This window comes from Ambystoma mexicanum, chromosome 2p, assembly GCF_040938575.1.
Source record: "Ambystoma mexicanum isolate Mex_15411 chromosome 2p, UKY_AmexF1_1, whole genome shotgun sequence".
NCBI lineage: Eukaryota > Metazoa > Chordata > Amphibia > Caudata > Ambystomatidae > Ambystoma > Ambystoma mexicanum.
In genome coordinates this window covers 1,226,460,401-1,227,572,545 of record NC_090923.1, presented here as the reverse complement: position 1 = coordinate 1,227,572,545, position 1,112,145 = coordinate 1,226,460,401, and the positions used below count along the sequence as shown (strand labels likewise).

The following is a 1,112,145-nucleotide window of genomic DNA, read 5'->3' as shown; positions in this document are numbered from 1 at the left end:
ATGTCATTTTCATAATCACGTCTTTACATTTAAAAATCCATATTTAAAAATGTTAGTTGCTCCACTGCATTACAACAAAAAGTATTGGTGATTTCTGGTTTCCTCCCTTGTCTGCTGTGTGCGTCTTGATGTAGTGCTCCGGTTGCAAAAGGCGCCCCTGTGAGTCCCCCATACCTGCCTACATTTGAAAATCAAAATTCCTGAGATGTATGCCCCGCCCACAGACACACATGATGACTCCGCCCATTTGCACACGGCTCCGCCCACATGCCCCACCCACCTGTCAAAAAGGTAACCTTGGCTGTTTTATAACACCTTGGCCGGCAGGATATACCACCTGGATAATTGAAGCCCCTGAGAGGGAGATTTCAGCACTGAAATCGGGAGATTGCATTTTCCCCATTGGAGTGCATTGGGGATATTGTTATTTTAGGCGGGAGACAGTAACAAATAGTACTGTTTTTAATTAAAAAAATCAGGAGTCTCCTGCCTAAATCGGGAGGGTTGGCATGCATGTATATTTGTGATGCTACACCAGCACGCTCTCAATCGAGTTTGATTAAATGACAAAATATGAGCCCTCTCAAGCCAGAGGTTAAATTCAGCCAACAATTCTGTCAAATACTTTAGCTGGTGCATCTAGCATGGCTAATAATCTTGTGATCTCCCTGTTGTGTATTGCTAGTATTATACTTTTAGTCCACGTTAGAGGCATTTTGCCTAGACGACTAATAATGGTGAACAATATGTGCAATATTATACACCAGGCATGAAGAGACTATGACGAGACAAGGGAAATTATTACAGAAGCGGCGCCGCTTTCCTTTTGCTTACTATAACATTGAAAATCATTGATTCAATGCTATAGTAAGCAAAATGAAGGCGGCGCCGCCGCAATAATAGTACTGCTTTCAATCCAATGACATGGATTGAAAGCAGTATTCACCGGCGGTCGCATTGAGGGAAAGGAAAGAAAAAGTAAAATAAACCAAACATGAAATACGAGCACATACTTCAATTTGTGGATCCCGAATCAATCCTCGCTCACACAGTGTCTCAGGCAGTTGTCACGGCACGGCACACAGATGGCAGGCTGGGCAGGCTTGGTGGGCTTGCGACGGCTCCCTCTGCTCTTCTGCTGCGTCGCTCTGACTGGAGTCCCACTGGGGTGGCAAGTCAGTCCGCCAGCGATGCGATGCCCTATTGCAAGGGAGAAGAAAATTGCGTGCCGTTTCTGGGTCCCGTCACCTTCTCCACCCAATTGGCTACCGGCAGCAGCCAATCAGGTGGAAAATATGACAGGACCCGGAAAGAATGACAAAATTCCGGAGATTCCAGGGTATTTTCCGGAGACCCGGAGAAATGCTCAAAATTCCGGAGTCTCTGGAAAAATTCCGGACGTTAGGCAGGTATGGAGTCCCCTCCCGCACACAGAGCCACACCACACACTGCTGTATGGTTCGAGCTCCCCGGTCGCTCTGTCGCGGCCAGGAACTACCCCTTTATTTATATCACACACAGCAGAGTGAAATGTCACTCTGCCGCATGTGTATGCCCTGAAAGAGGCAGCCACCACACTCCTCCTTTTTCATAACAAAAGAACAAAGAAGGTCAAATACACACAAGGCATGATAACACCACTGCACACAAAACAGATTACACCTTTGATCACAGTTGCCCCCAGCCCCATGAGTCACTTCCAGTCCAGGGTCTGGTCCTACCAGTTCAGGGGTCCAAAACATAGTCACTCGGGTGGGCAGGCTTCCTCCTCCCGACCCTCTGGGGATACCTCCTGACCAATGTTCCCTCTAAGCTGTGCGCATGTGTGCTTGCCCAGCTTCCTTCTGGGTGCCGCTCAGAAGATTTCTAGCAGCGCACACAGACAATTCTCACCCATTAAAAAAGATTTAATAAGGCGCAAGAGACAGCAATTACCTGAAATGTTCTTTCTCTTAAAATAAGCAAATAGTCTTGATATTCTGCTAATTTGCATTACACTACTATGCAACTAAAATCCCTAACAACAAAATACAGCACAAGAGGTTAAAAACAAAACGAAAAACTGGCTCCATAAACGGAAGAATCTAACCAAGATATGCCTGCACACATTAACCAACAATGATCCCTCCCCACGTATGACTCCACCACACCTTTACCTTATGACTCTAAATTCTGCCCTAGAGTACATTAAGATACTACCGGACAACCTCGACTCTTCCTCTCTTGGCTCTCTGAAAGGTTAGCAGTCGTGTAGTTACATTCACTTGTTTTATGTTTGTTGTAACATGAATAACATTCACGTACCAGAATTTCTGTTACTCATTATGCCTTACCAAAATCATCACCCACACAATACAATCGAACTACCAGCTCAAATATCGGATACTGACTATAGGTAAGCAGGCTACTTGGATGTGTTACCAAATCCCATTCTTCCTCTTCTTTGAACATATGTAAAGCAAGTGCTTTGAAGCGGCTACCCTGTAAGTTAACGCATCATAAAACTCAAATATTAATTTGTTCTCTAAAGATTTTGAAAAGACAAATGTGATGTTCAGCATTTCCTACTTTAGCATTACTAACATTACCCTGCAAGTAGAGAGCAACATTGCAATATCATTCACTTAGCCTACAAGGGATAATGGGTATGGACTTTGTCTGGGATTACTCGTCCATAGTATCAGGGCACCTGATATTCAGACAGGAGAATGCTTATCACACAATCTGCATCGTTTCCAAGTTTTCAGAGTTCCTTTGGACATAGACCTTCACACATTATATAGTAACTTGCTTCTATACAAAAACAGTTTCACTGAACACTTGTGTAATCCTATGTTTCAAACAATCTTGTATGCACTGCAAAAGAATTGTGTACATGCAGAGTCATGACATTCTTAAAACGTACATCATACGTTGAGGCATTTAAATATGCCTTCATTGCAAAGTATTGTGGGTCTTCAAAAATCCCGGTGGGTGTTTACTGCTACAATCCCTCACTATTTCCAGTGCTCTATCAACTAGTATTACAGGCAAGCACAAGGGCTGGGGAAGGGTATGGGAGGATGCATCACTCCTTGTGGGTAATGAACGAAGCATCACATTTCAAAGACCAAGCCAGACGTTTCAGCAGTACACTGGAGAACATGTGTAGCGTGTTTGCTAAAGGAGTACCCATCTAGACAACAGCAACTTCTTTTTCTTTCTATGCTCAACTGCTGAGAGTTTTTCAATATAACCATGTGTTCTGTGTCTTTAGCATCTCTCAGCATCCTATTTAAGTGATCACAAAGAATTACAGAAGAAGGTTCCATAGTTACAGAAGAAGGCACTCATCAGTTGTATCTCTGATGAATTAATGCAATTAACTTAAAAGGCATGAATGTGTGAATTTTTTCAATAGGCTCCATAATAAACCTCATTAAGGCACATGTTTATTTTTATCTAGGTTGAGGTGTGGAAGGATGGGCAAAACTACACACTTTATTATCCGCTCTGTCATTTGACTCCCTATTTCAGGAGTACAAGCAGGGCTCTAATCAGATTTGGCTCCCTACTTAGAGTAAAATGTTTTTTCAGGGAGTAAAACACTTATTAGCTTTTGCCAATAGGGATACTTTCTGCTTATTAAAAGATGTTCTTTCCCCATAACATTCAGTGGAGCTTTGTGGGTTGAAGCACATTTTACTTTTTTAGGAAGTAAAAATGCATGGTGTATATATCTCTTAGCTCTAAGGCTGGTGTTCTCACTACTCACAGTAGAAAATAATGTGCATAGTAAGCAGAGGCACAGGAATTTTGGATCATCATAGTCGAAGGTGCAGTTATTCTGATGCAGTTATCATCCTTACACAAATTATTAGATACATATTCTCCTGGCCCTTGAATTACTTCATTAAAGCGGCACTTGAACTCAGCATGTTTTTGACAAATTGCTTTTAATTGCCATTAATCCATCGGCTAATGAATTCTGTCTGAGTTTCTTGACAGCTACATCAGTTAAAAAGAGATATTTGAGGGCCACAAACACCAGGGACGTCGTTCACAGCAGTAACAGGCTGACAAGCCAGCCTATTCAAGGAGTGGAACCCACCTACCCCAACACACCACCAAGAGCCAACCTACCTAACGGTCAATGAACAATAATGCACCAGCCCTGATAAAGACCTCTTGGGTCGAAACGCTTGTTGTCTGACCATGAGATCGCTTCAAAAATAAAATTCCCTTTTAAAAAAAAATAAGAATACAAAAGAGCATTTCTTTAAGAATAAATATTGTTTGTGCAAGATATCTGGGAACACAACTAAGAGATATTTTTGTTTTGTAATACAAATGAGTGATTTTCCAGTGACATAAAACATACAGGGCCTCAATAAGATTTGGGGCGGTATCCCGGTGTTAATCCGCCAGAATACCACCCAAACGAATTACTGTTATCACTACTTGGTCCGTAGGAAATTCCGCCGGATTACAACTGGTGGAGGCGGTGTAATTCCCCATTCATATTGCATCCACTGGACTCAATGTGGCTTTTTTGGTGGAATTATCACAGCAGAAATTCTGACGATTTCTGTGTCAAGTTGAGGATTTACGTCCAAGATTTTGCTGGAGGCAAATCTTCCACTCCAGGCCCAAAATCGTAATTTGGTGTAGTGGTAAAGTTGGCAGTAATGGAGTGACCACCAACTTTACCACTTACCACCAAACTCATAATGAGGCCGATATATTTCTCTGCGCAGAAGTACGTTTGCAAGGTACTGTGGCAGATATTGTAGTCTTGGACTGGTTGATGAGTTTTCTGTACAATCACAAAGCCATATTTAATTTAGCGTATGTGTTTTGAAAAAGTGTTGTAAGGTTTTTAAAGAATTGCAGTGGCTGGGAAGAGGAAATAGCTTTCCAAACGCTCCTCTGCAACGGTAGCTCACAAAGTGGCTTACCTCATTAGTCAGTTGCGCACATGGAAAATAATGTGCGCACAACAGCCAACCGTTTCCGCACATAAAGAAAAATAATTAGAGGGAACATTGCTCCTGACTGCCTCCCGGATGGGGCCCTCCTCACCTGTGTTCCCCCGTCCTGGGGATCTTGGTGGATGGGCCAGGCCACTGCCCTCGTCCGGTACATCGTTAAAGTCCCTTCTCTGCAGCACCTCCGACCTGGCTTCTCCAACTTTCTTGAAGAAACTAGCATTGCGGGTGACAGAGGCAGTCCCATCTGAAGCCGTTACCATGGAACCATGCACCGCCACCACGTATATCAGACCAGGCTCGTACGTCAAAGACAGCTTTCCTTGAGGGTGCTGATTCTTTACCAACACCTCATCCCCCGGTCTAGCTGCTGGGGCCGTAGTCCTGTTCTGATGTTTTCTTGCTCCATCCTGATTCTCCTCTCCCTTTCCACCTGCACTTTGTCAATGACAGCAGGCTCTCTCTCTCGCCCACTTCTGGAATTAGGCCCCTGGAACATCGCCTGAACATGGCTTCAGCCAGGGCCACTCCAGTAGATGTGTGTGGGGTGGCCCGGTATTCCCTTAGGAATTGGTATGTGCCCTCTGTGCGCTGTGTCCCTGGCCATGAGCAATGCGGAATACCTTATTCAGTGTTCTCATAAAACGTTCCACTTCGCTGTTCGCCCGAGGCCAAAGAGATTATTTGTGTCCATTATCCAAACACAGAGTCTGGGGCAGACTGTGGGTAGCAAAAATCTTCTCCCTCGCCACGGCCACCTTGTCGAAGGACACCAACTCGATAAATTCCACCTCTGGATACCTGGACCATTCATCCACCACCACCAAGAAGTGCGTGTCCCGGCCTGTGGACCCAAAGTCAGTGTGGGCAATCTCCCAGGGCTGTCTTCCTCTTGACATCGTCTCAATTATGGGATCCTTCTGGGCTGGGGAGGCCGCCTGGCACCATACACAGGCCGCTATGGACTCCTCGACCACCTATCCAGGTCCGGAAGCCACACCTTCTGTCGCAGGCAAGCCTTGGTCTTGGCGGTTGCCTGGTGCCCTTGTCCTTGACACTCCATAGTTGTTCCAGTGCCAATTTCGCCTCTTAGGTCCTCAGAGCCAACGTCTCCACCACCGTCTTCCATGAGCCCTGTTGCAGGGCTGCCTTCAAGATGTTAAAATATTTGTCTTTGGCCGCCGCCTGTTCTAGCTTGTGGCTAGGTACTGAGTTAGGAGTGGCCGCCTCCACCACCAGTCTGACATGCTCGTTGGCTTTCTCCGCACTGAAACCGTGCTCTTACTGGGCCCCTTGGGACCAACACCGGCATCGCAGCTCTGCACATTTGGGCGTAATGGTCCAGCGCCCACAGGGTCCACACGACTTCCCTTGTGCTGGGCATTCGGCGGGGTGTGGGAGATCATAGCCACACTATGGTCTCTCTGACTGCTGCTTGGACGTCTCGCCCCTCTGCCACCATGACCACAGCCCACCACGCTCACATCTTCCACCTTCCGTGGGCGCACAGCCTCCTCCATTCTCGAAGCCTTCACCTCCGACACCTAGGGAAATGTCCAAGTTCTTATATGTGAGGCAACGTGATCCCAGGCTCTCGCAGAATCTGAGCAGCATGCCGGACGAACACCCCTGGATCAGCTGGTTTTGGATCATTGTGTCCGCATTATCCCAGGCACATGGCAGAGACATGCAGCGCAGCCGGACGTAGAAGTTGTCCAACGATTCAACATCCTTCTAGCGGGCACAACACATGACAAAATGTTCATAATCAGCATTGGCCAGTGGCATGAAGTATTCCGTCAGTGCATCTTTAGCTGCGCCATAGGTAGCGTTCGCAGGCTCTAGGGATTGGAAAACCTCATGAACTGCCGGACCTGCTGAGTACAAGAGTGTCACCAACTTGCTGTCTTTGTTGTTTTCTCCTGTGGCACTGAAGTACATGTGGAGTCTGTCTATCCACATCCTCCATCTCGGACTCAGGCTGGATGGGGCACCCGAGATGTCGAATTCGGACATTGGCGTCAGTGCCTCTTGCTGTCTCAGTACCAGTGGTGCTTGAGGGGCAGGGAGCGCTGCCGAACCCTGGTCATTAACACTCATAGCAGCGAGCGCACAGGCACCCCACTCAACAGGAAATGGGGCCACAACTCACTGGTCTGCTCTAGTGGTATGTCTGCACCCAGATGAGTGTGACGATGTTGGTCAGGCACTGCCCCTTTGGTATGGCTGAACACAGATGATGAGTGTGACGATGTTGGTCAGGCACCTCTTGTCCAGAATACTTCTGAGGACGTCCTCCACCACCACACAATCAGCCAAAATGCCCTCCCAAGCACCTTCTTTAAATATCCAAAAATTGTTTAAATTGTCCAAAAATTGCCTTATGGGGTCACCAGGCATGCACCACAGTAACCCCCAATGTCCATATCAGGTAGGAATGTCACAGAAAGAACTTCCTTGCCACACTAGTGGCTCCAAAAATTGAGTTGGGTGGGCCCAGGGGTTAAGAACAAAGAGATGGTAGGCCTCCCCCAGCTCCTCACCTCACACTCGACATAAAAGAAATGTGTAAAACACTTCAAATGTGATAAATATCCAGCATCAGCTGTTCCCCATCAGGGAATCCAAAAATGTGGTGCAGATGGGCACACAGGCACACTATATTAAAGCCGCAACCCTTCTGACCACTTTGTCAAGATGGCAGCCAAGCCGTGTGGACACCATCATCTCTGAGGCATTCAGAAACAAAGGAAACATTAAAAAAAAAATCCCTGCCGCTCATCGCCTGTGCCCCACCTCATCGCCACTGTTGTCAAGATGGTTCAGGCTCCCCGGCCACTCTGTCGCGGCCGGGAAAGCCCCCTTTATTTATATCACACGCAGCTGAGTGAAACGTCACTCGGCCGCGTGTGTACGCCCTTAAAGGGGCAGCCACCACACGTCTGATGTCATGGTGAGGGGTGCCGTGTGTATAATGTAGCTTTGTGGAATGTACAAAGCCCACAAGTTTCCCCGGGGCAATGTGTAAGAAGGTCATCCATGCCTGTTTTTTCCCTTTGGATTCTCGAACTAGTATTTTTGTATTGTCCCATTTTTAAATTCAGATAGGCTTTGAAATGTGATGAGTTCCACACAATGGTCACTGTTGAGGCCCTTAGGCCCGAACAGGAGAACCACACGATGGACAGAGGACAGGAGCCAAGGTAGGATACAACCTTCCCTTTATTCTTCCTCTGAGAAACAACATACTGAAGTGTAGGCGGATGCTCAACAGGGTTTAAATGCGTACTTTATTTTGTATGTATATAAATACAGAATTGTAGGTATAATGGGGATATGAACGTTGGCTCTCTCTGCAACCTCCATCTTCTCCCAACCGACTCGCTCGCTCTCTCCTTCCTCCATTCCATTCTGGAATCTCTTCCAGCATTCTCAATTCTCCACGATACTACACATCGCCTTTCCTTCACACAACGTCTCGTCCAGGTTCCTCTTGACTCAGGTTTCTTATGACTCAGCATAGTCACTCAAATATCTTGGCCTTCAGTAGCTTCTTCCAAACCTTGATGCCGTCAGTGACATATCTGTATGTCCTGCAAAGGAAAATTGACTCCCAACACATCTACCTCTTCTCTTCATCTTCCCACCATTCCAACCACTGCTTTCTTCCTCATCCCTTGGTAGCATCATCACTCTTTCTCTGTTCCACACTCTACCATGCTTTGTTCTCACAGCATGTTTGAACACCTCCATAAATTCAATAGGTTTGGACCACTGACATCCGTCCTCCCTCAACACAACCGATAACTTAATCCCAACTCAACTTCCAACGCATGGCACCTTGGCTTTCTTGAAATGCCTGTCGTCTTGCCATGATTTGTTAGTTGCTACTCCCTGATGTTGTCCTTCACATCATCCAACCTCACCTCCATACCAGTCACATCACCCATCCAACCTGGAAACAATTTGATGTTGTCTCTCCTTCCCCTGCTAAGTTCGAGAGGGGAGGCACCAGTAGTGCTATGCAGCGTGAACCTATGGGCCACAATTGTCCTTCGCACAATCTCCTTCCAATCTCTTCCTTTCAACCACGCCCACCTAATGGCTTCCTTAATCACTCTATTTCCATTTGTTTGGGGGTGATATATGGCACTGGTTTTGGGAACCATAGATCTTTCCTTAAGGTAATTTTCCATTTCTCGTGACCTGAATTGTGAACCTTTATCGGTCAATACCTCTTCAGGGTAACCCTCGCGACCACACAACTCTTCCAAAAAATTAATCCCTCTTTTGGTCGTTACATGCAGGGTCATTGTCAGCTCTGCCCATCTGGTCAAAACATCTGATCAAATAACCACAATGCAATATATCTGACATCCCCCACTCCATACAGGCCCTAGGACATCAATAGCTATCTTGTTGCATGGTCTCTCAGGTATATCTGTAAGAGCCATCATATACGTTTCACTCGCACACTCTTTATCACAGTTACTACAAAGGATAATATTCCTGACGCTTCTTTCAATCTGCGTGGCACACGTCAGCCACCAATAGGTATTGCTTATTGTGCGTTTGGTCTTTACAATTCCTTGGTGACGTTCATGTCCAAGATGTATCACCTTCTCCCCGATTCCTCCAGATGGCACTAATTTGTCTCCTCTCATAAGACAGCCAACTTGAACACATAGTTCATCCCTCTTGTTCCAGTAACATTCTATTCCTGCCACTTTCATTTTCTCCTTGTTTAATCCACCTTCTTCCAGACTCTTGACCACAAACATTCTTGTATCTTTCATCATCTCTTCACACACGCTTGTTTATATAGTGCTGAATCATATATTTCACAAATAATTTCCTGCTCATCATCATCATCCTTGGTTTCCACATTGTTTGTCATTCTTGATAAAGAATTTGCTGCATAGTTTCTCACTCCCGGAATGTATGTCACCGTAAAGTCAGATTCTTGTAGTCTGGATACCTATCTCCTTATCCTGCCCGATACTTTTTCTAGGCCCTTTGTTGAAAAAACTTCCACTAGCGGTTTGTGATCCGTATGTCGTTCGAATTGAGCTCCCCAGACAAAGCTTCAGAACTTTTCTGCAGCCCATCTGATGGCCAGTGCTTCCTTTTCAATAGTTGCATAAGTCTTCTCTGAAATCCATTATAACCATACCTTAAAAATTTCAACTTTCGGCCTACTCAAAATACAGAAATCACACAACCACCTCTCTGCACAGAAATCCGCACGCACTTCACCACATTGCAACGACAAACTAACAACACATAACACGCCACAAAAGTACATGGGATTTCTGGCACCGATCAAAAAGCACACTTAAGCTCAGCGAACGGTGCAAACCGAACTGAAGCAGTCAACAGGACATCACAACTCTCACTTTCCTACTCCAACTACACCCTACTAACCCCTCCTTCCCCCCATCTTGACACCCTCCTTTTGAGATCCACCAGAGCACCTGCAGACCACAGCAGTGGGGATGGTGCGCGATATATATACCTTTAACATTAACATTTTTCTGCTCCTTTAAGTAATCGAGATGCAAATGCTATAATATATTTCTTTCCTTCATGAATCTGTCTCAAAACCGCTCCTAGTCCCACATTACTGGCATCTTTAGTGATGACCATGTATCTCCCCCTCTCATAATTCTGTAAAGCCGGTGCTGTTGCCAAAGCTTCCTTTATGTATAGGAATTAATTCTCACATTCTTCATCCCATGTGAACTTCTTGTTCATCTTCATTATATTCCTTGGATCTACGGTGTGATCAGCAAATACCCGGATAATATTCGGCCATACTTAAGGATGTTCTGAGCTGTTCCTTGCAGCTTGGCGTGGTCATATGTTTTATTGCATCCGCCAAATCCTTCATCGGTGCAATCCCTACTTTGGAGATTACAGGTCCTAAATATTCAATCTCTTTCTTATTATTTTTTGACTTTTCTTTACTGAGACTCATCCCTACATGGTGCACCTTCTTAAACACTTTCTGTATCCTCCTGCTATGTTCTTCTTAATTTTCAGCATTCACCAGGATATCGTCCTGAAAGAAGATGGCTCCCGCTTCTCCATCCAGAATATGGTACATAATCTTCTGAAACACTGAAGCCGCCGATATTAGTCCAAACGGCATCCTATGATAGGGGAAAAGGCCTTCTGGCATCATGAATCCCATCAACTGCCTCGACTCCTTGTATAATTTTATTTGATGATAAGCAGCTGTAAGATCAAGTGTAGAAAATACTTTTGCCAAACCCATTGTCGAAATCAACCATGGTATATATGGTAGCAGATGTATTTCAGGAATTATGCACTTATTGAGATCTCGTAAATCAATGCACACTCTGACCTTCCCTGAACTCTTCTTTACCACAACCAGAGGGGACGCCCACTCAAATGCATCGATTCTTTCAATAATCCCTGGTTCTTCCAACTTTTTAAGTTACTGTTTTACTTCATCTCTCATTGCTAATGGAATATTACGCAGTTTCTGTGCCACTAGTTTGGCACCTTATTTAAGTAGTATGCGATGCGTGAACCCTATCATACAGCCACTATCATCTTTAAATATTTCATTTTGTATTTTATCTTTGTTCATCTCTGGACGGTCGATTAGAAAAACTGCTTCTAGCCAGGTGGCCTCTTCCGTTGCAGTTTCTGCAAATGATTCTTAGAACAGGCAATTCGTACTGTTAGCCCAATGGGAAGGACTATCACACCTTGTATTGCTCTCCCCAGAGTGCACGGAAAAACATAAATCACCAATGCAATTACAGAGCAAATACTTTGAACATAGACAGACGCAATAGCTCACAACCACACACTCTTAGAAGATAATCAGCTCTTATACGGCTATTCATTCAAAGCTTAGAAGCAACCAATAATAACATAGAAATAACTCCCAGAAGTAATATAGACATAAATCACAGAAGAAGTAAAGAATTCAAAAGGAAATACATCACCGTGAGTGTAACAGGATTCCTCATCTGGCCCAGAAGCGGCTGGAAGACCCCGGGAACAGCCATGCCGAGAGCACCACAGCTCACAGGAGTGCCGGACGTAAGCGTCCTTCTCCGGCTGAAGTCTCACCTGAACACCTCCGGGTTTCCGCATATATACACACTCCACAAAGGGGAGTCAATTCTCGAACCTTCTGGAAATTGCACTTGCGCAGTTGATGAGCAGCCTTCGGTTGCCAGCTGGGTCAATCGAGAACTACTCTCAAGGAGCAGAGTGCCTCCCTCCTCTAAAACACGCTCCACGGAGAACAGTAACAAACCATAACAAAGTTAGCTTTCCCAGCAGAAATGTCCTTGACCGCATACCAGGTTTGGAAAGCATTTTTTTCTCAGCATCATGAATCTAACACTCAGCAAAATGTGTGCAGCTTTTCACTGCGGCATGAAGTAAATATCCATCATGGCTCCGAGCGCTCCCAGAATGCATTGCGCATCGGTGCCATTTTGGTTCAAGCATAACAATTCCACCCTTGGATATTTACCTTCCATAGCCCGGTGGCAAAGGAACCGGTCTCTGAAACCTACGAAACATTAAAACTAAATTGGGAATACATTGAATACAACAACAAGCTATTATGACAGCTACGATAATAAAAATGCAAGCAAAAGCGTAACGTAGTGTACCCCCAATATCAGGTATCCATGAAAACAACCAATCCCACCAATTCCCAGTACAATCTTGAGACACTTGAGAAATGAGATCCCTCAAACCTCGAATATGGCTTTCAATAGATCGTGAATGGTCACTTAAATTGAAACAACACATACCTTCAAATGCGTTACACCCTAAATTATGTTTTAGCATAGATAATCAACAGCAGCTCTGTTCTGCAAAGTTGCTTTTCTAATAACTTGACTATCAAGGAGTAATTCTTCTAATGCCTGCAAAGTATGATTAAGGCTTTTGACTACTAAACATGCTAATTTCATCAAAGATTTGTAACCTCCAGCAGCTAAACCCCAAACTCCCACTAATGAAAGGGTTAATGCTAGAACCTCAGCTTCTGATTACAAGTGTACATGTGAATCACAATCAGGAGATAGACCCACAGATTCGAAAGTTGACCTTTTACCGCGAGTTATCGCTGGGTGTAAAGGAAACATCATTAGTCCTAATCGAGTTAAAGCACATGGACCTCTGGAAATGATAGCTGGAATATAAGTATATGTGATGTTACCACATGAAAAAAGCCATTCTGTTGGAAGTTTCACATGATTCAAATGACTGGCAGCTATCACTGTATGATTACAAGACATAGTATTATTTACACTGGTGCATGTGCGTGGCACTCGCGAACATAGTCGTCTCTCAAACATTGTATGATTATGCTGGTTGGTTAAGTCGATTTGTCGGCATTTGCCAATTTCTTGTGCATCACAGGTCATAAAATAACATACAACACCTTGGGTTATATTATAAGTAATAACACATGTCACATTTCTCCATTTACGATCAGTCTCTTGGCAGGACCTACAATATTCGTAAACTGAAAAAGATTGCCTAATATCTGAGTCTTGAACTAAAGAATCACTGTGTGTGACGTCGAAGATATGCTTTAAAACCAGAACAGGCGTCGGCACTGCTACTAAACACGTAGTCAATAAAGCTTCAGCATTGGGCACATCAGTAAGACAAAAGTGTGATATGTTGAGTACTTGCTGTGCCAGATATATCCACATATTTTCCGTTTGGGTGATCATAGGAGAATGTTTTCGCCTTCCTGCGAATGCATCTTGCACGACTGGTATCAAGGTTGTTTTCACTTGCTCCTGATGTGTTTGCCGCATTTCACGAATCCATGTCTTTGGTCTGGCTGGCTTTTCGGCATCGGCATAAGGCTGCTTTGGGACAACATTATTCATCACTATCAGTATCCCCTTGATCACTGGCAGAGATGTGACATTTTTCATTGGTAGCAGCAGACTGTTTAACTCTCCCAAATGGAGTCCATTTAGTACCACAATTACACCAGCCAGACACAGGATATACAAGGCAAACCCAGAAAAGAGATATCAGTGTTGCACATCACTCTCTCAGGTAACATTTGTCTGCGGGTACATACTGCCATTTCTTTCTACCAGGCTCCATAACTTAAACTACTTGATCTTTGCCTGATGCAATCACATCTGCGGGTACTGGTGGGCCACTTGGCTTTTCCACCCACACCTTTGCACCCGGTACCATACTGTCTGAAGAGCCAAAACCGCGGTCCCCACGGGTAGTTAACACTGGAGGAGGCTCCCCCTTCTTAATCATGGACAACTTAACGGGAATAATTATCAATTGGGCCACTCGATCACCCTTGTGGATTGATAACAATTGGTCCCCACTATTCATTAGGATGACTTTAATCTCGCCTTGGTAATCAGCATCAATTACCCCTCCCAACACTTGAACTCCGTTCAATCCTAGGCCAGATCTAGGGGCAATCCATCCCATGTTCTCTGGGGGAATTTGTACTCCAATCCCTGTTTCAATTACAACTATTCCTCTTGGATCTAATCTGATTTCTTCATGGGAATGCAAGTCTACCTCTGCTGACTCTGGAGTTGCTCGATAGGGAGCTAAAGAACCTGGAGTAATTTCCCAGTACAATAGTGTTTCTTTAACTGAATTGGGTTGAACCTGTAAAGTAGGAGTCATTAATCGCATCAAAGGAGTTTCGTGTTCATACACAGGCCTATTGTTTAATACTTGCACCGCATCAAACACACGATCACGCCAGCCTGCCAAACTGCAGTCTCCAGATTTGCGCAACTGTTCTTTCAATAACCCATTCATTTGTTCAATTAACCCTGAAGCAGCTGGGTAATAGGGAACGTGGTACAGCCACTCAATGCTCTTTTCCTGACAAAACTCCTGGATTAATTTGCCTTTGAAATGTGACCCATTGTCACTTTGAATCTGCAAAGGCACTCCATAATGTAGTATGATCTGATCTAACAACCTGATGGTGTTCAGTTGTGTTGCACGTTTGCACGGCAAAACCATCAAATTAACCTGAGTATGTATCCACAATAGTGCATGCATACTGACAACCTCTACTAATTGGCATGGGACCGATATAATCAATCTGCCAAATTTGACCTGGTAATTTTCCTCTTCTCAATGTGCCTCGAACAATTTGAGGGATAGGTCTATGCAGTTGGTGTTGGCACATGGGACATTGCAAAATGATTGTTTACACTACTTCTAAAGGAAGACTGATTCCTCGAGCTTGTGCCCACCTGATAGTAGCCTTTTCTCCAAGGTGCCCACATTTCTGATGGGCCCATTTGGCCAAACCTTCCAAATCGTCTTCCTGAGCCTCTGCATCCACAGATGAAATCTTGGTGTGCTCGTCTGCAACAGAATTAAACCAACGTTCTAATGAGTTTGTGGCACAATGCGCGTCCACATGATATACAGTGACTTCACTTTGTAATAACATTTCTGCAATATCTTGCCACAGTTCTTTTCCCCACAACTCTTTTGAATGAATCTTCCACCCATTCTTTTGCCAAGTTGGCAACCATACTGCAAATCCATTCGCCACTGACCATGAATCTGTGTACACATAACATTGACCAGGGGTCTCTTGTTTCAATGCTTGGTAAACTGCGTAAAGCTCTGTAAACTGACTGCTCTTCCCTTTCCCTGTCGTTGTCAACAACTTTTTTGTTTTGGGATTGTACGACACTGCTTTCCAGTACCGCTCAGTTCCCACATATCGAGCTGAACCATCCGTGAACCAAGCATGCTCTGTTTGCTCCACGGTCAAATCGCTGTAAGGTACTCCCCATTTCACGGGAGACTCACGTTTTTCAGGCACTTCCAGTGGTATGTAATCTGAGGGTGGTATGTTGGCTACTTGCTCATGTAATTTTGCCACCCCACCCTTTCCTGATTTGGCTCTGTCTTGAATGTACCATTTCCACTTAATTATGCTGGCTTCTGGAGCATGTCCTATTCTATGCGTTTTAGGAGAGCTCAGTAGCCACTGCATGATTGGTATTTCTGGTCTCATGAATACATCATGGCCCACCGTCATCTGCTCGGTATCAACAAGAGCCCAATAACACGCCAACAATTGCTTCTCAAACGGAGTGTATGAGTTACCAGCGTCAGGCAATTTACGACTCCAAAACCCTAATGGCACACGTTTCCTGTCTTGTTTCTGCCACATACTCCAGTTAGCATAATTGTCTTGTACAGACACATTTAATTCCACTTCGCCTTCCTTCAAGGGCCATAAATCAAGCACCTGCTGCACGGTGTCTTTCACCATCTCAAAGGCTTTTTGCTGCTCCTCCCCCCACTGAAACTCATATTTCCTTTGTGTCACCTTGTAGAGGGGGGCCAGTATCTGCCCTAAATGGGGAATGTGCTGTCTCCAAAACCCAAACAGTCCTATAAACTGCTGAGCTTGCTTTTTGTTCATTGGAGTGGTGAATTCAAGTATTTTCTGTCGGGCATTTGGCACCATTTCTCGATGCCCATGATGCCACTGAATCCCTAGGAATATCACTGTTTCAGCTGGACCTTGAATTTTACTTGGGTTAATCTCCGACCCTTCCTTCTTCAATCCTTCCATAATGACATCTTAACTGGCTTTGCACACTGTGCTCATCCTTGCCCTCTGGATATATATCATCAATGTAATGAGAGATTTGTATGTCAGGTTTACAGGTTTACACGGTATCTTGTCTAAGTGCTCTGCCACCAGCCGGTGAAGATAGTCGGGCTGTGTATGTACCCCATAGGTAGCCTTGTGACGTCCACTCCACGAAAATGCAAACTGCTCTTGACACTCTTCAGCAATTGTCACGGAGAAAAATGCATTGGCTAAATCGATCACTGCATACCAAGTACCCTCGAATGTTTGAACATTTTCAATCAAGGTAATGGCATCTGGGACTGCGGGCACTAAGGGAGGAGTGTGTTTATTCAACTCTCTGTAATCCACCGTCATCCTCCACGACCCATCTCCCTTTTTAATAGGCCAGAGAGGATTGTTCCATGCGGTGGTAATAGGGCGTAATACACCCGCCTCCACGTACTCTTTGATGGTGTCTGAAATTTCCTTGTGCCCTCCAGGAATGCGGTATTGTTTCATTGCTACCCGCTTGGTTGCCACTGGCACTTGCACTGGGGGCATCTTCAATTTGCCTACGGTAATGGGTGTACAGATTAATGCACTCACCCCAAACTGTTACGTTTTACCGCCAAGTCCCAAGGTTAACCCTTCCAAAATGTCAAAGCCAATTATATATTCAGGTATCGGGACAATCAACACTTGGTATTTCTGCCTATTCAAATTGCCTATTTTCATCTCCACTTCCGTTTGTACTGCGGGGGTCTCCTTTCCCCCTAGACCTGTAATAGTAAACTGTTTGCCTTTAAATCGTGTTGGATTACCATGAATCAAAGAAGCCTGCGCCCCGGTGTCTATCAATGCTCGCACCCCTTGTGTATTTCCTGGCCCCCAAAAAATCTTAACATCCACATGAGGCCACCTATCCACTTTTATGCGGGCAGACGCTGCCAGAGCTTGGCCGAAGCCCTAGTCAAACTTCGAATGAGTGTGTGACTCGACTCCGCCTCTAACATCGCACTCGTCACCACCTTTCTCAAATCAGCATATGTTGGCTGGTACGGGGAAGGTGTTCCCATAGACCCTTCGTCTTGTTCTTCCGCAGGGGGAGCAGAAGGTGAGGTGTCCCCCTGTGGCGTGGTGACTACTTGTTTCTTAACCTGTTTATAGCGCTCTTTGGCTGCAAGTTCTCGTTTTTTGTATAATTCATACATTACTCTGGTTTCAATGCCATCAATTTCTTCATGTGGCACACCATCTTTTAACAAAGCCAAAAACATGTCTTTTCGGGACACTCGGGAGTCTCTACTATCTTGCCGCCTGCCTTCGGTTCTTCTTTCACTACGCCCCTCTCTCTCCCTTGGCTTGTTATCGCTCTTATCCCACTCCCCCAAATCTGCAAGTTGCCGAATGGCATCTGCTACCTCATCAGTAGCCTTGCCCGTCATACCTACGAGCAAAGTCATAATGACACTTTTGTATGCGGGTGGCAGAGTTCTAATCACCATGTTTTGAGTTGAAAATGAGAGCGGCACGGCTCCCATGTGATCAGGAGCATCTATGTGAATAGCCTCTTTCATAGCATGCTCTCTGACTTTTTGAATTGCTTCTCTCAACGTATACCACTTCGTTTCTTCACTAGGCCAATCTGTGGTAATAGGGTATTTACGGTTACATGCTTGGGCTACCAGGTGCAACAAAGACACCTGAGTATCTTGACCATTTGCATCAGGGGGCGGTCCTGCCCTTAAGACCTCCTGTACATTGGTGTCAATTGACAGGAGTAAAAAACGCAGTGAATCCGTAGAATCTACCAACAATCCTGCAGCACCCCATCTAGTAAACTCACCATCCATGTCAATAAAGCTTCCCCTGATTTTTGCCTCAAACGGGTAATAATTTCCCCAACCTCCTGTTGTGTGTAATCCTCCAGCGTGGTTAAATCCACCATTCCGCCAGCAGGATTCTGCGGGTGGGGTCCGGCTCGCCGTTTTCTAACGGGTTTAGCCGCCACTGTTTTCTGTTTCGCTTCCATTTTGGGGTCAGACTCATTTGCGGAACTACTTTCTAGGCTGGTTGAATCAAAAATATCACCATCCCACTTATCCGGATCCCAGTCCACACCAGCGGTAGCGATTACAGTTCCCACCTTTCTTTTGTTGACCCCTCCCCGTCTTTTCCTATACGGCATCTCCCAATCCTTGATCCCATGTTTCACTTAGACCTGCACCACATGCCCACGCCTGGGCCAATTTATCATATGGACTCTTAGTCCATCCTGGAATAACAACATCAGAACAGTCACCGCCAGCGGTAACGCTCTTCTTCCTGAACAAACTACTCATTATCGCAAACAAAACAAAACCTTGTGTATCTATATATTTTTTCTCTCCACGCTGCTATCACTCCCACACTGGCAAAAGGAAAAAAAAACTTCACTGCTCAAAAACTTCACTTACAAGACAACCGAATCCTATCTACGTTTCAACAGATTCTTGAATACTCGGAAAAAGTCATCACAAGTGTGCTGTTTGTGACGCCAAAAATGTATTGCTCTCCCAAGAGTGCACGAAAAAACATAAATCACCAATGCAATTACAGAGCAAATACTTTGAACGTAGACAGACGCAATAACTCACAACCACACACTCTTAGAAGATAATCAGCTCTTATATAGCTATTAATTCAAAGCTTAGAAGCAACCAATAATAACATAGAAATAACTCACAGAAGTAATATAGACATAAATCACAGAAGAAGTAAAGAATTCAAAAGGAAATACATCACTGTGAGCGTAACAGGATTCCTCATCTCGCCCAGAAGCGGCTGGAAGACCCCGGGAACAGCCAGGCTGACAGCACCACAGCTCACAGGAGTGCCGGACGTAAGCGTCCTTCTCCGGCTGAAGTCTCACCTGACCACCTCTGGGTTTCCGCATATATACACACTCCACAAAGGGGAGTCAATTCTCGAACCTTCTGGAAATTGCACTTGCGCAGTTGATGAGCAGCCGTCGGTTGCCAGCCTGGTCAATCGAGAGCTACCCTCAAAGAGCAGAGTGCCTCCCTCCTCTACAACACGCTCCACGGAGAACAGTAACAAACCATAACAAAGTTAGCTTTCCCAGCAGAAATGTCCTTGACCGCATACCAGGTTTGGAAAGCATGTTTTTCTCAGCATCATGAATCTAACACTCAGCAAAATGTGTGCAGCTTTTCACTGCGGCATGAAGTAAATATCCATCATGGCTCCGAGCGCTCCCAGAATGCATTGCGCACCTGAGCCATTTTAGTTCAAGCATAACACACCTGTAGCACATTCTCAATGTGGTCCGTCCCCTTACTTGTTGTCCACCTCGACCCTGTGGTCGAAATTCAGTGTTATGACTTCTGACCTTGTTCATCCCTTCTCTAGTAGCTCTGTTCTCGCTATTAAATCTGCCCTCATTGTTGAATCTGGAATCTCTATTCTCAATGCTTCCTCTCCTTCTGTTTTGATTACTCACACTTGCAATCACTTCTCCACCGGCTGGCTGCAATGTTTTCACAGTCGTTGTTTTAACCGCAATTTCCTTTACTCTTTTTTCCAGTGTTTTCACACACTTCTCTGTGCGTTCAACCTCCTTGGCCATCCCGAGTACTGTATCTAGGGGTGGAACATCTACTGTCCACTGTTTCTCTCTTACTTTACTGCTGTTACATTCTAACATAAATTGATCTCTCAAACTTTCTTCCAGTTGTTGGTTAAATTAGCATGTTCTGGACAATTTCCGAAGAGCCGTGATGCATTGTTCGACACTCTCCCCTTCTTTGTGTATTTGTTTCCCAAACTTATATCGTTCTAAAATCGGACTTATTTTTTTCTCATAATGTTTATTAATTTTTTGTATAGACTTCTCATATTTGTTCATATCCCCATACTCATCAGCAACCAGTTCAGGTAGATCTTCACATTTCTCTTGGCCAGCCGGTCCTAAACAATGTAAAAATAAAGACTTTTCCCTTTCCACAGTGTAATTTGTGCCACCTACTACATTGGCATAGTGTTCAAATGTTTTAAACCATCTTTTCCATGATAGTGTAGGCTCCCCAGCCTTGAGTAAAAACATTGCAGGTGCAGGGACACTGTGTAAAGACATGTCTCCTGCATCCATAAGGGTAGGCGTTCTGATGTGTTCACTAGCGTGGTGACACAATTTAAGTATTTGCATGCATTGTTGTTTTCTTTACTTCAGTAGTTTGCAATTGAATGATATATGTTGCCAAATTTCCTGAATGTTCCCCAAAGAGGTTTAATATACTTGACAATGGTTTATTTTTTCTTTCTTTAACAGTCTCATTTGGTTTTCTCCCCCTTTTATTTAGAAAGGAAGAAAGAACAAAACAAAAAAAAATAGGCAAACAAGATATTGAATGAGGGAGAGGTTCTGTTGGAGCCCGTTCTGTTGCTTGACTTAAAATGGTCGCCTGCTTTGTGAGGTCACTCACGTCATAGGGTCCTTTCTTCTAACATCCTGCTTGACGTTGGTGCGGCCTCTGATTATTTTATATATAAATATATATGTTTGCGGCTTGGCCCTCATCCGCTTCCTAACGCATCGCTGCTTTACTTTTCCCTTTTTTCCACGGCAGCGGTCGCAATCGCGCTCTCACCTTGTGGATACGCCAGAGCCTGCAGCCATGGAACACATCTCCTGGGCACACTGCTGGGTTACGGTGAGTTACTCGTCACCACCTGAAGTGTAGGCGGACGCTCAACAGGGTTTAAATGCGTGCTTTCTATTGCATATATATTAATACAGAATTGTAGGTATAATGGGGATATGAACGTCGGCTCTCTCTGCAACCTCCAGCTTCTCCCAACCGACTCACTCGCTCTCGCCTTCCTCTATTCCATTATGGAATCTCTTCCAGCATTCTCAATTCTCCACGATACTACACATAAATACCAACCCTCACAATGTAGGTGGGGGACTCCCGATTTTTTCGTGAATAATATTGCTATTTTTCACGTTCTCCCACCTAAAATAATTCTAGCCACAATGCATTCCTCTGGGAAAATGATTTATGATCTTTCCATCTAATTTTTCGCATCAAGGGACATTTCCATCGAATTTTTTGCAACCAAAAAACTTCCATCAAATGCAATATTATTTTTTTTGTCAATTTGGGGTTCCACCCAACCCCCCGTTTTTTACACTTTAAAAGCCACCACAAAAAAATTACCCCTTTACCCCTCAAAAATATGCATTTGATACATAATCTTTCATTGCAAACCCCTCAATGCAAAATAATTTGATGGAAAGTCATTTGATGGATATACTAGAAACCTGGGAAACTATCATACATGCCAACTCTCCCAATTCAAGCGGGAGACTCCTGATTTTTCAATGAAAAATATTGCTATTTTTCACTTTTTCCCGCCGAAAATAATTCTAGCCCCAATGCGTTCCTCTGGGAAAATATCATATATGCCAACCCTCCCGATTTAGGCGGGAGGCTCCTGATTTTTCAGTGAAAAATATTGCAATTTTTCACATTCTCCTGCCTAAAATAATGTTTGCCCCAATTCATTCCTATGGGAAACTTGTCTCCCAATTTCTCGGACTAAAACCCCCTCCCAGGTGCCTCGGAATGTTGGCATGTATGAAATATATGTCTCCTGATTTCTCTGCCAAAATTTCCCTCGAACGTGCGTTGGAATGTTGCCATGTATGAAAGAACCCTGTTTCTTCCCCCGGTCACTTCCTTTTCCCTCCAGCTCCTTCCTCCTGGCCGTCCCTCTTTCCTACTGTGTCCTCGGAGGACTCAACATCTTCCCCCTATTTAAATGTCCACGTCTATATCTTTTCTACACATTTTTGTGGCCTCCGTATCACTCTGCCTCATCTCCATTGCACCTCACTTTGTTTTTGTTTCGGGTCCTCGCTTTCTTCTTTTTCTGTGATTGAGGCTCCCCTTTCTCCCGATGGCATCACTGTGCTCGGGATGTTTCATTCATCCTCCTCCGGTCTTCTGAAATGTTTGAACTGTGACAGGTTTCTGCATACATGCCAACATCCCGAGGCACCTGGGAGGGAGATTTTGTCAGAGAAAGCGGGAGACTAACATTTTCCCATTCTAATGTATTGGGGAAATACTTATTTTAAGTGGGAGAACGTGAAAAATAGCAATATTTTTCACCGGAAAATAGGGAGACTCCCACCTAAATCGACAAGGTTGCCATGTATGGTTTCTGGTCACCTCTCTGTCTCCTGTTGTGGCAGTGATCATAGACCCTTTCCTTGCCGTTACTGTTGGTATTTCCAGCATGTATCTGGGATCCGTCTTATCTCCGATCTCAACACCTTTCTCTACTGCTTTCCTCCATTGGTCAATATACTCCTTTGCGGCCACCTTCCTTCTTGTGTCTCTCGGATTTCCTCTCCTTTTCGTACTTGAGCAGTTCATGACATGGCATCCTTTTTGTTAGCGGCCTTGTCATTATCAGTTCCGCAAGTGTCCTTCCTGTTGCCTCATGTGGGGTGGTGCAATACTGTCGTAGCATTTTGCACAATGCCTGTGGTACTAACATTTGTTCCACTTCAGCTTTTGGATGGTGTGCTTAACTGTCACCATGAACCTTTCGACTTGGGGCCACAAGGGTGTACCTTTCTGGTGTTTGAAACCTAGGTAGCCTGCTAGTCTGCTGAATTCATGACCATTAAACGGTGGGCCATTATACGACTTGATGATCATTTGACTGCCCACTTGCTGAACACTTCATCCAAGGCCTGTGCCATGCCGTTGAAGTTTGTAGACAACACCACTCTTGTTATTGGGAACCCAGAGTATTAATCTATCAGGACCAATATGTATGCACCGTCCTGCATTGCCCATAAATGTCAACAGCTACCGTGTTCCATATGGCTACTGGGAGATCCGTTATTGTCATTGGAGTTCGCGTGTTTTCTCTTGCCATCAGTTGACATGCCTCACACTGTCTGATGGTTGCCTGGACCATCACATCAATCTGGGGAATCCATGCATAGTGCCTTAGCAGTGTTTTGGTGTCAACCACCCCTCAGTGGCCCACATGAGCAAGCGCAACCTCGCTAGAATCACCAACCATGTACCATGAAGAAGGAGTGAGTCAGCCGACGCAGCCACCTCTCTGTGCACCTCTGCCAGACAACCTATATCACTCATTAAATTGAGGCCGACTCGCTAGATGATGCTGGTAGTTCCTTGATTGGTGTTCTCTTGTTAAGGAGATGGCTGCTTGGCACTTGGGGTCATGTTTGGATGCCACTAGGGTGTCCTTCACCGAGAGTGCTGGCGGTAGTGCATAGTCAGCCACATAAGTGACATATGCTTCACACAGATTTGGCTCTATGTGGGTGCCATGGCCAATCAGGTTCCTTAAAATGTAATCCACCGGGTTAAGGTATTTTCCTGTACGATGGATGATGGAGTAGTTCTACTCCTGGAGCCGCATGCCCCACCTTTCAATGCAGAGTGGCATACGGGTGTGTGGATTTCCAAACAGCGACAACAGGTGCTGCCACAGTGATTCTGTAGTGGATTCATAGTCTGCAATTCAGTGTGAGCATTAGTCAGCCATCCTGAGGAAGGATTGTAATTCTGCCACATGCAAAGGCAGTGGGAGTAGCTGGATGGTCTGGACCTTAACAGTATTTGGGATCATTCCCTTGCTCGTAAAAACGTGTCCGAAGATCTGGAGTTGTTTCTGCTTTGCAGTGCACTTGTCTAAATTGAGCGTGAGTCCAGAATCCATGGCGCTGTCATTAAATCATACAATATATAAAGGGGGAATCCCAGATTACCACATAGGTGGTAGCTCTATCTTATTCTGGGAGGTAGAGACTTATTTAACGGGAGATAGATAGCTTAGGATAACACAACAGTTATAAGCATTAAACATCAACTGCTATTTATGACACATTTAATATTTTAATAAGACATAAAAAAGTAATTTTACAAATTCGTTCTAAATCACTAAATAAAACACTCTAAAACAGTGACAATATCGTACCCTAATGGGTAGGATTGACATCAATGTTAATCTGATCGATAATAACGACAAATCTGACGTATTTTCAAATGGTTGTAACTGTTGGTAAAATACATTAGAAAAGAGAGAGGCTATTAGGGCTATTATTTTGATTTAGAGAAAAATCTCAAGAGGAGGCATAGGATATAAATTACTGTGTCCCCTCTGTGGAGTTAATGCAGAAGCTGGCTTGGTTAAGGCATATTTAAGGCTTCTGTAGGTGAAGGGCCCCTAATAAGGGATAAACATCCTGCAAAAATAAAGGTTGCAAAAAATGTAGAATCGTCTTGCGAGGTCGTATAAAAGGGAACACAGTGAAGAAGTCACACTTAAGGCGATAAAACTAGTTATGCATTAATTAGCAGACTGTCCCCCAGAGTGTTTACCTGAAGGTTTAGGATGATAGTAGCTCTATAATCCGTACAAAGCAGTCAATTGGGAAAACTTTTTCTGCAGCCCTCAGAATAATTTTTGTTCGGCTGGGATAAGCTGTTAGAGAAAACAAATGAAGTACCTCATTAGGGTCTTCAGAGGTTGGATTGTATGAATAAGATAACAGATAAGTTAACCACCAATGGATTTAAAATCTTACCGTGGCTCGTTATAATAAGTCGCCGTATTCTTTAGTGTACGCTGAAGTAGAGCTATGTTAACTACAATAGGCTTCTATGTCGTAAAACGTCTTGTAGATACCTGCCTGAAAAGAAATGAGGATGTTTATATGCACGGAATCTATTTTTTTAGTAAATTATCCGCGTTAGTCGCAAATCCTCAATCTTATTGTGGTTCTGTTCTGTAGGGGGACAGGAATAACCCCGGTCTATAAAATAAGAAGAAAGGTTTTACCTGAAGTTGGTATCTCAGTAGGGCGAGTCTGTTAGGGGACTTCGCTGAAGCCGGTTGAATGCGGCCTCTTTCCTTCAAAGATAGGCAGCCGCCATCTTGAGTGGGGATTTAAATAGGGACTGTGGTCCCTTGTTTGTGTCCGCTCCGCGTGAGTGTCAAATACAGAAATGTAGCTAATCCATTGGCGCTAGCTAAATGCTCATGGTGCCTTTTAACTGTATACCAAGCCTCCATGCTTTTTCTCGGATAGTCAAGCCGTTAAAATGTTAAAACGCTCCTAATGCGAAAACGATACCCGTGCTCAAAATAATATGCGTAGGTTGTAAATATTAATTCTAGAGCTCCTTAAAGCGAGGGGATTAAAAATGATCCTCAATCTAATCCATCAGTAAAAAGAATGATGAATGCGGGTTACTGTGAATGGCTATATAAGTAACACAATAGAGTCAATAAATGTTACCCCATTCCACTGCGTCGTTTAGCCCTTCCTTGTCACTCTGTGTTAAAAAAATAAGTCTTTGTTCCTTTGTGATTAAGGCTTGTTTCTTTTTGTTGATATCAGTGCCTATCATAGTATAGAGAACTGTCCAGCGGAGATCTTCAACAGTGTGGTTATTGTTTATAAAATGAGCAACCATAAGGGCTGTAAGCACTTTTTTGTTAATACAGCTTCGATGTTCAATAATCCGGGTTTTGACTTTCCTATTAGTTTTGCCTATGTATCTTTTACCACATGGGCATGTGATCATATAGATCACATATTCTGTATTGCAGTTGGAAAATGTTGTTGTTGCCATTTTTTATTCAGACCTATCTCCACTTCGTTGGATTTAAAGGTATATTTACACACGCTGCAGTGTCCACTAGGATGGTGTCCTGTAATGGGGGTTAAGCCCCAACTTTGAGTGAGAGTTTCACTTTTTTTAGGGTTAACTCTAAGCTTACTGCTGCTAATGTGATTTCCAATTGTCGTCGATTTTCTGTAGGCGAAAAGTGGACAAGTTAACTGGGCTGTAGAGTTTTTAAATATCTTCCAGTGCTTCCGGACTATGTTCGTAATGGTCAGGCTTAGATTAGAAAAAGTGTTTACACTTACAATTCTGTCGTCTCTCGGTTTTTTAGCTTTGTCCTCTAATAATGATTGCCGATTATTATTATAGGCTCTTTTTGCTGCTCGGCGTACCAGTTTTTTAGGATAAGCCCTTTCTATAAGTTTATCTGTCAAGATATCTGCTTCTTTTTCATAGGCCTCCTTTTGACTGCTGTTCCTTTTAAGCCTAAGAAACTGGCCAAACGGTAAATTGTCTTTAAGGTGTTTTACGTGGTGGCTGTGGTAATGAAGTAGTGAATTTCTTTCGGTACTCTTATGATAAGGTTGCACCAGAAGGGTGCCTGCCTCATGAAAAATAGTGACGTCTAGGAAGTTAATCCTATTTTGATTGATAGTCATTGTAAATTGCAGATGACGATTCTTCTGGTTTAACGATATGAGGAACTCTTCTGCCTCTTGGCTAGTGCCTTTCCATATCACTATGACGTCATCAATGTAACGTGCCCAGGACATAAGATTGGCCGTATAGGGATGGACAGTATAAATATGCATTTTCTCAAAGCATTCCACATAAAGGTTCGCCACACTGGGGGCCATAGTGGCCCCATTGCGGTTCCTTCTATCTGTTGATAGTATACTCCTTGGAATTCAAAGAAGTTTTGAGTAAGGGCCATTTCGAGGCACCACAACATGAAAGAAGTGGGGACTGGATCATTATCTATACGAGTAAGGAGGACCTCTTCGATTGTTTCGAGGGTAGCTGTTTGTGGTATATTGGTGTATAAAGAGATTATATCAAGAGTGATCAAATATTGAGTAGTATTATCAAAGGGAAGATATTCAAAACTCTTAATAGCGTCTTTAGTGTCCTTTAGGTAAGATTTCATTAACACAACGTCGTTTTTCAAATAGTGATCCACAAATTTTGATAGGGGTTCTAAGATGGAATTAATCCCCGCCACTATTGGTCGACCTGGGGGGTTGTGAAGAGTTTTGTGAATTTTAGGGAGGCAGTAAAAGGTGGGTGTGGACGCTTCTTTGTTAACCAGAAATTTGCTCTCTTGTTTACTAATCCAGTTTCTTTCTACTGCTTTATTAACTTTTCTGTCAATCGCTTCAAGAAGTTTAGCACTCGGGTTCTCTTTCAGAATTTCATAATACTGGGTATTATTCAGTTGACTGAGACACTCATTGACATAGTTTTGGGTATCTTGAATCACTATGCTCCCGCCTTTGTCAGCTCTTTTTATTATTATTTTTTCATTTTTGGCCAGGGCTTTTAGCGCTTCCATTTCAATTTTACTTAGATTGTGAAAAGTGCGCGAGTTCTTTTGTTCTAGTGCTTCTATTTCAGAGAGCACTCTTTTTTCAAAGATTCTGGATTCGGCTGAAAAGGAAGAGCTAGGTGGACAAAACAGAGATGGATTTCGAAGTCCTGTATGATTAATGGTTTGGGTCGAACCTGCTAGGTTGGTATCATCAGCGAAATATTCTTTAAGATGAATTTTGCGCATCAATTTTTGAAAGTCTACCCGAAACTCGAACGGGTCATGTTGTTTAGAGATCATTTTTACCTAATCCTTTGTTGAGGACTTGTTCTTCAAGGACTGTGAGTGTATACTGTGATATATTCACTACGAGCGATTCCCGCTCCGTAGTTGCCGTTGATCGTTGTTTTTTTGGCCCCGTGTTGGGCCTTGGTATAAAAAATTCCTGTTGCTCTGATTATAGGGGCCCCGTCTGGGGTTTCCTCTGCCTCGGGTGGGTTGATAATTACCTGAATTGGAATTATCAGGATCGCTACTGCTATTGCTGGAGCTAAAAGATGTAGGGCGAAATCTCACTCTTCGGTTCTGTTTTTGTGGCCCGTTAGTGGCATTCCCTGTACTCTTATATCCATCAACGGTATAGGGGTATGCTTTTTCATGGCTAAATTTAGCCAGATCTTTTTGTAGTCGTTGGATGCGTTCTGTAATGTTAATTGTTTTGAACTCCTTCATTTCTTTGTCTATTTCTTCTAATCTTTTTTGAGAACGTCTAGGGCTATTAGTTTTTTAATATCCTCTTCCACTTTTTTGAAGTCGATTTCGATTTTTTGAGCTACTTCTTTAGCCGTGTCGATGATTAGAATCAGCCAATCCCGGCCACAACGATTAGCTATGTAGCTCCATTGAAGCTTAAATGTGGCATTGTCTAGAAAGAGACGGGGTTCGTTAAGAACAGTTAGGCCTTGGGGAAGTGATTTATTTTTGAGATATTCGAGCATTATAGCTCCGTGGAGTTCGGTTCTAATAAGTCTCTTTCTGAGCTGTAATATCTCATCCCATTCGTTGTTCTGATCTTGAACAAGTTCCAGTTCACTATTGTTTATAATAGATACAGCATTCATCAATGCTGTGGCATAGTCATCACTATACCCCATAGTTCTATCTTCAGTCATGATAATAGCTAATAAAGCTAATTAACTCAGGTCAACCGATATCCGACTGTCCCTCTGGGTTCACTCTCTCACTGTACTTCTCTTAAAGACGACCTTGCAGGCTCCACTTATGAAAAAATCCCGTGACTTATTACCACTATATCATACAATATATAAAGGGGGAATCCCAGATTACCACATAGGTGGTAGCTCTATCTTATTCTGGGAGGTAGAGACTTATTTAACGGGAGATAGATAGCTTAGGATAACACAACAGTTATAAGCATTAAACATCAAGTGCTATTTATGACACATTTAATATTTTAATAAAGACATAAAAAGTAATTTTACAAATTCGTTGTAAATCACTAAATAAAACACTCTAAAACAGTGACAATATCGTACCCTAATGGGTAGGATTGACATCAATGTTAATCTGATCGATAATAACGACAAATCTGACGTATTTTCAAATGGTTGTAACTGTTGGTAAAATACATTAGAAAAGAGAGAGGCTATTAGTGATATTATCTCGATTTAGAGAAAAATCTCAAGAGGAGGCATATAATGCTCGAATATCTCAAAAATAAATCACTTCCCCAAGGCCTAACTGTTCTTAACGAACCCCGTCTCTTTCTAGACAATGCCAAATTTAAGCTTCAATGGAGCTACATAGCTAATCGCTGTGGCCCGGATTGGCTGATTCTAATCATCGACACGGCTAAAGAAGTAGCTAAAAAAACCAAATCGACCTAAAAAAAGTGGAAGAGGATATTAAAAAACTAATAGCCCTAGACGTTCTCAAAAAAAAGATTAGAAGAAATAGACAAAGAAATGAAGGAGTTCAAAACAATTAACACTACAGAACGCATCCAACGACTACAAAAAGATGTGGCTAAATTTAGCCATGAAAAAGCATACCCCTATACCGTTGATGGATATAAGAGTACAGGGAATGCCACTAACGGGCCACAAAAACAGAACCGAAGAGTGAGATTTCGCCCTACATCTTTTAGCTCCAGCAATAGCAGTAGCGATCCTGATAATTCCAATTCGGGTAATTATCAACCCACCCGAGGCAGAGGAAACCCCAGACGGGGCCCCTATAATCAGAGCAACAGGAATTTTTTATACCAAGGCCCAACACGGGGCCAAAAAAACAACGATCAACGGCAACTACGGAGCGGGAATCGCTCGTAGTGAATATATCACAGTATACACTCACAGTCCTTGAAGAACAAGTCCTCAACAAAGGCTTAGGATACGTGATCTCTAAACAACATGACCCGTTCGAGTTTCGGGTAGACTTTCAAAAATTGATGCGCAAAATTCATCTTAAAGAATATTTCGCTGATGATACCAACCTAGCAGGTTCGACCCAAACCATTAATCATACAGGACTTCGAAATCCATCTCTGTTTTGTCCACCTAGCTCTTCCTTTTCAGCCGAATCCAGAATCTTTGAAAAAAGAGTGGTCTCTGAAATAGAAGCTCTAGAACAAAAGAACTAGCGCACTTTTCACATTCTAAGTAAAATTGAAATGGAAGCGCTAAAAGCCCTGGCCAAAAATGAAAAAATAATAATAAAAAGAGCTTACAAAGGCGGGAGCATAGTGATTCAAGATACCCAAAACTATGTCAATGAGTGTCTCAGTCAACTGAATAATACCCAGTATTATAAAATTCTGAAAGAGAACCCGAGTGCTAAACTTCTTGAAGCGATTGACAGAAAAGTTACTAAAGCAGTAGAAAGAAACTGGATTAGTAAACAAGAGAGCGAATTTCTGGTTAACAAAGAAGCGTCCACACCCACCTTTTTCTGCCTCCCTAAAATTCACAAACCTCTTCTCAACCCCCCAGGTCGACCAATAGTGGCGGGGATTAATTCCATCTTAGAACCCCTATCAAAATTTGTGGATCACTATTTGAAAAACTACGTTGTGTTAATGAAATCTTACCTAAAGGACACTAAAGACGCTATAAAGAGGTTTGAATATCTTCCCTTTGATAATACTACTCAATATTTGATCACTCTTGATATAATCTCTTTATACACCAATATACCACAAACAGCTACCCTCGAAACAATCGAAGAGGTCCTCCTTACTCGTATAGATAATGATCCAGTCCCCACTTCTTTCATATTGTGGTGCCTCGAAATGGCCCTTACTCAAAACTTCTTTGAATTCCAAGGAGTATACTATCAACAGATAGAAGGAACCGCAATGGGGGCCACCATGGCCCCCAGTGTGGCAAACCTTTATGTGGAATGCTTTGAGAAAATGCATATTTATACTGTCCATCCCTATACGGCCAATCTTATGACCTGGGCACGTTACATTGATGACGTCATAGTGATATGGAAAGGCACTAGCCAAGAGGCAGAAGAGTTCCTCATATGGTTAAACCAGAAGAATCGTCATCTGCAATTTGCAATGACAATCAATCAAAATAGGATTAACTTCCTAGACGTCACTATTTTTCATGAGGCAGGCACCCTTCTGGTGCAACCTTATCATAAGAGTACCGAAAGAAATTCACTACTTCATTACCACAGCCACCACGTAAAACACCTTAAAGACAATTTACCGTTTGGCCAGTTTCTTAGGCTTAAAAGTAACAGCAGTCAAAAGGAGGCCTATGAAAAAGAAGCAGATATTTTGACAGATAAACTTATAGAAAGGGCTTATCCAAAAAAACTGGTAAGCCGAGCAGCAAAAAGAGCCTATAATAATAATCGGCAATCATTATTAGAGGACAAAGCTAAAAAACCAAGAGACGACAGAATTGTAAGTGTAAACACTTTTTCTAATCTAAGCCTGACCATTACGAACATAGTCCGGAAGCACTGGAAGATATTTAAAAACTCTACAGCCCAGTTAACTTGTCCACTTTTCGCCTACAGAAAATCGACGACAATTGGAAATCACATTAGCAGCAGTAAGCTTAGAGTTAACCCTTAAAAAAGTGAAACTCTCACTCAAAGTTGGGGCTTAACCCCCATTACAGGACACCATCCATGTGGACACTGCAGCGTGTGTAAATATACCTTTAAATCCAACGAAGTAGAGATAGGTCTGAATAAAAAATGGCAACAGACAACATTTTCCAACTGCAACACAGAATATGTGAACTATATGATCACATGCCCATGTGGTAAAAGATACATAGGCAAAACGAATAGGAAAGTCAAAACCCGGATTATTGAACATCGAAGCTGTATTAACAAAAAAGTGCTTACAGCCCCTATGGTTACTCATTTTATAAACAATAACCATACTGGTGAAGATCTCCGCTGGACAGTTCTCTATACTATGATAGACACTGATATCAACAAAAAGAAACAAGCCTTAATCACAAAGGAACAAAGACATATTTTTTTAACACAGAGTGACAAGGAAGGGCTAAACGACACAGTGGATTGACTCTATTGTTTTACTTATATAGCCATTCACAGTAACCCGCATTCATCATTCTTTTTACTGATGGATTAGATTGAGGATAATTTTTAATCCCCTCGCTTTAAGGAGCTCTAGAATTAATATTTACAACCTACGCATATTATTTCGAGCACGGATATCGTTTTCGCATTAGGGGCGTTTTAACATTTTAACGTCTTGACTATCCGAGAAAAAGCATGGAGGCTTGGTCTACAGTTAAAAGGCACCATGAGCATTTAGCTAGCGCCAATGGATTAGCTACATTTCTGTATTTGACACTCACGCGGAGCCGACACAAACAAGGGACCACAGTCCCTATTTAAATCCCCACTCAAGATGGCAGCTGCCTATCTTTGAAGGAAAGAGGCCGAATTCAACCGGCTTCAGCGAAGTCCCCTAACAGACTCGCCCTACTGAGATACCAACTTCAGGTAAAACCTTTCTTCTTATTTTATAGACCAGGGTTATTCCTGTCCCCCTACAGAACAGAACCACAATAAGATTGAGGATTCGCGACTAACGCGTATAATTTACTAAAAAAATAGATTCCGTGCATATAAACATCCCCATTTCTTTTCGGGCAGGTATCTACAAGACGTTTTACGACATAGAAGCCTATTGTAGTTAACATAGCTCTACTTCAGCGTACACTAAAGAATACGGCGACTTATTATAACGAGCCACGGTAAGATTTTAAATCCATTGGTGGTTAACTTATCTGTTATCTTATTCATACAATCCAACCTCTGAAGACCCTAATGAGGTACTTCATTTGTTTTCTCTAACAGCTTATCCCAGCCGAACAAAAATTATTCTGAGGGCTGCAGAAAATGTTTTCCCAATTGACTGCTTTGTAAGGATTATAGAGCTACTATCATCCTAAACCTTCAGGTAAACACTCTGGGGGACAGTCTGCTAATTAATGCATAACTAGTTTTAACGCCTTAAGGGTGACTTCTTCACTGTGTTCCCTTTTATACGACCTCGCAAGACGATTCTAAATTTTTTGCAACCTTTATTATTGCAGGATGTTTATCCCTTATTAAGGGTCTCTTCACCTACAGAAGCCTTAAATATGCCTTAACCAAGCCAGCTTCTGCATTAACTCCACAGAGGGGACACAGTAATTTATATCCTATGCCTCCTCTTGAGATTTTTCTCTAAATCGAGATAATAGCACTAATAGCCTCTCTCTCTTCTAATGTATTTTACCAAAAGTTACAACCATTTTAAAATACGTCAGATTTGTCGTTATTATCGATCAGATTAACATTGCTGTCAATCCTACCCATTAGGGTACGATATTGTCACTGTTTTAGTGTGTTTTATTTAGTGATTTACAACGAATTTGTAAAATTACTTTTTATGTCTTTATTAAAATATTAAATGTGTCATAAATAGCATTTGATGTTTAATGCTTATAACTGTTGTGTCATCCTAAGCTATCTATCTCCCGTTAAATAAAGCTGTCATTGAATCGCCACGTTGGGAATATGCATATCAACGCAAAGTTTAGTGCGCCTTCATTCATTGGGAAACATGACTACTGGGGACACCCATGGCGTGGGGCCAGTCGCAGGCTCGATGATTTCTTCTTTAAGGAGGCACTGTAGCTCTTCAGTTACCTTGTGCTGAAGTGGAATCCTGCACGTCTGGCATGATGCAATACCGGGCATATGGCTTTGATGATGTGTAATTTTATCAGAGGGCCTCTGAGGGCTCCAAGTCCTGTTATCCAAGTCCAGAGTCTGAGGAATCTCTGCTGGGTGGACATATTGGGCTGTTTCTACTCTCCCTTTGGTTTTCCATGTGACATGTGATTGCAATGAGTCCAAGGCGTTTGTCAGTTTTGATGCACAGCAGGTATCTGCTGTGAGTCTGTGTCTTGAGTATGTGGAATGCCGTTAGTACTGCACCATTTTGATGACATAGCATTTAGGAGAATTGGCCTACGCAGGGAAGCAGGTCAGGTGCCCCCATTGAAAGATACAAGCTAAGGACGGATGCAGTTTTTGGGGGATGTTGCACTTGCTGAACTGCTTCTCACCCATTATGTTTACAGTGGCTCACGTGTCTATGAGGAATAGTACTTCCTATCCTTGTGGGATCAACATAACTTTTTGAGACGACTCTTAATCCATGTCTTCCGTCTTCAGACATATAAATTCATCAGGAGGTTCTCGAAGCGACAATGTCTCAAATTCCCTGTCTTGTGTAGAGGGTCTTCAATAGTGATTTGTCGGACCATTTGCCTACTTGTCCAAGTGACAATAGCCATCTGCGTAGGGAACAGGCTTCCATTTCTGCATACAGTTTGGTAGGGACACACTTGTCCACATTTGCTGCATATCTGTGTTGTCGTTGGACACGGTCCTCTGGGTGGAAATGGGAGTCAAGACTGTTAGCATGTGCATGTAGGTCTGTTGTTAGGTGGGCGCAGATCCATGTTAGTTCTCGGGCTGTCAGGAATCTCTTGGATGGTTGTGCACCATACTGTTTTGAAGGTTTGGAAGACATTGCGGACACTGTCAACCGCGTCTTGGATTCTTCCATCACTGCAGCTTGCAAATCTATGCGCTCATATGCTCAAGCTGAGTCAAAGATTTCTGCGAGCAGGAGGGGCCTTTAAGTAGGTGCTTTCAGAAGGTGGAGTGTGTGCAACCTTCTATGATCCTAAGTCTGATTGCTTTTTCATCAGAAACTGTGTCAAATTGGCAGTGGCATACTTGTTTCTGCAGTCTGAGGACATAGTCATCCATTTATTGCTAGGGTCTCCAGGCGTACTTGTTAAACAAGGACCTTTATAGTCCCTGTTGCGTTGCACCACAAGCTTGTTGTTGAGGGCAGCAATCAGCTTTGCATATTATATTTTGTCAGCTGGTTGGAATGTTTTCACTATGGACCTTACTTCTCTTCCCTTCTCTTTCTGCCAGATTCATGAATCGGTGTGCCATATCCACTGCATCCTTGTCTCCTACAGCATTAATAAAGTCCTCGAAATCTTCTATCCAGTCAGTCCACCTCAAACCACGATCCGATGTGGATGCCAGTTCGAACAGGGATGGCTCCCGAAGGAATGATGGTGCTTGTGGAGCATCTTGGAGATGTGCACCCCCTTCCTGTATGGTATCCGTAGGATGGTGTTTTTTCCAATGACTCTCACTTCTTTTGGTGTCTTTGTAGATTCTGTGCTTTCACTCCCCTTTTGTTTTGTGGTGGGGTTAGTGGGGTCCATGTTCCTTACTTATTGTGCAGCAGTAGCAGCAGGGCCACCATGTCGTTGAGGTCCTGTTGTAGGCCGGATATCCAGGCTCCAGGTGTAGGAGGCCTTGCAGCCAGGTAGGGGTGTGGAGAACGTCAGACAGATCGTTCCTCACAGGTCACATGTGCTGGACCTCTGCAGGTCAGTCTTTGGCCAGACAGACATTTTTGGCGGCAGAGTGGGAGGCAGCATGTCCAGATGGTCATGGACGGGCCCGAATGGTATGGAGTGGCCCTGGCACACCATTGGTGTTGAGCGTAGAGCTAGGTGGAGGGCCTACGAAGAGCCGCATGTTTGGAGCTGTTGCATGCGTCACCAACTGTTGGTTCCTGTATGGAACTGGTACTGGAGATGATGCAGAGTGTAGGTGTCAGGCACGGAAGGCAGGAGGATGCGGATGGGCACAGTGATGGTCTGTCCCTGTGCGGCTGTACGCATGCCTGGAGAATGGAGGCACTGGTGGTGGTGCGGAGTGAGATGGAAGACTCTTGTGAGGTTGTTGGTCTTTCCAGGGGCGTGGCATCGTCAATCCACTCATCTTCATCTGTGAAGGCAGGACGCCAGCATCGGGTGCTGTAACAACCCCCACGACCATCTTGGGAAGCTGCTGGAGCAGCGTTCCACACCACAAAGAGAGTAAGCCCTGATGGGCTTTTTGGGAAGCTTTAATTATTGCATCTCTAATTTAGCAGCAAACGCTTGATCACACAAGTACTTCTACATCATTTAAAATTAAATTCCTGCCGAGGCACTGCTGAAGTGCATCTTTGTGCTCAGAGGGGTTTTACCTCTTCAACTGATCCAATGCCATTATTTCAAAACAAAAAAAGTACTTTTAAAGTGGCTGCTGCATCAGCGTGTGTTGTGTTGTATCCTCTGTGAACCTGCTGCCTCCCTGATTGGGCAGCCTGTGGCACATTTGACCAACCAGAAGTCATTGGCCAGGGCTAGCCGACACCCCACTATCAAAGCCCCCACACTAAGGCCCGGTCCGTGCCTCTACTACCATCTCCATCTGTGAAGTGTAAGGAACTCATGGTGGCAACAGCAAAGACAGACACAAGTGATTACTGTTCAAGGGTGTTTATTAAACTGTAAATGCAGGATGGAAAAATGCCTAAGCTGAACCTAAATCTAAGATGGGAGCAAGCGTCGATTATCAAATGAAAAATAAGGGAGTCCTTGTGGCCTTGTTTCAAAATAAAAAGGCCTGTACTAAATAAAATATTGCCAATTCCTTACAGCTAATTACAGAAAAAGTTTGGGAAAGGGTTTCAATAAAAAAAATGTGTTCACGAATATTAAGTCAGGATGTGATCGCCAGAGGTCTCCTTTCCCCACTTTTTCAGCACTGGACAAGGTGGGTCTCCTGAGCAGTTATTTCTGGGGTGATGACTTTCCATCCCTGGATCTCCCTCTTTCAGGCTCGGACCCCTCTCAGACGTTAGCTTCCTCCTTCGGGTTCACTATGTCTTTTCTTACTTTCACGAGTTTTAATGTCTTTTCAAACAATTCACTGTGGACATCCCTCTGCTGGGTTCACTCCTGTTAACACAATGCTCATGGGACTTCAGACTTCGTCCCTTCTTGTTAGTATCCCTCCACCGGGTTCACTATTGCCAACTTTTGCAAAACAGTTATTTCGCTAACTTTACCATGCAGGAATAATCTCTCTCTCTCCTCGCCTTTCTCCCAAAGCCTTCTGGTAACTGTAGTTCAATAGCAGGGTAACCACCTAGCATTTCTAGAGTGAACACCCACATGGTATTTGATTCTGCTATGCTGGTTCCCCAATTCCTTTGGTTGTATACGAATTGTTCGTTTTACAACTGTTCGAATGACAATTGACCTTTTCACAATTGACCGAATTGTGAAGGTCAATTGTACCATATATGTGGGGGGAAACCCCCCCACCCAACGCCAAACCCCCCAAAACCCCTATATATATGTATATATATATAACCAAACCGATATATATATATATATATATATATATATATATATATATATATATATATTTGGTCAATTGTGAAAAGGTCAATTGTGACCCTTTAAATTCGGTCAATTGTTCATTTGAACAATTGTAAACGAACAATTTGGGTAATACCATTCCTTTATCAGCAGTTCTTTGTTTATTCAAAGTTCAACCAGCCGCTTGCTATTTTCATTCAACACAGTTCGGTTTCTTTGTCGGCTCGCCCCTCAACTCACCGGCTGATGATGAACTGCTTTGCTTTCTTGTCTGTAGAGTCAAGGCTGGTACCATTAGGCCATGCATCTCTCCCTGGCTTGGCTGTCAACGAAGGTGGTGCCCGGGAACCGTTGACAACTGCTGCAACACACGCTGGCTATTGTTTGCGGTCTTACAATTCCTTCTCCTGAGGCTTAACGGGTCTCTGTCGATAAGGATAAGGTCACTTCTTTCCTTGGTATCCTCTCGACTTGCGCCGTCTTTCTCCTCTTCTTGAACTGCCTTGCCGAGTTAGCTCTCACGTCGTGCAGTCTGCCTTGATCGTAGTGTGCTGTCATGCTCCACCTTTTATCCCTGTGGGGAAGGTAAAGGGCTGTCAGGTGTGTGTGTGTCATTCTGGACAATTGCCTGACTTTACCTGACCCTTGTATTGGGATATGTCAGGTAAATTGCTCTGGTGTTAGTCCGTTGACTTTCATGTTGTGCGAAAGTGTTCGTGTCGGAAAAGGGGGGCAATGTTTTGGAATATCCTACGTGGTAGGATGGGGAAAAGGTGTTGAAAGAAGGTGGATACTGTGTCTCACCCATCAGTGTCCCACTCCCACTTCCCAAGGACTCCCCATCCAGGTGATCCTCCTTCACTGGTCCACCACCAGGAACTGGACCCAATAGCGATGGCCATGTCCTGGCCACCTGGATGATAGATCCCCGCGGACTAGCTAGGGAGATTCCGTCAGGTTTCTCACAGAAGGCAGGACGCCAGCATCGGGTGCTGTAACACCCACCATGACCATCTTGCGAAACTGCTGGAGCAGCTTTCCACACCACAAAGAAGATAAGCCCTGATGGGCTTTTTGGGAAGCTTTAATTATTGCATCTCTAATTTAGTCGCACCAGGTGTGAAAGTCCACACTTAAAACCGATCAAGAGCTGTCACACTTCATTTAGACAGAAATGCTCCAAATTGACATATTTTGATCTTTATACACAAAACATATACGAAAAACATTGTAAAATGTCTTAAAAAACAATGCATGATTTCACATTTCCAACGACCATAAGTTATTTAGAAAATGATGGAACAAAAATATGTCTATGTTAGATTTAATCATCTTAGCCAATAGGTGAGGTTAGTAAGGACGTGAGAGATATATTGGTTGAAGGAAAACCCTCTGTATTATTTTTCCTCAAATTGGTCGACACACAATTGTGTTTCTGGGTCTCAGATCTAAAAAAGACGTGATCGATTCAATCTAATTTCCGTAATCTGTTGAGCACGTCTTCAGGACACTGTGTTATGGCACAGGCTAGTCAAAAATCAGCACAATACAAGTGATTGCATAGCTTGTTGCAGTTATCAAACTGTATGTGCGGCAGGACATCAGATTTTAATTGAGACATCCACCATGCAGTTTTTTGTACAAAAATTTTTGGAAAATAATTGCGTTGGTGTTATATACCATAAGCAATAATACTGGGACCGCCTGAGGATCCTTACACACCAGCAATGTGGTCAAAATGACTTGTTTACCTGGAAGTGTTGTAGTTGTTAACCCCATGTTTCTTTGTTTTCAACGTGTGTAAGGTTTTTCACCCCTGGACACGCAATCGCCTTGAAGAGCAGCAAAATGTGTGCATGTGCTGCCAAGAGCGGTTAGTCCCAGATAGGCAAATATCTTTCAATTTCACTCACCTGTATAGAAAAATATAGAAATGTCCATATACGAGCGATGAGTTATATAGTTGTATATCATTTTCACGTTATCGATTTTGCAAAACTTACAGCTCTGAAACGAAAGTGGCTAACCTCAGATTCATCATCTGACAAACTGGCCTGCCGCCTGCTCCAAAGACAATACAGACTCACCATCCGTGCAAAGACAAGAGCCAACATTCAGGCATGTGTCACCCGCTCATCCAATAATTCGGCTGAACTTTTCAAAATCTGCAGGGAACTAGTCAACCCCTCCACAATCTTCTCCTCCCCTTCTCCTTCCCAGGCCCTCTGCAATGCACTGGCCTCACACTTTGCCACCAAAACTTAGGACATTCTGTCCACAATTTCTACCCTCCCTCACAACCCTTCCCACACACCCCCAGCACACCCTCCCTCCTCCTTCCTCCTTCTCCTCTTTCTCTCCTGTCACACCTGAAGAAGTTATCAGAGTTGTCCGATCCATGAAGGTCTCTTCTAAACAGGTCTCCCCTTGTTCATCCAGGACCATTAAGGATAACATTGGCTCTCTTGCCCCTGCCCTCGCTGATTTCTGCAATCCCTCATTTATCGCTGGATCTTTCCCCTCCACCCTTAAGCACTCCCTTGTGCGCCCACTCCTGAAAAAAACCCTCCTCGGACCCTACCTGCCCTGTCAGCTATCACCCTATCCCCATCACCCCCATCCTGGGGAAGCTACCTGAGAAGCTGGCCCTGCCCCAACTTAACTCTCACACTGATCTTGTTGGTGGCCTCCACAACCATCAATCTGGATTCCGAACATCCAGACGCATGGAAACTGCTCTTCTGAAAACCCATGAAGAACTGCTTGCATCTCTGGACTCCAACTCCCCAGCTGCCCTTATCCTTCCCGATCTCTCTTCTGCGTTTGACACAATTAACTATTCCATCCTCATACAAAGGATCCACGATACACTTGGTATCTCGGGACTGGCACTGGATTGGCTGTCCTCTTTCCTTACTAACCACTCTTCCCAAGTCATTCTGGGCCCCTTCTCCTCTCCCACTTCATCTCCACCTGTGGTGTCCCCCAGGGCTCTATACTCTCACCCTGGCTCTTTAACATCTACATTGCTCTGATTGCACGCCTCATCTCCTCCTTATCCTCCAACTTCCAGTGTTATGCAGACGACACACAACTCTTTTTCAGACTCCCTGCTGACCCTCTTGCACCTTCCATCATCCCTGACTATCTGCCATGCAGTCCTGGTGCGCCTCCAATGATCTCTGCCTCAATGCCTGTAAAACTGGGATCCTTCCCATTGAGACCCCTGCTCCCTCCTTCTTCCCCTCACTCCGGCCTTCCTCCTTAGGCTCTCTCCCTGTTCCCTCAACTGAACCCAGAAACCTTGGAGTCATCTTTGATTCCTCTCTCTCCTTCCTCCCCCACACTCAGGACATTGCTAAGAAGTCCAACTATCAGCTCTTCCTTCTCAAAGGAATTCTACCTTTTCTCACCTTCCCTCAGAGGCTCAGTGTAACTCAAACCCTGGTTCTCTCTAGACTTGACTACTGTAATAGCCTCCTCCTGAATCTTCCTTCTTCCACTCTGCGACCCCTTCAGCTTATCCAGAATAGGGCAGCAAGACTTATCCTTGGCCTTAAGCCCAGGCACCGCATCTCTCCTGCACTAAAAAGTCTTCAATGGCTCCCGGTTGCTGCACAGATTAAATTCAAATCCCTCTGCATCATCCACAAGGCTGTCTGGGCCTGGGGACCACACTATCTTCAACTTTATCTCACTAAATACTCTCCCTCTAGACCTCTTTGCTCCTCTGACACTAACTTATGTGTGTAAAGCGTTTTGCTAAACAGAGGGCAGGGGGTCGCTCACTTTCCTCTGCAGGCTCCCTCCTTAGGAATAGCCTCCCCCTGCACCTTGAACAGGATCTTTTCAAATTCCGGAAACTCCTTAAGACTTTCCTCTTTTCCTCCTCTTTCCCTCCTTCTCTCCTCTGCTAGTCCTGCAGTTGCTGAATCGCTGTCCTTAGCCCTTATGTATCTTCGGGGCCTTGACCTCCCACACCAATTCTTCCCAGCTCCTGTATATCCACAGCACTTTGCATCTGCACACCCTCCGCTCTGGAGACTCGCACTTACACCTCATTCGGCCCAGGCCATGTAACACTCAACACTCCTAGCACTTCATCCATGGCTCACCCGCAGGCTCGGACACCCCAGCACTTACCCCCTCTTCCCTCTTCCTTCTGCACTTGCACGTTCTGAATACTCACAAGGCACAGTAGGCTCGTTCATCTCCCTCTTCTCCTCTGCTCTTGAATATTGTGTTTTAATGTATTTCCCACCCTCCCTCCCAGCCCTGTTGGCGCTTTGAAACAGTATATTCTTATTGTATAAGCACCTAACAAGCAAACAATAAATACATCGCAAAGATGTTGTGGCCTTTAGGCCCAGACAGGAGACACACACAAGGGACAGAGAACAAGAGCTGAGGTAGGATACAACCTTCCCTTTATTCTTCCTCTTACAACAAACCCGTTCCTTCCCCTCATTACTTCCTTTTCCCCCTGCAGCTCCTCCCTCTAGGCCCTACCCCTTTCTTGCTGTGTCCTCGGACAGCACAACAGTCACCACCCCTTGGCATGCCATAACCATGCTGCCTTCCTTGTCAGGTATTGTGAGTGGCTGAGGGTCAAATAAGAGTGGCTGAGGGTCAAACAGTAGGTTGAATTTGCCTTGCAAGTATTTCACAAGAATGTTCCCCGACACCAAGAGCGGGCTTCCATGCCCATCTTTGTTTGGTTGCATTCTTCATGAATTGCAGTGCATCTCTGGGTGTCCAGCTCCACTGGAGTCCTCCCTGGGGTTGTAAGGATGGTTGTATGCAGTGCCGTAGAAGTCTGGCTGTAGATATTCCTGTTGTCCTGTGTGAGGTCATGCAATAGTCCTGCAGAAATTGAAAAAACACCCTTTCAGGATCTTCCTGGCATTCCGCCGGTATTCTCAGTGTTATATTAAAAGTGTGCATGATGCGCTCCACATCGTCATTTGCTTGGAGTCAGAAGGGGGTGATTATCAGGTGTCTGACAAGTTCGCTCAGGACCGGCCGTACCACACTACCCTGGAATGATGGGGGCCCATTGCCTGTTTTGGGAAAGAATGGCAGGCCATGGGTGGTGAAAATTGTACTGGCTGCTGTTGATCCAGGCGACTTTGACCTTGGGACAATGGGAGAACTCATCCACCACTGTAAGGGAGTGTTGCCATTGTGCAGGGAGCCAATGTCTGCGCTGACATTCTTTTTCTCAGGGTGTCTCCCCCTGAGCATGGATTGGATGGGAGAAGGTCAGCACCAGTTGTCTGGGATGTTATGCACCTTGCTATAATTGTTTGCACTGCAGGTTCTAGGTCTGAGATCCAAACCGTCTCAGGCATGGGGGCCTTCATCTCGCATATCCCTTGCTCACCTGTGTGTGTAAGATGCGCAATCCTCTTTGTTAGGAAGTGTGAGGGGTCAGAAATGTTTTCAACTTTAGCCATTTTAATAAACAAACAGGTTGAATGCACGCCTCACTGTCACTACCCTGACGAGGACTTCCCTGCCTAAAATAAACTAAAGGAAACTCTCTAACCAAAGGATATCTAACCCTCACACTTATACAACAATCAAAGCAAAAAGGAAGTATATGACAATTCAATTCAACACCAATATATAACATATGACCTAGTTCATAATGTGATCAATGTTTCTTGTTACGATCTGGATGAACTTCCCTTCCCCAGGTCAAAAGAAAGGTTTTCCCCATAGTTCAAAGGAAAAACAAGGACATCCGGTTTAACACAAAGTTCCAATACAGTTCTTAAGTTCTTGTTCTCAAGTTCACAAAGTTACAATGCTTCAATAAAGTGTCTTGAGAAAGTCATAGAAAGGCATACATTCTCAAGCCTCCTGGAAGAAGAATTGTCTCGCATTTGTACTAACAACAAATAATTTGGTCAAGATTGTTTACCAAAACTTGAACTGCAGAAAGAATTTTTACTTTTCTCCAGTCCGCTTTCACAACTCTTCCGCAAATGTCACAACTCAACATGTTGTTTTCTATTAGTACCACTCTTCAGCACTTGCACCTTCTACTACCTGGTAACCACCAGAACAGAAACATGCTTCAATGGTAACTTTCAAATTAGATAACAACAACTTCACAAGTCTTCTTTGGTTTCAAAACCTTTAGCAGCTTTCAGGGAATAGAACATTCCTATTGATCCACAAGGGCCTCATTACACGGATGGCGGTAAGGGTTTACCGCTACTGGTAAGGGTACCAGTGCCGGTAAACCCTTACCACCTTACTACGAGGTCCCTTTGTGGGACCCTAGCTTAACGGCTGGTAAAACCAGCCGTTAAGGACGGGACCCGCAAAGGGACCTTGGAGGTAATTACGGTGACGCAATTTGCGGTACCGTAATTACCGCCTTCCCATTGAGCCCTATGGGGCAAAAATGGGAATGGGGAAGTGCCATGGTGAATGGGGAATTACCGCCCCCAAACACCTTGGAATAGGGCGGTAATTCCGCCATTTACCATGGCGGACTCGGTAAAATACCGGCGGCAACAATGGAGCTAATAGCGCCATGGTTACCGCCGTCCGTGTAATGAGACCCTTGGACTTTTCTGCAAACGATGCTCATCTCCCTCTGGATAGCTTATTCCACAAGGGCAGCCGGTTTGCCACCTTTCTTTCCCTTTTGAATCAATAACAACATAGTGGTCAGGATAACATCTTAGGGCTCTGCTGCAAACTTTGCTCATCTCCCTCTGGATGGTCTATTCCAGAAGGGCAGCCTGTTTCCTCCTTTCTCTCCTTTCCGCTTCAATAGTTACATAGTAGCTGGGATACCGTCTTTTCCTGTTGCTACCGCGGGTTTGGCAACGTGAGTTTAGATCAGGCACATGCTTCTCAACATATGAGAAGTGCTTCCTACGACCCTTGGGATTCGTATTACTTCCCTCTGGCGTTTGGCAATTCTTGGTAATCTCAAATTCCCCAGGTTTAGCTCCCTTTTGGCTTTGGCATTGCTTGCATGCCTTAGTTCTTAATATTGTTTGGCCACTGGGTTATTGGGATTTCCACAAACTCACAAAAGGAATATCACAGCTGCTCTGTTTCGTTAATCGCCACCTCTGTGGTTTTCTTATAGTTCGATATTCAATCGAAGCTCCTCTATCATTCACATGCGAGCACCAGGGCTGACCGGGCACATGCAAACTATACCCGAGCACTGCGGTACCACTTGCAAGTGGGGAACTCACCGGGTAAATCACTCTCGCTCAGTGTTCGTTGCCCATTAGCTACCGAGGTTCTCCAGGACCTGGGCAACAGTTCCTGGTCGTTCGCTCTCGCCTCCGCCACTCCGACTCGGAGTGTGGCGGAGTCCACACCGACTCCGCCACACTCGACTACCCAAGCTCCTACAAATCTCCTGCACGACCCAGTCACTGAAGATCTCTCAGCATTTTCCACCACGCTGACTTTCTGCTGCACCACCTCTGCAAGGGGGGACAAGGAGAGCACCAACACTCTCAGGACCCTCAGTAGTTCTGACGTCTTCTTGCTCTACTAATCCTGCCTCCACCTGCAAACATGGCCCGCACAGCATATGCTTCTACCTCTGCTTCTCTGGCTTCTCCAGCTCCTCTACTAATTAACTGTTTACTACAGTTTTGTTCCTGCGCATCCCTCTTCCTCATCCTAGTACTAAGGGAATTATGGGACTTGAAGCCCTGAACCACAAAGTTAGTTTTCTTAACTGGTTTCCTTCATAGATTTTGATCTCTTAGTCCAACAACCTTTACTAAGGGAATATTTTGCGAATCAGTCATCAGACTAGTTGGTAAAGATGAATATAGGTCTGTACATGAAATGTTGTTAACATTCACAAACCTCCTTCCATTACACTTTTGGGAGGTAGGGGAATTTTCAATTGTCTGAGTTCCCTGAGTTTGAGAGAGATATTTATCTGGTTTATTCATACTGGGCTTCTGACTAATGCCACCTACACTGAGGTGGTAAACCCATGCAGCAGAAGGGTTATGGTGGCAACAAGCCATTATATATTGTTAGAATGGAGACATTTCTCCTTTAAAAGAAAGCAAATACTGTGCCTCATCCCCTAGATTCCTCTCGCCTCACTGAGCCTTTTCTCCTCCCAGGTGACCCTCCTGCAGAGCACCACCCACAAGGTCAGCTTCGGGAAGCGTCTGCCTTTCCCTGGCCATCTAGGAGGAGACTTTACGCAGGGATTCAGTGAGGGATCCATAGGATTCATCACAGGAGTCAGGAATTACAATGCGTGATCCTCTCAGCAGCAGGCCTTCTTCAGTGAATGACATTTCGTCTCTTCTAAAGAAGAGGCTTTACAGGCAACATTTCACAGAGTCAGTATTGTTTCATCCAGGTCTGTGGCATTCTAGATTTCCTCCATGGACAGGTCTCAGGGATGTTGTGTGACATGAACATGTTCACATGTTTCTGTAGGCAGAAGGCAGTTTGCACCTCCCTTTATGTAGCCTTCTAAGGATATCGGGAGAGGAAGTCTGCAGTTTTGGTGTCCCCTGATAGTATCCTACCGTATTGAACTGTCATCCATAGAGATAGAAGTGGAAGTCCCTGCATCCCCACACCACTGCAATTGCTTCCTTTTCTGTCTGTGAGTAGTGTGTTTCAGATGGTATGAGCACATGGCTTATAAAAGCTCCTGGAACCAAATTGCCTGCAGATCTGCCTTGTGAGAGGACGCTCCTAAACCATGGGGGCTGGCATACATTATCAACTAGGTGCTCCTTTTAGGGCAAAATAGCTAGGTCAGTGTGGCATGGTTGAGGAGGAACCTCCCTCAGTAGTTTTTCATCCTTAGGAAGCTCCAAACCTCTGATTTGTTTTGGAGGCAGTTGCTGCTTTTATGTATCAGATGAGTGTAAAGACTGGAGGGGGTATCTGTACTTCTGCCCTCTATATGGCAGAGTAGAGGCACAGAGCTCCCCAGCCAAGGTTCTCTCTATGGTAGCTTGGATGAGCAACCAAGGCCTAAGCTCTCAGGAGGTGTTGCGGGCTGGTTCTTAAGTACAGTGAGTCCCCAAGCCCCCCACAAAGGAATGTCACACACTATGTTATGTGCTAACACAGTTCTTTATATAAAAATAAGGTCCAGAGATATATACACTATTAATAACACACTTTGTACTCTGGTCATTCTAATATGGCAAATATGTACAATGTTTATGTGGTACCACACAAAGCTTTAGATTTCTTTAAAATGCACCAACTGCTAACAGTTATAATGGCATACAAATCATGCAGCAATGTGTAACAGCATAGATCATAGGATTGAAGGCAGGTTAGGTTAAACAATGGCAGACTACTTATTTTGCTACTAAGATACAATTCTGAGTGAGGATCCCCCACATGGGCAATCTGTAATAAAAGTATTATCAAGCCCAGTCCATAAATGTTTAACCAGTCTTGTCTCCTTGTCAAAAAGTTCAACTACCCCAGTGTACCTGAGATAGAAGAGTTTCTTCAATGGTTCGTCAACGGATCCCTAGACGGTGGACTCCCTTTAAAGCAGGAGCCACAGGGCGTTGAGATTCCTCAAAGAAATGTGGAACACTGGCATCGAGGCATTTTGCTTTCAATAACCACCTGCTCTGAAAGCGCCTGGTGAGGTTGCTTTTTAGGAATTGCTTGTCCTTTTCTGGCCATTTACCAATCCATGCCAGTACTCTTGCAGCCTCTTACCCTTTGCTTTAAGCCCTACATCATGGCCGCCCGACTTTCTTTTTCTTTTTTTCACCTGACTGTTTCCTGCCTGGCCTTCTCCCTCTCCTCATTGGTTGCTCATGGCTTGTAAAACCAATCACTGCAACCGGGAGGTGGGGGCCGGCCCATAACGAAGGCCCCTGTCTGCTCCTGGCCGCTTCCAGGACACTCTTTGGGGTCTACAATGATGCTGCCACCTCACTCCTCTAAGAAATTCGGACTGCCTTGACATTGTAGTCGCCTGAACTATGGTTTCGTTCCCTCCTTTCTGGACTCACTCCTACCACCTTTGACTATCACTGTTCTTTCTGCTTGTTTCTCTCATGTCTTCACTCTGATTCGGAGTACTTCTTAAAACCCTCTGCTAACATCTGAACCCTCAATTGGAAAGTCACATTTTGCTGTTTTTGGTCTTTGCTAGAAAGTCAACTTTTGCTGTTTTTGCTCTTTGCTGCAAAGTCAAATGTTGCTGTTTTTGCTCTTTGCTGGAAAGTCAACTTTTGCTGTTTTTGCTCTTTGCTGGAAAGTCAAATTTGGCTGTTTTTGCTTTTTGCTACAAAGTCAGATTTTGCTGTTTTCGCTCTTTGCTGGAAAGTCAACTTTTGCGGTTTTTGATCTTTGCTGGAAAGTCACATTTTGTATTTTTGCTCTTTGCTGGAAAGTCACATTTAGCTTTTTTTTCTCATTGCTGGAAAGTCAAATTTTGCTGCCCTTTGCTAATTTCTCTGTACTTTGCTTGTAAACTGTTGCTTCTCTGTAACTTGCTGGACCAGTGACCTCACCACTCTCTTTTGTTCCACACCTACCTGCCCTAGTCCCCCCCCACATTGCCTCTCCCTCCTTTAACACTTCCACTCCCATGGTGCTTTCTGTTTCTCCTATCTTTTCCAACTGCTTCTCCATTGACTATCCTTCCCTTCTCAATAAGTCCAGCAGGAAGACATTCAAAAAGGATATCTTGGCCTCCAACCCTGGTCTCCCTGTCGCCGACAGCTACTCCAACGCTTCCTCTAGACAGACCCTCACCAACATCCTCTTTGTCGTTCCTTCGCCAGATCTATGGACTCTTTATATGATCTTTGTGCTCTGTCCTATCTACTCCTCTCCCATTAATGGTGGCACTCGCTGGGAAGTTCTCATGGCTTCCTTCAACTTGTCTAAAGGCATCATTAATGTATATCTTAATGGCACTGTCATGGTCCAAGGCCCTCAGGCCAATCTCCTCCCCTTTGATCGGCGTTTCCCTCACCTCATCAATTTCCTCTCATCTCCCGCTGTCCCCTCTTCTCCCCCCTTGGCTACCTTGCCCTCTCTCTCCTCCTCTGCCCCTTCTATGGCTCCTTCTCCTCCCCAGGGTGTACCTCTGATCTGTACCCCTCCCCGGAAGGTCTTTAAGGCTGGCAACCTTCTTCATCTTAGAAGAAAAGGACCTTGGCTATCAAGCCAGCAGTTTGGGCTGCTCTCCCACTAGCCAAAATGTTGGCTTTATTTTTCTTGCCAAGAATTGCATAGTTTTGTGTATTTTCACAACAAATTAAGATGTATTCTTCAATTCAATTCCTGAGTAGTCATTTTCATAAATCATGCAGATGCATAGAAAGGGCCAATGCATTTCGGATATTATTGTCCTTCTATGTCACTGGGCCTAGTAAGATCATTGTTTTGTTCTCCCTTTTTTCCCCTCCCCTGTCTGGTCATGCTATGAAACACTTGTGTACGAGCGCAATATAAATAAAAGATCAATCAATAGACTACTGCATGCCGACTTAGGAAATATTCAGGTGCCTAGCACAATCAACCAGTATGTGGATGATCTGCTGGTATGTAGTGAAAATCAACATCAGTGCAGGAAGGATTCTATTGCATTATTGCAATTGCTGGCTCACAAAGGGTACAAGGTAGATAAAAAGAAGCTACTATACTGCCAAAAGGAGGTACTATACTTGCAGCAACTTATTTCTGCAAACGGGAAAAAAATATTACCAGATAGGGCAGCGGCAGTACCCCTAGGCCCAGTAATGTCAAGGAAATGCAGCCATTTTTGGGATTATGTAATTATTGTAGGGCATGGATCCTACACTATGCAGCCTACACAAGGCTGCTGTTACAAAGTCTCAGAGAAGGACAGAAGATAAAAAATGGTAAATTGGAATGGACTGAAGAAATGACTAGACAATTTCAGGATTTGTCATGAACCGTCTGACGCGTCTCTTCTGGACTTCCTGGTCCCTGACACATCGGGGCTTGCACTCAGCAGTACTCCCAACATGGCCGTCAAACACGGAACGTTGTTTACCAGCTTCCGCGTCGGACGTAGCACGTTCTATAAAGAAGCCATGCCCCCGCGGCCCTGCGCGTCTCAACGCTACCGCTTGCAGTGGCTAGACGTGTGCTGCCGTAGTTCGCTCTCGCTGACTTCATTGATTCCTGGTTCCTGGCCCCTATTTTTCCTTCCTCATTCATTCCCTTCCTCTTATTTACCTCTTGTATCCCAGACCTCTGTGTACCCGTCTCAGAGTACACTCTTCATCACTTCCAGGATTTCCCAGACATTCTGAACGGTCCAGGAGTTGGAACGCTGAATGCACGCTGGAACCCGAGGACGTTCGCACAGGGTTATACAAGACCCGAAATGTGCGCAAGAAGACTCCTTTAAAGAACTCCAGTAAACAACATAGACAGGTGAGAAGGGGGGAAACCTGTGACGGATTGAGACGCCAACAAACTGAAATTGATACGGACCTGGAGGCGGCTGTTCAAGACCTCATGTGCGGCATGCAGGAGTTAACAACTGAAGTGCAGAATCTTAAAGCCGAGAATGCCGCATTAAAACAATTAGTCTTGTCCCGTGATTCTGCGACCAAGGAAAGTGTATTATTGGGCGGAGTAGTAGATAAATACGACGGTTCTTCAAAAACCCTTCGCGGATTCCTTGACTCGTGTTTAGTCCACTTTACCTTTAAGCCCTTCTACTTCTCTACCCCCAGGGCCAGGGTGGGCTTTATGATTTTGCATCTTTCCGGGAATGCATTAACTTGGGCTACGCCTTTAGTTTATTCTGGAGATGCCCTCCTGGATGACTACGATGGATTTGTATAGGCACTAAAGACCATGTTTGACCGCCCAGAACAGGTCTATAGTGCCCAGGAATGCCTACTGGATATGCTTACATATGTGACACGCTTTAAGCAACTGGCTAAAGAAGCAGATTGGTTCTCAGAAGCCTGCTTTACCCTTTTTTGGAGAGGACTAAATGAAGAAATAAAAGATGAGCTAGCCAGAGTGGCTCGCCCAGGTTCATTCCAGGCTCTTATGGACCTCTCTCTACAGATAGACTTCCGTATCCAGGAAAGGAAGGCAGAAAAGAAGAAGACTAGAATGCATTTCCAAAAGACCTCCAAGGAACCTTCCTCGAAGGCTGAGCCCACTCCTGCCCCCACTAACGACCCAGAACCCATGCAACAGAGGTCCTTCCGCGGACCCATATCCCCGCAAGAAAGAATTCAACGGATTCACACTGGGCTATGTATGTATTGTGCCTCAGACAAACATCTAGTGAGAGAATGTCCCTTAGCCCCTCCACGGAATTTGGCAAACGCCAGCTCCCGATCCTAGATGGAGCACAGCTTCGGGAGAGAGATGTTTGCTCCACATCTATTCCATCCTTGAACTCTCCTGGACAAAACAATCTTGTGATTTTACAGGCCTTTCTATCGCCATCCAAGAACGAAACCTACCCCATTTTGGCATTGGTGGATTGTGGAGCCATGGGGATATTTATAGATCAAGATTGGGTCACTATCCACCACATTCCTTATGAAACTCGAGACATCACGCAACCTGTAGAGGCTATTGATGGAAGACCTCTCTCTTCAGGACCCATAACCCTATAAACCAAAGAGCTCCAGCTCTCGATAAACCATCATCGAGAGGTGATCAAATTTGACATCATAAAGTCTGCTCATTACCCAATGGTATTGGGTATGCCCTGGTTACAAAAGCACAACCCATACATCAGCTGGGCAGCAGGATCCTTGTTCCTGGGTTCCAAGCATTGTATGTCTCATTAAGTAGAAAAAGAAGGTCAGGCGCGCACTCTGGTTCCAAGTCATTTAATCCTGATGTAAGTAATTACAGGGTTGAATCCCAACACAGTTAAAAAAATAATAACAGGCCTGAATCCCAGATGCAAATTGTATGTCTCATTGTCTATCCCTGGATTCCTCGACGACATCTTCTGGAGGTACGCTGACAGACCAGCAAGGCCCATTCATGGTCTCAAATATCATCCAGGTTCCTAGGTCCTATCAGGATTACACTGATGTGTTCTCAACTGCCATAGTTCAGGCCCTACCCCCTCACAGACCTGAAGACTGTGCTATTGATACTGAACCCTCAGCCGTGATTCCTTTTGGAAGAATGTTCAATTTATCCGAACTTGAGAAAAGGGCCCTCCGTGAATATTTGGATACCAACCTTGAAAATGGCACCATACTGTCATTCGCCGTCCTGTTTGGCGTTTATATCCGCGTTGGCGGCTACGCGCTGGAAGGGCGAGCGGAGGTTCCGCTACGTGATTCTTCCTTTACGCACCCTACGGTCTAGTGGTTTTCCAACATGGCGCCGCTGGGAAGTATTTCTCTCCTCCTCTCCCAGCGATCACCGTGTTGCAACCCCCTTCACTGCGCTAGCTTGCTTCTTTGGGTTTACACGCTAGTTTTTCCAGCCTCGACCGCCACGGTCACTTCTCTGTACCTTCGGTCCGCCTCCCTCGGACTACCTTTCCTTCTCTCTTTCCTTTTACGGTGCGCGGTCCTCCGCGTCCGCCTTCTCTGCCTTACCTTCGGCTGCGCTGTCATTCAGCCGCCTTGGTTTCTGTTGCTCCGGAGTAGTTTTCTCCGCTGGTACTCTTACCGGTGGCTCTCTTTCTCTCCGGTTCCTTCTCTAGTTTGGATGTCCGGCTTCGCCTGCTCCCATCAGCTACCTGCCTCAAGAACGCCACTACAACTGCTTGCTCCGGATCCTCTCAAGCCGCTTCACTCCTCGGAGGGTTTTTTCTGCCTGAACAGGCTTTTTCCCTTCGCACTGTCTGGTCTCGGGAAGGGGGCCCCAGGTTTGCTATACTTTAGCGCTCACTGTGGCTTCCTCTCGAGACAGATACGTTCTACGCAAAAAGGAGAAGGACTACCTCTCTCACAGGCAACTGCAACCAGAGGATTTTGAATCAGGTGAGTAGAGTGGGGAGGAACAGGAGTTAGCGGAATCTTCCAGCCAGGACACATACGACCATCCAAATCACCAGCAGGAGCTTCGTTGTTTTTGTTCCTAAGAAAGATACTAAGGAGCTTAGGCCTTGTCTTGATTATCGTGGTTTAAATCAGTGCACCCTGAAGGACTGCTACCCATTGCCCTTAATCTCAGATATCCTGGAAGCGGTGAGAAGAGCTGTAGTCTTCACGAAACCATCTGATCCGTATTAGGGAGGGTGACAAATGGAAAACAGCCTTTAGACCGCCTTTTGGTCACTTTGAATACCTGGTCATGCCCTTCGGACTCGCCAATGCCCCAGCGGTCTTCCAACGTTTCATGGATCGGGTGTTTTCTGATGTGCTGTTCCTTTTCGTCATAGTTTACCTGGACGATATCCTAATATTCTCTAAGGACCATCTTAAGCATGAAGAGCATGTTAGGGCAGTGTTACAGCGGCTAGATGAACACAAGCTCCTGGCTAAACCTGAGAAATGCCTTTTCCATGTCTCTACTGTTCACTATCTAGGATTTGTCCTTAGCCCAGAAGGAATCGGAATGGACCACTCAAAGGTAAAAGCCATACTATCCTGGCCTGTTCCAACTACCGTGAAACAGATTCAATCCTTCTTGGGATTTGCCAACTTTTACCGGAAATTCATACCTTCCTTTTCTGAGATAATTCAACCGATCATTACATTGTTGAAAAAAGATACTCCCTTTCTCTGGACAGCAGCCCAAGATGAAGCATTCCAACGGTTAAAGACAGAGTTTACACAAGCCCCCATCGTGGGTCAACCTGACATCAATCGACCTTTCCTAGTGGAAACGGATGCCTCTAACTACGCCATTGGAGCAATTCTAAAGCAGGAATTTTAGGATAATCTAGAACATCCCATTGCTTATCTTTCACGAACTCTAACTCCCAGCAAAACCCATTATTCTGTTTTGGAAAAGGAACTGTTAGCCATCCGTCAAGCCTTCACAGAGTGGCGTCATCTACTTCTGGGAGCAAAACATCCTGTTCAGGTCTGCACTGACCATCGGAATCTTCAAGTTTTACAGTCTCTGGAATGTAGAAATAGCCGTCAAGCCCGTTGGGCCTTCTTCTTTGCCCAATACCAGTTCCAGATCCATCATGTCCCTGGAACACAGAACATAATTGCTGACGCCTTATCCCGACATCCCGACTACGAAACTCTTGAAGATCGGTCCTTCCCAAGGATGTTTTCTCACACAATTTTTGTAGCCCAAGCAATCAGCCTCCTGGAAGACATTCGGATGCAAACCCAGTCCTCTGAGCTCTGGAAGGAATTTACAAGGAAGAATCAATGGAATCTAAGAACAAAGGACAGGTATCTGTTCAAGGATAATGGCCTCATCATTCCCACACAGACTACAACAAAGGATTATAAACCTCTGTCACAATACCCTTCACTCAGGACATCGTGGCATCACCAACACCCTCTGTCTAATACAAAGACAATTTTGGTGGCCAAGAATGAAAACTGATGTTCAACTGTACATCCAAGCCTGTGCAGTCTGCAATCAAAACAAACATGATAACAAGAGATCAGCGGGTCTCCTACTTCAACCTACGCTACCAACAAGACCCTGGGAATTCATCGCTACGGACTTCATTGTGGAATTGCCACCTTCCAGGGGATACATCATGGTCACCATTGATTTATTCACTCATATGGCTCATTTTACACCATTGTATAAACCACCATCTTCATCAGAACTTGCTGGAATCTTCCTGGAACACATATTCCGACTTCATGGACTCCCTTCCAAGATCATATCAGACAGAGGACCGCAATACATTTCTCAGTTTTGGAAACACTTATGCAGTATACTAGGGATCCAACACGCCCTCTCTTCAGGTTATCATCCACAGACTAACGGAGCTACTGAACGTGTGAACCAAACCCTAGAGCAATATCTTCGCTGCTTCACTACCAAGATACAGGACAATTGGTCACTCTTAATACCTGTGGCTGAATTTGCCTACAACAATTCGGATCACTCGGCTGTCAAGACCAGCCCTTTTTTTGCAGCCAAGGATTTCACCCTTCGGTTCTGCCTTCCATTCTCCCACATCCTACACCAGTACCTACAGTCGACTCCTGGATCGAAACTCTCATCAATGTACACAAGGAAGCCAAAGAACACTTAGAAAGGGCCCGAACGCACACCAAGCATTGTGCAGACTCCAAAAGAAGACCAGGACCTTCCTATGCAGTGGGTGATAAGGTCTGGCTATCCTCGAAACTACTGCCTCGACATTTACGACCAAATAAGTTGGCTCCCCAGTACTATGGCCCCTTTTCCATAAAGGAAATCATAAACCCAGTGGCCTTCCGACTCAAACTACCAGACTCTTGGAAGAGGATCCATCCTGTGTTTCACACGTCCCTAATGAAACCATACATCCAGTCCTCCCAGACTGCCCTTAAGCCTAACCCTGTAATTATCAATGACCAGCTGGAATACGAAGTGTCCAGAATATGTGACTCCAGGTACAAACGTGGTCAGCTACAATACCTGGTTGAGTGGAAAGGGTACCCTCCTAGTGAACTCACCTGGGAACCAATCTCAAACCTAAATGCCCCCAGATTACTCAGAGGTTATTATCTCATACACCCGGGCAAACCCGGAGGGACAGGCCTTCGGAGGAGGCATGCTGTCATGAACCGTCAGACGCGTCCCTTCTGGACTTCCTGGTCCCTGACACATCGGGGCTTGCACTCGCAACATGGCCGTCAAACACGGAACATTGTTTACCAGCTTCCGCGTCAGACGTAGCACGTTCTATAAAGAAGCCACGCCCCCGCGGTCATGCGCGTCTCAACGCTACCGCTTGCAGTGGCTAGACATGTGCTGCCGTAGTTCACTCTCGCTGACTTCATTGATTCCTGATTCCTGGCCCCTATTTTTCCTTCCTCATTCATTCCCTTCCTCTTATTTACCTCTTGTATCCCGGACCTCCGTGTACCTGTCTCCGAGCACACTCTTCATCACTTCCAGGATTTCCAGGATTTCCCAGACCTTCTGAACGTTCCAGGAGTCGGAACGCTGAACGCACGCTGGAACCTGAGGACGTTCGCACAGGGTTATACAAGACCCGAACTGTGCGCAAAAGACTCCTTCAAAGAACTCCAGTAAACAACATAGACAGGTGAGAAGGGGGGGAAACCTGTGACAGGCTTTGAAAAAAGCTATTTGCACGGCCCCTGTTTTAGCAACTCCAGATTATACACAGGAGTTTTATTTATTTTCCCACTCTGATGGACGGCTCATGACAGCAGTATTGACCCAAAAGAGCACAATGGGCCACAAGACATTGGCTTATTATAGTGGGACGCTAGACTCAGTCATGCAGGGACAGTTCGCGTGCGAACCAGTACTCGTAGCGGCTGCATTTGCGATAGAGAAAAGTTCCACGATTGTCATGGGGTGCTCTGTTACCTTGTTTGTGGAACATTCACTATTCACCATTTTGGAAAGGTCTAACAACGCCTTGACAACGCAGAGATCATCTGCATATGAGATTATAATATCCAAACCTCATATTCATATAGTGACATCCACTGATGATGACTTGAAAATGCATGACTGTGCTACATACGAGGGTGAAGAGGAGGGTAAATCTAAAGATAGAGACAGTGCATTGCTAGAAGCAGAGACACTATGGGCCTCATTACGGCCTGTGCGGAATGGGTTAACGGGTCCTGATAATGGGTGCGGACCCGTTAACACCATTCTGCACGATTACAAGCTCCCCTTGCGGGACCTGGTAAGGAACGCCTGGTCAAACCAGGCGTCGTTATCGGGTCCCGCGAGGGGAAGAGGGAGCAAACAACGGGCCGCTCGTAATCGGCCCATTGTTTGCTAACTCTCCTATTCCCATTGAACCCTATGGGGGCTCAGATGGGAATGGGGAAGGTCTGAGCCCGGGTTCCCAGAGGGAGGAATTACCGGGCCCTCCGTACTCTGAATGGCCCGGTAATTCCTCACTCTGGGAACCCGGTAAAGGAGCATGGTTTGGCGGCAGTCATGGAGCTAGTAGCTCCATGGCTGCCGCCAAACTCGTAATGAGGCCCTATATGTTGATGGATTATCAACAATTGACCAGGAGATGGGACGGAGGCATACAGGGGCGGCAGTGGTGTGCGGTAAAGGGGGGAGCATGAAGTTCTGATCATGAAAAGATTACCTATGCATTATTCAGCTCAGGCAGCGGAACTTGTCACTGTCATTGTGGCATTGAGAGCCTCTCAAGGGCAGGGTGTCACCATCTACTCAGACTCGGCATATGTCACGACAACAGTGCATACTGGTCTGTCTCGGTGGAAGAGGCGAGGGTTTCGGAGGGCAGATGGCTCTCCAGTGCAGCATGCAAGGCTATTGGAAGAACTGACTGAAGCCTTAGCATGGCCCTCCACTGTGGCAATCATCAAATGCGCTGCCCCTACTAATGCAATGGATGAAATTTCTAAGGGCAACGCAGCTGCAGACCAGGCAGCCAAGTTGGCAACCTATCTCCCAGATACAATGTTAACAGAGTGAACAGGGACCACCCCTGTAGAAAGCGAGATCACAGTTCCATACACAGCATTGTCGATATCACCGATAATAGGGTTGCAAGGCAAAGTGCCCGATTTGGGAAAGGAGCTATGGTTTAGGATGGGATGCAAACAGTCTCCCACTGATATATTGTGTAGACAGGAGAGTTCTGGGAAGGTGGTGATGCCCCAAGAATTACTCTTTGTGGCATTTGAGCAACTACATTTCCCCTCCCACAGCTCCAAACAACATATTGTGGCAGATATTCAGGAGGACTGGTTTGTGCCAAACCTCCAGGAGGGCATTAAAAAAAAAAGCAGTACATGGTCTGACATGCCAAAGTTCCAGCACATGGATGACATTCCGGACATTAAGAGGTACATTACCTCACCCTATGGGGCCGTTCTGTGAACTGCATGTGGATTATGCAGATATGGGGGAACGGTGCAATGGATATAGGTATCTTATTGTGGTGGTTTGCCCATTTTCAAGGTGGGTGGAGGCAGGACCATGTGCACACCCAGATTCAAAGTGTGCAGCACAGTTCCTTGTCAGAGAGGTGTTTTCACGATGGGGCGTGCGCGATGTATTGAGATCAGATGATGACACACATTTCTTCAATGCGCTAGTTCAGCATGTCACAGCGCTATTGGGCATTAAACATTGAATGTGCTCAATTTACCACCCTCAGGCTAATGGCGCTGTGGCGAGGATCAATGGGCTTTTGAAGACTAAACTGTCAAAATTATGTTCCACGTTGAAGAAAAACTGGGTGCACTGTTTGCCCTTGGCCCTCTTCAGTTTACGCATACAGCCTAGTAAGGACCACCATTTGATACCACATGATATAGTCACAGGAGGCACATGCAGACACCCATATCCCCTGTGAGGAAAGTGTCAGATGCACATCAAGCAGCAGTTAGGAGAGGATTTAGGGAATATTTAACAGCACTAACACGTGCTATCAAATAGATCTCTCGACAGATTGCCACCCAGGAGCGAAGGACAGGACACACTGCAAGGGGCAGCAACTGCAAACTTATCTGCCACAACTGGACCATTATTACCTGGGGAGCTGATCTACGTAAAAAAACTTTGTGCATCAATGGAACAATCCCAGGTTCTAAGGTCCATATGAGGCGGTGTTCTGTACGCCTCTCGCTGTCCGTGTGAAGGAGTTAAGATATTAGGTGTATCTCTCAGATGTCCAAACAGAGCACCTGAGGCAAGTCAAAGCTCAATCAACAGAGTAAGGACATAGCCAAAGAAGAAGGGAAGAAGGCAGAAGAAATGCCTGTCTCTCTCTCTCTCTCTCTCTCTCTCTCTCTCTCTCTCTCTCTCTCTCTGGTCGTGGTTGTTGGAGTGTATGAAGGTATGTCTGTTATATGTGGTGGCCATATAAAGGGGAGGATGGACAGTTAGAATAGAATACTGGTATGAATATGTATATGATGAATCAAACAATGTCTCACTTTTTGCTGGCCACCCCTACAGGTTTTCTTAGATGAATAAATCGGGAAGTACGAATGACGTATGATTTATATAAAATGTTGGGCTTTGAGGCCATTTCTGACATTGAGTACTCAGAATCATCCAACAGCTGGTACTCCGATATGCATACTGCAGGAAGAAATGTGATAACTGAAAGCTGTTAGGTGTGTGCACTTGTCCCGCACGCATCAGGGGCTCGTAAAGTTTTAGTTCCACATCCAGTCCCAATTACAGAGGAACAATGCCTGGTACATCTTGCACTATGTAGGATAAAGGACACATTCCAGGCACAGAGTGTGCAGTTGAGGAGCATTGATCTAGACCCAGCCTTATGCAATGGCAATACAAAATACAGCAATTGTTTACAAGTACATATTCTTCCATGGGAGGTTACTCACATGTCAATGACAAATGGCAGGGAGCTACAGTGACATGCCCGGAAGACGGAATGACCGAGTACAGCAAAGAAACAATAGCCCATGTAGAGACTATATGTGCACATATATGGTCCCAATACATCTCAAAGCTGACATGGATCGCAACAATAGAGAGGGCAGTGTGAATACACAGAGACATAGATTATGAACTTTGTTTTAGCAATGAAGGAACAGTTCCTGTTGGCGCAAACACAAATTCCAACCACACTCTTGTGATCCCTGATATGACGAAAGGTACGGCATCAGTGATGAATTACTACTGGGTTTGTGGCCGACAAGCCTACTTGCACCTCCCACCATCCTGGAGAGGCAAGTGTCCACTGGCCACCCTGCACTCAGTGCTACTAGTGATCCCGGAATAACACCTGAAGGGAGAAGAAATGCACGTCAAGGTGCCAACAGCCACTGCAGCACCTAAAGAAGCAAAAATAAACTTGCAGATCACACAAGAATTTGGTATTCTGCCAGAAAAAGGACAATTTCAACAGCTGGGAAGAAAGAAGAGATCAAACTAGGTCTCAAAAGACTCTTCCGCACTGCTCAGAGGAATACCTGACAAGTATCGACTTTTTAGCTCAGCAGAGTCTTTCTTTTAATCGTTTTTGGCTCCTGGGGTACACAAGCAGCTGCTAATGCCAAGTGGGTGCAGATTATCCGATGGGAGCTAGTCCAGCTGGCCATTGACACAGAGAATGGGTTCAACGCCATCAAGGTAGAGTTCCGTGCATTGATACTCATGACCATGCAAAATCGCTACATGCTGGATTTGCTAACAGCCATTGAAGGAGGATTGTGTAAAAAGTTGGGAAGCAGCTGCTGCACTTTTGTACCTCCGGAGGATGCTGAGAATGGGTCACTATCCCACGTCATCGAGGCAATGCACAATCTAGGTGTGCAAAGGAAGAAAGAAGGTGGAGTTCAGAACAAGGATTGGCTATCTGTTGCCTTTGATTGCGTCCCGTCATGGCTGGGGGTAGCAGTAAAAATACTGGTGCCTGTTATTGTATTCTTCTTGGTCCTCTTCTGCACATGCCATTTGGGTATCCGATGTTGTGTCAATTTAGTTCCTAATAGTGCAAAGATGATGGTATCAATTGGGGGATCTAAAACACCTTGCCATACAATAAACAGCAAAACTCAAACTAATATTTCTGGGGTTGTAGAGATGTTGGGTGGGGATGAGTTTGTTACTGTAGAAGTAACGAAAGGGGGGAATGTTGGGAAGGAACTAGGGTCCTCCCTCACCAAGCACTTTAGAATTAGGCAAGACTTCTTTTGGGTGCTAAAATGGGGAAGGAGCGGCACTGGGAAGGCTTTTTCATGCAAATAAATAATATACACAGATATGGGTAGGCACTGAAAAAAGGTAGTTATTGTTTAAATATAAGGCACAAGTAATTATTAGTTGAATAGATTTGTAATGTCAAATCCTATGCATTTCTAAATCTTAGTACGGCATGAGTCAAAAACTCTCCCTCTCTTCCTGGAAAGAATGCAGCCTGTGCTAAAATTGGACTACAGGCTTTGCAGTGTTCGTGCTAGCACTAGCAGCACAAATTCACTGACTAGCTGTCTGCGGTATGTCAAGAGCCCATGCATGCTAAAATGGGTTTTTACATGCTTGATGCACATAATGCAGAATTATGTGCATATGGTTTAAAAGGAGATTAAAGGACCAGATAAAAACATGAGTAGAATGAGTGAAATATGGAGGGAATGACTGGAAAATGTTTTTGTATATAAAATAGTCACAGGTAGCAAAATGAAGGAAAGCATGACCTACAGTGCATTTTTGCACAGGCTAGCAGATGTAAAGTAGCATGTCCTGACAGAAATCGCTGACAATGAAGAAAGGAAGACTTTGGAGCCTCCCTTGTATGGAAGCAGGACGGTTTGGGATGGACACATGGCCTGTATCCAGTGACACAACTGCAACAAGCCAGGAGAATACAAACCCGTGCCTGGCATCACTGTGGCAGGAAAAAGGAATGGATGAGGGACAGAATAAGACTGTTCAGGCAGCAGAGTTCTTTGCTACCATCCTCATTTCTGTAAAATTAAACTTGTTATCCTTGAAAGATAGACTCTTGGCCTTCCTTCCCTAGAGGGGTGTATTTACTCTGGAAGAAGTACGTGTTTTTAACACACCTTATTCCTGCGCCACAACTGTATGTAAATAAGTTCAAAATTGCCATGTATTTGTAATCCAATTAGATTTATTGTGGCCCTTTCTGACTACATGTATTGCAGCATTATCTATGCCTTTTTCAAATCAGGGCATCTTTGTAATCCTTTGCCGTTTTTCATATTGGCATGGTAGCAGAATTGTTGAAGTAGTACAGGGTTAAATCCCATCTGAAAGTATCTGGTGCTTGCGTCTCGCGTCGACACTCTGCTGAGGAGTTCCCTGCCTAACCAAAGGTAAGGGAACACATTCTAACACAGGATAACAGTCCCTCACACTAAGCAACAAATAAACAAAGAAAGTATATGGCAATATCACATGACATGAACAATATTCACAGTTTCTAAATGACCTTCTAATGTCCTGGGTAATTTCCCTTCCTCAGGATTCAAAGTCACTTCTTCAAATGTTCAACCAAAGAAAGAAATGTCTTAAATCAGTTCTTGAAAGGTCAGAGTAAACGTTTATTAACCAAAGTTCAACTGACAACAAATCTCTTCTCCTGTGTGAAAGATTCACTTTTCACTTCAAGAAAAATAGCACCAATGCAAATCCTGGCCTCAATGCTTTGCCATCTCTTCAAGACGATTTGTCACAGTTCAAAAGAAAATGCAATAGCCACACTGTTAGTAACATATAGTTCTTGGTCAACAGTTAGGAATTCTTTAGATACAGTCTTTAGCATTCACAGTGGTTTATTTGTCAGGATAACTTATCAGTGCTGCTGCTTCCACTTCAACATGTTCAAGACCCTCTGCAACATTCAAAAGGTTTTCTTGGGCCTGGGACGCCGCTACATCCAAATCTCTCTCCGTAAATACCCCCTTCGGTCTTCTAGCAACAACTCTCAGCAGATAAGATGCTTCTCCAAGCAGAGAGTGATAGGTAGAACTTTCTCTTCCCCAGGAGCCTCCCTCTGGAATGGCCTCCCTGCCCCTCTCAGACTTGAGCCGGATCTCCTTATGCTCTAAATCTTCTCAAGACCCTCCTTTTCTCTTCTTCCTTCCCTCTCCCCTTCCCCCTGTTAATGTCCACCTCTGCCGCATTGGCTGGCTGCCTGGTTCCTTCTGATTCATTTAGGGCACCAGGCCCTCTTCGCCCAGTCTACCCCAGCACCTCGGTCTCCCCTGACCCTAACCTGCACTTGCGATTGTGGGCTACCTCCCCCTGCACTAGCCTTGCCCATCCAGTCCATCCTCGCACTTAGCATGTGGACCTTCATTCCCCTGCACTTTCTGCATTCAGTGGCACTTGTCCACCTGGCCTCACCTCAGCACTCGCCTAGCCCAGTGGCCTTCTGTCAGAATTCTCCGTCTGTTGTCCCCGTGGTGTAGAAGTAGAATTCTTCCCAATAATGTACCCCTCTAAATGACTTTCCAAACATGCAGAGGTGTTAATTAATTGAAAGATTGGACCCAGCGACACACCAATGGCTGAAAAGGAATGCAATGCACAATTTAGTAGCTGGCTATGAGTTGATAAGCATATGACCAAAATATTAACAGAAACTGACCTGTGCAGATTCAAGAGATGAACCACTGAGTAAACGTAATACAAGGAGGAAGAGGTATGGATGGTATGAGCTTAAATCTGCAAAAACACACAGTTTGATCAGTACTGCAGACTAGAAACAGAAAAGAGAGAAGGATCAAAGGTTAAATAGTTCTTACCAACAACTGGGTCCGTATGTGTTCCAAATGAAAAAGTCTTGACTTGACAGCAGGTCCTGAATCCTGAACCGAGGACGGCACGAGGACGCCTAAAGTTCACCAAGACACCCTAACCTGCCAGCAAGCGGATGCCTACAGAGCAGACACGTATAAGCAGTCTCTAGTTCATGTGTCTGTAGGGTCCTTTAATACGCTGGCAAGGGTTCCTGATATCCAATAAGACAGAGAGTAGGAGGAGCTGGAGGTAAGTGTTCTGAACCCCGCAGGTTGATGGCAAAGTTGTTTGAATAGAACGGGAGGGATGCAAAGGAATTGGGCAGCGTCAGTAGTAAATGGTAACGAAGCCAATCCAGAGAGCAAAGCAGGGTCTGATGAGTTGAGACAACAGGCAAAGGAAAAACCAGGAGAGTAGGAGGAGCTGGAGGTAAGTGTTGTGAAGCCCACAGGTTGATGGCAAAGTTGTTTGATTAGAACGGGAGGGATGCAAAGGAATTGGGCGGTGCCAGGAGTGAATGGTAATCAGCAGTTGCAATGGACGGTATGCAGCGTCTGCAGTAAGAGTTCCGGAATACCACCAGCCATCGACTGTACGGGTGAGAGATAGGCGGCAATAGAAGAGTTCCAAAAGTGTATCCGATTTCAGATGAAGGCAGGCGTAACAAGATCGAAGGGCAAAGCAGAGGCAATCCGTTAAACGGTCCGGGTCAAGGCATTGTGCGAACGAAGAAAAAAAAAATCACAATAACGAAGCCAATCCGGAGAGCAAAGCAGGGTCCGATGAATAGGCAAGGGAAAAACCAGGACAAGTCGTAAGGCCAGCCAAATTCCGTAACAGGGCAAGAAGCAGAAAAACAAGGCTTTGAGGTACATACACACATTCAGAAGCAGAGAGCCAGGGAAAGGAGGGGTTAGATAAGGACTATGTCACATGATGCCGTAATTACAGAAGTAACGTCTTACGCTGAAACAGCAGACGCCACCGCTTCCATGGCAACCTCCAGAGACCAGGAAACGAAGGCTTCAGCACGCTGGTTCTCTTGCTGGAAAGAAGGGGTCTAGATCGGCGAAGACCATTGTGAGTGCCGGATCTAACCCTAGTAGGTCTTCCAGCTCCAGATAGCTGATGTCTACCGCTATGAATCCTGAGAGTTTCCTCCCCCAAAGGGAGACACCCTCTCCTGGAGGACCAGAATTTAGATAGCAGACTAGGAGCATGAATATTAGCAGCAGGCTCCCAGGTTCTGTCCTCAGGACCGTAAACCTTCTAATCCATGTAGTACAAACGCACCCCTCTAGAAACCTTAGTGTCCAAAATCTTGTGCACTTCATACTCCTCGTTACCATGTACATGAACCTGAGGGGGGCGTATTTGAATCCTGGTAGGATGGAAGGGTTTGAGGAGAGAAACATGGAAGACCGGGTGCACCCTCCAGTGTTTCGGAAGTTCCAGACGCACCCATACAGGGTTAATCAGATCTTTCACTACATACGGACCAACATAATGGGGCAAGAGAGATCTCCGACCAGGAAGGCGCAGATTTTTTGTGGATAACCGCACTTTCATGCCAGCCGAGTAAACAGGCGCTGGAGAACAGTGGGCTTCAGCAGACTTTTTGGTACTTTCTTGAGCATCCATCAACTTACGTTTAGCATCCCTATGTATGTCAGCCAACTGGAGAAAACAGGAGCGGGCAGCTGGATTATTGGATTGGACAGGAGGTGTTAGAGGCAGAGAATGAGGATGCTGACCATATAGGGCACAAAACGGTGAGGAGTGAATGGAGGTATGAAGAGAGTTGTTGTATGCAAATTCTGACATTATTACTACTGATAGCCATGTTTCCGGAGGATGTAACGTAAGACATCTTAGATATTGCTCAAGAGTGGCATTCAAGCGCTCGGTTTGGCCATCCGTTTGTGGATGATAGCACTCGAGTATCTTTCATCTATACCGAAGGATGCAGTGAGGGCCCTCCAGAAGTGTGACGTGAACTGGGATCCATGGTCTGTGATAATAACCGTAGGTAGACCAAATAAATGAAACACGTTCTTTAGAAAAATTTCCGCCAAGATAGGAGCAGAAGGGAAACCCTGACAGGGAACGAATAAGGCCATTTTTGTGAGATAATCGACCACTACCCATATAGTATCAAAACCCTTCAGATGGGGCAGCTTGACGACAAAATCTATGGAAATCATGGCCCAAGGAAGATCTGGAATCGGGAGTGGCTGTAACAACCCAACAGGCTTGGTAGGGATGTTTTTACACTGAGCGCAGATGGCCCATGCGGCTATGTACTCCTCAATTTCGTTCTTTAGGGTAGGCCACCAACACCATCGCTGCAAAAGATCCATAGTCTTCCGTATACCTGGATGTGCCACAATCACTGAATCATGGCCCCATTGCAAGGCTTTGCGTCAAGTAGGCCGGTCCGGCAGAAACACCCGGCCTTGTATTTACAGAATAGACTGAACTACGTCTAGGTTGTACTCTCGAATTTCTGCAGGGTTTGTTTTCAACCAGTCCGAGATAGAAGCTCGTACAGAAGGCTGTAATGTGCATCTACAAACAACCTGATGCAGGAGGAGGAGAGGACCTTCCACCCTATTGGTAGTAGGGAGACCATACATGTGTGAGAGGGCATCTGCTTTGGTGTGAAGAGAACCAGGCTGATAAGTAATAACAAAGTGGAACATTGAAAAGAACTCGTGCCAACGAGCATGATGGGCAATAGTGTACTTAACTGATGGGAGTGCTAACAAGTTCCTGTGGTCAGTGAAAGCTTGCACAGGGGCAGCAGTACCCAACAAATGGTGACACCAGGTCAAGAAAGCATCCGAACTGCTAATAATTCTCTCTCAGTTATAGTATAATTCCTTTCATATGGAGTTAATTTCTTGAATGGTAGGCTACTGGATGCAAAACGCCCGTGTCTGGACATTCCTGAGAGAGTATGGCACTGATGGCGATGTCTGACGCATCCGCCTCAACAATAAAGGGCTGTGAAGGGTCAGGATGATGTATAACTGGTGCTGTAGTAAAAGCAGCCTTGAGCGCCTCTAACGAGTGTTGTGCGTCCTGACTCCGCCCAAAGTCTTTCTTATTGCTGGTAAGAGAGGTCAAAGGGCCCTGAGAGCAGAGAAGTCCCTAATGAATCACCTATAAAAATTGGCGAATCCCAAGAAGGACTGAAGGGATTTGAGTTCTTTGGGATGGGCCATTCCAGAACAGCCTTAAACTTGGTGGAACTCATTTTGACCCCTTTGCTTCTAATCCCATACCCAAGAAACTCCACTTCTGTGGCATGAAAAGTACACTTTTCCAGCTTGGCAAACAAGTTGTTATCACACAACCTCTGCAATACCTTTGTGACGTGATTAACGTGGTCATCATAGGAAGGAGAATAGATTAGAATATTGTCTAAATATACAACAAGAAACCTATCTGCCTGAAAACATCATTGATAAAACGTTGCCGGGGCGTTGCAGAGGCCAAACGGCATAACACAATACTCTTAGAGACCATACTTGGTTTTAAATGCGGTCTTCCATTCATCGCCCTTACAGATCCTGACCAGATTATATGCTGCACGGAGGTCCAGCTTAGTGAATATAACCGAGGAGCCTAATTGGTCTAACAAAACAGAGATCAAAGGAATCGGGTACTGATTCCTAATTGTTATAGCATTAAGAGCCCTGTAGTCTATACAGGGACAGAGGTCTCCCTCCTTCTTGGGGACAAAAAACAAGGGGGAGGTCGCCGGGGAACGGGAAGGAGGAATAAACCTGCTTTCTAGGGCCTTATCTATGTAGTCCTTGAGGATAACGTCCTCCTTCTGGGTGAATAAATATTTCCTTCCTGAAGGAATCTTGTCCCCGGGAACCAGGTCAATGGTGCAATCGTAAGGCCTATGTGGTGGTAATGTGCCAGCTCTGCCCTCAGCAAAGATATTATGGAACGTCTGATACTCAGGAGGGAGTGTTTGGGAAACCACAGCCCTAAGGGTAGGAGCAACTTCAAGCAAGGGCCGACAAGGGCTAGTACAGACTGTGCTGTGTCCTAAACACTGTTGCTCACAGTAATCAGACGTGAATTCCATAGAACCTATCAACCACTGGGTTGTGTAACTTGAGCCACGGCAAACTGAGAATCAACCGGAACTGTGGCGCAGTGATAAGGTCAAAAGATAAAGTTTCAGTATGACCCCGAAAGATGTTCATGACCAAATCCACCGTCTGTTTAGTGACTAAACCTGACAACAGGGTAGTTCCATCAACTGCGTGAATGAGTACAGGATGTTCCTTGGAAACAGTGTGCATTCCCAGTTCTCAGGCCTATTGATTGTCGATATAGTTACCCGTGGCTCCGGAATCCAACACAGCAGTAGCTATGATGGGATCCCTGTGAGGGACATTAAACACCACAGGAATTGTAAAAGGCATCATGACATGAGGGTCTCCTGGAGGGTGTCCTGAATATGAACTACCCGGCAATCGGACCCCCTCTATTGCTGGGCCTTCGCATTTCCAGACTTCTTCACAGGCTTCTTAGTACAGGCCTTCAGTAGATGTTCAGAAGATCCACAATAAAAGCATAGGTTATTCTTCCTTCGATGCTCCCTTTCTACTGAAGACAACAAACCTCTAGTTGCCGCTCCAACCTGCATGGGTTCTGGACTAGTCACGGTGGAGGCAGGTGTTAGGAGAGCAGTAGGAGGTAGTGTCCTTTTCTCACCCTTCCTTTCAGCCTTACGAGCGTCGATTTGTAGAACCAAGTCCAGTAATTCAGGGAAGATAACAGGAACCACTGGTACCATGCCTAGAGTGTCCTTTAGGGCATCAGACAAACCTTTGTAGAACAGGGAGGCTTTTTGGTCATCAGGCCAGCCTGTCTCTGCAACTGTTGTGTCTTGACTGTCGTGTAGTCAGAAGAGTCCTCTGTCCACAAGTGCCACACAGAAAGAATCTAAATCACTCTCTGTACAACCTTTGAGGCCACAGGTGGGAGATGATCTTCCGGAACCGTGGACCTCTGGGAACCCCGAACCACTGTAAAGAAAGCCCTGGTTAAGTAACAAGCCTAAGACAGCAATAACAAACCAGACAACAAGGAAGTGGAACGGTCTTACCAATAAGTGGCCGTGGAGTATCTTCTGCACCTATTGAGGAGGTTCCGGGACCCAGCAAGGCTGTTTCCCTTTGCAGGGCAGTAGATGACACTGAGCTGCGTGTGCCGGGCCCACCTGATGCCACAATCCGGACAAGGAAGCTGAGCGAAACGCAGTACCAAAGGATTAAAAAAGTAGAATGTCCAGAAGGCAGTCCGTGAATCATAACAAGGAATCCAATGAAGCAAAAGCCAGAAGCCAGGGGAAATCCGATAGCAGTCCGTAGTAATAATCCGAGGTCAATGTCCAAGTAATCCAAAGGAATAAGTGTAGCGCCGAACAGGTGTCCAAATAAACAGCTGTGAAGCACCGAACTGTTGCGATGCGGCTGTTTAAATACCGGCACTGCCTATTACCTTCCGGTCGCATGAGCTGCAACCGCATCACGTGAGCGTAACTTAGAAACACGTGAGCGGGAGATGCTGGTCATGTGACGCGGAAGAAGCCGGTCTCGCAATCGCCAAGGGACACACCAATGGAACGGGCATCTCCGCGAGTAGGAAGCATGTCGAACCATGCGCGGTGGCACACAGGGACTCAGGGAAAGCACAAGTGAGTCCCGGAACCGGGCAAGAGGACGGGATGGGGTGGAGGTGCAAGGACGGGCAAGGGGAACACTAGGAACACTGAGGGGTGAGTGTGTGGAGTGCGTGACAGATCCCCCACCCAAAGGCCCACAACCCTGTGGGCACGAAGGATTGTCCCTATGGAACCGTGCCACGAGGCGGGGGGCATGGACATCAACAGCAGGGACCCAGGACCTTTCCTCCGGGCCATAACCCGACCAGTCCACAAGGTACTGAAGACTACCCCTACAGACACGGGAGCCCAGGATAGCAGAGATTTCGAACACATCCGGGGCGGACACAGACACCGGAGCCACAGGGGCATGAAGCCGCGTAGGAACGGGACAGGGCTTGAGCAGGGAGACATGGAAAACTGGGTGAAGCCGCCAGGATCCCGGGAGTGCAAGATGATAGGTCACAGGGTTGATAACTCGGGTGACTACATAGGGTCCTACAAAACGAGGCAACGGCTTGCGGCAACCCACCAGCCATAAGTGACGGGTAGACAACCAGACACGGGACACCACGGAGTACAACGGGGCCATCACCAGTTTCCTATTCGCATGTGCCTTCATGGATGCCTGAGCCTCGACGAGGTGGGTCGAGACCTGCGCATGGATGGAGGACAGGTCCCTAACACAAGCAGCAGCAGCCGGGTTGACAGAGAATGGTAGGTCTGCTAAGGGTAAAACACGGGTGTGCTGACCATACAGGACATAGAAGGGGGAGAAACCCGTGGAGGAATGCACAGCGTTGTTGTATGCAAACTCCGCGAGATGCAGCACTCTCAACTAGGATGTTTGCATCTGCAAGGTTAGACAGCGTAGATACTGCTCCAAGGTTTGGTTGAGCCTTTCGGTCTGGCCATCCATCTCGGGGTGATATGCTGAGGAGAAGCAGACATCCATACCAAGTAGTTTGGTCAGAGCACGCCAAAAGCGTGACGTAAATTGGGAACCCCTATCCGAGATGAGAACCGAAGGAAGCCCGAAGAGGCAGAAAACGTTCTCAAAGAACAGCCTGGCCAGTGTAGGAGCGGAGGGAATGCCCTTGCAGGGAATGAAACGAGCCATCTTAGAAAAGGAATCAATGACCACCCACAAGGTATCAAAGCCCTGGACCCAGGGCAAATCGGTGACAAAATCCATGGTCAAGGTGTGCCAGGGTCTGGGAGGGACAGGTAAAGGAAGCAGGAGACCAACAGGGTGACCCCTACGATGCTTACATTGTGCGCAAACTGCACAGGTTTTGACATAACATTCCACGCCCCTCTTCATGGACGGCCACCAGCACCATCGTTTCAGTAACGCCAACGTGCGTTTCTGGCCGGGATGTCCATGAACAGGGGCATCGTGGGACCACTCCAAGGCCATGTTGCGGGTATCTGCAGTGGGCAAGAATAGGCGATCGGAGACAAAGGGTAGTCCATCATGAATCACAAGATCCCATTCGGACAACTGGTCAGGGTGTAGGGTGACCCAGCTCCAAACAGCTTCGAGTAAAGGCAAGGTCGGTGTACACAAACAAACTAACTTGCCGACATCCAGAAGAGTATCCGGAAATGCCGTGGGTTGAACCCGAGCGATGCTTGATATCAAAATCATAAGCCGCAAAGAATAAATGCCATCTGACCTGCCTGCTGTTGATACATTTCAAGGATGCTAGATCCTGTAGGTTCTGATGATCTGAATAAACTGTGACCCGGTGCTTAGCACCCAAGAGATGGTGCCGCCCAACACAGAAAGCATTCATGACAGCCAGCAATTCTTTTTCGGTCACAGTGTAGTGCGACTCGGCATCAGTGAATTTGGGGGAGTGAAAGGCCACGGGGTGAAGACGACCGGTGGCAGAGCAAGTCTGTGACAAAACCGCACCCAAGGCGAAGGAAGAGGCGTCAGCCTCCACGATGAACGGTAGCTCTGGGTCCGGGTGTTGTAGGATAGGGGCGGTAGTGAAGGCCGTTTTGAGAGCCTCGAAGGCTCGTTGGCATGACTCTGTCCACAGGAAGGGATTGCGAGGACTCGTCAAAGTAGTAAGGGGCGCCACTAGAGACGAGAACCCAGAGATAAAACGCCTATAGAAATTAGCAAAGCCAAGAAAAGACTGAAGTGCCTTCAGGGTTTTGAGGACCGGCCAGTCCAACACCGCCCGCACCTTGGAAGAATTCATGGCCAACCCCCCGGACGCAATATTAAAACCGAGGAACTCCACAGAGTCTGCATGGAACTGGCACTTCTCGGGTTTGGCAAACAAGGAGTGTCTTTGTAGACGAGAAAGCACTTCCTGAACATGTTGTACGTGATCCTTCATCTTCTGGGAAAAAATCAAAAATGTCATCTAGGTAGACCACGACAAACACGTCCACGTCCAGGATATCGGAAAAGATGTCATTCATGAATCTCTGGAACGTGGCCGGTGCATTGCATAGACCGAATGGCATGACCGTATATTCATACAACCCGTAGCGGGTGCAAAAAACGGTCTTCCATTCGTCTCCAGGGCGCACACGGACTAGATTGTAAGCACCACGGAGATCCAGTTTAGTGAAGACAGTTGCGTGTGTGAGGCGGTCTAGCAGAGGTGTAATTAGAGGAATGGGGTAGCGGTCTTTTTTGTGATGGCATTAAGCCGGCGATAGTCCACACACGGCCGCAAATCACCCTCCTTTTTGGGGACGAAAAAGATGGGGCTAGCTGCTGGAGAAGTGGAAGGATGTATATGGCCTAGGCGGAGGGACTTTTGGATGTAATCCTTCAGGGCTATGTCTTCTGTAGGAGAGAGAGAATAAATCCGGCCTGTGGGAATAGCACTACCTGGAACCAAGTCTATTGGGCAGTCGTAAGGATGATGTAGGGGAAGTATTTCAGATGAGCCACGATCAAACACCCCTGTGTAATCCTGGTATTGGGTGGGAACAAGTGTGGAGATCAGTCCTACTATATGTTGTTCTGTTGGGGGAATCGTAGAATCCTCTATGGTCAAGTGAGCAATGGCTCCCAAAGCCTGAGCAGGTGTGTTGTTGTTAGTGGTTGCTACTAGGCAATAGTGTTGGCAGAGATCAGATTCGAAGTGCACGGAACCTGCTTTCCAATCTATTAACGGATTGTGCTCCTGGAGCCAAGGTATCCCCAATATTAAGCCAAACTGGGGCATCGAGATGAGATCAAAGCTCAGGGTTTCCTTGTGTATAGCCTGTATGGTCACGAGCTTTGGGGCTGTCTGCTGTTTGATGGGCCCAGAAATCAGAGACGTACCATCGACTGCCTGCACTGGTTCTGGCCTGGTTTTTAGTTAGAAGGGGTAGTTTCAGGGTTTGAGCAAGCGCGATGTCAATATAATTACCCGTGGTCCCAGAGTCGATAATAATAGTAACCGGGTGTGAGACATCAGGCGTGGGTTGAAGAATAGCCTGTACATGTATGGGCCTGAAGCGACCGAAAGCAGGAATACGGTTCGGGGTGTAACAAGAAGCGTTCAACCCAGCCCCTGGTTCTAGGGTCGAGCACTGCGAAAACCCGAAGACTTGAGCTTTGGCCGACGAGGACACTCCTTCACGAAATGACCAGTTAGACCGCAATAGTAGCATGCATTATCCACCCTCCTGCGTTCCCTTTCTAAGGGTGTGATCGGGCTCCTTATGCCCCCAATCTGCATGGGTTCGTGACTGGTGTTGGAGGCAGCAGGGGTGACAGATGGGTTTGACATATGAGCAAAACCGGCCTCAGCCCTGCGTTCAGAACGCCTGGCGCCCACTGTAGGGTTAGGTCAACTAAGTCTTGGTAAGAGGTTGGCAAGGAGGGAACAACAGCAAGAGCGTCCTTCATAGCATTGTTTAGGCCTCTATAAAACACAACAGCCTTTTTACTTTCAGGCCAAGAGGTCTCAGCTGCAAGCTGATTGAACTTTGTTATATACTCGATTAAGGACCCTCTCCCTTGTCCCAGTTCCAGGAGTTCCAGGTCTTGGGACTGAACCTTGTGACGAGTGTCGAATACCCGGGACATTTCCGTGACCATTAAATCAAAATCATAAAGTGCTGGGTTATCATTTTCCAGGAGCGGGTTAGCCCAGGCAGCGGCTACCGGCTAGATGTGAGAGGGTGAATGCTGCGTTAGTGGTTGAGTCTGGAAAGGCTTGGGGCCTACACAAGAAATGCAGTTTGCATTGATTCAAGAAGGTTCTAAACTTACTAGGATCCCCATGAAACCTCTCGGGGGCAGCCAATGGAAAAGGAGAGGGAAGTACCACAGGTATGGGATTCGGAGCGGATGGAACAGGAGGCTGGACAGGGTGTGGGGCTGCTGACGCTGGTGAAGCATACCCAAACTCAGCATCTGGAGGCAAGGGGTGTCTAGTGCTTTGAATGTTGTCTAAACGTTGGTGAATGGCAGTGTTTGCTGCGGCCATATCTGCACGTAACACGGTTATGGTTTGGACCATAGTGGCCAGGGGGTCATCCGTGGCTCCCTCCATTGACTACACAACAGGATGGCTTCACAGTCTGTTGTGTCTTGACTGTCGTGTAGTCAGACGAGTCCTCTGTCCACAAGTGCCGCACAGAGAGAATCTAAATCACTCTCTGTACAACCTTGAGGCCACAGGTGGGAGATGATCTTCCGGAACCGTGGACCTCTGGGAATCCCGAACCACTGTAAAGAAAGCACCGGTTAAGTAACAAGCCTAAGACAGCAATAACAAACCAGACAACAAGGAAGTGGAACGGTCTTACCAATAAGTGGCCGTGGAGTATCTGCTGCACCTATAGAGGAGGTTCTGGGACCCAGCAAGGCTGTTTCCCTTTGCAGGGCAGTAGATGACACTGAGTTGCGTGTGCCGGGCCCACCTGATGCCACAATCCAGACAAGGAAGCTGAGCGAAACGTAGCACCAAAGGATTAAGTAAGTAGAATGTCCAGAAGGCAGTCCGTGAATCGTAACAAGGAATCCAATGAACCAAAAGCCAGAAGCCAGGGGAAATCCGATAGCAGTCCGTAGTAATAATCCGAGGTCAATGTCTGAGTAATCCGAAGGAATAAGTGTAGCGTCGAACAGGTGTCCAAATAAACAGCTGTGAAGCACCGAAGTGTTGCGATGCGGCTGTTTAAATACCGGCGCTGCCTATTACCTTCCGGTCACATGAGCCACAACCGCATCACGTGAGCGTAACTTAGAAACACGTGAGCAGGAGATGCTGGTCATGTGACTCGGAAGAAGCCGGTCTCGCAATCGCCAAGGGGCATGCCAAAGGAACCGGCATCTCCGCAAGTAGGCAGCATGTCGAACCATGCATGGTGGCACATGGGGACTCGGGGAAAGCACAAGTGAGTCCCGGAACCGGGCAAGAGGACGGGATGGGTGGAGGTGCGAGGACGGGCAAGGGGAACACTAGGAACACTGAGGGGTGAGTGTGTGGAGTGCATGACAGCAACCAACTGGGTAGATATGGCTAGGTAGGCTAAAAGTGGGCCTTTTTAAATACTTCAATAGAGTTTGGCTAGCATACCGGTGCTCAACTTCGCTCTACTTTCTGAAAAATGAAGGTGCCCACATACCCAGTAATAGAGTTCGCACAGCCGCGAGCAACTAATACGAAATTAAGTAAATTCTCACCGGCTTGGCACCCCGGAATTTCGCCTTAGTAACCACTATGGAAGATTCGATCCAAAGAATGAGCATGCTTAATATCAAAGTCTTAAAACTCAATGTAGAATCAACAGAAGGAATCTGCAATAACTAACTTGTGTGACACCTTTGTTTTTCTATTATCAATCAATAGAACTGCATTTCATTTAGTGGAAACAACAAACAAAGCAAGCTCCGACATAATCAAGAAAAAAATCACAAAAATATACTAGACAAGCTACTAACAACCCTCCTGAGGAACCAATACAAAGCTATTGGAGAAACACGTGTTGAGGGAATCAGGCATTAAGGACCTTACTATGAAGCAATAATAAGCACCATGAGGATATAAGTAATAACAAGGACCCCTTTTTGTGGAAACACCACCAAGGGAAACAATAAGGCCACAAAAACCAACAAGGCAACAAGGACTTTATCACAAAGTAATACTAAGGACCTTAACTTCTAGGATATAAGTAATCATAAGAACCTTTCTTGGTGTAAGCAGCATTTCCCCTTTTTGTGAACGTAACGTTAGGGACCTGGACAATTATGACCTGCAAATCTTAAATTTCACCAAGAAGCAATTATTGTGCAAAGATCACACATCCAAAACATAACGCGGACAATCAATAAATATCAATCTTTACTCACTTTGTGTTTCTGCTGGTTATTCCGAATTATTTCTCTTACAGAAATCTGCAGGCACAACTTAAAAGGTAATATACTTTTTTTCACTCACTTTTTCCAATCATTGGGCAACCACAATGGCAATATCACCTTGCAGCCACAGATACTTTACTACAAAAAAATAACAGCTATCAATAGTGAGGTCGCTTTTTGGATTGCGAATAGGTTGCAAACAATACTTACAGGCGAAAAGAGTGGAGTCCCCTTGTTGTAGACCTAGGAGCTCTAGATCAGAGGCCTGTGATTTATATCGAGTGTCAAAGACTTTATTCATAGCATCGATCAAGGCATTGCAATCGTACAAAAGATGGCTACCCTCTTCCAAGAGAGGATTAGCCCAAGGGGCCGCCGTGCCTCCCAAATGGGCAAGAAGAAAGGCAGCCTTGATGGTGGAGTGCGGGAAGGAACCAGGCCTACACAGGAAATGTAAACAACACTGGTTCAAAAATGTGCAAAAAGACCTGGGGTCACTATTAAACTGCTCAGGCGGAGCCAGTGGAAACTGAGAGGTCACATATACCGGACCAGCATCCTGTCTAGCAGGGGCAGTACCAGACCCGGATGCGACCACAGGTGGTGGTACCTGTATTCCAGGGTTTTGCACACTGGACTGCAATTCATCAATACGTTGCTGCGTGGCAGCATGCGCATTAGCCATATCAGAGCGTAGCTCCGCCACCAACTGGAGGATGCTAGCCAATGTATCGATTGCATCAATTTTTAGAAGGTTTCTGAATATGTCAGAATTCTCCTTCTGTTGACCCCATAGTTTAGAAGTAGAATTCTTCCCACTAATGTACCCCTCTGAATGACTTTCCAAACATGCAGAGGTGTCAATTAATTGAAAGATTGGACCCAGCGACAAACCAATGGCTGAAAAGTAATGCAATGCACAATTTAGTAACTGGCTATGAGTTGGTAAGCATATGACCAAAATAATAACAGAAACTGACCTGTGCAGATTCAAGAGATGAACCACTGAGTAAACGTAATACAAGGAGGCACAGGTATGGATGGTATGAGCTTAAATCTGCAAAAATACACAGTTTGATCAGTACTGCAGACTAAAAACAGAAAAGAGAGAAGGAGCAAAGGTTGAATAGTTCTTACCAACAACTGGGTCCATATGTGCTCCAAAAGAAAAAGTCTTGACTTGACAGCAGGTCCTGAATCCTGAACCGACGGCACGAGGATGCCTAAAGTTCACCAAGACACCCTAACCCGCCGGCACGCGGACGCCTACAGAGCAGACAAGTATAGGCAGTCTCTAGTTCATGTGTCTGTAAGGTCCTTTGATTTGCTGGCAAGGGGTCCTGATATCCAAGACCACCGGAGAGTAGGAGGAGCTGGAGGTAAGTGTTCTGAACCCCGCAGGTTGATGGCAAAGTTGTTTGATGAGAACGGGAGGGATGCAAAGGAATTGGGTGGCGTCAGTAGTGAATGGTAATCAACAGTTACAATGGACGGTATGCAGCGTCTGCAGTAAGAGCTCCGGAATACCGCCAGCCGTCGACTGTGCGGGTGAGAGATAGGCGGTGTCACGCACTCCACTCCCTCTGGGGGTCCCATTCCTCATCCCCGTGCCCCGAACACCCCTCGCCCTCTTGCCCGGTTCCGGGACTCACAGGTTGTCTCTTCGCCCCAGTTGCCATGGCGCCGACTGCCACAAAGCTTGGGTCAGCATGCTCTTTGCACGTGGAGACGTCGACCTCCCTGGCGTCTTCCGTGGCGGCTGCTAGACCGACTTCTTCCGCGTCACATGACCGCCGCCTTCCGCTCACGTGTTTCTGGACTACACTCACGTGATGCGCTCGCGGGTCATGTGACTGGGAGGAATTAGCAGCGCCAGTATTTAAACGGCTCTGTTGCGGGGCTTTGGTGCTTCACAGCTGTTTCTCCGGATTCCTGTACGGCGCTACATACCTTTTGTTTCACACCTTTTGGATCTTGACCTCGGATTTGTTTCACGGACTGGCAACGGATAACCCTTGGCTTTGATACTTGCTTTTGGATCATTATTACGACCACAGACTGCTTCACGGACTCCTTCTACGTTCCGCCCTTCTTGTGCGGATTCTGGCATCAGGTGGGCCTGGCACTTGCAACCTTGCTGGGATACTTACACTCTGGAAGAACAGCTTTGCTGGGTCTCGGAACCTTCCCATAGGTTAAACCGCCACTCCACAGACACCTTTTAGTAAGACCGTTCCACTTACTTGTTGATTGGTTGTTGATACTGTTTTGGCTTGACACTTAACCGGTGTTTCCTTTACAGTGGTTCGGGGTTCCACGAGTACCGCAGTTCCGGAAAGAACATCTCCCACCTGTGGCCTCAAAGGCGGCACAGAGAGTGACTTTGATTCTCTCTGTGCGGCACTTGTGGACAGAGGACTCTTCGGCTACACGACAATCAAGACACAACAGGCGGCAATAGAAGAGTTCCAAAAGTGTATCCGATTTCAGATGAAGGCAGGCGTAACAAGACCGAAGGGCAAAGCAGAGGCAATCCGTTAAACGGTCCGGGTCAAGGTGCTGTGCGAACGAAGGGAAAAAAAACAAATCACAATGACAAAGCCAATCCAGAGAGCAAACAGGGTCTGATGAGTCGAGACAACAGGCAAAGGAAAAACCAGGAGAGTAGGAGGAGCTGGAGGTAAGTGTTGTGAAGCCCACAGGTTGATGGCAAAGTTGTTTGATTAGAACGGGAGGGATGCAAAGGAATTGGGCGGCGTCAGGAGGGAATGTAATCAGCAGTAGCAATGGACGGTATGTGGCGTCTGCAGTAAGAGTTCCGGAATACCACCAGCCATCGACAAATCACAATAACAAAGCCAATCCAGAGAGCAAAGCAGGGTCCGATGAGTCAACAAGTCGTAAGGCAGGACAAATTCCGTAACAGGGCAAGAAGCAAAAAACAAGGCTTTGAGGTACATACACAAATTCAGAAGCAGAGAGCCAGGGAAAGGAGAGGCTAGATAAGGACTAGGTCACATGATGCCGTAATTACGGAAGTAACATTCTTTGCTGAAACAGCGGACCCAACCATTTCCATGGCAACCTCCAGTGACCAGGAAACGAAGGCTTCAGCACGCTCATTCTCTTGCCGGAAAGAAGCCGTCTAGATCGGCAAAGACCATTGTGAGAGCCAGATCTAACTCTATTCGGTCTTCCAGCTCCAGGTAGCTGACGTCTACTGCTATGAATCCTGACACCCTCCCCCTCTTTCCTTCCCCCCCAGCACTTGCACGCTCTCCACTCCGACCTGCACTTCCCTCTCCCTCCTTAGCATTAGCGATTTCCGCTCTGTCGGCACTTCCCCCACTTCCCAACTCCCCTGCACTTCATGTTACTGCACTTGTACGATCTGAATGACTCAAGGCCTAGTAGGACCTATGTTATTCTTTATCCCTGTTCCCCAAGCCCTGTTCGTCTAGTGGGGCATTGAAACACCATTTGCTGTATAGGTGCATTATAAATACCCAATAAATAAAATAAAACAAGCACAGTACAGAACAGTAACATTTTGTCACACAGTACTCCACCATGTTTAGACTACGGCAATTTTGCATCTACTGGCAACTTGTCTGGTTCCACTTGGTTCTCCCCTGACCCGCTCCCTTCAGCTCCCTCGTTACCTGAGCTACTTGTCTCCGAGTTGTCTTAAAGCTGGTGTCTTTGTGAGAGGTAGTCCTTTTCTTTCTTTCGAGGTATCTGCCTGCCTCGAGTAGAAGCCACAGTAGCCGCCTGTAAGCTGCAACCCTGCGGCTCCTGTCCCGGGAGAAGGCTGGATGTTCGGGGAAAAAGCCCAAAGGCTGAAAAAACCCCTTCAGTTGGATAAGTTGTGATGCGGTCTTCCTCGCTGCGGGTGAAAGGATGATGGTACGTTTCTGTGACTTAATCTCAGAGCAATGTCCAAGTAACAGCGGTAGAGGTGACTCAGTAAATGAGATTAGCAATCAAGTACAGGACTCAGCGAGGTGGAAGGGAAGAAATTGTTTCTGAAGATAGAAACGAGCCGCAGGTGAGTGAAGACGGCAAAAGCCGAAGCGGAGAGGGAACCGGAAAACCCAGGCAAGTAACAGAGCCACGAAGAGACACAGCAACAAAAGAAAAAGCAGGAAAGAACCAGAGCGCGAGGTGCAAACCGGCAAGGAAAGAACAGGAGATAAGAGGGCCACGAGGAAGGAAGGGGACGCGGCCAGGAGGACAAGAAAAAGGAAGAGGCGGAAAGCAACACTTCAATGTGAAGCAGAAAGGATATAACTGAGAGCGTGTTAACCAAACAGGAAATGTAGCCTAACGGTTGCAACGCGCCGTCCGCTGGGAGTACAAAGGCTATGTACTGCCCAGCGGCGTCCATGATGAAAAAAGACTAGCGTGCTATCTTCCCACATTGGGGAACGTGACGGAACAGTCGATGGCGGGGGAGCCGCCAACACGGCAGCAACCGCCAACTACTCGGGCGCATTACACAACTAGATATAGCACCACCACTTCAGTACTTTGGACTACTACCATAGCTTCCGTGATTTACACTTTTAGACAGGCTTAGACAAGATATACTTTAAAGTACTTCCACAACTTCTGGTAGGCAAGGCACTCTTCCTCTGAATATCTCCTTTAAAAAGGGGCAGCCTCTTTGCCTCTCTTGTCTGTCTGCCAAAGTACCAACCTGGGTATGCCTTTAAGACTCACTTCTCTCGGTCTTCCACAGTCTTTGGCACTACATGTTGTGTCTACTTACAAAAATGTCTTTACAGGCAGTCAGTTTCCCTCACCCTGCTTTATCTGTACTTTCTGCCAGCTATCAGACCAAGTAATTATCCAGCAGCCTTGGTGCCAATCTCTTAGCTGCAGGTAATGCTTGCACACTTGTATCATAGGCCAATTAATTGTTAATAACTTCACAGTACAGAAAGATTGTTTTTCAACTTCAAGAAAGGCTGGTATTGCTGTTAATATGGGGAGACTCTTGGCTTGGACAATGTTTGTTCTCTGCATTAGTAATATATACACTTTAACTTCCTATTCATGAAAGGTATGCCTTGTTAAAGTAAAGAATAGAATGCATTCTGCCTTCAGAAATCCCAATTAGACACACGTAACCGCTTCTTCATGTTGTATTCACCAGTTAAAGGTTTCAACAAGGTTAGGCATTCAGTAATGATCTTCACAACGTTCACCTTCCTTAATTGGTGACATGCCACAATTCCTTCAGATAGTAACAGTCTTAGAACAGTGAACAATGGATGCAAGCAGTATTTCCTTTCTACGCAAGTAAACCCAACTTTTCATTTGCACGCAATTGCTACATTTCCCATTATGCAAGTAATTCAAGTTCAATTAACAAGTTCCACTCGCTTTACTCATGAACGGGGAACTGGATACTGTTGCCGGTAATGCTTGTGCAAGGTATTAGCGCTATAGAACTTCACTCACCGGCTTCTTCAACACTTGCTCTGGGGTAGCACTGCTTCTATGACCTCTACCATGACTTCTGCTTCTGGCTGCTTAAGGAAACATACCCTTCCTCCGTGAAAGTGTCTCTGGTCCAGCTACACGTTTCTGGAGCCCCTATTGCACCTGAGATCCATGGCTTGGTAACTGCTCCTTGCCTCAGTCTGCAGAAGGTTCAGTAAGAGGCAACCATGGCAATCAGTCTCACATGGGGTTTGACCACTCTCCTGCATGCCTTCCGCTGCGCAGCCTCTGCACTTCAGACTTTGGGGGAACAGGATGCTCTGAGAAAACACAGGTGGAATCTGCTGTTTCCATGTTATGGTGTCCCTCTTGTTCTCCCACTTCTGCTTGGTTTGCCAGCCTTTTTCCCTCGTCTTTCTGCTACTACTACTATGGTTTGCATTCCAGTCAGAGTTCCAGCTTCCTCCTCTCCTTCTAATTCCCTGCACCTGAGGGGGCCTTTTATGTCTCCCAGGTTCCTTCAGGTGTGGGCAGTTAGGCTTAATTGCCTGACTCCTACTACAGCATGCCTCTTCAGCCCTCTTCCTCGTCTCAATACTTCTGGCATTATGGGCCTTGTAGTCCCCTTCAACAAAGTTAGCTCTTTCAACTTCTGCAGTTTGGCACAGCCATCAAAAGTGTGGGATTACGGGGAAAGTTAAACAAGGGCATTTCCCAGTCTTCCTGGTCTGTCCCACCCCCACCCCCATGTGATCCTTTTACAGTAGACCAGCCGTAGGGTCTAGATGAGCAAGCGTCTGCATTTCCCTATCCACATGAGGAGGGTCCCAGACCAGATTTCTGGGAGGAATCATCACTGATTCATCAAAGGGGGGAGCAAAGAAACAAACATGCTCTTCACCTACCATCCAGGAGCAGTGATCTGGGTGACAAAAAGTAAGGGAACAATGGTTGTTTTTTTCAGTAGATGAATGTTGTATCCTTTAGCTCATGGCCACTTCGACCTCTAGGTGCAGGACAGAAAATACCCTTAGGCGAGGAATAATTAACCTTCAGACTGCGCAGAATCAAGCAGAGAAACATGAAAATGTTTTACTCTGCAGTACCCTCAAGAAAGCCAAACACTTTTAACTCATGTGTTTCAATAGTGCCTTTGACCAGACTCATGTGCAATCACATGTTTCTTTAACTGTCAATCAGTCTCTGTGATATTAACCCTCAAGCCTCAGAAGTGCATCACCCCAAAACAGTAAACTATCTCTGAAATTGGTATAGATAGCAATACTGTGTATTCATTAAAGTGTAATATGGTTTATATAAAAACTTACTGTGAGAAGGTGACCTTACCTTGCTCTGTTTGGTCTGATGAGTAGTGTAGAGGTAAGGTCGACCCTTATCGGTAGCCACCATGTCATCTCTTGTAGACCAACAAGGGAAGATCTAGTAATCACTCAAGAAACCACCAAAGAAAGGGAATAATACACCACAAATGGTGGAGGGCAAACCTTGAATGGAGCAGGCCAACTGTTGATCCAAGCTATAGGAGCTGGGTAGGCAGGCACAGGCTCTAGAGTAACATGGCAGCAAGGCAGGAAGGAGGAACTGGGATGAATAAGATGAAAGAGGAACAATCCAGAAGCAGGAAGAAACCAGGGAGGCAGAGCCAGGAGAGCAGCGGAGAATGAAGCAATCAGGACTAGTAGAGAATGGTGTCAGACAACGGAGAGTGTCAAACCTGGCCACGGGATTTACCAGCGTTGAGATGCAGCGAGTTTCCTGTGAGTTGGTGCTAAGAGCACTGGAAAGTGGACCCCAGCAGACAACTGGACCGCTCATTAATGTTCGTAATCAGTCAGTGCACTGGCTGCAGTTTTCATCAATGCCAGACCCATACATACATTTTTAAACCGCTATAAAATATTAGTAAAAACATCAATACATCACAAACATAGCTAAAACCAAAGTTGCATACCAAATGCCATCGCTTATAGTTAAGGTTTCACATGAAATATAAATCACACCCAGTTATCATTATGAATGAATTTACATGTGTGTTTGAGTGAATACGTGTACTAGTGGATGTATGTGTTTGACAGGGGAGGCCTAGGTCGGACTGGGACAAGAAATAGGCCCGGACAACAACAAAAAAGTGGCCCACCCCTCGCCTCAAAAAAGTGGCCCACCCCTCGCCTCAAAAAAAGTGGCCCCTTTCGGGATACCAATGCCCCTATGCCCTCGACAAAGACACTGTGCGGTGCTTCCGAACTGCACACAGTCAGCAACAAAGGCTAGCTATCATCCGGGGTCAGACTGGGCCATGCAATTGTCTCAGGGACCAAAGAAAAAGTGGCCCGCAGTTGCAAATGGCTTTTCATTCCTTTTGTGATACTGTTTGAATAGTACCCAGGCGGAGCTTTTTGATAAAGTGACATGCAAATTGTATATTTTAAAGAATATTTATTCAGCAAGCAACACTGGTCAAAACTACTAGTCGCAGTGTGAATTAACTCATCAAATTGGCCCACATGGGCCAATAAGGGTCCCACTTTGGCCAAAAAAACGGTCCCCCACCAGCATTTTGTGTTTTTGGTTGGCCCTGGGCCTATTGTCCTACAGGCCAGTCCGAGGCTGCTCCCAGCTCAACTGACTTTTCTGTACTGACACTTTTTCCCTCATCTTTTCCCCCAGTTGCAACCCCTCCCCACAGAAAAAAAGTCATGTTTTACCACGGGCAGAGCCACAATCCATCTCTATCAAGGAAGCCTAAATGCTTTGAGAGCAATGTAGCAGCATGCAATACTCTTTACCTAACTATTCATGCCAATCAACAGGTACAGCCAGCTTCCAAAACGGTTACATTTCGCTCATGCCCACATTGCCCAACAAATACAACCAGCTCTGATGCCGAAGGGGCCGTACAGCATAACTGGTACAGCCTGCCCCCAGCTATGGTAAAGCCAGCTCAAACACAATCGGCTCCTGATCATTCTCTGTGAACGTTGCTGCACCCATTTAGTAACAGGTAGAGGAGCGAATTCCCACATATGTCAGGCAATAGATAGCGCAAGGTAATGAAACGGGTATTTGTAAATCAAACCACATCTGGCAGGGATGTCATGTAGGGGTTGCCAGGGCTCTGCCTGGTGACCCCTGAAGCCTCCCTTGCTACCCCTGTGGCCTCCCTTGCTACCCCTAATTTAAAATTGGGGCTCCTGGGCTGTGGTCAGCAGCATGTGGCTCTGTGTTTCTTAAGTGGCTAGTTTTCTGATAGCTATAGCCGGTAAGATAGCTCAGTGGGTTCAGCGCTCACTGCTGCAATGTGTGTGTGCTCTGCAGGTTGCAGGTTCAGCTCCCAGAGAGGTCAACTCAGCCTTTTATCCTGCTGAGGTTGAGTGAGTACCAACACAGGTTGAGTGACTTTGTAGGTATATTTGGTCTATATGAAGCTCTTACAAGTAAGTGCTATATAATAACACAACATTATCATTTGGCCTTGGACATCTGCTTGCATTCACAGTAATTTGGTAAATTGGCCCATATGCGCTGATATACTGGTATGGAAACACGCTGCACCTACTAAGGCACGTAAGTGGATAACACACACCAGCAGATACCCAAACCAAATGCACACATACAGCAGACAAAGATTTGACACACACACACACACACACACACACACAGGTGCCTCCATAATGCATCACAAACAAATACTCAGAACACATACTCCGTCTCCGCACACCTACACCTTGACATACCATCCACAACATAGATACACACGAAACACACACATACACATTACACACTTGATTGTTACACTAACAAAACACATGTTTGCATGTTGCATCTACATAAGCATAGACCAACTCACAGACACATCCAAGATACACATTCTCTGCAGAGACATACACAGGCAGACACACACACACACACATATATACTGCGCCAACCAACCACATACAGACATGAGCAACATAAACTATATATTCACACATAATCACGCACAGTACATATGTGGTGCACCCAACACAATCATGAAAGTCCAGTAACACACACGCGATACTTACTGCACGTCCACCACATATACCCTCTCAAATATATACAAGGTGAACTCGGGCAGCCAGATGCACGAGACGCAACTAAACATACCCCCCCCAAACCGCAGCACACAGCTCTGAGCCTATCAACATTGTAAGGAAGTCCTCATGCGTTTAAATATTGACACTATTTATTTGCACATTCCATTGAAATGCAGTTGAGATCAGATGGGGCATCATTTTTGTGTGGGGTGGCCGTGGAGGGGTCACAGGCGGGATATGGCCATTTTATAACTAAATATGAGTGTATAACGCTGGCCCTGACTTGCAAAGGAAGGCGATTTCAAAGCTATGCATAGAATCACTTGCACGCACTTCCATCGCTCCAGGACGTCATTATGGCGGGTGTAGGTGTGTGCAATGTAAATGTTTATAAATGTGTACATTTGTCACAGTGACCCCAGACGATCACAACAGAATGAACAGAGGGCAGACGGCACACTGATGATAATAAGTAGGAAAGTCACCAAGGAAATGAGTGCCATAAAGTTGTTCCTTTATAGTTAAGAGTTTTGCCGGGACTGTCCCGTAATCGGGTGCTCGGCTCTGTCCCCCTTTCTCAAGATTATTTTTTTCACTGCATTGTTCCCGGTTTTTGGTAGTAGGTCTTCTTAGCTGGCAGGCAGGAATGCACAATCTCAAACAGTAGGAATGTGACATTTTACGAATTAAGATTGTGATTGTAATTATTTGTAAAGCGCTTAAACACAAGTGTAGTGCTTCAAAGCTAGTGGTAATTTGTGATAAAATAATTATAATATGTGTTTATTCCACCAATAACACTTAAACCTCCTTCTGCTCCAACCACTATTGAAATGTAGTGCCTTGACAGCCACTTTCAAGCGCTATTCCTACTTTTATGTTAGTTGCCCTGTCCCGGTCTGTTACTTTTTAAATCTGGTCACCCTATTTATACTACCTATTATATGGAGAGAGAGAGAGAGAGAGAGAGAGAGATAAAAGGAGAGAGAGAGAGGGGGGAGAGAGAAAAAAAAGAGTGATAGAGAGAGAGAATGTGACTTCATCAAGGAGATTTGATCGACTCCAAATCCATCGAATATTTTGTTCTTTTAAGCCATATTTCAGCAAATATATGCAGGTGGGAAACCCCCGGAGCCCCACCTTGCCCCCACCTTAATTATTACCCTTAACCCCTCTCCCCACATATGTTTACAGGTAGGTCACAGAGTTGTAAAAAAACGCACTCATTTTGAAATACTGCTGCGATGCTTTAACATTCAAATTTGGAAAAACCAAAAGGCGGTCCTAAGTCTCTACGTGCAGGTTACTGCCTTTTCTGGCTTACACATTTTCTGAATTTGACCTTTTGCAGTCAAGCAGAGAAGAAACGCGAAAAGCAGTACATTCTTGTAACGTAGTCCCCTCACTCTGACCGATCCATCATTACAGAAGGCGCGCCGCCCACATGTAATGCACACACGTGCCCTCTCCTACAAATGAGCCATTTGCCCTAAACATAGCTTAAACCGTTCCCATCTGTAGACCACTGGGTTGCTTTTACCACCTAGCCACATTTCACCTCCTCGCTCCGGAAACGGCTAAAATCCCGGCTCATCCAGACCCTGCGCTCTTGTTCATAGTAGCGCCGAATACTAGTTTTTGTGGTCTCTGCACCATCCAAGCACTTGAATGTGTACTGTACATCTTAAACAAATGATTGTGTGGGCTTTTCTAAAATAAAACAAAGTGAAGGGTAAAGGGGTGGGTCAAGTCATTGAGACAAATAGGATGCAGGAATGAAGTGGTGCGATTCTGGGCTTGCCCCCCCCCCTTCCATTTGTTTCCTGTAAAGTGTGCTAGTAATGAATTCATTATGACTTGACCAGGTCATCTGCCCTGACAATATTCCATTCATGTATCCCAGCACTGCCGGTTTGTATGGCCAGTGTTCCACACTCCCTCTTTTCTGGAATTCGTATAGCCCCCATACTTCACATGGCAGGCAGTACAGCAGGTGCCTAGTGTCACTGGCGTTAAAACAAAACAAAAAAAAAATCAACCCAAAAAAAAACCACTGTGATGAATGAAGCGAAATGCTCAGGGAGCGGACCCGGCCATTTGCGGCCTAATCTGTGTGAAGGAATCGGCTACTGTCGACGAATGATGCCCTGCTCAAGAGAGATGGGAGGCGAAACATGGGTTATGTCACTTATGTGAGATTCTGGCAGGAAAGTGGGGGAAAAAAACACAGCCGACGCAAAATGGCCATGGTCTAAAGTTGACAGCTTTACTCAACGCTGCCTGTAAGTATTTTTTTTTTGTTCTCATTTGAATTTCCGAAGATTTAATGCACTGCACAGCAGTACATGAGTTTTATGTACTCAGATGAAATGCTTGTTTCCGTGAAATGACTGTGAAATGGATTGTTCAACTAATTCATACAGCTGGTAAAATAGCTCAGTAGGTTGAGCTCTCGTTCGTGCAATCTGTTTGATTCACAGGTTCAAATCCCGGCAAGGTCGACTCGGGCTTTCTTCCTGAGTAACATCTTCTATTGGGTAATATAAATGTATGTAACATTTGTTCTATGTAAAGCGCTTTGGGTAAAAGCGCTATGTAAATAAAAAAAGTTATTATAATGTACTTGTGTCTCAGGTAGGTTTGCCGTCAGGCCAGAGGTTAGCCGTTGTGCTTTGTTCTGTTCTAATGATTTACACATGGTTCTTTTTATGTCAAAGCAGGTAGAGAGAGTTTTTTTTTCTGGAAACTTCTAGAAGCTTTGTATATCTAAAATAAAGAACTTGGGGACAGATTGTAAAATGTAAACATGAATAGAGGGGGAATTTGCACCCAGTCTAAATAATTAGTACCCAGAACTGTTGAATCATTAGAACTCGCATTCCTCTACAGAACCCTGCAGCTCCCGTTCTGCAGCCTGTCAGGCTATTAAAAAGGGGGAAAAACATGTGCCAACCAGGCTTTGTCTCGGGAGGATAGCTCAGGGGCAACGCGCTCACCTTGGAAGCAAGACGACACAGAGCAACACAAGTTCGATTCCCCAAGTCTGCGCTTAGAAACCTTCGGGTATTAAGAGCGTTATAAATAACCTATCATATCATATCAGGCTTGGCTCCACCCCAAAAAGGACGGGCCAGCTCAAACTGCAAGATCCCAGCCAAATTCACTTGAAAAGATTTGATGGATTTGGCTTCGACCAAATCTCCTGCCAGTAAACCTTTGGCTGGCTGCTCGGATTTGGGTGAAGTATTCCAAACAAAAAGTTTCTAATGCCCCTCCAAAACTGGAAAGATTGGGAAAGATCCATTAAAAATGTTAAAGTAGTACCTGCAGTGATATTAATGATACATATGGTGATCCATTCTTGTATCACTTCACACAGCAGACCTGCATGCAGCCGTCCCCTCCACCCCACCCCAGGCACACTCACATGGCATGGCATGCCAGGGAAACCCCCTGAAAAGACAGTCCACTCCTTACCTCAGTTGGCTGGCTGTTGGCTGGGCTGCCTGCTGCTGTCTGTGTGGCCGGCACTGGCACTGGGCACTCCACTGTCTGCTGGCCGGCCGCCTCAGTGCTGCCTTGTGGTCCTCCTGTCCTGTGTGGGCTGTGGGCACTGGCACTGTCGTCGCTCGTCGGTCTCGAGAGTCAAGGTCCACTGCAGACGGTGTGTGCTTCAGTGCTTGTGTTGTGTGGCACTGGGGCTCATATAGCAGCAGCCCAGCCACTCCAGCAGCATAATGTATGAATGCATTTGGCGGCAAATTGGGCAGGCATTCGTCCATGGCGCCGGCGGCCCCGGGGCCCAGCTCAGCCCCCAGGCACACAAGTTGAAGACAGTTGCTAACTTGCTTTCAACTTTGCAAAGAAGTGTTACTTACTTCCTGCAGCAAAGTTGAAAGCAAGTGTGAAATCAATGTGGAGTGTCAGTCGCTGTGTTGACAGTGCCGGGCTTGGCGCCTCGGCCCCAGCTCAGCGGAGCCCGCAGGCAGGCTGCCCCCCCCAGGGTCAGGAGGTCTCGGAGGGGGGAGGAGGGAGGCAGGTGTTACAATTGCTTTGGTCGGTGTACCGTGTTTGCAATTGCTAAGTTCAGCCTGGCCCCCTCCCACAGTACAGATTCACAACTGTCGTTCTCTCTCTGTGGGCTGTGGCTGCCGCAGCCGCAGGCCAGAGGCTCGTGAGCAACGGCAGGCGCACCTGCCCCCTGCAGTGGCACTGGCAGGCGCCCAGCAGGCCCACTGATGCGACACCGGCCCGTGAATTATGCACATGCATCTGCATCTGCATGCATCATAAATTATGATGCATGCATGATGCAGATGCAATCATCAAAGCAAGGTAACATCTAGTGACTACTAGTGTTACCTTGCTATGATGATTGTGCAGAGCAGCCGGCGCAGCCGGCGCTGCCGGCGCGCGGCACCTCCCCCTCGCCCCTCCTGGCTGGCTCCCGCCTCCCACCTCCATGCCCTGCTCCTCACTCACACCAGGGCACTGGCAGGCGAGGCGACTCACTCCCCCTCACCTCCTCCGGCCATCCCCATCTGACTTGGCCGCGGCTTGGTGCACTGTCTGCAGCGCACACACGCAAAAAAAAAAGACATTATTATTATTTTTTTTTTAAAACGGTCCAGAGGTGGCTGCCGGCAGGAGTGTGAAATGGGGCTGTGTGGTCTGGACGCGTGGCGCTGCGCATGAGGAACGACAGACACACAGTTAGTGCTTCAATCATCACAGGCCCGCTTCGGTCTGTTTAAAAAGGTGCGAAGCCGGCCTCTTTATTCCTTTCTTCGCGTCATGAAGTCACACCTCATGCAGCGGTTCACGTGACACTGCAGAGTGTTCTATGAATTAATGTTTTACAGTATCCTAATGGTATATGTTGTGTGTATCAAGCATTGTGAAAGTATTTAAATTGGCATATATTTAGGCACAAGCAGCATACAAAAGCATTTTACACGGCCATGCTGACTTATGTTGAAGACCCAAGTAATCATGAACAACATATGCTTTTCAGTGTCTGTGCTGGCATGCAGTGTGGGTACCATTTTGAAAGTGTTATACATTGGTTACACTGGAATGTATTGTGTTATTACATCATGAAAGTGTTTCAAATTGGCAATGCTGGAATATATTGTGGGCACAGGGATCATGAAACTGCTGTAATCCGCTTCAAACCTACTTTATATTGTCTGGCTTTTCAAACCATATTTCTCAAAAACTATGACGTAAAATCAACCATTGTAACTGTGGTTGTTTGAGACAATCTCTGGGGAAGAACCGCCCATCCTCAAACCTGCCCACATTACCGATGGCTCCTTTGCTATATATACTCTGTTGCTAGTAGCCATTCTGGAGAAATATCAATATCCTTCCATTGAACATATTATACAGGCACCAGTGACCTTGAATAATTTCAAGTACTGGTACCCCCTCACTCTCAAATACCAGTATCCTTTATAATACCCAGCTCCCCTGGCACTGTAGAGATCTCTTCTTGAGCTGACCTGAACAAAACGGATCTCTGTGTCTAGATGCCATCTCTTGATTTGACTTGTCCTCTTGTAGGCTTCTCCCTCTGTGGCTGGGACATAACCTGGGCATCATCAGGGTGAGGTATCTTTGGTGCGGGTTTGCCTACACCCACATGGGATGGTATCAGTGCTTTACTGCGCTGTCAAAAATACTGAATGGCAAAATGCCTCTGTTTTTTCCCGGATTTCGGTGCAGTTATATATGGAGTTGGGTACGGGTAATTAATGTTTGTCAGTGCTGTGCTCCTCAGCGTTGAATGTCCTGATGTCGCATGTGTCAAAGGTTTGCATGTGTGAGCTGTGAGCCAAATGTTTCGGCATCATGCTTTTCTGTGCCATGTGTTTTGGTGCTTTGTGCCTCTGTAACATTTGGAGCCAGCCCACTAGTCTTAGATTTTTTTAATTGGGCTTTGATTAAACTTAACTGTGGGAGTGGGTGGAGCCTGCAATGATTCCGTATGGGAATTCAGGACCAACATACACGCCCTGAACGTTAAGAGTCCTCTGCCAGGCGAATGGGAGGAAATGTCAGTTGACTTCTCCTCCTCTGCTGTCATGTGGATACAATCCTTCTTATCCAACAGAACCATGAGGGTTTTTTCATCAACGGCAGCAGCAGACCCTATCCCCATTACCTGCGGTGTCCCACAAGGTTCTTGTGTTTCTTGTGTTTCCCCCACTTTGTATAGCATTTCTACAAAGCCTCTCTTTGACAAATTGGACCATCTGGGTGTCACCTACACTAACTACGCAGATGACACCTGATCCTCCTCACCATCTCAGGTAGCTACAGTGCTGACAGCATTAGGATTAACAAAATCTTCTCCATCATTCAGGCATGGATGGCTACACACGGCCTCTGCCTGAATGATGAGAAGACTGAGCTTCTCCTTGTCGGTTCACCTAACAACCTGCAAAAACTTAGCCCCAACTACAACAATATAATCATTGACGGTAACACAATTCCCATTGTTAAAAATGTGAAAACCCTTGGCTTCTACCCCGACGCCAATACAAACCTCTCCAAACAAGTTAATATGACTGCCTCAGCCACTGCCTACACAGGGAAATTGATCAGAGCCTGTAGGCCCTTCTTATCCACCAATAGCTGTCTCACTCTGGCTAGAGCTCTCATACAGTCCAAACTGGACTACTGCAATAGCCTTTACCGAGGCGCCAACCAATCTGTAATCAACAAACTACAGGTTTTCCAAAATAACGCGCTACGAGCTGCATTAAACATCCCTAGGCGAGAGCACATCTCCACCAGAATATCCTGTAAATGGCTCTCTATGCGACAAAAAATTTACCTAAAAACCATATGCCTCACCCACAAAGCCCTAAACCATTCAGCCCCAACCTATCTCACCAATACATTCACCTTGAATTCAGCCACCAGAGTTACTAGATCATCCAATACTGTACGCCTCACAGTGCCCAGATTTACCTTAAAAAAAGCCGGAGGCTCCAGCTTCACAGTCCTTGCCTCTCAACTATGGAATACCTTACCATTGAACATTAAATCAATTGAATCATTTCATCCATTCAGGAAACAAGTCATGGGTTGGTTACTGGAGAAAAACTAACCTTACCATTCTCGATCTCCTATGCCTGAAGACACTGCTGTTACCTTAACTAAAATAAGGCAAACTGTATATAATGTACTTACTGCACAAATGTATAACTGCATATCATATTTATATTGTTTTTGTTGTAACCTGTTCTAAAAGTGACCTTTTACCTCTGGGTCTGGAGTGCTATATAAATAAAATAAACAAACAAGCAAACAAAATATTCAAAATCTGACACTCGAAAAACTAAATCAAACAGCTTGTGGGTGTGGTTGTATGACAACCCTGGGGGTACATATATTTTTAATTTCGAAACAAGGTATAAAAGAACATAGGCAGGGCCAGTGTGAAAAATAAATAAACCCCCTTACATATTGACTTTATCGCAATTTTCAAATGCGGTTCTTGAGCAGGGCATCTCATTAGGCTGTGTGTGATGATCACATTAATGCTGACTGGGTTAAAGAGAAGCGTTACTGTAGAAAAACAAACACGGCTTGTAAACAAACAGTTCAAACTGTCCCCACAGGAATGCGTTGCTTTAAGGGGAAACGTGAGGGAAAGCTCCGAGAGATCCGAAATCAAAAACAAAACATAAGATGCTAGCCCTTTACCGTGGGTCTTTTCTGCAGCGCATATATATATTTCCTTAATTTGTGTTCATAAGTGCTCCACTGGAGTGTTAAAAAAACTCCACTTCGGCTGTGTACAGTGATTAGCGGCAATGAAGACAAAATGAAAGTCTTACTGCGTCGCTGTAAAAAAGGCACAAGCAGCAGGGTTTGTTATTGCGAGGTGGAAAGCTGCACCACTGGAGATGCATCATATTTCACAGTGTGCCCATGCGAGACAGCATTGCAAGGAAAGGACAAAGAAAAGACCCAGGTGAAAAACAGTTAAACTTTTACCGTATTGCGTTGCTGCCGCACATATGACTGAAACTACAACACAGACATATGCTGGGGGGCATAAATGCCATTATATCCCCCCACTTAAAATTGTGGGTGGGATTTGTCCCCCCCATGTCCTACACCCATGTTTAAGGGCTACCTCCCAACTCGTGATGAGGCCCTTGGTCTGCTCGGTGTCCATTTCTCTTTAGTACAAAACTCCAGACCAACCACTAGATGGCAGGCTATGCATTGCATGTGACTACAGATGCACAAGCTGCACAAATATTTATATTTATTTTCACACTTCCAGACGCTCAACCCCTTCACTGTGGGCCCAGATGGTGGGGAACATGCTTTTGACATGTTGGCCGGACACAACAGGGCTGCTTAGCATGCGAATATATTTCAACTAGTTATGTAACTGGGCAGGCAACCGGAGAACGTGTCTAGGCAAACAATGAAGATTCCCCCTGCTAATAGCGCAGGGAGCTCTTGATTCTATTAAAGACAAGGAGGCGAGCATTATGCTTCATCTTCTTATTTATTTGCTCTCCAGCAGTTTCAACACAACAAATAAAATGTCCATCTTTCCGATGGCACAAACACATTTTTATTTTTTTTTATTTTTATTTTTTTCTTCAAAACTTCATTTCCCATCAGCCTAAGCCCTGAACCCAGTGTCCTGGTCATGTGACCTAGTCCTTCCTCTTCCTGTAAACCTCCTCTTCTTTGACTGCATTCCAACTAACATCGTAAACATCTCCTGAACTGACAACTTGATCCGGGAGGTCCCTGAACTGTAGAACTGTGAAAACGAACTCTCGCATCCAAACTTGCGATCTCGAGCAATGCTTTCCGATCAGCTCTCGTGCGTCCTCAGCCGTTCTTCTGATCTTCTCCTAAGACGGAAAGACAACAGTACCAATTAGGGCGGCGGATACACACCCTATTCTTGAGGAAAAATGCACTTGTTATTCACTCCGTACATATCTTAATATTACCACGTCATCTCTTATCCTTCTCTCGTGTATCTCGGGTGGGAGATTAATGCTCGCCTCCTTGTCTTTAATAGAATCAAGAGCTCCCTGCGCTATTAGCAGGGGGAATCTTCATTCTATGTCAAGACGGAGGCGAGCATTATGCTTGTTCAAAGCTTCTTACCATAGCTTCTGCCAGTGCATTAATTGGCTTAAAGTAAAACGTTCTGAACATGCTATCACTCGCCCAATCGGCTGCTTTCAGAATATCTAGCAATGTCGCTCCTTGACAGAGTGCTTTGGATGCCCCCGCTCCTCTCACAGAGTGTGCTCCAAACGTTGCCATGTCTATCCCTGCTAGACTCATGACTTCTCTAACCCACCTTGCTATAGTGGCTGTCGCTACGCCTTTATGCGGTTTCCTGCGCGCTATCAGCAATTGCGTCATCCCCGACGGTCTCAGCTCAGCTGTTCTATTTATATATTCTCTTATGCATGCGGCTACGCACCATTTAGGATGGTCTTGCATATATGGATACGTTATTGACGAGGAGTCTGTCTTTGTCCTCCTGGCCAGATGGAAAGTGACTCCGTCTGGCCCGTATATCATTCTGTCTACCTCCAATGCTCTGACGTCTGCTACTCTCCTGCAAGAGATCATGCATAGAAGCATCGCTAATTTCTCCGACAGTCTTCCCAGTGTTAGGTACCTATTACTGGGCCAGTCGGCTAATAGTCGAAGCACGACTGTAACGTCCCATAGAGATTTATACCTCGGTTGCGGAGGCTTTCTACATCTTATCCCTTCCAGGAGTCTAATTACTGCCACGTTCTCACCTACTGGTACTCCATCAATAGGCATATGGCCTGTCGATATTGCGGATCGATATACCCCTATCGTGCGGTAGGCTTTACCGTCCTGCAGAAGTTCCGCCAGGAAATTCACGATCTCTACTAGAGGGGCAGAAACGGGATGAAAACCTCTCGCCTTGCACCATCTTGACCATTTGTTCCAAGCTGCATCGTAGCTCCTTCTAGTCGACGGAGCCCATGATTCTGCGATGAGGCTCGCAGCTTGAGGCGAAATTCCCGGGAGATTCCAACGTCTCCTGCTATCTTGTACACCATTAGCGGCATCGTCCCCTTCACTCTCAGAGGGTGATACGACCCAGCTGGGTCCGTGAGGAGATCTTCCTCTTGCGGCAACACTCGAGGATAGTCCGCCATCAGTTCCATTAACGCTGGAAACCAGACTTGGGACTTCCATATCGGCACTACTATGATCAGATTCGCTTCCTCCTTGCGGACTTTCGTTAGAACTCTGCTTATCATTATAAATGGAGGGAAAGCATATAGCCTTTGACCTCTCCAATCTTGCAGAAAAGCATCTGTCCCTGCTGCTGCTGGGTCCAGCCTCCAGCTGAAAAACCTGCTCATTTGAGCGTTCAGTCTGGACGCAAATAGATCTGCGTGAAACGGTCCCCAGAGCTTCTCTATCCGCTGGAATGTCGCTCTGTGCAGCATCCAGTCGCTGGTGTCTGTGAGATGTCTGGAGTTCCAGTCTGCCACCACGTTCTGGGCTCCTGGTAGATATTCTGCCGTCACTGCCGTTCCCGACTCCAGACAAGAGTGCCAGAAGTCCTTGGCTATCTCTGCTAACAATCTGGACTTTGTCCCACCTAAGTGATTTATGTATTTGACTGCTGAGATGTTGTCCATCTTCAGAAGTATACATGAGTTCACTCTGTCCTTGGTGAAGGCTCTGATAGCAAAAGAGCCGGCCAGAAGCTCCAGGCAGTTTATGTGAAGCTTGAGCTCCTCCGAGCTCCATCTGCCTCCCGTTTGGAGTTCTCCGCATCGGGCACCCCAGCCTTCTCTGCTGGCGTCCGATTCTATTACCATGTCCGGTCGGTCGCCAAAAATGGCTCTGCCGTTCCATGCCTCCATGTTCTGGAGCCACCACTCTAGCTCCGTTCGGGCTTCTTGGTCTAGCTGGACTAGCTGGTGATAGCCGAGCCCTTGCTGTAGGTGTCTTATTTTCAACCTCTGGAGCGCTCGGTAATGAAGGGGCCCTGGGAATATCGCTTGAATTGACGCCGCCAGCAGACCCACAATTCTTGCGATTGTTCGCAGCGATGCGGTCGGGCTGGCGAGGCAGGTCCTTATCTCCCTTCGAATATCCCTGATCTTCCTGTTCGGCAGCTCCAGGGTCGCAGACCTGGTATCTATAATGAAACCTAGGAATTCTATCCTCCTGACTGGTACAGTTTCCGATTTCTCTTGGTTCACTAGGAATCCCAAAGAGGTCAGTAGGTTCGCTACCCATCTGGTCTGATATCGCAGCGCCTCTTCGCTGCTTGCCATTATTAGGATATCGTCTAGGTAGATGATGATCCGAATGCCTTTCTCTCTGATTGCTGCTGCTACTGGTCTCATCATTTTCGTAAATGCCCAGGGAGCGGACGCTAGGCCGAAAGGCATCGTGGCGAACTGCCATAATCGCCCGTCCCAGTTGAAAGCCAGGAAGGGTCGGAATTCCTGATCTACTGGGATCGTGAGATACGCGTCTTTCAGGTCTATTCTTGTGAGCCACTCGCCCTGTCTGAGCGTGTCTCTCAGTTGGTGAGTCCCTTCCATCTTGAAGTGGTTGTAGACTACCCACTCGTTCAAGTCCTTCAGATTTATTACTGGCCTCACTTTCTCTTTCCTGTGAACCAGGAACATATTGCTTATAAATTTTGGAGCTATGCATGGCTCGATGGCCCGTTTCTCCGCTAAACTCTGAAGTTCTGTTCGCAACAGGGCTGCTTCTGTTCGCGCTGTCACTATCAACCTGGGGGTTCTGTATTGGATCGGGGTCTGTGTAAATTGTATGTGTAGGCCCCTGACTGACTGAAGCACCCAAGCGTCGCAGGAAAGCGCGCGCCAGTTCTCCCAGTACATCGATGTCCTCCCCCCTACTGCAGGGTAAGCGGATACTCTCACCTGTGGGAACGTAATGTCCTCTTCCCTGTCCTCTGCCTCGCTTTCCTCTGGGGAAACGGCCTCTGGGTTGGAAGAAGGTGTCTGGCTTCTTATCTTCCCAATATTGCGCTCTGTTCGATTGAGGCCTTCTGGCTGACTGGTAACGACCGGACGCTCGGCCTCTGTAGCGACCGGTCCCTCCAAAAACCCTTCCGGGGAATATTTTTCTAATGGAGGCTTGCGCTTTCTCCAATGAGGTGTAGGTCCCTACGAACCTCCCCATCTCCTTACCGAAGGTCTCGCCGAACAGCAGTCCTTGCGCGGCCTCTCCTGCTTCGTAGGAGGACAGGTCTCCTAGCTTTTGATTTATCTTCAAAAGCAGTCCTCTTCTGCGCTCTGAGGATATGGCGCAGTTCGCGTTACCTAACAGGCATACGGCTCTTTGGGCCCAGTTCGCTAATACCTCCGGGTCAATTTCTTCCCCTGTATCTTTCGCTCTTTCTGCCAGGTCCATGATCTTGGCTAGTGGGCCTGCTAGATCCAGGACCTTCTCCTGACAACTCCTCCAGGAGCGGTCGATCCCTTTCCTAGGGTCTCTATTCGATTTCGCCACAAACGCTAACATTTTAGGGTCCAATTCTGGTGCTTCTGCTACCTTCCCTGGGAGTTCCGTCCTGGGGCATTCCGCCCTCATTCTTTGCCTCACTTCCTTCTCTAAGGCCTTGCGCAGCCTCTGCGTCATGTATCGTGCCACTCTCGGGGAGGGCACCCATTCCGAAGATCTCGGGTTCCTAATCTCCTCGGGTTGGAACATGTCTGAGGTTTCCTCCTCTAGATGATTCAGTTTTCTCAGTCTCTTTTTGGGAGGCGGTAAGCTCCCTTCGTCTCCGTCCTTATCTTCCTCCTCCTGCGAGCATGTTGGAGATTCTACGGGTTCCTCTTCTCGAGGGACCTCCTCTCCTGTGTCTCCCATATTCTCTTCCCCTGGGTAGGGGGTCATGAGGCTCGGCACCTCCGACTTGGCCATAAAGGCTTCTCTGAGCCTATTGAAAGCGTCGGATGCCTCCGGGGCCTTTGGATTCGCCCCTTCAGGTTGGCCCGGGGGGTCAGAAGAGTTTGCGCTCTTCCGGGCCTTCGTACACCCCTGAGGGCTCTCTGGCGTGGCCCTGGTGGACGTGCTTGTTGATGGTACGGTGCTTCTGTCATTTTGGCTTAGGAAAGTCTCGATTGTTAGCAGGCGGTCCTGCAGGGGTCTGACTCCTAGAGCCACTGCCTCTATGAGTGAATTACTCAGCACGTCCTTGAAGCTCTGAGCCAGATCTTCCGAGTACGTGGCTTCTTGCTCCTCCTCACTCCACTCAAAATCGGCCATGATATGTGCTGGTAGGTGCCTGATAGTACCTGAACAGGTGTAAGGGCACGTCCACTTCTCACTCCTTTATCTAGAGGCTGCACCTGGCTGCAAAGCAGCTTCTTTATTTTTTCAGTGTAGGCACTGAGTTCACCAATTCGCTCTTATGAGCGCTCTCCGGTAAAGATTATCGATCTAGCTCTGCCGGGGAATCGGGTCGCACTGCCCGCGCAGCGGTTAGCCCCTCCTTCCCGAGGGAGGGGGGGCTCGTCCCTCGCTCTATACGCCGAGTTCCTCGGCGAAGCCCCGCCCCCGCGAGGGTGGGGGACTGGGGAAAGAACGTATCTCCTCCGGCGTCGTCCGCGTTGGGCGTTAACTCTGTCTCTCGCGCCTCCCTCACGAAAGGTGGGGGTCTCGCTCCCTCGCTGTCGACGCGAGTGCGGTGTTTCAGGCCGGCCCCTGAGGTGCTGATACTGCAGCACGGGGCTCAGGCTAAAAACAAATTAAAGTAAAGGATTGTCGAATCCTCCCTACGCTGCGCGATCCCTGCGCGCTGTCCTAATGATTGGTCATGAGAAAAACGCTATCTATCATCACTACCACTGATAACCCAAGACAAAAAGCTGACAGAAATGCGCAGCTAAGTGAAAGGGTACTTATCTCTTGGAGAGCAGGAAAAGAAGAGGAGGTTTACAGGAAGAGGAAGGACTAGGTCACATGACCAGGACACTGGGTTCAGGGCCTAGGCTGATGGGAAATGAAGTTTTGAAAAAAAAAAAAAAATGTGTTTGTGCCATCGGAAAGATGGACATTTTATTTGTTGTGTTGAAACTGCTGGAGAGCAAATAAATAAGAAGATTAAGCATAATGCTCGCCTCCGTCTTGACATAGAATCTAAGTGCACGCATAAGCACGCGAAACGTTTGCCTGCTTAGACGATTTATACATTGCTCTGCCACGTATGTAGTGTCCTTTGCTTTGACCAGTGGCGTCAACAGCAATCAAATTTAGGGGGGCACAGAGAGTCCACAGACAAAAGTAGTTGGCTGCCTATAAAAGGGCAATGTGTATGCTTTTCCCAAATTGATGTGGGCAAAATAGTACAAAGTGGCCCGCGGGAGGTATAAATTGTGCATTTCTACAGCAAGCAATTCTGTTGTATATATATGTATATTTCTTGATGTTAACGGTATTGTCTCATCCTATATTGATATTGAAAATATATATCAATATATCTCTAAAACTCAATATATCGCCCAGCCCTACCCCTGACTCTCTAAAGACAAATACCCCCTCCCAGTGGCAGACACTGCTGGGGGACTGGGTGGGTGCCTTTAATGCCTGCTTATTACTTTCTTTCTTCTGGCAGAGCAGTTCAAGTTGGAGCAATTTACCAGTGATGGCCTATTTAAGAGACCATTCTTTTGGACAAGACATTCTTAATGTTTCTGTGTTAAGAAATGCAAAGGAAAATTTGTATTCTAAAAGCACACTGTGAGACAGGCATGGTTTCAAGAGAGACACAGACTCAAAGGTAACAGAACCTTTATTTAATAAAGTTCCGGCGTTGGTGTAATACCTAACTGGCTCTAACTCTAAAGGTATTGTTCCCTCAACTGATGATTCTAATGGCCGTCGACAGGCCCAGCTCCAGGAATTTGCATCTGGGTGGGCCAGGTTTGTGATCGGGGAGGCCAATTTCCATCGGGTGTATGAGTATGCTAAACAATGTGCTGGCATTAATCCAGATTTCCCACATCCATGATCCAGCAAACAATGCCTTCCCAGATCCGGAAAATACATTTGCACCACTTCATAAAAAACAGTACAGAGCAAAAGAGAAACAAGAAAAATAGTGTTGCAACATCATTCTACCTATCTTCCCTTGCCATTGACTCTTCTCTTTCTGTTATATCCACTTTCCTTGACATTTCATACCGCAGTAACCTCCCATCAGGTTAGGTCCCCCTGACCACTAATTCCAATTTATCTTCACTCCCACCTACCTCAAAAAACCCACATCATGTCTTCAGTGCTTCATTTGAAAAACAAATAAGTGCCAGAGCCCAAATATGTTCTAGCACTCCTGTGACACTGCTTGGGGGCTCAAAATAAGTGTTGGGGCTGAGCCCTGGCAAACACTCCCACAAATCAAGCACTGCATGTCTTTCTGTGCCTGGCTGGGGAAAATCAAGGGTGATGCTTCCTCCTCCTCTGCGAGGGCTGAGCAGCAGTCTTTGTTCTTTCTCAGATGGTGTGTACTCAACAATACCACCCTGAACAGTGTGGCTACTCCTAGCAGGTCCTGGAAGAGGTGCATGTGGTCCTGCCATCTTGTTGTAAAAGGCAGGGCCCTGTTTCAGAGTACTGAAGCAAGAAATAGGGCATTTTGCTTCTTATAAAATTACATTTAGAAGCACTTTTATTTTTTGGCAGAACATTTTAATTGAGTTCAGTGTTTGCTCGAGGGAGTGCTAGCATGCAGGAGAGAGAACCAGTGTGGGGGGTTGAGGGGAGTGGGATCAGGAGGCAGACAGTGCAGGCTGAGGGGTTTCCAGCTTTCTGGTATAGCTCCCAGTGGGGCTTGGCAGGGAGGAGGGGCTCTTGCTCCCCTGCCATGCCCCTGTATATCATTATCTGGTACATATTGTTTATATACTGGTTATAATGTGCAATTGTCCATGAAGGCTTTTTGTTTGATGTGTTTACTTTGATTTGCCATTGAATTTCACAATTTTGTTCAATAATTTGGCCTGATATTTTCAAAAAAAGGTGTGCGTGTGTTCTTGTCAGGTCCTGAAACATGCACTGCCCATTTATTAAACTATGAGCAAGGCTTTTTTTGAAATTGTTTATAATGTGAACTGAATCATTTCTAGAGGCACTGGATTTTGGCAGGTAAGGGACAGTGTGATTAAATGATTTGCCCAGGATTAGACACTTCGATTATGTGGTAAAGCCAGAATTTGAGCCTAGCTTGGAATGTAGATACTTGACCACGCATCTTCCAAGCTCAGGTTGGTACAAATATGTGTTGAAGTTTGGTTTTGAATACCTAAAATATTACTCAGTTGTATACAATTACTTTAAAAAGTCACATTATAAACCAACCTGGCAATGTATACATAAATGACATCATTGTAGAAACATGATGATGAAAAAGAGTAAGGGAATCATTTAGTTTTGAATCCTAAATTGCACACAGGGGACCACTCCTGTTTGCAGCATTTGCAAAAGGCCCCATCCATGCCATTTTAATTGTTTCCACAAAGTACTGGTAAAGTAAAACATAAAACACTGGTAAATCTTGCCTCAGATTGTCACGTTTCCATTACATGTCTGGAAAGTGTACATTTCTCCCACAATTAACGATTGTGGGAGCCATCCATAACGGTTTATTTTTTAATCTGCCTGATTTTACCAGGGTGTAAAAGTCAGGCTGAATCCATTGGTTTTCTACCAACATAAAAATACATGCTGGTGGAATACCAATCGGATTTGGCAGGGGGACCTGTAAGAGCAAGCAAACTTGTTAAATCAGATCGGCTCTCCAATTTCGCCTGTCAAATCATACAAAATCCATTAAAGTAGCAATAAATGCTTTTAGCGCCAAATTTTAAATTCCGCTTGACTTACAAATAATGTTTAAACCCCTTTAAAATCAAGCACTATGAGGCGTCCATATTGTGAAATGGACGCGCCTCCTGTGCTTGAGTTAATATCTGCCCTCTCAGCACTAATGAAACAAAAGCCACCTGCTGGTAGCTTTTATTAAAGCGGCGGCTTTTGCTTCATTAGTGAGACGCGGAGAGCAGAGAATGCAGACAGGAAGGCTGCTGCCCGGTAAGTGCTTGTTTTTTTAACTTTTTATATACATACCACTGCAATCAAAAATACAACGCGGTTGTAGTTATGATCGCAGTGGTTTTCTTTCTAAGTTTTCTGGACTTCCCCGGGCCGGAGGAGCCCGGGAAACTTAGAAAGAAAACCACTGCAATTATAAATATAATCCTGTTTTATTTATGACAGCAGCGGCTTTCGTTTGGAGTCTCCCGGGCCCCCTCAAGTTGTGGGAGCCTGGGAGACTCAAAACGCGAGTACCTGCATTTATAAATACAACACTGTTGTCCTTATAAATGCAGTGGTTTTCGTTTTGAGTCTCCCGCACCCCCCCCCCCTGAGCCGCGGGAGCCCGGGAAACTCAAAACGAAAGCCACTGCTATTATAAATACAACAATGTGTATTTATGTTTATGCTGGCTTTCGCTTTGTGTTTCATGGGCCCCCCTATGCCGGGGTGCCCGGGAGACTCAAAGCAAAAGCCACTGCAATTATAAATACAACGTTTTGTATTTATGATTATGCTGGCTTTCGCTTTGAGTCTCATGGGCCCCCCCGGGCCAGGGGAGCCCGGGAGAATCAAAGCGAAAGCCACTGCAATAATATACAATGTTGTTGTAGTTATGATTTCCGTGGTTTTCTAACCACAGCAATCGTAAATACAACAACATTGTATTTATAAAAGCCCTTCTCAGCTCTCCGAATCTCACTAATGAAGCAAAAGTCACTGCTGTAATAAAAGCTACCAGCAGGTGGCTTTTGTTTCATTAATGCCGCGAGGGCAGAGATTAATTCAAACACAGGAGGCTCATGCATTTCGAAAAAAGGGACGCCTCCTAGTGCTTGATTTTAAAGGGGTTTAAACATTATTTGTGTAACATTTTACATAGGAACTTTCATTAAAAAGATGTTTATTATATATTTTGTATTATTGCCCATCTTTTAAGCCCATAAAATGTTTGAGCGCACTATTGCTTTAATTTCTAATCACCCAACAATCACACCGTATATAATTAAGAAAAAAGTGTCACAGCAAATGTCACTGCCAGTTACCTTTTAACATCTCTAATCACTTCCTGGTGTAAATAATCTGCCTCTGAGACACATTAAAAAGATAAGACCTCACTGAGAGGGCCTCTGTATCCCTGACTGTTTGTGTTTGAGGGGAGAGAGGCAGATCAGCGGGAAGGAGCAAGGGCATTTGCCCCTTCTCCAAATGTAAATCCATCTCTGAATGCAATATTTAAATACTGTTTTTTAGTTTTAAAAGATGTACACCTTTTATACTTTGCCTGCAATATTAAAGAAAACCCTCCTCTCTTATGTTATTTTCCAGGTGTTCATGATTAATCTTCTAAGAGGCAAATGTTTATTGGGGTGGGTGGGATCACTGGTGGGGTCCCATTGCAAATAATTTCCATTTCCATCACTGCCTAAACACCCAGCACCCAGGATTGACATCATACTTTCCAAACAAGACCCACAATACACATGATGTATTATGTTTGCAAGCAAACTCTGTTAAGCTACTCATCCGGTATGAGGTTATCAATTCAGTACTTACCAGTTTGAATCATGAAAAGTTCTGGCAGTTCAGGCTAGGCTTCCACACAAAGATGCATTCTATATAGGTTGGAACCCCACTGGAAAGTACTCATGAGAAGCGGATGTGAAACTGGTCCATACTTGTCATCCTAGCCTTGTCATTTTCAGGTAGGGTCTTGGACCAACTCAGTGAGGTGCAGCTTAATTCCCTATGCATAGCAAATGAAGCACCCACATCTGGGCATATACACTTTCACTTCGGGAGACAAGCTGAAACCAACATGCATTGGCAAAGCCAACAGCATCGACTTTTGATTAGGCATGGATAGGCGTTTGCCAGGCATTGCCACAAGGGTATCACCTGGCCATAAAATGGGAACAGCAGGGGAACTGTGCGAGTACCTGGGCTTATGGTCTCATTGCCTGGCAAATGTCGGTCTAATACCTATACACAAGCCAATACTGCTGGCTTTGCTATTGTTTGTCTTAGACAGGACTCCAGTGCAAGGAACAGAGACATTGACACAGATATCATGTATAAAATGGGCTGGCTGAAGATGCACACTAAAAGATTTTTATCACACCTGGAGCTCATTTACAGATGTAATTAAGTAATTAAACACCTCAAAAGAATGCTTAAATATAACACTGACAGGTCCTATACAGCACAGAGATTGATGTTACTTTGTGATAGAGTTTGCTCAAAGAGTTCCCAAAGGGTACATTTTGACGGTATCGGGCAGGTAGTTGGTAGTAATGCCATAGGCATTCACCTAGCCATTACTAGTCATTGGGTGCGTAAATGACCAAACACGCCCATAGGATTTGTGCTTTCCCCCACACCCTGTCTCCATCCTATCTGTGTAGAACAACAGAAAATGAACCCATAGATGGAGGATGACAATTTTTATATTTGCTTTTTATTAATAATCACAAATAATTCCATTTTTAACTTTATCACAAAAGATTCTTTAATAATAATACTGCATAATTAAAAAAAACACAAAAATATAAAAACAATTCAGATATCAAACACAGTTCATACCTTTTTACAAAAGATCCACAACATTCGACCCCACTTACCATTCACATCACTTTTTCAAAACCACATCCATGCACACAACAAATCTATGACCACTTAATTATGGTCACAATCCAAAGTCCAAATATATTGTTGTTTGGTATTCGATCTCTCTATTACAATTTTCACATATGGATAACCGCCTATATCCAATTAGGCAGTATGTCGACACATGTTTTGGGTTGTACTTCCTGAACTTAGCTAAGTCTACTATGTACACCAACCCTCTTCAGGACAAACAACAGGAACAACAATAACGTCCCATTCGATCTAGCCGGGTGGATCAAAATTGCCTAAAAAAACAATAGGGATAAAAACTTTGATTACATAGCTCCTCTTTTTGTCATCCTCCTCAATTTCATCACACACTATTATTGTGTAAAACATGTCTACAAATAGTACATAATATTGTGTCCATTTCCATTATTTCATTAAGGACATGAAACACAACTACCATATGGATAAATCCTGTACGTGCCCTGCTGGAAATCCTTAATTATTGAGAACAACCATATAAGGACGCCGTCCATAAACTACAGTTCAACATTGAACCATACTACATTTGCGATTGTCTATTTCTCTTTCTTGACCAATCAAATGCACTTCCTCCGAATATAACGGAAAACCGTTCTCTCGAAGTGTCTCAATCCAGTCTCAATCACGGATGAGTCGGACGCGTACTACCCTTCACACGCCCAATTCCTGCGATGTGGAATCATCTGCTTCTGGCATACACCTAAACAGACATTGGTTAAATTGATTACTTCTGTTATTTTATCATTCACCCAAAGAGATGTCTCTCACTCGCTTTTATGCCATCTCACCTTGTTATGGTGGCATCCTTGTTCAAAGTGGGGATCTCCCACTATTGCCTTTTTCCTTTCGTGTCTCTACGAGCATCACAAGCTACACGTCAGAAATATTTCCTAAAAAAAGGAAATTATATCCATGTCTATTAAATTCTTGTCAACGGCCCCAAGAAAGATATCTTACGACTCTTCATTAGTGTGTCAATTCCAGGCATGGCGTCGACACACTACCCCAATATCTATACAGTACTACACTATTTTCATCTGTCCCGTGTTCATTTACGTTGTCTAACCTTTTTGCAACATTGTTACAAACATGCGGCGGTTAAACAAGAACAAAGATCAAATCTCACTATTCTACAGCTGGATGATAAATGTGACACCGTTAACACAGCTTGTCCTCACTACACATTTTAGGTCTTCGCCTACGGAAACCCATAAAACACTGAAACGCCATTTCTCCTGTTTCCGCGTGTTTAAAGTGAACCCGCGATTACTCTGTCCTGCTACCTGCCTTGAAACACGTGTATCCATTCCCTTTTACAAGTGCAAACGCTAAATTCTGTACAAGATAAGTTCCCTTCCTTACCTGTTTTCTTCGTACAAAACGCTTCCTCTCAATGGTAAACGGTGCACGTAAGCACCGCTGCTGCCTATTTATACTATCAGCTGATCAGTCTGCCTTTTTTCTATACACATAGAAACAGGACCAGTGCCTTATACTTTTAAAACAAGCTTTTTCTGTTCTTTGCATCTAAATAGACGGTCTATATATGTATACCTTTACCTGTGTGAGGGACCAATGGGTATGTGTAGACTTTTTACTCATACATGAATACGCTTCATTTCACGTGTCAAATCGCATTCATCACGTTTTTTGGAGCACCCAGATGCGGTCTCTCCGGCAGACTATCCAATCCTATTGCCTTTCCATCATGTATTAGGCAAATTTATAGATTTTAAATGTACTGGGTGTACCTTTATAAAATGAGGTTCCACTCCAATATATGTCCCTCTTAGGGTTGTCAGATTCATGACACTACAAGGATCCAATTTAAGAGGAGACATCTCGTCTGCACTTCATGTACTTGGTAGGTGATAAGGTTATTTAGTGGGTAATAAGGGTGTTCCATTCCACTGATAAATTTAACCCTTGCTTGACACTATTTAGGGAATAAATCCATCGCTGTTCCATTTTATGCAATATGTTAGCCATATCTCCCCCTCTTCTTGATGGATTCACTGTTTGGAGAACAAACCATTTCAGGTCCGTATCTTGATGTTTAAAACGTGCAAAGTGTTCCACCAGTGGCTTGTCCGCTACCTTGTTGCGAATGCAACTCCTGTGCTCCCCGATGCGCTGCCTTACTTCACGTGTGGATTTACCCACATATAGCAAGTTACATGGGCAGATGATGATATAAATAGCATTTCTTGTTTTGCAGTTAGTATGATGTTTTAATTGCCATTTAATAGTCCCATGGATGAATTCTGTCCTAGTTTCTGTCAAAGGACATGCCACACAATTCACGCATTTATAATGCCCTATGATGGGTGGTAAGCCCCACTGATTAAGCAATGTGGGATCCTTAATTTTTTCTGGGTAAGTGTGTACCAATTGCTGTTTTAGATTCTTGCTTTTTTTAAAGGCAAACATCGTTTTTTTTATTTAGGGACCCTGGTTGTTTAATTAGGTTCCAATTATGATTAATGATCTTTTTTATATCGTTGCTCACAGGGTTATAGGTAGTGACACACACCAACCAATCTTGTTTTTGTTTGTTCCGGGGTTCCTATCTGTGTTCAACTGCAAGAGTTCTGGCTTACACCTAGTAGGCAAAACTCAAAACATATGGATGTAAGTCTCCGAATCAATCATAACCACCGGCATGGTTCTGGTCAAGCTTCCATACCATTGCCTGCAAATCAGTCTTGGTTCTGCCACTAATGTGAGCAGCCCTGCCTAAACTGATAGACTACAAGGCCTGCACATCCCTGTGGTTGATTGTGTTTCAGTGCAGAGGGTACATGGCCTGGCAATTGAGACTGAACAACACCTTTTGGGGGCAGAACCAAGAGTCATTTGATAATGACTTATTCCCTTCTGTAATAGCACATACATACTAAAGAATTATGGCATGGAATGCTGTGCAGAGAAATGATAGTGGTAATATTTAATTGAAATCCTTGCATCTATCTCTTTTTGATTTTACTACTCTCCCTTCCAGAATTACATTTTTGTTACTACCAACCTTCTTTTTTCACTTATACTTAAGTTGTTAATGCAGAGGAATATATATTTGCAATGTCATTTGTAAGGGCCCTGTGACGAATCTTTGAATAACATCAATTCTCCACATGGGGGAGCCCTTCCCTGTAAGGCTAAGGTAGTGCGGCCGCTAACCAATATTCTCCCTAGGGGTGTAACATGCGGGAGGTCCTTCCAGGGGAGGTCCCATACCCTTTTTGGGATGAGGAGGTATATTGTGGGCCACAACCCCTTAACAACCCCATCAGCCACCATACCAGTACACCACCAGATATGCCTTACTGTACTTAGATGCATATTGTAACTTGTTAAAGTCCAGTAGTACTAGACTGAGGAAGCCCTGAGGAGGCATATATATCGCCTCAGTAAAGCAGACACAAGACTCTTGTAATTCTCCAAAGAGGATAACTACTATAAAAAAAGGAATAAGGACTTAACTTGTTGTCAAACCCAGCCGGGAGATCGCACAGGTTCAGAAACCAGTGGCAGACCAGAGTCGGAGGAGAGTGGAGGACGCCAGCAAAGTGCAGAAGAAGTTCTCTGTGGGTCTGGGTCTCACTGACGTAGAGCCGAACGCAAAGTAGGAGAGAAGAGCCAAGCAGCATACCAGACTGGAGCTGCTGTGGTGCTGTGGAAACCAGAGAGAGAAGCCTGGTGCATTGGAGATAAGAACCTCAGTCCCAGTCGCATAACAAAATCCCTCAGATGGTAATTGGAGGTGCGAGAGACCTGGAGGGGAGACAGGGGCGGAAGATAGACGGGTCGGGGACCCTAACACTTGTATGCCCAGCATCCGAAGCGAGTTTCCTTGTTGCAGTGGTGACAATAAGCCCACTGACCACTAGAGATGGGTCAAAGACCCCAACCAGTACAAAAACAAGTATCTGAGGAGAACTACCTCATTGCAGTGGCGACAACAAACCCACTGACCACCAGAGACAGGTCAGCGACCCTAATCAGTACAAACCAAACATCTGAGGAGAGTTTCCTCATCTCAGTAGTGACAGCAAACCCACTGACCACCAGAAGCGGGTTGGAGACCCCAACAATTGTAAAATAAGCATCCAAGGACATCTTCCTCATCGCATTGGCAGCAATGAGCCCACTGACCACCAGAGATGGGTCGGAGACCACAACTATTGGAAACCAAGCATCCGAGGTGAGCTTCCTTGTCGCAGTGGCAGTAATAAGCTCACTGATCCCCAGAAAAGGGTCTGGGACCCCAACAAAAGGGAACTGAGCACACAAGGAAAACTTCCTCGACACAGTGGTGGCACTAAGCCCAATGATCAACAAAGTAGTATTTGGGACTTTGCTAACACCAAAACAGAGTGGCAAAGTGTACATCAAGCTGAAGATTGTGAGCAAGAACCTTTTAGACACCAGGAGAAGGGAGTCATTCTCCTGGGAAAGGGGCTAAAGCTCTTGGGACAAACTCTAAAGATGCCAGAGGAAGGCAGTCATTCCCTTTGGCCTTGTTGTGAACTGTGCCAATAAATACCATGAGAAGGGAGTTATTCTCCTGGTCCTGAACTGAGAGTTGTGCTAGAGATGCCAGAGGAAGGGAGTCATCCCCCTGGCTTTATTGGAAACTGTGTAGACCTATACCAGGAGAAGGGAGCCATTCTCCTGGACGTGGACATTATATAAAGGGTGTGTGAAACCCACAAGCCAGGGGGAGGGAGTCAATCCCCTTGGCATTCTAGTTGCAAGAGAACATTCTTTTAAAACACTATCTGAGCATCAGGAGAAGGAAGACCTTCTCCTGGAGTTGGAACTGTCTGTTAAATTATGCTTTAGTTGTAGTGTGAGGGATAGAAGTAGGTTGTGACACAGGACAGTAGAGTTTGATTTGACTGACATTCTGAAAGACCCTTTAGTATTAGTGTTGAGGCAAGCAAACCCCTCCAAGAAGATAGGGATAGTGAGGGCCTATTTATGCACAAATAAAAAAGTCTATAACCACCACCATGCCACCTTTTTGTCAACTTCCTTTTTCGACACCCATACAGCCCCCAGTCGATGCATCTTCTGCAGAAATCTGTGTGCAAGCAGCATTGTGTCATTTATTGTTTGCTGTAGCTAAGCATTTTATCAAGCATGATGTGAAAAAACGCTATATTCCCACAAAAAATTAACATACTTTAAATTACATAAGCCAACTTTGTGATTTTTAGGTTTGAGAAAATAGTTGGAGGCAGCCTGCTTGAGTGTGCTACTTCACTTAGAGGTGCGAATAGCCCTTCCTCTTCCTGGTCATTTGTGCTTTCATGGGATATTTAGTCATTGCATCGAAAGCAATACCATTGAATGCCTTTCCAACAAAAAAATAGCATAGGAAAAATGGTAAAGGGATTAGTTTAATTTTAATGGATTTTAAAGGATAAAAAACAGGGGTTTGGGGGTAAAACCGCCCATTAAAAAAAAGAAAATAAATTAGATGCAATTTTTTTAGATGCTTTTATTGAATGGTCTGTCGGTGGTAATAATTCGATGCAATGACCTTAAACCCTTTCATGGCTGTGTGGCATAAATCGTTGGCTCCTGGAGAAGAATTATGTCCGCCTTCTCAAAAAGAGTCAGTGTCTCCGGACTAGCCAGCCTACAATTTATGCCTGCCATATTCCACCACAGGACCACCAGAGTCTGAGCAAGCAAAGGGCCCTTAAGAGAACCATTAGAGGCATCAGATAGAAGATAATACATTTCTAGCAAGTCAGCATTTCTACTATGACTACAGTTCTTACATGGCTCAGGCAAGGCCTTGCCCGTGTAATGTTGATAATTCTACATGCTGAGGCAGTCTCGCCTGGCGAGGCGGCAGTCTAAAACACGCTTGCTTGTGCCAAACAGGAGCTATGTAAGAAGCGGGCAATCTATAACACAAGCTGCTTCTCGCAGCGTACCCAGTGTATATCTCAGAACATGCGCACAATGACATCGGACGAAGCAGTTACAGGCAGTAAGGCACAATTTTAACGATGCAGGCAGGCAGTGGGCCCGAGGAGGCTCCATGAAGGAGGCTGGATTCAGCCTCTTTTTGGTAGGCTTACTAGCAGGGGATCTGCTGGGGACTAACATCCCCTATCCTACTGCTGCTCAGCCGCATGCTGCCATGCTTAATTCCTGATTTCTGATCAGAAGTAATGCCACCCCTCCCCCTTATGCCCTCCGTTGACTGGCTAAGGGAATTGTCCAAACCCTCAGGGTGGTGGGGAGACTGACTCAGAATGTCCTGTCTTCTGACCTTGGAATATACCAGTAGTATGGAGCTACCACCGTGTACCAGCATGTAGGCCACCATTTTAACATCAGACCACCATTTTACAATACACCCTTTGTTAGGTAGCATTATATGCAGTACCCTTTGGGAACACCACATACAATTAAGACTACAACTGACAGTACAAATTCACCTTTGGTACAAGCCTGTACTACACAGTTAAAGTGGTAGCGATGGATGCACCGCTCGACTTATCTCAAGAGTAAGTGAGCAGTATCAAATAGTTACACAAAGGACAGCAATTACTATGATTCAGGCAAACACTGACTCAAGGTTTTCAAGTAAAAGAATATACATGTATTTCACTCTTCATGTGTAAAACATTACACTATTATAAGCAGTTTAAAAATCACACTCTTAATACACCACACCACTCCCAATAAGATCCAGACAAGTTAAGCTCACAACATGAAGTGGGAGCAAAATGGCACTCTAGCAATTTAAAAGGAAGGGAAAAACAAAGTTAATAGTAATTGAACCACACCAACAGGTAAGTACTCAGGGAAATTGAGCAATAGGAACTACAGTGATAGAATCAGGTAGAAAATGCTTAGGGCCAAAGTCAATGGGTCAAAAGTCATTTGCTCAAGGTCACACAGTTCAGTGTAGTTTGCGGTAAAGTTCGTGCCACGGATTCCGGGCGAGGTTGGTTGGCAGAAAAGTTAGTTCAAAGAGAAGGACAAGCCCTCGGTTAGGAGAAAGATTTCAAACACTTTCACTGCGGCTGAACGAAACAAACAACCAGATTTGCACAGTACCCTAAAACGGAGAGGAAGCTGTAGCTGTGGTGGACGTTCCTGGTAGTTCCTGGAGGCTCACGGTTCCTGAAGCGACTGTCGGACTGACAAGAAGTAGGAAGACTGGAGGGTCCTGCACTACCTAAGGAAAAAACCAGCAGCAGAGCAAAGCAACGAATTAAAAGGTGCGCTCCTTAAAACCCAAGCAGGGTCCGACCTCCCTGGCTATCCGGACCACTGTAGCTCTGTACAGCGAATTCGACCAGAGGAGGGATCCTGGCTTGCAGTTTGGGCAAACTGGTTGGTCCCACCAGCTCAAGGGAAGAAGTTTCCTGGAGGATCTTCTCTGTCGTCAGATTCTGAAGATTCGGACCTGCAGCAGGGCTTCACCGGGAGGATCAGTCATTGTAGGGTCCTCTTCCATCAGCTCCTCGTTGGTTCTTTCGTTCCAGTGGTGACTCTGCCTTTCCGGTCCCAGAGACCTGCTTTTTATGCAGTTTTTCCCCATTCATACAGCCTGGCTGTCAATCACACAGCAGGGTGGCTGTCCTGGAAAGGACAGTCACCCAGCCAATCAAACAGGAGTGCGACTTGTGTTTCCAAGGGAACCCATGGCAGGGGTCCTAAGACTACCCAGACTTTCAGACGCCTTAAGGAGGGCTTCTGTGCAGCAGCCCACGAATAGACGGCGAACAAAGGGACCAAACCTGGTTTGGCACGCAGAGTAAAACACGAGAAAGACATTTACAAAAAGAAATGGTGAATAAACCCACCCGGAACTGTAATAAAATATATATGGTCAAGAGGTTTTATGTTTGAGTCTAATATAATAGCCTAAAACAATACCATGGTTATTGAAGATAACCGCGGTATATAAAAATAGGGTAGTTACCACTGCCACCAGCCAAGTCTTGATGTAAAGGGAGCAAAACAATGCTGCAAGAGGCACAGACAAAAAGGGATAAGAATTAACCCTTTCCAATACTCCATGTAAGATGGGGTGTACTGGGTCTGTGGTTTAAAGTGACTAAAATAAAGTTAATGGCAACTTTACCTTATCTGGGGGACAGTAGTCAGCCCCAGAAAATTGAGTCAGGGGGAAGGGGGGTGCTGTGTCACACACATGAAAAATATGAGGCCATGGAGTAGGTGAGGCTCCATTGCCCAAGATCACACAAAAACTGAAAACACACACAGCAAAACACATGTAAGAGTGGGAAAAAGGCTCACACTCTTACCAGGTGAAAACCCCAGAAATCCAGCAAAGCTGCTGAGGGACTCATTAGGTAAGGGAAATCAGCCATTTATGAGAATTCTCCGTAGCACTCTTTCACTTTACTTTTTTACATACCTTGTAGACATTACACATCTATGGAATTGGGAACGAAAATTGTGAAGAAGGCACCGCTTTTCACGGGGTACAATTATTACAAATAAGTGGATTTTTTTTTTTTTTACATGGCAGCCCATATGTGTTTCTGGAAGCATGGGTATACTTTTTTGGGGGGGAGAAGGGGGTTTGTGTGTCCCCCCTCGTTTGGCAGGGGCCACTTTCCTTTAGATGTTATATCCTCCCCCAACATTTTCAGCAAAGTTACTCCACTGTCTGGAAGTTGGGGGAAACCTATCCCCTTTTCCACATGTGGAGGCAGAACTTTTCCTTGATAAAGAGTTCACAACTTATTGACGTTAGATCAGTAATACATTTAAGAACTAAAGCTGAGGGCTTCGGCAAAGTTTACAGATAAGGGCGCGGGTAAAGTGAATCTGTCTCCCGCTTCTTCAAATCTATATCATATTCTTTAGATTTGAAGTACTCCGCTAGTAGCGTAGGGATATGCTGCCATCTATTGGTCAGACTTGAAAAGTACACGTGTTTCTCAAAGTTGAACATAATCGGGCTTATTTTCCATTGAGCCTTGCAATCACGCTTTCTCATTTATTTGTATGGTGGAGAGAAGGCTGCCGCTCCCATCCTCTCTGCCGTACAAATGCTCCAGCATCTGCGCGCATGGATTTTCATGCCGCTGCAAATGCTGGCGTTCCCTACGGGGTCTGCAAGCGTGTACAATGACAATTAAACCCTTCCTGGCATGCAAGCATGTCACAGACGGCTTCATTTTAACTGGGAACACTGCTTACCATGCTGTCACACTCAGCCCCTGTTCTCACCTGTTTGCCCTTGGTCGTCTTCTTCTTTGGAGGCCTTTCATCATTCCGGGACGTCCGGGATTTACACAAGTAAGGACGGTGGTCTTCCGTATCCAGTGTGCGGACCGTAGGAAGTCTCAGAAGGAGACAGGAGTTCAGGATTCCAGGAATGGTAATAGGTAGTCTATGTCCAGGATGATGCGCGGAACCAGGAAGGGAACAGTAAAGCTCGCAGGGGACAGGGGAAGACAGCGAGCGTGGAAAACACGGGTTGGTGTCCAGGAAGGATGGAATTAGCTGCCTCAGCGGAGGCAAAGGTCGCACTAGCACTTCAAGGAGAAAGCGGAAACGAGAATATCGGATGGTAGGTTCTCGGCGAAGGAAGGAAACAGCGAGTACACTAGACGCAAACTCGAAAGGGAGCGTTGAGACGCAGAGCGCCGCGGGGGCGTGCCTATTTTCTAGGAAGCCAGAGTTCCTGCATAAACACTGAACCGCTACGTGTCTGAGCCAGCGGCCATGTTGGAAGTATAGCGGCTCCAGTGTTACGGTGCACCATGGACCAGGAAGTCCAAAAGGGGCGTAAACGGCGAATCATGACAGCATGCCCCCTCCTGGACCTTGTTCCACCGGGTTTGCCTGGATGAGTCAGATGGAATCGCCGCACTAAATGGGGGGCATTCATGTGGGAGACAGGTTCCCATGTTCGTTCGCTGGGAGGATATCCCTTCCATTCCACTAAGTACTGTAGCCAACCTCTTCTATATCTAGAGTCACAGATCCTGGAGAATTCGAATTCTATCTGGTTGTCGACAATCACAGGGTTAGGATAATGAGCTGATCTTGTGGATTGAATATAGGGTTTGAGCAAAGAAGTATGAAAAACGGGATGAATCTTCTTCCAGGAGTCCGGTAAATGGAGTCGATATGCCAAGGGGTTGATAACCTCTTTGATAGAAAAAGGCCCCTAGAATTTGGGGGCCACATTATTGGGTCATAGATTTTGAGGCAAGAGTTTGGAGGATAGCCAGACCTTGTCACCAATTCCATACATGGGCCAGGTCTCCGTTTGGCATCAGCATGTTTTTTGACATCCGTCCTGGCCTGTTTTAAATGTTCTTTCACATCCTTATGTATAGTGACCAGTCTGTCAATACAGGAATCAACCGACGGAACTGGGGTGGAATGAGGTAGGATTGTTGGCAGGACAGATGGATGGAATCCCTGACTGCAAAGAAGGGGCTAGTCTTGATGGCAGAGTGCTCAGAATGGTTATAGGCAAATTCAGCAACTGGAATCAAAACCGACCAATCATCCTGGACCTTGGCTGAAAAACACTGCAAATATTGTTCTAGGGTCTGATTCACACTCTGTGTTATTCCATTAGTTTGGGGGTGGTATCCAGAGGACAAGGCATGTTGAATACCTAGCATGTGACATAGATGTTTCCGGAACTGGGAAATGTATTGAGGACCATGGTCTGAAATGATCTTGGAAGGAAGACCATGTAGCCTAAAGATGTGATTCAAAAATGTACCTGACATTTTTTGAGCTGTTGGCAATTTGTATAAGGGGGTGAAGTGAGCCATGTGGGTGAATAGATCGATAGTAACCATGATGGTAGTGAAATCCTTGGAAGGGGGCAGTTCCCTGATGAAGTCGGTAGCGATTACTTCCAAAGGACGTTCTGGCAGGGTAGGTTGGTGGAGAAGACCTGCTGGTTTTCTATTATCACACTTATTCTGGCTGCAGATAGGGCAGGCTTGGACATATGCCCTTACATTGTGGATCATGTTAGGCCACCAGAACTGTCTCTGAATGAGGCGAAGAGTGGCAGTAACGCCTCGATGTCCGGAATGGAAGGTATCATGGCAGAGGTTTATAACCTTGGTTCTCAGTTCTTGCGTGGGTACCGACAATCTCTTATCTTTGAAGATGTAGCCGTCTTTAGCAACTAAAGTCCATCAGTTTGCCTTGCTGTAATCCTTCCAGAGATCAGAAGGTGGTGTTGCCGAACGGATATCTTCCAATAAGGAGTTGGCTTGGGCCACAAAAACCATGTCGGGAAACATCTTCGGGAAGGCACGGGCCTCGAGTGGCTCGTAATCAGGGTGCCTGGATAGAGCATCGGTGATTACATTGTTAGTGCCAGGAACATGGTGTATGCAAAACTGATACTTGGCAAAGAAAAATGCCCAACAAGCTTGGCGACTGTTCCTCCACTCTAAAGATTGCATGACCTGCAGGTTTCTGTGATCGGTTCGCACTTGCACGGGAAATTTGGCACCCAGAAGTAAATGGTGCCACTCAGTAAAAGCTTGCCAGTTTGCGAGCAATTCCTTCTCCAGAACTGAATAGTGGGTTTCGCTGGGAGTCAGTGTTCGGGACAGGTAAGCAATGGGATGTTCCGTCTTATCCTCAGATTCTTGTTTTAGCACAGCCCCAATTGCATGTTCTGAGGCATCAGTTTCTACCAGGAAGGGTTTATTAATATCTGGCTGTGCCAGGATGGGACCTTGTGTAAATCTTCTTTTTAGCTCTTGGAAGGCTGATACTTGAGCATCTGACCAAATGAAAGGAATGTCTTTCTTTAATAACGTTACTATCGGGTGTACAATATCTGAGAAGGTTGGAATGAATTTCCGGTAAAAATTGGCAAGTCCCAGGAAGGATTGGATCTGTTTCACTGTTGTGGGGGCTGGCCATGAGAGAATGGAGTCGACCTTGGCGGGATCCATTTCTATTCCCTGGGAACTCAGAACAAAACCTAAATAATGAACAGCTTGAGTATGGAATATGCATTTTTCTGGTTTGACCAGGAGTTTGTTCTCTCGTAGACGTTATAAGACTGATGTCACGTGTTCCTGATGTAACTGGGAATCATTGGAATAGATCAGTATGTCATCCAGGTATACTATGACAAATAGAAACAGCATGTCTGAAAAAACTCTGTCCATGAAGCGTTGAAAAACCGCAGGGGCATTGGCAAGACCAAACAGCATTACCGGGTATTCAAAATGCCCAAAGGGCGTCCTGAAGGCGGTTTTCCACTCATCGCCCTCCTTTATTCGGATGAGATGGTAGGCGCCCTGTAAATCGAGTTGAGTGAAGATTACAGCACCCCAGATGGCCTCCAGTATGTCGGAAATAAGTGGCAGGGGGTAACGATCTTTAAGGGTGCATTGGTTAAGGCCCCGATAGTCCAGGCAGGGTCGAAGTTCCTTGGTGTCCTTCTTGGGCACGAAGAACAAGGAGGCTCCTGCTGGAGATTTAGAAGGTCGAATGGTTCCATTGGCGAGATTGGTATCCAAGTATTCTCGTAATGCATTTTTCTCAGGTTCAGAAAGGATGAACATTCTTCCAAATGGTATCACTGCAGAATCTTCTGTATCGATTGCACAATCTTCTGGTCGATGAGGTGGTAGAGATTGGACAATGGCTGTGGAAAACACGTCTGAGTATTGTTGGTAGATCTCGGGTACTTGGGCAATGTTTGAAATACGAATGGATGGTTGTTCGAGGGTCTGGGGTTCTACAGATAAGGTCTGCACCATGTTTTGGGATAAGCAATGAGACAAGCAGAATTCAGAGTCTAGAAATAGAGATCTGGCAGCCCAATTGATATAAGGGTTATGTTTTTTAGCCAAGGCATTCCCAAAACCATGGGGTAGTGTGCTGCTTTGATGATATCAAAACGATGCATCTCCTGATGGTTGTTCATTGAGAGCGTCAACTCCGAGGTTTACCGAGTTATGGGTCCTGAAGACAATGATTTCCCATCAATTCCTTCGACAGCTTGGATAGTTTCTTTGGATTCTCGAGGAATGTTATGCTTTAAGGCCCATTCATGGTCCAAGAACCCTCCCATGGCACCGCAGTCTACTAGGGTCAGGATAGAATGAGTTTCTTTATTGGTGGTTGTTAAGGATGTTTGCAGGACCACCAAAGTGTTCAATTGAGGAGAATTCAAGGAAGGAACAGACGCGGAAGAAGTATGCATCTCCCGAAGCTGGGACCCGCTCAAGATCAGGAGCTGGCGTTTCCCGAACGCCGGGGTGGAGCTATAGGACAGTTACTTACGAGATGTTTGTCCGAGGCACAATACATGCAGAGTCCAGTATTAATCCTATGCATCCTTTCCTGTGAAGATATCGGACCCCTCAAGGATCCCAATTGCATGGGTTCTGGATCAGGTGAGTGCTGTGCAGTTGTTTCCTTTGGGCCAGGCAAATCCATGGAAACTTTGGGAGAAGCAGTCTTAGTTTTTCTCTTTTCTGCCTTCCTTTCCTGGATAAGAAAGTCGATTTGGAGTGACAAGTCTATTAGAGTCTGGAAAGAACTTGGACGTGCTACTCTGGCTAGTTCATCCTTGATATTGTCATTTAACCCTCTCCGAAACAAGGTAAAACTTACCTCTTGGGATCAATCGGCTTCTTTAGCCAGTTGCTTGAAAGGGGTTACATAAAACAACATGTCTTGGTTCCCTTGTTGAAACTCCAGGAGTCTTTCCTGAGCACTGTAAACTTGTTCAGGACAGTCAAACATGGTTTTAAAGGCTTCTACAAATCCATCATAATTGTCTAGGAGTGGGTCTCCTGCATTTACCAGGGGAGTTGCCCAGGCCAAACCATTACCGGTGAGATGTGATATTATGAATCCCACCTTGGCCCGGGGTGTGGAGAAATAGTGGGGTTTAAATGTAAAATGCACCAAACAAGAAACAAGGAAGGATCGCAGAGTTTTAGAGGAACCGTCATATTTGTCCACTATGCCCCCTACAACGGCACTTTCCTGGAGTGCCGAATCTCTGGAGAGCACAAGTTGTTTTAGCGCAGCATTTTCGGCTTTGAGGTTTTGCACTTCTGTGGTCAATTCTTGCATTCCTCTCATGAGGTCCTGGACAGCAGCCTCCATATTGAACTCCGTATCAGGTCTCTGGCGTCTCAAACTGTCACACTCAGCCCCTGTTCTCACCTGTTTGCCCTGGATCGTCTTCTTCTTTGGAGGCCTTTCAGCGTTCCGGGACGTCTGGCATTTATACAAGTAAGGGCGGTGGTCTTCCGTATCCAGTGTGGGGACCCTAGGCAGTCTCGGAAGGAGACAGGAGTTCAGGATGCCAGGAATGGTAATAGTCAGGTACTCTATGTCCGGGATGATGCGTGGAACCAGGAAGGGAAGAGTAAAGCTCCCAGGGGACAGGGGAAGACAGCGAGCGTGGAAAAAACAGGTTGGTGTCCAGGAAGGATGGAATTAGCGGCCTCAGCGGAGGTGAAGGTCGCACTAGCACTTCAGGGAGAAAGAGGAAGGGAGAATATCTGTAACGCTCACCTGATTCCCGCAGAGGCGCCGGTCTTGACTGGGTGAATGCCGTATCTTCAAAGGTGATGTGTAACACACGGTTGGCTCTTTGGGCTGGACCTCTGTGCACTGTATGTCTGACTCGAAGAGTAAGATGTCTGCAGATAGAAAATATGGGATTAATGAACTGGGGTTATTGGGTGCCTCTCTCCTCTTCCCTTTCTCTTCTCCTGTAGAACCCCAAAGGTTAACGCCCTCACCTTAGGTAAGTGAACGCCGAGCTCTCCATCTGCCTCGGGGCAGGGTGCCGTAACCAGTTTCTTCACTGGATAAGGGTGCAGGCCTCTTGACCTCAGAGGACTGCTGTCCGTTGTTAACTGCACGAACGGTAAGTTCTGGGCACTTCAAATGTCTTAAAAGTCTTTTGTAATGATATCTCTTGTTTTTCAGGGTTCCGGCGATGGCGGATGGGAGGCTGATGAGAGTTGAGGATCGAACCCGCGTGAGGAATAGAAGCGCCTGGAAGCACGTAAGTAAGCGCTTGTAGCCTGCTTCACGATGCGCACTAACTGTCCCTTTTATCTTGCAGGTACAAGTTCGGAGCTTTAGAGAAGCTGAAGTGTGCTGGAATACCCACTGGATTCGGCGTGGGAAGGAGTAATGGCACGTGAGTAATAAAGTTGCCCAATGTCTTTAAACGCACCTTCTTTTGTCTTTCAGATGCGGGATGCAGCGCCGAAGGCCTCCGGAGCATCCTAAGAGCTGGTAAGCTTTTGTCTTTCAGATGCCGGAATGCAGTGCGAAGACCTCCGGAGCATGCGAAGAGTAGGTAAGCCTTTGTCTTTCAGATGCCGGAATGCAGCGCGAGGCGTTGGTGACAGCCGATGGACCAGGTAAGAGATGCGCTGCCACTGAAGACCGTAGTGCTAACCTGTTCTTTCTTTGTCTTTACAGGTGCTGCTGAAGACTGGATTCCAGGATGGTAAGCCTTTGTTCCCTTAGGCCCAGGATCAGAAGCAGAAGACACGATGAGCGTTCTGCTGCAGGGAATGCAGAATAACGCAAAGCAAGATTCATCCATCGGGTGTGGTTTAAATAGCCTCCTGTAGTGCTTAGGTGTCTCCTTCCACAGCCACGCCTAGGTAAGAAAAGAGTTCCTGCTTTCCAGAAGAGTTCCAGTGTTCTGAACTTAGGGAGTGGCTCCTGCCCCACCCAACAGGAAAAGTAGTCCCAAACAGAAGAGGATCAGGGGTTCAACTGGCAGGTAAGTAAGCAGCATGGTCTGCTGCAGGTAAGTCCACCCAAGCATTATGAGCCCGGCGCTTCCAGCGCTGGGACTGGGCATCTTTATGAGCCTGGTGCCACTGGCGCCAGGACAGGGTCCAAAAGGTCCCAATTGGGACTGGCTGGCACTCGGAACCGGGGTTATGGGTCTGCTTCCAAGGGAGTCGGGCAAGTCCTGATCTTTTGGAAGCAGAGATCATGACAGCACCCCCCCCTCAAGGCCCCTCCCAAACCGGGCTTCTCTGGGGGTTTGGGCTTGTTAGGAAATGTTCGATGAAATCTTTTGATTAGACGAGGCGCGTGGACATATTCTGCAGGTTCCCAGGATCTTTCTTGGGGACCGTAGCCTTTCCAGTCAATCAGGTAAAATAGTTTAGATGTGGAGATCTTGGACTCCAGGATGCTTTTGACTTCAAACTCGAGTTCTCCATCAACTAGAATAGGTTTTGGAGATGTAGTTAGTCGGGTTTGAGGTTGCACAGGTTTTAATAGAGAGACGTGGAAGACCGGATTTATCTTCATGTGAGGGGGCAAGTCCAACTTGACCGCTACTGGATTTACTATGGTAGTGATGGAATAGGGACCAAGGTATCTTGGGTTGAATGTGCATGGTCCTTTTAGAGGTAGATATTTGGTGGATAACCAGACTTGATCTCCTACTTGATATTGGGGGGCTTCCTTCCGATGTTGGTCTGCTCCTTTCTTGTATTGTTCTTTAGCCCTTTGAAGGTGAGAAACGGCTTCCTTAAAGGCTTGGGTGATTGTAGAATGCAGGTGGTCTACTGCTGGTGTTCCAACATCTTGGAGTGGATCCAACTCCGAGGTTCGAGGGTGACTACCGTATAAAAGAAAAAACGGGGTCTTCCCAGTTCCCGAGTGGACAGAGTTATTGTAGGCATATTCGGCTATCCAAAGGATATCTTTCCAAGTTTTTTCAGTTTGTTGTAGCATGCAGCGCAAATACTGTTCCAGAGTTTGATTGGTCCTCTCGGTTTGTCCGTCGGTTTGAGGGTGGTGGCTGGTCGAAAGTCTCACATCAATTTGAGCCGACCGACAGCAACTTCGCCAAAAATGAGAAATAAATTGACTACCTCGATCCGAAATTAGAACTGAAGGAAAACCGTGCAGTCGGACGATGTTTTCGAGAAATTCTCGGGCCAGAGTTGCTGCTGTTGGTAAGCCTTTGAGTGGAATGAAATGCGCCATCTTGGAGAATAGGTCCACGATTACTAGGATCGTATTGTATCCGGAGCATGGAGGTAGATCGGTGATGAAGTCCATAGAAAGCGTATGCCAAGGGCGAGGCGGGATGTCAATAGGGCGTAAGAGGCCGGCTGGTTTTTCCTTTTGACTCTTGTTTTGGGCGCATACTCCACAGGACATTATAAAGTCTCTGATATCTTTTTTCCAAGACGGCCACCAGAAGTAGCGCTTGATCTTTTCCGAGGTCTTGGTCATACCGGGATGTCCTTCCATTAAAGAATCGTGATAACAAGAGATTACCTTTTTCTGTAAATCTGTGCTGGGCAGGTATAACCGTTCTTGGAAATATAATAGGTTGTCCTTCACCGTAAAGTCCTTTCCCTGCAGATGCCAATTCTGTATGTCTGCTGGAGTTACCAGTAGCCTGGCTTTATCCTTAACTTCCTCTATGGATTGTGTGGCGATTACACCTAGAATTCTTTGTTCGGGAATGATAGGTACAGGTTTAGGATTGATCAAATGTTCTTCCACTCCCATCCGAGAAAGGGCATCAGCTTTACCGTTTTTTGTACCAGGTCGATAGGTAATTATGAAGTCAAACTCGGCAAAGAATAGTGCCCAACGGAGTTGCCTAGAGGATTGAGCTTTTGCGGTTTTCAAATATTGCAGGTTTCGGTGATCTGTAATCACAGTAACGGTGTGTCGGGCCCCCAGAAGATAATGCTGCCAAGCCTTAAAGGCGGACTTGATAGCTAGAAGTTCCTTATCAGTAATAGTGTAATTGATTTCAGGAGGCGAGAATTTGCGGGACCAAAATGCCACGGGATGCAACTGATTGGTTACTGGGTCCTTTTGTGATAGAACTGCCCCCATGGCAAGGCTCGAAGCATCAGTTTCAACGATGTGGGGGAGTTCTGGGCGAGGATGTTTTAAGATCGGTGCAGAGATAAATCTAGTCTTCAAATTCTGGAAAGCTTGTTCCGCCTCGGTAGACCATTCAAAACGTTTGTTTTTCTTTAACAAGGCGGTGATGGGCTGGACTATTCGAGAGAATTCGGGGATAAACCTGCGGTAAAAGTTAGCGAAGCCTAACATGCTTTGAGCACCTTTTACGGAGGATGGCGATGGCCATTTGAGAATTGCATCGACCTTCTTTGAATCCATACGCACTCCGCTAGGTGATAATATGAATCCCAAGAATTCAACTTCAGTCACGTTGAAAACACATTTTTCCAACTTAGCGAAAAGTTTGTGTTGACGCAATCTCTCGAGGACCATTTTCACGTGTTTCCGATGTTCAGTTTCCGATGAAGAATAAACGAGGATGTCGTCAATGTAAACAACAACACACACATCTATGAGCTCTCTGAGGACATCGTTCATAAAATATTGAAAGGCGGCCGGGGCATTGCAAAGTCCGAAGGGCATGACCTGATATTCAAATAGCCCATACTTGGTGCGGAAGGCCGTCTTCCATTCATCGCCCTCTTTTACTCGTACCAAGTGGTAGGCTCCTCTAAGATCCAGCTTTGTATATATGCATGCTTTTCTGACTTGGTCCAGGAGTTCAGGGATCAAAGGTAACGGATATCTATTCTTAACGGTGATCTGGTTCAGGGCGCGATAATCTATACAAGTTCTAAGGTCCCCTTCTTTTTTTGGAACGAAGAACAAAGCTGAGGAAGCAGGGGACTTGGAAGGACGAATAAACCCATTCGCTAGGTATTGATCCAGGTATTGTCGGAGGTGAAGATTCTCAGGCTCGGTGAGGGCATAAATTCTACTACAAGGAGGAGTAGATCCAGGTATCAGGTCTATCTGGCAGTCATAAGACCTATGAGGAGGTAGAGAGTTAGCCTGATCCTTCCGGAAAACATCTTGGAATTCTAGGTATTCAGGAGGTAACTGGGGAGCCTCCGAGGAAATTGCTGCCAGTGCAACACCAGGTCGAGGGTGACAAGTAGAGACACATTCTGGAAACTGAACCGTTCTTGCTCGCCAATCGATTTGAGGATTGTGCTTCTCTAACCAAGGAATTCCTAGAATAATCTGGAACTGAGGGGCCTTGATCACATCGAACACGATCTTCTCATGGTGTCCATCTTGACTTACTAGCGTCACTTCTTGGGTGGTATGCGTTACTGGTCCGGAGGCTATCTCCGTACCATCCACCGTAGTAATGACTTCCTTTACAGCCTTTGGACAAAGAGTCAGATTCATCCTCAAAACCATTTCATGATCCACATAATTGCCAATGGCACCGCTGTCGACGTAAGCTTCAATCGCATGTAATCGATCCGGATGTTCAGGGCTAATGAGGACCATAGGTATCACGAAATGCGAGGTCACGGAACTGGTTTTAACGCTCGGCAAGAGGACCTCTATTCTTGTCGGGCGAGGTCGTTTCCCTGCTCAGAGTTTGTGACCCTGGTAACTGCAGCTCCTACTGCCTTTTTGGCTGGTTTCACCGGACAGTCTCGAAGAAAGTGCCCCGAGTTTCCGCAATAGAGGCATAATTGCAGCTGTTTTCTCCTTTCCCGCTCCTTTTGTGTTAGTGGTCCTTTCAGGCCCCCTATTTGCATGGGTTCCCCGGAGTCTACTCCTTTGGTAGGAGTTGGTGGTTTGGAAAATACTCAAGCATCAAACTTGGAACGATCGGCCTTCCTGTTCTGCAGTCTGTGGTCAATTTGAACGACTAAGTCAATATAGTCCGAACAGTCTTGCGGGGGATTCACTACTTGGGCTAACACATCTTTGAGCTCTCCACGTAGACCTCTATAAAACAGCGTAATCCTTTTGTCCTCAGGCCATCGAGTTTCCACTATCAGTCTGTTGAAAGACGCAATATAAGCCAAAAGGTCTTGATTACCCTGTCGCAATGAAAGGAGCTCATTGTCCAAGGCCTGCCCCTGTGAATGTCTTGCAAACAGTTTTTCCATACTGAGCTGAAAAGCTTGAAAATCATGGAGAACCGGATCATCTTGATTAACTAGAGGGATCGACCAGTCTGCCGCATTGCCACTAAGGTATGAAAGCACGAAAGCTACCTTAGCTTGATCAGTTGGAAAGGCTGCTGGCCGGCATAAGAAGTGCAACCGGCACTGATTAATAAATACTGCAAACCTCTTTGGGTCACCAGAAAATCGTTCGGGCGGAGCCAGAGGTACATTCCCAGGTAGGTTGATCTGCACTGGGTTCGTAGAGGATGTTGAAGGAAGATTTTCCCCTGATGCGGGTAACGGAGTTTGTCCGGCTTGTGACTGTAGCAATTGTCTAGCGAGATCGTCTGTTCGCTCCTTGGAAATAATCGGTTCCCTTCTTAGAGCATTCGTTTCCTGACGGGCTGCATGCACTTCTGCTCTTAGTTCCCCAAGTAACTGGGCTAGCTGGTTGGTATCCGAGGTTTCCATAGCGCCTGGGTGGGAGTTTTGCGATAGGCTTTGCGTTCTGTAACGCTCACCTGATTCCCGCAGAGGCGCCGGTCTTGACTGGGTGAATGCCGTATCTTCAAAGGTGATGTGTAACACACGGTTGGCTCTTTGGGCTGGACCTCTGTGCACTGTATGTCTGACTCGAAGAGTAAGATGTCTGCAGATAGAAAATATGGGATTAATGAACTGGGGTTATTGGGTGCCTCTCTCCTCTTCCCTTTCTCTTCTCCTGTAGAACCCCAAAGGTTAACGCCCTCACCTTAGGTAAGTGAACGCCGAGCTCTCCATCTGCCTCGGGGCAGGGTGCTGTAACCAGTTTCTTCACTGGATAAGGGTGCAGGCCTCTTGACCTCAGAGGACTGCTGTCCGTTGTTAACTGCACGAACGGTAAGTTCTGGGCACTTCAAATGTCTTAAAAGTCTTTTGTAATGATATCTCTTGTTTTGCAGGGTTCCGGCGATGGCGGATGGCAGGCTGATGAGAGTTGAGGATCGAACCCGCGTGAGGAATAGAAGCGCCTGGAAGCACGTAAGTAAGCACTTGTAGCCTGCTTCACGATGCGCACTAACTGTCCCTTTTATCTTGCAGGTACAAGTTCAGAGCTTTAGAGAAGCTGAAGGGTGCTGGAATACCCACTGGATTCGGCGTGGGAAGGAGTAATGGCACGTGAGTAATAAAGTTGCCCAATGTCTTTAAACGCACCTTCTTTTGTCTTTCAGATGCGGGATGCAGCGCCGAAGGCCTCCGGAGCATGCGAAGAGCTGGTAAGCTTTTGTCTTTCAGATGCCGGAATGCAGTGCGAAGACCTCCGGAGCATGCGAAAAGTAGGTAAGCCTTTGTCTTTCAGATGCCGGAATGCAGCGCGAGGCGTTGGTGACAGCCGATGGACCAGGTAAGAGATGCGCTGCCACTGAAGACCGTAGTGCTAACCTGTTCTTTCTTTGTCTTTACAGGTGCTGCTGAAGACTGGATTCCAGGATGGTAAGCCTTTGTTCCCTTAGGCCCAGGATCAGAAGCAGAAGACACGATGAGCGTTCTGCTGCAGGGAATGCAGAATAACGCAAAGCAAGATTCATCCATCGGGTGTGGTTTAAATAGCCTCCTGTAGTGCTTAGGTGTCTCCTTCCACAGCCACGCCTAGGTAAGAAAAGAGTTCCTGCTTTCCAGAAGAGTTCCAGTGTTCTGAACTTAGGGAGTGGCTCCTGCCCCACCCAACAGGAAAAGTAGTCCCAAACAGAAGAGGATCAGGGGTTCAACTGGCAGGTAAGTAAGCAGCATGGTCTGCTGCAGGTAAGTCCACCCAAGCATTATGAGCCCGGCGCTTCCAGCGCTGGGACTGGGCATCTTTATGAGCCTGGTGCCACTGGCGCCAGGACAGGGTCCAAAAGGTCCCAATTGGGACTGGCTGACACTCGGAACCGGGGTTATGGGTCTGCTTCCAAGGGAGTCGGGCAAGTCCTGATCTTTTGGAAGCAGAGATCATGACAATATCGGATGGTAGGTTCCCGGAGACAGAAGGAAACAGCAAGCACACTAGACGCAAACTCGAAAACGTGCCCGTTTTCTAGGAAGCCAGAGTTCCTGCGTAAACACTGAACCGCTACGTGTCTGAGCCGGCGGCCATGTTGGGAGTATAGCGGCTCCAATGTTACGGTGCACCATGGATTAGGAAGTCCAAAAGGGGCGTAAACAGCGAATCATGACACATGCACATAGAGTAAGCAGTGTTCCGAGTTGAAATTAAACCCTCCATGTCGTACGAGCATGTCAGGGAGGGTTTCATTTTATTTGTGAGCGCTGCTTGCCATGCACGCATGGCACGAGCATGTCGGGGAGCGTTTCATTTAATTTGTGAGTGCCGCTACCATGCTCGCATGTCATGAGCATGTCGGAAGGGTTTCATTTAATTTGTAAGCACGGCTTGCCATGAAACGCTGCTGTGCATGTCAGACAGAGTTTACTCACTTTACTCATCTACGATGAAAGAAATTGTTTTACGTTGATGCATTATTATTTATGCAAAGTACATTGTTTGAATCTTAATTTAATAAAAATTACTTGGGGTTTATTGGATCAGAATTTAGTTCACTAAAGGGGATTTTACACAATTATGTGCATACTGGGATCCCAAAAGGAGACATGGGTTTTTACCCTATTCAATTTATTACTTGGACCTGATTAGCCAACATGTCTTATCCAGATGCATCAGAAGTTAATAAAAAAGTAGAGGGACATTTCAATTAGTACGGAAGTGACTGGTGTGCACCCTATCATTGGATTGTACTGTTTGCTTGCTAGGACATCACACACACCAGCTAGCCTTTCTGCGCACAGCATCTTAGGAGTTTCCGCCATGTTCAGTCATTCACACTGGGGCTCATGTTGGACAAAATCGTTATTTGACGGCGGGAAGCCATTACGTTTACACTGTAATGCAAGTGGCCCCCAAGCTGTCAAATTTTCATCATTTGCACTGCAGTGAGCAAATGTAAAGGGCAAAAGGCGGGGTACATTTGTATACGCCGCCTTTTGACATTCAAATGTGCACTCCGCTCTGCAAAGTGAGTACGTGTGATACTATTTGAAATATATGGTTTAAACAGGATTTGGTTATTTTTGAAAAGCGACATAAAGAAGCTGGAGGAATAGAAGGAAGGGAATTGATGATTTGAAGAACATTACGTGACATATTATCCGAATTTATGTTTATAAATAAGAGATTGAGAGTTAAACATAAGGCTGTTTAAGGGATCTACATTTTTGGTATCATTTCAGTTCCTACTGTGGGAAGAAGAGCAAGAGAGGTGAAGGAAAACCTCTAATAAGATGAGTGAGTTTCTTTAATTTGAAACACTAATAAAATGTAGAGATATATCATGAATTAAGGCCCTATTTTATTGGTCATTTTAGGAAGACATATGTGAGTTTCCTGAGGAAGGATAGAGTGTCTGAAATGGGTAGAAAATAAGAGCAGCAGCTTGGAAAGAATGCTTTCTGCCAACAGCTATGGTCTGTCAAGAGTAATACTGAAGAAATCGAATTGTCATGAAGCTGTATTATCAAATGAGATTCACTATAATTTGTTAAATAAAATACTTGCATTATTGTGAGAATATTTTTGGTGAATTGAAAATGAATTGTGTTGATCATCTGTGATGAGCGATATAATTTTACTTTGATGAGGTAACAACTTACTTACCTGTACCTCCTGTTCTCCAGCATCGGTGTCTTTCAAGGATTCACATGCTCATTTTTTAATTTTTTTATTTATTGGCTTTTTATAAAGCGCCTATACACAATGTGTTTCCAGGCGCAACAAGACAAGAGGTGGAGGTGAGGGGGCAGGGATGACAAAAGAGAAACGTGCTGGGGAGAGGGGCGGCGGTGAAGTGCAGGAGGGTTAAGGGAGTGCCCGGGGAGGCCAGGTGAACAGAGCCCAGTGAGAAGAGAGTGCAGGGGCAGAAAGTTCCACGTGCTAAGTACGGGGAGCGGGCTGGAAGGGCTAAGGGGGTGCAGGCCCAGCCAGGTTAGTGCAGTGGGACGGAGCCCAAAAGGGCAAGTGCAGGTGGGGGGGAGATCAAAGGAGACCAAGTGCAGGGGTAGACTGGCAGGGGAATATTCCCCATTGTCAGGCTGGGAATCCTCAGTAACATTAAAGCAGTTTTGCTTTAAAGCTTGTGACGCCAAAGGTGCTGACGATGACCCATGTGGCAAAGAAAGTCTTGTCAATTTGGTATAGACGGTAGGCCTGCTAGTAGCAGTAAAGGAGGTGGCCGATTTTACTGGTCTGTGACGGACTCAGACAAGGTTGTTGTTGTCGAGGCTTTTGATGATGACAATTTATGTCTGTGGCTCGTGGGCGGAGTAGATGCAGACATCGACAGATGCTGCCTCCCCAACAAGTGAGTCAAAGATGAGGGTGTCGTTGGAACTGTGGACTTGGTAGCCGTAGTCAAGGATGAAGCAGTTGTAGATGGGGGTTTCGACGAAGTGAATGGTGTTCTCCTTGTTGGAGTCATTGACGAGGCAGTCGACGGGGGAACAGTCGAAGTGTGCGACTTGTGTCCCTTTTTAAGTTTCTTCTCCAGGGAATGTTCTTTGCGCAATCTCGTCACCGGCACCCTCCTCCAGCCAACTCACCAATTTGCAGTGACGGTCCTTATGAGTTTTCGATGAGGACTGGCAGATGCAGCAATGGTCCATGTCATGGGTCCAGGTGCAGACAATATAAGCACTTGTCGTGGTGGTTCTCCACATAGACATTCTTGAGGCGACACAGGCCTTGAAAAGGCTCTTTTTCTACACGTCTGTCATTGTGGCGAACAAGCAAGGCCTCAAACTTGTGAAGAGGACTTCACACGGTCGATAAGATCGGTAGATGGTAGGGATCTTCACCGGCATGGGTCCCTATAGCTGGTAGTCACAGAAGAGGCTGATGTTGAAGAAACGACCAAAAACATTTCTCAAAATAGGACAAAAACATCAATATTTCAAGGAACAAAACAACGAAGACTCCCAACACGTAAAGGTGCAGTAAAAATCTAAAGATGGCCAACAGAGGTGGAGCGAATTGTAATTGGTTATTTATAACGCGCTTAATACCCAGAGGTTTCCAAGCGCGGACCTGTGGATGGAACCTGTGTTGCTCCTTGTCGTCTTGCTTCCCCCCACTCCCTTATCCCTTCTCTCTGCACTTGCACATTCTGAATGCTCACTAGGCCTAGTAGGACCACCACTATCTTTCATTGTTGTATTTGTTCTTCATCCCTATGTCCCCTCCCTGTTGCCCTGTGGGCGCTTTGAAACACAATTTACTTGATGTCTAAGCGCCTTACATATGAACAATAAAATAAATAAATAAATGATCCAAAGTGACAGCAATAGGCTATATAAGTGGCAAGCAGTTTTAAGATTTAAAGCAAAACTATTTTAATATTACTGAGGATCCCCAGCCTGACAACAGGGAATATTCATGAGCATGCAAATCCATGAAAGATCCAATGTTATAGAATTATCATGCATACAAAGAAAATGGCTTGACTCTTAATTTCATAAAAATTACTTGACGTTTGCTGGATCAAAATGTAATTCACTGTGATGGGATATTACCCGATTAGAGTGCGTACTGTGATCCCATAACTGGACATGGGGTTTTAGTATGATCAATTTGTTTGCTTTCCCAGTCATACATCTGAGTGCCGTAAATCCAAATGTGTAATGTAGGATATATAACGCCTATGCTCTTTTCACAAGTCCCTTCTAAGTAGATGCGAGGCTTGTATTGTGTTGTATACACACACCTAATGTAACATACTTATTTACCGTTTCATTTGAAAAGTGTGCGTAAATTACTTTTAGTCACTGATTTGATTTTATATTTTTTCTTCTGATACATATTTATATATACACTTAAATTCAATTCACCGTTCTTTTTTTTCTCTTTTCATTTTATTGAATCAATTTTCCTTTCTATCCATCTTTTTACATCCTATTGGGGGGTTGGATGGGTGACAAGGAATGAAGACACTGACCAAGTGGTGCCAAGATGATTGCTATAAACCTTTATTCAAATGAAAAATAAACCTATCTGTCCTTAACTCTAATGGGGTTTCCCTACCTAAACTAAAGAAACTCGGGTGCTGGTCAGGAAGTCTTTGAAAGACCAAATCAAAAAGGCAACGTCCAAGTCAAAAAGCTCTGACGCTACCTCTTTCACTACAACAAACATTAATAAAGTTTGGTTTCTGATCGTGACCCAAGAGAATGACTTCCTTCTCCTGGGTGTGAAATGTCCCAAAGACATCAAGTCTTTAAAGTTACGGGGTTTTATCAAATCCCAATAAAAAAAAACTGTTCTACAGGATCCTCGTGGAGCTAGGAAAATTACTTCCTTCCTCTAGCTGGATCCCCAATGTTCCTGATAGTTTTCAGCAAAACGTGCAATTCCTTTAAGGCGGTTTACACACATTCAGCTTTCTTTGGAGTCTTTGTCCTGCGCCACTGAGACAAAGAAAAGGCTACACAAGTCGTTCTTGCTTTTCCAGAGCCCTTCTTCTGAGGAACTGCTTCTTGCAGACTTTAAAAGACAAGGATTCTCTTCCCGTTTATCTGGAAATATGTATATCCCGTTTGGTTTTGAATGGGGACTCTTGGCAGGATGTGGCGTTGACAGTTAAACAGAAGAAAAACAACCCCTTACATAATCTTGGCCGTGTCCCAATAGATGCACTTTTCGACAGCACAAAATTTTTGAAGACCTGATATTTTACACGTGCGACGGCTGGCTGTTCCCACCCATGATGCCCAAGAAGACCCCCGTGGTCCGGGAAATGCTCTTGTTAGCAAAGACTTCGAAAGGATTGGATTTTGTATCCTTTGGGGTGTAGTTTTCAGGATGTCCCCCTCGGCTTAAGGTTATTCTCCTTTCTTTTATATAAGGTTAAGGAAGATTATGGCTGTAGGATTTAGGCTGTCTGGGCCTCTGTTCGGTTGTTCACTGCTTCTGGTATTAACCTTCTCATGGTTTTTCTGGCTCCCTCCCAGACTCTCACCGATCCCCGGTTTTCGACTCTTTGGGGAATGTTTCACCGGTTCTGCCTGGAACTGTCTCTGTCAGTGTTCGGTTTATTCTCTCTTCTTCCGATATAGGTCTGCATGTCTTTACAAGCCTTTTCTACTGTTGTCCCTGGCAGTAGATATGGACTGGCCTGCCTTCTCGTTACGACTCACATAGGCCCCACAGTGCTGGACCCTTCTCATCCACCCGCCTGTGCGTTCAGCAAGGGTTGGCGGTCTCGGGTAGTTGTTGGGCCCAGTGGTCTACCCACTACATATCAGGCCATCAACCCTCCATTTACCAGCTTCTTTTCTGCCGGGACTCCGCCGACTTGTGAGATGCTTCTCAGGTGCCTCACGGTCAATCTGCTCTGTTTTTTTTCACTGCTTTATTGCGGTCTCACTCTCGTACCACCCGACTTAACACACTGTCGGGACACCAGGGCGTGGAACTGATTCTTTCTTGGTTCAGTTGCCCTTTCATCCTTCGGGCTTCCGTATTCCACTGCAAGATGCCTCCTCCAGCTTCTCCCACATCTGCTATTATTGCTGCCATCCTGCGGACCTGCAAGACGTTCTTGATGGTTCACTTGAACCACCACTCTAACTTCAGCTTCTTCTTCTTGACTCTCTGGGTGTTTCCTTCTTCTCTGTCATCCTTTCTCTCATTTTGGCTTTGTATATCCAAGTCCTTTCTGACGCGCAATCAAGCCAATTGTCAACATCGGATTGAACAGTCCTTGTGCTTTCCGGGAGCGTTCTTGGATTTTTCTTCATCCCAGTTGTCAGGAGAATGTCCAAACTAGTACAGTAACACATAGTTTCTGAATTAACTACGTTTTTAGAAGGCTTGGGTGTCATGATTATGTTACAAGGTTGGGATGCCACAAGGGTTTTCCCCAAAGTAATGTCCTTCTCCCCAGAGGGGAATTTCCTCCCTATGAGGTACTCACACATTTTAGAGTATTAATATTGTATGAAAAATAGTGTTAAAGTTCTTCACATTGTTGACAACCTATACCTTAGGCCAGCATTAATCACAGGAGCAACCTGTGTTATGGTGAAAATGGAGTGGACGTTGATGTGGGATAAACCAGTTCCATTTTTGTCTTGTGTGGATGTGTGTTTTAATAAATGCATTTTTTTCATTTCAATAGATGCAGAAATATATTGGTGACTGGTTAACGTTTGATATGACAAATAATAAATCTGGATAAATACAGAAAGCATGTCCCAAAAATAAATATGGATAAATACAGACACAAATGACAAAAATAAACACCATAAAACCAGAGCCTTAGTTACAACCTGTTTTTGATTCACATGGTTTACATTCTTTTAATATTGGGAAATGGAATAATTTGAAACAGATATTTGCAGCGTGTCCTGAACTTGGGAGCCTAGTTTCAGGAACCAGATTTTTCGTCATTCCAATCTCTTGGTCTTAACCACTCCCCGATGGCCTTCATGATCTAGATTGATGAATTACTGCCTTAACGACCTGGGCAACACAATATTGCAGCCCTTCATTACAATGTGGTCCTCGGTAACAATTAGTTAATCCCATACTAGTAGAGGACTACGTATCTTTTCCTGAATGTTTCTGTCTTCATTCTTTGCCATTTGTTTGCATGTCTCATTTTCCCAACGATCACATATCTGGCTATAATGTAAGCTATAATGTAAGCGCTGGCTCTTGTTCCGATTCCCTCTGCAGTGTCACCCATTCAATTCAGGAATGGTTTCATCTGATGAATGACGTAATTTATATAAGCATCTGCTATCGAGGGTGCCACTCTGGCTGATCCTGTAGGGTGACGTGATAGGTAATCAGTTGGGTTGTCATCTTTTCCCGGCTGGCTGGTGTCTGATCCTGAATTTGTAATCTTGCAGACGCAGGCAGCATCTTGAAATTCTGGATGGTATTGTGGCTTTTGGGTTTCCATAAATAGGAGTGAGGAGTGCCTGATGGTCTGTGGTGATGGTGAATTCTTTGCCATAAAGAAAATGGTGGAAATGCTCACAGGCCCACACGACAGCCAGACTTTCTTTTTCTGCCCGAGTGTATGCCTGTTCCGGTGCCGATGAGGTCCTGCTGGCATATGCTACAACTACTCTGGTGTGAGGATTCTCAGGATCAAGTTGGGTCAGAATGGCTCCCAGACCCACTGGGCTGGCATCAACTGTGACTTCAGTTTCTTTGTTAGCATTAAAATATGCCCAGTCCTCCCTGGCGGTGATGTTGTGGTGAATTGATTCAAAGCTTCTTGGCAGTTTGCCGTCAATCAGAACTTTTGGTTGTTCTTGGTGAGCTCCTGTAGTGAAATGCTTAAAATGGCTTATTTTTTCAGGTATTTCGAGCAGTAGCTCGCTAGCCCAAGAAATGATCCGAGATGTTCTCTGGTCTCAAGGCCATGTTCAATGCCGCAACTTTATCAGGGTCAGGTCGCAAGCCTTGTTCTGAAAACGTGCCCAAAAAATGTGAGTGTCTTCTTGTGGAACTCACACTTGTCTTTATTTAGTGTCAGACGAGCAGCATTCAGAGCCAGGCAAACAAAGTGTAGGGTGGCATCATGTTCTTCCAAGGACTTGCCAAAGACTAAGATATCACTGTAATTAAGACAGTTTGGTACGTGCTTATTCACCTTATGAATCTCCCCCTGAAAGATTTCCACTGCTGAGGAAACTCTGAAACTTCATCACGTTTATCTATATAGACCCAGATGGATGACAAATGTGGTGATATATCTGGACTCTGGATCTAACTCTAGCTGACAAGCTTTATTGAGGTCCAGTTTTGAAAAGCCAGTTGCCCCCTGCAATAGGTGAATAATATTCGTGATTCTGGGGGTCTGATGCCCCTCTCTCTACATGGCCTCATTGGCCACCGCCTCTCGACACAAATACAAATGGATCCGCCAGCTACTTTCTTCGGAACAGGCACTATGGGGATACCCATGGAGTGGGTCCTGATGCTGGCTCCATAACATGTTGATGAAGAAGTTTCCGGAGCGCTTCCTCTACCTATTTTTGTATATTAAATGGTATTCTGCAGAAGTACTGGGTCACCGGTTTGATGGAGGTGTCGATGGGCAGCCTTATATTGCAGTTTCTGACTTTCCCCAACCTCTTGAGTAGAGTTGGAAACTGTCTCTTGAGCCATGAGTTGGTAAAGGACATGTACTGTACTAAACACATGTCCACTGCTGTTCTTATTTTTTTTATTTTTACATTTATAAAGCGCTCACACAGCCCGCAGGCATCGAGGCGCTGTTACAGGGGCGCTGTTACAGGAATTGTTTGTTTTTCTTAGTTGCATAATTGTGTATTTTTGTCTTAGTTATGTATTTATAACGTGCTTAAACACCCAGAGGTTTCGTGCTTAAACACCCAGAGGTTTCTAAGCGCGGACCCGGGGATCGAACCTGTTGTTGCTTTGTGTCGTCTTGCTTCCAAGACGCGCATGCTGCCGCTGAGCTATCCTCCTGGGACAATGCATTCTAAGTTCTGAAACTTAGAATGCAACCGCTATCAGGTTCTGTCTTCAGCACGAGTTATGTGCGGGCCATCGCCAGAATTTCTTCCAGAGACCTCTGGTTTTGCAAGCGATTCTTCCTGACTGTCAGGGATTCACACCCTGCTATCAACTGGGACCCGAGTGCCTCCTCTTTGGAGTATGTATGGAGATCACAGTGTTTTATTCGATTGTGAAGTCTCATGACAAAGTTGTCTAGGGTTTCTTCTTTGTCCTGTGTGGTCGTATGAAAAACACGTCTCTCATAACCCACATTTGTGTGGGGTGAGAAGTATGTTGAGAACGGGTCTCTTAGCTCTTCAAAAGAGGCCATGCTGTCCAATAATTCAAACAGTAGGTCTCGTACTGAAGGTCCTTCGGCAAGTGTGAAAATGTTCTTCCTTTCATCATCTATGTGCCCCATGCCACCGATATACACCTTGACATCTTGGATCCAACAAGCCCATCGTGGTCCTAGGTTGCCTGTGTCTTTCAGATTGAATGCTGTGGGTAGGTGTAAAGCTAGAGCATTGCTTTCATTTGGCGGGAATATTCTTGAAGGGCGTGCAGATACCATCGCTAGTATATCTTCGTCCGAAATGGCAGCAATTTCCCTACCTGCCGCTTGTATGATGCGTGAAGTCGAGAATCTGTGTATGTCCTTTATGACTTCTCGCACACCCTTTGATGGTGTGTTGAATTAAAGTGTTGTGGTGCTCCAGCTCCCTCGCCCTCTGGGTGCTGTGTTGTCTTTCCTTTGTGGTCCCAAACTGCAGCACGTCTCAGCATGCGGACTGACTAGATTGTCCTGACACTGCCAGGCACTGCCTCCGCTCCTACCTGGCCTTGTTGCCAGGACATTCTCCATTGAGAATGCAGGTCGGGATATGTCGCCGGCCTGCTCCCGCTGCGCACCACTTTCCATGAGCCTACCACACACAGGGCTCTTGCCATGGGCCGAATGTGCTGTCTTCGGGTCCCTGCATGCACCGCTGGGTTGCCCTATTGTCGCCAATATGATTTTCCTCTCTGTAGGGAACACTCTAGTAGGTGGGCCTTACCTATGGACACCACGACACAGACACAGTGAAGGTATTTTATTTTTAACTATCTCGAGGCACATCCTGTTCCTCGTCACTTCCTGTCACTCCCACCCAATACATAGCCCGCCTCACATAACGAGGCTGGTAGGCTGTACATTGGAACATTACAAGGATTCACAAAAGGTGGCTAAATGCAGATCGCTGCCGTGCTGGAGCAGTATGGCGCTTGGGAAGTATAGCGAGGGACTTGTCTTCCTCTGCACGTCATATACACAGTCATTGAAAGTGAACCACACTTTCAATGACTGAGCATTCAGTGCGCAGACATGTTGACAGGCAGTCCTTTTGGTTGCTCATATTCGGCGTGGATGGATTCAATTAATCCATCTTTGCTGAATACGAGAAGAACCCTAGAGCCTAAACTTGACTTGGTCCAAGCTCTTGGACTCAGCCTGTCAGGCGCTGCTTCCCAGGGCAATGTGAAGGCGCCTGCCTGGTGACATCTAGAAGAACACTTTAAATGCCTCAGAGATCCCGTTTTATCTAGCAGCAAAATCCATAGCTGGATACTGCCTTCTTTCCCCTTCCTCAGTCCCACTCGTTCAAGTACCTTCAAGATTTAAATAATCACTCTGCTCCCATTTGCATTTAGACTGTTGAAGGGTTGTGCCCACCTCAGTTCTAATATTCGCAACAACATATTACCTAACCTTAGTGTCCTATCCCAGTCCATTCCTGCCCTGCTTGCAGATTCTAGATTTATATTGGACGAATGGGTGAATACCCAATGGAGTGATAGTGAAGAGAAAGGCCCTCATTACGACCCTGGCGGAAATCGCGGTGCAAAATGCACCGCGGAGCACGGCGGAAAGCTGCCGATAGCGCCATGGGGGTTGGCGGATTTTCCGCCCCATGCCGACCTTGGCGGGGCGGTAAATCCCCACTCCCCATTTTACCCTTCCCCATTCCCATTTTTGCCCCATAGGGTATAATGGGAGTGGGGAAGGCGTTAATTACGCCACCGTAAAATACGGTGGCGTAATTAACATCAAGGTCCCGTAGCGCCATGGATTTCTCCGCCCGGAAAAACCAGGCGGAAAACGGCTCCATGGCGCTACGGGAACTCGTAGTAGGGCGGACGGGTCCGCCGCGAATAACGCTGGCGTAAACCCACTCCGCCAGGGTCGTAATGAGGCCCAAAGTAATGATGTCCGCTGCAGCAAGAAAGGGGATGGATGAAGAAATTACAGTGCAGGAAATTACATTATGCCATGCAGCCAGTAATGGACGTACCTGTGCTTGTCCATGTTGGGGCAACAAGTGGTTGAGGACAGGGCCTGGTGAACCATGACAAGGTGGCGTAACGTTCGGCTTATGCCATCAAAGCTGTGAGCCCACTGCTATTTCGAAGTTCTTCTCCAAAACTGCTATCAACTGGTCAAGACCACAAACTGGGGAATTCGGGCTATTTGAACAGACCACAGTGGAATTATCTGAGCTTGGTCTACACATTTCATAAGCAGCTATGCCTTGAGTACTGGATTTGCGGGACAAGGAACTATTTAAGGTTGCCACCTGACACAGTTGCAAATGGAAACCAAAACAACATATACAGCAATGAGATGTTGAGAACCAAGGACATAGGGGACGGTGCCCTCAAGTATCCCAACTCACTGGACGAGCACTATCAAACAGAGATCATGGATATCTTCAAAAGCGGGCTCCCCCCACCACCTCTGAACCAGGAAGAAGACTGACCAAGTAGCGAGAAAGGAGTACCCCTCATGGGTGAGAGGCAGTTACTGTGACAGAGAATGTAACACTAATCCATCTCCATGTGTTAGTGGGAAAGGCAATACGGTCAGCAAAGGAAGTGGCATTCCACCTGGTAACTGACTGCTCAGTCTTAAAATATTTCTTTCTTTCTTTCTTTTGGCATTTGTAAAGCGCGCCTAACCCTGGGGCATCTGGGCGCTGACATTCTTAGGAGGTGCGTACATACATTGTGTTACATACATATTGTGAATGGTGATAGTTACAGTGGGGTGGTAGGCTACATGGTCATACATAATTCGGTACTGCATACATTATGATATGATTTTTCTACATACATGTTATCAAAAAGCAGTTGATTACCTGGGCATGTGTGTTTGGGTTTTCATGGCACATTTCAGCTCGCAGGTAGGGAGGCCTGGGGAGGAGCGATGGCTGGATTAGATATGTTGACGGTCGGGTTTTCAGATTTTTGCGGAAGGTCCAGAATGAGGATTCAGATCTTAGAGCTGTTGGTAAAGCGTTCCAGTGTTTAGCAGCCATATTGGAACCAACAAGGACTTTGATGACAACCAAGGTTCTGGAGGTGCTAATATGTGGGAGGTGGAGGCAAGATTTCCTTGCCTGTCCCAGCTGCTGCAGAGAGCGTGGCCACCAGATACGCTCATGGGGAAGACAGTGTGCATGTCTGGCAGGGGTACAAAAGTTGTTGAAATTATGGCTGGCACTCTGTTTGAGCCTTGTCCAACCAAGAAGTTGGTGGACATAAAAACAAAGTTAAGTGTATTGCCTGTACACCGGAGCTCCATCTGCAAGAGCATTGAGGGGGTGGGGAATCACCACCTCTTCCCAACACAAGGAAAGGGGATGCAACCATGGGCTAAAGAAGGGGAGTAAAGTCAAATGCGACAAGCCCTGTCGCGAGGTAAAAGAGCGCCCGATTCAATGACTTAGGGAAACCTGTAGGGAGGATTAAGAGCAAGCGGCTCTTCTCAAACGAGTACAAACATCAGATAAGTTATAGGCAAGAAGAACAGAAAGGAAGAGCACTGGATGGCGTTCTTTTTTTTAAAGATTATGCGAGAGAAGAAGACCCTTTCAGGAAGGTGGATATGTGGTTCCCTCTTAATCCCACTATGGAGATTGTTGTCAGAGTCCCGCATGGAACACTTTACTCTGCAAGAAGGCAAAGAGTGCTGCATTGCCAAAAGGGAGGAAAGGCACCATGCAAGAACTTAGTGAGTGTGGACCTTTTTAAAATTCCTACCCGACTTCTGGTTGCCATTACTTTGTAGTGCGATTTTGGAAGGGGGCATGATTCTGCCCTGCTGGCATGAGGACATCATTGTGTCCCTGTTTAAGATGGGGGATGTGATCAAACGCCTACTGCTCTGCAGGAGTTCAGGGATGAGTAGAGGCTAAACACCTATTCAGTCCCACACTACTATTAAACCAGCAGTGATCCCAATCATAAAGGTAAAACAGCCTCAATCCGATGGGTACAGTCCCTTCACCGCATTTGGTAGCCCAGGCCCGAGGGCAGGCCATATCTCCACAAAGGATAGGAGCTGATAAAAATAGCAACACAAACAGCGTTAATACAATGGATCCAGAATAAAAGCATGTCCAGTTAAGTGTCTATAAAAATAAGAACTTTAATAAAAACTACCAATGCGTACAATTCAATAAAAACACAAAATACCCACCCCTGTAAAGGAAACCTAGAGAATGCATACATTCATAATAAAGGAAACTCTGGATTGATAGGCAGGTGTGTTCAGGTAAACGATTTCACCAGCACGGTCAATGGTCAAAGATATGACTTTAACAGGCAGAGAAAGGACTAGTCACATATCAAGTCACTTTGCACTATTCCACGAATCAGGGTGTGTGCCAGCAGTGCAGTCACTTTTCAGCAGTGCAAAATCACTTTGAACTGTGCAGTAAATTCCATGAATCGGGCCCCAAGTGGTTTGTGTTTAATAAAGCAGATATATGCGAAGCACCAAAGCACTTTCTAAATGTATCTGAAAATATTAAAGACGTTTTTACGGAAACCGGTTTGGTAAAACGAGTACGATTTGTTGTGATGGGATGTGTGAGGAATACAATAACTAATGTCAGAACTTTAGCGAGCTATCCTCATCCATTTGTACATACTGCATAAAAATGTAATTCCCTAAATGGATAAAAAACTGCTTTTACAATATGTTGCAAATAAGAAATAAAACATCACAGTTACGCAAACTACTAACACATAGATGGGACACACACTACACAAAAAATGTATACATAGAATATAAGAATACACCTACCCACACAATAACAATTCTGAAGATGCCATGGAAAGTGCTTTTCAGGAAACCACTTAGTTTCCTTATACAAATGACCAGAGCATACACTCCTCCGGGAATTTCTCATGGCAGTAGTTCCCACTGCCCAAGCAGTCCTTTTTGAAAATGTGAATGGCACTAAACACAGTTAGAGTGAAGAAACTAAAGTTATTTACTTTAGGGCAAATTTTTCTTTCACTTACCAATAAATAACTCTCACATCTAAGGGGGAGAAGGAATAGACAATGGGCCTCATTACGGGTCCAGCGGTATCCCTGCCAGTGCAACCAGCGGGTTGCCACGGACCCAAAATATTTTTACAGTGCCACCGGCTGATTACGAGTCTGGCGGCCCGGTAATTCAGGTACCGGTAAATTGTAAGTCCCTATTCCATAGGACTCTATGGGAGTGGGGACTGTTGTGAACAGTGCCGGTGCTTCCGTGACGGGTCTGCCTACTGTGGCTGCTGTGCCCGGTAGGGTCAGACCTGTCGGACACAGCAGCCACAGCAGGAAGAATCAGAGTTTGCCGATCGGGAAACAAGGGTTCCGGCAAGCTTACCGGCACCCTTGTTTCCAGACCGGCAAATTCCTAATGAGGCCCAATGGGTTGCAGAGGCAGTGCCAGGGGTAACAAGGAAAATAAAAAAGGTAGAAGCTGGTACCCCTAGCTACCCACAAATGACACCATCAAGGGGCTACTGTGAGGTCAATGCAGCAATACTGCTGTTGCAATCGACAGAATGCCCGGTTTCTGAGAACAACATGAAAGCAGAGTAGGTACTGTAGAGCTGCGATTGATAGAGCTGTGTTGGAGACAAACTATCAGCATGGGGTGGCATGTTGCCATGTGTTAAGTGGAAAAGAGGTGGGCACTATGTTCATAGATATAGGTTTGTTCTTTTCTTCCCTTCTGGGTTAGTGGATATGCTAGGAGCTAACAGATTCAAGCAAGCCCTCTGACACAAGGGCTATGTTAAATACTGAAAAACGAAGAAAATCGGGTGGAAACCACCCAATAAGTTCTAGGGATCACACCTTGCTATTTTTATAGGGCTAAATTCCTTTATTTGCTTCGAATAAGTCTTTGTTGTGCGTATTTAAAGGTTGAATCAATTTCAAATTGTTTCTATTTTTCTAAAGTTGATATGTTACTTCACAAATGCTTGTTGAAAATAAATTTCCAAATTTTCTGAATTAATGTAAAAAACTAGTTTTATTCACACGATTCATTAAGGTGAAAAAAAAGACTCATGGGGCCTCATTACGAGTTTGGAGGCAGCCATGCCCTTAAGAAGGGCATGGCTGCCTCCAAATTCGGGTCCGGGTCCGTGGTTTCTAAATGGGGAAATACCGGGCTATTCCGACTTTGGAGGGCCCGGTATGTCCCTATTCAGGGAACCCGGACAATCCCCATTCCCATTTGAGCCCCGATAGGGCCCAATCGGAATGGGGAGCATGCTAACGACGGGCCCGTTGTTAGCATGCTGGTCCCCTCGCTGGACCCGCAAAGGACGTCTGGTCTGACCAGACGGCCAGAGCGGGTCCCGCGAGGGAACCTCGTAATGAGGCAGTACGGGGTTAACGGCACCGGCACCTTTACCGGTGCCGTTAACCCCTTACCACCTCAGTTGTAATGGGGTCCATGGTCTGTTATGAACATGCTATTGCCAATGCATTTCGGTGTCTTGCACCATCTTCAGGGCTGTATGTTTATTTATTTATTACATTTATATAGCGTGCAGGCAGACCAGGGGCATTGTGGCGCTGTTACTTGTAAGGGAACTTAGTTACAGGTACAGGTACAGGTAGTGCCTTGGGTTACAGTAAGGCAGGATCCTGTGTTAAGCGATAGGGAGTATCATACACCATAATACGTCATACACCATAGTACATCTTACATGTTAGTCATGAGAGTTTAAACATGTGGGGTTGGTTAGGTGAACAAGGAACAAGGTAGTTTTCATGGCTTTGCGGAAAGCAGTCAGTGAGGGTTCAGCTCGCAGAGAGGTGGGAAGGGTGTTCCAATGTAAAGCAGCAAGGTAGGGGAAGCTGGCGCCACCTGCACTAGCTCTTTTTACCCTGGGTACAGAGAGCATATTGGCATAGGGTTTCCTGGTGGGTCTTGTGGAGGCGACCGGGTGGATTCTCTGGGATAGGTATCCTGGGGCTGAGAGGTGGACGCATTTGTGGGTGATGCTTAGCGCTTTGAATATAATCCTTTCCTTTATGGGGAGCCAATGGGACCCTTTCCTGGCAGCAGTGATGTGCTCTCTCTTGGCAATGCCTTGTGCAGCACGCAGGGCGCTATTCTAGATTACTTGCAGCTTCTCAAGGTTTTTGTTAGAGGTCCCTAGGAAGACAGCATTACAGTAGTCTAGCTGGGAACCAGTTATGGCTCTGGCTATGTTGGTGCAAGTGTCTTTTGACAGAAAAGTCCTGATTGCGTTGAGGAGTTTTGCATGGTAAGCCGCAGAGGATGCGATTGCGTTTACTTGTCTGGTCATAGATAAGTTAGAGTCTAGATAGACACCTAGCGTTTTTACTGTGTCCAGTACTGGAATTCTGATTGAGTCAATGGTAAAGTGGCTAAACTGGGCGTCAAGTTTCTTGAGGGTGTCAGGGGATCCTACGAGTAGGAGCTCAGTTTTGTCGGAGTTAAGGCAAAGGCCGTTGATGGCCATCCACATTTGGATTGTGTTATATATGTTGTTGAGAGTTGCGCAGTCAGTGTCATAGTCACCTGTTAATGTGATAAGGATCTGAGTGTCGTCAGCGTAGTTGGTGTAGGAGATGCCCATGGCATCAAGGATAAGGAAGAGGAGGCGGGTAAAGATGTTATATAGGGTAGGGGAGAAGCAGGAGCCTTGGGGAACACCACATAGCATGATGGTGGGTGACGCAGTGGCTAGGTCAGAGAAGACCTGCATGCTCCTACCTTGGAGGAAGGAGGTGATCCATGTGGTAGCTTCTTGGGAGAAGTTGGCTGTGGAGGTGCGGTGATGGCAGAGGATGTCGTGATCTACAAGATTGAAAGCTGCAGAGAGATCAAGGAGGAGGACCAGGACAGGTTTGCCTTGGTCCCTTGCGTCATCCATTTGGTTTTTGAGGTCGAGTAGGGCAGTCTCTGTTCCGTGCCTAGGCCGAAAGCTGGATTGTCTCAGTCCTAAGAGGTTATGCTCTTCGAGGAAGTGCTGGACCTGCAGGTAGGCTGCCTTGTCTAGAATCTTGAGGAGGAATGGGACTGTGGTGATGGGGCAGTAGTTGTTGGGGGAGGTGGGGTCAAGTGTAGGTTTTTTATGAGAGGTCGGACCCATGCTTCCTTGAGGCATGAGGGGACTTTCCCTGTGGTGAAGGAGGCATTGACGAATGCTGTTACGAAAAGAAGCAAGGGTGTCTGCGCAGTCTCTGATGATGGAGGCGGGGCAAGGGTCTCCTTTGCAATTGGAGGGTTTGATGTTTTTCATGATGTTGATCCTGTCTTTCTCCTGAATGGTTTTGAATGAGCCCATAATTCACAACATTAATGTATAGCAATTATCAAGTTAATCAAATAAATCACAAAGTATATCAACATAAAGCATACATACCACATTTGTATTTCCAAATTGTGTATCATTGGTAATCCGGTTCATAAAGAAAACAAACGGGAGAGTTACAATAAGTTCCACCATCCAGTGAGTTTAACTAAAATTCACCCTGTGGTTCCCTAATTCATGCGGTTGATTTTACCTTAGCATTCATATTCCGTATGTGCATGTATCTTATCTCCTTAATATGGATGTCGGCGGTCTGCCTGTAACATATGTGCATACCGCTCAGTATGATCGCCAAGCTATCATTTGCTTTTTCTAATTGTGCAATCTCTCAGCACTTACCTTTTTGACTGCCTTCTCCAACCCGAGTGACTCCAACCTAAGCTCGCGAACGCGCAGGGTTTCAATGTTTTTAAGAGTTACCATGGCAACGTATCAAGCGTCGGCCGGATATGGCCGCCACGGATGCGCATCGCGTCCCGCTTCCCCATGGAAATGGGTAGGCCGGACGTGTGGTTGCCAAAGTGACGTGCACTCAAAGCAGTGCCTGATTTATTTAACCGCGTGCAGACCTGAGTGGAGTTAATCATTGCACGCTAGTTGTTGGAAACTGTGTATTTGTAAATGGATGATGTAAATTAGTTTTGATCTGTACATGTTCCCATAATGCTCAATCCCAAAAGAAAAAGGGGGACTTTTCCATCTGGTCTACAAACACAGCTCTGCTGTGTATGACGATCGACAACTCCAATATAGTTAGTCTAAAGTGCCTCTTCAAATGTACTGGGCATATTCATGTTGTGATCCTTAAGCTTAACGTGACCTAAGGTGTTGGCCTTCAACTTTAATGCACCCAGAGCGATTGTCTATCTAGATCCATTTGCACATGTTTCAAGGTTCTATACTCCGTGATGACCTCAGTTTCCAATTCACAACAACAACAGTCTAATGAAATGTCAAAATGAAACCAAGGCAGCGAATGGCAAATAGCACTACAACCTCCTGGTCTAACTTCTTAACACAAAATGTACGTGTCACCAATTCTAGACCAAACTATGTTATGTAAAAAGTCTATTGTAAAATAATTGCTCATTTTTAACTAATACAAGTTATGCTGCTGAACTGATTGTCATGTCTCCGAACACATAATTGCATTCTTTTCGCAAATTACTTGTACCATGTAGCATTTAAACACGGTTACAAATCTCTTATCTTTCATAGAAAACAGGCAAAGTTAAGCTCTTCTTTTAGCCCTTTAGGGGCTAATGTTCCCAATTTGTCTATCCAAAAGGACTCCCTTTGGTCTAGTCTCCTTTGGATATTTGCATGTGGTCCTCTCTTCATTATCACTTCCAAAATTTGAAACTTAATTTGCGATAAATTGTGTTTCTTGTCATGCCAATGGCGTGCTACCACAGAATTCATGTTCTGATTTCGTACACAAGACCGATGCTCATTCCATCTTACTTTGGCTGTTCGTTTGGATTGGCCCACATAGTACAGTCGAATCCGAGTGATCCGACCGCGGCTGATTTGGCCGCAGTCGGAACATTCGCATGAGAAAGGTGCGAACTACCAAAGGTTTGCACCTTTCTCATGCGAACACACATACTATAGGGGCTGCAGGAGGTGTCCCCCGCAGCACCCGTTTTTTAAAAAATTATTATAATTTTATTTTTTACGGGTGTGCTGCGGGGGTGTCCCTCACAACACCCCGCTCACTATACCACACAGTATAGTGAGCGGGGTGTTGCAGGGGACACCCCTGCAGTCTTTTTTTCATTTTTATTATACTTACCTGCAATGCTACCACCAAAGGTACAAACTTTTGGTGTTCGAACCTTTGGTGGTAGCATTTTTAGAACTTTTGGTCATTACAACCATTTGTTCGTGGTAAAATCGACCTAAACCGTACAGTCCACAAGGGCATTTGATGGAATAAATTATGTTGCTCGTTGCACACATTGCAAAGTTGCAGAGTCTTCTATTTTCTCCTGCGTGTGGATGATTTACAATGTTCCCTTTAAGTACATATCCACAATTGCTACAGCTTAAACAGGGGTATGTGCCAGTCTTGTTTGTATCTTTCTTGGTATTCAGATTTCTAATTTTCACTAACTTGTCTTTAAGGTTCTGACTCCTTTGGTAAGCAAAGGTGGGTAATTCTTTGAACAGTGGTTCAACCCTTTCATCCAATGCTAACACTCTCCAATTCTTTTTTATTATGTTCTTGATACGATTGCTTTGTCTAGAATATTTCGATACAAACACCATTGGTGGTGTATCCTCAGTTTTCTGTCTCGGTTTCAGCAACTCATCTCTTTTCTGATTCGCAAGTCGTGCTTCCACCAATTCAATCGCTGTTTTTGTATAACCTCGATTTAGACATTTCTCTCCCATTCACATTATTTCTTCCTCATAATCTGTAGGGTCGGTCACAATTCTTTTCACCCTCAGCATTTGGCTGTAGGGTAAGTTTTTTTTAATCAAACTTAGTTGGTGAAAGCTAAGTTTATGTAGGATATTGTTTCCGTCTGTTGGTTTTTGATACACATTGGTTTAGTAGCCCATGGCAGTGGTGCTTATGTTCACATCTAAAAAGTGGATTGTTTCATTTGAAAACTCAAACGTGAATTGGATCCGTTAATCTATGGTATTTAGATATTCCAAAACTGTTTGTAGATTCTCTTCTGTGTCTTTCCATATAGCAAATATATCGCCTATATACCGGATCCACAGTCCAATCTTTTCTTTCCAAGCCTCTTGACTCAAAACGTTGTCTATTTCAAATGTATGCATAAAAGCATTTGCATTTGATGGTGCCATGGTCACACCCATAGATGTTCCGGCAGTTTGTAAATAGAACTGTCCACCATATTGAAAATAGGAATTCTCTCCTATGAATTTTAATAAAGTCATTATGAATTCTTTCTGTGTGGGAATGTCTTCTTCTTGAAGTAACAACCACTCCATTGCTGTTCTTCCTTGATGATGTGGGATTGACATGTAGAGGTTGCTATGTGTTGCCTGACATCAATTGTTCCCATTTTATTTGATGGAAGGGACATTTTCAGGGAAGCATACTTTTTTTTTAACTCTTTATTCCATCAACGAAAAAAAATACATCAAACATAATAAAAGTAACATTTTAGATTACAATATCATTAAACAATATCCCTTCAAATAACAGAACTTAAGGAATATAATAAATAATAATCCTGTTACATTGATTTCATCATTAACAATTTCAATACGTACTCATCTAAAACATAACCATGAATAGGAATCCGACAACCACAACAAGCAGGACTTCAACAAACAAACACAACCCCCCCTCCCAACCCAACACTTTTTTTTTAAAAGGTATTTTTATTACATTTCTCTACAACATGGGGACTATAGTGTCCCTAACCAAGCAAGAACAATCCCTTCTCCTCTCCCCCCTGCCGCTTCCCTCCCCCACCGGAAGGTTCTCTGTAAGTGTCTCTTCACATCGATATATGTCCTCCTTTACTCTAATTGAACATGTCCAGTATCCTTATTTTATGTGGGCACCATTGTTCCATGTAATCACTCTGGAGGTAGTCCAGAGCCATGCCCCAGTCCGTTCTGAATTTTTGATGTTCCCCTTGGATGTTATACACGATGCGTTCCATGGCTATATGTGACCAGACTCTTCCTATCCAGTCAGATGCTATAGGTGGGTGTCTCTGTTTCCATTTTTGAGCTATTTCCAGCCATGCCCCTATCAATAATCCCATAAAGTTGGCGTTTCTGTGTCTTGGACAGATGTTTTTCCAGGGGTCCCAGAGCTAGCATAGCCATACCTCTTCCCCCAGTCCTCTGACCTCCGGAAACATTGTCTGCATTTGGGTTTTTACTTCTACCCAAAATAGCTGTAAGGCTGGGCATTCCCACCAGATGTGTCGACAGTCTCTCTCCCCTCCGCATTCTCTCCAGCATTTATTTGGGGAGTTTCTGTACATCGTATGGAATCTTTCTGGCGGTTTATAGTGATAATACCGAATAAAAAAATCTCGAAACCAAAAATCTCGAAAACAAAAGGCAGAAAAAAAAATATCGAATTGTTTTTTATGACATTTTTTTCTCGAAATGGGGGGGTTCCCCCCCAACCCCCCTTTTTTCTATTTTTTTTATTTTAACCCTTTTTTTTACTTACCTGACCCCAAAAACACATAAATAAATAAATAATTCGATATTTTTGTTTTTCGAGATTTTGTATTCGAGATTTTTGCAGTTCGAGATTTTATTTTCGGTATTTTGACCGACCACCCTTTCTGGCGTATAGTGCCATTGTATGAGTATCTTCATCTTCATTTCTCTAGCCTGGATTGCCTTTCGTGAGCTTAGGGATTGCCCCCAAACATGTTCCCACCGTTCCATCGGGAACGTGCCCCTAAGTGTTTTCTCCCATCTTTTTATGTATTGCCATATGACCTCTTCTATTTGGGTGTTTATAAACTTATAGGTGTCCGAGGCACATTTTCTTTTGCCTGTGTGCGTCATAATGTATGTTACGGACAGGGTCAGCTCCCTCGTCGCTGCCTGTTTCATCCCTGGGGTGCACTGTTAGGGAGAATTCTCTGTAAAGGCTAATTTCCCAAACCTAGTGAGTCCCCCAGCAGCTTTGCTGGATTTTGGGGTTTAATTTTTTCTCCTGCTAAGAGTGAGTCTCTTTTACTCCCACTCTTAGACATGATTTGAGGTGTTCCTTTGTCTTTCCATGAGTTTTATGGGCTATGGGGTCTTTTACTCCATAGGGTCTCATGTGTTTTTGATGTGGGTTACACAGCACCCTCCGTGCCGTAACCCAGGGGTGTCGTAGCGACCCCCAAACATAGACTCCATACCCTGGGACTGACTACTGTCTCCCAGGGCATGTAAAGTCACCATTGGCTTTACTAGTTCCAAATTATGGACAGAAACCAGTACAAACCATCATATTGTGGACGTACTGGTCGGGGCAATTCGATTGCCCCGGGGTCTGTTGTTCGAGGGGGCACGTCTCCGTCCCCCCTGATTGAGTTTTGGCTGGTGGCAATGGATACTACTTTTTATATTCGACCGCGAATATCTCTCTATGGGATTTTCCCATTGTTCGAGGCTACCAACTTTAATTATTTAATTCTTATAGCCTCGAACATACAGCCGGTTTATTTATTTAATATTAATTCACCGGTTAGTATTTTTTGCCAGAACTCGATTCTAAAATGGCGTTTTTGTTCTCTTCTGTGACTCCAACCCAAGTCGAGCCCTTTGTTCCACTTTTTGGCAGGCTTCTCCACAGAAGCCTCCAAAAGTGGTGCCACTCTGTCTGGGTACCACAGGGGGTGTGGGAGGGGGTCTAGGCACCCTGGACTGAGTTGCCTTGGCAACTCAAGTTGCACTCTTGTGTGATTGGCCCAAGTGGTGAGCCGGCCGGCTCACCACATAGCATGTTTGATTGACAGCTAGGCTGAATGAATGGGGGTTTGCTGCATGAAAGCAGGGCTTTGGGGACTGGAACTTCAGAAGCCGCCACAGGACCTAAGAATCCGAGGAGGGAGAAGCTGAGCCGACCTGCAACGACGACACCACCGGTGGAGCCCTGCTGAACCGTCTCACCACTTTTCCCGACGACATAGGAGATCTCCAGTCCGGAGAGTCTTCTTCCTTTGACTGGTGGGGATAACCAGTTTTGCCTTCTTTTCACCTTTCTGGAGCATCTCGTGGCCGCCTTTCCGGTGCCAAGCACCCCGGCAACCGGAACACCACGGTTTACCACTACCGCGAAGAGAAGGGTAGTACCTTTTAACCGAAGAACTCCGTGGCTGGTTTCTTCCCTGGCAGTGCAACGACCTCCTCTTCCTCTGGACGAAACACCAACTTGCACCCGCTGCCAGGAACAACTGCCCCTGCTGGAGCTTCCTTCACACTTAAGGTACTGTGTCCCGCCTGGCTTCCCTTGCGACAGATCGTTCGGGGCGACAGTAAAGCCTCGACTTTCTAACCTGGGCTGGCCTGGGACAACCTTGCTAACTTTTCCTGACTTTAATTTCATTCTTTGTGTGCAAACTATCTACAAGACTTTTTGGGCATAACCCCACTGTGTGAACTTGGACCCCTTCTGTTTGCGCTCTCCAAGAGTGGGCCTTGCAATTGACTTCCTTGCTCTCCAGTAGAACTCTGCCTATCCTGGCTTACTGTGGTTCTTTTAAAAGTATTGAAATCTGTGTGCTTCCATAACTCTGCCTTTTCCCTCCCTTTTTAATAACTTATTAGAGTGCCATCTTATGTTAAGCGCTCACCTCTGTCTGAAAATAAGTGGCGTTTCTCATTAAGACTTGTCTAATAAGTCATTAGGGTTGTATATATATAATAGTGACTGTGTGCTGAATTTACTTTTCTCTTTATGCTAATGTAATTTACAAGTGTGTCTTTAAATAAATAATTATATACTTTTATACCAAAGCTCTGGTCAGTGTTTGCTTGTGCTACTGTATCTCTGTACCTATTGTGTATACTCTGTATACTGCCTAACTCTTCTTGAGGGAAGTCTGACTGCTCAGCCACAGCTACCAAGTGAATCTGTGTGGTACAGACTACTACCAAGTGGGTTTACTGCCAAACACCTGTAGTCTTAAATCTTTTGCGTTGGTCCCTAAGGGAACTGCACAGGTTTCTGCCTAACATGCACAGCCAGTGGTGTAGTTGTTCATATTTGTATCCATCATTGGTACTCAAGCCGAGCTGTGTTGTGCAGTCCAAAAAGGACCTTATTTCTTGCGCTTGGTACATGTCCCCAATCATATTACATCAACATACTTTTTAATCCTTTTTTCCTTTTAATCTTGCAAGCAACTCTTTTTCATGTACTATGTGAGACAGGCATGGTATCAAGAGAGACGACACAGACAACACAACTCCAGTTTCCAAGAACTTTATTAAAATGTCATAATGGTGTAAGGCCCAACTTTCCCTATAACTAAGGTAGGGATTTCTCCTGTCTAAAGAAAAATAAGGGAAGCTTGTGTGTGTAAATCCAATTCCAAAGTCTGCGTGTTGAAAACCTATGCTTTCCCTCACATCTAGAAATAAACATGATGTGGGGTTTCTTCTTAACCAACAAATAGTGTTCAAAAGTAAAGTCTCAGCTGCTCTCAACTTAAGTCCTTCTTGAGCTTTCTTTTTCAGGCTCAACACAGTTCGAATAGCTGTTTGTGTCACCAATGTTCAACTAGACTTAAAGGTTCCCATCCTCAAGTTCATTATGGTACAGTTCACACAAAAAGAAGATCTTGAAGTTCCCTTCCCCAAGACAACGCTTCTCAGTTCCTTCAATTCTCAGGGTTCCCTTCCCCAGTGCTCCAGATAGGATTTTGAAGCGGAAGTATTTTACTCCCTATGTTTTAAAGTTGAGAGTAAAATGATTTTTATGGGAGTAAAAATGTAAGTCCAAATCCCAATGGGAGTATTTTATAAGCAAGTAAAATATGTTTTAACTGTGAAACAGAAATGTTTTTGGAATAATTATTTCTTTACACCTAGTTATGCATGCACATTAAAAGATACAGGTTTACTTCTTCCGAGCACTGCTGATCCAAACATATCTATGGAGCTCCGTGAGGTAAAGCGGATGCAACCAGGAACCCTATGCTTCTGCTTGGCTTGATTCAGGATGTCTGATCTTCATAGTAGAGAGCTCTTTGGTCTAGGCGCAGTTGTCAGACCGCACAGTCCATCCATTACAGGTTGTGCAACCATAAGTCTCCCCCTTAGGTTTGTTTGGCCCTTCACAGGCTCTTCTGCTTTTGGCTTCGTTTTACACACTTGGCTTGCTTTTTGGCTAGTGCAACCCTTTTCTGGATCAGTCTTAGATTTGTCACAGGTTCATAAATCATCCTCACATTCGTAGTTCGAATACTTAAAGGTTTGTTCAATTTGCCACATGTTTTAGTTCTGTTCACAATGTTGCTGATGTACAATTTGACATTCACTATGTAGGTTAATCTTCCAAATGTTTGTTGGGTATTCCGTATCACCTGTTCTTAATCAAATAGCAGTTTCCATTCAGTTCGTTATTCAATATGATGTACTTTCACTGAAATAGCAATTTCCATTCAGTTCGGCATTCAATATTGTTCGTATTCATGTGTGCTTATGGACCGTTACTTGCCTGCGGTCTCATGGGAGCGCTCCGGTCTTCCCGAGTCCTCAGACACTCACCAGCTCTTCGCATCTCACCAGCGGCGGTTCTTGCTGCTCCCGCTCACCTCTTCGGTTGTCGGGAAGCAGACCGCGTATGCTCTGCTCACTCGCCGGGCACATCCTCGCACACGCCGGCTTCCCAGTTCCTCGCAAAGAATGCGGGCCACGCTCTCTCTGCTCTCAGCTCCTTTCTGCAGCTCAGCTGTTTGGCAGCTCTGTCTGCCTGTCTTCCACGTTGAAGGCTCCCGGTCCTGCGAACGCCACACAACCCATTCTCCCCAGGTCCTGCTGGTCCTCTTGGATTATTGCTGGTCTTCAGACTTCCTAGTCTTGCTTCAACCCTTAGGTTCTCCTCCTCCTTTCACTTGGTTGCCTATCCTTCCTTTATACACGTGAGCCCTATTAAGAGGCCTTCAGGTGTGTGTCTTTGATTTGCCTAGTTATAATGAGCCCAATTAATGGCACTTGCCTGACCTTCAGTACTGCATTCTCTTACAGCTCTTTTATTCGTCTCAGTACTAGAGTGGTGTTTGTAATATGAAGTGAGCATTGCTCCAAGTTGCCTTTTCCTCTTCTCAGTACGTAGTGGGCATTTACAGAGAAAGACAGGGCATGAGTGGACGTAGCCCATGAAAGCTGAAGGAAGGAAGGGTGAGTCTATATTATGGAAGGGGGATATCATGTCTCGCCATTATACGTTTTCTTCTCTTTCTTTGAATTTTGTGGGAGTAGATGGAAACTAGTGAACTGGGATCTCTGATTGAAAGTGTATGTCCTGTGTGATTGCTTCTCTTTTCGCTTACACCAGGAGTAGTTTCTGAGATAGGGAGCAAATAGTGCTTCCTGTTGCTCTGCTCTGGACATCAGATATGGACGTCTTTTATGTGCAGGCATCCAGCACCTCTATGGGCTCGGCCATGGCCCCAGTGTATGCACATTTATTCATATACCATCTTGAAACAAAATTCATAATTCACCACCAGCATTCTCTGGATGAGGTACAGTAACAATGATTCGCAATTTGGAGAGGACAAAGAAGAACTGGATTCCTTTCTTGCATACATAAATTCTGTAAACGACCGTATTAAATTCACCATGGAGGTCGGCACACCTAAAATACATTCTGTAGATGTGGAAATGGAACTGAAAGACGGCCTAATGACCACCAATGTGTTCCACAAACCAACATATGTGAATAACAGTTTGCATTATATGAGTCATCATCCAAAAAACCTAAGGGATAATCTCCCCTACAGCGAATTTCTTGGTGCTAAGCGCATAATTTCTGAAAAAGCCATGTTGACTATTGAAATGGATAAGATGTCCTCCAAATATCGAGAAAGGGAATACCCTGAGAGAGTAATCCAAGCAGCCAAGGACAGATCCACTCTAACCACCTGTGAGGATCTCCTAAAACACAAAATTTGCAATAAAGAAATCCCTTTTCTCTATGCGTTTAAATACTCAAGTTAAATTCACCAAATTACTCGGTTGATTAAGAAGAATTGGAGGATAATACAGCTGGATCCACATTTACAAAAGCTATTTCCGGAAACACCATTAATAGCGTACAAAAGAGGCAGGAATATAAGAGACCATCTGGTGAAAGCCGAAAGGAGGACTGAAAACAAACAGATGACACTGCAGACGAAATAATGTGGGTACATTCGCGTGTCTATACTGCAGTAACTGTAATAATGTGACAAAAGGAAATTATGTAAGTCATCCAAGGACAGGAGCTAAAATCAAGCTAAGAGACTTCGCTACATGTGATACCAAGTCAGTAATTTATGCCATAAGTTGTCCATGTGGAATCTATTATGCAGGACAAACTGCGAGGAAAATGAAGGAACGCTGCAATGAGCTCAAAAGTAATATCCGCACAAACAACACTCATTCACCAGTAGCGAGGCACTACTCGGAGAAAAGACACAATATGGCGCAATTCAGATTTCAGATGTAGTACAAAGATCGGCATGAGGGGGAACCATGCTAAGAAACTGGACCAAAGAGAACTATTTTGGATAGATAAATTAGACAGTATCGCACCACATGGAATGAACGAAGAGTTCTACTTGGGAGCGTTTTTATGATGCCCCTAGGATTATACATTGATCTACACTTTTTTAACCAATCATGACAAGAGGTCCATATACACATGACCATACACTGATTTTAGGGAGGGTTCTCTTCCCCACTTTCATGTGTAAATTGTTGAGATCAAATCTCCAATATGAGTCACTGTATCTTAACTTATAAAAGGGATCTGTTAAATGTATTAACATTGTTCTCTCTGCATACCTTGTATAAAATTACACACCGGATCTCTATGAGATGTTTAGGTTTAAATATCCTTAGCAGGAAATGACTCACCCTATATTTTTAGATAGAATGTTTTGAGCAATTCAATGCATGGAATTTTATGAAAGCATACTACAAATGTAATATCATTGTCATTTCAAGTTTGGATTCTGACATATATATCTGTACGTGCAGAAAGTTGGAGACTAGTATTATGATTAATTGATAAATTGTTCATTGTGACAGAAAAGGAGACGCAAACTATGCACTAATACTTTTTCGCATCGTTAAGAGATCTGGTATAGATATGTAATGTGCCTATGTTGCACAGCCTTGTACATTTAGATTGTGAACGTGAGTGCCGGTGGACATCATTTACTCACTTCCACATAGATCATGAGATGAGCGATTCTCTTAACCATTTTGCCATGAGTACCGATTACTTAACATGACTAATGATTTAATACAGTGTAGATGCCCCTTTAATAGGCAGTAATCCTTGAAAGTACCGCGCATCTTGGAATATCGGAGATGTCTTTGAAACAATTATACAAATATTTAGCTGCCGCATATAGCCCTCCAGAATGGATTAGATACAATTTTGGACGGTCCCTATGTGATGACGCCGCATGTTTACATGCGCCGTCACCACGGAGACCAACACTTCCTAGTTACCAGTTACCAGGGGAAGCCATATAACCTCGAGCGTCCTCGAGGGCTCTTCTTGCTTGTAGACAGCATTCTGGCACACAACCGCGAGACACTGCACAAAACTACCTCGATCCCACTTTAAACAGAGGTAGGCAGTGTCAGATTGAGTTACTGATCGTATCTAAATAATCGTACATTCTCTTACTTGTTACAAGGAACAGATGCCAGCACAGTTCCGTAATTCTGGTAGAAGCTCCGGCACAAGACCCTAGAGCCATATAAGTTCCCTGCTATTTACGCACACGGGATAACCTACAACTTCGCCATCACCAGGTAGGATTTTTTCCCTATGAGAACATATAAAAGACCTATCTCACGAGATTTAGATAATACATTCAACCATTCAATATGACCCCTTTTCTGAGTGCATTTATTACCATAGATGCAGAATACCACGTATATGAGAACTATTGCAAGTTTGATCCATATGGCGATATACACATTGTGGGCAAGCAATACTATTAGAAAGCTTTGAAGTCAGACCACCGACAGACAGGTATGGTCGCTACTTCTATACATGATTATTCTAACCTAATGTCACATCTGATTAGGATAATGCATCGACTAAAAGGGACTCAATAATTCTTCCAGATTCCCTATACATGGGGCGAAGTTTGGTACACCCCAAGAGGATTTTTAAGGACTATCACTTTAGTAAAACCCCCAGTGATCTCCAGTCGGCACTCATGACAGGTATGAACATGCCAGCTCAGGAAGTAATCATGGTATGAGATTCTAGCCAACTGAAGTTTTTTGTTGTTTGCTTACATTTAACAGTGTATACATATTAAGATCAGTGGATTGATACGAAACCCAGCTCCTGAAGAAGGTTTAGCAGATCCTGAAATGCGTTGTGCCTTTCTACAAACCCACTACTTTTCCTGAATGGATAAGCTGGACAGTGCAGCCAATCAGTAGTCGGCTAGAGGAGAAAGGACGGAAAAAAAGAGAGCCAGTTCAGTTGCAAGTTGTCTCCACTGGGGACTGGTTCCCTGTCTCACTGGGTTGGGGGGAAACAGTGGAGAGTCAGCCTAAAGCAGGGGAAGGAAGGGTGCCTTATGCCTGGTGACTACCCTGCTATACTGAAGAGGAAAACCTGAGAGCCCAGCTGAACCCAGAGGGGGAGAGGAGACCCGCACCTCTCAGATCCAGTAAACCAGAGGAGCTGGAAGAAGGCAGCCCATGCTAGCCTATGGAAGGGCTATGTAACCTAAAGTTCCTCAGTGAAGGAGGGACTGTGGGCAGCTTGAGTACTTCTGGAAGTGAAGAGGTGAGAAGGGGTGAGCACACTACAAAGGAGTCACGTAAGAGACTCATCCCCTTACTCCTAGTAGGGAAACACCAAGAGGGTATTGAGAGTCAAGAGGCGTGAGGAGGAGCGAGAGTGAAGATGACTCCCAAGAGAGGGTGTGAGAGTGTAGATAACCCAAGAGAGAAGAATGAGTCAAGAGACCTCACTAGGAGAAGAGAGTGAAGATAACTCCAAGAAAGGGGCATGGGGAGAGTGGGGATACCCTTAAACAGGGATAAAAGAGAGAGACAAGAGAGAAATAACCTGAGTGGAGTGAAAGAAACACTGCAGAGTGGGGTAAATAAGTGAAAATGGCCCCTGATGTGTCAGGAGAAAGGGAGACTGAAATATCCCAAGTAAGACTTTATTTTGAACAACGTTTGGAACATTTAACCATTACAGTGGCACCTGAAAAACTTTCCATTCAAGGGTGAAAACCTGGAACAAAAGCAGTCAAGCATCTTTTTAGTTGTTGAACCCTTTAGACGTATGTGGGTTTGTTTCTATAAATGTAGTAGGCTAGTATAGGATTTGGGTTAGGGACTTTATTATTTTATTCATCCTGACAAGAATACCCTTTCCTTGAACATTTGAGTTTTAGAATAGGGAATATAGGTCTTAGGGTTTAATTTATTTTATTTGTTTTTTATAACGCACCTAATGCCATACAGGAGTTTGGTTTCTAAGCACGGATCCGGGATTCGAACCTCTGTTGCTCTGTGTGGTCTTGCTTCCAAGACCAGCGCATTGCCCCTGTGCTATCCTCTGTTATGTTTAATTATTTTAGTTTGTTATTTACTTTGAAACTGAGCAAGTAGTCAGACTAATAGTAAGAGAAGATGATAAAGATCCATGATCATGGTATCTCAGAGTCCTACTTCTACCCTCACTACTGGCATAACACCAGAAGGAAGCCACAGGTGGCGGCAAAGTTGAGCTCCCTAAACATATCACATGGGAGAAGTGACAGTCAGCTACGTCCTCCACATGGCCGGCCATGAGGGCAGAGGTGTGGCCAAGGTCGATGCTGGAACCCCTGCAGACCATGGCAAGTAAGGCATTAGTTACTTACCTGCAACTCCTATTCTCCAGCATTGGCATCTTTCATGGATTCACATGCTGTGAATATTCCCCGTTAGGCTGTAAATTGTCAGGTAACACAAAGCAGTTTCATTTTTTTAAATGAAACTTCAGTCACTTTAGTGCTCTATTGTCAAAATGTTGGGTCATAGTGCCCACAGCCAATGAAAAGGGCTCCCTGAGCTCCACCCCTGGAGGCCATCTTCAGATTTTGGTTTAGAGCATGTGGAGTGGCAATATGAACCAAGAAGGGCCATAAGCAGGGTAGGCAGGAGGGTTACATGTGAATCTATGAAATATAGCAGGAGTTACAGGTAAGTAACTAATTCCTTCTCCAGCATTGGATCTTTCATAGATTCACATGCTGTGAATAGATTACAAATCCGTACCATATAACCATAATGGGCAGAGGTAAGCTCCTTGCAGCAAACTTACCACAGGAACATTAACCTCACGCAAACAGGTTACGGAGTACCACCTGGCTGACTTTAGAATCTGTAGCTGCATCTCTGTCGACGTAGTAGAACTTTGTGAAGGTGTGCACAGACCTCCACGTCATTGCTCTGCAGATGCCCAGAAGTGGGACACCAGGGAGCAGTGCCGTCGTAGCAGACACAGATCTGGTGGAGTGAGCCCTGGGTCTGCCAGGGAGAGGTTTGCCCAACTGCTGATGGCAAAATGAGATGCAGGATGAAATAGATCTAGCAATAGAAGGTTTCGAGGGTGCTTTTCCGCTTGTAGATGGGCCAAATATCACGAAAAGCTGTGAAGTCTGCCGGAAGGGTTTGGTGCAGGAGACATAGTATTTTAACACTCACACTACATCTAAATTGTGCAAAGAGCGCTCTGCCAGGAGAACCTGGCAAAACAAAGAACACTGGCAACACCACAGGCTCATTGAGATGAAACATAGATGGCACCTTGGGCACAAATTAGGGATTGGTAGGCTGAAACACCTTGGATTTGTGGAATGACAGGTAAGGTGGTTTGCAGGAAAATGCCTGTATTTTACCTACCCATCTGGCAAAGGTGTTGGGCACTGTAAGGAACTCATGGTGGCAACAGTAAAGACAGACACGGATGATCACAGTTCAAGGGTGTTTATTGAATAATGAATGCAGGGTGGAAAAACGCCCAAGATTAACCTAAAACTAAGATGGGAGCAAGAGTCAACCATCAAATTAAAAATAAGGCAGTCCTAGTGGCATTGGGTAAATAAAAAAGGACCTATACTAAAAAAAACTATTGCCAAATCCTTACAAATTATTACAGAAAGAGTGTGAGACAGGCTTTCAATAAAGAAAGAAGTGTTCTCAAATAACAGTTCAGGATGTAATTGCCACGGGGTCTCCCTTCCCCATCTTTTCAGCACAGGGCAAGGTGGGACCTTGGATCACAGCACATGCTTGAGCTTTCCCAGCACGAACCAACAGTTCTGCATCAGTTGTTGGGTTCTTCAAGGGCCAAGTCTCTTTTCAATAAAAAGTATCTTGCCTTCGAGGCCTGATGTACCCAAATAAACAAACAAACACAAGGTTCTGCTTCACGTATACCTTGGGTGATGCCCCCCCCCCCCAGGACCCACTCTTCCGGGCACAGACCCTTCAAGAAACTGTATTCACCAATATCATTTAAACGGTTCCTTTTCAATGCATTTTAGGTGAACATTTTCCATCCCAGATCTCCCTCTGTCGGGCCCGGACCCAAATGACAAGGGGAACAATTCACTTCCCCTGGTGTTCTAATACTTCTTGTAGTCACAAATCTTAATGTCCTTTTAAACCATTCTTCAGGCTTCGTGCCTGGGGTCTCCCTTTCCCGATAGTAGACCTATCACAAATCTGATTCAACAACTTAATTGAACAGTTTCCTTTTTAATCAACTTTTGAGTGGTAGCTTTCCACCTGTGGATCTCCCTCGACCGGGCTCGGATCCCAGATGACATGGGGGGAAGTGGGGGAGGGGCACTTCCCTTCCCCTTGCAATACTTCTTGCTTTCCCATATCTTAATGTCCTTATAAACAGGTTTTCTGGCTTTGCCCCTCGTTGTCGGTTTCCCTCTGCCAGATTCACTCTCGCCGACTTTTCCTATATACAGTTCATGCACTAATTTTCACCATGCAGGATTACATTCCCTTAGCTTTCGCAATCATCTGCTGGTCAAAGTCTTTCGACGGTACAGAGAATTTTACAAGACCACAGTATGACCACTTTGACCTTTCTTTGCCTCTTCCCAAGGCCTTCTGGTTACGGTAGTCTTTACCGTTGGGTAATCACCCAGAGTTTCCTGAGTGAGCACCCACGTGGTCCCGGACTCCTCTGTTGCTGGTTGTCCCCCACCTTCGTTACTAGCATCACTTGCTTTTCACAGTTCAATTTAGCCTTTGGCTACTTTTCTTTCAACACAGTTTGGTTTCTTATCAACGCTCCCCTCGACTCACCGGCTGTGATGGACTGCTTAGCTTTCTTCCTCCTTGGAGTCAAGGTTGGTACCAAAAAGACAAATGTCTTTCCCCAGCTTGGTAATCAGCAGAGGAGGGTTGCAAAGACCGTTGGCATCTGCTGCAACACACGTTGGCTATTGTTCGCGGACTTCGCATTCCTTCTGCAGAGGTTCCACGGGCCTTGGTCGGAAAGGGCAATGTTCACTCTCTCCTTGTCACCCTCTCGGTGAGCGCCGTCTTTCTCCTCCTCTTGAACTGCAGTGCCGAGTTAGCTCTAACATTGTGCAGTCTGCCTTGCTCGTCCTGTGCTCTCGTGCTCCATCTTTTATCCCTGTGGGGAACGGAAAGGGTTGTCAGGTGTTTGTAATTCTGCTCAATTGTCTGACTTTGCCTGACCCTTGTACTGACACATGTCAGGTAAACGGCTCTGGTGTTAGTATGTTGCTCTTCATGTAGTGCAAAGTGTTTGTGTCGGAAAAGGGGGGGCAGTGGTTTGGAATATCCTATGTGGCAGGATAGGGAAAAGGTGTTGAAAGAAGGGGGATATAGCGTCTCACCCGTCAGTGTCCCACTCCAACTCCCCAAGGACCCTCCAATCAGGTGATCCTCCCTCACTGATCCACCTCCAGGAACTGGATCCAATAGCAATTGCTGTGTCCTGGCCACCTGGATGACAGATCCCTGGGGTCTAGCTAGGGAGTCCCCTTCAGGTTTCTCAAATATCCTTCCCCTATGCGAGCTGGTTATTTGGTTAGATTTCTTGTCATTAAGACTGGCCAAAGAACAGGGGTGAGAAATGTCCAGGCACTCTCTCATATTCCAATGATCGGTTTTAACAGGTAGAGGTGAAGTGATCTTATCTGACTCTTTACACTAACCTACATATTGGGTTTCAAAATCTGTCTTGGGCTTCTTGGGTTTAGAATTTTCCAAGTCCCATACTGGAGAGTTTTGGGAGTTGTAATTTTCCTGCCAGGACCTTTGGGGCAGAAAGTTTCCAAAGGGAGGTGGAGATTGCTGCCGGAGAGTAGAGAAGATGGGGGGGGGGAAGTCTCGCCCCAGAATAACTTCTTCAGGGAGCCCTGGGATTATGGCTGAGGGTATTTTACATGCCTGGCCCCAGTTTTCTATGTGTACTGGTATCTTAGGATAGATTTTGTTGTCCCCATGTACACAAGTTACACTGACTAGGGTTGCGTGGTTCAGGTCTTGTGGTGTAACTAAATCGGCCCGTATAGCAGTCAGTTTACTACCTGAGTCAATTAAGGCTTTTACCGGTTTCCCATTTACCCAAGACTTTCCATAGGTGAAATCGGTAGGGGCTTGACATAAGAAGATGCTAAAGGTCTCTGGCTCTTCCTCAGCTTCTTCCCACTCTTCACTCTTCAAGCAGCCTATTTCCATAGGTTTGTCTTTTACATTTTTAGGGCAGTGTCTAGCTAGATGTCAGATTTCTCTACAGGAAAATCAAATCAGAGGAGGTGGTTTGCATTCCTTTGCTTCTTCCCTTCTATTCTCATCTTTAGGTCTTGGATCTGGTTTTTATCTTGATTCTTTCTCAAGGCAGCTCTTCCTGGACTCTATATGCACCCCTTGTTTATCTAATCCGTGGGCTGTGGGGCGATGGGTGGGTTTATGATCTCTTCGATCTTCCCATCTAAGGCATGACTGAAAGTATTTAACCGCATCCATGTGGTTTTGAGCAGTCTCACTGGCCATAGCTAGGGTAGGTCAATTTAATTGAAGGATGGCTTTTTGCAAGAAAAGTGGGTAAGGGATTTGTAAATTGTTCCAAGGTAATCATCTCAGTCAGTTCTTCTAGAGTTTTATTATTAGTCCATAGTGATATTGTGTTTTTGATCCGTTCACCCATCTCTAAAGGAGTTTCCCAAGCGTTCAACCTAATGGCTTGTAATTTCTGCCGATAAAAATTGCAACTTTGCCCTACTCATTTCAAGAAGCCTTCCTTGATGGATAAGAAGGAGTCTTCCTGTGCAAAGATGAGAAGTTGATAAGAGGTTTGGAGTTCCCCTTTTAGCAAGGGTTTGAAATAGCATTTAAGGTTTTCTCCCCACCCAGGTTTTTCGGCCGGGCGTTCAAAGTTTAGGAAAAAAACATAAAAATCCTTGCTTTCAAGATGAGGTTAAAGTACGCCTTAATGTAGTAATGGCCTTGTTTGGCCAAGTTAGTCTAGTTAGATTTTCCTGGAGTCTGTTTTCAGTTTATATCTGATGGGCTGCCAATTGAGTGATGATATTGGCGAGATCGGCCATTTCATCTGGGGTGTAAGAGTTGCCCCTGTGGTTTCTGAATCAGAAAAGAAACAACTCTCGACCCCTTCGGATAAGGTTTCAAAATCTTCCGAGTCGCCGGATTCTGAGTCTGTCAAGGAGTGGACTGGAATAGATTATGTTTTAACCAGGACGGTCCTGCCACCGATGAAGACTATACCATGAAAAAAAAGGCTTTGAGGGAGGAGGATTTAGAGCACTAGGCCTGATGAAAGGAAAGACTGGTCGGATTTTTGAATTATTCAGTCCCACGGTTGTATGTTCTGAGAGAGTTGGAGGGTATCTAGTAAGTCTTGAGTCTTAAAGAACAGATCCTATTGACTAGATGGGATATGTAAATGAGAGGATAGTACCTCTTTTAAGGTAGATACACAATCAGAGTCTAGGAGATCAACTATTTTATTTTCCCCTTCTGGTGGTACCACAATTATTAGCACAGGTTTCAACTTTTATAAATTGAATCAAATCCCACTCCTGACACTTTATGTAAGGAACTCATGGTGGCAACAGTAAAGACAGATACAAGTGATCACAGTTCAAGGGTGTTTATTGAACGATGAAGGCAGGGTGGAAAATGCCTAAGCTAAATCTAAAACTAAGATGGGAGCAAGCATCAACCATTAAATGAAAAATAAGGCAGTCCTAGTGGCGTTGTGACAAAGAAAAGGGCCTATACTATAAAAAAATATATATATTGCCAAATACAACTTATTACAGAAAGAGTGTGGAATAGGGTTTCAATAAAGGTCAGGATGTGATTGCCAAGGGGTATCCCTTCCCCACGTTTTCAGCACAGGCCAAGGTGGGACCTTGGAGCACAGCACACGCTCAACCTTTCCCAGCAGACCGACAGTTCCGCATCAGCTGATGGGTTTTTTGAGGGCCAAGTCTCTTTTCAATAAAAAGTCTCTTGCCTTTGAGACCCAACAAACAAACATACACAAAGTTCTGCTTCACATATACCTTGGGTGATGGCTTCTCCCATGGGTGCCACTCTTCCGGGCGTAGACCCTTCACAAAATCGTTTTCACCAAATCGATTAAACAGTTCCTTTTCAATGCATTTTGGGCGACACCTTTCCACCCCGGATCTCTCTCTTCCGGGCTCGAACACAAAAGACAAGGGGGACAATTCACTTCCCCTGGTCTTCCAATACTTCTTGTAGTCACGAATCTTAATGTCCTTTTAAACCATTCTTCAGGCTTTGCACCTGGGGTCTCCCTCTTCCGGGCGTAGACCTTTCACAAATCGTATTCAACAACTTAATTGAACAGTTTCCTTTTTAATCAACTTTTGGGTGGTAGCTTTCCACCCTTGGATCTCCCTTGACCGGGCTCGGGTCCCAGGTGACAAGGGGAAGGGCGGGGGAGGGGAGGGCACTTCCTTTCCTCTTGTCTTGCAATACTTCTTGCTTTCACAAATATTAATGTCCTTTTAAACAGGTTTTCAGGCTTTGCCCCTAGTTGTCGGTTTCCCTCTGTCGGGTTCACTCTCGCTGACTTTTCTGATTACAGTTCATGTACTAATTTTCACCATGCAGGATTCACTTCCCTTAGCTTTCGCAATCATTTGCCGGTCAAAGACTTTCAACAGTACAGAGGATTTTACAAGGGCTTTGCCCCTAGTTGTCGGTTTCCCTCTGTCGGGTTCACTCTCGCTGACTTTTCTGATTACAGTTCATGTACTAATTTTCACCATGCAGGATTCACTTCCCTTAGCTTTCGCAATCATTTGCCGGTCAAAGACTTTCAACGGTACAGAGGATTTTACAAGACCTCTGTATGACCACTTTGACCTTTCATAGCCTCTTCCCAAGTCCTTCTGGATATGGTAGTCGTTACCGTTGGGTAATCGCCCAGAGTTTCCTGTGTGAGTACCCACGTGGTGCCGGACACCTCTGTTGCTGGTTGTCCCCCGCCTTCGTTACTAGCATCACTTGCTTTTCACAGTTCAATTTAGCCTTTGGCTACTTTTCATTCAACAGAGTTGTGTTTCGTATCGACACTCCCCTCGGCTCACCGGCTATGATGAACTGCTTGGCTTTCTTCTTCCTTGGAGTCAAGGTTGGTACCACAGAGACAAGCGTCTTATCTCCGGCTTGGTAATCAGCAGAGGAGGGTCTTGTGTACTTGTGTACCGTTGACATCTGCTGCAACACAGGTTGGCTATTGTTCACTGACTTATCATTACATCTGCGGGGGTTACACAGGCCTTGGTCGGAAAGGGCAAGGTTGACTCTCTCCTTGTCACCCTCTCGGTCTACGCGGTCTTTCTCCTCCTCTTGAACTGTCATGCTGAGTTAGCTATTACATTGTGCGGTCTGCCTTGCGTGTCCTGTGCTCTCGTGCTCCACCTTTTATCCCTGTGGGGAAGGGAAAGGGTCATCAGGTGTGTGTAATTCTGCTCAATTGTCCGACTTTGCCTGACCCTTGTACTGGGACATGTCAGGTAAACAGCTCTGGTTAGTTAGTACGTTGTCTTTCGGGTTGTACGAATGTGTTTGTGTTGGAAAAGGGGGGGGGCAGTGGTTTGGAATATCCTACGTGGCAGGATGGGGAAAAGGTGTTGAAAGAAGGGGGGATACTGCATCTCACCCGTCGGTGTCCCACTTCTACTCCCCAAGGACCCCCCCAACCAGGTGATCCTCCCTCACTGGTCCACCCCAGGAACTGGATCCAATAGCAATTGCTGTGTCCTGACCACCTGGATGACAGATCCCTGGGAACTAGCTAGGGAGACACCTTCAGGTTTCTCACAGCACCAGGAAAGCGGTCTTCCAAGACATGACTTTTGATGCGCCTTGAGCATAGGCTCAAAAGGTGGCTTCATTAGGATGGAGAGGACAACATTTAGTTCCCATGAAGGTGCTGGACGCTTGATTTGAGGGAACAAACGAAAGGGACCCTTGAGAAACTCCTTGATCAGTCTTTGGGACCAAAGTGAAGGTGTGGCTGGAGAACGTTTATACCTTGGAATGGCTGCCAAATACACCTTAATGGAAGAGTGAGCCAACCCTGCCTGTGCTAGATACAAGTACGGCTGCAGGGCTACTGGTTGATTGGGGAAAGGGTTTAGCTTCCTGGCTTTACACCATATCTTAAACTGTCTCCATTTGCTGTTGTAACAAGCAAGTGTAGAAGGAGCGTGGACCCATGCTAGAATGCCTTTGCAATCTTGAGGAAGCAGGATATTGCTGAATTCTAGGAACACAGGTGCCAAGCGGTCAGGTTAAGGGTGGCTGGATTGTGGTGGAGAATGTCTCTTTTGTTCCTGGACAGCAAGTTGTGATGAGGGTAAAGTCTTATTGGGGTGCCCCAGGAGAGTCCTAAAATGTTCAAATAACAGAACCGCCTCGACAATGCACGGGCTACTAAGATCAATTTGCACTGATGTTGTCTGAAGACACTAAGCACCTGAGCCACAAGTGGAATATGAGGGAAAGTATAGAGGTATTTCCCTTTGCATGGGAATGAAAAGGCATCCCCAGGCTCTCAGGGTGGGGACACCTGCTGGCAAAAGCTGTGCACCGTTTCTTCTGGTAGGTGGCAAATAGGTCTAGGTCCAGGGTTAGACAACAAAAACCCCAAAGGGGGAAGTTCACATGGAGGAGTACTATATTAATTTAAGTACCCAATTTATAGGAATAGAGGTGGAAAGGAATAGTGGCCCAATCATAACAGATTCATATTTTCATATTTTAATAATCATCAAAAAACATTATAAAATTACATAATACATAAACAGTTTAACAACAATAAAATGGATGAATTAATGTTAGTATAAAATACTTGTCGAATCTAATACATTAAACCATTCAATCACAATTTAATTCCCACAATTCATGACCCAGTATTAATCAGGGTAAAGCATCACTATCTTCATACTGTACATACATGATATTCAAATGTCATTACAGTTTCGGCGAAATCAACCTATCTGGCTCAATTAAGTGAGCCAGTAGTCGCCTTCTTCAGGGCGCACGATATGCTGTAAATTTTGGTGCTAAACTTTTAACAATGACACAGTAGTTTTCACAGGTAAAGCTTTAAACAATTCAAAAGACTTGATTGTAGATCTTGAAGTCTGTTAGAAGCCTTAGCCCTTGGTGAATCACGTTGAAAGAAAGATATAAGAAAAAAACACAAATACATATGTTAGAATAAAACAGGAAATGAAAGAGCCTCCTAATACCTGCCACCTCTAGCCATTAAAAAGACCTAGGGATATATATTCACCTAAATAAGTCCACGTATGGTGCCAAAAATTGTATAATTGTTTCGAATCCGCCACCCAAGCAGGACTGAAGATGAAATTGAATTTACATCTGAAGAAACAAAGATATGAAGCTTATCAGATATCACAAGATTATCTCAAACTTCCAATGCTGACACACAATGTCCCCTGTCTCCACAGGGAGTAGAACACTAAATTTCCTTCTGTCACTAACCTTTAAGTATTCAATTTTTCACAATCTGGTCATCTCGCCAGTGGACTAAAATGTAGATGGAATAGACGACATTCCAAACATAAGCGTCTTGGACGATGTTATGTCGTGCCACGAGAAAAGTCCAAAAGGGTGCAAACCTAGGGTTGAAAACCCTAAATGAAAAAACATAAAGACACATTTTTTACATTTTGGTAGTGTGCGGAACTAAACTTACAAATAATTAGATGCACATCGTATAAGTGCATTTGCATTTGAAACCGAAAACATCAAAAGTAGAGAGATTCTATCCAGTAGGCAGCCCCAAACCTCTAAGGTTTGGGATGTTAATGGAAAAGAAGGATGGCTGCTGGGATAAAACGACAGCCACTTGCATGGCCAAATCCATATTAGCCATTCACACCATTTTTGACTGTGGAAGCCCATCGGAGAGAGAGGCTAAAAGATGCTGTAGACGCAACTCCCAACTTCATGTGGACGCATTTCAAACCCATCTATTAATGACAAAAGCCTCACCTCGCACAGCCTCCCCGTTCGTCTCCTGCGATAGCCGATGCAAAGGCACGCAAGCAGACGTAGAAACCGCGGCTAGGTTTATAAATACACGCGGGAATGGAAATAAAAGTAGGACTACGTATATAAGTTTGTAAATACAAACGAGAGTGAGGATAGAAATGGGACTACATATATGGGCCCCATGTCCCGTCGACACTAAAGAAGGACAAAATTCACCTTGCAAAGGTAAAGAGAACAATTGCTTACCCGCAAGTGTCGACTGCACGAAAAAGGGCAAGAGAGTACCTAAGGGGCTACCTATGGAAGACCCTGGTCCCGTAAATGCTAAAAAATGACTACTCATGAGCCGGGATGTAAAAAAGCATAAAAAACGTACAGTGCAGCGGCGAGCCAAACAAATAAATGTTTAAAGAAAAATCTTGCTGCCACTCAGTATAGAGAGAACCGATGAACACGAATTGATTTATGTAAAATGGAATGCTCGAAGAAAAACCTATAATTTTATTTTTATGATGTACAATGGAGCCATTCTTCTTGGCGATTAAGTCCTGTTTCATAACTAGTGGTGTTGTACATCCACCATTGTTCTCTTTGCGCCAAGCGGGCTGCTGTATTGTTGTGGTCAGTACCATAGACTTTTTCCAACACGCACCATTTCAAGCTGTTCGGGTCATGATTATTTTCAAGAAAATGAGAAACTAGTGGGTTAGACACGATTTTATTTCTAATTTTAGATTTGTGTTCGCCAATTCTGGTTTTAATAGGCCTAGATGTTCTGCCAATATACGTTTTAGCACAGGGGCAAAATATTACGTAAATAGCATTTTTGGTGTTACACGTCGTGTGATGATTAAGATTCCAATTCTTTCCGCTAATCACTACAGAAGTTCCAGTGATAGAAGAAGCACATTGGTTACAGAAACCACATGGAAAGTGACCTTGGATGGGCTTAACGCCCCACAATCCTGTCACCGTGTTCAATTTAGGTCCCATGCTAGACCTGTCAGCTTTAATAAGCCAATTTTTAAGGTTCTTACCTTTCTTGAATGCAAAAATAGGTTTTGCCAGTTCTGGGTTATTTAGTTGGAGTAGATGCCAATGCTTCATAATACTTTGTTTAATCTGGTGGTGAAAAGTGTTGAAAGTCATGGCGCACACTAGCCGCTCTTTAGTGATATCTTTCCGAGAGTGTTTCTCGAGGAGAATATCACGATGTTGATATCTAGCTCTTTTTCGAGATTGTCGAAGTATATGTTTAGGGTAACCTCGCTGCTGCAATCTGTCTTCGATAATGTTTGCCTGGGTCTTATAGTCTTCAACTTTCGTACAATTGCGTCTAGCCCTAAGAAACTGACTATAAGGAATGCTCTTACGCAACGATTCAGGGTGGAAGCTATCGAATCTTAAAATAGTGTTCCGGTCAGTTTCTTTGCGATACAAGTCAACAATAATGTGACCCTCTGAATTCTTGATTAGCAAGTCCAAGAATGGCAAGGAAGTGCTATTTGCTGACATAGTAAATTTTAGATTCATATCCATTGCATTAAGCCATGGGAGGAATAGAAGATGGTCTGCCTTTGTTTTGTCCCAGATTATAATTATATCATCAATGTAGCGTTTATACAGTTTGATGGCATCTCTAAAGGGATTAGTGTCTGACAAAATAACCTTACTTTCAAAGTTCCACATGAAGAGTGTGGCGTAATTGGGGGCAAAAGCTGCCCCCATCGCTGTTCCTTTCACTTGTAGATAGTAAGAAGACTTAAAACGAAAATAGTTGCGTGAGAGAGCTACCTCGAGCAAATCTATTAGTATTTCAGTTGGAACTAATTGGATACCTGGCCGCAAGTCCAAAAAATCCTTCATTACTTTTAAAGATTCCATTTGTGGTATATTGGAATATAGTGACTCAACATCTAAAGTCATAAGTACGTCAATCTCAGGGTTAAAAGGAAAACCCTCTAGGTGCTTAATGGCGTCAGTGGTGTCAGCAAGATATGTTTCAGTGGAAGCCGCCAGTGGCTTCAAAAAATAATCTAGAAATTGGCCAATTGGTTCTAATATGGAGCCACACAATGAAACAATGGGGCGTCCCGGCGGATTGTGTAAGTCCTTATGTATCTTAGGAAGTACATATATGAGAGGAGTCCTAGTTCCCTTAATGGTAAGGAAAAGGAACTCCTTATCATTAATAGCTCCACCTTCCAATGCTCGTTGAGCAATTGCTAAAATTTGGGCTCTGATGCTCTCTGTAGGGTCACCCTGAAGTTTCCTATATATCTCTGGGTTATCTAACTGACGCACAATTTCGTTGTCATATTGGACAGAATCCATGATAACCACTCCACCGCCCTTATCTGCTTGTTTTATGATTATGGAGGTATCAGACTTAAGTTTTTGAAGGCTGGCCCAATCTTGTCTGCCAAAATTGAAACAAGAGCCTCTGCTATAGTTATTAAGTGTATTATAGCAGGAGTTAAAATCTTTGAGGACCGCCTTTTCAAATACCGCTGTCTCATCAGAGACCATTTGTAAAGTAGGGGTAAAAGTGGATTTGCATTTCAAAGTAGTATGAAGGCCATCATCATCGTTATCCTGGGCCTGATTCCCAAAAAAATCTCGCAGTCGTATTTTACGAAATAGACTGCGCAATTCTATCTCAACCTCCATTTTGGAGGGATTTCTCATAGGAACAAACGAGAGACCCTTCTCCAAAATTCGGGTCTCTTGTTCACTGAGTTGTCTCTTCGAAATATTGTATACTGCTGATGGTAGGGCTACCTGCGGTACGCCCTTCTCCTGGTTTCGAAATAATTTTGTAATGGGGGAGCCCCTTGTTCCGTAGGCGGAAAAGGGAGATTAGGAGGAGGAAAGGGGGTATGTGGCCCTTGAGGGACAAAATCCGCCTGGCGAGTATAGTTTTGGTAATGCCAATGAGGCCGTCCTCGGCCTCGGTTATATCCTCTATTCCAATTCCTACCTCTGTCCCTGTTACCTCGTGAATTTTTAGTGGGATATGATCCACTACCATCGGATGATGTATCCGAAAAAGTAACTCTCTTATGAGAATAGATAGTACCGTGTTGAGAGTTATTTGAATCTCGCCAATGTCCTGGGCCCTGATAATCTTTTACCCAGGAGAGGAAGACCTGCTGGAGCTGATTATCCTGTAAGTCCCACATATGACAAGAGCGGAGCTCCCTGTTGAGGGAATCCATCATGGTATTCTGCGGTCCTGGGAGGTGAAGGAGACCGAGGAACATGTGTTGTTTCAGTACCAGTTCCACAAGGAGTGTGCCTTCAATAGCCCAGTAGGAAGCCTTCTACCCCCCTGATTCGTACCACTTTTCCAATGACTCCTGGAAGGATTGACTTGAGCACCCAAAGGACCGTGCCTAGCTCCAAGAGATGGATATGCAGTGTCTTCTCCAGTTTTGTCAGAGTGTCAGAGGCCCCCTGGCATGCAGGTTGTCAGAGTGTGTACTCCAGCCCTCCAGGGAAGAGTCAGTGGTGACTGTGACCTGGTTACGAGGGAGCCGAAAAAAGGGGCGCACTGGACCAGATGAGCTTTGACGGACCACCATCGTAGTGGCTCCCTGAAGTGGCGATTCAGTTTGATCTGGTCCTGACACAAACCTGACATTTCTTTCCAGTGGGCATCGAGGAATTCTTGCAGGGGCCGTATGCGGAGCCTTCAGTGAGCTATAAGAGGGATGCAGGATGACATCATGCCCAGCAAGGACTTGTAGCTGCGGACAGATACTGGTTGCGACTTTGAGAGGTGGTGCACTTTTGCTAGAAGGGTGTACACCATTTTGTTTGACGAGGTTGCATTATACGATATATTGTGTTTATATTTGCACCCAGGTACAGCGCCTGCTGCGAGAGAACAAGACAGGATTTTGGGTAGTTTATGGAAAATCCCAGTGACTGTAGACAGCAGAGGATGGTTTGAGCAATGCTGTGAGCTGCTCTGGCATATGACATTGCCCTTATTAACCAGTCGTCGAGATACAGGTACACCTGTGTGACTTCCCGACAGAGGTGTGCTACCTCTGGTGCAACGCATTGTGTGAATACTCAAGGTGCTGAATGGAGCCCAAAAGGCAGGGCTTTGAACTGGTAATGTTGGCCTGCTGCTACAAAACGCATGTAGCAGCGGTATGTCTGATGAATAGGGATGTGAAAGTGGGTGTCCTCTAGATCCAAGGACACCAGGAAATCTTTGTTGCAGAGTGACCATACAGAACGTTTGGGCTTTCAGATATTTGTTCAGCAACCAGAGATCTAAAATAGGTCTCTGACCCCCAGTATTTTGCCTTACCAGAAAGTATCTAGAGTAGACTCCTTCACCTCGTTGTGTGTGTGGGACTCTTTGTATACCTCCTTTGGCAAGCAAAGACTTGACTTCCTGTTGCAGCAGATGATGGAACGTTTCTGCCTCCTTGAGAGAGGAGATGGCAGGTGGTGTCCTGCCAAATTCCAGCATATGGCCCTGCTGGAGGAGGGATAGCACCCATTTGTCAGTGGTAATGTTTCTATACTCTTGGAGGAATTCTGACAGTCTTCCTTCCACTGCTGTGCTGCAGTGGGAGGGGACAGTCCTTGGCATGTCAGGGCTGCTTGGAGGACTGGCCCCTAGAATGAGAGGAGCCACATTGTTGGTTTCCCCTGAAGGATTGGGATTTTGGCTTGTATGGGTCACGTGAGGTGTAGGCCGGAGCTTTGTAGGATGGAGACTGGTAAGAGGGGTGGTATTCCTGCGAAGACCTGGAGAAGTGAGACTTTCCTGAATGAAAGAACTGTCGACTTTGTTGCAGGGTCCCCAGGGAGCGTGCTGTGTCAGTCTTGATGGTTTGGAGGCTTTTGTCAATTTTTTACCAAAGAGATCCACTCCATTGAAAGGCATGTCGACAACTTTAGTTTGGACTTCTGGACAGCAGTTGATCGCCTTTATACTTGTATCTGCAATGTAACTGCAACCTATATGGCGTGGTCGGAAGCCGCTTCACCTTCATGAAGTATCTCAATTGCTTCCTGCCTTGTATCTTCTGGGAGGAACTCGAGAATGGGTCCCAGTTTAAGCCATAATTCTCAGTCATACCTAGCAAGAATGGCCATGGCATTAGCCGCCTTGATGGTAGTAGCGGCTGTTGTGATAATCCTTATCCCGAAACCTTTGAGGCGCTTCAGTTCTTTATTTAATTTATTTTTTATTGTGTTTCGGTTTTAAATAAACCTTTAATACACAAACATTCCTAAAATCAATCTAACAGATTTCTCCCTTATTAAAACAATCTCATTCATATTATTACTACAATGTTTGTGTGAATTGATCCAATATTTAATTAAGAAAATTATACAGTGCAATTATTAATGACAAGTTTTTGGCCCACATCAATCTTGACCAGATAAAATTCATCGCCTACTCAGAACCAACTTCAATAGGAGCTTTAAAAGTCATAGTCTTGATAGGTTAAAGTATGGGCAGGTGGTGACCGAGTGCCTTAGCGTTTCTTATGTATTGTTAGTTGTGCAAAATCTGCATTTAGAAGTGCTTAGTGCCTTGTTGGATTTCCAATGTTTAATTCTTTCACCCGTATGTATCTGGTTTAATCGAAAACGCATGTATAAACCCTGCACCTTATTAGATGGGCATTGTTTCAGATGCATCTGAAGGGAGTTCCTTTTATGGGGAAAGCCAGCATACTCAACATACGTGGAATAGGTGCTGATCTTATCATTTGTAACTGACCAATCATAGTTAAAAGGTTTCCGCTTTGCACTCCCTGGTCAGTGCACAAGCTCTTCTTCCGACGGTACAGTTGCCGTCAGAAGATCAAACATATTTGCTTTAAAATATTTCACCGATTCAAGAGTATCCTAGCTCATAATCATCTCTTTGTCAAGTGGGACAGAGAAGGAAGACGACGGGTTTGCAGATCACTTGTGTGCAGCCGCAGAAACCACAGAGGTTGCATTCGCAGGCATGTCAGAGCAACGTCTGGAACCCTGTACTTTTTGTTGAGACGCTCCTTTTTCGGAGGCGATGTTGATGGGTTGGTCATGGCAAGAAGACCATCTTCCCATATTTTGAAGTACTTATAACTTTTTTGAATGAAGAGAGAGAGAATTATTTAGTGGACTCCCAACATGAAACATTCACTATAAAAAAATAAAATAAGAAGATGGGCTCGGGAGGTGGGGGGGTATAGTTAAGGGAGTCCTTTCCATTGGCTGTGGACAGTATGACCCAAAATTAGGCCAATAGATCACTAAAGTGACTGAAGTTTCAGTTTAAAAATGTAACTGCTCTCTGTTACTTAGGATTCCCAGCCTAACGACAGGGAATATTCAGTTTGTGAATCTCTGATAGATCCAATGCTGGAGAAACATATTACTAATTGCCAATTACATAGCCCATATACAATGGGAAGTCATTCACTGTTTCCACCATTGCACATACACAATGTTAACTATCAATCCAGCAGCCCAGCAATAAGTGCTGAAGGAAGGTCATACCCATAAACTTGACATGCAGTTCGTAAATTATGACAGGCAATATTGCACACAATGTGTCTTTTAATAAAGGGTGTTTATGAGATCCCCAGTACCACACATTAGCCATGGCTCGACTCCCACATTCACATGTGGACCAAAAAACAGATGACCCTGGACTACCACATCTGGGTAGAAAGCCATGTGAGGCACAACTTACATACCATATTGCCATCTCATGTCTGTCAAAAACATACAATGCTGTTGTCAAGAAGCAGCTGGCACAAGGGCAATGCAAGATGAAACACACATCAATCAGGAAGCACAACATGACAAGTCCCAAGAAATCTCTGGACAAGCATCCCCAACACTCGCATATGGCCTGCAGATTGTCCACATGCATTGGATAGAAAAGACCATGACATTGGTTAAATGTGCACATGCCCACCCGTTCATTAAACCAAACATCAAACTCAACGTCATACCATAGCTTCAGCATAAATATGTATGTAGGGTAGGATGCCACTCACGGTATCAAAATGAGTGACATGCCTCCACTAACAATGAGCATGAATGTATTAAATAGTTAGTCCTGTACGGTACATGTGAAGTCACTGCATATCACATCTCTCCCAACTGGAACTCAATGGCCACAAAGGTGATGAGGCTTAGTATATCCACTCTAGCATCTGGCACCTCCTCCCCAGTGCCATCTGCTGGCCACATCGCCAAGGACGCAGGGCGAGGATCTGCTAGTCGGAGGAAGTCTGCAGGCAAGTCCTCCACAGACGTCCCCTTGCTGGTGCCCACCACAGTACCATCTACGGAGCCTGGGGCACACACCAAAATCTCCATCCCTCCACAGACGAGTGAAATTGATGGGGAAACCACTGCAATGGCCAACGCAACTACTGCCCAGAAAGTGGTAGTTACATTGATCACCATTGCACTCACAGCCACCTCGGCACAGCCTGTACATGTTACTTCCACCATGAAAAGTGTGCAAGTAACGCTTAGCAGGGGTATTCACCAGCAAGAAGACTCTCCTCTTGCAAGCCTATCCCTTTTCCACAACAATCCCTCACTAGTATGCCGTGGCCATGCACTGCAGTGGCATCATGGAGAGGACTCTGACATGCACCGATGACACACCTATGCATGGTGTACATCCATCAGGGAGGGAGCAGAGCCGAAACCGCTCATCCCTGGGACCCCAGAACACCCTGCACACAATAAGGGAGAGGCTCAATGTGATGGAGTAGCAGCAGGATATCAGAGCAACAATTGGGCATTCTCAGGCCATGAGGGATGTCATGAAGGGGCAGAGGCGGGGGCCAGTGTGATGGAGAGGCAGAGCAGGTGTATTGCTGATGGCACAGCTGCCAACATCCTGGTTGGCAGAGAGTGCAGGAGCTCACAGAGGCCATGTCAGCCAGCAACGAGGCAGTCCTGAGTGCCATCACGCTTCACTACAGATCAGGAGGTAAACAGCCAGCTCCATATCTGCCACTCCCAAAGAGCATTCCAACCCCAGCACTCCAGTAAGGAGATCACGAAGGATACTGTCTGGGGACAGGGGTGGTGGGAGGATATTGATGTTGGGGATGAGGGTGGTAGGAGGTTATGGGTATGTTCCTGTAAAAAGAAAAATGGAGTTAATCAAAAAATGATTCCAGTGTTGATATCATGTTTTTCGTTGATATGTTATTAATGAGTAACTGTACAGTGAGATAGTCAAATCATGTATGAATCAAAAAAAGTTCTGCATGAGCCCCCGACATGATCTCTGTGACAAATTGACTAATCACGTGCAGGAGTTCAAGGGTGAGTAGAGGCTAAAACGCCCACTTAGCCCTCCCACTTCTACAAGCCAAGAGCCAACACAATCATAAAGGTAAAACAGGCACAGTCAAGAGATTTGCTCCTTCACCATTTGCGGTAACTTGGGCCAAGGGAAGGCTATACTCTTAAAAGGGGGTCTGAATGCGGTTCAGTAGCAACCCAAAGAGCGAAGAATTACAGTCCAAAATAAAGAAATGCCCAATCCAGGTTCTATAAAAATATATACACTTTAATTAAACACACCATGTGCACTAATAACTAACTAGAAAAAAAATATGCAAAAACAACCTCTGAGGAAAGAACACAGAATAGGCAAAGATAGTAGATGCAGTGCAGCATTCTGGGGTAATGAATCAGGGGTTAAAGGCAAGCAAAAGCAACAATGTTCTTGAAAAAGGGTATCTACTTGTGAGCAAAAATTGTACAAATTGACAACCAATTTCTAAGGCCTAAAAATGGACCAAGTGGGCAGTTAGCAGTCAAAGATAGCAGGCCAGATAGCACAGCGAGTAGAGTGCTCGCTGTGACATCCGTTCAAAGTCTGCTGACGCAGGTTCGAATCCCGGCAGGGCCAAACTCAGCCTTTCATCCTTTCCGAGGTCGATAAATGAGCACCACACACCGTGGGTAATAAAAAGCAGTGCTCAGATGCCTACGGGTTCGTAGCGCTATATAAGGGCAAAATTATTATTAAAGATATCTTCTTTGCAGTTCTTGGTGATTCAGCAGCACCAGACTAGACTTCTTGGCACTTTGAGAAGATCATGAGAGAGACAAAGGCAGCAACGGAGGGTCCTGCTGTTTGACATTGCTGAACAATTCTTGAAACATGCTCCAAGCAGTTCAATGATGAAAAACACTAGGATCCGGCTGTCGTGATTGTCAGGGTGCTGAGAGACCCAATCCAGGGGCTCAAGCACAAGATGAGTCCTTTTCTCTTGCGCCCAAACACAGGGAGGCTGGCACATAACTTCTGCGGCCCTCCAATACAGTGAGGTCCTGGGTACTGCTGTGGTTGGCAGAGAGGCAGCTTTGTTCAGCAGCAGGTCACTTCTAGGTTTGTTGCAAGTCCCACTCCAGGGGCTCAGGGACAAGATGGGTCCTTGTTTTTGGGCTCTCAAACAGAGGGGAGGCTGGCACACAACTGCAGGGGTCCTCCAACACAGTGAGGTCCTGGGTACCACAGTGACTGGCCAAGGGCCAGTCTTGTTCCAGCAGCGGGTCACTTCTTAGGTTGCTGTGAGTCCCACTCCAGGGCCAAGATGGGTCCTTGTTCTCGGGCTCCCAAACACGGGAGAGGCTGGCACACAACTGCAGGTGTCCTTCAAAAAGTTGAGGTCCTGTGTACCACTGTGGCTGGCAGAGAGGCAAGTCCGTTTCCAGCAGCGGATTGCCCCCAATGCTCCCTGGAGATGGTTAGGGGACAAAGCTTACTTGCGTATTTGGAACACTTGCCTCCACCTCACAACTGGAGGACTTTAGAGAGGACTGCACTCCTAGCAGGGTTCAACAAAGTCTTCAGTATGGTTAAAGATGATTCCAGATGATTCAGAGAAGTGGTGGGAGACCACTTCTTTTATAGGCAAAGTGCACAGGTGATTTAATTAAAGCTAGCCTGCTTCATGGTCCAATCTCTGCTCTTGAAATGGGTGGACCTTGCCCTTATGATGTCGCACCAAAGAGCTTTGCTCCAGAGGAAGTAGAGGGGACAGGAAAGAGAAAGAGGCAGAGATAATCAAGATGGCAGACCCCTCTCTGGCTCACCCCAACTCCTACCCCTCCCCTGCCAATAGGATCAAAGGCCTTTAGAAATGCAGCCCCTCGTGTGAGGGCTGGCTCTCTCTGAATGGGTGTGCTTCTTGGTTTCTGTTCCCAGGCTAGTGTCCTGTGGAGTGGCTTTCCTGGGGGAAAGGGTGTTACCTCCCCTTAAAAAGGAAGAAAAAGAAACCATCCCACAAGGCTAGTCCTGTCATTGGACAGGGTGGGTCTTCTCTGGATCCAGACTTGGCTCATATTATGGCTGACCAGTCCATTTTCCTTCTCAGGAAGCAGCTGGCAGGATTGAACAAGAACCCTCTACAGGAATTTTCAGCTGGGCTCATTGATAACAACGACATTTACAAACGGGAGGTGATTGTTATTGGACCGCAGGATACATTATTTGAGGGAGGGTTCTAAAGTGCATCTGACGTTTCCGAATGATTATCCTTCGAGGCCTCTGAAGATGAAGTTTATAACCGAAATCTGGCATCGCATTGTGGGAAAGAATGGCGATGTCTGCATTTCTATACTTCATAAACCTGGCAAGGATAAGTTTGGTGAAAAACCAGAAGCGCGCTGGCTTCTATCCACACTGTAGAAACCATCACGATCAGTGTTATTTCCATGTTGGCCGATCCGAACAGTGACTCTCCAGCAACCGTTGATGCTGCAAAAGAATGGTGAGAAGATCCAAATGTTGAATTTAGAAGAAAAATAGCGCACTGTGTCAGAAAGTCAAGAGATGGCGTTTGAATGAGTACGATCTAAACCGATTTTGCTCAGGCCACGAGCTTGCAACTTTGTATTTCATGCCTCTTCTTCTACTCCTTCTAGATTATTTGCCTTTGGCTGTTTAGCATGTTCAACTGCATACATTATAAAATGAGTGGTATTCAACCCTGCATAGGATTGTATATTTATTTATTCCAAATAAATATACTTTTTGAAATTGTGATTTTAAAATGACTTTTATATCTTCCTCTTCATACAGTGCATTATTTGCAAATATCTTATTTGAATATGTCTTTATCATGTTAGTGTGATTTTTGAACGGATTTGTCACTGCTTGTTGCAATGGACTTTGTTAATGCAATACTTGGTTATTAAATAAAATAAAAGGTTGAGTTTGTTTCTTCTGTCTGGCAGGAATACACACAATCCTTACACAGCTGAACTGGGCCCACAGGGCTGACATGTGTGAAAACAATTTCATATGGCTGGGGTAACTCTGGAACATGATGGCCACCATATCCTAACTCAGCTATGGCTTATATTTACAGTTATATGTGCCACCGGGAAAACACCTTCAGAATGATGTCGTTTTTGGAACAGGGGTGAACGTTTAAATGCAGCCCCTGCGCTGCAGAGACTTGGGTGTCACTGCAGCTGTCACAAAGGCACCTGTGGCCTCTGACCCTTCTCGGTGCTACTTGTAGAGCAGGCGCTGCGAATCAGGATACTTATGCAGCCAGACACAAGTACATACTATGGTTTTGCCATGGAGCTTATAAAAGGGGAACCCGATTAGCAGATTTCCCCTTTCAGGGATGGAATTATCTGCATCATTTTTTTTATCTAATACAAATCAAAAAAGCCAGGGCTTTCACACCCTCGCCAGATGGCAGTTCATCACAATCACATCATCCCTGAGGTGGCCTGTGAAGATCTGCATCATCTTCATGATTGGAGCCTGGGTGAGTTTCGTCATCTGGAGGCATTGGTACATTCCTCCTTAGGCACATTATGTGCCGCATTGCACAGATCATGACGATCCTCCCCACCTTGAAAGGGCTGGACATAAGTGCCCCACCAGTCCAGTCGAGGCATCGGAATCTTCCCATAAGCAGACCAGATGTGGACTCTAGGCACACTGTGGTCCGTATATGTCCCATATGCATGCTACCTCCTGTGGCGTTGCTGGGTTTCATGATGGGTGTCCTCTGCTGTGGATAGCCAGAGTCACCTGCAATAGGTAAGAGTTATTTTTAATGATGGCAGTGTTTGGTATGCAGGCATTCATCATTGTGCTGTGCTGCAGGGCCATTTTTTCATCAGGCACATCATCAAATATACATGGGAGCTCACATTACATGATGTTAGGGCTGTGTGGGTGTGTAATTAATGGACAAGGAGTGCTGTTGATCCTGCAGCTTTGTGAAAGAGCCAGGAACCATTCTCCCCTCTGTATCCCATCAGCTACATCACCCTTACTCAATTGACAATTCCTGGTCTTTTGCTACTACTAAATGTTACTTGTTGTGTGGATTGTTGAGTCGTATTGACATTTGTATAGCTTTCTCGGTGTTATAGTGCAGTAGTCATTGCCGGGGATAGTAGTGCAAAACATCAGTGCACTCCGATGTCTCACTGTGTCTGGGGAGCGGGTGATATTGGTGATGCCCTATTTACTGTGGAGTTTAGAGTTCTGCCCCCATTGTCATGTACTAACAATGGCTTGCAAAAAACAAGGGGGGTGCTGGGAGACCCTCTGCCGGACATTAGTCCCAGTTACAAGAGCCTTACCCAGTTTCTTTAGCTTACCATCTTTCACAGAGGAGAAATATCCAGAAACATATCAGTCTTTGTCCTGCTCTGAGGCAGTCCAGCACCGAAATACTAGTCAATTCTGCTCTGAACAAGAGTATCAACAGCAACCCCAGACACATGTGTGATGGGGAGCGGGTGATATTGGCAACAGACTATTTACTGTGGGGTTTAGAGTTCTGCCCCATGTAAACCTAAATTATTTGATTCACATGCATCATGTACTAAACATGGTTTGACCATGCATCACATATTTGGCAGTGCTCCTATGGCCTCTCACCCCCACCTCCAGCCTATCCCCTTATCATTCTTTGCTCTATACGTACATTGCATTTTCAGTCTTTCTACTTACCCACTATCCATGTACACTGTCCCTGTAGGATTCCAGGTATCCTGGCAGGGTCTTGTTATGCAGGACCAATGTGTCTTGGGTGGAACCGTGAAACGGGGCATTGTAGTGGCTCACCACCTGGTCGGTGCACATTCATTGAATGGTTCTGCTTCCTGTTCCAGATTTGCTCCTGTGCCTGGGGTGGGATCAATGGCACATGCATGCAGTCCAGTGCAGCAATCACATCGGGGAAGTGGGCTGTTCCATAGAAATGTGCCTTAGTGGCATAAACTTTGTTTTGGGTGTTGGGCCTTATGTGATTTGGCGCATGTCGCATTAGTGCATCCAGCACCTTTGAGAAAGTTGGCTTGGCTGGCACATGCCATGTAGCATTCCCATGGTGTACTGAAAGGTGCCCGTTGCTAGGACGTGCAGAACAGCTGCCAGCATAATCAACGGTGGGATGACAGTCGTGATGCTGATCCCACTCTGGAGGTCTACCTGTATGAGTGAGAGCAGCTAAGCATTGGTGTTCCTGTTCAGCCGATGAGTGTGATTTTCTGGTCATCAGCCATTGCCCTGTGGGAGGGTCTGATGCAGTTGTATGTCCCTTCTGTTGGGCTGGAATCCTTGGCAGCCGATGCACTACATGTCTTTGCAGCTCAATGTACAACAGCAAATTGTGACTCCGGTAATCCATGTCCAATAGGGGCTGCCTGTTGCTTTAAAATGTGTTTGGTGTGAGATGGTAGCCTTATATACTCTTTCGGATGCACCTGTGGCTTAATTTTCATCACCTACATGCGTTTACCACCACTTCTTAGGCAGAGATAACTGCACTACTATTTTGGAGGCATTATTGCCCGTTTTTGCCAATACACCTTAAAGCATATGTGGGCTAGATGGAATTACCAATAAAATATTGTAGACCAAATAACCGGACAGACAAAAGAGATGGTAAAATACTGCTTTAATCTCAAAATAGTAAAGCAGGGTGAATAAACACTCATCAAGTCGATTCATGCAGGATCACAAAATCTTTTAGTTTATATAATGCAAGCTGCGTCATCATTGATGTCATCCTACATGGCCAGTTGCAAAAACCTATCGAGGGGTGGGATTGGATCAGAGGAATATGTCTACCTATAGCATATACGCGTGTTAGTCTCTCATTGGTGGTCTCTTATCTGTAAGATACACCGTGCGCTACTTCTATACACACTGGGCCTCATTACACGGTAGGCGGTAAGTTACGGCCCTTACCGGCATGGCGCTAATAACATGTCCGTGTAGGAAACAGGCCGCTAATATCGTGGCATCACGAGTAGGCGGGCACGAGCTTAGCACCATGCCGGTAAGGACCCTACAGCCATGCCAGTAAAGGCCTTGTAAAGGCCCTTAGCGGCACCCAGGAAAGCGCCGATAGCACTTCCGCCCTCCCACAACACAGCATGATCGGTGACCTCTATTAGCGGTCACCGTAAATAAGCGGAACCGGAAGTAGCGTCATTGCACAGGAATGGGAAACAGCACGGCGGCCATCTTTAAAAAACACAATCCATTGCCATCCTCTGACCCCAGGAACTGCAGTCACACCAGAGCCTTCTAAAATCTTCCAGAGACCCACTGAGAATGCCCAAGTCAATAAAAAAAGGAGCAGAGCGGCAGCGGAAGGTGCGCTTTTCTAATGAAGAGCTCACAATGCTAACTGACACGCTTGCTGCCAACGCAGAGGTGGTGTTTGCCAATGACATGCAGTGTCCCACCCATATCAAGAAGAAGGAGATCTGGGCAGAGGTGGCCCGTGAAGTCAGTGCGGTGGGCTCCAACCCCCACACTGTGAAGGATGTCAGGAAGCGGTGGGCCGATCTACGCCTCTGTGTATGCAGCATCCTGGCTGCCAACCGGAGCCTGGCTATGGGCACAGAAGGCGGTGGAGGATCCCCAATAAAACTAATGGAGTGGGAGGAGACCTGTGCAAGCACCATTGGGGTCGAACCAATCGAGGGGGTAGGCGAAATTGAGCACGGTGTGCCGACATCGTCAGATGGAGACGAGTGTCCACACAAAACACTGCACTGTGAAACATGAGGTAATTCCCCAAATGTGACCCTTAAATCATCTCATGGACGTGGCCATCAAACATACACGCACACAACCCTGCCCATATGCGGTTCACATCCCAACACACACACATGCATGCAGCACCACAGACACGTGTCTCCCAGACTCCTGCATGAATGACCCACCCAACAGTCGTTCGACCTGTATGGCCAAACATGAAGTCCGAAGGCATAGAATAGCATGAACAACATCTGCATGAAGCATGTTGACCAATCACCAATGCCATCCCTCTCTTTGTCTCCCACAGGCTCACAAACTGACAGCGATGAGCAGGACACTGCGACGCAGGCCCCACCCAGGGGAAAGGAATCAGGCAACATGGCCAGCATGTCGAGGGGCACAGGAAAGAGTGCACTCCCACAGAGGGCCAAACCCACAAAGCCACCCACGTCACCAAGACGTGAACGTACGCCTGAACCAATTGCAGCACCCACTCCAGAAATCCCCCCCACACACAATCCACCCGCGGAAGGGACACTGTCTGCTGCCAATAGCTCCATCGGCGAGGCAGCTGCCACGGCACCCATGTCCGATGTGGAGGACACTTGTAACTTGCCCATTCAACAACACACACCCAGCCCCCAGCAGTCAAAACAGCCAAGCCCTCGCCCAACATCACATTCCAGCAGCCACGGCCAGTCTGGGGATGAAATCGTGGCAGGGTGCTGGAGTCCACCGGTGTCATCACCTGATGCTGGACCAATACAACAAGGTGCGGCACCCACCGCACAACGCAGACATAGAGGCCATGACATGGCCATCATCAGACAGCGGCAGGAGGACATCACTGTGCTGGTTGGCCAGCATGTTGATGTGGCTGCACTTGCGAGGGAGGAGTGCAGGGAGCATGCAAGGGACATCAGACTAGCCATAGAAGCCAGCACCAACAGGCTATGTGAGTAAATGTCACTTGTGAGGCAGGTCCTCACATGCATAGCAGATGCGATGGACAGGCAGAACCCCCCACCGGCACAGGACCAACCGTGCACCTCCTCCTTTGCCAGCTCAAGGCAAACCAGCCCCAGGCGCAGGTCCTTGCGGGCTATGAGGCGCACAACCTCTCAACCCCTCAATAGTGGCAGTGGGGATGGAAACTAGGGCCAGCCAGATGTTGCTGACACATGTACAGCTATGCAGCACTGATGTACAAGCCATTTATGGGAGTGTTGTGGGGGGGGAGTGTTGTGGGGGGAGGGGGGAAAGGGTGTTTTGGGAGTGTTGGGGGGGGAGGGGGGAAAGGGTGTTTTGGGAGTGTTGTGGGGGGAGGGGGAGAAGGGTGTTTTGGGAATGTTGATGGGGGGGAAGTGTGGAAAGGGTGTTTACGTAGTTGGGTCCATGCACTTCTTTTACTTAAAATACATAATACACACTGGTGACATGAGAAATCACAGGATTGGTCAATTTCATTGTGTATGTGTGCTTTACTGGTGGACAGGCCACAGTGTACATTTCACCACAAAACCCAGTGCCCAAATACACACAGCCATTGAACAAAGTTCATCCATGTGTATTAGAAATTTTGGTCGATCAGATGCTGGCGCTCAGCATGTCCCTCCTGGGCATCGCCACCCACATGACCTGCAGCCCCGTCTCCTCCCTCCTCATCCCCATTCCCATCATCATCCTCAGCAGGTAGTTGCAATTCAATGTCAGGGGGCATTGGCACATTCCGTCTGATACACATATTGTGCAGCATGACACATGTCATGGTGATATTGGCCACCTTCTCATGCCCGTACAGGAGTGCCCCACCCGACCTGCTGAGGCACCGGAACTGTGTCTTAAAAAGGCCAAATGTCTCCTCAATTACCATGCGGGTACGGGTATGTGCATGATTGTATTCCTCTTCGTGCCTGTTCTGTGGGTTCCGTAACGGGGTAAGGAGCCACTTCTTCAGGGGATAGCCAGCATCACCTGCATGGGTGCAACAATGGGTATGTGTAATTGTTTACATCAAGTGGAACCTGTACATATCACACAAATCAACTTTGCATTGTGAATGACATCCACAAATCCCTTCATGTATGGAGGAAATCAAAGTAACTGCAATGTGGGAAGGTGAGGTAGTCCTTGCAAGTGGACATGCACCGTGCTTGCCTACGGCAGTTATTGCCATGTACTGGGTGAGGTCAAGTCATTCGTGTCTTTTGGTCCTGGCACCGTTTGTTCCACACTGCTAGTGTACTGCCATTCCAAAGTTGATGTCCCCATGCTGTCATGTGGCACTTCAGTAGTGGTGTACGGGTGTGGATCAGTATAATGGCTACAGGAGATCCCTTTGTATGCACTCAAGGGCGCATATCCGTTGTGATGCTGTTCAGCATACATTTCCAATATCCATTTTGGCTGCATGTAGCTGCATTGTGTTATAGAGGGTATGGTCTGATGTTCAATGTGCATGTGGATGGATATGGAATGTTTGAGGTAATGGTTTCATTTCACTGTTGTGCAGCTTCCTACTTGCATGTGGTTTTAATGCGTCAGGTCCATTGTGGGCTGCCTCGGTGGACAGTGGTCTAAATCTGTATGCCCATTGTTTATCCTGACAACTATTCACACCCAGTTGGAGTATGCATCTCCCCCCCAATCACACCCAGTTGGAGTATGCATCTCTTCCCCCCCAATCACACCCAGTTGGAGTATGCATCTCCCCCCCAATCACACCCAGTTGGAGTATGCATCTCCTCCCCCCAATCACACCCAGTTGGAGTATGCATCCCCCCCAATCACACCCTACATCACACTGCCATGTGCTTGCCCTGCTACTCACCAAGTAGCCACAAACGTTGTTCAGCATGTTGCTCCATGTAGCGTGGTATCTTTGAGTTCCACAGGAACATTGAATCATGGGTTGATCCGGGATATCGGGCACAACAATGTGTGATTATCTTGTTAGAGTCACATACCATTTGGATGTTGATGGAGTGGTATTGCTTTCTGTTTCGGTAGACTGCCTCATTGGCATGTGGAACCACCAATTCCACATGGATACAGTCGATGGCCCCGATGCAACTTGGGATGCCTGCCAGTGAATGGAAGCCAACTTTGGTGTTGGAGATCTCCTGGGAAGTCTGTGGCAGGGATATTTGTTCACTTGTGTGCTTCAGGAGGGCATTGAGCACCTGGTTCAACATGCGTGAGAATACTGGTTGTGATATGGCATGCATCTGCCCCACCGTATGCTGGTAGGTGCCTGTGGCCAGGAAGTGGAGCACAGTGACCACCTTCAGTAGAGGGGGGATGGCAGTACGGATGTCTATGAGGCTGACTATGTCGTCGTGTATCATGTCCACAATGGTGGTGATGGTATCCCGGTCCAGGGTGTATACTTGCTCAGGGGTTAGGTTGAATGGACTGGCTCTGATCCTGGGGATTGGTGGCTGCCTCTATGGTATGACTAGGTGCACTGGTGGGGCTTGCTGGGCCTGTCTCACCCTCCTCCTCCTCCTGCGTCTCCTCTGTGCTGCCTGTTGTTGTTGCTGCTGCAATGCAATCATGTCCTCCAGCCCATGTAATGTTGCTAGTATTGGAATCATTTCGGTGCTTAAATGGGTGTGGGAAGGGGTGTGGTGTGCTCCTTTTGTGCTGGCCCAGTCTCCATTGCCTCCACCTTTGCCGATTGTGGCCACCTGTGGCAGTTGGGAACACTGCACATAACCCTTAACAGGTTGTTCGCGATGCCGGTATTTCCGCCATGCCGGTATGGGCTTTTGGGGCCTGCTCCATGCCGCTATTAGCATGTCTGCATGTCTTGTGATGGACTCCTATTTCCGCCATGCCGCTATTGCCGACATGACGGGTCGCGCGCCCGCGAGCTTGCCGCTATTAGAGGCACCGTTCTTAGCGGTGCCGCTAATAGCGGGTAGGCTGGTCGTAATTGGCAGGAGTGGTTAGCGATGCCAGTAATCCTTTACCGGCGTCGTTTTTCCCATATCGCCTACTGTGTATGAGGCCCATGGTGTAAAAACTCGTCATAACAGAGAATGTGGCAGGGGAATAATACTTGCTACATTGTATGTAAAAGTGCATGTCTTTTAATTACATTTTATTGGCATTTAGGATATAACACAAAATAACAGTTATACATTACACATCAAACCCATCAGTGGAATATCAATTCCCCCCCCCCACGCTCCTCGCCATGGACCTTCTTAATTAAATCATCTCAGATGTTCAGGCACACGGTAGCGCCTTCCCTTAAGATCAGGATGCTCCTTCTGTGGTACGCTAAAACTTCAGACTTATTAACCCCCCTCTACCAGACCCCTAGAGAAATCAACATGTCCCCCAAACCTGCGTTCTCACACAAAGATTCTCTTGTTCTTCAACCTGCCCCACCACCATTTGGTCTCACTTAGCCGTCGTATTTCGCAAAAAACGGTAGTCACATTCCCTCAATATTGGACCTGGACTCATCCAGGAGGTGGGTCAAGTATTCCATGTCATATATCGCTCGTGTTTTGGAGACCCACTCCTTCTCCCCAGGCATTTGTGGACTCTTCAATCGCTGGGCCAAACAACATCTTGCTGCAACACACTTAATATGCAGCATATGGCCCTATGGCTCCTCCGAATCATCCTTCGCATTCACACCGAAGAGTACCAACCACAGGGATGGGTCCCTCCGTATTCCATCAACCCCCCCCCTTATCCAGGAGAGGACCTCGCTCCAATATACCTGCACCCTAGGGCATGTCCACCACATGTGTATGTAATCTCCTTTCTCATTATGGCATTTCCAGCAGTGTGGGTCATTTCACTCGTGCATTCAGACAATGCTCACCGGTGGGTACATGCCAGGCTATTCTAATTGGTTGGCAACCCAACTCCAATCTTTGACATTCTGCTTGCTAGCAGCACGTACATAGAAACGAAACCCAGGTGCTTGGAGATATATCAGCTTTTCCCTTGTTACCCCAATTAGTCTACCCTCTCTCATTGGTAGGCCTCATGCCAGTGTCTTCTGTTTGAAGACTGACCTTGCCAGTCTGCATTGTCTTGGGACATTCAAGGGAGAGTAGGCTTTGAGCTTAATGAATAGCCCTTTTTTTCGAGCTCTTTGTCATGTGTTACAAGACCATGAAATGATCTATAGCGACAGTGTTTTTAACATCATTTGATTCAATTATGCTGTTTGCAGTTGCTCCTCTTGGCCTTTAGAGACTTGCTCACTCTATCCCATATTAACTTCATGCCATTTTAATTGCCCAATATTTGGCATCAGTAAATGTTATTGTTCCTTCTAATCTTTGGGAAATATGTCCTTCTGCATGGTCTGCTCTTAGACTCCCATTGTGCTTTTCTTCCATTTCTCAAAATAGCATCCTTGTTTCCAAGTCAATTTACTCCTTTATTTTGCAAGGGAAAACAGAGTCTTCCTCATCTTTCCACATTAAGATCCTGGGCTCGCATTCGGAGATAGCTGGGTTGATTGACATAAGCCATTGTCCATCTTCTTCTAATGGTCGTCCTAAACGGTGAATCTATATCCCTCATAAGAAAGCTTCTACTATTCTTTCTACTGTTTCAGCATATTTACAGTTATTGACCAGTGGGTCACTTCATTCTTCTTTATGTTCATATGTACTGCATCATGGAGCAAATTTCTTCTTAGTTCTCAAGTTACATTGTAATTCTTAAGTATTTTTATATCGTTTCAGCATAGATTAATATATCTTCTTTGGGACATTCTTTTGCTGTCATTAGACTTTGTTTAACGTACATCCATGTCTTGCACCATTTTATTCATGGCTGCATTCAGACAACTCAGCAAGGGAAATCCTTCATGGTAGCTTTCGTCCACTGTTTCAACGTGAGGGTATCCTTTGAATGGCAGCCTGAGCGCATATCGTCTTTCATATACATTGATGTGGTATGGACCTGTTGCATAAACTTGTGCATGGGTTCCCAATTGTTGCTTCTCATCTGCCATTCCAATAGGGCGGGGGTGATGGGGCAGTTTCTAGGTAGAATGCGTCCACTTGCTCCTCTACATTTTTCCAGTATCTCAGCATTTAATACACCAGAATTACTTTTTTTATTCTTATCCACTAAATCCGTCAGCAGAATTTGCACTGGCAGAATTACCACTGGTTATTGGCAGTAATTCCTAGATCACTAATTACACCGATATTAGTGCCGGTTAGGTACTGCTTGTAATATGGTGGTGTGGTAAAAGTGGCAGCAATGGTATTACAGCCACATTGTTACTGCACTGCCAAACTCAGAATTACCCCCTTTGTCTCTCCCAAGTGTGTAATGTTACACATAAGGTCTTCGACTTCAGATGCAACATCATCTTATTTCAGAACAAGTTCCCACACACCCTCCCACCACTAGCTGCCCCCTGACCTCCTCCCCTTTTTAAACAGACTGACACTCCATCATTGTAAACCCTTGTACTCTGGGTAAGTGTAGCTGTTACTGTCAAAACTCTCTGCTGTAATTAACAGAGTGTCTTAAACTGACAATGCTTGCCACCTGCCTCACAATATTGGTTACACATCAGCAGCTTTATTAGTATGTTGCAGTTTCATTACAGTTTGAATGAATAATTCAAGAATTCTACCCACCCCTGCAATGATTATGTGCCTCAAATTCTGCAGTACTTGCGAGTGCAAAACGTTCAATGTAACCTTTGATATTATGAAGACCTCTGGGATATGCACTGTAAGTATCAAAAAGGGTGCAGAAGTATTATGCGGAAACACGAGTGGCATACTTGTTGGTAAAAACCTTTATTAAAAATGAAATTAGGAAAATCCCCACCTGTCCCTATGACTCAGAAGGGTTTCCCTGTCTCAACTAAATACTAAGGATGTGGTCAAGATGTCCATCCAAAACAAATAAAAGAACTAAACTATTAGGCTCACGTTCTTGGTACAGGAAAATGACTCCCTTCTCCTGGACAGACAACGTTTTCCTTCCCCAGGTTAAGTCCGTCTGCCTCAACTTGTAAAGCAAATTTATAAAGTGGTTCAAAACAAACTTCCAATGTACTCAAACTTAAAGTTCAATGGATATAAGCAAAGTTCCAACAAACTCTTGATATTCATAAAACATAAGGGTGAATGGTTGTCTTCTCCTGTCCTCTCAGATTTTCAGTGTGCCAAGAGGGTTCTCTTTGATTTTGGCTTTTATCAACACTGTCCATGTATGCCGGGGGGAGGGGAGGTGACTTTAGAAGGCAGCCCTTGGGTACTCTCTTGCCAGGGTCGGCCTTGTCTCTCAGTTTCTTCTTCTCAGGTTTTCACAGTTCAGCTGGCAACCCTGGTGTACTCTCCTGCCAGGGACTGCCTTGGGTCCCAGAACCTGGTTAATATGTTCTCCAATACGGGTTTCAGGCCCCTTCATCTGGGCTTTTTACATATGGGTTTCAGACCCCTTTTTCTGTCGCTTCTCAAATATGGGTCCCAGACCTCTTCACCTGATAATGTGGCAGACTTGGCTCAACATCCTACCAAGTACTGTGACTATGGAGCTGATTGATAATGTGATCTTCATATGGGTGTGGGGCCCAGAACATTCTTTTTTGGCCGCTTGGAAAGCTTGTTCTTTTTCCCTGAGCTTCCTTTCTTTCCTGGTTTGGCTGGGTCAAGGTTCCCCACAACTCCCTTCTGCCCCTACTAACCGCCCCGGTCGCCGCTGTACCTTTAGTCTCTCTACTGGTAGGCTTTGGTCGGTCCCTGGAACTTTCTTTTTCAGTTTCGGGTTTCTGCAGTCTTCACCAGTGTGCTGCAGCAGCACTGCAGCATTTGGTTCCTTGCAGCAAGCGCGTCTCCTCTTGACCGTGCAGTCCCCTGGCTTCACCCGCCTGGGTTGCTGCTTCTTCTAGCCATCTGGTTCTTCCACATTGAACTGCTTCGTAGCACCTCTGTAGACTCAGCATTCCCCTGTTCTGCAACCCCTTCTTTCGCCAGCACCATGAGCATTCCCCATGCCCATGGTTCCTTCAGGGAAGGCCAGACAGTATTTCCTGTTTTCCCTCTTGTATTTCTACTCCACCTTGGCCAGTAGGAAGTTGACAACCACTAGACTGATCAATATGCTTCCTACTGGTGATCTTCATTCCTCAGCACTTCCTCATCACAGCAGTGATGTTTGCACTCCTCACTAGGTTGTTGGTGTTCTTCGTCATAGTTCCAAGATGTGTGCTACCAGAGAAACCCTGATCCAGCTCATCTCAGTACCTTCTAAGGGTTGCATGTTATCTACCCTACAGAGGCTGATGAAGCGTGGGTGGAAGAGACAACTTGAGCAGGACAAATGGATTTATGAGGGAATGAGGTATAGGGGACATAACGCATTCTCTCCACTGGTCGTCCCTAACATTATAAGAAGTAGCCCCCTCCCCCCTTTTTAGAAGGGACGATGAATTGCACTTCATCATAGTATGCTTGTATAGAAGTAATATGTTTGGACTTCTAAGAGGCCGGAGTTTCTCTGGATGTAGCTTCTGTATTGAATACAGAATGGCATAAAAGAGTGCACCGTAATGTTGATCTTTCAGCACCAATGTTCCATTGGGTGCATCTTTTGTATTAAATACAGAATCGTAAGAAATGGTGGAGCCGTATGTTGGCCTTTCTGCACCATTACGAATGTTGTATTACCCCAGCCTGCTAAAGATAACTTGTGCGGGCCACCTGGCTGCATGCGTCTCTCTTTAGTGAGGGACCTGCACGTCTGGTTTTGCAGGGTTTGTATCAACAACTCAACTGTATGCAATAGTGTTGATTCGATGCAACAGTGAGCCCAGCCTAGTTACCGCAGGATTTTTTTTTATTTTCAACATGAAAGGTATGAAAAGGTTCAATGGTGGTTTATCATAAAGGCTGTGCCCTTGTTAAGGATATCATGTTATGTTAGTATAATGCATATTATGTAATAACCTTCATTATTGCTGCCGTACACACTACAATGTTGTGGTTATGATTGTCGTCAGTATATCAAGGTAAATTATCTTAATTCTTATTGCTGGATACCCTGAATAGGATAAGTTCTAAGAGAGCAGTGCACGGTCTCAGAGACCTTAAGTGCTAAGGGCGGGTAGGTTTGTCCTGAATATACATAATAAATCACTGAAGGACCCGCCCATTGCCATAGTTAAGTTTAAAGCTTATTTTGTGTGGAAAAAAAAAGCAATCTTACGATAGTCTTGCTGCCATTCTGCAATAAGGATGTACGCTAATCAATTCAGGTGTAGAATGCCCTGAAGGTGCGTTTTCCCCACACTAGATCGCGTGCTTGAAACATAGTGACTGAATGGCAGCTCTGAGCCCCGTTTCTGAGGTGTTATGCAGGAATTGGGACTATAGAATTTATTACAGTTCAGCAGACAAAAACAATCACCCAGGAGAAAAAAATACCTGTTGCATTATGTATTCTTTTGTATTTTTATTGAACTTCTATTGCGCTTAATGTCCAAGCGCTGTACATAGTAAGCAATGGTACAATTTACATGAACAGATAAACAGAAAGCCAAAGATCAACAAGGAGAAATGTTTTTAAACAGGACTTGAAAAGAAGAAATAGAAGGAAGAGGAAGAGAAGTCCAGGTATGGGGCAAGAAGAGCAAATGAACGAAACAGCCAACAGAAGAAGATTCAGAATGAAGTGAATAAGCTGTTGAATAGCAAGAAACTACAGAAGAAAGATAAGGGGTGAGGCCCTAAAGGCACTTAAAAACAATACAAAGAACATTTTAAAAAATATGTGATTTTCAAAGGAAAACCAATGCAAGGAGTCGAGAGCAGAAGTGATTGAATGTCGCAGAGCAAGAGTACAAAGAATTTGAATAAAAGAATGATGAACGGAGCGAAGAGGAGCAAGATGAGAAGCAGGAAGACCCAGAGGAAGAGAGTAACAGTAGAAAAGACCAGAAAATGCTGAAGAGGAGATGAGACGCTTAGCACAAGGAAAGGTAAGACAGCAATGAGCCTTTACAATAATAAAGAGTTGGTAGCAACAGGAAAGAGAAATAGAGGATATGAGTAGAGAAAGATAGTGAAGAACCAAAAATAACATCAAGATTATGAGCTGAATTATTCCCTATTAACAGAGTTACATATTTTCCTGCAGTTGTCACATTTGGCATTACATCCTGTTTTATTGAATGTACACAAAATCAAAGTTTAACAGTCTTCAAATGCACTAATTTCTCATCATCAGGGATATGTCCATGTTAACAAATGGCATCACAGAAACTCCCACACATCTGCATACCTTTTGTTATAGTGGGTTGCAGGATCTACATTGCGTGACTGGTTATCATCTGCATTGCGATGTGAAGACAGCCACCTCTTCACATCTTCACATATGGCAGAGGATCCCAAAGTGGCAAAGGAGTGCCCATGAGGTTTATAAACATTAAGGAGGAGAGGAGTCTAATTTGAAGAATATTCCTTACAGGTGACAGGATCAAGTTCATTGTACTGAACTCCCTTTCATAGTCACTAGATGTTGGCAGGGTGTTTACTGCCCTTATGATGAGTTGCAGCTGTTTGGAAACTTCATTCCCACCGTTGTCAATGTAGTCCCGGAAACCTTCACCTATAGATTTGTAATTCAGCGAAATTCTCCTGCACAGGATTTCCAGCTCATGTTCGCCCTCAAGCCACGGACTGTCAATGTTGCTGGGCCACTTCTGAGAATTAAGAACATCTATCTGGGCAACAAGTGCCTCAAATTCATCAGCCCAAGGACTATTGGTTGACCTATTACTTGCAGTCAGGGCATATAATCGTGAACATAAATTATCTGCCAGATTTTGGTAAAATTGAGGAAGATTTATTCTAACCTGTCCTCTTGACTCCTCCTGGTTGTTAGTCACCCCTTTAAAGGACCCATTTTGAATGGAATCAGTTACTTCTTTCAGATGTTTTCCAGGCACATTCTTGTATCTTCACAGTTCGGTTGATAAGCCGATAGGCTCTCAGAAGAGTGACATCATCCCTATGCAAAGCTTCAGAAAGAACCCCAACTTCACTTACTGCATCTGCAATACCAGCTAAATTAAGAAGGAAATCCTCTGATGTTATGAATTTATTGAGCCCAATGAATGTAGCACGATGCTTGCTGTCAAGTGAAGCAGATGTGCTTGCCCTAAGGAAATGATTATGAATTGCCAGGTAGGACTCCCATACTGTTTGAATAGCCCTCTGGCTCAAAGCAAGATTTTGCCAATCCTAGGAATTTGAGCTTCCAAATCCTTTGCACATTCTGAAAGTTCACGTTGATTTTTGGGCGATTGGTGGTAGACTGCATACAGTTTTTCAAAAAATGATGTCAGATGTTTCAGACCAGGGACAGTCTGAGCAGTGGCAGACACGCTCAACTCATGCGGTGGCACAAACAGTGCCATTTCACAATGCAGGGATATTTTTCACCGAACCTCTCAAGCACACCAGAGTTTCATCCTAGCATAACACTTGCCCCATCACTGCATACCCCCATCAAATTTTCTGCAAGGAAATCATGGCAAAACCCATGTTTGGACAAACAATTTAAAAGTGAGGATTCAATAGACTGTGCATCCCCTCTATCCAATTCTAGCAAATCAAGGAAAAATGTGATGGGCTCTTTACCACCAATCGAAGACCGAATATAAACAATTAAAACAGAATGAGATTAAACAGTTATGGATTCATCAATAGAAATTGACATTTTTGGATCCCATTCGACAATTGAACAAAGCTTCCTGCCCATTTCGGAAGCAATGCAATCAGCTATTTGTGCTGCAGTGGGTTGGCTGCGTAGAATAGACCCCATGTCGGCTTCATTAGCTACCTGCAACCCATTATTTTTGGCACAGAAATAAAAAGTGTGAAACACCTTCACGGTTGATGCAAAACAATGATTCTTTGCTCAACAATGGCAGACCGTAGCACCTCTTTCTTAGATGCAGTTAGGATTGTACATGCCTTCATGTGCGCTTCAGATACTCTGTGCTTATGCATTTTCTTGCGTAGAGAAGTCAGCTTGCTAGCTTTGTTGTGCCACATAAAGCTATACTCACAGAGACCCATTTCTTGGAAATGCTAACACCTTGGGACACCGACACTCCAAGTAGTTTAACTTCACTGCATATTGTACACCCAAGAAGTCCATTTTCTACACTTAGCCATGGATACTTTTCCTTGAATTGTGCCCACTGATTCAGGTCCCAACACTCGGGCAAGAGAACGTCCTTTTGCAGAACAGCAACCTCATCATGTGTGATCAATACAGCTTCTGTTTGTGGATAAGTTGGGACGTGGATTTTGCTGGACATGTTCCTCCCTGAATTTGACACTGCAGCATCTTGATGGGATGCACTAGGCTCAGGAAGACTGACTGAACTGGAGCTTGATTTCTTGGATGTTTTTGCAAAGAAATCCATAATACTGGATTTGCATTTGAACTGTGCTACACAAATTCGAAAAGCCATGAAATAAGCTTGGTTTTAGCATTTGGTGCTCCATTATGACGTTGCAGTCACGAACAGAAAAAAAAATTAACAGAAAAATAATGTCTATGAAAATATCTAGGACTTTGAGTTTGTAGCGTGGTTATGAAACAATGCCTTTATTGAGTTGCCTATCAACAAATTGCAGACAATAGTACTTTAGTATGTTAAAGGCAAAAAAAGGAATTGCTTAACTGCCCAAGATTATGTAAAATTATCCAGATCAGTGCAATATTTATCCGTATGTAGCTACTTCTATCAAAAGTTATTAGCCAATGCATGCCATGGTTTTACCTCTGCGACTGACTAGTGCTGATGCCGCCTCCGCGCTCGGGAAGGGAGGCAAAGTGTTTGTGGGGCCAATGCTTCATTAGACTCTCTGTTGACCTTTTTCATCTCCTGGCTGGACTTGCAACCAGGCCCTCTCATGCTGCGAGGGAAGATGGTCCCTGGCAGGGGCAACTAGGTCTTCAGGGATATGCGCGTGGGCCTCCATTTGATTGAGTTACTGACCAAATAACCTGTTCAGCTACATCACAAAAACAGTAATATTTTAAAGCATGAAAGCTATGGGAATCTCCGAAAAGATCCTCCTTTCCTTGTAAAATTATATCATTACATTTCTTATTTGCAAATTAGTTCATCCAGTAATTTATCTGTATGCATGTTTGTTGCTGCACTGCCAGCTTCACTGCCAGCATAGTTGCTACTTTCTCCAAGAATAACTGACATTTCCAACACATTGAGAGTGAGCATTGAAGGTTCCATTTTATGTAAATTGTAATGGATAACTTCATGAAGCATCACCTTAATATCTCCATTCCAAATAATTTGCCAATGTTTGTCACTTTCTCCACTGCCTCTTTGCACCCACAAATCCAAGCTCACTCCCCCTTGACTACTGATAATCATCATAGTTTTGGTGCAGGGGTACATATCATAAATTAAGCCCCTTGCGTTGCAGAGACTTGGCTGTCACTGCAACTATCAAATGGCCACCTGTGACCTCTGTACCTTGTCAGTGCCACTGGAGAGCAGGCACTGCAGATCAGGATACCGATGCAATAGGACACAGGTTGACACCATAGCTATCAACCTTTTCTATCCTGAGTGTGGGTAAATTTTGTTTATGGTGGTGAAGAGTCCATTAAAGTGAATGAGCGGGTAGGGCCCTTGGCGGGTGAGTGAACTGTTTTCAGGCCAGGTGACACCCACCAAAAGCATGCGAGTTGAAACATATGTACACATTTAAGATGAAGTGAATGCAGCACTTATGTGTACTCAAGCTTTATAATACACACATACCTCCTGAGGTGTGTTCAGATACTGTCAAAGGGTGATTCTTCACTTGTGAAGAGAACGGTTGTTGGGCAAATGGGCGGTTAGTATAAGTGTGCCAAAGCACCACATGAGGGTGAGTTATTTTAAATGGTTCCCATTTTCAACAACTCAAGAGATATACAATTATTTGTGGGGCTTGGAGCAGTTTGAACAGGTGAGGCTTACTCTAGAAAGTATTAGCTGAACAATGATAAAATGACACTCAACTTGGGAGACCTGGACTATGGTCTGCAAATCTTGTAGGATAGTCAAGGGGGTTAAAGTGCCTGCTGCAGGGATCCGCGCGCAATTCGAAGTGCCTGGGTTTGGGATCACAAATGGTTGTCATACCATCAGGCCCGGCTGAACATGTGTGGGGGCCCATTTCAACATGATGGTCCCCCCGACCCCTTCTTTTAGAGTGGAAAGCAGTCTGAGGTACCAATGGAGGGCATACATTATAGTTATAATTGTTTTTTTTATAACACCCTTAATACCGAAGAGGTTTCTAAATGCAGAAGCTAGATTCAAACGTGTTGCTCTGTGTCGTCTTTCTTCCAAAACAAGCACATTTGCCACTGAGCTATACTACCGGTGTAAAGGGGATGAAGATAAGGTTAAAAGCCACCAATTATCACAAGATGTCGAACCAGCAAGGAGCTGAAACACTGACTGGCCGCTGAATAGCTATGAATACTTCTTTGTGAGCAAGTGGCTGACGTGGAGGAACCAGTGTTGAAAGGGAACAAGGTGATCATACTTCTGCTTTCACCCAATGGAAGTGACGGCCGGACGGGCACTGGCAAATGCAGCTTGTAAAGCGAGCGCTGCAAAACGCACACTGTAAGCCACAGAACAAATGTACTTTTTTTCGTGGCTCTTGCAATGCTGGATACTCCCTTGGGAGCGAGGGTGGGGGGAGAATGGATGAGCAGCAAGGGGTGTTAGGTGCTTCTGCACCCGTAATAAGACGTGCCGCTGCATGGTGGACTGCTTTTAGGGGAACCAAAAGAGCAGTTGGTAGCCCCAACAGGCATTTACCCCCTTCAATGTGGAAGACCACAAGCTCTGCACTACGGTCCAGAATTCTTTTGTATGGAGGTAGGTTCCACCACACAAACTAGCTATTTGATTTTTTGCATATGGTTTTCCAAGCCATTAAAGCTCAGAAGGGTAAAGCATGTGGTATGTTATGTTACTTGTTATGTTACGGGCATTTATATAGCGCTCTATTTATCACTGGTATGACCTCAAAGCGCTGGTGGGTTGAACGCCATCAGGAACCGCAGTTCAGGTCAGTAGAGAGAGATGGTGTCCTAGGGTGCGTGTGTGCACCAGTTATGTGTGCAGCTGATGTAATTGTCAGATGGTAGCTGCATCCTAGCGTTAGGCGTGGTGTTGAAGATATCAGTTGGATGTGTTTGCAGTCTGGTGGTTGGACATCCAGACTGGATTTGGCTGCGTTAGGCCTGAAGGACGCTTATGTGAGCAACGAGGCCAGAATGTCATGGGATAGCTGCGTTCTTTTAGGGTGATGAGGCGTTTATGGGTTGTGTTCGTATGTGAACAGCCGGGCTGAATTTATCAGGGGTATAACTGTGTTCTCGTTGTGTGATGGTGTAGAGTAGGCGTAGTGATATGATATGATGGTTCATGATTAAAGCGCCCGAGAACAGGCATGTGAACAGGATGGTAGGGAACACATGGACACATAGTGATAGTGGGTTGGTCTTAAGGTGACAGGAGGAGGCATACGGATATATAGCAACAGCATGGAGACAATAAACCAGAGTACACAGTGACACATTGGCACGGTGGGCACACATGGCGACAAGAGAGTTGGGTAATACATTGGATACATAGCGACATCAAGGGTACAGGATGGCAGGGAGCACAGCAACACACGGACACACAGTGACAGGGGGCTCGGTTTACAGCGATAGGATGGGACATAAGGATATATAACAACCGCATGGGAACAAGAAAGCAGTGTACACAGAGATACGTGCCACGGGCACATTTAATAACGGAAGGGTACCTGCCACGCCTTCTCCCACTACGTCAGCTTGGGGGAGTTCTTGAACGACTCCCCTGAGCTTGCGTGGCAGGGGAGGGCCAATGGCGCCCTAGGGGAGGCATGGCACCTCAGGGGATCGTGTATTGCTAGGATGTGTATTGTGTGTAGACGTGCACATGGACCCACCAGCAGAACCTCACATTTAGGCAGATTACAATGAGAGAGGAAGGAAAGCATTTCACTGACTTACCCGCCCGCCACCATCACCGTCAGCAAGGAAGGCCAGCCATAAGGTTGCACAGGTCCACTGTGCTTCTGTTTCTTTCTTGGCTTTCGTTCTCGGCTCTAGGCCAACGTTCCACATGTTAACCAGCCACACCCTGGCTCAGTACCACTGCCAGATAGTGATATCAAATAATCTGCACGCCACAGGCCGCACCAAATGAAAATGGCTCCACACGGTTCTCGTGCCTCGCCACTGACTGCACCCACCCACAATCAGTAGTTTTGACAAATTCCATTGGCTGATAAACAGCCAATAAAATCAGTAAGCCTTTGTTACTATGCAGATCCTGGCCTGTCTGCTCTAACACTGTGTTTGTGTGCATCCATTTCATCAAGAGAAGGAATGGTGCAGTGGTGCGACACCGGACTGTTAACCTGGGGACCGTGTTTCGAGCCACGGACGACTTAATACAATAAAGTATGTTCTTTTTATATACATCCATCCGGGACAGCGTCCACCATTTGAAAATGGTGGGTGGGCGCCTTCCACCCACTTGTACCCTCGACTTAAGCCCTGCATATCTGATTGTGGTAAAAATTAAAAAAACGACTAAACCAAAATCAGCAAAAGTAAGTTAGGCCTTTTCTCCAGCACCACCAAACTCATAAGGCCCTTAGCATTTAAAAAAAAAATCTTATGCACAGTCTCCTCTTGCCTCCACTCTACACCCCCTGAAATGCTGGTCCATAAATGACAGCACACGGGCTGATAAAGGGGTGTAGGTGGAAAGCCATACACAAAAGAAAATGTTAGATGGGTATGTTAAAACGAAATGTTTGGACAACTGCCATTGATATAGTTAGGAAGGTAAGCGTGAACCATCATGGAATAAAGCTTTAGCCATATTTGGTCCACCAGATACTGCTGAGGCGGAGAATAGTACAGAGCACCAAGCAGCACTGGGATGCGAAACCGAGCGACTAAGAGGCAGGGATACCCAGACGAGAGTCCACAGGCTATGGTACAATTCTGTTACATTTACAAGCTCCTGAGAACCGCTTTCGATTAGGTGGTGTGCTACTCCTTCCCTTACCTGCAAAGTAGAACTTTTTTTTTTTTTTCCAAAAATAGAATTCCTGACTCGCTCAGGTCTTTTCTTCGTACGGGGATACTCAGTACGGTTGCTTTCTTTGCACAGCAATCTAAGAAAACTGACTCGGGTTATCTGTTGCAACTTGAAATTGTAGAGTGATGTTTTACTTACACAGTCCGCTTTCAGCGACAGGGGTGCATTTTAACCTGCGGGTCTAAGAGAAATCAAAGACAACTTGAGCTTTGCTCTTGACTATCAGCTGCCACTCAGCATCCCTTGGCGGAATACATCCGTGATGGCTGCACAGTACACATTTATATTTATTACATAGTAAGTAATATCCCCATGCTACACCTATTAGGATTTTTAGATGTTTGAAAACTATTGCTGCACTGTGCAGATTTGATAGGCCCACATTAAAATTCCTTTGTGGACGAGATGTACTTCAATTGATTTTTATTCTATTTATTTATTGTTTATTTATATAGCGCTTATACACAGGTGAAGTGCTTCAAGGCGGGAAGGTAACAAGGGAATACAGTAATCATTCTTAAGCCTTGAAGATTCCGAATGATCTAAACAGACAAACTAGCATACTAGGCCTGACGACATTTCTTCTAGTGCAAGTGCATGAAGTGGTACAGTAGAGATCAAGCTCGGGAGGGGGAAATGGAAGACAGTTGGGAGGCGGTTGGAGGGGGGGCAGGACAAAGTACATGGTCCTAGTACGTTTAGGTCATGCATGAGTACAGACGGAGATTGCAGAGACAGGGAGAGGGAGGGAGCAAAGAGTCTGGTCCAGCAGAGCCCTGGGTTAAGTGCAAAGAGGTTTCCCCGCTCAAGGAGCTTAAACTGAAAGTGCAGTAATGTTGAACAAAGTGCAGCGGCCGCAGGCAAGTGCAAAAGACTGGCTGGGTCTTACAAGTTTTAAGGAGGCATCCATTATGTAGGATGTAATGTACTACTGAAATTGTAAGGTACTGTGTAGACCATTATGTTTACAGTTCTGTATAACCTTCCTGTGAATCTTGACCAAAGTTGGTTCCAGATTCATAAATTATGCAGAATACATTTTTAATACGCTCCTGCAGCGTGTGTGTAAACATTGGGTATTAAACACATAGGGCCTCATTACGAGTTTGGCGGCAGCCATGGAGCTATTGGCTCCATGGCTGCCGCCAAAACGGGCTCCATTACCGGGTTCCCAGAATGAGGAATTACCGGGCCATTCCGAGTTCGGAGGGCCCGGTAATTCCTCCCTCTGGGAACCCGGGCCTGGACCTTCCCCATTCCCATCTGAGCCCCCATAGGGCTCAGTGGGAATGGGAGCGGGAGCTAACCACGGGCCGATTACAACCGGCCTGTTAGCACCCTCTTCCCTTCGCAGGACCCGTTAACGACTCCTGATTTGACCAGGCGTTCCTTACCGGGTCCCGCGAGGGGATGGTGTTAACGGGTGCGCACCCATTAGCGGGACCCGTTAACCCATTCCGCACAGGCCGTAACGAGGCCAATAGTGTGTAATGCATTTAATCCAACAAAAATCCACTTTGTGTTGGCTTATGATGTTACCTGTGATATGCTGGTCCTCCACTATGTTGTCAAAAGTTTCTTTAGTCAACTATAGTAGGGAGACTTGTAACCAAGGCATCTTCTTGAACCCATTATGTTAGAAGAACAAGTTACTTACCCATGGAAACATTCTTTCAACTGGATGTTACTCCCACGTATTCCTTATCTTTGATATTTCCTAATATCCAGCTTGCTGCCTCTGAATTCTTTTTTTAGTAGAGGGCGCAGAGCCCGTTGCTCAGTTCCGTTTTGAAGAGCGAAGCACTGTCTTGAGTTAGACGGTTAGTACCCTTGAGAGAGCACAGACTGTAACAACAAGGGAAGTTTTACTGCGGGGTAGGATGGGAGGGGCGATAAGGAATACGTGAGTCGAAAGAATGTTATCATGGGTAAGTAACTTGTTCTTCAAATGGATTGTGTCCTCCCACGCATTCATTATCTTTGATACACTCCCAAAGCAGTTACATTATTCGGAGGAGGGAGTAAAAGTGAAGTGAATCAAGAAGGCACCGAGTGCAGTACTCCCTTTCCAAAGACAGACTTGGCTAGTGGAGGAATTCAGACTGCAGTATTTCGTAAAGGTGTGTGCAGATGACCATATGGCAGCTGCACAACTATTGTTTATGGCAACTCCCCTCTACAAAGCAGACGAAGTTGCGATACCCCTGGTGGAGTGAGCCCTTAGACGATCTGGGGGGTCTTTACCGGCCAGTTTGTAGCATTATTAAATAGTCTAGAAATGGTTTGTTTGGTGATGGAAAACCCAGTTTATGCCCTGTATAGCCCACAAACAACTGATCATTCTGTCTTAGTTTTGCTAATCTGACCGAAATTGTGTGACTGTGCTATTTAGAAGCCAGTGGGAAGATATCAGTTTGCTTGTCATAGCGGCTTTTCTAGCTTCAGCGAGCCGCAGGGGTTCTGCCCCCAAGGGTGTGAGTGTCTCGTAGGGACACATCTTTTGACCAGTTCCACAACTATTCCTGGTTGATTTTCGGAAGTGACTTTGAATATGTGACAAAGACTTGCACATTCTAGGCTGCTCCATCAGTAACCAGTGGAGGGACATATGTGGGTGGGATGTATTCTAACTTAAACATGTGATAAATAGGCTCCAACTCTTGCAATAGGATCTCTTTGTATCAGGCTTTCAACTTCCTTTTGCTTGCCTCAGAGCGCTGGGGGCAGAAAGAAAGACGGGGTCTACTTTTTGTTTTCCTACGCCCTCGCCATTTCACTTTTGCGATCTCTATGGAATAATGGTACTGGTGTTGGCATTGCATGGGCGTTGAGCCTTAATCTACAGGTTGTGGTACCAGTTTGAACAAAATGGTACTGGTCTTCTGATCATTTTATTTTCTCGAACAATAACAAAATGAGCTAATGTAATATTTAATATATTAGCACATAGTGCATTAGAATGTAGCATCCCAGCGCCATTCCACTATGCAAATGTACCAGACTGGCAGAAGTGGGAGGCGAAGCACATTTATCTGTACGAAAAAGCGGAATGGGCCACGTGCTATAGCCAGTGCAGTCCCAGTTTTGCTAAAACGTGCACGCAACAGAACACTTGGGTATGCCAGACTGGCGGGTCTTGGCTTTATTTTGCAAATGTGCTTTCTCCATAGGATCTCTTTCAATGCAATTTCGGATTGTTACGTACGATTTTATTGGGTGCAACATTTTAATCATTGTTGTAGTTATGGGCATTTAGGTATTCTCTAGTTGGGCTGTGACGTGCAGTGTCCCATTAGCCCCGGCCTTTCAGACCATGATTTCTGCCTATTACGGCAACTTGAATCAGCCGCAACAATGTTTAGATCTAAAATTGCTACAATGCTGTTAAGTGGTATTCCATCTTTGCAGTCACATTGATAGTCAATATTGGTGTATTCCTATTCACAGCATAATGAATAGATTTCTTATATAATTCTACATTCACAATGACTTTGGCCATGGTTGAGGCAACATATGCGCCTGAGGCTGAAGGGCTGGTCATGACATTTGGCTTGTTTATAATTAGGGCTCGAGTAACAGAGAATTGTTTATCTTTTACATGGTCGGATTGCTCTGGCAGTGATCCCATTCATATGCCTCTGGGTGGTAACCATGCAGATATTCTCTAGATTCCTATACTTAGCAACTGTGACTTGTACATTGAACCTATATTCTATTATGGTGCATTTTTGCAAGGATATGTTGGAACTTTCGAAGGGGTCTGTTACCTGGATGGTGCAAACCCTCGTCTCCATTGATAGTTTACTGTGTGTAGGTGGGTATATTTGAAGGGTTGGATTCCTTTATTTATTTTTATTGGATTATCACTCAGGTTTAGTGCTAATGTTATCTGGGAGTGTCAGCGATGGGTGTTTGGGTAGGAATTAGTGGTTTATTTCCATTACTTTGCTTGTGATTACTGTGCTCTGACAAAGCCCTACATCTGAACAGTGGGCCATCTGTTGTGACTACTGCCAGATTTTTCTGGTTTCTCATGCCCAGTTTGGGTTTCTTACTTTATCTTTTCCTTCCGCTTTCTTTCTTACTCCTTCCTATTTAACTGTGTTTTTCATTTATCTGATTTTGTGATGTACAACATGCCTTCTAAATCTATCAATCTTCTTAGCATGGTATCATGGAATGTGAATAGACTGAACAACGTTATAAAACGAACAAAGGTGCTGAATCATTTGAAATCTATGCCTTGTGACATTGCGTTTCTTCAAGAAACACACCTTGGTAACGAAGCTGAGAAACTAGGAAGGGGATGGGTTGGACAAACTTGTCTTTCAACACATTCCACCAACAAGAGAGGTGTCTCAATACTTTTCAAGACGAACTTGCCTGTAACAGTCTTGGACAGCAAAACTGATAAAGAAGGAAGAATTGTTTGTGTTACAGTCAAGGTACAAAACTGTATACTGTTACTGTGTAATGTAGATGCGCCAAACACAGTTGATCCTCTTTTTTTTTTTCACACGCTTGCCCAAATTATCCAGAACTGTAATGTCGACTCAATTGTGTTGGCTGGCGACTTTAACCTGGTAATGGACCAAATAATTGACAGGTCGGATGGTGATTGCTCCCCGAATCCAAAAAAAGAGTAGGCAGTCTCTAGAATGCTTGATTAATGAACTGCATCTGGCTGATATACGGCGCCTCAAGCACCCATCCGAGAGAGACTACAGCTTCCATTCTAAGTGCCATGATTCTTATTCACGCATCAATTTTTTCCTGACCTCAGGTCAAGTGACGCTGAGTTGCTTTGGTTGTAAAATAGGACTCATTAATATCGCAGACCACGCACCTGTGTCATTATGCCTATCTCTTCAATATACTCTGGTCAAATCGGCGAGATGGAGGCCGAATTCAAAAACTTTGCAGGATGAGCAAACTAAAGGGGCAATTGTGGAAGAAATTGAAGAGTTCATTTCAAACAACAGGACCAAGGGCATTGCAGTTCCCACGATTTCGGAGGCGTTTAAATGCTTCATCAAGGGTGTACTGATGTCAAAAACTGGTAGATTAAAAAAGGAGAGAAAAAGAAAGATGAAGATGTTATCTGCAGAAGCCAAGCGCCTGGAAAAATAATTTGTCATGAGCCTGGATGAGGGGGTTAAACTGAACAAAATAATGGCGGATCAAGTTGATTACGCCTTATTCAGACAGAAGATTAACTATTTTGAGAATGGGGAAAAGGCCGGCAGGCTTCCTGCTCAAAGGCTGAAGATGGCCGAGAGTGATCGTGTCATCACTGCTATCCAAAACCCGGATGGAGGGCTAGGGACGCAACAAAAAGGAATCAATACAATGTTCCACCATTTTTATGAACGCCTGTACAGATCGGAAGTGATTTGTGATTCGACGGCTATAGAATCTTTCCTTGACTCCATAGAACTTCCTTGTCCAGGCAATGAAGAAACAACCAGCCTCGAAGGTTACATACAGCTGGAAGATGTTCGTTGGACCATCTCATCGCTTAGTATAGGCAAGTCACCTGGTATCGATGGGCTGCCTGCGGAATTCTACAGGATATTGCCAGATAGCGCCCTACAGCTATTATGTGATGTGTACAATGCGTCTTTTGATACTGGTCCCCTGCCAGATACTTTGCTGCATGCCATGTTAACCGTGGTACTCAAAAAGCCAGGTCACCTACTAGGTGTGTGAATTACAGGCCGATCAGCTTAATTAATACGGATTGTAAGATCATGGCTAGAATATTAGCTAGAAGACTGGAACCAGTGATACCTTTGTTAGTCCATGGTAATCAGGTCAGCTTTGTTACCGGACAATCTGCAGCTGACAATATGAGACGCCTACTGTTGACAATTGAGCATGGGCATACACAAACGACCGCTGCTGCTGTGGCATCCTTGGACGCCGAAAAAGCGTTTGACCGTATTGAGTGGGTCTTCCGGTTTACTTGCTTAGAGAAGATGAAATTTGGTCAAGACTTCAAGAAGTGGTTATGACTTCTGTATATCAATCCATCCGCAAGTGTACTCGCCAACGGTCTAATTTCAAAACCATTTTTACTTGCCTGGGGTACCAGGCAGGGGTGCCCACTTTCTCCATTATTATTCATTTTGTCAATGGAGCCGCTGGCTGTTTTCCTGTGATCTGATGCCAGTCTCTGCGTAATAATTGAGGAGGATCATGAGAATAAAATCTGGCTTTACGCTGATGACCTGCTAGTAGCTTTATGTGATCCGGAGCTTGGCATCCCTTATCTAATGCAAGATATTGAACAATTTTCGGCTGTGTCATGTTATAAAGTAAACTTGGGCAAGTCTGAAATTCTCCCAATAAATAACTTGTGCATGCAGTTCATGTGTAGTCAATTCCAGTTCACTTGGTGTCAAGACAGAATAAAATACTTGGGTGTCTGGATTGGGCCGGAGGTGGTGAAGTTACCAAAACTTTGAAATGCTCTTGCCGAAACTTCAAACAGACTTAGACAGATGGGGACTCTTGAAATTGTAAACATGGGGGAAAATCAATTGTATTAAGATGAACTTCACACCATGTTAATTACCTCCTTTCGATGCTTCCAATCAAAGTGCCAAAACATTTTTTCAAAGAGATTGACAGGATTATGCAGAAATGTATATGGGATGGCAAACTGCCAAGACTTGCATTATGAAAAATGCAGCTTCCCCAAAAATTTGGCGGAATGAATCTACCTCACTTTTGAGAGTATCAGCTAGCGTTCCTGGTTAGACATCGAAGTAAGGTTGTTGATACAGATGGAGAACTAATGGATGAAATAATAAGGGAAAGTAATGTGTCCTCTCAATTGGCACCGAAAGCCTTATTGTCTACAGTGACAAAACATTCAAATGGGCAAAATCAGTTGACCGCTTTTTTGAAGGAATGCTGGTGCTGTCTATCTAAGTGTATTGGAACCAATCCATTCTTATTCCCAGACACTTCAATCTGGCTCAATCCAGCATTGAAATTGCAAGGAAAGGTGTTATTTTGGCCAGCGTGGTTCCTAGCAGGAGTCAAGTATATCAAAGATATGACCGAAGGTGATAAATGGATTCCATTTGCAAGGCTGCGCCAGGCTTTCGATTTAAGTGAATGCACCTATGCGGAATATAGAAATATGAATAACATCATCTCCACGACTATGAACCCTGCACAGTTGGCGACTCAGGGCAAAGCTTGGTCGGCTTTAGCGACATGAAAGCGTGCAGCTCACCCTTCTGCGACTATGTACGGGATTCTAAAAACATGCCATAGAGGGAATTCAGAGGCAGCAAATGTTTGGGCTGAAGAGCTGGCGGAAGTGTTTGATCAAGGTTGCTGGCTAAGATGCTGTGGTAATGTGCGATTTATGAGCATGGACTGGGGGTTAAGAGCATCACAAACCAAACTTCTTCTTAGAGCTTGTTGGACGCTGGTACGTCTGTTTAAGAGGCACCTGCTGGAAAATGATCTTTGTTGGAAAGGCAAGAGGTACTCATAGTCACCTGGTCTGGTTCTGTCCGAAAACTAAAGCATTCTGGGAAGGAGTCTGTGAAAGATTAGGTTTGGTCCTATGCTGTACCTTCCGATGGTTGCATCTCTTTTGATACTGGGAGATGCGTCATCGTTAGAAGACATTGGGCCTCCTTAGGAGGTAGGCAGCTGCGGAATGAACAGTGCCGGTAAGGGACCGGCACCGTTCATTCCGGGCCGCCACATTATGAGGGCTTCAGCAGGTCCCTCTCTGGACGTCTGGCCAGACCAGACGTGCAGAGCGGGACCCGCTAGCAGTCCAGGATGCTAACAACGGGCCTGTCATTAACGGGCTTGTTGTTAGCATCCTGCCCATTCCCATTGAGCCCTATGGGGGGCTCAAATGGGAATGGGGACGTACCGGGTCCGGGTCCCGCGAAAGGGAATTACCGGGCCCTCCAAGGTCTGAATGGCCCAGTAATTCCCCATTTCCGGGACCCGGTACCCAGTTTGGGGGTAGCCATGCCACTAAAAACGGCATGGCTACCTCCAAACTCCTTATGAGGCCCATTGACTTCAGAAAAAAAAACTGGTTCGTCCGGGCCTGTATGATTGCAAAAAGTATGATTTTGAGGGCCTGGAAGTCACCTGCCTCTTTTTGCATCGACGATTGGGTGGAAGAATTACTCACCACCTCCACTTATGAAAAAACAATTTATAAACTGAACGGAGAGTGTGAAAAATGTATGGGCATATTGGGGGAACTTCCTTAATGTATACGGTTAATATCTCAGGACTGATGCCATATACTGAGACTTGTTTTGTCATCATTTCATGTTAATTTCAAATGTATGATTAGCTCTTGTGTTGGTATATGCCATGCAAATGTCATGTTAGAATAGATCTTATGATTATTCATGAGTTGTACTGTCAAATGATAACTATTGTTTTGTTCCTGTTTCTTCTTCTTCTTCTCCTTCTTCTTCTCCTCCTCCTTCTTCTCAGGTCCCTTTTCCTTTCCTGTTCTACTCTATCTTCTTATTCTTGCTTTATTGTACATTTTGACAAGTTTGGTTCTGATGTTCAATTCCATGACCCCATTTGTGATTTTATGATGATTATTTGACATGAATTGTATTGTAAACTTTATGTGAAAAATAAAAAGAATTGAATCACAGAATTTTGCTAATATGGTAATGTAGAAACTCTGTGCACGCCTAGGGTCGAGTATGTGAAGCCTTTCTGAGTGATGTCAAATTCAGAAACAACCTTAGGGAGAAAGTTAGGCTTCACTTTCAATACCACTCTGTCTTTATGAAAAACAGTATGAGGTGGCTTGCAGGATAAAGCCTGTAGCTCACTCACCCTTCGGGCAGATGTTATAGCCACTAAGAAAACTGTCTTCAAGGTAAGAAGTCTTAACTGGCAAGAATGAAGAGGCTCAAAAGGAGCACCCATTAGAAAGTTTAAAACCAAATTGATGTCCCACAGTGGGACCTGAAAGGGGGTTGGAGGATAAACATTAGTTAATCCTTTCAAGAATTGAATTACTAGAGGAATCTTAAAATAGGAGACTTCCTCTGCAGTGCGCTTGAAGTTGGAAAGCGCTGCTAGATAACCTTTTATTGTACCAATCTGGAGTCCTTGATTTGCCAAGTGCAAAACAAAAGAGAACACCATTGGTGTATGGATTGAAAAGGACTTGCAAATCACGCTCTTCCTATGACTAAAGTATAGTTGAACATAATTATTCATGAGGTCTCATTCTTGCACTGAGTGATCATTTATTAATAATACACATTATTAATACACAACGCAGCTCAATCCTAATTTTACAATCATAGTGTGCTTAGCGCATGTATTAGCCTTTTTTCCACTGTACCCAGTTTATGCAGTTAACACCATTGGTGTATTGCATGAGAAAGGGTCAACATTCTTATCCCTACACCAGCTGCAGAACTTATTCCAACGGCAGCGGTAAAAAGATTTGGTTGCTGGCCTTCTGGCTGAAAGCAACACCTCAATTACGTCGTCCGGGAGGTCCCAATTCTTATAGCTCAGCCTCTCAGAAACCATGCGTGAAGGCTGAGAGTCCTGATAGATGGACAGACAGACAGAGAGACACAGGTTCTCCATCCGGCTGTCTGTCTGTCTCTTTCTCTCTCTCAGGTCCGGGTACCACGTCCTCCTGGCCCAATCCGGTGCAATTACAATTATGGATTTCCTGAACCTTCTCAACCTCCTGATTACGTGAGGGATGACAGGGACTGGAGGAAACTCCCAGTCCACCACAACCACGTCTCCTAGAGTTCCTCACGGGGGAAATTCCCTTGAGCAGAACAGTTCGCACTTCCAATTGGCACTGGTCGCAAACAGATCCACTTGAGGGGTTCCCTAAAGGGTGAAGATCTCTTGAAGGACCTCCTCAGCTTGTTCCTACTCATGGGAGACTGCACTCTGCCTGCTCAGAGCATCCACTGTTGTGGTCTTCTCTCCGGCTAGAGGAACTGCTGATTGAGAGATTCCTTCTTGTATTGCCCAGAACCAGAGCTGCATTGCCTCTCTGCACAGTGGTTGTGACCCTACCCCACCTCTCTTGTTGAGGTAGTACACGGCCACTGTGTTGTCCGTCATTATTAGGACATTCTTTCCCCATACAGAGGGCAGAAAGGCCTTCAGCGCTAGTATGATTGCCCTCAGCTCTAAAAGGTTGATGTGTAGTTTGGACTGCAATGGAGACCAACGACCACTGAGGCTCAAATCGCTGATATTGGCTCCCCACCCAGTGAGTGAGGCGTCCGTCACTACCGGTATCTCCGGCCATGCTTGCCAAAACGATTCTCCTTTCAAGATGTTCTCCCAACAGGCCCACCACTTCCAGTGAGAGACTGGGGTTATTAGAAGATCCGACATCCTTCCTGAGAACTGTGACCACTGGGTCCTGAGAGACCACTGGAGAGAGCTCATTCTCAGGCGTGCCTCTGGCACCAGAAAAATGCAGGATGCCATGAGACCAAGCAACATTAGAAAGTCGAAGGTCGGAAGATGCTGGGCATTCTGGAATTTTGTCACCATCTGCAGAATGTCTTCAGCCCTCACCTCTAGCGGTGAGGCTTTTCCCAGGGATGCATCCAGGACTGTTCCAATGAACTGGAGTTTTTGTGATGGTATCATGTGGAACTCCTTAAAGTTGAGGGAGAAGCCCAGCCTCTGGAGGAAGTGGCAATGATCTAGGGCTTGTTCTGGAGAACTGGCCCCAATCAGCCAACAGTCCAGGTGGGGTAAACGTGAATCCCCCCCCCTCTCCTGAGACTTGCTGCCACAACCACCATTAGCTTGGTGGAAACCCTCAGGTTGGAGGTTAGCCCAAATGGCAGAACCCAAAACGGATAGTGAGAGTTGCCAACGGCGAACCTCAGGTACTGTCTGTGCTTGTGATGGATCGGCACATGAAAGTAAGCATCCTGGAGGTCTAATGATACCATCCAATCCTGAAGCTGGAGGGCCTGAAGGATCTGAGAAAGGGTAACCATCTTGAACGTGTCCTTCCTGAGGAACTTGTTCAAGTCTCTTAAATCCAAGATAGGTCTTAATCCTCCGTCCTTCTTTGGAATTAGAAAATAAGGGGAGTACCAACCCTTGTTCCCCTCTGCTACAGGTACTGGTTGTATAGCACCTTTCTCTAGCAGGGTTAGTATCTCCTGCATAAGGAGCGGAACTGGAACTTTCAGAGTTGTTCCCCGATGGATGACTCTGAGGTTTTTGCAGGAATGGAAGGCAGTAACCTTGGGCAACTGTTTCCAATGCCCAAGCATCTGAAGTAATAGCCTGCCATTCTGTCAGATGCTGCGACAACCTCCCTCCTACTGCAGTTTTGTGGTCGGAGACCTCAGAGAGGGTTTGGAGCAGCTGATGCAGTGGCTGAAGGTAAAGCAGCCCCTGTTGTTGCGGTATTAGTACCTCTACCCCGTCCACCACGGGGGAATCGTTTTGAGCTGGCTGTCCTTTGCCTTTTCGGAATGCGGAATAATAGAAAAAGGAACTACCTCTCCAGGGCGCACCTGTGGGGCGGTTTGGAGTTTGCCGTATTGCAGTTCCAAGGGATTTGGCCACCGCCTTGGAAGTTTGCAGCTTCTCCAAACTTTCATCAGCTTTGGTCCCAAATAGTTGTGTGCCGTCAAGGGGCATGTTGAGAAGCCTGGACTGAACGTCTGGGGCAATCCTGACTTCCACAACCAAGCAAATCTGCGGATTACCGTACTAGCCCCCATGTCTCTGCTGCTGCTGTCAACAGAGTCAAGACCAGTCTGGAGGGATTCTTACATTGCGTCCTTCACGTCCTTGACAATGTTTAAGAAACCATCTTGTTCATCCCAGTCGGGGATGTGGTCAGCAGCAATCGAAATACAGTCCCAAAGGGTGTGGGTAAATCTTGCCAGCATGCACGTGACATTAGCCGATTTTAACGCCATACTACCAGCCGAGAAACCCTTCTTGGCCATGGCATCGTATTTTTGGTCATCCCTATCTTGTGGAATTGCGGGATAGGCATTTTGTTTGCCAGAAGTGGTAGCTGCCTGTACTACCAGGCTTTCTGGTGTTGGATGCGTCGAAAGATATAGAGGGTCAGAAGATGAAGCTCTGTATTTTGCTGTTAGTCTCTGATTCACTGCTGGGAAAACTTCAGGTGTTTTTCAGGTGGAAGTTACCCTCCTCTGCAGAGCCTTATGAAATGGTACGATAGGGTTTTCTTGTGGTCCTTTATCTAGTATGTCCGTTTGATCGCCCTGTTCAAAAACAGGTGCGGGCCTGGACCATCCCATGTATTCCATTACTCTAGTCATGAGTTGTCTATAGTTGCTCTCGGCATGATCTCCTGGACCTGAGCTTCCAAATTATATTTTAGGGGAAGTGTCAATACCACTTGCCTTATGCAGAGTGCCCGGCAAGTTCTTTATTAGAGACTCTTTCCGATATGAGTTCCTCTGGTATAGAAGGTGCCCCATATTCGAGACCAAATGGTCTTTCCTCCTCAGATGACTTTTCTGCATCTTCATAGATTGAAGAAAGAGTTGTAAAATTGGCTGTGCGAGGATGTGGTATGTACTACTTCTCAAAAGAAGACAAAGGCGCTATAGACGTCATAACGGGAGCTGCCAGTGTCAAAATGGTCGATGTTGACGGCTTCGACAAAATTGTCAATGGTTTGGAAGATTCCCCCCCCCGATGGCTTCGACATTAACGTTGAGGTCCTCAACGACAGTGTCGAAGGAATTGTGATAAACAGCGTTGAGGTCAACACTCGTGGCGTCGATGGCTTCTCCCTCGATTTTGGCGCCAAGGGTGCAGCAACGCACCTTTCGGGCTTGCCTTATGGGTTTCAATTGGCGTCGATGACGATCTTTTGTGTTTTATGGAGGCTTTCTCTCGACTTCGAGGGATTAGATCACTCTCAAGGAGCTTCCACGACCGGGGTCGAGGAATCATGGCTTCTGTGCTTCCCAGGTGTTTTGTCTGGGGTATCGCCTCTAGGTGTTTTTCGAGGGGGGCAAGGCCACGTTCTCAAACACCATCATACTTACTCTGAATTCCTCCTATTGAGCCAGAGTACTGGGTTTCGAGGGACAAACAACCCTTTGAGGTGAACTAGATGAGGAAGTGGACGGCTATCTATGGCTCCTCTTTTTGTCATGCCTCGAAGACGAGGAGTGATGCGACCCACTTCGCGAACGGGAGCGTTCAGGTTTTTTTTGACGAGGAGACAAAGGCCTCGACTCGTCAGAAGATTTACATTTGGACGGGGTAATACATTTTTTAGGCCTACCTCTCTCCAACTTCCCTCTGCGCTCCCTCAAGGCCTTGGCCGTCATCGACAGGGATTCGTCACACTCAGAGAATGGATGTTTTGCCCCTAGGCACCACATGCAGATCCTGGCGGGTCCGTCGTGGACATTTTTGCACCGCAGTCGCAGCATTTTTAAAAACCGGACCGGGGTGTCGGCTGAGCCAACGAGGAAGCCATCTTGTTCGAAAACTCAAAGTATTTTCTCAAGAAACTGGAAGAAAATCAAAGAATCATATGGAACCAAGCGTTACGTTACCGAAGCTGTGAAGCACGGAAAAACGGAACTCAACAACTGGCACTGCGCAAGCTACTTATACCTGTGATGACGTTGACATCAAGACGGAGGCCTCCGAGGGACATCGACTCGACCAGTCATCGATGCACGGCGCCCTCTACTGAAAATAAATTTCAGAGGTAGCAAGCTGGATATTAGGAAATATCAAAAATAAGGAATACGTGAGAGGACACAATTCGAAGTACACATTATGAATTAAAATCCAAAGCACTTGGTGTGACACTTCTTCTTGGGACATATCTTTATGCATGAACAACATTACCCATACATATGCCATTTTATATTTAACCCCCAGCTCCTAAACCACAGAATGAGGGTTATGAGAATGAAAATCATTTCTCATTTTGTCTTTTGGTGTGCCAGTGAGAAGCTAACCTGAAGGGTTTGTATAGAGATTCTCAAAGGTTTGTATACAGATTAGCCGTTGGCTCCTCATCCGCATTACCATAAGAGGTCACTTCTGAAACCACATCCAAGATCGTACACAGTCTTTTAGAAGATGTATATTTACAGTTCAATTAAGGGACAATTAGGGGAAACGTTTTGATTATGTATCTTGCATAGAATAGTCAGCAAACTACATGTGCTGTAGTTGTGGTGGAACAAGCAATGTAGATTTTGTAGATAGGCTACCACTTGGCCAAGGACTAAACATAGAAGCCAATCCAACATCTCACATGCAAAAAAGAATATTCAAGTTGGATTGCTACAGAGTGCCAGACTATCACTACTAAGCTGCCCTGCAAGGAGGGAACCCTACCGTGGTTTCCACAGCAGAACAGACTGTTGACAGGGCATTCTCAACCACAGATTGGGCAATTCAGATTGACCTATATCTACATTTCAGTCTTTTTTGATCCCTATCCACCTAAATGATATGCCTAAACCGACCAATCAATGAGATATCTTCCACAGGGCAATGGCGTTTAAGGTCATCCTCTACCATCATCACACACCAGTTACTGGTGGTACACATGGATTCTCCCATGTAGAGGCCCTGGTAAAAATGTAGCATGCACAAGAGCAATATCTCCAAATGACTGCCCACAATGGTCAGCTCACTCCTCTAACTGTTGGTGTTCCACAAGGCTTGGTCCTGGGTCCACTCCTCTTTACACTTTACACCGCCGATCTTGGGGTACTAATCTCTTCCTTTGGGTTCTCGTACCAACTCTTCACAGACTACACCCAAATCTTTTCTTTTCCTGAACTCTCCTCTGATCTATCAAAAGTTCCAACTGTCTCTCTACCATTAAGTATTGGATAGGTTCACAGTCTCTGATGTTAAACTCCACCAAAACAGAGGTGCTCTTCTTCCCTGCCAAAAGCTCTCTCTCATTTCTTCCTCTGCCTATCCATTTCCCACCTGACACTCTTCTTCAGCTAGAAACCTTGGCATCATCAATAACCCTTCTCATACCTTCTCTACGTTCATCTCCAAAACAGGAACAGCAGCTCACCTCATCAGACACTGCCTTCCTTTCAACACTGCCAAGCATCTCTTAATCGCTCTTGTCTTCTCCAAACTGGACTACTGTGCCAGCATCCTCTTTGGTCACCCCAACAATGATTTCTGACCTCTCAACAAGATCATTAACTGGGCTTCCAGGGCTCTCTTTGAACTCCCTCACTTCACACCTACTTCCTCATAACATCCCCAGGCTGGATGGCTGACGATGCAAAAAAAAAAAAGTACAGATTTAAATATCTTCTACTGGTTCACAAATGTATTCAACTCTATAAGCCTTCTCGTAATCTTTGTTCTGCCTACGCGACTACCCCTGTGGTGCCTTGCCCGCCATGTGCTTCCTCTCGCTTCCACTATTTCTCACTTCCTGCTCCACTTGCATGGAATTCTCTTCCCTCTAACATCCAAGAAACAGTCGTACGAATTTGTTCAAAACCAAACTGAAAGCCTCCCCCCCTCGCCTCCGAGTTACCCTTTTAACCTACCTCATCCACCTGCTAGCTAACAATGTTCCCTCACATCTAACCTGCCTTTTTCCCTCACTTCCTTTCCCTCCACTGGTCACATCCAGAGCACAGCTGGCCGTACCGCCTAACTGCACTTAAGAATGACCAAGGTTGGCTGTCCTTCATCTATGTAGATCCACTTTGACTGTTCCCTTTCCTCCCTTCCACAACCAGGTCATAATGTCCCTCAAACTCACTCCATTGTAAGAAGCTCACTGCTTCCCATCAAATATGATTTATCTATTGTATGTTCTTTTGTGATCAAAAGAACATTGTTCTGCATGTATATAACAGAAAATAAGAAGAGATGCTTCAGCAGAGCTTCCATTTTCCTTGGGTCAAGCCTTCTTTCAGTTCCTTCTGGACAATTCCAAGAGAATTCCCCCTTCCCTCTCCCCTGCACTTGTGCGTTCTCAATGTCACTGGGCCTAGTAAGATTGTTGTTTTGTCCTCCCTTGTACCCATAGCTTGCCTCGTCGCGCTCCGAAACACTTGTGTGCGGGCGTGATATAAATGAGCATCTAAATTTAAAGAGGAAGACAATTTTTTTCAGGTGAAAAAGCTTCTTTTCCCAGTCCCTAGTGAGGGACGCCCATACAGTATGGAGGAAAGGAGACGGGATGTAGGAGTAAATTGGTTGTCAATCTAAAAAAAATAAAACGCTCCTCAGCAGACATCAGGTTTCAGATCAGCTCACAGAACTGTTGCTTTTCAACATTAAAGAACAAATCCTATAACAATGAGATGCACCAAAATCTGTCATCTAACAACCCCCCACTTGTCCACTACGGTCAACACTGTGCTTCACCCCCCTCATGTATTACCTGCAGTCCTGGTGCATCATTTGTGGCTGTGTGTTGGACTGGATCAGCTCCTTGCTGGGGCAAAGATTGCAATAAGTCAAACTGGGCCCATTCTTCTCCTCTTCCCATACACTAGATTGCGGGGCTTCAGAAGTCTTAGCCCTTTCTGTCCTTTTTTCCAATGTCCACACATGGCCCCTGACTTCCCTCATCAGACTTTCTGACCCTAACTTCTAAAGGTACATGGATGATGCTGAAATGGACGTTCATTACACCCCCACTAACATGGCCTAACTTCATCCCTCCTTGCTCCTCTGACACATCCCCAACTGCCTTCAGGCCACCAAGAGCTGAATGAGTGGAAATCAACTGGCCTGGTCAATTACAAGTCTCAAAACCTTACCATAGGGTCCCAAAGCACATCAAGACCCCCTTCCCTAGCCTAAAGTTCTGTGTTTCACTGCCACTCAGTATCTGCCCAGATACATCCAGCACTGGAACCAAGTAGATTCTGTTGTCAATAGCTGCATTTAGCGTCAGTGAATGTGACGCAGATGAAACAATTTGATATGCTGCTACCTTGACCTGCTCTGCAATGTCCCAGGATTCAGATCTTTACTTCTGGGGGGTGGGTGGAGGGCGTCTCATTTTTACCCCTGGAGTGAGCTTTTCACACCTCTGTGGTGCACGAGTATGCCTCAGTGGGCACTACATTTTATGTCACTCCTGCTGCAAAGGATACTTTGAGTTGTACTATGGCTGAGCATCTTGGCCTGGTCTGTTTTGTGTTTCAGGTGTATGTGGGCGACGCGGAGGGCGTTCTGGAGAAATATGCCCATTTGTTTGATGGGTTGGGGTGTTTGAAGGACCAGGAAGTAAAGCTTCATATTGATCCCTCTGTGCAGCCCGTTGCTCTGCGACATCACCTCACTCAGATGTAAATCCCTCAGCCTGGTCTGTAGCAGGACCCTTATTTACCAAAAGGGTCCCCCAGTCACCTGATCTGTAACCAAAATATTCCTTTGTGGTTCTTGCCTCTTGCTCGAATGGAATCCGGAAAAACTGTCAATGATGCCTCCCGATCATGGCTCCATGCCTAGAACAGGCAGAATCCCTGAAATGATTCAGCTCTAAACAATGAGGCCGGAAACCTGATGCTCTTGGGAACTGCTTTCTTATCTCATTGTGTTAAGATACTTTGCTATCACAGTGTTTACAGTAGAACTTGACAAGCCCCTCCCAAGTTAGTGATCAACGCAAAGTACCACCAAAGAGAATAAACAGGTGTTTTGAATAACAGAAAGCCATACTCCTATCCAAGTACAGCTTTAAAGCCTTTGTACAAATCAGACTGTGAAGGGTCTTTTCCGCCACGGAGGAGGGATTAAGAAAAAAAGTGTGGGAGCAAACGTTCCACATTCAAGTGAAATTCTAACAATGTTAGGGAGAAAGGGAGGACATGTCCGCAGGACCAGCTTGTCCTTAAGAGATTGTATATGATTCTGAATGTGCCTCCAGTTCCCCCACCCCAGATTGTATATGAATCAGAATGTGCCTCCAGTTCCCCAACCCAGTGAGCTGGGATAACCACCACTAGGAATGCCGTTTTCCACATTACATGATGGATATCAGCTGATGCCATAGGTTCAAAGGGCTTCTGAGCCAAAGCCGCTAAGGCCACATTCAAGTCCTATACCGGAAGAGGGGCTTCAGCAGTGGGAAGGGGTTGGGGAGGAGAGAACACCCAAAGTCCACCATCAACATGCCTCTTAACCATAGGATTTGTCAGAGAAAGAAGGGGTCCACAGAGGTTTTGTACACTCCTATGGCCGACATGTATATGCAACATGTGCCCAAAGCAATCACAGTTGATCAAAGTGTGGCACAAAAGAGGACAGAATCCAGCCTACAGGACAATGGATCCATCAGTCTAGCTATGCACCAGTGGTAGTGGTAGAAACTGGCCACTTGCTCATACACTGGTCCAATGTGTTTTAGGTTTAACTGCCATGATGTACATGTTTTCCGCCTATAAGCTAAACGTGTCCAATTATTAGCTTCTCAGGAACCAGACTTGTAACCTGCGAGGGGAAAGGAGTTCAGAATCCTTCCACAATGGGCCAAAATATCTCATCTGAGGCAAAGGTATCAGAAGGACCAACAAAAGGTTCACACAGTCTGAGAACCATCGTCTCGCCAGCAACTAGGGGTTCACCAGGTGCACTGAAGCTTGAATGGTGTCCGACCACTTTCTGATAACTGTTAATCAACGAAAAGTGAGAAAAACAAAGGAACATTCATTTCTCCCCAGATATCGACAGGGCTTTCCAAAGAAATTCTTGTTGATGCACTGAAGGGAGGCATAGAGAGGACAGTTCTTCAGAATCACAAAAAATACAATAAATTTGAAAATAAATAATCGAATGGCTCTTTCAACACCTTGGGTTGCAGCTCCCATTTTTGGTAGTTATAGGTTTCCTTGTGGAAGGAAACTGCCTCCTAGTTCCTTTTCTTTGGTAGGTTTCAAGGTTTTGAGACAGAGCACAATCCCACATATCCACCATTTGCAGGAACAGTTGCAGAGATACGAGTCTCTGTGCTTGTTGTAACACACTGCAGTCCTATTATCGGACAAGATTTAAACCACACCATCTGCGATGCTCCAATAGAACACCTTCAAGGCATAGAGGATTGCCTGCAGTTCCAACTGACAGATATGTCGGAGTCTTTGGGCCTAGTACTACAAACCGTGTCATTTATTGTTGCCCCCCATAACCCTAGGAGCGAAGTCATAGTTTTTGGGGACTAAATCGGGTCTAAAAAAGGAACCACAATCTTGAGATTTATCAGGTTGCTACATGTGCTTAGATCCAACCTTAACATCTACAGAATAGAGAAAAATCACATCCTGTGGTTGAGATGATTGGGTCCACGTACAGCCAAGACCTGCGTTTACCTCATTCTTATCCTGGCATAACAGACCAAGAGCACACATGAAGCAACGCTGTTGCTGTCACGCTGGAGGAAGAAGAAACAAGTCACCATGGTATCCTGAATCTGCTCTCCCGTTGGGGGTAAACCAAGGCTTTCTCAGTGTCCAGAGGAAACTAACGAAGATCAGGCTGTGCGCAGCCAGTACGGGTGATTTCATGGTATTCATGGAGAGACATAACAGTAAAAGAAGACTCAACAGAAGCTTCAGGGAAACCACTGCTGCCTAATATTGGCCCAGACCAATAGTCATCTAGGTAGGGTTAAATGTGCAGCCCACCTCCCAGAATAAAACGTGAGAAGGCACTATGCTGTTATTATTCTGATTAACACTTCTGAGGCCGAATTGAACTCTAAAGACAAGGAGATTGCACTGAAATTGTCAGCCCACAGACAGAATCAAAAGGAATTGCCAATGGTGTTTCCATATCTGGATGTGAAGCAATGCATCGTGATGATCCACGGCACAGACTAAACTGCCCTGAGGGAGGGCTGACCGGATTGCGGCATAGTGATGCATCATGAACCTCTCTATGAGAAGAGAAGCTTAAAGCCAGAGAACCAGGATTGTATGCAGACCTGTCTGGTTGGGTTTGTGGATCGTAAACAAACTAACAAAAACAATCGTCTGCAGGAAGAGGAACTTCCTCTCCTGCTCCCATAACTAGCTATTTCTGCATCTCTTGTCTAAGAGGCAGACATCTGAACTGATGGAGCAAGGGACGAGAGACAGAGGGGGAAGGGCACAGTAATGAGTAGATCCAACTGTCTTTGGAAGTTGCCATTCATGACTCCAGGTGGAGCAAAACTCTGCCCCCCACTTGAGCTTCAGTGCGACAAATCCACCGGTCATGGTTTGGATGTAGGCTCGGTGGATGAGGAGGAGCCATGAAAGAATCAGCAATGGGTGGAGCACTATAGCTTGTTTCAAATTATCTGTGGGTGATCGGTCATGTTGCCTTGCTCTGTGTTGATAGCAACATCTTGAGCAGAGTATAAAGGCACAGAACAGGTGAGAGGAATCGCCCAATTACCCAATGCAGAACGGCATACCAATAATCGCCCAAGCCAATCCCAAGGGCCAACACAACTACTAAAACGCATCTAATAAAACCGAGGGTACATATAACAGTCGGGGCAAACCTGAAATGGGCAGAAGAGTGGGAGGAAGCTAGACCTTTCAACGTTTCCTGCATACATTGGGAAAGCACTATCTGGAACACAGGATTGCTCATTTTAGAAGTAGTATATCAGTTAATCAGAAAAAAAATTGCCAGCGGTTAAAATCCAAAAAAACCGATTTGAAACCTGTGCTCCTTTGGGGCCCACGGGATTTGACTGTAGATTCCTCAAGGTTGCACCACAACCGAAAATGGAGTAGTCCGTGAATGTGGGTTCTTGCCATAGAAATGAAAAATCTTTAGTTTCTCAACTTGAATCTAGCAAGCAACACCTTGCCTGATTTGATCAGAAGTGGTCCCTAATGTTGATTAAGGTTGTGTTTCCTGATCTCAATCGACTGGTAGATATGTTGCATATTAATTTTGTAAAACTTTGTTTAAGAGCACGCCAGAACAGACCAAGCCATGAGCCCTAGATGCATCAGGCAGTATAGCTGCAAACATCAGGGTTTGGCTCACTTGTGTTCCTGTCGAGAGCAGAGCTTGAATTCTGCTCCATAGTGGAAAAGCCTTGCCTCATTTGGTGTTCTACCATAAACACATAAATAAATATGAATGAAAGACCCATTTTGCCTTTCGACGTTATCACAATGAAACAGGAATACAAAAACAATCACCTGCAACAGCTTGGAAATCTTGGTGAATGGGTTAGTAGAATGAGGATAGTAGAAAGTACTGGGCCACCACTGGGTGTGTATTCTACATTGATTTACTGAATAATGAGGGGGCAGTTTCAGAACCCATTCATATAAACTTGGGTGTCAAGCAAGGGTGTGTAGCGGACCCTATATTGTATAATTTATACATTGATGATCTTCTACCCTGCATGCCTGAAAATCTAATTATCCTCCAAAGATAGGAGATACACCTATGGTAGGCATGTTATATGCCGATGATTTGGTACAATTTGATTGGACCATTTCTGGCATAAAGAGCATGCTTAACGAGTTGGTTATTTATGCCTCCCAACTGAGTTTGACTATCAATTTGGAAAAAACTAGCATAATCCTGATCGCGAGAAACAGGGTTAATAGGATTAGGATAGATACCTCAATTGGTACTATAGACTACTCTTTATCCTACTTCTATTTAGGCTTGGAGTTTGATGCCCAGGCAGATTACGAGCTGATAATAGTCCACAAAAAGAGGCAAGCTAAGCTCTTTACTGTCCAAGCGTTCAAGTTTGCCAGAGGACATTCAGGTTACAGCAGGTTAGGGATTATTAAACTCTACCAGCAATGCTTTGTCCCTGCAATCCTGTATAGTCTTGATGCATTAGCTATTCAAGATCTTACTTGGCGAAACAGGTTTGAAGGACACTATTGGCGCTCAGTATTGGGCCTAGGACCCTCTTGCTCAATGGAATTCCTTCGCCTTGAGCTGGGATTAACATCATTAAGGGGAATGGCACTTCGGGCTAGGAGGTGTCTTTACCTAAACTCTTGTGCTGACCCAGTCTGGAAATTGCTTGCAGTGGTAGCACAAAATCACGATTGCGAGAGGGTATTGCGAGGTCTTAACTATAAGTCCCAGAATTAAATGTTCTTGTCAGAGATTAACTTGTTTTACGCCCATATCGGAGATAGATCTTACGGGCACTTGAAAAAATCTTTTGAGCACAAACTTAATAAATGTGATTGGTGTGGGAATTATACTCATCTTTTAAAACTAAAGGTGTATGAGACTGCGTCACATGTAGTACAGCGATACAGGAAAATCCAGCCTTACTTATTATTGTGTCCCGCCACGGACGTAAGACACTTTCTACTGAAACTCTGTATAAACTAACTACCAGTATTGTCTGTTTTGGGTCCCTGTTTAAAAGGTAGCTATTGAAGACGGGCATTGCCGTATTTGTGGCATATCAGGAAAATTGGAATCAGCCAGACACGTACTTACACTATGTGCTAACTTGGGGCCTTTATATATGTGCATGCTTGGTAAATAGGTCCACAGCTAAGAGGAAATCATTGCAGACTCTTCCTGGGACTATTGTTTGAACTCTGATACCATCACTGGCCAACTTGTTTTATTTAGGGTGTGGCTGCATGCAAAATCCTTGTTGCTCGATTAAGGTTATCACTCCCCTACCTTACACAGAATCTCTTGAATTAGGGCAATGCCAGGTTTTACTGCTTACATTATCTTCCATGAAATGACCCAAGATTTGACAAAGGGGCTGAATCAAATAGTTTTGAAATAATTTGGAAGGCCGTGAATCCATTCTTACTCTGATTTTATTTCTTTCGTTGATGAACTTTTGATGAATCGTAGAACTGAGTTGTACTGCTATGATCACATAGTATTTTGACTTATGTTTTATTGCTTATTAGTTTAGTTAACCATTATTGATTTTACTTATACATATTTGTATTTCATATTCTGTGCATTTTAGGATTATGGTTATGTATTTTATATGTCCAAATTTGTGTAAAGTTCAAATCTTGAACTAAATCACAACAAACATATTATTATTGATTTATAAAGAAGGAAGAGACTCGACCAACACTTGGGTTGTCTATCACATGCAGAAAAAGGTGAGTTGTCTGAGTGTACTAGAGGAGAGGAATATTCTGTTGGAGGCTTGTTTCTTCTTAGGCCTGGAAGAGGCGTAGTCACCACAGCGATCTCTATGCTAACGCAGGCAGCATCAGTGCCCCTGGACAGACCTTCTCTATTCCCTTTGAACAACGTCATGGAGACTGAGGATAGTGGCTTCACAGTTAGTGAATTTGGCTTTTTTTGGTAAGTTATTTAACTATTGAGCAATTGCATGTCACCAAAAGGCAGTAATCCTACTTTTCATGATCTCCTGGAAAATATTTTGAACTCTTTAGCCATGCTCCTCCTCGCAGTATGGCTGGCGGACATGGCCCCTGCTGCTCGATTCTCATGCTTAAGAGCCAACTGACCTCCCTGGCTATGTGTTTCCCTTCATAGATGAATGCCAAGAATTGTTCTGAAGGTCCACAGCAAATTCAGCTGTGTGATTCCATAGCCCCAGGTTTGACGCTGCCAGAATGTTGGCTTTATTGATGCAGCTGAGATTTGAGGATGTGCCCACTGATTCCAGGGCTTTCACCTCTTTGACCCGCGATGTAAGCATAAAAGGGGTTGATGAGTATTATTGTCCACCATCTTGCACCAGAACTGTAGCCATTACGGCAGATTGCGCTGCAGGATTACACCCTCAGCAACATTTCTCATTTAAGCTTAGTGTTTGGCCATCTGTTAGTAGCAGCATTGGAATTCTAAGTCGCCCACAACTTTTTGGCCTCTTATGTCCTGTTACAGCAGAATGTCACACATCTCATGCTTACCTGAAACAGTCCTTTATCCCAGTAGCTTGCTCATAAACCTCTTTAGTAAAATAAGGGGCTCTATTCCTCATCCAAAGGGTATTCATCCACATACGGGGATGTCCTGTATCTTAAAGATACTAAGTAGTTGTGGGTGTATGTCTAAATAGGTTTGCGAGACACCTTAGACCAAAAGCCAGTGTGAGTCCAACACTGTGGCATCTCAGGAGAGATCTCAGCTTTATGTCTGAACTGACCCTCAGCAAAGGTGCCTGTTTTAGGACCAGTAGGCACGGCAGACGATACTCCACTATCTTGCAATGCGTGACGTGTCAAAGCATATAATGTACTACTGCCTGCTATGAATTGTCACATGGGCAATGTTATTAAGAAAATAAAGGTTAATTTACATTTTTAAGTATTGAAAATCTTCTGGCTGGTGTTGAAAGGTGTCCTCCGAGCACTGCAACCTTGGGAAAAGAGGCCTGTGGTAAAGTGCATCACAACATGCAATTAGGCCAAAAATGGTCTGGCTCAAAGCATTGCCAGCCTAAAACACAGATGTACAATTCTGCAAAAGCAGCCACCAAGAACGTGCATTGTCTAATCCTCTTGGCTCGCGGCACAGAACAAAGAGGCAAAGAAAAGATTCTGTGCTTTGTTGAAGCCCGATGCAGGCAACCACACACAATGTAGGTGCTACAAGCCGGATGCAGGCACACAGTAGGTGCCGCAAGAAGGGCGTGTGTGCAGCGCGTAGACCCATCGTTCGTCAAATACAACACTGCTTTACATCATACTCTCGTCCCATCCCCTTCCTTAGAATTACAGCCCAAAAGCATGCAGGGAAGGATATGTAGGCGTACTTTGTGTGTGTATATTGGATTCAATTACCCTGTTGTACTTTAGCACTGTTTTAACGATCTCCCATTAATCAGTCCACTAGTGTCTGGGTAGGGGTACACGTGTGTGAGGTTTCCTTAGATGTGTTGAGTGACCAGCAGGCATTTTCTAAACTTTCTCAAAATTAGGTACCCTGAATCGAATTTCCTTGTTCCAAGGGTGTATATAGTGAAGTACGCATTCTAGAATTCTTTGAAATGCACTTGTTCTCCAACATTGGTACAAAGTCAAAGTTCTGACACACTTTTTCTGTTGTCTTAAGTACATAGTATAGACAGTCAATGCACATCTTGGTAAGGAGGAGGAAGGCAAAGTCCACTCATTTTTCGCTAGCACCTCTGCTATAACCACTTCCTTCATAATGGTTGTTCTTGTTCCTGTCGTAGTTGAATATACTGGGGCTGTATTCGCTTTTGTCGGAAGGTTTCATGTTTTGTTAAAATTGATACAGTTGTCTTATTCTGGTAGTAAATTCTGCACTGCTCTGCTAGTTGCGACCTCCGCCCATACCTCCTCGAACAGTAGGGGTGTAAAAGAAACCACTGTCCCCGACACCTCCCCCCTACCCCACTGTATTCCTGCTCTGTAACCACTGAAAAATGCTCTGTTATGCATCTGTAATGTTGTACACCTCTAAAGCGCTCCGTTATGTATTTGTATTGGTGTATACCTCTGCAGAGAACTTCGCTGCTTCTCCAAACTTGGTCCGCATTCAATAAATACAATAAGTCGAGGCACAGGCAGTCCATTATTCTTTGGATTGCTCTTTTCTGTTTCTGCCTCTTCTTGCCATGGTCGTGAACCTTTATAGATTGGTGTTTGGTATTGTGGATCCTGCTGCCACTCAGTATTAGGACTCCCTTATTTCTGGCATGTCAGTGACTTGGGTTTCCTTTTCATTTGTCACTGTACCGATTTACAAAAGTGCCCTTTCTGCTTAAAGTCTTTTTCATCCTTTCATAGCGTATGCATCAGGAGGCAAATGGCTAGTTGGGCACTGTTGAACTGGTTTCTCTCAAAGTTAAGTCTGCTATCAATCGCTTGCTCCTTTTAGGAAAATCTTTCATTGTAGGGTTGGCAGCCCGTGAGGTTAATAGGACCAAACATGCTTTTAGAGAGGCACCCGTAAAAACATTGAATCTTGGGCCAGTTGCAAATACTCGTCAGTTTCCAATGCCAAAAATGTCATTTTCCAGCACTAGCAGCCATTCAAGAAATAAAAAATTATTGGCATGTTGCCTTGGCTTTAACAGTGCAGATCACTAGCTACATGTTCTATACATGAACAGATTCATGTACACAATTATCCTGAACATTTTTATCCCAGGCTATTTAATGAAGCTTGTTGTAGGATCGTCAACTAGTGCCTTCAGAGGGGCCAGACATGGTATAACTAGGGTATTTGTGTTATCCTTGGAATGCCTAAGGCTCTTGACTTTGTGTGAAGAGCAGAAGTCTTACAATAAAACTTTCAATAATGGTTTTGGCTGGCTGTGCCTTGTTGTATTCTGAAATGATTAGTGTTGCATGGAAGAGCGGAAAACTCCAAGTGTTCTCTATTGCCACTGTAGATCCCAAAGGCAAAGGTTTAGCAGGTATTAATTAGAGCAATATGTAAGAAAGGCAGAGACTGATTTGCGCCAAAGGCTTTAGATTATGAAAGGAGTGTGTTTGATCCAGAAAGGGCCAAAGGCATCAATGCTTTTGAGATCACTGGGATTTAGGCATGCCTTTAAGATAGGGTTGAACGCCTTCAGTCAATTCACAGTTCCTCTGGTGTTTATGAGATATGGTGATCATCAAAAGCCATGTATTTTGCTGTTCCGGCGGTAACGCTTCTTGTTTTTTGGTCAGAGCTCACTGCTCTATTTGCCTCTTCGATCTGTTGGCACCCGGGTCTCTGGCTCATTTACATGATGTATAAAGACCAAAATGTTTCTCTATGCACTACACCTTATTGTGATTCAGTGGTAGACCCAAAAAAAAATAAACTTTCCATAGTGGAAATCTCTTGTGGACCAGGGCGAACCACGAAGCAGGAATCTAGGTGCAGGGAATGGAATGTTTTGTTAAACAAGCAATTAAGTAAGTAACTAAAGTTGTCATATGAACATTTGCCAGAATAATAGCAACACATCTGTGGCTTTTTTCATCTGCAACCATGTATGCTTATCAGATTGTATTTTCATGATTCAATTAAATTTCTGTCATGAACACTGGGAAAATGTGGTGTGAAGAAATGCTGCAAACTGGTTCATATGAAAAGAACGGCTTACACTAACATCAAACAGTTGTGCCCACCAATTGTAGATTTAAAAGAATATAAACACTAATGGCAATATGCAAAGCATGTGAATCTTTAAGATCCAACCTGCACACTTTTTTGGAACTATGACATTCACTCGCAATAGTTTGCTTAAAGCCCATTTCCTCAATTTTTCTACCACACTTTACCACAAAATATGCAGGTGGCCCCCATGGTCCCCGTTGCCCTCTCCCAATCCCCCATCTTTCTAAATACCTAAACCCAACCCGCATCCACATTTTGCAGTAAAACATGATACAAATTTACAAGCAGATGGGCCTGCTCGAAATTGGGTAGTACCCAAATATTGGCAACACTTATTAATTTTTGATTTATAAAAATGTAGTAGTCCCAAAAACTGCTAAATTGCATTTAAGGATAATCTCAACATGGACTTCAAACAAGGAGCATGTGGGGTTTATACTTGGGCAAGGACATAACTCAATTTGGAAAAGCGAATATACGAGGTGGCAAGAGCAGATGCTGTATTCTACACATAGAATTAACATTTTACGCAAAATATAATTCACAAAAACCACATAGAGCTTATTTCTAAGTTACAAATACACCAATTTATTTGACACCATTGAATTCACAGCATGGATTTCCCTTATGAGTCTTTAACTGTTTCTCCCATGTGGTGTAAGTGGGAGAAATACTTGCCAATCTAGGCCCTTTGGAACCAACACATCTGTTCCTGTACCATTGTTAAGACTGATTCAACGTTTATGAACTGGAAAGATTGGTAATCTTTACATTAAGCCATAGTTCAGCTAAACCGAACAGAAATGTTGAGGGTGACTAAGTTAATTATATGACTTGTAAGTCACTAGTCAGTTAGTAGGAGTATTCACTTGCTATTTGTGGGAGGGGATTTTGAAGTTATCAATGTCAATGCAAAGTATCAGCCAACAGGTTATTGCAAGATCTTTCTCTTATTGCCCATCCTACAAACCAATATCGGACAATGTATACTTGCTGCTGAATTTGGGCATGAATGTTTGCTTTTTTGAATAAGCGTCACTTCCCCAAAATGTATGACAATAAAGGAAAGGCACATGAAGAACCTTCCAACCACCCAAATCTTGAAAAAGAATACCTGTTTTGACAGCTTGTCTGATCAAATGCCAGTAGATGTAGATGCCCTTTATTTAACAAGTTTCATCATTGCCAATTTAGCCAGATAAGTACAAAGGGAGATGATCCGAGTTGCACATAACCAGGATGTTAAGAGGAGCTAGAACGCCAAGACTGGTCTGCTGGTGACACAAAAAACCATTAGACCATATCTCCCTGCATTTCCAAGGGAGAAAAAGCCTACATATAAAAAAATAATGTGCATGTGGACTCTCATGACAAGGACTTTGATTTGACACTAATAACTTGATCTGTAATATTCAAGTTAAAAACTTCATAAAAGTTAAGAGAAGATGTCAAGCATTTGAAAGCAAATTCTGGCCTTGTTTTTTAATTTTACTTTTCTTATTACGGGGAGGCGGGAAAGTAAACTTGAGAACCTGATTTACTGAAAAGTGTTTATCCTCTACAACATGGCTGGTTCATAAATCACAGAAGGAAACACCAGCCGTATTAGGTATTGGATTTAACAATGATTAGTAAATCTATAAATTAACTTTCGCCCAATTGTTTTGAACCATTAGCCAATCGAATATAAATTGAATAGAACTGCAAAAATGGAAAGTGAAAATGAAACAGCTGGGAGACCACACAGTAGAGAGGGCACAAAGGTCAGAAATAATCTTCAGAATTAGCAATGTACAGGACCATGACAGAGCTGGATTACGCCCGCACTAGATCCTTTAATTGGAGAGGCAGAACAGAGTATTTTCTGGAAAATCAAATATCGTTTTTACTGCCAGAGCTCATGTGCAAAACTTAAAACAAAAGCCACTAGATCATACCAACAACTACATTAAATCAATATGCAGGATGTTCCAAGTGTGAATAATTATAGATCATACTCCTCGAGTGGTGAACTACTTTTTTTTAAAATTCCCAACATTGCACTGCAGAGTGCTGAATAGTTGCACAGTATTATTGCAGCCCAAATGGTCGAAATGGTTCTGAAACAATTTTTGGAGCGGAAGAAAACAAGTCATGGATCTCGCATTTCCCTACTTTTTTAGTACAAGGATAGTAATTCAAATGTCACCCACTCTCCAGAAAATGTATTTTTGCATTTAAATTGGGAAGCTGTATCAGTTAAAAATGACAATAATGGATAGTTTGGAAAGTACCAACAAACTGCAAGTGTTACCAGATGTCTTTATGAATACTTTAAACCAACGTTAAAAAATGACCAGTTGAGTGCGCGTACAAATAAACCGTTCTCCCGATCTAAAAAATCCTTTCTAGAAATGAAATGGGACAACAACAAAACTAGTTCTAACAATGAGACCAACTTTTTTGAATTTCCCATGCAGAACACAAAACATGACAAGGGACTTCAGGGTTAAAATGAAAGCTGAACAGTGGAAAGAAATGACTCGCCATTGAAAACCCGTCAGGAGGTATAGCTTTGTAAAGGTCATCTGAATCAGGAGTTCTAAAAGCAGACAAGACCTTAAACCTAACAGTGAAACATGTAAAAGTATGGAACATTAAAAAAACCATCTCTGAAAATGGAAAGAACTTAATGCTTTCAGTCAGTCTCCTTATCTCCGCTCAAAATGTGTTTATTCAAGATAACTGCCATTTGGTCAGTCCCTGCTCACATAAATTAGAAACAAAACAAGAATTGTTATTCTCTGTGCGTTTCCCTCTTCATTTTGTTGAGTTGTTTGGTACCATGTTGCTTTATGGTAGTCACTGATAACCTGCCTCAATTGCCTGGCGAAGATTGCAGTCTTTCCGCTGAAAGGTAATCCACCTCATATAAAGACTGTTCGCCTGACATGTTAAGGCATTCAAGGAGCCTTCTTCCATTGCTGCTAAACCATGATGTGTTCCTTTCAACATGGTAACAGCAAGCCCTCTCAATTGCTGATGCCCCCAACTGAAACTCCTCTTGAATAGCCAGGTTACAGGGGGGAAGAGAGGACCTCCAGCAGCCATACAATCAGTTGTCCGTATAGAATTTAAAAATGTTAACTTGAAAAAAATAGCTAGGTTTTGCGCACTGTTCGCTGTAGCTGCAGGCTTCTTTTTTTCTACTGTCCATTTTGGCACTGTAAGATTCTATGAACTCCGACACAGTCCTTTAGAACTTTAGAAGTAACCAAAACAAAAAAAAAAGAGCCTTTTCCTTTTTTTCAGTTTTTTTAAACTTTATTTCAGAATCTTTAAATCTTTTGTTGGTGTTCTCTCTTCACTCGATGTCACACACCATCTGCTGGCACCCTGGCCCATCATTCACCAGTGGCCTGCGCTTGTGAAGTAGTGGAGGTGATGACGCCAGCTTGGGCTGCTGACCCAGCTTGGATTCCATCCTCTAGACGGGGTTTTTTGGTGCTTGGTTCACCAGAATGTGCAGTTGAGTTTATGGTCTCTACTTCGCAGGCTCGCACAACCGCTACAGGGGTGGAAGAGCTAGCCTGTGTTGCAAGTAGCTGCAAAGGGTTTGTGAGGGCTGAAAAAAGAAGAGAGAAATGTAAGCACCTTTGAGTTAGCAAAACACACATTAGAATGTTATAAATGATAGAAGGGGAGACACCACATCTGAGAAAAGGGTGAGGAAAGAGAACAAATGGACATTTGTATTAACCGTTTCAAGTTCAATGTGGTTTAAGATAATATTTCCATTAGGAGGCCTGGACGTAACAGATTAGCAGTCTTAAAATGTATGCAACATTAACCATTTGAAAAATAATTGTTTGCATTAAGTATTTGACTTAGCAATACATTTTTCAACTCTTTGTGGAGCAAAACAATCTATCAGGTTACAATAGATAGCTTCTATAAGTATTTCTAATTATATAAAATGATACATAAAAAACAATAACAACAAATATATTAACATGTTTAGGTGATCTAATTGTATTATCAGTATTAGAGGGCCAAGCATCAGGTTGGCTACAAAGGAGTATTACATTGAAATATATATTTCTTTATATAAAGTATACAAAACATTACACCAAAGTCTAAACTGGTTTACAATCAAAACTCATGCGTGAAATTAGTATTGGGTGAGTTACATTCTTGGGAAGATCTAGACAATCTGACAGGGTAATAGAAGGCATGATTCATGACAAACAAAAGTCTGTTTCAAATTGGAAACAACATAGGTTTTAAAGCATTTGAACCAAATCCTCTTTCATATCTCAGTAGGTGTAGACATTCCGAAAAGGTTTTCCTAGTCAAGTCCAGTTTTATATTTTCCATTATCGGAGTCAACATGAAGGAGAGAGTAAAATGAAGCAACTGTCATAAAGGGTTTGAAAAATTTAAGGGTAATTCTGATATTAAGATGTACATTCTTGACACTGAACCAGTAATTTCAAGAAACAAATCTAATTTTGAAGCATATGCACAACTCTATTTTACACTGGAAAAGGGAATCCTTTCATTGTGTTCATGTTCAATATAGCAGATGCCTCTATCAGGTAATTGAATTGGAAATGCTGCACAATTATTCTCAAAAATGAGTTCATTAGTCCATAGAAAAATATTTTCCAAAGAGCCAGATTCATAAGCTTGATTAAGAAAGACATCTCGCATCATTTTCCAGAACTAAAGCAACTGATTTTTTAAAAGAATATTGGGCCATGAGCTCATGAGAATAAAGTCGTTCATGTGAAAAGGCACTATCAGGGGGAGACCAACTTTACACCAAACCGGTATTGCAGCATTAGATTTTGCAAATACATTGTTGAAAGGCAAAGGCTTTATGATCACAATGTAAGTCAGGGAACTTAACTAGACCTTTATTTTTTTGGAAGCTTCAATATACTCAGAGCAATTCTTTATTATTCCATAAAAAATGTGCAAGACTATCACCTTTTTTAAAAAAAAATGAACAGGAATGATAAAAAGGGAGCATAGATGAGAACATTTAAACTAGTCTTTTCGAAAAAAGATCAAGGGACTCCACCAGGAGAAGAAATGGGGAGACCACTGATAAGTTAATTTATCACTTATCTTTATTTTAGAATTCATAAGCAAGATGGAACATTAAGTTTTAATAAAAGGATATTTAGCCATTAGGAAAGAAGATAAGTAAGGCTGCAGAGAAGGAACCTACACTCAACAAAGAGAGAATATAACAAACAAGTAAGGAGAAAAAGTGGCATAAAATCAACAGGGAGACCATTGGATTCTGAAGGTTTACCCAAGTTAATTTTTCTTATGGATTTTTTATTTCTTTATTAGCAATTGGAACTTCAAGGAACAATAAATGTAAAGATTTGGATACAGTGTTAATATCTTTTAAAGGTAACCAGCTATATCACAAGGCGCTGAGGAGGAATGTGGAGTACAAAGATTTTGATAAAAAGAAAGGAACAAGTTACTTACCTGTAACTGTTCTCCAGCATGGATTCACATGCTCATGAATATTCACCGTCGTCGGCTGGGAATCCTCAGTAAAAGAAAAAACAGTTTCACTTTCAAACTGTCTTTCTTTATAAACCAATCACTGAGCTCTGGGTCATGCTGCCCTCAACCAATTACTGCCCTCTCCCCAAAGCCCGCCTCTGGCAGCCATCTTCAGATGTGGTAGCATGTAAAGTGGCCAGTATGACCAAGAAGAGCTGCAGAGCGGCAGGAGGGAGGTTTTGCATGTGAATCCATGTCAGATCCATGCTGGAGAACAACAGTTACAGGTAAGTAACTTGTTCCTTCTCCAGCAAGGGGTCTGGCATGGATTCACATGCTCATGACTAAAGAATACACAGCAGTACATACATCCACAACCACGGGAGGTGGCAAGGCTCAACAGAAGTAATCAGTCTTACCTCCGGACCAGGCTTACCTTCAAGTGAACAGGTTGAGTAGCACTGCTTGGTCGACCCTAGACTCCTCTCTGGAATCCCTGTCGAAGTAGAATCTCGTGAAGGTGTGCGTAGACCGCCACGTAGCAGCCCTGCAGATGTCCAGCAGGTGCACACCAGACAAAAACGACGTCGTTGCAGCAATCGCTCTGGTGGAATGGGCTCTCGGACGGCCAGGCAGCGGTCCGTTTGCCAACCGGTGACAGTGTGTGATACAGCCAGAGAGCCACCTGGAAATGGAAGCCTTGGACAAAGCTTTCCCATGGTTCACAGGACCAAAGTTCACAACGTCTTCCGGAAACTCTTTGTGCGTGCCACATAGAACTTCATAGCACACGCCACATCCAGTAAGTGCAAAGTCCTTTCAGTCGGCGACTAAGGTGTCAGAAAAAATACAGGCAACAGCAAAGGTTCATTGAGATGGAATTCCGACGGGACCTTTGGCATGAAGGAGGGGTGCGTCCGCAGCACCATCCTCGTCTTGAGGAAAGTCATAAGGCTGCTTGCAGGACAGGGCCTGGATCTCACCTACCGTCCTGGCAGAGATGATGGCCACGAGAAAAGCGGTCTTCCACGAAAGGAACTTGAGAGGAGATTGATGAATAGACTCGAAGGGGACCCCCCCCCCCAATGATCCTCGTCAGCACCACGTGGAGTTCCCGCATCGGGGCAGGCGCCTTCACTGGCGGGAACAATCGAAACAGTCCTTTGAGGAACTGCTTGACTAGACAGTGTGACCAAAGAGAAGATGGTCCCGGAGACATGGTGTAGCGGGAGATAGCCGCCAGATGCACTTTGATGGAGATGTGCGCCAGTCCCACCTAAGCCAACGACAACAAATACAGAAGGATCTGAGGGGCCGTGGCCCTCGGAGGGCTGATCTTCTGCGACCGACACCAAGTCGCGAAACACTTCCATTTGTGTCCGTAGCACTTACAGTCGATGATGCTCTGGCCCTGGCAAGGACCTCCCTGCAGTCTGCTAGTAGCTCGTACCCACCGAACTCTAAGGCTGCAGGAGCCAGGGCTTCAGGTTCAGCGATCCTGGGTCATGGTGCAGGATTGCTCCTCCTTCTCTGGCGAGCAGATCTGCGAACACTGGTAGTTTGGAGGTGACGTCGACAGGCTGAGAAGGTCCAGGTACCAAATCTGCCTCGGGCACGCCTGGGCGACAAGGGTCATCCTACACCGGCATCGTTTGAGTTGACTGATGACTTAGTAGTAGAGGCAACGGCAGGAAGGCGTACAGGAACAGGTCTTCCCACGGGAAGGAAAAAGCATCTCTCATGCTCCCCGGCTGGTGGAACCTGCTGGCGAACCTCTGGCACTTGGTGTTCGTCTCTGTCGCAAACAGATCGATCTGGAGTCTGCCCCATCCGAGGAAGAGGTTGTTCACATGATCCTGCCGAAGCACCCACTTGTGGCAAGAGCGCAGCTCCCTGCTGAGAGAGTCAGTGACAGTGTTCTTGAAACCCACCAGGTGAAAAGGCACTGGGCCGCCTCTGGGCGGCGGCGCAGTGCCACAAGTCCTGCGCCTCTCTGGACAGCGCTGGGGATCTGGTGCCCCCCAGTTTCCTAATGTAGAAAATCATGGTGGTATTGTCAGTGAACACCCACACCACTTTTTCCTTGAGGGACAGAAGGAACGACTTGAGGGCCCAGAACACTGCCTGCAGTTCCAGGACATTGATATGGAGATCCCTCTCCTCAGGCCGCCACAGGCCTCTGGCATGGAGGCGTCCGGTGTAGGCACCACAGCCCTCCAGACAAGTGACTGCGGTGACTGTCTCCTGGTATGGGGGGGAGGGGTCTGGAAGCCTGTGCCCCCGGGCGATGTTGGAGTGCACGCCCCACCACCTTATCGCTCGACGGAACTCCTCGTCTAGAACAATCTGTCCGTGAAGCTTCCGACACTTGGATCCACCGGGCGTCCAGGAATTCCCAGAGGGGTCGCATCCGCAACCTGCAGAGCCTGATCAGGTAGATACACAACAATATCATGCAGAGCAGTGACTTGATGGTTCGCACCATGGCAAACTTCAGTGCCAAAAGCCATTTTACCTTGCCTAAAATGGCCACGATCCTTTCTTCTGAGGGGGCCACCAGGAAGGAGACCGTGTTGAGCCTGGACCCCAGGAAAAGAGCGCCCTGCGATGGAATCAAGCACAACTTTGGATAATTCACAGAGAATCCCAGATCCGTCAGCAGCCAGACGGTCCTGTCGGTGTGGTTGACAGCGATTTCCCTTGACTTGGCCCGGATGAGCCAGTCGTCGAGGTCCGCCACTGGTACCAGGCCCTTCTTAAACACCCTGGGCGCCGACTTCAGTCTGAAGGGAAGGGCCTTGAATTGCTAGTGCTTTCCCTGTACGATGAAGCGCAGGAACTGCCGATGCTTCTCGTGAATGGGGATGTGCAAGTAAGCGTCCTCTAGATCCAGCAACGCTAGAAGTCCCCTTCCTCCAACCTGATCATCTGAATTTTTGGGACTTAGGGAACTTCTTTAGTCGGTGTAGGTCGAGAATGGGCTCCCAGCCCCCGGACTTCTTTTTTACCAAGAAGTATCTGGAGTAAACTCTGGCGGCCGCAGTAGCTTTGGAACGCGCTCTATCGCCCTTTTCATTGCATGGCCCGTACCTCCTGCAGGAGCTGAGGGATGTGTTGCTCCTGTCGGGCCACCGGTGGTATCTGCGGACACTTCTGCTGGAATTCTAGAGTGTGGCCGTGAGCGAGAGCGTTGGTGGAGATCATCTTCCACTCACTGACTAAGCCCGCCAGCCGGCCTCCCCCGGGGGGGGGGGGGGGGGGGGACCCGACGTCCTGGTAGGTCCGGTTTCAAGGTGTGCCACCTTGGGAGCGACGACGGAAGCAGCCACCTCCAAAGGCCTTGGAACGACCCCTGTAGGCCTACTGGGTCGTGGAATGGGAGGGTTAATGGTAGGAGGATGATTTGCTGTCGAAACTCTTTGACGATCTTCCGGATTTGCCTCCTGAGTCACAAAAGGAAGGGTGGTGGTGTTGAAGCGAGCCTAGGGCTTGCAACGAGTCATCGACAGCCTTCCGAAAGTGATTTCCCCGTCGAACGCCATGTCCAGGACCCTTGTCTGAAGTTCATGATGAAAGTTTGTGGCTTTCAACCAGCCATGACGACGGAGGCAGACACCGTTATCCCATCTGGCAGAACCGTGATCCGTGATGTCCAGGGCCACGGTGATGGCATGGTCCGATGCACCTCGCCCTCCTGGAGGATCTCCAGCGTCTCGACCCGCTTGTCTGGGAGGAATTCCAGCAACGGGGCCACCTTGTACCACAGCTCCCTGTCATACCTGGCCAGAATCACAAGAGCATTCGCTGCCTTGCCCGTCGTTGCCGCCGAGCATATCACCTTTCGGCCCATGGCGTCCAACTTCTTCCCCTCACTGTCGGAGTGAACCGAGGCTGGCGGCGATGGATTTGAGGACTTCTTCCTTGCAGCCGCTGGGACGACCGAGTCTGGGGAAGGCTGCGATCGCAGGCACTTGAGTGTGGGCTCTGGCACCTCTTCTCCAATAGGTCTCTTTTTGCCAGGGATGAGGTGGGATTCTTCATCAGTGCCAGACCCTCATCCGAAATGTCATCCAGGAGATGCACTGCCAGAATGGTCTTCCTTTTACCCTCTCGGCACTGTTACAGGAACCCTTCCTGTTCGGTTTCTTCTGGCGTCAGCTGGAAGAGCTCCGACGTGTGGGTGACCATGGAATGGAATGATACCACTTCGTCCGGTGGAGACGCTCTCGGTGGAGGGGACACGCCATCGCTGTCGCCCTGTATCTGCCGCTGTCACCCTGTATCTGTCATCGCTGTATCCGTACAAGTATCCCTAGGGGGCAGGGTATGTGAGGCGGATGATGAGGCGGCGTGGGGTGCCACTTCCTCTTCCTTGCCGGCAGTGGGCACCAGTGCCGGCAGTGCCGTCGGCATCCTCTTCTGTATCACCGACACCAGCATGTGGAGAGTGGACAGGATGTCCAGCGACATGTTACTGGGAGGTGGAGGGGAGTAGGCTTACTGGGCTCCGCTGCCGTCCCCCTGGGCGATTATCTCATCGTCCTCCTCAGCGTTTCTGCAGTCATCGTTCCCCAAGTCCTCCAGGACCATGTGAACGAAAGCCATGTCCTCTTTTCCAAAAAAGAACTATCCATGCCATGGAGCTTGGTAGAGGACTCCACTGGCCCCCCCACCCCCTTTTTTGCGTCCTGGGGGGTCTGAGCTGGGCTCAGGGCTGGCATCCTCTTCTCTGGTGTCTTCTCCACCGGCTTGGCTGAAGCCTCCTGCCTGGGAGGAGGGGCCGCTTTGGGTGCCGTCTGGGCCCCCTTGGTCGGGTCAGCCCCTTTAGCCTTTGAGAGGACTGCCGCCACCAGCTCAATCATCGAGGATGATGTAGTCTGGGCCACCTGGGCCTTTAGGGGTAGGTCGGCCACCTTACCCTGTGCCTTGGCCTTTTCCGGCTTCTCCCACAGCTTCCCCGGGTTAGCGGATTTCATCTTCGAGGAGTAGCTGGAGCGAGGGCTTGAGCTGGAGGCCGATGGGGACTATGAAGGGATCCGGTTGTGCGGCGACCCCGACGGAAACGGAGTTGTGATGCTTGGCCTCGTCCTGGACCCCCACTGATGGGGTGACTTCAAAGGACTTAGAAGCCCGCTCCTCAGACTGGCCGGTCCTGGATGAGGCATGCCCCTGCTTGCCGCACGGGATAGAGGGCTTGGCGTTGAGCCATGCCGCCAGTCTACTGTCTCGATCCTTGATGGTGCATTTGGAGAATCCAAGGCAAATCTCGCAATCTGCTTCTTTGTAATCTGGATGAAGACAGTAGAGGCACTGGGAGTGCTTGTCCTCCACAAACACGTTCCTTAGCCTGCAGCAGGAGCAGAGCTTGAAGAGAGAACCTGCATCCTTCTCCTCAACATGGTCCGACGTGTGGTGTTGGCCCGATGGCCTTCTGGAATATTCGATAACGCAACGATTCTTGTCCTTGAGGGGCGAAAGACGCCGACAAACGGATCCCTAACTTGCCGGTTGAAAGCACGAAAGAGCGCGCAGACGCTAGTTGACAACATTTTGACATCTTAACGAAAAAACTAGCAGAAAAATTCCATGGAGCTAAACAAGAGGACTCCCAACACTTGAACGTTTGGTAAGAATCTGAAGATGGCTGCCAGAGGAGGGGCTTAGGGAGAGGACAGTCATTGGCTGGAGGCTGAATAACCCAGAGCTCAGCGATTGGTTTATAGGAGAAAGACTAAGTGAAAGTGAAACTGCTTTTTCTTTTACCAAGGATTCCCGGCCTGACGACGGGGAATATTCATGAGCATGTGAACCCATGCCAGTCCCAATGCTGGAGAAGGAACAAGTTACTTACCTGTAACGGTTGTTCTCCAGCATGGGTCTGGCATGGATTCATGAATATTCCCGGTAGTCAGGCTGGGAATCCTTGGTAAAGAAAGAATCAGTTTCAGTTTCGTTTCTGATCTGTCTTTGTTAGTAGTAACCAATCACTGGTCTCTGGGTCATACTGCCCCCAGCCAATGACTGCCCTCTCCCTAAGCCCCTCCCCTGGCAGCCATCCTCAGATTTGGTAGACCATGCTGGAAAACAACAGTTACAGGTAAGTAACTTGTTCCTTCTCCAGCTTGGGGTCTGGCATGGATTCACATGCGCATGAATATAAGAATACATTGCAGTACACACATGCACAACCACGGGAAGTGGCAAGGCTCAATATTAAACATTACATCAACTCAACATTAAGCATCTCTTACCTCCTCACCAGGTCCACCTTCAGGTGAACAGGTTGCGCAGCACCGCTTGGCCGACTCTGGACTCCTCCCTGGAATCCCAGTCGACGCAGTAGAATCTCGTGAAGGTGTGCGTCGACCTCCACGTAGCAGCCCTGCAGATGTCCAGCAGGGGCACACCAGATAGGAACTCCGTGGTAGCAGCGATCGCTCTGGTCGAGTGGGCTCTCGGACGGACGGGCAACGGTCAGTTTGCCAACCGGTGACAGTGCACGATGCAGCTGGAGAGCCATCTGGAAATGGAAGCCTTCGAGAGGGCCTTCCCTTGGTTCATAGGTCCAAAGTTGACAAACAGCTGTGATGTCTTCCGAAAACTTTGTGCGGTCCACGTAGAACTTCAGTGCTCTAGCTATATCCAGCGAGTACAAAGTCCTCTCGGCCGGCGACGAAGGAGACGGGAAGAAGACTGGTAACACCAAGGGCTGGTTGAGGTGGAAGTCCGATGGCACCTTGGGCATGGAGGGGTGCGTCCTCAGCACCACCCTCGTCTCGTGGGAAGTCAAGTACAGAGGCTTGCAGGAGAGGGCCTGGATCTCTCCCACTCGTCGTGCGGAGGTGATGGCCACAAGAAACGCTGTCTTCCACGACAAGTACTTCAACTGGGCCGAATGCAGAGGCTTGAATGGCGGCCCCATGAGCCTGCTCAGCACCACGTTGAGCTCCCACGCCGGGGCCGGAGCCTTCACCGGCAGGAATGAACGGAACAGTCCTTTCATAAACTCCTTCACCAGGCGATGGGACCACAGAGATGATCGCCCATAAGTTCTGGTGTAGCGGGAAATCGCAGCTAGATGTATTTTGATTTAGGCATGAGCTAGCCCTGCCTTGGCCAGCGATAGCCGGTACGGCAGCACTCTCAGGGCCGTAATCTGTAGGGGGTTAATCTGTGCGCGGCACCAGACAGAGAACCTCTTCCATTTGTGTCTGTAGCACTTGAGAGTTGAGGACGCCCTGGCCTTTGCAAGCACCTCCTTGCAGTCCACCGGGATATCGTACCCTCCAAACTCTAGTGCTGCAGGAGCCAGGCCTGCAAGTTCAGCGACCCCGGGTCGTAATGGCGCCTCCTTCTCTAGAGAGAAGATCTGCGTCTGTCGATAGTTTGACGGGGGGGGGGAGACTGACAGGTCCAGAAGGTCCGGGAACCAGATCTGTCTCTGCCAGGCCGGCGCGACGAGGATCATCCTGCACCGGGACCTCTTGAGTTGGTTGATGAGTCGCAACGGCAACGGGGGAACACAAACAGGAACAGGCCGTCCCAGGGGAACGAGAAAGCATCGCCCATGCTCCTCAGCTGGGGAAACCTGCTGGCGAACCTCTGGCACTTGGAGTTCGTCACCGTCGAGAACAGGTCAATCTGGGGTTTGCCCCATCGTTGGAAGAGTCGATCCGCTTGATCCTGACGCAGCTCCCACTCGTGGCAGGAGCACAGCTCCCTGCTGAGCGAGTCAGCAATGGTGTTCTTTATTCCTGCCAGATGGAAGGATACCAAAAACATCCCCTGGGCGATGGCCCAGTGCCACAGATCCTGGGCCTCCTTGGATAGGGCTGGGGATCTGGTGCCTCCCTGCTTCCGGATGTAGAACATTGTGGTGGTGTTGTCGGTGAAGACCCTCACCACCTTGCCCTTGAAGGACGGAAGGAACAACCTGAGGGCCCAGAACATGGCTCGGAGCTCCAGGATGTTGATGTGGAGTGACCTCTCCTCCGGGAGCCAAAGGCCTCTTGCGTGGAGATCTCCGGTGTGCGCTCCCCATCCCTCCAGGGAGGCGTCCGTCGTCACAGTCTCCTGATGTGCCGGGGTCTGAAAGTCTGTGCCCGGCGCAATATGCGTGCGGGTGCCCCACCACCGAATCGCTTGGCGGAAGGCCTCGTTGCGTGGGATCCTGCCTTCGAAGCTGCCTGCCGCTTGTATCCAACGGGCGGCGAGGAACTCTTGTAGCGGACGCATCCGCAGCCTGCACAGACGCACCAGGTAGATGCATGAGGACATCATGCCGAGCAGGGACTTGATGGATCTCACCCTGGGCACTGCACCTTGCCCAAGATGGCCTTCGTCCTCTCCTCTGACGGTGAAGCCAATCGCGCCACTGTGTCGAGCTTGGCTCCCAGAAACACCGCAACCTGCGACGGAACCAGGCGGTATTTACGAGTAGTTGATGGAGAATCCCAGATCCGTGAGCAGTTGGACAGTCTTCGCTGTGTGTTCGACGGCGAGTTCTCTTGTCCTTGCAGGGATGAGCCAATCGTCCAGGTAGGGGTAAACGTGGATCCCCCCACAGGCACAGCTGCGCCGCCACTGGTGCTAGGCACTTGGTGAATACTCTGGGCACCGACTTCAAACCGAATGGAAGGGCCTTGAACTAGTAGTGCCGTCCCTGGACCACGAATCAGAAACTTTCGGTGTCGTTTTAGAATGGGGATGTGAAAGTAAGCATCCTCCAAATCTGACGACAGGAAGTCGCTCTCCTCCAGCTGTCTCAGCACGTGCTTTTGGGCCTTGGGTCAGTGGAGATGGACTCCCACATGCTGACTAACTTCGCCAGCTGGCTTTCCCCCGGGGTGCTCAGGTGGAGGCCAGACGCTACGGCCGGTTCAGTCCTGCTTGGCAGCGGACTTGCCGCCTTGACCTCCTTGGCAACGACGACGCGATCCTCCTGACTTGCCTCGTCCTCTATAGGCCGCTTGCGACGAGGAGCGAGCCGCCTGGCGGTATGTCGAGGAGCCACCGCCGAATCCTTTGGAGGCAACTTGCTTGCCTCCGGAGTTCCGGAAGGGCAGCCGTTGTTGCTGCAAAACTCCCAAGGCATGCGCCGTCTCCGTGTCGGTCTTGATGGCCTGCAGAGATTCATCTACTGACTTTCCAAACAGGTTGTTCCCGTCGGAGGGCATGTCCAAAACTTTGGTTTGCACGTCCTGACGGAAATCAGTCGCTTTGAGCCACCCCCGTCGCCAAAGGCAAACACTGTTGCCCAACTGGCAGAAACCGGTGTCAGCAATGTCCGTGGGCCACCGTTATGGCGTGGTCCGACGCCACCTCACCTTCCTGCAAGATCTCCAGGGCCTCAGCCCTCTTGCCATCTGGGAGGAAGCCCAGCAGGGGAGTGATCTTAAACCACAACTCCCTGTCGTAGCGGGCCACAATCGCTAGGGCATTGGCCGCCTTCATTGTCGTCGCCGCCGACGAGATTACTAGTCGTCCCATGGCGTCCAGTTTCTTCCCCTCACCGTCCGGTGGGGAGGTCGAAGTTGAAGCCGTCGCCCCCGCCGCTTTCTTCTTGGCTGCCGCCGAGACGACCAAATTCGGGGTCGGCTGCGCCCTAAGGCACAAAGGGGCAGAATCGGGACCCGGTACTTCTTCTCGTACCGGTCCCTCTTGTCGGGCGTAGTGGCTGGGTTCTTCAGGAGAGAGAGCCCTTCGTCCCAGATGTCATCAAGTAACGGGACTGAGGACCGCCTTCCTCTTGGCCTCAAGCCGTTGATAGAGGAAGCCTTCTTTCTTCTGTTCTTCGGGGCAGAGCTGGAAAAGCTTGGATGCCCTGGCAATCCTGGCGTCGAAAGAGCCAATTTCATCAGGCGGGGAGGCCTGAGGGGGTGGTGATGGCAGGCCCATCCCGTCGTCACCACTGTCGTCATCCGTCCCTGTCGTGGCCGTATCTGTTCCCGTTTCCTCCCTAGGATCAGGAGAAGGCGATTAAGGCTGAGAGGGCCGCGAGGGTTGGAAGGGCGGGGGTGGATGAACGCTCCTCTGCTTGCCTGGAGGGCTTCCCGACGGCCCCGGTTCTGCTGGGTCGTCCGTCGGGGTTAAGGGTAACCTCGTCCTTATCGCCGTACATAATGCTTGGATTGCCATTAAGATGGCCCCCGAGTTATCCTGAGGCTCGAGCACCGGCTGCGACTGGCGCGACGGTTGGGAGGGTGAAGCCCTCATCCTCCACAGGCTCGTCGGTGCCACCGTTGCTCTCTTTGTCCGCCTCGTTGGGATTTCTTCCGTGGGTACGGACCTCCTCGAACCTCTTGCTGAGGACCTTCACGACTCCAACCAGTTCCTCTTCAGAGGCTGAATCCGTGTCCGTGATGGCAACCGGCCCCCCCTGCTTTTCCATCGGGGTTCTCATGGGGGTCTTATCAATGGGCTGAAGAGGATTCCCTCCGCGGTGGCAGGTCCCCGAGGTCGCCTCCACTGAGGTATGCCTCCACAGGCTTCACAGGGCCGCCATGACTCCCTCGATAGAGGCCTTAGCCAGGTGAATCAAGGCCTTCACCACCTTGTGCGCGCTTGAGACCTTCACCTTGGGGGGAGGGTCACTGCCTCGCTCCCCCTCGGCTGACTCCTTCGAGATCGACCGGGACTTCTCCAGAAGCTTACCCGGGTTCTCGGATTTTCTCTTCCCCGAGCCAGAGCGTTGGCTTGTGGTTGATGGCGCCGGTGAAAGTGCGCTCTGCCTGGCAGCCGAGGAGCCCGACCCTTTGGCGCTCCTGGTGCCCGCGGACTTGCGGTGCCTAGCCTTCTGTTGGGCCCCCGTCGCCGGGGTGCCCTCACAGGACTTAGAAGACCGCTCAGACGACGACTTCTCACCTGCTGGGCCCTTCTCCAGCCAGCTGGCGAGGTGGATCCGACGATCCCTCATAGTCCATTCCGACAAGTTCTTGCAAAACGCACAGTCCTTCTCCACGTGCGTTTTGTCTTCATGAAGGCAGTAGAGACATCTCGAATGATCATCCTCCTTGAAAACATTTTGTAATCCGCATCCAGGGCAGTTCCTGAACAGCTTGGATCCGGGCGTCGAGCTTCCCTTGTCCTGGGCCATGTCCATGAGGTAGGCCTCAGATCTTCTGGAATCCTCCAAGAAGTGTAACTCGACGAAACTTCGCCCTTGAGGGGTGCAGAAAATTCCAAAACGGTTCCCCGTTGATCGAAAGTAGAAATGGTGGAGCTTGAGGCTTGATTGACCGAAGACAAAAGAGAAAACTCTTTGAAAAAACGCAAAACGCAGTAAAAGATCGAGAGCTATAGCACAAGGACTCCCAACACTTGAACGTGCGGGAAAAATCTGAGGATGGCTGCCAGGGGAGGGCCTTAGGGAGAGGGCAGTCATTGGCTGGGGGCAGTATGACCCAGAGACCAGTGATTGGTTACTACGAAGAAAGACAGATCAGAAACGAAACTGATACTGATTTTTTCTTTACCGAGGATTCCCAGCCTGACGACGGGGAATATTTATGAGCATGTGAATCCATGCCAGACCTCATGCTGGAGAAATGCATGAACACATCACATAGTATTGAGCATGGAAAGATATAGATTTATTTTGACATTTCTTCCCTTTTTTGCATTATACGTCACATATTCACAATAAAGTCAATACGTGCCCAAGAGGTCTGTGGTTTCAGCCCAGTCATATCTAAACAACTTTCTTTTGACTATGGCCATGTTGTATGCAAGTTCTTCCATCGAGGAACCAGTAGGTTGTATGGTTTTGGACATCTGCATTTTCAAATCGGATATGGTGGAACCTGAGTTTCGTGTGTTTTGCCCCCCTGCTCTGGTATAAAGAATTGTTTGGCGGGTTTAGTAACTTGGCAAACTCTGCCAGGTTCCTCCACGTGCCTCTCGCGTCTAAGGAGATGACGCCAAACTTGTGTCTTATTATTACGTTGGGCACTGAGTTAGCCAACCCAAGGTTTTTTCCCCCAAAACATCCCCGGCACTGGGTTAAGGTAGATCCCCAAGTCAAACAGTGAGATGTCTAAGTCATACAACAAAGTTGGTTCAACCTTGTGCAGATAGTATGACAAAAGAGGTCTCAATGAAAAACGACAACTGCAAATAAATCCGCTTCAATCAACAGTGGGGAGAATTTTCTTTTTAGCGATTGCTCCCAGCCCTCTAAGGAGCTTTTGTTTGAAACGTCATAGCCCAAATATCTCAAGGATTGCACTCGCTCTAAAGAGTTTTCCCCGACTCTACAAGTAAAAGTTTTTGGGGTCTTTTTTTGTTATGATTTTAAGATTGTTTTCCACCTTGAAAAAAAGACACTTACTTTGCAGACCAACTGGAGTAAGATCGAATAATACCATGTTGCCTGCAAAGGCTATCCAGTTGAGCATTGCTGTGCCAAGTCTGCCATATAAAGGTTGAATAGGGTTGGTGCAACGACACACCCCTGTCGCAATCCAACAAAGGTGTATATGGGGCCCGACAGAGCACCCCCCCACCACAACTCAGCCTTAGCCTAAGTGTGATATTGGTATGGAGCAGTGCCAAAAGGTGTAACAGATGGACCGGAATGTTCCAAGCAAGATGTTTCGCCCACAACCTATTTCTACTTACTGTGTCGAAGGAGTTCGACATGTCTATGGAGGCCATATAGACAGTCCCCACCGTACCCCTTTTTATGGTGGCTAGCAAGTGAGACATGGTAAATGCATTTAATGATGTCCCTATTCCTGATCGAAAACCAACTTGGTAAGGGGACAGCAAATTCAATGAAGCTATCTTTTCCTTAAGTTCCCTCAGAAGCAATGTTGCAAAGATCTTACTTGAGGAGTCCTAAGAGGGCAATTGGCCTGTAGGTTTTTGGGGCAGCTTTGTCTTCTTGCTTATAGATGGGTATAATGACAGATTGCCTCCATGTCTCTGGAATACTACGTGTGGTGCATACATGGTTGAATAAGTCCCTGAGGAGTCGGAGCCAAGCACCCGGGTTGTTTTTAATTAATAGCGGGGGAATGTTATCTGGACCCAGCGCCCTTGAGGGTTTTGCTCTCCCAATAGCCCATGTAATTCTCCATCATCCCAGGCATAGCTAGTCTGATCCCCTCCTGCACCAACTATGGCAGGGAGTATGCGTTTGCCCCTTTGGCAGAGAGTATTTGTCACACAGATAGCTAACCCATACCTGCGACGTAATGGGGCATACCATGGCGACCTTCACCACTTTGATTTTGCCACCCAGTAATGACCGGAATTTTGAAATGTAACTGTTAATAAGGGTTCTGATAACCTATTGGTTCTCCCTTATGTGAGATTCCTGTCGGAGTAGCTTCAGGGTGTGCTTATATGCCACCATAATTCGCCTCCTTGCTGCTTCATATCCGGCCACCCCGTTAGCGTTTAATGATAAAGCCTTAAGCACCTTCATCTTTACTATCCTTCCCTCCCCTCACCCTTGGATCATAGGCATGTTGGCGAGTTTCAGCAATTGGTTGCTACCAACTGAGTCCCCATTAACCAGTGGTTCACACACGCTGGCTTTTTGTGGTGTAACGTAGACGTGATCAATCCAGGATCTCTGTGGGCCCCTACACCACGTATAAAACCCACTACCAACCTGCGCCTTCTCAGGCAGGCATACTTGCATATCCCAACTGGTAAGGAACACTGATCTCAAGAGAGCCTATGTTGGTCACTTTTCAAACCTACCACTTCACAAAGGGAGCGGCCTCTCAACCCCTGCACATCAACGCATGTTACGTTTAGATCCCCCACCAAGATAACGTGTTGGTTTTGATCTTTCCCCAGCCATGCCACGAGCAGGATACCCAGCTCGAGGTGTAGGTCATGGAGTGCTTTGTTATCGTGGTTCCAGTAAACGTTCACAAACAAAACATTTTATTTTAAGCGAGAGAAGTAGATGTTAATGGCCATCAAGTCCAAAAACTTGGCCGCAACCTCAAAGTGGCTGTAATCACCGTTCAAATCTACTGCGATTGCAAGATCCCCCTTTCAGCCGGCCTTTTGTTCCTCCTGTTGCACTTGCACAGTATGTGTGGAAGCATTCCATTTCAAAGGCATTCAAAGACAGTTTCTTGGAGCAAAATCACACCCACTGATTTTAAGCACTCAACGGAAGTTCCACTTAACCTTAACCACAGAAATTCCACGATGCCACACACAACGAGCCTGCCCTAAAGACTGATCTGAGTGGGTTTCGAATTTTTAAACATCTCAATTGCGGCCTCGAGCCAAGACCAATCCTCTGTTCCAGCTCTTGTGAGCACGTGCCTCTCTTTGGTACATGAGGCAGCGGGTTCTGGCAATGTAGGTTGCAATAATGGGTTCAAAAAGTTCTCAACCGACTCTTGTATTTTTATATTTTGTATTTGTTTATTATTTGTGTCGCGCACCGAACCCTGAGGTAACTGTGCGCTGGAAAACGTTGGTGTTACAGGCATATGAAAAACACGTTGACAACAGATAAGACCACCAGTGGTTACAGGTAAGTCTGAGCACACAGGCATAAATACAGCGATTACAAAGGGTGAGAAGACCAGTGGTTACAGTTCGGTCTGACAACAATTATTTACAAGTGAGAGCAAAAGGAGGACAGGGGACGCCTCATCGGCTGGGCTCGTCACCAAGACAGTTTTTTACCCCAGTTTTGAAGGTAAGAAAGGATGGTTCAAGTCTGTGAGAAAGGGGCAGAGAATTCCAGCATTTGGCTGCTTGGACAGGGAAGCTGGCACCCCCTGCAGTTTTTAGATTGAACCTAGGAACTGTGAGGCAATTGGATTGGGCAGATCTGGTGGGCCGGGATGGTTGGTACTTGCTGAATTTATATGAAAGATATTTAGGAGCTGAATTTGATACATATGTGTGTGCGATTGCCAGAGTGCGGAGATATCGCGAACAGCAAGCCAGTTGGCTTCTCATCAAAGTTGTAATGTGGCTGGATCTGGGAAGATGAAGTGCTGCTCTCAATTAATTATTTTGTAACACTTGACGCCTATTTAAATTCTGTTAGGAGGATCCTAGGAAGAATGTTGCAATAATCAATTTTAGACAATGCTAGGGCTCTAGCAAGCATTATGCAGCTGCTAGTGGACGAATAGGGTTTGCAGCTGTATATTAACTTGTTTGTGTAGGCGGTGGAAGAAGCCACAGCACAGACTTGTTTCTTTAGGGATAGAGTCGGGACCAGATAGACTCCCAAGGTTTTTATATCCTTAGCGACTTTGATCCAGTTTCTGTCAATGTTGAAGGATGTGTACATTTGGTCAAGTTTATTTAGGCGCGCCTGAGTGCCGACAATCAGAAGCTCAGTCTTTTCATCATTAATGCACAGACTATTTCTGGATTTCTAGGTAGATTTCATTAATTAACTTGGAGTCCTCCTCGTAGTGGCCAGTAAACGGGATGAGGACCTGGGTGTCATCTGTGTATTTTGTGTAGATGCCACACAAGTTATCCAAGCGATCGAAGAGGAGCTTTGTGAATATATTGTAAAGCGTTGGCGAGACACAGGAGCCTTGGGGGACTCCACAGTGTATAGGGATCGGATCGGCACAGGCATTAGGTGAGAGGACTCTGGTGGTTTGATTGGATAAAAAGGATTTGATCCAATTAGAGGCGTTGGGAGAGAAGGCTGCTAGTGAGGTGAGATGTCCGGTGAGGATCTGGTGGTCGACTAGATCGAATGCTGCAGACAGGTCTAGCAGCAGAAGGATCGCTAATTTACCTTTGTCCTTCACCTCGTCCATCTGGATTTTCAAATCCAGGAGTGCTGTCTCCGTTCCATGTCTTGGCCTGAAACCAGATTGTCCGAGGCCTAATAGGTTGTTTACTTCCAGATGATTCTTGATTTATAGATATGCAACTCTATCCAAGATTTTTAATAGGAAGGGCACAGTGGTGATTGGCCTGTAATTTGTTGGAATATTTGGGTCTAAGTAGTTATTTTTTTTTTTTTTTTAGGAGGAGCATGACCCAGGCCTCTTTGAGATTGTTAGGTACATGGTTGGTCTTGAATGAGGACTGTATTAATGTAGCAATGAAATGGGACAGTTCTTTGGCTCCTTCATTAATGAAGGAGGCAGACAGGTGTCTGCTTGGCAATGAGAGGGTTTCAGGCTCTTAATGTTTTCCACTTCATTTGGTTTCACGTGAGAACACAAAAAGGTGGGCATTGAGGGGGTGACTGCTCTTGATCTGGGTCAACGAGCTAGTTAATTGAGAGGGTGCTCTTTTTAGCTTCTTTCTTATTTTGTAGTAGCGTTATTTAGTCGGATAGGGCTTGTTGGATTTTAGTGAACCAGGCCGCAGCGTTGATGCAATCCTCCGTAGGAGGTGCTGGTGATTCCAATTCCTTTAAGATGCTGAATAGTTCCTTAGAGCTTGATTTGGCATTAAGGATTCTAGTGTTGTAGGCTTCTTTTTTTGTGAATAAGGTGGCAGATTTGTAGGATGCTGCCGCTGTAGTGAACACAGCTTTCTTATGGGCGGTAGGTGACTTTCGCCAGGTGGATTCAATATCCTTTTGGTGTTTTATTTTTTTTTTTAGGATTTTTTAGTTCGGGCGTGAACCACTTGTTGAGCTGGACAATTTGTTTGGCTTTTCTTTAGCTTGAGTGGAGCAGACACGTTTAGGGCTGATTCAAGAGCGTCATTGTATAGGTCCCTTAACTTATTTGTGTCTAGGTTCTTGTAATTGGATACATCAAAGAGGTTGTTAATAAGAGGCCGGAGACTTGAGATTGTGACTTTTGACAGTTTCTAGACAGGATAGAGGGAGCCAAGTTCGGGCAGGGGGGGTATTATCCCTTGGATAGTGAACGATATGAAGTGGTGGTCAGACCAGGCGACAGGTTCATTCTGAAGTATTGTTAAGGAACAATTGAGGTCTGACACCCAATCCAGGATTCGGCCCTTGATGTGTCTAGATTCTGTGACTATGTTTGAAGCCAAGTTGGGAGATGGAATTTTCTAACGCAAGGAAGGGCCCGAGTGTCATCAGGGTCGAGAAGTCCTAGATTAAAGGTCCCCCAAGAGGATAGTTGGGGAACCAAGTTTGGTGTTGGCAGAAAGGAGGTCAATGATGTCTTCCTCGAAGGAAAATATGGACCTGGAGGACAGTAGACAAGGTGCATAAGGATTGTTCGGGTGGGTGCGAGTGTGACCTTAACTTAACCTTCTCACTATACACCTCCTTTCTTGCCCCTATTATCTCTTCCTTCGATATCACTCACCACTTCTATGCTGATGATACCCAACTTTACCCCTCCTTCTCCTCTTTCACTCCTTACATCCACCTCAAACTCTCCTCTTTTCTCGCAAGTATCAAAAACTGGATGTCTTCCCACTTTCTCTCCCTCAATACTGATAAGACCGAAATCTTATTCTTCCCTGCCAACACACTTCCTCCTCCCCACCCCCTTCTACCCTCTTTCCACCCTCCAATCTTTCCTTCTCATCCTCTGCTCGTAACCTTGGCCTCTACTTCGAATCCAACCTCTCATTTACTCTCCACATTTCTCTAACCTCACAAGCCTGCCGCCATCACCTCTTCAATGTTCGTAAAATCCGATCTTCCCTCACCTTCCACGCTACCAAACTCAATCTCATCCCTCATCTTTTCCTGTCTATTCTACTGTTCTGCTCTCCTCTTCCGCCTCCCTGCCTCGTATCTTGCTCCCCTCAAATCCCTCTATCACTCTGCTATCCATACTCTTTGCTTTCTCTCCCCTCTTGATTCCATTTCCTCTTCGCTCTCTTCTCTTGGCTGGCTTCCCTTTCATTCCCAACTTAAATTCAACTTACTCCTTGCCTTGTTTTTAAATCTCTTCACGACCTTGCCCCTCCCTACCTCTCCACCCTCCTCTTTCTATACTCCCTCTCATCCTCTCCATTCTGCTGACCTATTGCTCCTCTCTGTTCCTCCACCACCCTGTGCCCCTTCCGCTTCCGTTCCTTCCAGCTCCTCGCCCCCCTACATTGGAACTCCCTACCTTTCCATATCCGTTCTATCTCCTCCTACCCCTCCTTCCGCTCCTCCTTAAAATCTCATCTTCTTCATCCTCATTCCTGACCCTCAGTTCACCCCATTCTTACTTTCTTCCATTTCTCTCATTCCTTGTCCTCAGCTAATTGTTGTGCATAATGTTTTTGATTGTTTGATTCTAGTTTGATATTCATGCTTCGATTGTAATTTTGTTGTAATGTAAAGCGCTTTGGTGTAAAGCGCTATATAAAAACAAATACAGATAGAAGTTCTGCAGACGGAAGGCTGGAATGGGAGATGGCTCTGAGGGTTTTCGAAATAAAGGCCACTCCTTATCCTTTAACTGATTTTCTATCAGCCCTAATGATCGTGTAGCCCTCAGGGAGGGCTAGTGAGATTGCTGGGCCTGCTGCCTGGTGAAGCCCGGTTTCGGTGATGGCCAAGAAGTCCAGACAGTTGGCTGTGATAAGGTCAGCAATGTTGAGGGCATGGGCAACTAGTGAGCAAGAGTCAATGAGTGCTCCTTTGATGGTGGGCAGCTGCAAAGAGTCTGACGGCCCTTCTGGGATCAGATTTCCTGATGCGGAAGGTGCCAAGGTCATGGTGGGGCCATCATGGTAATAGGGGTTGATGAGATCAGAGGCTGTGAGGCTGCTGCAAGACTGGTGATTGGCAAGTGCTTGTTGGCCTTGGGTGGTGTATATCGGGTGGGCACCTTTAAGGTTGCTTTGTGGTTGGGGAAGCGAGAGCCTAGTCTCTGGTTTGTGAAGTCAACCGGACATGGGATAAGTGGTGTGGGAGGTGTGGCGAAACGCTGAATCCATTCAGATGGGCTGAGTAGTGGAATGGATGTTTTACTCGTGAGGGTGCCCTCTGTGGGGATGTATTTTATAGCACATTAGAGAGGAGGGAGGAAGTGTGTTGGGGTGATAGTGTGGAACAGTGGGAGGAAGGAGGCCATGGCGAGGGTGACTCTCTGGAACGCAGCCATTGTAGAGATGAGTTTGGCGTACGTTATGAACAAAAGTGGATTTGCTAGAAGGGACGGATGATAAGGCAGCTGGTGAACTGGGTAGGAGCGGAGGGTTGGTTGATACTCACATGAGGCCAAGACCTGGTAGGTGCTGAGTTCAGGTTGTGATCTAGGCGTATGCTGGGGCCTGTAGCTTGTGATCACACCGGTCGCCAGTAGTTGAAATGCTAGAGCAATGAGGGTACAGTGCACAAATGCGTATTAATCTGCGTAAATACAAAATAATTCAGGGGCGACAGAGCGGTAAGCTGGCAAAGGGCAGGAACCTAGCGCTCAGAGCATCAAATCACTAGGCAGGCACATGTCCTATGATATCTGGCATATACTATTTATGAAATAGGTGGCAAGGCACAAGAGAAGTCTGGTTGGTGGTTAAGGCAGAGTGCCAGGTCACCATGATGAGCCTGTATGGTAGGGAGTGGGCTAGTGCATAAAGCATGTGATCATCAAGGTCATTAGGTAGACTGGAGTATTGAGGAAACAATGCACAATGAGAGTATAAGCAGAGTAAGCTGGTACAGGTTGTACAGGCAATTCAGGTCAATGAATTTAAGCTAGGCCAGCACACGTTGCACAGGATACAAAGAATATGCTAGGGCGAGTTGAGCACAGATTGCACGAGATTGCTAGGGAACATCGAGCGCATGTTACATGGGCAATGCTACGTTATTCTCCCAAATCAGTTATGCATAAATAACAATTGTCTCACGCTAGAACGTGATGAATATAAACATTGCGGTGCTGTGAAGTAAAATGTCATTATGGCTCACAAGTACTGATGAGAGGCCATAGGATAGTGGCAAAGACGGCAAACAGCAGAGGGATATTTGGAACAACAGCGGTATGTCCTGGTCTGTGCTTAGAAACTCGCTGCTGGCAGAAAGACGGTGCAAGCAAACAGACGCTAATGTACACCAGAAGACCGGGAAGACTAGGGGAGGCGAGTAGCAGAACGTATGCAGCACTTGGGTGATGGCCGAGGCAGTTGGGTGGAGAGAGCAGGAGAGCAGGTAACTTGCATACACGTTGGCGACAGCAAGAGGTACAGAACCTTGCAGTGTGATTACTCCGCTAATGGTGTTCCTTGTCGGCTGGGCGGGTGACACTCGGTATGGCTCGATAAATTATTAGTGGGGACTGTAAACAAGTTGAATCTGTGGCCGGAAGTATAAGCAGTGGGAGGTGCAGCGCGTGCGGTGTACAGTTAGTGGTAGTGCAACAGAGCACATGTCGGAAGTGAATCAAATATGGCCTACCTTTGGTGACAAGGTTGCAAAGTGATATGCTGCATCACGCATTAGTGCGCAAAAAGGCGCAAAACATGGCCTTTGCAGTGGAGGGCCGGCTTCCGCCTTGCCGGCTGATGTGCGTCGGTTAAAAACAGATGGCGTTGCCTAGCAACATGACTCTGGCTCTGCCGTGGGAGCGGTAGCCATTTCAGGAACGGCGTCCATAAGAGATTCAAATGAATGGAGCAGTTTATGCATGGGTTCAAGCAATTTCTGGCAAATTAGACCATGGATCCTCTCTGAGGCACTGATCCGCTCACCTTCGCTCCACAAAGAGCTCAGCTGCTCCTGCAGCAATGTGGGGGTCGCGCAGTTTGGTGATTTTGAAGAGGGAGAGGGCTCCTGCTGCTGGAGTGGAATGCCTTGCTAAGGCTTGCTCTTGATTTGTAGTTCCATCAAGCCATAACCCAAAGTTTGAAGAGTTTCCCGATTATTCCACACAGTTGGTGCTACCAATTCTGTAACAAAGCGTTAGGCAAAGTTTGCGTGCAGTACCCTTTGGGACCACTACACACAACTAGAACTACAGGTGTAAGCAAAACCAACCTTTGGTATAAGTCTGTACTACACAGTTTTGTGGTAGCGCTGCTGAACAGTCAGGCTTATCTCAAGAGGGAATGTGAGCTGTAAGGATGTTACACAGAGGTCTATAATTACGAGTATTCAAATAGACTCTTACACTCAAGGTTTCTTGGTAAAATACTTATTAATTTATTTCCAAAGTCATTTATAAAACATTCACTAGAAGGGAGGCAATCTATATCACACAAACATATACTTTAGTACTTCATAAAATCAGGTTCTGAGGCATTTAAACTACTTTGAAGGAGGAGCAAAATGGCATTCAGAGTATTTGAAGTAGGAGCAAAAAGGCATTAGTTAATAGAACAAATATTACAGTTACTCTAAAACAGTGCAAATAGTTGAGTTCACCAGAGAGTTGATTCAATGCAATAATATAGGCTAAAGTCTTGTATAGGATAAAGCAGTTCGGGAAGTGAAACGGAAAAGTCTTTGCCAAAGTTCTCAGAAGTAGTTAGCAAAATAAAGATTCATATGTCGGGTCACAAGCTGACTAGGCCTGCAAGTTGCCAAAGTTTCATGCACTTTCGCAGTGAGAGGTCAGTTCTCTCGGTCGGGTTTTCACAGTACTTTATAATGAAGAAAAAGATGCAGCAGAAGACGTCTGTTCCTGCAGCTCTCGCTGTAGTCAAGCACACAAACTGGTGTCCTTCTCACTGGCTATTCGGTTTCCTGCAGCACTCTGAGGAAATTACAACCAGCTCCGAGAATGGTATCCAGGTGGCTTACGAGTTGATTGGTCCCACCAACTCAAAGGGAGAAATTGTCCTTGAAGGGCTTCTCTGTCGAGATGAACCTGGCCATTCGGACCTGCAGCAGGGCTTCACCGGGCAAACCAACGGTCCAGGAGTTGCAGCAGCCGTCCTCTTCCAGCTCGTCTTCAGTTCTTTCATTCCAGTAGTTGACTCTGCATTCCAAGCCAAGAGACTCGCCTTTTAAACAGTTTTCTTCCATTCATTCCAGCCTAGCTGCCACTCACCCAGCAGGGTGGCTGTCCTTGCCGGACAGTCAGTCAGCCAATCATGCCAGAGTGCATTTGGGTCTCCTAGGAGACTAAGCACAGGGGGTTTCGGGCACCTCCCTCATTTCCTGCCCACCTTAGACACTCGAGCGCCAGAGGTGGCCTTCAGTCCTGAAGCCCGCCAAAGGTGTAGGAACAAAGGAACCAAACCTGGTTTGGCACGCAGAGACAAAGGGCCTCATTCCAAGTGGGGCGGTAAGGGATACATGGCAAATAGAGCCATGACTACCTCCAATCTCGGAATGAGGCCCAAACTCTAGAAGGACCTTTCCAAAAAGAAATGGCGAAAAAAGAAGACCGGGCTCCGTTTAAACAAAGGAGGCTGGGACGCCATCTTGAAAAACATGGTTCCCGTGATTTAACGCTACTGGTGTTCACAGTCGTGAAAAATCATGGTAGTTTGCTGTAAAACCACTGCCACCAGCCATTTTGAGAGGAAACAGTAGCATATGATTGCTACATGAGTATCTAGACACAGGGGATACTAGGTAACCCCTCCAGCACTCTATTGTAAGATAGTGTGTACCGGGTCTAGGAATTTGACAAGACTAGTAAAGTTAATTTCACTTTACTTTCTCTGGGAAACAGTAGTTTATCCCATAGAAGGTATTTAAACCTTCGGACAGCCTAAAAAGGCTTCACTTTGTCACTGCACCGAGGGTGCTGTGTGACACACGTGAAAAGAGAATGCCTATGGAGTGAACACAAGAGTAAAAACACATTCAAAATACATGAGAGAGTGGGAAAAAAAAAGTTTCACATTCTCTCCAGGTAAAAAAGATCAAGTCCTCAAAATCCAGCAAAGTTGCCGGGGGTCTCTAAGGTGGAGGGAATTAGCACATTTATGAGAATTCTCCCTAACACAAAGTAGCACACCAAGCTCTGCGCACCTTTTTTAGGGAAGGCTACCCTTTGGATAACATCCGAGCGCAACAAACGTAGTGCAGGAATTGCCTGAAAGCCCTTGATCATTTGGCCCCTATTCATATGAAGTTGACCACATATTTGTGGGATGATTGTCCAGCCCATAGTAGTTCCTTGAAATTGGTCACAAGTCATATGGAGTGTGGCAACAGGCAAGTTCTGGTTCTGGATGTTTTCGGTGTGAAGTATTGTTGAATCCTGAATGTGTTGCACTTGAACGATTACCGCCACTGCCGACTGTGGCAATTGAGGACTTCTCTCTCCAACGCTAGTTGTTGTTTGTGCTGTTGGGCGAGTTGTGACAGATAAGGGCTCTGCAGTAGTTACGTCAGGAGTCCCAAGAAAAGTAGTTATTTTTGATGATTTCTTGGTCCCGGTAAGCTTTGGTACCCTGTTTGTTTTAAGCTGTTCAATAGTGACTTTGTTTTGTTCCATCATGTCTGCCTGCTCCGTTAGAGCGCTGAAGAATTCTTTTGAATTGTTGCCTCTATTTCCATTTAGGAAAGGAAGGTTTTTGCTCTTTTTTTGTGGGCCGCTGTTGGCTCCCCTGCCCCCCCCCCTCCCGTTTACTCTAATCCACCCATCTTGTGTGCTCTGTATAAATGCCTCAGGTGTGTCACTAATGGTGTGTGCAGTTACTTCCTCCACACTACTCTGAGCAGCCATAGTTATTTCATTTTCTTTAGCACATAAGTCTGCTAGCGGGAGGGGCTATCTGAAGGTTCACTGGATCTTGAGGATGGTATTAGATGCTTGCACATTTCTGTCCTTGTGGTCAGTAGATGTTTTACACCATGGTCCAGTAAATTTAACTTCTGGGCATTGTCTTGTACTACCTCTTTATTATTATCATATAGCCTCAACAATGACTAGTACGAGATGGAAGGCTGAGATTGAAGCTGGTCCCATTGAGTCAATCTGTGGCATGATGTTAGAGTCCCCTCGTAGTGAGATATGTTTTGGCTTGAATTAGTTGTCATTGATTAGGTGCTTCAAGATTGGCCGAGACATCACAGTGTTCTTTTGATCAAGTACCGAGGTATGCAGGGGACTCAGGTCATGTACCAAATCAAGGCCATGTTATGGCTACTGAAATAAGTCCTTAGTCCCATTTGTGACCTGGGTGATGGCTCGGTTTCATTATGCCATCCATGTCATTACAGAGTTGCTCAAAAGAGTGATCTAGCACGCTAATGTTATTGTTGTTCAAGGTAGCAGGAAACACTAATCCTTGCCTGTCCTTGGCCACAATTAGAGGCCGTTGTAGGTTCCTGCATGTCAGCTTCAACCTCTGTAATTGTTACCGTCATGTTGTCATGAGCAAATGTTACGTGCATTTTTCCGAAAACAACTCCACTTCGCAGTTTTTTTGCACACTTAGTGGGCGGTTTGGCGAGTGGTGAGAGGGATTCTCCAAACACGCCTCGGTTATATGGTTATTCCCCAAGACTTCCGAGTAGAGGCAGGGCGTGTGTTTGAGCATGTGTTCAGTTCCCTCACTCCATCGCAGGTTTCGTCAAAGGTAACTGTTCTCAAATCCAGAGTTCTGTTTACTTTTTTAGCAACGTTGAGTACTGTGCACACCTCGTTGCTGCCGTTCAGCTCCTCCCTCTCCTCATGGGCTTTGGGAGCCAGCCGGCCCTTGTCAGTAATCATTAACACGCCACTCCGTGGCTTAGCCATTAGAGAAGTTTTACAGAGATGTGGCAAACAGTCAAGAATGTTTACTTACACAAGCAGGTGTGCGTTTATCCAACCTGTTCTTGTCTGCTCAATCACACTCATGGGACTGCCGGGCTTCTTGCTCTCTCCCGCTACAAACGGCCTAAGACTGCAGCATCTCGGCAAGGAACTCTGCTGTGCTCTGCGCCTCTAGGGAGATTTTGTAACATGCTCCTCCGTCTCTGCCGACAGCCATGGAAAAAGATACCCCTGCCCAAGACTGCAGCAACTCAGCAGCGAACTACATGTATTCATTTACATAGCATCGAAATTAAATAACATTATTGGCCATAACATCTGAACACGTTGCTCGATTTAAAAAAACTGAAAACGAACAAATTGGAATTCAACAAAGCTTTCCCTACAGATACATGTAAAGACAGTATAACAATATGAGTGATTAATACAGTTATATATTTCAATAACTTTCTTAGATTACCAGTTAGTCAAACATGAAACATGTCTCTGGATTCAGAGTGCTCTTGTGATTTTTGAATATGTGGGCCTCGATAATGGAATAGGCTCAGAACAGAATTTCAAAAAACATTGATCACAACCCTAAGTGGGAGCAGGGGCAGGAGAAAACCCTTCCATGGACCAATCAAAATAAAAAGGAAGATAGGGAGGGTCCGTATCTTAAGAGAACCTATTATGGGCTCCTTCCAATGAGAAAATGCATCAAATGACGCTGCATAGGTAGAGTTTATTACGCAAGGCCAAACGCACAAGAAATAGGGAGAATTCTATGGAAATCTGCAGATGACGGGAGCATGTCCGACAAAAGAAGTGCTCAGTGTGGTTATATCTTCTATGTAGCTGATGGGAAACCCCTTAAGCAAGCCTTTTCCAGAGGAAGTCTGATGCAAAGGCCTTTGCCCAAAAGAGACCCAGACTGCCAAAGAGATTCTGAAAGTTTGGGACATACTGGGAGCACAGCTCGCTTGGTGGAGCAGGGTGGAGCGGTTGATGTTCCTACCTGTCCTGTACCTTTAAAAGAAAAAACAAATGTGAATAACCCCTGTTCATTTAGGTACATGTCCTGAGAATTAGCAACCCCCCCCCATAGAGCACATGAAAGTCTAAGGGGAATCATATCCCAGCTAGCCACTAAATGGGGACTGGGCTGTAAAACTAACATTCTGGCAGGGCATTTCAAATGGTGGTGTTGGATTATGGAAGGGTTTCTCTGCATAACTATTTCAAAATTGATGCAAAATATATACAATTCCTTACAATGTAATTGTTCCCTAGATGAGAGCTATTTTGTAGGTATTCAGATTTGTCTTCATGTTGGATAGTGTCAGAGTACGTGGTGATCAGGCACATTCTCATTCTTATCCATCCTGTTTCCCAAACTTGCTACATTTATCCCATATCTATCAAATAGTTTCTCACTTTAAATGTATAAAAAAGGCAAAGTGACCCATTACCATTAAAGGAATGTTTAAAATATGTGCATAGTTAGTGCACCCTCTGTTCCAGGGAGAGTCTCAAAAACCTTGGCATAGCTCTCAGCATTGAAGCCTGGATAACAGAGCCTAAAATCTTCCTAGACTTTTTAGGCTTCATGTATTATGGTGTTGAAGGTGCCAGTGTTGCGGTTAGGAGCAGTAGAATCTTTTCCCCAACCTGATATCCTGAGTCCATACTGGAGGGCACTTCGAAGGTAACCAGCCAGCTACAGGGCACGCTTCACCGCTCAAGTGCACATGACCATTTCAAAAGGGAGAGACAAAGAGTCCTGCCCCAACATCACTCTAGAGCTTCCCCAACCACTGGTCATGCCTGGATGGGTTGGGTCAGTGGCAAGGCCCATTCTGGCAGCTCACGGTTAGGCGAGTGCAAGAGAGTACTCATGGGTATGTAGACTGATGAAAACCGGCAGGCTCCCGCTGCTCTGGGAGGAAAGATCCACACGGTGCTCAGGTAGCAACGCCAAGCTGAATTGTCCCCCTTAATCTCTCATTGCTCTAAATGTCAGGTTCCTCCCCTCTTTATTTACCTTCTCGCTAAATCCCAGAACAGAAGTTCACCATGAGAGTATAGGGAATTCCACAGCAGCTTTCATGACCGTACCTTCCTTCTTGTGCCACTTCACAAGCCATCCAACGCCATAGCCACACACATACATTCTCCCAGGGGGTCCTTACATCCTCGGACTTCTGTTGCACCACCAAACCACTAACCGCCTTAAGATCTTCCAACACAGCACCACCCTTTTTACGGCTGTACCCTCATCCTCACTGTGTAGTACACAGAGCGCACATTACCCAGCAGGAAAAACAACGTGTTGCTCTGATAGGAGGGTTCAAGCTTTCAGGAAGTTGCCTCTGCCAGCATCATCTTGGCTTCAGCTCGTTCTCGCTGCATCGCTCTCAGGTGAGAACACTTGCTTCTTTTGGCCTCCACGGGAGTCCTAGATTGACCAGGTTTGGGGCACTCATGGAGGAAGGGGAGTTGCATATCATGCAGATTGACAGGTGGCCAAGACAAGCCATTTCCCACAGCCAGCGAGAGAGCCTTGTATTCAGTCCTCCATATGCACCAGGTCCAAACAACATATGTTTTTATTGTATAGCCAGTAACACTCGGTTTGAAAATTCCAAAGAGAAAACTAATGATGGCAGTTGTGATGGCTAGAATGGATCAGGTGAACAGGTTTTGCATTACTATGAAAAAATGTATTTCAGATGTATTCTAGAATTCCAGATTTGTTTTCTGGAGTGTGCATTTTGTTAGAGCTTCGAATATGAAAAAAGGGACCAAAACAGTCCACGGAAAGCAAAATATTTTTGACGTTTGGTAGAAGGTTCTGCTAGAAAATCATTTGGAGGTGGAAGAGACTATCAACAGGCCAAAGGTTGCTTAATCTACCTGCATGCCACATTCTTGAATGATTTATTGGCACTCAAGCCGTCAAGAGTAATTTGGAATTAAACAAGGCATTGGTCCTGCACCAAACAATATATTAAGATGAAGTGTTATATCCTGGTTAAATCCCTCTGCATCACCAATAAGGCTGTCTAACGCCATCTGCAACTTGATCTCACCAAATACTCTCCTTCCAGATACCTCTGATCCTCAGGCTCCAACTCTCTGCTTGTCAAGCGCTTCTCTAAGCAGAGAGTGGGTGGCCGCTCTCTCTTCGGCTGGCGTCCACCTCTGGAACAGCCTCCCCCTTTCTCTTCGTCTTGAGCCTGATCGCCTCAAATTCTGCAAGCACCTCAAGACTTTCCTCTTCTCCTCCTCCTTCCCTCTACCTCTCCCATGCTAACCCCTGTTAGGCAAAGTTTGTATGCAGTACCCTCTGGGAACACTACAAACAACTGACTACAGGTATAGGAAACCCAACCTTTGGTATAAGCTTGTACAACACAGTTTTGGTAGCGTGTTGAGCAGCCAGGCTTATCTGAATAGGGGTCAATGTGAGCTGTAGTGGAGTTACACAGAGATTTACAGTGCAGCTCTGCAGATCTCGCTGTTCTTGGACCTCAGTCATGGGGACAAGAGGGAGCACTTCTGGGGACTCCTGCACTGCAATGTGATGGTCACAGCTCACAACCGGCAATCTTCAATTCAGTGGCTGTACAGTGTTTCAGCTCCTCGTGTCTACTGCAAATAGCAACACCGCGGTTCCTGGCTGTCGAGAGGGACTTTTCTTGCTTCTGGCGTCCTGGACTCTGTTGAGGGGGCTCAGGCTCGGTCAGTCCTGCTACCTGGGAGTCCGGAGGATGTTTTTGGAGGTCTAGGCCAGCTTAAAAGCAACGTACACAATCTGGTGTTCCTCTCCCTGGCTATATGGTTTCCAGCAGAAACTCTTTGGAAATTCAACCAGCTCCAAGATGGATGTCCAGGTGGCTTACTTTGGAGTTGATTGGTCCCACCAACTCAAGGGGAGAAGTCGTCCTTGCAGGGGCTTCTATGTCAATACAAATTAGGAGTTTCAGCATAGCAGCAGGGCTTCACCAGGCAAATCAACAGTCCAGGAGGTGCAGCGTGCTTCCTCTTCAAGTTCGTCATCGGTTCCATCGTCCAGTGTTCGACTGCGTTCCAAGACGAAAGCCTCGCCTTTTATTCAGTTCTCTTCCATTCCAGCCTAGCTGTCAGTCACCCAGCAGGGTGGCTGTCCTTGTCGGACAGTCAGCCGTCCAATCACCCCAGAGTCCATTTGGGTCTCATAGGAGACTAAGCACAGGGAGTTTCGGGCAGCTCCCTCACTTCCTGCCTACCCCAGACACCCTGGAGCCAGAGGCGGGCTTCACTCGCGAATCCCACCAAAGGCAAAGCGAACAATGGGACCAAACCTGGTTTGGCACACAGAGTAAATCTCAAAAAGGACCTTTCCCCAAAGAAATGGTGAAAAAAGACGACCAGGGCCATTTTGACAAAAATGGCACCCTTTGGTGCTTTACTGCAACTGCGAACGCAGACCGTGGTAAAAGCACACCACAGTAGTTAAAACGAAACCACTGCTACCAGCCATTCAGTGAGGAAAGGGTAACATAAAAAATGTTACATTAGACGCTTGACAAAGGGGATACTAGGTAACCCCTGCAGCACCCTAGTGTAAGATAGTGTGTGCTGGGTCTAGAATGTTACAAATGTAAGTAAAGTCAATTCCCTTTACTGCTCTTGGAAACAGCAGTTTAACCCAGAGAAGGTATTCAAACCTTTGGGAAATCTGAAAGACTTCCCTGTGCCACTGCACTGAAGGTGCTGTGTGACACAATGTAAAAAATGATGCCTATGGAGTTTGTCAGACTCTACAACCAAAAGAAACAGTGTTCAAAATCAAATTAAAATACATGAGAGGGAACAAGTTACTTACCTGTAACTGTTGTTCTCCAGCATGGGTCTGGCATGGATTCACATGCTCATGAATATACCCCGTTGTCAGGCTGGGAATCCTTGGTATAGAAAAAATCAGTATCAGTTTCGTTTCTGATCTGTCTTTCTCAGTAGTAACCAATCACTGGTCTCTGGGTCATACTGCCCCTAGCCAATGACTGCCCTCTCCCTAAGCCTCTCCCCTGGCAGCCATCCTCAGATTTGGTAGCACGTAAAGTGGCAGTATGACCAAGTGAAGAGCCGCATTGGGGTAGGAGGGAGGGTTTGCCTGAGAATCCATGCCAGACCCATCCTGGAGAACAACAGTTACAGGTAAGTAACTTGTTCCTTCTCCAGCATGGGGTCTGGCATGGTTTCACATGCTCATGAATATAAGAATACATAGCAGTACACACATACACAACCAAGGGAGGTGGCAAGGCTCAACATTAAGCAATACAACAACTCAACATTAAGCAACTCTTACCTCCTCACTAGGCCCACCTTCAGGTTGCGCAGCACTGCTTGGCCGACTCTGGACTCCTCCCTGGAATCCCGGTCGACGCAGAATAATTTCATGAAGTTGTGCGTCGACCTCCACGTAGCAGCCCTGCAGATGTCCAGCAGGGGCACACCAGATAAGAACGCCGTGGTAGAAGCGATCGCTCTGGTCGAATGGGCTCTCAGACGGCCGGGCAACGGTCGGTTTGCCAACCGGTGACAGTGCATGATACAGCCGGAGAGCCATCTGGAAATGGAAGCCTTCGAGAGGGCCTTCCCTTGATTCACAGGTCCAAAGTTCACAAACAGCTGTGACGTCTTCTGAAAACTCTTCATGCGGTCCACGTAGAGCTTCAGCGCTCTAGCCACATCAAGCGAGTGCAAAGTCCTCTCGGACGGCGACGGGAAGAAAACTGGTAACACCAAGGGCTCGTTGAGGTGAAGTCCGACGGCACCTTGGGCATGAAGGAGGGGTGCGTCCAAAGCACCACCCTCGTATCGTGAAAAGTTAGGTATGGAGGTTTAAAAGAAAGGGCCTGGATCTCTCCCACTCGTCATGCGGAGGTGATGGCCACAAGAAATGCTGTTTTCCACGACAGGAACTTCAACAGTGCCAAATGGAGTGGCTCGAATGGCGGCCCCATGAGCCTGCTCAGCACCACGTTGAGCTCCCACGCCGGGGCCAGAGACTTCACCGGCGGGAATGAACAGAACAGTCCCTTCATAAACTCCTTCACCAGGCGATGAGACCACAGAGATGATCGTCCCTTAGTTCTGGTGTAGCGGGAGATCGCCGCTAGATGTATTTTGATGGAGGCATGATGGAGGCATGAGCCAGCCTCGCCTTGGCCAGCGACAGCAAGTACGGCAACACTTGAGGGGCCGTAATCCGCAGAGTGTTAATCTTCTGTGCACGGCACCAGACAGAGAACCTCTTCCATTTGTGTCCATAGCACTTGAGAGTTGAGGATGCCTTGGCCTTTGCAAGCACCTCCTTGCAGTCCGCCGGGATATCTTACCCTCCAGGCCTGCAAGTTCAGCGACCCCGGGTCGTGATGGCGCCTCCTTCTCTAGAGAGAAGATCTGTGTCTGTCGATAGTTTGACTGGGGGGGAGGGACACAGACAAGTCCAGGTGGTCTGGGAACCAGATCTGTCTCTGTCACGCCGGCGCAACGAGGATCATCCTACACCGGGACCTCGAGTTGGTTGACGAGTCGCAGTAGCAACGGAGGGAACACATACAGGAACAGGCCGTCCCAGGGGAAAGAGAAAGCATCCCCCATGCTCGTCGGCTGGCAAACTAGCTGGCGAACCTCTGGCACTTGGAGTTCGACGGCCGTCGCAAACAGGTCGATCTGGGGTTTGCCCCATCGTCGGAAGAGTTGATCAACTTGGTCTTGACGCAGTTCCCACTCATGGCATGAGCGCAGCTCCCTGCTCAGCGAGTCGGCGATGTTGTTCTTTATCCCTGCCAAGTGGAAAGGCACCAGAAACATCCCATGGGCCACTGCCCAATGCCACAGATCCTGGGCCTCCTTGGATAGGGCCAGAGACCTGGTTCCTCCCTGCTTCGGGATGTAGACCATTGTGGTGGTGTTGTCGGTGAAGATCCTCACCACCTTGTCCTTGAGGGATGGGAGAAAAGACTTGAGGGCCCAGAACACTGCTCCGAGCTCCAGGATATTGGAGTGACCTCTCCTCCGGGAGCCAAAGGCCTCTCGCGTGCAGATCTCCGGTGTGCGCTCCCCATCCCTCCAGGGAGGCATCCGTCATCACCGTCTCCTGGTGTGCTGGGGTCTGAAAGTCTGTGCCCGCCGCGAGATGTGCGTGGGTGCCCCACCACCGGATAGCTTGGTGGAAGATCTCGTTGAGCGGGATCTTTTCTTCGAAGCTGCCTGCCGCTTGCATCCAACAGGCGTCGAGGAACTCCTGTAGAGGACGAATCCGCATTCTGCATAGGCAATCAGGTAGAGGCAAGAGGACATGCCGAAAAGGGACTTGATGGACCTCACCCTGGCCACGTCTGTGGCCAGCAGGCGCTGCACCTTGCCCAGGATGGCCTTCATCCTTTCATCCGACGGAGAAGCCAGTCGCGCCACTGTATCGAGCTTTGCTCCCAGAAACAGTGTGACCTGCGACGGAACTAGGTGGGATTTTTGGAAGTTGATGGAGAATCCCAGATCCGTGAGCAGTTGGACGGTCTTCGCAGTGTGCTCGACGGCAAGCTCCTTTGTCCTTGCTCGGATGAGCCAATCGTGCAGGTGGGGTAAACATGGATCCCCTGCAGGCGCAGCCTCCCCGCCACTGGCGCTAGGCACTTGATAAAAACCCAGGGCGTCCACAAGTATTTGTGGACAAGACATTTACTTTACCCAGTGGAAGGATGCATTGAAGGGAAAATACATTAAGAGTTGAACTGAACAGAACTTTGTTGAATCAGAACTTTTCCAGGGGTATTCCTGAACTGATACAGGGCAATGGAGTCCACCCCTGGCCACAAAGAGTACTTGAGTTTGAACGTTTACACTGTTTTATTGAATTGAAAGCCGCCAAGTATCCCTTGTATACTTTGGTTGTTTATATTAGTGCGAGGGTCAGAGACCTTTGGACACCAAGCCATTTTCCTTTAGTTTTAGTGTGCCAGGGACATCCTTTTTGGGATAGGGAAAGATAGGTGTTTATCACGCTCCTTTTCCTTTAGTAAATGGCAAACATTGAGAAAACTATACCTTTGTGTCCATCTCACATTTCTGAACCCTCCCTTTTTGGGTAAGCTCCTGGAAAAGCTGGCCATCTTGCAGCTTAATCTTCATTCCGACTCTGTTGGCTCTCTCCATGACCACCAATCTGGTTTCAGAGCTGCCAGAAGCACGGAAACTGCTCTCCTTAACATCTGTGAAGACCTGCTCTCCAACCTTGACTCTAACATTCCTACTTGATTTCTCTTCTGCCTTCGACACGATCAACCATACCATCTTGCTCAACCGTCTCCATGACAACCTGGGTATCACTGATCAGGCTCTGGCCTGGCTGACCTCTTTCCTTTCCCCAAGTACAACTTGGGTCCTTCCTTTGCTCCATCTCCCTCTTCCTGTGGTGTTCCCCAGCGGTCTAACCTCTCGACCTGGCTTTTCAACCAATACCTGGCTGCTCTCGCCTACTGCATTTCCATTTTCTGCTCAACCTTCCAGTGCTATAATGAGGACACCCAACTCCTTTTCAAGCTTCCCTCCGACGACTCCTCTCCCTCCCTCATCTCGGATTGCCTAATCGGCATTCAAAATTGGCATGCTGCCATCGATCTTTGTCTAAATGCCAACAAGACTGAGATCCTCCTCATTGGTTCACCTTCACCATCCTTTCCGCTCACTCTCTGGCCAGCCTCCCTTGGAACCCCCCTCCTATCCCTACCTGCGAGGCTAAGAATCTTGGTGTCATCTTTCACTGTACACTTTCCTTCTCCGCACACATATCCAATGTCTGCAAAAAGCCAAACATCCTACTGCACCTCCTTAGAGGTACTCTGCCTTTCTTCTCCTTCCCCCAGAAGCTCACTGTCTCCCAAGCTCTGGTTCTCTCTAGGTTGGACTTTTTTAACAGCCTCTTTCTAAATATACCGGCCTCCGCTCTCCGCCCTTTAAAACTAATCCATAACACGACTGCAAGACTTGTCCTCTGCCTCAAGCCTTGGGATCGTATCTCTCTAGCTCTGAAATCCCTTCATTGGCTCCCATTGGACGCAAGGATTAAATGTAAAACCCTCTGTATTGTCCACAAGGCTTTCTGGGGCCTGGGTCCAAAATACTATCCCTCCGTAAATACCTCCCCTCTTGAGCCCTTTGCTCCTCTACTTCCAACTCCCTCGGGGTCAGTCGTTTTTCAAAGAGACAAGCTTGGGGTAGATCTCTGTCTTCTGCGGGGGCCTCCCTTTGGAACAGCCTTCCTGCCACCCTGACATTTGAGGAGAACCATCTCTGGTTCCGGAAGCACCTCAAGACCTTCCTCTTCGCCTTTGCCCAATCCTCTCCCCTGCTGATCTGTTCTCTCTCGTCATCATGCTCCTGGCCACCCTTTGTCCTTCGGGCCCAAACTCCTGCGCATCCTTCTGCACAGCCTCCTGAGCCATCCCTTGCACTGGGTTCTGTATCTGTACCCATACAGTTCCCCCCACTTTTCTTCTGCACTTATTCAGATACACCCTACCTGACAAATTATGCACTTGCCTCTGCCTGTATTTATTTAATTATTGCATTTATTTACTGCACTTAATATTTATTCTGTTCTCTCCTTTGTGCTGCACTTTGCTCTCCTCCCCTTTCCTCGCACTTTCCCCCTTTCCCTTGCACTTGAGCATTCTTAACGTCACTGGGCCAAGTAAGATTGTTGTTTTTCTCCCTTGTTCCCCTCTCTTTGCTTGGTCGCACTCTCAAACACTTGTATTGAGCGCAATATAAATAAAACATATCATATCACAGTATCTTCGGCCACCACCAGTCTGCCAGCTTCTTCAGCAGTGTCCAGTGGGATTTTAATCACTGCATTAGCCGAGTGCTTCCCCTCCACTAAAACCTTTAGCATTTGTGACTCTTCAAAGCCATTAACCAGACCCTCAATTTGATCCCCACTGCGCCCTATTAAAACAAGTCATACAGGCTCTGTTATTGGCTATACAAGTTTAGTATACTGCAGATGTTGCTACCTTTTTGCCTAGAGCATATTCTTGTTGCTCTCTTTCTCTGGTGGTGCCTCAGACGAGGCTAACAGTGTTCCTGTCCTCTTATGAGTAATAGTAACTACGAAAGAGTGTGGTTTCAGATGCCCTTTGATATAGAGACAGTCTGTTGGTGCAGGCTGTTAGGGAGAATTTTCAGAAATGTTCTAATTCGCTCCACCTTATAGAGACCCCCAGCAACTTTGCTGCATTTTGAGGACTTGATTTTTTTTTTTACCTGGAGAGAGCGAGACCCCTTTTCCCACCCTCTCATGTATTTTAATGTGATTTTGTACACTGTGTTTCTTTGGTTGTGAAGTCTGACAAACTCCATAGGCATCATCTTTTACATTGTGTCACACAGCACCTTCAGTGCAGTGGTACATGGAAGTCTTTCAGACTTCCCAAAGTCTGAAATACCTTCGCTGGGATATACTACTGTTTCCCAGAGCAGTAAAGTGAAATTGAGTTTACTTACATTTGTAATTTTCTAGACCCAACACACAATCTTACAATAGGGGGCTGGAGCGGTTAACTAGTATCCCCTTTTTCTAGCTTCTCATGTAACATTTTTTATGTTACCCTTTTCTCATTGAATGGCTGGTGGCAGTGGTTTTGTTTTAACTACCGTGGAATGCATTTACTGGAGCTGCGTTCACAGCTGCAGTAGAGCACCCAAGGGTGCCATTTTTGTCAAAATGGCCCCGTCTTTTTTCGCCATTTCTTTGTGGCAAGGTCCTTCTTGAAATTTACTCCATGCGCCAAACCAGGTTTGGTTCTATTCCCCAATAGGAAACGAAAGTATACATGTTTTCCCCCGACTGTGTAGCCCGAAAAGGCCTGGAGACGTCTCGTAACCACAGGGCCCGCCAGTGATGAATCATCTCTGACAACTAGCAGGCTCCATCAAGTGATCTTCGACGAGGAGGACAGTCACAAAATAGGTAACTTTTCAAATATTGCTCGATGTTGGCCTAAGTATTCATATTTTAAGAACTCTGCGTAATGCGACCAACCCAACGCCGACAATTGAAATTAATCTGAAGACCTCGATGCTTGAATGATAACGGGTACTGTACACATCACAGTAGGGATAGTATTGCGGCCGCCCCATCTACATCCTGTTTTGACTTCGAAAAGAAATAATGCAAGACTCTGCACCAACCACTAGATGTCAGCATATGCAAAGCATGGGATTCTAAGCACACACACCCTCCTAATTTACACAAGAAATCCAAGTCTCGATAAAGGGTAACATTTCAAGGAAGCAGATTGCTAGTTTTCAGAATTGTTGGTCAACAAAGATAGTATCCTGTGGGCATAACCATATATTAAAATATGAAAACACAACATAGGTTTTTTTGTATAAACAGCAGGCTGGATAGTTTACTGAGCTATGCCCCTTGTACTTGGATTGCCATTGCAGCCTCCTGTTAACATATGTAAGCAACTGCAGCACATGGAGCACAGTTGGAAAGGCAGTCTAGCAAGCTCTCACAAGGGGCTAAGTCCCCATGACGTTGCATGCACCCAAAGAGGTCAGGTACCCATGACTGTGGATGTAGCCGTGCAGATTTGTTGGTGCTTATTAATTTTTACTGCATGTCACTAAACAACCAACACAGCAGAGCATACTTCGAACACCCCTTGTCAACTAGCTGATTGTGGGGGAAAAGGTGGTAGCCTATGTAACAGGCTTAGTAGAAAAGGAGAGCAATGTCTTTGCCTGAACACGTTTTTTTTTATATTGTCAGCTGGTGTGTTCCAATAGGTCGATTCTGACAAAAAGGGCAGACCACGTGCTCCTTGTAAGCAATATTGTTAGACCATGCATATTGTTTGGGAAATGTGTTCTTTTTGCAACTTTCCCTAGATTGATGTCAGCGGACGAGCCAACATATTTTGTTGACTTGGCATCCTCGCTGCTTTTTGACTGAGTTCCTTTTAGCCTCACTCACTTGCTTAACTTTTTAGGGTAATGGTCCGTCTCTAAGATGGCCAGTACACGGAGAGTGCAATGGCAGGCTCAATGCCATATCCTTTCCTGTATTTCAACACTAACACAAGCCACCTTCAGTGGAGTGCTACAGGGACACTGCCCATTTTCTGTTTTACCTAGAAACATTTAGTACAATAATGTTATGCACAGGACAGTCTGGTTGTAGTGACCCATTTTGTACACTTTGTTCCTGTGAACCATTTTTTTCTGCGATAATGACACAGAGTACCACCTATTAAAAATTGGCTGCCCCGCGTGGTAAAGGTTCTGGCTTTGTTGCCATTTTCCCACTTGTAGGTTCAGGAAGCCCTCAACCAGGATTTTGGATAGAAAGTGTGTCTGGAACCTAGAAGTTGCAGACTGCAACCCAGAATCCAAATACCAAAGGCAACACAGAGAGAAGAAGCTAAAGGATTGCTGTTGAGGCAACATGCATTACCAAAGTCAACAAATTGTTTAGACCTAGTGCAAAGAACCCTTGCTTATCCACTAGGTTGGCCTCTCAGAATCCCACACCAGTGATGATTCTGAAAATCTCTCAGCACATCTTTCTGTGCTGACTTGAATGTGCATGCACAGCTATGCTATGCTATCTGATCATGGGTCTCAAATGCAGTAATCCTTGATTCTAACATTTCTATGCATGAGACAAAGTGCTCGCGAATAGCTATGTCCAGGTTTTGGGCTTTTTGAAACTGCAGTGGGGGAGGAAGGACAGCCTCCGAAGTGGGGCATTTGGAAAGGATCAGAGACTAGTACTTATATCCTCATCCATTTGTTAATGTACAGCGTGCATCATGAAGATGCACATTAGCCTAGCATTACGGTTTTTCTGCTTATTTCCCACATTAACCACCAACTCATCCCCAAAAAACTTTAGGGAGAATACGATTCTTCATTTTCTCTGCTGTATGATGGCAGCATATGAAAGCCACAGACATGAATTAGCCCTGTAACCCATAGAGCAGAGGGTCAGGCCACGTCAACAGTATGCATTTTGCATGCAGTGTCCTACAACAACCAGAAAGATGACATTTTAAACTGGGTCTGACATACGGAGACAGAGGATGCGCACATTTATTTTTGGAGTATGTAACATGACTGCTAAGGAGTAAATCCTCATCTAGTTGCAAAAGGAGCGCTGAGCATTAGTTGCTGGGTCTGATATTTGTGGAAGTCCTTTTTCAGGCATTTGCAGAAGAAGTTTGTTGAGGCTTGGTGACCATGTTTAACCTCTTAAGTGCCATTGAGGTTCCCCCCCAGTGCCAAGGTTTTTTTTTTTAAAATCGCGGTATTCACCGCCCAAACCCGCCAGCATTTCCCCCCTCATTAACCCCTTAAGTGCCACCGACGAGCCGGCTCGTCGGTGGCAACCTGGAGCGGTTTTTACCGACGAGCCGGCTCGTCGCTGGCATTTAAAGGGTTAAGGTCGTTTTGTATAGTTGCATTGCTATGACTTTGAAGTGCTCTATTTTTGTTGACGTGTATTAAGGGCAAATGCTCGGCCATCCGAAAGAAAGTTTGGTGTCTGAACGGATGCATAGTGACATTTATGAAGATTGGCTGCATGTGGCAACTTGCAGGTGTAAGGTAGGATTAGAAAGTGTGATCCTATTTGGTGCTTTAAACTTGTCTGTGCGGCTAAATGTTAGAGGTAAACTGATCTGGGTAGGGTGTACTGGGAACGGTGTGAGTTAGGGCTCTGCTACTAGGTTTCCAGAGTATTAAAGCTTGTGGTAGGCGATACTGAGTGCAAGTGTGAGGGTTGCCTAGATGTAGGTGCATTTGCAGTTGTCTGCAATAGATATCAGACACGTGCTCAGCCAAAAACACGGCTTACTACTTCTATCCCTTGGCCCAAATCTGGTGGCTGGCTATTGCTTCTGCCATTGTCAACAAGTGGGCATCACTACCCGATGCCTGTGTCGAGATCTGGAAGTCTTCGGAGGTGGTTGTTGAAGAGTTGGAACGAAAGTTGGTGCGCCCAAACTATCCAGCTGTTCAGAATCCAGTGCACTGGAGCACATAACCACTAACTAGCCAGAACCAAGAACCAGATGCCTGAAGAGACCTCTGCACCCGCGACTCCCTAGGTTTCTTCCAACAGAACCAATGTGCGTATTTGGAAGGCCCAGTGATTTCGCAAACTCCTGCAGTGATCCCTGAGTAAATCGGAGTGCAGGGGGGTGAATAAACAAGCCTATTTTGGTCCCACTATCTGCACAGGGTTGTATGGGCGTAACGTCCCAGCCGGTATCTGGTCATTGCATCGAATGCAATACCATCGAATGCCTTTCCATCTAAAAGATTGCATCGAAAAAAAACATTCAATGCATTTTTTTTTTTTAAGTAAAGGGTTTACTTTAATTTTAATGTGTTTTTCGATGCATTTTGTTTTCGATGGAATGGTCTGTCGATGGTAAGAATTCTATGGAATGACTATAAACCGCCCCAGCCCTATCTCTCCCTTGTCTAGCCCTGAGTGGTACCGTTTTGGCCTGGTACCTTTCCCCTAGAACCCTCCTAAGATGGTTGGATTGGGAGAGGGTCTTTTAAAGACTTTCCTTTTATATTTTCATTGAACTTTGAAACACTTACAGCTCATTGTGGCTCAACTCAACCCTTGTTCAACTTCCTAAAAAGAGACTCCCAACCTCCTAAAAAGACTTATTGGGACGTGTGACTCTAAAAGCACTATGCCCCTTGTTATCTAGCTAGCGAAGGGCGTTTTAAGGTTAGAGACTTGGTTCTAAGGTTTTGTATGATGTTTGATGACGTCTTTCTTCTCATCCTATTAGTTCTAAAGGTCTTGATTACTTACTTGGTTCCATTTTCTTTATTCACTTGCTTTACTACACTACAGAACCTTGAAAAGTATTTCTATTTCTCTATTTAAAGTAAATGGTTTGTGTTCTTAGCAGAGCTCCCAAATGGTGTATATAATTCAAAGTTTTAGTGTGTTACTTGTTTTTAATTGGTAAACATTGTCCATGGCTAAAATAAAGAACTGTACTTTTATATATTCTGCTCACTTGTATTACGAATGCTATGGTGTGCTTAACTGAACCCTTCACACTCACACCTTCCTAGGTGTAAGCATTGCTGTTCAGTCATGCTACCCAGATAGAGTTTGGCTAGACATTAGTGTCTTTCTCCGTCTTAAGAATCTGACCACAAGGCTGATTCTGAAAATCCACCTCAACAAGCCCATTAAAAAAAATGTGCCACCAGAATATGGGTCATCTGTGGAGTAAACTGTGGCTGCACTGCATGAATTCCAAGCAGTGGTCAGAAGCAGACAGGAGTTACTTTTTGCGATCTATGGGGGCCTTTTCCTGTAGATGGGTTGGGTAATTTCAACATTTGTAGATAAGGCAGAAAAACTTGAACGCGAACAGGTTACTGGCTCCCTGTGAGACCAGTCATCAGGAAAGGCGAAACCAATTGAAGGTGCAATGTGTGTACCTTCAAGGTCTAGTTCAGCTGCTCTTCTAATAATTGACACGCTGAAAATTCGGTATAGTCTATTTTGTTGGTAACAAGGATGGTGCAACAGATTCCAATTGGGCAAAAAGGCAAGTGCTGTCTCATATAGAACTATTATTACAGCTTGGAGATGCACAAATTGTTGAGACAGAATTCCAAGTTTCATTACATTTTTAAAAAGAAGGTTAAGTGGTTAAAGGAGGCCGGCTGTAAATCAGTGGTACATAATAGCAGCTAGTAACAGGCAGAAGTGAGATCTCAGTTTTGGCTTCATGAATTTTCCGGCCACCTCTCCCAATTCTGAGAAAGTTGGCAGAGAAGAAACAAAGGCTGAGAAGTTGTGGGGGTAGGCGGGATCCTGCTTGCATATTAATCATCAACAGCCTGTGGTACAATTTCAAAGTAACTCAAAGGAAAAAGCAGCAACTAGGACAGAAAAAACAATGTTTGAAAACTACCTTTAGCACTCTAGTATCTACTTGGGTGCTTGTGAAAGGGCAAGAATTGTAAACTCCTTTTCCCTAGTAGACATGGTCATTAATGTTCATGAACAACAAAAATAATAAAAATAGAATTGGCAAAGTCCAAAAGTATTAGAAAAAACAGTACCGTAGGTGTTTGCAGATATGCTATTTGTAGGAACGGCATGCTTTCCATTTTGCATCACGGCTCGCACAGGAAGCTGATGCTGTCCGATAGTCACTGGTGTAGCCTGCTGGAGAATGGTTAGGGTTTGTCCTGGCATCCCTTGGGCCATTTGACTGGCTACTGTTTGAATGACTCGGCTGGCAGTGGGAATTGTAGTAAATGCAATGGTAGATTTATCTTCAAAGCCTGTTGGACATGAAATAAGAACATGAGACTTGAGTTGGAATAGAAAATAAACTGGCGTTTGCTGTAAATCATTCCTCCTTTAACATTGATTAGAACCACACAATGCCCTTTTGATTCCATTTGATTTCTCAGATTGTCTCTTGAGCCACAGCATGGGAATCGATCACCCTCATATCTTCTTGCCATTTCTAGAGAAGGGTGGTTTGCATGAGAGTGTAAACTATCATGATGGAAAAGGACAAGTTATCCACTTGTAGTGACAATTGTGCTCCTAGTGAATAGTCTCCTTTCCTTCATACTTATGGGGATATTGTCTAAATAAAAAAACATTGCATGGGCGGATGCATGCGGGGGGCAAAGACCAGCACAGTTCCACATGATTGCTCACTGCCCTAACAGCCAGTGTTTTTTACTCCACATACTTATAAGGCTTTAAGGAGACGGACAGAGGACCGTATGGAAGAAAGAAGTCCATATAGTAGGAGTACAGGGACTGGTCACACTGGGCAGGGGGCACAAAACACCACTTTTCAGAGAAACCCCCATGCCATAGGCCCGCTGCAGCATTGATGGGAGCATTACTGCAGCATTGATGGGAGCATTATAATAGGTTCTTAGAACACTCTCTACCTGTAATGCTCTTCCTTCTACATCCCACTCACTTTCCTTCATACCTGTGCAGGATTTCAAAGCACCTCGTTAGCGTATCCCTTGCAGAAGACCTTTTAGACAGAAATAGTCAGCCGTATCGCCTGACCAATTAGTGCATCTTCCCTGGAGAGTTTGTCCATGGAATAGTGGTTATAGAAGGCAGGTGGTGTAGCCCACCTAGCTATTTGTAGATGTCCTCGAAGGGCGCAAGGGGCCATGCCTCAGGAAAGGTCCTGAAGCCCCTTTTGCTCCAAGCGTGTAAACACTCTTTCTGGATAAGGTATTGATCTCCAATAATAGGAGTGCATAGTGCGGGCAACATTCCAGTGTGCAAAACATTTTCAACATTCGCTCTATATTGTACTGCCATAGGTACAAAAAATAAGTGGGTTGAAGACCCAATTTCTGTAGCCCTGTCTAAATAAATTAATAATGCTCTGCGTGTACAGGTCCTTAGGCGTTAATCATCGTATTCGTGAAAAACACAGCGTAAACCTTTGATTTAGAACGACATTCCATGAACACCAACATCAGGGAACGTACACAGGTTTGCAAGACCACTTTGTATTGTGGAAAATAACACTACGCTACATAAATGTTGCGTACCCTAGGTGCCAAGGTCAGTGTCACCAGAAAGCACTTTTCATGGTCACAAACTTCAATTCAATAGAGGTTATGCGTTCAACCTTTTTTTTTAACCAGTCCCAATAGTGAAATGTTTAAATACTAAGTTGGTGACAAAAAAAATACCTACCTTTGTGATAAGGCAGGCTCTCAAACGCTAATTACGATTTATGAACTTTAGAATACCAATGTTGAATTCAGAGGATTGCGTCTTTCTACAGGCATCGATGGCAAAAACGAGACTATTTACTAGCACCGTAGGTTTTGGTTGCAGACTTTTCAGCCACATCACCTTTCGATTTTCTTGTGACCAAGGCCACATTTCTCATAATGCTTTGTCCTGAAGTGGAAAGCTGCAAATTTGCTCTCCTCAAAGAGGAAGTCATCCACCGCGGCCAAGTTACGGGAGAAGTCAGACAGGCCGAGGTTGGAGGAGGAGAAAGAAGGATGCACAGCCCAAACAAGCTCAGCCAAAGTCCTCATCGGCCACTTTGTCGACAACCACAGTGGCGGCCACCGCAGTGTTGGGAGCCAATCCTACGAGGGTGTCTCCTGTAGCGCAGAGGGTGTCCCTGCAGCGGGACACTTCCAGAGAGGCATCTTCTAAAGCTGTAAGGACCCCTGGAGGGGCAAAGACACTGGTCCAGGTCCTGGTTCAAGGCCCTCAGGGTGGAAAAGGCAGATGGTCCAAAACAGCCCTCCAAGGTTGACGTTCAACCCATGGACATTTCATCCACGGACAACGACCAAGAGTCTGTTCTTGCGGTCCACGAGTATGGCAATGAGAGCGGTGGCACAGGGCCTAGCACTCCGTCGCTCCATCCTCAGCCAAGGGATATTTCCATGGACATTCTCTACTCTCCACGTCCTGGTGACGGAGATTCAACAGAGGTTGAATCTAGTGTGTGTAGGCTTCTTTCGGCCATGCTAGTGGGATTCTGGAAAAAGGTAGGTAGTTCGATCGATTGGTTCACATGGAACTTCGAGATTAATTTAGGCGCAAATCTGCAGTGAGTGCGCAGAACTACCTTATCCCTGTGGACTGTAACAAAAGGGTCTAGAACAGAAAGGGCCTGTAGTTCGCTAACTCTTCTAATAGAAGTGATAGCCACTAGGAAGGACGTCTTGTAAGTAAGGTCTTTTAGACTTGCTTTATGCATTGGCTCAAAGGGAGATCCCATGAGTCTGGTTAAAACCACATTTAGATCCCATACAGGAGCTGGGTGAGAAATGGGAGGATAAATCCTCTTAACCCTTTCCATAAAAGCTTTAATCACCAGTATTTTCCACCATAACACCTTTTGTTGTGACGTGGTGTAGGCTGAGAGAGCAGCAGGATGAACTTTTAAGGAATTAAAAGACCAACCCTGTGTCCAACAAATTGGTTAGGTATAGCACAATGTGTGTGGGTGAGCAATCGATGGGATTGATACCCTTGGTATTACACCAGATGACAAATCATTTCCATTTGCTGGAATAGCAATAGCGGGTGTTAGGTTTTCTAGCTTCCCTGAGAATGTCCATGCATCTCTGAGGGAGCTGAAGGTGTCCAAACTCTATGACCTCAGGAGCCAGGCCGCTAAATTCAGAGATTGCGGGCATCGGTGAGGCCCCCCCCCCCTGTTCTGAGACATTACGTTGTACAGGCAGGGTAGGTTTACTGGTGGGGAGAGGGACAATTCCATTAGATGAGCGAACCAGGGTTGGCGGGGCCACATGGGGACTACCAATATCATAGTCACTGGTTCCTGGTGCATCTTGTGCACTATATTGCTGTGTAGGGGAGTTGGGGGAAAAGCGTAAACAAATTTCCCTGACCATGTTATCCAGAGAGCGATCCCCTTGGAGCGATTCTGGGGGTACCTGGAGGTGTAGTCTTGGCATTGAGTGTTCTCGTGAGTTGCGAAAAGGTCGATCTCTGGAAGCCCTATTCTGCGAAGACGTTGGAAAAGATGTCTTCGTGCAGACACCATTTGTATTCTATGGGCAGTGGGAATTCACTGCTGAGCATGTCTGCCAGAAGATTGAGTTCCCCTGGAACGTATTGGGACAACAGAAACATCTTGTGTTTGAGAGCCCACATCCAAATGTTTTGGGACAGCTTGGATAGCCCTGGAGAGTGTGTGCCCCCTTGTTTGTTCAGGTAATACATGGCTGTGGTGCTGTCTGTCAGAACCAGCACTGTCTTCCCTTGTAGTTGCGTTTGAAAGGCTTTCAATGCCTTGAACACCGCCAATAGCTCCAGTAGATTTATATGGTTGGATGTTACTTGTGTGGACCACACTCCATGCGCTGTCTGCTGAAGCAGGTCCCCACCCCGTGAGAGTGGCTTCCACTGAAGGGTTGGTGAAGGTTTTCCCCTTCAAGAGGTTTTCCCTCGACCACCACTGCAGAGAGAGAACGAGGGCTGGCGAGACAACTACCAGATCTTCCCATTGTCCGCTGGCCTGACACCACTGGCTGTTGAGCCACTCTTGCATGGGGAACCAAGTATATGCACGACGTCATCATCCCTAGCAAATGCATGGCTTTGCGAACCGTCACCTCCTGACTGGCTACATATTGAGGGATATGAAAAAGCATGTTCTGAACCCTCTTGGAGGGGAAGACGAGGCCGTCTTTCGTCAGGATTAGAACCCCCAGAAATTGTTTTACTTGACTGGGGACTAGACTGGATTTTTTCATCGTTGATTGAGAATCCCAAACTGAACAGAAGGTCTACGGTCTTCTGAGTGTTCAAAAACCATGTGTCGTAAGAGTGTCCTGTTATGAGCTAGTCGTCGAGGTAAGGGTAAACCAGGACGGACAGTCTGCGCAGGTGTGCTGCTGCTACTGCCAGGACCTTTGTAAACACCCTTGGCGCCGAGGCATTGCCGAAGGGGAGCACTTTGAATTGGTAATGCCTGTCCTCTATCATGAACCTTAGATATTTCCTGTGGGCTGGCAACATTGAAATATGAAAGTATGCATCTTTCATGTCCAATGTTGCCATGTGGTCCCCCGTTTCAACAGTGGGATCACCTCCTGTAGCATTACCATACAAAACTTTTGGGGTTTTATAAATGTGTTCGCAGGTCTAGAACAGGGCGCATGGTGAGGTCCTTTTTGGGTACAAGAAAGTACAATGAATAAATACCCTTGTTTACCTGAAGAATAAGGACGGCTTCTATGGCGTCCTTTCCCAGCAGCGCTTCCACCTCCTGATTCAGGATCTGCAGATGGTCTGGTGAGAGGCGCTGTGAGCGTGGAGGTTTGAACTGAGGTGGTTGGGCGAATTCCACGCAGTAACCGTGGGCGACCATCTTTAAAACCCGCTGGTCTGAGGTTATCCCCTCCCATTTCGCGAGGAAAGATGTTAAATGCCCCCCGACCAGGGTGACATGGGAGGGGACCTGGATCTGTCAGTCATTTCTGACCAGAGGCTGCGGCTCCTCTGGAGTTGGGGCCTCTGCGCATCCCGAAGAGATTGGTCTCTTCAATGGGTTTGTTGATAAGAGCGGCCTGTGTTTCAGGCTTGAAATCCTAGTTGCGAAGCCAAGCGTGCCGCTTGAGTAGAGTGCCCTGAGCCAGAGACCTGCCTGCCGTCTCAGCAGTGTCCAGAGGGTTCTGGATTATATTCTGATTTACCTGCATGCCCCTGGCCACGATGGTGAGCAGTCTGGACCTAGCGGGTTCAGGAACCTCCGGGAGACCTTATACAAGGTTCCACTGTGTATCTGCATAGCTGGCCAGCAGTGCAGTGTTATTCGTTATGCGTGTGGTCTATGCAGCTGCCGAGGTAACACGCTTACCTAGGGCATACAACCTTTTGGATTCCTTATCCGGAGGTTCCTCCCCCGTATCAAGGGGTTACCCCCCCCATCCCGTTTCCGGGTGGTGGTGACTACCAAGGAGTCGGCGGTGGCGTGGCCTTTAATATATTGAGGGTCCGAAGGAGCTGGCCGAAATAGTTTCTCTACTCTTGGGTTCACTGCCCGGGTCTGAGCTGGCGTGACCAGGGAGGGGGCCAATATTCTTTTAACAGAATTTAGGAGGGGAATGGCTTGGCTTGAGGAGGATTTCTCCTTAAAAATGTCCTCTACAAAGTCTTATTCGGGTACCGCCTCCTGCGTAGTGATCTGAAAATTATCTGCTACCTTCCTTAAGATGGCATTGTAGGCCATTTGGTCATCTACAGGCGAAACATGGCGTGCAGGGGTGGATGGGGGTGTCCTGATCCTGCGTGTGGAGCGTCAGTGGCTCCGTATCCACTTGCTGGTTTTCCTCCCAGTTGTCCATGTCATCCGCCTTGTCCTCAGTGTAGTCCTGCAGGAAGGAAGGGTCTTCTTCACTGTATATGTCCTGGTTAAGTGTCCATCTGGACCACATCTTCATGGTGGACAGAAACCGAGGGCTGAGAGTCAAGATTTTCTTGGAAACATGAAGCTGATCTAAAAAGATGGTCTTCACAAGATCTATTAGGGGAAGGATGCTCAGAAAGCGAGATAATCCTTTCAAGACGATCCATGCACCCTTCGAATTTCTCCCTTGTCCACTTAGAGGAACCAGAAGGGCCTAAAGGTGGAAAACATTGTCTTCTGCCCTTTGGCGCTGAAATTTGTCTCCAAGGGTGTTGGACAGAGGCTCCTGACTGTCCTCGTAGGTTTCGCGAGTATCGGGGCACCATGGCGTGTCTTTAGACTTGTCCGCGGCACGCTCCATGTGGTTTGACAGTGTAGGTACCAGCCCTACTGCCGAAGTAATCCTTGCGATACTGTCTTCAATCTCTGCTGAATCCCCGTGAGTTAACGGCTCAGGCTTATCGGTAGATTTACCGCCTATCGCAGCGTTAGAGGGCCTAGCAGTAGATTTGTTGCCTGGGGAAAGGCTTGGGGGCCTAGTAGTGGGTTTTGGGCCTACCGGGCCTTTAGGGGCCGTCGGAGCATCGAATGACCGCACTTTGACATGTAAACCTGATTTAGGGGTAGCGCCCTTGTCTTTGGAGTGCACAGTCGCAAGACGCTGCTGCGGATGCGGGGAAGGCTGCTGATCTACCCGATCAGAGGAATCCGCTGAAATTTTCGACTGCCCTGTTGGAGCTTTCACCTTTTATGACGGAATCGTCAAAATCAGTGGTGGGGTTGTGTGTTTTTTTTGGGGGATTTTGTACGCCCCTGGTGCCGGGTGTTGTCCCAGAAGCGAGACTTGCGTCAGGCCTTAGGTGTCACCGTCACTTTCGGCAGCTGTGGCGGTGGGGGAGGGGGATTCAGCCCGCGACATACCATACGCGGCCCTCCGCTTTACACAGCGTTCCTTAAGGGTCTTAGGCCGAAGGAGCTTACTAGCCGCACACCGCTTCTCGTTGTGATCTAAGGGGAGACCAGAATTACACATTCTGTGTTAGTCTTTCCACGGGTATCTGACCCTACACTTAGGGCAGAACCTAAATGGAGTCCTTTCCATAGCAAAGGTATAAACAAAGATGACCACACCTAGAAGGCAAAGAGTGGGAAAGAGGAAAGACATAACGAAAGATATGGCCACCCCAATGCCACTCTCCCTACTGTGTAGGCTGACCAGAAGGCCCGGCCACATGGATGCCTCAGCCGCCGGATTTCAGGCGCCGAAATCCACTGCCATAGAAACTCCTGTCTTCGAAGCTCTTAATCGCTGTCGAAGTGACTTATGGGGGAATAACCGACAAAGTCGGTATAAAGATAAACAATGTCTCTTATGTAAGAGCTCCGCTATAGGGCGACCAGTTATACCCAGCCTGCCGACTGAAGAATCACCTTTACCTTAGTGTATATTTAAAATAAACCATTAATTGTATATAACTTTTAGTGTGAACAGCCTTTCCTGGCTGTTCAGCCATTGCTACCAAAAAAAAAAAAAATAATGTGTGGTTCAGGCCTATAACACAAGTCGGAGCCGTGTGCCCCAAGTGCGAGTCTTCTAAAGTGCTACCTAAGGTGGACTTTTGCAAAACTCCCTAACAGAGGTCAGGCGTATTCATCCTAGTCCTTCCAGGGGAGAAGGAATGGGTCACCCCCTAAATCAGCACCATCTCCCTCCATTCCAAGATACATACAGTGGCCACTTCCAGTTTTGTAAAATGGCAAACGGAACTAAGAATTCAGTTTCCCATTGTTTAGAAATCTTGGTCACTACACCGAAAGACATCAATCATTCAAGGAGTCAGCCCTCATGGTGACGGTGCCCGATAGAGGAGATGCAAGAGTAAACAGTTTTCTAGGGCCCAGCGCTGCAGGTGAAGGCCCAACTCACAGCTAAAGTAATCTGGATTATAACCAGTTAGAGCTAAAAGAGCTCTAAATGCTGTAGGAGCGAATCAGGGACCCCAAAACCATGCATGGATGGCAGAGGGATCTTGAGCGCCAAGAGTAGATTTTAATGACCAATACATAATATTCCGGATTCTGTAGACCTAACATTGTATATTGGTAGGGTCCTTCAAAATGTCACCAGGTGTAGTGAGGTGTCGACCCACAGCACTTTTTCCTGGGCTTCTGGGTTTTTGGGCAGTCTCCCGAATGGGTAATCCTTTTCCCCACCCACTCATTCTTTTGCTCTGTCTATGGGAACCTGGTGAACCCCTTCTATACTTTTCCCCTGGAGTCATGCTTTCCTCGAAGTGTCTATGGCATCTGTAATTTACTTTTGCAGCATTCCGCACATTATGTGCAGTGGTGCTGTGGAGCCCCTTGTGCTTCCCTTTTTATTGTATTTTATTCTCCTTGTGAGAACTCATGTTCCCAAGGGTAGAGGGATACTTTTTCTCCTTTCTACATTTTATATTGTGAGATCAGCAGACACCACCTTATGAGGAGTGCTCAGGGTTTACACTGTGTATCATCTTTTCTCACTGCTCCTCTAACATTTCAGTTACAGCGACAAGCATACCTGAATGGCTGGTGGCAGTGGACGTGTTCTACCGACTGTTGTGTAATTTATACCTGCAGGCTATGTTCACAGCCCTGGTAATGCACAGAAGGGTCACTATTGACACAAAATGGTGGCTGTGTTCTTTTTTCGCCATTTCTTTGTTCTTTCTTGGTCTTTCTGCATTGCCGGGATTGGGGAGGTCCTGATTTGACTTTTGTCTTCAGCTGGAATCCTTTGTGAAGCCCGCCAAAGCTACAGAGTGTCTGTGAAGACAGGAAACGAGGAAGGAGTTTGAAACTCTGCTGTTCTTTGTTTTCTAGCATGCCTGCCAGGAACTAACTGGGAGGCTGGCTGTCCTAAAAGGACAGCCACAAACCCAAAGTTTGAATGCAGCATGAGTGTTGATTGGCTGGGTTCCTGGATAAATAGCTTGGATTCTGAGGCTGAAAACTGGTCGACTACTGGAACTGAATCCAACCATTTTCAGTTACCGCAGATGGCTGCTGAGTTACCGCTTCTCTGCTGATCCCCTTCTTCCATGCGATGGAGGAGCACCAAATAGGAAGACTCTTTCCCTTGGGCTGGTGGGAACAACCAGTCGAAGGACAACCTGCAATGTGAGCCACCCTACATTGACCTGCAAACTTCCTGGGCTGCAAACCGCCAATACCCTGGGACCTGCGACCATCCAGCATTGCATCGTCTTCCGAAGAACAAACCCTCAGAACTTTGGTGGGCTCCATCCGGACCTCCAGAGGCAAGATTCCAATCCTCAAAGTCTCCTCACCAGAGTGCAGGACCGAGCAAGTGATGGGACTCTACCGGGCAGAAACCGTTTCTCACTAGTTTCTGTGAAAAGGAGCCAAAACTACAGATCTGCATTGGAGCATGAAGAATACTTTGTTGGGGGTCCCCTCAGTCGACTGATGCTGCCAAATCCCTTTAGAGTCTCTCCTTTCGTCACCACGATGAAGGAATAGGATACCAGGTCTGCAGCTGCTACACTGTGAACGCGCCCATCTTCATCGCTCCTAAGGTACTGTGAGACTCGAGGAAATACTAAGTCATTCTGCCACTCCTGCGTTACTGAGGTGGTCACTTGTGCATTTGGGTGTTTCCCCAGGGCTAACGCTGGTGTGCATTCAGGAAGCCTTCTCAGAAGTCCCTGAACCCTTTTACCAACAAAAACTGTAATTGTTGCTACTGAAGATTTACACAGGAACTCTGGACTATCTACAGTTTATGCTGAGCTTTTTGACCTCCAATCTAACTCTGAAAGACTTCATAACTAGATAGGGGTAGACTACTAAAGCAAAAGGCTTTTTAAAAGGATTGCACAGTAAATTAGCTTGTGTTGGTGTTGTTTCGGTCATACTGATCAGAAACAAAGTATCGCAAATGTATTACTCACCTTTGAATTGCATACTGCCAATTCTGAAAAGTAATTGCCAAGTTATTACTCACCTTTTAATTGTTTCTACTATAGTAGAACTTTATTTTATTCTTATTCTATTATTGTTTTACTATAACAATGATTTTGACTTACCTTGAATTGAATTACTGCCATTCTGGTCAAGTGTTTTTACACTGTGGTTTACTTACCAAAAGTATGGCATTGGTTATATATTGTGTTTGCTTATTGCGATATTACTTACTTTTCTGAAGATTTAAAATTGCGTGGTGTATATGATGCATTACTCACCGTAATTGTATTTTTGATGCTTGTAACTGCTTATATTCACATGCTCTGCATAGTCCGACATCTAGTGGTAGTCGCAGAGTATTCCAAGATTTGTTTTCAAAACTCAAACGGACGTCGACAGGGTGTGTTAGTAATGTGACGTGTACTGCATCCATGGTCCTTTACGCGTCGAGATACCTCAGGTTGTTTGCTTCTGACATGAGGTTGCATGAAGTGTAGCAGGGGTACAGATGTGATGAAGCAGAAACAGTGAAAGACAAGAAAACATCTATGCACCTTCAACTCCTGAAGGGGAGGAAGGGTGGGCGCATGTGAATCTAAGCAGATACAAGCATTAGAAATACAACAATTACGGTGAGTAATGCATCCCTTCTGAGGCTTGTGAATCTGTTTAGATCACATGCTCTGTATAGATTAGAGAGCAGTATCTGGAGAAGGAGGTGGGATGTGAGAAGGTAAAGCTGCAAATAGATGTTTTAGTACCGTTTGTCCCATTTGTGAATCTGCTTTAGAGTGAGTGTCAATTCAATAATGCTGTGCGAATGTATGAATGGAACTCCATGTGGCTGCTTTGCAAATGGGGTCATGGGGGACGTTTGTAATGAAGGCTAAGGTAGCTCCAGTACCTCTGGCAGAGTGAGCCATGGGAATGAAAGGTAAAGCTATTTTGCATAGGGAATAGCAGAGTTGTATGCATTTTACTATTCATCTGGAGATGGCGTTTTTTGAGACACGATCGCCTTCTTTACCAAGGGCTATGGAACCAAAGAGCTGGTCTTATTTCCTTAGGGGTTTAGTTTTGTTCACAAAGTACAAGACTGCCCTCCGTACATCCAGTGTATGGAGGCTTCTTTCAGCTGAGGTTGATGGATTTTGAAATAAGGTAGGAAGTTCGATAGATTGATTAACATGGATATTAATTTAGGCGAAAACCTAAGGTGTGTTCTGAGGACAACCTTGTCCTTGTGGGTTATGAAAGGGTCTTGTACGCACAAAGCCTGTAGCTCACTGACTTGTGTTATAGAGGGGATGACTACCAGGAATGCAGTTTTGTAGGTCAGGTGTTTTAGGTGTCATGATCTCTGCTTCCAAAAGGTCAGGGTTTTCCCAACTCCCTTGGAAGCAGATCCATAACCCAGGTTCCGAGTGCCAACCAGCCCCAATTGGGACCTTTTGGACCCAGTCCTGGCGCCAGTGGCACCAGGCTCATAAATATGCCCAGTCCCAGCGCTGGAAGCGCCGGGCTCATAATGCTTGGGTGGACTTACCTGCAGCAGACCATGCTGCTTACTTGCCTGCCAGTTGAGTCTCTGATCCTCTTCTGTTTGGAACTACTTTTCCTGTTGGGTGGGGCAGGAGCCACTCCCTAGATTCAGAACACTGGAACTCTTCTGGAAAGCAGGAACTCTTTTCTTACCTAGGCGTGGCTGTGGAAGGAGACACCTAAGCACTACAGGAGGCTATTTAAACCACACCCGATGGATGAATCTTGCTTTGCGTTATTCTGCATCCTCAGCAGCAGAACGCTCATCGTGTCTTCTGCATCTGATCCTGGGCCTAAGGAAAAAGGCTTACCATTCTGAATCCAGTCTTCAGCAACACCTATAAAGACAAGAAAGAACAGGTTAGCATTACGGTCTTCAGTGACAGCTCTTCACTTACCTGGTCCATCGGCTGTCACCAACGCCTCGCGCTGCATTCCAGCATCTGAAAGACAAAGGCTTACCTACTCTTCGTGCGCTCCGGAGGTCTTCACACTGCATTCCGGCATCTGAAAGACAAAAGCTTACCAACACTTCGCACGCTCCGGAGGCCTTCGGCGCTGCATCCCGCATCTGAAAGACAAAACAAGGTGCGTTTAAAAACATTGGGGAACTTTAATACTCACGTGCCATTACTCCTTTCCACATCTAACCCAGTGGGTATTCCGGCACCCTGCAGCCGCCCCGAACTTGTACCTGCAAAATAAAAAGACAGAGCGCATCGTGAAGCAGGCAACAAGCGCTTACTTACGTGCTTCCAGGCGCTTCTATTCATCACACGGGCTCCATCTTCAACTCACTTCAGCCCGCCATCCGCCATCGCCGGAACCCTGCAAAACAAGAGACATCATTACTAAAGACTTTAAAGACATTAGAATTACTCGAAACTTACCGTTCGTGCAGTAAACGACGGACAGCAGTCCTCTGAAGTCAAGAGGCCTGCTCCCCTTATCCAGTGAAGAAACTGGTTACAGCACCCTGCCTCGAGGCAGATGGAGCACGGCGTTCACTTACCTAAGGTGAGAGCGTTAACCTTTGGGGTTCTACAGGAGAAGAGAAAGGGAAGAAGAGAGAGACATTCAATAACCCAGTTCATTAATCCCACATTTTCTATCTGCAGACATCTTACCCTTCGAGCCAGACATACAGTGCACAGAGGTCCAGCCCAAAGAGCCAGCCGTGTGTTACACATCACCTTTGAAGATACGGTATATGCCCAGTCAAGACCGGCGCCTCTACGGGAATCAGGTGAGCGTTACATTAGGCTGGCCTTGTGCATAGGTTCACAGGGCGGACCCATGAGTTTGGAGAGCACGACATTAAGATCCCAACCCGATGGAGGGTTAGAAATGGGAGGGTATAGCCTCTTTACCCCTTCCATGAAGTCCTTAAAGACAGAACGTTCCACCAGGACACCTTGTTCTGTGAAGTGCTGTAAACTGACAGAGCCGCTAGGTATACCTTGATGGAGTTAATTACTAGAGCAGAGTCTAGAAGGTAAAGCATGTAATGCAGAATGTTGGCTGGAGAACATTCAATTGGATTTATGGATTGTCACCTGCACCATATTTGTACACCGTTGTGGAAGATTTAAATGACCAAACTATGTTTTGATGTGCAGGCTCCCCTACTTTGGAATTATCTAATTATCTCTGTTCTTATACTGCGCCACTAACCCGCTGCTTCTATGCGGTTGGCTAATCGGTCTACATTCAAGAAGGCCATCAATATCCATGTTTTTTTAAAAATCTTAACCCAGACTAATTCTCATATTTCTTCATCTGACTGTTAGCTCTGATTCTTGATTTCCCTCACTCTTTGTTGGTTTGTCTTGTTCCATTTAATGTGCGCTCTGAGGCCAACGGGCGTGTTAGCGCTTCATAAAAATCAAAAATAATAATAAAAATATGACTTAAGGAGCCAGGCTGCCAAGTTCATAGATTGAGGACGAGGATGGCGAGATGCTCCCTTGTGCCGTGTTAGCATGTTGCAAGGGCACATGAGCTTGACAGGGTTGCACACGCCAGTTTGAGCAGATGTGGAAACTAAGGTTGTTTCACCCACTCAGGAGCAAACGGATTAGAGTCGCTTGTTCATGGTGCATTTTCTGCACTATTTTGCTCAGGACTGGTGTTGGTGGAAAAGTGTAAACAAACTGAACAAGTCTAAGGGGGGTGCCACCATAGGGAGAATATTCCATGTAGAATTTCTCTGTTGAGTTGCCACTCGTATTCTTCTGGCACAGGCTATCTGCTCAGGGTGTCTGCCAGGGCATTGTGTTCTACTGGAACTTGTTGAGAGGTTAGGCATATGCTCCGCCTGAGTGCCCACTTCCATATTTTCTGGAATAGCTTGGACACACTTGGAGTGTGTGTGTGTGTTCCTCCCTGCTGGTTTATGTAGAACATGGCAGTGGTGCCGTCTGTAAGCACTTGCACTGTTTGTCCTGTAAGATGTTGCTGAAATGCTTGCCGAGCCTTGAGAACCGCCAGAGGTTTTAAAAATTGGATGTGTTTTTGGGCTGTGGTGGGAGTCCACTGGCCGTGGGCTGTGTGATGGAGGAAGTGGGCTCCCCAACCGGTGAGTGAGGCATCTGTAGTTAGGATTGCTTGTGTTGGTGGAATGCGAAAGGGTTTTCCTTTTAGCAGGTTGTCCCTGGACCACCACTAGATCGTCCCACTGACCGTTTGCCTGAAGACATTGTTTCGCTAACCACTCTTGCACTGGGTGCAGGTGTGCATTCGGAACCAAGTGTATGAATGAAGCCATCATCCCGAGCAAGCGACCGGCCTTGTAATGAGGTAATTGCAACAGCATGTTTTGGACCCGTTCGCTTGACGGGAAAGCCAGCTCATCTTCGGTCTTCAAGATGGCTCCCAGAAGAACAAGTTACTTACCAACTGGTAACGTTCTTTCGACTGGATGTGCCTCCAACGCATTCCACATCTTTGACATGTAATGTCCACAGCTGTGCACTTCGGAAACTTTTTCGGCGGAGTGCGTCCTGCGTCAATGGCGTTAGGTCCGTGTCCCTCGAGGGCCTCTGTCGAGGACGACGTCACAGGATGTTATAAATAGGACACACGGCACCCGTAGCCTCAGTTTACGTTTTTCCCCCCCAGAACGTGTGACACCATTCAGATGCCTGCTGGACTGCATTTAGCCTTCCCGAAACGGATGCTGCAATTGCATAGGAAATTCTCATGAGGGGCAGGCTGGGAGGGCGATGTGGAATGCGTTGGAGGAACATCCAGTCAAAAGAAAGTTACCACTTGGTAAGTAACTTGTTCTTCGAATGGATTGTGTCCTCCAACGTATTACACATCTTTGACGGACTCCCAAAGCAGTACCAGTAAATGGAGGCGGGAAAAGAATTTAGAATACCCAATTAGATTGCGGAATAAAGAACCGCTTTCCCAAAGGCCATATCCTGACCATGGATTGTATCCAGGGAATAATGTTTTACAAATGTATGGATTGAAGCCCAAGTAGCGGCATCACAAATATTCCTAATAGGAACACGCCGCTGGAGGGCGGTGGAAGTAGCCAACCCCCCTAGTGGAATGAGCTCTCAACTCTTCAGGAGGGTCTTTACCCGCCGACCGGTAACACTCCGTAATGGTAAGGATAATCCACCTGGACAAGGTCTGTTTGGTAACAGCCTGACCCAATCGGTGTCCAGCATATCCTACAAAGAGTTGATCGTCCACTCTGACCCTGGACATCCTAGAAATGTAAAAGCTAAGATCTCTCCTAGGATCTAACCGATGGACACTCTTATTCCTTACCAGGATGAGGAGGAGGGTAGAAAGATGGAAGAACCACCTTTTAACTCAAATGATATTCAGAGACTACCTTAGGTAGAAAAGAAGGACGTACTCGCAGTACAACCCTGTCCTTGTGAAAGACAGTAAAGGGTGGCTTAGCTGAAAGTGCCTGCAATTCAAGTAACCGCAACCAAGAACACAGCCTTGAAGGAAGGACAAGAGTGTAAAGGTTCAAACTGAGCACCCTTGAGAAATCTCAAAACCAAATTCAAATCCCAAACCGGCACCTGGAAAGGGGACAGCAGGAATACATTAGTCAGTCCTTTAAGAAACTGAGAAATCACAGGAATCTTAAAGTGAGAACATTCTTCAGATGAGCGCTTAAAGATAAACAGTGCCGCCAGGTAACCTTTAATGGTACTGACTTGAAGGCCCCTGTAGGCCAAAGAAAGCAAGAAAGACAAAACCATAGGAATGGAGCACTGAAAAGGATCAACACTGTGATCCCTGCACCAGTCGCAGAACTTAGGCCAACGGTACAGGGATTTTGTTGCAGGCCGCCTGGATGAAAGCAACACCTCCATCACATCATCCGGGAGGTCCCTTTCCCTTTCCTTTTACCTCAACCTTTCAGATACCATGCGTGAAGGTTGAGAGTCGACCTCTGGATGGAGAACCTGAACCGCCCCTGCCCCGCCCCCCCCCCCCCCACTTCCCCTCCGCGCGCCCCAGAGCATATCCTCTCAGTGGGGAAGCTGGCGTGGAGGGCAGATGGACATTTCCAGAAGGTCCGGGTACCATGCTCTCCTGGCCCAATCGAGCAATGAGGATCATGCGGTAACCAATCCTCCGTAACATCTGCAACACTTGAGGAATGACAGGGACTGGAGGAAACGCGTACAGCAGTGGGAATGACCAATCCACCACAAACACGTCTCTTAAGGCTCCTCTTAGAGGAAATTACCTTGAGCAGAATCTCTCGCACTTCCGGTTGACACTGGTGGTGAAGAGATCCACTTGTGGGGTACCCCAAAGGGCAAAGATCTCCTGAAGGACTTCTTGAGCCAACTCCCACTCGTGAGAGACTGTGCTCTGCCTGCTCAGAGCGTCCACCGCTGCATTTTCGTTGCCGGCCAGATGAACTGCCGAGATTGAAATTTCCTGCTGGATGGCCCAGAACCAGAGCTGCATTGCCTCTCTGCACAACGGGAGTGACCCAGCCCCCCTTTTATGTAGAGGTAATGCATGGCCACTGTGTTGTCCGTCATGACCAAGACACACTTCCCCCGTACTGAGGGAAGGAAAGCCTTCAGGGCTAGCCTGATGGCTCTCAGCTCTCACAGATTGATGTGGAGTCTGGACTCCGACGGAGACCAACGACTGCTGGCTGTCAAGTTGTTGGCATGAGTGCCCCATCCTGTGAGGGAAGCGTCCGTCACTACAGTCACCTCCGGCCACGGTTGCCAAAACTGTTCCCCCTTCATCAGGTTCCCTTCGTTCACCCACCACAGAAAGTCCTAGGAGACTGAGCGTAGGATCTGAACAGGATACATCATCTTGCCGGAGAACTGCGACCACTGCATCTTGAGGACCCATTGCAGGGATATCAGCCGCAGCCTGGCCTCTGGCACCAGAAAAATGCAGGAAGCCATGAGGCCGAGCAACCTTAAGAATTCGAATGCCAGGAGACACTGGACATGTTGAAACTTGTCCACCAACTGCACAATGTGATGAGCCCTTACCTTGGGAGGCGAACACTTCCCCAAGGACGTATCCAACACAGCCCCGATGTACTGGAGCTGTTGGAAAGGTGTCAGGTGCGAATTCTTGAAATTCAGGGAGAAGCCCAGCCTGGAGGGTGCGGCAGGTGACACTGAGATGATCCAAAGCTAGCTCGGGAGAGCGTGCCCGGATCAGCCAGTCCTCCAGGTAGGGGAAGACGTGACCCCCCCCCCCCTCGTCTGAGGTACGCTGCCATCACCACCATGAGCTTGGTGAAGACCCTCGGGGCGGAGGCCAATCTGAATGGCAGGACCCGAAACAAAGTACGAGTCGCCAGCCGCAAACCTCAGGTACTTCCTGTGCGCGGGATGGATTGGCACATGGAAGTAAGCATCTTGAGGTCCAGAGACACCAACCAATCCTGAAGTTGAAGGGCCTGGAGGACTCGAGAAAGAGTGACCATCTTGAACTTGGCCTTCCAGAGGAGTTTTGTTCAACCAACGCAAGTCCATGATGGGTCTCAAACCCCTGTCTTTCTTTGGGATCAAAAAATAAGGGGAATACCATCCCTTGTTCCTCTCCGCTACAGGCACCAGTTCTATAGCGCCTTTCTCCAGCAGGGACAAGATTTCCTGCGCAAGGAGCAGATCCGGAAACTTCAAAGAGAGTTTCCCCAGTGGATTGTTGTGAGGCCGCTGAAGGAAGGGAAGACAGTAGCCGTGGGCTATGGTATCCAACACCCACGCATCTGAAGTAATGGCCCGCCATTCTTCGAGATGCTGAGACAATCAGCCCCCAACCGGTGAACCATGGGACATGGCCTCATGACTGTTTGGAAGCGGCTGCGACAGTGCCCGAAGGCAAAGAGGTAGCTGCCTGAGCGGCTCTGGCACCATGATTGCCCCGTCCACCATGGCTACCTTTCCGCTTGCCCCTTTGACTGGCGGCCTCTCTCGAACTACCAAAGGAGGAGTACCGAAAGCAACCTCCCCTCCACTGCTGTCCCCTAGGACGAAAAGGCGGAGGTTGATGCACCGTGGTGCTCAACGACTTCACTGCAGCTTTTTAGGTCGCTAGGGGTCGCTAACGGGAGGGCGGTATTTCTTAGTTAGATTTTTATTCACAGCCAGAAGAGATTCCGGGGACTGCTAAGCAGCTGCCACCCTTTTCTGCAAGGTAGAATGAAATGGGAAAACAGGGTCAGAGGACGGACCTTGATCCAAGATGTCCGTCAGATCATCTTGCACAAAGTCTTCTGGAGGACTAGACCAGCCCAGATACTCCGAGACTGGTGCCATGAGTCTCCTATAAGGAGAGTCTGCATGAGCCCCAGGCTCAGGTCTACCAAACCCCACTTTCGGGGAAGTGTCCAGTCCACTTGCATCATGGAGGGTCTGTTTTAACTCCTCCAACTGACTGTCCCCAGAAAAAAATGGAGCATCATCAAGGTCACCAGGTTCCTCAACCTCAGACCTTTCCTCCTCTTCAAAAATATCATCCACAGGGGGTTGAAACCCATGTCTGGGGGCAGAAGAGGGCCTGGAAGCCAAAACCAGCCTCAAGCGACTTTGATGTAGCCTTTCTTGGAGGATCCACAATGTCTGGGTACTCCAACGTCAAATTTCGAGAAATAATTCCCGAAAGCTTTGATGTCGAGAGAGTCGACAACCGAATCGAACAGACACGGCGCCGAACGAGTCGACTCAGGCCCGAGCCCTCAATAGGTTGCTGCGGTCTCGCTGGGGACGAGGACGAGACCTAGAGACACGTCCCTTGCGACCTTTCGAGTCCTTGTCTCTACGGGACCTCGACGGCTCCCGATGAGGGCCGCGTCGCGAACACGAGCCCGAAGGCGTGCGAGCCACGGAACGAGACCGATCCAGGCCGGCTTTGTTAGAAGACGTGACCGGACCCTTGTCCTGCGATAGAATCGCCATCATAGATTTCTTGAACACTGCCCATTCCTCCGGAGTCGAGGACTTCGTAGGGCACGATGACGGCGCTTCCAGGAGTGCCGGGACGAGGAAGACGAGTGGCGGGAACCACTCCGGGACCGAGATCGCCAGGATTCCTTCCGACTCGGAGAGTCGCCCCTCGAGTCATCAGTGGAAACCCCCTTGGACTTGAAAGTCTGGAACTTAACAGGCTTTGAGCCCCTACCTACCTGGAGCTTCCCCTTCCGCTCCCGCAAGGCCTTTGTAGTCAGCGACTGGCATTTCGAGCAGTTAGACTTGCAGTCCCGGCAGGTCTTGAAACCGGACCGCAGAGTCGGAGCGGTCGACGGGAAAGACATCTTCAATGAAAAACACACGAGACGCGCCGAGCCTCACGAAGTTAACACGTTTGCAGAAAAAACTGAACTGAGGCTACGGGTGCCGTGCGTCCTATTTATAACATCCTGTGACATCGTCCTCGACGGAAGCCCTTGAAGGACATGGACCAAACGCCATTGACGCAGGACGCCCTCTGGCGAAAACATTTCCGAAGTGCAGAGCTGTGGACATTACATGTCAAAGATGTGCAATGGGTTGGAGGACACAATCCATTCGAAATTGTTTTGACTGGGAACTAAACTTGACTTTCTCGTTGATGGAGAAACTCGATTGGAAAAGAAGGTTTATCGTTCTTTGGGTGTTTTCTCTGCAAATTTGAGGAGACTCCCAGGTAGTTAGTCAAGATAAGGGTACACAGGGATTGAGTCTTGACAGAGGTGTGCTGCTACTACTGCAAGCACTTTCGTGAACACTCTTGGGGCTTAGGTGATGCCGAAGGGGAGCACCTTGAACTGGTAGTGTATTCCCGCAGGTATTTTCTGTGCGTTAGGAACATTGAAATATGAAAGTATGCATCTTTCATATCCAATGTTGCCATGCAATTCCCCCGTTTTAAGAGGAACAAGTTACTTACCTGTAACTGGTGTTCTCCAGCATGGGTCTGGCATGGATTCACATGCTCATGAATATTCCCCGTCGTCAGGCTGGGAATCCTCGGTAAAGAAAAAACCAGTATCAGTTTCGTTTCTGATCTGTGTTTCGTAGTAATAACCAATCACTGGTCTCTGCGTCATATTGACCACAGCCAATGACTGCCCTCTACCTAAGCACCGCCTCTGGCAGTCATCTTCAGATTTGGAAGCACGTGAAGTGGCAGTATGACCAAGTGAAGAGCCGCAGAGGGGTAGGCGGGAGGGTTCGCATGTGAATCCATGCCAGACCCATGCTGGAGAACAACAGTTACGGGTAAGTAACTTGTTCCTTCTCCAGCATGGGGTCTGGCATGGATTCACATGCTCATGAATAAAGAATACATAGCTGTACACACATGCACAACCACGGGAGGTGGCAAAGGCTCAACATTAAGCATTACATCAAACTCAACATTAAGCATCTTACCTCCTCACCAGGCTCACCTCAGGCGAACAGGTTGCGCAGCACTGCTTGGCCGACCCTGGACTCCTCCCTGGAATCCCGATCGACGCAGTAGAATTTCGTGAAGGTGTGCGTCGACATCCACGTAGCAGCCCTGCATATGTCCAGCAGGGGCACACCAGAAAGGAACGCCGTGGTAGCTGCGATCGCTCTGGTTGAATGGGCTCTCGGACGGCCAGGCAGCGGTCGGTTTGCCAACCGATGACAGTACATGATACAGCCGGAGAGCCATCTGGAAATGGAAGCCTTCGAGAGAGCCTTCCCCTGATTGACAGGTCCAAAATTCACAAAGAGTTGTGACGTCTTCCGAAAGCACTTCGTACGGTCCACGTAGAACTTCAGCGCTCTAGCCACATCCAGCGAGTGCAAAGTCCTCTCAGCCGTCGACGAAGGCGACGGGAAGAACACAGGCAACACCAATGGTTCGTTGAGATGGAAGTCCGACGGTACCTTGGGCATGAAGGAGGGGTGCGTCCTGAGCACTACCCTCGTGTCGTGAAAAGTCAAGTACGGGGCCTTGCAGGAAAGGGCCTGGATCTCTCCCACCTGTCGTGCGGAGGTGATGGCCACAAGAAACGCTGTTTTCCACGACAGAAACTTCAACGGGGCCGAGTGCAGAGGCTCGAACGGAGGTCCCACGAGCTTGGTCAGCACCACGTTGAGCTCCCACGCCGGGGCCTTCACCGGCGGGAACGATCTGAACAGTCCCTTCATGAACTCTTTCACCAGACGATGAGACCACAAGGACGTCCGGCCCGTGGTCCTGGTGTATCGGGAGATCGCAGCAAGATGAATCTTGATGGACGCGTGTGCCAGTCCAGCTTTGGCCAGCGTCAGCAGGTACGGCAGTACCTGGGGGGCCGTAATCCGTAGAGGGTTAATCTTCTGTGCGTGGCACCAGACAGAGAACCTCTTCCATTTGTGCCCGTAGCATTTAAGAGTCGAGGACGCCCTGGCCTTTGCAAGAACCTCTCTGCAGTCGGCCGGTATGTCGTATCCTCCAAACTCTAGCGCTGCAGGAGCCAGGCCTGCAAGTTCAGCGATTTCGGGTCGTGGTGGAGGATGGCGCCTCCTTCCCTGGAGAGTAGATCCGCGTCCACCGGCAGCCTGATTGGCGGGGACGCTGCTAAGTCCAGAAGGTCCGGGAACCATATCTGCCTCAGCCACGCAGGTGCGACGAGGATCATCCTGCACCGTGACCTCTTGAGCTGGTTGACGAGCCGGATTAGCAGTGGCAAAGGAGGAAACGCGTAGAGGAACAGGCCCTCCCAGGGGAACGAGAAGCATCGGCCATGCTCCTCGCCTGGGGAAACCTGCTGGCGAACCTCCGGCACTTGGAGTTCGTCGCCGTCGCGAACAGGTCGATCTGGGGTGTGCCCCACCGTCGGAAGAGGCGATCCACTAGATCCTGCCGTAGTTCCCACTCGTGGCACGAGCGCAGCTCCCTGCTGAGTGAGTCGGCGATGGTGCTTTTTTATCCCTGCCAGATGAAACGGCACCAGAAACATCCTTTGGGCGACGGCCCAATGCCACAGGTCCTGCGCCTCCTTGGACAGTGCTGGGGACCTGGTTCCGCCCTGTTTCCTGATGTAAAACATGGTGATGGTGTTGTCGGTGAAGATCCTCACCACCTTGCCCTTGAGGGACGGAAGGAAAGACCCGAGGGCCCAGAACACTGCACGGAGCTCCAGGACGTTGATATGGAGGGACTTCTCCGTCGGGAGCCAGAGGCCTCTTGCGTGCAGATTTTCGGTGTGCGCTCCCCACCCTTCCAGGGAGGTATCCGTGGTCACTGTCTCCTGGTGGTCTGGGGTCTGGAAGTCCATGCCCGCCGTCAGATGCGCGCGGGTGCCCCACCACCTGACCGCTCGGCGGAAACTCTCGTCGAGTGTGATCCTCTCCTCGAAGCCGCCCGTCGTTTGGATCCTGCGCGCGTCCAGGAACTCCTGCAACGGGCGCATCCGGAGCCTGCACATGGGAATGAGGTAGATGCAAGAAGACATCATTCCGAGGAGGGACTTGATGGACCTCACCTTGGCCGCGTAGGGAACCAACATCCGCTGTACCTTGCCCAGGATGGACCTGGTCCTTTCCTCCGACGGGGAGGCCAGAAGGGACACTGTCGAGCTTTGCTCCCAGAAACAGTGCGTTTTGCGCGGGTACCAGGTGGGACTTGGCGTAATTCACGGAGAATCCCAGGTCCGTGAAAATGGACGGTCCTTGCCGTGTGCTCCACGGCGAGCTCCCTCGTCTTGGCTCGGATGAGCCAGTCGTCCAGGTAGGGGTAGACGTGGATCCCCTCGCGGCGCAGCTGCGCCGCCACCGGTGCAAGGCACTTGGTAAATACCCTGGGTGCCGACCGTAGTCCGAAGGGGAGGGCTTTGAACTGGTAGTGACGCCCTTGGACCACAAACCTGAGGAATTTTCGGTGCCCCCTTAGGATGGGAATATGGAAGTAGGCATCCTCCAAATCCAACGACGACAGGAAATCTCCTTCCTCCAGCTGACCCAGGACGTGCTGGAGGGTGACCATCCGGAACTTCTGCGCCTTGATGAACTTGTTCAGACGTCGCAGGTCTAGGATGGGGCGCCATCCTCCCGTCGTCTTCTTCACGAGGAAGTATCTCGAGTAAACTTCGGAGCCCCGAAGCCTCTTTGGGACGAGTTCGATGGCGCCCTTCCTGAGCAACGCCTTTACCTCCAGGAGAAGCTGAGGGACGTGAAGCTCTTTCCTGGCCACGGGGGGGACGCGCGGGCACCTTCTTTGAAACTCGAGCGCGTGGCCCCGGGCTAAGGTGTCCAGCACCCAACGGTCGGTGGAGATGGACTCCCACACGCTGACGAAGCCCGCCAGCCGGCCTCCCACCGGGGTGCTTCGGTGGGGGCCCGACCCCACGGCCGGTTCAATCCTGTTTCGACGAGGCTTTGCCGCCTTGACCTCCTTGGCGACGACGGCGGGGTCCGCCAGACTTGCCTCGTCCTCTGTAGGCCTCCTGAGACGACGAGCGGGCCGCTTGACGGTAGGTGGAGAAACCGCCGCCGGAACCTTTGGAGGCGCCCTTGCCTCCGCTGCTCCGAAAGGGCGTCCGTCGTTGCAGAACCCCAAGGGCCCGGGCCGTCTCAGTGTCCGCTTTAATGGCCTGGAGGGAATCGTCCACTGTTTTCCCAAACAGGTTGTTCCCATCGAACGGCATGTCCAGGACTCTGGTCTGTACGTCTTGACGGAAGTCCGTAGCCTTGAGCCATCCAATCCGCCTAAGGAACACGCCGTTGCCCAACTGGCGAAACCCAGTGTCGGCGATGTCCGTCGCAATAGTGATGGCGTGGTCCGACGCCACCTCACCTTCCTGTAGGATCTCCAGGGCATCCGCCCTCTTGTCATCCGGTAGGAAGTCCAGCAGGGGAGCCAGTCTGTACCATAGTTCCCTGTCGTAGCGGGCCACGATAGCCAAGGCGTTGGCCGCTTTAATGGTCGTCGCTGCCGACGAGATGACCCTGCGTCCCATCGCGTCCAATTTCTTTCCCTCGCCGTCCGGTGGGGAAGTCGATGTGGTGGCCGCACCCCCCCCCCCGCTCTCTTCCTGGCCGCCGCGGAGACGACGGAGTCCGGGGTAGGCTGCGCCCAGAGGCACAGGGGGGGCCGCGTCCGGGACCCCGGTACTTCTTCTCGTACCGGTCTCTTCTAGCTGGCGTCGTGGAAGGGTTCTTGAGGAGGGCGACGCCCTCATCCCAAATGTCGTCCAGTAGAGGCACCGCGAGGACCGTCTTCCTCTTGGCCTCGCGCCGTTGATAAAGGAATCCTTCCTTTTTCTTCTCCTCAGGGCAGAGCTGGAAAAGCTCGGATGCCCTGGCGATCATGGAGTGGAACGATCCAATCTCATCGGGCGGAGAAGCCCTGGTGGGAGGTGACGACGGGAGATCCTCGTCGTCCGTACCCGTCGCTGCCGTGCCAGTCCCTGTATCATCCCCTCGGGTGGACGGGGAGGAGGGCTGGACGGGTCGCGACGGCTGAAAAGGAGGTGGAGGGTGAATCCTTCTCTTCTTGGGCGGGGGAACACCCGAAGGTCCCGATTCAGGATCCCCCGACGGGAGAGGTTCCTCCGTCGGCAACGGTAGTCTCGTCCTTATCTCTGAGCATAAGGACTGTATAGCCAACAAAATGGCCGCCGAGTTGTCTTGCGTCGGGATCCATCCCGACGGGCCGGTCTTCATCCACGCCAAGGCCGTGGCTTAAGACCTCGATCAGCTCTTCCCCTGAGGCCGAATCTACGACGACGCCCTGCCCCCCCTTTTTCTTCCCCGCCGGGGATTTCACGGGGGTCCTATCGATGGGCACAAAAGAGGACTCCCTCCGAGGTGGCAGGGAGACTCTGAGCCCCGAGGTCGCCACCACTGGTGTAGCCTCCACAGGCTGAGCCAGGGCCGCCGCGACAGTATCGATAGAGGGCTTGGCCGGATGGATTAAGGCCTTCACCACCTTAGGTACGCTCACCGCCTTATCCTTGAGGGGGGGGGGGGGAGACACTGCCTCGGTCCCCCTCCGATGGGGCCTTCTAGCTCGACCGGGGCCTCTCCAGGAGCTTCGCCGGGTGCTCGCCCTTCCTCTTACCCGACCCAGAGCGTTGGCTCGTGGCTGAAGGTGCCGGGGAGGGTGCGCCCTGCCTGGCGCCCGTAGAGCCCGACCGTTCGGCGCTCCCGGTGCCAGCGGACTCGCAGTGCTTGGCCTTGTGTTGGACCCCCGTCGCCGGGGCGTCCTCAAAGGTCTTAGAAGACCGCTCGGATTTCTTCCTCTTCTTCTCGCCTGACGGGCTCTTCCCTTCCAGCCAGTTGGCGAGGCGTTGGTGGCGGTCCTTCATGGTCCGCTCCGACATATTGCCGCAAAACGCACAGTCCTTCTCCACGTGCGTCTTGTCCTCATGTAAGCAGTAGAGACAAAAGGAGTGTTCGTCCTCCTTAAAGACGTTCTGCAGCTGGCATCCAGGGCAGACCCTGAACAGCTTTCCGGGCGTCGAGCTTCCCTTCTCCTGGGCCATGTCCGGGCCTGAGAAGCTTCTGGAGTCCTCCAAAACGTAGCTCGACGAAATCTTCACCCTTGAGGGGCGCAGACGAATCCGACACGGGTCCCCGTTGATCGGATGGAGAGTCGGTGGAGCTTGAGGCTCTTTTGACTGGAAAAAACGAAGTTTTTGAGAAAAACGTGAAAAAATAGCACTAACGCTCGAGAGCACTAGCACGAGGATCCCAACACATGAACGTGCGGTAAAAATCTGAAGATGGCTGCCAGAGGCGGTGCTTAGGTAGAGGGCAGTCATTGGCTGTGGTCAGTATGACGCAGAGACCAGTGATTGGTTATTACTACGAAAGACAGATCAGAAACGAAACTGATACTGGTTTTTTCTTTACCGAGGATTCCCAGCCTGACGACGGGGAATATTCATGAGCATGTGAATCCATGCCAGACCCCATGCTGGAGAAGGGGGATTACTTCTTGGAGCCTGGTCATGCAAAACCTTAGAGGTTTTTGGCATAAGGACGTACGCTGAATAAATACCCAGTCATTTAATCTAAAACATTACAGCGTGGTACATTTCACCGTGGACAATAACACAGAAAAACACTGCAAACATTAAATATATGAGGGTAGTGGGGTAAGGGGTTAATATGGGTTGGGATGGAGTTGGGGTGCCGTTATAGGGTCGGATAATCAGTGGGCTTGGTAGGGGGATCCCTCCGCCCGCCAAATAAAAATAAAGTGTTTTTCGGTGTTTGCCCACAATGAAATATACCACTCTAATTGTGGTCGGTAAAATCACATAACCGCTCTATAATGTCATTTTCCAGCAGATCTTTACTTCCTCCAGTAGTATGCGCTGCTCTTGTGGTGTTATTCTTCTGTCTCTTGGCGGGCGGTTTGGTGGTTTTTGCAAAAGTTCTATGCAATACCTGCTTGCTACGGTGGACAACACCTACTTGTCTGATGTAATCCCCTCCCAGGCATGGGTGAAATGTGAGATGCGCCTCCTACTGGAGTGGCATTGTAGGGGACTTGTAGCAGTGCGTCATTGCTTGGGAGGGGTGGAACCTCTCCCGGAAAAGGTTCTGCCCCTTCCTCTGGATCTTTTATGGCCTCTTTGAAAATTAGAAGAGTAAGACTGTCCTTGTAAGGGCCCCCATGACGAACACTGGCCGCCCCGATTGTATCCGGAAAGCATTGCGTGCAGGGGTCAAGCCCTAAAAATAAAAGTGGGGGACTTGAAAGCAATGGGATACGCCGTCACTAGAAATTAGCACATCAAGGCGAAATATGCACATTTCATTACATTGGCTTTGCATAACCACCCAAATTGCACAGGACGAATGGCATTTGCTTTTCATAAAATCAACATACACACACAAAACCAAGAGAGGATATTTTCTTCTAATAGTATTTTTGAAAATGTTAAAAGGTGTGCATGTTTTAAATTCCAAGACCAATACAAATGCTTTCCGTGGAACATGCAGAACCGAAATGGGACATTTCCCCTTTAGTTTGTTATTTTCCATCAGGTTATATGGTACAGTAGTGAAGTGTCCAGCTGGCAAACCAGACGACTGCAGTTCGATCCCCGAGGTTGGCTTTAATTCATAAATTCAAGGGAGAGTTCAATGTTTCCCATTTTAGCTGGGGGGGGGGGCGAGTCCACCCTCTGAAAAAAGTGGGGGGCCTTTTCATTTCCAACCTGGAGAAATTGAGACCTTTTTCCCCCACTTTCTCATGTATTTTTTCTGTGGAGTCTGACAAACGCCATAGGTATTATCTTTGCATTGTGACACTTAGCACCTTCAGTGCAGTGGCACAGGGAAGTCTTTTAGATTTCCCAAAGGTTTAAATACCTTCTCTTGGTGAAACTACGGTTTCCAAGAGCAGTGAAGTGAAATTGACTTTACTTACATTTTGTAACTTTCTAGCCCCAGCACAGGGTGCTGGAGGGGTTACTTAGTATCCCCTTGGTCTAGTTTCTCATGTAAGATGTTTATGTTACCCTTTCTACAATTAATGGCTGGTGGCAGTGGTTTACTTTTTACTACCATTGTGTGTTTATACCACGGGCTGCAATTGCAGCTTCAGTAAGACAACAATGGGTGCCCATTTTGTCAAAATGAACCAGTCTTCTTCCGTCATTTCTTGTTGGAAAGGGTCCTTCTTGAAATGTACTCGGCGCGCCAAACCAGGTTTGGTCCCTTTGTTCTTTTTGTCATTGGCGGAATTCACGAGTGAAGCCCACCTCTGGGTCAAGTATGCCTGGCAGGGGCAGGAATTGAGGGAAGTGTCCGAAACTCCCTGTGCCTAATCCCCTGGGTTACAGGAATGCACCTAAAGGTGATTGGCTGGCTGCCTGTCCTTGGAGGACAGCCGCCCTGCTGTGTGATTGACAGCTAGGCTGGAATGAATGGGAGAAACCTGCATAAAAGGGGAGGCTTTTTGGCTTGGAAGGCAGAGTCGACGACTGGACGAAGGAATCCGAAGAAGAATTTGGAAGAGACGCCTGTTGCAACTCCTGGACCGTTGCTTTGCCCGGTGAAGCCCTGCTGCTGTACTGAAGCTCTGAATTCGCCTCGACTAGAGAAGCCCTGCAAGGACGACTTCTCCCCTTAGGTTGGTGGGACCAATCAACTCCAAAGTGAACTCGTTTGGACATCCTCTTGAAGCTGGCTGTACTTCCAATGCTGCTGCTGGAAACCGAAGTGCCAGGGAGAGGAACACCAAACGGAATACTTCACCGTTAAGACGGACCGAGCTGTGGAAGATCCTCCGGACTCCCAGTAAGCAGGACTACCCAAGCCTGACCCACCTCAAAAGAGTGCTGGACCCCAGATGCTAGGAAAGTCTCAAGTGATATCCGAGAACCGCAGTGTTGCTATTTGCTGTAGACGCAAGGAGCTGAAACCGCAAAGTGCTGCTGAATGGAAGTTCTCCCATTGCTGCCGCTGACCTTCCTATTGCAGTGCAGGAGTCCACAGACGTCCTCCCTCTTGTCCCCACAACTGAGGCCCAGGAACACCTAAATCTGCAGAGCTATACAGGAACAGAAGCCAGCTGGAACCATTTCTTCTAACCAAAGGTACTGTAAAGTTAAGAGGTCTTTCCTCTTGTGGTGTAGCCTTACTTTTTCTCAGTTGAGACATGTCTTGGTTGCCCTTGCAGAGTTGCTTGCAGCTTTGCCCCTCACAAGCCTCACAGCGTGTGGCCCTTCAAGTGATCTTATTTCTACAATCTTTTCTAAAAACCTTGGGCAAGATTTTTACTTACCTGCAAAGAAGATCTTCAGCTCCCCTAAACTTTACTCAACTAACATTGGCAGTCCTGGCTCACGGAGAGACTCTTCTCACCGCTGACTTTGTGCTTTTACCTTTCCCCCAGGAAAGGGGGTAATTTACTTTGCATTGGAGGGTTCAAAAAGTACTTACCATTTTATGAACTGTTAACATTTGTTTTATTCCCCAATCGAACCATTGCACCAAACTCAGTATTGCTCTAAATGTACCAGTGATAAATCAATGTCCAGTGTCCTAGCTATTAAAGTCACCTCATGGTGTAGGAAGTGTCTGTGTGCCATCCCCAATGGGTATCATCGATTAGAGAAACCAAGAGTGTGTTTTGAAGTATATTTTGAAGGGTTACATGTTTTGCTCCCTTCTGAAGAAGGTATATATAACTGACTTAAATAAATTAATAATTATTTAATCAAGAAACCTTGAGTGTAAGAGTTTATTTTAATACTTGTCATTGTGAATCTCTGTGTAAAAGCCCTACTGCTCACATTGACCCCTCTTGATAGGCCTGGCTGCTCAGCCACACTACCAACCTGTGTAGTACAGACTTATACCAAAGGTTGGGTTACCTATTGCCAGGAGGACAAGGTTGCTGTAGTCTCCCAAAGGGTACTGCACACAATCTTGCCTAACACTCTTCCTTCGCACATTCGAGGGCATCTTCGACAGCCTTGCTAAAGAGGGCATTAGGTTCCACCAGCATGTTAAGCAGGGTGGCCTGTGTTTCCAATTTAAAACCAGACTGTCTAAACCAGGCATGGCGCTTCATAAGTGTGCCCTCTGCAAAGATGCGACCCACATAGTCTGCGTCAAGGTTGTTTTTAAGAATGTAGTTAGAACAGCTTGCCTTCTGAGATGGTGCTCAGTAGCTGAGACTTTAGGGGTTCTGAAACCGCCTCACCTTGGTGTTCCAACTCATCCCACTTGTGGCAGCCTTAACTAGCTCAGAGGGTGGTGTTATTCACAATTCTAGCTTGATAGGCCGCTGAGGATGTAGATTGTTTTATTTTATCTATCTGGCGGTGCTTCAGCCGATGCAAAAGGAGTGCCTGCCCTCTTTCTAGTAGTGGTGACGACAAGTGAGTCAGGTTTGAGCAGACCCCTAATGTACAGGGGGTCTTGTAGGTGCTGGCCTAAATATTTTCTCAATACGAGGGTTAACCACCCTCGTGAGGTTTGGCGTAAGGAAGGCTGTATACACCTTTGAATTGACTGTTACAGTGGAATTAACTGAGTGGCAGATCTCTTGTTGCCAAAAATGTCCTCCACAAAGTCCTTGTCCCCTTGGACCAGCTGGATATCAATATTGAAGTGTTGGGCAGCAGCTCGTTATATTGCAGCCATCAACTGGGGAGTCTGCCACAGGCTGATCCTGGTGGTCAGGCGACTGGTTGAGATAAATGTCATCAAACTGATCTTGGCTGTATTGATCTCCCTGGTCTCCATGACAGCCGGGGTCCTGGGACCCCGAGGGATCGATAGTATACATGTCCTGAGAGGGAAACTAATAGAGGGAGGATGGTGGGTCCTGGGCAGAAGTGCTGGGCTGTGGGGTGTCCAGACGTGGTTTGTTGGCAGGGAGTTGATGTTTAGCAGCCCCTGGCTGAGAGGCATCTCCAAGGGACGCAAGTTCTTCAGGGTGTTTGTCCATGAAGTCAACCAAGCATGACATCCTCTTCATACTTTTATTGAATTGTTCAGGGGTCCACTCAGTTGAGGTTGGGAAACCTGAGGGAGTAGAAATGATTTCGGGGGTTACCTGGCCTTTGTGCTGCATAACCACTGTAAGGGTATCTGCAGGGTAGGGGGAACCAGTATCCTGAGAGCTAGTGGAGTTCAGAGGCAAAGGCGTCAAGGATTTTGCGATTTTCAGCGGCTTTGTCTTTAAAAGGGTAGCCAGGACATGTTTTCTAATAATCTCTTCCATCTTCGGCATAGGTTTAGGGGACGCAGATGCGCCTTTCGCCGCCTGTTTTTTGGCATGCGAAAGGAGGGCCTTTTTATGCGTGGTGTCCGAACCAGCTTTCGAGGCTAGTTTCGGAAGCCTGTCATGCGGCGAAAGCATAAACGATGGCTCAGGGGACAGTGAATATTTAGAGGCTTTCTCTGTGGACACCACGTGGGCTTCGGCGGTTTCGCTGACGGTCGGCCGTGGGTTATGTGTTTGAAGGTCTGTGTGCGCTAGGGCTGCCGAGTGTAGTCTCCAACACAGAGCCGTGGGCCTGGTTATCAGAGTCGGGGCCAGCGCAAGGGGTACCAATGAACTTCAGTCACCTTCGGCATCACTAGGGACAACGGTACTGCCCTCGCTGGATTCCGAAGTCAAGTTGATGGAGGCTTCGGCCTGCATGGCACGGACGGCCCAGAGCTTGGTGTTGGTGTCTTTCAGGGTTTTAGGGCAGAAAAGTTTGCAGGACTTTTCTGGGTGATCCCTAGGAAGACAATAGTTGCACACTCAGTGCGTATCCTTCCACAGGAACTTCCTATGGCAGGAACATTGAAAAGGGGCATTTTCCATAATAAATGGAAAGGGCAGATTGGCGACAACAGGGAAAAAGGGGTGGCAGAATAGGCATTCTCTAAATGGATGCAGCTATATGAAACCTACCCCCAACTCTCCCTACTGCAAGGGCCTAAACCCTTAAGGGCTGTGTCTGGTCGTTGAGTCAGGCGTCGTCGACAATGATGGAGTTGTCCGCCGAGGGCCTTTGAGCAGTAGATGATGCAGCGGCAACAGGCAGATGGTAAAGGATAGAAAGAGAAGTCTACCAATAAACTTTAGTTAATAAAAGGCATCAGCCTGAAAGGAACTCTGCAACTTGCGAAAGACTACGATGGCGGAAAGAAACAATCTTGGGGACCTCGACGCATGTGTCATGCCCGCACCGCTGGCACACGCATTGGCAACTATCATGGACTACTTGGTACTCATTTATCCTCCTAATACTCTTTGAACAACTCCTATTCACGCCTTGGTCTTTAATTTCCATTTGCTCGACTTTGGTGCTTTCTTATTTTATTCAACTAACTACATTTACCACAATGCACCTTGCTACAGTCCTCAATTCCTGGCTATTCTCATTCATCGTTATTGGGACCACAATCCCCAGAAGCCCTAGCGGCCAGTGCTGCTTCCCCCTGCTCAGGACCAGAGAGGGAGGAGGCAGATTGTCTTCAGGTGTGCTGCTCCAGGTGCTGTCAATTAGCCTGCCTCAGAACAGGGCAGGGCTGTATATAAGCAGCTGCCTGCAGGAGCACAGTGTCTTGCATCTTGAGATCTCCCCGCTCTTGTTTGCCTTGACCCTTTACTTTGTATGCTGTTCCTGTTGCTGCATTATCCTGTTTTGATCCAGTGCCCTTTCCGGGCTCCCTGCCTTGCAGCCGATCACGCTCCGCTGCCTTCTACCTACAGCCCTTGTCCTGTGGGCTTCCTGCCTTGCAGCCTATTACAGTCCTCTGCAGCCCTCTACAGTCAGCGGCCCTGCTCCTCTGGGCTCACTCCTTGCTGCCCTGCTCTTCTGGGCTCCTTGCCTTGCAGCCTGCCTCACTCCGGCTGCCTACAGTCCTTGTCCTCTGGGCTCCCTGCCCTGCAGCCTGCCTCACTCCGGCTGCCTACAGTCCTTGTCCTCTGGGCTCCCTGCCCTGCAGCCTGCCTCACTCCGGCTGCCTACGGTCCTTGTCCTCTGGGCTCCCTGCAGCCTGCCTCACTCCGGCTGCCTACAGTCCTTGTCCTCTGGGCTCCCTGCCCTGCAGCCTGCCTCACTCCGGCTGCCTACAGCCCTTGTCCTCTGGGCTCCCTACCTTGCAGCCTGCACCTCTTTGCTGCCTACAGCCCTTGTCCTCAGGGCTCCTTCCTTGCAGCCTGCTCCCTCCGCTGCCTACAGCCCGTGTCCTCTGGCCTCCATCCTTGCAGCCTGTCTCCCTCCGCTGCCTACAGCCCTTGTCCTCTGGGCTCCCTGCCTTGCGGCTTGCTACACTCCTCTGCCTTACAGCCTGTTTTACACTTAGCTGCCTACAGCCCTGCTCCTTTGGGCTCCCTACCTCGCGGCCATATTCTTTTGGGCTCTCTGTCTGTCGCCTACTACTAATCTCTCTGTCCTGTTCTTCTGGACTCCCTGCCTTGCAGCCTACTACAGTCCTCCGCATTCCACTAGTTTGCCTGCACCTTGTCCCACTCTTGACTTCAGACCTGCTTCCTACTTTGCAGCCCTTCTGTTTTCCTGGCTGCTGCTCCCTTGTTCTCTTCCTTGAGTCCTCTGTACTCCACCTTAGGTATCTACTTCAGTCTAACTGCCTTTCCTTCATTTCCTTCTGCTAGATTGCTCATTGACTTCCTTTTCGCTGGATATATCTGTTCTTCTCTTCTCATGTGTCTTATGTAATCCCTTTGTACTGAGCTTGCCTGTTGGTTTCCGGCAGGCAACCTCTGCCCCTTCCCTTGTCGCGTTTTCAGTGTTACAGACACCCACTGCTGTTGTTCCCAGCCATGAGCATACAGCGTGGGCCTCTGTTATAGCAATCTGTGCAGAAGGCTGGAGTTTCCTAAGGTTCGTGGAACACTCTTTTCCATTTCAGCATACACCCCAAGAGGGAATCCAGTTTGTTTGTACCTTTGTATCTTTTGCCCCTTTTTGCTCACAGCTACAGTTTCCTACTCTCCTTTCTTGTTGAACTTCCTGCTGTGTGTGCTTATCTGCTACCTTACTTCAGCACAGCCACCCAAAACCTACCTGGGTACCCTGTGCCACTCTTGACAGAGTGCCATTCCTGACAGCATGAAGGACCATGGGTACAGTACACGTCACACTAGGGATAGTATTACTAACACCATCTGTCGATGTCTATATATATGGGATACATTACTCGCCGTAATCCTATTTCTGATGCTTGTATCTGCTTAGATTCACATGCTAGGCATAGGCCGACATATAGTGGAAGCTGCGGAGTATTACAGTTGTTGTATTGGAAACGCGAAAAAGGGACGTCGACAGGGCGTGCCAGTAATACTATCCCTAGTGTGACGTCCACTGTACAAATGGACCTTCACGTGTCGAGGTCCCTCAGATTGTTTTGTTTCTGACATGAGGTTGCATGAAGTGTAGCGTGAGTACAGGTGTATTAAAGCAGATATTTTATCAGATAAAACATCCATGCACCTTCTACTCCAAGGGGAGGAAGCATGTGAATCCAAGCAGATACAAGCATCAGAAATACGATTACAGTGAGTAATGTATCCCTTCTGAGGCTTGTGGAACTTAATTAGATCACATGCTATGCATAGATTAGCGTGCAATGTTAGGAGAAGGTGGTGAGAAGTGAGAAGGTCCAGCGGCAAAAAGAGTTTTAGAACCGCTTGCCCCACCTGTGTATCTACTTTAGAATGAGTGTCTATGCAGTAGTGCTGAGTAAAAGTGTGTACTGAGCGCCATGTAGATGCTTTGCAAATGGTGTCCAGCGGGACGTTTGCGATAAAGGCTAAAGTATCTCCTGTACCCCTTGTGAAGTGAGCTCTTGGTGTGAAAGGCAGTGTTTTACTTGATAAAGAGTAACAGAGTTGTATGCATTTGACTATCCATCTGTAGATGTCATTTTTAGAAATGCGGTTTCTGTCTCTGCCTGGTACTACGGAGACAAACAGGTGGTCTGTTTTTCTGAACAGTCTGGTCTTGTTTAAATAGTAAAGGACCGCCCTCCTTACATCTAGTGTATGGAGATTTTTCTCAACTGAGCTTGTTGGGTTATGGAAGTAGGCCGGTAGCTCAATGGATTGGTTTACGTGAAATTTTGAGACTTCGAGACTTGACTTATGCATAGGCTCAAAGGGGCGGGGGTTCCATGAGCTTTGCAAGCACTACATCGAGATCCCAGCATGGCGGTGGGTTTGAAATAGGAGGGTGGAGTCTCTCTACTCCCTCCATAAATGCTTAAATGACGGGCACCTTCCAACATAATACGTTCTTGAGAGGTGGTTTAAGCTGATAAATCCGCCAGGTGAACCTAGAGTTAAATACTAACCCTGAGTCGAACAAGTGGAGCATATAGTGGAGAATGTGGGATGGAGTACAATCTACAGGCTTTATTTGTTTAGACTGGCACCAAATTACAAATCTTTGCCACTTGTCGAAATAACAGTGTCTGGTGTTTGGTTTATGTGCCTCCTTGAGGATATCCATACACCTCTGTGGTAAATTTAGATGTCCAAACTATGACCTCAGGAGCCATGCTGCCAAGTTCGCTGAGTAAGGTTGTTGGTGTAATGTTCCCCCATGTTGGGTCAGCAAGTTGGTTTGGCAACAGAGTTTGATGGGATTGCACATCGCCAGTTTGCGCAGATGTGGAGATCATGGTTGTCTCGCCCACATAGGAGCAACTAGGATGAGTGTCATCTGTTCTCTGTGAGTCTTGTTCACCACCCTGTTCATTAGTGGAGTTGGGGGGAAAAATGTAAGCAAATTTCCCTGACCAACTCATCCATAGGGCGTTCCACTGGAGCCTGGTTGGGGAAACCTGGACGCAAAGTCTGGGCATTGCTTGTTTTCTCTTGTAGCGAACAAGTCTAGCGTGGGGTAACCCCACTGTGAGAAGATGTGAACTATGATGCTTGTGTCGAGTTGCCATTCATGTTCCTCTGGAAGGGGATCTCTGCTTAGCAAGTCTGATAGTGTGTTGAGTACCCCTGATACATGTTGTGAAGTTAGGAACATCCCCCGTCTGAGTGGCCATTTCCATATTTTCTGTGCCAGTTTGGACAGATTTTGAGAATGTGTACCCCCCTGCTTGTTGATGTAAAACATTGCAGTGGTACTGTCGGTTAGGATCTGTATTGACTGATTTGTCAGCTGTGCTTCGAATGCTTGAAGCGCTTTGAATACGGCTAGAAGTTCCAGCAAGTTGATATGGTCATGTGCCGTGATGCGAGTCCACAGACCATGTGCTGTGAGATGAAGGTGATGTGCCCCCAACCCGGAGAGTGATGCATCTGTTGTAACTATCACTTGAACCGCCGGATCGTGGAAGGGTTTCCCATTCAACAGATTCTCCTTTGTCCACCAGCGAAGGGCTTGTACTAGTGTTGGTGAAACGGCCACTAGATCGTCCCACTGACCGTTTACCTGAGACCACTGTTTCGCCAACCACTCCTGCATTGGGCGCTTGGGCAAACGTGCGTGTGGGACCAGGTAAATGCAAGATGCCAAGCAAACGCATAGCTTTGCGTATGCTTATCTGGTGACCGACTTGATACTGTGGTATTTGCAGTAGCATGTTTTAGATTCTTTCCTTTGATGGAAAGACTAGCCCTTCTTCCGTATTTATGACAGCTCCTAGGAACGGTTTGATTTGTTACAAGGGTTGATTTTTTCTCGTTTGTTGAGAAGCCCAATTGGAAAAGGTTTATTGTTCTTTGTGTATTTTGCCTACAAATTTGGGGTGACTCCCCTGTGATCTGCCAGTCGTCCGTGTAGGCGTACACTGGGATTGCCTCCCTGCGCAGGTGCGCTGCCACCACCGCCAGTACCTTGGTTAATACCCTTGGAGCGGATGCTGTTTCAAAGGGTAGCACTTTGAATTGGTAGTGCTGGTTTGCTATCTTGAAAAGCAAGAATCTTCTGTGCGCTGGAACCACTGAAATATGAAAATAAGCATCTTTCATATCCACGGTTGCCATGTAGTCCCCCCGCTTTAGCAGTTGGATTACTTCTTTTAGCGTTGTCATGTGGAATAGTTTTTTTTCTCAAATAAGTTTTTATTAGCATTTCTTAAACTGTTAAAGCAACAGAACCTTCCCCGACCCCCAACTCCCCCTCTCTTTCCCCCACTTCCCCATCCCTTCCAGGCGAGAGTTCTTCACATCCGTGATCTTGTCCGTGAAGCATTTGCCGTCATACCTCCTCACAAATCGCAGTTTCCCTGGGGTTGATCAGCACCAACGGAACCTATAGACCACCCATTATTGGCCTCCTTCGCTTCCTCTTTCCTTCGGTCTCTGTCACCTTCTCCTGCCTTTGCCCGGGACCGCTAGTTTCCCAGCCCTAGGAGCTTCATTTTCTGTGGGCACCAGGCCCACTTGGAGTCCCTCTTGAGAAATTGTAGAACCAAGTCCCATTCCATAAGGAATTTCTGATGTTCTCCAGGAGTACGTCACCTTCTCCAGGGCTGCTAGGTTCCAAACTTTCCCTACCCATTCATGGTCCGTGGGTGCGTCCTTCGATTTCCACTTTCAGGCCACCGGCAGCGCCCCTGCCATCACTAAAATCACACAAATCTTCCGTTTGGCTTTTGTGGGCAGCTTCCAGGTTTCCATCGATGCCCATTATAAACAGGCCAGTGTTACCCAATGTCCAGGCCCAAGATGTCTGATTGCATCCTGCATCATCTCCCAAATGGTATTATTTTTGGGCACTGCCACCATGTGTGGGCCCAGGAGCCCTCTCCACCACATCCCCTCCAACAAGAGGAAGCAGCGTTCCAATACATTTTCGCCAGTCTTTAAGGAGTAAGGTGCCATTGGTACATCAGCTTAGTCCAGATTTCTTGAATTTGCAATGAGTTAGTCATGTGGAATTTTTGTGGCTTTGCATAGGTGTTTGCCGGGTGCAGGCCGAATACTGGGCGCATTGTTAGATCTTTGTTAGGGAGAATTCTCAGAAATGTGCTAATTCCCTCCACCTAGAGTCCCCGACCAACTTTGCTGGATTTTTTTTGCCTGGAGAGTGTGAGACCCTTTTTCCCCACTCTCTCAGGTATTTTAATGTGATTTTGTACACTGTTTCTTTTGGTTATGGAGTCTGACAAACTCCATAGGCATCATCTTTTACATTGGGTCACAGCACCTTCAGTGCAGTGGCCCAGAGAAGTCTTTCAGATTTCCCAAAGGTTTGAATACCTTCTCTGGGATAAACTACTGTTTTCCAGAGCAGTAAAGTGAAATTGACTTTACTTAAATTTGTAACTTTCTAGACCCAGCACATACCATCTTACAATAGGGTGCTGGAGGGGTTACCTAGTATCCCCTTTGTCTAGCTTCTCATGTAACATTTTTATGTTATCCTTTCCCCACTGAATGGCTGGTGGCAGTGGTTTCGTTTTAACTAACAGTGTGCATTTACCACGGGCTGCATTCACAGCTGCAGTAAAGCACCCAAGGGTGCCATTTTTGTCAAAATGGCCCCCGTCTTGCCCGCCTCTGGCTCCAGGGTGTCTGGGGTAGGCAGGAAGTGAGGGAGGTGCCCGGAACTCCCTGTGCTTAGTCCCTTAGGAGACCCAAATGCACTCTGTGGTGACTGGCTGGCTGACTGTCCGGCAAGGACAGCCTCCCTGCTGGGTGATTGACAGCGAGGCTGGAATGAATGGGAGAGTACAGAATAAAAGGCGAGGCTTTTGGCTTGGCAGGCTGAGTCGACCACTGGACGAAGGAAAGGAAGAACTTGAAGAGGACACCTGCTGCAACTCCTGGACTGTTGGTTTGCCCGGTGAAGCACTGCTGAAGTGCCGAAACACCAAGTTCGCATCGACAGAGAAGCCCCTGCAAGGACAACTTCTCCCCTTGAGTTGGTGGGACCAATCAACTCCAAAGTAAGCCACCTGGACATCCATCTTGGAGCTGGTTGAATTTCCACAGAGTTGCTGCTGGAAACCGTATAACCAGCGAGAGGAACACCAGATTGTCTGCGTTGCTTTGAAGCTGGCCAAGAGCTCCAGGAAGATCCTCCGGACTCCCAGGAAGCAGGACTGACTGAGCCTGAGCCCCCCCCTCAACAGAGTGTGGTACCCCAGAAGCAAGGAAAGTCCATCTTGACAGCCAGGAACTGCAGTATTGCTATTTGCAGTAGACACAAGGAGGTGAAACACTGAACAGCCACTGAAAGTGAAGTTTGCCGGTTGCATGTTTTGACCGTCCCAGTGCATTGCAGGAGTCCCCCGAAGTCCTCTCTCTTGTCCCCACGACTGAGGCCCAGGAACAGTGAGACCTGCAGAGCTGCACAGGAACAGGAGTCATCTGCTGCATCTTTTCTTCCTCTTCAAATGTACTGTACAAAGTCTGAGAGAACTTACCTCTTGCTGTAGAGTTGTTTGCATCTTCAACTACTCACAAGTCTAATCAGCTTGTGGCCCTACATTTGATTCTTCTTTTCTCCAAAGACTTCTCATTGTGCAAAGACTTTTCCATTTACCTACCAGAAGTGCTTCATCCTATATTAGGCTTTTGCCCATTGACTTTGGTCTATCCTATTTTACTCAATTCTGAAGGGATCCAAAAGTATTTGAATATTTGAGGTCTCTTGTTTGTTCTAAATAATGTTTTCCTTTGACGTATTACTATAGGATTCTAAATGCAACAGTGATATATTAATGCCTCAGCACCCTATCTATTGAAGTCACCTGAGGGTGTAGATAGTGTCTGTGGGCCATCCCAAAAGGATATCTACTGATTAAGAGATATTAAGAGTGTGTATTTCATGAAGTGCATTTGAGTGTTACTATTATATTGCTCCCTTCTGAAGAGGGCTCATTCTAAACCTTGAGTGTAAGAGTTACTTTGAATACTTGTAACTGTATACATCTGTGTAACTCCACTACAGCTCACATTGACCCCTCTTGAGATAAGCCTGGCTGCTCAACACACTACCAAAACTGTGTAGTACAAGCTTATACCAAAGGTTGGGTTTCCTATACTTGTAGCCAGAGGGTACTGCATACAAACATTGTCTAACAATCTTTCTTTGGCACAAGGAAGTAAGTTGAATAGATACCCTTGTTTACCTGGTTCACTGGGACGATTTCGACGGCGTCCTTGAGCAGCAGCGTTGCAATCTCTTCTAGAAGGATGGCGTTGCTCGTCCTTTGTGGTTGGTTTTTGGGACAGGGATGGTTTGAGGGTCGCTGCAGTAAGCCCACACAATAACCACCTGCCACGGTTGGCAACACCCACTTGTCCGATGTTATCCCCCTCCCAGGCGTGAGTGAAGTGTGTTATACACCCTCCTACTGGAGAGACCTAGAAGGGGACCTGAAGCGGGTGGTCATTGTTTCGGAGGTGTTGGTCTACCTCTGGAAGTGGAGGACCTCCCCTGGCCACGAGATCTACACTGTCCCCTTTGGAAGCCTTGAGAGCTTTGTCCTCGATTGAACCCCAGGATGAGCTTTTATTCAGGCTATATCCGGTACCTCTTTGCAAGATTTGTCCTCGAAAGTGACGAAAATGGATTCTGCCTCTTTAGGCCAGCTAACAAATAAACCACCAGGCCAATGATTTAAGAGTGTCATACCCTTCTTTGGCAGATTTGAATGCATCCTCAACCGCTTTACTGAATAGGACATTCGGTTCGATGGGCATGTTGGAGTGTTCCATGCGTATCCAGTTTAAATCCAGATTGGCGAAGCCATGCATGGCGGTTTAAGTGTGTTCCCTCTGCAATTATTCTTCCTGCATTGTCTGCGGCAAGTTATTTTTCAGGATGCAGTTGCCACCGCCTTTACTTCTGTTATTGCTTGGGACAGTTGCAATTTTAGGCTTTCTGGAGCAGAGGCCATTAGGGTAGCAACTTCCTCCCACTTGTAAATTGCCAATAAAGTGGTGTTGTTGGCAATTCTTGTTTGTTAGGCCACTGAGGTGGTCCCTTATCTCCTGGGTTCACCGCTCGTACTTGGTTTGGAGTCTCTAGAGAAGGTTGGATTCTTCTTTGAACAGATTGAAGAATATGTATAAATTGGGCAACAGATACCCGTCCCCTAAAATGTCCTCCACAAAATCCTTGTCTAATTGCGTCTCCTGGGTCTGAATTTTAAAATGCTTGGCTACTTTCATGAGCATATCATCATACTGAAGTTGGTTGTCCACGGGTGAATCTGCCACTGGTGGGTCTCGGTTAACGGGAGGGGGTAAGTTATACACATCCTCTTCATCCCCACCTTAGTATTGGTCTGCCTCCTCTACTGTTTCAATCTCCTCCGAGTCTGTATTTGGATCATAGATATCAATTTGGACTGGGTCTTGCTGAGGGGTAAATAGAAGGGTATATGGATGTGGCCTCTTTGCTGGTGGTTGCGAAGACGTGGCGCCACTAGTTGGTGGCTTGTTTTGTAAACTTGGCATAGCCTGGGGATTTTTTTCAGAATTTGCCACGAATGTCGCCCCATCACCCTATCAATGTAATCAAAGGTCCACTGAGAGGAACTTGGTATAGTCACAGGAGTCTGTGGTGTTATTGGAGTAGGCTGTCCCTTGTTCTTCAAGGCTGCTGCCATGGTATCCTCCCCTTGGGAAACAATGTCTTTTTCCTTGTGTGGTGTACTTGTCTTCTCTCTATGAGAATGTTGACTCTTGAAGAGTGTTTTTTGGAAGTGTTATACTTGAGGAGAGTCTCCGGGACATGCAAAATTAGATGAGCTAATTTTGAAGCTTTTGCCGTTTGACGTCTGTGAGGAGTGTCGAATTTCAGCAGACGAGAGGTCCGAAGCCACGTCTTCTGAAGCTCGGCTGATGATTTGGACATGGCGCCTGTGTCGTCTCGTGACTTTGGGGGCCTGTCGTGTGGCGATCGGGATCTTGAGTGCCCAGAGGATAGGGAACTAGTGGACCTATGCCTCAACGGCATGTGCAGGCGTGTAGATGTCATTGACTCTCAGCCCTTGGGTATGTGTTTAGTGTGGGCTGACTTGTGTGCTACTCCCGCTGGGTGTCGTCCCTGTAACAGCGCCGCATGCCTGTCTGATGGGGTCGGGGGCTAGCACGTGGGAATCTATCGGATCCCTGTCGCCTTAGTCGTCCGAAAAGACATTGATGCTGCCGTTGCTGGATGCACCCTCCACGTCCATGGTGGCTTCGGCCTGCATGGTGTGGTGGGCCCAACGTTTGGTGTTTCGGTCCTTTAGTGTTTTCGGTTTGAAGAGCTGAGAATCTCAACAACGGCCCTCGTCGTGGTCCCATGCAAGACAGAGGTTGCACACCCGGTGCTAGTCTTTACAGACGAACTTCTTGTTGCAAATGGGGCAGAATTTAAATGGTGTGTTTTCCATATGTTGATGGAAGGGCAGCTAGGCAAAAATAGATCAATGGCATTAGCCGAATAGGAACTCTACGATTTAGCATCCAGGACCTCGACGCGCTAAGGACCATGGGTACAGTGGACGTCACACTAGGGATAGTATTAGTGGCACACCCTGTCGACGTCCCTTTTCGAGTTTCGAAAACAACTAATACTCTGCAGCTTCCACTAGCTTAGCTTATTTTTTTATGGAGTGCGTTAGGTAGGATTTGAACAGAACTGGTAAATCTTCCTTTCCTGGTTCAACCCCAGAACTTTTTGCTTTATTAGTGGGATATTTTTCATTAATACCTCAGTGAGTGGGAACCTTTTTCCACACTCACATAATCTTTAACTCTTTATGGGTGTCATTTGTAAGACTCTCCATAGTGTCTTTTTAAAGTTATCATCTTTAACAACTTATTGGCAATAAGTGCCTGTTGTTGCTGGCGTGCCCTAGGGGCGCCCCTTTTCACTTTCTTGTGCTGACCTTGAGTGAACTACAGTGCCCAAGGGTAGAAAGGATCTTTGGATCCCTTTTTACATTTTACACTAGGAAGCCCGCACACACCCCACCTTCTGTGGAGTGCTGGGGAGATACACTGTATCCCCCTTCACATCAAAACTGTAACAAATCTGTTACAGTGACAAGTATACCTTCAATGGCTGGTGGCAGTGGGTTTCATAATGAACTACCATGGTTTGCATCTACCGCGGCTGTTCGCAGATCCGGTAACGCTAACTGCAGGAGTCATCTTTTTCAAAATGGTGTCGAGCCATCTTTGTTAAAATGGTCCCCAAACTTCTTTGTTTGCCATTTTAGTGTTTCTTGTCATTTCTTCTTCCTTCACCTGACCTCCTTTGTGTGTTTTGCATCTTCGGCGGGAAATTCCTTTGTGTGTTTTGTATCTTCGGCGGGAGTCCCCTGGACTCCAAGCCCAGGCTCCAGTCTGTCTGTGAGAGCAGGAAGTGAGGGAGGACTCCAAAACTCACCAGCCCTTTGTCTTACACCTTGCTTGAATGTTGACTAATCCCAGTGGGGGGCTCGCTGTCCTGATTGGACAACCAGACCCCCCCCCCCCTTCTTGTAAAATGCAGGAAGAGAATGCAGAGGTTGTGCTGTAATTCCTGATAAATACTGCGAACCTGGAAGCTGAAGATATGTCGACCACTGGAATTTAAACCGAAGAGGAAGAGGAAGGAAAAGCGGCTCAAGACGATTTCCAGCGACCGGAGGGCCTGCTATGTAAACGGAGCCTGTTGTAGCCCTTCTTTCCAATCGACCGGGGATCTCCGGAAATGACGACCCCCGACCCAGAGCCTGCTGAGACCCACTAGACTCAAGAAGACCTGCATGTTGAGCCATCCCACGCGTTGCTGCGACCTTGCGTTGTTGCAATACCCCAATACCCTGGGACCTCAAGCCATCATGCGGTGCACGGTCTTCCGAATTCCGAATCTCACTGAAACTTCGTGGGCATTCGGGTGGATCTCCAGAGACACGAATCAAGTCCGAAAAGTCCCCCAACAAGAGTGCTGGACCTTTGTAATGACGAGAATTCAACCGCGATTTTCTGTCTTCTTCTGTGCTCCTTGAAAATGCGCCAAATCCACAGAACCGCATTCAGCCACGAGGGAAACCTTGCCTAGAGCCTTCTTCGTTAATCCCTGCTGCAAAGTCCCTTCGGAGGTCTTGTTTTCAGTCTCCACGACAAGGAATCCAGTGACCGGGTGTTTGGCTGCAGACCCTGAAGTACTCCTGCTGCAAAATCTTTTTCAATGCTGAGGTACTGTGTTGGCTTGGGTATGTACTTATCTTAAGCCTGTTAGGATTTCTGTGTAGCTATGTGGTGTTTTCTGTGATTGGGAGGTCCCTTGTCCAGTACACCCAGACCCGCTGCTAGAATCCTGCTAGGGTCTCTTCTGCAAAGCCCCTGGAACCTCTTCTTACAGTACTTACCTGTTTGCCCATTTTTCCTAAGGAAACTGACTTTGGATACTAAAGAACCTATTCTGACACTGCAGGTTGGTCACTACTCCTAGTCACTCCCCCCCCCCCCCCCCCCCGTCTCCCACTGAGAACAGTCATGCTCCAAGAATAAGGGAAAGACTGTCAAGGGATTGGGACTTCCACCTAGAAAAGAAAATAAGTGTTTCAAAGTTACTTACTTGTAAAGAGTTGGCTGGTAACTGTAATTCTAAGAGTGAACAGTTACAAAAGTTCTTACTGATCTTGAATGTGTGATGCACAAGTATGGTTAACATCTTTTCTTCCTTAGCCATGTTTTGCCAGCCTAATAGCAAGTAGTAGATGTGAAGGTATTTTACTCTCCTGTGATTAGGTTGTGCCTCTTCCCAAAAGTAAAGTGTTGGTTTCACCAGATTAGCCCCTTGAGGATAATTGTATTAGTGTCCCCCAACTGGGTCTTGCTTCCCCTGACTTGCTGCTAGACTGTCCTTAATAAGTCTGTATTAGGTTGTTGCCTACCTAGAGTGACTATTCATTAAAGTGCAACATTGGGATTTACTTTCCCCCTCCATTGTTAGGTTAAACAAAGTATGTGGGTTTTACTTACCTTGTGGTAGCTGTGTGCCACCCCAAATAAGTTAAGAGTTACTGCCTACCTCAATCTGGGGTTCCATGATTTCAAAAGCACCTGTACTTGTACATTACATCCTTAGGTTTTACTCACCTAGTATACCTGTGTGTTATGACAAAAGAAGTTATAGGTTTTTACTGCACCTAGAATAAGAGTTTCACTATTCACCAAAAGTATATTGTCCAGTTGACTAAGTGATTTGTGCCAAGAATCATTATACAACTGAAAGGGTCTACTGCCCTTGCATTACTAAATGTAATTGTAAAAAGTAACCACTGGTTTTTACTCCCCAAAAATAGGCTCGACCTATACTGAATGTGTATGAAAAGGTTTTGACTTCCCTAGAACTACTGTTAGGTACTTACTTCAAATAAGGTCTATACTTTGTGTACTTTCAAGCATAGTGTTGTGTTTTTATATTGTGATTTCATATAATGTGTTAGTACTTACTTACCCATAGATTTATCTAGGCCTACCTGTATTTAAATAAATCCTTTATTTTTACAATACATAGGGCCTCATTACGAGTTTGCCGGTCCGGAATGCGGTGATTCCGTGACGACGGTGATACAGTTTCCGCGTCCGCAAGGTTGCAGAAAGAGTAGCCGATTACGGCCTGGTGATCATGCGCACCACGCCGACGCGGAAACGGTGTCACCCTCGCCACGTAAACACCTAAGGAAATGTACATACCGGCCCCCAAAAGCAGTGCAAAAACCATGTCCGCCACCGTCCTCGGAGATACGGAAACACTGGAAGCGGAAATACCACGATCGCAAAAACCAGAAAGAGAGAGGAGGCCATTCTATAAACCACAATCCACTGCCATCCAGAGTCAGCACAGGCCAAATCACCACTCTGAGAAGGCAAAAAGAACCCACACCATGGCAGCCAGGATACCTGCACAGAGACAGCGGAAACAGCGCTTCAGCGAGGCAGAGCTGACTGTACTGGTGGAGCACATTGTGCAGCATGCAGAAATGCTGTTCAGCGCAGACCAACGCCGTGCAACCCAGCAGCGTAGAAAGGAGGTGTGGGCAGAAGCTGCACGCAAGTGCACAGCTGTGGGTGTCACCACAGGCAGCGTGAAAGACTGCCACAAGAGGTGGGACGACCTCAGACTGAGGGTGCGAAACCTAATAGCTGCACACCGGCAGCGTAGCAGTGGCACAGGTGGAGGGCCTGCTTCACCACTAAGACTGCAGACTTGGGAAGAGCGCTGCAGCAGTGTCCTCCACCTTGAGGCAATACATGGAATTGGCGATGCAGAGGCAGGAGTGAGCCCACCTGCAGATGCTGGTAAGTGCACACATTACAATGCCATGCCGTACTTGAGCCCAGGAGTGCCCCAAAGGACCCATTCACACCCCCCCACAGACAGTGCAGGAGTGCCCCAAAGGATCCATTCACACCCCCCCCCCCCACAGTCATTGCAGGAGTGCCCCAAAGGACCCATTCACACCCCCCCCCCCACAGTCAGTGCAGGAGTGCCCCAGAGGACCCATTCAAGACCCAGACGAGAAGCAACACCCCCACAATACATGGCCATCAACAGTGTTATTGCAAATGCTCACTGATCGACCTGTCTGATGCATGTGATGGACCCATCAGGTACCAGTACACAACTAATAGCATGCCCTCTGTGTCCCGACGGCCATTTCAAGTGACAGCGACAACGCCCAACAGGCGAGGCAATGTGCACCTGCACGTGGATTACCCAGCACCCCTGCCCAGGAGGATGAGGCAAGCTCCTCTGCAACTCAGCCTCCAGCTGCATCTGGCACGGATACACCAGCCAACACCAACATCCCCATGCTGCCACACAAGTGCCACACCCACCCATCATGCCCACAGATCCCATCCCTGAGAACATCTGCACTGCGGAGGAGGCTGCAGGCAGTGAGAGCAGTGCCCCAGCCCCGCAGGCTGATGTAGGGCCACAGGGGGAGGAGGCCAACCTGGATGACATATCCCTCCAAGACATCCAGTTCTGCCCCCCATCACTGCATAGTCCCATGAGGTCGCCAACCCCCAGCATGGAAGAGCTGAATGCCCGAATGCAGCGGATGGAGGATCAGCAGGCCACCCTTACCCAGCTATTGAAAGGCAACTGGAGGAGTCCAGGCTGCAGCGGGAGAGTTATACAACATCTGTGCGTAGGATGTCCAGGGCCATTAGACGGTTTGCTACCACCATTGTGACCTTGGCACGCCATGTCCGGGGGGGCAGCAACAACACATCCACCATAGCGGAGTCCATGTTGTTTGCCCAGCAGGCATATCTGGGACGCATGCCAACACTAACACCAACAGTGCCGTCCACAAGCACCACCCCATCTAGCTCCACCACTGCCAGCCCACAGAGGCGCTCAAGTCGCCTGACTGGGCCCTCAGGCAAGGATGCCCATGCGCAGAAGCGCACACGCAAATAATGCCATGTGAGTTTGGCAGTGCAGGACACATACATGGACAAAAAGAGTGTAAGGGGGTGGGTACGTTTGAGTGGTGGGGGAGGTCCATTAGGGGGTTAGTATATGGGGGCCTGGTTGGGGTGGGTACGTTTGGGTGGTGGGGGAGGTCGATTAGGGGGTTGGTATATTGGTGCCTGGTTGGGGGTGGGTAGGCACAGGTGTACAGCTTGCCTACCCAATGCACCTTCTTCCCCGTTTTGTTTAAAATATATAATCTATGAGAAAATCATTTATGAGTGGACATCCATCATTTCATTTGCAGTCAATTCATTTATTTCCTGGCATCGTCATATCCATGCTATGTTGTCAATGTGCAGTCTCTCAAAAGTAAATGCGAATGAGTGTATCCCGTGCTCGTTGGCCATCTTGTGCACCCCCGGGAGGAGGTGGAGCCATCCCATCCCCATCCCCATCTTCAGCTCATCATCCTCTGTGTCAGGGGGCAGTGGAATGTTCCTGCGCATGCACAGATTGTGCAGCATGGCACACATGAGCGTACTTTTACCCGTCTTCACTGGGCTGTAGAGCAGTGACCCGCCAGATCTGCTCAAGCAGCGGAACCTGGCCTTCAGTAGGCCAAATGTTCTCTCAATCATGCCATGTGTGCGGACGTGTGCCCTGTTGTACGCCTCATCATGCCGGCCCCTTGGCTTCCATACAGGCGTCATCAGCCATGGCATCAGTGCATATCCAGCATCACCTAAATGGGATGAAAATGTGGGGGACATGTCGGTGTCTGTGGTATCATGTCTTGATCAGATGCAGTTCAATCTTGTGTCATCATTCAGTCATACATATGTGCCATGCAGTGGTTGGACCGGTGGGCAATTACCATTCCTGGGTCATTGTTGTCGACGTTGGCATTTGTACATTGACCAATGACTTGCTGTGCTTATGTAGTTGCCCTTGCGGACAATAGTGGTTGTTAAGTATGGCATTGTGTAGTGATGTACACACATGGCAGAGTCAATCAATTGACTGTGATGTTGTCGATGCAGGATGTCTAATGTGCATTGGGGGGCAGTGGTGCATAGTATGGGTGGATGCATTGAGGGTCTCAAGTTGTATGGGCTTGTGGTAGTATTTGTTGTGGATCTCATTAGGCAGGGTGTGTACGGGCACACTGTTGCAACCTGTCATGTGTAGCTTTGTGATATTTAGGTTGTGCTGACTGTCCATTACATGGGCGGGGGGGGTTGCATTTGCAGTTGTAGCAGCCCACTCACACAGGTCATTGCCCTGGACACACACCCCTCTTCCACAGGGCCTGTGCATTGGCAGTTGTACTCACCCAATAGCCATGTGCTTTGTCCAGCGTAGCGTTCCATGTACCGTGGCAATGTCAAATTCCGCAGGACCATTGAGTCATGTATTGAGCCCGGGAAAAGTGTGCAGCAATGTGTTATTACTTGTCCAGCATCACATACAGTGAGTGGTAGTTTCCTATTGCGGTACACCATCTCGATTGCACGTGGTACTGTCAGCTCTATGTGGGTGCAGCCTACTGGACCTATACAATTTGGCATGGCCGCAATGGCATGGAGGGCCAACTTGGTGGCAATGACCTGGGCAAGGGTACGGGGTAGGGCGATGTGTTCCGACACATGGCTCAACAGGGCATCCAGTACCGTTCCCGATATTTTTGAAAAACAGGGTTGTGAGAGCCCATGCAGCTCACCAACTGTGTGCTGATAAGTTCCGGTTCCAAGAAAATGCAGTACCGGCACCACGTTCAGGAGGGGGGTGGAATGGCGGTGGTAATGTCAATGTGGCTGCTGATGTCCTCTATCCTGGTGGGGATGTACATGATTGTTGGACGGTCCAGCCGGTATTATGTGTGGATCTGTCCTCGGGTCAGGTTCCCTGGTGAAGCCCTGATGCAGGGTATTGCAGCCTGCCTGTGGGGTCGTGCTGGCTGCACAATTGGGTTTGGCATGGCTACAGGGTTTGCCAACTGCTGCCTGCGCCTCCGCCTCCTCCTCTTCCTCCTCCTCCTCCTCCTCTTCCTCTGCACCATTACTGCCACCATGTGCATTGCTGGCTGTTGGTTCAATAGCCCCAGTCCCAATGCTGCTAGAGCTGCTGCCTGCATAGTTGTGTTTGGAGTTGGCCTGGGTGTGGTCCTTTTGTGAGCTCCCAGTGGCCTGCTGGGTCCAGCTGGGCTCATCTGGTGCACCTGTGGCCTGATTCAGCTCACCAGGCACTGTTTAACGTCATGTTCACGGTGGTGGCAATACCACCACCGTGTTCACGGTTTTTACACTCATTTTATGGTGGTGTTTCCATGTCTGTGATACTCGCAATGTGCACAGTGTTAGGTATTGCCGGTAACTTGGGGGCTTCCATGCCGACGAAGTTTACGGGTGCCTTAACTCCACGGTGGCGATTATGGTGGTGGTATTTCCGGATTCGGGGGTCAGAATGTGGCGATCACGGAAACGGTGCTGGTATGGTTATACCGGCAACGTTAAATCCAGACAGGCGGACTCGTAATGAGGTCCATATCGTTTCTTTGGATCATTTGTATGACAATTTCACTTGTACTGATTCAACAGCCCTCTCTCCCTCCTAAGATAAGCCTGGCTCCTCCGTCTACGCTACCATGAATTTAGGTGGTACAGCCTTATACTAAGAGAGGAGTCTTGTACTGCCTCAGTTGAATAGTTTTACTAAGCCCTTAGTTGGACTTCAGAAAAACTGTCCTAACAGAGTGCACCTAACCCAGAGGTATCTGGGCGCTTAATCTTGATCGTAAGACATTAGCTACAAAGAACACGAAAAGCGGTTGACTAGTGTTACAAATCAGGTCAATGAATTAGGCAAATACAGTATATACAGTGACAGCTGAGATATAATTGTACACTTAGTCTGACGCATGTATTTGAAACGCTACAGCGAAGCAGTAAAGAAGCAATAAATTGGTTACGTCTAGCCTTAGTGGCGTGATATCGGACGTAGCATTGGGTCACAGGTCCTGAGTGAAGAGCCAGGCTTTACTTCTTTTGTGAAAGTCCAGAAGGAGGGTTCAGCTCTAAGTGTTGTGGGCATGGAGTTCCACAGTTTAGCTGCTAGGAACTGGAAGCTCGACCCGCCGCCTTTTTGTAATCTGAACTTTGGAATGTTGAGGCAGTGTAGGTAGTTTGACCTTGTGGGTCTGGTCGATTGGTTCCTGGTGAATTATCAGGTATTTTGGCGCGGTATTGTATTGGCATTTATGCGTGATAACTAGCGTACGAGAGAGAGATTCTATCTCGCACTGCTAGCCGCTGTATATCGCGCCTTGTTGCAGAGATGAGGCTAGTGCGAGGGATGTTTGAGGCTGATCTGAGTGCATTGTTTTTGAGTACTTTTAATTTGTTAATGTACCGTTTGTGGGACCCTAGCTATAGAGTATTACAATAGTCTAGCTTAGAGAGAGAATCAGTGCTCTGGCTAGGATAATACAGCTGTTGGAGGAGATAAATGGTTTGCAAGCATTTACCAATTTGGTGGTGCATGTGGTAGCTGAAGCCGTTGCATTGACTTCTTTAGAGAGGAAGAGGGTGGAATCCAGGTAGATGCCTAGAGTTTTGACCTCTCCAGAGAATTTAATTCTGTTCCCATCGATGTTGAAAGATTTGTATTTGGTATCTAGCTTGGTCAGAAGGTTTATCATTCAGGCAGAGAACATGGGCGGCCATCCATGCCTGGATGTGTAGATAGATTTTGTTAATCAATTTGGCATCTTTCTCGTAGCAGCCTGTAAGAGTGATGAGGACTTGGGTGTTATCAGCATAGTTAGTGTAGATGACACCCAAGTCGTCCAGGTGGTCAAAAAGGAGCTTTGTGAAGATGTTGTATAAGGTGGGGGAAACACAGGAGCCTTGTCGGACTCCGCAAGAGATTGGTACTAGTACAGCTTAGGGTGCGAAGACTCTCATGGTCCTATTTGATAAGAAGGATTAGATCCAAGCAGCAGCATTCGGGGTGAAGGAGGCTGCTTAGGTCAGGTTTTTGGTGAGTAGGTTATGGTTGACTAAATCAAAGGCAGCTGAGAGGTCCAACAGCAAGAGGACGGCCAGTTTGCCTTTATCTTTAGATTCGTCCATTTGTTTTTTCCGGTCAAGAGGGCAGTTTCAGTGCCATGCATTGGTCTGAACCCCGATTGTCAGAGGCCTAGGAGATTGTTATCCTCTAGGTGCTTCTGTATTTGGAGATATGCTGCTCTATCGATGATTTTTAGGAGAAATGGAACTGTTGTAATGGGTCTAAAATTGGTAGGGATGTTTGGGTCTAGGCTAGATTTTTAAGCAGGGGCATGACCCATGCCCCCATGAGATCGTTAGGTACTGTGCAGGTTCAAAGGATGCATTGATCAGGGAAGTGATGAACAGAGCGAGTTCCTTCGCTCCTTCCTTTATGATGGTGGCTGGACAGATGTCCCCCCCCTGGCATTTAGGGGGTTTAAGGATAGCAATGATGTATTCTACCTCTTTGGTTGAGACCGGGGCAAATTGGAAAGAGGGGCCAGACACGAGTGATAGATCATGTGGCTTGCTGAGGTTGTTACTCAGAGTCAGACTTTGCTTTTTGGCTTCTACTATTTCGTAGTAGGGCTATTATGTCAATTAAGGCTTTTTGGATGTTGGTGCACCACAAGGTGTTTTCGTGCAGGATTCGGAGGGTGCAACAGGGGGTCTCCAGTTCCCTGAGAATAGTAAAGAGTTCTTTTGGACCCGATTTGGCATTTTGGATTCTAGCATTATAGGTCTCACTTTTTGTCTTTAAGATTTGTATAGGGAGGCTGCAGTTATTAATTTTTCCTTGATTAAATCAGTGGGTGATTTTTTCCAGGGGGTTTCAGAGGATCTTTTGGCGTTACGTAAGGTTTTTAACTGTACAAAACCACTTGTTTAGGTGGCCTTAAGGTTTGGCTTTTCTCAATTTTAAGGGAGCAACTTTATTTAAGGCTTGTAGAACTGTCTGGTTATACAGATCCATGTGCGAGGATGGGTCCTTGTTTGAACCATTAACCGGGTTGGTAATGGGCTGAAGCAAGGGTAGAAGGTTGTCAATCGTGATGTTCCTCATATTTCTGGATAGAACTTGCGGGGCTAAGATGACATTGGGTTTTGGCGGTAAGCTATCCTGAATGGTGAAGGATATGCAGTGATGTCAGGCCAAGCACAAGGCGAATTGACAGTGATCTTGGTAGTACAGTTAATGTCCGCCAGCCAATCCAGGGTTCTGACCTTGTCGGAACTGGGCCGCTGACTCAGTGTTCGAAGCCAAGCTGGGAGAGAATGACAATGCATTACTTACCGTAAAAGCATTTCAAATGGTTGTATCTGCTTAGATTCACATGCTGTGCATAGTCCGACATCCAGTGGTCACTGCGGAGTATTGCATTTTGTTTTTCGAAGTCGAAAAGGGGACGTCGACAAGGCGTGTCTAACACTATCCCTATAGTGACGTGCAGTGTACCCACAATCCCTCACGCTTCGAGGTCCCTCTGTTTGTATTTTTTCTGCCCTGAGGGAGCCTTATAGCCTTATAGACTTGAGTGAGTACAGAAAAGAGAGAGATAAAAAGATGTCTATGTTCCTTCCATCCGAGTGGGGAGGAAGGGTGGGCGCATGTGAATCTAAGCAGATACAACCATCAGAAATGCTTTTACAGTAAGTAATGCATTGTCTTCTGATGTTTGTTAATCTGCTTAGAATCACATGCTGTGCATAGACTAGCGAGCAGTACCCAGAATTGGAGGTGGGTTGTGAGAAGGAACAGTAGAGAAAAGGTGTCTTAATACTGCTTGTCCCACCTGTGAATCAGATCTAGAGTGGGCATCTAGACAGTAGTGTTTTGTAAAGGTGTGTACAGAACTCCAGGTTGCCGCTTTGCAAATGGACTCAAGAGGGACATTTGCAATGAATGCTATGGAAGCCCCAGTGCTTCGAGTAGAGTGTGCTCTTGGCTTGAAGGGTAGTTCTCTCTTAGCAAGAGTGTAACAGAGGGTGATGCATTGTACGATCCATCTAGATATAGTGGATTTTGAAACTGCATCTCCTTCTCTTCCTGCTGCCACCGAGACAAAGAACTGATTAGTCTTTCTCAGTGGTCTAGTTCTTTCCATATAAAACATAACAGCCCTGTGCACATCCAGTGTATGCAGGCTTTTTTCTCCCAACTTTGAAGGGTTTTGAAAGAACGTTGGTAGTTCTATAGATTGGTTCACATGAAACTTAAAAATGAATTTAGGTGCAAACCTAGGGTGTGTGCGTAGAACCACCTTATCTTTGTGAACTGTTACAAAGGGGTCTAGAATAGATAGCGCTTGTAGTTCACTTACTCTCCTGATGGAGGTGATAGTTATTAGAAAAGCAGTATTAAGGGTGAGGTCCTTAAGCGTTGCTTTGTGCATGGGTTCAAAGGGTGAGCCCATGAGCCTGGTTAGTACCACATTTAGGTCCCATCCGGGAGCTGGGTTAGCTATGGGAGGGTGTATTCTTTTAACTCCTTCCATGAAGGCCTTAATAACTGGGACTTTCCACCACAACACTTTAAGTTGAGAAGTGGTGTATGCGGAAAGTGCAGCCAAATGAACCTTAATAGAATTGAACACTAATCCTGAGTCTAGTAGGTGAGTCAGGTAGAGAACAATTTGTGTGGGAGAGCAGTCAACCGGGTTGATGCTCTTATTTCTACACAATGTGATAAATCTTTTCCACTTGCTAGAGTAACAGTGACGAGTGTTAGGCTTTCTAGCTTCCTTGAGAATGTCCATGCATCTCTGCAGGAGTTGCAAATGACCACATTCTATGATCTCAGGAGCCATGTGGCTAAGTTCATGGTCTGTGGGCATGGGTGTAGTGTCTTGCCCTTGTCCTGTGACAGCATGTTGTACGGGCAGGGTATTTTCACCAGTGGAGACAGACATCTCCATCAGGTGAGCGAACCATGGTTGTCGGGCCCACATAGGGGCCACTAGCATCATGGTGACTGGTTCCTGGTGCATCTTGTGCACCATCTTGTTGAGATGGAGAGTCGGGGGGAAAAGCGTAAACAAATTTCCCTGACCATGGTATCGATTGACCGTTCCCCATGGATTGGTTCTGGGGGTACCTGGAGGCGTAGTCTTGGCATTGGGAATCCTCCAGAGTTGCGAACAGATCTATTTCTGGGAATCCCCATTGTGTGAAGACGTCGAAGACAATGTCTTCTTGTAACCACCATTCGTACTCTGTGGGTAGAGGGAAGTCTCTGCTGAGTTTGTCTGCTAGCAGATTGAGTTCCCCTGGTACATGTTGTGACAACAGGAACATGTTGTGTTTGAGAGCCCACTTCCAGATGTTCTGGGACAGCTTGGACAGTCCTGGAGAGTGAGTGTATAGGCGCGTTACAAATGCCTTATCATATATCTTATCATAGTGCCCCCTTGCTTGTTCACATAGTACATAGCTGTGGTACTGTCTGTGAGGACCAACACTGTCTTCCCTTGCAGGTGTGCCTGAAAAGCATTCAGTGTTTTAAAGACTGCTAACAGTTCCAGCAAGTTTATGTGTTTGGATGCTACGCTCAGAGTCCAAACTCTGTGTGCAGTCTGATGGGATAGGTGAGCCCCCCCCCATCCTGTGAGGGATGCGTCTGTGGTTAGAGTGGCCTCCACTGCGGGGGTGGCGAATGGTTTCCCTATGACAAGGTTTTCCTTCGACCACCACCGTAGCGAGAGAACCAAAGCCTGCAAGAACACCACTAGATCGTCCCATTGTCCGCTGGCCTGACACCACTGGCTGTAGAGCCACTCTTGCATTGGAGGCATGCGCAGTCGCGCGTGAGGTACCAATTATATACATGACGCCATCATTCCCAGCAAACGCATTGCTTTGTGCACCGTCACCTCTCGACCGGCCACATATTGAGGGATCTGAAACAGCATATTTTGGACCCTCTCGTTGGAGGGGAAGACAAGGCCGCCCTTTGTTCAAATTAGAGCCCCTAGGAATTGTTTGATTTGGCTGGGCTCTAGGCTGGACTTCTTCTCGTTGATGGAGAAGCCCAGTTGGAAAAAAAGGTCTACAGTCTTTTGGGTATTTGAGAAGCATGTCTCGTAAGAATCCCCTGTTATGAGGCAATCATCGAGGTAAGGGTATAATGGAATGAATACCCTCGGCGCTGACGCTATGCCGAAGGGTAGCACTCTGAACTGGTAGTGTTTGCCCTCTATCATGAACCTGAGGTATTTTCTGTGCACTGGCAACATGAAAATATGAAAGTATGCATCTGTCATGTCCAGTGTTGTCATGTCATCCCCTTGCGATAACAGGGGGATTACTTCCTGTAATGTCACCATACGACATTTTTGAGGTTTTTTTACGAATCTTCGGGTAATTTGGTGTTGGTGGCTTGGGAACCTCTAGGGGTGGAACCCCGACCTCTTCCCTTGCCACAACGCTGTCCTCTCTGGGTGTATTATCCACTGGCTCCTTGATTCGAGGACCAGTTGCCTGCAAAGTACTGCTGCTGTTGCTGATGTTGTTGGCCTCGGCCTCGAAAAAAGCGCCTGTTTTCATAACCTTGCTTGCTGGGAGGCCTTGAAATCTGATCTTAATGGTGTCAAATTCCTTTTTTGCAGTCTCTAGTGCGTCATCCACCACCTTCCCAAAGAGGTTGGCATCCTCTATTGGTTTGTTAATGAGAGCTGCTTGTGTTTCGGGTTTAAACCTTGAATTACGTAGCCAGACAGGATGTTTGAGGAGGATTCCTTGGACTAGGGAACGGCCAGCCGTTTCTGCAGCATCTAGAGTATTCTTAATGATGCTCTGGTTGACTAAGGTTCCCTCAGTAACTGTGGCAAGAAGCCGAGTTTTTAGGGATTCAGGTACCTCCTCAATGTCTTTGCGTAGTTTGCTCCATTGGGCATCTGCATAACTTGCCAGTAAGGAGTTGTTGGCAATCCTAGTGGAAAAGGCTGCCGAGGCTGTAATCCTTTTACCTATGGCATACAGCTTTTTACCTTCTTTATCTAGAGGTGCCTCGCTGGTTGATAGCGGGACCCCAGCCCTTTTTCTTGTAAATGTCACTACTAGGGAGTCCAGTACTGAGTGGCACCTGATGTATAACAGGTCCGATGGAGAAGGACTAAATAATTTTTCTATCCTTGGGTTGACCCGTCTGACCAATGCGGGTGTAGATAGCGAAGGAATGATTCATCTCTTTACTGAGGCAAGGAGGGGAATGGTTTGACTGACAGGGGGTTTCTCCTTGATATAGACTTTGTGGAAAAGATTGTCAGGAGAAATTTCCCCAGTCTCGATTTCAAAATGTGCTGCTTCTTTGCGTAGTAGTGCATCAAAGGTAGGTTGATCGTCTATAGGTGACGTATTCCTGATTGGTGAGTCTTTGGGGGGGGGGGCAGGTTTAGGGCGTCGGGGTCTGTAGACGCTGATGGGGACTGCCAGGGCTGTGAAGCACCTTCTTCTGGGTCTTCTTCAAAGCCCCCCCATCAGCCATGTCTGGGTCATCCTCGAAACCTTCCTGGTCTATGTTTTGTTCTTGTTCGTTAGTTAAGAACGCCTCATCTACATGAAAGTGGGAGTCCTCTTCAGTGAGGTCTTACAACTCTACATCGCCCTGTGGGGGGGTTAAACAGCCTAGGGTTGTTAGCCCTAGGGTCCTCCTGAGGCCCCTCTCTTGGTCTTTTGGGTGTGGGCAGGTATTGGGTAGACATAAAATTCTCCATTTTGTCCATGGAAAATTGGAGTCTCTCTAAGGTCCCTTGTGGTAGCCCGAAGCGGTCTGGGGGGGGGGGGGGGTGGAGGCTTTCGGCCTGTAAACGCTTTGACCTATCCCATAACGTCGAGGATAAGATCCCATCGCCTTCTGAAAAGCCTTCTAGTAGGATAGGAGTCCCTTTCGACGGAGGGGGCGATTCCTGCCTTCCTTCCGTCCCTTTCGGCGTTTCCCTGGCCTTGCGAGTGGTATTCGGCGTCTCTTTCGCCGTCCGTCTCTGGCTATCCGTGGAAACAATACGCTCTCGACGACTAAATAGTCTGTCAAGGGTTCCTCTGGCCTTGACGTTACAGGTGTCGCGTCTTCTATGCCGATGGGCGCTCGCTGGTCACGTCGTCTGGCGGTTTGGTGATAGCGCCCCTATCTGGGGGTAGCCCAGTCGCTGGTCGCGTCTGCGAGGGGGGCTTTGGACCCTTACGGTCCGTGGAGGCCGCCGTTAGGACCTGCGTTTCCGTTGGCGCAATTGCTTTCTTCGTCTTCATCGAGGAAGAGCTGTGGGCTGTGTGCTTATGTGAGTGCTTGTGTGCGTCTGTGTCGCCGGGGTGTTCATCCTCATAAGCAGGGCGTGAGCCGAGCTTGTCGGGGCCAGGGACAGACTATGAGGAGCGTGACCGCTCCCTAGAGGGGTGTACAACCTCTGATGCGGAGGTCGGTTATCACTTTCCTCGCCACTTTCGGCGGCGGCGGGTGAGGAATCGGACCTAGACATGGCGTAGGCTGCCCACCTCTTGACCCTGCGGTCCTTTAAAGTCTTAGGCTTAAGAAGCTTACAGGCCGCACAACCGTCTTCTTTGTGGTCGAGGGGCAAGCAACGGTTGCACCGTTTGTGCTGGTCTTTCCAGGTGAATTTGCCCTTGCAGCGCAGGCAAAACCTAAAGGGTGTCCTCTCCATAACTGAGGGAACGGACAGACGTGATAACTACCCCGGAGGAAAAGGTGGGGAAAGAGAAAGGCATTTAAAGAGATAGCAAGAAATGTCCCACGACCCCACTCTCCCTACTGTTGAGGCCGGCGAGGCCAGGCCACGTGTTCGGCGACGCCGAAAGGTCTCCTCCGTCGAAGGCACAGCCTTCGAAGATCTTGTCGGCGGAGAACAGCTTCGTCGAAGGAGGAACCTAACGTTAAATAACGACCAAAGGTCGAGTGAATATTTGCAATGTCTCTCGAGGAGCTCCGCGTAAAGGCGACCAATATCTGGGCAGAAAAAAACAATCTGACGGACCACGACGCGTGAGGGATTGTGGGTACACTGCACGTCACTATAGGGATAGTGTTACAGACACGCCTTGTCGACGTCCCCTTTTCGACTACAAAAAACAAAATGCAATACTCCGCAGTGACCACTGGATGTCGGACTATGCACAGCATGTGATTCTAAGCAGATTAGCATCAGAAATTCTCTATCGCGCTTGCATTAGTATCGTTGGCATCTTGAAGGCCTAGGTTGAAGTCCCCTAGTATCATAATTTGGGAGCAAGGTTTGGTATTACGCGAGAGGAGTAGAGTGATGTCTTCCTCGAAGGAGGTCATTGGGCCGGGAGGTCGATAAAGGAGATGTATTGAGAGAGTACGTGAGGTTGACAATGGGAGTAGGGAAGGGTTCTGTGCTCATCTCTGAGTCCTAGTTTTTTTGCAATGAATGCCACTCCGCCACCTCTGCCGATATCTTTATCAGCTCTGATGATGGTGTACGTCTCTGGAAGTGCTAGGGATAGAGATGGGCCAGCAGCTGGATGTAGCCAGGTTTCAGTGATCGCCAGAAAGTTGAGATGATTGGAGGTGATGAGGTCAGCAACGTCTAGGGCGGGGGCAATAAGTGATCTCGCATTGATGAGTGCCCCTTTGATGTGAGGCAATTCAGAGGGAAAAGTGGAACCATCAGGTGTGGTTATTAACCAGGTTACTCACCGTAGTGACCACCTTACTCCTAGTCCATAGTGCCCTTTCCTCCATACTTATGGGACATTCCTCCGTCCTGTGGGACGGGACCGGAGCACTTTGTAAAAGCATCAAAATTGTGCAAAAATGTTAGTCCCTCCTCTCTTTTACGCAGGGTACTGCACGCAGCTGTAACCCCACCCATCTTAGCTCCGCCCCTCGCATCGCCCATCAGTCCTTTTCTATCGCCAGGTCAGAGACCTTTAAGCAATGATAGAGGAACCTTATTAGAGGGACGGCGGGCGGGCGTATGGAGGAAAGGTGACTATGGACTAGGAGTAAGGTGGTCACTACGGTGAGTAACCTAGTTATACTCCTACGTACCTCCATACTTAGGGGAGATTCCCAAGCACTCCTCATAGGAACTACGGGTGGATGCAAAACCACCTAATGAAAAAGGTTCTTCAGCACAGCCTGGCCAAACTGAGCATCAGATCTGGGGCTCAGGTCTAGACAATAATGTTTACAAAAAGCTGATGGGGAGGCCCATGAAGCTGCTTTTGCGATGGTCTCCCAGGGGCCATATTTCTGAAAGGTAACTGCGGCTGCCCTGCCCCACCCCAGGTGCGCATGAATTCCTTTAGGAGGCTGCAGACATTGGACAGTGTAAGACTCCGTAATACAGGCAGCGATCCATCTGGAGATAGTCGCCTTAGAGGACTGTCTACCTTGTGGATTACCAAAGGTCACCAATAGCTAAGAAGAGCTCCTAAAATCAGAGGTTCTGTCCAGATAGAACTTAAGAGCCCTTCTAACATCCAAACAATGCAGAACCCTTTCCGTTTCTGAAGCTGGATTTGGAAAGAAGACCGGAAGGGAGATTGACTGATTTAGATGGAAATCAGAGACCACCTTTGGCAGGAAAGAAGGATTTGTCCGTAGGACCATCTTATCCTTGTGGAAAACCAAGAAGGGATGCTCCACCGACAGAGCTTGGAGCTCACTCGCACGCCTTGCTGAAGTAACGGCAACCAAAAAGGACACCTTCCACGAAAGGTGCTTAAGGTCCACCGTGGCCATTGGTTGGAACGATTTATGGCACAACACCTTAAGGACCACATTCAGATCCCACGTCGGGTGCGGCTTGCGAACCGGAGGATAAAGATGCGTCAAACCCGCAAAGTGCCTCCTAATCACTGGATTTGACAGTATAAGAGCACTGGTCCGTGGATAGGTAGGCGCCTACCGCCGAAAGATAAGTTCTGCATAACAGAACATGAATGCCCGATTCTGCCAGGTGAGACACGAAGGACAGCACCGTGTCAATCGTAGCCACGCTGGGGTCCAACTGTTTGGCTAAGCACCAGTGACAGAACCGAAGCCACTTGCTCTTGTACTGAGACCTCGTCGAAGGCTTCCTGGCTGCCTGAATTATTCACATGTTATCAGCAGACAGGTTGAGATGCTCTAAAGACCTGAACTCAGGCACCATGCCACCAAGCTGAATTATTGTGGGGAGGGGTGCCACAGCTGTTGATCCCTCTGGCGAAGTGGATCGGGACTCACCGGTAGCCTGATCGGTGCGCACACCGACAGGTGCCGAAGTTCTAAATACCAGAACCTGGCCAGCCACCACGGGGCTATGAGCAGAAGAGAACAGTTCACTGTGTTCTTCAGCTTGCAAATCGTCCAATTAATCAGAGGCAGAGGCGGGAAAGCATAGGCCCTCATGTTGTGCCAAGGAATCTTGAGTGCATCCCCCATAGAGGAGGCTCCCAGACCATTTCTGGAGGCATACAGAGGAAGTTTCTTGTTTGCCGATGTTGCGAAGAGGTCCATTTCCGGAGTGCCCCAACACAGGACTATCTCCGCTTTCAATTCCCACTCGTAGCTGACCATTGTCCGCCGACTTAGGGAATCCGCTGTGACGTTCAGCTGGCCCGGAATGTGTACTGCTACCAGCCAGAAAACATGCCGAACCGCCCACTCCCAAATCTGGATGGTCGGATCCACAAGAGGAGGAGACATGGTGCCCCCCTGCTTGTTGATGTAATACATTGACACAACATTGTCTGTGCGGACACGGACCACTTTGTTGGCAATGACCGGCCTGAACGCCTTGAGCGCTAGGAAAATAGCCAGAAGCTCCAGATTTATGTAAAGGAGCTTGTCCTGGGGCGACCAAAGGTCCGAGACCTGAAGAAGATCCAACATCGCACCCCACCCCAGAAGGGAGGAGTCTGTCGTAACTGTCACTATCGGGGCAGGGTCTTGAAACCCTGCACGCACTGACAGGTTGCTGAGAGATGCCCACCACACCAGGTCCACTCTCATGGAAGCCACAATCAAAATCATCTTGGAGTCCAGTGGGGGCGCTGTTGCGCACAGTAAAGATGGCCGCCTGAATTATGAGCTCCTGCTCCAGTGAGAAATCTGTCTAACAAATATCTGTTTCGGAGCCGTCTGAGAAGCTACAAACGGCGGTGCAGATAGACTAAGGGCCGGTCTCTAACACCTGAAAATCCTAGGAAGCTGCTGTCTTGAGCGCCGAAGTTGTGGCGATCTGAATCCTGACCGGCCGGTGCTGCAGGCGCGATTCGGCTCTGAGATGCCCCCTGTCCCGTGAGAAGATGGAGAATACCGAGTGGGATGTTGGGAGACCCCAGGGTGGTGGAAACACTACATGTTGAAATAGCAGAATTTTTTACGAAGAACATGGGAACGGTGGATAAATACTCCACAGTGTGGGAATCTTTTAAGGTATGGATGAGGGGAATGTTGCTGTCTAAGTCTGTAGGTATGTTGAAGAGTGTACGGGCTGAACTAACGGACATTGAAAGTAAATAGGACAAATTGGAGGAAGACTACACTCGAACACAGAATAGGGAATTGCTAGCGGACATACACACACACCTGCAGGAATTCGATAAATTAGCCACCAGAGAGGTGCGCTACGTGGCAGCCCCCATGCGTGCACGTAGATACAGGAAAGGCAACAAGGCTGGCAAAACACTATCCCATCTACTTAAACATGATAAACAACCTAACCAGATCACTAGTGTACGGACGCCACAGGGGAAAGTACTCTTGAAGGAGGAGGAGATAAACAAGGAATTTGTTAAATTTTATAAAAAACTATACTCCAATTAAAATAAGAAATCACTCGCCGATATCCAAACTTATCTAGCGGCCCTTGCCCTTCCCAAACATTCGCAAGAAGACCGCTTGGCACTAGATCAGCCAATATCCGCTGAGGAGATTACAGAGGCGATCAAAGCATTATCAGCGGGTAGGGCACCTGGGTCAGACGGGATAGGGGCTGAATTTTATAAAGAATTCCGGGAAGAGCTTGTTCCGATACTTATGCCGGTGTGGGAGGAATCCCTGGAATGCAACATACTACCCCCAGCCATGAGAGAGGCTGTGATCACGGTGCTCCCCAAACCGCAGAGACCAACACAGGACGTATCCTCCTATAGACCATTATCACTCAAACGCTGATGCTAAGGTATTCGCGAAGGTTATGGCCAATAGACTCTTGCTGGCGGTCCCCGGCCTGGTTCATCCTGATCAAAATGGGTTCATTAAGACGAGGTCTACGGCTCTAAACCTCCGTAGGCGGTTTGGCATAATGGCGCAGATAGACCCAAAGAGAAGCACAGCAGCCATATCTTTAGACGCCGAGAAGGCCTTCGATTCAGTTTCCTGGGTGTATCTCTTAGCGGTACTGGAGCAATTCGGGATGAGTCCCAGTTTCATTAGATATGTAAAACTGTTATACACTGAACCTGGGGCTCGGGTGCAAACCGATAGATCCATCTCTGAACTGTTCTTGCTGGGTAGGGGCACCAGTCAGGGCTGTCCGTTCTCGCCCCTGCTATTTGCAGTGACTATAGAGCCGATGGCAGCGACAGTGAGACTGCGACACGCTGACAAAGGTATAAAAATGAAGGGGTCAACCCAATTGATCTCATACGCCAACGATACGCTATTATATATCCGTGAACCGGAGATAAATATAGCACCCATAATGGCGTAAGTATAAGACTTTGCAGCCTACTCGGGGTACACATTGTAAACAAAGCCAAGTCGGAGATGTTTCCACTCACACTGGCCACCAAGTGCCCCAACGCATTGAACAGACTTAAATGGTCCGAACGCCATATTAGATACTTGGGGGTTCTTGTGTCCAGAGACAAGCTTACGCTATACTCCGACAACTATGAGGCCACACTACAGAATATCAATACAAAGCTTCAGATCTGTGGGCATCTTCTGATATCACTATACAGTAGGGTTGCTGTCCTTAAAATGATAATTCTGCCCAAGCTGCTTTATTTCTTTGTCAATATCCCTATATGGCCGGGCAGAATGTTTTTCTCCAAACTACGATCCATGGTGGTGACGTTCCTCTGGAATGGGAAAACAGCTAGAATAAGCTGTGAAAAGATGAGTCATACTCCAGTGGCGGAATAGCAGCCCCAGACTTTGAGCTCTACTATTATGTTGCACAAGCACAATTTGCAAAATATTGGAACAGTAACACACTCGAGGCACCCCATGCATGGATAGAGGAATACACCACACATCCCACAAATATTAGATCAGTTATCTTCGACACGCAATACAAAGACACGTGTGAATACAACCCGGTCAGCTGTACGGTCAGGGCATGGGAGGCTATATACAAAAGATTGCAGTTGGTTACACCCTATAACCCAGAAATACCGTTGTGGAATTACCCGGGCATAGCCCCCACACATGACACTACAATACAGGAGTCCTGGGACCCAAATAATGAAATGAAAATAGGAGACATGTTCATAAATGGCAAATTTGCGACACTGGGGGAGCTACTCAGGGCACTGGGAGGTGGGCCACTTAGGACACTTCAATACTACCGTATGAGGTCGGCGTTTCAGAGAAAATGGCCGCTATTTCCAGACGAGCCCCAACCACACCCATGTGTACAACTGGTGACCGCTAATGAGGGCTTGGGAATCTCCAGACTGTACTCAGCAATACAGGCACAAACCTCGACAATTAACCAAATTAAAGAGAAATGGGAAAAGGATTTACGGATACCCATTGGGGAGGCGAAATGGTCTAGATCCTGCTCATTCACTAAGAAAGTTTTGTTAAATGCAGGACTGAGGCTAATCCAGTTCAAAATATTGAATAGGTTACATTATACACCGGCCAAAAAAAGCAAAGTTCACCCGGAGGTCTCTGATGCATGCCCTAAGTGCAAGATGCCACAGGCAGGAGACTGGCATATGTACTGGGAATGTCGGGTGGTGGCGTGCTTCTGGAGAGAAGTGGCGCTGATGCTGGAGGAAATAACACAGACCCCCCCCCCCCTGACCTGGTGCCCCAAAAATATTTATTTGGAGACATAGGCAAATGTTCTGAGAAGACTAGAAGGCTGTTTAATACTTCATGTTCGGTGGCCAAAAAGTGCATCCTACTAAAATGGAAGAGTGTGGTCCCACCTGATATGAACCAATTTCTTCGTGAATTGACGCATGTAAATGAAACGGAGGAGCAATATGCTCTTACCCGACCATCGACCTGCAGGCCCAAGGACATTTGGGGCGCATTCAGAACTTATCTATTTAACATGGCCTCTGATGATGATGAAACTATATGATTGTAAATGAATATGATGACCATAAAATGTAAGTATACTAATTGTGTATGGTGCAATGTGGAAAGGTGCTGTGAATCTCTACGTGACCACTAATAAAAAATAAAATCATCTTGGAGTCCGGATCCACCGCCTGACGCCAAGAGCTCCGAAGAGCCATTCCAGTCCACCTCATCTTGAGTCGAGCAAGAGGAAGAGCCAACACCTATGAGGCCTAGAAGCCTCTGGAACCACCAGGCCGGCATGCTCTCCGACTGCGCAAACATCTGACACGTGGCCAACAGAGCCGCCATTCTGTCCCTGGTCAGGTACACTGCAGTCGATCGTGTTCCAGCGAAAACCCAGGAAAATCTAGTCCTGCGAGACCGTCATGGAAGATTTCCGCCAGTTCACCGACAGCCCAAGCTGTAACAGGAGCTGAAGGAGAGACTAAAGATTGCCCGCTGCTTTCAACGGGCAAGGACTGCGTAAGAGCCAGTCGTCCAAATACGAATACACATGGATACCCTGCAGACGAAGATAGGCCGCAATCACCGACATCTTCGTAAAGACATGCAGTGCCGAGCTGAGGCCAAAAGGCAGCACTCGGAACTGGAAATGCTCCTCTCCCACAGAGTAACACAGGTATCTCTGGTGTGGATTCCAGATCAGGACATGCATATACGCATCCTGAAGGTCCACCACGCTGAGCCAATCGCCCATCTGTAAAGAGGACTTTATCTGACCAGGCGTGATCATCTTGAATTTCTCTTGGCGTAGGGAAAGATTGAACTGGGCAAGGTCTAGAATGGTGCGCAGGCCAGCCTGGTTGGATTTGGGCATGGTAAACAGTCAGGAGTAGAAGCCTCCCCTCGTTCCCCTAGGGGGAACGGGTTCCACTGCTCTGAGATCCAGTAACTTCTGGATTTTGGCCCTGAGGGAGGGCGACCACGACTGCTGGAAAGGAGGATTGATGGGTGGGGTAGGGGGAAGGGGGAAGCGGAAGCCCGCCCAAGCGACTGACAAGACCCACCGGTCCTCGGTGAAAGTCTGCCACGCCTCCCAATGAGACACAATGCGTCCTCCCACCGGGGTCTCATGCGAGCTCAGAGAACCCTCATTTGGTTGGTTTTCCGGTGGTGGCACCACCTGACCCTGAGAAGGAGGCTGAGGAGCAGGAGAAATATCGACTCCGTTGCTGCCTCTGGCTGGAATTTCCCGAAGGGGTATCGACTCTGCAGGATTTTCGGTCTAGAAAACCCCTGAAGCCAGAGGAGGGCCGAGGTTGTGACAATGGTCTCTGTGTCCTAAAAGGTGGTTTCACTAGGACAGACAAGGACTTGGCGGTCTGGGTGCTATCCTTAGTTTTGGTCAGCTCCATATCCGTTGTGGAATGAAAAAGCTTCTTACCGTCAAACGGCAGGTCCAAAACCTTATCCTGCACCTCCTTAGAGAACTTGGTGGCGTGCAGCCAAGCCGGACGAGAAGTATCCACTCCAAGCATAAGGCCCCGAGCCCAAGTGTCGACATGATGAGCCACAGCCTCCAGCAGATCCTGAGCCAGGACCCTGGCATCCGCCAAACCCGCCTTGAAGTCCTCAAGCTTTTCAGTGGGGATGAACTCCTCAAACTCTCACAGACCTTTCCCCATTTTCATATTCGCCCCCGCTAACACCAGTTCGCATTGGCCTGACGCAATTGCAGGGCCGAGTTAGCAAAGATCTTCCTCCCAAGGGAGTCAAGAAGCTTATCCTCTTTGCCCAAGACCTGTGTAGCCGTCGTAGAAGAGGATGCTGCAGGTCTGGACTGCATAGTGGCCGCAGCCACCACCGTGGAGGAGGGTGGTGGACATGACGCTAAGGCCACCTCTTCCGAAGAATGAAGCCTGTAGCGCGCATCAATTTTCTTATTGACAAAAAGTCCAGAGTGTGGTTTCTCCCAAACTCTACGGACAAAACGTTCTTCAGCAAGAACAAGCCAGTACGCTCCAAAGGAGACAAGGTGAACGCCCCCGAAAGCACGCCCTCCTGCGGGGCGGGTGCCTCGGGTACTGGAGCATCCAACAGACACATGTCCAGCACCCAGTCGTGAAAGGCTCTGATAGAGCGGGGCTGGTCTTCACTGTCCTGATCGCCATGCATGTCATCCGACAGGTCCGGATCAGGCTGAACCACCTCGGGCACCACCACAGCCTTGTCCACAGGGGACAACGGGGGCAGGGGTGGAAGAGCAGGGGGAGGCCCAGCCGGTAAAGGCGACGCCAGTGGAGGCACAGGAACCAAAGCCGGAACCGACGGCGTAGGCGGGCATATCTCCCTGAACAAGCCTCGAAAGTACTCCTTCATGGGCTCGGTGCCACATCAGTTTTTGAAACTTGCCGAAAAAGGCATCCTCCACCGATGACTTGGGTGTGACAGGAGAAGGCCTCTCATGTGGGAAGTAATTCCAGGGGCGTAAGGGAGAGGGTTGCCAAGAGGGCCCTTCCCCACTGTTGTCTACATAAAACAAGTGCGCTGATGCCGCCGGCAGCAAGACATTGTGCTGTAGAGGCATCAGAGCGTTCCAGTTATAAACTGGACGAAACGGATGTGCACAAGGAAACCGATGTTCACCTGAAAGAGCACCACCAACACCTAAGGCCGATGGTGTAGTTTTAAGGGTTGTATCCAAAATGGCCACCGTGGTCTTGGCAGTAACGGCTGCCATTTTGTCTGCACCTGAGGAGTACTGCGGCACGTGTGGAAGTCAGGCAGGGGTCCCCACAAGTGGGTCAGGGGTCTTCATTTTAGCCTTAACACAAGAACCTCGGCCGAGCAAGTACTGTGTGGCCTAGGATGTTTTTGTGACATGCCAATAGCCAAACTAGCCTTCGCAAGAAGGACCTCGGCACTACCGGTGAAGGAGGAATTACGGTTCGAAACCTCACTCCTTGCCCCCTCAACAGTTCTGGGGTCACCGCAAGAGCGGGAACGATGAGGAACACCCTTCATTGACAAGGCCTTAACAGGCTTCTCAGAACTGTTGGTCGCCTTAGCCTCTAAACGAGGGACCTCGGAGCAGAGTCCTGTAAGAAGCCTCTTCACGCCGGGCCTCGAAATTCTGTACGGTAACGACAAGCCCAGCCGAGGCCTCGCGGCGCACCCCGGTACAAATGAGGGAAGTTCCAATCAAGGAGGCCTCGGAGCGAGCTCTGATAGCCCACGACTCAGTAGAACTAGGTCTACAAACAGCCCCCACAGGAGAGGCCTCGGATTGTGATCCGGTGTCAACAGGCCCCTTACGGAGACCCTCAGAGAAAACTCAGATACACTTTTTAGGCAGAGACGGCACCCAAGGGTAAGCCCCAGTATCAGAGCCTTTGACGCTCCTCCCAGACCGGGAAGACCCAGGAAAGGAGTCCCCCGGCCGGAGTGCCCTAAAAAATAAGGAACTTACCGGGCGTTTCTTCTTCACGTCAATGAAGGATTGGAAATGTGTAGGGGGAGTGTGCTGAAACACCACCTCCCACCGCTCTAACCGACGCTGAAGCACCGAAACCGAAAGGGAATCACAATAAAAACACGAGTCCCACCGGTGGTCACGACCCAAACACTCTAAACAAAGAGGATGGGGATCCGCCCTAGCAAAGCGTCGCTGGCAGGAAGAACAATTCGGGAAATCTAGCTGAAAAGGCATAGACAGACTATCACACGATCGCAAGCGAGAGCCAGAGAGGAGGAAATTGGAAGAAAAAACCTTCCGCAGATGCAAGTGCGTCCAGTCGCAAACGAGCGGAGAAAAGGACTGATGGGCGATGTGCGGGGTGGAGCTAAAATGGGCAGGGTTACGGCCGTGCGCAGTACCCCGCGTAAAAAGAGTGGAAGCACTAACATTTTTGCAAAAATGTGATGCTTTTACAATGTGCTCTGGTCCCATCCCACAGGACGGAGGAATGTCCCATAAGTATGGAGGAAAGGGGACGGGACATAGGAGTATTATGGAATATGTGCGTTGGTGATGTTGGGTTGAATATTAACTTTGGCGGTGGTGGTGGTAGGGATTGGCGTGTGCTTGGAGGTGGGTTTGTGACGCTTGTTCACCAACCCTGTCAGTTCGAGGAGAGAACCCGAGTCTGGCGTTTCTGGCACTCAGGGCGCATGGTTGGTTAGGCGTGGGCTGGGAGGCGTAGAGATGAATCCATTGTGACGGAGTAATGGGGCAGTGACCCCTGGCAGCTGGATGGCAGTTGTCGTGTGACAAAGGTAGGTTCAGAGGTGGAAGGAACCCGGTAGGTTCTATTGTGTTAAGTAATGGAAGGACAGTGGTCTTGTTTAGGGTAACTTCACGTAGGGTTGCCATGTGTGTGGCAGGACGGGCAGCATAGACGGTAGTGCACTCTAGTAGCAGGATATTGTAGATGGTTTTAATTGCAGAACCGGGTAGGTAAAAGAGGCAGGCTAAGAGGTCATTATCCAAGCAATATCACAATATGGTGCCAGCAAGCATTAGGGTGCAACATCAGGTGTCAGCCTATGCATATAGCATGTGATCTAAGCAGATTTCACAAGCCTTAGAAATATATGGAATACATTGCTCACCGTAACCGTATTTCTGATGCTTGTATCTGCTTAGATTCACATGTTGTGCATAGGCCGACATCTAGTGGAAGCTGCAGAGTATTAAAGTTTGTTTTTCAGAACTCGAAAAGGGGCGTCTAACTAGGGCATGCCAGTAATACTATCCCTAGTGTGACGTCCCATGTACCCATGATTGCTCACGAGTGCAGGACCCTCAGATTTTATTTTTTCTGACATGAGGTAGCGTGAGTACAGAGTATCCAAGGAGATAAGATAGATAAGACTACAAGCATCCATGCGCCGTCTCTCAGAGGGGAGGAAGGGCGGGCGCATGTGAATCTAAGCATGTACAAGCATCACTAATATGATTACGGTGAGTAATGTATCCCTTCTGAGGTTTGTGGAATCTGCTTAGATCACATGCTGTGCATAGATTAGCGAGCAGTGTAAGAAGGAGGTGGGATGTGAGAAGGGTCATGAGCGAACAAATGTCTTAGAACCGCTTGTCCCACTTGAGTATCTCTTTTGGAATGAGTGTCAATGCAGTAGTGCTGAGTAAAGGTGTGAATAGAGCTCCATGTAGCTGCTTTGCAAATGCTGTCAAGGGATACATTTGCAATGAAAGCCAGAGTGGCTCCAGTACCTCTTGTAGAGTGGGCCCTTGGCGTAAAAGGCAGTGTTTTATCTGAGAGGGAATAGCACAGTTGGATACATCTGACTATCCATTTAGAGATGGCATTCTTTGAGACGCAATCTCCTTCTCTGCCAAGAGCTATGGAGACGCACAGTTGATCTGTCTTTCTTAGCGGTCTGGTCTTGTCTACATAGTAGAGGACTGCTCTCCTCACATCTAGTGTGTGGAGTTTCACCTCAGCAGAGCTTTTGGGTTCTTGGAAGAAGGCTGGTATCTAAATGGACTGGTTAACATGGAATTTGGAAATGAACTTAGGTGAAAACCTAGGGTAAGTGCGTAAAACCAGTTTATCCTTATGTACCATAAAGAAAGGATCCTGCACTGACAGAGTTTGAATTTCACTGACCCTTCTTATGGATGTAATGGCTACTAAGAAGGCAGTTTTATAAGTCAGGTGTTTGAGACTGGCTTTGTGCATGGGTTCAAAGGGAGGTCCCGTGAGTTTAGCAAGTACCACATTAAGGTCCTAACCTGGTGGTGGGTTAGAAATTGGACGGTGGAGTCTTTTTACCCCTTCCATAAATGCTTTGACAACTGGAACTTTCCACCATGACGCCTTGTTATGGGAAGTTGTGTAGGCTGACAGAGCAGCCAGATGCACTTTAAGTGAGTTAAACACTAACCCTGCATCCAGTAAGTGGAGCATGTAGGTGACAATATTGGATTGGAAGGAGTACAATCAACTGGGTTGATTTGCTTATTCTGGCACCAAATAACTAATCTTTTCCACTTGTCATAGTAACAGTGCCTTGTGTTAGGCTTTCTTGATTCTTTTAGAATATCCATGCATCTCTGAGGTAAATTGAGATGTCCGAACTCTATGACTTCAGGAGCCATGCAGCCAAGTTCATCGAGTTGGGCTGAGGATGCACTGTTAGCCCCTCGTGCTGGGAGAGTAGGTTGTACCGGCACAGGAGTATGATGGTATCGCACATCGTCAGTTTGCGCAGATGTGGATATCATGCTTGTCTCACACACATAGGAGCAACTAGGATAAGCGTTGTCGGTTCCTTGTGTATCTTGTTCACCACCTTCCTCATTAGAGGGCTTGGTGGAAAGCGTAGGCAAATATCCCTGACCAGTTCATCCATAGGGCGTTCCCCTTGGAGCCTGGCTGGGGGAACCGGACGCAAAGTCTGGGCATTGACTGTTTTCGCTTGTGGCAAATTGGTCTATTGTGGGGAAACCCCACTGAGTGAAGATGTGTTTCACGACGTCATTCGTGTACCCCTGGAAGGGGATCTCTGCTCAGAGAGTCTGCTAGCGAGATGAGTTCTCCTGGAACATGTTGGGCTGACATCTTCCGTTTGAGTGCCCATTTCCACATTTGTTGGGCAAGCTTGGACAGATTTTGAGAAGGAGTGCCCCCCTGCTTGTTTATGTAAAACATTGCATTTGTGATGTCTATACAGATCTGCACTGACTGGTTCGATAATAGGGGTTCGAATGCCCAAAGCGCACTGAATACTGCTAGAAGTTCCAGCAGATTGATGTGGTTCTGGGCAACCTTGTGAGACCACAGACCCCGAGCTGTGTGGTGGAGGTAGTGGGCTCTCCACCCTGTTAAGGAAGCGTCTGTTGTGACGACGGCCTGAACCTCTGGGTCGTAGAAGGGTTTTCCTCTCGTAAGATTCTCTCTTGTCCACCAGCGAAGATTTTGTACTTGTGTTGGCGAAACGACCACTAGATCGTCCCACTGACCACTTGCCTGAGACCACTGTTTCGCCAACCACTCCTGCATGGGTCACATGCGCAGGTGCGCATGGGGAACCATGTAAATGCAAGATGCCATCATGCCTAGCAAACGCATAGCTTTGCGCACCCTTATTTGCCTCCCTGCGCAGGTGCGCTGCCACTACCGCCAGTATCTTGGTGAATACCCTTGGAGCCGAGGCTATTCCGAAGGACAGCACCTTGAATTGGTAGTGCTGGTTTGCTATCTTGAAACTCAAGTATCTTCTGTGCGCTGGGAACATTGAAATATGAAAATAGGCATCTTTCATATCCAGTGTTGCCATGTAATCCCTCTTTTTTTAGTAGGGGGATTACCTCTTGTAGCGTAGTCATGCAGAACTTTTTTGGCTTGACATACTTGTTTGTAAGGCGCAAATCTAATACTGGGCGCATTGTGAGATTTTTCTTTGGCACAAGGAAGTAAGTTGAATAAATACCCCTGTTTACCCGATTTGCTGTGACGACCTCTATGGCGTCCTTTGATAGCAGAATTGCGATCTCCTCAAGGAGAATTTTCTGATGTTCCTTCGAGTGTACTTTCTGTTGTGGAGGATGGTCGTGGGGGCGCTCTAGTAACTCGATGCAGTAGCCTCCGGACACTGTGGACAGCACCCATCTGTCCGAGGTGATCCCCTCCCATGCGTGGGTGAAGTTGGTAATGCGCCCCCCTACTGGAGATGCATGGGAAGGGACCTGGAGCAGAACGTCACTGTTTGGTAGGTGGCATACCACCTTTAGCGGGGCTGCCTCTTCCCCGCCCGCGACCTCTGCACTGCCCTCTTGGATAGCCTTGGGAAGATTGTGACTGGTAATTCCCCCACGATGAGCTCTGGTTTTGGCTATAGTTTCACCCTCTTTGGGAATTCTGGCCTCGAAAGCGGCGAAAATTACCATTTCCCCTCTGTCCAGAGGGTTTGTTGAGTTGCCCAAGTGATTTCAATGTGTCGTACTCATCTTTTTTTGAGTGCATCTTCGACTGCTTTGCCTAATAACACATTAGGCTCGACCGGCAAGTCTATCGGGGTCGCCTGAGTTTCTGGTTTGAATCCTGATTGTCTTAACCATGCATGCCTCTTCATGATCGTGCCCTCAGCGATTATTCTACCGGCATTATCAGCTGCTTTGAAGTTGGTCTTCAGGAGACAGCCCGGCACTGCCCTCCCCTCAGCTGCTACTTGTGCTAACTGGGACTCTAAGGGTTCAGGTGCAGAGGAAAGCAGTGCAGATACTTCCTCCCACATATGGCAATTATAGCTTGCTAAGAGGGTGGCATTGTTGGCTCCCCTAGCCTGATAAGCTGAAGATGAAGTGACTTTCCTCCCCAGACCATAGATCTTTTTGCTTTCTTTATCTGGAGGAGCCTCCGAGGAAGCAAGTGGGGTTCCCGCCCTCTTTCTAGTGGTGGTAACGACTAGGTAATCTGGCTTTCGAGTTCCCCTGATATATAAAAGGTCAGAGGGAGCAGCGCGAAATAACTTTTCAACACGTGGATTTACTGCATGTGTGAGGTTAGGTGTCTGCAAGGAAGGTAAAATTCTGCGCTGGACTGATTTTAGTAAAGGGATGGACTTTGTTACTGCCCTTTTGTCTCCCAGGATTTGTTCTGCGAAATCCCTGTCCTCCTGAACTTCCATCTGGAAGTGTTCAGCAGCCTTAGCCAACACCTCATTAAGGAGAGGCTGGTTATCAACTGGAGAATCATTAACAGGAGGGTCTTTAGGAATTGGGGAGTCTAAAGTGTAAGCTTCATCATCCCTGTCTTAGTAAGGGTCTGCAGTCTGTCCCTCCTCGAATTGAGGGTCAGGTTCTTCATGGTAAGAATTTGGGTCATAAGGCTCCACTACAAAGGGGTCTATGACTAAGTCCTGAAAGGGAGTATCAGAGCGAGCCCTCTTAGGAGGGGGTTGAGGAGATACAGGAGTGGCCCTGGAACCAGAAGGAGCTGACGTGGGAGGGGTGTTCTTAAAACTCTGAAAATAGTTAAGATCTCTTTCATAAAATTTGCCAGGAGCGTCTAGTTTCGGTAGTGGGTTGAGACACTGTCGTCATCGGACGACCGGGTGTTGGTAGCGGTTTGATGGACGACACCTTTTCCGTCCGATGACTGGTAGGCCTTGTCGTGCGGCGACTCCGATCGGGACCGCCCAGAGGACAATGACTCGGTGGACCGCTCTCTTGGTGCCGACTGTTGCCGATCACTCGGCATGCGTGTCGATTCTCCGCTGGGGCTAATGTGCTTGGTAGTGGATGTTAGTGTTGCGCTTTTGCTGCTGGGTGTGGTCCCCACATGGCTGCCGGCCAGTCCTATGGGGTCGGGAGTCTGCGCCTGGGTAGCTGAAGCTGCCCTGTCGCCCTCGCTGTCCGATTCAGCGGCGTTGCTGCCATCGCTGAAAGCCCCCTCTACGTCCATGGCCTCGAGCTGCCTGGCGTAGTGGGCCCAGCGCTTCGTGGAGCGGTCCTTTAGGGTTTTCGGCTTGAAAAGCCGACAGGCCTTACAAGATGCCTCAAATGGGTCCTGAGGGAGACACAAATTGCAAACAGTACGTTTATCTACCCAGGGAAACTTCTTGTTACACTTGGGGCAGAATTTAAATGGCATACTCTCCATAAGGGCAACATATGGCGGCGAGTGAATATATGTAGGAGAAAAGGGGAATATATATATATATATACACATACACACACACACACACACACACACACACACACCCCCCCCCCACACACCCCCCCCAAACTCTCCCGCTCTCCCTACTGACTGGGCCGAGGTGGCCTTACAAGGCCTGGGGTCCATCGCAGCAGTCTTCGACAGAAGTCTCTCCGATCGTCACCGGAGCCATGTTATTCAGAGTTCGGTGAACAAAGGATAGGAAGAGTTCTAGCGATAATGGAAATATAGATAAGGCTTTACGCTGAAAGGAACTCTGCACACATGCGTCCGACTAGTATGGTGGGAAAAAACTATCTGAGGGACCTACACGCGTGAGGGATCATGGGTACAGGGGACGTCGCGCTAAGGATAGTATTACTGCCACACCCTATTCGACGTCCCTTTTCCAGTTTCGAAAACAACAACTAATACTCTGCAGCTTCCACTAGCTGTCGCCCTATGCACAGCATGTGATCTAAGCAGATTCCACAAGCCTTAGAAATATATATATAAAACCAATATTTGTATATAACTTTAGAGTGTATTATTGTTTCTTTGGACCATATGTATTCCACGAGTTCTTTGTACCTTCCTACAGCCCCCTCTCCCTCCTAAAATAAGCCTGGCTGCTCTGCCATTGCTACCCATACCTTGAGTGGCACAGGCCTATACTAAGAGTTGGAGTTTCGTATTGCCAAGTGGTTTTATAAAGTCAGTAACAGTGAGCCATCAACGGGGAAATTAATATTTCTGATATAATTATTTGAGCAGCTTAAATTCTATTCTCTAGAGGAAAAACACAGCTTAGGAAAGAGTTGCAAAGTAGACCAACGTAATGTATATATTGTTTGGGAATCAATGTCGATTTCTTGTTATTCACAGAAAGGCCCAAGGAAAGCAGCAGGTAATAATAATAATAATAATAATAATTAGGTTTTTATATAGCGCTACAAACCCTCAGGTATCCGAGCGCTGCTTAAGGTGAAAGGCTGAGTTTGGCCCCGCCGGGATTCGAACCTGCGTTAACAGGCTCTGCACGGGTGTCAAAGCGAGCGCTCTACTCGCTGTGCCACTTGACCGGCTTGGTACAAGGTTGTCTGCAGAGAAAAAAATTTGCTGGTAGGAGGAGGCCCGAATCATCCACTTTTAGGGGTAAATGTGGATTGCCTCATACCTCAAATGGGGGTCACTTATCGTGGCCTTGGTTACTTGCAGTGAGGTGAAAAAAGGTTGCTTACCATAGTTACATACTGTACTCCTATTCCATAATCCCCATTTCCTCCATATTGTATGGGCGTTCCCGCAAGGAAACTGGACCGAGGCCTTGTGCACTGCAAAATATGCTCATCCTCTTTAAAATTTCAATTCAGGTGCAAAAAAAAAAATCATAACCACACATGCAAACCCTGCACTGCCACTGTACCTCAGTCCCTCCTTATGTGCGCATCTGGAACGAACATCCCAACTGTGCATATTTAAATGAGGGGAATGGTGGATGGGGCATATAGAGGAAAGGGGACTGTGGACGAGGAGAGTACAGTAGTTACTACGGTGAGTAACGTAGTCTCATTCCAACGTGCGCCCTTTTTCTGCCTGGTGCGCCAAATTAAGCGGTTTCGGCTTTAAACGTTTGCAGGAATTGCAATGCTGTTCGGTGTGATAGCGTGGAAGACAACTGTTACACACTCAGTGTGTGCCTTTATATGGAAGTTTCTCATTGCAGGAAGGACAGAATTTAAACGGTGTCAGTTCCATATGGTTGTATAATTTTATCGGCAGCTAGACAAAAAGTCAGAAGAGCAGAAAGCGGAAGAGGCATTCTATAAAAGGATGTAAATGTAGAGAACCCCTGCACTCCCTACTGCAAGGCCGAAACCTACAGTCAAAGCTTCAGATGGTAGTCGCCGGACATAGGAAGATTGATCGTTGAGAATGTCGAAATATAACGATATATGAATTATTATTAAATATACAATCTCTCAGTAGCAAGGCTATGAGCTCTGCATATGCGACCAACCACGATGGTGGAAAAAAACAATCTGAGGCACCTCGACGCGCAAAGGATCATGGGTACAATACATGTCACCCAGGGATAGTATGACAAGAACACCCACTCAACGTCCCTTTTTGAAACTTGTAAACAAGAATGCAATACTTTGCACCTACCATTAGATGTCGGCCTATGCACAGCATGTGATTCTAAGCAGATCCACCAGCCTCAGAAATGTGTATTATAGAGTATTGTATATTGCTACCTGCTAGTTTCATTTTTCAGTGTGCTCTAAAGGATTAAATAAAAGCAGCACTCCTGGAAGAAGGCTACCTTGAGCATCTTATTAACAGCATTCTGCAATATTTCATAAATACCCTCACATTGGCGACATTATTTAAGTAATACTTTGGTAATCTAGCATGTTGTGGCGAAACCTATGGATATAATCTAAATTTGATTTATATTATTCCCAGACAATTTTCATGGTCAACTAGCAGAGGGACTATGATGTTTAGCCTCTCTTTTTTGTGAATTGGTGCATTTTAAAACAATGTTAAGCAATATAAAAGAAACCTATATACATTCTGGCATATGATTAAGGATTATCATGTTAACAGAGGATGTGCATCAATCGGTCATCCTGTGTGTGAAGTACATTTGAAAGGCTGCACAATGTTCTGATGTGGGAGTACATATATGATTTCCTGCAGAGAAACGCTGTTTGCACTGTGGCAGCCATGTTATGCTATGGCATTTAGAACGCGCCTGTAAACAAGCTTTTCCATGGCTGCTGAAGTTAAATAATTGAGCATTAAAATGCAACACTTCGACTCATTATTTAAATAATTTCTGGAGATGAGCCGTAGAAGGAATGCCAATCTCGATTGCTTCTTTTCAGTGTGAGCATTTAAAACATGCATTTTTCCAAGTTCATCAGCCAACGCTGCTGCTATCAAAAGTATGTATATAGACCGTGCCATGATAAAATGAGCACGCTTAATGAAACTTGACTACTATGCCTATCAGAGGGTTGCAATAAACGCAGACTGCCCAAACCCAAAACACAGGACAAGTGTCTGGCACACTTTCCCAATTACCAAAGGAACTTCAAGATAGTTAAAATTCAAAGTCGGGTATGGAGAAATTCTATGTGCACTTTAACCCCTTATTACCTCAGTGTTGTCAAGGACGAGATAACTAGTCCTTTTTGACACTTCGTTTTGTGCACAACACTGAAATCCAACCCCCGGGCTAGGTGAGGGGGAGATTTCCTTCAGTTTTACGTCGGCGTGCGTAATGCACGCCGACATGAAACAAAGTAATTTTCACTGCGGCAGCCATTTACGGCTGCCGCTGTGAAAATGAAAGGTGAGTCTCCACCTTGCTCCCCCTCGATCTGCGGCACTATTGTGCCATTCAGATTGAGGGAGGGGTCGTTGGAAAGGGGAGACTCTCCTCTTTCCAACAACATCTTTTTTGAAGCATTGTTGGGTGCGGTTTCGGGCGCAGAGCGCTTGATTCGCGCTCAGCAATGCCACTTGACCACCAGGGATCTATTTGTGTAAGTGGGGGAAGAAACAGCTGCTTACTATGTAAGCAGCATTCTCCTCCCTCCCCCGGCCCCCAAAGCATGGGGCAGCACATATTGCCCCCCCTGGGGGCAGATGGGTAATCATCTGCCCCTAGGTAAGGGGCCAAAAAAAGAATAAAAAATTAAATTAAAATAACGTTCGATTTGGGTGGGGGGCCACTAGACCACCAGGACTTTTGCTACAATGAAAGGGGGGTGGCCCTCTCACCCCCCACCCTAAGTGGATGGGGGCACCTCATGTAGGACTCCCTGGGGACAGATTTCTGTCCCTATCTCCCCCCAGGGAGGGAGATATGAGATGTCCCCCCCCATCCATTTGGTGTGGGGGAAGAGGGCCACCAGAAATCTTGGTGCAAGCCCCTCCTCCCCCAGCATGGGGCTGCACGTATTGGCCCACCTGGGGGCAGATGGGTGCCCATCTGCCCCTAGGGAAGGGGCCAAAAATAAAATTTCAAAAACGAATTCTAGAAATAAAAATAATAATACTTATAGATTTTTGTGGTTTTGCCACTAGACCACCAGGATTTTACCTACAATGAAAGGGGGTCGCTCTCTCCCCCCACCGCCCTGAGTGGATGAGGCCACCTCATGTAGCCCTCCCTGGGGGCAGATTTCTGCCCCTATCTACCCTCAGGGAGGGCTACATGTGATGCCCCCCCATCCATTTGGGGTCGGGGGGAGGGCCACAAGTAAACTTGGTGCAGGCCCCCCCCCACCTCCAGGCATGGGGCTGCATGTATTGGCACCCCTGGGGCCAATACGTGCTCCATGCTGGGCTTGGGGATGGTCGACCCACATGGGTGACGGGTGCCCAAGGCCTGGGACATCACCCCAACCACCCTTGCTTGAGCTCTGGCTGGGTTGCGTTACACCTTCTCTCTCTGGGAAAGCACAGGGAGCCCGCCAAGGCTCCCTTAAACTGCGGCTGGACTTGTGGATGGTCAACCCACATGAGGGACAACCACCCAAGGCCAGGGACATCACCCCCGACTATCCTGGCACTCTGGCTAGGCTGCATTACAGAATTTCCCCCCTGGGTAAGGTCGGGGACCCTGCCGGGGGTCCCTGGAAACACTACTGCACTTGTGATGGTCGCCCCATATGGGAGACAGCACACCAAGGCCAGGGAACATTAACCTCAACTATCCTTGAGCTCTAGCTGGCCTGGGTTGCAGCTTCTCCCTCCGGGAAAGGTTGGGAACCCTGCTGGGGCTCCCGTAGAACTTGTGGACGGGCGACACTTTCATTTCCGCCCAGGTAGGTGCACCCACACATGTGAGGTACTGTTTTTGTTGGGACACCTGTGGGAACGCGGGAAGGTAGCACATGTGTTGTTGACGGCGTGTTTCAGTGGGTGGGCAGAGGGAAATGTCTGAAAATTGTGGGTTTTTTTTCTGCCAAATTTCTGACTTTGCCAGGGATTGTGGGTAATAGATTGTCGGGCAATTCGCGCAAGTCAGACCTCTGAATTCCCACGGGTGTCCTCTTTTCGGAAATGCATGGGGTTCCCTGTTTTCCTTGGTGGCTTCGATACCCTAGCCCCAAATCTGTAGTTTTTCTCCCCAACCCCTTTGGGGTTACCAGTGGTTTCGCGTTTTCCCTTTGCGCCCAGGTAGGTGCACCCACACGTGTGGTACCGTTTTCGCCGGGACACCTGTGGGAACGCGGGAACGGAGGACATGTGTTGATGGCGGCGTGTTTCGGTGGGTGGGCAGAGGGAAATGTCTGAAAATTGTGTTTTTTCCGCCAAATTTCAGACTTTGCCGGGAATTGGGGGTAATACATTCTGGGGCGATTCGCACAAGTTACACGTCTGTGGATTCTCAAGGGCGTCTTCTTTTTGGAAATGCATGGGGTCCTCCATTTTCCTTGGTGGCTTCGACACCCTAGGCCCAAATCTGTAGGTTGTCCACCAAAGCAAAATCCCACAAAATCTGCTCTGCCGAAAGACTTGGGGTGACCAGTGGTTTAGCTTTTTCCCTTTGCGCCCAGGTAGGTGCACCCACACATGCGAGGTACCGTTTTCGTCAGAACACCTGTGGGAATGCGGGAAGGTAGGACATTTGTTGTGTTTGCGTGGTTTTCATAACGTTTTCGAACATTTGCTGCTGCACTTTGCCACACAACCCTTTCATTTCCCAAATGTGACCTACATTTAGTTGCTGCTTTAGGCACTATAAACTTTTGTAACCTGCACAAATCACCTACCCTTCAAAAGGTCTGCCTGTGCTCTTTCAAAAAATGTTTGCACGCCCTTCCTCACCACATTTGTTTTCTTTACTTACACATGCTAAGTACGTCTGTTTAGACCTTAAGCATAAAAAACCTGTGTACCAGTCTCAGTTTTTGGCTTGTGTTATTGCTTGTGTTGTGAAACATTACGAAAAATGTGTGATTTCCTAACTGGAAGAGTCGGGAGGATGTAGCGGGGCATTGCCTTTCTCAAAATTCACATAAGCCATTGCCGTACCGGGCCAACCACGTCCACCACATACCTTTTCCTCTGACTTTTTCCCGATTTTTCCCCAAACTATGGAACTTTTGCCTACATAGTTGTTGCGTGACCTGTGCAAATCACCCCTTCCTAACCTTGGAATTTCGACTTTTCAGAAATGTATGCCTTTCTGTCTTCCCATTCAGCTTACCTACCCTCCTCGTCCATTCTGTCCACGCATGTCCTATTGGAAAAGAAAAGGGCAAAATCGCCTACCTCTCACAAAACGGCTGGTAACCATATCGAAAAAATGTTTTGGTTGCCACTCAACCTGTTCTTGAAAGCCTGGAAAATGGCGAATTCAGCACAGCAAACCATTTGTTCATACCTCTTACAAGGAAAAAACCACAGACGTCTTTGTACATAATTTTATTGGCATTTTCTGAAAAAAATTACAAATTGTTATCCTTTTTGGTTATTTTCTCTCACCCCCCCCCCCCCCACAGCAAACTAGGATTACCTATTTGGACGAGATATATCATGTAACAATAAAGTTACAAGGGATTGAATGGCGACATACCGAAATCACCAAAAAAGGCCTCGTCATTGGGGTGGGGGGGGATAGGAGGAACCCCTTGGCAGTTAAGGGGTTAAAGCCCAAGCTGATTCACTCCAGGCAAAACATGTGCAGGGTTAGCCCAATGGAAACTACAACTACAAAATCAACACCACTTGGTTCTGCAAAATGCACTGGGAGCTTTGTGACGAATCTGGAAAACCAGGAACCGCTGGCTGCTGAAAGAAAAGTAACCCAGTACCCAGAAACTTCAGGCCTTGCAGCTTAAGAACATTTGCCTTTGCCCATGCAGAGATAAAAGCCACAACTGTAGACATGGGGAGGTGTGTAGGAAAGCTGGACCCGAGCGAGTACTGGCTGGTGTCAATGACTTCCATGCTGACCAAAGGGCTTTAGTGTCTTTGGACGCAATGCTATCACACATTCCACTAATTTGGAAGAATCGATGGCTGGAGGATGGAATAACTTAGCGTTTTTGGTTTGGCCATGGGCCTATTGCCCTGTAGGCCAGTCCGAGCCTGTTTGGAAGGAGAAAAAATATGTATTTTAACATTTGCGTTAGTCTAGCTGCAGACAGGATTTTGTTTTGGTTGAACTACACCTTTAACTATATTTTTAAAAAACACTTTCATACAGGTCTAACTTACCTCGCATTTCACCAAGCCCATCGAACACCGCTCTCTGCATTTCGTGTGTTCCTCCAGTCGTACACGGATTGGTTATAATGTATCCATTGGCAGAGTTGGCAGAAGTGGTGACTACCCTGACCATCGTGACGGTGGGTGCCTGTTGAACGACATGAATTGAATGACCAGTGGGCTGCTGCGAGGTAACAATCGACGCAGGCATGTACGTCACTGGTTTAGCCAACAGGTTCGACTGCCGTGGCGGCACTGCCATTATAACTGGCTGAGCACTAACAGGTGAACCTGAAAAATAGAAAAAAACACACCGTTTTGTCCCCTGATATTAGCATGCCTGCTTCCTACTGACTAATGAAACGCACAGTGTGTACATTATGAAACCATTCGAACTCGAGAGACTCTTGTTAAGGTTATTCCGACAACTCAATAGGTAGTGATATAGCAGCATTATACACTAACAAAGTTCACTCAAGTGCACCTCATACATGTCTATGCAACCAATGGTCATCTTTAAATTCGCTAAATCTACAACGAATGGCAACTATTAGCAACACATGCTTTTATCTACAAAAATGTTAATACAGATCCATAAGTCACGTCCATGGTGAAAAAAGACCTTTAACACAGCAGCACATTTGCATAATTTGTTTTAGCAATTTAAAGAGGAAATTCCAATGATCTCCAGTTTGCGGATAAAAAAAAAGCCATCATCATTTTTAGACTATTCGTAGCATTATATGCTTAAGTATTATACAAATAAAAACGTTTAAGTGTTTAAGTGACGTGGTCTAAAGCTTACATTTGAAACCAGAAACACAAATGATTAACGTTATATGCTTACCGGGCGCACTCTGCGAATATCTGTACTCTGGAACAGAAGCAAGTTTTGATCCGAAGTCGTGATCGTGTGAAACAGGAGAGCCCTCCCGGGACAGGCACTCTGGTGTCTGCATGCCTGGTGACATCAAGCCTGGGTGGGTGGGTGAAGCAGGGGCACTTCTAAAGCACACACAAACAAAACACCACATGGAGCCATATCAGTCACAAGTAAAAGGACAGGTACCTATACAAACTGCAGTATGCTTAGAATTACCGCCGTTCAAAAATAAGTCAATTGCGAACTCCACGTCTATAATGAGTGAATGCAACAGACATACAGCAAGTTTCTCTGAATATGCTTGCTGAATTGAATGGATTCGAGATCAGTGGAGGGGCATGATAGAAAGTCTGGATGGGGAGCCAAAATTATTTGAACATGTTCTCAAATATGGTTCGATGAACAATATTTATTGGGACCGTGCAAAAATTACTAGTTACTCACCGTAGTGGCTAACATACTCTTAGTCCCCTTTCCTCCATACTGCATGGGGGTCCTTCGCTAGGGACGGGAGACGGAACCTTTCACCAGAAAAACCTTCTTCCCCTTTAAATTTCGAGGCGTGTGGGGGCGCGTTACTGGGGGCATGCACTCCCTGACTCCACCCACCGGCGCCACTCCTCAGTCCCCATTGACGTGTCAACAATATTTAACATTGCCTAATGACACCAGTATTAATAGGGGGGGGGGAGGGGGGAGGATGGTGGGATGTATGGAGGAAAGGGTACTAAGGCATACTGCATGGGCGATTACAACTGAATGTAGCCCCAGGGTGGCGAGGAGACCCTCGTTAAGCTAATAGGTTCCTCAGAACCGCCTGTCCGAAGGCCGCGTCTGACTTGGAGCCGGCGTCCAAACAGTAATGCATACAAGAAAGCCAAAGGGGTGGCCCAGGTGGCCGCCCTGCTGATGACCTGCCACGGAACCTGCCATTGGAATGCAATGGCTGTGGCCTTGGCTCTGACAGCGTGCATGTTAGCTGGCAGCGGCTTGTGCTGCCGCTCGTAGTCGTCCTTGATGGCCGGAACCATCCACCGTGCAAGAGAGGCCTTGGATGCTTGATACCCGGGCCTGGATCCCCCAAAGGTGACAAAACTGTGTGTCCGACTTGCAGAAGCCCTTGTTCCTGTCCAGATAGAATTTCAGAGCGCGCTTGACATTCAGACAGTGCAAGACTCTCAGCCTCCTCCATCGGGTCAGCAAAAAACGCAGGTAAGACCATTTCCTTGTTTAGATGGAAAGCGGATGGTACCTTAGGTAGGAACGCAGGGTGAGTCCGCAGGACCACCTCATACCTGTGGAAAGTGGTATAGGGTTCGGAGGCCACCAGAGCCTGGATCTCACTGACTCTGCGAGCAGAGGTGAGGCCCACTAACAAAGCTGTTTTAATGGTGACCAGCCTGATGTCCGCGGACGCAAATGGCACAAAGAGATTGGCGCCAAGATGCCCAACACCACATTGAGGTCCCACACGGGGTGTGGCTTCTTGATGGGCAGATAAAGCCTGGACTGGCCCGCCAAATGTTTGACTATCGGGTTGGAAGAGGAAAAGACGACCTCCTCTGAATTTCTGTAGGCCCCTATGGCTGCCAGATAGGTGCGACATGCGTCCACCTGTAGGCCTGAGTGTGCAAGGTGTGCCGAGAAGGAGAGCACATCATACAGCGAGCATGCAAGGGGGTCGATCTCCTTAGAATCCACCCAATGACAGAACCTAGTCCATTTACTCTTGTATTGGCTCCTGGTAGCCTTGCCCCTGGCGCCCTGAATGATCTCCAGGTTAGCCTGTGATAGACTCAAGCGCCGGAGGGTTAACTGCTCAGGAACCATGCTGTGAGGCCTAACTTCTGTGGGGCGGGGTGGATGACCCTGCCCCTCCTGCTAGGACAGGAGATGGGCTGGACCCATCGGAAGGTGAATGGGTGGTTAGTCCGTGAGGCTGAGCAGTTCGGAGAACAATGGTCTCCCGGCCACCATGGAGCTATCAGAATGATGCTGAGGTGACAAGATTCTTTTATCTTGCGGATTACACTGTGGACCAGGGGTGTGGGAGAAAGGCATAGGCTGTCATGGCCTCCCACTGCATCTGTAATGCGTCGCCCAGGGAGCCGGGGCCCTGCCCCTCCCAGGACATGAACTGATGGTACTTCCTGTTCCTCCAGGAGGCAAATAGATCCACCTGAGGATGCCCCCATCTGCTGAAGACCTCCAGCAGCACCTGGTCATTCACTTGCCATTTGTAATTGTCCGATCCAAGCCTGCTGAGCGTGTCCAGTTCAAAGTTGGCCAACCCCGGGTGGTGGACGGCCGTGAGGTAGATGTTCTCTAGGGCTCATTCCCACATGCTGACCGCCAGGTTGCGCAGGGGAGGGGACTTGGTACCCCCCAGCTTGTTGTCATAGTACATGCTGGCGGAGTCGACGGTCTTGTCCCCAATGAGCAGAAGGAAAGCTCTGAGAGCCAGCCAGGTGGCCCTGAGCGCCAGCCAGTTGATATGCGACCCCTGCCGGGTCCAAACTCCATGGACACTGTGGCTGTCCAGAGTATGCCCCCAGCCTTCCAGGGAGGAGTCCGTAGTGATGGTGACCTGCGGGGCTGGCTGCCGAAGGGCTTGTCCGTCCGCAGGTTGCAGTCCCTGGACCACAATGTGAGTTCAGAGTGGAGAGGAGGTGGTATGCTGACCAGCTACGTTTGGGAGCCCTTCTCCGGATTCCATGAGGCTGCGAAGTGCAGCTGCAGCCTCCTCATCCTGAGTCTCATGTGTGGCATGGCCAGTAGGACCGCTGCCATGATGCCCAATAAGTGTTGGTACCATCAGGCCAAGGTCACTGCTCTGGTAAGGAAGAGAATAGTGGCTCTCTTGATGGCTGCAATCTTGTCCTCTGAGGGAAAGATCCGCTCGGAGCTAGTCTCCCAGATGAGGCCCAGGAAGGTGAGGCTCTGCGTGGGCTGCAGCGGAGACTTCTTCAGGTTGATAGTAAACTGCAGGTTGTGGAGTGTGTTCATATGTGCAGAGGAAGTGTGGATAACCCCCTCCGGAGATCTCGCCCTGACGAGCCAGTCGTCCAGGTACATGTGGACGTGGTGGCCCGGGGCCCGGAGGAGAGCTGCCACTGCATTCATGAGTCTGGTAAATACCCTGGGGGTTGAGTTGAGGCCAAAGGGTAGCACCTTGTATTGGAAATGGCAGCCCATGATCCTGAAGCGCAGGAAGGAGCGATGTGGCTGCCAAATCGGGACATGTAGATAAGCGTCCTAAAAATCCAGGGAGCACATCCAGTCTCCCTTGTCAGTGTCTCCGCAATGAGTGCTGGCATAACCATCTCGAATTTCTGAAGAGGAGGGAGAGGTTGAGGGTGGAGAGGTCCAACAACTCTCAGGCCATCCTGGTTCTTCTTTTGAATGGCGAAAATCCTGTAATAGAAGCCCAAACCTCTCTGGGAGACTGGGACTTCTTCCACTGCATGGCTCTTGACCGAATCTCCGCCAACAGAGTTGCCGTCCCAATCTGTGGGAGAGGATGGAAGAAAGGAGGAGAGGGAGGGACCGGTAGGCGGTACCCAGAGAATACTACAGAGAGGATCCAGGGTTCCAAAAAGTTCTAGCGCCAAAATTGCATGTAAAGGGCAAGCCTGCCCCCCACCAGAGGCAGGTGGACCCGAAGGGGCGCGGCATGCGTTCTTTCCCTCTGGGGCTGCTGCTCCAGAGGTGGACTGGAAAAGCCCTTGCCCCCCCTGACCCCTCTTTGTTGTTTGCGCCGGTGCTGACTTGGCGAGCGGTCAGGCTGCCTTGACATCCGGTCCTGGAAGCCCCAGAACCCGCCGAACGACCGCCCCCTGTCGGAGCATTGATGAGACTGGGTGTACGCCTTGGGCATGGCCTTCGTTAGGTTAAAGACTTTGCAGTTTGCAAGCAGTTTTTCTTTTTAATTCCTTGTCGGTGGTAGAGTGAAAGAGGTCACTACCCTCAAACGGAAGGTCCAATATGCGTTCCTGGACGTCACGGTTAAACTTAGTAGCCCGAAGCCAGGCTGCCCATCTCATGTCCGTGGCGATGCATATGGCCCGGCAAAAGGTATCAATGTGGGCCACAGTGGGCTCCATGGTGTCCTGCACTACAAGTTTGGCTTCTCCTAGACCCGACATGCAGTGTGCTTGGCTCTGCACCGGAAGTTCTAAAAGGAAGTCCGCTATTTCCCGCCAAAGCCTCTGTTTAGGAGCTGCCAGCATGGCATCCGCTTTCGATTGACGCAGGTGCAGCGAGGCATTGGAGTACAGCTTCTTCCCATACGTCTCCAAGATGGTCTCCTCCTTGCCTAGCAGCGCCGAGGACTAGGTGGGTGAGGACGACTGAGGCTTAGAGTAGAGTGACGCAACAGCGATCACCGTAGAGTGCGGTTGAGGGTGCGCCGACAGCAAAATTGGACCTCCCCCCTCCATCTGTCTATACTTGGCATCGAGGCGCCGATTGACAGGTTGTGCCAAGTGTGGCTTGAGCCACCCCTTCTTGGCAAAGGCAACGATGACCTTCTGCATCTGGATACCCGTTTTGGTAGCGGGTCATAGGGTGAGGACTTCTGCCAAGACCCCCTCCTCGGGCAGCTCGACCTCAGGTTGAGGAAAGCCCAAATATTCAGCCAAACCGGCAAACCGGTTGTGGAAGGCCTTTGCTGACGACGGCGTGTCAGGGTCCTCCTCCTAGTCTGTGTCCACCAGTGTGTCCGGCTGGTGCGGAGCGGGTGAAGGAGTGCTGGGCGCTGTGGGCTGCGGTGTGGAGAGCGGAGCCGGAGGCTGCTGCAGAGGCTGGTGTGGAACCGCCTGTACTGTGGGAGGCAGGGGAGCCGGAATCGAAGAAGCAGGCTGGGGCAGCGGGGGCTGCGCTGGGGCCCGGTTGCGCAGGAGCCATGGGAGGCATGACTATGGGTGCCGGTGGAGTGACCGGAGGGAGCAAGTCCCTGACTGCATCCCGCAGGATGGCCATCATCAGAGGGGTTTGCATCTGCGGCAGGAACCTTTCGAAGAACCTTCGGAGGCAGAAGAGGTGGCAGGTGATATTGACGGAGTGGCCGGGGGCTGCTGGGGCCGGAGTGCACTCTGTCTACGTTGAAAGGGGAACCTGCCCTGCGCTGCTGAGGGATAAACTGTAGGCCACCTACCTGGTTGACACCAGTCCCACCTTGAAACTTGTTCTCCCGCCTGCTCCGTTCCTAGGAGTGGCATCGGACGAGCTGCCATGATGTCTGGCACAGCGGCCATTTTGTCAAGCTGCGTGCCAAAGTCCTGGTGCTTGGCTCCCTGGGCCCAGCCTCCTCCAAGACTCTTGGAGGTGGAGCATGAGACCTACCCTGCACCTCAGGCCGGGGCCTGGAAAACGTATTGCCCTCAGCAGTGTCACCAGTAGTGCTGCGTGCACGTGCCCCTTCGGACATTAGGCCGTACTAGGGCATTGCCCCTTGAGTGTACACCCGGTAAAAGAACCTGGTGGTCCCTCAGCACTGCTTCCGGAAGGATCTGATGACCCCTTGGCCATGAGGTCAGTAGCTGGATTAGCCTCGGTACATGTGCTGGTGCGAGAACCCGAGTGGTTCGTCCCGCTCAGGCGTTTCCTTGGGAAGGAGTCACCCTCCCATGGGTCCATATCTGTCTGACGAAGTCCTTCAAGTCCTCTGTAGGCAACCTTTCGAAGAGCTCCCTCCACTTAGCTAGCCTGTTCTTCAGTGCGCGTGGAGTCAGTTCATCGCGGTACAACCTTCCCAGATGTGGTTAGGTCCAGGGCAGCGGAGGCAAAGAGTGTGGGGGTCAGACATAGGAAAGAGCCCCTTGCAGACTGGACACCTGCTGAAACCTGCTAAAGTTGACATGTGCCGGGGACACGCGTGACGCCGGAGGACCAAGTACCTGAATGACAAAACGAAGACAAAAAGACAGAACAAGTATCCAGGGAAGAGCGCATGGTATTACATGGCTGAAGTCAAATCCAGGAACGCTGGTGAAATCGCCCCGTTCCCGTGGACGCAGAAAAGGGGACAAGGGAATGGTGCTGGTGGACAGAGTCAGGCGAGCGCATGCTCCTAGGGCTGCGCGCCTCTAATTTTAAGGGGGAAGAAGGTTTTTCTAGTGAAAAAAGGTTCCATCTCTCGTCCACAGCGAGGGACGCCCATGCAGTATGGACGAAAGGGGACGGGACCTACATGTACCGGCAATTATTACATTTACAAAGTTGTCACAGTGTACTAGCTTTGTGAAGACACCAATTTCAGATCAGGGTATCTTTTGCTACCAACTTGAAGAATGCATGTGGGACTATTTCTTTTGCTCGGAAGCGGAACAACGAATTAAGCAAAGAACTGTTGTACATTTTCGGTAAATAACACTTCTATAGTTCATTAGTACGCAACTATTTCAAGTAAAAAAACTTGAAAATGTCAACATTTTTTTCCAAATATGCAAAAGTCACCAAGATGATTCAAAGCATTTTGGCTGTTGGGCTGACACCATCAGAAATTGAACAACTTTATTATATGGAGCTATTTTAGAGATGTTGCAGTGTCTGCCTGCTGCTTCAATTCCAGATAACCTAATGATTCCTGAAAGCATTTACCCAAGAGAGCAAAGTAAAACAAGAAAGTCAGAGTTCTTACAACACTAAGCAAATAATTTTAAGTGGGCACATATCTCCCAATCAATCTCTGAAACACCAAGAGTAAAAACAGTGGTTGACCAAGCTGGAGAACAAGAGCAGCATGTCCACAATTAGTCCTTCTCTCCCTCCCTTCACAATGTTTTGGAATAACACAGTAATAGGTCCAGTAACAAAAATGTCACCAAAGCCACCCGACGTGTTGTCACGAAGCCCATATGCGTTCTACTATGAACTGCAGCCCCACCGCTGGCTGCACAGATGCTTGCCTTATCTTAAAACTGCTCAACGTAGTGACTAACATACTCTTAGTCCATAATCCCCGTTCCGCCATACTGCAAGGGAGTCCCTTCCAAAGGACGGGAGAAACCAGAAAAAAACGTCTTCCCCTTTAAATTTAGAGGCGGGTAGGCGTGCGGCCCAGGGAGCATGCGCTGCCCTGACTTGGCCCTCCGGCGCCACACTTTAGTCCCCATTGATGCGTCGACAATAGATTTAACACTGCCCAATGACACCAGTATTATTAGGGGGGAGGTCGGTGGGGTGTATGGAGGAAAGGGGACTATGGACTAAGAGTATGTTAGTCACTCCAGTGAGTAACTTATAATTACTCTTACATCGCGTCCCCTTTCCTCCATACTGCATGGGCAATTACAACTGAATGTAGCCCCAGGGTGGAGAGGAGACCCTCCTTAAGAAAATAGGTTCCTAAGAACCACCTGTCCGAAAGCCGCATCGGATCTAGAGCCGGCATCCAAGCAGTAATGCTTGCAGAAGGCCGAGTGAGTAGCCCAAGTAGTCGCCCGGCTTATGACTTGCTAAGGCACATGGCGCTTGAACGCGATGGCCGTTGCCTTGGCCCTGAGTTCGTGGGCTTGTTGGCCCAGAGTGGCTTGTGCTGGCCCTCATACGCTTCTTTGATGGCAGACACCATCCAGTGGGATATGCAAGCTTTGGATGCCCGATAGCCTGGTCCCGAGCCTCCGAAAGTGACAAACAGGGCGTCCAATTTGCGGAAGCCCTTGGTTCTGCCCAAGTAAAATTTTAGGGCACACCAGACATACAGGCAGTGCAGCACTCTCTGTGCTTCGTCCTTCGGATCAGGAATAAAGGTAGGAAGGACCATCTCCTCGTTCAAGTGGAACACAGACGGCACGTTGGCCAGGAATGCTGGGTGCGTCCGCAGGACTTTGTCCTTGTGAAAGGTAGCATATGGTTCTGAGGCGACCAGCACCTGGATTTCGCTGACCCTACGCGCTGAGGTGAGGCCGACTAGTAAGGCTGTCTTGATGGTGACCAGCCTGATGTCCGCGGACGCAATTGGGTCCAATAGTTTGTGCGCCTGGGCGCCCAAGACAGTGTTAAGATCCCACACAGGGTGTGCCCTCTTGACGGGCGGGTAGAGCCTTGCGAGTCCCGTCCGATGTTTCTTGACAATAGGATTGGAGAAGATGCTCTCCTCTGAGTTTCTGTAAGCTCTGATGGCTGCGAGGTAAGTGCGGCAGGTGTCCACCTGAACACCAGAGGGGCGAGGTGCGCCGAGAAAGAGAGCACGTCGTCCAAAGTGCACGCCATGGGATCAATTTCTTTGGAGTTTGCCCAGTGGCAGAATCTGGTCCATTTGCTTTTGTACTGGTCCCTGGTAGCCTTGCTCCTAGCCCCCTGTATGATCTCCAGATTAGCCTGTGAGAGGCTGAGGTGCCGCAGCGTTACCTGCTCAGGTACCACGCTGCAAGGGCTAGTTTCTGCGGCATGGGGTGGATGACTCTGCCCCCTGTTGTGCCAGAAGATGAGGTGGGTCCGTCGGGAGGTGAATCGGGGGCATCTCCGAGAGGCTGAGCAGCTCCGAAAACCATGGCCTGGCCAGCCACCGCAGAGCTATTAGAATGATGTGGAGTTGGCCAGACTCTTTGATTTTGCAAATTACTCTGTGAATGAAGAGGCGTGGGCAGAAAGTCGTAGGCCTTCATGCCGTTCCACCGGAGGTGAAATGCGTCGCCCCAGGGAGCCAGGAGGCGAACTGGGGGCACTTCCTGTTGTGCCAGGTAGCAAAGAGATCTGCTGAATAACAAGTTCGTTTAGCTGCCACTCGTAATTGTCCGCTCCCAGCCTGCTGAGCCTGTCCGCTTCCAGGTTGGCTTCCCCCTGGAGGTGACTGTCGTTTTACAGGGCCCACTCCCACATGCCGATTGCCAGTCTGCACTGTGGAGGGGATCTGGTGCCTCCCTGCTTGTTGACATAGTACATGCTGGTCGAGTCGTCCATCTGGATGAGGACAACCTTACCCTTGAGACGTGTTAGGAATGCCCCGAGCGCTAGCCAGATGGCGTTCAGCTCTAGCCAATTGATGTGGAATTCCTGCACCTGTTGAGTCCAGGTGCCGTGAACAGAGAGATCATCCAGGGTGGCTCCCCAGCCCTCGAGTGAAGAATCCGTGGTGATGGTGGCCTGCAGAGTGGGCGGCCGGAAGGGCTTGAACGTCCGTAGGTTGCAGTCTCGGGACCTCCAAGTTAGGTCCGGGTGGAGGGACGGAGGAACACTGATAATCTCGGTTTGAGAGCCCCGCTTCTGGTTCCATGAGGCCGCGAAGTGCTGCTGGATCCTCCTCATCCTTAGTCTCGTGTGCGGGACGGCTAATAGGACCGCTGCAGGTAGACCCAGGAGATGTTGGTACAACCATGCTGAGGTTGCTTCCCTGCTGAGGAAATAGGTGGTGGCCCTATTGATGGCCAAGACCTTGTCCTCCGACAGAAATATCTTCTCAGATCAGGTGTCCCAGATGAGGCCCAGGAATGTCAGTCTGTGTAGGCAGCAGCTGCGACTTCCTAAGATTGAGCGAGAAGCCCAGATCGTGCAGTGTGTTCATGAGGGCATGGGAAGAGTGTTGAACCGCTTTTGGGGATGTAGCCCTGACGAGCCAGTCATCGAGGTACGGGTACATGTGGAGGCCCTGCGCTCTGAGGAGGGCCGCCACCGCATTCATGAGCCTGATAAAAAACCCTGGGGGCAGAGTTGAGGCCAAAAGGAAGGACCTTGTATTGAAAGTGGTAGCCCATAATCCTGAATCGTAGGAAAGAACGATGGGGCTGCCAAATCGGGACATGTAGGTACACATCCTTCAGATCCAGGGAGCACATCCAGTCTCCCTTGTCGAATGTCTCTGCTATAAAAGCTGGTTTAACTATCTTGAATTATTGCTGGGGTAAGGAGAGGTTGAGGATGGAACTCCTCTCAGGCCACCTGGTCCTTCTGAATGGTTGAAAATCCTGTAGAAAAAGCCAAAGCCTCTCTTGGAGGCTGGGACTTCCTCCACTGCCTGGCTCTCTAGGAGCGACCGGAGCTCCGCCAAAAGAGTTGCTGTCCCAACCTGTGGGAGTGGAGGGGAGGAGATACCCTGTGGACCCTACGGGGAGGATCCAGGGGTCCGCTAAATTCTGGTGCCAGAAATGTGCATGCAGAGCAAGCCTGCCCCCGACCGGAGACACGTGGACCCGAAGGGGCGTGTCACGCGTTCTTTCCCGCAAAGGAGGGGGGCTGTAAAAAACCTTTACTCCCCCCGCTCCCTTTTTGTTGCTTGCGCCGGTTCTGAAACGAAGAGCGGTCCGGCTGCCTGGATCTCTGTTCCTGGAAGCCGCGGAACCCTCCGTACGTACGACCCCTGTCGGAGCACTGCCGAGATTGGGTGTATGATTTGGGCGTGCTCTTTGTAAGGATGGATAAAGATTTAGCCGTCTGTGAGCTGTTTTTCTTTTTGACCAGCTCTGTAGAGGTGTGGAAGAGGTCCCCCCCCACACCCCTCGAAGGGCAGATCTAATATGCATTCCTGGATGTCCGAGTTGAATTCTGTTGCCCAGAGCCAGGCTGTCCTCCTCATGTACGTGGCAATACAAATGGAACAGTCAGAGGTGTCAATATGGGCCACGGAGGATTCCATGAGGTCCTGCACCACCAGTTTGGCCTCGGCTAGCCCTGCCTTAAAACGTGATTGACTCTGGGCGGGGAGTTCTGGGAGGAAGTCCACAATATCCCGCCATAATCTTCAGTTGGCGGCAGCCAGCATGGCATCAGCGTTGCCTTGACAAAGATGCAAGGATGCGTTGGAATAGAGCTTCTAGCCATACGCCTCCAAGATCTTCTCCTCCTCGCATAGCAGTGCCGCAGAGGAGGAGGTGGAGGACGACTGAGGCTTGGAGTATAGTGATGCCGCAGCGATCACTGAGGAGTGTGGCTGCGGATGGGCCGAGAGCAAGAGTGTATCCCCCTCCACCTGCCTGTAGTTGGTGTCCAGGCGTCGATTGACAGGTTGGGCCGAGAGTGGTTTGAGCCAGCCCTTCTTGGCCAGGGAGACTACATCGGTTTGCAGATGAATCCCCGATTTGCCAGAGGGGCGTCACGTTAGGACAAGCCAGGATCCCCTCTGCCGACTGCTCAACCTCGGGTTGGGGTAGGCCCAGATACTCAGCCAGCCCAGCAAGATATTCGTGGAAGGCCCTAACTGAGGATGGCGTGTCCGGATCCTCCTCCTCGTCTGTATCCTGCGGGTCAGGGGATCTTATGAAGGAGGAGTAGAAGGCGCCGGAAGCTGGGGTACAGGGACAGCAGCCGGAGGCTGAGGAGGCTGCAGAGGCTGGTACGGAACCACCTGAGGCATCAGCTGAGGAGCCAGAGGAGGGGGCTGTGCCGGGGCCTGGGGCGTCAGCGGAGTCGCCTGGGGTGCTGCTAGCATTGCGGGGAGGATTTCCCTGACTGCGTCTTTGAGGACAACCCCCATCCGAGGAGACTTCATGAGGCCGAGGAACCTCTCGAAGAAAGCCTCTTCACTGGCCAAGGGGGTGCTGATGAGGTAGCGGGGAGCTACTGAACTGCTGCGTACCCTGCCCATATGGACGCAAAAGAAAGCTGCCCTGCGCAAAAAAGGGATAGACCGTAGGCCACGTACCTGGTTGAGTCCAGTCCCACTTTGACACTCCTTCGCCTAATTCCTGGAATGACGTCGGACGGTTGCCTCTGTCTGGCGCGGCGGTCATCTTGTTGAGCTGCCTGCCACGTCCCTGCAACGTGTTGCTCGGCTCGCTGGGCCTGGCCTCCTCCAGGATTCTTGCGTGTGGCTCACAAGGCCTACCCTGCTCCTTGGGCTTAGGCCCGGTAGGTGTGACACCCTCGACACGGGGGTCAGTAGAGCTGCGTTTAGGCGCCCCCTCTGATGCATTGCCGGTAATAGGGCGTAGCCCCTCGGCCATGATGCCGGTACAAGGGCGGAGCCCCTCGGGTGAAGACCCGGTAAAAGAACCTTCCGGTCCCTCAACACCGTCACCAGGAGGATCCGCTGATCCCTTGGCCCGAAGCTGTAGCAGCCTCGGGGCTCGTGCTGGTAGAAGAACCTGACCGGTCCCTCCCGCACGGGAGAGTCCCTGGGAAGGAGTCTCTCTTGCGGGGTACGATGGAGAATATCAGCCGTACCTTGGGTTTGGTCTGATGTTTGACAAATTTCTTGAGGTCCTCTGGAGGCGACTTCTGGAAGAGCTCCCTCCACCTGGCTAGTCTGTTCCTCAGTGTTTGAGAACAGCGAGCTACACGCTGAACAAGCATGGCAACCGTAGTCTGGGCCAAGGCAACGTAGGCAAAGGGCGCGGGCATCTGAAGTTGGGAAGAGCCCGTTGCAGGATGGACACCTGCTGAACCCTGTGGAAGTCGACATGCGCCGGTGAGGAGCATGACGCCTGAGGACAGAGTACCTGAATGATAAAAAAGACAAAAAAGAAGACAAAGATGACATATCCACGCGTGGAATTACATGGCCGAAGCCAAACCCAGGAGCGCTGGTGAATTCAGCCGGTTCTCGTTGACGCAGAAAAGGGGACTGGGGTATGGCTCGGGAGGACAGAGTCAGGGCAGCGCTTGCTCTCTGGGCCGCACCCCCACGCGCCTCTAAATTTAAAGGGGAAGAAGGTTTTTTCTGGTGAAAAAGGTTCTGTCTCCCGTCCCTTGGAAGGGACGCCCATGCAGTATGGAGGAAAAAGGATGGGCCGTGAGAGTAATAGTGGGTTTTATTACAGTAATCAGTTTTTCATTAAGATGATCATTTCTGGGAGGCCACCAGGGGGCGTGCAGGCGATGGTAGCCTGAGCATCGAACCCCACTCCCCACCCCACCCAACCCAACAGGCCCCCCTGAGGCGAAACAAAGGAAGAAACTGGGCAGTGCACACCCCGGCACACCTGGGTGAAAAAAAAAAGCCTAGGGGGGCCCCCGCAAAGTGGAGAACAGGAAGCCACGTATCCCGCAGAATAGAGGGGAGGAACCCCCACAGGCACGGCCCGAACAGGCAGCCCAAACTGGCGTCAGGGCAGGGGAAGCTGGGGGTGCAACGTGGGAGCTCAGCTTGGACCCACAGACGAAATCGGTCCCCTGTGACCATCTATCCCATGAAGACCTGAGAGGTGGGGAGAGGGAAAGAAAAACAAAAAAAAGGCATGCAGCACAGAGAGCCCGCACTGCCAAACCTGAACATGGAACGGCCATGAGGAGGAGCCGTAAGGAAATACCGCCGAACAGTGAGAGGAGTGCAGCAACCCTGAAGCCCCGGGAGACGGAACGTGTGGGCTGGTGAGGCGTGTCAGAGGGATGGAGGTCACTGGTACAGAGCTGAAGGTTCCGGCACAGACGGAGTGACTGCACTACACTTCAGCGTGGGACAACAAACTAGGGCAGACACGGAGGTGGGCCGCATTGCAGAGGAGGTGAAACCACTGCCCAGGGCCAGTGGATCACAACGGAGAGGGCCCCGGGAGCGCACAGAGGTGAGGAGGCCCAGAGCACTGGAGGAGCTTCCCAGGGAGGTAAGAGGGACACGGCATCTAACCCATTAAGCCGTCTCAAATTGGACTACTCGAGATCGGCTAGCCTGGGTGGGTCTGGGGGACCAAGGGGAGAGAGGCCATGAAGATGGTGGAGTGAGGCATGCGGGGGGCTTGTTAGTTAATCCCCCGGCCGCTAAGGCAAGGGCCCAGCAGGCCGTGAGAGGACACCAGTGGGGATTGGAGGAGATCACCCTATGAGCCATACAACCACCGCTCCAAGAACTACATTCTACCCCAGTGGGCACGAGTCACCCCACTGGAGTCCTTTCCCCTTGGTGGATACAAGTGCCCCCCCACAGACCTCATACCATAAGTGGAGGAGCCACCTGCCCCCCCGCCGCAGGCACAGGAGGACACACTTGGAGGCACGTGGAGAAAACCCTCTCTGCAGTCACCAAACAAGGAACACCATACTGGTGAGGGGGAACCACCTTGGGTACACCAGTGAATAGAGGAGTGCAGGGAAGAGTTGTTGTACTGAACGCGGCAGTCTCCGACCAGAGTTGGACGATCAGGGGGTGGGGAGCCCCATAGACCATCTTCAGGGGCGGAACAATGGCAACGGGGGAACCCCCCCCGGCATAGTATCTGAAGAGCCGGCCAAGGAGAAAGCAATCAGAGCCTTCAACCCTAGTAGGTGGAGGTCCCAGGGCCTGTGCCTGGGGCGTGTGCCCGCCTGGAAAGGACCACCCCCCCCCCCCAGCACATAGAGGATTCAAGGGGTTCAAACGAGGCTGGCCAGGGTGTTGGCCCCTGGATCCTCCCCACTCCCCCGAGCGTGTGCCCGCCCGACTGAGAAGCTCTCCTCTGCGCCAGGGACTGGGAGAATGTATCTGTTACACCAGGGAGGACCAGGAAAAGGTGAAAATCCCACCTCTTGGAGCCCCCGGGAGCGACAACAACCCCACTATACACCCTCATAGTGAGAGGAACCGAGCCCCCAACGAGACGGGTGTAAATGAACTGGAGAGAGTCACTCCAAGAATTCCGCTACCAGGACACCACAGGAAACCGAGGCGTACCAGCCCCGGAGGACAAGACGAACCGGATGGCTGCCCAAGCAGAAGGCGCTATGTCCATGCAAAGAAACATTTGTCATTCTGCAAGAAATCAGAGACATGCGAGCGGCCACTAGACAAAGAATCGAAAAGATGGATCAGAGAGTGGGTAAAATGGAAGACAGGCTCCAGGGGCTGAAGCCAATCAATCATCAGTCGTCATTGAAGCACAGGCCAACACCAGACTGGACTCCCTAGAGAAAAAGGACGAGGAGAGAGCCCTGCAAATGGATGACTGAGAACAAGGAACGGAGCAACAACCTGAGGTTTTTTGGCACACCAGAGACAGAAGGGGAGACAGTGCGGGACATATGCCAAGTGGTTAAGACTGTGATCCACCCCCTGTTTGGGAATGAAACGACAACAGACCCCAACATCGACAAGGCGCATAGGGCGGGGGGACAAGCTGGGGGCCCGCGTTCGATCCTGGTCCGTTTCCACTAGTATGCAGAGAAGGTTAAAATTCTGGAGGAGGCTAGGAGGGCCTTCACAATCACATATAACAAAGCACAAATTACAATTTTTCAACACCTCTCAGCGTTCACTTTGGCGAGACGACAGATGTGCGGCCCCCTGACGCAATGCTTAAGGGAGAAAGGTGTCAGGTACCGGTGGGGCTACCCCTTCTCGCTCTCCTTTGAATACGTGAGCCAACGAACCAAACTGGTCTCCGAGGAAGACATAAAGGGGCAATCCGGGAGTACGTGGAAATTGCAGAAGATCAGAGGCGTCGATGGGAGAAGCCCTGGGGAATAGACATGAGGAGGGAAGCCAAAGGGGCCCGAGACGGATGCCGTGAGCGAGAAAATGAAAAAAGCTAAACACACCACCACGCAACGATGTCCCTTGAGGCGGCATGATGGGAGACTCAACCCGGACTGGAACATACTGGCCAGGAACCAGGTCATCCAAATGGTTGGACTTAATGGCTGGGTGCCGGGGAAGGGGGGGCCAACAGGGGTGGTTGGGGAAGGAGGAGAATATGGGCACAATACCCCACCGTTAGAAGGGGGGGCATTTGGGGATAGGCCCTTACATGGAGGGTAGGGGGGGGCGGGGGGGAGTTGGGGTAGAGGGGAGGGAAGTTGGTGGTTTATAAGCATACAGAAATCTCAGGTAGCGGGTCACAGGCAAGGAGCAATGAACGTAGGCAAAGGTCGGGAAAAGAAGGAAGGCAAGGGGGCTTTTCGAATATCCAATTGGCTGACGACCTGCCTATCCTGGAGATAGGCTGCCTAAATGCAAGGGGATAAATTCACCCACAAAGAGGTTACTTTTGGGCAGAGAATTTAAGGGGGCAAAGCTAGATCACCTCTTTCTCCAGGAAACTCACTCGGTGCGGGGACAGGAACCAGCCATCTGAGGAAGGGGGATTGGGGAGGTATACCACGCCTCATAAGACGAAAAAGAGGGGAGTGGCGATAAATATGGCCAGCAATCTGGGCTTCAGGATGGAGGCAGTGAGCAGGGACCTGGAGGGCCAATACCTGTTTATCAAGAGGGAACTACAAGGGACCCCCTCACACTGGCAGTGATCTACGGCCCCAATGAGGGACAAGTGCTCTTCTGGGAAAAGATCAGGGACAAACAGACTGTTCACGGTAGGTCCCCTCATGGTGGCGGGGGACTTTCACATGGTACTCGATCCTGGGAAGGATAGGAAAAAAAATGTCAACACAAAAACCTGTAACGTCAGAGGACTCCACATCCCAGAGCTTTAGTAGAATTAACCACGAATTAGGCCTGGTGGACATACTCCCAGTTCCCCCCAGTGGGGGACCCCCCCTTCACATATTACTCGAAAACCCATTAAACATTATCCAGGATAGACAATATACTGGTGGACGAATCTCTACACGATTAGGCAGAGCACCTGCGGTTAGACCTGGTCCCGTGGTCAGACCAAGACTTGGTGCAAGTCAACATTATGGGAGGCTGGGGACGCCAGCGGAATGGGAGGTGGAAGTGTAATGACAGCTTACTAAAAGACAAAATAATAACCCCAACGATCCTGGAGAGCATAGTGGAATACTTTGATCTAAAACAACAATGGGGAGATTAGCCCGCATACCCTGTGGGACACATTTAAAGCCACGATACAAGGTGTCCTAATAAAAATAGGAGCCCAAAAAAAAGGGAGAGGGAAAATCAGGAAAATATCCGACGAGAGGAAATAGCACAGGTTCAACCGGGCAAGTCATCGGAGGGGTCCGTTACCCCGGAGCAAGCGGCCGCCCTGGATCAATATAAAACCCAACTTATAGAGCTATTGCCGAGTAAAACTGAAAGGAGTCTCCAACTCCCCCAACAGAGGTATTATGAAAAGGGGGACAGAGCAGACAGCATTCTGGCATGGAAGCGGAGAGAAGTCCAGAAATGGAGGATGGTCAAAGCCATGAAAACTGAGGATGGAGCTCTTCGCTACGACAGACCAGGTATTGGGGGAGGTTTCCAAAGGTACTATGAACGGCTATATGAGTCGGAGTTTAGTGGGGAGGACTCCCTTATTAAAGACTTCCTTGTAAAGATCTCCATACCGGGCCTAGCCCACGAAACAGCAGAAAGCGTGGAAGCTACAGTGATAGAGGAGGCGGTCATGGAAGCAATAAAAATTATAAAAGGGTGGGACGGTGCCGGGGGAAGTCTGATTCTCTGTAAAATTCTACAAAATGTATAGATCTACCCTCTCCCCGTATCTGGCAAGGGTAATCAATGCAGTCCTCGAAGGTGACATCCTACCCGAGACAATGATGGAGGCCATAATAGTAGTACTACCAAGGAAGACAAGGACCAGACTTACACGCCAATCTCCCTATTGAATATAGATGTCAAGATCCCTAGATTTGAAGAAAGCATTTGACAGGGTGGAGTGGAGGTACATGTCCATTCTCCTTCAAAAAATGGGATTTGGGGACCACATGAGAAAGTGGGTGGGAGCAATGTATAGGGAACCCACAGCGAGAGTGCAGGTGAATGGGGAGTTGTCGGCACCATTTCGCCTTACCAGTGGTACAAGACAAGGATGCCTGTTGTCCCCCCTTATATACGCTTTAACAATGGAACCCCTAGCGATAGCGGTGAGGAACCTCATGGGAATCCAGGGCATCCACAGAGGACAGGTTGAATTTAAATGCTCCCTGTTCACCAATGACATCCTAGGGTACCTAGTGGACCCCAATCCCCCCCCCCCTCCCTCTGCCGAGGACACTCCCAGCACTGCTCTCCCCAATAGATAATTTTCAGGCCTGATATGGCCCCAAAGGTAATAAGTCCCAGTCCAACCTCCTGCCACTCCAGGAAGCTGACCCCCGTATTAGACCTGGTGAACGACTTTCTCCGGATTACAGTTGAGAAGGTGGCAATCCAATACTTGGGGGACGACTGACCAGGGACCTAGTGGCTCTGGCGACAGTAAATTATAGCCCACTAATGTCAACCATCAGAATGGATCTCAACCAATGGGACAGCATGATTCTATCATGGTATTGCTGCATGACAGCGATAAAAATAAATGTCCTGCTGAGATTCCTGTACCTGTTCACATCCCTGCCCAAGAAGGTGCCAGAGGTCATATTTAAAGATCTCCAGATGCTAGTGCAGAGGTTCATGTGGCAGGGCAAGACCCCTAGGACCAAGCAATCCACTTACCCTCCCCAGAGAGGAAGGGGACTTCGGCCTTCTGGACTTCCAGTTATATTACAAAGCAGCCCAACACATGTGGGACGATATGGGAACATGCTGGGCGTACTTCGAGGACATGGAAAGACACCCGCTCAAGGTTAGAGACTTTGTGTGGGCCCCCCGCAAAGAGATCCCGAGCAGGTTACTTGACCATCCCACATGGGCGTGTTGTGGGCAGTATGTATGGGGGACAAGCTTATAGAGTGCCTGTCGTCATGGCCCTCCCCAATGTCCTCTCTATGGGGCCCTGACATAAATCTGGGTGATATGGGGTTCCATAGCTGCCAGGATTGGTCAGATAGGGGGTTGGAAAGGGCAGGACAACTATTCCTGGAGGGGGAATTTCTCTTGTATGAAGCAATAGCTGAAGTTCGGGGCATGGGAAGAATCTGTGTTCGAATATTTATGGTTAAAAGGACTCCTGACCAGAAATGGGGATCAAAACTAGGGCGGCTGCTGACTCTGTTTGAAAAAACAATAGACTCAGCTCATACCTGGAAGGGGATGGTCTCCAAATTGTATAGGGTATAGGGTTATGAATGCAAGTGATAAGACAGACAGGCAGGGATTTAAAAACATGTGGAATGATCTGGCAGGGGAGGAACTCCCGGAAGAGATATGGGGCAAAATATACAGAGTAGCATTCCACAGGAATCTCTTCACAGCGGACATGGAGCACAATTTTAAGGTACTCCACTGATGGCACAGAGATCCCCAAGGATATCCAAGATGTTTGCTGGGGCCTCGCTGCTGTGCCCAAAGGGATGCAGTCAGATAGGGTCACGTGCGCATGTATGGTGGCACTGTCAACATAAACCTACTGGGGGAAACTAAGGGGGTGGATGGCGGAAATCATAGAGGAGTCCCGCTAGATCCTTTGCAAATGCTACTGGGGATAGCGTCTAGGGGGACAGAGGTGTATAGATACCCCAGGATGTGGGAGATCCTGCTACGAACAGGGCGGGTGCCCCTCGCCCAGGAATAGCAGAGCGCAGTGACCCGAACAGGGAGGAATGGTTGAAAACCAGAGAAACATGTTCTTGATGGACCAATTGACTGCAATGGTCAACGACCACCTGGATAATTTCAGGTCAGCCTGGGATGGTGTTAAACAAAAATGGGGATGGGACGTACACCGAGGGGGGGGGGGCCCAACCCGGAGCAGGGGGTGCAATAGAGAACCATGAGCCTGATAAAAGGAAGGGGAAGTCTGTCTCGAGCGACATGCGGGGAGGTGACCAGATGGTTGAATCAAGGAGCAAAAGTGTCAAACTTGAAGCCAAAGATAGAATGGAAGCAACGACCAAGGGAACTGCTACGTCAAATGCGCCACTTGAGCCAAATGCGACTATGATACAGGGGAATGCGCTCACCAGAAGGGGGGAGTCGCTCACTAACAATTACTACTGAGTCCTCTTCTTATACTGTGTAACTAAACTACCACTGTTTGTTTTGTTGGGAGAGAGGGGCTGGGGGTGGGAAATTAAGGGGTTAAAAAGATACAAAAGTAACAGTTTCTGTTTTGTTCCTTAAAAATGTCAATAAAGATTAAAGTTTAAAAGTTAAAACAAAGATATAATTTCTTTACAATAGTGTTTATCTAATGTGCAAGTTCCTGATAATCTATATATATATATTTGTGAAAGTGTGTTTGTATGTTAGGAGTTGGCTCCAGCCCCATTACAGTTGGTGGGCTGAAATTTTGGCCTGAGGTGGGTGTACTGGCGATAGTGAAATCTGGCCAACCCCACCCATTCCCCCTGCACAGGGTGGGGTCCGGCCCTTTGCTATCAGCACATATACTGAGAACCTGTTTAACCTTTTTCCTTCCTTTCACCTTTCCTCAGAATCTGCAAAGTAACTAGTGTGATAGATGAATGCCGTTACTGTCCTTGTGATTGAAGTCACCTCAGGGTGTAAGAATTGTGTCAGAAGCATATCCAAAGATTATCCACTAACTTGTTTGTAATCTGAAAAAGTATTTTGAAAGTATATTTTTATTGTTACACAAATTGCCTTTTTAAAGAACGCTTATTTAAAACTTGATGTTAAATAAATAACAATAACAAACCTTGAGTGCGAGTGTTACTTGTATTGACTTATTTAATTGCTACAACTCTACAGCTCACATTTACCCCTCTTGGGATAGTCCTGGCTGCTCAGTCACACTAGGAACTTTTGTAGTACAGACCTATACCAAAAGGTGGGTTACCTTATACCAAGCAGATAAGTGTTGTGTAGCCTCACACAGCGCGACTGCATCAATTCTTACCTAACGCGTACCTTTTATCCTGGTGCACATCTCCCGAGGAAAGGTGCCCTCCTGCAAGGCTCTGGCAGCATGTGGGGACTTGGTTCAGCTGTTCGTTGCTTTGCTGCCTTTGGTGCACTTCTCAGAATGGCTCCGCGTTGCAGCTTTCTGGTTCGGGGGATGGCGAAGGTTGATTACGAATACTTGCTTGCACCCTCCCTTCTTCCTGGACTACCAGAGGAGTACCTCTGTCTTCCCTGTGCGGCGTCTCCCCCTTTTCAACCAGGCTTCCCAATGCGGTTCTTGCAACTGCTTGTTGGGCGCCAGCTGTTCTCTATTCTCCTCCTCAGAGGGTAGGTCTCTCTCGGTGTCCCAGCCAACAGGGATATGAACTCCTGCCCTTCCCTGTTTGGTTGTTCTGGACCAAAGATTGCAGAAGACTAGACCGTTCACTCCGGTTCGCTGGAGTGGTCTGCATCCTCCTGGGCATCTTCCTCTTTACAGTACCTGTTTAATCTTTGTAAAGAAAGCCAATAGTGTCCCCTGGTATTCTAGTCAGACCTAAGGTATTAAGTTGACTGACAACAAATGAGGTTATACCTAACTGAAGATAGGAAAGAAGGGTTTGCCTTCGGTAAAGAGGGGGTTTGAGAACAAGCAGGATTATACCGCATTCAATGGTAAGAGTCGTCCCTAATCTGAGAAGGGGCTTCCTCTCCCATGCGATTCACGCCCTGTGTACCATCCCCAGGGGGACTATTGTACTGTGGACGCACCACCCTGGCCCCATGGGAAAGATCACCCCCTAAAGGAGAAGGGACGATATCGTCACATTCGTCAAAGAAGACAGATATATACATCCACCGTTAGGAGAAATAAAATAGCATTTGATCCAATGACCAGTGTAATACACCAAGTACTCTGATACCTTAGAAATAAATAGGAAGAGCACTTCATAGATAATCATAGATGAGCTACAATAGCTCTTATAAAGTCCAACACCTTGGTTTGGAACCTTGTGCCCAAAAGTCACCAGTTCCAAAGTGTATACTTAACAGGTAGGTTTATTAAGCGATTGGGGGTGCCAATGATTTGGGAATTATTTGTTACCGTAGTGACTAACTTACTATTCGTCCATAGTCCCCTTTCCTCCATACTGTATGGGCGTCCCTCGCTAGGAACGGGAGACAGAACCTTTTTCACCAGAAAAAACCTTCTTCCTCTTCCATTAAGAGGCGCGCAGGCCCAGCACCACTCCTCAGTCCCCATTGACGCGTCGACAATATTTAACATTGCCTAATGACACCAGTATTATTAGGGGGGAGCATGGGGGGACGTATAGAGGAAAGGGGACTATGGACTAAGAGTATGTTAGTCACTCCAGTGAGTAACTATAATTACTCTTACGCCACGTCCCCTTTCCTCCATACTGCATGGGCGATTACAACAGAATGTAGCCCCAGGGTGGAGAGGAGACCCTCCTTACAAAAAAAAATCCTTAGAACCGCCAGTCCGAAAGCCATGTCTGAGTTAGAGCCGGCATCCAAACAGTAGTGCTTACAGGAAGCCGAAGGGGTGGCCCAGGTGGCCGCCCTGCTGATGACCTGCCATGGCACCTGTGCTGGAATGCGAAGGCCGTGGCCTTGGCTCTGACCGTGTGGCCGTGCACGTTAGCTGGAAGCAGTTTGTGCTGCCCCTCATATGGCTCCTTGATGGCAGCAACCATCCACCTTGCTATAGAGGCCTAGGATGCTTGATAACCGGGCCCTGACCCCTGAAGGTGACAGAGCATCTGACTTGCAGAAGTCCTTGGCCCTGTCCAGATAGAATTTCAGAGCGCGTCTGACATCCAGAAAGTGCAATACCCTCTGAGCATCGTCTTGAGGGTCGGTGAAAAATATAGTTGAGACTATCTCCTCGTTTAGATGGAAAGCGAAGACTACCTTCGGTAGGAACGCGGGGTGTGTTCTCAGGAGCAACCTATCCTTGTGAAAAGTAGTATAGGGTTCTGAAGTCATCAATGCCTGCAGAGGTGAGGCCCACCAACAGCTGTTTTAATGGTGAGCACCCCGATGTCCCTGGATGCCATTGGCTCGAAGGGTTTGTGCGTCAATGCGCCCAGCACTATATTGAGGTCCCACACGGGGTATGGTCTTTTGATGGGTGGGAAGAGCCTGGCGAGGCCCGCCAAATGTCTCTTGACCACAGGGTTGGAAGAGAAGACCTCCTCCTCCGAATTTCTGTAGGCCCCTATGGCTGCCAAATAGTTGCGGGACGTTTCCACCTGCAGGCCTGAATGAGCAAGGTGTGCAGAGATGGAGATCACATCCTCCAACGTGCAAGTAAAGGGGAGGGGGGGGGGTGATCTCTTTGGAGTCCGCCCAGTGACAGAACCTAGTCCTTATACTGGCTCCTAGTAGCCTTGCTCATAGCAATCTGAATAATTTCTAGGTTAGCCTGTGATAGACCCAGGTGTTTCAGCGTGAACTGCTCAGTAACCATGCTGTAAGGGCTAATTTCTGTGGAGCTAGGTGGATGAATCCTGCCCCAAGATGAGCTGGGCCCATCGGCAGGTGAATGGGAGGCCTGTCCGAGAGGCTGAGAAGCTCAGAGAATCACGGTCTTGCCAGCCACCACATAGCTATCAGAATGATGCTGAGGTGACAAGATTCCCTTTTCTTGCAGATCACCCTGTGGAACGGGGGTGTGGGAGGGAAGGCGTATGCCGTCATGCCGATCCACTGTAACGATTTTAACAAAAGTAAAGAAAATTCATTTGACATTTTGGGCAAGATGTAGAAAAAAAAAAAAGAATACCATTCATCATTGATTTGTATACATGATGATATGTTCTATGAATCTAGACAGCTCATTGGGGACCAACTTACTTCATGCGTGACCCCAGATATATGCACCCAACAACAACTGATGGCTCCCGCATGCCTTTGATATCGCCCTACAACCAGTATCAATCTATTTGGCACAATAGTTTGTTACATGAGCATTTGAACACACAATCATGACTTTCTCATTTTGATCTAAACCACGACAAAACATTTGTTTTTTTTGCACTCCCAAACTTGTGTAATCTAGATTACAAATCAGACATTAGCAAGTTTCCATGTTATTTCGTCCACATAGATCCAGAGATTTGATAAAATTACAGGTGGCAATGCGAATGCTCATAGATACTGTGGACAAAATCATAGGCCATCTAGTTTCCGGCAACATATTTCCAAAATACACCAAATGTTTGTAGAAGTGTGTTGTTCTGGATTGAATCAAAGCCGGACAGTTCACTATAATGTGTTCCATCGTTTTTACGGCTGTATGATCCAAGCAAAAACGGCTGAAATTTTGATGCGTGCTGATGATTTTACGTTTGGCCAACAGGTCTTGTGTGGGCCATAGATTCAGTTGCAGTCGCATTATAGACTGCCTAATATCGGTTCCATGTCTTAAAATCGCAGCAAAAATAGCCGTGAATATAAAATATTGCGGCAAAAATGCTGTGGTTTTGGTTTTTTGCGACACAATCATGTAAAGGATGCGGGGGACACCCCTTCATCCCCTGGACCCATTATACCATTTAAGGGGAGCGGGGGACACCCCCGCTCCCCTTAAATGGTACAATGGCGTACACCTTTACCTTGTCAAACTGCCGCGATTTTATGACCTGATACACTATTATCCGGTGAAGGTGATCTGCAGAGATAGGGTTCCATACTTCTGTACTTTTTTTCACCATACCAGTCAGTGCTGAAATGCTTATACAAGGTGGTTTCAATCCAGTCACATTGGTAGATTTTACATTTAGCTGTCAGGATTGGTGAGCAGTACTTCTGGAGATACATTTGCATTTGCCAAGATACTCATAATGTGCTTAGTCCATTCTCGGACCAAGGCATGTTGTGAAAAAAACATGTACAATGTTATCGTTCTTAGCACAATGTCGCTGGTCGTTGAGATCATAGATTTGCGAAATAGGGCGCGTAAAAGCCAGTTGTACGGAGCAGTTAGCGAAACTAGTCCCACCTCATATCGCAGCCAAGATCCTGGCACAGATTGAGGTAGATGGAGAACTTGTCGCCAATATTTGGTCTCGAGTTTAATAAGGGCAACGGTTGAAGTGATGTATTTAGTTTCAAGCCCATATAAGAGTGTGGGAATGACTTTGTGTCCAAAATATTACTGCCAAATTAATGGAAAATTTCCCATATCTGTGTAGGATTAATGTGGTCTGCGATATGGCTGTGACCAGTTTATGCTGTATTAGTTCCCACTGGGAATTAAGATGGGAGCGCCACAAAATAACAAACCCAAGTACATATACTCCGAAACAGTTTCAACATTGACATTCTTGATATTCCAGTACATGCTGTGTCTCTTAGAGTTGTTAGGAGAGTAGCTCACAATCTGGGTTTTCTTAAGGTTATCAGCTCATTTTGATCTAGGTACAGAGAAAGATCTGTCAATTTCTGTAGGCCTATCAGAGTTTTCGATATGAGAACTAAATCATCCGCATACCATAACGCTTGAATGGGTAAATTGACCATTTTAGGTCAATCAGAACAGATGTCCCTGAAGATATCTGATATCTTGTATGAAAAAGTTAAAGATGGCTGAAGCAAGGGTGCATCCCTGCTTGAACCCTCTCGCAGTTGCAATTGGTATTGATAACAGACCTGTTGTGGTTAGTCTGATTTGAATTGAGGCTGCTCTGTGTAGACCATGTATAATGCCACACAAAGTCGGAGGACATTCTGCCTTGATTAATTTGGCCATGAGTTTAGATCTCGACACGGAATCAAAAGCAGAATGCAGGTCAATAAAGGCAAAAAACACGGGTTGTTTTGTTACATTGGCTTGGGCTTTAAGGGCATGTAATTTATTTTATTTTTTACATTTGTAGAGCGCACTGCAGCCCATAGACATCGAGGCGCACGCAGGCAAGATTATGTATACATAGACGACATAAGGTACTTAGTTACAGAGAGAGAAGCGGAGCGTGGTTACTTGTGACGTTCGTCTGCCTGCAGAGATCATGGCAGGTAGGTTAGACAAACAACCTAGTTTTTAAGGCTTTGCGGAAGGCTAGGTGAGAGTCAATCCCCATGAGGTGCGTCGGTGTTCCAGTGTGAATCTGCTAGGACTCTGCAGGTCTTAGGGGTAGAAATCAAGTTGGTGTAGGCAGATCTAGAGGGCCTAGCAGAAGCGGGTCGTGAAATTCTCTGAGCAAGGTAGGGGGGAGCAAGGTCATGGAGGCATTTATGGGTGAGGGAGAGGATTTTAAAGATGATCCTCTGCCTAATGGGCAGTCAGTGGACCTGCCTTCTAAGGTCAGAAATGTGGTCTTTCCTGGAGAAACATGTGGCGGCCCTGAGGGCGTTGTTCTGGGCAAGTTGGAGCGTAGCAATGTTTTTGCCGGAGGTCCCACCAAGGTGCACATTGCAGTAGTCCACCTGGATCCTATCATGGCTCTGGCAATAGTAAGGCCATTTTGAGAGGATATGAAGGGTCTTGCTGCTTAGATGAATTTGGAATAGTATGCTGAAGAGACTATGGCATTAACATGCCTGTCCATGGTGAGATTAGAGTCGAGATAGACTCCTAGAATCTTGACTGTTTGGGACACCGCAATCAGTATGTTGTCGATGGTACAGGAGGAGTAGTGTTTGTCAAGGTTGCCTAGAATGGTCAGTGACCCAATAAGTAAAAGCTTGGTCTTACTTATTTTACTTAATGTCAGTAAGTTGATCGTTGTCCCCATTCCTGCCACAGAGCCGTTTTGATTCGGGTCCCGATGTTGCTGCTTTTGAGTCCATTCGTTGAAATCTCTCAAAACCATCCTCGTAAATATTTTGCCGGGGGCATCGAGGAATGCGATTGGTCGATAATTGTTTGCCATAGAACGGTTGCCCTTTTTAAAAACTGGGACAATCAATGACCTGCGCCAAGAGGATGGAACAATGGTGGTCTTTAAGATGTCCTGGTATATGTTGTTCAAAATGACCGCCCATTGTCTTTGATGTGTCTTGAACATGAAGTTATTCAGACCACTGGGTCTAGCTGCGCGAGACTTTTTGGATTAGATCTTCAATTATCTCCACATTACAGTCCAAGTCCCAAGACTGTGTAGCTTGTTTTGTATACTGATATTCTTCAAAGCCTTTGTCTGCATACAATTGGCTAAAGTGGTGTAACCATTGGGATTCAGATACTCCATTGGCTTGTGCAGGTAGCTGCAGATGTGGATTTTGATTGTGGAGTAAGTCCCACGTTTCTGCAGAGCTCTTGTTTGAAAGGGGTGCAAGGAAGCTTTCCCCATCAGCTTGGTATATTTTGGCTTTTCTTGCCGGAATCCAGTTTTTATATTTGCATTTTGCTGTTTTGAAGGCCTGCTCTTGTGAAAAAGGAAGCGACTGTATGGTTTTAGGTTGCTTCCTATAGACCGCTCTTGCTTGTCGTATACTTAGATCATGGGTGTGTTGATGTTTTAGTACAAGAGGGACACTATTATTGCAAGGTATCTTATAAGTTAGGAGCGTCTGGGCATAGGAAGCGGAGTTCTTGAGTGACTGCTGCAAATAAAGATCTTTATATAGTGAGCTCAGAGTCGATCCCGGCAATCGAAACCGTGTTTTAGCATTGTTAATAATCAGTGCTTGTTTAGACCAACGACGGTTGATGAGTGGAACTGCCTCTTCTTCTGGCCAGTATAGAGCGAGAAGTTGGTGGTCACTATGTTCTTGCTGACGATCTCAAATTTTTCTGCACGTTGGAAGAGTTCATCATTCATATAGATGTAGTCAATGGTGCTAGTCCATGTCGCTCTCTTCCAGGTGTATTGCGAGGGAATGTCACCTGGTAGAGCCCCATTGGCCATTCTGAAATTGCGATCACTCATGAAAGCCTGCCATCTGTTGACATCATGATCCTATTTCTTGCCGATTACTGATCTGCATTTTAAATTTAGGTCTCCTACCAAGATGGTGTGAAGGGGTTCAGTCAATTTTGCTACGGATTCCAGTAGAGTGGTTAAGGCTTTATATAAGGCATTATCTGTGATGGCTGCCGGATTTCGGTAAATGTTGATTAAGGCTATGAGCTCTGTGCCAGTGAATATTCGGACCAAATAGAGAAAATTGTTTGGAGAGGCCCAGGGATGGATAGTCAGGCCAGCACTTGTTTTCAATGCAACTAGGAGGCCAGAGGTCGGTCTGCCTCGTGTGGCAGGTTTAGCTCGAAGTAGTACATCATCGTGGTCATCCCATATTGGTGTGGTTAGCATCCATGTCTCCTGGAGAGCAATAATGTCGAATTTATTTAATTGATTGTTGTAGTTGTAAATGCGTGCGACCACGACAGTTCCAGCTTGCTATTGAGAGTTGCTTTGAATTATTACTCAATGATGGTTATGCAGAATGTGTACAATCGGGCTTGTTATGGGTTGAGCTAGAGTTGCTGCAGTACGCACATTGGCATGATGGTATGGTGTTCCTTCTTATTTGGTCTCCCTTGCTTGGGCTCCTCAGGATCATCTTTTTGCTTGTATATTCTCTCGGGATCTTGCGCTACTAGGAGACCTTGTCTCAATAGATCCATTTTGGCTTTCAAGATGCAATTAAGCACTAGGCCTGATTTGATCCATAGTCTGACTATTGAAAGGTTATGGTCACACACAAATTCCACCAGGTCAATGTGACCGGACGAAATGTCTTCTAGCTCATGAATGTCCCCAAATATATTAAACACACTTGCGCGACATAAATCATATTTAGTGAAAGGTGCGTCCCGACACTTCATGATCACAGTGTGATAATTTTGCGTTATGTTTAATGGTTGATTCCTTTGTGCGCTTTGGTCAACATGCTTTTGTTTCCGATTCTTAATTTGCTCCGGACTCAATGTCTTGTTTGCACACTCCTCTTGCTGAGGTGCCGGCAGGGTTCGTTTTGAGCAGGTCCATGTTGAGCCTACTATGGCTGGAGGTGTTCCCAGATTCCGCTTCTCAGATGGAGGTTGTACGTCCTGCGGCTGCAGTGGTCTGGTCGTCTCTTCTGGTAAAATGCCACTTACCATCGTTGTCGATTGGTGCGGTTTCAAGAGTAAGATATCCTTTTGTTGCATGATCACTCGCCGGTCAATTGCTTGTGAGCTCATCGCTGCTGTCCAAGTGATACTCTCCGAGCCCATTTGAGTTGAAGGCGTAAATGTGTTAAGGCGTGTTGCAAGATAGTCATCGACCGCTGCCTTGATCTGCAATGTTCAACTTTCCAGAACCGAATTGCAGCTGTTAGTTTCAGGGTGACTCATCTTCATTTTGTCTTGGATTATCACTTGTTCCTTCTTCTGCGGGTCTGTTGTAGTGAATTCGATCATTTCCACTAAAGCATCAAGTGGCGGGTGACTCACAGGATCATTGGTTCGCGGAAAATCGCCGGTAACTGGTGGTGCGGGCATCACCAGATATTTGTCCAATGTGTAGATGGTCGCGCTCTTTGTCGGATTTGGTATAGCTATCCCAGCCGATGCCACTGTCTTGTTACTTATATTTTGACCAAGCAGCTATTTTGTTATTTTTTTTTCTCCTTGCTGTTGGCTTTGTTTTGAGCATCCCTCCTTTTTTGCTGGTTTTCTGTGTGAACCTTTGGGAAATGTTTGGTGAGATGATGACTGGAGCTTTTTGTGATGCCTTGTCTTCATTGGGCAGAATTGAAGGATCAACGCTAATCCAGGAATCGTTAATTATAGCCACAGCGGGACTGCTGGCATGTTCCACTGGTCGTATGATGTGTTTAAATGCTGGTAGGGTTGCTGGCACTAAGTTCACCATGCTCTTTTCAGAAGTTGAAACTTGGTCTTCGGTACTTCAGAAATGGTTGATGGGTTCTCGTTGAGAGACAAAGGCTTCTTGACATCAGTCATGGCAGTCATCCACGTGACTACCTGCTGTATTTGAGCAGATTGTCGTGTGATTTTTCTTCTAGAGATGTGAACAGTTTAAGCAAACTTATTATGGGGGCAATGACTGAAGTGAGGGTGATTTCGATCAATGACGTTTGTTCCGCATTGCTTGCTTGGACATTAAGTAAGGGGCCACAATGACGAGTCGCCTATGCGTATGTTATAGACACCGAATAGATTGACGAATCCATGGAACAGCGAGCTGTGTAGTCCGGAGATCCTGGTTCATTACACATTTCGTTTCCCAAAGCTGGCATGGATCAGGATATCGGAAAACACTGCACTGATGTCCGTGAAGGCAGTGACAGTGGAGGCAGGTGGAACGTTGATCGTAGGTAATACTTTGAGAGGGGTCTTGGTGAATAGTCACATCCGAAACAGTCTGTATCTTAAGCGGGATGGATGTCGCTTGTGCTGCATCTGTGGAGCATGTGGGTACTACCACTACACTGCTAGTGCCTGGTAAGTCGGTTGGACATGGAACAGAACTTGGTGTTGATAGAACTTTGCGGCGATCTTTTTCACCGCGCACAGCACACAATGTGTGAATGTCGCGGTAAGAGACCGGGGTCTGCAACACTGGTGAAAGAGTAATGGCTTTCCTAGATATTTGTTTAATGTGTTCCGCCATATTAACGTTAAGTTTTGAAGGGGTACTTAGATTTTTAGGGTTGTTGGGCATGTTTGTTTTTAATGTATAAAGTGGTCTAAACATGAAAACATAAGCAAAATGTGAGACTATCACAAGATAAGTCAAAAAAGCAGAATCGAGCCCCCTTCAAACTGACTACACCCTTTAACGTAGCTAGCCCGCAAAGCTGCTGCTTTTGGCCCCAAAGGAACGAGTCATGCCTTCTTTCCCTCTGAGGCAGTTGCGGAGAAGGGGGGCTGAAAAAAGCCCTTACGTGACTGGCTCAGCACCAGAGGTTCTGGAAAGAGGTCAGCCATTTCCCACCAAAGCCTCTGGTTAACGGCTGCCAGCATGGCATCAGCGTTGGAATGACGAAGAAGCGTTGGAATAAAGCTGCTTCCAGTACGCCTCCAAGATCTTCTCCTCCTTGCCTAGCAGCGCTAAGGACGAGGTGGCCTAGGACGACTGAGGCTTTGAGTAGAATGACGCTGCAACAATCACTGAAGAGTGTGGTTGAGGGTGTGCTGACAGCAAGAGTGGATCCCCCTCCATTTGCCTATATTTGGCATCGAGGCGCTGATTGACAAGCTGGGCCGTGTGGGGCTTGAGCCACCCCTTCTTGGCCAAGGCGACAAGGTCCTTCTGCATCATGATCCCCGTTCTAGCCGCAGGGCATAGAGTGAGGATCCCAGCAAGTATCCCGTCCTCCGGATGTTCGACTATGGGTTGAGGAAGGCCCAAGTACACTGCCAGACCTGCGAGTCGTTCGTGGAAGGCCTTGGCTGATGGTGTGTCAGGGTCTTCTTCCTCGTCTGTGTCCACCAAGGTGTCCGGCTGGTCCGGAATGGGTGGAGGAATGCTGGGAGCCGAAGGTTGAGGTGTGGAGACCGGAGCCAGAGGCTGGCGGAGGCTTGTACGGAAGCGCCTGTACTGTGGGAGGGAGGGGAGCCGGAATCGAAGGAGCTGGCGTGTGCAGCAGGGGCTGCACCGGGGTCTGCGCCATTGGAGCCATAGGAAGAGGGGCCGGAGGGTGCATGTCCATGATCACATCCCTAAGGATGGCCCCCATCTGAGGAGATCTCATGAGAGACAGGAACTTTTCAAAGATCCTGACCTTGCAGGCCAGTGGGGTGGCAGGTGATTTTGACGGGATAGAGGGCAGCTGCTGGGGCCGGTGTGCGTACTCAGTCTGGCTGGTTGTGGGGTAAGCCTGCCCTGCGATGCTGATGGATAAGCTGTAGGCCATATACCTGGTTTCACCAATTCCACCTTGTAACTCATTCTCCCACCTGCTCCGTTCCTCAGAGCGTTATTGGACGAGCAGCCATCTCGTCTGGCGCGGCTGCCCGCTTGTCGAGCTGCATGCCACATGCTGAAGTTGTGGTGCTTGGCTCACTACGCCTGTCCCATCCTGAGACTCTTGGCGGTGGAGCATGAGACCTACCATGCACCCCAGGACGAGGCCTGAAAGGCGTGTCGCCCACGGCAGTATCGCAGGCAGTGCTGCGTGCAGGCTCCCTCTCAGGTACACACCCGGTAAAAGACCCTTGTGGTCCCTCAGGACTGTCTGTCTACGGAAGGATCTACAGACGCCTGGGCATGGCGGCCGGTAGCTGAACTAGCTTCGGTACCCGTGCTGGTGTGAGAACCCAATAGGTTCCTCCCGCCTGGGCGTTTACTTGGGAAGGAGTCGCCCTTGCGGGGTGCGCTGGAAAAGAGCGGCCCTACCTTTGGCCTTGACATGTGTGACAAAGTCCTTCAAGTCCTCTGGAGGCGACTTCTTGAAAAGCTTCCTCCACCTAGCTAGTCTAGTTTTCAGAGCACGCAATGAAAGTGCGTCTCACGCAGTACAACCCTCCCAGCCGTGGTCAGGGCCAAGGCAGCGGAAGCCAAGAGCATGGGGATCTGATGTAGGGAGAGCCACTCGCAGGCTGAAAACCTGCTGAAGTGCGCTGAAGTCGACATGTGCCAGGGAGGAGCGTGGCGCCAGAGGACCGCGTACCTGATTGATAAAAGAAGACAAAAAAGACAGAAGAAAGTATCTGGGGAAGAGCGTGTGGTATTACATGGCCGAAGCCAAACCCAAGAGAGCTGGTGAAATCCGCCAGTTCCCGTTGACGCGTAAAAGGGGACTGGGGAGTGGTGCTGGTGGGCGGAGTCAGGCGCGCCTCTAAATTTAAAGGGGAAGACGTTTTTCTGGTGAAAAGGGTTCAGTCTCCCGTCCCTAGCAAGGGACGCCAATGCAGTATGGAGGAAAGGGGAGGGGACGTAAGAGTATGATAAGAGTCAAAGTTCAGGTAAGTAGAATCAGTCAATCCCAGTGCTCAGGATAGCAGGAAAGAGTGATTTAGGGACAGGATTTACATCTATGGGGAAGGAGGGGTGGGTTGTGTTGGGAGGGTGGGGGTTTGTAAACCGGTACGTAAACTTGCCCCCGCATGACTCAGATTCATCGAGAGACCACTGCTGGTTTTCTGAAATCTGCTGTGGGACACTCTTCTGTGCTCAGTCCCGTCGAGAATGCCAAGGGGTCCAGGGTGCAGAGATCACTTGCGACGTCAGAATTTAGTTCCAGCCGCAGTGCTTAGGAATCAGTTCCAGACAGCATCCAAATGAAGGAAGAGGACATATGCGGCGCAGACCACATCAGGACACCGCCAGTGAATGAATGAGTGTTGCAACAGGAGCTACCAGTCAGACGGCGACAAGCAATCTTCATGGGACGACACAAGAGCAGGCCCAGCACAATTTCTGTTCATGAAAGAAAGCAGAAAAATGCAGGAGCAGGCATCTTAATCCATCAAATAAGATCCTCCAAGTACAAAGAATGCACTTGGACCGGCGACTATTGCAGCAAAGTAGCCCAGGAGAGAGCTGGTCCATCCACAGGTTGGTCCAGGGACACTTACAAAGGAGCGGATCTTTGAGCAGGTGTCGAGCTGGGTTGTTCCCAACTGTCTAAGTGTCAAAGCATCGACAAGTGTCTTCTTGGGATCAGGTAGAGGAGCAGGGCTTCACTGGAAAAGCACTGGGGTCTGTGCTGGTCAGCTGCATCGGTTGTCAGTGGGCTGCAATTCATCGTAGATGCCTTGGCTCGAATGATGATTTATCTAATAGCGGCAGGAGCCCTCCTTCTATCCAAGATATGGGATGAGAGCATGGTCCCAAGCCCACCAATGGAAATGGATCTGCACCATTCAAACAGGCAGTGACTATGCAATCAAGGATAGCCACTGGCCACAACATCTGCCCAGCAACAAACATTCAGGCAACAGTTCTGTGGATTGGGACTAGACAACTCACACACACCCCATCAGCCAGCGAAAAACCACAGCTTTCCCCAAGAGGGCATTCCATGCAAGGCATTTCCTGACCCGAGAAGGCAGGAAGGAGGCCAAATAATATGCGAAACTCCTTGTAGCAAGGCCATTTTATGGGCTACCCACCCTTCAGTATCCATTTGCAGTGAATGCAAAATTACACAAGTAAAATCTTCAGAAAAAAGTTAATATCTCAGCTGTCACTAGGTTGCTGTATGCACATTGCAAAGGTAACCAAAAAGCCATCATAAAAAGATACAAGGATGCAAAGTATTATAACTGCACTTCACTATAAGGTGATGTGTACAATTGTAACAGTAAAGTAAATTCACAAAAACAGTCTTGGTAGTGATAGTTTTAGGGACTAATCAGTTTCCCTGTAAGGACGAGCAAACGGGCAAGAAATGTAAGACAGAAGGCTTTACTTCCCTCCAAAAAGTCAGGCTGGGCTCAAAACAAGGCACAAAGGGAGGAAAGCTGCAAACAAAATCTTTCCCAACACGTCTGATTCAGCTCTGAGATTTATTGAGCCCAGAAGTCTATGGTTAGTAGTCGATGGTTAGTGTGATAGGTGTGATAGGACCAATGACCTGCCAGTCAGGTAGGGGTAGGAGGCTTACCAGGATTAATGTAAGAGCCCGTCAGCCCCGGTGTGAGAGTTGAAAGGTGCCCAGTTGCTACCGGTTCCTTTTGTGCCTGGTCGAATGTCAAAGGTATCACTTTGAAACCCCATGCCTGTAAAGCTCCATTCTGGACAGTGTTTCTCTTTGCCTCCTAGCTTCAACCAACGCATCACCTGTGACAACATAACTGCAACCACTATAAGAAGGGGTCTCCAGGCAACAGAGCATCAGAAGAGTCTGACAAGCAGCATGATGCTACACAAGCTAGAGTACCGGTGCAGAGCATTGCTGTCAGACAGAAATTGAGAGTTTGTCAACCACGCACCATGCCATTGTCAAACTGAGCATGGAGCGCACAGTCAGACTTGCCCACTTCAGGACATTTAACTTACGAGTACAACAACCACGGAGTGGCACCCTGGTCAAACCAGCATCCCTTTGCCGGGAGACCCTCAAATGAACGGGAACATGAATAGTGGAGGGCAGCTATGGTGGAAGACCGACAGACCAGTGCACGGAAAAGGACCTGGGCTTATGCCCCCTTTTCAAGGCTTAGTTGTTTGTAACACCCACCCTGGGAGAAGAGAAGCATGTGATTGGCCTGGGGAACCAACAGAGAACAAGCCATAAGGGGGAGGACAGGAAACAAAGGGATGGGGTAATCGTGTGAGGTCAAGGAAGGAGCAGGAGGGCCAAAAGACCACGCAAACGAAGGGCTGAGCAGAGGATTGTGGAGGAGACTTATTGAAGGAATGAGCAAGGTTAGGTATTGGCTGGTGGGAGAGAGTGACACTGGGGAATGGAGCGTGCGCGATAGATATTAGTGGGAGATTAGAGAGAGAAAGGAGAGTGGCTGGGGAAGTGAAAGTAGGGTGTATAAAGGAGAGGGAGCCAAGTGCTAATAGAAAGAAGAGGGGCACACTGGTAGAATGGAGAAGGGAGTTTTAGTTGTGTGGAGTAGTTGTGAGCGAGTTGCAGTGAGTAATAGTAAAGGGTGGAGGTAGTTACGAGATAGGGTAGCATCAGATGGACAGAGGAGGAAGTGTCAGGGAGAGAGATGAGACATGGTGGGCAGAATAGGGAGGAGGAGGGAAGGGAGACTGACAAATAATGAGTAGTTGGGTGTTCAAGTATAACACCAAGTGGGGCCCGAGTCTCTGAAAGGCACAAATAACCCAACCTAATCATCCCAGGTATCTTAGAGACGGGACCACCAAGATTGTTCCTTGAGTAAGGTATTTGCCTTTCGGCCATCAACTTTATTAAGATAGGCTTTAGACTGCAGGTGATACATATTTCTAGTGACCAACCTGGGGTTGAGGGATACCTTGGTTAGGGAGGGACTGACTGCCCATTCGTTGATTAGACCGGGAAGGACAACCCTTGGAAAGCCCCTTAAATACTGAACAAACAAAAACACTTGAACTGTCCTTGGGAGTTGGTGTAGTCCTGAGGCCATCTGGCACTACAAAAGTAGAAAATGAAGAATGATAATGAATTTGCATATACTTTGAAAAGTTGTCAAAAAGCAATAGTGGATGCCAAACCATGTATGCATGCAGGCATGCATTAACCACACAGGAATCGGAGACGGGCGACAGGGAATTGTTTAAGGATTTGACTCCATGGAAGTTCCAAAGCAGAAACCTTATGCTAAGTGCTTGATCCAATGAGCCATTCTAGTTTCTAGAGAATATTGCAAAAGCAATGTGCTTGTATTTCAAGTACGGCCAGCATCACATAATAGGTGTGGTCAGGCCTCCAGATAAGGTGCGTACCAGGCCTTTTTACGCATGAGAATTTTGGAAATAAGACCGCTTTATTATTTTCCTGTGTACATTTATAGACAAGTTTAGAGCAGAGAGCAGCGCAAGGGTCAGGTTACTTGACACAAACCAGAACGCTTATTTTTAATTGTATCTACATGGATTTAATTGTAAGCCATAACATGGATAAAAGCCTCTGAAACAGAATGTATGTCTCTGACGCCTTTCAGAAAAAGAACTAAATTGCACAGTGTGATGAAAGGAATTTCCATTCAGCTTCTGCTGTGTTACTGCTCATAGAGCAGACAGCACTGTGCATATTTACTTTTCTAGCATTTTAGGGTGGTATAATTAATAAAAATGGACAAATAAATTGCAATTGAGAATTATGCTTCTTTTCCTGTGAAAGCAAACCAGTATTTCACAATTGTATTTTTCAGAGTACCTGTGCTGTGCGCATAATCCTGCTGAGGCAGATCATTTTTAAACTTTTAGTTTGGAATCTAATTATAAAAACTGTGTGTAAAATGAGGACTATGCACAGTCTAGTTTACATCCATTCAACCTTGTAGTCAATGGGGTACATTACTATAAATGGTTGGTGGCAGCAGAGTCTTTGCTCCAGGGTGAGTGATTGCCATTACACCAATCACAGGTGTTCTAGCCTCTCACATCTTCAAGACTACAATGAAAGCATGCAAAACCTGACTCTCCAGGAAGTGCAAGCACAGTTCAAAAAAATGTAAAGTTACATTTGTAATTGAAACTCAGCAAAACTTGTCCCTTTGGTAATCCAGATAGGTATTTACCTTTATGCAGAGCTTCATACATGTGTCGTCTAATAGCTAGGCACTGTGATCATTATACCTCAGTCAATACTCAAGTTTACTGACCTCTGAAGGATGTTGGCCAATAAGATGGCTCAGGCGGTTGAGCACTCATTGCTGCGATCTGTGCGTGATCTGTAGGTTGCAGGTTCGAATCCCGACAAGGCCAACTCATCCTTTCGAGGTCAATAAAGGAGTACAGACTTTGGTTTGGTGATAATTGTGATAAATATGTTCTATGTACAGCGCTTTACCGAACATTCTATATAAATAACCATTTGACCATGAGATTAGCTATAGAATTTAGCATGGAGTCCTTGCCTCCCTGCACTGTTGTATCATAACATTGGCATACCATTATATAGTAATAGCTCCAGGAAATGAGGACTTTCATTAAACATCAAGACAATTCTGCTATCGAACCTCAAAACACACAATGCAAGTCATGTTTGCTTTACTATGTAATTGGCTAGATTTCTGTGTTTTCAACATTTAAAAGCATACAGGAGAGATCAAATGGTCAGACTTTGGAGACAAAAATGAAAGGTGTATTCTGTCACAAGGCAGAAAGCTGCCGCATGGTAATGATTTCCATATGGTTTTTGCACACGTCGGCTGGATCATACATTTTACTTTCTTGCAAAGGAGAAGTCATTTTTACTCTTAAAAATCACATTTACTCTCAAAGTTTAAAAATAGGGAGTAAAATATTCCCACCTCAAAATCTTATCTGGAGCACTGGATGCGGTAATGTAAACAAAAAAAAGGAGAAACGCCCACATCTTTCTCAAAACCTGGACTGAATATGAAAATTCAAAAAACAATTGTATTACACAGCTCCTCCAACATGCCCATAATTTACATCCTTGTGTTGAGCACATATAATATACCCATCTGTGCATTGCATCAGGATTTGTGAATTAAACCAATCCTGTCAAAAGAGAAAAAAATGTTTTGATGAAACAGCTCGAAGAAAGGTTCCTGCTGGGTGCAATCTCCGGGACACAAATGAAAATAGCTGCAGGGGATACTGCCATTAACTCTTTGGGTTTGTAAAATTGAGCAAAAGGTCAGCTGGCTAGTGACACACTTTGTAACAAAAAAAGCTTGCTACCATAAGGGACCAAGATTCACATCAATGAGACATGGCCTATCAGTTCGGGCTGCACTACTGCCACTGGTTGCAGTAACGAGAGACAGATTTGCATCTTCAATGGCTTGTCTCCTTATGCAATGGCGCACAAGTGCCAACAAAGAATTCTGTGGATGGCTGCCCAGAGCAATGCCATGGCTAGGATTACTTCAAGACCATTCCACCGATCATATTTTTTGGTTATAATGTTAGCGTTGTTTCACATTTTGGAAAGGAAAATGCGCTCTTACATGAACGAGTTGTTGAACATGTTTTGTTGCAAGTCTATCTTATGGGCGCAAACAGGCACAGTGTTAGGTAAGTGTTAGGGAGAATTCTCAGAAGTGTGCAAATTCCTCTCCACCTTAAGAGACCCCCAGCTCTTTTGCTGGACTTACATTTTTTGCCTGGAGAGAGTGACACACTTTCCCCCCCACTCTCTCATGTATTTTAATGTTATTTTGAACACTGTTTCTTTTGGTTGTGGAGTCTGACAAACTCCATAGGCATCATCTTTCACATTGTGTCACACAGCACCTTCAGTGCAGTGACACAGGGAAGTCTTCCAGATTTCCCAAAAGTTTAAATACCTTCTCTTGGATACACTACTGTTTACAAGAGCAGTGAAGTGAAATTGACTTTACTTACACTTGTAACTTTCTAGACACTATCTTACAATAGGGTGCTAGAGGGGTTACTTTTTATCCCCTTTGTCTAGCTTCTCATGTAACATTTTTATGTTACCTATGCTCAATGAATGGCTGGTGGCAGTGGTTTACATTTAACTACAGTGGTGTGCATTTATCGCGAGCTGCAGTCGCAGCTGCAGTAAAGCACCCAAGAGTGCCATTTTTGTCAAAATGGCCCCAGTCTTTTTTGGCCATTTCTTTATGGAAAGGTCCTTCTTGAGATTTACTCTGCGCGTCAAACCAGGTTTGGTCCCTTTGTTCATTTTGTCTTTGGCGGGATTCACGAGTGAAGCCCGCCTCTGGCTCCAGGGCGTCTGGCGAGGGCAGGAGGCGAGGGAGGTGACCGGAAATCCCTGTGCTTAGACTCCTAGGAGACAGGAATGCACTCTTAGGTGATTGGTTGGCTGGCTGTCCAGCAAGGTCAGAGCCACCCTGCTGGGTGACTGACAGCTGGGCTGGAATGAATGGGAGAAACCTGCATAAAAGGCGAGGCTTGGAAGGCAGAGTCGACCACTGGATGAAGGAATACGAAGAAGAACTTGAAGATGCCTGCTGCAACTCCTGGACCGTTGGTTTGCCCGGTGAAGCCCTGCTTCTTTGCTGAAACTCCAAATTCGTATCGACAGAAAAGCCCCTTCAAGGACGACATTTCCCCTTGAGTTGGTGGGACCAATCAACTCCAAAGAAAGCCACCTGCACATCCTCTCGCAGCTGGTTGAAATTCCACTGCAGTTGCTGGTGGAACCGAATAGCCAGGGAGAGGAACACCAGATCGTGTGTGTTGCTTTTAAGCTGGCCAAGAGCTCCAGGAAAATCCTCTGGACTACCAGGAAGCAGGACTGACCGAGCCTGAGCCACAACAGGTCCCCAGATGCAAGGAAAGCCCATCTCGACAGCCAGGAACCACAGTGTTGCTATTTGCGGTAGACGCGAGGAGCTGAAACACCGAAGTGCCATTTGTTTGAAATTTGCTGGTTGTAGTCGGTGACCGTCCCATTGCAGTGCAGGAGTCCCCACATGTCCTCCCTCTTGTCCCCATGAGTGAGGCCCAGGAACACCAGGATCTGCAGAGCTGCACAGGAACTGAAGTCATCTGCTGCCCTTTTTCTTCAACCTAAACGTACTGTACAGTCTAAGAGAACTTACCTCTTGTTGTGTAACTGCACTTGATATCTGTTGGTGAGACCTGTTGTGGTTGCTCGGTAGAGTTTCTGATAAGCTTCTTTACTTCACAAGTCTAAACAGCTTGTGGCCCTGCTTTGAATTCTTTTCTAGAAAGACTTCTAAAACATTGTGCAAGACTTTTAGTTACCTGCAAAGTGCTTCAGCTAACAGACTTTTGCCCAATTGACTTTGGCCTAGCCTGGCTCCCTGAATGACTCTTCTGCCCGCTGACATTGTGTTTTGTCCTCCTTCCAGGAAGGGGTTAACTAACCTTGCATTGGGAGATACCAACAGTACTTACCTGCTTCAGAATATTTGTGTGATCTTTTGTTCTGTTCTAATAACCTTTTTCTTTGCCCAACTCATAAGTGTGATTCTAAATACAAACAGTGGTATATTAACATCAAAAGTGTCCTAGTTACTAAAGTCACCTGAGGGTCTAGGAAGTTTCTGTGTGCCATCCCAAAAGGGTACTTACTGCTTTGGAAATATTAAGAGTGTGGATTTTGGAGTGTATTTGTGTGTTACTTTTATATAGTCCCCTTCTGAAGAAGGCTTACTCCAACTGACTGTTAAATAAATAATTGTTTAATCAAGAAACCTTGTGTGTAAGAGTTTTTATTTGAATATGTGTCTCTGTGTAACTCCCCTACAGCTCACATTGATCCTTCTCGAGATAAGCCTGGCTGCTCAACACGCTACCAACCTGTGTAGTACCCAAAGGTTGGGTTAAATCTTCCTGACCTGGGTCAACCCCAGAACTCTTTGCTTTACTAGTGAGATATTTTTCCTTAATACCTCAGTGAGTGGGAACCTTTTTCCACACTCATAGAATCTTTTACTCTTTTTATGGGTGTCACTTTTTGGACTCTCCATAGTGCCTTTTAAAGTTACCTCTTAACAACTTATTGGCAAGAAGTGCATGTTGTTGCGGGGTTGCCCAAGGGGCTTCCCTTTTAACTTTTTCTTGCTAACATTGATAGAACTACAGTTCCCAAGGGTAGAAAGGACCTTTGGATCCCTTTTACATGTTATTTTGTGAAACCAGCACACCCCACCTTATGTGGAGTGCTGGGGAGATACAATGTATCCCCTTTCACACTAAAACTAACAATTCTGTTACAGGGACAAGCTTACCTTGAATGGCTGGTGGCAGTGATACCTTGTATTGATTTGGTGCACCTTTACTGCGAGCTGTGTGCACAGCTTCAGTAAAGGCACCTAAGGGTGCCCATTATACCAAAACGGCCCCAGTCTTCTTTTTTCGCCATTTTAGTGTTTGTCCTTTCTTGTTCCTTCTCCCGACGTCCAGGATGCGAAATACTTGTGTGATTTTTATCTTCGGCGGGAGTCCCCTGGACTCCCCGCCCAGGCTGCAGTCTGTCTGTGAGGGCAGGAAGTGAGGGAGGAGTCCAAAACACCACAGCCCTTTGGCTTCCTCCTTGCCTGAATGGGGACAAATCCCAGTGGGGGGCTGGCTGCCCTGATGGGACAACCAGACCACCCCTTCTTGTATAATGTGGGGAGAGAATGCAGATGTTGTGCTGTAGTTCCTGTTAAATACTGCGAACCTGGAAGCTGAAGAGAAGTCGACCACTGGAACCGAAACCGAAGAGGACGATGAAGGAAAAGTGGATGAAACTATTTCCAGCGACCGGAGAGCCTGCTGTGTAACCGGAGCCTGCTGTAGCCCTTCCGACCTACGGACTCCAAAAACGACAACCCTAACACAGAGCCTGGTGAGACCCACTAGACTGAAGACGACCTGCATTTTGAGCCATCACACGCATTGCTGCAATACCCTGATACCCTGTGACCTTGAGCCACTGTGCAGTGCACGGTCTTCTGAATTGCGAATCTCGCTGAAACTTTGTGGCCATCCTAGTGGATCCCCAGGGACACGAATCAAGGCGAAAAGTCCCAACAGAGTGCTGGACCTTTGGAACAACGAGAATTCAACTGTGATTTTCTGTCTTCTGTGCTCCTTGAAAAGGCACCAAATCCACAGAACCGCATTCAGCCGTGAGGAAAACCTTGCCTAGTGCCTTCTTTAATCGATCCCTGCTGCAAAGTTCCTTCAGAGGTCTTGTTTTCAGTCACCACGACAATGAATCCACTGACCGGGTATTTGGCTGCAGACTCTGAAGTCCTCCTGCTGCAAAATCTTCTTCAATGCCGAGGTACTGAGTTGGCTTGGGTATGTACTTACCTAAAGTCTCCTAGGATTTCTGTGTAGCTTTGGGGTGTTTTCTGTGATTGGGAGGCCTCTCATCCAGGGCACCCAGTCCTACTGCTAGAATCCCGCCATGGTGTGTTCTCTGAAGCTCCTGGGCCATCGTCCAGCTCTAAAGTAAAATACACACCTGTTTGCCCAGTCTTCCTAAGGAACTCTGACTTTTGCTACTTAAGAACCTATCCTGACACTGTCTGTTGGTCACTAGATCCTAGTGACCCCCTTCTGCCACTGAGAACACTCATGCTCCAAGAATAAGGGAAAGAATGTTAAGGGATTGGGACTTTTGCCTAGAAAAGAAAATAAGTGTTTAAAAGTTACTTACTTGTAAAAGAGTTGGTTGGTAACTAACTCTAAGAGTGAACAGTTACACAAGTTCTTACTTATCGTGGATGTGTGATGCACTATTTTTAGAAGTATGGTTAACATCTTTCCTTCCTTAGAAACTGTTTTGCCATTCGAATAGAAAGTAGATGTGAAGGTATATTACTCACATGTGATTAGGTTGTGCCTCCTCCCAAAAGTAATGTGTTGGTTTCACCAGATTATTCCTGCAGGATAATTGTATGCGTGTCCACCGGTATCACCAGATTAGTCCTGTTAGGATAATTGTATGAGTGTCCCCCAACTGGGTCTTTCTTCCCCTGACTTGCCTTTAGCCTGTCCAGAATAAGTCTGTATTGGGTTGTTGCCTACCTAGAATAACTGGGTCATTCAGTAAAGTGTAACATTAGGGTATACTTTGCCTGTGCCATCTAACCCAGAGTCTGTGGTTCTAACTGTCCCTTATAACTCCTACATCAGTCACTTCTATAGTTGGGAAATATCTAACCTGGACTCCTTGTGAGATTAAAAAAAGTATATGGGTTTTACTTACCCTTGAGTTAGCTGTGTGCCACCCCCAAAAAAAGTTACCAGAGTTACTGCTTATCTCAATCTGTGTTTCACTGATCTCAAAAGCACCTGTAATTGTATACTACATCCCTAGGTTTTACTCACCTAGTATAACTGTGTTATCACAAATGTAGTTATAGGTTTTTACTGCACCTGGAATAAATGTTCCACTATTCACAAAAAGTATATTGTCCAGTTGACTGATTACGGGATTTGTACTAGAGTCACTGTACAACTGGTAGGGTCTACTGCCCTTGCATTACTGAATGTAATTGTGAAAGTAACCATTGGTTTTTACCCAAGAATAGGTGTGACCTATACAGAATGTGTATGAAAAGCTTTTGACTTCCCTGGAACTACTGTGCAGTATTAAAATAAGTTTTATACTATGGTGTGTGTACCTTCAAGTATAGCGTTGTGTTTTTAGAATTGTGATTTCATATAATGTGTTAGTACTATTTACCCCTAGATTTACCTGGGCCTACCTGTATTTAAATAAATCCTTTATTTTTACAATACATAGTGTTTCTTTGGACGATTTGTATTACAATTTCATTTGTACTGATTCTCCAGCCCTCTCTCCCTTCTACGATAAGCCTGGCTGCTCTGTCTATTTTACCATGTACTCAGGTGGTACAGCCTTATAGTAAGAGGAGTCTTGTACTGCCTCAGTTGAATGCTTTTTATTAAGTTGGCAGCACTTCAGAAAAACTGACCTAACACACGGCAAGTAGATCTTCACAAATCTGCTTATTCCTTTGGATGTAGGGAACATGTTAAATCAGACAAGTAACAAGAGGAGAGACATCCTAGTTCCCCATTAGCCAATCGTCATTATTCATGAACACTGACACCTCGACGCACGGATGGAATCCCAGAACACATTTAAGATTCTTTCAAAGAGTTTTCTTTTCCTTTTGTGAAGGAAGCAGTGAGCAGATAAATCTTTAACCTACCGTCAAACAAGACAGCTAAAAGAAAGTAAAAGAATGTCTGCAATGCATAAGATGAAATGAAACCAATTTTTCCCCTTTAAGTAAGGCTACAGAGCCTCAAAACGTGGTACATAGTTAGCCGCAGTTTGTTTCACTTTTCACATTAAGAATCCCAAAACACAGTGCGGCTCTATAGCCCAAATCATCTCATCCCTAGTTATGTTTTCCAAGGCCCGCTTTATTCAACAACTTCAGGCTTTTTCTGTAATTTACCAGTGTGCATGCCCTGTTGGACAGGTGCCCCAATGTAGAAGATGGTCAAGCAGGACATGCCACAGAATGCATCGCAAGAGAGGGAAGCAAAGGGAATGCAGCCGAATAAGAGCATGTTATGGCACCTTAGATTAGAGTCTAGCTTTACAAGAATGATGTACTCCGGACACTTATCAAGTGCCCTCTGGTGGCCATTCCTGGTCTCCAATATTGTGGGGTTAGAATGCCACTCGGTCTGTTTTTCACACTAAAAAGTGAAGGTATATAACAAGTATTGTACCCATGCACTCTAGAACCAGTGGCACAAAAGCCTCTACACTCTCAAAACAGTCCTCCTAGAAACAGACCCACACGCAGGATACAGGTACTTCCAAACTGCATGCATTCAACTAGCAGGAAATCTATCCTGCTTTGCACCAATGTCCCCAAGAATCTATCCCAGCATTATCGTTCAGAACCACCAGAGTGCCTACAGACCATTCAAATGGCAGCAGTCCGCAGCCTAAATCCCATTAGCATAGCAGTAGAGTACTGGGCAGTAATGGATGGCAGGAAGTATGAGCACGGGTAGAATGCACAGAAAATAAAGGGTTATTCTGTTATGTGCTTGGATAGGAGCAGCTGAAAACGCTAACAGCATGCATTGTGCATACGCAAGAGGTCTGGTGCAGAGTAGCACTTGGGCTCAGTTGGCAAATCGTCCAGAGGTGCAGCAATTGAAGTTGAACTCTTTGTAGGAGTAGCTCAAAAGACGTTCCAACCTGACCCTCCTAATGGGTACATTCAAGTTCCCAAGCATGTGATGCGTGCATATAGGGATCAATGCCAGAACGTAGGAAATTAAAGTACCATACAATCAGTTGGCAGGCGAGGTCCATTAAGTCACAAACTATCCATATGCAAATCTACAACTGGCAGGATAAATCCCAGAGTTTTGGTGTAAGTAAACCTTTATTTTCATTTCCTTTCTCCCTTTTACATGCTCCTTGTCACTCAAGGTTTTAGGTCTGCTTCAATGGCTCTGCATTTTGTCTCTAGGCAACCCAAATCTTTGTCTGTTAACTTCTTCCATATTAATGTCTATGTCATAGACCCTACCCAATACATCAAAGCTAAGAGCTAGGATGCCCAAAGAAAATCCACCAGATTCAGCGTTGCCTGTCATCTTTGCAGACCAGACAGTCTCCTCCTTCAGAAGACCAGATACTGGCAGTATATGCAGCAGAGCAGTAGGAAGAGAAATAGTGCTCCCAGAAGGGTTCTTCATGATCATAGCACAAAACAGACTTTGCATGCCAAAAGGGATGAGGCCTTTCAGAGATCTGGCACTGGTCCCACAGACTCTGGCATTTTACCTAATGATTAGAGCAAGATGAATATTTCTATTGTTGTCGACCAAAATGTCATTGGTCATTTTGAGAGTCTGCGTCAACCTTTGTTGAAACCGTGCCCCTTCTACCAGGCGGTTCAAGAATCTTTCCCTACACATCAGCATCTCTGAAGGTAACCAAGTCCAGGCAAGACCAGAAAACAAGACTACTACACAAGAACCATCATTCAAGAGGACATATCTCGTGCTGGACTATGGTGGTATCACCATCACGAAAAGGAGATCTAGCTGCTGCCTCCCCATCCTCCTTAGCGCCACCCAATAAGAGTGTTAAGAGGCTCAAATACACAAGAAAGAACTGCAGCTGCTTCCACCCAGGCTGCAAGAATGACTGCCCTTCTAGGCTACTACGATATGCCACTGTGGTGACACAACCTAGTTTAGTTCCTCCTCACAAACTGCAGGGGTAAAATGAACCACTATAAGCCACAACATTGCGAGACTGGAAAAAGCTATGCAAAATGGGAAACAACTTGTAAACTGACCTATTCCTGCTATTCACCCCATCTCTGGAACAAGTTACCATGCAGATTAGACTGGCCTCCTCTATCCTACAATTCTGGAATAACCTCAATAGGCTACTCTTGAAAGCCCCACCATACCTGTAACTCACAAGCTATGTTCCGTAAAGCAGTGCTCTGTTCTGTCTCGGCTGTGTTCATGCTTTATAAAATCCCAAAATAATGTCAGGCCATGGGCAATAAGCAAAAGACTATACGAAGCTTGGTGTAAGAAAAGCAAATAAATTAACGACCGACAGATTTCAAATCTAAATTCCACTCTTCCAAGGACGTCTTAGTCTGCCCCTTCTTTTAAAGTCCTTCAAAATGGCTTCTTCCAAGCGATTAACAGCCCTCCAAAAAATATGACCTCCCTGGAATGGCCGGGATGGTTTCTCTTTACCGACTTGTGGGAATATACTCAAGCATGGGACTTTTTCTTGTTCTTTCTCTCTCGCTAAAGTAACTTTTGGCAGTCCCAAAGTTCTGGATCACCAAAAAATAAAACTATCCTTACAAGGTTCATACGACTTCAGGGCACCTTGTCAATCACCGACAAGTTCACCACCAGTTTTCCAGCTGGTTTGCAGATGTTGGAATAGGACCTCTATATAGGTCCTATAGATGTCACTGTCTCCACCAAATGTTGCAGATACGAGTGGAGTTTCTTTTTCAATTTAAGACTGCCAACTGGGTTTGCTTTCCCAGTTTCCATAGAGGTGTTGAACATAGGCGTCTCACTACCCTTTACTAGAGTTCTGCCCTCTCTACTACCTCTTCTTGGTCCTGATCCTCCACAAGTCAATGCCACAGGCGTGTTGCTCTTTTTGCCAATAGGTTTAACCTCTTTAGATCGGGCTCTCATCTCTGCCTTGGGCAATGCATGCACTCTCATTCATTCGGTTTTCGCTAGCCACTAACTCGGGAGGCCATTGTACTTTCTCCTAGTTGTGATGTCCTTCTACCGTCTCTTGATATTTCTTCTCCACCCTCTAGTCAGCCTCCTCTGTTCCTGCCTGTCTCTACGAAACTCCTTCCACAGCCTGCTTCATGAATTTTAACTCACTCCGAACTCCTTCTCCAAACACCCAGACTCTTTTATACAATAGCAGGTCCTTCGCTTGGGCCATAATGGATTATAGGCCTTGCAAGTGTGAATCATTTTGTGGGATGCCATGAGACTGGTTGTTTTGGAACTGCAGCCCCACAAAAGTTGGGTTGAGGTTTTGGCGTGTAATCCAATCAGCACCTGGACTGCAGCTTCAAGAAGCTTATTCCCCCATCTTGTAAGCCACAACACCCCCCCACTCCCCCTATCACCTGCGCGACAGCACATGAACACAGGTGTGCCCAGACCACAGGGCAGCCACGTCGGCAGCAGGACCAGGTCTAAACTTTGTAAGTGCATTTGAATTGTTATGGTACTTTCTGGTGAGGTTGGAGTCTGAATCCTCTTGAGCCTTGTTGGGGAGAAGGTGCACAATCCCGTATGAGGTCCTGAGACTCCTCTAAAGGGTCAGTAGCGCTTTTCTCCAGCATGTGACTGTCACCTGCCCAGTGACGAGGACAAGTGAAGATGACCCAAGGATCCACCCAATACCGCCCTCAGGGGCCCATCATTCGCCCTCCTGGAGGTTCCAGGCAAGATGAGGCTGCAGACTTCATCACACAACATAGATAAATGTCTGAAGAAGTGGGAAATGTTAATGGAAGTGGAGGGCACGATAGAATATCAAATAAGCACTTTAGCATACCTTACAGACGTACATATTAAGGAGTACTGTCATACCTTATAATTCAGGTTACAATACTGGCACAGGCACATTCCTTTAAGAGCATACATGCAAAATATTCAAGATCTACCATTTTCTGGCAGTCGGAGAGAGGCAGGCATTATACCATATCAATCTGTTGGCTCTTTGGGCTGTCCAACATGCACTAGTAACGTTTCTGCCTACCATGCAGCAAGACAGATTACATAAGACATTGCTGTGCCGGCAAAATCTACTAAGGAAGCCTGTTCCACCTGAACATTACTAGATAAACTTGGTGCCTAGCTCCTGAAGTCCTCAGATAAGGAAACCCGTACATGCTGCAAGACTTAACATTGTCATGGAGGACAAGATTGCCCACCTTGGGGAGCCATTTTGTGCACTTAGTTTGAAAAGGATTTGCATCGGAGGACTAGAAATGCAGGTGGACCATTGGACATTCCAGGAAGAGAATATTCCACTGTGATATATGGTTCATTTAGCCAGATGTGGGTCACAATACCCTAGTATACACGTTTGCCTTTTGCCAATAGGTCTAAAGGAAGAGTGCTTCTTAGTAGTCTTACTTTATTGAATTCAACTAAAGACTTTTTAGAAGGGCTTAGTCTACCATACTGTTTGAAAGCCTTCTACTGCTTGGAAACTTAATACTGTATTTTCTAAACTATTGGGGCTGCCAAAAACCCAACACCAGCGTTGGAAATTAATGTTTCTAGTTGCCATTCCATTAGCAAGACACATATATCTGGGCATATTCCACACCATGTACTTGCCTCTATTTTCACCTGTCGACAGGGTTTACATGAATGATGTGAAGAGTGTGTGTACGTTCTTTCTGGGAAGGACTGAAAACATTAGATCTCTCTCCGCAGCAGGGGCCTCCCTCTGGAACAGCCTTCCTGCCTCCCTGAAACTTGAGGAGAACCATCTCCGGTTCCGGAAGCACCTCAAAACCTTCCTCTTCGCTTCTGCCTTCTCTCTCCCTCTCCCCTGCTAAACCTGCTTAACTCCCCACTGAATTCTGCACTAAACTTGCATCTCGGCCACTCTCAGCGACCTCGGTCCAGGACCCAGCCACTCTCCACTTACACTGCCTCCCTGGCTCCCCCTCCACTGTGGGACTGTCACTGTATCCCTACAGCCCCCTTCCCTGCACTTCCCAGCACTTGCTCTGCACTTACCTCGCACTTGCCACCAGCTGGCCCTTTTTATATATTATTTATTATTTATTATTTTATTACACTACTTACCTTGTACTGCACTTTCCCCCCCACCTCCTCCCCCTGCACTTTCTCCTTTTCCCCCTACCTCTGCACTTGCGCGATCTGAATGACACTTGGCCTAGTAGGATCGTTTGTCTGTCTTCCCCTTGTTTTCCCTCCCTCCCTGCCTCGTCGCGCCTTGAAACACCTGTGTATAGGCGCGTTACAAATACCATATCATATCATATCATTAGAAAACTGAACAGCTTTTAATTTAATTCCATCAAAAATAGCCTTGTGGTGTCCAAGAAGCCCCAATTTTTCTCTTTATTATATTGTGGTAAAAATGCAAGTTCAGCGCTATAAAGAGGCATAAACTTGATCAGCTGCAGGATTAGCCCACTAAATGGAGGGGACTTTATTGATAGCCACACAGTCCTACCTATGCACTAAACTGGAAAGACAGACAAAAAAACGAATGGGGAGTTGTGAGAAACCTGAAGGTGTCTCCCTGACTGCTCCCAGGGATCTATCATACAGGTGGCCAGGACTCGGCCATCCGTATTGGATCCAGTTCCTGGGGTGGACCAGTGAGGGAGGATCACCTGGATGGGGGTCGTTGGGGAGTGGACGTGCGACACAGATGGGTGAGACGTGATATCTCCCTTCTTCGGACACCTTTTCCCCATCCTGCTATTTAGGATACTCAAAAACTCTATCCCACTTCCCCCTTTCCGACACAAATACTTTGGCACGGTACAAAAGACAACAGACTAACACCAGAGTCATTTACCGGACATGTCCCAACACAGGGGTCAGGCAATTGACCAAAAGCACACACACCTGACGGCCCTTTTCCTTCCCCAAAGGGATAAAAGTTGGAGCACAAGACTAGCCAGGCAGACCGCACGACGACAGAGCTAGCCAAGCACGGCAGTTCAAGAGGAGGAGAAGGAACACGTTACTTACCTGTAACTGTTGTTCTCCAGCATGGGTCTGGCAAGGATTCACATGCGCATGAATATTCCCCGTCAGGCTGGGAATCCTCAGTAAAGAAAAAAATAAGTTTCAGTTTCATTTCTGAACTGTCTTTCTACTAATAACCAATCCCAACCCAGCCAATGAGTACCCTCTACATAAGCCCCTCCTCTGGCAGCCATCTTCAGATTTGGTAGCAGTAGGACCAAGAGAAGAGCCGCAGAGGTGTAGGCGGGAGGGTTCGCATGTGAATCCATGCCAGACCCATGCTAGAAAACAACAGTAAGTAACTTGTTCCTACTCCAGCATGGGGTCTGGCATGGATTCACATGCTGATGAATAAAGAATACATAGCAGTACACACATGCACAACCACGGGAGGTGGCAAGGCTCAACATTAAGCATTTCAACAACTCAACATTAGGCATCTATTACAGCCTCACCAGGCTCACCTTCAAGTAAACAGGTTGTGCAGCACTGCTTGGCCGACTCTGGACTCCTCCCTGGAATCCCAGTCGACGCAGTAGAATTTCGTGAAGGTGTGCGTCGACCTCCACTTAGCAGCCCTGCAGATGTCTAGCAGGGGTACACCAGACAGGAACGCCGTAGTTGCAGCGATCGCTCAGTTCGAATGGGCTCTCTGACAGCAAGGCAACAGTCGGTTTGCCAACCGATGACAATGGGTGATACAGCCGGAGAGCAACCTGGAAACGGAAGCCTTGGAGAGAGCCTTTCCTTTGTTCACAGGGCCAAAGTTCACAAACCGCTGTGATGTTTTCCGAAAACTCTTTGTGCAGTCCACGTTGAAGTTCAGCGCTCTAGCCATATCCAGCGAGTGCAAAGTCCTCTCAGCCGGCGACAAAGGCAACGGGAAGAAAACAGGTAACACCAAGGGCTCGTTGAGAGGGAAGTCCGACGGCACCTTGGGCATGAAGGAGGGGTGCGTCCTCAGCACGACCCTCGCTGCGTGGAAAGTCAAGTACAGAGGCTTACAGGAGAGGGCCTGATCTCTCCCACTCGTCGTGCAGAGGTAATGGCCACCAGGAACGTCGTCTTCCGCGATAGGAATTTCAGAGGTGCCGAATGCAGAGGTTCGAACGGAAGACCCATGAGCCTAGTCAGCACCACATTGAGCTCCCAGGCCGGGGCCTTCACCGGCGGGAACGTGCGAAAAGTCCTGTCATGAACTCCTTCACCAGGCTGTGAGACCACAGCGACGACCGCCCCGGAGTTCTGGTATAGCAGGAAATAGCCGCCAGATGAATTTTGATGGAGGCATGCACCAGCCCCGCCTTGGCCAGCGACAGTAGGTACGGCAGCACTTGAGGGGCCGTAATCCGTAGAGGGTTGATCATCTATGCACGGCTTCAGACAGAAAACCTCTTCCATTTATGTCCATAGCACTTAAGAGTCGAGGAAGCCCTGGCCTTGGCAAGTACCTCCTTGCAGTCCGCTGGGATATCGTAGCCTCCGAACTCTAGTGCTGCAGGATCCAGGCCTGAAGGTTCAGCGATCCAGGGTCGTGATGCAGGATCGCGCCTCCTTCCCTGGCGAGAAGATCCGCGTCCGTTGGAAGCTTGACTGGAGGGGACGCTGACATGTCCAGAAGGTCCGGGTACCCTATCTGCCTCGGCCACGCAGGTGCGACGAGGATCATCCTGCACCAGGACCGTCTGAGTTGACTGATGAGTCGCAGAAGCAACGGCAATGGTGGGAACGCATAGAGGAACAGGCCATTCCCAGGGGAATGAGAACGCATCCCCCATCCTCCCCAGCTGGGGAAACCTGCTGGCGAACCTCCGGCACTTGGTGTTTGTCGCCGTCGCGGACAGATCGATCTGGAGATTGCCCCATCGTCGGAGTAGGAGATCTACTTGATCTTACCAAAGCTACCACTCGTGGCAAGAATGCAGCTCCCTGCTGAGTGAGTTGGCGACGGTGTTCTTCACTCCTGCCAGGTGAAAAGGTACCAGGAACATCCCTTGGGTGATGGCCCACTGCCACAGATCCTGCGCTTCCCTGGAGAGAGCGGGGGATCTGGTGCATCCTTGCTTCCGAATGTAGAAAATCGTGGTGGTGTTGTCGGTGAAGACTCGTACCACCTTGCCCTTGAAACAGAAGTAAGGACCTGAGGGCCCAGAACACGGGCCGGAGCTCCAGGATGTTGATGTGCAGCGATCTCTGATGTGCGTGCCCCATCCCTCCAGGGAGGCGTCCGCCGTCACAGTTTCCTGATGCGCAGGGGTCTGGAAGTCCATGCCCGCCACGAGATGCGCGCAAGTGCCCCACCACCGATTGCTCGACGGAAAGTCTCGTTGAGGGCGATCTTGTCTTCGAAACTTCCCACCACTTGAATCCAACGGGCGTCGAGGAACTCCTGCAGCGGCCGCATCCGCAACCTACACAGCCGAACGAGGTAGATGCATGACGGCATCATGCCGAGCAGGGACTTGATGGGCCTCACCCTGGCAACTTCCATGGTCAACAGCCGTTGTACCTTGCCCAGGATGGCCTTTATCCTCTCCTCCGACAGTGAAGCCAGCCGTGCCACCGTGTTGAGCCTGGCTCCCAGGAACAGAGTGTTCTGCGATGGCACCAAGCAGGACTTTGCATAGTTTATCGAGAACCCCAGATTCGTGAGCAGGCGGACAGTCCTCGCTGTGTGATCGACGGCGAGTTCCCTTGACTTCGCTCGGATGAGTCAATCGTCCAGATATGGGTAGTCGTGGATCCCCTGCAGGCGCAGCCACGCCTCCACCGGTACCAGGCACTTGGTGAAGACCCTAGGTGCAGACTTCAAACCGAAGGGCAGGGCCTTGAACTGATAGTGCCGCCCTTGGACCACAAAGCGCAGAAACTTCCGATGTCCCCTGTGTATGGGGATGTGGAAGCAGGCATCCTCCAGGTCCAGCGACGACAGGAAGTCCCCTTCTTCCAGCTGAACCAGCACATGCTGAAGGGTGACCATCCAGAATTTCTGGGATTTTATGTATTTGTCGAGGCGGCAGAGATCTAGGATGGGCTGCCAGCCGCCGGTCTTCTTTCGGACAAGGAAGTACCGCAAGCCCCAGAGCCTCTTTGGGACGAGCTCTATCACGTCATTTTCCAGCATTGCTCGTACCTCCAGAAGTAGTCGTCTGTACATCCTACCGGAAGTCGGAGGCCCTAAGCCAGCCACGCCAGTGTCGGCGATGTCTGTGGCCACCGTGATGGCGTGGTCCGAAGCCACCTCGCCTTCTTGTAAGATTTCAAGGGCCTCTGCCCTCTTGTCGGCTGGGAGGAAGTCCAGACGACAAGAGGGCAGCCCCACACTGCCCTCTTGTCCAACCACAGCTCCCTATCTTAGCGGGCAACCATAGCGAGAGCGTTGGCCGCCTTAATGGTCATCGCCGCCGACAAAATGACCCGACGTCCCATGGCATCCAGCTTCTTCCCCTCACCGTCTGGCGGGGAAGTGGAAGTTGACGCCGTTGTCCCAGCAGATTTCTTCTTGGCCGCCGCAGAGACCACCGACTCCGGGGATGGCTGCACTCTTAGGCACACGAGTCTGGGACCCGGTACTACTTCTTGTACCGGTCTCTTTCCCGGGGCAGAGGATGGGTTCTTCAGAAGGGCCAGCCCCTCGTCCCAGATGTCGTCCAACAGTGGGACCGAGAGCACAGTCTACCTCTTGGCCTCTCGTTGCTGATAAAGGAATCCCTCCTTCTGCTCTTCGGGGCATAGCTGAAAAAGCTCTGAGGCCCTAGCGGGGTGGATGGACCCGCCTCCGCTTGAATGGAGGGCTTCCCGACGGTCCAGGCACCGCTGGAGGCAAAGGCATCCTTGTCCTTATTTCTGAGCACAGGGTGTGCAGGGCGAGTAAGATGTCCTCCGACCTCTCCGTTGGTGGTGGCAGCGGTTGCGACTGTAGCGTCGGCAGCGGTTGCGACTGGAGCTTCGGCATCGGCGTGGTGTCTGGTTCCTCGCCGACCTGCCGTTCCTCGTCGGGTTCCCTCATCCCTCTCCACGTCCGCCTTGTCGGGGTCCTTCCCGTAGGACCTGAACTCGACGAACTTCTTGAGGCCCGAAAGCTCGTCCTTGGAGGAGTTATCTGACTCCGGTAGGACTATTGCGCCCCCCCTTTTCTCTTCACAGGGGTCTTTTTGGTGGGATGGAAAGACGATTTCCTCTGGGTGGGCAGGGAAACTCTTGGCTTGGAGGTCGTCTCCACTGGGGCCGCACCTGCGGTCTTAGCCAGGGACGCTGCCACTACCTCAATCGAAGCCTTAGCCTGGTGAATATGGGACTTCATGACCTTAGGCGTGTCTGAGGCCTTCACTGTGGGGGGAGGGTCACCGCCTCGCTCCTCCTTGGCTTTCTCAGTCGGAACCGACTGGGGATTCGCCGGTTGTCCGACTTCCTTTTTGTCGAGCCGGAGCATTGGCTCGTGGTTGATGGCGTTGGCGATGCTGCGCCCGGCCTGGCAGCCGCAGAGCCTGTACCAACGGCGCTCCCGGTGCCCGTGGACTCACTGTGCTTTGCCTTATGTTGGGCCCCTGTCGCCGGAGTGCCCTCAAAAGGTTGTAGAAGACAGCTCAGACTTTTTCTTGGGGGAAGTACGTTGCCGGGGCTCACCTGCCGCCGGGCTCTTTGCCTCCAGCCAGTCAGCTAGTCGCTTGTGACGGTCCTTCAAGGTACGGGTGGACATGTCCTTGCAGAACGCACAGGCCTCCTCCACGTGCGACTTGTCTGAGTGCAGGCAGTAGAGGCACCGGGAGTGCCCATCCTCCTTGAAGACGTTCTGTAGTCAACATCCTGGGCAGATCCTAAACAGCTTGGATCCAACGGGCGTCGAGTCTCCTTTGTCTTTGGCCATGTCCACGCGGGATAGGCCTCAAAGATCTTCCGGAATCCTCCAAAAAGTGAAATTCGACAAAGATTTGCCCTTGAGGGGCGTAGAGATTTCCGAAACGGGTCCCCGTTAATCGGAGCCTGAGGCTCGATTTGACAAAAAAAAAATAAGGAGTAAACTCTTTGAAAAAATGCAATACCCAGTAAAAGCTCAAGAGCTAAGCACGAAGACTCCCAACACTTGAAACGTGCAGTAAAAATCTGAAGATGGCTGCCAGAGGAGGCTGCCAGAGGAGGAAGCTTAGGTAGAGGGCAGTCATTGGCTGGGGGCAGTATAACCCAGAGGCCAGTGATTGGTTACTAGTAGAAAGACAGTTCAGAAACTAAACTGAAACTGATTTTTTTCTTTTACAGAGGATTCCCAGCCCGACGACTGGGAATATTCATGAGCATGTGAATCCATGCCAGACCCCATGCTGGAGTAAGACGGCGAGAACCAAGGGGGCGACAAAGAGAAAAGCGACCTTGCCCTTTCAAACCCAGAACCGGGAAGCCTCACTGAAAGGAATCGTAAGACCGTAAACAATAGCCCAAGTGTGTTGATGTTAACAGTACATGGAGCATGCCTACGCTGATAAGCAGGACATAGGGAGACCCCTGCTACTGTGGTACCGGCCTTGACTCCAGATATACTGAAAAGCCAAGCGGTTCATCACAGCCGGTGAGTCGAGGGGTGAACCGATAAAGAAACCAAACTGTGTTGAATGAAAGTTGCAAAGTGGCAAATTAAAAAGAGTGCAAAGAATGTTTTAACATTTAGGGAAAAGCAGGTGTCCCCCACCACGTGGATGCTTATTCGAGACACTCTGGTTAATCTGTTTTGTTAAAACTACTGATACCAGAAGGCAGTAGGAGAGCCACAAAGAAATGTCAAAGTGGCTGCACCACTTGGGTGCTTATTCGAGAGACTCTGGTTAATCCCAATGTTTTGTTAAAACTACTGATCCCAGAAGGCCATAGGAGAGCTGCAAAGAAAGGTAAAGTGGTCATGAAAAATCCTCTGTACAGTCAGACGTCTGAACGGCAAATAATTAGAAACCAAAGAAAGCAAAGGAACTGTAAAATTGGCAAAAGTGAACCCGACGAAGGGATGCCTACAGAACGGGCAAAGCCTGATGAACATTGTGAAGACAGAGTGAAACCAACAGTGATGTCCCACAGTGATCTGTTTAAAAAGACATTAAGATTTGAAAATGCGAAAGGCGAAAATATCTTCACATACAAGCCACAGTGAAACCGACAGAGGGAGGCTGATATTCGAGAAGGGTCTGAGCCTGGAAGAGGAGGGCCCAGAGGTGAAGGCATCACCCAACATACATTGGAAAGGAACTTTGTTATTGTTGGAACCCATCAGGTCCTCGGAGGCAAGAGACTTTTTGTACAAAAGAAACAACCACTGAAGGTCCTGATACCTGAAAAGGGAACTGTCGTCTTGTGCTGGGAAAGCTCGAGCGTGTGCTGTGCTCCGGAGTCCTACCTTGTCCTGTGCTCAAAACGTGGGGAACAGAGACCCCCCTCGGCTACCACAACCGGACTTATTATTTGTGAACATTTCTTTCTTTCTTGTGAACCTTATCCCACACTCTTTTTGGTATTTAGTTGTAAGGATTGGCAATTGTTTTTGTTTTAGTATAGGCCCTTTTATTTTGACAAGACACCACTAGGACTGCCTTATTATTTGATGGTTGTAGAATGCTCCCATCTTAGATTTAGGCTTGGATTAGGCGTTATTCCGCACCTAGCTATACAGTTTAATAAACACCCTTGAACTGTGATCACTTGTGTGTCTATTCATGAAAACATGCCTTCCTTACAGATTTGACCGAAAATCTCGACCAAGTCTCCCATTTGTTTGCACAACAGTGAAGTAGTGATGTAGGGCAGAAGGGGTGTGCCCTGCACCCTTGTTTACTATAATTTGGGCGGGGGTTGCGGGTGTGTTCCCGTTTACCTTCTCAAAGTATTTTTTTTAAAAGAAATAAAGGAAAAGCAGACCTGCGGAGCTGGTTCCCATACACGCAAGTGAATGGAACCGGAGTGGCAGAGGGATGATGGAGATGGCGGCACACAAGGAGGTGTGCCGCCCCCATGTAAGCAAGGGGTTTAGGGGGCAAGGGGATTGTCTTAAATGTTCGAGGGAGAGAAAACCGAAAGTTATTTTCCGGAAAAATAACTTTCGGTCTTTTCTTCTTCGAACAGTTCAGCTTCGGTTTAATGACAGTAAATCACTAAACTGACCCCAACAAATAGTTTTCTAGATAAATAACCTAAAGGTAATATAGCTCGAATTTTGGGTAAGTGTGTAAGGCTTAACATTAGACCCAGGCACTGTAAACAGGCCATGGAGCTTGCTTCCATTAGAAATTAATTTGCATGTTATTAATCTGCCAAGCAGTCGTAGAAGCTAGCTGAACATTGCAAACTGCACGTTCCCTGGATCATGTTGTAAAAGAAGAGCAGCTTTTGATACTTTCGAGGTCAGGAAGCAAAGCTCATGGGTGCCGGGGAAGGAAGTGAACGCACAAGCATTTAATATTCGGCATATTAGTTTATGAAACTGGTCTACTGACGGTTTCAAAGTGTCCCATGGCAGTTTCAAATTGCTGCATAGCTCATCTCAGCCTCAGAAGTAGTCAGAAGAGTTCCTAAAATGCAACATTGCACCAGTAACTGGTCAACAATTCAAGGCACTTGTAGTGTCATGATTTATTGTATTCCCATGAGAAACGGATAGAGATGACCGGCGGCAGATGAATAACGATCCGCTGGTCATCTCGAATTATGGGCCGGACTGTATTAGGCAGAAACCTGTGCAGTTCCCTCTGGGACCACTGCAAAAGATTTAAGACTACAGGTGTTTGGCAGTAAACCCACTTGGTAGCAGTCTGTACCACACAGATTCACTTGGTAGCTGTGGCTGAGCAGTCAGACTTCCCTCAAGAAGAGTTAGGCAGTATACAGAGTATTCACAATAGGTCAAGAGAACACAATAGAACAAGTAAACGCTGACCAGGGCTTGGTGTAAAAGAGATTTAATTATTTATTTAAAACCACATCTAGAAAAACACACAGGCACTAATAGTAAGCAATTCAAAAACACGGTCACTAAAAGATATACACTCCCTTAAAAGAATATTAGACAAGTCTTAAATAAAGACCCACTTATTTTTAGACAGCGGTGAGCGCTTAACGTAGATGGCACTCTAATAGTTTGTTTTAAAAAGGGAGAGACAAGCAGAGAATGAGTTGAAACCGATCCCAACACTTTTACAAGAACACATCAAGAGAGGAAGGCAAAGTAAAACCGTGAAGTTAGAGTTCAATAGGCCGGATCCACTTTAAGAGGATCAAACGAAATGTGTCCAAGGTCACACGGTTGCAGTGCACAAAAGTCTTGTAACGGTTCAAAAAGGAGTTGGACCTTAGAAAGGGACCAGTTAGAGGGTCAAGGCGGCCAGCCCAGTCCAGAAGGCTAAGGGGTTATTATTACCTTGTACGGGGGCAGTTGTTCCTGGCAGCGGATGCAAGTCGGTGCTTCGTCCGGGGGAAGAGAGGATCTCGTCGTGGAGGAAGACAGGAGTCCGTTGCACTGCCAGGGAAGAAACCAGCCGCGGAGTTTCTCAGGTACAATGAGCTGTCCGTTGATTCGCGGTTCAGTGGTGAGTGGCTATCTGGCCGCCGGGGTGCTTGGCACGGGCAGTTCGACAACAAACTGGTCTGGGGTGCGAAGAAGGAAGGTAAAACTGGTTGTGCCCACCAGTCAGGGGAAGAAGCCTCTCCAGCCGGGAGATCTTCTCTGTCGTCGGGAAGTGGTGAGTCGGTTCTGCAGGGCTCCACCGGTGGTGTCGTCGTGGTAGGTCGGCTCAGCTTCTCCCTCGTTGGATTCTCAGGTCCTGTGACGACTTCTGAAGTTCCAGTCCCCAAAGCCCTGCTTTTATGCAGCATACCCCCATTCACTCAGCCTAGCTGTCAATCAAACATGCTAAGTGGTGAGCCGGCCGGCTCACCACATGGGCCAATCACACAAGAGTGCGACTTGAGTTACCAAGGTAACTCAGTCCAGGGTGCCTAAACCCCCTCCCACACCCCCTGTGGTACCCAGACAGAGTGGCACCACTTTTGGAGGCTTCTGTGGAGAAGCCCGCCAAAAAGTGGAACAAAGGGCTCGATTTGGGTTGGAGTCACAGAAAAGAACACAAATGCCATTTTAGAATTGAGTCCTGGCAAAAAATACCAACCGGCAAATTAATATTAATTAAATAAACCAGCGGTATGTTCGAGGCTATGAGAATTAAATAATTAAAGTTGGTAGCCTCGAACAATGGGAAAATCCCATAGGAAAATATTTGCGGTCGAATATAAAAAGTAGTTTCCACTGCCACCAGCCAAAACTCAATCAAGGGAGACGGAGACGTGCCCCCTCGACTAACAGGCCCTGGGGCAATCGAATTGCCCCGACCAGTACGTCCACAATATGATGGTTTGTACTGGTTTCTATTAATAAATTTGGGACTAGTAAAGCCAATGGTGACTTTACATGCCCTGGGAGACAGTAGTCAGTCCCAGGGTATGGAGTCTATGGTGGGGTGTCACTAGGACACCCCTGTGTTACTGCACGGAGGGTGCTGTGTAACACACATAGTAAAAACACATGAGACCCTATGGAGTAAAGGACCCCATAGCCCATAAAACACATTACCAGTCAAAGGAACACCATAAATCATGTCCAAGAGTGGGAGAAAAAGAGTCTCACTCTTGACAGCAGGAAAAAACAAACTCCAGAAATCCAGCAGAGCTGCTGGGGGACTCACTAGGTTAGGAAATTCAGTCTTAAGAGAGAATTCTCCCTAACAGACTGTGACGTCACAGAGGGGGACAAGTGTTGTGAGAAACCAGAAGGTGTCTTCCCCGCGGATCGATCTCTCAAGTAGCCAGGGCACGGCCATCGCCTTTGGATCCAGACCCTGGGGGAGGAACAGTGCGGGAGGATCACCTTGGTGAGGGGTGCCCGGGGAGTTGGAGACCGGATGGTGAGACGTGGTATCATTCTCTTCCCTGTAACACCTTTATTCCATCCTGCCCGATGGGATATTTAGAAACTCAACCCCCTCAATCCCTTATCCTGCACAAACACTTTTACACAGACCGCACGCTCTGGGAGAAAACAGACTCACACCCGAGCCGTGTACCTGACATGTCCCAATACTATCGTCAGGGGAACACACTTTGAGCAAGGCAAAACGCACAAAGGCACAGCAGTTTCCAGTTGGCAGCTGAACGAGGGGAGAAAGAAGGCCACGCATGAGGGGTCTGTGAGAGGGGCAACACCCTTAACCTTTTTGGCAGGAAGCCGTTACTTTAAAAAAAAAGCTTCAAAGCAGAAAACTTACCAGGAATCAAGGCTGAAGAATCCTGCATTGTGTGTCGGAGATACCGAGGGTCCTCCTGCGTAAATGACAAAAGCGGGGAGGAGTAGCAGACGCTGTGGTATCATCCTCTGCTCCAAGAACAAAGAAGCGACAGAGAACAACACAGCCGGTGAGTTGGAGGAGACTGATGCCAGACCGGTCTGTGTTGAAGTCAAGGTTGCAAGCAGCAACATTGTAAAGTGAGCACTGGAACGAACATTGTTACACGCATGTGGTGAAAGACGAGATTGAAGCTAAATTGTTGGTGAATATCTGAACATGAGAAGGAAAGATACAATACCGTTTAGAGTGGTCTGGCACTGTGAATGTGCTCAGTGGAAGGTCTCTGTATGGCATTCTGAAGAAAAAAAATGAAATTAGAAGATTGATGTGAAGTGTAAATTGTGTGAAGTGTATCAAAGTGGTCCAGCAACGGTTTAAGCAAAACCCATTGCACATTCAAAAGTCTTCGATTCTGGTATCAAAAGTGGTCTGTGCCCGAACAAGGGGGATCCATGGTCCGAGCTAGAACAAGGAAGACCGAATTGTGACCATTGTAGAAGTTGTGAATATTGTCGAAAAGAGGCTCTGAGCCCAGACGAGGGGGATCCATGGTTGGAGCCCGAACGAGGGAGACCAAATTGTGAACAATGTAGAAAAGGGGTCTGAGCATGGACAAGGGGGACCTGTGGTCTGAGCCCGAAGGAGGGAGAGCAGACTTGAACTTGTGAAAGTGAGAATCCTGACAAAGGAAGGGAACTCTTGTGTTTTGTTTGTTACATCAGGCCGTCTGCAATAAGAGACCGTCATTGAGAGAGAGTTTGGTCGAAGGCCCGGATGCCTATGTGTTAAACTGTTACCTCGTGACCAAGAAGCCAGAGTGTGTGCAAAGCCTGCCCGTGCCCCCTTGCCCTGTGCTGAAAACGTGGGGAAGGGTGTCACGGCTAGCTCCCTTCGCTCCCGTTCCCATCACTTGGGGGAATGTTTTGGGGTTTATTCCCTACTGGACATTTCCTCCGAACCTTATGCTACAGTGCTGTGATGAATTGCGAGCGCTAAAACCTTATTTTCCAAGTTACTTCCCTTCCGGATCCATTCCAGGTTTTTGGCAGCCAGCATGCTACTTTAATCTAATGACTATGCTTCCCAGAATGCCTGGCTCACTGCTTCACCTCCTCCCTTGCAGGACAAGGTTGGGCGGAGGATAGGCAACACCTGTGGCTGCAGGTGCAGCAGGCGGCACACCTGAGGGGTGTGCTCGTTAAGCAGCTTTAAAAGCCTCAGTTTGCTTCAGTCCAGCGGTGGTCATTGTTGCAGTGTTCCTGTTGTGACTGGTCCCTTGTTCCTAGCTTTTGTGCCTAGTTCCTAGTTCCTGTTTCTTGTTCCTCTGCCCTGGATTTCGGATTTATGTGCTTAATTGATTTCTGCTTTCTGGATTTCCCTTTCTGTCTTCCTCTGTCTGCAGGCAGCTCTCTGTGCTTTACCCTTTGATGCTGCCCATTTTGCCTGTGTTCTCTGTTTCTTTGATGCTGTCCTTTGCTACGGAAAAACTTGATGCATTAGTCTTTCCCTTAATAGATTTAGCTTCCTGCCTTTTCTCCTTGGATGGGTGGGAAAGGTTTCCTTTTGTGATATCATTTTCCCTGCTCCTGATCCTTACTTTCTATTGGGATCCATTCCATGTTTTCCATTGCACTTCTGCATTTTATTCCCATTGATTATTAGGTGTGGGGTGCTGTTGTAACTAGTCCCTGTGTGAATGCCTTTTGTTTTCCTCACTATTCTTTAATCACAATTCCTATTTGCCCCTTGACTGGGGTCTTATGTATTTAGTTATCCTCCACCCATTGCTGTTATAGCCTTCTGGGTCCCTGTTTGATCAACTGGGTTTGTGGGTTTACTGACATTCAAGTGGTCTTTCCGGTCCTCGTGAGTACTGTTTCTAAGTTCCTTATTCAGTATCATCCAGAGTGTCAGCTCACAGATCCTGTCCTTGCTTGCCCTCTACGTGGGTTTCGCGCTGTCAGTTTCTGTAATAGCATAGTGGGTAAGGAGTTTGCCGACTTGCCTTTCAGTCATAAGGAGGTTCTAAGTGCTTACACCCCACATCCCTTTTCATATATTTGTATTATTGTTTCACTCTATTTGCACTCCTGGGTTTTAGTATACACGAGTCTTGGGTATTGTATGCACGTTGTTAGATTCAAAGTTGTTCACTGTGTGATTCCGTGCACATTTCCCTTGCCATATTCATTGCCTTCTTCCTTTCTTAACAAAGGGAAGCCAACAGCTCACCTATCCTGACATATCATTTCTTGAACACTTATATTTTGTATACATTGTTATCCCACACCATTTTGTATTTAGAAGTAAGGATTGGCAATAGGTTTATTAGTATAGGCCCTTTTATTTTGACAGACTCCACTAGGACTGCGTTTTTATTTGCTGGTCGTAGCTTGCTCCATCTTTAGATTTAGGTTTAAAGTGGTGTTTTTTCCAACCCATTGAAGTTCAATAAACACCCTTGAACTGTGATCACGTGTGTATGTCTTCACTGTTTGATACCATGCCTTCCTTACAGTGTGGTGACATTGGCAAGGTCCAATCATTTTTCGATAATGCATGACCCGCTATAGGGGAACAACGTAGAACTGTAAATTAGCCTAATTTGGAGAACTGACCTACTTTTGCAATACTCATCGATGCTAATTAATTTTTATGGTTATAAAAGCTTTGTTTTTTTGGGTGCATCTTTGACAGTGCTTTTCATGCAGTTCTGTTCCGCATTCTGTTTGAATTTTCAGCTGTGCCTGGGTCCACAATAAATTGCATTACTTCTTGCCTGGTGTACACTCCATTTTAGATTACTTTGGTAATTTTTACTAGCGAGTTTCGTGGCGACCCACAGTATAATATGTTGCCACCAGCAAGCACAAAGGTTCTTCCACCCAATTTCTTTCTCTAGACCAGATGCTGGAGTAGATAGCCAATGGTACAAACTCCCCTAGATAACCTATTCAGTTATGTAAGGAAGGCATGGTATCAAGAATAAACAAGACAAAAGTGATCACAGTTCAGGGGTGTTTATTAAACTGTATAGGTAGGGTGGAAAAACTCCTAATTTAAGCCTAAATCTAAGATGGGAGCAAGCTACAACATCAAATCAAAATAAGGCAGTCCTAGTGGCGTCTTGTCCAAATAAAAGGGCCTATTCTAAAAAAAAAAAAAAAACTGTTGCCAATCCTTACAACTAAATACCAAAAAGAGTGTGGGATAGGATTCCCAAGAAAGAAGTGTTCACAAATCATAAGTCAGGATGTGGTAGCGGGGGTCTCCCTTACCCACGATTTGAGCATGGTACAAGGGGGTCTCCCTTCCCCACGATTTTGAGCATGGTACATGGCACAGCACACAACAACAGTTATGCTTTAGATATCGGGCCGTCGGTGGTTTCATTTCTTTTCTACAAAAAGTCTCTTGCCTCCGAGGACCAGATAAATCTCCAAAAATAACAAAAAGAAAATGTTCCTTTCAAATGTACTTTTGGTGATGCATTCACCCCTGGGTCCCTTCTAGGCTCAGACCCTTCTAGACTGTTTGCTTCCCTCTGTCGGGTTCACCACGGCTTTTCACAAATCAATTTCTCATTGGGCACTCACAAATCTTAATGTCTTTTTAAACAGTTCACTGTGGATATCCCTCTGTCGGGTTCACTCTTGTCAACACACTGTTCCTTGGGATTTTAGACGTTGCCCCTCCTTACTAGCATCCCTCCGTCGAGTTCACTCTTGCCATTTCACAATTCCTTTTACTTTCTTTTGATGCAGGATTCACTTCCCTTGCATTCTCAATGGTTTGTCGGTCAAAGACTTTTGACTGTACAGGGATTTTGCTAGACCCCTGTATGACAACTTTGACCTTTTGCTTGCAGCTCCCCTAGGGCCTTCCGGTATCAGTAGTTTCATTCAATGCAAGATCAACCAGAGTCTATCGAGTGAGCACCCACATGGTGCCGGACCCCTCTTCAGCTTGTCTTCCTTTAACAATTTTACAGTTCTCTGAACTTTACTCATTATGCCACTTTGCGACTTTCATTCAACACAGTTCTGTCGGTTTTCCCATTGACTCACCCACCGGCTGTGATGAATCGCTGTACCTGGAGTCAAGGGCAGTACCATGCTAGCAGGCATCTCTCTGGGTCGGAAAAGGCAAAGTTGCGTATCTCCATGTCAACCTTTCGCTATTTGCCGCCTTTCTCCTCCTCCTGAACTGCCGTGCTTGGTTAGCTGTTCGTCGTGCAGTCTGCCTTGCTCCTATTGTGCTCTCATGCACCACCTTTTAACCCTGTGGGGAAGGGAAAGGGCTGTCAGGTGTGTGTGAGTGTGATCCTGTACAACTGACTGACCCTTGTGGTGGGACATGTCAGGTAAACGGCTTTGGTGTTTGTCCGTCTTTCGTGATGTGCAAAAGTGTTTGCGTTGGAAAAGGGGTGGGGGTAGAGTTTCTGAGTTTCCTATATAGCAGGATGGGGAAAAGGTATTAGAAGAAGGGGGATACCATGTCTCACCCGTCCGTGTCCCACTTCTACTCCCCGAGGACACCCATCCAGGTGATCCCCCCCCTAACTGGTCCACCCCCAGGACCTGGATCCAATAGCGATGGCTGTGTCCTGGCCACCTAGAGGACAGATCCCCGGGGACTAGTCAGGGAGACGCCTTCAGGTTTCTCACAGTTACCTGAAGGTACCTTTTCCAGCATTCACAGGGTATTTTGCTTTGTCTAATTGATGGTAGAAGTCTGAGGTTATGATATTGAAATGCTATCTGCTAAAATCGGTCCATCCTATTTTGGCTTGGCACTCAAGGGTTTAAGATTAATAGCATAGATCCCATGATGGAGAAGGCAAAGCTGCTTACCTATAATCCTAGTTCTCAATCACTGAATTCTGGGGCTCTCTCTGGAGCTTGACGTTTCCTGAATGCAAAGTGCTATACATACTCGTTAAAGCATTTGGGTCGCATTCATTTATTTTTCTCATGTTTGCTTTTGCTGTAATGCAGGAAAGTAAGTTAAAAATAGTTCAACAGCTTGGTTTTCATGACTTCTTTCTTTTAAAAAACTTAGCCAATTATGAATATACCAACCCTTATGCTAACTCTTTGAAAGAATTTAATTTTCAATAAATGCGTTCCTGCATCCTGCACGGAGATAGCATATGACGGGAACAATTAGGATTACATAGAACCATACCTTCACAATGGATCCAGAAAGAATTCTTAAGCCTGCCTCTTGAAAAATTAACATCAGATTAATTCTCTGGTCAAGGGAGTGGCATTTGCTAATAGCTATTAATACCCTTAGATGTCTGATTTACTGTTCGGTAATGGTCTGGGAGACCTTGTTAAATGCTCTCAATTCACTTCAGCCTTTTATTTGGTCGCAAGGCAGTTACTTCCTCATAAAGTCCAACTGTGGAAGAATAACAGCTCAAGTGTATCAGGAACAAGCAATGTGTGCTGTGTGTTTAATGTCTTAAAGAGCACCAATACCTTGTCCCAATGGGTGGTAAGCACTATATAAATATTGTGAAATAAGAAACTAAAATATTATACCTGGAGGAGAGAGGTCCAAATGGAGTTCGAAAACAGGACACACCTCGCTGCCTTCTTTTTCGGAATGCCTGCTCCACTAGCTTGGCTTCTGATGCAGGATCTATTCGCCAAAATGAGCCTTTTCCAGGCTCCTCCTGGGAACGCGGGACTTTAATAAAGTATCGGTTTAGGGAGAGGTTGTGCCGGATGGAATTCTGCAGAACACAAATATATAAAATTATTTTAAAGTGCTTGGAAACATAGAAATAAACCAGGGGCATTTCAGGATTTAGCCTGGGCATTCGCTCTTGCTATAGATCAAAATTGCAGATAGCCTTTCACTTCGGGTCACTGTCATATACAAAGTCAATGTCTTAAAGGAACAGCTCAGGGCCACACTTACAAATGTAAAGTGAGGACAATGTAATTTTACTTGTAGTACAATTAAAGTTACAGTTAGTGTTGAGGGGACTGTCGGACCCAATGCATGTATTTTGTGGTAGCTGAACATCAAAAGTACAAGAGAAACCAAAGCGATAGAGAATGAGAATGTTACTTACCCAGTAAAAGACTTTCTGTAAATTCTATCTGTATAAGCTCAGATGCTGTGCATAGTCGACCATGTAGCAGTAGTTCCAGAGTACCTCAAGTTGTTTATTTCCAAAGTAAAAGTAGATGTTGGGCATTTCCGTCATACTACCTCTTTTCTACCTATGCAGGCAACCACCACGTCCCTCAATGCCTATGCAATTAGGTTTGTAATTTGGTGGACAAAGAAATAGTTTAATTTCTGTGAAAACAGAGAGGAAGTAAGACTGTAGAACCTTAGTGTTCTGTGTTTACCTACAATGCCCCTTTGATAGGCAGTCGACATACATGTCATTTTTTTCTTTGTCCCCAGTGTCGAGAATGTTGGGTGGGTGTATGTGATTCTAAAAGGATAAAAGCTCAAGAAACACTAATATTGGGTAAGTAACATTTGTCTTTTAGAGCTTGCTGCTGTTCAGAATCGTGTGCAGTGCTTAGATTTGTGAGCAGTGTTTTTTATACTGATGGCAGTGTGCAGATGTCACAACTTTGAACAAGTTTTGAAGTACAGTCAGCCCCATAAGAGACTCCTCTTGGGTGAATATCGAACCAGTATTGATTTGTATGCATGTTGACAGGTGCCCAGGCTGTGGCTTTGCAGATGTATCTAGAGGCTATGAATGTTAAGATGACTCATTCCTCAAGTAGAATTAGCTCAGGGGTTAGGGTCAGAGTTTCGTTTTAGCAAGTGTACAGCATTCATACATGCAATACACAATCGATCTTGCAATGCTGGCTTTAGTTACAGGACTGCCCCCTTGTTCTTTTAAAAAAGAAACATAAAAAACATACTTTTTTCCATAACGTTTTTGTCCTGTCCTAGTAGAACTGTACTGCTTTGTGTGCATTCAGCATGTACAACTATTGTATTGTCTGTTTCCAAGGCTTATGACAAAAGGCAGGTAACTCACCTGAATATGAATTTTGGGGAGAAGCAGAGTATTGAAGTCAACCTTGTTCTTAGCTAGCAACACATGGTTAAATCCACCAACAATGCCTGCAGTTATCTTACCCTTATGATTGAAGCAATCACAACTAGAAAAGATGCCTTGTGAGGTGTTTCATTGAACACGTATACACGGGTTAAAATGGTGGAAGCATTAAATATGTCCCTACTAGAAAATGGATGAGCAAATGGAAGGGGGGTGTGATGTCCTTAACCGTGAAGGCTTTAACCTCCGGAATTCTCAACCATGAGAATTGCGCTGCAATGTGGTGTATGTTTGCTTTTTTATACTCCACCGCTCCCCATCATAGTCTTCCCAAAGCATGTAAACCTTGTCTGAGTTCAGATGCATCAAGTATATGGCCATAACTGCCACGTATACCTTCAGTGAATTATACAATAGCCCTGAATCTAACCGGTATAGTCAGTATGAAACCATGCCACTAACTGACTTCTACAGGGTTAATAGATTTCTTTGTACACTAAATTGCAAACCATTTCCACACATTAAAGTGGCATCAGGACACAAGTAATGTGTGCAGGACTACACATTTGAAGTAAGCCATGACTAAAAAGCTACTTGCCCCCTTACTTCCTGACGTGCACATCGCAAATGATTTTTTACTTGTGTGGGGTCAATTATCACTGACCAATAAATAGTGGGGAGTGCACATTTTGTAGGCCTGAATTGTGCGTGTATCTGGTTTACATACCACCCAAAGGATATCCATGGCTCCTGGATGGCAACTGCAAATGTCCAAATTCTGGGACTTTAGAAGTTAGGCTGCAAGTTTATAGATTTGGATGTTATATCTGCTGTCGTGAGAGCATATTGTGTGCCGGTTGAAGTCTATTTGGAGGTTCCACTTCCATTCGGGGCAGGTGGGTGTACCACACATGGTGTGCCGTTGGGTTGCTTCATTAGTATTAGAGTTTCTGCACTGTTCTGTAATACGTGCGCTGGGGAGGAAATCACAAGCATATATCCCCGACCATGCCAATACAAAACAAAAGCCAAAACCATTACTATATATGTGCTCTCTGCCATGTTGCCCAGGTCTGGAAGGAAGAGAATAAGAAGCTAAAGAGTACATAACAAATGCCAAGTTGGAGTTACTTGGAGTTCCACACAGCGCAACTGAGCATCCCACCAAGAAAGACAAGACTATTGCTACAACACCACTAACTGCTACTAGCAGATGCAGCAATGCTAAAACATAAAATGGGCAATAGTGGAAGGTGCTAAACCCAAATGGAACACCAGTCCTGGATCTGCGACCAACCAACAGGTCTGTCAAAGTTCAGAATTACCTTTTTTACTAAAGGTAATTCCAGTTCTACAAAAAGGATTGCATGGCCTCCATGGAAATTATAGGATATGATATGGCATTTATAACGCACCTGTACACAAGCGTTTCTAGGCACTCGTGTTTCTGCAATGCAAATGTCCTTATTTCCTTGTCCCAAAAGCACAGCAAATATCTAAGGTTCAACATTGATTCAGGCACTACCAGTTCAAAGTTCTGCCTTTTAGAAAAACATCACCATTTGTATGCACAATGGTACTAGCAGTATTAGTTGGCCCAAAAGGGCATGCACGTTTATCCCACCTGAATGGATGACTCCTAACAGGCAACACAAAGCAGTGCTACCAGCACACCCAAGACCATAGTGTTACTTTACCGATTGGTATTCTCCATAAATGTCACAAAGCCTAGTGCCTTCTAAACAATGAGATTGCTGTTGCCTACCATTCAAAAGAAAGTTCAAGCATTCCAGGCAGTTGTTCCTGTTTCTGACTGCGTCGACATGCTTGGTGAGGAAATCCATTACAGTTCTTGGAATTGACAGCATTGTCCATTTACCCGATACCTCATGCAAGACTGCACCTGCTTCAGGAGTTGCTCAATGGCCACAGGCAACTTAGGATGGGAAGATCTAGTGGTGTATCAAAAAAGGTTGTGCAATCCCTGCAATGGAGGACCCCAATATACATTTTTTCAGGATGACCATTCTCAGGCCGCTTGTGCTGGTGATAATTCTTATCGACTCCTCCATGTTAGGATGCAAAGTACACCTACAAGCACTCAAAGCACAGGGAAATGGTGCCTTAAGAGACACTGAATGCCACGAGTTCTAGTGTTCTAAGTGCTTTTTCCGTTTCCAGGCACTGCTCAGAGTGAGCTCATGAAGACAGACAATACCACAGCAGTGTTTTATTTGAACAAACAAGCGATATGCACTTCCTAGCACTATACCGAGTGTCGAAACAAATCTTGCACGTGTGCATAAGTCAGGGGATTTGGGTTGAAAGCCAGCCCATCCCAGGAGTTCAGCATGGTCTAAAAGACAACCTCAGCAGGTTTGTACAACAAAAACACAAGGAGCTGGGCACAAATGCACTAGCATGTTTTTCAAAAGTGGGGCACTCCAGATATAGACTAGTATGGAACAATACAAATGCCTCAGATAATAACCCCCACCCAGTAGATTCTTACATATTTTGCATCATTTGTGTTTGTTTAAAAGAGGAGAAGGAGTCTAAGAGACCAGTGTTTGTATTTTATTTATGTTTGGTTGATATTAACTTCTTTATTTTTCTAAAGAGCAGAGTCTGAGCGTTATCTGTGGCAACTATAGGCAGGGTGTGTGCAAATAAGAAAGTTACTCACCGTAGTGACTACCTTACTCCTAGTCCATAGTCCCTTTTCCTCCATACTTGTGGGACATTCTGTCCTTCGGGACGGGACCGGAGCACTTTTGTCAAAAAGCATAAAAAATGAAAATGTTTGTCCTTCTCTTTTTAGGCAGGGTACCGCACGAAACTGTAACCCCGCTCTCCTGAGCTCTGTCCGCGCACTGCCCTTCAGTCCTTTTCTATCGCCAGGTTTGTGACCATTCAAGCAATAATAGAGGATACTTATTAGAGGGGATGGCGGGCGGGCGTATGGAGGAAAGGCGACTATGGACTAGGAGTAAGGTAGTCACTATGTTAAGTAACTTTTATACTCCTACGTCCCGTCCCCATTCCACCATAATTGTGGGAGATTCCCAAGCACTATTCACAGGTAATACGGGTGGATGGAAACTCCTTACTGAAAAAGGTTTTTAAGAACAGCCTGGCCGAATTGAGTATCGGCCCTGGAGCTCAGGTCCAAGTACTAATGCTTACAAAAAGCTGATGGGGAAGCCCAGGTAGCCGCTTTGGCAATGGTTTCCAAGGTAACATATTTTTGGAAGGCAACAGCAGCCGCTTTGCCACGCACAAGATGGGCATGAATGCCCTTCGGAGGTTGAAGACCCTGAATGGTATACGCCTCTGAGATACAGGAGGCAATCCATCGGGAGATAGTAGCTTTTGAAGCAGATTTCCCTTTCGGGTCTCCGAACGTAACAAAGAGTTGGGAGGAGCCCCCGAGTTCAGTTGTTCTGTCCAGATAGAACTTCAGAGCTCGTCTGACATCTAAATTGTGCAATACTCTCTCGGCACCATGGGTTCCAATGGTTTATGGCAAAAGCGTTGAGGACCACATTTAAAAACCATTTTGGATGAGTATTGCGTACAGGTGGGAAAAGATGTAATAGACCTGCGAAATGCCTTTCAATGACTGGGTTCGTCAAAGAAAAGGAACAGTTGTCACTGGACAGGTAGGCGGCAATAGCCGACAAGTCCTACAAGACAAGACATGAATGCCCGAAGCGAAAGGACAGTGTCAATCGTAGCATGTCTGGGGTCCAGCTGCTTAGCTAAACACCAGTGGCAAAACCAGAGCCACTTGCTCTAATACTGAGACCTCGTAGAGTGTTTCCTGGCTGCTTGGATAATGCGCATATTGTCCTCAGACAAGTTAAACCACGCTAAATTTTGAATTCAGACACCAGACGGCCAAGCTGAATGATTGTGGAGAGGGGTGCCACATCTGCTGATCGCACTGGTGAAACAGGTTGGGAATAAACGGCAGTCTGATCGGAGGACAAACCGACAGATGCTGAAGTTCCAAGAACCAGAATCTGGCTGGCCACCAAGGAGCTATGAACAGGAGAGTGCAATTCAATGTATTCCTGAGCTTGCAAAGTGACCAATGAATCAGAGGAAGAGGCGGGAAGGCATAGGCCTTCACGTTGTGCCATGGTATTTCGAGAGCATCTCCTAGGGAGGAGGCCCCAAGACCGTCCCTGGATGCATAAAGAGGAAGTTTCCCGTTTGTAGAATTCGCAAAAAGGTCCACTTTCGGAGTGCCCCACTGTCGAAAGATGGTGGAGAGGACCTACAAGTTCAGTCCCACTTGTAGCTGGCCGCCGTCTGTCGGTTCAGTTTGTCCGCAGTCACATTGAATTGACCTGGAATGTGTACCGCCAGTAGCCAAATGCTGTGCTGGATGGCCCATTCCAAAATCTGAATGGCATGGTCCACAAGAGGTGGTGATTTGGTGCCACCCTGCTTGTTGATATAAAACATCGACACAGAGTTGTCCGTGCGGATGCGGGCCACCCTGTTCGTGATGGACGGTTGGAAAGCTTTCAGCGCCAGAGAAACAGCTAGGAGTTCCAAATAACTTATATGGAACTGCCTGTTCTGCAGCGTCCATAGATCGATAACCTGGAGATGATCCAGCGGCGTGCCCCACCCCAGAAGGGAGGAGTCTGTGGTAATCGTCACTTGTGGGCAGGGCTCCTGAAAGGAGGCCCCCACTGTAAGATTGTTGGGTGAAGACCACCATAGAAGGTCCGCCATCATGCAGGATGGAACTGGGATCATCTTGGAATCCGATTCCAAAGCCTGACACCAAGAGCTCCGAAGAGCTAGCTCCGTACGCCTCATTTTGAGACGCGGAAGAGCAAGAACGCACAAAGCCATGAGGCCCAGAAGACTCTGGAACCACCAAGCCGTCATGTGCTCCGACTGGATGAAGAGCGGATGAAGAGCCGACACGTGGCGAATAGATCCGCAATCCTGTCCGCCGTCAAATACACCCTGGAGTCGATCGTGTTCCAACAGAAAACCCAGTAAAATCAGGTCTTGGGACACGGTCATGGAAGATTTCTGCCAGTTCACCGACAGCTCGAGATGGAACAGGATCTGGACATTACCCGAAGCCGTCTGTGGACCAGGGCTGTGTAGGAGCCAGTCGTCCAAATACGGATATACATGAATCCCCTGTAGCCGAAGGAAAGCTGCGATGACCGACATCTTCGTAAAGACATGCGGCGCCGAGCTGAGACCAAAAGGGAGAACACAGAACTGGAAATGCTCCCCTCCCAGGGAGAACCTGCAGCCTCCATAGCAGGATGTGCATATACGCGTCCAGAAGGTCCACTACACTGAGCCAGTCGTCCTTCCGAAGAGTGGACTTTATTTGGCAGGGTGTGATCATCTTGAATTTCTCTTGGGAAAGAGAAAGGTTGAACTGGGAAAGGTCAAGGACGGTGCGCAGGCCAGCGTGGTTGGGTTTGGGCACCGTGAACAGACGAGAGTAGAAGCCCTCCCCTTGTTCCCCAAGGGGAACAGGTTCCACCGCCCTGAGGTCTAGAGCTTCTGAACCTCGGCTCTGAGGGAGGGTGTCCAGATTTGTTGGAAGGGAGGGTTGGAGGGTGGGGTGTGGGGGAGGGGCAAGCGAAAGCCCGTCCGAGCTATGGACAAAACTCACCGGTCTTTGGCGACGGTCTGCCATGCTTCCAGATGAGAAGAGATTCGTCCGCCCATCAGAGTCTCGTGCGACCGACAACAAATATTTTGCAGATTTGTCGCCAGGGAGACTACCTGCCCTTGGAGAGGAGGCTGATGGCCGAGAGAAAAACCAACCATGTTTTTGTTTTCGACGGGTGCCGCCAACCGGAGGTTCAGTTCTGCGCGCCCAGCGATCCTGAAACCCCCTGAAGCCAGAGAAGGATCGAGACTGAGACCGCAAACTCTGTGCATAAGGGACCTTAGCTGGGACCTTCGCGAGGACCAACAAAGATTTGGCGGTTTGGGTGCTAGCCTTGGTCTTTGTAAGTTCCTCATCGGTAGAAGAATGAAACCATTCCTTGCTGTCAAAGGAAAGGTCCAGAACTTTATCTTGTACCTCCTTCGAAAACTTTGTTGCATGGAGCCATGCCTGGCAGAAGGTGTCAATTTCCAACATAAGGTCTCGAGCTGAGGTACCTACATGGTGAGCCGCAGCTTCCACCAGATCTTGTGCCAACACCCTGGCGTCCGACAAACCGGCTCGGAAGTAGTCTAGCTTATCCGCAGGAATACACTCCAGGAAATCAGCCAACTCCTTCCACAGCCTCATATTAGCTGCAGACAGGATGAGCCCAGTATTTGCTTGACGAAGTTGGAGTGCTGAGTCGGCAAAGACTTTCTTGCCCAAGGAGTCCAGAATCTTGTCTTCCTTGGACAGAATCTCAGCCGCAGCTGTTGAGGTCGCAGAGGCCGGCTTGGATTGAAGCGTGGCCGCAGCTACAACCGTCAAGGAAGGGAGAGGACAAAACTGCAAGGCTATCGCCTCATAGGTGTGGAGCCTGTAACAGGGGTCAATTCTCTTATTGATATGTAGCCCGGTGTGGGGCTTATCCCAGACCTTACGGGCCTCAGCCAAGACATCCTTCTGGAGGAACAGGCCGGTGCGCTCTTGTGGTGACGAGGTGAACGCTCCCGAAAGCACCCCCTATTGCGGAGAGTGGGCCTCAGGTACTGGAATGTCGTGGAGGGCCATCATATCCAGAACCCGGTCATGGAATGCTCTGACAGAGCAGGGCTGCTCATCGCTATGCTGATCTGCGTGAGGGTCATCCAGCAAATCGGGAGCAGATGGCTGGGCCGTCACAGGTTTTAAACGGCTATCCCGTTCTACCGGTATCTTCTCTATGGGAGACAGCGGGGGTAGAGGAGGAAAAGCTGGAAGTGAGCCAAGAGGAAGAGGTGGTACCACCGCAGGAGCTGCTGGAACCACCTAGGTGGAAGGTGGAGCCGGAGGTTATGGGTATAATTCCTTAAAAAGACCCTTAAAATACTCCTTCATAGGGTCAGAGTGCATGAGCCTCTGAAATTTCCCAAAAAATACATCCTCTGATGAAGGTTTAGGCACTGGGGCAGGATAGGCCTCTCATATGGGGCATACCCCCACGAACGCAATGAGGATGGTTGCCAGGAAGGCCCGCCACCAATCAGGTCCGCAGAGACCAGTGGAGCAGAAGCAGGTGGAAGCGAGACAGTATGACGCAGCAGCATCCGAGCAAATAAGTCATAAGAAGGGCGGCACTGGTTTTTACCTTCCCCCTTATGTGGAAACGGCTGCTCAGCCACAAAAAGAAGATTCCCAGCATCCGTCATCGAGAACGTAGGTGTAAGGGAAGAATCCAAAATGGCCGCCGTGGACCATGCGGGTTGGGCCGCCATTTTGTCGATGCCTGAAGAGAAATGCGTCACATATGCAGATGAGGCAACCGTCTCCTCAGACTGGTCAGGGGACTTAAGTAACACCTTAGCCTTGACAGAAGGATCCTCGGCAGAGCCAATACTGGGGGGTTTCAGATGTTTACTGGACATCTTGGAGGTGGAACCTCGGCAGAGCCCGTAACAGAGGAGTTACGGTTTATGACCACCCTTCTTTGCCCCTTCGACAGAACCAGTATCACTGCATCCTGGAGCGCGGGAATGCTGAGGAATCCACCTCACAGACAAAGACCTTCAGAGCATGTCCCTTGGTTTCGTCGGTCAAAAAGAGGAACCTCAGGTTTCCTCCAGGTACGTGTACCTCCCTCGTGAGGGGCCTCAAGCCTTGCTTGGTACAGAAAGCTCCAGAAGAGGAGGCCTCAGGGCATACCCCGGTGTCTGTGTGGAAAGCTCCAGAAACTGAGACCTCAGAGCGAACCCTGGTGTCAAAAGCCCCAGATTAACTGTGCTGAAGTTTAGCACCTGACAGGTGAAACTTGGAACGTGATCCGGTCTTGGAAGGTCCGTCATGAGAACCCTCAGAGGAAACTCTGTACACCTATTAGGCCTGCAAGGCACCTCAGGGGAACCCCTGGTGGTAGAGCTGCTGAAGCCCCTCCCAGAGCTAGAAGACCCCTGGAAGGAGTCCCCTGGCCGGGGAGCCCCAAAAAGTAAAGAACTTACTGGGTGTCTCTTCTTTTCGTCGATGAAAAGCTGAAGATGAGGTGGAGGAACACGCTGAAAGAACTCCTCCCACCGAATTAGACGGCGCTGGAGCGCCCGGACAGAGAGGGAATCGCAGTAGAAACACAAATCCAGCGATGGTCCAGACCAACACACACCAAGCAGAGAGAATGGGGAGCCGCCCTAGCGAAGCGACGTTCACATTAAGAAAAGGACACAAATCCCAGACACTCCGGCATAGACGGAGGATTAAGCGACCTCAGAACCGGAGCAGAAGAGAAGGACAACGGGAAAAAAAATGTTTCCCAGTCATGCAAGTGCGTCCAGCCCCGACCGCGTGGAGAAAAGGACTGCAGTTCGATGCGCGGGGCGGAGCTCAGGAGGATGGGGTTATGGCCGTGTGCGGTACCCCACGTAAAATGAGAAGGACAAACAGTTTAATTTGATGATGTTTGCTCCGGTCCAGTCCCAAAGGACAGAATGTCCCACAAGTATGGATGAAAGGGGAAGGGACGGATGTAGGACTACATATTTTTGTTTGTATGCGAGGGTCCAAATCTCTTGTTTCACGGTACTCCCATTTAGGTTTTAAGTATCTTTTCTCATAAATTTCCCAGGAGTGGTGGGAGTTCATCACTGGGACCCCACAGATATTGTGACTTCTAATGTTAAAGCCAGCTGCATTAACATTACCATACAGTGATTCAGTAAGCGAGCAGGAGGCTGGTGGCCCTTCTTCTAGTGATTCAAACAGCAGTCAAGTAGGTAATTCTCGTTCAGATCTACACCCGCTTTTCTGATCTGTAGCAGAGCGGAACTATATCTGCACTGTGCTCAGGTGTGACTACCTCAACTTTAGGCGGGTTGGCACGTCCCCCATAGGACCACTGTTTCCTACTTTCTCTTCTCCTTCTTGCTCTTGTATGAGCATATGAAACTTTTCAATAGTTAGAAAAAAGTATGTTCGCTGTGTAGGTATGTCTCATACGGACAGGTTATACATTTCCCATCCTGTTCCTCTTCAAGTAATCCTCAACATCAAAGGCATCTATGCCCTGTAGCTGTTTGACCTCAAGGGTGCTGGATAGAGTATAATGGCCTGGTAAGTAAGTTTTGCAATTGTTGGTCTGAGGGTTGTTTTGACCATATCTATAAATGTTCTCATTTGGGTGCTGTATCTTGGTGACATAAGGCTTTAAGCCCATGGCTATGTTGGCCCATGGGCACATGGTCTTTTGGTGCCTGTGTCCAGGCTCAGGTGCAGCTGCTGGGTTTGGGAATTGTCTTTACAAGGCTTGTTTTGACAGAGGACGTGTCCAATGTCATGGAACAAGTTACTTACCTTTAACTGTTCTCCAGCATGGGTCTGGCATGGATTCACATGCTCATGAATATTCCCAGTCGTCAGGCTGGAAATCCTCGGTAAAGAAAAAATCAGTATCAGTTTTGTTTCTGATCTGTCTTTCTTAGTAGTAACCAATCACTGGTCTCTGGGTCATACTGCCCCCAGCCAATGACTGCCCTCTCCCTAAGCCCCTCCCGTGGCAGTCATCCCCAGATTTGGTAGCACGTGAAGCTGCAGTATGACCAAGTGAAGAGCCGCAGAGGGGAAGGAGGGAGGGTTCGCATGTGAATACATGACAGACCCATGCTGGAGAACAACAGTTACAGGTAAGTAACGTGTTCCTTCTCCAGCATGGGGTCTGGCATGGATTCACATGCTCATGAATAGAAGAATACATAGTAGTACACACATGCACAAACACGGGAGGTGGCAAAGGCTTAACATTAAGCATTATATAGACTCACTCAACAGCACCGCTTGGCCGACCCTGGACTCCTCCCTGGAGTCCCGATCGACGCAGTAGAATTTCGTGAAGGTGTGCGTCGACCTCCACGTAGCAGCCCTGCAGATGTCCAGCAGGGGCACACCAGACAAGAACACCGTAGTAGCAGCGATCGCTCTGGTTGAATGGGCTCTTGGACGGCCAGGCATCGGTCGGTTTGCCAACCGGTGACAGTACATGATGCAGCCGGAGAGCCATCTGGAAATGGAAGCCTTCGAGAGGGCCTTCCCTTGGTGCACAGGTCCAAAGTTCACAAAAAGCTGCAACGTCTTCCGGAAACTCTTTGTGCGGTCCACGTAGAACTTCAGCGCACTAACTACATCCAGCGAGTGCAAAGTCCTCTCGGCCCGCGACGAAGGCGACGGGAAGAAAACTGGTAACACCAGGAAGTTGGACGGCACCTTGGGCATAAAGGAGGGGTGCGTCCTCAGCACCACCCTCGTCTCGTGGAAAGTCAAGTATAGAGGCTTGCAGGATAGGGCCTGGATCTCTCCCACCCGTCATGCGGAGGTGATGGCCTCAAGGAACGCTGTTCTCCACGACAGGAACTTCAACAGTGCTGAGTGCAGAGGCTCAAATGGCAGCCCCATTGGCCTGGTCAGCACCACGTTGAGCTCCCACGCCGGGGCCGGAGCCTTCAACGGTGGGAATGATCCGAACAGTCCTTTCATAAATTCCTTAACCAGTCGGTGAGACCACAAGGATGATCGTCCCGTAGTTCTGGTGTATTGGGAAATCGCTGCAAGATGGATCTTGATGGAAGCATGAGCTAGCCCCGCCTTGGCCAGCGACAGCAGGTACGTCAGCACTTGAGGGGCCGTAATTCGCAGAGGGTTATTCTTCTGTGTACGGCACCAGACAGAAAACCTCTTCCACTTGTGTCCGTGGCACTTGAGCGTTGAGGACGCCCTGGCCTTTGCAAGCACTTCCTTGCAGTCCGCCAGGATATCGTACCCTCCAAACTCTAGTGCTGCAGGAGCCAGGCCTGCAAGTTCAGCGACTCTGGGTCAGGATGGAGGATGGCGCCTCCTTCTCTGGAGAGAAGATCTGCATCTGTCAACAGTTTGACTGGGGGGGATGCTGACATGTCCAGAAGGTCCGGGAACCAGATCTGTCTCGGCCACGCCGGTGCGACGAGGATCATCCTGCACCGGGACCTCTTGAGTTGGTTGATGAGTCAGAGCAGCAACGGCAACGGAGGGAACGCATACAGGAACAGGTGTCCCAGCGGAACGAGAAAGCATCGCCCATGCTATTCTGCTGGGGAAACCTGCTGGCGAACCTCTGGCACTTGGAGTTCGTCGCCGTCGCAAACAGGTCGATCTGGGGTTTGCCCCATTGTTGGAAAAGTCGATCCACTTGATCATGACGCAGTTCCCACTCGTGGCATGAGCGCAGATTCCTGCTGAGTGAGTCGGCGATGGTGCTCTTTATTCCTGCCAGATGGAAGGGCCCCAGAAACATCCCCTGGGCGATGGCCCAGTGCCACAGATCCTGGGCCTCCTTGGACAGGGCTGGGGATCTGGTGCCTCCCTGCTTCCGGATGTAGAACATTGTGGTGGTGTTGTGGGTGAAGATCCTCACCACCTTGCCCTTGAGGAACGGGAGAAACGGCCTGAGGGCCCAGAACACTGCACAGCGTTCCAGGATGTTGATGTGAAGTGACCTCTACTCTGGGAGCCAAAGGCCTCTCACGTGCAGATCTCTGGTGTGCGCTCCCCCATCCCTCCAGGGAGGCGTCTGTCGTCACCGTCGCCTGATGTGCCGGGGTCTGAAAATCCTTGCCCGCCGCGAGGTGCGTGCAGGTGCCCCACCATCAAATTGCTTGGCGGAAAGCCTCGTTGAGCGGGATCCTGTCTTCCAAGCTGCCCGTCGCTTGTATCCAACGGGCGTTGAGGAACTCTTCATGAGGACGCATCCGTAGCCTGCACCAGGAAGATGCACGAGGACATCATTCCGAGCAGGGACTTGATGGATCTCACCCTGGCCACATCCGTGGCCAGCAGGCGCTGCACCTTGCCCAAGATGGTTTTCGTCCTCTCCTCCGATGGAGAAGCCAATCGCGCCACTGTATCGAGCTTGGCTCCCAGAAAAAGTGCGACCTGCGACGGAACCAGGCGGGATTTCGAGTAGTTGGAGAATCCCAGATCCGTGAGCAGTTGGGTGGTCTTCGCTGTGTGTTCGACGGCGAGTTCTCTTGTCCTTGCACGGATGAGCCAATCGTCCAGGTAGGGGTAAAGGTAGATCCCCTGCAGGCGCAGCCGCGCCACCTCTGGTGCTATTCACTTTGTAAATACCCTGGGTGCTGACTTCAATCCGAATGGCAGGGCCTTGAATTGGTAGTGCCGCCCTTGGACTACGAATCTGAGAAACTTTCGGTGTCCTTTTAGAATGGGGATGTGGAAGTAAGCATCCTCCAAGTCCAGCGACGATAGGAAGTCGCCTTCCCCGAGCTGTCCCAGCACGTGCTGGAGGGTGACCATCCTTAACTTTTGGGCCTTGATGTATTTGTTTAACCGACACAGGTCCATGATGGGGCGCCAACCGCCTTTCTTCTTTCTGATGAGGAAGTACCTTGAGTATACTCTGCAGCCCCAGAGCCTCTTTGGGATGAGCTCGATGGCACCTTTCTTGAGCATCGCCCTTACTTCTAACAGCAGTTGAGGGACGTGATTTTCCTTCCTGGCCATGGGAGGAAAGCGGGGGCACTTTTTTAGAAATTCGAGAGTGTGACCGTGGGCCAGGGCATCCAGCACCCAACGGTCGGTGGAGATGGACTCCCACACGCTGACGAACTTGCCAGCCGGCCTCCCACCGGGGTGCTCAGGTGGGGGCCCGACGCTACGGCCAGTTCAGTCCTGCTTGGAGGCGGCCTTGCCGCCTTGGCGATAACGAGAACCTCCTGACTTGCCGCATCCTCTGTAGGCCTCCTGCGACGAGGAGCGGGCTGCTTGGCGTTACGTCGAGGAGCTGCCACCGGATCCCTTGGAGGCACCATGTCTGCCTCTGGTGTTCCGAAAGGGCGGCCGTCGTTGCTGCAAAACTCCCAAGGCCCGAGCCGTCTCTGTGTCGGTCTTGATGGCCTGAAGTGACTCATCCACTGTTTTTCCAAACAGGTTGTTCCTGTCAAAGGGCATGTCCAAAACTCTGGTTTGCACGTCCTGGCGGAAATCTGTTGCCTTGAGCCATCCCTGCCGTCGAAGGCAAACACTGTTGCCCAACTGGCGGAACCCGGTGTCAGCTCCGACCTCTTGTCGTCTGGTAGGAAGTCCGGCAGGGGAGCGATCTTGTACCACAGCTCCCTGTCATAGCGGGCCACAATCGCTAGGGCGTTGGCCGCCTTAATTGTCGTCGCCGCAGACGAGATGACTCGTCGTCCCATGGCGTCCAGCTTCTTTCCCTCGCCGTCAGGTGGGGAGGTCGAAGTTGAAGCCGTCACCCCCGCCGCCTTCTTCTTGGCCCCCGCTGAGACGACCGAATCCGGAGTCGGCTGTGCCCTAAGGCACAAAGGGGCGGAATCAGGGACCCGGTACTTCTTCTCGTACCGATACCTCTTTGGCAGGCATCGTGGATGGGTTCTTCAGGAGAGCAAGTCCCTGCTCCCAGATATGGTCAATCAGCGGCACAGCAAGGACTGTCTTCCTCTTGGCCTCGCGCCTCTGATAGAGGAAGCCTTCCTTCTTCTGTTCTTCGGGGCAGAGCTGGAAAAGCTCGGATGCCCTGGCAATCATGGCGTGGAAGGAGCCAATTTCGTCGGGCGGGGAGCCCCGAGGGAGTGGTGATGGAAGGCCCATCCCGTCGTCACCACCATCATCCGTCCCAGTCGTGGCCGTATCTGTTCCCGTGTCATCCCTAGGATCATGGGAAGGCGATGAAGGCTGAGCGGGCTGCAAGGGCTGGAAAGGGGGGGTGGACTCTCCTCCGCTTGTTTGGACGGCTTCCCGATGGGCCTGGTCTGCTGGGTCGTCCGTTGGGGTTAGGGGCAACCTTGTCCTTATCTCCGTGCATAAGGTTTGGATTGCCATTGAAATTGCCACCGAGTTGTTCTGAGGTTCGGGCACTGGTTGCGACTGGCGCAATGGTTGCTCCTCCTCCACGGGAGCCTCGTTGGCGCCACCGTCGCTCTCTTCGTCCACCTCCTCGGGGTCCCCCCCGTGGGACCGTACCTCCTCGAACCTCTTGTGGAGGCCCTTCACGACTTCAACCAGCTCCTCCTCAGAGGCTGCATCTGTGTCCGTAACGGCCACCGCCCCCCCCTCTTTTTCCACTGGGGTCTTCACAGGGGTCTAATCGATGGGCTGAAAAGAGGATTCCCTCTGTGGCAGCAGGGAAACTCTGGGCCCCGAGGTCGCCTCCACAGGCTTCGCCAGGGCCGCCGTGACTCCCTCGATAGAGGCCTTAACCGGGTGAATCAAGGCCTTCACCACCTTGGGCGCGCTTGAGGCCTTCACCTTGGGGGAGAGGTCACCGCCTCGCTCCCCCTCGACCGGGGCCTCTCCAGAAGCTTAGCCGGGTTCTCAGATGTTCTGTTCCCCGAGCCAGAGCATTGGCTCGTGGTTGATGGCGTCGATGAAAGTGAGCCCTGCCTGGCAGCCGAGGAGCCCGACCCTTCGGCGCTCCCGGTGCCCGCGTACTCGCAGTGCTTTGCCTTTTGTTGGGCCCCCGTCACCGGGGCGCCCTCACAGGACTTAGAAGACCGCTTGGACGACTTCTTCTCACCTGCTGGGCCCTTCTCCAGCCAGCTGTTGAGGCGGATCCGACGATCGCTCATAGTCCGTTCCGACAAGTTCTTGCAAAACGCACAGTCCTTTTCTCGAGTGCTCATCCTCCTTAAAAACACTCAGTAATCCGCATCCAGGGCAGTTCCTGAACAGCTTGGATCCGGGTGTCGAGCTTCCCTTGTCCTGGGCCATGTCCACGAGGTAGGCCTCAGATCTTCTGGAATCCTCCAAGAAGCGTAACTTGATGAAGCTTTGCCCTTGAGGGGCGTAGAACATTCCGAAACGGGTCCCCGTTGATCAGAAGTAGAAACGGTGGAGCTTGAGGCTCGACTGACTGAAAAAATGAGATTAAACTCCTTGAAAAAACGCAAAACGCAGTAAAAGCTCGAGCGCTATAGCACGAGGACTCTCAACACTTAAACGTGCAGTAAAAATCTGAGGATTGCTGCCAGGGGAGGGGTTTAGGGAGAGAGCAGTCATTGGCTGGGGGCAGTATGACCCAGAGACCAGTGATTGGTTACTACTAATAAAGACAGATCAGAAACGAAACTGATACGGATTTCCTTCTTTACAGAGGTTTCCCAGCCTGACGACGGGGAATATTCATGAGCATGTGAATCCATGCCAGACCCCATGCTGGAGAACTATTGGTGCATGTTTCTCCAGCACTAGCGCCTCAGCGCCTTTCTTGGATACTAGTATGTCGTCGGGATGCTTGGATGCATTGCATGTTTGGATGCAAATTTGTTGGCATCATGCATGTGATTTTCAGCTACGAACTTAGCGGTCGTCATTGAATCTGCTGCATATGTGCTTGATGATTCAGTACATGCACAGCTCTTCCTTACAGTGGATGTTTTGCTCAGTCATTTTTACTTAGAACAGCCTTTCCAGGTCTGTGCCCTTGTTGTGTTTCTGCACCAACGTGGACCATTTAGTTACCTCAGCCTTTTGGTTGCCATGTATAGGCTGATGTGACTGCCTCCTGGCAGGCTCTCCAAAGATTGGGGGCCAGTTGACTGGGAGTCCTCTGGGTATCCTTTTGTTTCGGAGCCTGTAGTCATTAGATCTCTTTGAGGTTTGATTCCAACTACTCCACCATCGTCAATGACCTCTGTGACCTTCGATGAACCCCGATTTTTGCTGTCTCCATGGCATTGTCGTCCCAGCGCTGCCGCTTATGGCTTTTCAGTGTCTTTGGCCTGAATGTTTCACATATCACACACCTAACTTTGGTGTAATATTGCTGCAAACATCAGTTGCCTACCCGTGGTTGTCAACCCAAGGGAACCAGGAATAAATCCACGCAAAATGTAAAAGCAGTCTTTGCCATTTGAAAAGTTGGCGCTGGAGGCTAGAGACAGCAAGAATACAGTGTTCATGCTAGAACCTCTCTAATACGATCAGTCCCTAGATATGATGAGGCAGTAGTTCGAGCGGGGCTTTCAAAGTGGCTACTGAAGCTAGATTTCCTCCTTCAGGCCGCAGGATGCCACCTATGTTGGCTTGGTTTCCTCTGCTCGAAATCTCAAGATGAATGATGGTTAAAGAATTAAACAAAACACACACACAAATCACAATATAAAGGTATAGTCACTGTGGTACCCTGCATACATAGAGTAGGGATGAAGTGACAGGAACAGCCCTCTTGATGCCCACTTACTTTTTAATGAATGCAACAGGGTTGGCCCGCCACAAATAACCACAGTGACCCAAATGTCGTCTCCAAGGGTATTTATTGAGAAATGTCTACAGACAGGATAGCAGTATCTACTGGGCAAAGGTATCTGGGCCTAGCAGGGCTTGGGATTTTGGCGCTAGGGAAGTCTCTCTCGTCTACCCCGGCCTTGTCCCCACCTCTGCATCGTAGGCGTCCCTAATGGGGTGTTAGTACTACAGCCAGGTGACCCCCCCTACTGTCTCGTTCCTTTTGGGACTAAGCGTGGCTACTATAAGGCGTTGCCTACCTGACTCCTTAGGGGCCTTCTAACTCTTCCTATCCTAGCCACTTAGTGTTCTAGGGAGGTATCACTCACTTCTCTCACACACGCTTGTACCAGACTTTAAATATACTGGTCTTTTAATATGTTCTCCTCCACCACGTCACTATAAGTCTGATCTCTCCCTCCGCCTTTCCACCTCCACCCTTTGATCTTACTTCTTTTCTTACTCCTGTTCTTACTCTTGATCTTACCTCTGACTACCCATTTAGTCAGTTATCTTCTCTTGCTTCCTTCCTCCTGTCAGGTGTATTGACCCACGTTCGAGTTATTATGCTGCAACATTTGGTGCTGTAGGCTTAGAAAATCCAAGATAACCGATAAACCCATATTTGCGGCAGAATCCAGGAAAACCGTGCAGTTTTTGCGCACACCAAAATAGTCGCCTGACCTGCCACCCACCAGTGCGAGCATGATGGGCCAGAAGCGCCATGAGTGAAACGTGCTGCCAAAGGAAAAACAGCAGTGCCCGTTAGCTCAAAAAAAGCGCTTTGAAATCACCTTTGTTTCTCTGAATGCAAGCTCAAAATACATATTTCAAACATTGCAAGCTAGTTAACACAGGAGACCATTGCCAGACCCTATCCTTTGGCTGCACACAGAGCAAAATCAGTGCAAAGGAATATGGTTCTGTTCAAAATCTGTTTTAATTGATGTCAAGAATTGCTAAAATCATGGGCACAAAACCACCAAAGAAGAATCCAACTTCCTGGTGGGTGTTCTACAGTACTCTACTGCAGAATCTACATCAATACAATGTTAGCAAGGATCATATGCCATCAAGTAAAAAATCCCCCTTTTGAAATGCATTAATTCAAGACAGCTGCCAAAAAATGGGTGCAGTACCAGTGTTTGACACTGACCGGCGCTAGCGATCTAAACTCTGAAAGGAGACCTGTATTTCAGGAGCTGAAAAGGAACCTGAGTCAGCTGGGACTTCAAAGCCTTGCTGGTCAATGGGAATTCTTCACACCTACTCTTCCCTGGTCCTATACCAGAAGGCAGTCTGATTTAATAAAAAGTTCAAGAGGCCTCTGTCCATGGGAAGCATTCACACCTGCTCTTACCACCAACAGCACAGGATATCACCTTGACATGTAAATTTGGAGGGGAGGAGAATTTCCTTGCAGCCTGGAGGAAAGAGACAATAGCTTGTTTCCACTGAATAGGATATGCTGATTTGAGGTGTAATTGTCAACAGTTGCTCTGGCAGGAAGACATCTGATCTCTCTGACTCACCAAGTTCCCGGGGGCGGGGACAACCAAATGGGTGTACTGCAGAGAAGGCAAATGTATGTTTTATTAAATTGCTTATAAAATATTGTATCAAGCTGACACAAATGTACAATTTAGAGATTCTTAATATGAAAAATGTGCCCACAATTTGAGACTAAGCTCAACTCTGTACGATGTTCTTGGACCGAACCCCGCGATTTATTAATATTACAGACACTATGGTTATCTCAGAAAGTTGAAAACTTATTGTAATGTGCCCAAAGAGGGAGGAGGTGTACCTCCGGGGAAGATTTGATGAAAAACCAATATGGCAAAACCCACTAAAAGTGCAAAATGTTGTTTCTGAACCCAAGCTCGCAGGAACATGGGGCTTGAACAGAGAACTGTCTTAAATTAATCTGTGATGTGTACATGTATTATGCACCACAGGTGTATCTGGGAAACATGCTTGATTATGAAAAATTGGGTTCTAAGTAAAAGCAAAGGGGTGTTTCTTCAATAGATTGTAAAAGGGTAGCATCACTCTGACTCACAAATCAGTTATGCAGTTAAAGGACAGAAAATCCTCTAACCTATCAGGATCCTTAGAGGGTGGGCATAGAAAGTTAGCCTTCCCACCCACTTTCAAAGGACATAAAAAGAACCATTGAAACCCAGATAGGGACTGCTCTTTCCACTTTCTTGCGAAGCACTTTGACCAGACAATATCCAGAAGGACCATATCCAGAACTTAGACTCCAGATTCCAGAACATTGAAGCAGAAGGCCTACTGCAAGCTAAAAGTATTCTCAGCTGGCCTTACGATCTTGCAAACTGATTTTACCCCAGACTTCCAAGGGCCACATCAGAATAAAACGGCCGCGCTGTGCTGTTTTGCTTCTGGATAGAACTTTTGCCAGAACCAGAGCCAGAAAGCAGAGCTGTATCCAGAACCCGCCAGACCCAGACCAGACCGCTGTGCAGCGCCCATACCAGACCAGACTGTTGTGCAGTGCCAAGAACTTTTGCCAGAACCAGAGATCCAGACCAGCAGAGCAGAGCTGACCCAGATAGCTGCGACTTCAGAACCACCCGCCAGAAGTCCAGTCTAAACGAGTTGACCAGATCTTGACGGCCTATTTCAGATTTATAGTGCGAGTATCCAGCCAGAACTATGTAGAACCAATCTCTTAGTCGAAAATAATCTCATCCCATCCATTTCAACCTATTTAGAACTGCATAGAAATAGTGTGTCCATTCTGTGATTTCGAACCTATGAAAGTGTCATTTGTCACTTTAAAGCTAAGAACCTAAGCTTTCCAACAAGCCCAAAACCGACTTAGTTATTACGTACTCGCGATCCACGCACTCGGAAAATGTGCCGCGAATTGCAATTTGACTCAATTTCTCCACCTGTCAAAAATAGCTGTCTTTTGCTTGCAACTGCTGAAATTCGTTTTCAATCTGATAATCATTCCCGATTAATTGCTAGTGTTGACCTGAACCAATTCAAAGTAGCTGTCATCTACCCTGAATCTCCTATAGGGAATTAAAATCATTTTTAGCATATTGTTCACTTCATTGCAAATCACATTTAAAAGTATTTATGCCTGCTTTAAAGCATACCGATTGCTCTAAGCTTGCTAGGGGGGAACTGGAATTTGTATTGCATTTGATTGTATTCCTGAAAACTGTGTGCTCTCCTTCCATCTCCTTATATTGCATAGGGGGGGGGGGAGTGAATTGTCAAAAGAAAAAGTGATCATATTATCTCTTATTGAAACCATATCAGTTTATTTCTGTGCTGCATTCTTTCCATCATTGCTTTTCCTTAAAACCATAAAAGTATTCTCTGCTACCTTATCCTTTCTATACTAACTCCTCACTGATTGAAGAGTGTGCAATTGTAACATTACCCATTGTTGATCAACATTATATTCATAAGTGTGCTATCAAATATTAATTTATTCATAAAAGTGTGATATATATATTGTTTAATTTTTCAAATAAATCTTTTAATTTGCAAAACAAACCTACTTCTTGGCTCAGTGAGGTCAGGGGGATTCAAAGAGAGGGGCGTTATACAAGGGTTTATCATCCAGATCTATGAACTTGTCATAAAAATATATAAATAAGGGCTTCCCTTGGGCATCCCAGACTAGGCATTGACTTAGTTGGAGTGCTGAAATGAAGTCACTTAACACTCCCACTCCCCTCCTTTGCTTTTCGCTATTCCACTTGTATTTATGTGTCTCTGCTCTTACACTAGCTACTCCTGATTCTCCCACTCACACACAAACACTCCACAGACCCCCTCCTAATAGCCTCTGCACTCCTTTCGCCTCCTCTGATCTCTCGGACGTCTTCCACCACCACCTCCTCCTGTCCTTAACCAACTAACCTGCATTCAAGCATTCAGACACATTTCCGTATATATGCCCCACACTGTCCTGGCATTGGATACTTACCCTAGCCAACCATTTACCTGTCTCCAGGGAGTGTCTCAGGTCAGGAGCAAGCTATGGGGAGGGCTCAAAAAGGGTTTGCAAGCCCCTGTACCATGTACTGGTCGCCAGGGAGGATTGCTCTTAAGGGCCTTCCTGTGGGCATATAATATAGCACCCTGGTGGTTTGGTGGGTGTCACTCCAGCCTCCATGGAGGCCTTTACTTAATTAATAGAATCCGTGGTGGGCTAGTGTGCCCCTTGCCCCAAGGCCTCCACAGGGCTTTCTATAGCAAAATTATTCCCCGGTGTGTTAGTGGAGGCTCCCTAATGGCGTGAGCTCCAGAAGACATAGTCTGCCCGAGCCATGCCAGTTTTGTGCCGTGTACACCTCTGCTACGTTGCCCCGCAGCCTGTGTTCTGGTTGGTGCAGCACCCCCTGGTGCTGCGTTCATCATCGCTGCATCCTGCTGTGCCGTCTGCTGGCCCGCGCAGCCCATCCTCCTTGTCGCTATGTCCTCCCGGGTCCTGTTGGCCGCCATCTGTGCAGGTAAGGTGGGGTCGGAAGGGGGCCTGGCCACACTCGGGCACTGTGGTCGGCTGCCTCCCTCTGACAGGGCCACAACGCTACCCTATCACATTAAACAACTTGCAACACTCTGGAGCTACCAATAGTCAACTGAATATGCACAGCATGTGAACCTAAACAGTCACAATCTACGTAATCTTATTTGATGCTTGCATCTGCTTCGATTCACATGTTGTGCATAGACTGACATCTAGTGGTAGGTACACTGTTTTTTTCAAACTTTGAAAGAGACGTCGACTGTGCGTGTTTGTATACTATCCATCTGTGACGCGTACTGTACCCATGTTCCTTCACACTTCGTGGTCCCGCTGACTGTTTTGCTTCTGACAAGATGGAACATGAAGTGAATGCTTGAGTACAGAAAATAAAGAAAAGTGTAAAGACGTCTATGTTCATTCAAATTAAAATGTGGAGGAAGGGTGGGCATATGTAAATCCAAGCAGATGCAAGCATTAGAAATATGATTACAGCACCACGATGCCCATGGGCTGTTTGTGTACTATACAAATGTATCTGGGGATGTTTGAAGGTACAGTGGCAAAAAGATGTCTTAGAACTGCCTGACCGACCTGCAAATCACTCTTAGAATGTCTATCTAAGCAGTAATGTTGTATAAAGGTGTGATTGGATTTCGAAAGTGGAGAATGTAACCTTTTGACATGTTCTGGATTTTCCACCAAGAGATTTTATTTTGCAAGGTGGTGTAAGCAGAAAGAGCAGCTAGATGCACTTTTAGTGAATGACTAGCCCTGACCTGCACTCCTGTGTAGTTACCTTAGGATTGAATTATATGAGATTTACAAAGAATGTTATATTGACTTCAGTTGCGGAGGAGATAATAAACCATGGCATATGGGTTATAAGATATGGAACAAACAAAGTTCCCAAGTATGGGAACTCCCGTCCTCTGCACACTATTAATGGCTTAGAAGGAGTCCAAGTAATTTGAAAAAAATATATTGTATTCAGGTTTCTTTTCTGAAATCACATTTACTTAAATGAACAATTATATATATGAGATTCATTACATATCTGAAAAATGGACACAATCGGATTTCCTTGTCAAACTTGGTTGATTTATTTGTGGACCAACATGTTTCGTGAGTAATCACTTTTTCACGGGCAAATGAACAGATTTCAACAATTATATCTAGAAAAAATATTTAAAAAATATACATTAGTACAAGTTGTGTTGACGCTATTTACAGTTTTGTTCAAAAGACATGTTTTAGGCATTCTTCATATATCGAGTGCTTCATCTTTTATACTTCAGCCAATCACAAATGTCTGCATATTTGCAAAATGACATTGTTTCAAATAGGTTGCCAAATTTGAGATACCCTTAACAAAACATAGTCTAAACATAACCACAATGACCACTTTACTATTTGAGGCTTACCTAAAGTTTAGCCTTTAACACCTATGTGTCCTCTGATTCATGTTCATAATGTCTTCTCAATAAAATAAGAGGATAGGACCCCAAGGGGCGGGTTTGTTGTAATGGAGTAGCAAATTCCTAAAATAGAAGATCTGGGACATGGTGAGAGTGTAAATCATAATGGGAGGAAGAGAAGTTGATAGAAGGTAGGTTAGGACTTACCAAAAAGATTTTATTATAGCCCGCCAAGGCTGGGAATAAATATAGTAGAGGGATGAGAGTCCAAACACTGGGTATTCAAAACTTCAGATGCCACACACACAGTATTTAAGGCAGCCAATTTTCTGCTACATCATCGTCCAGGAAGCGGTTCCTGGAGATGATGGCGCAGTCCCACCACGATTACCCGTCTCTAGTTTTGTTATGTTATGTTATTTTGCATTTATATAGCGGCTTATATACCATTGGTATGGTCTGAAGGCACTGGTAAGTTGAACGCCCTTGGGAACCGAAGCTCAGGTCAGTAGAGAGAGACAAGGTGTCTGTGAGCACCGGGTATGTGTGCAGCTGGTGCGGTATTCATGTAATAGCTGCTTTTTAGCGGTAGGTGTGGTGGTTGAGAGATCAGTAGTATGTGTTCGTTCTGGCAGGATTAATCCAGACCGAAAGTGGCTGCGTCAGGCCTGAGGAGAACGCCTGGCTGGGGGGTGTGTAACCAGCAGTGTTTACTTAGAATGATGTGGAGTGAGTGGCGGATGTTGGTATGAGAACAGTTATACCGAATGGTGTCATAGTATCTCTGTGTTCTAGTTGAGTGGTGGTGTAGAGAAGAGAGTAAGCGTGGTGTTGAGATATAATGGGTTATATGCTCTTTCAAACCATACTATGTACGTCACGCATCATGCATTCATCTGTTTTGCGCACTCGTCCCCTCTGCGCACTCGTCCCCTCCGCGCACTCGTCCCCTCCACACAGAGAGACTGTTATCAAGTAAGTGTAACCGGGCTTGGTCCTGGCTTCACAGAGCTTTCTTCTAGAGCCGTTTTTTACCTTTTTTTCCACATCAGGAGGATTTCCTTCTTCTTTAGGACTTTAAACATTTCTAACATCAGCCGGTGCTTGACTGACCACGGACATCTGGAGTCTTGAATACCCATTTGATGGATTTGCAAACTATATCTTTTTCCAGCCTTAGCGGATTACGTTAAAATTTTTGGGTAAGTTCATATCCACCCTCGATTAACTCCTCTCTCTCTCTCATTAAGATTTGTACTCTCACCATATCCCATATCTTCTATTTAGGGAATTGCTACCCCATTACAACAAATTTATCAGCCAGTTTTTGACCGACTACGGGCATCCAAATTCTTGAATAAAATATGTTGTCTTTTGCACAAAACTGTAAATAGCGTCAACACAACTTGTACTAATATATATTATTTAAATATTTTTTATAGATATAAATTGTTGAGATCTGGTCATTTGCCCCTGAAGAAGTGATTACTCACGAAACACGTTGGGCCACAAGTAAATCAACCAAGTATGACAAGGAAATCCGATTGTGTCAATTTTTCGGATATGTAATGAATCTCATATATATAATTGTTCATTTAAGTAAATGTGATTTCAGAAAAGAAACCTGAATACAGGATATTTTTTTCAAATTACTAGGACTCATTCTGAGCCATTAAGAGTGTGCAGAGGACGGGAGTTCCCACACTAGGGAACTTTATTGTTTACAGCATGTTGAATGGGCATGGAAGTTTGACTGAATGACAAAACATTTTCATTAGTTGCGAGAACCAAGTTTAACAGGCCCACATTGGAGCTATTTGGATATGTTTGACTTGTACCTTGTGCATCTTATGGACTATTGTGTGGGAGTGGAAGCGTAAGCAAATTTCCCTGACCAATTCATCCACAGGACGTTTCCCTGGGATCCCAACTGGGGGTACCTGGAGGCGAAGTCTGGCTGTTGCGCGTTCTCCAGAGTTGCGAAGAGATAGATATGTGAACAACCCCATTCTGTGAAGATGTGTAAAATGTCTGCATGCAACTGCCATTCGTGCTCTATACAGGAAGTTGTACGTTTCTACAGAGGACATCAGGATTGTATTGCCCTGGAACATGCTGGGACAGGAGAAACATGTTGCATTTCCGTGCCCAATTCCATATGTTCTGGGCTAGTTTGGACACACGTGGTCAATGTGTCCCGCCCTGTTTTTTTTTAAATTAAAAAACATGGCTGTTGTGCTGTCTGTTAGGACTAGAACTGTTTTTGCTTGCAGCTGTTTTTGGGAAGGCTTTGAGAGCTTTGAACACTGCTAGAAGCTCTAAAAGCTTGAAATGCTTGCTTGCTAGAGACGAAGTCCACACGCTGTGCACTGTATGATGGAGATAATGTGCTCCCCACCCCATAGGGAAGCATCAGTGGTAAGAGTGGCCTCTATTGCCAGTACTGTGAATGATTTCCCTTTTAGGTGGCTTCCTTTGAACACCACCGCCGAGACAGTACTAGAGATTGCAAGACAAATTGGGAGTACCATTTGCAAAGAACGTTGGGAGTACCATCTCCTCGTTTAGGTGAAAGGAGGAGATGACCTTAGGAAGTAAGGCTCTGAAGCCACCAGGGCATACATTTCGCTGATACGGCGTGCGATGCAAGACCCATCAGCAGGGCCGTCTTAAATGGTGACCAGTTTGAGGTCTGCGGACGCCATGGGGTCGAATGGTTTATGTGCCAGGGCGCCGAGCACCACATTAAGGTCCCAGACTGGATGTGGACATTTGATAGGTGTATATAACCTGGTTAGACCCGCCAGGTGTCTCTTAACCACCTGCTTGGAGGATGAGAACATATCGTCACCAGAGTTCCTGAAGGCCCCTATGGCCGCTAGATACGTCCGGCATGTGTCCACCTACGCTCCTGAATGAGCCAGATGTGCTGAGAAGGATAGAACATCGTCCAGCGAGCATGTTAATGGATCAATTTTGATTCTGCCCAGTGACGAAACCTAGTCCACTTGCTCCTGTATTGACTCCTGGTAGAGTCACTTCTAGCTCCCTGTATGATAGCCAGGTTATCCTCCGACAGGTGCAGATGCTTCAGGGCAACCTGTTCAGGAACCAAGCTGCGAGGGCTAACTGAACCACTGTGCCCCCCCAGCCACCTGTTAGGAGAGTAAGTGGGCTGGGCCTACCGGGAGGTATACCGGGGGCTGACCAGACAGACAGGAGTTCTGAGACCCTGGTTCTCGCAGGCCACCATGGCACCATCAGGATGAACCAGAGGCTTCGAGACTCCCTGATCCTGCAGATGACCTTGTGAACCAAAGGAGTGGGGGGGGGAGCGTACGCGTTCATTTTGTTGCACAGGATCTGCAATGCATCGCCCAACGAGCCCCTGCCTTTCCCCAGCCATGAGGCAAACTGTGGGCATCTCCTGTTGGAACTGGTGGTGAAGAGGTCCACCTGAGGGAGGCTCCACCTGCCGAAGAGCCCCTGGAGGACTTCTTTGTTCAACTGCCACTCGTAATTGTCCATCCCCAGTCTGCTCAGTCTGTCCGCCTCCAGGTTGGCTTCCCCAGGAAGGTGGACCGCTACCAAGTGAATGTTGTTCGACAGTTCCCACTCCCAGATGTCTATCGAAAGTCGGTAGAGAGGAGGGGACCTGGTCATCCCTGCTTTTTGATGTAATACATGCAGGTGGAGCGGTCTGTCTGAATGCAGACCGGTTTGCTGCTGATCATGGGGAGAAAGGCCTTGAGAGCAAGCCAGATGGCCATCACCTCCAGCCAGTTGATGTGCTCCAGCTCTTTAGACCAGATTCCATGGACGCTGTGGTTGTCCGGGGTAGCCCCCATCCCTAGGGATGAGTCTTTGGTCATGGTGACCTGCATTAAACGCTGACTGAATGGCCTGCCTACCAGCAGATTTGTGGCTGTTACCTACCAGACTAGGTCCTGGTGGAGATGCTGCGGTATGCTGACTGGCTCCGCCTGACAACCCTTCTCCTGATACCAGGAAGCTGAGAAATGAAGCTGCAGCATCCTCATCTTGTGTCTTGTATGCGGTTCAGCCTGGAGATATGCCGCCATTATTCCTAGCAGGTGATATCACCAGGCTGAGGTTAATGTTCTGCTGAGGAAATGCCTTGTAGCCCTTTTGATTGCTAAGTTCTTGTCCGATGAGGGAAATATCCTCTCGGTCCTTGTATCCCAAATAAGACCCATAAATGTCAGAATCTGGGTGGGCAATAGTTTTGATTTTTTTGAGATTGATAGAAAATCCCAAATCGTATATGGTATGCATGAGAACGGTAGCTGTGTGGCGTACTGCCTGCTGGAGACTCCACCCTGACTAGCCAGTCGTTGAGGTAAGGATAAATGTGGTGGCCTTGTGCCCAGAGTAGAGCTGCCTCTGTGTTCATTAACCTTGTAAAGACCCCCGCGCCGAGTTGAGTCCAAAGAGTAGAACTCTGTATTGAAAGTGAAAACCCATGATCCTGAACCGCAGGATGGACCGATGGAGTTTCCAAATCGGGACGTGCAGGTAAGCATCCTTCAGATCCAGGGAGGACATCCAGTCTCCCGCACACAAAGTCTCCCCAATGAAGGCTGGGGTAATCATCTTGAACTTTTGGAGTGGAAGGGAAAGGTTCAAGGAGGAAAGGTCCAACACACTCTCAGGCCACCCTAGTTCTTTTGAGTATGGTAAATATTCAGGAATAGAAGCCCCTGCCGCACTCAGAAGCTGGGACTTCCTCCACTGCCTGGCTCGCTACAAGAGAGCGAATTTCCGCCAACAGAGGTGCTGTCCCAATCTGCAGGAGCGGAGGGGAGGAAGGAGGAAACTGAGGAATCGCTAGCCAGAAGGCCGTGGACACTACTGAGTGGATCCTAGGGGCACCAAACCTTACCCGCCAGGAGTGTACGTGAAGGGCAAGCCTGTCCCCCACAGGAGACTCGTGGATCCGTATGGACCTGTCGCAACTTCTTTCCGTCTGAGGTTGGTGCTGAGTTTGGGACTGGAAAAACCCCTTGTTAGCCGCCTTGTGCTGCTTGCGCCCGTGTTGGCTCTGTGACCTGTCAGTTTGCCTTGAGCGCCTCTCCTGCAAGCCCCTGAAGCCTCCAAAGGACCGACCTTTGCCCGGGCGCTGGTGAGCCTGGCTGTAGGTCTTGTGTGTGGACTTAGTAAATATGGACAAGGATTTAGCTGTCTGGGAGCTATTCTTTTTCTTGTCTAGTTCTTAGTCTGTTGTAGAGCGGAACATGTCTCCCCCCTCAAAGGGCAGGCGATGCGCTCCTGCCCATCTGGGTTGAATTTCATTGTCCTGAGCCTACCGTCGTCCTCATGTTGATGGGAATACATATGGCTCAGCCTGAGGTATCAATGTGGGCCACCGTAGATTCTATTATGTCCTGGGCCACAATCCTGGCCTCTGCCAGCCCTGCCTTGAACCTTGCTGTGGGCAGGGAGCTCTGGAAGGAAGTCTGCAATCTCCCTCGATAAGGAACAAGTTACTTACCTGTAACTGTTGTTCTCCAGCATGGGTCTGGCATGGATTCACATGCTCATGAATATTCCCCGTCGTCAGGCTGGGAATCCTCGGTAAAGAAAAAACCAGTATCAGTTTCGTTTCTGATCTGTCTTTCGTAGTAATAACCAATCACTGGTCTCTGCGTCATACTGACCACAGCCAATGACTGCCCTCTACCTAAGCACCGCCTCTGGCAGCCATCTTCAGATTTGGAAGCACGTGAAGTGGCAGTATGACCAAGTGAAGAGCCGCAGAGGGGTAGGCGGGAGGGTTCGCATGTGAATCCATGCCAGACCCATGCTGGAGAACAACAGTTACAGGTAAGTAACTTGTTCCTTCTCCAGCATGGGGTCTGGCATGGATTCACATGCTCATGAATAAAGAATACATAGCAGTACACACATGCACAACCACGGGAGGTGGCAAAGGCTCAACATTAAGCATTACATCAAACTCAACATTAAGCATCTTACCTCCTCACCAGGCTCACCTCAGGCGAACAGGTTGCGCAGCACTGCTTGGCCGACCCTGGACTCCTCCGATCGACGCAGTAAAATTTTGTGAAGGTGTGCGTCGACCTTCACGTAGCAGCCCTGCATATGTCCAGCAGGGGCACACCAGAAAGGAACGCCGTGGTAGCTGCGATCGCTCTGGTGGAATGGGCTCTCGGACGGCCAGGCAGCGGTCGGTTTGCCAACCGATGACAGTACATGATACAGCCGGAGAGCCATCTGGAAATGGAAGCCTTCGAGAGAGCCTTCCCCTGATTGACAGGTCCAAAGTTCACAAAGAGTTGTGACGTCTTCCGAAAACACTTCGTGCGGTCCACGTAGAACTTCAGCGCTCTAGCCACATCCAGCGAGTGCAAAGTCCTCTCAGCCGGCGACGAAGGCGACGGGAAGAACACAGGCAACACCAAGGGTTCGTTGAGATGAAAGTCCGACGGTACCTTGGGCATGAAGGAGTGGTGCGTCCTGAGCACTACCCTCGTGTCGTGAAAAGTCAAGTACGGGGCCTTGCAGGAAAGGGCCTGGATCTCTCCCACCCGTCGTGCGGAGGTGATGGCCACAGGAAACGCTGTTTTCCACGACAGAAACTTCAACGGGGCCGAGTGCAGAGGCTCGAACGGAGGTCCCATGAGCTTGGTCAGCACCACGTTGAGCTCCCACGCCGGGGCCGGCGCCTTCACCGGCGGGAACGATCTGAACAGTCCCTTCATGAACTCTTTCACCAGACGATGAGACCACAGGGACGTCCGGCCCGTGGTTCTGGTGTATCGGGAGATCGCAGCAAGATGAATCTTGATGGACGCGTGTGCCAGTCCAGCTTTGGCCAGCGTCAGCAGGTACGGCAGTACCTGGGGAGCCGTAATCCGTAGAGGGTTAATCTTCTGTGCGTGGCACCAGACAGAGAACCTCTTCCATTTGTGTCCGTAGCATTTAAGAGTCGAGGACGCCCTGGCCTTTGCAAGAACCTTTCTGCAGTCGGCCGGTAAGTCGTATCCTCCAAACTCTAGCGCTGCAGGAGCCAGGCCTGCAAGTTCAGCGATTTCGGGTCGTGGTGGAGGATGGCGCCTCCTTCCCTGGAGAGTAGATCCGCGTCCACCGGCAGCTTGATTGGCGGGGACGCTGACAAGTCCAGAAGGTCCGGGAACCATATCTGCCTCGGCCACGCAGGTGCGACGAGGATCATCCTGCACCGTGACCTCTTGAGCTGGTTGACGAGCCGGATTAGCAGTGGCAAAGGAGGGAACGCGTAGAGGAACAGGCCCTCCCAGGGGAACGAGAAAGCATCGCCCATGCTCCTCGCCTGGGGAAACCTGCTGGCGAACCTCCGGCACTTGGAGTTCGTCGCCGTCGCGAACAGGTCGATCTGGGGTGTGCCCCACCGTCGGAAGAGGCGATCCACTAGATCCTGCCGTAGTTCCCACTTGTGGCACGAGCGCAGCTCCCTGCTGAGTGAGTCAGCGATGGTGTTTTTTATCCCTGCCAGATGAAACGGCACCAGAAACATCCTTTGGGCGACTGCCCAATGCCACAGGTCCTGTGCCTCCTTGGACAGTGCTGGGGACCTGGTTCCACCCTGTTTCCTGATGTAAAACATGGTGGTGGTGTTGTCGGTGAAGATCCTCACCACCTTGCCCTTGAGGGACGGAAGGAAGGACCTGAGGGCCCAGAACACTGCACGGAGCTCCAGTACGTTGATATGGAGGGACTTCTCCGTCGGGAGCCAGAGGCCTCTCGCGTGCAGATTTTCGGTGTGCGCTCCCCACCCTTCCAGGGAGGCATCCGCGGTCACTGTCTCCTGGTGGTCTGGGGTCTGGAAGTCCATGCCCGCCGTCAGATTCGTGCGGGTGCCCCACCACCGGACCGCTCGGCGGAAACTCTCGTCGAGTGTGATCCTCTCCTCGAAGCCGCCCGTCGTTTGGATCCAGCGCGCGTCCAGGAACTCCTGCAACGGGCGCATCCGGAGCCTGCACATGGGAATGAGGTAGGTGCAAGAAGACATCATTCCGAGGAGGGACTTGATGGACCTCACCTTGGCCGCGTCGGAAACCAACATCCGCTGTACCTTGCCCAGGATGGACCTGGTCCTTTCCTCCGACGGGGAGGCCAGAAGGGACACTGTGTCGAGCTTCGCTCCCAGAAACAGTGCATTTTGCGCGGGTACCAGGTGGGACTTGGCGTAGTTCACGGAGAATCCCAGGTCTGTGAGAAGTTGGACGGTCCTTGCCGTGTGCTCCACGGCGAGCTCCCTCGTCTTGGCTCGGATGAGCCAGTCGTCCAGGTAGGGGTAGACGTGGATCCCCTCGCGGCGCAGCTGCGCCGCCACCGGTCAAGGCACTTGGTGAATACCCTGGGTGCCGACCGTAGTCCGAAGGGGAGGGCTTTGAACTGGTAGTGACGCCCTTGGACCACAAACCTGAGGAATTTTCGGTGCCCCTTTAGGATGGGAATGTGGAAGTAGGCATCCTCCAAATCCAACGACGACAGGAAGTCTCCTTCCTCCAGCTGCCCCAGGACGTGCTGGAGGGTGACCATCCGAAACTTCTGCGCCTTGATGAACTTGTTCAGACGTCGCAGGTCTAGGATGGGGCGCGCCATCCTCCCGTCTTCTTCTTCACGAGCAAGTATCTTGAGTAAACTCCGGAGCCCCGAAGCCTCTTGGGACGAGTTCGATGACGCCCTTCCTGAGCATCGCCTTTACCTCCAGGAGAAGCTGAGGGACGTGAAGCTCTTTCCTGGCCAAGGGGGGGAAGCGCGGGCACCTTCTTTGAAACTCGAGCGCGTGGCCCCGGGCTAAGGCGTCCAGCACCCAACGGTCGGTGGAGATGGACTCCCACACGCTGACGAAGCTCGCCAGCCGGCCTCCCACCGGGGTGCTTCGGTGGGGGCCCGACCCCACGGTCGGTTCAATCCTGTTTCGACGAGGCTTTGCCGCCTTGACCTCCTTGGCGACGACGGCGGGGTCCGCCAGACTTGCCTCGTCCTCTGTAGGCCTCCTGAGACGACGAGCGGGACGCTTGACGGTAGGTGCGTCCGTCGTTGCTGCAGAACCCCAAGCCGTCTCAGTGTCCGTTTTAATGGCCTGAAGGGAATCGTCCACTGTTTTCCCAAACAGGTTGTTCCCATCGAACGGCATGTCCAGGACTCTGGTCTGTACGTCTTGACGGAAGTCCGTAGCCTTGAGCCATCCACGCCGCCTAAGGCACACGCCGTTGCCCAACTGGCGAAACCCAGTGTCGGCGATGTCCATCGCAATAGTGATGGCGTGGTCCGACGGCACCTCGCCTTCCTGTAGGATCTCCACGGCATCCGCCCTCTTGTCATCCGGTAGGAAGTCCAGCAGGGGAGCTAGTTTGTACCATAGCTCCCTGTCGTAGCGGGCCACGATAGCCAAGGCGTTGGCCGCTTTAATCGTCGTCGCTGCAGACGAGATGACCCTGCGTCCCATAGCGTCCAATTTCTTTCCCTCGCCGTCCGGTGGGGAAGTCGATGTGGAGGCCGCACCCCCCCCCCCGCTTTCTTCCTGGCCGCCGCGGAGACGACGGAGTCCGGGGTAGGCTGCGCCCGGAGGCACAGAGGGGCCGCGTCCGGGACCCGGTACTTCTTCTCGTACCGGTCTCTTCTAGCCGGCGTCGTGGAAGGGTTCTTGAGGAGGGCGAGGCCCTCATCCCAAATGTCGTCCAGTAGAGGCACCGCGAGGATAGTCTTCCTCTTGGCCTCGCGCCGTTGATAAAGGAATCCTTCCTTTTTCTTCTCCTCAGGGCAGAGTTGGAAAAGCTCGGATGCCCTGGCGATCATGGAGTGGAACGATCCAATCTCGTCGGGCGGAGAAACCCTGGTGGGAGGCGACGACGGTAGATCCTCGTCGTCGGTACCCGTCGCTGCCGTGTCAGTCCCCGTATCATCCCCTCGGGAGGACGGGGAGGAGGGCTGGACGGGGCGCGACGGCTGAAAAGGAGGTGGAGGGTGAATCCTTCTTTTCTTGGGCGGGGGAGCACCCGAAGGTCCCGGTTCAGGATCCCCCGACGGGAGAGGTTCCTCCGTCGGCAACGGTAGTCTCGTCCTTATCTCTGAGCATAAGGACTGTATAGCCAACAAAATGGCCGCCGAGTTGTCTTGCGGCGCTGGCAGAGGGGAATCCGACGGGCGATCAGGGGCCCCGTCGTCACCCTCGACGCTGTCGTTGTCACCTGCGTCGGGATCCATCCCGACGGGCCGGTCTTCTTCCACGGCAAGACCGTGGCTTAAGACCTCAATCAGCTCTTCCTCTGAAGCTGAGGCCGAATCTACGACGACGCCCTGCCCCCCCTTTTTCTTCCCCGCCGGGGGTTTCACGGGGGTCCTATCGATGGGCACAAAAGAGGACTCCCTCTGAGGTGGCAGGGAGACTCTGAGCCCCGAGGTCGCCACCACTGGTGTAGCCTCCACAGGCTGAGCCAGGGCCGCCGCGACAGTATCGATAGAGGGCTTGGCCGGATGGATTAAGGCCTTCACCACCTTAGGTGCGCTCACCGCCTTATCCTTGAGGGGGGGGGGGGGACACTACCTTGCTCCCCCTCCGATAGGGCCTTCGAGCTCGACCGGGGCCTCTCCAGGAGCTTCACTGGGTGCTCGCCCTTCCTCTTACCCGACCCAGAGCGTTGGCTCGTGGCTGAAGGTGCCGGGGAGGGTGCGCCCTGCCTGGCGCCCGTAGAGCCCGACCGTTCGGCGCTCCCGGTGCCAGCGGACTCGCGGTGCTTGGCCTTGTGTTGGACCTCCGTCGCCGGGGCGTCCTCAAAGGTCTTAGAAGACCGCTCGGATTTCTTCCGCTTCTTCTCGCCTGACGGGCTCTTCCCTTCCAGCCAGTTGGCGAGACGTTGATGGCGGTCCTTCATGGTCCGCTCCGACATATTGCAGCAAAACGCACAGTCCTTCTCCACGTGCGTCTTGTCCTCATGTAAGCAGTAGAGACAAAAGGAGTGTTCGTCCTCCTTAATGACGTTCTGCAGCTGGCATCCAGGGCAGATCCTGAACAGCTTTCCGGGCGTCGAGCTTCCCTTCTCCTGGGCCATGTCCGGGCCTGAGAAACTTCTGGAGTCCTCCAAAAGCGTAGCTCGATGAGATCTTCACCCTTGAGGGGCGCAGACGAATCCGACACGGGTCCCCGTTGATCGGATGGAGAGTCGGTGGAGCTTGAGGCTCTTTTGACCGAAAAAACCGAAGTTTTTGAGCAAAATAAAATGTGAAAAAAATAGCACTAACGCTCGAGAGCAATAGCACGAGGATCCCAACACATGAACGTGCGGTAAAAATCTGAAGATGGCTGCCAGAGGCGGTGCTTAGGTAGAGGGCAGTAATTGGCTGTGGTCAGTATGACGCAGAGACCAGTGATTGGTTATTACTACGAAAGACAGATCAGAAACGAAACTGCTACTGGTTTTTTCTTTACCGAGGATTCCCAGCCTGACGACGGGGAATATTCATGAGCATGTGAATCCATGCCAGACCCCATGCTGGAGAACTTCTGATTAACAGCTGCCAACATGGCATCAGTGTTGGCCTGACACAGGTGGAGTGTGGCATTTGAGTAGATCTTTTTACCAAACGCATCCTGAAGCTTTTCCTCTTTGTCCTGGAGTGCCAAATTGGATTCAGCTGAGGAAGACTGTGGTTTGGAATATAGCGATGGCGCTGCTATTACAGAGGAATGTGGCTGGGGGTGCACCGACAATAAGAGGGAATCCCCTTCCGTCTGCCTGTATTTAGCTTCCAGGCGCTTATTGGTGGGCTCGGTGGAGTGTGGCTTGACCCAGCCCTTTTTGGCTAGGGATTCCACATCCTTCTGGAGAGGGATGCCGGTTCTCGTGGCCGGCCGAAGTGTAAGTCCTAGTGCTGGGTGCTGAGCTGCCGTGATTGGCGCAACCGTGGAAGCCAAGGCTGAGCTGGACCCAAGGCCTGGACCCCAGCGGGAGCTTGTGGCTGTACCGGAGGGAGCATGTCCCAGATTACATCCCGAGGATGGTACCCATCTGTGGTGATCTCATGGGGGTGAGGAACTTCTTAAAGAACCTATCCTCGCAAGCAGGAGGGTTGCCAAATGTTGTAGGGGTTCCTGAGGGCCTAGCGGCCAAACCCTGAAGCTGTGGTGTCCTGGGTGGGCCCTCTCGCCGAACTGGGGGATGTGTACCTTTGCTGCGAAGTGGAGGGATATGATGTGGACCAGGTAACAGGCCTGGTCCAATCCCATCTGGATGCAGTCCCCTGCCTGATCTCCATGCGGGAAGGGCATGGGGTGACCCGGCATTTTGTCCAGTCTCCACCTGCACACTGAAGAGCGAAGGTTGGGACCTTCCCTACACTTCAGGTCGAGACGTTTGAGGCGGAGTGCCCTCGGCCATGGTGCCGGTAGTGCTGCATACAGGCACCCCCTCAGACATGGATCCGGTACTAGGGCAAAGGCCCTCATGCATGAAGCCCGCAATCAAGCCTTTTGGCCTCTCAGCGGTAGAACCGGTAGGATCTTTCGACCACTCGGGTCGCGGGCCGGTAGCTGGAGTAGCTTCGGTCCTCTTGCTGGTTTTAGGACCTGGTTGGTCCCTCCAACTTGGGTGCTTCCCGTGGAAGGAGTCGCCCTTACAGGGTGCAGAGGAGAACAGAGCACCTACCTTGGGCCTGGTCTTCCTCACATATGCTTTGAGGTCCTCTGGAGGAGACCTTTCGAAGAGCTCTCCCCACCTGGCCAACCGATTCTTCAGAGTGTGCGGGGTCAAGGCATTGCACGGGGTACAGCCGTTCCAGCCGTGGTCTAGACCATGGCACCGTCGGCAGAGCATGTGGGGGTTGGGAAGGGACCCTCGCAGGCTGGACATACGCGGGCAAGGGCGTGGCACCAGAGGAAACAAAAAAGTAAAATGAGAATTACTTTTTCTGGGGAAGAGCGCATGGAATTATAAGGCCAGAGGCCTAATCCAGGAGTGATGGTGAAAGCAGTCTGTTCCGTCGACGTGGAAAAGAGTGAGTGGCGGCACCGGTGGCGCATGCTCCCAAAGCGGCGCCCCCGTGCGCATCTAAATTTAAAGGGGAAGATGATTTTTTCTGGTGAAAAAGGTTCAGTTTCCCGTCGCTAGCAAGGGACGCCCATACAGTATGGAGGAAAGGGGACGGTACGTAGGAGTACAAGGTTTTATAAGACATTCTATTGCGTATGAGTTTGCTCCGATAGTCAACACCCACTGATCTGAGGTTATCTCCTCCCATGGGTCGATGAATGATGCAATTCGACCTCCTACTGGAGATGCATGGGAGGGAACCTTGATGGATAAGTCATTTACTGTCAGGGTTACGAGAGCCTCTAGAGGCTGCACTCCTACTTCTACTCTAGCCTCGTCTGAAACCTCAGTGTTGCTAGAATTGGTAATTGGCATATGTACCCTGCAACGAGTAGCACGGAGAGGAACCTGATGAGAACCCTGATTGAGTGGGTCTGGAGAAGGCCCGAGAGCGAAAGGAACGGCAGGTGTTTAACACTCTGCATTGAATAAATGTCTTATTAGAGATCTGGCTCAAGGTCTTTAACGTGTCATGCTCTTTTTTCACTGTTCCTAAAGGATCATCTACAGCCTTTCCAAACATGACCAATTGTTCAATTGGTTTATTAATCAGGGTGACTTGTGTTTCTGGTTTAAAACCAGAATTACGCAGCTAAGAGTATCTCTTTAACAAGGTACCCAGTGCAAGGACTCTGCCTGCTGTTTTCGCAAGGGTCAAGGGTATTCTTTACAACATTATGAGTAACCTGTCTACCGCTTAATGATATTTAGTCATTGAGACCTAGCCGGCTCAGGGACATCAGTTAAGTTATTTTGAATTAACATCATTGTAGCTTGCCAATTTAGTGACGTTATTGGTAACGCGTGCAGAGTAGACAGCTGAGGTAGTGACCCTTTTGCATAAAGCTTTTTGCACTCATTATCCAGAGGCACCTCAGTATTAGATAAGGGTACTCCAGCATACTTTCTAGTGGTAGTAACTACTAGCGAGTCCGATGTCACATGGCCCCGAATAACTAGAGTGTCAGTTGGTGCAGTGCTAAAAATAAATCCACTCGCGAGTTAACTGCCCGTGTGAGGGATGGTGTGAGATGGGAAGGCGGGAGTCCCTTTTTAATCAAATTTAATAAGGGAATACTGGCTCACAGCTTTTTTCACTTTTAAAATGTCTTCCACAAAATCCAAATCTGAAAGTGTTTCCTGCGTCTGGATTTGGAGGTGTTCTGCTGCTCTTGCAAGCAGATTATTAAAGAGAAGCTGATTATCAATGGGAGAGGAGTCTCTGGGCTGATCCAAAGGATCATCATAACCAAATATAATGTCTGAATCATCCTAGGTATCGCGAGTAGCCAGCCACGTACACAGATGAACGTTCCATTGCCATGTACCTTGATCTTCATCCCCTAGGTCTTGGTGATAATATAGATCACCTTGTTCGTCCTGCAAGTCCAGAAATATACTGGAGGTATCTTCAGAAACATCAGGTTTCGGAGAGGGATGGAGTCTGGGAGATGGTTCACCCTCATCTAAAAATAGTCTTCTGTTTAATAGGGTATCTGTCCCTAAAAGTTACAAACTTAGACACCCTGTCCATTGTCTTTTCAAATCTCTACTTCGTCCTGTGCTTGGGGCTTCAGGAAGTGCAAACACAATCTCTTCCGGATCTGCAGTTTGTTTACCATGTAGGGATTTGGACAATGTCTCAGTAGCCTTGGTATAATTAGAGGAGGTTACTGGTATAGCAACAAGAGATCCAGACAGCCGTGTAGGTACCTGTGCTATTGTTTTGGTGCGTTTTCCCCCTATGTTTATGCTTTGAAAGATGTTTCGACAGCCGTAATGTATCCCTCCTGAGGCTTGTGGAATCTGCTTAGATCACATGCTATGCATAGATTAGCGAGCAGTGTTATGAGAAGATGGTGGGTTGTGAGAAGGAGCAGCGGCAAACAGATGTTTTAATACCGCTTGTCCCACTTGTTTATCTGCTTTGGAATGTGTGGAAATGCAGTAGTGCTGAGTGAAAGTATGTACAGAGCTCCATGTAGCTGCCTTGCAAATACTGCCTAAGGGGCCATTTGCAATGAAAGCCAGAGTGGCTCCTCTACCTCTCGTGGAGTGAGCCCTGGGCGTAAAAGGCAGTGTTTTATCTGATAGGGAATAGCACATTTGGATAAATCTGACTATCCACCTAGAGACGGCATTCTTAGAAATGCGACACCTTCTCTGCCTGGTACTATGACGACAATTGATCGGTTTTCCTTAGCGGTCTGGTCTTGTCTACGTAGTAGAGGACCGCTCTCCTCACATCTAGTGTGTGGAGTTTTACCTCAGCTGAGCTGTTGGGTTCATGGAAGAAAGCCGGTAGCTCAAATGACTGGTTTACATGAAATTTACCCTAGGGTAAGTACGTAAAACCAGCTCGTCTTTGTGTACAACAAAGAAAGGATCCTGCACTGACAATGCTTGGATTTCACTCACCCTTCTTATGGAAGGAATACCCACTAAGAAGGCAGTTTTATAAGTCCGGTGTTTGAGACTAGACTTCTGCATAGGCTCGAAAGGGGGTCCCATGAGCATAGGGAGTACCATATTGAGGTCCCACCCTGGCGGCGCTTTAGAAATTGGAGGGTAGCGTCTTTTTACTCCTTCCATAAATGCTTTGATGACCGGTACGTTCCACCATGAGAACTTATTACGAATCTTCTCCATTTGTCAAAGTAACAGTGCCTGGTGTTTGGTTTTCTTGATTCTTTTAAGATCTCCATGCATCTCTATGGCAGGTTCAGATGTCTGAACTCTATGACCTCAGGAGCCATACTGCCAAGTTCATGGAGTGCGGCTGCACTGTTAGTCCCTCGTGCTGGGTGAGTAGGTTGTACTGGCACATGAGTTTGATGGGAACGCACATGGCCTGTTCGCGCATGTGGATACCATGGTTGTCTTGCCCACATAGGAGCAACTAGGATAAGCATCATCGGTTCCTTGTGCATCTTGTTCATCACCTTTCTCATGAGGTGTGTTGGGGGGTGGGGAGCGTGTAAGCAAATTTCCCTGACCAGTTCATCCATACGGCGTTCCCCTTGGAGCCTGACTGGGGGAACCTGGACGCGAAGTCTGGGCGTTGACTGTTTTCGCTTGTGGCGAACAAGTCTATAGTTGTGAAACCCCACTGAGAGAAGAGGTGTTCTACGACTCCGTCGTGTAGACGCCACTCGCGTTCCTCTGGTAGGGAATCTCTGCTCAATGAGTCTGCTAGAGTCGAGTACCCCTGGAACATGTTGTGACGACAGGAACATTTTCCTTTTAAGTGCCCATTTCCAAATTTGCTGTGCAAGTCTGCAAGGATTTGAAGAACGTGTAGCTCCCTGTTTGTTGATATAAAACATTGCTCTAGTGCTGTCGGTTAGGATCTGCACAGATAGATTTGTTAAATGGGCTCGAATGCCTGAAGGGCTTCAAATACTGCCAAAAGTTCCAGCAGATTGAAGTGGTTCTGAGTTACAATGCGAGACCACAGACCCTGAGCTGTGTGGTGATGGTAGTGAGCCCCCCACCATGCCAGTGAGGCTTCCGTCGTGACAACCGCCTGTACCTCTGGATCGTAGAAAGGTTTTCCTTTCGTTAGATTTTCTCTTGTCCACCAGCAAAGATTTTGTTCAAGTGTTGGCGAAACGACCACTAGATCGTCCCAATGATCACTTGCCTCAGACCACTGTTTCGCCAACTACTCCTGCATGGGTCGCATGCACAGGCGCACGTGAGGAACCAGGTAAATGCAAGATGCCATCATGCCTATTAAACGCATAGCTTTGCACACCTTTATCTGGCGGCCAGCCTGATAATATGGCATTTGCATTAACACATTTTTTACTATTTCCTCTGATGGAAAGACCAAACCCTCTTCTGCGTTTAAGACAGCTCATAGGAACTGTTTTGAAGTGCTTGGCACTAGGCTTGACTTTTTCTCGTTGATGGAGAAGCCCAATTAAAAGAGGAGATTGATTTGTTCTCTGAATGTTTTGTCTGCAAATCAGGGGTGATTCCCCTGTAATGAGCCAGTCGTCCAGGTAAGGGTACACTGGGATTTCCTCCCTGCGCAGGTGCGCTGCCACCACTGCCAGTACCTTTGTGAATACCCTTGGAGCCGTAGCTATTCCAAAGGGCAGCACCTTTAATTGGTAGTGCTGGTTCGCTATCTTGAAACTCAAGAATCTTCTGTGCGCTGGGAAAATACATTGAAATATGAAAATGGGCATCTTTCAAATCCAGTGTTGCCATGTAATCCTCCCTTTTTAGTAGAGGGATTACCTCTTGTAGCGTAGTCATGCAGAACTTTTGTGGCTTGACATACTTGTTTGGAGGGCGCAAATCTAATACTGGGCGAATTGTGAGATCTTTCTTTGGCACAAGGAAGTAAGTTGAATAAATACCCCCGTTTACTTGGTTGGCCGGGACGACTTCGATGGCGTCCTTTAATAGAAGTGTGGCTATCTCTTCGAGAACGATACGCTGGTGTTCTTCTGAGTGGATCTTCTGTCGTGGGGGTGGTCGTGGGGACGTTGGAGTAGTTCTATAAAGTAACCGCCTGCTACTGTGGACAGCACCCATCTCTCTGAGGTGATTCCCTCCCATGCGTGAGTGAAGCTGGAAATGCGTCCTACTGGAGAAGCATGGGAGGGCACCTGAAGCGGAATGTCACTTGCTCTGAGGTGGTATGCCACCTCAAGCAGGTCCTCTGCCACGACCACGACCTCTGCGTTGTCCTCTAGGATAGCTCTGGAGGGTTGGTCTTGATCATTTCCCCAGGAGGAACCCTGACCTTGACTGTAGCTGGATCCTCGTTGAGAGTTTTGGCCTCGAAAACAGCAAAAATTGCCATTACCCCTCCATATGGGAGGCTTGTTAGTGAGTTGACCTGAAGATTTAAGCGTGTCATACTCATGCTTTGCTGTTTTAAGGGCGTCTTCTACGGCCTTACCGAAGAGCATGTTAGGTTCAACAGGCATATTTATTAGAATGGCCTGTGTTTCTGGTCTAAAACCCGACTGGCGCAGCCATGCATGCCTTTTAAATACGGTCCCCTGCGCAATGATTCTTACGGCATTATCCGCCGCGACAAAATTGGTTTTAAGAAGACAGCTAGACACTGCCCTCCCAACTGCAGCCACCTGTGCAAGTTAGGATTTTAGTGGCTCTGGAGCAGACAAAAGTAAAGCAGACATTTCTTCCCATTTGTGGCAGTTGTAACTAGCCAAGAGTGTTGCATTGTTCACTATTTTGGTTTGCTAGGCCGCAGAGGAGGCAACCTTTCTGCCCATGGCGTAAATCTTTTTTCTCTCCTTATCGAGTGGAGCCTCAGATGAAGCAAGGGGTGTGCCTGCTTTTTTTCTAGTTGTAGTCACAACTAAAGAGTCTAGTTTCAGTTGCCCTCTAATATACAATGGGTCTGAAGGTGCGGGTCTAAATAATTTATCTACACGTGGGTTTACAGCCCGTGTGAGATTAGGGGCTCCTAAAGATGGCTGTATTCTGTGCTGCACTAATTTCAGTAGCGGGATAAACTGGGCCACTGTCTTTTTGTCCCCAAGGATTTGTTCTGCAAAGTATTTATCCTCCTGTGCCTCCTGGGTATCAATCTGAAAGTGCTCAGCCGCTTTGGCTAGTACTTCATTGAGCAGGGGTCGATTATCAATAGGAGAATCGACAACTGAAATGTGTCTTGGTTAAAAGGGGAATCTATAGAGTACATATTGGCTTCTTGGTCAGCCTCTTGGTCCTCGTCATCCCCATAATAAGGGTCTGCTGTATCCTCATCATCAAATTGAGGGTCAGTTGCCTCTACAAAGGAGAGATCTTCGTGGTCTGATTCGGGGTCATAGAGCTCTATGACTGTACTTGAACATTAGTACGAGACCTCTTTAAAGGGGGTTTAGTAGGTAAAGCAGAGGCTTGGGAACAAGAGGGAGCTGAGGTGGGGGAGTGGATTGGAAACTCAGAAGGTAATCGGTGTTCTTCTCGAATAAATTGGCCATAAAGGTCATTCTTCTCATCACTCTGTCTATGTCTTCAGAAGACCATTCTTTGGAATTTGGGATAACCACAGGTTGATGGGGAAGTCCAAGTCCTCATCTGTGGGAGGTACCACCTTAGATTTTTCCTTCTGAGCTATAGGCCTAGATTCTCTAGGTTTCTCTATAGGCCTGTGTTCCCTAGGTTTTTCCTTGCGATGGGTTTTATCCCTAGGAGGGATCTTGTCCTTATGAGGAGGTTTGTTTAACTGCCTTTTTGGGGCCTACTACTATATCTGACGCCGAGCGTCACCCTTGCAGTCTTTCAACGGTTGGGCCCTGTCGTGTGGCGATCTCAACCGAAGACCGGGACTCAGCGGACCTTTCCCTGTGTGTCGTCGACCACTCGACCCATGTGTCAAGTCTTGACCTGGATTTATGTGCCTAGTGGTGTGTGTCTTTGTAGCGCTAAAGCCGCTGGGTGTAGTCCCCACAACATGGCCGCAAGCCTGTCCTATGAGGTCGGGACCTGCGCTTGGGTAGCTGTAGCTACCCAGTCGCCCTCACTGTCCGAAAGTGCGGCGTCACTGCCATCGCTAAAGGCGCCTTCAACCTCAAGGGCCTCGAGCTGCCTGGCGTAGTGGGCCCAGCGTTTCGTGGAGCGGTCCTTTTAACGTCTTTGGCTTGAAGAACCTGCACGCTCCACAAGACGTTTCGACGTGGTCTCTTGGGAGACAAGTTACAAACTAAGTGTTTGTCTACTCACGGGAAGTTGCAATTACACCTGGGGCAGAATTTAAAAAGGTGTATTTTCCATCATTTCAGGCTATGGCAGCTTGGAGAACTAAGCGTAGGAAGGGGGTATATGCATCCTAAAATGGCATCCCCCCCCCTCTCTCCTACTGTCTGGGCCGAGGCATGGGGCGGCCTTCCAAGGCCGAACGTTCGGTTGTGGTAGTCTTCGACGGGCAGTTTCTCAGTCTTCACCAGCATGATGTTTCGGAGGTCGGTGAAAGGATAGAAAGAAATGCTATCGCTAATTGTAAAAAGTCAATGACTTTACGCCAAAAGGAACTCCGCTATACGCATCTGTCTAGAATGGTGAAAAAAACAATCTGAGGGATCCCGACCCGTGAGCGATCATCGGTACAGTGGACGTCACACTAGGGATAGTATAACTGGCACGCCATGTGGACGTCCCTTCGAAAACAACAACTGTAATACTCTGCAGCTTCCACTAGATGTCGGCCTATGCACAGCATGTGATCTAAGCAGATTCCACAAGCCTCACAAACAAATATATATATATGATACATTACTCACCGTAATCGTATTCCTGATGCTTGTATCTGCTTAGATTCACATGCTGTGCATAGGCCAAAATCTAGCGGAAGCTGCGGAGTATTACAGTTGTTGTTTTCGAAGGGACATCAACAGGGCGTGCCAGTAATACTATCCCTAGTGTGACGTCCACTGTACCCATGCTCCCTCACGCGTGTAGGACCCTCAGATTGTATTTTTTCTGACATGAGGAGTAGCATGAGTACAGATTATCCAAGCAGATAGATAGGAAGATAAGACTACAAGTATCCATGCGCCTTCTCTCAGAGGGGAGGAAGGGCGGGTCGCATGTGAATCTAAGCAGATACAAGCATCAGAAATGCGATTACGGTGAGTAATGTATCCCTTCTGAGGCTTGTGCAATCTGCTTAGATCACATGCTATGCATAGATTAGCAGCCAGTGTTATGAGAAGATGGTGGGTTGTGAGAAGGAGCAGCGGCAAATAGATGTTTTAGAACCGCTTGTCCCACCTGTGCATCTGCTTTAGAATGTGTATCAATGCAGTAATGCTGAGTAAAAGTATGTACTGAGCTCCATGTAGCTGCTTTGCAAATGCTGTCTAAGGGTACATTTGCAATAAAAGCCAGAGTCGCTCCTGTGCTGCGTGTGGAATGAGCTCTTGGCGTGAAAGGCAGTGTTTTATTTGATAATGAATAGCATAGTTGTATATATCCGACTATCCATCTGGAGATAGCGTTCATGGAAATGCAGTCCCCCTCTCTGCCTGTTGCTATGGAGACAAACAGTTGATCTGTCTTTCTAAGCGGTCTGGTCTATGTAGTAGAGGACCGCTCTCCTCACATCAAGTGTGTGGAGATTAACCTCAGCTGAGCTAGTCGGATTCTGAAAGAAAGCCGGGAGCTCAATGGATTGGTTTACGTGGAATTTAGAAATTAATTTAGGGGAAAACCTAGGATGAGTACGTAAAACCAATTTATCTTTATGGACAATAAAGAAAGGGACCTGCACTGACAAGGCTTGTAATTCACTGACTCTTCTTATGGAAGTAATAGCCACTAAGAAGGCAGTCTTGTAGGTCAGGTGTTTAAGACTCGACTGGTGCATAGGCTCGAAAGGGGGTCCCATGAGCTTTGCTAGTATTACATTGAGATCCCATCCTGGCTGGGGATTCGAAATTGGAGGGTGGAGCCTCTTTACTCCCTCCATAAATGCCTTAATGACTGGCACTTTCCACCACAACACTTTACTTTGAGAGGTAGTATAGGCTGATAAAGCTGCCAGGTGGACCTTTATAGAGTTGAATACTAACCCAGAATCTAACAAGTTGAGTGAATAATTTAGAATGTGTGAAGGAGTACATTCTACGGGTTTATTTATTTTGACTGACACCAAATTACAAATGTTCTCCACTTGTCGAAATAGCAGTGTCTAGTGTATGCTTTTCGTGCCTCCTTGAGGATATCCATACACCGCTGTGGTAGATTAAGGTGTCCGAACTCATTGATTGTGGCTGAGGATGTACCGTTGTTCCCCCCACCGTGTTGGGTTTACAGGTTGGTTAGGTACGGGAGCTTGATGGGATCACACATCGGCAGTTTGCGCAGATGCAGGTACCATGGCTGTCTCGGCCACATAGGAGTAACTAGCACGAGCGCCATCTGGTCTCTGTGCATCTTATTCACAATCCTGATCATTAATGGTGTTGGGGGGTGGTGGGAAGCGTAAGCATATTTCCCTGACCAGTTCACCTATAGGGCGTTCCCTTGGAGTCTGCTGGGGGAACCTGGACGCGAAGTCTGGGCATTGCTCGTTTTCTTTTGTAGCAAACAAGTCTAGAGTGGGATAACCCCATTGAGAGAAGATGTGATCTACGACTCCTGGGTGAAGTTGCCACTCGTGCTATTCTGGTAGGGGATCTCTGCTTAATGAGTCTGCGAGTGAGTTGAGATCCCCTGGAACGTGCTGCGACAGTAGGAATATTTTCCGTTTGGGTGCCCATTTCCAAATTTGTTGCACAAGCCTGGACAGATTTGGAGAACGTGTGCCTCCCTGTTTGTTGATGTAAAACATTGCTGTAGTGCTGTCAGGACTTGCACAGATTGGTTCGCTAGGTGGAACGCCGGAAGGGCTTTGAATACTGCCAGAAGTTCTAGAAGATTGGTGTGGTTTTGTGCTGCCGCATGAGACCACAGACCTTGAGCTGTGCGGTGAAGGTAGTGAGCCCCCCACCCAGCGAGTGAGGCGTCGGTAGTGACAATCGCTTGTACTTCCGGTCCGTAGAAGGGTTTCCCCTTCAACAGATTTTCTCTTGTTCACCAGCGAAGATTTTGTACTAGTGTTGGCGAAACGACCACTAGATCGTCCCTCTGACCACTTGCCTGAGACCACTGTTTCGCCAACCACTCCTGCATTGGTCGCATGCGCACCTGAGGTACCAGGTAAATGCAAGATGCCATCATGCCTAGCAAACGCATAGCTTTGCGCACCCTTATCTAGTGGCCTAGTCTGATAATGTGGTATTTGTAGTAACATGTTTTGGACTCTTTCCTCTGACGGAAAGAATTGAAAGAGAAGGTTGATAGTCCTTTGAATGTTTTGCCTTCAAATTAGGGGAGACTCCCCTGTAATCAGCCAGTCATCCAGGTAAGGGTGCACTGAGATTGCCTGCCTGCGCAGGTGTGCTGCCACCACCTCCGTGAATATTCTTGGAGCAGATGCTATTCCGAAGGGCAGCACTTTGAAATGGTAGTGCTGGTTCGCTATCTTGAAAACGCAAGAACCTTCTGCACATGCATGTTGGCCGGAAGAGGCAGAGACCATCCAGCGGGATATGGCAGCCTTAGAGGCCAGATAGCCAGGTCTTGAGCCTCCGAAAGTGACAAACAGGGTGTCCGTTTTGTAGACGCCCTCGGTCCTGTCCAAGTAGAATTTCAGTGCACGCACAACATCCAGGCAGTGCAGCACTCTTTGTGCTTCGTCCTTGGGATCGGAAAACACGTAGGAAGTACTATTTCCTCGTTCAAGTGGAAAGCAGACTGAACAATGGGCAGAAATGCCGGGTGTGTCCGCAGGACTTTGTCCTTGTGAAAGGTAGTATATGTTCCGAGGCGCCCATCGCCTGGATTTCACTGACTCTATGAGCCGAGGCCGACTACTAAGGCCGTCTTGATGGTGACCAGCCTGATGTCCAGAGACGCCATAGGCTCAAATGGTTTGTGCACCAGAGCGCCCAAGACTATGTTAAGGTCCCACACAGGGTGCGGTATCTTGACGGGCGGGTAGAGCATTGCGAGTCCCGTTAGGTGTGTGACGATAGGGTTAGAGGAGGAGAAGAACCCTTCCTCCGAGTTCCTGTAAGCCTCAATGGCAGAGAGGTATGTGTGGCAGGTGTCCACCTGCACGCCTGAATGGGTGCGTTGCGTTGAGAAAGAGCATGTCGTCCAAGGTGCACGCCAAGGGGTCGATTCCTTTGGAGTCTGCCTAGTTGCAGAATCTGGTCCATTTGCTTTTGTACTGGACCCTGGTAGCCTTGCTCCTGGGGCCCTGCATCATTTCCAGATTGGCCTGTAAGAGGCTGAAGTGCTGCAGCGTTACCTGCTCAGGTACCACGCTGTGAGGGCTAGTTTCCCTGACACAGGGTGGATGACTCTGCCTCTCAGCTGCGCCAGTAGATGTGCTGAGCCCGTCTGGAGGTGTATCGGGGCACTTCCGAGAGACTGAGCAGCTCCGAAACCATGGCCTGGCCAGCCACCATGGATCTATTAGAATGATGCGGAGTTGGCGAGACTCCTTGATTTTGCATATTACCCTGTGAATCAGGGGCGTGGGTGAAAAGGCACAGGCCTTCATGCTGGTCCACTGGAGGTGAAATGCGTCGCCCAGAGAGCCGGGGCGCTGACCTTGCCAGGATGCGAACTGGGGACGCTTCTTGTTGTGCCAGGTGGCCAAGAGATCCACCTGGGGGTGACCCCACCTGTTGATCTCTGGAATAACTAGGTCGTTTAGCTACCACTCGTAATTGTCTGCTCCCAGCCTGCTGAGCCTGACCGCTTCCAGGTTGGGTTCCCCCGGGAGGTAGACTGCTGTGAGGAAAATGTTGTTTTCAGGGCCCACTCCGCATGTTGATCGCCAGTCTGCACAGAGAAGGGGCTATGGTGGCTCCCTGCTTGTTGACGTAGTACATGCTGGTCAAGTTGTCCGTCTGGATGAGGACAACCTTGCCCTGAGAAGTATTAGGAGTGCCTTGAGCACCAGCCAGATGGCATTCAGCTCTAGCCAATTGATGTGGTATTCCTGCTCCAGACAAGTCCAGGTGCCGTGGACAGAGAGATTGTCCAGGGTGGCTTCCCAGCCCTCGAGAGAGGAATCCATGGTGATGGTGGCCTGTGGAGTGGGCGTTTCGAAAGGGCTTGCCCATCCGTAGGTTGCAGGACCACCACGTTAGGTCCAGGTGGAGAGATGGAGGAACGTTGATCATCTCGGATTGAGAGCAACGCTCCTGGTACCATGAGGCCGCGAAGTGCAGCTGAATCCTCCTACTTCGTGTGCGGGACAGCTAATAGCACCGCTGCCATTAGACCCAGGAGATGTTGGTACCACCATGCTGAGGTCATCCCTTTGCGGAAGTGGGTGGTGGCCCTCTTGATAGCAAAGATGTTGTCCTCCGAAGATAACTTCTGGGAGCACGTGTCCCAGGTTAGGCCCAAAAATGTCAGTCTGCGTGGGTTGCAGCTGCAACTTCTTGAGATTGAGCGAAAAGGCCAGATCGTGCAGAGTGTTCATAAGGGCATGGGAAGAGTGGTGAACTGCTTCCGAAGATGAAGCCCTGTCGAGCCAGTCGTCGAGGTATGGGTAGATGTGGAGACCCTGCTCTCTGAGGGCGGCCGCCACTGCATTCATGAGCCTGAAGACCCCGGGGGCCGAGTTGAGGCCAAACGGAAGGACCTTGTATTGAAAACGGTAGCCCATGATCCTGAACCGAAGGAAAGAATGATGGGGCTGCCAAATCGGGACATGTAGGTACGAGTACATCAGGTCCAGGGAGCATGTCATGCGTGTCATGCCTTCTTTCCCTTGGAGGCTGTTGCAGAGGAGGGGGACTGGAAAAAGCCTTTACTCCCCCCACCCCCTTTTTGTTGCTTGCGCCGGCTGCCTGGATCTATGCTCCTGGAAGTCTCGGAACCCTCCGTACGTACAACCTCTCTCGGAGCGCTGCTGAGATTAGGAGTACGATTTGGGCATGGTCTTTGTCAAGATGGATAAAGACTTGGGCTTTTGTGAGCTGTTTTTCTTTTTGTCCAGCTCTTCGTCTGTTGAGGAGTAGAAAAGGCCCCCCCCCTCCCCTCGAACGGTAGATCCAATATGCGTTCCTGGACATCCGGGTTGAACTTTGTTGCCCAGAGCCAGGCTGTCCTCCTCATGTCCGTGGCGATACAGATGGCACGGCCAGAGGTGTCAATATGGGCCACGGTGGATTCCATGAGCTCATGCACCAAAAGCTTGGCCTCGGCTAGCCCCGCCTTAAAGTGTGATTGGCTCTGCGTGGGGAGTTCCGGAAGAAGTCTGCATGGCATCTGCATTGGCCTGATGAAGATGCAAGGGCGTGTTGGAATAGAGTTTCTTGCCGTACGCCTCCAAGATTTTCTCCTCCTTGCCTAGCAGTGCCGCAGGGGAAGCCCTTCTTGGCCAGGGAGACTACATCGGTCTGCAGAGGAATCCCCGATTTGGCAGAGGGGCGTTGTGTGAGGACTTCCGCCAGAACCCCCTCTGCCGGTTGCTCGACTTCAGGTTGGGGTAGGCCCAGATATTCAGCCAGCCCAGCAAGACATTCGTGGAAGGCCCTGGCTGAGGATGGCGCGTCCGGATCCTCCTCCTCATCTGTATCCTGTGGATCTGGGGGATCCTGTGGAGCAGGCGGAGTAGTTGGCGCCAGAGGCTATGGTACATGGACCGCAGCCGGAGGCTGAGGAGGTGGCGGAGGCTGGTACGGAGCCGCCTGAGGAGTCGGCTGGGGAGCCGGAGGAGGCGGCTGCGCTGGGGCCACCAACAGAGGGTTCTGTGGTGCCACTAGCATTGCGGGAAGGACTTCCCTGATGGCGTCTTTGAGGATACCCCCATCCGAGGTGACCTCATGAGTCTGAGGAACCTCTCTAAGAAGACCTCTTCACTGACCGAGGAGGTGGCAAGGGGTGCTGATGGGGTAGCGGGGAGCTGCTGGTGCCGCTGCGTACCCTGCCCATATGGACGCAAAGGAAAGCTGCCCTCTGCAAAAGAGGTGTAGACTGTAGGCCACGTACGTGGTTGAGGCCAGTCCCACCTTGACACTCGTTCTTCGCCGAATTCCAGAAATGGCGTCGGACAGGTACCTCTGTCTGGCGCAGCAGCCATTTTGTCGAGCTGCCTGCCACATGCTTGCGAAGTGTTGCTCAGCCTACTGGGCCCGGTCTCGTTCAAGACTCATGCGTGTGGATCACAAGGCCTACTCTGCTCCTCGGGCCTAGTCCCGGTAGGTATGGCACCCTCTCTGGGGGGGGTCGGTAATGCTGCGTTTATGCGCCCCCTTGGACTTATTGCCGGTATTAGGGCATAGCCCCTCGGCCATGGTGCCGGTACAAGGGTGGAGCCCTCATGCGAAGACCCGGTAAAATAACCTTCTAGTCCCTCAACACTGTCACCGGGAGGATCCGTGGCTGGTAGCTGCAGCAGCCTTGGGGCACGTGCTGGTAGAAGGACCCGACTGGTCCCTCCTGCGCGGGACAGTCCCTGGGAAGGAGTCTCCCTTGCGGGGTGCGATGGAGAATATCGTCCCTACGTTGGGCTTGGTTCGATGTTTCATAAAGTTCTTGAGGTCCTCTAGAGGCGACTTATGGAAGAGCTCCCTCCACTTGGCTAGTCTGTTCTTCAGCGTTTGAGGACAAAGAGCCACAAGCTGAACAAGCTTGCCAACCATGGTCTGGGCCAAGGCAACGTAGGCAGAGGGCGTGGGGTCTGAAGTTGGGAAGAGCCTGTTGCAGGCTGGACACCTGCTGAACCCTGTAGAAGTCAACATGTGCTGGGGAGGAGCATGACGCCTGAGGACCGAGTACCTGAATGACAAAAAGACAACAAAAAAAGAAGACAAAGAGAAGAAGTATCCGTGCGTGGAATTACCTGGCTGAAGAGTAAACCCAGGAGCGCAGGTGAATTCGGCCCGTTCCCGTTGACACGGAAAAGAGGACTGATGTGTGGCACCAGAGTGCGGAGTCAGGGCAGCGCATGCTCCCTGGGCCGCACCTCTGCACGCCTCTAAATTTAAAGGAGAAGAAGGATTTTTTTCTGGGGAAAAGGGTTCCGTCTCCTGTCCCTTGGAAGGGAAGCCCATACAGTATGGAGGAAAGGGGACAGGAAGTAAGAGTAAAGGACACTACAATCATGTGTGTCCAAGAATCCCACCACAAGGGGTTGTTATCCTCCATTATCTTTTGAACCCACTAGTGATTAGCATATTTTGTGTCAATGACTAACATTAACTGTGAATTTGTTCAAAATACATTCAAGTAAATGGTCATTAAACCAAACCTCAAGCTTCACATCTCTTGCTCAACAGCATATTACATCCATTTCAAATTCAAGAAAAACATGTATAACTAAAGAAACTGTTAAGGACATTACTACCAAAAGCATTTATTAATTAGAAATGTTGCGCACAGTGCTTTCAAGTTCTCTAAACTCTTCTAGAGTCCTAGGGCTTAACTGCTCACAGCCCAGTGACATACAAAATCAGACAGACAAGTATACAACTGTTCAGAACCACTTTGGAGAGAAAGGAAAATGTATACCAGGATGTAAACAACAAGTGATTCACAGTTTACAATATCACATGGCAAGTGCATTATAGAGAAATTACAATTGCCTTGAGGCAGTTCTGTTGTATTTCAAGACGTACAAACTATAAGTGTTTGATAGAACAAAGGAGACACTAACAAGGACAGCAGTTTATCGATTCTTCCTTTAATAGTATTGAACGCAACTACTTTTTTTCATGAACATTTCTGATGTCCTGTTCTATTTGAAAGGCCATACCCAAATGGCATTACAAGGAACGCTTAACTACCATATTTGTCACTGACCTGCCAGCCCTTGTCAGCAGTCCTGTAATACGGATAATGCTTTGTTATATGGGCATAGATGCCACTTAGTGTTAACTGTCGATCCTGGGCAGAAGAAATGGCTTGGACTATCAGCTGCGCATATGAGTAGGGTGGCTTGGACTCGTCCTATGGAGAAAAAAAAGAAAAAAACAGGTGTCACCATTGCAAAGAGAACAAGCTGAAGAAGAATGTAGGAACAATTTAGCAACATGCTGGTTGCGGTCTACAGAATACAAAGTGCAAAGGCACGCACAACACCTCTCTCCCCTCCCCACACAATCACAGAGAGAACCTGCGTGCTGGAGAAACAGGTCCTCTGGGCATTTCTAAATGTTGGGCAAGTTGAATAATTGGCTGTGCTATGGCCAATTGAACCCATGTGGCTGAGTGATTCTAGCAGTGGGGGTGTTGGGCATACGGGAAGGGCTCTGTTCAGCGCTGCAGGGTAGATCAAGCACAAATGAAACAGACACAGGGCAGCCACAAGAAAGCATCCTATTAGTTGCCCAGAAGCTACTCCCCGTGACAGCTAGGTATTGGTTTTGTAGCTATATGCAAGTCTGTAATGAGACTACCTAAAGAAAGCAACCAGACAACATTTCCTGGGATTTCAGCTCGGTCGCCAGACCAATTTTAATGACAAGAATCTTCAATGATTTGCGGACCATATGCAAACCTATGAATCAATAAGTACATTTCGTACATACAAGATCGTACAACTGATACAAGACACATTTTAAAAAATAACATTTAAATCAACAATAAACAAATAAAAACACTTTTAAAAACAAATTTGAACCTAAATGACATCAAACTTCCGAGATACCTTTTTAGGAAGGTTAACAGTTTTTTTTTGCATTATGAGTGGTTTCACATGTTGCGAACCGAGTATCAAATAGTTTCCAACTCCATTCAGGAACAGAAGGGCAGGTTTGAGGTTGAAGCGGCTTAGAAAACAAGCATTGGCAATGCCAACAATTTAGGCTTTTGTGTAAACATGGGAAAGGCGCTTGCTAGGCACTGCCATAGTGGTATTTACTGGCCATTGATGATACCAGGTGCAAAATGGCGCAAATCCCTGGGCATTTAATAGCAGTGCCTGGCTAATGCCAAATACTTCTACACAAGCCAAAACTGTTGACTTTACACCCATGCTTGTTTTTAACAATACTTTATTGAAGGACATGCAGTGCTTCTAAATGTAGTGGCGGAAGGCAGACTTTGTTAAGACATTTATATTACACCAGTAGTGCGTTTTACAGTTCAATAAAGTTATTAGCTCTCAGAAGACTGCTTTGAAAAAACGCTGGCAGACACTTAATCCCTGATTCACAGAGCGTGTTCCAATGCGGTTTTGGCTTTATACAACGCTTCTGTGAATTAGGCCCTTAGAGTGCAAAGTTTGATGGTAAGGCTTATTTAAAGTAAGCTAAAACAGTTCCCAGGAGTTGGTGATTTGGTTGGGAGAGGCATAAACTGGATGGGAAAGGCCATAGGAATTAGCATGGCCATGGGCAGTCAATTCATTAAGCATCTGAAATTATAAAAGTGCCAATGTTGTAGAAATCAGTTATTTAACTGTAGACCTAGTCCTCGAGGATGTGTATATTGTAGATTCACATGTGGTCTATGCATACTTTCCAAAGGTTTATTTTACAGTTAAACTCACGTTCTTTGAAAGGGGTTTGAGGAAGTTGAAGTTACCATGACAGAAGTGTTGGTGGTTGCTGGAATAAATCTAAGTCCTACTGGTCTTTAAAAAAGAAAAAAAAATACCTTGCTGTAGGGTCCATAGAGAATGATGATAATAAATGTATTCTGCTACGGTAACATTTTTATGTTTTAACAAGGTAATCCCTCCATTTCGACATCAAGGTCTATTACAAAAAGCATGTGAATTTATGAAAGATACAATACTATAGAATTTGAACTTACTCCTAGGTCCTGTGCCCTTTCCGCCAGAAGGTGGCAAAGCTATATAAATAACAGTGCTGGGCTATTAGAAAGGTCTGCGTGAATTCAACGAAAATACACAACCCTAGCACTTTTGTGGCTATAAAACTGATCAATCATAGTCAATATGATTAATCTGATGATGTCATCACTTCTTTCCCAGGTGTTGCCCCTCCTAATGTGGCCAGGGGACGCCACACGCTACCTCGGGGAGACGACCCTCGTGGGGGGACATTGACATCATCGGACGAGGCATGGCATCCCCCTTTCCCTTATAGGGATGTTTCCTCCCCATTCCTCATGCCTTAATGATATACTGTGGTAAACCCTTTCTACAGACCACAAGACCTATTAATGACATGTTTCAATATTCCATGAATAAACTACCAAGAGGTGCCATCAATCCCAGATGCATAGAAGTACTGGGGCGAGGAGACTGAACAGATTAAGGAAGATCAATGAGTACGAGATGCAAATCAAGTTTGCAAACCTGCAATAGGTGCTGGGACATTTAAAAATCCAACCAGCATGGAGAGTAGAATGCTGCCTGGGAAAGCTTTGTCCTTACAGTGCGAAACGAGGGACAACCATGACAAAAAGCAGACCATCGAGCCAGCCGGCTCCGCGTAACGGTGAAGGAAGACTGCAGATGCTGGTTCACCGTATCGGAGCCACGACAGGAGGAAGAGGGTAGTGCCCCGTCAGCCGTAGGAGCAGAGCAGCAGCACCGAAGCCGCCCAAACACGGAGAAGGGCTCCACAGCAAGGCAGGACCCACGAGCGATGTGGGAGCAGCTGAACAAAGCCAACAAGCCTGGAACGCTGCACGCCGTTGTGGGAAACCTGAGGGTGTCCTCACATCTACTCCCCTTGGATCCTCTACGCTGGTGGCTAGGGAAGGGCCATCACTTTTGGATCCCAATCCTGGGGGTGGACGAGCGAGGGAGGATCACCTGGGTGGAGGGTCGTTGGGGATTGTAAGTGGGATGCACTTAGGTGAGACGTAGTATTCCACATTCTCTTTTCTGGAAGGAACCCCTATACCAGATGTGGTTATGGGATATTGTTCTCCATGCCCCGTTGCCCCTGAGAAGAATAGGAGATATTATCAACCCAGACATACTAGAATGAGGAGAGGGATTGGGAATGGGGTACCTTTTGACAAGGCACAGTATCCCCCTTATCCAAGTGAACACCAGTTTAAACCCTCCCCCGACTTTTATGGGTTACGGGAGATCAGTTCCCCATTTGTCCCCTCTTGGGGTTCCCGACAGTACTGAGACGAGGAAGAAACAACTCAAAGTAATGAACACCACTTACTCTCACCACTTTGATACTGGGATGACGATGATGACTACCAATATACTGAACAGACATGTCCCACTAATAGGTTCAGGCAAAGAGAGGCAATTGAAACTGAGTATGCCCACTTGCAATCTATCAGTCTCCGGAGAGTATAAAAAGAACAGTAACAGGAGGGAAGGCGAGCGAGTTGGGTGAGCAGCTGAGACTCCAGAGTTACGCAGGACCAGTCGATGGAGAACGAGACGCCTAGAATCTGCAGAGCGAGGCAGCGAGAGGAAGCGTGGAGAGGGAGTTGTGTCTCGAGGGATCCAGAGAAATCCTGAGAAGGGAGTCAGGATACGTGCCAATTCCTTATGAAGTAATTAGCAAGAAATGCTTGTTCCCCTGGGCTGAGAAGGGAGCCCAGGAGCGTTTGAGGGGCCGCTGTCGAGGCCCTGACCTCGGAGGAAAAAAGTTTCAACAGAATCCAACTAAAAGCCAAGAACACAACTAGTGAGATTCAGATAATGGGAAGCCTGGCATGTGAAAGGCACGAGTGGATATAATGTAGCAGAATAATTGTGTGTCAGGAAATACACGTCTACAATCCCTGAACAATGCTAAAGAATGAATAATGATGAAATGGGATATTAAGGAATACTAAGTAGCAGAGTGGTCACGTATCAAGAGATACGTTTGAAAGACTCTCTATGAAGAATGAAAGCCTTTTACAAAAAGGGGAGCTATGGGAAGCTACGAATAGTGAGCAAAACAGCATTTAACAAAAGGGGAGCCATGCAAGAGATGAATTATGAGCAAACTGCTAACATTGAATTCTGAACTGAATGAAAATAAGCAATCTGCTAATGTTGAATATTGAACTGAATGAAACAGCAAGACTGCTAATATTGAATATTTGTTTAATGAAAATTTAACTACATAAAGAGCACGCCTATAAATTGAAGAATGAACTGCTGCAAGAGAATTCAAGGTTCCTGGTTGTGTGACCTGTAATGGGTGGACCTTGCATTCTTACAAATACAGACCAGAGAACCCCTATATGTTCTTGGCATTTATATAGCGCCTTATGCATTATTGGTATGATCTCAAAGCGCTGGTAGGTATGCTAACATGGAAATCTCCTATAGTGTCATAAGGAAAACTACCCTTGGTACACATGAGACTTGGGGAAGGGAACCCTGAGCTGTTAATTGTTGAAACTCAATTTAAAGACAAAGCTTCAAGATACTTGTTTTTGTAACATCTTTTGATATTGAACTGTACTGACATTTACAAAGGTGTGGAACTTTATGACTTTAAATACAAAAGAAGGCAACCTGAACATTGTGCTGAACTTGTTGAAATTTGGGGAAAAGAAGCTGAAGAGTAAGCCCGAGCTGGAAACCGCTCAGAACTTTACTTTCGGAACACTATTTAGTTTAAGGTTGACATCCTTCCACATTGTTTTGTCTTAGTTATGAGGGCAAACATAGGTTTTGGACACAGACAGATTTTTCAGTTGAATTTACTGACACAGACTATCCTTAGTTTCTTTAAGTAGGGAACTCACACCATAGTAAAGGGCAAGTTAGGCTTTACACCATCATGACCTTTTCATTAATAAAAGCCAAGGTTTACATATTGAATGTGTGGTCTGTCTCTCCTTCCATGATGCCAACCTCACACGGTTTACCACGGAAGAGCTGGAGAATGCCAAGGAAAGCCGGTGAGTCCCGAGAAGGGAAACTGGGACACCGGGGCGCTCCAGGAACGTCATCAAGGACAGAAGAAAGCAAGCAAAGTGAATGAAAGGGAATTTGAGACTCGATGTCTCCGGAATAATAACAAAGTGAATGCAAGAAATACACAAGTAGTCAAGTTTGCAAGTGAATCATACGAGAAAAGCCCTGGCAAAGGAGTACACTAGGCAAAGCCAAGTCAACGTTGTTTGGTTAACCAAAGAACATGAAGGAAGACTCATAACCTTAAGAGTTAAGTGTTTATAAGAGACCTGGGAAAGGGAGACAGCTCCTCGGGAGTGAACTGCAACGCCTGGTGAAAAACCTTATCATGGAATGATTGAACAGAAGACGAGGGTTCGTCATCCTCTTCTTGTGTGTCACTATCTCCGTTCTGTCGAATCTGCTGGCTGGGGAGCCTGTGGTTGAGGTGCTGGCACCTTTAACACTGGAGACATTCCTTCTGAGCCAGTGGGCCGAGGAGGAATTTCAGGGAACTTGGGCATGTCCTGGGGTTACAGAAGGTCGCTGAAGAGTTCCTTAAAATTATTTTTATCGGCTGCATTAGATTTTGAAATTTGATAAACTGCCCCCTTCCGGGGACTCCCTCTGCTCTGGCTGAGGAGTTGGAACCAGTCTGCGGAAGGGGTTTTGCCTCCAAGAGCCTACAGACACTGGTTGCCATGAAGGGCATCCTAACCACAGATCCACATGCTGTAAGGGGGAAGATGTGTGAGGATATTGTGGAATGCAACATCATTTTATGTCTTAACCATTCAACTCTAGGGGCAAAAGGATCCCTGCCCAATGACGCACCCGACCTAGGCCTGCTACCAATAAAAATAGGTGCAGAAAATGTTTGGACATGGCAGTCGCCGTAATCTTCTGATGGGCCATTTTGAGTGATGAGGTGATAAAATGGGTCACTGTTGTATCTGAGGATTCTGGCGGTTTAGCCATTTGTTCAGGGGCGTTTGTAGGATTTTAAGTATTTGTAGAATCCTTTGCTGAAGAAACAGTGTTAACCCCTTTTATGGCAATGCATAAAAACAAGCATTGTTGCATAGCAATTTGCTATGTAATTCTGTAGGTTTGCTAATAACATTGACACTTATGTAGGTAGCATAGTTGGTGAATTAAATTACCGTCCAATGAAAAAACAGCTCATGCTGCATTCCTCTCTTGCCCTCAGGGCGCTCTCCCCAGCCTCTTTTCACTGCAAGTTCAAAGGGGCTAGTGCAGCAGCAATTGTCTCCTCCTCAAGTGACAAAGGCCTTTTTTTGGAAGTGCTAGCCATGATAAATTCTTTCCATTTCAAATAATTGCAAACCATACTCTTATTAGCTAACTGTTCTATTTGGCAAAGGCCAGAATGTATTAGCTGAATTTTTTTTAAAGACAGTCCTGCAGGCCCATTCCTAAAAATATCATCTGTTACGTAATACATAATTACATTATTTCTAGTGTAAACCACTGCATTGTCTCGATGCTTTAGAGCAAAGTTTTAGCTTAGTGTCTCGAAATCTCAGTGCAATCTATATTTTATTTTGTATGGGAAGGTGCATCATATTGACAAGTGAACACTTTTGAAAATGTACATGATCACATGGCCTAATGCTTTTGATGGAAAACTGAACTGCTGGTTTCATATATCCGTGCAAATAGGCTGATCCCAAATTCATTGACATTCCATCTTAGTCCCCTGTTGCTTTTCACCAGCTAACCTGAAAGTGAGATGTCCGCAAACTACAATATTCCACCAAGTTTGCCCTGTTCTCTGCCTGCTATGCCATCCACTCTGCTTATTCTCTTACTTTCTTTGCTCTTACACAATGACTACACAAATCTAATTAGGTGCATATGCAAAGTAGCGATCAATAGTTCCATCCAGTCTATACATCTAGAGAACTACTGCAATACCATACACTGTAGGTAGTCTCCAGAGTTCAATTTGTTCCATGATTACATTATATATTAGCACCTAGGGGGAGAGAGCTGGCCAATCAGGAGGCCGGGTACACAAGTTAAATCTGCAAGTAGCTGCCCACAATTCATGCCGGCCCAGCCTTCACCTTGTCTTTGGAGGCGGTGCGCCAAGCCTGGTCACCACTGGAGTGCCTCACTTCTGCCCTCCTCCCCACCAGAGTCTCCTAGCCAGCCCCTCTGACCACTCACTGGCGCACCTCCAGGTCCTGAATATAGTTATTGCCAATCCCTGACATAAGTGTAATTTCTTTTTAAGAAAAGTGTGAATTGTGCAAAGCCTGGTTCCCTTAAAAACAAAAGCTATCAGCACCCCAGATGTTGGCTCGGAGTGCTAATAGCAATAAATACTGCTTTCGGCCTACTTGCTTGAGCTTGAGGGTCGCCGCTAAAGTGGTAGTTAGCACCAATGGTAGTAAGCAACCACCTCCCTGCTCCGGACGCCCCTGAAAAGGGGACGCCTGGCCAGTAAGAAGAGTACTTACCGGACAGCAACGCTTTTCTACGATTAATTTTCTTAGATGGTCTGAGTGAGAATACGATGGAAGACTTCCTCCCACCTCTGGAGTCTTCTCTTGAGCATGTGTGCCAATAAGAATTTGTGGTAAAAACAAACTCCACCAATGTTCCAGACCTACACTATTGAGACAGATTGTGGGGATCGGCAAACACGTACTGACACTCACAAGGGGGTAGAGGGCAATGACACAAATCCTTCATGCTTCGGCATAGCTAGGGGGGAGGGAAAGTTCAACTGCAGAAACCGAATACAACAAGAAATTGTTCCTGGTGGAGACATTCAATTTTTAAGAGAATATTATTTGGTGTCTGAATTAATCCAAGAGACTCTCTGAAATGGGTACAAGAAGTTATGAGCGTTTTATTTTTACTCGTAGGCAGTTGCCTTTATAACTTATTTGGCAAGCCAAGTGAGGTGCGTAACTTGGGGGCAGAAAGCAACCCGTACGAAACGGGAGGAACAAAGAAGAGTAATGGTGCAAGCAAGTGTGCACCGGTGGGTCATGTGATGAGGGTCCCAGAGCATGGTGGGGTAGCTAGAATGCCCTCTGAGGGGCATAGACTTATCTGGCGTTCACGGGTGCATGACTTACAGAATCATAATCAAGGTCCTTGTTATCCAGACCGGTTGGTTGGCCCTACCATCAGGCGTCCAGGGCGGGTTGAGTTCCAGTTATCAGGGTCGAATTTACAGCCCCTGTGGGGGGCAGAGGGGTGGGAGATTGGGGCCTGGAAGTTCGGGATCACTGATCTATTTAACAAATGTGCCCCATCTGTCAATAAGTGAATTTGAGGACGTTGAGGGCCTAGAAAATTAAGTGTGTACATTGGTCCAGGGAGGCGAGGGGGTGCCCATCGGTCATCAGGAAAGACTTAATTTTGTGCGAGGCCGGTTACCGGATTCCAAGTTAGATTACATTAAGATCCGCCTGAACTTGTGGGCCTTCGTGAACCTGCGGGTAATACCTCCTTGGGGCATAGGAATTTTGGTAAATTCCCATCAATTCTTTGAATTTAACCTCAGCCTGGGTAGTACCCAAACGAGCATGTCAAATATAGTAACCACCAATGTGATGACAGCTCTACCAAGCGGCTGGACGCAGTGAAGAGGTTGGTAGGGGGTGTCCCCACCCCAGGGATTCCCCCACTGGGGTGAGGGGCTGGAAGGATTTAATTGACCACTAGCCAACACCAGGCAAGTAAGCAAATGCTGGCCATTAAGAATGATATCATGGAACATAGCTGGACTGGCTAGGCATAGGTCTTCCTTGATTAGGAAATTCCAGTTGGTGCTTCTGCAAGAAACCTGCGCTATGAGCCCGGAGGATATGCAAAGTTATCAGACCTACTTTAGAGGACTGCTAATTTGGGTGGATGTAGAATTAAACTGGAATATAGATCACTGCACCTGCCACTCAGTAGACCTACAATTCCTGGTGGCAAGGACCAGTTGGGGCAGGACATTTTAATCTTTAATGTGTAGAACATTGTCCTTCAGGAGCTGTATGAACTGGTTACACTAAATGGAGGTTGGGCGGGGGGCCTTACGCCAAATTAAGCCTCTACAACATCATTCAAAAATACACCGACCTTAGGAATATGACTCTATGCCACCTTTGTGGAACTTCGGGCGGCTTTTGACTGCATCCCACGAAATCTGCTATGGGAAGTTCTCCGAAAAAAATGGTATGCCAGTGGGCTTATTGAGGGCCATCAAATCCCTTTATTTTTTATTTCTTAAATACATTTTTTTATTGAGTTTTACAACATACAACACTGAAAAACAACAATACAACACACATTATAACGTAATGTACAAATGGCACTGCTTGCGGGGAGTCTCTCACGTTTGCAATAATCTAATTGTGGCGCTCTCTCCTGTCATTATGCACAATTCTCGGGTATCTGTTTCCAGCTGCATGCCTGTTCACCCAACCCCGTGAACCGGTGTTTGGATGACACCGACGGGTGGTTAGACGCCTACGTTGGTGCTTGCTCTCGTCCATCGGATTTGTAACCACACTTTCGGATCCATCAGGCTCCTTGGTATCCCCGTCTTCTCTGGATCCTAGCATATCCTGTAGGAGTGTGTTCCAGGCCAATAATATGTCACTACATTCTCTTGACCCTCTCTGTACTGCGCTTGTCCATACTATGGTCTCTGCCAATGCCCCAACTATTCAAATCGGCCCACCATGCTTGTATGCTGGGCCCTGTGTCAGTCTTTCAAGCCATGATGATCTGGCGTTTTGTCAAAATGCACATCAAGTCCTTCATCTTGGCTATATGTTTCCTCCGTTTTCCTCCTCTTGGGAATAGTCCTAACAAATAGCTTTGTGGTGTCCATTGTTGCATTTGCATTCCACCCATTGTCGTCCTTGCCTTGATGTCATCCCAAAATATCTGTTACTGGGCACCCCCAGAACATGTAGAGCATGTCTGCATTTTCTGCAGCGCATCTGGGGCAAGTTTGAGTGTCTTTGTTCCCCATCTTAGATAATCTTTTTGGGGTGAGGTACGCACTGTGGGTAACAGAGCTGCATCTGCTTGAATCTTGCATTTCTCTAGACAGTTTTTGTGTATTATAGGACTCTTGACCATTCCTGATCCGTGAAGAGCCTCTGAAGTTCCTTCTCCCATTGGTCTCACACCTGCAGTTCCTTGGCGTTATTGTATTTCATAAGCTTTCCGTAAAGCCTGGACGTCGTGAATCTTCCTTCGGAGAGGTCATACCACGTGTCTAGATCTTCCTGTGGTCCCTCCTCTCCGGTGAGGTCCGGCCACCACCTCTTGATAGTTTGGAGCATGCTATTGTGCAGCAGAAACTGTCCTTTATGTATTTCATCCTCTTCTTTAAGAGTGTTGAAGTCCACCCTGGTCCAGGGCTTTTCCATCCAGATAAATTCTCGTAAGTAGCAATTCTGTAGTGCTGACTGGAATAGTAGTAAGTGTATGGATTCTTCATCCCCCCAACCTTCGGGCCACAAATTGCAGCAGCCCTGCTAGACAGTATCTCTTGTAGTCCGGCACATTAATTCCCACGGACAGGTGGTCCCTTTGTAGAACATGTAGAGCTAGTCTGTTCATCCCGCCTCCCCACAAGAATTCCTGCACTAGCGCATTCAATTTCATAAAAAATGTCCCAGGTATGTTGTGGGGTATGTTTGTAAAATAATATAACAGACGGGGTAGGACCGTCATTTTCAACAGGGCTGCTCTCCCCATCATCCCCAATGGCAATTTTCTCCAGAACTCCATGGACTTCACTGTTTTTTCTAGGGCTGCTTGCGGGTTGGCAATGTGTGTGTGTCTATAGGGTTGTGATGTAGGTCTATACCCAAATATCGGAAGGTGCCTCGTGCCCATGTGAGGTCCAGGCGTGACAACTGCTCTATGGGAACCTGTCAGTTCTGCGAGGGGTTATATGATGGATTTTTCTCCATTTATGGTGATGCCCGATAGTCTGGCGTATGCGTCTATTGCCTCCAGCAAGTCAGGAAGGCTTACCCGAGGGTTCGTGACAAACAAAAGCATATAGTCAGTGTAATGACACTAGATGTGTGGCATTGTGTATGCGTATCCCCATGTCTGCAAATGCTGCTCGTAGAAAGACTGCAAAGGGTTCCAAAGCCAATATATAGAGCATTAGGGATAGTGGCCAGCCCCTTTTTGTGCCCCTAAATATCCTCCATGAGTCTGAGATATGCCTCCACATCTTTACTCTGGCTTTAGGGTCTTTGTACAGCAGCCTGATCCATCCAAGAAAGCCCTCTCCCACACCAAAGTGGGCCAGCACCCTGAGCAGCCAATTCCAGTTCACAGAATCGAAGGCCTTAACCGCGTCTATAGACGCTATTGCGCATTCGCCCTGTAGATCATCGGTTTGATCCACCATGTGGTGTAGCCTCTGCTGATTCCACGTGGTGTTGCGCCCCTGCACGTAGCCAGTTTGGTCTGGGTGAACTAGCGTGTGAATAACTCGAGTCTATTAGCTAGAGCTGCCGTTAGGATTTTGCAGTTCTTATTTATCAATGAAATAGGTCTATAAGAGTCGGACTCTAGGGGGGTTTACCTGGTTTTAGGATGGGTATTAAGGTTTTTTTTCGCATGCTGTCTGGTAACTGGCTCATTTCAAATGCTTCCTGATAGACCCCCACTAGTTTGGCAGCTAAAGTGGTTTTGTACGCTTTATAGAAGGGTAGCCCATCGGGTCCCGGGGTCTTAGATGTCGGGAGGCTGTCTATCACCACTTCCAATTCCTCTGCCGTTAAGGGGGCTTCAAGCATCTGCACCTGTTCTGCATCCAACTTTGGGAGGTCAATTTGGTCTAGGGCATCTGCAATATCTGAAATATCTGCTTCACGAGTGCTTGAGTGTAGGGCCTCATAGAATTGCGAAAAGACTTGCTTTATCCCGTCCCGGGCCCTCACCTCCTCCCCAACATTATTTTTGATTTTATTGATCAGGACCCTCCAAACCTCCGGTTTGGTTAGCCAGGCCACGAGCATCCCTGGTTTATCCCAGTCAGCATGTAGTCTTTGTGTGTATTTTGCATAATTTAGATTCCCCAGTTCTCCCAGGTGACTTTGCACTGTATCCTAAGGGACACAAGTTCAAGTGGTTCCTCCCCCAGTGAGCCCGCCTGCGATTACATCCTCTCCATTTCCTTTTCAATCTCCCCAAGTCCCGCTCTCTTCCCAATCGCTGTTCCCCCTTACTACTACCTTAAAGGCTTCCCACACCCCGTAGCCGATCTGTCTACGCTACCTGTGTTGAGTTTAAAGTAATCGTCTATTGTATCTTGCAGAGACCCTTGGACCCCCCCCCTAGAAGTGTCCCTGCTCTCAATCTCCAGGTCGGTATTGGGGCCTTCCTGTGCGTGTACGCCCATATTGCTGTCACCGGGTTATGGTCTAGAGTGTTCTCGCTCTGAGGTGCGGACTAGTGAATTCCACTAGTGTCTCACTGCCAGTAAAGAGGTAATCTATATGTGTAAACGTACCTTGTGGGGAGCTAGTAGGCGTATCCCCTCTAATTTGCATGCAGCAGCCTCCAGTTTCAGCTGCTCGAAGATTTTGTGCAGCACTTTTGCCGGCTTCTTATATTTGTCGTCCGATCGATCTAGGAGCGGGTCCAATGTACAATTGAAGTCCCCTGCCCAAATGAATGCTGCCTCCCTGTATGGGGCTAGCCGTGGTGCCAGTTTCTGAAAGAACGCTGTTGCATCTTGGTTCGGGGCGTACGTGTTAACCAAGCACACCACCTTGTTTTCCTGCATCCTGTGCACCAACACCCACCTGCCCTCTCTGTCTTGCACCTGTGTTAACAGCTGGAATGGGACCACCGGGCTATCCACGTTAAAACACCTTTGGCATAGGTGGAATAGGTTGAGCTGAACATTTGTCCACCCCACTTGGTCGCTATCTTGGCCTGTTTGTGTCTCATCAAGTGGGTTTCCTACAGCATTGCTATTTTAACTCTTGATTTGTTGAACCAGGTGTGCACCCACAACATCTTAACATAGGCATTCAGCCCCTGGACGTTCCAGGTAGCTATTGTGAGTTCTTCTGAGTTCATATCACTGTATCTTGTCTGGGCCCTTCCGTTCCCCATGAACCTATTCTGGCTCTCCTGTGTGTGTCCTGGTAACTTGTTTTTGTGTTAGGCGTCACTCTTGATGCCGTGGTCAATCCCCAAGTGTCTATGCCCTCCTCATGCCATGTGGCTCTTGTGAGTTCCCACTTCTGGGCAGTGTAATGCACAGCATTCGTCTTCTTACCCTTTTACACATTTAGTTTTTTGCGCCTCTGTAGAATCTTATCCATATAAAGTGCTCTCCCCTTCTTGTGCCTTGTTCCGAACAGCAAATATTAACTATAAACAAACGACCAGCCTACCTCCCCCTGCTCAGGCACTGCTGCTTCTCTTGCTCTGCCCCCACCTCCTAGGTGGGGCAGGCCCGCTGCAGCGTGATGCCTTAGAACTGCCATCGGAACTTGTGGAACTTGGTGGGGTTTCGTGTCCCGTCATCTTCTGCGGCAGGACCAAAGCTCATCGCTCCTTCATTTATAGAGGGGGTGAGTGCGTAGAGGGGGTGAGTGAGCAAAACAGATGAATGCATTGGGCATGTGAGGGCATAAAATGAACGAGCGCCTAGAGCGAACGAGTACCTAGAGTCGAACGGACTTGTTGCATAGAGTGGACGAGTTGCATAGAGCGGATGAGTATGTAGAACGAACAAGCGCTGATTGCATGCAGTACTGATGATTACGTAGAATGGACGAGTACGTAGTGCTACTGAATGCGTAGAGCAGATGGAACGAGTGAAGCATGTTTATGGAATCTATATAGGCAGAACAAATGATATATGTGAATGGAATCGATCACATATATGGATCAAACGGGTGCCGGACGTGGATAGAAGGGGTGACGTACATTGATAGAACGGCTGACATATGTGGATAGAACGGGTCCAGTGTATGGATGGATCGGATGCCGTATATGGACGAAACTGGTGATGCAAGTGGATGAAATGTGTGAAATAAGTGGATGGAAAGTATGAAGATGTTAGAGGCGAAATATGTGGATGGAGTGCATAAAACAACTTAGAATACACAAAACTGATCGGAATAAATAGAGCGCATTTGAGTGCGTGTGACGGACAGGAATGCATGCGTGGGGCAGACAAGAGCGCATGCGTGGGGCCGACAAGAGCGCATGCGTGGGGCCGACAAGAGCGCATGCGTGGGGCCGACAAGAGCGCATGCGCGGGGCCGACAAGAGCGCATGCGCGGGGCCGACAAGAGCGCATGCGCGGGGCCGACAAGAGCGCATGCGCGGGGCCGACAAGAGCGCATGCGCGGGGCCGACAAGAGCGCATGCGCGGGGCTGACTGGAGCACGCGGGGCGGAATGAGTGCATGTGAGCGTCGAGCTGACCGGAGTTTTTGAGCAGACTTGGGTGCATGGAGTGGATAGGAGTTCATGGAACGGACTGGAGCGCATAGAGTTGCGTGACTTATATAGTATGGTTTGAAATGCAGAGAACGTTTGACAGAGCATATAACCCATCATATCACACCACCACGCTTACTCTCCCCTTTACACCACCACTCAACTAGAACACAGAGATACTATGACACCATTCGGTATAACTGTTCTCATACCAACATCCGCCGCATACTACCCATCATTATAAGTAAACACTGCTGGTTACACCCCCCCCCCAGCCAGGCGTTTTCCTCAGGCCTAACGCAGCCACATTCGGTCTGGATAAATCCTGCCAGAACAAACACATACTCTTGATCTCTCAACCACCACACCTACCGCTAAGAAGCAGCTATTACACGAATACCGCACCAGCTGCACACATACCCAGTGCTCATACGAACCTTTGACTCTCTCTGCTCTCTCTACTGATCTGAACTTCAGTTCCCAAGGGCGTTCAACCTACCAGCGCCTTCAGACCATACCAATGGTATAGAAGGCGTTATATAAATACAAAATAACATAACATTTATGCTGCATCTGGCTTGCGTTTTATCGATTGTGTCTTGAAGTTCTTTTTCAGTGTTAAGTGCGTGTTAAGTGCGCACATAGTGCCCCTGGGGTGGGTTCTCTTTTCCATTTCTGGCTCTTTGTTGGGGAATGCCCTGTTGGTCCATCCATGCATGGGCCTCCTCCGTTGTTACGAAGAAGTATGATCTGCCATCTCTCATCACCTTCGGAATGGCGGAGTACAGTAGCATGTAATGTATGTTCGCTACGCTGAGGCGTTTCTTGTTGGTCCAAAGCGCGCCTGTTGTCTCTGGACTAGAGCTGTATAGTTCGGGTAGATAGCTATTCTAGAGGAGTTCCTGGTTATCACTCCCCCTTCCCTTGAGAATGCCAGTATTTTCCCCTGATCTTTAAAGTTCATTATCTTGGCGATCATTGGTCGGGGGTGGGGGAGGGGAGGGCTCCCGGTTGAGGATTCCTGGTCAGGGCCCTATGGGCTCGCTCCACCGCAAAGCCTTGGGACAACACCCCTGCCGGATCTCTTGCAGCAACAGGTTTTTGACATAGTTCGTGGGGTCTCTGCCTTCCTCCCCCTCCGGTAGTCCAGCGATCCGTACGTTATTCCTTCGAGCCCTCCCTTCTGCATCTTCCGCCCTGTGCTCAAGGGACTTTATCCGTTCTAATAGATCTGATATTTGGGATTAGGTAGTGACAATGTCAGTGGTATTGTTCTGTACCTGCTGTTCCGCTCGGCGCGCCAGGGTCTGTACATCTTGCCAAAGGAGGCATAACTGCATCTAGTTTGTTTTCCAGGGCCGCTATAGCCTCTAGTATGGGGCCCTCGCCTCAACCTCCTTCCTGCTGTTTGGATCCGGTTAAAACCATGCTTGCGTCTGTCGAGGTGGGTTGGCTTTTGTCGCGCTTCTTAGCAAAGGATTCCATGCTGGTCTGTTTGCCTCTTCCACTTTTTGATTTGTCTGCCATTCTTCTCCCCTGGGCGTAATGTGAGACTCAGCTACCTTCTTAGCGCCTGGAGCGAGGCCCACTTCCACAGGTGGTTCTATCTCGTGAACATCTGAAGGTATCCCTTCACTGGTATGTGGTCTCCTGCGAAGGATCGTGGTGTGGGCTTTGTGCTGTCAGACCAGACAGGAGTCTCTTCTCGCCCCCTTATTTCCTCGCCGTTTCCCTGCCCTTCTCAGAGGTCTCGTGGGGATTTGCTCAGTGTTTTGTTTATTGTATGTATCTGGGTGTCCTACGTCGCAGATGCGCCACTCTGGACGAAGGCGTTTCCCCCCTTCTCGCGTGCCTGCTTTGGCTAGTTACCGCAACCTCACAAGGGGTATGTGCTCTCAGGGTGCACTTGTCCTGTATCCGCCAGGCCCAGCTGTGCGGATGTAGGTCAGTCTGCTGCTCGAGGGGACCCCATGGATCGTGCTCCCCACGTATCCCCCCCCTTGTATGTGCACTTGTTTCTATTGCTTACATCAGCTATTATCCGGATGCCACTATCTTCCCTTTGTCTATGTCTCGGTCCTGTAATGGCCTTGCGTCATACGCCTCAGCCGTTCAATGGTCCGTGTTGATGTAACCCCACTGTGCAGTGTTACCTCCTCTGCTCTACCCCCGTATGTCGGTGGTGGTCTGCTCATTGTCCGGGCTGCTCCTGTACGCCTCAGGGTGCTCCGCTCAATGTCTATGCTTGCAGGGTGGCAATGGCGTCAGGCGCTCCCCTATGGTACCCCCTGCCGTTTCTGAACGGGCTGGGGGGCACTGTGCTCTCTCAGCGATCTGCTCTGCGTCTAACTCGGTGGACCAAGACCAGTGTCTGGGTCGGCATCTGCGCCAATGTGATGTAGCAGTGGGTTGCGCCTCCCACATTACAATATGTATCCAGAGTCTACTGGTTGCTGTGTCCCTCCCTCGGCGGGCCTCAGTCTTGTGCAACTCTCCAGCGCCCTTTGCCAGAGTGCCACTCACCTTTGCGTGGTCCGTGCGAGTCCCGCCGGTTCTTTCACCCCCCCCCCCCCCGACGCTGCAGTCCACACGCGCGGCTCTTCTCTCCTCCCCGCGGAATGGAAGCAGGTGTCAGCGCAGTAGTGGTGCAGGCAAGCTGACATGAGGCTTCGTGGTCTCGCAGGTGCACTTGGCAGGCCAACCGGCACGTCCACTCCCGCCGCGTGTTGTGGGGAGTAGGTGTTGTCACACCCCTGCTTGTCGTGACCCAGGCGGGCACTGCTCCACTTCCACCCCCGAGAGGGGGGGGGGGGTTGCCGTTGCTTGCCGCTGGGGTGCCCTGGTTTGCTATTGCTCCCCACAGGTGAGATGGGATAACAGGGCTCCAGGGCCCCTCGCCTTGGGTCTCGGGGGCCACACATGGTGCTATCCTCACTGATGAGGGATCGTCTGCTTCTCCAGTGCACTTGGGGTCGTTGTCAGGCCGCCTCACCAGCACTGGCTCTCGCTCCCTGGTGTCCAGCGACCGATGCACTGCCTCGGTCAGGCTCTCTCTGCCGTTCTATGCCGCCTGTGTCTCTTGGGCAGACTGGGCACTCCTCGGCTCCCTGAAGTCCCGTTTTTGTTCCTCTGCTTTCAGCTCGCTATCCGGGCATTGCCTGTAGTGTGGCCGCCCTCGCCAGTCGGGCCACCACACCTCTCGTGTCTCGGCTGGCCGTACTCTGCTCCCACGTAGTACAGGTTCTCCTTCGCGAGCCACATTGCATGCGCCCGCCATTTTGGTTTCTGCAGCGAGGATCTTCTCCGGTCCTTTGGTACTCGTTTTCCATTGTGGTTCTCTACGAGACTTCCCCCAGCCGTTATCTGGACCTATAGACACCTTTTAGTTGTGTTTTCACAAGGTCTAGCGAGCAAATCTAGCCAGCTTGTCCAATTTGCATGTAGGATCTTCACGGAGCTCTGAAGCCCTGCTGTCTACCGCATGGCCGCCAAGCCACGCCCCCCCCCCATCAAAACCCTATATATAATAAGGTTGCAGTCAGAGTTGGCCTGGGGTGAGGTCATCGACAAATTTGATGTCAACAAAGGAGTAAGGCAGGGCTGCCCCTTGGGACCTCTTTTGTTTTGCATTTACATAGAGGAAGTGGTGAAACAGTTATGCTGATGGCAAGGACCCGCCAAAGCTCGGCAATTCGAGGTATCCTGGTTTGTTCTTTGCAGGTGATGCTGTGATGCTGTCGACCACCCCCCAGGGATTAAAGCAGTCATTGCCAGCTTTCTTTGAAACATTTGAAGAGCTAAAACTGTCTTTGAATACAGAGAAGACAAAAACAATTGTCTTTAGGCCCAGCTTTGACAAAATAGGGAACTTTGGCATTAGTGCAGAAGGGTTGCCACTAGAACAAGCAAGGCATCATGATTACTTGGGTATATGCTTTAGTGACAGTGGCAACTGGTCAAGTCAAATTGCCAGAGCCACTGTCGCGTTAGAAAAATATAGTGGTGCACTCACGCTTTTTTTTTAATAATCATGGCAGAGGTGCAGTTTCCCCAGCCTTGGATTTATATAAAAAGCAGGCCACGGCAGCCCATCTTTTCAGGGCAGAACTATGGGGGTTTGTAAACCTGAAGCCACTGAGAACGGTGGAAAATAAAGTTTAAGAGACTACTGTGTCTTCCTTCATCTATGCCCAATGTGTTGTTGCATCTCGAACTTGACTTCTGCCCAAGTTATGTAATTGCTGCAGCCAAACCAATTCTCTATTGGCTCCAGCTTTGGGGGACGCCCGAACTTGATTCTTTAAGGGCAGACATGATCCATCTGATGAGTCTAGAGGGAGCGATGAAATTGCCATGGCTGGCGCATGTCAGAAAAAGCCTCTATGAACTAAATGAGCAGGAAGTACGGACCCGACCACAGTTAATTACTAAACTAAAGTCCAAATGTATAAAGGCAAATATATGTGAGGAATCATATAAAGGACGTATAGTTATAGCATGCAGGAACCTAAAGTCTGCACCCAACTATGTATTAGTCCAGTCAGATTTTGGGTTCGAAAAATATGTGGACTGAATCAATCCTCTGCTTGCCCGTGCACTTTATTAATTTTAGAGTGGGCTCTTTGGAGGTGGCAAAATTCACTGCCTCATGGAAGCCAGGAAATACGAGTGAGTGCCCTCTGTGTAAGTGAGAAAACTGTTATATATTTCATGTTTTTGCGCTCTGCTACCCAGAGACTGAGGAAGATATACTTCAATCCCCTAACGAGATTGGCTGATGTACACAGTCATCGAAGCCTTGGAGATATGCAAGACAACCGATGACCCAGGAAGGGTTTATAAAGTATCAAAAGGTATACCTAGGGCCTGGTTGTTGAGGCTTAAAATGTGAGATGTTGCTCCCATGCTCTATTTAAGGATTACTGATGGGTTCTATCTGTTCTTTTGGGGGCTGCGAGTTCATAAAAAGAAGTGTCATCCCCCCCCCCCCCCTCAAGACATGGTTTTATTAGATTTTAAAATTGATTTGTTTTAGAATTAGGATGAATTGAAAGTTATTTCTATTTGATATATGAATTTGTATTCAAATTAACGCAATGTAATGATGCAATGTGAGGATGATCTTTTGTCTTAATAGCCGAATAAAGGATTACAAAAGTCAAAAGTCATTCTTGAACTGGACCTTATTTGATTTTATTCGATTTAAATTTCTTTTTCTCCTTTTTTAAACCTCACCAGGGGACTTTTTGGGTCTTGAGGAAGGCGATCGACTGAAATCATGTGCTTCAAACGTTTTCCTTAGCTTGTAGCGTCGGCCCTGGTTGTTGATTTAAGGCCACCCCTGCCCAATTGCCTCACTTTAGGCTGCTATTACTCATTGCACCTAAAACACCCTTTGATGCACATGTATCCCACCGCCCTTCTCTGCACACTGGAAGCAGTCAGGATACTTTCCTATGCACATTAAAACGCTATAGTTGAATGCCATGATAAAATGCTTCCTTGAAGAATTGAACAGATGTTAATAAATTGATAAATGTCTGTATTTCTAAATATTGCCAACTAAGGTATAAAGGCAATTGCCTATGAATAAAAATAAAACACTCAGAACTTCTTGTACCCAGTTCAGAGTGTCTCTTGGAATAATAGACACCAAATAAGTAATTCTCTTAAAAATGGAATGTCTCCACCAGGAACAATTTCTGGTTGTATTGGATATAGTCCCCAGTTCCTGTGCAAGTTGGAGTAACCTGCCTTCTGTGTTAACTGCAGAAACCGGGCAAGGAAGAAAATATGACGTGACAGGAAAAAGGTGGTAGAAATTGTGCCTGCAGGTGCTACCACGTGTCCGTTCCCAACCGCGCAGAGAAAATGACTGAAGGATGAGGCTTTGGGCGGAGCACTGTAAGGGGAGGCTATGGCCAAAAATGTGCTAGCCTTTGCGCAAAAATAAAGACCAGCTACTTTATTGGTGCAACAAAAAAGTGCTCTGTTCTTGTCCCGATGGACGGACTGTCCCAGAAGTATGAAGGAAGGGGGGGCAGAACATAGGAGTAATTAAAAAATGCTTTATATTTTCCAGCACACCCAGACTACAAGGACACTGGGATGAAGAGGTTTCACAAACTTTCAAGCTGGATATTTGACCAAATATTGGCAAATCATTTAACCCTCACTTAGCAAAGGGATACCTTTGAGAATGCACAGGGATTGCATCCCAAAAGTGTTTGTAAATACATTTATACGGCCCTGTTGCATCATATTACAAACTATGGGCACTTTAGCTTTGATAACTAAATGGGGATTCCCTATCGGGAAACAGTGTCCACTTAACGATATAATGGTCACTTTCAGGATCGGTTTTCCCCATCTGCAGTATAACCTTAGCCTCTATAAAACACTCCCCTGTGTCTATGAACACTATTTTCATTTGTAAGTCAAGCAATCTTGCTCGAGCTGTGGAATGGGATTAACTTCTTTACCAGATCTCTGCAAAGTGATTCATTTGTAACGTGCCAAAGTTTAACTGAGGCTCAGGCACTGACCGATGCAAACCTGTCAACCAAACCGTCCATGTGTCTGTCCTTTTAAACCAAAATATTGACCACAAACGTATTTAATCATAGGAGTAGTCGTAATATTTACTTTTCTATGTTCGTAAAACCTTTGATTGCTCATAATGCCCAATATTGCATTTTAGCGATCAATTTAATCTGGTAAATGTTTAGGACAGCTGTCACAAACACCCTTCCCACTTTTTAAATTGCAAGGTGAGGATCACTCCTGGGGATTTTTTAAACCATGGTATCTCTGCAAAGACCATTTCATGGTGGATGCAAAACTTAACCCAAAGTAGTCCAATAACATCAGCTCAAATAGATTATCCTTGACCATGAACCTAAACTTTGGATGTTACGGAGAACCCACTACCACCACGCACATTTTTTCTGTACTCATGGTCAACACATGCTCATAGCAAAAGTCCACAAAAGCGTAAAGCAATTGGGCTAGAACTAATTTGGTATTCACCAAGATGGACATTATAGCCCAATAATACCAGGTGATCTGGACTTGGGACGCGTACCCAGCACATTGGCCAGATGTGCCGAACCTGACTGATGCAGTATTATCCCTGTATAAAATGATGACAGTTCAGAACCACAGGACGTCCCAGGTCAGACATGATGTGCCACAGCTTGGCTCTTGCAACCATGTCAAATTGCGTGTTGAGATTTACTAAGGCTGCAAGTGACCTTGCCTTTCTGAGCACATAACACTGGAGCAGGCTAGGAGAAATGGAAGGCCCTGTCCCATGGTGCTCTTGCTCATCCTTTAATTTGCCTAGTTCTACAATCCACATTGGACTAAAAACATATTTTTGACAAAGGACCTGACTGAGGATGTGTGTTGCCACGCATGTTGCCATTGCTACTGTTGCCATATGTGTTTTGTGAGCGCCCCGAGGCCTATGCGCGTGTTGGCGCTATATAAAAATTCTATAGAATAGAATCCCAGCCAAAGAATTTCACAACTGAGTGCAGAAGGGAAACCGGACAGTAACACATTGGGTTGCCTTGCATTTTTTTTTTTAAACTAAAAAATATATATATAAAAAAATGGATAATATCAGCAATTGTCCATGATGGAAAGCCACCCACTGAGGTTATTTAACAAGATGCCCCCCAAAAGCGCAGTCTGTCTTAAATATGGGAGGAACCCATCAGTAACCGGGACTTTAATATTCTCGTGTCCTACAATGGCCTTAACAACTCGCTCCATAGTTAAAACAAGTAGGCTCTCCTTCCCCACTGTGTAAGGGTCCTCCTAGATCTCCCCATTTTGTTATCCAGTGGGTCATTAAACTGCAGACTTTCTAGATAAAGCGTGGGAAATACAAATATGAACCGGTTGCATTAGTTCCTGTCGAAAGCTATCTCAGCTCCCAGAATCCTTTCATAATAATGACCCAACAATAACACAACAGAACCTTTGATTCAGCCCTCCGGGTAAGGTGCGTATCAGGCCTTTTTACGCACAGAAATCTTGTCAATACGGCCCTTTTCATTCTTCCTTGTGTACCACTTCCACGGGCTATTTTTGGCAGCACCGCCATAAATCATGGGGCACACTGGGGACAGCCTGGGTAGCAGCAGCTTGCAAATCCACTCTTAACTTTAGTAATCGACACAGTTCCTTGAAAGAAGCAACTAGGATGAGTCCTTTTCTGTTTAATTTTTTTAACACTCTCCTCTGTTAATGATTCTATCAAGATAATACTTTGAGTAATGTAAAAGGGAATTTGTGTTTTGTTCACTTTGTTCAACTGCCTGCATTCTGTAGGTTAGTGTTTTTAAAGCATCTTGAATCATTAACATGCGTTTCACTTTGCTTTAGGATACAGGTCGTATTGTGTAAAATTAAAATTGTCTTAAACAAGGGCTGCATTTCTGCTTAATTGGCTTTGACAGTGGCAGCGCATTTGCAGCATCATGGGCATTTCATACTTTGTTTTCTTTTCATCACAGAAGCACACCAATTGCAAATTACATAGCTGGGCATGTGGTCTGAAATTTAACTCCCTTTCTGACCAACCATTGCAAGCAGGTATAACGGATACAAGTAGAAGCAGTGCTGTATATATTTTCGGTGGCACAGATTGTACATGTACCTCTCAATAGGACTGCTATATATTCAGGCAAAGTAGACTAATTTATCAACAGAGCTACTATACGTACGCATGTCATCGCACAATGCCAAATATTCACAGCAGGGCTGATTGCATCATGCCCACATTTCTTAGCAGGACTACGTTTTGGGACAGTACCTGAATTTCTTAAAAGAGCTGCGGTTAAGAAAGCACGAACATGTGTTGCCATTTTCTGCAGCATGCTAAAGTACAGAGCAAGAACAGTGCCTGAGCTCTTCCCACCAACCTCCGACAGTGTGCGAAGATGGCATTGCTGTCATATACTTCAATCCCTTCTACTCGGTCTTGCGCTTTTCAAAACTGCTTATCCCATGTCCGATTACTGAGTCCCACTGCCAAATGTCTAGCACATTTCAAAGCCTCATTATGAATCCACTGACTAATCTAGAACAGTCCAAACAGGTTTAGAGCTTTTGACAAGCCATTTAAGACACGCAAGTCTCACATGGAACTGCCAGTGCCCCAACCCTATGTGCCTTTCAGTGTCAACAACCTGTTGGGAGAGCCAGCTCAGAGGGTCAATAACCCTGCTGCAGAGATTATTGTGTAACTTGTTAGTTCAAATCCTGTTAATAGGTGAGTTAATTGGTCTGCATCAGGGATGTGCATTTAGGTTTAGGATGCAGGCAATTGTAACAGTTGACTTAACTTTCGACTTATCAAAAGGACTACTAAATGTTCAGTAATTCAGAACACACACATTTCATCTGGGATGCTCTACTTGCAATGGCTCATAACACACAACTATTCATGACTGCTATGTTTGTAATGGCTCGGAATACACAAATCATCAGGGCTGCTTTACCTGTGATTGCTCAGAACACAACTCTTCAGGGCTGCTGTGCGTGTAATGGCTCAGAACACACAGCTCATTGGGGCTGCTATACCTGTGATGGCTCAGAATGAACACATCTCCTTTGGGATGTTATACTTGTAATGGCTCAGAAGAAGCACATCCCATGAGGACTGCTATACGTGTAATGGCTCAGAAGAAGCACATCCCATGAGGACTGCTATTCTTGTAATGGCTCAGAAAAGACACCTCATTGAGGCTGCTATACCTGTAATGACTCAGAACACATCTCATATGGGCTTTTGTACCTGTAATGGCATACAGTGTTGGTTCTGCATTGAAACAAGTGTTGTATCTGGTCAGACAAAACGTTAACTCTAATTCCCAGCCTAATGGCCAGAAGAAGGTGTATACACATCTAAAAAGGTGAACCCAATCATAAAGCTGCACTAGATTTTTAAATAGAAAAAGCATTTTCAGCGTTTTGGATATTTATTGGTGCTTTGTCGAAAGTGAGAAGGGAAACAGAGTTAATAATAGGCCAAACACACAATAGGAGTCAGGGATAGAAACAGAGCAAAAGAGACATTTGGAGACAGTAAAATAAAACAGATCAACAGCTGGTGGAGAGAGATTGAAATAGAAAAGCAAGACTAGAGAAGGGCAGGCTAATAACATAAGAGACAGTGTAAAAGATAATCAAAAGGAGTAGCAACCACAACAGAGAAAATGAAAAAACAGATGTAGCCAGAGTAATGACATGAGAGAGGAATAGGAGTTATATCAACCGATACAGCGAGATATAGGAGGGGAAAAAGCAACAATAGAATGCAGAGATGGATGATCCAGAGTGACAGAGAAACAATCCGCAAAATGTGGCTTTGCAACACTTAAGGGTGGAGAGGCAGAGGGTCAGAAAGTGAGAGACCGGGGAAACAAAGTAGCACAGGGAAGTAGAGATGGAGCAAAAACTTGGAGTGGCTGTCAAGCAGGTAGTGCCAGGCAGCAACAGTAGGCGGGAGAGACAGAAGTGATGCTGGTAGAGTGAGGGACTTAGACACCCGCTCTAACTAGCTGGCAGCTGTAGTAACTCTTAACAGAGTTTGTGCCCAAGTATAATGAAGATAAAGCTGGGTAGTATGCATCTCCAAGATTCATGTGTAGGGAACATGTTTTCCACAGGTGCAGTAAATTATTTAAACCACTTTGAAATACAGATGTTTTGTCCATTATGTTTTCGAACAAAGTTTTAATTTTACGCACAAATTGGATAGTCACGGGAGGATAGCTCAGGGGTAACGTGCTCGCCCTGGAAGCAAGACGACACGGATCACCACAGGTTTGATTCCCGGGTCCGTGCTTAGAAACCTCTGGTTATTAAGCACGTTATAAATAACCTATCATATCATAGTTGTCAGACACTTTTTACTCTTGCGAAGGAGGAAATTCATTTTGACTCTCTGGAAATAGGATTTACTCTCAAATTCTAAAAATTGGGAGTAAAATACTCTCACTTCAAAATCCTATCTGGAGCACTGCTTTGATCCTTTACTGATGCTTGAAGAGGGATTCACAGACTTGCTTTTACAGGATCTCTTCAACAATGGTGACTGTTTAGATGTCCTGGCCAAGCCTCATCTGGGAACCATTGTGGAGCTTGTTAATGTTAAAGGATATTTGCACCCGTGCACTATCACCACCGGAGTGATCCCCTGGCACTCTGGCGGATCTGAAAAGGAAAGGGGTTGGGGGTGAGTTAGTGGGAACAAGTAGGATAGTGCAAGAGAGCGGTGATGTGCTGTTGGCAGCTACAGTTCGGTCAACACCGTTCGCTGAGCTTGGGGATGCTTTCCGGTCGGTAGCCGTTGTGTGCTGTTGTGCGAAGCTATGTGTGGTTTGTTTTGTTGTTGCGGTGTAGTGAAGTTTGTGCGGTTTGCTCTGATTTATGGTTATGGTTGTGTTTGGTTAGTTTGAGAGGTCTAAGCAGAGGGTTGAAATTGTTAGTGGGTTGGTTATTGGCCTCGCTAACTAGTTCTTTCTAGATGTGGCGCGTGAATATCTCTGCATTTCTATTTAGATCCGGCACTGGCTAATATTCACTATCCCGTCCATATATGACACGCCAATATTCACAATTCTATCCAAATGTGGCACTGGCCTACCTTCAAAGTCTGGTCTAGATGCGAAGCAAGCTAGCATTCATCTAAATGTGTCATTGGTAGTATTCCCTAATGCAGTCTAGATGTGGCAATGGCTAATATTCGCTATTCTATCTAACCATGGCATCTGCTAAAATTCACAATTCTGTCTAGACACGATGCAGGCTAATGTTCCCAATTCTAACTAAATGTGGTACTTGCTATTGTTCACAATTCTGTCTGGGTCCGGGGCATGCTTACATTCACAGTTCTAAGTGTGGCGCTTGCTAACATTCAAAGTTCTAAATGTGGCGCTTGCTAACATTCAGAATCCTACCCAGATGCGACACAGACGAATGTTCACAATTCTATCTAAGTGTGGCATATGCTAATATTCACAGTTCTAAATGTGGCACTTGTGTTTCTAAGTTGTGCTTTGGCCTGCCCATATTCTGCATCAAACAAACCCTTGGGTGAATTTAAATGTAGTTTTCCCTTTTCCATAATTGGCTACAGTTCACATCCCCATAAATATTGTCTAAACTCCATACACAGCTATCAGATGGTATTCCGTAGAGGTGGACATTAAAATGTACTCAAATGAGGTATGGGAATATTGATGACATCCCCTAAAAAGGTGCTTCGCCATTTTAACACTTCCTTTTAAGTCCCTCCTTTCTCGAGGGATCGAGGGATGATCCAGATCCCTATAATCCATTACTACTCAAATTGGTGCATCCAAAATCAATCAAGGCCTACAGCTGATCAACCGCCTAACAGATGAGTGTGGGAGGAGGGGAGCAATGAGGTCGAAGATGCTAGTGGAACTAGCGGGATATTTGGCACTACTGCCTGGAGGGGAAGATTTAGTCAAAGTATAATATCTCCCAGGAGCAGACAATTTGGTACAGATTGGAACTTGCATCATCTTCAAGATTCCAGCGACTGCTGATTGACCCAAATGAAGATCAAGAAGATAGAAAGGCTATTGGAAACGCTAGACACATAGTGGGACTCCAGACTGAATTCTCAGATTCTCAAATATTTAAGTTGGAGACCAGACACAAACGCATCTGGAACAGATGTGCTTCTTTACCTATGAGGTAAGGGCATGAACTATGCCTATTCATAGTTTGTGATGATCGCAAGGACACCCACGAAAGTGGTGAGGGCCAGAGCTATAGTGATGATGGTAGTGTCTGCTTGTACATCGCAAGCTTGGTTTCCAGTTATGAAGAAACTGTACGGATTTCCCTCAAGTGATTGCAAAAAGCAAAGAGCTCCTGACAGATCCAATGGGGAGGGTCCATCCTCTTGTAGAGTTAGGCCACCTCAAGCTGAAAACTTGTAGGGTTTCGGCCAAACAAGGAGGCTACCAGGACTTTTAGGACAAGCTGCTAACCTCAAAGACTCCTGGGCTCCTTCGAGGGCCACGAGCTACAGCCACAAGTTGCGGATAAGGGAAAGAGTGGGTGAGCAGATATTTTCATCCTGTTTCTGTCCCTCTCGATCACGTTTTGAATTTCTAGGCCTAGCTGTCAGAGGAAGGGAAAGCATTTAGGACCATAGGCATGTATTGATCAGCTATTTCAATAGGGAATGATTGAGTAGAGGGTACACACAAAAAACATCTAGCTATGGTGCAGTTATTGAAGGGTAAAGTATGTATACCACCAACTCCTCGCTATTAGTCATTGTGGGATGTTAGCGCAGTACTAGACCTTTTCAATACATGGAGAATGAACAATAGTACTTGAACCAGTTATCTGGGAAGCTAGCTACCTTTTATGGTTTTCGATTTCTTGCATGAAATTGTCAGATGTCAGAGCGCTGGAAGTCATGTCAAATGTCATATCCCATTCTTTTTGGAAAATGTCAAATTAGGTTTCTGAGAAATACATCAACATTAACTTAAGTACAACTTGGGACCACAGGGAGAGACTCTGTTGCTTACTGCACATAGGAGGACCTTTAGAGCAGTTTCCTTCTCTACGCTAGCTAAATGGGTGCATGAAGTGATGGATCGAGGAGTGATAGACGGTTCAGTATTTGGGGCACATTCTGTTAAAGGGTCTGTGGCATCCAAGGTTTTTTCTGTGAGCGCTAGATTGGAGGACATCTTCAATTTGGCAGGTTGCTCTGACGAGACTACATTTCAGACATTTTACTTTAAGGTGGTTTCAACACTGTCTGCCACGGAAGTGGAAAGCTTTGAAAAAGCAGAATGCTCGCCTCCATTCCGGACATAAAATAAAGATTATCCAGACATTGTATGAAGTCTTGATTCTATTAAAGACACAGAGGCAAGCATTAGTCCGCCCTGGGACGCAAGTAGTTGAATAGATGGGAGCTTAGCTATATTATTTGATGAATGAAAGAATTAGTGCTTGCCTAGCATCCACCACTAAAGCCAACTATTTATGGTCTGCATTTGAGGAGGAAAGAAGGGTGTGAGAGAACAGCCAGACTTGTAAGAACCTAGCATGGAGATGGAGTTTGATAATGCAGCTTGCATTCCGAACAGGGTACTTGATTTAATTGCTATATTATCACTGGCAGACACTTGAGAAGTTACTGGTTCTGTTGCAATTTATTAATGGTTTGTGACAAGAACGTGTGCCTCAGATCATCAAAAGAAGGGAATAGTTTCTTACCTGTAATTCCATTTCTCCAGCATTGGTATCTTTCATGGATTCACATGCTTAGAATATTCCCCGTCGTCAGGCTGAGAATCCTCGGTAAGTTATATAGACATTTTCCATAGGAAAAATTGCGACATTTTTGTGCCCTATCTACGTCGTTTTGGGCCGCGCACGCCGGCGCCACTAGGACGTAGGGGTATATATAGCTCCGCCCCCACGGCTCCCTCAGATTTCATCCCCCAAAGTAGTATGGGGGGGATCTCTGGTTTGCATGCTCAGGGGAGGCCGGCGGGCGCATGTGAATCCATGAAAGATACCAATGCTGGAGAAATGGAGTTACAGGTAAGAAACTATTCCCTTCTCCAGCATTCGATCTTTCATGGATTCACATGCTTAGAATAGATTGTATAGCAGTATCCCCCAACATTGGAGGCGTGTATGCAAACCAACATCACAACAAGCACAGTGCCCACTTACTATGGCAACACATTACATTATAGCATGTTAACTGTAAAAGACCCGACACTTTAAAGCATAGTTGCCGAAGGATGCAACCCCACTTGGGGTTTACCTTATTGGAACAGGCGACTTAGTACTGCCCGCCCCATCTGTGTATCTTCAGCATGTTGCTGTGCGAGACAGTAATGTTGGCTAAACGTATGTGGTACCGACCAGGAAGCCGCCTGGCAGATATCCCCCAACGGAATTCCGGACCACAAAGCCGTCGACGACGATTTAGATCTCGTCGAATGGGCCCTTGGACGCTTTTCTAGTGGCTTTCCGGCCTTGGAATGACAGTAAGAAATGGCCGAAGACACCCATCTGGATAGTCCTTATTTTGAAATCGCTTTACCCCTAGCCGCAGGACCATAAACTACGAAGAGTTGTCTTCGTGTCTCTGAAGCTTTGAGTGCGATGGAGATAAAATTTCAAAGCTCTTTTCACGTCCAATGTATGGACAGTCTTCTCTGCCACTGAAGACGGTGTTGGAAAGAATGTAGGCAACACTATAGCAGCGTGTTTATGGAACATGGAAGGTACTTTAGGTATGAAATGCGGGTTAGTGGCCAGCACGACTTTATTACTGAAAAACCTCAAATACGGAGAGTCGATCACTAGAGCTTGTATTTCCGACAGGCGACGAGCAGAAGTACTGGCCACCAAGAAAGCCAATTTCCAAGACAAAAATTTTAATGATGTCGATGACATTGGTTCAAAAGGGGGTTTCATCAGGGCTGCCAGGACCAGGTTCAGACTCCAGATCGGGGGAAAACTCTTGGGAGGAAAGGTTCGAAACAACCCTTTAAGGAAGTGTTTAACTAGGCGGTCACTGAACAGTGGAGTGGAATGTCTCTTCCGAGTAAATCTCAAGATGGCAGCTAGATGCACCTTTATGGATGAAATAGATAACCCGTTATTTGCCAGGAGCTACAAGTATGGTAGGAGTTGTTCCGGTGTGATCGCCCGCGGGACCAGACCTGGTTGACCGGCGCACCATATGCAGAACCTTTTCCATTTGTATGTGTATGAAGTGTTCGTGGAAGGTGCCCTTGCGGCTTGTAAAATACGACGGCAATCCGCTGGAATCGCTAACGCGCCAAACTCGACGAAATCAGGAGCCAGGCCGTCAGACTGAGGTTGTCCGGTCGTGATGCCAAACGGTACCTTTCTCCTGAGACAGAAGGTTGGGGATCTTCTGGAACCTCATTGGTTCTGCCGCTGAGAGGTGAAGTAGATCGGAGAACCACACTTGTCTGGCCCAATACGGGGCCACCAGGATCACCCGACAAGGATATCTGTGGATCCATTGCAGAGTCCGACGGATGAGAGGGAATGGGGGGGGGGAGGCATACAGAAACTTGCCCGTCCACGGGAAGGAGAACGCGTCCCCTAGCGAGTCTTGTTGTGGCCTCCTGCTCGCGTATTGGGAGCATTTCTTGTTGTCTCTCGTCGCAAAGAGATCGAGGGCCGGATGACCCCATTCCGCGAAGACACAGTGCAGTTGCTGATCGTTCAGTTCCCATTCGTGTAGACAATTCATCTCTCTGCTGAGAGCGTCTGCTTGCACATTTTTTACTCCTGGTAAGTGGAACGCCAACAGATGTATGTCGTGTTCCTCCCTGCTTCCGTAGATAAAACACGGTTGTCGTGTTGTCTGTCATGATTCTCACCACTGAGCCCTTTATCTGTGGCAGAAAGGATTTTAGGGCCCAACGTACCGCCCTCAACTCTAGCAGGTTGATGTGGAGGGAGGACTCTTCCGATGACCAACGACCCTGAACCTGTAAGGAGTCCAGATGAGTGTAACGCTTACCTGGACTCTGCGGGGACACCCACGATGGAACTACGTTACACAGCTTTTCTCAATTAGTGTGCTTCCAAAACTCCCTTCAACATACCATAAAAGGTTCCTAGAACAAACACAAGAGAATTCTAAGAATTTTGACTAGCGCTTCAATGAAGTTAAACTAATCCAAAACACTAATGTCATTCTTCAGCTTTTCTCATTACCTTGGGAATTTATGTTGTTAGCTCTCCATCCTGCATTGGTGCAGGGGCGCTAGTTCTGAAGAAGGGAAATGGCGCTAACTATGGTGACAAGGAAGGACGTTATTACTAAAATTCAAATGAACTGGGAAGTGTGTGAACCCTAGACGACTGTGCCTAAACTGAAGTAGCTGAAACTAGTGGTCAATCCAAGGGACCCCCACCGGTGAATAGGGCTGGGAAAGATTGCTGAGTTGGAAGTACCATAGATGTGAGGAACATTTCTACACACACGCTTTCGTGGAACCACCACAGGAAAACGAATTTGCCTCAGGAAAACGCTCACAACCACTGAGCGTGCAAGCCTTTGAAAATAGCAAAATGCGTCATCAAAAGCTTGTTGCAAACAATGTGTGAAGAACACATACCAACTAAAACCAAAAGCTAAGAAAAGCTCAATAACTAATGAAGCGTAAAATCGGCTCCATTACATTGCGCGCAACATGCGTTTAGATAAATATTACAACGTAACACAGAACTTCACAATACCATGGAAAACCATGACACTTCAGGGAAATAAAAGATACTTGCGAAATATCCTGACTGAAACCCTTGAATCATGGAAGCCGCTCTGTGTCTGGAAAGTGACGGGGCTAACTGAGTGACAGGGAAGAATTCCGTGACTAGAGTTCCAAGACCCTACTGTGGAAAATTCTGTGACTGGAATTGTAGGAATTACAGGGAACTCCGGGGAAACAAATAACGGGAGCAGAGGGAACAAAAATGACAGAAAAGGAAGGGTGGCTGGTGGCGCTGAAACGTGACAGGACCTAAAGCTGGACAGCGGTAAGCGTTGACTGGATTTTTTTTCCGAACGCGAAGCAGGGAATGCTCGAGGGGAGGGGCTTAAATAGGAGGAGAGAGAAAACAACTAGACCTACACTGCGCACGCTACCAGCATAACCCAGGCCGCCATGTTGAGTGTCAAGATGTACTACCCATGCCTAACACTTCCCTGAGTTGCCTTTTCCCAACATCCACGAATGGTAGATTGAAGACCAATTCTTTTTGGAAGCAATTTTAGGAACCTTTGCCGTGATCATGACAATGAGCTCCCCACCCAGTTAGAGAAGCATCCGTAACCACTGTCTTCTGGAACGCAGGCTCCAGTAAGGGCATTCCCTTCGTTGGGTGTATGGAGATTCTCCACCATTGAAGTGCCTGCACGAGCTGGCCGTTGATGGTCAACTTGTCCGACCAGCGTCCTCGACTCTGTGCCCATCGATCTGCCAAGAATTCCTGAAGAGGCCTCATGAAGAGGCGACAGTTGTCTATCAAGGGTATGCAGGACGACATGGTCCCCAGCAGGGACATGTCCCTTCGTACTGACACTCTGGTGTCGACCTCCCATTCCGATGCCCTTTGTTGCAGTCTGAATCCTTTCGAGGGATGGCTTCACCAGTCCCGACTGTGTGGAACTCTGCCCCCAAGACCAAGGTCCTTGAAGGCTTTAACGAGGACTTGTCGAAGTTCACTGCGAAGCCCAAACGTTGCAGGAGGGACAGGGTGGCATCTAGGCTTTCTTGTGCCCTTTCTGGAGACAGTTCCCTCACTAGCCAATCGTCCAAATAAGGGTACACATGGTGACCTTCCTTTCTTAACCAGGCAGCTATTGGAGCCAGACATTTGGTGAACGTCCTGGGGGACGATTTTAGGCTGAACGGGAGGACCTTGAACTGATAGTGGGTTCGTCCGACGACGAACCGCAGAAATCTTTTGTGCCGTCGACGCATCGGCATATGGAAGTATGTGTCCTGAAGGTCTAGCGACGACAAATAATCTCCGGGTTGTATCGATCGTATCACCTCCTGAAGCGTCAGCATTTTGAATTTTAAATTCTTGAGCAGTTTGTTGAGCGCTCGTAGATCCAGAATGGGACGCCATTTTCCATTTGGTTTCTTGACGACAAAGTACCGGGAGTACACTCCCTGTCCTTTTTCTGCCACCGGGACCAGTTCTATAGCCCTTTTCTGCAGCATAAGCGCCACCTCCTGTAGTAGTATTTGAAGGTGGGGCTGGGCCGAGAACACCGTTGGAATGTGTGGTGGCATGCCCTTGAACTGTAGAGAGTGGCCCAGATGAATCGTGTCCAAAACCCATCGGTCTGTTATGCGCTCCCACTCGTCGATGCGACGAGACACTCGACTCCCCCGGACGCCCTGAAGCATGTCATTGTTGGTTCTTGGTTTGTTTATCTTTTGTCGACGAAGGGTAGGCACCCCGCCGTCTGGAGGTTTGGTAATCTCTGCCTCTACGAGAAGATTGGGCCGCACGCCTGTAGCCTTGGGACGAGTAGGAGGGTCTGCTGAAACCTCGGTCTCTAGATGACCCAAACCGGGAGTTACCAGAGGCCCCTCTGAAAGGACGAAAAGGATCGAAAATTCCTACCACTCTGGAGGGCTCCGAGTGACCGTGCCGTGTCAGTATCCTCTTTCATTCCCTTCAAGGCCTCATCAACTTTTTCACCGAACAGTTGCTCCCCTTCACACGGCATATCCAAGACTTTATATTGCACCTCCAGTCTGAACGTAGTGCACTTGAGCAAGGGTTGTCTACGTAGAACTACGCCATTATTGATTTGCTTAAAACCGGACTCGGCTAGGTCGACGGCAATGTTTATAGCATGAAAGAAGGCCTCCTCCCCTTCTTTCCCTCACTAGCAACATTGCAAACTTTCTATGTTCCTCGGGCAAATGCTCCAAGATAAGAGCCAGTCGGTGCCACATTTCCCTGTCATACCTAGATAATCGACAAGGAGTTGGCTGCTTTAACTGTAGTCGCGCCGACAGACAGCACCTTCTTGCCGAAAGCGTCCTGTCTCCTGGCCTCGTTGTCTGGAGGGGTCGTGCATTTATGTTGAAACCTGGCCTTTCTCGCCGCCGCCGATACCACCGACTCCGGCGAAGGTTGAGACCTCAGGCACTTGGGAGTCGATTCCGGAGCCTTGAACTTCTTCTCCAAACGACCTTTCACTGCCAGTTCAGAGAACGGGTGCCGCATGGTCTTCAGGCCCTCTTGCCAGACATGATCCAAAATCGGGATGGCGAATATGGATTTCCTTCTCTTGCCCATATAATCAAAAAGAAAAAAAATCCTTTTTCTCCTCTTCAGGGACCAGGCCAAACTCCGAACACGCCTTACTCATCATGGCATGGAATGCACCCACGTCGTCAGGTGACAATGGCTGTGCCGGGCTTCTCGGAGCTTCCATCTCCGCTTCAGAGTCCCAAGTTGGGTCCCTCGAGGGGGATAGTGAGATGTCTGAACCTGATCCCTCACGGTCAGAGTCCTGTAGTTCTCCTTCTTGCAGGGTAGGGCAATCTTCCGGCGCGTGGGAAGCGGCTGTAATCCTGGTCGCCGAGCGAGGAGCCGGGCCCGGCTCGTCGACGAATGGCGTAGACTGTATCCGTGTCGGGGCCCCAGGCTGGGGCATTTGTTTTTCCAAACGCTGTAATAGTTTCTGTAGCGTATTTAGCACCTCCAAGGACAGAACCCGCCTGGGGGTTCAGTAATGACGAGGTAGTAGGGATGGAACCCACACCCAAGAGCGACATTGCGCTAGTCGGCTGCAGACCCAGATCGGTTGGGTGCGCGACTGTGTCACGTTCCTCGTCAGCAGACGAGATGGAGAAAGTCGCCTCTGGTTGAAGCAGGGCCTCCAGCGGGACGGGATCGAAAACGTCCGGTTGCCATCCCATCGACGGGACCACCGTTGACGATATGTTTCCTACCGCCGCAGTCTGACATGTGGGAGGAGCCGCCGATGACGCAGGCGTCGATGAGCGGGTCGTCGGCGAAGCCAGTGGCGCATGGCCTTGAGGTGTTCCTGCCGCTTTTGGGGCCGATTTGCTGGCCGCGGCCTCTCGACTCAAGGTAGAGTTATGAGGGTCTCCTGAGGAGGGTTTAGATGGTTCTTTTCTCTCCTTCTTAGATGAGGAGGAAGAAGACGACGGCGCCTTGTGTGAAGATGAGGAGGCCTTTGAATGTTTCTCCGAATGTTTCTCCGAGGGTCGTTTTTCGGTCGACTCTGATGTTCGTTTTCGGCAGCACATGCCTTCTTCATCAGGGGTTCCGACTTACTTTTTGAGGCCGTGGAGCCCACCTCCGATGCCGGGTACGCACCCGCTCCGTCATTGAGCCAATCGACTAGGCGTCTTTTTCGATCTTTGAGGGTTTTCTGGGAGAAACCCTGACAGATTTCACAAGTGTCCGCCGTGTGGTGAGGATGAAGGCAGTAAATGCAGTCCATATGACCATCCCCTTCCTACACCTTCTTAATGCCGCACGTACCACACTGACGAAACAACGCCTTTCCAGACATTCTCTTGAGAAGAACAAACAGTCGCAGAAGTAGACAGAACAACCTAACCAAATAGCAGATACGCGAGGTAATCCCACCACTTTGGAAGGCGGTTGAAATCTGAGGGAGCCGCGGGGGCGGAGCTATATATACCCTACGTCCTAGTTGCGCCGGCGTGTGCGGCCCAAAACGACGTAGATAGGACACAAAAGTGTCGGAATTTTTCCTATGGAAAATGTCTATATAACTTACCGAGGATTCCCAGCCTGACGACGGGGAATATTCTAAACATGTGAATCCATGAAAGATCCAATGCTGGAGAAGAAGAGGTGCCACTAAAAAGAAGTGACACGAGGAGAAAAACGCATGATTGGCTGAAATAAAAGATCAGAAAACTACAGAAGAGGGAATTCTTCTTGGGAGTTTTTGACCTCTTGAAGGGTTTTCTAGCAGGCAAAAGGTGGAAAGTGTTGGTTTACTAATTCACAAAGCTGGGTAGTGCAATTCTAACTAGCCAGAGGCAATGTGGGTTTCACAACATATGCACAGACCGTGTGACTATCTTCAAATGTGATGGCACAAATCAAGATTGCCCTCATGAGATTGAGGCCATCATTTTGTGGTAGAGAGGTTGCCGCCAATTTAGGTTGTGATTTGGCTGTAATGCTGTGAAAGTAGCAGCACAAGCTTGCTGGGTACAATGAGGGCTGTGCAACTATTTTTAAAGCAGTTAATATCTCAAAGTGGCAGTTTTCTGCCTGACGGCCAACATTATTTATTTAATTGCATTTTTAAAGCTCTCATACAGCCCGGGGGCATCGAGGCACAGTTACAGGAATTTGTCTTAGTTGCGTATTTATAACGTGCTTTCTAAGCACAAACCCAGGGATCGAACCTGTGTTGCTTAGTGTCTTCTTGTTTCCAAGGGGAGCATGTAGCCGCTGAGCTATCCTCCCGGGACATTCTACACCTTAGTGCGAAGGTTTGCTATTTCTATTCTTTAATTATTTTGCAAGGGAATACTCTCAATCACGGTCTCCCAGCACAGATAGAATGGTAGAAATTTGAACATAGTCGTAATACAAAGATAGCTAGAATTGGTCAAATCTTTGGGACACCTACAACGAGGAAACCATTTAGAAAGTGTTTCAGGGAACCAGCCAAACCGTGGTTGGAGCTAGAGGTAGATGCAATGACCTTTTGAAACTGGGGAGTCAGTCAGTCATCGGCCCCGAGAGCACGGCCCTCCTCTGATACAAAAACACTATTGGAGGGACCAAGGGCAATAATGCAGATTGAAAAGTGTGCCCAATCTACAGGTGTCGATGTGAAAGGCAGAGCGACAGGCCCAGTCCCACCGCCCCATGCGCCACCCGCTGGTGAGAATATACCATAGCTTTGCCCAGGAGCTGTAACTGCGGTGCAGATGCAGGGAAGTGGCAGAGGTCTACCACTGTGGAAGTAATTTGCCGGCGGGTGACAGTGCAGCTGTGTAGCCTGCATGTGGGTGTGAGGTTCCTGAATTTAGACCCATTATACTACAGAACTGTCAGTGATGAGGCAAGTAGCCCATTAAAGTCACAGGTATAAGGGCTGATGACACTGAAAGATGTACAAGGCCAAACAACTCATGGATGGTGGGCAAACCAGAAATGAAAGAAGGCACTGATGGGGACGAAAATGGACCACTGCTTTATCCTGGCATGTGAGATTAGTCAGATATAGAGGGAGGAATATAGTACACTCAATTGATAGTGGGGAGGAAGTGATATGGGGTGGATGAGACCTGATCCCTTGCTTAGGTTTGAGGTAAAATCACTCATGTAGGTTAGCGATTTACAGGGAAGTAATGCCCACAGTGGTCCAGACAGGTACAACGGTATTCTGTATATAGATGGATGCAGTCAAGAAGTCCTGTCTGGTTCTGCAGACAGACTGGCATAGGGAAAGGATACTTTTTTAAAGTTACCTGCAACATGGGGCAGGGCAGACCATGGGTCGTAGTTGTACAATACGGGTGGAGTCCCCAAAGAAGGGTATCAAACTAAGCTCAGATTATGATTGAGTGTAAGGCAATATCTAGTATTCATGGAGTAACATTCATTTCAATTGACTCTTTTTAGCCGAAGACTTCAGGTTCTTGGAAGACTGATTGGTAAGGGGCCCTGTAGATTAATGTCCCAGTCGGTATTAGTGATAGACATATTGGCGTGTGTGGTGTTACTCCAGGGGACTTTCGCCCATAGGATGTAGATCTCATGGAATTTGGAGTAAGGTGCTGGAAAAAAATCGGGAAGGTTCTAGATTTCACTACTTCAGAGCCTTAAGGACTGCCTACTGGACTAGATTTAGCACAGATTAAGGCTCCGAGTGATATTGCACAAATTGAGATGGGGAAAGCAAGGCTAATCCTAGTGGTGCACAACAGGGTAATGGACATACGCTCCAGATCATGGACAGACTCACTTAAAGGATGCCCTCAAACATGCCATATTGTGAGGCACATAGGAGTGTGTGGGGTGGGAGGAGTCACGAATGATGGCCTTAAAGGAAATGTTAAGGTTGTACGGGAAAGAAAGTCTTAAGCACCTGGTGGAGGATGTGTATTTTAGAGACACTGGACAAGCGCTGCAAGGGTGATATATGTACAATAAGGGAGATATCAGTTATCAGGTGTTTATTGTTGTCTATAAATGAACAAGTTACGTACCCTTGGCAAAGTTCTTTTGATTGGATGTTCCTCCCACGTATTCCTCTTCTTTAGATCAATATCCTCTCCAGTTTAGCTGCTACAGAAAAACTTTTTCGGTAGAGGGTGCTCTGTGTCGATGCAGTTGACTCGATGTCCCTCAAGGGCCTCCGCCTCGAGGCCGACGTCATCACTGGTACATATAGCACGCACAGCACCCTTTTGCTTCAGTTCTGTTTTTACAACCTCATGCACAATTGGCATAAGTGTGTCCAAGTCTGTAGAAGACCTTGAAAGAGCATAAGGTGTAATGCACTGAAATTCTACTGCGGGGAAGGTTGGGAGGGGTGATGAGGAATACGTGGGAGAAACATCCAATCGAAAGAACGTTACCAGGGGTAAGTAAAATTGTGTGTCCCCACGTATTCGTCATCTTTAGATAGACTCCCAAAGAAGTGTTAGCTTTGGAGGAGGGAGTAAGAATTGTATATGCAAATTCAAGAATTGGTATGGACAGCATGTAAAACTGCCTTACCAAATCATCCTTACTGACCTGAGGATGAGTTCAGACAGTAAGATTTTGTGAAAGTGTGAATGGAAGACCATGTGGCCGCTGCACAAATATCATGCATCAGCACTTCTCTGTGAAGTAGAAGATTTTGCCATTCCCCTTGTGAAATGGGCTCCAAGGCCATCTAAGAGATCTTTCCCAGCCAATCTGTAGCATTCTGTAATGCCCAATATGATCCATCTAGACAAAGTTTGTTTTTTAACAGATAGTCCCAACTTGTGACCCCATGTATCCAACAAAACGTTGGCCACCCTGACGTAACATACCATCCAGGAAATGTAAAAGCTAAGCGCTCGTCTTGGATCAAGCTTATGCAGTCTCTCCTCATCCTTGCTAGGAAATGGAGGCGGATAAAAAGATGGTAACACATTTTTCTGGGATAAATGAAAGTCTGACCATTTTCAGAAGAAAAGTTGGTTTGAGTTTAAGAACTACCTTGTCCTTAAAGAAAATAGTATATGGATGCTTACAAGACAAGGCCTGTAGTTTTCTCACCCTGCGGGCTAATGTAAATGCAACTAATAGGATGGTTTTAAAGGTTAAAAGCCGTAAAGGACACAAATTAAGTGGCTCAAAAGGAGCGCGCATATGGAATTTTAGTACCAGATTGAGGTCCCATATCGGAACTTAAAATGGAGATGGAGGGAACACCTTAGTAAGTCCCTTTAGGAATTGTATGATTAACGGAATATTTAAGTAGGATACCTTTTCTGACATGCGCTTGAAGATTGAAAGCACCACCAAGTATCCTTTAATGGTCCCAATTTGGAGCCCGAGATTTGACAAATGTAACAAAAAAGAGAATACCATAGGTGTACTAAATTGAAAAGGGTCCACATCCTATTCCCTGCACCAGCTCCAGAATTTGTTCCAACGGCAGCGGTACAAGGTTTTGGTTGCTGGCCGAAAGCCAAATTTCCATTACGTCATCCAGGGGATCCCAATCCTTATAGGTCAACCTCTCAGAAACATGCATGAAGGTTGCGTGTCTTGACCTCTGATGGAGACCCCAAGACCCCTCTCGCGAGAGAAGGTCCTCTCTTTGTAGAAGACGTATTGGAGGGCAGATGGACATTTCCAGAAGGTCTGGGTACCACGTCCTCCTGGCTCAATCCGGAGCAATTAGGATCAAGGATTTCCCGAACTTTCGCAACCTCCTTATGTGAGGAATGACTGGGACTGGAGGAACCGCGTACAGGAGGGAAAACTCCCAGTCCAATACGAACGCGTCCCCTAGAGCTCCTCTTGGGGGAAATTCCCTGGAGCAGACCAGTTTGCACTTCTGGTTGACGCTTGTCACAAATAGATCTACTTGAGGGGTTCCCCAAAGGGTGAAGATCTCTTGAAGGACTTCCTGAGCTATTTCCCACTCGTAGGAGACTGCTCTGCCTGCTCAGAGCGTCCGCCGAGGGTTCTCCTCTCCGGCTAGGTGAACTGCTGACAGGGAGATTCCTTCTTGAATTTCCCAGAACCAGAGCTGCACTGCCTCTCTGCACAGTGGTAGTGACCATACACAACCTCTTTTGTTAAGGTAGTACATGGCCACTGTGTTGTCAGTCATTATCAGGACCTTCTTTCCCCATACAGAGATCAGAAAGGCCCTCCGTGCTAGTCCGATTGCCCTCAGCTCCAAACGGTTGGTGTGTAGTTTGGACTCCAATGGAGACCAATGACCGCTTACCGTCAGATCGTTGGCATGGGCTCCCCACCCCGTGAGTAAGGCATCCGTAACTTCCATTATCTCGTCCATGGCTGCCAAAAGGGTTTGCCTTTCTGAATGTTTTTCTCGCAGGGCCACCATAGGAGATCATGTGCGAGACTGCTTGGAATATGGATTAGATTTCACATTTTGCCCAAGTACTGGGACCTGTGTCCTGAGGGCCCATCGGTGGGATCTCATTCTCAGGCGAGCCTATGGCCCAAGAAAATGCAGGATGCCATGAGGCCATGCAACCTCAAAAAGTCAAAGGCCGGAACATGCTGGGCACTCTGGAATTTGGAGACCATCTGCAGGATCTGCGGAGCCTTCACCTCGGGTGGTGAGGCTTTTCCCAAGAATGCATCCAGGACTGCTCCGATGAACTGGGAGTCTTTGAGAAGGTATCATGTGGGACTTCTTGTAATTGAGGGAGTATTCCAGTCTGCGGATAGATTATGCTCAGATGTTCCAGGGCCTGTTCAGGAGAACGCGCCCTGATCAGCCAATCGTCCAGTTAGGGATAGACGGGAATCCCCTTCTCCTGTGACGCGCTGCCACCACCACCATTAACTTGTTGAAAACCCTCGGGCAGGGATCAGCCCGAATGGCAGAACTCGAAACTGATGGTGAGAACAGCCAATGGCAAACCTCAGGTACTTTCTGTGCATTTGATGAATAGGCACATGAAAGTAAGCATCCTGAGGTTCCAATGACACCATCCAATCCTGAAGCTGGAGGGCCATCTTGAACTTGTCATTCCTGAGGAATTTGTTCAAGTATCCCAAGTCCAAGATGGGTCTCAATCCTCCATCCTTTTTGGGAATTAGGAAATGGGGAGAGTACCACCGTTTGTACCCCTCCCTCACAGGTACTGGTTCTATTGCACCTTTCTCTAGCAGGCTCAACATTTCCTGCAAAAAGAACAGAACTTTGAACAGGTAGTGCCCCGGTGGATGATTCGGAGGCCTTTTTAGAAAAGGGAGGCAGTCACCCTAGGCTACTGCTTCCAATGCCCACACATCTGAAGTAATACCCTGCAATTCTTGCAGATGCTGCAAGAGTCTGCCTCCGACCGAGGTCTTGTGGGATAAGGCCTCAGAGGTTTTGAGACGGCTGAAACAGCGGTTGATGGTAAGGTAGCCGTTGTTTGGGCAGACTTGGCACCTCTCCCTCATCCACCATTAGGGAATATTCTTTGGCTCCATTGACTAGCCAGTCCTCTCGCTCTTGCAATTGAGGAGTAGATGCGAAAGGACGTACCCCTCCCATATGATCCGCTGGGGTGAGATGGCTGTGGCCGTTTTATAGCGGCACCAAGGGATTTGGTTGCTGCATTCGAGGTATGCAGCTTCTCTAGGCTTTCGTCAGCATTGCTGCCAAACAGCTGAGTGCCATCAAAGGGCATGTGGAGGAGCCTAGATTGCACATCCGGTGCAAATCCAGACTTCCTCAACCATGCAAACCTGCGCATCACAGTGCTTGCCACCATGCCTCTACTGATGCTGTCAGCAGAGTCCAGTCCTGATTTACCAGGTTACTCACCGTAGTGACCACCTTACTCCTAGTCCATAGTCCCCTTTACTCCATACTTATGGGACATCTCTCCGTCCTGTGGGACGGGACCGGAGCACTTTTGTAAAAAGCATCCACATTTTTTCCAAAAATGTGTCCCTCCTCTCTTTCCTGCGCGGGGCCCAGCACGCGGCCGTAACCCCGCCCACCTTGGCTCCGCCCGCGCATCGCCCATCAGTCCTTTTCTATGGCAGGGTCCAAGACCCATTAGCAATAACAGAGGAACGTTATTAGAGGGGGAGGCGGGCGGGCGTATGGAGGAAAGGGGACTATGGACTAGGATTAAGGTGGTCACTACGGTGAGTAACCTGGTAATACTCCTACATCCCGTCCCGTTTCCTCCATACTTATGGGAGATTCCCAAGCACTCCTTACAGGAACTATGGGTGGATGGAAATACCCCTTACTGAAACAGGTTCTTCAGCACAACCTGGCCGAAATGAGCGTTGGCCCTAGAGCTCATATCGAGGCAGTAATGCTTACAGAAAGCAGATGGGGAGGCCCGGGTAGCCGCTCTAGCGATCGACTCCCAGGGAACATATTTCTGAAAAGCAACCGCAGCTGCCTTGCCTCGCACCTGATGTGCATGGATACCCTTAGGTGGTTTCAGCTTTTGGACAGTGAAAGATTCCGTGATACAGGAGGCAAGCCATCTGGAAATGGATGCCTTAGACGCCGGCCTGCCCTGGGGTTTACCAAAGGTCACAAACAGCTGGGAAGAGCTCCGAAGCTCGGCAGTCCTGTCCAGGTAGAACTTAAGAGCGCTTCGGACATCCAGGCAGTGTAGAACCCTTTCCGCCTCCGAGGCAGGGTTCGGAAAAAAGACCGGAAGGGAAATCGACTGATTCAGATGGAATTCGGTCACTACCTTTGGTAGGAAAGCTGGGTTCGTCCGAAGGACTACCTTGTCCTTGTGAAAGACCAAGAAATGATGCTCCACCGACAATGCCTGGAGCTCACTCACTCTCCTCGCTGACGTAACGGCAACCAGAAAGGACACTTTCCAGGACACGTACTTGAGGTCAACCGTAGCCATTGGCTCAAAAGGTTTACGGCACAGCGCCGTCAGGACTACATTTAGGTCCCAAGGCGGGTGCAGACTACGAACCGGAGGGTAGATGCGTGTCAAACCAGCAAAATGTCTCTTCCCCACCGGGTTAGTTAACGAATAAGAACACCGGATTGTAGAGAGGTAGGCGGAAATCGCCGAGAGATAAGTCCTGCAGGACAAGACATGAACCCCTGACTCTGCTAGGGAGGAGACAAAGGACAGCACTGTGCCAATCGTCACCACCCTCAGGTCCAATTCTTTCTTCAAACACCAATGACAGAACCTGAGCCATTTACTCTTGTATTGGGATCTGGTCGAGGGTTTCCTGGCTGCCTGGATAATGCGCATGTTATCTGCAGACAAACCCAAAGGCTCTAGAGCCGTGAACTCAGGCACCATGCCGCCAAGTTGAGCGATTGTGGGGAGGGGTGCCACATCTGCTGTTCCCCTTGGTGAAGAAGATCGGGAGTTACTGGTAACCTGATCGGCGGACACACCGACGGGGGTTGAAGTTCTGAGAACCAAAACCTGGCGGCCACCACAGAGCTATCAGTAGAAGAGAACAGTTCACAGAACTCTTCAACTTCCAAATTGCTCGATGAACCAGAGGTAGAGGCGGGAAGGCGTAAGCTCTCATGTTGTGCCATGGGATCTCGAGTGGGTCCCCTAGAGAGGAGGCTCCCAGCCCCCCTCTGGAGGCGTACTGAGGAAGCTTCTTGTTTACCGCCGTGGCGAAGAGGTCCACCTCTGGTGTGCCCCAACGCGAGAAAATCCATGATAGGATCTCGGCCTTCAACTACCACTCGTAGCTGACCACTGTCCGCCGGCTGAGGGCATCCGCGGTGACATTCAGCCGGCCCGGGATGTGCACTGCAAGCAGCCAGACCCCATGAAGCACGGCCCACTCCCAAATCTGAATGGCCAGATCCACGAGAGGGGGAGACTTATTTCACCCTTGCTTGTTTATGTAATACATTGACACCGCATTGTCCGTTCTTATACGGACCACCTTGTTGACAATGAGAGGTCTGAACGCCTTGAGCGCCAGAAAAATCGCCAGAAGCTCCAATTGATTTATGTGCAGGAGCTTGTCCTGAGGTGACCAGAGGTCGGAGACCTGAAGAGGATCCAACGTCGCACCCCACCCGAAAAGGGAGGAGTCTGTCGTAATTGTCACCATGGGGCTTGGGTCCTGGAACCAGACGCCCACTGACAGGTTGCTGAGACCACCAGTCCAGGTCCACTCTCATGGAATCCGGAATCATTATCCGTTTGGAATACGGGTCCACAGCCTGACGCCAGGAACTCCGAAGAGCCATCTGGGTCCGCCTCATTTTGAGACGAGCAAGAGGAAGAGCCAGCACACACGAGGCCATGAGGCCCAGAAGCCTCTGGAGCCACCAGGCCGACATGCTCTCCGACTGCGTAAACATCTGACACGTGGCCAACAAATCCGCCATTCTGTCCCCGGTCAGATACACACGGCAGTCTATCGTGTTCCAACGAAAACCTAGGAAAGTCAGGTCCTGTGAGACCGTCATGGAGGATTTCCACCAGTTCACAGACAGCCCAAGATAGAACAGGAGCTGAAGGAGAGACTGGAGGTTGCCCGCTGCTGCCAACGGGCAAGGGCTGCGTAGGAGCCAGTTGTCCAAATAGGGATACAAATGGATACCCTGGAGACGAAGATGGGCCGCGATCACCGACATCATCTTCGTGAAGACATGCGGCGCCGAACTAAGGCCAAAAGGAAGCACCCAAAACTGGAAGTGCTCCTCTCCCAAAGAGAAGCGGAGATATCTCCTTGTGGGTTCCAAATCAGGATATGCATGTACGCATCCTGAAGATCCACCACGCTGAGCCAATCGCCCGCCTGCAATGAGGAGTGAATTTGGCCGGGCAAATCATCTTGAATTTCTCTTGGGGTAGGGAAAGATTGAACTGGGAAAGGTCTAGGATGGTGCGCAGGCCAGCCTGGTTGGGTTTGGGCACCGTAAACAGCTGGGAGTAGAAGCCCTCCCCTCGCTCCCCAAGGGGAACGGGTTCCACAGCTCTGAGGAGCTGAAGTTTCTGAACCTCGGCCTTGAGGGAGGGTGAGCCCGACAGCTGAAAAGGAGGGTTGAGGGGTGGGGTAGGGAGTAAAAGTAAGCGGAAGCCCGCTCGAGCGACTGACACGACCCATCTGTCTTCTGTAATGGTCTGCCACGCCTCCCAATGAGACGCAATGCGTCCTCCCACCGGGGTCTCGTGCAAGAGCAGAAAACCCTCATTTGGCAGGTTTATCAGTGGCGGTGCCACCTGAACCTGATGAGGAGGCTGAGGAGCGGGAGAAATACTGCGTACGCTGTTGTCTACGGCGGTTATTCCCCGCAGGAGTATCCACTCTGCGATTTTTGCGGTCGAGGAAGCCCCTAAAACCAGAGGCAGGTCGACCTTGCGACAACCGCCTTTGAGTCTTGAAGGGAGGTTTAACCAGAACAGACAAAGATTTGGCCATCTGAGTGCTGTCTTTGGTTTTGGTGAGCTCTACATCAGTAGAAGAGTGAAAACGCTCCTTACCATCAAATGGAAGGTCCAGAACCTTGTCTTGCACCTCCTTCGAGAACTTAGTGGCATGCTGCCATGCTTGCCGTGAGGTTTCAACCCCTAACATCAGACCCCGAGCTGAGGTGTCTACGTGATGAGCCGCAGCCTCCAGGAGATCCTGGGCCAAGACCCTGGCATCGGAAAGGCCTCCTCTGAAATCCTCCAGCTAATCGACCGGGATATGCTCCTCAAACTCCGACAGACCTCTCCACATCCGCATGTTAGCTCCGGCCAAAATCAATTCTGCGTTGGCCTGCCTGAGCTGTAAGGCCGAATTGGCAAAGATGTTCCTCCCTAGGGAGTCCAGGAGCTTGTCCTCCTTTCCCAAGACCTGAGTAGCCGTCGCGGAGGAGGATGCTGCAGGCCTGGATTGCAACGTAGCCGCAGCCACCACTGTGGAGGAGGGAGGCGGACAAGACAACAAGGCCACTTCTTCCGAAGAATGCAGCCTGTACCTCGCGTCAATCTTTTTATTGACAAAAAGTCCCGAGTGTGGCTTTTCCCAAACTCTTCGGACCTCGGCCAGAACATCCTTCTGCAAAAACAGACCGGCACGCTCCATAGGAGACAAGGTGAACGCCCCAGAAAGCATGCCCTCCTACGGAGCAGGTGCCTTGGGCACCGGAACATCTAAGAAACTCATGTCCAGCACCCAGTCATGGAAAGCTCTGATAGAGCGGGGAAGGTCCTTGTTGTCCTGATCGCCTTGAGGGTCATCTGACCGGTCAGAACCCTGCTGAGCCGTGTCAGGCACTGCCTTGTCCACTGGGGACAATGGTGGCACAGGCGGAAGTACAGGGGGAGGCACCACGGGCAAGGGAGGCGCCGGCGGGACCACTGGCGGAACGGGTGGAGCCGGAGGCGCGGGTGGACATATCTCCTTGAAAAGCCCTTTGAAATATTCCCTCATGGGGTTGGTGCGCATAAGTGCTTGAAATTTACAGAAAAAAACGTCCTCAGGAGATTGTTTCGGAACCTGAGGAGGCCTCTCATGAGGTGGACAAATCCAGGGACATAACGGAGAAGGGTGCCACACCGGCCCCATCCACATTAATCAAAGGAGCCGCCCCCGCGGGCAACGAAACATTGTGCGGAAGAGGCATCCGGGCCGGTAAGGATGCGCACAAGGGACCTTAGGTTCACCCGAAGGACCGAACCCTACACCAGGGGACGATGGCTTAGTTGTAGGGGGTAGTACCTAAAATGCCCGCCGTGGTCGTGGCGGGAACGGCCGCCATTTTGTCCTCATCTGAGGGGAACTGCGGCACGTGAGGAAGTGAGGCAGGGGTCCCCGTCGATGGTTCAGGGGTCTTAATTTTAGCCTTAACGTATGGAACCTCGGCAGAGCCGGTACCATGAGGCCTGGAATGTTTCTGCGACATACCAACCACCAACTGAGCCTTCGAAGGAAGGGCCTCGGCACTGCCGGTAAAAGAAGAAACTTTCTTCTTTGCCCCCCCCCCCCCAACAGATCTGGTGTCACCACAAGAGCGGGAACGGTGCGCTTTCACCGACAGGACCTTGCCCGGCCCCTCAGAACTGTTGGTATCCTTAGCCTCTGTATGAGGGACCTCAGACCTAGGCCAAGTAGAAGCCTTATCGGCACGGGCCTCGAGCATCCATTCGGTAACCTCAAGCCCAACCAAGACATCGGGGCGCACCCCGGTTTTGTCTTTGAGGGAAGCCGAAAAAGCGGCCTCAGAGCAAGCTCCGGTACCCCACGACTCAGTAGAACTGGGTCTGCAAACAGCCCCCACAGGAGGGGCCTCGGAGCGTACTCCGGTGGACACAGGCCCCTTACGGAGACCCTTGGAGAAAACTCTGGTAGAATTATTAGGCCCGGCAGGCATCTCAGGGCGAACCCCGGTAACAGAGCGATCAACGCCCCTCCCGGCTCGAGAGGAACCCGGAAAGGTATCCCCCGGCCGGGGTGCTCTGAAAAGTAAAGAACTTACCGGGCGTTTTTTCTTCTCGTCGATGAACGCCTGAAAATGCGAAGGAGGTGCCCAGACTGAAAGGGAGTCACAGTAAAAACAGGAGTCCCAACGGTGTTCAGGACCCAAACACTCTAAACAAAGAGGATGGGGATCCACCCTCGCGAAGCGACGGTGACACGAACAACAGTCTGGAAAATCTAGTTTAAAAGACATAGACAGACTAGTAAATGAACGCTAGCGAGAGCCAGAGAGGGGAAAAAGGGAAGAAAGTCCTCTGAGGATGCAAGTGTGTCCGGCCCCGATCGTGCGGAGCAAAGGACTGATAGGCGATGCGCGGGGTGGAGCCAAGGTGGGCGGGGTTACGGCCGCGTCCCGGGCCCCGCGCAGGAAAGAGAGGGACACATTTTAGAAAAAAATGTGGGTGCTTTTTACAAAGTGCTCCGGTCCCGTCCCACAGGACGGAGAGATGTCCCATAAGTATGGAGGAAAGGGCACGGGACATAGGAGTATTCATGGGAAAAGCCGTTAATGGCTTAGATGCCGATGACGTCGACGGCTTCGACATGGACTGTGTCGATGGTTTTGACACAAATGGCGTCGATGTTCTTGATGACGTTGATGGAGCCTTCAAGGGGCTCGAACCCCGACTCAATAGAGTCTTCTATGGCTTTTCGTCGAGCTCTGACCTCGATGGTTCTCTTGGGGTTTCGGGCTTGTGTCCAGTGCTGTATTTTGCCTCAGCCCTTTCCTTGTCGGCTTTTACAGGCATGACAGGAGCATGTCTTTTATCCTTCTCTTTCGAGGGGGTCAGGGCCTCCTTTTTGAAGATTTTTAACATCTCTTGTCTGAATGACTTCCACTCAGCAGGATCTATGTCGCCTTTTCTTCATCTTCTTTGATGAAGATGAAAAGAGCTGGGATCCACTCCTGGATCAAGAGCGCTTTCTGGATCTTTTCCTTTGATCAGAGTCGCCTCTTGACTCATCGGACGAGTGCTTTTTCGATGGGGAAGTCGAGGGGGATTTAGTATGGAGCCAACCCGCTGCTAATTTCCCTTTTTTCAAAGCCTTACCAGTCAGACTGACGGGACCCACAGTCTGCCGTCTGTTGTTGCACGCCAAAGGCACCACAGACACTTGATGAGGATCCCTGAGAGACATCTTAGCGCCGCAATTGTGTCATTTTTTTAACCCGGTCTTCGGGGTCGATTGTGTCAAAGACGAGGCCATCGTTATTCCAATATGTCGCAGTTTTCACTGGAACCGAAGCGCGCCATAATTTCTCTAAGCATCAGCTGTCAAGGAAAAACAGAACTGAAGCGAACGGGCGCTGCGCGTGCTATATGTACCAGTGATGACTTGTACCACAAGAAGGAGGCCCTCGAGCGACAGTCGACACATCAACGCACAGCGCCCTCTACCGAAAAGGTTTTTCCGAAGGAGCTAGGCTGGAGAGGATATTTATCTAAAGATGAGGAATATGTGGGAGGACACAATCCATTCAAAATAAAGTTTATCAGAATCACCTGTGTCGCTGTAGGAAAACAATACTATTATGTCAGGGTGCAAAATTTCACGTTGCAAGCTACTAGCCACCCATAAAAAGTCACTCGCCACCTGAAATCTATACATACAGATAGCACATCATTTCTTACTCACTTAGAGCCAATTATCACTAGCCAATAGCAATTGTGTGACCAGATTATATTATTAAGAATGAAGCTTGAACAACCAATGAAATTGAAGAGTGAATGTTGAGCTGGTTTTATCAAACTCTTCCTGGTAGTAGGCCATTTACGTGTGAATTTGTTTTCTTCATTTATTGCGTATGAGTGCCAAGGAAATGAAAGAAAACATGCAGATTGTGGACAGGGATCATTTTAAAAATTGACATCCGCTCAAATTAACGTCACAAGATGGCCAAAACATATTGAAAGAGGCAAACATTCGAAAGTGTCTTCTGCATGCAAAATGCTGCTCTTTTAAATATAGCTGAAACGTACACTACCTTTTACAGAGTATCAAGCAGCAGGAGAAAAAAAAAAGGAAAAAAGGAGACACCCTTCTATACAGAAATCAAAGGCAAGTAGTATAATGAAGCCAATAATCATGTTTGTTGGGTAACTGCTCAATCAAACCCCCCTCTCCCCGAAGGAAGCCGGGGTGGGGGGCAGGGTTGTGGGGAGTTGTACGGAGACTCAGGGGAGTATCTGTTTTGAGTCTTGGAATTGTAAACTCTGTTGACCCCACATGAGGGAGGGATTAAAGGAATGATGGGACAACTTTAATACTTGTTCACAGCAATCCATTCCTACATTTGGGGTGGGTGGGATTCACTGAAACACCAGTGGCAACTGGTTAATTTTATTTTAATTGGAGGTACGAAAATATATGGCAGAAATTTGCAGTAGCAAATTAGCCCAAATCAAGGAAGGAGCGAACGGGAATGGGGAGCACATTGTCTGTGAACAAGTGGGTAAAATGTCAGACAGTTTGCTATCAGTTTTGCAAGGCAATGCATGAAAAAATCCAAAAGATACAAGTCACGAAAAAAGTGCCTTTTCATGATGCCTTTTCCCACAAATTATGCCGGTTTCAAAATATTCAATGCTGGCTGCACCTATATATAAGCAAAACAAGAGAGGTGATGGCTGGAAGGTTTAGAAAGAATCTTAACCTCTGGCATTGCTCCGGGCAACCCTTCAGACCACAGTTTTTCACCTGCCAAACCATTACAAAAGTGGAAAACCATTTGCAAATAAGGCGTGGTCCCACCCCAAAAGGGGCAGTCCAGCCCGAAATGGTTGGTCACTTCCATTCTGCATGAGAACACAAGCATCCCCGAACATGTTTCGGCTTCATCAGTGAGGAGTAGCTTGGGTCCCTAGGCCCAGCAGTCACGGGACCCAAGTCTGGGCATACCCGTCCCACTCGGGGTGACTAAGCACAACAAAAGAGGTGATGGCTGGAAGGTTTGAATCTTAACCTCTGGTATTCCTCTGGGCAACCCTCCAGACCATCATTTTTCGCCTCCCAAGCCATTACAAAAGGGCAAAGACCATATGCAAATCAGGCGTGGTCCCACCCCAAAAGGGGCAATACAGCCCGAACTGCTTGGTCACTTCCCTTCTGCACGAGACCACAAGCAAGGCTGGGTAAGGCTCTCATAACCGGGACAAATGTTCAGCAGAGGGACTCCCAGGACTCCCCCCGTTTTCTTGCATAATTTAAGTAACTTTGGGTCTCACCCTAAGTTACTAGGGGAATGCAAACGTGGACCCCTTGCTCACTATTCTTAGAGAGGAACAGCTCCAACCTACTGATGAGGTCCAACCAGACTCAAATATGTGTCTGGGGTTGCTGTTGGTACTCTTGTTCAGAGGAGAATTGCCTAGCATTTCGGTGCTGGTCTGCCCCAGGGCAGGACAAAGACTGATATGCTTTGGATATTTCTCCTCTGAAGGTACATTCACGATAAAATCTCAGAGTTTTAAAAAGAAAAGAAATGTTTTAATTACACAAACAAATTAGTATCAATATAGCTCAACGCGTTTTGGCATTCCCCTTTCCCAGGAGTACAAATGATATCATCATTCCAGAACTTTTATATCTTCCTGATCTAAAATGTAAACAGACCATTCTTTAGAAAAAAAAGAGAATCTGTAAATCTCTCAAACTACAAAAGTACTAGATCATAAAAGACATTATCTCAACATCCTCCCATGGTCAGGAGTCCGTATTCACCTGGATTATGTTGCGAGCAAGGGCTCACTGTCTATTTGGTTCATTAGCGTAGAAGCGAGTGTGTTCTCAATTAGTTGTATCCAGCAGTGTTAACTTCACACTGTAAAGAAAAAGGTGTGTACATTGGGCAGAAGATAGGTTTTTCATGGAGGTAAAATTGACAACAGAATATCACACAATTGGTAGATTTTCAAGAAGACGTGGAATATAAACTGTTAATGAAGCAAGGCAAGGACTCATACATTTCACAAGTTATCAATTTTCTTGAAGCTCTAATGCCTCAAAACATATTACCTGAGGAGCTAATGTACCACATAGCTACCTATTGAAAACGCCAAAGCGAGTGTTCCAAGATGGATGTTATTTGTTTGAACATGCTACGTGAAGTCATCAAACCAACGCTGCAGGATGACATCACAAGGTAAACAACACCCGGTGCTCGAGCATCTTAGTGGTTGCCGGTTTGGGCCAGGGAGGAATCAATAGAATTACAACTATTGGTTTCACAGTGTGCATATTATCTAGTCACATGTAGCTGTGGGGAAAGATACCCAACTGCTAAAGTAAGGATGGAAAATCAGTCAAACGTGTTTGCAGTTGTGATGTATTGGTATGAGTATGTATTATGTATTTTATGATCTAGTACTTTTGTAGTTTGAGACTTACAAGATCACTTTTTTTTTCTAAAAATGATCTGCTTAGTTTGTAGATCAGGAAGATATAAAAGTTCTGGAATAATATCATTTGTGATCCTGATTAATGGGGAATCCTGTAACGCGTAGAGCTCTATTAATGATACTAATATGTGTACCTCACAAATCTTGTTCAAATTCTGACTGTTTTCAGTATAATGGTGTGCAGGGGACAGGAGGGTCCTTAAATCATAGGACTCTTTCCTTTCTTACTATTTATTCTCTAACTTGTGGCAGGGTAGTATTACTCTCCCCTGCACACTAGAGTGTTGATAAACATCAGATCTACTCTAGACATCCTAAAAAGACCTGTTACATAAGTGTGCATACCCAGTGCCAATCTGTTTCTTTGCTTTGGGCATAAGGTCAGTAACGAACAATTTACTTACCTTTAACTGTTGTTCTCCAGCAGGGGTCTGCATGGATTCAAATGCTCATGAATATTCCCAGTCGTAAGGCGGGAAATCCTTGGTAACAAAAAAGTTTCACTTTTGTTTATAAACAGACTTTCTCCTATAAACCAATCACTGAGCGCTGGGTCATACTGCCCCCAGCCAATAACTGCCCTCTACCTAAGCCCCTCCTCTGACAACCATCTTCAGATTTGGTAGCACGTAAAGTGCCAATATGACCAAGAAGAGCCCCAAAGGGGCAAGAGGAAGGGTTTGCATGTGAATCCTGGAGAACAACAGTTACAGGTAAGTAACTTGTTCCTTCTCCAGCACGGGGTCTGGAATGGATTCACGTGCTCATGAATAAAGAATACATAGCAGTACATACATACACAACTAAAGGAGGTGGCAAGGCTCAACATAAGCAATTACTCTTACCTCCTCACCAGGCTCACCTTCAAGCAAACAGGCTGCGTAGCACTGCTTCGTCGACCCTGGACTCCTCTCTGGAATCCCTGTCGACGCAGTAGAATTTCATGAAGGTGTGCAGAGAACTCCACGTAGCAGCCCTACATATGTCCAGCAGGGGCACCCCAGACAAGAACGCAGTCGTCGCAGCGATCGCTCTGGTAGAATGGGCTCTCGGATGGCCAGGCAGCGGTCGGTTTGCCAACCTGTGAAAATGGCTGATGCAGCCGGAGAGCCACCTGGAGATGGAAGCCTTGGACAAGGCCTTCCCATGGTTCACAGGACCAAAGTTCACAAAAAGCTGAGAAGTCTTCCGGAAACTCTGTGTGGACCACATAAAACTTCAGGGCTCAAGACACATCCAGCAAGTGCAAAGTCCTTTCAGCCAGCAACGAAGGCGTCGGAAAAAACACAGGCAACACCGAGGGTTCGTTCAGATGAAATTCCGACGGAATCTTGGGAATGAAGGAGCGGTGCATCCGCAGCATCACCCTTGTCTCGTGGAAAGTCAAATAGGGCCGCTTACAGGACAGGGCCTGGATCTCACCGACTCTCCTGGCAGAGGTGATGGCCACGAGAAAAGCGGTCTTCCAAGAAAGGAACTTGAGAGGACCTTTATGAATAGGCTTGAAGGGGGGGCCCTCCCATGAGCCTAGTCAGCACCATGTTGAGTTCCCATGCCGGGGCAGGCGCCTTCACCAACGTGAACGTGGAAGTGGAAGGAACCCACTTTGTCTGAGGGAGAAGCCCTTGGCGGCGGAGAGATGCCACTGTCGCCATAGTCATCGCAGTGTCCATCCTCGTATCCCTAGGAGGAAGTGGCGGTGATATCGGCGGTTGGAGCGGAGGCGTAGGGTACCACCTCCTCTTCTTCTGCGGTGGTGGCCCTGGTGTCAGCGGGGCCGTCGCCAATGGAGCGGGCGACGCCGCCAGCATCCTATTCTGAATCTCCGACACCAGTGTGTGGAGGGTCGAGAGAATATTATGGGACAGATCTCTGGGAGGTGCCTGGGGAGTAGGGTCGCTGGGCCCAGCGCCTATGTCGTCCTCCCTGCCGATGGCGTCGCCGCCTACGGCGGGTACCTCCTCAACATTCCCGTTGTCTTCTCCAACGTCCTCCGGGGTGGTGTGGACAGAACCTGTGTACTCCACGTCGTTAGAACAAATATCCGTGCCCTGGAGTTCTTCCACCCCCCCCCCCCCACCCTACCCTCCCTACGTTGGTGCCAGAGACGGCATCATCTTTTCCGGGGTGTTTACCACTGGCTTGGCCGAAGCCTCGCGTCTAGGAGGAAGAGCCACCCTGGCTGCTGTAGGGGTACCCTGGACCAGGTCAGCCCCTTTTGCCTTCAAACGGGCAGCCGCCACCAGCTCGATAGATGCAGACGACTTAGCCTGTATCACCTGGGCCGTCAGCAACCTTTTCCTGTTGCTTGGCCTTCTCCGGTTTCTCCCGTAGCTTACCCGGGGATAGCGGACTTTCTCTTCGACGAAGAGCTGGAGCGATGGCGGGAGATTGAGGCCACTGGAGATGATGAACATGCCCTGGCCATCACGGGACTCCGCTTGCGCGGAGACCCCGACGGAACTAGACTCGTGGTGCTTGGCCTTGTCTTGGACACCCACGGATGGAGCGCCGTCAAAGGACTTAGAAGCCTGCTCTGGATGGTTGGATCTGGAGGCGGCATGCCCCTGTGAACCACACGTGGCAGGGGCCTTGGCTTTAAGCCACGCAGCCAGTCTGAGGTGCCGAATCTTCATAGTGCGCTTGGTAAATCCATGACAGATCTCGCAACTTCCTCCTTGTGCATCGGATGAAGACAAAGGCACTGGGAATGCTTCTCCACGAAAACATTCTGTGAACCGCAACAGAGCTTGAAGAAGGAACACCCGCCCTTCTCCTCCAACATGATCCAGCGTGTGATGTAGGCCTGATGGCCTTCTGGAAACTTTGAAGAAGAAAAACACGACAATTCCGCCCTTGAGGGGCGATGGAAGATTCCGAAAAACAGATCCCTTTTAGTCGGATGATGAAGCGATAAAGCACACGCGCTCCATCGAACACACATAGGATTTCCTACTAAAAAAGCGTGAAAACGCAGAAAAGCTCTAAGAGTGCAACACGAGGACTCTCAACTCTGGGACGTGCAGTAAAAATCTGAAGATGGCTGCCAGAGGAGGGGTTTAGCTAGGGCAGTCATATGCTAGGGGCAGTATGGCCCAGAGCTTAGTGATTGGTTATAGGAGAAAGACAGTTTATAAACGAAAGTGAAAGTGTTTTCTGTTACCGAGGATTCCCAGCCTGACGACAGGGAATGTTCATGAGCATGTGAATCCATGCCAGACCACATGCTGGAGAATGATACCATAAGAAAACATGTCCAAGCTGGCTCTGACAATAGGTGTCAGTATCTATTGATGGAAAGAAAATTGGTGATGCGACCTCAAAAATACATTTCCTGTATGATGCCAACGAGCGCCACTCAACCCTAGCCGTCAATGCTATCAGACCACGTTATCGCCCGATTATTTGGATTGGGGTAGCCGTGGGAAGATTAAAGACCATCGCCCAAAACATACCAATGGCCACAAAGAACCACGGACAAAAAATAAGGATTCTGCGCCATATATCAGTACAGCAGTGACCTTAAGTCTGTAAAACTAATACCAGTGTCACGGAAAAACTGCAGCATGTTTTACAGAACAGCCTTGTTTGGTTTGCCAACATTTTGGCTTTGCCCTCAAGTACCTAGCCTCTCTGTTACTCATGGTAATGGAAACCCCTAAATATTTAAATACTGCCAAGTGTTCAATACGAGTTGTACCCAACGGCCATGTAGGATTCAAAATGTTGGTATTAGCCTACTTGATCGTTTATAATCGATTGAATGGTATATTTGACCGAATTCTGCCAGCACCATTTAATCGATTATAAAACATAACGAACATGTGGAGCGGGGGCTGCAGGGGTGTCCCCCCGCTCCCCATGTTTGGTATTTTTGGCCTTTGGGTTTGCAGCGGTGTCTACTGCTTCCTCAACATGGTAGGTGGGGGACCAGAAAAAAAGGGGGTGGTAGGGACCTTGCAGTGTTGTATCCGATCTGATCCAGAGGGACGGATCCGATGTCGCATGGCTGCAGGGGACCTGGAGGCGATTAAGCCGGTAAGTAGGGGAGGGGGGTTGGGGTGGGTGCATTTTGGTTGAAAGTGAAAAGGGATTGGGGTTGTTTCTTCATCTGGTAATTGTTCAAATGCAAACATTTATTTTGAACAGTTTGCCGCAAACAGTTATCAGACAAACCAACAACCCCAAACCAATATTTTCATGCACTGAACTTTTTCCAGGACCAACGTCTGTCTTTTCTGTATTTATTCCCAAATCGCTTTCCTCCACATATTCTTCTAATTACGTCAGCAATCTCTGCAGACCAATCATCGTTTGGTCCACAAGGATGAGATCATCTGCGTATAACAGATAGTTAATTTTGGTGTTTCCAAATCTCAGTGGAAAACTCTTTGCCCCAGATAGTCTCACCAAGATCCGAAACGGAGGTTAAACAGCGCTGGGGCCGGGGGATAACCCTGCTTTAGCACCCTAAATGTGGGTATCTCCTCAGATAGTTGCCCCACTGCATTCAGCCTTACCCTCATTGAGGTCTCTGTATGAAGGGCCTGTAGTTGTGTTCCCAAAGGCCTTCTGGGCAGTTCCAGTTTGCGAGTTTGACCCATAGCATGGCCGTGTTTATGCCATCGAAAGCCTGGACCAGGTCTACGAAAGCAATGTACATTTCCGCTTTACCTTCCACAGCTCTCCCCTTTAGGATAGTGATCAGGGCAATGTTTGGTGTAGTACCCAGTCCCCGAACAAATCCTGTTTGAAAGATGTCACAGTGGTTCTCCCTCATTGACCAAATGATTAATCGGAACAGAAGAAGACAACCGACTACTTTGCAGATAACATCCAATAGGGCAATAGTTTGTTGTGTCATCCTTATTGCTCTTCCTAAATATCAGGACCGCCGTTGCTCTTCTCCATGATTCTGGTACGTTTCACCAAGCTTCCATTTGCTTGAACAAAACACACAAAAAGGCTGCTCAGAATTACGGTTCCTGTTTGAGGCTAGCATTAGTCAAAACCTCTGGGCCCGGTGCTCTGGATGTGCTAGCTCTAGCAATCAAGGTCCTAATGTCTTCAAATTTGTAGGGAACCCACCATTTTACCAGTGCAGATTTGTCACAATGTTCTCCTGGTACTCCTGTAGCAGAGTACATGTTTTTGAAATCTTCCACCCATGTCGCCTCAGATACGCGGTTTATCAGCAAAAGTCTGGTGGGAGTCCTCATTTGTAATAAGGATCCAAAGTTCTTGTGAGTCTTTTTTACAGATTACTCTCAGCATCTCCTCAGGATTTTGCTAGATTCATGTGGTCTCATGCCAACGGATCCAACCCTTATATTCCTTTTTCAACTTAATGACAGCTGGATCCGTTAGATCTATTTTTCCCCATACTCTTTTTTTATAATCCTCTCAGGACTCGCCTAAGCTCCCTTCTTTCTTCCACCACTACCCTCTCATAGGTGTGCTGGTACTTAAGACCATTACCTCTTTGGGGAATTTTTATAAATCATAAAATTCGGCAGAAAAAAGGTGTAATCAACATATTCAGTGCACTCCGACCTCATTTCTAAGTTCACCCTCCTTACAAACTGTGCAGCAAAGCTCTCTGTGTTTTCCTTTTGACATTTTAAGCCTATTCCCCCCATTTACTGCCTCCGCCTCCACTCCCATCCTAACAACATTCATTTAATCTCCTCCGCACCAGGACACAATCAATAGCCTGTGGGAACTAAGTTTAGTATTCCTCACTTCGAGGGATTTGAAGTCAAACTACAGATTTTGAGATAGACAAACTATCTATGGTTTCTACTTGAGAACCTCGGTACCATGTGTGCTTGATCGGAATATCCACCTCAAAGTGTCCATTCAAAAGGGGCCAGTCCCTTGAATCCAAACCGGCGTTCCAAGCAAGCCCTCTTTTTTTCAGATGGAGTTAGATACTGGGACTGTTCCGAATCACTTTCCCGTTCCCATTTAAACATGTACAGCTCAAATCACCACCGATTATTATGGCTCTTACCTTCCCCGATTCAAACCTCAATCAGGTCTAAAACACTTAACAACAGCCTCCCTTCTCTGTGCTGTTTGGTTCCAATAAAGAATTGTCAGATATTCTCTCTTTGTATTTTCTGTGTTTTTGACTGTTTCCATGGTAGCTCTACCATTTAAGGAGTAGGGTTAGCAGTTTTTCAAAATGTCCAGACCTATGCCATTACGAACGGCCGCAAGTAGGCTTGATTTAGGTCTTCCACTTGAGCCAATAGCCAGCTTGGCTTAGAGCGTAGCCAGGTCTCCTGAAGACAGATCAGATCAAAATCTCCCAGTTTAATCTACCCCTTTCACAAAGAGTTGAGTATGTCGCTGGGTGTTCCATTGGGTCATTTGAATATAATTGATGCCCTCCCTCTGCTCTCAATTAATTTGAATTCAGCCCATTAAGGCACCCGGCAGCCATCCCTAACAATCTCTCTCACCCAACACAGAGTCTCTCGCCTCTATTATTTCCACCTTGCTCCCAGTGTCAGAGCCTCTTTTGCACCGTACTGTTATACTAAATGTGTGCTTGGGTAACAACTCCTCTCTCACATTAAAATGATGGGTGTCAGCCAATGGCCCCAACTGCAGGACAGCAAGCAATGGCACCTTTGCTTTTCTCCTCACTGCATCTTAGTTCTGTTTGCTCTGTGATTATAGGGAAATTACCCGAGCGCTGTACCAAATCAGCAAGATCTTCTTTTTCCTCTAATCGATGATTCCATACTAAGTTGGAATCAAAACCCAATAGCCTTAGACTCGCACTCGCTTCCATATGTGACTATTTCATAATTGGAGAATGAATGTGGAGCTACACTGCGTCCAGCCGAACCAGATTTACAAATTCAATTAGCGCCAAATCGTCAGAGCGAAGTTGTCTTAGGTTTGGCACACAGTGTAAAAGATTTAACACATTTCGTCTGTTCAATATTAATTGTGCCTCTCTAGTCAACCAACCAACCTTTCCAATTTCAGACTCCTTGTATCATTTCTATTGGGCGTTTTAACCACCCACTCCCCCCTCTTCTTTTGCCGACCAGAGATCCCATCAATCTCCGCCAGGAACGTCACTTCCCCCTTATAAGAGAGTTTGCCATCACCCTGACACAAGTGATTTTCCTTAAGGGGATGAGAGTCCTCATTTAAACAAACCGCTTTCTTACCCAATATAAATCTTGTCTGCTTTAGCTCGTTTCTCTGCTAAGGTCTGAAGTTTAACCTCCACAATCATCAAATCCTTTTTACACGTGGGTGGTTGTGAAATTGAACAGACAGTCCCGGTGGCGTCAGGAGACAAATTCAGCCTTGGGCAGATTATTGTCAATCGAATAGACCGACAGGTATAACAATGATGTCAAAGCCTCCATAGGCTCATGTCCCCACACGATGGATCGGGTATTTGTTTCACACAAATACCCTGTTTCACTTCTTCGTAGCTTTGGAGTTATTGGGGGCACTAGGCCCATGCGTCACAACTGGATTCGACAAACTCCTGAGAAATGTTCTTGAGTCGTTGGATCTCACCAACAACTGAGGTTTCGGTTTGTTTGGCTTTGCCAGTTGTGTTAGTCTTCCCAGTCTTACTCCTTCTATAGTCAAATATAGGGTAAGGTTTAGAGGACTCCAATAACGCCTCACAGTCGGACATCGTTTCACAAGTCATGTTTTCTTGACCTTGGTTTAGTACATTCGGCACAACTTCCAAGTGTTTGGCTGCGTCAGAAGAGTTAGATGATTATGTTTCCACAGGTATGTTCGTATTCACCATTACTGGGGGCTCAATTTCGACCGTCTCCCCAATTGTTATGCAATCACCACCTTCCGTTTCAAGTATTTCTACATTCGTTTTTTACAAGGGACTCGCTCTGTTGGTAAACCCTGAGACGCCTCCTTATGCCGAGGGGGCCTATTTAGAGAGCACCCAACTAAACCATGGTCTACGTTATTTTTTCTTTGATTTCAAGTCCTGCTATTCAGTCTCCTTGACTGCAGTTATATAACCCGCAATAAACAGTACTTTGGAGTGCAGCATAGCTATTAAAGTTGCCAGGTCCTTCATAGTATCATAGATGGATTTATGTCATTTAAAAATGGAGCCAGGGCACTAGATAGCATAGACATCCCACTCCGCGAGACTACCATCATAAGATCATTCCTGCTTGTTGGGGCCTCTTGTTAAACCTTTAGCCCCCCCTCCTATCTTGAGTTATGTAGGAGGAATGAGATGAGGCCACTGAGGAGTCAAGTACCAACGAGGCCCCTTCCCCTTCCCCTTCCTTTACTCCTTCCAAAACCTCTAATCTGGAATAAAGGGTGTTCTTTCCTAGGTTACTGAGGTTTTTTTTGTAACGGCCCATGACGACCATGGCTGCACAATGCATCCTCGTCCCCCAACCCGTTCATGGCCTCAGGTGCTTGTGCCCTTAAGCAGCCAGAGTCCACCATCTTAATCATCTTCTGTATCCTTGCAATGTCCATCCTCAATGAGGTTTCCAGGGGTCTGGCATTCTGTTTGACCCAGGCCGTACCACTGTTGCTTGGTGTGCTGGTACAGAAGGTTATGTGTTTTCCCACATCCCCGTCTAATGGGTTTTGGCCATGCGGTCTTGCTTGCAATGGCAAAAATCACTCCTCCATCTGCCATGGCATTCTGTCACATGGCTTTGTTTGGGGCATTTAAACACTGGAGGTCAAAAGGGTTTTACCCCTAATAAGGTTAGAGGCAGCACTTCTAGGGAGACCACTAGCCCTTCTACCCCCACCAAAACCTCTGCATGTAAGATTTCCCACCATTTTTCTGCTGACATTCTGATTTTTTTTTTTTTATTTTTTTAATTTTTCTTTTTGGTAGTAAAAATTAATTTACACCTTTACAAAAAAAAGTTTTTTTCTGATTAAAACATTCCAAAACACATTACAATACCAGTATTTAAATAAAACTTCTAGATACATATATCATACAAAATACCAACAGATATATACATTTACTTCAGATTTTTATAAAACAAAAAGAATTAAAAAAAACCGAAAATTACATAATCGAGCGTTAAATCTCAGTCATCACGTTTCTTCGCATACCATATAGAAAAAATAGTAATCAAAGCAAAGTTGTACATTCTATTTGCAATTCTAGTCACATTACGCATCCCAACATCACTTCATAGGATACAACCCTAAAAGGGTCTTACATCCAAGTGGACCTTTAAACAAATCAACCTTTTGGACGGAACCTAGATCAACTTCATAATTATGGTGAAGATAGTGAGAACCACATTAGGGTGAGTTACAAGAGGTATTAAACGCCCACTTCAGCTGAGGGCGCTTCTGCTGGATACATAATACCATTAAAGCATACAAGACCGTCCTCAATCATATTTACCAGTCGTACTGTTGCCAACATTATTGCAGTGGACTGGCCCCACATACAACGCAGCCAAATAAAATTCCGTTCAAGCTGAGAGTTGGTCCCCAAAAATGTACCTAAACAGAGGAGCCTTTTTTGCTCAAAATGAACACAGTACATGAACAGATGCTCAAGAGTTTCAGGCAGCGTCCGGTTGGAACAGAATCTACAATAATCCCAACAACCCCCTTCCTTGACCCCTGACCAGTTCTTAATGCGAGATCCGGTATGGATGAGATCCAAACGAAATCTCATATAGGTCCTTCTGGCGTTCTTATCAGGAAAGCACAGGATATAGGGTAAAAGAGGGGCAAAAGCATGTCTAAATTTGGCATATGTATTAAATGAAGTATAGCCTGCAATTAGGTCTGCGTTGCGAGCCCAGGCATTCCTGTAGTGCCTGGTTTTGGCTTTCCCTGGGGAGCTAATAAGCTCCTGATGTGACATGTTCAGGGTACTCAGAGTTTAGGACATACGTCCTTTAAATTGCAAGATTGATTCAGGCTGATCTGCTTGTAGCATTGCCCTGAAATCCTCAGAGCGAATTTGGCGGCGGCGAAAGCATTTTACAGTATGTATTAACCATGCGCCATTCATATTTATCCGCCAAAGAGTATAGACCCAATTCATGTAGCAAGATTGCATTCGGCAGGTATCTTGGAAGGCCCAGAACTTTTTACAAACACTTCCCTGCAGAGAGTTCAAAATGGGACCCATATTCAACAGAAAGACATCTAAACTATACAGTATGGTAGGCTCTACTTTCATAGTATAAAAATATATCAAAGGCATAAGGGAGTACCTACAATACTTGGAGAAAATGATTCTCATTTGAGCAGCCAAAGTATTCAGCTTAGCGGTCAAAATACCACGCCATTTTGCGAGAGACATATTGTTTGAAATATGGTAACTCAAATACGTGATCTCGTCCATGATGACTATAGGTTTGAGATTTATTACGTACTTGAACCTTATCAGATTCTTCCTTGTTGTAAAACTTATAATATGGGATTTAGCCGAATTGATGGTCAAATTATTGAGCATACAGCATTCATGAAAAATATTTAGCTTATTCTGTAGCCCATAGGGTACCTTATCAAACAATATGATATCATCAGCAAAGGCCAACCAATTCAAGCGTAATTTGCTGAGATTAACCGGGAATACATTTGCTCCCTCCCAGATCTTTTCAATGTCCGCCAAATAAAGATTGAAAAATACTGCAGCCAAGTTGCAGCCCTGTTTCACACCGATTTCTGTCGGGATACTGTCAGATAATAACCCCTCCGGATTGATGCGGACCCTGTATGATGTATTTCGGTGTAAGGCTGCAATAATTGCAACTAACTTCGATGGAATCCCGTAGGACAGCATCTTCTGCCAAAGGCGGATACCCAAGACACTGTCGAAAGCCGCTGATAAATCTAGAGATGCCATATAAATTGGTCCATTAGCCTTGGTACGAGATGCTGAAATCAAATGTCCAAGAATTGATGCATTGAGCTGTGTGCCCATAGCTTTCCGAAAGCCAACCTGTGCTTTGGAAAGGATTCCTGCTGAGATGACATACTTCGCCAATTCCCACAATACTAGGCGAGCAAATATTTTAGCCGCCGTATCTATGAGGGCAATTGGCCTGAAGTTGGCCGGGTCATTCAGAGCTCCCTTTTTGTGAATAGGAATCGCAATTGCCGTGAGACACGAGGATGGTATATTACTCGAACGATATACTCGCTGGTTAACAAGGCAATAAATATCTGGCCCAAAAGTGTGTATCATCTTTGTAAACACAGGGAGGCAGTCCATCTGGCCCCAGCCGCTTTAGAGTACTTTAATTGAGTGATTGCCCAGATAATGTCACTAAGTATCCAAGGACATTCAGATGTAGATTCTCCAACTCCAACCTTCTATATGCAACTGGCATTGCATATTTTTCTGTGAAAAATTGTTGCCATACTGGTCCAGATATAATCGCAGTCATGCGCTGGTCCACCTTTCCTAGAGGATTTCTTAATGCAACCCACACTTCTCTGGTGTTTCTCTTGCAAAGTTGTTCCAACAATCTGTTGGTTTTCAAGAGTGTGAGCTGCATGGCGCAACAATTTCATTTTGGACTTGAAGCGTGCTACAATAGATTTTTTTTTTATTTATATGCCGAGATATTTATAAAACCAAGTCTTGCCAACCGAAGCTCACGATTTTTACCAGCTTTCAAGATCGCAACTTCCGCCATATATTTATGTGCAGCTTTTGGTACTTTTGTTCCAATACAAGCCCTAGATAAACACTCCAGGTGCTTTTGGATCATCATCATGTTCAATTCATTGATTGACTCCTCATTAGCCCTAGATGGACAGTTCTCGTTATCCACCAACAAGTCTCTGTTTATTAGGAACACCATTTTGCGACAGATACTTGGAAGCCATCTCACAGACAACATATGCCTATCATTTTCAATCAATGTCGTTGCCACCATAACTTCATATGGTTCGACCCCAACGTGGAGATTCGAGAGGAGCATCCGATGATCACTCAATCCCACATCCAAAATCACAATGGGGTCAAGCAATCCAGCGCATGCCCTAGATGCAAGCATGTAGTCTATTAGGGAAGAAAATTGTCCCCGCTGCCAAGAAGCTTTAATACTATGGGGAGCTAATGGAATAGGGTAAATTCCCCAGGATGCAAAAAACTCAACCCATATTTAGCCTCTACTAAAGGCCTGTTGGTAGTAAAGATGTGACTAGTATATCTGGGGATTGGATCCCTCTATCTCCAAACAGGAATTCAAATCTCCACCAATTAAAATGTCATGCTTAGGGAAGTAAATTGAAATCCTCTCCAGCATTTGAGTTAATTCCAATATGGTAGGGTCCATGGGTACTGCACCGGGGTTCCAATAAATGGACAGCAGGATTAAGGCATAGGGCTTGCACCCGCTGAACTGCAATTCCACCAGTATGCATGTACCTAATTTATCCACTAATTTAGAGGACACCTTCAAGCTATTTTTAATAAGAATAGCAGCTCCACCACATGGGCGCCCCAACGAATGGCGTCGCGCATGTACATTAAAAGCACTGTACCCATACAATACGATGTCATACATTGCCATCGTTTCCTGCAACATTATAACGTCAGGTCTAAGATGGACCGCCACACGTCCATGCCAAGCGATTAGATTTCTCATGCCGCAACAGTTCCAAGATGCGACAACAATACCTGGCAGTTATAGATTAGTGGATTCGGGTTTCATAGCAGCTGCCACTTTAATCAGTGGCTCCAGCCATGATAGGCCACTTAACACCTGCGTTAATGAGGCCAATCTTTGAGTCAGTTCATTAGCCTTCAGCTCGTATCCAGCCACTGGGGAAATTTTAGCCCGCTCGTTGGGAGTCGGGGAGTAAAGTCGAGAAAAGACCAAGCACTCGCCATGTCTAGAAACAGACAGGGAGAGACCCCCAATAACTCAAAGTCATCCGAAAAGTCCAAAATCAGCTTGGTGAGAATTTGAGATTGGACTCCACATAACGCTCTATAGTTGTTATGTGGAGCTAACTTGACCCAATCCAGGTCCTTGGATGCCAGATTTCTTAAAGAGGGAATCTGGAAAAAGGTGTTCATTAGGAATGACCTGTTGATCCTGGCTAGCCCATTAATCTCTGGATTGCTGATCCATCCAAGAACCAGTTTCATGTCCTTTGGGGTCTCAGACAAGGACTGAAGGCCTTGGGGATTTTCTATCAGAGATGTCATCTCTGTTGTTTCCACCTCAGGACTTACATGCACCACTTGGGGCGAGGGAGCAGGCAAAGTCAAAGGAAGAGTTGATCCCACCTCATGGGCAGCCAAGTTCACATCGGCAGCTTCTTGTTTCATCAAGTTCGGAGGACGGCCTTCACCAATGTTCCCACTAACGAGAAGGACACTGCCCTTTGTCACTACACTTGCACCGTCCAATTCTTCTTTCTGCCGCACAGGCCCAGTAGCCGCTGGGGACGTGCCCTTTGTTGGGGCACCAACACCATCCACTACTTAGTGGGGCCTTGCCGCCAATTTTTTAGTTTCAATTGTTGGAAAAAAACAGTGAAGCTGGGATTGAGCTTTCATTGTAGGGGTCTTACAAGATTTCTCAGATGACACTTGTACATTGCCACTTTTCAAAGCCTTAATCTGAAGAAGTGTCTTGCTTTCTTCATTTCTTCATTTAAGTCAAGAAGGTCTAAGGTTTTTTGTCAGGATTCCCACATACAGGGAGTAAGGAATCTTTACTTGGCTGAGTCCCCTTTTCCAAGGCGATGTTCTTTGATGCCTTCTTCTGACTGCTTTTAGCTAGGTTTAGGCGTTTTTGGGCTCTTAAGAAGGCCTTTTTTGCCTTTCGAGAGACTAAATGCCTATCATCTTGTTCAGCTGTGCCCATAAGCAGGGCACTTGGCAACGAGGGTGCCGGAAGCTCCACTCTTGCTTGCGCATCAAGGATGTCCGTCAAAGCTGAGGGACTGTCCGGAGTTACACTTTCACCACTGGCTAGCTCGATGCCACCACAGAGCCCTGTGGATACCGAGAACTGAGATTTTGAGACCATGTTACAGAGTAAGAGTTCCACCTGAAGCAGTCGATCATGCTGGAGTTTAGTTACCTCCAAGAGATCTATTATCCTCAGTGGCACCCTGTTCACTAACGTCACTGCTCACACCTTTCAGCACATGCAAATACAGTCTATAAGGTGGCCATGCGTGTGAAGGTCCAACTTCCGTTTGTGTACCTTGTAATCGTGATGCAGAGACGGAAGAAGCCAATGAATGTTCCCCAGCAAACTTCCACATCATTTTTTCAAATTGGGATATGTAGAATGATTTTGATTGCTCCTCCGCAAGTATGAACCCCTCTAGTTTAGATATTTTTTCTTTCATAAAGGCCAGGAAGCCCTGCATTTCCCTTATAGAGCAATGAGTGAGTTTGTGGCCTTTATCAAGCAGGTTGAGTATATGCGAAATCACTGGGAAGTTAAAGGGCTCATTAGCACGGTTGTCAGAGGGAGAATCCTCAGGCGTCGAAACAGCCCTACCAATCCCCTTCGAAATGCCTAAGCCTACAACATCATTCCCCAGGGAAAAAGCCCCCAAGTCGTTGGGCAACTCAACCCCATTATTATGTGCACATCCATCATGCAAGGTGGATGCAGGACCAAAAGAGCTAACGCCTCCCGATCCCATTATAGAGGGCCCTGGAAGATTCCTTCTAGGTTCACTCTGATGTTTGAAACTAGAATCGTTAAGAAGGTGAAAATGGACTTGTTCACGGAAGGGGAAGGATCTAGAGGCAGGAGAGGAAGGGCCGAGGGAAAGCCTCACACGTTTACCCAATTCACTCATGATAGTGGGAGCAAGCATAGAAGTATCAGATATGTGAGCAGGACCCTCCTCCTGTAGGTGTGAAACAATACAGTTGATGTCATGTACATGGGCCAATTGACAATCCACCTCCCCATTGATCTCATTGGCCTCTTGAACTGTGAAGGTCGGCGGAGGATAATCCCGAGCCCGTCCTGCTATCAGAGGATCAGCGCCACCCACCATTAAGATATCGTCTTGGTCCATATGATCGAGAGGAGGCTGGCTCTGAGCCCCACCCTCTAACGGAGTTACTGTGCCAGCTGCCAAAATAACCAGTGCATTCGAGTCAGGTACAACTTCCTTCTCTGGAGATGCCATTTCCACCTCGAATGAGGTTGACATTGATGGTAACGATTTTTTATTAGATGGCAGCAGGGGCAGAGTAGTATTGGCTATTTTATTCCCTTGTTTCTTACCAGCGCCTTTGGGGAAATTATCAGACTTTTTACTGCTTCTCAATGCCCGACCCATTGCCTTTTCCTAATCACCAACTAGAAAGGGCAGGATGCTTCAATCACAACAACTATATTCCTCCCACAAGATGTAACACGTCAATAAGTGTTCAAACAGATGAATCACCGGAAGTTAACTTCCCACAACAACTTTCGCAAACGCCTTTACAAGCGTACGCCACCGCTGCTATAGAGCAATCAATCCCCACACAGTGTTGATATCTAATAGTAACAACTCAACATGGGTTGGGAGCGCCAGACTCAAAATACAAAGCAAAACAAGGCAAAGAGTAAGTGCACCCTTTCGTAACCTGAACATGGATGATAGTGTCGCCCTAATCAGATCTTGTTACATGCATTTAAGTCACGTGCTCACTACAGGGTGCAATTCAGTACATAATCTGCTGTGGTTCTTGACTTCCGCATCACAAGTCAAGCCGGGCCACCACAACCTCCTATTTTTGCTTCACTTTAGTAAAGCCCCAGATCGAACTCCACAAACTTGCCCAAGACACCCGTTTTAGGCAAAGACGGCAAGAGTAATATTGACAATGCGCAAGAGATTTCTCAAGCACAGGTTTCTCAAGCAAGAGGTTTCTCAAGCAAAGCCAACCCCTGACAGGTTCAAAGGCCTAGGGCCCGCAGTCACCTGCCAACAGGGAATACAAGATGCTTCCAGAGGACTGGCAAGAATGACTTTTCCCCTTACCAGCTGCACCACATCCTAATGACCGAGAGTTCAAAGGCACGAGGCCCACAATCACCCTCTGGCCTAGGATAGGAGTGCACGCTAGGATATAAGATTCTGACCATACGTTAGCAATGTATGCACCAAACAAGCAGTAAAGCTACTAGCTCGCTAATTACTTGCTGCGAGCTTTTAAGTCAAAGTCCAGGCAAAGTCCAGGCTAAGAAAGGGTTCAAAGGCCTATAGCCCACAGTCACCCTTTTTCAAATAACCTCCAGACTTCACTGTTGATTCTCCACAGAGGGTTGCAGGTATAACTCCCCTCGACGCCTTACAGCCGAGGGGAAACAGTAGATTCAGCACAAAGTTATGAGCGTCTGCTCTCCTCATTAGCAGGTGCCACAAGGGCGGAACTTGGGGCAGTAAATAGCTGAAATAGTTCGCACGTGGCGGGCTTAGCGCAGCTTCTCCTAGCACCCACCTACACCAAGGGAGAACACGGAGCAAACCTAACGAGGCGCGATCAAGTTTTTGCAAGTGCATGACCCAAGAGGTGTCCAATTACAAAGAAAATCTTTGGATCTTCACTAGTCATTCAAAACATCAGGGGAAGGCAGGACCCAATTCCAAAAGTTGCTGTCCTTCACGGAATTTTCTTAAAGTCTCAAAAAGTCTTACCAGATAGGCCAGGAAGGCACCGCAGCACCGCACAACCACCAAACACAAAACACACTGCTGGCACACCGCGCCGCGCTCCGCGCCTGCGCGGTGTGTTTATAGTGCACAAGTCCAAGTTGATGGAAATAGAAAGCGGACTTCGTAGACGGTAGACGCTCCACACAAATGCTGAAGGCAGGTAGATAGAAAGTAGCGTCCTTCCCTACAGGCTCCACAAAACACACTGCTGGCACATTCTGATTTTATTAATTTCTTCAGGAACGGTGTGATTTTGCACCTACTTTTGCAGTTTTGGTAGGTGTCATTTTTTCCACTTCCCAATTCAACACCTGACTCTTAGTGCTATTCAGGTTCTCGGTGCTTTTTAGGGTCAGGCAGGCCCTGGGCACATCCTCTCGCCTCAGTTCCTGTGCCTTCTCTTTTTGCTCTGACCACACAGCACATTGACCCATCCTTTTCTTTGGGTCCACAACACACTCCTTGCCATTCTGAATCAGGGAGGGGGTAAACTGGGGGGCCCCAAGCCACCCATCTTCCCCCCTGCAGTGATATTTTGCTTTCCCGATTCACTTCGTCTAGTGGGGGTCTGAACCGTTCTATTTCCCTCACTTAGTGCACAAACTCATTCTCGTCCTCACAAGGGAGCGGGTTTAACAAGGAAGCATTTGCATGCCCTGGACCCTTCACGAGAGGCACAAGTTCAGCAGTCCCGCGTCCAACACCCACTCGGTATAGATCCTGGCTGCTAAGATTAGCCACCTCTACCGGCCCATTTTTAGTCAAGGGATTCCGTGCCACACAAAATGCTGGAGGCTCCACACAACCTCGCAAAAGCCAGGAGTGTATACTCCCATAGCTACGCTTAGGGACTTAATTTCAGAGGTGGTGGTGAACACCGCAAATTCAGTAAGTTTACAAAGGAGGGGGAGTAAGTCAATCAGGCTCAAGCCGTTGTTCAAAATGTTGTGGGTTGCGAGGGACCAGGGGGCTCTTACCTCACTCTTCGGTCGGCAGGGTCACACGCCTCCACTGGCCTTGAACAGGCACTAGAACATGATCCGCCGACGGCAGCACGCCTCACACTGCCACTTCTTAGCTTTCCACCCTCATCCGCCATACCAACGGAGGGCAGTGAGCTACAGAGCCTTCTCCGCTGACTCCCGGCTGACTGGCAAGTGACTGGACTCGCCTGTCGGCGCCACACAGTGGCCTTTTATTAATCTCCTAAAGCACAGTCACAGGCAGCTCTGAGGCAGTTCTCCACCACATCCAACAGCACAATATGATTTTCAATGCAGCTTTCTCTCCGGTCATAAAAACAGACCTCGCACCATTCTCAGGCTTTATGCGAGTGACTGGACTTGCCGCCAGTGCTCCGCGTTAACCAGTGGCCATTTGTGAATTTCTTAAAGAAAAGTCATAGGCAGCTAATGAGGCAGTTCTCCAGCAAATCCAATGGCACAATGTGATACTTTCTCTCCAGTCAGAATATCTTACTGTAGGACAAATATGTCTTGTTGATAGTGGAATATTCGACAATAAGGAAGAAATATTGCGCCCAACCAGTGACCCATAAACGACATTTTACATTTAGAGTTAAAAACCCAAAACCACTCAACATAACAAAATAAAAGCATTAAGACTTCTTACCCAAGAACTCCATAAACCCCTGGATTATGACTCTATAAACCATAAAGACCTCTCACTCACGGTAAAGGGAAAGGTTACCAAGTGGCCCATTTGCGTGAAATAGATTCCTCTATGTGTGAAAAGATACAACTACTGAAACTCGTGACCGATAAGATTCAACAATCAATCTACAGCAAGGACTTAATGAACATCTTCTACCATGTGCTTTTTGTGACTCCCTCATTTCTGTTAATGAATTGGTAGATTTGCTTTGATTAAAAAAAAAAAGCTAGCAAAAATATTGTTTTAAGGTAAAGCATCCACGATGGTCAGTGGCAGAAAGGACACCCAATAGCCAAGGGTGGGGGAAGGTGCTGAAGGCCAAAGGGCAGGTGTGTCTCCAAGGCTGGTCGATATGAGCACGTGCAGTTAAAGAAGTTTGTAATGGTCAATCTCAGAGGAAATAGTACAATAGTAAAGGGTACAGAAAGGAGTCAAAAGAGGAGGTGGGGTACGGCTGCAAGCACGAGGTAAGGGACAGTGCACTAAGGCAAAAGAAGGGCAGGCACGGTGGTCAAGGTCAGTCATGCAACGGATCACCACTTTGTGTGAGTTAATGAGAAGTGGACACACTGACTGAAGAACAACGACGATGGCATGCCCAGGGGCGATATGGAAGCATAAAGGGAGAGTAACGGGGTGTGTGGGCAAGGGCGAAAAGGGGGTCTGGACTGTTTAGAGAAGCAAAAGGGATGTGATCGTCATAGTGAAGCAGTGGCGCAAGAGCTCAAAGGGAGCTTGGGAGCAACAGGCAAGAAGCGACAATGGGGCAAGACGCCTCAAGGCAGACAGTAGCCAACAAAGCTGAACATCAGCCAAGGAAGGGTAGCAATGGCGCAGGGCAGAAACAAGGAGGGGCAAGGGTAAAGACCGGATAAGAGCAAAGAACAAAGAGGAGCGACTAGCAAGTGTGAGGGACAGCACGTTCCACACAATTTCAACCATTGTTTTCCTTCACCTTAGGGCTGTCTCCTCCAGACGCATCCGCTTGCTGTTCTGATGCAGCCTTTGCTGCGAACTCTGCTGCCAGCTGCAGATCTGAGGCGATGTTCCGGAAACGATAACCTGAGGATCCAGCTCCACGAGGACTTGCAGGACAGGAGTTGGGCACGCTGAAATTGAAAAGAGAACCATGATAAATGAAACGGTCTTTTTATGCAACAGATGCATCGGAGGGAGGAGCATATTTAATTTAAAACAAAAGGGCTTTCATTTGACACGGTTCATTTGTTCAGATATGCTGAAGACCAAGTTAAAATAAAAAATAAGTAACCCATTCAACACAAGTTAGTACTGTGCAGTCATTTTCAGGAGAAAAACCATGTCAATTTACGTGGGATACAGAAACAAAGCCCACCAGATTATATTGACCACCGATTTCTGCTAATTTATGTCAAATTTGAACCTTTGACTAGACGCAAAAGCTTTGAGAATTGTGTAGGGTATTTCCCGACGATTTTATTATAAAGTGCAACCTGAACTAGCTAGGCAACTCGAAGCACTAAAATTCCAACAGGTGGCGCTCAAGGAACATGGCATGAGCAGATAAATTGAGAAATGCAAACCGGAACCAATCAAATGGCTCGTGATCGACAAATGTAAACATTACATTTCGTAAAAGCATTCTTGTGCTAATCGCAGTTGACATAGACTCTATATATCATGGTTTAATAACATTTCAAACCTTATCTCCCTTTACAAAAAAACACAGAAGTTCTATGTGAATACCATTTCCTGGGGGTTTAAAACGCTTTGAAATAAGACCGGTACAACTAAACGGTATGTGCATTTTAAATCCACCTTAGAGTATACCAGCGAAATGCCCAGTTAAATTCATTCATGAATGTAAAGTTCCACAGAAGGCCAATAACCAATTTCCGTGCACGCTGCATTAAACAGACGAAAAAACGCTAAAAGGACTGCGCGGCATTAAAATAGTATAAACTCTAGTAGAAGTTAATCAACGTAAGTGAGTGACAATCGTTACTTTAAAAAAGATCACATTTTCTTGGCCAGTGCTGCTAGAGGAAGATATTTTACGCTGCCGTGAGCGGGATTGGAGTTTATAATAGCGCCGTGATCCTAAATAAACATCAAACAGGAAAGCGTTGCGTGTTTATATTGCGTGGAAAGCAGTATTACTAGATCCACATACAATGGCCGCCATTGTGCAGTGCGCTTTTTTGGCATGCTCAACTCAGCACTAAATCAACTATCGCCAATGTGTGTCCTCTGCCATCAATTTTTCAATTGGGTAGACAAGTTAATGTAGCATTCTGAGACCCGGGAGTTTTGCCGATATTTTGGTTTATCTTGTAGCCATTTTTTGGAGCTGTTCATTGGATAATCTGTTTGAGATAGATAATAAGGAAGAAGTTACTTACCTGTAACTCTTGTTCTCCAGCATGGGTCTGACATGGATTCACATGCTCATGAATATTCCCGTCAGTCTGGGAATCCTTGGTAAAGAAAAAAAATCAGTTTCAGTTTCGTTTCTGAACTGCCTTTCTCCTAATAAGCAATCACTGGTCTCTGGGTCATACTGCCCTCTACCTAAGACCCTCCGCTGGCAGCCATCTTCAGATTTAGTAGCACTTAAAGTGGCAGTAGGACCAAGAAAAGAGCTGCAGAGGGGTAGGAGGGAGGGTTCGCATATGAATCCATGCCAGATCCATGCTGGAAAACAACAGTTACAGGTAAGTAACTTGTTCCTTCTCCGGCATGGGGCCTGGCATGGATTCACAGGCTCATGAATATAAGAATACATAGCAGTACACACATGCACAACCACAGGAGGTGGCAAGGCTCAACATTAAGCATTTCATCAACTCAACATTAAGCAACTCTTACCTCCTCACCAGGCCCACCTTCAGGCGAACAGGTTGCGCAGCACTGCCTGGCCGACTCAGGACTCCTCCATGGAATCCCAGTCGACGCAGTAAAATCTTGTGAAGGTGTGCGTAGAACTCCACGTAGCAGCCCTGCAGATGTCCATCAAGGGCACACCAGACAAGAACGCTGTGGTAGCAGCGATCGCTCTGGTCGAATGGGCTCTCGGACAGCCGGGCAACGGTCGGTTTGCCAACCGGTGACATTGCATGATGCAGCCGGAGAGCCATCTGGAAATGGAAGCCTTCGAGGGGGCCTTCCCTTGGTTCACAGGTCCAAAGTTCACAAACCGCTGTGATGTCTTCCGAAGGGTCTTCGTGCGGTCCACGTAGAACTTCAGCGGTCTAGCCACATACAGCGAGTGCAAAGTACTCTCGGCCGGCGACAAAGGCAACGGGAAAAAAACAGGTAACACCAAGGGCTCATTGAGGTGGAAGTCCAACGGCACCTTGGGCATGAAGGAGGGGTGCGTCCTCAGCACTACCCTCGTCTCGTGGAATGTTGGGTATGGAGGTTTACAGGAGAGGGCCTGGGTCTCTCCCACTCGTGCGGAGTTGATGGCCACAAGAAACGCCGTCTTCCATGATAGGAACTTCAACGGTGCCGAATGCAGAGGATCGAATGGCGGGCCCATGAGCCTGCTCAGCACCACGTTGAGCTCCCATGCCGGGACCGGAGCCTTCACCGGCGGGAATGACCGGAACAGTCCTTTCAGGAACTCCTTCAGCAGACGATGGGACCACAGAGATGATCGCCCCAGAGTTCTGGTGTAGAGGGAAATCACAGCTAGATGGATCTTGGAGGTATGAGCTAGCCCCGCCTTGGCCAGCAACAGTAGGTACGGCAGCACTTGATGGGCCGTAATCCGCAGAGGGTTAATCTTCTGTGCACAGCACCAGACAGAGAACCTCTTCAATTTGTGTCCATAGCACTTGAGAGTCGAGGACGCCCTGGCCTTTGCAAGCACCTCCTTGCAGTCCGCCGGGAGCCGGAATATCGAACCCTCCAAACTCTAGTGCTGCAGGAGCCAGGCCTGCAAGTTCAGCAACCCTGGGTATGGTGGAGAATGACGCCTCCTTCTCTGGGGAGAAGATCCGCCTCCGTCGGCAGTTTGACTGGGGAGGGACGCCGACATGTCCAGAAGGTCCGGGAATCAGATCTGCCTCGGCCACGCCGGTGCGACGAGGATCATCCTGCACCAGGACCGTCTGAGTTGGTTGATGAGTCACAGCAGCAACGGCAATGGTAGGAACGCATACAGGAACATGCCGTCCCAGGGGAATGAGAAGGCATCGCCCATGCTCCCCGGGTGGGGAAATCTGCTGGCGAACCTCCGGCACTTGGCGTTCGTTGCCATCGTGAATAGGTCGATCTGGGGATTGCCCCATCGTTGGAATAGGAGATCCACTTGATCCTGCCGCAGTTCCCACTCGTGGCAAGAGCGCAGCTCCCTGCTGAGTGAGTCGGCAATGGTGTTCTTTATTCCTGCCAGGTGGAAGGGTACCAGGAACATCCCTTTGTGTGACGCCCCAGTGCCAAAGATCCTGGGCTTCGTTGGATAGGGCTGGGGATCTGGTGACTCCCTGCACCACCACAATGTAGAACATCGTGGTGTTGTCGGTGAAGATCCTTACCACCTTGCCCTTGAGGGGCGGAAGGAACGACCCGAGGGCCCAGAACACGGCTCGGAGCTCTAGGACGTTGATGTGTAGTGACCTCTCCTCCGGGAGCCAAAGGCCTCTTGCGTGGAGATCTCCGGTGTGCGCTCCCCATCCCTCCAGGGAGGCGTCCTTCGTCACGGTCTCCTGATGTGCCGGGGTCTGGAAGTCCATGCCCGCCGCCAGATGCGCGCGGGTGCCCCACCACCGGATCACTTGGCAGAAGGCCTCGTTGAGCGAGATCCTGTCTTCGAAGCTGCCTGCCACTTGCATCCAACGGGCGTCGAGGAACTCTTGCAGTGGACGCATCCACAGGCGCACGAGGTAGATGCACACGGACATCATGCCGTGCAGGTACTTTATGTACCTCACCCTGGCCGCGTCCATGGTGTACAGCCGTTGCACCTTGCCCAGGATGGCCTTCGTCCTTTCCTCCGACGGAGAAGCCAATCGCGCCACTGTGTCGAGCCTGGCTCCCAGGAACAGGACGACTTGCGACGGTACCAAGGGGGACTTCGCGAAGTTGATCGAGAATCCCAGATCTGTGAGCAGTTGGATGGTCTTCGCTGTGTGCATGAAGTCGAGTTCTCTTGTCTTTGCTCAGATGAGCCAATCGTCCAGGTAGGGGTAGACGTGGATCTCCTGCAGGCGCAGCCGCCCTGACGCCCCTGATGCTAGGCCCTTGGTGAACACCCTGGGTGCCGACATCAATCCAAAGGGAAGGGCCTTGAACTGATAGTGTCGCCCTTGGACCACGAATCGCAGGAACATTCAATGTCCTTTTAGAATGGGGATGTGAAAGTAGGCATCCTCCAAGACCAGCGACGATAGGACGTCGCCTTCCTCCAGCTGTCCCAGCACGTGCTGGAGGGTGACCACCCGGAACTTCTGGGACTTGATGTACTTGTTTAGATGAAGAAGGTCCAGGATGGGTCGCCATCCGCCGGTCTTTTTCCTTATGAGGAATTATCGCAAGTACACTGCGGAGCCCCAGAGCCTCTTTGGGACGAGTTTGATGGCTCCCTTTTTTAGCATCGCTCGTACCTCCAGTAGAAGTTGAGGGACGTGGTTTTCCTTCCTGGCCACAGGTGGAATACTGGGACACTTCCTTAGAAATTCCAGAGTGTGCCCGTGGGTCAGGGCATCCAGCACCTAACGGTCAGTGGAGATGGACTACCACATGCTGACGAATTTTGCCAGCTGGCCTCCCACCGGGCTGCTCAGGTGGGGGCCAGACGCTACGGCCGGTTCAGTGCTGCTTGGCCGCAGCCTTGCCACCTTGACCTCCTTGGCAATGACGAGATCCTCCTGTCTTGCCGCGTCCTCTGTAGGCCTCCTGCAACGAGGAGCGGGACGCCTGGCGGTACGAGGAGCCGCCGCCGAATCCTTTGGAGGCACCTTGCTTGCCTCCGGTGTTCCGAAAGGACGGCCGTCGCTGTTGGAGAACACCCAAGGCCCGAGCCGTCTCCGTGTCTGCCTTGGTGGCCTGCGGTGACCGGTCTACTGTCTTGCCAAACAGGTTGTTCCCATCGAAGGGCATGTCCAGAACCCTGGTCTGAACGTCCTGGCGGAAATCGGTCGCCTTGAGCCAGCCACGCCAACAAAGGCAAACGCCGTTGCCCATCTAGCGAAAAACGGTGTCAGCAATGTCCGTGGCCACTGTAATCGCCACCTCACCTTCCTGTAGGATCTCCAGGGCCTCAGCCCTCTTGCCGTCTGGGGGAGGCGGCGGGGGAGTCCAGCAGGGGAGCGATCTTAAACCACAGCTCACTGTCGTAGCGTGCCACGATCGCGAGGGTGTTGGCCGCTTTGATCGTCGTCGCCGCAGACGAGATGACCTGCCGTCCCATGGCGTCCAGTTTCTTCCCCCTCGCCGTCTGGCGGGGATGTCGAAGCCGTCGCCCCCGCAGCTTTCTGCTTGGCTGCCGCGGAGATGACCGAATCCGCGGACGGTTGAGCCCTAAGGTACATGGGGGGCGTAGTCCGGGACCCAGTACTTCTTCTCGTACCGGACTCTCTTAGCAGGAGCTGTGGACAGGTTCTTCAGGAGCATCAGCCCCTCGTCCCAGATGTCGTCCAGTAATGAACTGAGAGGACCGTCTTCCTCTTGGCCTCACACCATTGGTAGAGGAATCCTGCCTTCTTCTGCTCTTCGGGGCAGAGCTGGAAAAGCTTGGATGCCCTGGCGATCATGACGTGGAAAGAGACAATTTTGTCGGGCGGGGAGGCCCGAGGGGGTGGTGAAGGAAGGTCCATTCCGCCGTCTCTGTTCCCGTCTCATCCCTCGGACCAGGGGAAGGAGATGAAGGTTCAGAAGGCTGGAAAGGAGGGGGGATGTGTTCTCCTCCGCTTGCTTGGTGGACTTTCCGACGGTCCAGGCTCCGCTGGATCGTCCATCGGCGGTAAGGTCAACCTTGTCCTCATCTCCGTACACAAGGCCAGAATCGCCATCAAGATCGCCCCCGAGTTGTCTTGTGGCATAGGCACCGGCTGCGACGGGAGCAACGGTTGGGGAGCAGGCTCCGTCCCCTCCACGGCTCTCGGTTCCTTGTCGGCACCGCTGTCGCTTTCTTCGGCCGCCTCGTCGGGATCCCTCCCGTATGACCAGGCCTCCTAGGACATCTTGTTCAGGATCTTTGCAACACCTGCCAGTTCCTCTTCAGAGGCTGAATCTGTGCCTGATGGCCACCGGGCGCCCCCCACCTCTTTTTCCACCTGGGGTTTTACGGGGGTCTTATCGATGGGCTGAAAAGAGGATTCCCTCCGCGGTGGCAGGGAAACTCTAGGCCCTGAGGTCGCCTCCACTGGGGTAGCCTTCCGCAGGCTTCGCCAGGGAGGCCACGACTCCCTCAATGGAGGTCTTAACCGGATGAATCCGGGCCTTCACGACCTTGGGCACGCCTGAGGCCTTCACCTGGGGGGCAGGGTCACCGCCTCACACACCCTGGGTTGTCTCCGTCAGGATCAACCAGGGCTTCTCCCGAAGCTTACCCGGGTTCTCCGATTTTCTCTTCCCCAAGCCAGAGCGTTGGCTCATGGTTGATGGCGTCGGTGATGATGCACCCTGCTTGGCAGCGGAGGAGCCCAACCGATCGGCGCTCCCGGTGCCCGTGGACTCGCTGTGCTTTGCCTTCTGTTGGGCCCCCATCGCCGGGGTGCCCTCAAAGGTCTTAGAAGACCGAGTGACGACGACTTCTCACCTGCTGCTGGGCTCTTCCCTTCCAGACAGTTACAGTTGGTGAGGCGGATAAGACGATCCTTCATAGTCAGTTCGGACATATTCTTGCAAAACGCACAGTCCTTTTCCACGTGCGTTTTGTCTTCGTGAAGGCAGTAGAGGCATCGAGAATGCTCATCCTCCTTGAAGACATTCTGTAATCCGCATCCAGGGCAGCTCCGGAGCAGCTTGGATCCGGGCGTCGTGTTTCCTTTGTCCTGGGCCATGTCCACACGGGGTAGGCCTCAAAGATCTTCCGGAATCCTCCAAGAAGTGAAACTCGACGGTAATTCCGAACCGGTCCCCGTTGATCAGAAATAGAAACGGTGGAGCTTGAGGCTCGATTGACCGAAAAAAATGAGGTTAAACTCTTTGAAAAATCACGAAACGCAGTAAAAGCTCGAGAGCTATAGCACGAGGACTCTTGAACGTGCGGTAAAAATCTGAAGATGGCTGCCAGAGGAGAGGCTTAGGTAGAGGGCAGTCATTAGCTGGGGGCAGTATGACTCAGAGACCAGTGATTGGTTATTAGGAGAAAGACAGTTCAGAAACAAAACTGATACTCATTTTTTTCTTTACCGAGGATTCCCAGCCTGACGACGGGGAATATTCATGAGCATGTGAATCCATGCCAGACCCCATGCTGGAGAATAATAATGTCCTCATATCACTAATATGTACAAATACAAAAAAGTTCTCTGAGGACTTAAGTTTGAATTTTTTTACAAACCATGAGAAGAAATTGGAGAACCATCAAAAACTCCAACCTGCAAGAACTCCTGGAGCTAAACAAACCACACCCAACATTCATGGAAGAAGATTACCTGGACAAAAAGGTAACCCTGCTGCATTCCTGGATTATGACTGCTATAGACAACATCACCAAAGAAAAACCCTTCGCTTCTTCTAATAAACCGTCTATGTCAAAATGGTTCACCCCACTACTTTGCACCATGAAAAGAAAAAAACGAAGACTAGAACTTGATTGGAAAAAACAAAACGATGCAGCGAACAAACTGAAATTCCTACAACACAACCAGGTTTACAAAAAGGAAACACAAAAAGCAAAGAGGAAACACTACGACAACCGAATCTTCGAAGCACCAAACACCCAAAAAGAGTTCTTCAATATCATAAACGAAATCAAAAACCCTCTGGGAAGTAACAACACACCAACTCCGTCTGCGAAACTCTGCAACGACGTTGCAGAACACTTCAAAAACAAAATCACCAACATCCAACAAACCATTCAAAGCAGACTGTCTGATCTGACCACAACCCCAACCTACACCCGGGAGGAGCACCCAAACAAACTACGAAGCTTTCCAGAAATATTAGTGGAGACATTCGTCAAACTGGTGAATGAAAGCAATAACTCAGGGTCCCCCGAAGACCCATGCCCACCAGACATATACAAATTGATTCTTAAACAAGGAACGCCCATGGAATATCACAGGAACGTCCTCAACCAGTCCATCACAACTGGGAAAGTGCCACAAGCCTTCAAAACTACATACATCAGGCTACTACTCAAAGATACAGCGGGAAACGAAGAGGACCTCTCCAACTACAGACCCATCTCCAACATCCCGTATACAGCCAAGCTGCTCGAAACGTACATATGCAAAACGACCCAAGAGTTTATAGAAGAGCACGTCCTACTAGACCAAGCACAAGTTGGCTTCAGACCACAGAGGAATAGAATCAGCTCTACTCTCAATATGGGACGATCTAAAAATCAACGTAGACTCGGACAACAGCACTGCCTTGATACTCCTAGACCTATCGGCAGCATTTGACAAAGTCGACCATGACACCCTCATAACGAGATTAGAAGGACTTGGAATAACAGACACCGCCCTACTATGGATCAAATCTTTCCTAACAAACCAAACAGAAACTGTATGGATGAAACCCTTCAAATCCAACCCCAGAGACTCCACTTGTGGAGTACCACAAGGATCATCCTTCTCCCCGCAACTATTCAACATCTACCTGGACCTACTGAACAAAATCATCAAAAGACACGGCCTCACTTGCTACAATTACGCTGATGATACACAAATAATCTTCAAAATATAAGACAACCCGGGAAACTCAACGCTAGAAAACTGACTCTGCGATGTATTCTTCTGGATGAACTCCAATTCCCTCAAAATCAACCAAGGCAAAACTGAAATAATCATCGTCACAAAAAATGGAGGAGAAAACCAATTTATCGCTTGGCCAAGGGAACTCAAGACAACCCCAGCACCCTCGGCGATTGTAAAAAATCTGGGGGTTCTAATGGACAATAATCTCACGCTAAAGCCACAAGTAAACGCTCTCCTCAAGAAATGCTTCTTCCTCCTGCGAGCAGCAAAGAGAATCTTACCGTTCTCATCGTTTGCCAACAAAACGACCACCATCATCGCCCTCGTCATGTCCAAAGTAGACTACGCCAATAGCCTATACCTAGGCATGCCTGAACGACTCCTAAAAAACTACAACGCATTCAAAACGCGGCAGCCAGACTACTTCTGAAACTACCCCGAAGAGAACACACAGCACCAGCGCTGAAAACACTACATTGGCTACCAATAAAACAACAAATTAAATTCAAATAAATGTGCATTACGCGCAGAGCAGTACAAAACGAAGGCACTTAGTTCCTAAGAGACAAACTGCGCCTACATCAACCAACAAGAATGCTCAGATCAAGCATAGACATCCGCTTGGAAACAAAGCCCTACAACAAAAGAAAACTTGGAGGATCCTCCTCTCACCAAGCCCCGAAAACCTGGAACAACCTTCCGAAGTACATACACAACACACAAAACCACCTATTATTCAGGAAACTACTCAAAACCTGGCTCTTCACATCATAATTAAAAAGACTAGCCACAGGGGCACCGACACAACTAAAAACATCAATGAGCGTAGAGTGAACGCGATACACACCGATCTATCAGTGGGAAAAATTGAGGTAAATATTCCCAAGATATACTAAAGGACCAAATGGGATACAGTCGCAATACGACCAAAGACAGTAAGCATAGCAAACCAAGACAGAAAGACTAGAACGAATCATCAAGAGGACCATGACCTTAACTATGACCTTACCCAACAGTCATAAGAACAAAACAGAGAGAGAAAGGAAGCACTGCATCACGGGCCCCATTACAATGGGTGAGAAACAGTATGTTTCATCACTACACAATGCCCACCAATACAAAGCAGGAAGCACAATGCCCCACCACACAAAACTACAACTAAACAATAGTCCCAAGGATGCTTGCCCCACGAAAATCAAAGAACCGGTCAGGACAGAAGGACAACACTGCATGCAACACGACCCCGACCCTGAACCATTCAAAGCCTTAACCGACCAGGGTCACACTAGATCACCTGAGAACAAATTTCACCCACCCAGTCCCACACCTGAAGATTAGGTTCAGACGCACCCACCAATTCAAACTATACTCAATAGGAAACAGGTGGATCAGCGCATCACCACCAAAAGAGGTCGGCCCTCGAAGAACCAACAACGTCTGAATCCACAGGTTTACAGCTCTAACAGAATCATAATTACCTGAACCAGGATACAGACCACACTAACCCAACCCTCAATCGTCTGCATACTTAAACCCACACAAAACCACACAACCATCTCTCAACCAGCAATCCGCACGCACTTTACAACACTGCATCAACAATACATAAACTTCACCCACAGCACTCGAGGCCTTCATCCGATCCGATACTAGCACCAAAGCCCAGCATTCGGTGTATACCGAGCTGAAGCTGCCAACAGCACACCACTTCTCCCTTTCTCCTTCTCCCCTCCTCCCGACTAACCCTACCCACCCTTCCTGTTTACAGATCCACCAGAGCGCCTGGGGACCAATTCCATTGGTGACGGTGCGCTATACAAGTACCGCTAACATAACATAACATACCACTAATATGTACAAATACAAAAATCAGTTTCAGTTCTCTTAACTGTCAGCCAAAATGCCTTTATTCGATATAAAAATCATACAAGCAAGCATACAAATATATACAATACATTAAAAGCATGGCAAACACAATTAAAAAAGCTTAATTAAAAAGGGTGGAAACCATTATAATACAATTTTAAAAAATTGACATTAAAATAGAGTTAATAATTCATTAGAAAGAGTAATGCGATATTCCTAAAAACGATTTAATGTTCTAATAGTAAGATAACAAGCAGGTATGGAAAACAATTGTCCTCTTTAACCACGGTCTGTGGATGTACCTGCCGACCAAAGCAACTTGCACTTTGTAATCTTTTTTTTTTTTACACTGACGAATAGCATCAGTCATACTAACACTTATTCATGACAGAATAACAAAGTTACTCACCGTAGTGACAACCTTAGTCCTAGTCCATAGTCCCCTTTCCACCATACCTGTGGGACAATCCGTCCTTCAGGACAGGACCAGAGCACTTTTGTTAAAAAGCATCAAAAATGAAATATTTTGTTCTTCTCTTTTTACGCGGGGAACCGCACGCGGCCATAACCCCGCCCTCCTGAGCTCCGCCCCGCACATCACCCTTCAGTCCTTTTCTATCGCCAGGTCTGTGACCTTTTAAGCAATAATAGAGGATACTCATTAGAGGGGACGGCGGGCGGGCGTATGGAGGAAAGGGGACTATGCACTAGGAGTAAGGTAGTCACTACAGTGAGTAACTTTGTTATACTCCTACGTCCCGTCCCCTTTCCTCCATCCTTGTGGGAGATTCCAAAGCACTCCTCACAGGTAATTCGGGTGGATGGAACCTCCTTACTGAAAAAGGTTGGCCGAGCTCAGGTCCAAGCAGTAATGCTTACAAAAGTCTGATGGGGAAGCCCACGTAGCTGCCTTGGCAATGGTTTCCAAGGGAACATGTTTTTGGAAGACAACAGCAGCCGCTTTGCCACGTACAAGATGGGCATGAATGCCCTTCGGAGGTTGAAGGCCCTGAACGGTATACGCTTCTGAAATGCAGGAAGCAATCCATCGGGAGATAGTAGCCTTAGTTTGAAGCAGGTTTCTCTTTCAGGTCTCCGAACGTAACAAAGAGCTGAAAGGAGCCCCCGAGTTCAGTTGTTCTGTCCAGATAGAACTTCAGAGGTTGTCTGACATCTAAATTGTGTAATACTATCTCGGCATCTGAAGCCGGGTTCGGAAAAAAGACAGGTAATGAGATAGATTGATTCAAATGAAAATCAGTCACTACTTTAGGAAGGAAAGAAGGATGAGTGCGGATGACAACCTTGTCCTCATGGAAGGTGAGGAACGGATGTTCCACTGAAAAGACTTCAGGTTCGCTTACTCTCCTTGCCAAAGTCACTGCAATGAGAAAGGCAACCTTCCATGAAAAGGTACTTTAGATCCGCCGTAGCCATGCATTCAACAGGTTTATGGCATAAGGCGTTGAGGACCACATTTAAATCCCATTTTGGGTGCAGATCGCGTACAGGTGGAAAAAGATGTAATAGACCTGCAAAATGCCTTTTAAGTACTGGTCTGTCAAAGAAAGGGAACAGTTGTCCGTGAACAGATAGGCGGCAATAGCCGACAAGTAAGTCCTACAAGACAACTCATGAATGCCAGAAGATGCCAGATGAGATATGAACAAAAGGATAGTGTCAATCGTAGCATGACTGGGGTCCAGCTGCTTAGCTAAACCCCAGTGGCAAAATCAGAGTCACTTGCTCCTATACTGAGAACTCATAGAGGGTTTCTTGGCCGCTTGGATAATGCGCATATTGTCCTCAGACAAGTTAAATTGTGCTGAGGTCTTGAATTCAGGCACCAGATCGCCAAGCTGAATGATTGTGGGGAGAGGTGCCACATCTGCTGATCGCGCTGGTGAAGCAGGTTGGGAATCAACGGCAGTCTGATCGGAGGACAAACCGGGAGATGCTGAAGTTCCGAAAACCAGAATCTGGCTGGCCACCAAGGAGCTATGAACAGGGGAGTGCAATTTGTTGTAATCCTGAGCTTGAAAAGTGACCGGTGAATCAGAGGAAGAGGCGGAAGGCATATGCCTTCATGTTGTGCCACGGAATCTCGAGAGCATCTCCTAGAGAGGAGGCCCCAAGACCGTTCCTGGATGCAGAGAGAGGGAGTTTCCTGTTTGAAGCAGTTGCAAAGAGGTCCACTTCTGGAGTGTCCCACTGTTGAAAGATGGTGGAGAGGACCTCCGTGTTCAGTTACCACTCGTAGCTGGACGCTGTTTGTCAGCAGAGTGAGTCTGCAGTCACATTGAATTGCCCCGGAATGTGTACCGCCAGTAGCCAAATGCTGTGTTGAATGGCCCATTCTGTTAGGACACTTACCTGGCCTTCTCGTCGCATCCGTCCCCAGACGTGGCAGTTGTACCCATATTACCGGCTTGGGAAGCGTGGCTGTAGGCAGCGGGCCGGCGCTCGACACCTTCGCTTGCATGCGCGAACCTCGCGGGTAACCAGGAACGGGCAGACAAGCTTGTGTTCCAAGCCTCGTTCTGGTGCCCGCTCGGCCGCCACGCATGCGCAGCCCCGCTAGTGTTCCGAGCCTCGCTTTCGTGCCGGACGCTGTAAATAGCGTCCGGCCCTCTACAGATCGCGTCTTAACGCGGTTTGTTCCCCACTTACCGTCGCTTGGTGCCCCTTGCATCAGGTTCCTGCTCCTTGGCTCCTGCTTCCTTGTCCGGTTCCCTGGCCTCTCGGGCAGCCTTAGCTCCTGTTGGGTCCCTTCCTTGTGGTTCCTGCCTTCCAGTTTGCCCTCTCCTCCTGGGTTCATTTCTGTTGGGATTAGTTTCCCTTGGCTCTGTGGCCCTTAGGAGGTTGTGGGTCCCCCCCTCCTGGCTTTCTCCCCTCTCCTTGGGCCTTCCTTTTCCCTGGGTTCCACTCTCTTCCTGATCTCCTTGTTTGCCTGGATCTTCCTTGCCTGTTTGGCTCTGGGTGCCAGCCCCCCTGATTATCAACTGCCTTGGAGGATCGTGCCTGGACATCTTTGAAGACCTTCTCAATCCTCCAGTTTGTGAACCTCTACCGGACCATACCAGCTCAACACCTCATCACCTCCCTGTCAGTGCTTGCACTGTCCCGGCGTCACTTTAATCCGCAGGGAGGTGAGCCAGTGGCGTCGGGAGGTGATTCCAATCCATCCCTGTTCCATTAGGGTTGGGTCGGGGTCGCTTCCTAGCATTACAATTTCTGCATTCTATTTGAAGGTCTACCAGTCTGGCGTCACCAGCGAGACCAGCAACTGAAACTTCAGGTACGCAGCGCTCCAGAGACGCGCAGCTTAACACATTCCCAAATCTGAATGGCAAGGTCCACAAGAGGGGTTGACTTGGTACTACCCTGCTTGTTGATATAAAAAAAAATAAATCGACACCGAGTTGTGCGTGTGGATGCGGACCACCCGGTTCGTGATGGACGGTTGGAAAGCTTTCAGCGCCAGAAATACAGCCAGGAATTTGAAATAATTTATAGATGAGATGCGCAAGAGGAAGAGCAAGAGCAAGTACACACAAGGCCATGAGGCCCAGAAGTCTCTAGAACCACCAAGCCGTCATGTGCTCTGACTGGTTGAGGAGCTGGCACGTGGCGAATAGATCCGCAATCCTGTCGCCGTCAAATGCACCCTGGAGTCGATCGTGTTCCAACGGAAACCCAGGAAAATCAGGTCTTGGGAGACAGTCATGGAAGATTTCCACCAGTTCACCGACAGCCCAAGATGGAACAGGAGCTGGAGGAGAGACTGGCGATTGCTCGAAACAGTCAGTGGACAAGGGCTGTCAGTAGTCCAAATACAGATATACATGAACCGCCTGTGACCGAAGGAAAGCTGCGATAACCGACACCTTTGTGAACACACGCAGCGCCAAGCTGAGACCAAAAGGGAGCACACGGAACGGGAAATGCTACCCTCCCAGGGAAAACCGCAGATATTTTTGATGCGGCCTCCATATTATGATGTGCAAATACGTGTCCTGAAGGTCCACTACACTGAGCCAGTCGCCCTTCCGAAGAGAGGACTGTATTTGGCAGGGTGTGATCATCTTGAACTTCTCTTGGGGGAAGAGAAAGGTTGAACCGGGAAAGGTCGAGGATGGTGCGCAGGCCAGCCTGGATGGGTTTGGGCACTGTGAACAGACGAGAGTAGAAGCCCTCCCCTTGTTCCCCAAGGGGAACAGGTTCCACCGCCGTGAGGTCTAGAAGCTTCTGAACTGCGGCTCTGAGGGAGGGTGTCCCAATCTGTTGGAAGGGAGGGTTGAAGGGTTGGGTGGGGGGGCAAGCGAAAACCCGCTCGAGCGATGGGCAAAACCCACCGATCTTTGTTGATGGTCTGCCATGCCTCCAGATGAGACGAGATTCCTCCTCCGACCGGAGTCTTGTGCGACCGACAAAAATATCATTTTGCAGATTTGTCAGCAGGGAGACTACATGCTCCTGGAGAGGAGGTTGATGGTTGAGAGAAAAACCGACCACGTTGTTGTTTGAGACGGGTGCCGCCAACGGAGGTTCAGTTCTGCGCACCTGGTGGCCCTGAAACCCTCTGAAGCCAGAGAAGGATCGATACCGAGACCCGGACGTCTGTGTATAAGGGGCCTTCGCCGGGGCCTTTGCCAGGACAGACAAAGATTTGGCAGTTTAGGTGCTTGCCTTGGTCTTTGTTAAGTTCCTCATCCATAGAAGAATTAAACAATTATTTGCCATCAAAGGGAAGGTCCAGAACTTTATCTTGAACCTCCTTCGAAAACTGTTGCATGGAGCCATGCCTGGCGGGAGGTGTCCATTCCCACCATAAGGCCTCGAGCTGAGGTATCTACAGGGTGTGCTGCAGCTTCCAGCAGATCCTGTGGCAACACCCTGGCGTCTGACAGACCAGCTCTGAAGTCGGCTAGCCTATCCGCAGGAATACACTCCTGGAAAACCAGCCAACTCCTTCCACAGCCTCATATTAGCTGCAGCCAGGATTAGCTAAGTGTTCGCTTGATGAAGTTGGAGGGCTGAATTGGGAAAGACTTTCTTGCCCAAGGAGTCCAGAATCTTATCTTCCTTGGACAGAATCTGCGCTGCAGATGTTGAGGTCGCAGAGGCCGGCTTGGATTGAAGCGTGGCCGCAGCTACCACCGCCAAGGAAGGTTGCGGACAATACGCCAAGGCTATCTCCTCAGAGGTGTGAAGTCTGTAACGGGCGTCAATTCTCTTATTGATATGCAGCCGATGTGAGGCTTATCCCAAATCTTACGGGCCTCAGCCAAAACGTCCATCTGGAGGAACAGGCTGGTACGCTCTTGTGGTGACAAGGTGAACGCTCCTGAAAGCACCCCTTCCTGCGGAGCAGGTGCCTCGGGTACTGGAATGTCGAGGAGGGCCATCATATCCAGAACCCGGTCATGGAATGCTCTGACAGAGCGGGGCTGCTCATCGCTATCCTTCTCTGCTAAAGTGCTATCCCGTTCTACCGGTGTCTTCTCTATGGGAGACAACAGGGGTAGAGGAGGAAGCACTGGAGGCAGACCAATAGGAAGAGGTGGTACCACCGCAGGAGCCGCCGGGATGGAAGATAGGGCCCGAGGCTCAGGGTAGGTTTCCTTGAAAAGACCCTTAAAATACTCCTTCATAGGGTCAGAGTGCATGAGCCTCTGAAATTTCCAGAAAAAAACATCCTCTGATGAAGGTTTAGGCGCTGGGGTAGGCAGAGGCCTCTCATATGGGCATGCCCCCACAAGCGCAATGAGGATGGTTGCCAGGAAGGCCCACCACCAATCGGGTCCACATAGACCAGTGGAGCAGAAGCAGGTGGAAGCGAGACTGTATGAGACAGCAGCATCCGAGCACGCCAGTTTTAAGAAGGGCACAACAGATTTTTACCTTCCACCTGAGGTGAAAAAGGCTGCTCAGCCCCAAAAAGAAGATTCCCAGCACCCGCTGTCGAGAATGTAGGTGTAAGGGAAGAATCCAAAATAGCCATTGTGGACCACAAGGGTTGGACCGCCATTTTTTGTCGATGCCTAAAGAGAACTGCGTCACATGTGCAGATGAGGCAACCGTCTGCTCAGGCTGGTCAGGGGACTTAAGTAACACCTAAGCCTTGACACAAGGATCCTCGTCAGAGCCGGTACTGGGGGATCTCGGATGTTTACTGGACATCTTGGAGGCCGCCCCAAAATTAGACTCCAGAAGAACAACCTCGGCAGTGCCGGTAATAGAGAAATTACGGTTTATGACCACCCTCTTTGCCCCCTCAACAGACCCGGTATCACTGCGTCCCTGAGCGTGTGAACGCTGAGGAATCACCCTTACAGACAAGACCTTCAGAGCGGGTCTCTCGGTTTTGTCGGTACAGACCTTAGCCTCAAAAAGAGGAACCTCTGGTTTCGTCCTGGTATGTGTAGCTCCCTCATGAGGGGTCTCAAGCCTTGGCTTGGTACAGAAAGCTCTAGAAAAGGAGGCCTCAGGCTGTAGCCCAGTGTCTGTTGAAAGCTCCAGAAACTGAGACCTCGGAGCGAACACCGGTGTCCAAAGCCACAGATGAACTGGGCTGAAGTTTAGCACCTGACAGGTGAACCTCTGACCATGGTGCGGTCTTGGCAGGTCCGTCGTGGGAACCCTCGGAGAAAACTCTGGTACACCTATCAGGCCTGCGAGGCACCTCAGGGGAAACCCTGGTGGTAGAGCTGCTCAAGCCCCTCCCTGACTGAGTAGACCCCGGGAAGAAGTACCTCTGGCCAGGGCGCCCTAAAAAGTAAGGAACTTACCAGGCGTCTCTTCTTTTCGTCGATGAAAAGCTGAAGATGAGGTGGAGGAACATGCTGAAAGACGTCCTCCCACCGAAGAAGACGGCGCTGGAGTGCTCGGACGGAGAGGCAATCGCAGTAGAAGCACGAATCCCAGCAGTGGTCCAGGCCGAGACTGCACTGGGAGGGCGATGAGGAATACGTGGGAGGAACATCCAGTCGAAAGAACATTATCAGGGGTAAGTTGTTCTTGGAATGGATTGAGTCTTCCCATGTACTACACATCTTTGATAGACTCCATTAGCCGTATTTTGTAGGAGGAGGGAACAGAGAAAGTACTTCTCATTAATGCTGAGTAAAACAGCTTTCCCAAACTTTGCCTCCTGACCCAATGCAGAATCCAGGCAATAATGCCTTGTGACAGTATTAAGAGAAGACCAAGTTGCAGCACTACAGATGTCCTGCACTCGTACCCCTCATTGAAAAGCTGACGAAGTAGCCACAACTCTGGTAGAATGAACTTGTAAGCCGGAAGAGACATCCTTGTCCGCCAAGCTATAGCATTCAGAAATGCATAAATCAGGCGGGATAAAGTTTGCTTGGTTACAGCTTGATCCAGCTTGTGACCAGCATATCCCACAAAAAGCAGACATAAGCTTGCTTTAGCCAATATTTAAATCTCAACCAAGAGGTGGGTTTGCAATTGGCGGGTAAAGTGGTTTGACTCCTTCTGTGAAGGCTTTGACTACGGGGCTCTCCACCACTTACTCTGAGAAGTTGGGTAAGCATTTAGAGCTGCAAGATTGATGTTTAATGAATTTAACACAAAACTGGAGTCTATCTAGTGCAATACGTAGTGCAATCTTTGTGATGGAGAAGGAATGCGTTATTTACCTGTAACTCCTGTTCTCCAGCATTGTATCCGTCATAAATTCAAATGCTGGTTTGAATATTCCCCGTCCTCTGAATAGGAATCCGCTAACATTTAAGCAGTTTCATTTGAAATGACGAAAAAACTGCAGTCACTTTAGTGTTCTCTCCGTGTCGTTTTGGATCAATTACCCCTCAGCCAATAGGCAGTGCCTTCTATAGCTCCACCCCTGGAGGCCATCTTCAGATTCTCGTACCATACATGATAGTGTCAGAACAAGTAAAGATGAGCCACATGTGGGATAGGAGGGGGGACGCATGTGAATCTATGAAAGATACCAATGGTGAAAACAAGAGCTCCAGATAAGGTATTCCTTCTCCGGCATTGGATCTTACAAAGATTCCCATGCTTGTTTGAATAGATTATATAGCAGTACCCAGATCTCCATGCAAGCAATGCCACGCTGGTAGAAGGATAAGGCTCACCTTCAGGACAAAGCACACCTCAGGTGAACAGATGTTGCAGGACATTATGCTGACTCAGGACTACTAAGTCATGTCAGCACAGCAGAACCTGGTGAAGGTGTGAAAAGACCTCCACCTTCAACCCAAGAGATGTCCACGAGCAGACCACCGGAAAACACGGCAGTGGTAATCGAGACAGCTCTAGTAGAAAGTGTCTTAGGCCGTCTGGGAAGAGGCGAGTTGGCAGGTGAAGAAAAAGGAAATGCAAGCAGAAAGCCATTGGGAGATGGAGGACCCGGACAACCCGTTGCAGATGGATTTGGGTCAAAACATCACAAATAGCAGCGAAGACCTTCGTAATGGCTCGGAACGGGCAATACGGTGCTTACCAAAGACTAATCAAAGGGGAAATGATGAGGGTACAGTAGTTCCAAACTTAAGTTCGACATCAACAGGACATTAGAATTTCGAAAAACAACAGAATGTTATGTTATTGTGTATTTGTATAGCGCTTTAGAATTTATATAGCGCCTTATGTATCATTGGTATGATCTCAAAGCCCTGGTAGGTTGAACGCCCTCGGGAACCATAGTTCAAGTCAGTAGAGAGAATCATAAGGTGCGTGGGTGTGGCATTTGCATGATGGCTGCTTCTTAGCGGTAGGTGTACTGGTGGGAAGGTCAGTTGTATGTGTTAATTCTGGAGGGTGGACACCCAGGCAGATTTCGGACTGCGTTAGGCCTGAGGATACGCTTAAGCTAGCGGCGTGTGCTCAGCTAGCTGTGTTTATTTAGGATGACAAGGAGTGTGGTAGGTGTTAGTATGAGAACAGGTTTACCGAATGTGTCATAGTATCACTGTGTTCTAGTTGAGTGGTGGTGTATAGGAGAGAGTAGGCGTGGTAGTGTGATAAGGTGGTTATCAGTAAAGCGGTTGAGTTCGAGCACTCATCTATACCATCTATTCTATCCATTTTATTTACTCTGATGATTCATTCCGGTTCATCTGTTCATCATTACATCAGTTACATCTATTTAATCTACTAGACCTTCTATCCATTCCATCCACTCGACCCTTCATCCACGTGATCTACTCCATTCATTCCGTAGACCCATTTCATCCTTTGTTTCATCAACCGTTTAATGTGTTCTATCCATTCGTTCCATCCATCCATCCTATTCATTTGATTTGCTGTGTGTTCTACCCACTCCATTTGTTCCATCCACTCAGTCCATTCCATCCGTTCTATCCACTCCATGTGTTCCATCCACTCCATCTGTGCCTTACACTCCATATGTTCCATCTGCTCTATCTGTTCATCCGCTCAATGTGTTCCATCCACCTGTTCCATCCACTCTTTCTGTCCCATCGACTCCATTTGTTTAATCAATTCCAGCTGTTCCGTCCACTCAATTAGTTCCATCTATTCCATTCTTTTCATCTATTCCATTCATTAGATCTACTCATCCTTTCCATCCATTCCATCCCTACCATCTACTGCGTATGTTCCATCTAGTCCATCCGTCCATCCCTACCATCTACTCCGTATGTTCCATCCGTTCCATCCACTTCATCCGTTCCATCCACCTGATCCGTTCCCATCTGCTCCAACTTTCATTCATTCATTCCATCTATTCCTTTTGTTCCATCTATACCAACCGTTCCATTCATTCCAACCAGTACGTCGATTCCATTCTATCTGTTTCGTCTGCTCTATTCACTCTGTTGGTTCCATCTATTCCGGCCAGTGCATCCACTCCAGCTGGCACTCGGTTCCATCCACTCCAGCCAGTATGTCACTGCCTTTAATCTGTTTCATCTGCTCCTTCCGCTCCGTCTGCGTCATCCACTCCATCTGTTCATTCTGACCAGTAGACTGTGCAACCAGCTCTCCGTTCCATTCACTCTATCCATTCCATTCACTCAATCCGACCACTCTATCTGTTCTAGCCACTCCATCCGTTCCATCTACTCCCTCAGCTCAATTCATTCACCCTTTCCATACATTTCATTCCTTTATCTATTTTATCCAGCCACTCCATCCTTCCCATACGTTCGGTCTACTTTCCGTTTCGTCCACTTCATCCATTCCTTACAATTCATCTATTCGGGTTACTCCATACGTTCCATCCGTTCCAGTCTTGTCATTACAATAGATTGGACAGCAGTGAGTCTGTTGGGAAAGGAGAGGTATGGAAAAATGTGCCTAAGAATTTTGAGGTGGTAGTGGCAGGACAAGAGACGTTGACTTGGTGTGAGGGTTAGGTCAGAGTCGAGAGTCCATCCAAGGTTTTTTACTGAGTTTGAAGTTGTCAGGGGATTGCCCATGGATGACGGCCAGGGTAGAAGGTGCGGAAGAATTTCAGTGTTGCCACACACCATGATTTCAGTTTTGGTGGGGTTTAAAAGGAGGTGGTTTGTGGTCATCCAGTGATCAATGTCAAGGAGGCAGGCAGTGAGTTTGGGCTGGCACCTGGGTTTTGAGTTAAGGAGTTTTAGGATAGTGGGGTGTCCTCGGAAGTAGTTATAGCACAGGATATTGTGCTAGCGTGTTATTGGTGGGAGGGTGGACATATAGAGGTTGAACAGAAGGGCTGATAGGCACGCTCCTTGTGGAACTCCGGTATTGACTGGTCGGGCGGCGGAAGCAAAGGAGGAGAGGAGGGTTTTTTGGTTCCTGTTGTTGAGGAAGGATGCTATCCACTTGAGAGTGTTTCCACGGATCGCTAGGGAGTGGAGGCGGTCGAGGAGGATTGAGTGGTTGATTGTGTCAAAGGCGGCGGATAGGTCAAGAAGGATTAGTGCAGCGCATCCCGCAGAATCTGCAGTGTTTTAAGGTCATCCCAGAGTGCGGTCAGGGTGGTTTTGGTTCTTTGTCGGGGTATGAAACCTGATTGAGGAGTCTAGGAGATTGTTGGCTTCGACAAAGACATTTAGTTGGGAGAAAGCGGTTCAATCGATGAGTTTAGCAAGGAACCTGGTGTTTGAGCTGGGGCAGTAATTTTTGGGGTCGAGAGGGTTGAGGGAAGATGTTTTTTATTTTTTTTTTAGAAGAGGCTTCACATGAGCAGTTTTGAACACGTCTGGGAAACATTCCCGATGAGGGAGTCATTTATGATGGAGCTCGCAAATTCTCCTGCACAGGTAAAAGCCTAATATTTCTTTGAGGGTTGAGGCTGGGCTGGGGTCTAGCGGGGAGCCGGATGGTTTACGAGCGGGGAGAAGTTTGAGAAATTGGTCAGTTGATATTGGTGTGAACAAGTTGAAAGTCGGGAGGTTTGCAGTTGCAGGTGGTGGGTTGGCAGGTAGGGTGGGTTATGTGGTGGGTGCAAGAGGGCCAGTTTGTTGATCAGAGAATTTGTTCTTTCGAGAGCAGTGGTGTAGAAGTGGGGAGAGAGTGAGTCGCAGAGTGACTGAAATGGGGTTGAATGGGTGGAGGTACATGATGGTTTGGTGAATTCAGAGATGATTTTGTGGAGTTCCTTGCTGGGGTTTCCACAGTTGAGGATTCGAGAGTTGTAATGGGCTTTTTTTGCTTTCCAGATTTCGGCTTAGTAGAGGCGATGCTGCCGGGCCAGGGTGAATCTGCTCTGGGTGGTTTTATCTTTCCACCATTTGCGTTCGAGGGATTTATATCTTTGTTTTGCAGTCTTCAGTTCTGGTGTAAACCATCTTGGAAAAGGGCCATGGCGAGCAGATGATTGGCAAGTGGGGGTGAGCGGGATTAATGAGGTATTGAGCCATGAGTCAAAGGCGTCGGTGGTTAGGTGATCATTGCCTGGGGATGTAGGGGGAGACGACCGAAAGAGCGAGTCGGCTAGGTCGGGAAGGATGTTTTGTTTCTTCCAGCATTTGCGTAGATTTGGAGGTTCTGGTTTGGGGAGGGGAGCGGGTGGGCGAATGTTGAAAGGGACAATGAAGTGATCGGACCACATGATGGGGGTTTAGATGTACCTGGTAGTGAGAGCTGAAGATGGCATCAAGGGTGTGTCATTTATTGTGAGTTGGGCCGTTTATGTGGAGGTGGAGGTTAAATCGCATCTAGGCAGTCGACTAGAGTGTGGGTCATAGGGTTGGTGGTGATGTCAAGCCAGATATTGAAGTCTCCTAGAAGAGTGAGGGTGGGATGGTTTCATTGGATGGTGGCTATCGAATCGCAGAGGTTGCTTGAGAATTGTCTGTCGTAGCCAGGAGGTCTGTAGATGATTAGGAAGCTGTGGGAGAGCGTTGGGGGGAGGGATAGTTTGACGAGAAGCGATTCGCTGGAAAGGATGGTTGGCTGGCCGTTGATGATTGAGGTGGAAAAGTGTGACTTGAAGGCGATCGCTACTCCTCCTCTAAAGGGTCGGTTGAGTGGGATGAGGGAGTAGTCTGGGGGAAGGCTTTGTTGACGATAGGGGCAAAGACGTCGGAGAACCAGGTTTCCGCGATAAAGACTAGGTCTGGTTTGTCTGAAGTGAGGAGGTCAAAGATACTGTGTCCGTTTCTTGCTACAGATGGGGCATTAAAAAGGATGCATCTTACTTCGGTACAGAGGGATGATGTGGGGGCTGCAGAGGTGTAGGTAGGGAGGAGAGGGGGAGTGGGTTGGGGAGTGGCGGGGGCGAGGGGAGAGAGTGCAGACTGGAGGGTGGTAGATGGGGGATGGTCGATGGGAAGAGTAGTCAGGTAGTCGAGGTGGTGGGTGTGCGGGGTGGGGTTGGTTTGATTTTTTGTCAAGGGACTTGAACGTGGGGTGTGGGGGTTTACCAGCTGTGGGTGGTGAGAATTCAAGGGAGAGGGGTTTAAGGTAGGGTGAGGAAGGGGAGGGGGGGTGGTGATGATCGAGATTGGGAGATTGAGGTGGTGGGTCGGGACAGGAGTGGCGAGGAGTAATGAGAGATTCAGAGAGACAAGCTGCGTTTTCTTTTCAGGGTTTTTGTTGGTTGGTGTGTGGGAGACGGTGAGGAGTGGGTCGGAGGGTGAGAGGAATGTGACTACCGTTCTTGCCAGGGTGAGATGTGCAGTTTTCAGAGAGGGGAAAGGAGTGGGGTCGGAGGAGGATGTTTGGGGGAGGGGGGAGTTGATGAGAGGAAGGGGTTGGTGGCGGGGCTGGGTGTGCCTGGGGGGCTGGGTGGGCTGTTAGTTAGATGGGCCGGGGGTGCAGGTATGGTGCTAGTGGGAGGATGGGTGGAGGTGGTTGGAGGGACAGGAGTCTTAGGATGGTCGGCTCGCCATCGGGCTCCTCTGGCTTGGTGTTTGGATAGGGGTTTGGGTGGGGTCGTAGTGTACGGCGGGCTGGATTGGGATGGGTTGGTTCTTCTGACTTGGGAGTGGGCTGAGGATGTGTTGGAGGGATGGTTTGGGGATAGGGGAAGGGAAGTAGGGTGAGGGGGAAGGGAGGAGGGCGCAAGTGGGTCTCTTTCGGCGGACCTTGGTGGGCCGGGTGGACTCATGGTGTAGCTAAGTTTAACTATGTTATGGTTGGTATAGGATGATTTTGATCACACTTTCAAAGTTCAACTATACCACAGAGTGAGATTATTCACACTTTCTAAATTCAGTTATACCACAGTTAGGGACACTTTCTAAGTTCAACTGAACGACAGGAAGATACTATTTGCACGTTCCAAGTTTACCAATACCTGAACCACAGGCAGATACTATGCATACTTTCAAAGTACAACTATACCACAGGATGATATTATTCACACTTTCCACAGTTACGCTATTAGACACACTTTCAAAATTCAACTAAACCACAGTTATGCTATTAGGCACACTTTTTAACTTGGACTAAACCACATTTATGCAATTAGGCACATTTTCTAAATTGAACTTTGGCACAGTTAGGTTAATTAGGCAAGCTTTCTAAATTCAGCTAGACCTTGGGAACCGTAGTCCAGGTCAGTGGAGCAAGCAGAGTAACATATAGTGGTAGGGTGGTCTCGGTGTGTTTGCAGCCAATGCTGTTTGCGCAAAGGTAATAACAAAGTTACTCACCATAAGAACTACCTTACACCTAGTCCATAGTCCCCTTTCCTCCATAATTTTAAGATATTCCGTTCATTGGGACTGTACCGGAGCACTTTAAGCATAAAAAAAATAACATGTCCTTTTATTTTAACGTAGGCCCACCGCACGTGACCGTAGATCTGCCTTCCTGAGCTCTGCCCAGGCATCGCCCTTCAGTCCTTTCCTTACGCCAGGTCGAAGGACATTTTACCAAAATAGAGGAAACCTACTATAGGGGAAGGCGGTCGGCCGTATGGAGCAAATTGGACTATGTAGTCACTACGGTGAGTAACTTTGTCATACTCCTACGTCCCGTCTCCTTTCCTCCATACTTTTGGGAGATTCCCAAGAACAGACAAAAGGAAAAATGGGAGGATGTAAATTTCCCTTATTGGAACAAGTTTCTAAGAACTGCCTGGCCGAACAGTGCATTAGCCTGCAAAAATGTCTGCAAAAAGCCAAAGGGGAAGCCCACCTAGCAGCCTTGGCTATGGACTCCCAAGGGACATACTTCTGGAAGGCAACAGCAGCGGCTTTGCCACAGTCCAAATGTCTAAAGGCCTTCAATTCTGTAGGCCTCAGAGATGCATGAAGCTATCGAATGTGAGATGGAAGCTTTCGAATAAGGTTTCCCTTTTGGGTCCCCAAACGTAACAGTTGTGAAGAACTTCTAAGTTCACTTGTTTGGTCCATAACATGAGACCAGCAGCTCAGAAGAGCAAACTGAGTGTGCCTCATGTTCAGTCTTGCGAGAGGTAGGGCTAACACGCAAGAAGCCATAAAGCCCAGGAGTCCACCAGGCCGACATGTGGGAGGACTGGAGGAAAAGCTGGCAGGTGGTTGATAGGCCTGCAATTCTGTCCTCTGTCAGGAACACTCTGGCCCTGACCGTATCCCAATGGAAACCTAGAAAAATCAGATCTTGAGCAACCATCATAGGAGATTTGTACCAGTTCACCGACAGCCCCAGATGGAACAGGAGCTGGAGGAGTGACTGAAGATTGGCTGTTGCAGCTTGTGGGCAAATACTGCGCAGAAGCCAATCATCCAAATATGGAAACACATGAATTCCCTGCAGTCTGATAACCGCCATCATCTTCGTAAAGACACGTGGTGCCGAGCCGTGACCAAATGGTAGCACTCGATACTAGAAGTGTTCCGTTCCTACAGAAAACCAAAGTTATTTCCGTATTGGACCCTAGATTAAGATATGCATATAGGCATCCTGAAGATCTACCACAATCATCTTGAATTTCTCTTTCTTTGAGTAGGAAGAGATTGAAGTTGGAGAGGTCGAGGATAATGCGCAGGCCAGCCTGGTTGGGTTTGGTCACTGTAACCAGACAGGAGTAAAAGCACAGGTTCCACTGCTCCGAGGTATAGAAGTTTCGGTACCTCGGCCCTGAGGGAGGGCGACCCAATCTGGTGAAGAGGAGGGTGAGAGGGTGGGATATGAGGGAGGAGCAAGCGGAAGCCCGCACGGGTGACGGACAAAACCCATCGGTCCTCTGTGATTGTCTGCCACACCTCCAGATGAGACTATATTCGTCCTCCCTCCGGAGTCTCATGAGATCGATGGAAAACATCATTTAGATGGTTTATCGGTGGGGAGACCACCTGTTGCCGAAGAGGCTGTTGACCGAGAGAAAACCCAGCCACCCTGCCTTTGCTGCTTACGGCGAGGTCCACCAGCGGGAGCTTCTGCCCCGCGTGCACAGCGGTCCTGGAACCCTCTGAAACGTGAGAGGGCCTTGTTTTAGACCCCGACCTTCATTTTTGTGAGTTCATCAGTGAAGGAGTGAAACAGTTCCTTACCTCCGAAGGAAAGATACAGTACATTGTCCTGAAACTCCTTCGAGAACTTCGTAGTACAAAGCCACGCTTGGCGGGAGAGGTCTACTCCAACCATAGGGTCCCGAGCGGAAGTGTCGACATGATGGGCTGTGGCCTCCATCAGGTCCTGAGCCAGCACATCGATTTGAAGGAAAAGGCCAGTGCGTTCCTGTGTTGAAAGAGTAAAGGCTCCTGAAAGTACACCTTCTTGTAGAGCCGAAGCACCGGGTATCGGAATATCAAGCAACAGCATCATATCCACAACCCGGTCATGAAAAGCTTTGACAGAGTGGGGCAGGTCTTCGCTATCCTGGTCCGCTTGGTCTTCACCCAGTGCAGCGGGAACATAAACCTGGCCCGCAGCACGTGGCACCTCAGACACCGTGGGCAGACTTTACTGCGCAACAGGAGCCTCAAGTACAGGTGAAAGTGGAGGCAGTGGTGGTAGTGGAGGAGGGGTGGCTCCACTGGAAGAGGAGGAGGGGTGGCATTACCGGAACCTGCAGAAGAGTAGCCGGAGTAGGTTGTTCCATGGAAACAAAACGGCCCTGAAGAAGATGGTTCGAATTACTCTATCCCATCGAAACCGGTCGGCCTCACTGGCCATGGGTGAACCCATGACCACCTTTAGATCTCCCCAATAACAAGGGGTGGTATCCAAGAAGAAATACATCAGTTACTTTCTAACCCACAAGTTGTGAGCCTTTTATTGTACTCTTCCTTTAGTAGGCATCAAAATATTACACTTGATGCCCGCTCTTTTAGATGTTCACAAAACTCACCACTCCACATGAGATTTGATAAAAATAGCCTATTGGTTAATGAAACATGGACTGAAAGTCCTGCTGTCATTTATACACTCATGCAAGCTTTTTGAGCTGTGATTGACAGTGATCCAATATCCAGTTCTGTCACACTAGGAGACATATTGCATAGTATGATATTTAGATTGCATTGCTAGGCCTCTCTCCCACTATACAGGTGTCTCTAATTTAGGGGTCTGTCCCCAATTGCATTGTATGATATCGAGATTGCACTGCTAGGCCTCTCTCCCACTATACAGGTGTCTCTAGTTTAGCTGGGGTTCTGTCCCCAATTGCACTGTGTTAGACTGCATCGATAGGCCCCCACACTGCATTGTATGATACTTAGACTGCACTGCTAGGCCTCTCTCCCACTTTACAGGTCTCTCAAATTTAGCAGGGCCTCTGTACCCAAATGGCATAGTACCATATTCAGTTTGCACTGCTAGGCCTCTCTTCCACTATATAGGTGTCTCTAGTTTAGCTGGGGTTCTGTCCCCAATTGCTTTGTATGATATTTGGTTTGCACTGCTGGGCCTCTCTCCCACTATACAGGTCTCTCAAATTTAGCAGGGCCTCTGCGCCCAAATTTCTCTGTGTCATTTACATTGCATTGCCAGGCCTCTCTCCCACTATACAGGTTTCTCAAATTTAGCAGGGCCCCTGTGCCCAAACTTTTTTGTGTCATTTAGATTGCATTGATAGGCCTTTCTCCCACTATACAGGTGTCTCAAATTTAGCTGACCAACTCACTCTCAGGTGAAACAGAACCCACCAGTGAATTACTGTGGGGTGTCACTCTGATTAGGGGCTCACGCATCAAAAGGCGCAAGTCCGAGCTGCGCCCCTCCAAACCACTCTTCAACTAGCAGATTCCCTCCCCAAACCTCATAACTAGCTCACTGCAGTGAACCACGCTCAGGGAGACGGACACTAAAGAGAGCCACCGATAGCATCCATCTAAACAACCCTTAACCACCTCTCCATCCCCTCTAAGGACAGGGACTGCACGAGTCGCAAACTTCAGCCGGAACACCACAGACAGAGCCCAAACTAGTAGCGGACAGCTTTCACACCCACTACTACACCACAAGACAACCAGACCAAAGCAGAACCAACTGGACATCACCAAACAAAAGACTAAACAACTCTCAAGCCTACACAATGCTGCGCAAAGACCCATTCCAAGGAAAAGACGAAGAGACGAAAGAACGAACACTCCAGAACAGCAAATAAGAACGATAGATTGCACACCCACAGAAAGGAACACAAATCGAACCAACACTGAGAGAAGAGACAAATCCCTCTACCTAACTCCATACCTCGCTGACAACTGGCAACCACAGCAATCCAACCCAACGTTAGAAGCAGCAACATCAAACAACCTAACACGCAAGCAGAAGGATGAACACCACAAAAAACAAGCATACGACCTATGCGATAACACCCTATATCACCAAAGCAAAAGGAACGTCCAATTAACAACCACAACTTCTGGAAGATGAACACGATGAAAACAAAAATAACTCAAGACAGAACCTAGAAGAACTCTTCGAAGACGCGGACACCCCGAAACCCACAGCTCAACAAGAGATCGACCAGGAAGGAAACCTCAACACCGATCAGAAGACGACCTCAACAAGAAAGTCCAAACCATACAACACCTCCAAACTTCACTGCAATATAATAAACGCAAGATCCATGTCAAAACACTCACAGATCTTTGACCTACTCGACGACAACGGCATTGACATCCTGTTCATCACAAAAACATGGCTGGACGACAACTACAAAATCACACTCCAAAGCTGCCTTCCAACCAACTTCAAATGCCTGCAAATAAACAAGAAAAACAAAAAAGAAGGAGGCATCGCAATCGCATTCAACAAACACCTAAAAATTAAAACTGACAAACCACTCAACATCCTCAACTGCGAAACCATGGTAATACACCTAATGGCGAACCTAAAAACCAACATCACAATCATCCTGGTGTACACCCCGACATATGATGCAACATTCGTCAACATCTTCATAGAAGCCATCACCAACTTACCCATCAACCACGAACACCTAATCATCCTGGGGGACTTCAACATCTGGTTTGAAGACAATCACGCCAACTCCCAAAACTCACTGATTGAACAACTCACCACCATGAAACTACGGCAACTAGTCAAAGGGGCAACACACTCGGCAGGACACACATTCGACACAATTTTCGCCAACGTAAAACTCATCACCACGGCACCAGCAATACAAATACTGTGGAGCGACCATCTCATCATCCCATTCGTGATCACTCTGCCTACTCAAGTCTATATCCAACCCCCGAAACTCACAACCACCACAAAGAGAAACTGGAAACACGTCAAAGAAAGCAACCTATTCAAACAACTGGAATTAACAAAACCCTCAACTACAGAACTAGAGCTAGCTGACCTAGACGGGAAAGCAGAGATACTACACAAATAGATTGCAGATACAATAGACAAGATCCCCCCAGAAAAACCGTTCACCCCATCAAAAAAAAAAAGAGCAATAGCAAAATGGTTCACCCCACTACTAAGCGCCATGAAAAAGGAAAACAAAAAGATGGAACTGGAATGGAGGAAAGAATACAAGCAAAAAAAAAAAGAAAAAAAAAACACTTCCAGAAACAAATCCGTACATACAAGAAGGAAATTCAAAAAGGCAAAGAGACGACATTATGATGACAGAATCACCAATGCCGCCAACACACAAAAATAAATGTTTAGCATCATTAAAGAAATGAGGAACCCACCAGGCTGCGATAACACCCCAACCCCCTCAGAAAAACTATGCAACGACCTGGCAGACCATTTAAACATTTTTTTTTTTAAAAATCAATGACATCCGACAAACCATACAAAAGAGACCAACCAACCACAACATACAACCTAACAAACCTAACAGGGAACCACAGCACAAACTCCAAAGCTTTCCTGAAATATCAGCAGAGGCATTCACAATGCTGGTAAAACGAAGCAAGAAAGCTGGGTCACCCATGGACCCATGTCCCCCAGACATCTACAAATCAACACTCTCGCAAGGAACGCCAGCAGAACACTACAGAAACCTATCTATCACTAGCAACAGGGACTGTACCGAGGATCTTCAAATCAGCATATATCAAGCCACTCCTGAAAAACACAAGTGGCGACGTAGAAGACCTCTCCAACTTCAGGCCGATCTCTAACGTCCCCTACTCGGCAAAACCTCTAGAAACCTACATATATAAACTAACCCAAGAACACGTAGAAAAACACCACCTGCTAGGCCAAGCTCAAGTCAGTTTCAGACCAGCAAGAGGAACGGAAACAACACTACTATCCATGTGGGACGACCTCAAAACGAACGCAGACTCAAACACTACCTCAGCCCTTAATCTGCTCGACCTCTCCCCAGCCTTTGACACAGTGAGCCACGACACCCTGACCATAAGACTAGAAGACATGGGCATAAAAGAGACAGCCCTACTACATGCTACAACTATGCAGATGATACTCAAATCATCTACAAAATCGAAGACACAGATGCCGATCATCCAACCTTAATCGACTGCCTAAAAGAAGTCTTCATTTGGATGAAGGCCAACAACCTGAAAATCAACCCAGGAAAGACAAATCATGATCGTATCCAAAAACCAAGAGAACGAAACCAACATCCCGTGACCCACGGAAATGGGAAACGCACCAACACCATCGAAGGTAGTAAAAAATCTGGGAGTCCTAATGGACAACACCCTAACCTTAGAACCACAAATAAATGCAACAGTGAAGAAATGTTTTTTTCTCCTCCACACGGCAAGAAGAATTCTACCTTTCCTCTCCTTCACGCACAAAACACTCAATATCGTCACCCTAATCATGTCAATTGACTATGCAAACAGCCTCTACCTCGGAATACCAGAACACCACCTGAAGAAACTACAACAGATCCAAAATGCAGCAGAAAGACTAGTCCTCAAACTATCCAGAAGAGACCACATCACCCCAACCCTAAAAACACTACACTGGCTCCCAGCTAAACATTGCATCACCTTCAAAACAATGTGCGTAACGCACAGGGCAATCAGTGTATAAGGAGCAGAATTCCTACAAAAGAAAAAAATCTACAAACCAACAAGACCCCTCCGATCAAGCAACGAAGTCCGCCTGGAAATCAAACCATACCTTAAGAAAAAACTTGGAGGCACCTCCTTCTACCACTTAGCCGCAAAAACTTGGATCATCATCATCCCAAAAGAAATAGGAAACACGGAAGATCACCTAAAATTCAAGAAATCACTAAAAACCTGGCTCTTCAACCCCACTGATTCAAACTGAAAACCGAAACAGAGAAAAGGACGACTAAACTGGAAAGGACATGGAAAGCCCCAGAAATGACGGTGAAGCTCCCACGGCACCTGGACGAGTGACACCGGATAGACTGGAACTCCGACGACACGCACGGAGACCGAGTCAACTACCCCACCCTCCCCTTAGTTACCACCAGGTACCACAGTGCTGTGGAATTGCCGAGATATTGGCAATTAGCACACAACCTGACTCGTTGACATTGGCAGGTGCACTGGCCACAGGAGTATGAAGAGAGGACAGGTGGGCTATGAGAGAGCCTGATAGAGTCGGGGCCCAGAGGAGTAAGGAACCTTGAATGTCAAGAGGGACCCAGATCAGGACAGGCATCAGGGGAGACTACACAAGCCCAGCGCCTCAACTTAGGATAGAGATGCCAACTAACCAACTCCACTAACAATTTCCTCCTCTGCATACACCTCTCACATTCCAAACCAACACAACCAAAACCTACAGCACAACAAACCGCACAAACTTCACTACACTGCAACAAGAAAACAAAAAAAGACAGACTCGCTCAACAGCACACGACGACTACCGGCCGCAAACACCCCAGGCCCAGCCAACAGACCCACCGGGTTGAGGCCGCCAACAGCACATCACTGCTCTCTGGCACTTTTCCTGCTTCCTCCCACTAACTCAACCTCCCCTCTTTCAAAGCCGCCAGGGAACCACCCCGGTGGTGGTAGTGCGCAGTACAAATTTCCTTTAACATTAACATAGGAGTTGTGCGTTTTTTTGCATTATGGTTGCTCGCTCGCTTTTTAGATACAGTTATCCATTCTCTCTAAATAAGTACCAATGCAGGTTGGGGAAGTCGTACATTTCATCAGTGGTCTAACCAGCTCGGCCACATCTCTGTCCCCCGCTCCCCGTTTGACCGCCTATAGGAAAGGGTACACCTAAGTCGCCCTCCCATTTGGACTGCTCTCCACCTACCTGTGTTCCACTCCGGTCCTGCATAACCTCAGGTCTTTCTCCCTTGTGTGTTCATTTCATGGTGAGGCGATGTTGTTCATTCGTTTTTCCTCGTTCAGAGTTGAAGAGCCAGATTTTTTTGAAGTTTTCAGAATTTGATGTGGTTCTTCATAGTTCTTATTTCTTTGGGGAGGGAGTTCCAAAGTTTTACGGGTAAGCAGGACAATGCTTATCCACCCATTTCTTTTCTCGTGTCTGGTTTAGGTTCTAGGAGGATATCGCTGGATCAGAGTGTTCTAGTCGGCTTGTAGATGGTGATTTTCTTTTGTAGGAATTCTGCTCCAAAACCCTGTGTTGCTCTGTGTGTTATGAACATAGTTTGTAAGATAATTTGTTTTTTGACTGGGAGCCAATGCAGCATCCTTAGAGTTGAAATTATGTGGTCCCTTCATGAGAGTTTTTGGAGACATCTGGCAGCTGAGTTCTGTATACTCTGCAGTTTTCAGTAAATAGTCTGGCATTCCTAGGTATAAGCTGTTGGCGTAGTCTATCTTGGACATGAAGGAGATGATGGGGACATGAGGGAGATAATGGCAAGTGTTTTGTGCATGAAGGAGAGGAATGGTAGAATCTTTTTTGATCATGTGTAGATGGAAGAAGCAGGGTAGCTCGTCGTCCATTAGAATTCCAAGGTTTCTGACCATTTTGGAGGGTGTTTGTGTGTTGTGACCAGTTCTGTGGGCCATGGGATGTACTGGTTGCATCCTTGGTTGTTGGATGTAATCATGATTTCCGTCTTTTAGTGTTTGAATTTGAGGTTGTTAGTATTCATCCATTGGTAGAGTTCTTTGAGATACTCTATTAGCGTTGTGTTCTCCTCTGTTCATTGCCAAGTTAGTAATTGATTTGGGTATCGTCTGCGTAGTTGTAGCAGGTGAAGCCGTGTCTTTTGATGAGGTTGATAAGTGGCGTCATATAGATGTTGAAAAGGAGCGGGGATAATGAGGATCCTTGTGATACTGCACATGGGGAGTCCCGCAGTGCAGATTTTAATGGTTTTATCCATATTGTTTCCGTTCTTTCAGACAAGAAAAATGTAATCCAGATCAATGCTGTGTCAGTGATCCCTATTTCTTCCAGTCTCTTTATTCAGATTTTGTCAACTGTGTCAAATGCTGCATAGAGGTCGAGTAGTAGCAGTGCAGAGTTCGTTTCGGAGTCTGCTTTAGTTTTTAGATCGTCCCATATATAGAGAGAGAAGTGCCATCTCCGTCCATTTCATGGTTCTGAAGCAGACTTGTGCCTGGTCCAGTAGTTGGTTGTTTTGTACGTATTCCTTTGTTCGCAGACATAGGTCTCTAGTAGTTTTGCTGTATAGGGGATATTAGAGATCGGTCTGCAGTTTGAGAGGTCTTGCACATGGGCCATTGTGTCCTCGAGGAGTGGTTTGATGTAGGCAGATTTGAATGCCTGCGGTACTCTACCCGTTGAGAGCGCTAGGTTGAAGAGGTTTAGGTAGCATTCCCATAGTATACCTTGTTTAAGGATTGATTTATAGATGTCTGGCGGGCAGGGGTCCATTGGGTGCCTGCCTTCATGCTTTTTTTCACCAGTTTGAGTTTTTCGCTTGTCATTTGTGCAAAACTATTCAACCTCTTTTGTGGTGTCGGGATAGGTAGGGAAGGGTGCATGGTCTGGTTGATTGGTCTACTTTGTATGTTCCAGTGTATGCTGTTGATTTTATTTTTAACGTGATCTGCAATATCATTGCATAGTTTTTGTGAAGGCACCGGTGTGTTTTCGCTTCCAGAGGGATTTCCTATCTCATTGATGATGTTGAATAGTTCTTTTTGAGTGTTGGTGGCTTTTGTGATCCAGTCGTCATAGCATTTCCTTTTCGCTTTAAGGATTTCCTTTTTGTATGCTCGGATTTGTTTTTGGTAAATTATTCTTTTGACTTGGTCGTAGTTTTTCCTCCATTCTTGTTCTAGTTTCCAATGTTCTTTTTTCACTGAGTTGAGGTCGGGCCTGGACCATCTCCCCACTGCTTTCTTCCGTGAGGTGTTTTTCTGGGGTGATGCTGTCGATTGTCTGTGATCCATTTCTGGATTAGGTCTGTTTTTTTTGTCTAGGTCGGTTGCTTCCGTGGTTGTGATCGATGGTTGAGGATTCTAGTTCATATCCACATCGGGCGGTACCTTAGGGGCTGTATGAATGGTTTTGATGGTAGTTGGATGACTAACAGTATAATGAGTTGGTCGCTCCATAGTTTTTGTATTGGTGTTGCAGTTGAGATCAGTTTTGCATCAAGAGTGTCTCCTGCTGAGTGTGTTGCCCCTTTCACCATCTGTCGCTGTTTCATTGTCTCAAGCTGCTTAGTTAGTGAATTCTGCAAGTTTGCGTTTTCTTCTTCATACCATATGTTGGAAGTCCTCGAGGATGAATAGGTGCAGTTTGATGGCCAGGTTTGTGACAGCATCTATGAAGGTGTCTATGAAAATTGAGTCATAGGTCCGTGGTCTATAGGTTAGCATGAATGTGAGGTTTGTTTGTGGGTCCAATGTCAGGTCAGGGATGAGGGATTTGCAGTTCGGCATGTTCAGCAGGTCGGTTTTTATTTTCAGGTGTTCCCTGTAGGCTACTGCAAGTTCTCCTCTTCTTCCTTTTCTGTTTACCTGTATACATGTGTTTGAAGTTGTCGGGTAGACAGCTATATAGTGTGACTTTGTAGCTGTCATCTAGCCAAGTTTCTGTGAGGAATAGGATGTTGATTCCACCGTCGTTGAGTAGATGGTAGTTCTCTGTAGCATGTTTGCACATTGATCTTATGGATCTGTGTTTTGTTTGTGGAGGAATTGCCCGTAGTCATTTTTGCCGCAAATCCAATTTTATTGCAGCTGAACCCTGCAAATCTATGCCCCCGCCAATCCCCAATACATCCCCCCCACCCCACTTATCTTTTGCACGTCCGCTGCCTCTCCTGACCCTGCAGTATCAGTTCCATCCCGCTAACGTGGCTCTGATCCGACGCCGCAGGGTCCCCTTTCATCTTTTTTTGGTCGCCCCCTGCCTCCAAACCACAGGAAGCGGGGACGCCCCGCAAGCCCCCCAAGGCCATCAATAGTGAACATAGGGAGCGGGGTACACCCACGCTCCCAATGATCAGTATTGATTGCCCAATTTGATCAAATCAAAATCGATCGAATGGTACTGGCCAAATTCAGCCAGATGTACCATTTGATCAATTAAATTCGATCAAAATTATAAGTTACTAACCGTAGCGACTAACATACTCTTAGTCCCCTTTCCTCCATACTGCATGGGCGTCCCTTCCAAGGGATTGAAGAAAGAAACTTTCACCAGAAAAGACCTTCCTTTCCTTTGAATTTAGGGGCGCGCAGGGGTGCGGCCCTGAGAGCATGTGCTGCTCTGACATTAACATTGCCTAATGACACCAGTATTATTAGGGGGGAGGATGGTGGGATGTATGGAGGAAAGGGGACTAAGAGTATGTTAATCACTACAGTGAGTAACTTATAATTACTCTTACGTTGCGTCCCCTTTCCTCCATACTGCATGGGCGATTACAACTGAATGTAGCCCAGGGTGGGGGAGGAGACCCTCCTTAAGCAAATAGGTTCCTGAGAACCGCCTACCCGAAAGCTGTATCCTATCGAGAGCCGGCATCCAAGCAGTAATGCTTGCAGAAAGCCGAGGGAGTGGCCCAAGTGGCCGCCCTGCTTATGACTTGCCAAGGGACATGGCGCTGGAATACGATGGTTGTTGCCTTGGCCCTGACTGCGTGGGCGTGCATGTTCGCCGGAAGCGGCTTGTGCTGGCCCTTGTATGCTTCTTTGATAGCCGAGACCATCCAGCGGGATATAGAGGCCTGAGAGCCTGGTCTTGAACCTCCGAAAGTGACAAACAGGGCGTCTGATTTGCCGAAGCCCTTGGTCCCGTCAAGGTAGAATTTCAGGGCACGCCTGACATCCAGGCAGTGCAGAACTCTTGGTGTCCCGTCTTCAGGATCGGCAAAAAACATAGGAAGGATAATTTCCTCGTTCAAATGGAAAGCAGGCGGCACCTTATGCAGAAATGCTGGGTGTGTCCCAAGGACTATTTTGTCCCGTTGAAAAGTAGTATTTGGTTCTGAGGCAACAAGCACCTGGATTTCGCTGACTCTGCAAGCCGAGGTGAGGCCGACGAGTAAGGGCGTCTTAATGGTGACCAGCCTGATGTCCGCGGATGCCATTGGCTCAAACTGTTTGTGTGCCAGGGCACCCAAGACTATGTTCAGGTCCCACACAGGGTGTGGCCTCTTGATGGGCAGGTAGAGCCTTGCGAGCCCCGTCAAGTTCTTGACAAATCGGATTGGAGGAGAAGACCCCCTCCTCTGAGTTCCTGTAAATCCCGATGGCTGTGAGGTAAGTGCGGCAGGTGTCCACCTCACGCCAGAGTGGGCAAGGTCCGCAGAGAAAGAGAGCACGCACATGGCAGGGGGTCGATTTCTCTGGAGGCTGCCCAGTGGCAGAACCTGGTCCATTTACTTTTATATTGGGCCCTGGTAGCCTTGCTCCTTGCGCCCTGTATGATTTCCAGATTAGCCCAGGAGAGGCTGAGGTGCCTTAGCGTTATCTGCTCAGGATCCACGCTGTGAGGGCTAGTTTCTGTGGCGCAGGGTTGATGACCCTGCCCCCCTGCTGCAACAGAAGATGAGTTGGGCACGTCGTTAGGTGAATCGGCAGCATCTCCGGGAGGCTGAGCAGCTCCGAGAACCATGGCCTAGCCGGCCACTATGTAGCTCTTAGAATGATGTTGAGCTGGCGAGACTCCTTGATCTTGCAAATCACTCTGTGAAATCAGCGGAGTGGGCGGGAAGGCGTACACTGTCATGTTGTTCCACTGAATCTGAAATGCGTCACCCAGGGACCCGGGGCCCTGTCCCTGCCAAGAGGCGAATTGAGGTCACTTCCTGTTGTGCCAGGTGGCAAAGAGATCCACCTGGGGGGAAACCCCATCCGCTGAAGATCTCTTGAATAACGAGGTTGTTTAGATGCCACTCGCAACTGTCCGCTCCCAACCTGCTGAGCATGGTGGACTGCCGTGAGGTAGATGTAGTTTTCCAGGGCCCACTCGCACATGCTGATTGCCAGTCTGCACAGTGGAGTGGATAAAGTGCCTCCCTGCTTATTAACATAGTACATGCTGGTCGAGTTGTCTCTCTGGATGAGGACAACCTTGCCCGTGAGAAGTGGAAAGAATGCTCTGAGCTCCAACCAATTGATGTGGTATTCCTGCTCCTGTCGAGTCCAGGTGCTGTGGACCGAGAGATGGTCCAGGGTGGCTCTGCAGCCCTCGAGCGAGGAGTCTGTGGTGATGGTGACCTGCGGGGTGGGAGGCCGGAAGGGCTTGCCCGTCTGTAGGTTGCAGTACCTGGACCACCATGGAGGAACGTGGATCATCTCAGATTGAGAGCCCTGCTCCTGGTTCCATGAAGCCGCGACGTGCAGCCGAATCCTCCTAATCCTGAGTCTTGTGTGTGGGACCGCCAAAAGTACCGCTGCCAAGAGACCCAGTAGATGATGGTACCACCAGGCCGCGGTCACTCCTCTGCTGAGGAAGTGAGTGGTGGCCCTCCCGATGGCCATGATCTTGTCCTCCGACAGAAACACCTTCTCGGAGCACGTGTCCCAGATGAGGCCCAAGAATGTCAGTCTGTGTGGGCTGAAGCTGCTCATATCGTGCAGTGTGTTCATAAGGGCCTGGGAAGAGTGGCAAACCACTTCCGGAAATGTAGCCCTGACGAGCCAGTCGTCGAGGTATGGGGAGATGTGGAGGACCTGTGCTCTGAGGAGGGCAGCCACCGTATTCACGAGTCTGGTAAAGCCCCTGGGGGCAGAGTTAAGGCTAAAAGGAAGGACCTTGTATTTGAAAAGGTAGCCCATGATCATGAACTGTAGGAAAGAACAATGGGGCTGCCAAATTGGGATGTGTAAGTACGCGTCCTTCAGCCCCAGGGAGCACATCCCGTCTCCCGTGCACAATGTCTCTGCTATAAAAGCTGGCGTAACCATCTTGAATTTTTGTAGAGGTAAGGAGAGGTTGAGGGTGAAAAGGTCCAGCACAACTCTCAGGCCCGCCTAGTTCTTTTTCTGAATGGCAAAATCCTGGAGTAAAAGCCCAAGCCTCGTTGGGAGGCTGGGACTTCCTCCACAGCCTGGCTCTCTACGAGCGACCGGATCTCTGCCAGAAAAGTTGCTGTCCCAACTTGAGGAAAGAGGAGAGGCTGGGATGAGTAGGCGGTACCCTGTGCATACTACGGAGAGGATCCAGGGGTCCGCGAAATTCTGGCACCAGAAATGTGCGTGGAGAGCAAGCATGCCCCCCACGGGAGACACAACCTCCCCCCCTTTGTTGCTTGCGCCGCTTTGGAGTCGCCGAGCGGTCGGTTACCTGGACCCCTGTTCCTGGAAGCCGCAGCACCCTCCGTACGTACGCCTCTTGTCGGAGCACTGCTGCGACTGGGTGTACGATTTGGACTTGATCTTTGTCAAGATGGATAAAGACAATAGCCGTTTGTGAGCAGTTTTTCTTTTTGTCCATCTCCTCGTCCGTGGTGGAGTGGAAGAGGGCCCCCCCCCCCCTCGAACGGCAGGTCTAATATGCGTTCCTGGATATCCGGGTTGAATTTTTTTGCACGGAGCCAGGCTGTCCTTCTCATGACGGTAGCGACACATATGGCACGGCCAGAAGTGTCAATATGGGCCACGGTGGACTCCATGAGGTCCTGCGCCAACAGCTTGGCTTCAGCCAGTCCCACCTTGAAACGCGTAGCGAGTTCTGGGAGGAAGTCCGTAATTTCCTGCCATAACCACTGGTTATCAGCAGTCAGCATGGCATCAGCGTTGGCCTGACGAAGATGCAAGGACACGTTGGAATACAGCTTCTTCCCATAAGCCTCAGATATCTTCTCCTCCTTGCCTAGCAGCATCGCAGAGGAGGCGGCTGAGGACGATGGAGGCCCTGAGTACAGTGATGTTGCAGCGATCATCGAGGAGTGTGGCTGGGGATGGGCCGATAGCAAGAGTGTATCCCCCCTCCATCTGCCTGTACTTGGCGTCCAGGCGTCGATTGATCAGCTGGACAAAGTGGGGCTTGAGCCAACCCTTTTTGGCCAGGCAGACTACATCGGTCTGCAGTGGAATCCCAATTTTGGCAGAGGGGTGTCGCATGAGGACTTCAGCAAGGAACCCCTCTGCCGGTTGCTCGACCTCAGGTTGTGGCAGACCCAGGTACTCCGCTAGGCCTGCAAGACGTTCGTGGAAGGCCTTGGCTGAAGAGGGCGTGTCAGGGTCCTCATCCGTATTCTGTGGGTCAGGAGGATCCTGCGTCGGTGGAGAAGTAGCGGGCGCCGGAGGCTGGGGTACCAGCACCGGAGCTAGAGGCTGTGGAGGAGGCTGGTACGGAACCGCCTGAGGAATCAGCTGGGGGGCCAGAGGCAGACACTGCGCCGGGGGCGCCGGAGCCAGAAGTGCTGGAAACATTGGAGGGAGCACGTCCCTGAGGATAACTCCCATCCGAGGGGACTTCAAGAGCCCGAGGAACCTCTCAAAGAACCTGTCTTCACAGGCCGGAGGAGTGGTGAGGGATATAGACGGGGTAGCAGGAGTCTGCTGGAGCCGCTGCATACCCTGTCCATACGGACGCCACAGGAACCTGCCCTGCATAAACGAAGAATAGGCTGTAGGCCATGTACCTGGTTGAGGCCAGTCCCACCTTAACACTCGTTCCTCACCAAACTCCTGGAATGGTGACGGACGGGTGCTAATGCCTTGCACAGCGGCCATTTTGTCGAGCTGCCTGCCACATGCCTGCGTCGTGTTGCTCAGCTCGCTGGGCCCAGCCTCCTCCAGGACTCTTGCGTGTGGATGGCGAGGCCTTGCCTGCTCCTGGGGCCTAGACCCGGTAGGTGTGACACCCTCAGACCGGGATACAAGAACCTTCCGGTCCCTCAACACTGTCACCGGGCGATTCCTTGGAAAGGAGTCTCCCTTGCGGGGTGTGATGGAAAATAGGGGCCCTACCTTGGGCCTGGATCAATGTTTCACGAAGTACATGAGGTCCTCTGGAGGTGACATCTGGACGAGCTCCCTCCACCTGGCTAGTCTTTTCATCAGAGACCTCGATGACAGGGCGTCGCACCCTGTACAAGCTTGCCAACCATGGTCTGGGCCAAGGCAACATAAGCAAAGGGCGTGGGGGTCTGAAGTTGTGAAGAGCCCGTTGCAGGATGGACACCTGGTGGACCCTGTGGAAGTCGACATGTGCCAGGGTGGAGCGTGACGCCTAAGGACTGTATGATAAAAAACAAAAAAGAAGAAGTATCTGCGCATGGAATTACATGGGCGAAGCCAAACCCAGGAGCGCTGGTGAATTCGGCCCCTACCTGTCAATGCGGAAAAGGGAACTGAGGTGTGGCGCCGGAGGGCGCCTCCAAGTTTAAAGGGGAAGAAGGTTTGTTCTGGTGATAAAGGTTCCGTCTCCCGTACCTTGGAAGGGATGCCCATGCAGTATGGAGGAAAGAGGATGGCACGTAAGAGTACTGGGTAATCCCAATCTTACATCGATTAGGTTGCAGTGTATTTCTCTCTTTATAGTGTCCTGCTTTGTTCTTGCATACGTCTGGGTGTGGCCTTGGTGGGGAGTTTCCCCATTCTCAGGATGTGCTCTGTTGGGTCCGATTCGTCATTGTGTAGATCGGCGAGGTTCTCTATTGGGTCCATGACTTCTTCTGGCTCCCTTTCTATGTCTAGTTGACATTGCAGTAGATCCCCCTTGGGTTCTGATGATGTATGTGGTGATGGTGTTTCCCATCTTTCTCCTTCCGTATGTTTCTGCCATTTTCCAATGCAGTCCTGGCATCCTGTTGGTGTGTCTAACATTTCTGGTGGTTGTTTGCTGTCCTGTAGAGTGGTCCGTAGCGAGGTATGGTGTAAGGTAGAATGATTTTTGTCTTGTTTTTGAGTGTTCTTTTTTCTGTTGTGCTTATCGGTGTGTGCTCTGTCGCTGTGTTAGTATTTGATGGCGTGATGGCCTGGTGTGGTTCCATTTCTTTTATCCTTTCTTCACGTTTTATCTCGCATCGTCCTGTTCTGTGGCGTGACATGTTATGTTCTCTTAATGTTTTCCGGCTTTATAGGCTTATGTTGTGTTTGGGTCGTAGGGGCCCTTGCCCACCTCCAACACGTTTTCTGGGTTTTTGTTGGGTTGTTAATTTATTGATGTTTGTGTTGTTTTTTAGTTTAGGGATCCTTTTTCGTCATGGTTTCCTTGGTGGTTTCTGTTGTCTGTGGTTATTGTCGGGTGGAGGGGGGTGTGTGGTTCGTTCAGGGTCCGTTGGGTTACAAAGTGGGTTGGGGGAAATGTCCTAACGGGCGAGGGCTCCTGGGTGCGCGCAATGGTGGATTTAACCAAATTGGGGAAACAGCAGTGGGAAAAAACACAGTAGTGGGATAAATCGGTCTAGGGTTGAAGATTTGGACTTGACACACTAGTGGAGTATGTGTACCCCTACAAAAATGGGGACCCTATGCTCGGGAGGACCACCTAGAATTGTAGGAATCAGAAGTGCAAGGAAACACCCAGGGCTGGAGTACAGCTGTAGTGCAGAGGCAGTCAGAGCATAAACAGTGCTGGAGTGGACAACACCTAGAAGAGGCAGACAAAAACAGCAAATTGAGCGCCACTGTAGGTGCGATAGAGCAGCTATGGAAGTCCAGGGATGATGGGGGGAAAAAATGTGCCCCAGGAAAGGTGGGTGAAAAACTTTTCCAAAATCATTTGAAATGATAGTAAGCTGAAGAATATGTTAAGATAGGAGTAAGCACGAGGATCTGTATCCACACACCCAACTTTACTTGAACCAGAAAATTGCACAAGTAGGCACCCTGATGTTCCTGACAATGAAGGACTCGCTCTACAGCTCCTTTGGGCAGGAACACCTGACCACTAGTTGAAGCGCCTGAAGACATGTTGGCTAGTTTGTCAGCAGGGAGAATTGTTGGCAGCCATAGTAATAATTGGGCGGTGTAGCCGTGAGCTAATATGAAAAACACCTAGTTGGCTGATGTTATTCGTCTCCATTGTATGTCAAAACGAAGATAGGATTCCTCCCACTGTGGTGCCAAAATGGAAGAGTGGCATTGGGCAACAGTGCCGCTTGTTTGAATTTCCTGTAACTTGTGAAGGGCTGCGATATATGGGAGCATCCGTAGGGCTAAAATCCGGCTTCATACTTTTCACCTGAGACATACAATGCACCCTGTATGTCCGGGAGTGGTATGCCCAGGGCGTAAGAGGTGAAAAGGCAGCATCATTGCCGAGTGCCAATGGACCTGGCAAAGGCCTTTTCCACATTCATTTGTCATGGATAATGCCCTTGCAATTAATTTATTCTATAGCTGAAGGAAACTAGGTTTCCAATATAAAAAGATTTTGATGATGAAGCGTTTTACTGAAAATCGGCAAGAACAAGTTTTATACAGTCTTCGACTCAAAAATAGCTATCTCTTGCAATAAGCAGTCCTGGGCGAAAACCCTTCACAGACAAGGTTGCTAAATGCATCATTCTGTAATAGAAAAGGCCTTTTATAGGGTAGAGAAAAAGTAGCAAAAGCTCAATTACCCCTCTTTTTGTCCGCCTTGCAATGGGATCAGGAACCAAGGGATTTCTTGATAGATATCTTTCTTATCTATCTAGGAGTCGCATAAAGACATATCATTGTCCACAGAGCGTTCAGAGTAAAAAACACAATATTTTAATAGGTTAGATTACACACTTCTATAAATGGTCGGTGCTTTCCACAAGGCACCTCCAGACTTTAGAAACAAATCAGAACACATAAAATTAAAAAGTCCAGCAAAAAAGCACGCATATTCTATTCGTGGTGTCTAGGGTTAGTAAAGTGACAGTTCTTATGAAACACCTTTCTAAATCAATTGTTTAGATTTCTGATTCTGTTTGGGGAAACCAAAACATTAAATGTGCAGCAAGAGAGTTTTAGCGCTGCAAAAAAGGCACATCTATTTTTGGGTCAGGATGTCTACATATGTTTCGGCAACAATTTGCATCAACACCATCCCTGGTGTTCTGCTGCTCTAGTTGTAGCCCTCTTCAGGACAGGAAACTGTTTTTTAGGTTGATATAAATTCAGGGAACCCCAGGTATTCAACTTTATTTTCCAATGCTGAAAAGAATGGAAATATGGAATTCGTGTTAGTGCTTGGTCTGAGATACAAGATCAGAAATTCTATAAACCATTACAAGGCGACCCGACATCGCGCCTAAAAGAGGAAATATCGAGCCTGATGTCACATGCAGAGTCCGAAGGGTGGATAGACTATGATGAGAAACGTTTTCTAACTAACATCAATCCAACTATCCCAGCTTTCTACCTACTCCCCAAAGTGCACAAGAACAGCACAAAACCTCCAGGGAGACCAATTGTGTCGGCCATAGACTCGATCCTTGAACCCTTGTCGATATATGTAGATTGGTTCCTCAGACCCTTTGTATCACGCAAGAAATCGTATGTGAAAGACACGACGAGCATGATAAAGATCGTAGAAAGTACAATTACAGAACAAGGAGACATCTTAGCAACACTAGATGGTGTTGCTTTGTACACTAGCATTCCACAACTCGAATGTCTACAGGTTTTGGAACAATATCTGAACCAACAAAACATGAACAACAAGACGGTTCCTACCTCCTTCATCCTTGAATGTGCAAGATTGGCACTTATGGAGAACTATTTCATCTGTGGAGATGTCTTCTACAATCAAAGACACGGGACCAGTATGGGTGCAACATTTGCCCCAGACATTGCCAATTTATATATGGATTTTGTAGAAACCAAGTCCATCTATCACACTGGTAATCCTTTCAAAACAAATATCATTGCATGGCGCAGGTACATTGACGACTGTTTCTTAATTTGGAGAGGTTCAACTTCACTCCTATTAGATTTCCAAGGGTGGTTAAATCAATGTAACACAAACATCAAACTCACCATGTGCCACAACACCAAGAGTATCCCTTTCTTAGATCTGGAAATCTAAATGGGGACAGACGGCTTCCTAACTACAAACCTATACAGAAAAAAGACAGACAAAAACACACTCCTGGAGTATCAAAGCTATCATCCAGCCAGTCTGAAGGCCAACCTTCCGATAGGTCAATTTCTAAGAGTATGCCGCAACTGTACAAACATAGATGACTATAAGATCCATGGGAAACCGCTTAAAAAACGCCTGGAACAAAGAGGATACTCAAAAAAACAGGTGAATGTGGCATACAAAAATGCGAAAAACAAAAATCGAGAAACATGCCTCAACCCACCAAACAAAACAACTGTGGAAAAAATGACATGTGTCACAACTTTCACTCCTTTCAGGCACAAACTACGCAAATTAGTTCTAAAGAACTGGCATATCATAAAAACTGAAGATTTCAATCCAGCACCCCCGAGATTTGCGTTTAAAAGACAGAAAAACCTAAAGGACAACTTGGTCCACACATACCCTCGAGTAAAAAAAGCAGAACCACAGAAAACCCTTTGGGACCTCCCATTGGTAACAGGACACTTCAAATGTGGCATGTGCTCTGTCTGTTCACTCACGAAAAACATGAAGAGCGTCAAATTAAAAGAAAGAATCTGGCACTTTAAATCATTTACAAACTGTAGTTCCCAGTGGGTAGTATATGCGATCAAATGCCCGTGCCAACTTCTGTATAATGGGAAAACAAAAAGACACATCAAAATACGTATTGGAGAACATCGGACCAATATAGGAAATCAAACACCTTGTCGCCCATTACCTCCTTTTCAAACAAACCATGCGAAATATTCTGGTTCATCATTCAAACAGTCCAGATTTCGAAAAGAGGAGGAGACCGCGACCTGGCCTTGCGCAAATGCGAACAAAAGTGGATTTTTGATCTAGACACTCTGAAAAATGGCTTAAATTCGTCAGTCGAGTGGGGTATTTTCTTTTGAGTGCAAAAGTGGTTCCCAGCTGATCAGATCAAGGCAAAAAAGGTTTTTCCAAAAAAGTGGTTTAAATCACAAGTACAGGGTCGGCACCCTGTGAATATCTGACCCTTTCGCCTGCACTGTGATAGCCCAAAAAGGGCTTTCAATAACACATTTAGGTCGCCATACACGGTCTCTCGAAAAACCAGAATGCGTGTTGTAGCATTCACATTTGTAATCCAGCATTTAAATTATGATTACAGATTACAATCAACAGAGTACAAATGTACTCCAACAAGAACAAAACAAAAAGGAGCTTGGTGACACACACTCCAAGATGGCCGCCAGCGTCACTAAGCAAAAATGAATAGGCGTCCAGTACCCGTACGCGGTAGTGACATGACACGCGAACACGAAATAACACAATCTCCTCCCTCGCGGTACCAACTTCGATCGAGTCGGTTCCCCACGTGAATACTGAGAGGAGCTGCACGATGAACAAGGAAGACTGACCTGCGGATTTCCTCAAAAGGTAAACAAACTGTAACCCCGCGACCCGCTGCTCTCTCTATTTTAAAGAAATAACTGCGGAATTCTGCGAGCAAGCGAAAAGTAAGATACTGTAGTCAACATGGGGTACATGCCTTAAACAACGTCGGGTCTGTCTCCACAGGTCAACTAAACAAAAGAAATAGACGATACTTTTGAAAAATCTTTGACAGCGCAAACGTGCAGAAATTACAAGATCCAACGCGTAACCGAAATTAGAGGACTGGGATTTTAAATTACCAGGTCAGTAAACAATGCAGTTAAGTCTGCACCTTGGAAGATGAGCATGTCAATAATGTTCTACCAAAAACCAATATATGAAACTTGTTTTAGGTCCAAAGTTTGAAGTATCTCGACGTAAAGACTAACATTGGTTTGAAGGCGAAATAATAAAGAAGGAATTTATTGCACAACGACACACAGAAAATAAGGAGTGACTCCACTGTGTTTTTTCAACAAAAATCAAAAACTTGAGTCGGACCACAAAAGCATATAAAGGTCAGTGCCAATTGGGAATGTGGAAAATAGAGTATCCATTTCGCATGAACTTTTACCAGAAGAGCTTTTATATTGTATCTCAGACCAAGCACTAACACGAATTCCATATTTCCATTCTTTTCAGCATTGGAAAATAAAGTGAATACCTGGGGTTCCCTGAATTTATATCAACCTAAAAAACAGTTTCCTGTCCTGAAGAGGGCTACAACTAGAGCAGCAGAACACCAGGGATGGTGTTGATGCAAATTGTTGCTGAAACATATGTAGACATCCTGACACAAAAATAGATGTGCCTTTTTTTGCAGCGCTAAAACTCTCTTGCTGCACATTTAATGTTTTGGTTTCCCCAAACAGAATCAGAAATCTAAACAATTGATTTAGAAAGGTGTTTCATAAGAACTGTCCCTTTACTAACCCTAGACACCACGAATAGAATATGTGTGTTTTTTTGCTGGACTTTTTAATTTTATGTGTTCTAATTTGTTTCTAAAGTCTAGAGGTGCCTTGTGGAAAGCACCGACCATTTATAGAAGTGTGTAATCTAACCTATTAAAATATTGTGTTTTTTACTCTGAACGCTCTCCGGACAATGATATGTCTTTATGTGACTCCTAGCTAGATAAGAAAGATATCTATCAAGAAATCCCTTGGTTCCTGATCCCATTGCAAGGCGGACAAAAAGAGGGGTAATTGTGCTTTTGCTACTTTTTCTCTCAGAATTCAGTCCCGTTGTTAGCTCAATCCCCCTTAACAAAACATAGGGACTCACCCTTTCTTGTATACACACTTTTATAGGGTAGGGCTTTTGTAGAGCAATGAGCATTGATTAAACTGTCTTATGTGAGGCTTCAATCGCAGAAGAAGCCACTCCGAGGAAGGCATACGGAGAAGCTTGTAGTAAATCAGGTAGAGGAAAACTGGGGGTTTTTGCACCAACTTATTGATACTTTGCGACCAAAACTGTGGAGTTTCTTGTCTGGGTAGGTGTTGCAGTTTACGGTGGGACAGAGGTCAAGACCCCACCTCGGAACATAAGTCAAAACACAATCTTGGACACATGTTTCGGCAAAACTCATTGCCGTTCTCAAAGCCTTGCTTGTGTGCTGAAGATCAGACGCACCATTACACTGCAGCTTTGCAGATGGGATTTATCCCAGCTATTACTCCTGTACCACACCAATGTAGAAGCAATCACGATCGGTTAAATAAGCCCGGATTTGTGAAAAGGCAATGAGTTTCGCCGAAACACATGTCATCAAAGGGCAAATTGCGATGTACACACAACTGTTTGTACAAATAAACACGTTTTTCATCTGCACATTGCTGACTGTGGCGCAAGTTCGTTTGAAAGGCAAGATTGTGTTTCGACTTGTAGTAAATCAGGCCTTAATTAGAAGAACCTGTGCTAGAGTAAGCCTGTCATAGTTGAAGCCCTATAGTAGAGCCTAGAGTCTTTATTGACTAGGTCTATTTGTACAATAAAATTACTTGTGGACTAGGGTGCCCAGTGCTCCAGATAGGATTTTGAAGTGGACGTATTTCACTCCCTATTTTTAAATGTTGTGAGTAAAATGATTTAGAGAGTAAAAATGCAAGTCCAATTCTCAATGGAAGGGTTTTAAAAGCGTGCAAAAATGTTTTAACTGGTCACAGTAATGTTTTTGTAATAATGATTTATTGACAACTAGTTATTCATGCACATTAAAATATACAGGTTTACTTCTTCCAATGAGACAGTAGTAATAGTAGTTCCTTCCTGTGCTATTGCATTCACTCCTGGTTCAAACACATCCATGCAGCTGTGGGTGAAAGTAAAGGTACACGGTTCTACGTGTCTGTTTTCTATTTTTTGTTGGCAGTATTTTACTCCCCATTTTATTTTGGCAGCATTAGCTTATTTTTAGGGAGTAAACATGGCCGATACACCCCTTATCAGTAGGACTGAGGGTCCCTTGTAGACAAGGCTCCCTCACAGACTAAGTCCACTCGTAGAGTAGCATTTTCATTGACTTACATGTTACAGTTTAGGGTCTCGTACGGACCAAGCACCCTTGTAGACAAAGCTCTTAGTTGACGAGCAATAGTCCTTTCTGTACACAGAGTACACTCTTAGAGGAAGCTTTTTTTTGCCTAGGCTAACTGGTTGACGAGGCTTTCAAGGACATGAGCCCGTCTTGTTGAATAGCTTGTTTATGGACGAGCCTCCCTCGTAGACGACCCTTTACGTGCACAGGCCCTTTCGTAGACGAGGCGTACAGAAGGCACACTCGTGGACACTGCTGCCGTTTAAGAGCCTTCCTCATTTGAGAAGCCATTCTACTAGACGAGGCTCTACCACTATGGCAATCAGAAAAGAAGTTTGGCAATCACCTCTTATATCAAATTGGCTGGAACAAATATGTAATAAATGAATATATAAATAAAAGGTAATGCGATGACTGCCCCCATTGGGAGCAGAATAGTAGTTGTCAAAAATATGTTTTGGCAACAGACTCTGGGGACTTTAAGGTGGGGGTCACAGATGGTACTCCTCACAAACCCAATTTAGGAAGCATATATTCATGCACTGAGGACAAAATGAGAATGTGTTCAGACATGCATATATACGCATTCTAATGACAGCCAAAGGGTTACACTTAAGTGCTGAAGGACTTTGTCGACCACGAATGATCAATACTAGAAAGATACTTTGTCATTTTTTTGTTGTCCAAATCGAATTTTATTAATTTCAAAAGACAAAAGATAGAGCATAGCTGTGGGCAACATTCATATGCAATAGAAAATCGATTGCCGCTTATCGTCTCAACACAATCACTACCATACTAATCCAGACCCCTATGGAATCCACCCGTACCCTCCTCCCCAGCGTGGTTCGCGGAGGGGACAACACCCTATGGCCAGCTGTCTTCAAACCAAAAATACTGACCCACCATGAGCAGCCCATTCCGAAATCCCTAGGTAATAGGTTTTAATAATAAAAACTGAGCAATTGTTTACGAGAGTGGTGGTATTGTGGAAAAGGTTTAGCATGAGGAATTTGTTTACTTAACTGAGAAGACTGCACCTCTTGCGAAATATGGAGCATAACAAAAAGCACCAAGACAAGAAAACAAAGCGCTCCCCTGTTATCATGACTGAGCCTCTGGAGTAATAACATCAACAAAGATATCTATGTCAGTAGGCCGAGTGCCTCGTCTGCCGAGTAATTAGAAAAACTGATTGCCCTATAATACTTAGGACTACATTAAATTAGTCTCCTCACGTTTACTAGTACAAATATATATTTATTAACAGATCATTAAAAACAAAGTACATTGAGTTAAACAATCCTCAATAGTCAAACAATATAATAAACATGAACTGTACCAAAATATCAAGGTGCAAAAGTGCTTAAGACAATTATATACAAGCAACAATGTATTTTTATCCAGAGAGAACATGGTATAGAGAATAAAATTACAGAGAATGCCATTACATTTTCTTTCTTAACTAGATATGGGGGGTGGCGTAAGGGGGTAAAATGGGTGGGACTGGGGTTGGTTTAAGCACAGAGTAACAGGGGGGTTTCACTGTTATTGTTTTCGCTGAATATGTATTCTCTGTAATCACATAGAAACGCAATTCATATTATTACATGCAACACCACACAGATTCAACTATACATCGTGAGACCAGTTTAAATCTCAAATATATAGGTCCAAAGGAGGCAATAATCGCCAGCTAGATACAAATGTTGAAGACCTAGTAACATGCCCTACATGTGTCAATTCCTAGGGTAGATATACAGTATTTTCTTCAGGGGCCAGAAACCCTATTTTAGTGGTGTAAGGTACCCAACTTTTCCACTTGGAATCCTATTGGACAGCAATTGAAGATAAATATATATATATATATGCCAATCCTCTAGGAATAAAGTAGTATGGGGCAATCAGTTTATCTAATTACTGGGTAGACGTGGTACTCTGCCTACTGACAAGTGTCCTGTAAATGTCTTTTTGTTGACATTAAAATATTTAGAAAGTGACTACAGGTACAACCGCGATAGAAATGGCGTTCACTAAGGAGTAATATGGAGAAACCACACTACCTCCAATACCGGCCACCGCTCTATTATAATCGCAAACCTTCAGATGGTTTGGAAAATGTATGCCCATTTGTAATAAGCTTAATTGGTAGACCCTTGGAACATATGTAGCCATGTTATTCTTTTCATTTTAAGTCAACATGTGAAAAACTGCAGCACCAAAATAAGTTGCCTTTCACAAATATTCTCGATTCGCCAGAATACCTACTTTCCAAAAATATTTGGTGAGGTTAGTTCCAACTATATGCAGCCCTTGCCATTCCAAAATTGTAAGCATATATTGAAGCACAAACTAAAAGCTTTGCAAAAATCATAGGTACAATGCTAGACATCAGTCTGTGAGCTATCAACTCACATGAGGGAAGACCGTTTTTGCGGATTGGACACTTGTTGCTGCTATGCAAAGCATAATTGTTTGGGTAATGTGTGGCTTCAAACACAATAATAATGTACACCTCGTTGAGTAGTGAACATTTCTGAGACCAAGAAGCGTCACCTCACTCCCTAGATAGCAGTTCAGAAGTGTTGTGCTGTGTGCATGTCAAGAACTGAGGGTGTGAATGACTTTTTATGCCTGGTTAGCATCTTGCAACTAACTTTTTACCCCTGCCCGAAGGCTTGTGAAATGTCTCACGCAAAGGCAATAGAAATACAGACATTACCAAACGTACCCTCCCAGTTGTCCAACACCGTGGGGAAAGAATCCAAAAATGGTGGACCTGGCCTTTGAAACCTTGGGCCCACCTCTGAGGGGACCCATAAACAGGTGAAGGATGTTACTCCCCACCAATCACAGACCCTACCTAATCTAGAAACACACCAGCAAACCCACACAGTGAGGCGAGGCCAGGAGAAGGTGCTACAACAATACATGACCCTGATGCTTTTCATTCATTGTGGGTTGTTGGAGAAGGAGATTGGACCAGGCAATTGGCGAGATTTGCAGCGTGATACGAGGGCTGTAACAGGAGCTGAAGAATCACTGGAGGTGGCTTCTGGGCTGCAGCTCAACCCAGTGGAGAAGCTCAGACTCTACCAATGACTGGCGAGGAATATATGAGATTCACTACAAGGGCCTAGCAAGCATCAGGGCGAGGAGGGGTTCGGAACCTCTTGAAATCTTGCAACGGGCTACTGAAAGACTCACTAGGTTTCAGAGACCCCGGGAAGACCAGTAAAATCACTGGGAGGGGAGTAGTTATACTCGGCATGAGAGACTTCGGTTTGCTTATTTTTTTGCTGGTAAATAAAACCACTTTAACCAACATTTTATGAGAACAGCCTCACCCAGCCACTGTCTCTACTTTCAAAAACAGAAGTGTTCTTGCATCCATTGCTACAGGCGTATTCCAGGTAAAAAAAATGCTATTAGGTCATTAAATGGATATGCAACTAAATCAGTTCCAACATGTACTTGATAACCCATCCACAATCTGCACACACGTGGTGCCATTACATTAGTGGGAGGAGTGAAGTAGTGTAGGACGGAAGGGCATTAAACAGATGAATCATTAGTTTACATTTGAAAATTGACGTGGTTTAAAACTAAAAGGTGCAAAATATACTGATAAAGATTTTGTTTTTTATGTATGCACATTTGAGCCTAGCTAACACATTACCAGTTCAAATAGTGCCTAGTAGTAAAGGTGATACAATTAAGTTTACACTTCTCACCGGGAAACCAGTTTCAAAGTGCACATAAACCAACAAAACACTGAGTAAAACAGACAGACAAAACAAAACAGTTTATAAAACAAACATGAAATTCCCCAACCAGTCTTTTTTTTACCCTAGAATTCATGGTACATAAAGAGCTAAATTCTGAACACACGAAAGTTATAAACCTTAAGAGAAACCCTATTTCTACTATATATTGGGAGATTGTTCCACATAAGACAACCTAGCGTGTAAATCATTTTGCCACCCCCAAGGCTGGAAGAATGTTTGACTACCTTCAATCATTCTTTTACACTATATCGAAGAACTCGAGAAGGGGCATACTGCTCGTAAATGGACAGGTATTTTAAATGGACAGGAATTTAGGCTCCAAACCATGCATCATTTTCCAGATCTGTGTAAGAACACATGTGTGGATTTGGTCTCCTAACGTTAGCCAGCCCAGTGAGATGCGAGTCCTTATGTTCACATTTTTACGGCCCAAAATGTACCTGTAGCGCACAATTTTTAATTTCTTGGAGCTTAGCTAATAGTTTCCCAGCAACGTCCAGTTATTTGGACAAACAATATAGGATATTCCCGACAGAGCCACAGTCTGAACTCATATATTCACATGGTCCTTATCTTATAAGTGGCTACATCTTTGTATGTTATAGAGGTAAAAATTTGAATTTTTCACAACCGGGTCCACCTGTGCGGCATAATAGAATTTACTATCAAGCAAAATGCCCAAGTTTCTAACTACGTCCCCAGGAATAAGTGGTGCACCTAGACCAGTAGGCCACAAAAAGGGAAGAGGATCCACCAAAGAGTAAATTATCCCCTCATCACTGTCTTGCATCCAATGCTGTATTCAAACTAAACATTCCCCCACCTCCTAGATCGATCATGACACCCATGTAAATCTACTAAAATCTGAGTGTCATCTACAGACAGCTGGCACTCAAACCTCTGGCTTTCAACTACTTGCACCAGAGGGTACATATAAACATTAAAAAGAAGGGTTGACAGAGCAGAGCCCTGTGGAGCCCATTACTACTAGTAGAGATAAAACTTTCAAATTGGACCCTCTGTCGTCTATCTTTTTGGAACGATTGTAGCTAGGCTAACGCTGCTCCAGAAATATGCAACAATATCTTAAGGTGATGTATCAAAATAGTGTGGTATACCGTATCAGACACAGATAACAGATAGGAGGATTAATGCAGCTGAGTCCCCACAATCTCGAATCGCCAAAAGATTTCCTAGACATACAAAATTGAAGTCTGTGCAATGAGAAGGGTGAAAGGCGGATTGAGGAATCGCCAAAAAATTGTATGTTTCTAAAAAATTAGACAGTTGAAAAGTAGCTTCTACCATGCTTTTACTTAGGAAGGGAAGATTAGATTAAGGGCTGAAATTTGCAAATCAGTAGGATCTACTGGCACCTTTTTTTTAAAAAATGGGCATAATTTAAGCTTCTTTCAATTGAGATGGGACGGATCCTCGCTGAAAAAAAGTAGGTTAGCTGAATCATCTGCCAACACTGACATGCGATCCTTAAACAACCTAGGTGGAAGCAGATCTATCGCAGAGGCAGAAGCTTTCAGACCATGCACTCCCTGTATAATATCGGTGCTCAATAAAAGATGAAAGCATTTAAAGGTTGAAGAGCTTTGTGGAGAAACAGTAGCAGGATTATCCTGTGTTCTAATTTCAGCTACTATTGTTTCCCGCAGCTTAGTGATATTAGCCGCAAAAAGATATGCCAATTCATTACATAATGTGTGTAGGAACAACTTTATTGTAGCTAATGTGGAGAAGGGAGGACGATCGTCCCGAGCCCCCCAGCGCTTACGGATGAGACAGAGGCCTGGAAATGTGCAGTAAGGGCTAAGGGAGGTTACAGGGGGAGGCAGTGTTGCTAGAGGTCATAGCGTGTCAAGGGTAGTTTATGGCTTTGCTCTGGTGCACATGGGGACTCAAACGCCATCTCAGATAGTAGCAGCCATATTGGAATCGAGGCCTAATGTCAGGCCATAGGCACGAGTTACACACATAGAAGAACAAGTTACTTCTTACCTTGTAATGTTCTTTCGACGGGATGTTCCTCCGACGTATTCCTCATCTTAGATATCTCCTTCCAGCTCTGCTGGCCTCGGAAAAATTTTTCTCTAGAGGGCGCTGCGCGTCGACGTCCTCCGAGTCGATGTCCTTCGACAGCCGCCGTATCGACGTCATCCTGCCTATAAAGGCCGCGCGCAGCGTCCGTTGCTCAGTTCCGTTTTGTAGCCCACAATAATACTTTCTGGACTAACTAATCACCCTGAAGGAGCGTAAGCTGCAACAACAAGGGAAGTAGAACTGCGGGTATGGATGGGAGGGTCGATGAGGAATACGTCAGAGGAACATCCCGTCGAAAGAACGTTACAAGGTAAGAAGTAACTTGTTCTTCGAAGGGATTGTGTCCTCCGACGTATTCCTCATCTTAGATAGGCTCCCATAGCAGTATTCGATTATCGGAGGAGGGAGTACTGACTTCACGCTGTCTTCTATTGATGAATAGAATGCAGTACAGTCCTTCCAAAGCTAGTCTCTTGACTGGAGGAGGAATCCAGATTGTAAAAACGTGTAAAGGTATGGACAGACGACCATGTAGCGGCCGCACATATGGCTTTAACCGGCACGCCTCTTTTGAGGGCCGATCAAGCTGCAATACCTCTGGTCGAGTGAGCCCTAAGGTTTTGAGGGGGCTCCTACCCTGCCAGTTTATAACATTCCAGAATGGCTAGAATGATCCATCTGGAAATGGTCTGCTTAGTTATTGGTAATCCCAACTTGTGACCTGTGTAACCTACAAACAGCTGGTCTGCCTGTCTTATCCTGGCTACTCTACTAATGTAAAAACTTAAAGCCCTCCTAGGGTCTAGCCTGTGTAACCTCTCTTCCTCTTTCCCCGGGTGAGGAGGAGGATAGAAAGATGGTAGGGTAATCTTCTGAGTGATATGGAATTCAGAAACCACCTTTGGGAGGAAATTAGGCTTCACTTGCAGGACAACTTTGTCTTTGTGAAATATAGTATGAGGGGGTTTACAAGAAAGAGCTTGTAATTCGCTCACCCTTCTAGCAGATGTAAGTGCTATTAATAAAACAGTTTTAAGGGTAAGGAATCTTAACGAACAAGAATGGAGAGGTGTCGAAAGGTGTACCCATCAGGAAAGTTAGTACTAAGTTTAAATCCCATAGGGGAACTTGGAATGGTCTTGGGGGATAAACATTGGTTAACCCCTTTAGAAACTGTATTACCAAGGGTAATTTGAAATAGGATGGTTCTTCCGCAGTGCGCTTAAAGATGGATAGCGCTGCGAGATAGCCCTTAATGGTGCCAACTTGAAGGCCTGAATTTGCCAAATATAGTAGGAAGGACAAAATCATTGGTGTACCACATGAAAAAGGGTCGATTTTCTGTTCTCTACACCAGCTGCAAAATCTGTTCCAACGGCAGCGGTATAAAGACTTTGTTGCTGGCCTCCTTGCCGAAAGCAACACCTCCATAACATCATCAGGGAGGTCCCAATCCTTGTACCTCAGCCTTTCAGACGCCAAGCGTGAAGGTTGAGGGTTTTGATGTCTGGATGGAGAACCTGACCTCCTTTCTTTGAGAGTAGGTTCTCTCTGAGTGGAAGTCGAATTGGAGGGCAGATGGACAAGTCTAGAAGGTCCGGGTACCACGTTCTCCTGGCCAAATCCCGGGCAATTAGGATCATGGTTCGCCGGAATCTTCTCAACCTCCTGATCATTTGAGGAATGACAGGGACCGGTGGGAACGCGTACAGAAGCGGAAACTCCCAGTCCACTATGAACGCGCCTCCCAGAGCTCCTCTCGGGGGAAATTCCCTTGAGCAGAACAGGTCGCATTTCCTGTTAAGGCTGGTGGCGAACAGATCTACCTGAGGGGTTCCCCAAAGGGCGAAGATCTCTTGAAGGACTTCCTGAGCTAGCTCCCACTCGTGGGAGACTGTGTTCTGCCTGCTCAGAGCGTCCGCTGTCAAGTTCTTCTCTCCGGCTAGGTGAACTGCCGATAGAGAGATTCCTTCTTGGATTGCCCAAAACCAGAGCTGCATCGCCTCTCTGCACAGGGGTAGTGATCCTACGCCTCCTGTTTTGTTGAGGTAATGCATGGCCACTGTGTTGTCCATCATTATCAGGACGTTCTTCCCTTGTACAGCTGGCAGGAACGCCTTCAGCGCAAGTCTGATGGCTCTCAGCTCTAACAGGTTGATGTGTAGTCTGGACTCCGATGGAGACCAACGACCGCTGATGGTCAAGTCGTTGGCGTGGGCTCCCCACCCCGTGAGTGAGGCATCCGTGACTACTGTTATCTCCGACCAGGGTTGCCAAAACTGTTCTCCCTTCAGAATGTTCTCCTGACAGGCCCACCACTGAAGGTCTCGAGCCACCCTGCCGGGAACCTGAAGAAGATCTGTCATTCTCCCTGAGAATTGTGACCACTGAGTCCTCAGTGCCCACTGGAGGGATCTCATTCTCAGGCGAGCCTCTGGCACTAGGAAAATGCAGGATGCCATGAGGCCTAGCAACCTCAAAAAGTCGAAGGCTGGGAGACGTTGGGCATGCTGGAACTTGGTAACCAGCTGTAGAATATCTTGAGCCCTCACCTCTGGTGGCGAGGCTTTTCCCAGGGAAGTATCCAGGATCGCTCCTATGAACTGGAGTCTCTGCAATGGTATCATTTGTGACTTCTTTAAATTGAGGGAGAAGCCCAGTCTGTGAAGGAAGTGGCACACGTGATTTAGCTGGATCTGAGCTTGTTCCGGAGAAACAGCCCTGATCAACCAATCGTCCAGGTAGGGGTAGACGTGAATCCCTTCCCTCCTTAGACTTGCAGCCACTACCGACATTAACTTGGTGAAGACCCTCGGGGTGGAGGTCAGCCCAAATGGCAGCACTCGAAATTGATAGTGAGAGTTGCCAATTGCGAACCTCAGGTATTTCCTGTGTTTGAGATGGATAGGCACATGGAAATAAGCGTCCTGAAGGTCCAGAGATACCAACCAGTCCTGGAACTGAAGGGCCTGGAGGATCTGAGAAAGAGTGACCATCTTGAATTTGTCTTTTCTGAGGAATTTGCTCAATTCTCGCAAGTCCAAGATGGGTCTCATTCCTCCGTCTTTCTTTGGAATGAGAAAGTAAGGGGAGTACCAGCCCTTGTTCCTCTCCGCTACAGGTACCGGTTCTATGGCACCTTTCTCTAGCAGGTCCCAAATTTCCTGCAAGAGGAGCGGATCTGGAGCTTTCTGAGAGCTGATCCCCGGTGGATGACTCTGAGGTATTCGTAGGAAAGGCAGGCAGTAACCTTGGGCAACTGTTTCCAATGCCCAAGCATCTGACGTGATAGCCTGCCATACCGTCAGATGTTGAGTCAACCTGCCTCCTACAGGTGTCCTGTGAGGGAAGTCCTCAGAGTGGTTTTGGGGCGGCTGATGCAGATGCCGATGGTAAAGAGGCACCTGCTGTTGCTGCGGCTTTTGAATATCTACCCCGTCCACCTCGGGTAGTTCTTCTTTGACCCCTTTGAGCCGGTCGTCCTCTACCTCTTCCGAATGCGGAGTAGAAGCGAAAGGACTTGCCCCTCGCAGAGGTTCCTGTGGGACGAAAAGGAGTCTGACGGATTGCAGCTCCTAGGGATTTTGCTGCTGCTTTTAAAGTTTGCAGTTTCTCTAAACTGTCATCTGCCTTTTTCCCGAACAAAGAAGAGCCATCGAATGGCATGTTCAAGAGCCTGGCTTGCACATCTGGGGCAAAACCCGACTTTCTCAACCAAGCGAATCTCCTGGTTGATGTACTTGCCGCCATTGCTCTGCTGATACTGTGAGCCGAATCAATGCCCTTCTGGAGGGATTCGCACATAGCGTCTTTACCGTCCTGTATAATATTCAGGAACGCATCCCTTTCTTCTCCCTCCGGGATGCAGTCAGCCGCTGTAGAAGCACACTCCCAAAGTGTATGGCTGAACCTAGCAAGGGTGCAAGTAGCATTAACAGATTTTAACGCCATGCTACATGCTGAAAAGACTTTCTTTGCCATAGCATCATATTTTTTATCGTCCCTGTCCTGTGGGACGGTAGGATAAGCCGTCTTGACATCGGTAGAGGATGCTGCCTGTACCACCAGACTTTCTGGGGATGGGTGTTTAGACAAAAACTCTGGGTCTGTCGAAGATACCCTGTACTTTGTAGACAGTTTTTTATTTACTGCTGGTACTACATCTGGGGTTTCCCAGTTTGTCATGATCTTTCTCTGAAGAGCTTTATGAAAAGGCACAACCGGATCCTCCAGTGGGCCTTTGTCAAGAATATCCGTGAGGTCATCTTGTTGGAAAGATTGTGAAGGTGCAGACCACCCCATGAACTCTGTAATCCTGGCCATTAAGGCTCTGTAGGGGGTTTCAGCATGCTCCCCCGGGTCTGTTTTAGCAAACTCCACCTCAGGGGAAGTGTCTAACCCACTTGCCTCATTTAAAGAATCATGAAGATCCTTTAATCTGCGCTCTTCAGAGGAAAATTCCTCTCTAACTGGGGTTACAGGTCCCTGTAACTCAAATGTGTCTTCCTGTTCAGACAAATCACCCTCTTCTAAAATTGAGGATATAGTTCTCAATTGTTCTGAACTCATAAAGGGAGTAAATCCCATTTCCAAGGCGAAGGGTGCCGAACTTGTCATTATTGGCCTCGAAAACGTCGATGTCGTCGAAGGCTTCGAGCGTAGCGTCGAAAACAGAGGCGGAGGCCTCGAAGACCTCGACAGAATTGGAATTCTACTCGACAATATCGAAGCCATCGACGTCGAGGCCCTGGGGATAGTCACTGGATGTGTGGTAACCGTGACTTTTCTTGGCGTCGACGCCGGTGTCGAAGCCGGCGTCGAGTCGACAGACCCGTGTGTCGAAGGTCCCTTCGACAACGGCGTCGAAGACATGGACGTCGACGGAACCTTCGTCGACGGCGTCGACGGAACCTTCGAGGAAGGTTTGGAGGTCATAGTCCTGCTCGAGGGTTCGAGACGCGCTCGAGAGGTTTCTTTCGCCGGGTACTGCGACTCGCAGCGTTTTTGACCTTCGGGTCTTTCGACCAGAGCATCGCTCTCGGCAGTCTTCGAGGGGGTCGAGGCCGCTTTCTCGAAGACGCTCATCATATTTTTTCGGAATTGCTCCCATTCAGCCCGGGAACTATGTTTCGTGGGGCAAGGGATTGTTTTTGGCGAAACAGAGGAAGAGGAAGACGGAGAAGGGGATCTTCGACGTCTCCTCTTCGAGTACTTCGATCTCGAGGAGTGATGAGACCCACTCCGAGACCTGGAGCGCGAATGGTGACGAGGAGACGAATGTCTCGACTTCGTCGACGAAGAAGAAGCTTTAAAAGTCTTACCTTTCTCCAGCTTCCCCCTACGCTCCTTCAAGGCCTTAGCTGTCATGGACATACAGTCCTCGCACTCTGAACAATGGTGTTCAGCTCCCAAACACCACAGACAAATTCTGTGAGGGTCGGTCAACGACATCTTTTTCCCACAATCTCGACATTTCTTGAAGCCGGATCGAGGAGTTGTCGGTTCCGACGAGGAAGCCATCGAGTACGGATCGAATAACTCGAGGTAAATAGGATTAATCTGACTAAGAACTGAGCAACGGTATTCCGAGGCACTGAGTAAGCGCGGAAAAACGGAACTGAGCAACGGACGCTGCGCGCGGCCTTTATAGGCAGGATGACGTTGACGTCGATACGGCGGCTGTCGAAGGACATCGACTCGGAGGATGTCGACGCGCAGCGCCCTCTAGAGAAAAAAATTTCCGAGGCCAGCAGAGCTGGAAGGAGATATCTAAGATGAGGAATACGTCGGAGGACACAATCCCTTCGAAGAACAGGTTACTGGTAACGTTCTTTCGACTGGATGTTCCTCCCACGTATCACTCAGCTTTGACACTTGTTATCCAGGTCCAGCTGCTTCGGAAATACATTTTGGCAGAGGGCGCTGTGCATCGTGTCGATGTCTCTCGAAAGCCTCCGTTGAGGGTGATGTCATTGAAGGCATACATAGCACAAGCAGCACCCGTTGGCCACAGTTCTGTTTTTCCTCCTACTGCAGCAGAGATACCCGTTAAACACGGCAGTGACAGTACTCAGCCTTGATGGAACAGAAGCTGTAATAGCACGGGAAATTCTACTGAGAGGTAGGATGGGGTGGCGATGAGGAATACTTGGGAGGAACATCCAGTCTAAAGAACGTTACCAGGGGTGAGTAACTTGTTCTTTAATGGATTGTGTCCATGGATTGTGTCCTCCCACGTATTCCTCATCTTTGACAGACTCCCAGTGCAGTATAGTGTTTGGAGGAGGGAGTAGAATTATGACGATACATTTTCATGGACAGAATGAAGGACTTCCTTGCCAAAAGTACCATCCTGACCAAGTTAAGACTCCAGGCAATAATGCTTAGTAAACGTGTGGATGGAAGACCACATTGCTGCTTCAAAAATATGTCTAATCAGTACGCCCCTTTGAAGGGCTGTAGATGCAGCCATGACCCTGGTGGAGTGAAACTCTCTCTTAAACCTTCAGGAGGGTCTTTTCCTGACAGCCTGTAAAATTCTGATATTACCAGAATTAGGATATGATATGGCATTTATAACGTGCCTATAAACAAGTGTTTCAAGGCGCAACGAGGCAAGGGAGGGGGAACAGACGGTAGACAGACCGATCCTACAAGGCCAGGTGGCATTGAGATTGCGCAAATGCAGGGGAGGGGCAAGGTGAAAAGTGCGGGAGGAAAGGGAAGGGGGCAGTGCAGTGCGTAGGATAAACAGTACATAAATAAGGACAATAAACGGAGAGCGGCCAGCTGGTGGCAAGTGCAAGGGTAAGTGCAGAAATAAGTGCAGGTAGAGGGCTATAGGGATACAGAAACAACCCCCAAGTGCAAGGGTTGCCAGGGGGGCAGTGCAGGAGTGCAACTGGCAGTTGGGGGACCTGGGCCCGAGATCAGAGGGTAGCCAGGTAACCAGTGCAGTTTCAATTTCATCCAGGAGATCAGCAGGGGAGAGGAGGAGAGAAAGCAGAAGCAAAGAGGAATGTCTTGAGGTGCTTCCGGAACCAGAGATGGCCCTACTCAAGCTTCAGGGAGGCTGTTCCCTAGGGAGGCTCCAGCAGAAGAAAGATCTACCACCAACTCGTTGCTTGGAGAAGTGACTGACCCTGAGGGAGTTGAAGGCGGATGAGTGAAGAGCTCGAGAAGGAAGATATTTAGGAAGACAGAGTTGAAGGTATTGAGGCCCCAGGCCCTAGATAAAATCTGTTTGGTAACAGCCTGACCCAGCTTGTGTCCTGCGTATCCGATGAAGTTGGTCATCAATTTGTAATTTAGACATACTTGAAATGTAAAAGCTCAGAGCTATGTAGTCCTTCCACCTCCCTACCAGGATGAGGTGGAGGCTAGAAAGAAGATAGAATAATTTTCTGACCTAAAAGAAAATCCGATATGATTTTGGGCAAAAAGGAAGTTTTAACTTTTAAAACAACCCTATCCTGGTTGCAGATGGTAAAGGGTGGCTTGGATTAAAGTGCCTGCAACTCGCTCACTCTATGGGCTGTCAAAGCAACCAATAGGATGGTTTTGAAGGTTAACAACCTTAAAGGATATGAGTGCAGAGGTTCAAAGGGTCACACATTAAGAATTTTAAAACCAGATTAAGGTCCCAAACCGGAACCTGGAAAGGAGATGGAGGGAACACATTCGTGGGCACTTTTAGAAATTGAGTCACTTGTGGAATTGTTAAATAGGAACATTCCTCCAACGAGCACTGGACAGCGCCGCCAGGTAGCCTTTTAATGGTACCAATCTGGAGCTCCAGATTAGCCAAGTATAGAAGAAAGGATAAAACATCTGGTGTTGTACACAGAAAAGGATCTACATTCTTTTCCTTGCACCAGTTGCAGAACGTATTCCAACGGCAAAAGTACAAAGACTTTGTTGCTGGGCTCCTGGCCAAAAGCAACACCTCTATAACGTCATCCGGGAGGTCCCAATCCTTATACCTCAGCCTTTCAGAAACCAAGGATGACGGTTGAGAGTCCTGAACTCTGTATGGAGAACCCGACCCTCCTCTAGCGAGAGATGGTCCTCTCTTTGTGAAAGACGCATCGGAGGACCGATAGACATATCCAGAAGGTCCGGGTACCACGTCCTCCTAGCCCAATCCTGGGCAATTAGGATCATGCGTTTCCCAAACCTTCTCAACCTCCTGATTACATGAGGAATGACGGGAACTGGAGGAAACGCGTACAGGAGTGGAAATTCCCAGTCCACTACGAATGCGTCTCCTAGAACTCCTCTTTGGGGAAATTCCCTGGAGCAATATCTTTCGGTCTTCCGGTTGAACCCGGTTGCAAACAGATCTACTTGAGGGGTTCCCCAAAGGGTGAAGAACTCTTGAAGGACTTCCTGAGCTAGTTCCCACTCATGGGAGACTGTGCTCTGCCTGCTCAGAGCGTACGCCGCCGTGTTCGCCTGGTGAACTGCTGATATGGAGATTCCTTCTTGAATTGCCCAATACCAGAGCTGCATTAACTCTCTGCACAGGGCAGTGACCCTACACAACCTCTTGTTGAGGTAGTGCATGGCCACTGTGTTGTCCGTCATTATCAGGACATTCTTTCCCCGGACAGAGGGCAGAAAGTGTGATTGCCCTGAGCTCCAAAAGATTGATATTTAGTTTGGACTCCGATGGAGACCAACGACCGCTGACTGTCATATCGTTGGGCATGGGTTCCCCACCCCGTGAGTGAGGCGTCTGTCACTACTGTAAATCTCTGGCCATGGTTGCCAAAAGGGTTCTCCCTTCAGAACATTGTCCTTGCAGGCCCATCACCCTGGTTCGAATCTGAAGTCGGTCCAACATGGTTCCTGAGAATTGGGACCATTGAGTTTGTAGAGCCCATTGAAGGGATATCCTTCTCAGGTGGGCCTCTGGCACCTGAAAAATGCAGGATGCCATGAGGCCGAGCAACCTCAGAAAATCGAAAGCCGGTAGACTGTGGGCATTCTGAAATTTGGACACCATCTGAAGAATGCCTTGAGCCCTCACCTCGGGTGGCGAGCTCTTTCTCAATGATGTATCTAGTACAGCTCTGATGTTCTGGAGCTTTTGCGAAGGCGTCATATAGGACTTCTTGTAATTGAGGGAGAAGCCCAGTCTGTGTAGAGAGTAACAGGTGACTGAGATGATTCAGGACTTGGTCGGGAGAACGCACCCTGATCAATCATCCAGGAAGGGGTAGACGTGAATCTCCCCTCTCCCTAGACTGGCTGCCACTACCATCTGTTTGGTGAAAACCCTCGGGCAGAGGTCAGCCCGAATGGCAGAACTCGAAATTGATAATGAGAACCGCCAACTATGAACCTTAGGTATTTGCGGTGCTTGGGATGGATTGGCACATGAAAATAAGCATCCCAAAGGTCCAATGACACCAGCCAATCCTGGAGTTGGAGGGCCTGAAGGATCTGAGACAATGTGACCATCTTGAACTTGTCCTTCCTGAGGAACTTGTTCAAGTATTTTAAGGCCAAGATGAGTCTCAGTCCTCAGTCCTTCTTGGGTATCGAAAAATATGGGGGGTACCAACCCTTGTTACTCTCCGCTACAGGCACTGGTTCTATAGCACCGTTCTCTAGCAGGGTTAAAACTTCCTGCACAAGGAGCGGATCCGGAATCCTCATGGAGTGGTTCCCTGGTGGATTGTTCTTATAAAAGGAAAGCAGTAACCAGGGGCTACAATTTTCCAAAGCCCACGCATCCGAAGTAATGTCTCGGCACTCTTCCAGATGCTGAGACAGTCTGCCCCCCACTGGTGAACTGTGACTCATAACCTCAAAGTGGTTTTGCGGCAGCTGATGCAGAGCGCGATGGTAAGGAGGCTGCTGCTTGAGCTGGCTTTGCACCTCTACCTTGTCCACCACGAGGAAATCTTCACTGGCCTCTTAGACTGGCCATTCCTCTCGCCCTTCCAACTGATGTTAGCAGCAAAAAGATCTACCCCTCCAAGGTTGTCCACTAGAACAAAAAGGCTGAGGTTGCCAAATAGCGGCGCCTTAAGATTTGGATGCCGCCTTTGAGGTCTGAAACTTCTCAAGGCTCTCGTCAGCCTTGTTGCCAAAAAGGTGGGACTTATCAAAAGGCATGTTGAGAAGCCTTGATTGCACATCAGGTGCAAAACTAGACTTTCTCAACCACGCAAATCGGTGCATAACAGTGCTGCTAGCCATAGATCTGCTGAATCCAATCCCGATTGAAGGGATTTGCACATGGCTTCTTTGGCTAAAACTGTTAACCCCCCGGTCTCCCAATCGATCAGAAGAGATCTGAAAACAGGGATCATTTGTCTTCACCATAGGTCGCGTGATTTGGGCTGCGAGGTGCCAGGAGGGGTAAAACGACATAGCAAAAACAAGGTTGGAGAATCTTGGTTGGGCACCAACATGTCTGCAATCGAGCTGTAGTTTATTAGAAGCGATGGCTTCGAAGTATACTCTTAGCCTCTTGTCTGCAGTACCAGGTGCACATCAGGTCATAGATAAGGCCAGTATTGTTTTTCTTCATGTAATTGCCAATTAGTTGCAGCTCTATGTCTGATGACAAGCAGGGAGGACCCACGTGGAAGATGGACAGACGGGCTGGGACCAATGCCCTGGCACCCCTTATGGAGCAGGTAGCCTGTGTATAGTGTGTCGACCAACCAGCCGTTTGAATTTGTACACTACGTGACTTATGTCACTGATGATGCTGTATGCCGTCAAAGTGTTGTTTGTACCGATTTTGGCAGAACGTTCCATGGCAGTACAGTCCTTTGCTGGCGCATTTCTAGTTTTGTGGAAATAAAACTTTATTTTCCTTGCACGAGGTGTACTGTGCCTTTCCCTAGTGGGTTGTATTTTTTCTGGTGTGAGCTTTGAGGGGCTTCTCTACACTACCCGAGCTGTAAGTTCATGATAGATTTTAAAAACGTCAGCACTATTACAACTAGCAGCAGTTATTCTTTTGGAAAAATATGTTTTCTTGGCTTGTATACCTTTTTTTACAGTTTAAACAATGTTCAGTATAGCGTAGATTATCTTCACCAGAGACCTTGAATCGACCAACATCTTTCTAGTTGACCAAGTTCAGTGGTGTACCACTTACTTTTAATGAGAGTGTTGGATTAAGATTGTTCTTCTAGGAATCAGGACACCATATTACTTTATCACAGAAATGTGAAAATAGGTCTTCAGGAACTTCAGCTAAGTCATATCCAGGATAGGCAGTATTTGGTCTAGAATATTTTGGTAGAAATTAGATGGAGCGTATGTGCTTGCCGCTTACTTTTCTGTTAAATGAATAAAGGTGGTGTGAGAAACCCTGACAGTATTCTCCCAACTACTTCCCCGAGATCTTCCTTTCAGGTGGACAGGGAAGGACCATCGCTTTTGGATCTGACCCTAGGTGTGGACAAGCGAGGGAGGATCACCGGAGTGGAAGGTCACAGGGGATTGGGAGGAGAATACCCAAGGGCGAGACAAGGTATCCCCCCTGTCACAGCCGTGTCTACTGGGAGCGGGACGGAAGGCAGCCCATTAGCCTTGTTTAAGCCACTGCTCGTTCCCCTGGGATGTGTGTGGGTACCAGGGATGTCTGAGGGGCAGGTGGTGAGACCCTGACCTTGACCCAAACCCATTTGAACTGATTTGACCTGCTCGCCGGCGACACTACGGTTGATGAATTTTGTGAAGCAGGGAGAAACTCAGTAGCGTGCAGGGGGTCGCAGGAGCGCTGTGAAAAAGTGGGAAGAAAGCGAAGCAAAGTGAAAAAAGGTAAAGGCAAAAGCGAAGAGGGGGAAAGCTGGAAAATGGCAAGAGAAAGAAAGCAGAATGTCAGTGAAAGGTGCGCTAGATGTGGCAAAGTAAAGAAAGACAAAGCAAGTGCACTGGCCGAGCGAAAGCAGCTAAGAGGGGGTGCGAGGGACCCAGGAATAAGAAGAGGGGCACAAGCAACCCGAAAATAAGGAGAGGGGCACAGGCGATCCGAAACAGAGAGACAGAAAAGAGACAGTGAAAAAGAAAATGGACAATGAAAAGAGGGTGAAAGTAATCCAAATATGAGAAAGGGGTGCAAGCGACCCACAGGAAACACAGAGGGTGCAAAAAAGCACAGTGAGAAGAAAGAGGGTGCAAGAGCAGGGTAAAGAGTAATGAGAAGTGTGCAAGAGGTACCGAAAAGTGGAAAGAAGGTGCAAGTGTGATACGAAATTCCGAAACAACCGTAGGGAGGAAGTTAGGCTCGACTTGTAAAACCACCTTGTCCTTGTGATTGACAGTGTGAGGAGGCTTGCAGGATAAAGCCTGTAGCTCACTCGCCCTTCAGGCAGACGTTATTGACACCAAAAAGACAGTTTTGAGATTAAGAAGTCTCAATGGGCACAAATGAAGAGGTTCAAAAGGAGCACCTATTAGAAATTGTAAGACCAAATTTAGGTCCCACAAGGGGAATTGAAAAAGAATTGGGGGATAAGACATGCATTACTTACCGTAAAAGCATTTCTGATGGTTGTATCTGCTTACATTCACATGCTGTGCATATGGTCCGACATCCAACGGTAACCGCGGAGTATTGCATCTCGTCTTTCGAGAATCGAAAGGGGACGTCGACATGGGTGTGCCTGTAACACTATCCCTACGTTATTGTGTAGTATACCTAAGATCCCTCGCGCATCGCGGTGCCTCCGATTGTATTTTTTCTTCCGAGAGGGAGCCTTATGACTATCGTGAGTGAGTACAGAAAGAGGGAAAGTGGTAAGACGCCCATGTTCCTTCCATCCGAGCGGGGAGGAAGGGTGGGCGCATGTGAATCTAAGCAGATAAAACCACCAGAAATGCTTTTACGGAAAGTAATGCATGTCTTCTGATGTTTGTTAATCTGCTTAGAATCACATGCTGTGCATAGACTAGCAAGCAGTACCCGGAGTTGGAGGTGGGCTGTGAGAAGGAACCGTACTGAAAAGATGTCTTAGTACTGCCTGTCCCACCTGATAATCAGACCTAGAATGAGTGTCTAGGCAATAGTGTTTTGTAAAGGTGTGTACAGAACTCCAGGTTGCCGCTTTGCAAATGGACTCAAGGGGAACATTTGCAATGAATGATATGGACGGTCCAGTGCCTCAAGTAGAATGTGCTCTAGGCTTGAAGGGCAGCTCTCTCTTAGCAAGAGTGTAATGCATTTGACAATCCACCTAGAGATAGTGGATTTGGAGACTGCGTCTCCTTCACTTTCTGCGGCCACTGAAACGAAAAACTGATTAGTCTTTCGAAGTGGTCGAGTTCTTTCCATGTAGAACATGACAGCTCTGCGTACATCCAGTGAGTACAGGGTACTTTCTCCCAGGCTTGAAGGATTCTGAAAGAACGTTGGTAGTTCCATCGACTGGTTCACATGGAACTTGGAAATGAATTTAGGCGCAAACCTAGGGTGAGTGCGCAGAACCACCTTATCTTTGTGAACTGTTCAAAGTGATCTAGGATCGAGAACGCTTGTAGTACATTTACCCTCCTAATGGAGGTAATAGCGATCAAAAAAGCAGTCTTATAGGTGAGGTCTTTAAGACATGCCTTGTGCATGGGCTCGAAGGGAGCCCCCCATAAGCCTAGTCAACACCACGTTTAGGTCCCCTCCGGGAGCCAAGTTAGAAATGGGAGGGTGAATTCTCTTCACTCCCACCATGAAAGCTTTAATAACTGGTATCTTCCACCATGGCACTCTGTTGTGATGTTGTGTATGCTGAAAGCGCAGCTAGGTGCACCTTTGTGGAGTTAAAGACAAGGCCTGAGTCAAGTAAATGAGTTTGTTTTATACCTATGTGTGTGGGAGAGCAGTTAATCGGGTTAATGGTCTTTGAGTTGCACCAGATGACAAACCGTTTCCATTTGCCCGTGCCCATCGCTAAGTCTACCCAAGATAAACCGACCACTAAACCTCCTGCCCGCTCTAGGCCTGCTCTTACTCCCAACCTCATAGCCCGCAATGACAGATTAGGCTCCAGGCTCCCCACTACTTCTAGTTCTAACTCCAAACCCAACACCAAAACCAATACTAAGCGCAATGCACCAATTAAGCCCACACCTCCCCCACTAAAAGGCGCCTTACTCAACGTCAGATCCCTGGCCGCCCACCCCACAGAAATTGCAGACATCATCCTTACCAACGACCTTGACTTTCTAGCCCTAACAGAAACCTGGCTTCATGAAGCGTCTGGACCACATTTATCGCTAGCCATCCCAGACAATTACTCTATCCTCAGAGCGGATAGACCAAAGGCCAAAGGTGGAGGTGTAGCGATCATTTCCAAATCCGCCCTAGACCTCAGACCTACCATTACAGCCGCACTTACAACCTGTGAGCTACTCACAGCCAAATTACAAACTTCCCCTACAACCACGATCACCATCCACCTCATATATAGACCCCCAGGCCCCCCTGGGAGCTTTGAAGAAGACATCACATCCCTCATCACCGAAAACTCCAAACTATCAGCACAAATTATGATTCTCAGAGACTTCAATCTCGGCTACCAAGACCCGAACGATGCACATGCTGCATCCCTAGCCAATGTCCTAACCGAGCACGATCTCACCCAACTCATCGTACTCCCCACCCACCAAAAAGGCAGAACCCTCGATTGGGTAGAAACCTACAATTGCAATACAACCTGCAAAGACCCCCAACCACTGACATGGACCGATCACCAGATGATCCCTCTTGAGGTCAACACCAATCAGGCACTGCCCAACAAACACCCCCTGGCACCAGCATGTCCCACCAGGAACAAACGCAACATTACGGCTGAAGCCCTACTACCACTGGTCCTACCTACTCTCAACGCTCTCCCAGCCAACACTGACTTAAACCTGCTGATCGACACCTTCAACGACTCCATGGCTAGAGCAATGGACACCGTTGCCCCCCTGAAAATACGCAAAATCAAACCCAAGGCGCACCTAAACTCGTGGTACACCCCTGAGCTTAAACTACTCAGAAAAGAGAAAGCGAAGGCACATCACACCTGGAAGACTAACCCCACCGCGGAAAACAAATCCAACCTCACCAACCTATCCTCACTTTACAAAAATTAGATAATCCGTACCAAAAAAGATGAATACAACACCAGGATTGCTCAGGCAGGATCCTCCACCAAAGAATTATTTAAAGTTCTGAAGGAATTAGAAAGCCCTATTGCACCTCCAGACACCTGCCTGAAAGACAAATCCTGGTGCACCAACATCCAAAACGCCCTCAACAATAAAATCTTAGGACTCCAAACTAAAATCGAGGACAAACGGCAACAACTCTCCAACAACAAAGTCACCAACCCCAGCCCTCCCACACCTAACAATACTAGCTCAGGCTTCTCGTTTACGAAAGTCACCATCCCGGAAGTCCAAAAAATCATCACCTCCCTGAAACCCTCTAATTGCAAAGGAGACAGCTGCCCGGCACAAATCATAAAAGATGCAGCCAGAGAGCTCTCACCTTTCATCACCAAACTTATCAACCTATCCTTCACCAACAACTCTATCCCTAACAACCTAAAACAATCATGGGTCCTCCCTCTCCTGAAAAAGCAAACCCTCGATCCGGCCATACCCACTAATTACAGGCCCATCACCACAGTCCCTTTCCTACTGAAAATCTTGGATAGAGTAGCCTACATCCAAATTCAGAAATACCTGGAATCAAACCAACTGCTAGGAATACGTCAATCTGGCTTCAGACCTCAACACGGAACAGAAACCGCCCTTGTTGATCTCAAAAGCCAGATTGACGAAATCAAAGAAAGGCAATGCCGCAATCCTACTCCTATTAGACCTCTCAGCGGCCTTTGATCTGGTCAGCCATGAAATCCTCTGTATTCACCTTGCCACCGCAGCCCACTTCTCACCCTCCGCCATCACATGGATACAGTCCTTCCTGGCAAACAGAACCATGCAGGTCTTCTCCACTACAGATGCAGCAGACCCCATCCATCCCCATCACATGCGGGGTCCCACAAGGTTCCTGTGTATCCCCCACTTTGTACAACATATTTACAAAGCCTCTATTCGACCAACTGGACCGTCTGGGTGTCACCTACACAAACTACGCAGATGACACCCAGATACTCCTCACCATCTCAGGCAATTATCAAGCAGACTCCACCCGGATCAACAAAATATTCTCCATCATTCAGGCATGGATGGCCTTCCATAGCCTCTGCCTGAACGATGAGAAGACAGAGCTCCTAATCGTTGGCTCCCCCAACACTCTAACTAAACTCGACCCTAGCTATAACAACATCACCATTGACGGCCACACCATCCCCATAGCCAAAAGTGTAAAAACCCTTGGCTTCTATCTAGATGCCAACACCAACCTCAGCAAACACACCAATATGACCGCCTCAGCCGCTGCCTACACCGGCAAGCTCATCAGGGCCAGCAGGCCATTCCTCTCACCCAACAACTGCCTCACCCTTGCAAGGGCCCTCATACAATCCAAACTGGATTACTGTAACAGCCTTTACCTAGGTGCTAATCAACCCGTACTCAACAAGTTGCAGGTAATACAAAATAACGCCCTGCGCGCAGCCCTCAACATTCCCAGACAAGAGCATATCTCTGCTACCAGGAAAGCCTGCAAATGGCTATCCATACGCCAAAAAATTGATCTAAAAACCATCTGCCTCACATACAAATCCCTTAATCATCTAGCACCACCTTATCTAGCCAACAAATTCACCCTGAAACCTGCTACCAGATCCACCAGATCCTCCAACACTCTTTCACTGACAGTGCCCAGGTTCCACCTCAAAAGAGCTGGAGGGGCAAGCTTCACAGTACTCGCCCCCCAACTCTGGAACACCTTACCGCTCAACATCAGAACTATCAAATCCTTCCAAATCTTGAGGAAACAGGTCATCAGATGGCTCCTAAACAAAGAATAGCGCCCCTAACACCAGACCCCCGCGCGGTAACTGGATTAGGTACTATACTTATACTGAAAATTGTATATTATGCGTACTGTATGTGTTTTGTATATTGAGAACTGTATATATATATATATGTATACTCTATAACATGTATGCAACACAAAAATACTTTGCAATGCTGTAACCATTTTCTTAAGCGCCCGTCTACCCCTGGGTTTGGAGCGCTATACAAATAAAATAAATACAAATACATTTACTGGAATAGCAGTATCTGGTGTTCGGTTTTCTTGCCTCCCTGAGAATGTCCATACATCTCTGAGGGAGTTGCAGATGTCCAAACTCTAGGACCTCACGAGCCAGGCAGCTAAGTTCAATGTCTGCGGGCATGGGTGAAGCGTCTCCCCTCTGTCTTGCAACATGTTGTACGGGGAAGGCAGTTTGACTGGAGGAGACAGGGACAACTCCATCAGATGAGTGAAACAGGGTTAGCGGGCGCACATGGGGCCACCAGTATCATTGTGACTGGTTCCTGGTGCATCTTGTGCACGATCTTGTTGAGGAGGGGAGTCGCGGGGGGGGGGGGGTAGACAAATTTCCTTGACCTTGTTATCCAGAGTCCGTTCCCTTTGGAACGGTTCTGGGGGTACCTGGAGGCGTAGTCTTGGCATTGAGTGTTCTCCAGAGTTGCGAACAGATCCATCTCTTGGAAGCCCCATTCTGTGAAAATGTTGGAGACAATGTCTCCATGTAATCGCCATTCGTACTTCCTGGGCAACGGAAAGTTTCTGCCGAGTATGTCTGCCAGAAGATTGAGTTCCCCTGGAACATGTTGTAATAAAAAGGAACATGTTGCGTTTTGAGAGCCTACTTCCAAATGTTCTGGGACAGTTTGGACAGCCCTGGAGAATGAGTGCCCCTTGTTTGTTCAGATAGTACATGGCCGTGGTGCTGTCTGAGGATCAGGATCGTCTTCCCCTGCAGTTGTGTCTGGAAAGCTTTCAGTGCTTTGAACACTGCCAAGAGTTCCAACAGGTTTATGTGGTTCGATGCTATGTCTGACGACCAAACTCTGTGCGCCGTTTGTTGAAGCAGGTGAGCTCCCCACCCTGTGAGAGACGTGTCTGTAGTTAGAGTGGCTTCCACAGGTAGTGAAGGATTTCCTCTTCAAGTGGTTGTCCCTCGACCATTGCAGCGAAAGAACGAGGGCCGGTGAGACGACCACTAGATCGTCCCACTGTCCGCTGGCCTGACACCACTGGCTGTTGGGCCACTCTTGCATTGGGCGCAGGCGCGCGTGAGGAACCAAGTAGATACATGACGTCATCATTCCTAGCAGTTGCATAGCCTTGCGTACAGTCACCTCTCGACTGGCTACATACGGAGGGATCTGAAACAACATGTTTTGGACCCTCTTGTTGGAGGGGAAGACGAGGCTGTCCTTTGTTCAAATTAGAGCCCCTAGGAACAGACCTGACTGGGGTCTAGGCTGGATTTTTTCTCGTTGATAGAGCATCCCAGACTGAATAAAAGATCCATCGTCTTTTGGGTATTTGATAGGCATGTTTGGTAAGAGTCTTCTGTTATGACCGAGTCGTTGAGGTAAGGATAGACCGGGATAGATTACATGCTCAGATGTGCTGCTGCCATCGCTAGTACTTCTGTAAATACCCTTGGTGCAGATGCTACGCCGAAGGGTAGCAGTTTGAACTGATAATGCTGGTCTTGTATCATAAATCTTAGGTATTTTCTGTGCGCTGTCAACATTGAAATATGAAAGTATGCATCTTTCATGTCCAGTGTCGCCATGTAATCTCCCTGTGAAAGCAGTGGAATGATTTCCTGCAGAGTGACCATGCAGAACTTTTGTGGCTTTACAAATTTGTTCACTGGGCGCATATCTAAAACAGGGCGCATAGTTAGATCATTTTTGGGTACAAGGAAGTACACTGAATAAATACCTTCTTTTACCTGTGACAGAGGTACGATTTCTATGGCTCCTTTCTCCTGCAGTGTCTCGACTTCCTGAAGAAGAATGAAAAGATGGTCTGGTGTCCGTCGTCTTGCTCGTGGAGGTCTGAATGTTGGGGACCGGCTGAACTCTATACAGTACCCGTGGGCCACAGTCTTTAGCACCCACTGGTCTGTAGTTATTCCCTCCCATGCCTGAAGAAACTATGTTAGCCGGCCCCTGACCGGGGAGGCTTGGGAGGGGACCCGAATCTTTGGGTCATTTCAAACCGGAGGCCGGGGAGCGATGGGGGTAGAGTTACGGCCTCTTCCTTTGCCAAGACGCTGACCCCTTTGGGGATACGGGGTGGTGTATCTGCTACTTCCCTGTGTAGAATTCCAATTGTTTCCCGAGGAATATTGTTGAGGAAAGCATTGGCCACGTAAAAGCTGTTTGGACCCAGATCCTCGTCTTGTAGAGGGTCTTTGTGTAATTTGGTCCAGTGCTTTTAGGGTGTCATGCTCCTTTTTTGCGGTCTCAAGGGCCTCATTGACCGCCTTCCCAAACAGGTTGGATTCTTCCACAGGCTTGTTTATCAGTGACGCTTGCATCTCTGGCTTGAATCCAGAGTTACGTAGCCACGCATGTCTCTTCAGGAGTATGCCCTGAGCCAGGGATCGACCAGCCGTTTCTGCAGAATCCAAAGTATTCTTCAGAATTCTTTGGTTCACCCGTCTGCCCTCAGTGGCAGTGGTGAGGAGAAGAGTACGTAGGGGTTCGGGAATCTCCTGTATGCCTTCCTGTAGTAAGGCCCACTGGGCATCGGCGTAGCTAGCCAACAAGGTTGTGTTGTTGGCAATGCGCATTGAGAACGCTGCTGTGACCGTGATCCTTTTCCCCAAGGGCGTAGTGTCATTTACCTTCTTTATCAGGGGGTGCCTCGCCGGTTGACAAAGGGACCCCTGCTCTCTTTCGTGTAGTAGTAACCACCAGGGAGTCTGGGGTGGAATGACCTCTGATATACAGAGGGTCTCATGGAGAAGGACGAAAGAGTTTTTCTATTTATGGGTTGACACCTCTTGTGAGAGCAGGTGTTGATATGGAGGGCGCCAGACGTTTCTTAATTGAAATGAGGAGAGGAATAGCCTGGCTGGCCGGCGGTTTCTCCTTGAGGATGTCCTCCACGAAGTATGCTTCGGGGACCGCTTCAGCTGTAGCAATTTTAAAGTGATCCGCTGCTTTATGCAACATTGGGTTAAAAGACAATTGATCATCCACTGGTGAGGATTGTTGCCTAGTAGGGGTGGACTGGGGAGAATCCAGACAAGGCATCAGGATCTTGAGGATCCGGGGACTGCCAAGGTTGAGGGTCACCCACATCTGGGTTCTTCTCCCATCCCTCTATGGGATCCTGCAAGTCCTCAGGGTTGATGAATTCATCATCTTGAGTGTGAACAGGAATGTCATCCTCAGTTAGGTTGTAGTTGTATATATCCTCTTCTAAAGAGGGGTCAAAAAGCCTTGGAAATTTAGCTTTGGGGTACACAGGGCTCTCATCCCTTGGCCTCCTTGGTGTGGGTGGTTCTGAACAGGAAACAAACCTATCCATGCAGTTCTCAAACTTTTCTCAAGTCCAAACCGAGGACCTATAATGGTCTAGAGGTGGAAAAGGGTCTTGAACGCATTCATCCATCGAAAAGCATCGTGATTTTTTTTCTCATCGTCGAGAACAGCCCTTCTTCGCCCTCAGAGAACTCTTCTTGAGGTACCGACAGAGGTGAGTCGTCTCTGTGCTTCTCTTTCAACTTGTGGGTGGGTTCCGGTACCCCCCGCCCCTTAGCCCATCCTTGGACCTCAGCGGAACCTTGTGCCTTTTCCGTAGGCCTCGGAGCATTCCCAGGCTGCCGCTTCTGAGAATCGGCAGCAACAATCCTAGCTAAACTGTCGGCGACGTCCTCCGCGGTAGGGAGGCGCATAGCTTCAGCCTGTGATTGCGAGGGGGGTCCTCTTCGGCAGTGCTGTGGCCTTGTCCTCATTGACTGCCTTCCTCAGCAGTTCCTGGGCCTGGTCTTCTGCGACCGCCTTCTTCAGCGGAACCTATCGTCACCGGACTCCTTCTTGAGATGCATCTCGACTGAACCTGATATATTAGGGGTTGTGCCCTTTGTTTTCGATGGCCCGGTCGCTAGGCGCATATGCGGCTGCGGGGAGGGCTGCTGATCCAGACTGTCAGCAGGTGCCACCAGAGCTTCCGTTGTACCCGTTGGCGCTGAAGTCTTCTTCGACTTGGCCGTAGATTGACTTGGTGTTGTGTGCTTTATGCTGTGTACATGTTTGTCTTTGTCGCTGGGGTGTAACTTCCCCATAGCAGGGCCTAAACCGTGCCTAGCGGGGCCAGGGACAGACTATGCGGAACGCGAGCGTTCCGACGAAAGGTCCACAACCTCCGGTTCGCCTAAATGGAGTTCTCTCCATAGCTGAGGATGGGTAGAGTGACGAAGACCAAAACAGAAAGAGGAAGGAAAGTGAAAGGCATTCTCAGTTTGTATAGAAATGTCCACCCCGACCCCACTATCCCTACTGTATAGGCGGAAAGCCTGGCCACGTGGTCGGCAGCGCCGACTGGATCACTGCCTGTCGAGTTCTGAAGGTCTTCGGCGGAGGTCTGCAACAGCCGTCGAAATAAGGGACGGATAGGGTGATCTGATTATTTTATATAATTATTCGACCAAAGGTCGATGGGACAATAAGCAAAGTCTTTGACGAGCGCCGCATCAAGGTGACCAGTATGTTGGGTGGAAAAAAACAATGAGGGACCTCGACGTGTGAGGGATCTTGGGTACACTACACGTCACGTAGGGATAGTGTTACAGGCACGCCCATGTCGACGTCCCCTTTCGATTCTCGAAAGACGAGATGCATTACTCCGCGGTTACCACTGGATGTCGGACCATATGCACAGCATGTGATTCTAAGCAGATTAACAAACATCAGAAACATTAGTTAGCCCCTTCAAAAATGTAATTACCAAGGGTATTTTAAATAAGAGGGTTCCTCAGCAGTGCGCTTGAAGCTGGACAGCGCTGCTGGGTAATATTTTATTATGCCAATCTGGAGTCTCAGATTTGCTAAGTACAAAAGAAAGGATAACACCATTGGTGTATTAAATGCGAAAGTGTCAACATTCTTATCTCTACACCAGCTACAGAACTTTTTCCAACAGCAGCAGTATAAAGATTTGGTTGCTGGCCTTCTGGCCGAAAGCAACACCCCCATTACATCGTCCGGGAGGTCCCAATCTTTGCATCTCAGCCTCTCAGAAACCATGCGTGAAGGCTGAGAGTCCTAATATCCAGATGGAGAACTGAACCTCCTCTTGCAAGAGAAGATCCTCTTTGTGGAAGACAAATTGGAGGACAGATTGACATGTGTAGAAGGTCCAGGTACCACGTTCTTCTGGCCCAATCCGGGGCAATTAGGATCATGGATTTCCTGAACCTTTTAAACCTCCTTATTATGTGAGGAATGACGGGGATTGGCGGAAACTCGTACAGGAGTGGAAATTCCCAGTCCACCACAAACGCGTCAGCTACAGCTCCTCTCGGGGGAAATTCCCTTGCGCAGAATAGTTTGCACTTGCTGTTGACACTGGTCGCCAACAGGTCCACTTGAGGGGTTCCCCAAAGGGTGAAGATCTTTTGAAGGACTTCCAGAGGTAGTTCCCACTTGTAGGAGACTGCTGTGCCTGCTCGGAGCGTCCGCCGCCGTGTCCGTGTAGTACATGACCACTGTGTAGTCCGTCATCATTATCAGGACATTCTTTTCCCGTACAGAGGGCAGAAATGCCTACAGCGCTAGTCTGATTGCCCTCAGCTCTAAAAGATTGATATGTAGTTTGGACTCCCATGGAGACCAACTACCGCAGAGGGTCAAATCGTTGGGATGGGCTCCCCACCCCGCGAGTGAGGCATCTGTCACTACTCTCATCTCCGGCCATGGTTGCTAAAAAGATTCTCCTTTCAAGATGTTTTCCTGACAGGCCCACCACTGAAGGTCCAGTGAGACTGTTTGGGATTTGTAAAAGATCGGACATTCTTCCTGAGAACTGTGACCACTGGGTCCTGAGAGCCCATTGAAGAGATCTCATTCTCAGGAGAGCCTGCTGCACCAGAAAAATGTAGGATGCCTTCAGGCCGAGCAACCTCAGAAAGTCGAAGGCTGGGAGATGTTGGGCATTTTGGAATGTTGTCACCATCTGTAGAATGACTTGAGCTCTCACCTCTGGTGGTGTGGATTTTCCCAGGGTTGCATCCAGGACTGCTCCGACAAACTGGAGTCTTTGTGATGGTATCATGTTGAACTTCTTGAAGAAGAGGGAGAAGCCCAGCCTGTGGAGGGAGTGGCAGGTATGGTTTAGATGATCCAGGGCTTGTTCTGGGGCACTGGCCCTGATCAACCAATCGTCCAGGTAGGGGTAGATGTGAATCCCCCCTGTTCCGAGACTCGCTGCCACACCCGCCATTAGCTTGGTGAAAACCCTTGGGCGGAGGTTAGCCCAAATGGCATAACCTGAAGCTGATAGTGAGAGCTGCCAATGGCTAACCTCAGGTACTTTCTGTGCTTGTGATGGATTGGCACATGAAAGTAAGCATCCTGATGGTCCAGAGATACCAACCAATCCTGATGCTGGAGGGCCTGAAGCATCTGAGAAAGGGTAAGCATCTTTAACTTGTCCTTCCTGAAGAATTTGTTCAATTCTCTTAAGTCCAAGATGGGTCTCATTCCGTCATCCTTTTTCGGAATTAGAAAATAAGGGGGGAGTACCAACCCTTGTTCCTCTCCGCTACAGGTACCGGTACTATAGCACCTTTCTCTAGTGGGTCTAGAATCTCCTGCATAAGGAGCGGGTCTGGAAACTTCAAAGAGTTGCTCCCCGGTGGATGGCTCTGAGGTGTGCGTAGAAAAGGCAGACAGTAACCCTGGGCAATTGTCTCCAATGCCCAAGCATCTGAACTAACAGCCTGCCATTCTGTTAAATGTTGAGTCGACGTGCCTCCTACTGCTGTTTTGTGATTTAAGACCTCAGAGACGTTTTGAGGCGGCCGAAGCAGAGACTGAGGGGTAAGGTAGCCCCTGCTGCTGCGGCTATAGTACCTCTGCCCCGTCCACCACGGGGAAATCATCTCTGGCCTTTTTGAGCTGGTTGTCCTCTGCCTTTTCCGAATGTGGAATAATAGGGAAAGGACCGGCCCCTCCAGGACGTACCTGTGGGGCGGTTCGGAGTTTGGCTTATCGCAGCTCCAAGGGATTTGGCCGCCGCCTTGGAAGTTTGCAACTTCTCCAAACTCATCAGTTTTCTTAGCAAATAGAGGAGTGTCGTCAAAGGGCATATTCAGAAGCCTGGACTGTACATCTGGGGCAAATCCCGACTTCCGCAACCACGCAAATCTGCGGATTGTCGTACTAGCCGCCATGGCTCTGCTGATGCTGTCAACAGAGCCGAAACCGGTTTGGAGGGACTCGGACATTGCGTCCTTTCCATCCTTGATATGGTTTAAGAAACTGTCCCTTTCTTCCCTTTCAGGGATATGGTCAGCCGCCATTGAAATACAATCCCAAAGGGTGTGGCTAAACTTCGCCAACGTGCATGTTACATTAGCAGACTTAAGGCCATGCTGCATGCTGAGAAAAGTTCTTGGCCATGGCATCAAACTTTTTATCATCATGATCCTGTGGGGTATGCGTTCTGCTTTCCAGAAGTTGCAGCTTGTACAACCAAACTCTCTGAAGTTGGGTGCTTTGACAGATATAGAGGATCTTCAGTTGATGCCCTATACTTGCCTGTCAACTTTTACTGACTGGAGGGATGATATCCGGTGTCTCCCAGTTGGTGACACCTTTTTATGCAAAGCCTTGTGAAAAGGGACAATAGGGTCCTCCTGTGGTCCCTTGTCAAGGATATCAGTTAGGTCATCTTGCTCGTACACAGGTGTGGGCCTAGACCATCACTCTATTCATGAGCAATCTGTAATTGCCTTCTGCACGATTCCCTGGATCAGGCTTACCGAAGTCAATCACCGGGGTAGTATAAATCCCACTTGCATCATGCAGGTGTTTTATTCTGGACTCTTCTGAGACCAGTTCTTCTGGGATAGAAGGTGTTCCCATACTCCAGACCAAAAGGTCTTTCATCATCAGATGTTTCACCTTACTCATAAATCGAAGATAGTTTTAAAACTGAACGAGATTGAGGAACATATGTTTTTTCTAATGAAGTAGGAGCTATTGATGTCACTATTGGTGCAGAAATAGTTGAAATTGTCGACATGGACATCAGCGGCCTCGATGAAACCATTAAAGGCTTCGAGATCATCGACTAAATTGACTGTGATGTCAACGTCTTCGACAAAGTTGTCGAGGTTAATGTCCTGAACTGCGTCTGGAAGAGGGGTGGGAGGGGGTCGACGCTCGCAATGTCAATGAACTTGCCTTCGATGGAATTGTCGATGGCGTCGATGACGCAGTTTTTGGCTTCGACAAATGAGTCGATAGTGATGATGTCTTGTGTGTCACAGAGGCTTTTTCTCGACTCTAGGGTTTTTCACGCTCTCGAGGAGTATCTCTCGCTGAGGTTGAATACTCATGGCTTTTAGGTTTGCCAGGCTTTTCTCCAGGGGTATCACCTCTAGGTGTCTTCGAGGTGGGCAAGGCCGTGTTCTCGAACACATTTAGGATATTTTTGCGGAATTCTTACCACTCTGCCGGGGAACTGTATTTGGTAGGACATATTACTCTCTACAGTGAACTGGAGGATGAGGTGGATGGCGATCTATGACGCCTTTTCTTACTATGTTTCGAAGTGGATGAATGGTGTGACCGGGAGTGTTTTTGGCAATGAGGAGAGCGTCTCGACTCATCGGAAGTGTGTTTGGAAGGGGTAGAACAAGTTACTCTCTTACCTGGTAACTTTCTTTCGATGGGATGGTCCAACAACGTATTCCATATCTATGACAGGTAATCACCACAGGTGTTCTGCTTTGGAAAATTGTTGGCGTCTGCGTCCTTCGTCGATGACGTCGATAAGCTGTCCGAGGGCCTCCGTCGAGCCGACGTCACCGGATGTTATAAGTAGGACGCACGACGCCTGTAGCCTCAGTTGTAGTTTTTTCCCCCAGAACGTGTTGCACCAATCTTCTGCCAGTATGACCACATAAAGCTTTGCGGAAACGTAAGCTACAATCGTAAAAGAAATTCTGTAGCGGGGCATGTAGGGAGGGAGCGATATGAAATACGTCGTCAGACCCTCCCATCGAAAGAACATTACCAGGTAAGAGAGTAAATGTTCCTCCGACGTATTCCATATCTATGACAGACTCCCAAAGCAGTACCAACGTATGGAGGAGGGAAAAGAATATAGAATTTAGAATGCCCAATCAAATTGCAGAGTAAAGGACCGCCTTGCCAAAGGCCAGATCCTGCCCATGGATAGAATCTAGGGAGTAGTGTCTTACAAAAGTATGGACCGAAGCCCAAGTGGCTGCTTCACAGATTTTAAGAATAGGAACACCCCTCTGCAGGGCAGTAGAGGCAGCCATACCCCCTAGTAGAAAGGGTCTGTAATCCTACCAGAGGGTCCTTACCTGCCAAGCGGTAACATTCAGAAATTGGCAAGATAATCCATCTAGACAAAGTCTGCTTAGTAACAGCTTGTCCCAAACGCCTTCCAGCGTAACCTATAAAGAGCTGATTGTCCACTCTGACCCGGGACATGCGTGAAATGTAGAAACTTAAAGCTCTCCGACACTCTCCCAGAGGCAGCTCCGCTTGCCGGCGCTGCATCAGGCTGCAGGAGCAGTCTACAACGAAGCACAGCAGTCTGCCCGCCTACTCGCCCGATCATATTGAGCCATCGAGCGTTGTGCCTGAAGCCCCCACCTCGTTGTGCCTGCACCCCTGGCCACATTATCCGGCCCCACAAGGAAGGAAATCCGACGAGCTGTGTCCTTACAAGATGGCCGTCATGAAGAACGCACTGCGAACGTTCACCTTGGTTGCCTAGCAACCACGTTAACATTCAGCAGTGACGAGGACCAGAGGCGGAAGCCAGCCCTAAACAGCCGAAGGCCCGTTAGCCAAAGGCCCCTCTCCTGTCTGCCCCTGTCCGCCACGGCGCAGGACGCTGTCCTGTCGCCTACCCCGCCGCCTACAAGCTTGAAAGTCCTCTTGCCTGCCGCAAGTGAATCCATGATCCTTCGGCCGTCTAGATCCGAAAACAAGGAGATACGAGGAGTGAAAATTTGCATCTGACCCCACGGACCAAAATGCTTTCGGACACACCTTCACTGAAAGCACCATAACAGTTTCTTCTATCCTCTTCCCAGAGAAACCGGACCGGTTCACCCGTATGTGGTAACATTTAAAACCCTCCTTGCCACCCCTACAGTTATTGCATCTCTGCTAGACACTTCCGCTTACCACTATTGTCAGTGCTGTCGACCTGCGTACTCAAGTACAATCTGCCACCACAGAACCACTCACTTATGTCATGTGATTGACGCCTGTATGCTCACTCTAAACTCCCACTCACGAGGTACGCGATCCTCCACTTCACCCAATGTCTACCGTACACGCACTGCTCCGACCACTTCCTAATTTCCCCCCTTTTATCTTGAAGCATTCTGCAGCCCGTTCCCTGAATGTGCACTGCCTTAGCTACAAGTAAACTTGCCTACTGTTCATTGTGTATTGCCCTAGCTAAAATCGAACCTGCCTACTGTTGATTTTGCACTGCCTTAGCCAAAGTGAACCTGCCTATTGTTGTCTTGCACTACCCTAGCATAATCGAACGTGCCTACTGTTGCGACGCATCTCCCCCTAGGTGCTCATCCACCATGCTTCTTAGGGCATTCCTTATACCGTACCACATTCTGCCCTTTGAAACAGCAATTATCACCCAGCTACGCACACCTCTGACACGGCCAACACACCCTCAGCCATCAGACACCTTGTCTCTCCCAAGCCTTGTCCCCCCCGACCTTGCGCATGGCGACCCCCACAATGGACCCTATGACACCCACCATAGTCCTCCATCACCTCAACATTGACATCAACCCATACCTCAATGACCCAGCCCTCTGGCTGGAACACTTCGCTAGTAAACCCACTCCGAATCAACCGTGTTCCCTACTTCTTAGAAACAAAAGATTAGGCACCAGATTCCGTATACGCCCCACCCGTAGTAACCTCCCCAAGCAAACACAACATACACCACCGTGCTTACCCACTGCATCCACCAATAGCAAACCCCCCTCTACAGTGGCGAAATTGCCAGTTATCAAGGGCGCCCTGATCAACGCCAGATCCCTCCCAGCAACGCTCTAGATATAGCAGACCTTATAAAATCTTCAGATCTTGACTTCATTGCCATAGCTGAAACCTGGCTACATGCCGCATCCGGCCCTTCCTTGTCCTTTGCCCTACCACCCGGCTTTGGCATAATAAAATGTGACTGCACCTCTGCCTCCCACACTAGAGGTGGTGGCCTAGCCATCATTCACAAATTCACTCTGGATTTAAGAGTATTGACCAACACTAAACTTGAGTCCACTGAACTATCATCAGTCAAACTCGCACTAACACCTAATCAAACAGCCACCCTCCACCTAATCTACAGGCCCCCAGGCCCCGCACCCTCCTTTGTCGGCGAAATCTCCACCCTCCTCCTTCACAAAGCAAAAACTAACTCACAAATGATCATCCTTGGAGACCTCAACCTGGGACTTGGCGACCGCAAAGATCCTACTGCACTAGACTTGGAAAATGCCCTTTCTAACTCTGGCTTCACCTTGCACATCCAAAAGCCCACGCATTCTAAAGGCAGGACCCTTGACTGGCTAGCCAGCTCTAACTGCAATATCAATGTCCTGGCCATTACCTCTTGCTTTGTGTCAGACCACCACATTATCACCTTTAATATTGAAGCCTCCCCCCGTATCCCGACCCCGATAGCGCCTGCTCTCCTGACCAGAAATAAAAAGGACATAACCAAGGAGAAACTTCTCCCTCTGTTACTCCCTTCGCTTAAAGCGGCCACTGACTCTTGCAATGACCCCACCACCCTAGCTGACATCTATAACTGCAGCATGCTCACAGCTATAGAGTCTATTGCCCCTATCAAACTGAGGAAGGCCAAACCTCGGGCACACCTTAACTCTTGGTTCACACCAAAGTTAAGAGTACTCCGCAAAACCAAACGCTGTGCAGAAAATCGTTGGAAAAGCCACTCTTCTGACACGCACAAAGACGGTTTGTTCTTGGCATCACTCACCTACAAAGTAGACATTATAGAGGCGAAAAAAAGAGTCCCTCAATCGCATCCTCCAAGCTGACTCCAAATCTAAGGAAGTCTAAGATCCTAAAAGAGCTTCGAACTCCTGCTAAACCCCCCACCCCCCGACACTTGCATTAAAGATAGCAAATGGTGTGCTAACATTCAGGCAGCGCTAATGATTAAAATCACCAATCTAAAATCATAGCTGAACAAGACAGCCTGAAACTGGAAAATCGCCCTCCTACCCCAGCTGGGGCCCTCTCCCCTGACTTGCCCAATCTCAAACGGTTTGCCTTCTCACTGCTCACCAATGCGGAGGTGGAAAACATTATCCTGAGGATCAAACAGTCCAACTGCCAGGGCGATCCCTGCCCTGCCCCAATCATTAAGGAATCTGCCCACAATCTGGCCCCATTTATCACATCCTTCATCAACTCCTTTAAAACAAGAATTGTCCCCGACAACCCTAAGGACGCATGGGTGATCGCCCTGCTCAAAAAACCCTCCCTTGACCCCAGCATACCTACCAACTACCGGCCTATTACTACTGTCCCGTTCCTGCTAAAAATTCTAGACCGTGCAGCATACCTGCAAATCCAAGAGTACTTGGAAGCCAAATCTTCTAGGTCTTAGACAATCTGGCTTCCGCCCCAGACACGGAACAGAGACAGCTCTACTAGACTTAAAAACTCAATTGAAGTTCTAAAGGACAACGGCAGACTTGCTCTGTTACTTTTACTTGACCTTTCTGCGGCATTCAATCTGGTCAATCACCAAACCCTATGCAAGCATCTTCACTCTGCCACCCATTTCTCTCTGTCCGCTACGGCCTGGATCAAATCATTCTTGAGTAATAGATCTATGCGGGTCTTTTCTCAATCTGCAGCTGCAGATCCTTCCCCCATTCACTGCGGCGTCCCCCAGGGCTCTTGCGTGTCGCCAACACTCTAATGTTTTTACAAAACCGCTCTTTGATGTACTTGACTATCTGGGTGTCTCTTATACGAATTACGCTGACGACACCCAGATACTCATTCCCATCACTGGAGACTACTTGGCTGACACTAAGGCCCTGAACGACGTCTACCTGGTCATCCAAGCTTGGATGGTACAACACCAGTTATGCCTCAACGATGACTAGACTGAGCTCCTCATCTTCGGCACTACGCAAAGCCTTAGTAAACTTGAGCCGTCCTACCAATTGTTTATCATCGATGGTAATACCATCCAAGTTCCAAAAGACAATAAAACTTTAGGCGTCTACCTTGACGCCACCTTATCCCTATCCAGACAAACAAATGCAGTCAAATCTGCCTCAGCATACACCTGCAAACTCATTGCAGCCTGCAGGCCATTTCTGACCACCCCTAACACGGCCACACTGGCCAGAACCCTCATCATGGCCAAAATCGACTATGGTAGCGCCCTCTACCTAGGAACCAGCCAAGAGAATCTGAACAAATTGCAAATCTCCCAGAATAACGCCATTAGAGCGGCCCTAAACATCCCACGAAACCACCACATCTCGGGAACCAACATCCAATCGACACTGGCTACCGGTCAAACAGAGAATTTCACTGAATACCTTACCCACAAATGTCTAGCCAACCAAGCCCCCCTCTCACCCGTATCTCTGCAGCCGGCTATCCTGCCACGCGCCTACCTGCCCTCAAAGAACTGCCCAGACCCACTGTCTAACTATCCCTAGGTTCAAACTACAAAAAGTGGGTGGATCAAGCTTCCCCGTCCTAGCTTCCAAGCTCTGGAATACCCTCCCCCTCACCATCAGAGCTGAAGAATGCTTTAGTGCCTTCAAGTCCAAAATGAAATCCTGGCTCTAATCAGCCCTGAAATTCGGACTTCTTATGTACCTGGGAGCCTTGTCCCAGTAAAACGCCTGCCCGAATATCTACTCTGTAAATGATGTATATTGCTGTATGCTCTGAATACTTTGCACTGCATCTAAAGTTTGAATATATGACAATGCATTACTTACCGTAAAAGCATTTCTGATGGTTGTATCTGCTTAGATTCACATGCTGTGCATAGGTCCGACATCCAGTGGTCACTGCGGAGTATTGCATTTTGTTTTTCGTAGTCGAAAAGGGGACGTCGACAAGGCGTGTCTGTAACACTATCCCTATAGTGACGTGCGTTGTACCCACAATCCCTCACGCGTCGAGGTCCCTCTGTTTGTATTTTTCTGCCCTGAGGGAGCCTTATAGACGTGAGTGAGTACAGAAAAGAGAGATATAAAGGAAGTCTATGTTCCTTCCATCCGAGCGGGGAGGAAGGGTGGGCGCATGTGAATCTAAGCAGATACAACCATCAGAAATGCTTTTACGGTAAGTAATGCATTGTCTTCTGATGTTTGTTAATCTGCTTAGAATCACATGCTGTGCATAGACTAGCGAGCAGTACCCGGAGTTGGCGGTGGGTTATGAGAAGGAACAGTAGAGAAAAGATGTCTTAATACTGCCTGTCCCACCTGGGAGTCAGATCTAGAGTGTGCATCTAGACAGTAGTGTTTTGTAAAGGTGTGCACAGAACTCCAGGTAGCCGCTTTGCAGATGGACTCAAGGGGAACATTTGCAATGAATGCTATGGAAGCCCCAGTGCCTCGAGTGGAATGTGCTCTTGGCTTGAAGGGTAGTTCTCTCTTAGCAAGAGTGTAACAGAGAGTGATGCATTGAACAATCCATCTAGATATAGTGGATTTTGAGACCGCATCTCCTTCTCTTCCTGCTGCCACCGAGACAAAGAACTGATTAGTCTTTCTCAGTGGTCTGGTTCTTTCCATATAGAACATGACAGCTCTGCGTACATCTAGTGTATGCAGACTTTTTTCTCCCGAGCTGGAAGGGTTTTGAAAGAACGTTGGTAGTTCTATAGTTTGGTTTACATGAAATTTCGAGATGAATTTAGGTGCAAACCTTGGGTGTGTGCGTAGAACCACTTTATTTTTGTGAACTGTTACAAAGGGGTCTAGTACAGAAAGAGCCTGTAGTTCACTTACTCTCCTAATGGAGGTGATAGCTATTAGGAAAGCAGTCTTAAGGGTGATATCTTTAAGAGTTGCCTTGTGCATGGGTTCGAAGGGAGGGCCCATGAGTCTGGAAAGTACCACATTTAAGTCCCATCCGGGAGCTGGGTTAGCTATCGGAGGGTGTATCCTTTTTACCCCCTCCATGAAGGCTTTGATAACTGGTATCTTCCACCACGACACTTTAAGTTGGGAAGTGGTGTATGCAGAAAGTGCCGCTAGGTGGACTTTAATGGAATTGAATACTAAACCTGAATCCAGTAAATGGGTCAAGTATAGAATAATGTCAGTAGGAGAGCAGTCAACTGGGTTGATGCTAGTACCTCTACACCAGATAACGAATCTTTTCCATTTGCTAGAATAGCAGTGTCGAGTATTAGGTTTTCTGGCTTCCCTGAGGATGTCCATACATCTCTGTGGGAGTTGTAAATGTCCAAATTCTATGATCTCAGGAGCCAGGCTGCTAAGTTCATGGTCTGAGGGCATGGATGCAGTGTCCTGCCCTTGTCTTGTGACAGCATGTTGTACGGGCAGGGAAGTTTCACTGGGGGAGATAGGGACATCTCCATCAAGTGAGCGAACCAAGGTTGCCGTGCCCACATTGGGGCCACTAGTATCATGGTAACCTGCTCCTGGTGCATCTTGTGCACCACTTTGTTGAGAAGGGGAGTCGGGGGAAAGGCGTAAACAAATTTCCCTGACCATTGAATCAACAGACCGTTCCCCTTGGACTGGTTCTGGGGGTACCTGGAGGCGTAACTTTGGCATTGTGAGTTCTCCAGGGTTGCGAACAGGTCTATTTCCGGGAATCCCCATTGCGTGAAGATGTCTAAGACGATGTCTTCGTGCAATTGCCATTCGTACTCTTCGGGCAGGGGGAAGTCTCTGCTGAGTTTGTCTGCTAGCAGATTGAGTTCCCCTGGTACATGTTGTGCTAGTAGGAACATGTTGTGTTTGAGAGCCCACTTCCATATATTCTGGGACAGCTTGGACAGTCCTGGAGAGTGAGTGCCCCCTTGCTTGTTGAGGTAGTACATGGCTGTGGTGCTGTCTGTGAGGACCATCACTGTCTTTCCTTGTAAGTGTTCCTGAAAGGCTTTCAGTGCTTTGAACACCGCTAGTAGTTCCAGCAGGTTTATATGCTTGGATGCTAAACTCGGAGTCCACACTCCGTGTGCCGTTTGATGGGATAGGTGAGCCCCCCATCCTGTAAGGGATGCGTCTGTGGTTAGAGTGGCTTCCACTGCGGGTGTGGCAAAAGTTTTCCCTAATAACAGGTTTTCTTTTGTCCACCACCGTAGCGAGAGAACCAAGGCCTGCGAGACCACCACTAGATCGTCCCATTGTCCGCTGGCCTGACACCACTGGCTGTAGAGCCACTCTTGCATTGGGCGCATGCGCAGGCGCGCGTGAGGTACCAAATAAATACATGACGCCATCATCCCTAGCAAGCGCATTGCTTTGCGTACCGTCACCTCTCGGCCTGCTACATAATGGGGAATTTGAAACAGCATGTTTTGGACCCTCTCGTTGGAGGGGAATACGAGGCCGTCCCTTGTTCGAATTAGAGCCCCTAGGAATTGTTTGGTTTGGCTGGGGTCTAAGCTGGACTTCTTTTCGTTGATGGAGAAGCCCAGTTGGGACAAAAGGTCTACGGTCTTTTGGGTATTGGAGAAGCATGTTTCGTAAGAATCCCCTGTTATGAGCCAGTCGTCGAGGTAAGGGTATACCGGGATGGATAATCTGCGCAGGTGGGCCGCTGCCACTGCCAGTACTTTCGTGAATACCCTTGGTGCAGATGCTATCCCGAAGGGTAGTACTCTGAACTGGTAGTGTTTGTCCTCTATTTTGAACCTGAGGTATTTTCTGTGCGATGTCAACATTAAAATATGAAAGTATGCATCTTTCATGTCCAGTGTTGTCATGTAATCCCCTTGTGATAACAGTGGGATTACCTCCTGTAAGGTCACCATACGAAACTTTTGGGGTTTGACAAATATGTTCGCTGGGCGCAGATCTAATACAGGGCGCATGGTTAAGTCCTTTTTGGGTACAAGGAAGTACACTGAATAAATACCTTCTGTTACCTGTGATAGGGGGACGGGCTCTATAGCTTCTTTCTTCAGTAGTTCTTCCACCTCTTGAAGAAGAATGGAGAGGTGTTGCGGTGTCATGCGCCGGTTCCGTGGGGGTTTGTACTTCGGGGAACCGTTGAACTCGATGCAGTATCCGTGGGCTATGGTGGATAATACCCAACGGTCTGACGTGATTCCCTCCCATGCTGAAAGGAACGATGTTAGCCGGCCCCCGACCGGTGATGCATGGGAGGGGACCCGAATTTTCGGGTCATTTGCTGGTATTGGGCGTGGAACCTCTGGGGCTGGAGCCACGACCTCTTCCTTTGCCACGGCGTTGGCCTCTTTGACTGAACTGGGTGTTACCCTGGTTGGTGGGCCAGTTGGAGCCAGAGTAATATTGTTGTTGTTGGTTCTGCTGCTGTCTTTGGCCACGAAAGGAGCGTTTATTACCATAGCCTCGCCTGTTAGGGGGCCTAGAAATTTGATCAAGAGTTTTGATGGTATCAAACTCTTTTTTAGCATGTTCTAGGGCCTCATCTACTGCTTTCCCAAACAGATGCGTCTGTTCAATGGGTTTATTTATGAGGGAGGCTTGGGTTTCGGGCTTAAAACCTGAATTGCGTAGCCAAACGTGGCGCTTGAGAAGTATTCCCTGCACTAGGGAGCGGCCAGCCGTCTCAGCGGCATCTAGGGAGTTTTTAACGATGCCCTGGTTTACCAGTGTGCCCTCTGATATTATAGCTAGCAGGCGAGAACGCAGAGGTTCAGGTGCTTCCTCTGCTTCGCTGCGCAGCTTGTTCCACTGTGCATCTGCGTAGCTAGCTAAAAGTGAGTTGTTATTAGCAATTCTAGTGGAGAAGGCGGCGGAGGTCGTGATTCTCTTCCCCAGTGCGTAGAGTTTTTTGCCTTCTTTGTCTGGAGGTGCTTCACTAGTGGATAGTGGCACCCCTGCTCTTTTTCTTGTGTTGGTAACCACAAGGGAGTCCGGAATAGAGTGTCCTCTGATGTATAAAGGGTCAGAGGATGAAGGGCTGAAGAGCTTTTCTATTCTAGGGTTGACCCCTCTTACTAGAGCTGGGTTAGTAAGGGAAGGAGAAATTCTTCTTTTAATAGAAGCCAGGAGAGGAATAGATTGGCTAACAGGGGCTTTTTCTTTGATGACTTTTTCTACAAAGTCGATGTCTGGAAGAGTTTCCCCTGTATCAATCTCAAAATGCGCTGCTGCCTTGCGCAATAGTGCATTGAGGGAAGGTTGGTCATCTATGGGAGAGGAGTTCCCATGTGAATCCTTGAGAGGAGAAGGGAGAAAGGCATCAGGGTCTGAATGTACTGATGGGGATTGCCAAGGCTGCACTGACGGTGAATGCCAGGGCTGCGAGGTAGCTGTATCCTCTTCAAACCCTGTAGGAGTGGTGTAAGGATCTTCTTCGAACCCCTCTTGCTCAAGTTCTACCTCTTCTTCTCCACCCAAACACTCCTCATCTTCTTGGAGGTATTGCTCCTCCTCAGTGAGGTCAACCAGCCTAGGAATCTTGACTCTAGGGTCATCCTGTGGCCATTCTCTTTGTCTTTTGTGAGTGGGTGGGTCTTGGTTTCCTAGAAACCTTTCCATTTTCTCCATGCAAGAATGGAGTCTTTCAAGGGTCTCATGGGGTACCCCTGAATAGTCTAGAGGGGGAAAATTAGTGTTTTCGCCTTCGAATCGTTTCGAACGCTCCCACAGCGTCGACGAGAGGTTCCCGTCTCCTTCTGAAAAGCCTTCAGGTAGTTCGGAAGCGTCCTTTGGAGAAAGGGGCAGTTCCTGGCTACTTTTGTGTTTTTTCGACGCGGTATTCGACGTTTGTTTCGTCGTCCGCGTACGTTCGTCTTCGGCGACAATTCTCGCTAGGCTCTCGGCCACGATTTTGTCCGTCGAGGGCTTTGGTGTCGACGTTGTGTGCGTTGCGCGTTGTACCTCGACGGTCGCTCTATGGAGCGTTGCGTCGGATGTTTTTGGGGTAGCGCCCGTGTTAGACGGAAGCCCAATCGCTGGTCGCGGCTGCGTTTGCGGGTGGGGCTTGTGACCTTTACGGTCTGCGGTAGACGCCGGAGTGCCCTGCGTCCCCTTTGGCGCTGATGGATCCTTCGTTCTCGACGAAGAAGAGCCGTGGGTAGTGTGTTTAGCCTTATGGGGTCTGTGTGCGTCCTTGTCGCCGGGGTGTTCATCCCCATAAGCAGGGCGTGAGCCGAGCCCGTCGGGGCCGGGGACGGACGACGAGGAGCGTGAGCGCTCCTTCTGGGGGTTCATGACTTCCGTAACGGACGTCGATAACAACCCCAAGGGAAAGAAAAGGGAGAAAGAAAGACATTCTCAAAGAGAAGAGACAAAGTTCTAACCCCCACTCTCCCTACTGTAAGTTGGCCGTCGCGGCCAGGCCACGTGTTCGGCAGCGCCGAAGGATCTCCTCCGCTCTTCCTCTCCGTCGAAAATAGTTCGGCGGAGAAACAGCTTCACAGCTAACGTCGAGGGGGAGGGATCGTTACCAGTATATTAAGTTATGACAAAAGGACCGAGGTCCGTGGTAAGTATAGCAATGTCTCTCTAGGAGCTCCGCGAAAGGCGACCAGAAACTGGGCGGAAAAAAACAATCTGAGGGACCTCGACGCGTGAGGGATTGTGGGTACAACGCACGTCACTATAGGGATATACTTATGTAACCATGTCTAAAGTTGTGCCCTGATGCCTCCGGGCCTGAAGGTGCGCGTTACAAATAAAACCAATAAAATACAATCCAACTTATGGAGCCTCTCCTCTTCCTTACCAGGATGCTGAGGAGGATAAAATGCCGGAAGAATGACCTTCTGGCTTAAATGAAATTCCGACACCACTTTCGGAAGAAAGGAAGGACGAACCATAAGGACAACTCTGTCCTCATGAAACACCGTGAAGTGTGGCTTAAAAGAAAGTGCCTGCAACTCACTCTGCGAGCGGAAGTAACTGCAACTAAAAATACAGTTTTAAGGGTTAACAGTCTCAAAGGACAGGAATGTAAAGGCTCAAATGGAGCACCCATTAGGAATTTTAGAACAAGGTCCAAATCCCAACCGGGCACCTGGAAAGGTGACGGTGGAAACACATTAGTAAGCCCTTTCAGAAACTGAGAAATTAAAGGAATTTGGAAATAAGAACACTCCTCAGACGAGCGCTTAAATATGGATAGCGCCGCCAGGTAACCTTTAATGGTACCCACTTGCAGGCCCTTGTGGGCTAACGAAAGCAAAAAAGACAGATCCACAGGAATGTCACATGAAAAAGGATCCACATTCTTGACCCTGCACAAGTCGCAGAGCTTTCTCCAATGGCAACAGTACAGGGACTTTGTTGCAGGCTGTCTGGCCGAAAGCAACACCTCCATCACGTCTTCAGGGAGGTCCCAATCCTTATACCTCAACCTTTCAGAAGCCAAGCGTGAAGGTTGAGGGATCTGACCTCTGGATGGAGAACCTGACCCCCTCCCGTGAGAGCAGATCGTCTCGGTAGGGAAGACGGCGTGGAGGGGAGATGGAGAAGTCGAGAAGGTCTGCGTACCACGTTCTCCAGGCCCATGCCGGAGCAATGAGGATCATCCGGGAACCGAACCGCCGTAACCTCCGCAGCACTTGCAGGATGACGGGGACTGGAGGAAACGCATACAGCAGTGGGAAGGACCACTCCACCACCAATGCGTCCCCCAAGGCTCCTCTTGGAGGAAATTTGCGCAAGCAGAAGCTTTCGCACTTCCGTTTAACACTGGAGGCGAAGAGATCCACTTGTGGGGTCCCCCAAAGGGCCAAGATCTCCAGGAGAATCTCCTGAGCCAGCTCCCACTCGTGAGAGATCGCGCTCTGCCTGCTCAGAGCATCCGCCGTCTCGTTTTCGTCTCCGGCCAGATGAACCGCCGAGATCAAAATTTCCTGCTGGATGGCACAGAACCAGAGCTGTATCACCTCCCTGCACAGAGGAAGTGACCCTGCCCCCCCTTCTTTTTGTTGAGGTAGTGCATGGCCACTGTGTTGTCCATCAGAATCAGGACATCCTTTCCTCGCACAGTCGGAAGAAAAGCCTTCAGGGCAAGCCTGACGGCGCTCAGCTCCAACAGATTGATATGGAGTCTGGACTCCGACGGAGACCAACAACCGCTGACTGTCAACTCGTTGGCATGAGCTCCCCATCCCATGAGGGATGCGTCCGTCACGATCGTTACCTACGGCCAGGGTAGCCAAAACGGTGCCCCCCTGATCAGATTGCCTTCGACGACCCAACACAGAAGGTCCTGGGCGACCGAGTGCGGCACCTGAACGTGGTCCGACATCCTGCCGGAGGACTGTGACCACTGCATCTTGAGAGCCCATTGCAGAGATCTCATCCACAACCTGGTCTCTGGCACCAGAAGAATACAGGATGCCATGAGGCCAAGCAACCTCAAGAACTCGAACGCCGGGAGACTCTGGGCATGTTGAAACTTGTGCACCATCTTCTGAATGTGATGAGCCCTCACCTGGGGAGGGAAACACTGCCCCAGGGATGTGTCGAGCACTGCTCCGATGTACTGGAGCCACTGAGTTGGCAACAAGTGGGACTTCTTTAAGTTGAGGGAGAAGCCCAGCTTGTGAAGGGAGTGGCAGGTGACTGGCAGATGATCCAGGACTTGCTCGGGAGTGCGCGCCCTGATCAACCAATCGTCCAGGTAGGGGTAGACGTGAACCCCCCCCCTTTCCTGAGATACGCTGCCACCACCACCATAAGCTTGGTGAAAACCCTCGGGGCGGAGATCAATCCGAACAGCAGGACCCGAAACTGAAAGTGCGAGTTGGAACCTCAGGTACTTCTTGTGCTTGGGATGGATCGGCACATGAAAGTAAGCGTCCTTGAGGTCGAGAGACACCAACCAGTCCTGAAGTTTGAAGGGCCTGGAGGACTTGAGAGAGAGAAACCATCTTGAACTTGTCCTTCCTGAGGAGCTTGTTCAAACCACGCAAGTCCATGATGGGTCTCAATCCTCCGTCTTTCTTCGAAATCAATATATAAGGGGAATACCATCCCTTGTTCCTCTCCGCTACAGGCACCAGTTCTATGTCACCTTTCTCCAGCAGGAATTGTATTTCCTGTGCAAGGAGCGGATCCGGACTCTTCAAGGAGAGATTCCCTGGTGGATTGTCGTGAGGCCTCTGCCGGAAAGGAAGACAGTAGCCATGGGCTACGATCTCCAGAAACCACACATCTGAAGTAATGGCACGCCATTCTACAAAATGCAGCGCCAGCCTTCCCCCAACCACCGAACCATGGGACATGGCCTCATTACTGACCTGAAGCGGCTGCGGCATTGCCTGAGGGCAAAGAGGCAACTGCCCGAGCTGCCTTGGCACCTCCAGTACCTTGTTTTCCACCTCTGGTACTCTTACAGTGGCCCCTTTTGACTTGCAGCTCCTCTCGATCTACCAAAGCGTGTGTAATATCGAAAGGAACCTCCCCTCCATTGCTGTCCTCAAGGACGAAAAGGCGGAGGTTGGCGAACTGCAGCGCTTAACGACTTCGCCGCAGCTTTAGAGGTCTGCATCCTCTCAAGGCTCTTGTCAGCCTTGCTGCCAAAAAGATGTTCACCATCAAAGGGCATGTTGACAAGCCGGGCTTGTACATCAGGAGCAAACCCTGACTTCCGCAACCACGCAAATCTGTGCATTACGGTGCTCGCCGCCATGGACGGCTGACGCAAACTGCCATGTCCAGACCCGACCGAACGGATTCACACATGGCATCCTTGCCATCTTGAACAAGAGCATGAAAACCATCCCGTTCCTCCCCTTCGGGAATATGTTCAGCCGTCAAAGAGACACAATTCCACAGAATATGAGTGAAACGTGCTAAGGCACACACAGAGTTGGCTGCCTGTAAAGCCATACCCCCTGAAGAAAACACTTTCTTCGCCCAGCCATCAAAACGTTTGTCGTCCCCATCAGGAGGGATGGTAGGGTACGACACCCGTTTTGCCGGTGCCCTAGCCGCCTGCACCAAACTCTCCAGAGTGGGTTGCGTAGTCAAGTAGCTGGGGTCGCTACTGGCTGGCCGGTATTTCTTCGGCAAAGACTTGCTCACTGCCGGGAGAGACTCTGGAGCAGTCCAATCCGCTGCCACCCTTCTTTGCAAAGCCATATGGAATGGCAGTACCGGGTCAGTTGGTGGACCTTGGTCAAGGATATTCGTCAGGTCATCCTGCAGAAAATCCACTGGTGGCGCAGATCACCCCAAGTATTATGTTACCTTCGACATAAGGCGCCGGTACGAGGACTCGTCGTGCGTGCCAGGCTCAGGCCTACCGAACTCAATCTCCGGAGAGGTGTCCAGACCACTGGCGTCGTGCAAAGACGGACGCAGGTCTTCCAGCTAGCTATGACCAGACATGAGTTCATCAGGAACCTCACCTTCATCAGACCCTTCATCCACCTCAGAGATGTAACAAATCCCTGGATGAGGGCACAGAAAAAGCCTCCTCAAAAGGCGTTGAGGGCGTCAACAGAATCGGCGTCGTCGAGCGTGGCGCTTATGGCTTCGACACAGGCCTCGAGGGCGGAGCCACGAGCGTGTCCTTAGACGGCCTTGGCGCCAAAGGCATCGATGTCTTCTTAGAAGACCTCACAGGCTCTGACTGTCTCGAGGGCGTCGAGGACCGGGACCTGGAGCGGGCATGGCTAGAGCGATCCACCTAGTCCGACTGGGACCTGGAAGGTACCCGGTGATCGCGACGACCGCTCAAGCCCGAAGGCGTGCAAACAGCATCTCTAGCACGTTCCCTACCAGCGTCTTTCGACGGCGTGGACGGAACAGAGCCCTGCAACTGAAAAATCGCCATCATCTGCTTACGAAACTAATCCCATTCCGCAGGAGTGGAATGCTTGTTGGGACAAGCAACCCACCGACAGGCTGAGTCCTCGGACGAGGACGGGGAAGGCGACCGGTGACGCCGCTTCTGTGAATGCCTCGAAGAGGCAGAGGAATGGCGGGACCCACTCCGGGACCGAGACCCCCTGGACTTATGCCGACGATGCGGAGAGTCGCTCCTCGAATCGTCAGTCAAAAGCCCAGTGGATTTCGACTTCCGGGGCTTGGCCACCTTACCAACAGAAACCTTCTTACGCTCCTACAAGGCCTTCGATGTTAACGACTGGCACTCTTCACAATCGTCCGTGGTGTGGTCCTCACCGAGGCACCAGAGGCAGGCGTTGTGCGGGTCCGTCAGCGACATCTTGGAACTGCAGTCCTGATACTTCTAAAACCCGTAGAAGACGACGAAGACGACATGGAAATCTTCACAAACTAACAGGTTCGAAGAACCGAAAGAACAGAAATCAGAAGAACCGAGGCGCGCCGAGATCTCCGAAGCGAACACGTTCTCGGAAAAAACGGAACTAAGGCTACGGGCGTCGCGCGTCCTACTTACAACATCCAGTGACGTCGGCTCGACAGAGGCCTTCGAGGACAGCGTATCGACGCAGAACATTTTCCGAAGCAGCACAGCTGTGGTGATTACCTGTCATAGATATGGAATACGTCGGAGGACCCAATCCCTTCAAAATGGACTTTTGGGGCTTACCTCTCTCCAGCTTCCCTCTGTGCTCCCTCAAAGCCTTCGCCATCATGGACATACACTCGTCACATTCTGAACAAGGATGCACTGCCCCAAGGCACCACAGACAGACCGGATCTGTCATGGACATCTTAGCCCCACAGTCCAGACATTTTTTGAAGGCGGGGCATAGATCAAGCCGATTAAGAGGCCATCTCGTTTTGAAGATTAGAAGATTTTGACAGAAAAACCTGATGAATTTCGATTTTCTCACAGAACCGATCGTTGCGTTCCCGAAGCTCATGAAGTGCGGAAAAACGGAACTGAGCAACGGACTATGCGCGCGCTACTTATTCCCATGATGACGATGGACACCGTGATGGAGGCCTCCGAGGGGCATCGACTCGACATGCGTCAACGTGCAGCGCCCTCTGCTGGGAATTTTTTATTTTCCGAAGCAGCAATCTGAATATTGGAAATATCAAAGATAAGGAATACGTGTGAGGACACAACCCACAAGCTTCCCTTCTTATTGCTTTGACAAAATAAATTGCATTCCAACATGTCGATTATGGGTTTCACCCAAATTGCACTATTTTTAATAGAATTCCGCTGAGCTCAAGGGGGCCGAGTACTACATATTCCAAATTCCTGCTAAGTTCTCATCACAGTTGTATTTATCTGTGATTGTTCATCTCCAATGCCTATGTGTAAGCGTAACAATCGTACAATAACCTAGCAAAAACGACTTCCCTCCCCGGGCCACAACTGCATTTCTTTCTTTTTTTTTTTTAAATGAATTGCATTCTATTTGCCACACGCTCGAGAACCTTGGTACCAACCAGCTCTACAGATAAGGGGTATATTTGCCACTTTTACTCCCTAAAAATAGGCAAATGCTCCCAAAAAATAAAAATAGCGAGTAAAAATACTCTGTATAACAAAATGGGAAATGGACACGTAGGAGCTTGTGCTCCTGCTTTCACCCAAACAATTCCATGGATGTGTTTGGACCAGTAGTTTGTGTACTACCACAGAAACAAACGACTACAGTTATGGAATAGGTCAAATATATCTTAATATGTATGAATAACTTGGTGCAAGAAGTATTTCTCACAAAACATTTCTGTTTTACAATTGAACATACGTTTACTCGTTTATAAAATATTCCCATTTGGAACAGGACTTTTTACTCCCTAAAAACTCATTTTACTCCCACATTTCAAAAAAGGAGTACAATTATCCCACTTTAAAATCTTCTCTGGAACACTGTACCCAACGCAGCACATTCCTTCTTAAAGCCTATACCCTCCCCGATTGCCCTACAATCTATAAAATAATCTGTCACTAGGTTTACTGCAGATAATCATTGTTCGCTACGGTAGGAATGTGGAACTACTTAAAAAAATAATGACTGTGAATAACAGCAGATTGGCCTCATCGGAGAGGCTACACTACTGGCGGATCAGAACTGTGTTTAGGTTGAGGTGACCGGAGTACCCATGTGAACATGAGATAAGCTTTGGGGAATCTCATATACATGACGCTGTCGTGGGAGGTTCCACAAAGCGGGTGTTGGGTGCCAAGTGTTGTATGGCCAGCTGTTGTGTGCAGTGATACATAAGGGCCCAGAGGTAAGAAGGAAATGGGAGCGGGATCTATGTAGTGAATTTACAAACAGTGGGCTGCGACATGTTGGTTAACTAAAAGAAATCCCCTATAATTCCAAATTTCCACTTGATTCAGTTCATGGTCCTGAACAGACTACACTATACCCCAGCAAGTATACAGCAGTTTGGAACAACTGCTTGGGCAGATGCCCCAGGTGTATGGGCGATGGGGCCAATTTGTTTCATATATTCTACGCCTGCCCTCGTCTGCAATACTACTAATATGGGGTTTGTAATATACTGTTCGAAGTGACAACTACCAGCTACCCAGAGCCATTTTCTCAAGTGACCATATTGCTGGGTATCACAGAGCCAAAGGCAGGTTTCTCAATATTGGCTAAGAGACAGATCTTGTTCCGGTGGAAGCAACCTGGTGCGCCCTCGGTGCAAGACTGGCTAAGGGACCTTACATGGGCGAAAGATATGGAAGAGTTGTATGGAACATTGGTTCATCCTCTTGGCAGGCCCAAGGACATCTTGTCTGACTTTTACTGTCATCTCTAAAATAAGGCAATCTCTGAGTCTGTTATCGCCTGTTGCGTCTACGTCTACTGTATAATATCCAAGGTTTGACATTGAGGGGAGCTGGGAGCTATTATCTAGCATAGTGGAGCTTGATTAGCCTCAAACCAACAGCTACCAGGAGCTACTTTTGGCTCCTACGGCCAACTGGAGTCTGCAAACATGTAAATGTGACATTAAGTTTGAGTATTTGAGAATGTTAATAAAGAAGAATTAGAACGCATCTAATATACATTTAAACACAATGGTTCATACAAAATGTGCAGGTAGTTAATTTAAAGGAGCATCCCTGATAGCTCCTGGTTCCCGTGCGGTAGCTCGTGCCTACAGGGTGATGCCTGACACCAAGGACTGGTTTTAGCTCCCGCTCATTGAATCTCAAATTCGAGCCCTGAACATCAGCATTGTGTTGGGGCTACTCTATGGTTGTTTGTGATATTACTGTGGTATGTTTCTTTTTCATGTTGTAACCAAGCTAATGAAAATGAAGTTTTAAAAAAAAAGCTTACAAAAAAGACTGGCCTCATAGGGTTAGGCCCGTTCCAACACCATTTCAGCTCCCCCAGCAAGGAGTCCTTATTGGAACGACTGCTTTAAATCGCCTTGTAAATATGCCGTGCTTCCGAAACCTTAAATACAAGATGCGGGAATCCTAGAATTATACATTTCATGCTCTACTTCAGGTTCCTGTGCTAACCAGAACTGTCAGTCCGCACCCTCGAGGCACATGCTGTCATAATAAGTGAGAAAAGTAGAGATGAGTAACTGTTTCTCTTCAGGGCAGTATAAACTACATTACAGTGAGGCCCTAGCTTTCCCATTAAGGCCCGCCTCGAGCTTCAGCATACCTGAGCGTGTAAAATCATTGGAGAACGCGGGGTTTGCTTTTTATACAAACGGAAAGGTCTTAAAAGGCACTGCCGAAACAAGGATGTTAAGAAGGGGAGAAAAAAGGAGGTGCCGTGGTTACGATGGGATGGAGTGATCACTCAAGCATATTACAGTAAAATCAAGAAAAGCAACCGTCTGTCACCAATGACAAAAACATCTAAACTCTCAACAACATTTAGAAAACAAAAGTCTGTCTGTTTCACTACAGTTCATTTACTAATCCAGCTTCCGTCCATCGAACCTGCAGAAAACCGCGTCATTTGCTTTCAGTTACGAGGCCGAGCGAAGTGGTACATTTCCTGGAAAGTGAAAAAAAAGAACGATATTCAGGTTTAACAGGATAGAGGGGACAGAGCCTAAGTAAACAGAAATGAGCAGGCAGGGTCAGGAGGACAGCGCTGCGATATGGGTTTGTTTTCATCGTAGCTACGTGTGTACGCGTTGGAGCATTCCGGGAGCCTGTAAGCATGTTCAGAAGTGAAAGTTTACAGAGGGGAAAAGAGGGGACAAAACACTTTCCAAAAAGGAAACCAGTCTTCTCTCAGAGCGGCAGACCACAGCCAATCCGTGGCAGCCAATCACAGAAGAGCCAGTCTAACACGCACCAAATTAGGAAAGTAAACATGGAGGGGTGGGATAGAGGCGGGTGGACTAGGAATGGGCGGAGAGCTGACCTAATGAAAACAATCTTCACAGCAGCAACAGTGAAAGTGGAGCTGAGCCGGGCTGACTCAAGCCTGCCTTCGCAGCAGCACCAGGCACGTTTCTCCGCATGCACACCCAAAAAACGTTCTCCTACATTATACGAGTCCAATTGTTTACCTGCCGTTGAAACCTTGGTGAAACTTTACACAATCGCACTGCACTAATCGAAGCCAATGCAAAACGGTGTAATATAAAAGTATACACACTGTTAAGGGGGGGCGGGCCTTGACATGCAGGCCCACTCACTGCCTATTACGCACTGCAAGCAGGAGTCATGTGGCATTAGACTGCCAAGCGCTGTCTTTCTTCTACTTGCTATTAGATAAGGGGGACCCCCGGAGCCCCTGCGGACACTCACGCACAGCTGAAGGAATCGCACGGGACGCGTGTTGCCTGCTCAGGTCCAGGCTGCAACTGCCAGCCGGGACCATCTTTATTAACTACGGGCATGCGCGAAACTCGATGTTGGCCGCGCGTAATCATTACGCAACATACCTCCTTTTTCCCCAAACAAGAAACGTTATAACATTTGCACACAACATTACCAACTTGAACGTTCACGAACAGTCCTCCGCCTTTTATGAGGCAGGGTACATGATAAAGTCCTGGAACCTCTGCGGTGGTTTGCGCCCCGCTCGGCTACCTTCTGGACTCCTCTGGAGGTGCCTCTGGTGTCACTGTCGCCTCTGGCAGTCCATTGTCCCTTGCTGGGGATCCTGCCCCGGGACCGGGCCCGGGCACATCATGCATCGCCTGAGGAGGTACTGCCTCAATCCGCTTGAAGAATGACGCATTCCGCGTGACGGTGCCTCTGTTGCATCATGGACCCCTTGACGTGGATCACTCCCAGTGGCTGTGAGGGACAGCTTCCCTTCCGGCCTGCGATTTTGGACCAACACAGTATCCCCTACGGCGATCGACTTCTCTGGCAGGTTCCGTCGGGTGTTCTCTCGCTCATTGTGGATGGCCCGCTCCGCACGTACTCGGTTGTTGTCGATCACTCCAGGACTGCGTCCTTCCACTTCGGGCAGCAGTCTTCTGGGTGCGCGCTTGAAAAGGGCCTCGGCTGGCGCAACTCCGGTGGACTGATGCGGGGTCGTGCGGCACTCGTGCAAAAATTCGAAGAGGTTTCGGCAGAGCTCCTCGCCTCCATTCAACGAGATGCAGAATACTTTGTTGAGTGTACTCCTAGTGCTCCACCTCCCCCATTTGCCCTGGGCCACAGCGGGGTGATCTTTCGGTGCCTGATCCCCCTCTCCTCACAGTACTGGGCGAACTGCTGCCCCTGGAATGGCGATCCGTTGTCGGAACAGATCTCGATGGGGAACCCATGGGTGGCGAACATCTTCTCCAGGGCCAGAATGGTGTGATCACTGGACTTGGACTCCACCAACCCCACCTCGGGATAGCGTGACCACTGGTCAATGACTGCAAGAAAGTACATTCCTCGGCCCGTGGACCCGAAGTCGGTGTGCACCGTCCCCCACGGTTGTTCACTTCTCTCCATCGCCTGGATGGGCGGCCTTCTTTCCACAGGACTTGCCACCTGGCACGGTATGCATGCACAAATTCGTCCACCCGGCTCTCCAGGTCCGGCAACCACACCTTTAGCCTTAGGCGTGCCTTCGCTTTTGCCATCCCCTGTTGACCTGTATGGGCGAGCTGCAGCACCTTTCCCACCAGCGCTCGCGGAACGACGATCTGACATCACCGCAACAGGAGACCGTCATCGGCGACCAACAGTTCGTTGCGCACCTTCCATAGTGCCTGGAGATCCCTACTTGCCCCACTCTCCCTTCTGGCATTGTTCGTGAGCACTTCACGCCATTCTCCACTGTCCATGGCTGCCTTAATGACCAGGAATACCTCGTCCACACTCGATGCTTCCGCTATCTCCTGTCGCGCCAGGACCACCGGCAGTGCTGCCTCGACCACGTGTTGCACCACTTCCACAAAGTCAACCACCTCATCGGAGTCTCAAGTGCGCCCCGCTCCCGGGTGACGGGACAGATAGTCCACTGGATTATGAGTGCCCGGGCGATACAGTAGCTTGACTCTGTACTCCATGAGTGATAACATCCACCTCTCGATGCGCGGTGGGGGCTTGGACGAGGCACCAGCCATGATTGAAATCAGTGGTTTGTGGTCGGTAATTACAACCACAGGCTTCCCCAGGATGTAGATCCGGAAGTGTTTGCAGCCCCATAGGATGGCCAGGTCCTTGCGCTCAATTTGCTAATACCGCGTCTCGGTCTCCGTCAGCGCCTTGCTGGCATAGGCGATAGGGCGCATGGTCCCTGCGGATCGGCCTGCATGAGCACTGCACCCAACCCCACCGGGCTGGCGTCTACCACTATTTCCGACTCCCTGTCCGGGCTGAAATACGCCATGGTCTCCTGACCCGACAAGGCGTTCTAGATCTCAGCGAACGCCCTCTGTTACTTCGCGGTTCAGGCCAGCAGCGTCATTCCTAGTCAGCGCCCCCAGTGGCTCTGACAGCGATGCCAGGTCGCAAATCAATCGTCCACAATAGTTGACCATGCCGAGGAAGCTCCTTCTCTCGGCCTGAGACTCTGGCGGGGCCGCCTCTCGAATGTCTCTTACTTTCTCCGGAACCGGCGAGAGGCCCCCTGCATGGAACACAAACCCGAAAAATTCTATCCGGTCCTTCAGAAACTCACTTCTTCCGATGCAGGGTCAGCCCCAGGCTCTTGAGTCTCTCCAGTGTCCGCTCGAGACGCTTGAGATGTTCAGCCTCTGACTGTGCGAACACCAGAATGTCATCCGACATGTTGATCACCCCTTTCAGCCCCGCCAGTGCCCCTCGTATGGCATTCTGGAAGACTTCTGCAGCCGACAAGACTCCGAAACTGAGCCTCTTAAACTGGTATAGCCCTTCGCGAGTCAAAGGTGGTAATGTATCTCGACTCTGGGTGAAGTTCCAGTTGATGGTAGCCAGACCTCAGGTCCAGCTTGGAGAAGACCTTCGCACCTTGTAGTTCGCCGACGATGTCATCCAGCGTGGGCGTGAGGGGACGCTCCCTTTTGATTGCGATGTTAGGCAATGTTATGTCCACGCAGATGCGGACGGCTCCTGGCTGTTTGGGCTTTGGGGCAACGACAATCTGGGAGACCCATGGGGTTGGGCCTTCAACCCTCTCAATGTCCAAGTCAATGAGCGACTGAAGCTCCTTCTCCACTTGGGCCTGTAAGTGGGAGGGTATCCTCCGGTGTTTGAGGGCTGTTAGCCTCACAGACCCATCAATGTGAAGTATAATGAGATCCCCCTTTAGTTTTCTGACCCCTTGAAAAACACTGTCAAAACGCTGCAGGAGGCGGTCTATGTCCGTGTGGTATACGGCCAGCGTAAAATGTACTATGTCAAGGGCTTCTGATGCAGCACAGCTGAGGAGGGAGTGCAGGCTTACACTCGTCACAAAGAATCGCGCCTTGATCTTGTTCTGCCCATGGGACACTGATGTCGCAAACACTCCTTGAAACGGAAGCGGCGTGTCCCCTCCAAACGAATATATCTGGGCCTTTGACTCTGATAGCATGGGAGGGCCTGGGAGAGCTTCATAGTGTTCTGCTGCTAGCATGCAGACTGAGGCTCCCATGTCCATCAGAACTGGAGTGGGCACCTCACCAATGTTCACTGTGCGCGTCGGCTGCCTGCTTCCGCTGGGGCCCGTAGCAATACTCGAGATGAAGAAGATCTCCTTGTCCTCTTCGGCAAAGTCCAGATCCTGCATACTTTGCTCAACCGACGACAGGCCCCTCACTCTCCGGGCATTACTCCCGCCAAGCCTCGCCGGCCTCCTCGACGCCGTCACTGGGGTGGAGGCTCTGCACACTCTTGCAGTGTCCAGGCGTGCCACACCGACCACAGACCCTCGTCTTCGCCGGACATTCCCCCACATGCGGCAGGTCATACCCGCAATACGGACATGACTGCGGGGTACCAGTCACAGGGGACCATCCACCTTCCTCGGTGTCCATCGCGCCTTCCCTGGGGCAGAGCATCCAATTGCACAAGCGTCCTCGCCCTTCCCAGGGTGCACTGCAGCGTCCATGTTTGCCCCTCTGGACTCCGCCAGTTCATATGCTCTTCCTGTGTCGAGGATCTGTTGTAGCGTCAGGCCCAGCTCCCTCAGTACCTGCCTTCTCAGCTTCCCCGAGCTACACCCTTGACGCAGCTGATTCCGTACCATCTCCTCTTCATTCACCCACCTGCAGGTGCTTTCGTGGTGCCTCAGCCGTGCACAGAACTGGTGCGCACACAACAAATCTGTCGAAGTCAACATTCGCCATAGGAAGAAAATGGTCTTGGAGGGCCTGTTTTACTGCATCATACGTGATTACCTGGAGGTTTAGAGAGTCATAAATTCTGTGGACCGCCGTGCCCGCTGAGTACACCATGGTGGCAACCTTCATATAATCATCCGTCTCCCCTGAATCCCTGGAAAACATTTCCAACTTCTTAACCCAAAGAAGCCACTTCGGCCCCAGCTTGGATGGTGGGCCAGTAGTGTCAAATTCAGGCATGGGTGCCAATGTGCTGTGCACTCTGCGTGGTACAGGCGCAGACGCACCCTCTTCTTCTCCCCCCCTCACCCATGGTGACAACAGGGTGGAGTACTCACAGTCAGGGAGCCAGCACAAGCAACCCAGTTCCAGGACAGATGTACAGGTTCCCAGCACCAGCTAATGATGAAGAGCGAAAAGTCCTGCAATTCTGGGTGAAAGGAGACAACTCCAGCCGTTTCAATCCACAGCCCCTCAGACTGAAAGGGCTGTGGATTGAAAGGAGACAACTCCAGCCGTTTCAATCCACAGCCCCTCAGACTGAAAGGGCTGTGGAATGTTCCAAAAATTAATCTTTCTATCAAAGGATCGCAGCCGGCACACAAGCACCCTCTTGGGCCGCAACCGCTGCGATCCACGATGATAGCCGCCGGCCGTGTGCGTAGGTCCGTGCCGACACAGAGAATAGCCACTCTCTCCGATGCACTCGGAGCAATGGCTTGTGTCTTTTGTGCCGTCCTCGTCACCAGTGTTAGATAGCGGGGGACCTCCGGGGCCCCCGCGGACACTCTCACGCAGTCACACACGCACAGCTGAAGGAATCACACAGGATGCGTGTGGCCTGCTCAGGTCCCGGCTGCAACTGCTGGCCGGGACCGTCTTTATTAACTACGCGCATGCGCAAGCCTCGATGTCGGCCACGCATGCGCAACTTTGCGTAATCACTATGCAACACTTGCCGATAAACTTTATCCACCAGCTGTGATTATTGGATACCAAGGTTTGAGCCTCATTACTCCACCTTCTCGTGTCGAGTATGTAGTCGTGGGTTAGGATTCTTCAAGGTCTTTGTGGACTTGTCACAGTAGGGTTGGTTTCACAGGGTCTTCGCCGCTCGACCCTTTACTGAGCACACCACGTGACTGTGGATAGGCCCAGAAGGGGCGTTCGTCACAACATCCCATGCCAGGATGACAAATGCAACAATTAATACGTTTTGACATGGAGGCGGACACTCGCACAACATACTTTAATACACAGGGAAATATACGTACATCAGAAGCGCAACAACATTTTACTGTGCACACTTTAAGCACACAACGGTGCAGGATAATGGTTCAAGACGTGCCTCATTGCGCGCGGGCACAGGTGTGATACATAACTGGTAATACGTCCACTTGCGGCACTGAATGTCACATACATGTAATGCTCAGTCAGCGAGCACAGGGTATTACACACACCACCCTTTATTAGCGCTTTGGTATAAAGTGCTATATAAGAATAAATACAATACAAATACAATACAATTAGTCCCAGAGGAATGTTGCACCACAAGTTCTGCTTCTACTGAGCCCCGATTGAGCCCACGGGCAGTTCACAGGCACACAGCTTCTGGCGAACCCTTAACTGTGACCACAAGTATGCCAGACGCAGCAGAGGCTGCACCTCGCTTGTTCTCACCCCAGCAGGAGCAGTAGACTGCTGCTTGCTGGCAACACCCGTCCCCGCTCTGTGCAATGGGCTTAACTGCAATATAAACAAGCCCAATTACACGCGCACAGACAGTCCAACAAGCGGACAAAAACCGCAGAGTCCGTGTGAGAGTCCCAGTCTGCCCCTGCCCCAGCCCCTGTGCCTGAGAGGAGCTGCAGCTATGTGTTGTGTTTGTGTTTCTGGTGCTGGTGCCTGGCTCTTTAACTGAGACTCCACCTTAAAAGGTGACCAGGAGCGCAGAGCGCCGTGCGGAGTCCGTGTGAGAGTCCCAGTCTGCCCCAGTCCGCCTCAGCTGCTGAGGCGTTGAGTATGGTGGTGGTCGCGGGTCCACAAACAAGATTGAAAACCTTGAGTGAGCGTTCCCGCACCGACTCTCACAGAACCATTGTGACGACCGCTCTTCCTAAATTAGTCGCCGCTGATCAAAGGCTCTCTCGTCTGACTTTAGAAAGCACGATTGTGCCTGATCCGGAGGTAAGACCTTGTACGAATGATGTGACACAGAATGTACTTTTGCCTGAACGGCTAACAGTAGCTAACGTACAGAAGAAAGATGCTAAGTGTGTTGCTGGTTCCCTCTTCGTGGCAGAAAGAGACATTCAAGATGGTGATATTACAGACACTACAGACATCATGAACATAAATAGTGAGTCATCGACACATCCAACGTCAGAGCCGATTTTGGGTGCTGTAGTTGACATACTGAGACCATGTGCCATTGTAGGTGATGTGCAAGGAAACATTGTAAATCAACGCCTAGACTGCACTGTAGAAGTTGATACTGCGTCGTTTCAGTCACCTTTTGACTTAACAGATATCGAACTGTTGGAACTTAAACTTCCTACTGGAATTGCAGATCAAAGTAATTCAGTCTTTGTGCCGCCGCTGATAAAGTTGCATAAATCTAGTAAGTCAACTTCAGTTTCAATTCCAGTATTAGAATTAAATACAATGCAGAAAGTTAGTGCTTTTGCATTTTCTAGCGAAAATCATCACTAACACCAACAGCGATGTTATCATGATACCGTGAAGTCGGCTAATTTCAGTTCTTCACTAATGAACAACCAAAGTCTGCATTTGGACAATGAAGCCCAGACGCTAAAAAGTCCTCTGCAAGCAGCAGTAGTCGGCCTATCGGAGGCAGCACTTCAGACGGGAGAATCTGGCGCCGTTGTTCTTGGCGCGGAATTCGTACAGTCAGTGACTGATACACACAACGGGGAACCAGGGCAAATTTTTTCTAGTGGTGCATCTATGCCCCTGGTCCCGGTAGGAATTACATCCAGAACTTGCCCTTTAACCGGGTTGGACAGCAAACAATTCAATTTAGACGTAGCTGGCAGAGAGGCACGTCTAACCAAACGTTTAAAAGCGGACTATCAAACTGTCAAGGATAAGTTGATTAAGAGCTTCACGAACGTCTCGCCTGGAAAGCATATCTCTGTGGACACGAGGCCAGTGTTACTTGAGAGATTCTCACTCTCAATGTTGCATCAAGATCAGGAGCCACAGAGAGATCGAACTAGCACGCCACATCAGAAATCATCAGTGGGTCAGTCGCTAACATCAATGCCTGAAACGTTCACAAAAAAGTGGCCCAAACCGCGTGTTGCTAATCAAGGCTGTCTGGACCATCTTGACCCTGATATCAGAATGCAAGAGGCGAATAAATGTTCACAGACATCTTCTAATAGTGCTGTAAACAATGAGACTGATGTGGATTATATCAATAAAGCAAACCTTTCTGTTGCAGCTCAAATTCAGATTCTTCATAATGTGCTTGCAGCAACTTCGCTAGCACCAATACCATTTGTAAAACTTTGAGTCTTTAAGTGAATCTTTGAAGGACCAAAATGCGCAATTATCAAATTTGACTGCAAAATGATCAACAATCGAACAAACAAATGTGGTTCTACAACAAAAGCTGGAAATTGAAGCTGAGAAATCCCTGCAATGGCAAAGTCGGCTGGGGGACTTAGCCATGAAAGACCACACAGACAAAGTTGACTTAATGGAGGCCGTGTTAGAAGCAATGAAATGGCTTTTTGTCATAATGAAAGATCTAAAATTGAGCAAATCAAGGCTGTTTCTGCAATGCAGTCTGGAGTACATATCACCCAAAAAAAATTTGACTCAAAGATCTTCAACAGTGGCAAATGACAAAGCGCCAAATAATGGAAAGATAGATTGTGTAAACCTTGAAGTCGTTCTCAAGGGTCTGGAAAAGCAGATCCAAGCAACTTCCGAGCCTGGTGTAAAAGCACCCATGGAGCCCAATGAGCCAGTCTTGGATGTTCAAAATCAAGCGTCAAAGGCAGCTTTAAGTAACGTTGATTCTTTGGTTGCTGCTCCAACATCAATTAGAATACCTTTGGTATTTTTTCAGGAAATGCAAAATCGTTTGGTCAGAAATCTATTCTGCATAAAGGTCGGAAACTACACAGCAATAATAATGCTCAAAATTCAACAACATTGTTGAAAAATGTAAAAGTGTCAAAAACCTCAAAGAAAACAAAAATATGTAAGAAACCTATCAACTCCACAGAAGACAGGTCTCTTCATTCGAGAGTCACAAAAACAAATGGCGAGTAGTTGTACATCGGCGAATTCAAAAGAAAAATCACCAGTAGAACCAGAAGGATTGAAGGCCATGGTGTTAAGAAATCCCAACAAACGGAGAAGGATTGACTCTGCTGAAACTGTATGTAGTTTGAGCATGAGTGAAACAGACTTATGTAACCTTTCAACATATTCCTTGGATTCAATTGATAGCGCTGTTGCCCTTAATGACTCTGAAATGCCAAATCATGCCCCGGCTTCAACGTTTCGGCCACTGAAACCGCGTGCTAAAGGTGTGGACATTCCTAAGTTGTTTACTTCCAAGAGTAGTCTAAAATCCAGTGCCGCAAATCAATACTTGAAAAATCCCAAAGGGAATCTCCAAGTACCAGATGAGGTAAAAAATGCATCTCTGAGAAAGCTTATGGCTAAACTAAATCCAAAAATGACAGCTGCTCAGTGGCGGAAGCAAAATCACTTGAACCCAAGAGACCTGTCTTCTCAGCCCATGGAAAAGAGGTCTAAGGGTTGGAAAATTCGGATAGATAACATATTCCCCGATCATAGTGAAGTAAATCTAAATAGATCTAACATTATGTGCCTCTTACACAATTTTCCAACCCTTAGAACAATCAAGTCAGCGGACATCAAGATTGTTGAGTACGTGACGGAAGATTGTCTTGATAAAGTTTATTTGCACATCAACTCACAAGCTGTAGAAAGTACAATGATGGCGGCAAGAGAGGAGCTCCTAGCATATGGGTTCTATTTAACGGTTGAGAAAAAGTTTGATCCAAATGAGATGCAAAGTCAAGATCTGAATAGTGACAACAGAAGTACTAATGAAACATGGCGAGATGTTCTCCGAAGTAAATTTAGAATAAATGACAGACACTCTTGGAATTCAGCAAGACAGAACAACTTCAGAGCCGGGAAATGTCGAAAAAAACAGAAACGTTTAACTATCGTGCCCTAATTTGGAGACGATAAATGTACTGCTATCATGGAATACAAGGGGTTTATCGCATTTGTATCAGGATTTTCAAATCCCACTTAACAATTTTGCAATAGGTCTTCAAGAGACGTGGCTGAGAGAAATACCAGTAAGAGATGGGTACTCTATATTGCTAAATCCTGCTGGGAAAAATCGTTTTGGCTGACCATACTCTGGCCTGCTTACAATGATAAATAATGCTAATGGTTGGACTATTCTAAAAATGCTTGAATCCAAATCCGTTTGTTCAGGGAACTGTTTTACAGTGCTCACAAGATCAAACTGTTATCAAACAGCTGCTTCTGATTAATATCTATTGGAATACACTAATGATTTCCACCAACAAATTCATATGTTCCATCACTACCTTGATTGATTCGTGTATGTGCAAATATAATGAACTCTGATTTTGTGTGGTGACTTCAATCTATCATGGTTTGATAACAAAAAGCCATTGGTCTCAAATTCAGTGATGACAGGGGGGAAAAAAACACCAGAGGTACTTTGTTAAAATCTGCCCTTTTAGCAAGAAATTGTCATATGTTAAATGGCAATATAAAGGCCGATATACAGCAGAATTTTACATGGCACCGTGATGAAAGTAAGAAGATAATAGATTACATCTGGTCGTTGATGTCCATGTGGCCCAAAATTGAACAATTTAAAAGTGATCGATTCCACCGACAGTGATCATAACATCCTAGAATTAACTTGGTTGTCATTGAAAATGCCGCTTCAGATGAAATATATTCTACCCTTGGAAGTAAACCAGCGAGGAAACAGACTTAATATAAATGCTCAGCAACTCAGAATGGTAAATGCTGAAATGTTCTCAGAGCCGACATCGGATGAAAGCAAACTAAACTATCCTGCACTGTTTTCACAATTTCTTATAAAACCAAATAATACAGATATATGCACATATATGAAAAAAATATGCTTATAGTGCAGCAGTATCGCAGTGGAAAAAAGAGAAACAGAAGGAGATTAGAATGCTGCGAAAACACTCAACCATCAAAAACGTACACCTGATTAAACAGTGTAAGCAGAGATCTCGCAATTGGCTTAAAAGTTTTGCTATCACTAGGGACCAAGAGCATGCTGAACATATATTAAAACTTATCATGTGTCATCAAACCAAAGGGATACGGGGAATAATAAATAACAAGGCTGTGTTCCAAGATGTAAAGTTATTAATGGGCATTGCAAAACCAACCTGACAACAACATTTTAGTCAGGTTTTTTAGAACAATGAGCACTGGCAATCCTTTTTGGATATTACCTCGGCAAATGATTGGAATGTCAGTGAAAATGCCCAAGACATCACAATGGTTATTAAAAAGTTGAAAAACTCCCATGCGGCGGGCCCAGACGGGTTAACAAATGTAATGTTAAAACTGAATATCGATCTCTCGGCAACTTTCATTGAGGAACTGTTTAAAGTAATATCAAGATCCATGCAGCTCCCTAAGTCTTGGAAAACGGCAATAATAGTTCCCATTTTCAAGAGGGGCAATCGGGACGATCCGGTGAATTATCACCCGATTGCTCTCTTAGATACAGTGGGAAAGATCTTTGCAACTTGTCTACAAAAACAAATTATCTGCATGGGCACAGGCCTCTGGCCGAATGGATATCCGTCAATCAGGGTTTACTAAAGGAGTGGGAACAGAGCTAAACCTCTTGTTATTAACAACATTAAAATTAGAGGCAATAAAACAAAAGAGAAAATTGTTCTTGGCTTTTGTAGATATGAAGCAAGCCATTGACTCCCTAAACCGTTCACGACTATGGAAGAAGTTGGATAAATGGGGTTGTCCATCAAACTTGCTTCATCCAATAATTTCCATCGGGAAGAGGTGAGCTGCAGTCTCTTTAGCGACCCTCCTAGGCCACGCTACACCGGTTTTTTAAGGTCTCCATGTGCCCCAGTGCCCGTGTGCAGCCCATCTCCCAGCCCCCTCCCCTGCCTCCATTTCCCTGCTCGTGTGCTTCTTCCCGCCTCCCCAGCCCTCCCCCCTCCCCTGATTGAACCATCTGAGGACCAGCTCCTGGGATTCACACAGCGCGAGCACCGTGCTGGTGCCCATTTCCATCGGGAAGAGGTGAGCTGAAGTCCCTTTAGCAACCCTCCTGGGCCACGCTGCACCTTTTTTTTAAGGCCTCCATGAGCCCCAGTGCCCGTGTGCAGCCCATCTCCCAGCCCCCTCCCCGGCCTCCATTTCCCCGTTCGTGTGCTTCTTCCCGCCTCCCCAACCCTCCCCCTCCCCTGATTGGACCACCTGGCTGTCATAAGCGACCCTTCCAGGGCAGCCCTCTGCCCGGCAGCCCTCGCAGCTAAGGGCCAAAGGCAAAGAGCGACAGAGGCAGCTCCAAGAAGTGTCTGCAGGTGTCCGCAGGGGAAGCCAAGGAAGCCAAGGAGGCAGCAGCTAACAGACACCAACAAAAACTGTAAGTGTGACATGGGTGGGGTGTAGAGCAATTACTCTGCACCAGAAAGCCCCCGCCACTCTACCTTACCTTTGCCATAACAGACTGCCATAGACTTAGCCCATGCATACTTAGAAAGTTGTGTGACCACCAGCCGGACATCAATCATGACAGTATTTGAAATGTTGCCTTGCAATGCATCCTAACATACTAGTCAGTATTAACAAGTGTCACACCTGGAGGGAATTGTGAACGCTAGCCTGCGTCGCATCTAGATAGGTTTGTGTATGTTGGCATCTGCCTACTTGGATGGAATTAGGAAGGCTTAGCATACACCACACTTGATACAACTCCAATTGAAATGTTAGAAATGTGAATGTTGGCATGTGCTGCACTTAGCTAGAATTCCTAGCTCTGCCTCACAGCTAGATGAGATTATGAATATTAGCAAGCAACATACTTAGATGAAATGTAAGGAACAAGTTACTTACCTGTAACTGTTGTTCTCCAGCATGGGTCTGGCATGGATTCACATGCTCATGAATATTCCCCGTCGTCAGGCTGGGAATCCTCGGTAAAGAAAAAACCAGTATCAGTTTTGTTTCTGATCTGTCTTTCGTAGTAATAACCAATCACTGGTCTCTGCGTCATACTGACCACAGCCAATGACTGCCCTCTACCTAAGCACCGCCTCTGGCAGCCATCTTCAGATTTGGAAGCACGTGAAGTGGCAGTATGACCAAGTGAAGAGCCGCAGAGGGGTAGGCGGGAGGGTTCGCATGTGAATCCATGCCAGACCCATGCTGGAGAACAACAGTTACAGGTAAGTAACTTGTTCCTTCTCCAGCATGGGGTCTGGCATGGATTCACATGCTCATGAATAAAGAATACATAGCAGTACACACATGCACAACCACGGGAGGTGGCAAAGGCTCAACATTAAGCATTACATCAAACTCAACATTAAGCATCTTACCTCCTCACCAGGCTCACCTCAAGCGAACAGGTTGCGCAGCACTGCTTGGCCGACCCTGGACTCCTTCCTGGAATCCCGATCGACGCAGTAGAATTTCGTGAAGGTGTGCGTCGACCTCCACGTAGCAGCCCTGCATATGTCCAGCAGGGGCACACCAGAAAGGAACGCCATGGTAGCTGCGATCGCTCTGGTGGAATGGGCTCTCGGACGGCCAGGCAGCGGTCGGTTTGCCAACCGACGACAGTACATGATACAGCCGGAGAGCCATCTGGAAATGGAAGCCTTCGAGAGAGCCTTCCCCTGATTGACAGGTCCAAAGTTCACAAAGAGTTGTGACGTCTTCCGAAAACACTTCGTGCGGTCCACGTAGAACTTCAGCGCTCTAGCCACATCCAGCGAGTGCAAAGTCCTCTCAGCCGGCGACGAAGGCGACGGGAAGAACACAGGCAACACCAAGGATTCGTTGAGATGGAAGTCCGACGGTACCTTGGGCATGAAGGAGGGGTGCGTCCTGAGCACTACCCTCGTGTCGTGAAAAGTCAAGTACGGGGCCTTGCAGGAAAGGGCCTGGATCTCTCCCACCCGTCGTGCGGAGGTGATGGCCACAAGAAACGCTGTTTTCCACGACAGAAACTTCAACGGGGCCGAGTGCAGAGGCTCGAACGGAGGTCCCATGAGCTTGGCCAGCACCACGTTGAGCTCCCACGCCGGGGCCGGCGCCTTCACCGGCGGGAACGATCTGAACAGTCCCTTCATGAACTCTTTCACCAGACGATGAGACCACAGGGACGTCCGGCCAGTGGTTCTGGTGTATCGGGAGATCGCAGCAAGATGAATCTTGATGGACGCGTGTGCCAGTCCAGCTTTGGCCAGCGTCAGCAGGTACGGCAGTACCTGGGGAGCCGTAATACGTAGAGGGTTAATCTTCTGTGCGTGGCACCAGACAGAGAACCTCTTCCATTTGTGTCCGTAGCATTTAAGAGTCGAGGACGCCCTGGCCTTTGCAAGAACCTCTCTGCAGTCGGCCGGTATGTCGTATCCTCCAAACTCTAGCGCTGCAGGAGCCAGGCCTGCAAGTTCAGCGATTTCGGGTCGTGGTGGAGGATGGCGCCTCCTTCCCTGGAGAGTAGATCCGCGTCCACCGGCAGCTTGATTGGCGGGGACGCTGACAATCCCAGAAGGTCCGGGAACCATATCTGCCTCGGCCACGCAGGTGCGACGAGGATCATCCTGCACCGTGACCTCTTGAGCTGGTTGACGAGCCGGATTAGCAGTGGCAAAGGAGGGAACGCGTAGAGGAACAGGCCCTCCCAGGGGAACGAGAAAGCATCGCCCATGCTCCTCGCCTGGGGAAACCTGCTGGCGAACCTCCGGCACTTGGAGTTCGTCGCTGTCGCGAACAGGTCGATCTGGGGTGTGCCCCACCGTCGGAAGAGGCGATCCACTAGATCCTGCCGTAGTTCCCACTCGTGGCACGAGCGCAGCTCCCTGCTGAGTGAGTCGGCGATGGTGTTTTTTTATCCCTGCCAGATGAAACGGCACCAGAAACATCCTTTGGGCGACTGCCCAATGCCACAGGTCCTGCGCCTCTTTGGACAGTGCCGAGGACCTGGTTCCGCCCTGTTTCCTGATGTAAAACATGGTGGTGGTGTTGTCGGTGAAGATCCTCACCACCTTGCCCTTGAGGGACGGAAGGAAGGACCTGAGGGCCCAGAACACTGCACGGAGCTCCAGGACGTTGATATGGAGGGACTTCTCTGTCGGGAGCCAGAGGCTTCTCGCGTGCAGATTCTCGGTGTGCGCTCCCCACCCTTCCAGGGAGGCATCCGTGGTCACTGTCTCCTGGTGGTCTGGGGTCTGGGGTCTGGAAGTCCATGCCCGCCATCAGATGCGCGCGGGTGCCCCACCACCGGACCGCTCGGCGGAAACTCTCGTCGAGTGTGATCCTCTCCTCGAAGCCACCCGTCGTTTGGATCCAGCGCGCGTCCAGGAACTCCTGCAACGGGCGCATCCGGAGCCTGCACATGGGAATGAGGTAGATGCAAGAGGACATCATTCCGAGGAGGGACTTGATGGACCTCACCTTGGCCGCGTCGGAAACCAACATCCGCTGTACCTTGCCCAGGATGGACCTGGTCCTTTCCTCCGACGGGGAGGCCAGAAGGGACACTGTGTCGAGCCTCGCTCCCAGAAACAGTGCGTTTTGCGCGGGTACCAGGTGGGACTTGGCGTAGTTCACGGAGAATCCCAGGTCCGTGAGAAGTTGGACGGTCCTTGCCGTGTGCTCCACGGCGAGCTCCCTCGTCTTGGCTCGGATGAGCCAGTCGTCCAGGTAGGGGTAGACGTGGATCCCCTCGCGGCGCCGCCACCGGTGCAAGGCACTTGGTAAATACCCTGGGTGCCGACCGTAGTCCGAAGGGGAGGGCTTTGAACTGGTAGTGACGCCCTTGGACCACAAATCTGAGGAATTTTCGGTGCCCCTTTAGGATGGGAATATGGAAGTAGGCTTGACGGTAGGTAGAGAAACCGCCGCCGGAACCTTTGGAGGCGCCCTTGCCTCCGCTGCTCCGAAAGGGCGTCCGTCGTTGCTGTAGAACCCCAAGGGCCCGGGCCGTCTCAGTGTCCGCTTTAATGGCCTGAAGGGTATCGTCCACTGTTTTCCCAAACAGGTTGTTCCCATCGAACGGCATGTCCAGGACTGTGGTCTGTACTTCTTGACGGAAGTCCGTAGCCTTGAGCCATCCACGCCGCCTAAGGCACACGCCGTTGCCCAACTGGCGAAACCCAGTGCCGGCGATGTCTGTCGCAATAGTGATGGCGTGGTCCGACGCCACCTCACCTTCCTGTAGGATCTCCAGGGCATCCGCCCTCTTGTCGTCCGGTAGGGAGTCCAGCAGGGGAGCCAGTTTGTACCATAGCTCCCTGTCGTAGCGGGCCACGATAGTCAAGGCGTTGGCCGCTTTAATCGTCGTCGCTGCAGACGAGATGACCCTGCGTCCCATAGCGTCCAATTTCTTTCCCTCGCCGTCCGGTGGGGAAGTCGAAGTGGAGGCCGCACCCCCCCCCCCGCTTTCTTCCTGGCCGCCGCGGAGACGACGGAGTCCGGGGTAGGCTGCGCCCGGAGGCACAGGGGGGCCGCATCCGGGACCCGGTACTTCTTCTCGTACCGGTCTCTTCTAGCTGGCGTCGTGGAAGGGTTCTTGAGGAGGGCGAGGCCCTCATCCCAAATGTCGTCCAGTAGAGGCACCGCGACGACCGTCTTCCTCTTGGCCTCGCGCCGTTGATAAAGGAATCCTTACTTTTTCTTCTCCTCAGGGCAGAGTTGGAAAAGCTCGGATGCCCTGGCGATCATGGAGTGGAACGATCCAATCTCGTCGGGCGGAGAGGCCCTGGTGGGAGGTGACGACGGGAGATCCTCGTCGTATACCTCGTCGTCCGTACCCGTCGCTGCCGTGTCAGTCCCCGTATCATCCCCTCGGGTGGACGGGGAGGAGGGCTGGACGGGTCGCGACGGCTGAAAAGGAGGTGGAGGGTGAATCCTTCTTTTCTTGGGAGGGGGAACACCCGAAGGTCCCGGTTCAGGATCCCCCGACGGGAGAGGCTCCTCCGTCTGCAACGGTAGTCTCGTCCTTATCTCTGAGCATAAGGACTGTATAGCCAACAAAATGGCCGCCGAGTTGTCTTGCGGCGCTGGCAGAGGGGAATCCGACGGGCGATCAGGGGCCCCGTCGGCACCCTCGACGCTCTTGTCGTCACCTGCGTCGGGCTCCATCCCGACGGGCCGGTCTTCATCCACGCCAAGGCCGTGGCTTAAGACCTCGATCAGCTCTTCCTCTGAAGCCGAATCTACGACGACGCCCTGCCCCCCCTTTTTCTTCCCCGCCGGGGATTTCACGGGGGTCCTATCGATGGGCACAAAAGAGGACTCCCTCCGAGGTGGCAGGGAGACTCTGAGCCCCGAGGTCGCCACCACTGGTGTAGCCTCCACAGGCTGAGCCAGGGCAGCCGCGACAGTATCGATAGAGGGCTTGGCCGGATGGATTAAGGCCTTCACCACCTTAGGTGCGCTCACCGCCTTATCCTTGAGGGGGGGACACTGCCTCGCTCCCCCTCCGATGGGGCCTTCGAGCTCGACCGGGGCCTCTCCAGTAGCTTCGCCGGGTGCTCGCCCTTCCTCTTACCCGACCCAGAGCGTTGGCTCGTGGCTGAAGGTGCCGGGGAGGGTGCGCCCTGCCTGGCGCCCGTAGAGCCCAACCGTTCGGCGCTCCCGGTGCCAGCGGACTCGCGGTGCTTGGCCTTGTGTTGGACCCCCGTCGCCGGGGCGTCCTCAAAGGTCTTAGAAGACCGCTCGGATTTCTTCCTTTTCTTCTCGCCTGACGGGCTCTTCCCTTCCAGCCAGTTGGCGAGGCGTTGGTGGCGGTCCTTCATGGTCCGCTCCGACATATTGCCGCAAAACGCACAGTCCTTCTCCACGTGCGTCTTGTCCTCATGTAAGCAGTAGAGACAAAAGGAGTGTTCGTCCTCCTTAAAGACGTTCTGCAGCTGGCATCCAGGGCAGACCCTGAAAAGCTTTCCGGGCGTCGAGCTTCCCTTCTCCTGGGCCATGTCCGGGCCCGAGAAGCTTCTGGAGTCCTCCAAAACGTAGCTCGACGAAATCTTCACCCTTGAGGGGCACAGACGAATCCGACACGGGTCCCCGTTGATCGGATGGAGAGTCGGTTGAGCTTGAGGCTCTTTTGACTGGAAAAAACGAAGTTTTGAGAAAAAAACGTGAAAAATTAGCACTAACGCTCGAGAGCAATAGCACGAGGATCCCAACACATAAACGTGCAGTAAAAATCTGAAGATGGCTGCCAGAGGCGGTGCTTAGGTAGAGGGCAGTCATTGGCTGTGGTCAGTATGACGCAGAGACCAGTGATTGGTTATTACTACGAAAGACAGATCAGAAACGAAACTGATACTGGTTTTTTCTTTACCGAGGATTCCCAGCCTGACGACGGGGAATATTCATGAGCATGTGAATCCATGCCAGACCCCATGCTGGAGAAATGTTATCATGTGCCACACTTCGACGTAATTCCTAACTCTGTCCTGCGTCGCATCTAGACAGAATTGTGAATGTTAGCATATGCCACACCTAGATGGAACTTGAATGTTAGCATGTGCCACACTTAGAATTGAGAACATTAGCCTGCGCCGTATCTAGATAGAATTGTGAATGTTAGCATCCGTCACACTTAGATGGAACTGAAATGTTAGCATCTGCCACATAGATGGAACCTGAATGTTAGCATGTGCCACACTTAGAATTCAGAACATTGGCCTGCGCCGTATCTAAATAGAATTGTGAACTCACATTTAGATGGAACTATATAGGTCAGCATGTTAAATGTCATATAACCCACTAACCAATATAAGCTCAAACTCTATGCACACTTATATCACTGAAGAACTCACACAACCATCTCTCACACAACAATCTGCACGCACTTCACAACACTGCAACACATAAGACGCACCAACAGCACACGCGGACTGACACCGATCCAATACTCCCTCTTCACCTTACTAACTCATCCCACCTTCCCCTTTGCAGATCCACCAGAGGGCCTGGGGACCAATTCCGTTGGTGACGGTGCGCTATATAAATACCGATAACATAACATTACATGAAAATACCTCAATCAGGGTACGTATTAATAACGATGGTGATCTCACCGAGGAAATACTGACAAACAAAGGTGTTAAACAAGGCTGCCCGTTGGCAGCCCTCCTGTTTAAGTTATACATTTCGGAGATTTCAGACGTGCTACAAGAGGTGCATTCATTTCCGCCAAAAATAAATGGACACTTGATCAGTTGTCTCATTTACACAGATGACATTGTTCCAATTGATTCTACCTCGATTGGCCTTCAGAGGCTTTTAACTAGGTTACTATGCTACCTTCATGAAAATGAGTTAGAAATGAATGCAAGCAAAACAAAGATTGTCGTAATTGGAGGATTGAAAAAACGGCAAGGCAAGACTTTTCATTGGCATCTGGCTGAGACAAAAATTCATTCAGTGCCTGCCATTCGATATCTAGGAATCCAATTCAATAACTCAGAGAACAAGACTGGTTTATGGATTTAAGGCATCGGATGACAACATTTGCACTTCAAGGATCGAAGTTACACGCAGAATTTGGCAAATTTACACTCAAACCGGTTTTGACCTTCTATACTCCGAAAGTTATTCCATCTATTACATTTCGAAGCAGAGGCAGGTTGGAATTTAAACAAGTGGGTATGGACATTCTTAGAAGGTCATTTCTGGAGACGCGTTCTTAAGTTACCTATGAATGTATCAATGAATGTAATAAGACACAAGCTGGGAATTGACTCAATGTATGGTACAGTCCTGTGGTGATCTATTGCTGCTTTGCGAAAAAGGTCATTGGTGAATTGTCTTCCAGCCTACAAACTATTAGCCCCCTCAGCTATAAAGCCCTATCAAGGACTATTGCTGTTGTGGTCGACAAAAATTAGAAGCATTTTAGCATCTGCTAATATAAAGTGGGAGACAGTGCTTTCAACACCAAAGATAGCAAAAAAAAAATAATTGAGACTGTGGAACTGGTTACAAAACAACGAAAGGATATCAAGGTTGAAAACAGCTTCATATATGGGCGTTGCAGCAAACTGTTTAGATAAACTACCGAAATATCTAGAGAAATTCCCTTCAAGGAAACATCGCAACCGATTCTTAAGGCTTTGTGTAAATGTCTACAAAACCAAAGAGAGTCTATATAGTAGACACGATAAACACACAAGTGACAACTGCTGTAGATTCTGTAAACTTGCAATTGAATCTACGAAACATCTAATACTGAATGTGTCGAACTAACAAGTTCCAGATCTTTATTTATTGAAATATGCACCTCAAAATGGTGACATGGAAGATTGATGGTTCCACATACTTTCAAGTTAAAATGCGTTATTAACATGTGCAGTCGTCGACTTTTTGGATAAGAATCTGAATGATAATGAGAACATCACGTAAGGAATTCGACTTGATTTGAGCTTGCGACAAAGGAAACTGTAATTTGCAATTGTAATTAATGTTTGTTTGCAAACGAAATGTTACAAGTAAAATAAAAAAAATAAAAACGCGACAAGCGACCTCCAAATATTATAAGCGACTTTGGGCAAAAACAAGCCCAAAGTTGCTTATAATAAGCGGACCTGGCAACACTGCCCCGGAGTGTTCCTCCCTGGAGCAGCGCAGCCGCACGCGGCCAACCATCTCCAGCCCGGCGGGGAATCTCCTCCTGGGCCCCATAAGAGCGGCGGATGCACTCTCTCCCTTCTCCGGGCGATGGATTTCTTCTCGTATGGCATCGGCACCGCTCTGGCCGCAGCGCGAGCAGTCTAGTGTGAGGGCCAGGGTGATGTTGGCGGCTCCTCTCCTCTCTCTCTGCAGCCACTTCACATGGTCAGGGTTCCCCTTCCTTTGCTGCTGCGGGTGCCCCATCTTCTCTTCCCCCCAGGCAGGAAGACATTACTTGCGGTCGGACCGGCTCTAGGTAGCCGATGATCAATCTAACGATGGCGGCAAACCCAAGCTGCCATAACAGGACAGTGGATTTCACGGCAAGCCCTTTTATGTCTCCCCCAGTTATATAACAATCAATAGAGGGGGCACAAATAGAACACGTGGGGTGGGGTAGCACACATCAAATAAAGATCCACAGGGCAAACTGGCTGAAGTAGATTTAAGACAGTAAATGCTTTAAATGTATATGCTACCAAAAAGGTTACCTCATGTTCAAAAGTTGCGAAAAGGCCCCCAAAAAACATCCAGACATAGCAATATGTGTTTTACTGCATGTTTTTCATTGACCACATGTTATCATGTGTTGCACTAGCAGACTGTTATATAACAAATGACACATTATAGAACAGTCTGCAACCACCCCCAAGTTTCCCTTTTATCAAGTACCTTTGGATTCCTACACAAATACCACGGAAAATACCACTGCACCGACTGATCAGGGAGCTGTCTCGGATTGATTTGTTGCTAATATCTGCTGAATGGGCATCTAGACTACAGGGTAGCAAGATTCTACCATGCACCTTATCAGAACGCTCACCAGTAGAGATGAATCTGTTAATGAGGGAAATACCTAGGTCTCGTCCCATGTGGAGAAGGCCACCAGCGGTACTACAAGACTACTTACAAGTCACAACCTTGCGGAAGAAGATAGAGGGTTTTTTCGAGCTGAATGAGGGAACAGTACCCAAATATGCCACGTTATGGGAGGCGTTTAAAGTGTGGCTGCGTAGCACGATGATCTCCACAACAACTGGTGTACTGAAAAAAACAAGAAAGGAACTGGGTGATATTGAAAGTGACACACGGCACCTAGAGAACCAATACAGTAACACCAAAGATAGGGCTCTCCTGGGAGGAATCAAAGGGAACCTGACAGAATTCCGTGACTTGGCGGACCGAGAGGTAAGTTACATTGCCAAACCCGCCAAGGCCTGCAGGTACGGAGAGGGAGACAGACCTGGGAAACTCTTAGCTGGGGCAGTTAGGGGCAAACGTGGGGTACACATTATCATCACCGGCATTGTTGGGGCCTTGGGCCAGTTGATAACGGCCACAGAGGCATTAAACAAAGAATTCAGGGAATATTATAAGGCATTATATGCCAAAGCAGATACAAGTACATACGAAGAAACAAAACAATTCTTAGCTGAGAGCGACCCCATCGGTCTCTCAGCAAGTGTAAGGGAGGAAACTGGCAGGCCAATTGAACTAAGTGAAATTTAAGAGTCAGTACAAGCACTGTCCTCTGGCAAAGACCCAGGCCCAGATGGACTTGGCATCGAATTATACAAATTATATAAGGGAATCCTAGCCCCGAGGCTCCTCAGAGTTTTGGAAGAGGCACTCGAGAATGGGCAGCTGCCATCAACATTATCGGAAGCAGTCATTACGGTGCTACCTAAACCTGGAAGTCCACCAAGTAATATGGCCATAATAAGCCTTTGATTCGGGGGTCATGGAATTTCTTATTTGGGGTACTTAAACAATGCAGGATGGGAGACAATTTCATAAAATATATTCTACTGCTATATACAAACCCCACCGCCTGAGTCTGCATAAGTGGGACATTATCACAGCCGTTAATTGGCCTGCGACACCAGGCAGGGCTGTCCTTTTTCACCCTTATTATTTGCACTCAGAATAGAACCCCTGGTACGAGGAATGCGCGAAAGACATGCACAGAGGAATACATATAGAGTGGGCTCCCCAGATAATATCCCTATATGCAGATGAGACACTGCTATATTTACATAACTCTGAAGAAAACGTTACACCAGTCATGGCGGAAGTAGATGAATTTACGACACACTCAGGAATAAGAAATAATGCAAAGTCCAAGCTATTTCCGTTAACCGAGAGTACAACAGGGATTTAGATGGGCCCCGACCAGATTCATGTACTTTGGGGTAATGGTCTCCTGTAAATAGCAGACGATGTATGAAGACAACCATGAAACCTACCTCAATGTTTTAACAACAAAACGGGCAGCATGGGGCAGATTCCTGATGTCCCTATATGGCATGTTATCTCTACTGAAAATGATAGTGGTACCCAAGTTACTTTATTACTTCACCACGATTCAGATATGGTCAGGTCGCAGATTTTTTACCAGACTTCGGTCCATGGCGATACAATATGTCTGAGGGAATGGTGTGCCCAGGATTAGCTGGGAGGGACTGTCAGAACCATATGTAAGGGGTGGCCTGGCCGCCCCAGACTTCGAGTTATATTACATAGTGGCACAGGCAGAATATGCGGGAAACTGGTATTCACAGACTCCAGCCCCAGCCCACGTAGCACTGGAACGATGTGGAGCAGCCCCTACTGACAGTAGGGCTGTAATCCTTGATGATAGATATACAGATTCATGTGTGTTCGACTCGGTGCGTACAACGGTTAACGCATGGAGGCGGATGCATAAACCACTGAATACAGACACTATACAATAGTAGAATAGCACTATGGAATTGCCCCGGTCTACCACCAACATATGATCCGGATATAAAGAAGGCCTGGGACCCCGAGGGGTCTATGAGGCTGGGCAACCTGTTTCCTGGAGGGACTTTTGTAATTTGAAGAATTCAGGGAGAAGCTGGGGGATGACCCAGTTAAATTATTGAAATACTTGCGCATGTGGGCGGCGTACGCCGCAGATGGCCAACCTTCGCGCAAGAGCCCGAGCCCTGTACATGCATTGAAATTAATATCAGATGAGATGCCTAGGGGACTGGTCTCTAGACTATACAAGTCATATCAGACGGGCCAGAAGTAGCAAAATAAAGCAAAGCTTAAATGGGAAAGGGATTTAGCAATAACCATTGACGAAACCAAATGGCAAAAATACTGTTTGTTGACTATAGAGATCTCCCTAAATGCTCGCCTATGACTTATACAGTTTAAAATATAGAATCAATTACACCCAGGCGAGGGTTTGCGCGATTATTTCCTGGTACGCCAAATGAATGTATGAAATGCGGTAGTGAGGGGGCAGACTCAATGCATATGTACTGGAATTGTCCACATATCACACAGTTCTGGCGTGGGGTGTCTGGGGCACTGCATGATATGACCGGGGTTCCCCCCTTACTTACATAATTGAAATATCTACTGGTATACGTAGGTAAAATGTCCATCAAGATGCAAAGACCGTTTAATATGGGCTGTATACTGGCCAAAAAATTAATAATGTTGAAATGGAAATCCAGGAGGGCATCAACGTCCCAGGAGTGGTTGGGAGGAAAGACATTTGCGAGTGAACTGGAGGAGGGATACACTTGGACGATCAATGTATCGACTAGACCAAAAGACATATGGGGCCTATTTAAAGACTACCTTGTTGGAAAAGAAATGGAAAGGACATGAGATTTAACACGTATAGAAAAATGGTGCTGCGCAAAATACTGTAAACTTGACATGCAGATTGACCGGAATCGTGTGAAACTGAAGTTTGATGTAACTTGCAACCTAATAGTGTTAAAAAAAGCTTTGTCCTCTAGCAGCTTGGGTTGCCAGGGAACATTAGGGAGGCCCGTCTCAGAACCATATTTCTGCGCCTACCGGGGCTCCACTCCGGCTAGCCCCCGCCCACTTACAGCCCTTATCCTACTCAAATATAAAGCATTCCCTTTTCGTCAGAAAATATAACAAATGCACAATCTAGGTGTAACCAAGTACAGAGCTCTGTTACTGGAATTTATAGAAAGAGATGCTGCTAGTGTCACCTGAAAAAATGGGAAGGGGGTGGAGGTTGCTGAGGGAAAAAGCACAATAGCTTTCCTGTTATGTTGATACCTGCAGAACCGAAAGCACCCTAATGTCTATCTGTGCGTCTCTCTGTTTCTAGATGTTCCCTGTCGAGGACAGAGGAATGTGGCACTAGAGGGGAACCTCATGTGCCTGTAACGCTGAGATGCATTGTCCACGAATGTGGTAAGTTGACTGCAGAGGTTTAATATGTTGTCTTTGAGGTCTCTTCGGAGAATCAGTCAATTGGTGTGTACAAGGTTGATAATGTTAGTGTATGTGTTAGTGGAGAGCCCTGTGGGCAAATTGGAGCATCCATCTGGTGTGGCCATGCCACATCTCGATAGGGTACCCCTTGGGCAACTTCAAGATAATGGGGCCTTAGGGTAAGGTACTTCTGGAGAGATTGAGAGGCACCCAGTGTGGGCTGGTATCTATGGCAGCAGAGATAATGGGCCACAAATGTGTCTGGATTTGGGGGAGCCGAGGTAAGAACAGTAGAAAACATGTGGAGCATGCAGCAACAGGGAACAACTAGACATTGGCTGAGAATACTTTGAGGAGAGTTGAGAGTAGGAATTCCAGAGCAGTCCAGAGACACGGTGGGGTCCAAAGGAATGAATCTCCATGCTCTCAGGTCAAGGTTCAATATGCAGGAGCCAGTCACATCAAATACACTGGGTATCAGGGAGTAGAATTACAGCATCGCACTAACTGCATTGGGAAAAAGGGCAAATATCACAGTGGCACATCATGAAGCAAAAACCCAGGGGGCACAGTTACTGTGGGCACACCCAGAAGAAAAATAAAACAGCATGGCAAAGTTACTGTGGGACACACATGAGCGAAATTCCAGTGGGGCACACAGCCGCAAATCACAGCCAGGAAAAATTAATTTGGACACCTGTGGAGCAGTATAGTATAATGTAGAAAGAATGGTGAACAGGTTAGGGAGGGGTGCCAGAGCTGAAATGGGGATGGATTGTCTGAGGTCTGGCAATACATGTTTTCCTGATCTGGGACCTGGAAAAATCCTCCGTGCCGAAGCTGGAATTCCAACGCAGGTCGTTAGAATCAAGGGCGAGATGAGCTTCTGAGAATGCCTTTGAAATCGATCTCGGGTAAACATTTAAATACACCTTCATTGGCTTAAATTATGTACACCTTTCATACTTTGCCAGCAACATTAAAAGAAACTCTGCTGTTCTCTTCAAGGTTATCATAATTAATCTGAGAAGGAAATACTGCCTATACCTGCAAACTTATTAGGGCTTGCAGACACTTGCTTTCAAAAGTTAGCTGCATCACGCTCGCCAACGCACTAATAATGTCCAAATTAGACTACTGTAACACCCTATACACAGGAGCAAACAAATATATCTTAGATAAAATGCAAATACTACAAAATAATGCCCTTAAAGCAGCTTTGAGCATACCCAGTAGAGAGCACATCTCTAACATCAGAAGAGACCAGTGCTGGCTAAAAATCAGCGACAGAATCCTTCTCAAAACTGTATCCCTTACCTTCAAGTGTCTGAACAATGCTGCACCCCCATATCTCTCAGACAGAATGATTAGAAGAACTTCGACCCGCCCCACCAGATTATCTAACTCCTATTGCTTAGAAATTCCCAGATTTAAACTCTCCAAATCTGGTGGAGCCAGCTTCCCAGTGAAAGAGGTTCTATCCTGGAATGCACTCCCCCTAGCCTTCAGAACTGAACAAACATACCCTAGATTCAGACGTAACTTGCTAAACTGGCTTCGAGCTAATGACAACTAATATTTGCTTGTTGTGTTGCATCCTATGTGCACTTAACTACTCGACTATCCTTTTTTCTATTGTACTATTCTGTTGACCACTGCACTCGCTCCGTTTTTTACTCCCTACCTTCTTATTGTACCTATTTACATGTTGTAACTAATGTTAACGTTAAAGGATATTTGTACCGCGCGCTTTCTCCACCGGAGTGGTCCCCTGGTGCTCTGGCGGCTCTGAAAAAGGGAAGGGGGTAGTGGCAATAAGCTGGAAAAGTTCAAGAGAGCAGTGATGTGCTGTTGTCAGCCTCAACCCGGTGGGTCTGTTGGCTGGGCTTGCGGTGTTTTACGGTCGGTAGTCGTGTGCTGTTGTGCGAGTCTATGTGTGGTTAATTTTGTTGTTGAAGTGTAGTGAAGTTTGTGCAGATTGTTGTGTTGTAGGCTTGTGGTTGTGTTTGATTAGAGTTTGAGAGGTGTATGCAGAGGGGTGAAATTGTTAGTGGATCGGTTAATTGGCATTGCTGTCCTTGCAGTTATGTCTAGGTGTGATGCTTGGTATCATTCACTATTCCATCTGAGTGTTGCACTTGCTAATCTTCAATATCCTATCTAGATGTGAGGCAGGCTAGTGATCACGATTCTGAGTGGGGCACTTGGAAACATTCACAGTTTCATTCAAGCGTGGCACATGCTAACATTCACAATCCTATCTAGATGTGCCTCAAGTATATTTGTATCTGCTGCGCCCAGCTACATAAGGGTATGGTGCGCATTACCAAATAAACAAACAATACTAATTTGTCCCATGCCCTTTCTTTGATTGTGAATGACCAACTGAATGAAATGTGCATATTTAATTGCAACATCCGTTCACTTCTTGTGACGTCACTTGCACATGTTAATGAGTTCTTTCCGAACTTGTTTTTTGATGTTGGTACTTGTGCCTTGTAATGTGTATATTTGCAAATGCATGGGCGCGCAAATATCTGTGTGTGTGAAGGTGAAGTAGGGCAAGATCGGGTTGTAAGGTAAATGTATACGTTTATGCATAAAAGCATTTGGGCATTATTTTAAAGTGACAATGACATGTCAAAAGCATCACGACAGTGATTTAAAGTGGCAGTGATGACGTACATTAGTAACATCAGAAAATTACTGGAGGAGCGAGGTTTGAGAACAATCCAACCATCCCCCCGGTTAGGCCAGACTTCCACTTTGACATCTTAGATGGTAGTTAAGAACTTTGAGTTGACTGCCAAGTGACATTTAGCACTATACAAAATGCCTTACCAAATCCAAAGTAATAAAAGAATCCCGAATATGCTTACATCGCTAGAACCTGGCACATCATTTACCCTTAAATTGATGGCCTTCAGGTGGAATTCCCCTGACAGGATGAAAGTGGATTCTTTTCCCTAGTATTGATGCCCAAACGTTAGGCTTCTGAAGCTGCTTTCCCAACTGACCCCATCAGCAAGAGGTAGGCAGGCTCATAGTAGTATGGTAAAAGCTGAGGTGTATGCAGCATTTCCGCCTCAGTGTTAATTAAGAATTTTCAATCCCAAATGTTCACGAGAAATGATGTTTGACTGTATTTTCATATCAGACAGATGAGGTTTCCATTGGATATATCTTTATGTGTCTACCGTTCCGTCATTTGTGGTTTGATGCACGTAATTTCTGGTTTGATGCAGCTATTGTTTGTGGTCTTGTAAAATGAACGCCCATCCAGAAAGCCAACTTTCTTAAAATGCCCCCCCAACACACCCCACCAAGGGAAGAAGCCATTAGGAGCTAAGTTAAGGCAACTGCATAATAAGTTGCAGAAAATTCCAATTCATCTTTCACAACGAGATCGATTCAACACAACCATGGATGGTCTAGACCTCAGTCTAGGGTGGATTCTTCATGCCTGCCCATCGTGACCTCTGCCAAAAAACCTAGGAGGGTAGAGGAAGTGGGCCTTTGGCTCAAACGAGAAGTCCTTCAACTCCTTCCCCACCTCTAGTTAAACCTTCCCAACTGTGATGATGTGTTTCCGATACATCAGATCATGTCGCTGTGGATGGCAGAATTCCCTCCATTACCCACAGGCTGAGTGACACTGTTCGAGAGACCTGCACTCTGCAACTATGTGGAGGCTGTTCCATGTAATGTAACAGTTCTCTCGGAACCTAGTGTCCTGCAGACCAAATGGCTTAATGACCCATTTAGAGCCCAAGCATTTCGACTTCATGATTCAGTAAAATCTTAGGAACAATTTGGTTATGTTCAATGGCAGAAGTATTTCCTAGTTTAGAGCAGTTGAGGCCCATTATCGACCTCAAGTGCACACATCGCTTCATCAGGTCTCTTTCGGTGTCCCATCCTACTAGTTCATCAGCACTTTCGCTGTTCAACAACACGCCATATGGTCTATGCAAATGATGAAATCGGCCCTTCAGGCTAAAATCAGCTACGAGTCTTCACAAAGGTGATTGGAGATGATAGCGTTCCTTCACTCCATGATGAGAAGTACCCTGTACCTGATGGACTGGCTCATTTACGCATCTTTTCAACCAGCTGTTATGGAAACACACGTAGTGAATATGCTCAACCACTCTGGCTTGATGATCAATTTTAACCAGGTTACTCACAGTAGTGACCACCTTACTCCTAGTCCATAGTCTCCTTTCCTCCATACTTATGGGACATTCCTCCATCATGTGGGACGGGACCGGAGCACTTTGTAAAAAGCATCCAAAAATGTTGCAAACATTTTTAGTCCTTCCTCTCTTTCTGCGCGGGGCCTGGCACGGGGCCGTAAACCCACCCATCTCAGCTCCGCCCCACGGATCGCCCATCAGTCCTTTTCTATCGCCAGGTCCAAGACCTCTTAGCAATAACAGAGGAACCTTATTAGAGGGGACGGCGGGCGGGCGTATGGAGGAAAGGGGACTATGGACTAGGAGTAAGGTGGTCATTACGGTGAGTAACCTGGTTATATTCCTACGTCCCGTCCCCTTTCCTCCATACTTATGGGAGATTCCCAAGCACTCCTTACAGGAACTATAGGTGGATGGACAAACCCCTTACTGAAAAAGGTTCTTCAGCACAGCCTGACCAAACTGAGCATCAGATCTTGAGCTCATGTCTAGACAATAATGCTTACAAAAAGCAGATGGGGCGGCCCAAGTAGCCGCCTTTGCGATGGTCTCCCAGGGGACATATTTCTGAAAGGCAACCACGGCTGCCTTCCCCCGCACCAGGTGTGCATGAATACCTTTAGGAGGCTTCAGCCCTTGAAAGGTGTAAGACTCCATAATGCAGGCAGCCATCCATCGAGAAATAGTCGCCTTAGAGGCCTGCTTACCTTGTGGATTACCAAAGGTCACAAACAGTTGAGAAGAACTCCTAGGCTCGGATGTTCTGTCCAGATGGAACTTAAGAGCCCTTCTAACATTGAGGCAATGCAGAACCCTTTCTGCCTCTGAGGCAGAGTTCGGAAAAAAGACAGTCGGGGAGATTGACTGTTTCAGATGGAACTCAGATACCACCTTCGGCGGGAAAGTAGGATTTGTCCGTAGGACCAACTTATCCTTGTGAAAGACCAAGAAGGGATGCTCCACCGACAAAGCCTGGAGCTCACTCACACGCCTTGCTGAAGTAACGGCGACCAAAAAGGACACCTTCCACGACAGGTGCTTGAGGTCCACCGTGACCATTGCTTTATGGCACAGCGCCGTCAGGACCACATTTAGATCCCACGTCGTGTGCGGACTACGAATCGGAGGATAAAGGCGCATCAAGCCTGCAAAATGCCTCTTAACCACTGGGTTAGACACAGTAAGAGCATCGGTCCGTAGATCGATAAGCCGAAACCGCCGAAAGATAAGTTCTGCATGACAGAATGTGAACGCCCGACTCTGCTAAGTAGGATACAAAGGACAGTACTGTGTCAATTGTAGCCCCCGTTGGGTCCAACTGCTTGTTTAAACACCAATGACAGAACCTGAGCCATTTGCTTCTGTACTGGGACCTAGTCGAGGGTTTTCTGGCTGCCTGGATAATGCGCATGTTATCCGCAGACAGGCCAAGATACTGTAAAGACTTGAACTCGGGCACCATGCCGCCAAGCTGAGCGATTGTGGGGAGGGGTGCCACAGCTGCTGTTCCCCCCTGGTGAAGAGGATCGGGGGTCACTGGTAACCTGATCGGCAGATATACCAACAAATTCTGACGTTCTGAGAGCCAAAACCTGGCCGGCCACCACGGGGCTATGAGTAGAAGAGAACAGTTCATCGAGTTCTTCAATTTGCAAAACGTCCAGTGAACTAGAGGCAGAGGCGGGAAAGCATAAGCCCTCATGTTGTGCCATGGAATCTCGAGAGCATACCCCAGAGAGGAGGCTCCCAGCCCGCTTCTGGAGGCATACAGAGGAAGCTTCTTGTTTGTAGTCGTAGCAAAGAGGTCCACTTCCGGTGTGCCCCAACGCAGGAAAAACCATGGGAGGACATCCGCCTTCAACTCCCACTTGTAGCTGACCATCGTCCGCCGGCTGAGGGCATCTGCCGTGACATTCAGCTGGCCCGGGATGTGTACTGCAAGTAGCCAGACACCATGAAGAACCGCACACTCCCAAATCTTGATGGACAGATCCAAGTGTGGCGGGGGGACGGGGGCAGTGGGGGGGGGGACTTGGTTCCCCCTTGCTTGTTGATGTAATACATCGACACCACTTTGTTGGCAATGATCGGTCTGAACGCCTTGAGCACTAGGAAAATCGCCAGAAGCTCCAGATGATTTATGTGAAGGAGCTTGCCCTGAGGCGACCAAAGATCCGAGACCTGAAGAAGGTCCAACGTCGCACCCCACCCCAGAAGGGAGGAGTCCGTCGTGACCTTTACCATCGGGGCTGGGTCCTGAAACCCCACCCCTACCGACAGGTTGCTGAGAGACAACCACCAATCCAGGTCTGCTCTCATGAAAGCCGGAATCGTTATCAACTTGGAGTCCGGCTCCACAGCCTGAAGCCAAGAACTCCAAAGAGTCATCTGCGTCCGCCTCATTTTGAGACGGGCAAGAGGAAGAGGCAACACACACGAGGTCATGAGACACAGAAGCCTCTGGAACCACCAGGCCAACATGCTCTCCGACTGCGCAAACATCTGACACGTGGCCAACAGATCTGCCATTCTGTCCCCGGTCAGGTACACTCTGCAGTCGATCGTGTTCCAGCAAAAACCCAGGAAAATCAAGTCCTGAGAGACCGTCATGGAAGATTTCCGCCAGTTCACCGACAGCCCAAGGTGGAACAGGAGCTGGAGGAGAGACTGAAGATTGCAGGCCGCTTTCAAGGGGCACGGGCTGCGCAAGAGCCAGTCGTCCAAATACGGATACACATGGATACCATGCAGACGAAGATAGGCCGCGATCACCGACATCATCTTCGTGAAGACATGCGGCAATGAGCTGTGGACAAAAAGAAGCACTCGAAATTGGAAGTGCTCCTCTCCCACAGAGAAGTGAAGATATCTCCTGTGTGGATTCCAAATCAGAATATGCATGTACGCATCCTGAAGGTCCACCACGCTGAGCCAATCCCCCATCTGCAAGGAGGACCGTATCTGGCCGGGCATGATCATCTTGAACTTGTCTTGGGGTAGGAAAAGATTCAACTGGGAAAGGCCTAGGATGACGCGCAGGCCAGCCTAGTTGGGTTTGGGCACCGTAAACAGCCGGGAGTAGAAGCCCTCCCCTCGTTCCCCAAGGGGAACGGGTTCCACAGCTCTGAGATCCAGAAGTTTCTGAATCTCGGCTTTTAGGGAGGTCGACCCCGACTGCTAGAAAGGAGGGTTGAAGGGCAGGGTAAGGGGTAATGGTAAGCTGAAGCCCACCCAAGCGACTGACAAGACCCACCTGTCTTCGGTGATGGTCTGCCACGCCTCCCAATGAGACACAATGAGTCCTCCCACCGGGGTCTCGTGCGAGCGCGGAGAACCCTCATTTTGTAGGCTTTTCAGTGGTGTTACCACCTGAACCTGAGGAGGAGGCTGAGGATCGGGAGAATAACAGTCAGTTGCTGCCTCCGGCGGTTATTGCCCGAAGGGGTATCCACTCTACGAGATTTCCGGTCTAGAAAACCTCTAAAACCAGAAGAGGGCCGGCTTTGCGATAAAGGTCTCTGGGTCTTAAAAGGAGTTTTAACCAGGACTGACAAGGACTTAGCTGTCTGAGTGCTGTCCTTCGTCTTGATCAGCTCCACATCCGTTGTAGAATGGAACAGCTCCTTACCGTCAAACGGAAGGTCCAACAACTTGTCCTGCACCTCCTTTGAAAATTTGGTGGCATGCAACCATGCCTGTCGGAAGGTTTCAACTCCCAGCATATGGCCCTGAGCCGAAGTGTCTACGTGGTGAGCCGCAGCCTCCAGCAGATCCTGGGCCAAGACCCTGGCATCGGACAATCCCGCCTTAAAGTCTTCCAGCTTCGCGATCGAAATGAACTCCTCGAACTCCGACAGACCTTTCCACATCCTCATATTCGCCCCCGCTAACACTAGTTCTGCATTGGCCTGCCGGAGCTGCAATGCTGAGTTAGCGAAAATCTTCCTCCCAAGCAAGTCGGGGAGCTTGTCCTCCTTCCCCAGAACCTGTGTAGCCGTCGTCGAAGAGGATGCTGCAGGCCTGAACTGTAAAGTGGCCGCAGCCACTACTGTGGAGGAGGGGGCGGACAAGACGACAGGGCCACCTCTTCCGAAGGATGCAGCCTGTATCGCGTGTCAATTTTCTTATTGACAAAAAGTCCAGAGTGTGGCTTTTCCCAGACCCTACGGACCTCGGCCAAAACATCCTTCTGTAATAACAGGCCGGTACGCTCCAAAGGAGACAGGGTGAACGCCCCAGAATGCATACCCTCCTGCAGAGCGGGTGCCTCGGGCACCGGAACATCCAAAAAGCACATGTCCAGTGCCCGGTCATGAAAAGTTCCAATAGAGCGGGGCAGGTCCTTGTTGTCCTGATAGCCCTGCGCCTCATCCGACAGGTCCGGATCCTGCTGAACCGTGTCAGGCACTGCCTTGTCCACAGGGGACAATGAGGGCAATGGCGGAAGGGTAGGGGGAGGCACCGTAGGCAAGGGTGGTGCCGGCGGAGCCGCCGGAGGAGCAGGTGGAGCCGGAGGCGCGGGTGGGTATATCTCCCTAAAAAGCCCCTTGAAATATTCCCTCATGGGGTCGGTACGCTTGAGCGTCTGAAATCTGCCGAAAAAAGCATCCTCCGGGGACCGTTTTGGAGCTACCAGAGGAGGCCTCTCATGAGGAGGATAATTCCAGGGACGCAACAGGGAGGGTTGTCACACAGGGCCATCCCCCGAAGTGTCCACAAAAATCAAAGGTGCCGACCCCACAGGCAACAAAACATTGTGCGGAAGGGGCATCCGAGCATTCCAGTCGTAAACTGGGCAAAAAGGATGCGCACAAGGAATTTTATGTTCACCCACAGAACCAAGCCTTACACCTGAGGGGGTAGCACCCAAAATGGCTGCTGTGGTTGTGGCGGGATTGGCTGCCATTTTGCCATCACCTGAGGGGAACTGCAGCACGTGAGGAAGCAAAGCAGCGGTCCCCGTCGATGGATCAGGGGTCTTAACTTTAGCCTTTACGTAAGGAACCTCGGCAAAGCCTGTACTACGAGGCCTGGAATGTTTCTGCGACATACCAATAGCCAAATTAGCCTTCTCAGGAAGGACCTCGGCGCTGCTGGTAAAGGAAGAACTTTCCTTCTTTGCCCCCTCAACAGTTCTGGCATCGCCACAACAGCGGGAACGGTGAGAAACAACTTTCACCAATAAGGCCTTGCCAGGCCTCTCAGAAATGCTGGTAACTTTAGCCTCTGTATGAGGGACCTCGGACCCAGGTCTGGTAACAGCCTTACAAGCGCGGGCCTCGAACATCCGTTCGCTAACACCAAGCACAAACAAGGCCTCGGGGCGCACCCCGGTTTTGTTATTGAGGGAAGCCGATAAAGAGGCCTCAGAGCTAGCTCCGGTACCCCACGACTCAGTAGAACTGGGTCTGCAAGCAGCCCCCACAGGAGGGGCCTCGGAGTGTACTCCGGTATCCACAGAAAACTCTGGTACAATTTTTAGGCCCAGAAGGCCCCTCAGGGCAATCCCCGGTGACAGAGCGACTAATGCTCCTCCCGGCTCGGGAAGAGCCCGGAAAGGTATCTCCCGGCCGGGGTGCTCTAAAAAGTAAAAAAATGTACCGCCCGTTTCTTCTTTTCGTCGATAAAAGCTTGAAAATGCAAGGGAGGGGCACGTCGAAACACCTCCTCCCAGCGCTCCAACCGACGTTGAAGTGCCCGGACCGAAAGGGAATCACAGTAAAAACAGGAGTCCCAACGATGGTCCGGACCCAGACACTCGAGACCAAGAGGATGGGGGTACGCCCTCACGAAATGTCGGTGACACAATGAACAACCTGGAAAGTCTAGTTTGAACGACAGACAGACTAGTACATGATCGCTAGCGAGAGCCAGAGAGGAAAAAAGGGAAGAAACTCTTCCGCGGATACAAGTGCGCCCAGCCCCGAACGAGCGGAGAAAAAGGACTGATGGGCGATGCGGAGCCGAGATGGGCGGAGTTACGGGCGCGTCCCGTCCCTGCGTAGAAAGAGAGGAAGGACTGAAAATGTTTGCAACATTTTTGGATGCTTTTTACTAAGTGATCCGGTCACGTCCCACAGGACGGAGGAATGTCCCATAAGTATGGAGGAAAGGGGACGGGACGTAGGAGTACAAGAAATCCTATCTGGACCCATAATGACAACTCACATTAATCAGGGACAGGTTAGATTAATCCATGGGAAGGGTGTTTCCTCCTCACCAGCAGATGTCTAACGGCTAAATCTTCAAAATCTACACATCATCTTGAGCACATCTCAAGGCCATCATGCACCCACAACCAGTCATAATCCATCTCCTCGAGACACCCAAGATATCAAGAACCACCTAAAGAGGAGATTGCCTTTAAGGCCGTCTCTTTCACCAGATTTACCCTGCCTTTCCTAGCCAACCGCTTCATAGCTCCAACATACAGCACCGCTTGCATGTTAATTTTACCCTGTTTCCCTATTGTTTGTTACTCAAGTTTGTTCTATTTTGTTTACTGATTTTCACCCATCCCTTCCTTTGCGGTTCCTTCTTTCCTCTCCTATCACAGACTACAGTCTGGTTGAATACCCTGGGCTGAGTCGCAATTTGCTCATCCACAGACAAGGACTTGGAGACCACTACAGAGTCGCGAAGCATAGCATAGAAGCCAAATGACCTCACATCAGCTGAGGCCACAGGGTTCAAGTTGTTCCAGGCTCTGGGAACACTTGTTCTTGTTCCTTGGGAAAGGATGGACATTAAGCCTCCTCTCAATCATCTGCTGGATTGGTGGTAGACATAGGCAGGGGACATTCCTGTTTGGTAGCCAAGATTAAGGAAACTTGTCATAGTGAATTTAAGTGTACCTTTCTAGGGTACTCAAACATGAACCAGCAAAAGTGATTTTCTAACAGCATAGTATAGTATACCAAACGTAAGACCATAGCGAAGGTAGCACAACAGCATAGTGAAAATTGCTTAGGGTAGCAAAGCATAGCCACATAGCAAAAACAGCAATGAAGATAGACAGGGTAAGACAAGAAAGACACTTCCAACCACCATACCATACCATCAGCACCCAAGTTCTAAAATGTCTACCTCTAATGAGGTTCAAAAGAAACAAAATGGAGACTTCACAAATATGTTTGGCAAACCTTCACCTGTCATTCTAGTAGCAAGTGACCAAACAAGATCTTACTAGAATTGTGCTTTTGTTCCAAAAAGTATGTGTTTTAAATGCATGTTGTGTAGTTGCATTAAGAAAAGTTGTTTCAGCATTAGAAATACATTGAATGTGCAACTATGCTGGGGGACAGACTAGGGTCCATCATCACAGCTTTGAATATTATACACATTTGCCCAGGAGGCGTACCGAGCCCGAAATTTAAAGTCAAAAGAGTATGCTTGGCAACCAAGCAGAAATATCAAATCCTTTTCTTTAGCCAAGCAACCAATCCAACATTGGCTACAATATCCACAATGTGGGACAGGCATTTCAGGCTTGTAAATACATTTTCCCCCCAATGACTCCTCAGCACATATATTTTTTCAATAAAATTATCATGATCTGGATATGACAGAACGCCACCAGCGGAGGTATAATAATACTGATCTTTTGGGATTTTTGCCATGCAAAGTGTAGGTGAATTCTCAGCAGGAAAGTTGTGCTGCTGAATAGACACCCTTTCTACATGTGCTCTGTTTCTAAGAGGCACTATCAGTAAATATACCTGGGCTGATTTCAGGCCTTGCAAGCGTGTAACATGATCAGTGTCAGAGCGGACACATATATACTTCGGCTATTGTTGGGGTAGTCAGGAAAGGTCCCCACGATTACAAAGGGTTCATGTTGCACGCACCTTATTGCTAACTGGGGGTGACAGCGAGCTTGGCGCAATGTTGCAAGTTCATAGGTATCAAAGTGCAGTTAATTATGGATGGGATAGGTTACTTTAGCGTTACCATTTTGTCTAAAAAGTGATACATCCATGCACGTAGAAAAATAAATTGCCAAACCCCCCCAAATGTAAAAACATTTGTACATTAATACAAATACTCAGGGAATTCATGCATCTTAATATAGTGGGTCTTTGCAAATTAATCAAACCCACGGTACTTGAGATTGTCTGTCAAGGTGAACATGGACTGTTCTGTGATGTTTGTAGAAGGCAAGGGCAGGGGTTAATAAGTAACTCCACAACCTTCACTGACAGCGCTGCAGGACCTGGCTATGTGTTTTATGGTTTGATCAATATGCAGGCGCGAAAGGTAATCTCCTGATGCCTGAGAGCGTGACAGAAGGAGTTTCGTTATTTATTTTGGTCAGCAGTAAAACGCGGGGTAAGCCAGTGCCTAAGGCTACCCAGGAGATTCAATTGTGTGATAAAGTGGCAGTTTTGCAGATTGGAAAGTTTCAATGGAACAGTGACCTGGGAAATTAGATGGTATTGCTAATCCAAAGAGAAATTATTCACCTAGCCTTCCTTATATCGCTTGAAATATTTACACGAACCACGTGCAAATAAAAGGTTAAGGCTAAAGAGCTTAGGACAGTTATTGATAGTAATGAAATTATGTTTCAATACCAATGTTTAACAAATGTGCTGACGTCATGACCTACTACGGACGAATGCTAAGAAGAGGTGTGTTATGAATATGATTTGAAGATAACTATCAGGGTAAATGATGAAACTGGTCAATGAAAACGTAGGAATTGGGAAAAGATGAGATTCCTTTGAAGAGGTTTTTGTCCAATCATATTTGGGGGTTTAAGGGGGGAGGGGTGGATTGCAATATAGTATCTGGCAGTGTTTGACTTTGCAAAATTGTATAAAAGATGTAAACTCATGCGATTTGTTGGGACTTGTGTTAATTTGGTCTTGCAACACCATCTAACTGCTCCCCTGAGAATTGTACAATAAACTTGCTTTATGTACAACCGTGTACTCACTTCATAAGTGGTGGGCCCGTTTGGGTTAAGGTGACTGAAGGCTCACCCGCACATTAAGGGTAGGAGCCCAGGCTTTTCGAGACGTTGGGGGTCTTTTGTCCACACCTCTCAGCTGCGGCACATCACAACAGGGACCAGTCTTCCGTGCACGATGAAAAAGAGGTCTGCGGATGCCAAATTGGTTAAAGGTCCGTCTGCTCCCCAGAGATGTGGTGCTGTGGCCCAGTTGACCAGGACGACTTGACGGAGCACCAAATCGGAGCACCTCGGGTTCACGTTGCAAGTTTGGGGTGTAAAACGAGAGGGAAATGGAGGTAAAAAAGGGGTTGCTTCTTTGATTTAAGGAATTAGCGAAGGGTAAAAAGGGAGTTCCTTAAGGGAAAATGTTTTGTGCCGCGGGTTCGGCTCTGTATGGCATCAGGTTTTTGTGAAACCATTTGTTTGTGATAAACGTGGGGTGAAATATGGAAACTTCATGGAATCTTTTGTGGCAGGTGTCGCCCGGCTACAAGGCGAACATTCCAAAATACCACAGTGGGTGGTTGCGGGAAACTAAGGGGACAATTCTCACTTCTTGGCCTGTCGAGGGAACCTATGATATGGGGATATTGGAGAACCTGCATACCTTTTTAACTACAAAGCACAAGGGCTTGTTCAAATTGCGGGGGGTGGGGAGGCTGAAAAAGGAGGGTGCGGAAATCCCTTCTGCAACACCCCCATATGGGCGCTATCCTTTATCGACCACAGATGGGTACACAGACCCCTAGTTCGTACCACCATTTGCCCCAGGGGCTACTCCAGTGGTTACGAGACGGACACAGGGTTAACACCTCCATCAGGTACGATTACCAATAACTGGGATTTTGAGGAAAGTGGAAGGAAAACTCCTTCAATGGTTAGGGCTACACAGAGTAGGAAAACTGGAGAGCGGGAAGAGGATAACTCCCCCTGACTGCTAGGTTAGCGGATAGATTAAGGGTGGAGGAGCGAGCAAGAGTGAGGCCAGTAGTCGGAAGAGTGGAAGGATGAGAGAAAAATCAGGGTGAAGGGTGCCTGACCTCATTAGCACACTGTAGCTAACTTGGCAGTGCAGTTTCTTCACTTAATACTTGCGTGCACTTCCGTGCCTGTCTCTCTTTGATGCCTACACGCAGCATTACGGGACCGCCCTCGGCAATACAATGTGCCTACTTAAGGAGACCCAGGCCCGGAAGCGCAGTGGACGAGCGCAACGGGAACACACTTGTCGCACCAAAGTTGCATCCAAGTTAAGCCATTCTGTGCTCGTCCGTGCGCAGGACGTGCCATGGGCATCCCCCCTGCTCAAAACACATATTTAATTAAATGGTCCTGCAGAGATCTTCTGCTTTTAGCCTCACTTGATACAGTTTTAGATTGCTTTGATAACTTTGCCACTTTGATTAAAACAATGGCGGAGTCTTATAAAGGGCCGTTGCTCAATGCACATTGTCTTGTTTCTCATGCAGCCTTCTGCCACAATCGCCTTGTGGATTTAAATCCAGACTTGGTTGAACGAATCACCTGGGCCCTGCATGGTCCAAATACTCCAGATGCCTATGATATCCTCTGTGTAGACCAGGTGTCAGCTCACCCAGGCAGAGGCATTGCTGTGATCCATAAAACTGCCAATCACTCCTGTGCCCCTAATTCATACAATTAAAACGGAGGCTCTTCTAGTCAGGGTCTCCATATCTGGATATTTTAGATTGCACCTTCTAATGGTGTACTGACCTCTAGGAGCAGATTCATCCTTTTGTAGTCAATTTCTGAAATGTACAACTTTCAGTAACTACATTTTTTGAAACTGTGACACTCCGGCTTCAAGCAACTTACCAGTGGTTCTACTCACTCACTGGGTAACACGCTCAACTTGGTGTTTGCTGCTAAATCTTTGGTCACAGTGTTCTCCCCCTTTCCAGTTCTATGGTTTTATCACATGGCGGTCCCATTTTTAGCTCATGTAAAGGCTCCTGTGCAAAACTTGGTCCCAAATAAGTTGCTGAAACGCAGCTGGAATAGGGTACCCACAGAAGCTAGAATAGCGAATATTCAGGCAAAATGCCATGCCATTAAACCAAATGGATTTCTCCTTACTGACAAAACATTTGTTTCGGGTTGCAGATTTATTGGCTCTGCTAAAATTGCGTAAGGTTGTCGGTCGACCCTCTCAGCCTTGGTATAATGACAATCTGAAAGTATTATGCCAAAGCGTCAAGCAGAACGCAAATGGCAGTCATCTTATTCTCTGGATGACAGAACAGGATTACTGTAAGCTTCCAAGATCTATCAGGTGATTCGCTAGCAAAATCCCCCTTCTATACACAGAAGGGGAGACTGCTTTGAGTCAGCCTAAGGAATTCTTCTCTCTGGTACAGGCACTGTCATCTATAGCTGACACATCGGTGGGAGTTATTCACACCCATTCCTTTTGCAATGTTTTGTCTGACTTTTATTTAAAAAGGTCAGCAGCATACATGACCAGATCACACTGTCGGGTCAGTGTGGTTACCCGGCCGTCCAGTTCCACTGCCGCCTCTGCTGATCGGTGGTACGCTTTTCCATATTTCTCCACGGATGACATGCTAGGAGCCAGTAAGCAGCTCAAATCTGTGTCGCCCCTTGATGCTATTCCCTTAGGGATTCAATGAAATTATACCACACATTGCCCCATGGATGACACAGGCAGTTCATTTCTTCGGCTCCACAGGTGTTATTCAGTCCGTTATCTCCTTTTTGAAAAGATCCTCTAGATCCCTCTGTGCCAGCTAATTTTCAGCCCATTTCACTTCTCCCCTTCCTTATGAAACTGCTAGAATCACTGATTTCCCCTCTACTCACTTTTTCTACAGCACTCTAAATTCCTAAATCCTTTTCAGTCTGTTTTCCACCCTGGTCTAGGCACGGAGTGTGTGCTTGTCTCGGTTTTTGTTGATCTAACCCGATTTGCAGACTAGGGGAGGGGGTAGAGGTGCTGATTCTTTTAGATCTGTCAGCAGCATTTGATACAGTGGGCCATCTGGCGCTGGCATTCGATTCAGTGGAACATCTGCTACTGGCATTTCATACAGTGGACCATCTAGTGCTGCTCAACCGTCTCACCCTGGCTGGCCTATCGGGGCAAGTCCTGTTCTGGTTTGTGTCCTTGCTGACTGACAGGAGCCAGACACTGGCTCTATTTTTCCTCCTCTGCTCCTGCTTCTTTTTCTTGTGGGGTCCCCCCAGGGCGCCGTCTGTCTCCCTCTCTGTTTAAGATCTACATTCAGCCTCTTGTTCTGCTTATCCACTCCCACGGCTTTCAGTGCTACTCCTATGCTGACGACACACAAATCACCAGGCTTGATTCAGCCTCGCCAGACACAGCGTCTCAGTTTAGCGGTTGCATGGCGGCAGTGGGTAGTTGGATGGGCACCAACTGGCTGAAGTTAAATGGAGACAAGATGGAGGTACTGGTGGTTGGCCCCTCTTACTGTCTGCACACTAGCCACTCTTCTCCCATCCCAGCTTGGTCTTCTGTCTTTTGGTCTTCTGAGCTTGCTTCTTGCCCCTCAATGGTGTGAGGTAAAGAACTTGGGCTTCAAGTTCTTGTGGTCTTCATCTACCTCAGCACAGGCCAGCTCTATTTGCAAGATTGGTTTCTTCCAGCTGAAGGTCCTCTGTAAAGTTCTGCTTTCCTCCCTGTCCAGCGGTGGCTTCTCTCATTCTGAGCCGCCTGGAAAGTAGAGATGCCAACTGCCAAATTCTGAAGCAGCTGCAAGCGATGGAAGAGATAATTGAACAAGGGATAAGGAGTTATAACTGTTATAACTCCTTATCCCTTGTTCAACTATCTCTTCCGTCGCTTGCAGCTGCTTCAGAATTTGGCAGCTGGCATCTCTACTGACACCCCTTATTGCTCCCGCATCGCCAGTCCTTCGTTCATTCACTGGCTGCCGGTGCAACAACGCCTCTGGTTTCATTGCTCTGGGAAGGGAGATCCTGAGCAAGTTGCAGATGTCGATTGCCTTCACAGAGGAAGGTATTGTGTGTTTAACCCCAGGGTTGTATCTGGTAACGGAAGCAGCGCATATTCTGATCTATTGTAGCGACAGCACGATTAGGGGGGTTCCCGTGCATGCAGCATTGTTTCTTTATGGGCTGATGGTTTTGTTGAGTTGGGTCTTGGGGATCATAAATCAGGGCTGGTGGGTACCATTTGAGTTTTTATTTCGGCCTGATGTGCTACAGGAAGAACCACCAGCCATCATTGTTACAATTCTCTCAGAGGCCATAGTGATCAAAAAGAACAAGGTGGTTCTTTCAGGCACAGAAGAGAAAGGCGGAGAATGGCACACAGTTCTGCGCATCGATCTAACCTTGTTGTTAAGGGACATGCCCAACGAGAAACTGTTTGAAGACATTGAAGACACAGTAGAGATTGTCTTTGAAATCGGGTTGCCGTGCTAGATAGAGCAAATTGAAGTACCACAAACCCTGCTCATCATTACAAATACGCCATTTGGGAAAGGTGCTGGAAAATGTGTGGACCAGCAATCCTCATGATGTGGGGCTGCTAAAGAGTGATCGAGCGGTGAGGATAAAATTGAAATCCGGTACAATATTACAGCGGGTTAAGCAGTACCCCATGTCTAAGGAAGCAGACAGGGATTTGTGAGACCATTATGGTGCTGTTGAAGCAATACATAATACAACATTGTGTCTCCATGCAATACAGCAATCTACCCTGTGAAGGAAGCAAAGGGGTCCAGTTGAGAGGACGGTCCAGGATGTGCACGCCCTAAATAATATTGTTGAGGCGGAATTTCCGGTAGTAATGAGCCCTGCCACGATTCTCTAACGTCCCTACTGCGTCGACCCACTTCATGGTAATAGATTTATGAAATGTATTTTTCTCTGTTCCCTTACACTCCGATTCTCAGTACCTCACGGAATTTACGTATCGTGGTCAGAGATTCATGCACACAAGGTTGCCCCTGGGGTACTGCGAATCTCAGTGTTTTTAACAGTGTTGGTTCAGATGGATTTGGGGTATTTACATGTGTACAGTACCGTAATTCATAACACTTCAGAGGAGAAGTGCAGAGGGGTCTCTTCCACTCCTCGCAGAGAAGGGGTACAAAGTGAACAAAGAAAAATCGCAATACTGCCAGACAGAGGTAGTATATTTGGAGCAAGGAATTTTGCCTGCGGGAAGGAAAGTAATGCCGCAGAAAGCTACCGTAGTTCAGAATACGCCTCAGCCAAACACGGTGAAACAGATCCAGCAGTTTTTGGGTCTCTGAAACTATTGTAGATCGTGAATCTTCGATTACTCTAGTTATGTGAGGCACTTACTGCAGGGACTAAAGGAAGCACAGAAGGTGAAAGGTTCGCTAGAGTGGTATGAGGAATGAGGAAATGGTGACTTGCTTTTGGGAACTCAAGGCTGCGATCAGCAACGCTCCAGTCTTGGCGACCCTGAATTACAAAAAGCTATTCTTTCTGTTTTCCCATTCAAATGGACAGGTGATGACAGCAGTCCTGACCCAGCAAACATCACTGGACCACAAACCTTTAGCATATTACAGTGGACCCCTAGACCCAGTGATGCAGGGACAGCTCCCTTGTGAGCAGCAGCTGAAGTGTGAATTGTGCCGTTTTCAGAGGAAAGTATCATACACTTCAAGTGTTCACATAAAGAAGCTGAGTAGTAGGCCAGTCATTGGGGTTTTTTGTCAATTTTTTGAAAACCTGTATTGGCAGCAAGACCACACTTTCATATGGTACTGTGGTCTATGATTGCCACTCACAAAAGCTACTAGACAGTCATTAAAAAAAGTCACTCACCACCTTAATTCTAAACATGCACACAGCACACCCTCTTCTTACTAAGGGTTAAATATCACTAGCCAATGGTGCAAATTTGCACCTTTCGCTTACCTTCGTAATTATTAGAAGCTAAGAGAAAGTATGGTATTCAATTACAAAGAGGTAGCTAAAGTTAAATTCATCTTTAGCAAAACTGGGTGCCACTTTCATAATGACTTATAACATGGAGACCTTCCTTTAGCGGTCAAACCTGCTACAAAAGTGGTAGCAGTCTACAAAACAGGGGGAACATTACCGACCACACCAAGCAGGTGCCCACCTCTAAATGTATTATTGCTAAAACAATTAGAAATGAAGTCATGCTGAATTTCACACTAGCCTTTTTTGGAATAAGTGATTAGCAAAGGAAGAACAACTCAGTAGTCAACCATAAGGGACCAAGAGTCGAAACATCTTGCAACAGAGCTCCCCAGTGTAACAAAAAGATGACTCAATGAATGCAATTAATTAAACATTAATTGCGGATAAAAGGCACCATACAATAGAGTACAAAAGTAAACAATTATAACCAGCTTTACGGCAACAGAGTCAAAGACAACAATCTTGCACCATTCAAACCAAGACAGTACATAACTAGAATTAGAAGGAAGAATTAAAGAGTAGCCAATCACGGGCTGCAAAAGAAGAATCACCAAGAGGGGGTGGTGAGAAAACAGACTGAGGAACGGCTAAAGAATCAGGTTGCCCAAACGGGCCTAAGCCACAAAATACTTTGGTGGCCAGTGGGAGATTATTGGGGAGAGAGACATTTAGAGCCAAGAGAACCCCGGCAAGCCCACCATACTACAGTATATCATCTCCAACAATAAGAGTAGCGCATTCCCAGAGACATTGGGGAAACCTATGCCTTAAACTATAAACAACTCAGCTGATTGGCTGGGAAGAAAAGGACATTTCGATGGGGGCAGGATCAACCTCTACCAAGACACTAGAAAGACTAGAACGGGGGTGGGGGAGGAGGGGGTCTAAGAGAAAGAACATGGAGCACTCTTTTGGGTCGGGTCAGAAAAACAACCACCATCAGCCCAACAAGAGGGGGAAGCAATAAATGCCTACTTTATGTTATCCTTTTGTTATTGTGGTAGGATCAGAGAGTAGTATAGAATAGGTTTCGAGAGAGGACAGAGTTTTTGCGAGATGATTAGACAAGCACCCATTTACTTTTCTTTGAAGATAGGGAATTCATCTCAGAAGTATGGACCGATAAGGCATAATTCCCATTATAAAATCACTTTGTTGCAAAACATGGCCTTTGGTCAGTCTCCCATCTCTGACTTGCCACACAATCTACCAATATATTTGGAAGCTCTTAGCTAGCTTCTTCCAAAAGAAGCAAGAGAATCTGAAATTGCTAGTGTCTCTGCAAAGCTGTCAGAAAATAAATGTTAAATTAGGCACCACTTTAGAACAGATAGCAATTACCATAACATTTATTTTAAATTGTGAATGTCCCAAAAGGAGACGTTGTACCAGTCCATTGAATTCAAGTTTAAGGGCAGCAAGTGTCTGAAATCTGCAAAAAGTATGTTGCGACAAAAAAAAATGAATTAGAACCAGAAGAAGAACTGGATGAGTGTTAAAAGGTAGAGATTTGTTTTTCTTAATTGAGGAGGTTGAACCAGGGCTTAAAATACTGTAAGGCAAATGCTTATTGCAGATAGTTGGAGAAGTGGATTGAGTTTGTCAAGTAAATGCAGCTAATTTATTAATAAATAAACACAATGGAAGGGACCTAAAACAGAACGTTGCAGTCAATGAAAAAGTACATTGGTCTTTGTTCATCTTTCATCATTGTCAATGAGTTCCAAAATTGAAAACCTGGGGGAGAGAGTAGAACGGGAAAAAGAAATGCGAGGGGCAACCCTTAACAAGAGATTCACAATGACAATTTATTTTAATCACAGCACGACAGTGCCACCCGCATAATATTGGAGTGTGCGACTGCTAAAAGAACTGGTTCAGCATGAATTCACTCAGCAACACAGAGCGTTAAAAGGACTGTGCGTGCAAAGAACTGGAGCAAAGGTAACTAGACAGAAGCATTTAGATATGCAGGAGTGGGTGCCATCTTAATGGGAAGTCTCATGCGTCCATTCCTAAAGTAAAGCATTAGCTATGTACATTAGAGTTTGTGCTAGGGATATTTATCATGTGCAAACAGCTATTTGCATAGAAATCAGAAAATGTAGAGGTCAGTAGGGGGTTCAAACAAATTAGCGACTTGACGAAGTAAAGGATGCCAAGGAAGAGTTAGGAAACACAGAGTATACTCTGCTTTTATTGAAAAACGTGCTGCATTTAAATGACAATCATTCAACTTCTCAAGAACTATCTGCGGTATGCATTTGCCTTATGAGATTTTAAAACACAGATTCAACCTCCTGATTCAAGAAAAACAAATTCCCACCTATTAAAACTGATCTAATCCCCCTTTTACTCTGTAATTCATTGGCTTTGTCACTTGCTGTTATTTGCACGATGTCGGCCACCATCACAGCCTTTAAACTGGAATTCAATGTAAATGTTAAAAGTCTCTTTCTGGAACTTTCACAACTTAAAATTAAACAAAGTAATTATTGTTTTCTAGAGTGGTGCATGATTAACATCTATTTTTTGACAGTAGTGATTTTAGCTACTATTAGGTATTTTGCAAGAGGTTTTCTTTCGGATGAAGGCTGGACCATCTCAACTTTTATTGAACCATCTAGCTGAAACTCAGTTGGAGCCAACGTTTATCATTGATGACACTTGAGGAATGTTTTGGAGAATACATTTTTCCCATTTAACTTTGGGATTTATTTCTACAGTGATCTTCATGTTAATTCTGGCTTATAATTCTAGTGATGTGTTCTCTTTGTTTGAATAGTGGGAGATTGCAGTCTGACTTTATGCAGTAGCATAGCCGTCTATTATTTTTGACTTGGATGTACTCATCATCTTGAGCCTTTTATCAGCAATGAAATCTCGATTACTTGCCTTCAGCGAGTCATGTCCTTTTTGTCACGTTTTTGTAACATGAGAAAGCTTCATTGTACTTTTTTTTTGGAATAAAACAGGAATCCATTTGAGGGTAAACAGGCTTCAATTGCAAGTGCTAACTTCATGAATTTTTTGGCAAAGCAGCTGTCCCTTTTAAAATGGAGGGATAGATTATAGTTATTCAATCTATGGGCAAAGGCCCTGAAAAATGTACAGTGGGTGCCATAGCAAATGGCGCTGAAAAAAAACTATGGTATAGAAAAATGTGAAATTGAAGGAAAAAACAACATTTTCAGTGACGTTACTCCACTGATAGGCAGAGAAATGTGATGGCTATGTTGAACACATTATTTGTTGGCATTGCTTTATCAATGATCTTTTTAGTTTGAAAAGGTACAGAACAAAAATGTAAATAATATGTTGATGAACTGAATGATGAGATTAATTTGAGATTTACTTGTTAGAGTAGTGCAGGTGAATTGGTATTTCCTGATGTACATCTTTTTCTTTCAAAAACAGAAATTGTGCAGCAAGTTAGACAGGAAAATAATAGCATCAAATTCAACATGACATGCCAAAACAAAAAGTCACCATCCCGAATCATTGATAAATAGTATACCATGTACAGTTTGGCAGGGTATAGCATAAATTTACTCTAGAGCAAGATTTTGTAGAAGCAGCATACAACATGTAAGCCCGTTATTCATCTAGAGGTTATTCATCCCAAAGTATTACTGGTGCATATAAGAAGACTAGATATCGCAACAGGAATGATTTCCTGAAATCAAACGAGTGGCAGAAGGGTGGAGATGCCACCATTAGATTTATTGCTAAGTACAGTTTGCAGTCCAAACAAATCAGGCAAATTATGCAAAGGCATGGCCAAATTTACAGACAGATCAGGATCTTGAGAAGATATTAGGTGCAGTATGACACTCTCCAAGGACAAATCTTCAAACAATATAATTTCCCGAGTTGTCTTGGAACAGAAAAGAACACATTGAAACTATTGGCATGCTGAAAATCAGTATTCAGGCATTTTCGAACCAGCTTTGACATACTATTGTGATTGTTTGTGCTTTTAATTAGTTTAGTAACTTTTTAGGGAATCCAATTCTATTAATTTTATGGATTGCTTGCAAGTGTGTATATTAATTGTTTGAATTGATGTGAAACTAAGCTGGTCCTTAGCAGCTTACCCAGATAGCATCCAGTAATTCTTAGCGTGGTTACTTCTCTCCACGAACGAACAACGTACGGCGTTGTAGTTTCGAACTACAAGCCCCAGGAGTCTTTATGTCATGCACCGGTTTCATCGAAGCAGGGCGCGACACAGGCTATAACTTGCCAGCATCAGCGCAAAGCGCTGACGCGAAGCCTGTTTTAGCCTGTTTCTGCCTGGGTCGCTAGTCAGCAGGAGATGCTGCCGGGGGCAACCTCTGCCTAGTAGGATTGTTTTTGGGGGAAGACTTACACGATAGTGGTAAGACTTGTGTTCATTATGAACTGCTTTAACTATAACGCTACTGACTTGAAGGAATTAGATAATTCCTGCGAAAGCATCACTCTAAGAAGCCTAAATAAAATTAGGGATTTGAACATTATTAAAACTATAACAGGATCCCTCACAGTGAATGAGGGAAATCCTGCTAGTTGCAAAGCAGCACTTGTGAATGCAAGATCAGCAGGGGCTCATGCTACCGAAATTGCAGAGCGCATCAATTATTATGATTTGGATCTACTATCAATTACTGAAACTTGGTTTACAGTCTCTTCTCAGAGCTCAATTCATGAGCTGGTCCCAGATGATTATTTGATTAAACATATTAATATGGTTGCCAAAAAAGGTGGAGGCATTGCAGTCATTCATAAGGCCGCATTACATCTCACACCTACATGCTCTTAAATGGTGTGATGATGCGCAGGTTGGGCAAATTACCCTTCATATTTCCCCTAAAGCTGCTATTCATGTAATTTTGGTTTATAGACCACCAGACCCCTGTAATAATTTCTTGGAGAACCTTGATGCCTTTCACTGTAGTGGGGGGAGCAAATACAAGGAAATGCTCCTGATGGGTGACTGGAATATCTGGCTAGATGACCAGACCAAACCAGACTCTAAAGAGCTTTAGGATATTTTGAATACCCATAGCCTTTATCCTCCGAGGGTGCAAGCCTCGCATATAAAGGGACACTGTTTGGATGTCATTATAGCAAGAGGCAAATATGCCCTTATTAAGGATATTATACCCGTTTACTAGTCCGATAATTTTTGTGAAGTTTTTCCTACTGAGCTTTCCCAAGGGGGTAAGGTACATTTTAAAGACAGACCGGTTAGTTATTCCCGGAAAGCCAAAGATTTGGATAATATTACTGGTAATGAAAACAACGATGCTCTTCTCTATTGCTCCTTTGCTCCTTTGTCAAGACTTTTTCGCAGCTGGAGTTTCAACCTGTAACTCTATCTGCGCTAGGATTGATCCTTTTAAACCCAAAAATAAGAGGGTCTCTCAACCCTGTTTTTTCGCAGAATCCATCACATCTGCGTAAGTTAGTCAGCAGGACTAATCGGAATTGGCAACAGACGCCAACCTCGGAGAACAAAACTACGGCTAAGAGTGCACCAACAGAAAACAAATTGGCTATTTTTCAAGCAAAAAAGATTTTCTGTGGGAAAAACTCAAAACTGCTAGTAATCTGCCAAGGGATCTGTTCTCCATCATATCTAAATTTTTCAACCTGAACTGTAAAGCAACGTCAGCTTACTCTTCTGTGATCCAGGCCAATCTCTTCAATTCTTTTTTGTAGAGAAGATTGAACGTATAAAAGGCAGAAATTGAGCTGGCAGTTACTATAAGTCTATCTGCGCTTTTAGATAATCAATCAGTGGTTAAACTAACTGATTTACAGAGTCAGACCTTACCTGCCTACCTTCGATTTTCATCCAGTTGCTGATAATCAGATATATCAACTCTTGATGACCCTTAAGCCCACCATTGACTCTTTATCTCCTCTGCCGGCTTATGTAGCAAAGCGACTGGCGTTGGATTGGACTCCCTTCATGACAACATTTGTTAATAAGACACTAACAAGTGGGATTCCGGAGTGTTGAAAGCTTTCAACGGTCTCCCCTTTATTGAAAAAGACTACATTGGACCCAGATCCTGCAAAATTATCGTCCAATTGCAGGGCTACCTTGACCGGCCAAAATTCTTGAAAAAGTAGTTACTGGCCAGCTGCAGGAATTTGTCAAACATTAATTTCTATTGGACAAGTTCCAATCAGGGTTCAGACCAAAACATGGAACCAAGACTGCTCTCCTAGTGGTACAGGATGATTTGTTAAGGGCCGCGCGGACCAAGGCGAACTGTCCCATCTGGTGATGTTGGACTTGTCCGCGGCGTTTGACACTGACTCATCACATCGTTTTGGAGCGAATGCAGGAAGTAGGAAGACTCTCCGATCTGGCACTAGGTTGGTTTAGGTCTTTTCTCACGGATCGCCAACAACAGGTGAGACAGGGAGAGTTCCTGTCAGACTCCCTTAGGTTGAATTATGGAGTCCCGCAGGGATCATCCCTCTCTCCTAGGTTGTTCAATTTTTTATATTCGGTCTCTTTTGGAAATCCTGAGACGCCATGGGTTGAACTTCCACTCCTATGCTGACAATACCCAGATCTTTCTTAGAATCAGCAATTTTGGGGAAGCATTCTGTAGACTGGGGCAGTGCTTGGAAGAAATAAGTGGATGGATGTCAAAAAACAATTTACAACTCAATACAGCTAAAACCGAACTTATTTTGTTCGAACCTAAGCATGTGTTGACTGCAGCTAAGAAATTGCCTATTCCAATGCTTTTAGGCAATAGTCTAAAATGTGTATCTAGGGTAAAGAATTTGGGTTTTGTATGGCAAGATGACCTTGGTAGTGAAGGTCAGGTGGGAGTGAAGGTTCAGGCAGTGCATTTTGTTCTGAGACTCCTACGCCAGGCACTCCCTTACATTCCTAAAGAAGATCATGCGTCTGTGGTTGGCGCATTGATCAGTGCTCACTTGGACTACTGTACTAGTCAACTGTTGGGTATTCCATCCAAACAAATTCATCGAGCATTGAAGACCTTTCTGTTTCGAGTAATCCTACATCAATTGGTTCTAGCATGGACCTAGCTGTGTTCTATATCAATTTCTGCTTTCATCTGCACCGCTATGCGGCTCAGTCCGTTTTGTGTACGTTATAAATTCCAAAATACAAATACAAGTAATTGATTGTCCAATTAGTTTGTGAAGAATGGTTTCTCAAAAAATAGAGAATGTATGATGTGTGAATTCAGCACATAGGACTGTTGTAAAACATGGCAAAAAAGATAGTAAGAAATGGTACATAACCCATAGAATCAATTGCCAAACACGATATGCAGTGTATGCAATTGAATTCCCATGAAAGAAATTGTATATTGGTTCAACCATTTGCATGTAAAAAAATAGTAATATCAGGATTTTACAACACAATAGGACTATTATGAATAGAGATGAGAACTACCCTTTAGCTCTAGATTCTGCAGAAAGTCCTAACAGCAATGCAACTTTGATCAGATTCTTTGCATTAGCCCATATACCTGACCACAACAGGAAAGCCAATAGGGAACGGCGGAGGAGAAAACTAGAATCCAAACTCTTTATAGAATTCAACACATTAAAACCAGCAGGCCACAATTCTGATGAAGGATTAGCGGTACATTTGTAGAATGATTGATGATCAGTATTTACACAAATTTAATCTTGAGGGAAAAACAGTGTATTATGCATATGATTAGTGATTCTATGTTTTGGGAGACTTAAACGGTCCATGAAAAGTCATAATAATGTAGAATTCTCTTTACTGAATAAATGTAGATTTGAATATGAATAATTTAGAATCTAACCCAGGGGGGCTGAACTAAATAGGCGCGGTTGCATACGAAAAGCTTCATAATGACTCAATTTGAGTCTAACCTCAAACATTACACAGCAGTGATAATGAATGTTAAAATAATTATCTGGCATTTGCAGTGAAAATCGTGATTAATTATTGAAACAATTTCAGATAATTTATGCAAAAGACAGCATTTAAAAAATAAATTAAGACCAGTGCGACCAGTAATAAACAGGTTGCTTTAGTTATCAATGTGGATAAATTAGGTACTAAACCATTATAAAATGGCCGCCATGGTGGCTTTAGAGTAGTACGAGGCATTTGTAAGGTCACATGATCTAGAATGAGTTTGAGCCGTGATGCAGAAGAAAAGAAATAAAAAAACAGCTTGTATTCTGAACATGTAACCATTGCCTGACGAAGTCCCAGTAACGGGATGGAACGTGTGGTGTTTTTGATGCCGACCTGAATGGACTCTGAGGCTTTGTAAGTCCATAGCAGTCGGAGTATTTTTTAAAACTGATGGTTGGTTAAATAAATTCATATTTTCTGCACATAATCTATTTCTGATGCTTGTATCTGCCTAGATTCACATGCTATGCATAGGCCGACATCTATTGGAAGCTTCGAAGTATTACAATTCTTGTTTTCGAAAAACTCGAAAGTGGACATCAACAGCGTTATGAGAAAGTGGTGGGTTGTGAGAAGGTGCATCAGCAAATAGATGTTTTAGAACCGCTTGTCCCACCTGTGTATCTGCTTTGGAATGAGTGTCAATGCAGTAGTGCTGAGTGAAAGTATGTACTGAGCTTCATGTAGCTGCTTTGCAAATGGTGTCTGAGGGGACATTTGCGATAAAGGCCAAAGTAGCTTCAGTACCCCTTGTGGAGTGAGCTCTACGTGTGAAAGGCAGAGTTTTGCTTGATAATGAGTAACAGAGCTGTATGCATCTGACTATCCACCTGGAGATGGCATTCTTGGAAAAATGTGGTCCCCTCCTCTGCCTGGTGCTACGGAGCCAGTTGGTCTGTTTTTCTAAGCAGTTTTGTCTTGTTTACAAAGTAAAGGACCGCCCTCCTTACATCTAGTGTAGCTCAATGGATTGGTTCATTTGAAATTCAGAAATTAATTTAGGTGAAAACCTAGGGTGTGTACGTAAAACCAATTTGTTCTTGTGGACAAAGCATGGGTCCTGTACTGACAAAGCTTGCAGTTCACTAACTCTTCTTATGGAATAATAAAAAGGCAGTCCTGTATGTCAGGTGTTTAAGACTTGACTTATGCATAGGCTCAAATGGGGGTCCCATGAGCTTTGCGAGTACTACATTGAGATCCCAGCCTGGTGGTGGGTTCGAAATCGCAGGGTGGAGTCGCTTTATTCCCTCCATGAACGCCTTAATGACTGGAACTTTCTACCACAATACTTTACTCAGAGAGGTGGTATAAGCCGATAAAGCCGCCAAGTGGACCTGAGTTGAATACTAACCCTGAGTCTAACAAGTGGAGCATATAGTTAAGAATGTGGAATGGAGTACATTCTATGGGGTTTATTTGTTTAGACTGGCACCAAATTACAAATCTCTCCACTTGTCGAAAGAACAGTGTCTGGGGTTTGTTTTACGTGCCTCCTTGAGGATATCCATACACCTCTGTGGTAGATTTAGATGTCCAAACTCTATGACCTCAGGAGCCATGCTGCCAAGTTCATTGAGTGAGGTTGAGGGTGAACTGTTATTCCCCTGTGTTGGGTCAGCAGATTGGTCTGGCACAGGAGTTTAATGGGATCGCACATTGCCAGTTTGCGCAGATGTGGATACCATGGTTGTCTTGCCCACATGGGAGCAACTAGGATGAGCGTCATCTGTTCTCTGTGAATCTTGTTCACCACCCTGTTCATTAGAGGAGTTGGTGGAAAAGTGTAAGCAAATTTCCCTGACCAGCTCACCCATAGGGCGTTCCCCTTGGAGTCTGGTGGGGAAACCTGGACGCGAAGTCTGAGCATTGCTTGTTTTCTCTTGTGTGAAAAGATGTGGTCTACGACAATTGAGTCTAGTTGCCACTCATGTTCTTCTGGTAGGGGATTTCTGCTCAGAGTCTGCTAGAGTGTTGAGTTACCCTGGATCATGTTGGGACGATAGGAACATCCCCAGTCTGAGTGCTAATTTCCATACTTTCTATGCTAGCCTAGACAGATTTGGAGAATGTGAGCCCCCTGCTTGTTGATGTAGAACATTGCAGTGGTGCTGTCGGTTAGAATTTGTACCAACTGATTTGTCAGTTGAACTTCGAATGCTTGAAGTGCTTTGAATACTGCCAGAAGGTCCAGCAGGTTGATATGGTTCTGTGCTGTGATGCAAGTCCACCGACCATGTGCTGTGTGGTGAAGGTGATGTCCCCCCCCCCCCCACCCGGAGAGTTATGAGTCTGTTGTAACGATTGCTTACACCGCCAGATCGTGGAAGGGTTTTCCCTTCAACAGATTCTCCTTTGTCCACCAGCGTAGGTTTTCTACTAGTGTTGGCGAAACCACCATTAGATCGTTCCACTGACCACTTGCCTGAAACCATCGTTTCGCCAACCACTCCTGCATGGGGCGCATGTGCAAACGTGCATGTGGGACCAGAACAAATGCATGATGCCATCATGCCCAGCAAACGCATCGCTTTGCGTACGCTTATCTGGCGACCGGCTTGATACTGAGGTATTTGCAGTAGCACATTTTGAACTCTTTCCTTTGAGGGATGGTGCGAAAGCTATGGTGTGTAAGAAAACCAACCAAGCATCATAAAAAATAATGAAAAAACATAACACAAATATTTTGGGCAACAGGGGGATCAGGTGAGCGGGGACCCAACTCCCACTTAGGGCCAACTCGAGGCTGATCCCTGCGCCCTCCATACAAAAGCTTGTGACGTTTGGTGGACCGAGCGTGAGCTGTGTATGGTGTATCTTCCTTGACTTTGCAGTTGACCTTCCTCAGCATTCTTCTGGTTTTTTTCCCCATGCAAAATGGAGAGTTGTATGCCTTTCATCCACTGTTGTGCGCCTTTCGACACTTTGAGGCATGTGTAGACCTTCTTATCGCTCTGATACACAGATCCTCATATCCCTTTCGGGCAATTTCGACACGGATATGGCCTTGGTAAAAAAAAATATATCTCCTAATTCAGGCACGGATGGCAGCTCATGGCCTCTGTCTGAATGACGACAAAAACAGATACATATCCAACATTAGAAGAGAATACCATTGGCTAAAGAGAAGTGAGAGAATCCTACTCAAAACTGTCTCTCTTACTTCCAAATGCCTTAACAATGCTGCACCCCCATACCTTACAGAAAGAATGGTTAGAAGAACCTCGACCCGCCGGTCCAGAGCAACCAACTCCCACTGCCTTGAGATACCCAGATTTAAGTCAACTAAAGCTGTAGAAAGCAGCTTCCCGGTGAAAGCCGCGCAGTCTTGGAACGCATTACCTCTAGCCCTTAGAACTGACCAGTCCTACCTCAGCTTCAGGCACAATACTCTGAACTGACAACGTACTAATGACGTATGATCCCCACTGGATACCCGTCATATATACCCATGTACCTGCCTTATGTATGTAACCTACTGCACTTGCTTGTATTTTTTTCTTGTTCCCTGTATTGTACTTATATCAGTGTGTAACTAAGCTTCAAGTATCCTTGTACCTGTTGCGCCCAGCTACCTAAGGGTTTGGTGTGCATTAGCAAATAAACAAACAAACGAAAGACTAACCCTGCTTCCGTGTTTATGACAGCTCCTAGGAACTGTTTGGTTGTGCTTGGCACAAGACTTGATTTTTTCTCGTTTATTGAGAAGCCCAACCGGAAGAGAAGGTTTATGGTTCTTTGAGTGTTTTGCCTGCAAAGTTGGGGTGACTCCCCTGTAATCAGCCAGTCGTCCAGGTAGGGGTGCACTGGGACTCCCACCCTGCGCAGGTGCTATTCCGAAGGGCAGCACCTTGAATTGGTAGTGCTGGTTTGCTATTTTGAAACGCAAGAGTTTTCTATGCACTGGGAACATTGAAATATGAAAATAGGCATCTTTCATATCCAGTTTTGCCATGTAGTCCCCCTGTTTTAGCAGAGGGATTACTTTTTGTAGCGTTGTCATGCAGAATTTTTGCGGCTTTACATAAGTGTTTGCTGGGCGTAAGTCTTATACTGGGCACATAGTTTTTTATTATTCTTTTTTTAAAAACATTTTATTAATTAATTCAAACAATACAAACCAAACAGGCAATGCATATATCAACAGTTTCATTATACATTGCTTACTTCTAGCCACTGCTTCCCTTATCCTACCCCCCCTTACGAGTCTATTGCTTTACACATTCTGTTTCTGCATCCTGTGGTAGGGTCTCTCCTTCTATGGGTTCTGCCGGGGCTCGTATTGACCCGAACAGCCCTGCTATCAGTGATTTCCAGGCCATCAGGGACTCAGTCTCCTCCTCCCCCCCCCTGCATTGCTCGTTTCTTGCCATACCATGGTTTCTGCCTCCGCCCATTTCTGCAAATCTCTCCACCACACCTCCACTCTCGGTCTGTGGCATGTCTTGCACCCCATGGCGATTCTAACCCTTTGCAAGCACATAAGCTAGATCTTTCAGTTTACCCACATGCTTGAGCTTTTGTGATCTTGAGAACCCCCCCAATAAGCAGGCCCACACTGTGTCCACTACAATCTTGACCCCCTTTTCTGCCAGTTTCTGCTCTACTTCGCTCCAAAAGCGTTCAATGACCGGGCATGACCAGAACATATGCCCCATACCTGCATTCTCCTCATCACACTTGGGGCATGCCTGCCGTCCTGCATTCTCAAACCTCGATATCCTCTGGGGTGTCATGTATGCCCTGTGCGTGATATACAGCTGTATCTGTTTCAATCTTGCATTTCTTGATACCTTCTTGTGATACCCCTGAGCCCGTTCCCACATCCCATCCTCCATCGGGGCTCCTACTTCCGTTTCCCAATCTAGTCTCAGCTGTGTGACCTCCTTCCCCACTTTGAACATCAACATCTCATATATTCTAGATATCTCAAGGCCCCCTTCCGCTATGTTATACATCATATCTATGGTGGCGCCCGGATCTTCGGCCAACACCGGTTCGGGCCATGTTCCCTTAACTCTTTGTGCCATTCTGTGATACGCTATGTACTGGCCCGCATGCAGCCCGGTTTATTCCCGCAGCCCATCAAAGGTAATAATAGAACCTTCCCGCCAAATATCACCCATTGTTACTAACCCAACCGGTTCCCAGTGGTTTCTGATTATCATTCTTAGCTGTTTGTCTGCCCCTGTTATTGCAACCAGTGGTACCTGCAGAGAGCATGGGGACGTGTTCATCATCTGGCATGCCCTACGCCATATCTTACACCCTAGTAGCATCATCTTAGGGCGCCCTTTCATTTCTGCCTTGGGTACCCACATCATCTCTTTCAAATAAAATGGTGCACAGTCTCGTCCAAACAGACTGTATTCAGAGGTCTCTTCATCAGACAGCCATTTGGCAACATACTGCAACTGGCTTGCCACATAATACATCTCATAGTTGGGCAATTTTATCCCTCCTTTTTCATAGAAATTCTGTAGCTTCCATAACGCCACTCTGTTCCGCGTGCCATGCCATAAGAAATCCCTGCACATGCTATTCAGTTTGGTGAAGAACTTCTTAGGTATCAGGTATGGTATGTTCCCAAAGTAATGCAGGAGCCTAGGCAGGACCACCATCTTGAGCATTGCTCCACGCCCCATCATTGCCAAGGGCAGCTTCACCCAGAATCGCATGCAATTTTCAATTTTTTTAATGGCCACCTCTGTGTTGCACCAATGCTCCTCTTCCACTGTGTGGTATAAGTCTATCCCTAAATACCGAAATGTGCTGACCGCCCATGGTACCTGCAATACGGGTACCTGCTCCGATGGAATCCCTTTATACCCCCCTAATGGGAACATGCTGGACTTCTGGGGGTTTACCGCTATACCAGACAACCCTGCATATCTCTCCATTACTTCTAGAATGTATTGGAGATTTTCCTCCGGGTGCCTTAAGTACAGCAGCATATCATCTGCGTATAGGGAGATCAGATGTCGTTCCCCTTTCGCCTCAATGCCTATGGTATGGTGTCCAGTCATAATTTCGAAAACATAATTTCGAAAGTCAAAAAAGTCGAATCAAAAATGTCGAAAAAAAAAATGTCGAATTGGTTTTTTTTTCGATATTTTTTTTTGGGCTCTAGTTTCTGTGAAAAAAAAGGTAAACATTTTTTTTCGATGTTTTTTTTTCGACTTTTTGACTTTCGAATATTTTGTATTTGAAATTATGTCTATGAACCCTATGGTATCATATTGTTGTCTCAGGTATATTGCTAGAGGTTCCAGGGCCAGTATGTAGAGCATTGGAGACCACAGACATCCCTGCCTGGTGCCCCTGCGAAGCTGGCACCTTTCCGATATCACTGATCCTGTCTAACTCTAGCCAGTGGTTCGCTATACAGTATTTTTGCCCACCGTACATATCCTGGCCCCAACCCATAGCACTCCAGGGCCGCCAGCAGCCATGGCCACTTAACTGAATCAAAGGCCTTTATTGCGTCCAAGGACACAATTGCCATTTCACCTGCGTTTTCGTTACCGCTCTCAATAATTCGTTGGAGTCGCCTATTATTATTAGAGATGTTCCCGTTTGGGACATAACCCGTCTGATCAGGGTGTATTAGTCTACCAATAACCCTCTTCAATCTATTTGCCAAGACAGCAGTCAATATCTTGCTGTCTTGATTCAGCATCGACAAAGGTCGATAGGCGCTGCAGCTGTGCCCAGGGTTATTAGGTTTGGGAAGTGGTATTATAATCGCTTCTCTCAGTGACTCTGGTAAGCTTCCCGTCTCAAACGCTTCATTTAACATTTCCAACAGTGGGGGGAGGACCTCTTCCATGTATACTTCATAAAACTCACTTGGGAGTCTATCTGCTGCCGGGGCTTTGCTAGTAGGCAACTGCCTCACCACCTCCCCCAATTCTTCTAAGGTAATTGGTGCATCTAGCTCCTCTTTCTCTTCCGCACTTATCTTTGGCAATCCTATGTCCTCCAGCGTTTCTATTATCGTAGCGCGACTACTCTTACCATCGTCTCCATATAATAACTTCTAATAGTCTGCAAACTCTTGATAACTCCCTCTTGGGTGTCTGCTACGCTACCGTCTTCCCTCATTATGGTCCCTATTGTGGCTCTGGGGGTCTCGCTCTTATATAACCACGCCAAGAGTCTCCTTGGTTTATCACCTTCCGCATGCTGTCTCTCTACATATTTTTTATAGTTGAGTTTACACAATCTATCCCAATATTCCGCATATTTTTGCTGTACCATGAGTATCAGTTCTAACTTCTCATCTGTGCCATCTTCACCCCTTAAAGCCTTTTCTAGTTTCTCCTCCGTCTCCCGTAGATCGGCTAGAATCCCACCTTGTAGACCCTTTAGATTTGGCTGCTTCCCTCATCACGACTTTGAAGGCCTCCCATAGTGTTCCTGCCTAGTCCACACTACCAGTATTCGTCTCAAAATAGTTTACAATCTCCTCTCTCAAGTCCTGCCTAAAAAAGGGGTCTCTCAGTGCTTCCGCTCGTAGGTGCCATGTCGGAATCCTCGCTCTTGGGGGGCAGTATTGCCATCCGAGAATCAGGGGCGAGTGGTCCAAGAGGACCCTAGCTTTATATTCTATTTGTGTAATCTCCGTTATCACTTCAGGTGTAGTAAAGACATAGTCCAACCTCGTGAATAAATGCTGTGGGTCAGAATAATGCGAGTATTGCCTCTCCTGGGGGTGTCTCGTTCTCCATGCATCCTCTAGACCAATGTCACTCAGAAGTGTCTGTAGCGTTTTGGCGGCAGGGGCAGGTCTATCCATCTTCCCATCTGATCTATCCACCCTTGGGTTCAGTACGCAGTTGAAGTCCCCTCCCCAGATCACTGCGCTCCCCACACACATGCTCAGATTAGTACCTGGGCACATAGTTCAATTTTTTTTTTTTGCCACAAGGAAGTAAGTTGAATAAATAACCTTCTTTACCTCATTCGCTGGGACGATTTCTATGGCTTCCTTGAGTAACAGCGCTGCAACCTCCTTGAGAAGGATGCATTGTTTTTCCTTTGCGGTTGTTTTTCCTTCGCAGGGGAGGATTGGAAGGTCGTTGAATTAGCTCCACGCAATACCCCTGCTACGGTAGATAGCCCCCGCTTGTCTGTAGCGATTCCCTCCCATGCGTGGGTGAAGTGTGAAATACGCCCTCCTACTGGAGAGGCATGGGAGGGGACCTGAAGCGGTTTGTAATTTTTTAGGAACTGTAGCTCCACCTCTGGAAGTGGAAGACCTCCCCCGGCCACGAGATTGACGCTGGCCTCTCTGGAACCCCTGCAAGGCTTGTCCCTGGTTGTTTCCCCAAGATGAGCCCCGACTTTGTCCATAACCTGAACCCCTTTGTGAACTTGGACCACGAAATCGATGAAAATTGCTACCGCCTCTTTGGCCTGGTGGCTAATTCGTTAGCTGGCCTAGTATTATACTCCTCTTTTGCACATTTTAATGCATCCTCCACGGCTTTCCAAAACAATCCGTTGGGTTCTACTGACATTTTGAGGAGTGTTGCCTACGTTTCCTGCTTGAAGCCAGACTGGCGTAGCCATGCATGGCGTTTAATGATGGTACCTTCAGCGATGATCCTGTCCGAATTGTCTGCAGCATCTAAGTTGTCTTTAAGATGGAGATGGAGATGGATACCACTTTGCCATCTGCTGCTACTAGGGCCAGTTGCGATTTGAGGTGTTCAGGAGCTGAAGCTATTAGAGTTGCCACCTGGTCCCACTTGTGGCAGTTGTAGCTTGCCAGGAATGTCGTGTTATTCGCAATCCTTGTTTGAATGGCTGCTGAAGTGGCCACCTTTCTTCCCAGAGTGTACAGTTTTTTACTTTCTTTATCGTGGGGCGCTTCTGAAGAGGCTAAGGGTGTGTTCCAGCCCTCTTCCGAGTTGTGGTTACCACAAGAGAGTCCGGTTTTAGTCCCCTGATGTAAAGAAGGTCCGTGGGTGCAGAACGGAAGAGTTTTTCAATATGCGGGTTGATTGCCTGCATTTGAATCGGGGTCTCCAGAGAAGGTTGTTTCCTCCTTTGGATGGACTGAAGGATTGGAATAAATTGGGTGGCGGCTTTCCTGTCTCCCAATATATCCTCCACAAAATCCTTATCCAGCTGAGTTTATTGGGTCTGAATTTGAAAATGCTCAGCTGCCTTCATGAGCATATTGTTATACAGAGGTTGATTATCAACTGGTGAACCTGCCACTGGTGCGCCTTGATTAACTGGAGAGGGTGAGTTGTACACATCCTCTTCCTTGTCATTGTAATATTGGTCTGCTTCCTGTATACTATCATTGCCCTCAATGTCTGTATTTATATCATATAGATCAATATGGACTAAGTCCTCCTGAGGTGAAATAGGAAGGGTGTCAGGACGTGGCCTTTTAGCTGGGGCCTTGGAGGATCTACCGGCAGCAGCTGGTGGTGTGGTTTGTACATTTTGGAAAGCCTGGGGATTCTTTTCAAAGAAGTTAGCCATGAATGACAATGTTTGCATGACCCTATCAATGTCCTCAGTGGTCTATGTTGCTGAACTTGATATGTACCCAGGGTATTGAGGTGTAATCTGTCCCTGAGGTTTAGACTGGCCACAGTTTTTCAAGGCCTCTGATAGGGTCTCTTCTTCTTGGCAAACAGAGTGTTTTTCTCTGTGAGAGGTGCTCGATTTCTCCTTGTGAGAGTGACTCTTTGAGGAGGGTTTCTTAGAACTATTTGCCTTAAGAAGGCTTTTAGGGACATGCTTCTGGACTAAATGGGCACCTTTTGGTGCTTTTGGACGTTTTCGACCAGGAGTGTCGAATATGGGCGGTGGAGCGGACCGAAGCCTCGTCTTCCGACGTCCAGCGTTCAGCAGAGGGTTTGGACACATCATCTGTATTCTCTTTTGACTTTCGGGGCCTGTCGTGTGGTAATCGGGACCTCAAGTGCCCAGAGGACAGGGATTCGGTGGACCTCTCCCTTGACGCTGTGTGTGAGCGTTTGGTTGACCTTTCTGTCGATTCTTGGCCGTTGGCTATATGTTTAGTGCGGCGAGTAGTGCGAGTGCTACCGCCGCCGGGTGTCGTCCCGGTAACAGAGCCGCCAGCCTGTCTTTTGGGGTCAGGGGCTTGCACTTGGGAAAAGTTTCCCCGTCGCCCAAAAAGACTGCAACGCTGCCATCGCTGGATGCCGCTTCCACGTCCATGGTGGCCTCGGCCTGCATGGCGTGATGGGCTCAGCGCTTTGTCTTTCAGTCCTTGAGCGTTTTAGGCTTGAAGAGCTTGCAGGCTTGACAGTGGACCTCGTTTTGGTCCCGTGCTAGACAAAGATTGCACACCCGGTGCTTGTCTACCCAGGGGAACTTCTAATTACAACTAGGAAAACATTTTAATGGAGTGTTCTCCATAGTTATTAGAAATGGCAGTTAGATGAGAAAAGAGTGTAAAGGGAAATATGCATTCTCTAATGTCCACCCCTCACTCTCCCTACTGTTTGGGCCGAGGCATGATGCAGCCTTCCAAGGCCGAAGTGGTCCATCGAATCAGGTCTTTGTTCGACGTTTGTCCTTTCCATCGCCGAAGATGTTGTCGAAAGTCGGTGTAGTGAAAGGATAGAAAGAGTAACTAACTCTAATTTAACAATTGTCAATGGCGTCAGCCGAAAGGAACTCCGCAATTATGCGTCCGTCAATGATGGCAGAAAAAAACAATCTGAGGGGCCTCGACGCATGAAGGACCATGGGTACAGTGGACGTCACACTACGGATAATATTACTGGCACACCCGTCGATGCCCCTTTTCAAATTTCGACAAAAACTAATACTCTGCAGCTTCCACTAGATGTCGGCCTATGCATAGAATGTGATCTAAGCAGATTCCACAAGCCTCAGAAATATAAATATAATAAATATACACACACGTGTTTGCCTTTATCAGTTTATCTGTTTCAGGGGTGGATTAGTGTTTAAACCTCTTATTGGTATTTGAGTAAAGTATCCTTATTTTATAAGAACCCTATGTGAAAACATTTTATTCTGGTACTACAGAGCTACTGTTTTGATGCTTCCGTACTTGGTCAAACAACCCACAGATCATAGCATGCCCTTGGCACATTCTACCTTAAAACGCAAAGGAGGCACAACATTTGTTTGAGAGCTGTTTTCACCTCAAAGACCTCAACACTGCTGCACTGGTGCTGGGTGGAACTATGTTTCAGACACCACGCCTCTCCCCTGTGAAACTGGGGGTACACTATACAAATGTACTGCAAAACATTTTATTAAAAACTACTTTCCCTGGCTAAAAGCGGTCCACTAATGCAAGCATATGAAAGAGGGCACACATTTCTGTTGATCACAAATGTAGATGTGTAGGGGGCTATAGATTATACAGACACAATAACAAGCAACATAAATAACAGGATCTTCCGAGCCAGGAACATAACAGCACTCCTAAAATTACAGTGTCAACGAGCCAGAGACCAGATTAGGTGAAAGCTGCCAAAGAACTTAAAAGTAACTCTGCGCCTAGATTTGCAGTGTGGTTAGGTGTTTGTTTCGAGCTTTGTCTGCTCAAGACAAGTGCACATATATGCATCTTGTGATGACACTAGCAAAGTAATACAAAAACACCAACCACAGTTTCAAAGTATTTGGTTTCTTTAAACCTCACAAGTGGTTAATTCGTGTAGTGAAATTCGTATTTCACAAATGTTGGCTAATTAAAGAAGGCCCAAGTGAAAATTAAGATCTATATTTTAAGCTCCCTCCTTAAACCCATGGATGATCCCCATTCTTGCGACCACCTCAACTTAATCGGATGCAAACATTACTCAAATGAGTGTGTCTTCCTATGGTGTGTGTGTGAAACACAACTGTTTTGCTACAGATGAACAAGTTACTCTCTTACCTGGTAACGTTCTTTCGATGGGATGGTCCGACGACGTATTCCATATCTATGACAGTAATCACCACAGCTGTGCTGCTTTGGAAAATATTTCGGCGTCTGCGTCCTGCGTCGATGACATCGATACGCCGCCCTCGAGGGCCTCCGTCGAGCCGATATCAACGGATGTTATAAGTAGGACGCACGACGCCCGTAGCCTAGTTGTAGTTTTTTCCCCAGAACGTGTGGCACCAATCTTCTGCCAGTAGGACCACAGAAAGCCTTGCGGAAACGTAAGCTGAAATCGCATAAGAAATTCTGTAGCGGGGAAGACAGGGAGGGAGCGATATGGAATACGTCGGACCATCCCATCGAAAGAACTTTACCAGGTAAGAGAGAGTAATTTGTTCTTCGAGGGGATTGGGTCCTCCGACGTATTGCATATCTATGATAGACTCCCAAAGCAGTACCAACGTGAGGAGGTGGGAAAAGAATTTAGAATATACAAATTTAGAATGCCCAATCAAATTGCAGAGTAAAGGACCGCCTTGCCAAAAGCCAGATTCTGCCCATGGATAGAATCCAGGGAGTAGTGAGGTACAAAAGTATGGACCGAAGCCCAAGTGGCTGCTTCACAGATGTGACAAATAGGAACACCCTTCTGCAGGGCATTAGAGGCAGCCATACCCCTAGTCGAATGGGCCTGTAAGCCTACTCGAGGGTCCTTACCCGCCAGGCAGTAACATTCAGAAATTGCCAAGATAATCCATCTAGACAAAGTCTGCTTAGTCACAGCTTGTCCCAAACGCCTTCCAGCGTAACCAATAAAGAGCTGATTGTCCACTCTGACCCGGGACATGCGTGAAATGTAGAAACTTAAGGCTCTCCTAGGATCTAACCTATGGAGCCTCTCCTCGTCCTTACCAAGATGCGGAGGAGGATAAAATGCCGGAAGAACGACCTTCTGGCTTAAATGAAATTCTGACACCACTTTCGGAAGAAAGGAAGGACGAACTCTAAGGACAACCCTGTCCTTATGAAACACAGTGAAGGGTGGCTTAACTGAAAATGCCCGTTACTCACTCACTCTGCGAGCGGAAGTGACCGCAACGAAAAATACAGTTTTAAGGGTTAACAGTCTCAAAGGACAAGAATGTAAAGGCTCATATGGAGCACCCATTAGAAACTTGAGAACAAGGTTCAAATCCCAACCGGGCATCTGGAAAGGTGACGGAGGGAACACATTAGTGAGCCCTTTCAGAAACTGAGAAATTAAAGGAATTTTAAAATAAGAACACTCCTCAGACGAGTGCTTAAATATGGATAGCGCCGCCAGGTAACCTTTAATCGTACCCACTTGCAAGCCCCTGTGGGCTAAAGAAAGCAAAAAAGACAGAACTACAGGAGTGTCACATGAAAAAGGATCCACATTCTGAACCCTGCACCAGTCGCAGAACTTTCTCCAACGGCAACGGTACAGGGACTTTATTGCTGGCCGTCTGGCCGAAAGCAACACCTCCATCACGTCTTCATGGAGGTCCCAATCCTTATACCTCAACCTTTTAGAAGCCAAGCGTGAAGGTTGAGGGATCTGACCTCTTGATGGAGAACCGGACCCCTTCCCAGATCGTCTCGGTAGGGACGACGACGTGGAGGGCAGAGGGACAAGTCGAGAAGGTCCAGGTACCACGTCCTCCGGGCCCATGCTGGAGCAATGAGGATCATCCGGGAACCGAACCTCCGTAACCTCCGCAGCACTTGCGGGATGACAGGGACTGGAGGAAACGTGTACATCAATGGGAAGGACCACTCCACCACGAACGCGTCTCCTAAGGCTCCTCTTGGAGGAAATTCCCACAAGCACTTCCGGTTGACACTGGAGGCAAAGAGATCCACTTGAGGGGTCCGCCAAAGGGCGAAGATCTCCAGGAGAATCTCCTGAGCCAACTCCCACTCGTGAGAGATCACGCTCTGCCTACTCAGAGCGTCCACCGTCTCGTTTTCGTCTCCGTCCAGATGAACTGCTGAGATCGAAATTTCCTGCGGGATTGCCCAGAACCAGAGCTGCATCGCCTCCCTGCACAGAGGAAGAAGTGACCCTGCCCCCCCCCTCATCATTGAGGTAGTGGCTGGCCACCGTGTGGTCTGTCAGAATTAGGACATTCTTCCCTCGCACAGTCAGCAGAAAAGCCTTCAGGGCAAGCCTGACGGCCCGCAGCTCCAACAGATTGATATGGAGTCTGGACTCCGACGGAGACCAACTACCGCTGACTGTCAGCTCGTTGGCATGAGCTCCCCCATCCTGTGAGGGACGCGTCCGTCACGATTGTCACCTCCGGCCAGGGTAGCCAAAACGGAGTCCCCCTCATCAGATTGCCTTCGACGCCCCACCACAGAAGGTCCTGGGTTACCAATGGCGGCACCTGAACGGGGTCTGACATCCTGCCGGAGGACTGTGACCACTGGAGCTTGAGAGCCCATTGCAGAGATCTCATCCGCAACCTGGCCTCTGGCACCAGAAGAATGCAGGATGCCATGAGGCCGAGCAACCTCAAGAACTCGAAGGCTGGGAGACTCTGGGCATGTTGAAACTTGTGCACCATCTGCTGAATGTGGTGAGCCCTCACCTGGGGAGGAAAACACAGCCCCAGGGACGTGTCGAGCACTGCTCCGATGTACTGGAGCTGCTGAGTTGGCGTCAATTGGGACTTCTTTAAGTTGAGGGAGAAGCCCAGCTTGTGAAGGGAGTGGCAGGTGACGGACAGATGATCCAGGACTTGCTCGGGAGAGCGCGCCCTGATCAACTAATCGTCCAGGTAGGGGTAGACGTGAATCCCCCCTTTCCTGAGATACGCTGCCACCACCACCATGAGCTTGGTGAAAACCCTCGGGGCGGAGATCAATCCGAACGGCATGACCCGAAACTGAAAGTTCGAGTCGCCAACCGCGAACCACAGGTACTTCTTGTGCTTGGGATGGATCGGCACATGAAAATAACCGTCCTTGAGGTCTAAAGAGACCAACGAGCCCTGAAGTTGAAGGGCCTGGAGGACTTGAGAAAAAGTAACCATCTTGAACTTGTCCTTCCTGAGGAGCTTGTTCAAACCGCGCAAGTCCATGATGGGTCTCAGTCCTCCGTCTTTCTTTGAAATCAAAAAATAAGGGGCACACCATCCCTTGTACCTCTCCGCTGCAGGCACCAGTTCTATGGCGCCTTTCTCCAGCAGGAATTGAATCTCCTGCGCAAGGAGCAGATCCTGACTCTTCAAAGAGAGATTCCCTGGTGGATTATCGTGAGGCCTCTGCCGGAAAGGAAGACAGTAGCCATGGGCTATGATCTCCAGAAACCACACATCTGAAGTAATGGCACGCCACTCTACAAGATGCTGCGCCAGCCTTCCTCCAACCGGCGAAGCATGGGCCTCATGACTGAGCTGAAGCGGCTGCGGCAGTGCCTGAGGGCAGAGAGGCAACTGCTCGCGCTGCCTTGGCACCTCGAGTACCTTGTTTTCCACCCCTGGCACTCCTACGGTGGCCCCTTTGACTAGCAGCTCCTCTCGATTTACTAAAGGACGAGTAATATCGAAAGGAACCTTCACTCCATTGCTGTCCCCTAGGATGAAAAGGCGGAGGTTGGCGGACTGCAGCTCCCAATAACTTCGCTGCAGCATGGGAGGTCTGCAACCTCTCAAGACTCGTCAGCCTTGCTGCCAAAAAGATGTTCACCATCAAAGCGCATGTTGAGGAGGCATACCTGCACATCAGGAGCAAAACCCCGACTTCCACAACCACGCAAACCTGCGTATTACGGTGCTCGCCGCCATGGACCAGCTGACGCAATCAACCATGTCCAGACCCGACTGAACGGATTCACACATAGCATCCTTGCCATCCTGCATGATAGCAAGGAAACCATCCCGTTCCTCCCGTTCCTCCCCTTCTGGAATATGATCAGCCGCTAGGGAAATACAGTTCCACAGAGTGTGCGTGAAACAACACAAGGCACAAACGGAATTGGCAGCCTGAAGCGCCATACTCCCATTAGAAAATACCTTCTTCGCCCAGCCGTCAAAACGTTTGTCGTCCCTATCAGGAGGGATGGTAGGGTACAACGCCTGCTTTGTGGGGGCCGTAACCGCCTGCACCACCAAACTTTCCGGAGTGGAGTGTGTGGTCAAGTAGCAGGGGTCGCCACTGGCTGGGCGATATTTCTTCGGCAAGGACTTGCTCACTGCCGGGCTCTCCTGGGAAGTCCAAGCCGCAGCCACCCTTCTCTGCAAGGCCATATGAAGTGGCAGCACCGGGTCAGTTGGTGGACCATGGTCCAGAATATCAGCTGAAAATCCCCAGGGGGGGGATCAGACCACCCCAGGTAATCCATGACCCTCGACATCAGGCGCCGATAAGAGGAGTCGGCATGCGTGCCAGGCTCAGGCCTACCAAATTCCACCTCCGGAGAGCTGTCGAGCCCACTGGCGTCATGCAATGACTAGAGCAGGTCCTCAAGCTGGCTATGACCAGAAACAATGTCATCAGTGACCTCGGCAGGAACCACACCTTCCTCAGACCCCTCATCCACCTCAGAAATATAATCCAGAGGCTGGAAAGAGGGAACCGAAAAAAGGAACAAAGACATGTTTTGCCTTAACCAGAGCCTTTGTAGGGTGTTCCCCCGTACCACGAGGCATCCCCGACAAAGCCGCCTCGAAAGGCTTGGAGGGTGTCGATGGAATCGGCGTCGACGTAGAGCGTGGCGCCGACAGCTTCGACGGCATCGACACAGGCCTTGAGGGTGGAGCCCGAAGGCGGACGAGTGGTGTCTCTAGCACAGCCACGACCGGCATCCTCAGACGGCGCGGACGGACCAGAGCCCTGCAATTGAAAAATCGCCAACATCTCCTTTCGGAAGGAATCCCATTCCTCAGGAGTGGAATTCTTGTTGGGACAAGCAACCTGCCGACGGGCGGAGTCCTTGGAAGAGGACGGGGAAGGCGACCGATGACGGTGCTTCCTGGAGTGCCTAGAAGAGGCAGAGGAATGGCGGGACCGACTCCCAGACCGAGAACCCCTGGACTCCCGACGAAGATGCGGAGAGTCACCCCTCGAATTGTCTGTCGAAAGACCAGTGGAACGTGACTTCCGGGGCTTGGCCACCTTACCGACCGACAGCTTCTTCTTACGCTCCCGTAAGGCCTTCGCAGTCGTCCGCATCATAGTCCTGCCTAGGAACCCGAGGCAAGCGTCGTGCGTATCTGTCAGCAACATCTTGGACCCGCACACCCGACACTTCTTAAACCCGGACCGCAGGGTGGAAGAAGCCGAAGACATCATACGATAGGAATGAAGAAACCGGTACGAAGAACCGAAACAGGATCCAGTAGAATCGAGGCGCGCAGAGATCTCCGAAGCGAACACACTTGCGGAAAAAACGGAACTGAGGGTATGGGCGTCGTGAGTCTTACTTATAACATCCGGTGACGTCGGATCGATGCAGGACGCAGACGCCGCAAGATTTTCCAAAGCAGCACAGCTGTGGTGATTACTGTCTTAGATATGGAATACGTCGGAGGACCCAATACCCTCGAAATTAAAGTTGAGGCTCCAACGGAAGTTTGACCATTTCACAGTCATGGCTGATAGGTATAGGTGGCACAATTGCAAGGTTTGACAAGTAGATGGCAGTGGACTGCGGAAATGCACTGGCCTAAGTAACGCATTTGAAACATACTATGTGTGCACGCTTTACCACTTGCTAAGTAGGGCGCTGCGAAATGATATATAGTGGTTGTCCTCCCTCCCAGACAGAAGAGGACAGTACGAGCTGTACCCTTACAGTATACTTGACAGTCTGATAGCATCTTTTCACTTCGCATACCAGATTTACAAAACCTAGCAAAGGTGAAATTACCTGGGCTTTTGGTAGCAAAACCTGGCAGTGGCGATTATCTGTACTTATGAATTGCAAATTCTATTGTAAGCATATGGTAGCACTCACTGACATGTGAAAGGTGTACTCTTGCAACTGGCAGTTCCTGGATCAATATAAGCAATAGCTGGCGAAACGAGAATGCCCTATAAAAGCAAGGCACGATTGTACTGCGATTATCTCCCTTTTTACCTAACTAAATTGGATTGCTATTAAGCCAGACAACTAGGTACTAATACCAAAAATATGCACAATTTCAGCATCCATGAACAAGAGTGACATAAGCTTTCTGTAATGCCTCCAGGTTGTGAGGGTTTGAAAACATGCTACCACCAAGCTGGTTCTCCTCAAAGTTATCAAAAAGCTCACAATATTGTGGCCTGGCTATCTGCCATCCTACTAATTGAAGTGGGGGAGGAGGAGACATTTATGTTTAGCCAATGAGTAGAAGGTCTGTGTAGAACCCAATGGTCCAGTTAGCCAAATAACTGCCACAAGTTGGGTGCTGAAGCATCATTAACACATCTGACATATGAAACACCATACATGGGGTACATTACTCACCATAATCTTATTTCTGATGCTTTTATCTGCTTAGATTCACATGCTATGCATGGGCCAACATCTAGTAGTAGCCGCAGAGAATTCCATTTTTTGTTCTCGAAAACTCAAAAGGGATGTGGACAGGGCGTGCCAGTAATACTATCCCTAGTGTGACGTCCACTGTACCCATGGTCCTTCATGCGTCAAGGTCCCTCAGATTGTTTTGTTTCTGACATGAGGTAGCATGAAGTGTAGCAGGAGTACATATGTAATCAAGCAGATAAAAGTAGATCAAGCCAGAAAACATCTATGCACCTTCTACTCCACAGGGGAGGAAGGGTGGGTGCATGTGAATCTTACCAGTTACAAGCATCAGAAATACGATTACGGTGAGTAATGTATCCCTTCTGAGGCTTGTGGATCTGCTTAGATCACATGCTCTGCATAGATTAGCAAGCAGTATATGGCGAAGGAGGTGGGATGTGAGAAGATACAGCTGCAAAGAGATGTTTTAGCACTGCTTGCCCCACCTGTGAATCTGCTTTAGAATGTGTGTCAATGCAGTAAAGCCGAGTAAAAGTATGCATGGAACGGTATTACCCAAATTGTTTGAATGAACAATTGACCGAATTTAAAGGGTCACATTATATATATATATATATATATATATATATATATATATGGGATACATTACTCACCGTAATCGTATTTCTGATGCTTGTATCTGCTTAGATTCACATGCTGTGCATAGGCCGACATCTAGTGGAAGCTGCGGAGTATTACAGTTTGTTTTTCGAAAGTCGAAAATGGGCGTCGACACAGGCGTGCCAGTAATACTATCCCTAGTGTGACGTCCACTGTACCCAAGATCCCTCACGCGTGTAGGATCCTCAGATTGTATTTTTTCTGACATGAGGAAGCATGAGGAGTAGCGTGAGTACAGATAATCCAAGCAGATAGACAGAAAGGTAAGACTACAAGTAATCATGCGCCTTCTCTCGGAGGGGAGGAAGGGTGGGTCGCATGTGAATCTAAGCAGATACAAGCATCAGAAATACGATTACGGTGAGTAATGTATCCCTTCTGAGGCTTGTGGAATCTGCTTAGATCACATGCTGTGCGTAGATTAGCGAGCAGTACCAGAAGAAGGAGGTGGGATGTGAGAAGGGTCATGAGCAAACAGGTGTCTTAGAACCGCTTGTCCCACTTGTGTATCTGTCTTGGAATGAGTGTCAATGCAGTAATGCTGAGTAAAAGTGTGAATAGAGCTCCAAGTAGCTGCTTTGCAAATGGTGTCGAGGGGAACATTTGCAATGAAAGCCAGAGTGGCACCAATGCCTCTAGTAGAGTGGGCCCTTGGCGTAAAAGGCAGAGTCTTTTCAGAAAGAGAGTAACACAGCTGTATACAGTTGATAATCCACTTCGAGATAGCGCCCTTAGAGACGCGATCCCCCTCTCTGCCTGTAGCTACGGAGACAAACAGATGATCTGTTTTCCTTAGCGGTCTGGTTTTATTTACATAGTATAGGACCGCCCTACGCACATCTAGGGTGTGTAGTTTCACCTCAGCCGAGCTTTGCGGGTTTTGGAAGAAAGCCGGAAGCTCGATGGACTGGTTTACATGGAACTTGGATATGAATTTAGGTGAGAACCTAGGGTGTGTGCGTAAAACCAGTTTGTCCTTGTGGATAGTAAAGAAAGGATCCTGCACTGACAGAGCCTGAATTTCACTGACCCTTCTTATGGAGGTAATGGCTACTAAGAAGGCCGTTTTATAAGTCAGGTGTTTGAGACTACTTTTATGCATGGGTTCGAATGGGGGTCCCATGAGCTTGGCTAGCACCACGTTGAGGTCCCATCCTGGCGGTGGGTTCGAAATAGGAGGGTGAAGTCTCTTTACTCCTTCCATGAAGGCTTTAACCACTGGTACTTTCCACCACGAGACCTTGTTATGGGATGTGGTGTAAGCCGAGAGGGCTGCCAGGTGTACTTTCAGCGAGTTAAAAACCAACCCTGCATCCAGCAGGTGGAGCATGTATGTCACAACGTTGGAAGGAGTGCAATCAACCGGGTTGATTTGTTTATTCTGGCACCAGATAACAAATCTTTTCCACTTATCAAAGTAACAGTGCCTTGTATTTGGTTTCCTGGACTCCTTTAGAATGTCCATACACCTCTGTGGTAATTTGAGATGTCCAAACTCTATGACTTCAGGAGCCATGCTGCTAGGTTCATAGAGTTGGGTTCCTGATGCACTGTTTGACCCTGTTGCTGGGACAGTAGGTTGTACCAGGCTGGGAGTCTGATGGGCTCGCACTCCGCCATCCTGCGTAGGTGTGGAAACCATGGTTGTCTCGCCCACATGGGAGCAACTAGGATGAGCGTCATCGATTCCTTGTTCATCTTGTACACCACCTTCCTGATGAGGAGTTGGTGGAAAAGCGTACACAAACATCCCTGACCAGTTCATCCACAGGGCATTCCCTTGGGAGTCCGGCTGGGGGAACCTGGATGCAAATCCTGGGCATTGTTTGTTTTCGCTTGTGGCGAATAGGTCTATAGTGGGGAAACCCCACTGAGAGAAGAGATCTTCTACTACGTCTCTGTGAAGGACCCATTCGTGTTCTTCTGGGAGGGAGTCTCTGCTTAGAGCATCCGCTAGGGAATTGAGCTCCCCTGGAACATGTTGCGATGACAGGAAGATGTTCCGTCTGAGTGCCCATATCCATATTTTCTGGGCAAGCTTGGACAGATTTGGCGAACGAGTCCCCCCTTGCTTGTTCAGATAGAACATGGCTGTCGTGCTGTCCGTCCTGATCTGCACCGACAAGTTCAGTAGATGGGTCTCGAACGCCTTTAGCGCTTGGAATACTGCCAGAAGCTCTAGCAGATTGATGTGGTTCTTGGCTACTGAGTGAGACCAGAGACCCTGAGCTGTGTGGTGGAGATGGTGAGCTCCCCACCCAGTCAGGCATGCATCTGTAGTGACCACGGCTTGTACTTCGGGATCGTAAAAGGGTTTCCCCTTTGCGAGATTCTCTCTTGTCCACCAGTGTAGGCTCTGTACGAGTGTTGGCGAAACGACCACTAGATCGTCCCACTGACCACTTGCCTGAGACCACTGTTTCGCCAACCATTCCTGCATGGGACGCATGCGCAGACGCGCGTGGGGGACCAGGTAAATGCATGACGCCATCATGCCCAGTAACCGCATAGCTTTGCGTACTGTTATCTGTTGACCTGACTGGTAATGCGGAATTTGCAGAAGTATATTCCGAATTCTCTCTTCCGAAGGGAAGGTCAATCCTTTCTGAGTATCTAGGATAGCTCCTAGAAACTGTTTTGAGGTGCTTGGCACCAGACTTGACTTTTTCTCGTTGATAGAGAAGCCTAATTCGTGGAGGAGGTCGATAGTCCTCTGAATGTTTGACCTGCAAATTCCTGGGGTTTCCCCCGTTGTGAGCCAGTCGTCCAGATAAGGGTACACCGGGATTGCCTCCCTGCGTAGGTGTGCAGCCGCCACCGCCAGTACCTTGGTGAATACCCTTGGTGCTGAAGCTATCCCGAAGGGCAGTACCTTGAATTGGTAGTGGCGACTGTCCACCTTGAAGCGCAAGTACTTTCTGTGCGCTGGGAGCATGGAAATATGAAAATAAGCATCTTTCATATCCAAGGTTGCCATGTAATCCCCCTTTTTTAGGAGGGGGATTACCTCTTGTAGCGTGGTCATACGGAATTTTTGGGGCTTGACATACTTGTTGGCAGGCCGTAAATCCAATACTGGGCGCATTGTCAAATCTTTCTTTGGCACAAGGAAGTAAGTTGAATAGATACCCTTGTTTACCTGGTGTCCTGGGACGAGTTCTATCGCGTCCTTTTCTAGCAGAATGGCGATCTCCTCGAGAAGGATCCTTTGATGCTCTAGGGAGTGCACTCTTTGTCGTGGAGGATGGTTCCGGGGACGCTGCAGTAGTTCTATACAATATCCAGCGGATACTGTTGACAGCACCCATCTGTCTGAGGTGATCCCTTCCCAAGCCTGGGTGAAGGTGGAAATGCGTCCCCCTACTGGGGTTGCGTGACAAGGGACCCTGAACTGAGCGTCACTGTTTTGGTGGAGGCGTGCCACCTCCCTTGTTGGGGCTGCCTCTGCCTCTTCCACGACCTCTCTTGTTACCCCTGCCGTAACTCTGGGTAGACTGCTGGTTGTTATTCCATTGTGTACCCTGTCCCTGGGCATAGTTGCCTCTTTGTGAATTTTGGCCGCGTGGGCGACGAAAATTACTGTTCCCCCTCTGGTTAGGGGGTTTGTTGGTAAGCTGGCCAAGGGATTTGAGAGTCTCATATTCATCTTTGGCATTTTTAAGTGCGTCTTCGACCGCTTTCCCAAACAATAGGTCGGGTTCCACTGGCTTGTCTATTAAAGAAGCCTGGGTTTCTGTCTTGAATCCCGACTGCCGTAACCACGCATGTCTCTTGATAACAGTACCTTCTGCTATCAATCTCCCTGCGTTGTCAGCGGCGTCGAAAGTTGCTTTTAAAATGCAACCAGACACGGCTCTCCCCTCTGCCGAGATCCGAGCCAGCTGGCCCTTTAACGGTTCTGGAGCAGAGGCAATGAGCGCCGCGACTTCTTCCCATTGATGGCAGTTGTAACTAGCCAACAGGGTGGTGGAATTCGCAATCCTTGCTTGGTAGGCGGACGTTGAGGCTACCTTCCTGCCAAACCCGTAAAGTTTTTTGCTCTCCTTGTCGGGAGGAGCTTCTGATGAAGATAAGGGCGTGCCAGCCCTTTTTCTAGTGTTGGTAACCACTAGGGAATCTGGTTTAAGATGTCCCCTTATATACAGAGGGTCAGACTGGGCTGCCCGGAAAATCTTTTCAATTCTGGGGTTGACAGCTCTGGTGAGGTTAGGATTCACCAGGGAAGGATCTATTCTTCGTTGGATGGATTTGAGGATAGGGATGGTCTGAGCGACCGGTCTCCTCTCTCCTACAAACTCCTCCGCGAAGTCCCTTTCCTCCTGTACACCGTGGGTGTCGATGTGGAAATGTTCCGCTGCTCGAGCGAGAACCTCGTTAAGGAGGGGCTGGTTATCAATGGGAGAGTCGGTAACTGGGGCTTCGCTTTGTACTGGGGAATCTACTCTGTAAATTTCCTGCTCATCTTCTCCCTCCTCCAGGTCCTCATCCTCTGCATAGTAATCTGTCCCGGTTTGTTCTTCCATAATTTCAAACTCCTGGTCCTCTTCAGGGAAAACTTGTCCCTGGTAACTGGGGAGTGGAGTAGAATATGGAGTGGAGTAAGGCTGAACCTCGAAGGGTTCAGGTCTTTCGAACCGGGGCTTTTTACTTAGCGGGATAGGATCGGAGGAGCCTGAGGGTGTGGCCCCTTGAGGGTTATATGAAAGAAAATGTTCCGGGTTCTTATCATAAAAATCAGCCAAGGAAGACATCCTAGACATAACCCTGTCTATGTCTTCACTGGACCATTCCCTGGAACAGGGTATTACTTTAGTAGGTGATGATTTATGGGACTTTTCAAGGGTAGACTTGTGTTTGCTTGTCTGCCTAGGGTGAGAGGATGGCTTTACAGGAGTGGAAGGCTGTGCTTTCCGCTGTTTCCCCCCCTCCCCGTGCGTGGAAAAATGTTTTCCCTGTCCCTTGGAGGCCCCAGAGACTTTCGACGCCTGGCGCCGAGGGTCTGGAGAGGTATCTGTGTGCTTCGGGCGTGGGGCCTCACTGGTGTTAACCGCGGTCTCGGTATCTTGGAGCGCGGCCTGGGGGTGGAAGTCGTCTTCGTCTCCCGACGATCGAACTTCCGTTAATGTGTGTAGCGAGGCACTCTTGGCAAGAGTGGATGATTGCCTTGCGTCGTGAGGTGATCTCGATCGAGAGCGCCCAGAGGACACCGAGTCGGACCGTTCTTTTTGTGCCTCTTTCCGGGAAGTCGACGTCGTCGAGGTCCGGTTGGTCTTAGTGTGTTTAGTGTGTGTTAGGTGTGTAGCGCTTGCGTCGCCGGGGGTCTTCCCCATAGCCGCCCTGCCGGACGACCTTCCGAGGTCGGGGACCTGCGCTCGCCGGCTGTCTTTCGACGCCATAATGCCCTCGCAGTCCGAAAGTACGGCGTCGCTGCCATCGCTGAAGGCGCCCTCCGCTGCCATGGCCTCCTGCCTGGCGTGGTGGGCCCAACGCTTTGTCGAACGGTCCTTAAGTGTCTTAGGTTTAAACCTACTACACGCTCTGCAGTTCGCTTCGGGGTGATCCCTCGGCAAGCAGAGATTGCACGTGGCGTGCCTGTCGACCCAAGGGTATTTGCGATTGCACTTGGGGCAGAATTGAAAAGGGGTACCCTCCATACGCACCTTAAGGCAGCGGGCTGCTAAGTGTAGGAATATATAAAATGTAACTATATATCAAGAGTGAAGAGTATGTACCACCCCCCACTCTCCCTACTTGTAAGGGCCGAGGCCAGCGGCCTACTAGGCCCGGGCCGAGGCCAGCGGCCTTCCCAGGCCCAGATCCGTCGTGCAGTCGACGGTCGATGACTTCTCCAGCCGTCGTCGAGGTCGAGGGTCGACGTTGGGGTGGGGAAGGGAATGAATAAGAATTATAATTATAATAACAGCAAAAGTATGGCTAAGGCCAGGGAACTCCGCAAGATGCTTCCGACCAGTATGGCGGAAAAAAACAATCTGAGGATCCTACACGCGTGAGGGATCTTGGGTACAGTGGACGTCACACTAGGGATAGTATTACTGGCACGCCTGTGTCGACGCCCATTTTCGACTTTCGAAAAACAAACTGTAATACTCCGCAGCTTCCACTAGATGTCGGCCTATGCACAGCATGTGATCTAAGCAGATTCCACAAGCCTCAGAAATATATATATATATGATACATTACTCACCGTAATCGTATTTCTGATGCTTTTATCTGCTTAGATTCACATGCTGTGCATCGGCCGACATCTAGTGGAAGCTGCGGAGTATTACAGTTTGTTTTTCGAAGCTCGAAAATGGGCGTTGACACAGGGCGTGCCAGTAATACTATCCCTAGTGTGACGTCCCCTGCGGCTGCGGGGCCGGCAAACCGCCCCTCCCCCCCTCGGGGAAACCGAGGCGAAAATCCTGGAGTAAAAGTCCAAGCCGCGCTGGGAGGCTGGGACTTCCTCTACTGCCTGGCTCTCTACGAGCGGCCGGATCTTTGCCAGAAGAGTTGCTGTCCCAACTTGAGGGAGGAGAGGCTGGGATGAGTAGGCGGTACCCCGTGGATACTATGGAGAGGATCCAGGGGTCCGTGAAATTCTGGCACCAGAAATGTGCTTGGAGAGCAAGCCTGCCCCCCGACTGGAGACACGTGGACTCGAAGGGGCGTGTCATGCCTTCTTTCCCTCGCAGGCTGTCGCGGAGGAGGGGGACTGGAAAAAGCCCTTACCCCCAACCCCCTTTTTGTTATTTGCGCCAGCTTTGAGACGGCGAGCAGTCAGACTGCTTGGATCTCCGTTCCTGGAAGCCTCGGAACCCTCCATGCGTACGCCCCCTGTCGGAGCGCTGCTGTGACTGGGTGTACGACTTGGGTGTGGTCTTGGTCAAGATGGATAAAGACTTGGCCGTTTGTGAGCTGTGTTTCTTCTTGTCCAGCTCTTTGTTTGTGGTGGCGTGGAAGAGGCCCCCCAACTCCACCCTCAAATGTTTGATCTAATATGAGTTCCTGGACATCCGGGTTGAATTTTGTTGCCCAGAGCCATGCTGTCCATCTCATGTCCGTGGCGTCGCGATACAGATGGTGAAGCCAGAGGTGTCAATATGGGCCACGGTGGATTGCATGAGGTCCTGAACCACCAGCTGGGCCTCAGCCAGCCCCGCCTTAAAACGTGATTGGCTCTGCATAGAGAGTTCTGGGAGGAAGTCCGCAATTTCCCACCATAACCTTTGGTTACCGGCAGCCAGCTTGGCATCGGCGTTGGCCTGACGAAGATGCAAGGACTCTTTGGAATAGAGTTTCTTCCCGTACGTCTCCAAGATCTTCTTCTACTTGCCTAGCAGCGCTGCAGAGGAAGAGGCTGAGGACGACTGAGGCTTGGAGTATAGTGATGCTGCAGCGATCACCGATGAGTGCGGCTGAGGATGGGCAGAGAGCAAGAGTGTATCCCCCTCCATCTGTCTGTCTGTACTTGGCGTCCAGGCGTCGATTGACCGGCTGGACCGAGTGGGGCTTGAGCCAACCCTTCTTGGCCAGGGAGACTACATCGGTTTGCAGTGGAATCCCCATTTTGGCAGAGGGGCGTCGCATGTGGACTTCAGCCAGAACCCCCCCTCTCCCGCTAGCTCAACCTAGGGTTGGGGTAGGCCCAGGTACTCCGCCAGCCCGGCAAGACATTCATGGAAGGCCCTGGCTGAGGATGGCGTTTCCAGATCCTTCTCCTCATCCGTATCCTGTGGATCAGGAGGATCCTGCAGAGGTGGAGGAGTAGCTGGAGGCTGGGGTACAGTGATCGCAGCCAGAGGCTGAGGAGGCGGCAGAGGCTGGTACGGAACCGCCTGAGGAATCGGCTGGGGAGCCAGCGGCTGCGCCGGCGGAGGCGCTTGTGGTGCCGCTAGCATAGGCAGGAGGACTTACCTGATAGCGCCCTTGAGGATAACCCCCTTCAGAGGTGACTTCATGAGCCAGAGGAACCTCTCGAACCCCTCTTCGCTGGCTGGAGAGGTGGTAGGTAGAGGATACCGACGGTGTAGCCGGGAGCTGCTGGAGCCACTGCATACCCTGCCTGTATGGACGCAGTGGGAAGCTGCCCTGTGCATAAGAAGGATAGGCTATAGGCCACGTTCCTGGTTGAGGCCAGACCCACCTTGACACTCGTTCTTCGCCGAACTCCTCGGAAGGCGTCGGACGGGTGCCTGTCTGGCGCAGCTGCCATTTTGTCGAGCTGCCTGCCACGTGTTGCTCGGCTCACTGGGCCTAGCCTCCTCAAGACTCTTGCGTGTGGATCACGAGGCCTACCCTGCTCCTCGGGCCTAGGCCCGGTAGGTGTGACACCCTCGACCCGGGGGTCGGTAGAGCTACATTTAGGCGCTCCCTCAGACATATTGCCGGTACTAGGGCGTAGCCCCGCTGCCATATTGCCGGTACAAGGGCGGAGCCCCTCGGATGACAATCAGGTACGAGAACCTTCCGGTCCCTCAACAATGCCACCGGGAGGATCCAAGGATCCGAAGGCCGGTAGCTGCAGCAGCCTCGGTGCACGTGCAGGTACAAGGACCTGAACGGTCCCACCCACGCAGAGAGTCCTTGGAAAGGAGTCTCCTTTGCGGGGTGCGATGGAAAATAGCGGCCCTAACCTGGGCATGGCTCAGTGTTTCACGAATTTCTTGAGGTCCTCTGAAGGCGACTTCTGGAAGAGCTCCCTCCACCTGGCTAGTCTGTTCTTCAGCGATTTCAATGACAGCGAGCCACACACTGTACAAGCTTGCCAACTGTGGTCTGGGCCAAGGCAACGTAGGCAGAGGGCGTGGGGGTCTGAAGTTGAGAAGAGCCCGTTGCAGGATGGACACCTGCTGAACCCTGTGGACGTCGATATGCGCCAGGGAGGAGCGTGACGCCTGAGAACCGAGTACCTGAATGATAAAAAGACAAAAAAAAAAGACAAAGACGACGTATCCATGCATGGAATTACATGGCCGAAGCCAAACCCAGGAGCGCTGGTGAATTTGGCCTGTTCCCGTCGACGTGGAAAAGGGGACTGAGGTGTGGCGCTGGAGGGCAGAGTCAGGGCAGCGCATACTCCCTGGGCCGCTCCCCTGCACGCCTCTAAATTTAAAGGGGAAGAAGGTTTTTTCTGGTGAAAAAGGTTCTGTCTCCCATCCCTTGCAAGGGACGCCCATGCAGTATGGCGGAAAGGGGACGGGACGTAAGAGTTAATTCCGAAACAACCTTAGGGAGGAAGTTAGGCTAGACTTGGAAAACCACCTTGTCCTTGTGAATGACAGTGTGAGAGGCTTGCAGGATAAAGCCTGTAGCTCACTCACCCTTCGGGCAGATGTTATTGCCACTAAAAAGACAGTTTTGAGAGTAAGAAGTCTCAATGGGCACGAATGAAGGGGTTCAAAAGGAGCAACCATTAAAAATGTTAAGACCAAATTTAGGTCCCTCAAGAGGACTTGAAAAGGAATTGGGGGGTAAACATTAGTTTGCCCCTTTAAAAATTGAATTACCAAGGGTATTTTAAAGTAAGAGGGTTCCTCAGCAGTGTGCATGAAGATGGACAGCGCTGCTAGTTAACCTTTTATTGTGCCAATCTGGAGTTCCAGATTTGCTAATTTCAAAAGGAAGGATAACACCATTGGTGTATTACATGCAAAAGGTTCTACATTCTTATCTCTACACCAGCTACAGAACATGTTCGAAAGGCAGCGGTAACAAGATTTGGTTGCTGGCCTTCTGGCTGAAAGCAAAACCTCAATTAGATCCTCTGGGAGGTCCAATCTTTATATCTCAGACTCTCAGAAACCATGCGTGAAGGCTGAGAGTCCAGATATCCGGATGCAGAACCCGATCATCCTCTCTTTGTGGAAGACGAATGGGGGGACAGATGGACATGTGTAGAAGGTCCGGGTGCCACGTTCTCCTGGCCCAATCCAGGGCAATTAGAATGTTGGATTTCTTGAACTTCCTCAACCTCCTTATTATGTGAGGAATGACTGGGAGTGGAGGAAACGCGTACAGGAGTGGAAATTCCCAGTCCACCACAAACATGTCTCATAGAGCTCCTCTCGGAGGAAATTCCCTTGAGCAGAATAGTTTGCACTTCCTATTGACACTGGTCATTAACAAGTCCACTTGAGGGGTTCCCCAAAGGGTGAAGATCTCTTGAAGGACTTCCTGACCTAGTTCCCGCTCTTGGGAGACTGTGCTCTGCCTTCTCAGAGCATCCGCCGCCGCGTCCTTCTCTCCGGCTAGGTGAACCGCCAACAGAGCATCTGAAGTAATAGCCTGCCATTCTGTCAGATGTTGAGTTAACCTGCCTCGTACTGCCGTTTTGTGATAGAAGACCTCAGAGGTTTTGAGGCGGCTGACGCAGAGGCGGAGGGTAAGGGTAAGGTACCCCCGTCCACCACGGGGAAATCGTCTCTGGCCTCTTTGAGCTGGCTGTCCTCTGCCTTTGCCAAATGCGGAATAATAGCGAAAGGACGGCCCCTCCAGGGTGTGCCTGTGGGACGATTCAGAGCTTGTTTTATCGCAGCTCCAACGGATTTGGCCGCCGCCTTGGAAGTTTGCAACTTCTCCAAACTGTCATCAGCTTTCTTACCAAATAGATGGGTGCCGTCAAAGGGCATATTCAGAAGCCTGGATTGTACATCTGGATCAAATCCTGACTTCCGCAACCACGCAAATCTGCGGATTGTCGTACTAGCCACCATGGCTCTGCTGATTCTGTCAACATAGTCGAGACCGGTTTGGAGGGACTCGCACATAGCGTCCTTTCCATCCTTAATAAGGTTAAAAAAAAAAAAACGTCCCTTTCTTCCCCTTCGGGAATATGGTCAGCCGCCAATGAAACACAATCCCAAAGGGTGTGGCTAAACCTTGCCAGCGTGCATGTGGCATTAGCAGAATTTAAGGCCATGCTGAATGCCGAGAAAACTTTCTTGGCCATAGCATCAAACTATTGTCACGATCCTGCGGGATTGCGGGGTATGCATTCTGCTTTCCAGAAGAAGTTGCAGCTTGTACAACCAAACTCTGGAGTTGGGTGTTTTGACAGATAGAGGGTCTGCAGTTGATGCCCTATACTTAGCTGTCAGTCTTTTACTGACTGTAGGGATCACCTCCGGTGTGTCCCAGTTGGTAGACACTTTTTTATGCAAAAAACACAGGTGTGGGCTTAGACCACCCGATATATTCCATCACTCTATCCATGAGCAATCTGTAATTGCCTTCTGCGTGATCCCCTGCATTAGGCTTACCAAAGTCAATCTCTGGGCAAGTATCAATCTCACTTGCATGCTGCAGGGAGTCCTGCAGATTTCTCATTCTGGACTCTTCTGAGAACAGTTCATCTGGGATAGGTGGTCTTATACGCTCCAGACCAAAAGGTCTTTCATCATCAGATGTTTCACACTCCTCATAAATAGAGGATAGAGTTATGAAATAATGTGAGCGAGATTGAGGAACATATGTTTTTTGCAAATCAAGTAGGAGCTATTGATGTCACTTTTGATGCAGAAATATTGGAAACCGTCAACGTAGACGCCAGTGGCCTCGATTAAACCATTAAAGGCTTCAAGAGCGTCGACGAAATCGACAGAGATTTTGACATCTTCGATGAAGTTGTTGAGGGTAATGTCCTGAATGGCGCCGAAGGGAGTCGACGGTCGCAGCGTTGGTGACCTATTCTTCGACGGGATTTCCGAAGACGATGGCACAGTTTTTGACTTCGACAAATGAGTCGATAGCGACGACGTCTTGTGCGTCAGAGGCTTTTTCTAACTCAAGGGTTTTTCACGCTCTCGAGGAGTATGTCTCTCCGAGGTTGAAGACTCACGGCTTTTATGTTTGCCAGGCTTTTCTCCTGGGGTATCGTCTCTAGGTGTCTTCGAGGGGGCAAGGGCGGGTTCTCGAACACCTTTAGCATATTTTTGCGGATTTCTTTCCACTCTGCCGGGGAACTGTATTTGGTAGGACATTTAACTCTCTCCGGTAAACTGGAGGATGAGGTGGCTGGCGATCTACAACGCCTTTTCCTACTAGGTTTCAAAGCAGATGAATGGTGTGATCCGCTCCGAGAACATTACCAGGAGTGTTTTTGCGATGAGGAGACGACTGTCTCGACTCATAGGAAGTGCTTTTGGAAGGGGTAGTGAACTTTTGGGGCTTACCTCTCTACAGCTTCCCTCTGCGCTCCCTCAAGGCCTTCGCAGTCATGGACATACACTTGTCACATTCTGAACAAGGATGCTCTGCCCCAAGGCACCAGACAGACCCTGTGTGGACCGGTCATGGACATCTTAGCCCCACAGTCTCAATTTTTCTTTAAGCCGGTCTGGGGCGTAGTTGGAGCCGATGAAGATGCCATCTCGTATCGAAGATTAGGACATTTTGACAGAAAAACTATGAATTTCAATTTCTCACAGAACCAAGCGATACGTTCTCAAAACTCATGAAGCGCGAAAAATGAAACTGAGCAACGGACGCTGTGTGCACTAGTCATACTCATGATGACGTTAACGCCGCGACGGAAGCCTCCGAGGGACATCGACTCGACAGGCGTTGAAGCGCAGCACCCTCTACTGGGATTTTTTTTTCCCAAAGCAGCAAGCTTTAGACTACCTACACCCAAGCTTGCGCGATATGTACGAAAACGCCTCACCGACGGGCACCCTCCCGGACTCCCAAGATCAGCGCTGGTGACAGGGCTTCTTAAGCTTGAAAAAGACTCCCGAAAATTGCACACCGTACAGGCTGCTGTCGCTAAACAATACTGACAACAAAATACTGGCTAAAATACTGGCAGACTGTATCCTCCCGCACATGCCTGCACTCATTTTAGCTGATCATGCAGGTTTCATACTGAGTCGGTCAACCCAAAATAATCTTAGGCGGCTGTTACACTCATGCACAATGTGGACCCAGGGGTCCCTATTTGCGATTGCGGCCTTAGGTGCGGAAAAAGCCTTTGACTCCGTCGGGTGGCCTTTTCTGTTCGAGGGCCTCCGCTGCACCGGGCTTGGGCTCGCATTCCTCCGTTGGATCTACTTGCTGCGATTCCAAGAAGGCGGTATACACGAACGTGATAACGTCATCCAATGCAGGGCACGCACCAAGGGTGCCCTCTTTCGCCAATCCAGTTTGCTCTCACAATGGAACCACTAGCGTGTCACATTCGTGAGCTACACGCACACCGGTCTATACACATCAGAAATTACTCTACGTCAAACACCCTAGCCTGAATCTTCCCTTGCTGACGGAGGAGATATGCAGATTCGGGGAGCTCTAAGGGTTTAGCATTTATTGAAGCAAATCAGAGGTGCTGCCCCAGGCATGTAACAAGTGGACATAGGGGGAGACTTCCGCTGGTGTCCCCAGGGTATATGTTACCTAGGTATCCTGGTGTCCACGTCAGTGGGAGATCTATATAAGGGAATCTATGTGAGAACGCTAGAGCTATTGGAACACAGTAGAATCATGGATCCTACTGGCCATCTCTCAGGTGGCTAAAATGGTCATTCTGCCCAAATTGCTTTATATTTTTAATAGCGTACCTATTTGGCCCCCTATGCATTTCTGGGCATGAGCCAAAAGTCTGATACGGTTGGTCTGGGCTGGTAGGCAGGCAGGCCAGGATATGCTATGACACCCACACATTGCTGTACGAGCAGGGCGGACTGGACTACACCGATTTAGATCTGTATTTCCTCGCGGCACAGGTCAAATACATAGCGGGATGGAGATTCCCCCCACCTCTGACTTTCCTCACTCCCTTCTGGCGAGGGCAGTCGTGAACCCGAATGACCTACTGGGAATGCTTTGGGGCACCCAGGAAAGAATACCTCGGACCGAAATCCAACCTATAGCAGTGACATGTCGGGCCTCGGAACAGATTGGCCGAATGATTGGTGCTGAGACTCGCTATTCCCCAGACCTCCCAATATACAAAATCTATGGGATCCCACTTACTCACGAGAGACCGTTCCAGATTCACTTTCAAAAGCTGGGAATCCAAGTGTTGATGACTTGGTTCACGAAGAGCAGTTTATAAAATGGGAGGCCTTGCGAATCAGGGGGGAATGAACCGCAGTGTCCTTGCTTTTATATTTTAGGATTAGGGAGATAAAGATCTAAGTGGCTCATGTTCATCCAGGCTCCCGTCCCCCACTCTATTTTCCAATAGGTGATCAATTCTCTATCCACTAGAAAACTGTTATCAATCATTTACAAGATGATCAGAGGAGGGAGGGTAGTAAGGGGACGGTCATATGGAAATACCTGGGAGGGAGCCCTGGGGACAGTAATGAATGAAGAACAATGGAAACTAATCTGCATGCAGACACGTAACTTGTCTTTGAATAGTCGGTTTAGGTTAATACAATACAAATTCTTACACCAAGTCTACTATTGCCCGGTCAAGTTAAGCAGATTCTTCCTCGGAGAGATCCCCCCTCATGTATGTAATGCAAACTCCACAGATTTTTATCACGTAGCCTGGTCATGTTCGCATATAAGACCTTTTTGGGGCAGGATTGAGAAGGCAATGACAGCGATGTTGCCGACAGCGCGGACCTATACACCAGAGCTGTTGCTCCTAGCGCTGATCAGAGGGGGGTCCCGTTCTGAGACGAAGCTGTTGGGGATGGCCACAGTAAAAGCTAGATAATTGGTTGCTAGGAAATGGGGAAAAATGAATGCACCTAGTTTTATGAGATGGCTGGAATTTAGGAGCACATGCGAACTAAGAAACTCGATATGCACCGACACTCCCGGCCAGTAGCTGCCCAATTGATTGCTGGCCCCCTTTTCAGCAATACTACTCTAACCCAGAAGGAGTACGTCAACCCACCAAGGCCAAGAAAGTATGATGTGCATAAGGGTTATGTAATAAGCTGGAAGCCCATCGTAGAACACCACTATCCTACGAGGTGTAGACATTAACGCATTTGGATGGTGATGGAGCGTCACCCATAGTAGACGTGCAATTGTAATGATACTGAATGAACTATTATGAATAGACAAACACGTGTAACACCATGAGTGCAGTGCCAAGAGCTGGGGGGTGGGAGGGGTGCAGGGACCTCATTGGAGTGAAGATTATGGCAGTTGTTATCTAATGGTTATTGAAAATCAATTTAGAAAGTTTTTAAAATAAAGATTTTTGTCCACCAGCGCAGCGCTTGAACTAGGGTTTGCGAAAAACAACCAGAGACCACTATTTCTCTAACCACTCTTGCATTGGGCAGCATGCACACCCATGCAGGCGGAAGCAGGCAAATGCATGAGGCTATCATCCCAAACAAGTGCATTGCTTTGCGTACGGTTATTTGGCGACCGGCCAGATACTGCTGTATTTGCAGCAGTATGTTTTGTACTCTTGGGTGGGGGGGGGGAATGTCAGGGGATTAGCCCATCGTCTGTCTTTATGATAGCTCCTAGGAACTGTTTGGTTTTGCTTGGAACGTGACAATCTTTTCTCGTTGATTGAGAATCCCAATTGGAACAGAAGATTGTCCTTTGGGTATTTTGCTTGCAAATTTGAGGGGATTCCCCTGTTATCAGCCAGTCGTCCAGATAAGGGTACACTGGGAATGATTCTCTGCGTAAGTGCGCCGCTAATACCTTGGTGAAAACCTTTAGAGCAAAGGCTAGGCTGAAAGGGTAGCAACTTGAACTGGTAGTGTTGATTCGCTATTTTGAAGCCCAGGAATTTCTTGTGAGCTGGGAACACTGAAATATGAAAGTATGCACCTTTCATGTCTAAAGTTGCCATGTCCCTGTTTTAGCAGCGGGATTACTTCTTGTAGTGTAGTCATGAGAAATTTCGAAGGCTTGTCATATATGTGTTCGAAGGGCGCTGGTCTAGGACTGGGCACATTGTAAGGTACTTCTTTGGCACAAGGAAGTATATTGAATAGAAACCCTTGTTTACCTGGTTTGCAGGGATGATTTCTATGGCGTCCTTTAGTAGCAGTGCTTTGACCTCTTCCAGCAGAATGCACTGTTCCTCCTTCGTTGTTTGTCTTGGCATGCAGTTGGGTGGTGTCTGTACGAGTTCTATGCAATAGCCTACCGCCACGGTGGAAGTACCCGCTTGTCTGACGTGATCCAATCCCATGCGTGGGTAAAATGAGAAATGTGACTCCCACCCCCTACTGGAGAGGCATGGGAGGGCACCTGGACCGGGTGGTCATTGCTTTGGTGGGGTGGAGCTTGAACAGGATCTGCCTCTACTTCTCGACCTTCTGTGACCCCTTTGAACATTTTGTTGGGAGGATTGCCTCTTGCACTGTTTTTCGCAATGGTCCCCAGGAAGCCAGAGATTACACACCCTGTGTGAATCCTTCCAGGGAAACCTGCAGTTTGTTTGTTTTATTACTTATATTGCGCACCAGACCCAAGGGTAACCGGGCGCATTTTATACGACAGCTCAAAACTTTGTTACAAGATCACATGGCAAAAATACCAAAAATAGAGCAACAAGAATAATATACAACAAGATATACAGGAGTATACACAAAATATACAGGAAAATACAGCATGTGGAGTGTAAAAGCATGTGTTTGCGGTCCTAGGCAGAGATTCCTAGGCTTGAATATGTCCAGGCAGTAGATGATCTAAAGTGTATCTGCATTTTTGATCCACGTTATAAGGTTGTGTCGGAAGGTGGGGTAGGGTTGGTCGGTCTTCAAGGTGGATGGTAGGGCGTTCCAGAGTTGAGCTGCTTTCACCTGAAAGCTGCAGCCGCCGACTTTAGTCAGTTTGACTCTAGGTATGGATAGGTTATTGGAGTTAGCAGATCTAGTAAGTCATCTTGGTTTTAGTTTGGTGAATCTGGCAGAGAGGTACTGCGCTGCGGCGTTGTTAAGGCATTTGTGGACCAAAGAGGCAACTTTTAGTTGGATTTTCTCCTGAGTAGAGAGCCAGTTGTTAGCTCGTCTGAGTGCGGTGATGTGGGCTCTCCTGGGAATGCAAAGTGCTGCTCTAAGCGCGTTGTTTTGCAGAATTTGAATTCTTTTGATGACTTCCTTGTTCACCTCAATATATAGCGAATTGCAGTAGTCCAGTTTTGATAACACGAGCGCTCTAGCAAGTGTGATGCAGCTATCGTTTGATAGGAAGGGTTTGCCTGCTTTTATCAATTTGCAGGTGTAGGCGGTTGCTGAAGCCATCGCATTGACATGCTTGTTGAAAGAAAGGGTGGAGTCCAGGTAGAAACCCAGAGTTTTAACCGCGTGGGCAGTTGTGATTTGGTTGTTGTCGATATTGAAGGAGGAGTAGTTGGGGCCCAGTTTTTTGAGGGTATGTGGTGTGCCCAGGATGATGATTTCAGTTTTGTCATCATTCAGGCATAGACCGTGTGTGGCCATCCATGCCTGGATGATGAGATACACTCTGTTCACCAAGGCCAAATCCTTGTCGTAATCACCGGTAAGTGGTAGGAGAATCTGAGTATCATCTGCATAATTAGTGTAGGTGATACCAAGAAGGTCCAGATGATCAAAAAGGGACTTAGTGAAGATGTTAGAGTGTAGGCGAAACACAGGATCCTTAGGGCACACCACATGTAATAAGGATGGAGTCTGCTGCCGCAGTGGTGGAGAAGACTCTCATTGTCCTGTTATTGAGGAAGGATTGGATCCATTTTGTGGCTTCTTCTGAGAAGTGCGCGGCTGTATCCAGGTGCCTGCAGAGGACCTTGTGGTCAACAAGGTCAAATGTGGCTGATAAATCCAGGAGGAGGAGTAAGGCTGGTTTGCCTTGATCCCTTAGCTCGTCAATTTGCGCCTTTAGGTTTAAGAGGGCAGTTTCGGTTCCATGCTGGGGACGGAAGCCAGACTGCCGTACTCCTAGTAAATTGTTGTTTTCAAGGTGTTTCTGTATTTGGGAGTACGCCACTTTGTCTATGATTTTTAAGAGGAATGGCACAGTGGTGATTGGGCGGTAGTTTGTGGGTATGGCAGGGTCTAGTGTCTGTTCTTTGAGCAAAGGGAGTACCCAAGATTCTTTTAGGTTGCTTGGTATGGACCCTGTAGCGAATGAGGCGTTAATGAGTTTTGAGATAAAGGGAGCCAGGTCTCTAGCTGCGTCCTTTATCAGTTGAGGTGGACATTGATCCCCCTGGCAATTAGATGGTTTGAGTGACAGTATGATTTTTTCTGTCTCAATAGTAGATACTTTTGAGAATTTGAAGCGAGGGTAGTTGGTGCTATTTTTAGGATGGGTGATATCTGTTTTGGGCTTAGTGTCGAGACTGAGCGAGGATTTTTTCGTGGCAATTTTAGATTGGAGAGATGTTACTTTATTAGCTACGGCTTGCTGAATGTTGGTGCACCATGTTTTATCTTTGACACAGTTGTCAGGCACTGGGATGGGGGATTCTATTTCCTTTAGGATAATGAAGAGTTCTTTCATGCTAGAGTTGGCTTGGGCTATTCTATTGTTGTAGGTTTCCCGTTTGGCTGCTATTATTTCCTTTTTGTAGAGGGTAGATATATCACTCAGGGTGCTTTTATTTTCTTCCGATGGTTGTAATTTCCATGCGACCTCGCATTGTCTTTTTTTGGTACGAAGAGTTTTTAGATGGGGGTGTACCAGGAGTTGAGGTGGGCTTTAGGTTTGCTGCGTCTCACTTTGAGTGGTGCAATTATGTCCAAGGCAGAGGACATGACTTTGTTGTACTCGTTCACTAGTGTTTCAGGGTCCAGGTTGTCTGGTAGTGAATTAAGTGTGGGGAGGATGAGCAGGAGTAGGTTGTCCGGGGTGATGTTTTTCTTATTTCTGGTTGGGATGGATGGTGCTGGCTGGGCTGAGGCCGTAGTGGGTCTGATCGTTTCTAGAGCAAAAGTTATAAGGAGATGGTCTGTCCAAATTAGTGGGGAGATCAATAGGATGGAGGCATTGCAGTTGTGATCTGCCACCCAATCGAGTATTCTACCCTTGTTGTCGGTGGGGTGAAGTACTTTTTGTGAGAAGCCTAGTTCAGAGAGTAGGTTGGCTATTCAAATTGCCTGCGGGTCATTTTGGTCATTGAAGCCTAGGTTAAGATCCCCTAGCAGGATGACTTGTGATGATTGTTTTAGGTTGTGCGATAGGATGGTAGAAATGTCCTCCTCAAAGGTTCCAATAGGGCCTGGAGGTCTATAGATAAGGTGGATAGTGAGGGTTTGGGAGTTGTTAATAGCTAGTTTAGCTGTTAGGCTTTCGCATGAATTAGTGTTGTTCGAGGGCACTAGCCTGATGGATAGGTTAGATTTAATAATAAGGGCTATGCCCCCTCCGCAGGCTTCGCTTCTATCTGCTCTTAGGATGGTGTAGTCGTTGGGGGTTGCTAGCATAATGGCTGGTCCTGCGGCGGCATGTAGCCAGGATTCCATGATGACCAGGAAGTCAAAATGTTCGGTCTGGATAAGATCAACAATCTCAATGGCATGAGCAATCAAGGACCTAGCATTAACTAGTGCACCTTTTAGAAGTGGGCTGGTGGATGGGGGTGTGCATGTCTTTTCCTGGGTTGTGGCAGGAGTGTGCATACATGCATTTTGTGTCTTTGGGTGTAGGCTGTGTGGTCTTTCTATGCCCCTATTATGTGAGGGTTTGCTACGGTTAGATGTGGTCAGTGTTCTGGCGCGTGGTTCATATAGTTTTGCAAGTCTAGCTCGGAGTCTAGCATTTCTAGATATGGTATTGCATGGTTTAGATTCGAGGGTTCTATGTTGTTGAGGTTCTTCAGTTTGGTCATTCTGACTTAATAATGGTTGAGGTAGAGTCTGTGTCATGGCAGGGGAGTGAGCTGAGCGTTGGGGGTAGTGTATTCAATGGTGGGAGTGAGTCTGGGTATGTGGACTAGGAATGTTGTTAATGTGAGAAGGGCTAATGTGGCTTGTAAGGTTTGCATCTTGTGACGTCACCGTGGAGGGTGGCAGATTGAACTAGAGTAGGCTGTGTAGTCCGGCCTGATCAGGGTTAGGGTCTGTGCGGATGAGGCAGTTAACTCAGCTATAGTAGATGGCGACTAAGTTTGGGATGGTGGCAATTGACTAGAGTACAATCGGCAGTACAGTTGACAAGTACATCTTTCAATAGGCAGGCTAAATGTAGCTAACATAGGCGGGCTGAATACAGCATATCATAGGTAGGCTAAGTTCAGCATTCAGTGGGCAGGCTAAATGTAGCTATCATAGGCGGTACATGTACAGGTAGTGGCAGACAAGGCAAGTAAAGATAAGCTAACTATGGCAGTGTATCACCTAAATGCAAGAGTCCACCTTGGGATACATGAAGTAGCTGGTTTCACCTATTGACGACCGTAAGGCATAGCACAGGTCAGCAGGCACAGCACAGAAGGGTACCACCTAAGTTCAAAATAGCACAATTTGGCAAATATGCAGTGGGGTAGCACCTAAATTCAAAATAGGACAATTTGGCAAAAATGCAGTGGGGCAGCACCTAAGTTCAAAATAGCACAATTGGGCAAATATGCAGTGGGCTAGCACCTAAGTTCAAAATAGCACAATTGGGCAAATATGCAGTGGGGTAGCACCTAAGTTCAAAATAGCACAATTTGGCAAATATGCAGTGGGGTAGCACCTAAGTTCAAAATAGCACAATTTGGCAAATATGCAGTGGGGTAGCACCTAAGTTCAAAATAGCATAGTTTGGCAAAAATGCAGTGGGGTAGCACCTAAGTTCAAAATAGCACAATTTGGCAAATATGCAGTGGGGTAGCACCTAAGTTCAAAATAGCACAATTGGGCAAATATGCAGTGGGGTAGCACCTAAGTTCAAAATAGCATAGTTTGGCAAAAATGCAGTGGGAAGAATGCAGTGGGGTAGCACCTAAGCTCAGGATATGTCAATTAGGCTGGGACACAGGGCGCCGCGCCGAAGATAGCTAAACATATTGGAATGCATTGGCTAAGGGGGCAATTTAATAAATTGACAGTGATTGAAATGGGTGCAGCAGAGGCACCTAGTTTTAGTGAGCTAAGTCTGGGATGCTGGCAGCAGTGTGCGCATTCAGGCAGAATCAAACAGGCTTGTATTTTGGGCATTCAGGCTGAATCTGGTGTGGAGGTCACTAATATGCATTAATCCGGACATTTGCAGCGAACTGAAAAGCATTTTGGTCCGTTAGCATTTAAGTGGCAGTTTTAACATAACAGTCCAGTGGTGCACACGGATTTTGCACTTTTAGATACTATTTCCTGTGGTATCACAGACACACATGGTGGTGGAGGCAATGGGGTAGCTGGGAGTAGTGCAGTAGTGTTGGTCGAAAGTTACCTGGAGTGAGACGGGCGTGGGGTATGGCAGACGGCAGACTCGGGCATAAACAGGCACAGAAACAGGTGAAGTCCTTGTCTCCCGTGGTCCTTGGCTGGAGTGGGCCGGCTTCGCCTGCCGGTAGCCAATGGGTGAGGAGATAGGCCCAGTAGCCAATCGGGAGGCTGCTGGTAGCCTATATACTCATATGGGGCTGCAGGCAAGAAAGGGAGGCCATCTTGGAATGGCTGAGTGCCTCGTGGAAACAAATGGCGGCAAGGGCTCTCAAAAGGCTTTTTTAAATGCAGCCTGAGTGGAAATGCACATCACTAGCTGGAATCAGTGACTGCACACACGCAGCAAAATGCGGGATGAAAAGCGCTTTTAAATATAGATTTAGCACGGGTGCTTCGGCGCTTACCGTTTTTCGGTAATGATGAAGCTGGGTTAGTGGATGGCTCCGAGGGTCCTCTGCTCCTGCAGGGACATGGCCAGGAGCTCCTGCTCCTCAGGTAGGTGGCGGGGACTGGGGAGTTACAGGCAGGACAACATTTAAATGGTGTGTGTTCCATAGCATGGAAAGATGGCAGCGCAGTGATGTAAAAGAAAGAATAGGGAAATAATAAATGAGATCAATTATTACCTCCACCCACTCTCCCTACTGTGTAGGGCTGAGGCCTGTTTGGGCCTAAGTAGGCCGCAAATTTCGTCGAAATAGGTGAGACGTGGTCGTCGAATAATGGTCTTGTCCTTGAAAGCCGTCGCCAGAGATCTTGCAGTATACGGCCGTCGAAAGTATTGGAAGAAAATCTAAATTTAAACCTTAAGTAATGGCTTTAGCCAGAAGAAGGAACTCTGCAACTTGTGTCTGACTATGATGGCGGAAAAAAACAATCTGAGGAACCTCGACGCTTGACGGACCATGGGCACAGGAGAAGTCACACTAGGGATCGTATTACTGGGACGCCCTGTTGACGTCCCTTTTCGAGTTTCAAAAACAAACATTGTAATCCACCGTGGCTACCACTAGATTTTATGTATTTAATTTGCTATACGCCCAACCCTGGGGTATCACGGCATAGCATGCAGAATGCTTAAGTATCTGGTTACAGGAAAAAAAGTTGTTACTAGTCATACAATAGGCAGTGCAGTCAATGCATAGTTACATGAGAGATTCTCTGGGTACAGAGGAGAATCCGCCTTTTACTCAAGTTGATGCCGCTTGTTCATATTGAAAAGTATGGAGCACAGTTATGAGTGGAAGCTGCAGAGTAGTACAGTTGTTTTCGAAACTCGAACAGGGACGTCGACAGGTCGTGCCAGTAATACTATCCCTAGTGTGACGTCCACTGTACCCATGATCCCTCACGCGTGTAGGTCCCTCAGATTGTATTTTTCTGACATGAGGTGTAGCTTGAGTACAGTTGAATCCAAGCAGATGCATATCAGAAACGCTCATAAGCATCCATGCCCCTTCTCTCCGAGGGGAGGAAGGGTGGGTCACATGTGAATCTAAGCAGATCCAAGCATCAGAACTACGATTACGGTGAGTAATGAGGCTTTTGGAATCTGCTTAAATCACATGCTGTGCATAGATTAGCGAGCAGAAGAAGAGCAGTGGAAGAAGGAGGAGGAGGAGGAGGTGGGATGTGAAGATTCATGAGCAAATAAATGTCTTGGAACCACTTGCCCCACTGTGTATCTGTCTGTCTTGGAATGGGTAGTGCTGACTGAAAGTATGTACAGAGCTCCATGTAGCTGCTTTGCAAATACTGTCTAAGGGGACATTTGCAAAGAAAGCCAGAGTGGCTCCAGTACCTCTTGTGGAGTGAGCCTTAGGCGTAGAAGGCAGTGTTCCATCTGTTAGGGAATAGCACAGTTGGATACATATGACTATCCACCTACAGATGGCATTCTTAGAAACGCGGTCACCTTCTCTGCCTGGCGCTATGGAGACGAAGAATTGATCTGTTTTTCTTAGCGGTCTGGTCTTGTCTACGTAGTAGAGGACCGCTCTCCTCACATCTAGTGCGTGGAGTTTTACCTCAGCTGAGCTGTTGGGTTCCTGGAAGAAAGCCGGTAGCTCAATTGACTGGTTTACATGAATTTGGAGATGAATTTAGGTGAGAACATACAGTATGTAAAATCAGCTTGCCTTTGTGTACAACAAAGAAAGGATCCTGCACTGACAATGCTTGGATTTCACGGACCCTTCTTATGGAAGGGATACCCACTAAGAAGGCAGTTTTATAAGTCAGGTGTTTGAGACTAGACATGTGCATAGGCTCGAAAGGGGGTCCCATGAATTTAGCGAGTACCACATTGATGTCCCACCCTGGCGGCGGGTTAGAAATTGGAGAGTGGAGTCTCTTTACTCCTTCCATAAATGCTTTGATGACCAGCACTTTCCACCATGAGACCTTACTAGAGCCGCCAGGTAGATCTTTAGGGAGTTGAATACTAACCCTGCATCTAGCAAATGGAGCATATAAATTAGAATGTGGGATGGAGTACATTCTATGGGGTTGATTTGTTTATTCCGGCACCAAATTACAAATCTTCTCCTCAAAGTAACAGTGCCTAGTGTTTGGTTTTCTTGATTCTTTCACGATATCCAATCATCTCTGTGGCAGGTTAAGATGTCTGAACTCTATGACCTCAGGAGCCATGCTGTCAAGTTCATTGAGTGCGGCTGGGGGAGCGCTGTAAGTCCCTCGTGCTGGGTGAGTTGGTTGTACTTGCACAGGAGTTTGATGGGATCGCACATCGCCAGTCTGCGCAGATGTGCATGTACCATGGTGCAAGACAACCATGGTTGAGCATATGAGCAATTAGGATAAGCGTCATCGGTTCCTTGTGTATCTTGTTCACCACTTTCCTCATGAGAGGGGTTGGTGGAAAAGCATAGGCAAATATCCCTGACCAGTTCATCCATAGGGCGTTCCCCTTGGAGCCTGGCCGGGGGGTCCTGGACGCAAAGTCTGTGCATTGACTGTTTTCACTTGTGGCAAATAGGACTATTGTGGGGAAAGCCCACTGAGAGAAGAGGCGTTCTATGACGTCTTCGTGTAGTCGCCATTCGTGTTCCTCTGGAAGGGGATCTCTCCTCAGAGAGTCTGCTAGCGAGTCGAGTTCTCCCGGAACATGTTGAGATGACAGGTAAATCTTCCATCAGAGTGCCCATTTCCAAATTTGTTGGGCAAGCCTGGACAGATTTTGAAAACGAGTGCCCCCTGTTTGTTCATGTAAAACATCACAGTTCTGCTGTCTGTAAGGACCTGCACTGACTGGTTCCATAAGAGGGGTTCAGATGCCCGAAGTGCTCCGAGTACTGCTAGAAGTTCCAGCAGATTGATGTGGTTCTGAGCAACCTTGCGAGACCAGAGACACTGAGCCGTGTGGTGAAGGTAGCGCGCTCCCCACTCTGTTAAGGAGGCGTCTGTTGTGACGACGGCCTGAACCTCTGGGTCGCAGAAGGGTTTCCCTTTCGTTAGATTCTCTCTCGTCCACCAGCGAAGGTTCTGTACTAGTGTTGGCGAAACAACCACTAGATCATCCCACTGACCACTTGCCTGAGAACACTGTTTCCCCAACCACTCCTGCATGGGGCGCATGTGCAGGCGCACGTGGGGAACCAGGTAAATGCAAGACGCCATCATGCCTAGCAAACGCATTGCTTTGCACACCCTTATTTGGCGACCGCCTGATATTGAGGAATTTGCAGCAACAAATTTCGAATTCTTTCCTCCGACAGAAGCCCTCTAGAGTGTTTAGGAAAGCTCCTAGGAACTGTTTCGAGGTGCTTGGCACCAGGCTTAACTTTTTCTCGTTGATGGAGAAGCCCAATTGAAAGAGGAGGTTGATGGTTCTTTGGATGTTTTGTCTGCAAATTCAGGGGATGGGGGGTCTCCCCTGTAATGAGCCAGTCGTCCAGGTAAGTGTACACTGGGATTGCCTCCCTGCGCAGGTGCACTGCCACCACCGTCAGTACCTTGGTGAATACCATTGGAGCCGAGGCTATTTCGAAGGGCAGCACCTTGAATTGGTAGTGCTGGTTCGCTATTTTGAAACACAAGAATCTTCTGTGCGCTGGGTACATTGAAATATGAAAATAGGCATCTTTCATATCCAGTGTTGCCATGTAATCCCCATGTAATCCCCTCTTTTTAGTAGGGGAGGGGGGGCGGGGGATTACCTCTTGTAGCGTAGTCATGCAGAATTTTTGTGGCTTGACATACTTGTTTGCAGGGCGCAAATCTAATACTGGGCGCATTGTGAGATCTTTCTTTGGCACAAGGAAGTAGGTTGGCGGGGACGACCTCTATGGCGTCCTTTAACAGCAGAGTGACAATCTCCTCGAGGATGATCTGCTGGTGTTCTAGAGTGTACTTTTTTGCCGTGGATGGGGGTCATGAGGCAGCTTGAGTAATTTGATGCAGTAGCCGCCGGATACTGTGGACAGCACCCAACTGTCCGAGGAGATTTCCTCCCATGAGTGGGTGAAGTTGGTAATGCGCCCCCCCTACTGGGGAAGCATGGGAGGGGACCTTAAGCGCATACGTCACTGTTTGGAAGGTGGCATACCACCTCTAGCGGGACTGCCTCTTCCCTGCCCACGACCCCTGCACTGCCCTCTCGGGTAGCCCTAGGAAGACTGCGAATGGTTATTCCCCCACGATGAGCTCTGATTCTGGCTATAGCTAGACCCTCTTTGGGAATTCTGGCCTCCAAAACGGCAAAAATTACAGCTTCGCCTCTGTCCAGAGGCTTTGTTAGTTAGTGAGTTAACCAAGGGATTTTATAGTGTCATACTCATCTTTCGCCATTTTGAGGTCATCTGCGACAGCATTGCCGAATAATACGTTAGGCTCGACCTGGCATGTCTATTAGAGTTGCCAGAGTTTCTGGCTTAAATCCTGATTGACTCAGCCATGCATGCCTTTTAAAGATTGTACCCTGAGGAATTATTCTACCGACATTATCAGCCGCGTCGAAGCCAGACACTGCCTTCCCCTCAGCTGCCACTTGTGCGAACCGGGTCTTTAAAGGTTCTGGTGCAGAGTAGAGTAAAGCAGAAACTTCCTCCCACCTGTGGCAATTATAGCTCGCCAAGAGGGTGGCACTGTTGGCTATTCTAGCCTGATAAGCCGCAGAGGAGGCGACTTTCCTACCTAGGCCATACATTCTCTTGCTTTCTTTATCCGGGGGAGCCTCTGAGGAAGCAAGTGGGGTGCCCGCTCTCTTCCTCGTGGTGGTGACAACTAGGGAATCTAATTTTAGATGTCCCATAATATTTAAAGGGTCAGAGGGAGCGGCACGAAATAACTTCTCGACATACGGATTTACTGCACGTGTGAGGTTAGGGGTTTGTAGAGATGGCTGAATCCTAGATTTTAGTAGCGGGATAGACGGAGTTACTGCCTTCTTGTCCCCCAGGATTTGCTCTGCAAAATCATTGTCCTCTTGAACTTCCCAAGTATCGATTTGGAAGTGTTCAGCAGCCTTGGCCAACACCTCATTAAGGAGGGGTTGGTTAGCGACTGGAGAATCATTTACAGGAGGGTCCTTAGGAATTGGGGAGTCTAAGGTGTAAGCGTCCGCCTCATCTTCAGCCTCCTGTTCCTCATCATCCCTGTAATAAGGGTCTGCATCCTGGTCCTCATCGAATGGAGGGTCAGGGTCTTCATGGTAAAAAGTGGGGTCATAAGGCTCATCAACAAAGGGGTCTATGACTAAGCCTGAAAGGGGGGCTCAATGCGAGACCTCTTAGGAGGGAGTTGAGGAGACACAGGTGTGGCTCTGGAACCAGATGGAGCTGAGGTGGGAGGGGTGTTCCTATAACTCTGAAAATAATTTGGATCCTTTTCATAAAAGTTGGCCATTAAGGTCATCCTCTTCATTACTCTGTCTATATCTGCAGAGCTCCATTCCTTGGAGCTTGGTATAGTAACAGTTTGTGGGGTGAGGCACATGTCCACATCTGTGGGAGATATAACCTTGATTTTAGGGGCAGGCTGAGGTTCGTTAGATCCTTTTGCAGCCTTGTGATCCCCATGCTTCTCCTTAGGACTGTGGGGATATTTAGAGGACATTTTATGGCGTTTACCCCCTCCCCCATGGCCAGAAGTGGTCTTTCCAGACTTTTTTGGGGCCTTCCACCTGGTCCGACGCAGCAACTTTGGAGGCGGGATCCGACACAGAGCGTTGAATTTCTGATGTTGGATTAGACGCGGAGCGTCTAGTCTCGGAAGTGGGTTGGAACACGGCATTGTCAGACGACTGGTTCTCGACGGTAGTTTGATGGGCGACACCTTTCCCGTCCGAGGACGGCTTGGCCCTGTCGTGAGGTGACCGGGAGCAGGAACGCCCAGAGGACAGGGATTCGGTGGACCGCTCTCTAGGTTTCGACCGTTGCTGATCATTCGACACAAGTGTCGAGTCCCGGCCGGGGTAAAGTGTTTGGTGGTGGGTGTACGTGTTGCGCTCTTGCTGCCGGGTGTGGTCCCCACAAAATGGCTGCTGGCCTGTCCTACGGGGTCGGGGGCCTGTGCGTGGGTAGCCAAAGCTGCCCCGTCGCCCTCCGATATGGTGGCATTGCTGGCATCGCTGAAAGCGCCCTCTACATCCATGTATTCGAGCTGCCTGGCGTAGTGGGCCAAGCGCTTCGTGGAGCAGTCCTTTAGGGTTTTAGGCTTGAAGAGCCTACAGGCCCGACAAGATGCCTCGATATGGTCTCGAGGGAAACACAGATTACAAGTTAAAAGTTAATCTACCCATGGGAACTTTGTTACATTTGGGGCAGAATTTAAATTGTGTACATTGTGGTCAAAGTATGGCAGCGGGGCGAATAATATGTAGGAAAAGGGGAATATAACTTATATGACCCCCCCCCACTCTCCCTACTGACTGGGCAGAGGCCCTGCGTTGCCTTCCAAGGCCAAGGGTCGATCGCGGTAGTCTCTGACGGAAGTCTCTCCGATCCTCCGAAGCACCGTTCTTCGGCGTTCAGTGGACAAAGGATAGAAAGAAATCTAACGTAATTGAAACGAGATAAAGGCTTTACACCGAAAGGAACTCTGCACAGATTCGTCCGACTAGTATGTCGGAAAAAAATAAAACAATATGAGTGGCCTACACGCGTGAGCGATCACGGGTACAGTGGACGTCACACTCGAGATAGTATTAATAGTATTTCTGGCACGCCCTGGCGACGTCCCTTTTCGAATTTCGAAAACAACTGTAATACTCTGCAGCTTCCACTAGATGTCTGCCTATCCACAGCATGTGATCTAAGCAGATTCCACGAGCCTCCGAAATATATATATATATTTGCAAAGCAGGGAAAAAGAATTTCCAATTCTCCCAGGGAGGGATGGCACTCGCGGCAACACAAAGAACGCTGGTGTCAGTCACTTCCTCGAATCAAAACCAATGCAGTGTAGGGTTAAATTCATTATCCAGTTTTATTAGGCATCTGCCAGATTTAAAAGCGCACGGTACAACGCGTTTCGCCGCCTACTCGCAGCTTGTTCACGTACAAGTGAAACCCACAAACAACTGTGTTAATATAGGTTTACAAACAATTAACCAGTCTCTATGGTTCTTTGTGCCATTTGTCCTTTGTCGCTTTCTAGTACTAGCTATATGTATAGCTTCAGTGAATGGAGAGAAAAACACGGCGGCCATTTTGTAAGTGGCAAATTTGCCTTGTATAGTGGATGTATTATAGCCTAAACCATGTTAGCAGGATGTTTATTTCTGGCAAGTATAACCCAAGTGGGTCAACTCTTTTGTAAATCTGCCAGGGTTACAACCAATATCCCTTTCAAAAATGCACATTCATCAAGAAATTATTAATTCTAAATAGAAAACATATAATCCTAAAATTCTTCATTTTTCATTTTTACTTTTACTTTTACTTGCACAGTGCACATGCCTGAAAATTCGATATAAATGTTTGCAGCTGATTGAATATAAGCAGAATAATAAAGTGCTAAGTGCTCAAAAGTGTCATGTGCTAAAGTGCATCTAATGCTATATGAAGCAACAAGGATAAAGTGCCAATGCATAAAGTGCCTAATTTGGCTAAAACCAATTTCTGCTATTAAGTCTGCAAACATAGATATTTAAAATAAACCACTCAGTACAAAAGCAATAAAACCAATACAAATATGTGCACCATTATAGTACAATAGGATTTAGAACAATTATGCAATGTAGGGGAAATAACTATGTTTAAAAGTTAACCTCTCAATTCAACCTTTTGACTGGACAACCATAGATTTGGAGACTGGCAATAAGAACCATCTAGGTGAATAAAATTTAACAATATAACACAACACAAATTTAAAAAGATATTTTTGTTGACGACCAGACTTCATATGGAGAACTTAGCACTTGACAATACACCAAAAGGTAGGCTATATCGGTCCTGTGGCTCTAGGTTCCCAAATAGGTATATAACTTCATCTAGATTGTGTCCTTTGGGTTTTTTGGATTCAAAGTCTAAAATATATTTGGTTTCTTTTTTCCGCAGATCAAGTTCTCTATTGCCTCCCTCTGGGTTGGCTTTTATATGATGTAGGCCAAGGAAACTTAAACAGTCCAGTTTGCCCTGATGAACATCTTTAAAATGGACAGCCATTGGATAGGAGAGGTCTGAGTTTTTTATGGCTCGCATGTGTTGTAAAATTCTCAGCTTCAATTTGCCGATAGTGCTTCCAATGTACCAAAGGTTACATGGGCATAAGAGTCCATAGACCACAAACTCCCTATTACATGTAATGTAATTTTGCAATTCAATTAGTTGTCTTGTAACTGGATGCATATAGTTTGTTCTATTTAGGGCATACTTGCAGGCTCTGCATTTAGTGCATTTGTAAAATCCAGTGGGATTTGCATTTAGCCAAGAACTGTTCGATATTTTTTCCATGGGAGGCAGGAAACTGCTGACTAATGAGTCTTTGATTGATGGAGATTTTCTGAAAGGGATATTAATACGATCTTTGAGGATGGTAGAAAGTACTTCATCAGATTGCAGAATATGCCAATGTCGATGGAAAAATTTGACGAATCATATTGGCATGGGTTCCAAACGTCAAAATTAGCCTCGTTTCATCATCCTGTTTGTCTTTCTCAGGAGTACGATTGGAAGAGAGCAAGGTATTTCTGTTAAGATTACAAGCTTTCAAATAGGCTCTCTCCAAAACTTATTTTGGATACCGCTGTTTGGAAAGTGTGTGAGGAATAGTGTGAGATGATCTTTGGCACTTACCATAAATGGGACAGTACCTGGCAGGGGAGTACGCCAGGTCTGTTCAATTGGACTGTGTGTGGAACAGGGGCAGAGGTCCCAAAGAAATAGGATATCAGGGTCTGGGAGCCATCTGAATACTGGGAAGCCCCACCAGTGCACATTAGGGTCTGGGACAAATGCAGAATGAGACGAAGCCTGCAGAGAGGTTTACCAGGGTTGTCGACCCACCATAAAGGCGAGGAAGTACATAATCAATGGGCTGGGGCCAATGTCAAACAGGGAGACCCTGAAAGAATATTGAGGGATATGGAACCCAGGTACGATTTTCTTTAATTGCCAGTTTTTTTTTTCCACTGCACTCTATCGCTGAAACATTTATGCAAAAAATAAAAATCTTAGAAAAATATGTGGGGGGTATTTAAGGTCTAGGTTGGGGTGGTGTATAGGGAATAAATAATAGGGCAGAGGATATTCAGGAGGTTGAGGGGGAACGCCCAAATAAAAAATTCAAAGATTCTTTTCAGCAAAAAAATGGTCTGCAAAAAGTGTCGAAAAAAAAAAATTGATGAATGAACATAGAACCAGAACCCAGAGAAAAGAGAAATAGGCAACAGAACCAATCAGTAAATTCCCGAATCAGTCCAGAGGGATCTAGGCCCAAAGCAAAAAGGTACAAGAAGCCAGGAAAAGGGAGGGTCGGTGGACCCTTTGTCAAAGAAAGAGGCACTTTTGGGAACTCCAAAATATACAATCAAGTCTGGCAGGATAGTGAATCAGACTTGTTGTTACAATGGCGACCTGTAGGTGTTTTGGGACACTGTTTTTTTGTGTGAAAATAAAGTCTACGGTCAGGTCTGGCAGGATCGAGAACCAGACCCGATACCACTCTGGGAACTGTATTTGGTCTACAGTGAAAAAAACATCTAAGATGAAGCTTAAAAGTTGAGGTTTCACTCATAAAAACAATTGAACACGTTGGGGCTGTAAACCAAACGAAAGGGGCCTCGTTCTGGATCAAGAAGACACCCATTCTTTCATTACTTTAGAGTGTAAGGGACAGAAATAGGTTTGGACACAGGACAGTGAACACTTTACGGACATTGTGACAGAGTCCTTAGTATTTTTGTTCAGGGAGGGCAACCCCTCATAGTAATAGGGCAAGATAGGATTTTCCTTTTCTTTTACTTTAATAAATAAAAGTCTTTGCCAACAAACATGACACCACTGTGTCAGACTCGTACTTCTGCACTCTTACATGACTTACATTGTAGTGCTTTTAGGCAGAGCAACATCACAGCCATGTTGTGTAGAGCCACTTCAACTGTGACTAGTTGGCAGAAACCAGGTGGTCCATAAGCTGACACGTTTGTCTCTGCCTAGCGCATGGGCATACCCAGTGCATATCGCACATAATGGGTGTGGCATTCTTGTCCAAAAACAAAAACGGGTGTCATATGGCTGCAGGTCACCAAACTGTGGCTTGCTAAATTGGAAGGAGCCTTCCAGCATGGCCTAAGGCATTTTCACATGGGTAGGTCAAACTGAATTGTAAAGCCATACCACGGTGCTACTAAGCTATGCCCCTCCAGGTTGCAGGATGTTCTGCTAGGAAGGTGTTACTAAATTTATCACTTTGTTTTCTTTAAAACCCTAGAAAAACCCTGCTTTTACACTAGGACGACATTCATTTACATTCACACGAATTCCACAGGGTTACACTGAGAGTCCAAGTATTTACAGTAGAGTATTGAAGGAACAACTAGATATGCTTGAACTACCAACAGGTTTTGTATTACTACAGTACATAGATGACTTGCTAATAGCAGCAGACAGAAGAAATATGTAAAGAAAGCACAGTTACATTATGGACACATTTAGCAGCACAAGAACACAAAGCTTCACTAAAAAATTCCAGTATTGTCGAAAGGAAGTGGCCTATTTGGGCTACCTCCTTTCGAAGGAGGGAAGAAGATTGACACCAGAAAGAATAGAAAGCATCTCGTATATGCCTATTCCAAATACGCAGAAAAAAGTCAGGGCTTTAATTGGCATGGCTTCATATTGTAGGCAGTGGATCGCTAACTTTTCAATGATTCTAAAACCAATAGTGGAATTGACAAGGAAGGATGTTACCTTACCTTTGCCATGGAACATGGAATGTTGAGAAGCATTTGACCTGCTCAAAGCTGCATTGTGCTCAGCTCCAGTTTTGGGCACGCCAAATTACAACAAGAGTTTTAAGTTATTTGTGCATGAAAACAATGGATGTGCTTGGCTGTTTGGACTCAGGAACACGGGGAGAGAAATAGACCAATTCGGCTACTTCTCTTCCACGTTGGATCCTGTTGCATGTGTTTTGCCGCATTGTTTGCGAGCTGTTGCTGCAGCCGCTGTGTCAGTAAAACAAACCGAGGGGATGGTTTTAGGTCGAGCTTTAACCGTAATGGTACCTCATTCAGTGGACGTTCTTTTAAATAGAACGCAGATGCAACATCTTGCATCAGCCAGATTAACAAGGTATGAAATTGTTCTATTTGCACTGCATATCCAAATTAAGAGATGTTGTGCTTTAAATCTGGCTGAATTAATGCCTTCTCCCAATGAAAAAGGGGGTGGAAAACAATTCCCCCATGATTGCTTAATGGTTACCGAACAAGAGACAAAAGGAAGAATTGACCTAACTGACACCCCACAGAAAGAGCCAGATGGAGAACTGTTGTGTGACGGTTCTTGTTTTAAATTACCAGATGGCACATCAACTGCTGCTTATGCCATCACTACACTGATAACTATTATAGAAAGCAAACGAATCCCATGCAACTCAGCACAAGCTGCAGAAATAATAACGTTAACAAGAGCATGTGAAATTTCTTCAAACCTACTGACAGTCAGTATGCCTTTGGGGTGGTACACAATTGTGGTCGATTATGGGCTGAAAGGGGTTTCCTGACATCACATGGAACCAAAATTCAACATGGCACTTTGATAGTGAGACTTGCGCTTCCCATGCGATTAGCGATAATGAAATGTGAACCACATAAAAAAGTAACATGTAATGTAGGAAAGGGAAATGCATTTGCAGACAAAATTGCGAAACAAACTGTTTGACCTCTTCCTCCGTGGCGAGTCGCCTACCGACTCACCCGGCGAGTGCCTTTTCGACAGTGTCGTCGAAGGAGATTTCACAGGGGGCCTACCCACTGCCAACTTCACCTTGCGCTCCTTCAACGCTTTACCTGGCATGAACTGGTATGACATGCAGTCCGCCGTCCTGTGCTCGACACCAAGACACCACAGACAGACACTATGTGGATCTGTTATTGACATCTTGGCGTCACAATCATGACACTTCTTAAACCGGTCTTTGGGATCAATGAAGTTGATGAAGAGGCCATTTTCTCAAATGTCGTAGTTTCGTGAGGAAACCAAAAGTGTGCCGTAATCTTCGAAGTGCAAGCTATCACGGAAAACTAGAACTGAATTAACGGGTGCATGTTATTTATACCTGCGATAACGTCGTCGACCTTGAGACTGAGGTCCATCAAGTCAACTGCATCAACACACAGTGCCCTCTGCCGAAAACAAAAATTATGAAGCAGCTGATGCTTGAAGGGAAGATATGCAAAGATGAGGAATATGTAGGAGGACACAATCCGTTCGAGCAGTATTTATTACGGATTGACATCATGTCTCAAATAACAGCAAAGTATTTTTGAAAGCAGGAGTTTATTATTCATTTCTCCGCTAGAGCTTTTCTCACCCTAGCAACTAACCGGCAATTCATACTTTCGGAGTGTCACTTGGCACATTGTCTGCCACCGACTCCCAACCTTTTTTAAAATTGGAGATTTTCCCGCTCACAACTTCCACAGCTCATGAATCCACCTCCCACTTTTCATGAGCTATGAGACTGATGAAGACTTGCACTCCTGTTTGAAACAAGAACTCACTGTCCCTGCTCTAAGGCTTCCACCTAGGCCTCACCAGTAGTTGCACTGGAAAGGTTCCAGATCTTGAACCCCAGCACAGTGAGGATTTTAGCATGGTGGATAATTGATCTTGCTCCACTGCCTTTACAATCCTGGTGTGCAACCGGAATAGAAGGTAGCTGTGCTTATAGCTCATTTGACCAACGAGTAGTAATATGAAAGCACCAACACACCCTCTGAAAGCTGAGCCCATCTCCTTGCCAATCTGGGTTCTCCACAGAACTGTACTGAAAACTATTGGCATTATATGGAACATGGCTGCTACCTGCCTCATCCTCACCCTCCTGAAGACTACACCATACTCTCCACCCCACATGCAGATAACCAGAAACCTGCTCACTGAAGGTGGCAGAGCCTGCAAATGCTCACTAGAAACCTCTGTGGAGGGATCTGCATGACAAATGATCCACCTTTCCTTTGGAGACCATGGACAGGGTACCCACATCAACCAAAGAACCACAGAAGGGACATTTAGCTCTCCCTGCACCTCCAAATCGTTTCGATGCAGGTTTGGGAAACTTGGAAACAATCCAAGCTGCTGAAAGTGAACCACTAGGTTGATTTTCGATCTCAACGCTCTGCCGCCTCTTATGTATCAGTTCTTTCTTGACGCTGAAGCTCTGCCATCTCGTATTCAATACCCATGGGTCTTCTTCCATCCTCAACTCTAAAATGCCTGCCTAGTTACCAGCTCCATCGGGCCCCAAGCAGTCAACACTGCAGTGTTGCGTAGCTGTGCCGCGACAGTTGGGCCCTCTCGCCCAAGACAAGACTTCACTGCATCCAAGGGCGCTGGGTCTTCGAGCGTCCGTGGCCTGTAGTTTCCTTAGAGTCTCTGACCTACAAGCGACTGCCACTGCCAAACAGCACCACATCATTGGATTCCGTCAATGCTGCTCCCAGGTTCTACCCAGTCTAGTCACTCGAAGTGCCAGGATTCCCAGGTCAACAATGAAAACCATGTAAAGCAACAAATATAAAAAGGTACTGGTGGTGGTTCTATCCCCCTGGCCTGCTTTAAAGGACAAGTGACATTTCAGACCCCATACACTTCCGTTTCTAAAAAAATATTAACTGGAACATTTGCTGCAGAAACATCTATCCTGTCAACCATGATCTTCAGTCCCAGAGTGCTGTATTTCATTATAAATAGGCTTTCTGAATTTCAGTAAAATCTCCAAAAATAGAATAAACTATCCCCGATTATGTTTTACCCTCTTGGTATTTATCCCCCCCTAAAAAAGAAAATCCCAAAATGTTGACTACATAGCAGTACCAACACAGAAAATGTGTGCAGCAGTTAAATTCTCAATATGCACACTAATAAACATTGTTCTTGCAGTAGTTATGAAGGAGAAATGCCAAATATCAACACAATCAATCAAGAGCCTTAAGCTAATCAGGTGGCTAGAACAGCGGGTGAAAATGTACATTCTCTACCTGCTGTTCCAGCCACCTGAGGCCCTTCCCTGGGTGGTGCCATTTAAAAAAATGTTTTATAGGGAGACACAGCAGGGAGCATCTCCTTGATGCCTACCCACCTCTCCCCCTGCCCCCAAAACCAACCAAACAAACCAAACTTCTTACCCGCCCTCTGCATGCCTCCCAACTGACCTGCAAGACCAGATCTTTGAGCTCCAGTCCCAGCACTCCTTCCAATCCCGGCCGCCGACATAAATGGAAAAGGGACATAGGGCCTCATTACAAGTTTGCCGGACCGGCAAGCTACGAGTTTGCCTGCCGGGGCCACTGGGCCCAACAGGTATGACCCTGCTGGGAGCAGCGGCCATGGTAGGCAGACCGTTCACGGAAGCGCTGCACCGTTATCAACGGTGCCAGCACTTCCGAGTCCCCATTCCCATAGAGTCCAACCGGACTCTATGGGAATGGGGACTAACATTTTACTGGCGCCTGACTTCCCGGGCCACCAGACTTGTAATCTCCCAGGAAGTCAGGCGCCGATAACATCTTAAGAGTCCATCAGCAACCGCCAGTAGCACCGGCAGGGTTACTGCTGGACTCGTAATGTGGGCCATATCCCTTTTCCCTATATCTTCCCCCCCCCTCTGCAGAATCTCCTAAGGGGTAAAAGAAACCATTCTCACTCCAGAGTGCAAATGTCTTTCACGCCCCCGGTGGGGCAAGGGGGTGGGGGCATGTCTGGTAACAGACCACAGCCCTCGCTGAGGCACCCACTCCTACCATGGCTAGGACTGGGGCCCGTTACTGGCCATGTCTGTACCCCGCTGAGGACGGTAAAAGCCACAGTCTTATTCTCCTAGACCTTTCAGCTACCTTTGACACTGTGGACCATCCCTTCCTGCTTTAAGCCCTTTCCCTACTTGATTGTAAGGACATGTACTTGATTGGGTGATGTCCTAGCTCTCTAGTCGCCCCTCCCGGGGACTCCGGCACCTCCTCGCCAATTCCCATTTCCGTGGGTGCCCCTCAAGGATTAGTTCTCGGCCCACTACTCTTGACCATATCTCCAACCTTGGCAAACTATTTTTCCTTCTTTCGCTACTTTTCCCCCACTTGCCTCATTCCACTGTAATAGCTTTCTCCCCCTTTACCTCTCCGCCCATCCACGCCATTTCTTCAGAGGAACTCTTTAAAACAAGGCTCAAGCCCAACTTCTAGAAATGGGAGTACAAGCCACTCCCACTTCCTAGTCAAAACAACCACCCAACCCACCTCTCCTGCCCTCCGACTACTCCATGTAATTTGTAAATATGTAAATACTGACCTGAGGCTCCCAAAATTAAGTAATATTTTATTGCCCTTCAGCAGCTGTCCCATGTTCTTATTCTTACCCCATCACCATTCGTCATGCAGTACAACAATGCTGCAATGTTAAATGCACTTTATCCCAGGACTGCCTCTGCTCTTTATTGCCTGCTTTGTAAATCGTTTGTTCAAAATGACATCATGTTCTTAAATAAACGAAAAAACACAAAAAATAGCATGTTCACATCCCTCAGCTATGAAACCACAACAATTAGAGTAACACAGAATAATGCTAGGGACATTTTAATTCTGCGAGCATACAGTGTGCATACAGCGTTCGGGGAGAGTGCGCGTGTGTGCCACCAGTAATCCAGTGAACAGCTATGCTCCACTACACAAAACCTGAGCTACGTTCTTGCCACTCATGGTGGGAGCATACATTAAATGTTCCCCAATTTTGTGCACAATGGAAAAAATACAGTGGTCTTTGTTTTTTTTTGTATTTAAAAAAAGTGAAACACAAGCAGATTTTGATTTTTTTTTTGCCAACACCCGAAAAAGATACCACGGGAATAAAAAAAAAAGTACAAAACTGAAAACACCTAAATATAAAGTCTGCATTTTCTGTGTCTTTCTTGCAGGGGTTTCTTATGGTATTTTAGATTAGTGCGTATATAATTTTACTTTTAAAGGACATGTTTTATTTTTAAAAGAAAATTGGACGTTATGTTATTTTGCTAGCACAGTGCTATTGTTTATGATTGGATCACTGTTGGTTTATTAGTTGTGTGGCACTGAGTCCGATACTCATCTCTGTACTCAGTAGCCATTCACAGCAACGACTACAGAGCTCTCAAGTTTTCCCGTGGCCATGAGTAAAAAGGCCATCAAGCTGTTTTTTTCCCCCCATTCAATTCAGAGATTTTTCTTTCCCATTTGGAATTTAGGAAACTACAAGTCCCAACATTTCAACCATAACCAGCACTGGATGGCTTTCTCACGCATGTCCACAGGAAACAAAAGGTGGAAGATGCACCAATATGTCAACTAAATCCTAGGGCAACAGCCTGTACATCATGTCAACCTTCTTAGGAGTGGCCAAATATGGCTTACTCCAGACCTTCTGAATGTGAATCCCACATCAAGCTTCTGCCTTCAGCACCATGATGACAAAACCTTCGGTTCTGTGAGGTGGTGTGGGGGTGTTGTGGCGAAGACCAACATTCTGCTACCCCTCACAGTCCCTCATAAAAGGCAGTGGAGAAAGAAGGGATTTCCTCTTCCGTGTAATCTTAACGAGTGTGGTGAACCAGAAGAAGGACTCAAGACTATGTTGGGTCATCGTTGAAGTTTAAACAAAATAAAAGCAAAAAGCCTAACTAGCTCTATTGCTAAACGATAGTTCCCTACCCAACAAAACTAAAACTAAGGGTGCATGTCAAGTCCAAAGTAAAAATCTTCGGTCTGAATCATAACCACTAACTGGCACTGCCACTTTAGAAAACACCCAACTAAAAAGAGGAGGCTTGCACAACAGCCTCAGTGTGCGCTTCTTCACGGCACAACTGGGAGTAGACTCGCTCTCAGTCTCAAAAGTTACTTTAGTACACAATGGTATAGGTTCCACACTCTTCAGACAGAGTCTCTTGGGAGAAATAATAATTATCTTCTGCATGGGTTTCACTCTCCCGTTTGATAAAGAAAACAGTTTCCTCTTGTACTTCCTCTTATTTTGCTTGGCGTGTTTGGAGGTGTGTGTATGCTAGGGCCGCCGGGTCTAGTCTCCAGCATAGAGCCGCAGGCCTGCTTACTGGAATCGGGGGCCCGCACAAGGGGTTCCGACGAATCTCGTTCCTATGGCAGGAAGGGTAAAATTTAAAACTGGTATTTTCCATAATAAATGGAAAGGGCAGTTTGGCGACAAAAGGGAAAAAGGGGTGGAGGAATAGGCATTCTCTAAACAGATGCAGCTATATGAAACCTCCCCACACTCTCCCAAGAGGCCCATGAAGGCGTTGTCTGGTCATCAAGTCAGTCAGGCGTTGTCGATGATGGAGCCGTTTGCCAGGCAGACGGTAAAGAATAGAAAGATAAGTCTACCAATAAACTTTAACTAATAAAAAGGCATGAGCATAAAAGGAACTCTGCAACTTGCGACCGACTACGATGGCAGAAAGAAACAATCTGAGGGACCTCGACGTGTGAAGGACCATGGGTACAGTACACGTCATACTAGGGATAGTATTACTAACATGCCCTGGCGAGGTCCGTTTGAGTTTCGAAAACAAATCTTGTAATATTCCACAACTACCACTAGAGGTCTGATTATGCAGAGAGCATGTGATCTAAGCAGAGGTTTAGTATCCATGCACACTTGAAAAGGCTAGCAGTTTTGGAAGCATAATAGTCTTTTGATAAAATTTTGATTGGTCAAACCCTTCTTTCCTCACCCGGAAGCAATGCAAAATCTCTCTTCTATCAGGATCTCTATCACTCTCAGTAGCGAGTGTCAATTTTTCCATTAGGAATTACACTTGGTTTCATTTAGCAAAGCAATTCTCTACCCAGCACGAAAAAAAAACGGTCATTCAGTTACATTCAGCACCCCTATGCTTAAAGGCCAGGTCTGGGAAATGGAGACAGTTAAGAATTTCGTATTTAGACAAGGACATCCCTTCCCTTCAGGCAATTCTGGGGTTGGAAATCGGTGTACCCAATTACATTAGCAGACTATAGTTTGTAAAGTTTTTATTCCCACTTGGAATGGGATTTGTTAATTTCGAAGGTTTACAAAATCACCCATGTTATTTATCTATAGGGGAAATTCATTGGCTTATTATTTATCAAAATATATTAAGGATCTACTTCCACACCTCCCACCCATTAACTAAGGGCAAAACAAATACCCACTCTTGGTCTGTTTGGACAAACTACTTACACAGGATTTCTGGGTTTTTGCTGCATAGGAAAGACATCAGCGTAGCAGAGGGATCTTGTCAGGCACTTCAGTCACCAGCATTCATCCCTGTATTTTGCTCTCCTTGCACAATTCCAGCCTCTTTAGTTTTTCCCAATTGCTGTCTACCAGGCAATGTTAAATCTCCAACCAGCTTCCAATAATTCCACTGAGAGGGCTCCAGGCAACTGTCTTGGCAAGGTTACATTCTGCAGCCCTCTTGCAGTATTCACCCAGATAATTTTTAGGCAGTTCTTGTGCAACAATTTAACCTCAAAGTCACACCTCCAAAATATTGAAATCAGGAGGTGTGACTTATTAGCCCTGAATTTTAATTGCACCATTGCAGTCCTCTCCATCCCCAAGGCCCAGCCCCTCTCTATCGATAGGCCCCCCCGAGTGCTTACTTAAATCTTGAGAAGAATGAACACACCTAGTAGCATTTACATTTTATTTACATGTCAGTCTTGCACTCAATAAGTCTGAAGTGGCAATTTTATTTCACACATAAACCCTACTATATATGTATGTATATAAACATAATTTAGATTCAGCTATTCATGGCAGACTTATTAAGAGGACTCGCGCCTCGGTAGGTGGTTGCAGGTCTGACAGTTTTTCGCACTTTACTCGCAAATCATAACTGTTATCATCACCAAACTTTACACCCAGTAACATGATTCACGAGACTACTACCTCCCCAACTATCGGCCTCATGACATTTTCTGGGGAACTAGAAATGCATTTTAGATTGTTACAGCGTGTCCTAAAGTCACATTTTAATACGAATTTCATCAACAAGTAGGCCTGTTAAAAAGCTTTTTAGTGATTCCAAGATGGCGGCTGATAGGGAGTAGCCGTATCGGCCGCGCTCTCCGGCTTCCCGAGGAGATCTGCGTGCGGCCCACCACCCCGCCGTAAGTTGGATCTCCCTAGGGCTTGGAGGAGACCCCCGGGTACGTCCGCGGTGTGAGGCGCCTGGAGGAGTGCGGGAAAGAAGACGGAGCGGCGGCGAGCTCTGACTGGGCTGATCCGGCCTGCACTGCTGCAGCGGGCCCGCCGTCGGTGGAGGTGCCCTTGGGATCGGAGCACCTGGTGGGTGCCCGGCTCCCTCGGCCTGGTGCTGCCTGGTTGGGGGAGTTCGGGCCTGTGGTTCGCGGCAGGCCGGGTGCAGTGTGGAGGCCAGCGGCTGCGGCGCCGCGGATTTGGGCAGGCATTCGCCGCGTCGGCGGCTTCCCAGGTGGAGGAGGAACGCTTGCGGCGGTCGCCGCAGGGAGTCGGGGCCCCCTGGGGGGGGCCTCAGGACGCAGCAAGCGGCCCCCCCCCCCCCTGGAGATCCGGGAGAGAACTGAGGCGGGGGGTGTGAAGGGGGCTACCCTGGCCGCCCCCCCCCCCTGCTTTGGCGCGCAGAGGAGCGGCGGCGGGAACCAGAGGAGAGTGGAGGCCGGCGGCTGCGGCGCTGGTGGTTGAGGGGCGCTGCGGCCTTGGTCGGGCCATCCCCCCCCCCGGGGGTACTGAGGATCATTGGCAGGAGCGGAGACACCAGGGGTGCTATGGTCCGGATCCCCTTTTTTTTTTCTTTCTCCCACATGCATACCCCGATGCCCCCCGGAGGATACAAGTGAGCAGTGCTGTGGCGGGAACTAGGGGCTACCCCTTGCTCCGGAGACTATAAGCGGTGGGCCTACAGAAGAGGAAGCCCCCAGAGCACGGAGAACACCGCACATCAAGAACCCGGGGAATAAGTTTGGTGGCCTCTTTGCGGGGCGACAGGTCAGGCGGTCCCCTGCACAGTAAGCAGGGGGAGACAGTCGTGTAAGGAGGAGAGGATCTGTGGGGGGGCCGGACACAACTCTGGTGTGTGTGTGTGGACAGCTGGAGAGATGGCGGCACGGAGCAAGGGGAAAGGGAGCAAACCGCCCCAGGACCAACGGGACCCGCAAAGCACCCTCCGCACTTTGTGGTCTACGCAGGAGAGGGGCGATGACTTGGAGAGCAGCACTGTAGGTCTGGACGGACCGGGCTCAGCCGGGGTGGAGCGGACCCCATCTCCGGTCAACAGGCAGGACTTGGTGGGTGAGATCCAGGCCCTTCACTCCAGTCTGGCAAAGACGTTCCAGGAGCAGTTTCAGCTCATGCGGGCTGACCTAAACGACGCGCTGGGGGAAATCAAGCGGGACCTAAGGCAACTTGGTGAAAGGACTGACCTTCTGGAAAAGGGGCTCCAGGAGGCAGAGAAAGATACGACTGCTAATAGCGAGGCCATAGAGCGTCTGGATGTGGCTACCCGCAACCTGGAGGTACAGATGGAAGACTTTGAGAATAGATCACGAAGGATTAACATACGGGTGAAGTCACTCCCGGAGTCGGTATTGGACACAGACCTCAAACTAGAAATACAGAGCCTCTTCGCGGAGATCCTGGGGGAGACTCCCCCGAGTAGCATTGAGATGGATCGTGTTCACAGAGTGGGTGGGTTCCCCAGGGGCTCCTCCTCAAGGCTGAGGGACGTTCTAGCTGCCTTCTCCAGATATGCTCAGAAAGAGGCAGTCCTCCAGGCTGCGAGGAAAAAGGAGCCAATTGGGTTCAGAGGCCATCAGGTGGCGTTATTTCAAGACCTGGCAAGTATCACCCTGATAAAAAAGGAGGCAGATGGCGCCGGTACTGAATGAGCGCGGAGTGAGATATAAGTGGACGTTTCCATTTGGCCTTGTGTTTGATTGGGAGGGTCACCAGAAGAGGGTAACCTCTGTTCAGGAGGGGGCCGATGTGCTGCAGATTGTCTTGGAGCGGGGGTTCTCCGGGGGTGGGGGCCCGGTGGCGGGTGGCAGATCGCGGCAGAAGGCTTGGGAATGGTCAACGGTGGGTATAGACAGGCGGAGGGGGACGCGAGAGGGTGGAGGACCATCCAGGGAGGGTGAGAAGGCACCCGGGTAGAGTGGGCAATGACGATAAGGGGAGTGTTACATGCAATAGCTTGAGGGGCGCGGGGTGGTTGACCCGTAAAGGTGACAATTGAGCAAGGGGGCCGGGGGTGCAACAGATTGGGATCAGTAAGGGCGATGTCGCCCGGTAAGGGGGGGGGGGCAGGGGAAGCGGCTGCTCTGGGGAGTTGAGGTGTGGGAAGGGGGGGTGGCGGGGGGGGGGATTCCCACCCAAAGTTGGGGGTTCGGGGCAGGAATAGGAAGGGGGGGATGGGGGTGGGGGGTCGTAGCATTCAGTGGGTAGGTTTGGATTCTAGGGGAGCGAGGCGAGGGGATAAGGGGCAAGGGGGTATCGGAGGTCCCCAAGTAGTCGGCAAGGGAAAGGACAAATGGGGGATACGAGGGGATTGGGTGCAGCCGGCAGAGCTAGGACAGGAGGCCTGTGTGATTTTCCATCTTTGTATTCAAATGGTTGACGCATAACGTCAGGGGCTTGAATTCCCCGCTCAAGCGTACGAAACTTGAGCAGTTTACTAAGGCTCAAAAGCCAGATGTTCTGGCGATCCAAGAGACCCATCTTCTGCGTAAAGACCAGCATCGTCTGCGGTTGAGGGGTTACTCGCAGATACTGTTCGCATCGGGTCCCACGAAGAGAGGGGGGTGGCCCTGGCCTTTGGGAGGGGGGATGGACTTCCGCGTGAATGGCACTCTGCGGGATAAGAATGGCAGATTCCTCATGGTCAGGGGTGAATATAGAGGCACTCTGCTCACGGTAGTCTTGGTGTATGGCCCAAATATGGGCCAGGATCAATTCCTCCGAGAGACTTTGGGTATTCTGCAGGAATTCACCAGAGGACAGGTGGTTTTGATGGGTGACCTCAACTTGGCCTGGGACAAGAGGGGTGACCGCACAAAGCGGGGGAGTGGTAGAGGAGGAGCGGCGGCCTCACCCCGCTTAAAAGAACAATGGGAGGAGGCAGGCTTGAGGGATGTGTGGAGGGCCCTAAGGGGTGAGGAGGAAGGATTTACCTTTGTCTCAGAAGTGCATAGAACCCAATCGCGAATCGATTACATCTGGGTGTCGGGAAGTTTGATTGGAGGGGTGAAATCGGTTGAGGTGGGCCCCATGGGGATCGCCGATCATAAAGTTGTTCACATGGAACTCCGGTTGGAGGGGCGTAGGCAGGGCGTATGGAGTTGGCATTTCCCAGAGGCGCTCCTGAGGGATCAGGCGATGAGGGAGGAAATCGATCGTAAGATTTGAGACTTCTTCGCGCGGAACAACAGTGCGGACACTAGCTGGGAAACTAGGTGGGACGCTTTCAAGGCGACCTTGAGGGGGGAACTGATTGCTCTTCAGGCGGGAAGGAACAAGTTACTAAGAGGGTTGGAAACGCAGTTGGAGAGTGAGCTTGAGGCTGCCAGAGTACGATTGGAGGGGAACCCCACTAGAAGAGTTTTCAAGGAGTACAGGGCGGCGGAGGGCCAGCTGAGAATACTTGGGACTAAGAAGGCAGAGGCGGCCATGCTGAGAGTCAGACAAAATTTTATGTTAAGGCTAACAAGGCGGACTCACTCTTGGCACGTCTATTAAGGGGGGATAGAGAGCGGAATGTTATTGTGGCTCTAAAGGACAAGAAGGGGCCAAGGCTCACCCGGACGGAAGAGATTAAGAAGCGGCTGGCGGAGTTCTACCGGGAACTATACTCCTCGCAGGATATAGCGCCAGGTCCGCAGAGGGATTTTATTGAGGCTCTTCCTCTCCCGCGACTATCCATGGATGAGGGGTGTGAGTTAGGCAGAGACATCACGGAGGGCGAGGTCAGAGCCACTATAGAGGCTCTCCCGCGGGGGAAAGCTCCAGGTCTGGGCGGCTACCCCGCATCGTTTTATAAGGCATACTCCCATCTGCTGGTCCCACACTTAACGCAATTATTTAACTCATTTGAGCTTAGAGGCGGGATAACCTCATCGATGGAGGAGGCTAAAATAACGCTTATACACAAAACAGGGAAGGACCCCGAGGAGTGCACATCTTATAGGCCTATAGCCCTCATAAATACGGAGGCAAAAATATACACTAAAATACTAGCTAGTCGGCTGGAAAAGTATCGGCCAACACGGATACATCAAGATCAGACGGGGTTTGTGGCCGGGAGTCAGACGGCTGATAACATCAGGAGGGTAGCCCACGTTATTGAGAAAGCACGGAAGACGACCACTCCGGCGATCTTATTGGCGCTTAACGCCGAAAAAGCGTTTGATCGGGTGGAGTGGTCGTTCTTGTTTCGGGTTATGGAAACAATGGGCCTCGGAGAAAAATGTATTAATAGGGTGGCGGCAAACTACAAGAATCCTAGCTCACGGATCCTAGTGAATGGGGAAGTATCACATTCAATAAGTCTGCGACGGGGAACTAAGCAGGGGTGTCCCTTGTCCCCGCTGCTCTATGCTATTTACCTGGAACCTCTGTTGATAGCTATAAGAGAGGCGGATGGGATTCAGTGCATGCCCTTTGGGGGATATCAGCATAAGGTCGCGGCCTTTGCGGACGACATGCTTCTTATGTTGACGCACCCGAAGGAATCCGTGGAGGCATGCATGGATCTGCTAACCATTTTTGGGGAGGTGTCGGGCCTGCGGATCAACTGGCAAAAGTCTGAGTTGATGAACCTGTCCCTTGGGGAGGAAGAGAGCAGGGTACTGAAGACTGTCTCTCCATTCAAGTGGAGTCTGGGTGGTCTGAGATACTTGGGGGTGCGAGTGACCCCCTCCCTTTGTGGCTGGTATGGTGCTAATTACCCCCCCCATGCTAAAGGCGATTAAAAAGGACTTGAGTAGGTGGGGTAACTTGGGGGTCTCGTGGCTTGGGAGGGGGGGCGGTATTGAAAATGGTGATCCTCCCCCGTATACTCTACTTGTTTCAGGCAATCCCTCCGTCTGTTCCTGGGGGCTTTTTTAAGGAATTGGACCGGGTGGCTAGGTGGTTTATTTGGAATGGGAAGAGGCCGCGCCTCTCGTGGCGCCTTCTCACAGCGTCTAGGGGACGGGGGGGCCTGGGCCTACCTGATTTCAGGCGGTACCATGAGGCGGCGCTTCTCCGGGTGATCAGGGAATGGTTTGCAGCGAGTTATGACAAGCATTGGGTAAAAATGATAGAGCGGTTGCTCGGCACCACCTGGGTGAAGTCTTGTGGCTCCCCCGCAGGCTGCGACCACCACATATATACCTGAGCGATATCACGAAGGGTTTGGTGGATACATGGGACAGGGCAGTGGAGAGAAGAGGGATTTCGTCTTTCCCGTCCCCGTTCTCGCCGCTCTTTAATAACGGGGATTTCTCGCCTGGACTGGAGAGCGGAGCGTTCCGGAGCTGGGAGGAAGGAGGGTGTAGGACCCTTAGGGATGTGTTCTCCGCCCAGGGAGTGAGAACTTTTGAGGAGTGTAAGTCACAATTCGGGGTAGGTGAGGGGGAAAGGCTTCAGTATTTCCAGATTAGACATTGGGCCATGTCAGCGGAAGTTAGGGAAGCAGCAACGCGTGACTTGACGCAGTTCGAGCAATTTCTCACTACCCATAACGGTTCTAGAGGGCTTATATCGGACTTGTATAAACTGTTGGAGGGCACGACCCCGAGGGTTACTTGGCTGTACATGAAGAGCTGGGAGCTGTTAGTGTTTTTTGATGTTGTGCTTGTTCTATCTTTTCTTATATACATGCTGAAATCAATAAAAAAGATGTTATAAAAAAAAAAAAATTTTTTTTGTGATACCTGAACCATTATGGTGCGACTTATGATTACTGAGAAAATGAACAACTAAGATAGTCCATTTAAACTAATAGGAAATATGTACGCAGATCCAGACTTTCATTTCACAGTATCAGTTTCTTTTCTTGTTGGAGCATCTGTTCCAGTCTCTGCTGCTTCATTGTTGACTGAAGCCTAAAATTATCCAATCAGCCTTTATTCTCCCAAAGTTAATGGTCATCCAGTTGCTTATCTCAGAGAACAGGCCCCAATAAAACTCCTTCCTGGACCCTGCATGAGTTTTCTGAATAGAAACTCAGACCTCCTCTTCAGGAAATAGAAACTTAAAGTCATGCCTCTAGCAACAGACACTCATATTTGTGAAGATAATTCTGTGTTTGCAAACGGCATGCTTTCCATGTAAAATTAGACTTTAATTTTTCTTGGCTTGATCAATCACATGCAATGCCCAATCAGTACATGTATTTCTCTTTAATTTGAAACAGCCTTTTTAATGTGGCAGCTGAAAATGAAATACTGTCTTTTTGTCTGTCAGCTCACAAGGTACCTTTCCAATTCGCTTCTGCAGCCTGGTTTCATTTTGCGCATATTGATGCTGGCTTCCAGTCTGCCAACCCATTTCAAGAAGGTATTTCTGCAAATTTTGGGCATAATATGGCCCTTCAGTTCATTTGATCCTGTGGCGGTCAATAATCCCCACAATGCGACAGTGAGTGGCTTGCAGCACATTTGTCTAAGCAAAGATAGGGGCCCAAGCACAAGGAGTGGGAGTCTCGTAATGAAAAGTAACATTAACGGGACCGGCAGATCACACAACCGACCTTTATCACTGACAAACAGGAGGAGTTGAGAGAGAGAGCGAGGAGGGAGTTGCAGAAGAAATAAAGAAAAAATGAAAAATAAAGTATGTCAGAGAGCACCCCCGCCAAGTGACCATCCCAGTCAACCTGGAAAAAGTGTCTGGAGGGCATGGGAAGAAGGGTAAAATCTGCGTGTGTCGTGGACACCCCCTGCATGTTGCGTTCTCTTTAGATTTTGGAGGTTAAGATGTGCAAATGTACTGGTGCCATTCAATGAGACAGACACACAAAGTAGGAGTACAAGTGTTTTTGACTTGAAGGCAAGCAACTGAGTCATAATGATGTTTACTGACTAACCGGCAAAAAATATAACCAGTAGGTAGTTTTTTTTTTTTAAACCTCGATTCCATGCTTGCCAAAAATGGTGCTATTTTGGGCGTGTCACTACAATGCACTGTACGTCTGGTTCTTTATCAGTCAAACCAGGGAGTGCTTAGCAATAAGATGAACACCAATAATATGTGCTACATTAAATCAAAACCATTACGGTGCGACTTATGATTATTGAGAAAATGAACAACCATTTAAACTAATAGGAATCTTCAAAACCAAAAATATTTGGGGAAGAGGCGAATGTTCCAAATGCACCCTAACTGCAGACAGGAACGCCGTAGTAGCAGCGATCGCTCTGGTCGAATGAGCCCTCGGACGGCCTGGCAACGGTCGGTTTGCCAACCGGTGACAGTGCATGATGCAGCCGGAGAGCCATCTGGAAATGGAAGTCTTCGAGAGAGCCTTCCATTGATTCACAGGTCCAAAGTTCACAAACAGCTGTGATGTCTTCCGAAAACTCTTCGTGCGGTCCACGTAGAACTTCAGCGCTCTAGCTACATCCAGCGAGTGCAGAGTCCTCTCAGCCGGCGACGAAGGTGACGGGAAAAAAACTGGCAACACCAAGGGCTCGTTGAGGTGGAAGTCCAACGGCACCTTGGGCATGAAGGAGGGGTGCGTCCTCAGCACCACCCTCGTGTCATGAAAAGTCAAGTATGGAGGCTTGCAAGACAGGGCCTGGATCTCTCCCACTCGTCGTGCAGAGGTGATGGCCACGAGGAATGCTGTCTTCCACGACAGAAACTTCAACGGCACTGAATGCATAGGCTCGAATGGGACCCCCATGAGCCTAGTTAGCACCACGTTGAGCTCCCACGCCGGGGCAGGGGCCTTCACAGGCGGGAATGATCGGAACAGTCCTTTCATAAATTCCTTCACCAGACGATGAGACCACAAGGACGCCCGTCCTGTAGTTCTGTAACATGAGACGGCAGCCAGATGTACCTTGATGGAAGCGTGAGATAGGCCAGCCTTGGCCAAAGACAGTAGGTACGGCAATACTTGAGGGGCCGTAGTCCGCAAAGGGTTAATCGTCTGTGCACGGCACCAGACAGAGAACCTCTTCCATTTATGTCCGTAGCACTTGAGAGTTGAGGATGCCCTGGCCTTTGCAAGAACCTCTCTGCAGTCGGCCGGGATGTCGTATCCTCCAAACTCTAGTGCTGCAGGAGCCAGGCCTGCAAGTTCAGCGACTCTGGTTTGTGATGAAGAATGGCACCTCCTTCTCTGGAGAGAAGATCCGCGTCTGTGGGCAGCTTGACTGGTGTGGACGCTGACAAGTCCAGAAGGTCCGGGAACCAGATCTGCCTCAGCCTCGCCGGTGCGACGAGGATCATCCTGCACCGGGACCTCTTGAGCTGGTTGACGAGCCGGAGTAGCAACGGCAACGGCGGGAATGCATAAAGGAACAGGCCATCCCAGGGGAACGAGAAAGCATTGCCCATGCTCCTCGGTTGGGGAAACCTGCTGGCGAACCTCCGGCACTTGGAGTTCGCCACCGTCACGAAAAGATCGATCTGGGGTTCGCCCCATCGTCGGAAGAGTCGGTCCACTTGATCCTGGCGCAGTTCCCACTTGTGGCACGAGCGCAGCTCCCTGTTGAGTGAGTCGGCGATGGTGTTTTTTATCCCTGCCAGATGAAAGGGTACCAGAAACATCCCTTGGGCGACGGCCCAATGCCACAGATCCTGGGCTTCCTTGGACAGGGCAGGGGATCTTGCTTCCGAATGTAAAACATCGTGGTGGTTTTGTCGGTGAAGATCCTCACCACCTTGCCCTTGAGGGACGGAAGGAAGGACCTGAGGGCCCAGAACACTGCGCGGAGCTCCAAGATGTTGATGTGGAGAGTCTTCTCCTCCGAGCACCAAAGGCCTCTCGCGTGGAGACCCCCGGTGTGCGCTCCCCAACCTTCCAGGGAGGCATCCGTCGTCACCGTCACCTGGTGGGCCGGGGCTAGGAAACCTGTTCCCGCTGTCAGATGAGCGCGGACACCCCACCATCTTATCGCCTGACGGAACGCTTTCTTCGAGAGGGATCCTGTCCTCGAAGCTGCCCGTCGTCTGGATCCAGTGGGCGTCGAGGAATTCTTGCAAGGGCCGCATCCGAAGTCTGCAGTGGGGCACCAGATAAATGCAGGAGGACATCATTCCGAGGAGGGACTTGATAGACCTCAACCTGGCCACGTCCGTGGCCAGTAGACGTTGCACCTTTCCTAGGATGGTCCTTATCCTTTCCTCCGACGGTGCTGTGCTCCCAGAAACAGGGCAACTTGCGACGGGACCAGGTGGGATTTTGGAAAGTTGATGGAGAACCCCAGGTCCGTGAGCAGCTGGACGGTCTTCGCAGTGTGTTCCACGGCGAGCTCCCTTGTCCTTGCCCGTATGAGCCAGTCGTCCAGGTAGGGGTAGATGTGGATCCCCTGCAGGCGCAGTCGCGCCGCCACCGGAGCTAGGCACTTCGTGAACACCCTGGGCGCCGATTTTAATCCGAACGGGAGGGCCTTGAACTGGTAGTGCCGCCCTTTGACCACGAGCCTGAGGAACTTTCGGTGCCGCTTTAGAATAGGGATGTGGAAGTAAGCACTCTCCAAGTCCAACGACAACAGGAAATCGCCCTCCTCCAGCTGTCCCAGCATGTGCTGGAGGGTGACCATCTGGAACTTCTGTGCCTTGATGTATTTGTTTAGTCGTCGCAGGTCCAGGATGGGACGCCATCCTCCTGTCTTCTTCTTCACAAGGAAGTATCTTGAGTAAACTCCGGAGCCCCGAAGCCTCTTCGGGATGAGCTCGATGGCACCTTTCCTGAGCATCGCCCTTACTTCCAACAGCAGTTGAGGGACGCGATTTTCCTTCCTGGCCACAGGAGGAATGCGGGGGCACCTCTTCTGGAACTCGAGGGCGTGCCCCAGGGCCAGGGCATCCAGCACCCAACGGTCGGTGGAGATGGACTCCCACACGCCGACGAACTTCGTCAGCCGGCCTCCCACCGGGGTGCTTTGGCGGGGGCCCGACCCGACGGTCGGTTCAATCTTGCTTGGAGGCCGCTTTGCCTCCTTGACCACCTTGGCGACGACGGCGGGATCCACCTGACTTGCCGTGTCACCTGTAGGCCTCCTGCGACGAAGACCTTGCCGCTTGACGGTACGTAGAGGAGCTGCTGCCGGCTCCCTTGGAGGCACCCTGTCTGCCTCCGGAGCTCCGAAAGGACGGCCGTCGCTGTTGGAGCACACCCAGTGCACGGGCCGTCTCCGTTTCCGTCTTGATCGCCTGAAGGGATTCATCAACCGCCTTGCCAAAAAGGTTGTTCCCATCCAAGGGCATGTCCAAAACCTTGGTCTAAACGTCCTGGCGGAAATCCGTCGCCTTCAGCCATCCTCGTCCTCTCAGGCAAACGCTGTTGCCCAACTGACGGAAACCGGTGTCGGCGATGTCCGTAGCCACCGTAATGGCGTGGTCCGAGGCAATCTCACCTTCCTACATTTCCAGGGCCTCAGCCCTCTTGGCATCCAGAAGGAAGTCCAACAGAGGGGCGATCTTGAACCACAACTCCCTGTCGTAGCGGGCTACGATGGCCCGGGCGTTGGCCGCCTTGATGGTCGTCGCTGCAGATGAGATGACCTGTCCCATCGCATCCAGCTTCCTACCCTCGCCGTCAGGGGGCAGCGTCGGGGACCCGGTACTTCTTCTCGTACCGGTCCCTCTTCGCAGGAGCCGTGGCAGGGTTCTTGAGGAGGGCAAGCCCCTCATCCCAGATGTCATCAAGGAGCGGTACGGCGAGGACGTCTTCCTTTTAGCCTCGCGCCGCAGGTAAAGGAACCCCTCCTTTTCCTCGGGGCAGAGCTGGAAGAGCTTGGATGCCCTGGAGATCATTGTATGGAAGAATCCAATCTCGTTGGGCGGGGACGCCCGGGCAGGGGGCGACGGGGGACACCTCCCGTCGTCGCCTCCGTCGTCATCCGTACCCCGTCGTAGTCATGTCCATGCCTGTATCATCCCCGTGGGTAGTGGGCCGGGGGGAAGGCAGAGAAGACCGCAGAGGCGGGAGAGGAGGCCCAGGATGCGTCGTCCTCTTAAGTGGTGGGCTCCCCGAAGGTCCTGGCTCCGGTTCCTCCGTCGGGTCTGGCTCAGGCACCTCCGTCGGGGGAAGGGGCAACCTAGTCCTTATCTCCGAGCATAAGGACTGGATGGCTGACAAAATGGCCGCCGAGGTGTCCTGCAGTGCCGGAAACGACGGGAGCGAGGGCTCTTGAGGAGCCTCGTCTGCGTCACCGTCACCCTCGTCGTCGCCCTCGTCGGGATCCCTCCCGATGGGCTGGGCCTCCTCCACGACTTGGATGAGCTCCTCTTCAGAGGTCGTGTCCATATCCACGACGGCCACCAACCCCCCCCCCTTTCCAACGAGAACTTTGTGGGGGTCTTCTTGATGGGTCTAAAAGACGACTCCCTCCACGGTGGCAGGGAGACTCTGGTACCTGAGGGCGTCTCCACTGGCGTAGCCTCCACAGGCTGAGCCAGGGCCGCGGCGACATCCTCAATTGAGGTTTTAGCAGGGTGAATTAAGGCCAACGTCACCTTCTGTACGCCTGGGGCCTTCACCTTGGGGGGAGGGTCCAAGCCTCGCTCCCCCTCTGCCGGAATCTTCGAGATCGACCGGGGCCTCTCCAGAAGCTTGGCCGGGTTCTCGGACAGAGCGTTGGCTCGTGGTCGATGGCGCCGGGGAGGGTGCGCCCTGCCTGCCAGCTAAGGAGCCCAACCGTTCGGCGCTCCCGGTGCCCGCGGACTTGCGGTGCTTAGCCTTTTGTTGGGCCCCCGTCGCCAGAGCACCCTCACAGGACTTAGAAGACCGCTCGGACTTCTTCTTCTCGCCTGGCGGGCTCTTACCTTCCAGCCAGTTGGCGAGACGGAGGTGGCGATCCTTCATGGTCCGCTCCGACATGTTCCCACAAAACGTGCAGTCCTTTTCCTTGTGCATCTTGTCCTCATGGAGACAGTAGAGGCATAACGAATGCTCGTCGTCCTTGAAAACGTTCTGAAGCTGGCATCCAGGGCAGGTCCTGAATAGCTTCCCGGGCGTCGAGCTCCCTTTCTCCTGGGCCATGTCCGGGGTAGGCCTCGGAACTTCTGGAATCCTCCAAAAGCGTAACTCGACGAAATCTTCACCCTTGAGGGGCGTAGAAACTCCGAAACGGATCCCTGTTGATCGGAAGTAGAAACGGTGGAGCTTGAGGCTCTCTAACCGAAAAAATGAGAAAATCTCCTGAAAAAGCGCAAAAACACAGCAAAAGCTCGAGAGCTAAGCACGAGGACTCCCAACACTTGAACGTGCAGTAAAAATCTGAGGATGGCTGCCAGGGAGAGGGCGGTCATTGGCTGGGGGCAGTATGACCCAGAGACCAGTGATTGGTTACTACTGAGAAAGACAGATCAGAAACGAAACTGATACTGATACTGATTTTTTCTATACCGAGGATTCCCGGCCTGACGACGGGGAATGAGCATGTGAATCCATGCCAGACCCCATGCTGGAGAAATTATAGGATTCTTGTTTGGCAAGGATTATTTCTTTTTTGTACAGTGAGGCTAAATTATTGAGGTTAATTTTGTTAGTGTTGGACGGGTCTAGTCTCCATATTTGTTCGCATTTGCGTTTCTCTAATCTAATGGCTTTTAGGTGAGGAGAGAATATGTATTAACATGTTTTTTCTGTTTGTGCTTTCTAATTTTCAAAGGTGCTATGGTATCTAGGGCAGATAGCATTACTTTATTGTACTCTTAAATCAAGGTGAATGGGTCTGTGAGGGCAGGAAGAGAGTTTAACGTAGGAAGAATCAATGGCATGAGTGTCAGCTGTAATTTTCTTTTTGTTTCTAGTGGGAATGGCAGGAGCTATACTGTCAGCATGTCGGGTGGTAGTGGCTTCTAAGGAGAAGGAGATCAGGTGGCGGTCGGACCCGGGCAGAGGAATTATGGCATTGATGGAAGTCTGGCAGTTGTGCTCCGCTATCCAATCAAGGGTTCTACCTTTGACATGGTTGGCGTCTGTTTCCTTTTGGGTCAATCCCAATTCCTCAATGGAGTCTTTAATCAGCGTGGCATTATGGTCCGAGGGGTCTTTGAAACCGAGATTGAAGTCTCCTAGGAGAAGGCATGGAGAGGCGTTTTTGAGGTTATCCGATAGGATATTAGTGAGATCTTCTTCAAACGGAGCCTAGGGGACCTGAAGGTCTGTAAGTTAGGTGGTAGATATGGTCTTGGTGTTTGAGATGCTTAGTTTGGCAGCCAGGAGTTCACATGAATCTACAGTTAGTGGAGGAGTAAATCTCAATGCTAGACTGGTTTTAGCAATTATGGCTAGGCCACCACCTCTGGAGGTGGTAACGGTGTATTCTTAAGAGTATAGTCCTCGGGAACGGCTAACATAATTGCTGGGCCAGCTGCTGAATAGAGCCAGGATTCTGAGATAGCAAGGAAGACCATTTTTTCAGTTAAAAGTAAATCGGCTATTTCTGTGGCATGTGCCACCATAGACCGGGCCTTTATTAGGGCTCCTCTTATACCGGTCTAAGTGGTTCCGTAGGAGGTGCCAAAGTATTATGGTGGTGTCTTAGGTGGGTGATATGGTCTCGAGTGAGTCGGCTATTGAGCCGGTATGGGTGCTGGGTGTTAGTTTTGTCGGAGGAAGTTTTGAAGATCGGCTGGGGGCCTCTTGGGTTTCTGGAGGAATTATTGGAGATGGGATGTATGGATTTGGATGTGGGGTCGTAAATTTTGGGAAGTCTGGCACAAAGTTTAAAGTTTCTTTGGGCGAGATTGCATGGTCTGGTGATCAGGTTGTTCAAGTTAGTGGGTTTGTTAAGGGGTGTCGTACGCACCGATAAGGGCGGAGTATGAGGCATGTTGAGGTCTAGTGTATTAACAAGGTGTAGGATGGTCCTCAATTGGACAGTGTAAATTGCTGGCATATACATGATTTGTATGAGCGGTGGCTAGCTGATGTGTGTACCAATTAGGGTAGGCGTAGATGACGCTACAATACTGACGCACTGGTCACAGGAGCTGTAGGGCTGGGGACACAGAGGGCAATGCAGGCATGGTGGGCATGAAATTCACAAAGGCAATACTGGCACAATACTGGCACAATAAACACAGGAATCACAGGCTGAGCATAGAGTCGTCAATGCTGGCACAATAAACACAGGAATCACAGGCTGAGCATGGAATGGGCAGTGCTGGCGCAATAATCACCAGAATCGCAAGGCTTTGCTTGGCATAGGAGTATTGGCACAAACAGCTAGGGTCAACGTGGGCACAGATGACTAGAGGCGGCGGAACTAGCGCATGTCTCTAAACATGAAGTAGACAGCCAGGTCGGAGTAACAGGGCAGCTGTAAGTGTAGACATGATCGATAGCGTCGGAGCTAATAGTCGCTAGCAGGTAATAGGAGAAGTAATACTGTTCTATGGCACATACGAGCAAGTCAAAAGGTTACCAATAACAAGACAGCCATGCTAGTTTGTAGGGAGATATGTTCTTACTAGGCGGTTAATTGAGACTTAGATCAAGAGGCAGGTACAGGTTATAATCACAGACATCCCTTTCGGATAAAGCACAACTCGCTGTTTAAGGCAAAGGCAGCGTTAACATTATAAGGTGTTAGCAGTATGAACAAGGAAGACAATATGTACAGCTATCATGCACCGCGATGATTTCAGTGCAAGTGATCGAAATAGAGGGTACGACAGCACGGGCATAGTGTGATGGGGTGGAGCACATGGGGGAAGATCACAGGTTGCAATTTGTAACGTGATGGTAATAGCATACATAGTCGAGTGGCATTTAGCAAAGTCGAAATGCGTGGTAGACGTTAGAGCACAGTGAGTAGCGGCAGGTCAATCAGTGCAGAGCAGGGTAGTGCTTACCAGGTAGCCAGGTACTAGCATCCAGGCACAAAGTCAAGTAGTTGCAGCGCAAAATGCACAGAGTTCCTGGCCCTGGCTTCTTTCGACTCTGGACAGGCTCAGGACAGGAAGCCTTGGTATTGGTAGCAAGGCCTTTGGAGGCGGGCCGGCTTCTCACCTGCCGGCGAATAGGCTTGCAATGTTGAGGAAGGTTCAATGTGTTGATATACCTAGCGCAGGGCAACTTGACGAGTTATTTCTGCAACACATCGTAAGATTGCACAGTCTTCCTCAAAGTATTGTTTCAGATCAAGGGCCTCAATTTACTTCCAAGTTTTGGCATGCTTTCTGTCCATTGTTGAAAGTTGACTGTGCCCTGTCCACAAGCTATAATCCCCAGACAGATGGGTAGACAGAGAGAGTCAATCAGACCTTGGAATAGTATTTACGTTGTTATTTGGGGGATGGCAGAGTAATGGGTACGAGCGTTATGGCTAGCAGAATTTACGTACAACAATACCAAACATGCTCCACTTGGTATAGCTCCAAATTAATGTTTGTATGGACATGAACAAAATATGTTGCCAGATAATTTACCAGAAATGGAACAGATTCCTGTATTACAGGAAAGGAAACAGTTGCTTCTAGGCATTAGACGGAAGGCACGATTCAATTTGGAGAAGGTCAAAGCGGCCTAAAAGAAGCAAGCAGACAAGAAACGGCAGGAAGCCCCCAAATATAAGGTAGGGGACAGAGTATGGTTATCCACACACAATTTACAGCTGGTAGGAGCACGCAAAGTTGTGCCACGTTTCATTGGCCCCTATGAAATTTTACAGTGCGTTTCTTCAGTGGCTATTAAATTACATCTACCTGTCAATTTCAAGATACACTCGGTATTCCATGTGTCTCTGCTAAAACCCACAGCACCTGGAATCCGTACGCAGATGCCTCCAGTGATTATGAAGGATGGGCAAGAGGAATAGAAGGTGAAGCGGATTCTGAACTCTAGGAGAAGGCAGCAGGGATTGTGGTATTTGATTCAGTGGAATGGCTATGGTCCTAAAGATTGTTCATGACAACCTGCGAGTGCCGCTCATGCGCCCAGACCGGGGTGTCCATTTCATTTGAAACATCCGGACAAGCCTGGCCCTGGGAAGAGCCATGGGAGAGGAGGTACTGTCAGGAATTGAGGCTGGGGAGCAAGGAAACATATAAAGTGATAAGACACTACAGTTCCCAGCAGCCTTGGGGGAAACTTTAGTCATCCGCGCTTTGCGCGGAAGAACAGCTGCAGGCTAATTGCAATGCCTACTTTAACCACCTGTCGCCCATGCTTAGGTGTGGCTTATTAATGGTATGCAGCACGGGCAGTCACAGCGGCAGGGAGTTCTGGACATCTCTGGGATGCCGAAGGAATGATTAATCACCTTCATCCCGGGCTATGACAGAGAACACGAAGCCGGTCCGGTGATTCTACGCTCAGCGGATTCTGGTCCGGGTCGTCCCTCGGGAGGCCCAAACCTTCAGTAAAGTGCTTGGGAAATTCATGAGGGCATGTTGGATTCATTATACTTCCGTGCATTGCTGTAGTTGAAAAAAGGCAAAGGGTTAAAGCAGTGGGAATTGGAGTACATAAGGTGTTCTAAGGTCTTAAAGAACATTACATGCATAGTTGCCTTGAATGAAGATTTACGGACAACAATGCCCACGCTTACGTTCAACCTTAAGTTTGGGTAAGCAGCATTACATGCTTCTAGGGATCTCCCTTTCAATGTTTTGCTACTCATGTTTGCTTTTGCGTGCCCACAGGGCCATGTGTTTGGTTTCTCTCATTAAGGGAATAATTCCTGTGTTTGTTACACACCGCTTGCTCTTGTGATTCAGTATTTCAATGTCACATCTTGATATATGTTCAATGTGTTACTCGCCAGAGTTGCAAGGTATTAGGTGCGTCTCTATAAAACTACGTATTAGAGACCTGCTTCATGTTATGTTTGTTTCGTGTGCTATGTCATGTTAGTGCATTATGTTGTGTTAGAAAGGTATAAAGTGGTACTATAATACAGTAATAGGCAGGAGGAAAGGTTCTAATAGGAGGTTATTAGTCACGACAAGTATTATAGCACACAGGTTGTCAGGCGGGTTAGTATTGTAACTCTATGTGTATGTTCTTTTCCCTGAAAATCCCCTTACCTATCCAAACTAGGAATCCCTTATCCCTTTTCCCGGTGTTCCTACTACCCCTTACCCATCCACAACCGCTCCCCAATCCCTCTTCCCCGCCCCCACCCCCCCCATTGGCTGCCACGTGGTCACCTCTTATTCTAACATCAGGAGCCTGTGCCAAACACAGTGGGAGGGGTCGATCTATTTGGCTTCTGTGGCTCGGGAGAGGGTGTCAAAACCTTATCCCTTTTTGTGATCCTTGACAATCTTGGGCATACATCCTCCACCCTCGCTTCAGCCTTCATATAGAACAAAGGTGGAAATTCTTAGAGATAAAGTTGAAACCTGCATGAAGTACTATATCAAATAAGAAAGGTGAGGAGGGCAATGGAGGTAATGGGTCAAGTGCCAATTTTGGAATCAGAAGATCTTGACTTCCAATCTTGGCTTCCCTATGTTACAGAGCGTTTTGGCCTTATGATTATGATTTGCTTTGCTTCAGTTTCACTTACATGCAAAATGCTTTTTAAAACCAGAGGAGGAGTGGCTAATGGTAGTCTGAATGTGCAGAGTTGGAGCAGGGCGATGCCCATGCATGGCGCGTTGTAGGTTCCCCTAGGACATTGTATGTTATGCGAAAAATGGTCTGGTTGCTTGCTCCTTAAAGAGGATGTTCCACTGGACAAAGACAGGGATTGGACACAAAAGCAAATTATTTTAAAAACACAAGCCACAAATGGGAAGATTTGAAAGCACGTTTATCCAGAGCGTTCACATCGTTATCAGAAGGATTAAGCGGTTGGGGGAAGAGTTTCGGCATGCAGACTTTTTTTAAATTGCAAAATAGCCACCACTGGAAATGTGCAAAGAACACTTTAAATGATTTTTATGGATTCATGTTTGGTTATTTGAATTTGTAGTGCACACCACTGCCATTTTCATGGTCTCCACTCCAGGTGCTCTTGTGACTCTGAAGGTGAGTGGTTAGAAGGAGAAAAGGAGGCGTCTGTGCTCAACTGTTGGTTTTGGTAGAACCAGGAGGAGCTAGCATCTGTGTGGCTGAATTCTCCATGTGGTTTGTGCTCCTTCAGTAAAGGTCTAGGTTTCCAGATGTGAGGTCTGATCTTGGGAGAGTTGGTCCTGTGTTATTTGGGCTATTCAGTTTTTGGGCTGTTTGTTGCGTTTCCTGAAAGGAGTTTTCTTCCTTGTGTTCATTCATTGACAAGGTGTTTGTTCGCGTTGTGGTGGTTATCGTAGTAGTTGGTTTTATATCTTTAGTGTTTTTTATTGACCTCTAATCTGGTTATTAAATAGCCAGGTTTTTTAACAGTATCTGAAAAGTTATATGAACGGCTGTCCTGATTTCTTTTGGGATACAGTTCCATAATTTTGCTATGAGTAAAGAGAAGGGCGTATTTTTGATGCTCTTTGAGCAATGCAGAGTGGCAGGATTATTTTTTTTGGTAAACTGTGAAGGCTTCAAAAGTCCACACAACCTTTATCGAGAATCCGGCCTCAACAACTCTTCACTGCAGTGGTTAAAATCCTTCCTCGCAGACTGAACCGAAAAAGAATATCGATCTCCTTTCACCTCACCAACCAGAACCAGATATTGCACCATCCCCCAAGGATCAACTCTTGCCTCTCCAACATATTCATGACACCTCTCATGAAACTAATCAATAAACACTAACATGCTAAAATTACAATTTTCAAGATGACTACTAGCACAGACTTCAACAAGTGCCTCAACAAAATAAAGCCTTTGAAGGACCAAAACAAACCTACACAAATCAGGAAGGCTGATCACTCCATGCAACAACGAAATGCAAACTTTGCTGCTGTGGACCACGGAAATGGGGAAAAGACCAGAAACATCACAAGTAATACAACATATGAGAATACTCCTGCACAGTAGATTCACACGTGAATCACAGGCCAACTCAATAGTATGAATAGGTTTCTTTCACCTACGATCAATTTGATGCATCCTTCCATACCTAGGTTTCCCACACCACCCCCTTGCCAACATTTGTCTGATATTGCCAAGAATACTCTACAGAAACAGCCTGCGCCATAGCATGTCCGAATACCACCCCAATAAAATGCAACTCACCCAAAACACGACAGCAAGACGTCTACTAAAAATAAACTGCAAGACACACTTTGAATGGATTGTGTCCTCCCACGTATTCCTCATCTTAGATATCTTGTCTCCCAGCTTTGCTGCTTCAGAAAAAAATGTCACCAGAGGGCGCTGTGCTCGAAGCCACCGAGTCGTCTCTCGAGGGTCGCCGTTGAGCGTCGACTTAAACCGCAGTATAAAAGGGCTTGAGCCGCGCCCGTTAGCTCAGTTCTGTTTTTACAGTGTTAATGGTTGCATCAGTTGATCAGGCTTTCAAAGACCTTCAGCTCTTAAGGAAGTTCGAGTGCAACTGGCGGAAAACTGTACGGAGGGGTAGGTTGGGAGGGTCGATGAGGAATACGTGGGAGGAACATCCAGTCGAAGAACATTACAGTTGGTAAATAACTTGTTCTTGGAATGGAGTGTGTCCTCCCACGTATTCCTCATCTTAGAGAGGCTCCCAAAGCATAAGAATTTGGAGGAGGGAGTACCAGAGATGTCAATCATGGACTGAATGAAGGATGGCTTTTGCAAAGAGGCCTCCTTGATAAGATGTAGAGTCCAAGTAGTAATGTTTTACGAGAGTGTACACTGACGACCAGGTGGCCGCCGCACAAATATCCTGAACCAGAACACCCCTCTGAAGAGCAGTGGAAGTTGCCATGCCTCTGGTTGAATGAGACCTGAGCCCATCTGGGTGTTCCTTCCCAGCCAATTTGTAGCACTCCGAAATTGCCAGAATTATCCATCTGGATGGAGTTTGTTTAGACACTCCAAGGCCCAATTTGTGTCCAGTATATCCAACAAACACTTGGTCACTTTGTCGGTAATTCGCTAGTCTATAAATGTAGAAACAGAGCATTTTTGGGTCCAGTCTGTGCAATCTCTCCTCTTTACTTGCGTGTGGAGGGTAAAAAGAGGGTAAGGTAGTTTTCTGTGACAGATGGAAATCAGAGACTATTTTAGGTAAGAAGGATGGTTTGACCTTTAGAATGACCTTGTCCTTATGGAAAATGGTGTGAGGAGGCTTACAAGAGAGCCTGCAACTCACTCACCGTGCGGGCTGATGTTATAGCCAATATTAAAATTGTTTTCAAAGTGAGGAGCCTTAACGGGCAAGAATGTAAAGGCTCAAAGGGGGCACACATGAAAAATTTTAAAACTAAATTTAAATCCCAGATGGGTACCTGAAAAGGTGTTGGAGAGTACACATTTGTTAGGCCTTTTAGAAACTGGGTAACTATAAATGCATTTTAAAATAAGAAACCTCTTCAGAGGAGCGCTTAAAAATAGATAGCGCTGCTAAATATCCTTTTATTGTACCAACTTGGAGCCCCAAATTGGCCAAGTGTAAAAGGAAAGAAAGTACTGTAGCAGTATTACATAAGAATGGATTCAAATTATTATCCTTGCACCAGTTACTGAACTTGTTCCAACTACACCGGTACAAGGATTTTGTTGCTGGCCTTCTGGCCGAAAGCAAGATCTCCATTGTGTCATCCTAGGGTCCCAATCCTTATATCTCAGCTTCTCAGAAACCATACGTGAAGGTTTCAATGTCTTGACCTCTGGATGGAGAACCCGACCTTCCTCTTGCGAGAGAAGATCCTCTCTTTGTGGAAAACGTATTGGTGGGCAGATAGACATGTCCAGAAGATCCAGGTACCATGTCCTCCTGGCCCAATCCGGGGCAATTAGGATCATGGATTTCCTGATCTTTCTCAAACTCCTGATTACATGAGGAATCACAGGGACTGGAGGAAACGCGTATAGGAATAGAAATTCCCAGTTCACCACGCAACGTGTCCCCTAGAACTCCTCTCGGAGGAAATTCCCTTGAGCAGTACAGTTCTTACTTTGTTGACACTGGTCACAGATCCACTTGAGGGGTCCCCCAAAGGGTGAAGATCTCTTGAAGGACTTCCTGAGCTAGTTCCCATTCGTGTGAAACTGTGCTCTGCCTGCTCAAAGCATCCGCTGCCGTGTTCTGCTCTCCAGCTAGGTGAACTGCCGACAGATTCCTTCTTGCATTGCCCAGAACCAGAGCTGCATTGCCTCTCTGAACAGTGGTAGTGACCCTACGCCTCATCTCTTGTTGAGGTAGTACATGGCCACTGTGTGGTCCGTCATTATCAGGACATTCTTTCCCCGTACAGCGGGCAGAAAGGCCTTCAGCGCTAGTCTAATTGCCCTCAGCTCCAAAAGGTTGTTGTGTAGTTTGGACACCAATGCAGACGAACGACCGCCGATTGTCAGATCGTTAGTATGAACTCCCTACCCCGTTAGTGAGGGGTCCGTCACTACGGTTATCTACGGCCATGGTTGCCAAAAAGATTCTCCCTTGAGGATATTCTCCTCGCAAGCCCACCATAGAAGATTGTGAGCCACTCTGGTCGGGACTTGCAGAAGATCTGACATAACCCCGAAAATTGGGACCATTAAGTCCTGAGGGCCCATTGAAGTGAGCTCATTCTCAATCTGGCCTCTGGCACCAGAAAAATGCAGGATGCCATGAGGCCGAGCAACCTCAGAAAATCGAAGGCCGGCATATGTTGGGCATTTTGAAATCTTGTTACCATCTGCAGAATGTGGTAAGCTCTCTCCACGGGAGGCGAGGCTGTGCCTGAGGAAGTATCCAGGACTGCTCCAATGAATTGGAGCTTTTGGAGTGGAATCATTTGTGACTTCTTGTAATTGAGGGACAAGCCCAGTCTGTGCAAGAAGTGTGAAAGACAGCACTGAGGTGTGGGGAGTAACAATTTGCAGTGCACCAAGCTTTCTATTAATCAGTAAGGTTGACTGCAGCAGGTGCAACACTTAGTGTTCCCCAAATAACCTACAAATAGTACTAGCAAAATAAAAGGGCGTGTTGCCAAGTCACGCAGTACTCTCTATGATCAAATGTCCAATAGACAATTAAAGTTCAATTTAATAAGTACTTCAAACATCAATTATGATGCAATCATCCAAATAAGTGTGTGGTGGTTTATTATTCACGTTACAGCCGACACGTGTTTCGACCATTCGGTCGTCCTTAAGACAAAGCGTTCTTGAATGGTGTCCCAGGCATGAATTCTAAGGCAGTCCAAAAGATTGGAAGTCCTGCTGCGCATAGTTTTACATATGTGGTTTGGAGCCGTAAATAGGACGTCAGGCAGTAATGTGCCACACAATCTTGAATGTTAATCAGTGAACTAAAGTTCTGCAGGTAATCCTGTTCTTGTTGCAGCCGCATAACAAAGTGGTTCTTGGATTTCATAGGTCCCAATACCTATGTTCTGTGTCCAAAGAATAGAAGGGATTAAGCCCGCATGCGCATCTGTCCAAAAGTGAAGTAGTGGCAGGTCATGGTCAGATGTTCCTGGGCTCGTTCGAGTGAACTTGCCCTGATTAGCCAATCGTCCAGGTAAGGGTAGCCATGAATCCCCCCCTTTCCTGAGATTCGCTGCCACCACAGCCATCAGTTTGGTGAAAACCCTCGGGCGGGGTCAGCCCAAATGGCAGAACTCGAAACGGGTAGTGAGGACCGCCAACCGGTACTTTCTGTGCTTGAGATGGATTGGCACATGAAAGTAAGCATCCTGAAGGTCCAATGAAAACAGCCAGTCCTGAGGTTGAAGACCCTGAAGGATCTGAGAAAGGTTCACAGTCTTGAACTTGTCCTTCCTGAGGAATTTGTTCAAATTTCTTAAGTCCAAGATGGGTCTCAATCCTCCGTCCTTCTTGGGAATGAGGAAATAAGGGGAGTACCAAACCTTGTTCCTCTCCGCTACATGTTCTATTGCACCTTTCTCTAGCAGGACTAAAATCTCCTGCACAGAATTGCTTCCCAGTGGATGATCTTCCGGGCTTTGTCGAAAACGAAGGCAGTAACCATGGGTCACAATCTCCAGCGCCCAGGAATCTGACGTAATGTCCCGCCATTCGCTCAGATACCCAGTAATCCTGCCTCCCACCGGGGACTTGTGGGTCAAGACCTCAGAGTGGCTTTGCAGCGGCTGCAGCAGTGGCTGAGGAGGTAGTAGCCGCTGCTGGGGCTGATCTAGCACCTTTTCCCTTTTCCACCACAAGGGGTTTTTCTCGGTTGATCTCTTTGACTGGCCTGTGCCTTCCCTGTTCCAAAGGAGGAGTAGAAACTAAAGGGACAGCTCCTCCAGGAAGATGACCCTGTGTAGGAGTGTTGCTGAGGCTGCCTTATAGCAGCGCTGAGTGATTTAGCTGCCGCTTTAGAGGTCTGCAGCTTCTCCAAGCTCTCATCCGCCTTGCTGCCGAACAGCCTCAAGCCGTGAAAGGGCATATGGAGTAACCTGGATTGCACGTCATGTGCAAAACCAGATTTCCTCAGCCATGTAAATCTGCGTAGGACCGTGCTAGATGCCATGGATCTGCTTACACTATGAGCAGTGTCCAATCCTGACTGGAGGCATTCCTCCATAGTCTCCTTTCCAGCTCTTACTATTGCCAGCAAACCATCCCGTTCCTCACCCTCCGGGATGTGTTCAGCCGCTGATGTCATACAGTCCCACAGGGTGTATATAAGCCTTGCCAGGTTACATTCGTAGGTTTAAGGGCCATGCTGCCCGAAGAGAAGACTTTCCGGGCCCAAAGCACCACATTTTTTGTCATCCCTATCAAGTGGTATTGAAGGGTAAACTGACTATCTAGTGGAGGTTGCAGCCTGTACCACCAAGCTTTCTGATGAGGGATGCTTTGACAGGTACTCAGGATTGGATGAGGATGGTTTGTACTTCCCTATAAAATTTTATTTACTGCAGGTCCAGAGTCTCGGGTATCCCAAGTTGCTATCACCCTTTTTTGCAATGTCTTACGGAAAGGGAGGACAGGGTCCCTTTGAGGTCCCTCATTAAGGATGTTTGTCATATCGTCTTGGTCAAACCTTGGAGAAGCTATTTTCCATCCCATGAAGTCAATGACTCTTCCCATTAGGTGTCACGACCCTTGCCCAAAACCCCCTCTGGCAAACCCATTGGCCAGGTGGAGTCAGGACTCGGGCCTCTAGAGCCAGGCATCCTTTTCCAAAGCCCTCTTGGGGCCACTCCTGGCACCTATGGCACCAGGCTCATCTAACATGAGAAACATGTGCTTGGGAACTACTTGTGTTGCCAGCCAACATGGAGGCATCCACATAGCTTGGTTCCCAGGAACCAAGCTATGCAGTCTAGTGTTTTGGGTGTGGTAGCCTAGGGACTACTTTACCTGAACTATTTTGGTGGGGCTATTTAAACCACACCCGAGCAAGACAACACGCTTCGCGTTACTTTGCAGCTTGCCAGTTATTCCCTCGAACCTCGTAGAAGCAGAACTTGCAAGGAGACAAAAGGAACATCATTAGCAGCAGCATCTTACCTGCAGTCTTCATCTTTAACCACTCACAGCTTCTGAGAACAGATTCCTTGAATCAGCACGCCTCCCGGACAGTACGACCTGAAAGCGGAAGATATAGGCAACATTAAAGAAAGCAGTAGAGACATTTAAAAATTATGAACTGCTCAAAAGGCTTACCTGGCTGGTCCCCTCACGGCTGGCACCATTCCGGACATTCTACTCGTGCTGAAGAACACCGCGACCTACAAGGAAGAAAAACACAGGTTAGCAAAGGCAAGACTCGCAGCCTGCGCATAGAGCTTACTTACCACATCAAAGCGCTCTTAATGCGCCATCATTTACCAGCGGGGCTCAACCAAGCCAGTTCTCCGCGCTGAAGCTCTGCATACCTAAGGGAGGAAAAAGACCTTATAAAAGAAAGGCATACAGGATAGCAACAAAACTAAAGAACAGCAATAAGACCTACCTGAACAATATCAAACGGGTCGGCTTCAGTGAAGTAACTGGACCGCACACGCCCATGAAAGAAAACGCACCCCTGCAAAGAAGGCAGGACGGAGAGCACGCCTAATTCTACCACCAGGCAGAACCTTCCCCGCAGACCACATCTGGGCAAAGCTGAGAAGCATACCAGCGTGTAACCCGCCTGGGTGGCGTCCCTGTGGATACCAGGTGAGCGTAAGATTAGGTTTACATAGCCAGAGTCTGCATGATCTGCAGGGTCTGGCTTCTCAAACTACTTCAGGGGAAGTATCTAGGCCACTGGCTGTCTGAAGGCAATCATAAAGATCAGACATCTTAGAGTTTGGGTTTATCAACTCCTCAGGAACCTCTTTAGTTCCAAACCTAACCCCAGCTGAAATAACACCCTCTTCAGAGGATTGCTACTTGTAAATAGAGGACATAGAACTAAAGAATTCTTGCCTGGGTTGTGGATGGAAGATCTTCTGTGGTGAAAAGGGTGGCATTTATCTAGGCTTTGACAAAGGCGTCGATTTTGGCATCAGAATGAAAGAATGCCTCGCCAAAGGAGTCGATGATATAGACGCTGGCTTCTGCGGTTTCAAAGGAAGCTTCGACGTCCTTGAGGGAGACCTCAACGCCGGCGCGCAAGGTCTAGATGCCATCTTCGGCGGCGGCCTCGAAATTGTCGAGACTGCGTCGAGTCGATATTCGACTTCGATGTGGACGCCATTTTGTCAGCCGTCACCCCTGATTTATGCACCAGTGGTTTCACTCTTGTTTCATGAGGTGTCCGAGAGCTTTCCCCCGATGACACCCTCGACTTTGTCGGCTCTAGCATGCCTGGTCTTTGATCTCCCACTGTCACTTTTGGCGTGGACAGGGGCATGATCTTCATGCGGCTTTTTCAAGCGGGTTTGGGCCGCATTCTCTAAATTCTTTAGCAGCGAAGCCCTGAAGGCCTCCCATTTTTCAGGGGAATCGTGCTTGGAAGGGGAGGATACAACCCTTCTGTCAGACAAGGAGGAAGAGGAAGAAGAAGATTTATGTCATCGCTTCTTTGATTTTTTGGACGAAGAAGAGGAGGAGGATTTCTCCAAGAGACTTTCTGCTCGATCCTCCCGAATCTCTGTCTTTTTGGAGACTTACCAGGTTACTCACCGTAGTGACCACCTTACTCCTAGTCCATAGTCCCCTTTCTTCCATACTTATGGGGACATCTGTCCATCCTGTGAGACGGGACCGGAGCACTTTGTAAAAAGCATCCACATTTTTTTCAAACATTTGTCCCTCCTCTCTTTAATGCGCGGGGCCCGGCACGCAGCCGTAACCCCGCCCACCTTGGCTCCGCCCCACGCATCGCCCATCAGTCCTTTTGTATCGCAGGGTCCAAGACCCATTAGCAATAACAGAGGAACCTTGTTAGAGGAGACAGCGGGCGGGCGTATGAAGGTAAGGGGACTATGGACTAGGAGTAAGGTGGTCACTACGGTGAGTAACCTGGTAATACTCCTACATCCCGTCCCCTTTCCTCCATACTTATTGGAGATTCCCAAGCACTCCTTACAGGAACTATGGGTGGATGGAAATACCCCTTACTGAAAAAGGTTCTTCAGCACAGCCTGGCCGAACTGAGCGTCAGCCCTAGAGCTCATATCGAGGCAGTAATGCTTACAGAAAGCAGATGGGGAGGCCCAAGTAGCCGCTGTAGCGATGGACTCCCAGGGAACATACTTCTGAAAAGCAACCGCAGCTGCCTTGCCTCGCACCTGATGTGCATGGATACCCTTAGGAGGTTTCAGCTTTTGGACGGTGAAGGATTCTGTGATACAGGCAGCAATCCATCTTGAAATGGATGCCTTAGACGCCGGCATGCCATGGGGTTTACCGAAGGTCACAAACAGTTGGGAGGAGCTCCGAAGCTCGGCAGTCCTGTCCAGGTAGAACTTAAGAGCTCTTCGGACATCCAGGCAGTGTAGAACCCTTTCGGCCTCCGAGGCAGGGTTCGGAAAAAAGACCGGAAGGGAAATCAACTGATTCAGATGGAATTCGGTCACTACCTTTGGTAGGAAAGCTGGGTTCGTCCGAAGGACTACCTTGTCCTTGTGAAAGACCAAGAAAGGATGCTCCACCGACAATGCCTGGAGCTCACTCACTCTCCTCGCTGATGTAACGGCGACCAGAAAGGACACTTTCCAGGACACGTACTTGAGGTCAACCGTAGCCATTGGCTCGAAAGGTTTATGGCACAGCGCCGTCAGGACTACATTTAGCTCCCAAGGCGGGTGCAGACTACGAACCGGAGGGTAGAGGCATGTCAAACCAGCAAACTGTCTCTTCACCACCGGGCTAGTTAAAGAATAAGAACAGCGGTCTGTAGAGAGGTAAGCGGAAATCGCCAAGAGATAAGTCCTGCAAGACAGAACATGAACCCCTAACTCTGCTAGGGAGGAGACAAAGGACAGCACAGTGTCAATCGTCGCCACCCTCGAGTCCAATTCTTTCTCCAAACACCAATGACAGAACCTGAGCCATTTACTCTTGTATTGGGATCTGGTCGAGGGTTTCCTGGCTGCCTGGATAATGCGCATGTTATCTGCAGACAAACCCAAAGGCTCTAGAGACGTGAACTCAGGCAACATGCCACCAAGTTGAGCGATTGTGGGGAGGGGTGCCACATCTGCTGTTCCCCTTGGTGAAGAAGATCGGGAGTTACTGGTAACCTGATCGGCGGACACACCGACAGGTGTTGAAGTTCTGAGAACCAAAACCTGGCAGGCCACCACGGAGCTATCAGTAGAAGAGAACAGTTGACAGAACTCTTCAACTTCCAAATTGCTCGATGAACCAGAGGAAGAGGCGGGAAGGCGTAAGCTCTCATGTTGTGCCATGGAATCTCGAGTGTGTCCCCCAGAGAGGAGGCTCCCAGCCACCCTCAGGAGGCATACTGAGGAAGCTTCTTGTTTACCGCCGTGACGAAGAGGTCCACCTCCGGTGTGCCCCAACGCGAGAAAATCCATGAGAGGATCTCTGCCTTCAGCTCCCACTCGTAGCTGACCACTGTCCGCCGGCTGAGGGCATCCGCGGTGACATTCAGCTGGCCAGGGATGTGCACTGCAAGCAGCCAGACCCCATGAAGCACGGCCCACTCCCAAATCTGGATGGACAGGTCCACGAGAGGGGGAGACTTTGTTCCCCCTTGCTCGTTTATGTAATACATTGATACCACATTGTCCGTTCTTATGCAGACCACCTTGTTGACAATGAGAGGTCTGAACACCTTGAGCGACAGAAAAATCGCCAGAAGCTCCAAATGATTTATGTGCAGGAGCTTGTCCTGAGGTGACCAGTGGTCCGAGACCTGAAGAAGATCTAACGTCGCACCCCACTCGAAAAGGGAGGAGTCTGTCGTGATCGTCACCATGGGGGTTGGGTCCTGGAACCCCGCGCCCACCGACAGGTTGCTGAGAGATGACCACCAGTCCAGGTCCACTCTCATGGAATCCGGAAACATTATCCGCTTGGAATCTGGGTCCACAACCTGACGCCAGGAACTCCGAAGAGCCATCTGGGTCCATCTCATTTTGAGACGAGCAAGAGGAAGAGCCAGTACACACGATGCCATGAGGCCAAGAAGCCTCTGGAACCACCAGGACGACATGCTCTCTGACTGCGCAAACATCTGACACGTGGCCAACAGATCCGCCATTCTGTCCCCGGTCAGATACACTCGGTAGTCTATCGTGTTCCAACGAAAACCCAGGAAAGTTAGGTCCTGTGAGACTGTTATGGAGGATTTTCCGCCAGTTCACCGACAGCCCAAGATGGAACAGGAGCTGAAGGAGAGGCTGGAGGTTGTCTGCTGATGCCAACGGACAAGGGCTGCGTAGGAGCCAGTCGTCCAAATAGGGATACACATGGATACCCTGGAGACGAAGATGGGTCGCGATCACCGACATCATCTTCGTGAAGACATACAGCGCCGAACTGAGCCCAAAAGGAAGCACCCGAAACTGGAAGTGCTCCTCTCCCAAAGAGAAGCAGCGATATCTCCTTTGTGGGTTCCAAATCAGGATATGCATGTACGCATCCTGAAGATCCACCACGCTGAGCCAATCGCCCGCAACGAGGAGCGAATTTGGCCGGGCGTAATCATCTTGAATTTCTCTTGGGGTAGGGAAAGAATGAACTGGGAAAGGTCTAGGATGGTGCGCAGGCCAACCTGGTTGGGTTTGGGCACCGTAAACAGCCTGGAGTAGAAGCCCTCCCCTCGCTCCCCAAGGGGAACGGGTTCCACAGCTCTGAGGTGCAGAAGTTTCTGAACCTCGGCCTTGAGGGAGGGTGAGCCCGACAGCTGAAAAGGAGGGTTGAGGGGTGGGGTAAGGGGTAAAGGTAAGCCGAAGCCCGCTCGAGCGACTGACAAGACCCATCTGTCTTCTGTGATGGCCTGCCACGCCTCCCAATGAGACGCAATGCGTCCTCCCACCGGGGTCTCGTGCGAGCGCAGAAAACCCTCATTTGGCAGGCTATCGTGGCGGTGCCACCTGAACCTGATGAGGAGACTGAGGAGCGGGAGAAATACCGCGTACGCTGTTGTCTACGGCAGTTATTCCCCGCAGGAGTATCCACTGTGCGAGATTTGCGGTCGAGGAAGCCCCTAAAACCAGAGGAAGGTCGACCTTGCGACAACGGCCTTTGAGCCTTGAAGGGAGCTTTAACCAGAACGGACAATTATTTAGCCGTCTGAGTGCTGTCTTTGGTTTTGGTGAGCTCTACCTCAGTAGAAGAGTGAAAAAGCTCCTTACCATCAAATGGAAGGTCCAGAACCTTGTCTTGCACCTCCTTCGAGAACTTAGTGACATGCAGCCACGCTTGCCGCCAGGTATAAACCCCAAGCATCAGACCCCGAGCCGAGGTGTCTACGTGATGAGCTGCAGCCTCCAGGAGATCCTGGGCCAAGACCCTGGCATTGGAAAGGCCTCCTCTGAAATCCTCCAACTTCTCGACCGGAATGTGCTCCTCAAACTCTGACAGACCTCTCCACATCTGCATGTTAGCTCCCGCCAAAATCAATTCTGCATTGGCCTGCCTGAGCTGTAAGGCCGAATTGGCAAAGATTTTCCCCCCTAGGGAGTCCAGGAGCTTGTCCTCCTTTCCCAAGACCTGAGTAGCCGTCGCGGAGGAGGATGCTGCAGGCCTGGATTGCAACGTAGCCGCAGCCACCACTGTGGAGGAGGGAGGCGGACAAGACGCCAAGGCCACTTCTTCCAAAGAATGCAGCCTGTACCTCGCGTCAATCTTTTTATTGACAAAAGGTCCCGAGTGTGGTTTTTCCCAAACTCTACGGACCTCGGCCAGAACGTCCTTCTGCAAGAACAGGCTGGTACGCTCCAAAGGAGACGAGGTGAACGCCCCAGAAAGCACACCCTCCTGCGGAGCAGGTGCCTCGGGCACCAGAACATCTAAGAAACTCATGTCCAGCACCCGGTCATGGAGAGCTCTGCTAGAGCGGGGAAGGTCCTGGTTGTCCTGATCGCCTTGAGGGTCATCTGACAGGTCAGGATCCTGCTGAACCGTGTCAGGCACTGCCTTGTCCACTGGGGACAATGGTGGCACAGGCGGAAGCGCAGGGGGAGGCACCACGGGCAAGGGAGGCGCCGGCGGGACCACCATCGGAACAGGTGGAGCCGGAGGCGTGGGTGGACATATCTCCTTCAAAAGCTCTTTGAAATATTCCCTCATGGGGTCGGTGCGCATAAGCGCTTGAAATTTACCGAAAAAAGCATCCTCAGGAGATTGTTTCGGAACCTGAGGAGGCCTCTCATGAGGTGGACAAATCCAGGGACGTAACAGAGAAGGGTGCCACACCGGCCCCTCCACCGACGAATCCACATAAATAAAGGGAGCCGCCCCCGCGGGCAACGAAACATTGTGCAGAAGAGGCATCCGGGCGTTCCAATCAAACTGGCCGGTAAGGATGCGCACAAGGGACCTTAGGTTCACCCGAAGGACCGAACCCTACACCAGGGGCCGATGGCGTAGTTGTAGGGGTAGTACCTAAAATTGCCGCTGTGGTCGTGGCAGGAACGGCCGCCATTTTGTCCTCATCTGAGGGGAACTGCGGCACGTGAGGAAGTGAGGCAGGGGTCCCCATCGATGTGTCAGGGGTCTTAATTTTAGCCTTAATGTAAGGAACCTCGGCAGAGCCGGTACTATGAGGCCTGGAATGTTTCTGCGACATGCCAACTGAGCCTTTGAAGGAAGGGCCTCGGCACTGCCGGTAAAAGAAGAAACTTTCTTCTTTGCCCCCTCAACAGATCTGGTGTTACCAGAAGAGCGGGAGCGGTGCGCTGTCACTGACAGGGCCTTGCCCGGCCCCTCAGAACTGTTGGTATCCTTAGCCTCTATGAGGGACCTCGGACCTAGGCCCGGTAGAAGCCTTATCGGCACGGACCTCGAATATCCGTTCAGTAACCTCAAGCCCAGCCAAGACCTCGGGGCGCACCCCAGTTTTGTTTTTGAGGGAAGCCGAAAGAGCGGTCTCAGAGCAAGCTCCGGTACCCCACAACTCAGTAGAACTGGGTCTACAAACAGCCCCCACAGGAGGGGCCTCGGAGCGTACTCCGGTGGACACAGGCCCCTTACGGAGACCCTTGGAGAAAACTCAGGTAGAATTATTAGGCCCGACAGGCACCTCAGGGCGAACCCCGGTAACAGAGCGATCAACGCACCTCCGGCTCGAGAGGAACCCGGAAAGGTATCCCCCGGCCGGGGTGCTCTGAAAAGTAAAGAACTTACCGGGCGTTTTTTCTTCCCGTCGAACGCCTGAAAATGCAAAGGAGGAGTCCGTCCGAACACCACCTCCCACCGCTCCAACCGACGTTGAAGTGCCTGGACTGAAAGGGAGTCACAGTAAAAACAGGAGTCCCAACGGTGTTCCGGACCCAAACACTCTAAACAAAGAGGATGGGAATCCGCCCTCGCGAAGCGACGGTGACACGATGAACAGTCTGGAAAATCTAGTTTAAAAGACAGACACACTAGTAAACGAACGCTAGCGAGAGCCAGAGAGGGGAAAAAGGGAAGAAAGTCTTCAGAGGATGCAAGTGCATCCGGCCCCAATCGCGCGGAGAAAAGGACTGACGGGCGATGCGGAGCCAAGGTGGGCGGGGTTACGGCCGCGTGCTGGGCCCCGCGCAGGAAAGAGAGGAGGGACACATTTTTGGAAAAAATGTGGATGCTATTTACAAAGTGCTCCGGTCCCGTCCCACAGGACGGAGAGATGTCCCATAAGTATGGAGGAAAGGGGACGGGACGTAGGAGTATGTTTTATATTGGCAAGTAATTTTGTATCAGGTTTACTCCCTCCACTCATATACCAGATATCCCTCTTCTTTGAATCTCTCTGGGGAACACACCCATCTTCAACTTTATCTTACTAAATACTCCCCCTCTAGACCACTAGAATCCTCTGGCTCTAACTGTGTGCATAAAGTGTTTTGCTAAACCAAGGGTAGGTAGGTAGTTCGCCTTCCTCAGCTGGCTCCCTCCTATCGAACCACCTCCCCCATGTGCCTTGAGCAGGATCTTCTTACAAACTGGAAGCTCCTCAAGACTCTCCTCTTCACCTCCTCCTTCCCTTCTTCTTTCACCTGCTAATCCCACAGTGGCTGCGATTGGTGTCCTGGGCCCTTATGCGTTCTCAGAGCCCTGAACTCCCTCACACAATCGGCCCAGCTCCCGTCTTTCTGGGATCTGCGTGAAATGACCGAATGCAAAAGTCGGACTACCAAAAGTGACTATTTTTTAACCATTTTTCCACAAATATATATATTGGGGGGAGACCTCCCCACAGTCCCCCCCAACCTTACCCCTATACATTTTTATTAACTTTACCCCCCACATATATCTGCGGAAAAATGGGAGTCAGACTTTTGGGGGTCAAACTTTTTGCCCTCGGTCATTTTGTCCTATTCCTCTTTCTGCACTTGCACCCTCTGCCATGGTAGCTTGCACTTACAACCCTGACGCCGCCAAACCGTGTAGCATTCAACATTCATAGCACTTCATCTGTGGATCACCCTTGAGCTTAGACCCCACAGCACTAACCCCCCCGCCTTGTCCCTTGCTCTACTTGCACCCTCTGAATACTCACAAGGCATAGAAGGTTCGTCCTGTTCCCCCCGATCCTCCTTAACTTCTCTTATTTGTGTTTTTAATGTATGTTATCGTATTTCCCACTCCTGCACCCTCCCTTGCCCCGTGGGCGCTTTGAAACAGTATGTTGTTATTGTATAAGCGCATAAAAAGTAAACAAACTGGTCCACAAGGGCACCTGCCACCACCCTTTGCAAACCGGTCCACAAGGAAAGCCTCCACACCCCTAAGAAACCTGCCCAAAAGGGCAATAGCCACCCCCCCTTTGCAAGGGCAACCACCCCCTTCCACCCCTGCCATTGGTTAACTGGTCCACTAAGGCATCAGCCAACCCCCTTTTTAAACCTGTCTGGAAAGGCAGTCACCACCCTATTGCCTTCTGTAAATTGGTCCACAGGTGAGGATCGCGCCTCCCTCTGTAAACTAGTCTACAGGACTACCCTGCTCTGCAAACCGTTCTGCTTGGCCACCCCCCCCCCATCATAAAACGATCCACAGCATCCTCAAATAAATACACCTTTACACAATGCAGCCTCCTCGGTCATCTTGCACCCACAAATGACTATCACCAGGGATCGATATGAGTAGGAGCTAAAAGCAGCTCTTGGGTATCTGGCATCACATAATCAGCAGGAGTTACCGCTGAGAAACCAGGAGCTAGTACCTAGCGTGCCGTAATCAATTTATACATGATCCATTATGATGTAAATGTCTTCTAAATGTAACCCAGTGCTCCATTATACCCATTGCAGAAATACAATAAAACAAGATCAGAGTGCAGGGAATTACTGCACCAATGCCAAGACCTCTACTCGGCTGTCGAGTGCTTGCAGGGAGCAATGGTTGTGCAAATAGCACTACAACTAAGATTCAAAGATACGCTGTACCTTCTGCCATCAGACCTTGCCATTTGCTGCACATATCGAGGAGGGCAGCTTGAAATTGTTGAAAAATGCTTTAAGCGGATTCATGTGAAACATCTCAGCAGAGGTCTTTACTGCAGTAGGATGGAGCACAAACAAACCAAGCAAACTTTAAAATACCACTGTATGAAGCCACTCCCATCTAGCCCATTGAGAACATCAGGGCCAAAACGCAAAGTGCTTGTATAATGAAACACATCAAGCCGCAGTAGCCACAACAGAAGCTCAAATGGTTTGTACACCTGGATTCTGAAAAAACAGATACTGAAGCATGGCAAAAAAGATCGCAATCGAAGTAACAGTGAATGAAGCTCACTCATGTTGCATCCTTCAGCAATGCCTCCATATGCGCTAACTGAAGCAGCCAGGACCCATCTACAGAATACATATGTGAAAGCAGGTCTGAAAACCTCACTTAGGACCTTCTTAGACAAAGACTTTGCTACCTGCTGAGACAAAGTTGCTACCTGCTCCCGTCCCTGCCACAGACTAAATCTACAAACGCAAGAGAAACAATAGCAATGCTCATACCTGATGGTGCCGGTGGGTGAGGGGAGAGGACTGATGAGACTCCGGAGATCCGGCTCCGGAATGTGGATTTTCAATGGCGAGATCTGGGGATAAAGTGGTCGGAGAGGAGAGGAGGGGGCTTCTTCCTTCATTTCCTCCTTATGATACAGAGCGGTGAACTGGATCTTTATAACAGTACTAGGGAATCGGAAAGTACACCTGCAATTAAAAGAGTTGTGATAAATAAAAGGTACCACTCTAAATTTAATACAAATGCTAGAAATGAATGAAATTAAGCACACCATTCTGCCTCCATCTAGCCACAATCACTATTCATTTTTAGTGTTATCAGACCATAAAAACAAACATAATGCAAAGGTGATTTAAAAAAAGATCAAGTGCATTTTACAGTTTAATCGGGGGAAACATTTCAAGTGGCAGCCTAGTAGCCAGCCATATTAAGTCCCTTACCACCTCAATTCTACATATAAACGCAGAACACAGTTTCTTGCTCTCCAAGAGCTCATTATCGCTAGCCAATGTCTAATCGGAATTTTGAGCCCTGGTTTAATTTTCTCATAGGTGTGATTCCTTTGTCCCCTAATTGGGAACTACCCATCTTTTCCCAAAAAAAAGTCGTATTTCAATGAATTAACCTTTTGCCCAAATAACCAATTCAATTATTTTGATGTAACCACTGATCTTTTCCATTTTTGTAGAAAACTCAAGCGCAAAAATGTTTTGAACGCAACATTTAAAACACAACCACAAAGTGTACTACCTCCATCAAAGCCATCAGTAGCTCATGTGGAAAACACTGTCGATCTTCTCAATCTACCAGAAACAGAAGATATACACAGCATACCATCATTTGCGGAAGAACAAGACATCATTTTGGAATTATCCGAGCAAACACCTCTTAAACCACGATCCAAATTTGTTCCCCAGCTTGGACCGGATAATGTTATAGATATGTTCTTCAAGGCAACTCAACAAAATATAAGATAAATCTACCTAGGAGATTCACAACCGAAGATCCATCATAATCTAACATTATCACTGAAGAAAGCCCCATCAGAACTCAAGGCTGTTAGGACACCTACCTGTGCTGGGAGGCAGGGGGGTCCTTTGGGGCGAGCCCGAGCATGGTGGTTGTATCCCCGGTTCTGGGTTTGGAGGAGATGTGCTTTTCTGGGTTCACCTTCTCATAGGGTGGCATGCGATAGCACGGGTCATTGGGGAACACGCTTGCGTTTCAAGCCTTGTGTTCCTGCAGCGACTGTCTCCGCGCATGCGCCGGACCTGTTTGCGCATCAAGCCTCGCTTCCATGCCGGGTTCCTACTAAGCGATCTGGACTGGAAACTCGCTGCGTCTCAACGTGGTTCGGGTTTGACCTTCCACTTCGCTCCTGAACATTACTGTTCACTTAGTTTCCTTGCTCCTTGTTCCTGTGCCGGTTTCTTCCCGAGTCCTGGTTGTTCTAGCCCTTGTTGCCTTGGGTCCTTCCTTTCCTGGTCCTTGGTTCCCGGTCTTGGTCCTCGGGGTAGTCTCCAGTCCTGACCCTTCCTGTTCTTCCTCGCCTGTCCTGCCATTTTGCCTGCTCCTTCCAGTTACCTTCCCCTGGCCTCTTGCCTTCTTTCCAGTGTTCTTTCTCTCGGTTTTGCTTCGTTGCCTCCTGCCTTGCTTGGGTGCCGTGGCTCTTGGATCTTCTGCAATCCAGCAGCATTGGAGAACTACGCCCTCAGTCCAGCAAATCCAGCAGCATTGGACCACTACGCACTCTATCCTGCAGATCTACATCGACAGACCTTCCCTGCCAGTGCTTGCACTGTTCTGGCATCACATTAAAAACAGGGAAGAGTCCATCCGTGGAGTCAGGATCTGGCCCCCTTTCAATCCTGTGTTATCAGGGCGGAACAGGGGCCGGTTCTTGGCGCTGCCTTCCATCTTGCAGCCTACTACTTCAATGTTCTGGCTACTCCAGTACACAAGCCTCTTGGAAACTCAGGTACGCAACGTCCACGGGACACACAACTTAAAGGCAGACCCAAACATAACAGTTAAAATTGCAGAGAAGGGAGGCAAAATTGTGCCGTTAAGAACGGAACACTATGTGAAAATAGCAACTGACTATCTGGACAATATCCAATGCTATGAAAAACTAAATATGGATCCTATACCAAAACTACAAGAAAACTGGCACCTTATGAGCATGCATTGGAGAGACATGGGATTACTTACAGATGAAGAATACATGTACATGCATACCCCCTTTCCCATAACATCAACCATCTACTTCATACTCAAAATTCATAAACCTTTCATAGAACTACCCCCATCTATGCCCATTACAAACAACATAGGATCATTGACGGAACGAATCTCTGAATATGTTGACAAACATCTCCAACCACTGGCAGCCGGATTATCTTCATACATCAAAGACACAAAGCACGTTATACACTGGAAACAATACAACGGGAACCAAATTACTAGCTGGTCACATTAGATGTCTCAGATCTGTACACCAGTATTCTTCATAAAAAAGGACTACCAATAACTTTTCTTAAAACCAGATCTGTGTCATTCTACCAACAGAATGATTATTTTGGAAATGCTGAACTTCACCCTAGGCAATAACATCTTCACTTTCAACCAGCAACTATATAAACAAATACAAGGTACCGTAATTGGGGCAAAGTTTGCATCGTCCTCTGCCAATCTATACATGGGACATTTTGAGATTGAGCACGCCTTCCAACATCCAGCATTTACCATTCACAATAATGTGGCCTATTGGGGAAGATACATAGACTATATTATTATGATTTGGAATGGAACTGAAGAACTACTAGATTATTACAACTATCTGAACACCAATTCATACAATCTACAATTAACCGTACAACTGAAATAGATTTTCTGGATCTCCATCTATATGTTCAAGACAATAAAGTTCACACCACACTCTTTATTAAACCAACAGAGGTCAACAGCATACTGCATGAATCTAGCAATCATCCGAATCATGTCATTCCGAAATATACCATACAGAGAACTGCTTTAAGTCAAGCGGAACTGTACAACACAGGAGAAATTTGAAAAACATACATGTAATACTATTCGTAAATTCAAACAGCAAGGGTATAAACCAAAGCATCTAGACAAAAGTTACCAAAAAACGAAATAGCGAACTAGAGAAGACCTCCTTCAAAACAAACCAAAACAGCAAAAATCATTGCAAGAGGACAAGGTACGATTTATAACAACATACAGTACCAATAACAATACAATCAAAAAAAATACTAATGAATAATTGGAACATACTTAGAGTGGACACTGATTTCCAACACCTATTGGATAACCAACTAAGTATAACATTTCGTAAAACCAAAAATCTCAAAGAAATTCTCAGTCTCGTCACATTTCCAATTGGCCAAGAAACAACATATTCTTCCCCAAACAATGTGGCTTCGGACACCTACAACAGGCAATTTCTAATGTGGAAATTGCCAAATGTGCAAATATTCAGACAATGGTAAAAAGAATATCACAACACCAAATGGGACATGCAAACCTATCCAAGATCTAATACATTGCAACAGCAAGAACATTGTATACGAGATCCAATGTGTACGAAACAAATACTATATAGGAAGTGCCATCAGGACATTAAAGACACGCATTGGCGAACACATTAGATCAATAATCAACAGAGATCTCAGAACACCTTTGGCCTCACATTTCCAGGAACACCACAAAATGGAGCAACTTCAATGGACAAGATTCTTTGGCATAGAAAAAGTAGTATTACCGCCTAGAGGAGGACCCCTAGAAAAAATGCTATGAAAAGGAGAAGCCTATTAGATTTGTATAAAGGACACCTACCATTCCGGTCTAAACACGGACCAGGAAATGCATCATTTTCTTTAATGTATATTATTTTATGTATCGGGAGGCATTCTACACAAACTGTATATTACTACACAAAGTATCTACCAATCTCTAATGTATGTCATCTTATGAACCATGAGACACAATGAGTATCATCACAAAATGCATGTATTTTTTCATTCTTAGGAATAATTATGTGCCATACTGACTATCCATTCAGCCTCTAAAAACAGAACTAGAATCCTTTTCTAAAAAAATATATAAATAATAACTGTACCATTTACAATTTGTCACTCTGGTTACCGCTATTACGAAATGTAAGGTCTAAATACCTGAAGAGCTTAAATTCATAAGACAAACCAGGCAAAAATTAACTTTAATACAAAAATAGAAATCTGCAACCTTCACAATATATTTGTAATATTATCCCACAAGCTATGACAGAGTTCAGCACATTCAAAGTTTCCCAATACAAGATGGCGGCTACATAAACATGACGCATGACATCATCGAACATATGTACGCTAGGGCGTCATCGCATAAGCGGTTGCGTCACCACGTACAATAAAAGACAATTACAAAAAAGTATGGCAATCGCACCACAATCAGCAGCTAAACCGGTAAATACCTCTTTTAAATAAAGACAGCAAAGATTATACATTGTATTTAATACTGAATAGAAAAATAAGTATACAATAAGTGAAAGATACAACATTATGGCCAAATTTCTATTTTTTCTTAGGACCACCAAATGAATGATGCCACAATTTACTGATCTGAAAAAGGAAATAATGGAGTTCGACCATATTTGTAAGTACAAGAATTCTATTTGCTATACTTAATAGTATTTTAATTTCCAAAAGCACAACTCTACTGAAAGCATTCTTAAGTATACTTTGAATCAATACAATTTAATTAAAAGGCACAACCAAATTGGATTCCAAAGGTTTCTTTTTTCTATATTTCAAATATCATCTCTGGCACCTTGCCCCTGCAGCACTGACCAATAACACCACTTGCCAGACGGGCAGTTTAGACTCTACAACGATGTATTGAAAGAACGGTTATGTAATTACATTTGGTATGAAAAGGAACAAAAGTTAAATCTTTTAGATCTGCTTACAGGGCCAAAAGAACCAATAAGAATGTCCTCTAAAACTGCCATTGCAAATAAAAAAGGGGTTGGCTGGAGGCCAAATGGGACACCCTTAGTACAGCTGTAGAAAATGGCGACACCAGGAAAATGCTAAGCATTGGTTGATCTGTGAATGAGTGTACGTCTATCAGCTTGTCCGACAGGTGAGGTGATTGTCCTCAAGATAAAAGTATCGACAACTACTATTATGAGCCAAAGTCGAGGTAAGCTCCAGGCCCCAACGCAATTCCAGCCAATTTGTACATAGATGTGGTAGCAATCTGGGCACCCTACTTAACCCTCATTCATCTTCATCATTTCTTCAGGCATAGTCCCACGTACGTGGTCAACAGCCGAGATTGTACAGAGAAAAAAATAAATAAAAAGGGGGGTGGGGTACATCTTGCCCTGGAAATCACCAGATCTCTCATTGATCCAGCCTCCAATATGTATGGGAAAGTCTTAATACGTCCCTTAGAAAACTAGATTTATTCTAATAGGCAAATCACTCAATTACAGGCTGGGTTAAAAAAAATAAAAAGTTTAAACAGCAAAACTTTTGTTTTTTTATTAACTGAAAAGGGTTTTAAGAAAAAATTCTATGTTATTTGATATTTGTATAAAGTCTACAGCCATTGGTTTGGCTTCGAAGCGCTGTGGTGGATGAAAATGCTTCGGAAGTCTGTAGTCTGCGCAAACATTAAAATAAAGAGGCATTACACAGCATGCCAACAGTTATTGGAGCTTGGTGACTATTCAACTAGTAGCAGAGAGGACTAGCTCAAGACATAAAAATCATGTAGGGGGCGCTGTTGCACGCAAGTCAAGATAGACACGCAGCCTTAGAGCTCCTATGACCTGGTGCTGTTAGCAGCTGTTTTGGTGCTCCATAATATTATACTGATTCGGCAATGTTAAGGATATGGGACCTCAAGGGACACGGAGCAGTCTACACGGCACAAAACTAGCGATTCCATCTCCCCGGGCCGTTCCGAGCTCCGGGAGTGTTGGTGCTGGGGCTGCGTCAAAGATGGCGGCTGTGACGCAGCTGTCCTCATAGGGAGATCGCGCCAGGCCCTTGTGGTGCTCGGCAGGTCGGTGCGGTGGCTGGAGAACCGCTATGTTAGCCACTACTCTGCGATGGCGATCGGGAGGCTCGCTATTCTCCCCTCTGCACCCCAACTGAACTGTGTGGGCAGTAGCTCTGCTGCGCTACACTGAAGAGTGCTGCCCTTGCAGGGGACCAGATTGCCTGTGTGCTGGCAAGTCCGTGAACAGCAGGCAGCGTAAGCTCAACTGCTGAGTACCCGTTTCCCCTTTGCGCACCCTATGAGAAACCAGAGGGTATTCTCACTCCTAGATCCCCTGCATCCTCTACTCAGGTGGCCAGGGAAGTCATTCTTGAATCCGGACCCTTGGAGTGGAGAAGCAAGGGAGGATCACCCGAGTGTATGGTCCTTGGGAGCTGAGAGTGGGGTACCTTTAGGAGAGGCATGGTATCCCCCTTATCCGGCTGAGACTCAACCAAACCCTCCCCCGACCTTTATTAGGTTATTGTAAAGCTGTTCCCCTCATTTAACACTTAAGTGTACTGAGACTAAGAAGAGACAACTAAGATTAATGAACACCACACACTTTTACCACTTTGGTACTCAAACAAGGAAGATCCCTGCAGGGAGCTTTAAGAGTCAGACATGGCCCTGTAATTATGGTCAGGCAAGTCTCACTGGAGGCCCACACCTGTAGCCTATCAAAAGGTGTATGAAAACACAGAGCAGGGAGCAAGTAGGCCTGTGTGGAGGAAGCAAGCAGTGGACCATGCTTCAAAAGAGGCAAACGTCGTGGGCCCGAATAAAGAGCCAGGACGACGGCAAACTTCTCAGAAGACTTACACAGTGTAAGTATTTGCAGTCTGGGAGTCTCTGTGAACTGTGCTGAGCAGCAGGGGCTGCAAGCAAAAAAAGCACCAAGGAGAAGGGACGCTGTCTGCGTCCAGAAAGTGGCATTCCGGGAACCGGCGTACCGAGAAGGGCATGCGGCACGCAAGCGGAGCGTGACCGAAGGAGACTCCACAAGCCGATGAGTGTCAGGGAAAGACAAGTGAACGCTGGGGCATTCCTACAAGGTTTGTGAATACTGAACCAAACAGAACTTTAAAGTTTACACAAAACAATGCTTACTGACTAGCGAACTAAATATGGAACTTTGAAAATTAAGCAAAGCAATGCCTATTGAATACCAGTGAAACCAATGCATATTGAATAATGCACAAAAGGAAACTTTATAATTAAGCAACATGAATGTTTATTAGACCCTGAATTGAATGAAACACTGAAATTAAGGATTCTAAGTGTGCAATGGAATAAACCCAAGTAATAAAAGTTAATAACCCAAATGTCCAGGTGAAAACAGTTACAGAAGAGGGCACAAGGGTGACAGTGAAACCCAAGAGGGTGGGTGTGAGTAAAACACCCTAAACCAAACTTTTATGAACGAATGCAGAGTGACAAGGCCACAGACTGGAGTCAGTGCGACAACTATGGCATAGGCAAGAGGCTGATGAGGAAAAGCCTAAATATTGTAAAGGTACACATCAAAGTCAAGATGGCAAGAATCAGGGATTCTGGATGTGTGACCTGTGATGGGTGGACCATTTGGTCCGACAACTGCATCAAGACCAGTGAACCCTGCATGTTGGAAACTTAGACATTGTGACCATGAAGATACTGACTTGGAACAGAACCCTGAGACTTGCGGAGCTCCATTGTGTTGTCTTGAGAACAAAGCCTCAAGAAAATTTGTTTTCTACGAACTGTGTTGCTTGAAACTTGGGAAGGGAACCCCGAGAATTGGTTTGGAACCATCACCTTGAACTGAAGAAAGGTAATCGTGAGACTCTTTTGGAACTTTCTTATACTTGGGGGAAGGGGAGCAGAGAGAAAGCTGTGAGCTGAAAGAAGCTCAGAACTTTCAGTTGAACACCATTTCTTTTTATTTTGACATCCCTACAAATTGGTTAGCTTTAGTTGTCAGGGAAAGTATAGATTTCATAAACAGACTGACTTTTATAGAACTCTTGGACTCAGACTTTCCTTAATTTTGTTCACGTAGGGAAATCCCACCTTAGCATAGGGCAAGTTAGGCCTTCTATCATCCTGACATTTTATAAAGTATCTTATTTTGAACTTTAAGCCTGTGGTCTGTGTCTTGCTTCACAATGCCTTCACAACCCCCATGGTGCAGAAGAGGCCTCAGGCTTCAATACATGGAGCACATGTTGGACATGCTGGTCATTAACTATCCTCTCTGCTAGCAGGTGCCCTACTGGCTTTAAGAACTGCTGAGATGCTCTATACATGTATGAAGCCTTGTGGGTACTGAGCTAGGCTGCAGTACTTGTGTCCATTAGTTCGCAGCAAAGCAGATTCCATCTTGGCTGGATTTACTCAACTGGCACCTGCTGTGTGCTGAACTACTGGCCTGTAGGGGTGTCCTAGATGGTCTTTACACTTTTCCTCTACATATGAAATGCACTATGGATCTCCTGGAACTCCTGGCCCCTGCTGTGCTGAACCTGGCACGCTGTGTTTGGGCAATGGAACTTTGTGGTGACGTGTAAAGGTTACACTAACACACAAGTTATGCCACACTGCTGCCTTTCACGCCTTGGTGCAGCACCCTATTCCACTCCCGTCGGGGCTCTGCCTCTCCCTGCCAGACAATGGTGTTCGGATTGGTCTCAGACTCTGCAGTCCGCCTCCCCTGGGACTGCTGGAAACAGGGGGACTAGACCATCTCAATGCAAGACTTGCAGGGGCACATTAGAGACTGGCAATGACCCAGGGGACTGTAAGGAAGCAGAGCTCCATCAATATGTTTGCCAAATGTGCCGCAAAGGCTTTGGCGCCCTATTTGACACTACACCCTCAGGTGACACTGCAGAGCCAAGCGAGCTCATTGAAGCGTATGATGGCTTGTATGCAGGAGGGCTTTTCAGCCTTCCATAGTAAGTTAGAGAACATCAATGGCACGATCGGATCCATCAAGTCAAAGATGGAGAAGACAGACCTGTAACTTACGGAGGCCGAAAACAGGGTGGGGGTAGTGGAGGATGACATCTCCCAGCTGAAAACAGGTGTAGCCACCCTAACTAACAAATCCAGACTTATCAGCAAGAACGATGAACTGGAATCCAGGTCACAACGTAATAATAATTGGAGTCCATGAAAACAACCTAGATGGCTCTATGGAGGGTTTTGTGGAGAACACCATTCTCTCCCTCCTCGCAAGCCTAAGCTGTCGCCACAGTTTGCGGTTGAGCGCACCCACCCATCCCTGGTGCCCAAGTCTAAACCTGGAGCACCACTTCGCCCGATTATTGCTTGACTATTAAATTATCTCGACAGAGATGCAGTCCTGCGGGCTGTCCTTGAGAAAGGAGAGCTCTTCTTAGGATCCAGCAGGCTGCATATCTACCCAGACTTTACCACAGCTGTACGGCAGGAGAGGAGAACATTTTTGGTAGTAAAGAAACAGCTCAGGGAAAGGGCATGAAATGTGCAATGTTGTACCCTGCTAAAATCCACATAGAATGCAGCGGCAAAACTTTCTACACGATCCCTGTAGAGGCCATGAAATTCCTGGATGAGTGTTCCACCCCAACAGGAAGCCGCTTTGTCTGCCTTCTATCCTGGTCATGTCTTCTTCAGGCTACAAACATTATTTAGTTCTGCGAATTGGGGGATTCCTGGTCTCAGGCGCCCCTACTGGATAGATATGGTCACATCCTGTGACTGATGGGGTACCACACCGCATTTTCTTCTTTTGTTGTATGTTACCGGAAAAATATTTCTGTTTAACACTTTGTTCTTCAATAGCTGCTGAAGGGCCCGGGCTGATAACCATGCGCTAACCCCCCCCATGCATTGTTGCAGAGTTTGGTTGGGTGATTATTTTGGAGGCACTTTCTTCACGTTGGGGGGGGGGAGCGGGATATGAGGGTGGGGATGTTATTCTGGGGATACAAATGGAACGGATCCAAATTGATGATCTGAAAGACAAAGGGACATCAGCCCACTTGCTTCTATCTGTCGACCACCTTTGGCCCGGTTGATCATAAGGAGCTGTGTAAACACCTTTCCACAGCAGCCAACTTTTCAACAGAAGCAACAACCTGGCTTCAATCCTTACTTAACAGATCCATGAGGGTCTTCTCCACATCAGCAGCAGTAGCTGACCCTATCCCCATCTCATGTGGAGTCCCACAAGGGTCATGCGTATCGCCCACTAGGTACAATGGTTTTACCAAACCTCTGTTTGATGACCTAGACGATCTGGGTGTCACCTATACGAACTATGCAGATGACACCCAGATCCTCATACTTCTGTCGGGCGACTACGACAAAGACCTAGCCCTCATTAACAAAATCTACCTCATCATTCAGGCATGGATGGCCACTCATGGACTATGCCTGAATGACAAGACGGAACTCTTCCTTCTAGCAACCCCACTTAATATGAAGAAACTGAATGATCAATACTGTTCCTTTAATATCGATGGTAATGTCATTATGGTAGACAAAAAAGTAAAAACCTTGGGTTTTTACCTTGACTCCTCGCTAAACATGCAGAAACAGGTCAGGTCAGTGCAACTGCCTCAGCCACAGCCGACACCTGCAAGCTTATCAATGCCTGCAAACACTTTCTCTCTACCAAAAGCTGCACCACCTTAGCCACTGCCTTAGCTCTATCCAAAATTGATTACTGCAATGCTCTCTACTTGGGGACTAAAACACACCCTTAAGAAGCTCCAGATTTTGCAGAACAGCTTTGAGTATACTTGAAGACAACATATTTCCTCATGGAGACGAGACATCAAGTGGCTTTCAGTTAAAGAAAGAATACAACTAAAAACAGTGTGCCTGACATACACATGTCTCCAAAATGCAGCCCCCCCCATACCTCATGGAACAATGTACAAAGCATAACCACTCCCAATCTACTAGCTCTTCTAACTCTGGTTACCTCAATGTCCCAAGGTGCAAACTTTTAAAAAAAAAACGGTGGCAGTAGCTTCCCAATTATGGCCGCCCAATTGTGGAACTCCCTACCTTCCACACTAAGATGTCCAGTCCCTTTACAAATTCAAGAAAGACATGAAATGCTGTCTCATTGCCAGAGATGCACCCTACTAGACCCGGTTAACCCTATGTTTTGTCGTGATCAAACTTACCATATCCGACTATATGTATATTGTCCAGTGTATATTTTCCAAATGTGACAACTGTATGCCCCGTAGCCCATAAAATGATACTGCCATTTTTCTGCATTCTGCCTAATGTATGAACAGTGATGACTGTATACCTACGTATCCTCTGTAATATTCTCCCTCACCCCATTACTGTACATTTACGTTGTGTAACTAAGAACATGCATATCCTTGTAGTGCGCCCAGTTACCCCCGGGTTGGGAGCGCAATATAAATAACAAATACAAAAATACAAACTTGGTGACAGAGAAACTATTGTATTGCAGGCGATGCAGGAGAGGCAGCTTGAGACATGCTCCCTTAAGCACGAACTATAGATTTCATCAGTGTGATGGTGGGTGAACTAACGTGCATGAGTTGGAATGTGCAGTGGTTTGGGAACTCGGTTAAACGGCGGAAAGCTATGCTCTACGTGTAGCGCCACAAAGTCAAGCTGTTATTTTTACAGGAGACCCACGCTTTGGCTGCTGGAAGTGTTTGCCAGAAAATGAGGCATAAACAAGTCTTACACCACGTATTCTACACAATCCAGGGGGTAATCATCTTGCTCCATAACTCGCTCCCTTTCACACACAAGGTTACTCTGATCCTCTGGGGTGGTATGTTCTGGTCTATGGGGTGCTGGCAGGACGGGAGGTGGCATTACTGAATGTGTAGGGCCCTAATGTGGCCGATCCCGAATTATACCTCGAGATTGCTGAGATGCTACCCCTCTATCTTTTGGTACCATTATTGTGGCATGGGGACTTTAATACAATTTAAGATGCGAATCATGACAGGTCTGGCCAGTCCCGCAGGGTGCTAGCTAAGTCCGCACAGACGATACGAGACAGAATGGCGGACTTATGTTTGGAGGGGTTTCAACCCTGGGGATAGCACTTATTCATACTATTCCTCAATGCACGACTCATTTTCCTGCATAGACCGCTGGCTTGTCTCTGATGCACTTCTTGGTGGGGTTATCATAGCGAGTATACTGCCGAGAACCTACTCTGATCACTCTCCTGTTTTGGTCACCCTTCACCTTGACGAGCTCCCCAATACCTATATAGGCTGGCGATTTAAGTCTCAAGTGCATGTACAACTTTACATTGAAGCAAATGTGGGGTCAAGTCAGCTCGACTGGCATCCGATGGGAGGCTTTCAAAACCTACATCTGGGGAATGCAATGGCCACAGAATTTGGGGTAATTAAAACCATTCGACGTGACATTCGGAATAGAGAGGCAAGCCTCAGCCGCTTGGAACAACGACAGTCGACCTTTCCCCCTTCCGCAACACACTTGCAGGTTAGGGAAGCATTAGACGACTTCAGAGACAATGCATACAGAGAGCTGAAGTTTTTAGGTGCGCCAGTGGTGGCAAGGCGATATGCGGAGGGTGAGCAGCCGGGTGTTATCGGAGTATTCAAAACTTTCTTCTCAAAGCTGTATACGAAAAAGTATACATGTTCCAACTCTGACATCGACAGGTTCTTTGAGGGGCTCCCACTTAAATGCTTGTTGTCTGAGGTTAGTGCCCAGTTGGATCTCCCCATTTCCTTGGAAGAAATTGCTTGGGCTATTGATGCCCCGACTGCTGGGAAGGCCCTGTGCCCGGGCAGTCTTGCCGTAAACATTTCAAGTCTGCCCTGGTTCCTTTTCTTCACAAGGTGTGGGTGGCATTTGATTCGGTCTTGTGGCATTTTATGTATGCTGTGCTTGAGAAATGTGGTTTCGGCCCTGGTTTTGTCTCTGTGGTTGCTCTACACCTCCCTAGTTGCTAGAGTAGTACCAACAGGATGCTGTCAGCCACACTCCATATAGCCTGGGGCACTCGCCAAGGGTGCCCCCTGTCCCCTCTATTATTCGCCATAGCTTTTGAACCCTTGGCAGACCTGATCAGGCATAAGCACAAACACAGGGGTATTTGGATAACTGGAGAACCCGAAATGATATCCCTATACGCAGATGACGCAATAGTTTATGTAAGGGACCCACAAACCCACCTACACCCTATCATGCGAGATGTTGCCTTTGGGGAAATATCTGATCTCCAGGTGAACTGCAATAAGTCAGAACTTTTCCCTCTTACTGATGTCACGACTGAGCCCCAGGACCTACTTGGTTTCACATGAGCTCTGGCAGCAATACGATACTTTGGGATCACGGTAACTAGGCATCACATTATCCTATATGACTGTAATTGAGCTACATACTTGGCGCACCTCATGCTTGAGCTTGTGACTTGGGCGCGACTGCCACTGACTATTGCAGATAAAATAGTATTGCTCAAAATGACGATCCTCCCAAAGATTCTTTTCTTTGTTGAAAATATACCTCTATGGCCTGGCATGAAATTCTCGAGAGAGCTGGCAGCTGCCATAAATGCCTCTGTGTGGCACTCGGGCATGGTGCGCCTCAAATCGGATACCTTTACCATGCCTTATGCGCAGGGGGGTTAGCCAACCCTGACTAAGACATATTGGCTTTCAGCGCAATGCGCAGCTTTTTGGTTTGCGGGTTGTTGTGTCTATACCGCATGTCAAGCTCGAAAAGTGCTCAGCGGGCGCGTGGGACATTGTCTTTAATGGTGCCCCCTGTGTCGACAGTTCCTTGCCCTTTTGATTCTACGAGCGCCACTTCCCTGGCCTGGTTCAGAGTGTGGAAGCTGCTGAGTCACTCATCCCCATCATGGCAACTTCCCACTATGTAACTGTGACACGAGTTTTGATGATTGGGGGGCGTAAAATGATGAATCTATGTTTGCTACTTGCGATGCAATGTTTGTTTTTGCACTGGTCAAGAGCCACTATACCATCAACTGACCAATGGCTGTTGCTTGGGCCAGTGACACTGAAGAGCACTGGGCCACTATGCAACCAGTGGAAATCGCCCGTAAAACATATGGCGGTCCCTCAGGACTTACCTGGCACACATGCGTGATGACCCTCAGACTGAATAAGGCCTACAATTGGCTCCCCGCCATGCTACCATCGCCCTCTCTATTGGGGTCCTGCTGTCACTTATGTAGGTGAGGAAATATAGCTCAGAGGCAATGCGTTTGCCTTGGAAGCAAGACAACGCAGCGCAACACAGGTTTGAATCCCAATCCTTCGCTTACAAAACACTTGTTGGTTTTAAGCACGTTATAAAATAACAATTATAATTGTTCAAATTGCTCGTGGTTTCCTCCTCAAATGCATTGTCTATGTATAGTATTTATTAAGTTTTATATAGCGCTTTACACCAAAGCGCTTTACAAGAGTAACAAGCAAAATACAAGCATTACATAACAATTTAATCAAAACCAGAAAACAGTACAAGGAACAATTTACATTACTGATGTTAAGTGTGAGTGGAGAGGGACCAAAGTGAGAGAGGGAGTAGGAGGTGTGGGTAGTGGTGGAAACAGAAGAGGAAGCAAAAAGGTGTTAGGGAGGTGAATGGAAGAGACAAGATTGTAGATATGTGCGGAAAGTAGGGTAGGAGGGAGGAGAGCGCATGGGGAGGGAAGACGGTGCCAGTGGAAAAAGGGAAGGGGCGCAGGAGGAGGAGAGAGTAGGAAAAGCTCAGCAGAGCGGAATGAACGAGGAGTATAAAAAGTGACACGGGAGGATAGGTATGGAGGAGCAAGACCAAAGAAGGATTTAAAGACTAGACAGAGGAACTTAAATATGAGCTGGAAGTGAAATGAGAGCCAACTTAGTGAGGTGAGAGAAGAGGAGATGGAGTCATGAGGTGAGAGAAGGGAGATGGAGAGGATGGCAGAGTGGTAGACAGATTTGAGGGGGGAGAGGTGAGTGGAGGGGAGTCCAAAGAAAAGAGTGGAGCAGTAGAAAAGTCTGGAGAAGATGAGAGAGGGGATTAAGAGTTTAGTCGCGTGAAAGGTTAGGAAGGGTTGAATTTTATATAAGCGCCTTTATATTTACTGATAACTTGTACGTCACTTGCAATTAATTAATGTAACAATCTGAACCAAGTGCTTTAATAAACAACGTATCACAAAAACAAAATCATGCAGCGCATTGCTTTCAGGTGCAGAGATGACTACTAGGTCAGTGACTATGTGACAGCTGGACCAGATTATTCCTAGTACTCAGCTGGATTCTATCGGTTGCAGCACAACAGGGGGATGGATATTATGAACAGTCTATCGACCCTAAAGAAAACTGTCTACAGTTGAGGGTTCTGCTATACTTTACTTGCAGCACACATGCACACAGAATAAGGCAGTTGCATGCAAATTACATACACAATTGCTAGATATGTCAATGATTCATTCAATGCTTGTTGTCTTGTCTGTATAATCAGATTATTGCAGTACAAATATTTATATTGGATAGAAACCTGGGGGCAATAACAGCCATCTTTAGAGAAAAATGCTGCCTCGTCCTCGCTCCCTCCCGCTCCTCCACTCCCCCCTCCCTCCACCCGGTGCCATCCCACCATAGTCCCTGAATATCCATTTTCCCACTCTGAGAAGTCTTGTGTGCCCGACATTGGGCTAGTGGGAATTCTAGCGAAGTGGTATGCTCCTGTTTGGACCCTGCAACTCCCTCTTATGACATCAGAAGCCTGACACTACACCATAAGCACAATGACCACATGAAATCAACATGCACACTCGGCAGTCACACCTGCGACACATTGCAATGCTCATCCACCTAGCGGGTGTACCCTCCGTAGACAAATCAGTTTCCTACGAGCATATGTATAAATGGCAATATATCAGCGGTAATGACAAGGTATCCATCATTCTGATACATATAGTATTAAAAGCATCTCATACTTACAAATGAAAGTCTAACATAAATGATGATATATGTTATGATGTTATGTTACTTGGCATTTATACACCGCTCTATATATCATTGGTATGACCTCAAAGTGCTGGTAGTTTGAACGCCTTCGGGAACCGTATTTCTGGTCAGTAGAGCGAGAGATAGTGATATGAGGTGCGCGGGTGCACCAGATATTTGTGCAGTTTATGTGATATCCGGATGATAGCTGCATCCTAGCGTTAGGTGTGGTGCTGAAGATATCAGTTGGATGCGAGCAGCCTGGTTGGTGGACACCCAGACTGGGCTCTGGCTGCGTTAGGTCTGAAGGACGCATATGTGAGCAACTAGGCCGGAATGTGCTCGGCTAGATGCGTTTTATAGGGCGATGAGGTGTTCATGGAGTCGTGTTCGTGTGTGAACAGCTAGGCTGAATTAATCAGGGGTATAGTTGTGTTCTAGTTGAATGATGGTGTATAGTAAAGAGTAGGCATTGTGATGTGATATGATGGTTATCTTTAAAGTGCCAGAGACCAGGCACGTGAACAGGATGGCCAGGAAGAGAGCGACACACGGACACAGAGATAGGGGGCTGGACTTACAGAGACAGGAGAGAGGAATACGGATATACAGCAACAGCATGGGGAATAGGAAAGCAGGGACAGTCAAGGAGGGTGGGATACGGATATATAGCAACAGCATGGGGAACAGGAAAGCAGGGCACATAGTGATGCACGTGTGGGACAGGTTAACATTTACATTTGCATTTCTATCCAGATGTGATTCAGGCTAATGTTCACAGCTCCATCCAAGTGTTGGACAAGCCAGCAATTGCATTTCTATCTAGAAGCGACTCAGGCTAACGTTCACAATCCTGTCAGGGTCCGGTGCAGGCTAATTCTAACTAAGTGCAGTATTGCTAACGTTCACAATCTAGTATGGATCTGGGGCAGGCCAATGTTCACTATTCTAACAAAGTGCGCAAGTGGCATTGCTAACATTCAGAATCCCGTCTAGTCAAGCACAGGCCAATGTTCACAAATCTACTAAGTGCAGCATTGCTAGCATTCATAATACTATCTAGAAGTGACGCAGGATACTGTTTACAAATCTAACTAGGTGTGGCATTGCTAAAATTCACAAATCTAGTATGGGTCAGGCAGGCTAAAGTTCACAATTCTAATTAAGTGCGGAAGTGTGGCATTGCTAACATTCACAATACTGTCCGGGTCTGGCACAGTCTAATGGTCACAAACCAAATAGTGCAGCATTGCTAGCATTCACAATTCTATCTAGAATAGACGTAGGATAAGGTTTACAAATCTAACTAAGTGCGGCATTACCAACATTCACAATCCTGTCTGCGTCCGGCACAGGCTAATGTTCACAATTCTAGCCAAGTGCAGCAGTGCTAGCACTCACAATCTAGTAAGGGTCTGGGCAGGCTAAAGTTCACAATTCCAACTAAGTGCGTGCCTAACATTCACAATCCTGGGCGAGCCTGGCGTGGGCTAATGCTCATAGTTCTAACTAGGTGCGGCATTGCTAACAATCACAGTCCTGTCTAGGACTGGCTTCTAAGTGTGGCACATGCTACCATTCACAGTTGCATCCTAGTGTGGCAAATGCTAATATTTACAATTCTCCCCAAGTGTGGGACATGCTACTTTTCAGGTTAATGTTCACAATTCTAACCTAGTGGCATTGCTAACATTCACGATCCTGTATAGGACTGACACAGGCGAATGTACACGATTTTTTCGAAGTGTGGCACATGATAACATTCACAGTTCAGAAGTAGGGTAATGTCGAGTGGCAGGGGTTTTTGGAGTGGAGTAATTGCTCCACTCCCCACCCATGCCATGCTATGGTTGAAGAGCTCATCAGTGTAAACTACAGCATATCATGTAGTAACATCATAAGTTTGTGTTGCATAGGACCTGCCAGTGTTATTTTTCAGCAGTATTCTGAGATGTAATTCTATAGATGTGCATGTAAATGAGCCCTGTTGTAATTGAAATAAGAGCTGTGTGCCCTTGCATCTGTTCCTTGCACTTACATCCAATTAAAAACAAGAACTAACGGAGGCTATGATTTAGGCTTTTGTGCATGTAATATATAGGCATTTGTGAGGTACTGGCACCATCTGATCGGGTACTTGCACCATTTTCCAGTTGTTGCCATGTTATGGCCAGGTTCATTATGGCAATGCTAGCGAAACTACTTTTCTCTGATATCTAGCCACATATATCATGCATTAACATAAAGGTTTGTGTTGTTATAGTGCCTGCCAGTGTTATTTTTAGGCAGTCTTCTAAGATTAAAGGCCTTCATTGTGCATGCTTGCTGTAATTAAAATACGGCGGACGCGTGCTCTTGCACCCGTTAAAAGACTAACAAAGGCAGAGGTTTTGGCCTTTGTATGTGTTATGGAACGCAAGTGGTCTTGTATAGTACCCGACTGCCACTATTGGTGGCCTTACTGCTCTTGGCTCTGTAAGAAAAAAGGGGGTAGGGTTAGTGAGACCGTGGGAAAGGCAGATAAGACACTTGTGGTGTTGATGCGTGTAGGTCGTAAGTACCCGGTTCCTGAGTGCCAATCTGCTACCACGGGTTTGGTAGCGAAATGTGGCAGTATGTTATCCATAAGGAAGTGTGGGGGGGGGGAGGTGGTGTGTATGTATGGGATACATTACTCACCGTAATCGTATTTCTGATGCTTGTATCTGCTTAGATTCACATGCTGTGCATAGGCCGACATCTAGTGGAAGCTGCGGAGTATAACAGTTGTTTTTCGAAACTCGAAAATGGGCGTCGACACAGGGCGTGCCAGTAATACTATCCCTAGTGTGACGTCCACTGTACCCAAGATCCCTCACGCATCTAGGATCCTCAGATTGTATTTTTTCTGACATGAGGTAGCATGAGGAGTAGTGTGAGTACAGATAATCCAAGCAGATAGACAGAAAGGTAAGACTACAAGCGCCTTCTCTCGGAGGGGAGGAAGGGTGGGTCGCATGTGAATCTAAGCAGATACAAGCATCAGAAATATGATTACGGTGAGTAATGTATCCCTTCTGAGGCTTGTGGAATCTGCTTAGATCACATGCTGTGCATAGATTAGCGAGCAGTACCAGAAGAAGGAGGTGGGATGTGAGAAGGGTCATGAGCAAATAAATGTCTTAGAACCGCTTGTCCCACTTGAGCATCTGTCTTGGAATGGGTGTCAATGCAGTAATGCTGAGTAAAAGTGTGAATAGAGCTCCAAGTAGCTGCTTTGCAAATGGTGTCAAGGGGTACATTTGCAATGAAAGCCAGAGTGGCCCCAATGCCTCTAGTAGAGTGGGCCCCTGGCGTAAAAGGCAGAGTCTTTTCAGAGAGTGAGTAACACAGCTGGATACAGTTAATAATCCACTTCGAGATGGCACCTTTAGAGACGCGATCCCCCTCTCTGCCTGTAGCTACGGAGACAAACAGTTGATCTGTTTTCCTTAGCGGTCTTGTTTTATTTACATAGTAGAGGACCGCCCTACGCACATCTATGGTGTGTAGTTTCACCTCAGCCGAGCTTTGCGGGTTCTGGAAGAAAGCCGGAAGCTCGATGGACTGGTTTACATGGAATTTTGATATAAATTTAGGTGAGAACCTAGGGTGTGTGCGTAAAACCAGTTTGTCTTTATGGATAGTAAAGAAGGGATCCTGCACTGACAGAGCCTGAATTTCACTGACCCTTCTTATAGAAGTAATAGCTACTAAGAAGGCCGTTTTATAAGTCAGGTGTTTGAGACTGCTTTTATGCATGGGTTCGAAAGGGGGGCCCATGAGCTTGGCTAGCACCACATTAAGGTCCCACCCTGGTGGTGGGTTAGAAATAGGAGGGTGAAGTCTCTTTACTCCTTCCATGAAGGCTTTAACTACTGGTACTTTCCACCACCAAACCTTGCTATGGGAAGTGGTGTAAGCCGAGAGGGCTGCCAGGTGTACTTTCAGTGAGTTAAAAACCAATCCTGCATCTAGCAGGTGGAGCATGTATGTAACAATAGTGGAAGGAGTGCAATCAACTGGGTTGATTTGTTTACTCTGGCACCAGATAACGAACCTCTTCCACTTGTCAAAGTAACAGTGCCTTGTGTTAGGTTTCCTAGATTCCTTTAGGATGTCCATACACCTCTGTGGCAAATTGAGGTGTCTAAACTCTATGACCTCAGGAGCCATGCTGCCAGGTTCATTGAGTTGGGTTGCTGGTGCACTGTTTGACCTTGGTGCTGGGACAGTAGGTTGTACCAGGCTGGAAGTTTGATGGGCTCGCACACCGCCATCCTGCGTAGGTGTGGGAACCACGGTTGTCTTGCCCACATGGGAGCAACTGGGACGAGCGTCATCGATTCCCTGTTCATCTTCTTCACCACTTTCCTGATGAGGAGTTGGTGGAAAAGCGTACGCAAACATCCCTGACCAGTTCATCCACAGGGCGTTCCCCTGGGAGTCTGGTTGGGGGAACCTGGATGCAAATCCTGGGCATTGTCTGTTTTCGCTTGTGGCGAATAAGTCTATAGTGGGGAAACCCCACTGAGAGAAGAGATCTTCTACGACCTCTCTGTGAAGAACCCATTCGTGTTCTTCTGGGAGGGAGTCTCTGCTCAGAGCATCCGCTAGGGAATTGAACTCCCCTGGAACATGTTGTGATGACAGGAAGATGCTCCGTCTGAGTGCCCATATCCAGATTTACTGGGCAAGCTTGGACAGATTTGGCGAGCGAGTCCCTCCTTGCTTGTTCAGGTAGAACATGGCTGTAATGCGGTCCGTCCGGATTTGCACTGACAGGTTTAGTAGATGGGGCTTGAACGCCTGAAGCGCTCTGAATACTGCCAGAAGCTCTAGCAGGTTGATGTGGTTCTTGGCCACTGAGTGAGACCAGAGACCCTGAGCTGTGTGGTGGAGATGGTGAGCTCCCCACCCCGTCAGACATGCATCTGTAGTGACTACTGCCCGTACTTCGGGATCGTAAAAGGGTTTCCCCTGTGCGAGATTCTCTCTTGTGCACCAGTGAAGGCTTTGTACCAGTGTTGGCGAAACGACCACTAGGTCGTCCCACTGACCACTTGCCTGAGACCACTGTTTCGCCAACCATTCCTGTATGGGACGCATGCGCAGGCGCGCGTGGGGGGACCAGGTAAATACATGACGCCATCATGCCCAGTAAACGCATTGCTTTGCGTACCGTTATTTGTTGACCGGACTGATAATGCGGAATTTGCAGTAGTATATTCCGAATTCTTTCTTCCGAAGGAAAGGTCAACCCCTCTTGAGTATCTAGGATTGCTCCTAGGAATTGTTTTGAGGTGCTTGGCACCAGGCTTGACTTCTTCTAGTTGATTGAGAAGCCTAACTCGTGTAGGAGGTCGATAGTCCTTTGAATGTTTGTCCTGCAAATTCCTGGGGTTTCCCCAGTTATGAGCCAGTCGTCCAGATAAGGGTACACTGGGATTGCCTCCCTGCGTAGGTGTGCCACCGCCAGTACCTTGGTGAATACCCTTGCTGCTGAAGCTATCCCGAAGGGAAGTACCTTGAATTGGTAGTGGGGACTGTCCACCTTGAAGCGCAAGTATTTTCTGTGCGCTGGGAACATGGAAATATGAAAATAAGTATCTTTCATATCCAAGGTTGCCATGTAATCCCCCTTTTTTAGGAGGGGGATTACCTCTTGTAGCGTGGTCATACGAAATTTTTGGGGCTTGACATACTTGTTGGCAGGCCGTAAGTCCAATACTGGGCGCATTGTCAAGTCTTTCTTTGGCACAAGGAAGTAAGTTGAATAAATACCCTTGTTTACCTGGTGTCCCGGGACGAGTTCTATCGCGTCCTTTTGTAGAAGAATGGCGATCTCCTCGAGGAGAATCTTCTGATGTTCTAAGGAGTGTACTCTTTGTCGTGGAGGATGGTTCCGGGGACACTGCAGTAGCTCTATACAATATCCTGTGGATACTGTTGACAGCACCCATCTGTCTGATGTGATCCCTTCCCAAGCCTGGGTGAAGTTTGAAATGCGTCCCCCTACTGGGGTTGCGCGAGAAGGGACCCTGAACTGAGCGTCACTGCTTTGGTGGAGGCGTGCCGCCTCCTTTGCTGGGGCTGCCTCTGCCTTTACCACGACCTCTCCTATTACCTCTGCCGTAACCTTGGGTAGACTGTTGGTTGTTGTTCCACTGTGTACCCTGCCCCTGGGAATAGTTAGATCCTCTTTGGGAATTTTGGCCGCGTGGGCGACGAAAATTACTATTCCCTCTCTGGTTAGGGGGTTTATTGGTTAACTGGCCAAGGGACTTGATTGTCTCGTATTCGTCCTTGCCATTTTTCAGTGCGTCTTCGACCGCCTTACCAAACAACAGATCGGCTTCCACCGGTTTGTCCAACAATGATGCTTGTGTTTCTGCCTTAAAACCAGACTGCCGTAACCACGCATGTCTCTTGATAACAGTACCTTCTGCTATCAATGTGCCTGCGTTGTCCGCGGCGTCGAAGGTTGCTTTCAAAATGCAACCAGACACGGCTCTACCCTCTGCGGAAATCCAAGCTAATTGGCCCTTTAACGGTTCAGGAGCAGAGGCTATGAGAGCCGCAACTTCTTCCCACTGATGGCAGTTGTAGCTGGCCAACAGGGTGGTGGAGTTAGCAATCCTTGCTTGATAGGCGGACGTTGAGGCTACCTTCCTGCCGAAACCATATAGTTTTTTGCTCTCCTTGTCGGGAGGAGCTTCTGACGAAGACAAGGGTGTCCCAGCCCTCATACGAGTGTTGGTGCCAACTAGGGAGTCTGGCTTCAGATGTCCTCTTATATAGAGAGGGTCAGACTGTGCTGCCCTGAAAAGTTTTTCAACCCTGGGTTTGACTACTCTGGTGAGGTTTGGGTTCACCAGGGACGGATCTATTCTCCGCTGAATGGATTTAAGGATAGGGATGGTCTGGGCAACAGGCCTCCTTTCTCCCACTAACTCTTCCGCGAAGTCCCTTTCCTCCTGTACACCGTGGGTGTCAATGTGGAAATGTTCTGCTGCGCGAACGAGAACCTCATTTAGGAGGGGTTGGTTATCGACCGGGGAGTCGGTAACTGGGGCTTCGTTCTCTACCGGGGAATCTACTCTGTATGTTTCCGGGTCATCCTCTTCTTCTTCCTGGTCCTCATGGTCCCCATAGTAGCCCGTCCCGCTCTGCTCTTGAATCATACCAAAATCTTGGTCTTCGCCAGAGGAAGCCTCTCCTTGATATTGTGACTATGGAGTTGCGTAGGGTTGCACCTCGAAGGGTTCAGACCTCATCGGGGTCTCAAACCGGGCCTTCTTACTCGGGGGGATAGGATCAGTAGAGCCTGAGGGTGTGGCCCCTTGTGGATCATACGAGAGGAAATGTTCTGGATTTTTATCATAAAAATCAGCCCAAGAAGACATTCTTGACATGACCCTATCTATGTCTTCACTGGACCATTTTTTGGAACTGGGAATGACTCTCTCAGCAAGCCTATGGGATCTATCTTGAGTAGCTTTGCTGGTTGTGGACCTATCAGCAGACCTGGGTTTGTCTGTTTAGGGGGGATGGAGTGTTTCCCAGGTGTGGAAGAATGTACAGGTAGTTTCTTCTGCTGTTTTCCCCTCTCCCCGTGCGTAGAAAAATGTTTTCCCTGTCCCTTAGTGGCTCCGGAGTTTTTCGACGCCTGGCGTCGAGGATCGGGAGAGGTGTCCCTGTCCTTCGAGCGTGGGGCCTCGCTGGCTTTAATTGCGGGCTCCGACTCCTGGAGCGCGGCCTGGGGGTGGAAGTCGTCTTCGTCTTCCGACGATCGAACTTCTGTTAGCCTAGGGAGCGAGGCACTCTTGGCAAGAGTGGATGATTGCCTGGAGTCATGCGGCGATCTTGATCGAGAGCGCCCAGAGGACACCTAATCGGACCGTTCTGTCTGTGCCTCTTTCCGAGAATTCGACGTCGTCGAGTCTCGGTTGGACTTAGTGTGTTTAGTGTGTGTAGTATGTGAAGAGCTTGTGTCGCCGGGGGTCTTCCCCATAGCTGCCCTGCCGGACGACCTTCCGAGGTCGGGGACCTGCGCTCGGCTGTCTTTCGATGCCGTAATGCCCTCGCCGTCCGAAAGTACGGCGTTGCTGCCATCGCTGAAGGCGCCCTCCGCTGCCATGGCCGCCTGCCTGGCGTGGTGGGCCCAACACTTCGTCGAACGGTCCTTAAGTGTCTTAGGTTTAAACCTACTACACGCTCTGCAGTTCGCTTCGGGTGGTCCCTCGGCAAGCAGAGATTGCACGTGTCGTGCCTGTCGACCCAAGGGTATTTGCGATTGCCCTTGGGGCAGAATTGAAAAGGGGTACCCTCCATACACACCTTGAGGCAGCGGGCTGTTAAGTGTAGGAAATGTATAAGGTGTACCTATATACAAAGAGTGTAGAGTATGTACCACCCCCCACTCTCCCTACTTGCAGGGCCGAGGCCAGCGGCCTACCAGGCCCGGGCCGAGGCCAGCGGCCTTCCGAGGCCCAAATCCGTCGTGCAGCAGCCGACGGTCGATTTCTTCTCCAGCCGGCGTCGAGTGTCGAAGTTCGACGTTGGGGTGGGGAAGGATGTCAATAGATTATTATTTTATATTTTAGCAAAAGTATGGCTAAGGCCAGGGGACTCCGCAAAATGCTTTCGACCAGTACGGCGGAAAAAAACAATCTGAGGATCCTAGACGCGTGAGGGATCTTGGGTACAGTGAACGTCACACTAGGGATAGTATTACTGGCACGCCCTGGGTCGACGCCCATTTTCGAGTTTCGAAAAACAACTGTAATACTCCGCAGCTTCCACTAGATGTCGGCCTATGCACAGCATGTGATCTAAGCAGATTCCACAAGCCTCAGAAATATATATATGATACATTACTCACCATAAATGTATTTCTGATGCTTGTATCTACTTAGATTCACGTGCTGTGCATAGGCCGACATCTAGTGGAAGCTGCGGAGTATTACAGTTTGTTTTTCGAAACTCGAAAATGGGCGTCGACACAGGGTGTGCCAGTAATACTATCCCTAGTGTGACGTCCACTGTACCCATGATCCCTCACGCATCTAGGACCCTCAGATTGTATTTTTTCTGACATGAGGAAGCATGAGGAGTAGCGCGAGTACAGATGATCCAAGCAGATAGATAAGATAAGACTACAAGCATCCATGCGTCTTCTCTCAGAGGAGAGGAAGGGTGAGTCGCATGTGAATCTAAGCAGATACAAGCATCAGAAATACGATTACGGTGAGTAATATATCCCTTCTGAGGCTTGTGGAATCTGCTTAGATCACATGCTGTGCATAGATTAGCGAGCAGTGTTAGAAGGGGGTGGGATTTGAGAAAGGTCATGAGCAAATAAATGTCTTAGAACCGCATGTCCCACTTGTGTATCTGTCTTGGAATGGGTGTCAATGCAGTAGTGCTGAGTAAAAGTGTGAATAGAGCTCCAAGTAGCTGCTTTGCAAATGGTGTCAAGGGGAACATTTGCAATGAAAGTCAGAGTGGACCCAATGCCTCTTGTCGAGTGGGCTCTGGGCGTAAAAGGCAAAGTGTTGTCAGAAAGAGAGTAACACAACTGGATACAGTTGACAATCCACTTGGAAATGGCACCCTTAGAGATGCGATCTCCCCCTTTGCCTGTGGCTACGGAGACAAAGAGTTGATCTGTTTTCCTAAGCGGTCTGGTCTTGTTTACGTAGTAAAGGACCACCCTACGCACATCTAGGGTGTGTAGTTTAACCTCAGCCGAGCTTTGTGGGTTTTGGAAGAAAGCCGGAAGCTGGATGGACTGGTTTACATGGAATTTAGAAATAAACTTAGGTGAGAACCTAGGGTGTGTCCGTAAAACCAGCTTATCCTTATGAATAGTAAAGAAAGGATCCTGCACTGACAGAGCCTGAATTTCACTGACCCTTCTTATGGATGTAATGGCTACTAAGAAGGCAGTCTTATAGGTCAGGTGTTTGAGACTTGTCTTCTGCATGGGCTCAAATGGGGGGCCCATGAGTTTAGATAGCACCACGTTCAGGTCCCATCCTGGTGGTGGGTTAGATATAGGAGGATGAAGTCTCTTTACTCCCTCCATGAAGGCTTTAACCACTGGTACCTTCCACCACGACACCTTGCTATGTGAGGTGGTGTACGGCGACAGTGCTGCCAGGTGTACCTTTAGTGAGTTGAAAACCAACCCTGCGTCCAGCAGGTGGAGCATGTATGTCACGATTGTGGAAGGAGTGCAATCAACTAGGTTGATTTGTTTATTCTGGCACCAGATAACGAATCTCTTCCATTTGTCGAAGTAGCAATGCCTCGTGTTCGGTTTCCTAGACTCTTTTAGGATGTCCATACACCTCTGTGGTAAATTGAGATGTCCAAACTCTATGACCTCAGGAGCCATGCTGCTAGGTTCATGGAGTTGGGTAGAGGATGCACCTTCTGACCTTGGTGCTGGGACAAAAGATTGTACCAGCCTGGGAGTTTGATGGGATCGCACACCGAGAGTCTTCGTAGGTGTGGAAACCACGTTTGTCTCGCCCACATGGGAGCAACTAGGACGAGCGCCATCAACTCTCTGTTCATCTTGTTCACCACCTTCCTGATGAGGAGTTGGTGGAAAAGCGTAAGCAAACATCCCTGACCAGTTCATCCACAGGGCGTTCCCCAGGGAGTCTGGTTGGGGAAACCTGGATGCGAATCCTGGGCACTGTCTGCTTTCGCTTGTGGCGAATAGGTCTATAGTGGTGAAACCCCACTGAGAGAAGAGATCTTCTACGATTTCTCTGTGTAGACACCATTCGTGTTCCTCCGGAAGGGGATCTCTGCTCAAAGCGTCCGCTAGAGAATTGAGATCCCCTGGAACATGTTGAGATGACAGAAAGATGTTCCATCTGAGTGCCCATATCCAAATTTTCTGGGCAAGTCTGGACAGATTTGTTGAACGAGTCCCTCCTTGCTTGTTCAGGTAGAACATGGCTGTCGTGCTGTCCGTCCGGATCTGCACCGACAGGTTCAGTAGGTGGGGCTCAAACGCTTGAAGTGCTCTGAAAACTGCCAGAAGCTCTAGCAGGTTGATGTGATTCTTGGCCACTGTGTGAGACCAGAGACCCTGAGCTGTGTGGTGGAGATGGTGAGCTCCCCATCCTGTCAGGCATGTGTCCGTCGTGACTACCGCCTGTATCTCGGGATCGTAAAAGGGTTTCCCCTTGGATAGATTGTCTCTTGTGCACCAGTGGAGGCTTTGTACAAGTGTTGGCGAAACGACCACTAGATCGTCCCACTGACCACTTGCCTGAGACCACAGTTTCGCCAACCATTCTTGCATGGGACGCATGCGCAGGCGTGCGTGGGGGACCAGGTAAATACATGACGCCATCATGCCCAGCAAACGCATTGCTTTGCGTACTGTTATCTGGCGACCAGTTTGATATTGCAGTAGTATATTCCGAATTCTTTCCTCTGAAGGAAAAGCCAACCCCTCGAGTATTTAGAACAGCTCCTAGGAACTGCTTGGAGATGCTGGGCACCAGACTATTTTTTTCTCGTTTATGGAGAAGCCCTATTCGAAGAGGTCGTCGATAGTTGTTTGAATGTTTGTCCTGCAAATTACTGGGGTCTCCCACGTGATGAGCCAGTCGTCCAGATAAGGGTACACTGGGATTGCCTCCCTGCGTAGGTGTGCCGCCGCCACTGCCAGTACCTTGGTGAATACCCTTGGAGCCGAGGCTATCCCGAAGGGCAGTACCTTGAACTGGTAGTGCTGACTGTCCACCCTGAAACGCAGATATTTTCTGTGCGCTGGGAACATGGAAATATGAAAATAGGCATCTTTCATATCCAATGTTGCCATGCAATTCCCCCCTTTTTTAGGAGGGGAATTACCTCTTGGAGAGTAGTCATGCGAAATTTTTGGGGCTTGACATACTTGTTTGCAGGCAGTAAGTCCAATACTGGGCACATTGTCAAATCTTTTTTTGCACCAAGGAAGTAAGTTGAATAAATACCCTTGTTTACCTGGTGTCCCGGGACGAGTTCTATAGCGTCCTTTGCGAGAAGATTTTCGATCTCTTCGAGTAGGATCTTCTGGTGGTCTAAGGAGTGTATTCTTTGTCGTGGAGGGTGGTTTCGGGGACGCTCTAGGAGTTCTATGCAGTATGCTGCGGACACTGTGGACAGCACCCATCTGTCTGATGTGATCCCTTCCCAAGCTTGGCTGAAGATGGAAATGCGTCCCCCTACTGGTGATGCGTGAGAAGGGACCCTGAACTGAGCGTCACTGTTTTGGTGGAGGCGTGCCCCCTCCTTTATTGGGACTGCCTCTACCACTACCACGACCTCTTTTGTTACCCCTGCCATAACTCTGGGTAGACTGCTGGTTAGTGTTCAATGGGGTACCCTGGCCTTGGGAATAGTTTGAGCCACTTTGGAGTTGAGGCCGACGAAAATTGCCATTCCCTCTCTGGTTAGGGGGTTTGTTGGTTAGTTGCCCTGGGGACTTGAGTGTCTCGTACTCGTCCTTGGCATTCCTCAGCGCGTCCTCGACCGCCTTTCCAAAAAATAGATCCGGCTCCACCGGCTTATCTATCAAAGATGCTTGGGTCTCGGCCTTGAACCCAGACTGCCGTAGCCAAGCATGCCTCTTGATGACCGTGCTTTCAGCAATTAATCTGCCTGCGTTATCCGCGGCATCAAAGGTTGATTTTAAAATGCAACCTGACACGTTCTCCCCTCTGCCGAAACTCGTGCCAATTGGCTTTTTAAGGGTTCTGGGGCGGAGTCTAAGAGAGCCGCGACTTCTTCCCACTGGTGGCAGTTGTAACTAGCCAGCAAGGTGGTGGCGTTGGTAATCCTTGCCTGATAGGCGGAAGTGGAGGCTACTTTCCTGCCCAAGCCATAAATCTTCTTGCTCTCCTTGTCAGGGGGAGCTTCGGACGATGACAAGGGTGTTCCCGCCCTCTTACGGGTGTTTGTAACAACCAGGGAGTCCGGTTTGAGATGTCCTCTTATGTACAGTGGGTCAGATTGGGCTGCCCTGAAAAGCTTTTCAATTCTGGGGTTTACTGCCCTAGTGAGATTGGGGTTAACAAGGGAAGGGTCTATCCTCCTTTGTATTGACTTAAGGATAGGGATGGCCTGAGCAACAGGTCTCCTTTCTCCCACCAATTCCTCTGCAAAGTCCCTCTCTTCCTGAGCACCTTAGGTGTCAATGTGGAAGTGCTGTGCCTCTCTGGACAGGACCTCATTTAGGAGAGGCTGCTTGTCGACAGGGGAGTCGGTAACCGCGGGCTCTTTCTCTACCGGGGAATCTACCCTGTATGTATCTGGGTCGTCGCCCTCCTCCTCCTCCTCCTCCTCCTCCTGGTCCTCATCATCCCCATAATAGCCCGTCCCAGTTTGTTCTTTGAACATGCCCACGTCTGGATCCTCACCAACGGATGGATCTTCCTGATATTGTGAATAGGGCTGTATATAAAAGGGGTCTGAAGACTGAGTAGGTGCTTCACCCCGGGACATCTTACTTGGGGGTATTGGATCCTTAGAGCCTGAGGGAGTTCCCCCTTCTGGGGTATAAGATAGAAAGTGTTCCGGGTTTTTGGTGTAGAAATCTGCCAATGATGACATCCTTGACATTACTCTGTCTTTGTCATCACTGGACCATTCCCCTTGAACTGGGAATAACTCTATTCTGGAGTGCTTTCCCTGTTTTATCCTGACTAGACCTACTGGCCTGAACAGGGGCCTTAGGGACAAGAGACTGAGACTTGTCCGTCTGTTTAGGTGGAGTAGGATGTAGTTTAGGAGTGGAAGTAGGCTGGGACTGCTTACTTCGTTGTTTTCCCCTCTCCCCGCGGGTGGAAGAGTGTTTCCCCGAATTTTGGGCCCTATCAGAGCTTTTCGACGCCTGGCGCCGAGATTCGGGGGTAGAGTCCCTGTCTCTGGAGAGTGTAAGGGATTCGGTAGCAGCCTTCGTGCTGCCTACAGACGCCGACTCCTGGAGTGCGGCCTGGGGGTAGAGGTCGGCGTTGTCCTCCGACGACCGAACCTCAGTCACTAAGGGGAGCGAGGCACTCTAAGCAACAGTGGAGGGTTGCCTGGTGTCATGAGGCGATCTCGAACGCGAAGAGGACACTGACTCGGTGGACCGTTCTCTACGTGCCTCTTTCCGGGAACTCGACGTGCGCGTCGAGTCTCGGTTGGACCTTTGTTTGCTGGAAGTGGTGTGGGTAGCGCTCGTGTCGCCGGGTGTCTTCCCCATAGCTGCCCTGCCGGACAACCTTCCGAGGTCGGGGACTTGCGCTTGGCTGTCCATCGACGCCACATTACCCTCGTGGTTCGAAAGTAAGACGTCGCCGCCATCGCTGAAGGCACCCTCCATGGCCATGGCCTATTGTCGCCTGGCGTGGTGGGCCCAACGCTTTGTCGAACGGTCCTTAAGGGTCTTCGGTTTGAACCGACTGCACGCTCTGCAATTCGCCTCGGGTGGTCCCTCGGCAAGCAAAGGTTACACGTGGCGTGTCCGTCAACCCAAGGATACTTGCGGTTGCACTTGGGGCAAAATTGAAAAGGGGTACCCTCCATACGCACCCTGTGGCAGCGGGCTGGGAGTGTAGGAATATAAGTAATGTACCTATATTAATCAGAGTGTAGGATATGTGCCACCCCCCACTCTCCCTACTTGCAGGGTTGAGTTCAGAGGACTTCCGAGGCCCGGGACGAGGCCAGAGGCCTTCCGAGGCCCAAATCCGTCGCTGTAGTTCGACGGTTGACTTTTCTCCGATCCGGCGTCGAGTGTCGATGTTCGGAGACTAGGTGGAATAAACGGGGAAATATATAACAATATTTGCAAAATCTGACTAAGTCAGGGAACTCCGCTCAGTGCTTCCGACCAGCATGGCGCAAAAAAACAATCTGAGGGTCCTAGACGCGTGAGGGATCATGGGTACAGTGGACGTCACACTAGGGATAGTATTACTGGCACGCCCTGTGTCGACGCCCATTTTCGAGTTTCGAAAAACAAACTGTAATACTCTGCAGCTTCCACTAGATGTTGGCCTATGCACAGCATGTGATCTAAGCAGATTCCACAAGCCTCAGAAATATATATATATACACACACATTACTCACCGTAATCGTATTTCTGATGCTTGTATCTGCTTAGATTCACATGCTGTGCATAGGCCGACATCTAGTGGAAGCTGCGGAGTATTACAGTTTGTTTTTCGAAACTCGAAAATGGGCGTCGCCACAGGGTGTGCCAGTAATACTATCCCTAGTGTGACGTCCACTGTACCCAAGATCCCTCACGCGTCTAGGATCCTCAGATTGTATTTTTTCTGACATGAGGTAGCATGAGGAGTAGCGTGAGTACAGATAATGACCTTGGTGCTGGGACAGTAGGTTGTGCCAGGCTGGAAGTTTGATGGGCTCGCACACCGCCATCCTGCGTAGGTGTGGGAACCACGGTTGTCTTGCCCACATGGGAGCAACTAGGACGAGCGTCATTGACTCCCTGTTCATCTTGTTCACCACTTTCCTGATGAGAGGAGTTGGTGGAAAAGCGTACGCAAACATCCCTGACCAGTTCATCCACAGGGCGTTCCCCTGGGAGTCTGGTTGGGGGAACCTGGATGCAAATCCTGGGCATTGTCTGTTTTCGCTTGTGGCGAATAAGTCTATAGTGGGGAAACCCCACTGAGAGAAGAGATCTTCTACGACCTCTCTGTGAAGAACCCATTCGTGTTCCTTTGGGAGGGAGACTCTGCTCAGAGCATCCGCTAGGGAATTGAGCTCCCCTGGAACATGTTGTGATGACAGGAAGATGTTCCGTCTGAGTGCCCATATCCAAATTTTTTGGGCAAGCTTGGACAGATTTGGCGAGCGAGTCCCTCCTTGCTTGTTCAGGTAGAACATGGCTGTAGTGCTGTCCGTCTGGATTTGCACTGACAGGTTTAGTAGGTGGGGCTCGAACGCCTGAAGCGCTCTGAATACTGCCAGAAGCTCTAGCAGGTTGATGTGGTTCTTGGCCACTGAGTGAGACCAGAGACCCTGAGCTGTGTGGTGGAGATGGTGAGCTCCCCACCCCGTCAGGCATGCATCTGTAGTGACTACTGCCTGTACTTCGGGATCGTAAAAGGGTTTCCGCTGTGCGAGATTCTCTTGTCCACCAGTGAAGGCTTTGTACTAGTGTTGGCGAAACGACCACTAGATCGTCCCACTGACCACTTGCCTGAGACCACTGTTTCGCCAACCATTCCTGCATGGGACGCATGCGCAGGCGCACGTGGGGGACCAGGTAAATGCATGACGCCATCATGCCCAGTAAACGCATTGCTTTGCGTACCGTTATTTGTTGACCGGACTGATCATGCGGAATTTGCAGTAGTATATTCCGAATTCTTTCTTCAGAAGGAAAGGTCAACCCCTCCTGGGTATCCAGGATTGCTCCTAGGAATTGTTTTGAGGTGCTTGGCGCCAGACTTGACTTCTTCTCGTTGATTGAGAAGCTTAACTCGTGGAGGAGGTCGATAGTCCTTTGAATGTTTGTCCTGCAAATTCCTGGGGTTTCCCCCGTTATGAGCCAGTCGTCCAGATAAGGGTACACTGGGATTGCCTCCCTGCGTAGGTGTGCAGCCGCCACCGCCAGTACCTTGGTGAATACCCTTGGTGCTGAAGCTATTCCGAAGGGCAGTACCTTGAATTGGTAGTGGCGACTGTCCACCTTGAAGCGCAAGTACTTTCTGTGCGCTGGGAACATGGAAATATGAAAATAAGCATCTTTCATATCCAAGATTGCCATGTAATCCCCCTTTTTTTAGGAGGGGGATTACCTCTTGTAGCGTGTTCATACGAAATTTTTGGGGCTTGACATACTTGTTGGCAGGCCGTAAATCCAATACTGGGCGCATTGTCAAGTCTTTCTTTGGCACAAGGAAGTAAGTTGAATAAATACCCTTGTTTACCTGGTGTCCCGGGACGAGTTCTATCGCGTCCTTTTGCAGAAGAATGGCGATCTCCTCGAGGAGAATCTTCTGATGTTCTAAGGAGTGTACTCTTTGTCATGGAGGATGGTTCCGGGGACGCTGCAGTAGCTCTATACAATATCCCGTGGATACTGTTGAAAGCACCCATCATTCTGTTGTGATCCCTTCCCAAGCCTGGGTGAAGTTTGAAATGCGTCCCCCTACTGGGGTTGCGTGAGAAGGGACCCTGAACTGAGCGTCACTGCTTTGGTGGAGGAGTGCCGCCTCCCTTACTGGGGCTGCCTCTGCCTTTACCACGACCTCTCCTATTACCTCTGCCGTAACCCTGGGTAGACTGTTGGTTGTTGTTCCACTGTGTACCCTGCCCCTGGGAATAGTTAGATCCTCTCTGGGAATTTTGGCCGCGTGGGTGAGAAAAATACTATTCCCTCTCTGGTTAGGGGGTTTATTGGTTAACTGGCGAAGTGATTTGAGTGTCTCGTATTCGTCCTTGGCGTTTTTCAGTGCGTCTTCGACCGCCTTACCAAACAGATCGGCTTCCACCAGTTTGTCTAACAATGATGCCCGAGTTTCTGCCTTAAAACCAGACTGCCGTAACCATGCATGTCTCTTGATAACAGTACCTTCTGCTATCAATCTGCCTGCGTTGTCTGCGGCGTCGAAGGTTGCTTTCAAAATGCAACCAGACATGGCTCTACCCTCTGCGGAAATCCGAGCTAACTGGCCCTTAAAAGGTTCAGGAGCAGAGGCTATGAGAGCCGCGACTTCTTCCCACTGATGGCAGTTGTAGCTGGCCAACAGGGTGGTGGAGTTAGCGATCCTTGCTTGATAGGCGGACATTGAGGCTACCTTCCTGCCGAAACCGTATAGTTTTTTGCTCTCCTTGTCGGGAGGAGCTTCTGACGAAGACAAGGGTGTCCCAGCCCTCTTACGAGTGTTGGTGACAACTAGGGAGTCTGGCTTCAGATGTCCTCTTATATAGAGAGGGTCAGACCGTGCTGCCCTGAAAAGTTTTTCAACCCTGGGATTGACTGCTCTGGTGAGGTTTGGGTTCACCAGGGACGGATCTATTCTCCGCTGAATGGATTTAAGGATAGGGATGGTCTGGGCAACAGGCCTCCTTTCTCCCACTAACTCTTCTGCGAAGTCCCTTTCCTCCTGTACACCGTGGGTGTCAATGTGGAAATGTTCTGCTGTGCGAGCGAGAACCTCATTTAGGAGGGGTTGGTTATCGACCAGGGAGTCGGTAACCGGGGCTTCGTTCTCTACCGGGGAATCTACTCTGTATGTTTCCGGGTCATCCTCTTCTTCTTCCTGGTCCTCATGGTCCCCATAGTAGCCCGTCCCGGTTTGCTCTCCTATCATACCAAATTCCTGGTCTTCACAAAAGGAAGCCTCTCCTTGATACCATGGGTATGGTGTTGCGTAAGGTTGTACCTCGAAGGGTTCAGACCTCATCGGGGTTTCAAACCGGCCCTTCTTACTCGGGGGGATAGGATCAGTAGAGCCTGAGGGTGTGGCCCCTTGTGGATCATACGAGAGGAAATGTTCTGGATTTTTATCATAAAAATCAGCCAAAGAAGGCATTCTTGACATGACCCTATCTATGTCTTCACTGGACCATTTTTTGGAACTTGGAATAACTCTCTCAGTAAGTCTATGGGATTTATCTTGAGTAGCTTTGCTGGTTGTGGACCTATCAGCAGACCTGGGCTTGACTGTCTGTTTAGGGGGGGGGGGTGGAGTGTTTCACAGGTGTGGAAGAAAGTACAGGTAGTTTCTTCTGCTGTTTTCCCCCCTCCCCGTGCGTAGAAAAGTGTTTTCTCTGTCCCTTAGTGGCTCTGGAGTTTTTCGACGCCTGGCGTCGAGGATCGGGAGAGGTGTCCCTGTCCTTCGAGCGTGGGGCCTCGCTGGCTTTAATTGCAGGCTCCGACTCCTGGAGTGCGGCCTGGGGGTGGAAGTCGTCTTCGTCTTCCGACGATCGAACTTCTGTTAGCCCAGGGAGCGAGGCACTCTTGGCAAGAGTGGATGATTGCCTGGAGTCATGCGGCGATCTAGATCGAGAGCGCCCAGAGAACACCGAATTGGACCGTTCTGTCTGTGCCTCTTTCCGAGAACTCGACGTCGTCGAGTCTCGGTTGGACTTAGTGTGTTTAGTGTGTGTAGTATGTGAAGCGCTTGTGTCGCCGGGGGTCTTCCCCATAGCCGCCCTGCCGGACGACCTTCCGAGGTCGGGGACCTGCGCTCTGCTGTCTTTCGACGCCGTAATGCCCTCGCCGTCCGAAAGTACGGTGTCGCTGCCGTCGCTGAAGGCGCCCTCCGCTGCCATGGCCGCCGGCCTGGCGTGGTGGGCCCAACGCTTCGTCGAACAGTCCTTAAGTGTCTTAGGTTTAAACCTACTACACGCTCTGCAGTTCGCTTCGGGGTGGTCCCTCGGCAAGCAGAGATTGCTCGTGGCGTGCCTGTCGACCCAAGGGTATTTGCGATTGCACTTGGGGCAGAATTGAAAAGGGGTACCCTCCATACGCACCTTGAGGCAGCGGGCTGTTAAGTGTAGGAAATGTATAAGGTGTACCTATATACCAAGAGTGTAGAGTATGTACCACCCCCCACTCTCCCTACTTGCAGGGCCGAGGCCAGCGGCCTACCAGGCCCGGGCCGAGGCCAGCGGCCTTCCGAGGCCCAAGTCCGTCGTGCAGCAGCCGACGGTCGATTTCTTCTCCAGCCGGCGTCGAGTGTCGAAGTTCGACGTTGGGGTGGGGAAGGATGTCAATAGATTATTATTTTTAAATTTTAGCAAAAGTATGGCTAAGGCCTGGGGACTCCGCAAAATGCTTCCGACCAGTATGGCGGAAAAAAACAATCTGAGGATCCTAGACGCGTGAGGGATCTTGGGTACAGTGGACATCACACTAGGGATAGTATTACTGGCACGCCCTGTGTCGACGCCCATTTTCGAGTTTCGAAAAACAACTGTAATATTCCGCAGCTTCCACTAGATGTCGGCCTATGCACAGCATGTGATCTAAGCTGATTCCACAAGCCTCAGAAATATATATATTAGAAGGGAGACAATTAGTCAGGGGAACATGAGAGTTCACCTGCAACCCTGCACTCCCACACTAGCCGCTTGCATACAGGTCCCATTACACTAGCTGACACTGCCAGAGTCAATCCCGCTTGCATCGATACATTGTATCCCATGTGCAACAAAACAAGCATCTGCGAGTTGGCAAATGGGGGGGGGGTGAGGGCAGTCTGTAAACTCCAGTCAATTTCCATAAACTACAGAATTATGAGAGGCAACAACCTTTGGCTCAGAGGAAGGGCTACTTGAAATGTGAGGTCTTAGTCACCCATGTTCCCTTGCTTAGCACGCGAATTGGCAGATAAGAGATACCCCAAAGCTCCCCATCATGCTCAGGGGCTGTGATCCGTGACATGCCGGAAATTCTGCCCATCAGAGCAGGGCCAGTCTTCGATAAGGCAAGAATGCGTTTGTCAGGGGTTCGTTAGGTATTGGTCGGGGCAAGGCCAGAATCCCTGCTCATTTTTCCCCAGAGAGATCTAGCCCCTTGCCAAACTAAAACCACAAACTAGTCTCAAACAGTCCAAAACAAAAACTCCACCATCACCTATAGACACAAACTCACCTGGCTTTGATGCGTCACCAGAACTTTGGTATCAGAGTGATACTGCAACCCTGCAGGGTATTCTTCACCATGAAACGCATAGCAGAAAAGATGGAGTGGGGATTCCTCAAAAATGTGCCGTACCTTGGCGTGAAAAGCGGGTTTGTACCTTTGAGCTTTTTCTTATTAGATGTTATGTTTCAGAGATTCTAAATTCTAATCAAATGTTCACTTAAAAATATATGCACTGTTAGACTTAAGAAAGTAACGTGCAAAATTGTGCCACTTACAATCAATATGGAAAGTGCCCTTTGCAGTAGCCAGGCAGGGGAATATCAAGCCGCACTGGGACGCAAGCCGCTAACTGCAGGTAACTGCACTTCTGCAGTGCTTCACGCAGGTGTTTGTTTTAAATACACGTTTAATTAAAGGGGGACATTTTCCAGCAAGAGAACTCCACATGGATCTGGACGCAGCCAGTCCTGCAGGTAACTGTACTTCTGAAGCAGTTCGTCTACATCTAGATTTCCCTTACTAGCACACGCTTTTAGAAAGGTTTGAAGGATGGGTTTTGTAAAACAAATTTAACCCATTGCCATAATTTAGTTTATGTAAGCAAGCATTACTTTGCGTTCTGCATGGAGTTTTCTTCATTTTCGCTTGAATCGGCTTATTCACCTAAATAACAGATGCTCCTAAACTAAGCACACGAACGAACAAGAGACACTGCAATAACTTGAAAAAATCACATCTGTTCAGTAAAAGCATGCACAAATTAAACTGGAATGTTTACAAATTTTGCAGGAGAACAGGTTGGTAAATGAACAACCAAATTGATTGAACTCCGAATGTCAAGTCGAACCAATCATGATGCCAAGATGGCAGCCAAGCTGAATTCTCGGACAATCCCTGCAGTGATATGGTGAATTCTGGCGGGTCTACTCTTTCAGAGTCAATTTTCCTTTCCTCACTTGGATCTCCCTTTCACCCACCTGACTGCTTTGCAGTTCTCATCCTTTTGTTCTCTTTCCTCCCCAATCTGTCCTAGCCGTTCTTTTGGCCATCGGTAAGTACATGGACGAGAACTTTAGTCAAGCAAACGGGGCCCATAAGAGATGCACCGCGTATGACGACAGACAATCAAGGGTAATACCACGTTTTGGATCAAGTGGACCCTCAAGCTCGTCAGAAACCCATGCTAGTCATTCCCTGGCAGAAGCTGTAGATTCAAACTGCCCACAACCATGTCGTCCCCTCAACCAAAGGATCCACGTTGTTGTCCAGTGGCAAGGACCAGAGTTAGGGGCTTAGTACCCATTCAGCCTGGAAGAAATGATGGAGGCGAACACTCCCCTTGGCTGGTGACCTCAGTAAGGGTGATATAACCAGGCGCACGTCAGGATCTGGTTGGGGATGTGTGCAGAATTGGGGAAGGTGGGGTTGTCACTTTAGTTGTACATGGGTAATGCAGCATTTAAGATATAACTAGGTTATGTGAAAGATATAGCACCAAGTCTAGTTTCAATATTTACAAGAAGTACACATTCTTTGTATGCTACTGGCGGTCAGTGATCTGCCTGAAACACACTAAATAGAAGCCTTCTCCGTTGAAAGCCCATTTTGGGGACCAGAACTTGAGTTCAAGTGTATTTGGCACACTGGGATCTGCCATTGTTGCTAGTGAATTTGAGGATCGGGTTTCTAAGGGTGGTCTTCCGAAGTGGAAACAGGATAAACGAGGGGGTGGACGGTGCAATTTCATCCTCGTACAAAGCTTTCCACCTGCCGCGAGTTGAGCAGCTGAGTCTTGGAAGTCAACTTGGATCATTATCGCACACTGGTTTATTGCTCAACTACATCATTAGTGTCTTTAGTTACCCCACTTACACATAATCCCCTTCCTCTAGCGCCCCGGCTCTTGCTATTCCAATTCAGAGCGCCCCTCTCCCTCCTCTTTTAGCTTGACACTAGAAAGTGCTGCAGGAAACGCAAGTAAGGGGGCTTCCATGTTCGTTTTCACAGATGCATTTTTCTCTGGTGTATTTTCTGAAGAGTATTGCATTTGTACGGTCTCCTGGTGCCAGTCCTGCATAATCAGCATCCACATTTCAACAATTTAGCCATCTCTTCTGGATATGCTTCGCACCCTTAGAACCTGGACTCTCTGGTTCATCCACCAGCTCTGGCCACACTCTGTATTCAATGGTTATTGCTCCTTTAAGTTTCGAAAACCACAATCACTTTTTGATGAGACCATGGTTTGTCCCATCTGCGTCAGATGGGAGAAACCGTGACCATCCCTCATAATTGATAATGGCAACAGTATGCCCATGGCCCACCTAATTAATCTCATTTTTACTTTCAAGTACCACTAGAATGTTACTAACACATGAACTGAAATGCTTGCTATGGGTATATTGTACATTAATGATACTGGTGAAAAACTACCGTTTACCATTTTTATTAAACATTTTCCGTTGCTGAATTTCAATAATTGTAGGTGCTATTTTACAATTACTCAGGACAGACCCACAGCGTTTTACTTTCCCTTCAATTCATATGACCCAGCTGCTTCAGCTGAAAAGCTAAAAATCAATCTAGGAGTATTATTTCTTTAGGCTTCCTCTGGCAAACTGAGCATCCGAGAACAAATCTAGATGCGTCAATTTTGCTTAAAAAGCAAGTGGGGCAGATGGGCTCGTTGTTAATTACTTTGATGAGACAGGGTTGTGGGGGTGTCCCCACACACACAGCAGGATGGGGATCAGTGGAAAAGGTGTCCCCCCCGCACTTACAGGGCCCCGGGGGGTGTGCTGGCAGAATGGGGGTTGTGGTGTATCCCCACATTTAAGTGGGCCGCCACTGTGGTCTAGGGGGTGGCAACATGGAGGAATCTTACTGGAAGACAGCCATGATGCATGGTTGCAGCAGGACAGTGTGGCCCATGAAAGCCAAATTTGGCAAACCGAGGCCTGCAATCAAGCATCATGGGACCCTATGCAAATTAGGAGAGCCTTCAGAGACAATGTTCTGTATTACAGACAGGATTTATTTCCACTTTCTATGATCTGCACGAGCACAAGCACCCCACCCCCCCCAATTCCCTTGTACGAGTTACATTTTTCCATCCCACACCCGCTCACCTTTTGCACTCTTCCTCTCCCCATCTAGAATATTATGGGTACCCGTATCAAGGACACGATAAGCCATTATCCAGGCAATCCTTGGTGCCCTAAAACCACTAACCTGGTGGTGGGAGCAGTATTCAAAACTTTTTTGTTAATTATTTACCCAATGAGAGGAATATCGAAGGCTGTGTTAAACAGTATAAAAAATGAGTCAATTTCAAACATTCATCCTCCCTCTTTAGTTTTTTTGTTATGGTTTTTATCCCGTAAAAATAATCTGCTCTGCACACATGCGGGTGATGCTTATTCGACTGCATTGCCGAAGATAAGCAAAGGTTTCCTACTACTAATAACTCAAATGGAATCAAATCACAGGCACACAGGCAGATGAGGCAGGGAAGCACACGTAGGGGTAAAAACGTAGTCTTTCCCTTCTGAGGTCTAAACTCAAGTTGTGCCTTGATCTTGGCTAGATACAATGCTTCAAAATGGGAATATAGGTAGGTGGGCAGGCATCACTTTGCGGAAAGTATTTTGTATTCTGTAAATATACCGGGTCAAATATAGTAAGCATGAGCAAAGCGTTGGCTTTTGTTGTCGTTTCCTACAGTTTAGATTTATGGACAATATGTGCTGGCCACGAATGGTGTTGGCTCCATGAAGGACGAATGGCTAGCCATCACGTGACTCTTAGCGGAGGCCCGAAGTTTGCACCTTACACAGCCTGCTACAGAGGCACACACAGATTTTTAAATCTCTGTCCCACCTAGCATGGCATCGTAAATAACGTTAACACATTCAAGACCCAATTACCAGCTACTGTAAGCTACGTACCACAGAACTGCTTAGCCTCTAATCTTTTCTCCATGGGCAAAACGTAGGGCTCTACACTCCAATATAGAGCACGGATATGCATGTAAAGTTTCATAATGATAATTAACAGCGAGATACAATATGAAGTTGACCAAGACACAGCACTCATTTATCAACAATGTCCATGAAAAGTGGGCATCAACATTCATATAAACAAAACATGCGGGTTACAATTGATGTAAGAGCAGTTAGATAGCATGAAAGGCATATGCCATTTGTGTGAAACATTTGAGCAACATTCATACCTTACAGTGCACCTCTATTATAACTTTGTGCAGCTGCGCTACTTATTGAGCATGAAACGTCAGGAAAGTCTAACAGAACTTAAGTAGAAACATAGCACAAGCGAGGCCCCAAGATGAGCAATGTACAAATACCACACAGAAATCCATGTGCATTCATGGGGGCGGCTGGAGAGGGTCGGATCGGCATAACCGATCACAATTCTCATCAGATTACATCATATTTTATGCTTTCAGTGCCTAGTCCGCCTATAATTCTTTCTTTGCCTTAACCTGCTTCATTTCCACCCCGACCATAACGACGCTCCAAACTGAGAGGACGGGAAATAGAAAAAGCACATGTATGCGGGACAAAAGATGGATTAAGTGATCTGGGCAGGAGAAAGGAGACTTGACTGAGACACCACCTGAGAAACAGTTACATTATGAAGGCTGGGGCAGGACCTTGGTGAAGGGGCGGGATAAGGCACCCCGGAGAATGGCCAGGATAGGAGAAGGGGCGTCATAGGGGTTCAGGACTGTGACCTCAGGAAAGCCTACCTGCAAGGTATTAACACCATGGCATAATGTTTTGGGTGCTAATAAGGTTTTTAGTTTTCCTTCAGGTAAGACGTGCAAGACGTTTATCATTAAAAAATATATAAAAAGATGGCCGCCACAGGAATGGCGAAGAAACTACTGCATGTCCCTTCCATTAACATTGGCAGCCATCGGGAGTGGTGCAGCGCACATTACAGAAGAGGTGAGTGCCTGTAGTTGGGGGCAGGGTGGCATGATGGGGGCATTTGGGGCGAAAACGTTCAGCAGTGCTCTAAACTAATCAGGGGCAATGCCACCGGGCACATGGCACGAGGGCTCTAAAGACAAGATTGTTCAAAGGGACCAGAGCCACTTTTTAAAAATCTAAACATAAAGGAGCTGGTAATCATTAAAAATGGGTAAACATGAATTCTGGCCTTTACCGACAATCCAGGTAGGTAGACAAGTAAGATTTACAGTTTTAATTCCACAAATGATTCATCCACTATATCCGAGGGGTATCCTACAGGGCTGGTGGAATGTAACCTCCCCACCACTCCAATGTGGATTCCTGTTGTGTTTTAGGCTCCCTCGGCTGTGTGCGAGCTGATGGATGGCTAACCCGAGAAGCGGTCATGACTGGAGTAGTGCGAGCAAAGTTTCATGCTGTGCTTTACGCTCAGAGAATGGATTTTCCAGCAGAATCCCAAACCTCTAAAATCTGGGTGGGACAAGTACAACTAATACAGCATGTATATGCATTTAGATATTATTTGTAATATATGTACGACATGAAGGCATAGCAATTGTGATATAGATATTGGTCCATTGAAAAGAACAGAATGTGACTCGTTGCATTCTACTTTGTGTACTGAACATTGCTTGTTGGTAAATCTCAATCACACACCCCAATAATAGCAATTAAGCTACACCAGTGGTCTCTATCACTTCATATTCCACCATACACTCGTCTAAATATACATTATAAATGTAGTAACAATTATTTATAGAAAATAGGGTTTATGGTTTAATTTTGGTTAAAACATGGCGGCATAAAGAGCCTGTGCTCGTCTTGGGAGAGGCACCTGAATGCTTGTGGAGTAAGGCTTTGCTTTGAAGGCACTGGTTTCCATGAACACACTAGGAATCCCCCCTATTCTTGACTTCAACACAAGCTATTTATTGCTAAATCAAGTCGGTGCAAAAGAGAAAATGACAGATTGTAGCCAAGTCCAATATAAAGGACAAAAGAGTCGGCCTGCACAAAAGCACAATTCAATTAACAAAATTAAAGAATAAGAAAATGAAAATTAAAGTTAGCACCACAATAACAAAGGCATGTTAATAAAAAGAAAGGCACGTGAAGAGTCCGTTTCACTCCTCCAATGCAATCTACTGAATGGAAGGCTTTTTGGACAGGTTAATAAACAAATATTTGTTTCCATTCTAGTTTTGTTGGGTGAAACATTTGTTTCGCTTCCCGAATGGAAACATGGTCCTCTCAATGAAAACGCTGAAGAGGCTTTCTCAATTTTCTAAAAAGAAAATAGATAGCATACTCTGGTCGAGATTAAAAACCGTGAATTTGTGCTTTGAGTTGCGGGAAAGTTTATTTTAACGATTAGAAGAATACAATAGAAATGTTGATCTGAGCATTGTCTCTGCAAAACCCAGACGTCGTGCGCCACCTTGGTCACATTTTGACCCCTTGTGTCCCCGAATTTAAAAGCACTCCAAAAATGTGCACCCCAACATGAGGGTTGGGTCTAGCATTTGGGAGTCCCTTTGTGGAAAAAAGTGTGAGGGGGCGCCCTTATTTGCATATGTATTGACATCACCTTAAGTAAGATCACAGAGAATGAAGTAAATGGGAGTGACTGACTGATGTAAGGGCTACATGGAAAGTTGAATTATAAGAAGTTACCGTGAGTGTATCAAGAGAAATAACTGATATGCAGTATACGGATTGTCATTATTATATATGGAGACTAATAATCCAAGTGTGGGAAGGCACATGGCCAGTAGCCTGGCCTTGTAAAGAGGGGCAGGAAACCCCTCGCAGCCGGGGGTGGGGGTGAGGGTGGCGGTCTATGACAGAGATCGGGAGCCAGTCCTACCCCAGAGGTGGACGTTGGCAGTTGAATACCCCAATTATACCCCTGCTTGTATCAGCATGTTTCTATGCAGTCCACCTTTGTCTGACATTGTGCCTAAATAGGATGCTCGCCAATCTCTGCTTTTTTTTTGCTAGCAACACTACCCAACGCAGAAAACAAGAAGCGGGCGAGGAAGAACACCGATCACAGAGAGAGCAGCAGCGGTGCCTCCAGTATCCGGCAGCCCGGGAAGCCATGCAGCACCACCAGGAACTATTTACAGAGCATAACGCCCCATCCAATACAAGGATTTACATGCACGGTACAAGGCACCGAAAGACCAAAACCAAACTCCAGCTGTCAGCCTCCCAGACCGCCATTGCTGTTCCTCGGCCACATGCAGACCGTGCTCCATGGGTAAGATAGAACCAGAATGGCTGGGTCAGAAAGCCAAGAGAGAAGGGAAGGGTTATATAAAGAGGGAAAGGAAACAGGAAGGTCAGAGGTGAAGGTGGAGGTTAACTAAGAGACCAGTAGAAGGGAGAAAGGATTGGCAGAGTGTAGAGGTGATGATGCATTAGTTATTGAGCGAAAGTGGTACTGCAGTGTGAGTATACATTAAAGTGTACAGAGTGTGGTTAGGAAAGTTGGTGTAGGTGTGATTGTGAGGTCATGGTACAAAGTGAGTAGTTGGAGGAAGGAATGGTAGTATTGTGGAGGAGATAGTAGGAGAAGTAGGAGTAGTAGACAGGAGAAGTAGGAGTAGTAGACAGGAGAAGTAGTAGACAGGAGGAGGAAGTAGCAGATGACCGGAGGAGCGAGAAACAGCAAAGAGGAGTGAGGAGCAGCATAGAGGAGCAGCATAGAGCATGAAGGAGTAGCATGAAAGGCTGGATGCAAGAACGAGAAGGGAGTGAGACATCTGAGGGATAGGAGACTGGAGGGAAGAGGGGGTATTGTCGAGGCAGTCAAGTAGAGGAAAGAGCAGGAGAGTTGAGATTAAGCATGGTAGGAGGACTGGATCCAAGGGGGTGCCTGTAAGGCACAATTCCCAAATCCCACTAGAACACCAACAACTGGATAGAGTAGAGAAAGGTAGGAAGTGGTCGAGGGAGTTTAGTGAGATGAGCATAGAGCCACACAATTAGACAGTAGCTTGTCTACTAAACTAGGGTCAGGGAGGAGGTGCGATACAAGTTGGGAGAGAGCACAAGAGAGCGTGCACGAGACGGGCCTGGGGCCACAAGAGACTTCAATAAAAACCCTTAAACCGCCTCTGATTTAGAGTGGTCCTTGGGCCATCTGTGGCAGTGGCTACCTTTGAATATAATGCACTTAACAAAATCACTTTTAAATCAGTAAAGTGGGCAATGGAGCCAAATCTGCAATTAAGGCACTTCACATGTGTTCTCAGCTCTAGTTGGTACAGATATGCACAGGCATCCTTCTCATTCCTCTGGTGGTACTGGGGGGGGGGTGCGAAGCATCCCCACCCCTAGCTCCTGGTGTGGGGATGCTTCGCAACCCTTCATTGCATAAGGTCCTGTGCAGTTGAACTGGCAGACCATGTCTTGGGCCAGCTCTGCCCCACATACAATTAAAGCATTTATGGTTGCCAACTTCAAATGCAGAAACAGTCAATACAAACCAATTTCACAAAGTACAGACTATTGCCAGTTTAACTCTACAACAAAATGTGAGTAATCCGGATTCTTTCAAGCTATAGAGTGGAGTGGATGGTATATAATATCACCAGCATGGTTGGCCCGCTTCCATGCCTTCTGCAGCCCTCTTTTCGGTCTCCACCTGTTTGTGGCGTCACACTACAATTGCGACCCTGTATCTCCCAAGCACGGGAGTACAGTAATGTGAGCAGCAAGACAAAAATATATATGCAAGAAGACTGAAGATCAGGATACCAGAAGATCTATTACAAAAAGGAGGCAACTGAAAACACGAACATGTAGAATACCAAAAACATATGAAAGTGTTACTTTGGTTGCGATGTTGCACTTTACACACAAGTCATAGCGGCAATATTTGGAACAAAGATGTTACTGTAAACTATATTCAAGTCCATACTATACAATATTCTTTTAAAATCAATCCAGTAATAAATAACATCTTCTGCATTGATACATCTGAATTCTCACACCATGCCAGAACCAAAGCTGGTCATTACTCATGTCATTCAATATGAGTCAAAGCAGTAAAGGAGTAACAACACCAAACCAGAATGATCTATATACCAGAGGGTGTTATGTGCCAGCACATTATCATGAAACTGGCAATTCCTATGCTCTGATGCAGGTTATCCATATTACGGAGGCCCACTTACGTAAATCCTCAATTGTCTTCTATGCATGTGGAAATAAGCTCCATCATGGATACACAATTCCACTTTAGCTTCTGCTCAGATTCCCATGCACACAGGATTGCTCAATCTGCACATACAAGTATTGCACTCGAGAGAAAGGTTGAAGTCGTTTCTGTTGTCTTCAGCAGTAGCGATTGCAATGAAGGTCAGGTAAATTAGATTCAGACAATAATACTTACAGAAGTGGCGATACTATGGGGTTAGTTAGCACCCCGTTCCACCTCCCTCAGTCCCCATCCTCCTCCAAGCTATAGGGCCCAACCCTGGTATGCTCTAGATCCCCCACGCCCCTCCTCCTCTGCTTTAATAGGAGTGTCTCAGGCACCGTCAGCGAGTATCTCTTCCCGCTGCCCGCCCCTCCGTATTGCTTCATTTATCATTTCTCACTTCCATACGACCCCCTGACTCTCGGCCTCTCTTTCCCTTTCACTGGGGCATATGGTGGTGGTCAGAGTGGAAATGGCAAAGATAGAATTGGAGGCTGAACAGAGTTCATAAGCAAGCTAGTCACTGAAAGCACAAAATGCGATAAATTGAAGAATTTGATGTTGTGCAGAAACAAAGCACCCCCCCACCCCAAACCCCCCCCCCCCCCCCAAGCCTGAAAATGTATCTGTGTGGTATGCCTGCATTTCTCAACTGTGGGCCTTGTTTGGTTGCAGGTTTCGAGGTATGCATGGAACTTCAGCAATGTTATTAATTGTGACACTCTCGGGTAAGGACCGAGGGGAGAAGCTGCTTCAGCTATCCTAGAGGTAAAAAGTGTGCACCATGCTCAAATGTTTCCAGCCATGAATGGGTATATGAACTTCATGCTATCAGATCTTCCTTACCTCATAACTAGCATAATCAGGTGATTGTTGAGGAACTGTTTGTATTGTAGTGGCTGGTAAACTAGTCCTGTGTCTTGGAACAGCACAATATTCTCATCTTGCTTCAAACAATTGTTACCAAGCAGTGCATGCTTTCTTTCACTTGGTCTCATATCACATAGGTGTGTAGTTTATCTCAGAGTGGTACAGTACTACGTTTGCACCCTTTCTTAAACAGATTTTTATGAGTTACATTGCTCTGTTGGACATCTTTTATGGCCCTGGACAACTGGTATTTGAAGGGGGGCTTTAGTATTTTTTTTTATTGAGGTGATTTATAGCAAGGCAGTGGGTCGACCCAGACTAACGGCCAACCGCCCAAGTTAAGGGTCTGAGCGAAGCGAGGGTCCCTTCATGCGGGTGGCAGTGCAGTTACCGGCAGAATCGCCCTGCCACTGAGGTGTAAATCGCCATTAGCATCCACGAGTAAACACACGGGTGGCTAAAGGCTAAAGTAAATGTAAAAACATTTTTTAAAAAGAGTAAAACGTACCTACAGTCCTGCAACGCTGTTTTCAGTGTTGATTACGATGGCGTAACGCACACTGACAATGTGATTCCCTCTCCCATACGCGGGTCACAGAGCTGAAGGTATGTTTTTCTTTTTTACTTTAGTCTTTAGCACCCACGTGTGTTCGATTTGCGAATGTTAAAGGAAGACTTGGGGGCAAAGGAGGAGCAGTGGAGACACACGGGTGAGGGTTCGCAGCCGTGAGGGAGATCGGAATGGGGGCTTATTCAGGATTTGGCGTGTCGCGCTCCACTAGTTCTATTAAATTGAAGCAAAATGATTGATGAGAGATAATTGCACATATTGCAAAAAAATTATTATTTTTTTTTAAATTATATATATGATTTGCCACAGGGGCAGCCGACGCGTGTTTCGACCAAAGTCGTCAAGGCCGACAAAACATGTACATTGCCAACAAAAACATATGTTAAAGTAAACATGAACTATACAGATACATATCAAAAAATCAAGAACCATGATACATAATGGGTCAAAAATTACGTATATAAAATTAGTGAGTAATTACATACCCAAGGTCAATCCATGTATGGCGAAATAGGCGGTGGTGGATACCACAAAACAGAAAGCACAAGGCCTTAGTTTCCCACCAATAATTGTCGATCAAAAACAAATATGAGTGCTTGACAATACTATGTGAGAGCCCCACTTCACACACGGCCACCGATCATTCCTGTGCTTGTATTAACATTGTCACCAGATACCGTGCCGTGGATTGGTTAGAGTCCCTTCACCTCAAGAAGACGCTGGAGTGCCCGGATGGACAGGGAGTCGCAATAAAGACACAGGTCGCAGCAGTCTTCCAGGCCCAGACACTCTAGAGCAACAGGATGAGGATCCGCCTCTGCGAAACGACGTTCGCATGAAGAACAGGACACGAATCCCAGACGCTCCGGGATAGACGGAGGACTAGACGACCGTGAAACCGGAGCAAGAAGGAAGGACAACAGGAGTAAAACTGTGATGCAAGTGCGTCCAGTCCCTTCAAAATAATTGAAGGACAAAACAAGCTTTCATGCTTTTTTACAAAAGTGCTATGGTCCCTTCCCAAATGACGGAATGTCCTGCAAGTATGGAGGACAGGGGATGGGACGTAGGAGTAATAGTAATCTAGATCCGATTGGTAGCCAATGCAGGCCACGTCTAGCTTCAGAAATATGGTTTCTACACACAATTCGAGTGACTACTCGAACTGCACTATTCTGTATTACAAGCAAGCGCTTGCACTCCCCTTTATCAATGCCATACAGTGGACTACAGCAATAATTAATTTTAGCACCCACTATCGCTCTCACGATGGTCTCAGCATTAGATTGAGTGATAAAGGGAGGTAGGTGGGTCAGGAGCTTGATGTAGTAAGCCAAGGATGACACCAGGCTACTGACGTGGGCTTTCATGTTGAGATGTTGGTCAAGGACAACACCCAGCATCTTGACCTTCTTTTGGACTGCAATTTTGGTGTCCTCTATACAAAAGCTCTCATAGACCGGTCCCAATTTCCTAACCATGTTCGGAGTACCTACGACCAAAAGTTCTGTTTTCTCCCTATTCAAAGCAAGGTTGTTCTGTACCATCCAGTTTTCAATGAAATTATATACTTTATTGAGGTGGGATTCATCTTTGTCACGAGTACCTGTGCGAGGGATGACACACAGCGTAGTTCATAAACGCTATACCATTTTGCTCTAAAAGCATAAAGAATGGAACCGTGAAGATCTTGTATAAGCACAGTAAAATACAGGCTCCCTGGGGTACACCAAACTCCAAAACTGTAGATGGAGCTTCTGCCTCTCCACATTAGACCCTGCGTTCCGGATTACTCAGGAAAGAAGAGATCCATTGGGCTGCCTCATTCGAAAAGTTGGCCACATCCTTCAAACTGGGGATAAAGATGGAGTGGTCCACCAGATCGAAGTCCGCTGACAAATCCAAGAGCATAAGGAGAGATGACAAACCCTTATCCATGCACTCCACTAATCTGGACTTCAATTCCAGCAGGGCAGCCTCAGTTCCAAACCCCTGCCTAAACCCCGATTGGTACTTATTAAAAATAGGGTGGGCATTAAGGTGGGCAGAGAGCTGGACATAAGCTACCCGATCCAGAATTTTTTGCAGTAACGGAGTATTAGTAATGGGTTTGTAATTAAGCAGGGCATCATCCGGTAGACCCGTTTTCTTTTTAGGATAGGCGTTATCCACGACTTTTTTTTAGGCCCAAAAGGCAGAGAGATCTCTTGGAAAGAGGCATTGACAAATTTACAAATAGCATCTAACAGAATGGGGGAGCAAGATTTAATAATGACTGCTGAGCAGGGATCTCCTTTACAGGTTGCAGCCGTAAGGTGCTCTATGATTTCGGCCAATTCAGATACGGTTATAGCCGTAAACCTGAAGTGAGGAATCGGAGGATTGTTTACTGGAGTAACATGGTCACTAACCTCCCAAGATTGAGGTTAATTCTCTTTTTTTTGGCAAGGTCTACCTTACTTTTGTAAAGTTTACCCGCATGTCCTCTTGAATTGAAGAACACCAAGCAGCACCCTTAATAACAGAGCCAGTGTCCTGCCTATAAAGGGTTTCCTGTTCTTTGAGGATTTTGAATAGTTCTTTTACTTCAGATTGTGCATTCTGGATTCTAGTATTAAGAGTATTTTTTTTTTTGCGTTAACGATAGCTAGTTTGTCATCTTTAGCTGCTCTTTTGTAGACTGCCAAAGTAAGAGGGGAATGATTAGTTTTCCAAACATAAAAACACTAAGCATAAAAGCTTTAAGTTTCTTGAATTGTGCCGAGAACCAAGTATTCCTATTACAAACAGCTTTTCGGGATTGCTTTCTTAGTGGAGCTAGGGTGTTTGAGATATTATCAAAGGTAGAAGAAAGAGCATTAGAGAGCTCCTCAGCCGAGTCTAGGTTTGATAGATTTGCAACAATAGGACTAAGAAGGGGTTCAACATGAACACGAGTAAGATTCCTCTGATTTCTAGAAAGAAACTCCTGCTTGTGCAAGCCTCTCAGTTGAATAGGAAATTCAGATTGTAACGTAATTGTAACTTATTCGCACACACTACACACACACTCAATTACCTCTGACTCCTACAGCTAGTCCTCTGTGGCCCGCCGTGCCCGTTAGCCTCTGCGTGCACTTGTGTGCAGCGAAGGGGCTGCCAGTTCGATTTAGAATGTTGGTCACAGAGCAGTCTTTCTAAATCGATCTTTTGGAAAATAGAAAAATGTCATTTGACCCAATACCATCCACATAGCAGCAAAGTCTTAATTCAGTTCTTGAAATTCCAATAGCAAGGTAAAGTTTTGTTAACCAAAGTTCCAACAACAGAGTTCTTCTTTCAGAAGAAATGCAGACTTTCCACTTGTTCAGAAAAGCATTAATTTTCTTCCCAGCCACAATGATTTTTCACCACTTTCCAGAAAGACCTGACAGTTCAAAAGAAATACAAACTACTAAAAGGTTAGTGGAACATGAATCTTGGTTAACAGTACTTATTCTTCTGTTCAAATTGGAATACAACCACAGCTTCAGCATTAGGCTTCACAATCAGTATATTTATCAGGATGTCTTCCCAGTGCTATTAACTACTTGCACTTCAACTACTTCATCTCTACTATAGTTTACCATGAGGACATTCCCCTTTGCCTCATTGCATTCCACTTTGAGTCACTGAAGGTTTGCATCCACTGACAATCAGATACACCACCACTACTTCAGTAATATTAAGACTCAAGACAGACTTTGACAAGACTCACTTTATGGTACTTCAACACCTTCACATAGGCAAGGCACTGTTCCTCAGAATGTCTCTTCAAAAGGGACAGCCTCTTTGCCTCTCTTGTGTGCAACAACCCAAGTTTACCTTTACGACCCACTTCTCATACAGTCTTTGGTAATATACGATGCGTCAACTTCAAGAATCTTTATGAGCAGCAAGTTCCCCTTTCCCAACTTTGCCTTCACTTTCTCTGCCATCTGTTAGCCTATTACCCCAAAACCTCAGTGAAACTCATGGCTTCAGGTAGTGCTTGCACATTGAGGTCTTAAGCAACATTGTACTTCTATTAGCCTCACATTAGGGATATAATTGCGTTCTGGCTCTTAGAAAGGCTTTCCGTGTCAAATAGGGAAAGACGCTTGGCTTGGGCAATGCTTGCTCTTTCTCTTGAGACGTCATTGCTCAGGGCTATGGTAAACTAGCCAGCATGTCCACTGGTGGAGCCGTAGCCTCGTCTGAAGGTGCCGGGTCAGCCGCCCCAGCTGCTGGTCCGGCTGGTGAGTCTGATGCCTTCTTTCATGTTTGAGATTGGTAATGTTAGTTTTTATGAAGAGGAGTCTGGATTTTACAAAGGGTAAAGTGGCTAGTATTATGCAGCACTCTTAGTTATTTATTCTAACTGTTTGATGATTAAACACATTTTCTTTTGAAAGCACTAACTTCCATAATCACATGAGGTTCGGCCCACTACAAATCTTCCCCCCCTATGTCATGGCTGCCATCTAGCGCTTTAAAAAGCATGTGGGGCATGGCGGCAGTGCGGTGTATACTGGGCCTTCCCACTTCCTTGTTTCCCTTATACCCACCTCCCACTGGCCCTGAAATGGCGCAGCAACCCCATGCACATCCCAGGCCAAGTGACCTGAGAACAGCGAGGCATCGGCGCCATTCGCTGATAATCCCAAGGCGAGGTGTGTGCAACTTTGGCCCCAGGCAACGCTCCAAAATAATGTTAGTGCTTTAAACAACATGTGGAGTTTGGCGGCAGCGCGGTATATCCCGGGCCTTCCCACTTCCTTGTTTCCCTTATCCCTGCCTCCCACTGGCCCGGATTTGCCCATTGCACCCACATCAAGGGCGTCCCAGGGTAGTCCCCTGCCCTGCAGCCCCCTTGGCTAAGGGCCCCAAGGCAAAGGGCGGCTCCAACAGAGGCGGCTCCAGAAAGTGTCAGCAGGTGTCCGCAGGGGAAGCCAGTGGCCAGCCGTCAAACCATCACCAACCACCAAAGTAAGTGTGGCATGGGTGGGGAGTAGAGCAATTACTCTACTCCAAAAAGCCCTGCCACTCTACATTAAACTAACTTTTAACTGTGAATGCTAGCATATGCCACACTTAGACGGAATTGTAAATGTCAGCATGCGCCACACCTAAATGTAATCGTGAACATTAGCCTGTGCCGCTTCTAGATAGAATTGTGCATATTAGCTAGTACCACATTTAGATAGAACCGTGGAAATTAGCCTGTGTCGGACCCAGAGAGAATTGAGAATGATAGCAATACCACATTTAGGTAGAATTGTGAACAGTAGCCTGCGCCGGACCCAGACAGAATTGTGCATGATAGCAAGTGCCACACTTAAATAGATAAGTGAATGTTAGCCTGCGTCACATCTAGACAGGATTATGAACAGCGACCAATGCCACATCTAGATAGAATAGCGAATACTAGCCTTGCCACATAAAGACTGCATTAGGAACATTACCAATGCCACATTTTGAATGTTAGCACCACAGCTAGATGGGATCTTAGACATTAGCATGCATCTAGATAGGATCGTGAATATAAGCATGGACCAAACTTAGATGATTTGTGCATGACAACATGAGCCACACTTAGTTGGAATTGTGAACATTAGCCAGAGCCGCATCTAGATAGAATTATGGATGGTGGCAGATACCACACCTGGATTGAGCTGTGAATGTCAGCATGTGCCAAACCTAGTTAGAAATGTGAATGTTAGCATGTGCCACACTTGCATAGAAATGTGAATGTTAGCATGTCCCACAATTAAGTTACAAACGTGAATGTTAGCTATGCCAATTAACCAATCCACTAACAACTTCCCCCCTCTGCATACACCTCTCAAACTCTAACCAAACACAACCACAAGCCTATAAACGCAACAATCCACACAAACTTTACTACACTGCAACAACAAAACAAACTACACAGACTCCCAAAATAGTTCACGCCGACTACCGACCGGAAAACACCCCAAGTCCAGCCAACAGTGTTAACCGGGGTGAGACTGCCAACAGCACATCACTGCTCTCTTAATGCCACTAACTAACCTGCCTTCCCTTTTTTTTCCAGAGCCGCCAGAGCGCCAGGGGACCACTCCGGTGGTGATGGAGCGCGGAACAAATATCCTTTAACATTAACATTCAGTCGCATATGCAATGATACAATGTTTAACCACATTACTTTTTACACGAATTGAGATTGTTCGTGTAATAAAGGATTAGAGTTCAGTACGCCTTTAGAAATCTAAATTAGGCACATGCAACCACTTGATAGGTTTTTACAAAGCTTAGAGGTTCAACAATGCCTTTCACAAAGTTATTCTGTATAATGGAAGACATGCAACCACTTCTTCAGAAACTTTATGCGCTTTAACCCCTGAAGTGGCAAGGACCAGATATCTCGTCCTTGACATTACCTCGGTAGTGCCAAGGACGAGAATGCTCGTACTTTTTGGCACATTGTTTTGAGCGATCCCTGTAATGCAGGGATCGCTCAAAACAGTAATCCAACCCCCAGGCTATGTGAGGGGGAGGTACCCCCTCACTGCCAGGGGGCTAGATTACCTTCAATTTCACGCCGGCGTGTGAAATGCACGCTGGCCTGAAAGTGAAAGTCAGTTTCGCCGCAGCAGCCATTTCGGGCTGCTGTGCGGAGAAAATGAAAGGGGAGTCTGCACTTTTCTCCCCCTCGATCTCCGGCTGTATTTCAAGCCGGAGATCGAGGGAGGTGTTGTTGGAAAGGGGAGATTCTCCCCTTTCCAACGACACCTTTTGTGAAAGCATTGCTGGTCGCGGATAGGGCGCAGAGCGCTCGATCCATGCCCAGCAATGCCCACTAGACACCAGGGATCTGGACATCTATATTCCCACAATGTAAGCCCCCTCCCCCCCACCATGCTCTCGGGACCAGCAGTCTCTTTGTCCCCAGTTTTGTCTAGTAATGCCTACCACAGTTAAGAGCCATCTAGCAACACAGTCTAGCACCATGGAGAAATGCAGTTCAACAATATACAACAAGCAAAACTACAAAAAGGCCCTGTTGATGGTGGGTGAGGTTCAGGGACGAGGGTAACACCAATGTGCACAAGTGCTTGTCAAGTTGTAATACAACAGCAACGCATGCAACAGTCTGAAGAAATTGTAATTGAATCAGAAAATAGCATGTATTGTGCACTGTTCCGACATCGTGGCTATTGGCAAGGATAAGGGTTCACTACCAGTAAAAGGGCAAATGCAATGTTGAATAATGCCAAGGCTAGCGGGCCGTGCCCTGCACACGATCTGAACATTAAAATTTAGTTTTCTTCTCAGGTATGGGAGACAAAGTGGAAAAATGACTTACAAACACCTATATCCATTTGTTCGATATGCCCACTGAAATTAGTAATGATTTTATGAACGCATGGCTTGCTCCTCAAAGAACAAATGGAGCACAACTTTAAATACTTTAAAAAAAAAAAAAAAAGGATCAAAACAGCATGTGGAAAATTCCAAAACATTCGAGCTCAGCCTGCAAAAAGAAAAACAAAACGGCGAAACATCTGTTTCAACAGTCGCAGGATTTTTGGTCCTTTTATAAACACTGCATTGAGTAGCCAAGAAAGCCAAGCGAGATGCCAGAGCGGAAGAAAATAAGCAGCAACCTTCCTGGGCTGAGTTCAGGTTTTAAAATAAAAGGCAGATTCTTACATCGATTAGCGTAGGTTCGGCTGCATTTGAGAAGCTACTCATATCAGGGTAACCCCATGTTCATTTGGTTTTAATCCAGCAGAGGGTTACGACCCACCCTTCTTTAAAGAGCAGGCAGAAAGTTCATTGTCTAGCGATGCGCCAGTTACATTCTACAATCCCAAATAAATCCGAGCGAGCACACAAACCAATGTGCAGTTTGGTGTTGACCCTTTAAGAGCAAGTGTGGGAGAAACAAACGGCTGAGCTCATTTCATCTGAAAAAAAGGTAGCCCCCCACGTGAGTGAAAAACTGTTCTGCCCAACATAATCATGTATTCATTGCATTTAGCATTAAGAACAAAACCAAACAGTTCAACACATTCAAATCACACAAAAATGTGACTTAAGATCTAACTACACTCCACTGACATTTTACCGATTTTATTTTATTTTTTAAAGCACAAACCTAGCTGGAGCGCAGCAGAGTGTGTCTAGATCAGTCTTTGGGATGGCGTGTTACAGCACTGCAGTGCTGAGAATTGCTGTCTGTATGGTAGTCGGGTGTCCATCAGGATTAGTCGTTGGTGTTGCTGAAAAGGCCACGTTTTGAGAGCTTTGCAGAATTGTGGGAGCATTCCGAGCTGATACAGGGTTCGAGTTTCAGAGGGTGGGTGCATGACAAGAGAAGGATTGTTTGAGAGTCTTCTCATTGCGGGCGAGTTGTGATTCGAACAGGTTGGTTGAATTGCTGCGCTAGGAGGGTGTGCCATCAGATATGTGGAGTTTAGTCACTAGGTACGATGGTGGGCTGCAAGTGTCCACTTTGTAGAGGATACATGCATTCTTCAACAACATCCTGGCCTGGAGAGGAAGCCACTGTAGTTCGCGTAGGTTGGGGGTGAGCCCATCAAGTTTCTTTGCACTTCTAATAAAAGGTGTGCTGCAGTGCAGTGTACCGCTTTTAGAGGAGCCAATTGAGCAGCTGGGAGGTCTGTCAGCAGGGCACCAATGACACCGATGTGCAAGACCACAAGGGCCTGCTCTATGGTCCGGAAGGCCTGCGGCAGGATGAAGGGTTGGATTTTAAAAAGGGTGGAGATTTGGAGCCTGGCCGTTTGGCCCTTCTTGGCTATGTGTTTCAGGAAGGAAAGGCTGCTGTCGACGGTGAAGTCTAAGGAATTTGCTGAATCCGAGAGTTGCGGATCAAATCCTTGTAGGCGAAAATCATTGTGAGTTGCTTAGTGGGGGGGGGGTCAGAGGAGGACAAATTCGGTCTTGGAGGGGTTAAGCTTGAGATAGACAGTGTCCCAGGCTGGTTGGTGGCTAGGCAATCTCGGAGATGATCGATGTCCTGTGGGATTTTAACTCCTGTACAACTGCGTATAGCGATGAGGGGGGAGTTGATTTAAAGAATAGGTCTAGGGTGCTGCCTTTGTCGTGTGTGGGAGACAGTACAAGTTGCTTAGAATGGGTGCTTGCTAGCCACAGGGAACAATGAATGAGTGATTCTATAGCCAATGCCCTTGGAGCAGAGATGCATTACTAGAATATGCCGGCTAAAGATCGCTGCTGGGTGATTTACAATCTATGACGAAGTCATCTGTCTCACCCATGGGTTCCAAGGTGGTGTCATGTGGGCTGGTTACCACCACCTGCTTTAATCTCCCAAATCCTAAATAGTTTCTTGAGAGGAAGCCCAGCAGGGACACATCAGTTCTGTGCTCTTAGTCACAGTAACAAGGTATCAATCTTTAAAGTTTACTGCTTTGTGGCGATAATCTTGCCAGAGGGTCAGAACATTATTAGATGAGATGGTATGTTGCCGTTTACTCAGTAGTTCAGTAACTGAATTGTGTGACATTCATTTGCTATTGCCTACTGCTTTGTGCCGTTTATCAATTGCAAATTTGAAATATTTGTTTTTTTTGTTAAAATGATGCCTGTATGTATATTTGGGTTCCTCCACTGTGATTTAAGGGTACTATCATTGAATGGCTCATCAAGGCCAGAAAATGGAGGCCGGTAGGGGGTGGGGTGGACTACTGACAAGCAAGCACATCTACAGGGGCTCACGCATCATAGTTCACTGTACGACCATGAAAGAAAAAAAAAGCTTCCTTGTGCATAGTGTGATTAATCCTGCAGGTCTCTCACTAAAACCCTGCCTAAAGTCTCCTCCCAGGTAGCCTGGGAAAGGCAGACGCTTCCTGAACCGGACCTTGGGGGTGGTGTACTGCAGGAGGATCACCTGGGAAGTGACGAGGCTCGGGGTGTGAGGCGATTCCGTGGGATGAGACACGGTATGTGTCTTAACAAGGGAAGCACTTTGTGTAAGTACCAGGGCATGTAATGGCTTATTGTCGTTATGATGTACCTAAAATACACAGTGAACCTTTTGATGTGGATAAAAGTATAAACATCCCAAGGAGGAAATGCTGTTTGAGATTTCCAAAGTTTAAATCCCTCCTAACTCGCAGAGGTGAAGAGAAAGGGAATTTATAAATAATAGCTTATAGGAGTTGCCTTCTCCTTTTCAAAAATAACTCCTATGATATTTCCCTAAATACATTTAGGAGGTAAAATGGCAGTTAAAAATGGAAAACGGACTAAAAATCCTAATTCTGGTGTTTGGGACTACAAGTCTCATAATGCCTTAAGTACTGGGACGAGGAGGAGGGCTCAAGAGCAATGTTGCAGGAGTGGTCAAAGCCCTCTCAGGTGCAGGCCATCGAAAGGAGATGGAGCTGGAGTATTGGGAGCAGTAGCATAATCACATTGCTGGCAGTCCAAGCAGAATGTGATGGAAAGAGAGGGCACCAGGACCACTGTGAAGCAGATTTCAGCTGCTGGTCCTGAGAGATGTCTCCCCCCCCTACATCTGAAGTGCAGAGGTTGCGCAGTGGAGAGCGTGAAGGAAGACTGCTTTTCCCGATGTGAGCCTGATTGCAGAGATTGCGCAGCAGAAGAAGTGCCAGAAACCGTGGCTGGAAGTTTGTATGCAGCCGAGGGTCCCAAGAGGGCGGCGAGCTCTATAACTGCGTGGCACGAACAAAGACACCTACATCTAGGAAGGGTGTGTGTGTCCAAACAAGCCAGAAGCAGTGGAAGTCCTGAAGAATGCGAAAGGGAGCAAAGACAGAAGCCGGTGAGTGCTACTAAGCATTCTGATCGCTTACACGAACAAAGACGGGCAACTGTAGCCAAGGAAATGTGAGTGAAAGCCTTGTAAGCCCAACCAGTAATTGTCAGACCATGCAAGGCAACAAAAATAGCACATGCGTATGAGTAAAGCGAGGCAAATTCAACTGCTGATTGCTCAGCAATGAAGATTATAGAAGAAGTGTAGGTGAAAATGCCGGAATAGGTGTAATTGAATGTTAAACCATTGAAAGAGGCTGAAATACTTTTCACTTGTGGTTAAAAAGTGATCCTGAAAGTGAAGGTTACCCAGAAGGATAATTTGCAAAGCAGAAGAACTTTGTATCACTATATTAACGTGACTTAACATTTAAAATGTGTGAGTTGCAGGTAACAAGCCAACAACTATGTAAATATTACCTTAAGCCAAGAGTGGTGCAAGCATTACCCTGAGCCAAGAGAGATACAGGCATTATCGCAAGCCAAGAGTGGTATAAACATTGTTCCAAGCCAAGAAGTTTACAAGCATTGACAAAGCCTAATGAAGTGTACAAATGGTATTCTAAGCCAATAGACTAACAAGGCATATAACTAAGCTGCTCTGGTTGGCAGGAAGAGAAGGGGTGAATGCATGATTATAGAAGTAGGGAGGATTGTGGATTTTGATTGTTCTCTCAAAGCTGGTGTAGAAACTCACATTGCCAAAGCCAAAAGAGGAAAGGTAGAAAAACATCCTGAAAGCATTTTGGTAATTGGTGTAGCAGAAAGACAAGAGTGGCAAAGAGGCTGCCCTTCTGGAAGATGAACGTTCAGAAGAAGAGAGCCTTGCTTATTTGAAAGTGTTGAAGGGCTCTAAACTGAATCTTGTCTCTGAAAAATTTTTGGGAGTCACAAAGTTACAAACTGTTGAATCTGCGGTAAATATTGATGTGGCTGAAAGACAAGTAGCAAAGAGGCTGCCCTTCTGGAAAGTGAATGTTCAGAAGGAGAGTGCCTTGCTTACATAAAGGTGTCAAGGCACGCTGAATGTGAACATTGTCTTTCTTAATTCAAACTGCTGAAGCAGTGCTAAAACATTTGTTTGTCAGTAGATTAAAAACTCCAGCAGAAAACACTGTTAAACGTGGAACACTATCAGACAGGCGAGTTGACCTGCATGGTGACTTTCCGTAGAAGTGAACCTGGAGTGCGTTAACCAAGGAGAAGCAAAAGTCATCCTGACAAAAGTTGTACACTATGATTTATGGTGCTATAAGATAGCTTAGATGAAGCCGTGTTTCTTTATTCCTTGACAAGAAGCCGTGTTTCTTTACTCCTTGACAAGAAGCTGTGTTTCCATTTTCTTTGACATTTATTAAGTGTGGCAAAGCACCTTGACCAAGAACATTCTTGATACTATTGATGAAGTGCAAATTATCATTCAAAGAAGAAGAATTGTTCTTTTGGTTGAACAGTGATTTAACAGAACTTTCTTTTGACAATGTGAGGAAGCCAAGAACTGTGTTGGAACTTTGTTGCAAACCCGGAATTCCTTGTTTCTTTTTGTTGAACATTGGAACAGAGTCTAACCTAAAACCAGGGGAATGGGAGTTCACCCAGGTTTTAAGCAAAAGACTGAATACATTGTAAATGCAATTAATTGCTAATGTTGTTGTGAATGTTTAGGTATTTTTGTATGTGTGTCTGGGCCACATATCCTTTTGTTCAAGTGTTTCCTTTAGTTTATGGTAGGCAGGGAAATCATCAGGGTAGGGATAGTGAGGTGGTTTGTTGAAATGTATACATTAATCGAAATTAGCACACTGAGAAATCATGCAAAAGTTGGCTGCCTCACATTTCTGACCCCCCACAATAGGTTGGAAGAAGTGCCAAGCTCTTTTGCCCATGAAAAAGCAGCTTCCTGTATGAACATGGTGGTGGAGGAGTCTGAGGACACTCATTATCTGCCCGGCAATGAGGTGGGAAATGTTAGGACCTCAGTGTTAAACACTAGTGCTCTATAAAACGCTGTGTGGCCGGCAATTAATGTTGGATCCCAGGTGCTTCATTGTCTTGACTCACTGTGTTATTGTAACATCCCTAAGCTTGATGTACAATGTGACTTCATTTTGATGCCACGGTGTAGCTTTCTTCTCGTTTTGCTATGGCGCTATGAATACAAATAAAAAAAATAAAGAAAAGAAAGAAAAAGTAGCCTCCTGTAACATCATGAGCTTTTATAGGCCCAACAGCGGCTAGTGTTGGCAAAGAGACAAACGTGAGCCCAGCAGATGAATCCCAGCAACTTCACAGCAGAATTCTGCCCGCACGCTGGAATGATGCTCCTAGTGGCCAAGTAGCCAGCAGTAAGCATACCCGTGTAATGAATCGAGTGTGGACCCGAAAAAGAGCTTAACTTGTAGAATTCAAATTACCCACCTAACCCCCAGACTGAATTATATATTAAGCTGGTTTGTTTGCCTGTTAAAAAAACCAACAAAAAAGTTGTATCGAAAACAAAATCTCAGTCTGCTTGAGCTAGGGAAATGTACTGTTTAAATGCACAATGACAAACCACATTTCATCATTGCGTGAAAGCTGTGTGCCCCAAGTAAATGGAGCCAGTGGGCTATATAGGCCACCTGAGCACTAGCCATATTAACCGCCAATTCCACAGCTCCCCCACTATGACATCGTTACAAACTTCCTGCTGGTTATCTTACAAAACTTTGGAATTCGTTTTGGAAGGACGATTTTCTACAGTTATCGTTTGCATTACAAATCTCGTAAGGGAGGTAAGAAAATGATCACAGCCAGAACATGCTAAGGTCCTGCATTTTCGATCAACAATGCTAGAGTTGGATTTGCCAAATTAGTCTGTCACTGCATCAGGGTTTCACAGATGCCAAGTGACATGGAGAGTTCCATCCTCAAAGGTCATATCTTGTTATTTGTACTCCAAAACGTAATCAAGAGGGAGTAAAGAGCTTTTGACAGAAGTGTTGTGGCGTCCATGATGCAAGTAGAGGCTCGAGTTACTCGTGAAGGGTTTCCTTTTTTAAATTCCCGATACAGAGCTTTCAAAACACATGCAGCACCCATTAGAGGACTGTTAACCAGCTAGGCACTATTACTACAGACTGAATGATCATGGTGAACATCTGCATGGCTGTTGCGGATATTCCTCACTTAAATACTTCTACTCTATTATTACCGCTGCCGCAGTTCAGCCGTTTTCTCATGCCCACAGCCCTTTCCTGCTGGTAAAGCCGGTGTTCACCATTGACTATTGTTGTGTGTTAACGTCTTTGAGTGCAACCCAGCACTTCAACGCGTTACAATGCTGCCTCTTTGAATTACTTCCACCAATATGGCTGGCCTTTTCACTTATTCCCTGCCTACAACGCAGACTAATTCTTAGTTTGTTACTTTTGTGTTAGCAGCCCTTGCTCGATCGAATGCCCACCATGTCACAGCCTGCATTTGTGCGCCAACAATCACAGCTCTTGAATACTAGCAATGTCAATTTTCTAGCAATAGGCGCCGATCCTCATGCTTCAGGTACACAGTTTCCCCGCATCCTCCCAATCATTCAATCAATGCCCACCAACTAAGCACAACCCCAAATCTCCTGCCGGTGGCCGATAACACCACCTTAAACATATTGGGCCTGTAACATGTTCTTCAGGCCATTATCTGGCAGTAATGCCCCCATCTTGGAGCGTTTATTAATATGGACCAAGTAAAACTAGGCAGTGCCTATTTTAGTGGGATCGTGCCTCTCTGTAGCAGAGCCAGCTTGTTCTACCTTGTACTGGATTTGAACCAGTTAGGCCATAAGAGCCGTCAGGTAAAAAATACCTTACCGCTCTCCAAACGGAAGTCTCTCTTCAATAGGAACCATATGCATTTCAACAGTATATCAGAAAAAAACAGGCACCATCCACAAGATCTTAGTGGATTTCGAAAGTCTAAAACTCTAGAATTGTGTCTGACGGAAGTAAAGCTTTCCTTTACGTTGAAACTCAATTTGCGGTGGGGTCTAACCACTTGAAGAACTGCCAAGATGATCACAAACAAAAGAAAAGACATGGGCCAGTGAATGCCAAGTGCACTGGAACCAGGCAGACCATCCATCTCCGATGTGAGAAACTATACATTGGAATAAACACAATACAATTTTAATGCAAACACTTTAAAAACCTGTGTTTAGTCAAGCCAGGCACAGAAAGGCAAGTGCACAAAAAAACGGTATTGAAGCAAGTGGCACATAGTACCAACAACCACCTGACCACAGTACCTTTTTCTTTAATCAGGTAATTTACTTGAGCCATTTAAATTCAGTTTCAGACCCCCCCAAAGTGCAAGGGAGATTGAATCCCAATGCTTAAGAGAACTTCCATACACTGAAAAGAAAGCAGTTGTCTTATGAAGTAAACAGAGCAAGTACACATTACGCTCCGTGCACGGACATTGCTGTTATGTCAATAAATCAGGAGATTGCCGTTTGCGTTCTGCAGCACATTGAAATCTATTTATGATTAAACACTGCTCAAACAGGAATGAACAAAGACGTAGGAGTCAAAAGATAAACTGAGTGAAAACAGTGTGTCAGAGGATGGGGCAGGTAAACCTTAAATGCTGGCAAAACTATGCTAAAAATAAATAGCCCTACTATAAACATCTGCAGCAACAAGGCCAAAAGGACAGGGAGGACGTTAAACATCTATACTGAACTCCATCCTAAGAGAAGTGAAACTATTACTGATGGTCCCCGAAGATTGGATCTCAATGATGCCTAAATGACAGTACCAACTGGAGGAGCCAGAATAGTTCCCATCTTGAAATGGTGGCAGATGATGAATTTGTTGAAGTCCCCGAGATGTATTACCTACCAGTCGAAATACCTTGTCCTTAATGTGGACCAAAAGGATGTTGCTTACAAAGCCTTGTGGCTGAAAGGGAGCCCTTTGAATAGTCCTTTGGATAACAACTCCCCTCCCTCCTCCAACCCCCCCCCCCGAATTTCCCCTTCCCACCACCCAACCCTCCCACCTAGCTAGATATCTAGGAATTCCCCTGGGCAGACACCTTAATCTCTTTTGTGAAGGAGTTGATGAGGGGCCTTGACGAAATGTTGAGAACAACCAGTTGCCTAAGAAAGGTGCCTCAAGGTTACAATGGGAGAGTTGGCCAGCCCAGAAAACAATAGCCTGAGCTCAACTGGATTCAGGAGAATGGAAACATAACGTCTTGGCACCAGAATAACTGCAGGATGAACTACCTATTCTTCAACCCCTCATTTATTTATTTTCAAATTTGTTTATTAGCATTTATCATTTAATACAGTTACGGGACACCCCTCATTAGGGATGAAGACAAGCTCAATAGGAAACTCGGAACAGAAAAGTGTAAAAAGAACACGGTTAAGAAACCCAACCCCACAAAAGGTAATTCGTGTCAGGAAAAAAACCCCAAGATTCCATTGCAAGGCCTCCGGGGGTCTGACTCACTGGGATTGTTGGATTTGCGGTGCAGTGGAGAGGTCATTGAACAGTTTGTTTTTGCATGTGAGCAAAAAATAAAAAAATAAAAAAGGATGAACCTGCATAACAGAAGGCGTCAGTGTCATGCAATGGAAGTTTCCGATGGGCACTTCATGAGTTGCTGCATGGAAACGCTCCTGTTTCCATTTGTAATCTAGCATCTGAAATATTCTAATGTTGCATACGTTTCCTGTACAAATATTTTTTGTTTAAAAATCAAATATCTTTTCATTCAGTTTCGATTGACTGTTGTGCTGTAAAATGCACCATTCCTATTCTCGGAAGGGAAACCACCCCTGAACCCTCCGGAGTAATTTCAGGCAGGCTCACTTTACATCTTCGCTTGCACAAACTACTTTCTCCACTTGCCAGCACTGTCTATTATTATGCTTTTTATGTATATGTATAGCGATCCAATGGTGCAGCCTGAAGAGAGGCTTTTGAATCCAAAATAGCCCACTTTCAAATTGAATTGGCAAACCCTTGATTTAACCAGAAAACTTCACACGCATCACAATCTCAAATGGAAGCAGACACAAGAGCCGGCGTCTGCAACCTGTGGCTCTCCAGATGTTTTGAAATAACTAATTGGCAACAGTCCAAACCAGCACATTCTATGGTGAGGGATCATGGGAGTTATAGTCCAAAACATCTGTAGAGCTGCAGATTGCAGAGGGAGTAGCACAATTACATAGGAAACAAAGTAAAGTCAAGGACCTGATTAGCTTATTAAAAACAAGATTTCCAGTGAGTTGGCGCCAATGAGAACAACTATGTTTTATTCTTAGCGCATCATTTATGTAAATAGTATGGTATGAAGATCTTATCACTATTTCTAAAGATCCTTACTTAGCTAATGTCTCATTTTTTCATTATTTGGTTCTCTTGGTCATTTTGTAAAGTAGGTATTTTCAGTCCTTTGAGTAATACTTCAATTGTGATAATTATTGTTCTCATACATCATGAATTCTTCTTAAACCCCTTTTGTAAACATGGTGCTCATTGGTGGTTCTTGTAAATTTAAATTAATCATAAAGGCCTTATTTTTGGCCTTTTAATTTTTTATACTTCCGACTAAATTCTCTAAATCCTCAATTTCCAATGTTCTCATCCTCTACACATTCATGTGTTGCGCCACTAAGTGTGGCTCTTCAGGAGGATGTGTTTAATTACTTCAATTAGCATCTGTATCCTGTGCAGTTTAATTTTCTTGCTCCTTATTGTCGTTTTGGACGATTTCAGATAGTATCTGCATCTTGTACTGTGAATTGTAATATTTAGATTTTCTTCATCCTATATAATTGCAGGATTAGTCTGGATTCGATTGTCCAGAGTGTTTTCGATCTGCATGGATATTTGAATGAAACGAGAATTTATCTAAGTAAGGATCTTTACAAATAAGATATTCATACCATACTATTTACACCGATAATGCGCCAAGAATACATTTAAAAAAGGTTGATCACATTGGCGCCAAGTCTCCTGAAAATTTGTTTTTTTTTTCCCATGATTACATACTATATTGGGCAGACAATATTATATCGGGATAAAACTAGCGACAAGATCACACACACACACACACACACACAATCTGCACTAGCTAAGAACCACAGGACAATGCACGTCTGCACATTGCATTTGTATTCAAAGCTTAAGTTTTGCACCTGGCTTATTATCTGTGTGACTCTTCATGGTTATGGAACAAATGAAATTTTCAGGGATCTGTACTAAAACCACTAAAAACATTTTCTCTCTCACACATGCTCTAAAACGACCCACTTTAGGACTCTTAAAAAAATGTAAATCAGTAACAAAGGCCCATTACTGAATCGCAGAAGGGAGAAGAGAGAGGCCCTGTAACCCAAGTAAAGAAAGCCACGACTACAGAACGCCCCAAGGATTTATAAATTAATGCTTAATCTGGTGACTGAAACACTGAATCACAAGCCTCGACAGAATCTGCTTGGCAGGCAGAACAAATCAGAGGTAGACCCAAACTGGGGCTGGGTGAATTGTGCCTAATGAGTACATCACCTCTTGTATATGTACCGCATTCAAGGGCTGCAATAATCGTTATTACAAAAATGTACATCAATCCAGAAGGAAGACGGAGCCAACCCTAGCATGATATCAACCTGTGACCACACATCGCACAAAGGCCTTTGAAGCAAAAGCTTAGCTCACAGCTTCGAAGCAGCGCTTCACCAGCCAAACCAACAGTCCAGGAGGGTGAAGCAAGCTACTCTTCCAGTTTCTTTGGTTCCTTTGTCCAGTGGTCGACTCTGCCATCCACCGGGATCCCACACATCGTTACCCATGAGTATAAGGTTTCATAGCTAGCCACCTGCCACTGGTGAGAGGTGGTGAAAGGAAGACCTCTAGCAAGGACAGACAACACAGAAGAAAAGCAGGGAGCTAGCATCCCACAACTAACCTGTAGGTCACGAATGTGGAGACATAACAAATAAGGTCCAGATGCAGGAGACAGTCCAAGGATCTAGGGGAGGGCTCATTTTTGAAGAACATTTTTAGGAGACTCATTGATTGCATATTTCGTGAACTCAGGTACAGGCAAGTATAAGAAGGATGTGCAGAGGGGAGGGACGGAGTAGTAATGCCAAGTGGCATTTAAAGAGCCTTGCCGAAAGGCAAAGGCCACCAAGAAAGTTCCCCAATTTACATGCACTACAAACTAAAAAGAAAAAAAAAAAAAAAAAAAGCACACTACTTTCCAATTAAGAAGAAAATAGCTAACAATTTGATACACCAAAATTAGGTCGATTCACAGCGGGTAGTAAACACGTATCTGAAAAATCCTCTTGCCCAGATGATGGCGTTCCCTCTGTGCTAGGGTCAAATTTAGGAGTGCAGTCAAACCAGTCTCAAATTAAATCCCCCTTAAAGAATCTTTTCTCATCAACATCTTCTATGCCTCCATAATTCTTGGAAATAATTAACTGCAACTGGCGACATGGGACTCCGAAGTGCTTGCTCCAAACCCGTTCTATATGCTACACTGCCGCTTACTTTGCATGCCTTCACCAGACTGGGGAGATCAGCTTCTTAAGTTTCAAAAAGTCCATGAGCCACTGGAGCCTGCCTGGCACAGAGGCACCCAGGAGTCTTTTCGAAGGTAACAGCAAAAACAGCCATCAAAGATTGCAGCACTTCCATGCGCTGGGATGAATTCGGAGGAAAGGCTTGCAAGTGCCCTCTACTCTTTCATGGCATTCCAAGTGGATCAGCACCCAGTAGGGTGCATTCCCCCACCCCAAAAGGACTGAAAATCATTGAAGACTAGCATAACTCGTTTTCGAATAGCAATTACTCCCAAGCGATTTCCACTTCACTGGTGCTCACGTTATCAATCTTGAGCTGGATAAGAGTGTCAGGCGACTAATAGGATTCAAACCTGTAACATAACGGTCCCAGGTTGATGTGTATGGTTCATTGAGCCGATGTATTGTTTAAAGACGGTAAAAATATATCTTTTTCTAAAGCAGTCCGCACAGAGCGGCCAACTGATGTCTCAGAGGTGATGCGGATTTCCATGCTCGTGCTTCATTTGGGCATATTTATGCAAGCTGCTTCTGCTCTCTAGGGTGGGAAACAAAAAGGTCATAGTAGGATTTAACAAAACAGTGTTGCCAATCAGCACTCTTTACAAATAGCAGATTTACATGGTAGTGGGAAAGAATGCATCACCACATAAAAAAGATGCAACACTTTGTTTTGGAGTGCATTTGAACATGCTAGAGAGCATGGAAGTTAAATGGCAGTAGGACTGATACCCAGGCTTTAAGTTGGATGGGTATAGCCAAGATAGGGCTCCAGCATTTTTCAAAACTGCTCCCCAACCGTGGCTGCTCTCAGTCCAAAAGTAACCAGAAGCATCCCCCTGCCCAATCAGATTTCTACTGCAAGTGCACAGCATAGGAGTTGAGCATCAAGGAGACGTGACCCTTTTTGCATCCTTGTTTCTCCTTGGAGGGCAATGAACTGTATTAGCACCCTGCAATGTGTGGACAACCAATTTACTGTTACAAGCATGCGTTCCAAGCCACCTGCTGGCTGCTTCCCCCGCCCCACCATCTTCCTCCCTTGCCTTAATATCCTCCCGTACCTTCCACCCCCACTAACCTGCTTTCTTCAGTGGCGGCGTCTGATGCGTTGTTGCTGCTCCCACTTCCTGGCTGCCATGAAAATGGAAGAGGGGCTCCTTATGGAGCCCCGCCTTGCAGATAAATGGCGGCCATCTTGGTGAAGTATTTTGAGTCAATGAACGGGACGCTGCGAGGCATCCCGTTCATTAAATCAAAATACAATGCCCTCTGTATCCTGGGTTACCGGGTTGGCAACCTGGGGTGCTAATAGCAATAAGGCCCTGTCCGGCGTGCCGGATGGGGTGTTATCTGACCCGGGACCATCGTTAAACGCCCTTGCTGCGCTCAAGCCTTTAACTCAGGCCAATAACAGCAGGATCGGGTCTTAACGCTTAATTAAAAAGATGTCAACGAATAAGGCTGCGTCATACAACAGGCCCTATTTGGGCTAATACTTTCATCTCGAGAACTTAAATAACGTAATTATGGCTCATTCAGCTTAGGGCGTCAATTCCTACTATACAATGCATTTCTGACCAGGTGACTGACTAAAGAAGATACATCCCACATAAAACACAACTGAGATCTACATACACATGCAAGCTTCGTTACTTGAGAGTTCGGTCTTGTAGTTTACACAAGAAACAATGTTTTGCTGTGCTGATAGCTAGTGAACTGAAATGTAGTGTAATACCAGCCTAGCAAAACGGTTCTTCGAAAAACAATCTTTCTACAAGGGGCCACTTTAATGGTGTCCCAGATGAAGTTTTATCTGCCCATCAGTAATGCTCCTTTTACCCTTCCCAGGGATGAATTGGCGCCATCAGACAATGAACAGGAGCTCTGTGGCTGCAGTGAGTTTGGTGTGCATGGTCCCCCTCCTGGGCTAGGTTAGATCCTTTGGTACTTACAAGCTGGTTTCACTTATTTTAATTGTGTGCACCCACTTTCTAAAGGGCAATAGAATCCTGAGCTTTGTTTCATGGACGCATTAACTTACATACACATACACCCTTACCACAAAGACTGTACGGTAGACTTATGCATTATTTAAGACTACTGGACAGAATGAATAAATTGGTGTTGGCAAAATGTGTACAACATTTTTGGATCCAGTTAAAGCAAGAACAACTTCAAATTCATGCAGATTTTAAAAATGTACAAAGCTATACAAGCAGTAGTAACGTTCTCAAAGAGAAGGGATGGGACCATCTGAAGACAGTTATATATCCATAGCAAAGAGCCAACTTTTCGTTTTATTTCTGAAGCTAAAGAAGGACGATTCAGATGTTGCTTCACCTAGGACCTACTACAGGCTTTCTGGCATTGAAGGAGTCCTAATATCGGTTGGCTGCGGGGTTCCCCTTATTGTATGCAATAGTCATTAGGATTAAGCTCCTGCCCTCAACTGGTGGAATTAGGTCTATTTAAGTATTATTTTCAGCGTAACGGCCCGAGGGAAAATACTCCTTCCTCAAACCTAGAGAGATGCACTTCTAGAATAAGTTGTTGGTCACTACAGACTTCACTTATCCTTTACTTCACCTTAAAGCTTGTCATTGTACCCTATTCTCTCGTTAACAGGGTTTCCGTCAACCCTGCATTCCCTTCTTCTCACAGACTACTTCTTTTGTACCCGCTACCTCATTGTAAGTGAGTCGGTCCTGAAACCATATTGGTCTCAATACCTTTCCTGGGTGCCTCAAGCTTGCCTGCACACTTTGGTTTGCCCCTTTGTCATTTTGGCTGGATACATGTAATGGAAGTTTTTCTGTCATTATGTTTTAAGCAGAGCTGGCTCAACAAATCCTTGGTTAAATTAATTATGTTATTTCCCTATAAAAGCACGCCACACTTCTCCACTATAAACTGCTACAGTGCACACCCAACACAGAAGAGCACACAATTACACCTTTTTGTGCAGTTGGGGGATAGCTATTCTCTGAAGAGCCAAACGGTTATTACAATAGAATAATTAATGTATGGCTCTCACAAAGAACACATTCTAAGAAAATATTAAATTGCTTTTTGTATCCCGCGTCATGCCCCAATCCAGCCTCCATGCACTGGACCAGGTATCGAATCTGTGCTGCTCTGCATTGTCTTGTTTCCAAGACAAGTGCTTTTCCCCGATCCATCATTCAGATCCGAATGACATTTATGCATAGTCATTTGAAACAGTAAGGAAAAGAAGGGCGACAAACCAATTTGTTCTAAAAGATTGCGTCATGCGGACTGCAGTCTGCAAAGCTGGCTAGTTCAAAAATGGCAGCTCTTTAAACAAGTTTGCTGCTTGCTCAGCTTTCGTTCAATGAAAAGCTTAAACATTATCCATAGTGAACATAATGCAGGACTTTGCTAGTTTAATTATCACTAGAATTGCCTCTGTGTAGGTATTTTATAAAGACATTGCTTTGCTACGACCAGACAGCAGTTTTCCTTTTCAGCAGCAGATAACGATCAAGCAGTAATGCAAGCCAACATCTAATTTACCTCGACAAAATCCAGATTCAAATATGTAATCGTGCACAGATTTAAAATACTAAAAAAAAATTGTACTTTTAGTTCGTATCTATGTCATCAGTCAGAGAAAGTGCAAGCTGTAATAAACATGTACACAAAGATGCAAAGCACATTTACAAATAGAAAAAAGGTTCCCACCACCACGTCCAGACACCGATTTACTGGCTACCCCATTAAATGTAACATCCGTCCGGAAGCAGAAGCCCATAAAACCATGTTCAGTTGTGGTGACCCTGTGTGCAGGGCAGCCAGAAAAGATTATGAACCGGCATGTGTGTAAGGCAGCGCCTCTTGCTTGTATGAGGTGCCCACTAAATGGGATATATCCAGGTGGCGTGAGCAGGTGTACCAGAGGCCAGTTTTGCCCCACATGTCCCCCTTCATCTTTGCGGAGCCTGTGTAGATTGGGCAGCTTCAGCAGGAGGTATGAGCGCCTTCTGTGGGTTCCTGTAGCTATGGACGGCTTTCCAGCTTTATGGAGATCCAGTTGGCTGCTTTGTGGCTGGAGTAGGTCAAGTATGATTGCGGCTGCTTGCAAGTGACTCACTTCATTAATTTAATTAGCAGACCTTTGCGGGTGGGTGCCTCTATGCTCAGACATGTATATGTGCTCATTCTGAGCTTTTGTACTTGGAGATACTTTGCTCACTTTTTCATCCGAGCCACTTAACATCTGGAGTTGCTCCTGGCTTTGTGACTGTGCCAGTGTCCCTCAGTTTCCTGGGATTTTTAGAGCGGCTTTCTGCATATGGTGTTATTTTTGGTTAGCAGCCGCCTACTTTGTTCCTAGCAGCCGCCTACTTTGTTCCTTGCAACTGTTGATTTTTGTTGCTTGATATTCTTAAAGTTTCGTGGTTCATCAATTCATTTTCTTTATGAATGGTATTTCGCTTGTTCTTGTTGCCCTTCTGTTAATTATGGTCATCGTGCCTTCTATTGTGCTAATACATTAATTATTGTAAAGCGCATTGGCATTAGGTGCTATAGAAGTAGAAAACAAAAACAACCCCGGTTCCCGCCACCCCCTAATTTTAAGATCTTTTCCATAAGGCCTTTCCTATAGAGACCATTTTGGTTTAAATATTCGAGTATTTTCAAAAAAATAATATAAAGGCACAACATTTGCCTCTATCCAGTGGAGCTTGGAACTCAACGCCCTGCTTATTTGTGCTGAAGGACCGGGCATCACCAATAATCGTACGCTTGACGGGTTGCTTTCCTTCCAAATTCTTCTACTCAGCCAATCAAAATTAGGATCACAGTTAGCAAACCAAAAAAAGTCTATTTCCACAATGTCCACCTGACTGATATGCAGTGTAAAGTGTCCAGAATGTGACATTACTCAAAACATTTAAAAAAGAAAAACAGAACATTTTTCTATATTGCTATTGTCGCATATGGGATCCTCCAGAAAATAGTGCACCACAAAAAGTGAATAAACGTTAAACACTTATAAAGCAGGCATTGAGGGGGGACAGTCACCTGTATTGTATGTGCAAGCATCTGTAAGGGCAGAGGGTCAATCCGAAATAATTATTAAAAAGCATGATCCACTGGAGCAGAGACCAAAATAATTTGATTTAGCAAGACCCCCTGAAGGTAAGATGGTCAGGAAAATTCTGAATCCACGCGAGGCAAGCGGTTACAAAGGTGTGATGCAAAAATGAAGGACAATTAGGAATTCAATGTTTTACTGAATATGATGCAATTATTTACTCCGGTCTACCAGAAGTACCACCAAGTGAAGTGCTTTCTGGTTGGAGGTTGTCTAGCAGCTCTACGTGGTACATGAAACCAAATGCAGCATAATATGCTCTTCCTCAAATTTAAATAAAACGCCAGGATGGCTCTCTTAAGAGCAGGAAATACTTGTGTTTCTGGAACCCTTGTCCCTTGCTTACAGGGCACATCTGAATTGACAGTCGTATTGAACAAATAAGAACTTGTTTACTATATAAAACAAGCTATTTACTCTTATTATTTGTAAATGTGTACTTTTCGAGTTATACCATAGCAACTTATGAATGCATCTGTTTGAGGACACATTAATATGTCCACAATACAAATGGCAACACTGAAAGTGTACTGAATATTTAATATTTCATACAACAGTATTTGCTATGTATATGTAAGTGTGTGTATACGCACACACTAAATTATAATCAAAACTGCAAATGCTCAACTATCAGTTAACATTACAAAAGTTGTCAGAAGATGCTGAAAACAGTCTGAAGAAAAGAAATTAATTGAACTAGGTCAATGGAAAAGTCTGAGAGGGAATTATTTATACCAAACAAGATTAGACTTGAGGGTTATTAAAAGACCTGTGAGAGCAACCCTTCTTTTAGATCCAAAATAAACCTACAATGTGCTCTCAGGTCTACGTCTTTCTGGAGGTGTCAAGATGCCAGTGAACACAATTAACAGGATTGGCAAAAAAGAGCCATTTAATTTTTATTATTCAAACAGTTATTACAAATTGTATTTTAGTCACCTTTGTTAAATAATGCATTACTTTTTTACATAATGTATCTCTAAAACTTGTAAAGTTCAAATGCTTTTACAATTTGCAGTAGTCCGCTCTTTGAAATCACCAAATTACTCTTTGTTTTCATTCCGTGCAATCTTAAAATGAACCAAACCTAAATACGCATTTATTATTATCTAAAACTCTATTGTCACATTCCTACTACACACACACACACACACACACACACACACTACGCCCTACATGTTTCATTCCTCTCACACGTTAGGAATTCTGGATAGTGGCAAGGCTGGGATCCTGATGTTACTAGATCTAAGTGCAGCATTTGACTTGGTGGATCACCAATTACTGCAAAAGGCACTGGATAAAATAGCGGGATGTTCTCCGGTCGGTTTGGCATGGTTGTCATCATTCCTAGTGGATCGGAGAGCAAGAGTACACTGGGGGGATACATTCTCAGAGGCCGCTCATATTAACTTTGGAGTTTCACAGGGAGCGAGTTTGTCACCATTGCTGTTCAATCTATATATGAGATGTCTTTGTGACTTATTGGAAAGCGTCGGCGTGTTTTTCACGAACTACGCCGATGACACCCAGCTGGTCTTTAAACTAATGGGTGATCATCTCAAAGACAGTGAGAAAATAACAGAAGTGTATAATAGCATAGATAACTGGATGAAACAAAACTGGATGTGTTTGAACAACACTAAGACAGAGTTGATGATCTTCGGTACACGCCAGGCTAGAGTAAAGTTAGGCGCAGAATATAAAGTGTTTGTCATTAAGGAGGAAAATATCCCAGTAATGACCCAGGTCAAAACGCTTGGGATGATGGTGAAAGCATCAGTGGGGTCTGAGGTACAGGTTAAATGCCTTTATAAGAACAATGCCCATTACCTGCGCTTACTGAGAGCTTTCCGACCGTTCCTAAACGAGGAAAATACAGCCACCATGGCCAGGGCCATTATTTTGTATTTGTATTTGTTTTATTTATAACGCGCAAACCATCAGGCCCAGAGGCATCAGGGCGCAATTTGTACAAAGTTACAATAATGCATATATAGAGACATAAAAATTACATTGAAGAGTACTAACAGTGTTTCTATCTACATACATTACAGTAATTATAATGCCGTTAGGATTAACAGTAGACATACCCATAGGGTGTACAGAAAATAGTGAAGGAGGTCGGCAGGCCAGAATATGTAAGACAAGGGCACAGCGCATGTCTTAGTGCTGGTCAAAAAGCCAAGATTTGGTTTTGGCCTTGTATGTACTGACTGAATCTTCAGCTCGGATTGTAGCGGGGAGGGAGTTCCATAGCTTAGAGGCTAGGACAGGGAAGCTAGTGCCCCCCGCTTTTTGAAGTTTAAACCTGGAGATCGAGAGACAGCGAGTCTGGGCAGTTCTTAGCGGTCGGGAGGTCGTGTGGCAAGACAGCTGACTGCAGAAGTAGATGGGGGCCTTATTAGCCAGGCATTTGTGCGTGAGGGCAAGTGTTTTTAGTGAGATTCTCTGCTTGACAGGTAACCACTTTAGGTTGGTTCTGGATTCTGAGATGTGATGGTTGTGGGGATGTTTAGGGCAGCTCGAATGGCGTTGTTCTGGGTTGTTTGGAGTTTATTCAGGTTCTCTAGGCTAGTACCAAAGTAGAGAGCACTACAATAATCAATTTTGGCTATAATGAGTGTTCTAGCAAGTGTGACACTGTTAAGGGTGGTAAGGAATGGTCTGCAGGCTGCAATGAGTTTGCACGTGTATGCAGATGCAGATCTGACTGCATTTATTTGTCACGATAGGGTTAGGGTGGCGTCAAGGTAAAAACCTAACGTTTTAGTATCTTTCGAGACTCGTATGGTATTACCGTCTATGGTAAATGACTGATAGGACGGCACTAAAGTGCGCAGGATAAAGAGTTCCGTCTTGTCGTCATTTAGGCATAACTGGTGTTGGGCCATCCAGGCTTGGATGACCAGGTAAACGTTGTTAAGGGCCTAAGTGTCAGCTAAATAATCACCTGTGATGGGAATGAGTATCTGGGTGTCATCCGCATAGTTCGTGTAGTAGACACCCAGATAGTCAAGCACATCAAAGAGTGGTTTCGTGAAAATGTTATAAAGTGTAGGTGACACGCATGCTCCCCGAGGTACGCCGCAGTGAATTGGGGAGGGGTCAGCGGCTGCGGATGAGGAAAAGACCCTCATGGATCTATTGCTCAAAAAGGATTTGATCCAGGCCGCAGCAGAGGACGAGAAGTTGGCAGCAGAGTGGAGGTGCCTGCATAGGATCAGGTGGTTGACCAGATCAAATGCGGCAGAGAGGTCGAGGAGCAGTAGCATTGCTTGTTTACCCTTGTCCTTCAATACCTTAATTTGGGTTTTTAGGTCTATTAAGGCAGTTTCCGTCCCGTGTCTGGGACGAAATCCGGATTGTCGTAGACCTAGCAGATTGTTAGATTCCAAGTAATCTTGGATGTGAAGGTATGCTGCGCGGTCTAAAATCTTAAGCAAAAACGGTACCGTGGTGATAGGTCGGACGTTAGTAGGTATGCTTGGGTCTAGGGATGGTTTTTTGAGCAGTGGGATCACCCAAGCGTCCTTAAGGTTGTCTGGGACAATACCTGTTTTAAAGGAGGAGTTGATGAAGGCCGTAATGAATGGGGCCAAATCATGTGCAGAGTCCTTAATGATGGGAGCTGGGCAAGGGTCACCTTGGCAGTTGGATGGTTTAATTCTCAGGATGATATTTTCTACCTCGGTAACGGTGAGCGGTGAGAAGGCAAATGGCTTGGTGTTAGCTGTGCCTAGAGGGAGGGCCCTAGCAGGGGAGAGTGAGCGGTTGTCGAGCTCCAGACTGTCCTGCTTGTCATTAATTTTAGATTGTAGCGTTGAGATTTTATTCAGTAAGGCTGCTTGAATGTTACCACACCATTTACTATCTTTTGTGCACGTGTCTGGGGGGGGAGACTGGGGTTTCTAGCTCTTTTAGTATTCTGAAGAGTTCCTTTGTATTCGAATCAGCTTAAAGAATACGATTGTTAAAAGACTCTTTTAGCAGTGATGATAGTATCTTTGTAGGTGAGTGAGGCAAGGAAGAAGCCATCTTTATGCACATCAGAAGGGTGGCTTTTCCAGCGATTTTCCGCACAGCGTTTGGCTTTGCGGAGCATTCTTAACTGTGGGGTGAACCATGAATTAAGATGTGCTTGTGGTTAGGCCTTCCTAAGTTTGATGGGTGCTATAGAGTCTATGGCTGTGAGCATAGTTTGGTTATAGGAGTCTGCTAGGGAGGTGGGATTGGTGCAGGTGCTAGTGGCCGCATTGAGGGAAGGGAGTAGCAAAGGGAGGAGTTTCTCTTTAGTTATGTCCTTTTTGCTTCTAGTAGGGAGTGCTGGGGCTATCAGTGTCGAGGCTCGCGGGGTTGCTTCAATATTGAAAGTTATAATGTGATGGTCAGACCATAAGCACGGGGAATTGTCGAGAACCTTGATAATGCAGTTAGAGCCGGCTTACCAGTCAAGGGTCCTGCCTTTGATATGGGTGGGTTCTTGAATGTACATGGTGAGGCCGAGGTCAATTAGAGCATTCTCCAGATCTGTTGCCACGGAGTCTTTTGGGTCACCAAGACCTAAGTTAAAGTCGCCTAGGATGATTGTTTGAGAGTTATTTTTAGTTTTGTCAAGGAGGAGAGTGGATATTTCACCGACAAAGGTCGGAGCTAGACCTGGGGGCCTATAGATAAGGTGGAGGGTGGCAGTTTGTTTGGGCGTTAGTGATAGTTTGACTGACGACGACTCGGCTGATTCGAGTTTGGAGTCGGATACCATTCTTAGGTCGAGAGAGTTTTTATGGATGATAGCCACGCCACCGCCTCTGGATTGGGCAGTGGTACGGTCACATCGCATGATGCCGTAGTCAGGCGGTAAAGCCAAGGATAGTGAGGGGCCAGATGCAGCATGTAGCCAAGTTTCGGATATAGCAATGAGGTCAAGGTCAGAGGTAGTGATGAGGTCAGCAATGTCTAATGCGTGTGCTGTAAGAGGTCTGGCGTTGATAAGGGCGCCCTTGAACACAGGCAGTTTAAGCCCTGGGGCAGTGGATTTGCATGTGGCAGTAGATAGGGGTGAGCCAGGTGGTGTGTGTGAAGTCTGCTTGGTGGCGTTGTTGCGGGAGTGTCGAAGGCGGAATCTAGTGCCTAGTCTCTTATTTCTAAGAGAGAGGGGGCAAGGTTGGTTTGGTGTAGGTTTCCTGGCGAAGTGTTCCAGCCACAGAGCTGGGTCATTAAGGTATGGGTTGATATGGTTAATGGAGTACAGTAAACCTGCGGTGGTTACTGCAGGACTCATTATAGGAGTCACAGTCACAGACGGCAGTGCCTGGTGGTGTATGTTCCGGCAGGCCAGACTATTGGGTGGCTGATCGGGTTTAGCCCAAAGAGGGAAGGTTGTTGCAGTAGGTAACTGAGTGACTGAGGCAACCTGTAAGGCTAGAGTGTAGTGTAGAAGGAGCACACAGACGTGCATGTTGGTAGTACTACCTACCTGAGTAGGATACCTACGAAATTGTTCACACGGGTCAAGAAGTCAGCAATTGGCAGGCACATCCGATAAAACAGTGCAGAAAGCACCAGGCAGAAGTTGGGTTGCTAGGACAAAAGGCTAGGCGGCGCAGAGTGCAGCCAGGTAGGTGCCAGGGTGGCTATATCCCAGTGAACAGTAGAGGCATGGTATGGCATGAACAAAGACATCTAGATGAGGGTTACCAGTGAGGAGTGATCAAAGTATGGTTGTCTACCAAGATGCAGAGTACACAGGCAAAGGTGCATCTGGGTTAGGCACTATTGCATATGCTAAGTGGTATTCAAGTCCAGCACAGTGTTTAGTTTACATAGCTAGTGCAGGTGCGGTAATGGAGGGAGCTGTATTTTGTGGATAGACTCAAGGATTACTTACAGTCACACAGCCTCATGGGGAATGAGCACGGGGTATGGCACTGGGCTCTGGCCAGCTCAGGACAGTCTCTGGACAGTTGGTGGCCTTACCCTCAGGGCCTTGCCGGCAGGCGTGAGCCGGCCCTTCCTGGATTCCGATAGGCTCTAGATGTTGCTGCATGGCCCAATCACCATCAGGCATCACTGTGGTGTAGGGGCTGGAGATGGTGAGCAATGGGGGAAGACACGGGCGGCCATCTTGGAGAGTGAAAACACCTCGTGTGTTTAAATGGTTGCACAGGGTCCTGGTGATATGTGCTTCATGCAGCACAGCTCATGTGCATCACGGATGTCTTGGAAATTAAAGGCTTTCAAGCTCGCAATATTTCATGGGCTACCGCGCTCGCAGCGCTAAGAATAGCCGCAAAAATAAAATCTGTGTTTAAATACAGCCAACTGCCATACCCAAGCATATGGACTGCATCGATCGTCAGACGTTGTGGCCAGCTGATTCTGCAGAGGAGCGCAGCTCCTGCTGCTGCTCCAGGAGGGTTACGAGTGGCTTGGAGTGCAAAGGAGTCACAGAGCCTTTCCCAGGAAGTGGGAATCCTATCGCGATTCAACTATGGCAATGCTCTGCTGCTTGGAGAAACAAAGAAAGAAATTGAGAGATGCCAAGTTATGGAGAATAACGCGGTTCGTATGATTAAGGAGGATCAAGAATAGAGAGCATATAATGGAAGGAAGGATATTATTTCACTGGTTGAGAATAGAACAGAATTAAATTCAAATCCATGACTATAGTCCATAGGTGTTTACACGGTTCGGCCCCTATGTACTTCAGGAAACAATTTTCTAGATACATTCCATCGCGGTCTTTAAGACCTCTGGCTCGGGATAGGCTACTGGTGCTACTTCTTGGCCTATCAGGTGCCGGCAGCCATAAAGCAGGCCCACCTCACCAAGGCACAGGAAACAAGGCTGCCTCCTGTCCTCAGCCTGTCAACCAGCCTTCTGCTTCTGCCGGAATCCGTGTGGCTTACCCCAGCACCCATGTGTCTTGAAGGTAACATTAAAGCCTAGTGGCTGGCATTTTGTGACTGTCTTTAAAAATTTCTGAACGTGTCTGCATTTAAGTTGTGCTCCGTGCCCAGTACGCCCTCCCAATCTACTCCCACCAGCAGCTGCCGAAGGCAAGGACTTCTCTGCACTAAGTCCTGCTGCTCACCATGCTCCCATTTGTGACTGTAATATATCATGTGCCTGCATAGTGCTTTTACATGACCCCCCCACTTTTGCGAGATGATAAATAGACAAATGTATCCTATGTGCTGCATCCACTGAATTACTGCCTAACTATTAACTATTGACCTTAGACTGATGAAAGTAACAACAGCCCCTACTATTGTTGTATGATCAGCCCTTAGAGGGGTCTATAGCACTTAGCTGAACCATCACTGCTTCACCAGTCATATGTACTCATAGCCTTCACTGTGCCTGCCATATTTAGACTTACCTTCATTGCTTCAAATAATTACATGCATCTTAATCTATTATTGTTACAAGCCTACACTGAACAGCCTAGATGTGCCCTGCGCCCACAATTGCATTTAGCCTATGTGCGTTCTGCACTGACTAGCCTAGATGTGCCCTGCGCCTACAATTGCATTTAGCCTATGTGTGTTCTGCACTGACTAGCCTAGATGTGCCCTGCGCCTACAATTGCATTTAGCCTATGCGTGTTTTGCATTGACTAGCCTCGATGTGCCTTGTGCCTACAACTGCATTTAGCCTACGTGTGTTTCCTTTGACTAGCCTAGATGTGCCTTGCGCCCATTATTTCATTTAGCTTATGAGTGTTTTGCATTGACTAGCCTAGATGCATTCTAAATACAACATAGGCTAGGTATAGCACAGAAGTCCCGTCCCCCCTCATCTACACTGAATCAACACTTAGATGTTAGTATGTCCTCAGCATAGTTTGACAATGACCTCTGCCTACTTGACTAAACTAGCCCAGACGGCACTACTTACCTGTGCCATCATAACCATTATGGCCACTGCCATCATAACAAACCCTCCTAAAGATAGAAATCTGAGACTTAGGTCTAGATTGTCTCCTATCTATGAACTTTATAGAAACTTCCCTAACAACGTCAATAATCGAACGACTACCCGGTCCAAGAACCCCTTCTCCACACTAGCGCAAACTACTAATACCACGGAAAAAACTCCCCCTAAAAATCACACTTCCCCGAGATACCCTCTCTCACAAAACCTCGCTAACTGCCAATCCTGACAGTACCCTAATGCTAACAGGATCCCTCAAACACTAGATCAGTGGTAGCCCATGCTACTGAAATTGCAGACATCTTAAATAATGACAATGTCGATTTACTGGCCATAACTGAGACTTGGCTACATGAGGCTGCAGGACCAACTCTCATGTTAGCAGTTCCTGACAACTACCAAATCATTAGAGTGGACCGGCCGAATGCCAGAGGTGGTGGCCTAGCCATCATCTTCAAAACAACCCACCCTATTAGACTTGCTACCTCAGCTCCCTTTACATCCTGTGAAGTACTAACCGCCAAATTGCCCCTCTCCAACAACCGTACTCTAACTATCCATTTGATATATAGACCCCCTGGGCCTCTAGGCACCTTCGAAGACGACCTAACCAGTCTTCTAGCCAACAACACAAAAGATCACTCCCAAACACTACTGCTGGGAGATTTCAATTTAGGCTTTAATGATACTGACAACAAACATGCTGAATCTATTGCTGCCTTACTAAATGACCACGGTCTTATGCAAAAAGTCCTCTCACCAACGCATATCAAAGGAAGGACCCTTGACTGGGTATCTGAACTAAACTGCAACATCAACATTACCGATATCGTCCCACAATCCTGGACAGATCATCACTTAATAAATTTCTCTGGCGCATTAGACCTCCTCAGCCACAAGCCTAATAATATGGCACCGCCTCTCCCTACCAGAAGTAAGAAGGACATCACTGCTGAAAAAAGTATCCCTCTTCTCCTCCACGCCATCTCTGGAATGGAAAATAACAACCCTGACACATTGGTAAATACCTTTAACAATGCTATGACTAAGGCACTGGACATGATTGCTCCTGTCAAACTGCGCAAAGCTAGGCAAGTAGCGCACCTGAATGCCTGGCTCATCCCCCAACTCAAATCCTTAAGATCACAAAAAAGGAAACTCCAGTCCATTTGGCGTCACTCCCCTTCTGAAAATAACAAAAATAACCTAACGGAATTTGCGAGAAGGTACAAAAAAGAAATAACCAAAGCCAAAAAGAACACCTTCAATGACAGGATTGAGAAAGCTAAATCCAACACTAAAGAATTATTCTCCATCCTCCGCGAACTAGAATCTCCAATTCAACCGGTAGACAATGCCCCAAAGGATAAAGTATGGTGTACTAACATACAAAATGCTCTATCGAATAAAATCCTGTCCTTGCAATGCAAAATTGCAACAAAAAAAGGCCTCACTACCACTCACTGACCAACAAACTAGTCAACCTTCGCTGACTAGCACAACCACACCCTTTAGATTCAAGACTATCTCCATAATTGAAACAGAAAAAAAATAATACTCTCCCTCAAACCTCCTAACTGTAAAGGTGACACGTGCCCAGCACAGATGATAAAGGATGCAGCTAGCGACCTAGCCCCTTTTATCTCCAAGTTGATAAACTTCTCATTTAAAACTAATACAGTACCGGCCAATCTTAAAGAATCCTGGGTTCTACCATTACTTAAAAAACAAACTCTGGACCCCTCTATCCCTACCAATTACAGACCCATCACCACTGTGCCATTTCTACTTAAAATTTTAGATAGAGCTGCTTACATACAAATTCAGGACTATCTAGAAGCCAACCACCTACTTGGCTCACGACAATCGGGCTTCCGCCCTCTCCATGGCACTGAAACAGCGCTGTTAGACCTAAAGACACAAATTGAAGAACTAAAGGATAATGGAAAAATAGCTTTGCTACTCCTACTGGACTTGTCGGCAGCGTTCGACTTGGTGGACCATGCAGTGTTATGCAACCACCTCCAATCTGCCGCCAACTTCACCAAAGATGCTATAGCTTGGGTCCAATCCTTAGCTAACCGGACCATGAGAGTCTTCTCTACTTCAGCCTCTGCCGACCCATTAAAATAAACAGCTGGGTCCCACAAGGTTCCTGCGTCTCCCCTACTATGTATAATATCTTCACCAAGCCTCTGTTTGACAAGTTGGATAGACTGGGTGTCACCTACACTAATTATGCAGATGACACACAGATCCTCATACCCCTTTCGGGCAACTTCGAGACTGACTCAGCCTTGGTGAACAGAAAATACACCCTCATTCAGGCATGGATGGCATCCCATGGCCTCTGCCTGAATGACGAAAAAACGTAATTACTAATCTAAGGTTCCGAAGCTAATATCCAAAAACTCAGCCCAAACTACACATCCTTCAACATTGATAACAACCCTATCAAGGTGATGTCTGTAGTTAAAACTTTAGGATTCTACTTAGACGCCTCTCTCACTCTTAAAAAGCAAGTCCATTCCCTTGCCTCATCCACAACGTACACTTGCAAACTCATCAGAGCTTCCAGACCATAACTCTCGAGAGCGAGCTGCACCACACTAGCCAACGCTCTTATCATGTCAAGATTAGATTACTGTAATGCCCTGTACTCAGGAGCCAAAAAATACATTACAGACAAAATCCAAAGACTGCAGAATAACGCCCTGAGGGCAGCATTGAACATCCCTTACAGAGAGCATATTACCAAATTCAGGAAGGAGGTTAACTGGCTGAAAATAACAGACAGAATTATCCTCAAGACAGCATCCCTCACCTCCAAATGCCTGAATAACCTAGCACCCCCATACCTTATGGATAAAATTACCAGGAGAACAGCTACTCGCCCTACAAGATCTGCTAACTCATTTATGTTAGAGATTCCTAGGTTCAAACGCTCGACAGCAGGAGGAACCAGTTTCCCTGTTAAAGCGGCACAATGTTGGAACAAATTACCAGTTGACCTCAGACTAGAACAACCCTACCCTATATTCAGACATATGATACTCAATTGGCTACACACTAATGACACCTAACTGCCGAACTACACTTCTACCTCTCCAGCCCCTACACGTCCCTTTGTTCCTTCAAACTACACTGTAGATTGGTTAACTATACACGCATAGTCGTCTGTTCTGTCATATTTGCATGCACCATGGATACACGTTAACGTAGACATGCAAGGTTGTATATACATATCTGTATATGTACGTGTGCATATATTGTAACTCACGATAATGCCTCCTTGACTTACCAAGACCATTGCTTCGCATTTAATGTAACTTGTACCTGTATTTTTGCTCCTACTGCAATCACTGCTCTATGTATTGCTACCTTGTACTGTAACTAAGTTTTAAGATTTATTGTTTTTGTTGCGCCCGTCTACCTAAGGGCTTGGTGCGCATTACCAAACAAATAAACAAACAAAATCAGAAGATCAGGGCGGGCTAAACGTGCCACGCTTTAGTCGTGCAGCTGGTATGGGCAAATCCTTCCCAGTGCAGGCAGCGCAACACTGGAATAAGCTGCCTATTACCCTGCAACTGGAAGAAAACCACATGATTTTCAGGAAACTCCTGAAAATACACATGTTTAAATGAGTGGTCCTAGACATTGCGAAGCTTCTTTGGGCACCAGCAGTAATTGTGAGTTGTTTGTCAGTTTGTTGTCTTGTGTTCTCGCGCCCTGATGCCTGCTGGCTTTCGGCACGTTACAAGTATATAAACAAACATCTTATTCATTTACACAGAATTTCTTCAGGGGCAAGCTGGCTTCTACTTCTTATTATTATTTGTAATGTCTTTATTTATATTTATTGGGGCCGATTACTATTCAGTTTACTCCCCTTCTTATACGCCAACAAATCACACATTTGCATTCTTCATATATAAATTCGTTTTTTTTTTTTTCTTAGAACATATCCTTTATTAGAGATTAACTTCCACTTGTTCTTGGCACCTTTTTCATATGTTCTTGTCAACTATGCACATCCAAAAATAAAATTTAAAAAATGGCTGTATTAATCCACGTTATCCTTTACGATTTATTAGGGGTTTAATTGACCATAATATGTACTTAAATGTTTTAAATGGCATGCACCTTGTTGGTGCCCTCAGAATCTTTAAATAAGTGCCGGAGCAATGGGCCACTTTTGTTTATGTAGTTCTTTACTATTGGGAACTTCAGACTTGTCTGCAGAGACACATAGGATAAATGAATCCTATTGTTAGTGTTGAAATTAAGCCCTTTCTTTTTATGCTTTTACTTGTCTAACAGATTTCTAATTACCTGTTTGATCGTGTAAATTAACAACTTCTCATCTTCATCTAATTTTTTGTAGTATTTTCAGTTCGCTCTTAAGAATTTTGTTATGAAAAGACAAAGACAGACGGTAGAAACCCTTCAGTTGTTTTGTCAGTTTTGCTTTCTCATTACAGATCCTTGCTTTCTTTCCATCCCATGTGATCTTTTAGCATTTTTACCTCAAGTTACTCCATTCAGATGTGTATGATATTTCCGATTAGTTTCAAGGCTTTAATTAGTTTTCTTAAGTTTCTACCAGGCGCGATCACTAATTCTTATAGAGTCCGATTTCTATATTTAACCATCACTGTATATGGAGTGGAAAAACAGAGGAAAATAAAAATAAAAATGCCCTCACTCATTAGTTCTGGTTAAGCTACAAATAGATCCACAAAAGCCAGATTTTAATAGATGGAGGCTAAAACCATTTATTTTAAGGGAAGACAGGGCTTTGAGATCACTCAATAGCTTTATATCAAACTATTTATCAGAGAATAAAGATATTGCGGATAGCTTAATAGTGTGGGATTCCTTTAAAGCTTCAGTTAGAGGTGAATTGATGAATTGGACAGCTAGAGTGAGGAAAAATGTGGAAGCAAAAATTAGAGATCTTGAACTGGAATTAGGTAAAATGCAGTCCATTTATGCACATACCGGAGCTGTGAAAGACCGTATTAAGATGAATAAGGTGAAAGACTTAGTACGGTGTGAGACTGATAGTCATACCGATCATGGTGCATTTTATTCAAGACAACGCTTTTGGGAGAAAGGAGACTGTGGGGGTAAATTGTTGGCGAATAGATTGTGGGGTCTTTGTGAGCGATCCTTTATTCAAAAGCTAAAAAATGAATCAGGCGAGATCTGTGTAAAAAGAAAAATAAATAAGTGCGTGTTTTTGCTCATATTATGCATCCTTATATACCGAGGATAAAACTCAGCTGGAGAGTGAGTTGGAAGATTTTTTTAATAAGATTGATGTTGCCTGCCTGTCTGATGAGAGATTTTTTTTAGATGCACCAATTTTTTAGATGCACCAATTTTAGTTAACAAGGTTTTAGATGCTATTAAAAATATGAAGACTAGTAGGTCACCGGGCCCATATGGGCTACTGACTGAATTTTATTAGTCTTTTGCTGAACAGGTGGCACCTGAATTATGTGCTCTCTATAATCAATTTCTAACGGAAGGTACCCTATATCCCTCGATGAGGGAAGCAGTTGTAACAGCGATTCCCAAAGCTGGGAATGACGCCTCAAAATGCAGCAATTATCGTCCCGTATCTTTTCTAAATGTGAATGCAAAGATATTTATGAAAATTCTAACTACTAGACTAGATAAACATATAAGTGACTTAATTGATAGAACTCAGGTGTGATTTATGAAGCAACGCCATGGATATGACAATAAACCTGTCATCCTCAAAATCAGATCTACTCTTTATATTCCTAGACGCCGAAAAGACATTTGATAGTGTGAATTGGACCTTCTTAAACTTTACTCTGTTGAAGATGGGTTTTTAAACTTCACTGTACTTCCCTTTCCTCTCTCGATTATCTCCTTCACATAAGAAAATGTGGTTCCATGTCATTTCATCGCCTGTCATTTCATCCCCCGTCAGTTTAACGTGCACATTCCATTAAAAATGCTCATTTTTGGGGGGGGAGGGGTCCCCTCCACCCCCAACTCCTCCTCCCACACTTCTTTTTGGCTATTGCCTACCCGCCCAAACCCTTACCTGCCCTTTCCCACCCCACCTTAAACGGAACGAACCTGAGGGCGGGAGGAGCGGCCTCAGCCCTGCGAGTGCAGTCGAGCTAGCCTACAGCAGAGGAGAAGGCTCCGCGGCGGGAGCGGCTTGGCATCTGACCGCGGGGAGATAACGGCGGTCGGGCGGTCCTGGGTTGGCCTGGGGGTTGCACGCCCTGGGATGACCTGGGGGCTGCCGTGGCTGAGCGGCTTCACAGTGGCCACCCCGACATCGGAGGAAGCGAGGACCTGTGTGTGTGGAAGGCCGCAGCGGTGCGGGCGGGCGGATCTGTAACTCGCCCTCGCCTGGGAAGGAGGAGCAGCGACGGCGGCGCTCGGCACAGCATTTGGCCGGCTGGGAGTGCCAGGTGGCCAGCCGAGATGAGGAGGGACTGCTGCGGGAGCGCCTGCACCTGGAGGCGAAGAAAGCGGTGCGGGGATCGCCTGGCTTGGCGGCGGACGGCCGCGGAGGGGGGCCTGCGCCCCACCTGGGAAGCGCCCGCTGTCTGTTTGGGAGGAGCAGGCACTCCATTAGGAGCGGCACGGAAGGCTACGGGGCCAGGAGCGTGGCTCAGAAGGGCCGGATGAGGAGGTCCCTGGGGGAGCTGGCCTGGTGAAGATCGGAGGTTGGCCCCCGGGGGCCTGCAGGAGGTGACTGGTGGCAGTGCTGAAGGGGCGCCCCGCGGCTGGAAAAAACGTCATGGGAAGCCGTGTTGTGCACAACTGTGTGAGGATTCGGTGTTGTGCTCTGCGTGGGGCACGCCCCCCGTGCGGAAAGAGACCAGCGAGCGGCCCGACCCCCAGGCCCCGGACCCACGGTGAGAGATCCCCCTCGGCCGTTGGGGTTCCAGGTGGCACGCGGAGGCGAGAGGAGCATTCCTTCTGCTGTTTGGGAGGTGCACCGGGAGGTGTCTCGATCTAGGAGGAGCAGGGCCAAAGTATATGTGATGTTTGGTGGGGCAGCCCGAGAGGGCAAGGGACCCTGAGGAGGGCGCAGCAGGCAGTGGATTAAGCGCCCAGGAAAAGGCAGTGAAGGAAGCGGACCAGCAGGAGACAGGACGATAAACCCTGTGGGGCGATTGCACTTGGTTTCGAAGAGAGGACCAGTAGCGAGCGGGGGTGAGACCCTCGTGAATAAAACTCACAATGGGATGGCTACTAAACATAAAGGAAAGAGCAGGAGAGTACTGCAGACCTCGGGGGATGTTTCGGGCACTCTCTCTACCATTTGGCCGTTGCAGGAGAGGAGAGAGATGGCCAAAAGTGCGCGGGACTGCACAGAGGATATATAGACACGCCACCTGAAGGGGAGACGGCAGTCGCGCTATCAAGGCAAGACATAAGGGGAGAGATGCTCGCCCTGCAAACCAGCTTGATGAAAACGTTCCAGGAACAATTTCAACTCCTACGTTCAGATCTCAACTCAGCCTTGAGGGGAGATTAAGCAGGAACTGCGGAAGCAGGGCGAGCGAACAGACCTCCTGGAGAGAGGGTTACAGGAGATGGATAAGGAAGTGACGGCGCATAGTGAGGCGATCGAAAGGCTTGATGTGGCCACACAGAATTTAGAGATTCAGATGGAGGACATGGAAAATAGGTCCCGTAGGGTGAATATACAGATCAAAATGCTACCGGAAACGGTCCAGGACAAGGAACTAAAGGGATTGGGCCAAGCCATCTTCGCTGGGATTCTAGGATTGTCGGCCCCGGATGAGGTGGAATTAGACCGGGTGCACAGGGCGGGCAGAGGAGCTGTGCAGAGGCCTAGAGACGTCCTATCGGCTTTCGCCAGGTACGCCCAAAAGGAAGCAGTCCTTCAAGAGGCAAGAAAGCATGAGCCAATACAGTATAATGAGCACCATATTGCCCTGTTCCAGGACTTGGCGAGCAGCACACTGCTAAAGAGAAGCCAAATGGGTCCGGTCCTTAAGGAGCTCAACGGCAAGGGGGTCAAATACAAATGGACCTTCCCCTTCGGACTGGTGTTTGAGTGGGAGGGTACCCAAAAGCAAATAACTACGCTGCAAGAATGTGCGGATGTCCTCCGCCTGGATCTTGAGGAGGCTTCTACTAGTGCGGAGAGGCGGCCCGGATGAAGGGGATGAAGAGGGGAGGAGCGTTCAAGAAGAAACATAAGCCAAAGAGAGATATTAGAGTGGTGGGCCTCTAAAGGAGTAAGTGGCAACGGGGGGGGGGGGGTAAGATCATCTATGAATCGGGAAGGGAGGGTATACCCGAGAAGGGGAGGAGGGGGCAGGAAGGGCAAGCCCTTCTTGGGGGGGTGGGGGGGGAGGGACAGTTGGATGGGTGGGGGGGGCGTGCTGGGGTAAGGGGGGAAGGGGAAGAGGGATGGGGCAGGCAGCAGCGGCTCGGTTTAGGCCTTAGGCCTTGGGAGGCGGACAGTTACATCAATGCAGGAGGGGGCAGGAGGGCGCGCGCGGGAACACGAAAAGCTCTTTGTCTGGTGGGTATGGCGTTAGTTGGGGGGGAAAGGGTGGGGTGAGGAGGATCTGTGGGCTGGGACGGTCTGAGCAGCTTTCAAGTGGCTGACGCATAATGTGAGGGGACTGAATACCCCTCTCAAGAGGAAGAAATTGGAGCAGTTTACGAGAAAGGAGGGACCAGATGTTCTAGGCCTACAGGAGACCCATCTCAGACAAAAAGACCAGGGGCGCCTAAAACTGAGGGGGTTTGGCCAGATCCTACATGCCTTGGGGAGAAGTAAGTCGGGGGTTTGCCTTAGCCATCAAAGACTCGGTGGACTTTAGGGTCACTGAAATTATAAGGGACAAGGAGGGAAGGTATATTATAGTTAAGGGGACACACCAGGACGACCCATATACGTTAGCGGTGGTATATGCCCCGAACTCAGGCCAGGAGCAGTTTTTGAAACGGGTGTTGGGGGTACTGGAAGACAAGGCCTGGGGGCAAATAATTCTGCTGGGAGACCTTAACATAGCCTGGGAGAGGGACAGGTCGGGGGTCCCCACGAGAGGAGGGGGGCGGTGATGTAGACGGGCCTCAAAGAGGGAATAGGAGGAGTAGATCTGAGGGATGTGTGGCGGGAGTTGAAAGGGGATGAGGAAGGTTATACTTTTCTTTCTGGGGTCCATGGGTCTCAATCTAGGATCGACTACATACGGGTCACGTCCAGTTTGGTGGGTAGGATTAGGGAGGTAGTAACGGGTCCAATTGGTATAGCAGACCACAAGGTGGTCTCGATGAGGATGCCTCTAGGGCATAGGGAGAAGGGGGTGTGGTCCTGGAAGTACCCAAAATATCTCCTTAGAGATCCCATCATCCGGTAGGAAATGGAAGAAAAGATCAAGACCTTTTTCGAGCTTAATAAAAGGGGGGACACTAGGGAAGGGACGAGATGGGATGCCTTTAAGGCCACGTTGAGGGGGGAGCTCATAGCACCTACGGCACAGAGGAAGAGGCAATTGGCGGCGCTCAAAGCGCAGTTAGAGGGGGGGGGAGTCGTGAAAGCTAGGCACCAGGCAGGAGCTACGGCGACTAGGGTGTCTCTGAGGGAATACCGCAGAGCATTGGGGCAGCTGGAACTTCTCCACACTAAAAAGGCCGAAGGGGCGCTGCTTCGCATCCGCCAGATATTCTACTCTAGAGCGAATAAGGCGGATGCACTGCTTCCACGTCTGTTGAGAGGTGCCCACTCTAGAAATGCAATCACAGCCCTGAAGACAGGCTCAGGGGAGCGGGTAACGCGGGTAGGGGAGATGCAGGAAACGTTGGTATAATTCTACGAGTCCCTTTACGTGTCGCAGGAGCCCAGGGCCGGCTCACAGGTAGAGTTTTTGGAGAGAATGGAGCTGGGAAAGATCAGGAAAGAGGGGCTTGACCTGCTTAACAGGGAGATCTCAGAGGAGGAAGTGAGAAAGGTGATTTGCGAACCACTACCACCGAACAAGGCGCCGGGACCGGATGGTTATACTGCGGCTTTTTATAAAACCTTTGCACCCAGAGAATAACTCCGACCATGGAGGGGGCAAGGCTGACCCTCATTTTGAAACCACATAAAGACCCTGAAGAGGGGGCATCTTACAGGCCCATAGTCTTAATTAACATTGATGCCAAAATATTTATGAAAATCTTGGCCAATAGAATGGAGGGCTTCTCCCAGGGCTGATCCATCCGGATCAAGCAGGGTTTATTAAGGGCCGGCAAACCGCGGACAACATCAGGAGGGGGGCCCCATCTAGTGGAAAAGGCCAAGAGGACATGAACTCCCGCGGTTCTTCTATCGTTAGACGCAGAAAAAGCGTTTGACCGCGTGGAGTGGTCCTTCCTGTTCAGGACTATGCAAAAAATGGGCATTGATGGAGAGTTCTTGCGTATGGTCCGGGCTAACTATCAGGCACCAACCATGAGAATAGCTGTGAACGGGGTCATGAACGGGGTCATGTCGAGGTCCTTTGGACAGAGCAGGGGCACCAAGCAGGGTTGCCCCCTGTCCCCAATGCTTTACGCAATTTATCTAGAACCTCTCCTGCAGGCAATTAGGGAGACCCGGGAGATAAGGGGCATTCCATTCGGAGGGAGGGAACAGAAAGTCGCAGCATTTGCTGATGACATGTTACGACAGCCCCCCGGGAGTCTATACAAGCAAGCAGGGCTTTGCTGGAGGAGTTTGGGGAAGCCTCCAGCTTGAAGATTAATATTGGCAAATCAGAACTCTTGAATCTGACTCTAAACCCAGGGGATCGGGAGTCACTTAGGGCGGCTACCCCATTCCTATGGAGCCCGGGCGGCATTACATACTTGGGAGTGAAAATGACACCAACTTTAGCTGGCTGGTACCAAGCTAACTACCCACCACTGCTGAGGTATATTAAGTGGGATTATCGTCAGTGGAGGGACCTCCGGGCTGGGCAGGGTGGCAGCGGTTCAAATGGTGACTTTGCCGCGCCTTCTGTACCTTTTCCAGGCAATACCGCAAGCAGTACCTGCAGGCTTTTGTAAGGAGTAGGGAACCCTGACCAGCGAATTTTTGTGGGCAGGGAGGAAAGCACGAGTTAGCAGGCAGCTGATGATGGCACCTAGACGGGAGGGGGGCCTTGCACTACCGAATTTTCAACATTATTATGAAGCTGCGCAGCTGCGGTTAATTAGAGAGTGGCTTCGCGAAGGGGAGGCCACACAGGACAAACAGTGGGTGAAAATGGATAGAGCGGTGGCGCACCATAATATCGCGGAGGTATTGTGGCTCCCAAAGCAGTTAAGGCCTAGGCACCTTTACGAGGGCTACATAACGAAATTAATGGCATAGAATTGGGACAAGCTGGTGAGAACAAAGGGGATTACAACCTTTCCATCTCCTTTCACACCCTTGTTTGGTAATGGTAACTTCACACCAGGGCTGGAGGTGGGAGTGTTCACGCAGTGGCAGGGAGGGGGTTGCAAGTGGCTAGGCAAGTTGTTCTGTGGGGGAAGAATTCTTTCATTTGAGGAGTGCAAGAGGGAGTACAGGATAAAAGAAGGGGACAGGCTCAGAAATGCGCAACTGCGGTACTGGGCACTGAACCCAGCGAACAGGCAGGCAGCAACAAGAGAAAAGACGAGCTTCGAGAGATTCCTTTTGTCTAATGACAGGTCCAGGGGGCTGATATCCAATCTATACAAAATCTTGGACGATGCCACCATCAGAGGCCAATGGCGATACATGCGGAGGTGGAAGCAGATCATAGGAAGGGAAATTGAGCGAGAGGAGTGGGAGAGGCTATGGAGGAGAATCCTCAAATTGGCGAAGGCATCACAACTTCAGGAAACATGGTACAAGATTCTGTTCGGGTGGCATTATACTCCAGCACGTCTTCGGGAGATCTATCCTAACACATCAGGGATGTGCTGGAGGGGTTGTGGATTGGAGGGCACAGCACAACACATTTGGTGGGACTGCTCTGTAATCAGGCCCTTTTGGCAGGAAGTTGAGGAAGCTCAGGAGCAGGCGTTTGGGGTAGGGAGCAGCAGACCACCAGAGCCATCTCTCCTGGGGCTTGGAGGGGGAACTGTCCCGGGGAGCCAAGATCTCGGGAGAAGGCGAGGGTGATCCTCGTAATTGCAGCTATGACAGTAATAGCACAACGATGGAGGAGTGCTGAGGTTCCCCCTCCTGAGGGACTTGCTGCGGAAACTCTGGGAAATTGTAGCCCTTGAGAGGGCAACGTACGCAATGAATGATAAAGTTCTTTCCTTTGCAACGGACTGGGAGGAAATTATGGTGTTTCTCAAGGACGATTTTCGAATTGGGTGGCGCCCTCAGCGGTTGCGGCTCCTGGACCTGCAGTAGATTTTTTGCGTGTTACCCTTGGATGTAATGGGTCAAGGACAAAACAGGGGGGAATTGGGGGGGACGGGGGGTGGGTCGTGGGGTCATATCCAGGGTTGTTTTAACATTATGAACTTATTCGATTGACTCAGGGCGTAATGGCTCAAAGACTGGTTAACGCTGCTTGCAGGGGGGAAGGGGGGAGTTGGGACTCGCTTTCTTCTTTATTTTTGTTGAAAATATAAAAAAAATGCCAGAAGATGAAAATGCAGGCGAAAGGACGTTGTACCGAAAATTGAGTCCTTCAATTTAATATTCCTTAAAAAGCTTCCACGCACATAGAATTGTTATATCAAAGCTCTAGCTTTACCTCTTCTCATGCGTTACAAGCTTTTCTGTCTGATCTCACCACCATGCTCCGAATAGCCAAACAACCTGGAAAGGATCTAATGTATCGAGTGGGAAATGCAGTCAAAAAGGCACATTTTTTACACTGCAATCTTCACACTGTTGTGAGACTGCAACCGCAAATGAAAGCTATTTAGATTTTAGAAGCGTTTCACAGCCACACTCTTCCTGATTTACAGAATTAGAAATCGAAATGTGGAGATACTTGCCCTTTTTCATTGGGAAACTTGCTTTCGTACTGGGAAACGAAGAATTGAGGGTTAGCATCTTTCAGAATTTTCAAAAAGTGCTGATTCTTTTTGTTTTAGGATTTGTCAAATATCTGATGGGAATTATTTAACAGTACATCATTGCGATGCCTTGCCATTAATTCCAATAAGAAACAAGCTAAAAAATAATTCACCCTCAGAAACACATTACAGGCAACATTAAAAAGGTGCAAAATTTCAAGTTGCAAGTTACTAGTCAGCGATAAAAACGTCACTCGCCACCTCAATTATATACATGCACACATGACACCATTTCTTCTTGTCAAGAGTCAAATATCAATAGAGTGCAGATTTTCCACCATGATAATTTAATAAACAAATCCTAAAAGAAAACGGGGTAGCCGGCAAATCTGAGAGCACTTACAGACTTAGATTACTTTGTGATCTGACTAAATGTAAGTGCAAGGACAGGTGGGCCCATTGGAGTAATGGAATTCAAGTAGCATATTTTTCAGTAACTTTTCATGTTCGAGGCAAATGGCTGCTTCGTCACTTTTGAACCAGGAACAAAAGACAAAATGAAGCGTGGTTACACAGCTTTATATAAAACTGGAAGACAGCATATCAGTGCAGTGCCTTGCCATCCACAAACACTATCTCTGCTCGGACCTGTAGCAAAGTCCATTTGGCACTCTTATATAGCCTCGCTCAAGGTTAGCAGGAAACAAAAACAATACTCTTGATTCAGTAGGCAGCGCAAACTACTACAAGAGAAGTCGCCTTGTTTACATCCTGGATGCGGATGAGGCAATCGCATTGAATGGGTTAAAGATCCCAATCATACAAGCACATGTAGACAAGCCCTCGTGCTAAGCCCGAAGAGGCTTTTGGCTAAAGCCGCCTGAATTACACCCAAGTTACCACTTGTTCAAATTAAAGTATTCAAACCTGCAGATTAAAAAATAAATAAAACAAAAACAAAAATCAGGTTGGCGAGCATACCTAGCTGTGTAGGTCACTTCAGCATATTTGACAAGGGGCAAAATTAGCATCGCTAGAATAGTATTATGCAGTAAGGAGTCCAAGATGTGTTTGCTTTAGCAACTGGATTACTTTACATGCACGTTCTGTGATTATGCGCAACATGTTTAATACAATCCTCCTTGGCACTATAAATGAACTAAAATAGTGAACAAAAGCTGAACAAAAATTACTTGCTGAATTATTCACTTAATCTCTCAAATGCTTTCCAAATATGTTTCTCTTATTGCAGTAATCTATTCTTATGTATTTCCAAAAGAACAGTCTCACATGGGGCACTACATGCCCAGAAAAACACAGAAACTGAACATGGTAATGATGTGCACATTTGAGCAGATTGTTTGCCCTGGTGAATGCTTGGTTAATTACCACCCCTTGAATCAGGCGAGTAGGAGCAACATATTTGTTTTTTTAAGAAGCCTCTTGGTGTTCTTATGGACTTCAATTCTAATTTACTATTAGACATCAGAAGCGCTAGTAAACTTCTCTAGATCTCTTTCTTACATGATTTTAGAGAAAGCTCACACCAAGCTTGGAAGGATAGCATGTTTATTTTTTTCGAAGTCACCAATGTGAAAGGCTCATTGTTTCCCTTCGATAGCACAGAATCCTCCATTCATTCTACAGCACAGAATCCTTCATTCATTCATTCACATGCTTTTTTCAGTGAATAGCCACAGAGGACCAGACAGGAGTGAGCCCTTAATAGTTTTCCAATAGATGCTAGCCCCACTTGCCAATAGGGTCCATGCCATCTCAAGTGTTCCAGCCACCAATTCCCCAGAAAAATCTGTTGCTGGCAAAAGGCTTTACAGGTACTTTGCCAGCACCTTTGATGTAGGCCGGATGGAGATTCTTCCTTTCAATGTGGAATGAGCCTGTCTAAATAAAAAGTTTACAACATGAGGTGGCTCAAAGCAAACGGTGGCCGCTGAGCATTTCAATTTGATTTGGTTTATTATTAGGCTCGCTCGGGAGGATATCTCAGGGGCAAAGCGCTTGCCTTGGAAGCAAGACTACACAGAGCAACACAGGTTCGATCCCCAGTCCGCGCTCAGAAACCTCTGGGTATTAAGCAGATTCTAAATAACCAATCATAGATCATATATGATATTAACCTAGTCATTTTCAGCTAAAACCCCCAAATTAATTCTAGAGGTCCATTTCCTTTGACATACAATGACAATTCCAGCAGTTTGCTTGTCCAATGGGTCACAATTTCTAGGTTACCACCATTCTTTTCAGGGGTCTGCAACTTGTGGCTCTCCAGATATGTTGGACTTCACTCCCATCATGCATCACCATTGACTTGGCTGGCTGGTGTTGATGGGAGTTGTTGTTGAAAACATCTGGGAGAGTCAAAGCTTGCAGACCTAAATGATCATGTGTCTTGCTTTCCTTCCTGATGCTCAAGTGACTTCTTCTGGCAGCTTCTACAAAACCGAATTGAATACGGCGGAGAAATTCTGTCTGAGGCTTTTTTCAAGATTCTAGACACATACCATAAGAGGCAGCCAAATCAAGTAGCCAAGAATGTTTAGAATCGGGCCCTGAAGAGGTAGACAGAAGCCTTATGTCCTAGTTTTGGAGGTCAAGGGGAATAGGTGTTAGTTATGGTTTGTTTGACAGAGAAATTACAAATTCCTCGTTTGCTCTGTGCAAGACTCAAGAAAATCGCTATGGAATCTGTGACGGCGAGGCAGGATACATAACCAGCAATTTTGGGAAAACACTGAAAAACCCCTAACCTTGCAGCCACATTCACTTGCAGGCCGATCCTCTTAAAACCTACCATCTGTCCATATTTAAGAATTTATTTAATGGGATTGGGAGCAGGCAGTACAGGGAGGGGCAATAGTCTGCCCTCTACCCACTACCATTTCCCCTACCCAGCAAGCCTGCTTGCAATTGCCTTAGGGGACATCATACAGCTGTGTCAGTCAGCATAGAGGTGGCGTGCCTGTATGGGGAACATAGCAATATAGTGCCGGTGTCTACACACCAACATGTCAGTTAAGTCTTAGTTACTTACCTGTAACTGTATTTCTCCAGCATTGGTATCTTTCATAGATTCAGATGCTTGAATATTCCCCGTCGTCAGACTGGGAATCCTCGGTGATAAATGTAATAAATTTTTTTTTTTTTTTTTTTTTTTAAATATACACACACTGCTACCTAGCAGTGCATGTACATAGCCCATTATGGCCTATGAGCCATTTCATTGTGTAGTCCCTCCACCTCACTTTGGTCCTTTATGGCCCCAGCCAATGAGGTGGCAGGGCTTAAGCTCCGCCCCCGGCAGCCATCTTCAGATTTTGAACCGTAGAGAATACAGTATGATGGATGCCGAGCATAGGAGCAGCCTCTCAGGGGAGGCGGGCGGGCGCATGTGAATCTATGAAAGATACCAATGCTGGAGAAATACAGTTACTTACCTGTAACTAAGACTTCTCCAGCATTGGATCCTTCATAGATTCAGATGCTTGAATAGAATACCAAGCAGTTAAAACATGCCACCATAACATACATATATGCATAAATACAGAAAAACATATTTCTGGTCAAACCTTTACCATGCAGCAACACAACGGCTACATACTTCGGGAAAGGTGGGAAAGGAGGCTGATCCTACCTTATACAAAGAGATGGCAGAGCACTGCCTGTCCAACTGCAGCTTCTTTGTTGGTATCTTCAGTCAGGCAGTAGTGTTTCGCGAAAGTATGCAGAGTGCTCCACCTGGCGGCTCTGCATAGGTCCTTCAAGGCCACCCCTGCGTGGAATGCTGTTGACGCCGCTCTTCCTCTGGTGGAGTGCGCAGATGGCGGTCTAGTTAAAGGGTCGCCTTTCAACTGATGGCAGTGGGTGATGCAGGACGATACCCAGCGTGCCAGACTTTGTTTAGATATATGCTGACCCTTGGTACGGCCAGAGAACGAAATGAATAGCCGGTTTGAGGAGCGGAACTCCTTGGTTCTTTGCAAGTAAAACTTCAACACTCTAGCAACGTCTAGAGAATGTAATGTCTTTTCCGCTTCAGAAGCGTGATTCTGGAAGAAGGTTGGTAAAAGAATGCGCTCAGTGAACGACATCTCCGAAAGTACCTTGGGGAGGAACATCGGGTGAGGCCTTAAGATGACGCGGTCCTTCTGGAACAGAGTAAACGGAGGTTCTGAAGACAAAGCTTGCAACTCACTGATCCTTCTGGCTGAAGTGATGGCTATCAGGAAAGATGTCTTCCAGGACAAGATTTTCATATCGCATCTGTGTATGGGTTCGAAGGGAGGTTGCATGAGGGCTGTTAAGACGGTGTTGAGACTCCAGTCTGGAACTGGTGTAGGTGTAGGCGGATAAGTACGCATCAGTCCTTTCAGGAAGATCTTAACCGCTGGTAAGGAAAGTAAGGCTTGCGTCTCCGCGGTTACTGTGTAGGCCGCTATGGCTGACAGATGGACCTTGATAGAGGACAGTGAGAGCCCTGACTTAGCCAGGTGCAACAAGTAGGGCAGAATCTGATCAACCGAGGCCGAGAGGGGATCGATCGCAGAGGTCTCGCACCATTTGGAAAACCTGGTCCATTTCCTGGTGTAGGTAAGTTGCGTGGACGGGGCTCTAGCGGCCCTGATGATATCCCAGCATTCTGATGGTAACTTTAGGTGTATCAGTTTGCGCTGCTCAGGAACCAGGCTTTGAGAGACAGGCTCCTCGGGTCGTGGTGGAGGACCTTGCGGTTCTGTTGTGTCAGTAGATATTGATGTGACTTGAGACGAATCGGGGGTCGGCAGGATAGGTGCCTCAGCGTCGGGTACCAGACTTGCCGTGCCCAATCCGGTGCAATAAGAATCAAAGAACAATCCTGTTCTTTTACCCTGCTAAGTACCCTCGACATGAGGGGAATGGGTGGGAAGTCGTAGAGGAACTTCCCCGACCAATCCACTGAGAACGCGTCTCCCAGTGATTGGTGCTCCGGGTATCTTGAAGCAAATCTCTTGCATTTTTTGTTGTTCCTGGTGGCAAAAAGGTCGATCTGCGGATGGCCCCATAAGGCAAAGATCCGTTGGGTTTCTTTTTCGTCCAGCTCCCACTGGTGTGACGCTGTGTACTCTCTGCTTAGTCTGTCCGCTAGGACATTGTCCACTCCTGGAAGATGCTCTGCCCTGATCTGTATCCCGTAGTGCAAGGCCCATGCCCATAGCTGTTGGGCTTCTTGTGACAGGATCTGAGACCTCGTGCCTCCTTGCTTGTTTGTATAGTGCATGGAGGTCGTGTTGTCTGTCTGGACTGTAAGAACTTGACCAGCTATAACCGGTTGGAAAGCTTTCAGCACTAACCTTACGGCCCTGAGCTCTAACACGTTGATGTGGAGCTGGGACTCTTGTGCCGACCAAGACCCCTTGGTTTGGAGGTCCGCCAGATGAGCGCCCCAGCCTGATAAGGAAGCGTCCGTCCGCAGCAGGAGGGTCGATGTCGGTGCTTGAAACGGCATTCCCTGCAGAAGATTCCTCAGAACATTCCACCATCGAAGGGCCTTGTGCAACGTCGATGGAATCTGGACAATGTCTTCCCAGCATCCGAAAGCTTGTTTCCATTGGTGGTCCAGAGCTTCCTGAACGGGTCTCATGCGAAGCCTGCAGTTCGGTATGAGGAATATGCATGATGACATCATGCCCAATAGGGATTTGTAAGAGCGTACAGATGTTGTCTCTTTCTGTAGGAAGTTCGAAGTTGAGCGTAGAATCGCTGCTATTCTTTCTGTGGATGGCCTCACTCTGGGAATGCTGGTGTCGAGTTCGGCTCCCAGGAAGAGAGCTACCTTGCTGGGAACGAGGCAGGACTTCGTCTGGTTTATGGAGAAACCTAACTCTTTTAGGAGGTTGACAGTCCTCGACACTGCCGAGCGAGCCTTTGCAGCGGAACTTGCCTTTATCAGCCAATCGTCCAGGTATGGAAAAACGTCCGTTCCTGCCCTCCTGAGACTTGCCGCTACCGGTGCCAAGCATTTTGTGAAAACTCTCGGAGCCGATTTTAGCCCGAACGGGAGCACTTGAAACTGAAAGTGGAGCTCTCCCACTGTGAACCTGAGGAACTGTCTGTGCGCTGGATGGATCGGAATATGGAAGTATGCGTCCTCCAAGTCTAAAGTGGCCAAGAAGTCGTGCTTGTTTAACCAAGGTAGCACCCCTTGTAAAGCTACCATCTTGAATGTTATGCGCTTGATGAATTTGTTGAGTGCCCTCAGGTCCAAGATGGGTCTCCATTGACCGTTTTTCTTTTTGACGAGGAAGAATCGGGAGTAGAAACCTTTTCCCCTCTGAGAATAAGGTACTGGTTCTACTGCTGCCTTCTGGAGCAGTTTTTGCACTTCGGACATGACCTGTCTTAGCATATGCACTCTGCGAGATGTTGGAGGCAGAGAAGGAGGTTGGTCCAGAAATTCTAAGGTGTGACCCTTTCGGATCACCTGCAACACCCATCTGTCCGATGTAATTGACTGCCTGCGCTGGAATAACTGGCTCACCCTTCCCCCCACCGGGGTGTGTTGAAGGGGGGAAGAAAATTGGTCGTCAGTTTTGCTTGCCTTTTGACTTCCCTTGGGCGGAGCCACGTCTGCCTCTATGGGCGTATCTGTTGGATGACTGATATTTATTGTCTTGGTACGTGCCGCCCTGTCCTTTTTGACCATAGGAGGAACGACCGTATCCTTTGAACTTGGAAGATGAACCTCTAAAGGGACGAAAAGACCGATGGTCCTTACTTTTGTCCTTTAAAGAACTGATGGCTCTGGCTGTGTCCGTGTCTGTCTTGATTGCCTTCAAATGGTCGTCTATCTTTTTTCCAAAGAGATCTTGGCCATCAAACGGCATGTCTAATATCTGCGCCTGGACTTCAGGTCTGAAGTTAGTAGCCTTCATCCAGGCCTGCCTTCTGAGCACTGTGCCGTGCGCCATCTGCCTGAAGCCTGATTCGGCCACATCAACCGCTGCGTCGATCATGTGATCCGATGTTGCTTCACCATCCGCGATTATCGATTTTGCCTCCTCCTGGAGCTCCGGTGGTAATTGCTTCGCCAAGTTAGACATGCGGAGCCAAAGCTCGCGATCGAACCTTGCGGTCATGGCCAGCGCATTGCCTGCTCTGATTGTAAGGGATGCAGAAGATGATACTTTCCTGCCCATGGCTTCCAGTTTACGTCCGTCCTTATCCGGTGGTGCCGACAACGGTGAGGAGGGGTTGGCGAGTTTCTTTCTGGCTGCCACTGTAACAACCGAGTCTGGTTTCGTATGACCCCTCAAACAAAGCGGTGCCGAATCCGGAGCTTTATATTTCTTTTCTGGCCTGGACACCAACGCCGGAGTCGATAAGGGCGTGGATAGGATCTTGGATCCGGAATCCCAGATGGTATCGAGGAGAGGAATTGTGGTCACTGTCCTCCTTCGTTTGTCCCTGTGCTCATAAGAGCACTGATTGCCTTTCCTCCGAAGAAACCTGAATTTTAAACAATTCTGCGGCTTTACCTATAATGGTGTGGAAAGAGACGAGATCATCCGGCGGTGAGGCCTTGCCCGGCGAGTTTCTCCTCTTGGGCTTCTCGACTACGTAGTCATCCCACTCACTGGGTGCGTCTGGCTCCTGTGTTATTTCTCCTTCTTCTGGTTCCGAGAATTCTCCAAAAGGATCCTCCTGCCAGTCTGATACCGAGATGGTGGACGGTACCATCGTAGGATCCACGTCCGGAGATCGCGGTCTGTGCGATGACTGTGGTGACGGGACTCTTGTAGGTGAAGCACTGTGGGTGCTGCTCCTCGGTCTTCGAGCAGGTGATCTCATCCGTTTTTGCGGTCTACTCCTGTGAGGAGAGCAACCAGATGTGCCTGGAATCGGAGATGACTCTCTAGGAATAATTCCTGCTTCTAAGGGATTAATCGGGATTTGCTTCTCCCTTTGCCGTTTGTAAAATTCTTCTACAATCCTCTGCACGGATAACATGAGTATCGGGTCATGAGGATATTCGGATTCTCCCGTGGACGGGTGCCAAGGAGGGCTGTATTGTTTCGGTAAGGGACCGATGGACTCTTCCACCACTTCCGCATCAGAGAATTCTTCCTGAAGAATTACATCCGGAAGTTCTGCCATGTGCCCCAAAGGTGAAAATTGCTGTACCAGTGGTTCAGTCTCAGTATTCTTCTCAATGATATTGCTTTCAATGACAGGAGTTTCAAATGTGGACGGCAGTAATTCCTCCGTAACTGCCGAAATTTGTGGTGCCTCTGAAGGTGTTATGGACGATGCTATCTTCGTCGACGACTGAGATTTTCCCGTCGACGAGGGCTTCGCCGTCGACTGAGATTTTCCCGTCGACGAGGGCTTCGTCGACGACTGACATTTTCCCGTCGACGAGGGCTTCGTTGACGAATGTGGAGTATGTTCCGTGGACGACTGCGTCATGGATGAATGCTTCGTGGACGAGTGGTGTTTCTTGCTCGTCGACGATTGCTTCGCGGTCGACATGTCCGATGACGATGATCTAATTGTCGACGATGTCTTAAGCGTCGTCGTCGATGATGGTTTCGTCGACGGTATGGCCGATGACGGGCCTTTACCTTTCCCTTCATTCGTGGACGGTTTACCCGCCGACGACTGCCCCCCCCCCCCCCGTTTTTTGCAAACTCCTCCTTACCTCTGGAGGCAGATTTTGCTGACTTTTTCTGGCTTGGTAAGTCAACTGGAGGCAGAAAGGGTATCAATTCCAGCTTCCTCTTTTTGGACTTGGGAGAGGAACTCCTTTCCACTGAAGAGGCCCTTCTCTTTGAAGTTTGTCTCTCAGATGGAGTGCTGGATTGGACAGGAGCTGTTCTGACAGACTCTTCGTCCGAAGATTGATCCCTGGATTCCAGGTATGAAAGGAGTCTTCTATGCCTGTCATGAAGGGTCTTGGTGGAAAAAGTTCTACAAATCTCGCATTTTTTAATGTCATGCGGGTACAGACAATAAATGCAATGCTCGTGGGGGTCTTTGTAGTAAACCAATTTGTTCTTACACCTCGTGCAGTCCCTGAACAGGGAAGGCTTCCTGACAGCCTGAGGTGCCTCCATTTCTGAAGAGAAGTTCAGTCGACGATTTTGAGATGAAAACATGTTTTGTCTCCAAGGGTAATTGAAAACAAAGCCCCTAAGAAGGGGAACAAAATGGAATATATTTTTCCAAATATATTCCACACAAAAGTAGAAAGAATTTGAAAAAGCTCAGAGAGCTTGAGGATTCCCTGTGTCTGTTAGACTGCGGTGAAAAATCTGAAGATGGCGGCCGGGGGCGGAGCTTAAGCCCTGCCACCTCATTGGCTGGGGCCATAAAGGACCAAAGTGAGGTGGAGGGACTACACAATGAAATGGCTCATAGGCCATAATGGGCTATGTACATGCACTGCTAGGTAGCAGTGCGTGTATATTTAAAAAAAAAAAAAAAAAAATTTATTATTATTAAATTTATCACCGAGGATTCCCAGTCTGACGACGGGGAATATTCAAGCATCTGAATCTATGAAAGATCCAATGCTGGAGAAGTATCCCTTCCCAGAGCTCTTGGGACCCTGTGATTGCGAGTTGGGTGCCAGATTAGTTTCCCTTTTAGTCCAATTGTGAGATTTGGCCCTGCAGACCCAACTACACATCCGTCATTGCATACACCAGAGCACCAAGAAACGCATCCTCCTTGAACTTCATATTACTGCTGTTGAGAACATTGTAAAGACTCTGTAGAAAACGTCATCGTCACCTCAGCGCGCCACTGTTAAAAGCTACTTTCAATGATCATCAAAGAAACAATGCAAACCTGGTACCGTAAAATCTGGTGTTGGAAATATGCAATTGGCAATTTATGGCAGCAATTACAAGCTGGTCTGAATTTTCTATATTGTTTATACACGGCAAAAGAAATCACTGGCGGCCTCACAATTCCAGCTCTTATGGGATTGTTTTCCCCAGAAGAGGAACTTAATTGTGCAAAATGATGCTTTCGCCAAACTGCCACAAAGTTCGGGGGAGACATCCTCTCACCTCAAAGGCGGCCATTTGTCCCGTTGCCCCCTCCCAATCACCCAAACCGATACACATTTTTGGCATTTTCAACCAAGTAATTAAACGGCTGTCCAGCAGAGGGCCGGCGGCTCAACCAAAGTAACTCGAACATGCCCATGCCCTTTGGAACGCGCACAGAAGGGACCCGTATCTCGGTGTCATGCCATCAAATTCAGTTGCCTCACACAGTCGCTATCTGCTGGGTTACTTTGACAACCCCACACACCACCACACTGTGCAGCCGTGTCCACATTATGTATGCTTCAGGTCAGGCAAATGGGTTGCTGAGACAGCTCGTCTTTGCCGTTGGAGGCTATGTGACCGGCTTGTTGCAGAGTCTTGCAGTTTTATTGGAGCAGCTTGTAATCCAAGCAGGCATAAAAAGGAGGACCCTCCAAGTCTTCATTATTCTGCTGGCAAAAATGACAGCCGCATACATCTACCAGCGTTTTCATCAAAGTCCGATAGATCCGCTGAGGGAATTTCTGAAGACTGTTGAATTCTCACTTATCGTTGCATTTCTGGCTTCGCAAGGCTTGAAGGGAGACGTATTCAATCATTTCTTGTGATGCAATCCCACAGGTTTGCCAATTACTCATTTGGTTAGGACTGTGAGCAATTGAAGCACCCACTACAATGAATATGCAATTTAAGATTGCCATCTCATCCTCCATTCAGGCATCTCCCCCAACGCCCCTCCCATAAACTACAATGGCTTGACATCACATCTCTCCACTCCACAAGATAAAGCCCCATCTCCTGCACCATGATTTCTGTTATGGTTGCGCAGGCCCTAGCGATCTCGCATATAGCCGGGATCCAACACCCTTTTCACTGCTTACCTACTACCCCCTGCCCCCCAATCAAAGCGGCACACCAGGCCAGGGCTAGCCTAATCACGGACTCAGAATTTGATCACATCACCCCCCACTTTGCGTGAATTACACTGGAACACAGGCTTAACCGACGGACAAATTAAAAACATCTAGTGGCCCAATGTCACCTCGCAATAAGGCCATCAGCAAACTGGAAACTAGACTGTCTTGCAAGGAGAAAACTCAAACGTTTTTTATGCTATGTTACAGTCCTCTGGAACCCCATCCCAGTGGCAATCTGAACTCCTCCTAGTCTTCTTCAGTTAAGGAAAGAACTGAAGACCTAGCTATGGCTTTCTTATTCACACAACCATCCGTTAACTGCTGTGATAATGATCATTAAATGTGGGTTGCTTTTTTTGCCGGAGCCCGGCCAGCCCCGGTAAGCCTTATTGTGGCAAAATGCGCACACCTATTCTAATCCAACTCCGTGATTTCCCACATTTTGTACTTTGGTCGTCAAGGGGGCTCCAACCACTAGCACATTGAGACTATAATAATGGTAAAAGGCGCTATTATAAGTATCAAATAAAATACAATTAATGTTTTACTTGATGCTTGTTAAATTCTAGCTACCAATGATTTGCTCTATTGCCTGTACAGTGCTCTGTTGCTCCAGAGCTAGGTTTGCACTAGAAGATGTATATTAAGCCACCCTTTAACTTCTGTGCGCATTTCAGTTCTTTAAGAGAGTCATGAAATTCCATTCTTGGATACGTCGAAGCATTTCTATGATCTATAACCAAGACAGCACGCCCATGTTTTTTCAGTAAAATTCAAAGTAGAGTTAGTTTCTCTGGTTCCAATGCATGTGCTGTCCTTATTGGTGTACAGCAGTGATCCGCAACGTGTAGCTTGCGAGCGACATGCTGCTTGCAGCACCCTAATACATTGCACGCAAGTTGCTCCGGGCCATTGTGTGGAGCCGAACAAGAGAGACACTTCATGGTGGAGACTGCAATGGCAGTGTAGCCTGAGCAGGACGGTGCTGAAATCAAATCGGCCCGCTCTAGCAGACACCTGCTATAACATAGGCTGCAGGCATCAGCAGAGTTTGCAAACTCAGGGAGAGAACAGAACGGTTTTATGTCCACAAGGAGGGTGAAGGAGGCTGCCGAGATGGTTTGTAAGGCTGCAGATTAGGCCAGCCCCATAGTGACCACACTACTGCTGTTAAATTCAGAAGAACCAATCTACTGGTGCCCCCACATTGCTTGGCTCATGTGGGCACAAATAGAGTTAGTGAGGCAGCAATAAAGAAGTACCAGAGACCCAGAAATTAGGTGACGGACCAACCCATTGAAGAACATGCTACTCCTGCTGTAATCAGCATTTAGTACTATCCACACTTACTGAGCCAGACCCACTCTACAGTTGCTTTAACACTTGGAGTTGCATGACATCAGAAAGGTGAGCTGCTGGCTGGAGCAGGCACACAATCTGAAACAACTGTTGCAATCCACCAATTCCCCTGCTGCTCCTGGCTCCAAAGGGAATATTCAAAGTTTAGCAAGCACATAAGGGGGTAAAAAGTAAAATAAATGCCCAATTGCCCATTCTATGACAAGACAGGAGATTTGTATTATGCTTTATCTTCCTTTAATACTGCCACAACAGCTTTTCAACTTATACTTTTAAACATATACCTTTGTGCTTTTTTTCTTTTGTTTTTTTTTTACAAAAAATAAAATAGCCAATCCGAAGTTTAAAAGTTTCAAATCAGAGTCTTACATCTCGAAAACTCGCAAACTCAAACTCCCATGCACCTCCGGGAGTGCCGTAGTCCTGACCCTATCCCATGCTCAAAAGCGGTGATAGGTTATCCTAAGAACCCTACTGTCCCAGGTCCTTTCCCCTTTCTTTTTGCTGCCATGAGATAAGTACATCATAATTCACTCTCTTGTTTAAGTTAATAGCGATAGCAGCGTAGTATAGAACTTTGTATTAGAAGCGCATAAGCCGCGCGAATGTAAACTATTTATCAGAAAGTAAATACAATTCTTACAGTGAACTAAAGTGTACTTCAGTGCGTTAGTTTCGTTTTCTCTCACACGTTCGCATCGAGCGCCGCAAGATATTTCTGTGAAGAGGAGGCAGGGCAGGCGCCGCGAGCTAACGCGCTCGCCTCAAGCTCCCTGCCCCGCTCCTCGGTTCCGCGCAGTCGAACGCGACGTGCGACAGGACCCAGGGGAGCGAGAGGAGCTGAATTCCCGTCATCCCCTAGGAGGTCTTCCGCCGGCAACGCGAAGTTTTCATTGCGTTGCGTATGCCGAGTGAGGAGAAAGCGGAGTGACACGGTCTTAGAAAAAAAAAGTATAATCGCATTTTCCACCGGAGAAAAAAAGGGATTCAGACTAGAAATGTCAAAGGTGACTAACTTTAATCCCTTGCTGACAGCACAGCAGTTAGCCTTGCTAACACTATGGCTCTTTACAAAAGTCCTGGTGCTTCTCCCTCTACCTCACCAGAATGGTCAGAAGAGGAGTGGGAAGAAAGTCCTTACCAACAGGACTCAGACCTGTCACAGAGCTTCAAGCAGGTACTAGGAGATTCCTTGACCAGAGCGGTGTCTCAAGGAGTGCAGCCTATTACCCAAAGGCTGGATATACTGGAAGCTGTTTTTAATGAGCAGCAAGCTCTGCTTGCAAAAAGAGAAAGGCAGAATGCCAAGATAAAGAGCTGTCAGCCAGACACCCCGAAGATGGGGTTGAACCCAGGGGGAGGAAAGCAGCTCGCAAGAGTAAACACTCTGTAACCCCCCCAAGCAATTTGAATAGGGAGGATTCCACTCGAGAATAGCGACCCTGTCTCCAGGCTTAAAAGAGCCTTCCTGGAGAAGATAAGAAGCCAGGACAGACCCCCTACCCCAGGGGTGAGTAATCCAGGGGACAACGATGAAGGCTACATGCCGGACGATGAGGGTGATGAAGTAGAAGAGGATCACCTTTACGAAGAAGCAATAGATCCTCAAGAACCTGAGAGTTCAACATATATGTTTGACCCGGAGGCTATCAGACACCCCAAGTCATCAGAGTGGGTCCCATCACCCAGAGTGGCAGCCTACATGGCTCAACGCATACGCAAGCCACTAGATAGAGAAATAAGATTGCGGATGCGGTCAGAATGCCCTAGACCGGAGTTGCCATGCAAGCTGGCCGACACTCCTGAACTGGACCCCAAAATGGTCACCTTTGTTACAAAGACAGCGAAAGACATACGAGCCTGGCGAGGGTGCCAAGATAAGCTCCTCGACCTAGCCGGCCCATCGGCAAAGATAATGGATCTCGCGGAGAAAGCGAAGGACACAGGTACTCCTGTAGATGCTTCCGTGTTAGCCAGTTGGGCTCAGAGAGCCGTATGCATCTTGGGGAACGCGAATTGCGTACTATCAGCCGAGAGAAGAGGTGTTCTTCTTAAGATCGATAGTAAGCTAAGCGCCTTAGCGTCGTATGAGGCAGGTGAAGGAAAAAGAGGCCTACTTTTCGAAAGGCATTCGCTAAGGAGATGGCACAGTTCGTGGGAACTTATTCAGCTCTTGAACGAGCACAAAGCTCAATCAAAAAGATTTTCCCCACTCGAGTTTTTTCCGTCCGGTCGGTTTAACTAAGATCCCAGGGGCCGCGCCCCCAATATTGGGAAGGAAGACAACAAGACACATTCTTCCCGGCCAGGTCCAGATTTCCCAGAGGACGAAGAGGGAGAGGTGCATACCGGCAGCCAAATGCCTCAGGAGGTGAGTGCACAGAGAGTTCGAGTAGGAGGGAGAACCCTCCAGTTTCTAAGCACATGGCAAGCATTATCACGCGATGCATGGGTACTGCAAGCAGTAGCAGGACTACAGCTAGAATTTGTGGGGAACCCAGTTCAGAGATCAGAACCCCATTTTATTCAGATGCCTCGAGAAGAGGCAAGGTTGTTGAGCAGCGAAATTCTCCAGGCTTCTCAGCAATTTATTTCTTTTTCACAGGGGGGACAAAGTACGCCCTGTCATAAATCTGAAAAAACTGAACGTATGGGTGGTTTACAATCATTTCAAGATGGAGGGCATTCATCTACTCCGAGATCAGTACCCCGTCCGCAGGAGGTTAGCGCGATTAGACCTCAAAGACGCGTATCTAACGATTCCGATAGCTCAAGAGTTTCGGAAATATCTGAGGTTTCGGTGGGAAGGAGAGATATGGCACTTCACGTGTCTTCCGTTCGGACTAGCATCGGCGCCTTGGGCATTCACCAAGTTGATGAAACCCGTTGCAGCAGCCATAAGAGAGCGAGGCATTCGCATAATCATTTACCTGGACGACATTCTCGTCATGGGTACAGACAAAGTCACGCTTTCCAAGAACGTGCAATGGATATTCACGCTCTTGACCTCGCTAAGATTCCTAGTAAATTTGGACAAATCTCAGCTAGTGCCAGTGCAAAATATAGAATTCCTGGGTTTCAGTATAGACAAAAACAAAGCAACCCTAGAGCTACCACATCACAAAGTAAAGGCTATAAATAAAGAGCTCAGAACAGTTATAGCAAAGAAAGTCATATCTCTTCGAGCTCTCGCAAGGGGAGTTGGCCTACTAGCGGCTTCGATCCAAGCGATTTTTCCGGGTCCGCTCCATTATCGAGCTCTACAGAGGCTCAAGATAAGACACCTACAAGAGGGGGTAGGCTATCACCAGCTAGTGACCCTAGACCCAGAAGCGATCTCGGAACTCCACTGGTGGCTCGCCAACATGGAGGCCTGGAATGGCCGTGCGATTTTCGGAGACTCACCGGACATCGTCATAGAATCAGATGCAAGCAGGTCCAGATGGGGAGCCAGATGCGAGAACTTAGAGACGGGGGGAAGTGGTCGGAACAGGAACTAGAAATGCACATAAACTGTCTCAAACTTTTGGCAGGGTCCTTTGCGGTGCGAGCATTTACGAAGGACAAAGTTCGGTGTTGCGTTCTGCTCAAAATGGACAACATTTCAGCAGTGTGTTATATCACAAGCTGGGAGGAACGAGATCGAGGATGCTAGCAGAACTAGCTTTGGCACTACTGCCTTCAGAATCAAGTAGCAGTCACAGCAGAGTATCTCCCAGGGACGCTCAACGAGAGAGCAGACTGGAATTCACGATATCTTGTAGATTCATGCGATTGGAAACTACACCTGAGTGTGTTCAACAGATTGCAGAACCTCTGGGGTCCCGTTCATATAGATCTATTTGCGTCCAGACTGAACGCTCAGACGCAGACTTATTTCAGTTGGAGATTAGACCCAGGGGCAGCGGGCGCAGACGCCTTCCTCCAACCTTGGAACAGAGCACTGAATTATGCCTTCCCTCCGTTTCTCATGATCTCGAGAGCGCTAGTGAAAGTGCGCAGGGAGCGAGCAGACCTATTAATAGTCTCTCTGGAGATCGCAGCCTTGGTTTCCAGTAGCAATGGAACTTTCTACAGATTTTCCGAGGATAGTTCCACAGCAGCAGGACCTTCTACTAGACCCAATCGGGAGAATTCACCCCCTAGTATCGACAGGCACCCTGCGATTGATAGCTTGCAGGGTTTCAGGATAAAGTGGGAATTGCCAGGCATTTCGCGACTCGCTGCAGACTGCATCAGAGATTCATGGGCGCCTTCCACCGTCAGGAGCTATAACGCGGCATGGAAGAGTTGGGCTTACTGGTGCACAGAGCATGGTTTGGATCCCGTTTCTGCCCCTGTAGTACAATTATTGAACTTCCTAGCAATGAAATTCCAAGAAGGTAGTGCCTTCAGAACGATAGGTGTACTGCGGTCCGCGATCTCTGCAGGTCATGACATGGTAGATAGTAAAGCTATAGGAGAACATCTGTCAGTCTTGCGTCTTTTGAGAGGAATGAAATTAAGAAAGCCCCCAGAACCTAAGTATACGACATCATGGGATGTCAGGGAAGTTTTTCAGCTGTTTCTAGCATGGCCAGACAATAAAGATCTATCTCGATCGCAACTCTCTGGCAAGCTGGCAATGTTGTTGTGTCTCACAGCATGCCGAAGAGTTTCTGATGTAAAAGCGCTAGAGATAAACGGGAAGAGATTCTATCCAGAGGGAGTAGCATTTCCAATAGCTAAAAGAACAAAAACAGACACTCGAGTGATTTCATACCCTTATTTTACAGAGAATAAGAAACTGTGTGTAGCCCAATGTATTAAAGATTATGAAACAGCCACAGTACTGCTGAGACCGCGAGGCGTAACGCAGCTGCTAATAGCGCATAGAAAACCTTTTCATGCCGTAGCAACAGCGACAATTGCGAGATGGGTACATGAGATAATGCAATGTGCAGGCATAGACTTGTCACAGTTTGGGGCGCATTCAGCTAGAGGGGCGATGGCATCTAGAGCATTTGCAGCGGGAGTGCCACTGCAAGATATAATGAAAGCGGCCGACTGGTCCTCCGAGTCTACTTTTAAGACTTTTTATTTCAAGCCAGTGTCAGATTTGGCAAATAGAGTGGTGGCTAGCTTTGAAGAATCATAATGCGAGCCTCCTGTCTTGTCATAGAATAAAGATTGCCAACGCTGACAGCTCAGGAAGTCTTCATTCTATTAAAGACAAGGAGGCGAGCATTATATCCCACCCGGAAAGACTCGAAAGTTGATGTTATAATGTTGATAACACATGTTCAACTTTGTCTCATCACCCACCCTTAAAAAGAATATGTTTCTGTTTTTCTAGGAGATGATCAAAAAGTAGCATGTTCTCAATCACGGGACCGGTGTAGTGCTCTTTGTCGGCTGAGAAGCAGCTGCGTTTGGTTCCAAGAACACTGTTTCACTTATAAGTTGGAAGTTGGTTGTTGACAGTTCAGAACAGAGTTGGATTTGTTTCAGAGGATTTTCAAGGCAAGAAAGAAAGAGGAAAGGACCTGGGACAGTAGGGTTCTTATAGGATGACCTATCACCGCATTGGCGCATGGGATAGGGTCAGGACTACGGCACTCCTGGAGGCGCATGGGAGTTTGAGAGTTTTCGAGATGTAAGACTCTGATTTGAAACTTTTAAACTTCGGATTGGCTATTTTATTTTTTTTAAAAAAAAAATTTAAAAAAGCACAAAAGGTAGATGTTTAAAAGTATAAGTTGAAAAGCTGTTGTGGCAGTATTGAAGAAAGATAAAGCATAATGCTTGCTTCCTTGTCTTTAATAGAACGAAGACTTCCTGAGCTCTAAGCGTTGGCAATCTTTATTATTAAAAAACTCCAAAATGATTTTTTGTACATGCAAAATTAGCGTGCAAATATTTGTTAGAAATGTTCCATACTCATTGCTTTGTCCTTGCTAATAAATTCCCATCTTTTGATACTTTGACAAGTACACAATAATGGGCAAAATGATTGAACCACATGTCCAAGTTTCTGCCTAAGTGAAAATTGCCATCTTTGGTACCTTAGCACAACTGGAAAGTGCATACTGGGCAAATAAGTGGCATGACTGTTCAACCTTTCTTCATTGAATAAGTTCAATGTGTCAATTTATGAACAGTGAAGTTGGGATTTGATTCCACCATGTACAATTGTCAGAAACATTAGATACCCATTGCAGGTTCATAGTGGAAAATGTGTCATTCTGATACTTCTTCGTGTGGATAATCAGCAACTAAGACAAATTAATGTCAACTTTTCGATCCAAAAGCAATTGACATAACTTCCAATTGTAATAAAATGAGGTTCCAGTTACATTGATTTATGACAGAACATATGATCCTATAAATAAAGTAAAACCCATTCTGCAGAGTAGTCTTCAAATGATCCAAGTTGTGACCAATGTTATTGGCCTAGTGTGAATAAAATGACACCACTTCCCACTATGTTTCCAAAATAATAGGTCAGAGAAGAGCCTCCAAATCCATTAGTAAAATGTCCTTTTTTTCATAGCAACATTTTGACCAATGCAACAGGCCCGATGTGCTTTAAAATGCACGAGTTGCCACGGAATGCCATAGGAATTCCTTAGAATGTTCCCAAAACTACTAATTAAGTGATTTTCAAATCGGCCATGTTTTCACCAATTTGAATCTAAATACGCCCCGTTGGCATTTAATTTCCTCATTGTTCCCTGTAAACCCTAGCTCTGGGTCAAATGCACTTAAAGGCCATTGCTAGTTGCTTGGACCAGAATTTAACTTGGTCTACACTACTGTTAATGACTGCACATTAACAGATACTCTCTGTAACATTAAGTTTCTATGTCATAATTTGTGTTTCTATAGTTTTTCCACCAACTGAATGCAAATATGTTCCATCGAAGTATGGATGTTGCACACAATTACATTTGATAAACACATTTTTCCATTGCCTACAAAAGGTTGGGGACATGTGAGGGGTCAAAAATGTGAGGCAGGCTACTTTATAAAGAGTTTTCAACTTTAGCCATTTTATTACATAAAAAGGATGGCTAAACGCCTCACTATCCCCCCTGATGAGGATTTATCCTGCCTAAAATAACTAAACAAAACACTAAGAAAAGGATATCTGTCCCTCCACTTGTACATTCAATAAAGCAATAAGGAAATATATGGCAGTTCTATCCATCAACAAAACAGAACATTGAATTCACGCCATAATCAATGTCTTTTCTGATATGCTGGATGAGTGTTCCCTTCCCCCGATCTGAGCAAGGGTTTTCTCCACAGTTCAAAAGAAACAAGGAAATCCAGGTTGACACACAGTTGCAATGTATTTCTTAGAGGTTTTTACTTCATCACCTAAAGTTCAGGTGCTTCAATAAGGTATCAAAGTAATAGTAGGTTCCAACTCCTCCTGGAGTAAGAACTGTCACACATTTGTCTCCACCAAGAAAACAATTGTCTTTATCAGGATGTTTTGCCACAAATTTGGTTTCAAAAGGAAATAGTCTGTTCAAACTCCTTCTAGAGTAAGAACAGGGTTAACCTTTGTATTCTTTAGATGAATAACAAGAACTGTCTTTGTCAGGATGATTTGCCACAACTTTAGTTTCAAAAGAATTATAACTGTTCAACAGGTTTCACAATTCTTCAAATGTCACAATTTAACATAAGTGGTCTCCATTAGAACCACAGTTCAGCACTTGTATCAACTAGTACCTGGTTGATTACTTTACCAGGCCTTTTAAGACAACAACTACTTGCCATACGGGTATAGCGCCTGCCCGTCTACTTCTTCACCCAAACACAACAAAGTGCATCAGTGGTGACTTCCAACTTCACAAGACTTCTCTTGTGTCAAACAAGTGTCAGGGAAGCAGGGAACCACATCAGTGATCTTTAAGACTCCTTGGCATCGATGATCCACTTCCTCTGGATAACCTTCAACAGAAGGGCATCCTGTTTGTCACCTTTCTCTCCCCTCTGCATCAACAACCAAATATTAGGCAAAAGACAGTCTCACGCGTCTTCTATCTTGGCTTTGTGTTTCATAGCACATAAGCAGCAATCTTACAACCATTACGCTGCCCAATATTACCCTCTTGCCTTGAACATAGTTTGTTATATCAGTTTTGCTGGTTGTTAACACACTCTTTGCTTGGGTATTGCTTGTAAGCTTTTAGATCTTCCAAAGCACCCCCACAGGTATGCTTATTTACAGTGTGTAAATTCTTTGGCATCGTTACAAGTTGCCTTGGAAACTGTTTAGGTCACGTAAACGTGCTAGCCAGCTGATCGGACGTGCTTCACTTACACGGAAGCCACGCCCCCTTGTTCCTTAAAGCCTTCAGCCGCGGGAACTTCGTTGCTGCTAATTGTACGTTACTACCTGCCTTTTCGTAGCCCGCCTACGGCACGGTTTGCCTTCCTCGGATTACCCTCCGTGAACCTTCGACTCTGAACTCTAGTTACCAGACCTCGGCTTTGTACTCTGTTTCTGCTCATCTGGATTACCCTAAGGACTTGTTGCCACGGTTTTTTCTATTCACATGCAGTTTTCCTTTACTGCCGTTAAACCGCAGGAACCTCCCCGCTCAACCTTCAGTTCTACGGGCTCTGCGGCTCTTCACTTCCGCTCAAAACTGAACTCCAGTTGTCATTCAACTCACGCTTGCACGAACGCCTCTGCTTTCCATCTGAGTTCCGGCTCTACGATCAAGATCTGCTGAAATCTGCTTCAGTGTGACGCTGCTTGGTCCTTTTCTTCCTGTCCTATCTGAATCATCTATTTGGAATTTAAGTCCATTCCTTCCAGTGCTGCTTATCAAGGACTGCCTTTGCTCCAACTATCTGATTAACTGTGTTCACATACTGAGAGACTGTTTGTTTTCTACTGAAGTGCATTTACAAATGCCTTCCAGGACATGCACCAACTCGGTCCTAGTGCGTCCCTCGTGCCGTTCGGGTTGTCCTCCCTATACTAACCTTCCCACTTTATTATTTTTTCCTGCCGTTGTCATCCACCATTTGGATTTTGTATTCCTTATTGGAACTGGTCCAGGATTTCCCCTCAGGTCTACTCGCATACACTATCTCAGGTACCGGCAGTTCTATTGTGTTAAATAGAAATAATTTTAAAGAACAAGTTAGGCATAATACTCAAAACCTTTCTGTATCTCTTGCAGCATTGGTCTGGCGGTGCGCTCAATCCCGCTCTTTTGCATTATAGACTACTCTGTCTGTTCTTACATAAATAGCAGAGTGGTACATCGTGAAAAAGAGCCCCTCTCGAAGAGGAAGCCTGATTCTTTGAAATCAGGGGAACTGGATTTTTGGAGACATCTACGGCACATTCTACATCTCAATCCAGGTTGGGGTCACGCACACCTTCCGGCTCGGTGAGTAACAGAATTGGCAGCCTAGAAAGATGTCGAATGAGACTACTGATGCTTTAAACCAAATTGTGCAGATGATTACAGATCTCCAGACTGACCTGACAAATGCACAAGAAGCATTATGCCAACGCATGGACGCAATTCAGTCTCTCGTCACTACTCCAGCAGCACAGGCAGGCGCTGGTGCTATGGCTTCTGGGTCTGGTTTTCCAGCACCCGTTCAAGAAAGCGCTCTTGTGTTGCTTACTACCCAGTTCACATTGGCTCCTCCAGAAAGGTTTTTGGGAGATCCCAAACAATACAGGACGCTCATTAATCAGTGCAAATTGCATTTCCTATGCCGTCCTACCTCCTTTCCCACTTCCACCACCAAAGCGGCTTTTGTTCTTTCTCATTTAGGTGGTACTGCCGCAGCCTGGCCCAATCCCCTGCTTGAGTCCAATAGTCATGTACTGTACAATTGCGATGCTCTTCTTTCCATGATGAGCAAGGTGTTTGATACCAGATACACTACCCAAGCCACGGATTTAGAGCTACTCAAACATCGACAAGGCAATTCTTCCTTGTTGGTTTATCTTGCCCGGTTTAACCAGCTGGCGGCGGAAACCGACTGGCCTGAGGAGAAAAAAGCAGCCATGTTCTATCAAGGACTTGCGGAGGAACTTAAGGATATTTTGTCCACCGTTCCTGTGGTGCCTACAGCTTTCGGGGAGTTGCTCGACTTGATGCTACAAATCGATGCCCAAAAGGCAGAAAGGCGTGGAGAAAAGAAGGCCACACCCGTACTACCGGCCTCAGAAGCTGTCCCGGCACCTCTTCCTCTCCCTGAACCCATGCAAATTGGTGCTGTTAAAAGTCCTTTAACGCCAGCTCAACATGAGTATCGTAGGTCCCACAATCTGTGTTTGTACTGTGGTGCCTCTGACCATCTTTTACCACAGTGTCCAAAGAAACCCAAAAGAAAGGCGGGAAATGCCAAATCCCAACAGTAGACAGAGTCCCTATGTCGGGAGGTCCAAATCAGGACTCGCCTTGTCTTGGATCGTCTCAACTCATCCATCTTCCGGTCACATTTTCTTTGACTCCTGGACCATCCATTGAGGCCCAGGCCGTCATTGATTCAGGAGCCACAGGCAATTACATTGACCATGGTTTCGTCTCAGTAGCAGGGATCCCTTTGATTCTCAAGAAACAACCTGAGACAGTCAATTCAGTAGATGGTTCTACACTTGTTTCTGCAATGGTCAACCATCAGACGGTGCCCATGGTCATGTGCACCAAGGAAGGACATACTGAGACCATTACATTTGACGTTATTAAGGCTCCATTTTATAGGGTAATTCTAGGTATTCCATGGCTTCGTTTCCACAACCCTGTTATTGACTGGGTCACACACCAGATACAGTTCTCTTCTACTATATGTAACCTCAAGTGCACGCCCTTACATGGCATTATTCATAATACTCCCATTAATGCTCTTGCATCTTCTTCCCTGCACATCGGAGCTATTTCTACTGTCGCCTAACCATCTGTTCCTACAGATTACGCCGACTTCCTAGATGTGTTCGACAAGGGCATGGCTGAAACCCTACCACCCCATAGGATCTACGACTGCCCCATAGACTTAATGCCCGGGGCAAAGATTCCTGTGGGAAGGGTGTATTCTCTTACCCTAAAGGAGGATGCTGTGCTAAAGGAATACCTCGATAAAGCACTTGCTATGGGGTTTATTATACCGTCCAAATCACTGGCGGCGTTCCCTCTCTTCTTTATGCCAAAGAAAGAAGGCAATCTTCGTCCCTGCATGGATTACGGAGCCTTCAATGCAGTTACCATAAAAAAGCAATATCCATTGCCACTGATTTCTGTTCTTCTCGATCAATTGGGGTCTTCACAGATTTTCACTAAGCTGGACATCAGAGGAGCATACAATCTGGTGCGCATGAGAGAGGTGGACGAGTGGAAGACTGCATTCAAGACAAGATATGGGTTGTACGAAAACTTGGTGATGCCCTTTGGGCTTTGTAATGCCCCGGCCTCTTTTCAGGCTTTCATGAATGAATTGTTTCATGACATCTCAGACCAGTATGTTGTCATATATTTAGACGACATATTGATTTATTCACACACCCTTACTGAACACATTCAACACGTAAAAACTGTACTCCAACATCTAAGGGAGAATCACCCATTTGTGAAAGCTGAAAAATGCATATTCCACGCTTCTGAGGTGGAATTCCTGGGTTACGATCTCACCAACCAAGGGGTGCGTATTAGCAAATCCAAAGTGAAGGCCATACTTGAATGGCCAGCAGCCAAGACAGTTAAATCCCTCCAGTCTTTCTTGGGTTTCACCAACTTTTATAGACGGTTTATTCATGGATTTTCTGCTCTTTCAGCGCCTCTTACCTCACAAACCAGTGTTACAACGCCCTACGATTGGTCACCTGCGGCACAACAGGCTTTCGACCAATTAAAATCAGCTTTTGTCTCTGCACCTGTACACCATGATCCTGATCTTCCTTTCTATGTGGAAGCTGACGCCTCAGGGACAGCTATAGGAGCAGTCTTGTCCCAAGAATGTCCACATACTGGGGAAATGCACCCTGTAGCCTTTTTTTCTCGCAAATTAACAGCATACGAAAATAACTACTCCATCACGGAACGGGAACTGCCGGTGATCAGGGATGCCTTCGCTGAGTGGCAAAATCATTTGCTTGGAGCACGTCATCCTGTCACTGTGTATTCCGATCACAGAAGTCTTTTGGCTTTCAAATCTATGAAGTGTCTCACGGCTAGACAGGCAAGATGGCATTTGTTCTTTTCACAATACCAATTCCATATAACCTATCGTCCTGCCAAGGCTCAGGTATCAGCTGACGCGCTATCACGTCTATATTCCGAGGGTGACTCGTCCAAGACGGAGCCTCCTATGCTTCTCCCAAACAAGGTTGTTTGCGGATGCATGGTACAGCCCTCCTTGCGTACTATCATTGAGCAATGGGCAACTGAACATCCAAAAGAGGTCCAGGAACTCAATAGGGACTTGTCTCAAGGTCTACCCATCATTCAAGGGCGTATTTTCATATCTCCCAGTCAGGCTTGTTTATTGGCGCTCCAATGGGCACTTGATTCTGTGGTTGCTGCACATCCAGGTCAAAAGAAAACACTGGAATCTCTACGGCGATTGTCTTGGTGGTCTAACATGGCTCGTGATGTGCAAGATTACATTGCTACCTGTGCTATATGTGCCCAGTGTAAATCCGCCAGGTCCAGACCAGTGGGCTTATTGCGGCCTTTACCGGTTCCTCCTAAACCCTGGCATATGGTATTGATGGACTTCATTGTGGAGTTGCCAGAAGTACAGGGACATGATACCAGATGGGTAGTCGTGAATTACTTCACAAAATACGCCATTTTGTACCTTGTTCGGGGTTGCCTTCTGCTTCCCGTTTGGCCAGACTGTTTATGGCTAATGTCTTCAGATATTTTGGTCTCCCTTCACTTACACGGAAGCAACACCCCCTTGTTCCTTAAAGCCTTCAGTCGCGGGAACTTCGTTGCTGCTAAATGTACGTTACTACGTGCCTTTTCGTAGCCCGCCTACGGCACGGTTTGCCTTCCTCGGATTACCCACCGTGAACCTTTGACTCTGAACTCTCGTTACCAGACCTCGGCTTTGTACTCTGTTTCTGCTTATCTGGATTACCCTAAGGACTTGTTGCCACGGTTTTTTCTATTCACATGCAGTTTTCCTTTACTGCCGTTAAACCGCAGGAGTCTCCCCGCTCAACCTTCAGTTCTACGGGCTCTGCGGCTCTTCACTTCCGCTCAAAACTGAACTCCAGTTCCCATTCAACTCACGCTTGCACGAACGCCCATGCTTTCCATCTGAGTTCCGGCTCTACGATCAAGATCTGTTGAGATCTGCTTCAGCGCGACGCTGCTTGGTCCTTTTCTTCCTGTTCTATCTGAATCATCTATTTGGAATATAAGTCCATTCCTTCCAGTGCTGCTTATCAAGGACTGCCTTTGCTCCAACTACCTGATTAACTGTGTTCACATACTGAAAGACGCTTTCCAGGACATGCACCAACCCGGCCCTAGTGCGTTCCTCGTGCCGTTCGGGTTGTCCTCCCTATACTAACCTTCCCACTTTATTATTTTTTCCTGCCGTTGTCATCCACCATTTGGATTTTGTATTCCTTATTGAAACTGGTCCAGGATTTCCTCTCAGGTCTACTCACATACACTATCTGGGGTACCGGCAGTTCTATTGTGTTAAATAGAAATAATTTTAAAGAACAAGTTAGGCATAATATTCAAAACCTTTCTGTATCTCTTGCAGCATTGGACTGGCGGTGCGCTCAATCCCGCTCTTTTGCATTATAGACTACTCTGTCTGTTCTTACATAAATAGCAGAGTGGTACATCCTGAAAAAGAGCCCCTCTCGAAGAGGAAGCCTGATTCTTTGAAATCAGGGGAACTGGGTTTTTGTAGACGTCTATAGCACATCCTACATCTCGATCCAGGTTGGGGTCACGCACACCTTCCGGCTCGGTGAGTAACACAGTGTCACTTTGCTTCAACAGATATAACTTTTGTTGGTTTTGTATAGTTCGGTATTCAAAATTATATTTACTGTTGCTTTCACTCATACATGAGTGAAACTGCCTGCCATCAACACGCAGACAATGTTGGTGGTGCTCCAGAGTCACTTGCAAACCGTGAATTTACTGGATAAGGTCGCTCAATTACGGCCCGCTTGGTGCGCAGGTCTTCTGTGCTTATGGCTCCTTGTGGTCTGGCGGATAGCCTCGTCTGGTTCGCCTCCACTCGTGCCACAGGGAAATGGAGCTTCTTCTGCTCCGGAGAGGGTCATGTGCAACCCAGCCACCTGGACCCTCTAATGAGGGCACAATTCTTTTGCTACCATTGTTTTCTGCTGCACAAACTCTGCACAACAGATCATCAAGCAAGCATCTCTGCCTTCGCTTCCTGCTGCGCGACCTCTGCAACAGGGAGAGTTTGAGGCAAAGACTCTCAGGACCCGCCACCATTTCAGGCGTCACAGTGGTGCCAGCGTCTTCTCATGCCTCCAGCTTCACTCTCTGCTGCAACCACAGCCCGTGCTGCTTCTTCCCCTTCCGCTGCTCTACTTCTGCCACCTGTACCTGAGGGGGCTTTTCAAGCCTCTCAGTCCTCTTCAGGTGTATATCATCTACACTAATTGGTTTACTGGTCCCATAGCGGTATTACTCTGCATCCCTCTTCCTCATCCCAGTACTAAGGGACTTGAAGTCTGTCAACAAAGTCAGGTTCTCCAATTCCTTCTGCTTGCAATACGTCATTAAAAGACTAGGGTTTCGGGCAAAGTTAAACAGGGGAGGCTTCCCTTCGCCCTGACCTGTTTCCTACCCCCATGTGATCCTCCCGCAGAACACCACCCCCAGGGTCGGGATCACGAAGCGTATGCCTTTCCCTGGCCACATGAGGAGGGCCCAGGTCGAGGTTTTGAGGGGGAATCACTACTGATTTATCACAACCCCTTGTGTAGGGAAAAGGGCTTCAAGAGGGCAGACAGTGGTTGAATAAAAAACATTGGCAATAACAGTTTGGGTTTTTGTGTAACATGGTAAATGCATTTGCCATGCACTGTTGTATTGGTATGAGCAGGGCATTAATGGTAGCAGCTGCAAAATGGTGCAAGTAACTGGGCATATAATAGCAGAGCCTGTCAAAGGCCTAATACTTATAAACAAGCTAAAACTGTTGCCAATGCTTGCTTTTAACAGGACTTCAGTGAGCGACATGCATAGTGCGAATAAATGGAGTGGCTGAAGGCAGACTTAGTTAAGACATTTTTATTACACCAGTAGTACGTTTAGAGCTCCAATCAAGTCATTAGTTCTCAGAAGACTGCTTTGAGGTCAAACTTTGTGCTCAAGTGCCTACAAGTGCTTTTCCAAAGAGATGCCACGAGGTTGTCTTCTGGGGGGACAGGGGCGGTAAGGGGAGCAGGAAGTGGGTGGTAATGACCATAGGGATTAGCATGGTAATGGGCATTCAATGGGTGGGTACATAACCAAACGCATGCATGCTTTGTGTCCCTCCTCAGATACATTAGAGTACAGCTAGAGAGAAATGGTAACAGTTTCAGCTTTTAAGTAGCACCACCTAATAGCCAAAAATAAAAATAAAATCAGTTACATAGATCTCTGCAGAGGCTGCTTGCTCTACCCAATAGGTTATTTTAGTGACAGTGTATTCTACCAACTAGTGTTTACCTTAAAAGGGGGGTTTAATAGTAGGGTGACTTGTGCTCTGCATGTTAGAGACCGGTGCTACAGCTTCTCAAACCACTGAGGGTGGGGAACTTCTCTACACCCGCAAGGAATATACATTTAGGCAATCAGAGCTCATCAGTTGTTTTTTATATGAGAATATATAATTCCACCTTGAACCATCTGTCTAAACGGACCATTTCCACCCTGCTGCAACAATACGCAATGTTTCATTTCCAGCTGAAAGCTCCATCTGAACCCACAAAAGGCTGGTTTCGCCAGAACAGATTCAGTATATTTTGTTTATTTGGTTTAGTGGGCAACAAGAAATTCCCGTAACATTGAAGATAACAAAACTGCTCTTCAAATAAGTTGCTAATGCAGAAATATCATAAGCAAAATGTGGAAATTAAATTGTATTGTATGTTGTTATTTATATAGCACTCTTTCCCCACTTGTGTGGCCTCAATTAGTCGATGGAGTTCTAGGGGGGTTAGTTTAGGAGATGCATGTGTGCATGTTGCCGTTCTAGGACTTGGGTGGCTGGCAAAACTCTACTAAGAAGCCCAAGAGAGGTCAGACACATGGGAGGGTGCTGTTGAGGGTTAGAGATAGATTGCCATTGTTGGGAGAGTTTATATGGGTCAGCTATACCAAATTACTTTCACCTGGTGGTTGCCACATGCTAGTGTTGAGGTTATGTCAGGTGTTTCAGTCTGTACGCCTATGTGTGCACTGGGCAGGATTTGCTTAGCCGTAGGCATATCCTATCATGCATGGATGCTTGGCCGTGCCTGCGGCCTGTGTCCACGCTAGTGGAGCGAGATATACGTACTGTAGATTTGAGAGTCCTGTATAGTGGGAGAGAGCTGTACACCTAACAGTGCAGTTTAAGAACAAGGCTAACCACAGCTAGATTCCAGAGTCCTGTATAGTGGGAGAAAGGCCTACACCGGACAATGCAATGGAGTACAAGGCTAACCACGCTGCAGCCTACACTAACAGTGCAATTTGAGTAGAGGGCTAAGTAGAGAGTCCTTGAGTAGAGAGTCCCGGGTATCCCCAGCAGAATATTTCATCATATAGTAAGCCAAGAGAGGCTGCGCATACATTAAGAATCCTCTATGGTCGGCATGCGGCCTCTGTTTCGCGGTGCTGGGGGTCTCCATGTAAAATGGCTACTGTTAGGCAGAAACCGGTGCAGTTCCCTCTGGGACCACTGCAAAAGATTTAAGACTACAGGTGTTTGGCAGTAAACCCACTTGGTAGCAGTCTGTACCACACAGATTCACTTGGTAGCTGTGGCTGAGCAGTCAGACTTCCCTCAAGAAGAGTTAGGCAGTATACAGAGTATTCACAATAGGTCAAAAGAACACAGTAGAACAAATAAACACTGATCAGAGCTTGGTGTAAAAGAGATATAATTACTTATTTAAAAAACACATCTAGAAAAACACAGGCACTAATAGTAAGAGGTTCGAAAACACTGTCACCAAAAGATATACACTCCCTTAGAAGAATATTAGACAAGTCTTAAGTAAAGCCCCACTTATTTTCAGACAGCGGTGAGCGCTTAACGCAGATGGCACTCTAATAATTTGTTTTAAAAGGGAGAGAAAAGCAGAGTGTAATTTGAAACAGATCCCAACACTTTCACAAGAACACAACAAGAGAGGAAGGCAAGTAAAACCGTGAAGTTAGAGTTCAGAAGGCCGGATCCACTTTAAGAGGATCAGAACGAAATGTGTCCAAGGTCACACAGTTGAAGTGCACAAGAGTCTTGCAAAGGTTCAAAAAGAGTTGGACCAAAAGAAAGGGACCAGTTAGAAGGTCAAGGCGGCCAGCCCAGTCCAGAAGGTTAAGGGATTATTATTACCTTGTAGCAATCTTTAGAAAGGGAGGCCTGGCGGACAGGGTACCTTAAAGTGGTGAGAATATTCCAGCGGGGGCAGTTGTTCCTGGCAGCGGATGCAAGTCGGTGCTTCGTCCGGGGGAAGAGAGGATCTCGTAGGGGAGGAAGACAGGAGTCCGTTACACTGCCAGGGAAGAAACCAGCCGCGGAGTTCTCAGGTAAAAGGAGCAGTCCTTTTATTCGCGGTCCAGTGGTAAGTGGCTATCCGGTTGCCCGGGTGCTTGGCACGGGCAATTGGACCACAAGACGTCCTGGGATGCGAAGAAAAGAAGGTAAACTGGTTGTGCCCACCAGTCAGGGGAAGAAGCCTCTCCAGCCGGGAGATGTTCTCCGTCGTCGGGAAGTGGCGAGTCGGTTCCGCAGGGCTCCACCGGTGGCGTCGTCGTGGTAGGTCGGCTCAGCTTCTCCCTCGTCGGATTCTCAGGACCTGTGGCGACTTCTGAAGTTCCAGTCCCCAAAGCCCTGCTTTTATGCAGCACACCCCCATTCACTCAGCCTAGCTGTCAAACAAACATGCTAAATTCACCACTTGGGCCAATCACACAAGAGTGCGACTTGAGTTACCAAGGTAACTCAGTCCAGGGTGCCTAAACCCCCTCCAACACCCCCTGTTGTACCCAGACAGAGTGGCACCACTTTTAGAGGCTTCTGTGGAGAAGCCCGCCAAAAAGTGGAACAAAGGGCTCGACTTGGGTTGGAGTCACAGAAAAGAACAAACGCCATTTTTGAATCTAGTCCTGGCAAAAAATACCAACCGGCGAATTAATATTTAATAAATAAACCGGCGGTATGTTCGAGGCTATGAGAATTAAATAAAGTTGGTAGCCTCGAACAATGGGAAAATCCCATAGGGATATATTCGCGGTCGAATATAAAAAGTAGTATCCACTGCCACCATCCAAAACTCGATCAGGGGGGGACGGAGACGTGCCCCCTCGACTAACAGACCCCGGGGCAATCGAATTGCCCCGACCAGTAAGTCTACAAGATGATGGTTTGTACCGGTTTCGGTTAATAATTTGGACTAGTAAAGCCAATGGTGACTTTACATGCCCTGGGAGACAGTAGTCAGTCCCAGGGTATGGAGTCTATGGTGGGGTGTCACTATGACACCCCTGTATCACTGCACGGAGGGTGCTGTGTAACACACAGTCAAAACACTTGAGACCCTATGGAGTAAAGGACCCCATAGCCCATAAAACACATTAACAGTCAAAGGAACACCATAAAACGTGTCCAAGAGTGGGAGAAAGAGAGTCTCACTCTTGGCAGGAGAAAAAAACAAACTCCAGACATCCAGCAAAGCTGCTGGGGGACTCACTAGGTTAGGAAATTCAGCCTAAAGAGAGAATTCTCCCTAACAGCTACCCCTCGATTCGTGTAGATGGAGGGGGGCCTAGGCAGTAGGTTACAGCCTATTGTATAGTAAGCATCAGTAATGTAACAGTCATCGAGGGCTTGTTGGACCTAGCTTGGGGAATAGGGTTGTGGAGGGGGCGTCGCTAGTGGTGGGAGCTTCCCAGGGTGACAGTTGCGGGTTAACCGTGGCAGTGAATAGTTAATGATGGGCGCGTGCTAGCCAGGGCCCTTATCTAATTGTCTAAATGTTTAAAACGAGTATCTGCTTTGCTTTGGTAAATGGTTGTAAGGTTCTTCCAAAACGCTATCAAAATAGGTATTGTTCTACGTTCACCAACATTGAACATACAATAATGTGCACTCAAACCAGAAAAAAACAAATTTACATTAAATGAGATACCATGACAGTGTTAATTTCAACAGGACATATAATGTATACATGCCACTGAACCAGAGGTACTTCTCATCTCCTTTTACATACGTACTTTTACATGCGGGTTTCCGCCCCAACCATAGCACAGAAACGGCGCTCCTTGACTTAAAAATCCAGATGGATACCATCAGAGACTCAGGAAAACTCTGCATCCTCCTCCTACTCGATCTCTCCGCAGCGTTTGATTTAGTAGACCATAATAAACTGTGTGCCACACTAGCGAAAGACTTTAACTTCTCCACCGAAGCTACTACCTGGATCAAATCTTTTCTTGCTGACCGCACCTCCAGGGTCGCCATAGGTAAAGAAGCCGCCAACCCAATCATAGTACCCATTGGTGTCCCCCAAGGGTCCTGTCTCTCACCAACATTATACAATGCATACACTAAACTCCTCTTCTCAGCGCTAGACGACATGGGTGTCATCTACACCAACTTTGCAGATGACACCCAGATCCTCATCCCTTTATCGGGAGATTACACTGAAGACACCGACACTATCAATAAAATATATGCCATAATCCAAAATTGGATGGCACTAAACAGCCTCTGCCTCAATGATGAGAAGACTGAGGTTCTCATTGTGGGCTCCCAATCCAAAATAGAAGCCTTACACCCTGATTACTCATCCATCAACATTGATGGCACAAACATATCAGTACTCAAACAAGTCAAAACACTAGGTGTCTACCTTGATGCCAACCTCACCATGACCAAGCACATTAACGCCCTTTCCTCCTCTACTTCCTACACCGCTAAACTTATTGCTCTCAGTCGCCAATTCTTGACACCCACTAACTGTATCACGCTGGCAAGAGCTTTAATCTTATCCAGACTCGACTACTGCAACGTACTCTACCTGGGCACCTCAAAAGCCAATCTAAACAAACTACAGCTTATTCAGAATAAAGCCCTTCGGGCGGCCCTTGGAATAAGGAAGTCAGATCATATCTCAAATATTAGAAGAAACCATCACTGGCTCCCCATCAAAGCCAGGGTCACATTCAAAGCCCTGTGCGTCACATACAAATGCATCCACTCATGTGTCCCCATCTACCTCAACCACGCCATCACCAAAAAAGTATCAAAGAGAACCCTCAGATCTAACAGTCAACTACTCCTAGCCATCCCCCGATACAAGACTACCAAGGCAGGAGGCAGTAGTTTCCAATATCTCGCACCCACATATTGGAACACTCTTCCCCTCCCCATCAAAAATGAGCAAACGTTCGCAGGCTTCAAGAAATCTCTGAAAACGTGGCTATTTAACCAAGACTAAAAGCCTCTTCCATGCTTCAGGAAATATCACTGTATTTAAGCCCTGCATTTAAAGTTTTCATGTATGATTATTTTGTATTCACATGCACTGCGCCCGACTGGCAATTTCCAAGAAATGTTTTAACTAAGCTGTCTGTAACATCGCCGTGGTACCTAAGGGTTTGGGCGAGTAACAAATGCAATAAATAAAATAAATAAATAAATAAAATAAATAAAAGTAATATTGCAAGACAGTAATTTAAAATCATTGCTCCGCCGTGCAGTGGCAACATGCAGGACTAGTCTTAAAGTGATGCGCGTTTAAAAGAGGAGCATTGTCTAGATGAATTGCTCTGGGCAGCCAGCAATCAAATAGTGTGCAGTCCTGGACTACATCAAATCACAACCGTTCTGACTGCACTAAGCAAATAGAACCACATAACAGGTTGAGGTGAGAAACCATAACGATCGTTGTAATGATGACGTGTATACAAAAACAACAACTGCCCTTTTTCCTACAATACAGAACCGAAGCATTTCTCTTGGTTTCCGACCTTATGACCACGTTCCACAGAAACGTGTTGGCAGCATAGAACGCTGCTGACACGCAAATTCGGATCTTCTTAATCTCATAACCTACAAAAACCGCACTATGTAGTGCCTAAAAGGCAATCAAACAGAACCCTTTTCAAAACTAGCACATAATTGCACACTTAAATCTCCGGATCTCCAAAAAGTAGCAATGCCATTGAGCCAGTAGCTGGCCCAAATATTTTTCTAGATCTTTTATTCAGTTTTAGAATCATCACAAAAAAAGACTGATTATATTAGTTTGATAAAGTGCCTCTTGCGGCAGCAAGTGGGTGGTACTCACCACAATTTCCCGGAGGAACGACAATAATTTAGTATCCTAATAAACCCAGGGTACAAGTCGAGGGAACATGCGCGTGGATGGCGTCCAGCCAAGTTTAATTCAATTTCCACATTTCACTTCAGGATATGTGCATTGCGTACGTCAGAGACCAACACCACTTCTTTTAGGACTCGTCCCAGAATAAACCGCAATCTTCTAGATCCCAAAACTTTTTAGGAAGAATTAATGACTAAGCCATTTCTACGAAAAAATATTGATTGCGAATTCAGGAAGGTTTTCAATGATACATAACTTCAAGGCCAAATTTGGAGCAGGCGGTAAATAGAACACAAGCCCCCCTGCATTTATTATTATATATATATATATTTTTTAATAAAGTAAGATTACTTCACATAACCTCGGGTCCTTTTATTTTCCCTTTCTTCAGGCTGCTTTCCCAATTCTGCCTCTGGCACACGAGCTCTTAACAAAACCCCTCACCCCCCAACCTCCTCCACCCTATCCCACAGTCTTTCCGCAAGTGGCACACACAAAAACTGGTGAGGAAATCCACCCGTTTTGGCACGACTCTATAGTAACTTATTTTAGGCTTTTAATGCGGATGTTTTTCACGGCATACCCTTGTCCAACAATGAGCAAGCAAATTAGGCAAATGCCTAAACTTGGAGCTGTGAAAAAATAAATCGTATTTTCATCCCCTGCAGATTGCGATTGTGTTGCATACATGCTTGCTCTCCATTCTGCGGTACAACACGTTACCATCAAGTGGGGCATGCATTGTGTGGCTGCTGGGGTGGTCGCAGCAGTGTCACAGGACAGGTTCTTCCTGAAATCCCTCGTCACCTTCCACTCTCTCTCACAGTATTATGCTTCAGCGACAGTTTGCAACAGATAGATCAGCATTCGTCGCTACTCCACAGTGAATGCACAGGTCAGCACTTACAAGATAAGGCTTCAATAGCTCCAAACATATACATAAGCAGTCAAATAATTTGAGGAGTAAGTGGCATTCTATTCATACTCAAGTTAATTACAGGTAACTTTCACACCAGAGTATAACAAATTGAAAATCTGGTTCATTTATCAGATTTAAAGTATGGGTTTAAGTAACTACTATAATAAAAGTGATAAAAGGCAGTGATTGGGAATGGTTGTGAAAAGCGTGAGGTATTTTCCAGAATTGACTGGATTTCGTTTTTTATTTTTAGCTCTACAAAATAGGTACATTGTAAATACTGCGCTGAAAAACGGTAGGACACTTTTTCGAAGGCAAGGTGTGCCTTTAAATAGGACATCTCAGAGTGATTTTTAGATCCACCGCACCATGTAAATTATTGGCAATAAATAACAGCTGTCAGGTACCTAAAGGGACTAACTCTATCGGCAATTCTTTGCAATCTATTATACAGATGGCACCAGTTTACTTTGTGATTTAACAATGCATGCTACGTGAGGAGAAATTAAACTCTGGATCAGTCAAAATGTGTTGAGGTTAAAAACAGACAAACGTTACAATTGGTAAAAGCACCAAAAAGAATAGTGTTCTTCCAAGTGGCCAACAAACTATCCAGAACCCACCTCATTAGTCAGAAACCTTAACACGAAAGGTGGTTATCCTACGAGACCATCTTGCTGATGTGATGCGGTGAGTGAGGGTCATCACAATCTCAAAATCCTCAGAAAAATGTGGGCATTCGTCATATATCTAACTGCAGAAAGAAATCTTCCCATTATGCCTACAGAACACAGACTGAACTAAAGTCCTATTACTTTATGCATCCATAGCCAGTACCAGATGCAGCAGGGAGGCTACTCCCTACTGTAACATCTCCCATCATTCACCTTATACTGCTGGGTTCCAAATGGTTAAAGGTGTTTTTTTTACGTAACATAACAAGGAAGCCCTTTTCAGATTTAAAACAGGCAATTGAGATCCACACCATAACGTAATTTAAACTTCAGCCACATATCTTGTTGGATTAAAAGTAGACTTTCAGATACCTTCTGGAGTCTCTTCTGGAAAGCACTGATAAAATGGATAAACTCCTAATAAACTTCTCAATCACCTTCTCAATCAGATTAGAAGTCTAAATGGCGGGGAACCTCCTTTGACAGGAAATGGGAGTGCTTCCACCCGACATATCATACCCATCGTCGGCATGCAATTAAATGAAAAATGAATACGAACCCCGACTTTTGGAATTTACAAAAAGGTAAAAACAAAGATTCATCACCTCCACCCCTCATTTCAGCTCCTCAATGTCATTGGAATACCATTATTTCAATGCAGGAAGGAACGAAAGCTCAGGAGCAACCCGTTCGTCTTGGAAGCAAGGTAACGCAGCGTAACAGATTAAAATCCTGATCCCGCGCTTCGAAACCACTCGCTGGTATTAGGGGAGTTATAAATTAATAATAAATAAATATAAAAGTGATAGAATGAGGCCGTAGCTAGGATCCTGTGTACAATATAAAAATCATGTAGTTGGATAACCCTTTAGGTGGAGTTTCAAAACGTGCCCTTTCACAATCGTAGAGTCGATCCTCACAGCACTCCATTCACATCTTTATTGAAAAAGTTAACGAGGAGCATGTTATATAAGCGTTGACTGGACAAGGTCACGGGAATGGGGTTTAGAAACAAAATTCAGTTTTCTGGTTGTGCACACAACTCAGAGTGGTTTAAATGTTAGATGTGGAAGATGGATTTATATGTATTAAGGCGCTAAGCGGACCAATGCAGCTATGTGAAGACGAGGCACGTTAATAAATTCAAGGACTGTGGCAGGCAGGGGACAAAAATTCAAGTTCCAAGCTACTAGCCAGCCATAAAAAAAAGTCAATTCTATGTATACGCAGAGCACATCATTTTTTAAATCACCAAAAGTCAGATTTTATTAACCAATGGATAGTGGCGAGTGTAAATTTGGCGCCCTGAGAAGTTAAGAATATAAATAAGAGCATGAAATATCACGTCACTGTACACGTTTACAGTATAAAGCCCAATGGTCATATTTAAAAACCTACCCGTGGGAACATAAGTGATGAACAATTTTAGGAGACGCAATGAAAAAGTTTTTTTAACAAAAGATTCTGCATTTACAATGGAGATGTAGAGCGGTTTAGAAAAACTCGTACTTAGCCCGTCACTAGAATAGTTCACAATTCTATACAATAATTATTTTGAAAATATATGTTCCTCCATTATCAGTTTTCAATTGCTTACGACTCATTTTGTTTTGGCGTTTGTATTGCTTTGGTCAACGTGCGCCCTCACCAGCAAAAGCAGCTAATCGTGCTAAAGTGGTCCCAGCAGCAGCATATGGAGTTGAGGTTTTAGGGTAGATTAGTACAGATCTCCCAGAAGCAGGTTAAATGACTAGGTTATTTGCTTAAAACTGCCAAACGCCACTAGTTGAAATGGGCATTCATAACATTGGCGATATTGCAGAATTGCAACGGCTCCTTAACCAGCTTTATCAATTCAAACCTAGCAGCACCTCGGGATTGCTTTGGGGGAGGTAGTCCATTTGGATGGTGCAGGAAATGTCCAATAGCTAAAGTATGAAAAAGACAACAATGATTTACAGAATGGCATACTGCTGCACTTTAATGACATAAATAAAAGCGGAATGACCAGCCATTTTTTGGAAGAACAAATGACTTGCCTCTCAGTAATGTTCTTTTTGATGGTCAGTAATGTTCTTTTTGATGGATGTTCCTACACAGATTCCTCATCCACTATATCCTTATACCAGCACAGCTGTTCTCCGGTAAACCTTTCCGCTGCCAGGGGGCACAGCACAGGTCCACCCGATCCCTCTATGCGACTACTCACCGTAATCGTATTTCTGGTGCTTGTATCTACTTAGATTCACATGTTCTGCATAGTCCGACATCTAGTGGGAGTCAAGAGTATTACAAGATTTGTTTTCGAAACTCGAAAACGGACGTCGACAGGGCGTGTTTAGTAATACTATCCCTAGTGTGACGTGTACTGTACCTATGGGTCCTTCACACGTCGAGGTCCCTCAGATGGTTTGTTTCTGACAGGAGGTTGCCTGAAGTGTAGCGAGAGTACAGATGTGATAAAGCAAAAAATAGTGACAACCCAGAAAACATCTAAACGCCTTCCACTCCAGTAGGGGAGGAATTGTGGGTGCATGTGAATCTAAGCAGATACAAGCACCAGAAATAAAATTACGATGAGGCTTGTGGATCTGCTTAGATGACATGCTCTGCATAGATTAGGGAGCAGTATCTGGAGAAGGTGGCGGGAAGTTAGAAGGTACAGCAGCAAAGAGATGTTTTAGGACTGCTTGTCCCACCTGTGAATCTGCTTTAGAGTGTGTGTCAATGCAATAATGCTGTGTGAACGTATGGATGGAACTCCATGTAGCGTTGCAGATGGCGTCTAGAGGGACGTTTGCAATGAAAGCTAAGGTAGCTCCTGTACCTCTGGTAGTGTGTACCCTAGGGGTGAAAGGGTGATCGCCCTCTCTACCAGGTGCTATGGAAACAAAGAGTTGGTCTGTTTTCCTTAAGAGGTTTGGGTACATCAAATGTATGGAAGCTTCTTTCTGCTGAGTTTGATGGATTTTGAAAGAAGGCAGGAAGATCGGTGCATTGTTTTACATGGAACTTTGAAATGAACTTAGGCGAGAACCTAGGATGTGCTCTGAGCACACCCTTGTCCTTGTGTAGAATGAAAAAGGGGTCTTGAACGGACAAAGCGTGTAGCTCGTTTTATGGAGGTGGCAGCTACTAGGAATGCAGTCTTGTAAGAAAGATGTTTTAGGCTGCCCTTGTGAATAGGCTCAAAGGGTGGACCCATGAGCTTGGAGAGCACAACACCGAGATCCCAACCCAGAGGAGGGTTGGACATTGGGGGGGTATAGCCCGTTAACCCTTCCCTGAACGCCTCAACGACAGGGACTTTCCACCATGACACTTTATTTTGTGAGGTTGTGGAAGCCGATAGGGCCGCCAGATGCACCTTTACGGAATTAAATACTAGGCCAGAGTCTAGTAGGTAAAGCATGTAGTGTAGAATGTTAGCTGGAGAACATTCAATTGGGTTTAGTGATTGTGATCATATCACAAATCTTTTCCACTTATTCAAATAGCAGTGCCTGCTGTTGGGTTTTCGTGCCTCTTTAAAGATATCGGTAAACCTTTGTGGAAGATTTAAGTGGCCAAACTCTAGGACTTCAGGAGCCAAGCTGCCAATTTCATTGATTGTGGGCGTGGGCGGAGGGATGCCCATTTGTGTTGTGTCAACATGTTATGTTATATGGGCACGGGAGGTTGATTGGGGCGCACATCGCCAGCTTGAGCAGATGTGGAAACCAAGGCTGTTCCGCCCACAAAGGAGCAACCAGGATCAGAGTTACTTCCTCCTGGTGCATCTTGTGCACTATCTTGCTCAGGAGTGGTGTCAGGGGAGGGGTGGAGGTCATAAGCACATTTCCATGCCCAGTTCATCCACATGGTGTTCCCCTTGTACCCTGGTTGGGAACACGTGGACGCAAAGTCTGGGCATTGTGTGTTTAGGTCTATGGCGAACAAGTCTATTGTGGGGCAACCCCATAGTGAGAATATTCTGTCTAGGATATCGCTGTCAAGTTGCCACTCGTGTTCTTCTGATAGGGGGTGTCTGCTTAGAGTGTCTGCTAGAGAATGGAGTTCCCCTGGAACATGTTGAAATGTTAGGAACATGTTCCGCTTGAGTGCCCACTTTCATATTTTTTGGCTAGCTTGGACAGACTGAGTGTGTGTGCCTCCTTGCTTGTTCAGATAGAACATGGCCGTGGTGCTGTCTGTGAGGACCTGCACCGTTTGACCCTTGGATGTTGCTGAAAGGACCGCCAAGAGTTCTAGGAAGTTGATATGTCTTTGGGCAGTAGCATGTGTCCACTGGCCATGGGCTGTGTGATGGAGGAAGTGGGCCACTCCCATCCGGCAAGTGAGGAGTCTGTAGTTAGGATCGCTTGTGCTGCTGGAGCGTGAAAAGGTTTTCCTTTTAACAGGTTGTCCATGGACCACCAGCAAAGAGCCTGAACCAGGGTTAGCGAAACAAACACTAGATCGTCCCCTGTCCGCTTACCCGAGACCACTGTTTCGCTCACCATTCCAGCATTGGACGCATGCGCGCGTGTGGAACCAAGTGAATGCATGAAGCCATCATCCTGAGCAAGCGCACTGCTCTGCGTACAGTTATCTGTCGACCGCACAGCATGTTCTGTACTCCCTCGTTTGAGGGGAAAGACAGCTCCTCTCTTGTGTTTAGGATAGCCCCTAGAAATTGTTCTATTTGGCTGTGGACTAGACTTGATTTTTTCTAGTTTATGGAGAAACCCAGTTTGAAGAGAAGGTTTGTCTTTTGCGTATTTAATTTGCAAATTTGAGGAGATTCTCCAGTGATTAGCCAGTCGTCCATATAAGGGTATAATAGGATGGACTTTCTGCACAGGTGTGCTGCCACTACTGCAAGCACCTTTGTGAATACTCTTGGTGCCGAGGCAATTCCGAATGGGAGTACCTTGAACTGGTAGTGTACTCCTGCCATCCTGAAACGCAGGTATTTTCTGTGCGCAGGGTGCATTGAAATATGAAAGTATGCATCTTTTGTGTCCAATGTCGCCATGTAGTCTCCCCGTTTTAGGAGTGGAATCACCTCCTGGAGCATGGTCATACGAAACATTTGAGGTTTGACATATTTGCTCGCACGGCACAGATCTAACACTGGGCGCATGGTAAGGTCTTTCTTTGGCACAAGGAAGTAAGTTAAATAAATACCCTTGTTTATCGTCGTTTGCTGGGACAATCTCGATGTCGTCCTTCTAGAGCAGTGCCTTTATTTCCTCCAGCAGTATGCTTTGTTCTTCTGCTGTAGTTTTCTTCTGTCTTGGTGAGCGGTAGGGTGGTTTCTGTAGCAACTCTGCAATACCCACCTGTTAGAGTGGACAACACACACTTATCAGAGGTTATCCCCTCCCATGCCAGGGTGAAGTGAGAATTTCGGCCTTCTACTGGAGTGGCCTGGGAGGGGACTTGAAACAGCATATCATTGTTTGGGAGGGCTTGACCCTGTCCCAGGTGAGGTTCTTCCCCTTCCTCTGCCCCTTTTACTTCCTCTTTGAAAATTGGATGAGGAGCCTTAGCCATGTGACTGACCCCCCCCGGGAGTTGTCCGAGGCACGTTGTGCACCCTGGCCCTGACATCTCCTTGAGTTTGGGGAGCCCCGTTGGGAATAGGGTTTGTCAACTGTTCAAGGGACTTAAGAGTGTCGTACTCCTCCTTGGCACTTTTGAGGGAGTCTTCTACAGCCTTCCCGAATAACACATTTGGCTCCACTGGCATGTTTAAGAGGGTTGCTTAAGTCTCTGGCTCGAACCCCGACTGTCTGAGCCAAGCATGGCTCTTGATGAGCGTTCCCTCCACTATGATGTGTCCTGCATTATATACTGCATCGAGGTCATTCTTTAGGATGCAGTTTGAGATCTGCTTGCCTTCTGAGATAGTCTTCATTAATTGAACCTTTAGTGGTTCTGGGGCAGCTTCTATTTAGTGCTCCAGATCATCCCATTTGTGGCAACCGTAACTAGCTAACAACGTAGTGTTGTTAGCGATTCTGGTTTGGTATGCTGCAGAAGAGGCGACCCATCTCCCATCTTTTTGCTCTCCTTGTCTGGCAGGGCTTCTGCCAACGCCAGGGGAGTGCCTGCCCTTTTCCTGGTGGCGGTGATCACTAGGGAATCTGGTTTGAGCGGACCCCTAATATACAGGGGGTCTGTGGGCACGGGTCTGAATAGCTTCTGTATTCTAGAATTGACCGCCCTTGTAAGGCACCAGTAGGATGGTTGGATCAGTCTTTGGACAGACTGCAGGAGTGGTATAAACTGGGTGGAAGACCTCTTGTCCCCCAGAATATCTTCCACAAAGTCCTTGTTGACCTGTGCCTCGGAGTGTCGATATTAAAATGGTGTGCCGCCTTTAGTAGCAGTTCATTCTACTGGAGTTGATTGCCAATAGGCGAATCTGCTACCGGCTGGTCCTGGTGGTCTGGCAACTGAATAACGTAAATGTCGTCATCGTCATCATAAAATTGGTCTTGGCCATAGAGGTCTTCCACCTCCCTCCCCCCACTCCCCACTTCCGCCCCACCCCCGCAACCCCCGGAGACCCTGGATCTGCATGGTCGTCATAATAAGAGTCCTGAGAGGGGTCTTGGTATGGCCAAGAGGTGTCTTGGAACGTCAAAGCTGAAGTGCCTAGAGCAGAGTGCTAGGCTGTGGCTGAAGACGAGACCTTTTGGCAGGGGATGGCAGTGTTGATGCCCCTGGCTGTGAGGCATCTTTAAATATTGTTAATTGGTCAGGATGTCTGTCCATGGTCTACAAAACAACACATTCTCCTTATAATCTTATTGAATTGTTCAGGTGTATATTTGCATGTGGGCAGTAAACCAGACTTTACAGGGGCGGCCTGGGAGGGAGCGACATCCTTAACAGGGTTGGCGTGGGAAGCAGTGACATCCTTGTGGCACATGGCCCCTAAGAGAGAGTCTAAGGGGATGGAAAACCCTGTCTAGGTGTCTTTTGGGGCAAAGGGCTTTGGGCGACCTCACCTTAAGCAGAGAAGCACTGACGTGTTTATGAATTAGTTGTTGCATTTCTTAGGACACGGAAACGGCTTGCTGCCTGTTTTTTTATGTGCAAAAGGAGGGCCTTTTTATGTGCGGTGCCCGAACTGAGTTTCTCTTTTGGCTTTGGGGAACTGTCGTGAGGCGAAAAGGTGCGCGATGGCCCAGAGGACAGTGAAGAACCCAAGGCTTTATCCCTGGACACCACACGAGCCTCAACACTCGACCGTACAGTCTAGAGTCGGGCGTGTGGTATGTCTTTTGTGTGTTTGTATGTGCCTTGGCCGCCGGGTGTCTTCTCCATCAGAGAATCACCGGCCTGCTTGTTGGTCTCGGAGCCCGCACCTGGGGTTCCGACAGACCCCTTCCCAACCCCCAGCGTCACTCATGACCCCGCTACTGCCCTCTCTGCAGTCTTCTGTCACGTCGATGGAGGCCAGCCACTGCCTGCATGGCGTTAGCGGCCCAATGTTTGGTCCGCCAATCCTTTAGGGTCTTAGGCCGAAAAAGTTTGCATGATTAACAATCTTTTTCGGCGTGATCCCTCGGAAGACAGTGGTTGCACACTCGGTGCATGTCCTTCCCTAGGAATCGGTGGCAGGACGGGCAAAATTTAAATGGGGTTTTGTCCATTGTATTTTAAAAGAGCAGACAGGCGAGAAAAGAAGAAAGGGGATGATGGGATAAGCATTCTCTAAAAGAGGTCAGTATAAAGAACCTACCCCTACTGTAATGGGCTGAAGCCCAAAGAGGCCTGCAAATCTGGTCGTCGATCGGTCATCAACAATGAGGGTGTTCATCAGGAGCAGTCAAGCAGTTGTGCGGCGAGGCGAACAACAAAGGAAAAAGTCTATAAGTACAACTTTAACTAATCAAAGGCATCAGCCTGGAAGAGAACTCTGCATTTGCGACTGACATCGATGGCAGGAAAAAACAAATCTGAGGGACCTCGACGCATGAAGGACCATGGGTACAGAGCACATCACACTAGGGATAGTATTACTAAACGCGCCCCGTCGACGTCCGTTTGAGTTCCAAAAACAAATCTTGTAATATTGCACAACTTCCACTAGATGTCGGACTATGCAGAGCATGTGATCCAAGCAGATCCAAAAGCGCCGCCCCATCCTGTGACCTCAGCTCCACACTTTTTTCCTAGCACTCTGAAGCCGAGGGACTACAGACCTGTTGGTGTACTAGCCTCCCACAAGAGAAGCTGGATGTGAGGGTGACGAGGAATCCGTGGGAGTAACATCCATCAGAAAGAACATTACCGAGAGCCAAGTAATTTGTACTTCTAATGTATTCCTTCCTCCCAAGGATTTCTCATAGCCTCCCTAAGCAGTACTAAACCTGGAGGATGGAGGAATCAAGACCCTCGCTTATACCAGAAAACTCTGGAGGACTGACCTACCAAAACGGTCAGCCTGACCCACAAGGGAATCAAAGCAATAATGCTTAGCAAACATGTGCAAAGCCACCACGTTGCCACATGCCAAATATCCGGGGCCGGGACTCCCCTCTGCAGGGCAGAGGTGGCAGCCACTCCGCTGGTAGAATGAGCACCGAGACCCTCAAGCACATCCTTCCCAGCCAGATCGGAGCATTCTATTATGCAGAGAATGATCCACCTGGAGAGAGTCGGTTTGGTGACAGCCCTGCAAGCACGAGCACCAGTGTAACCATTGAACCCTTATCTTTCTTAGTCTCTCTAGTATGAGAGACAAAGAGCTTAAGGGCCTGTACCGGATCCAGCCCATGGTATTGTTACCCTGCCTTGGAAGATGGATCTTCTGAGAGAGATGCAAATCTGAGACCACATTCGGCAGAAAGGAGGGTCTCACTCTCAATGTCACCTTCTCTTTGGAATAAACCAAAAAAGGGAGGTAAAACAGACAACGCCTGGAGCTCACTCACCCGTCTCGCAAAAGTGATGGCAACCAGGAAAATCACCTTAAGAGTGAGCAATCAAACAAAACCTGAATAAAGGGGCTCAAAATGAGCACCCACAAGAAAGGTTAAAACTAAATTCAAATCCCACTGAGGATCCACAAACTGTCGGGGAGGAAACTAGTTACACAACCCCTGCAAGAACTGCATAACAGTGGGGAATGCAAAATACGAGCCCTGTTCAGGGGGACCTTTTGAATACAAATAGCCTTGAGGCAACACTTCACATTGCCTATCTGCAAGCCCACCAGAAAATCCAACACAGGGGAGAGAATAAAGTATCCAGGTCCATTTCCCAGCCACAACGCAAACATTTAACGTGACCTACAGGCATAAATGGATTTCGTAGCGGGCCTCTGAGATGAAAAGAGCACATCGAAGATTATGTCCGACAAGTCCCACTGCTTGTATCTCAGCCTCTCAGTAGCCAAGCAGGAAGGTTCAGGCTGCTGAGGTTCGATAGATTAGGCCCTCCGATTGAGGCGCGTAGAACGTGGTAGCTGGTGTTGATGGACATGTCCATCTGCTTTCCCTTATGCCCTCCTAGGAGAGGACTTGCTCTCTCAATCGGCCCCTCCGATTGAGAGAGCAGGTCCACTCTCCTAGGAAGGCACTAGGGAAAGCAGCTGGACATGTCAAGCAACACCAGCTACCACGTTCTCTGCACCTAATCAGGGGCAATCAGGATCATTGTGGTTTCCGAACAGGCATAATCTCCTGAGAACCAGCGGAATGACAGGGATCGGTGACAACGCATAAAGGAGGAAAGTCCGCTCGACTGTCAGTGTGTCCCCAAAAACTCCCAGATGAGGAAATTCCCTGGAGCTGAACAATTCGCCCTACATGTTGGCACTGGGAGCAGAAAAGGTCCACTTGAGGGGTCCCCCAAAAGGAGATCTCCTTCAGAACTTCCTGGAAGATCTCCTATTCGTGGGAAGCCGGAATCGGTCTGCTCAAGGCTTGGTCTTTATCTCAGATTGTGTACTGCATTATGGACTGCAAGTCTGGTGTGTCGGGGTATATTAATAGCAAGACATCCCACACCTGTGCCCTGAAATTATTAAAGGGCGCCCGTCATGTGCATCATCTAGCTTAGCTCCTGGATATCCTGCCTTAACCCAAACGTCTCCAGCCTGATCTTCCACCATTGCTACAATCAAACATTTCATGTCTTCCACAGCTAGAGGGATTCCAGCAGTCGGCTTCTCAAGCGCACATATCAATTTATCAGCCCCCGCAGTGAGGGGCGGGAGGGCTTTAATAAAGTTGTTTTTATCCATTTGGGCCCAGGGTACTCACTGCGCTCTCGTGGGGCCTTTATGTAATATTGGTAATTGTGTGCCCATTCCTCGCTTGGCTTTCTGTCCATCATTTCCCTTTTCTCTTGCCATTGCAAGCCCCCCAAATCTGTTCAATTGTTGAGGCCACAACTACTCACCCCAGGGCAGTTTGCTGTGCCTCCTGCGCCTCTTCTTCATCCTCTAGTTCATCCATGGTATCCATTTCTCCTTCCCTGAAGTCGCTGTCCGCACCTCCGTCAGACCTCACTGTCCAATAACCTACACTCTCCGCTCCTCATTCGCTACCCTTCGCAAGTGCACTCTAACCAAAATTCCTCCGGCCCTCCACTCGTCCAGACCATGCCCCAGTTTGCTTTCCCCTTCCCTCAGTGCTCTCAACCGTGCCAACTCTGCGTGTTTGCGAACACCTGCTCTAAGCCTTTCGGTGGCTTGCTATCCCGCAATGTTGTAGTATAAGGGGTTGTTTGATATGGGGTGGTGCTGTGGCGGGTGAAGGCACATAGGTTGGGTTAGTGTCTCCCGTAGCGGGAGGCTGGTGAGCGGGTAGAGCTCTCCTCTGGGCGAGGGTGGCAGTCTACCTTCTGAGGCTGTTGGTTCAACTACACTCAGAGTGGGGCTGCCGCCACGCTGGGATTTGCCCTCCCCGTTGTCCTCTACCATTTTCCACAACTCTAAAATCACTTTTCTCTTTTGAAGCTTTTTTACCTTTGTATTTTGCCGCAAAGGAGCGATTTGAAGCACTCGTTTTGTGTATAAGCGATTTATGAACAAACAATACAATACCATAAGAACATGGACATGTGTTCCAATATCACGCCCTACATTCAAACTACTTTTCATTCCCCCAATTGGGATATATTGGGGACATGAATCCAAGATCTCTAATTATACAGAGCACATACTTTTTTTATCCTCTTTTCACATATTAAATATTACGCCATCTTCTTCCCTACCTCGGAAAGGTTCATACACTTAGGTTCATATACGTATAACAGTAATAATCAAAATGATAAAAACCGCCACATGCTCCACTCCAAATAGCTACCATACGCTCTCAATTCTTCCTCTTAACACTGATCATTCTGCGCACGTCATCCTCTCTGTTCTCCCACTTCTCTCTTAACACAACCCCTCATTGTCGCACGGGATGTACTTACATCTGCGCGTTCACCCAAGCTCCCCCGTCACAGGGTCCCAATTACAGTCTGCACCTTCCTAGAGGCCGCGCCCCCTCCAAAGAGCAGACGGGAATTCTGTGAAAACAGCTCTTCTACACCACTGCGGGTTGCGTCCCCTCCAGAGATGCGGCCTGGAACCCTCAGTCTTTCGTAGGAAATCTGGGATCCCGTCAGGGTCACCAAGAATGTAGAGAAACCCCTCAACGCTCACACCACAGAAAATACAACCTACTAGGGAAAAAGGCCCCGCACACCTCTTGCAAGGAGAACAAATGGCCATAAAAAAAAAAGCACGCAATAGCAAAGGACTCTGCTGCCACAGAACGCTCTGAGGAAATCAACACAGGTGGTAGCTTATAAAGGGAAAAGGCATCACAATTGACGTACATCACATAGGTTACAAATCCATGTCGCTGGTTGGTGCAACCATATACATAGGCGGCCTGCTCCATAGGGCATGCCAGGTCATTGGTCCCAGCTTCTCACGTCCTTCTTTGTCCACATGGGGGTTCTTTATAGCACGTCATCGGGTGCAGGGTGTTTAATTGCCCGATCTGTGGCTGTAACGCTTACCTGGACTCCTCGAGAGCGTAATACCTGGAAGTCTTTAGGATTCTTTTTCTGTTAGGGCAGACAGATAACAATAGATATGCTGTAAAACCTATTAACTGTGATAACTACTAGACGAGTGGTGTACAAAACACCTAATAATTACCCTCTCCCTTCTAACCCTAGTGCTAAATCCCTTCTCATCTGTGTTTTGTAATTGTGGAGCTCTCCATCCTGCTTTCAACAGGGGCGTGTTCAGATGGTGAAACAATTGCTAAACTTGGCATACTGAAGAACTCAATAATTCTTTGAAGGAGAGTGTCTATCTTTGAAAGAATGAGTCTTTAGGAAGGTAAGCAGATGAAGACACTTTAGTCCTTAAGAGTTTTAAATGATTCCTACGTTGGCGAGATCTCTCATGCTAATTTCTGTTGTCTTTCACCCTTTTTGCAGGTTCTAGGGATTTGAAGCGCAGACTATAAATGGTGCGCGCTTTAAAATATGACTTTTTCTTTATGAAGAACAAACTATGAATGCGGGATGGCTGCGACGTTACATAGGATGAGAAAACGTAAAAACATAAGTTTGTCAATTCAGATTACTGCAACCTTCAAAAGTGGAGAGCGGCAACAACTGTGAGGATAACTTGAGGAAACTTCAGGAACGTAAGCACATTAAAAACGTCTTCTCTTTTAGTCTGTAAAGTTTGTTTTTATCATTAAATACCTGTTGTGTTTTCTGCAGGGTTTCGGAATGCTAACGAAGACCTTCGGAAGATACTGCGGATGAGTAAAACTTCTGACTGAGGAGATGCTGCGAACGGACAAATCTTCAACGATAATGACAGCGGCGGAGGAAAACCTCTGTCAGGTAAGTCTTATCTGTGGTCTGTGATGCTCTGTAATTGTCGCAAGAAATAATATTTCTCTTATCTTTGGTTTCTGGTGCTGTGAGGAACAACGCCGGTGGCGTTACACCGCTGTCAGTGGAGCAGACGCGAAGCGCACGTTCCAGCAGAGATGGGGCTTAAGTAGCCCCCAATGACAAATGGATATTCCCGTACTACTGCTTGTAAACGGATCATCCAGGTGGCCATTTTAGGAGTATAGAATTACTATTGAAACCCATGGAAGTCTATGGGATTGGATGCTGCGAATGGTGTAAATGCCATATGTGCCAGGCTAACACCCACCTTTGACCTGCTGATTGCTGTAATGTGTTCTGCCTAGCCAGTGTGTCTGAATGAAGACTAGGTTTTCTGACTGGGATCATGGCAGTGGCCTAATGTGCACCTGGTGCTACAGACATGGGTGCAGAGGCTACTTTCGAGTTCACACTATCTTATAAACCCCAGCTCAATCCTAGACGCGTCAACGCAATTACAGTTATTCCCACCCCGGGCTTAGATTTGTACTTTCTCTCCCTGGCACCTCAGAGCACAAATCACAGGGGCCAAGGATATTCTGCTATGATCTTTCTGATAAATTGGCAATTTAATAGCTTTATGGTCGGTGGTCTGGGACGGACCCACACTCTGGAATGTTGGGGTCTTTTGACAGGGGTATCTGAGCACTATAACTTAGTATTTGGGCTGGGGTAGGTCAGAGGCTCCCCCTTCTTGTGAGTTAACTGCCTGCAGGGAGCTCTCGGCCCCCTCATGGCCTTATAGGGCACATTCCTTCTAGGTTATATGTGCTGTTAGTATGAAACAGTGAAAGGTTTATGAATCCCCGTGGATTTGGCCTTCTCCACTGCTGCCCAAGCTGCAACCAGCTCCTGCATTCGCACACACATTTCAATGCTTCGTGCCAGGCCTCGATTTCAAGAAGGCTGCTGGTTTCCTAAGATGGTGTTTCTTCTACTCCTCCCCTCCCCCATCTACTACGAGGCAACTTCGATTAACACCCCCACACCCCAGCAAACCCTCGCAAGCACCTACAACGCACTGTTAGGCCTCTGCCGCATTTGAAACTTTTGGGGTCTGGGACGATTGCCCTCGCTTCCCAACAAGTGTAAGGGGCGGAAATAGGTTTGGACACAGTACAGCGGACATTTTACTTTATTGGACATCCTGACAGATTCCTTCGACTTTTTGATGAGGTAGGGCAACCCCTCTTAGAAATAGGGCAAGATAGGTTTTCAATTTTCTTTATTCTTTACTTGTATATATAAATAGGTCTTTGCCAACAAGCATGCCACCACTGTGTCAGACTTGTACTTCTGCACCCTTGCATATGCCAGAGTACAGGGATAAGTAGCAGCTGAACTGCATACTGTGGCAAGTCGGAATTGGAAGAGGCACGATTTGCACATTAACACAGAGACGCTGACACCGACGACTCGACGCCCTTGCTGGGCCACAGTTCTTCAAACTCTTTGCGGTCCTGAACTATCGACATCGAGGTGCCCCACACGACTCTTCCTTGCAGGACGTCTACGCTCCGTCGTCGCCGAGCACCGCTAGGAACGAAGGTGCCACTTCACCGCCGTAGTTCACCCTGTTCATCGCCGGATGTTCAACGACCCGTGGCTCCTGCCTTAAAGGCGAGCGCCGGCCCACCCACAAAGGCTCACACAACAAGGCAGCTTCCAGTCCCGAGCCGCAGTTGCACTACTTTCCTACAATCAGAGGAGCCGGAGCCCCTCTACACTGCTAGAGCAGTGCCCCTGCTCTTGAGGTGAGCTGGGGGATTCATCTGGGTGCAAGGCATGCCCCTAGGCTTATTATGATTCAATCTGCTGAATTCCACTTCAACATTATCTTCAGCCTGAAAATCGCAGATTCATCCACATACTACACCTTTATGTGTCGGATCGTCTTTAATCTGATTTTGCTTGCATATAGCATGGGTTAACTCCACTATACTATAATGTTCAGGTTTAGCCTACCCGTCCACACCACAACTCTACTAAGACATAACACAGCTACCTGTGTTCCGCCACCATTAGGGTACTACCTGTTGCCCAGAGCCAGCAGCTCTACTGAGCTATACCTAACCTCTGAGCCTTACCTGTGATACACCTACCGAGTCATAACTAACCTCTCCCTTAAGTCCGTTCTATCTCTACTTAGCACCTGTCCCTGACCACACCATCTTCCTGTGGAATTACAACTGCTCAGTCCCACAGACCGATGCAGACCATAAAGAGTCAACTGTATAACATACGACTGACTTGAGACTCCAAGCTAGATTGCCACGGATCTACGAACCTAAAACTAACGGTATCAGGTCCTTAGACTCCCATATCAGGCCTACTACCCTCACCACCAACCATATCCTCACCTTACCTTCCTCTCGACCCTTACAAAAACAAAAAGAACGCAGACCCACATCTCTGCCCACTCTCCTTGCACTCACACCAGAACCAACCATCCTAATCTAAAACACCCACCAAAGAATAAAACGACTATCTCAGAAGCCCTCATCAACGCTAGATCCCTTATGGCGCATACTACCGACATTGCAACCATACTCTCTAGTGACGATTTAGACATTTTGGCTGTTACCGAATCCTGGCTACATGAGGCGGCAGGTCCAGCCCTTATGTTAGCTATACCTGACAATTATCACATACTCAGGGTCGACAGACCCAATTCCAAAGGTGGCGGCCTTGCTATCATAGCCAAGACCAAACCGGCATTAAGACTAAAAACACCCCCGAAATCAATCCTGCAAACTGCTCGCAGCTAAACTCCCCATTTCTAATAACTGTACTCTAACAATCCTATTATTATACAGACCCCCAGGTCCAACAGGGGCTTTTGAGGAAGACTTTTCCAGCCTCCTCTCAAATAACATTAAAAACATCTCACGGCTTCTATTGCTAGGACACTTTAACTTGGGTTTCAACGACCCGGAGGATAAACAGGCCCAATCCATTGAAACCATCCTGACAGAACACGGCCTGACCCAAAACGTCCTCGCCCCCACTCACTGAAAGGACGGATATTAGACTGGGTAGCCAACTTGAATTGTTTTACCACCACTACCAAAATAACCCCTCAACACTGGACCGATCACCACCACCTCCATAGAGCCCCAAAAATCCAAAAACCTTGACATAGCACCACCATTACCAACAATTAGTAAAAAAGATATCACTGCTGAAAAATTACTTCCTCTACTTGTACCTACCCTCTCTTCTATTACTAATAATTCTGACCCCAACGAACTAGTAGAGTCCTTCAATAACACTATGACTAAGGCCCTCTATGCTATTGCGCCAGTCAAACTACGCAACAGCAAACAAAAGGCACACCAACACCAGGTTCACACCCCAACTAAAAGAATTACGGCTTCAAAAGAGGAAATGCCAAGCCATTTGGGGTCACTCCCCCACGGTTAAGAACAAAACTTTACTAACCAATCTTGCAAACTTGTACAAGAAATAAATAATCCTCACTAAAAGAAATACTTTCAATGAAAGAATCACTAAGGCTAACACTAAGGAGCTTTTCTCCATTCTGCGCGAAATGGAAAATCCTATTCCACCTACGGATAATATCCCAAAAGATAAACAATGTTGCACCAGCATCCAAAATGCTCTAGCTAACAAAACAGCCACCCTGCAGTCCAAAATAGCTAACAAAAAAGCATCCTTGCGATCCTCTGAGACGCATCCCACCCCGCCCACTACTATTCCAAATAGAGCTACACCTTTCAGATTCACCAATATCTCCATACTGGAAACTGAAAAGGCTAATTATCACTGAAGCCCTTTAACTGCCAGCGTGACAGTTGCCCAGCACAAATAATTAAGGCTGCAGCTAGAGACACAGCACCTTTTATCTCTAAGCTTATCAACGCTTCCTTCAATTCGTGTACTGTCCCCATCAACCTTAAAGAATCTTGGGTGCTACCACTCCTTAAGAAACAAACCCTAGATCCGGCCATCCCCACTAATTACAGACCCATTACAACGGTCCCATTTCTCCTCAAAATCATTAACAAGGTAGCCTACCTCCAAATCCAAAGCTACCTTGAGGCAATCTCCTACTAGGATCACGCAAATCCGGCTTCAGACCACAGCACGGGACTGAAACAGCCTTAATTGATCTAAAGACACAAATCGACGAGTTGAAGGACAAAGGTAAAAAAGCTATGCTACTCCTCGACCTATCGGCAGCTTTTGACCTGGTGGATCATACAGTGTTATGCGAACACCTAGCGTCAGCAGCCCATTTCTCGACTGATGCCATAGCCTGGGTACAATCCTTCCTAGCTAACCGGCAATGAGAGTGTTCTCCCCTTCAGCCTCAGCAGACCCAATCCAAATCACCTGTGGTGTCCCACAAGGTTCTTGCGTCTCATCAACAATGTATAAAATCTTTACCAAGCCTATCTTTGATAAACTTGACAGGCTGGGCATAACGTACACTAATTATGCTAATGATACCCAGATCCTCATACCCTTATCAGGCAACTTTGTTGAAGACACGGCTCTGGTAAACAAAATATACCTCCTCATTCAGGCATGGATGGCCTCACATGGCCTCTGCCTGAATGACGATAAAACTGAGATTCTGATTCTGGGCTCCGACTATAATCTAAAGAAACATAGCCCCAATTACGCAGCATTTAATATCGATGGCAACGATATTAAAGTAGTAACACTAACTCTACACTAACATTAAAAAAAAAAATTAGTTCCATGGCCTCATCTACAGCTTATACCTGTACACTGATTAGGGCCTGCAGACCATTTCTATCTGAAGCCAGCTGCATCACGCTTGCCAATGCATTAATAATGTCTAAATTAGACTATTGTAATGCACTCTACGTAGGTGCCAACATAAAAATCCTAAACAAAATACAAATATTACAAAACAACGCCCTGAGAGCAGCCCTGAATATACCCCGCAGAGAGCACATATCCAACTTCAGAAGAGACCAGCACTGACTAAAAATTAGTGATAGGATATTCCTTAAAACGGTATCCCTTGCCTTCAAATGCCTGAACAACGCCGCACCTCCCCATCTCTCTGCCAGACTGACCAGAAGAATCTTCTGTCACCAAACTAGATCATCTAACCATCTCTACCTCGAAATTCCTAGATTTAGACTTGCCAAAGCTGGCAGAGGCAGCTTCCCTGTCAAAACAGCTCTCGCCTGGAACGCACTCCACACTGCCCTCAGAGTAGAACATCCATATGCCAGATTTAGACGCAATTTACTGAATTGGCTTTGTGCTAAGGATATCTAGTAATCGCCCCGCACCCAGGTCATCTAGTAATTGCCTGCCCACTACTCCTTGGCACTCCTGACCCTAGGACTTTCCGCGCGACTCCCAGTGCACTACATTACCGACTATTACTCCTACGTCCCGTCCCCTTTCCTCCATACTTATGGGACATCTCTCCGTCCTGTGGGACAGTACCGGAGCACTTTGTAAAAAGCATCCAAAATTTTACAAAAATGTGTCCTTCCTCTGTTTCTTGCGTGGGGCCCGGCACGCGGCTGTAACCCCGCCCATCTTGGCTCCGCCCCGCACATCGCCCATCAGTCCTTTTCTCCGCTCGTTCGGGACTGGACACACTTGCATCCGCGGAAGATTTTCTTCCTTTTTTCCTCTCTGGCTCTCGCTAGCGATCGTGTACTAAGTCTGTCTATGTGTTCAAACTAGACTTTACAGAGTGTTCATCGTGTCACCGACGCTTCGCGAGGGCAGATCCCCATCCTCTTTGTTTAGAGTGTTTGGGTCCGGATCACCGTTGGGACTCCCGTTTTTACTGTGATTCCCTTTCGGTCCGGGCTCTTTAGCAACGGTTAGAGCGGTGGGAGGAGGTTTTCCGACAAACTCCTCCTTCGCATTTTCAAGCGTTCATCAACGAAAAGAAGAGACGCTCAGTAAGTTCTTTACTTTTCAGAGCACCCCGGCCAGGAGACACCTTTCCAGGTTCCTCCTAGGCCGGGAGGGGGGTTGATCACTCTGTCACCAGGGTTCGCCCTGAAGTGCCCGTTGGGCCTAATAACTATACCAGAGTTTTCTCCGTGGGTTTCCGTAAGGGGCCTGTGGATACCGGAGTACACTCCGAGGCCCCTCCTGTGGGGGCTGCTTGTATACCCAGTTCTACTGAGTTGTGTGGTACCAGAGCTTGCTCTGAGGCCCCTCTGTCGGCTTCCCTCAAAAATAAGACCGGGGTTCGGCCCGAGGCCTCGGCGGGGCTTGGTGTTACCGAACGGATGTTCAAGGCCTGCGCCAGTAAGGCTGTTACTGGACCTGGCTCTGAGGTCCCTCGCACAGAGGCTAAAGTTACCAACATTTCTGTGAGGCCTGGTAAGGCCTTATCGGTGAAGGTTGTTTCTCACCATTCCCACTCTTGTGGCGACGCCAGATCTGTTGAGGGGGCAAAGAAGGAAAGTTCCCCTTTTACCGGCAGTGCCGAGGTCCTTCCTGGGAAGGCTAATTTGGCGATTGGTATGGTGCAGAAATATTCCAGGCCACATAGTACCGGCTCAGTGAGGTTCCTTATGTTAAGGCTAAAGTTAAGACCCCTGATCCATCGACGGGGACCCCTGCCTCACTTCCTAACGTGCCGCAGTTCCCCTTAGGTGATGACAAAATGGCGCCAGTTCCCGCCACAACCACGGCAGACGTTTTGGGTGCTACCCCTACAACTACGCCATCGGCCTCAGCTGTAGGGCTTGGTTCTGTGGGTGAACATAGGGTTCCTTGTGCGCATCCTTATCGGCCAGTTTATGATTGGAACGCTCGGATGCCCCTTCCGCACATTGTTTCGTTGCCTGCGGGGTCGGCACCTTTGATTTATGTGGATACGTCGGTGGAGGGGCTGGTGTGGCACCCTTCCCCGTTACGTCCCTGGAATTGTCCTCCTCATGAGAGGCCTCCTCTGGTTCCAAAACAGTCCCCAGAGGATGCCTTTTTCTGCAAATTTCAGAGGCTCATGCGTACCGACCCCATGAGGGAATATTTCAAAGGCCTTTTTAGAGAGATATGTCCGCCCGCTCCTCCGGCTCCACCAGTTCCTCCGGTAGTTCCGCCGGCACCTCCCTTGCCTACGGTGCTTTCCCTGACTCTTCCGCATTTGTCCCCATTGTCCCCCGTGGACAAGGCAGCGGTCGACACGGTTCAGCAGGATCCTGACCCATCGGATGACGCGCAAGGCGATCAGGGCAACGAGGACCTTCCCCGCTCTATTAGAGCTTTTCATGACCGGGTACTGGCCATGATGTGCTTCTTGGATGTTCCAGTGCCCGAGGCACCCGCTCCGAAGGAGGGCGTGCTTTCTGGGGCGTTCACCCTGTCTCCTTTGGAGCGTACCGGCCTGTTCTTGCAGAAGGATGTTCTGGCCGAGGTCCGCAGGGTCTGGGAAAAGCCACACTCTGGACTTCTCGTCAATAAGAAAATTGATGCGCGATATAGGCTGCATTCTTCGGAAGAGGTGGCCCCGTCGTCTCATCTGCCCCCCTCCTCCACAGTAGTGGCTGCGGCCACTTTGCAGTCCAGGCCTGCAGCATCCTCTTCCACGACGGCTACTCAGGTTCTGGGAAAGGAGGATAAGCTCCTCGACTCCCTTGGGAGAAAGATTTTCGCCAACTCGGCCTTGCAGCTCAGGCAGGCCAATGCCGAAATGGTGTTAGCGGGGACTAATATGCGGATGTGGAAAGGTCTGTCGGAGTTTGAGGAGTTCATCCCGATTGAGAACCTGGAAGACTTTAAAGCGGGATTATCCGACGCCAAGGTCTTGGCCCAGGATCTCCTGGAGGATGCGGCTCATCACGTAGACACCTCGGCTCGGGGCATCATGCTGGGGGTCGATACCTCACGACAGGCGTGGCTGCATGCAACCAAATTCTCAAAAGAAGGGCAGGAAAAGGTGTTGGACCTTCCATTCGATGGTAAGGAGCTCTTTCATTCTACAACAGATGTAGAACTGACCAAGACGAAGAATAGGACTCAGGCAGCTAAGTCCTTGTCGGTCCTTGTTAAGACCCCTTTCAAAACCCAGAGACCGTTGTCGCAAAGTCAACCCTCCTCTGGCTTTAGGGGCTTCCTAGACCGGAAATCTCGCAGAGTGGATACCCCTTCGGGGAATAAATGCCAGAGGCAACAACGGACTCGGTTTTTCTCCCGCTCCTCAGCCTCCTCTTCAGGTTCAGGTGGCAACTCCACCGAAAAACCTACAAAATTAGGGTTTTCCGCGCTCGCAAGAGACCCCGGTGGGAGGACGCATTGCATCTCATTGGGAGGCGTGGCAGACCATCACCGAAGACAGATGGGTCTTGTCAGTCGCTCGGGTGGGCTTCCGCTTAACCCTACCCCCTACCCCACCCTTCAACCCTCCTTTTCAGCTGTCGGGCTCGCCCTCCCTCAAAGCCGAGGTCCAGACACTTCTGGTCCTTGGAGCTGTAGAACCCGTTCCCCTTGGGGAGCGAGGGGAGGGCTTCTACTCCCGGCTGTTTACGGTGCCCAAACCCAACCAGGCTGGCCTGCGCACCATCCTAGACATTTCCCAGTTCAATCTTTTCCTACCCCAAGAGAAATTCAGGATGATCACGCCCAGCCAGATACGGTCCTCATTGCAGATGGGCGATTGGCTCAGCGTGGTGGATCTTCAGGATGCGTATATGCATATTCTGACTTGGAATCAACACAGGAGATATCTCTGTTTCTCTTTGGGAGAGGAGCACTTCCAGTTTCGAGTGCTTCCTTTCGGCCTCAGCTCTGCGCCGCATGTCTTCACGAAGATGACGGTGATTGCGGCCTATCTTCGTCTGCAGGGTATCCATGTGTATCCATATTTGGACGACTGGCTTTTACGCAGTCCTTGCCCGTTGAAAGCAGCGGGCAATCTTCAGTCTCTCCTTCAGCTCCTGTTCCTGCTTGGGCTGTCGGTGAACTGGCAGAAATCTTCCATGACAGTCTCGCAGGACTTGATTTTCCTGGGTTTTCGCTGGAACACGATCGACTGCAGAGTGTACCTGACCGGGGACAGAATGGCAGATCTGTTAGCCACGTGTCAAATGTTTGCGCAGTCGGAGAGCATGTCGGCCTGGTGGTTCCAGAGGCTTCTGGGCCACATGGCCTAATGCGTGTTGGCTCTTCCTCTTGCTCGTCTCAAGATGGGGCAGATTCAGATGGCTCTTCGGAGTTCTTGGCGTCAGGCTGTGGACCTGGATTCCAAGCTGATAATGATTCCAGCTTCCATGAGAGTGGACCTGGAATGGTGGTCATCTCTCAGCAACCTGTGGGTGCGGGGGTTCCAGGACTCAGCCCCTACGGTGACTATCACAACGGACTGCTCCCTCCTGGGGTGGGGTGCGACGTTGGATCCTCTTCAGGTCTCGGATCTCTGGTCGCCTCAGGACAAGCTCCTCCACATAAATCATTTGGAGCATCTGACGAGCTTCCTAGCGCTCAGGGCGTTCAGACCGATCATAGCCAACAAGGTGGTCCGCATACGCACAGACAACGTGGTGTCGATGTATTACATCAAAAGCAAGGGGGAACCAAGTCTCCCCCTCTCGTGGACCTGTCCATCCAGATTTGGGAATGGGCTGTGCTTCATGGTGTTTGGCAGCTTGCAGTGCACATTCTGGGCCAGCTGAATGTCACCGCGGATGCCCTCAGCCGGCGGACAGTGGTCAGCTACGAGTGGGAGTTGAAGGCAGAGGTCCTCTCATGGATTTTCTTGTGTTGGGGCACACCGGAGGTGGATCTCTTCGCTACGGCGGTAAACAAGAAGCTTCCTCAGTATGCCTCCAGAGGGGGGCTGGGAGCCTCTTCTCTGGGAGATGCTCTTGAGATTCCATAGCACAACATGAGAGCTTACGCCTTCCCGCCTCTGCCTCTAGTTCACTGCGCAATTTGGAAGCTGAAGAACTCGGTGAACTGTTCCCTTCTACTCATAGCCCCGTGGTGGCAGGCTAGGTGTTGGTTCTCAGAACTTCAACACCTGTCGGTGTATCCGCCGGTCAGGTTACCAACGACCCCCCGATCATCTTCATCAAGGGGAACAGCAGATGTGGCACCCCTGCCCACAATCGCTCAGCTTGGTGCCATGGTGCAGGAGTTCAAGTCTTTAGAACATCTTAACTTGTCTGCAGATAACATGCACATTACCCAGGCAGCCAGGAAACCCTCGACTAGGTCCCAGTACAGAAGCAAATGGCTCAGGTTCTGTCATTGGTGTTTAAACAGGCAGCTGGACCCAAGGGGGGCTACAGGTGATACAGTTTTGTCCTTTGTATCCTTCCTAGCAGAGTCGGGTGTCCATGTTCTGTCATGCAGAGCTTACCTTTCTACGGACCAATCCTCTTACTCTCTGAGTAACCCAGTGGTCAAGAGGCATTTTGCAGGCTTGACACACCTCTATCCTCCAATTCGTAATTAGCACATGTCGTGGGATCTAAATGTAGTCCTGACGGCTTTGTGTCATAAGCCCTTCGAGCCAATGGCCACGCTGGACCTCAAGTATCTGTCCTGGAAAGTGTCTTTTTTGGTTGCCGTTACGTCAGCAAGGCGGGTGAGTGAGCTCCAGGCCTGGTTGGTGGAGCATCCCTTTTTGGTCTTTCACAAGGATAAGGTAGTCCTATGGACGAATCCTGCTTTCCTGCTGAAGGTGGTATCTGAATTCCATCTGAATCAGTCGATCTCCCTGCCAGAAAGGGTTCTGCATTGTCTCAATGTCAGAAGGGCTCTTAAGTTCTATCTGGACAGAACTTCCGAGCTTAGGAATTCTTCTCAACTGTTTGTGACTTTTGGTAACCCTCAGGGTAAGCAGGCATCTAAGGCGACTATTTCTCGGTGCATCGCCGCCTGCATTAAGGAGTTTTTCACCGTCCAAGGGCTGAAACCTCCTAAGGGTATTCATGCACATCTGGTGCGGGGTAAGGCAGCCGCGGTTGCTTTTCAGAAATATGTCCCCTGTGAGTCCATCGCTAGGGCAGCTTCTTGGGCCTCCCCATCTGCTTTTTGTAAGCATTATTGTCTTGACATGAGCTCAAGAGCTGATGCTCAGTTTGGTCAGGCTGTGCTGAAGAACCTGAATCAGTAAGGGGTATTTCCATCCACCCGTAGTTCCTGTAAGGAGTGCTTTGGAATCTCCCATAAGTATGGAGGAAGGGGGACTGGACGTAGGAGTATAACCAGGTTACTCACCGTAGTGAGCACCTTACTCCTAGTGCATAGTCCCCTTTCCTCTATACGCCCGCCCGCCGTCCCCTCTAATAAGGTTCCTCTGTTATTGCTAATTGGTCTTAGACCTGGCGATAGAAAAGGACTGATGGGCGATGCGGAGCCAAGGTGGGCAGGGTTACGGCCACATACCAGGGCCCGCTCAAGAAAGAGAGGAAGGACACATTTTAGCAAAATTTTGGATGCTTTTTACAAAGTGCTCCGGTCCCGTCCCACAGGACGGAGAGATGTCCCATAAGTATGGAGGAAAGGGGACTATGGACTAGGAGTAAGGTAGTCACTACGGTGAGTCACCTGGTTATTCTGCACTCTACCCGTACTACGCCACCTACATCATGCAGGCTCACTGTATGTTCTGTAATTGCTTCATGCTCCGCACCAACCTGTTACATGGTAGCTTAGCTTCAAATACCTTTGTGTGACTCCATGTGTATGACACTCCTGATATCATATGTGCACCGTACCTGTACCATTTTTCCTGTAGCTTGCACTCCTACTGTATGCACAGTAATTGCATTATACTCTCTACTCACCTTTTCTATGTTGTAACTAAGCTTCAAATATTCTTGTAACCACTGCGCCCAGCTACCTAAGGGTTTGGCGTGCATTATCAAATAAACAAACATCTGTAAAGTCCAAATATTTCCCTAAACCTGTGATACTAAGCCTTCAATATACAACAAAAAGTCAAAACGGTGCTCGTCTGGGTGTTGGGATGGCTAAACTTAAATGAAGTCCTCTCTCCAGAATCCTATTCTAGCAGAGTTTCTTTCGCTACTACTCGAAAGAAAAAATGACAAATGCTAAAACAACCAAGACATACTTTTAGGGCATTGATGAATAAAAGATGGCTGCTGGCTTCTGACCCGCCCCAGTGTGTCTATCATAGGCCCTGGCCTATGTTCATAGTCCCAAGCATATCGTTTATGAACTGCCGAGTGCCATCCCGGCACAGCAACCAGGCCTCTCTACTTCTTTCAAATGGTGTTTTCAGGGGTCTTTTGCCCTTTGAGGGGTCTCTGCTCTGTTGTGTTACCCTATTTTGCGTTATTGCAGTCTCTTCCTCCCCACTGTGGGGCTCTGCTCCTTACCCAAACTGGGGTCTCTTCCTTCTTTTCCCAATCTGGAGCATCTATAATAATATGGAGCATCTATGATAGAGGTCTGTCGGAAACAAAATTACCTGTATCATTTTGTATAAGAAAGTTTTTAAAACTTGGGCTATTACACCATCACCAGATGGCCTTCTGTCACAAGGGCTTGTCTGGTCAAGTGAGGGGTTTTGGCCTTTTTGCGTTTCCCTTTAGTTATGCCTTCTGGACACTGCAATTGACAGATAAAATGCCTCAGAGAGGGTGCTACCTTGGTGAAGCTGTAGGTTGGTTTCCTGAATGCAAACATGCTAGGACAGTTACCTGGCAGAAGGACTTTATGGAAGGCCTAAAATTACTTCAATCCCCAGGGTGACTTAAGACTGCGATAGTTCCGGGTTTACAGCCTCGTGGCTAGGTCCCAGCCTTGAAGTGCTGGCCTGTTTTTCCAGCAATGTTAACTTTGTCATTTTGCTTAATCACACTCTGACTGCAGGATGTTTTCCAGTTGTACCATATTATCTGAGCCACCATTATGGACCCTCTCAATACACATTCCAACATTGCACAAAACCTCTGAGGGGTTTCATTTCACGGCACAGCACAATAGCTCTGAATGCTCCTCTGGCCCATAAAAGTGAGATTTTCTGGCATATCGCTTCTTTTACAATTTTGATTCGCAGTCACAACTAAGACCTCTTTCTTTGTTATGGCCGAGTACCCTTTGTTGGCAAACCGAGGACCGCGTTTGGTTGCCTTCAAGAATTGCACAGTACCTCTGGCCATGGAGCATATTGTGTGATTAATGACAATGTTTTTCATGAGTATAGTGCAGCTACCATTTGTTTGCACTGCGTTGTCTTAGCTAGCAGATATTTATACAAAAGCAGCGCTCATTAATGTCACTGGTGCAAAAAGCTCATTAGATTTATTCACTGATGTACTATCATAAGAATTCCCTTCTCTGGGGCTGGGGCTCAGGTTGGAGGCTAGGAAGCCCAGGGTAAGGAACTAGTATTGTAGCAGGGGCCTGGCTAATACCTGGGCGTCTAGCACAAAGGACTGGCACTGCACCCTGGCAAGCCTTCATCAGATAAGTTTACTTGCACCAGGAAACGTCCTGGTAAAATGCAGTTTAGGACAGTGTCCTAGCTCGCAGGCCTTAGGAAGTTCAGGGAAGGGATGTTGGATATAGCAGGATCCTCTCTCATTGAGCCACTGAAGTTTAGGAAGACTGCCTAGTGACCTCACATTCCAAAACCCGTGATTGAATGTGGATGTTTGCTCCTAGAGTTGGTAACACATGATCATTCTGATTGTATGTATATACCTCTCAAACAGCGGGCGGACGCTGTCCTTTGTGCAAATGCTTGTCTTCCTTCTATGTAAATGTGTAACCTTAATCTGAAAGTATTCATGTATCCTTTGCGCCCCGATACCCCTTGGTCTGGCGCGCATTACAAATAAATAATCAAACACTAAAACCAGCAGTATGCTCTTGGGGTTGGGGCTGAATGAAGGGAGCGGTTACAACACCTATGGGCTGCAGGCATTCCTGGATTATCTGTTCCATCGAGTTTTGCTGTTTGTTACCTACATCCCCTTTAAATGTGGCTGGCAGTACTAAATGCCCACATGGTACTTTACACATGAATGGACTGTTATTTATTTTTTCTGTTCTTATTTTACCGATCGTTGTGCATCCCAATAAAAACAAAGAAAGGAACTGCACTTTTAGGAGTTATGTTTAATAAAATGGATATAGGGAACCTCTGCCTTCCACACAATGCTGCACAATGTGTCTCGGGACCCAGGTTGCCTATATCCCATTAAGGGAAAGAGGCATTTAGGCTGCTTACTAAGCCTAGATGAGCTTCCCATAAATTGACCTACGGTTGTAGACTAATATTTTTGTGAAGATGTATCCAAACCGCAAGAATGGGATTCGTTTTTGGCACGCATGAATCCTATAGAATTTGCAGTGGGCCACCGGCTGCTCATGAGATGTTTTGTTGTCCAAGTTCGAAGTGGCATGTGCCATGGTGAACATCAGGTTTGTCTAGCCAATTGGGGATCTCATGAGTGAATAATTCACATGGTTCAGCTAAAGAGTTCATACATCTCCTAAATGCTGCGTTTACCTGGATTTCGTAGCCCCGGAACAGTGTTTTGAGGAATTTGTAGTTTTGCCTGTCTGTTGGTAGTTTCCTGTTTTTTGTATTCTTGAAGCCAATTGTTGTGCCCTCTTGGTCCAGTGTGCAATGTGTTAGTTTCACAATATATATACATACACACTCCTTTGTCTTGAGCCTTTCCTCCTTTGTACTCCTTATAATGGTGGTAACAATCTGTGTGGTCTTTTAGGAAATTGGTTTTCTGCATGGAACAACGCTGTTCCCGCAACATGTATTCTCTGCAGCGAGGTGGATGAAACTGTGCAACATTACCCATTACTCTGTCCAGTGACTAAGCCCTTGAGGAAGCGTACTTGAAGCCCTTGTTTTTAAATCGCGGCTGCAGGACACTAAGCGAAGCAATGGCTAAGTGTTTGGATACTGCAGACGCATTGGCCGTCTCTGCTACCAGCAACTATCTGAGCTGGGTAGGAAAAATTCATATGAGAAAGGCCAAGGTATTAGCTCTATGTTCTGTTGAAGAGGAACCCACTCGATCAGTTAAACCGATGAATTTGCTCTCGACTAAGTTGCTAATGTGCCAAGTCAAGTGTCCATGATGTCTATGTATTTACTTTTTTTATTGTGCACTGCTTTTACGACTTCCTTGTCGAAATAAAGTTGATGATAATATGGATTTTTGCATGGTTGTGAGCTGTGGGAAGAGGGTCAAGCTGGGGTAGAAAGGAAGGGCAAGTTTTGTGCTCTAGGGAAGAGTGCCATGAAGAATCGCATGTGCCGATGGAATAACCTGTACCAGTCGTATGAGTCTTTGATCTCCATGGAGCCCGCTAGTGACAATAAATCGATCTCTGTCACTCCAGTGGTGGTGAGGAGGAGGAGGAGGGGCAAGTCCTTGCACGTCCTAGTGGTGTCATGTAGCACATCATTGGCATTGGGCCGCCGTGCCTAACCTCCGCACTCATCCCGTCTACCCAAAAGGTTGCATTGGCACTGGAAACAGTGGCAAGTGGCAGACCGCTGTTGCCAGCAACACCCCTACAAGCAGTTGGGGATAGTGCAGCAGCTTTCATCTTTAGGCAGGATCACCTTCTTTACATCATGAGGCATGGAGGGACCCTACTACCTTTTAGTGTGAGACCTGAGCTGGTGGGAGCTGGTCCCTGTAGTGGTGGCAAACAATCTGAGGTAGCATATGGAGCTCATCGCCCTTCCACCCTTAAGAACGTTGTACATGGGGAAAGGAATGACATGGTCTTGGGGAAGTGACTTCTAGCAGCAGTACTCCCACCACATAAGTGGCAGGGGTCTGTGAGAGAGCTGGAGAACTTTAAAAAATGCTGTTTTTGAGAGCTTGAACTTTAGTGGAGGGCTGTCCTCTGTGAAAGAGCCAGAATACCTTTGTGGGTGGCTGCGCTCCATGGAGAACATGAGAAATTTGAAAAGTGTTTGATCAGGATTCAAAAACATTACTTGCAGCATAGTCAAAGTAACAGCATGCATATGCCAGCAACTAGTCAGAGTCCCTTTCACAGTCTCTAGAACTACATATCAATTTCCCAACTATTGGCAGCACAAACAAAACTTTACCATTTGACAATGGCTCATATTAACCAGGTAACACATCCTCCGCATCTAAGCTGGTGTTTTTGCTATGGTTTAATATCATTCCATAGTCTTCCGCACTTAAGTTCGTGTTAATGTTTATAAATGTCAGTATGAAAGGCTTCTCATGCTGTTAGATAATAATGCCCTGGCTGCATTCAAAAGTCTTGGAAAGGGCAGTGCCGGGAGTTGGGGGTCCATCTTAGCAATTCTACAGCAACTCGCACATGTACCACTGGACAGGCAGGCTGCTTTCTGTATTGATGCTGTCAAGTGGTCATTATCCCTTTCCACAGGTAAATTTTCCAGTAGATGACCATCCAGCATCTAATCCACTGATTAATCCACTGTCTGTCCCTGGTGAAGAGTCATTATCTAATATGCCAGAGTCACTGACAGCCATCGGCAGGTGTCAGTGATTTTTCTGCCCATCGATGCTGCTCTCATCTGTGAGGTTGACATGTCTAGCATAGTTGGAAAAATGTGCTTGCCTCAAATCCACTTCCCAGAGACATGTGGATGGAAAGCAATCACTTTACTTATAATTGTGTCCAGAAAGTGAGCCCATAGACACTTGGTTAACTTAAAAAATATATATTATTTATAGCAAATTATACCTCCAATACATGTGAACATCGACAGCATTGTTCGAAAATCTTAAACATGTTAAATTCAATATTGCCAAAGTAAATGAATAGGATTAGCCAAAAACCATTATAACATTTAGAAATCGCAATATATTAAAATTTAAATTATATACAATAGTAATGTTTGAAGATTTAATCCATGGACAAACACATTAAAAACAAAACACACACAACATTTACAAGGAAAAAAACGTACTCCTGTTTTGCAATCAACAAATAAATCTGTTTTAAAGTGCAGATTCTAAAATGAAAATCATTCATACAAGCTGTTGAATGGTCTCCATAGTGTGATATACAAGTCCTCATGGTCCTTATCTAACATTAACACTTTCTCAAATTTAGATAGTATCTGCATCTCTACTATGCAATCATCTGCAGTAGGCTTTTTCCTGGTCTTCCAGACTCTTAGGATCAACTTCACTGCAACCGTCAGAGCCTTTTCTATCCATTCACTATAGTCTCTTGCGATCTCCCATCATGTAGTAATAAGATCACTTGTACAGGTGATCTAGAAAATGTAATATTCAGAATCATACCCACTCTGTTTAAAACCTCTTTCCAGAAAACACATACACGTGAACAGCTCCAAAGCTGGATATAATAATGTTCCTCAATGACTACTACAACCCCTACATAGGTCATTATCCATCAAGTTTAATTTATCCATTCTTACCAGAGTCAAGTAAAGGCGTCCTATAATTGTCGCATGTATCTCAAGCACATATCCATCTAGCTTTGGAACTGACTCCGAGCAAACCTTCGCAATCCTCTTCAGACATCTCCAAATTTAATTCCCCCGACCAATCCTCCCTCAATTTCGCCCAAGATTTTAGAATGTTTGGGTACAATTGCATCATCAAATTCATATAAGTAGAGACTCTGTGGTCTGACACAATTGCATCATCAAATTCATATAAGTAGAGACTCGGTGGTCCGACACAACAAATTATTTCACAAGGTGTTTTGCCTAGATTCGAACGCTTTACCAGGCATATTAAGCCTCAGTCAACAGAGTCCGTAGCTCCATATAGCGGGCAAACATTTTCCAACATTTAAAATGTTCTCTAGTATTTTATCCACATTAAATTCATTTTTTTAAAAACGAAATCACAAATGTGCACTCCAAAATAGCTCACTCCAGCTGGTGACCAACTGCAATTCCATGAAGTCAGAATGTCTCCATAACATGCAATTGAGAGTGGGAAGATCTCTGTTTTGCTCCAATTAATTTTATGACATGACAATTCTCTCACCTCTTCAAACAAAGAATTCAGTAATGAGGCACAATCTGTTGTATTAGAAAGAAGCACCGTTTTAGATCAGCATACGCTAAAAAGTTTCATTCTTGATCCCCCACCTGAATTCCACGTATTCATCTATTCTGTCTGATGCAAGCTGCTAATGGTTCCAAGTCTAGATTAATTAAGTAAGGTGATAAAGGGCACCCCGGTCTTGTATCTCACGACAGTGGAAACAAATCTGCCATTATACTATTGGCTTGCATCTTTGCTGATATTTCCCAATATAAACATCCCACGGCCTTCATAAACACTGGGCCAAACCCTATATTTTGTTATGTATTCCAAAAACCTCTAATTCACTCTGTTGAATGCCTTCTCTGCATAAAAAAAGGCCAATACTGAGTTTGGCACCTCATAACTATGCATTCCCAGTACATCTAAAATCATCCCGATGTTATAACCAAATCTGTCCTACATAAAACCCACTTGTGACTCATCAATCAAATCCGTGATTTATATATTCAGCCTATTAGTTAGTATTTTAGTAAACATCTTCAAGTCTACATTTAGCAACGTTATTGCATTGCCTATGATCCTTGCCGGTTTTTGAATCGGGATGATTAAGACCTCTTTCATTGTCTGATGCAACAAACCAGTTGACAACAAATGATTAAATAGATCACACAGGAATGGCGATAGTCGAGTTACAAAACACGTATAAAATTCGGACGTCAGGGCTAGGAGATTTCCCAGTAGTAAGTTGTTTAATAGCATCCAGTATTCCAATGATTTCAATGTTCGCTTCAATTCTGACCTTCCCTTCAGGACACAGAACCGGGAGTTTAATTTTTCCAAATAAATTATCTAAATCTACTCTACTTGGAAAAGTAACCTCTTTATACAATTGGGTGTAAAACGTTCAAAACCAGTCAGTCACCGATCTCCATTTTCTTCAGTAAAATTCTCCCATCCAGAGTTTCTATACACCTAATGCAAGCTCCCTCCACTATTCCTTTATGTTTGTTAGCCAATATTTTGCCACTCTCTTCTCCAGCCTCCCAGAATTTTTGCTTTGTATAGAAGATCTGTATTTCTGCCATTATATCTACCTTGCTCCCCAAAGTTTCGAGCATGTCTTGTTCCATGTTCGACACAGCATATCTTTGTTCTAGTTGTTTGAGGCTATGTTCTAGTGACTTAAAATTCCCTTTCTTCCTAGCACGAGAAGACCTGCTAATCAGTTCACCTCCGACTACTGCTTTAAAGCAATCACAGATCACCGATCAGTCCCTTTATTTTTATTAAAATCTACATCAATAAAGGCTTCCATGCCAGTGGTTACTGTCAAAAGATTATGTATTCTGGTGTGTAAGGAACAAGTTACTTACCTGTAACTGTTGTTCTCCAGCATGGGTCTGGCATGGATTCACATGCTCATGAATATTCCCCGTCGTCAGGCTGGGAATTCTCGGTAAAGAAAAAACCAGTATCAGTTTCGTTTCTGATCTGTCTTTCGTAGCAATAACCAATCATTGGTCTCTGCGTCATACTGACCACAGCCAATGACTGCCCTCTACCCAAGCACCGCCTCTGGCAGCCATCTTCAGATTTGGAAGCACGTGAAGTGGCAGTATGACCAAGTGAAGAGCCGCAGAGGGGTAGGCGGGAGGGTTCGCATGTGAATCCATGCCAGACCCATGCTGGAGAACAACAGTTACAGGTAAGTAACTTGTTCCTTCTCCAGCATGGGGTCTGGCATGGATTCACATGCTCATGAATAAAGAATACATAGCAGTACACACATGCACAACCACGGGAGGTGGCAAAGGCTCAACATTAAGCATTACATCAAACTCAACATTAAGCATCTTACCTCCTCACCAGGCTCACCTCAGGCGAACAGGTTGCGCAGCACTGCTTGGCCGACCCTGGACTCCTCCCTGGAATCCCGATCGACACAGTAGAATTTCGTGAAGGTGTGCGTCGACCTCCACGTAGCAGCCCTGCATATGTCCAGCAGGGGCACACCAGAAAGGAACGCCGTGGTAGCTGCGATCGCTTTGGTGGAATGGGCTCTCGGACGGCCAGGCAGTGGTCGGTTTGCCAACCGATGACAGTACATGATACAGCCGGAGAGCCATCTGGAAATGGAAGCCTTCGAGAGAGCCTTCCCCTGATTGACAGGTCCAAAATTCACAAAGAGTTGTGACGTCTTCCGAAAACACTTCGTGCGGTCCACGTAGAACTTCAGCGCTCTAGCCACATCCAGCGAGTGCAAAGTCCTCTCAGCCGGCGACGAAGGCGACGGGAAGAACACAGGCAACACCAAGGGTTCGTTGAGATGGAAGTCCGACGGTACCTTGGGCATGAAGGAGGGGTGCGTCCTGAGCACTACCCTCGTGTCGTGAAAAGTCAAGTACGGGGCCTTGCAGGAAAGGGCCTGGATCTCTCCCACCCGTCGTGAGGAGGTGATGGCCACAAGAAACGCTGTTTTCCACGACAGAAACTTCAACAGGGCCGAGTGCAGAGGCTCGAACGGAGGTCCCATGAGCTTGGTCAGCACCACGTTGAGCTCCCACGCCGGGGCCGGCGCCTTCACCGGCGGGAACGATCTGAACAGTCCCTTCATGAACTCTTTCACCAGACGATGAGACCACAAGGACGTCCGGCCCGTGGTTCTGGTGTATCGGGAGATCGCAGCAAGATGAATCTTGATGGACGCGTGTGCCAGTCCAGCTTTGGCCAGCGTCAGCAGGTACGGCAGTACCTGGGGAGCCGTAATCCGTAGAGGGTTAAACTTCTGTGCGTGGCACCAGACAGAGAACCTCTTCCATTTGTGTCCGTAGCATTTAAGAGTCGAGGACGCCCTGGCCTTTGCAAGAACCTCTCTGCAGTCGGCCGGTATGTCGTATCCTCCAAACTCTAGCGCTGCAGGAGCCAGGCCTGCAAGTTCAGCGATTTCGGGTCGTGGTGGAGGATGGCGCCTCCTTCCCTGGAGAGTAGATCCGCGTCCACCGGCAGCTTGATTGGCGGGGACGTTGACAAGTCCAGAAGGTCCGGGAACCATATCTGCCTCGGCCACGCAGGTGCGACGAGGATCATCCGGCACCGTGACTTCTTGAGCTGGTTGACGAGCCGGATTAGCAGTGGCAAAGGAGGGAACGCGTAGAGGAACAGGCCCTCCCAGGGGAATGAGAAAGCATCGCCCATGCTCCTCGCCTGGGGAAACCTGCTGGCGAACCTCCGGCACTTGGAGTTCGTCGCCATCGCGAACAGGTCGATCTCGGGTGTGCCCCACCGTCGGAAGAGGCGATCCACTAGATCCTGCCGTAGTTCCCACTCGTGGCACGAGCGCAGCTCCCTGCTGAGTGAGTCGGCGATGGTGTTTTTTTATCCCTGCCAGATGAAACGGCACCAGAAACATCCTTTGGGCGACGGCCCAATGCCACAGGTCCTGCGCCTCCTTGGACAGTGCTGGGGACCTGGTTCTGCCCTGTTTCCTGATGTAAAACATGGTGGTGGTGTTGTCGGTGAAGATCCTCACCACCTTGCTCTTGAGGGACGGAAGGAAGGACCTGAGGGCCCAGAACACTGCACGGAGCTCCAGGACGTTGATATGGAGGGACTTCTCCGTCGGGAGCCAAAGGCCTCTCGCGTGCAGATTTTCGGTGTGCGCTCCCCACCCTTCCAGGGAGGCATCCGTGGTCACTGTCTCCTGGTGGTCTGGGGTCTGGAAGTCCATGCCCGCCGTCAGATGCGCGCGGGTGCCCCACCACCGGACCGCTCGGCGGAAACTCTCGTCGAGTGTGATCCTCTCCTCGAAGCCGCCCGTCGTTTGGATCCAGCGCGCGTCCAGGAACTCCTGCAACGGGCGCATCCGGAGCCTGCACATGGGAATGAGGTAGATGCAAGAAGACATCATTCCGAGGAGGGACTTGATGGACCTCACCTTGGCCGCGTCGGAAACCAACATCCGCTGTACCTTGCCCAGGATGGACCTGGTCCTTTCCTCCGACGGGGAGGCCAGAAGGGACACTGTGTCGAGCTTCGCTCCCAGAAACAGTGCGTTTTGCGCGGGTACCAGGTGAGACTTGGCGTAGTTCACGGAGAATCCTAGGTCCGTGAGAAGTTGGACGGTCCTTGCCGTGTGCTCCACGGCGAGCTCCCTCGTCTTGGCTCGGATGAGCCAGTCGTCCAGGTAGGGGTAGACGTGGATCCCCTCGCGGCGCAGCTGCGCCGCCACCGGTGCGAGGCACTTGGTGAATACCCTGGGTGCCGACCGTAGTCCGAAGGGGAGGGCTTTGAACTGGTAGTGACGCCCTTGGACCACAAACCTGAGAAATTTTCGGTGCCCCTTTAGGATGGGAATATGGAAGTAGGCATCCTCCAAATCCAACGACGACAGGAAGTCTCCTTCCTCCAGCTGACCCAGGACGTGCTGGAGGGTGACCATCCGGAAATTCTGCGCCTTGATGAACTTGTTCAGACGTCGCAGGTCTAGGATGGGGTGCCATCCTCTCGTCGTCTTCTTCACGAGGAAGTATCTCGAGTAAACTCCAGAGCCCCGAAGCCTCTTTGGGACGAGTTTGATGGCGCCCTTCCTGAGCATTGCCTTTACCTCCAGGAGAAGCTGAGGGACGTGAAGCTCTTTCCTTGCCACGGGGGGGGACGCGCGGGCACCTTCTTTGAAACTCGAGCGTGTGGCCCCGGGCTAAGGCGTCCAGCACCCAACGGTCGGTGGAGATGGACTCCCACACGCTGACGAAGCTCGCCAGCCGGCCTCCCACCGGGGTGCTTTGGCGGGGGCCCGACCCCACGGCCGGTTCAATCCTGTTTCGACGAGGCTTTGCCGCCTTGACCTCCTTGGCGACGACGGCGGGGTCCGCCAGACTTGCCTCGTCCTCTGTAGGCCTCCTGAGACGACGAGCGGGCCGCTTGACTGTAGGTGGAGAAACCGCCGCCGGAACCTTTGGAGGCGCCCTTGCCTCTGCTGCTCCGAAAGGGCGTCCGTCGTTGATGCAGAACCCCAAGGGCCCGGGCCGTCTCAGTGTCCGCTTTAATGGCCTGAAGGGAATCGTCCACTGTTTTCCCAAACAGGTTGTTCCCATCGAACGGCATGTCCAGGACTGTGGTCTGTACGTCTTGACGGAAGTCCGTAGCCTTGAGCCATCCACGCCGCCTAAGGCACACGCCGTTGCCCAACTGGCGAAACCCAGTGTCGGCGATGTCCGTCGCAATAGTGATGGCGTGGTCCGACGCCACCTCACCTTCCTGTAGGATCTCCAGGGCATCCGCCCTCTTGTCGTCCGGTAGGAAGTCCAGCAGGGGAGCCAGTTTGTACCATAGCTCCCTGTCGTAGCGGGCCACGATAGCCAAGGCGTTGGCCGCTTTAATCGTCGTCGCTGCAGACGAGATGACCCTGCGTCCCATAGCGTCCAATTTCTTTCCCTCGCCGTCCGGTGGGGAAGTCGATGTGGAGGCCGCACCCCCCCCCCGCTTTCTTCCTGGCCGCCGCGGAGACGACGGAGTCCGGGGTAGGCTGCGCCCGGAGGCACCGGGGGGCCGCGTCCGGGACCCGGTACTTCTTCTCGTACCGGTCTCTTCTAGCTGGCGTCGTGGAAGGGTTCTTGAGGAGGGCGAGGCCCTCATCCCAAATGTCGTCCAGTAGAGGCACCGCGAGGACCGTCTTCCTCTTGGCCTCACGCCGTTGATAAAGGAATCCTTCCTTTTTCTTCTCCTCAGGGCAGAGCTGGAAAAGCTCGGATGCCCTGGTGATCATGGAGTGGAACGATCCAATCTCGTCGGGCGGAGAAGCCCTGATGGGAGGTGACGACGGCAGATCCTTGTCGTATACCTCGTCGTCCGTACCCGTCGCTGCCGTGTCAGTCCCCGTATCATCCCCTCGGGTGGACGGGGAGGAGGGCTGGACGGGTCGCGACGGCTGAAAAGGCGGTGGAGGGTGAATCCTTCTCTTCTTGGGCGGGGGAACACCCGAAGGTTCCGGTTCAGGATCCCCCGACGGGAGAGGTTCCTCCGTCGGCAACGGTAGTCTCGTCCTTATCTCTGAGCATAAGGACTGTATAGCCAACAAAATGGCCGCCGAGTTGTCTTGCGGCGCTGGCAGAGGGAAATCCGATGTGCGATCAGGGGCCCCGTCGTCACCGTCGTCACCTGCGTCGGGATCCATCCCGACAGGCCGGTCTTCATCCACGCCAAGGCCGTGGCTTAAGACCTCGATCAGCTCTTCCTCTGAGGCCGAATCTACGACGACGCCCTGCCCCCCCTTTTTCTTCCCCGCCGGGGTTTTCACGGGGGTCCTATCGATGGGCACAAAAGAGGACTCCCTCCGAGGTGGCAGTGAGACTCTCAGCCCCTAGGTCGCCACCACTGGTGTAGCCTCCACAGGCTGAGCCAGGGCCGCCGCGACAGTATCGATAGAGGGCTTGGCCGGATGGATTAAGGCCTTCACCACCTTAGGTGCGCTCACCGCCTTATCCTTGAGGGGGGGGGGAAACACTGCCTCGCTCCCCCTCCGATGGGGCCTTCGAGCTCGACCGGGGCCTCTCCAGGAGCTTCGCCGGGTGCTCGCCCTTCCTCTTACCCGACCCAGAGCGTTGGCTCGTGGCTGAAGGTGCCGGGGAGGGTGCGCCCTGCCTGGCGCCCGTAGAGCCCGATCGTTCGGCGCTCCCTGTGCCAGCGGACTCGCGGTGCTTGGCCTTGTGGTGGACCCCCGTCGCCGGGGCGTCCTCAAAGGTCTTAGAAGACCGCTCGGATTTCTTCCTCTTCTTCTCGCCTGACGGGCTCTTACCTTTCAGCCAGTTAGCGATGCGTTGGTGGCGGTCCTTCATGGTCCGCTCCGACATATTGCCGCAAAACGCACAGTCCTTCTCCACGTGCGTCTTGTCCTCATGTAAGCAGTAGAGACAAAAGGAGTGTTCGTCCTCCTTAAAGACGTTCTGCAGCTGGCATCCAGGGCAGACCCTGAACAGCTTTCCGGGCGTCGAGCTTCCCTTCTCCTGGGCCATGTCCGGGCCTGAGAAGCTTCTGGAGTCCTCCAAAACGTAGCTCGACGAAATCTTCACCCTTGAGGGGCGCAGACGAATCCGACACGGGTCCCCGTTGATCGGATGGAGAGTCGGTGGAGCTTGAGGCTCTTTTGACCGAAAAAAACGACGTTTTTGAGAAAAAACGTGAAAAAATAGCACTAACGCTCGAGAGCAATAGCACGAGGATCCCAACACATGAACGTGCGGTAAAAATCTGAAGATGGCTGCCAGAGGTGGTGCTTGGGTAGAGGGCAGTCATTGGCTGTGGTCAGTATGACGCAGAGACCAGTGATTGGTTATTGCTACGAAAGACAGATCAGAAACGAAACTGATACTGGTTTTTTCTTTACCGAGGATTCCCAGCCTGACGACGGGGAATATTCATGAGCATGTGAATCCATGCCAGACCCCATGCTGGAGAATCTCCACTTTGTTGTTGTAGACCAGAACTCCTATCTGCAAGGAGCAAATGTAGTTCTACTATTGCAGGATTCAAAAATCGCCCTCTCCGCTATGTCAGTATATACAGCCAGACTAGTCTATCGGAGATCAATAAATAGCCTATTCGTGAAAACATGAATTGTGTACAGGCCAGTAGAATGTAAATTCCCTCCCTGCCAGATGCATTATCCTCCAAATGTCAACCAGACTAGATTTTTGAAGAAAGTTACTAAACTCTCAGCTTACTTCCCTGCCTGTGAATCGGCATTACGTAGATCGATCTAATCTGCAGTCTAGCACACAATTGAAATGTCCACCTAGTACAATACTGTCACCCGCATTCTACATATAAGTGCACTTAACTCACTAAAGAAATGGATATTTAGGGAGCACGGACCATAAAGCCAATAGTAATTTTCTTTTCATCGGGATGCATGTGATTTCTTTAGAAAGTATTTCACCTAATGGAGATTTCGTCGAAAAAAGTAATCTACTTTCTCTACTTTTTTTTTTTTATATCTATATATATAAGTTGGGGGGGGGGTTCGCTTCCCTTTCACCCCTCCCTGCCAAAACGTATTCCCTTACCCCACAATCCACCTATTATGCATTATACATATACCATTTCCCCTACCATTTTCGGTGAAATAAATTTGGTGACATCTCATTGGGTGAAATGGTATTCGAAAAAAATCTACGGTAACATTTCCATCATATTCTTAATCAGTCAACAACATTTGACAATCATCTCTCACCACCTTTTCTGTCTGAATAATCAATCCCCTCCTAAATAATATGCTTACTCCTCTTGATTTCGATCCATAAGAGGTGTACAGTGCATGGCTGTATCTAGAAGGACATAAGAAATGTTGGGAGCACTCGAATAGGTGAGTTTCTTGGAGTAACACAACGTCTTCTCTACTTCTCTGAATCCTAGCTAGCACTTTCTTCCTTTTACATGCACAGTTTAGACCATTTACATTCCATGATATAAAAGTTAATGGCTTCATACACCAATTAGAACAGCCTTTGTATCCCCTATATAATAGACCCTGATGGAATAACACAGAATATGATGTGAAGAATTAATTTCCAAAAATAAAGAAGTGCGATATAGCACGAACATAAGACATAACACAAAAGACAAAACAAACATATAATAAAACATTTGAGTAACGGCATAACAACAATGTCCAATCTCCATCCGACATATTATGAGTAAAATTATATACACAAATCTGAACATCCTAAACCATACACACCAGTAAGGCCTGTGCCCAACAGAATGAATTCAATAACAGAATATTTCCCCCATTCCCTTCAACACCCACCCTCTAAATGTTACTACACCAAATGCCCAGCTCCATCTAGCCACCGTTGGGAGTGACTTATTTGTCAGTATCTGTAGTATTGGATATTTATTTGTATTTGAGATGTGCATGGATAACTATATAAAAGGCATTTCCAGCGTTCACTTATTTCTCAATAGCTTATGTTCTATTATTCCCCCAACTAGCAACACAACAACTAATTTATGTATACTCATGCATACTACCAACAACCCATTAATTTCTAGTAGATAAACATTTTCCATCCTAGATATTCCCTTTCACCGTCTTAAAAAATTACAAATAACTGACCTAGAGCAATAAAGATTGCAGGAAAACAATGTGATCCTAGGTGCAGTTCAATTTCAGATAACATATGAGCAAACGTACATATACGTCTCCATGTGCAAGTCTTTCCAGCTCACCTCTTTACGCGCAAATTAATAAAAATGTAGTGATTTATAAATATGTAGTAGCACGTCACGTTGTTCAACGTTCAGAAATTGAACTCGATTACCTTTAAATACAACGGTCCGTGGATCTTCACACAAGCATGAAGCAGGTCCCTCGGCAGCCGCGCCACATCACCTGCTGAAGAATAGGCCCTTGCCATGTTGTTCAGGTGGAGCCCAAGCAGGTACACCAAGGGGGTGAACCTTACTTGGGGATCCACTGCGATGGCTAACCTGCTTGGCCTCCTCGAAGGATTGCAGAGCAGACATTAGACAGCAGTTGCCACTGACCACATTAAAAAGGACCCATCTAGAGCTCTTGGACGGGTATTGCAGTAATCTGGGTTGACATTTCACTACTCATGTAGTCTGTCCAGCATGTGCAAAATGGAGTTCCAACGTGTGCCCACTGGAGCGTTTAGGTTGCTGAGTGACAGTTTGTGGCACACCTGCAGTTGTCGCCGTCTATTTGTGGCAGGGCATCCTTGGTTTAAATAGGAGCTGAGCTTCTGGGCCAGAGCAACTATTTCTTTCACAGGCTCACAATAGAATTTTGATGAAGTGTGACCATGAGGTTAAGGACCTGCGCAATGCAGGGGACGTGCATGGTCTTACTAATTTGTAACGTGGCAAGGATTTTTGATCCATGGTCTGCTGCAACAAAACCCACATGAAAACTGCAATGCCTAATCTACTGTGCTTCCAGCTCCTCCACCTTCTTCCAGATGTCAACTCCCATATGGCTTCAGCACCGAAACCCTTGCATGCAAAAGGTTGCTTGGTGCGGTTGCTGCCCCCTTGAATTACTTGGTGAACCCCCCTCCCCCATTGACTGTTCAAGGACAGAAAGGGCACACAGTGTGCTCTTATCATTTTGCCCCACTGACAGCTGTAGAACCTGCCACACTGTAGCCATAACATTGTTGTAAATTTCTAGGACTACTTTATTAAAGAAAAAAGCATCAGCCAGGACTTTTCCCACAAAGCGCCTGAATCAATGGTTTTCCACAGAGAAGTATGGCAAGAGATCGGTTGACAATATTATAGCTAGGTCAGTATTGAGCAGGTACTCTCACTCATGGTATACTCTCGGTAACCCTCAAACTTTTCCATAACGGTGCCCGCACACAATTGGGGAAGGGGGGGCGGGAGGGATGAGACGGGTGTCGCAGCTATTGTTTGCTGAGGTGCAGGGAGTGGAGTTTGGTGTGCTATTCCCAGTTCCAAGCAACGGTGCAGCTGAAGTATTTTCAGGGGTTAATAGTACAGACTGGAGGCATGCTGCTTGTCCGATGGTACTGGGAGGTATGCACCTCAGATTGGTTTGTGCACGATACTGCATATGGGACCATATAGATGGGATAACCACTGCCACTGCCTTCCACTGCCTTCCTTCAGCGCTCAGTCTTCTGACTGAGTGTGGAAGGGGCCAGATACGGTTGCTGTTTATTCTCTTTGAAGTACTCCCACAGTTTTTACTTTTGTAGTTGGTTAGCAATTTTTGCTGGGTTCATGCAAGACTGATGGTGCTGTTGGTAGTGGTCTGGATGCCACGTTATGTGATGTGCTTTACGATCTTTGACATGAAGGCCGTTTCTCAAAAGGGACTTTATAATGGTGAGAGGATGAGTTTAATTTATTACCACATCCTCTGCATCTGTGGTGTCCTACTCCTCTTCCTCATTGGTATTGCCGATTATCAAAAGCAGTGCTTGTTCCAGTCTGGACTCTGATGTAGTATAATCTTTGCCTTGATCATCATCCATCCCCTCATGATTGCCTGACGTAGTGGAAGGGGAACGCGGAGATGGAGACATGGGATTTTCTGTCTTCTCTCGCTGTTCAAGCGCTCCGTCTGTTGGCCTTTCCTAATCTTCAGTAGATAAGATTTTCACACCTCACCCTTCTTCCCCTGAGTTGGACAAAACTGAAGGTGCAACCTCCCCTGTCTGTTTCAGTGGATGTTGATTGGCTTTGTGCAATACCCATGCAGGCACCTCTACTGACGCATGAGTGACATGTGAATGGGGGTGTAGAACTTGACCACGTGCAATTCTGGCCTCCCCAGTGCACCCAGCAAATGTTGCAGGAATGAGAAGACCACAAGCATTGGCGGTGCCTATGTATATCGCCCACCTCGGTTTCTCTGGTGCTCCCTCACTGCAAAATGTGGTGGGCGCCTCTCCCACAAATTTCCCTCAGAATTTCCTGGATCCTCACAGGTTTCTCCTGATGGCATGTGTCATGTCCTCTTGTTTCTAAAGACAGATGCCGACTTGTCATCCACCTACTCTGGTGATGGAACCTGTTTTGCTCTCCTGCTGCAAGTCCCTGAATGTGTCTCGCAGAACTGCATAAGTACAATTAACCCCCAATTTCAGTGTGTCTGGAACCCAGTCACTCGCCACTTCTCCATCCTTCGTACATCTAATCCTAATTCTGCCTCCAGCAAAGACCTCCCGGCCCCTCAAGACTGAATTCGGCTCTCCAACCATACGTTTCCCACTCCCACCCATCACCCACTTTAAAATGTCGTCTAACTTAAGACAAGCTTTTCAAAGCGTTTGCCTGAGCTTTATCGACGATTAGGTGTCCAAAATTCAATTGATTGAAGATTGTTGCAGCGTACCTGGTGGTGAAGCTCCATATTTCAGGTGCCACATGTTCCTTGAGCAGTACATCAACCAATCGGCTCGAATCACAACTTGCCAACAAAGAGAGGACCTGCAAACAATCCTCCTCCCACCCCCCCTCGGTCCATGTATTCTCACAGGATGGCCCCGCAATTCTCCAATTCCTCAAAGCTCTCAAAACATGTTGTTTTCAACGATACCTGACCAATGTCTAATCCTGATGGATGCCGAGATCGCAACTCACAACGCTACTATTAAGATGCAAGCACAAACTCTGGCTATCCACACACTGTGCAGCGCTCCACTGCTCGCTCTCGAGCTAAGTATGTGGATTAAACAACAAAATATTAAAATTCAGGCATGCTCATTACTAAACAGCCAGGCTGCTCTGTGGTATTGGCCCAGCCTAGTTCCAGAGAGGTATTGCAACTGGGGAAATGATTAAAGTGCTACAGTATTTAAGATAGGGGTAGACATTTTAGGGTGCAACCTTCTAGCCAGCCATAAAGTTACTCGCAAACTCAATTCTACATATACACATAGTACGCAAGATCCTACTTCTCAAGAGTCAATTGTCTAGCCAATGACTAGTGGAGAGTTCACATTTTGACACATATCCCCCTAGTGTTGTGAACTGTGAAATAAAGCTTGAGAAAGGCCAGGGGAAGGGAGACATCCCCCCTAGCGTTGTGAACTGTGACCGCAAAGCTAAAGAAAGCCAGGAGAAGGGAGTCATTCTCCTGGTAGTTGAGCAGGCAGGCAGAATCAAACCAGTGATCCAGGGTGAGTCATTCCCCTGGTGATAACAAAATAGTGATCTTTCTAACGCAGTGTTAGAGGATCTGCAATCCTATTTGTCTGTTGTTGTGAAATACTAAAACCAGCAGAACCGAGTCATTCATCCCTGGTAAAGAACTGAAAACCAGAACTGTGCCAACAAGTGCAAGGGACGGAGATCAGGACATTTTGCTACAGGACAGTGGACTCTAGTTTCTAAGACATCATGACAGACCCGTTAGCACATTAGTTGAGGCAGGGAAACCCCTTACATATATAGAGAAAGAGGTTTTCTCTTCATCTTAATACTGTCTATACCAACCACTATGCCACCTGTGTCTCAGTCACCTCCTTCTGCACCCTTACATGGCCCAAACAAAAACCAATCCTGCATTGACCATGCTTGTGTCGCAGACGATATAGCTTAATGCTGTTAGAGAAAACCATTAGAGCCCAGTTTCTGTTGACGTTCACCAGTAAAGTTAGTACACTAACACTTAGATTCAGGGCACTTGGAACATGCACTCCTGAACATTTCATTGTGTACATGTATAGTTTGTTTTCGGTCCACCAGCTGTTTTCTGTGCATGGAACATGTTTTCAATGCCATTTTAGGTTTAAGGCTCTTTACAGAGCTCCTGGTGGGTGGGAGGGCATAAAAGCTTACCCATAGTACACTAGGTAACTCAACGAGGTAGTACTTAGTATTGCTCATCCCCCAATAGCAAGACTTAAAGGGGAAAGGACCATATAAAGAGTTTTGTTTTTTTTAAGTAAACATGGGCCTTTGGTGACTTGGCTATGAGCAAGTTTAGTATCTTGAGTGCCATTCTGTTTTGGGTGCATGAGTTGGTATGTAGTAGAGGAAAACCTCATGGCATCTAGATTCGAGGAGTGACGGTTGGAAGGTATTCAGGATGGGAGTAGATACCCAGTGGATGCATATACCAGAGTACAAAGTTTCCACTTGCGACTAGCCATTGGCTAGGGATATTTGAATTTTGGCGAGTAATCAATGGTGTACCGTTTATATGTATAGAATTGTGGCGGAGAGTGACTTATGGCTGGCTAGTCACTTGCAATTTGAATATGCGCCCCCTGCTAATACCGTAGTCTCCTGCATAACCACTTACCTTGTAACCTGTAACAGAATAAACACTTTGCATAAATCTGGGTCCTGCGTTGGTCCCGCTTGCTGCCTGTCTCACCCGATATATCCAGGATACAACAGTAAGCATGTGAGATTATATTGTTGCTAGAACCTAGTTGAGGGTGGGGGGAGCAGGGGGCGGGGGGGCAGGACTAACTTGGAAACTATCCTGTATTTTGGATGTGTAAGAGCAATTGCTCTCATGATATGGACGTAGGGACCGGAGAGGGAGATCAGATTTAATAGGTTTCTAAATATTCTTTTAGAATTATTAAATGTTGGCATACAGCACATTTTCACAGCGTTGTCGAAAGGTTATCAATAACAATCTCCTAGTAAAATTAAAGTTAAACCTTCAACTCAAATGATCTAAGCCCACTATTGGACAAAAAGAGAACAGAAACGCAATCCACTAAAAAGTGGAAACCATAATTCAACCTGCATTCATGTATGCGATTATAAGGCAAATAATGAATGCCTACAAGTCATTGCAGATTGCCTGACGTTCCGATACAAAGTAATCTAATAACAGTACACAATCATGTGCCTACTGCCTCACCCACCCTGCATATGGTCATAGATTGTGCACTGATTTGTGTTTTAGGGCCAAACATAAGCAATCCGTGAGGTATGCGAACTGACGCAACGATTCAGTCTACATATGCATGCAAGATTGAAAGGTTTTTAAATATTCATGTTGTAAGGGGCCCAAGGTACAGGCCCTAGCGCAGCAAGGGCCTTACTCATGGTCCCCAGTGCAGAACACCCGATCCAGCACTCCGGATTGCCAATCTGGTAACCCAGGGTGCTTACAGTAGTTATTTTTGGATGAATGAACGAGGCGGCGCATTAATACAGAAAACTGACTCAAGATGGCCACCACAGAGCTGGAAGACGTGGCCTCCAGCTGAGCCTTTCTTCCATTTTCATGGCGGCCAGAAGGAAGGAGGAGGAGTGGCAGGAGCGGCGCGGGTGCCGCTGCAAATTCTGAAGGAATCGGGTAAGTGGGGCTAGGGGTGTAACCGTACCTTCCCTTTAATGCACTGAAATGAAGAAGCCAACTAAAGTCATCCAAACTGAGACTAGGCTTATTCGTGGATAGTCTTTCCCTTCAATTAGTCATTTAAGGGGCCTCTTAACTCTGTATAGAATGTTAACCTCCCCCTAACATCTGGTTGATCTGAACATTAGTTAAGTGACTTGCATGGTGTAAAATGTTCATCCAGTTAAGTCTCTTAGCTGACCTGCCTTCTGCAGCCCTTTGCTTCTTAGACCAAGGATTGACAAAGTCTGTAGGTCTGGTTTTTGTACTTTTTTAGGGTAAGATTGATTTTTCCTTTTTTTTTTTTGTTGTTTTGTTTTTTTAAGCTCTCAGAAGACGACAATGGCTTAACTCCATTTGCAAAGCCACACATATTGGCTTTGCCATTGCTTCTAATTGCAGAATCGCCTTACACAGAATTCCCAATGCTTCCACTTCATACGGTCTACCCGACTGCCAAACTCCCCGTTTGCACCCTTATCCGAGTTTAAAATTTCTCTGACCAGCACCAATCATGCATGCTCCAGATTTCAGTTAGGTGTCCTTTTACGTGTCCGAGTCACTGCTGCTTTTTGCCTGTAAATTGTGCTGTATTGTCATTTAGTATGGACTGCATGTTTCTGTGGGTATGTAGCGTTTTAAGAATACACATGGCTACCCTAACTGATTGTTTTTAAGAAAGGGTGATAACGCATGTTCTGTTCAACACGCTGCTGAGAAAGATCACAAGCTGCTTTTACAAAAGCTATGCTCACATATTGCCTTTGTTCCTCCAGTTGGTTTGTGAACTTAATTATTATTTTATTATTAATGTGTTCGTTTGGAAACAGACTTTTACATTATGATTACTCGTCTCAAGAGTTTCTCTTCATTGATTACTTTGTCCTTTTTTGTTTTGCGGATTAAAGTTTTTTCTTGTCCATTATATCTGTCCAGAACTGAATTATCATAATAATCAGCTTAATGTTTTTTCCAGATGTTATTTGTTGCCAAATTTCCTCGCCTCATGAATCCATTTTTGGTTGTCCCATCGCGCTTGCAAATCATCTCCTGCGCTCGGTTAGTGCAGGACATTCCATGATGATAGGATACGTGGTCTCTTCTTGGTTTCTTCTTTTTTCCTCAAGATCACATAGTGCCTCGGCAATAATGCATTCACTTTCCTGGCTAATTGCTTCCATTCTTCAAAGGATCTACAATAACGCTCCTTCCACCCATGGCCTTCCATATTTGCCCATCTGCTAGATTGCATGGAGGTATTTGGATTCTTCTACCTGGCACTGTGGCTTAAAGCTCGCATTTCTGGGTGTTTTACATAGAGTATCGCATGCAAATGCCTATATAAACTCCAAGTGGTAAAAGGGGGAAGTTGGACACCCTAAACAGGAATGTTGCAGACTAACTGATGAATGAGCAGTTTTCAGAAATGCACGGTTAGGTGTAGGTGGGAAGACAGTGCATGATCACCGGCAGCGCTTATGACAGTTAACTTTTCCAAAATAGGACGCGTTTCTTGATCACAATCTTGTATACCTTTATAATGGTCGAATTATTTATTTCCGGGTGGGGCATTCTAGTGTTATGGAGCCGGCAAGGTGGGGGTGGAACAGGGAGGTTGATCAGTCCTTGATCAATCCTAAGGAGGAGAGTCTTGGGAGATCAGTTAGCCGATTCAAGGGAGACCTTCCTTGTGTGGATTTATAGAACAGGAGAAGGTCCAGTGTTGAATGGGGACTCCTCCTTCCCACTTAAAGGCCCTTTGAGTAGAGGTGGATGAATGACGTGGAAGTTGGAAGAGTATGCATGTCAAAGTTCAGTTCTTCGAGATTGGCAAAGGCATAGAGTGGATGTCCCAGAAGGGGACTGGAGCAGTCTATGAAAACTATTTGAGACTAGGGTTTTGAATGGAGATCAGTGAAGTGTGGGCAGATTTTGTGGATTTTCATTATGCTTGTCATGGTGGACTTAGGGTCAAACTGTTTTCAGGTCACGATCGTTGGGAACCCTTCATTTTGCCAGCCTTGAGAGATGGGGTGAGGTGTTCAGCTGGAAAGAATTTAGCACATAGGAGAAAGGGTGAGGCGTTATGAGCAAGTAATAAGATCACTTCTGTTGGGGGAAAAATGTGTTTTGCTGAGTGTGTGTCTCGTAGCGATTGCCAATGTATGCATTGTTTACTATAACAAATTTGACTCCACTTATTTGGATTATATATACTTTATTAACCTTCAAACTTAAAAACTTGCACCGTATGACATGGCTCATATGAGGCAATTGCACATGCGGCTTTAAATTATTTCAGGATTTGGGTTTGTCTCCATACCACAGTCTGCCCTTCTCAGTTCCCACTACTTGTCCACTGCCCGAGTGTTTCCCTTCAAGGCTCCATGCTGTCCCTTTCTCTCCTTCATCCTTTCAACCGTCGATGTGGTCGGATCATGAAGTTAATGCATCTGGTACGACTGCGTAAAACTGTTCCAATTTAATCACAATTCAAATGTCCTGTGCTTGCTGTTGTGGTTCACGCTAATCTTACTAAATGGGTAGACCAGTCCATCCCACAACCAATCGGGAGATCGGAAATAAATGTGATGGCAAGGCGTTAAAAGCGACTTCTGACTGAGTCACTGAGTAAGCAGTCGCTGCCCCTAGGGAGCAAGGAAATAGAGGAGGCAATTTGTCAATTCATGAATGACACATTATGCTTTCAATATTTCTAATTCTCCTTTAATATGCATTTCTAAACTGAGTTAATGTTTGATTTGCACTTGCCACTAGCCGTGGTTAGTAATAATGGACTCTTGGAGACTAAGAAATGGTGCACTGTGCCTGTATGTTTAGGATTGGAGTGGCAAGTGACTTTTTATGGCTGACTAGTAGCATGCAAAACAAGAGGTGATGGCTGGAAGGTTTAGAATTAATCTTAACCTCTGGTATTGCTCTAGGCAACCTTCCAGACCATCATTCGTCAACTGTCAAGCCATTAAAAAGGGGGAAAGACCATATGCAAATCAGCTTTGGTCCCACCCCAAAACGAGCTGTTCAGCCCAAACTGCTTGGTCACATCCCTGCTGCACGAGACCACAAACATCCCCAGACATGTTTCAGCCTTGGCCTCGTACAGGAGGGATGCAACCAAGCAGTTTGGGCTGGATTGCCCCTTTTGGGGGTGTGACCAAGCCCAGTTTGCATATGGTTTTTTCCCCTTTGTAATGGCTTGGCAGGCGAAGAAATATGGTCTGGAGGATTTTAATCACTAACATTCATAGGTCGTGTACCATCTTTAAATCGATACAATACAGTTTGAATGTACCCCTAACCATATTACTGCATACTGGTAAACTTGGTAATGTAAGTGCAGGTTGGCGATTCCCACAATCTAAGGAGCTAGATCATTTCACCAATTATTGTTATAGGCCTATCACTAGAAGCCAGCATTTTTGTTTATATCTATCCTTCAAGTAGATTATCTTTTGAGAGCCTCAGGTTTATGTGGCAATGTTTGTTTTGTGAGAAACCGGAGGGTATTCTCACTTCTAAGTGAGGAAGGATCACCTGGGTGGAGGATCCTTGGGGACTGGGAGTGGGGTGCCCTTCGTCAAGACATGGTATTCGCTTTTCCTTATTAATAATCGACCCAATCCTTCCCCAGTCTTCCTGGACCGTTATAAGCCAGTTCCCATTATTCCTTCACACATGACAAGTGACAGTACTGGGACGAAGAAGATGCAACTAAGAGCAATGGGGATTATGCTCTTTTACCACTCTGGTACTGGGATGAGAAGATGCCCGCTGAGAGTTATAAAGGTTCAGGCATGTCCCTTTAATTGTGGTCAGGCAGGACTAACTGAACATTTGCACCTACAGCCAGTCAAACGGCTGCAGGTGTATAAAAAGGAGCCCAGCACAAGGTATGAAGAAGATGGAAGCAGCAGCAACAAAGAGGCCAAGACAAGCAGCAGGGATCCGTGGCGAGGAGGCAAGCTGAGGTATGCTGAGGGAGACGACCTATGGAAGCGCAGCATGAGAGCTGATGCCCCCTGTAACAGACCAAGTGCTGGGAAGGGGGCTGTGCGGAGAGGCTGTCCCTTTTCATGGAAGTCGAAGTGCTTGTTCCCCTGTGTTCAGACTGTGCAGAGTGCCCAAGGGCCAGTAATTGGAACCCTGATGTGGAAAGCGGTGGTCGGTCAAAATCTCGAAAAAAAAATCTCGACTAACAATAAGGTCGAAAAAAAAGACCGAAAATTTCTCTTTTTTTAATTATATATTTATTTTGGGGTCCGGGATTAAAAAAATAAAAAAGGGGGTTTGGGGGGGAACCCCCCCCCCCATTTCAAATAAAAAACGTCAAAAAAAATAAAAAAAACTTTTGCGTTTTATGACCATAAACCGTGGAAAGCAGAGGGCCGAGTGATCAATGTTGCCCGGAGGTCCTTAAACACAACCTGTGAGTTTCTTTTTTTTCCTTCAAATTATATTTATTATTTTAAATGGTACATGAACAAATAATATAGAACAGTCATTTCTTTGTTAATAAATATAAAACAGATATGAATTTAACTCAACCATTGTATAATGGAAAAAAGACTCAAAATAAATATGGGAGAAGAAGAGAGAAAAGCAAAGAAAACAAAGGGAACAAAAACAACTCACAAATGCAAGTGGGGGGGTCAGAATAAATAAACCTTGGGGCACACGCGTAAACAACTAAGCATAAAGGTAAACACACCCCAGATCATCTCATATTTATGATGCTGATCCTTACCATGGAAAGTCACTCCCTCCCTTTTAGAGAGAAGCAACAAACCCAGCAGTAAATCATCAACACAAGGAGCAGTATCACTTTTCCAGAATGTCAGAATGGATCTCTAGGCAACCAAGAATTACCTGTGTGCCCCAAATGTTTTCCACTGGTCAATGTAGTATCAGAGGGAAGTAAGCCTAATACACCGAGTCTTGTGGAAGGGATCGGCCTAAGACCAAGTCGATTCTCTGGAAAACACCATCCCAAAACAATAGAATTTTTCTACACAACCACATAGGAGGGTGGTGCCAACGCCACTTCTGCTATTCGAGCAAACCTCTTCACAGCATAATTTGCATGACTGCATCTTCCATGGAGACCAGTACAAGTAATGATTAATCCGCTGTTGCGTATATCGTAGCTCCAAATCAACCTTCTACTTAACTGGCCTGCACATGCGATTCCACTTTACGTCCGACAACAAAGAGCCCAAATGTACATCCCAATTATTTATACCACAATATGATACCAGTGGAAATTCTTGAGGCGTACTAAGTTTATAAGGTGGAAGTTGATAGAGGCATGGTTTTAGATGAGTGTAGGACCACAGGTGAGGCATGCATTGAATGGCGATAGAATATTAGCAAAGAGATCCCTCAATACAATATAGCAACAACTTGTTCCTGTCTTTAGCTTATTATACTTAAAACGCAAGGACTCAAAATCAAGCATGTTCTGACTATCATGAACCTGGCCAATCCTCCAAATGCCTCCTTTCTGCCAAGAAATCCACGACAAAGCACAATTATCCTGCTGCAGAGCTGGGTATTTCCACAAACTAGAATCCGCACAGAGTAGATATTTTTCACCACGAATCTTGTTACATCTTTTACATTCTTTTAACACATGTTTTATGAGTGGAGGAGTCGATCTGACCGGCCACCTTTTTTCCGCAAATAGAATATCATCAAGGGGCATAGGTGAAACAGCATCCCTCTCAATATTAATCCAACCTGCACAGTCAATTTGGTCAATCATAGTCCAACGATGCAGAGTATGTAATGCAAATGCAGAATTATTTCGCCTTATATCTGGGTAGCCAAAGCCACCCAGATGTACCGGTCTTTGAAGAATATCTTTCGGAATCCACGCACGGCCATTCTCTCCTCACAGAAATCTATTAATCAATTTATTAATGCTCCTATTTTCATGAAACACTTGCTAAATATTTAGTGCAGGAAGGAGCATCTTTTTATGTTTCACGAGATGGTATAAGGTCCAAGCTCCTTTCCCGTTTTTGGGTCTTCCCTTAGGTTTCCTCTTTGTGATGGGTACAAACCCTGACTGGCCAGCAAGATGCAGCATTTAAAATGTTGCGCTATTAACCAGGCTTTAAAACTGTGTGAATGGAGGTTGTTCTTTTCATGCATTTACGCATACTCGACCTAGTGAATTAAAAAAGGTTTGAAATATCAATCGGTGACGCTCCTCCTAAAGGACTTTGATCATTCAACCCAGAGTACCACACAAGGTCGAATTTTTGCCCATCACACCACAGCCCTGGCACCCGTCAGAATATTGCTGGTTTTTACTAAACCTAATAATGTGTGTCATGCATTAGACAATTGAGTCTATTTTTAATAGGAAAGCGCAGTAATGACTCGGGGATGGTGCGATTGCTTATATGCTTTGAGATTGTGTTTTATGCTGTGCTCGCAAATAAAAGACACTAAAAAGAGATTACCCAATAGAAGTTTAAAAAGCACAGGAATGATTGCACACAATACAACTGCATGAAAAGTCACTACGAAGTGACACGACTAGCCCAATCTTATTAAGCCTTACACTTCATGCAGCAATCAGCCGGCAACTGTCCACCAGCCTGAGCCCTGGTAGGACCGATTAGTCCCCATTAAGATGCCCATTAACATTCAGGCTTCTGTGCTGGGATGCCAATAGATTTTTCCGCCCCGCCCCAGGAAAGGAGTTAACGCATTTTGCGTGTGGCGAATGTCCTGTAACTAACAGCCCGAAATGACTGTTTCCGCTACCTGCATGTAGACTAACGGACAAGGAGGAAGGGGCTCTGGCAGGCAGCATACAGTTAATATGTGGGGGGAGAGGGTTGGGGTGGCCAGACCAAGTGGATGGGTCGGGAGAAGGTGGGCGACATGGAACTGGGAGAACAAACCAAAACAGATGGAAAACAGCAAACCTCTGGCAGAAGCCGAGGTCGCGATGATGGAACGTGAGTTTTTTACTGTCAGCTACAGCATGCGTTCCTAGCCACCTGATTGGCCAAAGTTGCACAATTCCTATTCTCGGATGCATTTCCTTCCTCAATGTGCGGCTATTGAGCCGTCAAAAAATACTTTGTAGCGCTACCCCTGAGCCGGTCAACACTATACGGATATGATTAGAGAGCAAGATATTGCACTGACTGTATGTGTTCCGGTATGGTTCATGTCACACAAGTCGTGAGTAGACTGCAGTTAGCCCATTACCAAAGTCCATACACAAAACCGGTTCTGTAGGCTTTTCAGAATTTAAGAACAGATGCTTCCCACATGGGGAAAGGATGGCTTGTGCTGCCAGGCAGATTTAAACAAAGGACGTGATGTTGAAAATGGGAACCAACAAAAAAAAACTAAACACAGTCTCACTGGCAACATTCCAGGCAAACAATTACTTTCATTCCTGCATTAGCCACATCCACCATACAAACACTGTTCTTTTTAAAGCATTTATTGATTGAAAAATGTGTTCTGGGGAGATATTCGTATTGTTTGTAGACAATCACTAAGGAAACAAACGCAGGCTGGTGAGTAAAGGCCAGTGGTAATAAGAATAACTGAGACATAGATTTTCTAGGTCGGGTGGGAGGCAGTTGCTAGTTTGACAGCACGTATCTGAGATATTGAGAAGTGCGTTTTAATTTTTCCACTTCTTGTGATGGGCTACTCCACAATTCAGATGGCCGAACCAAGAGAAAAATATTTAAATGCACAAAGAGTGCTTTTACCACTGTATCATAGCCTTGGCAAGGAGCACAGTGTCTGACTTGACAATGAAGTGTGCAGAATAGGTCTCACTTGGCTGCCAATGTGTTGGTCTCACATGATCAATTATAACTTTTCTGGTGCAACGGCATGGAGCTTCTTTGAGCGGTCTATACAAGTGATAGCCTTGACCATTGTTTCACATTTACCCAAAAATAATCAGTATGACCAGGAGATAGCAGATCTCAAAATAGAAGAACAAATATCCCAGTTCTCTCCAACTCCATAATGAGAGAATGTTAGAAAAGGCAGTTACCTTCAAGGGTGTTTTAAGTGGTCAGGGAGCTTTCCCGAGAAATAATTTTTAGTCATGTAGGCCAAATTAAGCTCCATGAGAACCAGATTGATTTAAAAAGGTTCGTACCTACATTTTATGGAGTACAGAACATTCAACTGTTGAAGCCATTTACTATGCTACAGCCTGGGACAGTTGACCATTCCAAATGCAGGGATCGAAATTAAGATTGGATAAGCAGGTGCTAAAATCAGATCCTGTGTATCCAGCATTAACCAGTGACCAGGAGCTACCACTGGTGAGAGAGAATCTATAATAAGCTAAAGACAGGAACAAGTTGTTGCTATATTGTATTGAGGGATCTCTTTGCTAATATTCTATCGCCATTCAATGCATGCCTCACCTGTGGTCCTACACTCATCTAAAACCATGCCTCTATCAACTTCCACCTTATAAACTTAGTACGCCTCAAGAATTTCCACTGGTATTATATTGTGGTATAAATAATTGGGATGTACATTTGGGCTCTTTGTTGTCGGACGCAAAGTGGAATCGCATGTGCAGGCCAGTTAAGTAGAAGGTTGATTTGGAGCTACGATATACGCAACAGCGGATTAATCATTACTTGTACTGGTCTCCATGGAAGATGCAGTCATGCAAATTATGCTGTGAAGAAGTTTGCTCGAATAGCAGAAGTGGCGTTGGCACCACCCTCCTATGTGGTTGTGTAGAAAAATTCTATTGTTTTGGGATGGTGTTTTCCAGAGAATCGACTTGGTCTTAGGCCGATCCCTTCCACAAATCTAACCTAACTAAGATGCAAATATATAATTCTGTCCATTATTCATGAACCTTACACTAAATGTTGTATAGCTGTGTCCTGATGTTTATTTGAAGATCTCAAATGCACAGATTTAAATTTGCATGGGTGTCTTTGTTCACCATCAGTTGGGCTGGAGAGCCAAAAGTAGCTCCTGGCAGCTGTTGGGTTCAAGATAACCAGGCTCTTCTAGCCTACAAGCAGGAGCTAAATAGCTCCGAGCTTCACTCAATTTCAAACCCTGCAAGTCTTGATATGATGTCATTTATAACATGCCTGTACACAGGTGTTTCTAGGCACGACAATACAAGGAATGGTAGACAGAAAACAAAACTAACATCTTACTAGGCCTTGTGTTTTCCAGAGCGTATGACGAGGGGGAGGAGGGGAGTGGGAGTGCATTAGCAAAGTGCTGCCAGGGTGGTGGCTCAAGTAAGTGCAGTGAGTCAGAGGACTGTAGGGGTTTAGATACAGTCCCTAAGTGGGTGGGAGGCCCAGAGGAAGTGCAAGGGGCGGTCGTGCAGGAGCCTGGTGCTGTGAGGTTCAGTGGGTGGCCAGGTAACCAGTTTGCGCAGCAGACAGGAGCATCAGCAGGGGAGAGGGAGAGAGAGAGAGACAGACAGACAGAGACAGAGAAAGTGGGTAAAGAGGAAGGTCTTGAGTTGCTTACAGAACCTTAGGTGGTCCTCAGCCAAGGACAGATCTACCCCCACTCTCTGCATGGAGAAGCTTCTGACCCTCAGAGAGTTGGAGGTGGATGAGCAGAGGGCTCGAGAAGGAAGATGCTTAGGAGGAGAGAGTTGGATGTTGTGTGGTCCCCAGCCCCAGAAAGCCTTGTGGACGATGCAGAGGGAACTGGATCCTTGCAGCCACTGGGAGACAGTGGAGAGATTTCTGGGCTGGAGAGATACTATCCCTGGGCTTGAGTCCAAGGACGAGTCTTGCAGTCCTGTTCTCGATTGGTTGCAAAGGGCAAGAAGCAGAGGCAGGCAGATTTAAAAACATAAATAAATAAATAACGGAGGCTTGCAGTAGTCCAGTCTAGAGAGAACCAGGGCTCTGGAGACAGTGAGCTTCAGGGGGAAACGTGAGAAAAGGGAGAATACCTCTGACGAGGTGCAGCTGGTAGCGTGACTTCTTAGAGATGTGAAAAGAGGAGGAGAGAGTGGAGATGAAGATGACCCCAAGGTTCTTTGCATCACAGAAAGGTGTGGGTAGAGGGTCCAGGTTGGGCGGCCAGAGTGAAAGAGGGACAGAGGGGAAGCGGGAGCAGGGGTCCCAATGAGAAGGAGCTTGGTTTTACTGGCAAGGCAGAGATCATTGAAGGCACACCATTCCTGAATCGCGGATAGACAGTCCGGTATGAGCGAGAGAGAGCAGAGGAGAGGAGGCTCAGGGGAGCCTGAAGGAGAGCAGAGTGTCATCTGCATTACACTGAAAGTTAGAACAGAAGGTAGAGAAGGAGTGTGCCAGAGGTGCCAAGTAATGGTTGAAGAGCCAGGGTGAGAGGTTAGTACTCTGGGGAACACCACGTGTAGAGAGAGGTGGTAGAGAGAAAGGACCCAAATTGGACCTGGGAGGGTCGACCTAGGAGGTCACCCAAGCTAGGGCCTGACCTGTGATGCCCAGGTTGTCACAGAGACAATTGATCAGGATGGCATGGTTGACCGTATCGAAATCATCAGAGGATAGATCAAGGAGAATGAAGACAGAAGGAAGGTTAGCATCGAGATTAGAGAGCAAGTCTTCACAGGTGTTCAGAAGAGCAGTTTCCATGCTTCTGGTTGCTCTAAAGCCAGACTGGTGGTCGTGGAGACAACCAACATATTCAGTATGGAGAGTAAGCTGGGAGATGGCCAGAGCTTTGCCAGGATTTTGCCCAGGAAAGCAGTGATAGAGAGAGAGAGAGATCGGGTGGTAGTTTGCCAGAGAGGAAGGAACACAGAAGGCTTCTTGAAGAGGGGGTGCACAAGGGAGTGCGTTAGGGGCCAGGGAACGTTCCAGTGGCAAAATAGTGATTGCAGAAATAGGCCTCGATGGTCCTGGAGGAGCAGGGGAGCACCTGCTTTGATGAGACTTTCATAGATCGAACTTGTCTAGAAACATCATCGGAGTGATCACAGGGAAAGAGCAGAAAGGAGGAGAGACGACCGGGGTGAGGCCGGCAGTGGTAGAGGAAGACAAAGAGGAGAGAGGGGACAAGATGTCCTGGGTTTTAGTGGGGAAGTGTGAAGCCAGTGCTGTGCAAAGGGCATGGGAGGGAACAGGAGAGGTGGAGACTGTAGCAGGATTGGCCAGCTCCTTGCGATTTTGAAATGTTTGGCGGAGTTGTTAGAGGCCGCAGAGATGCAGGCTTAGATGTAAGCTCTATTTTCTCTTCTTGGACAGGACAGAGTCTAATTTGCCTTTGGAGCAGGAGGCAGGTCAGTTTGTCTGAGGATGGGCCTGAAGCCCTCCACTTCCTCTCACCTCTCAGCCACCCGACACTTGTGTCTAAGGGTGGCGAGGTCAGAATCATACCAAGAGTTGCACTTGGATGTGGGCTTCATACGTATCCTCATGACAGAGGCAAGGACATCAAGAGTGTTGGAGCTTGAGAGATGCAGGTTGGAAAAGGCCGTATCAGAGTGTGAGTCAGCCTCAGGAGTAGGAGGAGGAGAGAAAGTAGCAGTGAAAGCCTACAATGACACGCGCTTCATGGACCGGGTAACAGAAGGTGGGTGGCAGTGCTGGGGTCGGCTTTCCCTGAGGAACAGAGCGACAGGTGAGAGGAGAGAAGAAAGTGGTCAGTCCAAGAGAGAGGAGTGATGAGAGGGGGATCTTTGCGGAGATAAGAACATCCAGAGTGTGTCGGGCCAGAGGGAGAGGGAGGGAGAAGGAGAAAGACCAGAGGGGCTAGAAGTGTCCAAGTGGATGTTGAGGACTCAGAGGAGGAGAGGTTGAGAGGTAGAGGCAAAGAGGAAGGAGAGGTTAGCCCACTCAGAGAGGAAGAGGGTGATCTGGCCAGGTGGCCACAGTAAGAGAGAGGGCAGGAGAGCTAGAGAGCCTGTATGACATGCATTCAAAGGAGTATTAGGCCTGCGTAGGAATGACAGAAGCAGGGATCCACTCTGGGAAGATCAGGGCTAGTCCACCTCCTGCACAGTGGGTTCTGGGTTCGGAGAGGATCTTGTAGCAATCAGGGAGAAGAGTGTCAAAACTCATGACAGAGATGGCCGTGAACCATGTCTCGGTGAGACAAGAGGACATCCCGATCAAGTTCTTCGATTAGTCAGCAGATGTTAGGAGTGTTTGACAGCGGAGCGAGAGTTAAGAGTAGCAACGTGGAGCAGATTGCCACATTTGAAAGTCTTCCATGGAGGGGTACAGGCATGAGGTACGCCCTGTGGAGGTGTTAGAGGTGCCTGAGAGCAGGCAGAGGAGGAAGAAGGAGATGGCAGAGTAGTAAGAGAGGAAGAAGAGGGTGCCAGAGAGGTGGCGGAGGAGCCAGAGAGGTGTAGGTAGGAGTAGCAGGAGAAGAAAGGAAGTTGATAAGATGCAAGAAGCATCCTGTGATCTCCTTAAAGGCTTGGTGGATGAAGATAAGACCCCTGGGACCCTTCAATGACTTCTGGCGGCGATAAGTGCATAGGTCACTTTTGGTGTCGGGTTTCGGAATATCGCTGTTCTACATTTGGTTCTGCAGCTGCAACACAGACCTCTGGACGGTTTCTGGCGACCTGGACTCGACCACTGGAGTGGACCTCGGACCCTCCCCAAGTCTGGACCATCGGGACAACTTTTGTAGCTTATGGTGGCAGGAAACCCACCTGCGGACCTTCCACGGCACTCCATAACTCTGGGCTCTCTCCGGCGGGAAAAAGTGGTCAGTGGTGACTGCAAGGATGTCCTTTCAAATGTTCTTAGGCAGTTTGGTTAAGTAGACAGAAATGGCTTTCAGCGGTCACGAAACGCTCCTCCAGACCCTGCGCGACACAATGGACTTCACTGGCTTGAGATGTCACTTCGAAGACCCATTCTCGGGACGGCAGGCACACAGGTCTGGCGAAGAGTAGCAGTTTTGCGCAATGGTCCCTCGTAGCTCGGGGAGAGGTCTCCTTGGCAGGTCCTCTCTGGATCAGTCCTTGGGCGACACAACAGCTTTCGAATTGGTGAAGTAATACAGCAGCAGACTTCTCTTCCGGCTGGGCTTCAAGGAGCAGCTTCTTCTTGCTAAGCTTCGACTTCAGCTACTGAACAAATTGGTAAGTGAGAGGTCCCAAGATATACACATTTGTCCCTCATTCACTCTGGCCGAGCCAGGCTCAGTCAGCCAATCACACAGTAGGGCATTCATGCAGGCAGCCACTCAGGCTCACAGGCATTCAGGCCATTCACTCCACCCAGATAACCATAACAAAAGATGTGGATTGGGGCAAGTGCCCCAGCCTTTCAGCACACTAAACTGCATTCATGTCAGTTTCAGGAAGGGCTGTCCCATTTGTTGCGTCGCACATACAGAAATCAGACACCCATAACAGAATGTGAGCTTCAGACTCCATTCACACAGGTCCCGCCCCTAGGGTGTACCCATAACACACAATACCTGGGAAGGCTGCAGTCAGTCTAACAGGAGGCAGCCCCAGAGCCATATATATTGTTTCCACTTAACAGCCAGTCAGGGGGAAAGGGAACAACAGAGACATATATGGTGTTTCCGCCCATCAGCCATTCAGGGATTCGCAGGACTTTTGGAAACAAGGTAAAAGGCAATAGAAATCAAGGGGCCATTTTGCCTTCCGTCAGGAATTCACCGATTCCTATGGCGGGGCCTGTGTATCCCAAAATGGAGGATACTCAGAGCCATTGTCAAGTCAGCATGTAGCTGCTACTAGCCCATACTCTGCTCTGTGGGCCCATACAGGTGGCCAAAAACAAACCTAAGGGGTACAAGGGTGTACCCCCACTCATGGGTGCCATAAGTGTACACATAGGTGATGTTCACCAAAAGATAAGAATCAAGAGCTGCACTGTCAGAGGTCCAGGTGGGACCTCAGTGGCAGAAAACAGAGAAAACACACAGAGAAGTGGTAGGACAGGGACAGAAGGCCCTGTCCCTCCATAAGGCATTACCAGCATCACAGTATTGAGGCTAGAATCAGAAGGCTACCCTATACAAGTGGGGTAAATGCTGACTAAGGCTGATAAGCAACAATTAGGCCGAGTGCCTGGGGAGTAGGATATTGGGTAGTGAGACTGGTGGGGTAGTTAATGGATTACAGTAACGGCTGCACCCCCTACCTACACCACGTTTACATTATCAGCCGTTAATGGACAAAGACCTGAAACTAGAACCCCAAGTCAATGCGCAGTAGTGACGAAATGGTTCTTCCATCCACGCACAAACATATACAACCCTTTCTCACCTTCACAACACTAGTCATTGTCTCTCTCATCATGTCATGGATAGACTAAGTCAACAGCATCTACCTTGGAATGCCGGATTGCCTTACCAAAAACCTGCAATAGATACAAAACACAGCTGCAAGATTACTCCTCGGACTAGTTAAGTGAGAATGTCTGTGTAGAAAAAAAGGCCGATTTAGGAAGACTGCTCTGCGACTGCAGAGAGCGTTTTTTCTAAATCAAACGGTCATGCCCCTACCGCACACAAGTGCACACAGGGGCCGACAGGCATGTTGGGACCAGGAAGAGACATTGCAGGAGAACAGGTACGCATTTGCGTGTGTGTGCGTCTGTTGCATGTTTATTGGGGTAGGGAGGTGGCGGTAGATGAGGAGTAGAGTTCGGGGGGTAAAACCCCCAATTTCACAGACATCCCGCCAGCAAAAGTGGGGGGGGCAAAGGGATGTGCTATTTTCGCGGGTGCTGAAAATGGGGCAGAAAAAAAAATGAAATTTAAAAAAATTACAAAACAAAAATTGGTCTTTTTGGTAGGCGACCAACAAAAAGTGAAAAGATCACAAAACCGTTAAGAGAGCCCATTACACCAGGACCAAGATCCCTACAATAACTACCAGACAAAAAAGGGCTACATCAAAAAACACTCTGCATAGTTCAGAGTAATCCATGTACAAGGAGCAGAATTCATACAAGAATAAATCTGAATCTATAGACCAAACAAACCTTGATATCCAGCAAGGACATAATTGTTGGGCCCTAACAATAGTTGAAAATTAAATATGGTAGATCATCCGTCTCATACATCTCAACAAAACTCTGGTATTCACTCACCAAGGAAATACTCACAACAGAAGAAAGCCTAACCTTCAGGAAATCACTTAAGACCTGGCTCCTTGATTTGTCAGCCTAAAGGCAAACCATGACCTAGGAGAAGCACCCAACCTCAATACAAAGAGGTACATTGCACATTATGGGACCTCCTTTGGGTTCCTGGGTAAAGTCAACTAAACTGGCTAGAACCAGCGAAAGAAAACAATAATATAGCCAACAATTTCAGTTTTACACCAAACAATCTATGCAGCATCGGCATAAGGAACTCCCTCCCCCTACCATTAACTCTACTTAAATTCTTCATATTCCTGCAGACAGACCACACATCAACCAAATACAACACACACGACTAACACCACAACTAACACAACACCAACTCTAAAATCATACAGCAAAAGGCACACTTGCAAGAAATCACTCAATCACAACATGCTTAATTCCAACCCTATGCCACAAGAAAACAAAACCTATACAGACTCACACACCCGAATGCCCATCAACACATACCAACTAGAGCACAGTGACTGTTTTTTCTGAACTGAAACTACCAACAGATCACCAAAAGCACTCCTGTGCTCTCTCCCCACTAACAACCTACCCTCCCCTCTTCCTTTTCAGATCCACCAGAGTGTCTGGAGACAACGAAAATGGCAGCGGTTTGAGGTATAAATCACATTAACATAACATTCGGAGTTCACTGCATTTCTGCCTTCTGAAAGCAACCAACTGTCTCAAAAATGTAGATGTTAAAGTTCTGTTTGTTGACCCGGTGAGCTCTTCTACCATTTGAGTGCTCCCACGAGTAGACCAAGCCCTTTCATTCAAGACTCAACACCTTGAGACAAGCCCCCAATCGTAAAGGTTTGATGTCGATCTGTAATTTGTGCCACAATTAAAACGGTCAGAAAATCAATAGCTTTCTTCAACAGCTTCTCTGATGTGTACTCTGCCGCTAGTACAAAGTGCTCATTAAATCCCACTTTCAGTGACCATGTTCAGTATATATTAGTGAATTGGAATTCACGCGTGTTTTTCCAGCGAAAAAAATCCTCAGCAAATTACAGCCAATGCAGAAGCGTACAGCTAAGATGGTCTCATACCAAGGCTCTTTCTTCAACCATATTCCTCCGGGCATGAAAGCCCTCCACTCGACCATTATTTAGTCCCACCCTGCCTTCAATGTTTTAGGTCTGGCTCATAAATCCCGGTCATCAAGCTAGAGCCAGTTACCTCTCGAAACCAGTTTTCCACACCCTACAAATAATGCTAGTCTGCTTGACAGAACCCACTGGCCTTTATTTCACCCATATACAAAAGTTCTGCTGGTAGACATCTGTCAAAACCTGGCCAGTCATCTATGCCTGTAGGCAAACTGGTTGAAGTTCAGAACAGTAAAGCACACACTTGTTCCAATCAGCTAAAGGCTTTTTAGGCAAAGGCATCCATCCTCAACACTTTCCTCTTTTGACATCACCTCCACAAGCCATCACATTGACCACCAATGCTCCGAATTGGTTTTAACAACGCAAAGCCCTTTAAAACAAAAGCCAATAACAACTGAAAAAAGGTAGAAAGGTGTAGGGGAAAAACACAGGTCGCTGGAGAACAAAGAAGAAACAAGCAACAAGAAAACATAGATAAGAACAAAACACTTAGGACAGCATACACGGAAGTATAAAACAAGGGGGAACTAGTTGAAAATCCGTTCTACACATTTTCTCAATTAATATTTTGCTTCCGTATAAACCACGCACGTAGACTCCTACTAAATCCCTATCATGAATAAGGCACAAAATGTAAGGAAAGTGTGGGACAGAGAAAGAAAGTCTAAGACAGCGGATGCATAATTCAACTAACCTAAATTTTAAAGTTCCCAAGAAACAGATATTGGGGCAGGTACTACTGTACATTGCTATATATTCACACTGTCTATAAGACAGAAGCAATGTAGATGGTTTAAACGTATGATTGGAAGGAGAAAATGAGAAATGTTTGGAAGAGGGAGATCAATGCGAAAAAAATTGTTTACAACAATTTAATCATATTATTAGAGCATGGGTAATATCGATGATAGTTTGGGAAAGAGGTGTTTAAGGAATCTGGAGTTCAATCCGATTTTAAGATATTTTGAAGTTGCAGATTGTGGTGGCAGTTCTGGAGGCTTTTAGAGGGGAGGGCGCCAATATTAGGTTGCGATTAACAGAATTGGTTGGGGGGGGGGAGTAGAGCTGGATTTGAGTCTCAGAAGGAGAACATTTGAGGAAAACTACAATGGAGAATCCGTGGTAAATATGACATAAACTGCCTGACTTCACATGGAACTTAAAAGGTTTTAAAGGGTGTAGATGCCATGAATTTTCCAAAAGATGTTTAAAGCAGTGTTGAGGAAGTCTCAGGTTGCTTAATGAGTCCAGTCCCAACTGTCAGAAGACTCCAGCATGAAAAAGGATTATGGCGAAAGGTGAAGCGGCAGAGGATATGGAGCAGGGGAGTAATAGGCCATGGTGGTGAATGAAGCAATATGGTGTAGAGCATTATTTAGCTGTGAAAATCATCCAACAGTAATGGGCTGAAGGCAGCCCTACAGATAAGGGGGTGTATCGGCCACTTTCACTCGCTAAAAATAGGCAAATACCCCCAAAAAGTAAAAATAGGGAGTCAAAATATTCCCAACAAAAAAATAGTAAACAGACACGTAGAACATTGTGCCCCTACTTTCACCCACAGAGATCCAAAGATATATTTGAAACAGTAGTACCACAGGAAGAAAATACTATTAGAAATGCCTGATCAGAAGAAGAAGTAAAAATGTATCTTTTAATGTGCAAAAATAACTAGGTGCAAAGAATGAAATGACTACAAAACATTTCCGTTTTACATTTAAAAGATTTTTATTTGTTTATGAAATATTCTCATTGGGAATTGGACTGACATGTTTACGCCCTAAAAAAGTAATCTACTCCCAACTTTTAAAAACAGGGAGTAGGATATTCCCACTTCCAAAGCTTATCTGGAGGACTGGCTGAAGGGAAGAATTTAGACAGGGGCAAATGAGTCGAGAAAAGGAACAGTTGTACGATCAATGGTTAAAAAAAGCAACGTCTGTCTTGGTAGGGTTGGGCATTAAACAGTACAATATTGACATTCCTATGTCAGCGAGGAAGTCTACACAGAAACTTGGATTGAGTCTGTAAGGGAGGCTGTTCTTGGGGAGGTGTGAGGACTATCAAGTGACACCTGGAAAAGGTTGATAGGTAAAGCCGATCTATGAGAGATCATTGACCTCCGGAACTGACCAGGTTTGATCCAGGGGACTCCTCCATAAAAGGGAAAGACGCTTGTAGTAAGGATGGGTGGGGAGTTTGGAGCACCAAGATGCATATTATAAATGGCTATTAAGGAAGGAGAGTACAACGCCACTGATGACAATCAATGGTAGCAAAGTGATCAGAGTAGGATTTGGTCAGATGGTTTTGGTGGACAAAGATTATCAAGCCAAAGAAGTGTGGGTTGCAGGCACTAGTTTACAAACGAATCATCACCGGACAGTGATGGCAAACACTGCAGTTCTTTACAGTCACTAGTTTAGAAAGCCAGACTATAAAGGGTTAAATGTGTGCAGCAAGATAATCTCATTACACAACCCTGCCTGAAGGCATACTGGAATATGCATTGCTTTGCAGAGTGCAGTTGGTTAAAGAACAAACACACAGGATTACAATTGGTAGTGGAGCTGTACTGGACAAACCTTTCAAAGGTTTTTTAAAAAGGAAAGGGAAAGCATTGCAATTACGCACTCCAGTTTTGAATCCAATAGGGTAAACGCTACAGTCAGTATTGGTTGTATAGGTGAGAAAAGATGAAGCATTGATTTGGGGGTGGGGAGGGTCATCAGGAATATTTTTCGGCATAGTTTTAACGATGTGGTAAAAAGGGGCAAGCTGAGGCATCGAGGTAAGAGGCATAAAGGATGGAGAAGAGGGGTGTTCTGAACACTCGGATTTTTAAGAGAGCAAAAGAAGGGCCAAAGAATTAGCCAGTGGGACAACGAGGAGAGATATGAAGGGCAGAGAAAACAGACCAGAGGTAGGTTGCTTAGGCAATGTGATTGGAAAGTTAGAGGGATAGTTTTTAGGTGGTAAGGAGAACGTAGCGGTATGCATTTCAGTATTTGTAAAGCTTGGTACACAGATACCTGCAAATCTTAAGCGAACAGTGACATTGGAATTTGAAATGAGAGAGGATACCATTTGATTCAGGGAAGCAGCAGAGGACTATGGAAACACACTGCATCCGATTTTTATATGGTATTGATATAGCTCACACTGCAACTGTGCTTAAATCAAGCCACTTTCAGGATGTGTGGGAATGCAGAGAATGGAAGATGAAGTGAAATGATCTTTGAGTGGACTCATGCCGAGTCTCAAGATGCAGGTTTTCAATTCTCTAGGTGGAAAGGTAAAGGGAGAGGTTTTAACAGGGTTGAGCTACGTTGCTTAATGATCTACCAGACAAAGCAGTGGAATCTACCTGGAACAAGAAACATCCCGTTTTAGAAGGGAGGCCTATCCTAAGTATCTGATCGGTTGGAAGAGAAAAAACAATGTGTCTAGGTTCCCATATAGACTACCAAGCAGGGTTTAGAAGATCAGACAGACAGTCTTGAATTCCACCCTCTATTTGATCGGTAACCAGTGCAACAATTTAAATAGTGGAATTATGTGATCAAACACATTAAACCTCAGAATGAGGCTGGCTGTATGATTCATTGCTCTTCTGGTATAGGAGGTGGGAATTGTAAAAGGGTTAATCGAATTGTAATGTGGTTGGATTTTCAAAGGCAATCTTTATTTTGAAATATGTCAGTGGAGATAATTCGGCTCCAAAAATTTGCCATCAGGGCTTCCCATCTAAAACGTGAGTGCCATGAGCATACACGTGATAATCAAGGACTTCACAAGAGGTGCCACATAGAAAAAAGGAAAGAATCAGAGACCAGGATTAAACGTGAGGCACTCTTAGGTGACCGCATTCTAGCCAGAAAAAATACATTGAGCAAACATGGATATTGCCATCCACAAAAAGTACTGGTACTACATTCTGAAACGTTAGAATAAAAGGGTACCAGCAATCAAGGGATTTGTGAAATATAAAAGTGCTGTGAATGATTTCTTATAACGAAAATTACCCATCATTTAACCGGCAAGAAACTTCAATAGAGATGCTTTTATTTTTAGGTACCCTCTGAACCAAGAGATGGTCTAAACTCAAATTAGCCCAAAACCATATCATAAAAAAGGAACAAAGGAGAAGACAGTTATGGGTTCCTTTTTAAGCCACAGATTTCCAGAACATGTTTCACATTATGCCAAGTATGGTAGAACCTAAGCACTTTTGAGTTCATTGCACATATAGGAATCTGAAAGCAACATTAATGCCTTAAATAGGTTGAAACCAAGCGTTCAATAGAAGGCGAGAAGGCAAGGGAATCCAATGAGGATCTTGCATGATGACGTGGTGCGATAAAAGGTCCTGACAATCTTTATTAGACGGGCAGCAGAAAGGTAGGCTGCTTAAGGAGTGCACCAAAAAGCATGGCTCCAATTAATACAAAAACAGCACAAAGAACGGTAGTGTAGAGGAAAAGTCAAGAATTCTGGATCACATTTTTATGGGTTTCAGCAATTTCAGCTTCAGGGTTACAGCATGGATATTCTTAAGAAGGAAACGTGTGAAAGATTAGTCAGGCAGAAAGAAAATCCCCAAGACCTTGGTCCTAAGGCACTAGAACAGCAGACCTGAATGTCATGACTCTAAGGACTGCCTTCTCACTCAAGTAAAAATAGAGAAGTTAATATACTTTGTAGAGTATTGGGCAACCCATGAAAATAACACTGCCTCAACATAACTCAACGATGTAAAAGAGGGCACTGAATCTTAAGATTCAGGCATCAGCAAACCTAGAAAAGGATGGAAAGTTTAAACACATGGAGAAAGGCTTGAACACCTTGAATTATCATCACTGACAAAGGAGGACGAGTGTAGGGCGTACGATAGTACTTGGTAAGTGTCAAAACTGAAACAAAGCCCAAAAATAAATTACATCTTTGTGGGAACAAGGACAAGAAGTGATGGGTTGTTCCAATTCTCATGCACGTAACTAACTGCCAGGGCTTGATATAATGACTGCTCAAATGTAACCGTGATCCAAGTCCTTTGTTTTTCTTCCACAGGCACTTTCTGCAGATAACATTTTGATCTGCCCGTCAGCCAAATAGTGTCAATTGTTGTGAGGCAATAAGTGGATGCTTGAGTTCCGCCAAGAATTTGAATGTCCTTGAAAGCATACAATCACAGAACTACAGGAGATAAAAAGAGCCACACATACTGTCGTCCAGGAATCAACAATACATATGCAAGGCTCTCATTACCCTCACATGGTTTTGCTTTAAGTGCTGTGTCCAATCTCCAGCTACCTCGTTATTCCACTAGTTCGTTTATTTCCTGGTTAGAACCTTTTTTTAACCTAAGAACACAGCCCGAATTTTCTTTGTAGAATAAACCATTGAACTTCAAAGATAATGGTGTCACTCTTCACAAAACAAATCTGATACAGACACGCGAGTTGTAAGAGATCCTAGAAATGTTTAAGTAACTAATAGCAGAAGACAGGTCCCATGGAAGGAGAATAATAACAATGAGTACGTTGGGTAAGACTAAAACAGCATCAACCCAGGAACACAAGAAACCAGGCGAGTAACTCCCACTCCATTCCCCACAGCTATACAGAACGTGCCCTCCATCACAGGGATTGAACTGTCTTGCCTTAGCTAAAACTCGTCAGGCAGGAAAAGGGAGGCGATTGACAACCAGTCCTGCCACTTCCCGTTTATAAAAAAAAGTATGAAGGTGACTGAAAAGTGAATATGCATGGGAATTCTTGGTGGGCCAAGACGAAACTAGTCAGCCATGTGTACCACCAGTATGATCTTCCCCCAGACATTTTTCAGGTACGACCAATAAGGTGTCGTGGAGGTCGGAAGAGGAAGGAGGGGCAGAAGGTTGGTGAGGCCATAGAATGTGCGGCAATGGTCAAGCCTATTTGGCAATGTCAAGTAGGCTTGACCTTGTTTTGGATAATTTTGTAGGCTCAATGTGGGTTAAGGTGATGCATCCTACTTGGGCCGCAGAGCCTTGACAAGGAAAGAAGACTACATTCAGACAATAAGCGTGAAAAGGTGGAGAATGCACAAATATTTCTGAAGGTCATAGCAGTCTCATTTCTGAATGCGCCCATTCGCCTTTTACGGCAAAAGGTGGGCAGCAAAGTAATCACAAAACCCTTGACATGCAGACAGTGAACAAGTCCGAGAAAAACCTTGATGCAATTATCACACTGCAACTGTAGAGTGGTAAACCAATTGCATAAACAGTGTTGTCAAGTTGTCCTCTGCAATGAGATACTGTCAGAACATGATCCATACCTGCCACTGGTCCCCTTAAAAGCAGAGCACATTCTTCAGAGGGTGGGTGTGCCTACACATTCATTTTAGGAAAACACTATATGTGGGTTTGCATCTTGTACCACAGTTACACATTCGACTTGGACTACACTGACACAAGGTACTAGCTTACATGGTCATTCCTCAATGAACTTTAACCTTATAAAACACAATTCCGACTAGATAATTCAAAGACCTGCAAGAGCAAGCAGACGCAACAACAGAATGCCAGGATGGAGCCAAGGCTGGATTCAACAAAAATGTTGTTATGGAAAACTGCTGCTGAGAGGCGTGACCTTCAACCAAGAATAAGACATCAATGTTCATTTTGGTTTAATATTTATTAAAGGATGATATATTTCCATAAACAGACCCGAGATCCTCGGCAGGTCAATTTCTTGATTTTATGATGAACATGTCATTGCGAGGAGTATTGTAATGCTGCACAATTTAAAAGCTAGTATGTCATCCAGTTCACTCAAGAAGCAAGTTTAAAAAAAGAATGCATCCTCTGTAGAGTTGCTAACATTTCTGCACCACGATCAACATGGAAATGGCTGCGTGCTATTAGCATGCAAGTGTAAACACGACAGATCTGGCTATGGGGACCAACAATTATTAACCAGTGCGCTTAGGTTGCCTTTCAGCAAAATTAAAAAACAAATGCTTCCACCAGGAGAAAACGCATGTGATTTTCAAGGATTGAAATAAAGATATGTTGCGCACACATGTATACATAAAAACACGAGAATAGTAGGGAGAGGGGACTACAAAAAAATTGGAAACCTGGCGTTCGTGTGCGTTGCGATTTCAAAATACCAAAGAAAACAAGTTAAAAGAAATACATAATACTTTAAAATGTGGCGAGAATGAAGAGCTAAAATTGTATCTGAAACATTTAACCTTCGTGCAATCATCTTTGTGCAATCATAGCACTTCAAGAGCTATAATGACCACGACGTGCACGATTAGAAGAAAGAAAATACAAACAAGAAAAAGTATTGCCGAAAAGGGAACAGGAGGACACATGGTCCCCAACTCGTGACTACTTTATGTAATGACGGGACCTGGTGCCGTGCCCAGACGCCAAGAAACTATCGAGGTTATACAAGACTGCCATTCTTTGCTCCCCACGACCAGTTGTAAGGGTGGCGGGGGCGGGGGGCCTAGAAATTCTGCGTGCCATTTACTAGAGAGTTAGGACAGATTCGCAATGGCCCCTTAGACCTCTACTAAATTAGGCGCCCCCATGCACTTCTAAAAGTGCGCATTCGTATGTCTGCTCAAAGCCACAAAACCCGTCTGGCGAGTTACAAGTTCTGTTACAAATTTGACAAAGAACTGCAGAAAAGGTCACCTCAAAAAAAGCGCAGGGATTACCTGCAATACCAGGGTTACTCAACCAACTGAAGCCAACTTCCTAGTGAAAGGACTGGCAGCGGCTGTGTTAAAAGCCGCATTGGCACATAGGCCTCCGAGAAGCAGTACTCTCCTCACTAGCAAAGCCAACCGTTACAACGTACGTTTATTATTTTAACACACCACTTTCATTGAAAAGACACCACACACACACACAAGCATTTAGTGAACTGCCACCATACTTCAGATTATAATAACATAGCGAAGGCTGAGGGTAGTCGTATTTCCAAACAATAACATTCCAGGTCCAAATGTTACAAGGCCCACGTCGAAGAAGAATGCGTTATTCCCATAAAAAAATTATCTAGATAAAAAAGATTTTTAAAAAACAAAAAAAATACATGCACAAAGCAGGACGTGAAAGAACTTTAATCTGGGAGGCAACTTCTTCAATAAAGACCTTTGAGTGCACATGTGGAGAGGAGGCAGGAAGAGTGGAAGGTAAATAAACCTGCTAGCACGTCTGAACTGGTCCAGATTCTTCAAACACAAGCCTCCCCAGAAGAAAAAGGACTGTTGTCTGCAAATACAACAATCACGCCCTGTTTTAAGCCTGTTAAGACACCGTGTCCGAAAGAAACTAGCATCTCACGGAGGCAAGGGCTTTTTCATGGTGTCTCAAAACCACAACATGACACGGTCACATATGCCGAGAATGGCCATGGTCTCGGATTCGGGTTACCATGTCCCCAACAAACATTGCTGACGTGAACGGATTCAAAATAAGATCACGTTATACCAAATGAGTAAACACCTGGCGTTTTCCAGCAACATTTAATACTGAGGAGACAGATATATATATATATATATATCGCTGCTAGTTGTATGGATTTGGGGGTTTTTGGTCGCTTGGAAGTTCCCTCTGGGGATAGAAATGTACACATTGATCTTTCATGGGTGCAAAAGGGGATTCGGCTACATACAGATTTTGTTGAACAGTTCAATTGACACATTCATTTATATGACTGTTTACCAGTCAGCATATTTTGCTAGGGGTACACACTGTCGTTAAAAGCAGCACGTTATGAGGTAATGCAGGAGAGATGCGAGGGAGCAAAACAAGCACATTTTAGAGATGCAATCCCAAAACAGAGGCATATGTTGGGTTGGTGGGGGTAAACGAGAAACGGTGGGTGTGTGGAGGCAGAAATGGATGAGGGAGGCAAAAGGAACATTTCCTGTGCATTTTTTATCAGTGGCTTAATCTTGAGGGAGTAGAGAGCAAATGTAGATTTTTCAGATTCCAAATATTGCTTTTTGTGTAGAACATAGATTTGGAGAAAACTATTAACAGGGCCAATAAAATATCATGTGTGTACCAAATTCTGTCTTCCAGCAGGGGGGAGGTTGGGTCAGTTGGATGGACAGAGATCAGATGTTTATTTACACCATTCACTACATTGTCAAAAGTGTCCAAACATCAAGTGAAATAAAGCAGGTTTGGTGCACTGCAAATGGGCCAGATGCGGCCCTTCAACACCTTATTTATGACCCTCAAAGTCACCCGAGTTTAATGTTGAAGTGTTGCATGCCCTAACGTCAGTTTATCGTTGCAACCTGATAAACTGCAGTTCTATTTCTTTTTAAAATGTTGTTTCAGTCCCGTTATACAAATAAATCAAAGTGGTAATGCATCACACAGCTTATAGTAAAAATAAATGAAGCAGGGAATAAAAAAAACACATTTTTGTAAAAACTAAAAATTCACACAATGGTGATCCTACAACCCGCTCATCCTCAGACAGTCCAGCCCACTGTATGAGACTCGTGTGGTACATTCGGCCCTCTGGCCGAATTAGTTGTCCACCCCTGGCCTAAATGAACAAAATAAATAGCAGGCCTGCGTGCTTCTCACTTGCCCCTCAGCTTAGTCACCGACAGCGGTCTCTTACCTACACCACCTAGCACCGACAGCCACCTCACTAGCTAGAACCAATACCGCACCATCCTCCAGATAACACTCGCAAGGAGTCCCAGTGCACTTCTACATATGAGGCACAATCTTGTACTTGCTGCAGCCCCCTTAAGAGATATCAGTACACTTAGTGTGTCTGGCAGGCTTTAATCTTCCAGGCTATAATAAACATACACAAAAAAGGGTGATCAAGGCCTCCATGTTACACGTATTTGACATTTTTTCCTCTAGGCAATCAGAATGATTTACTCTGAAAATATAATGTTATTCGTATATCAAAGGTTAAACATGTAATGTACATTTTTGCACAGACAACACTTTCACATTTTGCATAGCGTAGTTATAAATCTACTTTGTTTATCAGACACTAAAAATCTTCAGTTTTCAACATAAGACCCAAACAAAAATAGATCCAGCATGTATTTATAAAGTGCAGACAAGCCCCTGCAACATAAGGAGATAAAAATGCTAGTCCTTTTATCCTATGACCTCCCCCTTGTTCGCAGTGTTGTGATCGCTTCTTAAAGAGTCGGCGTGTCGGCCGTCTACAGAGTATCAGGTGGTGCTCCTGCCAATCTTTGCCTTCATCAGGACAAAAACAATTCTTTTCACAATCAAATGTATTCTTGTGTCAGAAGTCAGGTAACTAATGGGGTAAATCTGCCCCACTTATTCGTTCAGCGTTATGCAGCTCGCACCGATACCTGCGGACCGATGCTCACTCCAAAAGAAAGGTAGTATCGATAATGTCAGGGAGACCCGTAGTGGCTTACTCAGCCTCACTAAACGCATCGGGGTCGGTGGAAAAATCCAAGCAGCCGATTCACTCCATCATTGACCTCCAGTAAAAGTGATAATTCTGAGTGCCTAGAGAAAAAAGTGGATGGAATACGTGTGCTATGGGGGTCTTGATCACCTTGTTTTATATACGCTCCCCTAAGAGATCATTAAATACAAGTCTTCATTTACCCCAACAACTCTACTTTATCACACACCTACAGTCCCCTTTAACAACCCTAGGTGATATTTGTTGCCTACTCAACTCATTTATGGCACACTTATTTTCTCACTTTCACTTAACTGACCTATCACTAAGGCATTCCTCACCCATCACTCCTTGAGATGACTTGTTACAGCCGCAATATACATTCCATGGTCATGTCCCCTCTTCCTTGACCACACCTTCCAGGACTCACTTGCCCCATAACCATCCCAGTCAGCCTTCGTCGTCTTCCTCTCAAGTGTCCCCCCTACCACTTTAGTCCCCTATTTATCTCCACTTACCCCTCGTCCACCCCTCGCCTTCAGTTACCATTCAACCTTCACCCATTACTTCGCCTCCACCTATCCCTCACGTCCACCTACTACTTCATTGGCCCACCCTCCTCCGCTTACTTCCACCCACCCTTGCTTCCCTCACTGACAGACTTCCCATCACACCCTCCCTCTCGTGTCATGTCTGCAAAGCATCACACCCGCCTTTTCTCCTGCCCCACACCCTGCCTGACTTACTGCCGGGGCAGCTGCAGAGCGGGAGCCCCCCGCCTCTGGAAGGCGCCGTCTACGAAGACTCCGTTCTTGCCGAGGCAGCGCAGGTAGAAGTGCGGCTCCTGAAAACAGAGCTGCAGGTGGCGGCGTGAGATGAAGCTAGAGTGGCCCATGTTGACATCCACTGATCCCTGTGAAGAGTTGCGGCCTACGGTGACGGCCGGCTGCCGCATGAGGAACTCCAGGCCGCGGCCCTCCAGGCGAGCCAGGGCCGGGCCCTCGCATACCCCACCTCCGGTCGAGCTGCGCAGTGGGCTGCAGGGGGCCGAGCGCAGTGCCAGCAGGGCACGGGCCCCAGTGTCCTCCCCGGCCTCAGCCATGCTTGGTGCTGGGGAAGCGGCGGCGATGCTGCTGCTGGCGGGTCCCCTGGGCAGGCGGAGCCGGGAAGGGGAGGCGGCGGCCCGGCGGTGTCACAGGCTGGAGGAGGCGGGGAAGAGGCCGGCTCCAGGGCCGGCGTTGCACAGGCTTGGGAGGAAAGTGAAAACTGGCCTGGATTCTAGCTCTCGGACTCGGAGCCTCAGCAGAGTGTGCTGAAGCCACAGCCTGACAGACTACACAAGATAGAACTGGAACCATGCAAGAGGGCACCGGGAGCAAGTCACATGGGATTATTGTGTAAACATGCCACATTAAGAGTAAGAGCTATTCTGGAAAGTGTAATAGGAAGAACTACCAGCAGGACCAATATATATGGTTGGAAATCGCAACGCTTTTGAGGAAACGAAATACGCGCGGTACAAATTCACCAGAGTTTTGAGATCAATCGGGAGTTGGCGGGCGATAACAAAACGAACACAAAAAACACGAGATGCTGTATAATCCACCAATGATACGAAAAAATTTTCAAGTGAACAAATGTTTACTTTCATTATAAGTGTACATTAAGAACCGTCACCATAGTTATTATTGATATTGAACAATTAGTAAAGTTGTTCATTGCCGTAATTATTTCACGAATTCGGTTGATAATCGAGTACCAAGAAAGAAATAGTGCTATCAGGAAACTGTTAAGATTATACGCTTAGAAGCTAAGGTTGTACGATTTTAAACAACCTTATTTACAGCAGCAGTATGATTAAAAAGGTAAGTGCTAAAAGTTAGGTGGAAGTGGGAGCTTCCAACAGAGCAGGCCCAGAGACTGGAGCGTCTTTTCTGCTCCTAGCTCTGAGTGCTTCGTGCTCAACAGTATACCACAGATGTATAAACACACTGGGACTCATTCTCATGCATTCACACGCATAAAATGCGCAAAAGCGGGTTGCGCTTTAGTTTGTGGTGTTGCCCTTTTAAGAATATGTGTCATGACTTCGTTATGACTGTCAAAAAAGGGAGCCTCAGCCGGCACGTGCCCCAGAACAGCGGTAGACTCAATAAATGGCGCATCTGTATCTCATCATTCGGCCTGCAGGCTGATGCCGTGCGAATATGGCACTGCTATCCTGGCCTGCAGGCTGACGCTGTGTGACCACAGTACTGCGGCCACCACTGATCTGGGTGGCAACAGAACACGATGTATAACCTGGGAGTCCCCAGGCCACTGTCCGGCTGTGTGCCCACAGCCCAGTTGCTAGCCTGAGAGCCCCTGGCAACTGATGTCATGCCGTGTGAACATGGCAACCTGTGTAATCCCTGCAACTGTCCAAGTCTGTGTGCCCGCAGCAATCTGGTCCCCGGCTGGGTGCCCCCAAAAGATATCTGACTGGCCCGTGTACCCACAAGCCAGTCACAACATAGTTGATGTAAGGCCTGGTACCAATGGGTAGAAAGCCGAGGACCACACACATACAGGCACTCACGTACACGCGTTGAGGGAAGCAGCATCACCACAAATTAAATATATGTATCAGGCCCATGCACAGGCGGGGAAGAACGCCAGCTGACTGTCGAACTGCCTTCATGTGTCTTTGTGTGCAGAGCCTCTGGAGTCGATAGCAATCTAGCAGAGGTGAACTCCAACCTGTGGGTTCTGTTAGGCACATAGAGAAGGCAGCTCTCTGGGTGCGTGGAGCTCTGGTAAGTACTGGGTCTCGAATCAGGTGGCGAAGTCCAGCTGCTTGGACATAACAACTGGCGACGAGGTCGGGATGGCGGGATCAGATAGGATGTAGCCCTGTTAATAGTACCTCCAGCACCCCGCACAGCAAGTAAGCCAGGAACATCATTAATCCCTATAAAAGAGTTTGATGTGCAAGGTGCATCCTCCGCATTGAGACACAAATAGGTGATGTGGATATAAATAATAGAACGATACATGATTTTGAAGCAGATGGAAGAAAAAATCTGCACTCCGCTTCTATGCAAGCCATGGGCTACATAAGATATTTAAGACGCTCAACCCTGTCGACACATTATATGGTGAAGCTAAGCGAGTGTTAACTGATTATTTAAACCCCCAAGCTAACGCAGGTGTTGAGGGTTTTCAACTAAGTCAAGCACCTCTACAATCCATTAGCACTTTCCATCCTTGCCTCTGACAAATGGCCTTAACGTGTACTGCTTGATGAGACAGATGTGAGGGCTCAAATGATACAAGGATGCCTCTTCAGCAAACTGCGATACCAAATTCTAAGAGAGTCCAGCATCCCACTAGGATCGCATTTTTGAGTTAGGCAGGTTCCATGAATTCACAGAAGTGAGGGTTGGAAAGATGGAAGTGGCATTCCAGACAATCAACCTCCAAGAAGTACAGGCTATCAACAGGAGAATATAATAGAGCAGCAATTTCACCATCAACTACCCGCCTTCCCACACGAAGGATGTAGGTTTACTACTCCACAGGTGACAATGACTCTCACCTAATTGTGCGTATTACCACAGACTCGATATCAAAAGCATATTTTAATAAGTATATAACAATACATATCAACAATGTTAAAAAATCTATCTAATAAAAACCACATATCAACACTTATGTTAACAGGCGTTATAAAAGAAGAAAGACCACTTACACATACTTTTTAGAGTTTTAAAATGTCTTTCTTTCATTGTCCTCAGGTCATAACGGCTATGCACAGGGCCCCGTGCATGTAGCCTAGTCTGCCCTGGTTTCACTTGGTACCTGCGTCCTGAAGATGGGTGTTGGTTGAACACTTTCAAGAATTAGTCTATTTATGTGCTCAGCCGCCCCCAGAAACACGAATAAGTGTAGATGTTTCATGTTGCGTAGAAATGTATACATGGTTGCCAGCAATCACTCATGCTACTAACATCACATAACCCTGTATATGCATAGTAACATCTTGCTCGCTATATCAGGTGTTGGCCACAACAGTATGTGTAAGTGGTCTTTCTTCTTCTAACACCTGTTAACATAAGTGTTGATATGTGGTTTTTATTAGATTGATATTTTAACATTTTTGAGATGTATTGTTATATACTTATTAAAATATGTTTTTGATATCGAGTCTGTGGTAATACTCACAATTAGGTGAGAGTCATTATCACCTGTGGAGTAGTAAACCTACATCCTTCGTGTGGGAAGGCGGGTAGTTGGTGGTGAAATTGCTGCTCTATTATATACGCTACTTCCTCCATCAACCCAGCCCCCTAAAAAAAAAAGGAACCCTTTTTGCTCAATCACTTTTGAAACCTATCAACAGGAGAAGATTGGGAAGAGCGAGCAGATGCATTTCAGCTGCCAGTCAAAGACAGGGAAGGAGCACATACCCCTTTGACAAGCAGATCCTGTGAAAATTGAGGTGGATTTCTTCCTCACAGGGGACATTACCCTGCGTGGGAAGCAGAGGGCGCCAAGTGTGGCCGCACAGGACGTTTTGCAAAAGTGCGCATGGCAGGCATGATTGTTCCACTGTCACCACAGAAAAGACCACAACAGCCCAACGTGCCCTGCATGGACTCAGCAAAAAGCAGAGACCAGGGTGACTCAGAAGACCAACCATCAGGATGCATTGATCTCGGTCTTTGGTGAGGGGATCAGGCAAGAGAACACAAATGCGATGTTGAATTATCATAGGGGGCAAGTGCATGCCAGCCATCATCGACACAGGCCCCTCAGTCAATGTGATGGGCACAGCACAATTCACCTGCATGAGGCCTCGTCTGCCACTGCAGCACACGAGAGCGAGCATCTTTGCTTATGGCAGTGATACGCCCATTCCACTATAAGGGGTTGCTCGAGTGGTGTTCCAGTACAATACAACCATTGAAGGAAAAATCTACATCACTGATACAGACACGGCCATGCTTTTGAGTTGTGATATGGCAGAAGACCTGGCCCTGGTAAGGTTTGCATTTCGAGTACATGCAGAGGACGTGGAAGATTTTCTGGAGGAATTCAGAGACACCTTCAGAGGAATTAGATGTCTGCGTTCGCAGCAGGTTTCACTTCTTATTGACCCTATGGTCCAACCAGTTGCTCTCAAACATAATCATATTCATTTTCTCGTCTGTCCCAAAGTCAAAGAGGAGCTGCGCAAGCCTGCCTGCCTGCCTGGCCTTGTCCGACTTCCTGCCTGACCCCCGCATGCCGGGCGCATCGCGGCGCCACAACGAGGCTAAGCCTCGCTTATCCTGCTCATTACATCCGCCGGCAAGGCCATACAAAGGCCTGTTGAGAGCCTGTTTGGAGCCACAGGAGCCAGGGGCCACAGACTCTGCCCTCACCGTTCCAGCCGCAGCAGCACACCACGGAGGAGGGCGGGAGCACTAGCCTCCTGAGCCGAGGAGCATCTTCAGCTACACACGGTTCGGCCGTGCTTCAGATCACCCTGCCTCATCGAATTCCCTCAAGGGCGAGGGTTGACATCATATCACAGTCAGGTATGCCCATCGTGCACATTTATTGTTATTCCAGCTGCACGTCGAGTTCTGAGGCGCAACGCTTCTTGAGAATCGACTGACTTCGTCGGATTCTTCCGCCTGGCCCAGCGATGGCGGGCGCATTACGGCACCAGAGTGAGGCTCTGGCCGCACGAATCAGCTGTTGACCTCCTCATTCATAATTATCCCCTCCGCCGGCAGGCGGGAACGCCGGCCTCTCAACAAAGGCCCGCACTAAGGCCCCTGTTTGCCCCCTGTTCGCCTCCGGAGCCTCGGAGCCAGTGTCTACTCGGACCTTTAATCCATTGCGAGTAGAGGGGATACCCTCAGTTTACACTATTGTGCTCTCTGGTATGTCTACTGCTACTCCGCATTCATAAACATTTGAACTCGGTTTCTTTCACCTTCGATAACTGTTTGCTACATACGCTTATGCCTCCAACTCCGCTGCCTCTATGCGTTACTGCTGCCACCTCTTAATAGTACAGTCATTTTCAGCCCCTAGTGCTCTATGCCTCATGACTGCTATTGGCTGTGCCCTTTGGTCGCTAACTGACCACTGCATTTGTGTTGTGCCTTATGGTCGCTAGCTGACCACTGCAATTGTGTGGTGCCTTATGGTCGCTAACGGACCACTGCAATTGTGTTGTGCCTTATGGTCGCTAACTGACCACTGCAATTGTGTTGTGCCTTATGGTCGCTAACTGACCACTGCATTTGTGTTGTGCCTTATGGTCGCTAACTGACCACTGCAATTGTTTTGTGCCTTATGGTCGCTAACGGACCACTGCAATTGTGTTGTGCCTTATGGTCGCTAACGGACCACTGCAATTGTGCTGTGCCCTTTGGTCGCTAACGGACCACTGCATTTGTGTTGTGCCTTATGGTCGCTAACTGACCACGGCAATTGTGTTGTGCCTTATGGTCGCTAACGGACTACTGTAATTGTGTAAGTGTCATATGGTCGCCCTCACGATCCTTACCAGACCACGCGCGCTTAGACTCTACTAGGTCAACATGCCCCCCACCAACAGTCTAACTACTGCAAACTCTCCTCTGTACTCTTTCAGTATCCTACTTACCAGACTGCTGCCCACCCTTCTCCTCCTTATACTGCACTCTGGCTGCACTGCACTATACCTTACCACCACCTCTATCTACCACTCTTACTTGCATCACACCTCTACTATGCCATCCCACGCTCACCACACCAACCCCTATCTTAACAACCCAGCCCTCTGGATCCAGCACTTCGCCACCAGACCTTCACCTAACTTACCCTGCTCTATCTCCTTGAGAAATGCTAGACTTGGCTCGCGTTTTACCCACGCTTCCTATCATTTAGCTCACCGCATCAAACTGCCTCTCCCTTTGTCACCACCCACACTTTCGCCTAATCTACCACCATCTTCCAACTCCCCTAACTCAAACAACATCAAAGGCGCGCTAATCAACGCCAGATCACTTCCGGCTCACGCCCTAGAAGTAGCTGACTTGATCATCAACCTTGACCTCGACTTTATAGCAATCACTGAAACCTGGCTCCACCCAGCTTCAGGTCCTCTCCTCTCCCTCGCTATCCCTCCAGGCTACAACATTATCAGACATGACCGTAATTCCATCCAATCTAAAGGAGGTGGCATCGCCATCATCCACAAAAACGCTCTGAACTTCCACCTCTCAGCCACACATCACTCCTCCACTCTGGAAGCACTGACAGCTAAACTAGCTGTCACACCTAACCATTCTATCACCTTCCATCTACTCTACCGGCCACCTGGCCCACTATCCACCTTCGCGGAGGACCTCTCTAACATCTTCACACACAACACCAAAGCTATCTCCCAGGTCTTGATACTGGGTGATTTTAACTTAGGCCTCCACGACCCCAAGGACACTGCTGCCTCGTCTATTGACAACATCCTCACTAATGCTGGATTCACTCAGTTCCTAAACCAACCCACCCACAACAAGGGCAGAACCCTTGACTGGCTAGCCGCCCTCAACTGTCCTATCAACATCACCTCTAACCAACAGTGCGCCTGGACAGACCACAACTTAATTACATTCAATATTGAGTCCAAACCTATCAGCCTCCCTCACAACATTGCCCCGGCTATGGCCACCCGTAACAAACGCAACATTACCTGCGATAGACTCCTCCCCCTCCTCCTTCCAGCTCTCAATGACCGGGATCCCTCATGCTCTGACCCTACGGCCTTGGTCGACACATTCAACCGGGCCATGCTCATAGCCTTAGACACCATCGCACCCTCGAAACTGAGAAAATCTAAACCTCGAGCCCACCTAAACTCTTGGTTTACACCCCATCTCAGAGCCCTGCGCAAAGAAAAACGAATTGCAGAATCCCACTGGAGAAGCAATCACTCGCCAGCTAACAAATCACGCGTACTCCTGGCCACCCTTAACTACAAGGAAGCTATATTCCAGGCAAAAAAAGACACATACAACAAACGTATCGAACAAGCCAAATCTAACACTAAAGAATTGTTTAAAATCCTAAAAGAACTTGAAACTCCTGTTACTCCACCTGACACCTGTACCAAAGATAGCACCTGGTGCTCCAAAATCCAAGAAGCTCTCCTAGGTAAGATTGCCACTCTCCAAATTAAAATCAACAACAAACAATCTAGCCTTCAATCCAACCCTCTACAGATCCCTATACCTACCATAAACCTCTCTAGCACAGACTCTCTGACTCCTTTTAGCTTCTCTCCACTCTCCATTCTCGAAGTGGAAAAGATCATCACTAGCCTTAAACCGTCCAATTGTCAGGGTGACCTTTGTCCCGCACCTATTATTAAGGAAGCAGCTCACGACCTAGCACCATTCATCACTACGCTCATCAACTCCTCCTTTAGCTCTGGGATTGTACCGGACAATCTTAAGGATGCGTGGGTCATCCCGCTTCTGAAAAAACCTACCCTGGATCCCAGCATACCCACTAACTACAGACCAATTACTACTGTACCTTTTTTACTAAAAACCCTTGACCGCGCGGCCTACCTACAAATTCAGGAATACCTTGAATCAAATAAACTTCTGGGACTCAGGCAATCAGGGTTCCGGCCTCGCCATGGCACTGAGACCGCCCTTATCGATTTAAAAACGCAGATCGAAGAGCTCAAAGACAAAGGCAAACTGGCGTTATTACTTCTCCTGGACCTCTCTGCTGCTTTTGATCTTGTCAATCACAAAATTCTCTGCCATCACCTCAAATCAGCCGCACATTTCTCAGAAAATGCCTCTACTTGGATCAGATCCTTCCTGGATAATAGATCTATGCGCGTGTTTTCCCCACTTGCGGCCGCACCACCCGCTCCGGTCTCTTGTGGTGTGCCTCAAGGGTCTTGTGTCTCGCCCACGTTATATAACGTGTTTACCAAACCCCTTTTCGATATTCTGGACCACTTGGGCGTCACGTATACCAATTACGCTGACGACACTCAGATACTAATCCCCATCACAGGAGACTACACAACTGACTCCCGCGTCATCAACGCCATCTACCAGGTCATCCAAGCGTGGATGGCCCAACACGGCCTCTGCCTAAATGATGAAAAGACAGAGCTCCTCATTCTTGGTTCACCACAAAAACTCACTAAACTTGACCCTGCTTTCAAGTCTTTCACCATTGATGGGAACACCATCCCTATTGCCAAGGACACGAAAACCCTAGGGATTTACATCGACTCAACCCTATCCTTGACTAGACAGTCCAACGCAGTCTCATCTGCAGCAGCGTATACTTGCAAGCTCATCACCGCCTGTCGCCCGTTCCTAACCACTGCCAACTGCGTAACCTTGGCCAGGACCCTCGTACTATCCAAGGTCGACTACTGTAATGCCCTCTATCTAGGTACTAATCTCCACAACTTAAACAAGCTACAAATTGTCCAAAACAATGCGATCAGAGCGGCCCTTAACATTCCTAGGCGCCAGCATATATCTGACACCAGGCGCAACCTGCACTGGCTCTCTATCCCTCATCGCATCTCCTTGAAGTCCTTGGCTCTCACACACAAATGCCTCCACAACCAAGCCCCTCGCTACCTGGCAAACAGATTCTCTTTCCACAACTCCACCAGACCTCGCAGAGCGGCCCAAGCCAACTGCCTTGTCATCCCGCGTTTTAATCTCCAAAGATCAGGTGGAACCAGCTTCCCCATCCTGGCAGCCAAACTTTGGAACTCACTCCCCAATGACCTTAGAGCAGAACCTTCCTTCCTGAAATTCAAACACCTTACCAAAGCTTGGCTATCCACCCAAGACAGCTAACACCAGCTTACTGCCCTACTTGCACTTTGACCTACTCTGCATCCATTATTAACTATCCTGTAAATCACTGCCTTATCTATATTCGCTTGAATGTATATTCTGTAAATTTTGTAAATCTTCTTGTAATACTCCTGTAATACTTGGTCACATGCCTTGTCATGCCTTCATCTTGTTGTAACTAAGTTAAGCGCCCGGTTGCCCCTGGGCCTGGTGCGCTATAGAAATAAATAAAATACTAAATACTAAATACTGGAGCAGGCTTGACAAATAAAGAAGGCACACTGCCCCACCCCATGGGTGTTGCCCAGTGTGGTCGCCAGAAAGCCTAAGAACCCACAAAAAGTGAGAATATGCGTAAACATGCATCTCCCGAATAAGACTACGAAGAGGGAGACGCATCCAACTCCAACCATCGATGACCTAGCAGACATACAGGGTCGCATTACTACTCAAAGCTACATTTGAGAGCTGGATACCATGGGATGTTCTAGATATGCTGAGGGAAACCTGTGAGGAAAGAGAAGAAGCCCCAATACCGCTCTCCCAAACATCCACTAGACTTAAAGAACCCAAGACGGCAGTTAGATCTTTCGTACAAAACCCATATGGCCAAGGCACAAGAACAACAGAAAGCCTCCTATGACAAAAAGGTTTATTTAAGATCTTTTTCCATAGACCAAAAGGTATTAGTGTTGTTACCCACTTCTGAAAACAAACTAATATCCAAGTGACATGGACCACATGAGGTGTTAGAACAAATGGGACTTTTCAACTATAACATTTCCCAACCAGATCGCCGCCTAAAAACACAAGTCTAGCACATAAATCTGTTAAAGGAGTGGTGGGAAAATCCTTCAAAGTCTAATGCCACCATATTATCTTTTCTTTTACCGGAGGATTCGGATAACACCGCCCTAATTCCCCCTGACCTTAGTAACAACCAAGAGCAAGATCTGTATGATCTTATAAGACAATTTACTGATGTGTTCAGAGAAGAGCCAGGAAGAGTGAAGGATATTTTTCATCACACCTGCACTCCAGAAGGCAAAGCGGTACATTTAAAATCTTACCGACTGCCTGAATCCCGAATGAAAACATAATTCAGGAAGTAAAAGAAATGCTTGAGGCTAATATTATTGAACCATCTACTAGCCCCTCGTACTCCCCTATAGTGTTGGTGGCAAAGCCCGATGGGAGTTGGAGGTTTTGTATCAGCTTTAGAAAGATAATGTCATATCTGCCTTTGACGCTAACCCAATGCCGCCTATTGACTATCTTAGTGACCGGCTGGGTAATGCTGTCGGTCTCTCTACTATATACCTTACGAAAGGCTATTGGGCAGGTTCCACTATATAGACCTGACAAAGAGAAAACCGTCTTTGCTACTCCTACAGATCTGTTTCAATTTAAAGTAATACCATTTGGTCTACATGGGGCTCCTGTAACCATTCTAAGATTAATGGACAAAATTCTACAATTGTACTCAAACTTTTGCGAGCTTATATAGACTATATTGGGATACACAGTCAAACTTGGGAATATCATTTGTACTACCTCTACACAGTCATGCGAGTACTAAGAAAAACAGGCCTAACCTTGAACCCCAGAAAATGCAAACTGGCTCAATCTGCCGTCAAATACCTAAGGTTTTGTGTGGGTAATGGAACTGTTCAACTCCAGCAGAAAAAGGCTACGGCTGTTCTTAATACACCCACACTGAAAACAAAAAAAGATCCGAGAGCCCTTTCGGGGTTAATCGGCTACGGTCGCCGGTTTAGTCAACATTTTTCAAACAAGACCTCATGACTCACTGACAAACTGAAAAATGCTGAGCCTCAAAAGATCAGGTGGGATGAGAAAGATGAAATGTGTTACACCACTCTAAAACAGACCCCGTGACAGAGCCACATTTTGAAAGTTTTTTTCCAAAGATTTTATTTTACTTACCAAGGCTTCCTTAATGGGTTCAGGGGCCATCCTTTCTCAAAATCATGATGGACTAGTACACCCTATATTATACATCAGCAGGAAATATTTCCTAGGGAAAAGAGCTACTCAGCTATCGGGCTTGAGGCACTGGCTATCAAATGGGCTGTACTTCATCTTAAATACTATCAGTTAGGCGGCAAATTTAGACTGATCATGAACCACTCCCCTTTAGTGTAGATCAGTCAAAGAAAAGAGTCCAATCCAAGAGTCATGCAGTGGTTGCTGGACCTTCAGCCCTATTGTTTCACAGTGGAACACAGGAAGGGTCGAGATCAGGGTAATGTTGACTCTCTCTCCCGTTTTCCATGTGATACATCCAGGTCCAACCCTCATAGGGCAAGGGTATGTGTGGCACTTGAGTGCATGCTCCCATTTACTCCCCCTTGATCTTCCTCTCAGGTGGTCTGGGAAAGGCCATCACTCTTGGATTCCGTCCCTGGAGGTGGATATGCGAGGCAGGCTCACCTGGGTGGAGGGACCCTGGGGAGTAGGGAGAGGATGTTTTTAGGTGAGGCATGGTATGCCCTTTGCCCTTGTCAGATTGAACCCTACCCTCCCCCTAGCTTCGTAGGTTATTGTCAGTCTTTTCCTCTTTCACACACACAAACTGCCCCACAATCATATTCCTTTAAGACTGGGATGTGGAGGAGGCAACTAGGAGTTATGCACACTCCCATTCATTCACAACACTTTTGCACTGAGACGAGGAAGAGGAGTATGGAGGAATACTATTCCAATGTCCAGGCATGTCCCACTAATAGATTCATCTATGGTCAGGCAAAGGACTTGCACCTGCGACCAATTAAAAGGCTACAGGTGCATAAAAGGAGAGACCGGCAGAATAAAGGATGAAATCTGCCTGATGAGATGGATGCAGCGACCGACGTGGAGCAGACTGGAGAGGGGCTTGCGAAAAGGATGCTGTGTGTTACAGAGGTGTGAGAGGGACGCCAGGGCCAGAACAGGCCACGTGTAGGTCGAGGCACCTGAAGTGCCCGGTGTCGTGTGTCCACAGCCAGAGCTGTGGGACACAGAAGAATCCAGATTACCCCAGACCGCTGCAGTAAGGCTTGCAAGCGGTGAGCACTGCTCACCAGAGCTCCCGACAAGCACAAGGGGAGCGAGAGAAAGCCAGAGAGGAAAAGAAATATGCCCGGAGGAGCGGCCGAACACTGGTGAGTGAAAGAAAGGGAACACTCATACCAAGGCACTCCAGGGGCTGGAAGTGGGCAGATGGAAATGCTGATCGAACGGAAACTTTAACAATTGGGTTTGAAGACCGAATGGAAGAGTTTTGAATACCAAACAATCTGCAAAGTATGTTTTAAATGCAACAAGTATTATTGAATACCAAACTAAAGAAAGATATGAAAAGTATATGAGAATATTGCACGAGTGAAAAGAAAGTGATGTGGATTTATAAACACGGTGAAAACAAGTAATCAGTATTGATGCAAAATGTGAAAGTATGAGCAAAGTGAAAGCTGGTAATGAGCACTCATGAATTGTTAAGGATTTCGATCAGGCGACACACACCATGGTCTCAGCCTAGTATGCCGCGCACGACCAAAATGCTTATCTATCTATATATATATATAGATTCAATATTGAGATGGTACACCACTCATATCACACCCCCTTTTCAAATAACCCGGGTCACAATGGACCATGAACCAGGCTGGTTGGTAAAATACAATATTTATTAATTCATTTTAAAATTCAAAAGAAATCATACTCTTTTTAATATGGGGCAGCAAAAGCAAGTGATACGCAATAATGGACAATATGAAAGCAAGGTGGTGGAAAGGAATAAACACCATGAAGTGAGTTGTGTGAAATTCATGTTGTGTCATAGTCAAGAGACTGTCAAGGAAAACCTAAATTGAATATGAACTAATGACACAGGCTGAGAGAGAAATCCTGCGTTGGCGAGAAAGGCCAAAGAGAACATATAAGTCAAACAAAGTGTCATGGGTTATCGATCACGTGACCTGTAATGAGTGGTTCCCTGTGTTAAAATCGCAGCAAAAATGGGCGTAAACACAAAATATCATGGCAAAAAGGCTGTGGTTTTGCCGCCGCAATCCAAGTAAAGGATGCGGGGGACACCCCTGCAGCCCCCGGACCTATTATACCATTTAAGAGGAGCGGGGGACACCCCCGCAAACCCTGCTGTCCTTAAATGGTGTAATGGGGTACCCCTTTAATGGGTCAAACCACGTCATTCTTGCCATGATTTTTTGATCAGGCGACATTTTTGCCGCAATTTTATCACTGCATACCTAATGGGTGGACCGTGTGGTCTGATAACTGCGCCTAGACCAAGTAACCCCTACTTGGAAAGAACCAATGAAAGTCAAGATACAGAAGCTGTTTTTGTATAATAAGTGCTGGAGTGATTGAAGAAACAGACAATATGTGTGAAATAATGAAAAACCTGAATGGTTACAAAGTTGATCTGGAATTATTATTGAAAGCTGAAAGATTTGAATTGACTGTGGCTTTGAAGCTGGAAGAGCTGCCTTCTTGGGAAAGGGAACCCCGAGACTGTGTGAACTGTATTGAACTTGGGGAAGGGAACCCCAAGACCTTTTGGAACTGTGCTGAACTTGGGGAAAGGGCAGCTGAAAAGTGAGCCAGGAACTAGACGAAGTTTAGAACCTTATGTTTGAACACTGTTTCTTTTGTTGCTGACATCCCTAAAGATTCTATATCTTTAGTTGTGAGGGCAAGGGTAGGTTTTGGACACAGACTTTTGAGTTGAACATAATGGCAGAGACTATCCTTAATTTCTTTAGGTAGGGAAATCCCACCTTAGCATAGGGCAAGGTAGGACTTACTCCATTCTGACACTTAAGAATAAACCATTTTGTAGAAAAGTGAATCTGTTGTCTGTTTCTTACTTCGTGATGCCTTCACAGAAGTTAAACAACCGTGTCCAACCTCTCCTTCCTCAACTGTGGAGGGGGTTTATTGCACAGAGAGCCAATGCTGGTCCTGCAGACCTATTTTCTGTCTGGTTAAATGACTGTGGGTCAACACTATGTGCATTGGTTCGGATTTACATGATTATTTGGAATAGGAACATTTCGAAGACAGAAATCTTGCATTCTAAATGTTCATATTCAAAATAATCAGCCCACTTCTAAATGGGCTTTCAACACCCAGCTACCCCCACCCCCTTACTTACATTTTGGAGGCACACCTCGCTGTGTGCCTCTGAGTCCCTGCAGCGCCAGTTCACTTCACCTCAGTGAATGGGAACTGGCGCTGCAGGGTCCTTTTTTTTTATTTATAAACCTTTTTGTTTTGGATGCAGGGGACACCTCTGCCACCCCCGATTCCATTATAGCAAACACGGGTGCAGGGGACACCGCTGAAACCGCCACTTCCCTTGTTTGCTTTAATGAAGCCAAATGGTTGAAATGTTTGTCATTTTCGGCTGTACCAAAATAAATTTATCAGCGACAGAGGACGGTATGATGCACATGCGCCCGCATCCTTGCCCAGTTTCAACATCACCATGTTCACAGCTTCACGCACAGCCTCTGGTAGAACCCAGTGAACAAGTGCCTCCTCCCAAACCTGCAGTAGATACAGCGCTAGAATATTGCTAAACTCTTTATAAAATTCAGCCCCCAACCCATCTGGGCTAGGTACCTTGCCAGACGGAAGCTCCTTGATTGCCCTTTTAAGTTCCTCCTCAGACAAGGGAACCTAAAGAGCCCCTGAAGCCTCCCTGGACAGTAGTGAGGTGGGGATAGCGTTTAGGTATCTCCTAATTTCGCTATCTGTCACGTCACCCTTTGGACAGTATAATTGTTCATAAAAAGAGCAGAACTCCTCGTTTATACCCACCTCCGAAGTTATGCATACTCCAGACGCACCATCAGTATACGTGATCAGGCTTCTGCCCAACTCTCTACGTATCAGCATAGCTAAGAAACGTTCAGGCCCATCCACTTCCCCGTATCGGCTTGCCGTCATGGGTTTATCAAAAAATCTGACCTCTGTAAGGAACTCATGTTGGCAACAGTAAAGACAGACACAAGTGATCACAGTTCCACAGTTTTTATTAAACTGCATAAATGGGTGAGAAAAACACCTAACCTAAACCTAAATCTAAGATGGGAGCAAGCTACCACCATCAAATAAAAATAAGGCAGTCCTACTGGCGTCTTGTCAAAATAAAAGGGCCTATACGAAAAGAAAACAAGGCCAATCCTTATCGCTAAACTATAAAACAGTGTGGGATAGGGTTAATAAGAAAAGAAAGAACGGTTCACAAAATAATAGGTCAGGATGTTATGGCTGGGGTCCGCCTTCCCCACGTTTTCTAGCACGGGACAAAGGACACTCCTGGGCTTCTCTGTACGAGGTTGCAGTTCCTTTCAACAATGCCAGGACCCTCTGTGTCCAAGACTCCTTCAAGAAAAGTCTCTTACTTCAGAGGGCCTGATGCATCATAAATGATAAAACAAAAGTTCCTTCTAATTTCTCTTCATGTTGGTCGATTACTTTTCACCTGTGGATCCCCGTCAGATGGGCTCCGATCTGTCCCTCAACCTTAGTCTCCCTCAGTCGGGCTCAGACCAACCACTCACTGAGGACATCCCTCAGTCGGGTTCACGTTTGCCATCACAATGTAGTTCACCTAGTTTTTTTCACACTGGGGAGTTCACTTACCTTAGCTTTTCCAGTCCCCAGTCAGGCTTTCTCTTAGCCCCCAGTCAGGATTCGCACAGTTCACATGGCGTTCCCCTCAGCCGGGTACAAACACCAATTTCACAATTCTTTGTACTTTAACAATGTGTCAAGGACTTTCGATTGTACAAGGGATTTGGCTGGATCTTTGTACGACCACCTTGACAGCTCCCGTCGGCCTTCCCTATGTCCTCTTGGTATTCATAGTTTTAATCTTCTTTCTTGTTGCCACCGCAACCTTACATTTAACACAGTCCGGCTCCTATCAGGTTCCCTGCCGACTCACCGGCTGTGCTGAACTTGTTGACTTTTCTTCTGCCGCTTGAGTCAAGGACGGTACCACGATGGTAACCTCATCTCCCCACCGTGGCTATCAGTGCGAGAGGGTTCCATGTACTGCTGTCATCTGTCGCACCATCCACCAGCTGCGATTTACAGTCTTACATTTCTTTGTTTAGAAGTTTCACGGGTCTGGGTTGAAATGAGCAAGGGCAATTCCCTCCTTGACGTCCTTTCAAGTTGTGCCGCCTTTCTCCTCCGTTTGAACTGCCATCCTGGAATCACTGCTTCCTCGTATGTTCCGCCTCGCTCAGAGTGTGCTCTGCCTTTTATCCCTATGGGGAAGGAAAAGGGCAGTCAGGTGTGTGAAATTAGTGGCAATTGCCTGACTCCGCCTGACCCTTGAGTTGGGACATGTCAGGTATACGGCTCTATTGTTAGTCCGTTGTCTTTTAGGGTAATCGGTCTGTGAGAAAGTGTTTACGTTAAGAAAGGAGGAGGATTGAGTTAAGTATCCTATGGAGTAGGATGGGGAAAGGTGTTGTAAAGAAGAGGATACTGCATCTCACCCATTGGTGTCCCACTTTCACTCCCCGAGGACCCCCCACACTGGTCCACCCCCAGGAACTGGATCCAATAGTGATGGCTGTGTCCTGGCCACCTGGATAACAGATCTCTGGGGACTAATCAGTGAGACACCTTCAGGTTTCTCACACCTCCCTCTGAGCAAGATCACGAAAGGTGTCTAGCTCCCTTTAAACCTCAGAGAGCACATTGGAAGAAGAGGCCCTGACAAAGCGATCTTGGAGTGCTTTCAATCGTGCCATATCCCACCTAATTCCCTTCATCACCCCATACTCGGACGTCATTGCTATACCCCGCAAATACACTTTAAACGCCTGCCACAGCACTGCCAGCGAGGAGACAGACCCATCGTTTTGTGAAAAAAAGGCATCTATGTTGTCCCTCAATCCATCCACAAACGCTCAGTCATGCTGCACCTCAGGTTTGAAATGCCATGAGTGTCTAGGGCGTATAATGCATTCTACCACTTCAGTTAACATAGAGTCTGACAGGAACGACAAATCTTCATGATAGGGCATGCTATGGACTGTGGAGTAATAAGAGAACTCGCACTTAGTTCCGTGCCGTGGCCATCACCCATCAGCCATGTGTAATTCTCGAACTCCAGATCTAATCATGTGCGTCGCCATTGACAACTTGCGGGACCAGTGGCCGACCTATCTAAAACCAAATCCATGATCATATTAAAGTCCACCACCCACACAAGGGCCGTCCCAGGGAACCTACCCAAAAGATCAATCAATGTCTCATAAAAGCTTGGATTGACCACATTGAAGCCATAGCAGTTCAATAGACCAACCTCTCTCCTGCATAGCGACCCATGTACTAGCACATACATCCCATTTTCAGCCACTATAGATTCCTTACAAGAAAAAGGCAGTGATTTGTGAATCAATATCATCACCCGCACACCATGGTGGAATATGATGTAAAATAGCGCTGATCTCCCCAGCAACCCGCTGATCCACCGACTCCACAATATGGGTCTCCAGTAAAAAACAAAAAAAAAATATTAGCACCCAATCGACTGGCCTGAGCAAAGAATTTCTGGGACTTAACAAAGTTGAGAAGCCCCCGAATATTCCAGCTCAATAACTCAATCTGGGTCGTTCCAGCCATCTTCCACACTGGAATCTAATTTCAACAATGTGGCTGCTCTAAGACCGGCACAATTGAGGCCACCACATTACATTCTCAGTCTTGCACATTGCGTTCTACACTAAGCATTTGCAAACGTAACGCCCTGGTTCCCCGCCAACGCCGCTCCCCCCTCCCTAACTGCCCACCCTCAACCTGCAGTGTAACAACATGCCCTCCCGCCCCCGCGCCCCCACACCACCAACTCACACTGATTCAACCCCAGCATCTGGACTGATACCCAACTATAATAACATAGGTGCAAATGAAGAATATGCAATGTGGCATAAACGGTGTGTTCCCCTTAAGTAGGACCCTGAAGATTTAGTGTCCCTGTGGGGGTAAAGATGGAGTAAATAGGTTTTAACATAAAGTATCAACCTTGAATAATGAATTGTATGTGGCCCTCTTATTGAAAGAAAACCTTCACTCACCCTCCTAAGGAGCATACAGGCTAAACAAAATGCAGCGTCTCAATTTTACGGCTAGAGATGTAATTGACAAAATGGCAGCTTAAACACATTGCATATCCAGAAAGGGTGAGTGTCGAATTGCTTCTTTCTTTCTTCATTAGATGATTCACTACTCATAAAGAGCATAGCCTGACGTAATCTTTGTACCTTTAACATTTAGATATTAGGTACAATTCCTAATTCTTAATTCTAAACGTGGATTAATATAATCATCTTCAGTGACCTAAGATTTGGCTCACTGACCACATGTAAGGGAAGGCGAGATTGTGATGCACATCCTTTAGATATTTTACCTGAATCTTTTCCATTACGGATCTATGATAGATTTCTCCATTATTTGAAGACATGAGACTTGTTAGACTTGAATATCTGCTGATTTCTGTCAGCAGGGACGTCAGACTTTGAATTGTCATCAGACAGCTTTTATGACTGAGAAGATGTGTGATTGTAGGACCATTGAAAGGATGAGGTACAGCGGATTAATCTAGTTTATTCATTAATTCACGTGCTCGTTGTTGTATATGCAAACTTATGAAAACATTTTCTTGACTGAAAAATGTTTTTCTCTAATTTTTTGTAGAAATACCTACTGATCAAGACCCCTGGTGTATTCCTGAAACGTGTTGGGTCTATTCAATACTAAAGACATTTTAAATTCAGAATTGTGTGTGCATATTTCTTTGTAAAAAAAATACAAAACAAATGTTTTTTTCTAAAATTGCAATGAATCATTTTCTATGGGTCTTTCTCATAGTTAAGAGTGGTTTCCATCACATAACTGTTTAGACCATCTTAATAAAGTATACATTTGTACATAATATCCATTTAATATTTGGCTGACTTTGGCCCATGATAGTGTGCAGGGGACGGGAGTTCCTTATCCATGGAAACTTGTTCTTGCTTGGTTCAAAAATAAAAAAAAGCTGTATGTTCTCAACCAGTGTTTTTGCTCCCCTATTCTAAATGTAAGCAAGCTAAATATACAGTCTTTCTTATACTAAGCATGTCAAATGGTTATACCTTTACTAAAAATGTGTATGTAAAGAGTCAAAATGTATGTGGTAGGACGCCAACCCCTTGTTTCCATGGTTCATTGTTCAGCCCATGTGCCAGGGCTACGTTTTCTCCTCTGCACCTGAAATTCTAGATAAAATGACATGTAGGGCCTAATTCACAGAAGCGTTTTATAATGCCAAAACCCCATTGGAAAACGCTCTGTGAATTAGGCCCACAATCCATGCCTTGACTATTCAGAAATACTAATTTCTATTATTTGTAACTAGGAGTGCACTGTGACATATTTTGGGGTACAGAGGCATGCCAGTCTTTCTGATGGTTTGCATATTGGACACGCTTTTTACATTGTATAGAAAAGACAGGCAGAATGAGGCCTCAACTTCATGTTCCACCCCCTTTGTTGGCTTGCGTGACTAAGGTGATGTTGTAGGAATTGAAAATTGAGGTGTCTATTTGAAACACTACAGCACTGATAGTATATTTGTGGTTGTTGGTGGGATGAGAGTTGAGCAGGTGTTGAAGATGGGCAAATCGACACTTTTCATAAATTCTATTACTGACTGGTCAGTTTATACTTGGTTTGCCTGGTTTTGGGTAAAGGTTTGAAAGCTTTGAATTTGTAATTATTCAAGTCACCATGGAGTGCCCTTAGGGTGTGTGTGGGTGCACCTCACAGGACTGGCTTCCAACACCAGCTTCATGATATGGGGCCTTCAGGTGGTATGGTATGATACCCTGGTCCCCATCAAGGCACTGGAGTCCTGACACAGTGGATTGTCACAGTGGTACTACTCCTCTGACTGACTGACCTGAGGAAGAGACTAACTTGAAGCTAAGACTTAGCCACTCTCTACCCAAACCCCAGGGACTACCCTTGAACCAGGGAGATTCCCCCACCGTTTGTGTACCCCCTAAGGAAGTACTTTATAGGGAATTTGAAACCTCCCCAAGCAAGCCCACACCAAGAGATTGTAGCAGGGGAGGTAATGCACTTTGAGTATCAACCCTTAAGAAAGTTACATTGGGACTTTGAATATCATTTATGCAGATTTGTTTGGTACTCCTGAAATTCCCTGAATGTTGTGTCTGTTCATGCAAGTGGCCATTCCGAAATCAGAAATAAGCAGGGATCCATGGGGATCACAAACCAGTGGGAGGGGAGTAGGTAGAAGAATCTCTGAGGTTGTCCAAGTTGAATAGCCCTCTGCATATGTCACAAGGAGGGTATCCCTACCTTTGTCAGGCACATTGTCATTAAAGCCTAATAAAAGTGTAAAGTTAAAGTATAACGTTTTTGTAAGCCAGCAGCCCGGTTAGTTGCTGGCTTACCAAAGTATGCACATATCTCTGCTGTACTGCATCAACTTCACTGGCTCCCGGTTGAGAGTAGGGTTAAGTTAAAAGCCCTCTGCTTGGTACACCGAACTTTATATGGGCATGGTGATTCATATCTTTGTGAGACCATTATTGCTTACAAGCCTGCTAGAGACCTGTGCTCTTCCAACCATTGTCTCCTCTGTGCTCAACGGTTTAAGAGGGTGAATGTTGGTGGCAGGGCTTTAATCAGTTGTGGCCCCATCTCTTTGGAACTCCCTCCCTGTGACTTTAAGGTTGATGTAAGAACTTGTTAAGTTCCGGAAAGCTCTTCAGACTTTGCTCTACCCCAAATAATTAAAATAGAGGTTCTGCAGTTGGTGTCTCATCATGTTGTTTTCTCTTTTGTTATCACTTTGGGGGTGTTCTCAGATCACAGCGCCAAGATATCTTCGGGTGGTAGTGTGTGTTACAGTATTCCTTAACATAACCTAAAATATTTTCACTTGTCTGGTAGTGATTTCTCACTTGTCCACATGACAGTGCTATACATTAGACTTCTTCGAGGAGGCACTTGAAGGAAAGTTGTAATTTTATTAACACCATGAAAACATGGAATAATCTCCCTATCCTTCTCGTCATTTTAAGGATGTTTGTCTGGAAAACCCACTCATCTGTGGCAGGTAGCAAATGGGGCAAACAGGAACAGTAGTCCTGACAACTATCATGGAGGCTTTACAAGAGCGCTACATTTCACAGAGGTTTCAGGGTGCACTTGACTAATGCGATGGCACACACACGTCGTGGCCATGCTTACTGGTTGCATCTTTCCAGTTTCAGCTGAAAAAGCGTGTTGTGCAGAAGAGACTGATGTCTGTTGCTCAACAACAAAGTTAGTGCTCCCTATCATGCCATTCAGTTGTGTTTCATTTTGGCTTCTCGACCCTGGACCACTTACTGGATTGTCTTTTACTCTGTGGTTTTGTCTGCTGTTTTCCTTTCCTTATTTACCACCACAGACTGTTTATTTCGATTTTATTACCCAGTGTTTCACTCATCCCCAAACATGTCTCTGTCTTCCCTGATATGAACCCCGATTTCCCTTGATACTTCATGGTCCACCTCACCATCAATCACCATCTCCAAGTCATTGCAGCTCCTTTTCTCCCCAACAATTGGACCTTGTCTGAGAATATACTATTTACCAACTGTTTCCACTATTTATTATCCTCCTGCTAGTATTCTTTCCTCATTGTGGAACCATATGTTCTCCTCATTGGATTGGGACACTTGACTCTTCCCTGTTAATTGGATTTTACCCACTCCAAACTGGGATGCTTTACTGAACTACCTGGTCGCATCATCCTTCACTTCTTGTAGGAATATTTTTATAAACACTCCCGGACTCCTTATCCAGCTGTGTTTTCTCTGCTGCCCTTGCATTGTTTAATCTTTGAATCCGCATTCTGTCGGGGCAGTCCTCCATTGGTACCCTTACTGTGGATTTTCCTTAGTTTGGATTGGGGCATGTCTCGACATATGTCTGGTACTATTTCATGTGTTGTGTGTGATGTGGGCGGGAGTGGGATCTTGGTCACCCTAAAACACTACAGTAAGCCCCATCTATTATTGTGGGTACTCACAATTGCTGTCTCTGCCACTCCATGGTCTCTTCTACAACTCTGTAAGAGATCATTGTGCTGGGGCTCAGTTGCATACATTGCCTACTGCCTGACCTCTCAGTTATCCTTTCCCCTATCGCTATATATTCTGATGGGGTGTATCCATGAGGAGAATTACCGGCTGTGAGAGTGCTGTCGATGGGAGTACACTCTGAAGAGGAGCAGATATCCTTTCTGTTATCTGACAGTTTGTTGAGCCATTAAGTACCCAGTTGGGCAGCATGGATGATACAGCCGTTGATCCTTTCTCAACATTGAATCAAGCGAGTTATCAGCTCATGCCAAAACAGACCTGGAAGATGTACAGGCCAACACATGTCCAGTGCTATAAATTGTATTATATGCATGTATCATGAACAGCTCTAAACTCCAAACCAGGCCACATCAGCCTGTAAGCACATATGAAACATTCCTGTTAGCTTTAACAGAGATACATTTCACAAATGTGCATTCCAACTATTGACATTACAGCATTCTCTTCTGAAACACAATTGGAAATGTACAGAACATTACTGAATGTTTTCAGAATGCATTTGTTCACTGGAAAACATAATGCATAATGCGTTTAGAAAATACATGTATTTATTTTTATGTGGCATGCACAAGATAAGAGATTGCCTAAGCAACATGTTTATCTGCTAGCCTTGTCCAGGTTGCTGCATTGGCCTTTAAACAATCTCCTTGATTTCATTCAATGAGCGTGTGATCACTCGATCAGTATTGTTATTGCATTGCGTGCAGAAACCTGTAAGTGCTATTTTTAAAAGCCTAAGTAGCAAACAGCACAAGAATTCACAAATCTACTGAATATTTTAAACAAGAAAATGATTTGAAAGATTGACTTGCAAGCTGCAAACATATCTTATGTTAGTATAAACAAAAAACACAAATCCAGGTGATATGATATATGGCATTTATAACGCACCTATACAAGGTGTGACACAGCAATGGAGGGGGAACAGTGGGAACATAGACAGCGATCCTACTAGGCCAAGTGTCATTCAGATTGCGCAAGGGCTCGGCAAAGGGGTAGCAGAGAAGCGCTGAGTGGGAGGGGCGGTGGGGTGGGGACAGTGCAGTACAAGGGGTAATAGAGTAAATAAAACAATAGGAGAAGTAGGGCCAGCTGGTGGCAAGTGCTGGGGTAAGTGCAGACGTTGGGTGACAAGTGCTGGTGGGGGACTGTAAGGTTACAGAAACAGTCACCAAGTGCAGGGGTGCTAGGGAGGCAGTGCAGGTGTGTAACTGGTGGGGGAGGGGACCTGGGCCCGAGATCAGAGGGTGGCCAAGTAACCACTATAGATTCAGCCAGGAATTCAGCAGGGGAGCAGAGGAGAGAAAGCAGCAGCAAAGAGGAAGGGTTTGAGGTGCTTCCAGAACCGGAGATGGTTCTCCTCAAGTTTCAGGGAGGCAGGGAGGCTGTTCCAGAGGGAGACCCCGGCCGAAGAAAGAGATCTACCACCAACTCTTTGCTTGGAGAAGCGACTGACCCTGAGGGAGTTGGAGGCGGGTGAGCTCGAGAAGGAAAATATTTAGGAAGAGAGAGTTGAAGGTATTGCCGCCCCAGGCCCCAGAAGGCCTTGGGGACAATGCAGAAGGTTTTGAACTTAATCCACGCAGCACTGGGAGCCAGTGCAGAGATTTCAGTCCTGGAGAGATACAATCCCTGGGTTTGAGGCCAAGGCCAAGTCTCGCAGTCCTGTTCTGGATGAGTTGCGGAGAGTAGAGGCAGGTAGATTTAGAAAGAGGCTGTTGCAATAGTCCAGCCCAGAGAGAACCAGAGCTCTGGAGACCGTGAGCCTCTAGGGGAAGGAGAGGAAAGGAAGAATACCTCCTGAGGAGGTGCAGCTGGTTGGGTGACTTCTTAGTGATGTCAGAGACGTGAGGAGAGAAGGACAGTCTGGAGTCGAAGATGACTCTGAGGTTTTAAGCCTCGCAGGTGGGAGCAGGAAGAGGGTCAAGAGAGGCTGACCAGACAGTGACAGGAAAGGAGGGAGCGAGTGTTCCAGTGAGGAGAATATCGGTCTTACTGGCATTAAGGCAGAGATCATTGGCGGCACACACTCCTGGATAGCAGACAGACAGTCAGAGAAGAGTAACCGAGAGGAAGTGGCTGAAGGTAGCCTGAAAATGAGCTAAGTGTCATCCGCATAGCACTGAAAGTTGGGACAGAGAGCGGCAATGCGGTGGGCAAGAAGTGCCAGGTATTGGTTGAACAGCCATGGAGAGAGGTTAGACCCCAGGGGGACACCACAAGTAGAGAATAGAGATAGAGGAGAGGAAGGACCCAAGTTGGACCTGGGAGGGTCGATCAGAGAGGAAGGAAGCCAAACACGCCAGTGCCTGACTGGTGATACCCAGGTTGTCACAGAGACGGTTGAGCAGGATGGCATGGTTGACCGTGTCAAAGGCAGAAGAGAGATCAAGCAAGATGAGGACACAGGGAGTGTTGGAATCAAGGTTTGAGAGCAGGTCTTCACGGATGTTCACAAGAGCAGTTTCCATGCTTCTGGCAGCTCTGAAGCCAAACTGATGGTCATGAAGACAACCAACAGATTCAGTATGAAGATTGAGCTGGGAGATGGCCAGCTTTTCCAGGAGTTTGCCCAGGAAGGGAGTGATAGAGATTGGGCGATAGTTAGCTGGGCAGGACAGGTCGGCAGAGGGTTTCTTAAGAAGCAGATGCACAAGGGAGTGCTTCGGGGGGGTGGGGGGAGACTCCAGTGGTGAAGGAGTGATTGCAGAAGTAGGCCAGAGCAGGAGCCAGGGAGTCAATGTGGTCCTTGATAGTTTTGGAGGAACAGGGATGAACCTGTTTTGATGAGACTTTCATAGATCGGACTTGTCTAGAAACCTTGTCGGGGGAGAATAGGCGAAAGGCAGAGAAAGAGGGAAGGGAGGTGGCTGAAGAAGGACCAGGGGAAGTGCAGGGAATAGAAGGGGAGAGGGAGAGGAAGAGAGAGAGGACAGGATGTCCTGAGTTTTAGAGATGAAATGAGGTGCCAGAGCCACGCAGAGGGCCTAGGAAGGGACAGGAGCGGTAGAGACTGCAACAGGATTGGCCAGTTCCTTGCAGGTTGAACATTGATAAAACACTAACCAAGGTTGAACGCTTTATTAGGACACACAGACAGTAGAACATGTTTTGAATAAAGCACTGTCTTTTTATCAATTGGCAAAGGCCCATCGTGTTCAAACCCGTATGTGCATATGTAAGGGACAGATAAAGACAAGATTGGCTTAAATTCAAATATAAACAAGATGTTTTTTTCCACTATTCCTATTTATTACATGAACTACATCATTATATGTTACAATGGTATCGGCTAACGGGGAAACACAGGTGAGACAGGAGTCCCTGAGATTTCACCAAAGGTTAGGCCATGCTGAACCACAAAGGAACACAGCCTTTAGGACACTGCTGACCAATAAGATCTTGATTTGCCTGGATAAGAAAAGCAAGCAGATTTAATGAGTAGGCCGCGAAGAATGAAATTCTAATCTCTGGGCCTAAAACTGCCACTATGTCAATTTTCCCAAATTCTGATTTTTAATGCTTTCTTCAATCATTTGGAGGAAAGGCTAAACTTCCTTGGAAACAGATAGCAACTAGCTTTTGGATGCCTTGAACCTAAAACAGCAAAGATAAACCTGGGGCTAAAAATATGCACTTTGCAATTTTTTTAAAATTCTAACTTTTTGACTGTTTGAATATTGTGGTGGCAGAATTAGCCATTTTACCATTATTTTCAACATATATGTTTCTATTCTATGGTTGCACCATTAAAAGATGCCATGATGTTTTTGTCAGGTTACCCTTTCATCTTTCCCTTTGGGGTTGAAACACTAAGTTTAGCATGGTACAAGTTTTAGCATAGTGGTCATGTATAACTTGTGTTGCCCAGCATACTTCTTTGGCCAGGATAAGGGACACCATCAAAGCATAGAGGAAAGGTAAGAGGAATTGTTTGCAGGATTACCAGCTTTTTTTTCGAGCTCCAAGCTTTGCTGCTGCAGTACCAACACTGTTGAGCCAGCCAAGCCCACTCACCACTAAAGGCCAGTCTCCGCTTCACCATTACCAAGGCCGCTGAGTATTTAAGTGCTGCTGACCCAACATCGCCTGCTGCTCCCAGCATCTTTGATCCTGCAAGCCATATTTCGGCCAAACAAGCACTGAATCATTTGAGCCATTAGCAGCCGCTTTCTCACTTGACCCGGCTCCATGGCAAAAGTGGCCAGAATATAATTTTTATGCCAAAAAGCCTGGCTCCATCCTGTTCATCCCCAAATACAAGAAGATAAAATATTTGAAGAGACCCTGTCCACCTGGTCTACCCTAATGGTCCCTAGTGCATTTTAATCCCCCTTTTCTAACTTTTGAGAGACATTGTCATCAACGTTGTCATTTTCGGCAAAATCTTGCCTGAGCTACAAACTCAGAGTGCTACTTTATTTTAAAGTTAGCTTTATCTGTTTTTCCCACACATAATTGGGCTGTTAGCATTTGTTTTAGTCATAGGCATTTCTGTTAGTTTAATTAAAGATCTGATTTTTATAGAACGTTGGTTGAACATTCTTTTATTTTGGTACCACTATACTATTGTTGTTTGTTTTGCAACTATGCCAGCTCACACCCCTCCTGAGGAGTATAGCCTGCCATCTGCCACTGGACTAAAAGAGGCAAAGGAGGTATACTTGTTGAGCTGTTGCACCTTTATGATTGGGACCACTGCTGGTTTAGTAGTAGTCTAGGGCTAAGTGGGCGTGTTAGCCACTACTCATCAATGTAATTCTGTAGAGCATTAGTCATTTCGTCACAGGGACCCTGAGACCAGCCTTGTTGTCCAGAACCAGTTGCTTCTTCATAATAATATTGGACCATAGTATACAGACATTTTCTGATGCTTGAATGCTTATAGTTGTTTTTTTTAATTTTGTCATTTCTTTTAATTTAAATTCTTTTATAGTGGCATCCAATTCTTCCCCCAACATTTTTTTAACTTTTCAAGCACCATTTTATCCTTAAATGTTTTCGCTTTTTTCCATAACCTGGTTGAAAAGATCCTTAGATACTTTTTTAGCAGTATTAATGATGAGGAACAACCAGTTTCCTGTGCATGTATTCACAATTAAGGTCCAGTACTTCGGGAACTCTAGATCTAGAAAAATCTGGGTCTATATTCTCACTCAGTCCCACTGGAGTAGCTTTACCTCTTAGGAATTCCATTATCAAGGCTCCAGGATGCTCAATTTTGTTATCTGTTTTACCCTCGTGTTCCAGGTAATTTCAGCTCCTTTTCTCCCCCGCACTTCAGCCTTGTATTATAACCTTCGATTTACCAACGGTTTACTGTATTGCTTCTCCTTCTGCTCCTATCCTTTGCTCATCATTGACCCATCTTTTCTCCTTATTGGATTAGAATGCTTGGATCTCCTAAACTACTTGGATTTCCAATCCAAACTGGGACGCTTTAATGTACTATGCAGACCCTTCATCCTTTGCTCTTACTTGGGAACATTTTCTTGAACTTTCCAGTGATCCTAATCTGCCAGCACTCTGTTGGGTGCCTTTGCATTGTGAATTCCTTTCGTCTGTACTATGTCCAGATGGGCTTCCCTCGGCACCCTCAACTGTGCATATCCCTTGGTTTGGATCGGATCATAGCTCTACATCTGTCTGGTGCTATTTCAGGTATTGTGTGGTATGAAGGAAGGGGTGTTATTCCAGTAACTCAGATTGCTGTCCCAACCATTTTGGGGTGCTTTCTTCGACTCTGTGGGAGATCATTATGCTGGGGTACAGTAAAGCCATCTCTTCTTGCCTGGATTTCGAGATATCCTTACTCCTATGACTATATATTGTGATGAAGTGGATCCATGAGATAAATTACGGGGAGATGGCTCTGTGAGTACATTCAGAAGGGTAGCAGGTATCCCTTCTGTTTTCTGATATTACTAATCCCAGAGTGACAATATATGCTTTGTCTTTTCTTTTTCCTTCTTATTCGAAGAACTGTTCTTATGGCGAAGGGCACATTCTTCCCATTAGTCTACAAAAGTTGCTTAGCACATTTGATTTGCCACCAGAGTTCAATGTCCTCCAGACACATGTGATAGAAATATTCTTCACAGATGGGGGAGGAAATATGTAAAATGGTTGACATTTATACTCCAGATGGTCACATGTGCAACCTTGTCGTTATTGGAAATGCAGTATCATAAAATGGTCTTGAATTTTAAAGATTCTGCTGCTGTTCGTTAATACGAAATGAAGAGATTGCAAATATTCTGAGTTTAAATGTTGGTAATAAAGTGCAACTTTCCTTTGAGTGCCATTCTAAAAATATCAGTATAATTGTGCATTAATTAAAGAATACTTTTTTAAGTACCTCTCACAATATCGGTCTCTCGACCATGTCAAAGGGCTAGAAATGACAAGCAGATGGGTGCTTTTTAAAGAAAATAATACTTGGCAACAATGAGATACAATTTTAAGGCCTGTTCTTTCATCCTGATTGCCGCTCTGAAGGCACCCTGTGAGTCCCCCAGTATGTTTTTGCAGTCGATCCATTTGAGAATGTTTTGATATAGCAGTGTCCTAAAACTTTACTGGTGGAGTTACATAAGGGAAATTGATCGGTAAGGTTTTTGGGAAGCTAGATCTCCTTTTTTGAAAATAGGCACGATCATAGATTTAAACCAGTTTGGGGGTACTGCATCAGTTTCCCAAATAGCATTGAAATCCATATCTCATATTTGTTTCTTAAAAATGTGGTAAACATCATGGAGGATGGTAAAGTAAAGAAATCAATACACTCATGATCCCATTATGAGGGATGGCAATTATGTATAACGTAGCAGGCTAGAAGTCATTCTTAGCTTCTTGCTCACAGGCAATTAATTCTGTGCATTTCATTGATTCACAATTAGATAATTATTTATTTTCAGCAATAACTTGTTGCATTACAGCACATTGAAGATAATGATTACTCTGTATTTAATACATACAAAGTGTACCCGGCATATCAAATGCTGATCTAGCGCCCTTTCTATTTCTCTTTCTTTATCTATCTATCACATTATCTCTTTCTCACTTTCTCTCTCCCCACACTTTTCTCTGTCTCTTTTTCTCTCTTTGCGTGGTAGTCAGCTTGTCAGGTGTGAGTTTGCTAGTGACACCGCAACCATTGCTGGCAGTACTGCAAACAGAAAAAATATATATTTCGAATGGTGGGAGGTGCTGTGTTCTCATTGTTACAAGTAGAATGAGAGCAGCAAAGATAGGGGCATCCCCCAAGATGGGGCGTGGCCTGCTATTTGGGGACCCACATTGTTATTGTCTGTGTTCTGCAGGAATGGAGGTGCTGGGGTTCTAAAAGACCTCGGGCCTCATTACAAGTTTCCCGGTCCAGGAATTACGGTACCGGTAAGCTTGCCGGTACTGTAGTTCCCGGACCGGCAAACTACGAGTTGCGCTTGCGGGTGCCTTTCTGCCCGCCAGGTCTGACCTTGCGAGCAGAGCGGCACCCGTGTGCACATCATGTCGGATGCACTGGCACAGTTCATAACGATGCAGGTGCATCCGGCTTGAATTCGGAGAATTTTTCGCGGCGCCAAGGAATGGGCAAATATTGGGTCCGGCAAGGCCCTAATGACCCGGTAATTGACCATTTCTGGGTGCCGGAAAAAATAAAATACCGGCGGCAGCCGTGCCTGTATTACAGGATGGCTACCGCCAGCCTCGTAATGAGGCCTCTTGAATGGGATCAGAAGACCAGTCTGCAAGGACCACAGTTGTTTATTATGTTCTTTTTTTTTTGTTGTTGCTTATTAGTTATTGCACCTACTGGAATGTTGCCTTGGTGCTCATCTCACAGAACAATCACATCAATGGTTTTCATCTGAGTGCAACCCTTGCCAAGAAGAAAGGGTGCATTGAAGGACAAAGTGGTTCATATTCTTCGCAAAAGAATCTATTTTTTTTTTAAAGTATTTAATTGAACTAACAGTGCAAACTAGCTCTTTTTAAAATGTTACAATGTTCACTTCTTATTATTAATTTCAGTATTTTGAGGGGTCAGTAATGTGAGGTGGACAACTGCTTGTTTTTATCACAGAATTGTGCATTTTATTACAATCAAAAGGTGCAAATAAATCCTCACTAAACCAACTCTATCAGGAAGTTCCCTACCTAGTCTAAGAACTAAGGGGATCACTCCTAGGGGATCACTCCTAGCATAAACAAAACTGGCCCTCATCCTAAAATATGAATGCTTTCAAAGTAAATTATCAACAAAATAAATAAGCAAATACTAAACAATCATTCATTTGGATGACCTTCACCTGTCCTGGGTAAATCCCTTCCCCAGGATTGTTCATAGTCAATTTCCCCAAATGTTCAAAAGGAAAAGGAAAGTCTTGAACCAGTTCTTTTAAGTTCCAAATGAAACAAAAGTTCACCAAACAAAAATCCACTGGTAACAGTTCTTCAGCTTTCTGTTGAAATGTTCCCCTTCCAATTCCAGCAATGAAAATAGCACCAATGGTAATCCTGGATATCCTCTAATCCAAGATTGTTTTGCCATAGTTCAAAGAATAAATAAACAACTTCTTCTTCAACAACTTTCCAAAAATGTATGACCTCTGCAGTGTCTGGTATAATTGTCAGGATGCTTCTTCTTAGGGTGTTGCTTTCCTCTAGAAAACCGCCCTTCTACTACTGTTAACGTGGAACCGGACTCCTTGACTCCACAGTATTCTACTACTTCAACCACTTTTAATATAACATCCACTGACAGTACTATACACAACCACAATTCTGGTCTTTCTGCTTCAACTTTGTACTTTATGATTGTTAGGCAATTTACAGACAAGAATCTTCGACCTTCACAGGTAGGCATGGCACTCTTCTTTCCCTATACTATGAAAAAAGGGCAGCCTCTCTGCCACTTCTGTCTGTCTTACTGCCACCAGTATAGCCTGTCTTTACTTCCACACTGCTTTTCTCTCAGCTTCAACAGTCTCAGCATTACAGATTGTTGACTTAATCTTGTTACAAACACCCAGCTCCCTTCCCCAGCTTTGTTCACACCTTCTTGGTTCCAGTAGCTACCCTGAAGCTGTATTGCCACACTTCCAGCTTTGGATAACAATGTCACACTTGTATCAGAGGACACTGGACCTTTAACAACTTTAACAACCTCAGAATTCAGGTGGCTATATTTCAACAGGGCTGATTTCACTTTATAAAAGGTTCACCTCTTGGCTTGGGTAATGCTTGTTCTTCTTGTCAGTTCAATAACTTCGAAGTTTACTGAATATGTGTTCTTGATATTACAAGGTTCAATCTTCAAAAGGAAATCAGATTTAGGTACACGCGACCACTCTTTAATGAAGATCTTTAACTTTAAAGAATCGTGAGAAATGGTATCCCCATTCATTAACACAGAGCTATGCAGTGACTCCGGTCGTGAACTACAATTGTTCACACCCAACATCTCTTTGATGTAAATAGTCTTGTAACAATTTGTGAAAGTCCGTTTTAGGGTTTCTGAGTGATTTGAAAGCGTTCCTGTTCCTAATTGGAGACACACAACCACTCCGGCAACTGTAAACAGTTAACAATGGCAAATGGAAAAGCTTTTCTTTATACGGGAGCACTCCAACTGGTACTATAAGGTGTCCAGGCAAAGTTTCGAATCAATAGTACTTTTGTTTCGTAACAAAAGTTACGAAACAAAAGTACCGGAAAAAAAGTTTTGAATAAATTTTTTTAATATTAAAGGGTTTATTTTAATTTAGTATAGTTAAATAAGTGTTTAAAAAAAAACAGGGGTTTGGGTGGGAACCCCCCATTAAAAATAAAAAATAAAAATGAAAAAAATTCAAAACTTTTTTTTTCGACACTTGTGTCAGAACTTTTGTAAGTCGAAACTTTGACTGTCGAAACAGTCACTAGGAACCTACTATAAGTGCGCGTGACACATTTCCATTGTCAGCAGGACTACTCTCTCCCACTCTTACGCAAGTTAATATAGAGCTGGTAACAGATACCGGCAAGGTTTTCAGAGTGAACCCAAACACGGAGCTTCACTCACCGGCTCCAGGAACACTGCGGTTGCGGGTTGCTTCCACTTCCCAACATCTTTCCTTCTGCTACCTCTTTAGGCACTCTTGGGACCCACACTCCTCTGCAACATAGGTGTCTCCAGTCCGGTCTTGTCAACGGGGAGACTCCTTTGCCCCTCTGTCCCTTGGCTTGCTTCTTTAGACGGGCCGCAGGTTGTAGCATGATCACAGCTCTGCAATCACAGCCACTAGGTGCACTTGGGAAAACCTTCAACTTCAGCATATCTCTCTTAGTGCAGCCACGGCAAGGCAGGGTTTGTGAGTACAGGACCCTCTCAGAACTTGGAGGTGAAATCTGCTTTCCTCGTGTCCCGGCGTCCCTTAAGTGATCACACTTCCTCATGAACTGCCACCCTTGTGCTCTTCTCCTGCTACTACTGCCAGCCTTCCAGGTCCTGCTCCATCTATCTTCCCCCTCCTGCTGCAGCCTCTTATGCCTATTAGGTGGGGCAATTGATTTTAGATGCAGGTCATCATTGTCAATTGCCTGACCCTGGCAAGAGCTGTTAGGCCTAATTGCCTGTCCTTTACTTTCACATGCCTCTTCAGCCCTTTTCTTCATATCAGTCCCTATGGGATTCTGGAACATGTAGTTCACTTTAGAAAAGTTAGATTTTTCCACCTCTTGTGTATTTTTAAGGGTAGATTTAATACCCTTAGTATTTTTAAAAGAGGGATTGTAGGTTTCAACTTTACTAGAGGAAGAAGGTGTAGAGAAGGCAACATTTCCGTAATTCTTTGTAGAATACCTTTGGTATTGAGGAGGGTATTTGTTTTTAGACATACAAAATATTTGTTCTTTTGGTATAATAGGTTTGGATGTTATAAACTTAGGTTTTACCACCTTAGTTTTAACAGGAGGTTGCGAGATATTAAAATGACAGTAAGCCACAACATCTTTTGGGATAGTGGTGAAATATCCCCTTCAGAGGAAAGATACCAAAGTCTCATCCCACGGAATCTCCTCACTACCCTGGGCTCTGTCTCCACCCAGGTGATCCTCCCCCAGTACACCACCGCCAGGGTTGGGATGAGGAAGCTTCTGCCCTCCCTTGGATAGCTGGGAGGAGACTTTAGGCAGGGTTTTAGTGAGGGATCTGCAGGATTCTTCACAGTATACAGTGTAGCCATATTAAGACTGTGTAAGGGTGCAGAAGTACGATTCTGACAAAGACTTTCATTAATGAAAAAGGAAATGTCCCTTTCTCTAACAGGGGTTTTCAACCTCAACAAAAGGTTACAGAAAGAATATCTTCTTGTAACAAAGGGTCCGCAACTCTTTCCCTGTGCTTCTCGTACTTCTTTTTCTCTTTTGTGTGGGTTCTAGACCCATCTGGGATATCTTGGAGTCTCCCAGACTTGCTTCACATCTTCCCTCTCTTTCATGTGGGTCCCTGACTCCTATATGCTGTCTCAGGGCTTCTCCGACTTGCTGTGGGCCTCAGCCCCTTGTTTGCTTGCTTCTTTAAACTGTAATGGGTCCTTGACTCTTCTCTGCTGTTCTTGCAGGGCTTCCTCAATCTCACGTGGGTCGCAGACCCTGATGCACTGTACTTGCAAGTCTTCCTCAATCTCATATGGGTCCCAGACCCCTCTCTCAGGTTTGCTGGATATCTTAGCCGGGCCTGGTTCACTAACCTGTCAGGCACTGTTGTTCATATGTCCATCTTGTATATCTCCCCAAGTACTGGGATGAGGGAGAAGGGGTACCTCGACTTACCCCAACTGCCTCTATAATCGCTGCCACTGCTACAGTAACCCAGATACATTTTGTGGCGTTACTGGGATCTTTGGGTGACTATGCGGAACCGCCTCTGTTTGCTGTGGGCTTCTGCGCACTTTCCTGCACTCTCTGTGTCTCTTTGCCGTGCTTCCAAGCCTGGTCTCTCTCGGCTTGTGTCACTTGCTCCAAACGTGTAGTCCGGTTTCCCATTTGCTCCCGGACCTCTGATGCTCCAGCCAGGATAGCTCTGAACACGTGTTTTCAGCGAGGCTCTGTCAGCATCCCCTGTTCTCTGCGGCGAGCCTCCAGTCAGCTGTAAGTTCCCCCAGGGAGGATCTGCCACAGCGTACATTCCTTCTTCCCTTTGTATGTCTCCCTTTGACTTTGAAGGACTGAACCTCGTATGTTGGTTCAGCAGTGAGCTTTCTTCTCCTTGCTCATACTTCTTCGCGTCAATTGTAAAAAGTACTCCATCTGGGTAGTTTTTACTCTTCCTCCTCCCAGTGAGGTTTGAGTAGATGGGGTTCCCTAGTCTACAAAAACATATAGACTTGTGGGGAACTACAGAGGGTGGAGTGTGGTGAGAGGACAAAGATGGAAGGGGTACATACCATGTTCTCCCTGGATAGTTGTCACTGGTCCAATGGAGGGTTTCCCTCCCCATGAGATCCACCCACTGAGTACCACCCCTAGGGGGACTATCGGGTAGCGGCCTCATCTCCCTGGCCTCATGGGAAAGGGCCCCAGCCATCCACACTAGACTTGCTATTCATTTATTTGTCACAACACAACCCTAATATTAAAGTGTTTTTAACCATGAAACATGCACACACATTGGGACATCCTCGGGGCTTGGAAGTGCAGATTATGACATTTCTCACTCCACTCGTGTCTATGGGCTAGTCCTGCTTCTTGTTTCCTGGGTTTGGGAGTTTGGGAGCATTGCAGAGATTAAGAAGGCACGTGGTGGGTCTCAATATAGGGATGGCTGTGGACATGTACCAGCCAAGTCCCCAACGCACCCAATGCACCGAGATCCTCAGAGATTTATACAGGACATGCATATTCTGGAGCTCCCTGGGTTTTGGGTCAAGTAATGATGACCAACATTGTCTACTTATTCTCCTCTCTAACTGCAGTTTAAAGGATACTTCCGGAAAAGATTGGCTGTCAAATATATATGATTCCATAGGCATGTCTGAGTTAAATATCATGTGCAGTGTGTACAGATACCTGTATAACATTTATCATGTTATATAAATGATAAAGAAAGACACTCATCACTCTCTGTTTAGCGTCTTTATCATACACTGTTTTCAAATGTCAGAATTAAGCAAAATAGTTCATATTCATGTATCATTTATGAGAACAGCATAGCAGCACTATCAACAACCTTAAACAATAAAATATGTTGACACAGAAATTATATGCTTATACCCCTCCGCCACCCCCCGCCCACAATATAGCAAAACATACTCTCGGCACATTTACACAATCACATGTCTCCAGGCAAAAATGCAGAAGGCACTCAGTCCAGCAATGCATCCCAATATTAACTTTCTCTGTTCATCAATGCAAACAGACTTTTCTTTAACATAATTTCTAGAATAATTAAACCAGCCAACACGGTAATGTAATTTAAGATTTTGTATTAACATTTCATTGGAGTAAATAACACTGTTATCTAAAAGCCATCATTGGTTTTTATGTGCTTTTTTCAGAAACCAACACGCTCCAAAAAGCGAAGTCCGAATAAAAACAAAAATAAGCGTATTTATTATGCAAATGTTTTAGAATATGTTACATTCCTAAAAGGTCTGCCATGTTTCTCAGGCGGAACGTGTGGTGGCATTTTGAAGCAACATCAACCTTCTGTAATCTACACAGCAGTGACAGTGTTATATTTTCTTCTTATCACATCTGCATTTCACAAGTGTTGTAGCAAACCTTTGCTCCAGACTGGCAAAACGCCTAATCTAAACCTAAAGCTAAGATGAGAGCAAGCTAAAACCATCAAATAATAAGGCAGTCCTAGTGGCGTCTTTTCAAATAAAAAGGGCCTATACTAAAAAAAGAAAATATTGCCAATTCTTACAACTAAATTACAAAGTAGTGTGGGTTAATGTTCACATGATAAGAAAGAAGTGTTCACCAAATGATAAGTGAGGATGGTAGGACTGGGGTCTCCCCTTCCCCACGTTTTGAGCACGGGACAAGGCAGGATCTTTGATCACAGCACACTCCTAGGCCTCAACAACACGAGGTTACAGTTCCTTTTAACAATGCCAGGGCCTTCTGGGGCCAAGTCTCTTTCCTGCAAAGTCTCTTGCCTTAGAAGGACTGCTGTACCATCAATAAATAAACAAAGAAAAGTTCCTTGGGTAATCTTTCACGTTGGACGATTGCTCTTCGCCCCTTTGTATACCCCTCAGCTAATCTTTGGTCCTTCTTGCAATGTTAGCCTCCTTCAATTGGGAGCATTACGGCCTTTCACTCAAAATGTATCATTCAACACTCTCAATGTCCTTTTAAACAACTATCCATTACGGACATCATTCTGCCTGGTTCACACCTGTCGTCACAATGCTCATGGGTATATCCCGGTTTACCCTTAATTCGCAGACATCCCTCTGTCGGGTTCACATTTGCCAGTTTCACAGTTCAATCCGTTTTCTCCAATGTGTCAAAGACATTTGAGTATACGAGGGGTTTTGCTTAAACCTCGTAGGACCACTTTGACACTTCACACTGGCCTCTCCTAAGGTCTCTTGGTTCTCATAGTTTCACCAAACAACACAAACCACAAAGGCTTCAGTCAGAGTCCTTCGAATGAGCGATCCGCAACGCCTGACCACTTTTCTTCTGAACCTTCTACTAGGGTTTCTTTAAAGTTCAATTACACAAGTTCTTTGTCCAACAAGGTTGCCGCCTGCAAACGTGGGCCCAGCACAGTTCGGTTTTACTATCTAGCTTCTCCGACTCGCAGGCTCTGCTGAACTGTTGGAGTTTCTTGTCTCGAGAGTCAACGATGGCCCTATGGTGGCAAGCACTTCTCCCTGCTTTGGCTATCAGCACGTGAGTGCCCCGTGTGTCGTTAACACCTGTCACACCACACGCCAGCTGGACTTCCCGGTCTTATGATTTCTCTTTTGGAGGCTTTGCGGGTCTGAGTTGAAAAGAGCAAGGACAGTTCCCCCCTCGTCATCCCTCCAGGTCTCGCCACCTTTCTCCTCCGTTTGAACTGCCGGTCCGGTGCAGCTGTTTCCTTGTGCGTTCGGCCTTGCTCAAAGTGTGCTCTCGTGCTCCACCTTCAATCCCTGTGGGGAAGGAAAAGGGCCATCAGGTGTGCGTAGTTATTGTCAATTGCCTGACTCTGCCTGACCCTTGAGTTGGGACATGTCAGGAACTTCCCACTTCCACTCCCGAAGACCCCCCCATCCAGGTGATCCTCCCCACTGGTCCACCCCCAGGAACTGAATCCAATACCGATGGCCGTGTCCTGCCCACCTGGATAACAGATCTCTGGCAACAAACTGGTGACGCACCATCAGGTTTCTCACAAGACATAGATGTATGGTTGGGGGATGGAGGCATTTGCACATCCTGACAGATTATTGTCACCATTTGCTGTCACAGCTGGCCTCAAGAACACATCAACTCTAAATGACGGTCCAAGAGTTTTTATTGAAATGTTTGGCTAGGGTCTCCCTAAGGGCCATCCCTCACTCTCTCACACGTCCCCTGTAGGCTTTTCCCTCCTGAGCCCAGACGGTCCTGAATCAAATGGTGGTCACTAGAGATTAGTACCCCTTATATCTGAAGTCGGCCTGGCTATATATGAGGGCCTAAGGGCAATCACCTTATCTTTCATTCGACCTCCTGGAATTTCTAGGTGTATCTTAACCGGAGCTCCCACAAGAAGAAGGATCTTAAAAAGAGGTGCCTTCCAAACACCCTGGTCTCAATCTGTCTTTTATCTCTCACGCTCTTGTGTACCTTGTCCTGATGTTCTTTACTTCCTTTCTCTACCTCCCACTCTCCTCTTTCTCTCCCTCTATCTGTGTCTCTGATGTTCCGCTGTCTTCTGCTACACTCCCTCTCTCTCTACAACTCTCAGCTCCTCGTTCCACTACTCTCTGCTCTTGTCACAGTTCATAGGAGGACACTTTCCTCCATACGCAAATGGCATAGTTCCTTCTATTCCCGTCTGCGTTCCTGGCAGTTCCCATGGTGTCCCCACCAATGCCAGGAATGCAGATGGCAAACATGACAGTACGCTTGCAATCCAAAAGCATTCCCATTGCCATTGAGACACAACACACGACAACGCATTAACACATCTCGCCAATCATGTATAAAATGAAACTCCTTCGGGACGCCGGTGCTTCTAATTGAAGTTGGTGATCAGCATTTCATTTTCGCTTCCTGTTGCCTGAATTCTGTGTTAAAGACCTCTGCTTCTATTCACAGACTGCCGTTGGAATGAACTTTAACTTACTCGCTGCCAGCACGTTGTTCGACCTATGCTTCTGTTTATGGGCTGCCTTTTGGGATTGCCCTGAATCTGTACTTTGCTGTTAACACAATAATTGACTCCAGCTTCAGTTGTTACGCTCACCTGGTCTCTGCAGAGGCGTTGGGGCACAGTTGCAGCCCTCACCTGGGGTGAGGTCGCTCGGGTCCGACTTTGCCCTCTGCGCTTATGTGGTGACTGGTGGTTATAGGTGATGCTGCTCTGGACTGCTCCTGTGTGGAGAATAGGGGGTGTGAATATGCCAGCTTGTGCTCCTGATCCCCTACCAGACCCCTTCACCCAAACCGTGGTTCTTGTGGGATGCGCTGCCCCTGGAAAGCTCACCTGTTGATTAGTTTTGGTGAGCGCTCTGTCCTGCTGCTTCTGGCAGGGGTGCTTGTATGATCTGGACCGAGTTCCTTCACTGGTCCCTTGCACGTGGTAGTCCAGTCCTGCTGCGACTAAGCCACTATACTTCAGGTAAGTGTTCCTGTTTGCCTTTGTCTTTCCTCGTCTGTTTTTGTTGTATTGTAAAGTTTGTTGTCTCGCTGTTCCTTCCACTTTTGATGTTTGCTCTTTTGCTTTCTTCCCTTGCAGGTGATGTTGCTGGCCCGACAGAAGCTGCGGAGCTCGAGGCGGCAGCCGGAGGGAATGAGGAACGAAGCTGCAGCAGTACAGTAGCTGGTAAATTGTTGACTAGGGGGCGCGCGGGGTTCAAATGCGACGTGGCCCTAGGACGGATGTTCTAACCTTGTCTTTCTTCTTCTTCACAGAGTCCGAGTTCGTGGATGTGGAGTGCGGTGCTGCGGTATCCGGATCAAGATCACTGGATGTCAGGAGAGGAGTCTGCAGATGAAGCGATGAAGCAATGGTTTTCTGGAGGTGAGTATGCAGGAGAACACCTGGTTTCAAAGGTAAGTAAACTGGTCCAAGCAGCGGTGAGCGTCACGTTGCACGCGAGTGCACAGTAACGTGAAGCACTGGCCTTAAGGGTGGAGCAGCTTATATAGCTGAGCTTCTGAAGCCACACCCACCAGGTTCAGCCTGTCTGCCACACCCTGCCACACCCGATGAGTCAGCACATGAAGACCAGGCCTAGGGAGCCACACCAATGAGTCAGCACATGAGGATGTTCTCTGGAATAAAGGCTTTCAGCTCCTGGAAAGTTCTTGTAAAATAAAAGCACTCCTGCACTGAAATAAAGTGTTCCTGCTCACATCTCTATATGAGCCTGGCACCAAAGGTTCTCCCTTTGTAGTTTACCTACAACGTAGTGCACAGAACCTTTGAACGCTATACAGTGACTTTACATCAAGTGCACTATTGTACCTCTGTTAGTGCATTCCCGTTCCGCTGGGGTGGCAGCTCCTGACTAACCCACTAATCTCCTCTTCCTCATTCATTTTGAACCATCTTCCTCTCCTTGATTCTTTTCCGTGGATCATCTTGCCATCTCACTGGGGCCGGATTTATTGGTTCACAGCCAGACAAACCCTCCATCTATCAAGCATGTTGCTCTTAATACCTGCTATCAAGGTTACTGTACTGTTAATACCGACTTACATATAATATACAGGGATCTTTGTTAACACACACTTTTCTTTTTCACCGCTTGGCGCGTCTCTGGTGGTACCTTGCTCTTTTATTTGAACCACGGTGCTGTGCAGCACTAGACACGGACAGCATGGTGTCTCATAGGAAAGGTCACCCTCATTTGAGGAGACCCTTATCAAGGGTTACCATTGAGATCATTGCACCATTTGCTCCAGACAATCTCCCAACGACCACAAGAACCCTGATGACCTGCTTTCGTTCTTGTGAGTACGGACAGAATTAGAAGCATGGACCCCGCCGACACACTTAACAATCTACTGCAGTTGGTGGCAGATTTACGAAATGACATGACCGCCGCACATACGGCTATCCATCAGAGGATGGATTCCTTGCATGATATGGCACCCCCACCTCAGGGTGCAGAATATGCTGGAGCGGGAGCTGCCGCTGCAGCGCCAGCATATTCTTTTCCGGTGCAAAATCCAGTCCTTGTTTTAATGTCCGCCCAGTTCCTATTGGCTCCTCCTGAGAGGTTCCAGGGTGAGGTAAGAATTACTGCACCTTCATTAACCAATGCAAGCTGCATTTTCTGTGTCGCCCGCTACGTTTCCGGACTCCACTACGAAAGCCAGTTTTGTTCTTTCTTATCTTGGGGGTACCGGAGCCGCTTGGGCCAATCCACAGCTATGAATCGGGTCTTCGATACCAGACACAGGCTACCATTCTTGAATTCCTTGATTTAAAACAAGGTGGTACTCCTCTTCTCTGTTACATTGCTAGGTTTAACCAATATGTCACAGAAACCGGGTGGCCGGAAGAAAAGGAGGTTGCTGTCTTTTATAAAGGCCTATCAGATGAGTTAAATGATGCACTACCCACTGTTCCCGTGGTTCCTGTGGGTTTCCTGGAATTACTTGATCTGGTTATTCAAATTGATGCCCGAAGGGCAGAAAGAAGGGGCAAAAAAAGAACACCTTTGCCATCGAACAGTAAAACCGAACATTCAAGCATACCAACTAATGACACAGAACCTATGCAAATAGGCACAGTCAGGGGCCCTTTGACCAATGCAGAAAGGGAACATAGACGCAAGTCTTATCTGTGTATGTATTACGGTTCACCTGACCACTTTCTGTGTGCTTGACCAAAAAAGCCAGTGCGGAAACAGGGAACGCCAAAACTGGACCATAGAGGGAGTCCCTCGGTCCAGTGGTGATCCATTGGACTCCCAGTCTCCAACCCATCATTTACTGGACATTTGCTGTGGCTTTTCTATTGTCTGAGAACAATATTTTGCAAACCCAAGCCGTCATAGATTCTGGGCCCACAGAAAACTACATAGTCATAACCTACGCCCGACAGATAGGAGCCCCTACTAAGGCAAAATTACAGCCCAACGTGGTCAATGCCATAGATGGCACGGCCCTTGTTTCTGGTGTTGTGACAGAGCAAACGCAATACATCTCAATGTCCACAGATTCTGGACATCAAGAAAATATATCCTTTGATCTCATCACCGCTCCTCAGTACAAGTTCTCGGTATACGCTGGTTGAAGGCGCACAAACCCCATATTGACTGGGAAATGCACAAAGTCACTTTTATGTCTGAGTATTGCAATATCCATTGTTTTGATTCCAGTGCAAGAGTACCTAACTCCCCATGTCTTGCTATCCTTGAGTCCATCTCTTCTGTGGGTGCCATAATCAAACCAGTCTCTAACGGTATCCCTGGTGAGTACCGGGACTTCTCCGGTGTCTTCGACAAAGGGAAAGCTAAACAGTTGCCTCCACACTGTGACTATGATTGCCCGATTGACCTGCTTCCTGTTTCTAAGATACCATGTGGTTGGGTGTATTCCCTTACAGTTAAGGAAGACCAGGCGTTAAGGGAGTACCTGGACAAGGCATTGTCTAACTGGTTTTTTCGGCCCTCCAAATCACTGGCGGCTGCACCTTTGTTTTTCATACCAAAAAAGGAAGGAGATTTGAGGGCTTGCATTGATTACAGAGCCCTGAATGCTGTGACTGCCAAAAACCAATTCCCCTTGCCTCTCATCTACGTCTCGCTGGACCAACTGGGATCATCAGTAATTTTCACTAAATTAGATCTAAGGGTGGGGGCCTACAACCTGGTCCAATTACGTGGAGAGGATGAGTGGAAGACCACATTCAAAACTCATTATGGCCTGTTTGAGTGTTTGGTTATGGTTTTTGGGCTTTGTTACACCCCAGCCACGTTCCAATACTTTATGAATGTTGTGTTTCAGGACATGATGGATCGATATGTAGGATCGGTATGCAATTGTCTATTTGAATGATATATTGATTTACTCTGATTCCTACAATCATCAAGTGGAACATGTCTGCTCTGAGAGAACAACATCTATTCACCAAGGCCAAGAAGTGCGTATTTAAAACAACAGAAGTGGAATTCCTGGGTTATGGTAACCAATAGAGGTGTTCAAATGAATCGTTCAAAAGGGAAGGCTATTCTGGAATGGCCTGTTCCTTCCTCCTTGAAAGCTTTACAGTAATTCTTTGGTTTTGCTAATATTTATAAGCGGTCTGTATATTCATTCTCTTCTATAGTAGCTCCCTTAATGAATCTCACTATCCCAAAGGTGCCCTTTGAATGGACTCCAACCACCCAAAAGGCACTTGACACTCTGAAACAAGCCTTTACCATTGCCCCAGTTTTGCAGCACCCTGATTCACAGCCGCCTTTAATAGCCGAGGCAGATGCTTCCAGCATCGCCTTAGGAGTGGTTTTGTCTCAAAAGAATTCTGCGTACTGGAAAAATGCACCCAGTGGCCTATTGCTCCCGTAAGCAGACCCCTGCTGAATGGAACTATCCTCTCGACGAATGTGAACTGCTGGATATAAAAGATGCCTTTACCTAATGGAGGCCTCAATTAATGAGGGCCCATCATATTGTGTCTGTATATACGGATCACTGTAACCACCTGGCACTCAAGTCGTTGAAATGCATCACATCTAGACATGCCCAATGGCATTCCTTCTTTTCATTATTCGATTTTGTCATCACTTACAGGCGTGCCGTCCTACATACCAAGGCAGATACCCTATTCCATTTGGCCGAGTTGCTTCCGTCACAGGCGGAGGATCCTAATATCTTGCTGCAACACCAAGTGGCCTGTGGCTGTAGACCGCAAATGACGCTGAGGGAGAAACTACAGACATGGGTTCTCCAAAAGCCTGCCAGTCTGGAGGAAGCAGATGCTACTATCCTTAATAGTCTAACATATGTCCATGAGTGGATATATATGCCCAATGAAGACACACAGTTATATGCACTCTAGAGGTGCCATGATTCTCGCCTTGCAGTTCCTCCTGATAGACGGAAAACCTTAGAACTGCTGTGTAGATGGTGTTGGTGGCCCACCATGTTGCAAGATGTCATTGTATATATATATATCCACATGTTCAGTGTGTGCTCAAAGCAAAGGTCAAACTAGCAAACTGGTGGGGCTACTGCATCCACTTCCTATTCCTCACAAATCTTGGTACATGATATCGATGGATTTAATTGTGGAACTCCCACTGATACAAAACCATGATACCATATGAGTGGTAGTTGACCACTTCACAAAGATGGCTATTTTTGTTCCTTGCATGAGCGTTACAACTGCTCCTGTATTAGCAGATCTATACCTTAAGCATGTTTTTCGTTTCTTCGGCCTACTGTCTATCATTGTCTCAGACTGGGGCTCCCAATTTACCTCACATTTTTAGAAGGTTCGAACATCCTCTTTTAGTATTGAGTACAGGTATTCGAGTGCCTACCATCCTCAGACGGACAGACTGAAAGATTAAATGCAACTCTTGAACAATATGTGTGCTGTTTATGCTAACACTACCAGGACAGCTGGCTTTCCTTATTTACTACCACAGAATTTGCATATAACAATTCAGAATACTCATCGCCGTCATCGGTTGGTTCCTCTCCCTTTTATGCCTTTTACGGGCAACATCCCAGGTCGATCCTGTTGGATCCGTCTCTTCCTTCTGAAAATCCGGTAGCCCGGGCCTATATTCGAGATCTTACTGTCGTACATTGGGATGTCAAGACTCATCTGGAACAGGCAGGGTCTCGCTCAAAGAAATATTTGGATGCTCATCGTTCTCCTGTCCCGGTCTACCAGATTGGTATGAAAGTTTGGTTGTCTGCCAAGAATCAACACATTCCAGGAAAGTGCAAACTGCTTCCTCATTATCTTGGTCCCTACTCTGTCCTCCGTGTCCTAAATCCTCTGTTTCCTAAATCATGCCGCTGTGCGTCTGGATATCCCGGCCCACTGGCAAATACATCCAGTATACCATATCTCCTTATTGAAGCCTTGTCCTCCTACTTCTAGATTACCGACATGCCCAGTTTCGTTAGAAGTTCATGGGGTCGATGAATGTGAAGTCCATGCCTTTTGGACATGAAATTGCGGAGGGGCAAATGCTACTATTATGTCGACTGGAAGGGCTATGGTCCAGAATAAAAGTCTTGGGAACCGTTATCGAACATACATGCTCCCCTTCTTTTGACTTGTTTTCATGCCTCTTGGGGGGGGGCTTTCCTCCATACGCAAATGGCATAGTTCCTTTTATTCCCGTCCGCGTACCTGGCGGTTGCCATGGCATCGCCACCAACCCCAGGAACGTAGACAGCAAACGTGACAGTAGGCTTGCAATGCGAAAGCGTTCTTGTTGCCATGGAGCCACGACACACGACAGTGCATCAACACGTATAGCCAATCGTGTATAAAATGAAACTCCTTTGGGACCCTGTGCTTTTAATTGAAGTCGGTGCTCGCGTATCATTTTCGCTTCCTGTTGCCTGAATTCTGTGTTAAAGACCTCTGCTTCTTTTCACGGACTGCCTTTGGAATTACCTTTAACTTACTTGCTGCCAGCATGTTGTTCGACCTCTGCTTGTTTATGGACTGCCTTTTGGGATTGCCCTGAATCTGTACTTTGCTGCTAACACGTTAATTGACCCCAGCTTCGGTGTGGAAGGATTGGTTTGTGGATTGCTCTGTACCCTGTACTTTTTCCAGATACTTCCATGGGAATTTACCTGCAACGTGGTGCACAGAACATTTGAACGCTATGCAGTGACTTTACCTCAAGTGCACTAGTCTACCTCTGTAGTGTGTTCTCATTCCGCCCCAGGGCAGGTCCTTACTAACCCACTAATCTCCCTGATCTCATTTGTTTGGAACCATCTGCATCTATCCTTCATTCTTGTCCGTGGATCATCTTGCCATCTCACTGGGGCCGGATTTATCGGTTCCCCGCCAGACAAATCCTCCATCTATCAAGCTATTAGCTCTTCATTCCTTTTATCAAGGTTAGTGTACTGTTAATACCGACTTACATACACTATACAGGTATCTTAGTTAACACACAGTTTTCTTTTCCACAGCTTGGCGTGTACCTGGTGGGACCTTGCTCTTTCATTTGAACCACTGCGATGTACGTCACTAGACACGGACAGCACAGCGTCTCATAGGAAAGGTCGCCCTCATTTGAGGAGGCCCTTATCAAAGGTCAGCATTGAGATTTTTGGACCATTTGCTCCAGTCAATCTCCCGACAACCACAAGAACCCTGATGACCTGCTTACGTTCTCGTGAGTATTGACAGCTCTACCCTCTAGTACTCTACACTCCCACCTCTTTTGCTCTACACTCCTCTCTCTACACTCCAAGTCTCCTCCACACTCACCTTCCTTTCGTTCTCTCATTCACCCTATTCACTCATTCCCACTTACTTACTCCCCTACACTTTCCCTTAGTCTCACGCAATCACCTAACATACATGCACTCTCAAACTCAAGTGCCACTTTCTCTCAACAACCAATATCTCACCTTGTACACACTCTCTGTAATTCTCATACACACTCCACTGCACTGTCCTTCTTGTGTCTGGTTTCTCTCTCTCCCTTCTCCTACCTTGACCAGCCTCAAGCAACTCACACTGACCTGTTCCCTTTGTATTCTCCTCCTCCCCCTCCCATTGGTTCTGGTGCTCACCTGGTTCCCCAGGCAATCTACATCTTGTGTTCCCCTAGGGGTTGGGGCATGCAGGTGCATTACTTTAAAGTGCCTCTTTAGCACTGCCCACTTCTCAATGGTTCCACCAGTGTGTCGGGATGCTGGCCCAAGACCAAACATGTCCATTTAAAAGACTTTAATCTGGACATCTAGAGTTTCCAGAACGACGGTCTGCAGTGCATACTGCTCCAGTGCTTCTGTGTTAGTCACCACTTCAGCCACAGGTGGGTTGAAAGTTGCTTCCCCCGCAGCAGGGACTTCTGAACGCTGCAGTCTAGGAAGAAATGAGAAAAAACACTTGCGAGTATCTTGTACAGCAAGTATGGGCCGATAACCAGGCACGTGGAGAGGGGAAATAGACTGGGGTCCTCCCAACTCCCTCGCGGTGCCTATGGGGCAGGACTGGCAAGTAATATCAAAGTTTATGTTATAAAGGCCCCTAGTCAAAGGTGGCGATGCTAAGTGTATGAAAAATGTTCAACTTACATTATGTTAGCTCGTTTCATATTAGGATAGATCGCTCGAGATACCAGCCTTTCTCTTTCTCGTTGTTTTCAGTAATTAATGTATGTGAAACAGTTTCACCATGCCTTACTTTTGTGTAGAACAAAGACCGCCTTTCCGCGTAGACCTATTTGATACATGTCATGTGTTTTATCAGATACTTAATTAGTCAGTCCATGGTCGCTCTATTAGAAATTTCATGTCTTGACTGCTCTAGGGCCCAGCAAACGTGGATGTTGGTACTCTCTGCTTTTCTGTCCAGTGTTGCGGTTTTCTAATTCGAAAATGATTTCCCCCCTGCCTAGGACCATGGAGGCTTTCAAAGAAGTATTTTGATCATTTTATTTCAAGACATTCAGAAATTAAAGTAGTAAACGCGCATGCTCTACATGTGGCATTCTACTTTATCGACGTATCCAGTAACCACCAACCCCAATCCCCCAACCCCAAACAAATGTTTTATAATGGCGAGACTGGATACACTTGAGTTTTAAGACAGGCATGCCAAATCATCCCTTTTAAGGAATCTTTGGACACATAAGAGGCCCCCACTAGGCATCCACAATCACAGGTGATGCAATGGGCAAGGTTAGTCCCTTTACAGTCCATGAGCTGTGTGCCCAGATGGACGTTCATTGATGTTAAAGATATGTGAGTTTGAATCCAATGTGCGAGGAATGTCTTTTGTTTTTGTTATGCTTTGGGTTTTTTTTTGGTTTTGTTGTGTTTGTTAAACTGGCAAGTTCTTATTGAATTGTTATAGAAATACGCGTACATGAGCCGAAATGATGACAATGTTAATTGGAGCTATTGTAATGTAACTGAACAAATGCCAATAAAAAGAAGTAAAAATAAATACAGTCCACTACCCCCCTTCATCCTTATTGGAATATGAAAAATAAGCAAGTGGCATTCTAAGGACAGCACAAGAAAAATAACCTTATACCATTGTGCTATGAGAAGCGGCTGCCAATTGCTGGTAACCAGTCTGATCCTCTGCAGAAACTAATGGGTCATCAGGGGCTAGGAATGGTGCGCTCCCTGCTAATGGTGGAACTTATGCTGGTGCAGGCACTATCACTATTGAGTCTGCAGGTTCTCCCCCAGATGATGATATTTCTCCCCCAAACCTCTTAATCCCCCCACCCCCGTCAGCCCTCTGATGCAGAGGCCTTTTATCTACTTGTAAAAGAGAAGCATAGGCTCCATAACTTGGAGCTGAAGTACAAGTTAGAGTTATTAAAATCTGTCAGGGTGGAAAAGGAGAAGGCAAGAGGCAGCAGAGAGAGACAAGGACTTCGGACTGGAGAGAATCAGGATAGAAACTAATTTGACTAGAGTTGGTGATGCTGGTTCTTCAATGGTGGAGCTAGGAATAGCTCTGGGTCGTCCTCTCATCGCAGGTTCCCTAAGGATCATCTGAGTCTCTATGATGAGAGAAATTACATTATTGTATGGTTGACCTCATTTTATTATGCATGTGAAGTAGCTGCACAGTATAATAACATTGAGTGGTTACCTTGTAGACTTCCCCAGAGTGGATGCAATTCCACCCTGGGGTTTCCAGTCACTGAGAGAAAATAGTTTGACAAACTCAAACAGGATCCACTCTTAACATTTGGGAAACTCCAGCCCTATACTTAAAGAAATTCAAAAAACACGAAAAACATGAGAACATCACTTTGATAACCTATGTAATTAGCTCCCTTAAAACATTGTGTGGGTGGGTTGAAGGCCATAAAGTGACTTTCTTTGAGGGCATGATGAATTTAGTCATGCCTGAACACACGGTTGCCTCTTCGCCTGAGCCAAAGTAGCATCTAGCTGATTACAAAGAGCTAGATTCTATGAAGTTAGCCAGAGCTGCTGCTGTGTGGGTTTCCCAAACGATGTCTTATAAGAACAAGAAGGATTCCCACAAATTAGTAGGGACATGAAGCAAAGGGGGAAAGAGGGTGGGACATCTATTAAAACGGGATCCCATAAGGTCCACAAAAAGCATGAGCCAGATGGGCATGTTTGAAATCCCCTCTTACCCCCCCCCAAAAAAAAAAAAACAATTTTTTGGGTCAAATTGACTCGAGCATATTGTCATTCGATCAAATGCATTCGAGCATTTGACCTATAACCTTCACAAGTCCTTGTGTTACCTGTGGAGAAAGTGACCATGTATTTATTTATTTTTAATTTAGTTTTTCATTTGTATAGCGCGCACCAACACTCAGGCATCTGGGCGCTTTTAAAAGAAATCAGTTGCATGGTGCCTGAAGGCGCATTTAGTGCTTAGTCGAACACAAGTTGCACAGATACAGATACAGATAAGCAATGCAGGGACATTAAGGCAGTTTTTATCTTACTTAGCAGTGAACAGATAGGTTTTAAGGGCTCTGCGGAAGGCCCAGTAGGATTCTTCAGCTCTTAGTGTGGGTGGGAGAGTGTTCCATTGCCTGGCGGCAATGACTAGGAAGCTGGATCCTCCAGCTCTGTTGCATCTAAATTCGGGTTGCACCAGTCTTTGTGTATAAGGGGTTCTGGTAGCTATTGTCGTCTGTTTTTTTTAGTTAGTTTGGGTAAGGTAGGGGGGCGGAGTTGGAGATGCATCTCTGTGTGATGGAGAGTGTTTTGAATAGGATTCTATCTCTGACAGGGAGCTAGTGTGCTGCTCTTCCTGCTGCGGCTATGTGGTCTGATCTGGGGAAGTTCAAGGCTGCTCGTAAGGCGTTATTTTGGATAGTCTGGAGCTTTTGTAGGCTATGGACAGATGTGCTGGCAAAGAGTATGTGGCAGTAATCTAACCTGGTGCTGATCACTGCACATGCGATTGTTAGGCGGCTTTCTGTTGTGAGGTAGGGTTTGGCAGCGTTGAGGAGTTTTGTAGAATAGGCCTCTGAGGAGGCTATAGCATTGACTTGGCGGGTTAGCGAGGGGGTGGACTCAAGATATACTCCAAGTGTTTTCACTGCTGATGAGACGGCAATGTTAGTGCCATCAATGTTGAAGGAGTAATCTGTGCTGAGAGGGAGGAGAATCTGGGTGTCATCGGCGTAGTTAGTGTATAGTATGCCTTGTGAATCTAGGAGGTTGAAGAGAGGCTTAGTGAATATGTTTTAGATGGTTGGTGAGACGCTTGACCCTTGGGGCACACCGCAGCTGATGGTGGAGGGTTCAGAGCAGGCGTTGTCAGAGAATACTTTCATGACTCTGCCTTCGAGGAAGGAGGTAATCCAGGACGCTGCTTTTGGAGAGAACAAGGCTGCATGAGATGAGGTGATGGCATAGGATATGATATGAGAGGCTATTTATAACGTGCTTAATACCCAGAGGTTTCTAAGTGCTGACCTGGGAATCGAACCTGTGTTGCTTTGTGTCGCCTTGCTCTCAAGGCGAGCATGTTGCCACTGAGTTATCCTCCCGAGATACTGTGGTTGACCAGGTAGAAGGCCACGGATAGGTCTAGTAGCAACAGTAAAGCGGATTTTCCTTGATCCTGGATTTCATCCATTTGGTTCTTGAGGTCTAAGAGTGCTGACTCAGTGCCATGGCATGGCGGAAGCCGGATTGGCAGGCTCCGAGGATGTGGTTGGATTCAAGATGTTCTTGATTTGGACATAAGCGGCTCTGTCAAGGATTTTTAATAGGAAGGAAACTGTAGTAATAGGCTTGTAGTTGTTAGGAAGCATCAGGTCTGGTTGTGTTTTTTGATGAGGGGTAGGACCCATGCTTATTTAAGGCTGGATGGTGCAATTCCTGTTGAAAAGGAGGAGTTAATGAAGGCTGTGATAAATGGGGCTATGGCACATTCTTTGACGAGGGGGGCAGGGCAGATGTCTCTTTTACATCTAGAAGGTTTATGGCTTTTAGGGATATTCAGAGTGTCCTGGGTGGTAATTTTGTTGAAGCTGAATACGGGAGTTTCTGGTGTGTTTGGGGTGGGTGGGTGGTGTGTCTTGGTGTTCTGATGTGAGAGTAAGAGGCTGTTTCGTTTGGCAAGTATTTTTGTTTGCAGCATTTGAGTTTTAGCAAGGAAGGTGTTTTGTATGCTAGCACACCAAGTTGGGTTTTTGATAACAATGGAGACTTGAGGGTGATAGGAGTTTCCAACACTCTGAGTATGGTGAACAATTCTCTGGTGTCTGAGTTAGCGTTAGCTATTCTTGTGTTGAATGAGGAGGCTTTGGCCTGGATTATTACTTGCTAATATTGGGTGGATAGGCAGGTACATTTCTGTTTGAGGGTGTCAGTGGGTGTGTTTTTCCAGTTGGATTCTGCTAGCCTTTTTTTTAGCCCTAAGGTTTGTGAGATTTTGAGCGAACCAGGAATTGGTTGAGCTGATGGTTTAGGTTTTTAGAAAGGGGGCAGTGGTATTGACTGCGTTAGTTAGGGTAGTGTTCTAGAGGTCAGCTAGGGTATTGGGGTCAGAGATCTCTAGAGATCCAGGGTTGAGGGTAGCTAGGAAGGGTAGGAGATTATCTTTGGTGAGTTTCCAAGAGCTGCGGGCCATTGATGACGGTAGCAGCTTGGCCGGCATTTTCGGTTGCCGGTTCAAGGGGACATTGAAGGGGATGATGTGGTGGTCCGACCACAGGCAAGGGGAGTTTGACTTGACCGTGATGTGGCAATTGAGGTCTCCTTTGATGTGTGTTGGATAGGTAATGCGTTGACTGAGGCCTAGGGCAGTTTGTGAGTTAGCTAGGGAAATGGCTGGTGGATCGGAGTGATCATTAACGCCAAGGTTGAAATCCCCTAGGAGAATCATTTGTGGGGAAGGCTTAGTGTTACGTCCTAATGTTTGTAGTAGGTCATCCTCAAATGTTTGGATTGCGCCCGGTGGGCGATAGACTATGTGAACAGTGATCGTGCTTGTGGGGGAGGTGGTGAGTTCCAGTGAGAGGATGTTGCTTGTTTCATTAAGCAAGGTATTGAGTTGTCTGATGCACAGGTGAGACTTGGCCAGGAGGGTGACTCCGCCGCCTCAGGAGTGCATCCTGTCACTTCTCAATATGGTGCATCCTGGAGGGAATGGCGAGGGATAGGGCAGGCCGGAGGCTGTATTAAGCCAGTTTTTCAGTGATGGCAAGGGCGTTGAGGTTGCCTACTGTTAATAGATCGTGGATGTCCAGGGCATGCGCGGGGAGGGATCGGACATTCACCATCGCTATGTTCAGACTGCGTTTGGCGAGCCCATTAGTACTTTGTACGCTATTAGGAGAGATTTAGGCGAGGGCCTCATCTGTAGCCTTGGTGCTAGGCTTTGTGATGTTCGATGCAAGGTGAGCAGGGTCAGCATTGGCAGACACAGTGCTAGTATTAATAGCATTTTGTGCATGGGTAGCATCAGCAAACAATGTGGTAGGCTTAGCGGTGTTCAGTGCAGGGTGAGCAGGGTCAACGTCTGAAAACATGATAAGGGGCTTAGCAACATTCAATGCAGGGTTAACATTGGCAAGCACAGTATAAGCCTTAATGGCGTTCTGTGCGTGGCTAGCAGCAAGTACAGTAGTAGACTTTGCTGCTTTCAATGCGGGGGCAGCATCAGCGGGTATAGTGTGAGGTATTTGCTTGGTTGAGCGTGGAATTGTAACAAGTAAAGGCAGTTTTCATGAGCATAATTTACTGCTTACCTTTGATCTCGAGCGTCAATGTTAGCACGAGTAATGGCGCTGATCGTGGTTGTGATGGTAGTTTTTGCTGTGTTCAGGGTATGCGGGGTAGGAGGGGATATCATTGATTCTCGTTTCTGATGCAGATCGAGGTGATGTAGGAGCTTGGGCGGTCGCATATTGTGCAAAGTAGGGTGAGTTAAGAGTGAGGGTGTGCATCATAGATTTTGGGGTCGTTGGGAGTGCGCAGACTGTTGGCAGACCCAGGAGTTGATTGGCTGTCGTTCGCTGAGGAGTAGGTGGCACTTGGGGAATCAGAGAGACTACTTGTGGCTTAGATGAGAGGTGGTAGAGGTTGGTGATACAGCAAATCGAAGTTGGTAAGGTGAAGGGGCTGGTGAAGGGATAGTTGGCGTGTTAAGTACCGTGAGGGTGAACATTGCAAGGTTGTTTTTTGGAGCCGTAGGGGATGGTCGACTCTTACCTTCCGTTACTAGGTACAGGTAGAGTGCCTGACTGGGACAGCATTGTCAGTGGTTGGTTGCCTCGGCTTGCGGCGAGCAGCGGAGCGCTGTAGAGAGTGTAATCGGCCTTAGCACATGGCCTTTGCATATCGGCTTCGCCTCTCAGTTGCAGAGGGAGCCTCTTATTGGTCCTACTGCCCTCCAATCCATGGTATGGACACTCGTTGCTGGGGCAGCAGGGTTGAGCGTTGTGATTGCGGCGGCTATCTCATCAGGGGCAACGGCTGCTGTGTTTCGTTGGAAGGAGGCAGACTCCTGTGTGAAAATGGAACCCAGATGTAAGGGTAATACCGTCAGAGTACACTGTGAATCTGGTTCTCTTATGAGGAGAGAAGTGAACCCCTCCTTCTCTTCCGACTTTTGCCACAGTTACTCTAGTGATGCTTGGGTCCTAGGAGCAACAGCTTGCTGCAGAATATGCCTACATCTCTGATAATAAAAAGAATTATTATAAGGATAGTGCTCTGGATGATCAAAACTATTCCACAGCTTTAGGGACACTGGAGCCAATCGAACTGTGGTGCATTTCAAGTCGGTAAACCCAAAGGAACTTGCTAGAGTACTTGTGAGGCCCACAGAGTTGGCTGAATACCCCCCTAAGATCTTCCCCGTAATTGGTGTCAATGTAGCACTAAATGGAGCGGTTGTAAGAATGGATGTGTGTGTTCAAGCGTAAGTTACAGGTACATTTCTGCTGGGGAATGATCTCGAGAATTAGGCCTTTTGAGTGACAAAGCAAAAAGACTAGTGACTGGGTCTAAGACTAAAAAAGCTGTATCTGCCAAGCCTAATGCACATCCTAAGCCAAAGGGGTAAACCCCAAGGCTATAAAAGAGTGAAAGGATCCTAAGAAGGGGCAGAAATCTTGTTTCCCCAAAGTACCTGCAACTACTGTTGAGGTACCTAGCCCAGCACCTGAACCTGAGAGGATGTGGTGCTGGCTAGATTGCTTGACCCCAATGAGCACCCTGAACTGCAGAGTTTTCCTGAAGAAAGGGGGCCCTTTATGGCCATACTCAGTGAAGGCCAGAGAGTGTGTCCACCTTTGGAAGGACAAAAAAGACTAGTGTGCTGGTGTGGGAAATATGAAAAGTGACGTGTTATTTGTGCAGCAACAATATACACAGTTAAAGTAGGAGGTTTTTTTAAGAGTACTAAATCACTTGATCGGCTGACATTTTTGATATAGTTATGGGGGTGTAAATTAGACCAGTAGCACTTGATCACAAACCTTTTCATAAGTGAAGCTGGGATTTGAGGTCAGGGTGCAATTTCAGCATTTAATAAAACTGTTTTCTATTTCTTGTCATACAGCATGAAAGAAAATATGTTATTGTTTGTCTTTACTAAACTAAATTACTTTCAAAAAGGCTGTCATGTGAAGCTGCCTCACACTTTGCAGGCATAGTTCACGTGCCACAAATTCCAAGCAGTGTGAACATGCAAATGCCATATCACAATTATATATTTATGTGCCACCCTTTTGAGAGAATCATGAGACAAAATAGTATTTCACGTGATCAACGCTTACCTCACAAAGAATTGTTTGCACCATCATTGCTATCTACTCAAACAAATGTGTGATCAAACATAATTAATATTGAAAGAAAGGGCATTATAATATATGAACATTGATGGCCATTTTGATATGTGGACAGACCACATATGTTGATTCCAAGTACAGCACACACTTTGCTATATACATTAGACATAAAGGGCAATTAAGTGTTTATAAAGGATAGAGGTCTTAGTAGAAACACATGCTATAAATATTTTTAACAAACACTACACCACAAGTTTATTTAAATCTACAACTTAGTTTGGTGACAATGGTAGACTTCTGAGGACAGCCATTGATTCAATGTTTTTGCACATATACGAAATCCAGTTTTAAGAATGTGGTTTTTCATAGCAAAGACTGTTAAAGTGAGATCATGCACAAACTGAAATTCAAAAAAATGCTGGACGACCCACTTGGTCTTTCTTTTTATGAAAGCTATCCGGTAATACCATTTACTCCTTGTGTTCCCATTGCACCATTAACAGTTCGTGCCTGTTGCCTACCTTTGTTTTCATTGTGGACGAGCAAAGCTAGCATGTGCTTGCCTCCATGCCATTGATGTTGTAAGGCAAACTTTCTTGACAGTATTTGAGGCACTTATTATGGAACACCTCCCAATCCATAGTGTAACAAAATTCATTGAAGCCCTTCAAATCTCTAATGAGGCCTTTGTTGTACACAGTCTTTACAAGGTCTGTAAGAGGCAGATACCCAGGCCTCAGTTATTCCTTCCTCCTCTGGTGTTCATTGCTTACTGGTGGATGTTCGCAGGCAAGGTAGTGTGTCTTGGCCTCCCATAAATATTTGTTGGCAGCATGGTTCAGAAGTGATTGCCACTTTTCAACCAGTGTATATCATCTGATGGTTCACAATTTTGAGACCTACACCAGAGATAACTTACGGACTATGACCATTTTAATAGTTCTTCGCTGCCTTTTTTCCCTGCTGCATTTATTTGAATTGATGCCTGATCGGTGGGAAACTCTCTTGTATGGTTTGGCAATGCTCACATGTCTGTCAGTGGCTACTAGTTCGACTTTTCTCTGGATTGAAGAGGTTCAATACGTTTCACAAAACCATGCTTGTCCATCGCAACAAAGGAAGTACATTCTGTGACCTGGACCACCACAGAGATTACAATCTTTAGTGTACAAGTGCGAGAGACGGATGTATACGAATTGTTCGAACTACAATTGTTCGAATTACAATTGACCTTTGCACAATTGACCGAATTGTGAAGGTCAATTGTTACATATATGCGGGGGGAAACCCCCCGCAACCCCCTATTATATATATAAATATATATATATACATATATATATATATATATATATATATATATACATATATGCGGTCAATTGTGCAAAGGTCAATTCGGACCCTCGACTTTCGGTCAATTCGGTAATTCGAACAATTGTGTTCGAACAATTTGGGTAATACCCTAGAGACAACATATTAATTAGTACTTGGCACTAAATCTAGGACTGTCACACTGTCCATCACCTGCCAACCAAAGTCACTTGTTGATCCGCTCCGGTTATCTCTTCTGTTGATAATGGCAAATTAGGAACACATATTGTGGAGTAGCAATGTTCTTTCATCACCTTACACGGCCCGCAGTTGTGTTTAAATCAAATTCCGGCAACTGGACAAAGACCTCCCCCATCATAACATTGCAAGAAGTTCAGATTGCTAGAACACCAGTTCTTCCCAAATCACCATTGTCTGGCAGCCTTCGATCCTCGTTTGTGGTGCGGCTGCGTTTTACTCTTCTTTTTCATTGGCCTCTATTTAAAAGTAATTAAAAACAAAACGGTATAGTTTGTGTGATGCATTTGAAAAAAAAGCTTTTCTGAGTAACAGTTAGTTTAATATAAATTTGAAACCAAAAGCCCATAAAAGTAGGTTGATGGGGTCATCCGGTCCAATAAAGCGATATTTCTGCAGAAAGTGATTTTATAAAATTGGAAGTGCAGTATCTTATGCACTCACACTTACTTTTTGATGTGACTGGTTAGAACAACCAAACTCCTTGCTGTTGCAGCATGAGGCTACAATATGATAATTAGTCAAATGTAAAATTAGACGACTAGCATTAGGATATAACCTGCAATGTATTATGTGTTCATCTACGCGGAACAAACTGAAAAGTACAATTGCATTTATAATTGTATTCCTAATTTATTGGGAAACATTTGCAGGAACAATCATTAATTCAATATACATTCAATATACATGCAGAGTTCAAAGTGTATGAAAGAGAACATTATTTCCCGGCTAGGTCTTGGAATAGACTAGAACTGCTGGTCTAGTCATGTCCAAGATGGTAGATGCAATTCTCAGCATTCAGGCTTCCGAACTTATTTAAAGAACACATCCAAGCAGGTTGGGCACATCACTTTATCTTGGGCACTGATGCTCCAGAGTACTTCTATTCTTCTTGACTTCCAGGTAACTCTGCCGATGCCCGCGCCCTATCTCACCCTCTCGCTGGCACTCGCTTCCCCCAAGTTTCTCAGTATTCTTCACTGCTCGATACCTTCCCCCTGACTCTCTCCCTGTACTGTGTGTTACCTCCTTTCCCTGTTTCTCTGCCCCTTTTTTCTTCTTTTGCGCATGTAAGGCTCTGTTTTCCTTCCTTCCTTGTTGGATCCCTTACTCAGTAGCTCATAGTTACCGCCTGGACACGGTCCTCCTCACTAGCCTCCTCTGCAGCTACAGCTACAGCTACAGCAGTGTATGCCATAAGCCACAGCTCTTCCGACTCCCTGCTGGCAGGAAAACAACTTCAGCTCCACTGGGTTTTCTACAGGTACAGCAGTGTATGCCATTAGCCACAGCTCTTTCGACTCCCTGCTGGCAGGAAGAAAGGAAGACAACTCCTGCTCCACTGGGTTTTCTTCTCCTAGAGGTTTTCCTGATCGAGAACACGACTCCCTGTTCATACCAGGGGTTGGATAATGTAAGAAAGGCATGGCATCAAAGTAAGACAGACACAAGTGATCACAGTTCAAGGGTGTTTATTAAACTGTAAAATGGATGAGATAAACACCTAATCTAAACCTAAATCTAAGATGGGAGCAAGCTAAGACCATCAAATAATAATAATAATACAGTCCTAGTGGATTCTGCTCAAATAAAAAGGGCCTATGTTAAGAAAGCCTAATGCCAATCCTTACAGCTATGTTACAAAATAGTGTGGGATAATGTTCACAAAAAAAGAAAGAAGTGTTCACAAAATGATAAGTAGGGATGTTATGGCCGGGGTCCCACTTCCCCACATTTTTAGCATGGGACAAGGCGGGACTCCTGAAAACACTCCTGGGTTTCTCTGGCATGAACTCACAGCTCCTTTCTTCCATATCAGGACCTTCTGTGCCCAATTCTCTTCTCGTGCAAAGTCTCTTGCTTCAGAGGGCCTGATATGTCAAAAATAACAAAACAAAAGGTTATTTCTGATAACCTTCGCGTCGAGAGATTATTCTTCAGCCAAAACAACAAAACAAAAGTTCCTTCCGTTAACCTTCAGGTAGGGTGATTACTCTTGACTAGGGGTGTACCGAATAGTTAATTTACTATTCAGCCGAATACCGAATAGTTGGGCCAGTTATTCGACCGCAGCCAAATAGCTTTATTGTTTAGGTAACCATGTTCTAGGGCATAATAAACAACATTTCAATGAATAAACTAAGGAGGCCTTCTATTGCATGGGTATTCATGTTTATTAATTGGACACATATCTCTGTAAGTTTATTAAAAAGACAAAAATAAATACAAAAACAGATCTGGAAAAAGCCCAAGTCTACTTTACTCTTATGTCACTCACTAATAAGAGTAACCTCTAAGGGGAAGGTTATATGTCAGAAAAGCAAGGCGTTCCACATTTTCTGCTAAGAGGCTACTAATGTGTTCAGAATAAATATCTCCAGCTGTACTGAACACCCTCTTGCTGTCCACACTGGTAGGAGGAGGTGCCAAATATACACAAGAAACGTTTGCCAAACACTGGAAATCGAACACTGTTCATTTCCTACCACTCCAGCGTGTCTGCCGTTTTAGGGAACAGCAGACTCACTCAAAATTATAGTATGCTCAGTGTCCATGGAACTAATTGATTGACTCACACAAGAAGTGGACTGCTGAACAACACTGTCTCAGAAGGCCCACATGTCACATGGTGGAACACTCTTCTTGGGTGGTGGCTTGTCATCTTGCAGGTCACGATCTGCATGTTGCCCTACAGGAGGGTGGGAGGTCTGTTCACAGAGGGGTAAGGCAGTCGAGTGGATTACACATTTGATATTGTTGGCCACAACATCATTACTGAAAAATGTTATTTTGAACCGAGGATCGATATCTGTCGCCACACAGTAGATAGGTGTAGCCTCAATGTCTTTAAACCTTGCCTTTACAGCCTTCAATAACTCTGTTTTCACTAGCTTCACACCAGTGTCCCTAACCTCACCAGAGCTCAGGTAGGACCATAAAGCCTTGACAGCAGAAACCACCAAGAAGATGCTTGATGCATGGGAGCAAATCTCCTTTGTGAGCTCTGCATAGGGTGCCAACAAAGATAAAACATTTTCTGCCAAAAGCCACTGGCAGACAGAAAGATTAGACACTTTATCGTCCTCCACACAGTGCAAACTTACTGGCCACCTCTGCCCTACCAGTCGCCCCAGCATCAAAAAAGACAAGTTCCACCATGTTGACACATCTTGGATTAACTGCAAATCTGGGCACCCAAGATCTTTTTGCAGTGCGTGCAAGCGGGACGTGGCGGAACTGAAATGTTGGAAGTGGCCAACAAGTATTCTTGCATAGGACATCATGTCTGACACAGATCTTTGCACAAAAAGCCCATCATGGATGCAAAGCTGTAGGGTGCGTGCAAATCACCCCACACTAACAAAATCTGCTTCTCTGAAGCCCTTGCACATGTTAGCTGCATTATCACAAAGAATCACATGCACTTTGGAATGGCTAATTTGCCACCTTTCAAGCATTGCTTGGAATTTTAAGCCTTTTTTGGCACCAGTATGGCTTATGTCAAAAGCCTAATTGCAACAAAACTCCATGCCTTTTCATGTTGCTGGCTAGCCAATGTCCTATTAAGCTCATAAAAGATTTCACAGTATTATCAGAGGTCCATAGGTCTACAGTAAACGCTATTTTCTCAGCGTTCTGAAACAGTGAAGCAATACACTGGCTCACTTTTTCATGAAGGTCAGGGATGATGCGAGTCGAAAAATATTTACGTGATGGTACTTTGTACCTAGGCTTCAATTTATGAAGTAAACGCACACAGCCTACATCCTCAACAACAGAAAATGGTTGCAAGTCTAATGCTATCATTTCGCCAATACTGCGATGCACAGCCTGTGCGGAAGGGCTGTCCAGAGGCCACACTTGCTTTTTGTCCAGACAGTCTTGAATGGACAGCTGTGACCATGCCCTCTTGGCCTTTGTGTGAGTCATATTGCTGTTGATTCTTCCTACAACAGCCTCTTTTTACTGTTCATATTGAACATAGTCACTGTGATGCTTGGACCGCAGATGGCTGGTCAGTGCTGATGTGCTGCACTGTCTCGAGTTTGCAGAACCACGAGATAAAACCGCAAGATACAGAGAACACACCACCTTGGAGTTATCATCCATTTTAATGGTAAAGTAATCCCACAAAGGGCTAGTTTTCTCGTTGGTGCTACGCATGCTGACAATGAGGGGTTCTGCTGGGCACGTCTCCTAGCTGTTGCTTGAGGGCCTTTACGTAAATCAGAATCTCGTACTGGTGACAGAAAAAAAATGTAAAGCAAAAGTCAAACATGGCAGTATGTTTTGGCAGGGCTGTAGTGAATGATGGCTCAGAAGCGGTATTCAGGTATACTTCAATAAATGTTTTTAAAAAACCTTTTAAAAAGGCATGTGAAAGTATGTACAAAAGGTAATATGAGCATTCAATGACAAAAAATGCATTTTAAATTGCCAGGAGTGTGAAGCTATTTATTTACATCCACTGACTACGGCAAGCATAATAGTCTTTCATTAATCAGGCATACGCACCGAGTGGTGACCTCCCACCTCAAGCTTCCCCTGAATAGTAAAATCCCCATAGTACTCACCAGGATTGTAGGCACTAGGCAGGGATTTGCATCAAGCCGGTCTCGGAGATGAGCTTCCTTGGTTGGTGCTGCGTCTTTTCTGAGCAGTTGTCTGACTAAAAGTAAAGGATTATGCTATGTGTGACCGGCTGAGAGCAGGGTGCACCAATGCTTACTTACCAACTAATACTTCACACAGAGGTTTCCGCAGCATCCACCCTTATACTCCTATGCCAGACCACAAGCCCCCAGCACAGCAAGCCCCCAGCACTGATCAAAGGCCAATGCTGTCCCATCACACCCCACCCCACAAATCACTGCCCTCTGGCATGAAAGTTCTAACGCCCACTGGCTGCTTCAATATTGAGACCAAGCTGGTGGCCCCAGATCCAAGTCTGGAACCATAAACACAAAAAGCTAGCATGGAGGAGTTTTCTGGTGTCATAGTTGGGCACTTTTTTGGGCAATGTGGTGGCCAGTTTGATGAGTTACTTCGCTATGCGGCTAATAGTTTGGACCAGGGTTGCTGAATGAATATTCTTTAAAATGCATAATTTCTATCGCATCACATTTAATCCAAAAACACCCCCTTGGGTACTAGTCAACAAACAGTGTCAGAAAAGGCATGAATAGCCATTTGCAACTGTGAGCCACTTTTTTGGAGTGGCCAATAGGGCAGATACCTGAACGAAAAACACAAAAAGCTAGCATGGACCAGTTTTCTGGGGTCATAGTTGGGCTCTTTTTGGGGCAATGTGGTGGGCCAGTTTGATGAGTTACTTAGCTATGCAGCTAATCGTTTTGACCAGTGTTGCTGTATGAATATTCTTTAAAATGCAAAATTTCTATTACATCATATTTTATTCAAAAACACCCCAGTGGGTACTAGTCAACAAACAGTGTCAGAAAAGGAGCGAATAACCATTTGCAACTATGATCCACCTTTTTGGAGTATAATAAATTCACACTTTGAAACACAAAACACCCCCTCTCAAAAGTGTCAGAAAAGGAACGAATAGCCATGTGCAACTGTGAGCCACTTTCCATTGGTGCCCAGCGGCATTGTGAATCTGGGGGCCGCTCCCAGAGAGTGGGGTGGCTCCTGAATACTACAATGAAAGTCGGGCCACCAGCTTTGCACCGGTGGCCCGATGCAAATAATGGGCATTTCGGTGAGGCCGTGGGGGTGCAGGACATCCCAGCGGCCTCACCGTTTGTTGAAGGAGGGGGGGTTTAACAAATTTCAAGGCTGCCGGGCAGTCGGGGGGAGGCTGACAAAGTGCCCCAGAGGCCTCGTGAGTCTGGGGGCCACTCTCAGAGAGTGGAGCGGTCCCCAAATACCACAATTAAGGTTGGGCCACCGGTTTTGCACCAGTGGCCTGATGCAAAAAATGGGCATTTCAGTGAGGCTGCAGGGGTGCAGGACACCCCAGCGGCCTCACCGTTTGTTGAAGGGGGAACTTATGATATGATATGGCATTTATAATGCGCCTATACACAAGTGTTTCAACTTACCTGGGTAGTGGTCTCTATGGGTGTTGGCGTCTGCTGGTCCGTTGGCACAGGAAGTAAGGGAAGGAAAGAACTGTTCCCTTCTCTCACTTTCCATTTCAACGCGTGCAGAGGCTGCTTCCTTTGTGGTCAGGCTGCAGTAGCCAATAAGCAAAGAGCTTATTTGGCTTCTGCAGCCTAGACACTGCCACACTTTCAATGATTAGCTGTCTTCTCCCTGTTTGGGAGATGACAGCCAATCATAGGAGGTGGACTTTGGTTTCGAGTCACTATGGCAGAAACTATTCTGCCGAAGCCGAATAGCTGTTTTTCAGCCGAACTTTGCCTGAATAGTGATTCAAAGCCGGTACACCCCTACTCTTCACCCTTGGACCCCCCTCAGCCGGGTGCTGATCCTCCTCTTAGTGGTTAGCTTCCCTTAATCAGGCTCACACTAACCATTCATTGTGGACATCCCTCAGTCAGGTTCATACTTGTTGTCACAATGTTATTCAGTTAGCTTCTTTACACTTTTCTCTTGGACCCGCCTCAGCCGGGTGCTGGTCCTCCTCTTAGTGGTTAGCCTCCCTTAATCAGGCTCACACTAACCATTCATTGTGGACATTCCTCAGTCAGGTACATACTTGTTGTCACAACGTTACTCAGTTAGCTCCTTTACACTTTTCTCTTGACATTCCTCAGTCGGGTTCACTAACATCTTTCAATCAAGTTTCTTATTCGTAATATTCAAAAGTTTCAATGTCTTTTTAAACAACCACCTTTTCGTTAGGGCCCCCTCATCCAGGCTCAGACCTTCCACAGCACTTGCCAACTTTACACAAAGACTTCTGAAGAGCGATCACGTCTCGCTGGGTCACTTTGTTAGTGTAAGGAACTCATGGTGGCAACAGTATAGACAGACACAAGTGATTGCAGTTCAAGGGTGTTTATTACACTCTATAGGTAGGTTGGAAAAACGCCTAATCTAAACCTAAACCTAAGATGGGAGCAAGCTTCGACCATCAAACAATAATAAGGCAGTTCTAGTGGAGTATTGTCAAAATAAAAGGGCCTATAGTAAAAAACCTATTGCCAATCCTTGCGCTAAATATAAAAAGAAGTGTGGGATAATGTTCATAAGAAAGAAGGAAGTGTTCACAAATAATAAGTCAGGATGCGATAGTTGGGGCTCCCTTCCCCACATTTTCAGCATGGGACAAGGTAGGATTTTGGAGCACAGCACACGCTTGAGCTTTCCCAGCATGAGTCAACATTTCCGCTCTCAGCAATCAGGGCCTACATGGATAAATCTCTTTTCTACCCTCAAGTCTCTTGCCTCCGTAGACCTGATGTATCAAAATTAATAAACCAAGAGTTCCTTTTCACATATACATTGGGTGATGCCTTTTCCACCCCTGGGTCCCGCTCTTTTGGGCTCAGATCCTCAAAAAGTTCTTAAAGATATCAGGACCGTCAGTAGTTACGTTGTCTTGCTTCTGAGAGCCTAAAATGTTCAAAATACCAAAAGTAGAGTTCAACAAAAAGTCCTAGAGTCCGTCTCTGTTTGTACTTGGGTGATAGCTCTTCACTCCTAGGTCCCCCTCTTCCGGGCTTAGACCCCCTCTTGAATATCAGCTTCTGTCGGTTGGGTTCACTATGGCAGGGCATGCATTCATAGATTGCCCCTGTTGTACTTTTCTTTGCTGCATTCACGTGTCGTTGAGTGTTGGCTTCTTACCCTTGGATACCCCTCTTCCGGGCTGAGATGTTACTTGACTATTTGTGTCCCTCCATCGGGTTCACTAAGGCTTTAAATGCAATTTTGTCTGCGGCATTCACAAATCTTAATGTGTTTTTGAACAGTTCACTGTGAACATCCCTCGGCGGGGTTCATTCTTGTCAACATACTGTATATTGGGACTTTTTAAACATCGCCCCTTTTCTATCAGCATCCCTCTTTCGGGTTCACTCTTGCCAACTTTATCTGTGACACATTCTCTCAATCAGTTCTTATGATGCCGGCTTCACTTCCCTTAGTTTCACAATCTGTCGGTCAAAGACTTTCGACTGTACAGAGAATTTTACTGGATCTCTGTATGACCACTTTGACCTCCTTTCTTGCCTTTCCCAAGGCTTTCTGGTACTGGTAGTTTCAACAATCGGGTAATCGTCCAGAGTTTTCCCGAGTAAGCACCCACGTGGTGCCCGACTCCTCCGTTGCTGTTTATCCCCCTTTTAGCATCAATAGCTCTTTCACAGTTCAATTAGCCGTTTGCTACTTTTCGTTCAACACAGTTCTGTTTCTTATCGACTCTCCCCTCCACTCACTGGCTGTGATGAACCGCTTGGCTTTCCTTCTCTTTGGAGTCAAAGTTAGCCCCGTGGAGACAAGCGTCACATCCTAGCTTGGTTTATCAGCGGTGGAGGGTCTAGTGTACCGTTGACATAGGCTGCAACACACGCTGGCTATTGTTCGCGGCGTTACAATTTCTTCTGTGGCGATTTCACAGGCCTTGGTCTGAAAGGGCAAGGCCGCTTCTCTCTTTGTCAGCTTCTCGGTTTGCTCTGTCTTTCTCCTCCTCCTGAACTGTCATGCTGAGTTAGCTCTCTCGTCATGCGGTCTGCCTTGCTTGTATTGTGCTCTCATGCTCCACCTTTTATCCCTGTGGAGAAATCAAAGGGCCGTCAGGTGTGTGATTCTGGATAATTGCCTGACTCTGCCTGACCCTTGTGTCGGGACATGTCAGGTAAACAGCTCTAGGGTTAGTCTGCTGTCTTCCACAGGGTAAGCGTGTGTGTGCCAAAAAGGGGGGTTTTGTAATGAACACAGGAATTACCGGAATTATTATCAGGATATAAACAATGGGGATTGTAGAAACTGTAATGTTTTATCTGGCAGGTTGGGAGTGTGGAAAATAATAATCAGAGGGACAGGAAGGAGAATGACTGGCAGTATTTGGGCTGGACATAGGAAAACAGGGATACTGGGAGAGATAATTTCCGAGTGTAACAGGGTTTAGGTTCCTAAATGATTTAGCAGAGGTCTAGGGGTGAGTGGATTTTATTGAGGGAGCTTCTTTGGGTGGAAGGGAGGTAGAAGTTAAATAACCAGAGAAAAAACAGCTTCTTCCGCTGTATAATACTGCGTCTCCAATTGGGAATTTCCCTGAGCATAATCCTAGGTTCCCCCACCCAGGTGATCCTCCCTCACTCGTCTACCCTTAGGGTTGGAATCTGAGAGGGCAAGTTCATCCCTGGTCACCTGAATAAGGGATTCCCGAGATCTACTTGGGGGAACACCCTCAGGTTTTTCACATAAGCCTATGGGAAGGGCATCTTTATTTAAAATAACCAGTTCGCACGGCATTCCCCTCAGCCGGACGCAGGTGCCCGTCTTACAATTCCCTTTGTCGGGTTCACACTTTCCACCGTTCACAATTTCTACAACGTGCCAAGGACTTTCAATTGTATAAGGGGTTTGGCTTGTCCCTTGTATGACCACCTTGACACCACATGCCAGCCTTCTCTATGCTCTCTTGGTATTTGTGGTTCCACTATCTTTCGTTTCAATACTTTCCTTGTTCAAGAGAGGGGTACCAGCCAGAGGCCTTTGTGTGAGCGCCCACGTGGCGCCGGATTACTCTAACTCTGGTACCAAGCTCATTCACAAAGACCTCCGTCTCTTAATCTTCTTAATGTTGCCACTGCAGGTTCTACCGACTCACCAGCTGTGCTGAACTCATTAGCATTTCTTTTGCCACTGGAGTCAAGGATGGTACCACAATGGCAACCGCGTCTCCCTGCCCTGCAAGTGCCGTAGGGTTCCATGTACCGCTGACATCTGTCACACCACTCTCTAGCTGCGATTCCCTGTATTATGTTTCTTTTGTCTGAGGCTTCGGGGGTCTGGGTTGAAAAGGGCAAGGGCTACTCCCTAGTGGGGAAGGGCAATCAGATGTGTTTAGTTGTCGGCAATTGCCCGACTCTGCCTGACCCTTGAGTTGGGACATGGCAGGTAAACGGCTCTGATATCAGTCTGTTTTCGTTTACGGGGTGAGAAAGTGGTTTGTGTTGGAAAGGGGGCGGAGTTTCTAAGTATCCTATTGGATAGGATGGAGGATTAGGCATCTGTCATGATCCCAGTAAATGAGCACACTTCCCATTCAGGCATGCAGGAGAAGCAAGGGGCATCACATAAGTCAGCAGGTCAAAGGTGGGTGCAAGCCTGGCACAAAAGGCATTTTTTACCATTCATAGCATGTTCTCCCATAGTCTTTCATAATGCTTACAGTGGTCTCATACACTAAACATGGCCGCCGCCAGGTCCATCGATAACTTACAGCAAATTCTATACTGATTGCAGATGGAGTTACTTAAGCCCCGTCTCTGCTGGAACGCTCGCGTCACATCTGCTTCGCAGACAGCGGGTAACGCTACTGGCGTCTTTCCTCACAGAACCTGTCAAAGAAAAATAACAGACATTTATTTTCACAGAAAAAACAACAGAATTCATAGATACAGTAAAGTCTTACCGAACCGAAGTACCTCCGAAGCGTTTCATCAATCAGCTGTTTTTGTTGTTTTTGTTCGTAGCCGCAGCATCTTCTGTCAGAAGTTCTCTCACAGCTGCAGTATCTTCAAGCAGCAGTCTTCGTTTACGGTCGCTGAACCTTCATTCAGATGTTTTCCTCAGCAGCCTCTGCATCTTCCGAAGGAATTTCTTCCTCAGCTTTCCGAAAAACTGCAAACAATAAGGTATTTCATTTACGAACAAACTTAAAGGATAGTTCCGGGACGTTTTTTTTATTGTCCCTACTGTTCGGCCATGTGTTTTTAAGCATAACTCGGTAGATCGTAGAAAACTTTCCTATGGACCTTACCCGACTTTTCCTCCATTAACGCACTCGAAATCAGCTGCCATTTTCTGATAATCCTATCATTTCCCCCCATCGCCCTGGCTCACCTGCTTTTGCGGCACTAAATCAAATCCCCGCCCCTGAAACAGACTTTATCAAAACATTCATATTCCCCGCCTCTATCCGTGACGTGACTGAGCTGCGTAGGCAAACGCGCCCAGGCGTCTTCTACGCGACTCCACACAGAACCCGGAAATCAACACAGATGAGCTCACACAACACAGCGCGCCACAATTGGGAATATGAAACTGTACTTTTAAATCAAACCGCAAGATTGTAAATTTGGTAAAGTACATTTATTTGACATCAAATGTTTAGAGAATATTCAGCGATTTGCATTTTTCTTTGCTCTCGATCCAAAATAGTTCATCTTGAGGCAAGCGATGTTCGTGTACAGTACACAGGGTGTTGGTTTACGATAAAATAAGCTCTTCGGTCGCACTGATAATCGCATGGCTGTTCCAACAACGAGGCACTAGGCCACCACAACGGTCTGTATGTTGCATCTAGCCGTTAGTACCGCGTAAGGGCATACTTGTACTTGGCGATCGTCCCATAAAATGGTCAGGGTGGTAACGTTGTTCACACGGAGAAGCAACTGGTGGTTGAAAAACCCATCCGCCGGTGTCTGGTACTCGTGACACATGCAATAATGAAGGATGTACCTGTTTGAAAAACATAAAAAATTAAATTAGTCTCACCATCAGATCTTTATTAAAATTATTCATTTTATATATTCGGTCGGGAAATTATTTCATAGCTAGGACAGTGCAACTGGGTATTATACGTCAAGGGGGGGCTGTAGGATACTGAGACAGTCCCCCAGTGCAGGGGTTGACAGGGAGGCAGTGCAGGTGGAGAGTGGAAGGGCCCAGGACCGAGGTCGCAGACAGTGGACCAGTTGTAGCAGGGGAAAGGGAGAGAGAAAGCAGAAGCAAAGAGGAAGGTTTTGAGGTGCTTCCGTAAAAGGAGATGGTTCTCCTCAAGATAGTGCGCGGTACAAAACAATATGCCACATAGAACGAACAAGTTTAAATTGCGGTATAAACTCATCTAAAGAGTTACTTACATTATATTTGCATTTTCCATTGTTTCTGTGCGTAGGGCAGCCCCGAAATACCACTCCTTCTATGCCGACGTTATTTCTTCTAATGAACGAACATTAAATGGCTATCGTTTCTGAAATTTTATTCATTATCGTTTCTTACGTTATTGCACCACACCCCCAAAAAGGAGTCTTTCGGGATGGTCCCGGCCTGTCAAGGTCAAATAACAATAGAACCTTATACTGAGTCGTGGGCCATTCCGGCACCCGAGCAAAAAATCAAAGCAGCTGACCTTCACTTTGAACGAGCACACATTCCTAGTTAGCTACATTCAGTGTAAGGCCATCTCACAGGACTTGAAATTTACACTCCATCTTTGCATTTTGTCTGCGTGCTTTGCAGCCCCAGAGAACCATAAATACGGAGACATTCTATATTTTTTGAAAAATGATTTATATTACTGTTTGGTTTAATTTAATGCGCAAATGAACAAGGTTGGATAGACACATTGCATGTACACTGAGCAATCACTTTTATTTACACAATACATAGCTACACATATTCAATGGGCCTGCGACATGAGGAGACTCGAGAGCAAAGTCACAGGTGACACCCGGGTGGTTCGCACTACTGCACGGTGAAGGGAGGGGCAAGGGTGGAGAGACACATTGCATGTACACTGAGCAATCACTTTTATTTACACATTACATAGATACACATATTCAATGGGCCTGCGACATGAGGAGACTCGAGAGAACAGACAATCAAATTACAATCATTTAAACCGTGATGTGTATTTCTCAATGAGCTCTTCTTTAGGTGGACATGGAACAGAGGCAATGTTGGGTGGCAATGCAGTTGTCCCCTGCACAGGTTCATTCACAACTCCATGTATGTGCCTATCTAGGACATCAACAATAAGTCTCTCAATAAACTCATATTGCATATCCTCAAACTGGTTTGATCACCCATTGTTTACTTCTTTTAGTGAAGGCCTTATTGTAGCGAAGCGTCCCTAAAGTTCCGGTCGTCCTACTTTGTTGACGGCCAACATTATGGTTATGTGCCAAGACCGCTAGAAGAGTCCGATTTATCATGCCCTCCATGCCAAAATGCAATCGTTTTGGCCTGTACTTTAGGCACATATTGTGGAACACCTCCAAATCTCCTGTGTGGCAGAATTCCGTGAGTCCCCTCAAATCTCTTGTTATAGTTTTATCAAATACAATCTTTTCAATGGCTTTGTGAGTGGGTGATGAAGGAATCAACCACTTCTTCTTCCGTGCCTCCTCTGTGGACAAATGGCCATGTTCACAATTGTGGAAATGTTGGTTTGTGTTCCAACGGTGAACGTTGGTACAGTGTAGCATTACTGACCGCCATTTTTCCAGTAGAATTTCCAACGACCCTCCACATGTTTTTGAGCTCCACCAAAGATGGTTGCTGATTGACTTGGAAATACCTTGCATATCTTTTTTTTTACCTGCAGCCGACATTTTTTTATTGATTGTTTTTGCAAGATGCCAAACGTCAAGTTGGTGATTTATATTTTTGTACTCTTCTCTCATTGTCTTGGCAATTGAAACGTGTCTGTCCGTGGCTATCAGGTCGATCACCATTCCCCGCGATTGTAGTTCTTGCAATGATGCTACAAAGCCAACTTTCTCCATGGCCACTGAGGATGTACTTTGTGACACCTGCACGACCACCGAACTCACAATTTTCTTACTTTCCATGTCCTGAAAGTGGTAGGTGCAGTACTTGGCTGAAAATCCTGGGCTGTCGCACTGTCCATCACCGGTTAGCCTGAACCGTTTGCCCGCGAATGTACTATCAATAGACATTTTTTCCATTCTCCAAGCTTCGCTAATGGCTGGAAATAGATAATCGGTTTGGTATTTGTAGAACTGAGTTTTCGCAATGAAATGGATTCCCACAAACTGAAAGAAAGACTCTAACTTTTTAAAACTTGAACCACTAAAAAGTGCAGCCGCTGCACAAAGTAGATTGCCTGCTGGCAGTTGCCCCAGCATGGGTTGTGCAGACCATGAGAAAGGATATTTTGTACAGGTGGCATGTATTTTAAGGTTAGTGCCTCGAATTGCACGAGTCACATTAATCAATGGCTCCCCACATACTTCCCCACCAACCGAAGGCCCACATTTCATCCGAATAATAATATCAATCAAACAACTATCGAATACAATGAATTTGGCCTCTTTCCTTATACTGTCACTCTGCATCCCAGCTGGTTCGGCCTGTAACGTTGAGGACATGTCACTCACATGAAAGGTAGAATCTCTGATATCGTCTTCCGCTATGTTCAGTGATATTGATGGTGTTTCATTGTCGTCCACTTCATTCTCTTCCATTGCAACATCTGTTCCTTCTCCGGCGATGGGTGAATAAAACAATTTCTTCAACTTTCTCGCGGTCTTAGTTTTTGCGGGTGTGGATTCTGTGAATTGATCTCCGACTGCATCCGAACTACCAGGAGGACATTCACTATCAATGGCTGGTGGTGGTATAGCTCCGTTGTCAATCACTTCATATTCTTCCCATTGGCACGATGCATCTCCAGTCTCAAGTCCCTGCCAAAAGGTTTGACAAGCAACATCTCTCGTTCGCTTCACTGTCTGTGTAGATCTAGTTCGTACACCCACTCGCAACTAGAGGACAGATTGGAAAAGGGATGTTCAGTTTAAACACAACTTACAGTATTGAACTATTAACAGTGAAAAACAACATAATATAGTGACCAGGACACTAACCTTCTTTTGCTTTCTTTTCTTTGAAACTTTCTTGCCTCGAACTTCAACATCAGGACGCTGTTGCTCCGACTCGTGTGTGCATGTCTCCACTTCCTCTTGCGCTGCAACGACTATATTTTCATGATAAGCACATCCATCACGCACTGACGCTCCATCGACTCCCTGAAACATAGAACTTTCATTAGTATGTATAATAATATCGAAAACACAAAATGTACTTGGGGACCAATACCCACGTACATCTCAATAGCAAAACACGAATGAACGCTTTGTGTAGAACATTCAAACGACAATTATTCACGCATTGTTTATCTAGTTAGATGGAACTGTCAAGATCCATACCTCGGGCTCCTCATAGACTAGATATTATTGAAGATGATGCTTCAGTAACTCCCTGAAACACAGTAATTGCATTAGTATGGTTTTCTATTTTGTTAAAAAGAACATAAACTTTGTGCAGGCGTCAACGGATCATCTAAATAGACCTGCACAAATGATCAGTTGTCTAAAATAAATAATGGATATGTAAATATGATTCGATTTGCTCGATCGTTGGAAGTGTCACCACCCAGAGATCTGCATCAACTACTAGGGGTGATGTTCTTGTAGAAGAAGCTCCGTCATCTCCCTGAAACATAGTACTTGCGTTAATAAAGAAGGAAGTATAGCGGATGTAATCACGTCATATGATTTCGCTTGATCGAACTGTCAGTATCCATACCTCGAAATGCATAAGAACATCAAGGGACGATGTAACTGCGGTGCACACTTCTGCAAGCTGTTGCGCCGACCCGTAACTGCATGCTCCCGCTTCTTCTTGGACTAATGCTCCATCGACTCCCTGAAACATAGGACTTTCGTTAGTAATGAACACAATATTGAAAAAAGAAGAGACATAGGAGGGCGACGACAGAAGGACATATCAATGACTAAAAACGAAAGAAACATTGTGTGTAACAATCACGCTACAAGAATGCAAGATCTGATGATCTCCATCGATGGAACTGTCCGGAAACGTACCTCGAGCATCTGAGTGACATCAACGGTAGTCGTCAATACGTTGGACTCCTCAGCATCTCCCTGAAAGACAGTACTTGCATTATTTTGGATAACAATAATTATAACTGAAAACAAAGACTAGAGGACGAGTACAGTCAGTGGCAGAATAGCCAAGTAAGATTACCCATAGGCGCTTGAAGTGGCTGATGACTGCAATAACGACACGGATGGAGAATCTTCCGCCTTCATATTGAGTGGATACATAAATGGGGAAATTATTGTTAGCTAATGCTACACACTACCTCAAGGCCGAGAGATAAATACGTAAACTTGACTCACCAGTGGAGGGATGTGGACGAATAGAGTGGGAATAGCGGTTGAGAGCAATTTTCGACTCGCTCGCGGTGTGTTCTTCTTTATTAGCAATGATGTGGAGTACATGTCAGAGGTAAAGTGCCTGCTGCAGATGCGGTATCGATCACCCCTCTTGTCCGCAAAGACTTCTAGGACTCTACTTTCAAGCTCAGACGGTGGATATCCGCAATATCGGACCCATTCTCGTATCTGATTTATTGTCTTAGGGAAAACATGCATTATAGTACCTTCAGATTTATTATGGGTCTTCGAAGGGCAACCGCCAATGGAACAGGCAGGCATTGTGGAAAGTTCTGAAAAGTAAAGATCAACAATTCTCTATGAATACCAATGTGTTAAAAAATTAAATGACACATAAAAGGTTCAATGCAAGGTTCGTTTTGGTTCTTGTAACTATACACGTTATTCACATGCGGATAAGTATTTGAATAACTTTAAAAAAATAGAAAAATAATTTGACTAAACTCAGAACATGTGACTAGTTCCTTGCATGTACTGTCTTGAGCGAAAAGAAATTGGACGCAAAATGATTATGGTACATGGCCTTACCTTGACGAACAAACAGTTAGATGCAGGGATCAGAGCAGTTTCTTGTCGTAGAACAGGGAGCAGTTCACAGGTTGCAAACTGACGCGTTTCCTCGAAGTGGTCACAGAAGTTCGCAGAGACGAAGAGCAGATAACCAGCACCTTCACGGGTTGACTAGCAAAGCGCAAAGAAGTTCTCATTAGAAATATGAAGTGGGTTATAAAGAATTCGAAACAGGGGTGTGTTTGTGAATGAATGACGTGTATATGTCGTGGCATTATGCGGTTTGCAGGAGGCCGTCCAGCGTGAGGGGGGATGCTTGGCAGGAGACACGGGGTCTGGAGGTAGACATGGGAACAACAACCCATGCTCTATAGACCACTTTGAAGTGTACATGGTCTTTGGCACCTCTTGGCCTTTATCGCTCCCTGACAGCTCCACTTGGCAGCGCAAGTACCCCGGTGCGAACTGCCTTTGATAGGGCGGGGGGTGGATTGGGGCGGTGGTCGTGCAGACAAGACACAGGAAGACTCGTGAATGGAGACACACTTATGTGGATTGCAGGGGGCCGTCCAGCGTGAGGGGGGATGCTTGGCAGGCGACACAGGGTCTGGAGGTAGACATGGGAACAACAACCCATGCTCTATAGACCACTTTGAAGTGTACATGGTCTTTGGCACCTCTTGGCCTTTATCGCTCCCTGACAGCTCCACTTGGCAGCGCAAGTACCCCGGTGCGAACTGCCTTTGATAGGGCAGGGGGTGGATTGGGGCGGTGGTCGTGCAGACAAGACACAGGAAGACTCGTGAATGGAGACACACTTATGTGGATTGCAGGGGGCCGTCCAGCGTGAGGGGGGGATGCTTGGCAGGAGACACGGGGTCTGGAGGTAGACATGGGAACAAAAACCCATGCTCTATAGACCACTTTGAAGTGTACATGGTCTTTGGCACCTCTTGGCCTTTATCGCTCCCGGACAGCTCCACTTGGCAGCGCAAGTACCCCGGTGCAAACTGCCTTTGATAGGGCGGGGGGGGTGTGGATTAGGGCGCTGGTCGTGCAGACAAGACTCGTTTGCCGCAGGGCCTCACCAAGGAGAGGTCATCTCACTGCATGTAAGAGGCAGGCTGAAGGATCTAGTACATGGAAGGCAGGGGGGTGAGTTTATAAATACCTCAGCCTCCCAGGAGAATATATGGGTGCAGTTCACCCTGGAGACCCTGGATGCCTAGGCAGTTAGTCAGCTGCAGGCTGGTCTGTGATGGCAAGGCGGCACGGGCCAGAGGGGGTCATCTCTGTACCCGGTGCCCAAAAGGATGATTTATTACGATCAACCATATTGATTATTTTTTTGTTTTGTATCAATAAAATCCAACGGCCTTTTATTGCCAACGCTTGAACAAAGTGGTGTGGTAAGTATTTTTGGGGGAGGAGGCAAGGCCGGGAGGCTTGATGCCAACCCGCAAAATAACATATGTATGTCTGCTGCATATGGGTTCAACGGTTATGTGGATTGAAGGTGGGCGGCCAGCGTGAGGGAGGATGCTGGCCGGAGACATGTGGTGTGACAAGACAAGGCACAGGAAGACTATTCAATGGAGACACACTAGATTCATTTAAAAAATCAAAACAACCATTGTTAAAATATATGTTGTGTTTTATTTTAGATCTTTATTTCAATTGAACATAAATAATAAACATTACACATTGTAAAGTTCCGGTTGCAGCACATCCAGGGAAAATCTGCGGTATTGTCCACTGTCGCTGGGGAAATGTTGTCTAATGGCAAGTACCGCACAGGCAGGTATTACTCTCCGAACGCGGTGTCCGAGCCTCCCGTGAAGCCACCAAGTGAAGCAACGATAGGCCACCAGCCTGTACCACCTGTGAAAATGAAAGATGCAAACTGTATTAAAATGACAAAACTTTCTTATCACTGTCGATTCAGGTAAAAAATGTCATTCTGCTTTGAAAAAAATTCTATCTAGAAAATGCACAATATGGAACCAATTTACATGCGTTCGAATGATATGTAGATGTAATTCTATATGTGGGAGACGACCATGACATAGTAGTGGCATCACTGACATCACAACCAGAGTATACTTACTCGTTACTCGGATTACGCGGACGAACAGTGCCGCGAAGTTCGTGCATAAGCACCATCATCATCCTCAACACGGTCCGTGAGAGGCAGGCTTCCCTGAACTCTGGCAGCTCGGTGATGCATTGCGGACTTGGCTCGCCTTCCGAAATGTAGGCCAAGCACCCGGAATTTTCACGGCAGCAGCAGTTCTCCTCCTCAGTTGGCATTAGCTCGCACCGATTGCACGTGCACCAGGTGGAGACGCCGTCCATGCGACATGGTCCAGGCTCTTCATCCGTTGACTGGTCCTCCCAACTGCTGTCAGAATCCCCATCGTTTTCGCGTGCTTGCCTTTCCAGTACTTCCTCCTCGGTGTATTCAGGCTCGTACATATACGGCATTATTGTAACCATTGTGTGGTAAAGAAAGTAAAATAATTTACAGAGATGGTACAGGTGTTCACAAGGCCTAGAAGCGGCAAAGGTAGCTGACCAGAGCACAGAAACGAGTCACAGAATACTCAAAGTAACACACAGAGAGTAATGGAATCGAAAATCTGCTGCTGTGTGTTGTGAAACGGTGTGTTTATACTTATTGAGGAAAGAGGCGTCCTGCCATTTCCATGGCGACACTTCATTAGCTGAGGCGCAGTGATTGTTGACACGAAACGTGCTTTGGCGTTGGTAAATGGGCGGTACACGTCTGCTGATGTCAGGCTCAGGGGCGGGGGATTTGATTTAGTGCCGCAAAAGCAGGTGAGCCAGGGCGATGGGGGGAAATGATAGGATTATCAGAAAATGACGGCTGATTTCGAGTGCGTTAATGGACGAAAAGTCGGGTAAGGTCCATAGGAAAGTTTTCTACGATCTACCGAGTTATGCTTAAAAACACATGGCCGAACCGTAGGGACAATAAAAAAAAAGTCCCGGAACTATCCTTTAATAGAAATAAAGAAGAAGAAGTTTAAATAAGTTACGTACATGAAGTTTCTTCAAGTTTTCACCACTTAGTCATTACTGCGCTCTCCCCTGAAGGCTGCAATTACTCCTTATAGACAAAATTACGTTTGTTAAACGTTTCTTCATTTCGAGTAACGTTGCAGTCATTCCGCAGCCATTAACCTTTCCGAATTCTGAGAACCTGCAAGAATAAGGGAAAATATTAGAAAGAGAGATCTCTCCAACGTAGGGACTATTCAAAATCTAACAACTATAGTGTTTTCTCCAAAAACTTACCAAAGACAATTCTTGAAAAGCAAAGACATTATAAGACAATAGTTTATCAAACACCTCAGCCTTTCAAGTTTTGAGTTTCTTCATTTCCAACGCACCCCTGTAGAATAACAGGATGAAGAGCTCAACAAAACATACACACAGGTGAGAAGGGAGGGATTACCAAAAGTGCACAGTCATACAGTAACTTCTCATAAAATAGATATTATAGTAGTTCTATTATTATTATTGTTGTGACACAGATAAGGAATCCTAAAAGGGCCCAAGTAACAGATCCACTGGCTGAGACGGCATTACGCTCCCGAGGAGTCCAGGTAAGCCTTACAGAATGCAAAGCCCGTACCTAAAATACTCCACCTGAGCGTAATGGAGGACACAGGAATTGACAATTTATACTAGCTTTTGGGAGAGTTAAGGGCAGAAGTCCATGAAGCTAGGTCTGAAACCAACTCTCTTATGGGGCGCCAATTATTACAGTCTCAAGCAGGACAAGCACCACTTCCTAGTGGGATTTCACAGAGTCAAATTCCCACTCCCAGTCCCCCTCTACAAATAGTTTTACCCGGGAACATTCCACTAGTAGCCCCAGAGAGATTTACAGGGGAACGCAGTTTTTATGAACCAATGTAATTTACACTTTTTATGTAGACCCGGGGTCTTTCCTTCAGATTAGGCCAAGGTGGCATTTGTGTTGTCATATCTGGGTGGACATGCTGCTGACTGGTCCATACCCTTAGTTAATCGAGATGACCCATTACTGAGGAATTTTCCTATTTTTCGGCAGGAGTTGGAGAAACTCTTTACTCATCCTGCTCAGGGATAGACCTTAGATAATGAGGTGCTCTCTTTACACTAAGGTAACCAAGAGTTTTTGGCTTATATAGCCTCCTTTTATCGATTGGTGGAAGAGACCAATTGGCCTGAGGAGAAGAAAACCACACTCTTATCGAGGATTAAGAGGAGAACTCAAAGATATTTTAGCGCAAGTAGTGAATCCTCCTACTGGTTGTGCCGAATTCATAGACCTGACAATACAGCTGGATCACAATTGCAGAACCGGCACTCTGATCGGGCCAGATCAGAGACTAGATCACTCTATGTTTGTTGAAAAGACTCTGGAACCCGTCCAATGACTGAAAGTCATCCTGAGCCAATGCAGTTAGGAGGTGTTCGGGGTCCCACATCTAAGGAAGAAAGACACAAAAGAAGACAGCAGAACTTATGTCTCTATTGTGGTTCAGCAGGTCACCATTTGCAAAACTGTCCAGTGAAACCACCATTGAAACCAGTGGGAGCAGTAGACAAAGTGGACAGGAAGATCACAGAAAATGAACAGCCGAAAAACTGCAACGCCCAACAAGTGTAGAGGTCGACTTGTCGAGCCAGAAGGAGGAAAATCAGATCTCTCATTTTGTTGTTCCAGTCATCTTAAGTAGTGACCTTCAACCTTCCAAGATATTTGCTCTGGAATCATATGTGGACAGTGGTGGGATTGGGAACTACATGGAGTACACAATGGCACACAAGATGGATACTGGAATGCACCAAAAGGCTGTGATAGAAAATGTCACTGCAGTAGATGGTACTCAACTAATATCCAGACCAGTGACTAAGTGTGCTGAAGTTTGCACCTTGCTTTGCCAGGAGGGACATTGAGAAAAGATCTTGTTTGACCTAATTAGTGCTCCAAAGTTTAAAGTGATATTAGGAATTCCATGGCTAGAGAAACATAATCCACAGATTGATTGGTGTACCTAAACCTTCGTTTTTACCGATAAATGCAGGTATTCCTGCTATGTTCAAGGCAGAACCTTTGAAAAAGAAGTTCCCGTCAATTTAAGAGAAAAACCCACCTTAGGGTTAATAGGAACCCTTCCACCGAAGTATCAAGACTTTCAATATGTATTCGAAGAAGAACAGGCTAACGTGTTGCCTCCTCATCGGCCATATGATTGTCAAATTGATTTGATTCCTGGTTCAAAAACCCCATGCAGCAGAATTTCTGCCCTGACTGAACAAGAAAATATTCATCTGAAGACCTATTTGGATAATGACTTTGCCAATGGTTCTATTCGGCCCTCTAAGTCCCACGTGACGTCTCCTGTTTTTCGTGCCCAAGAAAGAAGGGGACCTTCGGACTTGCACAGACTCTGTGCCCTCAACCAGATCACAGTCAAGAACCGGTACCCCCTTCCACTCATTCCAATGTTAATGGATGAAGTTAAGGGTGCCAACATTTTTACTAAACTAGACCTTCGAGGAGCTTACCACTTAGTGAGAATCAAAGAAGGAGATGAATGGAAGACTGCTTTCCGCACAAAATAAGGCTTGTACAAGTACCAAGTCATGCCCTTTGGCTTATGCAAGCCCCAGCAGCTTTCCAGAATTTTATGAATGATGTTTTATGCGAATTGCTAGATGTCTGCACTGTAGTGTACCTCGACGACATTCTCATTTATTCAAACTCGGTCCAAGAACAAATACCCATGTAAGAGCAGTACTCCAGAAACTGAAACAACACAAGCTATTTGTCAAACTAGAGAAATGCTCCTTTCATGCGACCTCAGTGGAGTTTTTGGGATTCGCCCTGTCACCTATGGGAATCCAAATGGATAACCGAAAAGTTGATGCAGTTCTAAATTGGCCTTTCCTTACGTCAGTGAAAGGAGTCCAATGTTTTTTAGGGTTTGCAAATTTCTACAAACACTTTGTTGCAGGATTTTCACAACTAGTCCACCCAATAACTTTGTTACTGTGAAAGCACAAGACATTCTCCTGGACCAAAGAAGCAGACAGGCTTTCCAGACATTAAAAGAAAAATTTACCACCGCTCCCATTCTAGTGTCAAGTCTTGTGGGTCGTGTAGAGTAAGTATACCTCCGTCTTTAAGCACCCAACAGGGAGATATGAGTAACTCGCTGTTTGGTTATTAGAGCCACAGGTGCCAGGAACTGGAACGCCGGGTCCTACCAGTGGCAGCAAAGGAAGGAGCAAATTAAACAGTGTATGCAATACCCTCCGTGTAGTGAGATAACCAAGCAATAACAAAAAAAAGTGCACCTACCCGAGGTTGGTGATGGGGCCAAATGATGGGAAGAGAACAGCAGAATAAATGGAGACCAAAATCTAGTCCCTATTCCCTCAGTGAGTAATGCTGCAGCAGCGAGGAGGATACTTGAAGACAAATTGCAGACAAACTGGAGACTCACTGGAGACAGCTGGGGTCCAGAGAGGGGATTCAAGAACCCTTGAAGATGGTGACCAAGGCAGGTAGGAGAACAAGAAGTGTTTGTGGATTACAGGGCAAGAACAGATCAAAAGCGCACAATCCAGGAGAAAAGAATGGATAATCCAAAAACAATCCGTAAAGCGATTCCGTAGGTCAAAATCCGAATGGGGAATAGAGTAGCAACACAGCAGAATGGGCGAAGCAAAAGGCAGTCCAGGCAAACAAGGTCCGAAGTCAAAATCAGAAAGAAATCCGAAAGTGGGTAAAACAAGACACGAAACGCCAAACGCCAAGAAGAACCACAGCTGAGAAGCGGGGCCCGGCGCACACAGCCGTGATTTCTGGCGTTGCCATGGTAAATGGGTCACGTGAGGAAGATGTGTGCGTCACGTGATGATCGTCGTAACCCGTCATCATGGCGTTGTGCCTAGGAGACGTGGAAACCAGAGAGGCTGAATCACATGATCCCTGCCTTCCTAAAACCCGCCTCAGTCTGTAGGTCTGTCCGCGTCTTGTTGCCATGGAGACGCCGTTCCTTGAAGATAAGATGCCATGGGAACTGCCAAGGGCGTCGGATATGATGCAGTTTCCAGGAGTGCCGTGGAAAATATCCCTTCTTCTGCCTTGTTACAGGTATATAGTCCTGATGCTGCAGCATGGAACTAGTGGGAGTAGCGTGGGACTTGGAGGGGAACCGGGACTGAGAATGCATGACAGAACCCCCCCAAAAGGCCCACGACCCCGTGGGCTGGAGGGATTATGCCGGTAGAACTGGGAAACAAGTATAGGGGCGTGAACAGCCTCTGCGGGCTCCCAGGAGCGCTCCTCAGGGCCGTAACCCAACCAGTCCACCAGGAAAAACAAGCGACCCCTCGTGGCACGGGACCCTAAGATGGCATTGACCTCGTATTGATCCCCTGGAACGCCCTGCATAAAGGGAGTGGGAGGCAAGACCACCCTAGTAGAGACAGGACAAGGCTTAAGAAGGGAGGCGTGAAAGACGGGATGGATGCACAAGCCAGAAGGAAGGGACAGGTGGAAGGCTACAGGATTCACAACATTGGTTATTCTATAAGGACTGACAAACCTGGGAAGTAGCTTGCAGCAGCCGGGTAGTCGAAGGTGTCTGGTGGACAACCATGCACTATCCCTAGGAACGTACGGGGGTGCCGAAGAGCGTTTGTCTGCCACACACTGTATGGTTTCTTGAGCTTCTCGGAGATGTGTAAGGGTCAGGGCATGGACCAGGGACAGGTCTCTAACACAAGGCGAGGCGGCAGGGGTCCGTGATACTGAGAGATCAGGAATGGGAAGTGTACGTGGGTGCTGACCATTCAGGGTGTAAAATGGGGAGAAACCAGTGGATGAGTGCGGGGCGTTATTGTATGCGAACTCAGCAAGATGCAATAATCAATACCAGGACCATTGATTCTGGAGGGAAAGACAGCGTAAATATTGTTCCATTGCCTGATTTACGCATTCAGTCTGCCCATCCATCTCAGGGTGGTATGAGGACGAGAACCTGGCATCGATACCGAGCAGTTTGGTGAGAGACCGCCAGAACTTAGATGTGAATTGTGAACCCAGATCAGAGATAATAACCGTGGACAACCCAAAGAAACAAAAGACCTCCCGAAAGAACAAGCCAGCTAGTGTAGGGGCTGTGGGTACTCCTGAACAAGGAACAAAACGGGCCATTTTTGTAAAGGAATCAACAATCACCCACACTGTGTCAAAACCCCCCAGTCAGTAACAAAGTCCATGGTGAGTGTGTGCCATGGCCTGGGTGGTATGGGCAAACCCAATGGATGTCCTTTATGGTTCTTGCACTACGCACAAATGGAACATGTGCTGACGTAGTTAGCGACGTCCTTTCTCATTGGTGGGCACCAACACCAGCATTGGAGCAAGGCAAGGGTGCGTTTTTGACCTGGGTGACCAGTGATGGGGGCATCATGGTACCATTCCAAAGCCTGGCTGCGTGTGTCAGGAGTGGAGAGGTACAGCCTATCCTGAAAAAAAGGTTAGATCGTCATGCAAAACCAAGTCCCATGCTGCCAACTGTTCTGGGTGTTGGGACGACCAGTGTTGAGCAGAAGCTAGCAGCCTGGGAGAGGGTGTGCATAGATACACTATATGTTTCTTATTAAGAAGAGTATCAGGATATAAAGGAAGAGAAACCCCCCCCCCCGGGGTACGAGTCAGAGCGTCGGCTTTTCCATGTGTAGTGCCTGGTCTGTGTTTGACTATGAAGTCATAAGCCGAAAAGAAAAGGTGCCAACGAACTTCCCAGCTGTTGGCACACTTCAGGGAGGCCAAGTCCTGCAAATTACAATGATCGGTATATACTTTGGTTTGATGACTGGCCCCCAAGAGATGGTTTCGCCACACCTGGAAGGCATCCTTAATAGCCAAAAGATCTTTTTCCGTGACACTATAGTGCGTTTCTGCTGGAGTAAATTTGCTTGAGTGAAAGGCTACATGATGCAAACGACCTGTGGAAGGACACGTTTCTGAGAGAACCGCTCCCATGGCATAAGAGGAGGATCAGCCTCCACTATGAACGGGAGATCCAGGTTCGGATGTTGAAGCACAGGAGCTGACGTGAAGGCTGCTTTCAGTGCTTCGAAGGCTTCCTGTTGCACAGATGTCCATAGGAAAGGGACCCTGGGGCTGGTAAGGAAAGTGAGTGAGACAGTGAAGAAGAAAACTCAGAGATGAACCGTTTGTAAAAGTTAGCGAAACCAAGAAAGGACTGAAGGGCTTTGGCCGATGGGGGGATAGGCCAATCTAATACAGCACAGATTTTTGAGGCATTCATGGATAATCCCCCTGGGGCGATGTGAAATCCCATAAAGTCTACCTCATGAACATGAAACAAGCATTTCTCAGGTTTTGCATACAGAGCATGAGCCCGGAGTCGGGAGAGCACCTCACACACGTGTACCACGTGTTCTTGTAGGGAAGGGGAATATAACAATATTTCGTCCAAGTACACCATGACGAAAGCGTCCAGGATATCACTGAAAATGTCATTCATGAATCGTTGGAATGTTGCGGGTGCATTGCACAGACCAAACGGCATGACCGTATATTCGTAAAGCCCATATCTGGTGCAAAATGTTGTTTTCCATTCATCGCCCTTGCGGACTTGGACCAGGTTATAGGCACCCCTGAGATCTAGCTTAGTGTATATTGATGCATGGGTCCGGCGATCGAGCAAAGGACCAATGAGCGGAATGGGATAACTGTTTTTTACTGTGATGGCATTTAGTCATCTGTAATCAATACAAGGACGCAAATCCCCTTCCCGTTTCGGTACAAAGAATATTGGACTGGCCGCTGGTGAAGTAGAGTGCCGGATGTGGCCAAGTATGACAGTGCTTTGTGTAATGAGGTATGGCGCCGGAGAGGTTTGTCGCTGTATAGCTTGTCTGTTACTCATACATTCCTCTTGTTCGTGGTTTCACCTATACAAAGGAGGAAGGATAGTGTCCAAGACTACGCTCTCTCAAAATTGCTAGTAAACTATGGAGATTGCCACTGGCATCTGAGTTCTTACCGCTTAACATTACTGCTGGATCCCGCAATAAAGCTTTGTCAGTCCAGTCTGACAGCTCTTCCATGTTAGTTACCAAGGAATATGTGTCATCCGCAACCGCTACCGCGGGTGGCGGCTCCTTCCACGTTGGAGGCTCTCCGGCAGGTAGAGCGATTTAGTCCCCTCTTTGTGTCTAGTACCAAGCCACGACCAATCACAGCACTGCCGGTAGTTTATCTGCCATTCAAGCCCGGCAGTCGCTGCGTTTCAACCGTTTTTGGTTCTCGCTCCAGCGGCTCTGGTTTTTGCGCTCACCAGCGTTTGCCCTCTGCTAGCCTCGTCTTGCAGCGGGTCTGCCTTGCTTGCTCGTCCCTCCTCTTTGGGATAAGAGTTCTTTTCTTCTTACCTGTTTGCCGTAGGATACAGCGGCGGCCTTTTCTTTCTGTAGCGTTTTCCTTGCCGATCACTCAGCACTTCTTCGCTTTCTCTTTCTAGTCTCGCCGCTCCGGCGGCGGGCGTTTGTTGTCCTCCCGCTTTGCCGCTCTTTTCTCTCGCGGCTCTCCAGTTTTCCCTTTTTTCTCTGTCCATTGTTTTCTCTTCTGTATTTCTCTTTTTCTCACCACGCCTATCATATCCTTGGGCCTGGTTTCCTCCACCTCTCTTTGGAGTACTGGACTTCCCTCCTGAGTTTCTACCCGGTGGACCACGCATCAGCTTCCAGTTCCTACTGTATTCCAGTTCGATCGTCACCTACCTCATTGCCAGAACATCCTAAGGGTTTTTCCCACTTGTGGGTTTTTCCCCCTTTGTCCGGCCTGTTCCCGGTCAAGGGGTCCCAGGACGGCTGTCAAGTCAGCGGTCACTGTGGCTTCTCACCGAGACAGGCAAGTGCTACCCAAAAAAGAACGGGACTACCTGAGCCGGCGGAATCTACAGAACGCAGGGGACTCTGAGGACTCAGGTGAGGAGAGTGTGGAGGGAAGGGAAGAGAAAGGAGTCATACAGCTTTCACAGTCACAATATGTTACCTAGTTAACACAACGTGCCGAACTGCTGTCCTGGAATAGCTGCTTCCTCGTGCATTTGACCTTCCTCTAAGTGTGCTCTTGTGCTCCGCCTTTTATCCGAGTTGGGAAGGGAAAGGGCAGTCAGGTGTGTGTAGTTGTCGGCAATTGCCTGACTCTGCCTGACCCTTGTGCTGGGACATGTCAGATAAACGGCTCTGATATCAGTCAGTTGTCGCTCACGGGGTGAGAAAGTGTTTGTGTTGGAAAGGGGGGGGTACAGTTTTAAGTATCCTATTGGACAGATTGGGGAAAAGGTATCATATGGAAGGGGATAGCACTTCTCACACTTTGGTGTCCCACTTCCACTCCCCAAAGGCACCCCATCCAGGTGATCCTCCTGCACTGGTCCACCGCCAGGAACTGGATCCAATAGTGATGGCCGTGTCCTGGCCACCTGGATGACAGATCCCTGGGGACTAGTAAGTGAGACACCTTCAAGTTTCTCACAACACTCACTAGGATTAATTCCATTTCATCGGGAGAGGGAACTCACCCGTCAGCCTTCCACATTGTCAGTGTAAATTAACAAACCTAACACCTGTTCTCTTTGGGTTATGTCATATAGTCCTGAGAAAAGAGTGGCCATCACAGTCTCCAAGGCATACATTTGACAACATGCTGCTATACATTATGCTAAGCCTAGACATAGCACAGATGTAAATTAGTGACATGCAGGCTTCCTCTTCTAACCGCAGACACCTAACCCCAGTAAAGCACTAAACAAACACGCTTCGCATACCTGTTCTCCTTGGGTTGTGTGGTATCATCTAAGAGAAGATTGGCCATCACTGTCTCCTCATGAGGGACATGAAATAAAAGAGTAAAAGTCACAATTCTGACATCAGGAAATGGCATGGTGCTATACGTTCCACTTGGCCTAGAAACAGTACAGATGTACATTAGTGACATGCATGCTTCCACTTGTAACCGCATAGACAAAACCCCAGTAAAGGACAATGCTAATCCACTTGGCATACATGCACTCTGTGGGATGTGTTGTATGTTCCAGATATCAGAGGGGCCGTCACTGTATCATCCCTTTGCAATATAGTCAAGATGGACAAGAGCAAGTGTCAGAATTATAACACATGCAAATGTGATGGGGAAATACTTTCTAATAGGATATTGTGATGAATCTGGTGGAGTCATCACTGATCTCCCAGCGGTAACCTCCTCCCATGTGGCCAGAGGACGGCAGCCGCTACCTGATACTGACCCTGGTGGCGGCTATATAACGGAGGAACAGTTGGGAGGAGACAGCCTCCAAGGAGATGTCATGGCTTCATCGGGTGAAACATGGTATCCTTAATTTTCCCTTGAAAATAACCTCCACATGTCTGAAACCCTCATGCCTTACTGTCATGCATCTACTCCTTTTCCTATGAAGAACAAGGAAAAACCCTTTTTCTAAAACGATGAACCATCCTTCCAACTTTGATTGCCCTTGCCAATCTGATAGTCACCATTTTCAATTCCACTTGTCAATCACTCAGAACTGACTTGCAATCAAAACCTTTTAAAAATGCATATTTAAATTCCCTAAGTCCATTGTGAACAATGGACTTCGGTTCCCAGAATCCTTGAAATACTGGGACAAAGAACAGAGATTGAGTAATGTGGAGCAAAAGAGACTCCAAGCTCAGCGAGTGTCCTAGTGTTTTCTGGCACACACCTGTGCCCGGAAGATTTAAGGAGCCCAAACCAAGAATCAATGGCAGCTGCTGTGTTGCCTGGCAAGAGGGCTGCACCTGTCTACGAGGAGTGGAGAAGTGAAGAGATGGGACCGGAGTGGTTGAGCCAGGTGTCTCACCAATGGAGAAGAAAGAAGCTGCTGAGCCAAGAGACACTGCAGGAATGCCAGGAGCCGGTGAGGCAATCCTGAGCGTCTGTTGATGAAGGAAGGCAGTGTTTCACTTACCGGAGCCAAGAGGAGCAGGTGTGTTAAGTGAAGTCATGGAGGACCGACGAACAAAGGAAAGGTGGCCGCGAGAAGGAGGCAGACAGGATTCTTTCATCAGCAGACCAAGAGAGAGTTCATCAATGCCAACAGAGACTGGTGAGTCCACCTACAAGCAGCAGGGACACAAGGGGATATCAGCGACCACAAACATTTGGGAACCACTTAACTGCGAAAGAGATAAAGAATGGGCATATTGGAAAGGGGGAGCCTAAATCACAAACAACCCCTCTTCTAATGTGTGACTGCACACAATGCAAATACTTGAGAAGCAGAGAGAGAGGATAACATATCAGAAGGATAAATTATCCCACGTTATATATGAGCAACTTTGGAAGCAGGCGAAAACACTGAATGAATAGAAGTCCCGGCAGGAGAGTATACCAAGCAGTCACAAGTGTGTGAATCAGAAGCTCTGGCAGGAGAGTATACCAGGCAGTTTCACGCGTGTGAATCAGAAGCCATGGTAGGAGAGTATGCCAGGCAATTTCAAGTGTGTGAATCAAAGGTACTGGCAGGAGAGTATACCAGGCAATTGAAAAGGATTGTGTTAAACAAGAAAGAAGAAACCACACCATCTGATAGAGAGAAATACCAGATGCCCTGAAAGAAACAACATTTGTAAAGCCAGACAGTTTTTGTGTGCAAGTGTGGCAACTGGCCAAGAGAGGCCCAAAGAACTGTTGTGTATAAGAACCTCAAGCAGTAAAGAAGAATCCAGGGAAAGGGAACTACCCTCTGGAACCAAGAGCTTCTTCCTTGAAGAACCTTCTGTTTGAACCATCTATTCTTCCTTTATGAACACTTAACCTTCCAAGGTTAAAGACATTTCCCTTTTCATCTTAGAGTTTAGTTTATAGTGTGAGGGTCAGAATAGAACCTTGGACACAGGACAGGTTTGGTTTTGACATCCTGACATGGACAGATCCTTAGTTTTTGTTTAGTAAGGGAAAATCCTCTTAGAGCAGGGTCAGAGATGCCTTTTCCCAACCCCTTTTATTTTCAATAAATGTCTTTTACCAAAAACATGGCAAACTTGTGTCCGACTTTAATTTTTGACTCCTCACAATACATACTGCCATGAGAAAAAATATTCACCCACTGCTCTAAATTTTCACAAAATATAATAGATTAACAGGAATGAATAAAGCAACAGTGATTCTTAAATAAACACCCAATGCTAGGGGTCAGAGGGTAATGAAAAGGCTGTACCAAAACAAGTATTTTCCTGCAGAGCACGAAATGAGAAATTTTTCAAAGCCATTTTTATGACGCTCTAAAATTGGACGGGGAATACTATCAACTCTGTCCACGAACTGTAAGGACCGGTATTGTTGAAATTCAAGCTCCCAATTCCACACCCATAAATATGCATCCCCAAGACACAAAGAAACTCGGAGTAAGATACCTGTGCATCGTGTGTTTTTTCAGATGATACCATAAAAGCTACTGACATCCTACTATGGGATGAGAGAAAAAGATAGACATTTGAGGGGCGAATATTTTCTCCTCAGCCCACACAATACGAAGTCCTGAAAGAAAACAAAATTGTAAAGCCAGACTGTTTTTGTGTGCAAGTGTAGCAATTGGCCAAGAGAGGCCCAAAGAGCTGTTGTGCTTAAGAACCTCAAGGAGTAAAGAAGAATCCTGGGAAAGGAAACTGCCCTCTGGAATCAAGACCTTCTTCCTTCAAGAGATTTTGTTTCAACCATTTATTCACCTTTATATTTATAGTATTTTCTCATCTGCCCACACAATCTGAAGTCAGGGTTTAGTGACTTGACACCACTCGCTTGCAATTTAAAAAGTAACAGTAATGTACAAGCCAAGCGTGTTCAGCATACATCAGTATAGGGAAATTACTTGATAGTTAACCAAACACAGATGACCAAGGCATTCTATTCCTACAGATAAAAAATAAGATCAGTGATGTAAAAATGCAACTATTACCACAAGAGAAAACAGAATAAGACAACACATTGCATTCATGAAGGACAATGCAGTGATTGATAATAGTGGCATAGATTGTATTATGAGTTAGAATAGAGACTGTTCAACCTAATAGACAAACCAACAGTGAGTGGAATACCTGACCTCCCTGCGAAATGTCAGATGGTTCAGAGGATGCGCTTGACAATCCAGTTTGCCCCTGTGAACAATATATGAAAGAGTGCAAGAGGCAGAGTCACAGATAGAACACACGTAAATATGATTTGTAAGTACTTTGCAAGCAACCGAGGCACCACATGAACAATCATATCATACTATATAATAAAAGGGCAGATGTATTTTTGTCCGAAGCCGTCATGTGCAGTAAAGGCTGCCCGAATGCACCGAATGCTCTGCTAGAGGGAGCTGTTGCCTTAGGAAATACAGTGGTCCAATTGCCATAGCTTTGTTTGTCGGTACCGCTAGAGGGAGCTGTAGGCTTAGGATCTATAGTGGTCCTACTGTGTTAATGAAAACCTGCACTTTGGCTCGTGTACACAGGCCTGTACACTAGTTATCAATAATATGCCTGCTGTCAATTGAAAGGCTTTTTTGCAGACATTCACAATGCACAATGCAACTCACAGTGCAATACGTGCACTCCAAGGGAAGTGTTGAAGGATGCTGTGTGAAAGATAAGAAAGGGGCCAAGAGAAAAAGTAAGTTACAAAATCAGCAAATTTGATGGGACAACACATTAAACTGGGCAGATTTATTACAGAAAGCCACATTGGTGACATGCCCTGTATGAATTATAACTAACAAATACTTTTTAATGCATAGCACAAAACAACCATGACCGTAATTGATGCTTTTAGTACAATCTGTTGGGAATGGACACAATCAGAATTGCCAGATAAGTCTTATGCATTGTTCAATAAATAAACTGGGTCAGGAGGCAAAGTAGAAATTGAAACATAAAAAATATACCTGAAACAGAGCAATATTTATGACTTCATGCCATTCATCTATACTATACTCCCTTGTCCATGGCCATGCACAAAAATAGTATGTACAGTAGTTGCAAATAACCTCTGATTCAGTCTGCAGTGACCCTTCTTTGTATATTCTGAAGACTCGTACATCTCAGCTGTAAACTGTTGACTGCAGACACTACATTGATTTCCTTGCATATCTGCTACTACATCATTTGCATGGCTTTCAATGTCATTGTGTTGAAAGCCATATTTGAGCAGCCATCGTCGTATCACTGCCCCATCGTTTGGAAAAATGTGTAGCACCTTCCGGTGGGTCTTCAGATGTGTGTTGTTAGAACATAGAAAATAGAAAGTAGGATTTAATGGAATCAAAAAGTCGCATGTCCTGATCTGGGCAGATTGGTAACCAAATGTGCCATGTGAACACCTCAAGAATTGCACGACTCCCTCTCAGTACCTCAACATAGTGCGGCATCCTGCTGAATTCAATGTTCTAGTGGTGTCGTTTATGGTGGTCTGTTGATGTAAATAGGGGGCCATTTGGCAGGGGCAGCGTGCTCAGTTTCATCGTATTTTAGTATATTGTCTGTCTGCATTTGACTAGAAAGACCACCATCACTATGGGGGCAGATATGTGCATGCCATTGAAGATGAGTAATCAATTGACTTTGATAAGATAATTGTACTTGCATCTTTTGGGACTGATGGCACACCCCATTATAAGATCATGTCAAATTCAGTTAGTTCATGCTATTGTTTAGTGTTTGCGGGGTTCTCTAGATGAGTGGAGGTGAGCTATGGCTTGAGCCAGGATGGTCGATTGACATATGCCTGCATTTGGCCAGCAAGAGATACCATGCCTGTGGGGGAAGATACTTTCATTAATTGAATTCTGTATCCCTTTGAGTAGTCAAATGACTATGACAAGAGGACTCTTTTAGCATCTTCTTGGAGTCTTGGCACACCCGAGTATAGGATCTTGCCAAATTCCAATAGCTCATGTGATTGTTTAGGGGTGAGGATGGTCTCTAGATGATGTGAGGCGACCTTTGGTTGGAGCCAGGACAGCCTGTTCACATATGTTTGTTTATTTACACAGTCTGCATTCGACTAGCAAGAGACAATGCGTCTCTGGTGGCAGATATTTGGATGCCATTGAAGCTTGCATCCATTTAATTAGTCAATTATCTGTGAAAAGAGGTTTGCACTGGCATCGTCCCAGACACGTAGCTCTCCTCTCTCTGTAACATGACGCAGAATTGGTTTGAATACTTCGACTATAAATCGTTTGCAGACAACTTCTTGGTGAGGTGAGGTGACTTCCAGCTGGAGGCTGGATGGTTAGCCGACAAATGTGGATTTACATTGTTTACTTTTGACAAGAAACAGAGCCTGTCTGTGGTGCCATTTATTTGCATTGCTTCCCTTTAACAAATACATTTTAGGAAAAAAAGTGGGCTGTTGACACATCAACAAAAACTTCAACAGCCAAGCATAGTGGTTCATCCTGCTTATTTCATTGATCAAGTGCTATTGCGTAGCATGGCATATTGACCAAGTTATCAAAAATCTGCATGGAGTTATGGTGTAGGTTTGATAATTTTTAGACATTTTGATCTTCTACCTATTCAGAGCTTGAGTTGCCATTTGCAAAGTTGCATACTGGTGTGGACGTGCATATTGTGATGTAATATAGCAGAATGTATGCATTTCACAAGAAGATAGCATGAAGTACATAATATAAGTAATGGTTAACATTTCAGGGTCAGGCTAGGATGATGCAAGAAGTATGGCACCATCTACAACTCTTTCTAGATGGTGCCACCTACAGAGAGTTACACTACAGACATATGTGACTTTCTGTACATTTCTCAATTTCCAGTGTTAAATTTGGACAATAAGATGTGCCATGTGATAAATTGAATTATTGTTTAAGGCATATTGTTCTGGAACTAATTGTGTTCTTTGTGTAAACAGTGGAAGACACAATGGCATCACAGTAAAATTGAGCAAATTCAGAGGAGTGTCAGCAATGTCAATTATTGTGATATTGGTCGAGGAAAGTGAAATCTTGCTTTTGTATATCACATGGGTAAGTTTGCAGTTTCCAACCATTTTAAATTTCTTTTGCATGTTCTAGTCTCTTTTTGTCTTCATACAAATAATTGTGTTCATAAAGGATGCAAAATGTTTAGATAAGGTCCATTGTGATGATCTGTTAATTTTGGTAACACAAACCACATTGCCCCTAAGCACCATGATGTTTCAAGTTCCAAAACATATTTATTTTACATTAATTTCTTGACATAACGTTACAAAACACTACATTTTTCCGTTTTGTTGTGAGTTTGTATTAAGTGTTTGGTGCGTACATACTTTGTGAGCTCCAATGCTCTATACAGAAAAAAAGTATTCCTCATATATTGCATCACAAATACGTATTTCTTAATATATTTTGACAATGGCTAGCATAAACCACCAGGACCACGCTGCCACACATTACCCATACTGCAGATTGACAGTGCCAAAATTCCTTCTGTAGAAAACGACCACTTTTATGGTATGTGACATGATTTATGATGAGACCCATGACTTTTGTAAGCCAACAACATGCATGGAATGTTATGGAGATTGCTGCGGAGAGAAGGAAAACTGCTTGTTAATTGACGCGGCACTAGCTATAAACTGTAAGTATAAAAATTGTGAAAATAATGGTGAAGTATATATAGATGGATGTCCAAAAATCAGACTAGTAATTACACATACACCATGTGCTTATTTTACAGTTTTGTGTGTATCACTGTAATAAATGAGATGCAACATATTATCAGAGTTTGATCTTTCTTTTTTGAAGATCGATCCTAGATTTTTTTATTGGAAATTGCCTCTATGCACCAAAAGTTCACCCATAGTAGCAGCATTATAATTGTTCCCTGGCAAATGGTTGCTATGGACATTTTTCATCTTTGAGTCATGTTAAGAGAACAAATGGCAAAACAATACACATAAAATAGAATAAATACTTTAATAGCAATATCTCCAGCAATGTAAAATGAACATTTGTCAGTAAATGAATGATTTGCAAAAAGATACAAACACAAAACTGCCACATTCAAGGCCTCTTGAATGTCTTGGATGCTCCTGAAGCAGACAAATTGACCTGTCGAACTTGGAAATTGTTAAGTGATGGCATGTACTATGCATGCACTTTGACAGTGAATCCACCACGTACGTGCTTGATATGCCCCAAGACAATACCATCTGTTGATAGAAAGGACATTGAGTGACAGAAGAGAAATAGATTGTACACTGAAGCGAACATTTGAACATTATTCACAATGGGACAGTCAAAAGTATAAATGACATGTAAGCATTCTTAGATGCCACAAATATATAATTAAAGCTATCCAAAAGACTGCCATCAGGCCACGTCACACACCTAGGAAAACATCAAAATGAATAAAGTTCTATGAAAACATTGTTATATTTGTTTTTCTTATAAGGAAAACGTAAAGAATCTTAGAAACATAAATTGTTAAGACGGAAATATTTATATTACAAGATGAGGAGGAATAGGTGACAAGATAAAGAAAAAGCAACTGCCAGTGCCATCACATAGAAAATAATACATCTGGTCTGGCATGATCAAAGTACAAAAAGGTTTGTAATGGTAAAGTTTGTCAAATTGTTGCAAAACCTTCAATACTATACTCACTCATTAGTGGGAACATGCAGACGAACAGTGTCACAAATTCTTATTTATTATTTTTACATCTGTAGGAGCGCACTTAACGCTAGGGCGTCTAGGCACTATTACAGGCGAATAGCGGCAGGGCAAAGGAAGGTACACTTGGTTGTCTGGAAGGACGTTAGGTGAACAGGTAAGTCTTTAGTTGTTTCCAGATCCTGAAATAGGAATCTTGTCTTAAGGGCCATAAGCATTTGAAGAACTGAATGGGAAAGACAAGGAGCCCCTAAGTCACCTTGATGCTGCATGCACAGTGGAGAATGGTCTTCTGATAGACCCTACAGGTCAAATTCTCTCAGCAATAGATGTTTTCTTCTAATGTGGGCATCAGTTCAGAAAAATGGCATTGACACCAAGTGGAGACACTTTCCATTCGAATTGCTTCAGGATCAGGAGAATCTTCTGCTGGTTCTTCTTGACTTTGCCTTGCTTCCATTTGTATATCCAAGTATTCGGGTTAGTAGTACATTAACCCATTAAACCCTGCAATTGAAACTTTCAAACGTGCTTGGCCGATACAAGATGTGCAGGGGAAGACACACAAAAGACTAGATCTGCTAAAAAAAAAAGTACAGATAAAAAGGGTATTCAATTACAAATTAGATTCAAAATATGTACTTGCTAATCCAGGTACATACAAAGTAACAGAGGTAATCAAGTTGTTTGTTGAAATATCAATTCAAAAGGGATATGTGAGGAAAATTCAAAGCATTTTACATTACTAAAATTAGTAAATCTCAGTGTATCTTGAGGTAAAAAATTTAAAAAAAGAACTCAGCAGAGAGATACTGGATCTACGTGAAAAAACTGCAGACGAAAAGAATGAGCCTCAAAACAGAGAAGCTGATATCTTTGCATTTTGAAAATGTCGAATGTGGTTTTTGGACATTTGTCCCCTGCTCTTCGTGTAATTTAAGCATTGCGGGGACAACATCCCTGCAACTCCCAAAGCCCACAATGCCGAACCAGGGAAGCCGGGGTCACTCCTGCAACTCCTGCCCCTCTTGTTAGGCACTATGGGATTCAAAGTTTTCTACGGATTCGAGGTTTTCTACAATGTCGAATGCGCACTTAAACGCGCATTCAGCAATTATTCTTTGCGACCATTACCAAGATATTAGGATAAATGCGGATGAGACAGTGGAAAATCCTTTCACTATTGAAATTGGTGCAAATAGATGTCAATGGTTGCAAACATGCATTCCCACAGAAAACTAGATGATGCCTCTGTAATAGAAATGATGCAAAACACACACTCAGACTAATGTAGCAGATGCAGTCGTTAAAAAAATGATATGGCATATAAAAAAATTACGAATGAGACATGCGGATAATAAAGCGAACACAGAGCAAGGCTTTGCTGAGATATATTGCATGCTAAAGCGTCTTGCACATGTCCATGGAGACACGAGATTGCGTAAATATGGTGAGTACATTTTGCTCAAGGGGCTGCATATGTCACGAGCAGGGGTGCAAGTTCTGGGTTAATGCCACCGGGGCATTCGACCTCAACGAGATTCCGTATCAGGTAACGGCTCTGGGGGCCAATCGCAAGACAGCCATGGGGAACACATGTGGGTCACTGTGATAAGTGCTTAAAAATGTCAGTGAAACTCTGCTGAAAACAATGTAATACATCACGTGGAGTGGCTGTAATGGCGATTGATGGAAATAAATATGGGGAACAGAAACAGTAGCACAAAAGACAAAGAAGCCCAAGCGCTTGCACACTATGTGATGAAGCTTAGATGGTAGCGGGTGGTTGTATGTAGTGGGTGTTTGGCCGAATACTCCACAAGGAAAATAATATATTAGTAGATGTATACAATCACACTGCGCCAATCACTGTGAGGTTTCAGGCATAAATGCATATGTATTTATTAATTCCAGAATCAGCCTGACACCTGTTTCGAGCCTGAGCTCTTCTGAGGCTTAAAGTGTTCTTGTTGTTGACATAGTCATCAATGAGCTTAGTAGCTAGAATGCAATAAACACTTCCGAATTCCTGTATATTCTTCGCTGTTGCGTCACAAAAGTTGAATTTATCGGCCTTTCGGCACAAGGTCCCTTGACAACGTGGACTTGTGCCAAAAGGCCGATAAATTCAACTTTTGTGACGCAACAGCGAAGAATATACAGGAATTTGGAACTGTTTATTGCATTTTAGCTACTCAGAAGAAGAGCTCAGGCTCGAAACACGTGTCAGGCTGATTCTGGAACTAATAAATACATATGCATGTATGCATGAAACCTCACAGTGATTGGTGCAGTGTGATTGTATACATCTACTAATGGAAATAAATAGGGATTGTCCATTACTTTAAGGACCTGGAAAAGAGGGCGGTTACTGAAAGGAAACCTGGTAGGAGATAGAGGAATGAAATACAATTATTTGATTTGACTCATGATGTTTAGTGCCCCATACTATCAGATCTCATGCCGCCATGAATTACGAATTAAGAGATCGCTTTCAAAATGTGGCCCAACACTAACTTCCACTGCACCTCTAAGGCATGTGTATAGCTTGCCAAGGATACTTACTAAACTGCAAATGGAATAAGTAGTTATTTATTGGTCATTATGCACGACGAGTATTATGGATCGTGGGTGCCAGATATGTGGTATGTTGATCTGTTTTATTTGTATTTTTGTTTGTTTGGGCATTTATATAGCGCTACGAACCCTCAGGTATCTGAGCGCTGCTTATTTCCCACGGGGTGTGGTTTCTGAGCGCTGCTTATTTCCCACGGGGTGTGGTGCTCATTTATCGACCTCGGAAGTATGAAAGGCTGAGTTTGGCCCTGCCAGGATTCGAACCTGCGCCAGCAGGCTCTGCACGGATGTCAAAGCGAGCGCTCTACTCGCTGTGCTATCTGACCGGCTTGGCACCAAAATAACCATTCACATGCTTACAAGTACCTAGGCTATTTTGGGTGGGGACCAAGATGACATGAAGACAACCCTTCGTGATCACCTGGGGACAGCGAAGCATACTGTCCCACACAGCCCCACATGATGAGACCCCTATGCGACCACCAGTCCTAGTGATCCATTGATCCCTAGATGTGGATGGGGGTCGCATTTATTCCTCTGGTGTCTCGTGGGACGGGAGGGGTTAGTGGAGGAGGTTGGATGGGTCAACAATAAGGCTGTAATGCATTTATACTGTCGAATCATTAGAATGCTGCAAGGCAGCATACTTTTTGCACAAGAACCACCACTGCAGAAACCATGTTATACGATGCACGCTTCAGTAGGAGTGATTGCATAACGCCCGGGCCCTCATTACATACACTTAGAATCAGAGCATGCAACTTGCCAATGCAACCATTTCTGCATTACATAATTGCACTAAGGCAACGTTTGAAAAGGCTGATGCAAGATAGCATTGCGCCCTTGCAAGATTAATTGACTAGACTACGTCCATGTACTTCCTAAGCGCTGAATACGTGCTAAAGAAAAGTACAATTTGGGGTGGTGGCCGGGCTTCAATATTACACGCTGAATTGCTTAGCAAAGGCAATAAACACGGGTGTTAATGGTTTATAAACAACATATGCATAAAAGGGGAGCATTAACAAAGTAAAAGAACATGGAAGGCGGTAGCAAAAGCGGACATGTGCATTAAACAGAGTGCTCGTGTGAATGCCTCAGATTGGGCACTGTGCTCCGATCTTGGCTGATGTAGTGTGGCAACCTTATTTGCCACGGCCCAACCAGGCTTGGACTGGCTTATAGGGCAATAGGCCCAGGGCCGAACCAAAAACGAAAAAGGCTGGTATGGGCCAGTTTTTTGGGTCAAAGTGGGGCACTTTTTTGGGCCAATGTGGGCTAGTTTGATGAGTTACTTTACTATGCGGCTATAGTTTGGACCAGTGTTGCTGAATAAATATTCTTTAAAATCTACAATTTGCATCACATTTGATCAAAACCACCCCCTTGTGTTCTATTCAAACAGCGTCACAAAATGAATCAATTCACATTTGCAACTGTGGGACACTTTTTCGTTAGTGCCCGAGACAATTTTATTCCCCAGTCCGACCCTGGGCCCAACATCCTTTTCTAGGAACCATAAATATTACCAGCACTTTGTTGTTGCCAGTCTCAACCTCTGCGTGTGTGCGGCCCAACAGGAAAGGAAATACCCTTCAGCCCCGAAGGAAGAGAGTTATATTTGGCTTTAGCACTGTGACGTATGCTGCGGCACAGCTATTAACTGCACTGCACCCCTGGATTCCCTGACTCGGATTTCACCAAAAAGCTCACGTAAAGCCCCCCCCTCCCCCGCTCATTTTCTTCTGCGCTTATATTCTATTTGTTGTAAAATCCATGTTTTCACTCCTAAGTCACCTGACCTCCCCATTCTTGTATTTCCTGGCACATGTTCTATTATATTTGTGTTTGACATCAGGTAGTAGCTTAAGAATGCGTGCACCAGACCCACTGGCCCTCTGTGCTGTATAGGGAGCCTGCACTATGTGGGTGAGGGAAGGCAATATATACAGACACCATGAGGGGGCTGATTAGTCAGGAAAGAAGTTATGCGCCCTAAGCACTGTTTCATGTCTTGCAGCTGCGCCCCCTCAGCGCTGTTTCAGGTCCAGCATCTCTCTGGTGAGAATTCTTACAATGGGGTCAGGATTCAGGATGTGTCTAACATAGGTATGTGGGTGGGGAGAATGCTGCTAAAATGGTGGTGGGGGGAGTATGGGTATGTAGAATGCGTGAGGTGGGGCAGGCACCACCGTTGGTTAGCAAGCGGCCTTCCAATGGAATTGAGAGGGCAAAGTATGGCGCTAACAAATTTACATTTGGCAAGGAATGGGGATGGCCATTAAACCTCAGCAATGGGGAAGTGAGAGTTTGGAGGGAGACGAGTTAGACTGCACTCCTGTACAGCAAATAGTTGAAATGGGAATAACTTCTCCATAAGCATTAATGAACTGCATGTGGGAGGCTGGAGAAGAGGGGTGTGGGCAACCGGTTTAAATGTGTCCCTCACAGATATGTGAGATAATTGCAAAAGAAAACTGTGTTAAGTGGAAATTAAGGGGAGAAGAAGAACCACGCTTTTGTAGGGTTGGTACTTGAAGTTTGATCCATGATGCCACAGGCACTAGAGCGATGCATGAGTAGGGTCTCTGGGAGAGAGGGTGAGGGGAGAGGAGGAGAGAAACTAGCTTAGCTGGGGCAGAGGAATGATTGGTCTGGTGGCTAGAGGACTGGGACGACCAGGCGGCTTACGAAATTAGAACAGTTTATGCTGGTGCATCTTTCAAGTTATGAATGCAGATAAAGATACAGGGTATGCTGGCTTTACTTAGCATCAGCAAGGTAGATTAATCTAAAAAAAAATTAGTTGTGGGTGCCCCGACCTTCTCACATAGGGAGCTCTTAACACTCATTTCGTTCCGGTGTTTTTTTGCAACAAAAATCGAATCAGAACTAAGGGAGGATTAAGGGACACGGACAGTGAAATGTGTCATTACTCTGTGTTCCGTCCTTGAACACCAGTTGTTTGGGGGTTTTGGAGTTGATGCATATGTAGAAGACCCTGTTAACAAAACAGGCCTCCTGTATCTGCATATTGGCAGGGCCCCTTCTGGACGTTTGCATCAGTTCTCACACAGCTTGCTAAGGGTTTTGTATTCACAGATTGTAATTACGTACATCTTCAAAATAAGAGTGCGACAGTCGGCAAAATAACAAGCAGTTTATGGACACTGCCAATTAACGGTGCATACCGATAACCGTGCACACGAAGCTCGAGTATTTATGACCGAGCTCTGTGTGTACATTGCTGCTATGGAAAATAATCCTCAGGCACAAGGCAGTCAATTGTTTACCCAGTGCAAAACATAACAGCAGCATTTCTGAGTAAAGTCTTGGAGTGTGTGAGGCGAGCAGAGGTTGCTTACACTGGGGCATGTGATGATTAGCTCGGAAGGAGCCGAGGAAACAGTTTGAAAAAGGGGCAGTTGGTTCCGGGGCAGAGAGCCCCGTGTGAGAGGAGGCAGACTCACAGCAGAGGCTGCAGTGCCTGCCATCTGGTGTGAGTGCAGCCAGACTCGGGGTAGAGACGGTTTGAATTGTGTATTAGTGCATAGCATAGGCAGTTTTTAGCTTTGGCTATTAACGGGCTTTATAAACTATGAAGGTGACAATGGGAGGAAGGTAATATGTGGGGAGGGATACACAAACCCAAGTCAGCGGCCAGTGCAGTTGTGCATAGAGAACAATGGTGGACAGATAGAAGGCTGGTCGTTGTGTAAAGTGTCCAGATCCTGGGAGAAAATATGGGACAGTGAAGAGCTTATAGGGGGCCATGATCAAAGAGGAAACAATCACCCAGCCCAAAGACATGAAGCACGGTCTTAACCAATTAGGGTTGGACCACACGTACAATTACTCTGAAAAAATTAAACTAAATGCTGTGGCTGTAATGAAGTTAGTTATTGAAGAGAGGACAAATCAGTATTGGGCAGAGTCGTTACACAAATATAGTGTGAGGAGTTATTTTAGCTAGGCAAGCAGAGAGGGTCCACTGGAATACCTGGACAGTGTTACTAGGAAGCCCCATAGGCACAGTCATGCTAGAGTAAGATTGGACATGTTGCACCTGAGGAGCAACCAAGTTAAGTGGTGGTCCAATGAATACAGATTGTTGTTCTTGCTGGATGGAGTGCGTGATGATGGGTACTACTTTCTGCTCTTTTGCCCTCTTCACCGAGACATGGGAAGCAGATGGCTAGTTCCAAATTAGATCTGTGAATTGCAGAAATTATAGGTTGGTTTTTGCTCTCTTATGAATTTAGAATCGAAGAACCAACCACCTGCACAGATTGGCAACGTTTATTAGCTTGGCGCGTCCTCACAGACATTGTTGAAAGATATGCACATTTTATTTAGTTATTATTGAAATGTGATGTATTATGAAATTGTTTGCTGTTTTTTTCTGACTCACTTCTATTGAATTATTCTACAGATAATCCATAGATAACAGATTTCAGAACATCGTAGGATAGTCGTCGACAGTAGTTTTCCAGGCTCTCCCTGTAAACTCCACCGTCTCCCTTCCCCTGAAAGCCCGAACAAGTACCCCACCCGCTGCCCCAGTACCAAAGTAGAACCTCCCTAGTCTTCCAATAGCATTCGAACATTCTCTCTTCCCAGAATTGACTGTGTCCTTGTCTACTATTTTCCCTTCAGAGACTCAATTTTTCCATACATTCTCCTATTTGTCAGGGCAGCCTCTATGATAGTACACTACTTTTTCGAGTTCCATGCTCCTCTCCAGTATTTCCTTCCATTCCCCAAAAGGAAGCTTTGGTCGAGACCCAAACGATTGTGATTGCTTTTTTTGCTATGGCCAGGGCCAGTCCCACCAAGTTTTCCTCCCAGTGAAAACGTCAGAGTCCCCCCAGACGCTAAACAGACATAGGAGAGGCTCCACCTGCAACACTTTGCCCAGAGTGGCCTCAAGTACATCAACAAATTCTCCCCAGAAGTTATGAATTATGGGACATGACCATATCATATAGAGAAAGGTTCCTCTCCCACTCCAACATTTGGGACAATTCTCGTTGTCCCTTCTCCCCATTTTAAAGAGCCTCTGAGGCGTATAATAGATTCTGTGAAGGACCTTGTACTTTACCAAATGAAATCCAACATTAATAGCTAATTCCCTTGCTGACCCTAATGCGCACTCCCAGTCCCCCTCTTCCAGGGGGCCTAAGTCATCCTACCATCTCTCCTTGAGTGTGCTCAGAGAGTAAGAAGTTTTAGCAGCTACCCACCTGTAAACTGTCGAGATTAGCTTAGTGTCAAATGTTTCTATCGCCACCTGGCCAAACGGGGGATTCCTGTTGGACAACCTGTTGGACATCGAAGTACTCTCCCAGCTTTATGCGTAGCGTGTGTCTTTTTTGTATATACTGATAGAGCATCCCCTTGCCCAACCAGAGCTGATCCTGCAGGTCCCTGAACAAATGCACCCCTATTACTCATTATGCCCCCCAATGATTTATCCCCTCTTTCCACATAACTTCGAAGTCCTTGGATTCCCCAAAGCTCCGGAAGTAATGTGTTGGCCCAGAGCAGCAGATCCCTTGTGATTTTGCAGCTCCATCCAATTTTATCTAGTAATATGCTACATGTTTTCACTAATAGTTTGCCCGCCGTGAGCGCACATTTTCTTCCTACCATAGAGAATGTTGCAGGGTGTCTACGGTCCCATACACCAATGTTCCACTCTAATCATAGGGTCCTCATCATCAAGGAAGAGTCAGTCATTTGTGACCACGAGCTGCATTGCCAAAATATTTTCGGAGATTACGGAGAGTAAGCCCACCCTCCCATACTGAGTTGTGTAGTGTACATAAGGCTATTCTGGGTGTGGTGGAGCCCACAGTAGTCTGCATAGTCATCCTTCTACCATGTCGAATTCCTCAGCAGGAACGTTGTAATGGTTGGCCTGCAAAATATATAAGAAGTTTGGGAATGTTATCATCTTGAAGAGTGCAATCTTGCCATCAGGGTTCCTTGGAATGTATTCACCAGGAGGTCCCAATCCAACTTCAAGAAATCCTTCCTTGACCTCGTTATGTAAATGCCAAAATATTTGTATGTTTTCTTGTGACCCATAGCTCCCCATCTGCGTTTTTTGATTTCCTCCCCTTGTAGCACGCAACACGTTGATTTCCCCCAGCTAAATTTCAGTCTGCTGTATTCTCTGAACGTATTGAGTAGGCTGATGGCCCTCGATATAGATTCTTCTGGCTTACTCAGATATAGGAGGATGGTGGCAGCAAAGGGCTAGATCCAGTCTCTGTAACCCCCACCCCAGACCATGTAAAATCTAAAATGAAAGTGTTGCTCCTCAACCGTTGTGCAAGTGGCTCCATTTCAAGCGTGAATAGAAAGGAGGACAGATGATATACCTGTCCTGTCCCCATTTACAGTGGAAAAGACAGTGATAGCCGCCAGTGTACCCTTACCCTGGACACTGGGGATTCATACAGGAGTCTAACCCAGTCTAAGAACCCAGGCTCCAAACCCATTTTCTTAAGCACCTCCCAAATGTAGGCCCAGTATATTGTGTCGAAGGCCTTGTAGGAGTCAAGGGCCAGGACTGCCTTGGAAAGGTGGGGGGAAAAGATTCCACCATTGTTATTGCTTTGAAGAGTCGCTGCAAGCTTAGTTGCGTGGTCCTCACCAGCATGAAGCTGTTTTGGTCTGACTGGATCAAGTGAGGCATTCAATAGGGAAATTTGTCTATAGGATTCACAACACTCTTTCGACCTTCCCTTTCTTGTATTAGTTATTATAGTTTCCATAAGATTACAAGGTAGAATCCCTCTCCCTCTACAGCAATTGAACATATTAGGCGAGTGCTTACTTTGTCCCCAAGCAGTTTCCAAAGCTCCACGGGAAGACCATTCAGGCATGGCATCTCACTCGACTGAGCTTGTTGCCCACTACGCTTTACTTCTGCCAGCGTTTTCTCTGCCTCCAGCATGCCCCTCTGGGTTGGGGACAACGGTCTCATCCATAGCTCAGTCAGGAGAGTCGCCTGCCCCATTGCACACCTACCTCTAGTACTATGGCGTAGAGGTCAGCAAACACATGGGCTACATTTTATCCTCCCTAACCAGCATCTCCCATGTCATGCTTAATTTCAGCTTCCCAACTATCCCCTTCTTCCTGCCTGGCCAACCACACAAGTAATTTGCTGTTCTTATCCCCACGTTTGTAAACCCGGGCCTTGCTCAGCCATGACAAGTGTTTGGCATCATCCAGCAACAGGTTTCCCAACCAGTTTTGTGCCTTCTTCAGCACTGGTTGTGACCCAGGAACCTGCAGGCAGGTGGGGAGCATGCAACGGGGGACTAGAAAAGAATTTGCCCTCCCCACCTGCAACAAAGCAGGCAGACCCGGGTGCAAGAGATGAAGAGGTGAAGGGAGGCCAGGCCCAACACATGCAGGTTGAGGACTGGATGGGGTGCAAAGACAGGCTTGATACCGCTCCCTCCACCGGCTGGGACAACAGGAAAGACATCCTGTCGAAAGTGGCAATGGAAGGATGGCTTCCCCTGTAAAGTGGAATCAGATAAACCTGTGTTGTGCAGCTGCACTCCTAGTATTGAATTAGGGGGCAGATCTGTCATAGTTAAAGAAAATGGCAAAGGCTTGGCTTAGTTGATGGTCCAGGCAATTAAGCCTTAAATCACAGTGGGCAGGGTGGAAAACTCAATGGAAGCACTACCTTTGGGGCCACAAATGAGGAAGTAACTCCCGGAGCAAGATACAATATGTTGAATTGTGCAATTGGACATCTTAACTTCATATGAGGAGGACTATACACTTGCACCGCAAATGCAGTAATAATGAGTGTATTGTGACAAGGACACTGACTCACTGAGGGCATGATACCAAGTGTCTTATTAAAATAAATGGAGAACGTCTGTTTTTCCTTAACACTATGGGTGTTCCCTACCTATGTTATTAACTAAGGTGCTCGTCAGTCGACTGTGAAATGTCCAAAAGGAATAAGTCTGCTGTCCAAAACTATCCTTACTGACCCTACCACTAGGAAGAAAATACTATCTCAAGTCAGAAGAATGACTCCCTTCTCCTGTGAGTACTTCCAATACCAGTCTTTAGTACCAAGAGTCTTTCTTGACTTCTTGGACCAGAATTCTTCACATCCTTGGTTGGGTTCTTGGGCTCCCTTTAATACATATTCTGCAAATAGTCTCTTGTTATTTCTTGTTTTAAGCTCCTTAGTTCCTTAATCGGTTTATTGGGTTTTCTCTCCTCTTTTGAGATCCTTCTCGGGGATGTCTTATTAATCCTCTTTTCTTGGTTGCAGTTCTCTGAGTTTCGTTGTACTTTACTTGTAGTGTGAATCAATAGTTTACTTTCAGTAGGTCCTGTGCCATCTGTGATTTTCTCTTCAACACTATATTTACTTTATAAATCAGACCTCCTTTTCTAAGGGTATTTTTGATCTTATTTTCTCTTCTCTCATTATTCATTTGTTCAACCGTTCTTTCTCTAGAATCACAATACTTGAATTATTTTTGGTTCACATGTAACTCTGTTTCATATGTGCCACTGGGACAAGTTAACTGTGCAATATAATGATCTTCCTGGGTCCTCCTTGGCTTCCCGTTCTCCCGGTTACCTTTGCTTTGACAGGAGAACATTTTCAGGAGTGTTCTTCCTCGAACACCCTTTCTTTGATCACGGTTTGCCAACGCATTTTTGTACCTGGCGTCTCACTTGTTGAGCCTCCTGTGTCTCCATTGCTGTGCCCTGGTCCATTCTTGCATGAGCGGACAAACCACATGCTTCTCCTGTTGATAGTATTGGCGAAGTTGTTTGGACCTGTGATCCACCATGGTCTCCTATCATGTACCCAACACCACTTCTTATTGGGCTCCTGCCCTTGTGCTTTCCCCTTTCTTCATGGTGTCCCAGTCATTGATTTTGTGACTGGGCACCCAGCAGCCTTCTCTGGTCGGCAATAAGCGATCTTTGGAGCCACAGTCCACCACAGACTTCCTTTCGTGGTCTAGATACCACCTTCTATTTGGCTCCTGCCCTTCCACCCTCTCAGGTTTTGGGTAAGCTATAACTATCGCATAATGCTCTGTGATGCTGGGCAAGTTTGAAGCTCACAGGCTTCCTTATTTCCTTTTCTGTCAGGATGGACGCAGTGTGGGGCCTCCCTCATCTTGCATCAGTGGTTCTCTCTTTATCTTTCATCTCGTTCTCTCGCATCTCGCTCTCCGAGTGCAGCTTTATCTAAGCACTTGTCTCAGTTGATGAAACCTTCTGATTTAGAGAGACATAATATCTGCTTCCATAAGAGTATCATAACTATTATGTGTTTCTTCGTCCCAGTACCGATACTCTGTTATTGTGGTTTCTTCGTCCTGGTCATAACTCACCATATTTGGTATATCAAAACATTTCATGTAGGCAACAATATGTGCGGCCTGAGAGAGTTACTCACGGAATTGGAGTCCTTGTCCCCAAAGGGGTAGTCTCTCCCGTTGAGGTGCCACTTGCTTACCCACTAGGGAGGGTATTGCGGAGTGGGCTCACCTCCCTAGCCTCACAGGAAGGGGCTCTCCCTTGGGGAGAAGGGACGAATTCCCTTGATTTATCACATTATCGTTATAATTGAATCAAACATCATGTTGGATAGGTACATTTGGATAGGCAAATGCAATAGACTTACTGGGCACTACCTTTCAAGGAGGACTGTATGAAATTCACAAAACGAAGTTAAGTGTTCTGTGGCAAAAGCACATGGACTACTCATAGGATGCAACTCATAGATTGAGATAAAAAGAATTGGGCTGTGTACAGAAATCGGACACCAATAATGTAGAGTTCGGAACAGTAATCCAAAGAATAGTCTTCTTGCTTCAGAACATTTTTCACAAATAGGTCTTACTGGGTCTCTGTACGGTGTAACCCAGAATACTTCAGGCATAACTCTGCTTGGCCGCAGGACATCCTTGTCCCCGTCATCACTGCTAGGGTCTGGTCTCATCAGAGATCTCGAGCAATGTCTCCATGTGAAGTAGGACCCAGCCCTGAAAGAAGCCGGCCTGCCACCTAACCGATAATCAGGCAACTGAAAGGCTTCCCCACCTGACTAAGACCTCATTGCAAGTTTGGTGGCGTGGGAAAAACGTGCGGTAATTCGATTACCAACACTTTTTTTGGCAGTAATGTTATTACCACAATTTTTCCTGCAGTGCTGAAATACAAGTTTGTCCTTGAAGTTGAGGATTTTCCTCCAGCATCATGCCTTATGTAAAGCCATCACTTAAGGTAAAGATTTGGCAGAATGACCACAGTGGAATTACCAGTTACCGAGTGCAGTAATTCTGCCAACATCCCCATGGAGCCTAAAGGACTCCAAAAATTGGGATTAACACCACCCTAATACCACTTGTAATCCTGTGGTAAAGATCCAGACCAAGTGGTGGTAAAGATATGTTTGGCAGTAATTCAATGGATTTACTGCCAAATTACCACCAAACTCTTGATGAGGCCCTATGTCTAGTTTTTGGGGGAAACCCTCTGCAGAAGAAAACCACCAATGTTATTCTTTGTGAGCTTCAAGCCCTGCTTGATCTTCAAAAAATGTCAGGGAATATGGTGGCCTTCTGACTGGTGACAGATGAAAGGATCCACAAGGTCAATCCTTGGAAACTGGAGTTAGAACACAGGCAGGGACCAAGTAAGGGAAAACAAATAACAACAATGCATACAATTCTGGGGTAGAACTGGAATGTGGAAAGACTTACTGATGACGAAAGGAAAAGCTGGAATTGGACAATGTCTTGTTACAGGCTAACTGAACTGTTGCGATGCAAAGCAATATTCTCCTGCAACGGTTTTAGACGCTACCCTTTTAGGACCATAATGCAATAAACTAGACCACTACTGATACTTCTGTAATAGCGCATAATGGGCACTGTGGCAAGCCAGAAAAAGGACTCAGACCAGAGGATATGTTATCAAAGGGTTTTATTTAACTTAAAAGAAAACATCTTTGTAGCCCTATTGCTAAAAATCATCGAGTTCCTTTCCTAATGAACTATACTAAAGTGTCCGTCAATAAATGGGTCCTCTGTCCAAACCTATCCACTAAATTGACCCTACCACTTAGAAAAAATATAAAAGAAAACTAGACAGAGTGTTCTGCCTTCAGAGTTGTTCACACCGATCTCTTTCAAGGCTTCCAAGAATCCCTCCTGGTTTTGGAGCCAATGAAAACAGTTCTCCCTTGTTTAACAGTTCTTGTCCATTTTGTCAAAGACCCAAAAGTTTCTCAAGTTTACAAAATAAAGTCTCAAGTTCCTGAAAAGATCAATTGTCCAAGTTGTCATAGGTGGAGGGATACCTCCTTAATCCCTCTCAATCATTTGGGTGGGTTTGTCCCCACTAGGCTCAAGTCTTGGTTGTTTCTGTGTTCCCCTTGAATTTGTTCTTCACTTGTCTTATTTTGCTCCTCTAGCTCACTTGGTTTTCTCTGTCCCAATGTCTCACTTGTCTCCCAGAGGTATTGGAAACCCCTCTTTCGATATGCCTATCTGTAGTTTCTGTGAGCTGTTTGGCGGATTACAATATTCTGGATTCTTCAGCACTTTCTCTCCCTCTGGGCCTTTATGTCCCTTATATGGGGTTAGGAGGGTAATCCTTCCTTCTTCCCCTTTTGCTCTCTGGTCTCTCTGCCCCCTTCAATATCAACAACCCGGGTACCTTCTATGTCGCAGGGTTTGCTCCAGTTAGGTGGCGTCTGCTCAGTAATGGTGGTGTTCTCCACAGCGTTGTGGCGTTCCCGCCTGGACATGAGCGCGCTTTGTGTTCCGCTCGTCTCAGCATTTCTATGATCTTCATAGCGAGCGTTCCGCCCTCGCGGTCTGCATTCAGTGTTACTTCTTAGGCATTGGGGCAACCACATACTCTGTGTGGTCGCACCTCCAGATAAGGCCGGCCCTGCTCGGCCTTGGCCTCACCGACTCTGCATGGCTTGGTGCCGGGTCAGTGGCATTTCACTCCTTCTCCTGCCTCTCTCTGTGCCACAGCCGGCACCAGTGTGCAGCACGGCTCTACCCCTCAGTGGCATGCTGAAGTCGGAGGCTAACCTCTGCGTATTGCTTCTACTCCTCCATTCAAGGCTGGTTGTGCCTTTTTCTCGCTTTGTGACCAAAAAGCGGGGTGTTGTTTACGTTCAGCTTTCAAGCCCATGGAGAGACCAGCATTGTCTTGAGCCAAACATCCAAAGGCACTTTTAGTCTTATTTTGGGTCCCACAGCTGAAAGCAACATCAGTTTCTTGGATTCCAATGTATGCATATAATGCCTTGGGTATAGAGAGTTCCCCATGGGAATGGGAGTCCTTATACCCTTGAGGAGAGTCACTCCCAGTGAGGTCCCGCTTTGCCAAACCCCTAGGAAGGGTTTTGCTTAGCGGGCTCACCTCCTTAGCATCAAATGGGATGGCTCCCCCCATGGAAGAAGGGACCAAACCTCCATATTTGTCACAGCGCCTAACAAACCCGGTGGGTTTCCGTCTGTTGCCATGGATTGGGTAAAGTCCCTCAGGTAGAACAGACACTCCTGTTGAAGTGCCAAACTTTGCCTCAGTAAGGTCTATCTAGTCTTTCAGAGGTGAGGTAGGCCAGGAGTGCCTTCAGGTATCTTGCCAGATTGTACATTACTTCCTTGTCTCAGGGGCCTGATTCTATTACCCAAGCTGGCCTCACTTTCCTCCTCACCGAACAGAGCCCCCTTGTGTCTGGGAGCCTCTCTCTAAGTCTCAGTTGAGACCCACAGCTATATGTTGGCTTATCTCCTTTGTTCCACCAAACACTTGTTTACTCCTCCCACATCTTCCAGACAACGTATAGACTGGCGTTGTTTTACTGACTTTGCACCTCCAAGGAGCTTCCCACCATCTACTTGTATTTTCAGCTCCTCCTCCCCTCTTCCAACTATGAACATGACTTCCTTACCAGTTCTTTTACCTCCTCTTCTCCGGTGTTCAGATTCTCTATTTCTCACTCACTTTGCTCACCTCCTCCTTTTCCCCACTTTTCACTCCCTCTGATAAATATCAGTTCTCCAGCCTCTGTTGTGTCCCCCCTGCTTCTTGATGCTCTTTTTCTCCAACTTCTCTTGCACTCTCCCCTCCTTCTTGATGTTCTTCTCTGGCAACCTCTATTGTACTCTCTCCTTCTCCTTGATGTTCTCCTCTTCCAACCTGTTCTGCACTTTCTCCTCTTCCACCAATACCATAACTGTTCTCTACACCTCTGCCTCTTTCTGCACCTCCAGTTCTTTCTGCTTTTCCTCTTAGGTCTGCCCCTCCGGCTCCCTCCACCTGTCCCTGCCCCTTTAACTCTATTTGCACCACCACCTTCTCCTGTATATTCAGCTCTTGCTGCACCTCCAACTCGCCACACCTTGCCGCTCCTCCCTCTACCTTTAACATCCACAACAGCACATTAAGCCTGCATGCTTCTAAGTGCTATGAACCCATATCAGGTCTCCATTAACTGCCATTATTACTCTTTGCATGCAATTGGGTAAAACCTGTCAATTTGTACTTCAGGTGGCAAGGATCGAAAAACAATGGGGCTTCTCATTACATGGGCCGAGCCTACAAGAAGCCAGTCCACCATCTTGAAATTCTGTTTGGGATGCATGCACATTGATGCGCATACAAAAAGTCTTCAGGCAGGGTGGTTGCAGCCTGTGCATAGAGATTGGCACTCTGTATGCTCTTCCCCATCAGTAGGATCTACTTGCTTCTTCTTATGGGTTAAGGCTTCACTTTCAATTCCCAGTGACCGCCCCTGAACCATGGTCAACTTTGTACTTATTACTTTCACTTTTTTGATCACAAATCCATTCTACACATAGCATACCTAACATTTGCACTCCGTAACCATGGACTTGGTACGATTCATCTTCTTCATACAACATTAGTATGTGTAATAGATTGTGCAATGCTGATCACTTTCTCTAAACTCTGGTTCTCTGCATACAATAGTTGATGCCTTACTTAAGAGGATGCACGATATTTGAACTCCCAAATTGGGAGGCTCTTTATCGCAGGCACTTAACATATTACTTGCTCTCCATTTGCTTGCAGATGTCAGTAATAACTGCCATCGTACTGCAACCTGGCCTCTAAGGCAAAGTTCGCAGCTACACTGATTCATTCCAAGAGGGAGTGGACAACTTGTACATTGCTGTCACCAAGGTGATGTGATGACGTGTCTGCGCCAAGATGGAAGAAACACTATGGAAATAAAAGAACAGCCAAAAAGGTAAGCCATGCATGGCAACTCTTTCTGTTTTTTTGGCGCTCCTCGAGTTCTCTGAACTCAGCCTTCTGCTAGGCTCTCTCTTCCTTGGCCCCGCTTGCCTTTTTCTTTATGCCTCCCCGGTGGAGTACTTGCCTCATTGGGTTCTTGGCTGTATTCTTTGCTGAGTCTATCCAAAACCTACTTCAGCAACTGCCTCACTGCTGATCAATCCCAGGCTTCCAGTAGTATCTGCAATGGACTTCTAAGTTTTCCCCCCTACTTAGGGTTTTCCTTAGGTGGATGTGAATCCCCTCAGGTAGCACCCATACCTCCATATCCATCCAGAGTGTGAGGTGGCGATTGGTTCCTCCAATCCCCAAATAACGACATAGTTCTGCTTGTCAGTATATCTTCTCTACCTACCACTACATATGTTTCAAAACTTGGATTCTACCTCTTCAAGCTTATTTCAGGCTGACGTGGCTTCTGTAGAAAGGGCAGGGAGTGGTACCTAATGGCAGAGGTCTGATACAGTGATTTATGTGTGCGTTAAGAAGTGCTTATTGTTCAGCCTCCTAGTGTAACACTTACCAAATGGAAGTTAAAATGAAGGTTATGTGAACAATGTAACTGCCTCACTGTATATAGAGTGCACCTATTTATAATGCACATATTAATACTCTGCATGCACAGTACTATCCATTTCACCTCTAATGCACCTGTAATTGCCTCAGCATGCACACTGGCGATCATTTTGGAGTTCCCCGTAAATTCGGTGGTGGGGACCTGTAGGCATGCATTTTGTCATGCACAGGTCCCTGCCGCTGAAATTGTCATTTGCACTGCAGAATGCAAAAAGCAGCGTGCAAAGTGAGTAAATGCTGCCTGGCATGCTTGCATGCCAGGCAGTGTTTCCTTTAATTGTGAGAGCTTCATGCCATGCTTGCATGGCAAGCAGCGCGCACAATTACAATTAAACGCTGTCTGAGATGTGAGCATGTCAAACAGCATTTAATTGAAATTGTAAATGCTGCCTGCCATCCAAGCATAGCAGGCAGCATTTACAATGGATCCCTATTTTTTTGCATTGTGATTTTGGTTGTGCTTGATGAACTTTATACATATTACAAACAAAACACTTATAATTTACATTCACAAAAATACACCAAGTTTTTAAAAGAAAAAGCACCAAAAACAAAAGGATATTTAAAAAAGAAATTCCAATCCTTACAAAATATTAGCACAGTTTCATCATATCTATTTGCGCCTTATTATGAATTACAGTTTACAATACCTAATTTCTCGACAGGGTCGGTAAGCATTTAGCACATTACCATCTTAACTTAACCAAACCTGCTTCAGACAAGATTGTTATAACAGCAATGGTGGTTTCCTCACCACTCACTATTCTTATAAAGAAGGACCCCCATATCCACCAATTCCTTAGTTATGAATGAAGCAACCAAGTCATTGGGTTCTGATGGTTTTTAAAGCAGGGTAATTTATGACAATATGGTTTTTATTCTGAACTACACCCCTGCTGTAACAGAGTACACAAACATTTTCCCTTTCACGCTTGAATATTACACATTTCACTGGTCGCCAACAGGTTGAGCCTGAATCTTCGAATTTGGCCCAGTAGCTGTTAGGAAATTCTTTCAGCTATTTGGGAATTGTACCCCAAAATTTATCAAATGGTGACAAGCTATTTTAGAGTTTATACTCTCTCATCTTTGCTGTAGTATTGATCCAATCATTTCTAAACAGGTTCTTCTTTACCCTATACGGATGGTCTATTAAGTCTTTCGTGGCCGTCTCTATAGCACTCAGAGCTCGTTCTCCTCTTTCCCTAAAGGTGTTCACAGCACTCAGGGTGGAACAAGTCAGAGCTTCTTATAGGTAGTACCATTGATCAGTAACTTTCTATACAGCGAGAGAAGCATCCATTCCAGCAGGCAACCCACTGAGGTTAAACCTGACTCAAACCTTAGCGCCTCAATGGGCGCACAATCCGGCAGGCTCAAAGCTCGATTCAGAATCCGCAATTCAATCTTATTATATTCTTGTGATCTTAAGCCATGTTAATTTCTGCCATATAATAGACCAGGCACCACCTTGGTCCTGTAGAAAGAACATCAACAGAGACACCACCTTTGTCCTGTAGAAAGAACATCAACAGAGGGCGTAAGGAAAATCTGCAGAATCGAGATCGGATTTTCTTCATCAGTGACACCGCTTGAGAGGCTTTGGCCATTAAGAGCATCCTGAGAATGCCCATGTTATCAACTGCATCCATATAAAAAACTAGATAGGTTAGGGTTTGTGTAGGGAATAGGTTTTGCTCTCCCACTGACCAACTATACCCCATTTTGCTTTTGTTGTTACTTGTAAACCTGATGACATTGTTTTTTTTACCATTGATGCAGAGTTCATTTAACATTGAGTATTCTCCGACGTCATTCATTTGTCTTTGTAGGCCCACCTGGGTCCTAGCTATAAGGATGACATCATCTGCTTAAGTTAAATACGGAATAGTTGCCAAAGACATCCTTGTTGGTGCAAAGGAAGACTTGGCCAAAAATTCACCCAGATCAGACACATAGAGGTTAAATAGGCATGGAGCTAAAGCACAGCCCTGACGGAGAGCCCTCCTTACCAAAAAACACTCTGTCAGGGCACCATACCCACTCAACCTCACTTGTAGCAATATTTGCTCATGCAGACTGACCAAGATCGAAAGGAACATGCCAGGCATCAGCCAATCATTCAACTTATGCCATAGTAAATTGTGTTAGTCACAATTGAATGCCTGCATGAATTCAACAGCGGCCATATAAACTGGCATTTTTCCTGGCCTTAATGATTCTTCTCTTAACCAGCCTCCCACAAGACCGTTACCTCTGTCCCCAACCCCCTGCGAAAACCGGTCTGACATTTCTGCAGTCTGCCAGATTCTATTGCCCAGTTCTCCAAATACTGCAGTACCAGGCCTGCAAAGATTGTATTCTCACTGTCAAGATGGGAGATAGGATGATAGTTACTAGGACTAGTCCCATCTCCCTTCTTGTAGATAGGTACAACAATGGCACTGTGCAATGAAGCCGGAAGTTCTCTTCCCATCCCCAGTGATGAAAGTAAGATAAACAAAACCATGGACGACATGGACAAGCTATCTTTAAGATTAACATTAGACAGACCGCTTGGCTCCGCAGCCCTGCAATTAGAACATTTATTGATCATTAGCTCAATCAGTTCCAGGCAGTGGTCGAAGTGAGTGGGAGCGGTTGGGAGCAGTACTCCTCTACTTTTTTTTAATTAACTTGTACTATTCCTATACTTTTATTTTATAAAGAAACCATTTCAGAATATTTTTGTTTTAAAATGACAGTGTAGGAAGCAGTTGAGACTTGCAATTCAGTGCAATGCACTGAACGTTCCCTTAAAACAGCAAGTGCATTTGTTTGGGGGTTTGTATTATGCGTGGAAAGGGACATGGCAATGGGGTTTGTGGGGAGCATGGCAGGCTGGCAGAGAACAGTGTTCCTCTACTTCTTTTCATGTACTTCAACCACTGGTTCCAGGGGCATAGTTACTTCTGTGAGGAAGGCATGGTATCAACAGTAAGACAGACACAAGTGACCACAGTTCAAGGATTTGAAAAATGTCTACCTAATCCTAAATCTACAGATGGGAGCAAGCTTCGACCACCAAATAATAATAACACAGTCTTAGTGGTGTCTTGTCAAAATAAAAGGCCTATACTAATAAAACTATTGCTAATCCTTAAATACAAATAGTGTGGGAAACAATGTTATGTAAAAGAAAGTGTTCAAGAAATAATATTTCAGGATGTTCAGGCAGTTGGTCTCCCTTCCCCACATTTCCAGCACAGGATAAGGCGGCACACTCTAGCTTAGAGCAGTGCCTGGCTTCTCTAGCATGAGGGTGCAGTTCAAACATTAGCATCAGCAGGTCCTGTTGTGCCCAAGTCTCTTTGTCTTCCAAAGTCTCTTCTTGCAGAGGGCCTGATGCAACAAACAAACCACAAGTTATTTTCCTCTCAGGATTTCACACATACTCAATTTCTCAGGTGGTTCACTATTCACCTCAGATCCCCCTTAGCCAGCTCAGATCCCGGTTAATACAAACTTCGTAGGATTTTCATGTGTCCATTTTCTCGCGCGATTCACTATCCACCCCGGATCCCCCTTCAGCTGGGCTCAGATCTGTTTTAACGCAATGTTCAATTAGTCTCTCTCTGCCGAGCTCGGACCAATTTAATTCACTGTAACACAAACTTGCTTTATCCCAAAAGCTTTCAATTGATCTCCCTCGTTCAGTTAAGACCAAATTTATCTATTTTGTCATCAACTTATTGAATTGATCTCCCTCGTTCGGGCTCGGACCAACTTTCTCTATTTTCTCAATTACTTTCTTGGCAGTATCAACATTGAAGACTTTCGTTTGTGCACAGGATTTTGCTTGACCCGTCGCAGGATCACTTCGATGTACAATTCTTTCCCACTCTTTCACCTTTCTCAACTCTCAGTTGGATACCTTACAGAGCCCTTCCAATGAGCATGCATGCGGTGCTGGACCACTCTGTCAAGGGTATCGTATCTTGGTTTCAAAGTTCAATCACTCATCTGTTGTTCACTTTTTACTTGTGTTGGTTATCACATACATTTCACATACATTTCATATATTGTTTGCTTCAGCCCATACAATGCTAGCGCCTGCAACCTTGGCTTCAACACAGACCGGTCTGGTATCAGTCTCCCCAACTCACTTGTTGTAGGAATCATGGACAGTACCACAGTGGCAAGCGATTCTCCCCGCCTTGATTATCGATGCAGGAGGACCCCGGGCACCCCCGACACACAATGCAGGACTCTTCAGCCTGGTTTCCTGGTCTTACGCTTTCTTTTCTCAAGGATTTGTGAAAGTAATGGTTCTTCTTTGAAAAGGCCAAGCTCACTTCCCCTCCTTGCGATCCCCTTCTGGTTTGCTGTCTTTCTCCTCATGGTAAACTGCCATCTTGCAACTGCTGCTTTCTCGTGTGCTTTGCCTTGCTCAGAGTGTGCTCTTGTGCTGCGCCTTTTATCCGTGTCGGGAAGTGTAATGGAAGTCAGGTGTATGTGATGGTCAGTAATGGCCTGTCCCTCCCTGACCATTGTATTGGGACATGTCAGGTATACGGCTCGGGTGTTAGTCCGTTTTCTCTCATAGCGAGCTGTCCATGAGAAAGTGTTTGTGTTGTGAAGGGTGGGGGTGAGTTCTTAAATATCCTACCTGGTAGGATGGGGGAAAAGGTGTTACAGAGAAGAGAATACCGCGTCTCGCCATCCGGTGTCCCACTCCGCGAAGACCCCTCACCCAAGTGATCCTCCCGCACTGGTCCACCCTCAGGAACTGGATCCAAAAGCGATAGCCGTTTCCTGGCCACCTGGATGACAGAAACCCCCGGGGACTAGCGGGTGAGACACCTTCAGGTTTCGCACACTTCCCACCTAGAGTCTTCCAGGAGGAGCAGTATTTCTCATGTGGAGTTCTCCTATACACTCACCCAACCTCCCTCTGTTATGTTAACAATACTTATAAAGCGCACTTTCACCCGGAGGTATCTTGGAGCTAGAATATCACAGGGCGGGGGATTCACAGCAGGCTAGAAAAGAAAGGTCTTCATCGAGCCCCTAAATTCCAGGTGAATGGTAACATTTCTTAGTGATGGGGGTAAGGCGTTCCAGAGTTGGACCGAAGCAACAGAAAAAGCCCGGCCACCCACTCTGGTACGTCGAAAAGTGGGCACGGGAAGCAGGCTGGCAGACCATGAACGAAGCTTGCGATTTGGAAGGTAGCGGACAAATTTGTACCAGAGGTATTCAGCCCTGTGACCATGGAGTACATGGTGAGATTTTAAATAAATGCATTGAGCCACCGGTAGCCCATGTAGTGACCGTGGGACTGGAGTGATATGAGCTCCAAAACGGGACACGATAGCGACTCGTGCTGCAAGATTTTGAAGGCGCTGCAGTTGCTGGTCTAAACCTTTGGGTTGGGTGAGGTATAGCACATTACAGTAGTGCAGGCGACTAAGGACAAGGGTTGCCACGACTGGGGCCCGCAGTTGAGGTGGTATAAGGGGGAGCACTTTCGGCAAGATCTTCAAATGGAAATGCCCCGCCTTACAGACAGCTGAGACCTGGTGATCCATGGAGAGAGTGGAGGAGACCATTACCCCAACATTTTTCACAATTGTGACTGGGGTGGGGAGACACCCAAGTGAAGGCGGCCAAAAAGAAGACACCCAGAGAGATGGAATGGCGGCTTGAAGGGGAGGCACCCACCAACAGAACCTCTGTCTCTTCTCCATTGAGCTTCAGCCAGTTGTGGTTCATCCAATCTCCCACGGCTGCTGGACATCGAGAAAGGCAGGACGATATCTCAGCCTGATCAAGATCTAACCGGATCAGGATCTGAGTGTTGTCGGCATATGAATAGCATCTGATGCCGAAGGAGCAGATGAGACACACAATTGGCTGAATATAGATGTTAAAAAGTGTAGGAGACATGGAGGAGCCCTGAGGGACACCACAGGAAAGAGAGCATGTCAGTGAGGGGGAAGTGACAGTAGTTGGCCCCTCTCTGTCAGGAACGAGATGAACCAAGCCAACACCGGGCAGGAGATGCCGGCATGGGCCGGTCAGCTGTATCAAATGTCTCGAAGTCCAGCAAAATCAGGGGGCCCATTCCGTCCGCGTCGACCAGCCTGGCCATGTCGTCCAGAACTGATACAAGGGCACTCTCTGTGCCCCGGCCTGGCCGGAATCCTGACTGGAAGGGGTCAAAGAATCCTGAGGTTTCCAGAAAAGATGAAAGAAGTGGTGAGATCAAGGCCCCTAAGAGCTCCATAAAGAAAGGCAGCAAGGAGATAGGGCGAGAGTTTGAGGGAAGTGAAGGGTCCAGGGTGGGATTCTTTAAAAGTGGAATGACAATGGATTGCTTCAGCTCCCTAGGGATGTCACTTAACTGTCAGGATACATTAATGTTACGTGACCCCCAGCAGCTATCCCTCCGCAAATACCTCCCATCTCGAGCACTCCGCTCCTCTACCTCCAACTCCCTCAGGGTCAGTCGTTTCTCAAAGAAACAAGCTGCGGGTAGATCTCTGTCTTCGGCTGGGACCTCCCTCTGGAACAGCCTCCCTGCCACTCTAAAACTTGAGGAGAACCATCTCCGGGTCCGGAAGCACCTCAAATCCTTCCTCTTTGCTTCTGCCTTCTCCTCCCTTCCCCCCTGTTGATTCTACTCTCCCTCGGCACCATGCACCCGGCCACCCTCTGTCCTCCGGGCCCAGGTACCTGCTCATCTTGCCACCCTCACGCACTGCCTCCGGCCCACCCCCTGCACTGGGGTCTGTATCTGTACCCATACAGCCCTCCCCTTTTCTTCCTGCACTTTCAGACCTACATGGCCTGCTGCCATAAACCCAGCACTTGCCACTTGCTGGCTGCACTCCCATTGTTTGTTGCCTTTTTATTTATTATTGTATTATTATTTTTGTTTTTCCTTCTAGCTCCGCACTCTCCTTTTGTTCCACCTTCCATGCACTTCTCTCCCTTCTCCCTCTACCCTGTACCTGCACGTTCTCAATGTCACTGGGCCTAGTAAGATCGTTGTTTTTGTTCTCCCCTGTTCCCCTTCCCTTGCCTTGTCGCGCTCTGAAACACTTGTGTATGAGCGCGATAGAAATAAAATATCAATATCAATCAATATCAATGGCCTGGGTAATCTCAGACAGTAACCCACTAGATCTATCTTTCAGCACAGGTAAAGGCACCGGATCCCAGGGGGCTGCCAGTTTCAGTTGATTTATTGACGTGCTGATCAACGTCTCTGGAAAAAGAGGGAATGATGACCATATGGGAAGACATATAGCAAGGGCAGCGGCTGGGGCTGTACTAGCTGGCGCAGTGATCTGAGTAGCCAGCGAGATATTAGAACGATTGGTTTTGATATTAGTGACAAAAAAACTCCTGTGATGGGGTGACAGAAGTAGTGAGATTGGCGGCTGAAGACAGCCACCTAACCACTGTGAATAGCTTCCTAGGCTTACTAAGGGTTTATCGTTTTTCTGTACCTTTTGGCTTCAAAGACAGCAGCATAGCAGCCAGTGGCAAATTGCCTATAGCATGCTCGTTCCATAGCGCCATACGTACAGCGCCACCTACACTCAACTTGAATAAGCTCCAGGTGGCCTACCTTGAGTTGGTCCAAATACCATGGCTTGGAAGGTCTCCTCCGCAGTTGAATCTGCCTAAGGGGGGCCACCATGTCTGCTGCCACTTCTAACGAGTGAGACAAAAGAGAGATCTACATTATGAGATGAACTGCACTTGGTACTAACTAGGGCAGAGGTCATCAAACTGTGGGGTGCGCGGGGCGCGAGAGCCTAGCATGAAATGTAACCAAACAATTAAACACTTTTTTTTTCTTTTACATTGGAGGAAATGGGCTGGGGCAGTTCACATGGTTGGACTGGGCCATAAAACTGTCTCAGGCACCAATGAAAAAGTGTCCCGCAGTTGCAAATGGATATTAATTCCTTTAGTCACAGTCTGTTTGATAGTAACCAAGGGGGTGTTTTTAGTGAAAATGTAAGCACATTGTGATATTTAAAGAATATTTATTCAGCAACATTGGTCAAAACTACTGGCTGCATAGTGAAGTAACTCATCAAACTGGCAAATATTGGCCAAAAAAATGCCCCATTTTGACTGGCCTACACTAGCATTTTGCATTTTTTTTTTGTCTGGACATCGCCCTATTGCCCTATAGCCAGTCCGAGCCTGGCAGCTCATCAATAATGGGCGAGGGGGCATCCACTCAGTGGCCCCCTCGCCCATTATGGAGGAGCCGAGGAGCCAGCCAAGTGAAACACTGAGGACTCCCTCAGCTGCTTTTTCCAGCTGAGGGAGTGCTCCTTGGCTGGCTAACTGTCAAAGGGAAACGCTATTTCCCTTTGACAGTTCAGTTCCCCAGCCACACATGCTCACTGAGCCATGCAACGCTGGGGGCTTTTTGGTTCGCCAGCCTTGCATAGCTCATTGGAAATGTTGGCTGGGGCACTGGGTGTCTGTATTTGCGAGGGGGAGCTCCTGCGCCTCCTCGCACTTATGGACAGAGCAACCTGGAGCGGGGCATTTCAGCACCCACGCGCAGGCCCCTGCAGAAGGTACGTTTATGTTCATTTATTTTTTATTTAAATATGTGTATGGATGCGCGTGTGCGTGTGTGTGTGTGTGTGTGTGTGTGTGTTGGTCCTTTGAGCTGATTTTCGCAGGTGGGAGGTAGAGGGTTGTAGGAGGGTTGTACAACAAAGGCATTTTAAAAATGTTGCACAATCCCCCTACGCACCTGCCAAAATCAGCTCTCCTTCTGAGGCGCTGTGGAGCCCAGGGGATGGGGATGGTATATTTTTTACTGGATATCTATCATAGATTTCCAGTCAAAAATACCATGCTTTCCCCCTTGGCCCCCCAGCTCTAATTGCAAACTGTTTGACTTTTTACCCAGTATGCTCTACAATACAACATGTTAACCCATTATTTGTAAAAGAATTCATGGGTGGAAAACCCCCCACAAACCCCCATTGATTGGCTCGGGCTCCCTCGCAGCGCTCAGTCGCTATGGCATTTTTATGGTGGGAGCAGGATGGGCAGGAGCACTGGGATAGTGGTGGGAGCAGAGTGGGGAGAGCCCAGGGTCTGTGATGGGGTGGGGAGAGCCCAGGGACTGGGTATGAGTGGGATGAGGGAGCCCAGCGACTGTGATGGAGCAGGTGGGGGAGCCCAGGGACTATACTGGGAATAGGGTGCAGTGACGACGCACAATAGTTCATAGCCATTTGTACATACAGTCCATTTGGAATTTTTGGCGGGGCCCGGCTGGCCCAAATTTTGCACAGGGGGGCCCAGGACAAAAAAGTTTGAAGACCACTGAACTAGGGCAACCAGTTCTTTAAGGTCTGCCAAGTGAAAGTAATGGCTCAAAGCTCTAGGGGGGGAATACTCTTGGAGGGGGGACCTGGAAGTTTTATGAAAAAGGTCATTTGGTAGTGGTCAGACCACAGAACTGGTTCTGTGTGGAAAATGGATAACTCTGACTTGTTGGCCAACACGAGATCCAGCTTGTTCCCCTACTCATGAGTGGGTTCCATCACGAAATGATGGAAGCCAACAAAAAATGAATTTAAAATAGGTGCACGAAGCTCGTTAAATTGAATATTAAAATAGCCAGGAACGACTAAATGAGCAAACTTTATCTGAATCTCAGCCAGAAGATCCAGGAAGGGGTAAAGAAAGCAGACGTGCGACCCAGGGGGGTTGGTAAACGATCAGAAAGTGACACGTGTAGGACACCGAAATGGCGCATCGCAGCAATAGTGCTTCCATAGCAACTGTATGGCTAAGTGGAATCTGGGAGACTGCAAATTTAGATTTGAAAATCATTGCCACGCAGCCCCCTGATGCGGTGACAATCGGTCAAGATGTATAATTATATAATTGCAGGACCAGGCCTGAACCAGCACTGGTGCGGATGACTCAGTTAACCATGTCTCGGTCAGGCAAAGAACATCTGATGCACGGTTTTCCAAAAGATTAACAGGTGCAACATGAGCTGACAAGGATCTGGTATCTAGTAACATTGCAGTTAGGCCCAACATACCTTGTGTAGTAGTTGAGGGACAGATTACAGGAGACAATCCCCACCCAATGATGCTAGGAAGTGGACAGTCACCCGCCGCGGCCCAGTTGAGTTATAAATCAAACTAAAGTAAAATCAAGGTAAAGAACTACGAGAGGCTAATAGTAGTACCGTATGAATCTATCTGCAATGGGGTTGCTTTGCTGTCTACTGTGGCATTTGTTCATGTTAATCAAATCACACAAACTTCTCGAATCGTTCTTAGTTAGTATCTCTAGCATCTGGGGACCTTCATTATGAGATTGAACAAATCGATAACTCTTACGCCAATTTTTGATTCTTTGTTTCAAGTGTTTCACTCTTACCAAGTAGGGTTCTCCACCAAGACCAAAGATCTTTGCTCTCTTCTAAGAGCTTTCTTTTTATTTTGTATAATTAGATCAAAAGGATGTTTTACTGATTTCTCAGCCATATTATGGGCATTAGGCATTGATCTAAAATCATCTAAGAAGGCTTGAAAAATACATTGGGCCTCA

The 1,112,145-nt window shown here is 47.1% G+C and overlaps 1 protein-coding gene, 1 long non-coding RNA gene and 1 pseudogene across 2 annotated transcripts; 1 reads left to right on the top strand and 2 right to left on the bottom strand.

The window, feature by feature from the left end:
• The first annotated feature begins 177,104 nt into the window (after window positions 1-177,104).
• LOC138566026 (ubiquitin-conjugating enzyme E2 G1-like) lies at window positions 177,105-177,606 on the top strand (annotated as a pseudogene).
• Window positions 177,607-228,332: 50,726 nt separating this feature from the next.
• Window positions 228,333-992,189, bottom strand: FOXK1 (forkhead box K1). Its single transcript, XM_069645513.1, has 9 exons — window positions 991,580-992,189; window positions 790,103-790,300; window positions 543,352-543,505; window positions 471,958-472,104; window positions 419,654-419,847; window positions 353,923-354,080; window positions 353,085-353,366; window positions 272,266-272,490; window positions 228,333-229,652 (listed from the first exon to the last, which is right to left on the bottom strand). Exons 1-9 carry the CDS (start codon window positions 991,933-991,935, stop codon window positions 229,432-229,434), a joined length of 1,935 nt encoding a protein of 644 aa, XP_069501614.1. The 5' UTR covers window positions 991,936-992,189; the 3' UTR covers window positions 228,333-229,431.
• Window positions 992,190-1,083,325: 91,136 nt separating this feature from the next.
• On the bottom strand, window positions 1,083,326-1,111,714 carry LOC138566025 (uncharacterized). Its single transcript, XR_011301793.1, has 2 exons — window positions 1,111,631-1,111,714; window positions 1,083,326-1,083,575 (listed from the first exon to the last, which is right to left on the bottom strand). It is a non-coding gene; the product is annotated as an uncharacterized lncRNA (long non-coding RNA).
• Between the last annotated feature and the right edge of the window lie 431 nt (window positions 1,111,715-1,112,145).

What these genes read in the sequence shown, in the direction of transcription:
- FOXK1 (XM_069645513.1), bottom strand. Translation starts at nt 991,935, where the DNA reads ATGGCTGAGGCCGGGGAGGACACTGGGGCCCGTGCCCTGCTGGCACTG. An exon ending in CTGGAGGAGACAGCCCTAAG is followed by an intron (nt 472,105 to 543,351) that starts GTGAAGGAAAAC and finishes TTTTCTCCATAG; the next exon opens with GACGAGTCCAAGCCACCCTA. An exon ending in CTGCTGACAAGGGCTGGCAG is followed by an intron (nt 419,848 to 471,957) that starts GTCAGTGACAAA and finishes TGTGTTCTGCAG; the next exon opens with AATTCCATCCGGCACAACCT.